Raw genomic sequence first — 1,153,433 nt, 5'->3', positions numbered from 1 at the left:
ACACAGCACGAAGGACACACCCATGCTGCATATGTCAGGGTCCATCCTGTGCCTGGGTCACAATGTAACATCCGAAATGCCATACTGCTCAGACAACAGCATTGAGGGGGAGGACACATGTAACTGGTCACTGAAATACACCTGCACAGTCAGAGGAGGAAATAGGACACTGATACGATTATCAGGGCAATCCAATGTACCACACATTCCCAACATCAGCTGTACACATTACCAGTGCCAACATCCATATCGTGCCATAACATTGCTATGCATAGGATATGCTACATGTCAACTACATTTAAGTGGATGTGAAAGATCAGAGACTGGGGCAGGTCCAGATTGTTAAGTGTGCTGCCAGCGCCATCAGAACACCCACAGCCAGTGAAAGGTCTCACCATGAGAATGGATGTAGACGGGGGGTTGAGTAGGACAAGAAGGTGGCAATTCACTATTTGGCCAAAACCAACACCTGGAAGAGATGATGCCAACAAGTCCAATAACTTAATAACATACATGTGACATGCAGGTGGCCCATAGGCCTGGGAGAATGCCCATCTCAAAGACTGGAGCAATAAACACGAAACAAGATCACAATGTGAATTCATCACAAGGCAGGCATGTCACATCACTAATACCACAACACACACACACTAATTGTACCCTGTTTCATTGCAGAGGACAATGGATCTCATGTGGATATGCCTGTCCCAGATTACCCTGATCACATGGATGATGAGCTGATAAACATTCCCCAGGAGACCATCCAAGAGGTCCTTGAAACCCTCCAGACCCCAACTTCAGCCACAAGGAGGAGCACAGAAGAAGCAGCCATCGCGGAGGATCCACCCACCACCCCAATTGTAAGACCTGCCAGCTCCAATACAGCTGAGGACTCAGACGACACAGGCACCAGCTTTGAGAGAACTGTAGTTGGGGTAGAGCGGGAGCTGGCCAAGGAGGTGCGGTGGGGATGCAAACTATGGCAGCCAGCCTAGAGTGGGTGCGTTCGTGCATGATGTAAAGGACTAAAAGAAACCGTCAAGGAATTCACCACTGCAGTAAGGGAGTTGCCACAACACCTTGCACCCCCAAACCTTCCACTGTATGCACAAATGCAATCATGACCCCCTCAGGGCCGACCTGGCTGCCTACCATCGTGATGTGGCTGCTATTCTTAAGAATCAGCAGATCCTCCTTGCAGCAGTACTGCCCTTAAGACCTTCACAGGTAGCAGAAACCGGGATGTCTGACTCCACGTCTTCTAACACTGAGGTGTGTGTTGTCCCTTCACAAACACAACCACCAAGAACAGAGGAGGCAACACACACATCAGAAGAAGAAGACATGGAACAGATCACCTTCACACGGAAAAGTACCCGGAAGCACTAGTCCCTGCCACATGGCCAACTATTACCAAGGTCCTGCGCTTTGTAACATGCCAGTCTTTCAACAACTCTACTTAATGACTGTTCTGCTTACCACTGTATATCTTGTCAGCCTGCCCAGTGATTGTCTCTCTCTTACTCATTGACAAATCCTGTCCCTCTGCACTGTCTGAAACATCACCCTAGCATGTCAAAAGCATTTCCGTAACCCCTTGTGTAGGATCACAATGTAAGATGTCACTATAATGGACTCACAATCATGGACAATGTACATATAGCACTACAGCACTTTTCAATAAATAGCCCTTACACAACAAATCTGTCTCTGGGTAATGTGACATATCAACTGTGCAGTAGATAACTGAAATGTGCCTGTGAAGTGTGTCTGGTCAGACATTCCTCATGCAAAAGCACATCCGCTGCCTCATGTATGAGGCTTGTTTTCCCCTTATTGAGTGATGGGGTCTTAGTTGTGTGCCATATGCTGCGTTGGACCATGATTTCAACATGTATGTGTGAAATAGTTGTGGTCCTCTGCTATTGGCCTTCAAAGGAGAAATTTACATGATATATGTCATTTACAGTGTGTGTGTATGTGACCATTGTATGATACGCATCACATTAGCTCTGGGATTTTCAGTGTCCTAATCCGTATATCAGCAATGCTCCATGAGGCAACACTCTTATTCTGATAGTCAGAGATGAAGGTGTGCAAAAATGAATAGCCAAACGATGATATGGTGATTATTATAGGTGTTTATTTAAATTTGTTCATAAAGTGGTGATGGTGATTATATTTAAAAGAAATTGTTCACGATATGTTGCCGCCTGCGTAAACCAGCGGCCATGTTCTGTTGTTCCCCCCTCATGTTTTCAGGCCACCATCCTCCTCTTCCTCCTCTTCAGGCATGTGTGGCTCGGGTTCCAGGAGGGGAATGTTCCTTTTTATGCAAATGTTGTGCAGAATAGCACATGTTAGGATGATCTTACAGACCATCTACGGGGAATATTGAAGGCTACCACCAGTGATGTCGAGGCACCGGAACTTTGACTTGAGGATGCTGAAGATCCTCTCGACTATGGTACGTGTCCTCCTATGTGCGTCATTGTAGGCACGCTCTTCTGCAGTACTCAGGTTGCCAATAGGTGTCATTATCCATGGCTGGATGCCATACCCCTGATCAGCTGCAAGAGAAAATGAATGGGATCATGTTGATGTAGCTAGCCCTATTGAAATGACCTTTCATGGCAGTAGTTGTCTTGTGTTGTCTGTGACTCTTTTGTGTTATTATGTCGCATCCTAGGCTTGTAGGATGTACCATCTGCATTGTGTTGTTTCCTTGGCTGAACGAGTGTTTGCCTGCTGACCGGTTGTCAGCAGTATGTTTTGGGATTTGCAGTACAGTGTGCCCTCCCTAGCATTGTGACTTGTGATACAGGTGTCCCTGTGTCTTTACTGGGGTTGAGATGATAGTTCCATACACAGATTCATGTTGACAGTGTTGTTAACACGGTCATATCAATGTACCCTGGACATCACATACCTTTAGACTTATGCAATGGATTAATGTAAACATAATTGAGACGCTTACAATTTGCAAGGTGACATTTAGGCAACCCACTCCAAACTTTGTGATCTTTGACGTCTTAACATTAGACTGTACACTAATTTCATATGTGTGACAGGTTCAGTGGTGACCTAAGAAACATGCCTAGCGGTGTCACGACCTCAGTGTGTTCCTGTCGACATGTTGCTGTTGTGGAGAATGTGTTGTGTGTCCTAGAGGGTTGCTGTGCAGTGTGTATATAAGTAGGTTTTTGTACTTACCAACAAGTAGTCCATTGCCATACCGTCCATCCTCGAAGTGTTCATTGATGGTGATGTGACAGAAGATGAATGGACACTCCCAGGATATTTAGCCACGATGTTGGTGATCGACAATGGCCTGCACATTGATGGAATGTGTGTGCTTCCTGTTGCCGTAGAGGTGTTCAGTTGCAGCAGGTGGCACAAGGCGTACAAATGTGCAGTCGATTGCACCAAGGACGTGTGGGAATCCACTAATGAGGTAGAACCCCTGTTTTGTTTCCTGCTGCTTCTGCAGTGTGTTAGGGAAGCAGATGTGGCGGGGTGTGAGTCCAATGATGGCATCCAGTACTTTGGGCAAAAAGGCAGAGAATGATGGCTGTGATATTCCGGCAACCAGGGCACCAGTTGTTTGAAAAGAGCCACTTGCCAGCATGTGAAGTACGGCAAGCAGCTTGGTTTCTGTTGGGATGGTGCGGGGTGTCAGCAAGGTGGGTGCCGGCTCAATGTTCCGCAGCAGCTGCTGAATGGCCTGCCAGTTCAACCTGTACCTCTGGATGATGTTGTGTTCCCTGAGGCCTTGAAGGGTTGTTCTGGGGCGGAATATCCTTTCTGCCTTCTGCGCTGCCTTTGGGGTCCCTGCTGGTGTTGTGGTAGCTGCTGTTGTAGCTGCTGGGCTCTGCGTCTGCGTGCACGCTGGATAAGAATCACCTCCATTTCTCCCTTTTGCTGTTCTGCTGTTGCTTCTGTGTGTTCTGATTAAATACAGGTGTGTTTGCCCCATTTTAACCCCTGCCCGGACCCAGGCGTTAATTTTTTACGCAAATCGGGCTGTGTGTCATTTTCTGGGTCCGCCTCCCAGCCGTGCGTCATTTTTGCCCAAAAGCATAAATACAATGCACGGCTGTTTAAGTCATTTTTTGGACAGGAACGCCTACCTTGCATATCATTAACGCAAGGCGGGTTGCCGCATCCAAAGAATTACGCACACGGAGGGATTTTGTCATCCGCGGGCTCGGGCATCAAAGTTTAAATACGGGGCAAGGTTTCCGCTGAATGTGCGGCAAAATATTTGACGCACATTTGGCGCAGACGGAGTATAAATATGCCCCTCAGATTGTCATCTCCATCTCTGGAAAGCAGAAATCAACAAGATTCTGCAGCCACGTTTTTCAGCTGCATGCACCAGATTAGTCAATGGATGTCTAGTAATTGTCTGAAACTGAATTCAGGCAAAACTGAAGTGTTGCTTCTTGGCAACAGCACTTCTTTTTGGTCTCCAAACTCAGGGCATTGGACTTAGGTACTCTTCCAAAGTCAAAAATCTGGGTTTTGTTTTTGACGATCATCTGTCTTTTGACAAACAGACTAATGCAGTGACCACCTCATGTTTTTTGTCCTTAAGATTCTGAAGAAAGATTCTTCCTTTTATTCCTCTAGAATTGAGGAAATTAGTTATCACTGCATCTATTCTTTCAAAATTGGATTATTGCAATGCCTTGTACATGAATCGACAGAAGCAGCTAATAAACAAACTACAGATCATCCAAAACACCAGTCCGCTACCAAGGATCTTGTTCAACTGCCCTGGCTTTCTGTGCACAAGTGCATTAACTTTAAAGCGTTATGGATAGCTTTTAAAGCTTTGCATGGCCTTGGACCACTATATCTGAAAGAGAAATGTGTTTGATATGTTCAAGCCAGATTCTTCAGCACACAATGTGATGGGGGTAGTTTCAGCTATAGGGCTACTAAATTGTGGAACTCTCTTCCGGTAGACCTGAAGAACTGTTCTTCTCTACAGTCTTTCAGTAAAAAGCTTAAAACCTGGCTTTTTAATCTTTAGACTGTAGGGCTTTTCTTTTTTTTTTTCTTCTCCGCTTCTGTCTTTGGTTAGCACCATGATGCCTTCAGGCATAGGCGCTTTTTATAAAACATATATTTCCATTTTCATAGGATATCTGTTTTAGTTTGATTGACCTTGGAAACCCCCCACTCCCACCCCTGTGAATTCCTTAACTACACTCCACGTGTTCTGCATATTCACCTATCAGGTTATAATTAAAATATGATGTCACTGGCAAAGAGCTTGATTTGAGACATCCCGATTAATGGTGGATTCTGATTGCAGTGGTTCAATGAAAATAGTGAACAGTACTGGGGACATTGGGCAGCCCTGGTGAGTGCCCCAATTTAATTTTGATCATGCTTCCATCTTCTGAGTTGACAATCACTTTGCCCACTGCACCTTGGTAGAGATTCCATGGCATTGTTAAAAATTGTTCAGGAAAGCCAAATTTCCTAAGAATAAAAAACAGTGTATCCTCATTGACCAAGTCGAATGCTTTTTCGGGGTCCATCAAAAGAATACAGCCTTGATCTTGTTACTGAAAAGTAATAAATTGCTTGAGTTAAAAAGAAATTGTGTTTGCATATATTTGTCTGCCTGGTAAAAAGCCACTCTGGTCCTTAAGTAATAAACCGGTGGCTATTGGAATAATACATATAATAATATGTAAAGTCCAAATCTTCATGAATTTATAATCAGAATTCAATAGATTGATCGGTCTGTAAGAATTAACATTTGTGGCACTCCTCTTTTTTTGAGGAAGCTAACAATTATTGAGTCCTTAAAAGATTGGGGAATAGCACTTCTATGGGGATACCGCCCCTGCCTGATCTAATCTTGGGCATCCTCCATTTCAGTTGCGGTAGTGCTGAATAAAGATCTTGGCGATCTCGCTACTTTCGTCTACTAAAAGATAGGTGTCTGGGTTTTCAATCATATCTATTATCTGTTTATTCTTTCTAAACCTAGTGGACCATGCAAGAAATCTGCTGGCATGCTGACTTTCCTCATAGATTATTTTGTTGAAATGCTTTATGACTATTAATCTCTTCAATTATTAAGAAATCATGCATCTCCTGTTTGGCTCTGGCGAGTTGCTCCTTTTCTCGCCTTTGTATTCCTAATGGACAAGTTTGTATTTACAGCGATATCCACCGCTGCTTTTAGCAAGTGGACTTCAGCATTGTACTATTTGTTTTCATGGGCCTGGTAGGCTATGACATGGCCGCAAAAGGTGGCATTGAGGGCTTCCCATACCATCATCAGCAGTGCCGTTGTTATTCTTTAAGTGCTCATTAAAAGATCTAGGCCCATATTTATACTTTTTTAGCGCCGCTTTTTGAAGCAAAAACAGCTCAAACCTACAAAATACAATTGTATTTTGCAAGTTTGTGCCGTTTTTGCGTCACAAAATGACGCAAATGCTGCGCTAAAAAAGTATCAATATGGGCCCTAGTATTTTCTAGCCAGATAGACCCCAAGAGCAGAGCATGCTTAAATTGCCATCTGGGTCAGCCTTTTTGCTGGGTATGTAGCTGAAATTAGATTGAAGCTATAAAATGATCAGAAAATGCATTAGTCATGCTTTAACGGCATAAGCGTACAAGGAATTGGTTTTTTTTTAACCCTAATGGAAGTGTTGAGATCAAGATCTTGAATAAAGTTACATTTGACCCCTCCCCCCTAAAAAAAAAACAATCATTGGGACGTCAGCAGTGATTGTCAGATTACGCAATTGTACTAGCGGCTCTACATCATCATTGATGGGGCAGTAACAATAGATCAAGTTTAACAGATTGTCTACGACAGACACGTTAATCCACAGCCATCGCCCTTTATCATCTTTAATAGCATTGCGTAGTTGCCAGTCTATTGTATTGTCCAAGAAAAGTGCTACCCCCGCCACGGCAGCCCCTCCCGATGCATAACATGTATGAGAGTATCTCTTAGTAAGGAAGGACTTAGGAAAATTGCCTTTAAGGCAAGTCTCGTGAAAAGAGATAACTTCTGGCTTAAACAACCAGCTCAAAATGGTGAGTTTTTTCGCTTATATAATATCCCGTTGGTGTTACATGAAATTATCTTAACTTGTTGAGCCATGAAATGCACCAATGCTTAGTCTGGAATTTTTGCCTAATAACTGCCATCATTTTTTACACCTATTGTTTCCACCGGAATGGATCAAACTCCACTAAACCTTAAGAAAGAGAAAAACTTTGGCAATGTAATTGCTTGTTTTTACTGCTTGTGACCTGCCCTATCCCCAAATCGCCCCGCACACACACACACACACAATCTGGAAGGGAGGTATGCCCACCATCCTCCCCAACAGCCCAACCTGATTGCTGGGGTGCCCTGTTATTGTATCAGACTACGCTCCGAGTGACCACCCCGCCCCAGCTGATGGATGACGGGATGCCTTAGTCTTACTAAAAGAATGCTCCCCGCGAAAAAACACAGGAGTCACCTGTATACTTAGGTTTACTGACCGGAATGCACTCAATTTTTTCAAATGGATCTACTCATCCATGGGGTGAACACGTAGCCGTCAACAGACGACTTTCACCATAACGAGCCGGGACTAACCAGACCCATACGATCTATATTTACGAAGAAGAAAGTGCCTTAATGCAAGTAGTTTTTACAGCAGCATAACATCGGCAAAGTAAAAGAAAGTGTTGAGTGCAAGGTATCAAGGCAGACAGAGACTAGATGCTCAGGTATCAACATGTGGTAGCAGCATGATAGAATTTTATGACAATGCACAAAAAGTGCTGAACATCTTCATGTCAGTATGAAAACACAAAATGGTGCAAATCACTAAACTTTTTAGCGAGGAAAGTTAGCCTATGAAACCTTCACATTGCCCAGCGCCCGCATAGCTCTTTTAACTTAGAAAATTCTGCAACATATTGCACCTCTTCTAGGATACCGCATAAGTAAAATGCATTAAAATAAGATGCTTGAGGCGGCTGCAACACTACTGTGCTGGCTGCGGGTAGACTTAAGTCCTCCTAGGTCTCCGTGACTGAGTACAACCAGGAAGGGCTATTATGGTGCAATTGCGCCCTAGCTACGGCTCTCGCTCAAAAAGCAAAGCGATGCAGAGCGCATCATTTCAGGACACAGAGAAAAGGTGTCATTGCCCAGAGGCAATTCGCAAGGTCATAGCATGGAGATGGGAACCCTGATGATTCCGGCTGCTTCAGACTTGGGCAATTCCTTCGCTTTGTCAAATATGCAAATCAACAATGCAAAATCATTCCTGAATGCCGTTTTTTGCTTAGCCAGATGGAAGGAGATATCACCCGGACCAACTCTGCCCAGCTCCAGCGACATAGAGTCTGGCAGTCGCTCTTGGTTAGATGAAAAGGTAGGGAGGGAGAGCTGCATGAGGGATAAACAGGGACCAGCAGAGAGCGTGAAGGGCACGGACAAGGGGTGCAAGGAATACCCGCTAAGTGCCAACATTCTTAAGATTTGCACAGAGTCTGTAGCTAGCAATGAGACTGATAAATCAACTCCAGAACTTGTATTGATACCTTGAAGTGAAGAAGAGCACAGCCTTACTAAGGCCCTGTCCCAGTCTTCAGTCCACTTGGTACAAGACCCAGCTTCGTCTATGGCAACACAAAAGGATGATGGCCGAAGTGCTGAAACTTTTCAACCACTCACCCCAAGTCACAGATCTAGGTTTAATCCATCGTTCTTTTGCTCACCATGCCACCCCAGCCCGAACTGCCAGCCATATGCAAATCAGTCTTGACCCTGTTCCCCAGGGGAACAGTCCAGCCCGAACTGACGAGCATCCTGGGACGGGTTTCAGGGTATCACCCTTCATCAAAGCAAAACACAGATGGACGGAATGCAGAACCAATCAAACATTCACCCCCAGTCACAGATCTGGGTTTAATCCATCCATTATTTTGCTCACCATGCCACCCATCCATTATTTTGCTCACCATGCCACCCCAGTTCGGACCCAGCCATATGCAAATCAGTCTTGACCCTGTTCCTCATGGGAACAGTCCAGCCCGAACTGCCAGGCCAGGTCCTCCCTGGACCGGAATCAAGCATCCTGGGACCGGTTTCAGGGTTTCACCCCTCATCATCCAGGCTAGCTTGAATCCAGTGCCACAGTGAGCCCGGGACCCACGTCTGGGCATACCCGGCGCACTTAGGGTGGCAAAAGCATAGCGGGATAGCGTAACTGGATGGACGGAATGCGGAACCAATCAAACATTCACCCCCAGTCACAGATCTGGGTTTAATCCATCCATTATTTTGCTCACCATGCCACCTCAGTTCGGACCCAGCCATATGCAAATCAGTCTTGACCCTGTTCCTCATGGGAACAGTCCAACCCGAACTGCCAGGCCAGGTCCTCCCTGGACCGGAATCAAGCATCCTGGGACCGGTTTCAGGGTTTCACCCCTCATCAGCCAGGCTAGCTTGAATCCAGTGGCACAGTGAGCCCAGGACCCACGTCTGGGCATACCAGGCGCACTTAGGGCGGCAAAAGCAAAGCAAAACACAAACGCTGTGGGATAGCGTAACTGGATGGACGGAATGCGGAACCAATCAAACATTCACCCCCAGTCACAGAAATCCATCCATTATTTTGCTCACCATGCCACCCCAGTTCGGACCCAGCCATATGCAAATCAGTCTTGACCCTTCCAGCCCGAACTGCCAGGCCAGGTCCTCCCTAAGCCGGAATCAAGCATCCTGGGACCGGTTTCAGGGTTTCACCCCTCATCAGCCAGGCTACCTTGAATCCAGTGGCACAGTGAGCCCGGGACCCACGTCTGGGCATACCCGGCGCACTTAGGGCGGCAAAAGCAAAGCAAAACACAAACGCTGTGGGATAGCGTAACTGGATGGACGGAATGCGGAACCAATTGAACATTCACCCCCAGTCACAGATCTGGGTTTAACCGCTTCTGTGCCTTGGACGAGATGATCTCGTCCAAGGCTACAGTTCCCCTGTGCCTTGGACGAGATCATCTCATCCATGGCACAGGGGAACTTGGGGGCGCGCTAGCGTGCCCCCGTGCACCCCCCTCCCCCCCAAGTCGGGGATGGAAGGAGAAGACCTTCCCCTTCCACCCCCCCACCCCCCCCGTGACGTCAGAGCGCGCGCGCGGTGATGTGTCACAGGGGCCTCCCTCGTCGCGCTGGAAGCTCTGCTTCCAGCGCGATTGAAAAAGAAATACAAAAGCATTTCTCTTTCAATCGACGGGAGGCCCGGAGGGGCTTCAAAGGGAAGGAAAAGTATTTCCTTCCCTTTGAAGTCCCTCCGAGGGTTTCAAAAGCCGGATTGCTTGCAATCCGGCTTTTGAAACCCCACTAGACACCAGGGATTTTTTTTTTTTTCATTGAAATTGACAAAAGGGAGCGACCCCTTGGGCAAGGGTCGCTCCCAGGGGGGGCATTTTTTTGAAAAGGCCTTTTCTGCCCCCCCTGGGGGCAGAAACCTCTAGGCACCAGGGACCATTTTTTTTTTTCATTTTTTTTTTTTGGTGGGGAGCGACCCCTTAGGCAAGGGTCGCTCCCCTTGGGGGAAAATTATATTTTGGCCATTTCTGCCCCCCTTGGGGGCAGATTGGCCTATTTTGATGAGGCCAATCTGCCCCCAAGGGGGGTAGAAACCACTAGACACCAGGGATTTTTTTTTTTTTATTGTTATTGACAAAAGGGAGCGACCCCTTGGGCAAGGGTCGCTCCCAGGGGGGGCATATTTTCGGGAAGGCCTTTTCTGCCCCCCCTGGGGGCAGATCGGCCTACTATTAGGCCGATCTGCCCCCAGGGGGGGCAGAAACCTCTAGGCACCAGGGACTTTTTTTTTATTTTCTTTTTTTTATGTTTCATTTTTTTTTTTTTTTGGTGGGGAGCGACCCCTTAGGCAAGGGTCGCTCCCCTTGGGGGAAAATTATATTTTGCCCATTTCTGCCCCCCTTGGGGGCAGATTGGCCTATTTTGATGAGGCCAATCTGCCCCCAAGGGGGGTAGAAACCACTAGACACCAGGGAGTTTTTTCTTTGCATGAATTTCACGCAAAGGGAGCGACCCCGTAGGCAAGGGTCGCTCCGGGGGGGGCAAATTTATTTTAGGCCATTTCTGCCCCCCCGGGGGACAGAACCCTCTAGACGCCAGGGCAATTTTTTTTTTTGTGTTTTTTTTTTTTGTTGTTTCTTTTTTTAGAGATGGGGAGCGACCCATCAGGCAAGGGTCGCTCCCCTGGGGGGGGGCAAATTGTATTTAGACCATTTCTGCCCCCCTGGGGCGGCAGATTGGCCAATTTTAGGTCAATCTGCCCCCAAGGGGGCAGAAACCACTAGGCACCGGGGATTTGTTTTTTGGTGCCAATGTCAGGCAGGGGGAGCGACCCCGTAGGCAAGGGTCGCTCCCGGGGGGGTTTGGGGGAGCAAATTTATTTTAGGCCATTTCTGCCCCCCCGGGGGACAGATCGGCCTATTATTAGGCCTAACTGCCCCCAGGGGGGGGGGCAGAACCCTCTAGGCGCCAGGGCACATTTTTTTTTTTGTTGTTTCTTTTTTTAGAGATGGGGAGCGACCCATCAGGCAAGGGTCGCTCCCCTGGGGGGGCAAATTGTATTTAGACCATTTCTGCCCCCCTGGGGCGGCAGATTGGCCAATTTTAGGTCAATCTGCCCCCAAGGGGGCAGAAACCACTAGGCACCGGGGATTTGTTTTTTGGCGCCAATGTCACGCAGGGGGAGCGACCCCGTAGGCAAGGGTCGCTCCGGGGGGGGGGGGGGTGTTGGGGGGGAAAATTTATTTTAGGCCATTTCTGCCCCCCCCGGGGGACAGATCGGCCTATTATTAGGCCGAACTGCCCCCGGGGGGGGCAGAACACTCTAGGCGCCAGGGCAATTTTTTTTTTTTTTTTTTTTTTGTTGTTTCTTTTTTTAGAGATGGGGAGCGACCCATCAGGCAAGGGTCGCTCCCCTGGGGGGGCAAATTGTATTTAGACCATTTCTGCCCCCCTGGGGCGGCAGATTGGCCAATTTTAGGTCAATCTGCCCCCAAGGGGGCATAAACCACTAGGCACCGGGGATTTGTTTTTTGGCGCCAATGTCACGCAGGGGGAGCGACCCCGTAGGCAAGGGTCGCTCCGGGGGGGGCAAATTTATTTTAGGCCATTTCTGCCCCCCCCGGGGGACAGATCGGCCTATTATTAGGCCGAACTGCCCCCGGGGGGGGCAGAACACTCTAGGCGCCAGGGCAATTTTTTTTTTTGTGTTTTTTTTTTTGTTGTTTCTTTTTTTAGAGATGGGGAGCGACCCATCAGGCAAGGGTCGCTCCCCTGGGGGGGCAAATTGTATTTAGACCATTTCTGCCCCCCATGGGGGCAGATTGGCCAATTTTAGGTCAATCTGCCCCCAAGGGGGCAGAAACCACTAGGCACCGGGGATTTGTTTTTTGGCGCCAATGTCACGCAGGGGGAGCGACCCCGTAGGCAAGGGTCGCTCCGGGGGGGGGGCAAATTGTATTTAGACCATTTCTGCCCCCCTGGGGCGGCAGATTGGCCAATTTTAGGTCAATCTGCCCCCAAGGGGGCAGAAACCACTAGGCACCGGGGATTTGTTTTTTGGCGCCAATGTCACGCAGGGGGAGCGACCCCGTAGGCAAGGGTCGCTCCCGGGGGGGGGGGGGTGGGTGTTGGGGGGGAAAATTTATTTTAGGCCATTTCTGCCCCCCCCGGGGGACAGATCGGCCTATTATTAGGCCGAACTGCCCCCGGGGGCGGCAGAACACTCTAGGCGCCAGGGCAATTTTTTTTTTTGTGTTTTTTTTTGTTGTTGTTTCTTTTTTTAGAGATGGTGAGCGACCCATCAGGCAAGGGTCGCTCCCCTGGGGGGGCAAATTGTATTTAGACCATTTCTGCCCCCCATGGGGGCAGATTGGCCAATTTTAGGTCAATCTGCCCCCAAGGGGGCAGAAACCACTAGGCACCGGGGATTTGTTTTTTGGCGCCAATGTCACGCAGGGGGAGCGACCCCGTAGGCAAGGGTCGCTCCCGGGGGGGGGGGTGGGGGTTGGGGGGGCAAATTTATTTTAGGCCATTTCTGCCCCCCCGGGGGACAGATCGGCCTATTATTAGGCCGAACTGCCCCCGGGGGGGGCAGAACACTCTAGGCGCCAGGGCAATTTTTTTTTTGTGTTTTTTTTTTTTGTTGTTTCTTTTTTTAGAGATGGGGAGCGACCCATCAGGCAAGGGTCGCTCCCCTGGGGGGCAAATTGTATTTAGACCATTTCTGCCCCCCTGGGGGCAGATTGGCCTATTATTAGGCCGAACTGCCCACAGGGGGGGCAGAACCCTCTAGGCGCCAGGGCAATTTTTTTTTGTGTGTTTTTTTTTGTTGTTTCTTTTTTTAGAGATGGGGAGCGACCCATCAGGCAAGGGTCGCTCCCCTGGGGGGGCAAATTGTATTTAGACCATTTCTGCCCCCCTGGGGGCAGATTGGCCAATTTTAGGTCAATCTGCCCCCAAGGGGGCAGAAACCACTAGGCACCGGGGATTTGTTTTTTGGCGCCAATGTCACGCAGGGGGAGCGACCCCGTAGGCAAGGGTCGCTCCCGGCGGGGGAGGGTGGGGGTTGGGGGGGCAAATTTATTTTAGGGCATTTCTGCCCCCCCCCCTGGGGCCGGCTGAGCTACAGGCCAAACACCACAGGTAGGCACCTTGCAAAAAACACCTCTGTTTTCTGTGAAAAAATATGTTGTGTCCACGTTGTGTTTTGGGCCATTTCCTTTTGTGGGCGCTAGGCCTACCCACAGAAGTGATGTACCATTTTTATCGAGAGACTTAGGGGAACGCTGGGTGGAAGGAAATTTGTGGCTCCTCTCAGATTCCAGAACTTTCTGTCACCGAAATGAGAGGAAAAAGTGTTTTTTGGGCCAAATTTTGATGTTTGCAAAGGATTCTGGGTAACATAACCTGGTCAGAGCCCCGCAAGTCACCCCATCTTGGATTCCCCTGGGTTTCTAGTTTTCAAAAATGCACTGGTTTGCTAGGTTTCCTTAGGTGTCGGCTGAGCTACAGGCCAAAATCCACAGGTAGGCACTGCTTTTTATAAAAAAATGTGATGTGTCCACGTTGTGTTTTGGGCCCTTTCCTTTCGTGGGCGCTAGTCCTACCCACACAAGTGAGGTATCATTTTTATCGGGAGACTTGGGGGAACGCTGGGTAGAAGAAAATTTGTGGCTCCTCTCAGATTCCAGAACTTTCTGCCACAGAAATGTGAGTAACATGTGTATTTTTAGCCAAATTTTGAGGTTTGCAAAGGATTCTGGGTAACAGAACCTGGTCCGAGCCCCGCAAGTCACCCCTCCTTGGATTCCCCTAGGTCTCTAGTTTTCAGAAATGCACAGGTTTGGTAGGTTTCCCTAGGTGCCGGCTGAGCTAGAGGCCAAAATCTACAGGTAGGCACTTCGCAAAAAACACCTCTGTTTTTTTCCAAAATTTAGGATGTGTCCACGTTGCGCTTTGGGGTGTTTCCTGTCGCCGGCGCTAGGCCTACCCACGCAAGTGAGGTATCATTTTTATCGGGAGACTTGGGGGAACGCTGGGTGGAAGGAAATTTGTAGCTCCTCTCAGATTCCAGAACTTTCTGCCACAGAAATGTGAGGGACATGTGTTTTTTTAGCCACATTTTGAGGTTTGCAAAGGATTCTGGGTAACAGAACCTGGTCCGAGCCCCGCAAGTCACCCCTCCTTGGATTCCCCTAGGTCTCTAGTTTTCAGAAATGCACAGGTTTGGTAGGTTTCCCTAGGTGCCGGCTGAGCTAAAGGTCAAAATCTACAGGTAGGCACTTCGCAAAAAACACCTCTGTTTTTTTCCAAAATTTAGGATGTGTCCACGTTGCGCTTTGGGGTGTTTCCTGTCGCCGGCGCTAGGCCTACCCACGCAAGTGAGGTATCATTTTTATCGGGAGACTTGCGGGAACGCTGGGTGGAAGGAAATTTGTAGCTCCTCTCAGATTCCAGAACTTTCTGCCACAGAAATGTGAGGGACATGTGTTTTTTTAGCCAAATTTTGAGGTTTGCAAAGGATTCTGGGTAACAGAACCTGGTCCGAGCCCCGCAAGCCACCCCTCCTTGGATTCCCCTAGGTCTCTAGTTTTCAGAAATGCACAGGTTTGGTAGGTTTCCCTAGGTGCCGGCTGAGCTAGAGGCCAAAATCTACAGGTAGGCACTTCGCAAAAAACACCTCTGTTTTTTTCCAAAATTTAGGATGTGTCCACGTTGCGCTTTTGGGTGTTTCCTGTCGCCGGCGCTAGGCCTACCTACGCAAGTGAGGTATCATTTTTATCGGGAGACTTGGGGGAACGCTGGGTGGAAGGAAATTTGTAGCTCCTCTCAGATTCCAGAACTTTCTGCCACAGAAATGTGAGGGACATGTGTTTTTTTAGCCAAATGTTGAGGTTTGCAAAGGATTCTGGGTAACAGAACCTGGTCCGAGCCCCGCAAGTCACCCCTCCTTGGATTCCCCTAGGTCTCTAGTTTTCAGAAATGCACAGGTTTGGTAGGTTTCCCTAGGTGCCGGCTGAGCTAGAGGCCAAAATCTACAGGTAGGCACTTCGCAAAAAACACCTCTGTTTTCTCCCAAAATTGTCGATGTGTCCACGTTGCGCTTTGGGGCGTTTCCTGTCGCGGGCGCTAGGCCTACCCACGCAAGTGAGGTATCATTTTTATCGGGAGACTTGGGGGAACATAGATTAGCAAAACAAGTGCTATTGCCCCTTGTCTTTCTCTACATTTGTTCCTTCCAAATATAGGAGAGTGTGTAAAAAAGACATCTATTTGAGAAATTCCCTATAATTCACATGCTTGTATGGTCACCTCGGAATTCAGAGATGTGCAAATAACCACTGCTCCTCAGCACCTTATCTTGTGCCCTTTTTGGAAATGCAAAGGTTTTCTTGATAGCAATTTTTTACTCTTTATATTTCAGCAAATTAATTGCTGTATACCCGGTATAGAATGAAAACGCACTGCAGGGTGCAGCTCATTTATTGGCTCTGGGTTCCTCGGGTTCTTGATGAACCTACAAGCCCTATATATCCCCGCAACCAGAGGAGTCCAGCAGACGTAACGGTATATTGCTTTCCATAATCTGACATTGCAGGGAAAAGTTACAGAGTAAAACATAGAGAAAAATTTATGTTTTTTTCACCTCAATTTCAATATTTTTCTTTTTCAGCTGTTATTTTCTGTAGGAAACCCTTGTAGGATCTACACAAATGACCCCTTGCTGAATTCAGAATTTTGTCTACTTTTCAGAAATGGTTAGGTTTCTGGGATCCAGCATTGGTTTCATGCCCATTCCTGTCACTGACTGGAAGGAGGCTGAAAGCACAAAAAATTGCAAAAATGGGGTATGCCCCAGTAAAATGCCAAAATTGTGTTGAAAAATTGGGTTTTCTGATTCAAGTCTGCCTGTTCCTGAAAGCTAGGAAGCTGCTGAGTTTAGCACTACAAACCCTTTGTTGATGCCATTTTCAGGGGGAAATCCACAAGCCTTCTTCTGCAGCCACTTTTTCCATTTTTTTTTAAAAAAACGAAATTTTCACTGTATTTTGGCCAATTTCTTGGCCTCCTTCAAGGGAACCCACAAAGTCTGGGTACCTCTAGAATCCCTAGGATGTTGGAAAAAAAGGACGCAAATTTGGCTTGGTTAGCTTATGTGAACAAAAAGTTATGAAGGCCTAAGCGCGAACTGCCCCAAATAGGCAAAAAAAGGCCTGGCACAGGAGGGGGAAAAGGCCTGGCAGCGAAGGGGTTAATCCATCCATTATTTTGCTCACCATGCCACCCCAGTTCGGACCCAGACTAGCTTGAATCCAGTGGCACAGTGAGCAAGGGACCCATGTCTGAGCATACCCTTCCCACTTAGGGCAACTTTAGCAACACAAAAGGATGATGGACAGAGTGCTGAAACCTTTCAACCACTCACCCTCAGTCACAGATCTGGGTTTAATCCATCATTCTTTTGCTCACCATGCCACCCCAGTTTGGACCCAGCCATATGCAAATCAGTCTTGACTCTGTTCCCCATGGGAACAGTCCAGACCAAAAGTCTTACTTTGCTACTTTTTGGTATTCATAAAGTTAGACCAAAAGTCTAACTTTACTAGTAGTAAAGTAACTTATCTTTGTGAGTACCAAAAAGGAGTAAAGTAAGACTTTTGGTCCAACTTTATCTTTGTGAATTGGGCCCAGTGATATCTAAAAAAGCTACAGGGCTTTCAAAACAAAATTGATGAAATGGAAGATTACGCAACAAACTTACGTTTTGTAGGGATGCCAAAGGACAGAAAATATGGAAGCCGCAAGAGCCCTCTCCAGTTCATAGAAACTTTGACTAAAACACACACGCTTGAGAATGCCCCAGTGGATCTTACCATCATGCAGGCCCACTGTATTCCTGAACAATGATTGTCAACTTTGTGGATTTTAGTATCAAGGAAGATATTCTTACCAAAGCAATCCAAAATAAGTTTTTCCTGTTGCCTGATAAAACAGATCCGAGTTTTCACAGACATGTCTGCAGTGGCAGCTCGCCGATGGAGAGACTTCTTAGGGCTGATAGGTTAATTTAAAACAGCTGGAGCACATGCTTCAATAGTCCAGGAATCCAAACTGAGAATTTTGGGGCATATTTATGAGAGCCTTACAGCACGCTTGCACCACACAACATGGTATTTGTGTGACAAAAGGCTTGGATTCAAAATTTAATAGAAAGGTCACTCAAAGCCACGCAGTGTGGCTTAATAAATCTGAGAAAGGACACTCAGCGCAAATCGATGTGTCACCTTACTCTGCGCAAGAGAGGCGTTCCATGGACATTGAAGTGGTTGTTCCCAAGCAACTCCCCCGAACATTCCCAGATTTACAGGGACTTGTAAACCTGTAAATGCGTCAAAACCTTTCACCTTCCCAGGGCAGATGTAACAAAAAGAAATATCTTTGTTTCTCCTCGTTTTTCCCTCTTTCTGCAGCACCCATAGAAAGAGGAAAACGCCTCTATGGATTGTTTCCGTGTAAGAAGATGCCCCTTTCTCCACAAAAACAATCCTGCCAACAACACAGGCACCCTTGCACCATGGTGCAAGGGTCCCTGCGTTGGCGCTAGGCTGCCGAAACGGCTTGCCTAGTCCAACCCACCCCCCGAGTACCAGAAAGAACATCCGACAGGCCTTAGCAACTTCCTTGACTCCCTCTATGGTTATCTCAGTCAGACGATTTAACCAACATTAATAATATTGCCACAATCAGAGTTTCTAAAAGTGCATCATCACCTCATCCTACACTCAACCTATCAAGGAACTACTTTGCCTTGATTTCTGAATTAAAGAAAAACACTTTTTCCTGAACAACTACTTTCAGTGTTGGTGAGCTCAAGAAGAACACCTGAGAAACCTTTTGCTGGAAAGGCTGAACCATCTGTCTTAGCTGCCAACCCCTCTCTACTGTGGCATGACAAAAATTCGGCCTAATGAAAAACTATCCCCACATCCTACATGTGCTTCCTATCTGGATGGGCCAGTTCAAATTTTGCTTGCTGAAGTAAGAAGTTCACAGGCGCCGGCTTAATCCGGAGGATCGTGCTCTGCTGGAAACGCCAATATCTCTTGAAGAAATTGATGAGGTGATAAAGTCGCTAGCGTACGGAAGGCCACTGGGCCAGACAATATACCCCTTAAGTTTTACAAGATTTTTCCTAATGAAATCTGTCTGGACTTACACTCAGTATTTCTGGGGAGATCCCTTTCTCATGGGAGAAAACTAATATTGTGGGTTTTTTAGACACATTTTGAGGTTTGCAGGAAGCAAGATTTGGCATAGGAGGATTATTAGTACAACAATCGCTTGATATTGTGCGGAAAACTTTGTTGACAGCAGGGTTACAGTCAACATTTTAAAACCATACTTGATCTATTTGACCTATATTATACCCCACTGAAGCTTTATAAATGAGGCAGGAGACCTAGCAGCACTTGTCATCACTGCGGGGCAGTCAGGAAGAAAGGGTGCACGTGTTTTATTCATGTCCTACCGAGAGATATTGCCATGTTTATTAGTCGGGTTTTAGGAGAACATGTATTGATTACCCCTGTGATGATATTGCTGGGGGTTGTTGAAGCCAGGGCTGGCAGGGAATATTTTAAGAGAGAGTCTTATTTCATATTCATAGCAATGGCACAAATGTGCAGAACATCTGGCTGGCTTAGTACGGAACCCCCAGCATTTACGGAATGGAGAACTAGACTATTAACGGCATATAGGGCCTGATTCTAACTTTGGAGGACGGTGTTAAACCGTCCCAAAAGTGGCGGATATACCACCTACCGTATTACGAGTTCCATAGGATATAATGGACTCGTAATACGGTAGGTGGTATATCCGCCACTTTTGGGACGGTTTAACACCGTCCTCCAAAGTTAGAATCAGGCCCATAATCTGGAAATTAGTTTATATGCGTGTAAGGGGGTGAAAGCACGAAAAAGGAGACGGAGGATTTGGCAGCCTATTACCAGCTGGCTGGAGGAAATGGAATAATCTTTGATTTGTTGTGTGTTCTGTAATCATTCTTGATGGAGAAATCCCAAGGTGTTGGAATTAAGCACCTATACCTTGCTTTTAACGTGCATATTTGGTTTGATGCTGCACATCTTAATTTTGATATTGCTTCTTTGTGGTTTTTTTCTCCTGTCCTCTTGCAATTGTTGTACTTTCTACTGCTATTCTTTAGGAATTAAAGCTTATTAAAAAAAAAAAAAGAAGGTGACTGTTCACTCAATGGTATTTTGTGTGATTGGTGTTAAAACCAAATGTGCTTTGAGGTCCAGGCAATGGAGTCTCTCCTCTTTTAAGGGGTGAGACGGAGAAAAGAACGTTGGATGGGTGATGGATTGCCCAACGTGAAAAGGAGTCACGACTCTTGGCAGAAAGGCCACCCTGGTCCTCAACACCTGCTTGTCCGGGTAAAAAGGTGGTAGACGATGGCTGCAATGATAGAGCCTGGAGCACACTCATGCAACAAACTGAAGGGATTCCAATAAGAAAGACAGTTGTGAGTGTCAGAAAATACAAGAAGTAGCTATACATTGGCTCAATTAGGGTTCACATGAACAACACGAGGACCAAACTAAGATCCCACTGTGGAATCACAGTTTCAGAGTGAACCTATGTGTCAAACCTTTAATAAACTACATCACAACATCAATAAGGACAGTTTGTCTGGTAAATGCTAAAAGGGCCGACCAATATTTTGTAATACTGCCCACAAGACCTTGCTGTGAAAATAACAAAACAAACAGTAAATCATCCATCAGCAGGGCTTATAAGGGATCTATTTTGCAACCTCTACACCAAACGCCAAATTTGTCCCAGTGTACGGTTTAAGTGGACTTTGTAGGGGGAACCCCCGGCTGTGAAGATGACATCCATAATCTCATGTTGTAGATCAAACAGTCAACTGAGGCCACTCAATCTCCCCAAAACGTGGTTTAAATTGTGTGGGTTCGGATGGTGCTGTGACAGAAGATCCTTCCAAAGCAGTGGCATGATCAAAAGACAAATGCTTATGCCCAGAGGTTACAGGTACCTCAGTCTCCTAGTCCAATCCAGAGCCACTTGGATGACTCCAACACAGTCGATACTGACCTTCGTCTTAACTCAGAACAGGCGCAGCAGAGGAGGAAAGCTGTACAGGGGTCCCATGCTCCACTCTTGCCGGAATGCATCTACTAGAGAGAGTGCTCATGGGATCACCAACACACAGAAGTTTTGACACTTCATGTTCTCAACGGTGGCAAATAGATCTACCCACATTCTTCCCATATCAGAAGATGTTCTGTTCACCTCAGGGTGCAAACGCCATTTGTGACCCCACAGGTGTCACAAGCTGAGCTTGTCAACCCTGGTATTTATAGCTCCCACCAGGGTCACGATCAGGGAGATGCTCCGACACTCAAGCAAACTACAGATTGGCAATACCTTTCAGGACAAGACCCAGGACACAACTTAGCCCTGCTTGTTGCAGTACTACATGGCAATGGTATTGTACATGAAATCCTGCACATGCCATCCCTTGATGGACAGCAGGAAGGCCTTCAAAGCCAGACGAATGGCACACAGTTCCAACTGATTGCTCTGGAGATGGGTTTCCACCAGAGCCCATTGATCTCCACCTCTCCTAGATGACCTACCGAACCCAGTAGTAATGCACCTATCTATATTTCAAGAAGGAGGGAGTGAGAAGTGATACAGGGTTCGCTTGCCTTCCAAAACATGTAGCTACTCATAAACAACAAGAGGTTGTAAAAAAATGACTCTTACCCACTGGAATTCCAAGTGGCAAACTTCATCATAGAATACTCGTCTGGATATCTAGTGTACCTGGAAGGGCTCAAACTTGGTAGCCAAGGAAGCTCTTTGGTTATTGGGTGGGATCCTAGATTTGAAATAGTTTAGGGTATTGTGTTAATTTTATTTTCATTGGGCACCGTGACAGAATTAAAAACAGGTGGAGATGCAAGGAAATCAGTATTCTCTGTAACGCTGGGTCAACATGTTTCAGCCTTCACACCAATGCCTCACCAGGCAGGTCTGCCACTCACATCTGTGTACAACAGTTGTGGCATGGGTTGAACTCTGTACTTTTAGGTTGAAAAAATGCCCCCCACCCCCCAATCCCCACAAAGACACACACACACACTAGAGTACTATCTGAAAAACATTTTAAATCAACTAAAAGGGGAGCAGAGCTCTGGACCCACATTAGAAGGCATGTAAAGAAGGGAACTGATGTCAACGTGCATGGGTGATGCATATATGTGGCTCTGCTGCGTAATTTCCAGGGCAGAACAAAGCCAATGCACAGCTGCACTGCACCACATAGTAGCACACAGGAGCACTGCTGTGAAAACATCTGGATCAAGGTTAGCGCCAGAAGAATATGCTATAAGTGAGGAATTTGCAGTTTGAAGTATCCTTCAGAATATGTGATACAAGCTCTTGATAAAGGTTTTTCCCCAAAGGCCTATGGGATTTGTTCAAGCACCTCCTATGCCTTGATCACCTTGGCCCTTCTTGCCTATCGATTTTATTGCTGAACTTCAAGATTTAAAACGATTCACTACCTTATTCGTTGTGACATACTATTTGACTAAGGCAGTTAAACAACTGTCAAAAGCTACTGCTGAGGCAAAGGTCTTTATTTGCTTAAATTGTCTGCTGAATGAGATAGTAATTGACAGGGGAACCCAGTTTGCATCTCAATTCTGGATAGAAATTCTGAAAAGCTCTGGTACTTTTGTACTGGACTGTAATTGCATTTATACAGAGCTTACTGCCCCTGAAGAAGAGTTGAACTTATTTATGCCAGGCAACAGGTTTCTCCTGAACCCAAGGTTAATCGTTAACCCAGTGTTATTGGGTATTGTTGGTTATTAGGAATATATCTTGTGTTGTCAAGCAAAAACCATTCCATGCATTCACTCCAGTATCTTTGTGGTAGACTAAATTAAAAGGAGTTAAGTGTGATCATTATTGAGGCGGATATCAGAGTTCATGCAGATGGTTGGGCAGAGTAATAGCTGAATGACAGGAGATTATGTTTTTTTAGGTTGCAGAGGTACGACTTTCAAAGAAGAAGTGGTTGTGTTCTTTGAAATGAGTTGTGGGCATTTTACAGAAATGTACAGTGAGAGAATAAAGTACAGCATGTGCTTTAGAGAAGGTTGTGGTCAGAGAGAGGAGGCATGCAATGAATGAAAGCCAGGCACCATGTGAGAAAAGAAATATGTAAAATCATACATTTTAATTAAAGTCAGTTGTCATACCTGGTTTAAAAATACAGAGGATACTTCTGGAAATAGCATGACATTAGAGAATGCAACACTGTAGAAAAAGGTTACTCAGATGTGAAGATATTACTATATTAGGCATTAGAATCGGCCAAACAGTCTGTAAACTGCTAGGCAACCATTAGACTACCCTTTCAGTAAAGATAGATGATCAGCACAGGGGTGCTAGCATAAATTAATGGCTGAATGTATATATAGAGAAATAACAAGATCATTATGCCATGCACAGGAATCAGTGTCCTCAAGATCATAGCAATGTGAAAAAATATGTGGGTAAATAATTCAAACATTGAAAAGAGAATCTGCAATGGCTGGAGCAGATGTCTTCTGATGTGCATCCCTCAAGTCCGGATCCCAGTATTAATTACAAAGTAAAAGTGGGATCCAATTCAGATGGCACTGGTTTGACATGGCACAACATGGAGGGTGTGGAAACTTTGCCCAGACAGTGGAAGTGTGTTGCCTGCAGTTCTCTGCCTGGAGGGTGGAGAGCCAGACAGTGAGTGGGAAAAGATGGTGACAGGGCTTTCTTAGAAATTCCATGAAGACTTTGTTGCAAAGTGCTGCTGATTATTTTTCCTAAAGCACTGCGTTTTGGTACATAGTAGGGGTAGAACTGCCGTTACTGTTGTGCAGGGTCAAGGGGCCCATTAGATGAGGCCCAGCCTTTTGTTTGGTGGATTTATGCACCTGTAGTACAAGTCTATTTATTTCAGTCTCAGCAGCAGACTGAGTTTGTAGTCCTTCCGAGGTATAATCGTAAAAAGCAGACCAGAGCTGATCGCATAATGGCTGTGCCGTTTACAGCAAATCGAAGAGGTAAGCGCCTTAACAACAGATCATTAGTGTCATAGAGGCCACTCCTTACCGGGGACCTGAGCTGCATATGACACATAAAAAATATCTAGCAGAAGGCCTGATAACATCGTACTCTCCGAGACACATATTGGAAAATGCTTTAAGGCACAATGCAGTGCCCTCTTGTGGGCAGCGTCCTGGCCGGCTGTCCTGATTTCCTACCAGACATGCTGCTGCCTGCAGGCCATGATCATGGATAAAGGCTGCAGTGCACAAGGTACATCCAGGACAGTTATCTGTTTCTTGCGGACTACATGTCCCGGTGATTGGTGACTCCCTGAGGGCTTCTCTTGGCCCTGCTGAGTCAGGAACAGGTAACAAGGCAATGTTGGGCTCTTGCAGGGTGTGTGGCAGCAAGCTATCGCCCCGTTAATTAGATTGAGCCCAAGACCTGCCGAGGCTGGACTTGAACACTGGTCCCGGGCCAGATCTCTGCTCAGGGTCTGCCGCTCTAACCATTGTGCCACACTTCTCCACTGCTCAAAGACTCCGAGTCCATCGGTACATTTAGCAGACTATTCTCCATTTACAACAGATAAAAGCCGATTACAAGAATTATGCAAACAAATATGGGTCCCTCCTACTCTTTATTGCATAGGGGGGAAGTATGGCTATCTTCCAAGCAGCTATTACTTGATCCCATCCTAAATTCATGCTTCATTTTTTCAGCCCTTTAAGATTAGTCATTTTATAGGCTACATCCTTAGACACCCGCCGACCCCGTACAAAGATGGGATTCACCCAGTGGTGCATGTCTCAAGGGTAAAGCCTTCGATCTCACAAGGGTCTTCACCTCCCCTTTATGTTTTGTTAGGTAGATTGCCAGAGTTTGATTTTAGAGTCATTTTAGACTATACGATTTATTGAGGGCAGTTGTAGCACTTGGTTGATTGGAAGGAATATGATGCTTCCCAAAGGTCATGGGAGGCAGCAGAGTTCGTCCATGCCCGAGAAACCTGCTTAAGTTTCATCACACTTTCCTGAATAAAACTGAACTTCCAGGTTGGGGTGGGGGTGTTTTGGGTGGTAGGGTACTGCCAGAAATGTGAGCAACAGGAAGGCTGGAGATTATAGAGAACAAGAAAATGACAACTAGGTCGAAGGTTTAGCCGTCTAGTGTTTCAGTTCCTAAGGAATGGTACCTTTCTCTTTAGTTCCTCTACCAGGTCAGAGCAGGTCCATCTGCATAAGAAGGCGCATAATTGCTTTGCTTCTTGTCTGGCAACTGTGCAATTTGCTGTGGCCTTCTGCTACTACTTTCCCATTCCTTCAGTTTGTTGTTTTACCTACTTTAATTCCCTTTCCTTTCTTCCTTGTTTAAGGTTGTGTTGCACTGCATTGCCTCAGCTTCCTCCCTCTGCAGGTACTAGCAGTCTCGTATCCGATGCTTTCGTCTGGTTGCTGGAAATGTCTCCAGGTCTTTCCCAGAGATCTTGTCACCTCTATAGTGGAAGCACTTGTAAGCCTATAACCAATACTGCACGGTATTACCAGTGATTAACAAACCAAGTACAGCCTTATCCCTCGAATATCATTCACAACAAAGTGGGGGGCTTCCTGTTAGCATCATGCCATTTGCCGAGGCAACGAGAAGCTGGATTCTCTCTCCTTTCCCCATTCTCCACTTGCTGTCATCTGGTACATGGGCAGTATGGTTCATGCTGGATTTGCACTAGATTCCGACACTGACAAATCCAGGACTGCAATACTCAAGGATACTGCCCATTCCTACGTAGGGAATACTATGAAGCTAGCCTCATTAGGTCAGCAAGGGTTCATTAGCCAATGGTAAATAATAGAGGGGCAATGAATAAGCTTAGCCCTACACACAATAGTTGCACTTTTTGTATGATGATGCTGCAAAAGGGAGGTAAAGTAATAATTTTCGAAATCCTATCTCCCTGTCAGGGTTATTGGAATCCAAGAGCAGTGACTCAGCTGAAGTGAGTTTACATTAAATGGATGACAGTTACTCCACACAATGTGCACCACATACAATTTTGGGCACATGGTCATGTATAAGCCTCCCCTTCACCAGAAAGCTTGTTTCTCAATGTTTACGATTTTGGAACTACTCGCCACTCTCAGCGCACGTCCATCATGAAAAGAAGATAACTGCTTAACCTTTAATGACAACATGGTAGCAGACATCTTGGTCTCATCTTCCCTATTATGGGAAATTAATATTCCACATATTGTCATGTGAAGGGGAGGTTCTCTCTCCAATCTCAGTGTCTAATAAAATGACACTAGCGAACAAATGCAGCCCCCATCAGTTGGATTAGAACCAATGACCCACACATTTCATAGACTATCTGGCGTTAAACAACAGGCGGCAAATTGCATCTAAATGTGCCACATTAACCCAAATCAAGATGATCTCTGATGACATGCTGATCGAGATTCTTGAGAAAAAAAAGGACTATCAAAAGTAGGGGTTCCATTACATTCTTCAAGAAAAAGGCAGCAAGAAATTACATCTGATCAGACACACTACAAGGCTTACTCAGTGAACCACCTGGTTACAAAACTAAGAAACTATGCCTAAATGTTTAATGACAAGATTCATACTCCTACGTAGAGGACCACTACACCTAACCAAAGGCTAAACCATACACACAAAAGTAGTCAAGGAAATAGCCACTATTGCAAAACTGGACATTTACCAGTTCAAGTGGGAAAGAGGAAGCACCCGGCAGTGGCACAGTACTCGCTTGTGGCACAGCCCAAACCAACAAAAGGTCCATTATAACAATGAGAGGAAGGCTTTTTGTTAACATGGTGAGGAAGGGGAAAAGGAAAAACACACGGTCAATATCACAACCAGTGGATTCCAAAATCCCTTCATCTCACCGAGCAAAAGGAAGATCCAAGCCCAGTGTTAAACCTTTTACGTACCATCCCCAACCCATTCTAGGAAAAGGTGTTGAACAAAACGTTGCAATATGATACCACAATAAAACACAATCCCTTTAAAACAGGATCAAACTCAGTGACGTCTTACATAAACCAAGCTGAAGTTTGTTTGATAACAACCCACCGAAGTACACAGAGCAAGAAAAAGACAGGGTTGAAATAGAAATGTAACTTTGTACAAAATGTAACTTTGTATATCTCCTGCAAAAAGTTGCTCCAGAAATCTCAAACTTTGAGAACCTTTGTTGCAAGTTTTAGAAAATTTGGAAATCTACGAAGTACATATCTTTGAGAGTACATCCAAAAGAGATAGAGAAGCTACAAAACTACTGAGAAATACAAATCGCAAACTCAAGATCACCAAGGGAGTGTGATTGCGTTCAAATGGGGACACTTGTAGAAACAACACTACTTCACCTCACTAATTGCAAAGCAGTTTGTGTTTGCAGTGCATACATAATTGCCACCCGTAGAAGGCTGGTCCTAAGTATCATGTTTAAAGAAGCATAGTAGATATCCACCATGACAATGAGAAGCCACAGGTTTCTTCCCTTAAAATGGACAGCAATGTGTGAAATGGCTCTCTGAAGTTTGACAAGAGTAAAAACATAGATTCAGGGGTGCAGTGACCACTGTAAATGCCTACACTAAACACAAACTATTTAGAGTTCTGGTGACTATTCAGCTAGAAAACAAGGAGGATGCATTCTACATGTTTGTCTTTAACCCTCTAAATAGTAAGGGAATTACTGGGTCTACCAGTCCTAAGGAAGGAGCACTACCTTAACAAGCACCAAAATGTGTGAAAGGAATAGACGAACAAGTTACTTACCTTCGGTAACGCCTTTTCTGGAGGATACACTAGCTACCTGTGGATTCCTCACCTAAAGAATTTTCCCCCATGCGCTAGCATCCAACGGAAATATTTCTTCTAGCTCTGCACCACGACGACGACGTCACAATTCCCCGACTCCCACGCGATGCCGTATGACGTCATCCAGGCAATAAGAGGCCCTCGTCGACGTGCAGACGTCAGTTATCACCATTTTTTACGTGCCTTTGAGGCTAACAGGTGAACATTGACACTACATATTTGACATGAACACATCAATCAAAACTTATATACCATCATTTAATTCAACCAATAGAAACATAACGAGTGTAAATAAACATCCTACTGTATACAGATGTACAATATGAATAATATCTATATATCTACATATAAACATATAAATATAAATATATATATATATGGAAAATGTCACTTACCAAGTGTACATCTGTTCGTGGCATGGGACGCTGCAGATTCACATGCTGTGCATTATCCTGCCATCTAGTGTTGGGCTCGGAGAGTTACAAGTTGTTTTTCTTCAAAGAAGTCTTTTCGAGTCACGAGACCGAGGGACTCCTCCCTTTCGGCTCCATTGCGCATGGGCGTCGACTCCATCTTAGATTGTTTTCCCCGCTGAGGGTGAGGTAGGAGTTGAGAGTATACTAGATGTGCGCATGCAATGGAGTAGGTGTGTATGTACATAATGTATATTAAAATAATATTAATTTACAAATCTTAATCAACTAACAATGGCTACAGGCTCCCGGGGAGGTGGGAGGGCGCATGTGAATCTGCAGCGTCCCATGCCACGAACAGATGTACACTGGGTAAGTGACATTTTACGTTCGGTGGCATGTGTAGCTGCAGATACACATGCTGTGCATAGACTACTAAGCAGTAACCTCTCCCAAAAAGCGGTGGCTTAGCCTGTAGGAGTTGAAGTTGTTTGAAATAAGGTCCTTAATACAGCCTGTCCTACTGTGACTTGTTGTGTTGTTAACACATCTACACAGTAATGTTTTGTGAATGTATGAGGCGTAGACCAGGTGGCTGCCTTACAAATTTCAGTCATAGGTATATTCCCCAGAAAGGCCATTGTGGTGCCTTTTTTCCTAGTGGAATGCGCTTTTGGTGTAATAGGTAGATCTCTTTTTGCTTTGATATAACAAGTTTGAATACATTTAACTATCCATCTGGCAATGCCTTGTTTGGATATAGGATTACCGGCATGAGGTTTTTGAAAGGCTACAAACAATTGTTTTGTTTTCTGAAATAGTTTTGTCCAGTCAATGTAATACATTAATGCTCTCTTTATGTCTAATGTATGTAAGGCTCTTTCGGCTACTGAGTCTGGTTGTGGAAAGAAGACTGGGAGTTCCACTGTTTGGTTTAGGTGGAACGGCGATATGACTTTTGGTAAGAATTTGGGATTTGTACGTAGAACCACTTTATGTTTATGTATATGTATAAATGGTTCTTGTATAGTAAATGCTTGTATCTCACTTACTCTTCTAAGTGATGTGATAGCTATTAGAAAGGCTACCTTCCAAGTTAAGTATTGCATCTCACAAGAGTGCATGGGTTCGAATGGTGGTTCCATGAGTCGTGTTAATACAATATTAAGGTTCCACGAAGGTACTTGTCCTTGGGGGTATGATTCTTTTTAGTCCCTTCATAAATGCTTTGATGACTGGGATTCTAAAAAGCGATGTTGAATGTGTAATCTGCAGATAGGCAGATATTGCAGTGAGATGTATTTTAATTGAAGAGAATGCTAGCTTAGACTTCTGTAAGTGTAATAAGTAGCCTACAATGTCTTTTGCGGAAGCATGCAGTGGTTGAATTTTATTAGTGTGGCAGTAGTAAACATATCTTTTCCATTTGTTTGCGTAGCAATGTCTTGTAGTGGGTTTTCTAGCTTGTTTAATGACCTCCGTACATTCTTGTGTAACGTCTAAATGTCAAAATTCTAGGATCTCAGGAGCCAGATTGCTAGATTGAGCGATGCTGGATTCGGGTGTCTGATCTGTTGTTTGTGTTGCGTTAACAGATCTGGCCTGTTCGGTAATTTGATGTGAGGTACTACTGATAAATCTAGCAGTGTTGTGTACCACAGTTGGCGAGCCCAGGTTGGTGCTATAAGAATTCGTTTGAGTTTGTTTTGACTTAGTTTGTTTACCAGATAAGGAATGAGTGGGAGAGGGGGAAAAGCGTAAGCAAATATCCCTGACCAACTGATCCATAACGCATTGCCCTTGGACTGAGGGTTTGGGTACCTGGATGTGAAGTTTTGGCATTTTGTGTTTTATTTTGTTGCGAATAGGTCTATTTTTGGCGTTCCCCCGAGTAGAAAGTAACCTTGTAGGATCTGGGGATGAATTTCCCATTCGTGTGTTTGTTGGTGATCTTCTCAACTGAGATTGTCGGCCAACTGGTTCTGTATGCCTGGGATGTATTGTGCTATTAGGCAAATGTGATTGTGAATTGCCCAATGCCAAATGTTTTGTGCTAAGAGATACAGTTGTGACGAGTGTGTCCCTCCTTGTTTGTTGAGGTAATACATTGTTGCCATGTTTTCGGTTTTTACAAGAATGTGTTTGTGGTTGAAATGCTTTTAATGCTAGAAACACTGCCAACAGTTCTAAATGATTTATGTGTAGTTGTTTTTGTTGATTGTCCTATTGTCCATGTATGCTGTGCTGGTTGAGGTGTGCTCCCCACCCCATCATGGAAGCATCTGTTGTGATCACGTCTTGAGGCACTGGGTCTTGGAATGGCCGCCCTTGGTTTAAATTTATAGGGTTCCACCATTGAAGCGAGAAGTGTGTCTGGCGGTCTATCAACACTAGATCTTGGAGTTGACCCTGTGCTTGTGTCCATTGTTTTGCTAAGCACTGTTGTAAGGGCTGCATGCGTAATCTTGTGTTTGGGACAATGGCTATGCATGTTTAATGTTATATTTTGGAACACTTGTACCCTTTGTGGACTTGGAGTGGCAATCGCTTTTTGTGTGTTGAGTTTTGCTCCCAAGTATTGTTGTACTTGGGATGGCTGCAGATGTGATTTTTGGTAATTTATAGAAAACCCTATTTTGTGTAGAGTTTCTATAACATATTGCGTGTGAAGAAGACACTGTTGTTGAGTGCTGGTTTGTATTAGCCAGTCGTCTAAGTACGGGAATACGTGCATGTGCTGTCTCCTTATGTGAGCAGCTACTACTGCAAGGCATTTTGTGAATACCCTTGGGGCTGTTGTTATCCCGAACGGTAACACTTTGAATTGATAGTGCACACCGTGTATTACAAACCTTAAGTATTTTCTGTGGGAAGGATGTATGGGTATGTGAAAGTAGGCATCCTTGAGATCTAATGTTGACATGTAGTCCTCTTTTTTGAGTAAGGGAACCACGTCTTGAAGTGTTACCATGTGGAAGTGATCCGATTTGATGAAGAGAATCAGCGTTCTGAGGTCTAATATGGGTCTTAACGTTTTGTCTTTCTTTGGAATTAGGAAATATAGAGAGTAGACACCTGGTCCTTTTTGATGGTTGGGTACTAACTCTATTGCTTGTTTTTGTAACAATGCTTGGACTTCTATTTGTAACAGGTGTAAGTGTTGTTTGGACATATTGTGTGCTCTTGGGGGCACATCTGGTGGGAAATATATGAATTCTATGCAATAACCATGTTGGAAAATGGCTAGGACCCATGCGTCCGTAGTTGTGTGTCCATTTTTTTGTAGAATGCAATAAGTCTCCCCCCCCTACTGGTGTTAAGTGTTGGGGTTTTGTGACATTGAAGTCACTGTTTGGTTTGACTTGTTTTAGGGGTCTGGAATTTTCCCCTTGCGCTTGGGAATTGTCCACCCCTATATGAGCAGCGAAACCCTCCTCTCTGGTATTGTCCCTGATAGGTGGGTCTGGTTTGAGAGGTGGAAGGTTTTGGTGTTTGCATAAGAAACCCCTCTCTAAACTGTGGCTTTCTAAATGTGGCTCTGCTTTGTGGGGAGTAGAGCGCGCCCATGGCTTTGGCTGTGTCTGTGTCCTTTTTTATTTTTTTAATTGCTGTGTCCACCTCCGGCCCAAACAATTGTTCCTGGTTGAAAGGCATGTTTAACACAGCTTGTTGGATTTCTGGCTTGAATCCTGAGCTTCGTAACCATGCATGCCTGCGAATGGTTACAGCAGTGTTGACTGTTTGTGCGGCTGCGTCTGTCGAGTCTAATGCGGACCTTATTTGGTTGTTGGATATTGCTTGTCCTTCCTCAACAACCTGTTGGGCATGTTTCTGGTGTTCTTTGGGCAAGTGCTGTATAATGTGTTGCATCTCGTCCCAGTGTGCCCTGTCGTAGTGAGCCAGTAAGGCTTGCAAGTTTGCGATTCGCCATTGATTGGCTGCCTGTGCTGCCACCCGTTTGCCCACTGATCAAACTTTCCACTCTCCTGGTCAGGCGGTGGAGCGTCTCTTGATGATTGAGAGTTTGCCCTCTTTCTTGCTACCCCTACAACTACTGAGTCTGGCATAAGCTGCTGTGTTATAAACACAGAGTCCGTTGGCGGAGGTTTGTATTTTTTCTCCACCCTAGGTGTGATAGCCCTTCCTTTCACTGGCTCCTGGAAGACCTGTTTTGCGTGCTTAAGCATGCCTGGGAGCATTGGCAGACTCTGGTAGGAAGTGTGGGTGAACGCCAAGGTGTTGAATAGGAAATCATACTCTATTGGCTCCAAATGCATTGCTACATTATGGAATGTAGCTGCCCTTGATAGTACCTGCGTATATGTGGTACTGTCCTCTGGAGGTGACGGCCTTGTTGGGTAGCAATCTGGGCTGTTGTCTGATACCGGAGCATCATATAAGTCCCATGCATCTGGATCATCCTGTGTCATCCCTGTATGGGTTGGTGACTGCATTGGGGGTGTTGTTACCGGGGACAGCTGTGGTGAATGCAGTGGAGAAGGTTGTGGCGAAAACCTTTGTGGTGGTGTTTTATCTCTTGCCACCTTTGTCTTTGGCTGCATTTCTGACTCATGAAATGCCAGCTTTCTTTTGGTTTTAATTGGAGGAAGAGTTTGTATTTTCCCAGTCTCTTTCTGGATAGGCAACCTCCTTTGAGTATGGTCTGGTTCCCCCATACCTATTTCCTGCTCAAACCTGTGTTTTTGCATTTGGCTGGAAAGTCCTTGCTCTTCCGTGTAAGAGATTCTTTTCGGCTCCGAAGCCGCTTTTTCGGTACCAAAGCTTCAGTGAAAGTCTTTTTCGGTTCAGACGTAATTTTTCTCACCTTGGAAATCGTTCGGAGCCTGAATCTCGACCGGAGTCGGATGTCTTTGGCAGTTCTTTGGCCTTTTTCAGTGCAGATGTTTGGTCACCGTCTTTTCGATGGGTTAAGCCATGGCCTGCTGGCGGTGGCATCCCCTTGGCCTTTACGATCTTTGTGTGAGTCTTGGATGGGGCAGTTTTACTCACTGTTTTCTGCGTCGTCGCGGGTCGCTCACTTTTGGAATCCTCCGAGTCTGTTCCCAGGATGGAAATTCTTTCCTCCTCTTCGACATCGAGTTGTTCCCTCGGTGTCGACGCCATCTGTAGTCTTCTGGCTCTTTGATCGCGTAGGGTCTTTTTCGATCAAAATGCCCGACAGGCCTCACAAGTATCCTCCCTGTGTTCTGGTGATAGACACAGATTACAGACCAAGTGTTGGTCTGTATAAGGATACTTTAAGTGACGCTTCGGACAGAAGCAGAAAGGGGTCTGGTCCATTAGTTCCGTCGATGGACGCGGTCGGGCCGACCAGGCCCTGCTGAAGAGCGGAAGCCCCAAAGGGCCGCCGGAGCGCTTCTACTGTCGGTGTTGATACGTTAACACTAAACCGGTACCGAGCGCGAACAATACCGTTGAATTTTTGATAGTTAGCTAACTTTCCCGATTCGAAATACGGAGCGAAGAGGAACACGCCCGAACCCGATGGCGGAAAGAAAACAATCTAAGATGGAGTCGACGCCCATGCGCAATGGAGCCGAAAGGGAGGAGTCCCTCGGTCTTGTGACTCGAAAAGACTTCTTCGAAGAAAAACAACTTGTAACACTCCGAGCCCAACACTAGATGGCAGGATAATGCACAGCATGTGTATCTGCAGCTACACATGCCACTGAACATATATATATATATATATACACACACACACACACATATATATATATATATATATATATACAAACAATTATATAGACATATATAATCATTGCATCAGTATATACATATAAATAACATACAGATGCTCACCCAAGGAAACCTTGGTAAGACCAGCCAGGCAATGGGGAGGCGGGTGGAACTGTGAGGAATCCACAGGTAGCTAGTGTATCCACCAGAAAAGGCGTTACAGAAGGTAAGTAACTTGTTCTTCTGATGGATACAACTACCTGTGGATTCCTCACCTAAAGAATAGAGTTCCAAAGCAGTACCGCACTCGGTGGTGGGTGCCTGAATGGTCAAACCAAGAAATCCTGCAGCACTGACCGTGCAAAATGGCCATCCCTCTGGACTTCAGAATCCAAACAATAATGTTTAGCAAATGTGTGGAGGGATGCCCAAGTTGCGGCCTTGCAGATGTCAACAACAGAAAAACCTCTAGCTAAGGCCTTAGCCCTGGTGGAATGGGCTCTTAACCCCACAGGAGGTTCCTTCTTTGCTAGAGAATAACACAACTTGATGCAAAGAATGACCCACCTGGAAAGCGTTCTCTGGTGGACAGCTTTGCCTTTCCTCTTCCCCACGTAACCGACAAAGAGCTGATCGTCCTGTCGACGAAGAAGCTCAATGCTCTTCTTGGATCTAGTCGGTGTAGCCTCTTTTCCTCCTTTGATGGATGAGGTGGAGGATAGAAGGAGGAAAGTGTGATGGACTGTCCTAAATGAAAGGGTGTAACAACCTTCGGTAAGAAAGCCGCCTTGGTCCTTAACACCACCTTGTCCCTATAAAAGGAAGTATATGGGGGTTCCACACTAAGAGCCAGGAGCTCACTCACCCTCCTAGCAGATGTAATGGCAACTAGAAAAACAGTTTTTAAAACTAAAAACCTAAAGGGACATGAATGCATCGGTTCAAACGGTGAACCCATCAAAAAAGCCAACACTAAGTTCAAACCCCACTGCGGCATAACAAATGGAGTGGGCGGAAACCTGTTAGTGAGACCCTTAATGATTCTCAAAACTATTGGGGACTTAAACAAGGAGGGTTGGTCTGGAAGGCACAGAAAGGCTGACAGCACGGACAAAAAACCCTTAATAGTCGCAACTGCACAACCCCTCTGTGCTAAGGATAACGCAAACGACAAAATGTCAGATAAGTGGGCATGTAAGGGATCAATTTGACTCTCTCCACACCAAGTCACAAATTTAGCCCACCTGCTTGCATAGATAGATTTGGTGGAGTGTCGCCTGGCCGATAATATAACGTCCACCACTTCAGGTGGGAGAAAAAACATACTCATATTGCCCCGTTCAATCTCCAGGCATGTAGGTGCAGGCTCTGGAGGTGGGGGTGTAGAACCTGCCCCTGTGACTGCGAGAGGAGGTCTGCCCTGTGAGGGAGACGGAGCGGAGGGCACAGAGAGAGTTGAAGAAGGTCTGAATACCACACCCTTCTTGGCCAATCCGGAGCTATTAAGATGACTTGGGCCCGGTCATGGCGAATCTTCCTCAGGACCTGAGGAATCAAGGGTATTGGGGGGGGGGGGGAACGTGTAAAACAACTGACTTTTCTAGGACATCTGAAAAGCGTCCCCCAAAGCTCCTTGCACCGGATACTGGAGGCTGCAAAACGATGGGCAGTGCGCGTTCTCCGGAGTGGCAAACAGATCCACCTGAGGAAACCCCCACATCCGAAAGATGCAAAGGACCAGGTCTGGATGAAGATGCCACTCGTGATCGGACGAGATGTGCCGACTGAGACTGTACGCATGTACGTTGAAAACTCCGACCAAATGGTTTGCTACCAAGCAAATCCGATGGTCCTGTGCCCAGGACCACAGTCGCAGAGCTTCTCTGCAGAGAAGGTACGACCCCACTCCTCCCTGTTTATTTATATACTACATTGCGGTAGTGTTGTCCATCAGGACTTGAACCGACCGACCATGAAGGGAAGGGAGGAAGGCCTTGAGAGCCAGACGTATCGCCCGCAATTCCAACAGATTGATGTGAAACCTCTGTTCCACTGGAGACCTTTGACCTCCAGGTCCCCCAGATGAGATCCCCACCCTAGAGTGGAGGCATCCGTTATCACTGTGGCCACTGGAGGTGGCAGCGAAAACGGCTTTCCTTGAGAAAGGTTGCCGACCACAGCCCACCATCGAAGATCCGCTGCAGCGTCTCTGGAGATCCTCATCCATTCATCGAGACCCCCTTTGTGTTGAAACCACTTCCTGCGGAGGCACCACTGAAGAGCCCTGATGTGCCAGCGTGCATGAGTGACCAACAGAATGCAAGAAGCGAACAGACCGAGCAGACGAAGGACCTTGAGGACTGGAACGACCGCTCCATTCTGAACATTGGAATCAGCACCTGAATGTCCTGAATCAGCTGCGGAGGAAAGGCCTGATTCAATGTTGTGTCCAGTACTGCCCCTATGAACAGGAGGCGTTGAGAGGGCTCCAGGTGAGATTTGGGCATGTTCACTGAAAAGCCCAGATCGAACAATAACTGGGTTGTCGACTGCAGGTGACGCCGCAGGAGCTCCGGAGACTTGGCTTCGCTTAACCAATCGTCCAGATAAGGGAATACTGCTATCCCCCTCCTTCTGAGCTGTGCTGCAACCACCGCCATCACCTTCGTGAAGACTTGAGGTGCCGAAGTAAGATCAAATGGAAGGACTGCAAACTGATAGTGTTGCGACCCCACCCCAACCGGAGATACTTAGTGCGACTTGAGGATCGGGATATGAAAGTAAGCATCCTGCAAGTCGACAGACACCATCCAATCCCCTTCGTTCAACACCAAAATAACCTGTGCTAGGGTCAGCATTTTGAACTTTTCCTGCTTGAGGGACCAATTCAAAATCCTCAGGTCCAGGATTTTCCTCAACTGACCATCCTTTTTGGGGTTCAGGAAATATCTTGAATAACAGCCCTGACCCTTCTCCTGCTCTGGAACCAACTCTACTGCACCTTTCGACAAAAGGACTAGAACTTCTTGTTGTAATAAAAGAAGATGGTCTTCTGAACAGAGGGATGGGCGGGGAGGGATGGGAGGGGAAAACTCCAGGAAGGGAAGAGTATAACATTTCCCACAATATCGGTGACCCAGGAGTCCGATGTTATTGACTCCCACATGTGGAGAAACTGAGACAATTTCCCCCATTCAGGAGATGCATACAAAGGGAGTGATGGAGGACTAAGGCTGCTTTCCCTGCTGCACCCCTCCAGAGGAAGAGGCAGAGAGCTGGTGGGTGGCCCCTCTGGTACGAACCCTATTCCTTCCCCTATATGATCTATAGGGATGAGCAGTAGTGGGTTGCTGTCCTGCTGCATGGAATCTCCCCTGAAAGGAAGAGCCACGCCCAAACCCCCTGAACCTCCAAAATGATCTCAAGGGAGTAGAGGTAGAAGCTTGCATGCCCAAGGATCATGCCGTGGCCCTACTCTCTTTGAACCGCTCCAAGGCAGAGTCAGCTTTTGTCCCAAACAGTTTATCCCCATCAAAGGGCAGATCAAGTAGGGTTGACTGCACATCGGGAGAGAATCCTGAAGACCGTAGCCAGGCATGCCGTCTTGTTGCTATGGACGTGCCCATAGCTCTGGCCACGGAGTCCGATGTGTCAAGCCCAGATTGGATAACTTGGGTCGCAGCTGCCTGAGCATCCGCCAAAAGGTTCAGAACCTCCTGTGGCAATCCAGAGTTTGTCTTGGCCTTGTCCATCAGGGCATAGATGTACCTGCCCAAGATACAGGTAGCATTAGTTGACTTAAGGGCCATGCTGCATGAAGAGAATGCCTTTTTTGCAGACTGGTCCATTCTCTTGGATTCCCTGTCCAAAGGAACCCCTGGAAAAGATCCTGAAGCAGTGCAGGAGCATGAGGCCTGCACCGCCAAACTTTCTGGAGCTGGATGTCTGGACAAGAAAGCTGGATCTCCAGGAGACACCCGATACCTCCTTGCAACAGACCTATTTACTGCTGTCAAAGTCACAGGCTTCTTCCACACCTGCATTATCGGATCTAGGAGTGCCTCATTAAATGGAAGAAGCGGCTCCGCCACTGCTGAAGAAGGGTGCAACACCTCCCTAAGAATGTTAGTCTTCATATCAGCAGCTGGAAGAGGAAGGTCAAGAAAATCCGCCGCCTTCCTCACCACTGAATGGAAAGAAGCAGCCTCATCAGTGTACTCCCCCGGAGATGCCAAGTCCCATTTCCGGTGAAGTATCCAAACCACTGGCAGTGTTCAAGCCCTGCAGGTCTCACAGGGGCTCTACTATCTCACCCTCTTCCAAGAGCTGCTTCTCATAATCCTGTTCCTCAAGTAGCCTCAGAGCCAATCTCCTGGAGCGGAGCCTGGCCTCTATCCTTGGCGTCGATAAGGCGCCTGCTGACGCCAAAGACCTTGGACGGCGTTGACCCTCGGAGTCATCCGACGTCAGATCCATCGGCACCGTAGGCTTCTTCAACGTCGATGGAAGTTGTGACGAACTCATTGGCGCCGGGGCAGCAGATGTCGTCAGCATCACAGGCCTTCTAGGAGACGCCATTGGTACCTGCGCCGAACCAGCACTTCCCGTAGGAAGGAAAGGCATGAAAGGCGTTGGCCTGTCCGGTGCTGGAACACCCATGTTATACACCAAAGAACCCGAAGGACCCGACTGACCACCTCCCGTAGCCATGGTGGCGAAGATGTTAAACATCGCATGAAGAAAAGCGGCAGGGTCTGTGCCTGGTGCCGGGAACGGCGGATATCCCTGTGGAGCAGGTGCCTGAGGCGACACCGGCGTCGGTTCGGGCATCTCTGTCTGCGCTGGTGCGACCACCGAATCCTGATGAGGCTCGACCTCAAAGACAGACAGAGGAGACGTCGGAGAAGTAGGAGTCTTCCGAGGCGGAGATGTTACAGTCGGACTAACCTCGCATGTCGCTCGGCGTCGAGCTGAAGGCGACCTCGAGCGGGATCGGTCCTTACTCGATTGACGTCGTGAATCATGCCGGCGCCGGGAGTCTCGATGACGCCTGTGCGATTTTGAAGACTTAGAAGAAGACCCACGATGGTGATGTCTCTCCTTCTTCTTCGAGTTAGCCAAGAACTTGGCCTCCCGCTCCTTGAGAGCCTTCGGATTCATGAGCTGCCATGAACCGCACGCTTCGACCTCATGGTCAGAGCTCAGACACCACAAACAATTTTCGTGTGGGTCTGTCACCGACATTCGTCCGCCACACTCCCTACAAGGTTTAAAACCCAATTTTCGTGGCTGAGACATTGTAACACACAAAGTGAAACAGTAGCTCTCTGTTAGCCTCGAAGAAAAAAACGTTACTCGCAGGCACGGAAAAAAGGGAACTGACGTCTGCACGTCGACAAGGACCTCTTATTGCCTGGATGCTGTCATACAGCGTCGCGTGGGAGTCGGGCAATTGTGACATCTTCGTTGATTTGCAGAGCTAGAAGAAAAATGGTGCATGGGGGAAAATTCTTTAGGCGAGGAATCCACAGATAGTTGTATCCATCAGAAATGAAAGGTTTGTCATTTGAACCTCTTGATTAAGTTGTGGTATTGAGGCATTTAAGATATCACTAGCTCATGCAAACACTGTCATAAAGAACGGTCTACCGATGTTACCAATGTAGAGAACCCCCACACAAGCACCCTCATTGTGAGAGTCCTGGTCACGAAACATGATCACCACAGGAGTGAAATAACCATGGATGCTGTTATAAAGCAAACAAGGCTTCACCATCCAATAGTAAATCAATGATCTTTTTAACTGATGAATATATGTTTGGTACATATATTCTGATGGGACATACTCAAAACACATGGCCATCCATTAGCAGATCACATTCTACTGGTATTTCTTCTTTAGTGTATTTAAAACTGCCTCTAGACTTCCACTGGGCTTTTATTCCACTGGTGAACAATGTTTGAGGCAGCCAATATGTTTCCCCTATGGAAACCTCTAAAAAGTGTACAAATGTAAAGTCAGATGTTCAATTTGGCCCCATCATTTCTAAACTTTCTCAGACTGCAGGTTAACAAGTTACGCATGGTAGTTGTCTGTATACAACCTCTGCAGTTTCCTTGAAATAACAGGGCTGATGTAAACCCTGCAAAACGTTGAAGATGTTATGTGCATAAAATAAAATCAAGCCCTATTGGTGATTAGACCTAGAAACTCAAATTATTCCACTTCACAATTGTATCCCATAACACGTACAAGAATGAAAAGGGAAAACCTCAGTAGTGATCTCCATGTGAGTATGTTCCAGGCCCACAAAGATATCTTCATGTGCAGTAGTCGGGAAATATCCAACACCCTTCAGAGTTCCAAGCTTTATACGTATTGTAATGTCCATTGAATTTTAGTTCATAGGAACAAGTCAGTGCCTAAACTGATGTGCATACAATAAGAAACGTTGGAAAGCAACCAAACATCTACAGAAAGGAAAATGCTTGGTCAAAAAAGGACAAAAAACATATGTACGAAATAACCAAAAACAAATTCCTATCATTCACGGTGTAGTTTTTGTTCATTACTATTCTTGTCTCTTATCCAAAAATACCACAACAAATTTGTTTAAAACATTTGAATATGCTTTATCCATCAAAGTCTAAAATGTATGTAGACATATAAAAATACAAATATTTCACAAGGTTTTAGCTATTCACAAGTTATAGACTATTGAAAAATGTACATTTTTATGAGGGTGCTGTTAATATTTATGAATTTAATGGTAAGTCTTTTCATTTAATTAAACATATTTGCATATTAAAGGGATGCATAAGTACCAAAATACAAAATTTGTATTAAATCATAATCGCTGGCCAATTACATTTATTTCAGACCATTCCTTTTTGTGCCCGAGTTTAGTCATTTACAGAAACACAGCAATCTGAATAAATACTATTTAATATTTTTTTTCAATTTGCATAAAACAACTGTAAAAAGCCAAGCATGACAGTCTAAACAGATTAATTAAATAATATAAAATTACATATTTTCTTAAAAAAATAATGAAGTCTAACAAAACATATATAACACAATCACACTTTTGCAACATTACAGAGCATGTTAGTGAGATTAGGAGGCTTTTTACCCTGAGAAAGTTAGAACTGAGTTTCAATAAGAAGCATGTCTTTATATTTGAACCACTTTTTTTGGTGACAGCAATCACGTCACAGTTAACACGCTGCAAAACGGTGCCAACCATGAGCACAAAAAAACAAACAAAACAAAAAGACCTTGGCCAAAATAAAAATGTCGGCATTTACACAGAAGAAATGCTTTGTCAATTTTAAAGTACACTCAGTGTTTCTTTTCTGAACACTTAAATGCAAATATTTTGCTGGAAACCTTAAATATACTTTATCCTAGAATTATTACAGTGCAAGGTATCCACAATACCACATATCACAGTTTGTATTTAATACAGATTTAGAAAAAGGGGGAACAGGTACACAAGGAGAAAATGTCTTGTGTGGGGAAGAAAAAGGCTAGCAATTGAAGATGTGACAAGGTATCAGATACAGAGGGAAACTCAAAAGAAGACTGTTGGCAAACAACATTTCAAAGCCAACATGTGATCTTGATTTCAGTGTAAATTCTTCATAGTACTCCTCCACATGCACCTTCAACACCAGACTCAAGCTGAGAGGTTAGCATTGTAAAAACTCAAAATCAAAGCATACTGACTCAATTAATGTGCTTGAGCACGGAAAATTCACTAAAGTGAGAGGTAGGTACAAAACAATATGTGAGATTTTTTTTTTATATTACAACATATATGTTACTGCAATCAAAATATCATAAGATGTGTTTAAGGCAATCGGACCATTATACCATAATCCAAAGCATTTTGAAATAATTAAAATCGAGTCCTTACTTTTTACATTAAAATTACCATGTCAAATCCGGAACCCTATCCTGTCCTATATCCATGCCGTAAATAAATGAGATTGATAGAGATGAGCTAGGCGAATCGCAAAAACTTCTTTTGACATGTTTTTACATTTTTAAAAGTAACCTGAACTTTGAGTAAAATTAAAATTTTGTACACATTGTTAACTGAAGTAGTCGGGATAGTATGACAAAATTAGATATAATTCAGCGTTAATAACACTGCACACCAAATTGGCTTAGTATGTAATACTAATGCAAGAATGTGCTTAATGTGAGCCACTGGTGCAGATGGTGTGCACCAGCACCCATGTTTGGAGGATCTGGACTTATTTTTCCATCATCACACTTTCATAGAGACCAAGAGAGAGAATAGCACTGAAAGGAGGAAGAGAAAGCTAGGAAAATAGCAGAAGGGGATAATGCAGGAATGTAGATAAACATTCATGAATGAGCTACAAATGTAGGAAATGAAGGGTGATGGGAGAAAAAAACAGACATTGAGATGGAATCAAAAGTAGGCTGCCTTGGCATTTGGCAACCCAGGCATTCGCCAGAGTGCTCCTAAGAAAACCTTTGGGGCCATCCACTCATTTATCTTATAAATTATAAATTATGCATTGAGTATCAAGGGCTATACTTAACAGCCCACTCAAATGCAATAGCGTTCTTGGAACCTGACTGCCAGCATATTAGTTTCAGCATTCAGGTTAGTTCAATACCATGTTCAGTTCCATGCCCTTACTCATTTGTCTTTACCCATAAAATATGTTTTTATTTTACCATTAGGTGATGTAACGAAACAAGACAAGCTGAAGACGTAGAAAGCCAGCTGGTACCTGCTAATCTACATTTAACACAATCAGTTTTGGTAACAATCAGAAGCAAGAACATGACCACCGGAAAATCACAGCCAAACTACACTACACTACACTACAAACAAACATCTGATAAGGGGGTACTTTTAAAAATCTAACGATTAGAGATGCACCTAGGTGAGCAACTTGTCTGCTTACCTGGATTCATGCATTCGTATTGCATTTTTTTAAACAAGCACAATTGGTGAGCAAAGTCAAAGTGAAGTCCAATTAACGAATTTACATACAAGAGGAGATCCACAAAAAATCCCAGCTCCGAAATCTCAGTGGTGAAATCTCAATTTTGCATCTTTTCTCACATTTACAGTAAACTAAACTTTTTAGGCTGCTACATGATATAAACCGCAACACATGTGAAACGAAAACATGTTTTAAGTTTTCATTTCCACAGTGCTATAGGATATTTAAATTGTTTTGTCACTAAAGCCGGCAAAGCGGAGAGCCTCATTTGCTCTGAAACTGCATTATTGGAATTCTTGTGCCTTTGCACTGAACATAAAGTGTAGTGTTTCACTTTAGCTTCTATCACTTTTCTCCAATAACAGCATTATTTATGTCAACAAATGTATTCTGCTTCAAAATACTGTGCTTGATTGGATTTTCCTAAAATAATAATCCTAAATAATACTGCATTACAATTCTTAATGTCTGCTGCTGCCACTGGACAAAGCTATGCAGTTCAAACACAAAGGCAATGCTGATTCCCAGTCAATGCAAAACTCTGAAGGATACTTTCTCACAGCTACAAATGACAAGTATATCCTGACTACCAGCGCAGTTCATTTGTAAGGCAAATGATATTGGGCAACAAGTTAATAGAACAAATTAAAAAGTCTTCTTCTTAGACAATTGTTTTGGTCAGCCAGGTGCTTTCCTTTCTAGATTCAGAAGTCAACCAGGGCAGGTACAACTGTTTACTTGTGACAGCAGTAAGGTTGGATACGTTCAAATTGGCATTTTATTGCAAGTGTCTCACATAGTCTCTCACAGAGAGTATGCATGAATTCCCTAAACTGCACCAGGAAGGGAAAAAGACTAGTTATTCACAAATGAGTAATGGGAATAGGGAAATAGCACATGGCACTGGTCAAGGTCATTGCTTCTACTTCAGTCAGTGGGAAGGTATTTCAATCCATCAAAGCTGTCACATTTTATCTTATTATGACTTTTTAAACACTGTAAACATGCTTGTAGTTTAGGAGATGCAGCAATAGAAATTAACAGAAATTATACGAGTTAGACCAATTCTGGAAAATTTCCCAATAACTAAAGTTAGAACTCTGAGAGCATTTGACAAGAGTGTCCCATGATATTATATCAGTTGAATCAGTTTGACTATTTTGAAGATGTTTTTGGCTATCGAATGGAGCCATCTAAATTTGAGTTAATATAACTACTGATGACATCTAAACTCATAGAAACACAGCCAGTGTGGAACTACATATCCGCAAACTTCTACTTCTAGAGATATGGGGTTTACCAGCACTGCTTTTAAAGGTACTGGAGTTTACTGTACAAAATCTTATCACTTTTTTTTTTTTTTTAATTAAGTGGCATTTTCTTAAGTATATTTAGTTCCCTGAAGGAGCTGTACCCAATTAATTCACAAAGATCTGCACTTTTGCATGCATTGTGTAAAACATGCAAGTACCTATAAAACGTCAATGAAACAAAGAATTTGATAACAGCGAGGATTGGCACCAGTCCCATTCATCATGCATGTTTACATTTCCGCTTGTTACAAATGGACACTAATTGATTGATACCCTTAAATTAACTATTTGTATTATTTCTAGAATAAACAAAGTATAACAAATAATACATCAAATATTGTATAATTGGTTAATCTGAAACAGTGTAGATTCTGACAGATGCATGAAGGCAACAGAGGGAGAAGGACCAGGTTGAATGCAGGGTTCCTCCTAGAAAGGCATTGCTCTAGGTCCCTTGTCAATGAGCAGCAGCGCCATTAAACGTTTCCAAATAATTTGGGAGATTATTAAAATTATTCACCAAAAAAGGAAATAAGGACCACAATCCTGTATTATCTTTTTTGTAACCTCATCAACATTTTGCCACGAATCTCAGAATACCATACATCAAGTTGATTTTTGAGTATCTTTCTGTTTATTATAGATTTTAGTTGAATCCACATGAAAAAGATACTGCAGTGAAAGAAGAATGGGAGCTAAGGACTTAGTGGAAGAGATGAGTAACCTTGGCCCACATAGTCTGCCCAGTAGATAAGTAACAATATAAACACTGTGATTGTGTGGCAAACCACCACCCTCCCTTACAGCTAATGAAAGTGCCTGACACATTCAACCCATGTTGTGTTTGCAAGCCCACTTAGTATTTACTGGAGAGTTGGTTTTAAGAAAATAGCTTGCCTATTTTAACCCCACTTTAAACAATAAGGCTGGTTTCCCAATATCACCTATGTCGAATTGCACAGGTAGTTTTAGTTGCTCCATGGTTATAATTTTATGGGGTCAAACAAAAATACATAAAGTCAGCATTCTAGAAAATGCTGTAAGAATAGCTGTCTCCAAGTACCAAAATAACATATATTTTCTTTAAAATCACAATTTCAAACTGACATACCCATACGTATTCTCTCCTTAAATTTTCTGCATACAAAAAACCCTACAATCCGTAATCACATACAAGCAAAAAGTGACAAACAGTGCAGCAAAAAAAAAACAAGTTCACATAAATTATTTTTTACGATGTCACTTAGAGATGCTCCTGTAATGTAACTAGAATCATATCTTGGGAGAAAGCAAGATCCAAGCAGCAAAATGTCCAGATTTAGATACTTCAAGTTCCTGACCTTTACACCAATGTTATTGTCAAGCCTGCAAAAGCCTTTGTTCCGTGCCTCTTCACTTACAGAAGCTGTTGCTCAAGCTCATCTCCTCTCCTCCCTGCAAGAGTGCTTCAATTGGAATAAGGGATGGTGGTGTTAAGGGTTTTTGGAGGGAAAGGAAGTCTGCAACGTCCAAGACACCCAAGGAGTCTGTCGGAGAGTCTGTGGGGTTAAGGGTCCTACTGCCATCATCACAGGTAGAGAATGGCAGCAATGTCTCAGGCTGCAGTTGTGGTTTCTGTACTGAGGGACTGGGATCCTCTGCTGGTTCATCTTTTGGTGGTGGGCGCTCTTCTTTTGAGGAGGCTCTGTCATTAGCAGAGTCACGGCAGGCACACTGACATTGGCAGGACTCTTCTTGTTTTATGATAATAACCGGAAGACTGAGACCAATTGGCTGACCAGTGTTTTCTGAAAAGAAGGAAAAAATATATATCAGTAGCATCGGTGTGGTCCTGTTCTTTTTGATTCAGTTCAACTAAGTCATCAATAGTTTTAATAAACACTTTCTGTACACAAATAAATAAAAGTTGTAACCGTGTTGCTGTGAATGTCTATCCAACCTCAGTCAACCGATGATGATAAAAAATGTTGCTGTAGATTTCGCATTTATAGTTTTATAAATGTATGCAGCGATTGGTAATGTACTTTCTTGTTTTGATAGTACAGATATGACAGGCCTAAATGATGCTGTAAAGTTTGAAGTATTACTGATGGAGTGGGAATCTTAATATTGAAATCCTAATAAAGAGAATTAAAAGACTATACATGCAAAAGTATGGCTAATTTCAAAGAACACATTTATCATTAGGATCTTTTAAAACTGCATGTATCATAGTCGGACCTCAGCACATAAAAGTATATTTAAACATTGTTGTGTGTTCCATCTACTGTATGAGCGGACAATTTAAATTACATTGGCTCCTTGCCATTTTGTATTAAGGTATAAACCACCATGCTGCTCCTCGGAAAATTAGTTTTATTTGTGTATTAAGTTGAATCTTGAAGTACAGCATTCAGTGTCGTGAACGCAAAACCTCAGTGTCTACACCCAATAAACAGAGTGCAGCGGAAGGGGTGAGGGAAACAAGCAGCAATAACATATCTTAAATTCGAATCATATCCAGTTTTTTTTTATTTGTATGGTTTCTTTTTTGATTTGATTTTAATTCATAGTCAAATTATTTACTTATTCACTTGTATCTTCTCTTAACTAGAGCCAGCTTGAAAACTACATATTTAATTAAGATTTCTGCTGTCAAAGGTAGCTTCAACAGAAAATGAGAAGTTGCTTTCATGATCATTCTGTTACTATTAGTACTTACTCTCACTCCTTCACAAATAGTTGGAAATCACCTGCACCACAGAAATGGAGAATGTCACATTAAATTTTGAGGGGAGCCCTCAACGTGTGAGTATATCTAATGCCTTGAAATCCAGTGTTGTATCACACCGCAAACCAATGAACACTGCCTATTTCCTATCATATTTTATTGACATGCGAGTCTGAAGCACATCATATGCTTCGTCATCCTGAATGAAGCAAAATTAGGTTATCAGAACCAGATACACCATTAAGGTAATTATAGGTTTACCACACAGTACATGCCCTATTCTGGGTTTACCAAGGAATTACAGTAGGATTAATGCCAATGGTTGGTTTAATTGCCACTCTCATTTCCTGCCTTTTTATTCGATGGCTTTCCTTGTGCATCTTGCCCATCCTGTGTTTACTCTCCCGTCATCTTGACTGGCTGACGTGTGTTCTTCCACTTTACTTTTAGGGAACTACTTTTTTCTTTTTGGTTAAGCATTCCAAAACAGAGGTCTCCCTCATGTGCTTCTCTTCCCTGCTGTGCTCTGTGTTGCTCTCTCTCACCTGTTTTCTTCTCCCCACCCTTGCACTTCAAGTTGCACTCTCCCTCATGTGCTTCTCCCCTCATCTGTGTGCTTCTTTCATCACCCTTTTTTATCGTTCCCTTCCTTGTGTGTTTCTTTTCCCCTCTTCCCACGCCACCTTTCGTTTTCCTTTAGTCACCTCCCCTCCTACTTCCAAATCGCTTCCCCACCTGCTGCTCTGTAATGCCCTTAACATGTGCACACGTATCACTTTTTCTTCAATTTAGAAGTCTGTTTGTGCTGGCCCACTCCAAGATGTATTAATTGCTTTTGCACAAAAAAAAAACACATTTTGGACAGATCGGTAAATAAAATCTTTTAATAAAATAGGACATATACTTGTGGAGAATTCTGCAACCTTAGGCCCTCTCACATGCATGGGTCTGCATCATGATGCAACCGTGGTCAGCGGCTGCATCATCGCAGTTTTACTTATATACTTATTTGTTTCCCCACAATGCTGCACAGCATCAGCAAAAGCATTAGCACAGCCAGCAGGTCAAGTAAGAGAGACTTACTAGCTGTGCCAATGCTTGCTTTTTTTTTTTTTTTTTTTACTGTCATCCTGCTTTCCATACTTCCCAACTGGTTGGGAATTGGATTTCAAAGCCAGATAATTACTGCAGCAGTAATACAGAAATATTCTGACCAGTTCTCTAGTAAATAGACTGTGCAGAACTTCACGGCCATAGCTGGAATATTTCTCAAAGCATTAGGGGCGAACCGCAATGCCTCACTGTAACAGCATGCAATGAACAAATGGTAAGAAACTCTTTTTTTCTGATGGCATATCAAAACTCTTGAAACTTAAAGATTAATGTATCCTCAGCTGAGGTGATACGCCTAGGTTGAAGGAAGTGTCCAAGGATGAATCTTCTAATTGTAGATGACAAAAGGGGACCGTTTAGATGGAAGAGCATGATGCTCAGTGACCCTTCTGGTAAATGCAACTGTACGAGAAAACCAATTTTCTAAGTTTGAAACTCAAGGTCCTGAAAGACCTAGAGAAACAGATTTAAAGGGTGTCTGCATGCTAGGGACTAAATAAGTATTTAAATTACACAGAGGAGCAAGGATTCAAATGGGTAGGTGTTCCTGTAAGTGTCCATTAAAAGGTTTTTTTTTTACCTCATTGATCAGAAAAATGTTAACAAATTTCCTGTTCCAGTAAGATACAATGGTTAATTGACTGGGACTACTATTAGAAGTTGTAAGAATCAAAATTAGTGAGGATAAAGTGGGCATCAGTAACATCTCCCTGAATCTTTATAGCCTGATAATTGAGGGAAAGCTGAACTAAGAGAGAAGGAAACTTCTTGATTAGTCTAGAAGGAAAGACATTTTCTTCACTCTAATGGGAAGCATATTTTCAAGAAAGAGTTATCTGTGGTGGGAAGGAAGGAGAGCCCATGCCTCAAAGGTCCCAGCTCTAAAACATTATTGATAATATCCTGCTTCAGACTCCAACTCATGTGGAGCCATGGTGGAGTCCGGCCAAAGCATATACTTTGGCTTTCTTCTCGACTAGGTGGAATGCTACTTTAGAAATATTGTTCAGCAATAACCTCACCTAGAGCTGAGATACTTTAAGGCAACAAGAATAAGGCTCCCATCCCACAGTATATTTATATACCACTTAGTAGCACTACTGATTTTAGGACACAAACACCTTGACCCAGAGGATGTTATACAGAAACTACCTCTTGGTGGTGAATTTTAAAATTCTGGTACTGAGCTCTCCAGAGACAGCAAGTTTGATAACCTAGATAATATTCTCCAAAGCCATAGTGGTATGACAAATGGTCATGGAAATGTAAGGTATTCAAGAATGCAATTGAGTACTCTTTAGATACACATGCACTTAATTTAGTAGTTCAAGTCAGCTGGAGGAATCTCTTGAAGGAAATGCAGCACTCGCAGCTCACTATCAATCAATTTAAAGAGACAGGCTGTGTTGTACTTGCGATGGCAGGGAAAGAGGAGCATTTGTGCAAGGGAGTACCTCATAAGAAAGATAACTAGTTGGGAGTGCCAAAGCTCTGCTTGAGCGGGGTCTCGGGCAGTGATGGGCAATGACCTCTGAAACAAGAAGTGGGTTTTGCATGGCAACCTGATCACAAAGCGAGTGGCAATGTGGACAACAGGAGCAGACAAAAAATGAACCATAAAGAGATTCCCAAGGAGGGAGTGGCACTAATCACCAGTTTATCCCATGATGCACAATAATTTAATACAAAGGCTAGATATGGCCTTTGTATTAAATGAAAGGGCCCAGGGGAATTCGGTGTTGGGAGTTTATCAGAGAGGAAGGCGTAACATTGAACTTCCCAGTGAAATTCACCTAAAACCAACTAGAAGGGTTATCTCCAGAGTCTACAGAAGGAGAGAGCCAAAACCAAGCCAGGATATATAAAGCATTAATTCACTTTAGGTTCAGATGCTGTGCAAGGACACTTATCTGTAACCCTGCCAAGTGAAAATATGAATCCATGAGTCCAGGAGGCTCTGAAACCGTCAGACTTTTGTTACAAATTGCAAAGGGCTGAATTGGTTGACCTGGTGCCCAAGTTATCTCCAGGTTCGGAAAGGCCAAGTTAAAAGATAAGTCTACTGCTGATCTTGAGATGTGTGATCTACGTAGTCTTGTATGTATTGTTTCAGGTTTAAAGCACTCATTGGGACTATGTCTGTGCTCAACAGATACCTTACATAAGTAAATTAAAAGAAATCACTGGAACATAGAACATTTGGTGGTTTAGAGAAAACCCAGAATGTACCAAGGGCTAAATACTAGGCAAAGGCTATCAGTGAAAGCATCTGACAAATGACCTAGCCAGTTGTCCAAGTAGGAAGACCAATGGGTATCCTACAGCTAAGTAGGTGCATTTACAATGGAGAATACCTTCACCATCATTCCAAAAGCACAGGGGAGGACTGGTATTAAACATCTGTTTTGATAACTGTAGCTTCCTAAGTGATATTTTCACTGGAATATGTAAATAAGCACCTCATAGTTAAACACTGTCTTCCATTATACTAGATGCAAGATCTCAATCGAGCATGTGAGAAGGTTCCACTAGGAGGAAATGGTTCAGAAACTATCCAGTAACAGCTTTGAGCCTTTCTTCTTTTTGAAGACTGTTAGAAATATACCAATCAATCAGGATTTGTACAGCGCACTTATTACCCGTGAGGGTATCAAGGTGCTGGGATTGGCTGCTCGGGTTTCAGTTGAAGAGCCAGGTTTAGAGTACCCTTCTGAATTCCTGGAGAAAGGGGGATATCCTGAGGTGGATGGGAAGGCAGGATTTTGTGGCGAGGTAGGAGAAGGAATGACCTGCACTGTTGCTGTGGCAGATGCATGGGGTGTGGGTGAGGGAGAGAGAGAGAGAGGTGGAGGCAGGGGTCTGCAGGGATGGTGGAAGCTCAGGTGGTGGTTGAGGTATGCCGATCCTTGGTTGTGAAGGGCTTTGTGGGCGTGCGTCAATAGCTTGCATTAGCATCTTGTGTGCACGGGGAGCTATTGGAGATTCCTCAGGTGAGGGTGATGTGGGTCCGTGTGGGGAGGTTCAGGATGAGTCTCGCTGCTGAGTTCTGTATGATTTGACGTCTGTTTGTGAGATGTGCTGTGAGTCCAGCATACAGGAGGTTAGTGACAGTTCATCTGGTAGAGATTGGGAGCCACTTGAAAACCTAATGGAGCATGAAAGGGTGAGGAAACGGGTAGCAGAGACTGCGTTGATCAGGTTCTTCAAGCTGAGTTTGTTGTCCAGGAAGATGCTAAGGTTTTGGGTATGGTCGATAGGAGTGGCTGGTGCCAGGGCGGCGGGACACCAGGAGTATTCCTAAAGTGAGGCAGGGTTCCCAAAGATGAAAATTAGTTACTTACCTGTAACTGCAGTTCTCCAGTATTGGTATCTTTCATAGATTCACATGCTTGAATCATCCCCGTCGTCGAGGTGGGAGCCTCACGGTAAACTTAAATATATAAAAAGCAGTAAGTCAGTAAAAATAAAACCAGTAGGCCCTAGTAGGCCTCATAGGGTATTTTACAGTCTATCCACTTTGTTTTGTGAAAAGACCCAAACTTGAGTATCAACCAATCAGGATTCAGCCCCTCCCAAACACTCCCAACAGAGGCTGAATTCCCTCAGATTTTCTAGTAGGAGTGTGAAGTTTAATATCTGTATAATAGGGGAGCCTCTGAGGGGAGGAGGGTGGGTCGCATGTGAATCTATGAAAGATACCAATACTGGAGAACTGCAGTTACAGGTAAGTAACTAATTTTCTTCTCCAGTATTGGATCTTTCATAGATTCACATGCTTGAATCCGAGTAACGAGCAGTAATGTTTTCTTACTTACTGAATTACATTGACTGTAATTCCATCGTAATTCTATACGTGATGTGATTCACATTAGTTCAGTTTTAAATATGCACTTACATATAATTATATTTATATACACATACATACGAATATAAGAGCAATAAAATGTGTGTGGCAAGAAATCCTGACACAGTTTATGCTATTATTATGGAGAATACGACACGTTAAACAGTATAAGAAACTGAACCATTAATGACCATACCTCGAGTGTGGTGGTGGGATGTGTAAGAGGCTCACCTTAACGAAATAGATGCCTCAGCACTGCTTGTCCCACTGCTGTATCTACCTGGTTAGTCTCCTCTAGACAGTAATGTCTTGTAAATGTGTGTTGGCTGGACCATGTTGCTGCTCTACAGATGCTATGTAGTGGTACACCTGCAAAGAGTGCAGCTGAAGTGGCTACCGATCTTGTAGAGTGGGCTCTCACCCTGGTGTGGAGCGGCTTTCCTGCTTTTGAATGGCAGAATTGAATCGCCAGGCCAATCCATCTTGCTAAAGTCTGTTTGGACACCGCGTGTCTCTTCTTTGTTCCGCCGAATGCTACAAATAATTGATCCGACTGGCGGATGGCCTGAGTTTTCTGTAGATAAAACTTTAAGCATCTTTTAATATCGAGAGAATGTAATGTTTTTTCCGCCACTGTTTGCGGATTTGGAAAAAAGGTTTTTAAGATGACTGGTTCATTTAAATGAAATGTTGAGGGAACTTTCGGAATGAATTTAGGATTTGTCCGCAGGATGACACCTGAGTTTGTAAACTGGAGGAACGGCTGTTTGATGGTGACCGCCTGAATGTCACTGACTCTTTTTGCCGAAGTAAGAGCTAACAGTAACGCTGTTTTCCATGCGAGGAATTTTTGGTCAGCTTTGTGGATCGGCTCAAAAGGAGCTTTCATGAGTTGCATCAACACAACATTCAATGACCATAGAGGCGGGGGTTTCCTAATTGGCGGGAAGACCCGAAAAAGGCCCTTCATAAATTGTTTGACAATTCTTGTGGAACACAAAGAGAGTCTATCTGGTGATCTGCGGTATCTGGAGATTGCTGCCAGATGTACCCGTATGGAAGAATATGCAAGTCCTGATTTTGCCAGGAGCAGGAGATATGGAAGTATCTGTTCCGGAGTAGAAGATAAAGGATGTATATTTTCCGCTGCACACCAAACACAAAACCGTTTCCATTTAAGTCTATAGGTTTTGTTGGTAGTGTCAGCTCTAGCTTTTGCTAAGATGTCTCTACACTCTGGGGAAATTTTGAGATTTAAGTATTCATTGTGTTCAGGAGCCAAGCCGACAAATGAAGAGACGACGGATGTGGGTGTGTGACTTGTCCCCGGTGCATCGTTAAAAGAGTCGGACTCTGTCTGAGTGGTAGATGTGGTCGTTCGGAGAGCATGAGGAGCTCCGTATACCATATTTGTCTGGGCCATCTGGGAGCTATGAGTAGAAGTCGACACCCCTCCGTCTTCATTTTTCTGATGACTCTCGGAATGAGCGGGATCGGAGGAAAAGCGTAGGCATAAACTCCTGACCATCTCATCGAAAACGCATTCCCCCACGAATCTTTTTGGGGAAGCCAACTTGCGTAGAACTGGCATTTCTTGTTCTCGAGAGTGGCAAATAGGTCTAAGTTTGGTTTGCCCCATAATAGAAACAGGCCATTGAGAGTTTTCTGGTCTAGCTCCCACTCGTGATAAGGAATCACTGTCCTGCTCAAGGTGTCTGCTAGAACATTGATCTGTCCTGGCACATGCTCCGCTTTTAGTGAAATATTGTGTTTGATGGCCCATGTCCAAATTTGTTGGGCTAGCTGCGAGAGTTGTAGGGATCTTGTGCCTCCTTGCTTGTTTAGATAAAACATGCTGGTCATGTTGTCCGTCCGGATTAAGACGCTTGAACATTGTATCTTTGGCAAGAAAGCTTTTAGAGCTAAGTGTATTGCTTTGAGTTCTAGATAATTGATGTGGAGCTGGCTCTCTTGCTGATTCCAGATTCCGCTGATTTGCAGGTCCTGGCAGTGTGCACCCCATCCTTCGAGAGAGGCATCCGTTGTTACTATGTAACTTGGTGTTTGAAGAAGAAAAGACAGCCCTTTTGAGAAATTGGTTGGAGTCGCCCACCACCTCATAGTGTTCTTCATTAGAGGCGTTATGCGAATCTTGTCTTCGAAGGAGCCGAGGACCTGTGTCCATTGTATGTCCAATTGCTCTTGCAGGGGTCGCATATGGAGCCTGCAATCTGGGACTAGCGGAATGCACGATGATATCATTCCGAGCAATGATTTGTAGATGCGGACTGAAGCGAACTTTTTTCTGGATAGGTTGTCTGCCAACGAGGTTAACTTTTGTTTCCTCTCGTGTGATGGGTACGCTTTGTTGCGTACTGTGTCCAAAATTGCTCCCAAGAAACTCAATTCTTGTTTGGGGTATATCTGAGATTTCTGGTAGTTGACTACAAACCCCAGGCTGTGTAACAATTGAAGGCAATAGGAAATATGATTTGTTACTTGGAATTTTGAGGGTGCCTTTATAAGCCAGTCGTCCAGGTAAGGGAAGACCTGGATACCTGCCTGGCGAAGATGTGCTGCTACTGGAGCTAGCATTTTTGTGAAGATTCTGGGGGCTGATTTGAGACCGAATGGTAGAACCCGGAATTGGAGGTGCATACTTCCTACCCTGAACCTTAAAAATTTGCGATGGTTGCGATATATGGGGATATGAAAATAAGCATCCTGGAGGTCTAGGGATGCCATCCAATCGCCCGTGTTTAAGAGACGCAGGACATCCTGCAACGTTACCATCCTGAACGATTGTTTCTTTAGAAACTTGTTTAGTGCTCTCAAGTCCAGGATGGGGCGCCAGTCTCCTGAGGGTTTCTTGAGAAGGAAAAACCGGGAGTAGAATCCTTTGTTCCTTTGAGATAAAGGGACTGGTTCTATTGCTCCTTTTGTTAGCATTATCCTTACTTCCCTGAGAAGTTGGCTCAACCTCAGAGGCGGTGTACCCGATGGAGGGACACTCGGTGGTGTTTGGATGAATTCCAGAGTATGACCTCTGGTCACCACATCTAGTACCCATCTGTCCGATGTTATAGCCTTCCACTTGGGGAAATAAGAATTGATGCGACGTCCGACCTTCAATATTGATTGGGGAGGTGTTGAGATTATCCTCTGGTCATTGCTTTCTGCCTGTATCTCTTGCCCGGGCAGCTCCTCTTCCTCTAGCCGGATGCTTGTAAGCTGCGGCTGGTGGTAATCGATAATGCTGCTGTTGTTGATGGTGCTGATGTCCTGGTCCTGTGGAGGAAGATGGATATTGTGACCTGTATTGCTGGTATCCACCTCGAAAGGAGTAATTACCTCTACCCCTTGCTCCACGAAAAGGTAGTTTTTTATATTGCAGGGTACCTAGGGATTTTGCTGTATCGGTATCCGTCTTGATAGCCTGCAGCATATCATCGACATGTTTGCCAAACAAACTCTCTCCATCGAAGGGCATGTCGAGAACACGAGTCTGGACTTCTGGTCTGAATGAAGTAGCTTTAAGCCACCCTTGTCTGCGCAGGACTGCTGCTCCAGCTAATTGTCGAAAACCAGTGAGGGAAATATCTATTGCACTGTCTATTATCTCTGCGGAAACCCTTTCTCCCTCCTGCAAGACCTTTTTAGCCTCCACCTTGAGATCTTCTGGCAGTGAATCTACAAAAGCGGACATGTCTGCCCACATCTGCCGATCGTACCTTCCCAGGATGGCGAGGGAATTGGCCGCCTTGACCGTTACTGCAGCAACCGAGGAGAATTTCTTACCGATATTGTCTAGTCTCCTTCCCTCTTTGTCTGGGGGAGACGCAATAGGTGTAGAGGGGTTTTTGGATCGTCGTTGAGCCGCCTGTGATATAACCGAGTCAGGTTTCGGCTGTGAGACTAAACAGGCCGGAGAATCATCTGGGGCCTTGTATTTTTTCTCTAGCCTTGGCATTTGTGAAGGCACTGTTGCCGGGTTTTTCATTGCCTTCAAACCCTCCTGCCATAAGAAATCCACAATCGGTATGGCTCTTACAGATCTCTTTGATGGCTCTTTAAAGTCATACAAAAAACACTCAGTTTCATGGGAAACAATTGCCAGGCCAAAACGTTTCGCCGCTCTCTCTATGATATTATGGAAACCTCCTATGTCTTCTGGAGGAGAATCCACTGGAGCTGCTGGAGGTGGAGATGGTGTGGGAACGAGATAGTCGTCCCATTCACTAGCCGCTGAATCTGCTAGCTCGCCCTCTTCCCTTTCGTCGTCCGACGAGAGGTAAGCTTCCGGAGCTTGGCTAGTTACAGGTCTACTAGCCTGTGGCGTTTCGGAAACATTAGTAGTTTGAGCTTGCTGGTAACTCTGAGGTCTAGGTGGCGTGGACTGAGTTGACGGTGGGAACCTTTTGTAGTAGTCCTTCAACATATGTTGTAAATCTGTCACTAATGTGCTAGGCATAGCTAGAGGCGATGGTTGGTTTGCCTGTGGATAAGATGTTGAAGCATAACTATGCTGGTAATGTTGATCCTCTTCTTCATCAAACTCTTGACATTTGACATTTAGTTGGGACGGGCTACTAGCTGCCCCAAACATTCCTTGATCCTCATCATCATCATCGTCTAAAAGATGTTGCGGTGGGTATGGCAGCACCTTACTTGGTGATGTATGCATCGGCAAAATGTCAGATGGCTTGTCCCCTATATTAATAAGGGAAAGGGGTAAGAATCTGGTGGAGTCCTCATGATGGTATGAGGAATGATCTGGTGAAATGTCCAAAGGCTTGTAAACTGTTAATGCTGTGGTGATCGTCGGATCCATCATCGACGGTTCCCTCGTCGACGGTTCCCTCGTCGACGGTTCCCTCGTCGACGGCTCCCTCGTCGACGGCTCCCTCGTCGACGGTACTGTCGTCAATTGTACTGTCGTCGACGGGTCTCTCGTCGACGGGTCTCTCGTCAACGCTTCCGTCCATGACTGCGTCTTTGTCAATGGGTCCTTAGTCGACGGTCCCTTCGTCGACGGGTATTTTAGCGACGACGGTCGCTTCGCCAACGTAGTTTGCGTAGATGGGAGTGCCCTGGATGATTTGTGAACCCAGGAGGCCTCCGCTGTCGACGATGTGGTTGCCGACGAAGCTCTTTTGAAGATTTTTGCAGTAATAATCGTCGTCGATGACAAAGGCGACGACGTCATAATCATCGGTGAGGATGGTGTTGTGAACGTCGATGATACCGTGGTCGCTGTTACCGTCGACACTGTCGTCGACGGGGCGGTCGTCGACGGTTGTTTTTTCACCAAAAAGAGTTTTTCTGTCTCTTTTTGTGGTGACAGAGACAGGGATGGTTTCTTTGAGGTGCTTTTCCGGTGTAACGGCGTAGTAGGTTCTGAATGAACCTTTTTTGGTCCATGTTTAACTGCCTCTTCAGTTAAGACTTGTTTAGTCTTTTTGTGCATTTTTCTTGGTGGTTCATCCGCACCTCTATCTCTCTCACCTGTTCTTTTCTGAGGGCGAGAAGTTTGTGGTGACTCTTCGCTGTCTGATGAAGGATGCTCTAAGGCTTTCTGTTTTTGCAGCCATAAGAGAAGTCTACCCTCTCGGTCTTTGAGGGTTTTTTGACTAAAGGTGCGACAGATTTTGCAGTCTCTCACCTTATGGTCTGGATGAAGGCAGTAAATACACTTCTTGTGGGGGTCATCAATATGTAGTCTCTTCTTCCCACAGTTGTCACAGTCTCTGAACAGACCCTTCTTTGCCTTTTCAGACATAGTAAAGTTGTAACTAGTTTCCTGAGAGAAAAAACAATCTTCAGTCAGAAAATAGGAAAAAAACTGAGCAGAGCTCAGGGAGACTCCCTTCACACGACGTGCGGTAGAAAATCTGAGGGAATTCGGCCTCTGTTGGGAGTGTTTGGGAGGGGCTGAATCCTGATTGGTTGATACTCAAGTTTGGGTCTTTTCACAAAACAAAGTGGATAGACTGTAAAATACCCTATGAGGCCTACTAGGGCCTACTGGTTTTATTTTTACTGACTTACTGCTTTTTATATATTTAAGTTTACCGTGAGGCTCCCACCTCGACGACGGGGATGATTCAAGCATGTGAATCTATGAAAGATCCAATACTGGAGAACATAACTTCTGTTTTGTATGTGTTGAGTCTGAGGCAGGTGTCTTGCAGCCAGTTGGCGACGCTAGTCATGCAGAGAAGGAAGTTGGCATTTATGATGGCAGGGTCTTCAGTCAGAGAGAGGATGAGCTGAGTGTCGTGCACGTAGGAGTCAGACCATGGTTTCTGACGATGTTGCCAAGGGGGTCATGTAGGTGTTGAAGAGTCTGGGACTGTGGGCTCTCTGAGTTCTACCGGAGAAGAAGGATGCAATTGATTTGAGGACGTCGTCTCGGATGCCGACCTGGTGGAGCCTCATGAGTAGGGTGTGGTGTAAGACAGTGCTGAATGCTGCTGAGAGGTTGGGGAGGATCAAGGCAGCAGAGTCTCCATGGTCTAGGAGGGTTCTGATGTAATCCATGATGGCAATGAGGATGGTTTTTGTGCTGTGGTTGAAGCAGATTCCAGATTGGGTTGCGTCCAGGAGATCATTGTTCTCTAGGTAAGCTGTGAGTTGTTGGTTGATGGCTTTCTTGAGTATTTTGGCTGGAAAGGGGAAAGGCCAAAACACATTATGTGCTTTATTTAGTGTAGTGTAGAACCCCTTCTCTGCATATATGTAAGTGAACAAGAGTAATTTCTTATGCTACTGAACAAGTTATTAGAATGTCATATATAATACAAGAAGAAAGTAAAGTCAAAAGTAGGAAGCAATTTATTCCTGAACACAAACTAACAAACATCACATGAAGGTTGTGCAATTAGTGCTTATTTTAAATTTGTGATGGGACAGTATGGAGCAACCTATTCTGTGCATGACCTGCTGCATAACTGTAATTATGGTAGCTTAGAATCACCAGGAAATACAGTGTTCCAGGTTAGAATGACATACAAGTGTGTCAGCTATTGTTCTGTAGCAGAATGGAATGTGCGCTCAATGAATGTGAAACCTCATCAGGAGATGTAGTGTTGCTTTTTTATATTCTTGGTCAAGCAGTTAACCCTTGAATATCTTGATACAAATACTAAAAATACTACACATGAGGAGCAAACAGTGCCAGCTCTGTGGTATCTTTCTACCACATTAATGCAACTAAAACCATAGCATTTGCTGCTATTCTGAGCAAAGGCTGAAGAACTGTTTGGGAGCTGAATGATCTAACCTACAATCAACAAAGAATTCAGGAAGGACAAACCAAACAAAATAGCAGACATATGTGCAATTCGAAGCTGGCTTCTTTCATGGGCACTAGAATGAACATAGGTCCTGACTGAGAAGGACCAGGGAAATATTGTTAAACACTGTTTGACACCATGTTAGAAATTCAGCAGTCTATGGGCCTACTAGATTCATCAATGTGCTATGTACCATTAGGTAATCATGGAACTCTGACTCCACTCCACATTCTGTTATGAAGTAACTAAATTGATAAATGTTCTATAAATCGGCCGATAAACAGGTTTTTGAAGGGTGCGTGAAAATTAGTTACACTTTAATGAATCATTTATTTAATTAATGCACAGCTTCTAGAATGGGGTGTAAACCATTCAATAACTGTAGTGCAAATAATAAAGGTTTTTTGGCAAAGGGAAACAACACGTAAAGTTGATGAGCACATCTTCACACAGTGCATGTCATTTTTGTGTTTTATATACACACGTTAACTGTACTAACTTCCAAACTGTAGAACTCAACAGAAAGGAAAGCAGCTATTATTAGTATAAACAGAACAAGCATTTGCAATGGGTCTCACCTTTGCTCCAGTTATGTGGACTTTTCTTGCCACATAAATTAAAATGTAAAGTAAAACATTAGTTGACAAAAGCAAGTAGATTTAAAGTGCCATGGCTGCCACAAGCATGACTGAGAAGAAGAGGAAAAGGAAAAATAAGTTTGCTCACAGTCCAACATATTGGAAATCGAGCAATTAGCCATTGTAACAGGGTCAGTAACAAAACCGCCCCCAAAAAGGGACAAATGGAAAGCATTTACCAATGATTGAGGATTTTTTAAAGAGATGGGCATGAGGTGAGCGTGGTTAAAAGTCCACAATTCTAACAACAGGTCAAAACGCTTGCATGCTTGGCCTAATAATGCAGACTTTTCTCCTCCAAATTCGATGATTTTGTAGCATTCAAAGGAAATTATATGAATCAACCCCCTGTTCAATCTACTACCACGTGTGTCACCCCCACTCACTAAATGGCATTATATAATAACTTGTTAAAGCAGCTTTCAAAGGCTTTCAAATTCCACTAAATAGAAATTCAAATACATTATCTGAACCCATGAATCCTGAGTACACTGATGAAAATAGCACTTCACCTCTCTTCCCCCTAAAAAAAAAAAAAAAGATTCAAGATGCTAATATTAAATTCAACATTTATGTAACAGTCGCAACCAAGGATGACGGAGTGCTGTACATTTAACTGCATTAGGAATAGAGATAAAATGTAACTGGTATACAATTATATAGAAAGATTTACTATTAAGTTAGTATTTTTGTTACGTAATGAGATCCTAGCCAGGTCAGTCTTGAGTATTGTGTGTGAGGTGTGGAAAGGAGGAAGATTTGAAAGCCTTGGCAAGTGAATTATGGTTGTATGTGATTTTACACAAAACCCAACAAAATTTAAATGGTTCTGGGTAATTTATTTCTTTAAACTATTGTTGACAACTTTCTTTTAGAATGGTTTTCACTAGGCTGACAAAACCAACCTGCTGAAAGCCATTCTTGAATAAACATTTGTTTTTTTTTCATGTTTGATTTCCCTTTTGTGGTTTTATCCCTGCCTTTCATGCCACCTGTGACACCACCCCTCCAAATTTACTCCAGTTTAACACTTTACTCCTTTTCCTTCAAACCCCTCTTTACTCTTTTAATCCCATCCAGCTTTACTCTTTTTTTTTTTTATATAATACCCCTTACTCCCACCCAACTCCTTTTTCAACCCCCTTTCAACTCCACTCCAATTTTTCAAACCCCTTACTCCCATTTTTTTTTAAACAAACCCCATACTCCCATCCCAACTTTACTAACTTTTTTAAAATACTTACTCCCCCTCCTGCTTTACCTCCATTATTTTACAACTCCCCTACTCCCACTTTACTCCCTTTTGTAAACCCCATATTTCCCATCCTACTTTACTTCTTTTAAGAAACCCCTTATGCTCACTCCTGCTTTACTCCTTTTTCAAACCCACCTTAGCTCCTTTCCAGCTACTTTACTCCATTTTTTCCAAATTCCTTTGTCCCCTTTCCAACTTACTCCCATTTGTTTTTACAACCCCTTTACTCCCATTATTGCTTTACTCCCATTTTAATAGCCCTCTCACACCAACTCCAGATTATTCTATTTTTGTAAGCCTTTGCTGCCTTTTGTGATTTAGGGCCTGATTACAACCTTGGCAGATGGGATACTCCGTCACAAACGTGAAGGATATCCTACCCGCCGTTTTACAAGTTCCATCGGATATAATGGAACTTGTAATAAGGCGGACGGGATTTCCATCACGTTTGTGACGGAGTATCCCATCCGCCAAGGTCATATTCAGGCCCTTAGTCTCTTTTTCTTTTTTTACAAGCCCTTTAGTCCCTCACTTCACTCTCTTTTTCAAACCCTTTTAGCCCTCTCGATGTTTACCACCATTAACAAATCCCTTACGTCCTCTTCCACTTTACTCCCTTTAACAAACCTCTTACTATTTCCCCTTCCATGCCTCCACCATCCTGAACACCCACTCTTCTCTTACCACTTCACCCTCCTGTCCTTTGAAACAAACATTTACCTTTTCTATGGAAACGTATTTCTGAGGAAAAGGTACCTTGTCATTTTAACTTTTCTCTAAAATGTAGTTTCTCTAGCCTGTTTTCATCAAGCTGACTTTTCATTTTAGAAATTCTTCGAAATTTCAGATTATCGAGAATTACTGCACTGATATGTGAGAAGAGCAGGTCTGGGTCACAATTTAAAAATGGGATGCTTTTACAAATTTTTACTATAATCTAACGTTTATTCTTGTGACGACTAGGTCTGGTTAGGTGCGGGTCACAGTTTCAGACTGGGTGGCTATCACAAATTCTATTATCTGGGATTAAAACGACTAATGGGGCTTCAGTAAGAAAATCAAATATGGGATGTTTTTCTGGAGGCTGTGCCCCTTTTGAGAGTTAAGAGTTGAGTTTGAGACTCAGCCAATTTTCCATAGGAACGAGAGTCCCATCTTTCAGTAATTTAGGTCTGGTACCCAAGGACTTAGATTCTGGAGAATAAGAATGAAGCCAATTTCAGGTACTCCAGGAGGGCTAAATTTGAGGGCACTCTGAACTAAATAATGGTTTGACCGAAATACAAGAAGTCAATCTGTCAAAAAGCCAGTGGCTGGTGCTAAGGTAGGTGTTTTAATAAAAAATATTAATGAATATTCATTTATTCTGAGTAATGGATTTGCGAAGAAAATGTATTAATATAGATAAAAATAATGCACGCATTTGAAAATGTGTCCACGTGAGTGGCCGCCAATGTTAACAAAATGTACTTATTAATGTCTTATTAATATGAAATATGGAGCTTTTGTTTGATTAATGTACTAGTATGTCATATTAAGGGTTATGCATTATGTCTTGGCCTTGTTGCATGGCCTCATGTCAAGCTGTACTTCTGAACCAATTAATAAAAATGTCTGCTTAGAGAATTAAATTGTAATTTTCCACAGTGCTGACCAAATGTGCTCGTAGCTAAAAGTCTTTCTCATGAGAACCACCTGCTAGAAGACGCTGTTCTTGTAAAATGTAACAGTATAAGTGTAATGTGTGTTAGACTGACTTTCTCAGGAGAACAATGGAGACACTGACTGGAGTATAAGCTGCAACAATATTGTTACCTGACGAGCCGGACGATGAGGACATTACAAGAGAAGCCAATCAGTGACATGTGAACCATGTACTAGTAGAAATTATAGATTTGAGATTTTAGTTTTATTGGATGAAGTGTGAACATGCGATGCCTTGACTAATAAGGGCTTGGGAAGTAATTTTAGGAAACTGCACTGAGAAGAAGTTGCCATTGCGCTTTTGCCACAGTCATAAATTCTTGACAAGAGACGTGCTTTACTTTAATGCTTAAAGACTTAGCGTTTTCTGAACTTTGATGTTGAATCCTGATGGCTTGCTGACCAAACTGATCTCCTGATGACGAAGACTATCTTAGCTTGCCGATCCAGTTGCAGTGAGGTACACTTTTACGCATGTGTTTTGTTATGCCTATTGGCTTTTTCTTTCTAGGTACCAACCACACTATTCTGATAGAGCCATAGTTAGATGTTTTCTAAATTTATCTTGACTAAAATGTTTTGCATGAAGCCCAACATGCGAATGCTAACCTGGTGTTAGATAAGGATTCTCACAAATTAAAGTCTGCTTTAGGGAGTAACAGTAGATGTCTTTCCTTTGCTGAATCTAAATGAATGTGATATTGTTTGTGCAATTGTTCTTGGAATTAATTTACACCATAACCTTAGAATGTGTAATTGTTCAAGCTTTGATTAGATTAAGTTTCTTTCGCTGCTTTGGGCAGCCAGTGATGTTTCTGTATGTTTATCATTTGATTTTGAGATTATCTTACTTGACATTAGCATTGTTACTATAGGGAAATAAATATTCTAACTTTTTTACTCAAGGTGTGGTTATTCATGACTGAAAGGTCATGGTGTGTGATAATCACTGATTCCAATTGATTACTAATGCTATTGATAATCATTGATTATTGATGTTACTGATTGGTTATTGATCTGCAAGTACCAGATCTATGGTGGGAACATCTTAAATGCGAGTCAAAAGGTTCATCGACCTATTCGCGTCCCCTTGTAAGTTTACTTATTACGGTCTGACATGCTAACACTGGTTCAAGCAGAAGGAGAAAGTTGATGGTTTTCATTGCCTTTGCTAGCTGATGTAATTCCTCGGCAGGCTGCTTCATTATGTGGTAGTTACTTCTGTAAAGTCAGTTGTAGAGATTCTTAATCGCTCATCCGTGTTGTAGCTGAAGTAGCATCTTTGTCTGGAAATCGACTGCCTGGCCAAGGCACAGGTGGAAATGCAGGCAATGAAAGTGGCTGATAAATGTATTTTCTTTCATAATATATTTAGAAACAGTTCCCAAACTAAGGAAGGCATGACAGCTTAGTAGGACGATTCATAGCCACAGCAGCACAGGTCCACAGATATATGTATGAGGTAACTGAAAGAAGCATTAATGGAGCAGAGTAAAGGAGAACTTGCATTCACTGTATTCTTTTTAAATAAAAGGTTGACAAACATTGGTCTGGGCATAAGAAGGGTAGCCAAAAATGGGAGGGATCCTGCCCAAATCTGGAGATGGATAATAGGCAGCCTGGGTAAAGTAATAAGTCTCCAATCCAGATGTGGTGATGAACATACGTCTTACAGCAAAATAAAGTCAGATTGGAGTTTTTGTCTCACTCACATCAGTGTTAAATAACTCATGACAAATACAATAATGAAATAAATTGAATCAGAAAGATTAAACTGCTTGTCTAAATCATGAATGCTAATTGACTTAGAAGTATGATGTAAAATGTTAGTAATCAGTCCCTAAAGAAGCATCTCTTTCCATAATTGGTGTTGATTTGCATTTCTCTACTTCCTTTTTTTCTTATGATGGTCAAAAGAGGAGGCAAACCCCTAAGCAAATTCTTGTAACAGTATTAATACTTAACTCTCACAATTCCCTTAGTTTGCAACTTGTGTGTTTTCTTTTTTTTCCAGAATGCATGGTGCACTCCTAGGCAACAACTCACGTGACATATGTGTACCAGGACTATGGAGGGAGATTTGCTGAGCCTCAGAAAAAGGGAGTTGCCCTGAGAAGCCTGAGCAACCCCAGAAAACTATGCTCATGTTTGGCAAGGTTGTGATGAGTGAGAACCCTCTTTGGCACCGTTAGAAACCTTTGAGATTTAAAATTATGTTGAGTACCACAGGACCCCTAATTGTTTCGACTTGGTACATTCTCTCCAAGTGGCATTCGCAAGCATGTGTGCACTGGGATATCCAGATGAAAACGGGTGAGTGTGGAGGGCCATAATCTGACCAGTACTGACAATAATCAACTTGGTAACCTTAAAGACTACTGCTTCCCTCTTAAATAGATGCAGTATCATCCTTTTCAATAGGAAGTTTAGAGTTCCTTCTTCATTCTAGAAAGGACACCGTCCCTCTGCGACCATAGATAAATTCAAGCACAAAAACACATTACTGCCTGAATGGCAATTTCCTAAAGATGAATTGTAAGCTTTTGTGTGGGTCAGCTGCAGAGGACTAGTTGAAACCTTCACAGTTACGTGATAGATGGAGATAAAGTCTACTTTTCCTTTCGCCAATTTCCAAAGGCAAAACAATTAAACCTGTCCTTTCAAAAAGTTAGACATTGAAAACACAAAACATCAAAAATATAGAATTGCCAGAGTAGCAAAGCCATGCATTTGTCATGACAGTGAAAGGTGGGTGGGTAGCAAGAACCCTAACTGGGTATGGATAGTGGGCGATGTGCAGGAGGAGGTTGGCCTCAGGTACATAGAGAGAAACATGAGCATGCCAATACCAACAAGTTGAAAAGCAGTTAGAGGTGGTCAACAAAGTATTAGCTGTATCTAATGAAAATGTGAGTGCACAAATATTTTAAAGGTTAGCTAGTTTCCTACCAGTCATAGAAATAGTGGACGATTAAAATACAAATATGTATGTTCAATTCTCCTGGTGGAAGCAATCCTATAAAAATGTGTGTTTTCCCTTTCTGTTTAAGGGCCCCAAATAACTGGCAACATATATCATATTTCATTTAAAAGCTCTAGGAATGAGAGAAAATAAATTAAGCTTCATCTAGTTTCCTGTTGTGACTGAAAGCTATACAGTTTCCAACTAACTGAATATCGCAGTGATGCAAAAAGAATGTGGATAACAGTATTGGACACAATGCAATAAGCACTGGCAAAGCCAATAGTCCCCTTTTTGTCCCCATCCTACTGTGAAGAGCTAGTGGCTTTGTACATGCTTCAGTGTTAACTTTGAAAATAGCCATTCGCCATCCTGAAACAGATAAGTAATAATAAAGTACGAATAAATCAAAAATGACCACGAGTGCTTCATCAGACACATGCATGTGTGCTAGTGCACTGGTGTCCATCTCTGATTTTTCTTTTATACTTTATTGTTAGTTCACCATTGCACGATGCCCAACACCCATTTTTAAATGGTAAATTAAGAATACATGTGAAGCTGCACATATGGAAATGGGCGAGAGCCCACCTGGCAGTGTGCAGTTGTTGGCTTTCGTAGAAAAAAAATATAGATATTAAAAAGAATAAAAGGGATGGGCAGGGCCATACAGTCAGACGGAAGAGAGCTAGCAGACAAGGGGAGTAAAGAGTTCACAATAAAAGTGTTGGCAGATCTCTGGTCTTCGATTTCTGCTCTCAACAAGCAACTGGAAAAAAACACAAATGGATTTCATGAAAAAAATGTGTTTTCAAAGTCAGAAACGTGTATGTGTTCTCTTAAGCAAGAAATAAGCTCCCTTGAAATAAAATTTAAAAAAACTTCCCCACATCAGGAAAAGGGAGAATACAACTCCTCCAAACATAAATGATGGAAAGCGGCAGTGTTCCAGTGTAGGGACAAACACAATAGGGAAGAAAGTAATCGAATTAGAAGTGAGATAAACAACAGAGCCATCGAATCTTGAACAAGGGGCTGACCCAAAGCCTCATCTTTGTATGGTTTTGTACATAATAGGTAATCTACCACAAAGATTTAAAACTGTCTGTTCGTGAGATCTAAAAAGTAAGCCAAAGACAAAGGGAGGCAAACTTACTATGACCTGCAGAAAAACATCACTGTATCCTTAGAAAAATGAGACCGCAATATTTTTGGAATCAAGGCCATGATATAATTTTTTTTCTGCTGCGTAAAAAGACTAAATCATTCCAAATGAACAAGATAGCTAACAGTATTTGATTAATTTAGGCCCCGGTTTCTTTATGAACGCTACATAAAATGCTTGCTTCGATTCAGGTACACAAGCTAGACCCTAGATCAGTACATTTCAGACATTCAGAATAACACTGCACAAACATGAACCGTACCAGTGAAGAAACCACATTTCAGCCTAGCACACATACCTGTACTGCTGGCCACTGGAACTGCTCGCCACTGGTACTGAAACATTTTCTTTCCTTTCGATGCTTGTTGCTGCAAAAATACATAAACTGTTTTAAGAAAAACGCTAATGATACTTAAAACATATATCAAAGCCCAAAATATCTGCGGTGTGTCAAGAGTTTTGATGAACAAGATAATCACCTTTGGTAACTTCTTATCTGGTAGAGACTCTATCCCACCTCAGATCCCTACATTAAAACTAAGGCTCCAAGTTTTCTGTTTTTACTGATTTGTACAGATGAATACACACAGAAACAAAGTGTTTTCTGTCTGTATTTATTTTTAAATGTGGAAAAATACAGAAAATGGTGCTTCTTGTTGGTGACTCACCATGCTGTCTTTCATGATTTCCTGGATAATCACTGAGCAGATAGCCTGGGTAGTTAAACAGTTGAGACTACCCCAAATTCGGGCATGTGTTAACATATATTTGTATTATAATGCTACTATTTAACTGGGGGTGTAGTGTTTTGTTATATTTGGCTGCTTAATTTGCTAAAACGCGTCAGGCACCACAGTATCAGTTCATGTTTATCAGTTAAATAAATGTGGAAATATACTATTTTACTACTCCCTTTATTCTCCAAATACAAAGTGAATATGGATATGTACCATTAAGAAGGCCAAAAAATAAATATGGGTGAATACAGATGGAAATGTTAAAAAAAAAAAAAAAAAAAAAACATAAAACGGGAAGCCCTACTTAGAATTATACCCAGGCGTCAGAGTGAATCCCACATTTTTTTGAGAGCAGTACCCCTGCGCGTCAGTAGGTGTCGCTGTTCGGCTGGGCGCTGGTGCCGGAAGTGACGTGTGCTATGCCTATGTAGACACCACCTCATCAATATGACATCAGGTTTTTTTTCCCGACTTTCCACACCAGGAACCCAGATCCACAAAGAACACTGATCACTGGTATGTGAAACTAGGACCCTGAAAAGGGGACAGCTCTGTATCTAAAAATCTGTACGCAGAGAGGGGAGGATGGGTGAATCTGCAGCTACATAGAGTCTTTACCAGATAAATAGTGACCAAAGCTAAGTAACTTCCTCATCTGACAAAGACTTCTAGGTGTAGATTCCTTACATTAGAATAGATACCCAAGCAGTAGCTCCCCGGAGGAGGTTCTACAAACCAGATTTAGACTAGACAATCCTACAAGACTGTACAAAGTGTCCATCCTGATGTACCTGAATGTCCAGGCAGTAGTGTTTGGTGAATGTGTGCAGCGAAGCGCATGTGGCAGTCTGACAGATGGGTAGGACAGAAATTCTGCGTGCTAGTGCAGTGGTCTCAGCCTTTGCCCTGGTGTAATAAGTATGCAAGCCGTACATGGGTTGCTCATTGGCTAGTGCATAGCAGAGCACAATTCATTGGAAGATGGTTAATTTCTGCATGGCCCTTCCTTTCTGGGCTCCTATATGCACACCAAAGAGTTGATCATCCACCTGGAATAGTTGTGTGCGGTCAAGCTAGAACAACAATGATCTTTTTGGGTCCAGCCGGTGGAGGCACTCCTCTTCTTTAGAGGGATGAGGCGACGAGTAAAAGGAAGGCAAGGTGATGAATTGGCCTATGTGCAACGAGGTAACTACCTTCAGCAAGAAGGAAGCTCGAGTCTGAAGGATCAGTTTGTCTGGGTAAATAAAGTTGTATGGAGGCTGGAATGATAGCGCATGCAGTTCACTGACCCTCCAAGCAGATGTCATTGCCATTAGAAAACCATCCCGTTGGTGAGGGTAGTTATGAAGCGGCACAAAAGGAGTGCACATTAGAAAAGTAAGAACCAAACTGAGGTCCCACTGAGGCATAATGAAACATGTGTTGAGGACCTTTATGGGACTTACTTACCATAGGGGACTTGAAAAGAGAGGGCTCATCTGGCAGCCACAAAAGGAGCACATAAATAATCCTTCAACATGCCCAATGTAGAGCCTTGCTGGTACAGGGGAAGGATCAACAAAAGACCTTCGGAAAGGGATGCAGATAAGGAGTCAACCTGTTTTTCTGTACTCCAGAACACAAATTCTTGCCAACGGCTAACATATATCATCTTGGTGAAGGGATGCTCAGCTGTCAAAATAACATTACAGACTTCTGGTAGAAAGTCAAAAAGCTGCCAACTGTTGCCGCTCAATCTCTACGAATGAAGGCGGAGTGTTGACCGGTTCGAATGGAGAACCCTCTCCTGCTGCTGTGACAGGAGATCCTCCTTAAAGGACAGCCTGATCGGAGGACTGGCAGCTCTGGATACCAGACTTTGAGAGCCTAGTCCGGTGTCACATTGTGCCCTGTTGTACCTGATCTTCTTCAGAACTCTGGGCAGGAGTGGTATTGGCACAAAGGACTACAGGATGCCAGAGCTCTACTCGAGACGAAAAGTGTATCCAAGCGAGAGCTGCCTTCGAAACTCCATTGTGCTGAGCTGCTGACATGGCACACTCTTGGCGGTGGCGAACAGATCTTTCACTGCTGAAAGAGGTTTTCACCACCTGGAGACAACACTCATGAACTCTAGGCATCTCTGCGGAGTTTGTCCACTTTGGCATTCAGAGAGCCCGTCAGATGTTGAACCATCAGAGAAATGCTCTGATGCTCCAGTGAAGTACAGAGATGCAGGGCCCCTTGAAAGAGGGTCCACAATCCCACCCACCCTGTTTGTTGCAATACCACATGGCAGTAGTGTTGTCCCTTGATGGAGGGTAAAAAGGGCTTTCAATGTCGACTGCATTGCTTAGAGCTCCAACAGGTTGATGTGGAGTCTGGATTCCACCAGAGACCAGAGTCCTCATCTCAACTTCTCACAGATGGCTAGCCCAGCAGCGACATGTAGGTCACTACTGTAAGATTTGCCTGGACAAGGGTCTGCCGCTGACCCAGGTGCAGTTCGTCAGCCACTACTGCAGATTTTTTGCAGTGCCCTCAGAGACTGGACCATGCCAGACTGATTCCTCTGATGCTGTACCCACTGGAACTTCAGGTCCTACTACAGAGTCCACAAATGCCAACGCGCATGTCACAAGCAGGAAGCCATGAGGCCTATCAGCCTCCATCTCACTGAAATCCAAGACAGATGCTGAAACATTGGTATCTTAGCCTGAATATCTTGTGCTGGCCAGGAGGAACAACACTGTGTCTGGAACATGTCTGATGAAAAGGAGCATCTGAGACGGAGTCAGGTGTGACTTCTACACGTTGACCGTGAGCTCCAGCGAGTGCAGGAGGTCCGCTGTAGTGTGGAAGTGGAAGACAACTGCCTGGAGTGAGCCCGCCTTCAACAGTCAGTCACTGAGAAAAGGAAAGACTACCAAACCTGATCTCTGCAGATGAGCTGCAACCACTGCCATCACCTTGGTGAACACCTGAAAGGCACTAACTAGTAAGGCTAAAAGGGAGTATGGCAAATTGAAAGTGCTTGTGGCCAACCACGAAAATCTGGTAAGGTCTGTGAGTGGCAGGATGGGAATGTCGAAGTTTGTGTCCTGCAGAAGAATGAGCATTCTGCATTTCTCCTTGTTCAGCATGAAATTGAAAGGGTTTAAGCCTGGAATAGGACTAAGGCCTCCATCCTTTCTGGGCACCAGAAGTAGCTGGAATTACAACCATGACCTACTTCTGATGCCAGCACCCTCTCTATGGCTCCCTTGGCCAAGGAAGTCTGCAGTTCCTAGCGGAGTAATGACATGTAGTCCTTCATTAGCCAATCGTATGTGGGAGGCATGGGTGGGGCGGTAGTCACAAAATGGGGGGAGATTAGCCCCTTTGAACAATCTGGAGAACCCAGGGATCGGAAACGAGCAGGAGGAGGACAGGGGTTGGTGAGGAGCCATGGAAAAGCCCAAGGACCTGGCCCTAGCCCTGCTGTCCTTGAAGCGCTCCGGCGCCAAGTCTACTGTGTCTCTTAAGACATGGGAACCATCAAAGGGCATGTACATAAGTGAGGCCTGGTCATCCCCAGAAAAGCCATACGTCCTAAGCCAGGCGTGGCACCATAAGGCCACCGATGATGAAAACACTCTGTCTAGCAAGTCAACCATATCCAGCCCACAGCATATTGCAAAGTGAGCTGCATCTCTCCAATCAGCAATAGCTCGGGACAGTATGGCTCTGGCCTTCTCTAAGACCCTAGACAGCACCTGCGCAAACAAGTTCCAGAGCCGTCAGGAGTATCTGCACAAAAGGCACGAGGTGTTCACTCACCTCAGTACCAGGCTGGTAGAAGAGAACATTTTGTTCCCTAAGGTACCCAGCCACCTGGATTCCCTGTTGGGGGGAGTGGCAGGGGATGTGCCAGGACTTACTCTGGAAGTTTGGAAGTTGAGGCTTGGGCCACCAAGCTTTCTGGGGTGGGGTGGGGTGTGTTTTGAGGAAAGTGGGGTCCCCTAGCGTGGGGCAATGTTGGAGAGCAATCAACCTATTCCGAGGAGCTCTTGTGCAGGGCTTGGATCAGGCCCCAAAGTAGGATGTTTTTGAGGGCTTCGTTAAACAGGAGAAGCTGCTCAGATGAGGTGACTGGGTTGAAGCACCTCAGTTAAGAAATTCGTATTGACAGCCACAGTGGGTAGCTGAAGGTCTTGGACCCTATAAGCCCTCTTCAACATAGCAAATGAGGCTCCTTCCTCTGTAGCCATGGTAGAAGCCGAAGTCTGGGGGAAGTATCCAGTCCACTGACATCCGTCAAATTCTCACACCAGGTGTCCTCGGTGACAACTAGAAGCTGGTATTCATCCGGGTCCAGTGGCCTCTCCCAGACATTCTCAAGGCCTAGTCCATAGGAATAGGGCACAGGCTTTGATCTGGGCGGTCTGCCCAATGAGCATGGTGACTGCACCATCTGTGGGCGTCGGCAGCAGAGCCGGCAAAGGTCAACCGGTGCCAGTCCAGATCCAACCATGGATAAAAGGGGTCCAACTGCCATCATGGGAGAACCTGCTGGCCAAACACATATAAGCCCGTGGGGCCTGAAGGCATTCCAGCAGGGATGTGCTGTCCAAATATGAGGTGCATGGCCTCAACAAATTCCCGAAGTTGGGTGGAGTCGCTCCGGCTATTGGAAACTCAGGGAGGCGTGGAGACGGCCCACCAGGCGAAAGCTCAACGCTGTCTTCTCAGATGACTGACAGATGGGGGAAAGCCAAAGACATCTCGTACTTCTTGCTTTTCTTCTGTTTGTGGGACTTACCTCAATGCCCGGACAACTTTGAGTGTGACGACTACCACTCTGAGTGGCTCTGTGAAGGATCCCAGGACCTTCCTCTCGACAGTCGTGGCATCTCAAGTCTAGCAGCAAGGAGCTTGAGGGGCCACTCTCTCAAGGCCTTGAGGTGCATGGCATGACAATCTATGCAGGGCTTGGTTTCATGGTCGGGTTCAAGGCACCAAAGCCAGGCAAGGTGTGGATGTGTCATTTGGCGATGAAAGTAGATGAAAGGCTCCACAGGGCTTGAAATCAACCTTCCTACTGGACATCCCTGCCACATAAGAAAAAACATTCTCAAAACTTTTTGACATAAGCGCCTTAAAAAGGTCAGTCAAAAAGTGAAAGGGAGGTATCTCTTCTTCGGTTCTGCACTGACTGGCATGGATAGAAAGAACTGACGTGAGACCAGGGTGGCATTTATATAGGCTCCATACACCTCACTTCCTGCGTGGACGATGGCAACACCGTCACCTACCGGCGTGCCGGTGTACTACACACGAAAAAATTCCATATCCAGCCTGAAGCCTGGGGATAATTCTAAGGTAAGGAATTTGCAGTTAGAAGACTATCAGATCAAAAGATTATTACAAGGCAACATTTCTTATCCCTTTCACAAAGATATTGATGATAGAAAGGCAAAGTTCATGGTTCACACCTAAATTCAGGAAAGGAAAGGTACAAGCGACCAAGGCTGCATTGAAGTACTACTTTTTTTTCCAGTGTCCACTGTAATGTCCTTGGCCTCAGTCTAGGTTCTCTAATGATCCAAGTCTGAAGTTCACCGCCTGAAAACCACACAATTGTTCATGTACTGTAGCCCTGAAGAACTTTAAAGGACATGACTGCAACATTAAACCAGATATGGACTAACACAGGTAACCCCTGTTTGTTACTTAATGCACACATGGTAGCAGCCAAGATGGACAGTTCTGCATTAGTCGGAGCACAGTTGACTAAAAATGACCTTTTGCAACCATGGTATTCACATAGTTCATCCAGTCACATTGACAAGAAGGCCTGGAACTCTAGTTCTTATGCAGAATTAAAATAAGGTAACCTCATACTCTTCAGATTAACACAAACATTAAGGTGGAAGCCACTTGGACATGTATGTTCAGTCAAGAGAATACTGAGGTAGGCTAGGTAGTTCACAGGAAGCAGCTATACAGCATTAACTGGCATAAGCTTGTGCTCCTAGGGTCTTGCAACGAACAACCATAACCATGCAATGGTTCAAACTTTACCTGCTTTATTTAGCTGGTTACCCCAGTTACTAGGGTGTCGGGGACAAGAAGACCACCCTATGGCTTGTTTGAAACAACACATGCTTTTAGATTTAAAACCCAACCACTGTGTAAAGTTGCAGATTTTCCAAAATAAACCACTGCAGAGAAAGAAGAAATTAGTGCTTAAGTTAAACAACCTGCACTGCACATCTGTGCATAGTAAACATTTCTTAGCTCTAGCTGACATTTACATGACCGTGTGTGTATGTGTATATATATATATATATTTTTTTTTTTACATCTTTCATAACCAACCTCAATGTTTTTCACTGATTATAACTACTGCTAATATCAACAAATGTTTCGAACTTGGTTACAGATATCATAGTTAAGTAAAGTGGGATAAAGTACAAACCGTTTGTCCTGGATTCTGAGATGCACCCGTGGCACCATTCAATAACCACTGTAGATTCTCTTCACCAACTACTATGCTGGACTGTAAGATGGTAGTATTCGGAGATGGGGTGATCGTTATCGTGGGATTTGTTGTAAGAACTGTGCTTGTGCCAAGAGGCAGTGTCTGAACCCGTGATGGTAGCTGCTCAGTGGTATTGGGTGTTGGAGTGATATTGGCTTCAGCAACCACTGAAAGCCCATGTAAAATAGGTTGTGGCATCTGTGTTTGCTGAACGCACTCCTGATGGTTTGCTAAAAATGGTGAGCTGAGCGGAGCAGGCACTTCAGAAGGCTGTGGAACAGTCGAGGAATCCTCAAGCCCAGCTGGTGGTAAAGTGGCAGCAGCACTGGACATCAAAGGAAGAGTTGAGACGGATGCTGGCAATGCCTGTGAAGCAGAATGTGAAACATTTGGGATCGACAAAGCTGGTGAATCACCCACAGAAGGATGTACGGCAGTCTCCGACTTTGCATCACTGCTAAAACTTCTGAGCAAGGCAACTGCAACAACAAAAGGAACAATTAATAGTACGTTATAAATAAGCATGGCTTAAATTCAAGACTCCAATCGCAATATACTTTTCCAACATTACATAATATAGATGATGAGCAAAGAAAGTATGACAGCAATAAAATTCTAAATGTATGTAATTACATACATTATTTCCTGATGTAACGATAACTTAAATCAGCGTCTTCTTATCTTTCAGTTAATAGCACTAAAGGATGAGTGAAAACTGCACAACTTGTAAACTGTGGTTCCTGAGATCAGTGGTCACACTATCATGGTATGTCACAGTGCATGAAGAGAAAAGAATCATGTCAGAAAATGAACCACTATAGAGTAAACAAAATCATATAGGCAGTGTAGGCGTTTGAGCAGTGCGATCAGTGCCACCACACCTCCGGGCGCAGAGCTCGAGGGGTCCTGCGGTAGGATGATGATCCCATTTCCACCAGGGATTTCCTGGCAGGATACCCCGCCAGGTAATCCCTGGCAGAAAGCATACGGGTGACAGGAATACTCATTCCTGTATGTGACACGCCACAAATCACCCCCACCCCCACAACCCCGAAAACAGACCCCCAACCTTCCCCCCCAAAAATCCTTGTGTGCCTCCCAGATCCACCCTCACCATCCCTACATACAGGTCCCCCCCCCCCCAAGCCCTCACATCCTCATGCATCCATTCATCTACATGCACACACGCATACACTCAGACACACATTTCCCTCTACACAAACACTCTCACATACCCCCATGCACGCACGCGCACACACACACACACACACACACACACCCCCGTCCCCCCCACACCCCTTCTCCCTTCCCTCTCGGGCAGCACTTACCTGTTCCGTGGTGCTGCTCCGGGAGGGAAAGGGCTCCGTGGATGCTGCTCTGCTAGCATCGCCGTGCCTCCATACACCGCCATGCCTATAACTGCATCATTATAGGCGTGGCGGTGTCTGGATTGACGTGGCAGTGAGGGTGGAGCAGCATCTACCCCCACCCCCGACCACCAGCATGGCGCCTGGTGGCCCTTCACCGCCATCAATGGCGGTGAGGCTCCATGCGTCATTATTTGGCAGGATGCCGCCCGCCGCCACTGGGTGTCTTCCGTTGACCGCTGGCACGGTTGGTGGCATGGCATCCCGCCAAGATCATAATGAGGGCCATAATGCCTACCAGTATGGATGCCACGTGACTCCTACACCTTAAACCCCTTACTGTCTAGGGAAACATATCCTATATGAGGATTTAAACACTTGCATGACTAATTTCCTGTGTGTTTGTATGTGTGATGTAAAGTGGCCTGACACCTTGAACTGGAATAAGTAGCGCTTGCTATGAATTTAAATAAAGTGGGAGGTGGCTATGGATAGATGAGAAGCACCACTGGAAGGATGTAGGGAGGGACCCTTCGGAGAATGAGTTCATTGAGGATTGCCAACCAAGACTGTTTCAACCGGACACCAAAAGCACTAAAACAGGGCCTGCCTAAAGAAAGGACCACAGAAACTGTCCTGTACTAGTTTACTCACATCACAATATGAAGTATCAGGCTATTCTTTAAATTATAACAAACGTACTTCTTCACAGTTTTTTTTTATAATTTCTTTTTATTTCAAACCTGACAAACAGGAATATCACAGCGATCATTTCAGTATAACTTTTGATTCACTGAAAGCCTTAATTGATAAGGTTTACAATCAACTGTACATCTACATTCTTGCTTGTCTTTAATTTGCTAAAATCAACCATCATGTATCAATAAGACATGCATAATTCAAAGCTAGAAAAATGTAGTGACTGTAGGAAAAAGTATTGGTAAAAACAATTGGTTTTGCCTTTTAGTGGTTTCCTGAAAATGTGGCTTTGCCCTTAATTTTTGCTGATGCTGTAGAGTACTGTCAAAAAGAAAACAAAGCTTTCTTGCCGAAGTGGAACAGCATCAGCAAACGCCTCTACCCCAAAAAAACCAAATAGAAAGACGGTCATGACTTATATATGTGCGTGCTTCACCATACGTGCACTTTTAAATTGTTGCTCCTAGTCGGCGGATAGCAATTTTGGTATGGTGAATTGCCTGAGAGCGCATTTAAGGGAAAGAACAGTTGCATTAGCAAATTAGAGTTTCTGGGTTTACCAAAAAAGGAAAAACATTTTGTTTAAGGGAACACGATGGCGAGGCAGAGTGCTCAATGGAGGACTGAGTGTGAGTGTAGAGGTCAACAATGCGGCAAGGGAAATGGGAAAGATGGAGGGGATTTTAACAAATTTAAATATAAAGCTGGAAAGGGTGGGGCAGTGGAAGGAATGGATGAGTTGGGGCAGTGGAGAGCAACAAAGAGCGCAGCGGTGAGGGCAATTTGAGTGGCGGGGGAAGCATACGAGGGAGAGAACAAAAAAAACAAACAAAAAAACACCTGTGCACCCATGGAATGTTCAAGGAAAAAGTAGTTCCCTGAATAGAAGCAGTAGGAGACAGGTCATCTAGTCAAAAGGATGGTAAACAAGCTAAATGCCAGTAGGGACAACACAAGAAGATGAAGCAAAGGCATCAAATAAAAAGCAAGCAAATTAAATCAAGAACTAAGTCAACCGAAGATAAGCAACTGGTTGACAAAAGTCACTGTATATACCGAGTACCCCACATTAGGCCTTCAACAACAGTCAGCTAAAACTTGTAGGTCAGATCTAAAACTGGCAGAAGAAAAGTGATAACATATTAGCTTAAGTATGACTGAAAATAATGTACTCTTGTGGTACACTATGCAGTTGACATATTTACGTTCATAGTTATGTTTCTCAGAAAACCACTGCACTTCATAATTATTGCATACGTTCACACTTGGATCATATAAAAATTTGTCAATTGTAGACACCGTCAATATTTCACTGGCCATCAATATGTTCCAAATGAGGTAGTGGGAATTGCCCTAAATGATCCATTATAAAGAGAAACATTTATAGCAGTTTTACATGAGACACTGGTAGTTTTAAAGACCCGCACTGTAAAATCTAGCATCAACCCTTTAGTCCATGTAGTGATACCACACAGCTTAAAAGAATATGCCAACATGATGTTCACTGAGGACTACACCAAATAGATCACACCATGAAGGATAGACTTTTCAAACCTCAGGCCCCAAATGAAGGTGTTGTAAGTCAGGTTCTGACTCACTGTCTCAAACAAACTGGGAGTTGCAAGTAAAAAGAAGAAACTCCTGTATCTACAATAACCTAAGGAATGTAAGAACACCTTTCTGGAAAATAGTAGTGAAGAAAAATATGGATGTGTAACTGCTTGTAGAATTGGACACTCCACAATGTTTTGGTGGGTAACACTGCATATCTGGGGTACCGACTAATGAAAAGTACAAAGACACTAACCTACTGAAGACTGTCAAGACTGTATAGACACTGGAGCGTGGACATAAACTGAAAAGGGAATTGTAAGGAAATGCCTCCTTGGCATGGTTGCCCCCTGACTTTTTGCCTTTGCTGATGCTATGTTTACAATTGAAAGTGTGCTGAGGCCTGCTAACCAGGCCCCAGCACCAGTGTTCTTTCCCTAACCTGTAGTTTTGTATCCACAATTGGCAGACCCTGGCATCCAGATAAGTCCCTTGTAACTGGTACTTCTAGTACCAAGGGCCCTGATGCCAAGGAAGGTCTCTAAGGGCTGCAGCATGTCTTATGCCACCCTGGAGACCTCTCACTCAGCACAGACACACTGCTTGCCAGCTTGTGTGTGCTAGTGAGAACAAAACGAGTAAGTCGACATGGCACTCCCCTCAGGGTGCCATGCCAGCCTCTCACTGCCTATGCAAGTATAGGTCAGTCACCCCTCTAGCAGGCCTTACAGCCCTAAGGCAGGGTGCACTATACCATAGGTGAGGGTACCAGTGCATGAGCATGGTACCCCTACAGTGTCTAAACAAAACCTTAGACATTGTAAGTGCAGGGTAGCCATAAGAGTATATGGTCTGGGAGTCTGTCAAACACGAACTCCACAGCACCATAATGGCTACACTGAAAACTGGGAAGTTTGGTATCAAACTTCTCAGCACAATAAATGCACACTGATGCCAGTGTACATTTTATTGTAAAATACACCACAGAGGGCACCTTAGAGGTGCCCCCTGAAACTTAACCGACTGTCTGTGTAGGCTGACTAGTTCCAGCAGCCTGCCACACTAGAGACATGTTGCTGGCCCCATGGGGAGAGTGCCTTTGTCACTCTGAGGCCAGTAACAAAGCCTGCACTGGGTGGAGATGCTAACACCTCCCCCAGGCAGGAGCTGTGACACCTGGCGGTGAGCCTCAAAGGCTCACCCCTTTGTCACAGCCCAGCAGGGCACTCCAGCTTAGTGGAGTTGCCCGCCCCCTCCGGCCACGGCCCCCACTTTTGGCGGCAAGGCTGGAGGGAACAAAGAAAGCAACAAGGAGGAGTCACTGGCCAGTCAGGACAGCCCCTAAGGTGTCCTGAGCTGAAGTGACTCTAACTTTTAGAAATCCTCCATCTTGCAGATGGAGGATTCCCCCAATAGGGTTAGGATTGTGACCCCCTCCCCTTGGGAGGAGGCACAAAGAGGGTGTACCCACCCTCAGGGCTAGTAGCCATTGGCTACTAACCCCCCCCAGACCTAAACACGCCCTTAAATTTAGTATTTAAGGGCTCCCCTGAATCCTAGAAAATTAGATTCCTGCAACTACAAGAAGAAGGACTGCCTAGCTGAAAACCCCTGCAGAGGAAGACCAGAAGACGACAACTGCCTTGGCTCCAGAAACTCACCGGCCTGTCTCCTGCCTTCCAAAGATCCTGCTCCAGCGACGCCTTCCAAAGGGACCAGCGACCTCGACATCCTCTGAGGACTGCCCCTGCTTCGAAAAGACAAGAAACTCCCGAGGACAGCGGACCTGCTCCAAGAAAGGCTGCAACTTTGTTTCCAGCAGCTTTGAAAGAACCCTGCAAGCTCCCCGCAAGAAGCGTGAGACTTGCAACACTGCACCCGGCGACCCCGACTCGGCTGGTGGAGATCCGACACCTCAGGAGGGACCCCAGGACTACTCTGATACTGTGAGTACCAAAACCTGTCCCCCCTGAGCCCCCACAGCGCCGCCTGCAGAGGGAATCCCGAGGCTTCCCCTGACCGCGACTCTTTGAATCCAAAGTCCCGACGCCTGGGAGAGACCCTGCACCCGCAGCCCCCAGGACCTGAAGGACCGGACTTTCACTGGAGAAGTGACCCCCAGGAGTCCCTCTCCCTTACCCAAGTGGAGGTTTCCCCGAGGAATCCCCCCCTTGCCTGCCTGCAGCGCTGAAGAGATCCCGAGATCTCTCATAGACTAACATTGCGAACCCGACGCCTGTTCCTACACTGCACCCGGCCGCCCCCGCGCTGCTGAGGGTGAAATTTCTGTGTGGGCTTGTGTCCCCCCCGGTGCCCTACAAAACCCCCCTGGTCTGCCCTCCGAAGACGCGGGTACTTACCTGCAAGCAGACCGGAACCGGGGCACCCCCATCTCTCCATTCTAGCCTATGTGTTTTGGGCACCACTTTGAACTCTGCACCTGACCGGCCCTGAGCTGCTGGTGTGGTGACTTTGGGGTTGCTCTGAACCCCCAACGGTGGGCTACCTTGGACCAAGAACTGAACCCTGTAAGTGACTTACTTACCTGGTAAAACTAACAAAAACTTACCTCCCCCAGGAACCGTGAAAATTGCACTAAGTGTCCACTTTTAAAACAGCTATTTGTCAATAACTTGAAAAGTATACATGCAATTTTTATGATTTAAAGTTCCTAAAGTACTTACCTGCAATACATTTCGAATGAGATATTACATGTAGAATTTGAACCTGTGGTTCTTAAAATAAACTAAGAAAAGATATTTTTCTATACAAAAACCTATTGGCTGGATTTGTCTCTGAGTGTGTGTACCTCATTTATTGTCTATGTGTATGTACAACAAATGCTTAACACTACTCCTTGGATAAGCCTACTGCTCGACCACACTACCACAAAATAGAGCATTAGTATTATCTCTTTTTACCACTATTTTACCTCTAAGGGGAACCCTTGGACTCTGTGCATGCTATTCCTTACTTTGAAATAGCACATACAGAGCCAACTTCCTACAGGAATGTAATGTTGTTATTAGAGCCAAACATTACATGAAGGGTGATCATGTAGAGGAGGGACTAGGTAGAAGAAATTATTTATACTGAAGCTGTAAATAAAATGAATGGGTTTATAATCATGATTACTGAAAAGTGTACCCAAACTATTAGAATGTTAAGCAATCTGAAGGAAGTGTGAGTTTGGTCCATACGCATGAAGGAATAGTAGATATTCCTTTCTTCGATATATATGGTCCTAATGATGACTTTCCAGAATACTAGATACATTTCAAAAAGAAAATGTTGTCCGCACCCCACTGTAATAGAATTATGGTAGGAGGAGACATTAATTTGGTGCTAGATCTGTTTTTCGATGAAATGCCTATCCTCCCTACGTAGAGACGATAAACAACTTCTAACTGATGTGTGATTAAAGGGTGTTAAAGGCCATTTGAAGATGTTACATCCAATTGGTCAAGGGTTTAGTCTTATTTCCCTGCCTTTTGTATTTAAGGTTAGACTACTTGCTGATGAAATCAAGATCTTCTACAAGATATTCAGAAGTAGACATCAAACCCATTTGTATTTCAGACTACACCTGCATCGCTCCTACTAATGCAAAGTTTTGGTCTCACACACTGAATAATAAATAACTGGACAACCCACTACATGCTGAAGAACACAGATCCCTTCTTTCAAATGAATTTGGTAGTAACTTATTTCTAAATGAGTTGGGATGGCATAAAGGCTTTAATAGGAGAAAACTAATACTAGTGCTTTTGAAAAACAGGAAAACACACAGGTTTTAAGATATACTGAAGGTGATATTAGCAGATTAGAAAAGATATTGGTTACTTTCAGAGACACTGACGATCGCTAAAGTTTGAATACAAGAAACCTTATCTAAGAGGGATGGTTAAATGCCCCATTATGAAAAGACCAGAACTCTTTTAGGGGGTCAATAGAGCAGGATGCATGTTGACCTACTGCCTGAAATGCAATAAAACTAGGTCTAAGAGGGGGACAATAGGTACAAAAAGGGGATACCCCAAAACAAGAATGAGGGTACAGTGCAAATACTAAAATATTTCAATGAAAATCTACAGAAAACAAATTGCCAAATATGTGAGACTGTCAGGCTCTCCAGTATCTTTAACACAGACATTGGATGGTTAGGTCTATAAAGAACAATGATGGTTGAATGTAATAAAGGACATACCTCAAGGGAAAGTACTGTATCATGATGGGTTGTCTATCAAATTCTAGAAGATGTTTAACCACTCTCTACTTAACCTGTGGAATATGTATTTAATAAATTTGCTAGGAGGGGGTGATTTCAGGAAGATCATTTTGCTCAGACCAAAGAAGAACAAGGATATTCTAGAACCTGCAAGCTACTGCCCAATTCAATTAATCAATAGTGATTTCAAGATATATGTCCAAGTATTTGCTAGTAGGCTGATTGGTGTAATTAATAGCTTGATTCAACTGTCTCAGAATGGATTCCTCATTTCAATACTAGCCAATGATAATATAAGACTATGTGCTAGTGGCTGGAAATCAATAGCACTATTCTGCTTTAATGAAGCTTGATGAAGTCTTGTAGGGGGTTCCTCTGATTGACCATCACAAGTGCAAATTTAGGAGACTCACATAAACATGGCTATGGTCTTGTAACAGAAGCAGTAATTAAGTCAGATATGTTGTTATTATCTTGTGTCCTTCTGGCTCAAGAAGAGAGACAATGCTGTTCTTTCTCATTCCTCCTTTTTTTAGCCCTTAAACTTGTTATGTGTTTTAAGAGATAATGCTTTATTCTAAGGACCAAAAACACTGAAACGGGCAATACGAGCTGGCTGCTTAAGCAGATGATTTATTCTGCTTGCCTTTATTGCCTTTAAGGTACAGTCAGCAAGCCCAAGTATCTCGAAGTGCATTGACAAATATTTGGCTCTTTCCGGATATCAGCTGAGCTAGTCTAGACTGAATCTATAGAGTTAAATGTGTGTCACAAATCTGTGACTGGAATGAAATAGTGGTCTGATTATCAAACTGAATGCTGATATCCTTATTCAAAAGTTCATCACAAGTAAAGGACCTCCTCTTTATTTGAGCTGTAGGGGTGTTCCAAGGCCATCAAAATGGTGTGAACCACTATCATTGTGTTAACCACTATTATTAATTATGCTCTGAGTATGTTACTACAAAAATTCTCACAGACTATTTGTTTCAAGCAAATTGATGACACAGTCGACAATGGCCTTGGAAAACTAAGGATTGCTAGGCCTAAATGGTGAATGGTGGAGTTTGGGAGCAGATTGTTAAATAACATATCAATCAGACTTACTACTGGTTAATGCCTCTAAATGGTCTTAAAAGATCTTCAATTCGGAAACAAATCTTCATTGGTTCAGCAGTGAAAGGGTCTGTGTGTCACTTTTGGTTCCTTGTTAGTCTCTGGCTTATTGATTCTAAAACAGTACTAGACACGACATTCATCCTTAGATCCTTTCAGAGTGGATAAAACTAAAAATTATGGACACAATTTTTCGTCCTAACTTTAACTCTAGCCTGATACAGAACCGACGATTAGCCTTCTTGAGAAGAGAAACCTAGTTCTGGTTAAATGCCAAAGAGATTTATTTTGTTTGATGCCCTTTTCACAATTACAAGAGTTCAGAGCCTCCCAAACATTGGCATCTACCCCTTAAACAGACTGAGAGGCGTAACAGCCGATCTAAAATTAGCAGAATGTCTCAGACGTTGTAAACAATTTTTCAAAGTTCCTGGTAAAAGCACATTTGCACATATCCTTATATAGGTTAGATGACCTTCCTAATCCTGCAACGCCACTTCCCAGACGGCAAAGAACAATACTGGATGCAGATATACAATTCCATCTTTATGGATAAGATTTCATCAATGTTCAAGCAAACTTTGCATTACCTCATTAACATTTGCCACGGACTCCCCATAAAAAGTTTATAGGTGTCTGCTGCCATTATAGCAATGATGAAGGGACATTATTTCAATAGATAATGACATGCATAGTGACAGGACTCTTTTGGATGGATTTGATGATTGGCATATGGAACATCTTTAATTCAGACATTACTTATAGCCCGACTTGCGTATGTTTTGGGTTATATATTGATAAGTCAGGCTTGGAATTATCTTACAGAAATGTGCCACTGTTTAATCTTTTGAAGGGGTAATGTCATGTGCAAAGATGCAACAACATCTCTATAAAACTATTATTGATGAGCCAATGATGTTCAAATCATCTTTGGTCTGCAATGGACCTGTACAAGCGAAAGGTAAAGAAGGCCTGGACATGACACCAGTGACCGTTTGAGTGGCTCTTGACACATTGTGAGCCGGGAAGCAAGGAAAGATGAGAAGTGTGAGCCTAAAGCCACAAGGGTGGGCACACAGAGCAAGACTGCATACTAGGACCTGTTAGGGCAGGAAAAAACTCCAGACTTACAAGGTACCAGTGGGAGGGACAGAAAAAAACACCCATTGTTCAGCACTGGAAAGAGCGTTCACCCTCTCCCCGGATTTATGCATGAAAGCCTGAAGTTCAGGAACCCAACACACAATAGGGCAACTTGGACACTGAATAGGGTATTGTGAAGCAGTAGGCACGGCAGCCCCTAAGCCATATGATCCGTAGGACTACCAAATGACAAGCAGGGGCCACACCATCAAGACGCTGGGCAATGAAGCCCCTGAGGAGCTAGTGACATTAGATCTTCTGCAATAGCAAGGATGGGCAGGAAACTCCATGGGTCCCTGACAAGACTCACAGCAAAATCATCAGTAGGGTCAAGGCCTGGGCCACTGGCAGAAGAGGGCCAAATTAGGGTTGAATAAATTATGCTGCAAGTAAAGGCAAATTATGCAGCATAATGCGCCAAACCTTGATATAGTATTTCTTCATTAACTGGTCATTTTAAAGCTTGGTAACACTGTCTGGGCTTTGGTTGCACCTCATTAGTACCAATTTAATGCCCAAATAGAACAATAAGCAACAGAAAGGTGACCAGTCCAGCCTTGCGAAGAGCCTTTCACCACGCAATGCGTCACTTAATTTTTCAGTAACTTTTGAACCTTTCGAGCTAATAACACATTTTTTTTGTTAAAATCTGCAAACGAAGAGGCAGATGATGGATTATTTGACAAGTGAGGCAAATCAATAATTATGCGAAAATCGCAGCAGCCGCACATTCACATAATTCATGTGGTCCTGCTCAAGATTAGCACATAAAACCAGTTGAGAGAAGAAGGCATTTGAACATCAGGGCTGCAGGCCAAAGCAGAAAGAGTCAGCACCAGGCCAAAGGTTCAGCTGACCTTCTAGTGATTGCAAAGGGAAGCCTTTCAGGGGAGACCCCCCCAGGTAGTGCTGCAGGCCTAATGACACGGAACAACTCTTGCCCACACAGCAAGCTCACTGAAGAGAGACTTGTGGAGGCATGAGTGTCGCCCACACTTTGCAATCAGACCTCAACTGTAGAAATCTGGGCCTACTCATCTTCCAGAAATGACTATTGGCCATTAAAAACGGGATCTACTTACCTTCTTAAACTGAGTAAACCTTTCTAAAAGAGCTCTGTACCGATGTGGGGCTGATTGAGACAGACCTAAAGGTATGCATCCATGAGCAGAGGGGCGAGGTCTCTGAACTTTGGGGGAAGGGATGTGTTCCATGAACTGGAGAGCAAGTGGTAGACAACAGGTCAAAACAATAACCCCAATGAACAGAATCCAGGCTCTCGAGGAGTAAAATACTGAACTCCAAAGCAAACAAGACAGTGAACACCTTGCACATTGCAATAAAATCAGAAGGATTCCGAGGGACACTGAAAACGACAACTAGGAATTTAAACAGGACCTATTAGATGCCATCATAGACTTGCCAAAAGTTTCCCAATCAGGCTGGAATGGGCTCATCGAGTATACACGCAATAGGAAAAGGAATTAATCATGCAGCAAGGTTGAGAGAAGAACACCATAATTGTTTTATGGGCCACACAGTACAGCTATACCAGGACATTTCTGCCATCTCCCTGAGAAAATGAGGAGGCTTATGTTCAGTGATAGGTTTCCTCAGGGACCAACACTTGTGGGGACACCAGCTGCAGTTTACTGTGGAGGGTAAGCGGAATATGTGGGATCACTTAAAGAAGTGAAAGATGACCTGGTCCTCTAGACTGAGAGATGATCCAGCAGGAGCGGGGAACCGCCTTAGAAAAGGCTGCTAGCACCCAGCATGACAGTAATACAGGTACCAATTCCCACCTTCCTCCTCCACAGGGGAATGTGCAATTGATACCCCCATTTTCCCCTTTCTTATTTGCCCTTGTGGCTGAATCATCATTGATAAAAATTAGGTCTTGCAATGAAATCTAGAATATTCCCTTTGGTCCAGAGGATCAGAAGCCCTGCCTCTTCACGGTCCATATCTTGCTCTCTTTGGCAGACCCGGGAACTCCATACAGGCAGTCATGGATGAGCTGAACGAATCTAAAAATGCCTCCACCTAAAAGATTAACAGCAACAACTAAACAGCCTTAACATGTCTAGTCGACCAGCAGAAGCCCAGGACGTGAGGCAGTCTTCCTGGTTCATGTGGGCTGACCGCTCAATCAGATACCTGTTCCTGACTTGACCCCAAGGATAAAGACATAGGGAAGCCAATAGGCCAGATATGGCAAACAAATAAATGAGGATCTTTGGCGGTGGAGTCCCTTTTATATATCGTGGTTGGGACACAGAAATGTCATCACAATTAATATGCTGCTTAGAGTCCTCTATCTTTTTCAATCCCTATCAGTAAGCATTCCCATAGCAGGTATACTAGCCATGTAGGACTGGCTGCAGGATTCCACTTGGATGGTGGGGGACCCTTCATCTCCAGGAGGGTTCTAATGGCACTAAAGAGATAGAAGGATTGACATGGCTGCTCAGATAATATTGGGCAACTTACTCAACTACAATATCAGATTGGATAGTGAGAGAAAGTGAAAAAAGTGGCAGAGACGGTGGGTCTCTTACTGTAGGCTCTTACCTGGTTAGGACAGGCATAACATTTGTGTAATGCTACCCCCGTAAAAACTGTAGCAAAGAGTGGGACCACATTGCAGCAAGAGGGACTAACCACATTTCCATCACTGAATACGCCTATGAAACACAACCCAGCATTCACTACAGCTATGTGGGCATGTTCTTCTCACACCGGGAAAATGGAAAATGCATTCTCTTTCAAACAATGCAAAACACCCTACAACATCTCTGAAACTAATTGGGTCTAATATTACCAAGTGCAAAATTGGGCTCCACATCCTATCAATGTAAAGGCAGCTACTTGACTCCCCTTTTTGTCTTTGAAAAACTGGTATGCGGCTATGTCCCGTCAAGCGCCTTGTCTCTAACACCAATAGGACATGTACGTTTAGCAAAACTTTCGCAAGATTACCCTATCAGCAACAATAATGAGATGGTTTCTGAGGAGATGGCAGCAATCACAGATCAAACCAGGGCAACTATCTCACTTTGGGAATCTGCAAACAAAATAATGTACCAGTGGTACAGGACACTAGTATCTCTTTACTGCATCTCTCCTTCCACATGGTCCTGCTCAGTTACACAGACTTTCTGGAAAGAAGTTTTAGGCCACATTAAAGAGATAGTGGGCTTTTCCACACCAGCATAACCATGCTATTTTTCAGCACCAGGCAGGACCAACTGGAGGGCATAACATCACACAATTGATCTCGTGCCCTACATATGTTTGGGGCGATGAACATTGCTTTACTCTCGAAAAAAGAAAGACCCACTGCCCATCGCTCTTGGTTCAATACATTTTGGTACCTTATAGAGATGGAACTTCTAACACAATTTAGCCGAGACAGAGCACATGTTTACAACACGATGGAGGCCACTGATAGATTTTTTTGGAGAATGAAATACCTCTGCATCATGCCTCATTCCCACAGTTGGTCAGCTGAGTATCGCAACTGCGGACTACTCCAACTTCCATTACTAGAATACCTCTCTTATACCCCTCTAGTCAACTGGGAATGGATGTCAAGCATGACTATCCTCTAAAAATACACACTGCAGTTTAACACCCTCTAAGCTACATTCACTAACACTTTCATTGCCTCTGTCACAAAAACGATTTTTAAATCTGTTCCCATGCCTTTGACTTCCACTCCCCCCAGAGTAGATTGGGGGGGGGGAGGGGGAAGATAATCTGTAAATTGGTTGTTTTTCTTCAATAGTTATTTAAATGAGGGCTGTGGACACGTAATTGTACTTTTGGTAAAACCAAATGAAACTAATATTAAGTAAAAAAAAAAAAAAAATCTCTTTACTTTAGTAAACAAGTGTTTTTCTACTTAGGTCATGAAAGAAAAATTTCACACTACACGCGTACACATTAAGTGGGAGTCACTGTCATGCTCATTTCAATTATTGTGTAGTATCAGAATCTTCCATGCTACAGAGGATAATGGTATAGCCCTCATGTCCACGTTTCCCAACAAACTAGGAAGGGTCTGAAAGTATGAGATAATGCCACTATACGTCTTGCAATATTCACCATAATTTAGCAGAAACAATTTTTGAATAAATGGTTTCAACTTAACTGCACCAAATTCAATGGAGACAGACAGAATCTACTGACGTCCACGGACCCGTTTCCCAACTTTATTATACAGCATATAAATTATTGGAGCAGGGCACTCCATCCAACTGAGCATTCCTGTATGCCCTCCAACTTCAGTACATACATTCTGACTATGTTTTCAGTTTCCATTGCTTAAGCCCATTGCTAGACAAGTCTTGTTGGCTTGCAGTAGGAGAAGGCTGAAGTGGAGAGTACAGTGGATTCCCTAAGAGAGATGGCAATACTGTATTACTCCATTCTTTTTGCTTTCTTCTCCATCTTCCTTCTAATTTTCTCAATTACCTTAATTTCCTAATTTGGGGTTGAGGGGGCAGAAATCAGATAAAAATAGCATTTTGTTTTAGAATTACATAAATATGTTTTACTGTTGTGATTTCAGAGAGGTTGTGATTGCCGAACAAGCTTTTTAACTTCCTACCTTAATTCTCTAATAACCTTTGGTAGTGATGTATAAATAAAAACAATTCAGTAAATATAAAAATGTAAATCATGAAGACTGTACTGCTCTTGAATAATTATGTGATAGCATACCAGAAGAAATATATAACTTTGTAGTACACAATCTGGCGAGGAATGGACGGGTAGTGACACTGTGGATTACGTGAACTCTCAAAATCATGAGGAGTCTTAAGTAAAATGTGTGTCCTGAAAGAGCTACAAAGAAAAGCCTTACAAAAAGTGCCTTGAGATGTCTCCTCATTTTAGGTGATATTGTATTCACTGTGTAAAACAAATACATTTTTATACTAAAATGATCACTTTTATGTATTCATACAGGAGAGCGTTTTGCTTACAGAGATTCTTTACCAGATAGGACATATGCCAAATACAAAAAAACAAGCAATTCACTTATTTGACATACTGGCCCATTACAGAAATGAAATACTGACTTGTAGTTAATTACACAGTTTGTAGTAAACAGTACCTGTTTCTTGAGAGTCCTCATGAATCGCACAATTGGTGGGGCTTTGAAACATGGATTCAAAGATACTTGCTGGAGAAATTGTGGTAAGGTCCTGCCCATGTGCCTTTGTAAAATAAGAAGAAAAACATTACTGTTTGTGGAAAAAGCTGCTCAAAACTGAGTATAAAATATGTTTAATATATCACACTTATTGAAACACAAATTAAAAAAGGAATAATATATAAGGGTAAGCAATATTCCCTGCAAGCAAGCACATTGTCTAAAACATGGCGAAAGCTCCCAACTGCTTTGTGCTGCAAAGAACAATTAGCCAAAATAATCAGTCAACAGAATCATCACCATTAAGCGCACAATAAACAATTAAAACGGAGCAAAATACCCCATGACCAGGAGGAACTACTCAAAGAGTTGTAATGTTACATTTCACTATATCTGTTTTCTCAAATCTTTCCAGGTGACGTACAGATAGACATACCTCATTTTTTATTATTATTGATAAAATTGGACATTTTACCTTAACTCTGACCATGCATTTGAAAACAATAAAAACTTTAACTAGGACAGCTACAAATGAATGCCCTACCTCCAAAATGAAAAAAATAAAACATACCTAGTACCCTTTAAGGAATACGCCCACTTCTTTGAGACACACATTAAGAGTAATTAAAAAAAGATATACCTAAATGTCACTGTACTATTATGGCTAACAATCTGAAGAAGAAAAAAAAGCGACCAGGGAGAAATTAAGATTTTAGATAAAAAGCAAAAAGGGAACAGCTGACGGTTTAACTAGATAGTATATCACCGTGGGGGGAAAAGATACAAATTACAAAGCTTCAAACCCGAATAAAAAGTACAAAGAGACTCAAAATACGCTCCAGCTTGGAATACGTTTTGGACCTCAGCTGACAGACCCTCTGTGCTTAACGGAGTCTGTCAGATCAACAAGTGAACCAATTGTTCTTTCTCTTATGTTCTTTGACAAACTGCCCCACTGAAGCCAATAAAAGGAGGCTGGGGTGAGGATACTGCATATGTTCAGCAGGTAAGTCACTGCACTGGGATTTTTTCAGCTTCTCTTTTATCAACCCACATGTTCAAATGGTGGCAGAAGAACTGTACCATTCCTGTAGCTCCCTACTCTACAGCAATCTAACCACATCATCTGATGAAACTCCTCTCTGCCTTAACAAGATGCAACCATTCCTCCATGCTCCAACTTGGAATCGCACAGCCTAATATTTCCCAATGTTCTTCACATACAAAATCCCTTCTCCTCATGCTTGGGTTACTGTCTTTTTTTGGCACATCCTAACACTCCTTTGCTTCATAAGATTGTTGTTCCTCTCTTTCCTCTCATTTTCCCAATTGCTGCTCCTCAAACCTCATGCTTTGCATCCTCTCATCTCCTGTTCCTTGTCTGACCCCCAACTAGCACTGTCCTAGAAGAAGTATTCAGTTCTCCTAACCCTTTCATAGCATACGCATGATTCATTCTCCTTTACTTTTGCACTGAACACCCTTTCTTTAAATTATTACTCTTTGTGTACATATATGCAGGCAGCTCAGCATCAGGGTCTAGTACAAAGAATTATCCCCATGCCCCTCCTTTATTGGTATTACTTCCATCCCCTCCACCCTTATTATTCTAGGACATCCTCCTCTTCTCCTCTTACCTGGTCTCACAGGGACGGCTCTTCACACTAATGCATGATTTAAGCAGGTGTTCATGTTTCCTACCTTTGAGCACTGTTCCGGACATGAAGAGAATGATTACCAGGACTGCATGTAGACTCACAGCCCTGGTCTGTGACTCTTAACTTTCCCTCTACCAACATAAGGTGGCCAGATAAGACTAATCACTGCTCTAAGAGAAACTGTGCTTGAAGGCATTATAGACACAAATTTGTATGCCTGCATATATTGACACACACTCCAAGGACATGGTTGCCTGAACCTGAAGTGAGCTTGCAGAGTTCAGTCAAGAAAGAGAACAGGGGCAGACTGGTCTATAGGGCAATCATACAGTTCCCAATGGGATAGTCTGACTCGTCAGTGTGTGGGCTGGTTTTGTGGCTGTTTGTGGGCCTGTTTTATGAGTCTGCTGGTTCATTTTTTAAGGTTAATTTCCCAACATTGAAACAAGCGCAAATCAATGCAGTCTTCCATACCTTGCAAAAAACTTACATGGTATGTCTTTACAAATTCAAAACTAGCCCAATTAGCAAACATGGGCTAATTTTTTGGCTATCTAAATCACGAATGATGGACACTTAATTTGGTGCTCAGGTCTATTTCCTGTCACAGTCCGACCACAGAAGAAACCGGGAAGATCTTTAAATCAATATTACCACAAGGTCTGAGAGTTACAGTATCCAAATTAAGCTCATAATCCAATACGTGGCATCAAATAACATACAAATGCATACCCATCAGCCAAATCATGTTCCAGTTTCATGAATTATTTTCCTCTGGTTTTTGTGCAATTTATGAGAACATATTCATCAGCTCGCTCTAAGGGATCAGGGTAAATAAATAGTTACTTACTGTAACAGAATTGTCTCGCAATTCAGAATCTGTGGACAGTAGACTTAGATCGCTCAAACAGAGTGAGTGGTTGGTATCCTATAAAAAAATGAAACAAATATAAAAGAAGTGGAACAAATCTGAAGGGCTTCAAGAACTTTGGAAGAAGGGAAAAAAGAAACAAGAGACAGGGATTTCAAACCAATAGTGACATTTGGAGACAATTGAAAAACACATAGTCATTGGTAGTGATAAAAATTAACATAATTTGCTTGATGAACAATGAATTTCATGCACTTAAATATTTAAGAGGCAGCCTCAATATTATGAAGCGGATATTACAGTTCTGAAAGATGAGCACTAAACGCGTCACTACTTTTAACCCATCAGCAGCGTATCATTAATTACAGTCACTACTGCGACGCACAATCACTTCCCACCCTCAGCTAAGTTCTTCCTAGGCCAAGTTTATCTGTGTTTCAGGGAATAGAGAGAAGAAGACTTCCTCAACTGGGAAGTAGGACATATCTGCAAGGAGAAATAAAACACATATGCACTGTTTGGTGGGTGCAGGGTATACACCAAAAGATGCACTTAGTACTTTGTTGCTAACATTCAGTCCCTGCAGGGCAGCTGGAGGTTTCAAGCTACCAGACACCACAGAACTTTCTCTATACACTGATATGACATGGAAAGCAATGCAAATATTGATCATCAGGACTAAGCCGTCATAAGCTGACAGTGTAGTTTCTTCAGCTTTAGTCACACCTATCGTAAGAGAAATGCAAGGAGCCTCCTGAGATACCTGCAGAGATTTGACAAGTAGATTAACCAAAGAATTGGGAGTAAGGGATCTAAGACTACAGACAATTTGAAAAATCCTTGTGTCCCTGAAAAGTTATAGTGAGGCTAAGTAATGACAAAGGAGAGACGTAACTGCAAGCATCCCTTTGTCAAAGTGGCATTTACTAAGTGGCAAACAACAGATTATAGGCTGCACGGCATAGCCCAGGAATGGAGCAGCATTCACATCATGTGCTCTGCTCCAGCCTAGCCTTGTTAAGCACAAACAGCAACACCAGGCTACGCTAAAGTATACCAACACACATCAACGTTTTACAGACAGAGCAGAAGCAAGAACACTCACCAGGAACGGTGCAGACAGGGGACTAAAAGAGCAGTTGTATATAGGGACTGGTGAGTGAGGGCAGCTTATGTTTGAATTACTCGATTAGGGTGCAAGGCAACTGAAGTACCCTGGCTGCCACCCCAGAGCTTAGGATACCAACTGCAGTCTCAAGGTGAAGCAAGAGAAGCAGAGAGATTTTTCCCACGACATAGATGTTGGTTTGGAGAACAGCAGTGGGGCTGAGCCAGGTGGGGCAGCTATACCAGGATGGGGGCTTACATGGGGTAACCCATACTTTGAAACATTCTACTGGTGGAATGCATCAGCTACCTGCATGTGTCACTGGACAGGAGTCTTTTCTAGGGGCACGAACAAAATGAGCTACACCTCAGGACACATTGCTAGGGATACCAAGCAGTTCAGTGCCATCTCAACTCTGTTGTTCTATCTAGACAGAGTAAAAACTGGCCAATCACATCCCCAGTTAACGGTGCTATGACAAGAGTAGGCATAGGTAAATGTGAATTTAAGCTCACTATGATTGTGAATGGTAGTTAGCATCACCAAGCCTGAGCTTACAAGGTTCAGTACAACATAGGACATCACAATTTATACAAGTATCAAATATAGGCTGTAAATGTCTCAAGGGCATAGACAAAAATCCTGTGAAACCAAGGGCTACCATAACTGTTACATATCTCAGGAAACAAACAGCTCCATGTATCTCTCAGAAAGTGCTGTTGAACTTTCTACCACTCCTTGAACATGCCCTCCAGCAAAGCTAGAGACAACGTCATATGGGTTGTACGACTTTACCACCATATGTCTATATGTCTGCCTTTACCATGCATGGTAAGTATAGTTAACTTAAGTTAAATATATGCAATATAGATACAGGCCTCACAGGTATCCTCTTTGTGTTCGGGAGACAAACACAAGTTACAGACCAAATGTTGATCTGTGTAAGGATACTTGTTGTGGCATTTGGGGCAGAAGCGGAATGGGGTCCGTTCCATTAGTCTTGTCGACGCACGTGGTCGGGCCGACCAGGCCCCGGCAGGGAACCGAAACCCGAAGGGCCACCGGAGCTCTTCAAAGTTCGGTGTCGATCTGTTTTAACTAACCCGATACCGAACGCAAACAATACCGTCGATTTTTTCCGATATCTAACTAATTTTCTGAACTGAAACACGGAGCGTAGAGGAACACGTCTGAACCCAATGGCGGAAAGAAAATAATCTAAGATGGAGTCAACGCCCATGCGCAATGGAGCCGACATGGGAGGAGTGCCTCGATCTTGCAACTCGAAAAGACTTCTTCGAAGAAAACCAACTTGTAACACTCCGAGCCCAACACTAGATGGCGGGATATGCACAGCATGTGTATCTGCAGCTACACATGTCATCGAACATATAGATATATGGAAAATGTCACTTACACAGTGTACATCTGTTCGTGGCATGAGTCGCTGCAGATTCACATGCTTTGCACATCCCGCCATCTAGTGTTGGGCTCGGAGTGTTACAAGTTGTTTTTCTTCGAAGAAGTCTTTTCGAGTCACGAGATCGAGGGACTCCTCCCCTTTCGGCTCCATTGCGCATGGGCGTCGACTCCATCTTAGATTGTTTTCCCCGCAGAGGGTGAGGTAGGAGTTGTGTATTATAGTAACAGTGCCCATGCAATGGAGTGAATATATATGTACATAATGTAGTTTAAAGTGTTATATTTACAAATTTGCAAATGTTCAAGATCAACTTCTAAACGGCTACAGGCTCCCGGGGAGGCGGGTGGGCGCATGTGAATCTGCAGCAACTCATGCCACGAACAGATGTACACTGGGTAAGTGACATTTTCCGTTCGATGGCATGTGTAGCTGCAGATACACATGCTTTGCATAGACTAGTAAGCAGTTATCTCCCCAAAAGCGGTGGTTCAGCCTGTAGGAATTGAAGTTGTTTGAAACAAATTTCGTAATACTGCTTGGCCTACTGTGGCTTATTGTGCTGTTAACACATCCACGCAGTAGTGTTTGGTAAACGTATGAGGCATAGACCAAGTGGCTGCCTTACATATTTCAGTCATTGGAATATTTCCTAGAAAGGTCATGGTAGCACCTTTCTTTCTAGTCGAGTGTGCCTTTGGTGTAATAGGCAGTTCTCTTTTTGCTTTGAGATAGCAAATTTGAATGCATTTAACTATCCATCTAGCAATGCCTTGTTTGGAAATTGGATTTCCTGCATGAGGTTTTTGGAAAGCAACAAATAATTGTTTTGTTTTCCGAATTTGTTTTGTTCTGTCAATGTAGTACATTAACGCTCTTTTGATGTCTAATGTATGTAGTGCTCTTTCAGCTACAGAATCTGGCTGTGGGAAGAGCACTGGTAATTCTACTGTTTGATTCAAGTGGAACGGTGATATGACTTTGGTAAAAATTTGGGATTTGTCCGTAGAACTACTTTATGCTTGTGTATTTGAATAAATGGTTCTTGTATGGTAAATGCTTGAATCTCACTTACTCTTCTTAGAGATCTGATGGCAATTAGAAATGCAACTTTCCATGTTAAGTATTGCATTTCACAAGAGTGCATGGGCTCAAAAGGTGGACCGATGAGTCGTGTTAAGACAATGTTGAGGTTCCATGACGGAACTGGTGGTGTTCTTGGTGGTATAATTCTCTTTAGGCCTTCCATAAACGCTTTTATGACTGGTATCCTAAATAGTGAAGTTGAGTGCGTAATTTGCAGGTAAGCTGAAATTGCGGTAAGATGTATCTTAATGGAAGAAAATGCTAGCTTTGACTTTTGCAAATGTAGTAAGTATCTTACGATGTCTTTGGCAGATGCGTGTAAGGGTTGAATTTGATTATTATGGCAGTAATAAACAAATCTTTTCCACTTATTTGCATAGCAATGTCTAGTGGTAGGTTTCCTAGCTTGTTTTATGACTTCCATACATTCCTGTGTAAGGTCTAAGTGTCCGAACTCTAGGACTTCAGGAGCCAAATTGCTAGATTCAGCGATGCTGGATTTGGGTGTCTGATCTGTTGTTTGTGTTGAGTTAACAGATCTGGTCTGTTTGGTAGTTTGACATGAGGCACTACTGAGAGGTCTAGTAGTGTTGTGTACCAAGGTTGTCTTGCCCAAGTTGGCGCTATTAGTATGAGTCTGAGTTTGTTTTGACTCAACTTGTTTACCAGATATGGAAGGAGTGGGAGAGGGGGAAAAGCGTATGCAGATATCCCTGACCAACTCATCCATAACGCATTGCCCTGAGACTGATCTTGTGGGTAGCTGGATGCGAAGTTTCGGCATTTTGCGTTTTCCTTTGTTGCAAATAGATCTATTTGTGGTGTTCCCCAACTTTGGAAGAAAGTGTTCAGTATTTGGGGGTGAATCTCCCATTCGTGGATCTGTTGGTGATCCCGAGAGAGATTGTCTGCTAACTGATTCTGAATCCCTGGAATAAATTGTGCTATCAGGCGAATGTGTTTGTGAATCGCCCAATGCCATATTCTCTGTGCCAGGAGGCACAACTGTGTTGAGTGTGTCCCTCCCTGTTTGTTTAGGTAATACATCGTTGTCATGCTGTCTGTTTTGACAAGAATGTGTTTGATGCTTATTATGGGTTGAAATGCCTTTAGCGCTAGAAATACTGCCAGTAGTTCTAAGTGATTTATGTGAAATTGTTTTTGCTGAGTGTCCCATTGTCCCTGGATGCTGTGTTGATTGAGGTGTGCTCCCCATCCTATCATGGAGGCATCTGTCGTTATTACATATTGTGGCACTGGGTCTTGGAAAGGCCGCCCTTGGTTTAAATGTATATTGTTCCACCATTGAAGCGAGGTGTATGTTTGGCGGTCTATCAACACTAGATCTAGAAGTTGACCCTGTGCCTGTGACCATTGTGATGCTAGGCACTGTTGTAAGGGCCGCATGTGCAACCTTGCGTTTGGGACAATGGCTATGCATGAGGACATCATGCCTAGGAGTTTCATCACCATTTTGACTTGTATTTTTTGTTTTGGATACATGGCCTGTATTACATTGTGAAATGCCTGTACCCTTTGTGGGCTTGGAGTGGCAATCCCTTTTGCTGTGTTGATTGTCGCCCCTAAGTATTGCTGTGTTTGACACGGCTGAAGGTGTGACTTTGTGTAGTTGATTGAGAAACCTAATTTGTGGAGGGTTTCTATGACATACTTTGTGTGTTGTGAACACCGTTCTAGTGTGTTGGTTTTGATTAACCAATCGTCTAGGTACGGGAACACATGTATTTGCTGCCTTCTGATATGTGCAGCTACGACTGCCAGGCATTTTGTAAAAACTCTTGGCGCAGTTGTTATTCCGAATGGCAACACCTTGAATTGGTAATGTACCCCTTGGAATACAAACCTTAGGTACTTTCTGTGTGAAGGATGTATCGGTATATGGAAATATGCATCCTTTAGGTCTAGTGTTGTCATGTAGTCTTGTTGTTTGAGCAGTGGGATTACGTCCTGTAATGTCACCATGTGAAAGTGATCTGATTTGGTGTAGGTATTTAATGTTCTGAGATCTAATATAGGTCTTAGAGTCTTGTCTTTCTTGGGTATGAGAAAGTAGAGAGTAAACTCCTGTTCCTTTCTGTTGAATTGGTACTAATTCTATTGCTCCTTTTTGTAGCAACGCTTCGACCTCTAGTCCTAGAAGATCCATGTGTTCTTTTGACATATTGTGTGTTTTCGGTGGGACGTTTGGAGGGAATTTGAGAAATTCTATGCAATAACCATGCTGGATAATTGCTAGGACCCAAGTGTTTGTTGTTATTTCCTCCCAATGTTTGTAAAACTTGGTTAGTCTCCCCCCCCACAGGTGTTATGTGTTGGGGATTTGTGACGTGGAAGTCACTGCTTGTTTTGAGGAGTTTTGGGACTTTGGAACTTCCCTCTATTTTTTTGGAACTGTCCCCCTCTATATTGCCCTCGAAAACTTCCCCGCTGATATTGGCTTTGATAAGTGGGCCTTGCTTGTGAGGTTGTGGCTTCTGTGGGTTGACCTCGAAACCCCCCCTAAAATGTGTCTTTCGAAATGTGCCTCTGCTCTGTGGGGAGTAGAGTGCGCCCATGGTTTTTGCCGTATCAGTGTCTTTTTTAAGTTTCTCAATAGCAGTGTCCACCTCCGGCCCAAACAACTGCTGTTCATTAAAAGGCATATTCAGCACGGCTTGTTGTATTTCCGGCTTGAATCCTGACATACGCAGTGTCTCCTTATTGTTACTGCAGTATTTACAGTCCTTGCAGCTGTATCTGCTGCATCCATTGCTGACCGTATCTGATTATTTGAGATACTTTGTCCTTCCTCCACCACTTGTTGTGCCCTTTTCTGGAACTCTTTGGGTAAGTGTTCTATGAAATGCTGCATTTCGTCCCAATGAGCTCTATCATATCTTCCCAGAAGTGCTTGTGAGTTGGCAATGCGCCATTGGTTTGCTGCTTGTGCTGCAACCCTTTTCCCCGCAGCGTCGAATTTGCGACTCTCCTTGTCTGGAGGTGGAGCGTCTCCCGAGGTGTGAGAGTTTGCTCTCTTGCGAGCTGCCCCGACAACCACAGAGTCTGGTGTTAACTGCTGCGTAATATAAACAGGGTCTGTTGGCGGTGGCTTGTACTTTTTCTCCACCCTTGGAGTTATTGCCCTGCCTTTCACAGGATCCTGAAATACTTGTTTGGAGTGTTTTAGCATTCCAGGGAGCATAGGTAAGCTTTGATATTGGCTATGAGTGGAGGATAGTGTATTAAACAAAAAGTCATCCTCAATTGGTTCTGCATGCAAGGTGACGTTATGAAAAGCAGCTGCCCTTGAGACCACCTGCGTGTAGGATGTACTGTCTTCAGGTGGCGACGGTCTCACAGGGTAACAGTCTGGGCTGTTATTTGATACCGGAGCATCATAAAGGTCCCATGCGTCGGGATCATCTTGACTCATTGCAGTATGAGTCGGGGATTGCATCAATGGTGGAGTGGCTACCGGTGATGTGTGCATTGATGGTGGTGGAGATGGTGGCGGAGTTGTTTGTCTTGCCACCTTTGCCTGTGGCTGCTTGTCCTTTTCTTGAAAGGCAAGTCTTCTTTTCATTTTAATTGGGGGAAGAGTGCTTATCTTCCCTGTGTCCTTTTGAATGTGGAGCCTCCTTTGAGTGTAGTCTGGCTCCATTGATTCAAGTTCTTGTCCAAACTTATGTCCTTGCATTTGGGAGGACAACCCCTGTTCCTCTGTGTAGGAACCTGTTTTTGGTTCCGAGGCTGGGTGTTTCGGAATCGAAACCTTTTCGGGCGCCTTTTTGGGCTCCGACGAAACCTTCTTTATTTTCGGCGTCGTGGTGTCTCGGTGCCGACCCATTTCGGTGCCGCTGTCTCGGTGCCGAACTTGCTCGGAGCCGCTGTCTCGGGCCCGAGATTGCTGTGTGCCGGTATCTCGACCGGAGTCGGATGACTTCGACACAAGCGTGCCCTTTTTCGGTACCGATGATCGGTCACCTATTTTTCGGGTTAAGCCATGGCCTGTTGGCGGTGGCTTCCCCTGGGCTTTTGTAGTCTTCTCGTGAGTTTTATGTTTCGACGTCTTACTCACGGTTTTCGGCGTTTCTTCGGGCTCAAGCTCGTCTGAGTCCGACTCCTGAATGGAGAAGGTTTCTTCTTCCTCCTCGAAACGCCCTTGTCCTGTCGGCGCCCACGCCATCTGCAGTCTTCTTGCTCTTTGGTCTCTTAATGTCTTCCTCGACCGAAACGCTCGACAGGCTTCACAAGTATCTTCCTTGTGCTCTGGAGACAAACACAAGTTACAGACCAGATGCTGATCTGTATACGGATACTTGTTGTGAAATTTTGGGCAGAAGCGGAATGGGGTCCGTTCCATCAGCCTTGAAGAGACACGTGGCCGGGCCGACCAGGCCCCGACGGGGGATCGAAAAAACCCCAAAGGGCCACCGGAGCTCTTCCAAAGTTGGTGTCGATCTGTTGTAACTAACCCGATACCGAACGCAAACAATACCGACGATTTTTCCGAGATTCTAACTAACTTTCCGACCCGAAACACGGAGCGAAAAGGAACACGTCCGAACCCGATGGCGGAAAAAAAACAATCTAAGATGGAGTCGACGCCCATGCGCAATGGAACCGAAAGGGGAGGAGTCCCTCGATCTTGTGACTCGAAAAGACTTCTTCGAAGAAAAACAACTTGTAACACTCCGAGCCCAACACTAGATGGCGGGATGTGCGAAGCATGTGTATCTGCAGCTACACATGCCATCAAACATATATATATATGGAAAATGTCACTTACCCAGTGTACATCTGTTAGTGGCATGTTCTGCTGCAGATTCACATGCTGTGCATTAGTCCACCATCTAGTGTTGGGCTCAGAGAGTTACAAGTTGTTTTTCTTCGAAGAAGTGTTTTCGAGTCACGGGATCGAGTGACTCCTCCTCTTCGGTTCCATTGCGCATGGGCATCGACTCCACTGTTAGACTGGTTTCCCGTAGAGGGTAAAGGAAGGAGTGATAGAGTATTTAGGTATAAAGTAAGAGATGTCCATGCAAATGTAAATGTATATACCTATGTACAAATGTTTGTAACTTAACCAACTACAGGCTTCTGGGGAGGAGGGAGAGTGCAAGTGAATCTGCAGCAGAACATGCCACGAACAGATGTACACTGGGTACATGACATTTTCCGTTCAATGGCATGTGTAGCTGCAGATACACATGCTGTGCATAAACTACAAAGCAGTTTGTCCTCCCATAAATTAGCGGTGGTCAGCCTGTAGGAGTTGAAGTTGTTTGAAATAATGTTCTTAGAACAGCGTGACCTACTGTGGCTTGTTGTTGTGATAATACGTCTACACAATAGTGTTTAGTGAATGTATGTGGTGTTGCCATGTGGCTGCTTTACATATTTCAGCCATTGGTATATTCCCTAAAAAAGCCATTGTTGCACCTTTATTCCTTGTAGAATGTGCTTTGGGACTAACTAGAAGCTGTATTTTTGCTTTCATATAGCATGTCTGGATGAACCTTACAATCCATCGTGCTTATGTTTGTGTACTTGGAAGAAAGGTTCTTCAAGAGTAACAGCTAGGATTTCACTTACTCTTCTTAAAGAAGTAATTGTCACTAAGAAGGCAACTTTCCATGTTAGAAATTGAACTTGGCACGAGTGCATAGGCTCAAATGGTGGTCCCATAAGTCTTGTAAGCACTATATTTAGATTCCAAGAAGGAACTTGTGGTGTTCTGGGTGGAATGATGCATTTTAAAACTTCCATGAAACTTTAATGATAGGAACTCTAAAGGAACTATGTTGTTTATTTTGTAAATATGCTGAAATTGCAGTAAAATTAATTTCATTGAAGAGAATGATAAGTTTGATTTTTGTAAATGAAGTAACTAACAAATATCTTGTATTGATGCTGTAAGAGGGTCTATATTTTTGGATTGACAGAAATATACAAATCTTTTCAATTTGTTTGCATAGTACTGTCTAGTAGTGGGTTTTCTTGCTTGCTTAATAACTTCCATACATTCTGATGGGAGTTGTAAATATCCAAACTCTATGACCTCAGGAGCCAAATTGCTAGATTGAGTGTCTTGGGATTTGGATGCCTGATTTGGCCTCTGTTTTGTGTCAACAGTTCTGGTCTGGATGAGAGTTTGGAGTGTGGTACTACCGACAGATCTAATAATGTTGTGTACCACGGTTGAAATGCCCATGTTGGTGCTATGAGTGTCATGTTGAGTGAAGTTTGACGCAACTTGTTGACTAGAAACAGAAGGAGTGGGAGAGGGGGGAAAAGCGTATGCAAATATCCCTGACCAATAGATCCATAGAGCATTCCCCTTGGATTGGGGATGTGGGTGTTTTTTCAAGACCGCTGAGGGACCGCCGTGCGGAAGACCGCCTGTGCAGGCAGTTTGCCACTCGGCTAATTATGACTATTGGCTGCTCTCTGTCGTTTTTCCGACGGAGAGCTGCCAACAGCCATACTGGCGGGCGGCGGGGAAGTGGAGGTTGCTCCACCTACACGCCAACAGAATACCGCCCAGCGAATCACGTCCTGTGATTGGCCGTGGCGGTGTTCTGTTGACGGTGTGGTGTCTGCAGAGCTGCCCCCATGGCTCCCGTCCCCTCCCGGAGGATCAACGGACCAGGTAAGTCGATTGACCGTTAGGGGAGGGGGGTGGGGGGTTGTTGTGTGTTGTGTGCGTGCATGGGGGTGTGCGTGTGTGTATGTAGAGGGGGTGTGTGAGTGTGTGTATGCTTGCGGGGGTGTTGTGTGTATGGGAATGAGTGCGTGTATGTCTGTGGGTATGTGTGTATGGATGTGTGCGTGTATGTTTGAATGTGGGTGTGCGTGTCTGACTGTGTGTGTGGATGTTGGCATGTATGTCGGGGTGTGTGCGTGTGTGTGTGTTGGTGGTGCCTGCATGCGTGTCAGGTGTGTGTGAGCTAAGTGATGTTGGGGGTTGGGGTGGGAGGGGGGCCCTGCCACCTTTGGGGGGTGGCAGGGGTGGTGGGGGGAGGGAGTCGGGTGTGGGTGGGAGGTGGGGGACACATATCAGTACCAGGGAAGGAATTCCCTGGCACTGATAGTGCTTACCGCCATGGATTTCATGGCGGTTCAAACCGCTGGAAATCCACGGCGGTAAGCCGGGTCAAAATACCACCGGCGGTATAGTGACGGCCACCGGGCGGAACGGAGAACCGGCGGATGACCATGGCGGTAACCGCCATGGTCATAATTCCCCAAGGTAAGACCGCCAGCCTGTTGGCGGTCTTACCGCCGGTTCTCCGCCATCCGCCAGGGTCGTAATGACCCCCTTTGTGTTTTCGCTTGTTGCGAACAGGTCTATGTACACTTTTGAAAGTATTTTGCCAATAGATGAATTTGGTTGTGGATTGCCCATTTCCAAATTTTCTGGGCTAGAAGGGACAGTTGGGATGAATGTGTCCCTCCCTGTTTGACGAGATAATACATGGTTGTCATGTTGTCTGTTTTGATAAGAACATTCTTCTGTGTGAGAAGGGGTTGAAAAGCTTTGAATGCTAGAAAGACAGCTAATATCTCCAAGTGGTTTATGTGTAGCTGTTTGTGTTTGACATCCCATTGCCCTTGAATGTTGTGATTGTTTAGGTGAGCTCCCCAACCAATCATTGAGGCATCTGTTGTAATTATGGTCTGAGGTCTTGAAATGGCCACCCTTTGCTTAGATTTGTGGAATTCCACCACTGAAGGGACATGTATGTTTGGTGGTTTATCAACTCTAGATCTTGAAGTTCACTGTGTGCTTGTGACTACTGTTGTGCAAGGCACTGTTGTAAGGGCCGCATGTTTAGTCTTGCGTGTGGAACAACTGCAATACATGATGCCATCATTCCTAAAATTTTCATGACAAATCTGACAGTGTATTGTTGATTTGTTTGTATTTGTGTGATTATATTTTGGAAAGCTTGTATCCTTTGTGTATTAGGATGTACTAGAGCTTGCTGAGTATTTAGTATTGCACCCAAATGCTGTTGTATTTGTGCTGGTTGAAGGTGTGATTTTTGGTAGTTTACTGAGAAGCCTAGTGTGTGTAAGTTTTGTATTACATAATGCGTATGATTTTGACATTGTGTATGACTGCTTGATTTTATTAGCCAATTGTCTAAATATGGAAAGACATGTATATGTTGTCTTCTTAGGTAGGCTGCCACTACTGCCAATTACTTTGTGAATACCCTTGGTGCTGTTGTTATTCCAAAGGGTAACACTTTCAATTGGTAGTATTTTCCCTGAATGACAAACCTGAGATATTTTCTGTGTGCAGGATGGGTGGGTATGTGAAAATACGCATCTTTGAGGTCTAAGGCTGTCATGAAATCTTGTTTTTGTAGTAGTGGGATGATATCCTGTAAAGTTACCATGTAAAAATGTTCTGACAGGATGTAAAGATTGAGGAGCGTGAGGTCTAATACTGGCCGGAGAGTGCCATCTTTTTTGGGAATAAGAAAGTATAGTGAATAAACTGTGTTCTGTGGATACCTTGGTGGAATACTTGGAGGAATGTTTATCAATTCTAGGAAATAGCCATTGCTGATAATTGACAGCACCCAGTTTTCTATGGTAATATTTTGCCAATTTGTGTGGAACTGTTGTAGTCTTAGTGTTAAATTAAAAAAATCCTCTTCTAGTGGCTCTGTATGCATGGTAACACCATGATACGCTGCAGCCCTAGCTATGACTTGATTATAGACAGTACTATCCTCAGGTGGTGATGGTTTAGAGGGATAGCTGCCTGGATCATTACTTGGAATGGGATCAGGGTCATAAAGATCCCATGGATCAACATTGTCCTCTTGTGAATCGTATGAATGAGTGGGTGACTGCATTGGTGTAGGGCTGGTAGGAGGAGAGGTAGGTAGGTGGGGAGAATGAGGAGGAGAGTGAGGAAGAGAAGACTGAGGAGTTGGTGGTTTCTCCTTCTGCTTTGGCACTTTAGCTGGAGGCTGCATAGAGTCCAATTCCTCCAGAAAAGCTAGCTTCCTGCTTTTAAAGGAGGTGCTGTAAGAATTCTTCCCGTTTCCTTATGGACGTGGATCCTGGATTGCCTTTCATCTATAATTTCTAAAATTGGTTCTACCCCTAACTCCTCTTCAGAGGTTTTGTGCCTTTCTTTAAGTCTCTTTGAAAGTCCATGCTCCTCTGTGTATGTTGGCCTTTTCGGCTACGAAGCGTGCTTTTTCAGGATCGAAAAAGATGAAGAGGACGAAGGTTTCGGCTCCAAAACTGGCTTTCTGATTTTCGACTTCGAAAATTGGCGTTTACTGGAGTCAGAAATTAAGCTTTTTTGTTGTCTCCGATGTTTTCGGTGGAGTGGCCTTTTTTGGTGTCGAACTGGGAGGTCGGTCACCGACAATCTTTTTTCGGGCCGAGCCATGGCCTTCTGGCACTGGCCTACCCAAGGCCTTGTGTTTTTTCTTTTGTGAGGATGCAGGGGCAGACGTACTCACATGTTGTCCTGCTGTGACTGGTCTTCCTTCGTCTGATTCCTGCTCGGACTCGGAATCTCGAACTGAGACTGCAGTCTGCATTAATTCTTCCTCTTCTACGTCGAGATGTTCCCCGCTCTTCGACGCCATTTCGAGCCTTCTTGCTCTTCGGTCACTAAGAGTCTTTTTCAATGGGAAGGATCGACAGGCCTCATGGTTTTCTTCCCGATGGTCTGGGGAAAGGCAGAGGTTGCAAACCAGATGCTGGTCTGTGTATGGGTACTTTGCATGGCACCGAGGACAGAATCGGAATGGAGTCCGATCCATGAGGCTTCCACGTGGTTGGCCCGAATAGGCCCGAGTTGGGCGCGCGCACCCGAAGGGCGAACAAATTTGTTTTCCTGACGGTAGTGCTGTGTCGATGGAAGAATATGAAACTGATCGATATAATAACGACGAAAAAGAGAGTTTTACAAAGTTTTCCGATTCGAAATCTCAGAGCGAGAGGAAACACATCCGAACCCGACGGCGGAAAGAAAACAATCTAACAATGGAGTTGATGCCCATGTGCAATGGAACCGAAGAGGAGGAGTCACTCGATCCTGTGACTCGAAAACACTTCTTTGAAGAAAAACAACTTGTAACACTCAGAGCCCAACACTAGATGGTGGACTAATGCACAGCATGTGTATCTGCAGCTACACATGCCATCAAACATATGTGTATATGTATGTATGTATAGTTAGGACCTAGTTTCCACAAGAAACGCATTCTTTGACTTGGCTATATTCATATCCTTGGCACCGACTGATAAATCTTCGTGACATTTTCCCCAAAAAAAGTGTTATATTGGGTCTTGTGCATGGAAAGTTTCAGGATGATCCGTCAAGCGGAGCAGAGAAAAAGGGGGTGGGGTAAAAAAAATTGCATTTCCCATGTTCAGTTCTAATTTAGCCAAGACCCTGCCAGGGTAAAAAAGTTTTTTTTTTTTTAATCTACTGCAAAATTCCCAGAGATCTGCGAACTTAGCCATAAAAAAAAAAAAAAAAATCGTTGTCTCCCACGCTTGTTTTTAATGTATTCCCCAGGTGGGCCAGCCCCGAGGGGGTTTGGAAATGAATATTTTATTTTACAAATGGAGAGGGGTGCACAGGGATCCATATATATATATATATATATATATATATATATATATATATATATATATATATATACACACACACATATATACACACACACACATATATACACACACACACATATATACACGGGGGCAAGTGGATCCCCCGGATCCTAGGAACCACCCCCTTCCTGTTTTTTAGTTTTTTAAATACATTGAAAAAAAAGGAGGGGTGGCTGCACGGACCCCCTTCCTGGGGCTTTCAGAAGCCCCGGGGACCACCACCTCCCCGGGGCTAAAATTCACGTTAAGGAGAGGGTCAGTGCGGACCGCCACCTCCCCAGGGACAATTACTAATTTGAAAATCGGAGCGGGGGCCGTGCGGCCCCACTTCCTGGCTATATATGGCTCTGAGGACCACCACGGCTCCGGAGCCAGCCTATGCAAAGAGCCAGTAATGACCCTAGGGACCGCCACCCTCGGGAGATAGCTGTTTGCTTTTGTTTAGCAGGAGCTGTGACATCACCTGCCAAGCAAAAGCGAACACTTCGCTTCCAGCAAACGGGAGCGGTCAAAATGCTCCCGCTTGCTGGAAGTGGAGTTTTCATCTACTTCCCTGCCCACAGACAGGGCTGTAAACTACTAATAATCCTACCTTTTTGTGCATGACCAAGGCAAAGTGTTTTTCTCTGCATTTCCACCTTGAAAAGTTATTTGTAAACTTTGATGGAGGGGTTTACATGGTTGCTTTTTTCGGGCACAATATCTTAAGTAGTGACTGCGACCAGTGGGTGCTTTCTTGTCATCTGCTGCTCAGACCATAGATCGTGCTCTCCCTTTCAAGCAATACAAGTATTAGAGGCCCGCCCTATATTCACTAGCGGTATACAACGTCTTCCTACCATTTTTCCAGGATGATGGACAGCTTACAAGTAGGACCTCCCAAGCCCCTCCCCCACCCCCAAGCTAGTTAACCGCCAATTTTGGAGACATGCTCTTGATGCAAAGGAATATGATCACATTTCCACCAAACAAAGAAGCACTTCATGAGTGGCGTGTGGTTGGGTGGTTATAGGGGGGTGGGATGCAGGACCCGGCACTGAATTAACAAAAAGTAATTAAAATGACTTAACGTACAAAAAAAATATTCAAATTCACTCAAAATAACAAAGGTTACAGGGACAGTAGAGTTAAGTTCTGATTTTGCACGCACAAAACCATAGAAATTAAGCAGTTGTAGTTAGCTCAATTAAGTATAACTCATGCCCTCGCCATGCACTAATTACCCCACATATTACATCATTCATGACATCTTTGATAACATGATTGATAATATCAATGTAACATTTGAAAGTAAAATTACTGAGGAGAAAACTTTGCATGGCTGGGCACGAGTTATAGTTACCTTAGGGCATGAGTAATAGTTAAGTGTGCTAACTAGAACTATAACTGCTGAATTTCTATGATTTTGTGCAAGTATATTCAGAACCTAAATATAACGTCCCTGTAACCTTTGGTTTTACAAGTGACTATAAATCATCACAATGGGTTCCCTCTTAATCAAGTGGCACAATGAATCGTTTATAGAGATGAAAAGTTAGTATGCTCTGCCAGAATTGGGGACGTTCTACTATCTCAAGCTATTTAACTGGGTGCTACATCCGCTACATAAGACTTAAAGTGATGGAGAATTGGTTGCTAATACAAGATACAGTGTGCCCCTCCTCTCCAGTATATATGAAATTCTATTGTCAGCATCTCCAGACACAAAAACCCCATGGACTAAGAGGTGGAAGAGGAAGAAAGTTTGGGAACTTTAGGAGACTGAATAGAATACGATACATGAGAGAACTCAGAAGGCTTATATGAGCAGAAAGGAGGGAAACCTTTTGAAAAAATGCATCATATTGGTACCCACAGTAGCCCATCATTGAAGTAGCTCAAAATCAGATTGGTTTTGGAAGGCCTTCGGGGTCACTGGCTGGCTAATACACAGTGTGGCCGCGTCTCAAGGTACACAAATATTTGGATGACATGCGGAGCACCCACTTACCCACAGACCTGCCAAATGGTATAGTGGCCCTTTATTATCCATGGGGCTTGCTTTACCAAATCTAGTAGAGGGGAGCAACTTCCCCTGGCTCTCTGTTTGGCTGTACTGTCTATATTAGCTAATATGGACAATGTACAAACTCAGTGAGATCTAGAACCTACTGTGGAAATTATTGTAATGGCTGTAGATAGATCTCTGACCAAATATGATGACTGTTGGCATCTATTAATGAATTATCTAGCCATACAATTTCGAGAGCTCGTGGATCTACAACACTGAAAAGAGCCTTACCTTTTCTAAGAGGAAATGCTCCAATCGGGTAGTAGGGAATCACAACATATTGCCTTTAATGGGACTATGTAGATGTTCATAACTGATTACAAATCAAGTAAGATATATGTTGTTTCTAGCCCAGGAACCAGTGGTGTAGTGTTTGGGAGGGAGGTTGAGGTGTCCTGTGCTAACGTTAGTTTTTCTTTTTGTCCTCTTTGCTCTTTACTTCTCATTTATGCTTCCTTTTGATGGCATCCAGGTGTAGGAGATCAAGGTGTCATTATCAAAATCAATAAAAATGGCACTGGTCTTAAGAGGTAGTCTATTTTATTTGGAAATTGTCTAATGGGTTTTACTGAGGCAGAGACAATAATGTATGAGGACAGCGTGATGGAACCATTAAGCTAATAACACAGATTTGTAAATTTTAATGTGACAGAGACCGTCCTAGGAATAGCGAAAGAGAAGGCATGATTATTGACAGCAGAAGGCATGCTTCTTTCAAAGTCTTTTCAATAAACAAGGTATTCATGAAAATAAAGAAAGGTAAAATCCACTTATATAGAGAGATACAGACATTAAAAGTCAATGTATTGGGTGTCAAGCTGTGACAGGCTCTAGTAGAGCAGGCTGACATGCAAGTGATACGCACAATTATCTACCACAGAAGCAAGAATAAGAACAGGCAGAAGAGGATGCTTACTTTATGTAAATAAAAGGCATCCTGCAATAGGGTAGCCAACCATTCTTATATTTTGTGGAATGAAAGGTTACAAAATGTTTATTCCGTACCTGTATGGTATTGTATTTATTCTTATTTCTGTGAAACATGCAAGATGATATTTTCCTCACAAGAATTTGTTAACTGCATTTTAGTGTACACAAACCTACCTATTACGTTATAACAAAAGCAATCTGCCTTAAAGATGCAGTTTTACACAAGCTGATATATATTATAGGGAGTAAAATAGGAGCACAAGGGATCTAACACATTTACCCAATAGAAGCTCATTGGTAACCATGGGAAGCTGGTGACTCAGTCATCATTCAGAAGACGGTTTGAAATGATGGAGGAAAGTATACATATGAAGTAGAAAAGGCAGTGCTTCAAATCACACATATGGCTGCTGGCTGTGACAAGGACAGTGGATTGAAGAAGTAAATATGTAGTGCAGCGTATTTTGACTCGGTAAAAATTATTATATTTCAGGTTTTTATTTTGTTCTCAATTTAGAAGCCATGACTACTAGGTGTTTGCAGGGCCACCCATTCATTGAGCAAGTGTATTTTATGGAAGTCATTATGAAGTGGGAAGAAACACAATATGACCAGCTTTTGGGATTATCTTTCATGGTTGTGTGAGTAGAGACCAAAACATATATTTATTTCCTTTATGAGTTGTACTTATTGACCAAATAAATGCAATTATGTTGAAAAGGATAACATAATTTAACTTTTGTGTCTTGCATTTAACAGGCACAGTCTTCTTTGAATTGTAATGATACAAGTGAATAAACTGCTTGCAAGAACATAATTTGCTGTTGGGACAAAACTAAAGTCAAACAGAAAAAAGCATGAGTGTGTCTGACCTCGCATACGGCGTGATTCAAAATACCACCGTTGGAAACATCCTTGTCGTGACCCTTCAGGTGACTCTTCAGACTATACTGAGTACTGAAAGTCTTTTCACAGCCATCACTTGGGCAGAAGAAGGGCTTTTCACCTAAAAGAACATGCACATAATTTTTTCAGGGCATAACTGTACAGCACAAACAAAAGATCACAGACAAAACAGAAAGGAGCCAAACTAAGTAGTGAGTGCAATAAGCATGGCTATGGCTCAAGATTCTGATCTCGCCGGAAGCAGTTCTCTACTACAAAGGTTTTTGAAGATGGTGTAGCACTGGATAGAGTGGGGAGATCCCTTGGCTGAACTATATTAGGCATACTTATGAACAATTAAGTGTAATTGATCTTTATCCTAATCCTTCATTGATTTCTGATACGTCCAATGAGCAAGTGAAAACACTTTTTTTTTTTAAATCACTCGTCAAGTGTGCGGCACAACATCTACAAACAGTTATTGCCTATTATAAACTGATTACAAATACAAGTTTGCATCCATATCTTGTCTTAATTTGTAACTCACAATAAAGGTTCTATTTGACTAGGTTGAGACTGAGCACTGTACATTTTCTATGCGCATTTACCAAAAAGGGCACCTGGTTTAGGTCTCTCCCCAAATGCCCTTGTGATAAACTGCCCTTGCAATGCACAGTTCGCTTTATGCTATTTTGCACTATTTATAAACCCTTGCGTATAAAAAGTTTACTCCCAATTTTACAGACTGCAAATATTACACATTACTTATCTGCCTTAGTTTATTTACAACAGCTTGGTTTATCTGAAATTTGTTATGGAGTGTTGAATTATATCAGTAGTGTTCAGGTCGTTAGGTGCAGGTATGAGAGACTAACTTTTCCTAACTATTGATATTTTCTTGATACCTTTTATTTTTTATGATCATATAACTCGAGGAAGATTTTCCAGAGTGGCTTGATTTTTTTAATTTGTTTAGATGTATATTACCTACATCTGTTTTTATTTGGTTAATGGGACAGGCAAGTGTGATCCTATCTTTAGTTTCTTAGCTTTGTATGTACATTGTTTCATGTTAAAGATTTGAAATGTGATATGAATTTATGTGCGTTTATGGTCTTAAAGACCGAAATAAAGAAACACTGATTCAGGGCAATAAACTCCAGAGCACTCCTTTGCTCACATCATAGTCTTAAAGAGGGTTGTGAGATCTGCTATACAATTAATGATGGATACAGGAATATAAGGGAGGGTCAACTATGAGCAAAGCTGTAAGCAAAGGAGGTGATGTTAGATGGTGTCAACTAGACCAATCATGTTCCTACAAATTATGAAAAGGGCAGAAGCATCCAGAAACTACTCAAGTCGAAATGCAATCCTGTAATCTGTAGTGAAGAATGGCACACAGAAAGAGTACAAAACGGAGTGTATAATTCACTCATGTGTAAAGCTAATACTTAAAAAAGAAACTGTACTGACAAACATTAGAATAGAAATGGGCTTAGCCAAAAAAAAACTGCTTAAGTGCCCAACTGTGCAAATATAGAAATCGATGCCAAAAGACAACTGTCAAGAAAATCTGACATTCTCTAAATAAGGTAAATGGGGAGATAAATATCCTCTTTAATATACATGAATATTCGGTTGTCATTTGTTACGTTAACAGACTGCTAGTATTATCGTGCTAATATATTTCTAGCGTAGCTGTGCCTCACAGGTATTTATCTTTTTGGGCAAGTGATGCAGGGTGAGGCATACTCTAGCAGTACTATCCCGATCGTGACCTAATAGGTGAATTTGTTGCCTTTCATCCACAAAGTAATTACTGTAGGCAAGGTTGAAGTAGATCTGATACGGAACGTATTTTATGATGCTAGTATTTTTGAGGTTTAATCATATTGTCTTGCCTGATCAATTTTGGGATAATTACATCCAACTGAAGCCTTATTACATTTGTATTGAGTGGATTAGTGCACTTCGTGATAAATTAATGGTGTGATTAGTATTAGCCATATTTTGTAAAGTTTATACATGACTATTTTAGGTGTTTTTAGCTCTGTGTGATGGCGCATGCAAATGAAGTGATTGTTAATTATAGCTTTTTTATTGATAAGACTGCACTTTATTAAGTCACCTTTAATGTATTATAAAGTGACGTTTTGAACTTGTAATTGGTGAATTTGTTATGGCCGGATAGGCTGACAACAATAAAAGTAAAGGTTATCACCTGCGAAATATTAGAGAATCGTTGTGTATCAAACGAAAATGAGTTGTAAGAGACTGCCTGCCTGCAGTATTAATGATGCAGCTTTTTTGGGAGAGGGAACTGTGTACAGCGTAGATTACTTTTAATAAATGTATTTTAATTTAGTACCATACAATTATTGAACCTACATTAAGTCCTGAGAATGGTCTCGAAAAATAGAAAGGGGACTGAAAACAAGAAAAGAGCTCCATAGGTCAGCAATGAACTGGGATAGATGGCATTTGTATGTTAATTATTTTTTCTCAGATATACATTTAAGTAGTGAATAATTGAAGTGCTCTTCTTTTTCTGTTTATGTGTTCTTTAATGAAAGATGTTAAGTAAGGGTTTAAATCAATAATATAATTATTTAATTTGCAAAGGGCATTTTTGTTGAGTTTGATATTTTGCTGGTTACCCCAGACCCTTGGGATATTAGTCAGGACACACCCCATTTGTGTCGCATAAGTCTCTAAGCCCTGCACGAGTTTTGGCATTTACCTTAGTTTGTCACTGACGACATTTAATCCCTAATCAAAGTACAAGCGATAATAAACAGCTCCACTGTCACTAAAATACTAGAAAATGCTTGCTTCTGCTTTAGCTGTTAAAATGATTAACTTGGTTTCAATAAGATCTTCTGTTCAAAATTCAAATGATGTCTAACAAATAGTGATTGGAACTGACAATGCAAAAACTGGATATACAACAAAATAGCATGTGTAAATGTCTGAATTTGACTACATCTCTAAAACAGAGTTGTGCAATGACACAATTATTATAGTAACATAGAAAGCAACTCCTTGGTTCATAATAGTAGATGTTTCACTGACATGCCACAGACAAACCAGCAAAGGAAAATGCCATGATTTTCGATTGTGCCAGGAGCAAAACCTGCACACCTCCAAGGTCATGAATTTCTTGTCGACTCCACTCTCTTCATTACAAAATAAAATAGAAGAAAGCTTACCAGTATGTGTTCGAACATGTGTTTTGAGGTGGTGACTTGCAGCAAAAGCTTTTCCACAGCCACCATGATCACACCTACAAGACATTATTAAAAACGTTTAGGTAAAAAACACAAATGGTGACAACGGGAACAGTATAACATTATTAGTTTCCAAAATAAAAAAGTGTAAAATCAAGCTAAGTCTGACGTGATAAATCAGAGATGTTAATTTTGATCATGGATTAATCAAGTACTTCATTTTCACATGTGCAGAGATCTCAGATGTTACTGCCTTAGTCTGTGCTGAAAGGTGTTTACTGGAAAGGTGCATCCATTGAAAAAGCGTGAGGACACAGGATGTACTACACCAAGAATTCAATTTTGAAAGGCATTTTTATTGAGACTTAAACTGTGGCCTTAGCAAAATAAGGAGACAAAATATCTGTTTTCTCTATACAACAGGCCAGGCTAAAGTATTGATTCAGGGAATATCGCCTACTCTTTCTAACAATGCTGTCGATTTTTTAAGGCCATATGTAGTAATTTCTTATTAACTTTACATTGCCTTCTAGTGAGGGATTCACATAACGAATACTTAGCCCACACTGTGCCTAAATGATTCAGGGATGTGGAATTCCTATCGCCCGGGACATCTCGTTTGGGGTCAAGGGCAACAAGTTTTTATGTTTACTTTGTCCTTGGGACAAGTAGGCCCAACCCTCTGCAGCACAAACCCTTTGGTTGCCTGTTTATAGAGTGGAACTCTCTGCAGTTGAGGTAATGTGTTTCCAAAGATAATGCTGTTCGAACTTGTATTTATGGTTCATTATTTGAAAGCCTTCATTATTAGGGTGAGTGCTGTAAATAAATGTGTACACGTTTGAAAAGTTTAGGCTATGAGGCTAATTATAATGCTCCCAGAATGCTCTCTGATTAGATGCAAATGAAGTGTCATTTAGTAAAATGTGTTGATGCATGCTAGTTTTTCCCAAAAATATTTCTAATGGAAAATCAGTGTAACCATTTTCAACACGATTATGGGAAGCATGAAAATAAACAAACACTGACAAAGCCAACTGATCTGACATATTTTTATAAGTCTTTTAGTTTCATCAATGCGTGTCTTGTTTTGACATGGCTTTTGTAACACTTTATTGTTGTGGGAGCTACCAGGCCCTCAACATTGTAACAAACACTGGCAAAAAAAAAAAAAAAACGTTTTTGAACTCTAAAAGCACACGCTGCCACCAGTGGCATATAACAAAGGCCCCGCAGCCGCCCTCCAGGGGGCCCCATCAGCACAGAACCTGCCCTGAGTGAGTCTGGAGAGGGGGCTCCTCCATGTTCCTTGCAAAGGGGCACCCTCCAGTTTCGTTACGTCACTGATTGCCACTGTAGTTCCTGACACTGAACAAAACTACTTTGTGTGCCAATATGCCCCTTGTGAAAGAGCAGAATGCGATCATTCACAGTAAAGCCAGCCGAAAGAGAGAGAAATAGAAGTTTAATAAACAGAAAATGTCTTTGTTAACACCAGACCTAATTAGGGACCAAGACCCACATGTAGGTATCTTTTTGCATGTTGCAAACAGAGACTTTCGCTGTTTGCGACGTGCAAAAAGCACATTGCGATGCACAAACCCAGTTTTGTGATTCGGTAACCTGGTTACCGAATCGCAAAACAGGTCTGCGACTCGCAATTAGGAAGGGGTGTTCCCTTCCTAATTGCGATTCGCAGTGCAATGTAGGATTGTTTTGTGGCGCAAACCAATCGCAGTTTGCATCCATTTCAAATGGGTGCTAACACTTTCGCAAAAGGGAAGGGGTCCCCTTCCCCATTGTGAATGTCACTGTAAACATTTTTTCAGAGCAGACAGTGGTCCTGCGGACCACTGGCTGCTCTGCTTTCGTTTTTGTAATGCATCTCGTTTTCCTTTAAGGAAAACGGGCTGCATTACAAAAAAAAAAAAAAAAAAAACTGCTTTATTCAAAAGCAGTCACAGACATGGTGGTCTGCTGTCTCCAGCAGGCCACCATTCCTGTGAGGGCCGCCATTCGCAAGGGGGTCGCAAATTACGACCCACCTCATGATTATTCATGAGGTGGGCATTTGCAAAGCCCTTGCGAATCACAGATGGTGTCAGGGACACCATCCTACATTCGGATTTGCGACTCACAATTTGCGGGTCGCAAATCTGAACCTACCTACATGTGGCCCCAAAATCTTAAAGAAAGTCACAAAATTGCACCCATGGTATATGTCGTACCCCTATAAAATATTTGTGAACTGTATTTTAGCATGGGTAAATACGATGTGTAGATTTGCTCATGTGAAAATCTATTGAGCATTTGCAAGTTCATTTCCCCTCCAGCCACTTTCTTCCCAACCCTGGAAGAAGTTCTAATTCTGCCATTGTCAAGAGTAAATGTCCAACCTTTCTTACTATGGGAAAATATTAGAAGCTGGTGAAAATCTTTAAAACATGCAGGTTAGTAGGTTTGCAGACTCAAAGGCATTCCAGCCCAGGAACTATTGCTTACTGCTTCCTCCAGCCCCAGTATGCAGATCTGCAGAAAGGTGGCAAAATAACGAAATTGCTACAGTAGGGATTGAAACTGCAAGTATTCAAGCCCTACTATGGTAGTAGCCCTGGCATAATCAGAGAGGCTACTATCAGAGCTCTTACATAATGAGATTGCTGCCATAATTTGTCGCCACACTACATGGCACCAAAGGGACAAGTAGATCTTTTTACAGGACAAGTAGATTTGAGAAGCAACCTGTCCCCTGGACAAGTAGATATTTGAATAAATTCCACACCCCTGATGATTTCTCTTGCCCGAAATTAGAAAGTGGTGTTAAAAGCAGGCCATAAGAGACAACTCCGATGTCTTTATTTTGAAGTAAATCGACCTTCTGAGCGAAAGAACAGAATTCAGGTATTCAGAGAGTACCAGGACTTTGCAAAATATATCACCAGCACGTCAGAAAACCTAGTTCAATGCAAGATATTAATTCAGACAGACAGGTTCTTGATGAATGTACATCGGAGGACTCACTGTACTGAAGAAAAAGATGCAATTGCACCAATCTGCATAAAATGTGTTATGTGGAGGCTAGTTCATGCCTCTAGGGGGATGTATTGGTTTGAAACGTACTCCAAAGCTGGTCAATCTGTGTTAGCAACCATTCCTAGGTAAACTCTAATGCAATTGCCCTATTTCCTTTTCAACAGCCCTACGTGATAGAAAACAGGACATTCAAAGCACCAGTAGTTCTCGAGCTAAGTTATCAACCATAAATTCATACACAGTCCTTTCAGATCCAAAATCTCTTTCGGAACATGTGCATTTATACAGCCCCTAAGGTAACGATAAGCAGCGACAGAGTTCTACAACTTTAAGAATCCTTTTTAATGTAATAGTGGCAAGAAAAAAAGTATCAGTAATGGGGAGGTCACAGATATGAATAACATGTTATTAACTACCCCGAGCTTAAGATTGACAATGTTCTTCAAAACAAATTAATTTGATTAAGATATCTGAAAGCTTGATAAATGTAGGTGTGTTTCATGACGCCACAGCACACCTCAAAGATTCAGCAACTCGTTTGTGAATGACATGAAGGGTTAGCTGCAGTTTCATCATTTGTACATGAAACCATTTTTAAAATATGAAACAGCCCATGGTGGTAGTATAAGAGATAACTGCCATGTAAACACTTCAAAATGTTACCTAAATGGTTTTTCTCCAGTATGTGTGCGGACATGCTTTCTCAAATCACTGAGGGTGGTGAAGTATTTGCTGCAACCTTCAGATTCACAGTTGAATGTCTTCCCCGTGTGAAGCCTCTGATGCGCTTTCAATCTGCAAAAACATTGCACAGTAAATACTTGCACTACACACAGTCAAAATATATTGCACTAAGACAGATATAATTGGCTTTAAAGGATACATTTTAAACCACTAATAGCTACGGCAAAATGGGCAAGTACTGAATTATGGCTGACAGTACAGGGGAATTTCTTTTTTTTTTTTAAACACAAGTTTTGAGCCAGGATAGACTGCTTAAACGGAGCAGCACACATAGGCAACTAAGCTGTCAGAGAAAGAGAAGATACGTCTGTTGTAAGTCTCAAAATCCAATGTGACATTTACAAATAAAGCACTCCACATTCTCCGTCTTTTCAGTAGGAAAAAAAATACAAATTAGAGGACATATGAAAGCTGATTAAATGTGATTAGTAAGGTCAAAAGATAGGAGGGTTGTGAGGGAGGGGATACAGAATAAGGCCATCATCAAAAAGAGAATTGTCCATCAGTTTAGTCACGAATTTCCTGATGTTAAACAGAGTCTAATCACCTTCAAGACCTAACCTCACCACTCCTCTTTACAAAATAATTAAAATGTACGATCAAACTCTTACAGCTAATTAAGCTAGCCCTGGATTTCAATAAACAGCTCTATTTCCAATTATTGAAAAATATACATGCAGGCCTGGTGAAATGACATACTGCCCTGTTGTTTAGAGAAGCTAAGGCATGAGTGCGAAAGCAACGCCTCTAAAATTATACTTAACACTGGATTAATATTTGTTTGTAACAGCTCATTTGGTAATGGGTGTGTGTAGCAAGCTGGCTATTTATGTAGTGCACCAATGTAGGTATTCACTATGCAAACAGTCCTGGTGACCCTTATTGGCCTACAGGGCTTAAATTAACTATCCAAAATGCTGACTTTGTGGTAGTGTGGGCAAGCAGTTTAGGGTTATGAGAGGGTAGTGTTAAGCATTTGTTGAACACACAGTCAAATAAATGAGACACACACTCAATTAGAAACTCAAGACCAATTTAGAAAAATACAATTTTTATATTAATTTAGACACCAAGATCTTGGAGATCAGGTACGTACTTCTTCAGTTTGTGATATTTAAAAATTACAGCTGTCAGATTAGAGGCATGAGCCTCAAACATGGTAATGCTATCGGATAGGAGAAACATACACTCCATAGGGTCACCTGCAAACGCTTTACAGGACCGTTATTCTGGATTTAAGATAAGTAGGGGCCAAATATAGGGGTGTTAGGGTAGTAGCCAAAGAGCTATATCTACTCTTGGGGGTCACTATGTCCCCTATATGACCACTTCCTGTGGGGAGTGGGCATAACCATGTCCCAGTGTTCCTTATGCCACCGAAAACAAGATAGAGGAACTCCTCTTTCATGAAGCACATCAGACAGACCACCTTAGGGGTATGACAAGCCTGGAGGTGCAACACACTTACTGCATACCTAATTTCCCACCTATCCTGGTGCCAAATGGGCCTCAGGGCAGGGGGTGGCATTTTCCAAGTCTGGAGGAAGCAGAGGTCACTTATCAAAGGCGGAAGAGTCTTTGAGTCCTCTGGCCTTAAAATACAGATACATTAGCCACCCTCTGGAGGAGGTGATAGCACCTTCTCCGGAGCAGGCATTGTTTCTGGCCTCTGAAAACGTGGGCTCTCACCTACAGTGTGTGTGTAGTGAAAATAGGTAGGGTTGACCACTAACTCTGTGTTTCACCACTGTGCATATTAGTTGTTCAATGTTCACCAGTTGCACATTACATTTTGTATTCAGTTTAGCTGCCTATTGGCTTTATCGTGGTATTAGACTTTGCAGTTGAGACATTGCAGATGAGCTGTGTTTTTCCACGTGGTAAACTAAGCTTGTGTTCTTCGTATTTTTTCTTACCAAACACGATAGCATGATAAGGAAGTGCATATTTTTTGTTTGTCTTCAGAGCAGGGAACAGGTTGGCCTTGGAAGAGGGAGCCTTAAATGTTGGCCAATTTTCAACGTTTTTCTTCCAACTCTGACCTACTGTAGCCAGCATGTTTTGAATATTTACATCTGAGAGGGAAGGGCCTTTCAGAAGGCTTTTTCCATGATTGTTTAAGCTAAGAAAGGTGGCCCTGGTCAGTAGCGAGGGGAATTTTCCGAGACTTCGGTCAGGATTGGATGTCAAATGCCTGACACAGACACTGGTCCTGTGAGGGTTGATATCTTTTTCTCGCAGTTGAACAGGGTCATCAACTTGCTGACATGAGAAAGATGAAGAGCCTTGGCAGGTCCTATGGTGAATTTTGACTTTATCCATTGTTTTGCATTTATGCGATAATATAATCACATATTTGCTGTGTACATTGCAGAGGGGAATCCCTTTGATATATTTTCCTTCCATTGCTGTGACTATTTTTTAAATGTGTGCCTCTGACTTACTAATCTCCTTTTTTAGGAACCTCGTGGTGGAATAATAATAAATGTCTTCTTTAAACTAAGAAGTGCATTCCAGAGATTTTTGTCAGCTTGGTCATTAGTGAAAGCAAAACAGGGTGTCAGAAATATGTCTGTGGAGGGAGGCTGGTCGATACCAGCCACCACAATAGAAAACTAGTAGGTTTTCAGGGGACACCTCTAAGGTTCCCTTCGGGTGCATGTCATAATAAATCCAATACTGACATCAGTATGGGTTTATTAAGGAAAAGTTTTTGATACCAAGCACCAGGTTTCAGTGATGCCATTATGTAACTGGGTAACTCGTAATGGCCAGTGCCCAGAACATACCTTAAGATGGCTTTCCTGTTCACTTGCAATATCTAGTAATTGAACTAGACATCACAGGGACATATCTGCACATGTAACATAATGCACTTTGTCTTAGGACTATAATGCCTGATGTAGGGGTGATCACATGTATTATATGCAGTAACTTGGGCATGTCACATAGTGAGTGTGCCATGTCGTGTTTTCACATGTGGTTCAGGCCTCGAAAAATCATAAAAATGTTACTAGACCTGCAGGTCCAGTAGCTTGAATAATCTTCTCGACATAACTGTAATGTACTTGACCTGGAAACAGGTCTCAAATTGTGTCATCCTAGGCAAATATTGTATTTTACAGTTGCCTTTTTCTTCATTCTCACGTATGAGTGCACCTTCAAATATGTGAGTTCAGCATTTGTGCTGTAAAAAAAAAATCCTCTTTTGTTTGAATAAATGCACTAACCGTTTGCTCCATGTATAATAAAACAAGCACACATTTAAGGTACACATGATCCATGCATGACTTGCCTCTTAGTTTATTAATAGCTTTGCCATCAGGGCAGGAGTGTTTCTCAGTTTATATTGAAACAATCACTTTTAATAAATATATTACTAAAGCATGATGTAGTAGCACACTGTCATTTACAGACAGTAAATTTCCAAGAAATGCCCAAAAACCTTCCCACTAACTTGCAACTTTACTGATAAAACTATATAATGTATTAACAATCTGTGAAAATTGGTTTCAGAAAACATTTATCATTTGCACATCACCAAGTAAAGTGTTCTGACTTTTTTTTGCATCCTATTAAAACATTTTCATCACACAGAAGTACAAAAATTGGTCTTTCACAACTACTGGAATATATTTTGAAATGTTTGTAAAGTTGACTTAGTTATATAAATGTTGTGTGTTGGAAAAAAGCCGATACTAAAAGTCTTTCACTTCACACAGGTCAGACAGTTCACCTTACAAAATCCTGGAACATTGCAGTCACAAGGAAAAGTATTTGCATTGCAAGAAGACTAACTGACTTTTCACCTCTGTCTCTGAAAACAGAGAAAATATGACAAGAATAAAATTTAAAGGCATTTTAATTGCTAATTCAGTTTCTGACTGAACAGAACACCTGCTCTTTGTCCACTGCTAGAAGGGTCGTTGAATTTAAAAATAGCTCTACCTCATAAAATAAAACTCACCAATGCGAGCAGCCCTGTGGTTTGAACCATGTCATGTTGCCGGAGATGGCAGTCCGCATGCAATTTGTATGGGGGTCCCTTAGGGTGGCATATTACATGCTGCAGCCTTTAGGAACCCTCTTTTGTACACATGCCCTAGGTACCAGGGGTACCATTTACTAGGGACTCGCCAGAGGTGCTAAAGTGTGTGTGAAGTGTAACACTATTAGACCATTTTACCTTGTTTTAGGGGAAGAGCACTGGCACTGAGGCCTGGTTAACAGGGACCCAGAGCAGTCGAAAAACAGTACCACTGGCAAAAAAGTGGGGGTGACCATGGCAAAAAAGGGCACTTTCCTACAGTGTCTGAAGTGGCACATGGTCAATAAGAGCAATCAGCTGCGTGGGTACAGTTCATGAGCTCCATGAAGTGGACGGAACTGCTTACCTGTCTTAGAAAGATGTGACACTTTTTGGGATGTAGTTCATGTATGTGCTCTGGATTTATCCCTTCCAACTACATGGTGCAAAACATTCATTCGTTTTTTGGCTGCAATGGGTTACCTACAAACTAAGATGTATAAGCGCCTCATCCGTCCCGAACGTGGGGCCACAATACATGGACTGTGTTGCCTACACATCTCCTCCACAGAGAAGTGTACTATGACCTGCCTTATAAAGGCCAGATAAATGAGAGACAGTAGTTTAACACAAGCAAGGCTATACCTAGTGCCAAAAGCTAGTTACTGAAAATTTATTTTGGCTTTCTCATTGGTTAAGCAATGGCCAATTTATTGGACTTCCACTGTGCTTTAGCCACCACCAAGCAGGTGTAAAGGAAACATTCTATTTCTTTCTTTGAAGTCCTCCATAAATATTTATTCAAAGGACCTGTGCCTTTTGCCCAGTTTTTTTTTTCTCAGTTACGGTGGTGATTTAATTTAGGCGTTGGCTTCGCGCTAAGACCTCCAGTTGACTGGCACTTTATTATCAATGCCTCTCCTCCTTGGCCTTAATAACAAGGGTAGCTTTGTTTGAATGTCCTAAATGACCTATGACAAGCAGACATTTTTAATGACGTTATTGACAAAATAATCCTCTCTGATTTCATAGTTTTCTGTTTGTTTGGTCCACACTCCAAAGAATGAACTGCTGTGATTTGTTATAATATTATTGTAAGGAAGGCAAGCACAATTTTCATGTTTACAGAAATTTCTCGGAGGTGAATGTGTTAAACCTCATGTCCAGTCTATGGTACAGGTTGATATATTAGACATTTGGTATTTATGAAGGTAATATTCTGCATTCTCAATTATTTTGCAATGGCTGATTTAGATCTTCTACTCCGATAGAAAGTGTAGGCATGTCATGCTTGGCTGTCCCTGGCCACCCACTATTAGATTTCTCTAATTATTAAGCCTATTGAATTAGGACAGTATAAAAATAGGACTGGAATTTCTTATTCCACTCTGCGTGAGACCGTTTTATGTTTATATTGTGTGACGTGCAGTTTCAGCAACATTTGTCATTTAACAAGAACAGCTTTAGCACTGAAAACTAAAACCTGCAATCTGTGAGTTCTACTTTTGTCCCATGCCCATGGGTGCAGGGGAGTACTCCTCTGAACTATTTAATAAGGGAGTATCTTCTGGGAAGGGGAAACATCTCAAATCCCACTGATGGTCAATCATTCTGTGGTTTAAGGAAGTGTTGGGAGAACAGGTTCTGTTGGGAACTACAAGTACACAGCTTGTTTTTATCTGCCAGACTTTGTGTCTGTATTTGGAGAATTTCACTGAGAATATTGCTAAACACTTCACAAAATACAATTATGCGTACAAATGTTTAATAGAAAAGAAAAGAAGAATGTGATATTTTCAAATAGAAGTGCCCGCAGAGGTATGAGTAACAGTGACAAGGAACAAAAACTGAATTGCCCCATCTGTTGTTCTACAATGAGCCTGCATTTAATTAAACATGCCAGGCTTGAGCCTCAGAAAAATGCTGCACAGTCGTTATCAACTATATGATTAAGTATGCTTCCTGACCACTTCATTATCATGACATAAAACAATGGTGTGGCATATGTGGAGGGTTGTACAACTTTCAAATGCATACATTTACAACGCATGCTTTTACCACGAATATGCCTTTACAACGAAAGAAAATAGTTTTAATATAACTTAAACTAATCCATCTAGATATACTTTAACCACCATAAACACACCGCTAAACCCTAAAAACACCCTTGCTACTCTAGACCCCTACCAACCCCTAAACTTTAAAGACACCCGCACAACCTTATACTCTTTCCCTCCATGGTAAAGAATGCATGGTAAAGGAACTGCATGCGTTGTAAAGGCTGTTTCTCAGGGAGAGGTCATGAAGTCTTGTTTTATTTAGTCTGTGCATAGACTACTTAGTCCAGAACCTACTCACATAATATTGGTCTCTCTGATGATGCCATACATTCACATAGGACCTACAAAGTGCATTATTGGTACAAGTTGACAAATGTGATTATACTCAGAGGGAGGCGGGAAAGTTCTTAATGTATTTTCATAACACCAGACCAAGTGTGCATGTAGCAATGGGGTCACTATTAATAATCAACCATGTTTCTGCCCTCTGCCAAAGTTAAAAATGGACCTGGGCATTTGTTTGATTCAAAAAGTAGATGCTTAAGTCATAAGATCTACAGTGCACTGAAGGACTTCTTAATAGAGGCCATGAAGGGTTCTAATAGCCCACCTTAGGTATTCTGTTTTAAATCCTGTAATAGGATACTAGTAATTAATACAATTTAACACACCTTTTTAAACTAAACTATTTTAACAGACCCCACAGGGTGGATCATTTGCGCACTCCACAGCTGATCCAAAACAAGATACAGGAGCTTGTCTGGGAAATTGAGTCGTAGGATAGAAGAGGACTAGATGATGAAGTGTGTCATATAAAGGGGTGTGAGTCTTGTTTCTTAAACATAAAAAGTCCTTCCTTCTAAAGTTAAAGGGTTTACGGAATATTTTGCATCACTGGAAACAACCAAATAGGATGTAACCTTAATATATTTAGACTAGGATGTTCTTGGTATGACAAGTTGATTATTACTATAATTTCTTATGAAAGATTAATTAACCACTTCGGTGTGGAGGACGGCTCTGTTCCATCTTGCACAGCAGTCCTCGTGTGCTGAGAATGCCTCCAGGACATCCTCTCACACAAGGAATAAAATCCCTAATCACTAGATTGCATGTGCCAGTAAAGGTAGCTTTGCTGGGCTAAGCCAAGGCTTAACTTCTTTAAGGTCTGGCCTGCAGTTTTCAAGGCCTCCTAGTAACATCCCTGCATGATGCACATCAAGCGTCACTTTGTAAGATAGCCCCGGGCGCTTAGAGTTTTAGCCCTGTACATTCTGGGGCCACCTATCAAACTTGAAGTGCTGCCTATGTGGAGGGAGAACAGCAGGGTAGCCTTTAACACTGTGACCTGCTGTTATTAGAGTCATGAGCTCTGATAACTCTATGACATGGGTTCACATGCAGTTAACAGATACACTGCACATGCTTTAGTCGTGCATGGTGTATAAGTTAACAGCAGCAAGCCACTTGCTTTCACTTGCTCCTTCAAGTGTTGTAGTGCTTCACAGCATCATGTTGGAGACCTGGCATTGCAGAACATGATTGGCCTTGTCTTGTCTCCGGTCACAGCTCAGTCTGTCATCGTACCAGCAACTCCCCAGACCTACAACTTCTTTCATGCCCTCTCTTATCTATGACCAGTCTTTTGCAAATGCACTTTATTTTACTGTGGAAACAAAAGGATCATTGTTTCGCTAAACAAAAAGTGTCTACTGAATAATGTGGTAGTTTTGCCTGGGTTGGTGTGTCTTTAAGTCTGCTTGCACTAAATTAGATCACAATGTTTCTAGCAGGCTTGTTAACTAAAAGCAGTATATAGGAGGGTGTTGTGTGACGAAATGTTGACACTTTCATCCCCCTGAACCTTTCTGGAAGACTTTAGGCTAGCTCACTTCAGTGGAAATATTACACCCCACAAGTTTCAAAGATCACCAGCCACCACTGGATTCTAGGTAAAACACCCTGTGAAAGCCATGCGTCACCCCATCCAGGATTCCCCTAAGTGTCTAGTTTTCAAAACTTTACAGGTTTGCTAAGTTTCCCTATGTGCTGGTGGAGTTAGGGCACGAAATCCACAGCTCTCACATTTTCGCAGTAAATGGGTCAGTTTTGAGTGGAAAATGTGATGTATCCATATTGCATTTTAGGCCGTTTCCTGAAGTGGTCACTAAGCCTACCCACACAACTGAGGAATTATTATATCAGAAGACCTAGGGGAATGCTAGGTGGAAGGAAGTTTGTGGTTCCCCGCAGATTCCAGAACTTTCCATCACAGAAATGTGAGGAAAATGTGTTTTATTAGTCAGTGTGTGTTTTTCAAGGCATTCTGGGTAAAACAACCTGGTAAGAGCCATGCAATCAATCCATCCTGGATTCCTCTAGGTGTCAAGTTTTCAAGAAATGTACAGGTTTGCTAAGTTTCCCTAGGAAGTGGCTAAGCTAGGGCCCAATACCCATAGCTACCCACACTGCAAAAAAATGGGTAAATTTTGAGTGGAAAAATGTGATGTATCCATTTTGCAGACACTATGTCTACCCACACAAGTGAGTTACCATTATGATCAGAAGACCTGTGGGAGCATAGGACAGAAGGATATTTATTACTATAAATAGGATATTGTTGCATGTGTGCCTTTCAAATGCAAGCCAGTATGTAAGAAAGAAGACATTTTGAAAAATACCCTCTAAATCTTATGCTTGTATGGGTTCCCATGAATTCAGAGATAGACAAATAACCACTGCTCCTATATTCCATACCTTATACCCATTTCAGAAATACAGAAATTACCTTTCCCCCCCCCCCTTGCATATTTCACCATATGTCTTAGTCTATACTCACTACATAATGAAAAACAAGCATTTACAGGGCAATAGGTCTCACGTGTGTGAAAGTTAGAGCTCTTGGTGTTCAAAATAGCATTTTGTTTACTTTTTTTTTTTTTTATGCAGTGGACTGATGATATTTGCATAGTGCTATTGCCATTTGTATGACCTTGCGGCACTGGAAAACCCCAAAAAATGGGAAATAGGTTATGAGGGAAGGGAGACAGGAGCAATATGCTGGCTGAGAAAAAAAAAATTAGCAACAACATCCTGGAAAAAGCAAACACTCATAGAGAACACAAGATGAAGTAAAGCATGTGAAATGTAAGCAGGAACAACATGGTTACGGTAACGCTTTTACACCTATAATATGCTGGCTGAAAAAAGCATGCAACATTTACAGTTTTAATGTGCAAGAAGCAGGGAAAAGGTGCAGTACCACAGGCTGTCACTAGGTGTCCCTTGTGATCTCTTTTGGCCACATAAGGTACTGCACCCTGCAATCTTAAATTCAACACATTACCAATGACTTTCGGAGCGCGGTGCTGAAAAATGAAGCAGGGAGCCCGTTTTGAGAAAGGTTTTACTCTGTGCATTCAGGTTAAGAGGGAGGGGAGACCATAGTAATATGCTGTTTGTTAAGAAATAAGTATGAGGTTGCGCTATATATGAAACTTCATGCAGTCATGTAAAGCGATCTTTCGATCGACTTAACACTATATGAAACTTCACGTCCTCAAGTAAAATGCTAAGACACAACAAAGAAACAGCTGCATGCCCAAAACGAGGAAAAGGAAGAAACAACATTTGGCTACGCAGCGCAAAGTGTCGAGTCGAAAGAAAATATTAGTACGCCGAACTAAGCAATATGGCCTATTGTGCAATAATCCATGAACCAGGGTCAGTCTCCAAGGCGGTAACAAAGAAGCCCTAAAGCAGGACAAACATGAAGCATTTACCTACGAAATCAAGGGAACTTTGAAAGACTTTCCAAGGAACAAATGAAAGTGATGGGCATGAGATGGGTGTGTTGCAAGCCCACAGATGTAGATTACAACATATTGAGAGACATTGCTTGCGCGCTGCCTATGCTTAACCTTACAACTGTATGATGCAGCTCAGTTGTTGGCTCTGGTTACCTCGGGTTCTTCGAGAACCTACAAACCCTATATATCCTCACAACCAAAGCGGTCTGGCGAACATAATGATACACTGCTTTTGTAAATCAGCCATTGTAACAAAAAGTTACAAAAGAAAACATTGTCACAAATGACTGTTATCTCCTACTTGTTTTCAATATTTATTAATTTCAACATGGGAAAACCTTGAGGGACCTACACATATGACCTCTTGCTGAATTTTGTCTACTTTTCAGAAGTATATAGGTTTTCTGGATCACCCATGGGTTTCACACGGGTGAGCAGCACAAACTGTAAGTAGGCTGAAAGCACAAAAATAGTAAAAATGTGCTGCTGCTTTGAATAATGCCATAACTGTAGTAAAAAAAAACTTTTTGGATTCAGCTCTGAATGGTCCTGAAGCTGGGAAGATGGTGACTTTAGTACAGCAAACAGTTTGTGGATGCCATTTTAGGGGAAAAAATAGGCACTTATCTGGACCACTTTTTACTCATTTTTCTCAAAAACACTTATATTTTGCCTTCTTTCCCAGTCCCCTCCAGGGGAATCCACAAACCCTAGGTACATTAACAATCCCCATGATGTTGGAAAAAAAGATGCAAATTTGGTTTGGATACCTTGTGTGGAAAAAAGGTTACGGGACCCTAAGCACCAACTACCCCAAATAGCCAAAAGGTTCAGCACTGGGTGGTTACGGCCCAGCAGCTAAGGGATGACTTTAGCATTTTAAACCATCTGATGATGCCATTTTTATGGAACAAATTTACACTTTTATCTAGAGTACTTTTTCCTATTCTCCCCCAAAAACTCTATTTGTGGCTATATTTTGGTTATTTTCTCAGTCCCCTCCAGGAGAATCAACAAATCCTGGGTACATTTTGAATCCACAGGATGTTAGAAAAAAAAGGATGTACCCCAAATAGCCCAAACAAAGGCTTAACACAGCGGGGAGGGGATAAGCATGTGCAAGCAAACTGCCAATAGACATGTGTGCATATATATATATATATATATATATATATATACACACACACACACACACACACACACACGATGGGCACAGGTGTAGGCAGACATTTTTGGTAAAAAGACAGAAGGTGTACAGGGTCATTTTCACCTTGACTGCTGAAGACTCAGATATAAAGAGTTATTTATCGACTGGAAGGCTAAAATGTCTTCACAACATATAGATCTGTTGAACCCCTCTCCTTGAGGCCAGAATGAAGTACAACCATCGGAAAAGCCAATAGGACTCACCTACGTGAGCTATTGACTTTGGCAATGTGTTTTCGCCATGTTTTACACCAGTGTGGCAGTTGTTCAGCATGGCTAAAAGTTAGTGGTGTGGATTAGGGTGAGTGGGCTAGTGTGTAGACAGAAGTTTGGTATATTAGAGTAGAGTGTAGTGGGAATAGAATGAAGTGGTGTAGAGTGGGGTAGATTGAAGTGGGATAGATTGGAGTGGGGTGGATTGGAGTTCAGTAGATTGTGGTAGAGTGGGGTAGATTGGAGTGGGGGACGAGGTAGACTGGAGGTGGGAAGAGTGGAGTGGGGTAGGTACGGGTGAACTAGGGTAGAGTGGGGTAGACTGGAGTGGGAGAATGTGGTAAATTAGAGAGGGGTAGATTAGGGTAGACTGGAGTGGGGTAGAATTGGGTGGTGTGGAATGGGGTAGATTACAGTGGAGTAGGGGTAGACTGGTGTGGAGTGGGGTAGACTGGGGTGGGGTAGAGTGGAGTACAGCGAGGTATATTGGGGAGGCGGGTAGAATGGGTTAGATTAGAGTGGGATAGACTGGAGTGGCGTCAGGTAGACTGGGTGGAGTGGGAAAGATTGACGTGGGGGATATTGGGGTAGAGTAGTGGGGTAGACTGTGGTGGATTGGGATGGGGAAAACTTGTTGCACCGCAGCAGCGTCCTAGGGCCGCTGCAGCGCAACATACAGGGAACGCAGCGGGGAAAGCCGCAGCTCAGTCAGGGTCGCGGCACACGCCGCAGCCCATTTCTCTGGCCGCCAGTTCCAGGGCTGGCGCGGCAGGATAGGAGACCCCGAGTCGGGTCTCGATCCTTGCCGCGCTCAGCGCGCGCAGCACATTTAATTGATTAAGACACATTAGGGATTCCCGGGGAACCCTCCTTGCCACCACTTACCTTCTTTCATGGCCAAAAGCCGTATGCCTGCACATGGCTCATTTTTATGCATGCCTTTCCCCTTCCCAGCATGCTGTTCACTTCCTCTCTTCCCTGCATGCATTATTTCCCTTTTCTTAGGAGCATGTTTTCTATTCTAGTTCTAATCTTTTCCCCAAACCAAGATTGTGGTTTTACTACTTCCTGTTTTCCACTTCCTGTTTAGGGGCATATAAGCGGAATCTATCTTTCTTCTCATTGCGTTGCAACACTCCTGTGGTGGTAGTCACGCTCCGGCTGGTTTCCTCTTGTGGCGCCAGTTGTTCTTGATCTGTCTTCCGTCTCCAGAATTCCAGAATCTTAAGTCCTAACGTCCTTGTGTCCTCCTTCTGTTTCAGGGAGTTCCTGTTGGAGGTTGTTTACCCTTTTGGGGTTTTTCCTCTGGGACTCCTTCTGGAGGGCATGGACTGCAGTGGCTTACTATTGTCAAACAGCACTGTGGCTACCGGAAGGGATCGCCCCTACCTCGGCCAGAGCAGGACTTGCAGGAACCGGGGCCGCTCACCACCTCTCTCCAACCTCGACGGTAAGCCCAGGGTGAATCGTGACAGATTGCAACGCCCAAAACTCCAGTTGCAGTCCGGAACCATGGAGAGTCCAGTGATGAGTACAGAGCCAACAAGCCAAACCCTGCTCCTGACTATACAACAACAGGCTCAAGAACTCCAACAGCTACGTACCGAAAACACGGTCTACGACAAGCCTTCGCCTCCAGAACCACTGATGTTCCTATGGTCTCTGCCACTACGCCTTGTTTCTCCGGGGATCCTAACAAATTAAGAGAGTTCCTGGATGCCTTGACGGTCTATTTCGCATTCCGCCCCTCACAATTTATGCAAGACAAGACAAAGGTGGGGTATTTGATTAGCGCCCTATCTGGCCCTGCTTTAGCATGGGCAACTCCTTTAGTGACAAGCAACGACCCTAGCTTGTCTAATTATTACAGCTTTGTCACTGCCTTTAAGCAGATGTTTGAGCGCCCTGGACTTGAGTCTTCAGCAGAATAAGCGCTCTGCGATATTCAACATGCAAATCAGGACGTATTACAATACATCACTCGTTTCAGACAATTGGCAGCAGAGACTTCCTGGGTGGAACGTACCTTGGTGACCCTGTTTCGCAGGGGTCTCAGAGAGGACATTAAGGACGAACTGGTGCACTCTGCCAGAATAGAGAATCTTAAGGGATTAATGGATCAGACCTTGACGATAGAATATCGGTTAAATGAGCGAAGAATGGAGAGAAAGAAGAGTCGCTTACCATCACACTCTGTGACGTCCCGCACCCTTCCTCATCGTTCCGAGGAGGTTTGTCCTGAAACTAAGGGTGCTACCGATGAAGAACCTATGCAAATGGATACGGCTCGAGGGTCATTATCATCTAGTGAACGAGAAAACAGACGAAGGAAAGGATTTTAGGGGTTATTCCAACTTTGGAGGAGGTGTTAATCCGTCCCAAAAGTGACGGTAAAGTGACGGATATACCACCAGCCGTATTACGAGTCCATTATATCCTATGAAACTCGTAATACGGCTGGTGGTATATCCGTCACTTTTGGGACGGATTAACACCTCCTCCAAAGTTGGAATAACCCCCTTAGTCTGTATTGTGGTGCAGCTGGTCATCTAATTCGCACATGTCCTGTCCGTCCAGCCAAGCCTTTGGGAAACGCCAATTCCTGTCCTCAGTGAGAAGGGCGAGGTCGGGATATTGCGAAATACCTTCCATTTGTTCCTCAAGGGAGGAAGGAACTACTCTTTTCCTTTTACCCGTTATCCTCCACTTAACTGATGGCCGGGAAGAAAAGGCTCTGGCTTGTTGGACTGTGGAGCCAGTGGTATCTACCTAGATGAAGCATGGACCAGGGAAAGACAGATTTTGCAAATACCTAAGGAAGTACCAGAACAAGTCCACACGGTGGATGGATCACTCTTGGCCTCAGGACCAGTACAGTATACCACCCCTACCTTATGTCTCCAATTCGGGAAACATCAAGAAAACCTTTCTTTTGATTTGATTTCTTCACCACATCACGTTATGATCCTGGGAATTCCATGGCTCACTCGGCATAACCCTTACCTTAACTGGGAAACAGGAACCATTTCTTTATTCTCTCACTTCTGCCAACACCACTGCTACTTAGCAGGAGACTATTGGTCCCCCAAAGAGTCTCTTAACGGCACCCCCTAAGGTGGGATGTTCTATTAACGTCCTACAGGGAGTACCCAGACATTATCAAGAATATGCCGATGTATTCCAGAAACCAGAAAGACCTGAGCTGCCACCCCATAGAGAATACGATTGCGCCATTCCTTTGGAACCAGACGCAGTGATTCCTTTTGGGCGAATGTACTCTCTAACAGAACCTGAGAAGCAGATCCTTAAGGAATACCTAGAGGAGAACATACAGAGTGGATTGATTGCTCCCTCCTCTTCACCTGCAGGGGCTCCTCTCTTCTTTGTGCCTAAGAAGACGAAAGACTTGCGTCCCTGTATTGATTTTAGAGGATTAAACAAGATCACTACGAAGGATCGGTACCCGCTACCTCTTATTAAGGACATCTTAGAAGCTGTCAGAGGGGCAAAGAGATTCACCAAGTTGGATCTTAGAGGAGCATACCATCTTTTAAGGATAAAGGAAGGGGATGAGTGGAAGACCGCCTTCAGAACACCTTACGGTCACTATGAATACCAAGTAATGCCATTTGGGCTCACCAATGCCCCCTCCATTTTTCAAAGATTCATGGACTCTGTTTTTTCCGATCTTCTACAGCAAACATTGGTTGTTTATCTAGACATTTTAATATTTTCTGTCCACCCAAAACAACACACTAAACATGTTCTCCAAGTCCTAGTGAGACTCAGACAACACCATTTATTTTGCAAACCAGAAAAATGCGAGTTTGATCGAGCACAGGTAAAATACTTGGGATATTGCATTAACCAAACTGGGGTTGCCATGGATTCAGATAAGGTTCAAGCTATACTGGATTGGCCGTCCCCCTCTTCCATCAAAGAAACTCAGTGTTTTTTGGGATTGGCCAATTTCTATCAACAATTTATAGCGGACTTTGCCCAGAGAACCAGTTACATTACTCAAACCCTTAAAAAAGAATCTAAGGAAGGGTTTTTGTTGGACACAAGACGCAGAGTTGGCTTTTCAAGAATTAAAGAAAGCCGTCATTTCAAGCTCCCATTTTACGGCACCCAGACACCAACAAACAGTTCATCGTTGTCGCAGACGCCTCCGAAAGAGCCATAGGGGCTGGGCTGCCTTGCTACAGAAACAAGACAATGATGAGTTAGAGCACCCTGTATTCTACCTTTCACACATATTATCCGATTCAGAGCGGAACATTTCAGTGTTAGAACGAGAGTTACTCGACTTGAAGACCGCCTGCACGGAATGGAGACACTTCCTGATGGGCTCGAAAGAACCCTTTGAAGCCCGGACAGATCACCAAAACTTACAATGCTTGAGAAACTTTCAGTGTCAGAATAGCCGGCAGGCTCGATGGGCTTTCTTTTTCAGTCTATATGATTTTTACATCACATACATCCCTGGTTCTCAGAATATCTTGGCCGATGCCTTGTCTCGGCGTTACCCTCAGTGTAGCGATTCTCCTGTACAGAACCTATTTGAAAGTAACAAGATCATTGGTTTAGTACAGACATTTCTAGACCAGGTCAAGTCTGAATATTCCCGTCTGGAAACTACAGAGATGAACAAGTTGCGCCCGCAACTTCATATAGATCAAGGATACTATTACCATAACAAAGCCTTGTTCTTACCCACTAAGTAAGTCCAAACGGAAGCCCTACGTATGTGCCACGATTCCCCCATCGCAGGTCATCGCGGAATGAAAGCTACCCAAGAGCTTCTGCTTCGCTCCCTCTGGTGGCCCACTCTCAAGGCGGATACTGAAGACTATGTGTCATCCTGTCCCATATGTGCACAAGCCAAGACACCCCATACTAAACCAGTAGAATTACTTTGCCCATTACCTGTTCCCCCAGGTCCATGGCACACTATCTCCACTGATTTTATGTGCTCTTTACCCTCTTCAGTTGGAAATTGAGTAATAATGGTGACCGTTGATTCCTTCACTATGATGGCACATTTCACGGCGTTAAGAAAACTACCAACGGCAAAGGAACTAAGCCAAATCTTTACGCAAGAGATCTTTCGGCTTCATGGACTACCTCAGGTTATTATCTCAGATCAGGGTTCTCAATATATCTCCCCGTTCTGGAAACAATTCAGTAAGACCCTGGGAATAGAAGTGGCCTTATCATCAGGGTTCCATCCTCAAACTAATGGACAGACGGAACGACTAAATCAAGGCCTCAAACAATATTTACGCAGCTTCTGCAATGCTACGCAGAGTAATTGGTCTACCTATTTACCACTTGCAGAATTCTCCTACAACAACTCAATACACAGTGCCTCGAAAGTCTCTCCTTTCTATGGGTCTTACGGTTTCCATCCTAAGGCTTTTCCAACTCCCCTGAAAGATACTTCCAATCTTCCTGCCATCTCCTCTTATGTTTGGCAACTACGGGGTGTCCAACGTGTTATCCATTCTAACCTTGTGGCCACTAAGTCACGCATGAAAAGGATGGCTGATAAGAAACGTTGTGAGGCTCCACAGTATCAGGTCCACGATAAGATTTGGCTTTGCTCTAGATTTTTGCCTCTCCGACATACCCAGAACAAATTTAAACCTCGTTATTATGGTCCATTCCTGATCCTCCAGAAGATCAATCTGGTGGCTGTGCGTCTCCGTTTGCCCCAGACTTGGAAAATACATCCTGTGTTCCATGTCTCACAACTCAAACCTTACCTTCCTGATCCTTTTCACAGACAATTCTCCTGTCCTCCCCCTCTGCTAATTGATAATGTACCCGAATACGAGGTCCAGGAAATCTGTGAATCTCGGTTTTTCCATGGGCGCCTTCAATATCTTGTTCATTGGAAAGGCTACCATATGAGTGAGTGTTCCTGGGAAGAGACCCTTTCAGTTCATGCCCCTCTTTTGGTCCGTCGTTTTTTCCGACTTTTTCCTCACAAGCCTGGGGTCTCGGGGGGGGGGGGGGCCTACTGTTGTGCCGCGGCTGCGGCGCAACATACAGGGAACGCGGCAGGCCGTGGGCAGACCGCGGGGAAAGCCGCGGTTCAGAGTCAGGGTCGCAGCACACGCCGCTGCCCATTTCTCCGGCCGCCAGTTCCAGGGCAGGCGCGGCAGGATAGGAGACCCAGAGTCGGGTCTCGATCCTTGCCGCGCTCAGCGCGCACAGCACTTTTAATTGATTAAGACACTTTAGGGATTCCCGGGGAATCCGCCTTGCCACCACTTACCTTCTTACACGGCCAAAAGCCGTATGCCTGCACATGGCTCATTTTTATGCATGCCTTTCCCCTTCCCAGCATGCTGTTCACTTCCTCTCTTCCCTGCATACATTTTTTCCCTTTTCTTAGGAGCATGTTTTCTATTCAAGTTCTAATCTTTTCCCCAAACCAAGATGGTGGTTTTACTACTTCCTGTTTTCCACTTCCTGTCTAGGGGTATATAAGGGGAATCTATCTTTCTTCTCATTGCGTTGCAACACTCCTGTGGTGGTAGTCACGCTCCGGCTGGTTTCCTCTTGTGGCGCCAGTTGTTCTTGATCTGTCTTCCGTCTCCAGAATTCCTGAATTCCAGAATCTTAAGTCCTAACGTCCTTGTGTCCTCCTTCTGTTTCAGGGAGTTCCTGTTGGAGGTTTTTTACCCTTTTGGGGTTTTTTCTCTGGGACTCCTTCTGGAGGGCACAGACTGTAGTGGCTTACTATTGTCAAACAGCACCGTGGCTACTGGAAGGGGTCGCCCCTACCTCGGCCAGAGCAGGACTTGCAGGAACCGGGGCCACTCACCACTTCTCTCCAACCTCGACGGTAAGCCCAGGATGAATCGTGACAAAACTGGGGTAGACTGAGGTGAAATGGAGTAGATCATATTGTGGAAGATAAGGGTGGGGTAGAGTGAAATGGGATAAATTGGAATGGGGTGGGGTAGATGGGAGTGGGGTAGACTGGAGAAGAGTAGAGTGCTGTGAGTGGAGTGGGATAAACTGGATACTGTACTGTAACAATATCCCTCGCAGCAACAGCACATGCGTGCTTTTAGGAGAGATCTAAAAAGCAGTCACAGAATGGAGTGTAAGCACTGAGAAAAAGTGAAAGCAGAAAAGGATGGTGAACTGACAGGAGTCTTAAACAAAAATGTAATTTGCTGAACAAATAGGGAAACTGGAAGAAAACTAGAAATGTGAAACAAAAAAAGCATTTCAGGATAAGCAGAAATTAAACTGAAATTGACTGTTCTGTAACTTACGCTTTACACTGAATGTCAAATAAAAAGTGTTTCTTACATATCTTTGGATAGAAAATTCTGACTACACTGAAAATAAGCGTAGGAGTGGACATATAGGTATGCTGTACAACTGAACAACATGGATAACATTATGGTTGGCCTTTTCAGACATGCACTGAAGCAATGGCCCAGAAGACATTCGGAAAACTGGTTAGTGCACTTTGAACTCTCACGTAAGAGATGGCTTCAAAAACTGAGCTAGATGAAAGGCAATGTAATTAACAATTCAATTGCAAAATTGGGAAAAAATATATTTCTGAACAAACTTACCGATATAAAGTATTGAATGCTTTCTCGCACCCGTGCACATCACATTCAAATGGTTTTTCCTTTGTGTGCACGCGAACGTGAATTTTGAGACTGTATGATGTAAGAAAGGCCTTGCCACAGCCTTCTTGATTGCAGACAAATGTATACTCCCCTCTGTGAGTCTTCTGGTGGGTACGCAGATTTCCAGCTGTGCTATATGTTCGAGGGCACCCTTCAAACGAGCACTGGAACCGTTTAACCTAAAACCGAAAATGAAATGATACAGCTTTGTCCTACACACGCATGCTTTTTGCATTTATCGAAAAAATGGTCTGCACAACGCTGGGACTTTGAATTTATTGTACTGATTGTTGCCAAAATCAGAAATGTATTAGAATAAATGAAGCCAACTAGCTGGAGGCATATACATTCATGCTATGTGCACCAAACAAAGGTTAAAGTTAGACAAGAATACTAAGTTCGGTGTTTTTTTTAATGAGACTGAGAAGACAAAGGCATAAAGAGGAGCATGTCAAGCATAGTCCTGTATTCCATGACAAAATAGCAAACGTCTAGCAAAGAACAAGTTAGGCTGCAACTGACTTTATATAAAACACCTGCAACACACTTTTTCTGACTTCTAAATCTAAATGCCAATCATTAGGGAAAGTGTGTTCTACGTTTGAGCCAAAAGCCATCCAATAACCACCCAGCCCAGAAATTAGAAGACTTTTCTAGACAGGGCATATACCAAACAGTGGAAAGACACAAAGTAAGAAATACAGATGGAAGCCGACATGTGCAATTCACGGATGAACATAGGAAATAATGTACCCTACAAAATATTCTTCCAGGCTCGTTGGGAAGTATCTGCCACTCATAATTCCCTTTTTCATCAAATTCGTTTTGGGACAATGACTTAGGTCACTGATCTCAGCAGCTGCCTCATTAATCATTAAACTACCATCACTCAACCACATTTGTGTCATATTACTGGCTGGAAAGGGCTTGTTTTTGGTCCACATTTTCCTTTAATTCAGCAACAATGCATGATAACACAATACTATAAGCTTCGATGGTTTGAACATCTAAGACCACCTAGCAGGAATCAAATCCTTGGCCCTATATTTCTCTGCATAGAATGTTTCCATTATATAATCCTGAGATTGTCTCACTGTGTTACACACTTCAGATAAAACAATGCCACCCACCTTATTTGCACTCTCTAAAACTCACCTCAGCTTGGACCCATTAATCCTACCCTGAAGTGCAACTACAAGCTGTACCTCCAGCCAAAGAAATTGCATTTTTTAAACTAACTAACATTTTTCTATTGCAGGATCATAGTATAGGCGACAATGTGAATCTTTATAGGCAGTTTAAGATGCATTGTTTCACGAATGTAGGGACACAGTATAATACAGCCTGATTTATCATGAAGGCGGCTATGGTATTAAACTCTAGGCTTGCATTGGTTGGGGAGACAATACTTCAGGTGCAGTAGACTACTGTGACAATGGTCGGACTGAGATTTCTCTCACACGATTTTCCAAAAAAAGATACATTAAAAGGCAGTTTAAAACACAGGTGTTGGGACATCAATGATAACCTACAATAAAGCTGTCCTCTTTTCTGTAGCATGTCACCTATAGCATATCCTACATAAGCATACATGATTTGTTCAACAAATACGTCTAATGTGAACCATGAAACGATCTGATCCTAAACTAAAATGTCCACCTGCATTCTCAATCTATGAACTACAACACCATCACAGGTCAATATGTCTTCCACATTAAAATATGGGTTCATTTTTTCTATACCTTCCTTTGTCTAGCCCATCTCTCGGTCATAAAATGAGTCTGTCTTGAAAAAAAATGTATCTTGATAGCTTCAGCTTTCCCTATGCATCATGAAAGCAAAGGCCATCACCAACTAAACACCACTAACCACGATGCTGTCTCATTTTCCCACCTTGCTTTGAGTAGGTCAATCCTTGGCCCAAACCCGGCTATCTTGGAGAAAACATTGTCTTTATGCCTTCAAGCTTCCAATTTTCCAGTTCCAAGGTTTTATATCACTGATTAAACACCACAAACTATGTTGCTGTTCTTTGCTCCAAATACCACCTCACCATCCCCACCTCTCAGCACCAACTTACTTGTACATGAATTTATACAGTTGGTTATGTAATTTGGTTATTCTTAGCATAGCTGTACACACTCTCTTTTCCATTAACTCATCACTGCAGATTTGTGATGCACAAACTCTGTTTCTCATATGCATGCCCAGGAGTGGAGTACACACCATCAAAATAATGATGCTTCGTTCTCAATTAACCATCATGCCCCTTGCATAAGAACCACTTCTAGCTTTTGGACACTTGCATTCCTGAAAAGAATAACCTTATCATATAATTGTTTCAAAGCAAGCTCTAATGTAACCTCTTCTTTCACTTTCTGGAATGGACGGTTGCATTACTGACTAAAGGAAATGCCCATACTTCATTAATAACATTTGCATAACTTCGATGTTGTTAGAAAAGTGTGGGATGGTCTCCATACAGTATTTTGTCAGATTAAGAATCTCCTTTTACCAAGCATTCCTCGGGAAGTTCACCATCTTAGGCTCTGTGGAGCCCCAGGAATTGCGTCCTAGTACCCTACTGCTACATCTTTGTGTACACAGAGCAGCACAAACATGTTTTAAAGTAGGTGGCACAACACAAGCTATGACATGCGTGGCTTTTCAAAAACCAGCGATGTGTTCACATCCCTGAACGATCCCCTTAAATCAAAAACCGCACTTAAGAACAATAAAAGAGGTCAAATTCTCTTACTTGTTTCCTCACGTAACTCGATTTGATTTCATGTAGGAAAAAGGTCTAGCACGACTAAAACCGTTGCACATTTAGGCAATGATAATGCCCCTCATGCGATGGGGGTAAAGTGTCAATCTACTCAGACAACAGGTCCTGCAAATCCACACACATTCTTAACAAGCAGTTAGCCTTCCTCGCCAAACTTTTTACAGCATGCCTTTGCAAACTCAGACATTTCTTGCTAACCTCCGTCACACAAACTCTTAACTACTCTATTGATTTCATTGTACATCATAATTAGTACATTTTGAACGCACTGCAAGTTAAGACACCGATTCTCATTTGCCAAGATCTTGCAAGAAAAGCCACCCTCATTACTAAACCTTCCATGAACATCTTTTGGTGCATTCTTTCTTAGGGCTGTTACCTTTTAATCCCACCTGCAAGTGCTAAACCCTTCAAAATCGTCTCATTAGGCTCTAACTTGATATCCAGCTCATGTTGCTCTGACCACGCCAATAAACATCTGTTATCTCGTACTCCTTATATTCTCAGATTCAAATACTCCAAAAAATATTTTGTAACCTACTTCACCCATCAGAGCAAATATTTGTTTTCTGCAATGTTTCGTTTCGAAAGCTTACATACAACATTCTCTCCTTTCTGGGCTTCTGGCTTTCCTGAATCCCTCATGAATACTAATTCCACTTAAATCACCGCAATTTAGCTGTATAGCACTTTTTTCTTCCTGACATCTATCTGCATCGCAAGGTCTTCATTTCATATCACACTCTCCCTGCTCCAGTAGACAGATTTCATTCAATGCCATTTACAGACACGGCCTTGTGAAATATCTATGCTTTCTACATTCCTTAAACACAACTGTCAGCCAATCCTTTGCACACACTCTGTGCGATCAACATTCACAATGGTAAAATGCATCTGTCGGGCCTCATAATTACTATCCTAGCTAATATCCTTAGCACTGCCCACTTTACGAATTTAATTAGCTCTAACATTGTGAACTAGTGATTCCCTCCTGGAAAATTCTGTTATGCGTATGACACTCTGCTCAATTACATGTGCCAAATATATAGGGTCATCCAATGTTGTGCCTTCATTTCAGGAACAATCTCTATCTGATACCAAAGCAGTACCCACGCAGATTGCAGTTTACAGAACCAAAATAATCCAGAGAAATAACAGAAAATGCAGAACTGTACTCCACAGCAAAACAATTCAAAGTCAAAAAGTACTGACGGTATGCACTAAATTAAAGAAAATCAAACCACTGCATTGCAATTCTAAATTGGACTTTTACAAGGAAGATCAACACTAAATCTAAAGGCTTCGCAACAGGTAACGTGTACTCCAATCCGGAACCAGTGCAACACCAAACAAAAACCTTTACAATTAAATGCTTCTGCCTGCTTGAAGGAGTTCACGTGCTAGCATCATTCTTCAACTAGTTTCTCAAAACATAGATCAATACTACGAAGGCTTAGAGTTTTCCAATTACTTAAATTTACTATAGTGAGTGTCCACACACTGTGACAGGCAGCTAATGATTTTACAGTCAGGATATGCAGCAATGCTAGTCACAAAGGTGTCTTTTTGTTCTGTCTTTATGTTCATGCACACACTAAACTGATTGCCCCTTATCTACACAGTGAAGGAGATCCACTTAGTTGTAGCAGATCAGCCTTATTGGCCTGTAAGTATGCGGGCATCTATAAGAGCCAGGTATATAACAGATGTTATTGATAATGAAAAACAAAATATGGTGTACCCTGTTTAATATTCACACAAGGGGATGGGTGGCCGGTAAACTAACACTGAAGAAATGCCCATTGGACATTGATTACATTTTCGAAAAATAAGTAACATCAAAAGCTATTTCGCATGAGAACCACAAACAATTTCGAAAGGAGAAAACACATAAAAGAAATATAACTTCTTCTACTCTAATTTTGTAGAAAAAATATAGTATTAGCATATACTTACCAATGACATAGAAATACCCTATACGTACCCCCTACTGAGGAGTTACAAAACAAACCCTGTCACACTTTCCTACTAAAAAACATAAACACAACACAAATAAACAATTGAAAAAGCTGAATACAAAAAAAAAAAAACAAGGAAAGAAGGCAGGCGGGTCTAAGGGATCATGAAGATTAAATCAGTGCCCTTCCTGATGTTTCAAAATAAGGCTCCGCAGTATTCCAACATCTGGCTTTGTTCTGCCCCACTAGGCTTCTAGTGAGCTGACGTTTCACTCCCACCTAGGCTGTTTCTGGGAACCATCCTCAGGACTTGATGTTTGGCCAAAGGTTATAAGGTACTTCAATTATCTGATACAATGCTTTAAAACCATGCATAATCCTAATTACCAAAACACGACTGTTCAATTGGTACTGAAAAAGTAGACAGAAGAAAAAGCATAGTTTTCTATCTAAGTACTCTTTCACCTCAAAAGGTGACGATCCAATCCATTTTCTAATGCTGCACAAAAAAAGATGAGTACTCACTGCAGTAAATGACCATATCAGTTTGAACCTACCGAAATTTAGGTGTATGCGTGGTTTGAAGACATTCTATCAGATAATTCAAGAACAGTATAACCTTCGGACCCTCATCAAGTCCAGAGGATGTTCCCGTGAACCAACCTAAGCGGGAACAAAAACAATGTTGGATTATAAGCCTAGTAGGACAGTACAGAGCCGGGATCTAGGAATGCAGCGGCCCCTTACTTTGAAACATTGAGAAGAGTACTGGTTTAATCTAGATGATCATTTAGGTCCTCTTAACTTCCTTACTTGTTTTTGTGTATTATGTATAATATTCTGCGTTCTATCAGACCAGTGCTTCCCCTTTGAAACATCATTAATGATTCTGTCTCTTCAAAGAAAGAAGAAGCTGGGTCAGCCTGCATAGTGAGCTCTTCCCATCAATCATCTGCTTTTATCAGAAGCTCTTGTCAGACCTGCATCACCCTGACTTCCTTCAGTTCTTCCTAGCTCTACTAACCAAAAGTGTGGAAGAGATGCTTCGCCCAACGCCTAAAATGGGATTTTTAAAGCACTATCAAGTGAATCCACAAATCTAGGGGCCCAATGTCTAGAGGAGTGCGAACATCCTTCAGGAAGGCAGAGTAAATGTGGTTAGCACAGGGAATACCTTTGTATAAATGTTAGATATGTTACATGATTTCTCTCTCCTGTTTAGGTAGCAAGTGAGTTTCTTAAATCAAACTTTAGTTTGACTAAGTTGTTTTAGAAATGTATGCTCTCTCCTCCCGGGGCGGTGGGGGAGGGGGGGAAAGGATGGAGGACACCCACTAATATACCTACGGAATGATCAATATAGGGGTCATCCTGACCAATGATTCTTCTGGATTATTTTGCCCATAGAAGCAAAATAAATAGGCTGCCACCAAAGGGAGTGAACATACTTCCAGTTTCATTAAATGAAACCTATTCCTTGTCATTTAAAACGCTTTCAAATACAGAATTCAAAGAAAGTTGTCAATAATTAAATTTCAACCCTCAAATACACAATGTTGAGTGACAAAAAGAAACTGCTCGACAGAGGCAGGTCACTTACACAACTCACCTCCAATCTGACAACCTACATCTAGACTCTGAGTGTAGAAGAGAGAGTTTGTTCTGTAGGCAATCTAGTCCAAATCAGCCGGAGACCAACTCACGAATTCACTCATCTGAACAAAACTTAGCTCAATTAAGTAGTCTAATTTATGAGATGGTTATGGCATCAGCTCTGCTAGGGTACATTTTGTAGGTAGTCTCAAAAACTTACTTCTCTCATGTTAGTTTCAGGGCACTCCGACTGCAAAGTAAGCGTTGCTCCCTCAATATTCCTCGGCATGGGAGTGGAGCCAGGGTTGATGGTGAGGTGGATTTGATCCGGAGAGATGATATGCTGCACATATCCATGAGCCATCCCATCATGTTCTGCCATAAGGAGAAAGCCCTGTTCGTGGGCCTGAGCGAGGAAGGGTAGGTGTTCACTACACTGACCCTCCTCTTCATCATCGTCCTCTTCCTCATCCTCCTCCCCAGGTGGACGGACAGGATCTTGCTCGATAAGCACAGTGGTCCGATCATAAACTAGGCCCCCTGTGCTGGGCGTAGTGGGCTCCAACCCATTTTTATCAACAAAGCGCATCATCCTCTCATCGTCATCCTCAGCCCCTACATAAACAATGTTGTAGTCGCACGTATTTTCACCCATAGTGACTGTAATAGAGTCTCCTCTCCAAAACGTGTGAAAAAAACGAAATTATGTTATCCAGTTTAAATCAACTGCTGCTGCATCCTCAACAACTCGCAAATCGTGCCTGTTTTCAAGGGCTGACATGAGCAGATTTGATTTTGGATTATCTGTCTGAATAAAAATGGAACACCGACCCATAGGAAAGTGTAGAGATAAGAATGCAAATTTATATCTTACTTCTTAGTGTGATGGTCTGCGTATAGCCTGTTCCGGGCAGAAAATTATTTCTTATTTTGGATTTGGCATTGCTTTGTTGCGTTTTCAATGGCAGGTTCAATATTAATGTACTAGGGACAGATCTTTAATGAGACTTAACAGAGACTTAGAGGTGTAGGGATGCACATAAGGAAAACTTTTTATTAGAGAGAAACAGAAACGTGCTCCTTCTGAAAATCTTGAATTTTGGGACTATGAACAACTTTCTGAACATAATATGAACTTTTTTTCCAGATTGACACAAAAAGTTTTAGCCGATTTATCGTTTTCCGCTGCGGTAAAAGTTTTTCTTATAGAAAAAAGTACATTTGGGGTCCATAAGCTTTTACTTGAAATAAAAACAGTCAATGAAACTGTATTTTTTGTTTTAAGGAAGAAACTTATAACGTTTAGGATTGAGTTTTTACTGAGGAAAGTGTATGGTATAACAAAACCGTTGGTTTTGGCAAAAAAGCTATGAAAATAATAATTATACATGTAAAATGTAAACATTTATTAATTTAATGGACAATTCAAAGATCTGTTTTTATAAAGGCTTGTTATCGAAGAATATTAAACTATCGTTTAAGAAAACATTTTTTCAATAAGAATTAAATTTGAATCCCTTTACTTGAAGACGTTTTACGAATCACGTCATTTTACGAGACACACTTTTTTATTGGGATTACTATTAAAATATCCTTTGATTCAAAGCAGCTTTCATAATTAATATGCTTATAGGGTTTAATGAGTCTGTTTTACATCGTAATTGATGATGTAACCTGGAAAAATCTTACAATCTTAAGTAAATCAATGTTATGATCTCTAAAAAGGCTATTTTTAATGGCATTGAATAATTTTTTTGGTGGGGGGTTATTTTAAAAAGGTAACATAATGATCTGAATAGACCTGCATAAAGGACAAATTAATTATGCAGATAAAAAAGGCCAAGTGTAAATAACTACTAATGATATGCTTGCGAAATGTGTTAAACGTTTATTTCATAAAGGAATAAGGGTCAAAAAGTATAAAATATATTTCACAAAAAACACAATTGTACGATTACAGAAAGAAATGGAAAACCACGTTGGGAAATTGTTATTTAAATAAAAAATACAATACTTGTAAACGGCGCGCCTTCTTTTAACTGCTTAAATAGTCTCTCTTCCATTAAAACGGGCACTTTTAGGTCGAGGAGAGGTAATGGGGAGGAGGGCTCACAGGGTGGTGTGTGGCAAACTGTGGACGATTTTGCCTCTGTGGTGTTTGTGGTTCTGTTTCCTAGAACACTGGGCGACCAAAGAGCGAAGGCCCCGGTGAAGCCTTTCCGTCTGCTCCTAGCCCGAACTGCGCATCAACCATCCGATGGCAACTTCTCTTACGCGTCTTGCACCCTAGCGCCGCACCCTCAGTCAATCCCGGGAATTGCAGCTAAATCCTGGCACATGAAGCTCCGGGGTGGAAAAGCTCCTGTATTTCCCAGAATAGTTGCGGGGTTGATGGACGGGAAAGGAGAAACGAAAACCTGTACGATGTTTACAGCGACCTCGGCTGTAGAGCGTCCATGACACTTCCTGTTTCACCCATCCTCGCTTCGGGATTGGTAGAGCGTAGAGGCTGGCTAAAGCAAAGAGAGAAACAATAGCGCAGACATCTTGAATGATAATAGGAGTATAGTACCGTAATAAAGGCGGCGACAAAGACTGAAAACTTTCTGTCGATCTTAAGACAAAATGAAAAAATGAAAACATGCTTCTTGAAAACAAAAAGTTTTGATGTAAGGTTAAAAAACAAGTTTGCTCTACACCAGTAAGGGAATACATCTTGCATTATTTTACCACGTATATATGGTTCATATTAGTTACGATAGTTAAAGTTCTGTTGAAATTAGAATTCTATTGAAGTACACCTATTAGTTTGTTTGTAGATTGCCAAGCCCTTCTTTCTTTTAAAATGGCCGCCCATTTATCCACATAAACCAATCGTTCTCTGGGTCTCACTTTCTCTCGTTCCTAATCCCCTCTTGCTACGGTGCCTTTAAAGAGTCAAACTTGCTCACCTGTCACAATCACGCGACGAGTCATGTGAGGATACAGCCTAACTATGAAAGTGTCAGTTATTACAAAAGATGCAACTCAGAACTTTCAAGATTCCGGATTTTTTACTTTTAGTAGGGATTAGTTAGCTTATGTGCTAAGTTTCTCAGGCTGATGCGTTATCCAGTGCAAGTTTTCTTCTTTCAATCCTGGGCCTTGTGGTCTTGTTTTATAATGGAAAAAACGTGACTGCAAGCCCAGAACTCAAAGAAAACAAGCATTTGCAATGCAATGGGTCTCGCGTTTGCTCGAGTTTTCTTGAAACGCAAACGGAAAATAAAAAGTAAAACAGTTAACATAAGCGAGCTGATTCGAAGCATTAGAGCTGCCATGAGCGGGTGCGCAAAGAAGAGACACCAAAGGAAACAAAGTTCTCTTGCAGTAAAAGTCATCTGCAAAAGTGCATTTATCCATGTAACAGCGTTGATGGCCAAGGCAGTAATAAAACCGCCCCAAGGAGGGACAAACGTAAAGCATTTACCAATGAAAACTAAGGATTTTTTAAATGCAAGCCCATGAATGCGTAATAATGATGGGTGGGTGTAGTTAAAAGCCCACATAGATACCAACACGTGGTAAAAGCAGTGCTTGCACGCTGCTATGCTGAACCTAAAAAGGTGAACGTAAAGGTTACTCCCTCAGGAGAAAAAACTCTGGACGAAACATCAAGAGCCCTAACGTCCGACACTCTTTTACAAGATATGAGACACAACAACATGGCCAATTTAGCCGATAACTCCTTCCTAGAAAAGAAAGAATTGTCTTGACACATCCCAAAGTTCGGAGTATCTGGGTTGAGGAGGACGGGACAGGCGTATGCCCTTGAGAAGTTTGCACACCCACGGGTGAGCTCCCACTGGATGACCATCCAAATGAGGATGTCCTGCCGAAATAGCCGACCTAAAAGAATTCAGAGTGCAGTACGATAGACCTGCCACAGCCGGTTCAGCCAAAAAATTCAGCACGTCTGTAATGTGGGCCCCCATGGGATCTGTATGCCTGTCCAAACACCAGCAAGACCAGGCTGATTTGTATCTCTTACCTGTCCCTGGAGCCCAGGCCTGAGAGATGAAGGTTTGAGCTTCCTGCGAAAGTCTGCAATCCTGCCAGCGGTTCCTGAAATCCTCCAGGCTACCAGCTGCAGGTGACCCTGGAGTACCAGCAGGTGGCACTGACCCATTGAATCCCGAAGGATTGAGGAATAAGATGGGAGGCGGAGAGGAAAATCGCACGATAGTTCCAGTAGGGTCGGAAACCAAGCCTGAGAACGCCAAAGAGGAGTCACTAGGATAATCGTGGCTTCCTGGCGACGCACTTGAGACAGAACTCTCGGGATCAACAGAAACGGGAGAAAAGCATACCCCACAAACGGACTCCAGGTCTGCTGGAACGCATCCACGGCCTCCGCTCCCGGATCGGGACGCCAACTGAAATAGCGAGGAAGATGCGCATTCCACCGGGATGCAAAGAGGTCCACTGCACAAGGGCCCCAATAAGTCATGATCGCTAGAAAAGTCATCGGATCCAGCTGCCAGTCGCTGGAATCCATCAGATACCTGGAGTTCCAGTCCGCCGTGGCGTTCTGGATGCCCGGGAGATACTCCGCCGTGACTGATATATGGTACGCCAGGCAAAAATACCTAAAAGTCCTTCGCCAATTCCGCCAGTGCCCTTGACCGGGTGCCCCCCAGACGGTTGATGTATTGAACCACTGATATATTGTCCATCCGAAGGAGCACCACACAGGGTATCTTTTCCCGAGTCAGGGACTTGATCGCGAACGAACCCGCTAGGAGTTCCAAGCAATTGATATGCATGCTGAGTTCCTGGAGAGTCCACCGACCCCCGAAGGAAAGGTCCCCGCATCGGGCCCCCCAGCCCTGCAGACTGGTATCCTTCTCTATGACAAGATTGGGAGAGGAACCAAAGTTGGCCCTGCCGTTCCAGGCCTCCTTGTGACCATTGCAACTCCGTCCTGGCCTCCGAATTGAGGGAAATCCGTTCGGAGTAAGCAAGACCCCGGCGAAGATGATGAGCTTTGAGGCGCTGGAGAGCCCTGTAATGAAGTGGGCCTGGAAAAATGGCCTGGATCGATGAGGACAGTAAGCCCACTACTCTGGCGAGTTGGTGAAGTGAAATCCTGTCCCGCCTCAACACTATCCTGAGCTCCTTCTTGATTTTCGCAATCTTCTGGAGCGGAAGACTCAGAGAGGCTGCCTGGGAATTTATGAGGAAACCCAGAAAGGTCATTTACTGCGAGGGGGTCAGATCGGACTTCTGGTAATTGATCACAAACCCCAGATCTTGCAACAAAGCAATAGTCATGTTCACATTGGATATGAGATGGGATTTGGACTGGTCCATCAAAAGGATATCGTCCAGGTAAACAATGAGGCGGATCCCCCGAGAACGAAGGAATTCCACCACCTGTTTGAGGAGCTTGGTAAAGCACCAAGGGGCTGATGAGAGTCCGAAAGGGAGAGAGGTGAACTCGAACACCTGTTGTCGCCACAGAAATTGCAGAAGTGAGGAGGAAAAATGGGGACCGTGAGGTACGCTTCCTTGAGGTCTAGACGAGCCATCCAATCTCCCCGTAGCAGGATATCCCGCAGGAGGTGAATACCCTCCATTTTGAAGTGTCGATAGACAACCCAGTCGTTGAAGGAACGAAGATTGATCACCGGACGAAAACCTTTGTCCTTTTCGACTAGGAAAAGATTGCTGACAAAACCCCTTGGGTGGAGCGATGCAGGACAGATAGCGCCTTTGCGCAACAACTCCTGGACATCTGTGTCTATGAGGATGGAGTCTGAGTCCGAGAAGACCATAGGCCTGGGAAGCACCTCCTGAACTGGAGTCCCCCAGAACTCTGTGTGGAAGCCTGACACTGTCTGTAAGACCCATGCGTCTGAGGTGAGGAGTTCCCAATTGCGTCTGAACAAGCAAAGTCGCCCCCCCAGTTCTTCAGGGAAAGAAGGGGTAATCCTTACCCGAAGTTCCTCCTGGGGCGTTGGCTGCTCTGCGGGCTCCTCTACTCGCTTTACTTCTTCCTTTGCCCCTGCTGGGGAAGAAGGTCCCCTGGAGACCGTCTCGCCAACCGGACTGTCGGAAAGCGCCAGGGCCTTGTTGGAATTGACGGCCGGAAGAGCGACCCTTTCCTCGTCCGGCCTCGCCAAAACTTTCCCAGGAAAGATCTTCTTTATCGAGGATTGGGCCTAATCAAGGGCCGAAAAAGTGGCCACAAATTTGCCGAGCTCCTTGACAAAAGGTTCATCGAACAAATTACCCTGTGCCACCGCCCCTGCCTCAGAAGTTGACAATTCCCCCAACTTGGGGTCAATCTTTATAAGCAGGGAGCGGCGCCTCTCGGCTGATATGGCGCAGTTGGCATTGCCGAGACGGCATAACGCCCTCTGGGCCCAGCCCGCCACGACATCCGTTTGGAGAGGTGTATTTGACAGTTTGGCACGCTTGGCCAATTGGATAATCTGGGTCAAAGGCCCAACGACGTCCGTGAGCTTAACCTGACACGCTCACCAAGACCTATCAATCCCTTTCTTAGTGTCCTTAACGTACTTTGCGAAGAAAGTACACATTTTTGGGTCTATATCCGGGGTGGCTGCCACCCTATCAGGGAGAGTAGGGCGGGGGCATTCAGGCCTGAGCTGCACCCGTACTTCCTTGTCCAAAGGTTGGCGAATTTTACTCGCCACATAGTCTGCCACCTTCAGATCTGGGCGCCATTCAGATGAGCAGGGGTGGCCCTCTGGGCCCAGCCCGCCACGACATCTGTTTGGAGAGGTGTATTTGACAGTTTGGCACGCTTGGCCAATTGGCTAATCTGGGTCAAAGGCCCAACGACGTCCGTGAGCTTAACCTGACACGCTCACCAAGACCTATCAATCCCTTTCTTAGTGTCCTTAACGTACTTTGCGAAGAAAGTACACATTTTTGGGTCTATATCCGGGGTGGCTGCCACCCTATCAGGGAGAGTAGGGCGGGGGCATTCAGGCCTGAGCTGCGCCCGTACTTCCTTGTCCAAAGGTTGGCGAATTTTACTCGCCACATAGTCTGCCACCTTCAGATCTGGGCGCCATTCAGATGAGCAGGGGTGGTAGATTCCGTCCGGCTCAAACATGTCGGAATCCGAGTCCCCCGGATCCTGTGATTCTGGGATAGAGGCTCCCGGGCGCCACCCGTTTCCACCTCCTCAACCGAGGAAGAATCCCCCTCAGAGTCGCCAACCATGCCCAATGAAGAACCCACAAGCAGGTCCGATTTGGGGTGCCACTTGTCACCAGTATCCCCGGGTGAGGAACCCTCCCGGAAGGGTAAGCACAGTTGCACGCTCGCACTCTTACCGGGAAGCGCAGAAAAAGGCTCCGTGTCCCGAGGTGCTCTGCTGCGCACTTGCGTGACTTCTTGGGGGAAGCCTCATGGGCGACCCCCGTCACCCCCGTCATGACAGGCCCTTTAGAGACCTGTTCGGCAAGCTGCGCCATGCTCTCCTTAATAGGAGCAAGAGCCTGAGCGATGGCCTACAACAGGACGACATCCACCCCAGGGGGAAGGATGCGAAGCGAAGGGACCTCTGAGGACATGAGGGGAAAAGAGTCTTGGTCCTGGGCAGGTTGCATGCTGCGAGTGAGGGTAATGACAGGAGAAATACGCCCCAAAACCTCCCAGGGTAGCCCCCTCACTCTCCTGTCTTCAATCAAAGGCTTGTGCAGTCCACAAGCCTAAAAGCAAAAACCGGACACACTTACCTGTGTGACCGTGTAGGAGGAGTGCACTTCCCGCTCTAGGTCGCCACAACCGAAAACGATGTCAAGTGAGGGGGAGAAAAAAGGGCAATTGAAGAAAAAACTCCAAATTGCTCCTAAACGCGTTAGGAAAACACAGCACTGAGCGTTAAAACGACTCGCGCGCCGCGAGCGCGATACAAAACCGTGACGCGTGCCCTCTAGTGGGCCGGACGCGCCACCGCAGTGTAAACGCGCTCGGGCTGACAAAAGCCTACCACGCGCGTAGCAACAGCGAAACACACGAAGAAGTGAAGGTTGAAGCACGCTATGCCAAAATCTCAAATACACACTCAGAATGTCAAGAACCAGAGCTCAGAGGCAGAAAGGCACTTATCTGTCACTGGAGCAGTGAAGAAAGAGGGAGAATGACGTTACTTTGGGGCATTTATACTGTCGGTGTTATTGGTGTTCATTGGACTATGGTTGCCATGACTACGGACTCATGGGATTTGTGGTTCTAATGTTTATTCTGTTGAACTTTGAACCTGCTGTTGTAATAAAAAGTGAAGAAAGAAGTGCATAATCCTCGCCTCCGGTCCTGCCATAGAATTCTATGGAAGTACACCTATTAGTTTGTTTGTAGATTGCCAAGCCTTTCTTTCTTTTAAAATGGCTGCCCATTTATCCACATAAACCAGTCGTTCTCTGGGTCTCACTTTCTCTCGTTACTAATCCCCTCTTGCTACGGTGCCTTCAAAGAGTCAAACTTGCTCACCTGTCACAATCATGCGACAAGTCATGTGAGGATACAGCCTAACTGTGAAAGTGTCAGTTATTACAAAAGATGCAACTCAGAACTTTCAAGATTCCGGGTTTTCTACTTTTAGTAGGGACTAGATAGCTTATGTGCTAAGTTTCTCAGGTTGATGCGTGATCCAGTGCAAGTTTTCTTCTTTCAATCCTGGACCTTGTGGTCTAGTTTTATAATGGAAAAAACTTGACTGCAAGCCCAGAACTCAAAGAAAACAAGCATTTGCAATGCAATGGGTCTCGCGTTTGCTCGAGTTTTCTTGCAACGCAAACTGAAAATAAAAAGTAAAACAGTTAACATAAGCAAGCCGATTCGAAGCATCAGAGCTGCCATGAGCGTGTGCGCAAAGAAGAGACACCAAAGGAAACGAAGTTCGCTTGCAGTAAAAGTTATCTGCAAAAGTACATTTATCCATGTAACAGCGTTGATGGCCACGACGGTAACAAAACCGCCCCAAGGAGGGACAAACGTAAAGCATTTACCAACGAAAACGAAGGATTTTTTAAATGCAAGCCCATGAATGCGTAATAATGATGGGTGGGTGTGGTTAAAAGCCCACATAGATACATACACATGGTAAAAGCAGCGCTTGCACGCTGCTATGCTGAACCTAAAAAGGGGTCCCTGGACGAATGGGTCAAAAGTTACTAAACACTGTGCACAGCAGGGGCACAGTGCATAACACTATTGTGGTCTTATTCCAGCCACTGATTACTGAATTCAACCCACTGAAAGACTGGTCACACATTTTAAAAGTGCCTTCATCGCCAGGAAACAACATTTTTAAATATGTGAGAGTAATTTATTGTTGCAAACGTGTTTTACTGCAGTAGTTATTTAAATTCATTCACAAAGGTTCTCGGCGCAGTAGTCACGCAGGCTTAACCAGCATGGAAAGAGCTCAAAGGGTTTTCCATCTCTACTTTCCTAAATCTTATAGTGCCTCGCGAGGTGCTATAAAGGCTGTGATGCTGAAACGGAAGACGAATGTGAAAATATGTCATATGCCCATAATAGAGAAATGCCCTTTTATCAAGAGTGCCTACCTGAATGCTTGTTTTCTGCAACATTTTTTTTACTATTGGGTCAGTGTTAATAAAACGGTGTTTCTGTGCTTCGATTAAAGACACAATTATTCATTGCGGGTGAACGGCATTTTGAATAGAATATGGTGGATGCATGTAGTGTTTTTTTCTTGATAAACCTGTGTGCTATCTTCAGCGGTTTTGTACCCCTGTGCGTTAAAAGGCCAGAATTTCTAGGCCCTATTTACCCCATAGTGTGCCCCATATGTTGATTTTATTTGCATAACATGGCACAATGTGACTGATATACCGCAGGATTTATGTTTCTTTGCTGAATAATTCAACCCCTCCCCCAATATTCCGGGCTAGAAAGCGCTCAGTAGTACAGCTGTTCAGGTTAAGCCACTGTCAAACTCCCGAAAATATTATTTGCATGACCGTGGACTCCAAATAATTGCTAATTACTCCAGCAGTGTCAAATGGCATATCCTTTTAAACAGCGAGAGGTAACCAAATAAATACAAGCATTTGTAATGCAATGGGTCTCGCATTTGCTCGAGTTAGAGCTATTAGCATTATAAACTCCAAAGCAGACTTTTCTTGCCACATAAATTGAACATGAAAAGTAAAACAGTTTCACATAACTAACCTGACTTTTTTTGCCATATAAACTGAAAAGTAAAAGTTTCACATAAGCGAGCCGACAGCCGCCATCAGCGCAAAGCAGACACACAAAGGGAAATAAATGTTTGCTCGCAGTGAAACTTATTGGCAAAAGTGCAATTATTCATGTAACAGACAAAAGTGCAATTATCTATGTAACCAACAAAAGTGCAATTACCTATGTAACAGGATCGGTTATGCAAAGTACTCGACTACTGCCCAGCGAGATCGCACTGCAAAATAGTGAAAGTAGTCCAGAACCCAGACAGAAAACATTGAGCCTCGTATGTTTTCAGTAGTTGGTCGGTGCGCTCGAGGAGGGCTAAACACATGAAAAGACATGACGTATGCATGCCATTCACTAATGAAAGCAAGCAGATTTTAAAAGGCAAGCCCACAAGCCAATGAAAGTGACTGATGTGACACAGGCTGGTTAGATGCACAAAGAGAGATTACAGCAGGGGATGGAGCGATTTGCGCTCGCCCCTAAAAACACAAAAGCTGCAGAAGCAAATTCAAATAAAGAGGCAGAGCGCTCTTTTTCTTTATAATATGACACCTCTATGGAGTGGAAAATCGTGCCTGCCTTTTTATTTGTACCAATGCTTATCTCTATTTGCTTTACTTATTAGTCAGGGATAGGGTTGCCACATTTTCCAAGAGAAAAATACCAGTCATTTGTTGTCTTAAGAGTGTGCAGAGGCCTGGACATCATACTAAATAAGGCGTTAAACAAAATTGAATGTATTCATTTGAAACACCTGCTTTGGTTTCTTAAATTATTAGTTCAGTGATTGTTAAAACAGCTCTAGAACACGTTTAAAAGTACTTGCTATTTATATTTGGTGCTTGAAGTATATACATATAAGTGCTACTTACCTGACAAGTTACCCAGGTCCTTGTGTGATGTACTGCTGAAGTCCAAGTTTGTTTGTCTGAATAATGGGGCTAGTAGTCCTATTATATAATGGAATAAACTAAAATCCCAGAGTTCAAAGAAAAAAAACTGGACTGGAGCAGCACATCACGCAGGGCTGGTACTAAAAAGACCAGTTTTAGGTGATTTAGTCTATTTTCGCCAGGTGGCAACCCTAGTGAGAGATCATGCAGAACACATTTTAATGTGATTTCTCTTGTGTTTGCTGTTTAAAATGTGCATATATGGCAACATTTTGAAATAAGACAGAGGGAGTTTAAAAATAATAATAATGGGGCTGTATTTAACCCACAAGCTGTGATTGAAACTGAGGCAATTTCAGACCGGAGAAAGCTTAAATAAAGCTGTTTTTGGCTTAAAAATTATTGTGAGTCTCCTTCCTTAATCGGGTCTCTTGGCATATATAAATATATGTATTGACAAGGTTAAAAATACTGGCTTTATGTGGCTTTCGTAAATTTTGAACTGGCTAAAACTTAAAAATATTGGACATGCTGATAAAAAACTGGACATGTAACAACAATATTCAAAAGTAGGGCTACAGGTGAAGAATATTCTTTAGGCTCGTTAAAAATAAAGACATCGTTATTTAGTCTAAAGAGATACTAAACTGCAGAAGCCATCATAGTTTCCATTGTGTTTTAAATTCACTGTTTCAATGATCCAACTTCCCCCGTGGTAATCCTGTGACAGTAATCACAAATATAAAGAGATTATCATTTTAAGAAATTGATGATTTATTGTCTGTCTTATTCGGCAAAAACATTGATAGTCTATAGAACATTAACCTGGAGTTATATTAGGATGTGATAGGGTTATTTGCAATGTTATCAAACCAGAAAAGGTCAGGGTAGGAATACCTCTCAACCTACCTGCTTTTGGTGAGTGTCATATGCCTCAGGGGTCTCGCACACACACTCCTGCTAGAGCGGCCAACCATTGCGTTTTTTTTATTTTTTTAAGGCTTGGTCCACAGTTGGGTGGTCAGTCCTGTTGCCCACACCCAGCTAGTGCATGAATGCTTTTTGCTGCTCACAACTAGCTGACTGTACACCTGTATTATTTTGTGATATTGCCTTGTGCGCCCTAAGTGGCTAGGGTATGCCCAGACGTGGGTTCCTTGCTTGCTGCGCACCGGATTCAAGCTAGCCTGGCTGATGAAGGGTGACACCCTAAAACTGGACCTGTCCAGGGAGGACTTGGCTGGGCAGTTTGGCTGGACTGCTCCCATAGGAAGCAGGGTCAAGACTGATTTGCATATAGTTGGGTATGAAATGGGACGATGTGGCAAGCAAAATAACAATGGATTAAACCCAGATCTGTGACTGGGGGTGGGTGTTTGAAAAGTTTTAACACTCCGTCCATCATTTTATTTTGTGATATTGCCTTGAACGTCCTAAGTGGCTAGGGTATACCCAGACATGGGTCCCTTGCTTGCTGCGCCACTGGGTTCAAGCTAGCCTGGCTGCTGAAGGGTGAGACCCTGAAACCGGTCCCAGGATGCTTGAATCCTGCCCCGGAAGGGCCTGGCCTGGCAGTTCGGGGTGGAATGCTCCCATAGGGAGCAGGGTCAAGACTGATTTCCATATAGCTGGGTCTGAACTGGGATGACGTGTGCAGCAAAATATCAATGGATTAAACCCAGATCTGTGACTGGGGGTGAGTGTTTGAAATGTTTCAACACTCCATCCATCATTTTATTTTGTGATATTGCCTGTACACCTCAGTGTCACCTGGCAGGGTATCTACATCTCACTATTTGCAACCCTGTATGAGCTAAAAAAGTGGGACATTTCAGTAGCTTAGCAACAGAAGCTGTCGTTCCACGGGCTCCTGCGGTGTCCCCTGCTCAGGCTGCTGTGAGAGCTGTGGTTCGTTTTCTGGATCACGGGGCTCGCCGCAGCCCTTTTTCCCAGCCGCAGCCCACATTGTTGCCAGCGGCGAGGTCAGAGGCCCAGGGTTGGGCGTCGGGCCTCGCCGCGTTCAACGTGCGGCATGGGTCTTCGCAGCGGGATGTCTGAGCCCCGGCCGTTCACTTAACTAGTGCCCTGTTCTAGGGCTCTTTCTTTCTTCCTTTTTTCTTTTTTCCTTTTTCCTAGTGGGGCCATGTTCTCTCCTTCCCAGCATTTCTTTTCTTTTCCCTGCATGCATCTGTTTCCCTTTCTAACATGGTGCCTTCCTCTGCTTTGTTCTATAGCTCCTTTCCCAGTCCAAGATGGCGTTCTTGCTTCTTCCTGCATGCCACTTTTTGCTAAGTGGTATTTAAGGGGTCAGATTCTTGTTCTCTTTGCATTGCAACACCTCCTTTGGTGGTGATCATGCTCTGGCAGTTTTTTCTCTTATTCCAGTTTTTGTTCCTGTTTTTTCCAGCTTTTCTAGGTATTCTTTTCTTGGCGTTGGAGTACTGAATTTTCATGTGTCCTTTTTTTCTGTTCCATGGAGTTCCTGTCAAAGCGTTTTTTTCCCTTAAGGATTTTTCCTCTGGGACTGTTTTTGGAGGACACGGACTGTTGTGGAGTACCATTGTCAGCAGCACCGTGGCTACTGGAATGGGTCGCCCCTACGTCGGCCAGAGCAGGACATACAAGAATCAAGGTCACACTTCAATTCCATCTGACAAGGGCAGTAAGCGAAAGGTAGATCGTGAAAGATTACAACGCCCAAAACCCCAGTTTTGGTCAACGATCATGGAAGACTCTTCAACGGTTGCTGAGGAAACAAGCCAAACATTACTCCTAACCATCCAACAACAAGCCCAGGAACCGCAACAGTTGCAAACTGAAAATGCGGCTTTACGACAAGCCTTGGTCTCCAGAACCACAGATGTCCAAACCATTTCTGCAACTACACCTCATTTTTCTGGGGATCCCAACAAATTATGAGAATTCCTCGATGCCCTGACGGTTTATTTTGCATTTCGACCTTTGCAATTTGTGCAAGATAAGACTAAAGTAGGATACCTGATCAGGGCCCTGTCTGGTCCGGCCTTGGCTTGGGCGACTCCTTTGGTAACCACAAATGATTCCCGTTTGTGACTATAAGGCCTTTGTTGTTGACTTTAAGTAAATGTTTGAACGTCCGGTATAGGAAAGTACCATCTTGCCTGGCATGTTACCTCCATTTTTACTGCTAGCCAGGACCCCAGTGCTTATAGTTTGTGGCCTAAATGTGTTCCCTGTGTGGTGCCTAACTGTGTCACTGAGGGACTGCTAACCAGAACCTCAGTGCTTATGCTCTCTCTGCTTTTAAAATTGTCACGGCAGGCTAGTGACCATTTTCACCAATTCTAATTGGCACACTGGAACACCCTTACAATTCCCTAGTATATGGTACCTAGGTACCCAGGGTATTGGGGTTCCAGGAGATCCCTATGGGCTGCAGCATTTCTTTTGCCACCCATAGGGAGCTCAGACAATTCTAACACAGTACTGCCACTGCAGCCTGAGTGAAAACACGTCCATGTTATTTCACAGCCATTTTACACTGCAATTAAGTAACTTATAAGTCACCTATATGTCTAACCCTCACTTAGTGAAGGTTAGGTGCAAAGTTACTAAGTGTGAGGGCACCATGGCACTAGCCAAGGTGCCCCCACATAGGTCAGGGCAATTTCCCCAGACTTCGTGAGTGCGGGGACACCATTACACACGCGCACTACATATAGGTCAATATCTATATGTAGCTTCACAATGGTAACTCCGAATATGGCCATGTAACATGTCTAAGATCATGGAACTGTCCCCCCATGCCAAATCTGGTATTGGGGTGCCAATCCCATGCATCCCGGGGCTCCAGCATGGACCCCGGGTACTGCCAAACTAGCTCTCTGGGGTTTTCACTGCAGCTACCGCTGTTGCCAACCCACAGACAGGTTTCTGCCCTCCTGGGGTCTGGGCATCCCAGTCCCAGGAAGGCAGAACAAAGGATTTCCTCTGAGAGAGGGTGTTACACCCTCTCCCTTTGGAAATAGGTGTAAGGGCCTGAGAGGAGTAGCCTCTCCTGGCCTCTGGGAATGCTTTGAAGGGCACAGATGGTGCCCTCCTTGCATAAACCAGTCTACACCCGTTCAGGGATCCCCCAGCCCCTGCTCTGGCGCAAAACTGGACAAAGGAAAGGGGACTGACCACTCCCCTGTCCATCACCACCCCAGGGGTGGTGCCCAGAGCTCCTCCAATGTGTCCCAGACCTCTGCCATCTTGAGGGGCCAGTGCCAGCAGGTGACGTCAGAGACCCCTCCTGATAGGTGCTTACCTGGTTAGGTGTCCATTCCTCCTCTGAGGGCTATTTAGGGTCTCTCATGTGGGTTTCTCGTCTGATAACGAATGCAAGAGCTCATCAGAGTTCCTCTGCATCTCTCTCTTCGACTTCTGCCAAGGATCAACTGCTGACTGCTCCAGGACGCCTGCAAAACCGCAACAAAGTAGCAAGACGACTACCAGCAACATTGTAGCGCCTAATCCTGCTGGCTTTTGTCGACTGTTTCCTGGTGGTGCATGCTCTGAGCGCTGTCTGCCTTCACCCTGCACTGGAAGCCAAGAAGAAATCTCCTGTGGGTCGACGGAATCTTCCCCCTGCTAACGCAGGCACCAAACTTCTGCTTCTCTGGTCCTCTGGGTCCCCTCTCATCTTAACGAGCGTGGTCCCTGGAACACAGGAGCTGGATTCAAGTGACCCCTACAGTTCAGTGGTCCTTCTGTCCAAATTTGGTGGAGGTAAGTCCTTGGCGTCTCATGCCAGACAGTAATCCTGTGTACTGCGTAAACTGCAGCTGCTAGGGCTTCTGTGTACTTTTGCAAGGAATCCTTCGTGCACAGCATAGCCCAGGTCCCCAGCACTCCATCCTGCATTGCTCAACTCGCTGAGTTGACCACCGGCTTCGTGGGACCCTCCTTTGTAGTGTTGAGACGACTGCCATGCTCAGATTTCTTGAACGCCTGTTCAAGTGCTTCTGCAGGTGCTGCCTGCTTCTGCATGGGCTCTCTGTGCTGCTGAGCGCCCCCTCTGTCTCCTCCTCCAAGGGGCGACCTCCTGGTCCTTCGTGGGCCTGGGCAGCACCCATTTCTTTCAACCACAACCTTTGCAGCTAGCAAGGCTTGTTTGTGGTCTTTCTGCATGGAAACAACTCTGCATCCTCCAGCACGCTGTGGGGCATCTTCTGGGCAAAGGAGAAGTTCTTGGAATCTTCCGTTGTTGCAGAATCTTAAGCTTATTCTACCCAGAGGCAGCCCCTTTGCACCTTCATCCGGGGTTTAGTAGGCTCCTGCCCCCCCTGGACACTTGCGTGACTCTTGGACTTGGTCCCCTTCCTTTACAGGTCCTCAGGTCCAGGAATCCATCTTCAGTGCATTGCAGTCAGTTGTTGCCTTTGCAGAATCTCCTATCACGACTTTAGTGTGTTTTTGGGGAAGTAGGGTAAATTTACGCCTACTTTTCGGGGTCTTGGGGTGGGGTATCTTGGACACCCTTAGTGTTTTCTTACACTCCCAGCGACCCTCTACACACCACACTAGGCCTGGGGTCCCTTCGTGGTTCGCATTCCCCTTTTAGAGTATATGGTTTGTGTTGCCCCTAGGCCTATTGCATCCTATTGTATTCTACAGTGTTTGCATTACTTTTCTAACTGTTTACTTACCTGATTTTGGTTTGTGTGTATATTTTGTGTATTTTACTTACCTCCTAAGGGGGGTATATCACCTGAGATATTTCGGACACATTGTCACTAAAATAAAGTACCTTTATTTGTAGTAACTCTGAGTATTGTGATTCTTATGATATAGTGCTATATGATATAAGTGGTATACTAGGAGCTTTGCATGTCTCCCAGTTCAGCCTAAGCTGCTTTGCTATAGCTACCTCTATCAGCCTAAGCTGCTAGAACACTACTAATCTACTAATAAGGGATAAATGGACCTGGCACAAGGTGTAAGTACCATCAGGTACCCACTATAAGCCAGGCCAGCCTCCTGCATCCTGGACTTGAGTCTTCCGCAGGAGAAGCCTTATGTGACATCCAACAGGGTAGCCAGGACGTCTTACAATATATCACACGTTTCAGACAATTGGCAGCTGAAACCACTTGAGTAGGACGTAACCTTGTAACCCTTTTTCAGAGGGGTCTTCTGGATGAAATAAAGGACAAACTAGGACACTCCGCTAGAGTGGAAGACATCAAGGGTTTAATGGACTTAGCACTCTCCATAGAATATCGCCTTAATGAACGTAGGATGGAGAAGAGTAAGATTCGTGTGCCATCCAATTCAGGAACCTCACGTACCATCACCCCCCTGTCCCGAAGAGACTCGACCTGAGTCTAGAGGAACTACAGAGGAGGAACCTATGCAAATCGACACAGCTCGTGGACCCTTAACTGCTAGTGAATGTGTAACCAGACGACAGAAAGGACTGTGTCTTTACTGTGGTGCTTCTGGTCATTTGATTCATACATGCCCCATTCATCCTTCAAAGTCTTCAGGAAACGCCAACTCCCGACCTCTGTGAGAAGGGAGGTGACGGGATGTTCTGGGATACCTTCTATTTGTTCCTCCAAAGAAAAAAATCACATCCCTCTTTCTTTTGCCAATTACATTGCAGTTACCTGATGGTCGGGAAGAGAGAGCATTAGCATTGTTGGATTGTGGAGCCAGTGGAATATACCATGATGAGACATGGGCTATGGAAAAGAAAATTCCTCTGATACCTAAGGACATACTGGAGCAGGTTCATACAGTTGATGGATCCCTTCTCGCTTCTGGACCTGTCACTAATACTACTCCCACCTTAAGTTTACGTTTCAGGAAACATCAGGAATATGTTTTCTTCTATCTGATTACTTCACCAAATCATGTAATAATTCTAGGTATACCTTGGCTAACACGACACAATCCCTAAATCAATTGGGAAACCAGAACTATTTCACTTTCTTCCCAATTCTGTCAACATCATTGCTTTTTATCAGGAACATACAGGTCACCAAAGAGAATGCTTTTGACACCACAAAAAGTGCGTTGTTCCATTAACTCTATCCAAGGGGTACCCAGTCATTACCTGGAATATACAGACGTGTTTCAGAAACCCAAAAGACCAGTGCTGCCACCACATAGAAAATATGATTGTGCCATTCCCTTAGAAACTGGTCCTGTAGTACCCTTGGGGAGAATGTACTCACTTACTGAGCCCGAAAAGAAGATACTCAAGGAATATCTGGAAGAAAACTTATAGAGCAGGTTGATTGCTCCTTCTTCTTCATCCGCTGGGGCTCCCCTCTTTTTCGTCCCAAAGAAGACGATGGATCTACGTCCCTGTATAGACTTTTTAAGGCTCAATAAGATCACCATAAAGGACTGGTATCCTCTGTCCCTCATAAAAGATATTCTAGAAGCCGTAAGAGGAACAAAGAAATGTACTAAGTTAGATCTTAGAGGAGCCTACCATCTTCTAAGAATAAAATCGGTGATGAATGGAAGACCACCTTCCGAAACCCTTTTGTTCATTATGAATATCAGGTAATGCCCTTTGGCCTAACCAACGCTCCCTCTATTTTTCAAAGGTTTATGGACTCAGTGTTTTCTAACCTTTTAAATAAACAGTGGGTATATTCCTAGTGATATCTTAATATATACCATTCATCCAGGACATCATACTATGCACGCACTTCAAGTTCTAGAAAGACTCCGGCAGCACCAGCTATTTTGCAAACCAGAGAAATGTGAATTCGACAAAACTGAGGTTAAATATTTGGGGTACCATATCAACCAAGCTGGTATTGCCATGGACCCAGACAAGGTTAAAGCCATTCTAGACTGGCCATCCCCCTCTTCTATCAAATAAACCCAGTGTTTTTTAGGATTGGCCAATTGTTATCATCAATTCATTGCAGATTTCGCCCAGCAAACTAGTCATATCATGCAAACTCTTAAGAAAGAGAGTCTACGGAACAGCTTCTGTTGGACAGAAGTTGCAGAAACTGCATTTCAAGGCCTAAAGCGTGCCTTCAAGCAAGCTCCAATCTTAAAGCACCCTGGTACCACCAAGCAATTTATAGTTATCACTGACGCTTCGGAGAGAGAAATAGGGGCCGCATTACTACAAAAGCAAAGCGCTGATGGATTAGAACATCTGTTTTTTATCTATCCCATATATTATCTGATTCAAAGTGTAATGACTCTGTTTTAGAACGAGAACTGCTTGCCTTAAAGACAGCCTGCAGTGAATGGAGACAATTCCTCATGGGTTCAAGAGAAATCTTTTTGGTGAGAACAGCCCATCAAAATTTACAGTGTCTACGTAATTTCCAATGCTGGAACAGTCACCAAGCCCAATGGGCCTTCTTTTTTAGTCAATTTGACTTCTATATAACTTACATCCCTGGTTCTGAAAATATTTTGGCAGACGCCTTGTCACAACGTTATCCTGAAAGTATTGATCCTCCTACACAAAATCTAATTGAACCAGGTAAAATTATTGGACTAGTACAATCCTTTCTTGATAAAGTGAAGTCCGAGTATTCAACCCTCTCTAGATTTGAAATAATAACTTACGTCCAAATCTACATAAAGTTAAAGGATACTACTATCATAAGGATGCATTGTTCCTCCCTACTAAGAAGGTCCATACAGGAGCACTACAGATGTTTCATGTTTCTACCATTGCCCGTCATCGCGGTATTAGAACCACCCAGGAACTTCTCCTTCGCTCTTTTTGGTTGCCCACGCTTAAAACAGACACTGAAAGCTATGTGGCTTCCTGTCCCATCTGTGCACAAACCAAGATACCTCATACCAAACCAGCAGGACTGCTTCGGCCTTCACCTATTCCACCAGATCCTTGGCATATTGTATCAACCGATTTCATGTGTTCAGGAAATCAAGTTATAATAGTGACAGTTGACTCATTTACTAGGATGGCTCATTTTACTGTATTAAAGAAATTACCCACTGCAAAAGAGTTGAGTCAAATCTTTATACAGGAGATCTTTTGCCTTCACGGTCTCCCTCCAGTGATTCTCTCAGACTGCGGCCCCCAATACATTTAATGCTTTTGGAAGCATTTTTGCAATACACTCCATATAAGTGTGGCCTTGTCATCTGGTTATCATCCACAAACTAATGGACAAACAGAATGCCTGAACCAAGGGCTTGAACAATATTTACGCTGTTCTTGCAATGCTACGCAAAGCAACTGGTCTGTGTACTTACCACTCGCTGAATTTCCATATAACAACGCAGTACATAGTGCTTTAAAGGTTACTCCCTTTTTTTGCTCTTATGGTTTTCATCCTAAATCCTTTCCTGCTACTATCAGGGAATCTTCTACACTTCCTGCTGTCACATCATTTACTCGACGACTACATAGTATCCAACGTATTATACATTCCAATCTTCTAGCTACCAAACTACAAATGAAAAAGATGGCTGATAAGAGACGATGTGATGCAGTGTCTTATCAAGTCAGAGACAAGGTCTGTCTTTCTTCCAAATCTTTGCCTCTCCGTCTGTCACAAAACAAGTTCAACCCGTTACTATGGACCATTCCTGATTCTTTAAGAAGTCAATCCAGTGTAATTCTGTGTTCTTTTACTCAAACTTGGAAGATACATCCTGTGTTTCATGTGTCTCTTTTGAAGCCCTATGTGCCTGATCCTTTTCATAGATAATTCTCCTGTCACCTCCTCAGTTGGTTGATGATGTGCCCGAATACAAGGTCCAGGAAATATGTGACTCTCGGATTTTCCGAAGACATCTCCAGTTTCTCATTCACTGAAAGGGCTATCCTCTCAGAGAATATTCCTGGGAAGACGCCTCTTCTGTTAACGCTCCTCTCTTGGTCTGTTGTTTTTTCCATCTTTTTCTGGGCAAACCCAGGGCTTCGGGGGGGGGGGGAACGGACCTACTGTCATACCGCGGGCTCCTGCGGCATCCCCTGCTCAGGCCACGATGAGAGCTGTGGCCTGTTTTCCGGATTGCAGAGCTCACAGCAGCCCTTTTTCCCGGCCGCGGGCCACATTATTGCCCGCTGCGAGGTTGGAGGCCCAGTGTTTGGGCGTCGGGCCTCGCCGCATTCAACGCGTGGCATGGGTGTCTGCGCCCCAGCCCTTCAATTTTCTGGTGCCCTATTCTAGGGCTCTTTCTTTCTTCCTTTTTTATTTTTATCCTTTTTCCTAGTCGGGCCATGTTCTCTCTTTCCCAGCATGCCATTCTTCTTTTCTTTTCCCTGCATGCATCTGTTTCCCTTTCTAATATGGGGCCAGATGTAGAAAGAAAACATTTTGCGAGGTGCAAATTGCGAGTACCAGCGACTCCCAATTGGCACCTGCCAAAATGTTATGCAGAAAGGTGTCTCAGACAGCTTCTGCGACTCGCTATGGGGTCGCAAAGACCCACCTCATAAATATTTATGAGGTGGGTCGCAGTTTGCGACCCCATAGCGAGTCTAGCCACTCACGGGGATGGTGGCCTGCTGGAGACAGCAGACCACCATGCCTAATTATTCAGCACCCATTCAGGATGCAAACGACCGTTAGCCAGCTCTTTCTAGATAAACATTTAATAATTCATTAGGGATAGAATAGAAAGACATGTACATGGAGGATGCTCTGTACTAGTGTACACGAACAGCCTAATACCAGGAAGTAATACACGATCTTTTATAGTATTAAACCACAAACATAATTCAACGTCTTATTGGTTCTTTGGCATTGACGTATGACTACTTCTCCATTATGGCTGAAGGTAGTTTTTCCTATCACACCATATATAGTAACAAAAAGCATAGAAAAGTATTTTACACAAGGTGGCCTACGTGCCTAATATCACATGGTCCATCTTGTGACAGAACTTGAGAACATCACGTACTCAGACTGGTACTTTCCAGAAGGGAGATTGCTTCAGTTAGCATGCAATGATGATGATATTTCATGATGGCTGTTCAGAGAGCAAGCCTTGCAACATAATGCGTTCCTAGCAGTAGCGAATTACATTTGTAGGCCTCTTTACTTAATGATAGGCCTGTGCAGAGATTGTCATTGTGTATCACGGGGCCACTAGGCATAGCATACCTAAGAACTGTAAAATGCGATTCCACATTCCGCCCTCTGATACTCAATGACAAATCTAAGGGTCATGGTGTATTGCTCTCATTTATACCTCTTGCTCGTCCCTGTTGTCATCCTTATATCTTTTTCTTCTATAATGTGTGTGTTTCTGGTGACAGTTTTTTTTTTCAAGAGTAGGGCCAGGAAGGATGGACAAACTGGTATGAGTACACATATCGTTATCAATGCCACGATCCCTATCGCTAGTACCTCTACCAACCAGGTACCCCAACCCCTGAACCATGCTGCTATTCGATCCAGCATTCCTCCGACATCTGTCCCATCTGCCACTTTCCCAGCTCCTTCTTCTACCTTTTTTATATCCTCTATTTCCTTTCTTATATTCCCCACGTTGGTGTCCTCTTCCTGCGCACCCCGCCAAGTGTTCTCTTTTCCCCCTTCTGTAATTCTGTTCTATGTGCCAGTTTTGGTAGCACGAATGCTAGGTAGCAGGTACCTTGCCATCCTGCTGGCAATTTTAAAAAATGCAGATGTCCCACATATAATAAATATTCCTTTGGGAGGTGTCAGGCCTATGGACAAGCCTGTTGTGTCATTTCTTTGGTAGTCCAGGCTCAATGTTGTATTGCAAATACTATGTCCCACATCAATTCCGTTTTTGCTAGTGTCTGCGTTACCTCTTGAGCATTTGAAACACCATGGTGCCTTTATTTCTGTATCTATGGCCATGCATGGTATTCGTTGTTCTGAGCCATGATCCCTTTCAGTGTAACCCTTCCCTCTTTCTATTGTAAATGCATTCAATAAATTCTCTTCTTCTTTCTTCGGATCTAATCTCCTACACTTCTTTCTTCTCCTTCTATCTTCTTCCTTCAATTTATTTTACACTCTTTCTACCAATTTTCCTTGCATATCACCTACATAAGGTTCATCTTCCAAACCATAGTCATCCCTTTTTCTCTTCATTTCTCCTTTGTTTATATTTTCTCTTATTATCTCCTTTTTTCTTTTCCCTGTTCTCATTCCTCTTAAATTTCCCCCTAACATATTATCTAATAATTCACGAATTCTGTGAGGGGCATTTGAGTGTAATTTCTTTTCTCCTGGCTAGTGGTCGGTAGGTGGGTACATATATAACAATCAGACACATTTGCTAGTTCTTTGTACATTGATACCATTTGTACAAATGTATTGTCCTTATAATCTTCTCCATCTTCTTTCCATTTTGTATATTTCACCCATTTTCTTTTATCCTCCACCCTCTCATGTTGTTTTGAGATATTGTTGTTCTCACCACGGGTTGCTCTTTCACTTTGGCCACTTTTGGGGATGTAGTGTTCCTGGTCGAGCCATCGAATATGTATGTCGTCTTTATATACTATCAGGATTGTTGTTAGTACTATAGCTGCTACCGGGGTGAGTAATGCTGTGACAACCACTGGCCACTTCTTCTGCTCCTTATTCTTATGTTGTAATCTGAAATCCATGTTGCCTTATAGGGTGTGGTCGGATGTGGCTAGCACTTGAAACCAGTTCTATTGGTATGTAACCTTTGGTACCTCCTTATTCCTGTAGGAGTGCCACACGAGTAGTCTATTTCTTCTGTATATTTTTGGGGCGACGTTGAATGCTATTTGACACTTGTAGTTATGCAGAGTATAAAGGGATGAATCCCAATGTCCAGTTCTAAGGGAGTTGGGTGCGATAGTCCACTGTCCCGAGGGACGGCCCTTTTGTCCTATTTTTGCTATATTCCTAATTGGAAGAGGCACCTCCCAATGGGGCTACAAGCCGCACTGATCCTAGTGAACAGCCGCTTCCGTAGGACTGGGATCTGTACCTCTTGGCACAAATTTTTCTAGCGGACTTTTAGTATTCTGTTCGTTTATATCCTGATGTCTTTAATACTTTAGTGGCCTTGCTTGACTCTCCGACTCCTGTGGAGAGTAGCACGAGCAGTTCTGAAAGAGTATCCTGGTGTCTTGAAGGACCCGCTTGCACCCTCCGACTCCTGTGGGGTTGCAGCACGAGCAGTCCAAGAACAATGCTCTGGTGTACTGGGGAACCCGCTTACACTCTCCGACTCCTGTGGGAGTGTAGCACGAGCAGTTCCATCAGTGTTGGCTGGTGGCGCTTGTTGAACGAAGGTTGTACCGCTGTGGTGAAGGTGGCATTACTCTCATTGGCAACTTTGTTGGCGGCTGGTCGTCCTTTGGTCCAGCGGCCTTCTTGGTGTGCGAGGTATGGACCCAGGATGTGATGCCCTCACACTTGACTGCTGTGGCTGTTGTCAACAGGACTTGGTGTGGTCCCTTCCACCGTGGTTGAAGGCAGTGACGTCTGGTGTGGCCTTTACCCACACCCAGTCTCCAGGATGCAGTCGTGTTCCGGTGGTGGACCTTTTTGGTGTAATAGCTGTGGATCCAGGAGGTCAGTCCCTCCTACTTCTCAGGTGACCCAAGCCCAGTCTCCCTGTTGGAGATCATGTCCAGGTAGTGTTGTCCAGCCAGGAAGGGCCTGCAGCACCTAATGCTGAAGGTAATGCAAACTGCTGTCAAAATGTCTTATCAGATAATAACTTCTCAGCACCAGACATGTTCATAGGCCAGTCAAACAGTATCTCAGTTGGTGCTCACTTTGACAACTTTGTCAAGGGTGCCTTTCTTGACCAATAAAGCAAGCGGTAGTGCATCAATCTAGAACCTTATAAAGGGACATATCTGACTGGTTTATGGGGTAACTAGCACACTCTTAAACTGAAATCAACACTCAAAAAATAAATAACAATTACACTCAGTAACAGTGGAATATTCACACAAACTATTTCACCAAACAAATGGTGATCCAAAGGTCAGGAGAAAACACATGTTACACTGGTATACAGCCAGTATATTTTTTTAACATAGCATTGTATCCTATTATTCTATTTCAACACCCAGAATATCTGCATCAGTGCTGGAAGGGTTGGGACTTTGCAGGCATCACCATCATCAGAAGTTACTACCCCTTTCTCGTACAAGTGTGATGTTCTGAAATGCTGATGTTCCTTTAAGATATTATATTTATTTTATTTATTTATATTTGGCACCCTCATCATCAGAAGTATATTACTCATAGCTGTATTGCAGTACTATATAGCACATCCTAAGGTAGTAATAACTCTATCCTAATATAGGTATTTTCAATACCCAAAACCAGTTTGGAGAATATTTAGTTGCAATCTACCAACACATGAAGGCAATCCATGTCACTGTGCACATTAAGATGTACCACGGAAGACTCCCATTAATTATGAAAACATAAAACGTAACATAGACAGATGGATACAGAAACCACATCTTCTCGTCCATGTTCTGAAACCTAGGAAAAAACATGGATAGAAAAATACTTCTCCTGCCGCCAATTATATGCACATATATATACGTAGATACATACATCCTGTGTCCAGGGTGTACATAAAAAAACCCTATAAACTTTAAAATGAACTAACATTCAGCTGTACATTTATTCTACAATTCTACTTGGTCCGTCATGGTAACATATCGCAACAATCCGTGGCTTTGCCCTTGGAGCCATGCCCAGAGTCTGTGGTTTTCAGAAATGGGGAAGGTAATCTTAACTGCCACAATTTAATACAGGGACCTCGCAGATAAATGCATAAAATAAAATACAATAAAAATAAAACACATTTGTGACAAATGTGCTGCATTTTTACCCATTCATTGCCCTTTTGACACCCTGGTTGCACTCACATGACTTCAACATACTACATGTACTGCAGATGTTTAAACATCCACTTGTGTTATTTTCTTTTAGCCTCTTATTAAGTGAAATCGATCATTCACTAACACGTCATGTGTAATTATTATTACTGCACTAATATGTTTATTTTAAATATCAATACACCTTAGTAGAAGTTTGTTATCACATAACTAACTCACTCTACACCCCAAGAACCCACAAGTTTGTTATCACATAACTAACTCACTCTACACCCCAACAAGAACCCACATTTTTATATATCTATTATTTCCTTATATTATTTACAATTCAGCACATAGTAACTCTTCTGTTAATTTCTATATCTCTTCTGTCATTGAACATGACAAAATTATTAGTATGTACTCTATATAGCTATGAAGAAATACAAAACCAGGGGTATGGAATTACCGTAAACAAATGCCCAGCACAATTCTTCCAGAATGCTCTCTCATCAGATGCAAATATCTGCAGAAGCTTGAAAGCAAAATTTGCTATTCCTTGCTTTCAAAATATCTTCACAAACAATGTAACTAGGAAAGAAACATTCTGCTAAACTACCATGATATTTTAGGTGTCATTTCTTTGAAGCATCATTTAGTAAAATGTACGGATGCATGGTGGTATTTCCAAAATTTATATTCATAACGGAAAAATCAATGTAACCTTTTCATCAAAGTTACACATTGACACAGTAGTTCCTGGCATGAACAAAACTACTTTGTGCCAATATGCTTCGTATGGAAGAGCAGAATGGTGTCACTACCACTGAAGCCAGTCAATAAACAGAGAGACAGAATTCAAATAACAAAAGGTCTGTGATAACCAGTTTATGGCAGAATTCTTAAATAAAAATCACAAAGTGCACCCATGGTATCTGTTCCTGCATTAGTGCATATTTACAGCTTTTATGCATGAGCTAGCATTTAATGAGGCAGACCAGGAAATCGAACTCCTAGACAATATTTGTAAACACCATTTTAGCAGGAGGAAAATATGCATGTGTTTTTACAGGACAAGTAGACTGATGACACAAACTATCCCATGGACAATTAGACATTTTATAAAATTCCACACTCCTGACAACATATTGTTAACTGCTGCAAATGAATCCTCTGTTCCCTCCAGACTAAATTTGTTCACTGTAAGAATTTTGGCAACCTTTGCATGGGTCAAATATTTTTAAATGTAATCCCTACATAAGAAAGTTCTTATTTGTTGTACACCTGTGGTTCCTAACCTTTTTACTCCTGGGGACCACCAGTGAAACATTACTGGAAGCCAGGTACCCCCAAGCAATTTGCACAATTTAAATTTCAAACATGAAATAATTATTTTATATTGAAAAAATATGCAAAAATCTAAAAATGTTATTGTAAATGTTGGTGCTGCATCTCGGCGACTAACTTTTCAATTTTTAGTTTTATTTAGGAAAGGTGAATCCTTCGGGCAATTTTTTAAAATTATCTCCGGGGCTATTTCTGTTATTAATTTTAAGTACATAATATCTAAGAAAGCTTTTATACATAAATATGTGGTGGGGAAAGGAAGTAAACCATAAGTGCCTCTCTTCTCTCCCTATCCTTTTTGTCACATGTAATTAATTTTTATTATAGCATCTCTCATACCAGTGTAGGTGTTGGAGCACTTTACAGGGGAGTACAAGGTGTAGGATTCACATGGCATCCATACTGGTAGGCATTTTTCTAAGAGTGCTTGGTCTGGAGAAGCACAAACTCAGCATTCAGAACTCTACACAGTCGTTAGCGTTGTCTTTAATAATAAGAATGTATTTCTACACAGGCAAACCCTTTTTTTTTTTTTCCTTTTGAGCAGCATAAGGAAAATGAAAGACTGGGAAAAACAGCTTTCTAATTTGTGCTATGCAGTTGGCATGCAGCTCCTTAATTGCAGTTCATAGCTCACTGTGCTAGATTACTATTATGAACTGTACAGTAACTAAAGAATATCTGTGACAAAAGCAGTAACCCACTGTGCCATCCACATAAAATACTGTTCTTTTCATGATACACATCCTTTGCAGCCTGCATATTAAGCATCTGCACTACCTTTCAGTCAAAAATGCCACTGTCCAATACTCTCATTCCTCCCCAGCAGGTACATTAATCACTGGAGTTATCTTGACGCTTTTATTTTCGCTGCACAATGCTCTTTGCAGTGCTTTTAAAGCCATTAACAAGTAATAAAGTCTGAATTTTGTGTCTTATTACGTGTGATAACTTAACAATTAAACTTACATTTTCTACAGTGTGTAAGCATGTTACAGCCATCCCTTGTCTACTTGCAAACCTTTCCCATACTCAGTCTAGTGCCAAATGATAGTGTAGTAATTGGAGTAGTGGTCACATATTTCAGGCCAGTGTATCGCCTTCTTACAATCCTCCCACAAATCTCATGGTACAATAATGCTAAACAATGTATCCAGATCCTTCCAAAGCAGCCCTTCCCATGGCTATTATTCTGTTTAACTCTACATTTTTATGTACGTCGAGAGACTGTGTCTTGTGATCTCCAGCTGTGTGTTTGTATTGCTGAGCACCTCCTTCCACATCTTGATGTTATGGATTGTGTGATGTGCATACGTGGACATATCCCATAGTAAATTGTGTGATCCCTCTCGCTCCTTGCCAATACACCTTTCCATTTCATTTGATATCTGTTCGTACTTCTGTTCATGTTTTCTAATTGCGTTAGCCACTTCCTCTTTACCCTGGCTATGGAATAACTGTCTAATTCTTTCACAAGGTCTCTTACGTTTTGCTTTTATTTTTCACTTCCTCATCCATCAAACGCCATGCCAGGGTGCGGCTTTCACGTTCCGTCTCTGCCTGCTGTTGTAGAGGCAGCTCAGAGTGTTTGGTCCCTGTTGTGGTGCCCTCAGGCTGTAGTGTATTTCCCAAATGGCCTCAAACAAAATCGATGTTTTGTTCCTGTGATTGTGCACTCGCCACAGGAGGAGATCTTGACAAGCCCCTATTATCTCTAATTTTTTTTTCTTCGTCCTCCAATCTTCCCTGCCCTTGTCAGCCCCCCCACCATGTGGAGGAAACCATTCTTCAGTTCAGTTTCTTTTTTTTTTTTTATCCTCCACATACAGGACAGCCCCACATTCAAGGGACATCCCATATGCTACTAGTATGTAGGCGGCATTGTAAAGCACCACACATGTCCGCAAAGCCACAGAAACACTACTGTCAGTTTCCTTGCAAAGTCAAAGTCTAAGTACAGTAGTGCATATAGGCCTTCTTTCGCCGCTATTTGTTATGCTGGACTGTCCTTGGGGCTATGTTGATGTGTCTCTAGTTTGCCTTTACTAAGAGGGTTCCTCGTGACTGTCTTACCCTAGCCTTTTGTTACATAACACGAAGACAATTACAATCGCTCCAGAAAACAGTAGGATGTCGGTGTATTTTTTTACACCGCTCATACCCCATGACACAGAAGGGATAACAATGGGTACATTCACGCACGCAGCCTCTCTCTGCCAGCCGCAATTATTTATTAGTAAAAGCAGGAAGCAAGCCGGTCTGCATTCATGCCACAATTTCAGCCAGCCATGTCCACCTTAGCTCACACAAAGTTTGAAATCAGACAGTACCCAAGGTGCTAGTGACGGCGTCCACACTCGCGTCCTTTGGGGCGAATCAAGAGATGACAGAATAGTCAGGAGGTAAAGATAAAAAATATCACACCCTTGCTTTCCTGCCCTGGAGCAGGGTGCGGCTGTATGATATTGGAAGCTGGACCAGATCCTTGGCCAGTGACACACAGATAATGCAATAGCGGTGAACAAGTCAGGCAACCACATGTGACGGCAGAACCATAGACAAGGGTCACAGTACAACTAGCCCTGTGGGGTGATCCTACTCCCACCCCTTGTATCAATATGTAGTGAGTGCAGGGGGGTGTTTGTACTGTGTGATGTTTGCAGATTAAATCAGTCAATTGTCATAAAAATCTGTATTATGTCGCCCAGGAGTCCACCCACCTCGTCTTAATTTTTTTAAAAATTCTTATCCTAAAGCGCAAATCCATGCAGTCAAAATAAATCACAGTACACCACCTTGTGGTGAACCCTTCCTTCATGAATCAAAAACCACTTTCGTACACACACGTATTTATAGCTCAAAAACCACTTTCACACACACACATGATCAAACCAGCATCTATAGTTTACACCATTTCACATGAGTAGCCGATAGTTCAATATGCCATAAGCATTGTTCAAAGAGCTGCAATATCACAGGAAACAGATAACATAACAATTGTTTAACACGACAAACAGAGCCTGCCTGCTCCACCGGAATGAACCACTATCATCCAGATACTGGAATGAACCACTATCACTCCTATACACACAAGGACGCTGACAACACCTGCCAGTTCCTCTTAAATGGATACATAGACCCTGGAACGGACCACTACCATTCCACATCTGGGCAATGCCCTTTTAACCTGGGGTTGGCTTGGCGCCTACAACACCCTCTCTGGCCAGAGTTATCCGCCCCAGCCCCTCCGGCTGGGGACTGCAAATAGCGACTCGCGCTGTGTTCTGAAGCAACACCGCTAGTTGCCTCTATTCCTCTGACTTCTTTTTTAACAGTAACAAGCTACATGAAATACAGGAAGCTATTCTAAGTATACAGCTGCAGCGCAGGGAGGAAGGAAATGGTGTAATACAATGGAAGGACCAAATTAACACAGAATGCTAGCAGCCGGCGGATGGCTATAGTTAACTATCTGAATGTTTTCACGAGGTGCATTATCGGAGCCCGCAACAGAGGACAACAGAGGAAGAAATGCCCTTGGCATGCCACCGGAGACAGAGAAAAAAAAATGTCATTATAAAGAGCAGGCTAAGGGGTACGGCAAATAGAAATATTAACCATAAATGCATAACCACTCTATGCAGGAAACATATTAGCAAAACACCCCAGTTACCTCCCTGTTTCGCAATATTTACACCGAAAATACAGTAGAGCAAACAGCGAGAGCAGGACCACGAAGCAGCAATAGATACTCACGACAGCTCCAGCCTCCGTCGCAGGAGGGGCCCTGTCCAATGGGTTAGTTGTCGCCCCAACCGAAACAGGAGCCAGGCTGAAGGGAGCTATCCGCTGAACGAGACCGCGATTCTTCCACCAAATGTAGAAGCCTAATTATTCAGCACCCATTCAGGATACAAACGGCCGTTAGCCAGCTCTTTCGAGATAAACACTTAATAATTCATTAGGGATAGAATAGAAAGACATGTACATGGAGGATGCTCTGTACTAGTGTACACGAACAGCCTAATACAAGGAAGTAATACACAATCTTTTATAGTGTTAAACCACAAACATAATTCAACGTCTTATTGGTTCTTTGGCATTGACGTATGACTACTTCTCAATTATGGCTGAAGGTAGTTTTTCCTATCATACCATATATAGTAACAAAAAGCATAGAAAAGGATTTTACACAAGGTGGCCTACGTGCCTAATATCACATGGTCCATCTTGTGACAGAACTTGAGAACATCACGTACTCAGACTGGTACTTTCCAGAAGGGAGATTGCTTCTGCTAGCATGCAATGACGATGATATTTCATGATGGCTGTTCAGAGAACAAGCCTTGCAACATAATGCGTTCCTAGCAGTAGCGAATTACATTTGTAGGCCTCTTTACTTAATGATAGGCCTGTGCAGAGATTGTCATTGTGTATCACAGGGGCCACTAGGCATAGCATACCTAAGAACTGTAAAATGCGATTCCACAATTGCCCGCGGCGAGGTTGGAGGCCCAGGGTTGGGCGTCGGGCTTCGCCGCATTCAACGCGTGGCATGGGTGTCTGCTCCCCAGCCCTTCAATTTCCTGGTGCTCTATTCTAGGGCTCTTTCTTTCTTCCTTTTTTATTTTTTCCTTTTTCCTAGTCGGGCCATGTTCTCTCTTTCCCAGCATGCCATTCTTCTTTTCTTTTCCCTGCATGCATCTGTTTCCCTTTCTAATATGGGGCCAAATGTAGGAAGAAAACATTTTGCGAGGTGCAAATTGCGAGTACCAGCGACTCGCAATTGGCACCTCGCAAAATGTTATGCAGAAAGGTGTCTCAGACAGCTTCTGCGACTCGCTATGGGGTCGCAAAGACCCACCTCATAAATATTTATGAGGTGGGTCGCAGTTTGCGACCCCATAGCGAGTCTAGGCACTCACGGGGATGGTGGCCTGCTGGAGACAGCAGACCACTGTGAGAAGGTAGCCTCTTTCTAGCCTAGTTACCCCCACTTTTGGCCTGTTTGTGAGTGTATGTCAGGGTGTTTGTCACTGTTTTCACTGTCTCACTGGGATCCTGATAGCCAGGCCTCAGTGCTCATAGTGAAAACACTATGTTTCAGTATGTTTGTTATGTGTCACTGGGATCCTGCTGGTCAGGACCCCAGTGCTCATAAGTTTGTGGCCTATATGTATGTGTCACTGGGACCCTGTCACACAGGGCCCCAGTGCTCATAGGTGTGCATGTATATGTTCCCTGTGTGGTGCCTAACTGTCTCACTGAGGCTCTGCTAACCAGAACCTCAGTGGTTATGCTCTCTCATTACTTCCAAATTGTCACTGACAGGCTAGTGACCATTTTTACCAATTTACATTGGCTTACTGGAACACCCTTATAATTCCCTAGTATATGGTACTGAGGTACCCATGGTATTGGGGTTCCAGGAGATCCCTATGGGCTGCAGCATTTCTTTTGCCACCCATAGGGAGCTCTGACAATTCTTACACAGGCCTGCCACTGCAGCCTGAGTGAAATTATGTCCACGTTATTTCACAGCCATTTTACACTGCACTTAAGTAACTTATAAGTCACCTATATGTCTAACCTTTACCTGGTAAAGGTTAGGTGCAAAGTTACTTAGTGTGAGGGCACCCTGGCACTAGCCAAGGTGCCCCCACATTGTTCAGAGCCAATTCACTGAACTTTGTGAGTGCGGGGACACCATTACACGCGTGCACTACATATAGGTCACTACCTATATGTAGCTTCACCATGGTAACTCCGAATATGGCCATGTAACATGTCTATGATCATGGAATTGCCCCCTCTATGCCATCCTGGCATTGTTGGTACAATTCCATGATCCCAGTGGTCTGTAGCACAGACCCTGGTACTGCCAGACTGCCCTTCCTGGGGTTTCACTGCAGCTGCTGCTGCTGCCAACCCCTCAGACAGGCAGCTGCCCTCCTGGGGTCCAGCCAGGCCTGGCCCAGGATGGCAGAACAAAGAACTTCCTCTGAGAGAGGGTGTGACACCCTCTCCCTTTGGAAAATGGTGTGAAGGCAGGGGAGGAGTAGCCTCCCCCAGCCTCTGGAAATGCTTTGTTGGGCACAGATGTGCCCAATTCTGCATAAGCCAGTCTACACCGGTTCAGGGACCCCTTAGCCCCTGCTCTGGCGCGAAACTGGACAAAGGAAAGGGGAGTGACCACTCCCCTGACCTGCACCTCCCCTGGGAGGTGTCCAGAGCTCCTCCAGTGTGCTCCAGACCTCTGCCATCTTGGAAACAGAGGTGCTGCTGGCACACTGGACTGCTCTGAGTGGCCAGTGCCACCAGGTGACGTCAGAGACTCCTGCTGATAGGCTCCTTCAGGTGTTAGTAGCCTCTCCTCTCTCCTAGGTAGCCAAACCCTCTTTTCTGGCTATTTAGGGTCTCTGTCTCTGGGGAAACTTCAGATTACGAATGCATGAGCTCAGCCGAGTTCCTCTGCATCTCTCTCTTCACCTTCTGATAAGGAAACGACCGCTGACCGCGCTGGAAGCCTGCAAACCTGCAACATAGTAGCAAAGACGACTACTGCAACTCTGTAACGCTGATCCTGCCGCCTTCTCGACTGTTTTCCTGCTTGTGCATGCTGTGGGGGTAGCCTGCCTCCTCTCTGCACCAGAAGCTCCGAAGAAATCTCCCGTGGGTCGACGGAATCTTCCCCCTGCAACCGCAGGCACCAAAAAGCTGCATTACCGGTCCCTTGGGTCTCCTCTCAGCACGACGAGCGAGGTCCCTCGAATCCAGCGATGCTGTCCAAGTGACCCCCACAGTCCAGTGACTCTTCAGCCCAAGTTTGGTGGAGGTAAGTCCTTGCCTCACCTCGCTGGGCTGCATTGCTGGGAACCGCGACTTTGCAGCTACTCCGGCCCCTGTGCACTTCCGGCGGAAATCCTTCATGCACAGCCAAGCCTGGGTCCACGGCACTCTAACCTGCATTGCACGACTTTCTAAGTTGGTCTCCGGCGACGTGGGACTCCTTTGTGCAACTTCGGCAAGCACAGTTTCACGCATCCTTGTAGTGCCTGTTTCTGGCACTTCTCTGGGTGCTACCTGCTTCAGTGAGGGCTCTTTGTCTTGCTCGATGTCCCCTCTCTCTGCAGGTCCAATTTGCGACCTCCTGGTCCCTCCTGGGCCCCAGCAGCGTCCAAAAACGCCAAACGCACGATTTGCGTGTAGCAAGGCTTGTTGGCGTCCTTCCGGCGGGAAAACACTTCTGCACGACTCTCCAAGGCGAGAGGGATCCGTCCACCAAAGGGGAAGTCTCTAGCCCTTTTTGTTCCTGCAGAAACCTCAGCTTCTTCTGTTCAGTCGAAGCTTCTTTGCACCCGCAGCTGGCATTTCCTGGGCATCTGCCCATCTCCGATTTGCTTGTGACTTTTGGACTTGGTCCCCTTGTTCCACAGGTACCCTAGATTGGAAATCCACAGTTGTTGCATTGCTGGTTTGTGTCTTTCCTGCATTATTCCTCTAACACGACTCTTTTGTCCTAAGGGGAACTTTAGTGCACTTTGCACTCACTTTTCAGGGTCTTGGGGAGGGTTATTTTTCTAACTCTCACTATTTTCTAATAGTCCCAGCGACCCTCTACAAGGTCACATAGGTTTGGGGTCCATTCGTGGTTCGCATTCCACTTCTGGAGTATATGGTTTGTGTTGCCCCTATCCCTATGTTTCCCCATTGCATCCTATTGTAACTATACATTGTTTGCACTGTTTTCTAAGACTATACTGCATATTTTTGCTATTGTGTATATATATCTTGTGTATATTTCCTATCCTCTCACTGAGGGTACACTCTAAGATACTTTGGCATATTGTCATAAAAATAAAGTACCTTTATTTTTAGTATAACTGTGTATTGTGTTTTCTTATGATATTGTGCATATGACACTAAGTGGTACTGTAGTAGCTTCACACGTCTCCTAGTTCAGCCAAAGCTGCTCTGCTAAGCTACCATTATCTATCAGCCTAAGCTGCTAGACACCCTATACACTAATAAGGGATAACTGGGCCTGGTGCAAGGTGCAAGTACCCCTTGGTACTCACTACAAGCCAGTCCAGCCTCCTACATTGGTTGTGCAGTGGTGGGATAAGTGCTTGAGACTACTTACCACTCTTGTCATTGTACTTTTCATAAGAGAAAAATATACAAAACAAGGTCAGTGTATATACACATAGCCAAAAAGTTTTGCATTTCCTCTTTTCACTCTTTTCTAAATGCTGAAAAGTACTTCTAAAACTTTCAAAAAGTTCTTAAAAGTTTTAAAAGTTTTTTTTCTGTCTTTCCAAAAAGTTCTGAAAACTTTTTTTTTTTTTTGCTATCACTTTAACTCTCTCTAAAAATGTCTGGCACAGGCCAAAATGTTGAACTGTCCAAACTTGCATATGATCACCTTAGCTGGAAAGGAGCAAGGAGTCTCTGCATAGAGAGAGGTTTGAGTGTAGGGAAGAATCCTTCCTTAGAACTGTTAATTAATATGCTTAGAGTACAGGATAAGGCCATAAGTGCCCAATCTGGTGAAAAAGTAGCTAATGGTTCTCAATCTGATCCAGGGACTCCCCCAGGAAAAGGTTCAGGAAAGAAACTTCTCAGCCTGCCCATTACTAGACAGTCTAGCATAGTTGGTACAGAGGTTGAATCACACCATACTGATGGTGTGCTCTCACATTATACTGGTAGCCAAGCTGTTAGGGTGCCCTCTGTAAGGGACAGGTCTCCTTCTGTTCATTCCCATCATACCTCTGTATCTAGAAATGTCCCTCCCACCCACCCTGATGACAGATTGTTAGAAAGGGAGCTCAATAGATTGAGAGTGGAACAAACCAGACTGAAGCTCAAGAAGCAACAGCTGGATTTGGATAGACAGTCTTTAGAATTAGAGAAGGAAAGACAGAAGTTGGGTTTAGATACCCATGGTGGCAGCAGCAGTATTCCCCATAGTCATCCTGCAAAAGAGCATGATTCCAGGAATCTGCACAAGATAGTTCCCCCTTATAAGGAGGGGGATGACATTAACAAGTGGTTTGCTGCACTTGAGAGGGCCTGTGCTGTACAGGATGTCCCTCAAAGGCAGTGGGCTGCTATCCTATGGCTATCATTTAGTGGAAAAGGTAGGGATAGGCTCCTTACTGTGAAAGAAAATGATGCCAATAATTTTACAGTTCTTAAGAATGCACTCCTGGATGGTTATGGCTTAACCACTGAACAGTGCAGGATAAAGTTCAGAGAGACCAAAAAGGAGTCTTCACAAGACTGGGTTGATTTCATTGACCATTCAGTGAAGGCCTTGGAGGGGTGGTTACATGGCAGTAAAGTTACTGATTATGAAAGCCTGTATAACACAATCCTGAGAGAGCATATACTTAATAATTGTGTGTCTGATTTGTTGCACCAGTACCTGGTAGACTCTGATCTGACCTCTCCCCAAGAATTGGGAAAGAAGGCAGACAAATGGGTCAGAACAAGGGTGAACAGAAAAGTTCATACAGGGGGTGACAAAGATGGCAATAAGAAGAAAGATGGTGAAAAATCTCAAGATAAGCATGGGGATAAGGGTAAAACCAAAGATCCCACTTCAAATCTTAAACACTCTTCAGAGGGTGGGGATAAAACAAATTCTTCCTCTTCTTCCCAACCTGCACACATTAAAAAGCCTTGGTGCTTTGTGTGTAAAAACAGAGGCCATAGGCCAGGGGATAAGTCCTGTCCAGGTAAACCCCCTGAGCCTACCACCACTAATACATCAAGCTCTAGTGCCCCTAGCAGTAGTGGTACTAGTGGTGGGACTGCTGGCAACAGTCAAGCAAAGGGTGTAGTTGGGTTCACTTATGGGTCCATAGTGGAAACTGATGTAATCAGTCCCAAAACAGTTTCTGTCACACCTAGTGGCACTGGCCTTGCCACACTGGCTGCTTGTCCCCTTACAATGGATAAGTACAGGCAGACAGTTTCAATAAATGGTGTTGAGGCCTTGGCCTACAGGGACACAGGTGCCAGTTTCACTTTGGTGACTGAAAACCTAGTGCCTCCTGAACAACACATCATTGGACAACAGTATAAGATTATTGATGTCCATAACTCCACTAAGTTTCTTCCCTTAGCTATAATTCAGTTTAGTTGGGGTGGAGTTACTGGCCCTAAGCAGGTGGTGGTATCACCTAGCTTACCTGTAGACTGTCTCTTAGGTAATGACCTAGAGGCCTCAGGTTGGGCTGATGTAGAGTTTTATGCCCATGCAGCCATGCTGGGCATCCCTGAGGAATTGTTCCCTCTCATTTCAAGTGAAATGAAAAAGCAAAGGAGAGAAGGCCTGAAAACTCAGGATCCCTCTCCATCAACAGGTAAAAAGGGTATCACAGTATCCCCTAACCACCCTACCATTCAGGATACTATTCCTGTGGTGGGAGAAACCTCTCCTGGGGTGGCACCTGTTCCAAGGGAATCATCAGCTGGCAAAGCTGGACTCCCTGAGGTAGAAGTACCTCTCTGTGGGATAACTAACATTGGTGACAAAAAGAGCACCATTTTAGTTAACGTGGAGCATCCCTCCAACCCTCCCAGAGAAACTTTAGTGCAGAAACCCTGCACTGCCTCACAACACTTAGGACAGCATCCCTGCCCTAGTGTGGAGCTCATAGGACAGCATCCCTGCCCTGCTCCAACTCAAGAGAAACAGCATCCCTGTTCTCTCTTCCAGCCAGATGGACAAAGTTTTTGCCCAGCTATGGCTTTTCTGAGACAGCATCCCTGTCTGGCATTTCCATCACTACAAATAGGTTCAGTGGACAATTCCCACTGCTCTAAACTAAAACTTACTGATAGAAACTCTGAAAATACATCTTCACATTGTTGCTTAGCTAAAAAACTTCAAACAGGGTGGTTTACATCCCCACAGGGAAGTAACCATATAGTGGATGATAAAGGGAGTAACCAGTCTATTGCAGAGCTACTCTCTACTTATCACCACTTAGACAATAAAGTCTCAACTGGCCAAGGTTAGCCTTATTGTCCTTCGTTTGGGGGGGGGTTGTGTGAGAAGGTAGCCTCTTTCTAGCCTAGTTACCCCCACTTTTGGCCTGTTTGTGAGTGTATGTCAGGGTGTTTGTCACTGTTTTCACTGTCTCACTGGGATCCTGATAGCCAGGCCTCAGTGCTCATAGTGAAAACACTATGTTTCAGTATGTTTGTTATGTGTCACTGGGATCCTGCTGGTCAGGACCCCAGTGCTCATAAGTTTGTGGCCTATATGTATGTGTCACTGGGACCCTGTCACACAGGGCCCCAGTGCTCATAGGTGTGCATGTATATGTTCCCTGTGTGGTGCCTAACTGTCTCACTGAGGCTCTGCTAACCAGAACCTCAGTGGTTATGCTCTCTCATTACTTCCAAATTGTCACTGACAGGCTAGTGACCATTTTTACCAATTTACATTGGCTTACTGGAACACCCTTATAATTCCCTAGTATATGGTACTGAGGTACCCAGGGTATTGGGGTTCCAGGAGATCCCTATGGGCTGCAGCATTTCTTTTGCCACCCATAGGGAGCTCTGACAATTCTTACACAGGCCTGCCACTGCAGCCTGAGTGAAATAACGTCCACGTTATTTCACAGCCATTTTACACTGCACTTAAGTAACTTATAAGTCACCTATATGTCTAACCTTTACCTGGTAAAGGTTAGGTGCAAAGTTACTTAGTGTGAGGGCACCCTGGCACTAGCCAAGGTGCCCCCACATTGTTCAGAGCCAATTCACTGAACTTTGTGAGTGCGGGGACACCATTACACGTGTGCACTACATATAGGTCACTACCTATATGTAGCTTCACCATGGTAACTCCGAATATGGCCATGTAACATGTCTATGATCATGGAATTGCCCCCTCTATGCCATCCTGGCATTGTTGGTACAATTCCATGATCCCAGTGGTCTGTAGCACAGACCCTGGTACTGCCAGACTGCCCTTCCTGGGGTTTCACTGCAGCTGCTGCTGCTGCCAACCCCTCAGACAGGCAGCTGCCCTCCTGGGGTCCAGCCAGGCCTGGCCCAGGATGGCAGAACAAAGAACTTCCTCTGAGAGAGGGTGTGACACCCTCTCCCTTTGGAAAATGGTGTGAAGGCAGGGGAGGAGTAGCCTCCCCCAGCCTCTGGAAATGCTTTGTTGGGCACAGATGTGCCCAATTCTGCATAAGCCAGTCTACACCGGTTCAGGGACCCCTTAGCCCCTGCTCTGGCGCGAAACTGGACAAAGGAAAGGGGAGTGACCACTCCCCTGACCTGCACCTCCCCTGGGAGGTGTCCAGAGCTCCTCCAGTGTGCTCCAGACCTCTGCCATCTTGGAAACAGAGGTGCTGCTGGCACACTGGACTGCTCTGAGTGGCCAGTGCCACCAGGTGACGTCAGAGACTCCTGCTGATAGGCTCCTTCAGGTGTTAGTAGCCTCTTCTCTCTCCTAGGCAGCCAAACCCTCTTTTCTGGCTATTTAGGGTCTCTGTCTCTGGGGAAACTTCAGATTACGAATGCATGAGCTCAGCCGAGTTCCTCTGCATCTCTCTCTTCACCTTCTGATAAGGAAACGACCGCTGACCGCGGGAAGCCTGCAAACCTGCAACATAGTAGCAAAGACGACTACTGCAACTCTGTAACGCTGATCCTGCCGCCTTCTCGACTGTTTTCCTGCTTGTGCATGCTGTGGGGGTAGCCTGCCTCCTCTCTGCACCAGAAGCTCCGAAGAAATCTCCCGTGGGTCGACGGAATCTTCCCCCTGCAACCGCAGGCACCAAAAAGCTGCATTACCGGTCCCTTGGGTCTCCTCTCAGCACAACGAGCGAGGTCCCTCGAATCCAGCGACGCTGTCCAAGTGACCCCCACAGTCCAGTGACTCTTTAGCCCAAGTTTGGTGGAGGTAAGTCCTTGCCTCACCTCGCTGGGCTGCATTGCTGGGAACCGCGACTTTGCAGCTACTCCGGCCCCTGTGCACTTCCGGCGGAAATCCTTCGTGCACAGCCAAGCCTGGGTCCACGGCACTCTAACCTGCATTGTACGACTTTCTAAGTTGGTCTCCGGCGACGTGGGACTCCTTTGTGCAACTTCAGCGAGCACCGTTTCACGCATCCTTGTAGTGCCTGTTTCTGGCACTTCTCCGGGTGCTACCTGCTTCGGTGAGGGCTCTTTGTCTTGCTCGACGTCCCCTCTCTCTGCAGGTCCAATTTGCGACCTCCTGGTCCCTCCTGGGCCCCAGCATCGTCCAAAAACGCCAAACGCACGATTTGCGTGTAGCAAGGCTTGTTGGCGTCCTTCCGGCGGGAAAACACTTCTGCACAACTCTCCAAGGCGAGAGGGATCCGTCCACCAAAGGGGAAGTCTCTAGCCCTTTTCGTTCCTGCAGAAACCTCAGCTTCTTCTGTTCAGTCGAAGCTTCTTTGCACCCGCAGCTGGCATTTCCTGGGCATCTGCCCATCTCCGACTTGCTTGTGACTTTTGGACTTGGTCCCCTTGTTCCACAGGTACCCTAGATTGGAAATCCACAGTTGTTGCATTGCTGGTTTGTGTCTTTCCTGCATTATTCCTCTAACACGACTCTTTTGTCCTTAGGGGAACTTTAGTGCACTTTGCACTCACTTTTCAGGGTCTTGGGGAGGGTTATTTTTCTAACTCTCACTATTTTCTAATAGTCCCAGCGACCCTCTACAAGGTCACATAGGTTTGGGGTCCATTCGTGGTTCGCATTCCACTTCTGGAGTATATGGTTTGTGTTGCCCCTATCCCTATGTTTCCCCATTGCATCCTATTGTAACTATACATTGTTTGCACTGTTTTCTAAGACTATACTGCATATTTTTGCTATTGTGTATATATATCTTGTGTATATTTCCTATCCTCTCACTGAGGGTACACTCTAAGATACTTTGGAATATTGTCATAAAAATAAAGTACCTTTATTTTTAGTATAACTGTGTATTGTGTTTTCTTATGATATTGTGCATATGACACTAAGTGGTACTGTAGTAGCTTCACACGTCTCCTAGTTCAGCCTAAGCTGCTCTGCTAAGCTACCATTATCTATCAGCCTAAGCTGCTAGACACCCTATACACTAATAAGGGATAACTGGGCCTGGTGCAAGGTGCAAGTACCCCTTGGTACTCACTACAAGCCAGTCCAGCCTCCTACAACCACCATGTCCGTGACTGCTTTTGAATAAAGCAGTTTTTTTTTCTTTTTGCAGCCCGTTTTCCTTACAGGAAAACGAGCTGCAAATAGAAAAAATACCGAAACCATTTTGTTTCGGTTTTTTTCAGAGTAGGCAGTGGTCCATAGGACCACTGCCTGCTCTGAAAAAATATTTTTGTTTGCATTCACAAAGGGGAAGGGGTCCCATGGGGACCCCTTCCCGTTTGCGAATGAGTTACCATCCACTTCAAGTGGATGGTAACTGCGAGTTGACTTGCGACCGCTTTTGCGGTCTCAAATCAACTCTACATCACGATGCGGTCGCAAATAGGAAGGGCACACCCCTTCCTATTTGCGAGTCGGAAACACATTTTGCGAGTCGGTACCGGCTCGCAAAATGTGTTTCTGCATCGCGTGAGGCCTTTTTCGCCTCACAAATGGCGTTTTTCATCGTTTGCGAGGCGCAAAAGGCTATCTACATCTGGCCCAGGGTGCCTTCTTCTGCTTTGTTCTATAGCTCCTTTCCCAATCCAAGATGGCATTCTTGCTTCTTCCTGCATGTCACTTCCTGCTTAGTGGTATATAAGAGGTCAGATTCTTGTTCCTCTGGGACTCCTTCTGGACGCCACGGACTGTTGTGGCGTACCATTGTCAGCAGCACCATAGCTACTGGTAGGGTCGCCCCTACCTCAGCCAGAGCAGAACCTACAAGAATCGAGGTTGCATTTCAGCTCCATCTGACAAAGGCAGTAAGTGAAAGGTAGATCGTGACAGAAGCTGCAGCACTGGAGGGTTTGTGCATACTGCATCTTCAGTGACACAGTTGCGTTTTAAGGTGCTAATAGGTAAAGTGGAGAACTGCAGGTAAGCAACTCTGAGTTTGAGAACAAAAATAATTCTGGAGGCATATGCTGGGAATATGCCCTTAGTGTTTATTTGGCAAGTTGGAAACCTGAGATTGTAATGCAAAATTGCTTGTTTCAAAGGCTATTACTTTACTACCACTATAATATTTTTTGTGACTAGACCATGAAAGTGGGCTATTTCTATTGACCTTTCTTGAGTAAATATCTAGTCCATTTTTTTCTACAACTTACCAACAATTTCAAAAGGTGATTGCCCAAGATCACATAATGTGGCCAAATGGGGAGGCCAAGATTAAAATCCATCACTTCGGGTTCCACGGTTTCCTATTAACCCATGAGACAACAACTGCAGAGGCAGCGATTCTGATTGGAAGGCCAAGAGACTGTGCTTCCAGGAAAATGTCACTGGATTATGAACCTTGCCCATTTTAATATTTATTTCAAGCACATTTAAGTAATGTAGTAAAGCCAGCATTGAATAAGGGCAGAATTTCTTTGTTAAATCTAATTAAATCTAGTGGTGGTGTCACCCAGTATTATGATAAAATATGAAAATGGTTGACTGTGAGACCCTTTATTTGTCTTGGGCAGTAGGTGCTTATTGGGCAGTAGGCAGTGTCTGTGGTGGATTTGATTGCTTGTTGTTTTTTCAGGTCTGAAGACTGTTTCTTCTGTTTGGACGATAGTCATTTATTTTGTAAATATGTTTCTCCAAAGTTGCAAATAGAGAGCAGTCAAGGCTTACTACAGCAGGTGGTAAAAGGGTTGGAAATCCAGTATACTGTGACACATTATTGAGACTCGATAAGCTCAATATCTCAGCCCCCCCCCATGTGCTTTAGCATTTTATTAAATTGATCAACTTGTTATTTAATCATGTTTAACTCTTCACTTGCCTGAGGGTCGGTTCCTAGAGGTTGGAAAAAGATAACTGTCATTCCTGTACTGAGCCAAGCAAGTTAGAAACCTTCCACCCTGTTTCTCTAATGCCAGTAGCGGCTAAGGTGCTGGACAAGATGGTCAATAGTCAACTTAACTCTTACTTGACAGCAAATAATTTTCCCTCCCCCCCATCAGTTGGGTTTTTGCTCAAATCATAGTACGGAAACAGCTTTTTTGGAAATATCTGAAGAGATTAAATCCTCCCTGAATAAGGGTCAGATGGTTGCCCTTATCCTACTAGACCTGTCAGCAGCTTTTGATACTATTTCCCACCAGATATTGTTAACCAGACTAGCTGACCTGGTTATTGGCAGTACAGCCCTTCAGTAGCTTCAATTGTTTTTAATGAATGGAGAGCAGGCAATATATATATGGAGCCATTCCGTTCAGCACCTATAGCATTAAAACATAGCGATTCCCAGGGCTCCTTCTAAAGCACTACATGGTTCAACATATAAATAATCCCTTTAGCAAACATTATGGAAAAAATTGGCATCAAAATAATTTCATATGCCAACGACACCCAGCTTATCTTCTCATGTGGAAAGCAGGCGCTGGGTGAGCCAGCTCAGTTTAGGTAGTTAGCTGGATGAGCAGAAAGTGTTTAAAGTGTTATGATTGGAACTGTTTAAAGTGTAATGGAGATGTTACTCTTCGGTTGCTCTTCTTATGCATGGTCCAATGATTGGTTGCAGGAAGAGCTAGGACTCATTTCAGCCCCCACAGCAATTGCGAGAAATTTCTATGCAAAATGTAATAATGCCCTCTCCTTCAGCCATCAATTCCACTGGGTCATGCTTTTCTGTTGTAAGGGCAATGAAAAAGACACTGGAGTGTGTCCCCGTAGAGGTATGGAACACTATTGTGCTTGCGGCCATTACATAACGATTGGACTATGCCAATGCACTCTACTTGGGCCTTCCTGCTTAATCAGCTTCAAATTGTGCAAAATGCAGCAGCGAGGCTGTTTTAGATTTACCTAAAGTTCACTCTGTTTTTTCTCAGCTGAAAGTGCTCCGTTGGCTCCCTGTTACTAAACAAATTACATTTAAAGCCCTCTGATTGCAGCTCCTAATTAATTTTTTGTGCAGTAGACTTAGGAAATATTTCCTGACTCGTACTTTGAGATCAGAACATGCTTTGCTTTTAAAATAGCCTCTGTATCGTTTAAAAACCAGAGCCCGAAGCTCTTTTATGGTTTTAACTTCTAAGGCCTTGAATGAGCTACCTGTAGCATCGAGGCTTCTGGAGAATGAAAAGTTGTTCAGGTCACATCAGAAAAATTGGCTTTTCGACAAGGAATAATTTCCTTCATGTTTCTGGCTCTAGTTTTGTGCTTTAGTTGACAGCTGTACGCTCCACAGATGTTTTTCGATTGACTGATTGATTGAATATCCAGCTGAGTTATATATCTTTCAAAAGACATTGATTTAGAGGACTGAAACCCAACAAAATAAGCCACTCAACTCATAATATCTCTTGTTCCCCAACATGCATCTTCTGATGTGTCAAAGCACACAATCTATAAAGCATTTCAGTGCATGTAATGTGTCCGCACAAGCACAACATGATGATGCAACGTTGATCACCCTAACTCCGCTAGTCTCCCGTTTCTGTCTGCCTGGGCTGCTTTCCTGCTCTATTCAGCTGCTCAATCCTGCTTTCTGACAGTTTTTGCAGCCGGGGCTGAGAGCAGCTCACAGAGTTTTTGTATCAAACCAATGCTGTTTTGAAATAATAAGACCTTGCTAAAACTGGTGTTGATTGCGTGCTTCAAATGAGCACAAATAATAAGTAACCAAGTAATACTTGCAGTTTTTGGGTTAAAAATGGGAATCTCCTGCTAAAGTGAGTGGCGCTATGCACGGCATCACATCCTGAAATATCACATACCAGGCTGCTGTAGACGTTTGACACGTATATGTAGGTAAAAACTAAATTTATCATTACTTGTAAATATTCGCCTGCACATGTCCGTTGGGCGTTTAAGGGAAGCACACAGCAATAGCATTGATAGAACATAGATGTTAATGTGTTGCAAACAGCTCTTCCACTAGGCTCCCTTCTGCTCTTTACACCTTTCTTTGGCTGCTTTCCTGCTCTGTTCAACAGTGTGCCCCAGAAGTTCCGACGCTCAGACACTGAACACTCTGGCCAAACTGCTTTCTGACGGGTTTGCAGCCAGAGCTAAACGCATCACACGGAGGCCTCAGGGGTAAACGCATCACACGGAGGCCTCAGAGCTAAACGCATCACACGGAGGCCTCAGAGCTAAACGCATCACACGGAGGCCTCAGGGGTAAACGCATCACACGGAGGCCTCAGAGCTAAACGCATCACACGGAGGCCTCAGGGGTAAACGCATCACACGGAGGCCTCAGGGGTAAACGTATCACACGGAGGCCTCAGGGGTAAACGCATCACACGGAGGCCGCGTATCAAGCACCGCTGCTGTGACAAAAACAAGGCCTTGTTAACATTGATGATTATTGAGTGCTCTAAATGTGCACAGAGAATAAGTAATCCAGCAAACCTTATCCTTTTGGGTTAAATAAAATCACTAGGTTTCTGCTAAAGTGTTGCTGTGCATGGCACCACATCCTGCCATATCAAGCAAGAAAGCTGCTGCAGAAGGTTGACAGGTATGTATGTGCATGTATGTGGATGTAAGAACAAGTATTCAGTATAAGTATGGCCCTGGACATGTCCCTAGGCTATATAGTCAAGTACAAAAGAGTACCACACCTTATGGAAACATAGAATTGAACATGTTTCAAACAGCACTACTGTAAGTGTGAACATAAAACGTGTAAAGTAATTTGAAAACGGGTGAGCTTGTGATTATCAACAACCATATTTAGGCCTTGCTACTATGTCGCATGACATAGTGTGGAATTACCAAGAACATACAGGGATTTGGAGCCTGCCAGTTGCTTATCATTGGTTGGCTTTCCTGACCATCTTATTTGCCTGCTTCTTATTTATGTATCAGTATGTCAAACTTGTGTTTGTCCCTCCCATGATGCACAGCCTCTTACCATCTATTTTAGCTGCTGGCTTCTGTGATTCCAATGTTAAGCACCCCATGAAAATGCATGTGCGTTTCATCTGTCTCTCTTGTGCACTTCTCTTCTCCTGCACTCCATGTTGCTCTCTGTCATCCATGTTTTCCTCCACACCCCTTCCATGTTGCACTCACTCTTGTGTCCTCCCCCTGTTGCTTTCTCGTCTGTGTTCTTCTCCTTCTTGCTCCATGTTGCTCTCTTTTGTCCGTTTGCTCCCACCAGCATCCCACTTTCTCTCTGTGTCGTCTGCTTCGCCACCCCATGCCCTCCATGTTCCTTCCCCTCCCCTGGTGCCGCCGTGTTGCTCTGCCCCCCCTCTACATTTCCCTAAAATTTGAATAAGGAGCTATTTATATTACAGGCAGTTAAAAAAAATTGATTGTGCAAATTCACATTGCCTATCATTTAGTAAAATGCACATTACAATTTTCTTCACAACATTTTCATCCTGCCACTTCCAAGTATATTCTTAGGGCCAGATTTAAGAGGTCCTAGCACCATTCCAACACCACATTAGCATAATTGTTTTTACTCTAATGTGGCGTCGGAAGGCCAAAAACACTGCGCCATATTTACAATGCTTGCACTCCGTCACTTTGTACTCCCTTGCGCCACATTATGCCTGTGCCAGGCATAATATATGCAAGGAGGGCATTCCAGAGCTAGGGGGGGCAAAAACATGGCACAAGGAAATCTAAGATATTTCTTTGCATCATTTTTATCTGTATTTTAATGCCTGTTAAGAGCAGGCGTTAAAGTGAGGCTCCCATTGTTTTCAATGGGCCTATGGGTGCTTTGCAGGATTAGCGTCAACATTTTTGTACGCTAATCCTGCAAAGCGCAGGACTAGCATCAAAATCTATGACACTAGTACCCCTGACTACAAACATTGTACACCATATTTTAAATACGGTGCACATATGGTGGCATTAGGGGTCGCTAAGGGGCACGAGGAAAGTGGGGCTGCACTAGGTGAAGCACCACTTTTCATAAATCTGCCCCTTAGTTCTATGTTATGACTGACGATGTGAGCAAGTGTGGGAAATTACAATCCTACAGATTTATACAGCAATGCTACCACTAAATTACATGGATTATATGTAATCTTACATATAAGGACACCGGACTCCAATGATGGGGTCCCAGAACTTATTTTCAAAATAGATGATGAAATGCCTTCACAAAAAGTCTTAAACAGCTAAAGCAGTAAGTGATACTAAGAAACACAATTCTGTATTAGCGGTTCTAACTCTGCATGATTTATTCCTCATAAAATAACACTAAAAATTATTCCGATATACTGTAAATGGTCTGAAACTTCAGCTTGTAAGTTTCTGGATAGACAGACATTTGATTGTGATGTACAAAAGTTACATTCTGGATAAATAAGCTCAGTTCCTGCTGCAAAAAACGGTATTCTTTTCCTGAAATGGAAAATTTGCATTTTAAAACAATACATGTTTGATCCCCAAATACAGCTTTTTATTTTCACTACTCACTTGTACTGTTCTTACCCAACAACAGATTCTGCTTTTCAGGCCCATTTATCACCAAAATCAAATACCACGAAAGTCCATCAAATGTCAGGGAGTATCACCATCGCTGTACAAGGGACAGTCTGAATTATGTAAAAAACTGTCAAAATAAGTTGAGGGTGAGCATCATTGTATGAGGTCCGCCATATCTCTATAGATATCTACAATTATGTCATGAAAATGCACAATATTTCTAAGACAGACCACTGTTTTTCCAGGAAGCGCAAGAAAGCTGCCTCACATGCTAGTTATGTCAATGATGGGCCACCATTATGGCAGGGAGAATCAGAAGGTTGCCAAGAATGCCCACTTTGAAGGGTAGGACAATCCACCCACTGACTATTGTTAACGCTGATTTTAATAATGAATATTCATGTGTTGTGAGTGTTTGATTTGTGTAGAAAATGTGCTAACGTAGAGAAAAATAATGCCCGCATTTGAAGGTGCACCTATCAGAGTGTCTGCCAATGTTCACAAAGTGTACTTATTAATAGCTGATTAATATGAAATGTTGAGCTTATGTTTGATTAATGTAGTAACATGTCATATTAAGGGCTATGCATTATGTATTAGCTTTATTAATTGTAGGCCTTAACTTAGCGAGGTCTTGGCCTAGTTGCACGGCTTCATGTCAAGCTGCATTTCTTTATAAAATGGATGCTTAGAGAATTAAATTGTGATTTTCCACTGTACTGGCCATGTGCTTGTAGCTGGAGTTAGTTCTCATGAGAAACTGCTTGCTAGAAGATGATGTACTTGCTAGTGAAACAATGTTTAATCTAATGTGTGTAAGACTGATCTCCCCAGGAGAAGATAATGGATGCGCTGACTGGGGTATAAACTGCAACAATATTGATACCTGACAAGCCGAATGACGAGAGCGGGAGAAAGGGAGCCAATCGTCAACATGTGAACCATGTAGTAGTAAAATTGTAGATTTGAGGATTTAATTTCATTGGAATAAGTGTGAACATGCGATTTACTGACCAGTTAGATGTGGGAAGTAGTTTTAGGAAATCTAACTTAGCCAGACTGCACAGAAAGACGATAGGCTATTATTTTCTTGACCCTCCCAAGAAGAGACATGCTTAACTTTACTGCTTAGTGAGACTTTGCTTTATCTGAACTTTGATGCTGAATCCTAATGTACTACTGACTGAACTGATGTGCTGTTGACGAAGACTGTCACAGCTTGCTGAATCATTTTGAGGACAGGTATACAATAACTTTACTGATAGATATATCTGTTTGCTTTTGTTCTAGGTGCCAACCGCTATTTTTGATAGAGCCATAGTTGGATGTTTTTCGGAATTTGTGTAACTAAATTGTTTTGCATGAAGCCCAAGCATGCTATTCTAATCTGGGGTCAATTAGGGTTCTCTCTGATGAAGTTTACTACATGTAACCACAGTTGATGTCTTTTCATTGCTGAATCTAGATGTATGTAATATTGTTTGCGCAGTTATACATACTATTAATTTGTACTGTAACTTTGGAATGTGTGATAGCTCAAGCTTTGATTAGATTGTGATTCTTTTGCCACTTTGGACAGCCAGTATTGTTTCTGTATGTTTATCATTTAATTTTGAGACTAAGTTACGTGACATTAGCATTGTTATTATAGGGAAATAAACATTCCAACTTTTACACAAGAGTGTGGTTATTCATGACTGTGAGGTCCTGGTGAGTGGAGATTTCTGACTCCTATTGATTATTGATGTAATTGATTATTGATTTTATTGATCTGTATTGGTACGGGATATATGGTGGGGAAAAGTCTAAGCAAGTCAAAAGGTCCATAGGCCTATTCTCCCTTGTAAGTTTACTTAATAAGTTCTGGCGCGCTTACAGAGATGGTGGCAGAGATTGATGGTTTGTCTCCTTAAGAGCCCATCATAGATGCACGGTACATGGTTTTGTCTTCTTAAGAGCCCATCATGCAGTCCAGAGTGAGGTGGAAGAGTATTGGTCCCAGAGATTGTAATCTAGAAATAACAGGTGTCCCTAGAGATGATAGTAGGATAAGGGTTAATACTCTACAAAGAGCAAAATAATTCGCAGATTTGAAGAAATTGGTGAAATTTTGGATTTTCCTAGATTCAATGATACAAAGTGGAAAGGAAATGTGCCCCTCAGTAACTTAAAATGACTTTCCCAGAATCATGAAGCTTCCCAATGATTGTTTGAGGATGTTCTCGGTATTCTAGTGTCGGTGTGAATGAGGTAGGTTTTGCACTTGCACAGCTTATGCAATTTACAGGAGAATTGTGATGTTTGTGTGGGTTTAGGGAGTTTGCGTACTCCAAATTAAGTTGTAGAAAGAGTGTGCGTACTCCGAAGTGTGAGAGTAGTGAAGTAGTCAAACTTCACATGTGTGTGGCACTTTGTGCTAAAAAATTATCCACGCCGTTGTTGGTATACAGACCCTGTGTGGTCTAAGACCCCGGAGTATAGTGAAAAGTGTCTGAGACACTTGTTTTTTTGTTGTAATTTGTCTGGTTTATTAGGTCAATCGGGCGTGGTCGAGAAGTCAGAGTGTGAGTCAAAGGGAGTGAAAGAATTCTTCAACTGGGATTTGGCGAATCCTATGTACACCAGGACAGACCCACTGATCAGTTGAGAGTGAAATTTGTAGGTCAAATTTTCTTTGCAAATCAGGGAAACTGAGAAAGAAGAAGTAGCTGCTAGAGTGAATCGCCATCAGCAAAAAATCCATAAACTTTCTGAAGCGATTGTGTTACATTACCTGTAGTAAACAAACAAATTGGGTTTTGGTTTTGTTTGCTGCTTGCAATCATTTTGCATTAGTTTTGTGTGAATCTGAGTTTAGGGGGACAAGCCGCAAGACTTTGTCGACGTAGTACGTGTGAGTGTGACGTCAGTAGAGCTGTGCTGGCATAGGTTGGTTAGTGAGAAGGGTCGCGCACGGATTCGGCAGTCATCCGTGAAGCGCAATTGGTTGAGAAGGTGGGTGAAGAGAATTCTGGGATTAAAAGTCACTTCTTGATTTGATTTGAATAGCATAAAGGTTTTTAAAAAATTCAAAACTTTAAAGAAAAGAGTGCTTTAAGGGGAGATACGTACATTACATCGAGTATAGGGTTATTGCACCGCCAGATGGTACACCAACTTACATTGTAATCAAAGAGCAGGGTGTCACGCTAGTCTTTGGCTGAAGCAATGGTGTAAAGTGACAGAGGAGGATGGAAGTTTAGCGTTTCCTGCTCACGGAACATTTAATTTGAGGAGCTTAGAGCATCTGAGAAGGGTGCTGTATGATCTGAAACCCCCTCCTAGACCAGCACAGTTTGAGGCATTGTGAATTAGTAGCCAGACAGCAACAGCAACAGAAATTTGAGAGGAAAATGAAAAAGGTAGAAAAGACGCTAGCGGAGACTAGATGGGACCATGCTCAGAAATTGTGGAGAACAGAGTTTTCACAGGGAATTAAAATGTTTCCAGCGATTACACAAGATAGTGAGGGAGAAGGAAGGAAAGTTACCAGGAAAACAAACCGGAGCCTTTCCGAGAGTAGGGAGGGGAGACTAAAAGGGGTCTAGGAGATCATTGACATTTGAGGAAGAGTCAGACAATGATGAGTTTATTTTGCAGTTATTGAGAAATCGTCCTCCACCATATGCAGCCCAAGAGAACGATCCGAGCACTAGTGTAAATCCTTCAGCTCCATCATAGGTTAACATAACAATGAGTCCAGTGCAGGTTACTCTGACTATAACACAGAGCCCAATGCAGACCAGTCTTAATGCACCTGTTACTCCGGTAGCACAAAATCAGGTGCCACAGTTGAATGTCCAGAGAATTTACCCTGATGTACCATAGGGGAAGCAGCCACAAACCTAATAGTGCCTACAGGACAGGTTTTCCCAAAACCGATGTTGGTTCAGACAAAGGCAACTCCACTTTTACTGTCTCAAGTGCAGCTACAAGCAATGCCAAAGTACACTCCGATCACAGGGTCCCAGACAGAGATGTCTGTATTGATGAGTCAGAATATGGGAACTACAGAACCACAGAATTTGAGTATTAGGCCAAGCCCAGATGCTGTATCTGTACCTATTACCATTGGTCCAGTTGTACCTTTGTTCGCACAAGAGCAGAACAGTGCAGATGGTTAGGGTGTCCTTAGTCAGAAGTCAATGAAGGGAGGACTTAATGAGCATATCCGAGTAGTCTCTCCTGTGGGACAAGCCTTTAATGGATCAAGATCATTGTTAGACCACAGTCCATTCTGAGTTCCTCGGGATACTGTGATAGGGTTGAATGTTAGTCAGAGCCTGAAATTACTGACGCCACAGTCTATGAATACAGTGGTGCAACAGGTGCCACATGCCTAGGCTAATAATATTTTGCTGCAAGGTTTCACTGCCCAACAATTAACTGAATGGTTAGACAAGCTGAATAACCAGCAGCGTGATCCCAGGGGAGGGGAGTACCTGAACTGTATGAGAATAGGAATGGAAGTGGGTGAGCTCATTGAAGGGACTATGAGTGTAAACAGATTAGAGTCCTACACAGAAGCAGAGTTGATATATCTGGGCCCGAAAAGTATGAGGGAAGTGAGCAAGGTGCACCAGAAGCTAGCAGACCTGGCAGAGAAGTATGGCATGGAAATAGAGAAAACAAAGCATTTGAAAAGAAGTTACAGGTTAGATTTTGACGCAAAGAACTTCGAACCATGAGATCTGCAGAGATGAAGGCACACCTTAGGGAGTTTAAGGTAGATCAGAAAGGCCCCTATGTGAAGGGAAAGGTAATGGGCCACAAAGTTTCATGCTTGGTTGACACAGGAGTTACACGCTCTACAGTGAGATCTGCAGAGGTTCCAAATTTGCCCCTTTAAGGAAAGACAGTCCAGATTGTAGGAGTAGCGAATCAGTATTTGACCAACCCAATTACAGAACCGGTTCAGGTTAAAATTGGCAACTTTAAAGGATTACACAAATTTGTAGTCTGTGACTCAAGTCCAGTATCCCTACTGGGAAGAGACTTGCTGTGTAAAACAAGGTGCTCAATTACTTGTTCAAATGATGGAATCGAGATACAGACAAACAGTGATGAAGAGAATGGCTCAGCTCCAGAGACCGAGTGCAAGGCAATAAGTGAGGAGTACCCCTTGATTAATTTTTTCCAGTGTTCACAGTGAAGGAGATTCCTCCTGATTTACAGGGAACAGTTAGGGAGAAAGTGTGGGATCTGATAGGGAAAGAGATCGGTCTGATAAAGGGAGTTGAGCCAGTTAAGGTTCCTGTAAAGCCGAACTCAAATTTTTCCTCAGATTCCTCAGTACCACATGCCACAGGATATCCTTATGAAGGTTGTTCAAATAATTGCAGAATTTGTAAAACAAGGGGTCTTGAAAGAAGTGTAATTCACCAATAATTGGATTGAAAAAGCCCTGTGGGAATGTTCAAATTGTCCAGGATTTGAGAAAAATAAATGAGTTGTGATCAAATGTTGCACCATTGTGCCAAATCCAGCTGTGATTCTGTTTCAGATTCCATGTGATGCTGAATGGTTCACTGTCATAGACTTGTCATAAACTTTCTTATCTGTACCTCTTCAGGAGGGCAGTCAATTTCTCTTTTGTTTCAAATTTTTGGACCAAGTTTTCTGTTGTGTCGAATTCCTCAGGGGTTTTCAGAGTCACCTTCAATTTTCAATCAGATCTTGAAAAATAATTTGGAGTCTTTGGAACTACCTTTCCAATCGACTTTGGAACAGAACATTGATGACTTACTGATTGCATCCAAAATGAGGGATGAGTGCTAGCATGACACAATTGCCTTGCTAAACCATTTGGGAAAGAATGGTCATAAAGTGTCTCCACTTAAATTGCAATACTGTCAGAAAGAAGTGAAGTACTTGGGTCAACAGATTGAGAAAGGAATAAGAAAAATATCCAGAGAAAGGGTAACAGCCATATTACAGATGAGTCCCCTGACCACACAAAATGTCAGGATGTTCTTAGAGATTGTAGGCTATTGTCACCAATGGATTCCTAAATGTTCAGTCATTTCCAAGCCTTTGCAGAAGCTGACCCATTAGGAGCTCACCGATCCCCTGGTGTTAGACCAGGCTTGCATGAAAGCATTTTCTGAATTGAGAGAGAGTTTGTGCAAAGCTCCGGCTCAGGGTATGCCTGACTACACAAAGTGCTTTATGATGTTTTGCCATGAGCATGATACATGTGTTTTGTCTGTCGACGCAGGTCCATGGAGGTGTAAACTGCCCAGTAGCATATTTTTCAGCTACTTTGGACCCTGTTGCAGCAGCTTTACCAGGCTGTTTGCGTGCAGTTGCAGTGGTTGGACAGAGCCTCGCATAGTGTAAAGGCGTTGTGATGGGACATCCCCTAATAATAATGGTCCCCCACTCAGTTGAAGTTTTGCTTACAGGCACCAAGACCCAATACCTGACAGGTGTATGATTGACTACATATGAGACAAGTATTTTGGGATCCCCAAATGTGTCATTGAAGAGATGTACAGTGCTGAAACCTGCAACTTTGCTTCTGAATGAAAATTTAGAAATTTAAAAATTGGAAGACATTGAGCCTGATTGTCTTGAAGTAACTGATTTGTGCACACAACCAAGACCTGATATTAGAGATACTCGATTGGATGAAAATGACCAAATTATCTTTGTTGATGGTTCCTGTTTAAGAGACAATACAGGAGTACTGCAAACAGGATATGCTGTGTGCACAATTACTGGTATCCTGGAAGCGTTCTGGCTTCAAGGAGTATCTTCTGCACAAGTAGCAGAACTGGTAGCCCTTATCAGAGTGTGCCATGTTTCTGCTCATCTAAAAGTTACCATTTATTCGGATAGCCAGTATGGATTTGGAATAGTCCATGACTTTGGCCAGTTGTGGTCACAGAGAAGTTTCATTACCTCCTCTATTTCACCAGTGAGAAATGGTGAAATAATTAAGGAATTGTTGCAAGTTATACAAATGCCTGGAAAGATTGCTGTGGTGAAATGCAGTGCACATCTGAAATCGTAAGATTTTGTGTCAATAGGAAATGGAAATGCAGATGAAGTCGCAAAGTTTTGTGCATTGAACTGTATTGTCGTTGTTTGGACTCTTGCTCTATGCAAGACTGCTGGTTTACGGATGACAGTACTTATGTTTGTAGGCGACTATGCCTATCCTACAACAAGTCGCAAATGTCGTCCCAATCCTTCCGGCTCACTAGCAGTACCTCACCAAAAACCCAAACAGTAAAAGGTGATTTGTGGCAGCCTTTACGCATGGACTCGAGAATAAGACATCTCAGGGAGTGTCATTGTTAAACGGAGATTACCCCTTTCTCACAGATATATCATGTCTCAACCAAACACAGGCAATAACGAAGATGCAGTAAAATTTCAATCGTTTTTATTTAACAGAATTGCAATTTGCGATATGTTGCATGGGCTGCAATGATTAGGATAATGAACAGTGCAAGAAACAGAATTGTGAAGACAAGAGTCATTATTACAATCAGAAATGGCCTGACACACTGCCGTTAGTTCTGATGACAATGAGAAACTCACCCGACAGGTTTGTCACTGCATGAAATCCTCATGGGCAGAGCAATGAGGTGGCCAGCCGTTCCTGTAAATGCCCTTGTAAACGTTACAAATGATATGGTGTTGGACTACTGCAATGGTCAGGCTGATGTGGTTCGCTCTTTCTCTCAGCAGGTGGAAGTCACCACACTGCCACCGATCCAAGATCAAGGACACACCCTGAGGGTGGGTGACTGGGTGGTGGTCCGGAAACACGTGAGGAAGACGTGTTTGGAGCCTCGGTGGAAAGGCCCCTTCCAGGTAGTTCTGACCACTACCACAGCTGTGAAGTGTTCTGGAGTTCTGAACTGGATACACCCAAGCCATACGAGAAAAGTGGCATGTCCTTTGGGCGATAAAGAGGAGTTGTTGAGAGTACCACCAATGACCAGACAAGCCTTAGAGACAGAAGGAGAAGAAAGAGGAACTGAGACTGGATCTGAGCACATTGAGGATGGTTCAGTGAGAGACGAAGGTGAAGGCCTCCAGGAGGGTGACAGTGAGCCAGTGTCAATTGAGGCAGCAGGAGAGTCTAGGCAGAGGAGGGCTCTCCCAGACATAGACGAGTTTTAGAGATAAACAGAGCAAACGCCGGACCCTGAGGGGGAAGGAGTTGAGGCGGATAAAAGACAATGTGATCTGACTGCTCCTGAACCAGTTGCAGGTCCATAAGAGAAAATCCTGCGGAGCAAGTAGAAGTTTCTAGTTCAACACTGAAAAAAGAATTGACCAAAGGTCTCTGAAAGGAGGTAAGTGGCCTGAATCACAAGCAAAGAGAAAGGAAGCAGTTGGTGTGACAACAATAGAGAAAGAAGTAGATACAACTAGTGTGAGAAAGTAGCCTCTTTCTAGCCTTGTTAGCTCCACTTTTGGCCTGTTTGTGAGTGTATGTCAGGGTGTTTTCACTGTCTCACTGGGATCCTGCTAGCCAGGGCCCAGTGCTCATAGTGAAAATCCTATGTTTTCAGTATGTTTGTTAAGTGTCACTGGAGCCCCAGTGCTCATAAGTTTGTGACCTATATGTATGTGCTCCCTGTGTGGTGCCTAACTGTCTCACTGAGGCTCTGCTAACCAGAACCTCAGTGGTTATGCTCTCTCTTTCTAAATTGTCACTAACAGGCTAGTGACCAATTTCACCAATTCACATTGGCATACTGGAACACCCTTATAATCCCTAGTATATGGTACTGAGGTACCCAGGGTATTGGGGTTCCAGGAGATCCCTATGGGCTGCAGCATTTCTTTTGCCACCCAGAGGGAGCTCTGACAATTCTTACACAGGCCTGCCACTGAAGCCTGAGTGAAATAACGTCCACGTTATTTCACAGCCATTTACCACTGCACTTAAGTAACTTATAAGTCACCTATATGTCTAACCTTTACCTGGTAAAGGTTGGGTGCTAAGTTACTTAGTGTGTGGGCACCCTGGCACTAGCCAAGGTGCCCCCACATCGTTCAGGACAAATTCCCCGGACTTTGTGAGTGCAGGAACACCATTTCATGCGTGCACTATACATAGGTCACCACCTATGTATAGCGTCACAATGGTAACTCCGAACATGGCCATGTAACATGTCTAAGATCATGGAATTGTCACCCCAATGCCATGATCCCCCGACTCTCTAGCACAGACCCGGGTACTGCCAAACTACCTTTGCCGGGGTTTTACTGCAGCTGCTGCTGCTGCCAACCCCTCAGACAGGTTTCTGCCCTCCTGGGGACCAGCCAGGCTTGGCCCAGGAAGGCAGAACAAAGGACTTCCTCAGAGAGAGGGTGTTACACCCTCTCCCTTTGGAAAAAGGTGTCAGGGCTGGGGAGGAGTAGCCTCCCCCAGCCTCTGGAAATGCTTTGATGGGCACAGATGGTGCCCATCTCTGCATAAGCCAGTCTACACCGGTTCAGGGATCCCCCAACCCTGCTCTGGCGCGAAACTGGACAAAGGAAAGGGGAGTGACCACTCCCCTGACCTGCACCTCCCAGGGGAGGTGCCCAGAGCTCCTCCAGTGTGCTCCAGACCTCTGTCATCTTGGAAACAGAGGTGCTGCTGGCACACTGGACTGCTCTGAGTGGCCAGTGCCAGCAGGTGACATCAGAGACTCCTTCTGATAGGCTCTTACCTGTGTTGCTAGCCTATCCTCCTTCCTAGGTAGCCAAACCTCCTTTTCTGGCTATTTAGGGTCTCTGCTTTGGGGAATTCTTTAGATAACGAATGCAAGAGCTCATCAGAGTTCCTCTGCATCTCTCTCTTCACCTTCTGCCAAGGAATCGACCGCTGACTGCTCAGGACGCCTGCAAAACCGCAACAAAGTAGCAAAGACAACTACTGCAATCTTGTATCGCTGATCCTGCCGCCTTCTCAACTGTTTTCCTGGTGGTGCACACTGTGGGGGTAGTCTGCCTCCTATCTGCACTAGAAGCTCCGAAGAAATCTCCCTTGGGACGACGGAATCCTCCCCCTGCAACCGCAGGCACCAAAAGAACTGCATCACCGGTCCTCTGGGTCCCCTCTCAGCACAACGAGCGTGGTCCCTGGAACTCAGCAACTCTGTCCAAGTGACTCCCACAGTCCAGTGACTCTTCAGTCCAAGTTTGGTGGAGGTAAGTCCTTGCCTCCCCATGCTAGACTGCATTGCTGGGTACCGCGTGATTTGCAGCTGCTCCGGCTCCTGTGCACTCTTCCAGGATTTCCTTTGTGCACAGCCCAGCCTGGGTCCCCTACATTCTAACCTGCAGTGCACAACCTCCTGAGTTGTCCTCCAGCATCGTGGAATCCCCTTTTGTGACTTCGGGTGAGCTCCGGTTCACTCCTCTTTGTAGTGCCTGTTCCAGCACTTCTGCGGGTGCTGCCTGCTTCTGTGAGGGCTCCCTGTCTTGCTGGGCACCCCCTCTGTCTCCTCACACAATTGGCGACATCCTGGTCCCTCCTGGGCCACAGCAGCATCCAAAAACCCTAACCGTGACCCTTGCAGCTAGCAAGGCTTCTTTGCGGTCTTTCTGCGTGGTAACACCTCTGCAAGCTTTTTCACGACGTGGACATCCACCCACCAAAGGGGAAGTTCCTAGTCCCCTTCGTTCTTGCAGAATCCACAGCTTCTACCATCCGGTGGCAGCTTCTTTGCACCCTCAGCTGGCATTTCCTGGGCATCTGCCCAATCTCGACTTTTTTGCGACTCTTGGACTTGGTCCCCTTGTTCCACAGGTACTCTTGTCCGGAAATCCACTTTGGTTGCATTGCTGGTGTTGGTCTTCCTTGCAGAATTCCCCTATCACAACTTCTGTGCTCTCTGGGGAATATAGGTGCACTTTACACCTACTTTTCAGGGTCTTGGGGTGGGCTATTTTTCTAACCCTCACTGTTTTCTTACAGTCCAAGCGACCCTCTACGAGCTCACATAGGTTTGGGGTCTCATTGCAATCTATTGTGACTATACACTGCTTGCATTACTTCCTTTTGCTATTACTGCATATTTTTGGTATTGTGTACATATATCTTGTGTATATTTCTTATCCTCATACTGAGGGTACTCACTGAGATACTTTTGGCATATTGTCATAAAAATAAAGTACCTTTATTTTTAGTATATCTGTGTATTGTGTTTTCTTATGATATTGTGCATATGACACCAGTGGTATAGTAGGAGCTTTGCATGTCTCCTAAGCTGCTTTGCTATAGCTACCTTCTACCCGCCTAAGCTGCTAGAAACACCTCTTCTACACTAATAAGGGATAACTGGACCTGGTACAGAGTGTAAGTACCCCTTGGTACCCACTACAAGCGAGGCAAGCCTCCTACAACTAGGAGAGAAGGTCTAAGTGAAAAACAACTGAATGGAGATCGAAGGTTGAAAAGAAAGAGAATTGCAAGTCGAAGATACGCAGGTCTTGAATGGGCATATGCAACAACAAGTGAATGGCATTCCAGGTCAATATTTTGGCACTTGAAGGGAAGTAACGAACTGAACAGTTGAGACAAATTGAGAAAAGTACAAAGAAAAAGAGACTGTTGAAAGTAACTGGATATGACCTTGAAAACCTGATTTGACAAAACAACCTGATTTGACAAAACAACCTGATTTGACAAGCTGCTAAACTGATTTTGACAAGCTTACCGATTTTTACCATGGATCCCGGAAGTGTGACTGAAAGCGGTAAATAGCTGCCAGAAGAAGATTTTTGTTTTTGATTTTTGCTGCATAGTTATAAATCTTTTGTTCTACTTTCTGATTCTTTACAGATCATGAGTAACATAAGCCAGCAGGGAAGGAAGAACATGTGCTGTAAATACATGAGTGTTGGTTTGGCAATTGTGTGTGTGATATTGTGTGTGATATTGATTTTGGGTATGATTGTTCTTGACAAGAGTAAAGCCAACCATACTTCAGCTTTAGAGACAACTACTGCATCAACAGCAATAGAGAAGTTTAGGTTAGATGAGAAGTATCTGCCTGTAGACAATGCTCATGGGGAACTTTCTTTTAATGTCTTCTAGCACTTATTGAGTGAGTATGTTGAGACGATGGATGCAAAGAATTGTTTTGTGTGTTTGCAGATTCCTTCATCAGTCAAAGAAGGAGTTACCTATCATAGTTTGCCTTTTACTTATGGAATGAGCTGTAGTCTGTTACTAACAAGATTCTATACCCAGGAGTACATTCAATATTTCTATTCCAACCACGATGTTGTGTTTTTGTTTGTCCCCATAATTAAGTACCTGAGTAAAGTAGCTAAGGATAATAACACAGTATTAGTGAGGGGTTTCTTTGAGCCTACGTTAACTTTTGGCACAGCTTACACTCACAGGAATAATCTAAAATACTTGCTTATACCTTTAGAAAAGAGCTTCTTAGATCACACAGATGACAGGAGTATGGCATTAAAGGAGAAATTAGAGGGTTTAGAGAAAATGACTTTTAGAAATGATTATGCTTATAGTGCAATAAAAACAAAAGGGAAATTAGCTCTAGATGCACAACATGTAGGTAAAGCTTTGTGTATATAGGCCTAAATCCATTACTGACTGTTTGTGGGAACGAGTGAATGTAGACGTGTTTTTGTTTCAGAGTAAATTGACATTTATGTTGAATGGACAGGATCCAGCGATTCCTGGGATATATTACATTTATGGACTTAATGCTTATTACCGTCTTCCAACATGATGGTATGGCACATGATATTTGGGGGTAGTTTTCCCAAAGATTTTCCAACTGGATGACTTAAAGAGATTGCTGAAATTGATGGAATGACATCACATTAGAGAAAGGGGAGAGTCTCCTTCTGGAATAGTGGGAGATATATTTGGAGCAATGATTCCTTCAGTGGGAGTTGTTCTGAATTTGATAAAGATTCAAAAGTTGTCTATTATTGTGGATAACATGCTGACAAATTTTTCAGGAGCCATGATCCTGATAGATAACGAACTGGCCGCGGAAAGAGCTATGACTTTTCAGAACCTCATTGCGTTAGACATTCTTTTGGCAAAAGATGGCAGAGTTTGCAAAATGCTTAATTCGAAGCATTGCTTTTTGTTCATTCCTGATAATAGTAAAGAAATTAGAAGCTTGCTTACTAATCTGACTAATGGGAGTGCTGATTTGAAAGAGTTGAAAGAACAAGGTGTTTGGGAGAAAGTTGGCAAAGGATTTGCTTCAGTGGGAAATTTGCTCAGCAACACTGGGAAAGGGATAATCATGACAATAATATAAGGGATATTGATTATTGTGATTTGCAGAATTGGAGCAGGGGGAATATGTAAATTGTGTAAAATGATTAAAATGAAGAATGATCAGAGGAGGGAAGAAATGAAAAGGGAAAATTTGTTTAGGGAAAATTAAAAAAAGGAAAGAAGATTTGAAAAGATAAGGGTGATAGAATTTTAGCTGATGCAAACATTTGTGTGGGAAGATTTAGGCGGTCATTACAACATTGGTGGTAAAAGCCGCTTATCGCCGTGCAGAAGACCGCCAACACACCGCCGGGCCGTGGAATTCCGCCACAGCTATTATGACCCACATCTCGGAATCCGACAAAATTCAGACACCCACACAAGTCCGCCACACCAAAGGTCAATGATAAACTGGCGAAATAAAAACCTCCACCATCACGCCAACAGAAATACGCCCACACTATCACAACACACAAATCCACGCGGCGGTCTTTCAACCGCGGTATTCCAATGGCGGTACACACCGCCGCGCTCAAAATACACACACTTCTACAAAACACCGCCACATTGGACAATTCCAAATACACACACCTGATACACATACACACACCCCTCCCACACACCCATTACAATATAAAACACACACCCACATCACCCACAAACCCCTACGACCAGTATTACAGAGAGAAGGCCAGAGAGAGACACCACATCCACAAACTAGCATCCACAGGCACACAACACCATCAGCCACACAACTTCCATGCACAAAACACCACACACCACTACATACACCACTACATATCACCACACTTATCACCACACACACCACCCCACACATCACTTACACCACCCCATGGCACGGCAAAGACACCCCAGGTTCTCGGAGGAGGAGCTCAGGGTCATGGTGGAGGAAATCGTCCGGGTAGAGCCACAGCTATTTGGATTCCAGGTGCAGCACACCTCAATTGCAAGGAAGATGGAGCTATGGCGAAGAACAGTCGACAGGGTCAGCGCAGTGGGACAACATCCAAGAAATCGGGAGGACATCAGGAAGAGGTGGAACGACCTACGGGGGAAGGTGCGTTCCGTGGTCTCAAGACACCACCAGGCGGTTCAGCAGACTGGCAGCGGACCCCCACCTCCTCACCCACAACTAACAACATGGGAGAAGAAGGTCTTGGCGATTCTGCATCCTGAGGGCCTCGCAGGAGTCGGTGGAGGAATGGACTCCAGTAAGTCAAACCTTTAACTACCATATCCCCCACCCTACCTGCATGCTATCACATACCCCCACCCTCGCCCCCACCCCTATCACTCCAACTCCTCACAAATGTACGAATATCACAAACCACCCATCCCAACACCAAGCCCTGCATGCAACACCAACGCATGGACACCCATTACTAAAGCATGCCCACTGCACATACCCATACACCCCCCTAAACCATCATCACACAAGCTCCCACACAGGAATGCAAGCACTGGGGTACACGCTCACCCACCCATTGCACACCATGACACACACAGATGCAATAATAATGTCTTTCCACCCCTGCAGGACCACTACCCAACGTCACCAGACAGGAGGGTCCAGACCTCTCCACTCCACCCACAGAAGAGGCCCACAGTGATGACAGCAGCTCTGTCCACCTGGATCTAGATGACCAGCCCGGACCATCGTGGGCCTTGGGACAGTCGGTTCTCCTCACACTGGCACAGGCCACCACAGACCTTCCCCCCTCTGGTAACACCATCACAGCACCCACCCAGCGGGCCCATACCTCCGTCCCCAGGACACGTCAATCAGCTGTGTGTCCACCACTACAGGGAACCCAGGATAACCCACCACCCTAACAACAACAGGGACCTGGGGGCAGTGGCAGTGGGCACACGGTCCAGGGGATGGAGGCCCAGGAACACAGGGGAACTGGGAGGGCTGCTGTGCGACAGGGGGCGGACAGGCCAAGGGAACCCACTCTCCACGAGGCCCTCTCCTCCATCATGGGAGCATACCACCACTCCCAGGAGACGATGGCAACGGTACTGGCCAAGTTTCAGGAGACCCAGCGCATGCAGGAGGAACAGTATTTGGGGTTCAGGGAGGAACTCAGAACCATCAGCTCCGCCCTGGGCACCATCGTAGGGGTGCTGAAGGAAATACTCAACACCAGGAGGGACACTGTGGCAATACAAGGGGCCCCTGACACTAGCATGGACGATGAACTGCCCACCACCTCCGCCGGTGCTAGTGGACAGGAGGCACCGCCACAGGACCACCACACCAGCACCCCACCCCCTGCAGATGGAGAACCACCCCGCAAACGGTCGCTGAGATCCAGGAACAAGACAGAGCACGATGCCAAGACCCCCGCCAAGAAATGAGACCACCCTGATTGTCCTCCCACTGTCCCACTTTGTCACCCTGTCCATATTGAAACTGCCCCAGCTCCACTTCCTATGCCCATATGGGCAATGCACCTGTGAGACTAATAGACTGGACTCTGCCATGGATACTCCTCCGCCATCACCCCTCACCATTTAACTTCCCCCTCCAATATTTTGTATGTAAATAAACACACCTAAAGCACCAAAAGATTTGGAGTCTGAATGTATTCTCACCTGTGTTTCACTGGAAATATTGCTGGATGACTGAGTCCCTGTTGTCCATGTCTTCTTCCTCTGCTTCCTCCTCATCACTGTCCACAGGCTCCACAGCTGCCACAACACCGCCATCTGGACCATCCTCCTGCAGAAAAGGCACCTGTCGTCGCAAAGCCAAGTTATGAAGCATACAGCAGGCCACGATGATCTGGCACACCTTCTTTGGTGAGTAGAATAGGGATCCACCTGTCATATGGAGCCACCAGAACCTGGCCTTCAGGAGGCCGAAGGTGCGTTTGATCACCCTCCTAGTCCACCCATGTGCATCATTGTAGTGTTCCTCTGCCCTTGTCCTGGGATTCCTCACTGGGGTCAGTAGCCATGACAGGTTGGGGTAACCAGAGTCACCTAATAGCCACACACGGTGCTTCTGAAGTTGACCCATCACATAAGGGATGCTGCTGTTCCGCATGATGTAGGCGTCATGCACTAAGCCAGGGAACATGGCATTCACATGGGAGATGTAATGGTCGGCCAAACATACCATCTGTACATTCATGGAATGATAACTCTTCCGGTTCCTGTACACCTGTTCGCTCCTGTGGGGGGGGACCAAAGCCACATGGGTCCCATCAATGGCACCTATGATGTTGGGGATATGTCCAAGGGCATAGAAGTTACCTTTTACTGTAGGCAAGTCCTCCACCTGAGGGAAAACGATGTAGCTCTGCATGTGTTTCAGCAGGGCCGACAACACTCTGGACAATACGTTGGAAAACATAGGCTGGGACATCCCTGATGCCATGGCCACAGTTGTTTGAAAAGACCCACTTGCAAGGAAATGGAGCACTGATAGCACCTGCACTTGAGGGGGGAATTCCTGTGGGATGGCGGATTGCTGACATCAGGTCAGGCTCTAACTGTGTACACAGTTCCTGGATTGTGGCACGTCAAACCTGTAGGTGATAATCAAATTTCTTTCCTCCATTGTCGACAGGTCCACCAGCGGTCGGTACACTGGAGGAATCCGCCATCTCCTCACATGTCCCAGCGGACGGTGCCTATGAAGGACAACAGCGAGCACAGAGTCAAACAACTCAGAGGTATGTACCCACAGTCTACACAGAACACCGTTCATACACAAAATCTGGCCTGTATGTATGTTGAGAGTAGGCCTAGTTATGTGTGACGCAGTTGGTAATTGGCCATGTGGGCCCCTGAAATGGCGGCTGCCTGACCTCTAAAGTTGGACAATGGGATGTGCTGCATTGGTTAACATTGGACCCTATGGGTCCCAGGAGCCAATGATGATGCACGCCGGCAGTGATGGTACGCACCGCCGCGGACGTGACCACCGCGGACGTGACCGCCATTTTCTATCTGTTGAATCACTCGATACTTGATCTTCGACAGGAGAGGACCTAACTGCAAGTGCTGCTGTGACCTCGGTCTGGAAGAGACAATGGCTTGTGCTTCTGGGGAAAGGGCCCCTGCCTTCACATCGGAGGAGATGGAGAAGCTCATCAATGGGGTCCTCCCCCAGTACACACTACTCTGTGGTCCTCCAGACCAACAGGTAAGTAGACAGGGAGCATGTTGTATGTGCTATGCCTGTGTGGAGAGGGCTGGGTGTAAGAAGGAAGGGGGCAGAGTTCTGAGTGCATGAAAGACGGTGGGTGCATGTGTCACATGGCAAGGGTAGGGATGGGGGCCACTCACTTTGATGGCGCAGTTGGTAATGACTTCTCTTCTACCCCTGTACATTTCATGTAGGTCAGCGCCCACCAGAAGAAGGATATTTGGCGTGCCATCGGCAAAAACGTCCGGACCCTGGGGGTCCACCACAGACGGAGCACCCACTGCCGGAAAAGATGGGAGGACATTCGCCGCTGGAGCAAGAAGACGGCGGAGGCTCAGCTGGGGATGGCCTCCCAATGTGGGAGGGGTGCCCGTCGAACCATGACCCCCCTGATGTTCCGGATCCTGGCGGTGGCCTACCAGGAGTTAGATGGTGTTACGACTCTGTCGTCCCATTTCTGGGGGGTGCTGTAAGGGGACTGTCAGAAGCCTGGGAATCACCTTAAACACTTATCTAGAGTCCCTTGCTGACTCCTGTTTGTTTCTCTTTTCACCATGGTACACTTGTGTAGTACTACATTTGCTTACTGGGACTGCAAATCCCATAATGCACAGCTTGGTAGTCAGGAAAACCCGGATTCAGTTTCCCATTGTTTCCTATGGGAGAAGTCCAGTTGCTCCTTTTCACTGGATCCTCTCCTCCAGGACTTGCAAGTGTCTGAAACTACACACACCTGAAACCTCTCCTGTGCAGCCCAGCTTGGAACTGCTTATAAGCAGCCATTTCCTCAAGATCCAGATTTGTTCCTGTGCTGTTCCAGCTTGATCCCGTTTCCTGTTTCTCTGCCCTGTTCCTGATTGTTCCAGCCAGAGTCTGCTCCCTACTTCTTAGCCTTGTTCCTGTTTGTTTCTTCAACGGGCTGCCCCCTGTTTCTCTGCCCTGCTCCTGCCTTGTTTCAGCCTGAACCTGCTCTCTGTTTCCCAGTCCTGTTTACTACTCATTCCTACTCCCTGTATTCCAGTCCTGTCCTTGCCTGTTCCAGCCAGAGCCTGCTCTCAGTTTCCCAGTCCTATCTCTGTTTGTTTCAGCCAGAAGTTAGCTCCTTGTTTTCAAATCCTAGTCCTGCCTTTACTTCAGCCTGAGCCTGATTCCCAGTTCTTGCCTCTGCCTCTTTGTTTGTTCCCTTCTGTTTCTTCTCGGTTCTTTGTGTCTGGTAAGTGTTCTATCATTCTTCACCAGTGTATAAGTGTCCTCCTTTGTACTGGGGTTGGCTCCTGGTTTCCAGGAGGCAATTCCAGCCCCCATCCTTGTCTAGGTTATAGGTTGCCTTTCATGCCTAACAGTGACAGTGTGCTATTGCTGTTTTCTCAGGAATCGCCACTGTGTTTCCAGCTGGACCCACAAGAGCGTGTCCTGTGTATGTAAGTACTATCCTTGTTTGTGCTCTAGTTGTCCAGAGACAGAATCACTTCTGCTGCCTCCTTTCTATGGGGCTGGCAGGGTGACTATCTGTAAGAGCAAACTGCACAGAGGCATTGAGATTCCCTGTCACTGTGAGAGGTTCTGCACCTTACTCTGTGTACAACCCCTGTGTGTCTGTCCACTAGTAATCCGTTTCCTATTTGTTAACACAAGGGTTGCTCTGCTTTTACTTTCCTGTTTCCTGTATCTGTCGATAGCTGTCCTTTCCATGTATGCCTTTAGCTGCTCTTCTGCCCCAGTACACTACCTCTTTAGGATATTCGGTGACCTCAAGGGGTGTCCCAACCAGAGTCCTGATCAGACCCGCCCGAAACAGTGACAGATGGGCGCTTGAGGGCATCACAGCAGACACAAGGGGGTGAGTACACTCTCATTCAGCTTACTTTGCGCGCAGTGGAGGGGTCTGGGTGGGGGAGGAGGGCTGTGGGTTTCCCTAGGCCAGGGCGAGTTCCGTAGGCTAGGCCCCTTCGTAAGGCATGGCCCTGTGGCCTCCCACCCCACCTCTGTAGAGTGCCAAGTACAGCTATTCATGCCCCTGTGTCATCTATGTGTGCAGATGTCGTCCATAGCCTTGTAGGCCATTTCCCAGGAATTGCACTGTAGAGCCCAACAGCACGACGTAGTGCAGGGGGCTGCTGTGTCTGTCTCGTCCCCCAACGGTAGCGGTAAGCCATGCACTCAACATGTCTTTCTTCTGTTTCCCCCACCCTTTTTATGCAGTCTCCCTGTTCTTGTGTGCATTAGAATCATCAGACGGAGGAGCAGTGGCACCGGATCACGAGGGAGCTGCATCCCACATGGCCATGGAGGGCCACACTACGGACTCTGAATACACCAGTGGGACGAAGGGCGAGGGGAGCACCACGGCAGGGACAGGAGCTGAAACCAGCGACACAGACTCGTCCTTTGATGCCAGTTCCCTTGTGGTGGCGGCAACATCTGTGCCCCCCACTACCACAGGTACAGCCGCCACCCCCCCCTACCAGCACCGCCCTCCCAGCAGCCCCTCAGCCTTTGCCCCGTGCCCGCTCACCCAGGAGGGTGGGCATCACCTTCGCCCCAGGCACCTCAGACCCTGCCCCTGTCACCTCTGCTGCCCTCAGTGAGGAGGCCATTGACCTCCTCAGGTCCCTCACTATTGGGCAGTCTACCATTTTGAATGCCATCCAGGGTGTAGAAAGGGATTTGCAACAAACAAATGCATTCCTGGAGGGCATTCATTCGGATCAGGCGGCCCTTCATCGAACCTTTCAAACTCTGGCCTCAGCACTGATGGCAGCCATTGTCCCTGTGTCTGGCCTCCCACCTCCAACTTCCTCCACCCAGACCCAATCCCCTGTACCTCTGCCTATCCCAAGCACACCATCAGACCAGCCTGCACACACCTCACCACACAAGGGAAGCTCAGGCAAACATAAGCACCACACATCCCACAGGCACTCACGCAAGCATCACACACATAAAGACACACCAACATCCACTGCCTCCACTGTGTCCCCCTCCTTCTCGTCTCCCTCCTCCCTCCCAGTCTCGTCTACACTCGCACCTGCATGCACTACCACTACAGCCACTACGTCCCGCACCAGCACACCCACCACCACACCCTGCTCACGTGCACTCACCACCCCCACTACCATTCACACGTCCCCTGTGTCCTCTCCCAGTGTGTCTGTGACACCCCCTCCCAAGATACACAAACGCAGGCACACACCCACCCAACATACATCCACCTCACAACAGCCTCCAGCGCATGCACCTGCACCCAAAGCCACAAAAATTACACCTCCTACAACCACCACCTCTTCCTCCATTCCCAAACCCCCTCCAGCTACCCGTCCCAGTGTCTCCAAACAACTTTTCCTGTCCACCCTTAACCTATTTCAAAACCACCTCCCCCCCGTCCAACTCATAGGTCCCGAACTAGCACCTCAGCCACAAAATCTCCGGGACCAGTGGTGCCTGTTGTCACAGGTATGTGGAGTGCACCGGCCACCAGGACAGCCAGTGTGTCACGGAGCCACAGCACAGCCAGTCCCCCCCCCCCCCCCCCCCCCCCTGTGAAGCACCAGAAGTTGGCCAGTGCCCGGCGGGAGAGGGGGCAGACTCCAGCCACCCAAGCCGCTCACAGGGGTCCCGGGGGGAGTGTGGACTCAGCTGTGACTCCTCCCAAGGTGGGGAAGGAGCAGAAGAAACCCGGCAAGTCTGGAGGAGCAGCACAGCGGAGAAGACCGCCATCATCCCCGCTGCCCAGGAGGCCACCGCCAGCCCCATCGTCGCTGCCCAGGAGGCCACCGCCAGCCCCATCGTCACTGCCCAGGAGGCCACCGCCAGCCCCATCGTCGCTGCCCAGGAGGCCACCTCCAGCCCCAGCCCAGCTGCCCAGGAGGACCCTGCCTGCCACAGCCCAGCTGCCCAGGAGGACCCTGCCAGCCACAGCCCAGCTACCCAGGAGGACCCTGCCAGCCACAGCCCAGCTGACCAATGAAGGACCGCCAGCCACAGCCCAGCTGACCAATGAAGGACCGCCAGCCCAGCTGGGCAATGAAGGACCACCAAGTCAAGCACTGCTGAACAGGGCAAGGACCGCCAAGTCAAGCACCGGTGAACAGGGCAAGCACCGCTGAACAGGGCAAGGACCGCCAAGTCAAGCACCGCTGAACAGGGCAAGCACCGCTGAACAGGGCAAGGACCGCCAAGTCAAGCACCGCTGAACAGGGCAAGGACCGCCAAGTCAAGCACCGCTGAACAGGACAAGGACCGCCAAGTCAAGCACCGCTGAACAGGACAAGGACCGCCAAGTCAATCACCACTGTACAGGGCAAGGACCGCCAAGTCAAGCACAGCTGAATAGGGCAAGAACCGCTGAACAGGGCAAGGACCGCCAAGTCAAGCACCACTGAACAGGGCAAGCACCGCTGAACAGGGCAAGGGCTGCCAACTCAAGCACCGCTAGCCCATGAGCGGCAGGGGCACTGACGCAACAGGGACCGTCACGGGGTGAGTGATGCACTCTGGGCACCATGCCCCCTCCAGGACCAGTGGAGACATGTATCCACTACCTCTGTCCTGCACAGGATGAAGCACTCTGGGCACCAGTCCCCCTCCAGACCCAGTGGAGACATGCATCCACTACCTCTGTCCTGCACAGGATGAAGCACTCTGGGCACCAAGCCCCCTCCAGAACCAGTGGAGACATGCATTCACTAACTCTGTCCTGCACAGGATGAAGCACTCTGGGAACCAAGCCCCCTCCAGAACCAGTGGAGACATGCATCCACTACCTCTGTCCTGCACAGGATGAAGCACTCTGGGCACCAAGCCCCCTCCAGAACCAGTGGAGACATGCATCCACTAACTCTGTCCTGCACAGGATGAAGCACTCTGGGCACCAGTCCCCCTCCAGAACCAGTGGAGACATGCATCCACTACCTCTGTCCTTGGCAGGATGAAGCACTCTGGGCATCAAGCCCCCTCCAGAACCAGTGGAGACATGCATCCACTACCTCTGTCCTGCACAGGATGAAGCACTCTGGGCACCAGTCCCCCTCCAGAACCAGTGGAGACATGCATCCACTACCTCTGTCCTGCACAGGATGAAGCACTCTGGGCACCAGTCCCCCAGGCCTGCCAGGGTGCTCTCTTCTGATGGGCACTGACCTGTAGGGGACACACAGAAAAGAAACACAGAGTTCAGGAAATGGCCATGTGACACCACTAACTATGCGTCCCCTATGGGACGGACACTTCAAAGCATCATTTCACCACCTCACTCATGGCTCTTGCCAAACATTCTATGCCTGTGCAGCTACATACTGACCACACATGCATGCAGGCATCCCCTACCATCACACACATCCATGCATGTCAACCGCTTACTCACCTGCACCTCTGGTCGCCCATATAACTTGGCATACGGGGTAGGACCCCGTCCACCAGCTTTTCCAGCTCCTCCGTGGTGAAGGCCGGGGCCCTTTCCCCTGTGACTTGTGCCATTTGAGTAACCAGCGTCAGGATACAGCAGCACACTCAGTAGAGTACTTCCATGCACGGGAACTGGGAGTCAAGTGAACCTGGGGTGACGACATGGTGTACGCTCCACGGCTCCATGTTAACCAATGAATGGGTGCATGGCGATGAACACAGCCTTACGCCATAATAACAACTGCCAGCGGAATTAGGTCACTTCCACTGCTACATATCTGGATGGCAAGGGGCTGCCATTTTGCTAGTACTACGCAGATATTTCCTGGTCATGGGCCCCATGCAGGCCCTATGGATCCCAGCCCTTAGTCGCATGCCCACATGACTCATTTCTGCCCGCAACAGTCCAGACATATCACTTCATACATGTCCCTACAGTTGTACATAATACAATGCTTGTGTGTAACCTACATAATGTACAGCAATTATCTATGCACAACATGTTGTGCATATGTATGTGTGTCCCTCACAAGTATTCTCCACTCGTCCTAGGTACAGGCCCATGTGGAGAGGGAGGGCCCCATCTGTGTACAGACCTCTTGTTGATTTGGAGACCATGGTGGAATGTCACATCAATATCAACTACAGACTCACTTGTGCTACAATCCATGAGCTATGTGCATTACTGGATCCAGGGCCGTATTTATACTCTGGTTGCGCCGAATTTGCGTCGTTTTTTTCGACGCAAATTCGACGCTAAACTAACGCCAACTAACGCCATATTTATACTATGGCGTTAGACGCTTCGGGCGCCAAAGTGCCCGGAGTGTGCGTCATTTTTTAGCGTGAACCCCTTCCTTGCGTTAATGATATGCAAGGGAGGCGTTCCCGTCTTAAAAAATGACTCCCAGGCCTTTACGTGGTATTTATACTCCCGGGCAAAAATGACGCCCGGGAGTGGGCGTGGCCAAAAACGGCGCATTTGCGCCGCTTTTTAACGCCTGGGTCAGGCATGGCGTTAAGGGACAAGTGGGCTCAAAATGAGCCCAGAGTGCCCTCCCCTGCCCCCAGGGACCCCCCCTGCCACCCTTGGCCACCCCAGGAGGACACCCAAGGACGGAGGGACCCATCCCATGGACATTAAGGTAAGTTCAGGTAAGTATTTTATTTTTTATTTTTTGTGGCATAGGGGGGCCTGATTTGTGCCCCCCTACATGCCACTATGCCCAATGACCATGCCCAGGGGACAGAAGTCCCCTGGGCATGGCCATTGGGCAAGGGGGCATGACTCCTATCTTTACAATGATAGGAGTCATGTTGATGGGGGATGGGCGTCGAAAAAAAATGGCGCAAGTCGGGTTACGACGATTTTTTCGACGTAACCTGACTTGCCCCATTTTAAGACGCCCATACGCCATTTTCCCCCTACGCCGGCGCTGTCTGGTGTACGTGGCTTTTTTCCACGCAAACCAGGCAGCGCCGGTCTGCTTGCGCCGGCTAACGCCATTCCATAAATACGGCGCCCGCATGGCGCTTCAGAATGGCGTTAGACGGCGCAAAATTTTTTGACGCTAAACTGCGTTAGCGCAGTTTAGCGTCAAAAAGTATAAATATGGGCCCCAGTACTTAGACCGGCTAATCAGAATCAGCATGCCATCCCTACTGAAGTGCAAGTGCTCTCTGTACTCCATTTTCTGGCTACAGGCTCTTTTCAGGTGACAGTGAGCATGGGTGCAGGGTTCTCACAGCCAATGTTTAGCCTCATCCTGTCCAAATTTCTGGATGCATTTGTAGTACACCTGCAGGCATATGTGAAGTTTCCACAAAGGGCTGATTTTCCTGCCATCAAGTCTGACTTTTTATTCCTTTGGTAATATTCCCCATGTGATTGGTGCCATAGATGGCACCCACATAGCTCTCATTCCCCCAAGAGGAAATGAACAGGTGTACAGGAACAGGAAGAACTTCCACTCAATGAACATACAATTGGTGTGTACTGCAGACCAGTACAATTCACATGTGAATGCCATGTTTCCAGGATCAGGCCATGATTAATTTGTCCTGAGGAACAGCAGTGTACCACACATGATGGATCAACTACAAGGGGACAGAGTATGGCTCATAGGTGAGTATGTATGACACTGGTTCTGTACATAGTTGCAGCCAGGCTGTCTACAAGTAATGGCAGTCTGTAACAGTCCTGTTTTACCCACTTTTGCAGGTGATTCTGGCTATCCCAACATGCATTGGCTCCTGACACCTGTGAGAAATCCTAGGACAGATGCAGAGACGAATTACAATGAGGCCCATGGACGTACTAGGAGGGTGATAGAGCGCTCTATAGGTCCCCTGAAGGCTAGATTCCGTTGCCTCCATCTCTCTGGGGGATCCCTGCACTATGGCCCTGAGAAGGTGTGTAGAATAGTGGTGGCCTGCTGCATGCTGCACAACGTGGCTGTGAGGAAAGCTTTCCCCCTACTGGGAGAGAAGGGTGCTGTATATCCAGACCTGCATCATCTGAGAGGAGATGAGAGTGATGGTGAGGATGAAGAGGGGGAAGATGTTCACTCCAGGAACCAGCTGATCCAACTTTACTTCCAGTGATAATGAGGTACTGTTCACTGATGGTGTTGTCTGCAATGCATATTAACTGTCTGACCTATTCACTATTGGGATGTGGGACCTGTAGTCATTGACAATGTTACCTGAATATTGAGGTTGCATGTGCCATTGAGACAAACATGGTGTACATTTCTGTTTACGCCACACAGTGTTGTGCGTGGGGTGCCATTCCTGCAATAAAGGTCTGATTGTGGTATTGACAGGATAATGCATTCACATATACAACTGATTCATCAATAAGATAGGGGACATACGATTTGGTGTACATGTGTTTTATTTGGTGTCCTTAATGCAATGGTGCGCTGTTGTTCTGCCTTCCTACTTATCTCGTATCAGAGCTTACAGAACATCTCTGGAATGCACTTCTGAGTTCAAAGAAGACCTTTATTGTTGTTAATTCTTCCCCACCCACAAGTTCTTGAGAGGCGAATTAATAGATTTCAAGCACAAAAGTAGTTGCAGCAATGAAAACAAAATATATCACGGTACTTCTCAGTTGCAATGTACACAGCAGGTTACATATATAAAATATTGAATGCAAAGCGTATAAAATCAAATACTTCACTGTGTGAGAACTATTTACAGCTTCATCTTTCTGGGGTCTGCAAGTTGATGACTCCGGTCAACTGCGAGAAAGAGATTATCTACCCACACGGGAGACTGGCAACTGGAGCCAAGTTCCAACCCGAAGTCAAGCAGATTCGAATCTAAATCTCTGAAGCCCCGAGTCATCCTTACAAAAGCGTGCCCCCTCCTCTCAGACTCAGGAAAACTACGCAAGCCTTTGGAGACTGGCCAGATATCCTAGACTTCTCCTCTTCCCAAGCCTGAGCAGAAAGGAAAACACCAAATGTACTCTCTCTTATCAGGTCTCATCTGGTGTGAAGCATCTTGTGGAAAAACACAGCTTGGAAAAATACAGCTTGGATTCTCAACTGCAATGTCTAACTCCACGTTAAAGGCAATAGGCAGCTAACCTAAATATCAAATTTAATGTCTAATGTCATCTCAAAGCCAATAGGCAGCTGAGCTGAATACAAAATGTAATGTCTAATATCATGTCAAAGCCAATAGGCAGCTGAGGTGAATACAAAATGTAATGTCTAATATCATGTCAAAGCCAATAGGCAGAATACAGAATGCAATGTCAAAGCCAATAGGCGGTTAAATTGAATACAGAAAGTAATGGCTAATGCCATGTTAAAGCCAATAGGCGGCTAAACTGAACAAAACATATAGGCCCTCATTCTAACCCCGGCGGTCTCAGACCGCCGGGGCCAGGGTCGGCGGGAGCACCGCCGACAGACCGGCGGTGCCCCGCAGGGCATTCTGACCGCGGCGGTTTGGCCGCGGTCAGAAAGGGTAAACCGGCGGTCTCCCGCCGGTTTACCGCTGCCCTTAGAATCCCCCATGGCGGCGCAGCTTGCTGCGCCGCCATGGGGGATTCTGACACCCCCTACCGCCATCCTGTTCCTGGCGGTTCGCCCGCCAGGAACAGGATGGCGGTAGGGGGTGCCGCGGGGCCCCTGGGGGCCCCTGCCGTGCCCATGCCAATGGCATGGGCACGGCAGGGGCCCCCGTAAGAGGGCCCCACAAAGTTTTTCAGTGTCTGCCTAGCAGACACTGAAATACGCGACGGGTGCAACTGCACCCGTCGCACCTTCCCACTCCGCCGGCTCAATTCTGAGCCGGCATCTTAGTAGGAAGGTTGATTTGCCCTGGGCTGGCGGGCGGCCTTTTGGCGGCCGCCTGCCAGCCCAGGGCAAATCCCAAAATACCCTCAGCGGTCTTTCGACCGCGGAGCGGTATTTTGGTGGGGGAACTTTGGCGGGCGGCCTCCGCCGCCCGCCGAAGTTAGAATCACCCCCATAATGTGCTACTGGTGAACATTGAGCAACTAATATGCGCAGTGGTGAAACACAAAGTCATTGGTCAAACACAATAACATCACAGCTGTACAGAGATCGGGAGTGGGCTAATGGTGGATGTCCATTGTAGGTACAGGGGCTGGGCGATTGGTGGCTGTGGGTATAGGTGCATCTGTCCCTTGCAAGTTGCTGTGTGGCTATTGGCGGGTGAAGATGGTGGCACAGTGGCACACTTGGGAGTCAGTCCATGTCAAAGTCACTTCTTGGTGGGTGCCTTGGTCTTGGCAGGTGTTCCTGTGCCAAATCTGGGTTTGAAGGACCATTTGAGGGTCTGGTGGTGGGCTGCACGGGTAGGGGTTCTGGTCTCCTGTGTGTCCTTTGCCAGTGCCACTAGTCCAGTTGCTGCTGCTGATGTAGAGGGCAGGTCTGTGTCCTGGGCAGTGGAAGGAGCTTCCTGGTTTGTGGGGATCTCAGGTTGGCTTGGGTAGTGGTGCTGCAGCACCCCTGCAATAGAGGCCATGGTGGCATTGAGTTGTTTTGACTGCTCCATGGTCTCTTGATGTGGGTTATCTGCAGCCTTTGAGTCTGTTCCAGGGTGGCCAGGATCTGGCCCATCCTGTCCTGGGTATGATGGTATGCTCTCAGAACGTCAGAGATCACCTCCTGGGCTGCAGCATCCATCCTTTGGCCTCCCCCTTGCCCACTGATACCCTCCCACTGGGCCTAGCCCCCTGTGCCTGTGTCCCCTGCACAGGTCTGGCAGTAGCACTTGTACTGGGGCCATCGTCATCCTGCCTGTTAGTAGGAGGAGACTCTGGCCTCTGTACTTGTGTACCGCCAGTCTGTGGCCTGGATACACAGGTGTGGGGTGGTTTGGCCAGAGCTGATGTTGGTGGCTGGGTGGTAGGGGTGTCAGTGGTGTCCTGGGTGGGGCTGCTGGAGGGTGACAGTCCAGGACTGTGTGATGGGCCAGGGTAATCCTCAATGTCCACACTTCCCTCTCCAGTATCCTGAGTGGGGCCTCTGTCTCCATGTGGGGACCTGGCACTCCTTGGCCTTTCCGTCAGGGTAGCATGGGTGGTGGTGCCTGTGAGGGGAAATGGACATGTATGTTACATTGACTAATTTGGATGAGGGTGCACAGCTCTGCCCAGTTTAGTGCAGTCTCTTCCCCTTTTGGGCCATGTGGGGACCTTTTGTGGGGTTGCCATTGCATTTTGCATTAGATATGGAGGTGCATTGTGGGTGGTGTGGTGCCATTGTGATTGCTTGCAGGGGTGGGTGGCTGTGCACGGGGGAGGGATGTGAGCCTGTTGGTGGGTTTTGGGGCATGCAGGATGACTGGATGTGGAGATTGTGGCCTGGGTGGGGTAGTGGTCCTGGTGGTAGTTGGAGGGGTGGGGCGGTGCATGCATTACAGTGTGGTGGATATGGGGTAATTGTGGATGACTTACCCAAGTCAATTCCTCCAGTGATTCCAGTGAGGCCCTCAGGGTGCAGGGTGGCCAGTACCTTTTCCTCACAGTTGGTGTAGTCAGGGGTGTAGGTGGGGATCCTCCCCCAGTCTTCTGGACCTCAGCATTGTGCCTTGATGCCATGGATCTCACCTTCCCGCACAGGCCGTTCCATCTCTTGCAGATGTCGTCCCTCATGCGTGGATGGTTTCCCACTGCGTTGACCTTGTTGACAATGGTCTGCCAAAACTCCATCCTCCTGGTGATGGGTGTGTGCTGGACCTGTGCCCCGGAGATTTGTGACTCGACCTTGAGTATTTCATCCACCATTGTTTTTAGCTCCCTACCTGTGAAGTGTCTGTGCTTAGGGGGTGCCATAGTTTGTGTTGTGGGTGGGGTGTTATGTGGATATTGGTGAGGTGCTGTTGTGTGGTTGGGTCTGTGAGTTGTGTGATGTTGCATTCTGTGTCTGCGTGTTGTGTTGTCAGTCTCAGTTGTACTATTGGCGATGCAAAGGATTGTGGGGCGTGTCTGTGAGTGTTTTATGGTGTTGTGGATGTGTGTCAGGTGTGTGGGTTTCAAACTTGCCAATGTGTGAATTTGTTGCTGTTGGGTGCCATTGCTGGCCGTCGTTCGACATCCTCTGTCCGCTATGGTGATTTGTGCATCATTATTTGTAGGGCGGGGATTTGTCTAGTTAGCGGTGGCGGGGTATAATGTGCAGCCTTTCTGCCGACAAGGCTCTGGCGGTGGCAGGTGGAAGATTAGTTTTTGGCGGTTTCTGTTTCTTGCATCATTATATGGCAGGTTTCTGTTCACCGCCAATGGAGGTCTTCTAGTCACCGTCGCCACGGTTGCCAACGGTATTTACAGCCAGGTTCATAATAACCCCCTAAATTCTGTGACAGATGGACATCAGCTGGTTGAATACTGTGGGAATAGGACTTGGGTTCTATTCTGTGACATCATCATGCAATGACAACATCAGTGGTAGTGGGATTGCAGTAGTGAATCAATACATCAAAGCTTTTAAAATACATGCTCTGAGAATGTGGACAATCCAGGTACAGGCAATGCTCCAATTTCTAGCATGAAATGTTGATGAATAATAAATGGTATTAAAAAAATAATAATTGGTAGAGGTTGTTTTCTCTAAAAAGTGCTGCCTTCTGTCTGTTTAAATACACAAATGAATCACCTACTGATGAAGGGGGAAGGTTTTCTAAAAATGTGTGGCTTCTAAAAATGTGTGGAGGAAATTGAATTGAGGATGAAAAGTTACTTTTGGTAATGGTCTTTTTTGGAGGATACTCTATCTAACTGCATATTCCTGACCTCAAGGCAGACCCTCAAGGGTTTTGTGATTTAGCAATTTACAAAAGAAAAATCACTAAATCTGCAGTTTTGTGAAAAGCCAGCACTTTTTACGAAGAAGCCACCACAATTTGAAGAATGTGACCTCCTCCTTGCATTAGTCCAGCACTCGCCCTTGGGCTAATAAAAGGAGGGTCTCAGCAGCAGGGTGGCGAGGTGTTGTTTGTTTAATTACTCCTCACCTGCCTGTCTGCTGTTTCGCATTCTTTGGAGCACTGTGGACTCCGCCAACTGCTGCCGGACAAGAAGACCTTCCTGGGACCAACTCCTCTGCAGCCCTGACCGGAGAAGTGAGAAGACTGCACGTTGAAGACCAAGGCACCAAAAAGATCAGGTAGGTTATCCCAGCCTCCTGCAGTGTACATCTGTCTCCTCCAGTTTGCCCATGACCCCTTCTATTTCTTCAATCAGGGTACCTTAGGTGCCTCGAACGAGGAAATGGAAGAGGCCATGGGTCTAATCAAGGACTGGGTCCGCTACCCAGGGGAACGCTGCGGGTCTGAGGAAAAAATGGAAAGGAGGGGGGCAATAAAATGTATAAATTGGGCCCGTAGACCATGGGGCACGTGGTGGACCTGTTGGGCAAGAATGAATGTAGACTTGGGCCCACTGCGTGCCCCATGGATTGCGAGTCCAAATTGTACTTTTTTTGCCACCTCAGACAGCCTGTGTGCCCCATGGCTGGGGCTGCAAATATTATAACGAAAATCAGGCCAGGCACGCTGTGGGCCAGGGAGGCAATATTTTACTGAAGGTCAGGCCCATCGCCCACGTGGCATACATATTGGGCCCTCTGCCCACAGGGCATGCGACGTACCCAATGTGGCAATATTTTAATAAGAAGCCTGCTTCCCATGGGCACATGGTGGGCCTGGTAGGGGTCAGTATTGTAATGCGGGTTGGACCTGCTGCCCATGGGGCATGTAGTGAGCAAGGGATGGGGAATATTTTACTGCAGGGGCCTGCCACCCGCAGGGCATGTGACGGTCCAGAGGGGGCAATAAATAATGCAGGCTTGGGCCTGTTGCCCACAGGGAACGTAGTGGGCCTGGGGTGAAGGGTCAATAATTAATGCACAGTCAGGTCCACTGCCTATGGGGCATGTGGCGAGCTCAGGGGCCAATATTTTAATGCAAGGGCCAGGCCTGCCACCTATGGGGCACCAGTGGGCCAATAATTGATGCAGACTTGGACCTGCTGCATTGGGACAAAATTACATTTGTAGCAGGCCCACACCCCAGAGAAAAATAACGGCTATCTGTAGACTGTTCACAGTTTTAAAATTCTGCAAAATCCAAACCCGATTATAAAGTAGAACTTTTCACAGGTCTATATTAATTTCTTAACATTATTTTTGTTTTTGTTTACTTTACTCAGTCAGGGGTCATTAAGACAGCCAAAGAACACAATTTAAAGTGTTTTCTGCTTATACTTACTGTTTAATATATGTACTGAAAAAAATAATAACTTGATTTTGCTAATTTTTGTATTGGCTGGGACATTAAAATACTGGACATGCCGGTATAAAATGGTTCAGGGGGCAACCCTAAGCCTGAGGGTGCAAAAAATGAAAGCAACTGAGCTGCATCCAATGGCGGGCCATGGGGCGCACCAATGAAAAGTGAAAGTGGGCTATGCTCAACCCTCTACCACAGAAAGTACCACTGCCCCTCCACAATTCTGATTGGTCAGTCCATAGCGAGGTCCCAGTCACCTCTTACCCAAAGTGCCAGAGCATCATCCGCCACCCTTCACCCAAAAGTAAGTTGGGCAAATAACTGGCCACCTCCACCACTCAAAGGTAAGTTGGGCCTATATCTGGACCAGTCACTTCCACCCATCCAAAGCACTAGTGCATCTTTCCTTACCCAAAAAGAGAATGAGGTCACTGGCCCCAGGCCCTGTGTTGGGCTTCCACTTACCCCTGTTCCTTCAAGCTCTCCCTAACCTGTGTTTTAGTGGTGGAGTGTTGGTGCAAGGGTGTGATGTCTGGTGTGTTCAAGAAACAATGGTGGTGGGTAGAGGCTATTTTTTTTTATTGTAGTGACGAGGGTAGAGATTAGTTTGTTGGGGTGGGGACGGCAAGGTAGATGGCAGCATTTTGGCAGAGCAGACAGGGTAGCAGCTAGTGTTTCATGGGGGCAGTATTTTAGGGGCAAGGGAAAATGGCTAGTGTTTTGATGGGAAGGGATGATGGCAGTGTTTTGGGGGCAAAGGCATTGCTTTGTGATAAGGGGCTGTGGTTTAAGGGTAGTGTGGTGGGATAAGTGGCACTGTTCTAGGGTAGGGAGGCATGGAAAAGGGCTAGTATGTTCTAACTCATTTTTGTTCTGTTGTAGAGTCTTAGAGTGAAGTATTTGCTGGTTCTAGAGCTGTTGGGCTGTCTGGTAACTACAAACTATGATAGAACCCTATTCTGTACAATGGAGATAGTGTATATGCTAAAACTCAGAACCTTGTGGGCTGCATCCATATTTTTGAAGTCAAGCTTTCAATGGGTGGGAGTAATGTGGGTGGCTCCACACAGTTTGCACCAAGTCTATCCTTTCCAACCTAGACAATCCTTTCAAGGGTGAAAAGGACCACATTTTACAGGAATAGTTCAATGTCAACTTGTGGTTTTTGTGGTGGATTTCTGTACTTTTTTGCATTTTTTCAAATGATTTAATTTTTGGGACTTTTAAGTAACACCATTTATAACATTTGTGGAAAAGGTATTCCAAATACTAAAGCGTTTTTTGGAGGGGAGGGCGGTTGCGATTTTCAGCCCATGTATTCATTTTTCATCCTGTTTACATCTTGAGTTCTTGTTTGTCCACTACATCCCTTTTCAAACTGTGTTCTTTTTTGTTGTTTTTAAAAACATTTTTCAATAACTTGAATGAACAAGGATTCAGGATTTTTTCTTCTCAGTTGATTGTTCTGTTTTCAACCTGCATTTGTGGATCTGTGCAAACTGTTCATGTTTTCCATTCTTTGAAGCCACCAGCGTTGCCTATCACTTGTAATTTAGGGGCATTTTTATCAGAGGTTTACACCATGCGTGCACCACACACTGTGGTACATGTGTGGCGCAAACCACTAAGTCATATTTTTGAAGTCACGCAAAGCCACTCTGCGCGGCTTTAAAGCGTTTAAAAAATATGGAGTAAGGTAAGGCACTGTAAATCCCCGAGTTGTCTTAATCTGTGCAAGGCAGGAGTTCTATGGGCATTATGTGGGTGTTCCAATGCAATTCCCATGGTTTTTGACACATTTCGAGATTTTCCAAACGTGGTAAAGCTGAGAATGTGCCAAAAAGATATACTCATAGCTGCCAAGTTTCCCAGGTCCATGAGTGACATGCTGCTCCACACCAGTTTTTTTTCACGGCATTCTGGTAGTTGTAGTCCTGTTTTATACTGGAAAAAACAAGACTACAATTCCCAGAATTCAAATAAAAAAACCTAGGCTGGGGTAGCACATCACCCATGGACCAGGGAAACTTGGCAGGGCTAGATATGCTTCCCCAGGAGGGGTGTAACGAGGTGAAATATCTCAATTTCTGCTCTTTTTATGTAAGCTGCATTTTGCAGCACGCAGAGAAAGAGCAAAACGCCTCACAGGATTTGTTTTGTTCAGGAAGGTGTTCCTTCCTGCACAAAAACAATCCTGCATGCAACACTGACACCCTTGCACCATGGTGTAAGGTTGCCTGAATTAGTGCTAGGCTGCCAAAAGTATGCCAGTGCAGGGAGGAGCACACATTCCTCCCCTTTCCCTGTGACACAGGGCAAAGCTGCAAGGTGACTTTCTGCACTGCTCTGCGCCAAAAAGAAAACATAAATATGGGCCTTAGTGGTTATTGTAATTTTTTTGTTGTGACCTGATCTTATTCTTTTTTTTCCCCCTAAATGTAAAGGACTTATGCATTCCTATATTTATACTCGAGGGCATAATTAAGAACAGTGGCATAGTGCCCCCCTTAACCACACCACACCATGTGTGCACCGTATTTAAAATAAGGCGCACCATGGCAGTAGCTAGGGGACCAGCGTCTGAATATTTGATGCTAATCTTGCGCTTTGCAGGATTAGCGTCTAAAATCTGGACTATAATCCTGCAAAGCATCCAGAGGCCTATTGTAAGCAATGAAAGCCTCCTTTTAACGCAGGGATTAAAAGTGCTGAAAAAATCTGTTAGATTTCCTGCACCATTTTTTTGGCCCGCCTAACGGGGGAACGCCCTCTTTGCATACATTATGCCTCGCATAATGTAGCACAAAGGGTTACAAAGTGGCACAATGCATGCAATGCACTACTTTGTAAACATTGTGCAGTGTTCTTGGCCTTCTAACACCACATTAACGTTAAACAAATTATGCAAATGTAGCGTTGGAATGGCACTAGAGGCTCTTAAATATGCTCCTTGGTGTGTACACATTTGTTTCCCTTTCTCTGAAGGTGGCTGATCTTGCCTTTTTTTCATTTATCAGCATTCATGAAACCTTGTTTGAAAAAATGTAAAGTTTTTTCATTGTGATTCATTTCAATTGCTTCTTTAACTTTTTTGTATTTGCAGGCACCTTAGAACAAACTTGTTTGCTTTTTGAAATAACGTTTGCTATATATTTATAATGTTGTCTTCTTGCCTGATTGTGTTTTTTTCTTTCTGAATTTGAATATGTGAAGTAACAGTAAATATATTTACTAGCCAGTCCATTTACTCACCCTCCTCCAACAGATCAGCAACCACAAACAAACAACTCTGTGCGTGCAACTTCATTTCAAAAGGTTTCAGGTTTTCTTTTGTTTACAACTGACTGTTCTGTTTTAGTCTGTGTTTGCACAACTCCCTTTGAGTACTTCCATTTTTCGATTGCAATTTTGTACCAGAGTTTTCATTTTTTTTTTCATTTATTTCCAGTATTTTAGAACAGACCTCAGTGCATTTTGAAAATGCAGTTTTTCTACATTTTCATGACTTCTTGTTCAACAATTGTCTTGCCTTTTTTTTCCCTTTGGAGGACGTCAAATAACACCAAAGAGTAAATCGAGTGTTAGGGTTACTCGTTTCTGGTGTAAGAATAAAATTCAAACAAAAGGGTTCCTGTGAGTACAGTGTATGACATTGTGTCAATTGGTTGAGAAATAATTACAGGGTTGGCCCTGACACGAGCACCGACTCAATGGAGCGTTAGCAACACCTTGCAGAGAACCATGGAATGAAACTGTCAATGGCACCTGACTCTTGCAGACTTGCCGGAATTATTGGTTTGCTGCTGTCCACTACCACTGCAAGTACTTTGATGACTATGATGGGTTTGTTGAGTCTGAGATGCCCCTCAGCAAGTCTCCCCCTCATTCCCTTGACAATCTACTGAGGATTCTGAACAGTGACAACACAAACTGTATTAAAGTTCAATTGGACAGTGTATCAGAAAAATATCAAAACATTTTAAGTCTGATGGACTTATTACAAAATCAGACACCAATGACAATGAAGGTGTGTGATTATTTGAATGATCTTCAGATGAACCTCACAAACAATTCACTCTGGAGTCACTGTGACCATTCCATAAGACTACAGCAGGAGCTAAATTGGCTCTGGGTCAAAAAACAGATAACAGCCTAGCTTAATGAAGCATTTGAAAAGGCCATTGAAAAAGTGGGCAGGTACATGGGGAAGTCCAACCAGGCACTGGAAAAGTACACCTTTTCAATCCTGCATGACTGCATTCTACCCAAGGGCAAGAGTGCATATTCAGCCACCTCAGGTTTGAGGGAAGTTCCTGATCAGGATCTTCGCCTCTACTTTGAACATATGGCCCCAGAAGCAGTATAGCCATCAGTTTCACAGGCGATTAATAATGACCTCTTTTGACGTGGGATGACTGACCATATTCTAGTCTCTTCAGAGGTGGCAGCTGTGTACAGGAGCTGTAAGACCACTTTTGCAAATGTTGAAAGGATCAACAGTGTCCATAAAATGGTTTTGTAAGCCGGACATTGGTCCCTCTCAGAACAATTCATCCCTGTGTTATCGTTTTTACATTATAATTAGGGCTCACAGTTTTATGATATTTATCTTTTTTGAACTTTTCCACCTGTATTTTTCCATAATTATTTGTTGATCATCTTTTTGGTATTTATCCATATTTATTTTGTATTTTGAGAATTAATGGAGTCGTAAAATGGTAAACTTCCACATTGATAAACATGCTCTCATACTTTTATGCTTGTCGCGTTTTAGCAAATTCAACAGTCAAATATAAGAAAACACTACACCCACGGGTAAATAATAGCATTATGTACAAATATAGGTTAACATTAGCCTGTATTTAAGGAAATATCATCTTTTTTTAACTCCCAAAAAAGTCTAGCTGCTCAGCTGTTGGTCTGGAATTCTTAAAGAACAATATGGTGAGTAGCCCACAAGAAATGTTCTTTTAAAAATAAATACGGAGAGGAAAATCAGTAAAAACGGAAAACTGGAAGCCCTAATTGTAATCAGAAGCAGGATACTGGATTATATTTAAGCAACAAAGACAGAGGTTATGTGGATCTCACTCATTAATAGGTTTATGCCATATTTGTAGAATGTGTCCAAAAACAAATTGTCTCATTTGTAAAATGAACAAAAATCACATCAGCCTTCTCATTGCAAACAATTACAGTTGTATTCTCCACAAAGTATATACAAATCCATAAGTGATGGTGTAGTACTCAAGATAAGATTGTTGTGAACACAAATACTTCATGATACATGAAGTATATAGACCTGACAGCAATGAAACAATATCTTGGTGTAAACATGCATGTTCTACTATACCTCACAAAAATAAGTTCTCTGTGTTTGTTGCTGAAAGAAATCCAAAATAAAGTGCCGGAAAATGTCAATTTTGGTGCGCAAAATTAGCTACTCTATGCTGCAATATTCTGAGTGTCTGTTTAGAACATCCCTAAGGGGTCAGACTAGACCTGAAAGGTTTTTCAGCACAGCCCCTGAATGCCAGTAGGTGGCACTATGTGGCTTTCCGTCGACTCCACTCTGCCCCTGAAGTGCGCTGACATCAGTTTCTTTCTGCACACCATCTGTTCCAACAGACACAGAGCCCAAAAACCGGAAATCAATTGTTTATGCAAGTGTGCAGGTCTCTAATTTGGGACCTTTTTAGTTGGCAATGAGTCTATTGACAGAATGGGGAGGCAGGAGGGTGGTGAGGAATCTGTAATTAGATAAAGTATCTCCCAAAGAGAGTTTTACCGAAGGTAAGTAACTTGGCCTTTTTTTATATACTTTTTATTGAAACAAGCCAGTGATAACGTACAAGCCAGTACTGTCACACAAAATTGCAATATAATATTACTGCCAAGTAATATCTGTAGTCGCTACAAGTTTGTTTACAATGCTAAAAAGGGGAAATTGGAAAGGGGGGAGAAAAATGGGGGGAGAACCGGAAATGAAAAGAGGGGAAGTCACCTAGCCAGAGAAGAGAATTTCAAGGATGCTAAAAAGTGAAACCAAAGGGTCAGCACTCTAATGAAAGAGGGCTAGCAATATGCGCCGCAGTCAGACAAAACCACAAGTAGGGTCTATGTGGCTGAGATATTAGGGTCTACCAACTCATTCTTCTCCATTGGCCTCCACAGGGCCCTCTTACTCAGCCTGAGTGCCAAGATACCATTCCAGGGGAGAGCACACATCTTTGGGACAGGACTTTGCCGGCATCAACTCCAACTTGTTCTTCTGATGGATACTTCTAACTGCAGATTCCTCACCTTTAGGACAGAAATCAGAGTAGTACCTCCCCCAATAGCGGGTTTGTGGAAGAACTCATTCCAAAAAGCCTTGAAGCACGAACACCCAACATTTCCTTCCCACTGGACCAGGTTGTTTAGCCATTAATACTTTAAGAACATGTGCACTGAAGTTTATGTTGCAGCTTCACAAACACCTAGGACAGGTACAGCGCAGGCCAACACAGTTATAGCAGCCTTGAAATTGGGGCAAATAGGCCTTTAACCCTTCTGCAGGCTGCATCTTTGCTATCTTGTAGCCCAGGGTTTCCAACCTTTTGACTTCTGTGGGCCCCCACTTTATCTTTACTGGAACCCGGGGACCCAACTGAATAAGTCTTGGAACACGGGGACCCCCCACTGAGTCATTACTGAAAGCTGGGGACCTAATCAGTAAATATTATTTCATTTTCTAAGCAGTCGAGGACCCCAGAGGAGGCTTTGCAGACCACCAGGAGTCCTCGGACCACAGGTTGGGAAGCACTGATGTAACCAATCTTAATGCCGAGTGCTATCCACCTTGCCAATGTCCTTTTCTGCACTGCCTTGCATTTCTGTGTCTCAGAGAACCCCACACAGAGTGGATCATCGGTCTTTGGTACATTCAATGTAAAATCACAATGTTCTTCTGGGGTCCAAACCATGTAGCCTCTCTTTCGAGGGGTGAGGTGGACCAAAAAACATCAGAAGAATGATGGACTGTCCAACATGAAAGGCAAAGACAAAGCTTCAGTAGAAAGGTCACTCCTGCCCTCACAACCAGTTTTTCTCAAAAGAAGGTAGTGTAAGAGGGCCGGACTAAAAAAGCTTGAAGCTCACTTGAGTTATGAGTTGAAGTTTTTACAATGAGAAAGATCGTCTTCAGGGTCACGAGATGTAGATGAAGCAGTGCAATGCCTCAACATATATGCACATAAGAAAAGTGAGGACCAAATTAAGGCCACACTGTAGCATCATAAAGGGTTTAGGAGAAAAAGTGTGGGCCAAGCCCTTGAGAAATCACATCACAACAGGTGAGGTTGATAAGCATTTGGTTCAGAGTCAGCCAAAACAATGGAACTGGTGTCCTCAGCTGTTTGAGGGATGGCATCAATATGGCAGAAACTGGCATGGATGTTGTTGGCAAGCTCTGAAGTTGAAGCTGAACCCAAAGCAGTTTCAGGAGGCATTAAAGGTGCTAGGGGTGGACACTGCAGCAGTGACCCCAACTGAAATCTCTGCAGATCAAAGGTGCACCAGAGAAGGCTGTTAAGGTTCAGAAGATGCAGAACATGGCCTCCTTAAACACCTCATTATACTGTGGCATTGCAACAGAACCGGAAATTTGGGATGCATTGGAATCAGCTTTGGAATCAGCTCTTAAGTTCGGGACCAGTAATGAGGCTGGGGTTGGGGGTGGCGAGATCTTGACATAATCACAACTTCTCAGTTGGAGAGAGACAAGGCTGGGAAGAAGCCCATTTGGACGTGTTGTGCTTCTGTTTTTGACCTGGACTTACCTGAAGACTGGTCCTTGCCCTCGACTTCAAGCAGGAGCAGACCTTTTGTGACTTTCAGCGGTGAACGATGAGGTAGAGCTTGGCCTCATCTATTCAGGTGGTCTTTGTGTGTATCTGGGCAAATTCCTCACATGACTTGGAGTCGTGGTCCAAACCCAAACTCCAGAGACCCACCTTGTGGAGATCTACCACATGTATTTGTTTGCAACAGTCCAAACCAGGCTTACACCCTGTAGCTTTAGGAGAGGAAATGCTCCCTTGTGCACTGGAAAACATTTTGAGAGAGAAAGGTCTTGTGAGCCCAGGAGAAAAAGTTAGGAGATAGCTCCGGAACCACATGTGAGGGAATGGAAAGAAAAGAACTGACATCAATGTGCTTGGGTGTTGCATATATGCAGCATGAGCCATCAATTCAGGGGTGGAGCGGAGTTGCCACAAAGCTGCATACCACCACCTACTTTTTCAGGGTCTATGCTGAAAAAACATTTGGATCCAGTTTGGCACCATGGTAGATTCTAAAGGTGAGAAATCTACAGTAAAAATTATCCATTATAAACAGAGGATTAATATTGGAAAAATTGATATAAAAGGGGTAAAGAAATACATTCATTTAAAGAGTACAGAGCCCCTGAAGTGCACTTTCCAGTCAAAAAGTTCACTCACCATTGCTTGGTTTTGTTGACAACTGCCCCAGTGAGTGTGGATAACAGGGATTAACACCGAAATAAACTGAATATTACATGTAAATGGACCAGGCAGACAAATACTTACTTGACATCAATAACCCAAGCTGGGGAAGCCAGTATGAGAAACAGGACAGGCAGAATTATACAATGGCTGGAGACTCAGGATCGGCACCCAAACAATGAGTTAAGAATCCTGGTCCAGATGAATGCCCGCTTGTCCCAATCTCTGACTCAAATTAAGGAGAAACAGCCTTTACATGGCGGCCAGAGCCACGCAGACCGTAACAACACAAGCGTTACCAAACTTGACCTGAACCACTCAAGTGCGTGGTTAAGGTACCATACATATGTGTGGTTCAGGCAGACAGCGGGGAGAGGAAGGCAGTGGACAGGTAAGTGGGGCTGGGACAGGTTGGGACAGGGTAGGTGGGGGTATTTTAAGGACAGGGTGGGGTTCAAGGGGTGGGGTCCAAGGGCTGGGGTAAGGGGCAGTTTTTTGGGGGGTTGTTTTTTTATTTTAAAGGGGTCGGTGTTAGGACTTTATGGGTGGCAGAAGGTTTTAGGTCTCAGGCCCGAATGGATCAGGGACCAGGTTTTGGGGGTAAGGGACTACGTTTCTGGGGGTGAGGAAATGTTTTAGGGCTTTGGGGGGGGTGGAAGATGGTGGGTTTATTTTTCTTTTTGTTTTGTGGAAGGTTTTAGGCCTCAGGGCGGCTGGAAGGGAAGGGGTTTGGGGTATTTGTTTTTTTTCTTTCAAGGTCTGGGGTTTTGGGGAGGGGAGTCGAGGTACTTTTTTGTTGTTGCAATGGGAAGGAATTTAGGGTTTAGGGTGGAGAGGGGCTAAGGCTTTGGTTTAGTAGGTAGATTTTGACAAGGGTAGTTTTAAGCCTCATGGTGGGTGAGGGGGTCAGGATAGATTTTTAACTTAAGGAGGAGGGTTGTGTGGTTGAACTACATATGTGTTTAACACGTATACCTTTACTAGGCATTCTTTTACAACGAAGTGTGTGGTAGAGGCATGTGTGGTAAAGACGCAGTCATGGTTCCAACCGTGTTGTTCAGCCAAGCCTGTTTCAGTCATACAACCCAAATTAAGCACTAGGCCCACTCTGCAGTACTTCTCTGAGTTTGTCTATTGTTTTGTGATCTTCCAGGTTTGTTTATACCACACCTGCTTATCGTGTATTACAAACCACGGGCTCCAATCTCTTGATGGTTTTGGTGTGTGGAACTTGTGATGTTATTACGTTTATGTCCTCCTGTATATGTTTTCTCATGATTGGCAATTCCAGTAAGATTTGCCCTCTGAATGGAGTTTTTATATTAAATGTTTTCCATCAACATGACATTAACACACAGAGACTCATAGGGTATTTGTAGAAAGGAATTGATGTTTAATTCACCTTTAGATTGACCGTAGCAAATAAAGCCCTGCATTTTAAAATGGCTTGCATTTGTTGCCATATTGCTTTCTGGCACATCACCATTTTGTTTCTAGATGAGGCTGGAGTTCTAATTATCGATTCCAATGTTCCTTTGATTTCCTTCCCATGTGAAATGTTTTCTTTGTCTTGTGAGAATAGTGGAATGTTTTATTTGCTAAGACACCTGCAGAGCACAGGCTGGTCCCTGTATCTCAATCAATCAATCAATAATATTTATAAAGTGCGCTACTCACCCGTGAGGGTCTCAAGGCGCTAGGGGGAGGGGGTTACTGCTGCTCGAAGAGCCAGGTCTTGAGCTGCCTCCGGAATGCGAGGTGGTCCTGGGTGGTCCTGAGGTTGGCGGGGAGGGAGTTCCATGTCTTGGGCGCCAGGTAGGAGAAGGATTTCCCACCTGCTGTGGTGCGGCGGATGCGAGGGACGGCGGCGAGTGCGAGGCTGGCGGAGCGAAGTTGACGGGTGAGCGTGTAGAAACTGAGGCGACGGTTGAGGTATTCGGGACCCTTGTTGTGGAGTGCTTTGTGTGCGTGGGTCAGGAGCCTGAAGGTGATCCTTTTGTTGACGGGTAGCCAGTGCAGGTGTCTCAGGTGGGCGGAGATGTGGCTGTGGCGGGGTATGTCGAGGATGAGGCATGCAGAGGCGTTTTGTATTCGCTGAAGACGTTTCTGGATTTTTACGGTGGTTCCTGCGTATAGGGTGTTTCCGTAGTCCAAGCGGCTTGTGACAAGGGCGTGGGTCACAGTTTTCCTCGTGGCGGCGGGGATCCAGCGGAAGATCTTTCAGAGCATGCGGAGAGTGAGGAAGCAGGAAGACGAGACGGCGTTGACTTGTTTTGTCATGGTGAGAAGCGGGTCCAGGATGAATCCGAGGTTGCGTGCGTGGTCTGAGGGGGTTGGTGCGGTGCCCAGGGCCGAGGGCCACCAAGAATTGTCCCAGGCGGATGGGGTGTTTCCGTGGATGAGGACTTCCGTTTTGTCCGAGTTCAGCTTCAGGCGGCTGAGTTTCATCCATTCTGCGACGTCTTTCATTCCATCCTGCAGGTTGGTCTTGGCAATGGTAGGATCCTTGGTGAGGGAAAGTATCAGCTGGGTGTCGTTGGCGTAGGAGATGATGTTGATGTTGTGTTTGCGTGCGATGTCGGCGATGGGGCTCATGTAGACATTGAAGAGAGTCGGGCTGAGCGAGGAGCCCTGTGGGATGCCGCAAATGATCTCGGTGGGGTCTGAGCAGAACGGCGGGAGGTAGACTCTTTGGGAGCGGTTAGAGAGGAAAGAGGTGATCCAGTTCAGGGCCTGTCCTTGGATACCGGTGGAGCGGAGGCGGGATGTTAGGGTGCGGTGGCAGACAGTGTCGAGGGCAGCCGAGAGGTCGAGGAGGATGAGGGCGGCTGTTTCTCCGTTGTCCAGCAGAGTTCTGATGTAATTGGTGACTGCGATGAGGGCGGTTTCCGTGCTGTGGTTGGCTCGGAATCCGGACTGGGAGGGGTCGAGTAGGTTGTTGTCTTCAAGGAATTTGGTCAGTTGCTTGTTGACGGTCTTCTCGATTACTTTGGCAGGGAAGGGTAGGAGCGAGATGGGGCGGAAGTTCTTCAGGTTGCTGGGGTCCGCCGTAGGTTTCTTCAGGAGAGCGTTGACTTCGGCGTGTTTCCAGCTCTCGGGGAAGGTGGCAGACGCAAACGAGCTGTTGATGATGGTCTGGAGATGGGGGGCGATGATGTCGTCGGCTTTGTTGAAGATGAAGTGGGGGCAGGGGTCCGAGGGGGCACCGGAGTGGATGGTGTTCATGGTAGTTTTGGTCTCTTCCGTGCTGATGTGTGTCCAGGCGTTGAGGGTGATGGCTGGGGCTGTGGGTTCTGTGGTGGTAGGCTGGGTCTGAGGACCGAAGCTGTCGTGCAGGTCAGTGATCTTTCGATGGAAGAAGGTAGCGAGGGAGTTGCAGAGTTCTTGTGAGGGCGTGATGGAGTTGGAGTTGGCGTTAGGATTGGAGAGCTCTTTGACGATGTTGAAGAGTTCTTTGCTGTTGTGAGTGTTCTTGTCCAGTCTGTCTTTGAAGGATGTTCTTTTGGTGGCGCGGATCAGCTGATGGTGTTCGCGGGTGGCGTTTTTGAGGGCAGACATGTTTTCTACGGTGTGGTCTTTGCACCAGGTGTTCTCCAGGGTACGGTATTTTTTTTTGGAGTCCTTGAGGGCGTCTGTGAACCATTGAGGTTTCCTGGCGTTGGTCTGTCTAGGGAGGCGTCTGAGGGGTGCGAGGTTGTCAGCGCAGTTGGTGATAGTAGGAAAGTACCATCTTGCCTGGCATGTTACCCCCATTTTTCACTGTATATATGTTGTTTTAGTTGTATGTGTCACTGGGACCCTGGTAACCCAGGGCCCCAGTGCTCATAAGTGTGCCTGAATGTGTTACCTGTGTAGTGACTAACTGTCTCACTGAGGCTCTGCTAATCAGAACCTCAGTGGTTATGCTCTCTCATTTCTTTCCAAATTGTCACTGACAGGCTAGTGACCATTTTTACCAATTTACATTGGCTTACTGGAACACCCTTATAATTCCCTAGTATATGGTACTGAGGTACCCAGGGTATTGGGGTTCCAGGAGATCCCTATGGGCTGCAGCATTTCTTTTGCCACCCATAGGGAGCTCTGACAATTCTTACACAGGCCTGCCACTGCAGCCTGAGTGAAATAACGTCCACGTTATTTCACAGCCATTTTACACTGCACTTAAGTAACTTATAAGTCACCTATATGTCTAACCTTTACCTGGTAAAGGTTAGGTGCAAAGTTACTTAGTGTGAGGGCACCCTGGCACTAGCCAAGGTGCCCCCACATTGTTCAGAGCCAATTCACTGAACTTTGTGAGTGCGGGGACACCATTACACGCGTGCACTACATATAGGTCACTACCTATATGTAGCTTCACCATGGTAACTCCGAATATGGCCATGTAACATGTCTATGATCATGGAATTGCCCCCTCTATGCCATCCTGGCATTGTTGGTACAATTCCATGATCCCAGTGGTCTGTAGCACAGACCCTGGTACTGCCAGACTGCCCTTCCTGGGGTTTCACTGCAGCTGCTGCCAACCCCTCAGACAGGCAGCTGCCCTCCTGGGGTCCAGCCAGGCCTGGCCCAGGATGGCAGAACAAAGAACTTCCTCTGAGAGAGGGTGTGACACCCTCTCCCTTTGGAAAATGGTGTGAAGGCAGGGGAGGAGTAGCCTCCCCCAGCCTCTGGAAATGCTTTGTTGGGCACAGATGTGCCCAATTCTGCATAAGCCAGTCTACACCGGTTCAGGGACCCCTTAGCCCCTGCTCTGGCGCAAAACTGGACAAAGGAAAGGGGAGTGACCACTCCCCTGACCTGCACCTCCCCTGGGAGGTGTCCAGAGCTCCTCCAGTGTGCTCCAGACCTCTGCCATCTTGGAAACAGAGGTGCTGCTGGCACACTGGACTGCTCTGAGTGGCCAGTGCCACCAGGTGACGTCAGAGACTCCTGCTGATAGGCTCCTTCAGGTGTTAGTAGCCTTTCCTCTCTCCTAGGTAGCCAAACCCTCTTTTCTGGCTATTTAGGGTCTCTGTCTCTGGGGAAACTTTAGATAACGAATGCATGAGCTCAGCCGAGTTCCTCTGCATCTCCCTCTTCACCTTCTGATAAGGAATCGACCGCTGACCGCGCTGGAAGCCTGCAAACCTGCAACATAGTAGCAAAGACGACTACTGCAACTCTGTAACGCTGATCCTGCCGCCTTCTCGACTGTTTTCCTGCTTGTGCATGCTGTGGGGGTAGCCTGCCTCCTCTCTGCACCAGAAGCTCCGAAGAAATCTCCCGTGGGTCGACGGAATCTTCCCCCTGCAACCGCAGGCACCAAAAAGCTGCATTACAGGTCCCTTGGGTCTCCTCTCAGCATGACGAGCGAGGTCCCTCGAATCCAGCGACGCTGTCCAAGTGACCCCCACAGTCCAGTGACTCTTCAGCCCAAGTTTGGTGGAGGTAAGTCCTTGCCTCACCTCGCTGGGCTGCATTGCTGGGAACCGCGACTTTGCAGCTACTCCGGCCCCTGTGCACTTCCGGCGGAAATCCTTTGTGCACAGCCAAGCATGGGTCCACGGCACTCTAACCTGCATTGCACGACTTTCTAAGTTGGTCTCCGGCGACGTGGGACTCCTTTGTGCAACTTCGGCGAGCACCGTTTCACGCATCCTCGTAGTGCCTGTTTCTGGCACTTCTCCGGGTGCTACCTGCTTCAGTGAGGGCTCTTTGTCTTGCTCGACGTCCCCTCTCTCTTCAGGTCCAATTTGCGACCTCCTGGCCCCTCCTGGGCCCCAGCAGCGTCCAAAAAGGCCAAACGCACGATTTGCGTGTAGCAAGGCTTGTTGGCGTCCTTCCGGCGGGAAAACACTTCTGCACGACTCTCCAAGGCGAGAGGGATCCGTCCACCAAAGGGAAAGTCTCTAGCCCTTTTCGTTCCTGCAGAAACCTCAGCTTCTTCTGTCCAGTCAAAGCTTCTTTGCACCCGCAGCTGGCATTTCCTGGGCATCTGCCCATCTCCGACTTGCTTGTGACTTTTGGACTTGGTCCCCTTGTTCCACAGGTATCCTAGATTGGAAATCCACAGTTGTTGCATTGCTAGTTTGTGTCTTTCCTGCATTATTCCTCTAACACAACTATTTTGTCCTTAGGGGAACTTTAGTGCACTTTGCACTCACTTTTCAGGGTCTTGGGGAGGGTTATTTTTCTAACTCTCACTATTTTCTAATAGTCCCAGCGACCCTCTACAAGGTCACATAGGGTTGGGGTCCATTCGTGGTTCGCATTCCACTTCTGGAGTATATGGTTTGTGTTGCCCCTATCCCTATGTTTCCCCATTGCATCCTATTGTAACTATACATTGTTTGCACTGTTTTCTAAGACTATACTGCATATTTTTGCTATTGTGTATATATATCTTGTGTATATTTCCTATCCTCTCACTGAGGGTACACTCTAAGATACTTTGGCATATTGTCATAAAAATAAAGTACCTTTATTTTTAGTATAACTGTGTATTGTGTTTTCTTATGATATTGTGCATATGACACTAGGTGGTACTGTAGTAGCTTCACACGTCTCCTAGTTCAGCCTAAGCTGCTCTGCTAAGCTACCATTATCTATCAGCCTAATCTGCTAGACACCCTATACACTAATAAGGGATAACTGGGCCTGGTGCAAAGTGCAAGTACCCCCTTGGTACTCACTACAAGCCAGTCCAGCCTCCTACAGTGATCCATTGTGTGAGGCTGAGGGCTGCGTTGTTGGCGTTGGTGGTGATGGTAGGTTGGTTGTGGCCGAGAGTGGAGAGTAGCTGTTCCGTGGAGATTTTGTTCCAATGTCTGCGTGGGATGGGTTGTGTGCGGAGGTGGAGAGTCTTGCGTCTGAAGGTGAAGTGGACACATCTGTGGTCGGTCCAATGTATTACGGAGGAGTGGCTGAAGGATACATGGTTGCTGGCGGAGAAGATGGGGTCGAGCGTGTGTCCGGCGATGTGGGTGGGGGTGTTCACCAGTTGCTTGAGACTGAGGTTGGCGAGGTTGTCGAGCGGGGTGGTGGTGTTGGTGTTGTTGTTCTGCTCCAGGTGGAAGTTTAGGTCTCCGAGGAGGATGTAGTCCGGCGAGGCTAGGGCGTGCGGGGAGATGAAGTCTGTGATGGATTCACTGAAGAGGGCGCGTGGTCCAGGGGGTCTGTAGATGAGAGTTCCTCTGAGGGTGGTCCTGGGGTCAGTGTGGATCTGGAAGTGCATGTGTTCGGAGGCGAGGGGGGTGTCTTCGGTGGAGATGGTGACTTTGATGGAGTCCTTGAATATGATGGCGATTCCTCCTCCGACTTGGTTGGTGCGATCTCTCCTGGTGATCTTATAGCCGTTGGGGATGGTTATGGCGATGTCGGGGGCCGAGGAGGTGTTCATCCAGGTCTCAGTGATGAAGGCGACGTCCGGTGCGGTGGTGTCCAGGAGGTCCCATAGTTCAATGGCGTGCCTGTGGACGGAGCGTGCGTTGATGAGGATGCATTTGAGGTGGATATTGGTGCGAGGGCTGGCGGGCGGGGTGCAGTCGCGGTGGAAGGTATGCTTGCAGGTAAGACATGCGAAGGGTCCATGAGTGCGTTTCGGGTTGCCTTGGAAGCAGGTTGTGGGGCGTCCCGGGTTGAGTGCGTGGAGGGAGGTGGGGTGGTAGCGGCGCTGCGGGGTTTGGGAGTGCTGGGGGACAGGGGTCGTGGCGCTGGGCACGGATGGGTGCAGACGGGCTTGCCTTTGGCGCGGCCGCGCAGCGGCCGCCATAAGAGGGAGGAGGGGGGGAGAGGTCAGCTGGGGGCGGGAGGGGGGGCGACGAATGGGAGCATGGGGGGGCGGGCCGCAAGGGTGGTGGCGGTGGGAAAGCAGAGGGAGGGGAGCGGGGGAGTCAGATAGAAGGGAAAGGGAAAGAAGAGAAGGAAGGGAAAGTGAGAGAAAAAGGGGCAGAAGAGGAAAATCCACAGGAGAAGGAGGCGAAAAAACGAGGAGTGAGGCCAGGAGGAGAGCAGAGGAAGCGCGAAGAAGACTGGACGAGGGAGAGAACAGAGAAGGAAGGAGAACATGGACTACAGAAGAAGGGAAGAACACAGAAGAAGGGAAGAACACAGAAGAAGAGAAGAACACAGAAGAAGAGAAGAACACGAAGGAAATGGACTACAGTAGGAGAAGAACACGAAGGAAATGGACTACAGAAGGAGAAGAACACAGAAGAAGAGAAGAAGAACACAAAGGAAATGGAGTACAGAAGGGGAAGAACACAGAAGAAGAGAAGGACACGAAGGAAATGGACTACAGAAGGAGAAGAAAACGAAGGAAATGGACGACAGGAGGAGAAGAACACATCTCATCTTTTTAAAGATAAGTTTGAAGGATGCAGAGAGAAGCTGTATTGTGGAAGGTCGTGAGAAGCTAACAAGCATACAATTGTATCACATTGCTTTAATCCAATTGGATCATTTCACGAGAATTGTGAGTAGGTATAGCAAAGGTTAAAATTGTGTAATTTAAGCTAGTGCAATGCAGAATAGAATCAAAGAATGTGCAGAATGCTTAAAGCAAATTAGGAGAATAAGGGTACTCTGTTTATGAAACAGTTGACATTTTTTGTCTTTCCCTTTGAGGCAACCGTGCACTGGCTCATCCTCCTTTTATATGACTGGTTTAAACCACATGTTATTTGATGCATTCATATGTGAATAATCAATACTCCTGTAAACTTGTAACCTTTAATAAACCTTTACATTTTGAGGGCCAAACTCTTCTCTGTCTTCATTGTTGAGCCTAATGCACTTCATGTTATTTGCATGTATTGAATTGTAGAACAATCTTGGTTGAGGGAAGGCTTGATTACTTTTCTTGACATTGTGGTTCTCAAGGCTTTGTGGGCCAAATGTAAGGTGGTTGTGCGTTGGCCAAGTGCTAAGTCACAGATAGATGCTACAATAAATACATATTCCACAACTGTTATGGACAAATATAATAAGGTGAATGCTCAGTTGAAAATGAAGGTCCAGCAAAGAGGGGTTAATTGGCTCAAAATAACCAGTGCTACCCAAGAGTCCAAAGAGTCTCCACATGCTTATTATGAGAGGGTGTTGTAGGTTTCAGACAACATAGGTGTGTCGAACATCTAGAAAGGGAAATTCTTAGTGGGTTCCTGTCCCAGTTCATTTTTGGTTTGCATCCAGAAATTAGCACCCATATACAGCAGAATACAATGTGTTGGCAGTTGAAGACCCTAGATGAGATTCACCAATATGCAAAGCATTTCAGTATCAATTCAGAGGCAAATCAGAGAAAGATTAAGGAGAAATATATGTTGGCACAGACTAAGTTGGCACAGAAGGGATGTCAGAATGGTCCATATCTGATAGATTCAGGGTATAACAGTGCTCCTGATGTCAGTGCAGGAATGCAAGGAGCTACTTTCTATGGTGGTAATCAGTTGGCTCACACAGGGAATTTTGGGCTCCAAGGTTTAAGCCAAGCAGTAGCAGCTGATATGAATGCAGGGAATAGGCATACACATGCTGAAGAAACTACTGCTTGTCAGTTTTGTAACAAGGTGGGCCACTTGAAACAGGGATGGACATTGAATCCAAATTGAATGCAAAATGATCTTCAAATGCTAAATATGAATGTGTTGCCAAAGCAGAATAGGCAAGTTCAAATGGCATATAATGCTAATATGACCCATGTTCCAATGATGCAACAAAACCCAGATAACCAAACAAACAATTTGAATCCATTCCAAAACGTTCAGAAGACCTTTTAAATAACCACAAACTATCTCCAACAGTCCACATTGGACTGGACCCTGATCAATCACAATGACTGTGTCTGAGGCAGGAGGAAGATTGAGTACTTGGCAAAATCCTAGAGGCAAGCCAAAGTGGACCACATGTAGATGGAGAAGTAAAGGTCCACTTCATACTATTTTAATCAATACTGGAGCTACCTACTCCACTGTGAAACCAGTGGATATTCCAAACCTACAGCTCTAGGGAAAACAAGTACAAGATGTAAGTCTTTCTAACAGACAAAGTACAAATCCAGTCTCAGCTAAGGTTTCTATAAAACTAGGCCCCCTCGAAGAGAGGATGGAATTGACTCACGCCCCATCAATCTGTTAGGCAGGGATTTGGTCTACAAATTAAGAGGGAGGGACATATCAGTTAGTAAGCTGAGTTGTGCCTGCTGAGCAGAACTCCACACAGAGAGGTTTACACTTGACCACGCCACATTCATCAATAGGAGTTGTTAGTGCATCGGTTGTGGTTTCTGCCCCTAGGGTGTCTGCTTACAGGGCAACCCCTATCATATCTGCCTTTAATACTACTCTAGTTTTGGGAGCATGACCTCAAACAGAAGAGGTTTTCCCCAGAACGACACCTATTGTTGCCACTGTTGCAGTAACAGAATCACAATCCTGGGCAGATGGAAACTCTGCCCCTAATGTTGCATATTTAAAAACAGCATTTGAGGAGTTTGTAAGGGGATTTCTTGAGCTTGATTACATAAGCACATATAGTGAGGCTGAGCTTAGGTTCCTGAGCAGGGGAGGCTGAAATATATGTACATATGGTGCATAAAACGTTGAAAGAGCTGGCTGAAGAGTTTGGAGTCAATTTGAACAAAAATCAGAAATTATAGAACCTTTGAGGATTTCGTGACTAGGATGCATTGAAGAAAATGAGATCCTCAACCATGAAAACATGTCAGGAAATTGATTGAATGCATTAGAGATTGGGGAGGGACACAGAAGTATAAGGCTCAATAGGCAAAGTGGGATGAGAAGAAAAATAAAGTGGATACAGGAGAGAAAGATGCTACTATGAGAGATTTGGAGTTGGAGAGTTCCTGCTGAAAGAAGTGTATGGAGGTCAAATTAAACTGTGAGACCTGCTGCACACCAAATGGTATGGAACGACAGACACACAATGCTGACCTAGACTTTAAATTAAAATCACAAGAACCAGCAGTTTTGTTGTTCCTAGTCCTAACAAAAGACTTACCCTCCAACTGAAGGTGCATGATGAAAGAGAAAGTCTGGGACTATCTAGGCAAAGACCACAGACTGATTAAGAATGTTGAAGCAGTTAGAATCACAGTGAAACGTAATGCAGTGTATCCCCAAATACCCCCAATATAACCTCCCCACTGAAGCGGAGGCCATAATTATACCTGTCTTTGAATCCACATTAGAGCACCATATTCTGAAGGAAGTGATACGAAGTCCATGTAACTCACAAGTGATGGGTTCCCAGAATCCAAAATAGAAATCGAGGATAGTTCAAGACCTGAGAAAGATGAATCAGATTGTAATCTCATGTTTTCCCATGGTACCAAATTGTGCTGTGATACTGTTTGAGATCCCATGTGATGCTGAGTGGTTCCTGGCCATTGATTTACATCACGCATTCTTTCCCATTCCCTTGCATGAGTGTAGTTTCTTTTTGTGTTCCAGTTTTTAAGGAAAACACTAGTATGGTGTCAAGTCCCACAATGGTATACAGAGAGTCATTCAATCTTTAATCAGATACTGAAGAAAATCTGGAGACCCTAGAGTTGCGTTATTATTCAGTTCTAGTCCAGTACATTGATGACTTTGTGGCAGGGACACTGGGGTTATGTTGCAGGGAAGGGACAAATAATGCAGCACGGTTGCGTAAATTATGCAGCAATAAAAGGCAAATTATGTGGTTATGTTACTTTCACTTAAATTAAGAAGATACAGCACCAAAAGAATGCAGCGCTCTTAGACTGAATAATGAATTTGTAAAGGCACTTCCCAAATTTCAAACAAAAGTCATACAAATATATGAGACTAAGAGTATAACTCAAGAGCAGCTGGAGAGATAAATGCATATTTTACGTGGTCAAGACTTAGAAAGAAATGCATCTACAGAGCATGTATATATGAGCCAAATAATCAAGATTTAAAATACTTCATCGATTGAGTTGAGTTCATCATCCTCGCCAGCGCAACTGATGGAGCCCTCAAATCAGTCAGGAAGGAGACCCAATCGGGATAACAAATGAGAGCCTGGGGAGTGTGTCTGCTCCACAGGCGAGCTCCTGGCTGAGCACTACATCTCTCCATCTTTTATACCTTAAAACACCTCAAGAAGACGTTTCTAGAAACCATCTACCCTCTGTTATGAAATTAAACGCCAGCTGTACTTTGTCTGCATCGAAAACACCCTTACAAGCTGGCCAGGCTCCCAATGCTTTTTCTGAGACAGACTCGTACATTCCTCAGATAAAAACAGTCTCAGCCTTGTGAACTTTAAAGTCTGTATCCACCGTAATATGTTCCAGCACTGTCCAACCCCGTTCTTGTGGAGAGAAAAATAACTTCTGTGAGGAAAAACACCTGCGCTGCCCTGCAACTGCAGCAGGCCACAAAATTGAATCACTCGCACAAGATGGTCAAGATGAAGTCGATGGTTAAATCCACATAGCATCACACTCGAACCCTTTGACCATTGACTCTCAGAACATACTGGGTTGAAATCAATCTTTTTAGGTTAAAACATGGATATTTGATTAGGCACGCATTGTACACAGCAACATAGCATTATTATTACACAGATCACCATAATTAAACCCCTAAAATAGAACGAAGCTGAACAAAATCAGGTAACCATCTTAATAACCAGTCCCATCACTGTTTATCTACATCTTGTTTCACTCTCTTAACCAGTTCATGCAAAGCTCTAATGCGAGACTGGATGGACTTAGAATGGTTGGATACGTTGAAACAACATATTCCTTCAAATACTGAACATCCATGATCGTGTTTTAAAAGCAAATAATCAATTGGAGCTCTGTCTTGTAAGGCTGGTTCTAGGCAGCCTAGGACTGGTTCCTCGCATACCTAGTAATAGTTCTGCCAAACCAACAGATGTATGATTAATATTTTTAACCATTAAACATGCTAGGTTATTAATAACTCCAGTGTTATAGACAGCTAATCCTGGGACTCATACCATACCCACTTTTCTTGTCCTGGTTTCATGACTAACAGAATTTTTCTTTTCCTTTTGCTATGATTTCTGCTGGTTCAGGGGGATGATTTCGTGATTCTACCTACAGCTTAGCACTGGGGTTCGTGTCAGTGAAGCCAACACCTTCCTCCCCTTGCTAAGTAACAAGGGCTGGGGCAGTCCTCTTTTTGACTATTCCTCCATACACTGAAATAATCACAATTTGAGCAATTCTGTCTCCAGTTTGTATTATCAAACCAGTGTCTCCACTGTTCAGTAGTAACACCTTGATTTCTTCTTGATGGGCTGCATAGATAACTCCCCCCAACACCTGAATACCCTCAGGAGCAATCAATCCAAAATGCTCCAGGGGAATTTGTATCCCGACCGCTGTCTCAATGAGTACCATATCTCTTGGTTTCAGTATGTACATGTTCAAAGCATGCAAATCAAGATCTGCAGCCTCTGGTGTTGCTCGGTACGGAGCTAAAGCACCTGTTCTTGTCTCCCAATACATAATAGTATTGTTTGCCAAATGGTGCTGTATTTACAACGCTGGAGTTAACATTTGCATCAAAGGGATCTCTGCATTTGTTCAGTATTTGTAATGCTTCATTAAAATGATCTCTCCAATTATTCAAAGATCCATCTGACAATTTCTTCAACTGAGACTTCAACAATCCATCCATTCTCTCAATCAGTCCCACAGCTTGTGGGTAATATGAAACATGATAAATACACTCAATATTGTGCTGCAAACAATAGTCTTGCACCAACTCACCTTTGAAATGAGATCCGTTATCACTTTGGATCTGGAGTGGAACTCCATAATACAACATAAACAAATCTGGGGACATTTACAAGGCCCTAGCGCCTCTTTGCACCACACTAGTGAGATTTCTTTTTTACGCTTATGTGGCTCAAGAAGGCAATTTTCACTGTGCCATATTTAAAAAGTGGCACAGTACTTGCATTGCCCCACTTTGCGACCCCTTTGCCACATTTTGCCTGCGTCAGGCATAATGTATGCAAGGGGGGCATCCCAGCATGAAGAGGACGCAAAAATGGTGCAGTGAAATTACACTATTGGCCTAACGACCACCATGGTGTGCTGTATCATAAATACGGTGCACACATGGTGTCGCTAGGTGGGGCAGGGACACACAAGCATACTGGTGCATCACTAATGATGCACCAGATTCTTGTGAATATGGCCCTAGTGCCTTAATGGTACTGGACTGGGTAGCAGGCTTTCAGGGATATTCTATTAAACAGCCAGAATAAGTATCTACCACTCTAAATGTATATTGCCATTCTCGACTAATTGACATTGATCTGATGTTATCAATCTGCCATATCTGTCCTGGCAACTTTTCTCTCCCTAGTTGACCCCTGACTGTCTGCGGGACAGATCTCTGTTGTGTTTGTTGATAAATAGGACATTGGATTATTACAGTTTTTAAACAAGTCAAGGGGAATGGTCAACCCTCCAATCTCCGCCCACCTGTTAGTGGCCTTCTCTCCCAGGTGTCCACATTTTTGGTGAGCCCACTTAGCCATCCCCACCAGGCCAGAATCCTGTGTCGCCACTTCTGCTTCCGAGATTTGGGCTTTTTCGTCTGCAAGGAAATTAAACCACCATTCTAGTGAGTCAGTGGGAAAGTGGCCGACTACATGATATACAGTGACTGGAGTTTGCTGTAACTTTTCCCAAATTTCCTGCCACAATTCTTTGCCCCACATCTCCTTTGAATGCATTTGCCAGTTATGTGCATGTCATGTGGGGAGCCAGGTAGCTAGCCCAGTGGCAATAGACCAAGAATCAGTATAAATGTGACATTTCACAGGTAATTCTTGTTTTAAAGCTGGATACACTACATACAATTTTGCATATCAACTGCTTTTTCCTTCTCCAGTAGTGGAAAGCAGCTTTTTTGTTACTGGATTGTATGACACTACCTTCCAATGACCATGCATGCTTCCTGCCCTCAGGAGACAATAACTCAAAGAGCTCACCCCACTTCACTGGTGACTCTCTTACCTCTTATACCTCCTGCAACACCTCCTTATCCTCCACAAGGGCCTGTGCCACCTGTTCATGCAGGGCTGCGGTTCCTGCTGCTCCCACCCGGGCCCTGTCCTGTATGAACCATTTCCACTTAATTACACTTGCTTCTTGTGCATGCCCTATGCGGTACGTTTTGGGTGAACTCGTCACCTACTACGTTATCGGAATCTCGGCCTCAGAATCACATTGTGTCCTATTGTCATCTTCTCAGAATCCACCAGAGCCCAATAACACGCCAGTAACTGTTTTTCAAAAGGAGTGTACCGCTCTCCAGGATCTGGTAACTTTTTGGTTGAGAAGCCTAGGGGCACCCTCTTACTTCCCTGTTTTTGCCACATACTCCAGTTTGCGTATTGCCCCTGAACTGTCACATGTAACTCAATGTCTCCCTCCGGTACTGGCCACAAGTTTAAAGCATGTTGACTCTCCTCCTTTGCCAATTCAAATACACACTGCTGCTGCTCTTCACATTCCAACTCATGTTTCTTTTGAGTCACTTTGTACAAAGGAGCCAAAATCTGACTCAAGTGAGGGATATGCTGCCTCCAAAAGCCAAACAATCTAATGAACTGCGGGTTTCCTGCTTTTTACAGGGTGTAGCAAATTCCACTATCTTTTGTATCACCTGAGGTAACCCCTCCCTATGTCCCTGATTTCATTGAATTCCTAGTAATTTCACACTTTGGGAGGGTCCATGTACCTTTTTAAGATTTATCATTCACCCCTCGCTTTGCAAATGTTCCACAATTCTGTCCAACTGAGTCTGCGCCTGTTCTTGGGATTTTTCCTGCACCATCACATCATTAATGTAATGAGAAAGCTGAACCCCAGGAATGACAGGTACTTTATCCAGGTGTTCTGTCACCAGCCGGTGACAGATAAGAGGGCTATGTACATAGCACAAAGGAAGCTTAAAATATTTTAATTGTCTTCCGTTCCACGAGAATGAGAATTGATCTCGATTCTCTGGGGCCAATGGTATAGTAAAGATAGCATTGGCAGTATCAATTGCTGCATACCTAGTCCCTTTATGTATCTGTATCTTTTCAATCAAGGCAATGGTGTCTGGGATGGTGGCAGTCAAAGGGGGTGTATGTTTATTCAATTCTCAGTAATCAACTGTCATTTTCAAGCTACCATCAGGTTTGCGCACAGGCCACACAGGATTATTCCACGCAGTGGTGACCAGGGCCACCACCCCTGCTTCTACCAAATACCATATGGTCCTTCTTATCTCCTCATGCCCTTCCAGGATCCAATACTGCTTCAAATGAACCACCTTGGTGGCTGGGTGGAACCTTCACCAGAGGTATTTTCAAATGACCCACCCTCACTGCTGCCACTGAGATGTATGTCTTCGATACATATTGATAGCACCCTACTCCCAAATATAGAGGGGCACTATCAAGACAGTGTATTCTTGTTTTGGCATTCTCCGTATTTTAATTTGCCCGTGGTTTGCACAGCGGGGTTTCTTTTCCACCTAACCCTGTAATGGTGTAATGTTGTCCTTTGAACTTTTTCAGATTCCCATATATCAGAGGCTTATGCTCTGGTATCCACCAGGGCCCAGACCTTCTGGACATTCCTGGTTTTCCAATACATTTCTAAGTCAACATGGGGTCTATTATCCTTGTGAGCCCATCCCTGTAACAGAGCTTGGCCTATTTCCTAATCTGATGTTTAACCTGCTGACCTTCACAAAGGTCAGATCCGGATAAATGCTTTGATATCTACAGGGTGCCGCCTCTTCCACCACTGTTCTTCTCAATTTACCAATCCGTGCCTAAATATTTTTCTTCCTTCACCTACGGGAGGCTATTTCTCTCTCCCTCCTTCACTTCATCCTTTGCTCCTGATTTGCCCTGACTCATCTGCTTATTATCCTGATTGTTCACTTTACAGCTCCCATTTTTCCTGTCCAGCCCTCGCTTTTGATACATTTCCCACAGACCTTTTATCAAGTCTGCATCCCACACAATGTGTTCCAGCACTGTCTGACCCTGTTCTCTTGGAGGTAAAAATAACTTCTGTGAGGAAAAACACATGTGCTGCCCTGCAACTACAGCAGGGCACAAAATGGAATCACTCGCACAAAATTAAGTCGATGGTCAATATGGAATCGATGGTTGAATCCACATAGCATAACAGCTGTGTAATGCAGCACATTTTCTGATAGTGCTACTTACTTATTTTGCCATTTTTACACTTCTTAACACTGTCTCAGTATTGGTTGCACCCATTAGTACAAGTGTAACATCCAAATATAGCAATAAGTAACAGAAAGTTGACCAGTCAAGCTTGGCAAAGAGCCTTTCACTGCACGTCAACTCATATTGCTGCCTTTTAGTAACTTTTAACCCATTTGAGCTAGAAACTAATTTTTGGGCAAATACAGCAAATTTAAGTGAAAAACACTGTGGTTGCACAATTGCATAATTCCAATGGTATCGATAACAAGAAATTTGGGCGAAAGATACAATTGCATTGTTGAATCCCCTGGCATAGAATAAACACAAAGTGTCCCCTACAAAACTGCAGTACTGTCAGAGGGAGGTGCTCTGTTTGGGACACCACATTGTGAAAGGAGGTAGGAAAGTGTTTCAAAAACATATCACAACTATTCTGAGAATGACCCCCCTCTCCAGCACAGTGAAAAGTGAGGCTGTTCCTGAGAATAACAGACTACTGTAGTCTGTGGATTTCCAAATTTTTCCTAGTGGTTGAGCCTCTACATAAACTTACACATAATGATGTGTCTGATCCCCTGCCCAGGGACAAAGAATGCATAAGTGCATCCTAGAGCTCAGAGAAACTCTGACAAGCATGAGCACCAGCATCGCTCAAATATGACAATTAGTTTATCCTTTATTGTCATGAGTGTGATGGGTGTGCATTGCCTGTGTTTACACAGACCCACTAGGAAGCAAAATGGCCAGTTGCTTATTTCTCAGTCACACTAAATCTAGTGGCTGTGGTGCTTCCTAGATGCCTTAAAGCAGTAGCTGCAGTGGGTGTTAGCATCCAACATCGCGAGGGCATAGTTATGGGCTAACCAATGATTGTGATGGTTCCACTTTCAGTTGAGATCTTGCTGACCCGCACTCAAACTCAGCACATGACAAACAGCAGTCTCACTAAATATGAACAAGTGATTTTAGTAGCAGAAAATGTTTCGCTAAAGGGATTAAATGTTTTAAACCCTGCTACTCTCGTGCTCCTTCCAGAGAGTGACTCAGATAAAGATGAGGTTGAGCGTGACTGTCTTGATGTCACTGAATTGTGCACCAGGCCAAGACCTGACATTCAAGAGATCTCCTTGGAAGAGCCTGATTTTTTATTGTTTGTGGATGGCTCTTGTTTGAGAGATGAATGAGGAATTCTGACAGCAGCATATGGTGTGTGCACCATAGATGGGTGTTGTGGAAGCTTCCTATTGTCCAACAGTCCACCATTTATACCGAAAGTCTATATGGCTTTGGCGCTGTCAATGATTTTGAACAGCTGTTGTTACAAAGAGGGTTCTTAACCTCCTCTGGTTCTCCAGTAAGGAATGGAAATATGTTATGGATTTACAAGAAGCATTACAGCTGCCGAGAGAGGTATCAGTTCAATTCATTTTATTTAATCATGTTTGATATCATGCCAATAAGTGAAAACAAACATTAAAAATCATACATGAAAACCGAAAGGTATCAGTTGTTAAATGTGCAGCACACAGATAGGATTTTGTTACTGCTGGAAATGGCAAGGTATTGCGCTCGAGTCCTGTACATTTCACCAAGAAAAACCAAGTGAATCTGTCAATGACCCTGTTTCAAACATATTATTGAGTACAATAAACACTTGAGAAGACACAAAACAACTATAGAATAAAGTTCCAGAGGCAGAGCAGGAAAAGTGGGTGAGGTCTGGATGTGTAAAGAATCAGAATGAGATTTGGGGTTTGATGGATGGGAGACCTGTTTCAGCTGCTACTATACTTTCACCTAATGCCAAGCATTTCCACAGTTCTACTCATGTAGCATGAACTGTTAGTATAATCTCTATTTCCCTGTTATTGCTGAGAGTGTGTGCCACAGGTGCATTTCTTGCCAGCAGTTAAATTAGAGCACAAGGACAGTTGTGACCATAAGTCACATATAGAGGTCTGATGGTCTCTTTAACCACATGCAGTTGGATTTTGTAGAACTACCAACTGGCGAACAACTCTGCTATATCCTGGTGGTAGTTTTCCATTTTTCCCATTGGGTTGAAGCATACCTGACCAGGAGGTGTGATAGCTTTAATGTGGCCACTTTACTGCTGTGAAAATTGATTCCCTGTTTCACACTTCTGGTTTATCTTGAGTCAGATCGAGGCACACGGTTCTAGAATGAAGTGATACAAATGTTTGTATGTAGCACTTAAGAAAGATCAAAGATTTCATTGGAGCTACATGCCAGATGCATCCGGCATTATGTGACAGATTAATGGAACTCTGAAACCTAGGATGGCCAAGGTGTGCACATCTACCTCTCTGAGATGGCCCAACATTCTTCCCCTTGTTCTGATGACCCTTTGAGACACTCCAAATCGAAGTACTAAACTCTCTCCACACAAGCTGTTGATAAGGAGATCCATGAGAATTCCATCAGTAGCTGAGGTGAGAATGATATGGTTCTTGACTCCTGGAAAACATTGGCTGATGTGGCACATTCTGTTTCTCTTCAGGTTGACTTGGTGACCCCGCTTTCAAGACAAGAGCAGTACCATGATCTTAGTTCAGGATACTAGGTCCTGGTGAAGAAACACGTCAGTAAGACTTGTTTGGAGCTGTGCTGGAAAGGACCCTATCAAGTTATCCTTGTGATTAAAACTGTTAAGTGTGCCACTCATGCCTCCCACACCAAAGGGACAAAATAAGTTGTTGAAGAAGTAGTGACACCAACCAATGGTACACAGAGTCAAACCCAAGCACAGAACGAACATTCAGAGGCAGGAGAAAACAGCATGCAGGGATCTTAAATACAAGTCATGACTAGTACACAATCTAAGAAGAATGAGCAAAGAATAACAATATTTAATCAAGCAGCTGAAAATGATAGTGTGCACCACGAACTGGAAGAAAGTAGAAGCACTTTGGATGGCACAGTACAGAGGAAAGAGTATGAAAGGTGATCAAAGACTGACAACCATTGTGGCAGAAGAACACATTCCAGAAATGTTCAGAGAATAGAGCCAGCAACCAGAGTGCTTGTGACAGTGAACAACTTGAGGTCAGACCAACAAAAAGACAAAGAGTGCCCAATCAAAGGTACTCGGTTTCTGAATCTACTTTACTAAAAGCAAGCCTAATTTGAGAGGTCATGAAACTCAGAATCATCAGTGTTTTAGAACCCCTCCCCCACAATGAACGATGCAACCACAACTAAAGATTGAATTATATTTTTGATTACCAACTCAAGTGACATAACTCCAGAGATTGAAATGTTATAATTTGCACCTTAGATATCCAGATGAAGATATTAGGGGCCTTATTTATACTTTTTGGTGCAAAACTGCACTAAGGCAGTTTTGCCCCAAAAAGTTTTGCACCGGCTTGCACCATTTTTTAGCACCAGCTGGGCACCATATTTATGGAATGGTGCAAGCCGGTGCAAAGGGTAGGCAAGATTAACAAAAAATGACGTTAGGCAGTTTTGAGTCAAAATAAATTATTCTGACCAGATTAGCATCATTTTTTTACGCTAAAGGGCATATTTATACTCTGTTTGCACTGAATTAGCGTCAAGGTTTTTTTACTCTAATTCAGTGCAAAACTAACTCCATATTTATACTTTGGTGCTAGACCCGTCTAGCACCAAATTTATGGAGTTAAAGTCATTTTTTGGAAGTGGAAACCTACCTTGCCTTAATGAGATGCAAGGTAGGCGTTCCCGTGCAAAAAAATGACTCTATGGCCTTAACACCATATTTATACTCCCATGTAAAAATGGTGCAAGGGAGGGAGGAGGGGTCAAAAAATGGGGCAAAGCTTGCTTTGCCCCATTTTTTAAGACCTGGGTCAGGGCAGGCGTTAGAGGACCAGTGGCCCTATTTCCATGATGGAACACCATGGAATAAGCCCAGAGGTGCCCTCCCTAGGCCCCAGGGGCACCCCCACCCACACTAGAGGGACTGCGAGGATGGGGGACCCCATCCCAGGTAAGTACAGGTAAGTGCATTTTATTTTTGAAAGTGCCATAGGGGGCCCTGAAATGGGCCCCCATACATGGCACAGGGTGCAATGGCCATGCCCAGGGGACCCCTGTCCTCTGTGCTCGCCACTGGGGTGGTGGGCATGACTCCTGCCTTTTCTAAGGCAGGAGTCATGTAGCAATGTAGGTTTAGCACCATAAAATGACGCTAATCTGGTTAGAGTCATTTTTTTTTACTCTAACCTGCCTAAAGCCATTTTTGGTGCTAAACCCTTTTCTTCTATACTGCCAGCCCCACCCGACTAAAGTCATTTTTTAAAACTCTAGCCTACCCTTTGCACCGGCTTGCACCATTCCATAAATATGGTGCCCGGCTGGTGCACAGAAATGGTGCAAGCCGGTGCTAAACTTTTTGGTGCAAAACTGAGTTAGTGCAGTTTTGCAGCAAAAAGTAGAAATAAGGGCCAATATTTTGTACGTTTGCGCCACTTTTGTGTCATAAAATGACGTTAATGCGGTGCAAAAAAAGTTTAAATTAGGGCCTTGGTGCTAGATGGGTCTAGCACCAAAGTATAAATATGGAGTTAGTTTTGCACCGAATTAGAGTAAAAAAAAAATGACACTAATTCGGTGCAAACAGAGTATAAATATGCCGCAGAGTATAAATATGCCCCTAAGTATGGCGTTAAGGCCATAGAGTCATTTTTTGCATGGGAACGCCTACCTTGCATCTCATTAAGGCAAAGTAGGTCTCCACTTTCAAAAAATGACTTTAACTCCATAAATCTGGTGCTAGAGGGGTCTAGCACCAAAGTATAAATATGGAGTTAGTTTTGCACCGAATTAGAGTTAAAAAAAATGACACTAATTCGGTGCAAACAGAGTATAAATATGCCCCTAGGTTTCCATAGTTATCCAATAAAACAGTAGACTTTTCCATTTAGGTATCTAGCTGAATAGTGTAGGTTCCTAATCCTAAAGTTTACTCAAGCTAACAGATTTAAAGTTAGAAGAACTGAAAGTTTTGACAATGTGCATAAGAAAGCCAACAAGTAGATATTTTCTTTTTCTTTTGATCTGGCTTGAGAGAAGCTGTAGTGTCAACCATGCCGAAAAATTGCAGAATTTTATGTAGTAGTTGCTATTGTCATATTAGTCATAGTCATATGCTTCTGTTGAGCATGCTGAACCAGAATTAAAACTAGGCCTATTTATATGCAGACCATAGATTTAATAGGAAGATAAAACTTAAAGATGGCTCTGAAGGGAATGTTTCAGACAATGTTTATTTTAGTTTGTTACATGAGTATTCCAACATTGTGTACACAGAGGATTGGTACATATGTATGTATTTACCCACTGTCACAGCAATTGGTGTAACATACTACCACCTGCCCCTTGGCTCTTCCAGTTTAATCATGGATCTGTCTTATCAAGATTACTTTGAGTATTTTTTCCAAATTTTCCCCTGCTTTTAAATGATGTACCTATGATTAAAACAATAAATTCTAATGCTGGATCGAAATCTGCGGAAAAGGTGGGTATTATTTAAGGCTTAGCACACCAATCAACTTTACTAACCTAATTAACTCTAAAGCTTAATGTGAACTGATAATGGCTGAGAAGGACTTTATAGAACAATTGAAAGAAAGAAGAGCTGAGACTGAGAAGAGGATAGAGAAAGGGTTGATTGGAAGAAATAGGAAGAAACAATGAAATACATCTTAAACTTAATCTGGATTTACAGAAAAAGGGAAGGTTGTGTGTGGTAAGGCAGAACGATCAGTTACAAAGACTGGAAATGGTGGGGTGGAGTGATTTTGTACACAACGTCAAAGTTATGGGTGATCATATTCTTTCAGGGAAACAGCCTGCTATTAGAGGAATCTACTACGTATGCAGGAAAATGCCAATTTTCAGCTTCCAATGAAGTGGATAGGTAGCTGTTATTTAGCTTTAGTGTATCTTGTAGATGACATAGACCAGCGGTTTTAACCTTTTGACTTTTATGTACCCCCTTGTAATCCTTATTGGAATCAGTGTACCCCCAGTGAATCATTATTGCAATCTGAGAACCCCCCCCGAGTCAGTTCTGGAATCCGGGGACCCCCACTGTCTTCATTGGAATCTTGTGACCCCATCTAAGAAATGTTAGTAACTTGAACCTCAAAACAATACTCAAAATACAGAAACAAGCATTCATCAAACAAATACACAAATAATAAAATATTTTCATTAAGTCAGAAATTTAAAAACACTTAATTAACACATTAGTTTTAATGGAATGTTGAAGCTTTTCTAAATTAATTTGAGGCCACCCATTGTTCATACTATACTTTGATGCATATGCACTGCTCCCTCAAATCAATCTGAGGGTTCCAACTTACGTTTTAGCTTCCAATTTAAAATTCCTTCATATGTACAGAATGTTTTACAATTTTCAATTTTACATTTGCTTCTTTGTTTACTTGCACTTTAATAATCCATTAATATTACTTAATTCTCCAAACAGTTGTGGACTCCTGAGTCAGTGTTAGAGACCCAGACTTGTACCCCGAACTACAGATTCAGGACTACTGACAGACGAGAAGGGAATAGTGGTCCATGGAAAGGCTATGCTTAGTGCCTCACAAATAGCAGGTGGTATATTTGGTTCTATGAAGCCCTCTGGTTGTGTAGTTCTGAATGATTTGAAGATCAGACAGCTGTTTACTTTGGTAGATCATTTAGCTACTTACACGGCTGCTGCTCTACCCATAATTAATACTGAGCTTATGGCTATAAGGGTAGTGGTTTTGCAGAACAGGCTAGCTTTAGATATCTTTCTTGTGAAAATGGGTGGAGTCTGCCACATGCTTCATGTCCAGCAATACTGCACTCACATATCTGAGACAAGTACTGAGATTAACAAATTCATAAATAACATGACTGACATTTCTATTGAGATGAAGGATTTGGTGGGGACAGGTGGCTGGGAAGTAATAGGGGAAGGAGTTTCCAAAATTGGCAAATGGTTTAGTGATATTGATACAGGAATACTAAAGACAATACTAACTCCACTACTAAATGATTTATATGTTAGACGTATTTCTTTTTATAAGAGGGATAAAATGATTTAGACAAAAGGGGGGTGAAATTATAAGGGAGAGAAAAGGCTGTCAGAATCAAGAGGAAGAAAAGGGAAGCAAGAACTTGAACTTGAGGACATTCAAGATATGGTTTATTGTGAGTTAAAATGCCTGGAGTCGTCTAGACACAATCTGCATAAATCAACAACTTCTGTGTAGTGAGAGATTTGAATGAATGGAAGTGTTATTTGTGGTGATTGCCAGAATCACCAGAGGGTGGGATTGAAAGGGGTTTTTATATTAAATGTTTTGCATTAACACAATAGTAACACTTAGAGGCAGAAATGTTATTAGTAGAAGATAATTCATGCTTTATGCACATTTATATTGGCCATTTAAGATGGCTAACATTAGTTGCCATCTAGCTTTGTGACACTAACATTTTATTTCTAGGTGAGGCTGGAGATCTAATCATCAAATGCAATGTTCTTTTGCTTTCCTTCCCATGGGAAATGTTTTCTTTTCTTTGTGCTGTTCATGGAATGTATTCATAAAGACACCTGCTTAGTACAGGCTGGTCCCTGTATCTCACTTGTTACAGATAATGCAAGTTTGAAGTGTGCAGAGAGAAGCTGCATTGTGGAAGATCCTGAGAAGCTAACAAGCATACAAGTATATCACCTTGCTTTAACCTAATTGGATCATTTCATGAGAACTGTGTGTAGGTGTAGCAATGTTAGACTTGTGTGATTTAACCTAGTTGTCGGGAATAAGGCTGTGCGCGGTCCAGGTCCCGCCCGAAACTCCGCTGCGCGTATTTGCGGTGCTTCCTGCGCACCACTTGTCAACCTTTCTTGTTCTAAAAGTGGTCATCAGCATCGCCTGCCCTGTGGTAAAGCTCATGTAGCTGCAGGGTCAGGACATTGGTGGACAAGAGGCACTTATCAGTGCTATTCTATGAAGGGACTACAATTCCCCGGTTTTTAGAGGCATCGGCCATCTTGGGGTGTGGCAGGCCTATAAAGCCCAGCCACATCCAACCACCTTGCTCACTATTTTGAAGACTTCGATGCAGTCAGACCTTGTAGGGGTTCCTCTGAAGAAGAGCAGATTTCCTGCATGGCAGATTGACAGCAAGTCGGAGTATCCTTGTTTCCATGGTGAATTCAGATACGAGTAGGTCGTACTCGTAGTGATAAGGTCTTGATGAGCCCAATCTTGAAGGAAGTGGTTACTTCCAAAAGTACAGCGCCCCTTAGCACCACGAGCAAAGCGTTTCCAGTTCTAAGAGTAAAGCGGCCTTGGCACGACGATCAAAGCGCTTTGGATCACAGGAGTAAAGCGCCCCTTAGCACAACGAGCAAAGCGCTTCAGGCCACACGTGTAAAGTGCCCTTAGCATGATAATCATAGCATTTCAGTCCACATGAGTAAAGCGCCCTTGGCACGACAATCAAAGCGTTTCAGTCCGCATGAGTAAAGCGTCCTTCGCATGACAATCAAAGCGTTTCAGTCCACATGAGTAAAACACCCTTGGCACGACAATCAAAGCGTTTCAGTCCACATGAGTAAAGCGCCCTTGGCACGACAATCAAAGCGTTTCAGTCCACATGAGTAAAGCACCCTTGGCGCGACAATCAAAGCGTTTCAGGCCATATGAGTAAACAGTCTTGGCACGAGGATCAAAAACGCTTTAGTCCACATGAGTAAAAGCGCCCCCTTAGCACAACGAGCAAAGCACTTCAAGGTACAAGAGTAAAGTGCCCTTGGTACGACAATCAAATCGTTTCAGGCTACATGAGTAAAGCGATCTGGGCACGAGTATCAAAACGCTTCAGGCCACAGGAGTAAAGCGCCCCTTGGCATAACGAGCGTAGCGCTTCAGACAAAGCAAGTAAAAGCGCTCTCTGGCATAATGAAAAAGGCACTTCATGTATAATGATCAAAACGCTTCATGAACAACAAGCAAGGCGCTTATTCCCAATGAACAAAACGCTTCAAGTTCAGTGAGTAAACTTTTAGGCCTAGGTAGTAAATGTGAAAACGTTTCAGAGATAAGCAAATTATCGTTTCATTGTTTTTTGGGAAAACATAATATGTGATATACATATTTAAGTCTTTGAGAACTTATAGGCTTAGATCAAAGGTTTGTCTTATGAATGCATAAATGTTACATGATTGATATTTAGAGTATAACCATAGTCCAAAGCTCTTGCCATCTCTAGGTTTAGAGGTTGCAGTTTGTTCTTGTTCCATGATTCAAAGAAGGGGCTACGCCCAATTCACAAAGGGTCTCAATCTGATGTCACGGAGACGCCTTTATTCAATAGTCTATTGGTGAGTAATACTGTTATGAATGAATGTATGTATATTTGTTCTAACTGTTTCTGTTCAGATCTCTCTCTCTTCAGTTCCCTACCCTATATCCCTTCCCCCCCGCCTGGCTTCATCATAACTCTGTGCTATAATAGCCTTCTGAGTTGGTGACGCCAGGAGGTGGGCGTTTTGTTCAGCAGTGTGCAGATCCAGAGGAAAGGGCACTGTGACAGAATAGTGAGCCCACAAGTTTATACTTTCCTCTTGGTCTGTACGTAAGCTGCGCAAAATGGCCACCTTAGGCACCCTTAAGCAAGTAGTCACTCAAATGCCAAGGGATTTGACAGTCTCAAAAAATGTTACAGCCGATTTAGTTAATAAAGTAACTCAGTTACAGAGTAAGGTGGATGGTTCTGAATCTAAGTCTTGTCCTACGCTTTCCACACCTACTAACATAGCTGTGAACGTGCCAACACAGATTCCTTTAGCTGCACCAGAAAGATTTTCTGGGGACCCCAATAAGGTTCAGGTTTTTCTCACACAGGTGCAATTACATTTTACGTGTCATCCCAGTGCCTTTCCGGACGCACAATCTAGAATTGCATTCCTGATATCATATCTGAATGGTGATGCAGCTACTTGGGCAGTGCCATTAGTCAGTCCTCTTTTATATAATTGGCGTCATTTTGTAGAAGAATTTGTAAAGGTATTTGACAGGCGCGCAATAACTATGTCTGCAGACAAAGAGTTACTAGAACTACGTCAAGGAAACAAAGACTTGATAACGTATTTGTCACACTTCAACCAGTTAGTAGTGGAAACCGCTTGGCCAGAGGAAAAAAGGTCAGCAATATTTTATCAAGGGCTAAAAGACTAACCTAAAGACATATTGGCCCATGTTGAACCGCAACTGGAAACTTGTACTGATTTAGTTAACCTAACCCTGCGGATAATGATAGACTCTCAGAGAGAAAAGGAGTAAGGAAAAAATGGGAAAAACCCACCTGGTGAATGGAAAGGTCCAGACACCTTCAGTTGTCCTCAGGTCCTATTATAGAACCAATGGATATCGGAACTGTTCGCCCATCATTGACAAAGAGGAGAAAGACATGCGACGAAGAAATGGACAGTGTCTGTTTTGTGGAAAGAAGGGACATTTCGTAAAGGAATTTCAAAAGAAACCCAAAGGTAAAACTGATTCAACATTTGTGACAAAGAAAAAGCTTTGGAAAATTCACAGGAAAACTAAAGTGCCCAAGAAAAAACAAAGGGGACCTGTTGGGCAAATTGACAATCCCTTCACTGTGTTCTTACACAAATCGCTATGTCAAACATTTTCGAATTTTAGTACAACTGACTGTACAGGGAAAAAGACATAAGGTACAAGTTCTAATTGATTCAGGGACAACAGGAAATTTTGTGGACCAACAGACTGCACTAGATTTATATATACCCAGTGTCAAGAAAAAGGTTCCTGAAGTTGTTTATGCAGTTGATGGTAGTGAATTGGCAGGAGGCCCTGTTACTAAACAAACCTCACGAATACAAATGATTTGCAAAGATGATGAGAATCTGAACCACTGTGAGATAATTTGCTTCTATATAATTCAAGCACCCCAATATGGTTTTATTTTAGGAATGCTGTGGTTAATGTTACACAATCCATGCATAGACTGGCGCAACCAGGTTTTGAGTTTTTCTTCTTCTTCTTGTTCAAAAAAATGTCTTCAACCACGACGAGACAAAGAAGAAAATCTTCAAAATCTATTGCTACTGCAGTCAAGAAGGAAATTGAACTGCCACCACAGTATTCAGAATATACTGACGTTTTCGGTGAAAAGAAAGTGAGCTCCTTACCACCTCACAGGCCGTACGACTGCCAGATCGACCTTGTACCAGGCGCCAATATACCAAATTGTAGAATCTATGCATTATCAGAGAAAGAAAATCAAGTCCTACGAGAATACCTTGATCAATGCTTAGCCAACAAGCTAATTCGGCCATCACGATCTCCAGCGGCTTCTCCACTGTTTTTTGTCCCCAAAGCTAATGGCGAATTGAGACCGTGTATTGACTTTAGAGCGATAAACAAGATCACTCTTAGAAATAAATATCCACTACCTCTCATACCAGTCTTGTTAGACCAGGTGGAATCCGCCGTTATATACACCAAACTTGACTTACGAGGTGCTTATCACCCAGTTCGAATTTGAGAGGGAGATGAATGGAAAACAGCTTTTAAAACTCGTTATGGTCTCTTTGAGTATCTAGTGATGCCGTTTGGTCTATGTAATGCTCCAGCAGCTTTACAATATTTCCTAAATGATGTTCTGAGAGAATACCTTGACATCTGTGTTATTGTTTATATTGACAATATATTGATCTATTCAAACACTGAAGAAATACATGAAGAACATGTAAAAAAGGTATTACAAACGCTACAAAACCATAATTTGTTTTGCACATTAAGTAAATGTGAATTCCATACCAAAAAAGTTGAATTTTTGGGAGTCATTTTAACACCTGACGGCATGCAAATGACTGAAAGAAAAATTCAAGCAGTATCAGAATGGCCCACACCAAAATCAGTACGTGACATCCAATGTTTTTGGGGTTTTGTGAATTTTTATCGATGCTTCATCATCACTTTTCCCAAAAGGTGGCACCAATTACCAAATTGCTAAGGAAAAAAGCCATCTTCAACTGGTCCCAAGAGGCAGAGGAAGCATTTCAAGACTTAAAAAAGGCTTTTACTTCAGCTCCCATTCTAGCTCATCCCAATGTGGAGGAACCATTCATTGTGGAAGCTGATGCATCCGAGGTCGCTGTTGGGGCCATCCTATCCCAACGTCACAGAGAAACTGGACAATTGCACCCCATAGCATATGTGTCAAGAAAACTGAATGAAGCAGAACAAAATTACACCATAGCAGAAAAAGAATTACTAGCAATTCGCAATGCTTTCAAGGAATGTAGACATTATTTATTGGGAGCAAAACACACCATAACTGTATACTCTGATCATAGAAACTTACAATTTATGAGCTCCGCCAGACTACTAACTCCCAGGAAACTAAGATGGATGCTATTCTTTGCAGAATTAGATTTCATAGTGACTTTTAGACCAGGAGTAGATAATCGTAAGGCCGACGCATTGTCTGGGCAAGATTCTTCGATCACACATACTAAACAAAAACCCATGCCTATTATAACGCCTTCAAAAGTATTGAGTTTAATAGCAGCCGAGAAGTTCTTTGATCTTATTCGTATTCATTTTCACATCACCAAGTGGCAAGAGTGGTTACAGCAAGACACCAAAAGGTCCATTCAACAAGGCCTACCTCTAAACGAATCTTGAGTATTCCTGCCCACTGAGGAATTAAGAGAGACAGCTTTTTATTGGTTGCATAGTCATTCTCTGGCAGGTCATCCAGGTCCTCAAAAAACACTAGAACTCATGAAAATGTATTTTTGGTGGCCTGCATTTGTTCATGACTTAAAACAAATGCTACAATCATGTGAAGTATGTGCAAGATGCAAAAGCCAACATAACAAGCCCAAAGGTCTATTGATACCTCTACCCGTTCCCAATCATCCATGGGAACATATCTCTATGGATTTTATTACTAGTCTTCCTCAAGTAAAGCAATTTACAACCATTTTAGTGGTGGTGGATAGTCTTACCAAATATGCTCATTTCATTGCCTTTAAAGGTCTCCCAACCTCTTACACCTTAGCAACTATCATCTTAGAAAACATTGTTTGCCTTCATGGACTTCCAAGAGTCATCCTCTCTGATAGAGGAACACAATTTTCTGCACGTTTTTGGCAGCAATGGTGCAAGGCTTTACAAATTGATTAGACTTTATCCACTAGTTATCATCTACAAACGGATGGTCAAACAGAGAGATTAAACCAAACTCTAAAACAATACTTACGATGTTATGCAACAAAGTCTCCTAAAACATGGCTGGATCTTTTGCGGCTTGCAGAACTGGGTTATTACAACTCTCACCACTCTTCAATAGACTCAACTCCTTTCTATGATTTATATGAGCGTCATCCGCACATTTTGCCAGTTACGCTACCTGTTTCTACTCAACCACTCCAGCAGTCATGGACATGTTAACACACATGAAAAAGCTACATTCGCAATTGCAAACAAATCTACACCAAGCAAACACAAAATATAAAATGCAATATGCCAAAAAACACCAGCCTGGTCCTCAGTATACAGACAAAGATAGAGTTTGGTTATCCACGAAAAACGTTGTATTAAAAAATAAAAATATGTTTCATCCAAAATTCACAGGGCCCTGTGAAGTTCTGCGACAAGTGAACCCAGTAACATATGAACTAAAATTGCCATTGTCCTTGAAAAATTAATCCGGTGTTTCACACTTCACTTCTTAAACCTGCTTCGCCCTCAAGTGTCACACAACCTGCTCCACTGTTAGTCCAAGGTCATTGGGAGTATGGGGAGCGGTTTATCTTAGACTCCAGATATCGTGGGTCTTCCCTTTGGTACTTAGTGTCCTGGAAAGGATACGGACCGGAAAATGACCTGGGAAACTGCAAGACATGTCCATGCACCACGTTTGGTGCAACACTTTCATTTCCTCCATCCTGATAAGCCGGGCCCTGAACCGCACTTGGCAGAGGGGTGTAATGTCAGGAATAAGGCTGTGCGCGGTCCAGGTCCCGCCCGAAACTCCGCTGCGCGTATTTGCTGCGCTTCCTGCGCACCACTTGTCATCATGTTCTAAAATTGGTCATCAGCATCGCCTGCCCTGTGGTAAAGCTCATGTAGCTGCAGGGTCAGGACATTGGTGGACAAGATGCACCTATCAGTGATATTCTATGAAGGGACTACAATTCCCCGGTTTTTAGAGGCAGCGGCCATCTTGGGGTGTGGCAGGCCTATAAAGCCCAGCCACACCCAAGCACCTTGCTCCCTATTTTGAAGACTTTGATTTAGTCAGACCTTGTGGGGGTTCCTCTGCAGAAGGGCAGATTTCCTGCATGGCAAATTGACAGCAAGTCGAAGTATCCTTGTTTCCTTGGTGAATTCAGATACGAGTAGGTCGTACTCTTAGCGGTAATGTCTTGATGAGCCCAATCTTGAAGGAAGTGGTTACTTCCAAAAGTACAGCGCCCCTTAGCACAACAAGCAAAGTGTTTCCAGTTCTAAGAGTAAAGCGGCCTTGGCGCGACAATCAAAGCGCTTCGGATCACAGGAGTAAAGCGCCCCTTAGCACAACAAGCAAAGCGCTTCAGGCCACACGTGTAAAGCGCCCTTGGCACGATAATCAAAACGTTTCTGTCCACATGAGTAAAGAGCCCTTGGCACGACAATCATAGCGTTTCAGGCCATATGGCTAAAGCAGTCTTGGCACGAGGATCAAAAACGCTTTAGTCCATATGAGTAAAAGCGCCCCCTTAGCACAACGAGCAAAGTGCTTCAAGGTAAAAGAGAAAAGCGCCCTTGGTACGACAATCAAAGCGTTTCAGGCTACATGAGTAAAGCGATCTGGGCACGAGTATCAAAACGCTTCAGGCCACATGAGCAAAGTGCCCCTTGGCATAACGAGCGCAGCGCTTCATACAAAGCAAGTAAAAGCGCTCTCTGGCATAATGAAAAAGGCGCTTCATGTATAATGATCAAAGCGCTTCATGAACAACAAGCAAGGTGCTTATGCCCAATGAACAAAACGCTTCAAGTTCAATGAGTAATCTTTCAGGCCTAGGTAGTAAATGTGAAAATGTTTCAGAGATAAGCAAATTATCGTTTCATTGTTTTTTGGGAAAACTTAGGGCCATATTTATACTCCGTTTGCGCCGAAATTGCGTCGTTTTTTTTGACGCAATTTCGACGCAAAACTAACGCCAACTAACGCCATATTTATACTATGGCGTTAGAGGCGAATAGCGCCAAAGTTCCCGGAATGTGCGTCATTTTTTAGCGTGAACCCCTTCCTTGCGTTAATGATATGCAAGGGAGGCGTTCCCGTCTAAAAAATGACTCCCAGGCCTTTACGTGGTATTTATACTCCCGGGCAAAAGAGACGCCCGGGAGTTGGCGTGGCTAAAAACGGCGCATTTGCGCCACTTTTTAACGCCTGCTCAGGGCAGGCGTTAAGGGGCCTGTGGGCTCAAAATGAGCCCACAGGTGCCCTCCCATGCCCCCAGGGACCCCCCCTGCCACCCTTGCCCACCCCAGGAGGACCCCCAAGGATGGAGGGACCCACCCCAGGGACATTCAGGTAAGTATAATTTTTTATTTTTTATATTTTTTTTTGGTGGCATAGGGGGGCCTTATTTGTGCCCCCCTACATGCCACTATGCCCAATGACCATGCCCAGGGGACAGAAGTCCCCTGGGCATGGCCATTGGGCAAGGGGGCATGACTCCTATCTTTACAATGATAGGAGTCATGTTGATGGGGGATGGGCGTCGTTAAAAAATGGCGCAAGTCGGGTTAAGACGATTTTTTCGACGTAACCTGACTTGCCCCATTTTAAGACGCCCATGCGCCATTTTCCCCCTACGCCGGCGCTGTCTGGTCTACGTGGTTTTTTCCCACGCAAACCAGGCAGCGCCGGTCTGATTGCGCCGTCTAACGCCATTCCATAAATACGGCGCCCGCATGGCGCTTCAGAATGGCGTTAGACGGCGCAAAACTTTTTGACGCTAAACTGCGTTAGCGCAGTTTAGCGTCAAAAAGTATAAATATGGGCCTTAATATGTGAGATACATATTTAAGTCTTTGAGAATTTCTAGACTTAGATCAAAAGTTTGTCTTATGAATGCATAATTGTTACATGATTGATATTTAGAGTATGACCATAGTCCAAAGTTCTTGCCATCTCTAGGTTTAGAGGTTGCAGTTTGTTCTTGTTCCATGATTCAAAGAAGGGGCTATGTCCAATTCGCAAAGGGTCTCAATCTGATATCACGGAGACGCCTTTATTCAAGAGTCTATTGGTGAGTTATACTGTAGTGAATGAATGTATGCATATTTGTTCTAACCGTTTCTTTTCAGATCTCTCTCCCTGCAGTTCCCTAACCTAATTCCCTTCCCCCCACCTGGCTTCATCGTAATTCTGTGCTATAATAGCCTTCTGAGTTGGTGATGCCAGGAGGTGGGCCTTTGTTCAGCAGAGTGCAGATCCCGAGGAAAGGGCACTGTGACACTAGTGTAATGTTGATCAGAGTCAAAGAATTAGCAGAATGCTTACCGTAGAGGTTTAGCATAGAGCATAGTAGGACATTTAGAGTACACTCTTTAGGGGAGAGCTGACTTTCTTTGTCTTTTTCTTTGAGGTATACTTAATACTGACTTGTCCTCCTAGTATATGCCTTTCATTTGATTGAACTACATATTGTTTAATGCATTTATATTTGGTTATTTCAATACTAATTTAATTTTGCCTTTTGTAAATTTTTAACCTTCATTAAATGTTATGGTTTGAAATCTTAACTGTTCTTCACATTCATTGTGCAGCTTAATGTGCTTCAAATCATTTGAATGCAGTGATTTGCTGAAAAGCCTCAGTTATGAACTTCAGTTCACCCATGTAGGAAAGTGGCACTTGTTGCAGTTACCTCCCCACATTTTACCTTCTATTGATGCTGACTTGATTGAGAGTGTGCTGGGAACCTGCTAACCACGCCACAGCACCAGTGTTCTTTTCCTAAAACTGTACCATTGTTTCCACAATTGGCACACCTCTGGCACACAGATAAGCCCCTTGTAAAAGGTACCAGTGGTACCAAGGGCCTGTGGCCAGGGAGGGTCCCTAAGGGCTGCAGCATGTGTTGTGCCACCCTAAGGGACCCCTAACAAAACACATGCACACTGTCATTGCAGAGTGTGAGTGTAGGTGACTAGAAAAAGGCATGGCATCCCTCTCAGGGTGCCATGCCCACAAAACATTGCCTGTGGCATAGGTAAGTCACCCTTCTAGCAGGCCTTACAACCCTAAGACAGGATGCACTATACCACAGGTGAGGGCATAGCTCCATGAGCAATATGCCCCTACAGTGTCTAAGTCCATTCTTAGATATTGTAAGTGCAGTGTGGCCATATCAAGTATATGGTCTGGGAGTTTGTCAATTCGAACTCCACAACTCCATAATGGCTTCAGTGAATACTGGGAAGTTTGGTATCAAACGTCTCGCCACAATAAACTCACACTGATGGTTTGTGCCAGCCTGCCACTAGCAGACACGTTTCTGGCCCCATGGGATGAGGGCCTTTGTGCTCTCTGAGGCCAGAAACAAAGCCTGCTCTGGGTGGAGGTGCTTCACACGTCCCCCTGCAGGAACAGTAACACCTGGCAGTGAGCCTCATGTTACAGTACCCCAGAGCACTCCAGCTATTGGAGATGCCTCACCTCCCCAACAAAGCCCCACTTTTGGGTGCAGATTTGGTGGGAAACTTAGGAAAAACAAGGAGGAGTGACCACTTCAACTGGGACCACCCCTAAGGGGTCCAGAGCTGAAGTGACCCCCTCCCTGCAGAATCCTCCATCTTGGTTTGGAGGGCAGGGACCAATAGGGTTAGGTTTGTGTCCCCCTCCCCAAAGGGAGTAGACACAAAGCCACCCTTAGGGACAGCAGCCATTGGCTACTGCCCTCTGATCCCTGTAACACCCCTAAATCCAGGATGTAAGGGCCTCCCGGAACCCAGCTTACCAGATTCCTGGCGACCTGACAAGAAAGAAAAGGACTGGTAGGCTGAAACCCCAGCAGAGAAGAAGGAAGACGAAAACTGACTTTGCCCCAGCCCTTCCCTGTCTCCTGCGTCAAAGAGCCTGCAACAAAAAAGCAACACATCCAGTGGGACCAGCAACCTCTGTCAAGCTCCAGCGGACTGTCCTGCATCACAAAGGACCAAGAACTCCCATGGACAGCGGCCCTGTCTAAAGAGAAACTACACTAAAGGACTCCAGAGCCTCCCCGGATCCGCAAGCTCCTGACCACTCTGCACCTGATGCCCACGGCCTGTGTCCAGATGGCCCAACTGGCTAGAGAAGATCCCCAGGTGATTCCAAACAAGTAACCACCCTGGGTTGACCTCTCCTGCCCCTCATGACGACGCCTGCAGTGTGAATCCAGAGGGCCCACTGACCACGAAAGCTCCGGACAAAGATATCCAACGCCTAAAGGTACACTGCACCCGCAGCCCCCAGGCCTTGGAGAACCAGACCTCCGTAGCAGCAAAGTTCAGCAGGCAGCCCTTCTACTTGTCCAGCCTCTGGGTTTCCAGAATCGACCCCCTGGACCCAGCCTGCAGCATCTATGTGACCCCTGGGGCCTCCTCGTAGGAAAGCATTGGGAGCCCGACACTCTGTTTGCACCCTGCACCCTGCTGCCCCGTCCCGCTGAGGGTGTGTGTTTGGTGCCTACTTGTTGCCGCCCGGTGCCCATCAAAACCCCCCAGGTCTGCCCTCTAAAGACGTGGGTAGAGCTTGTCAAAACACCCCCAGGTCTGCCATCTGAAGAGGCGGGTACTTACCTGCAAGCAGATCGGAAACACTGTGCCTCCAGTTTGCCTCAACTTTGACCTCTGCACCCGGCTGGCCCCGTGTTGCTGGGGGTGTGTTTTGGGTTAATGTGAACCCCAACCTGTGGAATTCCTATCCCCCGGAGACTGGAACTGTAAGTCAAGTACTTACCTGTAAATCATACTAACGTTTCTTGCCCCCAGGAACTGTTTCTGAAAATTGCACTGTCAACTTTTAAAACAGATAATTGCCAATATTTCAAAAACTGTATAACTTATTGATTTCAAACAAAGTACTATTGATATATGTGTGAAATACGAATCTATTGAAGTACTTACCTGCACCTTGAATCTTGTGGTTCTAGAAATGAATTAAGAAAATATATTTATGCTATATAAAAACCATTGGTCTGGAGTTAAGTCACTGAGTGTGTGCTTCTTGTCTGTGTGTTTCAACAAATGTTTTGGACTGCCGTCTGATAAGCCTAACTGCTCGACCACACTACCACAAAAGAGGGCATTAGTATTATCTACTTTAGCCTCTGTTAAGCCTCTGGGAAATCCCTGGACTCTGTGCACTCTATGTCTCATTTTGATATAATACATACAGAGCCAGATTCCTACAACCCAATAATGCTTTATTGGCCATGAAATATACACAAGGTAAAGTGCTAACACTTCCCTATAACCAATATTATTCTACTATAAAACAGGCATGCGTTTTGGTATCTACTGACAGGAGGGCCTTTTCACCCCTCATTCCACTGTATTCTTGAAAATATACCAGTTATTTTGGAATTCGTATGTTTTACCACCTAGCGTACAGAAGTCTCTATTTTCTCTGAAAGCAATATGTTTTATTTAAAATTTAGTATACCATTTTCAATGCACCCCATGTGATGGTGGCCCAGTTTAAAAGCATGAGTAGTGCTCTGCAGCTAGCATCTCCTGTGATGAGTCTCTACATGCAATCTCCATTCCCTGGTGAGCTTTGAGAGAAAAAAGGCTCTTGATATGGTGGACAAAGACAGCACCATTGTCTACTGCATGAACGCAGGGTATCCCGACATAGCGGGTTGCATTATTACAGTGTGCATTAGCCCCTCAAATATTTAGCTTTTTTTAAAGGTCCAGGGAAACATTATTCCTGGTAGACACATTCTTGGCACCCGCCACCCTCACTAAATAAAGGTCTATCTGGGGGACATTTCTATCTACATTACATACTTGCTCCAACCTCTTTTGGCAGTATTTTGACCGGTGAAAATACGGTGGACAAACACTTTGGAGGGGTGTGAATACCCATAAATGTTTTGGCACCTGAAGCAATAGAAAAAGGCAAAGTTGTACATTTGTGGAAGTTCCCTATTTTAACAGTGGCCGACCACTGCTCTCTGCTCGAAACACCCGTGTTGCCTCTATGATGCCGTGGAAAATGTGACGTGATGTAATTGAAGAATTTCTGTGCTACATAATTTCATATGTGGGTATAAATGTTCCAGATCCTGGCTCTGAGAATCTGTATCAGCTGTTTTGGATCACACATGATTTTAACAGAATAACAGAGTTGGTGTGCACAAAAAGTTGTGGCTCTGATCCAGGGATCATTGTGTAATATGCACTTGAGCCAAGTTGCTGCCTCATATCTGATAACCCTTCAGAGGTTTTTTAATACATTAGGGAGACAAGAATTTCAGAAATTTGGCAATTCATTGAATTGAGTAGTTAAAATACTTTTAAAAACACAATACAATGAAATATACCCTATTTCCATTGCCTCCAATTGGACAAAATGGTAATGAAGAAGTTATGGAGGAAAGTTACTTTCAAGCTAAGCCACCTTTGGTTTGAGGAGTGGCTGCACAGGCAACAAAGATAGCAGCCTAGCACGAAAGCGACCTAATTCTGTGGAAGTCTGCCCTGCATGGCCATTTCCTCTTCATTCTGCTGGGAACGGTGAGCTGCCTTATCCATATCGCCTGGGGGCCACCATGGGCTGCTTACCTCGGACACACTGCTGCACACCGTGATCTCAGCCCTATAGATATGGGCGGTCTCAGAGGCCCGGCAGTGACAGGGCTGCTTGTGAGCCTGAGGCTGGGCCCCTGAGGAGGGTATTCTCTGTAATGTTTCTTTATACAGACATCAGCAGAGGGACGTTTGGACAATACCTCCGCCAATGTCGGGATAATGGTTTGTCTCACATGCACGGCACATAGCCCAAAAAAGGGGGGTATGACACAACTGTGGCAGCAGTTTTAGCACAACGCCAGAAACCAAAACAGTCACCCAACTGCTCATATCTTATGTACTGCAGCCGGAAGCCTAATCCCCACATTGTCGACGAGGTTGGTGCTTGACCAACGCCCTCGCTGAATCCATCAGTGTGCCTCCTGCTGTGAGCCAGTCTCTACACTCCTACAGCAACCCGGTGGCAGTGACCCAGACAAACCCTTCCCAGCATCTGAAATTTAGAGGTGATGGCCCTGCCTGGTAGCCCTGCCCCCACTCAAGCCCAGTCATTGAGCCTCCTACGCCATGTTGTTTTACCTGTAAGAAAGGAAGAAAGTAGGAGGAGCCAATACAAGGTTCTAGCCCAGCCCAACAGGAGAGGCCAGCGCTGTGAACCAACCAGCTCAATAAGTGAAGACACCCACTTCATCACAGCCGGTAGCCACGCAGCCTCGACTCCCACACCCACGGGGAGTGGCCTCACTTACTGCCATTGGGGAGTGCATCACTAGCCCAAGACCTGAGTGAAATCTGCTGAAGAGACACATATCCTATATTTCCTCTCGGCCAGGCAACAGTTTTATTGAATCCCTGCGTGAATAGTGCTCCTGCCGCGGGAGGTCTCACCACCTCAAAAAAGGACCCACAAAAGCCTACATTACTGCAGGGTGCCTCCCATAACACTACAACATGTCAACAGTCCCTGACATGGAACCGTTCAACATTGAAAGCCTGGCCTCATAACAAGCACAAAAATGGAGAGACTGGGTAGAACGGCTTCAGTTTTCTTTGAATGTGCAGATATAGCAGCAGAGTAATGCAACGCCCACCCAGGAGGCAAAGTCATCCATAAAATACACAAAACACTGACAGAACCAACACAACATATGCCACATTGGTCTCAGCCCCCACTGCGCACTTTGAACCAATGACAAACTGAGATTACATGCGGTTTGTGTTGAGACAAGCCCACCAAGAACCAGAAGAATCTCTGGACGCTTTTCATGGGAGACTCAAAGAATTAGCAAGTATGTGTGGCTTCTATGATGAACAAGGAGAAATTAGAGGCCAAATAATCCATGGCTGTGCGTCATCCAAATGATTAGAAGCAATGCTACAATAGTCCGGAAAGTCACTTCCAGACGCCCTTATGCTTGGAAGATTCAAAGAACTGTCAAAGGCTTGTGCATCCCATATGGAGGCTGCTCTTCACAGAACAGTCAAAAGAGAGCCGGTCAATGTGATGCAATCACGTCCAAACAACGAGCCCCTGAAGAGGCCACCTGATACCAAAAGAATGTGTGGATACTGCGGAGGGCAGTCCCACAGATTGAATGACTGTCCCACCAAAGGTAAAAAAATGCACGCCCTGTAGCAAATACAACCATTTTGCCAAAGTCTGCTGATCCACCTGACGAAAATCACAAAAAGGAAATATTCACATGAACAGTGAGCCTCAGAGAGGACTGAAAGGCATGTACAATGAGGATGTCACATAGTACACAGTGCACGCTGTTTTTGCCATAGGACACTGCCATACCGCACATCGCCCGTTACCACAATGCTAGCTCCAAGTAGGCCAACACACTGTCACAGCCATGATCAACATTGGAGCATCCATTGACCTCATGTCAGTCGGCACCTATCACGCACTGCCAGACCCTCCTAATTTCTCAAAGGCCAAAGTCAGGTTTTTCACATTTGGCCAAACAACTGCCACTGCCCATGCTATGTAGTTTCAGGTTGTCTGTGTCCCACGGAGATATAAATGTAGATACCAACATCTACAAAGATGATTGGGGTCATGGAATCCTGTGAGTGATCATAAGCTGAAACACTGGACTTAATATCTTTCACATTTGGTGTGCAGGTCGAAGAGCTCTCCAACATATTAGCAGAATTTGAAAGCATATTCCGTGCAATTGGCTGCCTAACAGACAAAGAGATGTGCCTGATATTGACCAATTGATATGGTCTGTGGCACTGCGACACTGACATAGCATTCAACCGTCAGCCCAAAGTAGGGGAAGAGCAGGAAAAGCTGGAACATGCTGGGATCATAGTGAAAGTCACCAGCCCCACACTGTGGGTATCCCCAATAGTGGTAGCAAAGAAACAGAAACAACCCAGAAAAGTCTGCATCTGTGTGGACATGCGACTCCCAAATGTCCCGATCAAGCAATGACTTCCTTGGGGAACTAAATGGAGCAAAGGGGTCTTCCAAAGTTGATCTCCACCCAGGGAAACACCAATTGCCTCTACACCCCTACTGGAGGTACACACCACTTTTTCCACCCATGTGGGCCTCCGTCAATACCGCTGGCTCAATTTTGGAATATCGAGTGCTGCTGAAGTATTTCAGAATATTATCTGAGAAATGCTATAAGGGTTGCTAGGTGTCATCAACATCAGAGATGACATCTTAGTATTTGCCAAGTCAATGAGAAACTACCATGACTGCCTATGAGGACTCCTTCAGAGAATCTGCAACTCCGGCCTCACTCTACACAAAGAGAAGTGTGAATTCCTTAAACAGCAGATCTGCTTCTTCAACTACACATTCTCAGAGGATGAGGTGGTCCCTTATGAAGAAGGTGCATGACATACAGAAGGCCTCTGCGCCAACCAGTGTATCAGAAGTAAGAAGCTTCCTGGGGATGGTGAACACTATGGGTGGTTCATATCTGACCTCATCCGGCTCACGTAGCCCCACCGAGAGCTCACGAAGACCACCACGCCATGGACATGGGGTGCGGTGCAGGGAGAAGCATTCCAAGATACAAAACAGCCCTATTGGTGGATACCACCCTTTCATACTTCGACCGCACAAAATTGATCACCATATCAGTTGATGCCAGCCCAAAAGGACTAGGCACTGTTCTCACACAACAACTACAAGGAGTGTGGACCCCAGTGGCATATGCCAGCAGGTATATCACTGCCATGGAACAGAGGGACTCACAGATCGAAAGGGAGACCATTGCCATACACTGGACCTGCCAACATTTTCATCTGTATATTTATGGCTACCCCTTTGTGCTTCTCATAGACCAAAAAACACTCATACTCCTGTGCAAAGGCTCAGTGCCCAAACCCCCACTCCGCATATAGAAAAGTGGATGCTCCAAATAAAGGAGTACGACTGTCAAGTTGAGTATAGACTGAGAGCCAGCAACCCAGTGGACTATCTAACCCAGCACCCCCTCGCGGCCACCTGGCAGAAGACGCAGAAGAGATGGAAGAGTATGTCATATACCTCATGGAACAAGCCAGGCCACTTCCTCTTTCTCTCGGTGCCATTCAGAATGCCACTGAAACACATGAGTGTTTGCAACGAGCCATCAGAGAAATCCAGTCAGGGAGGTGGCACTTGCTAAAAAAAAAACCTGTCTCACAGAACCCCAGAATCAAGAAAGGTTCTAGACTCCATGTTCATCATGAGTTCATGACTGATGTCATTAGAGGCTTGCTAAGAGGACTCAGTCTGGTAACTTCAGCCATCATGATGGAGCAAGTTGTGCAGCTAGCACACCATACTCACCAAGGGATGGCGAAAATTAATAACTGGCTCAGGACGGAAGTCTGGTTCCCGTGGATGGACGAAATGGTGGAAGCAACCGTGAGATTCATGTGAATGGTGCCAACTAACAAACCCTCCAGAAGAACCAGCCCTCATACGTACCAAGCCGGGACTCCAGCAACCTTGGGAGCAAGCTAGTTTAGATTTTGGGTGTCTCCCTGACGGGAGGTTCACCCTTGTTTTAAAGGATGATTATACCAAGTACCCAGAGGTAGCAATGGTAGAGTCTCAAGCAGCCAATTAAGTCATACCAAAGATAGAGAAAATGATAGCCACACATGGTATAATTGAAGAGATCAGGATTGACAATTTCAAAGCCAAGAGTTTGCAGATTAATTCCAGTCTTGGGGCATCCATCACCGCAAAATAACTCCCCACAAGCCAATGGAGAAGTGGAGTGTTTTACGCACACCTTGTACAATGTCAAACGCATTGTATAAGCCAACCATCACTCAATGGAAAGAGCCATCTACGAGTTAATATGGGGGTACAGGCAGACGCCCCATTAAACCACCCAGCCTGCCCCAGGACATGGCTGCATGGGGTAAGCAGTCACTGACACAATACCATATCACAGATAATGGATTCCAGGCCCCCCCGATGTCCGAACATTTCAGAGAGCTCGTAAAGCCAGCATTCCCCAAGTGATCTAGTGTTCATGAGGTATCGACATCCTGAAAGTAAATTTAGACTGCCTTTTGAATGTCATCCCTGGGTCATCACAGTTCGATTGGGCACCATGGTTTCAGCCAGAAGGCAGGACGAGGACATCACATGCAAGATCTAATTTTTCAAGTGAGCAAGAGGAAATTGTAATGGGGAAAACACGTGCCCTACGTCCACTTGCCCCCCAACAAAGAGCGAAGATTCCAATCTCTCATCATCTGCTGCCCCATCCTGATTGATGACCCTGACATCACCAACCCGGCAAATGCAACCCAAAACATGGGATGTGAGGACGCGGATAGAAGTCAGGAGATCATCCCTTCTCACCAAAACTCTGAAGGGTGGAGTACAGCTATGAGATACTGTCTGCAAAGCAATCCAGTACCATCTACCTGTTTAAAGAACTGTCTGGTATGAACACCCTGTTAGGTTTAAGATGCCACCTGAGAGGAAATTATCTGTAATTCTGCTGTGCTGTAAATTGTGCACCTGATCCGTTTTAATTAAAGTTGAGGAGGAATGTAATGTTTTATCCCGACGTTGGCAGAAGGGTGTTTGGACAATACCCCCGTCAACGTCAGGATAATAGTTTGTCTCAAATGCAGGTGTGTTGTCTAATAAAAGGGGACATGACACAACTGCGGCAGCAGTTTTAGCGTGATGCCAGACACTAACTTGGTCTCCCCAGTGTTCATATTTTATGTACCGATGCCGCCAGTATAATCATTTCCATTGGAGTGCAGCAACGGCAGCCCTAGCCTTCTTACATGGCTGATCTCAGGGACCGTGAGACACTTGCTTTGGCTCTACGAGATGGTGCGAGGCGATGTTGGGCCTTGCCCTGTGAAGGATAGGTGGAAGCATCATTTAACACCGATTCAGCCTTACTTGTCAGGAGATTCAACACTACTCCCACACTCCGACAGTCTTCCTGATCTGCTAGATGGTGATCCACGCAGTGCTGCTGTTCTTTCAATCTTGAGATGAACTGGTGACTTTTTTCTTTTATTGTCATAGTAATCCTTGCTCCTGTTTAAGACTCGACTGGGCTCGCCCATCCTGCTGTGCCTCACTGTATTGAATCCATTTCAGGAGCACTGTGGACGGGACACACAGTTGGCCCCACAGTTCCTCCTAGAAGCCTCCCTTTTCAAAACGGACGGCTGCAAATAGATATTTAGCCAAGTCCATACCTCTCGACTGTACAAGCTCTTCTGATTGACCTACTACGCCTCATTGCCGAACCCTGGTTTCACAATGGGAAAATGGGACTCGCAGCAGGAGAGAACCCTCTGACTACAAGAAGGCCCCCCGCAGCACTGACTCCTTTACCAGACTCACTGACTTTGCACAAGAAGAAGCGGGAGGAATGCCTTCGGACTCCACTAAGCTATCCCTATGGAACTATGTGTAGTGTTGCGCCCGTGACATAACGGGAACGCGGACACTGCCATTAAAGATGTATCCGGAGGGGTGTTGCGGGCGAGCCCCCTCTTGCTGTTGCATATTCAAGTGGGTCCACATAGTCACGTGCCTAAAATAATAAAGTGAGGGTCATACGGGAGGAGTGGTCAGAAGCAGTGTCGAGGAGTCAACGAAGACCACGACCCTCCGTGTGAGCACTCGTGTGATAACCAAACGTGCATGTGAGTGATTCATTACGCGACCCTGGAGGCATTGTGTAACTAAACGCGACACTGGCGACGAGGGAGTTCCCACCCACCTGCAGTCAGTGAGGCGGCCGCCCGTTGCTCCTATGGGCGCGGTGCTCGTGCCTCAGCCGCTTCGAACAAAGTTTCTGCCGGTAAGGTGCGGAAGGCCACGCCCCCCTTCTCCCGGTGTAGAGCCTCCAGTCTGTCAGCCTTCGGTGAGAGCAATTCACTTTCTGCCGGCACGATACAGCCACGCCCCCAACCTCTCTTAAAAGCACTGAGGCCTGATTTATTGAAAGCTGTGCTGTTGCTGGCCACGCCCTCAGGCCTATCTTAAAGGCAAAGCACACATGGGAATCTAGAGACACTGCCTCACAGCTAGGAAATACCCTGGTCACAAAAACAAAAAGGAATAAATACACCAGGGTTTGCTGTTTGTCTCTAACAACAATAAAGAGAGAGATATAGATGAAGGGATTGCCAGCCACCAAGCACAGCCCCAAGCACATACCAGCTACATCACATACCAGCTACAGGACGAATTCACTAACCCCCATTGAGCCATTCATAGTGGAAGGGGCCCAGTCTGCACAAGCCTCTCGCTGGAACGATTGGGTAGAGCGCTTAATGTTCTACTTTGAGGCCACCAAGACTGACGATGAACAAAAAAGGGCAACGCTGGTACATCTAGGTGGAAAGGACATCTATTGCATATCCAAAACGTTAGTGGGGGCGGAGCCAAAGACGCACCTAACACTCATCGCAGCATTGCAAGCACACTTTGCGCCAATGGTCAATGTTGACTACGAGAGGTTCGTATTTAGACAAGCTCGCCAACACACAGAAGAGTCAATTGACATGTTCTGTATGAGGCTAAAGGAACTTGCAACCACATGTGCATTCCACAACGAGAGTGATGAAATCCGAGGCCAAATCATTCAGGAGTGTGCATCTTCCAAGTTGAGAGAATGCATCCTTGAGGAATCAGGACGCTCTCTTGCAGATATTCTGACAATGGGAAAGACAAAAGAATTGTCTAAGGGAAGAGTTTCCCACACGGAAGCTGCCCTCCAAACCCCGATCAAGACAGAACGGGTCGCAGTAGTGATGCCAACCCCCGTCAAGTTGAGACCTCAGAGATCTACACAGTCAAGGAGAACATGTGGAAGATGCCGGGGACCGACTCATCCCATGGCTAGTTGTCCGGCCAAAGGTAAAAAGTGTGCAGGATGCGGAAAACTCAATCATTTCGTCAAAGTATGCCGGTCAACAAGAGGAGCAGCAACCCAAACCACCGTAAATACTGCAATCGACGTACAATCTTGTGGCAGTGACATGGATGATGATGAGGATGAGACACAAGTGGTTCACTCACTCTTCACTATTAGCACTGCCACACAGAGGCGGGAAAGGTTGCCCAAATGCAAGGTGAAAGTAGGGGGTGTACGGTGGGGGTTATAGTGGACACCGGAGCGTCCATCAATGTCATGTCACAGGTGACATACCAAACTTTGAAACCATTACCGCCATTGACGCCAACGCACATCAAAGTGTTTGCATACGGACAAGCGCAACCACTTAACATGAAGGGGAGATTCCACACCACTGTATCTCATGCTTCGCAAGAAATGAAGGCGTATATATATATATATATGTGGCAGAGGAAGGCCAGCGCACTCTTCTAGGGTGTCACACAGCAGAAGCGTTGGGCATTGTGACGTTCACCTTTGGAGTCTACATCGAGTCTCTTAGTGGCATTCTAGAGTTGTTCGCCCAAGTCTTTGAAGGCATAGGGTGTTTAAAGGACAAATAAATCACCCTGCACATTGACCGGTCCGGCCAACCAGGGGCTCTAAGACACCAACGGATAGCGTTTCACCTCTGAGCCCTAGCAGAGAGACTGCAGGGATCATTGAAAAGGTAGACGGCCCCACACCCTGGGTATCTCCGATTATAGTGGCCAAGAAAACTAAGCAACCAGGGGAGGTCAGAATTTGTGTCGATATGAGACTACCAAATGCCGCCATAAAAAGAGAATGACATATTACACCTACTATTGATGATCTCATAGGAGAGTTGAGTGACGCAAGGTGGTTTTCTAAACTAGACTTAAGATCAGGATATCACCAGTTAGTCCTGGCAGAGGAGTCAAGGTATATCACGACTTTTTCCACTCACATTGGACTTCGCCGATACAAGAGGTTGAATTTTGGGATCTCAAGTGCAGCAGGTTTTTCAAAACACCATACGAGAACTACTGAGGGACCTAACAAGTGTCGTCAATGTCATTGATGATATTCTAGTATATGCCAAGACTATTCAGGAACCTCATACCTAGCTAAAGAAAGTTCTTCAACGCATCCATGACTCTGGTCTCACCCTTCACAAGGAGAAATGTGAATTTCTGAAAGAGAAAATACAGTTCTTTGGGTACACATTCTTGTCAGATGGGGTTGCTCCAGACCCAGATAAAGTGGCAGACATAAAGAACGCTTCACCCCGATGACTGTGACAGAAGTGAGAAGCTTTCTAGGCATGGTAAACTACTGTGGTTGCTTTATCAAGGATCTCACGGGGGGCTGTCCTCCTCCAGAAAGTCCAAGCAGAAGAATGGGCTCCGGTAGCATGCGCAAGAAGGTCATTGACAGATACTGAAAGAAGGTATTCCCAGATTGAGCGAGAAGCGATCGCCATTCACTGGGGATGCAAACATTTTCACCTATATGTATATGGGCATCCGTTTATTGTCAACACTGACCACAAACCACTCATCCTGCTATTCCAAGGCACTGCTTCCAAGCCTCCACCGCGCATCGAAAAATGGATGCTACAGTTGCAAGAATACAGCTGCCGAGTGGAGTATCGCCCTGGGACAGGTAACCCGGCTGATTATCTCTCGAGACACCCCAGGCCTGCCTCCCCAGCAGAAGAAGGTGAAGCCCGAGAGACTGAGAAATACGTAAAGTGTGTGGCAGAGAGGTCCAGCACTCTGCCCTTATCGATGGAAACTATACGGCAAGCCACTGAGATGGATGACAACCTACAGCGAGCCGTGCAAGCCGTGAAGAATAACGCGTGGAACGCTGGACAGAAACAGTGGCGGTTTCTCACCCCTGAAGCACGGAAGACCATGGAAGGGCTGTACAGATTTCGGCAAGAACTGACAGTCAGTAATGATGGGTGCCTTCTCCGAGGTCATCGGCTGGTGATCCCCTCCAGTCTCACTAACCGAGTGAGTCAGCTAGCTCACGCTGGCCACCAATGAATGGTAAAGACCAAAAGCAGGCTGAGAACAAAAGTGTGGTTTCCGAGGATGGATGAGAAAGTTGAGGAGATGGTACGCTCCTGCCATTGGTGTCAGGCAATTGGAGAACCTAATGCGCTTGTCCTAATAGAGATCCAAAACCGACCTCACAAACCGTGGGTATCAGTTATTCTTGACTTTGGAAGTTTACCCAATGAAAATCATATGATGGTAATGATTGATGACTATTCTCGTTACCCAGAAGTAAAACTAGTCAGAACCCTGACAGCAGCTAAGGGAATCCCGAAGATTGAGAAAGTATTTGCCACTCATGGGCTGGTCAAAGAAGTTAAAACTGATAATGGCCCACCATTTCACAGAAGTGAGTTTGCAGAATACTTAAGGTCGCTGGGCATCAGACACCGAAAGATCACACCCAGATGGCCTCAGGCTAATGGAGAGATCGAAAGATTTATGAGAACTCTGAACAAAGTGGTCCGCATTGCAGTAGCCAGAAGTGAGACACCTGAGAGAGCAGTGTATTCTTTCCTTCGTGATTATCGAATGACCCCACACTCCAAGACAGGAGTAGCTCCGAGTCACCTGTCGATAGGCAGAGTGGTGACAGACGTCATACCACATCATGAGTCTTGGAAGCCCATCCCTATGAATGAAGAAAGAATATTTGAAGAGCAAGAGGTCTAACGAGATGGCGAGCCGTCACCGGAGGTCATGTCCGTCTAATATCCAGATGGGAGATTGTGTACTTGTCCGAGACCGGTTTCCTGGCTGCAAATTTCGTTTGCCATTTGAAGACAAACCCTGGACAGTCATCAGGCGGCATGGATCCCTAGTGGTAGCGGAAAGAGGATCAGAGCAGGTTGCTCGAAATGTCTCCTGTTTTAAAAAGTTTCAACCAACCAGAGTGGCACCTGGTGACGACTTAGTGAAAGATCTCAGTGTGGCAGAGCCTGAAGAGACCAGGTATGATGATTAACCAGAGAACTCTGTGACTACTAAGGATTAGGTTGATAATGACAAGATACCGTCGAGGCCTGACAGTATGCCGATCATCAACCCGGGTGATGTGCCATCACCTACGGGGCGAGCGCCCCAATCACGATATCGGTTGAGAAGCAACCCCACACCTTCCACGTGACTGAGAGATTATGTGATGTAACTAAGTGCCAGCTTGTGAATTTTTGTTGTTGCATCGGTGTTGAATATTTTATTTGTTGGTATAATTTGTGGGAGGAATGTAGTGTCGCGTCTGTGACGTAACGGGAATGAGGACACTGCCATTAAAGATGTATCCGGAGGGGTGTTGCGGGCGCAAACCCCTCCTGCTGTTGCATATTCAAGAGTGTCCACATAGTCACGTGCCTGAAATAATAAAGTGAGGCTCATACGGAAGGAGTGGTCAGAAGCGCTATCGAGGAGTCAATGAAGACCACGACCCTCCGTGTGAGCACTCGTGTGATAACCAAACATGCGTGTCAGTGATTCATTACGCGGCACTGGCAGCATTGTGTAACTAAACACAAAACTATGCACCAGTCTTCGGTCAATTGATGCCAAGATTGACTCTGTGGGCTCTTGACTGGACCGTCTGACGAAGCACATGGATAGACAAGCAATGCATATGGATGGTGTGGTGTCTTGGCCTGGAAGACGACATTTGAGTGACATTTGCCATGCAGGTCCTATCCATTGTGATGAAAAATAAAGATCTGGAAGCACATTGTTGGTGCAATAACATTGAAACCAATGGTCTAGCAGAGTCTACTGATACTAGCCGCATAGTGTCATTTGGATTCCTTGCTTGCTCCGTTGTTCAACTACAAATCTTTCCTGCAATGATCCTAGTGGAGAGGGCACATAGGTCACTTGGTACCCGCCGGGTGCCTTCCGAGACCTATCATTGTCAGACTCCTCCACTTTCAAGATTGAGATACTGTTCTGTGTCTGACTCATGAAAGGGGCATCCTACACCAAAAGGGTTGGCAATTTCTATCTTTCCAGACTTTACTGCTGTAGTTCAGAAGGCTTGACGTAGATTCAATGAGATTAGGTGCATACTTTAAGCCTATGGCATTAGATATTGCATGTTATATACTGTGAATCTGAAGGCGGGATTTGGAGGTAAAGCCAATTTTTCCAGTAGGCCTCAGATGCACTCAAGTTCTGTAAGTCTCTCTCCACCCCTAACTCTGCCTCTGCATTCCCACCAAGCCCCAGAGGGAGTGGATGATCCATGGACCATTCCTGAGCCGGCACATTGGAGGAATGAACTGCCTAACTCACATGAATTTATTTTCTGGTCTGTGCTATGGAATCTGCATGCTTCCCTCCTCCTCTATCCTAGGAATGACCCTGCCAAGTGTGCCTCCTACCACCCTCTTTCATTGCTCAATTACAACAGCAGGGTACTAGCTATTTTTTTGCTACTCAACTCTCAGATCCTTGAATGCCTTATTGTCCAATGCAGTCTGGGTTTGTGCCTCACAGATCCTGGGCACTGAATCTCCATACGGCCTTTGCAGTTCTTCATCAGATTAATGCTGAGGTGCAGGTGGTTACTGCTTTGATCACCACCGACAAAGCATTTGATTCCCTAGAATGACTTTTTCTTTTTGCGACACTCTGATGATATGGCCTCCCAAATAATATTCTACTTCTCCTCCGGCTTTAATGTACCCACCTCGTTGCTCAGATTTCTGCCAACAGTCTTATATTCCAATGCCTTCCTGACAGCTCGGGGAACACAGCAGGGTTGCCCATTATACCCCCTACAGTTCCTAATGGCTATGGACCCCATGATCAGGCAGCTTCAAGAAAAGCATATTCACAGGCACCTCCAGATCTCCATATATGCGAAAGATATACTGCTGTTTGTGAAAAAACTGAGGATCAATTTTCTTCCATTAATCTGTGAAATTGTTTGATTCAACACCTACCCTGGGATTTCCATTCATTGGTCCAAATTCGATCTTTTTCCACTGATAACACTACACCAACCTCATTGGAATACCCTATCAGTTGGGCTACTGACTCAGTGAGGTACCTTGGAATCTCCCTTCCTAGGCCATCTGAGCAGTTAGTTCAACTCAGCTACGGCCCTGTGATTGATGATGTGTCTCGTCTAAATTAATCTGTGGTTGTGGCTTCCATTATCCGTGGCTAGGAGGGCGGCCTTAATAAAAATGATAATTCTTCCTACATTATTATACCTTTGGTCTCTGAAACCAGATTTTAGCGAGGACAGCAAAACCGCGAGCAATTCTATCAAAATGTTTGATTTGTTTTTAATAGACACACATTACTTCATTTTCTAATTTAAGTTGCAAGATTTGAGAGTCTGGAATAAATGAAGATATTTTAATAGTGGTTCTAATATTTAAGTCAGGTAAAGCATGTGCACGCAGCACAACTATGTTGTCAAGTGAAAAAATAAACTGCTTGTTACTTTCGTTCTGTATTCAAAATAATACTGTTTGATCACAAAACATTTATTAAATGTCTACATTTAGTTACCATTTCGTCAAAGACATTTTTCAGTATCTTCACTATAATGCTCGATCTTGGTGGATACTTAAAAAAAAAAAAAGTAAATAGCAAATAAGCTATGTGGTGAGATGAAACGTGTTCGAGATCAGTTTAAGGCTGTCACTTTAGAACCACAGTTGTTTTGCATGTCAATAAGAATTTTGGTACCAGAACATAACACCGAGGCATGAAAAACAAATAAACAAAGAGACCAACACGAAAACACATCAAACCTAGAATAAAAAGTGTATTCCTTTAATCTTTCTTTTAAATAAAATTACAATTAAAAGAGTCATATATTTATATTTCAAACAAAATGTTAAATATCTACGTTTTTATTACAAAACTATTTAAATTTTCCCTTTTCTCAGAGGGCGGATTTCTAGCTTATAAAACAGATTTTTTCACAACATGGAAAAGTTAATTTCTGATGATAATCAGTAGAAAATATAAAATACAATGAAATACAAAAGGAAATATGTAAATATAGAGTGCTTTCTTTAAATTCCTATCATGTACTACATACAACACGTTAACATAGTTGGCATTTTGTACAAAACATTTTTACAAGTAATAAACACATTAACCATCGAAAATATATCTGTACATAAATATAGTTTAGTCTGAAACGAAAAGGAGTACGGGATGCGCACATTGCCAGAATTTCCACGAGACTACATTGTATTTAGCGGAAAGTGGCTTCATGAAATGACCATTTCCGACCTGGAAAGACAGAATCCCTCTCTCATTCTGTGATATACCTACGCAACAGTGAATGTCTCCCTGCTCAATGCTTAACAATATAAAACATTTCACAACAGAGGGATGTTGGGCAATTGTGTGTAATGTGTCTGCCTATGTGTGTAGACAGATATTACAGAGATAAAGTCGCAAGCATCACACAAATTAGCAGTGAGTTATATATTCCATACTTATAGGTCAATGCAAATATTTTAAATACTGGGAAAAGTGCAAACTATCTATTCAACTGAACTGTCAAGAAGACTTTTGAGGGTTCACATTAAACTACCTTTAGTAGACTTTTAAATGGCCTTTTTCTGAAATTATATAGCTAAGGCAAATATGCTCTAACTCTCCTATTTGAACGATTCCTGGTTCTACAAAGCTCATCCTATTTTGATGCAGCATCTAATAACTGAAAGGCGGCTCGACTAATCAGAGGTAACACAATAGTTTGCTTCACCATCCTGCCACTAATTTATCTCAAATGCACAGGTCACCTAATTTTTTAGGTGAGGGTCTCAACTCACAACCACAAGTACCGCAACTTTTAGGGATGTAAAACACCTTTTGACAATAAATGCTGTATATGTCATATGTACCCGAGGGCCATTCAACACGTTGTCAGTGTTAATTCTTCAGCCTTTAAGAGATGTGTTGTGTTTGTAAGAGGTGTTAGTCCGGATAAACGTTTTGGTTTTATAAAAAAAAAAAGAGTAAAAATGTGTTTCCTCGTCTTCTACTCCACCTTCAAACTACAGGCATCTTGGATTTGCTTAATGGGGAGAGTAAAACAAAAACTTTGATTTTATTCTGTCAGTCCATACATACTCCCAAACTCTGCCTAATTATAATTTTTGGTTCCCTTCCACACAACCTATAAACACATTGCCACATGTGGTCATCCTGCTCCTGGCTCAGACACCACAAGCGCAATCAGATAACCTTGTTATGTTCCCCATTAAGCCATAGTACACCCTCACTCTCAAGGAACCAAACTTTTTGCTTCTGGGTAGACATAATCCACACATACTTCCTCATATTACACAGCCTCTATTTGTTCATGAGTCAGAAACAATACACACATACTCCCTCATACAGACTTTAAGCCTCATTAGAAGTTTGGCGGATGAGAAGAACAGTCTGCAGGACTTCCGACATGGAGGCTGCCGTCACACTGGCTACCTCCCTGCCGGACCCATTAAGACTTTCCTGCTAGGCTGACTGTCGGAAACTGAGGTTTCCACCAGTCAACCTTGTGGGAAAGTGGAAGCAGCATTGTCTCTGGCTCGTAATCGAGCTGATGGCAATGCTGTCGCCTGCAGGGTGCACCAGCACCCTTGCAATATTGCGAGGGTGCTGGGCAGGGGGACCCTTGCACTGCACATGCCAAGTTTATGGGCAGTGCAGGGGTTCCCCTGTGGCCCCCTGCACCTGTTCTCTGCCCGCCTTTTCATGGCAGTAAAACTGCCATGAAAGACTGGCGGAGAGCCTGGTTATAATGAGCAGGGCATTGCTGCATGCACACCTTGGCTAATTCTGACCTCTGCCCGCTGTCAGTCCGTTGGGATCACTGATTCTGGCAGAGATGGCAGAAACCTGGCAGTTTGACCACCAGGGTCTTAATGTGGCAGTCGAACCGCCACAGCTGCTGGTGGTCTTAAGACTGCCAGCCTCGTTTTGAGGCCCTTATTAATCCTCCACTACATCCATGTCCGTACCTGGATCACACAGTCTGCTACCAATCTTTCATATGGCGTCAGTCCACCCCGGCTCACGGACATAAAAAGATTATTTAAATATCTTAAATTCATCATTAGTCCTCTTCAATCCCCTCCAGTATTTACATGGTAAGGTCATAAAAAATGTTTTTATGCACTGATGAGGACAGAATGTGCCTTTCAAAAGGCAACATCAATAACTACTTTCTCTCAACGGTATAAGGTACATTTTCATAATGTTTCTGAACAGTGGTTTGCACTTTGAACCCGTCTTACAAGTGTGCTGCTATTCTATTGCATGCACAGACGAAGTTCACAATACTTCTCAGACGACTGGCTTAACTACACCTGGCACAAGGAGTGTAGCAAAATTCTTTCATTTACTCGGTTGTTTTTTCCTTCTAATTGTTTTTCTTGGTAGGGCTACAGTAAAACACACTTTTACTTCTTCAGTTCTCTATAACTTCAAACATCTTTAAATGTGTTTCATCTGTTTTTGGTGGGTTTAGGATCTGCAGCAATTTCCATATACAACAGAGCTTTACATTTCACGAAAATACATTTTATTTTTGGGATTCTACTGCAGCATGTACTTAAAGAATGGGACAATAAAAGCTCTTGTGTGAAACACAGCCTTGTGTTGCTTGTCAGGCTTTACATACTTTGGTTCATGTGTACATACACAAGTGTGTAGGGTAGATCCTGTATACTCCCTAAGCTAGAAGAGCCCAATTGTGTTAAACAGTACACCTCAGACACACACCACTTAATCACAATAACATCAGATTTACAAGAAATTATTCTCAAAAATTTGGCGTACATACATTTCTGAAATACTAGTAGAATTCACAATTGTTGTAAAGTATTGTGCCAATTCCTTACATTCTGAATTCTGATTTGATACAATTCCAAAAATAAAAAACATCAGCCAGAAAGTTGTGTAATATTAAAGAGTCACACAAGCAGAGGCAGCGCTTTTGCCATCAAAAGCTATGATTCTCAATACCCATGAAGCTCTCTCAAACCGATGTGTCTTGATTGTGATATGATATGGTCTACAGGTACACAGATTCTATACAAGTAACCGTCTATTCACATATAATGAATAGACTGTTTTTTAGTGAGTGTCTCCTTTCAAGAGAAACGGATGCACAAATTCTTGGGCCTTCTTCTTTTCAATGGGGTCCGGGTTTGGATTATCAGGAGGTGGTCGAAGCAGTAAACTTCCAAATATAATTGCTGCATGAAAACAGAAAGGAAGGAGGTCAAACGTGTTGTATGATTAACGATTAATATTTCTGCAGCATTTGAACATTTACCTCTCGGAGAAGACATAATATATATTTTCTTCCTATACTGATCAGTGGAGTAACGTTCTATGGAGGAGGTGCAGGTTATTTACATGTTTTTCTAAGTCATCGGTGTCTCCAGGACTCTGTTGACCAACGTGGAGTAAGAGGTATTTGTTAAGTACCCAGAAAAATTGAGACAACCTCAACTGTCAGCATGCAAAATATCCCACTGATCAGTATAGCATAAAGTTCAGTTTACACTTATGTATTATTTACTAATGAAATAAAACATTAGTGTTAAATCACCCACATATATCACATGTCAATGTTCAATAGGTTATTGAATGGGGCGCCTGCAACTGGAAAAGAAAGAGATTTCTTATTAAAAATAACAGTCTAAAAACTAGTTCAACAAGTCACACTACCTACAATAATCATATAAAAAAAGTACTCTAAAAACAATTAAACAATGCATCTTTCAGCTTTTGACCCTGAATATCCACGTAACCCTTAGGCAGAATATTTTAAGCTTCAATGAGTAAGGTAACAGATAATAAACAAACACAACTATCTATCGATAATGGGGATACACATGGGGATACACAGTAAAGTCCGATTATATTTTGCAAAACCGCAATTGATTAACATCCTTCCTGTCTTTTACTATGAATCTATTTGCCTGGACTTCGGTGACTGGGTAAGAACGCCTTCTTTTTTTTTTAATGAATTTTCCTTCGGGAAGGGGTCTAAGTAACACAACCCTTCCAATAGGATGTTCTACATATAATTGTGGAGCCACGTTTATCAAAGATCAAAAGTTAGACTTTAGAAACTAGCTACAATAATTTAGTCATTTTTAGAGCAGCACAATTGGTCCTAGTAAATGAATTTCGAACAGAAAGAATTCTGCACTTTAAATGTACTCTTTTTGGTTCATCACTGAGTGAGTGTGACTAAAGTATGGTATTCTGAGCAAATTTTAATTATAGGCATACAATTATCACTGCCGGAGAGTCGTTCAGTTACAGGACACTATTTGGCAGCAGGATTAATTGCCAATGGAAATATGGCAATTGGTGTAATTTTCGTGGAGTCTTTTGTTGGTGTAAACGGTCTGAGTTCTTAATCTCTTCAATTTATTATTGCTGCAGTATATTCTGATGGGACCGGTCACATAATATGTGAATATGTGATTTTACCATCTGGAGACTCCGTATGAAATTAGAGTGTTTTGCAAGACCGCTAAAGTTTTAACTTTGACCAAAGAATATCGGTTCACGTAGGGAAAACTTTCGGTTTCCATAACTGACAAATGGGAGAGATTTCTTTAAAATCAGCAAAGAGTAAAAAGCTTAGTGCTTGTAACACACTGCTTTTTGTTTGGGGAATGCTCATGCGTTGACCCTTAGAAGAGGAGATCAAATCGTGCATTAAGGCCTATAACCTTTTATTAAGATTTAGATATGCAGTAATTATCTACCAGCAAAAAATTACCAAACTAAACAAAGTTCACAACATAGTTTTCATTAGACATTAGAACAGCTACTTCCAGTTCGGAATCTACTGCATGCAGCCGAGCATTCTGGAACCTACTGAGTATCTTCACATCTAGATGATTCCTCTCTGCGTTCTTCAGAAGTTCCCGGAGAAAGGACATAATATAGTCAAAAACGTTTTTATGGCACGTAGGTAGTCTTGAAATAACCTGGAGAAGGAAAAAAGACAAACACGTACTCCTTAGACGAACTGGGTTATGTCTAATGTACATATTACAGCATTGTTACCATACTGTCTGAATACATTACTACACTGCCCATGTAATTGTCGAAAACATCACATTAACCACCTTTAAAAAAAATCTTCATTCTAACAAGACAGAATAGAGTTAGCATTATTCTGTGCACTTCTGTATCTTGATGCTATTTGATTGGACACCAGAATAAATGAAGCAAATTTACTTAGATAACATCTTCACATTCACAAAGTAGAACTTTTACTGACTGCTACTAACAATCGCAAATCAAAACAAGGCGCTATTCAATGAGAAAAAGAAAGGGAACTATGTAAAAAATATAATATGAGAGGCAGACATTCTCGAGCTCTGGGGTGGACAAGTGCCTGGTGAACTCCACCTAAGCTCTCTTATTGGTGCTGCTTTGGTGGCAGGGACCAAGTGGGAGTAACACAATTGTTAAGCCTGGTGCAAAGGTTAGCCCAGACCTCACACTCCTAAGATCAGGGCAGCCAAGTAATTGGTGAGCCCAGGTTCTCCAGCTTTTGCAAAGTTCTACCTTCCATGATGGTGCTGCGGTAGGGACTGACAATGCGGGTGAGAAACCTGCAGCAGCTGGACCTACATTTAGAGGGCCGAGGGTGGAACTTGCTGATTTGGACCTAAGGGCCCCTGGAAAACCAGTCCCCTGCCAACTTCCTGGAATGGCAATGCTACGAGATAAGGAAGCGGAGTTGATTATCAACGAGAAGGACTTGCCTTAATAGACATATGGGAGGGCATGGTCGAGTTATATTGTGATGTATCAAATTTAGGCTCGTAGGTCTGCATTTTCATTACGGGTTTTATTTCTTTTTAACATTTTCAGCTGCTCATTTTTTTTTTTGTAAAGCACTGGCACTTTTACTCGGTTAAGGGCCTATACGGGAATCGCTAAGTAGGTATTTGAAGAATGTGTATTGTGTTGTTTTTTTTGTATTCGTCGGCACCTATTAATCCCAGGATCTAGTACGACACTTTGGGGGTCATTCTGACCCCGGCCGGCGGAGGAAGCCGCCGGCCTGGCTGGGGCCACCAGAATACCGCTGCGCGGTCAAAAGACCGCCGCGGGTATTCTGGGTTTCCCGCTGGGCTGGCGGGCGACCGCCAGAAGGCCGCCCGCCAGCCCAGCGGGAAACACCCTTCCACGGGGATGCCGGCTCCGAATGGAGCCGGCGGAGTGGAAGGGGTGCGACGGGTGCAGTTGCACCCGTCGCGATTTTCAGTGTCTGCATGGCAGACACTGAAAATCTTGGTGGGACCCTCTTACGGGGGCCCCTGCAGAGCCCATGCCATTGGCATGGGCACTGCAGGGGCCCCCAGGGGCCCCACGACACCCCATACCGCCATCCTGTTCCTGGCGGCCAAAACCGCCAGGAACAGGATGGCGGTATGGGGTCGGAATCCCCATGGCGGCGCAGCAAGCTGCTCCGCCATGGAGGATTCCCCAGGGCAGCGGAAAACCGGCGGTACACCGCGGTCAGAATGCCCAAGGGAGCACCGCCAGCCTGTTGGCGGGGCTCCCGCGGTCGTTGGCCCTGGCGGTTTTTACCGCCAGGGTCAGAATAACCCCCTTTGTATGCATCAAAGATTGTTTCTAAAATCGTGACAAAGTGACTATTTGTGCATCTGAAAACCTTGGTAAAATTATATTGGTGGAGCTTTTCATGTGGCAAGTGAGATGGGAATCTACAGTGAATTTGTTTGGCTCAAAATGTATAATATGTGCACCTTTGTTTTTTTTGTTTTTTTTACTCGTGTGATAACGGCTACCGACTAAGTGCCTTTTTAGCATCTTTCGTATCAGTACTTTTATGATCCTTGAAGATCGAAATAAAGTTATTAATAAATTAATGGATTATCAGCGTGGGGCAGTGGAGGCTGCTAGTATCACCAGATTCTGACCCACATTATGACCACGACAAAGCACTGAAACTACAATGTTGTGCAAGTCTTTGTCTCATGCTTCTCCCAGTGAGGAACCACCTCCTAAATACAACGAACTATTCTGTGAAATGTTTTCCCCTCTTTCCCCCAACCTTTTTAGTAGTTTCGTCTTCGTCATAGCAAGAAAAAACAATAAAATGAAAAGAGTAGTCGTGTGATAAGAGACATATCCATGAAATAATTAACATGGCAAAGTCTTCCAGATGAATAACATGGCTAATTATAATCTTCGTCAATCATATTGCAAAAATGTAAGTAAAACAAAAAGCAAACATCACAGTAACAAAAACAATCAGACTGCCATTACTAGCAAGGCCACTGACTAAAGGTTTAATAAAAAAATAAAAAAAGGCAGAGGTGGGAAAGTAAGAAAAGATCGCTCCAATCTACCCACTCCCCCCCCCCCTCCTGCCCCCCCCTCCCCCCACCCAGGAGCTCTTAGGATGTAAATGCTCCGATTTTGCCCTCTAGAGATCCCTTTACCTGGGTACATGGTTCGCACGAGTCAGCCCAGCATTCCAAGATTTTCTAATATTTATTCAGACAGCCCCTGCCTATGTGTACAGGACTTTCCAGGCCCATGCAGTGGTCCAGACCCTCTCTCCGAACCTCTAGTGAAGGAGCTGTGGCCTCCTTCCAAGCCTTAGCGATGTCACACTTGACAACTGTAAGGTTCAGCCAAAAAAGCACTTGTCAATAGCAATTCTCATTAATGCCATCCGAGATGTGAAGTAAAGCACACCTCAGGGATCATGGCAAGGGCAGGCCAACACCTCCTCCAAGAAAGCATACGCCCCATCCCAAAATGAGGTGAGGGTGGAACAGCCCCAGACCATACGTAGAAAGTTGCCCCATGCATTCAAACAGCACAGACAGCTGATTGAAGCAATTAGGACCCTCCTCCACAGCCTATCCCTGGTATAGTAGACACTATGCAAGTACCTCATCTGAATGAGGCAGAACTGAGAAGCAATCGCCGACTCAGGAGGGGAACCAGCGCATCCCTCCAGTCATTGTCATCCAGGGGCCGAGGTCATACAACCACGCCTTTCTGAGGGCTAGAGAAGTGTCCCCGGCTCTTGATCACCAGTGAACTGATAATAAACAATATTGTGTGTTGTGAGATGTCGGTCAGCAGTATTTTAGCCTCCAAGGGGCTGTACTGCGGCTACCTGACGAAGGATTGTACCTTCATATAAGGGGTTTTTCCCTATGAAACAGCTCTCCCATCCCATGGATCTACCTACTAACCTCCACGTCTCCAGCAACACTTGGGCTGCCAGGAGAAGAGTTTGAGAGGCCAGACCCCTACACAGCAGGTGTAGCAAGGTGATCAAGCTCAACCCCCACCCCTCAGACGCAAAGGCAGAATCAGAAAATTCCCCAAACCACTTCTCGTTGAGATCTCACGTCTGGAGTGGCATTGCCACAATCAAAAGTGAACTTATATCACTTAGAAACGGCAATGCACGCCAGGAAATATGCCCATGGAAAGCCCATAACAAGACTCAACCCAGGGAAAAAGCAAAAAAAACACAGGGAACGGGAAGCTTTGTAGCTGATACAGAAGTTCGGGGAGAGCCATCATTTTAAAGATAGCAGATGTGCCCAGAAGAGAGGAGGGCAAAGCCGCCCAGTGTTTCCAACTGTTAAGCTGCCTGTTCATCTCTGGTTGTATATTAGAGGTCCACACTTGGGCCTCGTCTGAGGTCATAAAGACCCCCACAGATATTGGAACCCCTAGGGGAGGATCCGAAGTCCTGATGCCCAGGATAAACCCGCCATGCTTTGCTCACTGGGTACACCAAGGACTTACTAGGGTGAACCCGTAGTCAGAGAACCTCCAGAAGATATCATGCATTTGCAGTGCCTGTGGTCCCGATTCCAGAGATTCGGTCAGAAAGATGAGCATGTCATCAGCTATTGTTTCCTCCAGCCCGGCCCTCCAACCCGCACAGCTGAATTCCAGTTTGGACCCAATCTGGCAGAGGCTCGATGAATAAAGCAAATAGGGGCAGTGAGAGGGGCAGCCCTGACATGTTGCATGCTTCACCGGGAAGGGTGTGGAAGTGCTTCCACCCACCCTGACCTGTGCAAACAGTCCGTACACACTAATAAATCAGGGACTGAAGTTTAATCTAGTCAAGAGGAGTAGTCTACCTGTAGGAGCACATTTTTGGCATAATGAGTCTGTGAAAGGGCAGTGGCATGCCACAAATGTCTCACAGCATGGGCAGACGTAAATCCCCATTGATTAGACTGAACAAGGGTGGATATGGCAGTTAGCAGCCTATTGGCTGGTTCCTTAGCCTAGGCCTTGACCTCTATGTTCAACAGCAAGATCTGACGGTATGACTTGCAGCTCTCCGACGGCTTATGAGGTTTAAGCTAAGGCTGACTATGTTTGCAGTTCTAAGGAGAAGGGATAATGGCTTGCCCTTCAAGGTTTTTCAGAACAGCCCCAACAAATTGGTGCCAGCGAGTGCCCAGGTGGCCTTATAGAATTTATCCGGAAGGCCATATAGGGAATAAAGCTCCATATTGCGATAAGCTGATCCCCAATGACTCTGTCCCCCTACGCATTAATGACACCTGGGATTTATGGCCCCACTGGATATGCGACTCTGGGTCGCTGTCCAGGTCATGTACGCTTCCTCCATCTGATTTTGGTGCAGAATGGTGCTATTGTAGAGTGAGTCATGAAGACCCGTGGGATCAGCAGAAGTGAGATACTGGGTCTTCAGTTCGCTAGTCCTGACCTCCAACTCCTCTATTGCGACCTCCGAGCGGCCCCAGTGTGCGACTCAATAGCTGTTAATGAAGCTCCTCATGGTATCCTTCCAGGCTTCCCACAGAACACCAGGGGAAGTAACTGAACACAAGCTCTATGGGTGAGGTAGTCACAAGTTGCCTCATGGAAGGCTGTCATGAACCAAGATTCCACCAGAGTCCAATTCCTCAGTCTCCAATGAGGTGAGCGCCTCCCTTCTTCAAATTGCCATCTGCAACTCCACTGGGGAGTGATCTGACAAACTTCGGTGTTTGATGTGTACCTCGCTGATTTTATACCCCAGCTTCCTAGGGAGGAGGAAATAATGCAGGTGAGAGAAGGTCTTATGGGCCCCGAGAAGAATGTATACTTCCATTCAGTAGAGTGACGAAAGCACCACTCATCAATTAAATCCATATTATTGATAAAGCTAATCAGAGGTGTCTGTGACAAGGAGGCCTCCGGACCTTTGGATGACTGGTCTTACTGGGGAGAGACCACACATTTTATGCTCCCCCAAGCATCCTGGCCCCACAGGGGACTCCACCACCACAGCGCGTATGGAGTGTAAAAGTGCCTAGGTTGTTGGAGGTGCATATACATTGATGAGGGAGAATGGCCTGCCCCAGAGAAGACTGGAGATCGCAACATATCGGCCCTGGGTATCATGCTAGGTCCAGAGATGAAGATATGGGACATGCTTTCTGATAAGTATATCCACACTCCAGGATCCTCTGTGGAATGCAGTGTGGAACAACCAGTCAGATCCCAGTGGGGCCAAGAAGGGACATTTATTACCCAGTAGGTGGGTTTCTTGTTAGAGCAGGAAGTCAGGACCATCTCTCTTGGCAGCTCTCAAGACAGCATCTCCCTTGATTTTGTCAAGGAAACCATTGACATTTCAGGTGAGCAGCCAGAAGGACCCAGGCCTTTCTTCTACTGAAAGTCAGCCGCCATGGGGAATAACAAGTAAGCCCTACATTGGGGCTAGGGAATGTGGTGTGTGCGTCAGTACTGGTACAAAAGGAAAACCAAGAAAAAGAAGGCAGGGAACCCTCGTATTCAAAGGCAAAGCATAAAACAAAAAACTAGATCCTCCAGCCCTCCATCCCCCCTATATTTAAAAAACTAGAAATACCCGTTGAAGCACAAATGTCAAGATACCACCAAGTGAGCATTCTGGAGAGCAAGTCCTCCTCTGACTGTTGGACTGAACTGAGCCCAACTAAAACCCCACCCATAAACGAGGGAGCATGAGCAGGTATCCCACAGGCAACACCACATGCCCACCCGCACCCAACTAACATGACTGTAAAGGAAAACAGAGTTGACACAGTACTGAACATCATACACATAATGCAAATGAGTAGGCAAGATGACAGAGTAGCAGCTGAGAAGGAAAGCCAACCATCACCATCATATGTGCGAACGAAAGTGGCATGTGAGACAATATAGGAAGTTAATAAGAAGCTGTATTAACTCACTAGTGTACAGAGTCAGATGGGCCCAATTCTAAAGCGAATTCGGGGACCTGGAAAGAAGGGCCAGCTCCTCCAGCCCCATCTTGATGAGTCAGTGTTTTCTCGAAGCGAGGGGAGTCACTCTTGTAGCAAAGCTGTGGATGGCAAGGCTGCAATCTCCTTTTTTCCTGGGGAGTTTTTGGGTTAGAGGGCCTCCCTCCTAAACTGGGCATCTCCCTGGTACAAACAAGGCCTCTCCTCTGCCCATTCTCAGCCCGCCCCTGGGGTATCAAAGAACAAGGATTTGCCCCCAAACAGTACCTTGTGGCGAACCAGGAAGAGCAGTATGTATTGCACTCCCAAGGCCTGGAGTTTCTGTTTCAGCCCTTGAAAGGAGCAACGTTGCTGGTGGACACGTACAGTATAATGTGGAAATATTGTAACTCTAGTGGAGTTGCAGATTAGGGAGTCACGGGAGCGGGAAACCTCCAGAATAGTGTCACAGTCAGCATAATTAATCAGGAGGGCAATGAAGGGCCATGGTGGAGTACCCGATGGGGGTTTGGCTGCAAGGCATCTGTAGGCACACACCATAATGAATCACCGGGACATGGGGAGCTTAGTGTAGTTTTCAGTTTTACCCTTCAGGAGGGCTGGGGTGGCTTGTCCTTTCCCATGATTAGGAGCGCCGCAGGAGGGTCAGCTCCCACATGTCGAAGAGGGAAAAGCTGACAGCGGCTCCAGGGGCGCCTGAGGAAGAATCAGGCTTTAACAGGTGCGGCACCTTGCCCGCAAATTTGATCACAGCAAAGGAACAGCATCTGAGGCGCCCGGCAGAGCCACAACCAGCATCTGCCGCCTCCATGGAGCACCCTGCCGCTCTGTCCAGGCAAGATACCTCCACCAGCCATGTATGACCGTCAAGTTCACTGTCTGCAGATGGAGGGAAAGGAGGAGGGGCCAAGATCCCCCAGTTTGTCTTGCGTCGCCCAGCTGGGCCACCACCTGACGGACGGAAGGCCAGCATCAGCCTCTCACCATGTGCCCAGGCAAGGCTGAGAGCCAAGGGCCTTCGTGCTGCAGCCTAAAAATTGCCACCAAATAGTCAGCAGCACCACAGGCTTGGCCACTCTGCAGCCCAGTGAGTGAAAACACCGCAGGAGAGCAGAGGAGATGGTTGGTCCCCAATGTCTCCCCCTCAAGGTTCTGCATTGCACCATTAGTGGGAAGGTGGGCAGTGAGAGGAAGATCTGGGTCAGCTTTTAAGGCCTGACTGACCATCGATCTCAGAGCAGGAGGGACAGGGAGGCACCACAGCACAAGGATAAGATACTCCAGGCAGTGTCAGCAGCCCCAGTGCGTGCTCTCACCTGCGGTACGATTTGACCGCTGTAGCATGAATGGGGCCTCTACTCCCACCGTTATATGCCTTCCGTCTCCGAGCTGCCCTTGGCCCGATGCGGACGCTGATCCGAGGGTGGCAGGGGGAAGTTAAATTAACACAACGCCCAACCGCAGATTGTGCCTGCGCTGCAGTGAAAGCAGCAAGAGCCTGTTGCTTCCGTGGTCCGACCTGACTGATGACTCTGGGCATCATTCCACTCAGCTCGCGGCAATCAGCTAATAGCTCCAGGCCAAACCGCAGCACGTGGCAGGCCCAGGCAGTGGCTCGCTCCAGCAGCTGCCCCTTTGCACTCACTTCAAGTGAGGGGCTTCCGAGGTGGGGCAGGGGTGAACCTGTATGTACTACCTGCAGTGTGGGCCGCAACTCTATCCCAGGGCTGCAACTCTGTTCATGGGTTGCGTCAGCAACCACCAGGCCACTAGGCTATGAGCGTGTGCCGAACCAGGCAACCTCCTCACCAGGCAACCTCCTCACCAGCCAGAGCTCATCTAAGGAGCGACCGTGATGAGTTGCGGCCAGGCCCAACTGGGTCTTTCCCTCTTTACTCACCATGACACCCCCCAATGCCTGCCCTCAAACCCCTTCCGAGGCTAAATCTACATCAGTTAGAGAGAAAGAGGATTTTTTTTCCGTCAATACTGGTCATCTTCTTCCTGGTAATTTCAATGTGGAGGTCTGCAGGATCTGCATGCATGCATGGTTTAGCAGAAGGAAAATCACTCTCATAGGAATTCTTGATTGATTTTAAAAATCATATAGAGTACAATGATTTGTCCATACAAGTCAGTGTATAGGTGCCCACATATAGTAGAAAGCTCAGGGGGCTACAACAGAAATCAGAGGAATAAGAGAGGAAGCATTATTGTTCCCTGCACACTCAAGAACAATTTTAAAGCTTCACTACCACCTCTGTCATTCAAGCTAGAAGATTAAATTGAACTTTTAGAAAATGCACCTTCAGCCACAAGGTTGAGAGGCATTGGCGTACCACCTGTCCCAGCGAGCAAATAGATTAAAGAGGTGATGCAACATTGATTGCAGTCAGAAATGATACAGAAAGAGATAATTATTATGCTAGATGTGTGCAAAGTGCTCCGCTTTACAATGTAATGTTCAGGAGTGCAGCCAACTCGTGCTGGGACTATCCTGACAACTAGAAACATGGATTCAGAGGGAAGCAGTCACTCGTACTGCCTTAAAAACAGAGACTTTTAATTTAGATTGTGTAGGATTTTTGATGTTCCCTGACCTCAGTAGATCATGCAGGATACAACAAGAGAGCTCCATAGTATTAAATAAAAAGGAACTATTCACCCTGGCTGATAGGGCATCACTACGATACCCGGCAAAATTTACATTTACTTATGATAAAAAGATGGATGTGTTCACAGACTTCCAGCAGTGCAATCCTATCTGGGAGAAAAAAGGGCATGGTCAATGTCGGAGATAAGAATGACACTTGAACACTGTTGCAAATCATTAGGTTGTGTGATATGCTGTTACCCCTAGGGTGTTTGGAAAGGGACAGTGGGATTTTGAAAGAAGATTGCATATTACTTTGTGTACCATTGGTGGTTCCTGCCACTCCACATGCCTCTCCACTTTTCATGCCTCATAATTCAAGGGCGGAGTGATAGGGAGCCTGGTCTCTAACAATAGTGATTTTGCAAGACATTACATTGATATTTTGGGCAAATGGGTAATTTACTGTTTACTGATGTATTTAAAAATAAAAAAGTATTCACACTTAGAAATGTAAACACAACAGTTAGAAAACAGAAAAAGGACGATCAAAGTAACAACCACGCATCCACTGCTGCATACATTGATGTAACAGTGAATAGATACCTCTAGGTACAGCATTTACCATACAGCTATTTTACTAGTTTCTGTAGTGTCTCTAAAATATTCCTAATCTTAATGCTCCAGAATTTTGAGGAAAAGTAGACTAGAGAAAGCTCTAACAGGAGAAAGTCTCAGGCTCCACTTTGACAACCCCATAATCTCAATCATGGAATAAAATACAAGATCATTAAAACTGTTTTAGGTGACCAATCATGCTAGCATCAGACACACAAAAACACTTAGAAAATAGCCGATGATGATGTGTGACATAGCTCTTTAACAAATGTAAGGAAGCAGGCTTTTTGTAGGTTTGCCCCCACTTTTCACCTCCAATTTGACTACTAGGTACTGGTTTAATGGCTCTGAAACACCCTGAGCCCTGCTAAACAGGACTCAGTGCGTGTGCTCTGACCCTTAAATTTAAGTGGTGCATGTTTAATTAGTTTGTCTCCAACTGGCATTGCCTAACTTGCGTGCAAGTCCCTTGGATATGGTATCAGGGGGTACCCTGTGCCTGTGAGTTTCCTCCAGGGGTCTTCAGAACGTGTTGTGCCACCTGAGTAGGTTAATGTAAAATATGGTTCCCAATCTGCCCCTGCAGACTGGAAGGACAGTTTTAAACTGTTAACTTGACTTTGCCATTTAAGGAAATGGCAAAGTACAAACCTCCCTTTTTAATACATGTAAGTCACCCCTAAGGATGGCCTAACGAGCCCTAACACAGGGTGCTGTATGTTAAAAAGTGAAACATGCTCTTTTACATGCTTCACCAGTAAAAAAAACTAAATTGTTGATTTCACTGTGGAGAGGCTAGTAGCCCCATGGCAAATATGGAGTTACAGGATGACACCTCAGCCCAGCTAACTTCTGTATGGGACTTCTAGAGCTGGTACTGTAAGGTATCAAGATAATTAGTGCATTACATGTGATTTAATTGTTAAATTAAATATCACTGGTGGGCAGTTTCCAGTGTGTGTTTACTGTTGTACTCCGGGCTGTCCTGCAGACAGCTTTCTGCCCTCCTGGGGGAGATGTGCTAACAACTACCAGGAAAGATAATACAAGCCTGCTACTGGGGGAGGTGTTACCTCCCCCATGCAGGAAGCCACACTGGTGTTAGCCACAAAGTGTGCTTCAAAGATGAGGCCGTCTTTGAAGGGTAGATGAAGAACACTTGGACGACAGGCTGCACCGGCTTGGACTGCACCTGCTGAACCTGATGGCTAGCAAAGGAAAGGGACTGTGCCTGCTGTGGCCTGCTCAAGGACAAGTTGTCTCTAGAGTCTAGCCAAAGCCAATAAACTCCAAGGGTCACTGAGCTAGTCTCCTGTTCACAGCACAGCGACTCAAAAGCCTGCTGGGGCAAGATGATAGCCCAGAATCTTCAACTCACTGCCAATCACTGCCATGCAGCACCAGGAACGAGGACCCGACACATAAGTTGCACCCGAGTTCGATGAGTCTGGGAGTGTTGCCGGAGTGCAGCTGGGACCTACAGAGGATGAGTTATCAACCCAGGAAGGATTGGGCCGTGACCGCAACACTGGGCGACTGGTAGTCCAGTAGTGCCTGGACTTCTGCTAGTACCGAGAGGACTTTGACCATGTGACTAAGGCTACCCCACCCCCTTCATGGATTGAGGAATAGTTGCTGCCAGCCCCCCCCCATCTACCACACTGCATCCACAGCATCTTCAGCATTCTTTATCTCTTGCATTAGGACTACTTCTATGCGAAAGCCCTGCAAAGGATAATAGTGCCTGGAACTTACCTGCTAAAGTAACTGTTTTCAAGGACCTTACTGGTCCCCCTGTAAACTGACTGAAATACACCTAGAACAAACTTTTAGTGAAAAATCTTCTAAATGTCACATTTGTTTAATCTGCCAATGCTTGTTCACATTTGAGTGAAATGCTTTGACTTACTACACCTCGTAAATTCTATATCTCCAGAACCCTCCGGGGATTTTGTTCATTGTGGTGTCTAAAAATACATTAAAATACAGATTTTTAAAATAAATTTGAGGCAGATTTCTTTTGTGTCTTGCCGATTTCTTCTTCAATCGTTATGGTGCTGTTTAAATGTGTTACACTTGTACCTTTGTGTAAGCCTTGCTGCTCAGAGCCACAGGTATCCAGCATTGAGCTGAGGGCTTGACAAACGAAACCCACATATCCTAAGGGGGTTGGTAAGTGTATTACATGGTGAGGCTGCACCGCCATACTATGTAATACGCCCCATTTCCTCACAGTAAAATATACTGTTTTTAGCCTAACGACCATCTCCTAAGCTGCACCATCTATGTTGATAGGTAGCACTGTGCTTTTTCATGGAACATTCTGTGGGTACCGGGATCTGTCACTGGGTAACCACAGAAACATCATTAAGTGCCCAAGTAATATATTACCATACTGATCAATGCAGTATATTGAATAAGGAGCAACGATCACTTGAAAAAGATGAAGCGCATGGATACCCTCACAGGTGACAAGCAGCTCTCTACATGTCCACAAAGTAGTGGGACATAATTTTAGCCACCGTTTTTAATTGAAGGATAAAATAAACACATTGAATGTGACTAAGCAGCAAACTATATGGGTAGGAGTGAAAGACATCTGATGGAAATAAGCAATCTGAGAAGAGAAAACCAGATCATGCAGGATGATCTTTGTATTTTCGGCATTGAGAAACCTCTACTGCATTCAACTAAATACAACCGAGTTGGCATATAATGTTTAAGCAAGCACTAGAGCCCTCAGATAGTTTGACATGGAGTTCTCTATTGTAGGCATACGCGAGGAAGCTAAAATGATAGCACTTAAACATTTGAGTGAATGGGGTCATATACAAGTTGGAAGAGAATATGTAACAGGGCTAATTCCTGGGGATCCCCACATCACCTGTTAGTGATTATAAGGAGCAAGTTTGCTAATTTAATCCAGTCATGTCAGTAAGAAAGGGACAAATATATGGCGATGTAGTGCTATGATTGTCACAGACCACGAAGAGTTGTTGAATGAAAAAACTCGTATGAAGTGTGAAGCATGCAGGAGGTTCAAGAAGGTGGAAGAATCTCAGAGTAGGCAGCTAACAGGACCTTCCCACATGCTTTCGCATCAGTGCCGTGGTAGTTAGCCCTTATTGTACTTGAAAATGTTAGCAACCTACGTGTGTCAGTCAGGCAATCGGCACAACAGCCTCACCAGAAGTGACGGGGATTCTGGGAGTTGACAACAGAAACTGGAAGCTACTCTCTCTGTGAATGTAGCTAATGTACTAAGTCAGTTATTCTCATCAGTGATTTCTATTTATATTGCTTCCTCTAAAAGCGCAGAATGTATAATGGGTAAGAACTAACGCCCTATTTTACACATAAATAATGGTGAGGACCATGTCATCTACTCTTCCAGATTAATTTTCTGCTCAAAGAATGACTGAAATCTAGCAGTTTGTGAGATGTTACTGATTAGCTATATAGCGTTCATTCAAAAGTGAAATTAAGCCTTAACAGCAGTAGCTCTTATGGTGGTCAACCATTTTGACCTGATATTTAAACAGTTTACTTAAAACAGTTTTTCATACATGGTATGGCGGGTACACAGTAGTCAAAAAATACAGCCATGCTGCTGACTCCTGCCAGTGTTCCAAACGTGTTTTCAAGACCTGAATTAAAGAGGTGATCAGGTCTAGTGGGGCATTATACCATATGTGACAGTAAAGACCTTTGCTTCTCTAACCTTTTGCTACGATCAGTCGTGAGGTCCTTCAGAGCTTTCTGACGTCTTTGAAAAGTGTTTAAGATGATTCAATTGTTTTCTAAACCAATGAAATTAGGTTATTACCAATATGCACATCCCCAACAATCATAAGGGCTTCCTCCTGTAGGGTTTTGCCAGCAAAGACAAAAAGAGTCTACACGACCCTCTTGCCTCTTTCTCACAGTGGAGATAGCACCTCACCAACACTTTTCGCTACATAAATGTGAGATCTGATCGTCAAGAGTGAGGTTGAAAATTGAGTCTTCCTACCCTCTCAAACGTCTCATTTGCCAAAGCTCATGATGGCACTGGTTGCTAAAATGTGAAATGGCGAATGACAGCCACTGGAACGTGATCACAGAAGTTTTATCAGGGAATTTACACTTTTCAAATTGATCAGTTTAAAAAAAGGGACAAACAAAGACACGCTATTATTTTAAATAAGCACTCACATGCAGAGTTCACAGTATTTTTGAAAAATAAAGTGATAGAAACGTATTTCCCAGAAACAAAATCATGTAAACCCCGTTTTCTTGAAAAATAAACCGGCAATAATGGAAAATACCTTTTGAAACGTTAAAAATACTAATAACATTAATATACTAAAAGAAACACCCGTTTTAAAAGAAAGAAATGCGAAGCTCGCAGCTAATTAAGATAAGGCAACAGTTTTAATAGTAAAGTGAAAAATGATGTCGAGAGATAAAAGGTAGAGGGAGGCAAGGTCGGGAAAAGGATGAGAGCTAAAATGAAGGTACAGGTGGGGACATTCCAACAAAAAGTGGAATAAATGAGAAGCACTGGGGTTGCGGGGAACATTTAAATAAAAAATTGTGAATTTAAGGGTTTATAGGTGTACCCTGCCGAAAAAAAACAAGGAAGAAGAGCGGAAGAACAGGCGTTTGCAATGCAATGGGTCTGCTTGAGTTAGAGCTATTGGCGCTGTAAATTCATAACTGGACTTTTCTTGCCACATAAATTGGTCAATGTTGCCTCATAATTTGGACTTTTCCTGCCACATAATTTTTGTGGCCCTGCATATAACTAAAGCACTTCCATTTACCTTCTTCCTCTATCTGCAGCCAAAAATAAAAATGTTGCCATTTAGCATCTTCATTTAAAATTGCCATGCTAATTGCAATAGAATACCACGTTCACCATCCCACCAACAGAGTTGCTTGCTGGCTAACGCAATTCCCAAACCAAGAAAGCCATTGAGGAGTAACAAGAGAAATAAGCTAGAAAAGTCAACCAAACATATCAGGGTGATCAAACAGTCATAGTGTAATAAAGGTGTTACATTGGCCAGAATTGTGGTCATAATTGCAAAAAAGGGAGATTAATAATGGAGGAAGCTGGCCTGGTGTCTGGTGAGCACCTATGGTGTTATTATCTATTACCAGGTCCAGGCATCCCCTATTAGTGAGGTTGTAGTCAGTGTCTAGGAAGCCGGGCTCTCTAGAAGTAGCTGTGGATGAGCAGCCAAGACTTATCTAGGAGACATGCAAAGGTTATGCAATACCACCGTAGTCACACAGCACATACAGGGAGTGCAGAATTATTAGGCAAATGAGTATTTTGACCACATCATCCTCTTTATGCATGTTGTCTTACTCCAAGCTGTATAGGCTCGAAAGCCTACTACCAATTAAGCATATTAGGTGATGTGCATCTCTGTAATGAGAAGGGGTGTGGTCTAATGACATCAACACCCTATATCAGGTGTGCATAATTATTAGGCAACTTCCTTTCCTTTGGCAAAATGGGTCAAAAGAAGGACTTGACAGGCTCAGAAAAGTCAAAAATAGTGAGATATCTTGCAGAGGGATGCAGCACTCTTAAAATTGCAAAGCTTCTGAAGCGTGATCATCGAACAATCAAGCGTTTCATTCAAAATAGTCAACAGGGTCGCAAGAAGCGTGTGGAAAAACCAAGGCGCAAAATAACTGCCCATGAACTGAGAAAAGTCAAGCGTGCAGCTGCCACGATGCCACTTGCCACCAGTTTGGCCATATTTCAGAGCTGCAACATCACTGGAGTGCCCAAAAGCACAAGGTGTGCAATACTCAGAGACATGGCCAAGGTAAGAAAGGCTGAAAGACGACCACCACTGAACAAGACACACAAGCTGAAACGTCAAGACTGGGCCAAGAAATATCTCAAGACTGATTTTTCTAAGGTTTTATGGACTGATGAAATGAGAGTGAGTCTTGATGGGCCAGATGGATGGGCCCGTGGCTGGATTGGTAAAGGGCAGAGAGCTCCAGTCCGACTCAGACGCCAGCAAGGTGGAGGTGGAGTACTGGTTTGGGCTGGTATCATCAAAGATGAGCTTGTGGGGCCTTTTCGGGTTGAGGATGGAGTCAAGCTCAACTCCCAGTCCTACTGCCAGTTCCTGGAAGACACCTTCTTCAAGCAGTGGTACAGGAAGAAGTCTGCATCCTTCAAGAAAAACATGATTTTCATGCAGGACAATGCTCCATCACACGCGTCCAAGTACTCCACAGCGTGGCTGGCAAGAAAGGGTATAAAAGAAGGAAATCTAATGACATGGCCTCCTTGTTCACCTGATCTGAACCCCATTGAGAACCTGTGGTCCATCATCAAATGTGAGATTTACAAGGAGGGAAAACAGTACACCTCTCTGAACAGTGTCTGGGAGGCTGTGGTTGCTGCTGCACGCAATGTTGATGGTGAACAGATCAAAAAACTGACAGCATCCATGGATGGCAGGCTTTTGAGTGTCCTTGCAAAGAAAGGTGGCTATATTGGTCACTGATTTGTTTTTGTTTTGTTTTTGAATGTCAGAAATGTATATTTGTGAATGTTGAGATGTTATATTGGTTTCACTGGTAATAATAAATAATTGAAATGGGTATATATATTTTTTTTGTTAAGTTGCCTAATAATTATGCACAGTAATAGTCACCTGCACACACAGATATCCCCCTAACATAGCTAAAACTAAAAACAAACTAAAAACTACTTCCAAAAATATTCAGCTTTGATTTTAATGAGTTTTTTGGGTTCATTGAGAACATGGTTGTTGTTCAATAATAAAATTAATCCTCAAAAATACAACTTGCCTAATAATTCCGCACTCCGTGTACACACATGAAAGAACCACAAAGTGTTACAAAATAAAGGTACTTTATTTTAGGGACACAAATATTAAAATACTATATAGGCAATACCCCAACTAGAGGTAATTAAACACACTACTACATGTACAGTAGCAGTCAGGAATTAGCATAGAATGCACTAGAAAACAGTGAAATCAATAGACAATACTGAAGGCCTAGGGAGGGACCAAACCATACACTAAAAGTGGAATGCAAAATTCGGGCTCCCACCCAAGGAAGTGGAATCGGAAGAGGGGAGCTGGAGGAACTAGGAAACCCACAAGGTAAGTACCAGAGTGCACCCCAGCGGCCAGGACAAAAGAGGTAAGTAACTGGTTCTCCACAAACCCACCAAAAGTATTTCAGAGAAAGAAATTGCAAGAACAAGACAAGACTGCAAGAAACCAAAGGTGGATCCTGGAAGAGGAAGACCTGGAAAAGAAGGGGACCAAGTCTAGTTAAAGTTGGAGTGTTCGGTGGTGGCAGTAGCCACTACCCACCCGTCTGTGGATGCAGGACCAGGTCGACGGTGGATGAAGACAGGCCGCAGTGCAGCACTGGAGCAGCTGAAGAGTTCCTGGAGTGATGCAGTTGACGTCCCAAGCCGGAAGAAGGATTGCAGTCAGTCAGTGGTGTGGAAAAACCACCAACAAGCCTTGGCAAAGACAAATGTAATGGATGAAGAAATGCAGAGCTGCCAGGGACCAGCAAGGTCCAGGGGGACTCAACCCACGGAGGGGAGTCCCGGGTGCCCCTCAGCAGGAAGGAGAGTCAAAGGAAGAGGAGGCAGCCTCCACAAGCAGCCAGCACAGGAGTCACGGTGAGGCCCATGCAGCACACCTAGAAAGGAGTCCCACACCGCAGGAGAACAACACAGAGGGCTATGCATCGCAGAGAGTGCTGAGGGCTACACGTAGCCTGAAGATCCCTTGGAGGAGATGCCAACAAGCCTTGGCAGCTTTAAGAGACACAGTGCACAGGGGTGCTGTCCTGCATGAAGAGGCAAGGGCTTATCGTCTCCCAAGTTGGACAGCTGGTAGAGAGGACCAATGGGACCACTCCAGAACACCACCTGTGATGCAGGACTCAGGCAGCTCTGGGGGAGAGGAGATCCACATAGCCGGTCGTCGTTGCAGTTGGTCCCTGCGTATGCAGGGGAGTGACTCCTTCACTCCAAGGTAGGTTCCTTCTTGCTTCTTGTACAGGCTGAAGACTCATCGACCTAAGAGGATGCACAGAAGCGGAAATGTTGCAGATGTTGGAAGGATCTGGAGAAACAATGTTGCAGAGCAGAATCGTTGCTGTAGCTGCAGACTGTAGGTCCCTGTGAAGTCCAGTTGCGATTCCTTTGGCCTGAATTCGAAGTAAACATTGCAGGGGAGTTCCTGCTGGAATCTTACATGCCGAATCTGAGCACCCACCCAAGAGGGAGATGCTAAATAGTCCTAAAAGGGGGATTGGTCACCAAGCAGGGTGACCACCTATCAGGAGGGAGCTGTGACATCACCTGCCTGACCTGGCCACTCGGATGCTCCTAGTGGCCTCTGCCCACCTAGGATTCAAGATGATAGAATCAAGTAGCCATCTGGAGGAGCTCTGGGTACCACCCCTTGGGTGGTGATGGACAGGGGAGTGGTTACTCCCCTTTCATTTGTCTAATTTTGCACCAGACTGGTTTATGCAGGGAGGATACCAAATGTGCCCTTCAACGCATACCAATGGCTTGGGGAGGCTACCCGTCCCAGGCCATGTAACACCTATTTCCAAAGGGAGAAGCTGTTGCCTCCCTCTCCCAAAGGAAATCCTTTGTTCTGCCTTCATAGGCTTCAGCTGGTCAAGCAGCAGGAGGGCAGAAACCTGTCTGTAGGATGGTAGCAGTGCGGACTGCCCGGGAAAGCCTTGCGAACTGGTGGGAGCAAAGCTGGGGGTCTTCTAAGGAGCCCCCAGAGTGCATGGAATCGTACAACAACCAATACTGGCAAGAGTACTGGGCTATGATTCTGATATGGTTGATACCAAACATGCCCAGATTCAGAGTTACCATTATGTAGCTGGACACAGGTCCTATGTCCAATACACGGGTAAAATGGCTTCCCTGCACTCATGAAGTCCAGGAAAATGGAGCTGGAGTTCATGAGGGCACCTCTGCTCGTGCAGGGGTGCCCTCACACACAGGTACCCGCACCCTGCCCCTGGGCTAGGAAGGCCTACCATAGGAGTGACTTAGTGATCTGGTGCAGTGACCTGAAGTGAAAGGGTGCATGCACCTTTTCAAGCAGGCTGCCATGGCAGGCCTGCAGACAAATTTTGGGTGGCATAATACATGCTGCAGCCCATGGGAAAACCCTGGTGCCCCCATGCCTTGGGTACCATATACTAGGGACTTAGATGGAGGCACCAGTATGCCAAATGTGGGATATGTGAAGTCCCAGCAACCAAATTTAGAGGGAGAGATCACAGTCACTGGGGTCCTGGCTAGCAGGACACAGTCAAAACATACTGACTTCAGGCAAAACGTGGGGATAACCATGCCAAAAAGAGAGTACTTTCCTACAAATAAAACATATACAATCATATAAACCCCAAAAAAAAACCTTTATCAGAAATAAACGTTTGGCATTAGACTGTAATGCTCAGAAGAGCCCCTAAAGAACACCACAATGAAAATAGCATTTTTAAGAAATATGGTCATGTTACCATATAGTTAGCCCCCAGAGGGCATGAAAAGAAAATGACTGAAAGTATTGCAATGTAACCATATATTTAGCCCCTAGAGAGCATAGTGCATTACACAATTTCAGGGCTGGCAGGCCTAGTGCAATGATATTACAAACAAGACCCTTGAAACATAAACTACTCTCAGCTGTCAAACAAAAGTTTCAGCCAGGCGTGAGATTAAAAAGACAGTGAATGGAGCGAGGGGTTATTATTTTGGGGATTTGAGGACCCAGACAGTGATCTAGGCAGAAAGACAGGTTGTGGTGAACCTTTTGAAGGTTTCAACGGTGTTCCCATTGTCCAAGGACCACCACAGGCTGAGTTATGAGCAAAAATGTTATGTAAAAGAATGCCCTGCCAAGCATTATGGAATGACAGAGTGCAGCAAATATTGTAATATGTTTGTAATCCTCAGAACAGCCCCTAGAAAACACCACAATCAAAATATAATTTGTAAGAACATAACAATGTGACCATATAAATAACCCCTAGAGGGCATTACCACATAAAATTAGAATAGCACTAAGTAATGTAGTGCAACCATATACTTAGCCCCTACAGAGCATAGTGCCTTACAGCAATACTAAGGCTCTTAGAACACAAACTACTCCAAGCTGTAAAACAAAAGTTCCAGCCATAAGAGAGCTTAAAAAGTGACTGAATGGTGAGAAGGGTTACTATTTTGAGCCCCCCACTAACCTAGTGTGGGGACCCAGAGATGACCTAAACAGAAAGTGTGTCATGCTGAATGTTTTGGTGGTGGTCCCATTGTCCTAGGGCCACCACAGGCTGAGTTATGGACAAAAAACTTTTGAAAAAGAATGCTTGCAAAGCATTATGGGGTGACTTTTTAGTAAATATTGTAGTATTGGCTCTCCCACTGTGCCAGGACAGCCACGTTGCTGATTTCTGTGTTTTTTAGTTTAGTAAAGCATTTATCAATTATAAGTGTTTTTGGGAAAGCTATGGAGCGTGAAGGGGAGAGCCAAACGAAATGAATCTGAATAGGTAACAGTGTGAACAATGTGACCAGAGCTCCCATACCGCTGATGGAGTTTGCGCTGTTCTCGCTGTGAGGACCATGGCTGCCATGGGGCATGAATGGGAGAGATAAAAGAAAAACGAGTTTACCCACTCTGAATTATATCAGCAATCATGCAATAATCCATGTAGCAGGGTCAGTCTGCAAGGCAGTAACAAAACACCTCAAAGGGGGGACAAACGTAAAGCAATTACCTATTACATCAAGGAATTTTTGAAAGGCAAGCCCACAAATGAGTTTAAGTGATGGGCATGAGGTGGGGGTGGTTAAAAGCCCAAAATACTCACAAGTCAAAGCACTTTCAAGCTCAACCTAGAAAGAAGAAGACGCGATGAAGAAGGAACACAGCAGAAATAAGAATAGCGGCCAGGAGGAAGGCTGTTCACGGGGTGAGCCCGCAGAATAACATTTGACCCTCAGGTCAATAAAATTGTAAGTTCCTACTTTTACATCATTAAAATTCTGAAAACGTTTTTCCCACTCATTCCAGTGGAGCTCAGAGTAGCAGTGGTCATCGGTGAATAACATCGCACCTTGATTATTACAGCGCCTTATATTTAAAAATCAATAAGTCCTCACTCAACAGAGTACAGGTCATTCAGAATGCGGCCGCTCGCCTGGTTCTGAATGCTCCAAAACAAATCTCAGTGACAGCAGGCTTGCGCTCCCTACAATAGTTTTCTCTTAGAAAGCGCTTGACATATAAGGCGCTCTACATTGCATTTTTGCCTCTTCATCACCAAGGTCGGTGCCGGTGGGGAAAGCTTCTTTGGTACTCTCCAAAATGACAACTTAGATCATCCGCTCTTAGGAAGGTGACCATTCCAATATTTTTTAGTAGCTGCTGCTGAACTGCCCACTCACATTACAAGTCTGGATTCCTTTGCAGCTTACCGGAAGCAAATTAAAACTTAGCTCTCTCCCTCCTTGCAGCTGTTTGGATGAAAGCGGTTGTTCACCTTCTTGGGGATTTCAGTGCTTTGATGTCTTCTGGCTTAACGTGCTTTATAAATTCCTTTCCATCCCATTCCATCACCAAGGAAGACTCAGTGAGCGCCCCAAGGGCTGAGACCTTGTCCATGTAACAGGAACCACTCTTGCTCAACATGACCCGGAGGAAATCCTGCGCCCCCCTCCGTTAACAATGATTTCAGGCGACATGAACCGGGAGGAACGCTGAGTTTGGCACAAGGTGGAGAAACCAGATGACAGACAACACCTTATCCAATGGCTGGATTGGCCTGCACCCGTGCAAGACGAGACTGACTGTGACCTACATGGAAGGCTGCGACAAGGACTAGCCCAAACTACAGATGATCACAAGGGCTGGAGGGCCCCATATTTACATTGGGGTGGCACAGGGAGAAATAGAGATCTCGAGTTCGCCTCCTTAGTTACCCTCAGGACATGGTGCGGAAACCTGATGATGTATGCATTCTTCTATTTTTCTTTTCTTGGGGGCGGGGAGGGTAGTTAGGAGATGAGCTGTCTTTACAGGGGTAGATCAGATGCTTGCTTGACGTCACCATTGGCTCTTTCCCATGACAGATGCTTGATGTTTTAAAAGTATATGTCCTGGGGACGGAGTGGGGGCACACATATGTGCCCTACTTGCCACACTCTGATGGCGCCCTTTACGGATCCTCTGGGCTTATTAGATGTGTGAAGATGTCTTCACCTGCAGGAATAAGGCTTTACATTCTACACAGGTGTGCACAGGCCATTCTAAAGCATCAATTATTTCCTGGTGCGTAAGATGGAGATGTGGGGAGTGTGTGGAGCACACATTTTGGCTCTGGCCTCTCAGGGGACTCCCCAATGGAATTATGCCTGGGAATAGGATGCACCTGCCCTGAGTAGTGATGGCAACTGAGCATCTGGTGGCTGTGGGAGGAGGGCTGTAGAACATATATTGGGGAGACAGTAGAGGCATATTTTTTTTAAAAATAAAGGCTCAGTACAATCCCCGGGGATAATGTAAAAAGCTATGAAGGCCACCGTAAGTGGCAATATTCTTAGCTAATAAACAGGTCGCAAACGTAAACAGCACTGGGAGGTGATAGAACTGGAAGCGTGAATTCTAGAGTAAGAGGAGCAATATCTCGAAACTTGTTCACCGACAACAGTGAGGGATATTACATACTGTCAGTCGATGCTCAATCAAATCTTACGCAGGGAGGCTAAACATGCATGGATGACTTCACAGAAATGCGTATGTCAGTGGGGGGAAAAGGTGAGTGAGTGCTACACAGATTATGTAAATTGCTCATTCATCATTCCCCTATTGCATTAATTACTGGCCCAGATGGTTCACTGATGCTCCCCTAGACAGGAAGATCATCAGATATGTGATCATATCGGTATGTATCACTTATTAATGTGGATATCAAAATCATTGCCAAGGCCCCAACGGACAGGTTGATTACAGTGATCCACTCCCTGTTTCCGCTGGACCAGTCTGTCTTTATGCCAGGAAAAGCAACACTACATAATATAAGAAAGCTACCCAATGCCTTGGCCTTGCTAGACAGATTGGGAGTACCCGCAGCAATCCTTCTAACAGTTTCTGAAAAAGCCATTCAATTTGGTGTGATGGGACTACCTATTCACCCTACTTGGAAGGCTTAACTTCGGACTGAAGTTTATAAGATACGACAAGCTCTTCTACACCAATATCTCGACTACTATCAATTTGGAGGTCATGATGTCTGCATGCTTCCTGTTACATCGTGGCACCCAGCAAGGGTGTTCTCTGTCACCCCTTTTGTTCGTCATTGCCATTGAACCACTAGTGGAGAGGACCCATATAGATGCCCAAGTGAGGTCTCCCCGTATCTCAGACAGAGTGGCAATGTATGCACATTATGTCCTCATCTTTATGACTGACCTGGCGTTGTTGGGCCCATGCATCCTACAAATTCTTAGACTCTTTTGACCGATGTCAGGCCTGTAAACAACACTTGGTGACTTAGCCAGGGCTGCAGACAAGCAAATAGTCTGGAAAGGCTTTCAATAACTAGGGGTATAGATCACCTCAAGTGCCAGACCGTGGCCTAGGGTTATAACATCAAGCCGTTGATGGACAAAATAGAAGCAGACATGTGATACTGGTCATACCCACCACTGCTGCTCTTAGGGAGATCCTCAATCTTTAAAATGGTGGCATTATCATGCTATCTTTACCATTTGCAGAATTTTCCCTTTGACATACCACAACCATTTTTTCACAAGGTCAACTATGCCCCTCAAAGCTTCCTGTAGAACCAGGGAGTACCCCACATAGTCCTATCCTCCTACAAAGAAGGAATAGAAGACACAGACATAGAATCCTATTATAGGGCATCCCACTTGCCCATTATAAATGAATGGAGTTAATACATGCAGGACGACCCGGCGTTTGCCTCTGTGAAACAGGGATTGAATGGGGTTTGGGTAACATACTTACTGTATGGAGAGGAAAAAGACTCAACACTCCTTCTAGCCACCAGACTGGTACTGAGGCTGTAAAAAGACATGCTGAAAAAACTAGATGGAGACATCCTTCTGGGAGGGACGAACACTGGCTCAGGTGGCGGGGCTCTGGGGGGATTTCGCAGATGGGCTCTCATTGGTATTTCCACTTTGGAGGGACGGGATGCACGAGAGAGTCCTTAAATACTGCGAGGACCTTCAAGAGGAATGTCGTTTCCGTCATAACAAGTTCTTCTTTTACCTTCAAATGATATGTCCTCACAACTTGCACAGCTATCTAGGCCATAGAAGATGGGATCGGTGGTAGACCTGCCTTATCTTAGGTGTTCCTTTTCAGAGAGAGACCCGGTATATACAGTATGGGGATGCTCTAAAATCCAATTATACTGGGAGGTGATACTTAATTGTCTGTGGTCAGTTCTCAGCCTAAGATTAAGACCGAACCCTAAGCTGTTTTCTTTTTGCATATTACGGAGGAGCTGAACTCCAACAGATAAAAACTGGCACTGCTGTGGGAGGGACTGTGGGTTGCAAAGCGAGACACAGCCCACAACTGGAAGGATAGAGAACCCCCATCAATGGAGGACTGGCACAGTGGCTTGTTTAATGCATGACTTTGCCAAAAATGATCTACGTGGCAAGAATTTGCCCAACAAAACATAATAAGATATGGGCAACATGGGGGCAGTGTTGAGGTACTGTACTTGAATTAATCACTATGTCGAGGCAAAACCTGGAAATGGTGATCTGTCCATACAAGCCTGAAATATGAAGCCGAGAGGAGAGGGATAGCTTTGTGTGAGCTAGAAAATATCTATGATGTGTATGTGGATCGATATATATTGACTGCAGTGATGGACAAAGGGTAGGAGGGAGAAAGAACAAATCAGGACAATTGGTTATACCTTTTTGTTGACAAGCAATTTACCGAAAATAAAAATAAAAAGTGTTATGAAAAAAAAGCTAACAGTCAATAAGTGCCAGGGAACGGGGAAGGAAAGAAAAAGTTAGGAGAATAGTTTCTACAAAAACCTTGAAGAAAGCCTTCCGAGACACCTATTTCCAAGTTTAATGGCATTTCTACCTTTCAAAAAAGCACACAAAAATTGGTTTAGAAAAAAAGTAATTCTATTAATTAGTTTCTACCAACTGGTAAATGGCATGCTTTTTGTTTAAACTGTTGAGGTGACATAATTTCTCAGAATTGGTATTCTATGAATTAGTTTTTCTATGAAACCGCAAACAACCACCAGAATTAAGCATCGACATTTCTTCTAATCCACCTGTATACACATGTGTGCAGATTCTCAGTTAGTGAGGGACCTCCACAGTTCTTTGCAAGCAGTTTGCCATGCAGCAAACTTTAGTTCAGTTGCTCCCCAAACAGCAATAGAACAGAGGATCCACCAAGATCCAGTTTAATTCTATTGCCCCTCCATAATTAGGTATCAAGACTTTATTGGCCAGTTGTAAAACACTTTACACAATATCAAAGACGTGAATCTTCAACAACTTCTTGGCAGGTTGGCAGATGGTTCACAAGACAATCTCAGAACGTCTCCAGCTAAGGTCCTGTCTTCACCTATCTTAAGAGTTGTCCAACATTTGTTCTCCTATTCTCATCATTCTCACATGTAACACTCATATATATATATATATATATACAGGGAGTGCAGAATTATTAGGCAAGTTGTATTTTTGAGGATTAATTGTATTATTGAACAACAACCATGTTCTCAATGAACCCAAAAAACTCATTAAAATCAAAGCTGAATATTTTTGGAAGTAGTTTTTAGTTTGTTTTTAGTTTTAGCTATGTTAGGGGGATATCTGTGTGTGCAGGTGACTATCACTGTGCATAATTATTAGGCAACTTAACAAAAAAAAATATATACCCATTTCAATTATTTATTATTACCAGTGAAACTAATATAACATCTCAACATTCACAAATATACATTTCTGACATTCAAAAACAAAACAAAAACAAATCAGTGACCAATATAGCCACCTTTCTTTGCAAGGACAATCAAAAGCCTGCCATCCATGGATTCTGTCAGTGTTTTGATCTGTTCACCATCAACATTGCGTGCAGCAGCAACCACAGCCTCCCAGACACTGTTCAGAGAGGTGTACTGTTTTCCCTCCTTGTAAATCTCACATTTGATGATGGACCACAGGTTCTCAATGGGGTTCAGATCAGGTGAACAAGGAGGCCATGTCATTAGATTTCCTTCTTTTATACCCTTTCTTGCCAGCCACGCTGTGGAGTACTTGGACGCGTGTGATGGAGCATTGTCCTGCATGAAAATCATGTTTTTCTTGAAGGATGCAGACTTCTTCCTGTACCACTGCTTGAAGAAGGTGTCTTCCAGGAACTGGCAGTAGGACTGGGAGTTGAGCTTGACTCCATCCTCAACCCGAAAAGGCCCCACAAGCTCATCTTTGATGATACCAGCCCAAACCAGTACTCCACCTCCACCTTGCTGGCGTCTGAGTCGGACTGGAGCTCTCTGCCCTTTACCAATCCAGTCACGGGCCCATCCATCTGGCCCATCAAGACTCACTCTCAATTCATCAGTCCATAAAACCTTAGAAAAATCAGTCTTGAGATATTTCTTGGCCCAGTCTTGACGTTTCAGCTTGTGTGTCTTGTTCAGTGGTGGTCGTCTTTCAGCCTTTCTTACCTTGGCCATGTCTCTGAGTATTGCACACCTTGTGCTTTTGGGCACTCCAGTGATGTTGCAGCTCTGAAATATGGCCAAACTGGTGGCAAGTGGCATCGTGGCAGCTGCACGCTTGACTTTTCTCAGTTCATGGGCAGTTATTTTGCGCCTTGGTTTTTCCACACGCTTCTTGCGACCCTGTTGACTATTTTGAATGAAACGCTTGATTGTTCGATGATCACGCTTCAGAAGCTTTGCAATTTTAAGAGTGCTGCATCCCTCTGCAAGATATCTCACTATTTTTGACTTTTCTGAGCCTGTCAAGTCCTTCTTTTGACCCATTTTGCCAAAGGAAAGGAAGTTGCCTAATAATTATGCACACCTGATATAGGGTGTTGATGTCATTAGACCACACCCCTTCTCATTACAGAGATGCACATCACCTAATATGCTTAATTGGTAGTAGGCTTTCGAGCCTATACAGCTTGGAGTAAGACAACATGCATAAAGAGGATGATGTGGTCAAAATACTAATTTGCCTAATAATTCTGCACTCCCTGTATATATATATATCGGTGATCAAGGCTACGGCTGAAACGTGTAGGGAGGAAGTATTGCTTTAGTAAAAGAATAGACGCAATTCCAAAGATGTCCAAGCATTTACTTTGATTGACAAGGTTATTGTATTGCGATATATATATATATGTGTGTGTGTGTGTGTATATATATATATATACACACACATACATATCTATATTTCCCCAAAAGTCACTGCATAGCAACGGGAACCAGAGTTTATCAGCCTCTCGCCAAAAGAATGACGTCGGCACCATCAATCGATTTGAAAGGTATCTCCATTATTCCATAATGTGAAGTACACAGTGCAGAAAATGCTCTCCAAACACTACTGGCATATGCATATATGAAAAATGTCACTTACCCAGTGTACATCTGTTCGTGGCACTAGTCGCTGCAGATTCACATGTTGTGCACATCCCGCCATCTGGTGTTGGGCTCGGAGTGTTACAAGTTGTTTTTCTTCGAAGAAGTCTTTTCGAGTCACGAGACCGAGGGACTCCTCCCATTTCGACTCCATTGCGCATGGGCGTCGACTCCATCTTAGATTGTTTTCCCCGCAGAGGGTGAGGTAGGAGTTGTGTATGCTAGTAATAGTGCCCATGCAATGGAGTGAATACGTATGTATATAATGAATGTTAAAGTAATATATTTACAAATGTACAAATGTTCAAGATCTACTTCTAAACGGCTACAGGCTCCCGGGGAGGCGGGTGGGCGCATGTGAATCTGCAGCGACTAATGCCACGAACAGATGTACACTGGGTAAGTGACATTTTCCGTTCGATGGCATGTGTAGCTGCAGATACACATGCTGTGCATAGACTAGTAAGCAGTTATCTCCCCAAAAGCGGTGGTTCAGCCTGTAGGAGTTGAAGTAGTTTGAAATAATGTTCTTAGTACAGCTTGACCTACTGTTGCCTGTTGTGCAGTTAACACATCTACACAGTAGTGCTTGGTAAATGTATGAGGCGCAGACCATGTTCTGCCTTACATATTTGGTTCATTGGAATATTTCCTAGAAAGGCCATGGTAGCACCTTTTTTTCTGGTTGAGTGTGCCTTTGGTGTAATAGGCAGCTCTCTTTTAGCTTTGAGATAGCAGGTTTGAATGCACTTAACTATCCATCTAGCAATTCCTTGTTTTGAAATTGGATTTCCTGTATGAGGTTTTTGAAAGGCAATAAATAGTTGTTTTGTTTTTCGAATTAGTTTGGTTCTGTCAATGTAGTACATTAGTGCTCTTTTGATGTCTAATGTATGTAGTGCTCTTTCAGCTACAGAATCTGGCTGTGGGAAGAACACTGGTAATTCTACCGTTTGATTCAAGTGGAACGGTGAGATTACTTTTGGTAAAAATTTAGGATTTGTCCGTAGGACTACTTTATTTTTGTGTATTTGAATAAATGGTTCTTGAATGGTAAATGCTTGAATTTCACTCACTCTTCTTAGAGATGTGATGGCAATTAAAAATGCAACTTTCCACGTTAAGTATTGCATTTCACAAGAGTGCATGGGCTCAAAAGGTGGACCCATGAGTCGTGTTAAGACAATGTTGAGGTTCCATGAAGGAACTGGTGGTATTCTTGGTGGTATAATTCTCTTTAGGCCTTCAATAAATGCTTTTATGACTGGTATCCTAAATAATGAAGTTGAGTACGTAATTTGCAGGTAAGCTGAAATTGCAGTAAGATGTATTTTTATGGAAGAGAAAGCTAGTTTTGACTTTTGCAAATGTAGTAAGTATCCTACGATATCTTTTGCAGATGCGTGTAAGGGTTGAATTTGATTATTATGGCAGTAATAAACAAATCTTTTCCACTTATTTGCATAGCAGTGTCTAGTGGTAGGCTTCCTAGCTTGTCTTATGACCTCCATACATTCCTGCGTGAGGTCTAAGTGCCCGAATTCTAGGATTTCAGGAGCCAAATTGCTAGATTCAGCGATGCTGGATTTGGATGTCTGATCTGTTGTTTGTGTTGTGTTAACAGATCTGGTCTGTTTGGTAGTTTGACATGAGGTACTACTGAAAGGTCCAGTAGTGTTGTGTACCAAGGTTGTCTTGCCCACGTTGGTGCTATTAGTATGAGTTTGAGTTTGTTTTGACTCAACTTGTTTACTAGATATGGAAGGAGTGGGAGAGGGGGAAAAGCGTACGCAAATATCCCTGACCAGTTCATCCATAGCGCATTGCCCTGAGACTGATGTTGTGGGTACCTGGATGCGAAGTTTTGGCATTTTGAGTTTTCCTTTGTTGCAAATAGATCTATTTGTGGTGTTCCCCAAATTTGGAAGTAAGTGTTCAGTATTTGGGGGTGAATTTCCCATTCGTGGATCTGTTGGTGATCCCGAGAGAGATTGTCTGCTAATTGATTCTGAATCCCTGGAATAAATTGTGCTATTAGGCGAATGTGGTTGTGAATCGCCCAATGCCATATTTTTTGTGTCAGGAGACACAACTGTGTCGAGTGTGTTCCTCCCTGTTTGTTTAGGTAATACATTGTTGTCATGTTGTCTGTTTTGACAAGAATGTATTTGTGGGTTATTATGGGTTGAAATGCTTTCAGCGCTAGAAATACCGCTAACAGTTCTAAGTGATTTATATGAAACTGTCTTTGTTGTAAGTCCCATTGTCCTTGGATGCTGTGCTGATTGAGGTGTGCTCCCCACCCTGTCATGGATGCATCTGTAGTTATCACGTATTGTGGCACTGGGTCTTAAAAAGGCCGTGCTTGGTTTAAATTTATACTGTTCCACCATTGAAGCGAGATGTATGTTTGGCGGTCTATGAACACCAGATCTAGAAGCTGACCCTGTTCTTGTGACCACTGTGATGCTAGGCACTGTTGTAAGGGCCGCATGTGCAGCCTTGCATTTGGGACAATGGCTATGCATGAAGACATCATGCCTAGCAGTTTCATTACCATTTTGACCTCTATCTTTTGTTTTGGATACATGGCTTGTATTACATTGTGAAATGTTTGAACTCTTTGTGGACTTGAAGTGGCAATCCCTTTTACTGTGTTGATTGTTGCCCCTAGGTATTGCTGTTTTTGACACAGCAGGTGTGACTTTGGGTAGTTGATTGAGAAACCTAGTTTGTGTAGGGTTTCTATGACATATTTTGTGTGTTGTGAACACTGTATTTGCGTGTTGGTTTTGATTAACCAATCGTCTAGGTACGGGAACACATGTATTTGCTGCCTTCTGATATGTGCAGCTACTACTGCCAGACATTTTGTAAAAACTCTTGGCGAAGTTGTTATTTCAAATGGCAACACTTTGAATTGGTAATGTATCCCTTGGAATACAAACCTTAGGTACTTTCTGTGTGAAGGACGTATTGGTATATGGAAATATGCATCCTTTAGATCCAGTGTTGTCATGTAGTCTTGTTGTTTGAGCAGTGGGATTACTTCTTGTAATGTAACCATGTGAAAGTGGTCTGATTTGATGTATGTATTTAATATTCTGAGATCTAGTATAGGTCTTAGAGTCTTGTCTTTTTTGGGTATTAGAAAATACAGCAAGTAAACTCCTGTGTTTAATTCTTGTTTTGGTACTAATTCTATTGCTTCTTTTTGGAGCAATGCTTGAACTTCTAATCCTAGAAGATCTATATGTTGTTTTGACATACTGTGTGTTTTCGGTGGGACTGTTGGAGGGAATTTGAGAAATTCTATGCAATAACCATGCTGGATAATTGCTAGTACCCAAGTATCTGTTGTTATCTCCTCCCAATGTTTGTCAAATTGGCTTAGTCTCCCCCCCACAGGTGTTATGTGATGGGGATGTGGGACTTGTAAGTCACTGCTTATTTTGAGGAGTTTTGGGGCTTTGGAACTTTCCTCTATTTTTGTGGAATTGCCCCCCTCTATATTGCCCCCGAAAACCTCCCCGCTGATATTGGCTTTGGTAAGTGGGCCTTGTTTGTGATGTTGTGGTTTCTGTAGGTTGCCCTCGAAGCCCTCCTCTAAAAGGCGTTTTGCGAAATGTGCCTCTGCTCTGCGGGGAGTAGAGTGCGCCCATGGCTTTTGCTGTGTCAGTGTCTTTTTTGAGTTTATCAATAGCAGTGTCGACTTCCGGCCCAAACAACTGCTGTTCATTAAATGGCATATTTAGCACGGCTTGTTGAATTTCCGGCTTGAACCCTGACGTGCGCAGCCATGCGTGCCTTCTTATTGTTATTGCAGTATTTACTGTCCTTGCAGCCGTATCTGCTGCATCCATTGAAGACCGTATCTGATTATTAGAGATACTTTGTTCTTCTTCCACTACTTGCTGTGCTCTTTTTTGGAACTCCTTGGGTAAGTGTTCTATGAAATGTTGCATCTCATCCCAGTGAGCTCTATCGTATCTTGCCAAAAGTGCTTGTGAATTGGCAATGTGCCATTGGTTTGCTGCTTGTGCTGCAACCCTTTTGCCCGCAGCATCAAATTTGCGACTCTCCTTGTCTGGAGGTGGTGCGTCCCCTGAGGTATGAGAGTTCGCTCTCTTACGAGCTGCCCGACAACTACTGAGTCTGGTGTTAACTGCGTTGTAATATAAACTGGATCTGTTGGCGGTGGCTTGTACTTTTTCTCCACCCTTGGAGTTATGGCTCGGCCTTTAACAGGATCCTGAAAGATTTGTTTTGAATGTTTTAGCGTTCCTGGGAGCATAGGTAGGCTTTGGTATTGGCTATGAGTGGAGGATAGCGTGTTAAACAAAAAGTCATCCTCAATTGGTTCAGAATGCAAGGTGACGTTATGGAAAGCAGCTGCCCTTGCGACCGCCTGTGTAAGATGTACTGTCCTCAGGTGGGGACGGCCTGGCAGGGTACGAGTCTGGGCTGTTGTCCGATACTGGAGCATCGTAAAGGTCCCATGCATCGGGATCATCTTGACTCATTGTAGTATGAGTCGGGGAGTGCATCAGTGGAGGAGTTGCTACCGGTGATGTGTGCACTGACGGTGGTGGAGACGGTGGTGGAGTTGTTTTCCTTGCTACCTTTGCCTGTGGCTGCTTCTCCTTTTCTTGAAAGGCAAGTTTTCTTTTTATTTTAATTGGGGGAAGAGTGGTTATCTTCCCTGTGTCTTCTTGAATGTGCAGCCTTCTTTGAGTATAGTCTGGCTCTACTGCTTCAAGTTCCTCTCCGAATCTATGCTTTTGCATTTGGGAGGATAATCCTTGTTCCTCTGTATAGGAACCTGTTTTCGGCTCCGAGGCTGGATGTTTCGGAACCGAAACATTTTCGGACGTCTTTTTAGGCTCCGAAGAAACCTTTTTAATTTTCGCCGTGGTAGTATCTCGGTGCCGAACTTGTTCGGTGCCGCTGTCCCGGTGGCGAAATTTCTCTGAGCCGATGTCTCGGGTCCGTGATTGCTGTGTGCCGGTATCTCGACCGGAGTCGGATGACTTCGACACAAGCGTGCCCTTTTTCGGTGCCTTGGATCGGTCACCTAATTTTTGGGTTAAGCCATGGCCTGTTGGCGGTGGCGTCCCCTGGGCTTTTGTTGACTTCTCGTGAGTCTTATGTTTCGACGTCTTACTCACGGTTTTCGGCATTTCTTCGGCCTCGAGCTCTTCCGAGTCCGACTCGTGGATAGAGAAAGCTTCCTCTTCCTCCTTGAAACGCTCTTGTCCTGTCGGCGTCGACGCCATCTGCAGTCTTCTGGCTCTTCGGTCTCTTAATGTCTTCCTCGACCGAAACGCTCGACAGGCTTCACAAGTATCTTCCTTGTGCTCTGGAGACAAGCACAAGTTACAGACCAGATGCTGATCCGTATACGGATACTTGTTATGGCATTTTGGACAGAAGGGGAATGGGGTCCGTTCCATCAGCCTTGAAGTCACACGTGGCCGGGCCGACCAGGCCCCGACGGGGGATCGAAAAAAAACCCGAAGGGCCACTGGAGCTCTTCAAAATTCGGTGTCGATCTGTTGTAACTAACCCGATACCGAACGCAAACAATACTGACGTTTTTTCCGAGATTCTAACTAACTTTCCGACCCGAAACACGGAGTGAAAAGGAACACGTCCGAACCCGATGGCGGAAAAAAAACAATCTAAGATGGAGTCGACGCCCATGCGCAATGGAGTCGAATTGGGAGGAGTCCCGCGGTCTCGTGACTCGAAAAGACTTCTTCGAAGAAAAACAACTTGTAACACTCCGAGCCCAACACCAGATGGCGGGATGTGCACAGCATGTGTATCTGCAGCTACACATGCCATCGAACATATATATATATATGTAGAAAGAGAGAGAGAGAGTGCAGTGTAATTAGAATAAGAGTGTTTCCTTGGCAAATTGTCTTCTCTTTTTGTCTATGTTATATATATATTATTGTCTTAATCCCCACAAAAAAACAAAATGTAGCATTTGCTGAACATTAGATTATGAAGATTATGATGTACTGAATAGAGGGGGTTTTCAAGTGATGATTATTACACCGAAAATTGTGTTGACACTGATTTTAAGACTATTTACTGTTTAGTCAATCCTAAGAGAGCCAAGATCACTTGTACGTGTAGGATTTATTGTGCAAAACAGGAACATGTTTTTAATGAATGCTGGTATGTTATGGAATAATGATGTTTTATGACACCAAGAATATGACGGTATCATCAGTTCAAAATGAACAGTATATAGAAGTATGGTCCAGTGAAGAAAAAAGGAGTTTTTGATAAAGTTGGTAATGATGAATTGTTAAGATGGGACACTAGACAATATTGACGAATTATTGATATTTGGGTATATAAAGTTTTGTGTATGTTGTTAAATAGAGGGGTTCCCCAGTATTGTTATCTTTCATAGATTTACATGCTTGAAACTTCCCCGTCATCATGGTGGAAGTCCCATGGAAACAGTAATGTAAGTAGTGTTAAAGCATTAGTCTTAAAACCCCATAGAAAACAACAGACATTGGTAGCCAATTCACATAGTTTTGAAACATCAAAACGTCAGCTATTCAGAGAAGAGACCCTGAAGAACTCATTGTCTGCAGAGCCACCATACCTCAGATTTCGAGCACAACTGTACTATATGAGCAAATAAAAGGTATAATAATGGTAAGCTTTAACAGGGAGGATAGAGGTAGAATCACATGTGAATCTATGAAAGATATCCGTACTGGAGAACCACAGTGTAAAATGTAAGTAACTTGTTTTTTTCTCCAGTATTGTATCTTTCATAGATTCACAGTCTTGAAACAGACTAGCACGCAATACCAAAAAGAAAGTGGAGGTGGGTAAGGTCAATCAGCGCACCATGATGAACTAATACAAACAGTAATTCTAGAAATATAACAGCTAACACCATATCATGATACAATAACAGTTGCCTGACAGGCTCATAATAAAGGTAAAACAGAGAATTATAGAGATTCGACATCACAATGTAAATGAGTCAACAAAATGCAAATTCTGCATACTTTATGAAAACAGACATCTAAGCGTAGCTTCTCCGACCGGCACATCTGCTTTTGCCCATACATCCAAGCAGTGGTACTTTCTGAAGGTTTGGGCATTATCCCATGCTGCCGACCTGCAGAAGTTAGGAAGTGACATACCTGAGAACAAGACTGAAGAAGTTGCAACCTTTCTGGTAGAATGTGCCATCACTTTTGCAGATGGTAGTCTCTCAGGCCAGAAAGCTATAGCCGCAGACACCCAGTGAGCAATGCTTGCTCGTGGCAAGGCTTGCCCGTTCCTTGGTGATGCAAAACAAATCAAGAGTTGATACTAATGTGACTTTCTGAAAGTTTTTTTCTTTCTAGGTAGAACTTTATGCGTCTGATGTCCAGAGAGGCCCTCCTCGCAGGTGATAACAGTTTACAGAAGAAAGTTGGTAAAATGACAGGCTCATTTAAGTGGAAAGAGGTTGGCACCTTTGGGATGAATTTAGGGTTAGTCCGAAGGATGACTCTATCCTCACGGAACTGCAAATAAGGCTCTTGAATTGTGAAAGCTTGGATCTCACTTATCCTTCTTGCTAAAGTGATAGCCAATAGAAAGGCAACCTTCCAAGAGAAACATTTCAAGTCAGCTTTGTGAATTGGTTTAAAAGGAGATCTCATGAGCTGGAGTGAGTCTGTGTTTAGCTGCCACATCACTGAAGGAGGCCTAATTGGAGGGTAGATCCGAAAAAGTACTGATTGTGCTAGTTGCAGCAGATAAGGGAGAATCTGATCAGGTGAAGGTGAGATGGGATGACAAGGTTGAGAAGCACACCATGAGCAAAACGTTTTCCACTTTGTGAAGTAACATTTGTTTTTAGATACAGCACAAGCATTTTGGAGAAAGGAAGTCCACTCCTCAGACAGACCTAGAGTTCTGAACTCACTGTGAGGAGCCAAGCTCACAAGTTGAGAGAACAGATTTGTGGATGTAAAACCTGCCCCTAGTTCATTGACAGAAGATTCTCTGCTGGTTGGAACGGTATGTGTGGGAGCTCTGATAGGCAAGGACGCTCAGTGAAAAAAATACTTCCTTGGCTACACTGGGGCTATGAGTATGAGACAGCAAGTTTCCTCCTTCATTTTGCGAATGACCTTGGGAATGAGTGGTAATGGGGGGAATGCATGAGCAAACATCACTTTCCATGCACAATGGAATGTGTTTCCCCAAGACCTGGGTTGAGAGTACTTGCTGGCATACAGTTTGCACTTCTGTTTGCGATGAGTGTTGAAAAGATCCAGGCTCAGAGAACCTCAATGCTGAAAAAAATCATTTGGAAGTGCTGGTGATTGATCACCCACTCATGGCATTGTCTGTCTGTTCTGCTAAGAGTATCTACCGACTTGTTCTGCACTCCTGGGAAATGTTCTATTTTCAGGAAAATGTTGGCTACCATTCCCATATATGTTACAATAGCACCAGTGCTGGTTCTCTCCAAAACTGATAAGCTGCGGAGCCTAGGAAGAAAAGCCTGAAGAGCTAGGGAAACTGCCTTGAGCTCCAGGATGTTTATGTGTGACAATTTTTCCTGACTGGACCATTTTTGGTGAACCTTCAAGTCCTGTAAAGGAGCTCCCCATCCTTCTTTGGAGGTACCCGTCATCATCACCACCTGGGGTATCACGGGTAGAAACGAGATACCCTGCAAAATATTCTCTGTGATTCACCACCAGGACATTGCAGACCCCATCTCTGGTATGATTCCAATCATCTCCTCGAAAGATCCTTGGCACTGGATCCACTGAGCATCAAGTTGCTCCTGTAGAGGTCACATGAGAAGACTGCAGTTTGGAATCAATCGCGTTCTTCACTACAAGCGATTGAATCTCCTCCTTTACAATGGGAAGATGAGGATGTAGCGATTTGCCTGGATGGAGAGTGAGAGGCTTTCAAACATATTCCAGGGTGTGACCATGTTGGATTATGTCTAACACCCACTTGTTGGAAGAGATGTGCTTCCAGTGATTGAAGAATTTGGAAATGGGATTGTCAAACTGAAGTGGGATGGAGGAGACACATCACTGTCCCCTGGAACTACCCTGCAACTTTCCTTCAGCCTAACAAAGCTGACACACTGGTTGCATAGAGTAGGCGGCTGCTGCTGTTGACCGGTAGGATTGCTGTGCTGAGTACGGGGCTCAAAAACCCTTTCCAGCAAGGGCTGATACCTGGTCTGCTGCAATGGCATTTGGGAAGCAAATTGGCCTCTACCTCTAATGCGAAAAAAGTGATATATCCTCTGCTGCAAAGAGTCAAGAGAATGAGCAGTCTCAGTGTCTGCTTTTATAGGCTGCAACGCATCGTCCACATGTTTTTCAAACAGGTTCTCCCCGTCAAAGGGCATATCGGGGATCTTTGATTATGCCTATGGACCAAACAATGTCCCTTTCAGCCACCCTTGGCGGTGCAATACTGATGCCCCTCCCATCTGCCTAAAGGCTGTGGATAAAATGTCCATGACTACGTCTATTATCTCTGAAGAGCCCTTCTCCCCTTGCATCAGGCTTTTGCAGGACTCTTTGTTCTTGTCCTCCGGGAGATACTTTAAGAACGCGGACATGTCAGACCACATCTGATGATCGTATCGCCAGAGGATGGCCAGATGGTTGGAGGCTCTAATAGAAGTCACCGCCATGGTAGAGAATCTCTTGCCAATGTTGTCTAGGCTGCGGCCTTCCTTATTAGGAGGGGTTGTGCATGGCGCTGACAGGCTTTTTGCTCATCGTTGAGCCGCCTGCATTATAACAGGGTCTGGTCTGACCAATAAGGCAAGATGGAGAATTATCCAGAGCCCTGTACTTCTTGTCTAGCTTAGGGATGACCATTGCTATAGAAGCTGGTGTCTTCATCAGTTTTAATACCTCTAGCCAGATAAAATCCACAATAGGGATGGATCTTGTTGGGTGCTGAAAGCCACCAATATCGGCTGGCAGCAATTCCGCCAGAGGAGGAGTAGGTAAGGCTGACATTGGGGCCACATAATCGTCCCATTCAGGATGATCCCGTGAATCAAATTTGATCTTCCCTGCTTCAGGCTGCTGACCACAGTCACTGACAGCAAAGGTATCTCATAGTAATACTCGGCAGTACAGATCTTTCCCTTTGCGGCCCGGGGGAGGACTCCTTGGAGTAGAAGCAGGCCCCTGAACGTCCTGTTTGAGGGGTGACTGATGAGCCGGGGCATTGGTGTCGGAGAACTTTTTGTAGTAATCATCATTCGCAAATCGATGACCAATGACACAGGGATCCCGACAGGATGACCTTACACATGATGTTGCTTTTCTTCTGGTTCCTCGTATGGATAATGCTCTTGGAATGTATTGTACTCATGAGCTGACTGATGTGCCCTGTCAGAGAAAGAGAAGTCGCCCCCTAGAAACGTAAACTGATCCTGGTAAGCCTCTTCATCCTCAGTCTATTGGCACTTGACGTTGAGCTGAGAAAGGCTATATGCTGGACCAAACAGACATTTATCTTCTGATTCTTCCATTTGCAGCAGGCGCACTGGTGGCAAAGGAGAAACTTTAGAAATGTCTTGTGGCATAGATGATGTTATGCTCTTGGCAGAAATGTACAATGTTTCCTTCGTAGCCTTTGAATAGGTCGATGGTGCTGTTGAGAATGTAGCCCAGGATAGAATCTTCAAAAGAAGGATATCAAATGAGGCTGACGTCATTAATATAGATACCAATTAAATCTGTACTGTCGGAGACTGTCTTGTCAACAACAAGGATGCTGCCGTCAGAGGCTTCGTTGATGATGCAGAAGTGATGGTCATCGACCCAATCGTCGCCATCATCACAGGCTTAGGATGGAATACCTGAGATGATGTAGCAGTTGGCGGCGGGATGATCTTCTTGATCCATCGACTGGCAGGTTTTCTTCATAAACAGCTCCTTAAATGATGCAGTAGGAGTAGATGAAGGTGAGGAGACAGGTCTTCCATGAGAGGGAGAAGGTTCAGCCGGCTCTATGCTTCTCGACCTCTCAATAATGGTCTCCCTAGAGTGAGACTTAGCCTTCTTGGAGCCTGGCAGATGAGAAGGAACCCTAATCTTTGCTCTTTTTTTGAGGAGGAATGTCCCTTCTCCTCACATTCAAAGTCTGAATCAGAGGGTGCCTTCTTTTTCTGTAACCAAAGGATCTGTCAGGCCTTATGACCCTTGAGGGTCTTCACTGAGAAAGTGCAGCCGTAGTTGCCCTCCTTAGGCTTCTGCTGAGGGAACAGACAATATAGGCATTCTTACTGGTGGTCTTCTGAGAAGAGCCTAGATTTCACACAGGAACTACAAGGAGTGAAAAGCCTTTTTTGGAACCCTCAGACATGTTGGAAATAAGCAAACACATTCCCAAACTGTACATCATCTGTTTCATGTAGGTTTGGAGGGTAACTAGATAGCTGTCAGGTCAAAAGTTGAGGTGAGAAACACTGTTACTGAGCAGGGAGACTCCCTAAAACATGACGTGCAGTAAGAAATTTGAAGTATGTTGGCTCTGCAGGTTCACTTCTTTGATTGGTTGAAGTTTGGATGTTTTAAAATAATGTGAGTTGGCTACCAATGTCTATTGTTTTCTATGTTTTATTTTTTTTAAGACTAATGCTTTAACATTACTGGTACTGTGTGACTCCCACCATGACAACGGGGAAAATTCAAGCATGCGAATATGAAATACTGGAGAATCAATCTTGAACATGCACAAATACGAACAGTTAATCTCAAACTGCCATGCCAGGTCCTCCCTTAATCAGAACACAAGCAAACCAAGATCAGTTTTGACCTGATTGAAATGAAAATAAACTTATAAAGCACTTAAATACCAATAGGCGTGAAGGTACTGTGAGACATGTAAAACAACTAGAGGCTGGGAAAATTGAGGCATTCAGAAAAAAAAGAACAGTCTACAGAGAGAATAGCCAAGATGATTTTCTAGAGCGCTTAGATAGCGAGGAAGAGTATTTCACAGTTTCGCCGTCGCTACAGAGAAGGAACTTCCTACATTTTGAAAGGCGATAGGAGGAGGAATAGCCACCCGTTTTATTCAGTTTATATTGCGGCGCTTCAGGCAGGTGCAGCTACGTTAGAGTTGCACAATGAGCACGGGACCCATGTTTGGTCATACCCTTGGCCATGTATGATATTATATTAAACACACAAAAAGGTGATTAGAAGATGCTTGGAATAAGTCTAACCAGCGGCAAATGCTTGGGGTAATATTCCAGACCATTATTCTTTTGCCCACCATGCCACCTCAGTTTAGACCCAGCCATATGCAAAACAGTCTTGGCCTTGCTCGAATAGAAACAGTTAAGCCTGAACTGTCAGGCCAAGTCCTCCCTGAATCTGAATACAAGCAACCCACGACCGGTTCTGCCCTGATCGGGGCTCTTCAAACGGATGTAGATTGGTTCCAGCGGCAGAGTGAGCACAGGACCCACATCTGGGCACACCACTAAGAGCATTACACACCACACACAAAAAGTGACAAAAGGAAGCTTGTAATAGATTTTACCCCTGGCAATCACTCTTGGTAGCATTCCAGCCCTTTGTTCTTTTGCCCACAATGCTACCTCAGTTTGGACCCAGCCAAATGGAAACCAGTCTTGACTCTGCTCCAACAGAAACGGTCCAGCCCACACTGCCAGACCAGGACTTCCCTGAATAGGAAAACAAGCAACCCACAACCAGTTTAACCCCGAATAGGGCTCTTCATACAAGTGTAGCTTGTTTCCAGTGGCACCTTGAGCACAGGACCCACATCGCAACAAACTGTTGGCCACTTAAGACACTAGTTGACTGATGCGCCGAAATCAGGATGACACCAGTCTTGGGATACTATTCAGGCAAGACCTCACCTGGCAGTTTGGGTTGGACTGTCCCTATTGGAGCTGGGTCAAGACTGACATCTCAAAACGTGTTTTCTTCAAAACGCTATAGGACACAGCAAAAAAAAGAAAAAAAAAGAACTACTTCACTGGTGTTCCGTGATATACTTATAATGGTTATGATGTCATTAACTATGCAGCCCTCAGATGTGTGTGTGTGTGTGGGGGGGGGTAATCTTGCATTACATAGTGCCAGAGGGGGAGTAGAAATGGAGTGGATTTCTGATTTTTCTGGATCTAATCCTTGTGTCAAATGGATGTTCACACAAGGAAGCTGCGGGAAAGTTACAGGTTAGAAACCCGATTTCTCAGTGTGTTAACTCTCTTAGATTGGCTAACAGAGTAGCAAGAGAAAATCTAAGACATGAACAACTGATGTGTTTGGAGGCAGCCTAGCTAATATACAATTTAGGATCCCTTTCTAGTGGAATATACGTGCATGTTAACTCTAGAATTGTTTTAATACAATGTGAATAGAGTCCTACATAAAAGGAAAGCTTCTGATGGAGAAGTTAGCTTTTTTCTTGCAACAAAAGTCCTATAACTTCTGGCTTACCAAGGCCCTGCACTGAATCCCTGACCCCTTGAAAAACGTCACTCTAAACGCTCCACCACCCCTGTGCCTTAGTGTTCAGCTGAGTGCATTTAAATCAAATGTAGCTGTACACGCAGACAATATGGAATGGTTACGTTTCCAAGCCAAGTCAGGTTCTCCCCTTGCTTATTGTCTCCTTTCACCCTGCTACATACACCTATTATCTTCATTAAGTCATACTGGAGGTAGCTACGGTGATTATCCTTTTATGGAACCTTTCCTTGGAATCGTCTAGAATGCTTTCTCTTTGGAAGCAAGCTTCCATGGTACGTCTAACCAACAAAATGTTGGTGGACCCCCTGTCTTATGTAAATACAGGCCTATATTGCTCCTGCCTCTCCCACCAACATTGTAGAAAGCAAGTCTCCATCTTTGTTGAATAGTCAGAACTTCTTGATCGTTGTCAGTCAGGATTCAGCCCTTGTCACAGGTTTGAATCTCCCATACTTCCAGTTTCAGAAGACCTTTGTGTCACTTGGCCAAGGCTGGAAGATCACCCTTGCTCTTCTTGATCTCAAGACAGTCTTCAACAGTTTTTCATTCCACGTCTTCTACTGACAATTTTGGAAATCAGGGGTTGGCTCTAGAATTACTTGCTTTTTTCCTCACATATCACACTCATGCAGTCTATCTTCCTCCCTTCCATTCTTTGCCTCAAAATCCAAAGTACTGAGTTCCTCAGGGTCCGTCCCTTAGTCCTACCCTTTATTAGCCTATTAATCTTCCCCTTTGTTAGTCTCCTGTGCTCTTTTTGGGCTCCAACTCATCTCATGGATGATACCCACATTAGTATCTCTTTTAATAATAATGACTTTCAATCTACAACTGATAACATTAGTGCATGCATGTCATCAGTACTCTCAAGGAACCACCAATTGCCTATAACTAAATTGCAAAAACTGACGTTTTGAGGTTTGGAAGCCCCCTTCCATTTAGTCTTGATATTTGGAAGGCTCACCTTCATTTGGCATGCCAACTTGGTGGACTTCAGAACTTGAAGAACTCCCAAAATTAAATTTGTCTGCTAAGAATTCTAGGCATTGGCCCTCATTACAACCCTGGCGGCTGGTGTTAAAGCAGCGGTAATACCGCCAACAGGCCGGCGGAAAAAAAATGGCATCACGACCATGGTGAAAACCGGCAACATAGACAGCCACTTTAACACTCTGACCGCCACAGCGGTATAAACAAACACCGCGGCGGACAAAGTACCGCCCACCGTATCACAACAGGCCTATCCGCCACCTTTTCCTGGGTGGAACCAAAGCTATCAAAAGCACAGTGGAAACAGTACACAGAAGGGAAAACACTCACCTCTCAACACCCAACGAGGAATCAGGACGCCATGGAGCCCGAACTACACGTACTGCCTATGCGGGTCTTCCTCCTGCTCTATCTGGAGCAGGACAGACGCTGTCGACGACCACAGTGAGTACTGCACCTACAACACAGGGGAGGGGGGAAGGAAAAGTGAGTGACATACACACACAAAACGCAATACCCCCACCCTCAACAACATACACAGAAATACATGCAGCAACATTACATATACACCCCAACCCCGTGGAAGAACGCAAGTACAAAAGGAAATGATTTTATTGATTGTAATCATGAAAAATCTGATAGTGAAAGTTCAAAATTCAGTATATACAAATATGTACACCAACTACACAAGTCCGGATATTGTACCAATCATTGTCCGTGGACCAGTGGTCCCAAAATGCATTGGCGAAGCCCACACAAGATACCGGACTCAAAACGGAGAGAACACTGCAGGGGCATCAGATCGAAAATAAACAGGCACCTTAGGGGGAAGGGAAAGGGGGGCACCTCAGCCAGATATACGCACAACACCACTGCTGTACGAGGGGGCTCCATGCCCATTGCTGTATCCTGGGGAGTGCAAAGCCACAGTCTCTCAAGTGGATAACAGTCTCCACTGGTTCTAAGGGGGCCTGGTGCCCAGTGTCCTTCATCCTGCCAATGACTGAGGTAGTGGATGTATTTCTCCACTGGTTCTGGAGGGGGCCTGGTGCCCAGAGTGCTTCATCCTGCCAAGGACTGAGGTAGTGGATGCATTTCTCCACTGGTTCTGGAGGGGGCCTGGTGCCCAGAGTGCTTCATCCTGCCAAGGACTGAGGAGGCGGATGTACTTTTCCACTGGTTCTGGAGAGGGCATGGTGCCCAGAGTGCTTCATCCTGCCAAGGACTGAGGTAGTGGATGTATTTCTCCACTGGCTCTGGAGGGGGCATGGTGCCCAGAGTGCTTCATCCTGCTAAGGACTGAGGTAGTGGATGTATTTCTCCATTGGTTCTGGAGGGGGCATGGTGCCCAGAGTGCTCCACATGCAGTGTGGCCGGTCCCATTCCCTCATCTGGGTGTGTGTGCCACGAGATTGCTTAGGAACAAGTAGCATGATACACCATGGAGGCAGAGACATACCCCACACTGCTGTGGCTTCACCTTCCACCTGCAGGTGCAAACAGTGATGGAAGTCATGCCTCATGGAAGCTGGGCAGGGTCCAGGAAGTTTCCTCCAGCCTCTGACGAACGACCACTGGGGATGGTAGCCATGTCAGCGGTGGTGCCACTGTCCGAGCATGTCGCGGGGCTGGTGGCGGTACTTGCGGCGGTGTCTGTGGCGGTGGTGCTGGAGGTGGTGCATGGGTCAGCACCTGTTGAGGGACACAGCAGGACGTCTCCTGCAGCCTCAGACGGCTGCCTAGTGGGGAAGATGCTGGGGACTGTTGCTGAGGCTGCAGATGTGCCGGTGGCTGTGCAGTTGGTGGTGCAGGTGGCGTTGTTCGCCGCCGTACAGGTTGGTGGAGTCGTGGACAGATGGGGTGACAATAGTCCCTCAGTCGGTGCCACCGTGCCCTGTCCTGACCTGCTCTCCTGCTTTTGTCCCTTCCCCATCTTTGATGGTGCCGCAGGTGTCTTGCCACGGTCCTCTTTTGTTTTGGCGGAGCCCTTGGTGGTTGGTAGGTGCGGCTTCTCCCTCCAGGATGTGGGCACCTTCTTCACCTTGGCATGTGGCGGAATGTCCTTGCCCTCGCTACGTGGCACACTGGCAGCCCTGATGGGTAGTGCACTTGATGACCCCGCAGTTGCTGGCACCACTGTGCCTGGGGATTTGGTGGCTGAGGTGCTGGGCTGGGACCTGGAAAGCCTTGCCCTAGGGGAAGGACGGGGGGGGGAGGTGAAGGGAAGAGGTCAAGGTTTGCCAGGAAAGGTTTTTTAGACACACTGGGACGGGAAGATGGAGGGGATTTGGGAGTGGAGGAAGAGGTAATGGTTGTAGGAGGTGTACGTTTGCTGAATTTGGGTGAAGGTGCATGGGCCGGAGGCTGTTGTGAGATGGATGGCTGTTGGGTGGGTGTGTGCCTGTGTTTGTGTACTTTGGGTGGAGGGCTCACAGGCACACTTGGAGAGGACACTGGGGATGTGTGCATGGTAGTGGAGGTGGTGATTGTACCTGTGTGGTGATGGGTGTGCTGGTGATGGAGGTAGTGGCTGAGGATGTAGTGCATGCAGGTGTGAGTGGAGACGAGACAGGGAGGGAGGAGGAGGATGATGTGGAGGAGGCGGACACAATGGAGGCAGTGGATGTTGCTGTGTCTGCATGGGGATGGTGCGTGTGTGAGTGATTGTGGGATGTGTGGTGCTTATGTTTGGCATGTCCACTCTTGTGTGTTGATGAGTGTGCATGCTGGTCTGATGGTGTGCTTGGGATAGGCTGAGGTACAGGGGATTGGGTCGGGGTGGAGGAAGTTGGAGGGGGAAGGATGGCCACAGGGACAATGGCTGCCAATAATGCTGAGGCCAGAGCCTGAAATGGTCTCTGTTGGGCTGCCTGCCCAGAATGAATGCCCTCCAGGTATGCATTTGTTTGTTGCAAATGCCTCTCAACACCCTGGATGGCATTCAAAATGGTAGACTGCCCAACAGTGAGGGATCTCAGGAGGTCAATAGCCTCCTCTCTGAGGACAGCAGGGCTGACTGGGGCAGGGGCTGAGGTGCCTGGGGCGAAGGAGATGCCCACCCTCCTGGGTGAGCGGGCACGAGACACACGCTCAGGGGCTGCTGGGAGGGCAGTGCTGGTTGGGAGGGTGGCGGCTGTACCTGTTGATGCGGTGGGCACAGAGGTGCCCACCACCGCAAGGGAGCTCCCATCAGAGGAGCAGTCGCTGTCACTGGTGTATGCTCCTGTCCCCGTTGTGGAGCTCCCCTCCCCTCCCCTCCGTCCCACTGGTGGCTTCAGACTCCATTGCTTCCCCCTCCAGGGTCAAGTGGGTTGCAGCTCCCTCCTTCTCCGGTGCCACTGCTCCTCTGCCAGACAATGCTATTGCACACAAGAACAGGGAGACAAAACAAAAAGGGGGGGAAAGACAGAAGAAAACCATGTTCAGTGCATGCAACACTACTACCGTTGGCGGACACAACACACAGGGAGCAGGCCTCTCCACTACGTGATGCACTAACAGTTGTTGGCAAATTCACATGCCCATGGGGTACGAGGCCCAAGCCCAATTGCTGCACACCTGGAACTCACAGGAGCCTGACTAGGTGTAGATGGCTATTACCACTAGTGGGGTTGGGGTGCCACAGAGCCTGCCTAACAAGGGACCTTGCCTACCAAGTTCGCCCTGGCCTAGGCGAACCCACTGCCCATCTCCCCCACCCAGATACCTCGTAATGCGCGCAGAGTCAGCTGAATGAGAGTGTACTCACCCCCTTGTGGCTGCTGTGATGCCCTCAAGCGCCCATCCAACTCCGGATAGGCCACCGCCAGGATCCAGTACATCAGGGGGGTCATGGATCGACGGGCACCCCTTCCACGTTGGGAGGCCATCCCCAGCTGGGCCTCTGCCGTCTTCTTGCTCCAACAGCGCAGGTCCTCCCATCTTTTACGGCAGTGGGTGCTCCGTCTGTGGTAGACCCCCAGGGTCCAGACATCGTTGGCGATGGCACGCCAAATACCCTTCTTCTGGTGGGCGCTGACCTAGAGGAAAGGTACAGGAGGAAAGGAAATTACTCACCCGTCCGGACCGTCATACTCATTACCCACCAGTTCCCACACATGCCCTGACACACATACATTCTCAATCCGCACATGCAGGCCTCCGCACCCCCCCCATGTATCTTCCATCCACACCACTTAAAACAGGCATTGCCCACGCAGCATGCTCACAGTGTACTCACCTGTTTGTCTGGAGGACTGTACAGTTGCGTGTACTGAGGGAGGACCCCATCCACTAGTTTCTCCAACTCCTCCGAAGTGAAGGCAGGGGCCCTTTCCCCAGACACTGTAGCCATCGTCGCTTCCAGACACAGGTCACAGCAGCACTTGCAGTGTAGGTCCTCTCCTGTTGAAGGTCAGGTATCAAGTGAGTGAACAGATAGAAAATGGTGGTCACGTCCGCGGCGGTGCGTACCCGTCACTGCCGGCGTACATCGTCATTGGCTCCTGAGACCCATAAGGCCCAATGTTAGCCAATGCTGAATTGCGCTGCGGTCTTTGACCGCCCACCGCGGCGGTGTACAACGCCAGCACAGTTACCTCATTTCCCCTTGTCCCACCTTACAGGCCAGGCAGCCGCCATTTCAGGGGGCCACATCGGATGGATAAAAACTGCGTCACACTTATCTAGGCCGGGAATACAGACAGATACCAGCACATTGGTAATTACCAACGTTTCAGCAAATAACACATTGTGATACCTCAGTGTTGGATGACCCTCTGCTCGCTGTTCTCCTCCATAGGGCACGTCTGCTGGGGCAGGTGATGAGATGGTGGCATCCTCTGGTGTACAGACCCCTGGTGGACCTGTCGACAATGGAAGAGAGACACATCATAATCAAATACAGACTTGATCGTGCAACAATCCTGGAACTGTGTGCCTGGTTAGAGCCAGACCTGATTTCAGCTATCCGCCATCCCACAGGAATCACTCCTCTAGTGCAGGTTCTGTCTGTACTCCATTTCCTGGCCAGGGGGTCTTTTCAAACAACAGTGGCCATGGCATCAGGGATGTCCCAGCCAAAGTTCTCTAACGTGTTGTCCAGAGTGTTATCTGCCCTGCTGAAACACATGCGCAGCTACATCGTTTTCCCTCAGGTGGAGGATTTGCCCACAGTGAAAGGTGACTTCTATGCCCTGGGACATATCCCCAACATCATTGGTGACAATGATGGTACACATGTGGCATTTGTACCCCTCCCCCCCACAGGAATGAACAGGTGTACAGAAAGCGGAAAAGCTACCATTCGATGAATGTGCAGATGGTGTGTTTGGCAGACCAGTACATCTCCCATGTGAATGCCAAGTATCCTGGCTCAGTGCATGACGCTTACATTTTGAGGAATAGCAGCATCCATTATGTGATGGGGCAACTCCAGAGGCACCGTGTGTGGCTAATAGGTGAGGCCAAGGTCCCAACACAGTTGACAGTGGTGTCTGGGCATGGGGTTGTACCTAAGGGTTAGTGTGTGTCTAACAGTTGTCCCTCGATATTTGCAGGTGACTCTGGTTACCCCAACCTGTCATGGCTCCAGACCCCAGTGAGGAATCCCAGGACAAGGGCAGAGGAATGCTACAATGAGGCACATGGGTGAACTAGGAGGATTATAGAACGCACCTTCGGCCTCCTGAAGGGCAGATGCCGGTGCCTCCATGTGACAGGTGCCTTACTATACTACTCACCTAAGAAGGTGTGCCAGATAATTGTGGCCTGCTGCATGCTGCACAACCTGGCTCTGCAACACCAGGTGTCTATTCTGCAGGAGGATGAGACAGATGGTGGTCTTGTGGCAGCTGTGGAGCCTGTGGACAGTGAAGAAGAGGAGTCAGAAGAAGAAGATGTCGACAACCGAAACAACATCATCATGCAATTCTTCCAGTGAGACACAGGTAAGAAGATATAACTGCTTCCCACATCTCATACTATTGTTGGAGCTAGCATATGCCTGTCATTTTCACTCAGGTGGAGGGCTGTTCATCATCCAGGCTAGTGTCAGGGGCCCATTGGTGTGCCACTGTGTCCCTTCTCGTGTTGAGAAGGTCTGCCAGCACCCCTGCAATGGTGACCAGGGTGGTGTTGATGGACTTCAAGTCTCCCTGATCCCCAGGTAGTGTTCCTCCTGCAGCCGCTGGGTCTCCTGAAACTTGGCCAGTACTGTGCCCATGGTCTCCTGGGAATGGTGGTAAGCTCCCATGATGTTGGAGAGTGCCTCTTGGAGTGTCGGTTCCCTGGGCCTGTCCTCCCCCTGTTGCACAGCAGTCCTCCCAGCTTCCCTGTTATCCTGTGCCTCCCGAGGTCCCTGATGGGCCGGGCTGGTCATCTTGATCTAGGCGTGCAGAGCTGCTGCCGTCACTGTGGGCCTCTTCTATGGGGGGGCAGGATATGTCTGGCACCTCCTGTCCGGTGACGTTGGGTAGGGGTCCTGTTGGGGTGTAAATGCATAGTTATTGTATGTGTGTGTGCCATCTTGTGCAATGGTGAGTTACCCTCTACTCCTGTGCTTGCATTATTGGTTTGGCCCTTGTGTGATTGGTGATTTGGGGGCATGAGTGAGTCTCTCTACTGGACATGCTTTGGGGATGGGTGTCCATGCATTGGTGTTACATGCAGGGCTTGGTTTTGGGATGTGTGGGTTGTATTAGTGGCGTATCTGTGGGTTGTTGGGGTGATGGGTGTGAGGGTGAGGGTGGGAGTATGTGATGGCATGCAGGTGGGGTGGGTGGGATAAAGTAGTAAAGATTTGTATTACCTGAGTCCTGTCCTCCTTCTACTCCTGCAAGGCCCTCAGGATGCATGATCGCCAAGACTTGCTCCTCCCATGTTGTTAGTTGTGGGGGAGGAGGTGGGGGTCCACCGCCAGTCCTCTGTACAGCAATCTGGTGTCTGGATACCATGGAACGTACCTTCCCCCGTAGGTCGTTCCACCTCTTCCTGATGTCATCCTGTGTTCTTGGATGCTGTCCCACTGTGTTAACCCTGTAGCCAATTCTGCGCCATGGCTCTATCTTCCTTGCAATGGATGTCTGCTGCACCTGTGATCCGAATAGCTGTGGCTCTACCCGGACGATTTCCTCCACCATGACCCTGGGCTCCTCCTCTGGGGTGTCTTTGAGTTGCCATGATGTGGTGTGGGTGATGTGTGAGGTGGTGTCTGTTGTGATGTGTTAGGGGATGTGTTGGTGTGTGTTGTTTGAGGTGCGTGGATGTTGTATGAGTGATGGTGTAGTGTGTCTGTGGATGCTGGTGTTGTGTGTGTAGTCTCTCTCTCTGGCCTTCTTTCAAATTTCTGGTTGTAAGGGTTTGTGGGTGATGGGCATGTGTGCTTTATATTGGATTGGGTGGGTGTGGCATGTGTATGTGTATCAGGTGTGTGTATTTTGAATTGTCCAATGTGGTTGTGTTTTGTTAGTGTGTGTGTATTTTGATTTGTGGGTCGTGATACTGTGGGCGTATTCCTGTTGGCGTGATGGTGTAGGTTTTGGTATTGTAGGCGGTCTTCTGCACGGCGGAAAGCTGGTTTTACCACCAGGGTTGCAATGAGGGTCATAGTCTTTAACAGCCATTTCACTTTTTGGGCCATATCACCGGAGTCTCCTTTTCAGGTTGTTTGTTATTTTCGATTAATTTTGCAGAGACTTCCCTCTTCTTATCTAGTTCTGTAAAACTGTAGTCCAAGCAAGTACAATGGTCTGCTTCGACCACTGCTATTCTCTTTATCTTCAACTACATAAATGCTTACAAAACAGACTTTAGCTTAGGCTCTTGAGTAGTTTATGGACAACTGTTTACCCCTTATTTCAAATACTAAGGGGGTCATTCCGACCTTGGCGGGCGGCGGGCACCGCCCGCCAGGCGGTGACCGCCAAAAGACCGCACCCCGGTCAAATCACCGCGGCGGTCATTTTGACTTTCGCGCTGGGCTGGCGGGCGACCGCCAAAAGGTCACCCGCCCGCCCAGCGGGAAAGCCCCAGCAACGATGAAGCCGGCTCCGAATGGAGCCGGCGGAGTTGCTGGTGTGCGACGGGTGCAGTTGCACCCGTCGCGATTTTCAGTGTCTGCTTTGCAGACACTGAAAATCTCAATGGGGTGTTGTCAGGGGGCCCCACGACACCCGTTCCCACCATCCTGTGTCTGGCGGTGAAAACCGCCAGAAACAGGATGGCGGGAAGGGGGTCGGAATCCCCATGGCGGTGCTGCTTGCAGCGCCGCCGTGGAGGATTCCCTGGGGCAGGGGAAAACCGTCGGGAAACGGCCGGTTTCCCTTTTCTGAACGCGGCTTTACCGCCGCGGTCAGAATTGCCCCTGAAGCACCGCCAGCCTGTTGGCGGTGCTTCCTCCGTCCCCGGCGGTCCATGACCGCTAGGGTCGGAATGACCCCCTAAGTGTTTTTAAAAAAAAACACACACTTAAGCGTACTCAGAACAGTGCTGAGTGGCTGTTGCTGGGTATTCATCTACACTCTTCAATCTCAGGACATAGCTGCTCTCTCTACTGGCTTGCTGTTGCCGAACATGAAGTTATCAAGCCCTACAAACTAATGGCTCAATCCACATTCAAGAGCAAATTGTTGGCCATTATCCTAAGACACATCTCTAATCTAAATCCATAATTACAAAGCTCACATACACAGCCTATAATTTACCAGTCAGTAAAATAAACACTGGAATAATTTCCCTCCTAGTAACCAATCAGAAATCAACCTTCCATCCTCGGTAACAAAAAGAAAACTTGGCTATTCACCTTTCCTAAGTGACTGCTTTCAGCATTTATCCTCTAGCACCAGAGTAGCCTAGGTGGGTTAAAGTTGCACTATATAAAATTAAACATACATATAAACATTGTCCAGAGGACTGCATAGTACCAGTACTTTAGCTTGTGTCTTAGGTATGGCTAAATGTCTGTGAAACAGCTCCAGAGAGGTGGCAAACACAAGAATTATTTGACAGTACCCAGGGACATATCTAGAGTGCTGGCAAATAGCAGCTCTTCTTCAAATGCTGCAATTGGGTCGGATGGAATATGTGACTTGAAGCCAGCATGGCCTCCTTAAAATGAGGTGCTTCTTCATCACTATGGACTCCTGAAGCATGTAATAAGTGATATGAGTCTTCATGAGGCCCTGATCTAAGATTTATGCAAGTGTTCAAACTGCATCATACCTTAAAAAAAAAAAAAGAAAAAAAAAAAAAGAATGTAGGGACATTCAGCAAATGAGAAAGACCCAGAACGGAAGAAGTCGGCCTCTGTATGAGAAGTCCCAGGAAATAGGAACACAAATGGCGCCTAAGATGGGAATGCTAGATGCTAAGGAATGGAGTCAAAGAAGAAGCGGAAAAGTTGGCCACAAGGGTATATACTGTGCAAACGCTTTGTATCCACTTTGACAGACCACAGATGTGGTGGATATAAAATGTTTAATGTTTTGCACTCTCAAAGAAATCATTGCCAGTATTTGCCTTTACAAAGTAATACAATGAAGTTGAAAGGGTGGGACAGAAGAAGAAGAGGCTCAAGGATCCAAGTTTTTTAAGTGCCTGGATCTGCTGCTGAATGTCCACTCCAAGATTGGAAAAACTGAGCTTGCATCAGAGTGCCCTTGGAGACCTTCAATAATTTTCACTTTTTTAGATCTGTTGTGGGCCAAAGTGCTGGCTGAGGGAGAAAAGGCTCTCTGCTAGACAGATTTTCTTCTCTTGTGGAAAAGAAACAGAAAAAGGTTCCAGAGAGGTCTCATCTTTCCTAATGTGGCAACGATAATCTGCCTCTTGTGACATCTCCTTGCCATGCTGGGGTGTACTGCACTCCTATTCAGCAAGGCTTCATTTCTTAAGGTTTAGAATAGAAAGAAGACCCTTGTTCTTTTTGGGAATCAGATAGTAGAGGGAATACCAACCACTACCTACTTCTGATCGGGGCCGTAACTAGAAGAACATGTTTTGGGGCATGCCCCCATTTAATAATTAAAGAAAGGTAGAGTTTTGGTGGGTACATTTTGTTCAATCTCTGGAAAATTGAGAAAATGCTCCAATATGAGTGAGATTTCAAACCCTGCAAAACATTTTTGCTCTTCACTAATTTCAGAGTGTTTTTTCCTGAACATTTCCATTATTTTAAACAACATCAAAAGTGAATGTTACTTCAAACGAATTATACAAAGGCAGGGGTGGTCATGTTCTTCCCAAGATACTGTGAAATTAGTATAATAGAACTAACAAGGCAAATGTTTGGTAAAAAACCTACCTTGTACTGTCACCACACTGTCCACCTGTCTGGCCTAAGACAGAGATTTCAGAGACTGTATAAGGAACTGACGCACTCTTTATAAGCTGAACTCTTAGAAGTCTAAAAACAGATGTTTTTTGGTCCTATTACATTTTTTTTATTCTGTTCACCTTACAATAGGCATAAACTTCATTTTAACACATGACAAATACCACAAAGAATATTTCCTTTTCAGAGGGAGAGTGGGTTTCTTCTAGGAGTGCTCCCTTGTAAATTGCATAAATGGTGCAGAATCTCGAAAAAATATAGTAGCCAGACTGGAAGAGTTAGCAAGGATCAGGATTCTTTAACTACACCAATCACTTAGATAATATGAATCCTTAACGGGCATCTGAAGAAAAGGAGTGCAAATTCCAGGGCACGGACTAGACTTGTGCACAATGGATTTGGGCTGTGTAGTGGACATTGATAAAGTCTCACCTACCAACATTACATTATCCCTTCACAGGTCATTTTGTGCCACGAGTCATCAGATTTTTTGGTGGGGAATGGACGATAAGAAGCATTACATTTTGAGTTTTCATCTCATTCTGGCCTCTAAACCAAGCCCCTAGTCTCTAACATAATTATGTATTTATAAAATGCACATTCACCTTGAAGAGTTTATTGGTACTAAACAATAGCTCACCTATCATTATATAACTCAGTGGTTTATCGAGTGTGATTACCCCATCATATTGTATCTGAGTGCAATTCCTTCTGCACTTCCTGGTATTAGCCCTAACTTCTTGCTCTCATTTTACCTAGTAAAACAAGTGTCAATGGGAGTAATCTGATTATTCAACAGTAGGCTAACAATATATTAGGTCCCGAAAAAACAGTGGTAAATTATAGTACCCACACAGAATTCTGCCCTGTAACCATTTTCTGCCCCAGAAACCAGACAATAGGCCTACTTGTTTCTCACCAGCTTATTATTATGTAGATAGTAAGTACAGTAAAAATAAAATTTGTGAGGAACCCTAACAAGGTGGACAATTAAGCAGGTTCGGCAGACATCTACACTACAGCCATAATAATGTGGACTGGTGGGTTAATTTTAGCCATTCCAGATTTCAGCTTTTGTATTAGGTAATATGGCATCTAGCCCCACCTGCATCACTTGAACAAAAATGCTCTTAATAAACGCTGCAATAAAATCTAGACTTGGCCCCAACACAGAGGCATTTCCTCAGGGGCAGCCTTCTTTGTGCCTTGCCATCAGAACTAACCCCACATCAAGTGTGATCTAGTGTGCAAGCTGGAAATTCTGGAACTGGAAGGGATGTTTTTTAATCCAGGTCTCTGAATGTGACTAAAGTGTGTCAGCTTCGACAATTATTCATTTTTTGTTTGGTCCTCTTTATTTTTTGCAAGATTGGAAGAACTTAGAATAATGCTTACAGTTTGTATTAGTGTGTGATAAGAAAACTAGACTGCTACTCCAACACACACACACACACACACACACACACACACACACACACACACACATGGGATTATACATCTTTGAAGACTGCACCCAGTCTTTGGTTTGCTCTCCCACAATACTACATTTTGTTAAGTCAAGAGCCTGTGAACAAGTAAACTTTTATTGCAGTGTTATTGTCTCATCTTGTGCAAATATGTGGCCAGGTGTACTACATTTTTTTAAAGTCATCAACAGTCCAAATTGCCATTTCCCAACACAAAAATATTTTTTTTTACTATGTACTAAACCCATTTTAGGAGACTTTAACATTTGATTAACTCCTAATATGGGTTTGTGACTCCTTGTTGGTTTTGTAGTAGAAAGGACGTGTTGTGGCATCCCTTCCAAATACTAAAGTGGTATGAGATGCACCAATGTTTTAGATCCGAAATCCGGTTACAAAACATTAAAAACTTACTGACTTCCAAGGTGGGGTATTATCCCATTTGCAAAAGGAAAGGTTCCCAGTGAGAACCCTTCCCCTGTGAGAATAAAAAATAAAGGTTTGTTGGGAAGTAGGCAGTGGTGCAGGGGACCACTGAAAACTTTCAAACAAACCTTTCCCAAAATAAAAGTAAAAACAAAACAAAAAAACCCAGCCATGTTTCCTTTAAGGAAAACAGACTTAATTTATAAAGAAAATCTTCATTTAAAAAGCAGTTGGAGACATGGTGGCCTGTAGACTGTTGCATACCACCATCCCCATGATCATGGCCAATCAGACTGAGTCACAATTTGCAAACTACCTCAAAAATATTAATGAGGTAGCTCTAAATATGATTCATTACAATTTGGAATTAGTACATAGGTCAGGTCGAAAAAATCTTCACTGCTAGGAAAAACAATGGTCGCAAATTGCAATTTTATGTGGTCACTTTCATTCAGGCATGTTTAGGAATATTTGTTATGGCTAAAAGGGGAACAGTTCATAGACAACGGCTATCTAGACCACCGCTGTCACTGGATGACGAAGTCCCATAACACAGTAATGATTCTCAATCTCTGTCTTTGCTATTTACTCTTGATACCAGTTAACCATGCAAGAAAAAACAAATACGTGCTCCATGATCACACCATTTGTCAGCAAGCAGTTGAGAAATCCTCACTTGAAATCCAGCAAATGAAATTATCACTGTCCAACTTACTGATTCTCTAATGATGCTTTATAGATTTCACAGTGTCCATCTGAACCATTTTGATTACTTGAATAATAGTTCCGATTTTATGGAGTAGGTGAGTTCAGAACAGTGAGTGACCCGAGTCATGAGAAAGACGCCAAAGCTTTCCTTCTTAGTGAAGCTTCTCTGATTGCTCTGATGACTGAACATGGAAGATGAAGGGTTGCTACTCTTCCCTAGTTTTGACTCAGTCCTTATTTAGTGGCACACTAACTCTAAAACGTGGGTACACTTCTGGAGAGAACACCAAACAACCTCATTTTGCAAAGTGTATTGCAAATCAATTTCAGTCTGTGGGATCAAAAATCGGTCCATAGCATCGTAAGTCTTTGCTCTTACATTATACTTAGAACAAAAACAATGAATGTATTTGGTGCCTTGTATCAGCTAGACACTGGATAGACACCTCAATAACGGATGATCCTGCGGAAAAATGTACCATACCACTGAAAATGAAAGCAACCCAGTAAGTATGTGTTAGTGCAAATGTGTGGGCAAGAGCCAGCAGAAGTATGGGTGTTGTTGTGGGTGTGAGTGCAAGTTCCAAAGCAGGTATAATTTCAGGTACGTGAGGTTACTGGTGCAATGTCTTACTGCAAATCCAAGTGAAGCTACTGGTGTAAGTACCAGCATGAGTGGAGATGCAAATGAGATTAGTAGTGCAAGTGCCAATATAAGTGCTGCTGTCAGTGTGGTTGTGAGTGGGCTTACTAGTGCTACTGCAGATGTGAGTGGGGTGAGCAAAGTTACTGATGCAAGTTTGTCTATGGACTGGTGCACTTGCCAGTGAAGATGTGAGTGTAGGTGCCACTTTGATGATTGGATTTTCTGCTGGTTGAAGCACACTACAGTATATGCTGCATGTTGGACTAGGAGCACCTGCATCTGAAGTTTGAGCCACAAAATACTGCAAGGAACAGCTCCTTCAAGCTGCCCATGTTACACTTTTGGGAGCTTTGAAACCATACAGAAAGTTGATCCAGAACCGTAAAGCACACGTTCAACCAATCTGAGTGGTGACAAAAATAAGACAAACAACATAATAACTAACATTTATTGGTATCACTGATGCACATTTAGACTACTTTTCTTCACACTCTGTAGAACCACAAAATATTTGTGCAAACAGAATGCTGGACAGAACCATGAACAGACTATGAAACTTCTGCAAAGGATAACATTGCTCAGTATTTCACTATATAATCCGACCTTTTCTATTTTGTTCCTCAATTTAGTGAGAGACTATTCGCACTAGAGAGGCCTGGTTACAGTAGTGTTCCTTATGTAGTATAGTATCAAATAATCAAGGAGTCATTTGAATTTGCTTTTGGCTAAATATCCTGGGTAAATATTTACTGAATACTTCTTGCTGGACTGTTTCGTTCTTAATCTCACTCATCATCACACACCTGGAGAGTTTTGTCTTACACCTTATGGCCTGTACGAAACAAGCCGGCTTGGGAGTCCTGACTTGCCTTCCTGTAAAATGGAGGATGAAACAAAGTAAGACATTCTAGGGGCACTGGTGCTGCAGTGTATGTACAGGCTGGCTGGGGCATGCCTAACTCAGTGTCAAGCACGGTGCCCAGGACACTAATTGTTAGCAAGGAAAGAAGTCCTTTGTAGCCTCTTTATGCAACAAAATACTGTCAAACTTGAAATGCAGAAGGTCCCTCATGCTCTTGCATCCCTGTGCCTCTGCAGCACTATTAATAACTATGCATTTGGCCTGGTTGAGGTGTGCTGCAGAAACATAATCAGGCACTCTTATGTTATTGTAACTGCATTTTCGTGGTCCATAATGCTTTCACACATCCAAATAAGAAAATTAAATATAAGCAGCAAAAATTATGCATTTGACTGGTGGCTGGCTGAGTAGATAATTTAAGCTAGCAGGTCCAAACCACCTTTCCTCTTGCTGTCACCCCAACTCATTGTCTTGCTTGACTTGACTGCTGAACGTTCTTTCATCTTCAGTACAGTTTAGGCAAGCAGTGCGTAGCCGCAGACGGTTAGGATAGACTTTACTAAAGTTGTTTTTAATTATGAAAGCTCAAAGTTTGCTTTCAATTAGGGGGGGGCAGACCAAATTAAGGCCTGGCCAGGCTCCGTGAAGCCCCCCGTGGCTACAGCCCTGCTTCTGATATTGGAACCCTCCTCTATAGCTCTCTTGGTCAAGAGAGCTGGTATCTGCCACTAGGAGCAGAGACAGATGATCCTCTGCCAGCCATTCTTGAGTTGGAGGTATTAGGGGAGGAAAGGATTGAAAGGGTAGGGAGTAGCCCCTCCAAATGATCTGCAAGACCCATATGTCTGATGTAGTGGACTGCCAGTGGAGGAGATGATGCTGGATTCTCCCTCCAACTGGGCACCCACGGTCTTGCAGAACCAGGCTAGGAGGGCTTACAGGCTGCAGCTGTCGCGGGGTTATTGACATCTGGCTACCAGACCCACAGAGTCTGAATGCACCGCGTCCATGTCCTCGCACAGCTTTGGAAGCTTGCGCAGGATGGTGGGTGGCATAGGGCTGGCTCAGTGGCACTCCTCTTCCATAGGCTCGAAAGGGGTGAAAGGCAGACTAGGGGGAAGGTGTCATTGAGAGGCACGAGGACTTGGCCATAGCCCGCAAGTCCTTGAAGCGCTCCAACGACGAGTCTGCCTTCTCTCCAAAGAAACAAGTCTCGTCGAAGGGCATGCCCATGAGAGTGGCCTGGACATCTCCGAAAAGCCAGATGTTCTCAGCCAGGTGTGGCACCATAAGACTACCGTCAACTAATCGTATCCGAAAAAAAACCCTGTAGTCATATTTGTATTTTGACCACTGACTTCGTGCCACAACACTTTGCACTTGGCTTATCTGTCCACCGTCACATTAGTGATCACCAGTTATAGACACCATTTTGTATTCAGCTTAGCCTTAGCTTCACTGCCATGTTAAAGGTATGAGTAGTTTTCCGTACAAAACATGTTATGCAACGTATTTTCTATTTTACGTGTTCTTTTCTCATTTCTCACCGAAGAGCTAGGACATAACGTGGAGGAGCCAGTCAGTCAGCACGATAAGGATGTACTAGACTGATGTTTATGGTACAGCAGGGAACAGCTTAGGCTTGGCAAGTTCCAACCTGTTTCTTTCAAGCCTGACCTAAAAGAGCCAGCATTTTTAATACTTCTTGCGCAGTGGGAGGGAATTTTCCAGAAAGCTCATTCCTCATTTGTTTAAAATATATAAGAGACCCAGATCGACAGTGGGGGATCAGAGATCTCAATCAGGATTTTAGATGTCGAATGCCTGATATATATTTCCTGTGAGGGTGGAGTTCTCTCTTTCTCATCTCAGTCGAACGGGGTCATCGACTTGCTGGCAGGAGAAAGATGAAGCACCTGACAGGCCCAACGGTGATTCATTTTTATTAATTATTTGCTTCGTGTTGTGTATGAATATATATACATATAACAATATAAGTGTTTGTATCTTTGCATGTATATATTTGCTGTTTATAGATTGAAGATTCTTTGTACATGGCCTTACTTCATTGTTGCACGTTTTTAAAAGTACACCTTTGGCTATTCAAGCCTTCCTTCACGAGCCTTGTGAAAAGCTATAATAAATGTCTTCTTCAGATTAAGACGGGCATGTCCATGAGAGTGGCCTGGACATCTCCGAAAAGCCAGATGTTCTCAGCCAGGTGTGGCACCATAAGGCCACCGTTAACTAGTCATATCCGAAAAACCCCTATGTAGTGATATTTGTATTTTGACCACTGACTTCATGTTGCATATTTGTATTTTGACCACCGACTTCGTGTCACACCACTTTGCACTTGGCTTATCTGTCCACCGTCACATTAGTGATCAGCAGTTACAGACTCCATTTTGTATCCAGCTTAGCCTTAGCTTCACTGCCACGTTAAAGGTATGAGTAGTTTTCCGTAAAAAACATGTTATGCAACGTATTTTCTATTTTACGTGTTCTTTTCTCATTTCTCACTGAAGAGCTAGAACATAATGTGGAGGAGTCAGTCAGTCAGCATGATAAGGATGTACTAGACTGATGTTTATGGCACAGCAGGGAACAGCTTAGGCTTGGTCAGTTCCATCCTGTTTCTTTCATGCCTGACCTTAAAGAGACAGCATTTTTTAATACTTCTTGCGCAGCAGGAGAGGTTTTTCCAGAATGCTCATTCCTCATTTGTTTAAAATATAAAAGAGACCCAGATCGACAGTGGGGGATTCAGAGACCTCAATAAGGATTTTAGATGTCGAATGCCTGATATATATTTCCTGTGAGGGTGGAGTTCTCTCTTTCTCCTCTCAGTCGGACGGGGTCATCGACTTGCTGGCAGGAGAAAGATGAAGCACCTGACAGGCCCAACAGTGATGCATTTTTATTAATTATTTGCTTTGTGTTGTGTATGAATATATATACATATAAAAATATAAGTGTTTGTATCCTTGCATGTATATATTTTCTGTTTATAGATTGAAGATTCTTTGTACATGGCCTTACTTCATTGTTGCACATTTTAAAAGTACACTTTTGGCTATTCAAGCCTTCCTTCACGAGCCTTGTGAAAAGCTATAAATAAATGTCTTCTTCAGATTAAGAAGTGCATTCCAGAGACTCTTTTCAACTCCTTTCAGTGTGTGTATTTTGGCTCAGTCAAAAGTAAAGCAAAAGACCCTCCCGTCTTACTGCTTGGGAGAGGATGGCCCAGGCCTCCGGGACCTGGGGCAGCACTTGCACATAGGATATAGGAATAACGTCCCAAAAGGCATGGGGTGTTCACCAACTGTAATGCCAGGCTGGCGGAAGAAAACATCTTCTTCCCAAGTGTGTCCAGCCTCTTGGATTCCCTGTCCGGGGGTGCAGCAGGGAATGCGCCATGGGAAATTGAGGCTTTGACCACCAAGCTCTCAGGGGTGGGATGCTGGCTGAGGAAGTTAGGATCACCCAGGGCAATGTGATGTCGGTGGGCAATTGTCCTGTTCACAGGAGCTCGTGTGCTGGGCTTGGACCAAGTTCCCAGTAGGACATTGGTCAGTGCGTCATTAAAGGACAACAGGGGTTTGGATGAGAAAGCCCCAGGCTATAGCACTTCAGTCAAGAGATTAATCTTGACCACCACCGAGGGACGTTCGAGGTCAAGGACCTCTGCTGCCCTCTTCACCACCATTGTATAAGATGCTCCAGTCTCCAGAGCCACAGTGGATGGAGAGAGCAAGCCAGTATCTGGAGAGGTGTCCAGTTCACTGGCATCTCCTAGCTCCTCATACCAGTCCAAATTCTCACTAGGAGAGCGTTGATCGATAACTATCCAACTTCGAGTTATCAGGGAGAATGGTGCGGGCGCAATCGGAGGGTGCCTGGAGTGTTGGAGTCAGGATTGGTGCCAGAGAAGGTTGCGTTGGCACGACCATAACCAATCTGGATCGGATCCCTGTGGTGAAAATAATGATGTTTGACCAATGACTCTGTGTTTCACAACTGTGCATATTAGTTGTTCAGTGTTCACCAGTAGACATTACATTTTGTGTTCAGTTTAGCTGCCTAATGGCTTTATCGTGGTGTTAGACATTGCAGTTGAGACATTGTAGATGAGCTGTGTTTTTTCCACATGGTAAACCTAGCTTGTGTTTTTCGTATTTTCTTTCACCAAACACTAGCATGATAAGGAAGTGCATATTTTGTGTTTTTCTCCAGTGCAGACTTGGGAAAGACAGCCTTGAAAACTTGGCCAACTTTCAACGCTTGTTTTCTTCCAACTCTGACCTACAATAGCCAGCATGTTTTGACTATTAGAGGGAAGGGCCTTTCAGCAGGCTTTTTCATTAATCTATAAAAGGTGTCCCTGGCAGCAGCGAGGGAAATTTTCCGAGACTTCAGTCAGGAGTGGAAGTCAGCTGCCTGAACTGTCCCGAAAGGGTGGAAAATCTATTTCTCGCAGTTGAACAGGAGTCATCAACTTGTTGGCATGAGAAAGATGACGAGCAGTGATAGGCCCTACGGTGATGAATTTTGATTTTTTTTTTTGCTTTGACAGTTATGTTATAATATAATCACATATATTTGCTATGTACATTGCAATTGAGAATCACTTTGATATATTTTCCTTTCATTGCTGTGACTATTTTTAAATGTGTGCCTCCAACCTACTAATCTCCTCTCTCAGGAACCTCGTGGTGAAGTAATAATAAATGTCTTCTTTAAACTAAGATGTACATTCCAGAGATTGTTGTCAGCTCGGTCATTAGTAGAAGCAAAACATTTTGGCGTAGTCGATTGCAGGATTCGAAGGGGGAAAAATGTTTAACAAGTTAAAGGAGTGATTGTTTCACGTTGTGCCCTAAAGTGTCCTGAAGTGCATAGTTCTGTTATTCTGAAGTGTAAAGCAAAACAATCTATAAGATCCTATCAAATCAAAGCCGACGCCAGAGCAGTCGGCACAGAACCTCATGAGGTCTTCTCTGACCCTCCAGGGCCTGAAGGCACTCTGGAGGGTTCAGCCTACTCGAATATGCAGAACATGGCCTTGTTAAAATCTTCAATTTGAGCAGGGTTCACTCCGGCTCCCCACTGGAGGGAAGCACGGAGTTGGAGTTAGACCTGGCAAAGGCTTTGCTGAACCGTGCCTGGAACTGTGTTCCCCACTCATCATGTTGACTGACGAATGAGGTGATGTCGAAGTCCTTAAAGACTTATTTTTCTACTTGTGCCTCATCACCCGAGTGTACCAAGGACGTCGAGTGTGATGAAGAGCACCTGGAGCTCCTGGAGCAGTCCTGTGACCTACTTCTTGATCGGGACCGAGACCTCCTAGGAGTCGCATTATGGGGTGTTGACGGCCAGGTCGCAGGCAGCTTTAGGGACGGCTCCCGCGAAGCTTTTGGTGCCAATGTCCAGCAGTTTGAGCACGACTTCAAGTTGTGGTCATGTTCGAGACACCACAAGCACACAAAATGCAGGTGCGTACCCCACATGGCATGATCACCGGCGCCACACAGCTTAAACTTTACCTTTCTGGGTGACATTCTCGACACACTGAAAAATATTCAACAAAATGTTGAAAAAATCCTGTCAAAAAATCGACAGAGGGGTAACTCTTCTCTGGATCAGTGCTAACTGGTGTGGAAAGAAAAGAGCTGATGTCTGCGCGCCTGGGTGGCGCCTATATAGGTAACTGCAATGCCACCTCCAGTGCCAACGATGCCGACAACCCTGCAGAGAACCAAACAAAGCCACTCAACTGCGCACAGAGGCAAAAGTTTCTGGATCCAGTCTGTCACCTAGGACATTCAAAGGTAAGGAATCTGCAGCTACAGCTAGGAGTCTCTATCAGATTATCATTTTATGCAATTGCTACTCAGCAACGGAAAGTATAGAACATCCCCTTTCTCATTTCCATGAATTCTGGCTTGCTCCAAATGTTTCTCTGGGCATATGAATGTAAAACTCATACTATTACTTGAACTAGACTTGAAAATCATTTCAGCCACAAAAGCAGAGGTTATTTTACTTCCTGTTGCCCAACAAGCAATAATGCCTGTGTGAGGGAGCATATACCTTATTCTACAGTAGACAAGACAAACAGATGCGTTTATGAATAATTGAGGGTTGCTGAACTTACAGTATATTATTGAGTTTTCTACTTCTGCACAACAATTGCCACAGGCTTCAGGGAGTCACAGTAACATCAGGTGATTGACAGATACTGGTGCTCTGGAAGTTGATCATGATCACACATTTCTAGCTCCAGTGATCGCGTGATTAAACCCTGATACTTAATCTACTACAGAGCCAAGTAAAAAACGAATCAGTAAAACATGAGAACTTTATTATAGATACGTGACGGGTGATGATTCATCATAGTGAAACTGTAAATACACAAACAATAAATTCAATGTAAACCTGATTTGGGACTCATAAAAGAACATGACTTACCTCTTTACTCATTGCACTATTTCCTGCAATCTCCAAGCATTTGTTGTAAAACTCATAGCAGATGACAGGCTCTGGAAGTGCTTCCAAGAACAGCAACAAGGCTTCAGCGATAGAATGATTGCTGCCAGCTGAGTATAGTGTAATTAAAGAAACTTAATTGGTATATAAAAGTTAATATAAGGGTGACACACGCAGCCTTCTAATTATTTCCATTTCATTTACACACGCATCCATGAGTAGAAGACATTTCTAAAAAATAAAATGACAAGCCATTTGTAATAAAATGTCAGGATTCTAGCTTCTGAATTCATGTTTTATTCATAAATATAATACTTACAATAGGTGCCCGTTGACTGTAATTTTTCAAAACTATGTCAAGCTACAGCAACAGTGCAATGATCACAATCTGAATATCTGAAAGCCTTTGTTTTCCCTACCACAGTAAAAACCTTTCCCACGGGATGGCAAGTCGTACATTCTTATGGGTGCACCCCATAGACAGAGTTGATATTGGATCACTTGGATCTAATGAGATGAACCAAACTAAGTACCAGATCATAATGTATGGATAGCTTCTGGTTTTCTTTGGTGTGATAAATCCCAAATCTCTTGTGTTACAAATCTGTTTAGCCATTTAGAACAACAAATAGTTGGACTGGGAATGATCAAAGAGATGCCTCTGGTGCCCAGAAAGCACACACATCATTTCACCAGTAATTGCAGAACCTCCCCAGACACAAAATAATTATCTCTAGTAATAATCTGACAATACAGCACAAGCAGTACTAAGTCTCTTTTATGCATTCTAGTTAACAGACGTGACTTACCAAGTATTATATCTATCCCTAAACCTGGATGAACCACTTGTATAAATGTAAATAACAAAAGCTGCCACAGACCTGTTTACAAATCTATTTCTAGCTTCAAAATTCAACAAGGCATAAAAGAAATCAAGAGCACTGGGCTCCTATATTTTCTTCTATCACATCCATGATGTTGATCACACAGTTAAATAACATTTAATTGGTCCAGCATAAACGAGGTATGTTAAGAGAGTGAAATACTTTGATTTTCCAAGTATCATCTAGCAGAGCCAAGAAATGTCATGCTGCATTTCCAATCAAGTGCATCAATATTCTAACACAATGTGTGCATAGGAATTCAAAAGGAATGCACAGAATGTGCCAGGTTGTCAAAATATAGAATTTTCAGTCTAGGTCCTGGAGAGCCAAGCACTAATAACAATCCTTTGGTTACAGAAATCTCCGTCTGCAAATCAAGTGTGGACCAGGGTCCTCATAATTATACTTTCACTCATACTACTATTTACATGTGTCTCAGAACACCTACAAATAATCGAAATATGTTTTGATAAGGGTTTGTTTTATTTTGCGATAAGAGCTCATGCAGCCCTGAATGTACAAAGGAGAAATAATGAAGAGTTCTAAAAAACTGAGGTTCCCGTTTAAATTCAAGCTACTAATTTCCCCTCCCAGCATTATCTCACCTGACAAACCTTTCATACTATACTAGTCTCACCATTTCTCAATACCGTTTCACTCTTCTCAGCTCAAAAGTCCAAACAAAAGTCAAGTCAAACCAAGAATACTGGGAGATAATCACAAAGAGACCGCTCCATTCATCAATGCTCTGAAGTGATCCATCACTTGCTCAACAATGCATTACCCATACCACTTAGGGCGCTATCAGGAGTTTCACGGTCGGGCTGTCAAAGAACCACGGTGCAGGACAGAAAAGACCACCAACGCTGCTGCCAATAGACTGCTGTATTACAATGTAAACAGCCTGAACCGCTGGCCGTCAGGGCAATAGTTATCACGTCAGCACCGCAGCGGTCAAAAATGATGGCGGTTGGTACTCCGCCACCGCCACAAACCCTAGTGAACCTCCGACAATATTACAACGACACAGTGCCCGTGGCAAACTCCTAGTGGCGGTGAACAAATGGCTGCCGATCGTGGCGATCAACCAATGGCCGTCCTCAGCAGCGTGTAGTTAATGGCAGTTGACTGCGGCAGCATGCAGCTATGAAATCAGAAGAAAACTGCCCATTGGATAGTTAAAAAATAACACAGCTGACACATATTGGGCCAGTGGAAACACCTAAGCAGCACACTATGAAACACATCCAAAACTAGAGTGTGGTCTTTTGCCATCCCAACAGCAGCAAAGCTACAGACACACTGACACTGCACTTTTACACGTCATACATACGTGTAAATACAGTTACATATCAATCAACACACACTACACCTTCTACCCAGGTTTACCCTTGCACCATCCACTTCTCCCATACATCAGCACCATCCCCCTTTTGTTTTTACATAATGTCACAAACCAAAAAGCCCAGTTTTTCAGAAGATTAACTAAAAGTCATGGATCCTCAGAGTAGGGCCATAATTGTTTGGAGCACAAGTCCTCCATGGCAATCCTCTAACTAGGAAAATGGAAATGTGGCAACGGATAGCCGATGGGGTCAATGAGGTGGGCAACACTGTGCGCACAAAGGAGGATATTAGGAAGAGGTGGAATTACCTCAGGGCAAAGGTACGTTCACTGGCCAGCAGGCAACACATGGAGGCCCAGAGGACTGGTGGTGCTACCTACTTGTCCATTTGTGTGGACATGTGTCCCATCTGATGTGTGCACCATACACTTGTCTGTTTCCGTGACCTATGGTTTTCCTAGTGTGTAAACTTTCTGGTCTGTAAATTACACATTGATCACATAGACTAGTGTCTGAATGTAGTGTAATTTTCTCCTGGGGCTCCTAAGGCCATTATTCCTGTGGTAGTAAAAATTAGTTTATGCATACGTGAGTTGAGGTGTGACACAGTGTCAGTGGCTACCTGGTCCCCAATGATGTCCGTATGGGCATCCATCATGAGTTGGTCACAATGTGTATTATGCCTGTTTGTCAGATACATTACTGTTCATACACATTGGGTGGCAATCTCAGACTACGTGGGTGATGTATACTTCCTTCCCTTTCAGGGTATTTTTTAAAAATCTTTGTACCAAAATCCATATGCGTGTGACTGTGATGTCACAGCAGTACATATCATGTGGAAATTCTGAGTGCCTGACTGTGGTGTGTATGTGTTCTAAATATCCGAGGCACTCATGTAAATCAATGTATTAGTGTCCGTGTCTATTATGATAGGTCCAGTATTCTTCTTATCGTAAAAAATGTCCAAAAAACAATAGCCAACAGCTTTAGTCCAATCTTCTTATTGTTTAGAGATGTGCCCAACAGCAATAGCCAACACGTGTTTCGTCGTGCGAAAAATTGTCGCAATTACTTCCTCAGGGCTTTAAGAGCAACTTCATAATCCTAATACTCCAAGCAAATTCTATGAACTGAAACCGATCGCGGCATATAATCCAATAAAGGCTATCGTAATGCAAAAGTGACGAAGATATATGTACAAAAACTGGAGTTTTCCTCTCACTCCAAAGCGTGTACGCAACGGCTAGTTAGTCTGTATGTGTGTTGTGGCATGGGATTTGCTGTTGTGTGTCCTATTGTTGTAAACTGGCCACTCTCCCTGCTTCTGGGATGTGTACACATATGTCTTTGTACAGTGTGTTGCGATGCTCTGTGTGTTAATTGTGCAAAGGTTGCTGTTGTGTAAAGGTGCACATTGTATAACTGTATGTTATTTCAGCACAGGGCACATCCTTTGTATGTTTTGAATGGCAGTCCGTCTATTTACATAGAATTTGGCTGTTCTATGCAGGTATTTGTCTTACTGTCGATTGCGTCCATGACAGCGTCGATTTTGGTGTGCTTTCAACAGTAGGAGCAGTGGCATGACGTGCAGTAATGGCTCTGTCAGCACGGGATATGTGTAGGTGCCTATAGGTGAGTTTGTGTTTCCTACCTTTTCTGCCAGCTGATATGTGGTGGTTGAACCCCCACGGACATGCCAGCAGAAGGCATCATCGTAATATGTCCGGAAGGAAACTGTGGCGGATCACCCTCAAACAGGCACTTCTGCCATTGTTTGTACTGCCACATTCTAGCTCTTCCTTGTGGTAATGGCGGAACTGCAGAGGACAATCTCCCAGGCAAGTGTTGCCATCATGATATGGCGGCCTGATCATCATGACTGCAGGGGTGGGAACTCAGGCCTGGCCATTGCGGTCAGAGGTCTGCCAAACTCATATTCAGGCCCCAAGTCTCCAAGTTTTTCTGCAAAAGTCTGCGCTGAGCAAAATAAACACTCCCCCAGTCACACAACACTCCATTAGAGATAGACATTCCTCTCCCAGGTACACTAAAGAACTCTAAATCAAGAACAACATTTGATGGAATACACAAAGCATAGATGTCCATTAAACTTTTTTTTTTTTTTTAAACAGAGAAACAGACATAATGATTTCTATCTTTTCACTCCTAACCGCGGCACAGTGCCTCACGCTGCTCACAAATGCAGTAACTTTACAACAACCGGTAAAAAGGAAGGCTTGACACTGTGTGTTTCTTGCAGTGTAATCCAGTTTATTGGCAGAAGACTGTCAATGCATTTCGGCACCACCAGCGCCTTGGTCACAACATCGATTGCCAAAACTCCCAGTGCTATATGTTCACACCCCTCTTGTGCTCAATTGAATAAACATTAAAAAATGTACAGGCACAACCGAGAGACAGGCAGTGCCATCTTTGAACAGTGTTTGATCAATTGATCTCTTGTTTACCACATTCATTGACAATATACATCAAAGAACAGACTAACATAACCATATTCTGGCTGCGCTATTTTTAAACAATACTAAATGTATCTATCTTTCTATTACTTTAACTAATGTTTGTGTCACAGGCCACAATTTTAACTATCATCAAAACAATCATTGTCTCATGTTTTATATTACATTGCCTCACCAATAGCCTAATGCTGCTGCACTAATATCCTTCAAAATGTTTTCAAAATGTATAAGTCTCCTTATTTCACACTATTCAAATACAGCACAAACTATTCCATAATCAATCAAACAACACTATAATTACTGACATATCTCATTCCTTAGCATTGTGTCCCTGTGGGCACTGGTTCACATGATAGTTAATCCTCAATGTGTTGATAATTTCTTATTCAGTTTGACCTGTCGTGAAGTATACACACTGCGATAAAGGACTTATTTTCCAGCATTTCCTATCACAAAACCTGCCCATCAGTTCTGCCCCTGTGGAAACATACATACAACATTAAAATCACTTAAAATTTTGAAACAACCAAAAGAAAGCAGGTAGGTAGTTGTTATTCAGTTGAAATTGTCTCAAAGGCGCACATAGAGTTTTTTATCAGTATTCAAACCGAATGGTTAATTGGTATCCAACTCTAAAATGTTTCTAGATTACATCTGTCGCAACCTTTCTGTCCTTGCTCCCCCCCCCCCCCCCAAGTCCCTTAGGTACACTGTCAATCTCACTATATGATAACTTGGCGAAAACCCCTACATGTGTATTGTAGAAATGTCGAGCAACTGGAAAGAAGCCATCATTATTCCCAATTGCTCGTAAATTTTGGAGTATGCGCTCGAGGACTGGGAGGATTGTTCTCCCCACCTACTTCTTGTGGCATGGAGAGGTCAATATATATATTTTGCAAATTCCGTTTTACAGTTCAGGAATTTCTTTATTCTTATAGTTCTCCTAAAAGGTGTCTTAATTTCTAACAGATTATTTCCATTCTTACATGCTTTCACTTCTTACATTTTGTGAAACTGTGACACAGGTTTAAGACAGGTCCCCTTCTTATCAGTTATTTCACTCCTTACTATAAAATCTCTCATAGACCAAGGTCTCTTGAAAGTAACTTGGGGTATCAAAGTGATGTTACTACCTATTACTGGATCATTTCTTATCAGATGCCAATGCTTTCTAAAAGCTATCCTAAGCTCTAAATGTCTGTCATTATATGTTAAAAAGAATCTAACCAAATTAGATTCATCTTTCCCCTTCTTATTTTTCTCCTGGTCTACTCCAAAGAGAATTTCCTCCCTCTTCAACCTAGCAACTCTAGATCTTGCTAGGGATAAGATGTCATTCGTGTATCCTCTGGCTTTTAGTCTGGTTATCACTTCCTCTTGTGAAGTGTCAAATAGTACTGAGTGCTACAAATCCGTTTCGCTCTTAGCAGTTCCCTGAAAGGAATATTTTTTTTTAAAGCATCAGGATGGAAGCTTTGTGCATGTAACATACTGTTCCCTGCTCTGGGTTTCCTGAACACAGTGGTGACTAATCTAAATTGTTGCACCAATATACGAACATCAAGGAGTTTCAGCTCAATTTTACTCACATCAGTGGTGAAATGTAAATTCAACTCATTATCATTTATAGTCTCCACAAATTTATAGCTAGCTGATTTCTCACCACCTCTCCATAATACAAAGAAATCATCTATAAATCTCACTTACAGAAGGATTCTCTCTGTCCATTCCTACATCATACTGCCATGCTGAACCTGCTCTTCCCACCAGTCCATATGCAAGTTCGCATAGCTGGGGGTGAAGCAGGTTCCCATGGCAGTCCCTCTCTCGGTTATTGGAATAGTTCACCATTGAACATAAACATGTCTCAAGGCCTCTCCCGTCAAACGTCAACCTGTGATGTACCAGAAAGTACTGTAATCCTATTGTTCACCGACACAGTGCATTTTCAAGTTTAATATTTTGGCATGCTTGCATTTTTTCTTTTTAGCATTGTACCCATTCAAGCTCACAGGTTGCCTGTGACCAACTCAACAACTTGTACTTTGTGATAAAGTATCCTATGGTACTCCAGCTCTATGCCAGTTCTACAGACTCCACCCCCATACCCAGCTGTGGTTCCTCCATAATGGTAGAGGAGCGTCAACATCCCCCTCCCCCCAGAAAGCGTGAACGACAAAATTGTAATAAAATGATTTTATTACCATTTCATTTTTTACTCTGCAACACAAATCGATCATGTGGATGGGGCAGGGCCAACGGGTCATTGCTGCTGATTGGCAGCAGAGAGGGGTGGTGGCCAATTCAATTTAAAGTGTGGATATTGTTTTCGGTGTCTCTCTTGTAATGGCCATCCATATGTGCGCTTTAAACCTCTCCAACCTGAAATGTGTTAGACAGCTGAGAAGAGAGCAGACACAGCCCCCCCCCCCCCCATGTCTATAGGGGCACCAAGCCAGCTAGTTTCAACCAATCCTGGCATTTCTCTCATGTGGCTCAACATTATCAACAGCGTGAGAGCATCTACTGGATTGGTTAAGGCAGTGGTTGTGGGACCTCGCCCTCGGAGCCACAAGACTGGGGAACGCTGAGGATATGCTGCAGATAAAGGGTAAGTACTCATTTCATTATTCTTTATAAAACGTCAATTTACAGCATGACAGCAATATTTTATTTCTATATATTCATATGTATTTCATTTTGCATTCTTGTTAGCAATTTCCAGCATGTTTTCAGTGTTAGCTTATTACCCTTAAAGGGAAGAGGGTGTGGCGTAACAGCCCGATTGGACTACTTTGGAGCTGGGGGAACCAGGTTTGAGCCTCAGTGTTGCTTTATCCCGCCGTGCCTATAACACACACACCAATCCGTCACTATTCAGCCACAGACACACCAAAGGTCAGTGATAAACTGGCGGTATCCAAACCCACACCGTTACGCCAACAGAACAACACCCACCACATTATGACCCACGAATCACCACGGTGGACATTCAATGGCGGTAAACCATTGGCGGTACATACCGCTGTGCTCAAAATACACACACACACATACAAAACAACACTACAATCAATTTAAATAACACACCTGACACCCATACACACACCACACCCACATAACTATAAAACACCCACCCACATTAAACACAACCCTTTACGACTACAAACCATTGGCACAAGACAGACAAAACCAGAGCCACACTCCACCTACACCTATACACCACCCACGCACCCCACATAACACACCCCAACACATTACCCTACACACCCTCACCTACAAAACTCACGCAATACCCATGGCACCACAAACACACCCCAGATTCTCAGAGGAGGAGCAAAGGGTCATGGTGGAGGAAATCATCTGGGTAGAGCTACAGCTATTTGGAGCACAGGTGCAACAGATATGCATTGCTAGGAAGATGGAGCTATGGCGGAGGATCGTGGACAGGGTCAACATCAGGAAGAGGTGGAATGACCTACGGGGGAAGGTACGTTCGATTGCAGCAAGATACCAACTAGGTGTACAGAGGACTGGCGGTGGACCCCCACCTCCTCCCCCACAACTAACAACATGGGAGGAGCAAGTATTGGCAATCATGCATCCTGAGGGCCTGGCCGGAGTAGCAGGAAGACTGGACTCTAGTAAGTCAACTCTATACTACTACTACTACTACTACTACCTCCCTACCTGCATGCCATCACATACCCCCACCCTCACTCCCATCACTACACCACATCCCACACCCCCCACCATCACATCTCACTCATCCCAATGCCAAGCCCTGCATGCCATACCAATGCTTAGACACCACTCACAGACCTGCATGGACACCTATCACTAAAGCATGCACACTAGAGAGAACTAATCATCCCACCATACACCAGTGTACACAAGTGAAAGCTGCCAGGGCAAATACAAAGAGGGCAACCCACCGATGCACATTATGTCACACACAGAAACAATAACACCTTCCCCCACCAGCAGCAGCAGCACCACCACCACCTCCACCACTGAGCAGCCATCTGAGGCTGCAGGGGATGGGCTGGAGCCTCCCCCCACCAGCGGGTGCAGCAGCAGCACCACCACCACCACCACTGAGCAGCTGTCACCGCCGGCGGACAGTATGTAGCCCTGCCTCCATGTGCTGCTGTGCGACCTGCCCCCTGAAAATCCTGTGGGTATGACACCTAGCTGAGAGACTGTGACCTCGCACTCCCCAGGATCAAGAGCACTAGGCACGATGCCCCCTCCAGAACCAGTGGGTTAGACACCCACCAACCCCAGCCTCCTGAGGATCAGAAGCACAGGGCACAATGCCCCCTTCAGAACCTGTGGGGAAGACACCCACCTGAGAGACTGTGGCCTTGCACTCCCCAGGACCGAACACAGGGCATGTTGCCCCCTCTAGAGCATGTGGGCAAGTCACCCACTTGAGAGACTGGGCCTTGCACTCCCCAGGACCAAGCACAGGCCATGCTGCCCCCTCCAGAGCATGTGGGCAAGTCACCCACTTGAGAGACTGTGGCCTTGCCCTCCCCAGGACCAAGCACTGGAAATGGTGCCCCCTCCAGAACCAGTGGTCTTGTTTTATCTGCCAACTGAGGTGCCACTCCGTTCCCCGTCCCCCTGAGGTGCCTGCCTATTTACCAACTGATGTCCCTGCAGTGTTCTCTCCGTGTTGGTGCAGGTGACAAGTGGGGCCTTGAACTTTGGCCTGTGGCCCACGCACATTGAGGAATGGACATTGTCCCTTGAACTGTACATATGTATATACCATTACAATGCACTTTTGTATTTCTACTGTGTTGTTATTATTATACTGACTTTTGCACATTCCTGTTGTCCTTGCATTTTTTCTCAGGGGTACTGGGTAAATATGTTTTATTACTGCAGCTGATTGTCTGTAGGGTGTTGTGTGTGTGTGTGTGTTGCGTGCGTCTGTCACTCTCTTTTTCCTACCCCCCGTGTGCTAGGCGGCTGTACTCACCGTGTTCATCTTCGCCGTCGTTGGTGTTCGTGGTGGAGCAGGACGTAGAAAATCATTGGAAATATTTTTAGTTCGGGCTCCATGGTGGCGTAGTTCTTTCCTGTGTCTCCAAAGGTGAGTCCTTTCCCTTCTGTGCAGTGTTTCCGCCAGGCTTTTGATGTCGTTGGTACCGCCCCTGAAAAGGTGGCGGTTTCCTGTCTCATAATACGGTGGGCGGAACTTTGACTTCTGCCTGGCTGTTGCCGGCTACTGCCATGGTGGCTGTTGTTTCCGCTCTGGCGGTCTGAGTGGTAAATTGGCTATCTTGTCTATCTATAGTTGTCGCCGCCATAGTCATAATTTGGCGGTAGTTATCGCCAGCCTGTTGGCAGTATTACCACCACTTTATCACCAACCGCCAGGGTTGTAATGAGGGCCATAGCGTTTACAGCTTGATCGCAAGCACTATTCTTAGTTTCAAACCATGGGGTTTGTTGGAGCGGACATGTGTTTCTCCCACGGTGTGGCTCGACAGCCTAGGGCTTTATCAAGGCCTGTTTCTTACGATAATCAATTTCAATCCTTAAAAGTGCTGACAGAATTGGATTTCCAATGGCAATCAAGATACTGTCACATAGTCAAAGGGTAATTCCACAGTTATCTTTTCCTTTATGCCCACACAAGAGCATGGTGAGTGAACACACAAAGACTGACTGGATGGTCCTACATGTGTTCTGTTGTGTGAGAGGCTATTCTTTGTCCTGCTTGGTAGTTAAATTTTTTACTCATGCACTATGAGGAACTCGCACTGCCTTCCACTTCAACTACAGAGCTCTGAGTCAGTTACAAGCAAAACACTTAACCCACGATTAAGAGCTTAGGCATTAAGCCTAAAGGCATTGCTGGTTTCTCACAGTGCCTGTCAAAATATTTACTTTGCTCTCTGATCTTTTACATATGTCACCAATCGTCACTGCCTTTATGTATACCTGATAAGTTCGACTTCCTAAAATCAATTAGCACGTGTTCTGAATTCTAATTTTATTTCACCTTCACTGTGGTGTAGGAAAGTACCCTCTTTTTGCCATGGTTAACCCCATTTTCTGCCTGATTTTAGTGTTCTTGACTGTGTTCACTAGGATCCTGCTAACCAGGACCCTAGTGATTATGCTCTCTCCCCTCTAATATTTGTCACTGCATACTGGTATAACCCAGTATTTCACCCAAAATTGGCATACTGGTGCCCCCCCTTATACGTCCCTAGTATATTGTACCTAGGGCATTGGGGTTCCAGGGGATCCCTATGGGCTGCAGCATACCTTTTGCCAACAATAGGGAGCCCATGCAAAGGCTTCTACAGGACTGCCTTCGCAGCCTGTGTGCAAAGGTACATGCACCCTTTCACTGCCATTTACACTGCACCAGGTCACTTATAAGTCATCCTATAGCATGCGCTCTAGCCCTGAGGGCACGCTTGCACTAACAGAGGTGCCCCCACAACCTCCAGAACCATTTTCCCCAGACTTTGTGAGTGCGGGGACGCCATTTTACACCTGTACTGGACATAGGTCACTACCTATGTCCAGCTACATAATGGTAACTCCGAATATAGGCATGTTTGGTATCAAACATGTTGGTATCCTACCCCAAGGCTTTTGCAAGTTTTGTATGATTCCATGCACACTCGGGGGCTCCTTAGAGGACCCTCAGTATTGCCATTCCAGCCGTCTGAGGTTTTCCAGGTGGTCCCAGCTGCTGCCACCTCTCAGACAGGTTTCTGCTCTCCTGTTGCTTGAGTAGCTCAAGCCCAGGAAGGCAGAAAAAAGGATTTCCTTTGGGAGAGGGGTGTTACACCCACTACCTTTGGAAATAGGTGTTACAGGCATGGGAGGGTAGCCTCCCCAGGCCACTGGAAATGCTCTGAAGGGCACAATCGGTGCCCTCCTTGCATAATCCAGTCTACACCGATTCAGGGACCCCGGGTCCCTGCTCTGGCACGAAACTGGACAACAGAAAGAGGAGTGACCATTCCCCTGTCCATCACCAACCCAGGGGTGGTGCTCAGAGCTCCTCAAGAGGGTTCCTGGTTTTTGCCATCTTCGATTCCATGTTGGCAGGGAACTCGGGGAGCATCTGAGTGGCCAGTGCCAGCAGGTGACGTCAGAGCCCTCCCTTGATAGGTGTTTACCTGTGTAGCTGACCAATCCCCCTTTCAGGGCTATTTAGGGTCTCTGTCTTGGGTGGTTCTTCAGATTCGGATTGCAAGACCCCAGCAAAAATCCTCTGCATCCTTTACTTCACCTTCTCACTGAAGAAACTGTAACTGGACCCTCCAGGAACTCTACAAAATGCAACAAAGAAGCAAAGACAATTTCTGCAACATTGTATCTTCAGCTCCTGCCAGCAACTACAACTGTTTCTCAATCGTGCATCCTCAGAGGACAGTCTGTCTTCAGCCCGCACCAGAAGAACGAAGGAATCTCCCTTGGAGTGAAGGAGTCACTCCCCTGCTTCAGCAAGCACCTCTCTGCATTGATGACCGGTGACATGGGTCACTGCTTCTGATGAGTTGCGTGGGTCCAGCATCACGGATTGTGGACTGAGATGGTCCTGATGGCCCTGATGTCCTACTGCCAACTTTGGTGGAGGTAAGAGCTTGCCTCCCAATGTAAGACAGTACCCCTGTGCACCTCGTGGTTTACATTTGCCAAGGCTTGTTGGCGTTCTTCCATGAAGTTCTTCGTGCACTGTGCAGCTTTGGCCCCCAGCACTCTATCCTGCCATGCACAGCTTCCTGAGTGGTTCTCCGGAGGCGTCGGACCCTTTGTTGTTGTGCTGCGTGGGCCTCCTTTTGCACTTACTTTGTTCCCATGCTGTGGGACTCCTGTGCGCGCACCTGGTCTTCTGTGGGCTCTCTGAGTTGCTGAGAGCACCCTCTGACTCCCCCCTCCTGGGTAGAGTCCACCAGGTGCCTGCTGGTCCTGGGCAGTGCCATTTTCTGCTAACTGAGATTTGCACGTGCCAAGGCTTGTTGGCGGAATCCAGCGACGCAAACCAGATTGCAATCTTCCATCCGGCGTGGGACATCATCTGCATCAACCAGGAATCTGCATCTGTCTTCTTGGGTGCAGTACTGACTGTTGTTCTTCACCGGTGGTTCTTCTTCTGCACCTTCATCCAGGTTAGCAGGGGATCCTGTTCTCTTCCTTGACTCTTCTGTGCTTCTTTCTCGTTTTTTTGTGTGTTTTAAGAAAGTTACTGTGATTTACTCCTGCTTTCCTTGGCTCTGGGGTGGGTTCTATTACTTACCTTTGGTGTTTTCTAATACTCCCAGCACCCCTCTACACACTACACTTGCCTAGGTGGGAAACCAACATGCGCATTCCACTTTCTTAGTATATGGTTTGTGTTCCCCCAGGCCCATTTCTAACTATTGTGATTTTCACTATTTACACTTTTTTATAACTTGTTACACCTGATTTGCATTCTAGTGTATATAATTTGTGTTTTACTTACCTCCTAAGGGAGTATAGTCTCTATGGTATTTTTGGCATTTGTGTCACTAAAATAAAGTTCCTTTATTTTTGTAACACTGAGTATTTTCTTTCGTGTGTGAGTACTGTGTGACTACAGTGGTATTGCATGAGCTTTGCATGTCTCCTAGATAAGCCTTGGCTGCTCAGCTACAGCTACCCCTAGAGAGCCTGGCTTCCAGACACAGCCTACATTTCACTAATAAGGGATAACTGGACCTGGTATAAGATGTAAGTACCATAGGTACCCACTGCAAACCAGGCCAGCCCCCTACATGTGGGTCATATTTGAGCCATCAAAACTCTTATCACTGCATTCAGGTTGTTATCTATGTAGTTCACCTACTTTTTATAGCATTCAATAAAAATGTTGGAATAGGAATATTGTAACATATCACTGGTCCAGAGTCCTTTGATAAAATACATGCTCCTCCTATCTGAGACTGCAACTCCTTCACACAATCTAATAGTTCCAGACAAAATAAAATGAAATAAACAATTACATTATGAAATCAATGCTCCCCGGAAGTCCATAAGCTATTCAATAAAGTACTGAACAGGTACCAAATGTATACTTTCAAACCATTCACAGAGTCTTCCATCATTGGTAGAATGTTGCACCATTAGCCAAATACCTCTTGTTTCTTCATTCCATAATACCATGTGCTCTGGAGGCAAACTCCTTAAACTACATTTATTTTATCTCCATCGTAGTTCATTAAGTTGTCAAAGCAATTCTGCTAGTCCAAACCTCTAGGTTAATTCATGGCTGATATTCAGAGGTTCAATAACAAGATTTAAAACCTGGTTCTACCTTCACTGTCTCTGAATGTTTGAGACTAGCTTCTTTAATTTCCCTGCTGTAAACCAAAAGACCTTCGCACAAACACCAATCAGTCTGACAAATGATTCACAATTGGTGACTTAGGCAGCAGAAAGAAACACACCTATCACTTTCCCCATTATCCTAATTGTAAATCACAGAAATGGAAAGAGAGTGCACAAGTATTGGAGACCAGTCACCATATACTCCCTAACTGGAAATAAATTCCAGATCTCCAGAATCAATACAGAATTACACAGCACTCAAATCAATCAAAAAAATCCATTATCTGTAATGGCAATATCAATCAGCCAAATATAACTTATCCCTGTGTAGGAAAAATATGAAATAGTCCAGAGTGCAAAGCATACTCTATTCTTTATTTTTGAGTCTTCTCCTTAAACAGTTAAAATCCAAATGTAGCCAAAGCCAATGTGTTTTGCCCACTTAGGACTTTTTCAGTGCTAAAAAAATATACATAAATGAACATTTAATACATTTGTATAGTTAAAAGCAATACATATACAATTTTAAATCAACCTTGTCTTGATGCCAGTAATAATACTGGAAAAGAACGTATAGCAACATCAAGCACTGCACTTCTTTCATATATACATTCATACAAAACACTGGCCATTATTTATTAATGAACATTCTTCACAGTGTAATTCATTATTTGTGCCAAAATCAAAAATAGCTTCATCAAACTCTACCATTATTACATATTTACATTCCTACATTACACTAATTTATTCTGCATTAATTATCATTATGGACTTAAAATTTATAGCTAAGTCAAAGTGACTGTCTCCTATTGAAATAATGACAGGGCTACTTCAACCCTATTCTCCAATAACTGGCATTCTTCGCTATGTGCTTCGCCATATAATTCATCAATTAGGATTAAATCATACCTCATATGTATGGCATAGTATGTCATAAGCCAGACATCATCATATCTCTAAAGTAATCAAATATTTAGTAGTCAGTCTGTTTCAATTCAATCCTACAACATAACAAAACTATTTAGTCCTAGAACTCATTGGTATTAGAAATATCTAGAACACCATATCACATTAATTTATCAGGAGCTGAAGAACAGAAGGATCAAGCCCAACTCTCTAACAGGGTGAGATCCTGCGTCGAAGCCTGGACAAGAGGCTGCAAGCGGCGGAGCTGACCCTGGAGACTTCTGGTGCTTGGGAACAGAAGGTCTGACAGATACTGCCCGATGCGAGACACTGTCTGCCTGGAAGTGGGCAGGGCTGGCGGAGGCTGGAAAGAGGTGAGAAGGTCACAGTGGCCCGAGAGAGAGGAAGAGAGTGGGGAACACCTCCTGGGGAGGAGAAATCTGATCCAGAAGCCGGAACCAGGACAGGTGGCTAAGAAAGCAAATTCTAGGTGAGGGGGGCCACCCTGCAACAATCTGGTGCAGACCTAAGACCACCACATCACTAAGCTGGCCCAGGGGGCCTGCAGGAACATAAAGGAGGTGGGAAGGAGCCCCCTACAGTGGAAAAATCAATGAATGGCAAGGCTTCCACACTATAAGGAGCACAGTGGACTGCTGACCAGCGGAGGGCTTAACAGGGCTTTGGCTCAGATACTTCAACTATGGGCAGGGTTCTTAGGGCACAGATCTATTACTCCCCCAAAGGATAATGGTGCATGGTGGAAGCCAGCAACATAGCCGCGTACTGTGAGTGAAGAGATACACAAGGAAGCAGTAGAAACAGTGACCAGTTATTTGGGGGAACCGCTGCACGGGGGTGAAGTGGAGGCTGAAATGCGCAAAAAGGGCTAGCTTAACACCGAGGGGTAGTGTGTAGAGATGCAAGTGTACCTCCTGAGCCACTGAGACGAGTGTAGGACCCCTGGCACAAAGTGAGACAGGCAGGTGGCCCAGAACCAAGTGAGTACACCTTTAATACCTGGGGAAGGATTAGAAAATGTCCTTGGATGCATCCATATAGCGCCTCCTACAAGAGTTTGAGGCAGTGACCCCTGGGTAATCGAGGGCCCTGCACTATAACTGAACTTCGGACTTGTACTCATGTGCACCCCTGTGGAAAGCATAATAGGACAGATGGTGAAGCAACGCACTGAAAAAAGGAGACCTCCAGACACGAAGGCGCTACATACTGGAGATGACTCCTGGAAATGCACATTGCCGCGTGGTGAGCAAAATGTGATTACCGAGGGATGATCACAAAAAACTGGTTGAATGTGTTAAGGAGAAATGGAACCAAATGGGAGCCACCCTGCCCCAGGTGAAAGACCTTACACAGAAATGCTCTGGCATGGAGAGAGAAGTGAGGCTGCTGGCGAACAGATTGGAAAACACGGAGGGCATGTTTTGCCACTACAACGTTCGTCTGGTTGGAGTACCAGGAAGACCGGGATGGCCAAACGCGGAATTATTTGTGAAGAAGTGGCTGGAAAAGACTACCCTGCAGGGTTATCCGTCCCAATTCTTCTCAGTAAAAAAATGCACACAGAATCTGAGCATTGCCAGTAAAGAAAGTACTGCGCTTCTCTCCCCAGCAAAGCTATGGGTAGTGTACGTGGGCAAGACTCATTTCATGGCGACGGTTCAGGATGCCTCACAATGGCTAGGAAAACAGGATCTGTGGTCGGGCCTGCCATCAGAGGCCCGAGGTTCAAAGACTGGTGACCGGGGCCGTCATGGTGTAGAAACAACAAGAACCCCACTGCCTCACTAACAAAGGGACAGATGAAGGCAGCACAGGAGAAAACAGTGATGGAAGTCAAACACTGCAGCGCTTTCCTCTGCAACAACTGATAGAGTTCCCTTGCCTCCAAGGAAGAGGGTAGTGGCTCAAAATGGACAGAGACTGAACAGGAAACAGAGACAAACAGTTGCTGAAAGTTATGCCCATGACATATGAACACTTGGGGGTAGAAGAGAAATGCTTGACTACGAGAAGTGGTAGGTGAAAGACATGTAGCGGGGCTCGAGATTTCAAGGAGATAAGGAGCTTAATTTACATACAGAGACTGCCTAAGCCAAGAGATAGGGTAGAACTATTGACAGCTGTGCACAGGTGGCCTCAGGTCGGGTCCCAGTTACAGCAGTGCAAAATGTTTTGATGTCGTTATGGTTTTAGAATCAAACATACCGTGATATGGTGGGGTGGTTAGTTTTAGAATCACACTACGGAAGGGAGAGAGGAGGGTAGATATAGAGGTAGTTCATAGCACCTTAACACACTAAAGCGATGAGGGAATCATGGCTCACTCACCTAGAGGGGGTGGGCTCGCTAAAGGAAAGGAAGTTACAGATCCATCATGAACCCAACCCAAGCACTGGCTTTGTTAACATTGAACGTTAACGGATTGAGTAACGGGGTAAAAAGGAGTTTGGTTATCAAGGCCATAAGCAAACACAAACCAGACAGTGTTCCTGCAGGAAACACACCTCACTGGCATACAACACTGCAACATGGGAGGGGGGAGGGGAGTACAAACCAGCATGCTATGCCAAACACATCTGTGGACTGAGGAGTGTGTTGATCCTTCTTAAAAAGACAGTGCTGTGTCACACGTCCCATACAAGGACAGATGCAAATGGTTGCTACACAGCGATCCTGGGAGAACCCGAGGGCAAAGCCATGTTACTGATTAATTTATATGCATCCCGGGGAGTACAGTCTGCAACTCTTTGGAAAGTGGGAAACATATTTCTGGAGGCTCCTCCAGCACTAAAGCTAATAGGTGAGGATTTCAATCTTGCACCAGACACTCAGCTAAAAAGAATGAATACAATAGTGGAAGAGGAGACAACCAGATGAAAGTTTCAGAGCTTTGTGCAGGCACTAGGGCAATGTGACATGTGGAAAGCTCTATATGGCGGTGAGAGAGGGTATTCTTTTTCTTTAGGTGCACTCAATATGCACTCAAGGCTTGATTATTTTGTCACCCCAGACAACTCACAGAATACCCGGCCCGGGATTCTCATTTATTCGTCCATCCTAGTGACACTGTCCACTGACAAGTGGATGCCACGCAGGCCATGGAGAATGGACAGGGCACCTCTAAAACAAACAAGAAGTTAAATGATTAGATAAACCCACTAAGCTCCATTTTGAGGAAAACAGAAACATAGTCCAGAGCCCTAATATACTGTGGGAAGTGCATAAGGCAACAATCAGAGGTGTCATCTTTTCTGGGGAAATCGGGGACAGGAGGGAGAGAAGCAACAGTCTGGACACATTAGAGTGGGAACTAACACAGATGGGGAGGGGTTATGCGATGTCCTCTACGCCCAGCATGAAAAAAAGAGATGGACCTAAAGAGGGCCGGGTATCAGTCGGTCGCTAACCATGAGGTGAAAACTACTCTACCTGGCAAAACACAAAAAGACGTACCTAGTGAAACAGAAGAGTGTCTATTAAGTCAGAAATAGGGATGATAAATTGCTGGTGTGGATTGGAAGCAAGGAAAGACAAGACATGTGTAATAGAGAACTAATAGAGAACTGGTGGTAGAATCAGGGGACACGGTGAGGGACAGTTGAAGGATAGTGTAGGACTTCGCCATGTATCTGAAGGCTTTCTATGATAAGCAACTACATGCATCACTGGAAAAGGTGCGGGCCTTTAAAGATGAATGCTCCGCAAGGCATCCGCGGACTCAACAAATGAGGGAGCTAGAGGCAGAAATCTTGGTTGAGAAGGTTTCCTTAGCCATAAAACATGCAGTTAGGTAAGGCTCTGGGACCTAATGAGTTCGCGGTCGAGCTGTCCCAAAGGTCGCCCAGGAGGACGGCAGCCTTGCTACATGCGGCCTTCACAATGGCATCTGGAGAGGGGAAGCTACCTGAAGACATGAGGGCAGCAACAGTTATTCTTAGCAATGGGAGGATCTTTGCCTAAGGAACTGGTGACAGACTTGTTAGATGCGACTAAAGCCTTGGACTCCTTGAATGGCCATTCCTTTTCAGAGTGCTTGCCAGGATGGCCTTTAGATCAAACTATATCAGGTGTGTCAAACTGCATTATGACATGTCAAAACCCAGAGTGAAGATTAATGTACACACCTCTAGGGAATTTAGAGTGTGGAGGGGTACGCAGAAGGGTGCCAACTCTTGTCAATGCTGTTCCCACTACTGATATAAGTCTTGAAGATGGACAGGATTGTCCTCCATGTACGATTATACCATGGAGTACCTCTGATGTGGATTGTTCTGCAAATAAAAAGTACAGCCACATTACTTTAATGGACTGGAAGACTGGAGTAATACTTTGACTGTCTTATCTGTTTTGCCTTAATCAAGAAATTGATAATTGTGTCTTTGTTGGACAAGTTGAATGTTTTGGTATTTAGTGTAAATATTTGGTGCAAAGAATTGTCAGGAATATTAGTGATTGATTAATGTATTCACTGAGACAGGAATGTAGTGAAGATCCTTCCCCACAATATACCACTTTCTTGTTCAACTCTTCGCTACTGGGAAGGGAGACAATGTTTAAAATGGTGGCACTCCCTAGGTTGCTGTATACCCTCCAGAACAGTCCCTGCAAGATCCCGGACACACTGTTTGCTAGGGTAGATGCGATAGTAAGGACACTGTGCTGGGCAAGTGAGCAACCCTGAATAGCGCTGAGGGTCCTTCAGAGGTCCAAGTACGAGGGAGGCATCGCTCTACCGTGTGCCTGGAAGTACTACGAGGCAGCGCTGGTGTGCCTAGTTAACAACTGGGCATACGTGGACTGGAAGGACCTGGCATTCTGCCAGGACAGGTTAGGCCTAGAAGAGAGGCGCTTCATGCATATGTTACATGGGGGCAGGCAGTTACCTCGAGCGAGACTGGCTACTGGGACTGTAGTAGATACCTGGAAGAGGCTGAACAGGGAGATGGGGTGGGGTGATAAGTTGACCCTTAAAACAACGCTCTGGGAGGGTTCCTGACTGCGCCCAGTGGTGGCACTGACAAGATTTAAGGGCTGGGATAATATAGGCTTTTCCACGTTAGCAAATGTTTGGGACAACAATGGAGTGGTCCCTTTTGCCCTCTTGAGGAAAGAATATCAGATGCCAGAGACACAATGGCTAAAATATGGCCAGTTAATGCATGTCCTGGGGGAATGGGTGTCATTAGAAGACAAGATGCAGGAGGATTCCCCACTGGAATGAAGACTGTTAGATGGGAGGGTGGATAAGAAAGTGATCTTGATGTCAAATGGCACTATCATAAGACACACTCAACCCTCTCTGCTGAAACTGCAGGACAGATGCGAGCAAAACCTAGGGGAACTCAATGTTGATGAGTGGCAGGAGGTTCTGGGATTCCCTGTAGAGGTCGCAATAAAAGCAAATGTTCACCTAGTGCAACCTAAAATCTTACACAGAGTATACTACCCACAAACACTGCTCCATAAAATAGGCAAGGAACAGGATGCGAGATGCCTCGGAGGCTGTTGAGCAGTGGGCACACTTATACACACTCTCTGGTGCTGTCCCCGCTTACCGGACTTTTGAGAGGCAGTGAGGAGCACCTGGAAGAAGGCAACAGGACTACCCTTGGAATAGTCACTTCTGGGTTTATGGGGACCAAAAGATTTATTGAGATATGAGAAAATTCTAGTAAACCAGAGTTGCATGGTGGTGAAACAGGACATAGCACAGAAGTGGGGCGCTGGGATCAACCTCTCTACCCTCCACCCCAGTATCTAGACTGGGAGGCAGGCATGCATCATTGCCAACTCATGGACAGGGACGTTTACAGGGGCCAAGGTTGCCCCAAGAAATTTGACCAAGTCTTTGATGGCTGGGCCACGGGAGCAAATTAAAAGTCCAGAATAAGACAGGTACCAGCACTTCTTTTACGGGCTAGGACGGTGGGGGCTGAACAAAGATACTATCTCTGTATGCTTAACAGCCAAGGGAACAGGTGAGGGGTGGTGAGGTTGTGGAACAAGGGTGATAATGAAAAGAACATTGATTCTACAATTGTACAATGATAGGGTTCCGGGGAGACTGTGGTGTAAAAGGAGCATGATATTACAAGTTGTTGACATATATACTGTTTTAAATAAAACAATAAACACATTTTCAAAAAAACAAGGTTTACCATAGTATCTATTTGACGAGCCTCGTAAATAAACAAGTTGGACAACATGCTCTTGATGTCCCGCTTATATGCCTTATTGGGAGCATTCATAAGCAGCTTCCCAGATACCGGACTGCTGCCACAACAAGCATAAAAAGAGAACTCCCTCACTGGAAAAAAACAGCTACCATGTTTGCACAAATGTATTTCAGTTCAAAATAGTTAAACATAATTCCAGTACACTTACAGTGAGAGATGTGGAAGAAGTCATGCTATTGTATTCAACATAAATATCTCAAAAGAAATAACCAAAGGGTACCCTCCTTGCTATTCACTTATTTCAAATTAACTGTTCCTCGCATTTACACATCCTGATTTGTCCTGTGTATAAAGTCATCATATAATCAAATGTTTAGCATTTAGTTAATCTCCATTCAATCCTACAACATAACTAACAAGTTACTTTACTTTGGCAATGCCTTATCTGGTATAGACAGTATCTAGTTGCAGATTCCTTACCTTAGATTTTACCCTAGGTGTCAGTCTGGATCTGGAGATTTTTTACCCCTGTGCGTCGGCCGGATCCAATTCCGTCGGAAGCATTGTGCACGTCAGATATGACATTGCGGGTCCTATATAGGCGCCTCCCTGGCGTACTGATGTCAGTTTCTTTTCACAACTTTCCACGCCAGAAGCGTGGAGCCATGAAGAGCACTGACCACTTGTGCGTCAAAACTAGGGCCCTGGAAGCAAAGTCCCTGTCTCTAGAAATCAGTTGAAAAAGCGTGGTCTATGGGTGAGTATGCAACTTGTTACTGTCTCTACCAGATAAGGCATTAACGAAGGTAAATAACTTGTTCATCTAACAGAGACATCTAGTTGCAGAATCCTTACCTTAGAATAGATACCCAAGCAATACCATCCCTTGAGGTGAGTCTGTGGACGAAGATCATAACAGGAAGTCCTGCAGGACCAAATGGGCAAATTACCTGTCCATTTGGACCCAACTGTCCAGGCAGTAGTGTTTGGTGAGCATGTGCAAGGAAGCCCACATTGCCGCCTGAGAGATGTCCAGACTGGAACTCTGCGTGTTAACGCAGTGGTTGCAGCGGTCGCTCTGGTAGAATGAGCACACAGACCTTCTAGGTGGTTGCTTTTTAGCTGATGCGTACCACATTTTAATGCAGATAATGACCCATCTGGTGATGGTTCTTTCCTGCACTGCCCAATCTTTCTTCGCACCCATATAACCAACAAAGAGTTGATCCTCCTTAGAACTCTGGTTCGATCAAGGTAGAACGCTGTTAGACCTAACAGCCTTAGGGTGGTCACCCCTAACTCTTTGTTTGCCTCCCTTTTTTGACACTGTTTTTGCTGGTTTTAGGACTCTGCGCACTTTACCACTGCTAACTAGTGCTAAAATGCATATGTTCTCTCCCTTAAAACACAGTGACATTGGCTCATACCCAATTGGCTTATTTAATTTACTTGTAAGTCTCCAGTAAAGTGCACTACATGTGCCCAGGGCCTGTATATTAAATACTACTAGTGGGTTTGCAGCACTGGTTGTAACACCCACATAAGTAGTCCCTTAACTATGCCTCAGGCCTGCCACTGCAAGGCCTGTGTGTGAAGTTTTACTGCCGCTTTGACCTGGCATTTACAAGTACATGGCAAGCCCTAAACTACCCTTTTTCTATATATAAGTCACCCCTAAAGGAGGCCCTAGGTAACCCATAGGGCAGGGTGCTATGTAGATAAAAGGCAGGACATATACCTGTGTAGTTTATATGTCCTGGTAGTGTAAAACTCCTAAATTTGTTTTACATTGCTGGGAGGCCTGCTCCTTTCATAGGCTAACATTATGGCTACCCTCATATACTGTTTGAATGGTAGATTCTGATCTAAAAGAGGTAACAGGGTCATATTTAGTATGGCCAGAATGATAATGCAAAATCCCGCTGTCTGGTGAAATCGGATTTAATATTACTATTTTAGAAAGGCCACTTTTAGAAACTGAGCATTTCTCTTCACTTAAATCCTTCTGTGCCTTACAATCCACGTCTGGCTAGGTTAGTTGACAGCTCCCTTGTGCATTTGACTCAGACAATCCCAAACACAGGATGCTCAGTCACACCTGCACACATCTGCATACTGAATGGGTCTTCCTGGGCTGGGAGGGTGGAGGGCCTGACACTTACATTTGAAAGGACAGTGGCCTGCCCTCAGACAATGGATTGCCAAACGCCCTACTGGGACCTTGGCAGACAGGATGGAACTGAAAATGGACCTTGTGCACTTCTAAGCCACTCTTTGAGGTCTCCCCCACTTCAAAGGAACATTTGAGTTTTTAAACCGGGTCTCTGACCCTACCAACTTAGACACTTCTTGACAAGATACCTCCTGGGAAAGAAACTCTGAATTAGTACCGGCAAACTGCTAAGAGAAGCTGTCTGGCTGCCCAAAGGACTCACCTGACTGCTTTACTGTAAAGGACTGCTGCCTTGCTGCCTTCTGGCTCTGCTGAGAAGTGCTCTCCAAGGGCATGGATTGAGCTTGCCTCCTGGTTCCTGAAGTCTCAGGGACAAAAAAGACTTCATCTCTGCAAAGAACTCCTTGTGCGGTCGAACCGGGACAGCGCCGCACGGCTCCCCGAGTGGAGATCGACGCAGCACCAGCATTGCGACCGGAACTTCGATGCACAGCCCACCAGATCGATGCATTGCCGAGCCGGAACGATGCAGCATGACTTCCTGCGAGAGGAATCGATGCAGCGCCTGAAGTGCAACAGAAATTTCCCCGCATTGCCCACTGGATCGACGCAGCTCCTGTGACTTTGTCCTGCACGCCCAGGATTTCTCTGCATCGTCCCCAGGGCGTCCAAATACCCGGCAACCTGAAGAGGATCCAAGCCTGCACGCCGGAAATAGACGCAAAGCCCTTGCTGCGTGGAAAAGCATCCATGCATCGTCTATGTGCGCCTGGACAATCCGACCTACACCTCCCCCTTTTCCACGCATCCCCTCCTCTGCGTTCCCATGCAGAGAATTTAGACGCAAACCGGGTACTTTGTGCTTGCAAGAGACCATTGTTGTTTTTAAGAAGTAAAGTCTCTATCATTGCAAAAGTGATACTTCAACTTGTATTTGTCAAATCTTGATCGTTTTGACCTTAATCTACTCAAAGATTCTATATTTTTCTAAACCTGTGTGGTGTCTTTTTGTACTGCTCCGCTGTGTTATTGCATGATTTATTGCACAAATTTACAAGTTACTTACCTTTGGTAACCATATATCTGGTACAAACATATTCCAGTTGCAGATTCCTTATCTTTGAATTTCCCCAGGTGTTAGTCTGGAGATTTTTCTTCGAGCAGTACTTCTGCGCGCTGTCAGGTGACGTCGGTCGATTCTGCGGGCGTCATTGGCATCGTGGTCGCCGTGATGACATCGTGGTTGTATATAAGTGCCACCGCTGCGCTCTGAAGTCAGTTTCTTTTCACGAGTTTCCACGCCAGTAGCACGGAGCCATGAAGAACACAGAGTGGTGCGCCAAAACTAGGGCCCTTAAAGGGAAGTTCATGTCCCTAGAAATCAGTCCGCAGTGTGGGGACGATGAGCAGGTCGTTAAGGAATCTGTAACTAGAATATGCCTCTACCAGATTAATCGTCACGGAAGGTAAGTAAATTGTACATCTGATAGAGACTTCTAGTTGCAGATTCCTTACCTTGTGAGAAACTAGCCTCTTTCTAGCATAGTTACCCCCCCATTTTTGGCCTGTTTGTGAGTGTTTGTGTTTTGACTATCTCAAAGGGATCCTGCTAACCAGGACCCCAGTGCTCATAGTTTGTGGCCTGTGTATGTGTTGTCAGTATGCTTAACTGTGTCACTGAAGTTCTGCTAACTAGAACTCCAGTGCTTATGATCTCTCTACTTACCACATTTGTCACTATAGTTTAGTGACTCCATATCCCAATTCCAATTGGCACACTGGACCCCCCTTGTAGTATATGATACGTAGGTACCCAGGGCACTGGGGTTCAAGGAGAGCCACCCATAAGGAACTCAGACAAACCTTTCTTCAGGACTGCCCCTGCGGCCTGAGTGAAATAGTGCACACACTATTTCACAGCCATTTTCACTGCACTTAAGTAACTTATAAGTCATCTATATGTCTAACCTTCATTTACTGAAGGCTAAGTGCAATGTTACTAAGTGTGAGGGCACCCTTGCACTAGCAAAGGTGCCCCCCACGTTGTCCAGGGCCAATTCCCCGGACTTCGTGAATGCGGAGACATATATGTAGTTTCACAAAAGTAACACCAAATATGGCCATGTGAGGTGTCTAAGATCATGGAATTGTCCCCCTATTCCAAATCTGGTATTGGGGGCCAATCCCATGCACGCTGGGGGCTCCACCATGGACCCCAAGTACTGCCAAACCAGCTCTCTGAGGTTTACACTGCAGCCCCAGCTGCTGCCACCTCACATACAGGTTTCTGCCTACCTAGGGACTGAGCAGCTAAATCCCAGGAAGGAGGAACAATGCATTTCCTTTGGGAGGAGGGAGTTACACCCTCTCCCTCTAGAAATAGGTCTTACAGGCTTTGGAGGGGTAGCCTCCCAGAGCCTCTGGCGATGCTTTGAAGGGCACAGATGATGACCTCCTTGCATAAGCCAGTCTACACCGGTCCAGGGACCCCCAGTCCCTGCTCTGACACGAAACTGGACAAGGAAAGGGAGTGACCACTCCCCAGTCCATCACCACCCCATGGGTGGTGCCCAGAGCTCCTCCAGTGTGTCCCTGGCGTTACCCATCTTGGATTTCAAGGTGTGGGGACACTCTGGCGACCTCTGAATGGCCAGTGCCAGCAGGTGATGTCAGAGACCCCTCATGATAGGTGCATATCTGGTTAGGTAGCCAATCCTCCTCTCAGGGCTATTTAGGGTCTCTCCTCTGGGTGTTTCCTTAGATTCAGCTTGCAAGACCCCTTCAGGAATCCTCTGCATCCTCTGCTCCAAGAAACGCTGTAACTGCAACAAAGTATCCAGGATGACTCCTGCGACCTGCAACTTCATCTCCAGCCAGCATTTGCAACAGCTTCCAAGGTGTGCATGATCTGAGGACTGCCTGTCTTCATCCTGCACCAGAAGAACCGAAGGAATCTCCTGTGGAGTGACGGAGTCACTTCCCTGCTTGTGCAGGCAACCTTCTGCGATGATGACCGGTACTCTGGGACTCCTCTCCTGACAACGAGCGTACTCCCTGGAACACAGGTGGTGGACCGACGTGACCCAGACTGTCCTAAGGTCCAGCTGTCCAAATTTGGTGGAGGTAAGAGCTTGTCACCCCGTGCTGCGACAGTACCCCTGTGCACTAGGTCTCCTAAACCTCCTTGGGCTTCTGTCCACTTCTTCCAAGAATCCTTTGTGCACAGTGTAGCCCAGGTCCCCAGCACTCCATCTTGCGACGCACAACTCACTGAGTTGTTCTCCGGAGGCATGGGACCTTCCTTTGTTGTGCTGCGATGACTGCACTTTGCATCTTCTTTGTCCCTATGTTCTGGGACTCCCGTGGGTGCTGCCTGGTCTTCTGTGGGCTCTCTGAAGTGCTGAGAGCCCCCTTTGTCTCCTCAGTCTGAGTTGAGAAACCCCAAGTCCCTCCTGGGTCCAGGCAGCTCCATTTTGACACAAATCGTGTACTTGTGTGAACCAAGGCTTGTTGGCGGCATCCAGTGACGCAAACAGCCTGCATCCAACAAGTCGACATGGGACATCATCTGCACCAAGCAGGAACCTGCAGCCATCTTCTTTGGTGCTCTTTTGTACTCTTCTTCTTACCGGAGAATCCACTTTTGCACCATTTTCTAGGTTGGCAGGGGTCCTGTCCTTCCTGGACTCTTCTTCGACTTCTGGACTTGGTCTCCTTTCTCCACAGCTCTTCAGGTCCAGGAACCCATCGTTTGTTGCTTGCAGTCTTGCTTGGTTCTTGCAAAATCTATTATCACGACTTGTAGTGTGTCCTGAGGAAACTTGCTGTACTTTACTTCTGCTTTTCTGGGCTTTGGGGTAGGGTACTTTACTTACCTTTGGAGTTTTCCTACCCTCCCAGTGCCCCTCTACACACTACACCTGCCTAGGGGTGAATTAGTGATTCACATTCCACTATTTTAGTATATGGTTTGTGTTGCCCCTAGGCCCATTGCAATCGATTGTATTTTCTACTGTTTGCACTATTCTATTAATGTTTACTTACCTGATTTTGGTTACTAGTGTATATATTGTGTGTAATACTTACCTCCAGAAGGAGTATTGCCTCTAAGATAGTTTTGGCCTTGTGTCACAAAAAAAAAGTACCTTTATTTTTGGTAACACTGAGTATTGTCTTTTATTGTATATAAGTACTGTGTGACTATAGGGGTATTGCAGGAGCTTTGCATGTCTCCTAGTTCAGCCTAAGCTGCTCTGCTACAGCTACCTCTAGACAGCCTAAGCTGCTAGAACACTGCCTACATTTCACTAATAAAGGATCATTGGATCTGGTATAAGGTGTAAGTACCTTAGGTACCCACTACAAACCAGGCCAGCCTCCTACATACCTTTGAATAGATACCCAAGCAATACCACCCCGGGTGGTGGGCTGCAAACCAAGATCACACCAAGAAGTCTTGCAGGACCGAACGGCCAAAGTAGCCGTCCCTGCGGACCTGACTGTCCAGGCAGTAGTGTTTGGTAAAAGTGTGCAGAGATGTCCACGTTGCTGCCTGACCGATATCCAGGACTGGAACGCCCTGTGCTAGCGCTGTGGTAGCAGCAGTAGCTCTGGTGGAGTGGGCACGCAAACCTTCAGGAGGTTGCTTCTTAGCCAGAGCATAGCACATTTTGATGCATAAGAGCATCCATCTTGAAATGGGCCTCTTCTGCACCGCCTTCCCATTCTTTGCACCCACATATCCCACAAAGAGTTGATCGTCCACCCGGAAGTCTTTTGTACGATCAAGGTAGAACGCCAAAACTCTTTTTGGGTTCAGACGGTGGAGTCTCTCCTCTTCATATGAGGGATGTGGGGGTGCATAAATGGTAGGAAAGGTGATGGACTGTCCGACATGGAAGGGTGTCACTACTTTAGGTAGAAATGAAGCCCTTGTGCAAAGTTCCACTTTGTCAGGATGTATTGCCAGGAAAGGTGGTTTAGATGAAAGAGCCTGGAGCTCACTTACTCTGCGGGCAGAGGTGATGGCAACTAAGAAGACAGTATTGATGGTTGAGAGCCATAAAGGGCAGTTGTGAAGCGGCTCAAACGGGGCACACATAAGGTATGTTAAAAGTAGGCTCAGATCCTGTTGGGACATGATGAATGGGGTAGGAGGAAAACGATGTGTGAGGCCTGTAAGAAACCTCCCAACAATGGGAGATTTGAATAAAGAAGGTTGATCTGGTAAGCCCAAGAAAGCAGAGATAGCAGAGAGATATTCCTTAAGGGTGCCCAGGGTGAAGCCCTGTTGGGCAAGGGAAAGAATAAAGAGAAGGACCTGAGAGAGAGGAGCAGATAGAGGATCGACAAATTTGTCGATGCATCATGCCACAAATTTCTTTCAATGACAGGCATATACAGTTTTTGTTGAGGGACGCCTGGCTGCCAAGATAACGTTACAGATTTCGGGTGGCAGGTCAAAAGATGTCAACTGTCGCCGCTCGATCTCCATGCAAGGAGGTGGAGGGTGGACAGGTTCGGGTGGGTGACCCTCCCCTGCTGCTGCAACAGAAGATCCTCCCGAAGAGGCAGTCTGATCAGAGGAGTTATGGCCATTCTCAACAGCTCAGGATACAAAACTCTTTGTGCCCAGTACGGAGCCACCAGGATTACTTGGGCCCGGTCTTGCCTGATCTTCTTCAGAAGTCCGGGCAGAAGTGGTATTGGTGGAAAGGTGTACAGGAGGCCTGAATTCCGTTACAAAAAGCATCGCCGAGCGATTGCCGCCTTGGAAAACTCCAATGCGCATAACAGCTGACATTGCATGTTCTCTACGGACGCAAACAAGTCTAGCCAAAGTTCTCCCCACTGCAGGAAAAGAACTTGCGCCACCTACGGATGGAGACGCCATTCGTGATCGACCATGCATCGTCGGCTCAGTTCATCTGCCCTGGCATTTAAGGAGCCTGCCAGGTGTTGAACCACCAGGGAAATGCCCTGATGTTCCAGCCAAGTACAGAGGCGAAGAGCCTCTAGACAAAGGGTCCACAACCCCACTCCACCTTGTTTGTTGCAGTACCACATGCAGTGGTGTTGTCTGTGAACACCTGCACTGTCTTCCCCTTGAGAGAGGGAAGGAATGCTTTTAATGCTAGTCGAATCGCTCAGAGCTCCAGAAGATTGATATGGAGCTCAGTTTCCCCCAGAGACCAGAGGACTCTGATCTCTGCCTGTCCCATGTGGCCACCCTATCCCAGGAGTGACGCATCTGTCACTACTGTAAGATCTGGTTGGGGAAAGGAGAGGGATCTGCCTTTGACTAAATCCGAATTCATTAACCACCACTGCAGGTCTCTCGCAGTTCCTTCTGAGATCTGGACCTTGTTGGCGGGATTCCCATGATGCTGCGCCCACTGGAACTTCAGGTCCCACTACAGAGCCTGTATATGCCATCTGGCCTTCTGAACTAGCAGGATGCTGGAGGCTGTGAGGTAAAGCAGCCTCAGAGTCATTCTCACCAAGATCCAGGATAGAGGCTGAAACATCAGTATCATAGCCTGAATATCCTGGACTCACTGCTTGGGAGGATAAGCCCGAAAATGCACTGCGTCTAGAACAGCTCCGATGAAAGGGAGCGTCTGGGAGCGAGTCAGGTGTGACTTCAGCACATTTATAGTGAACCCCAGGGAATGCAGGAGGTTTGCTGCAGTCTGAAAGTGGGAGGAGACAACCAGGGGCGAGCCCACCTTCAACAGCCAATCATAGAAGTAGGGGAAGACTGAAACCCCTGAACTGGGCAGATGAGCCGAGACCACTGCCTTCACCTTAGCGAACACCCGAGGGGCACTTGTAAGGCCAAAGGTGAGCACGGTGAACTGAAAGTGCTTGTGGCCTACTGTGAACCACAAGTAACGTCTGTGGGTAGGCAGGACGGGGATATGAAAATAAGCGTCCTGCAAGTTCAACGCTAGCATCCAGTCTCCAGGGTCCAGGGTAGATAAAATCTGAGCCAATGTGAGCATTTTGAACTTCTCCTTCTTGAAGAAGAGATTAAGGGACCGTAGGTCTAGAATAGGGTAGAGACCCTTGTCCTTTTTGGACACCAGAATGTAGTGGAAATTACAATCATGACCAGCTTCTGGCACAGGGACTCTCTCTATGGGTTCCTTGGCCAAGAGAGCCGTAACCTCCTCGCAGAGGAGTGCCAAGTGATCCTCCGTCATCTGGTCGTAGGAGAGTGGCATGGATGATGGGGTAGGATTGAAGGGGAGGCAATAGCCCCTTTGGACTATCTGCAAAACCCACCGGTCTGATGTGATGGACCGCAAGCGGAGCAGATGATGATGGGGAATCCTGACTGACTGGTCCCTGGTGGGGATTTGTCAGACTAGGAAGGTTTGGAGGATGGTGGGGGTGGGGGGGGGCATGGACTGGCCGGACCGCTGGCTCCTTACCCATGAGAACGGTGGATCCCACGTCCCCGGTGTGACAGAGGCTGGAGGGGAATGGACGTGGTGGGGTGCCCCTTTTGTAGCCAAAAAAGGGGGAAAAGCAGACTGAAGAAGGCAAGGGGCAGCTTCGAGGCCCAAGGACCTGGATATAGCATGAGAATCCTTGAAGTGCTTGAGCGCGGAGTATGCTTGGTCTCTTAACAGACGAGTGCCTTCAAAGGGCATGTCCATACGGTAGATGGTGTAGTGTGGTTAGTTTTACATATCCTTTGCGCATTAGCTTCAGGCTTTAGGCCTTTGTGCACTTTGCCCTGGATGTATTTTATTCATTTGCTTGCAGCTTAGACCCTCTGTGCACTTTGCTCTAAATGCTTTTTATTAGGCTTCGTACTGTTATTTTTCAAATAGCCAGTTCTACGGTCTTGTTTTTTATTCATATCACACTGTTTAGCCTACTTCAGCACTGGAGTTCTCCATAACACATTCACTCTGTGCTTCAGTCAAGGATACAGTCTAGTACATTGCCGATAGACGTGGTAGGAGTTTAGTCTTTGGCATTCCTGCGTAGGGACATTTTGTGATCACGCTGACATGTTAGTTATAAAAACACTTCCTTGTCCCAATACACGCAAGATGGAGATTCCGACCAGAGACCCACAGCTAGACGCTGACTGCCTCGTTGCAGATGCTGAACTAGATCACAGGCCTTTGCTCAGGTATGAGGGCTTATATCTCCCCGGTGATTCGGAAAGGCAAGCTAGAAGCTTAACATGCTGTGCTCTAAATAGAACAAGCAGAGGGAGAGTAGAAACTGTTAGGCAATATGATAGCTTTGTTCTTATGTTTTACTCTCCTGGTGACTATTTCAATCCTACTATGTTGTATTGTTCTGGTTATTGCGGCTCACGCCTTATTACCTAAAATACAGTCGTTTTATTAAAACATTATATAAAACTTATACTGTCTTTGTCATTTGCATATGAGACCATATTGTAAATGAGAGAGTTGGTTTGGATCTGAGTGACCACGACTTCCCTGAGAAGTTCCAAAGATGTCATGCGCTCGGCTGCCTAATCATTTCTTCCCCGTGGGAGAAATGAGGCACTGCTAGTTAGCCGGAGCAAAAAACGGATTTAGGGTGACAGAGTTCCTTACACGTGGGTCAGACTCAGTCCCCCACACCATTATCGATCCTGCTGCCTAGAAATCCAGTAGTCTCATTTAGGATAATGAGAGCCCACGCGACATGGCGCCGCCAACGATTGGTCTGGCTCTAATGTTTAGGTCCGACTGACTCTCTCGGTCTCATATATATTTTGACTCCTCGGTTCCGTACGCGGAGACGTCCGTGGGGCTGAGGGTTTCCGCCACCACGGGATAAGTACATCCTATTGCTTAGTGGTTGGTTGTTCAAGCTTGAACTTTGAAAGGAAAAACCCCGATATTGGTGTGCCTTCTCTGACCTAGAGCTATTTTTTACAAATGGCGAATCCTAATGTAGTGAATATAGCGCTTAATATGCGACATCCGCTGACAGGTCATCTGATAGCACATGGACTGACAGTCCAGGGGGGTCCAGTCACTTTTGTGGTGGACGCCCATGCAGCCTATAGAACAGAACTTTTTTATTCTTGGGTCATATTTCCAGCAGCTGATGGGGGTACAAATACTTTTCACGAATACACTGTTGCGAATGTCCCTGGACAATACAGGGCTTATGCATACTTAGAGATACCTTTATCTTATCAAGAACACCATAATTGGCTTGATGGCGCCCTCCCACACACAGTAGCACAAGTAAGGTTAGGTCCGTTGAGTAATGATGGTCCGACCTGGCCTTTATTGGCTACTTACACACCATATCCTGCGGTTGCAAATTTGGCAGTGGCTGATGTGCGTCGTTTACATATAGACTTAGCTACAACATACAGAAGACTGGTTCAGTTTGTGATGCAGACATTAAATACTAATGCAGCGCGTGCTGCTCCGGCGCACCCACAAGCAGTGGTTCCGGGAATCAATCCGGCCACTGTACACTCAGTTATGGGCAAGGTACCGGCTAAACGTGAGGAGACTCCATTTTGGCTGGTGCAAAAGATTAATACACTGGAAGCAGTATTTCCCCATACGGGACCTCAGGATAAACATAGAATTTTGACGATGTGTTTGCCGTATGGGATGGTTCCTCCGGTGGACCTTTGTAATACCTGGGGCACGGTGTTTGCCACGCTCTACACTACAGCACACGGTACGCCGACTTTAGCTAATTTACCGGAAGTGCTTAAACAAATTCAAGATGAATATGGGGCTGCCCCTGCCTTAGATTTTGGGCATGCAGTTAATGGGCAATTTTGCCGCAGTTTCTTCTATTATTTTGAGTAATCTCAAGGGAGAGGCAGTAGCACTAGCCGTGCGAATGCGTCTTCGGGATGTTCCGCAGATTAATCAAGAGCGGGAACTTCCGCAAATAATAGCTGAGACATATTCAAGTATTGGTCGCGATAGCTTAGGGGCTAGACCGCAGAAACCACAATTGCAGGGTAAAAATAATAAAGATAATGCTAAGGAACAGCAACCTGAGGGTACAAAAAAGCGCTGGGAAAAGAAACAGCAAACACCTAAAAAAGATGGGGGACAGTCTCCGCAACCGGAGACCCCGCAGAATAGGTATAATCTCAGAAATAGGGATAATTTGAAGACGCCTGATAGATATCAATATACTGATACACGCCAATCTCGTTCCTTTCAGGACTCCTCAGAGAAGAGAAGTGAGAGAGGTGGGCGGTCAGAGCGGAGGACGGAGTACGTGAAACCGAGACAGGATTCACAACACTCAGCGGAGGTTTCTGTTAAACAAGAAGAGAAACCGCTGCAACAAAAACAGCAATTTAAAAAGAAAAAAGTGGCACCAGTCTCAGTTAGACATGCCGCTCAAGAAGAGAGTTCTCTTGACGAACAAGACATGGGCATTAGCACTGTTAGACAGCGCGGCAGAGGTCACAATAGTTCGCCGGAGTCTTCTAGAGCATCTGGAGGTGAAAGCAACTGATGACTTCATACAAGTCGAAACGGCGGATATGCGAGTCTCTGATCCTGATAGAGTATATCAAGTGACTCTACGATTAGAAGGGGACATTGACACCATTGTACACGCCATCTTTTGGGACCATGTGGTAAAATCATATGATGTTCTGTTGGCCGAACAGGATTGGCCACCTGACTTTGTTCGCGACTGTCCGGTTGGGGAGGATGTTATAGTACCTTCCTTCTCACCACTTGTTCCGAGAGAGCTAGCGGAGTCCTATGGTAAGACATGGGCTCTAGCACAGGCTCCCGCCCTATACAGAAATAATGTGGGGTGGGATAGACAATCACCTTATCATGTAATTCCGATAAAGGGCACACCTCAGCCACAGCCGCAGTATCCTATTAAATTTGAGGCAAGGGCATCGGTTCGGAAAATGCTTACACAATTGGAGTACCAGGGTGTAATTGAGCCCTGTGTCTCGCCGATGAATAATCCCTTATTTCCGGTTGCTAAACCGGACCATTTGTAGGAGGCTGGACTGGCTTGTAGTGAGTACCAAGGGGTACTTGCACCTTGCACCAGGCCCAGTTATCCCTTATTAGTGTATAGGGTGTCTAGCAGCTTAGGCTGATAGATAATGGTAGCTTAGCAGAGCAGCTTAGGCTGAACTAGGAGACGTGTGAAGCTACTACAGTACCACTTAGTGTCATATGCACAATATCATAAGAAAACACAATACACAGTTATACTAAAAATAAAGGTACTTTATTTTTATGACAATATGCCAAAGTATCTCAGAGTGTACCCTCAGTGAGAGGATAGGAAATATACACAAGATATATATACACAATAGCAAAAATATGCAGTATAGTCTTAGAAAACAGTGCAAACAATGTATAGTTACAATAGGATGCAATGGGGAAACATAGGGATAGGGGCAACACAAACCATATACTCCAAAAGTGGAATGCGAACCACGAATGGACCCCAAACCTATGTGACCTTGTAGAGGGTCGCTGGGACTATTAGAAAATAGTGAGAGTTAGAAAAATAACCCTCCCCAAGACCCTGAAAAGTGAGTGCAAAGTGCACTAAAGTTCCCCTAAGGACAAAGAAGTCGTGTTAGAGGAATAATGCAGGAAAGACACAAACCAGCAATGCAACAACTGTGGATTTCCAATCTAGGGTACCTGTGGAACAAGGGGACCAAGTCCAAAAGTCACAAGCAAGTCGGAGATGGGCAGATGCCCAGGAAATGCCAACTGCGGGTGCAAAGAAGCTTCTAATGGACAGAAGAAGCTGAGGTTTCTGCAGGAACGAAAAGGGCTAGAGACTTCCCCTTTGGTGGACGGATCCCTCTCGCCTTGGAGAGTCGTGCAGAAGTGTTTTCCCGCCGAAAGGACGCCAACAAGCCTTGCTAGTCGCAAATCGTGCGTTTGGCGTTTTTGGACGCTGCTGGGGCCCAGGAGGGACCAGGAGGTCGCAAATTGGACCTGAAGAGAGAGGGGACGTCGAGCAAGACAAAGAGCCCTCACTGAAGCAGGTAGCACCCGGAGAAGTGCTAGAAACAGGCACTACGAGGATGCGTGAAACGGTGCTCGCCGAAGTTGCACAAAGGAGTCCCACGTCGCCGGAGACCAACTTAGAAAGTCGTGCAATGCAGGTTAGAGTGCCGTGGACCCAGGCTTGGCTGTGCACAAAGGATTTCCGCCGGAAGTGCACAGGGGCCGGAGTAGCTGCAAAGTCGCGGTTCCCAGCAATGCAGCCCAGCGAGGTGAGGCAAGGACTTACCTCCACCAAACTTGGACTGACGAGTCACTGGACTGTGGGGGTCACTTGGACAGAGTCGCTGGATTCGAGGGACCTCGCTCGTCGTGCTGAGAGGAGACCCAAGGGACCGGTAATGCAGCTTTTTGGTGCCTGCGGTTGCAGGGGGAAGATTCCGTCGACCCACGGGAGATTTCTTCGGAGCTTCTGGTGCAGAGAGGAGGCAGGCTACCCCCACAGCATGCACAAGCAGGAAAACAGTCGAGAAGGCGGCAGGATCAGTGTTACAGAGTTGCAGTATTCGTCTATGCTACTATGTTGCAGGTTTGCAGGCTTCCAGCGCGGTCAGCAGTCGATTCCTTATCAGAAGGTGAAGAGAGAGATGCAGAGGAACTCGGATGAGCTCTTGCATTCGTTATCTAAAGTTTCCCCAGAGACAGAGACCCTAAATAGCCAGAAAAGAGGGTTTGGCTACTTAGGAGAGAGGATAGGCTACTAACACCTGAAGGAGCCTATCAGCAGGAGTCTCTGACGTCACCTGGTGGCACTGGCCACTCAGAGCAGTCCAGTGTGCCAGCAGCACCTCTGTTTCCAAGATGGCAGAGGTCTGGAGCACACTGGAGGAGCTCTGGACACCTCCCAGGGGAGGTGCAGGTCAGGGGAGTGGTCACTCCCCTTTCCTTTGTCCAGTTTCGCGCCAGAGCAGGGGCTAAGGGGTCCCTGAACCGGTGTAGACTGGCTTATGCAGAATTGGGCACATCTGTGCCCAAGAAAGCATTTCCAGAGGCTGGGGGAGGCTACTCCTCCCCTGCCTTCACACCATTTTCCAAAGGGAGAGGGTGTCACACCCTCTCTCAGAGGAAGTTCTTTGTTCTGCCATCCTGGGCCAGGCCTGGCTGGACCCCAGGAGGGCAGATGCCTGTCTGAGGGGTTGGCAGCAGCAGCAGCTGCAGTGAAACCCCAGGAAGGGCAGTTTGGCAGTACCAGGGTCTGTGCTACAGACCACTGGGATCATGGGATTGTGCCAACTATGCCAGGATGGCATAGAGGGGGCAATTCCATGATCATAGACATGTTACATGGCCATATTCGGAGTTACCATGGTGAAGCTACATATAGGTAGTGACCTATATGTAGTGCACGGGTGTAATGGTGTCCCCGCACTCACAAAGTTCAGGGAATTGGCTCTGAACAATGTGGGGGCACCTTGGCTAGTGCCAGGGTGCCCTCACACTAAGTAACTTTGCACCTAACCTTTACCAGGTAAAGGTTAGACATATAGGTGACTTATAAGTTACTTAAGTGCAGTGTAAAATGGCTGTGAAATAACGTGGACGTTATTTCACTCAGGCTGCAGTGGCAGGCCTGTGTAAGGATTGTCAGAGCTCCCTATGGGTGGCAAAAGAAATGCTGCAGCCCATAGGGATCTCCTGGAACCCCAATACCCTGGGTACCTCAGTACCATATACTAGGGAATTATAAGGGTGTTCCAGTAAGCCAATGTAAATTGGTAAAAAATGGTCACTAGCCTGTTAGTGACAATTTGGAAAGAAATGAGAGAGCATAACCACTGAGGTTCTGATTAGCAGAGCCTCAGTGAGACAGTTAGTCACTACACAGGTAACACATTCAGGCACACTTATGAGCACTGGGGCCCTGGGTTACCAGGGTCCCAGTGACACATACAACTAAAACAACATATATACAGTGAAAAATGGGGGTAACATGCCAGGCAAGATGGTACTTTCCTACACCATTCATATAGGATAGTGGTGGATTATAGACATTTGAATAGTCACACACGCACATATGCAATACAGAATTCACATAGCGCAGCACATATGAACAATATAGTGCGTAAAAAATACAAAACAACATTAGATATCTCGAATGGATTTTTCTGCCAAAATATAGCGCCCGAAAGTCGGGACTATACCAGTTTTAGTGCGTTTGGCTCTCAGAATTTTTTTTGTCCTTTGCCTCAGGGGTATAAGAATAGCCCAGGACTGTTTTCGGCTCGTGTGACTGAAATGCTGCACAAGTTGGACCCTGAAGCGTTATCATATGTTGATGACATATATTTGACAGACGATGAGATTCTGCAACATCTAAGGCGCGTATCGCGCATTGTTGTGGGATTTGCTGATATTGGCTATAAGTTTAATTTTAAGAAATCAAAGATTGCCTTCCTCAGCGTCATTTTCCTGGGATATGAGTTATCGAGTGAGGGCAAGAGCCTAGCACCACATTTTTTGGAGAAATTTGCTTTATTGCAGCCTCCTAATACGGTTCGGAAGCTCCAGTCATTGTTGGGGTTTCTGAATTTTGGCAGAACTTACATTCCTGACTATGCTACGCGTATAAAACCCTTATACGAACTGATTCGCCCGAATTTTTAGAGTAGATTTTGGACGATTGAGCACACACACATAATACGAGAGTTACAGACTGATCTCTTAGCAGTTAAACACTTACACACACGGGACAATAAGACACATTTAGTCATCAGGGTGATACCTGGGGCTGTTGGGTTTACGTATGTCACCTTTAATGAGGGTGAGACAGTCCCGATTGCATACAAGTCCCACTTGTATTCTGCTGCAGAACAACGATTTGCACAGACTGAGAAAATACTCACTGCAGTACAGATGGCTGTGATCAAAGAAAGACCGCTTGCCCAGGGCCAACGCATCATTGTCGTTTCCCCGATTCCAGCCTTAGAGGCTGTTACAAAAGCGAGTGTTCCTAATTTGAAAGCTTTACACCGGTGATGGATACAATGGGCTACGTCTTTGACAGCCACTGATGTAGATTACATATTTGACCCTAAACTGCAGACTCAAGAATTTCTTCAATATGAAATAGAGTACCCAGTTCCTGCTGGCACATTGCCTATTGACCAATATCAAGTGGTCATGTATACCGATGGCTCTGCGCAACCAGCGGTTGGGACTAAACAACAGTATTCTGCTGCATGTGCAGTGGTGAGCGGCACTATGGAGGGGGAAGTGTTCTGCCCCCGACATACTTATACTAAAACCTTGGGAGATTGCACGGCGCAGCTGGCTGAGCTCAAAGCTCTATTGTTAGCGTTGGAGCACGCGGATCCGGCGATTTTGACATTGCTGGTCTGTGACTCCTACTACTGTGTTCAGTCTTTCAATGAATATCTGCACTATTGGAAGTTGAATGGGTTCAGAGATTCTAAAGGCAACACCATTAAACATAAATTGTTGTGGGGTAAGGTTGCGGATCTGAAAGAAACGCTTCCTAAGGTCCATGTTGTGCATACACTTGGACACCAGCGCGTTGGAATACACGTTGCTGGGAATACTTTGGCTGATGAAGCTGCAAAGTCGGCAGTGGCTGTCGCCACTGTAGCCGCAGTGACTCGTTTGAGTTCCAAACCAGACACAGAGATTTCGGCTGCCATAAAAGCTACGGCTGATGGCACGCCATTTCCTAAAGGATTTCCTTCTAAATATAGTTACTGCTTGAGTGGTGCGCTAAATGCTGTTGTTAATATTCCAGGCATTGGTGTACGTGAAATACCCAATAAAATTGAGAGACCTTGATTAATTTCTGCAGCACATGAGGGGGTGGCGTCTGCACATGCTGGTGTGGCTGCCACGATTTCACTTTTACAGGCTTGTTACTGGTGGCCTGGTCTCTATAAAGAGACAAAGCAATATGTCCTTTGTTGTGACATTTGTCAACAGATTAAAGCTTCGTCGGCTAGACGCCAGCAGCAGTCGTCCCTTCTGATTTCAAATAAACCTTTACAGTGTGTGTACTTGGATCATTGTGGTCCGCTGACACCAGATAGTGCATACAAATATATTTTGGTTGCTGTAGATTCGTGCTCCAGATTTGTGTGGGTCTGGCCACAACGCTCGGCTGACGCTCGGACTGTTATTAAAGATTTGCGCATCTTTGTCGATACATTTGCAGTTGCGGCTTTTCATTCGGACCAGGGCCCTGCTTTTGCCTCTAAGGCATTCAGGGACACTATGGCTTCGTTGGGGGTCCAGCTCCAATTCTCATCTCCATTTCATCCCGAGGGAAATTCTGTTGTGGAGCGTTTAAATTGTGATTTAAAGCAATCCTTAACGGCCAGGGTTATAGGTTATAGGTACGGGTAGTAGTTGGCTAGCCCACCTGTATGGACGTCCTGGTTGAGGACGTCCAGCTTTTCGGGCTTTGTTCTTATGTTTTACTCTCCTGGTGACTATTTCAATCCTACTATGTTGTATTGTTCTGGTTATTGCGGCTCACGCCTTATTATCTAAAATACAGTCGTTTTATTAAAACATTATATAAAACTTATACTGTCTTTGTCATTTGTATATGAGACCATATTGTAAATGAGAGAGTTGGTTTGGATCTGAGTGACCACGACTTCCCTGAGAAGTTCCAAAGATGTCATGCGCTCGGCTGCCTAATCATTTCTTCCCCGTGGGAGAAATGAGGCACTGCTAGTTAGCCGGAGCAAAAAACGGATTTAGGGTGACAGAGTTCCTTACACGTGGGTCAGACTCAGTCCCCCACACCGTTATCGATCCTGCTGCCTAGAAATCCAGTAGTCTCATTTAGGATAATGAGAGCCCATGCGACAATGGGACGTCACCCGAAAAGCTGGACGTCCTCAACCAGGAGTGAAGCCTCAAGGCCACAGTCGATGCAACCGCTCTGCCCAGTCGTGCCCAGTGAGTCGGCCATGTCCAGCCTACATCTGATTGTGAACTTCGATGCATCTCTTCCATCAGCAACAGCAGAGCCCGGGCCTCCTCCGGGACTTGTGGCAGTACTCATCCTTTAAGTATGGGAATAGCGGCCCACATGACATGCAGGGTTCATGGACCGCAATGCCAAGCTGGAGGAGGAAAACATCTTCTTCGCAAGCTGATCCAGTCTCTTTCATTCCCTATACAGGGGTGTGGAAGGGAATGCGCCCTGAGACATAGAGGCTTGGATAACCAAGTTCTAAGGGGTATGGTGTTGTGTTAGGAGCACTGGGTCATTTGGAGCAGGTCTATAGTGGTGGACGATTGTCCTATTCATAGGAGCCCCCGTGCTGTGCCAAGCAGGACATCAGTAAGGTCTTCATTAAAGAGTAAAAGGAGTTCAGAGGAGAAAGGCCCAGGTTGAAGCACATCTGTCAGGAGGTTAGTCCTAATTGACACCGAAAGCAGCTCGAGGTCTAGGACCTCGGCCGTTCTTTGCAGCACCATGGAATAGGAAGCTCCCTTCTCTGTAGCCACGCTAGGGGGAAAAAGCAATCCAGTGTCTGGGAAAGTATACAGACCACTGGCTTTAATCAGGTCCATCCGCCAGTCCATAGGGTCTTGGAGCTAGTATTCTAAAGGGTCCAACAACCCCACCCATCTCTCGCCGTACCCCAACCCATAAGAATAAGAGTCAGGATCTGACATAGGAGGCAAGGCCTCTGCCAAAGTCAGAGTAGGCATCGCCAATCCGGCTCAATGTTAGCAATAAAGGATGGGGTCGACACCACCCGGGGGCATGGGCAGTGTTGGGAGAGTCGACGTTGGAAGCTGCATCTGGAAAGGTTGAGGTGGTACGACAGACACTGGTTTGGATCCAGGAATGGATCCATGGGTACCCCCTGGGCCGAAACCACCGGCGCGGAACCTGAGGGGGCTCCTCCTGACCCCATGGGTCCTAACGCCACTCCAGCGGAGTCTGACTGCCCAAAGATCAGGCACATGGTCTCATAAAACTGAGTAGGGCAGGGGTCGCTCCGGCTCCTGGAAACTCAGGGAGGCTCGGAGCTGACCCAGACGCAGGCTCTGAGGACTGAAGCCTAGAGCGACGAAACTCCCTTTCCCTTGTCTTGTCAGCCGACAGAAGGGGTGAAGTCAAAGAATGCTTGCTCTTCCTCGACTTGTTCTAAAAACCTCGACTTACCCGACCATCCTAAAAACTTGGAGTGAGACGAAGATGAAGAGGGGCTCTGCAACCGTTTGCGGCACCTCCCTCTCGACTGAGAACAGGAGCGATGCGGAGCTGAGCGCCAGGCCGCCAAGAGCATTAGGGACCGCTCCCTCAAAGCTTTTGGATTCATGGCCCAGCAATTGGAGCAAGACTTCGGGTCATGGTTGCGCTCCAAATACCACAAGCACACGAGGTGTGGATTCGTCATGGGCATCGCCCTATGACAGGATCCACAGGTCTTGAACCTGGTTTTACGTAAAGACATCCTCAAAGCACCAGAGTGTAGACATTCAAACATCTGATAGAAAAGGTCAAAATAGACCAGTCAAAAAGTGGCTGTGGGGTACCCCTTCTTCAGATCAGCGCTGGCTGTTGTGAAAAGAAAAGAACTGATGTCAGTGTGTCGGGGTGGCACCTATATAGGACCTGCAACATCATATCTGGCAAACACGACGCCGACGACCGATGCAGAGCCAGCCGACACCACCGGACAGCGCGCAGGGTTACTGTTTGAGAAAAATCTCTGGATCCAGACTGATGCCTGGGGAAAAATCTAAAGTAAGGAATCTGCAAATAGATGTCTCTATCAGAGAAGACAATTTAGTCAAAACAAATTGTGCTTTATAATTAATTGAAGTTTGAATTCAAATCATGTCTATTTACCCTGTATCTACAAATATGGGCTAGTCTGGAAATAAATTGACCTTAAATATGTATTTCATTCAGTACATCAACTAAGGAAGTCGGGCAGCGTGATCTCTGCGTTCTACTTTCTAATTGCACGCCATGCTGAGAAAGCTTATACGTAGTTGCCGGGACACCAGGCTTCCACGCACAGCAGAGACAGAAAAAAGGACTTACTTAGAGGGAGGACAATTGCCATATTTAAATGAATTGAGGGAAGTATCTAACATCAAAATGATTGCAGACAATCCAATTGCATTTACAATACTTATCCCGTAAGGTAACAAGTTAAATAATCCACTCTCTAGAGTTCTATGTGCAGACTACATTGAAAGTCCTAAAAAACGGTTACTAGAGTCTCTTGCTGCTGTATACAACACAAATATCAAAAGGTTTCACCCAGTATGGATGCAGTCCAACAAGAAACAACCACCATACTTATACCACAACAACATATCAATAAAGCCACAATTTTAGTCCTAATGGACTTAACTCTCTCATCAGATCACTATCAATGTATGAACAATGCGTAGCTGCTGACAAATACAGAGTTTACTCTGTGCGTGAAATAGAGGGGGAAACTGTTTCCGATTGTGTTGTACCTTGGTGGGGGAGAGGAGCTGAGGAGGAGGAGGTGTGTGTGTGTGTTATTGCAATGCATATCTTCTCCCCTGTGGTTTTGTCAGCGGCACTAACCAACACCAAAATCATTCCCTACAAAGGTAATCTGACATTTTGTGTAACAAAATGTAGGAGGCTGGCTTGGTGTGTAGTGGGTACCTATGGTACTTACACCTTATACCAGGTCCAGTTATCCTTTATTAGTGTAGTGTAGTTAGTGTCTACAAGCCAGGCTCTCTAGAGGTAGCTGTGGATGAGCAGCCAAGGCTTATCTAGGAGACATGCAAAGCTCATGCAATACCACTGTAGTCACACTTAGGGCCATATGTACGAACACATTTTCCCATTGACACAGAATGGGAAAAACCCTTTGCTACATCTGGCCCTTAGTACTTACACACATGAAAGAAAAGACATAGGGGGTCATTACAACATTGGCGGTAAAAGGCGCTTACCGCCGTGCAGAAGACCGCCAATACACCGCCGCGGCCGCGGAATCCCGCCACAGCTATTATGACCCACATCTCGGAATCCGCCGAAATTCAGACACCCACACAACACCGCCACACCAAAGGTCAGTGATAAACTGGCGAAAACAAAACCTCCACCTCCACGCCAACAGAAACACGCCCATGCTATTACGACCCACGAATCCACGCGGCGGTCACACTGCCGCGCTCAAAATACACACACATCTCCAAAACACCGCCACATTGGACAATTCCAAATACACACACCTGACACACATACAAACACCACTCCCACACACCCAACACAATATAAAACACACACCCACAAACCCCTACGACCACAAATTAGAGACGAAGGCCAGAGAGACTGCACAGCCAAGACAACACCACCATACAGAGGCACACAACACCATCACCCAACCCACATCCATGCACAAAACACCACACGCCACTACACATCACACCACACATCAACACTCACACCGCCCCACACATCACACACACCATCCCATGTCACGCCAAAGACACCCCCGCTTCTCCGAGGAGGAGCTCAGGGTCATGGTGGAGGAAATCCTACGTGTAGAGCCACAGCTATTTGGCTCACAGGTACAGCACACATCAATAGCCAGGAAGATGGAGCTATGACGAAGAATCGTGGACAGGGTCAACGCAGTGGGACAGCACCCAAGAAATAGGGAGGACATCAGGAAGAGGTGGAACGACCTACGGGGGAAGGTGCGTTCAACGGTCTCCAGGCACAACATCGCGGTTCAGCGGACTGGCGGCGGACCCCCACCTCCTCCCCCACAACTAACAACATGGGAGGAGCAAGTCTTGACCATCATGCATCCTGAGGGCCTCGCAGGAGTCGGTGGAGGATGGACACTGGTAAGTCAAATCTTAACTATCATATCCCCCACCCTACCTGCATTCTATCACACACCCCACCCTCACCCCCTCCCCTATCACCCCAAATCCTCAATAATGTACTAATAACACAAACCACACATCCCAACACCAAGCCCTGCATGACAGAACTAAGTATGGACACCCAGCACTAAAGCATGCCCACTGCACACACCTATACAACCCCCTAAACCACCATCACACAAGCTCCCACACAGGAATGCTTGCACTGGGGTACACGCTCACCCACCCATTGCACACCATTACACACACACATGCAATAATCATGCTCTTATGCCCCTGCAGGAACCCGAAGGACCGTCACCACACCAGAGGGTCCAGACAACACCACTCCACCCCCAGAAGAGGCCCACAGTGACGAGAGCAGCTCTGCCCTACTGGATCCTGATGACCAGCCCGGACAGTGGGTTCCCCTTGCACAGGCACAGCCAAACACCGACCTTCCACCCTCTGGTAACACCAGCACAGCACCCACCCAGCGGGCCCAAACCTCCCTACCCAGGACAGGTCAATCAGCAGTGTGTCCACCACTACAGGGAACCCAGGGTAACCCACCACCCCAACAACAACAGGGACCTGGGGGCAGTGGTAGTCGGCACACGGTCCAGGGGACGGAGGCACAGGAACACAGGGGAACTGGGAGGGCTGCTGTGCGACAGGGGGCGGACAGGCCAAGGGAACCCACTCTCCACAAGGCCCTATCCTCCATCATGGGAGCATACCATCACTCCTAGGAGACGATGGCGACGGTCCTGGACAAGTTGCAGGAGACCCTGCGCCTGCAGGAGGAACAGTATTTGGGGTTCAGGGAGGAGCTCAGGACCATCAGCTCCGCCCTGGGCACATTGTAGGGGTGCTGAAGGACATACAGCAGACCTTGAGGGACACCGTGGCACTCCAAGGGGCCCCTGACACTAGCCAGAACGATGAACTGCCCACCACCTCCGCCGGTGCTAGTGGACAGGACGCCCGCCACAGGACCACCACACCAGCACCCCACCCCCTGCAGACGGACAACCACCACGCAAGCGGTCCCTGAGATCCAGGAACAGGACAGAGCAAGATGGCAAGACCCACGTCAGGAAATGAGACCACCCTGTTTGCCCTCCTACTGTCCCACCTTGTTACCTTGTCCATACTTAAACTGCCCCAGCTCCACTTCCTATGCCCAGATGGGCAGTGCACCTGTGAGACTAATAGACTGGACTCTGCCATGGACATTCCTCCACCATCACCCATCACCATTTTACCACCCCCTCCAATAATTAGCACTTCAATAAACACCCTTGAAACACAAAACAATCTGGAGTCAGTCTGTGATTTAGTAAATATGTATTATCAATGACAGTGTGATAATGCGTTTCCTATTGTAAAGCTAACATACCTATGTCACACATCACAAGTACTTGAAGGATGCAAGCAGATGACACGTTGGTAACCACACCTGTGAAACAGTAATCGAAAGTTACAACTCAGTTACCAAATAGTGGTTGAAACCGACAGACAGGATAGAGGTAGACCTGTGAAAGTTAATGTAATGTCAAACATGAAAATGTTCTCACCTGTGTGTCACTGGAAATATTGCTGTATGACTGACTCCCTGTTGTCGTTGTCTTCTTCCTCAGCTTCCTCCTCATCACTGTCCATAGGCTCCACAGCTGCTACAACACCGTCATCTGGATCATCCTCCTGCAGAAAAGGCACCTGGCGTCACAAAGCCAGATTATGAAGCATGGAGCAGGCAATGATTATCTCGCACACCTACTTCGGTGAGTAGAATAGGGATCCACCTGTCATATGGAGGCACCTGAACCTGGCCTTCAGGAGGCCGAAGGTGCGTTCGATCACCCTCCTAGTCTGCCCATGGGCCTCATTGTACCGTTCCTCTACCTTGGTCCTGGGATTCCTCACTGGGGTCAATAGCCAGGAAAGGTTGGGGTAACCAGAGTCCCCCAATAGCCATACACGGTGCCTCTGGAGTTGACCCATCATATCAGGGATGCTGCTATTCCGCAGGATGTAGGCGTCATGCACAGAGCCAGGGAACATAGCATTTACCTGCGAGATGTACTGGTCTGCCAAACAGACCATCTTAACATTCATAGAATGATAACTCTTCCTGTTCCTGTGCACCTGTTCACTCCTGTGGGGGGGGACCAGAGCTACATGGGTTCCATCAATGGCACCTATGACGTTGGGGATATGTCCAAGGGCACAGAAGTCACCTTTAACTGTAGGCATATCTGCCACCTCAGGGAAAATGATGCATCTCCTTACGTGTTTCAGCAGGGAAGACAACACTCTGGACAGCACGTTGGAAAACATAGGCTGGGACATCCCTGATGCCATGGCCACTGTTGTCTGAAAAGACCCACTTGCAAGGAAATGGAGCACTGACAGCACCTGCACGTCAGGGGGGATTCCAGTCGGATGGCGGATTGGTGATATCAGGTCTGGCTCCAACTGGGTACGTAGTTCCTGGATTGTGGCACGGTCAAACCGGTAGGTGACGATGACATGTCGCTCTTCCATTGTCAACAGGTCCACCACAGTTGGTACACCGAAGGATTCCGCCATCTTCTCACATGTCCCAGCTGACGGTGCCTATGAAGGACAACAGCAACAAATCAGTCATAATTCCTCCAGGTATGTACCCACAGTTACACACAAGACTACACCACTCACAAATCCCTTCCTGTATGTGTGTTGAGTGTAGGCCTAGCTATGTGTGACGCAGAAGTAAATGAAACCATGTGGGCCCCTGAAATGGCGGCTGTCTGACCTCTAAACTGGGACAATGGGATTGTGGGGTAACTGTGCTGGCGTTGCACACCGTCGCGGTAGGCGGTCGTAGACCGCGGCGCAATGCTGCATTGGTTAACATTGGACCCTATGGGTCCCAGGAGCCAATGAACAGGTGCGCCGGCGGTGATGATGCGCACCGCCGCGGACGTCACCGCCATTTTCTATCTGTTCAATCACTAGATACCTGACCTTCGACAGGAGAGGACCTACACTGCAAGTGCTGCTGTGACCTCGGTCTGGAAGCGACGATGGCTGCTGCGTCTGAGGAAAGGGTCCCTGCCTTCACTGCACAGGAGTTGGAGAAACTGGTAGACGGGGTCCTCCCCCAGTACACGCTACTCTACGGTCCTCCAGACCAACAGGTTAGTACACAGGGAGCACGTTGTATGGGCTAGGCCTGGGTGAAGAGGGCTGGTTGGATGAGGGAAGGGGGCAGAGTTCATAGAACATTTATGCATGGTAATGAATGGGCCACATGGCCAGAGTAGGGAGGGGGGCACTCACATCGACGGTGCAGTTGGTAATGACTGTTCCTCTTTCCTTGTGCATGTCATGTAGGTCAGCGCCAACCAGAAGAGGGACATTTGGCGTGCCATCGCCAAGGAGGTCCGGACCCTGGGGGCCCACCAGAGACGGGGCACCCACTGCCGGAAAAGATGGGAGGACATTCGCCGCTGCAGCAAGAAAACGGCGGAGGCTTAGCTGGGGAGGCCCGTCGCACCATGACCCACCTGATGTTCCGGATCCTGGCGGTGGCCTACCCGGAGTTGGATGAGTGCTTGAGGGCATCACAGCAGACACAAGGGGGTGAGTACAACCTCATTCTGCGGACTGTGCGCCCAGTGGAGGGGTCTGGGTGGGGGAGGAGGCCTGTGGGTGTACCTAGGCTAGGGCAAGTTTCGTAGGCTAGGCCCCTCCGTAATGCAGGCCATGTGGCACTCTACCCCACCTCAGAAGAGTGCCAAGTACAGGTATAGTTGCCCCTGTGGCATCCATGTGTGCAGATGTCCACCATTGCCATGTAGGACATATCCCAGAGATTGCATGTGCAGAGGGCAGGAGCACGGCGTAATGCAGGGGGCTGCTGTGTCTGTCTTGTCCGCCAACGGTAGCGGTATGCCATGCACTAAAACCCCCTTTCTTCTGTCTCTCCCCCCTTTTCTGCTCTCCCTGTCCTTTTGTACATCAGCATCATCAGGCGGAGGTACAGTGGCACCGGAGCACGAGGGAGCTGCATCCCACATGGCCATGGAGGGCCACACCACGGACTCAGAATGCACCAGTGGGACGGAGGGCGAGGGGAGCTTCACGTCGGCCACCGGATCACCAAGCAGCGACACGGACTCATTCGCCGATGGGGGCTCCCTTGTGGTGGCGGCACCATCTGTGCGCCCCACTTCTACAGGTACAGCCGCCACCTCCCTACCAGCACCGCCCTCCCAGCAGCCCCTCAGCGTTTGCCCCGTGCCCGCTCACCCAGGAGGGTGGGCATCACCTTCGCCCCAGGCACCTCAGTCCCTGCCCCTGCCCCGGTCACCCCAGCTGCCCTCAGTGAGGAGGCCATCGACCTCCTCAGGTCACTCACTGTTGGGCAGTCTACCATTGTGAATGCCATCCAGGGTGTAGAACGAGAGTTGCAACACGGTAATGCATTCCTGGAGGGCATTCATTCTGGTCAGGCTGTCCTTCAGCGAACCCTGCAATCTCTGGCCTCAGCACTGATGGCAGCCATTGTCCCTGTGTCCAGCCTACCCCCTCCAACCTCCTCCACCCAGACCCAATCTCCTGTACCCCAGCCCATCCCAAGCACACCTACAGACCAGCATGCACACAAGTCAGCACACACAAGTAGCTCAAGCAAACATAAGCACCACACAACCCACAGGCACTCACACAAGCCTCACCCACGTACAGACACAGCAACATCCACTGCCTCCACTGTGTCCCCCTCCTCCTCTTCTCCCTCCTCCCTCCCAGTCTCATCTACACACACACCTGCATGCACCACATCTACAGGCACCATGAATCGCACAAGGAGACCCAGCACCACGAGCCGCTCACCTGCACTCACCACCTCCACTGCCATTTACACGTCCCCTGTGTCCTCTCCCAGTGTGTCTGTGAGTACACAAACGCGGGCACCCACACACCCAACATCCATCCACCTCACGACAGCCTCCAGTACCTGCACCTGCACCCAAAACACCTAAAGTGACACCTCCGACAACCACCTCCTCTTCCTCCACTCTCAGACCCCCTCCAACTACCCATCCCAGTGTACGTCAGAAACTGTCCCTCTGTAAAGTTGACCTTTTTGCTACCACCCCCCCCTCCAATTCATCAGTCCCGTCGTAGCGCCTCAGCCAAAAAGCCTCCAATACCAGTGGTGCTTGTTCAAGGTTTGTGGAGTGCACCGGCCACCAGGGCAGGCAGTGTGACCCGGAGCCAAGGCACTGGCAGCCCACCCCCTGTAAAGGCTCTAAAATTAGAGATTGGACGACGGGACCGTGTGAAGACTCCTGGTGGGAAAACAACTCACATGGGTTCCGAGGGGATTGGAGAGTCAGCTGTGACTCCACCAAAGGTGGGGAAGGGCCAGTGGAAGTCTGCCCAGCCTGTTGTGAGTGTCACGGCGGAGAAGGGTGCCATCATTGCCGGCGGTCGAGACACAACCGCCAGCACCGTCGTCACTGGTCAGGAGGCCACCGCCAGAGTCACAGGCCAGGAGGGCCCAAGTATCGTCACTGGTCAGGAGAACACCGCCGGAGTCACAGCCCAGGAGGGCCCAAGTATCGTCACTGGTCAGGAGACCACCGCCGGAGTCACAGCCCAGGAGGGCCCAAGTATCGTCACTGGTCAGGAGAACACCGCCAGAGTCCGTGCTCAGGAGGGCCACGGCTGCCACAGCCCAGGTGGGCTATGATGGAGCGTCATGCCACACACCAATGCCCAGTGTAGGGAACGTCATGCCACACACCAATGCCCAGTGTAGGGAACGTCATGCCACACACCAATGTCCGTACCAGAACCGCCATGGTAAAGCACCACTGAACAGTCCAAAGACCACCATAGCAAAGCACCGCTGAACAGGGCAAAGACCGCCATGGCAAAGCACCGCTGAACACTCCAAAGACCGCCATGGCAAAGCACCGCTGAACACTCCAAAGACCGCCATGGCAAAGCACCGCTGAACAGGGCAAAGACCGCAATGGTGAAGACCGCTGAACAGGGCAAAGACCGCCATGGCAAAGCACCGCTGAACAGGGCAAAGACCGCCATGGCAAAGCACCGCTGAACAGGGCAAAGACCGCAATGGTGAAGACCGCTGAACAGGGCAAAGACCGCAATGGTGAAGACCGCTGAACAGGGCAAAGACCGCAATGGTGAAGACCGCTGAATAGGGCAAAGACCGCAATGGTGAAGACCGCTGAACAGGGCAAAGACCGCCATGGCAAAGCACTGCTGAACAGGGCAAAGACCGCCATGGCAAAGCATCGCTGAACAGGGCAAAGACAGCCATGGCAAAGCACCGCTGAACAGGGCAAAGACCACAATGGTTAAGACCGCTGAACAGAGCAAAGACCGCCATGGCAAAGCACCTCTGAACAGGGCAAAGACCGCCATGGCAAAGCACCACTGAACAGGGCAAAGACCGCCATGGTGAAGACCGCTGAACAGGGCATGCACCGGGTAGGAATGAATAGACCGCCACATCAGGCATCCTTATCCCATGTACAGCTGGGACAGTGACAGGACAGGAACTTTCACGGGGAGACTCATCCAGTCTGGGAACCAGTCCCCCCAGAACCAGTGGAGAATGTTATCGACTTGTGAGACTGTGGCTTTGCACTCCCCAGGATGGCACAGTGGGCAAGCCACCCACCGTAGAGACTTGTGAGACTGTGGCTTTGCACTCCCCAGGATGGCACAGTGGGCAAGCCACCCACTGTAGAGACTTGTGAGACTGTGGCATTGCACTCCCCAGGATGGCACAGTGGGCAAGCCACCCACTGTAGAGACTTGTGAGACTGTGGCTTTGCACTCCCTAGGATGACACAGTGGGCAACCCACCCGCTGTAGAGACTTGTGAGATTGTGGCTTTGCACTCCCCAGGATAGCACAGTGGGCAACCCACCCACTGTAGGGACTTGTGAGGCTGTGGCTTTGCACTCCCCAGGATGGAACAGTGGGCATGGAGCCCCGTCGTGGATCTGGCTTTGCACTCATCCGGCTGAGGTGCCCCCCCTTCCCTTCCCCCTGAGGTGCCTGTAGTATTTCTATCTGATGCCCCGGCAGTGTTCTCTCCGATTGTGGTCAGGTATCTTTTGTGGGCCTCGCCCATGCATTTTTGGACTGTTGGTGCACGGACATTGTTATGTACATATCTGCACTACTTCTCGTAATGTATATATCTGTATATTTTTGTAAGACATGTATATTGCTACATTACAATGTTTGAACGGATTTCGCTTTGTGTTTTCATTCTTCCGGGGGGATTGTGGGTTGTTACTGTGATTTTTGTGGATGCATTGGTGTGTATGTTGTATTATGCGAGGTTGGGGGTGGGGGTGTTTGGTGGGTGTCCCCCTAACTTTTGCCTCCCCCATGTCGTAGGTGCAGTACTCACTGTCGTCTTCGGCGCCTACGTAGATGATGGTCGTGGAGGAGCAGAAAGACAAGGGCAGGGAGTATTTGGAGTTCTGGGTCCATGGAGTCCTCGTTCCTCGTGGGATGTGTTGATGTGAGCGTTTTCCCATTGCATAAACTGTTTCCGCCGTGTTTTTATCCACGGTCAATCCACCCCGGAAAAGGTGGCAGATTGGCGGTTTGTAATACTATGGGCGGTACATTGTGTTCCACCTGTCTGTTGGCGGTGACCGCCGCGCTGCTTGTCTGTACCGCCGTGGCGGGCGGTGTGTTAAAGTGGCTGTCTTTTTTGGCGGTTTCCGCCAGGGTCATAATTCCATTTTTTTATCCGCCGCACTGTTTGCGGTATTACCGCAGCTTTAACACCGTCCGCCAGGGTTGTAATGACCCCCACAGTGTTACAAAAATAAAGGTACTTTTTTTGATGACGCAAATATAAAAAATACCATAGAGACTATACTCCCTTAGAAGGTAAGTAATACACAAATTATACACACTAGTATGCAGAAATAGGAATAAAAACAGTTAGAAAACAGTGCAATTAGTGAAAATCACAATAGAGAGAAATAGCCCTAGGGGGGAGCACAAACCATGTACTAAAAAAATGGAATGCAAGAGTTGGTCCCCCACCTAGGTAAGTGGAGTGTGTAGAGGGGAGCTAGAAGTACTAGGTAAGCCCAAAGGTAAGTACCACAACACCCCCCAGCGACCAGGAAAGCAGGTGTAAATCACTGTAAATTCCCCAGAACACCCAATAGGAAGAAAATAAGAATAATGCAAAGCCCTGAAGAGACTGCAAGACACCAACAGTGGATTCCTGAACAAGAAGACCTGTGGAAGAAGGAGACCAAGTCCAACAAGCACAGCAGAGTCCAGGAAGCGCAGGAGCCCGTACCCACCAGAATGAAGGTGTAAGAGATGAGTCGATGGTGATGAAGGAGAGTAAGCACTGCAACCAAGAAGTCGAGTTCCTAGAGGATGTAGGTGATGTCCCACGCAAGGAGGGGGACTGCTGTCAGGTTTTTGTCTTCGGATACCGCCAACAAGCCTTGGCACACGCAAAACTCGCAGTTAGCAGAAAGTGGAGCTGCACGGGACCAGGAAGAACCAGGTGGACTCTACCCAGAAGGGGGTGTCAAAGGGGGCCCTCAGCAACACAGAGAGCCCACAGAAGCACAGGCAGCACCCACAGGAGTCCCACGGGGCGGGGACACGAAAGTCGAAGAAGGAGCCCACACAGCACTACAAAAATGGATCCCACGTCCCCGGAAAGCCACTCAGGGACCTGTGCGTCGCAGGATACTGTGCTGGGGGCTGGAGCTTCAAGATGTTTGAAGATCCCTTGAAAAAAATACCAACAAGCTTTGGCAGCTGCAAATGACACAGTGCACGGGGGTACTGTCCTGCATGGGCAGGCAAGGGCTTACCTCCACCCAAGTTGGATAGCTGGAAGAGAGTCCGTCTGGACCACTTCAGTCCACCACTCGTGATGCAGGATCCACGCAGCTCAGCAGGAGAAGGGATCCACGCGATCAGTCATGATGCAGTTGGTGCCTGCAAATGCAGGGAAGTGACTCCTTCACCACAAGGAAGATTCCTTCTTCTTTCTGGCGCAGGCTGACGATGGGCTGTCCTCAGAGGATGCACGACCGGGGAAATGTTGCAGTTGCTGGAAGGAGCTGTGGATACAACGTTGCAGGAGGTGTCTTGCTCCTTTGATGCAGCTTGTCGGGTCCTGAAGCGTCCAGATGCAGTTTCATGTTTGGTGATGCCAGAGATGTTTTCTAATGCTAGAAGGGTAGGCAATTCCGAAAAAATGTGCATCCACAACAAGTCATACTAATATACAGTATTTCTGGGTGACACAGAAAAGAAATCTTATATCAAGAACCTAAACACAGAAAGGGCAAACATATTATCTAAAAAGAATGCCTGAGAGTACATTTTCAAGATGTGCCAAAAACAGTGGCCACAATGTCAGTTCTTTTCATACAATTCACTTCACTGGACAAGACAATGCTTGGATGTGCTCACTTCTTATCAATCTATGCATAGTGACCACCAGTAACATTTCATTGATGATATCCATCAGTACACTCAGTTCACAGGTAGCCTTGATACAAGTAGGAATGCGATCAAACACTGAGTTTGTTGGTTTAGGGTCTCGGTTCACCGAGGCCCCATCAATTATAAATGTTTCCCTGGTTTAGGGAATATAGGGCTATAGGGAATAACCGTCCAGTCCTGGGAACATAGGGTCCTTTTATGCTGTTTTTCTCCAATTCTGCGGACAAATCCGCGGGCTTTTTTCACCTACTTAGATCTGGTGAAAAAAGCATGAGGGGAGGTTTGGAGGTGGATTTGAAGGTGGACAGAAAGAGGGCCAGGGCAGGCCAGGATTAGGGTAGGCATGGGCAAGCGTTATCTGCTCTCCCCATGGTGCTGCATGATGCTGGGCTTTGCCCCAGCCACATACTAATGTTCGAGCAGCAGTTTCACTAGGTTCAGATCAGCCCATGATGAAACTGGACAAGGTGGCTCAGGACTCGGAATTAGCTGGTCTAGAGATAGTAGGCTACTTGTAATTTCTGGAGCAGTATCCCACCTGAAATTATTTAACACTCTGAGTGGGGTAAAGCAACTCATAACATATACATTTCTTTAAAAACACTGTTATAGAACGATCTGCAAGCACATGGAATAGCACCCTCCACATTTGTACGAACTATGCACTAGTTAATAATCCCAGTACTAATAATAGGCACTGAGTGCTTGTACTCTGCCATAATAAATATAATGCATTTGTGCACAAACATGTCTGAGGTCCTTTGGATTGAGTGGAGCATAGGTTACACAGCTTATTTCCCTGGCAAGGATACCAAAGCTCAGCACTAGACAATATATTGTGCCATGCAGCTGAACATCACAGAATGTTTCCAGTGTTTTAGACAAGAAGGCCACGGTGTAACCTAAAAGCTCCACCCAGCTTTAGTTGAACTTTGGCGGGATTTGGAGGTCCTAATGCACCCCACTGTCACAAGTATTTCATTAGGAATTGCTTGCCACACACATTAACCCAAGATGACACATAAAGAGAGGCTCATATCAGTGGCTGGAGTGTTCAAAGCTATCCCAATGTGGGCTTGATTGACATCAGAGGGCACTTATGTGCACAACTTAAAAATAAGCCAAACTTTTATTTTGCACCTAGTGAATAAACCAATTTTATGAATTGTATGCAACAGACGCCTAAGCATAACTACTTTCCACAGGGATGGGCTCGTCTGGCTTACAAACCGCAAAATACAGTCTGGTTTTAGAATCACCAACAAAGGACAAATACATACTAAAATTCCTTACGTGTAAATTGTCATAATAAATATTTCTTGTGGATATCTTGAAAACATGACTGGATTCAACTATTCATTCGCTCAATGTGCCCAATTTTCCAAGGAAGCAGCCTCTAAAGAGAACGTTTCCAGAAATAATCTGTCCCATTCTGCAAAGACAATAAAATTGCCAGTTCTAAGTTTTTGCTAATTTAGTTACAGAAGGATACGGAGCGTGTCATGCATTCCTGTGTCCAGACATTCTCTAATTTCTTCGAACTCTGGTCTCAAACCTGGCTGCTGAAACAGGTCTTCCTGTAATTAAAAAGAGAGTAACATAAATCAGTGTTGGACCAAGAACATCATTAAAACACGAAAGATCTTGTAAGTGCCTAGACAGCTGGACATACATCTAAGCAGTGCTGAGCAAAGGAGTCATCTTTGCCCAGTTGCAAAACTGTATGAATATACATACTTTATAGACAAAAGAATATACATGGGATTCAAATGGTGCCTTCATCAAAACAACAGGCCTCCCACAGCACTTAAGATGCTATCTTGTTTTGCTAATGAACTTAAAAACATCAGAAGTGCCACGATGGACACACAAAGAATCAGCAAGAATCGAATAGGCCTCGCACATATTAGGGCTATTGGCTTTGTCAATGTGTTTTAGCAATGTTGTTCACCAGCATGGCTACTGTTCAGCATGTCTAAACGTTAGAGGCATAGAGCAGAGTGGCATGAAGTGGAATGTCATACAGTGCAGTGGCACAGTACGAAGGAATAGAGTGTCAGAGAGTGGTGTGGATTGTAGTAGAGTGTTGTAGAGTTGAGTGCAGTATAGTGGATTGGAGTAGAGTGGGAAAGAGTGTAGTGAAGTGCTGTAGAGTGCAGTGTAATAGAGAAGAGTAGTGTGTTGTGGAGTGGAATGCCGTAAAGTGGGGTGGCGGAGAGTGGGTTGAAAGAGTGAAGTGCAATTAGGTAGAGTGGGTGGGATGGCATGGAATAGAGTGGAGTGTCACAGAGTGGAGAGTAGTAGTCTGTGGTAGACTGAAGTAGTGTGTGGCAAAGTGAAGTGCTGTAGAGTGGCGTACAGTGGAGTGCAGAAGAGTTTCAGAATAGAAACACAGAGTAGAGTGGAGTGGTACAGAGTGGATTAGAGTGGCATAGAGTGGAGTGGCGTAGAGTGGAATAGAGTGGCATGGAATAGAAAGGCACAGAGAATAGTGGAGTAGAGCTGGAGTGGAGTGTCATGGAACAGAAAGGAGTGGAGTGGTGTAAAGTGGAATAGAGTGTCATGGAATAAAAAGGCATAGAGTAGAGTGGAGTGGAATAAAGTAGAATAGAGTGTCATAGAAGAGAAAGGCATAAAGTGGAGTGGAGTAGAGTGGAATAGTGTGTCATAGAACAGAGAGGCATAGAGTAGAGTGTTGTGGATGGAATGGCATGGAGTGGAGTAGAAAGGAGTGGAGTGACAGTGAAGTAGAGTGGCATACAGGGGAGTGGTGTAGAGTGGAGTAGAGTAGCATACAGTGGAATGGTGCAGACTGGAGTAGTGTGGAGTGGAGTAGACTTCAGTGGAGAAAAGTGCAGTGATGTAGATTTGATTGGCGTGGAAGGGTGTGAAGTGGCATATCATGGAGTGGAGTAGAGTGGTATACAGTGGAGTGGCGTAGAGTGAAGTGGAATGCCACAGTGAAAAGTAGAGTGGGGTGTCGTGCAGTGGCACTGAGTGGAGTAGAGATGTGTAGAGTGGAGTAAAGTGGGGGTGGAATGTTGTATAGTGTATTGGAGTAGAACTTGGCACAATGCAGTCGCATGGAGCAAGACAGAGTGGAGTGTTGTACAGTGGAGTGTCATAGTATGGAGTGGAGGGGCGTATGCTTGGTGAGGTAGCACAGGACCAATACAGTTCAATTGAAATTATCATTACATTTGCACAGACTGATTATCCTATACAATCCACAAATCACAATGTGTGAAAATCACCAACACCTAGTGTATTGATTTGTTTTGGCCATATTAAAATATTTGTTTCAATAACACTTCAGAATTACCAAGAAATGTGCTTCATTTTGTGTTTCTAATTATGATTAACTCTGAAATATTTATACAGTTCATGTACTGCCATTACAATCTGTTGTGTGCTAGAAAAAAATAATCCTTCAGCCTTTCCTTTCAACTCCCATTACCAAGCAAGATTGTCACATAAATCCTCTCAATTTGTAGTCAGATAAAGAAATGTAAACACCAGCTACCTCAGGAAAACCAAGTCTAACAACTGACCTTTGTCTTTGAATGCACAGCAAATGTGACAAAATAAAAACACTATTTAAAGGCCTGCTTATTGCCCATTTACTTCTGAACTCCACCATGGTTATTTTGGGGGTGGTTTAACCCCCATGCCACCAATCCTGAACTTCCAGCGCCTTTGGCATGGTGAGAAATTTAGAAAAGGGATTATTTCATTTATGCTGTTAGTAAAAAGTACTGACCAAAATAAACAAGCTTGTAGACAGAACACTGCTCCTCACAGGCATGCAAGATTGATGAGGTGGTAGAATTATTCAAGCACAAAGATAGGAGGCAGGACACCTTTTCAAAGAAATACAGAACATTTACTGCTTCATGGACTAGCATACAAGGGAGACAACTGAAAACACATGTACTCTTGTGGAGTGACTGACAAAAAAGAAAAAATAGAGTTCCCAGAAAGTGAACAGTCGTGAAAGAATACAAGGAGGCAGTCATATAGGTGGTAAACTGGCTATGCTCCACAAAAGAGATAAAGGCATACTGGACAGCCTGAAACAAATAAAGCCAGCAAATAGAAAGCAAGCAAATGTGAGTTACAAAACAGAAAGTCAGGGTGAGTAATGAGTGGAATGCAATCCTGTCAGGAATAAGGCTGTGCGCAGTCCAGGTCCCGCCCGAAACTCCCCTGCGCGTATTTGCGGCACTTCCTGCGCACCACTTGTCATCCCTTCCTGTTCTAAAAGTGGCCATCAGCATCGTCTGCCCTGTGGTAAAGCTCATGTAGCTGCAGGGTCAGGACATTGATGGACAAGATGCACTTATCAGTGCTATTCTATGAAGTGACTACAATTCCCAGGGTTTCAGAGGCAGCGGCCATCTTGGGGTGTGGCAGGCCTATAAAGCCCAGCCACATCCAAGCACCTTGCTCACTATTTTGAGGACTTCGATGCAGTCAGACCTCATGGGGTTTCCTCTGAAGAAGAGCAGATTTCCTGCATGGCAGATTGACAGCAAGTCAGAGTATCCTTGTTTCCATGGTGATATCAGATACGAGTAGGTCGTACTCGTAGCGGTAAGGTCTTGATGAGCCCAATCTTGAAGGAAGTGGTTACTTCCAAAAGCACAGCGCCCCTTAGCACAATGACCAAAGCGTTTCCAGTTCTAAGAGTAAAGCGGCCTTGGCGCGACGATCAAAGCGCTTCGGATCACAGGAATGAAGCGCCCCTTAGCACAACGAACAAAGTGCTTCAGGCCACATGTGTAAAGCGCCCTTGGCATGATAATCAAAGTGTTTCAGTCCACATGAGTAAAGCGCCCTTGGCACGACAATCAAAGCGTTTCAGTCCACACGAGTAAAGCGCCCTTGGCACGACAATCAAAGCATTTGAGTCCACATGAGTAAAGCGCCCTCGGCACGACAATCAAAGCGTTTCAGTCCATGAGTAAAGCGCCCTTGGCACGACAATCAAAGCGTTTCAGGCCACATGAGTAAAGCGGTCTTGGCACGAGGATCAAAATGCTTTAGTCCACATGAGTAAAAGCGCCCCCTTAGCACAACGGGCAAAGCGCCTCAAGGTACAAGAGTAAAGCGCCCTTGGTACGACAATCAAAGCGTTTCAGGCTACATGAGTAAAGCGATCTGGGCACGAGTATCAAAACGCTTCAGGCCACATGGGTAAAGTGCCCCTTGGCATAACGAGCGTAGCGCTTCAGGCAAAGCAAGTAATAGCGCTCTCTGGCATAATGAAAAAGGCGCTTCATGTATGTTGAGCAAATCGCTTCATGAACAACAAGCAAGGTGCTTATGCCCAATGAACAAAACGCTTCAAGTTCAATGAGTAAACTTTCAGGCCTAGGTAGTAAATGTGAAAACGTTTCAGAGATAAGCAAATGATAATGTCATTGTTTTTTGGGAAACATAATATGTGAGATACATATTTAAGTCTTTGAGAGTTTCTAGGCTTAGATCAAAGGTTTATCTTATGAATGCATAATTGTTACATGATTGATATTTAGAGTATGACCATAGTCCAAAGCTCTTGCCATCACTAGGTTTAGAGGTTGCAGTTTGTTCTTGTTCCATGATTCAAAGAAGGGGCTATGCTCAATTCACAAAGGGTCTCAATCTGATATCACGGAGATGCCTTTATTCAAGAGTCTATTGGTGAGTTATACTGTTATGAATGAATGTATGCATATTTGTTCTAACCGTTTCTTTTCAGATCCCTCTCCCTGCAGTTCCCTACCCTGATTCCCTTCCCCCCACTTGGCATCATCATAGCACTGTGCCATAATAGCCTTCTGAGTTGGTGACGCCGGGAGGTGGGCCTTTTGTTCAGCAGCGTGCAGATCCAGAGGAAAGGGCACTGTGACAGAATAGTGAGCCCACGAGTTTATATTTTCCTCTTGGTCTGTACGTGAGCTGCGCAAAATGGCCACCTAAGACATCCTTATGCAAGTAGTCACTCAAATGCCAAGGGATTTGACAGACTCAAAAAATGTTACAGCCTATTTAGTTAACAAAGTAACCCAGTTACAGAGTAAGGTGGATGATTCTGAATCTGAGTCTCGTCCGACACTTTCCACACCTACTAACATAGCTGTGAACGTGCCGACACAGATTCCTCTAGCTGCACAAGAAAGATTTTCTGGGGACCCCAATAAGGTTCAGGTTTTTCTCACACAGGTGGAATTACATTTTACGTGTCGTGCCAGTGCCTTTCCGGACGCACAATCTAGAATTGCATTCCTTATATCATATCTGAATGGTGATGCAGCTACTTGGGCAGTGCCATTAGTCCGATTAGACAGTCCTCTTTTGTATAATTGGCGTCATTTTGTAGAAGAATTTGTAAAGGTATTTGACAGGCGCGCAATATCTATGTCTGCAGACAAAGAGTTACTAGAACTACGTCAAGGAAACAAAGATTTGATAACGTATTTGTCACACTTCAACCGGTTAGTAGTGGAAACCGCTTGGCCAGAGGAAAATAGGTCAGCAGTATTTTATCAAGGGCTGAAAGACTAACTGAAAGACGTATTGGCCCAAGTTGAACCGCAACCGGAAACTTGTACTGATTTAATTAATCTAACCCTGCGGATAGATCATAGACTCTCAGAGAGAAAAGGAGTAAGGAAAAAATGGGAAAACCCCAACTGGCGAATGGAAAGGTCCAGACACCTTCAGTTGTCCTCAGATCCTATTATAGAACCGATGGATATTGGAACTGTTCGCCCATCATTGACCAAAGGGGAGAAAGACGTGCAACGAAGAAATTGACAGTGTCTGTATTGTGGAAAGAAGGGTCATTTCGTAAAGGAATGTCAAAAGAAACCCAAAGGTAAAACTGATCCAACATTTGTGACAAAGAAAAAGATAGCAATTGCTTTGGACAAGCCACAGGAAAACTAAAGTGCCCAAGAAAAAACAAAGGGGACCTCTTGGGCAAATTGACAATCCCTTCAGTGTGTTCTTGCACAAATCGCTATGTCAAACATTTTCAAGTTTTAGTACAACTGACTGTACAGGGAAAAAGACATAGGTGGTCATTCCAACCCTGGCGGTCAATGACCGCCGGGTTGGAGGACCGCAGGAGCACCGCTGACAAGCCAGCGGTGCTCCCAAGGGCATTCCGACCGCGGCGGTAAAGCCGCGGTCAGACCGGCAACACTGGCGGTCTCCCGCCAGTGTACCGCCGCCCTTTTGAATCCTCCAAGGCGGCGCAGCTAGCTACGCCGCCGAGGGGATTCCGACCCCCCCTACCGCCATCCAGTTCCCGGCGGTCCGCCCGCCGGGAACTGGATGGCGGTAGGGGGGGGTCGCGGGGCCCCTGGGGGCCCCTACAAGTATTTCACTGTCTGATTACGAGCCGGCATCCTCGTGGGAAGGGAGTTTTTCCCTGGGCTGGCGGGCGGTCTTTTGGCGACCGCCCGCCAGGCCAGGGGAAAAGTCAAAATACCCGCCGCGGTCTTGCGACCGCGGTACGGTATTTTGACGGCAGGACTTTGGCGGGCGGCCTCCGCCACCCGCCAAGGTCCGAATGAGGGCCATAATGTATAACTTCTAATTGATTCAGGGGCAACAGGAAATTTTGTGGACCAACAGACTGCACTAGATTTACATATACCCAGTGTCAAGAAAAAGGTTCCTGAAGTTGTTTATGCAGTTGATGGTAGTGAATTGGCAGGAGGCGCCGTTACTAAACAAACCTCACGAATACAAATGAATTGCAAAGATGATGAGAATCTGAACCACTGTGAGATAATTTGCTTCAATATAATCCAAGCACCCCAATATGGTTTTATCTTAGGAATGCAGTGGTTAATGTTACACAATCCATGCATAGACCTGCGCAACCAGGTTTTGAGTTTTTCTTCTTCTCTTTGTTCAAAAAAAGTCTTCAACCAAGATGAGACAAAGAAGGAAATCTTCAACAATCTATTGCTACTGCAGTCGAGAAGGAAATGGAGCTGCCACCACAGTATTAGAATATACTGACGTTTTCTGTGAAAAGAAAGCGAGCTCCTTACCACCTCACAGGCCATACGACTGCCAGATCGACCTTGTACCAGGCACCAAGATACCAAGTTGTAGAATCTATGCATTATAAAATCAAGTCATACGAGAATATCTTGATCAATGCCTAGCCAACAGGCTAATTCGGCCATCACGATCTCCAGCGGCTTCTCCACTGTTTTTCGTCCCCAAAGCTAATGGCGAATTGAGACCTTGTATTGACTTTAGAGCGATAAACAAGATCACTGTTAAAAAAAAAATATCCACTACCTCTCATACCAGTCTTGTTACACCAGGTGAAATCCGCTGTTATTTACACCAAACTTGACTTACAAGGTGCTTATCACCTAGTTCGAATTCGAGAGGGAGATGAATGGAAAACGGCGTTTAAGACTCGTTATGGTCTCTTTGAGTATCTAGTGATGCCGTCGGTCTATTTAACGCTCCAGCAGCTTTCCAATATTTCCTAAACGATGTTCTGAGAGAATACCTCGACATCTTTGCCATTGTTTATATTGATGATATATTGATCTATTCAAACAATGAAGAAATACATGAAGAACATGTAAAAAAGGTATTACAAACTCTACAAAACCATAATTTGTTTTGAAAATTAAGTAAATGAGAATTCCATACCAAAGAAGTTGAATTTTTGGGAGTCATTTTAACACCTGACGGCATGCAAATGACTGAAAGAAAAATTCAAGCAGTATCAGAATGGCCCATACCAAAATCAGTACGTGACATCCAATGTTTTTTGGGTTTTGAAATTTTTTATCGACGCTTCATCCATCACTTCTCCCAAAAGGTGGCACCAATTACCAAATTGCTAAGGAAAAAAGCCGTCCTTAACTGGTCCCAAGAGATCGAGGAAGCATTTCAAGACTTAAAAAAGGCTTTTACTTCAGCTCCCATTCTAGCTCATCCCAATGTGGAGGAACCATTCATTGTGGAAGCTGATGCATCCAAGGTCGCTGTTCTGGCCATCCTATCCCAACGTCACTGAGAAACTGGACAATTGCACCCCATAGAATATGTGTCAAGAAAACTGAATGAAGCAGAACAAAATTACACCATAGCAGAAAAATAATTACTAGCAATTCGCAATGCTTTCAAGGAATGGAGACATTATTTATTGGGAGCAAAACATACCATAACTGTGTACTCTGATCATAAAAACTTACAATTTATGAGCTCCGCCAGACTACTAACTCCCAGGCAACTGAGACGGATGCTATTCTTTGCAGAATTTGATTTCCTAGTGACTTTTAGACCAGGAGAAGATAATCGTAAGGCTGACGCATTGTCTAGGCAAGATTCTTCGATGACCCATACTGAACAAAAACCCATGCCTATTATAAAGCCTTCAAAAGTGTTGTGTTTAATAGCAGCGGAGAAGTTCTTTGATCTTATTCGTAATCATTTTCACATCACCAAGTGGCAAGAGTGGTTACAGCAAGACACCAAAAGGTCCATTCAACAAGGCCTACCTCTACACGAATCTCGAGTATTCCTGCCCACTGAGGAGTTAAGAGAGACAGTTTTTTATTGGTTGCATAGTCATCCTCTGGCAGGTCAGCCAGGTCCTCAAAAAACACTAGAACTCATGAAAAGGTATTTTTGGTGGCCTACATTTGTTCATGACTTAAAACAAATGCTACAATCATGTGAAGTATGTGCAAGATGCAAAAGCGAACATAACAAGCCCAACGGTCTATTGATACCGCTACCTGTTCCCAATTATCCATGGGTACATATATCTATGGATTTTATTACTGGTATTCCTCAAGGAAAGCAATTTACAACCATTTTAGTGGTGGTGGATAGTCTTACCAAATATGCTCATTTCATTGCCTGTAAAGGTCTCCCAACCTCTTACACCTCAGCAACTATCATCTTAGAAAACATTGTTCACCTTCATGGACTTCCAAGAGTCATCCTCTCTAATAGAGGAACACAATTTTCTGCACGTTTTTGGTAGCAATGGTGCAAGGCTTTATGAATTGATTCGACTTTATCCACTAGTTATCATCCACAAACGGATGGTCAAACAGAGATTAAACCAAACTCTAAAACAATATTTACGATGTTATGCATCAAAGTCTCCTAAAACATGGCTGGATCTTTTGTGGCTTGCAGAACTGGCTTATAACAACAACTCTTACCACTCTTCAATAAACTCAACTCCTTTCTATGGTTTATATGGGTGTCATATGCACATTTTGCCAGTTACGCTACCTGTTTCTACTCAAACCACTCCAGCAGTCATGGACATGTTAACACATGAAAAAGATACATTCACAATTGCACACAAATCTACACCAAGCAAAGACAACATTTAAAATGTAATATGACAAAAAGCACCAGCCTGGTCTTCAGTATACAGACAAAGATAGAGTTTGGTTATCCACGAAAAACTTTGTATTAAAAAATAAAAATATGTTTCATCCAAAACTCATAGGGCCCTATGAAGTTCTGCAACAAGTGAACCCAGTAACATATAAACTAAAATTGCCATCGTCCTTGAAAATTCAAAAACCTGCTTCGCCCTCAAGTGTTACACAACCTGCTCCTCTATTAGTTCAAGGTCATTGGGAGTATGAGGTGCGATCTATCTTAGACTCCAGATATTGTGGGTCTTCCCTTTGGTACTTAGTGTCCTGGAAAGGATACGGACTGGAAAATGACTCCTGGGAACCTGCAATACATGTCCGTGCACCACGTTTGGTGCAACGCTTTAATCTCCTCCATCCTGATAAGCCTGTGCCATACGCAGATATGGTGGACGTATGTTGATGATGAATGAAAATCTGATGCTTTTCAAGTTCTAGGTAACTATTAAGTTTGAAATTAACATGTGCAAAAGATGTCACAACCATAGAAATGATATCATTTTTATTAATTAAACCACAAACACTCCAGCTTATTGGACAAATTTCTACCAAACCTCAAAAGTACTTATTACCTCATAGGGACTGAATGCATCCCATGTATGACGCATACAAATCATTTCATAGATATCTGTGCTGAAAAAATACATTTGAGCTCTCTCTACAACTTTTAAATATCCAAACTACTCTTTACCTAATTTCATAATTTTGATATACATGAAAATAATCCAGCAATCATCAAATTTGGCAATGAATGATGATACTTGTCAAGGGTATATTAAAACAAAATAAAATGAGATTATCATAGCTCCTGGTCGTTAGCTTAACTAGTTAACAATAGACATACATACACCATTGTAGTTAAAATGTGACAGTCCACAGCACAGAATATCAATAGTATTCATGATTCCTCTACACATTAGTTTTCTTTAATCCTTCCAGAGCATTACAAAGGATGTAAAAGTGTACATCTGACATGTATAAGAATGAAGCTGTGCCATTTAAATCGATCCCTAAAGAGTAAGCATATCCTTCTCATGTTCATGAAAACATAATATGTAATTGGATCCAAAGTAGCACTTGATGCTCATCATAGTCAGTCTCTTGTATTAATTGTCTTTCACCCTAGCCTTCCTGTATTCCTATCCGGTTTTGGTCCCTGTAACTGGGGGGGGTCCTTGCAGGTCAGGTAGATTTGATAAAAAGAGTAGAAAGCAAGCTGCACAGGGGTGCATTTGTGTAGAGGTATTCAATGTGTAAAAATGACTGATGAAGAGAAATGGACAAAGTGCATTAATAAGTGCTATCTGAGAATTATAGGACGGAAGATATTCCATTGCCTGTGAGAAGTGCCAGCATCTCTCCAGGAGGCAAAATTAGCTTGAGGTCCCACACAAGCTAGAGACCAGGTAAGTGCTCCCTTTATTGTGCCTCCATACCTACATTACATATACCACTGTGGATAAGGAGACCGATGGGCAATCACTTTGGTTGCATTTTTTTATGCACAATTCTATCATTTTGCAGCACGTCTGTAAGTCTGTTTGCATTGCGGATGACCAAGGAACCACAGTGGGAGGTAATGGAGGTGGAACAAGTTAGCCTTGAACCCTTTGTCAAGGACAATCCACGATGTCAAACGTTTACTGGAACCAAAAATCGATTGTGTGACAATGGAAGTCAACTTCTTGAGGGGTGATGTTCTGAAAATGGGCAACAGGGTGACAGAAACAGAAAAAACAGTGAAGTCTATGGCGGAAGATGCAAAGACACTGCAGGGTACATATGAATTAACTTGGCAATCATGGAAGGGCGATTGAGGAGGAATACTATTTGAGTAGTGGGCATTTTTGAAAGTGCAAAGGGACCATGCTCTAAATTTTTCTTGGAAGACTTTATTCTGAATAACCTAAAGCCATTTGGAATTTCCAGGTTATTTTCAATAGAGAGGGGGCACAGAGTCCCATTCCCTCTCCCACAGTCTTGAATGCAGCCAAGAACACTGATCACGAGGACCTTTGGTCACCGAGATAGGGAAGCTATCCTTCAAGCAGCCCCACAGAGAGATCTCCTTCGGCATGAGAATGCAACAATGCAAATATTTCCAGATTTTACACTTTATTAAAAATGTCCCTATAGCAAGAGATAAAATACATGATGATGTTCCCAGATAGACTATGAATAATAGTAGAAGAATACGTGGGACATTGGCATGTCAGAAGAGGCTTGGTACTGACTGAGGGCTGGAGACCAGTCCAAGATAGGAGGCTCAAAAAGGACTCTGACCATCCTTGTGGTATTTGGAGATTACAGCAAACAGAGCAAGATAATCCTGACCGAAATGGAGAGGTGACTGTGGAGATGGATAGACTAAAGGAACAGGATGAGCTGTGAGACAGATTTTGTCTGCTGTGAGACAAGAGAGAGAAACTGTGCTACGTTGATTTGCAGAGGGCCTCCATAAAGTCCCATTGAAATATGAAGGCAAAGTCAGTGAAAGACACTTGGTAATGGACACACCTGAGAAGGCGAGGCAGGCACTCTGCAAATTGGGGGTGCAAGTAGTTTGGAACCTGTAAAGCAGGGCAACGGGGGATCTGGGTAAAGATAAGCAGTGTTATTAAGACACCTAACCAACATAGAAGGACAGGTGAGAATCAACGTGCCACGAGGGAAGAGAAGGAAATGAGGTAAAACAGGAGATATCCGTTTAATAGAACAGAGACACTATCTGTTTAATAGAACAGAGACACACGAAGAGACACTGATGGCTAACACGACTACATTAAAGTTGATATCCCGAACACCACTGGTCTGGGCAGCAATAAAAAAAAAGGGGAGTGGTTATGCCACTCCTCAGTCAACATGAACCAGATGTGGTAATGGTATCAGAAGAATCATCTAAAAGGTAATAGCTGTAAAGTGCATGAGAGGTCGGCTATACTTTTTTATCCACTCGTGATATACTTCTAACTGGAAGAGAGTAGGGATTCTAATAATAAAAAACCGTGCCCTATGTTCCCCAAAAATGTGGGTAGACTTCTCTGGAAGATGCGTAAAGCAGACAAGAGTGTAGGGTGGTGAGACAGTGAACTGGTGCTCAACCTAAATACCACCCAAGTTACACTCCTTAGTGTTACAAGAAGTGAGTTCTTGGTGTCTGTAATTTCCAGGGGGTATCCTCGTGCGGAGGGATGCCTAAATATGGAAGCCAGTGAAGTGCTAGACAGACAAATCAAGATCAGAAAGGGAAAGGAAGGGTCCAGCTGCCACAGTTCTTTACTCATAGCTTTCACCAAGGGAAAATTGCAGAGGCACAACACGTGGCCCTTGGGAATATCAGGCCACTCACCATATGGGCCTTGCTCAAAAGAGGAAAAAGTGAAATAAGAGATGGATGACACATTGATTCACAACACCTTGAAAATAGGGAACTTACCGAGAAACTGCATAATGCAACAGATCAATACTTTGCAGAGAATGTAGGGGCAGAAGATTTGGATGAAACACTCTGGGAGGCATATAAGATGATAATAACGGGGAAGGCAACATTGCTCACTGCAGGAGAAAAACAAAAATAAAAGAGTTAAGATGGATGTGATAGAAGAGGAGATCCTTGGACTAGAGCAGGCATTTTGCTCAAATCAGAGCCAGGAAATAGGGCATCATCTCTGTCTGAAACAACAGGAATACAGGCGTACTGCTGAAGAGGACGCAAGCACCGATTTCATGGCCTTACAGCACAGGCTAGATGAAGCAGGTAACAAATCAGCCAAGCTACAGGCCTGGTTGGTCGTAAATAACAAAACAGGAACTGGGTATCGGAGGTGAAGTCACCCTCAGGGCAGAAGTAGCAAAAGCTATTCCAGACTATTAATGATGGGTGTATGCTGATTTTTCCAAGGATGTTAACTTACCACAGCTTTCATCCGAAAACAAACACTAAAGAACAAGTTACTTACCTTTGGTAACAAACTATCTGGTAGAGACATAGGCCCTTATGACGAGTTTGGCAGGCGTTGGAGGCATCCCGCCAAACTCGTACTGCCACTGGACTCGCGGACAGAATACCACCGGCCCTATTACGAGTTCACTGCAGGGCCGGCGGATAAACAGGGCCTTAACACTGACGCAGGCTTGTAATTGAGCCGGCGGCAATGTGGTAGTGCGGCTGGTACAGCAGCACCCATCGCGCTTTCCACTGCCCGTTATTCGGCCAGTGGAAAGAGCGACTGGGCTGTCCATGGGGGCCCCTGCTCTGCCCATGCCAAGTGCATGAGGAGTGCAGGGGCCCCCATGAGGTCCCCAGGACCCCCTTTCCGCCAGCCTTTGCTTGGCGGGCTGCCACCATGCAAAGGCTGGCGGAAAGGGAACTCGTAATCCCCAGGGCAGCGCTGGTGGATTGAGATCCCCGAGACTGTCTGGCTGTCGGCTGGCTGCAACCTGGCGGAGTCTGTGGTCCGACCATGGCGGCTCCGCCACGGTCATAATGTGGAGGCCGGACCGCTACTTTGTCGACGGTCCGACCTCCACCGTGGCCCTGACTGTCTCATGACCGCCAGGGTCGTAATGAGGCCCATAATCTAGTTGCAGATTCCTTACCTTTCCCCCAGGCGTCAGACTGGATCTGGAGATTTTTCTACGATCAGTACCCTTGTGCACCGTCAGGTGGCGCCGGTAGACTCTGTGTCCGTTGTTGGCAACAGCAGATGAAATCAACACGGTGGTCAGGGGATTGTAATCAAGCAAAGGGACAGGGCCGAATGGTATGTCTATGGAGGTGTATAAAAGCATGGCCAGTAAGCTGACAACTCACATGCTTCATATGTTTGAGGAGGCGCAGAGCAGGAGACAGCTCTCATATGATCAATGACTAGAGACAATAGTGGTAATAATGATAGAGGTCATGCCACATGATAACTGCCTCATGTAGGCCTATTTCACTATTAAATGCTGAGGCTTAGATCCTTGCAAAAGTCCCAGCATCAAGATTGCAATGCGTCATATTGCCTTAGTCCATCCGGACCTATCAGACTCTATATTAAACAGGGGAACAAAACTCAATCTTTGAAGGCTATATGGGTGTACTGAGTGCAGGAGTGGAGTGCAGGAACGTATGCTGGTGATGTCCTTAGAAACAACTAGAGTGTTTGACACACTGGAAAAGCAATATATGTTTGAAGTGTTGACAAAGATGGGCTTCTGCCCCAGCTACAGGTGGAGGGTCGAGCTTCTCTACATGCAACCATTGGCTAGGTTATGGGTCAACTGAGTGATGTCCAGTCCGGTCTAACTGGGCAGGGAAACTAGGCAGGGTTGCCCCCTGTCACCCGTGATGTTTGTGCTAGCTTTGTAATCACTGGCCTCATAGGTTAGAGGAGGCTCTATGGTTGGGGGATTGCTTTGGCGGGACAAATGGAATTTAATATTCTTCCTTTATGCAGATGTAGGCTGTCCTGTTTTCAGTGTGTGTTTTTGTGGATTTCAGTAGTTTCCTTGTTTTTTCCAAACCTTTTGAGATCAGTGCCTATCAGTATTTATTCAGCTGCTGAGCTACCAAATAGACAAAAACTATGCTTTCCAGTGTTTTCTCCTGCTGAGTTATTTCACTGGCCCTGCTTACACAGGAATCGAAGTCTTGTCACTGGGTGGATAGACAATTTCTCGATGCTTAACGTCATTCCTTTTTTCTGTAAGAAATAATATCCCATAAACCTTTTGCCTTCATCCCTCCTGTTTTGCTAAACTCGTTTTTGTTGGCCTTAGGACTCTGTGTATTTTACTACTACTACTAAGTGCTAAAGTCCTTGGGCTTGCTCCCTAAATCATGATAAAACTGGCCTACACCTGATAGGCAAATTCGTTTACTCGTATGTCCCTAGTAAACTGGGACTACATGTATCCAAAGGCCTGTAAATTAAATGCTACTAGTGGGCATGCAGCACTCATTGCACCACCCACTTTAGTAGCACCTTGAACATGTCTCATGTCTGCCACTGCAATTTAGTCCAGTTTTAAACTGCCATTTCAACTAGCAAAATAAACTTTTGCCTGGCCTAAACCATCTTTTTTAATATATGTATAAGTCACAATTTAGGTAGGCCCTATAGGCCTATGTGGAAGGGTGCACTGTATTTAAAAAAGCAGGATATGTTGTATTAAGCTTCACATGTCCTAGAAATGAAAAACACCAATATTTGTTATTGGCTACCGTAAGGCCAACCTCTCCCACTGGGCAACATTGGGTTATATTACTACATTATTAAATGTTAACTTTTGAATGGGGGAAAGTACAAATATGTTTGGGCATGTAATGGCTCTACTTTTGGGGGCTATGTAATTCTGCCAGAAAGTGAGACAAATAGGACTGGGTGTACATAGGATGGGCCATCCTGCCTGGATGGCTAGTGCCAGAGCTATTCCTTGCCCCACTTACACTTACAAAGGGCTTGTCTCCAGCACACAAAGGAGCCTGACACTAGTCTTTTGTCATCACAGACTTCTTGGAGCCTTGACAGGGAAAGGAAAAACTTTCCAGAAATAGATGTGGGTAAAGTACAGGGAATCCCCTCACTTTAAAGGCTGCCAGCAAATATAAATGTTATAATCTAAGAACACCTCTTATGCACACTCCTGGACCTTCGGACACTACAGAAGGAGGACTGTCTTTTTCCCCAGAGGACCGCCCTGCTGCTTTAGGCCTACCTTGCTCCCCAGAGGGCTGCTGTGCTGCTTGAGGCACTCCTTGGTCTCTAAGAAGGAAAACTTGACCTTCTCATTCACCCCAGGCTAACCTGAGTGACTCCAAGGGTCAGTTAGATGACATCCTGTTCTGACATACAGGGACACAACAAGGTCCAGAGGCCTCCCTGCGACTGCCTAGCTGACCTGTTGGAAGTGGGCCTGCCTGGACCTGCAACTGGGCCAGCCTGAGCTCTCCTGGCCTCTGCTAGAGTGAGTTCTGTGCCGCTTCAGGTCCCGGACCCTTGGCTGGAATCAGAGTGCAGTCCTCTACAAGAAAGATGAAATTGTGATGTTTTGGGCTCTTCGGGACAGCGAATGGGCCTGTTCATGCTGAGACTGTGCTGCCCACGAGGACTGCCAACAGGAAGCTCCAGTACACTCCACTCTTTGCAGAACAGTGACAGGCAATGCAAGATCTGCACTTTGCGTTACAGCAAAGACAGCCTGCGGTGACCTCCAACTCACAGCTCCAGCAACAATAGTCTATGACGCCCAAGCTTCACTCTACAGCAACTTCCATCCACAATGCTCTTCCTGCTCCTTGCGGCCTCCTCCACTATGAACAGAACTCTTCATGTCAGACTTTGAGAAGGTAACTTTTTTAGACCAACTAACCTGGTTCCTGTACTCAGCATGTGCTCCATGGTGGTCTGCCTAAACTTGCGACTTTCTCCTGGTATAGCACAAGCTGATGACTCCGAGTGGCACTTTGTGCTTTTAGGTGCTATATCTGCCTTAAACTTTGAAACTGAATATTCCCAATTTTACTGATTGGATTTTTGTAATTCTGGTACCATTTTATTTATTGAAATTTACTTTATTTTTCTAAATTGGTTTAGGACTTTTTTTGTGTTGGGTTTTTATGTTATTACTTTTTTTCTGTTGGAGCTTTGACCAGTCAGCCATTCAAGTATGGGTATACATTTTATCCTTGTCTTTGATGGAAGGCAGCTACCAGTGCCAGGTGTTTTGCAAAGATTCAGGGTGCAGATTTTAATCTGAATGGAGGAGACCTTAATTTGTAGTGCTGCCCCACCACTGGAATACACAAGAACTGTCCGCAATTTGGATGTATTGGAATATGAAAATATGCATCCTGAAGATCCAGGGAGACGAGCTACTCCCCTTCCGAGAGCATCAGTATTGGTCTCCACTGGCCTGATTGTTTCTTTACCTAAAAGGATCTGGTGTACAATTTGTTTTTAGTTTTTTGATCCTTCTCTATGGCTCCTTTTAGGAGAATGATACAAATTTCTTGCAGATGCATATGATGTTCTTTCCAGTGTGGATGCCACTATTTGAAGAAGCCACAATATCATGTTACTGCTTCCTAAATGGGGGTAAGAGGAGAGAGTCGCCCTCTGGCCTGAAGTACTTAGGTAAGTAGTTGGGCAGTTGGTAAGAATAAAGCTTTCTTCTGGTTGTCCTGGGAGCATGGATGGAACACTCCTTTTCCCTTTGTTGATGCTTTGTCTTAGCCTTGGCCTCTAACAGAATAGTGAACTTAGTCATACCCTATTTAATAATATCTATTTTGGAATAATATATTTCATGGCCTACAAGTTGGGCAATACTCTATAGGCTCTGAATCTTCTTGATCCATGAGTGAAGATGGGGCAACTGTATGGTAAAGCTCCTAGGGCGTTTGCTGTGTCCGTCTTGATGTTCTGCAGGGTGTCATCAACATGTTATCGAAAAACAAAGCATGACTATCCAAAGACATAGCCTACAATTTTCCCTGGCCTTCTGGGTGGAAAGTTGTTGAACAAAACCATCCCAGTCTGCGCAGGACTGCTGTTGCTGCAAGTTGACAGAAGCTTGTTTTGGAAATATCCATTGTTGAGTTGATGTAGGTAGCTGATGCATTAGTGCCTTACTCGACAATGGCCTTACCTTCTTCTCGTCTGTCCTCCAGGGATCAAGTTGACAAGGGACAAAATGTTGTGACACATCTGGTGAACATCTTGTTGAAGGATGGTGAAAGCATTTGCATCTTTAATGGATGTTGCTGCCATAGAGCTGACTCGCTGTCCTACATTGTCTATGTGGCTGCCATTCTTGTTTGGAGTTGCTTAAGTTGGAGTGACATGATCAACATTGAGTCATGTTCAGAATGATAGAGTCGAGCTGTTAGTGGCCAGCAAAGCATGATGCCCTGCATTTCTTCTGCCGACAGGAAGGATTAGAAGGCGATGGATTTAGTAGCTGCAGACTGGTTCCTGAAATCATTAAAAAACTGCCGCTCCCTGTAAGTTATAGGCAGGTCAAACGTCTTTGGCACTCTTTCCAGTAGAGAATAAAAGGCAGCAATGTCATCTGAGAGAAAGAATTAGGATTGTGTTGCTGATTTGTTGACTTCTTTAGACACAATGGGGGTCATTACGACCTAGGCGGTCTTTTCAAAAGACCGCCGAGGCCGTGGGAGACAGAATACCGCCATTGCCGGTGGTATTTCTGTCTCCCTATTATGACATTACCGTCCGCTGGCCCAGCGGAAATGTCACATCAACATTGCAACCGGCTCGTAATAGAGCCGTCGGCAATGCTGATGTGCAGCGGGTGCAGTAGCACCCGTCGCGCATTTCACTGCCCGAAATTCGGGCAGGGAAATGCGCAACGGGGCTATGCCTGGGGGCCCCTGCACCGCCCATGCCAAGTGCATGGGCAGTGCAGGGGTCCCCACGGGCACCCCAAGTCCCCTTACCGCCGGCGTTTCCATGGCGGTGTGTACCGCCATGGATAGGCCGGCGGTCGGGGACTCATAATACCCAGGGCAGCGGTGCTTGCACCGCTGCCCTGGGGATTATGACGCCAGGCGGAATCCTGGCGGGAAAATGGAGGGGCCGGCGGTATGGCAATTCCGCCACGGTCATAATTGCTGGCGGAACACCGTCAGCCTGTTGCCGGTGTTACCACCAACATACCGCCGGCCGCCAGGGTCGTAATGACCCCCAAAGTAGTCTCACAATCTTTGACATCCAGGGCTACATTATCATTCTGCCCTTCTTTCTCTTATTCCTTCAAATCTGACAGATGTATCGATGAGACAGGGCATGGAATTGAGGCTGGTGTTATGGCAGTAGGCAGGGGCCGGGCAGTCTGGAGGCATCTCTTGTTGAAGCTATATAGGAGGTAGTTGTACACATAAAGGACGTTGTGGTATCAGTGTGCCAAGGAGGTAGGTGAATTGGCATTTAAGGTTGGTGAGGTAGTAACCTCTGGAATGTGTCCATCATTTGTGTAGCATGACCATGAAAGCCGCAGGAAGCTGCATTATTGGAGGCTCCATGTAGGGGCTTGCAAGTTTTGAAATAATTTCTTGGGTGGACTTCATCTGTAAAGATCTGAGGCTGATATTCCTCTCGGCATATGCCTTCTTTTTATAAAGAGGTACACAGAACATGTGCCCAAGCACAAAACAATAGGTTGCATCAGATGCTTGCTCAAGGTCATTGATATCTGCTTCAAACTCTGAGTCTAGCATGAGCAGTGGGAGGTGCATGGAAACCTTCAACAGAAAATGCAGGAAAGACAAAGCTAGAATTTCTGTCATTGATGTAGCCGTTTTTGATAGTATAGTAGCCGCTCCCATCGATGGGAACATTGTAATTGTCATTGATAGAACAGTCGACAGGAAGGTGAATATCATCACATGGCTCACTGATCGTGTTGTCATCGGTGAAGGTTGTTGTTGAAGGGACTGTCGGCAAGAGCAGCTTCTTGGTTGCCCACGATGGGAAGCTGCCAATGGATTTTACTGGTGAGGTGGCAGTGGACCTGATAGTATCCACTGATAAAACCTTTTTCATTAGGGATGAAAACTTGATCATAGAAGGCTTGGCGGCATGTCTGAGAGGATGTCAGAGCACTGGAATTTTACCCAATGTGTTGTGCATGTCGTTCCTCCTATTAATGCTTTTCTTAAAAACATATGTTTATTTGTATTTCAGACAATCTTTACATTCAAATCTTGACATCTCAGTCTGTACCTATCATTCCAAAGAACATGATTTACATATGGGAAACATCAGATATATCATCAATGGTCCCAAACTTTTCTTTTGTGATAAGGGTGACGTATAGTTTGAAGATCCATTATAAAAAATTACTTGGAGACAATGCCTTTCTTTTTCCACCCTTCATGTCTCACCTTAGTCATGACCAAAAACCCAGAATATGTAAAGCTTTGAAAGAAGTCACACGGTCCTTCCATGTCTCACTTTCATGTAGATTAAGTCTCAGGTGTATGAAAGAGGGGAATCACAGATGCCTCCATATTGTAAACTAATGACAGACCAAACTATCTTGGGGGTCGCACATGCCAATTCGTAGTAAGAAGGGCCACATAACAGATAAAGAGAAGGAGGATATCTTCATAAAGACCTATAGGAGACCCTTAGGTTTCCAGAGGTGGAGATGGCAATTCCAGCAATTTCGGGGCAGGTGGGGGGCAACATGGCCGGCAGAGCTATTATCTAATATATGGGGAGGGTTTCCAAAGGGCACCACTGGGTGTTACGCTTAGAGTCCATTCTTTCCTTCTTTTGGCTCTCCAGGGGAGTCTCCCTCGTCCCACTCTGCCAACGTTCTATGCTGTCTGAGCCTCTTCTGCAGAAGTCTCTGGGTGTTCCCAAGCCTTCAATACTTCTGACCACAACCCCGCTATTGGACGTTGCTGCACTCCTCTAACGACATCATGAATCAGGGCCATCTTCTCAGCCCTAGCTCATACGGTGGCATCCTGCATCCAAGTACCAAACACTGGCCCTGCTGTCGACTTTCAAGCCATTGCAATTCTTCTCCTAGCTAACACTAGAGCCAGATCCAAGAATCAAGAACCAACCTTACATTTCCGGGGTCTACGAAACAGTCCCAGCAAGCAAAACTCCTGAAGGCTGTCCATAGAGGGGAATATCTCAATTCCCAGGTATTTAAAAGTTGAGGGGGAACAAGATAAGCCCTGCGGGATAGTCAACAGCTTCTTTCGGTCTTGGCTTTGTTCTTTTTTAATGCTTTTTATGTGGAAGGTCTATGTGGTTCTTTTTTTAGCCATCTTTGTGAAAGTGCTTAGTGGTTTTTCCCAGATGAAAGGGCTTCTCCTGTAGAAGGGGGAATCCTCTTCTTTTCTAGCAAGTTAAAAGCCTACCTATAATCTCTGTCCTTAAGGGTCTATGATAGAAACCTCTTTCAGTTATTGCTGCAAGGAATTTCATGAGTGGAAAGAAGGCAATAAAACACTAATCGTGAGGCTATCAGTACAGATATTCTGTATGCAATCTAAGCACGACTTGTAGAGAGATCTTTTTCAACCGTAGTGTCAGTTAGTGACAGTTAGCAGTACTCTGGGCCAGTGAGGAGATGAAAATCTCAGAAACTGCCTTAAAACAACTCACAATTTGAACAAAGCTAAAGATATTACTTGCTGAAGTCCAGAGGTGATGAAATGGACATCAAGGAGTAACAAGTATAAGGTCAAAAACAGGTTAGAATAGAGCTCTTCTCTGGAATTACCTCATGCATGACATGCAGTAGAAATCTGAGCTGTAGTGGCCAAGGAAGAGTAGAGGACAAGTTACTCACCTTTAGTAACGCCTTATTTGGTAAAGATTATATCTAGCTGCAGATTCCTCACATTTGAATTTTTCCCAGGCATCAGACTCGATCTGGGATATTTTCGTGAGCAGTACCCCTGTGCGCCAGTAGATGGCGGCGATTGGCTCTGCTTCTATCGTCAGCATCATCCACAACGGACATGACATCACGGGTCCTATATAGGCGCCAACCAGGCACGCCCACGTCAGTTTCTCTTTGCTACTTTCCACGCCAGAAATGCAGAGCCATGAAGAACACGGACTACTGGTTGTGTCAAAGCTAAGGTCCTGAAAGGGGATTCCCTGCCCCTATAAATCAGTTCAGAGAGCGGGGATGATGGGTGAGTGGGTAAGAAATCTGCAGTTAGATATAGTCTGTCCCAGATAAGGCAATACTGAAGGTAAGTAACTTGTCCATCTGATAGATACTTCTAGCTTCAGATTCCTTACCACTGAATAGATAACCAAACAATGCCATCCCAGGAAGTGGGTCTGTGAACAAGTTCAAACTAGAAAGTCCTGAAGGACCAAAAGGGCAAAGTGCCCAACCCTATGGGCCCGACTGCCCAAGCAGTATTGTTTGGTACATGTGTGCAGAGATGCCCACATTACTGCCTCGCAGATGTCCAGGATTGAAACTCCACATGCTAATGCAGCATTTGCAGCTTTAGCTGGGGCAGAATGAGTGTGAAAACTCTGAGGGGGTTGCTTCCTGGCCAGTGGGTAGCAGATCTTAATGCAGAGCACGACCCATCTAGAGATGGTCCACTTCTCCACTGCTCAACCTTTCCTCACACCCACATACCCTACAAAGAGTTGGTCATCCACCCGGAACTGTGTTATATGATCAAGGTGAAACCCCAATGCTCTTTTTGGGTACAGGCAGGGGAATCTCTCCTCTTTCTTAAAAGAATGTTGGGGTGCACAGAAAATAAACAAGTTGATGGACTGGCCTATATGAAAAGATGTGACCACTTTTGGCAGAAAAGAGGCCTTCATGTGAAGCACCACTTTGTCAGGATAGATGGAAAGGTAGGGCGGCTTAGATGTTAAGGCCTGCGGCTCACTCACTCTGAGGGCTGAGGTAACTGCCACACGGAAGGTTGGTTTCAAAGTGAGGAGCCTGAGAGGACATTTGTAGAGAGGCTCAAAAGGAGCACACATCAGAAAGGTCAGAACCAAATTCAGATCTCACTGGGGCATAATGAATGGTGATAGAGGAAAAATGTATAAGACCTTTGAGGAACATATGTACAAAAGGAGACAAATAAGGAGGGCTGATCAGGCAACTGTAAAAAAAAACAGAAATTGCAGAACAATATCCCTCAAGAGCGCCAGAACAGAGCCCTGCTGGGCAAAGGAGAGGATGAACAACAGGATCTCAGAGAGAAGGGCAAAAAGGGGGTTGACAGGCTTGTCTTTGTACCATGCCACAAATCTCTTCCAACAACAGAAGTATATCGTTTTGGTGGATGGACGTCTGGCTGCCAAGATGACGTTACAGATTTTGGGAGGCAGGTCAAAAGCTGTCAACTGCCACTGCTCAGTCTCCAAGCAAGAAGGTGGAGAGCGGACATGTTCAAGTGGAGAGCTCTCCCTGGCTGCAGAGACAGAAGATTATTTTAAAATGGCAATCTAATCGGAGGATCGATATTCATGTTCAGCAGCTTGGGACACCAGACTCTCCATGCCAAGTCCGGAGCCACCAGGATTACTTGGGCCCAATGGTTTTTGATCTTCTTGGAAAATCCTTGCAGAAGGAGTATGGATGGAAAGGCGTACAGGAGATCTGAACTCCAGTGGAGACGAGAAGTGTTTCTGAGCGACTGCCGCCTTGGAAACTCCAACACGCAAAACTGCCGACTGTGCGATCTCTGCAGAGGCGAACAGATCTAACCAAGGGTCTCCCTATTGCTGAAAGAAACCTTGTGCCACATCCAGGTGGAGACGCCATTTGTGATCCGCAAGGCATTTTCAAATAAGTTTGTCCGCTCTGGTCTTCACATACACATGATGAACCACCAGGCATATGCCCTGATGTTCCAGCCACGTCCAGAGGTGCAGAGCCTCTTGACTAAGGGTCAACAACCCCACTCCGTCCTTTTTCCTGCAGCACCACATGGGAGTGGTGTTTTCTGTGAACACCTGTACCATCTTTCCCTTGATAGAGGGAAGAAAGGCTTTCAATGCCAGCTGGATCACACGGAGCTCCAGCATGTTGATGTGGAGTCCAGTTTCCTCCAGAGATCAGATGCCTCTGATCTCCACCTCTCCCAGGTGGCTGCTCCATCTTAGAAATGATGCATCTGCCACTACTGTCATATCTGGTTGGGGAATGAAGAGGGATCTGCCTCGGACTCAGCTGCTTTTTGTTAACCACCACAGCCGATCTTGCACAGTTCCCTTCGAGATCCAGGCTCTGTCGGATAGATTTCCCTAATACTGCACCCACTGAACTTCAGGCCCCACTGCAGAGCACGCATATGCCATCTGGCATGTCTTACCAGCAGGATGCAGGAGGCCATGAGGACCAGCAGCCTCAGAGTCATTCTCAATGAAATCTAGGAAAGAGGCTGAAACATCGGTATCATAGTCTGAATATCCTGGACTTGCTGCTTGGGAGGATAGGCCTGAAACTGCACTGTGTCCAGAACAGCTCCGATGAAAGGATGCATCTAAGAGAGAGTTGGGGTGAATTCGGCATGTTTATAATGAACTCCAGTGAATGCAGGAGGTCCCCCATACTCTTGAGTTGAGAGATGACAGCCTGAGGTGAAGTCCCCTTCAACAGCCAGGCATCGAGATAGGGGAAGACTGAAAACCCTGATGTCTGCAGCTGAGCTGTAACCACCACCATCACCTTGGTGAACACCCGAGGGGCACTAGTAAGGCCACAGGGGAGCACAGTGAACTGAAAGTGCTCATGACCAACTGTGAACCAAAAGTAAAATCTGGGGGTAGGCAGGACGGGGATCTGAAAATAACCGTCCTGCAAGTCCAACGCTACCCTTCAGTCTCCTGGTCCAGGGCAGATAGGACCTGAGCCAGAGTGAGCATCTTGAACTTCTTCTTGAGGAAAAGATTGAGAGAACAATGGTTCAGAATATGGCAGAGACCTTTGTCTTTTTTGGGGACCAGAAAGTAGAGGGAATAGCAACCACGGCCTACTTCTGGCACCAGAACGCCACTCCATGGCTCCCTTGGCCAAGAGAGCCATAACTTCCTCACAGAGAAGGAACTAATGATCCTCTGTATTCCGATCGAAGGATGATGGCATGGATGTAGGGGTGGTCTTGGAGGGGAGGGTGCAGTTCCTTCGGACTATCTGCAAAACCCACATGTCAGATGTAATGGATAACTAGCAGAGCCGGCCATGGCAAATCCTGCCACCAACTGACCAATGGTGGGGGCGAGTCAGACTACAAAAGTTAAGAGGCTGCTGCAGAGAAAGGGGGGCTGTGGACTGACCAGACCACTGACCACGAGGTCAATGCATCCTGCACCCTTGGCCACACAGAGGCTGGGTAGCATGTGCGGCACAGTGGCTGATCAAGAATAGGCGCAAAGGTAGACCTTTCTATAGCCACGAAAGGTGAGAAAGGCAGATTGAGGGGGACAAGGGGCCAGCGTGAAGCCCAAGGACCTGACCGCAGCCCGAGAAACCTTGAAGCGCTTGAGCGCCGAGTCTGCCTTGTCTCCAAAGAGACGGGTGCCATCAAAGGGTGTGTCCATCAAAAAAGCCTGTACATCCCCTGGAAAGCCAGACATCCTCAGCTAGGTGTGGTGCCTCTGGGCCACTATCAAAAAACTGTATCTAGAGAGCCCGTCCTGTCAAGTCTGCCACAAATTGTGAACTTTGCTGCATCTCTTCCTTCGGCAACAGCCTGAGTACAGCCCAGGTCTCTTCCGAGATCTGTGGTAGCACCTGTGCAACCATATCCCTCAGCATGTGGGAATAATGGCCCAAAAGTCATGTGGTGTTCACAAACCGCATTGCAAGGCTGCAGAAGAAAATATCTTCTTCCCAAGTGACTCCAACATTTTGGATTCCCTGACCGGGGGAATGAAAGAGAAATCACCACAGTAGGCAGAGGCTTGGACCACCCAGCTCTCAAGGGTGGGGTGTTGCATCAAGAAACATGGGTCCCCAGGAGCTGTGTGACAGTGGCAATCGTCCTGTTCACAAGAGATTAGTCTAGATGGCCCCTGAGGGCAGATGAAAGTCCAGGACCTCAGCTGCCCTCCTCACCACCATAGCGAAAGAAGCTCCCTCCTATGTAACCATGGTAGGGGGAGACAGCATGCCAGTAGCTGGAGAAGTGTCCAGTCCACTGGCCTCACCCAAGTCTTCAAGCCAGTCCATTTCTTCGTGGGGCTGGCATTCTAAAGGGATGAACGACCCCTCCAGAATATGCCCAGAGCCTAGCCATAGGCAAAGGGCTTAGGATCCGAACTATGAGGCAAGTCTCCTGCCGCGCCGAAGACAGCGTCATACAACGCCCAGCCGGCTCCATGTCGCAGTAGGGAATTACAATGGGGATGGCACCGCTCGTGTGTAGGGACGGCACCAGGAGTATTGTTTGGACTGATGTCTGGGAACGTCGAGGTGGTATGACCGGCACCGGTCCAGATCCAGGACTGGATGCCTGGGAGCTCCTTGGTGCAGGGGCTGGAGCTGCCAGCTCGGAACCCAAATGGGTTAAGGCGCTCCAGCAAAGTCGATCTGGCAAAAAATAAAGTGCATGGCCTCATAAAACTCTCAGAGTTGAGCAGGGGACACTCTAGTCCCTGGAAACTCGGGGAGGAATGTAGTTGGCTATGGGGCAGGTTCCTCAGGATGAGGCCTAGAGCGTCAATGCTCCCTCATCTCATCAGCTGACGGATGAAGAGAAGTCGAAGAGCGCTTCCACTTCTTGGATTTTTTCTTGTGCCTCGACTTACCCGACTGTCCCAAGGACTTGGAGTGGGACGATGACGACTTTGAACTCCGTGACTGGTCCTGAGACCTTCCTCTTGACAAGGACCTTGACTTGGAAGGAGTCGTGCACCAGGCTGTCATCAGCTTTAGGGACCACTCCCTCAAAGCCTTTGGATGCATGGCTCGGCACTCGGAGCATGACTTTGGGTCGTGGTCTAGACACCAAGGACACACGCAGTGTGGATCCATCACAGACATCGCTTAATGAAAGGATCTGCAGGGCTTGAATCCTATGTTCCTAGAAGGCATACTAAACACACTAGGAGTGAAACTTGAAAAAGTCTCGACAAAAAGTTGGGAAAAAAAGTCAAAATGTGACTGAGGGGTAGCTCTCTTCAGATCAGCAATTAGCTAGTGCAGAAAGAAAGCAACTAACTTCAGCGCACCTGGGTGGCACCTATGAAGGACCCGCAACGTCATATCTGGCGTGAACGTCGCAGACAACGGATGTGGAGCCAACTGATGCCACCTACTGGCTCACGGGGATACTGCTCATGAAAATTTTACAGATCCAGTCTGATGCCTGAATTCAGAGGTAGGGAATCTGCAGCTAGAAGTCTCTATCAGTTTCATCACTACTCCTATATTGACTGAAGTTCACATTGCTTCAAATGAGATCGATATACTTCTAAATAAACAATATTGTTGAGGACTATGGCCATTTTAACACTTTACTGCTATTACAAGTTACCAGGATTCCCAGCCCATTGATGGGCAGTGAGTCAAGCATTTTGATCTACGAATGATTCAAAGCTGGACAATGTGGTTAATGGGCATTTTTCTACTGTGCACCATTAACCAAAATCTCTGCTACTATTGCAAGACATAGAGGGAAAAGTGGGAGATGACTTGGTACTACTGCTCTTCTCCTGGATATAATCAGAACGGTGACCAGCATGTTTTCACCACTGTAGAAATTTACCACATTACAGAACCACATTCTAAATGCAGCGGGAATGGCTGCTGGCATCGAAAGTACCAGCAAAGCAATACCTATATATTTACCCATCTAATGCATGATTTGGCCTAACTAGGATAGACAGATTAAGAAAAGGGATTTGACACTGTTACATTTAGCATAGCTGCCCTGAGGAGTAGCCAGAAGTAAGGGGGAAGAGTAATATTTTCTTTCATTGATGTGTTTAGTCCCAACTGGATGTTGCTGCCCTAAATTGATAAGAGCTTGGAAACCACACAACCAGAAACATGATAATGGTCATATATACTGTCTAAGTGGCTTCTACACTTACCTTAAGTTACTCTTTCACGTTTTCACTACCTGGAACACTACCTGGAGCTTTTCCTAAGAATCATTAGTTATGAGGTTAGCTCTAACCATAGCTCTGTTGGATAAAACCTGGGGCAATAACGAACGGACACCTTGCATTTCTAAAAATGTCAGCTCTCTGGTTTTGCAAGGAACTAAAATAAAGTCTTGGTTTCATCCAGTGAGCCTGTGCCCAATGTCAGTACTCAAAACTGAACGTTCCATGTGTACCTCTCATACCTCTTCACTGTGTAACTTATTGGTATCAAGTGTTATTTTAGAACTATGAGAAATCATTGTTAGGCGACCTCGTGAAAAGAGAGGTACGGTACGTTTCTGTGACTTCTACCTGCCAGTGCTTGCATTAGGTACCATGGCTGACCTGATCAAAAGCCATTTTGTAGAGGTGATCCACCATCATCCAGACCTCTTTTGGGATATCCAGTGGCTTTTCATTCCCGGAGTAAGACTGTATCATTTGAAGTGGCATCAGTGTCTGAAACATAAACACATTATTTTGGGTTATTGTGTAACAAACAATTAAGCAGACTTCAATTTAGTGAAATTTACCTGCTTACAAAATCCAGAATCTACGAAGAATACAGAAAAATAACACATCCAGAATACTGTAAGTGAAACCATTTCTACTAATAACCATGAATAATGGCATAATGGCATAAAGGAATACTGCCACTGGGGATCCTAAGTAACATTTTCTTTCAGTGCTTAAATGGTAAGCAGGTTTAAACACTGAATAGATGTATAATCACATTTGAATAATGTACAAAGTGCTGTGAGTAACAATGGGATGCTTGCAGAGGACTTTGAAACTCACAGTATGCTTTTATAACATTGATCCCACCTTTTCCACTCACCTTGAACCGTCTGATCAAATATTACTTTATGTCAAGAGTGAAGGCTGACACCATGTATTAAACTCTTCAAAGCTACATCTACAGAAGTGCACATTAAGAAACAGACAGATAAAGAAGTCTTCCAGAACAATAAAAACGCTGGCTACATTCTAAAGCCTTCCTCTTTAGAATGCTGCTCCCACACAGTTAAGTATCTCTTTAGTTAATATTTGGGATACATTATGATGAACATCATGATCAGGGGAATAACAGTATTAAAGCAGGTGCACAGGGACCAAGGGACACAGGTGGATGGGAGCCTCAACATCCAAATTCTGTCTGCATTTGTCTACTGAGGCCGATGGCTCATTTTCCTTGTGCATTTAGTTTCTATAAGGAAAGTGTTGTGGTTAATATTACTAAATGAAGCATTATTATTATAGATACAATTAGAGCTACTTAATAGAATCCTACCAAGTAGTCTGGTGGAAATTACATTTTCAGTGATGCATGGGCAGAAAAGGAAACAGGTACTGACAAAGCCAATCGGTATGGCCATTGGTGCTACAATGGGTTATTTTCTCTAATGCAAACATATGTCACCTAAATAAAATGAACAAATGCAACAACCTAAACGATGCTGTCACATACACAATACATTTTTTAAAATGAGAAAACAAACAAATAAGGTGGCTGCTTTACTAGTGACTTTTGTAAAGTAGCAAGCCTTTCAGTTTACCAAGCAGTTTATTTATATTTGTATAGGAGTCACGAGTAAATCATCACCAAATCAAGCACTCAAATTATAGACAGCTACAGGAGTGCTCTCACATTTTATTACGGCAGGCTTAAAAGGAGACATAAAATATAACATAATCTAACTGAGCATCTAAAGTGCAGGCAAAATAAACAGCCATTATTTAGAGTTAATATAAAACCTAAAACATAATAAAGCACACTTGAACCAGGTTTGTCTTCAATTTTGTTTTACTGGATTTCAGTACTGGAAGGTATGCAGAAGTGTTCGCCAGGAGACGACCTATCATTACTTGCCTTAGTGCAACGTAATTGATAATGTATTGACTGGGTAGTGTTCAATGAAACTGTTTTGATTGTCTGAGACAGTGCAACTTGTGGGTTCTCAGCCATGATTAGTTTAGTGTTGAAGTTATTTTATGTGTCTGCTGTAAGCAGTAAAAACACAATCCTCATCTCTGTGTCCTTAATAGATGTATATCTTCCCTTCCTAGTACCTTTCCAAAAAAGAAAGGGTTGTGGGTCCTGGTAGTGTCCGTCCTGATTCTGGGGACCAGATATCCAGAATGGGAAAACTTTAACCCATTAAACTGAAAGACTTGCAAAGAATTAGAGGGTAGGGTTGTTACATCAAATAAAGGTTAGATTTTCACCCCAATGGGTTGTTAGTCAAAAGACATGAGTCTTATTCAGTCGGTCCAAGTTGCATTATCCAATACATTTATTTGGGAACAGTGTGTGCTGCTCTGATAATTTAGAGATAACAAATATGAGTTCAGCCAACACGTGTTTCGCCCCCTAGTGGTGCACAGGTCTGGTGCTTTCTCAAGGCATAATATAATGATCCTGTCATGTGCACGTAGAATAAATTAATGATTCAGGACCTAGTCCAGAGGGATTCCTGTGGGTCAGGGCTGAGGTTGCATACAGTCTGGGAACCACACCACTAGGTATTGCACAAGACCCTGCCTTTCCTGCCCTGGTCCCACACATACTCTAGGGGGTTGGAGACTGCATTATGTAAGGAAAGGCACAGCCCTATTCAGGTTCAAGTGTCAGATCCTATCACCACTCTAGCCCAGGAAGACCCACCAGGATATGCAGAGCATACCTCAGATCCCTTTGTGTGACTGTCTAGAGTGAATTCACAACCAACTCAACTGTCATCCTGTTCCAGGCATGCATTCCACTGCCAGGCAGAGGCACAGAATGGTTAAGCAAGAAAATGCCCACTTCCTAAAACTGGCATTTTCACACACAGAAGTTAAAACCACTTTCACTAAAATACGTATTTTTAATTTGTGAGTTCAGAGACCCCAAACTCCATCTGCTCCCAATGGGAAATCAAACATATTATTTTATTTACTTATAGATATTTCAAGGCAATCCCCATATTAACCTATGGGAGGGATAGGGCTGGCAACAAACTTTGGCAGTATTTCACTATCAGGACATGTAAAATACACCAATACCCATCCTACCTTTAAATACACTGCACCCTGCCCATGGGGCTACCTTGGGTCTACCTTATAAGTGCCTTGCATGTACTAAAAGGGTCGGTTTGTGCCTGGCAAGTGGGTGCTCTTGCCAGGTCGACATGGCAGTTTAAAACTGCACACACACACTGGAATTATAGGTCTGAAACATGTTTACAGGGCTACTCATGTAGGTGGCAGTGCTGCAGGCCCACTAGAACATTTGCTTTACAGGCCCTGAGCACACATGGTGGACTATACTAAGGACTTACTAGTAAATCAAATATGCCAAACATAGATAACCAATCGTAATCACAATTTACACAGGGAGCACTTGCACTGATCAGCAGTTGTAAAGCGCTCAAAGTACCAAAACCATCAAAAACTAAATCCAGCACACAGTGCAAAATACAGGAGGCACAGGCAAAAAGACAGGAGGAAACACTGCAAAAAAGGCAAGTTTCAACACTTGCTGTGGCAGATCAGTGAATTCCCAGTAAATCTGTATAGAAGGCCAATATGGGCTTTACTAGGTTATACAATTCTTGCAGAGTGCTGGTCAGAAATAAAACTGTGTTAGTATGACAAACATGTATGCATTGACAGTAATCCAGTGACACATTTCGGTATAAGAGATAGGAGGTGAGTGTGTATGGGAGCATATCCTCCAGCATGGTAGATTTGGTAGAGTGCAGAACAGCTAGTAGGTGCTGGGATCACGCAGAGCGCGCTAACTTCTTTTTGCTGCTCGAGTAGATTTTCTACTTGAGCAGTAGCTTCCTCAACGTGAGCAGCAGCTTTTTCATCGCCAGTGGTCACGGTCTACCGCAACGCTCACGTTCAGAAATCTCGCTTGCCAACTTAGCAATTTCTCTCAATCGCGCTCACCCTTAGAGAAAAAAATCTGCTCTGCATCACTTTGCTGAGTTTTTCAACACTCCACGTGGAGTGCAAAGTGGGAAACTTTGCAAATTCTGCCGGCAGAGTGGAATTCTTAGCACTCCCCTACAGCACAACATCCCCGGTAGAATCTGTCTTCCAGTGCATTGCAATGAGCCAACAGACTAGCAACATTGCCAAATTTATGAATTGGCTACTTGCTTCTTCCATTTTGGGACTGTTTCAATGAACCTAGAAGGGCTCCCTCCATCTACTGCTTCTGAAACTGTCGCCCATTAGTATACCATAGCTGGGCAAGCCCAGAACATGTGTAGGAAGTCTTCTCCCTGCTGGAGACATCTGGGACACCTCGATGAGGAAACAAACATCCAATGCAGATGGGCAGGAGTGAGGTGGGCCCTGTGAAGTATATTATGCTGGATGTACTGAAACTTTGCTTTCCATGATACTTTCCTAGTGTAATGTAACACTTTCTCCCATTCCTTCTGAGTGAACTCCCTGCACATGGCCGCTTCCCAACAATCCCAGGATGCTGCCAATGGGTCTCGGGTGGTGTAGGCCAGCGCACAGAACATTCACTTGACAAGTTTACATCCACATCCCCTAATGTAGTGTGTGTGTATTAACAGATGCTGTGAAGGTTCAGTGTCTGTTATTTCCCAGTGTCGTTCAAGCATCTCCAGGAGACTACCATATGCCAGAAGGTGTCCCACCAGGAGGGTACTCCGCTCCTAAAGCTGCTCGTAGGACAGAATATCACCATCAATGAACAAGTCACCTATAGCGTGCACTCCTGCGCCTCCCAGGTTTCCATCCCCGCCGTGCCTAACTTTCGAGCAAAGGGTTATAGGGAGCTTAATGGAATCTCGGGGCGTATCTTGGTATGTGCAACATAATCCGTACACTGCGCTGGAAGTTGAGGAAAGTGATTCGAAACAAACTGTTTGCCCCGTGCGGGAGCCTGGTTCCCAGTGAAAAAGATCCATTGCACCAGCTGCCAGGCTTGAAAGTCATCCGGAACACCCAGCTCCCCCGTAATACAAACCACCAGCCAGCGAGTAGACTACTACAGCTGCAACCCCAACTTTGTATTGATAGTAGTAAATGCATTTCTGAGGTAGGAGAGAGATGTTGCATGTTTACAGACACAACATTTGTACAGTATTGATGATGCTGTTGGGATTACCCTGCCTAAGTGAGGAAGGGGTTAAAGTTGACAGTGGCGCAACTTTGTCTGCTCTGGCTTTCCCTGGCATTTTGTGAGGTACCAGGGGGAATAAACATCCTTTAGTAATAATAGGGACCATGAGGCTTCTCGTTTTGAAAATCAGAGAATATTCCTGGCTGAAGGCTCTTTTACAGGAGACTCCTCAACAAGACCTGAACCCTGGGTAGAAGTGATATATTTGCTTTGTGAGGGGCTTAGATCTCAACAAGACATCCTGTGTGATGGGCTAACATCAAAACTGCCCACTAAAGGCTTGAGCTACAGAACTTTAAGTTGTCACAGATCAAAAGGTTTGTTAGATTACAGTTTAAGTAAAGGAAAAGCAAGTGGTAAAGATTCTTTGGTTTCTAGGTAAGGAAGTGAGCTTGAATACAAAGACCACCTAAGCCTCACTATAATACCATTTGCGGTGTAATTAAGACCATGTTGACTCCTATTTTATAACTGTTTTATGAAGTGTGTCCCCAGCTGAATATTATGATGTTTGAAAAAGAATTAGAGCAGAGTAAGAAAGGTGTCCTGAAGCATAACAGGTGGTAATTTCCTTTAAAAGTTATATAAACATGCGTCCTCCAACCTTGGCCAGGTGGACGAAGATTATGATGGAGGAAGCTACTGTGTTTGGAAACAAGTGATTCAAGGATCTTTCACTCTGTAGAGCAATGGCCAATCGCATGTTTATGTCAGGTGGTGGGCTTGAGAACATTTTGAAGACAGCCAACTTGCCAAATGCAATAATAAGTTCTTCTTTTTATTTGACAGCATCTTACTTGTTTAGCTTTTATCAGCTTTGAACATGCATAATGTTAGACCCTAGTCTTGATGTGCCACCTAGCCAAGGTCTGACCTTTGGAGCACAACAGATGTCCACCAACTTTGAACTTAGTGAGGAAGGGGCCATAAACTCCCCCATAGACTGAGACTTCATTTCACACTGGATGCAGTGAGAGACACTGCCACCTATGACACCCAGAGAGAAACTGGAACTCACAGCAATGTAATGGCTGTGTGCCTTGAATAAAATCCAGATTTTCAAAAACTCACTTGGAAAATTAATATTCTCCCGGGACAAGAACTGTGTCTTTGTATAGATTAATTTAATTTTTCATAATATGTTTCAAACTGTTTTAATGGTGTGCTACACTCTTCCATCTACAGCCACTGCCTGGACTCCTTTATGATCTTGCCTTCCCTGACCTCTGTATACTGTGTACAACAGCAAATAAAGTCAGATTTATTTGCCTTGTATTATTGAGTGGATCTAGATGTCTGTAAATTTTGGTGACTATACACAGACAGTAGGGGGTGCTGCGGAATATCGACAAAAGTTATACATGTATTGTTTTATACATTTAAAACAAAATGCATAGAAAATCAGTGATGTTATACCAAGCATTGGCAACAAAGATCTGCCTGAAAACGTATGATACATTAAAAAGTAAAGTTTTCTAATCCAAACAATATAATGGTGACTGGCCAACGTTCTTGCATTACAAGTGACCAAGGTACATTGAGTGTTCCTTTGTGTGTCTAAAAGTTTAAACGTTCTTTGACAACATCAGCCATTGGAAAAATAACCATCTTATATGTTGTTTGAAATGATTTCAGAGACTTAACAGGAGGGTGCACAGCATAACTGAAATGGCTTTCTGGGGCAAAGGAAAATGCAAAATGCGTCTTATCTGAGATGATGACCAGGCACGGGGTTTCAGAAGTTCTTACTCCTGTGAGAGGAAGATCAATCCAAAGTCACCAAAACTGAGAAAGGAAAAGTAACTCACTGCAGTTTTCAGTCTGAATCTATTGGGCTGCTTTGCACATTGCATGTTTTTGAGGACTCTTTTAATTGTTTTCTACTTCATAGATAACAATCAATTAAATATGAATATATTTATATGTTCACTCCTCAGTGAATTACTACCTGAGATCAGGTGATCTGGTCATCTTATGTTTGTGCTGATCCACACATTCGATGACTTTTTCAAACACCGCAGAGCTTCTACCATAGTTGATCATTTCGTACTACTCTAGTCCACGTCCTCAAACCTCTTCTCTTATCATCTGTGATGATACAGTATAGCACGTTTCTGTATTTCAATATGGGACCCACATTTAAAAAAATGTTTTAGGGTAACCTCTGTCTTCAAACATATTCTTCTGCTAACATATACCAGTCCGTTTTTGTGCACCAATTTGCAAACAATATGATTTCAGTACTCGGATCACTCCCCCCCCCCCCACCCACCGCCCAGGGCCAAGAAATCTCTCTTTAGGGCATTCCCAATCCCACATTACCAAGTTTTCTTCTAATCTTGTTGCTTGGCTATCACTCCAGGTGCCTACTACCTTGAGGTACATCCCTTTAATTTCTGTAATTTGCAGGACTGAACTTATGCATGTATCTAACCTATGCCAAACACCCCCTTAATTTGGAGCACATCCATATGGTGTGAATAAAGAATCCTATATGGCCACTGTCCTTCAGGTATGGGTCTCAAGTGGTTCTCCATATGCTATGAAGCATCCTTCTAGTGTAGTATATTCTGTGGAGTGCTTAAATCTACACTAGCTAAAACCCAGCTCTAATGGCTACATCCCTTGGATGGTGGAGTGTTTCCTCCCACACTGTGCAATTTGAATTCCCCCACATTTTTATCCACTGGGATTTCACTTTGGATAGTCTATCCAGGGTATTACTGAGTAAGGTCTTACAGATCTTGGCGACTGCTTTTGTTGGCAATGATTCTAACAGCACTCTGTGTTCCAAGTGGTTAATGTTAATGTCTGGTATTAGGGCATTAACCAGGGCAGAGACCTTCAATATCGGGCGGAGTCCTAGGTACCTAAAGGCTCCTGTAGGTGCCAGATTGTATTATACTCTTATTTGCTAGAATGTTTTAAATTTTTGTCCCCTTATGTCCTCCAGGGTCCACCCTATCAGTCACATCTCTTAAACTATCCCAGCTCCTTTAGTCTCTCGCTTGTATATTTGGGGGTGAAATTCATCAGGGTGGCAACCCACCCCCAATTCCCCATGCTTGTCATCCACACCCTCACCACAGTCCCTGTATATTTTGGTAGCTGCTTGACCTTATTCACTGTTTAGTGCAGCTGGATAGCCAGAGGTCCCTGTGGCATTACTGTCTACCTTAAGTGTAGGATTATGATACAAAGTACCCTTCATTTAAAAACTACCAGATGTGACACCAAGTAGTATTTTGGTGGCCTGGGATTGCCATGCCACCATCATCATATACTCACCCAAGTCAGTGTGCCCAAAGCAACCCTCGGTAGTCTTCTGAACCACAACAGGGTATGCATGGTTGTGTTTGGTTTCTTTGAAGAATTTCTCCCATACCCCACATGCGGATTTCTGGAGCACCAAGAAGAATTTGGGTAGGAATGTAATTTTATATAGCACCTGCTTGCCTGAAGCAACATAAGTAGAGTACCTGTAGGTGGCCTGCAAATGTCTGCACCAGCTTCACATCATCAGTAACAGTTTCCAGTTTGCTTCTCTGCCTTGTCCTCAACCTCTCGCGAGAGCCACTGAATAGCTATGTGCTGTGTCCTAGCTTCATTTGTCAATAGTGAATGGAATTATCCTTTTGCGTTTTAGTTTTTTCCCATTACTGGATCCCTGTCCTGTTCTTCTAGTTTTGCCTCTTTCACTGCCTGAAGTGTTATACCCTCTTGCTAGTAATTCTACCTTCTGAAATCTGAGTAACAACCATGTCACACCTGCTATGATGCTAAGAGCTAGTCAGTTCCCGAGAAAGAGTTGTGCACATTAGAATTATACAATTAGAATTTCACCAGATGAGTATGAAACAGAACACAATCCATCCATTCCAGCTGACATCATAATACCGATATCACCCCCAATGATGGCTTAACAGTCCACCCTCTATAATTAATATGGCACCCATTTTTTCAACATTTTCTGTGTAATCCTGGTGGGAATAACAATGTTACTTTGTTAATCCTTTCCCCCTTTCAGCATCTGCCAGACACACCTAATCACCCATGCGGGTCTGCCCAGGTGGAACTGACCTGAAATGGTGTGAATCCCCTATGATGACTGCACTCCACTAGCATATTATAAGCCCTGTATGAATTAGTGAGGTGTATCTTCACTGGCTCAATACCGTATCAGTAGCATACCCAAGTCGGACTCATGTAAGCTAGCTAGATCAGTGCTCTTACTGTGGAGGAGGCTCATATCCCAGATCCACTGTACATTCCTTGGGACCTCTCTGATCAGCCACATTTTATGTAGCTGTAGTATTGTCTTAATAAAGGCTAGCAGTAGAAATTCTTATGTTTCTTTATATCATGTCAAACCTGGTCTTATACATAAGACACACTCTTGTATTGAACAATTTAATGGTAAACTACAGACTGTGACACTTTATATGCCCAGAAGTCCTGAAAACCTGGACATCTATTTAAGTAGATTAACTAGTACTTTGCATTGATGGAAACCTGTCCGAGTCAGTGCACGGCATAATTATCAGTGAATATATTACAGATTTCCCAAACAAGGTCAGCAAAATCTATTAGAAGGGCAATAGAAGCAGAGTGTTTATATAAAGTGGGTACTCTTCTTCCAAACTTCTGTAAGTGCAACAGATGATGCAGAAGTTTTCTAAGCAATACCCAATACCAGGATCACTAGGTACATCTGTTCATGGCTCACACTAGACTACATGTCAACTTGGTTGAGATCATTTTTGCAAACTATCTAGCTATATAGCTTCCCAAGCTTTAAAGATTCAAAGATCTAAGAATGTTTTAAGAACTCCTCACTTTGGTTTAACCTTCCTCAGTGTGAATGGAATAAAAACTTACTAAAGTTCAAATGAGGCATATGGTTGCACCTTTTGACTTCATGTTAAGGCTCCTACTGCAGTCTCTTCAGCTGGATTCCTGCTGGAATTTCCTCAAGTTCTTTTTACTACACCTGGCCAACCATATGCATAAGAAAATACTTTTTACGGAGCAACTTCACCTGCTCTCCCACACCATTGTGTTATGGCTTCTAGTGTTTTGAATGCTTTATAAAAAAGGAGAAAACTTAAGTTGATAAATAAATATCTATGTAACTCAGTGAAGCAAACAGTGAGGTGAATCTATTGTTCATGCCCCTAACTCTAGTAAGTGGCATGAGTATCTGAGATCAGTAGTAGTATAATCATTTATTGGTTAAAAAAAAAACACAAACAGTATTAAAAATATGTAAAATATGTAATTAATATCAGAGAATCGACTAAATAAAAGACATGCATTTTACAGACAATTGATTTGTAATATAATCACAAAAAGGTAAGCAAGATGCAGTAGTGCAAAACTGCTGTCATGTTTAATCAAGAGCTGATGTGATGTGCTCTGTATAAAAGAGGTGCCTTCTGCAAATAAACAATACATAATATAGTTATGTGTATAGTGACAAATAAAGTGCAATAGTGCAGGCCTTCTGTCATACGCTCCAGAGCCAATGTGGGATGCAGATGCAATGTACCTTGGTGCTGGTCTTTGTCCCAAAGTGTTGAAGCGTAGATATAGGGCACTGTACTATGTGCAAGAATATGTGCAAAGTGCTAGTATTTAGATGAGGGGACATAACCAAATGTGCTGGAGCAGATATTCCATACGGCGTGATAGGGAGCCGAAAGGATCAGATTGTCCCTAGCAGCCCACCATGAGTATGGCAAGTTCCACGGTTTCTTGTTGAGGTCACTACTGACCATCTTCCTTGTCCCCTTTCTGTATCAGACATTTGCTTGGCAAGGGCTTTAAAAGACTCTAAAAATTATGTCAGACGAACATTGAGAATACTGTTCCTTGGATCTAAGGACTTGATTATCGCTATCCTGCAGGACCAAATCTCTAGTACATTGAATTGGGTTTGCAACATGGTCCCCCGCTGGTAAGCTAGCGCAGGACAAATACAGATGATATGCTGTTGGGTTTCGCCTGTCTGATGACATAAATGACATTTCTGGTCGCACCTTTGGCTTTTTCCTTTCACTTTGGGATGAAATCCAGGTCGGAAGATCACCTAATCTCAGTAAAAGTAGTTTCGCTTGATCTCAAGGGAGTAGGTGGCCTTCAACAAGGGGAGCTTTTTTACGATTTCAACACCAGACATCCAAGTGACCATTATTAATATATTACAAAAGAAAATGGGTAGTAGTGGTCCAATCGGTGCACTTCCTAATGTAAATCCAAGGTACTTAATACTTGTAATTTAAGTCAGGAATAGTCCAAATAAGTTGGATCATGTGTTTTACTGCCCAAAAGAATACATAGGTGTCTACAAGGTGACACCAAACATCTGATTCTAGAAATAACACAGCATTCTCAAGAAGTCCATAGTGACAAAGTCACCTTACGGAAACATTAGGCTCGGACTTATCATGGTCGTTTTTGTACTATGGATAGCTACTTGCTCTTGCATCATTAAGTTGTGACCAGTTTCATACTAACCTACAGACATTTTAATTACCAGTGAGACATTGGAAAGCTCTTACCTATGGGCTCGATGCTGCTTGCGTGATATTTACGTCTCTTACTTAGCTAGCCTTGAAAAAGTCACAAACGTGACAAATCATGTGTTGGCTGTGATTGTGGAACCTTGTTCATCTTGCCACATTGACGTCCATATGAACAATAAACAGATCTTACTACAACCGAACTCAGTTGCCTGACTTTGTCACTATGGACTTCTTGGGAGTGCTGCGGTATTTCTAGAATCATCCATGTGACCATTGGCCACCTCTCCCTTGTCTTCCAGTGGGATTTGCAACTTGATAGATTTATTTACCGCCCTTCTGAATGCTTTGCTGGACGGGTTTAATCACATAGGCCACCCAGGCCAAGCTTATCTATACTTCCTCCAAGATACTTTTTGTATTCTTTGTTTTCTCTTTGAAGATTAGGTTCCGACCAGACCCACCTGGCCAATGGCCCCTCAAGGAGCTGACCTTAGTTTAAAGCAGCATTTAACAAATGCTGCTGGCCTGCTTAGGGACTGCTTAGTAAAGGAACACTCCAGCCAAACTTGGGCAGGAGATGCACATCTCAGTAACTGGAATACTTATTTATAGGCCCTTGTCACAATTTGAGTGCTGGTATCAATTTCACCTTAATTACAGTGGCCAACGGCTGGAGGTTGTGCTCCTGGAGTGATTTAGCCAAGTTTGTGAAGGCACAGATGAGGGACTGCAATCTCACCTTGATCGCCTACCTATGGGGGGTGAACAAGCCCCTTGAGTCGATCTTGACACCTAAATATATTCACAGGTCTCACTGATTGATGCTCCACTAAGATACCATATGAGTTAATTTAAAAGGCGGAGATTAGGCGAAATGACTTTTCTCTTCTTACGATTTATCTCCAGCCTGTTATCCTCTACATATAATCCTAAGCAGTCCAGCAATCTCTGCAGGCCTATTCGGGTGTTACTAAGCAGTAGCTGGTCATCAGTAGACAAGATGATTGACACTAGCTGACCCACAAGGGTTGGGGCATGGGATATCTGCCTGTCTAACTCTGTGGAAAGATCCTCAATTTATAGATTAAAAAGAAGGTGAACTAAGACACACCCTTGTTTTCGTCCGGTTGAGGTTCTCATTTCCCTTGTCAAATGGGTGCCATCCTCAATCTTGACCTGAACCCAAGTATCGAAATATATCAGCCTAATCAGACTTAGCAGGGCCAGCAGGATTCCCCAGTGTTGGAGTTTTGTCCGAAGCTTGCCACGTGCAATGCGATCAAAAGCCACCTTCAAGTCAATAAAGCCCATATACAGATGTGTGAGAGTGGCCTTTGCTCTGCTAAGGATGAGGCCCACTGCCATGAGGTTGATTAACATACCATGGTTCTTTGAGAAGCCGGTCTGGTTTAGCAGGAGTTTCCTCTTGTCCGATGCCCGTGGTTCTATACCACAGGTCTTCAACCTTTTCTGTAATAAGAGCTACTTCTGTTCAACGGAAATCACCCTGAGCTATTAATATTATTAGCATTGGCTACATCAGCCAGAAATTTGGAATAGGGTAGTGGTCAACATGTGCAAGATTACCAGCAGTGACCACCTCAGTGCAGGGTTCCCAGCAGTAATGCAAAAACATATTTGTAAATTTAAGATGCCTCCGCCTGGGTAATTTGTGATGGAGACAAGGTACTATTAATAATTAGTCTCCAATGTTGGATAGCAGTCAGATGTTAGATTTAAATACATTTTTGAAATTATGAGTTCTCAAAATACACACATTTTCATCTCAAAAACTCACTTTTCTATTTGATATATACATAGATATAAATTCAACCAAACAAAAGCCTCTAATTTAATAGGCTGGGCTGCACACAGGAGAGGTATTCACAGGTAGCCAGAGAGCTACCAGGAGCTCACAAGCTACTCGTGGGAGAAGCCTGTTCTAAATCTTGTAGCAGCAGAGTGGAAAAATACTTAAGGTCTACATCCAGTAGGGCAATTAAACAATAGTTACTTGGAGACAACGCAACACCTCCCTTGAAGATGGGACGGATGATCTAGCCTTTCCAACTATTTGGGATAACTCCTTCCACCAGGTTGCTGTTGAACATCCTGGCCAGGAAACTGCCCCAACGTGTAGTGGAGTGCAGCATTTATCTTTGAGGCATGCAACGATTGGGCCCACAGAGCTTTTTGCTTGGATCTTTTAAAGCCCTTATCTCAGTTTTCAGGAGTCTCCTCTCTTTCCATAGATCCGTAATTGCATGAGCATTTTTCCTACTTTTGCTTTTCTCAGGTGAATAGGCCTTGACAGAAATATGGTCTTATGGCGCACAAGTAGGGCTCCCTTGTTAGCACCACTGACCGCGCATCTATTTGTCATATATTTTGTAGCTCTGAGGGCCAGTAGCAGAAGTCATAGTAGGCATCACAAAGGACAAGTTACTTACCTTTGGTAACGTATTATCTGGTAGAGACTCTCTAGCTGCAGATTCCTCACCTTTCAATTCCCTGACAACAGCTTCAAATCCAGAATTGTTTGTTGAGCAATACCCTGCGTGCGTTGTTCAGATCCATGTGCGTCTTTGGCTCCACATGGTGTTGTCAGCATTGTTGGAGCTGTCTGTGATGTCACAGTCACCTATAAAGGCACCACCCCAGCACGCATACGTTAGTTCTTTTACCCACAAACTTCCACGCCAGAAGCGCAGAGTCATGGATAGAACCAATATTTTGTCAGTGCAAAACTAGGGCCCTGAAAGGAATAAACCCTAACCCTACCAGACAAATCCGCAGAGCGGGGAGGCATGGGTGGGTGAAAGGGATCTGCAGCTAGATAAAGTCTCTATCAGATAATGCATTACCGAAGGTAAGTAACTTGTTCATCTGATAGAGACTTCAAGCTGCAGATTCCTTATCTTTGAAAAGATACCCAAGCCATAACCTCCTGGCGGTGGGCTGCAGATACATCTACTACACTAAAAAGTCCTGTGGGAGTGAATGGGCAAAGTGTCAGTCTCCCCATACTGGATTGTCCAGGCAGTAATGTTTTGCAGACGTGTGCAAAGAAGCCCACGTTGCCGCCTGACAAATCTCCAGGACTGGAACGCCCCGAGCTAGTGCAGTGGTAGCAGCTTTGCACCTGGTAGAATGAGGCCTCAACCCTCAGGAGGCTGCTTCCTAGCCAATGCGTAGCAGATCTTGATGCAGAGACCGACCCAGCGCGAAATGTTTTGCTTCTGCACTGCCCAACCCTTCTTTGCTCCAACGTACCCCACAAAGAGTTGGTCATCCACCCGGAACTCTTTTGTGCAGTCAAGGTAGAACGACAATGCTCTTTTTGGGTCCAGTCGGTGGAGTCACTCCTCTTCCTTAGAGGGATGCGGTGGAGCAAAAAGGGAAGGCAGGGTGATGTTCTTACCCAGATGAAATGGGGTCACCACCTTGGGGAGGAAATAGGCACGAGTTCTGAGTACCACCTTGTATGGATAGATAGATAGAGAGATACATTGGCTTTGATGGCAGAGCTTGCATCTCACTCACCCTCCTGGCAGATGCTATTCCCACTAAGAAGCTGTCTCGATGGTGAGCAGCCGGAGGGGAGAGTTGTGTAAAGGCTTGAGGGGAGCACACATCAGAAATGTGAGGACCAGATGTAAGTCCCATTGGGGCATAACAAAGGGCTTATCAGGAAACAAGCCATTTGAGGAATCTATGTACAATGAGGATTTTGAAAAATGAAGGCTGATCAGGCAGCCAATAAGGTAGAAAGACAGACCTTGAGAGTACTCAAGGCAGAATCCTGTGGGGCAAGGTAAAGTATAAAGAGAAGGATATCAGAAAAAGAAGCAGAAAAAGGATCAATAGACCTTTCTGTACAATAATATACAAAGCGTTTCCAATAGCAGGCATACACCATTTTAGTGGAGGGACGCCTGGCTGCCAAAATACCTTTGCAGACTTTGGGAGGAAGGTCAAAAGCAATCAACTGCTGTCGTTCAATCTCCACGGATGAAGGCACAGAGTTGACAGGTTCAGATGGGGAACCCTCCCCTGCTGCTGCGACAGAAGATCCTCCCGAGGGGACAGCCTGATCGGAGGATTGATGCTCACTTTGATAAGCTCGGGATACCAGACTCTACGTGCCCAATCGTTTTACTTGGCCCGGTCGTTCTTGATCTTTTTGAGAACTCTGGGCAGAAGTGGTAAGGGTGGAAAAGCGTACAGAAGGGCTGAACTCCACTCGCGACGAAAAGCGTAGCTGAGCGATTATCACCTGGGAAACTCAAACGTGCAATACTGCTGACATTGCACATTCTCTGCAGAGGCGAACAGATCTAACCAAAGCTCTCCCCCACTGCTGAAAGAGTCTTTGCGCCACCTCCAGATGGAGATACCATTTGTGATCCGCTAGGCATCGACGGCTGAGTTCATCAGCCCTGGCGTTCAGAGAACCTGACCGGTGTTGGATCACCAAGGTTATACCCTGCTGTTCCAGCCATGTCCAGAGAAGCAGAGCCTCTTGACAAAGTGTCCACGACCCCACACTGCCCTATTTACTGCAGTACCACATGGTAGTGGTGTTGTCTGTGAACACCTGCACTATCTTCCCTTTCACAACGGAAATAAATACTTTCAATGCCAGTCGAATCGCCCGGAGCTCCAACAAGTTGATATGGAGTCCGAATTCCGCCGGAGACCAGAGGCCTCTGATCTCCATCTTCCCAGATGGCTGCCCCATCCTAGAAGTGATGCCATCAGTCTCTACTGTGAGATCTGGCTGGGGAAGGAAGAGGAGTCTGCCTCGGACCCAATCGCAGTTCACTAACCACCACTGCAGGTCTTTTGCAGTTCCCTCTGAGATCTGAATGTGTCTGTGAAGATTTCCCTGGTGCTGTGCCCACTGGAACTTCAGGTCCCACTGTACAGCCTTCATATACTATCTGGCATGTTTGACTAACATAATGCAGGAAGCCACGAGTCCCAACAGCCTCAGAGTCTGTCTCACCGAAATCCAGGGTAGAGGCCGAAACATCAGTATCATAACCTGAATATCGTGGACTCACTGCTCGGGAGGATAAACCTGAAACTGCACTATGTCCAGAACAGCCCATATGAAAGGGAGCTTTTGAGGGGGAGTCAGGTGTTACTTCGGCACGTTTATAGTGAACCCCAGTGAATGCAGGAGGTCCGCCGTAGTCTGAAGGTGAGTGACGAAAGCCTGGGTGTAGGAGCTTTCAACACCTAGTCGTCAAGGTAGGGGAAGACTGAAATCCCTAACCTGCACAGATGAGCTGCTACCACCAACATCAACTTGGTGAACACCCAAGGGGCACTGGTGAGACCGAAGGAAAGCAAAGTAAACTGAAAGTGCTTGTGGCCCCCCTTGAACCGCAAGTAACGCCTGTGGGCGGGTAAGATGGGGATATGAAAATGCGCATCCTGCAAGTCCAACGCTACCATCCAGTCTCCTTGGTCTAGGGCAGACAACAGCTGAGCAAGAGTGAGCATCTTGAATTTCTCTTTTTTGAAAAAGAGATTGATGTCCCTTAGATCCAAGACAGGGCAAATACCCTTGTTCTTTTTTGGAATCAGAAAGTAGCGAGAATACAAACCACTGCCTACTTCTGACATCGGGACCCTTTCTATGGCTCCCTAGGCCAAGAGAGCCCTAACTTCCTCAAGGAGCATGATTAAATGATCCTCCATCAATGGAGGGACAGAGGGAAGGAAAGACTGGAAGGGGAGGGAATAGCTTTCTGTATGGTCTGAAAGACCCATTTGTCCGATGTTATGGACCGCCAGTGAAGGAGATGAAATCGAATCCTCCCTCCAACTGGACGAATATGGTCTTGCAGAACCATACTAGGAGGGATTGTCGCTGCGGAAGGGGGAGGGGGTTGGGTGGTGGTGATCCCTAGTTAGACCCTCTGGGTCTGAAGGTACCACGACCTCGTCCTCGCACTGGGTGCTGTGATGATGGAGGAAGGTGGCTGACCTGTGGGAGGCGTGGTACCCCGCCCATCCCAAAGCCTCGAAAGGGGCAAAAGGCAGGCTGCTAACGAGCAGGCGCCGAGAGGGCCAAGGATCTGCCCGTAGCTCAAGAATCCTTGAACCGCTCAAGTGCTGAGACTGCCTTTTCTCCAAAAAGGCATGAGCCATTGAAGGGCATGTCCATCAGGTCTGCATGGACATCCCGTGAAAAGCCAGTGGTACGAAGCCAGGTGTGGCGACGAAGGGCCACTGTTGAGGAAATTGCCCTACCCAGCGAGTCGGTCGTGTCCAAACCACATAGAATCATAAACTTGGCTGCATCTGTCCCATCCTAGAAAGCCTGTGAGAGTGTCCCATACGCCCTCTGGGACCTGGGGCAGCACCTGTGCCACCATATCCCATAAAGTATGGGGAAAACGGCCCAATAGGCAAGAGGTGTTTACGGACCTTAATGCCAGGCTGGAGGAAGAGATCTTCTTCGAAAGCTAGTCCAGCCTCTTCGATTTCCTATACAGGGGAGCGGAAGGGAAGGCACCATGGGAAGTGGAGTCTTGGACCACCAAGCGCTCTGGGTTGGGTGAAGAAACTAGGGTCGGTAGGAGCTGGTCAATGGCGACGCCCAATTGTCCTAGCATGGGACTCGCACCACCGGTGGGCGCAGGTGGTGGGGGGAGCGTCGACGCCAAGACCAGCACCAGAGGAGACCAACTGTGTGGGACCGGCACCGGTCTGGATCTGATATTGGATCTCGGCGTTCCCAACGGCGTCGAGGCCAAAGCCGCTGGCGTTGAACCCGAATGGGTCCCTGCTGACCCTGCGGAGTCGGAAGACCCACCCGCGGGGCAGCCCACTCAAATGGCTTCGTACAAGTCTTTAATTTGAGCAGGGGTCGCTCCGGCTCCCGGATAAGGGGGGAGATGCGAAGTCGGCCCTGGCATCGTCTCCTCAGAACTGGGCTTGGAAGGTTGATGTTCTAGTGATGCCTCGTCAGCCGATGCGCTTAGTGCGTAGAAGAGGACTTGGGGCTCCTGGAGCGGTCCCCCGACCTCCTCCTGGAGCGGGACTGTGGCCTCGTAGGAGTCGCGTCAACCGACGCCGACTGTCGGGCCGCCATGAGCTTCAAAGACCGCTGTCTCAAAGCTTTCCAGGCCATGGCCCGGCAGTTGGAGCACGGCTTCGCATTGTGGTCTCTGTTGAGGCACCGGAGACATACCTGGTGGGTCCGTCACCGACATGGCACAATGGTAGGCACCACACGGCTTGAACCCCACCTTCCTCGATGACATTCTCACACGAAAAATCTTCAACAAAAAGGTCAAAAAAAGTCCTGAAAAAAGGCAGGGGGTAGCTCGATCCCGGACTGGCAGGGAACGAAAAGAACTTACGTCCGTATGCCAGGGTGGTACCTTTATAGGCGACCGTGACGTCACAGACGGCTCCAACACTGCTGATGACGCCACACGGAGTGAACGACGCACACGGATCCGAACACAACCACCCAATGGCGCGTGCAGGGTAATGCTCAGCAAAAAATTCTGTATTCAAAGCCGACGCCAGGGAATTCAAAGCTAAGCAATCTGCAGCTAGAAGTCTCTATCAGAAACATCACTTTAACACTCTTTGGTCAGTACTGCTCAACACACTCTGGGTGTCATGCCAACTCTGACAAAGTTTTGCATCATAGTATCACTCTTTGGACAGAAAACAGGAACTGGAATAAGATACTGTGTTTTGTAAAGCATTTAAATAGTTGGAGTAACAGCCATATTTGACAATGCTACTCTGTATATCGAGGAGGGAGTTTACTTATATTAGAGAGCTTAACTAGCCAAACAATTATGTATTTTAACCTGTTTTTTCTTGGAATACAGATTAATCTACAATATTTTGTAGACACTCAATTTCAACATTGTGAAGTTAAAAATTCCATCTGAAAAAGCTCAGACAATCGAATGCACCTTAAAACTGGCAGTGGGTTGAAATGTGCATAAAGTATTCAGAATAAGAGGCATCTAGCTTGCAGAATGCTTTAGAGTCAATAGCATACTGTCGGTGTACAGAACATGAAGCCCCATCAATGCACCATACTTCAAATGTATGGTGTAATGAACGAATTACTTACCTTCGTAACCCTTTTTCTGGTGGATACAGTATCTACCTGTGGATTCCTCACCTTTTGAATTCTCCCAATGCGCCAGCAATCAACAGAAATCTTTTCTTTCTAGCTCTCCACGTCAACGAGGACGTCACAATGGTACAGCTTCTCATACGACTCCGTCTGATGTCATCGGAGCCACAAGAAGTCCTTGCTGGAGTGTTGACGTCAGTTTCACCCACTTTATTTTTACTGTGCCTTTGAGGCAAACGGGTGAACTCAACAAGAATTCATATGTACATATCCATATATAAACATACAGTCTACATATACAACATGCCAGAAATACATATAACTACAATATATACAAATAATATCCTTCTTGGCATAACCAGACAAGGATGCGGGTGGGACTGTGAGGAATCCACAGGTAGATACTGTATCAACCAAAAAAAGCCTTATCGAAGGTAAGCCATTGTACTTCTGATGGATACATCTACTTGTGGATTCCTCACCTTTTGAGCAGAATCCCAAAGCAGTCCCACACTCGGAGGTGGATGCCTGTCTGGCTATACTAAGAAATCCTGCTGCACTGAATGGGCAAAATGGCCAACCCTCCTCATTTCTGAGTCCAAGCAGTAATGCTTCGTGAAAGTGTGGAGGGAAACCCAAGTTGCTGCTTTGCAAATATTTACAACAGATACACCTCTACCCAAAGCAGAAGTAGCAGACTTAGCTCTAATGCCCTCGGGAGGATCTTTATTTGGCAGTGCATAACATATTTTAAAGGAAAGAATAACCCACCTTGATAATGTTCTTTTGTGAATGGCTTTGCCCTTGATCTTGCCCACGTAGCCAATGAAGAGCTGATTGTCCAACCTAAACTATGTCGTCCTGTCCACACAGAAGCTCAACCCTCTCTTTGGATCCAGACGGTGCAGCCTTTCCTCCCCCCAGAGGGATGGGGAGGAGGGTAAAAGGACGGAAGGGGTGATGGACTGCCCTAAATGAAAAGGCGTCACCACCTTTGGCAGGAAAGCCACTCTGGTTCTCAAAACTACCCTGCTAGCATGGAAAGTGGTAAATGACGGTTTTACATTAGAGCTTGTAGCTCACTAACACGACTAGCCGACGCGATTGCTGTGAGAAAAACAGTTTTAAACGTTATGGGCCTCAACGGACAACTATGCAATGGTTCAAACAGTGTTCCCATCAAGTACGTTAAAACTAAATTTAAATCCCACTGAAGCATTATAAACTGAGTGGGAGGAACCTATCAGTCAAACCCTTAAGAAATATTAGAACAATAGGGAACTTAAACAAAGAGGGTTGGTGAGGTAAGCAAATAAATGCTGACAGTGCAGAGATAGCCCTTGTCTGTAGCAACTGCACAACCCTGTTGTGCCAAGGAGAGAGCAAATTGTAGAACACTGGACAAATTGGATTCAAAGGATCAACATGCCTCTCCTCACACCATTTAACAAACTTGGCCCATCTACTAGCATAGACAGTTTTGGTGGAGTGTCGCAAGCCGATAATATAACATCCACTACTTCAGGGGGAACAGAAAAGGAATTCAGATTGCCCCGTTCCATCTCCAGGCATGTAAGTGCAGGCTCTGGAGGTGAGGATGTAGAACCTGTCCCTGCAACTGCGAGAGGAGGTGTGCCCTGTGAGGAGGACTGAGCAGTGGACACAGTGAGGTGAAGGAGGTCTGTGTACAACACCCTATGCGGTCAATCCAGGGCTATTAATATGACTTGGGCCTGGTCTTGGCGTATCTTCCTCAGAACCTGAGAAATTAAGGATATGGGAGGAAATGCGTAAAGTAGCCGGTTGCCCCAGCTCAACTGAAACCCGACTCCCAATGTCCCCTGCATTGGATACTAGAGGCTGCAGAACAATGGGCGGTGCATGTTCTCATGAGTGGCAAATAGATCCATCTGAGGAGTCCCCCACAACTAAAAGACATGAAGAACCACCTCTGGATGATCAACCACTCGTGATCAGCTGAAAAGCGCCGACAGACTGTCCACACATACTTTGAGAACTCCGGGCAAATGGTTTGCTACTATGCAAATCTGAAGGTTCTGAGCCCAGGACCAGAGTCGCAGAGCCTCTCTGCAGAGAAGATACGACCCTACTCCTCCCTATTTGTTGATGTACCACATCATGGTAGTGTTGTTTGTCATGACTTGAACTGACTGACTGCAAATGGAAGGGAGGAAAGCCTTGAGAGCCAGACGTATTGCCTGTAACTCCAACAGATTGATGTAAAACATCTGTTCCACTGGAGATGCGCTCCCCACTCTAGAGTGGAAGCATCCGTTATGACTTCACCAGAGGTGGATGACAAAACTGCATCCCCTGTGATAAGTCGCCGTCTACACTCCACCACTGAAGATCCACTGCAGTGTCTCTGGAGACTGATATTGACACCTTGAGATCTCCTTTGTGTTGAAACCACTGCTTCCAGAGTCACCACTGGAGAGGCCTCGTGTGCCAATGTGCGTGAGTGACCAACAGAACACAGGAAGTGAACAGACTGAGCAGGTTTAGGAAATATGCAACCAAAACAACCTCTCAATCAAGAAACATTGGAATCATAGTTTGAATGTCAAGAATCCTCTGAGGAGGGGAGGCATCATTCAATGTTGTGTTGAGTACCGTCCCATGAACATGAGGCTTTGAGAGGGCTCCTGGTGAGATTTGGGCACGTTTAATGAAAAGCCCAGGCTGAACAACAACTGGGTTGTCACCTGCAAATGATGGAGTACCAACTCTGGCATCTTCGCTTTGAGCAGCCAATCATCCAGGTAAGGGAATAGCGAAATTCCCCTCCTTCTGAGATGCGTTGCAACCACTGTCTTCACCTTTGTGAAGACTCGAGGTGTGGAAGTAAGACAAAAAGGAAAAACCGCGATCCTACCATGAACCAGAGATACTTCCTGTATGACTGCAGAATGGGGATGTGAAAATAAGGATCCTGCAAGTCGATAGAAACCATCTAGTCTTCCTTGTCCAGCACCAGAAGCACCTGATCTAGGGTCAGCATTTTGAACTTCTCCTTTTTGAGGAACCAATTCAAAATCCTCAGGTCTAGAATGAGCCTCAAATGACCATCTTTCTTGGGGATCAGGAAATATTTCGAATAACAACCCTTACCAGTTTCCTGCTCCGGAACCAACTCCACTATGCCATTAAACAGCAGATTTTGTACCTCCTGCTGAAGCAACTGCAGCTGAACAAAAAGAATGCTGGGGAGGGAAAGGAGACGGGAAACTCCCAAAAAGAAAGGGCATACCCATTTCCTACAATGCTCAATACCCATGAGTCTGATGTTATTGACTCCTACTCTTGGAGAAAATGAATTAACCTTACCCCTATAGGCAACACATGCTGCTGAAGGGGGAGAGAACTAAGGCTGCTTTCCTGACAGGTTCCCAGAGGTTGATGAACTGGAGGAGGAGGAAAGCTGCTGGGTTAGCAGATTGTTAACCCTGGAACTGCTGCCTCACATGAAAGGAGGAGCCGTGGTCAAGCCCCCTAAACCTTCAGAAAGATCTATAGTCCAAGGACCGAGACTGGAGACCCAGAGACTTAGCTGTGGCCTTGCTCTCCTTGGACCTCTCTAGTGCTGAATCAGCCTTCTCTCCAAATAGTCTCGACCCATCAAAAGGGAGCTCCATTAAGGTGGACTGAACATCAGGGGAGAACCCCGATCCACTTAACCTTGCATGCCACCGATGTACTCATAGCCCTGGCAACAGAGTCTGCAGTGTCCAGGCCCGATTGGATGACCAGCTTAGCCCCTGCCTGACTGTCCTGCAGCAACTCTTTAAAATGCGGTAGTTTAGAAACCACCTCCTTAGCAGAGTCCATCAGTGCATGGATGTATCTACCCAAGACACATGTAGCATTCACCAATTTCAATGCCATGATACATGACGAAAACACCTTTTTAGCAGTCTGTTCCATGCGGTTTGATTCCCTATCTGCAGGAGCTGGAGGGACGGAGCCATGAGCTGTTTTAGCGGAACAATAAGCATGGACCACCACACTTTCAGGTGTCGGGTGTCAGATGCTGGGTGAGGAATTGTGGGTCACCTGGTGCAGCCCTTTATCTCCTAGCGATGACTTTGGATACAGCAGGAGTAGACACAGGCTTCTGCCACAAATCCGGAACCGGCTCCGACAAGGCCTCATTAAAGAGTAGCAAAGGTTCTGATGTAGCAGAGGAGGAGTGGAGAACCTCAGTCAGTATGTTGGATTTTAGCTGTGATGCTGGGAATGGCAACTCTAAAAGGTCAGCAACCTTACTTAACACACTGTGATATGAAGTAATGTCCTGAGGTGGAATAACACCAGAAGATAGCAATTCCCACTCAGGAGAAGTGCCTAGACCGCTTGCCATCTCAATCCCTTCAAAACCATGAGCATCCAAAGGGATTTCCCTTTCCTCCAAATCCTGATGTTCCTACAAATACTGCTGTTCCTCTAAAAGTCTCAATGCCTCTCTTCTCAATCTTAATTTAGAATCCAATCTCAGCATCGTTAAAGAATGAACCGACGCCAAGGATGTATGACGCAGCACCAGTGAAGCCGGATCCTGGACCTTTCCCCGGGTAGGCTTTAAATGACTAGACACCGAACGAGTATTATGCGGCATAGGTATCTGCGCTGGCAACGCCGTCATCCCCAAAGGTGATAGAGCCGAGGGCAAAAAGGGCATCAAAGGAGCTTGTCTATACAGCTCCTGGACACCTAGATTGAAAGCGAACAGGCCTGTGGGGCCTGCAAGCGCACCAGCAGTGGTCATGGCCCTGTTAAAAATGCTGAACATAGCACTCAATAAGGCAGAAGAATCTGCACCAGGAGCAGGAAAGGCTGGATATTTGAGTCTGGACCACCACTTGAATCCTACTCCTCAACCTCCTATTCTGGTGGAGTAACAGGAGAGAACTGTGCCGTAGGACTTGCGGTGATGCCGTGATCTTGACCAAAGACTGCGCTGGTGACATCTCTGCAGACTGTGGTTGCGGAGGTGAAAAAGTAGGACTCACCTCCCAGGTCGAACGGTGCTGTGACTTGGATCCAGGTGACAAAGACCTCAGGCTGACATCTCAAACGAGCAACGCTGAGAACTGTGGCAATGCCGCTTCTTATGTGAATGAGAAAACTTATGGTATGAAGACTCCTCCCGAGGTGTGGATCTTCGATGGCCCTGCTTTTCCTTTTTAGCCTTCACCAGGAACAGCTTTGTTTCTCTTCTTTAAATGCCTTCAGGTTCATACTCTGGCATGAAGAGCATCCCCCGTCGTCGGAACTAAGGCATTAAAGACAGTTCTTGTGCAGGTCAATAACAAACATACGACCTCCACATTCCCTACAAGACTTAAAGCCCGACTTCTTCGGCAGAGACATTGTTGCACGAAGAATATTCACACTAAATAACTCCCTCGACACAGTGTCACCTGGAGAGGTAGAAAAAACATTAGCGTTGAAGGCATGGAAAAAAGGGAGCTGATGTCAGCATGCCAGCGAGGACTTCTTATGGTTCCAATGACGTCAGATGGAGTCGTGTGTGTGGAGCCGTTACATTGTGATGTCCTCGTCCATGTGGAGCGCTAGAAAGAAAAGATTTCCATCGAATGCTGGCACATTGGGAGAATTCAAAAGGTGAGGAATCCACAGGTAGAGGTATCCATCAGAAAGTTACATTTCAAGCAGGAATAAAGTAGGGAATAAGCAGCCCTGACAAGAGCTTCCTGCTAGGCTAGACTATGGAGGTAGTATTTCAATGGTGCACACTATATCCAAAGCGGTACTATGCGGTTCCCTTTTCCAGCTGATCAGTCCCTGATAGAGCCTAATTATAATCATTACCCTGAACAGCCAAATCCAACTCAATGAGTCACTGTTTTCCTCAGTGTCTCATATTACTATAGCATTTTCTGGTCATCCGTCTTCCTGAAACCACACTATTTGGAGCTGCTTAAGGGCTGGTCTGGATGGACAAGTGTAGGGACTATCCACTCCAACCAACTAGCACTTTAACAATATATCTCAGCGTCACAGATTATAATAGACAAGAGGCAATAGAGGTGCATTGGGTGTTCCCTGCCTGGCTTTGGTAGGACAGTTATTTGCTCTGGACTGAAGTCGTAAGAGGCACTCTCATCAAGGAGTGAACACCTCTTTGCAAAGCCTTCTTACTAGAGCTTACTAACTGGGGGACAAGAGCTACTGGAAATAGCCAATAAAAACACCATTCAATTGCATCAGTACCCTGGGCATTGTCATTTCATATCTTTTCAAAGGCAGATCTCCCTTTCTGAAATGTTATCAAAGTACCCAGAAAAAAACGGTCTAGATATATGATCTCATTCTTTTACCAGACTGCCATTGCTGTTCTGCTGATAGCAATCCAAATTCAAAGAAGCTTTATTGCGGCTACAAGAGCCAAAAAAGCGCGAGCAGTAATAAATACAAGTAAATGCACATAATAAAATAAAATTGCAGGTAAATATGGTGATAAAAGGGAGTAAAACATAAATAAAAATTAAAATGGAATAAAAATGAGATAGAATAAAATGGAATGAAATTAGATGAAATGAAATGAAATGAAATGCACTGTGCAGGATGTTGGGACAGTCTTATTTGGAGTCTTTGTCCAGGAGAGTTTTCCCTCTAATAAGCCAACTAGCTCCGAGGAATTTGGCGATAGCGATCACTAGCGTTGGCCTGGTGTCTGATCTAAGGATTCGCAGAGCTAGCGCAGAGCAGCGTGCTCCCAGTAGTCTGCATGCCGGGGCCAGCCATTTCCTACGGGGGGCAGTATACGCAGGGCATGCAAAAAGGAGGTGAGGGAGATTCTCGACGGGGGCTTTGCAAGCAGGGCATGCGGTGGATTCGTTGTGTGATCAGCTGCTGGTGAAAAGTCTTAATGGGAGTGTTCCAATGCGGAGCTGGAAGTACAGTTTCCTTTCCCTTGGGACCGTGATTAGGTCCCAAAAAGTTTCGTACTTGCATGACTCTTTTAGGTTGGCAAAGTCACAAGATAATGTAGTGTGGAGTGCAGCCCGAGTGTCTTCGTTGTTGGCCCTTTGCCAGTAAAGTTTCTTTAGTTCGCTTTTCGAGGGAAAGACTGACGTGGCTGGTGAGTTCCAGAGATCATCGAGCCCGATAGAGTGAAGTAAATCCTTGATGGATCGTAGCCAGGGGATTCTGTGCAGGTGGTCGGCTTTTAGGATGACCTGTAGAGCTTCGGTGAAGATGTCAAGTTCCGGAGTGGTCCAGAGACGCCGCCAGTACAGCAGAGGTCGCAGGCGGGCTTTGTGACCAATGCGTTTGATGCCGAGGTCCTTGAAAAGAGGGAACAGTGGGGTGCTTAGCGGAAGGGACACAAGGTTTCTTAAGAAGTTGTTTTCGGCGGTGGTTAGGTCTTGGGTTTTGGTATAACCCCAAAGTTCAGCCCCGTAGAGCGCTGAGGAAACTGCCTGGGCTTCGTATAACTGTAATGCTGGGCGAACTGGTTTTGTGTGTGAGAGGTGGAAATTTTTTAGTAGAGCCCCAGTTGTTTGTCTTAATTTAAGGGCTTGTTTTCCTATGTGTGGCTTCCAGGACATGTTGTCAGTGAGTGTTATGCCCAGGTAGCTGAAAATGCCCACCTTCTCGAGTGAGGAGCCCTCTAAAGTAAATTTCCCTTTGAAAGATCTGTGGGGATTAAGGGTCATTAGTTTGGTTTTCGTTGCGTTGATTTCGAGTCCCTGGGATGAACAGAAACGCTCGAAGCACGCAAGGAGTTTCCTTAGACCACTAGGGGTCTTAGATATCAAAAGAGTGTCATCGGCAAAGAGTAAGACTGGGATTTTTTGTGTGCCAAGTGAAGGTGCGTCAGCCTGCAGTCTGAGGAGGGAGGGGACAATTTCGTTGATGTACAGGGAAAAGAGGGTCGGGGCAAGTACGCAACCTTGCCGCACACCCCTAGAGACGTGGATTCTATCGGTAAGTTGGCCCTTGTTGCCCCACCTGACTTGTGCGTAGTTGTCCTCGTGGAGTCGTATCAAAATGGCAAGGATGTGTTCCGGGATTCCCATCCGAGAGAGAGTGACCCACAGTTTGTTGCGAGGTACTAGGTCAAAGGCAGATTTGAGGTACACGAAAGCTACATAAAGGCTGCCTTTACCAATGAACACTGTTTTCCAATATAATAATAGGAATCTGAGGGCTTGATCAGTGGTGGAAATCTTCTTTCGGAAACCGGCTTGGAGGGGGCTAAGGATATCGTGGTCAATTATCCATTCTTCTATCTTCCCTAGGAGGCAGTGGCAGAAGACTTTTTGGACACAGTCAATTAGACTAATGGGTCTATAGTTACAGGGAAGAGATCTGTCGCCCTTTTTAAAGATTGGAATAACAATGGCCGCTTTCCAAGAGTCGGGAATTGGCGCCCCAGATGCTATTGTGTTAGCTAGAATGGTGAGATATCTTGACCAGGATGCTAGGTCTGTTGAGAATAGGTCTGCTGGGACGCAGTCTGAACCAGGGGCCCTGCCGCGTTTTAGAGTGCTTAGAGAATAAGTTATATCACTTTGGGAGAACAACAGGGGTGCTGCGGTGGTTGGTGCTAATGAGTGAAGTAGGAGGGGGCCCGTACAAACAGAGGTGGGGCTATCATGATCAGGGGAGTACAGACTACTAAAGTGGGCTATCCAGTCTCTTGGGGCAATATTGGTTGTGATGTCCAAACCACTGGTTTCTGGGCCTCGCGCTGCCAGGGACCAGAACAGACTATAATTTCTCTCACGCACAGCGTCGCTGAGTGCTGTCCACCATTTGCTATCTTGATCACGCTTGGCTATGCATATTGCAGATTTATAGGATTTCCTAGCTACGCGGATGGCGATGGGGTCCTTGGATTTAATGGCTTGAACTAGGCGCTTGTTTAGGGACCGGCACGTTTTGTTGAACCAGCGGTGCCTGGCTTTGGGTCGTTTGTCGTCGTGGGCTGGGGGTGCTGAGAAGTGGGCTGCGATATCCCTAAAGCAGGAGGTGTGGATTGAGCTAATTTCCTGGTGGGGTGTTGCAGAACCCGCCTCTAGGTCCCTTAGTGTGGATTTTAGGGTGTTGTTGGCAGCATTGATGAGTGCGGGCCGGGCCACAATATTGACCCATTTTAGGTGTCTTTTGTTGTTGGCCAGGTTAATACCCTCGGGTGCTACTGCTGCGGGGTTAGACGTGGCTGGGAGGTTACCTAGGGCTAATGTGTGGACAGAGAGAGGGTTGTGATCACTTTCGGTCCTTTCGATGATTGTCATATCGATGACTAGAGGCCATAATCTTATATCGAATAGGCAATAATCGATTCTGCTGGTGTGGTTCGTTTTGTTGTATGTGTGACTACCGTTGGTGTCTGAATTAGTTCTGCCATTTAGCGCCCTGAGTCCAAACTCCATGGTCAATGATTTAACCTGAATGGCAACCGACGTCCACCTTTTGATGGGTGGAATTGACAGGGCGGGGATAGACCAGGCTTGATCTTCCTCGCGGGTGGACCTGAGATCGTCCCAGTCAAGGGGTTCGAATGTGACGTTGAAGTCCCCAGCCACAATGGTTTTATGATGGCGGGGATAATTTTGTAAGAGGGCTACGAGGGCGCAGAGGGTTTTGGAGACTTGACCCCCCCCCCTGACCCCTCGAGCGTAGATATTAAAGATGTTCACCACAGAGTCAGGCCCAAAGGATAGACGAAGGCCTAACAGGTCGGGAGAGGCGGTAGGTAGCTGTGATATATGGCAGCTAAGCGATGTTTTGATCCAGATGGTCAGACCCCCTGAGGGCCTGCCTCTCGTGCTGGCCACAGCGGGGATGTGGAAATTTGAGTAGCCTGTTCGGAAGAGTGGGTCGAGTGACCATGTTTCCTGTAGGAGACATATGTCATGTTCGTCAATAAATGAGGAGAAGGATGGAAGGGGAAGAATAGATTTCAGACCTGCCACGTTCCATGAGACAAGTCGTACCCCAGATTGTGACTGAGTTGTCCTGCCTAAATGCCCGGGGTTTGTGAAGTTGGCTGTCGGGGGTTGGTTTGGCAGATGTGGCTGAGGGAGCAGAGATGGGTTGATACCAATGTTTGCCCGTGAGGCTTGTGGTGGTTGGTGATGTTCCTCTGTTGGAACAGGCCTGGTCCTGATCAAGGAGATGCTTGCGGACCTAGACAGCAGCTCTAGGTTTGGTGGGCAATGTGCCGGCAAGATGGGTGGAGCATCGTTGTCATGATTGCTCGGTGAGCCGGAAATGGTCGCGGTGTCATGGGTAGGGGGGTGAATACATGGACAGACAGTGGTGGGGTAAAAGGAGGATCTGGGGGTGATAGATGTTGGAAGGTTGCAAGGTTTGCCTGCATAGATTTTAGGTGGGGCTGTGAGTCAATCATGTTTACCAAGAGGGGATAGGTTTTCTGCCGGGTGGTAACTCGGGCATTCCTCGTGGAGCGTAGGTGACCTGGGCTGTTTAAACTGGATGCGTGAGTGTGCAGGTGGGCTTGTTCTTGCGTCTAGGGCCACCAGATTGTTCGCCATGGTCCTGTTCTTGAGTGTCAGTTTTAGGATATCAAAGTGAGTTCCCGGGTCTGGCCGTCGTACTACGGTAATTAGGTCCTCACGTATTATGGATCGGCAGCCTCTAACATGGCGAATCCAGTGGATTGCCTTGTTTTTGATAGAGTCTACCCCTTCCTTGCGCGCCAATGTGGTTAACTTGGGAACGTTAACCATTAGAACTATATTACCTAAATGGGACTGGTCAGTGGCTGGTTGTGTAGAGTATTTTGAGGCGGTGTTGCTCATGGGTTTGAGGGTATTATGATAGATGTCTAGTGAATTTCCTATGCCTAAATTGTGGAAGAGGGGAGTCTGGTGGGAGTTCATGGTCTTTTCTTTGGTAGGGTGAGGGCCAGCGTGGCTAGAAGCAGAGGAGTTGGGCGAGTTTGTTGTGATGCCTGATAGGATTGGATTTTGGGCAAGGTTACTGGTGGTCGTGTTATTTGCGTGGGTTAGCTGTTTTACTATTGCAAGTAATGAGTTAACCATATGCTTGAGTTCTGTGACTTCCTTCCTTAGAGCTTGTATGTATTCGATATGCTGTGGGGTTACATGAGGAGAGTGCGTGTTGGTTGCTGCTGGCCCATCTGCCAGGGTGTCTGGGTTGATGTCGTCGCGTGATTCAGGGAGGTTGGTTAGGGGATTGAAGCGGTTACTGAGCTGGATGGAATCGTTGGTGGCAAGTGGTAGGTCTTCTGCTAGGGAGGGGGCCGCATGGGTGATAACGTTCCTATTTTCACCCACCCCTGTAGTGTCAGTAACTTGTTGCCCACGTTTCACGAAAATCTCAGCGATTTTCATGGAACCTTCCTTCCTGCTAGTTGAAGTGGGCCCCTCCCCAGTTGCAATAGAAATGTTACCCTGGGGGCTAGTTAGTATTCCGTTGCATTCGCCCAGGAGAGAGTCGATTCTATCCATAACGCAGTTGCTAGCTGCATGCTTATGCCTTTTTCGCTTGGCTTTTAGTACTGCCCCGGCCCCTGCCTCTATTGCTTTCCTTTTGCCCATCTGGTGTTAGTGTAGGTGCAAGGTTAAATGATAAGTTGTCAGATTAAATGGAGCAGCTGACTGGGGAGACAGAGTAGGAAATAACAAAAGGGACTGAGTACAATATGGCCTTCTTGGGAGATAGATGTTAGGGGAGTGGCCCAGCCCAGCCTCTGTCAGCCTCTGTCAGCCGCTGACGGGCGCAGGACGGGCCCGCCCTTGGCCCGGGCTTCGCCCGGGCTCCGCCCGTGCGCGTCCCGCGCTGCGGGAGCGCGAACGAGTTTTAAAGGGCACCTGCCCCGCCTCCAAGAACACACAGCGCTTCCCGCGACGGCGGGAGCGTGAACGAGTTTTAAAGGGCTCCTGCCCCGCCTCCAAGAACACACAGCGCTTCCCGCGACGGCGGGAGCGCGAACGAGTTTTAAAGGGCTCCTGCCCCGCCTCCAAGAACACATAGGACACCACCTATTAAATGTTTGACTTTCACCAGCCTGATACCAGTTCAATTAATTATTTCATTGCTGGTGGGGGAGACACTCTTTTGCCTAGCTTTGTAAGGGTTTAGTAGGATGTCTCTCACTCCAAACAGTGTTTGTTAATACTGGCATTAGCGATGTTCCCCTATGTATACCCTTTTGAGAAGATAGTCTAATTGCATCCTCTGGATGCAGCTGTGCCAGAAGAAACTCAAGTAATATGAAATGCTAACTTAAAATAATAAGTCTATGTCCTCACTTACTGTGGGGGTCATTTTGACCCTGGCGGCGTAAATGTGGCGGTCCCAACGCCAACAGGCTGGAGGTGAAGATCGCCACATTATGAGTGTGGCGGGTTGGCCTCTGCCAGGCCACCAAATCTCCACTCATACCGCCATGGCGGTCTGAACCACCGGGCTGAAGATGATCATCTCCAACCCGGCGGTCCACAGAAGATCGCCAGCGGTATTAGGAGCCGGCCTTCTGACATGGTTTCCACGGCTGTGGCACCGCCACCAAAACCATTTCGGAAGGTCTACCGGTGACGGGGAACTCCTTCCCTGTCACCAGTAGACGACTCCCCCTGCCCCTCTGCAAGCACTAGAAGAACCTCCCCCCCCCCCCACCTCCTGCAACAACACCCCCCTCCCTCAAACCCCTCCAGACACCCTCTCCCCTCAAGACACAGCGCCTGTGGCTTTGGAAAGTCATAATGAGGGCCATTGTCTTAAAACCTTGCAAACACATGTAGGTCTAGTTGTCAGAGCATCCACCTCATTAATCAGTGACATATTCAAGAGTGATCAGACAGTGTCCTATATACTTACTGTTCTTTACTAAACACATTGTATAATCTGTTCATGAAGTTCTAATTCTGATTCCTTGCAAACATTCTACAGAAATCCCATATAGTGTAACTCGAGTTTAACTTTCGAGGAGGACGTATCCAGTACTATAACAATGCATCATTGGTGTTTAGTTGCAAATAATCAGACAATCTCACGTAAATCACTACGCAACCAATATTGCTACCTGTACACTGGGCAACTACATTAACCAGTTCCAGGCAGGACATTGTGATATTAAGCATCTACTCTAGTTCTGCTTAACTGTATCCAGGCTTCTCTGGCTGATGAGGTGTAGAAGGAAAAGTATACAAGACCACCTAGTTTCCTACCAAGATTCATGTAGTCATTTTAGATGAGGGGTGTGTCCTATAAAAGATTTGTGTTTTAGGTACTGGGAAAATTGTTGCAGTTTGATTAATGTATTTGACGCTAGCATTCACAAATATTAATTTCAAATACATGGAAATATACTACCCATAATATCTGAATGGTCATCACTGAGAAAACTGAAGTGACATACTCAGCCTCATACCAGCTCAAAAAAGACCGCAGCTCAAAGACATCAAGTTCTTGGATGCACCTCCACTCACATTCCTCCTCCAAACCTACATCCCACCCAAGCTTCTGACCCCAATACAGGAACTACACTACTAAAAGAAAATTGTTTTACTAATAACTAATGAATCAAATGGGGCCCATCCCAACTACTAGAACTTGCTACTTAACAGATAGAAGAGTCCCTTTGCAGCCCACTTTTGAGGATGTCAATGATGAATATAGGAAACTAACAGTACATACCCTGGCCATTTCCAACATGCCAGTCGACAAAAACTCCATCTTCCTCTAGCACTTCCACTAACAAAGACTGACTATAAAATCTGACTGTCCATCTTGCAGAAAACATGCAACATATGGTACCACTTCACTGGACTCCTTAAACTAAAATTAAACCTAATCTGCTAAACTTAACTCTGCACGCTAAGAACAGTCATCCCTGGCTACCAAAGTAGGTTGTAGATTGTCAGTAGTGGGTCCCTGAGGGTAGAGCAAATTACCTTTTTTTCCTTGTCAAGTCATCACCTCCCATAGGCAAGGATGATCTGAAAATGTTAATATCCTAATTTAACTCCTTTCATAGAGGATATAGCAAAGATTAACCAGGATTATTTTTTGCATTTCAGCTGGGCCATCCCACCACCTTTAAAGAGGACACAATTTCCTCTGAAGAAGTGGCAGCTTCCAATACAGATCAGTCCTAACCACAGTCAGATACTTTGGTAGAAATGTCAATGGGATTATTGTAGAAACTAAGAGAAATTAGAGTTGAAAAAAGTGGTTATGATAGTCATTTGTAGTACAAAGTCCCTAACTAAACTTATAATTTAGTTCACGTTTCTCTATACTTACCAGAGTTGTTCCTCCTGCTACAGTTTTAATAGAAGTAGATTTTTGTTCAATAAAGTAGATATGTGTTTCCACACATCTGAGACTGTGGCAGTGCTAAAGTAAGACAGCAAATATTTGTGTGCGCTCATAAAATAGGTGATCCCAATGGTTGTGGTCCTTCTGGAGACATATTTGTGGACAGCTTATCAAGATGCATAATGTATTGGTGTATTTCTAGAACTAGGCGGTTAACAGCTTGGTGTGATGTTAGAGGAGGGATGTTTATAAAGGGCACACATTGAGCTGCTGAAAACCAGGTCACACTCACAATTTTTCGGAGCTGGTGGTTAAAAAAGTAATGTAAACAATGACAGAGAATCTGCATCAGGTAAGAAGTTAAACAATATGAATTCCCCCTCTATTTAGGGCATCCTATATACTGTACACAAAGATAAAGAAAGTTCTGTAGAGGTAGAAAGACAACCGAAAATTACATTATTTATCAGATATTATTTTCCTGAGACAAATCTTTTAACTTAGTTATGTTGGCTCATTCTGCAAAAGAAAATTAAAATAAATCTATGCATGTAGAACGGTAACTCACCAGTTCTCGTATTTTTGCGGCTGGCATATCTCGGATAGGTTCTTTCATATAACACAATGTCTGGATGGAGGCCCCAAAACAACTAGGTAAATAGCTTCCTGACACAGACAGGAAAAAGTCCTTCCCTCCATCAAGATGCAAAACTAAAATATCTTCAATAGCATCTTGTCCTGAATTGAGCAGAGTAGCCGTGGACTTGTTAACAAACAACTCCAGTTCAATTACAGTTTCAGAACCTGGAAGAGCAATCAACAATGTTACTATTAACAAACAGTACTGCTGTTGGAAAGATGTATAAGAAAAAGTATACAAGGGGCGAAGGAAGTGAGAAGGTGAGAGAGACACAGAAAAAAGGTGGTGTGGGATCAGCATTCAAATGGATTATATAAACACACTGCATTCTGGCCTACAAGTTTAGCAACTGCAATGCCTCCAAAGAGTGCAAAACAAGCATCTAGTTTGTGGGCTAAAATATGAGCCAGTATCCTCTTCATCAAAATTCTTCGTTTTCTCCATGTCAGACCTAAAATTGATTTCAGAATTATGTGTCTCACTTGGATGTACAAGTCTACATAAGGTTACTCATTCATACATCACAGTCACATCGAACTCTTCTGATACAGGTCTTACCTATGTAATTGACGTCCAGGCTATTAAAACTTCTATGTTGGCTTAAACGTTTGATTGCTCTCTTTCTAGCACTCTCATCTGGTTTATTCATGTCTACTAGTGATTTAGGGCCAGATGTAGCAACGACTTTGCGACTCGCAAACGGCGAAAATCGCCGTTTGCGAGTCGCAAATGCGTCGTCGCTATGTAGAAATGCATTTTGCGAGTCGGAACCGACTCGCAAAATGCATTTCAGAGTCGCAAATAGGAAGGGGTGTTCCCTTCCTATTTGCGAGTCACAGTGGTATGCAATTCCATTTGCAACAGCGGAAGTGGACCTGCAAATGGACTCGAAGTTACCATCCACTTAAAGTGGATGGTAACCCACTCGCAAACGGGAAGGGGTCCCCATGGGACCCCTTCCCCTTTGTGACTGGACCCAAAAATAATTTTTCAGAGCAGGCAGTGGTCCAATGGACCACTACCTGCCCTGAAAAATACCGAAACAAAAGGTTTTAAGGAAAACGGGTTGCACTTTGAAAAAAAAACTGCTTTATTTAAAAGCAGTCACGGACATGGAGGTCTGCTGTTCCCAGCAGGCCTCCATCCCCGTGAGTGCCCTGAGTCGCTATGGGGTCACAAATTGCGACCCACCTCATTAATATTAATGAGGTGGGTCTTTGCGACCCCATAGCGACTCGCAGAAGGTGTCTGAGACACCTTTCTGCATCCCAAATTGCGACTTGCAATTTGCGAGTTTCCTACATCTGGCCCATAGTTCATAGAGTTGTGCATTACACATCTTTTCACAAGTTCCTATAAGCACACCTCCAGGACTTGTGAGTAGCTTCACATTTAAGACCATTATTTTGTTATCACTTGCCTTCCAAGTCACTTACATTTTCTTTAAGCACAAAGTCTACAATCACGTTAGTAGGAAGCCTGCTGGATGTAGTGGGGGTGAAAGGGTGGGCGGAGGGAGAGCAGATGGGCAATTGCCTTACTTCCCACTAATCCTCTGCCTACTGGTCTGAGGATGGTGAGACCCTTTGGTGTGGGCTCATGGGCTTGTGCTCCAACGAGTTGCCACCTTCAAAATCCTCAGGCCACCTTCCACCTGAAGCCATCAGAGGAGTCAGAGGGCAATCGGCCCTAGTGCTAGAGATAAATAAAAGCACTGTGCCTCTCCCTCCTCTGTGTGAGCACCACAGGGGAAAGGTTGGCGCCCCTGAGGATGGAGGCTTGAGGAGCGAGAAGCAGCAGAGACAGGGGGCTATCGGCCCTAGTGATGGAGGTGTTAGGTGGAGGCTTGCAGTGAGTGGGGCACAGACAGGTGACCAAGTGCACTGTGCCTCTCATCCCTCAGTGTGAGCGCCACAGGGGAGAGGATGGGGCCCCTCAACATGGAGGCTTGAAGAGCGAGGAGAAAGGAACAGCCGCACTACTGGAGGTAGAAGAGCTTTGGTTGGAGCCTTTGGAGAGCCACGAGGACACCGATAACAACATTGGGATGGGGCTGCAGCCCGTGACCCTGCTGCTGGCTTTCACTCTGGCACTTAAGTGCCCTTAAACAACACTAGGTGGGACCCTTGGGGCGCTGCTGCATCAGGGCTCAATGATAATATAGACCGGGAGGTCTTGCCCTCCCACCCCTGTTGCAGCAAACATTCATAAAGCTTTCACAGCAGCAAAACAAAAACTGAAGGCCATGGGTCTGAAATACCTGCTACAGGTTTCTCTGTCAAGCTCAAAGTACTGCACGAAAGAAGAGCTAATTTTTTTCAACCACAGAGGAGGTCTGGGAGCAGCTGGAACTTGATGGCAGAACTTGGGAGGTGTCCACCAAGGGACGAGCACGGAATTACCAAGGAAGTGGGAGACATGCTGGACCATCTAACAGATGGCAGAGCAGTAGGATCGAACCTGCAAACATCAGGGACCGTTTGATGATTCAACATAGGACAATAAATATTCAGTCACAAATGTCAGACGTGTTAGAAGGTGTAGGAAAGTACCCTTTTTTGGCATGGTTACCCCCACTTTTTGCCTGCTGTCACTATGCTTTGACTGTTTTCACTGGAATCCTGCTAACCAGGACCCCAGTGATTGTGCTCTCTCCCTCTAAATTTGGTTGCTTTGGACTTTGCACACCCCGCAATTGGCATACTGGTGCCCCCATATAAGTCCCAAGTATATGGTACTTAGGTATCCAGGGCATTGGGGCACCAAGGGTTCTCCATGCACTGCAACATGTATTGTGCCACCCATAAGAGAGCAGAGGTGCCCCTACAAACTCCAGACCCATTGCACTCAACTTCGTAAGTGCTGGGAAGCCATTTTACCAGTGTGCTGGACACAGGTCATGTAGGAAGCTGGCTCTGTATATACTATATCAACGTGAGATATAGTGTGCACAAAGTCCAGGGGTTACCCAGAGGCTTAACAGAGGCTAAAGTAGATAATACTAATGCTCTCTTTTGTGGTAGAGTGGTCAAGCAGTTAGGCTTATCAGAGGGTAGTGCAAAGCATTTGTTGTACACACACAGAAAATAGATGAAGCACACACTCAATGACCTAACTCCAGACCAATGGTTTTTATATAGCAAAAATATATTTTCTTAATTTATTTTTAGAACCACAAGATTCAAGTTGCAGGTAAGTACGTTAAAAGTTTCGTACTTCACACAGGTATCAACAGTACTTTGTTTGAATTAGGTAAGTAATACAATTTTTGAATTATTGGCAATAATCTGTTTTAAAAGGGGACTCAATACTCTTGCTCCTTCAAGAGCCTCAAGGCCCTCCTTCTCGATCTCAGTCTGGACTCCAAGCACGGCATTGACAGAGTAAACCAATGTCAAGGATGCCGGCTTCAAAGTAGAAGGTAGCGCTGGCGGAGGTGGAGAGGGAGGCGAATCCACACCCTATCGGGATCCATCTGGCGCCGGTATCGACTCCGTTGGCACCATCATTTGGGGTACAGGTGGCGACGCCATTGGCGTCGAACCAGTATCTTCATATGGAAGAAAGGGTACAAACGGGGCCTGCTTGTACGTCGCCGGCAACCCCAGCGTGAATGCCAACGGACCTGTGGGACCAGCAGGTGCACCAGAGGGAGCCACAGCTATGTTCAATATGTTCAATGTGCTAAACATAGCATTGAGGAATGCAGATGGATCAGTTCCCGGAGCCGGGAAGGCAGGAAACCCTTGCTCCACTTGAGGTGGCTGGCATGGATCGGATTCTTGTACACCCAACTCCTGATCATGAGTGGATGAAGGAGAAAAATTAGCCATTGGGCTTGCTGAGGACTCGGAGATCTCAATTAAAGTCGGCGCCGGAGAAGCCTGTGGACTCTGAGGCTGAGGAGACACTGTAGGGCTGACCTCCCATGCCGTGTAGCACCGTCTCAGAGGAGACCGGGACCGATCTCGGGACGAACGACGTGGTGATTCATGTCATTGGCATCGCTTCTTATGAGATCTCGAGGATCTATGCGATGAAGTGTCCCTTGCCTTTGATCTTCGGCGACCTCTCTGCTTTTTCTTAACTTTTGCCAAGAAAAGCTTTGCCTCTTTCTTTCAAAGCCTTTGGGTTCATCCGCTGGGAGGACACGCACCCCTCCACTTTGTGATCCGAGCTCAGGCACCAAAGGCAATTTTCATGCGGATCCGTCACCGACATGTGACCCCCGCACTCACTACAAGGCTTCCATCCCAATTTTTGAGGTGGAGACATTGTAGCGCTCTAAAACAATTCCCTCAAAACAGTAACTACAGAGAAGTAGGAAAAAACCATTCGCGTCGAAGGCGCAGAAAAAAGGGAACTGATGGCAGCACACCGGCGAGGACTTCTTATGGCTCCGATGACGTCAGACGGAGTCGCGTGGAGAGCCGTGCAATTGTGACGTCCTCGTCGACGTGAGGAGCTAGGAAGAACATTTCCGTAGAATGCTGGTGCATTGGGAGAATTCATATGGTGAGGAATCCACAGGTAGTTTTATCCATCAGAACAATGGTTTTTATATAGCAAAAATATAACATCTTCATTTATTTTTAGAACCACAAGATTAAAGTTGCAGGTAAGTACCTTTAACGTTTTGTATTTCACACAGGTATCAACAGTAGTTTCTTTGAAATAGGTAAGTAATACAGTTTTTGAATCATTGGCAATAATCTGTTTTAAAAGTGGACACGGTACAATTTTCAGAATAGTTCCTGGGTAGAATAAATGTTAGGTCGGTTTACTGGTAAGTAAAACACTTAGTTTCAGTATCTGAAACCACCGGTTGGGGTTCAAGTTAACCCCAAACACCCACCACCAGCAACAAGGGGCCGGCCGGGTGCGGAGGTCTAAGTTGAGCAAATTTAAGGTGGGCTCCTATGGAAACAGGGGGTACTTGGAATCAGGCCTGCCTTTAGGTAAGTAACTGCGGCTCGGAGGGCAGACCAGGGAGGATCAGAAGAGCGCTGGAGGGGCCACAAGCAGGCACCAAACACACACCTCAGCAGCACAGGGACGGCAAGGTGCAGGGTGCAAACAGGATGTCATGTTTCAATGCTGGTCTATGAGGAGATCCTGGGGGTCATTCAGATGCTGCAGGTGAGGTCCAGGTGGGTGTCTCGGGAACACCACCGTTCCGGCAGGGAGGAGGGCCGCCTGCTGAACGATGAGGCACTGGGAGTTGGTTTCTCCAAGGCCTGAGGGTACAGTGTGTTCTTAGGCGTTGGAGATCTTCGTCTGGAGCTTCGCGGTCAAGGGGGTTCCTCGGCATTCCCTCTGCAGGCATAGTCGTGGAGGGGTGGAGAGGTCAACCCAGGGTAGGCACTTGCTCACAATCGCCTGGAGACCCTCTCTTGCTGGGTGGACCACCAGGACACGGACTGTGAACGTTGGGTGCACAGGGGTCAAGACTCCTGCATCTGGAGTGAGGTGAGTGTCCTTAGTTATTAGTTTCTTTAGACACAGCCGCTGTCCTCAGGAGTTCTTGGTCCTCTTTGGGTGCAGGGCAGTGCTTTGGAGTTGGCACGAGTCGCTGGTCCCGCTGGATGCATCGCTGGTCTTTTTGCAGGTTCTTTGAAGCAGGAGACACGCCGGTAGGGCTGGGGCCAAAGCAGTTGTCGTCTTCCTTCTTCTCAGCTGGGGGTTTCAGCTTAGCAGTCCTTCTTCTTCTTGTAGGTCACCAGAAATCTGGTGAACTGGGTTCAGGGAGGCCCTTAAATCCTAAATTTAGGGGGTGTTTTAGGGGTCAGAAGGCAGTAGCCAATGGCTACTGTCCCTGAGGGTGGCTACACCTTCCTTGTGCCCACTCCCTTTGGGGGGGGGGGGCACATTCCCATCCCTTTTGGTCCCTGTCCTCCAAACCAAGATGGAGGATTCTGCAGGGAGGGGGTCACCTCAGCTCTGGACACCTTAGGTGTGGTCCTGACTCGGGTGGGCACTCCTCCCTGTTTCCCCTATTTTTCCTGCCAGACTTGCCGCCAAAAGTGGGGCTTTGGCCAGGGGCAGGCATCTCAACTAACTGGAGTACTGTGGGGCACTATAACCCGAGGATGTAGTCTTTGAGGCTCACCCCAGGTGTTACAGTTCCTGTAGAGAGGAGGTGTGAAGCACCTCCACGCAGGACAGGCTTTGTTTCTGGCCACAGAGTGCACAAAGGCACTCACCCCATATGGTCAGAAACTTGTCTAAAAGTGGCAGGCTGGCACAGACCGGTCAGTCCTACACTAGCAGTCTGGCTAACATACAGGGGGCGTCTCTAAGATGCCCTCTGTGTGCATTTTTCAATAAATCCCACGCTGGCATCAGTGTGGGTTTATTGTGCTGAGAAGTTTGATACCAAACTTCCCAGTATTCAGTGAAAACATGGAGTTGCGGAGTTCGTAATGACAAACTCCCAGACCATATACTCAATATGGCTACACTGCACTTACAAGGTCTAAGAATGGGCTTAGACACTGTAGGGGCATATTGCTCATGCAGCTATGCCCTCACCTGTGGTATAGTGCACCGTGCCTTAGGGCTGTAAGGCCTGCTAGAGGGGTGACTTGCCTATGCCACAGGCAGTGGTTGGTGGGCATGGCACCCTGAGAGGGGTGCCATGTCGACTTTGTCTTTTTCTCCCCACCAGCACACACAAGCTGCAAGGCAGTGTGCATGTGCTGAGTGAGGGGTCCGGTCTCCTAGGGTGGCATAATACATGCTGCAGCCCTGAGAGACCTTCCATGGTCAAAGGGCCCTTGGAACCATGGGTACCTTTCACAAGGGGCTTAACTGTGTGCCAGGGCTGTGCCAATTGTGGAAACAAAGGTACAGTTTCAGGGGAAGAACACTGGTGCTGGGGCCTGGTTAGCAGGGTCCCAGCACACTTTTCAAAGTTGCCATCAACACTAGGCAAAAAGTGGGGGGTAACCATGCCAATAGTGGCATTTTCCTACAGGTCACTCACTACCTGTGTCCAGCTACATAATGGTAGCTCCAAACCTGGGTACGTTTGGTATGAAAAATGTTGAATTATACCCCAATACTGTTGTCAGTATTGGTTGTATGATTCCATGCACTCTGGGGGCTCCTTAGAGGACCCCCAGCATTGCTCCTACCAGTCCAGGGATTTCCAGGCATCCTGCGCTGCTGCCACCCCTCACACAGGTTTCTGCCCTCCTGCTGCTTGACCAGTTCAGGCAGAGGAAGGCAGAACAAAGGATTTCCTGTGGGCGAAGGAGGTAACATCCTCTCCCTTGGAAATAGGTGTTACAGGGTTTGGGAGGGGTAGCCTCCCCAAGCCACCCGTATGCTTTGAAGGGCACATTTGGTGCCCTCCCTGCATAAACCGGTCTGCACCACTCTGGGGATCCCTGGTCCTTGCTCTGGCGCAAAACTAGACAAAGGAAAAGGGTGTGACCACTCCCCTGTCCTTCACCAACCTAGAGGTGGTGCCCAGAGCTCCTCCAGGTGGCCACTTGATTCTGCCATCTTGAATCCAAGGCGGACAGAGGCCCCTGGGAGCATCTGAGTGGCCAGGTCAGGTAGGTGACATCACAACCTCCTCCTAATAAGTGGTCACCCTGGTAGGTGACCAATTCCCCTTCCTGGGCTATTTAGAGTCTCCCTCTTTGGTGGGTCATCAGACTCGATGTGCAAGATTCCAGCAGGACTCCTCTGTATTGTTTAATTCATCTTCTGGCCGCTGGGACTGCAACTAGATCCTCCAGGAACCGACAATGTGAAACCTCAGCAACGACTCAGGTCTGCAATATTGTTTCTCCGGCTCTTTCCAGCAACTGCAACATTTGCCCGGCTGTGTATCCTTTCAGGGCAGCGAGTCTTCAGCCTGCACAAGAAGTAGTAAGGGATCTACCTTGGAGTGAAGGTGTCACTGCCCTGCATCTGCAGGCACCAACTGTAACGACAACCGGCTTGCGGATCTGCTCTCCCCGGAACTGCATGGATCCTGCATTACAGGTGGTGGTCTGGAGCAGTCCCCTTCGTCCTCTCTACCAGCTGTCCAACTTGGGAGGCGGTAAGCCCTTGCATCGCCTTGCAGGACAGTACCCTATGCACCGCAACTCTTGCAGCTACCAACGCTTGTTTGCTCCTCCTTCAAGGGATTTTCAGGCTCTGTGTGGCCCCAGTTCCCTGCATTTCCTGCAAAGCACAGCCTCCTGCCTGCTGCTCCAGTGATGTGGACTCCTCTTCAGGTGTGCTGAGTGGGCTTCACTGCGACTCATGTGCCTGCTGCCAGTGGGTTGCCTGTGGGGGCTGCCTCCTCTTCTTGTGACTCTCCCAACTGCTGAGGGTCACTCCGGACTCCCTCTTTTTGGGGTCGAATCCCTGGACCTTGCTGGTCCTCTTGAGCTTTGCAAAACTTATTTTCCATCTCTTGCATTTGCCAAGGCTTGTTGGTGGTTTTCCCGCAACACTGCCCGACTGCATCTTGACCACCGTCGTAGGACACCACTTGCATCACTCCTGGGACTCTTCTTCATCTCTGGTGCTGCACTTACGGCCTTCTTCGTCCACTGTCGACCTGGTCCTGCATCCACAGAAGGGTGGGCAATGGCTCCTGCCACAACTAGACACTCCAACACAAACTAGACTCGGCCACCTTCCTTTGCAGGTCCTCTTCTACCAGGATCCACATTCCAGTCTTGTTTGGGTCTTGCATAATACTTTTCCAAAGTCCTACTGTTGGTTTTAGGGAAAACCAGTTACTTACCTCTGCTCTCCTGGTCACTGGGGGTCACTCTGGTACTCACCTCTTGGGGTTCCTAGTTCCTCCAGCTCTCTTCTACTGATTTCACTTCCTTGGGTGGGGGGCTATCTTTCACATTCTACTTTTTTAATATATGGTTTAGCCCTCTCCTAGGGCCTTCACTGTTTACTTTTACCAATGCTTGTTGCTTTCTATGCACTTTACTGATTGCTAATGTGTATATAATAGTGTGTTTACTTACCTTCAGTTGGGGCACTGCCTATTTGGTATTCTAGTATTTGTGTTACCATAATAAAGTAACTTTATTTTTGTAACACTGTGTGGTTCTTTCGTGTGTGCTTGTGCTACATGACTATAATGGAATTGCATAAGCTTTGCATGTCTCCTAGCTAAGTCTTAGCTGCTCATCCACAGCAACCTCTAGAGAGCTTTGGCTTCCTAGACACTGCCTACACCTCACTAATAGTTCACTAACAAGGGATACCTGGTATAAGGTGATAACATCATGGGTGCTCACCACACACCAGGCCAGCTTCCTACAGAAGGCACTTCGCTTGTCATGCCTAGTCGTCAGCTGAATGGAACTCTGGACGCTGTCTGATGTCAGGACTACCTGAGACATATTGGGAGACTGACCAAATGGCTTCTGGTGTGGCTTGAAGGCTGCAGACTGTTATAATGGAGAATATCCACTTTATGATAAGTAGCATCATAGCTGTATGAACGAGAAGTGTTTCGATGAATCTGTGGGAAGGGGGTGCGGAGATCAACATTTGTTCTATGCTAATGTTCTTCCTGTAGAATTACCTATTTCAAAATATCATTATTAACTTGAATAAATGAGCAACGAAAGTCCAGGGGACCTGCGTCTGTAGCATCAGGTCTCTTCTAACTTACCCTCTCTTTTTTTGTCCCTTGCCTTCTACATTTTTACTACAGTAAAATATCCTTCTGAAACACAACTTTTCTGTTGCCAAGCCATCTCTGCCACTGCTGAGATAGTGGTCTGTTTTGGTAAACTTCCTTCCTCATTCTGGATTCTCCTCTCACTGAGGAATGCCTTAAATAGACATTTCTTACCTGGCTATATAAACTGCAAGAGAAAAAAATTGCAAGAGTGAGTCCAGTGCTATTTCGGTCCATTGTCAGGGACATTCTTCTACATTCTTTAGATTTCCTTCAAACACAAAGTCTACCACAACTAACCCCCCTTTCAATAACAGTGTACTGAATATCTTACCCTTCCCTAAGATCTTCTGCGCAATTTAACACGTGTAAAGCAGTGTGGTTCCTATAAAAATCCTGCTAGGCGACTGACCACCTGGGAAATCCTGTGAAGTACCATCTATCGCCAAAGCTTCAAGCCCTCCAGTGAAAGGGCATGACCCCATTCTGTCCTCTTTGCTGCTGAACCACCTGGTGGTTGTAATGTGCCCCTAATGAAAGGCAGAAAAGCCTTTAGGGCCAGCTAGACAACTTGCTAATCTACAAGATTTAGGTGGTGGCATTGCTCTATTTCCAATCTCTGATCTGCACCATGTCCAGGTGACCCCTTTCACCCCTAATCCAAGAGACGACGCAATTGGGACTACAGAAAGCTCTGTAGGGGGCATGGCAAGGAAAACCACTGAAGGACCTACATACACCAACAGGTGGGAGGCCCCAGCAAGATACAGGAAGCCAACACCAAGAAGCCTTGAAACCATTAGAATGGAACAGTAGATCTTGCCGAAAACATCAGGATCACATTCTGAGCACCTAGGACTCACTGCAGAGCTAGGAAAGCCTTCAGGGCAACTGTGGGCAGAATGCCCCCTATAAAGAGCATCCTATGCACCTGCCAAAGACGGGATTTGGGCTTATCAATGGAAAACACCACGGTGGACAGCAATGACACCATGTGTGTAGATGGCCCAAACCAGCTGAAGCGAACCTACCTTCAGCAGTCTGTAGTCTAGTTAGCTACAAAGCTGTGCCACAACCACCGGTATGATCTTTGTTATGACCTCAAGAAACAATCTAGGTCTGAAAGGTAGCACAGTATATTGGAAGTGGCCTGGCTCCACCGCAAAGCAGAGGTATTTCCTGTGGATGTGCATGACCGGTACACAAAAGTACACACCCTGCAGGTGAGGGACACCATCCAGTCCTCAGGAGCATAAGGCCTGCAGAATCTCAGCAATCATCAACATTCTGAAATTATCCTACTTGAAGTTGAGGCTCAGAACTGGACTTAGTCCACTATTACTCATTGGGAACAGAAATTAACAGGAGTAACAACCCAGCCTTCTCTCTGCCTCTGGTACCAGTTTCTAATGTAATGAAGTGCCAATAAGGCAGGCAGAGTTTGATTCTGTCACCCTACAGACTAGAGGGTGAACTAAAGAGGTCTGGCAATGGTGCCAGGTGAATAGTGGTATCACTATTATTACTGACTCGTTCCTTGGAAACTCCCCTATCTATCATCATGACAAATCTGCTTGAGTTGCTGTATATACTTCTGAAAGTGAAGCTGAGTGCTAAGAAGATATTGTGGTTACTAATAATTGTTCTCTGCAATTAAGTACAAAATCCAGAATTGCTAAAGAATTCATCCATAGTACTTGCTGAGGATAGATTATCATGTCTATGCTTTACTACAGTAAAAGATCCTTCTGAAACACATTTTTCTTCTGCCACACCATCTCTGCCACTGCTGAGATGATTGTCCGTTTCGGTATACTTCCTTCCCTACTCTTTGGATTCTCCTTTCACTGAGGAAGACTTTAAATAGACTTTTCTTAACTGGCTATATAAACGGCAAGAGACAAAAATGCAAGAGTGACTCCAGTGCTATTTCAGTCCATCGTCAGGGACATTCATCTCTCTCATCTGCCCACAAGAATTCCACTGTTAGTTGCTGCATCATAAGCATCCGGGGAAATTATATTTTCTCACATGCTCTCAGAAGCCAAATATTGTATTTGTTTTAAAGTAAGACATGGCCATGCAGCTTTCTTTTATCCTTTAAAGAGTCTGTTCCAATTTGGCATCAACCAATACTCTAGCAATGCCCTCATTGCAAATACCCTGTAACACATCAAAACAGCTGGAGATCAGACATGGCAAACCCTGCCCTTATTTGTCCAACTCACTTTTATCCAACTGTTCCTATAGGAATGTCCTGTGCAAGGGGGATGGGCCTATTATCCTGCTGTGTGCCCAACTGCATGTTTATTTGGAATCCTCAATTTTACATTGGCCCTGGCATCATGCTAATCTAGCACGTGTGAAGAGGCCTAGACCTGTGCCTGAGAGGTGAAGTCCCCGACTATGTGGGAGAACCCAATAAGGCACAGGCACTCATAAGAAATATTTTCAACCACAAGGTTATTGAAGGGGCTGAGAGAAGAAGAGGGTGCTTTTCTAGTCACGTTCCCAATTAAGGTTCTGTGAGAAAGAAGCCTCTTTCTAGCCTTGTTACCCCCACTTTTGGCCTGTTTGTGAGTATATGACAGGGTGTTTTCACTGTCTCACTGGGATCCTGCTAGCCAGGGCCCAGTGCTCATAGTGAAAACCCTATGTTGTCAGTATGTTTGTTATGTGTCACTGGGACCCTGCTAGCCAGGACCACAGTGCCCATAAGTTTGTGGCCTATATGTATATGTTCCCTGTGTGATGCCTAACTGTCTCACTGAGGCTCTGCTAACCAGAACCTCAGTGGTTATGCTCTCTCTGCTTTCCAAATTGTCACTAACAGGCTAGTGACCATTTTCACCAATTCACATTGGCATACTGGAACACCCTTATAATTCCCTAGTATATGGTACTGAGGTACCCAGGGTATTGGGGTTCCAGGAGATCCCTATGGGCTGCAGCATTTCTTTTGCCACCCATAGGGAGCTCTGACAATTCTTACACAGGCCTGCCACTGCAGCCTGAGTGAAATAACGTCCACGTTATTTCACAGCCATTTACCACTGCACTTAAGTAACTTATAAGTTACCTATATGTCTAACCTTCACCTGGTGAAGGTTGGGTGTTAAGTTACTTAGTCTGTGGGCACCCTGGCACTAGCCAAGGTGCCCCCACATTGTTCAGGGCAAATTCCCCGGACTTTGTGAGTGCGGGGACACCATTACACGTGTGCACTATACATAGGTCACTATCTATGTATAGCGTCACAATGGTAACTCCGAACATGGCCATGTAACATGCCTAAGATCATGGAATTGTCACCCCAATGCCATTCTGCAGTAAAACCTTTCCCGGGGTTTCACTGCAGCTGCTGCTGCTGCCAACCCCTCAGACAGGTTTCTGCCCTCCTGGGGTCCAGACAGGCTTGGCCCAGGAAGGCAGAACAAAGGACTTCCTCAGAGAGAGGGTGTTACACCCTCTCCCTTTGGAAAAAGGTGCCAGGGCTGGGAGGAGTAGCCTCCCCCAGCCCCTGGAAATGCTTTGATGGGTACAGATGGTGCCCATCTCTGCATAAGCCAGTCTACACCAGTTCAGGGATCCTCCAGCCCTGCTCTGGCGCGAAACTGGACAAAGGAAAGGGGAGTGACCAATCCCTGACCTGCACCTCCCAGGGGAGGTGCCCAGAGCTCCTCCAGTGTGCTCCAGACCTCTGCCATCTTGGAAACAGAGGTGTTGCTGGCACACTGGACTGCTCTGAGTGGCCAGTGCCATCAGGTGACGTCAGAGACTCCTTCTGATAGGCTCTTACCTGTGTTGCTAGCCTATCCTCCTTCCTAGGTAGCCAAACCTCCTTTTCTGGCTATTTAGGGTCTCTGCTTTGGGGAATTCTTCAGATACCGAATGCAAGAGCTCACCAGAGTTCCTCTGCATCTCTCTCTTCACCTTCTGCCAAAGGATCGACCGCTGACTGCTCAGGACGCCTGCAAAACTGCAACAAAGTAGCAAAGACGGCTACTGCAACCTTGTATCGCTGATCCTGCCGCTTTCTCACCTGTTTCCTGGTGGTGCATGTTCTGGGGGTAGCCTGCCTCCTTTCTGCACCAGGAGCTCTGAAGAAATCTCCCGTGGGACGACGGAATCTTCCCCCTGCAACCGCAGGCAACAAAAGACTGCATCACCGGTCCTCTGGGTACCCTCTCAGCACGACGAGCGTGGTCCCTGGAACTCAGCAACTTTGTCCAAGTGACTCCCACAGTCAGGTGACTCTTCAGTCCAAGTTTGGTGGAGGTAAGTCCTTGCCTCCCCACGCTAGACTGCATTGCTGGGAACCGCATGTTTTGCAGCTACTCCGGCTCCTGTGCACTCTTCCAGGATTTCCTTCGTGCACAGCCAAGCCTGGGTCCCCGACACTCTAACCTGCAGTGCACAACCTTCTGAGTTGTCCTCCGGCGTCGTGGGACTCCCTTTTGTGACTTCGCGTGGACTCCGGTTCACTCCTCTTCTATGTGCCTGTTCTGGTACTTCTGCGGGTGCTGCCTGCTTCTGTGAGAGCTCCCTGACTGGGTGCCCCCTCTGTCTCCTCATCCAAGTGGCGACACCCTGGTCCCTCCTGGGCCACAGCAGCATCCAAAAACCCTAACCACGACCCTTGCAGCTAGCAAGGCTTGTTTGCAGTCTTTCTGCGTGGGAACACCTCTGCAAGCTTCTTCACGACGTGGGGCATCCATCCTCCAAAGGGGAAGTTCCTAGCCCTCTTCGTTCTTGCAGAATCCACAGCTTCTACCATCCGGTGGCAGCTTCTTTGCACCCTCAGCTGGCATTCCTGGGCATCTGCCCACTCTCAACATTGTCGCGACTCTTGGACTTGGTGCCCTTGTTCCACAGGTACTCAGGTCCGGAAATCCACTTTGGTTGCTATGCTGGTGTTGGTCTTTCTTGCAGAAACCCCCTATCACGACTTCTGTGCTCTCTGGGGGTTATAGGTGCACTTTACACCTACTTTTCAGGGTCTTGGGGTGGACTATTTTTCTAACCCTCACTGTTTTCTTACAGTCCCAGCGACCCTCTACAACCTCACATAGGTTTGGGGTCCATTTGTGGTTCGCATTCCATTTTTGCAGTATATGGTTTGTGTTGCCCCTATACCTATGTGCTCCTATTGCAATCTACTGTAACTTTACATTGCTTGCATTACTTCCTTTTGCTATTACTGCATATTTTTGGTATTGTGTACATATATCTTGTGTATATTTGGCATCCTCATACTGAGGGTACTCGCTGAGATACTTTTGGCATATTGTCATAAAAATAAAGTACCTTTATTTTTAGTATATCTGTGTCTTGTGTTTTCTTATGATATTGTGCATATGACACCAGTGGTATAGTAGGAGCTTTGCCTGTCTCCTAGTTCAGCCAAAGCTTCTCTGCTATAGCTACCTTCTATCAGCCTAAGCTGCTAGAAACACCTCTTCTACACTAATAAGGGATAACTGGACCTGGTACAGAGAGTAAGTACCCCTTGGTACCCACTACAAGCCAGGCCAGCCTCCTACAGGTTCCTAAAGGGGACAGATGTCAAGGAGAGGACAGTGGCAGGATCAAAACTGTTTTAGTGCCATCTTTACCTCACAAAGAGGACAGGCAGGGGTCATGGATCCTTTAGGGAATGCAGTAGCTCCTCAGGTGGATATTCCAGGAAGTCTGATCCCATGGAAGGGTAGGTATGAGGCAAAGGGTGCGTTATTCATACAGGGAGTGCAGAATTATTAGGCAAGTTGTATTTTTGAGGATTATTTTTATTATTGAACAACAACCATGTTCTCAATGAACCCAAAAAACTCATTAATATCAAAGCTGAATATTTTTGGAAGTAGTTTTTAGTTTGTTTTTAGTTTTAGCTATGTTAGGGGGATATCTGTGTGTGCAGGTGACTATTACTGTGCATAATTATTAGGCAACTTAACAAAAAACAAATATATACCCATTTCAATTATTTATTATTACCAGTGAAACCAATATAACATCTCAACATGCACAAATATACATTCCTGACATTCAAAAACAAAACAAAAACAAATCAGTGACCAATATAGCCACCTTTCTTTGCAAGGACACTCAAAAGCCTGCCATCCATGGATTCTGTCAGTGTTTTGATCTGTTCACCATCAACATTGCGTGCAGCAGCAACCACAGCCTCCCAGACACTGTTCAGAGAGGTGTACTGTTTTCCCTCCTTGTAAATCTCACATTTGATGATGGACCACAGGTTCTCAATGGGGTTCAGATCAGGTGAACAAGGAGGCCATGTCATTAGATTTCCTTCTTTTATACCCTTTCTTGCCAGCCACGCTGTGGAGTACTTGGACGCGTGTGATGGAGCATTGCCCTGCATGAAAATCATGTTTTTCTTGAAGGATGCAGACTTCTTCCTGTACCACTGCTTGAAGAAGGTGTCTTCCAGGAACTGGCAGTAGGACTGGGAGTTGAGCTTGACTCCATCCTCAACCCGAAAAGGCCCCACAAGCTCATCTTTGATGATACCAGCCCAAACCAGTACTCCACCTCCACCTTGCTGGCGTCTGAGTCGGACTGGAGCTCTCTGCCCTTTACCAATCCAGCCACGGGCCCATCCATCTGGCCCATCAAGACTCACTCTCATTTCATCAGTCCATAAAACCTTAGAAAAATCAGTCTTGAGATATTTCTTGGCCCAGTCTTGACGTTTCAGCTTGTGTGTCTTGTTCAGTGGTGGTCGTCTTTCAGCCTTTCTTACCTTGGCCATGTCTCTGAGTATTGCACACCTTGTGCTTTTGGGCACTCCAGTGATGTTGCAGCTCTGAAATATGGCCAAACTGGTGGCAAGTGGCATCGTGGCAGCTGCACGCTTGACTTTTCTCAGTTCATGGGCAGTTATTTTGCGCCTTGGTTTTTCCACACGCTTCTTGCGACCCTGTTGACTATTTTGAATGAAACGCTTGATTGTTCGATGATCACGCTTCAGAAGCTTTGCAATTTTAAGAGTGCTGCATCCCTCTGCAAGATATCTCACTATTTTTGACTTTTCTGAGCCTGTCAAGTCCTTCTTTTGACCCATTTTGCCAAAGGAAAGGAAGTTGCCTAATAATTATGCACACCTGATATAGGGTGTTGATGTCATTAGACCACACCCCTTCTCATTACAGAGATGCACATCACCTAATATGCTTAATTGGTAGTAGGCTTTCGAGCCTATACAGCTTGGAGTAAGACAACATGCATAAAGAGGATGATGTGGTCAAAATACTCATTTGCCTAATAATTCTGCACTCCCTGTACAGTGGCACATCCAAGAGGGTTCATGAGCAACATTTTCCAAGTAGAGAAGAAAAACAAGGGCCATTGGCTGGTCATAAATTTCATGAAGTTAAATGACTGGTTGGTCTTCTGCCCTGTCAAGATAAAAGGAATGTGCATATGCTCAGGGATATCACAAGGGCTAGGGTCTGGTTGGTGTGTCTGTATCTGAAGAATACCTATCTGACTATCCCTATTTTTCCTCCTCAGCACAGGTTTCTACAATTCAGATGTAGACATCAGGGGCCAGATGTACAAAAAAAGCAATTTGCGACTTGCAAATTGCGAGTCCCTGCGACTCGCAATTTGCAAGTTGCAAATTGCTATGCAGTACGGTGTCTGAGACACCGACTGCAACTCGCAATGGGGTCGCAATGACCCACCTCATGAATATTCATGAGGTGGGTCGCAAATTGCGGCCCCATTGCGAGTATAGGCACTCGCTAACATGGAGGCCTGCTGACGTCAGCAGGCCTCCATGTTAGCGACCTGCCTTTTAAATAAAGCATTTTTCTTTTTTTTTGAAGTGCAGCCCGTTTTCCTCACAGGAAAACGAGCTGCATTTAAAAAAAATCCGAAACCTTTAGTTTCGGATTTTTCAGGGCAGGGAGTGGTCCTTTGGACCACTCCCTGCCCTGAAAAAATAATATGGGGTCCAGTCACAAAGGGGAAGGGGTCCCATGGGCACTCCTTCCCGTTTGCGAGTGGGTTACCATCCACTTCAAGTGGATGGTAACTGCGACTCCATTTGCGACCGCGTACGCGGTCGCAAATGGAGTTGCATACCACTCCGACTCGCAAATAGGAAGGGAACACCCCTTCCTATTTGCGAGTCGCAAATGCATATTGCGAGTCGGTAACGACTCGCAATATGCAGTTGTGAATTGCAAACCCACGTTTGCGAGTCGCAAACGGCGATTTTCGCCGTTTGCGACTCGCAAAAGGGTTGCTACATCTGGCCCCAGGTGTACAAGTTCCGGACACTACATTTTGACCTCTCACCGGCCCTCTGGTACTTCATGCAGGTTGTGAGGCTGGTTGTGAAGTTACTCCATGTAAGAGAGGTGAGACAATTGTATACCTCAATGAGATCATCATTGATTGATGCCCACAGCATCTTAAAGGTCATCCGCGGACAGCGATCTACCTCTACTTAGCTTGGGATTCGTAATCAACAAGGAGAAACTGGAGTGTATGCTGGATCAGAAGATAATCATTCTAGGTTTCGTCATAGACGCGGTGTAAGTGATTCTCAAACTCCAGATCAAGAAAATGGTAATTATCAGGGCAGAAATTAAAAAATCACCCACAACGTCCATGATATTGCTATGATAGCGGGCTCATCTGGTAGGACTTAAGAGCATCCTCCATTAAAGGCTATTTTCATGGACGGCTCCACTATTAAGTGTTTCACCGTAGAAAAGCACAGCACATAGTAAGAAAGCTGACTTATTCAAAACAGGTCATTTTCACCACCAAGGGCCTCAAAATTTCAATAAGTGGTTCAAATCATGGAAGTAGAGTGATCTTCGGATCAACCCCGGACCTTGTGATAGATTCAGATGCCAGCAGGACAGACTGGGGTACCAGATGCAGAGAGTTACCTACAGGCGGAGAGTGGTGAGAAGAGTCTGCCTTATGTACCTACCATCTGGAGCTCCTGACCTGGTGGTATGCAGCGAAGTGTTGGACGAACAATAGAGTAAACTGTTGTGTCCCGCTAATGATGGGCAACATCTTGGCACTGTGCTACATAAGTGATTTATGAAGGTATTCATAGAACTAGCTAGAGATTCCTGGAATTTTCTTGAGGAGACAAGAAGCAAACCTGATGTCTGTCACAGCGATCTAGAGAGAACAAGTTTGGTTTCCTATTCTGATGGACCTTTGCTGGGAGTTGGACCCATTTAGTGTTTGTAATGAGGTCTCAATCACAAGAGGTCAGATCTTGTCCATGTCCTGAACTTCCAATCAGAATTAGCATATGATGACCAAGCTTCCTGATCGATAAACCCACTTCAGCAGGTCAACCCCGGGTGGATGGTCTGTCAGCTTGGGGAATATACAATGGTGTGTAAATTGCTAAGAGATTCGATGCTCTCTGTACTCCAAGAGCTTAGGTACTTTAGCCTTTAGAATGAACACAAAGTCCTAAATGTTCTCCTTTCATGGGACTACAAGGTGTATCTGACCAGAAAAGAATTGTCTGGGAAACAAACAATGCTACTTTTCTTAGTATCGAACTTTGGATAGTTGAGGCTCAATGTATAGCCAACATGGGATTATGTTCTCAGTCTCCAAACCCGCTAAGAGACATACTCTGAAGCGGAGTGTGGTACATTGTATTGAAGCTTGGAAAGCCATGACACAGGATGAGACCTCTAGGAGTTTGACAACTCCTGATAATCTTTACGAAATGCTTTCAGACAGCATCTTCAGCAACAAGAGCAAGATGGGTACGATGTGTGAGATAAGCGAAGCAGAAAGTAGGCATTGGTAGCGTGAGCATTCAGCTAGAGGCGCTACAGTTTGCAAGGATTTTCCTCTAGGTGCTCGCTTGCAGGACATTATGAAGGCAGAGGATTGGTCATCCAATTCAACTTTTAAACATTTCCAGATTAAGCTGGTGGAAACTATTTCTTAACTGGTAATAAGCAACCTTCAAACTATCATAACCCTCGTCTCAGGTCCTGTCATAGAATTTAAAAAAATCGTGGCTAAAGTAAAGGAAAGTTTCAATTCTATTAAAGACTATGGAGGAGAGGATTATCCCACCTGGAAGAAATCTGATGTGACACATAATCTCATAGGAGAACTCTACCCAAGGGAGTTTTAATGACTTAGTTAAGGTGTTACGGTCTTTTTCTAATTTAATGCAGATTGTAGATGTCTTGTAACATGTCATAATGCTTTAGTATGAGCCATTGTATTTGATTGGATATGGGGTTAGAGTACGATCTAATGACAATTATTTGTGTCAGTGGTGCAGATCAGAAACATGTCTGAGTTGAAGAATTTTGTGAGAAGAGGTTGAGGCTACAGGAAGAAAGAGGGAGAGAGCCAGAAGACTTGGGGTTACATATTTTAAAAGGGAAAGTGATTGGACAATATGAACTACATTCTTTTCTCACATTTCTTGGGAAATGTAATGTTACTCTTAATATTGTTGGCTGCTGGAGAAAAAGTGTAGAAAGAAAAGTAAAAAGTCTTTAATAAAGTTGAAACGTTCCTGCATGTTAACCAGGACATTTTTATTCAAGAATAAAGGCAAGTAATAGGCATGTGTATTATTTCAATGATTCAGAAAGTAGCAATGACCTATAATGGTAAAACTTAAATATTGTATTTTATAAACCCATCAGTGATTACATGTTTATTAATGGCTTTTCTTAAATCAGACACAAACACAACACTTGGTTTGCACATTTCTGAAACGTGATTACCTTGCATGAGAAACCCTTTGCTGGGGTTAGCAATTAGCCATGGCTTGCAGTATCGTGGCTCGTCCAACTTATTTATGAATTCAAACTGGCATGCTACCTGCCCATCATTGTGGATTGTGAAAGACTGAACCTGAAGTTGCATGAACTTCACATTACTGAAGTGGAACTGGGGAGGAAACACAAAGGTCACCATTAAGAGTTAGCCAATATCTACTGTCACGACTAGGCGATTCCGCATAGTCAATACAGTCCTTCTCCTGTCATACATGTAATTTATATAAATTATGAATGAGTGTTAAAATAAAGTTCTACATAAGCGAGAGACACATTATACAGTAAACATTTATTTAAAAAAAAAGAACACAAACCCACCCAAGACACAGCCTAGATGGAGTAAACAGAATGTTTGGTGCTCATGGTCATAGTCAACATGAAGGGGCAATCAGGTAACTTCATTTGAGTTAAGGAAGTGTCCAGCAAAACAAATAAAAATCTCTTTGCAAAATCCCCCCCAACCACACAATTCCAGAATGTCCATTTGTTTGATGGTGTACAAGTGAGTTTTGACATCTGTCAGATAATGTTTGGAGAAGCTCTTTTAAGATCGAACAATGTTCTGTACAGAACAGTCGCAGTCCAATGTACAAACATCAGCTATAATTCTGTATGGTATGCATTTGATGCCTGTTTCATGTATTCATAATAACACAAAGAAGTACTTATGCACTCAAGAAACACAAATACCCAGACTGAAGAGGGAAAACACATTTTCCAGACACCGGACACTGCTGACAACACCTTAGAGAGGTGGAATGAAATTGAGGTCACAAAAACAAGCAAGCATTTGCAATGCAATGGGTCTTGTGTTTGCCAGAGTTAGAGCTATTAGCATTGTAAATTCCTAACTGAACCTTTCTTGCCACTTGAACTGAAAATAAAATAACACAGTTGAAATAAGCAAGACGATTCAAAGCGCCACAGGCGTCAAGAACATGAGCGCAAAGTAGAGACACAAAAGGAAAACGAAGTTTGCTCACAGTCAAACATATTGACAAACATGCAATTATCCATGTAACTGGAAGTGGAGGGTGTCCCTGCAGAACCCTGAGCAATCCCTGGCAGACTCACAAGACTAGATAGAGGGGCTGGTTAATGGAAAGGTTGTTTAATTCTTGGAACACATCTCACTTCTTTGTTTTGAACATTTTAAGGTTCGGTATATCAGATCATGCAATTGACAAGCATGGTTCTATTAAGAGAATGAAAATTAACATTGCTTTTAACAGTGGAAATATTGTTTTTACAGCAGCCTTATTAAGAAGGGTCTAAAGGGTAAAATGGGGGCTAGGGAGCCGAAAGATTGGTTGAGAACAATTATGTCTCATAAATAAAAAGGAAAAAGGCAACAGATTCTTCTAGTGAAATCCCTTATGCAAGTATGAGAAAAGCAGGAGAAAACAATGCTATATGCAAAAGGCAAGGCTGCTGCTTTTCACGCAAAGCTCACATGCATGTGTCCTAACTAAATGGAACATAAATGGAAACAACTGCTAATAACGCCTAGTAGCTGCTTAGAATGTAAACACCTCAGCTTCATAAGCCCACAGACCACATACAGTTACGCACACAAAGACACAAACTTCTCCCTTGCCACTTTCGTCTTTCCTGCCGCTCTTCAGATAGGAACAGAGCAAGCATCGCTCCTACACCCCCGCCCTCCAAATACAGGGCAGCAAATGCATATGCAACACAAATTTTCATACACAATCAGCGAAGGGAGGAGTGCGAACATTCCTCAGCTGTACAGTACACGTACAACATCAGATGCAGAAGTGCAGGTTCCACATACACAAAGAAAAAGTTCAACAGTGGTAGCAGAAACGCAAACTTTAATGCACCTCCCTTGCCCCCGCCCCGGGAAAGGCAGCAGCAGTTCCTGCTTTTTCTCATTCACTCGTAAAATGTACACAATAGAAAGTCCTATTAGCTTTGTAAATTTCTAACTGGACTATTCTTGCCACACAAGCTGAAAATAAAAAGTAAAATAGTTGACATAAGCAAGCTGATTCAAAGTGCCACAGCCGCCATGAGCGCCAAGGAGACACACAAAAGGAAAAAGAAGTTCGCACAAAGTCAAAGTTATTGGCAAAAGTACAATTATCCATGTAATAGGGTCAATGGCAAAGGCAGTAACCAAATCACTACAGGGAGGGACAAATGTAAAGCATTTTCCAACCAAAACAAAGGATTTTTGAAAGGCAAGCCCATGAACGAGTGATAGTGATCGTGATGGGCATGTGGTGGGCATGGTTAAAAGCCCAGATACATAACAACACGTCGGAAAAGCTATCCATGTAACAGGGTCGATGGCCAAGACGGTAACCAAGTCACCCCAAGGAGAGAAACATGTAAAGCATTTTCCAACCAAAACAAAGGATTTTTGAAAGGCAAGCCCATGAACGAGTGATAGTGAAGGGTGTGTGGTGGCCGTGGTTAAAAGCCCAGATACATACCAACATTTCTGCTATGCTCAACCTAAAAATAATCAGGCTTCCGACCTCCTGTCTCACCATGGCACAGAAATCAGCCACATTTCGTATACATGCTAACAGTGGTGTCAGAAAAACATCACTTGAAATGGGGTTGCATTGCTATACTTAATTTCGGTTGTCATTAAAGCTGTAATTCAAAATATATTTTTAGAGACCAACATTCCGCAAAACTTAAATGGATTAAAATCAACTCTAAAAATGTGTCAGGCAGGCAACTGTGCCACAGCTGGATAATTATTTTGAATATTACTGTAAGCCAGCCACAGACGATCACAGGCTATCACTAAGAGCGCATTTGGGCGGCGTGTGAAAGCTATTTCCCTCCAGTTTATTTGTTTTACATTTATCATCCGACACACTCCTTTGCACCAGATTATCTATCTAAAGCCTGTGAGACAGAAAAGCCCCCATTTGGTGACAGAAGCCACCTTGTTCGATAGTGGAACACAATGTTATTAAGACGAAATTCTAACACGTAGGCTTTCTATATGGGTATTGCAGGTATGATCATGATAAAGGATGCTATGAATTTAGTATAATAATCTTGTACACATTTTTTAGAACGTGCTAATCGAGGATAAAGGAGTGTGACCTAAATAAGCAAATTGGGGCAGGTCTTGTGAAGTGAAGGTTTTGCTTATCACAAGATGACTAATCCTATAGTCAGGGCCGGAAGGGTCTGTAGGGCAAGCAAGCAATGTCCAATGGGACGGTCTCTTAAGGTAGAGTGTAGGCCGTTTTTTATGGCCTGTTTTATAGTCTGCAGGGCCAGCTTTTTACTGTTGTTTTCCTTGATACTGAAACACTGCCTGCAGCAAGCTCGAATCCATGCAGTCTTCTATACCTTGCAAACCAAGTATACAGCATGTCTTTGGAAATTCAAAGTGGAGCAATTTGCAATCACAGGCCACTTTTTTGCGTTCTTAATTCTCTACTGGCAGCATGGCTTAATTTCTGTTTCAGTCCGAACCTATTTACAGTATGCATCTTAGTCAGTATTCTTTAACTCAGGCCAGAGCTCATTCATCTGCCTACAGAACCCTATAATGGATTGATAATTGAGTCTTGTTCCACTGAAACACATTTAGTGGTCGCATGAGTCTGCTTTTGACATTACCCAGTTGCAATTGTGCCATTCTTAAGTCCAGGCCTTTTGCTCATTCTGAAAAGCAAAATATAAAACACTAGTATTAGAAATGGGTCTTTAGTTGGCAGTGGTTGGCACCCTGTCCAAGTAGGGACCCTCACTCTTGTCAGAGTAAGGAGGGGTCATACACCTAAGATAACCCCTGCTCACCCCGTCAGTAGCTTGGCTTAAGCAGTCAGGCTTATCTCAGAGGCAATGTGTAATGTATTTGTACACACACAAACACAGTGAAAACACCACAAAATAGTCAATATTTATCAGAGTAATACAGACCAAAAATCCAACATACACAAGTAAAGATGTGAATTCTTAAAGATTAAGGCCCTCATTGCAACCCTGGCGGTCGGTGTTAAAGCGGCGGTAATACCGCCAACAGGCCGGCGGGAAAAAAAAAATGGGATCACGACCACGGCAGAAACTGCCAACACAGACAGCCACTTTAACACTCCGACTGCCACGGCGGTAGCAACAAACACCGCGGAGGTCACTGCCAACAGACAGGCAGAAGGCAATGTACCGCCCATAGGACTACATCCCGCCCATCCGCCAGCTTTTCCGGGACGGTATCAACGCCATCAAAAGCATGGTGGAAACAGAACACAGAAGGGAAACCACTCACCTCTCGACACTCAACGAAGAACCAGGACACCATGGAGCCCAAGCTACAGGTCCTGCCCATGCTGGTCTACCTCCTCATCTACAAGTAATACAAAAGGCGGCGGTGACGACCACAGTGAGTACTGCACCTAGTACACAGGGGAGGGGGGAGGAAAAAGAGAGTGACACACACACATGCAACACCCCCAGCCCCACCCTCACCCACAACACCATACACACAAACACATGCATCAACATTACATTTACACCCCGTAACCCCCTGGAAGAATGCAAGGACAAAAGGAATGGAGTTAAAACAGTGATATATTAGAAATGGGCAGATAAACGTAATGAATAGAAAAATAGTATTTACAAAAATATACAATATGTACAGAAGGCCGTACATTGTCCATTCAAAATGTCAGTGGGCCACTGGGCCAAAAATCATGGGCCAAGCCCACACTTGACTCCTGCCTCAATACGGAGAGAACACTGCAAGGGCATCAGGTCGAAAACACACAGGCACCTCAGGGGACAGGGAAGGGGGGGGGGGCTCAGCAGGAAGATGGAAGAACGCCACTGCACCTGGAGGGGGTTCCATGCCCACAGCGATGTGTTTGGGAGTGCAAGGCCACAGTCTCTCAAGTGGATGGCTTTTCCACTGGTTCTGAAGGGGGACTTGTGCCCAGTGTGCTTCATCCTGCCAAGGAGGGGGTGAGTGGATGCCTTTCTCCACTGGTTCTGGAGGGGGCCTTGTGCCCAGGGTGATTCATCCTGCCAAAGAGGGGGTGAGTGGATGCATATCTCCACTAGTCCTGGAGGGGGCCTTGTGCCCAATGTGCTTCATCCTGCCAAGCCCACTGGGGCTGCTGCTGCTAATAGTGTCAGCAGTGCATGTGGCGGTGCTTGCGACGCGGCTTCTGGCGATGCTGGCCGCGGTGCAGGTGGCGGTGCTGCCAGTGGTGGAGGGAGGCTCCAGCCCTTCTCCTGAAGCTTCGGACGGCTGCCCACTGGGGCTGCTGCTGCTGACAGTCGTGGTGCTAGCGGCGGTGCAGGTGGCAGTGCTTGCGGCGGGGCTGCTGGCGGTGCTGGCCGTGGTGCAAGTGGCGGGGCTGGCGGTTGTGCTGGTGGCCACCAAGGCCTTCACCTGCAGCCTCAGGCAGCTGAAGTGCCTTGCCAGGTGTTTTCTGCCCCTTCCTCACCTTGGCAGATGGTGTGGTGACCTTGGCTCTGGCAGCTGGAGTTTTGGAGGAGGCCTTGCTGGGTGGTTTGTGCTCCTTGCCCTTGCTGCGTGCTGTCCCATTCTTCACCTTGGCAGGTGGCGGAATGGTTTTGTCCTTTGCAGGGGTTGGTGGCACACTGGCTGGGATGACGGGTGCCCCCTTTGAGCCTCTGTGAGTTGCAGGTACCACAGCGGATGTCAACTTGGTGGCTGAGGTGCTGGCCTGGGTTCTGGACACTCTGGCCGAGGGGAAGGAGGAGGCTGGGGGTAGGGGTAGGGAAGAGGTCAATGTTTGCCAGGAAAAGCTTCTCAGAGACACTGGGGTGGGAAGAGGGAGAAGGTGTGGGAGTGGAGGAAGAGGGAATGGTTGTAGGAGGTGTCCGTGTTGAGTTTGGGTGAAGGTGCATGGGCTGGATGCTGTTGTGAGATGGATGCCTGTTGGGTGGATGGGTGCTTGCGTTTGTGTTCTTTGGGAGGAGGGGTCACAGACACAGTGGGAGAGGAAACAGGGGAGGTGTGCATGTGTGTGGGGGTGGTGACTGCTCGTGAGGGGTGTGCTGCTGGTGGAGGTAGTGGATAAGGATGTAGTGCATGCAGGTGTGAGTGGAGACGCTACTGGGAGGGAGATGGACGAGGAGGAGGAGGGGGACACAGTGGAGGCAGTGGATGTTGGTGTGTCTTCATGGGGATGGTGCTTGTGTGAGTGCCTGTGAGATGAAGTGTGGTGCTTGTGTTTGCCTGAACCACTTCTGTGTGTTGATTTGGGTGAATGCTGGTCTGAAGGTCTGCTTGGGATAGGCTGGGGCTGAGGGGATTGGGACTTGTTAGAGGAAGATGGAGGATGGAGGCTAGAGACAGGTACAAGGGCTGCCATCAATGTTAAGGCCAGAGCCTGAAATGCTCTCTGTTGGGCCGCCACGCCAGAGGGAATGCCCTACAGGTATGCATTTGTTTGTTGCAAATGCCTCTCTACACCCTGGATGGCATTCAGAAAGATTGACTGCCCAACAGTGAGGGATCTCAGGAGGTCAATAGCCTCCTCACTGAGGGCAGCAGGGCTCACTGGGGCAGGGCCTGAGGAGAAGGAGATGCCCACCGTCTTGGGTGAGCGGGCACAGGAAACACGCTGAGGGGCTGCTGGGAGGGCGGTGCTGGTAGGGGGGGTGGCAGATGTACCTGTTGTTGGGGTGGGCACAGAGGTGTCCGCCACTGCCAGGGAGCTTCCATCAGAGGAGGAGTCGCTGTCTGTGGTCTCCCCTCCTGTCCCCGTTGTGGTGCTCCCTTCACCCTCCGTCCCACTGGTGCCCTCACCCTCGGTGGATTCAGCCTCCAGGCCCATGTGGGATGCAGCTCCCTCTGTGGCCGGTGCCTCTGCTCCTCTGCCAGATGATGATAATGCACACAAGGACAGGGTGACAAAACAAAAAGGGGGGGGAGAGACAGAGGATACACTTGGTCAATGCCAGCAACAACACTACCGTTGGCGTACACAACACACAGAGAGCAGCCCTATGCACTAGGCCATGCACTACCAGTTACTAAGACAGTCACCAGCCCATCGGGTACAATGCCTACCGCCATTAGCTGCACACCTGAAACACACAGGACCCTGCCCAGTAGTAGATGCCCACTAACACTATTGGGGATTGGAGTGCTTCAGAGTCTGCCAACAAGGGACCTACCTTGTCATCTTTGCCCTGGCCTAGGGGCACCCATAGCCCACATCCCCCACCCAGGTAACTCTTAACGTGCGCAAAGTCAGGATTCAGAATCTGTACTCACCCCTTGTGGCTGCTGTGATGCCTTCAAGTGCCCATCCAACTCCGGATAGGCCACCGCCAGGATGCAGAACATCAGGGGAGTCATGGTGCGATGGGCACCCCTTCCTCGTTGGGAGGCCAGCCCCAGCTGGGCCTCCGCTGTCTTCTTTGCCCAGCGTTGCAGGTCCTCCCACCTTTTGCGGCAGTGGGTGCTCTGCCTGTCAAAGACCCCCAGGGTCCGCACCTCCTTGGGGATGGCACACCAAATACCCTTTTTCTGGTGGGCGCTGACCTGCATGGAAAAGACAACAGAAAAGTGAATTTGTCAACTGTCCGGACCGTCACACTCATGGCCCACTATATCCCTCCCATCCCCTGACGCACATATATTGACCAACTTATATGCAGCACTCTTGCCAGGATGCCTCTGCCCCCCCTACATGTGGCTTACACACACAGCAATCCATACATTCATGGCCCACGCATCATGCTCACAGTGTACTCACCTGTTTGTCTGGAGGACCGTAGAGTACCGTGTACTGGGGTAGGACCCCATCCACCAGTTTCTCCAACTCCTCTGCAGTGAAGGCAGGGGCTCTTTCCCCAGACACATGAGCCATTGTCACTTCCAGACGCAGGTCACAGCAGCACTTGAGGTGTAGGTCCTCTCCTGTTGAAGGTCAGGTAGCAAGTGAGTGAACAGGTAGAAAATGGTGATCACGTCCGCGGCGGTGCGTACCGTCACTGCCGGCGTACATCGTCATTGCCTCCTGGAACCCACAGGGCCCAATGATAACCAATGCGAAGTTGCGTGGTGGTCTTCGACTGCCTACCGCGACGGCGCACCACGCCAGCGGAATTACCTCGTTTCCAGTTGTCCCTCCTCACAGGTCAGGCATCCGCCATTTCAGGGGGGAAAAGGGCATGGTACCTAACTGTCACAGCAGACACTGGCACAGCAACTGATTGTCGGATTCACATCTTGGTTCTGTAAAGTAAACAAATCATCATTAGTGCAATAGATGTGTGAATATGACCCTCTGCTCACTGTTTTCTTACGTAGGCTTCAACCTCTGAGGCTGAATATGAGATGGCGGCATCCTCCAGTGTACAGACCCTTGGTGGACCTTGCGACAATGGAGGACAGACACATTATCATAACCTACAGACTTGATCGTGTCACAATCCTAGAACTGTGTGCCCAATTGGAGCCAGACCTGATGTCAGCTATCCGCCAGCCCACAGTTATCCCCCCTCTAGTGCAGGTCCTGTCAGTGCTCCATTTCCTGGCAAATGGTTCCTTCCAAACAACAGTGGCCATGGCATCAGGGATGTCTCAGCCAATGTTCTCCAACGTGTTGACCAGAGTGTTGTCAGCCCTGCTGAAACACATGAGCAGCTACATAGTATTCCCCCAGGTGAAGGATTTGGCCACAGTGAAAGCTGACTTTTATGCCCTGGGACATATCCCTAACATCATTGGTGCCATCGATGGTACACATGTTGCATTTGTCCCCCCAGAGAAATGAACAAGTCTTCAGGAATAGAAAAAGCTATCGCTCTATGAATGTGCAGATGGTGTGTTTGGCAGACCAGTACATCTCCCATGTGAATGCCAAATATCATGACTCCTTTATCTTGAGGAATAGCAGCATCCCATATGTGATGGGCCAACTCCAGAGGCACCGGGTGTGGCTAATAGGTGAGCCCAAGGTCCCCACACAGTACAAGTAGGTGTCTGGGTATGGGGTTGTCCCTAAGGGTTAGTGTGTGTCTAACAGTTGTCCCTCGATATTTGCAGGTGACTCTGATTACTTCAACCGCTCATAGCTACTGACCCCAGTGAGGAATGCCAGGACAAGGGCAGAGAAACGTTACAATGAGGCACACGGGCGTACAAGGAGGATTATTGAAAGGACCTTTGGCCTCCTGAAGGCCAGGTTCCGGTGCCTCCATCTGACAGGTGGGTCCCAGTACTACTCACCCAAGAAGGTGTGCCAGATCATCGTTGCATGTTGCACAACCTGGCCTTGAGACGCCAGGTGCCTTTTCTGCATGAGGATGTGCCTGGAGATGGTTTTGTGGCAGCAGTGGAGCCTGTGGACAGTGAGGAAGAGGAGGCAGAGGAATTAGATGTTGACAACAGAAGCAATATAATTCAGCAGTACGTCCAGTGACACACAGGTAAGTGACTGTAACTTCACTTAACTTTTCAGTTTTCTGTTGGACATTGTCCATGGCAGCCTGTTCCCCTATGTCTATGGCCACTGACTGTACCCTTTGGCATCTCTATTTTCAGATCTCTGTGCCCCACTCTGGCTCCTCCTATGTGTACTGCTGCCCACCAAAGGTAATTCCAAAGTATTTTAAATGTACATTTGACTTGCAAAGCTTTGGTATTGTTGAACTAATACATGTTTTAATCATCTGACAGACTCCAGATTAGTATTTGTTCCAAGGGTGTTTATTTACGTGCCCATAAGCAGAGGGGGATGTGCAATGGGGTGGGCTGATGGTGGAGGAAAGTCCAGGGTAGAGTTCAGTCTCTTGGTATCACAGGTGCATTGTCCAAGGGGGCATAGGAAGGGAAGCAATGGCAGTTCAAGGTGGACAGGGTGACAGAGTGGGACAGAAGGGTGACAATCAGGAGGGTCTTATTTCCTGGCAGGGGTCTTGGCAATGTTCTCTGGCTTTTGCCTGGATTGCAGGGACCGTTTGTGGGTCCTCCTGTCCACTAGCGCCGGCAGAGGTGGAAGGCTGTTCATCGGGGTGGCTAGTGTCAGGGGCCCGTTGGTGTGCCACTGCCTCCCTCATGGTGTTAGCCATGTCAGCCAGCACCCCTGCAATGGTGACCAGGATGGTGTAGATGTGTTTGAGGTCCTCCCTGATTCCCAGGTACTGTCCCTCCTGCAGCCACTGGGTCTCCTGCAACTTGGCCAGTATCTGGCTCATCGTCTCTTGGGAATGGTGGTATGCTCCCAGGATGTTGTTGAGTGCCTCCTGGAGAGTGGGTTCCCTCTGTCAGTCCTCCCTCTGTCAGTCCTCCCAGCTTCTCTGTTGTCCTGTGCCTCTGCCCCCTGAACCGTGTGCCCACTGCCACTGACCCCAGGTCCCTGATCGTCCTGTGTTTGTGGGGTTGCCTGAGGTCCCTGTAGTGGTAGACACACTGCTGATTGATGTGTCCTGGGGACAGTGGCATTTGCCTGCTGGGTGGGTTCTGTGCTGGTGTTTCCTGAGGTGGGGGGGGGGGGCTTTGGTGGTATGGGACTGTGGCAGGGTAACCGACTGTCCTGAGGTCCCTGATGGGCCAGGTTGGTCATCATGGAGAGCTGCTGTCGTCACACTGGGCCTCTTCAGGAGGGGGGGCTGGATATAGCTGCCACCTCCTCTCCAGTGACGTTGTGTATGGGACCTGTGGGGATGCAAATGCAGTGTTAGTGTATCTGCATGTGCCATCTTGTGCATGGGTGTGTTTCCCTGTATGATTGTGATTTCCCTGTCAGCTTTGCCTTGTGTTCGTGGTGATTTTGTGGGCTGTGTGAGTCTCTCTCCTGTGCATGCTGTGGTGATGGGTGTCCATGCAGGTCTGTGATGGGGATCCATGCATTAGTGTTACATGCAGGGCTTGGTATTGGGATGGGTGGGTTGTGATGGTGGGGTATGTGGGAGGTGGTGCAGTGATGGGGGTGAGGGAAGGGGTAGGAGTTTGTGATGGCATGCAGGTAGGGTGGGGGGGTAAAGTAGTAAATATGTGACTTACCAGAGTCCAGTCCTCCTGCGAGGCCCTCAGGATGCATTATTGCCAAGACTTACTCCTCCCATGTTGTTAGTTGTGGGGGAGGAGGTGGGGTCCACCGCCAGTCCTCTGTACGGCTACCTGGTGTCTTGCAACCACGGAACGCATCTTCCCCCGTAGGTTGTTCCACCTCTTCCTGATGTCAACCCTAGTTCTGGGGTGCTGCCCCACGGTGTTGACCCTGTCCACGATCCTCCGCCATAGCTCCATCTTCCTAGCAATGGACGTCTGCTGCACCTGTGATCCGAATAGCTGTGGCTCTACCCAGATGATTTCCTCCACCATGACCCTTAGCTCCGCCTCTGAAAACCTGGGGTGTCTTTGGGGTGCCATGGATGTGGTGTGAGTGATATGTGTGAGGATGTGTGAGGTGATGTGTTAAGGTGTGTGTGGTGTGAGGTGCGTGGATGGTATATGGGTGATGGTGTTCTGTGGCTCAGATTGAGTGGGTGCTCCTGGCTTGTGTCTCTCTCTGTTGGCAAACTTTTGTTTCGTTGAAAGGGTTGTGGGTAATGTGGGTGTGTGTTTTATAGTGGTGTGAGTGTGTGGGTGTGGTGTGTGTATGTTTGTCAGGTGTGTGTGGTTTGAATTGTCCAATGTGGTGGTGTTTTGTAAATGTGTGTGTATTTTGAGCGCGGCAATGTGTACAGCCAATGGTTTACCGAGATTGAAAGACCGCTACGGTGATTCGTGGGTCGTGATACTGTGGGCATATTCCTGTTGGCGTAACGGTGTGGGTTTTGCTATCGCCAGTTTATCACTGACCTTTTGGCTGGCGGACTGGTGTGGGTGTCTGTATAGTGGCAGATATCTCTGTGTGGGTAATAATAACCGTAGCGTCATGGTATGTTAGCGGCCATCAGCGCGGTGGTAGGCGGCATTTACCACCACGGTTGTAATGAGGGCCTAAATCTTAGTAAAGCACTTATAACCACAATAGCTCCAACTGAGGCTATCACAACATCGTGACAGTCATTCCCAAAAGTCTGATGCCACTCGCGATGGAGTGCGGGCCAGTCAAGGAGTTGCACGGACCCCAGGTACAGTACCTTGGAAAACGAGGAAACAAAGATGTTGCACAGAGTCGGGGAGGAGAGGTGTCTCTGTAGCAGATGCAGAGTTGGTTCCTTACTGCTACCTGGGAGGTGAGATATCAGTTTCTTACTGCTAGGAGGGGGTTTGGAGGGATGGGGGTCAAGCGTTGGTTCCTTACGGGTGCAGGGGAGGTGATGAAGCCTAAGTGGTGAGGTATCAGTTCCTTACGACAAGGTGGGGTTCAATGAATCCAGCAGGTCAAGATGAGAGGTGTCAACTTTGCGCTGTCGCGATCACACCATGGGGCCAGAGGTGCTGCAGCGGGGTCTAGGTCAGGTATCACGGAAGTCAGTGACACAGCAGTCTGGACTCACACTGTGGAGGGACTTCGGAGGAGCTGCAGCAGCATCGAGCCTGCGTCATAGATTGTTGCACTTAGCGGGGACCATGGCTCCAGTGCAGACAGCGGTGCAGAGTCAGACAGCAGCGCCGGCTCTAAATTCATCTGGCAGTTCGGGCTGGACTGTTCCCATAGGGAACAGGGTCAAGACTGATTTGCATATGGCTGGGTCCAAACAGGGATGCCATGGTGAGCAAAAGGACGATGGATTAAAGCTATAACTGTGACTCGGGTGAGTGTTTGAAAAGTTTTCAGCACTCCGTCCATCATCCTTTTGTGTTGCTAAAGGCTCTTCGTAGAACCCTTAAGTTGTACCATTACAAATAGGGTAGCTATTTGGCTGCTGACATTCCAAAGAAGGGGAGGGGCAGGAAGTTGTAGCATAGTTCCAGGTCTCTGGAGACCAGCAATTCCAGTGTTAGACAGCAGCATAGCTCAGTGTCACAGCTGACTAGGAATGCCACTGCTGGGCTTTCGTTCAACTACCCAGTGCACTCTGGGAGTTGTAGTTTTGTTTACCTTAATCATAACTGGAAAATAATGGTTTGCTCTACTGAAGCTGATTGAGGTAATCAGGAGCAAACTGGGTGCCAATGATAGAGCTGTCAGAAGGAGAGCAGAATCATTGGGAAGAGGGAATGAATGCTGAGCGGTGCCCACAGGCTAGAATGACATTTTTGAACAACACGTGGGGTGGAAGAGGGAGGAGGTTGGTGGCCACAAGGTAGTTCACTGGAGTGGAAGAGTGTAGGAAAGTACCATCTTGCCTGGCATGTTACCCCCATATTTCACTGTATATATGTTGTTTTAGTGTATGTGTCACTGGGACCCTGCCAGCCAGGGCCCCAGTGCTCATAAGTGTGCCCTGTATGCGTTGCCTGTGTTATGACTAACTGTCTCACTGAGGCTCTGCTATCCAAAACCTCAGTGGTTATGCTCTCTCATTTCTTTCCAAATTGTCACTAACAGGCTAGTGACCAATTTCACCAATTTACATTGGCATACTGGAACACCCTTATAATTCCCTAGTATATGGTACTGAGGTACCCAGGGTATTGGGGTTCCAGGAGACCCCTATGGGCTGCAGCATTTCTTGTGCCACCCATAGGGAGATCTGACAATTCTTACACAGGCCTGCCAGTGCAGCCTGAGTGAAATAACGTCCACGTTATTTCACAGCCATTTACCACTGCACTTAAGTAACTTATAAGTCACCTATATGTCTAACCTTTACCTGGTAAAGGTTGGGTGCTAAGTTACTTAGTGTGTGGGCAGCCTGGCACTAGCCAGGGTGCTCCCACATTGTTCAGGGCAAATTCCCCGGACTTTGTGAGTGCGGGGACACCATTACACGCGTGCACTATACGTATGTCACGACATATGTGTAGCGTCACAATGGTAACTCCGAACATGGCCATGTAACATGTCTAGGATCATGGAATTGTCACCCCAATGCCATTCTGGCATTGGGGAGACAATTCCATGATCCCCCGAGTCTCTAGCTCAGACCTGGGTACTGCCAAACTACCTTTCCCGGGGTTTCACTGCAGCTGCTGCTGCTGCCAACCCCTCAGACAGGTTTCTGCCTCCTGGGGTCCAGCCAGGCTTGGCCCAGGAAGGCAGAACAAAGGACTTCCTCAGAGAGAGGGTGTTACACCCTCTCCCTTTGGAAAAAGGTGTCAGGGCTGGGGAGGAGTAGCCTCCCCCAGCCTCTGGAAATGCTTTGATGGGCACAGATGGTGCCCATCTCTGCATAAGCCAGTCTGCACCGGTTCAAGGATCCCTCAGCCCTGCTCTGGCGTGAAACTGGACAAAGGAAAGGGGAGTGACTACTCCCATGACCTGCACCTCCCCTGGGAGGTGCCCAGAGCTCCTCCAGTGTGCTCCAGACCTCTGCCATCTTGGAATGCTGGCACACTGGACTGCTCTGAGTGGCCAGTGCCAGCAGGTGACGTCAGAGACTCCTTCTGATAGGCTCCTTCAGGTGTTGCTAGCCTATCCTCTCTCCTAAGTAGCCAAACCTCCTTTTCTGGCTATTTAGAGTCTCTGCTTTGGGGAATTCCTTAGATAACGAATGCAAGAGCTCATCAGAGTTCCTCTACAACTCTCTCTTCACCTTCTGCCAAGGAATCGACTGCTGACCGCGCTGGAAGCCTGCAAAACTGCAACAAAGTAGCAAAGACGACTACTGCGACCTTGTAACGCTGATCCTGCCGCCTTCTCGACTGTTTTCCTGGTGGTGCATGCTGTGGGGGTAGTCTGCCTCCTCTCTGCACTAGAAGCTCCGAAGAAATCTCCCGTGGGTCGACGGAATCTTCCCCCTGCAACCGCAGGCACCAAAGAACTGCATCACCGGTCCTCTGGGTCTCCTCTCAGCACGACGAGCGAGGTCCCTTGAACTCAGCAACTCTGTCCAAGTGACTCCCACAGTCCAGTGACTCTTCAGTCCAAGTTTGGTGGAGGTAAGTCCTTGCCTCCCCACGCTAGACTGCATTGCTGGGAACCGCATGTTTTGCAGCTACTCCGGCTCCTGTGCACTGTTCCAGGATTTCCTTTGTGCACAGCCAAGCCTGGGTCCCCGGCACTCTAACCTGCAGTGCACGACCTCCTGAGTTGTCCTCCGGCGTTGTGGGACCCTCTTTTGTGACTTGGGTGAGCTCCGGTTCACTCCACTTCGTAGTGCCTGTTCCGGCACTTCTGCGGGTGCTGCTTGCTTCTGAGAGGGCTCCTTATCTTGCTGGGCGCCCCCTCTTTCCCCTCACGCAATTGGCGACATCCTGGTCCCTCCTGGGCCACAGCAGCATCCAAAAACCCTAACCGCGACCCTTGCAGCTAGCAAGGCTTGTTTGCGGTCTTTCTGCACGGAAACACCTCTGCACAACTCTTCACGACGTGGGACATCCATCCTCCAAAGGGGAAGTTTCTAGCCCTTGTCGTTCTTGCAGAATCCACAGCTTCTACCATCAGGTGGCAGCTTCTTTGCACCCACAGCTGGCATTTCCTTGGCATCTGCCCACTTCCGACTTGATCGTGACTTTTGGACTTGGTCCCCTTGTTCCACAGGTACTCTCGTCAGGAAATCCATTGTTGTTGCATTGCTGGTGTTGGTCTTCCCTTGCAGAATTCCCCTATCACAACTTCTGTGCTCTTTGGGGAACTTAGGTGCACTTTGCACCCACTTTTCAGGGTCTTGGGGTGGGCTATTGTTCTAACCCTCACTGTTTCCTTACAGTTCCAGCGACCCTCTACAAGGTCACATAGGTTTGGGGTCCATTCGTGGTTCGCATTCCCCTTCTAGAGTGTATGGTTTGTGTTGCCCCTATCCCTATGTGCCCCCATTGCATTCTATTGTGACTATACATTGTTTGCACTGTTTTCGATTGCTATTACTGCATATTTTGGTATTGTGTACATATATCTTGTGTATATTTGCTATCCTCATACTGAGGGTACTCACTGAGATACTTTGGCATATTGTCATAAAAATAAAGTACCTTTATTTTTAGTATATCTGTGTATTGTGTTTTCTTATGATATTGTGCAAGTGACACTAGTGGTACTGTAGGAGCTTCACTCGTCTCCTAGTTCAGCCTAAGCTGCTCTGCTAAGCTACCTTTTCTATAAGCCTAAGCTGCTAGACACCTCTCTACACTAATAAGGGATACCTGGGCCTAGTGCAAGGTGTAAGTACCCCGTGGTACCCACTACAAGCCAGTCCAGCCTCCTACAAAGAGGTTGGGTGTTCGTTCCCTACCTAACTGCGTACATAAAGATGGAAAACATTTAGCAGAGAAAGCTGACTGCAGCTACCAAGTGAAGGCACACAGGATTAACGGTGTAAGAGCAGCAATAGGAAAGGTAATCAGGGGGAAGGGGAGCCAGCTGGGACAATGGAGAATGCTGAGAATCAGAGAGAGGGGTGCATAAATCACAGGATAGTTAAGTGTCCATGTGAAATGTAAGTGGTGCTCATCAAGTAAAGCACTGCAATACCTTCGGTCAATTTTGAGTCAACAAATTAAATGCATATAAACCTAATCTGAGAGCAGTTAAAACAAGGCCTTAAGACTGCCTACAACCTTATAAAGTATGAGCCCAGACTGTTGTGGTAGCACAAAGATCCCAGTCATGCACCTGCTTGGGGTCCGTAATCCTGAACAAACATTGAACAAGCTGGTCCTCCGAACGGAAGGCAAGAGACCAAAATTCGAAGGGGACGAAGTCGGTGTATGACACCAGGACCTTCGTTGAAGATGGACTAAAAAATGCAAGCTGAACAGAGAGACCATCTTAAAAAGGCACTGTTGTGAAGGCAGTGGACTAGAAAGTGAATATGTTGTATAATATCTACTTAAACTTGTATGAATATGGTCTTTTTTTTAATTAAAAACAAATTAATTTTGCTACATCTTTTTTAATCCTCTAAATTTTTGTCATCGGTGTGAATAGTTTAATTTTAATGAAGAAATCAAAGAATGGACATTGCAGTCCTAGCTAGACAGGGAGGGGATTAATCAGTGATTGTCTTAAGTTGTAGATGCATTTTGTGGCAAGAAAGTGTGCAAAAGACAACAAAAACCTACACTCGTATGGAGTGGCTGTTCGGAATTGTTAACAAATAAGTACCTGGCGAGTGAGTAATCAGTGGAAGGACACTGGCCAGCCACCAATGTCAGTGACTGGAAGGAGTACTTAGTCCAAGCTCAACGTGACGGCAAAAGTAGAACTGAAAGGGCAGGAAGTGAATGCAGACAACGTACTAGCCAACACAAAGTAAGTAAATTCGAGCGATAATGGAATGGATGAATGGTAAGTTCAGTTAAGTACTGGGTGGGTTCTAAGCCTCTTTTAAGAGTTTTTTTTAAACAGAAAAAGCACAAGCCCTTCAGACCTGCCCTACCATACACTTCGACCACTGGTCAGGAACAGAACAGAGCGACTGTTGTATTGCTGCCACCTGGTGCAGACAGTTTATAGCCTGCCCATTGTTTAGGGACAATTATGCTAAAACTCAGAAAAGAAACACAATACAGTAGAGAACTTTTTTTTAACAATGGCCATAGGAAAGAACTTTAGAAACGACAGAAGAAATAATTTGGGGTGCTGACAATTAGGACAAAATACGACTGGATGCCAGACACATATTCAAGTGCAGTATGGTTATACGTTTTTCCACCAAAATGCTTATTTTATTCCACAAAGAGACAGAAAAGCTGAGCAAGCTAAAATAATCCTTCCCTTCAATAACAGTAATAATATACCTTGAAGGGAAATAATAATGACTAGTGGTGTAGTTTGATCAGTAAGATTTTGGGGGGGGATAGGATGGGGGTTGTGAGCTTCAGATTTTCCAACAATCACATTGGCATATAATGTTAAAATACACTATACGACAAGCGGGGCACATGAGAGGGGCTAAAGGGGCAGTGAAAAGGGAGACAAAATGTATTTGGATGGTATTAAGTGAGAGAAAACACAATATTTTGTAAAATAACCAACATTTTTTAAGACTTTAAAACCAGGGAGGAAGAGAATGTGTGCTTTATTGTCTATTTATGTAAAGAATCCTGGTGAAATCCCACAGACACCTCACCATACCTGACCGAAAACACCTGTACCCAACTATTTACCAGAAAATACATCTATTTGGAGGGGTGTAACACCCCTAAACCCTCCCTAAAGCTACGCTTTTGGGAATGACTGGATAAGTCTTGGTGTGTTACAGGAAGCCCAGAAGGAGAGGTGGAACACTGGATAACTGAGGGTGACAGCAAGAATGGTAAGGACATTGCATTAACAATATTGTCCGTTCACGCACCAGACTAACAACCCTTTAAAGAGCAGGAATAAGAATTTACAGAGGGTGAACGGGCTCTGTGGTTTCGAATGTGTCTGTTGGTGCTGAACATCAGAAAGGCAAAAACAAGGAATGCAGAACATGCCACCATGCTAGTGAACGCATAAGAGACCAAAAGATAAAGGAAGGCACTAAAGGCAACCAAGCTATTAAAGGCAGAAAATAAGGCAGAATACACCACTCAGGAAATGTACTGTTAGTACTTCTACCTCCATTGCCTACTTCTTTCACCACTGTTATCCAAATTGTTCACCCAACTCGTACTACACTACCTGTGTTCAAAACAGAACTTTCTGTGGTTGCCCACCACCCATGCTGGGTGGCTATTTTGTGACTTCAGTACTTGGATACACTTGCATGGATGACAATGAATGCATTTTAGGCCCAGCCCACTCCATTGTTGCAATAACGATTTCAGATAATCTTTGCCCTCTCTTTCAGGGGCCCTAGGAGAATTTTATGCAGCTTTCACCAAACACAGAATATTTTCAAATCAAGGAAAACTCCAGCCGGGTAACAAGGTCTTAGTACATCCCTAACTCGGGTTAAAGATGGGGACGGGTTAAAATAGCAGGTCTCCTGCCTTCGCTTGAACAGGACTCAAAAAGGACAACCTCTATTGCGAGTATTCCTCCAAATACCAAAACGTCTAAACACAGAGAAATTGCCCCCATTTTATTAAGGAATGGGGAGATAGCAATTGCTGCTGCAGTACGTTCACGTATCTGCACTTAACACAGTGGTGTGACTTTGTCAATTTTACTCTAATTTAGAGAAGGAGACCATAATCTTTATTGGTCTGGAGATAATGTGTGATTGTCGTTCACCCTGGCTCATATGATTTTTAGCGGTTTATATAAAGGATAAGGATGAGAAGTATAAAAAAAAGTTCATTTTGTAATATCTTCAGCAAGCTTATTTTTGGGTGGCAGCTTGCATTCTTTCAAGATAGGATAATCTCTGTACCTCGCAAGTGCTTTTAAAAGTGTGTTTTCCTATTCTCAAGATTTAAGCTGTGTCTTCCTAAAGCTACCCCACCTCAATGTAGCAGTCATGTGTACATAGTTCTTCCTTTGCAGGGTGCCATGCCCGGTCCTGGGAGCCACAATTTGATTCAACATAAGTGCACGGTGAGATTTTGAAAAGCTTAGAAGCCAAGAGAACTATTATACTTGCCACTTTCACAATATTTTTCTATATTTGAAATACCACATGAATGGTAGTAAGCGCTCTATCAATGCTGCTATACAATACATTAGTGCAGTCTAGATCTGAGAACCCATCTTACAACAGGATCACCTCAAATGTGGTCTGCACACATAATAGTACTGCATGTGATTGTTCAAAGGAAGGGCATAACTATCTATAGTACAGCAGGTGCAGTGGCACCATGGCCCAGAGCTGTAATAGGTCCACTTCAGCCCAGTTAAATGCCTGCGTTTTACTATATACCAAGATGACAGTGACACAATTCTTTTCCCTGCGTTAGGGCCCAAAGCACCCTTGCTACACCAATGGTTCAGAGCAGAAATCAGGATATTATGGGGAGTGGGGGGGAGTACATTAAGGACAGTACTATTTCAGGCAAGAGTGAATGGAATGATTTGCCTGTAGTAACATCATTTTGTCCAAATACTGATGTCCAGGGTCAGATTACTACATTGGCTTTCTTAGTAGGGGAAGGGTGCACACCAAAGCCAAAATGCTCTATTGCAACCCACCAAAAAATCAATTTCAGCTCGCTTGCCTCCTCAGCAGAAACCATTAACCCGTTCCTAAGCAAAGATTTCCTGAAAGGGTTTCTGCTTTGTGGTTTTCAAAATATGGAATAATTATTTAATCTTGGATTAACGTTTTTCCATATAGCCCATACTCAAAAAGATGAATGGCTTTTGACAAGCCACCTACATCAAATGAACAATATTTAACTGTTTTGTCATATCTAAATTTCTGATAAATTAATACTCTAAGACATCTTCTTACCTCCCTTTGGGAAATCTGTGCAGAAGGTATGCTATCATTCTCCATTTTGTCCAAACTGCGCACAATTTCTTCAAAAGACTTCCGATACAATTCATCATTCTGAACTTTGACCTGCAATAGAAAGCATCACAATTTAAGGGTTCCACTTACCCTTCAACATATGTCCAGTTTACAGGACCTCAGCCTACCAAAAACAACAGGGGCTAAATAAAGTAACCAATCATTTCTTAACAAAGCATCCTGCATTTTAACTCAGATACTCAACTATGGTATACCCTAACTTGCAGTATTAAAAGACTTTACATTCTTTATATAATTTATTTGTATTGTAATTCACAATATGTTGTTTTTCTTCTTAAAAAAATAAAATTCTATAGTATTTCTATACAGAAGATCTTTTACATCTCCTCAAAAAACCAGCCTGAGCTTTGCCACAACTCTGGCACTAATTTGAAAAAGTGCTCCTCCTGTTAGTCCGTTGGGATACACTGATCTAAAGTCAATGGGAAGTACATAAGAAGTACGTTTGACACACAGATACATAGCAGCAATCTCAAACATAAATGAAAACTACGAGAATGACAAAATGACCTCCTCTGCCACCTAGGTGGTGAAAGGGTACCATGTTTAGATACAGTTTGGAGGAATTCCACCATCCTTGTGTGGCTGCGATAGAGTTGTGGGCATTGGGGACCTAACCCTGTTTCAAGTGCCTATGATAAGTTGAGAGTTTTGTCCTCAGGATGTCAGGGACACCGGTATGCATGTTTCAAAGATCCCTGGGAATCTTGCACGATGCCAAAATGGTGGAGCACAGGTTGCACTAAACTGTCAATTGTCTGTCAAAATTTCAGGCAGTGTGAGCCCTGCCTGATGACAGGCTTGCCTTTTGCTGATTTCTGGCATGTCCTACTCTCACCCACCCTTTAATCATGCCTTTCCTCATCATAGTGACCGAAAACGAAGAAGTTAAGACTCTAGTATGAAAGTTTTGGTAATGATAGTGCACCTTGTGGCAGGTTAAGGCAAGACCAAGGCCTGAGACCAACCTCCACGAGATGAGAAAGTCAGAACCACAGGTAAAATTGCCCAAAGAACATCTTTTGAAGGATGCTTTACCCAAGTAGTGCGCTAAATGAATCCATAAGAAGACACACAGTGGAACCCTGTTAGGGGAAACCCATGTGAAGTGCACTAAACGATGGAGACAATGCAAAACTAATGTATCTTCTTAATCATTTATCATAAAAGAAGGATGGGCTTACCAGGCAGGGTGAAGTAAACTGCACTGATGTACAAGGCCGTCACTCACAACACTCATGTCTGCATAACTTATCTCTGTGTGACTACCACCTCGAAGTCAGGAAAATAAAGGTAACCACAATAGGTGGGTTGCTAGGAGCCAACCAGGTGACAGCATCATACATCATAGTATCTGAACTCTAGAACCCTCTGTTATTCTTAATGGATCAGAAACCAGCTTTTCAGTCTCTGCTTACCCAGTGGCTGGTGCCCATTGAAATGAAAGAGGACGGGAGGGGATGAATAGTGCTCTTGGAGATCCAACAGTTGTGTATAGTAGAGGGTATTTTGGGTAGGTGGATAATTCTATCACCTAAATGGATTGTTAATGTTTTTCTGTTCAATTCAGCAATACACATAGACACATTGACTAAAAAACAGTCTTTATCAAATCAACACCCCCAACCTTCCAAGATAACACTAAAGGGTATGATTTAGAGTTCGATTGATGGTTTACCCCATCACAAACGTGACGGATATCTCATCTGCCGTATTACAAGTGCCATTGGATATAATGCCCTTGTAACAGTGTAGATGGGATATCTGTCACGTTTGTGGCAGAGTAACCCATCTGTCGAACTCTAAACCAGGACCTGAAACACTACTAAATTTGAAAATATAAGCATCAATTATAACCTCAAATATTAAATAAAATGAAAAGTAGGTTTCCTGATCCCTCCCATAACAACGTTCTGTTTTTAAGGTACATTTTATTTAAAAAAACAAAAAAAAAACTCGCTCCCCAGGGCCCTCCTAAACACACACCTTTTCTCGCCAACACCCATTCAACACAAAACGCCCGATTAGGAGTTGTATGGTTCAGAGGTGACGCCATTGCAGGCCCAGAAAAACACATCTTGTCAGGTTCAAGGATCTTTTTATTTTTGCATGACTAGTCAAAATCATTGCAAATCATCAGATAAAATTAGGAAAAATACAAGAAAATATATAAAAAGAGATTGAGAACTAACACCAGCAGCCGTTAAAAACCATACCATACATGTCAAAAAAGCAAAATGTGAAGTTAGACAAGATGAAACCAGACTTCTCATAATTCAATAATACAAAAAACCGAGCAGCTATTGTAAATGTAGCACAGCAGTTAAGTAAGCAAGAAGATTCACACCCACAGTTCACAGACTTTGGGTGATCATTGTGGCTAGATGAAACATTCCACATTTAAAAGCCATTAGAATGCAAAGGGAGCCTATTCCCCTGAAGTTCCTCTGATGGCAATCAGTTACTAACTACTAATACAGAGGGAGATAAATAATGTAGATATCCTAGCCCTTGCTGAGTCAGGGCAGCTCAAAATGCTATATCAATGTTGATTTAGAAAATGCATGTTAAAACAAGCTAGTCTTTGGTGGCTTGATAAACCATCATGCGACCTCGTCATAAGTGCTCGCAGAGGTGATAAAGCATGATATGTTGGTAAGGTACAGGTGCAGGTGCAAAAAAAACACCCACTATCATGTGCATGGTAATTTCGTAAAGTGCGGGCGCATAAAGCCAGCCACAAACTGCAGCCAAAAACGCTGATAAAAATACTAATGCTATTTTGCCTCTGCATTCACCACTGCTATTGCCAGCTTCACGAATTTTAAAAATCTTGCTTACAGTTGACACGAATCACCTTTTAAGCATTCCTTCGTGACTTTGACTTTGACACCGTGACTTTGCAAGTTCTGATTGTAGGAAGCTGGCCTGGTATGTGGTGGTACCTAAGGCACTTACACCTTATACCAGGTATCTCCTATTAGTGTAGTGTAGCCAGTGTCTCCAAGCTAGGCTTTCTAGAAGTAGCTGTGGATGAGCAGCCAAGGCTTTTCTAGGAGACATGCTAAGCTCATGCAATACCACTGTAGTCACACAGCACTTACACAAATGAAAGAAAACCCTCTGTGTCTGATTATGACTTTGGCAGATGGGATATTCTGCCACAAATGTGACAGATATCCAGCCCGCCGTTTTAAAAGTTCCCTAGGATATAATAGAACTTGCAATAGAACTTGCAATACAGCGGATGCGATATCCACCACGTTTGTGGCAGAGTATCCCATCCGCCAAGGTCGTACTCAGCCCTCAGTGCTACAAAAATAAAGATGCTTTGTTTTAGTGACATATTACCAAAAAGTACTAGAGAGTCAACCATCCAATAGGAGGTAAGTAACATACTAGGTATGCACACTAGTAAACAGAATTAGGCATAAACAGTCGAAAATTGCAAATAGCATTAGACAATAGTGACCATAGAGGGAGCCCAAACCATATACTAAAAAAATGGAATGCGAATGCAGGCCCCCCCTACCTAGGTAAGTGGAATGTGTTAAGGAAAGCTGGGGGGAACTAAGAAACCCCAAAGGTAAGTACCACAGTGTCCCCCAGTGACCAGGAAGAAAGGAGTAAGTTACTGGATTCTCCCCAAACCACCCAATTGGACTAAAAAGAAGATAATGCAACACCCAGACACGACTGCAAGAAACCAGCAGCTGATTCCAGAAGAGGAAGACCTGAAAAAGAAGGGGATCAAGTGCAGAAGTTGCAGGAGTGTCTGGTGGTGGCAGGAGCCACTACTCTCCCATCTGTGGTTGCAGGAGTTGGTCGACGGTAGGCCAAAGATGGTCAGCAATGCAGCCATGGAGTCGGTGAAGAGTTCCTGGAGGATGCAGTCGACGTCCCACGCCGGATGGAAGATAGTGGTCTGTCCGTGGTGTGGACAAGCCACAAACAAGCCTTGGCAAAGGCAAGAGTTGTGGTAGAAGAACAGTGGAGCTACTGGGGACAAGCAAGGTCCAGGAGGACTCAACCCCTGGAGTGGGGGGGGGTAACTAGCCCTGCAAAGGGGATTGGTCACCTAGCTAGGTGAGCACCTATCAGGAGAGAGCTCTGATGTCACCTGCCTGACCTGGCCACTCAGATGATCCCAGAGGCCTGGGCCCACCTTGGATTTAAGATGGCAGAATCAAGGGATCCTCTGGAGGAGCTCTGGGCACCACCCCTGGGGTGGTGATGGACAAGGGAGAGGTCACTCCCCCTTACATTGTCCAGGTTCACACCAGAGCAGGGACTGGAGTCTGAACTGGTGCAGACTGGTTTATGCAAGCAGGGCACCAAATGTGCCCTTCAAAGCATACCAGTGACTTGGGGAGGCTACCCCTTCCAGGCCATGCAACACCGTTTTCCAAAGGAAGAGGGTGTTACCCCCCCTCTCCTAGAGGAAATCCTTTGTTCTGCCTTCCTGGGCTTGAGCTGATCAAGCAGCAGGAGAGCAGAAATTAGTCTGAGGGATGGTAGCAGCTTTGGCTGCTCGGAAAACTCCAGAAAGCTGGTAGGAGCAATGCTGGGGAATAAGGAGCCCCAGAGTACGTGGAATCATACTTCCAATAATAGCAACAGTATTGGTGCATGAATCTAACATGTCCGATGCCAAACATGCCTAAGTTCGGAGTTACTATTATGTAGCTGGATATAGGTAGTGACCTATGTCCAGTACACGCATCAAATGGCGTCCCCGCACGCACGAAGTCCATGAAATGGAGCTGGAGTTCATGGGGCACCTCTGCTCATGCAGAGGTGCCCTCATGCACAGATACCTGCATCCTGCCCTCTGGGCTAGGAGGGCCTACCATAGGGGTGACTTGCAGTGACCCATAGTGAAAAGGGTGCATGCACCTTTTCACGCAGGCTGCAATAGCAGGCCTACAGATACACTTTGTATGAGGTCCCCATTGGTGGCGTAATACATGCTGCATGGCAATTCCATAGGTACCAGGGTACTATATACTTGGGACTTATATGGGGGCACCAGTATGCCAAATGTGGAATGTGTGTGGTCCAAGCAACCAAATTTAAAGGGAGTTAGCATAGTCACTGGGGTCCTGGTTAGGAGGGTCCCAGTGAACACAGTCAAACACACTGACAATAGGCAAAAAGTGGGGTAACAATGCTAAAAAGAGGATCCTTTCCTATACTGATGTTCAGCCTTTTAAAGATTTGTGCAAGCCAGTAGCGTCTTGGTGCAACAAATGTGGGGCATATTAAGATAATATGCAGGAGAGACTTAGTTGATGAGGCCCACCCTCACATAGAGTATCCAGAGTTCCTGACAAGCAACCAGCCTGGAAGGTAACTGTACCCCCTCCCTGCACGTGCAGTTACAAGTTACTGTCTGCAAAATTGAGAATAACTGCAGACACTGAATTAGTAGATCGTTTTTCATATATGGATCCTTCATTCTGGGGACAGTTCCTCTCCAATTTACCACCTGCTACAAACAGGTGGTAAATTTGTGCTGTGCGCCTTTAAAGAGCTGGAGATACATGTGGGGTGAGTCTCAGGGGCATGGTAGGCTGTGGCTTGGCTGAGGGGAGGTTTTCATGCTCTTTGTAGCATTGTGGGTCCCGATGACCCATGTTAAAATACTGTATGGGGAAGTTGTAGAGACCCCACCTGTCAGTGTTTGATCATGGTTTGGCCCAGCTCGTGCCGTGACCACTATAATACATAGCTGGCCAGATGAGGTAGAACCCGGCACAAATTTAAGCTGTGGTGTACGAGTTATTGCTGTTTGTGCCCTGTTTAACAGGGACACTACACTCTCCTGTGCCGTTGGAAGGGGTGGAGAGAGGGACAGTCACCCTTTAGGCAGAGATGCTGCCCACCAGCACTCAAAGTTATTGTCAAGCTTTTTCTGGTGGGTAAAATAGAGGCTGGAGTTCCGCCAACCTGGTAAATCGAGATGGACGTTTCATGAAATGGAGTACCTCAGGAATGCCGTTGTGCCCGACTCCTAATCAAGCACTATGGGGGTCATTACAACTCTGGCAGTCAAAGACCGCCAGGGCTGTTGTGGCGATTGCACCGCCAACAGGCTGGCGGTGCAATCCAGGGAATTATGACCGCGCCACATTTGCCCTGGCGGTGATAATCCGCCTGGGCAGCGCTGCTTGCAGCGCTGACCGGGGGATTACGAGTCCCTGACCGTGAGCCTTTTCCTTGCGGTTCGAACCTTCAGGAAAAGGCTGGCGGTACGGGGAGTCGCGGGGCCAGCGGGGCTTCAGCCGCCCGCCAAGGTCATAATGAGGGCCTATGTCTGCACAGCAGGCTCTTGTCCACCATGCGAATCGCATGTCTGCAACCTGAGGGGACTTGCACATCTCAATGCAAAGCTATAAGTCCACTCTACTGGTTGTTGTAGGCCCGAACAGCCAACAGGGGAGTATAGTGATCCACCAGCTTCAAACATTAATTCTTTGTCTCTGAGGCATCTAAAAATTAAAAGAAAAATGAAAATGTAGAGATCAGGTATTCTTTTGAAGGTAGTTCCCCTTAAAGCAGCTATGGCGGCTGCTTTACGTTCAACTGAGTGTCTCTTAAGCAACTCTTTCGCTGGTCCAATAATAGCAGGACTCAATGCTCAATTCAAATATGACAAGACTGGGTGCCGTAATTAGCTACTGTAATGGTCAGTCTCTGCACCTCTATCATCTCTACTCTTATGCCACATGTATCTAATGTCACAAAGCTGTGGAAAGTTAACTAGTCATTGAAGCACTCTGCAGATACTTTCACTTTTCCCTCCAGGAGAATCCTGGACACTTAAAGACTCTAGTCCAGCTTCATTATCAAGAGAATGCTATTCAGCTGAGATGAAAGACTGGAGGTTCAGAAATTCCCTTCAGTCTCTCATTCAGCTCACACTGATAAGGAAAAGCTACAGGTCAAGCACTTGAGGTAGCCTTTGGGTTAAGCGAGGCTCCTCACCCCAGGTAGCACTGGGGCTGTCTCCATCCTAGAGCACCAACAACGGGGACACAAAAGAAGAGTTAGGTTTCTGCACCTAGCTGTCATCAGCCCTACTGAAGGAGCAATCAGGGTGAGAGAAAAAGGCAGGCTTCACCTAAAGACTTCATAGCCTTTCACAACAGAGTCTGAGGTCTGACCCCTCACCCACCTCACCCCACATACAGCAAATGGCAGCACACAGAAGACGTATCTGCAGCTACTTGGTAACCAAAAGGCCCACAGAATTTCTGAAGACAGCCCACCCCATCCCTAATTAAAGCATCTGGGTCTCCTCACTCCAGCTACAGGAATGTAAGCAATATACTTCCACTGTCTGGGACCACAGGCCTGAGGTTCCATTCTGTGGTAGGCCAAACCAAAGGTATCCAAAATGGATCCTACTTGACTCCAATACTTTGCATGTGTGTGAGACTTGATACAACATACACAAACATGCCTAACACATGATGAGGGCTGACCTCGCTAACCGTCCCCCACAACAGCTCATTCTTTTGCACATGCCATTCTGGCATTAGACTTATCTCCACTGGGAGTTAATTTTCTATCATGTTTGAAGAATCCATACTCTCTGCTACCAAGTACTCCTCTTACTCTAGTTCAGCCATTGCTGAGGACATTGTTCATGTCTTTCTCCCTCACTGACGTGCTCTCACCAATGTATCTCTCTAAAACAGAGTTATTGTAAAATGTCTGAAAGCTGCACATGTGCACCGTCCTTAAAAAAAAAAAAAAAAAATAAAAAAAAAAAAAACAACCTTCAAAGTTTGAAAACTGTTGTCCCATCTCTACTCTACCTTTTCTGGCTATGGGTATTGAAAAATGTGTATACCCCAATTGACAAAACATACTGAATGAGAACGTATTGAGTTTGCTCTAATTTAGTTTCAGAGCATGTCACAGTATGGAACTTGCAAAACTCAAGCTGATCGTTCATATCCTTCACACTTTCAGTAAGGCCCACCTCTGAGTTCTCTCTACTGGATGTAATTGCATTCTTTAATTCAGTCAATCATCCAACTTCTCCTTGACACAAAATTGCCTCAGGGGAGCTGTCCTCCAGTGGAACCTCTCTTATGTATCAGTTTTGTCTTCTGAAAAATTACTTAACCCCCGTCCCGTAATCCACTCCTGATGTGCTAGATGCTTACACATTAACACAGATTACCGAGTTCTCAGCTGTTTCTATTGGTCACTGAATACTGCTTGCTTGACCAATAGGTTACATGCTGTCTGTTGCTCAAATACTTATATATGTATGCATGATGATGCCCTTAAGTGTTTCTATGTTTGTTGGAAATCATATCTCCCATTGCATGCTTACACATTGTCATTACCGATTTTACAACCATTCTACTACTCATCGGCTGTGGTACTGTCATCTTTCTCTTGATCCGACGAGAAAATCAATAACATGGATAACACCTATCCAGCAGAACAAAGATGCAGAGAGACCCTAGCACATATCAGGGACATGCTTGGTATTTTGAACTTAGTGTAAGTTGGATACTAACTTTTAGACAATGTACCATTGATAGTAACTTTCAGACAATGTACAAATGAAACCAGTGTTCTGGTGTATAAAACGTCCAGCTGAAATAATCTTGGATTTACACCTATAGCAACCTGCAGTGGCTTTGCTAGATGTGGAAAGTTGCTACAACCACTGCAATTACACCAGAGACAATGTAACACAATGTGTTTGTCCCTACTACAAAATGCAAACTATGAGGGATTAATCACACCAGTGACAATCTTTGAAAAGTTGCCTAATGACTGTCCAGACTCGCTGTTAATGTTAAAGCCTCTGAATCCAGTACCCTCACCATCACTGAGTACCTTGGAATTGCACCTGAATAGGGCTCCATCTCTTGTACAAGCTAATAATGATAACTAGCACGCCTTAATTAGATTTCATAACCACCACACATGTGCTGCATGTGCACCGGACAATGTTGATATGTCCTTAGATGAGGATTAAAAGCAGAATTCTAACTTATCATAGAAACTGTACCAAAGAATTAATGATTTTTGTATGGACTGTTTTTTATTTTTGCTTGTTCTTTTAAAGCCTCATAATATTTATTGGCATTTTCAGTATCATGCCTGATCTGATTAATCACCAACAAGCAACAGTCTTAGCCAACGCAGACATTTTCACGATAATGCATATAACATTTTGCTATTGCTTAAAACATGCAAGGCTTAAACAAAACAATTCATGCATTGCTTAGTGCATTTATTCTTTGTGTAATCATGCTTTAATGATATTACATTATTTGCGTTACTTTTATGCTTCATATGTATATTACATATTATAAGAGATTAGTTTAAATATAGAATTTTATATCTCAGTGTTCTGAGAGCATGGATTTTCTTATAAATTAGATAAGTCTGTATATATCTTGCCCCCATATGATGTCATAATTCAGATGTACAAGCAGGGAATGATGTAAAGACATAGGCCCTCATTCCAACCCTGGCGGTCTATGACCGCCAGGGTGGAGGGCAACGGAAGCACCGCAAACAGGCTGGCGGTGCTTCCAGGGCCATTCTGACCGCGGCGGTAAAGCCGCGGTCAGAAAAGGGGATCCGGCGGTTTCCCGCCGGATTTCCCCTGGCCTGGAGAATCCTCCATGGCGGTGCTGCTTGCAGCGTCGCCATGGGGATTCCGACCCCCTTCCCGCCAGCCTGTTTCTGGCGGTTTACACCGCCAGAACCAGGATGGCGGGAACCGGTGTCGTGGGGCCCCCTAACAGGGCCCCATTAGGATTTTCACTGTCTGCTTTGCAAACAGTGAAAATCGCGACGGGTGCTACTGCACCCGTCGCACCCCTGCAACTCCTCCGGCTCCATTCGGAGTCGGCTTCATTGTTGCAGGGTCTTTCCCGCTGAGCTGCCGGGTGCCCTTTTGGCGGTCGCCCGCCAGCCCAGCGGGAAAGCCAGAATGGCCTCCGCGGTCTTTTGACCGCAGAGCGGCCAAGTGGCAGTTCCCGCCCGGCGGGCGGGGCCCGCCGCCCGCCAAAGTCAAAATGAGGCCCATAATGCCTGAACCCATTTTAGTAAGGCCGCAACTCCTTTTTCTGCGTTTCTGCAAAGACTACAACATGCCTGCCTCTGACACGTCACCTGTCCTTATCTTTCCGAGAACTGTGTGCAAGTGTCAAGTTATTTAGATACATACATCAACAAGACACCTGCTGTGACAACAGCCTGGAGCAAGTGTACTGTTATCTTGCTCTCAAGGACAAATAAGAATAATAGCCAAAACAGTGTCGTCGGAATTGTCTTATTGTTACATTATATGTTTAAAGGGATGAGTCTTAGCATAGGATCTTGACGCTCATTGGTTATATCAAACATTCCTATGGTAATGTTGGAAATTCCATCTTAGATACCATACAATGTAAAAGAACTGCCACTTGACCACCTCTCAGGAGAGGTCCTTCACCCCAGGTCACCCCAGGTTTTCACGAGCAAGATACTGCCAGAGAAGATCCTGCCTGCCAGGGATGCTGCTGTATCCCCCTTTCTACTGAAAACTGATATCAAGCCTGAGCCAAGGAGGAGCTGATGCTGAATGCGTATTTGCCATTCACAGAGAACGTGGCCGCCAGCGTTTTGCTGTAAATAAGATATGCAAAGGCCTTATGCTCCCTAAGAAAATTTTGTTGCAAGTTATTCAACTCTATACTTCAATGTGTAGTTTTAGAAGTAGGTTTTTGGGTATTGGGTTTTTAGGTGACATTTTAACCATGGTAGAAATGTTTATGTTATTCTTGTTGTTCACAACATGTTGAGAGAAACATGTTTTTTAGTTAAAGTATCTTTTTCTGAGTGCATCTTCTGTGTTTGTGACTCAAGACAACAAAAAACGATTTGGGAGTTTTTTCTGGTCACCACAGTCTCCCTGGATCCCTGTTTAGAGACTGTAAGGAACCGTAAAGCAATTACATCACTTCAGCTATTTATTGGGTGGACCTCTGCGGGGCTAAAAAAAACAGTTTTTCACATCCAAGCATTTGGTGCATTGAACTAAGTTCACTCATATCACACATGGGTGGGAAAGCAAACCTTGAAGAGCTGAGCCAGAAACTCAGTTTACGCAACATTACCAATACATTCTGTGTTTTTGTTTTACTCTCAACCCATGTACGCTCTGCATGTTTTAGTTTCCTCTATAATGGGCTGCCAACTGTATGTGTTATAAGCATTTTGTTTTGTTTTGGCCTCTGAATCTGCCTGGTGCTCTCACATCTCACCTCTCTACACCTCTTTACAGTGCCCTGAAACCTGGGTGGGTGAAGTTTGCACTTTATCAGACAACAAATAAATAACTAAAAATAAAACCGGCATATGTTAAAGCCAAAATTGTTGTAAAAAATTTGAAGGGGTAAAACTCTGGCAACCATATACAAAAGGTTAGTTTCACACAGCATGCCATGAGTCACAGATATAAGGAGGGGTGATATATAGTAAATGCAGGGACCAGATTTCATGTTAGACTGATGCACAACAGTGCAATCCATGAGGGAGAAAATTCTGCAAGGCATGGTGAATATGCACTACATATTCCAATGCATACTCTAATGCACAGAGCATGTACATACCTGAGCTAGTCTAGAACAATGAGAACATCCTCATTGTCACTTCATACTATAGCTTAAATGTTTGTAATATGATTTGCATTCTGGTGTTCTAGTGTACCAGGCAGCCTTGCTGCATTATTCATGCTCACTGTTACTTCAACACCTTCCTTTTTACAAGGGCTAGGACTTGTCTTAAACCACATAGTAATTCCAGGTTTAACAACCCTCAGATCCTTATAGTGTTATATAAGACTTGCGTTATTCACAGAATCTGGAAACCATTATTCCTCATTCTAGTGCTTGACTTTTGGCATGTATTTGATTACTTAAACCTGCCTAAGCCCACCTAGGTAGACTGTCATATGTTTTATCTAGCTGACAACTGTCTTGGGTAGGTGACATAATACACACCTACTGCCTTTTATGTGGAATAACAAGTTACTTGTAACAGTCTGAAAGTCTAACTTTTGAATTTGGGTTTTATATTCCTTTCTAAATATTCAAATTCTTAGTGGCTATCTGTAGTCCTTACTTCAACTACCTAGGATGGTGTGCTGTAGTTAGCTTCACCACTCTTCAAACCTACTTCTTAGAATCCTTTACCCAAACTTCCTCAATTATTAAGGAATTCAAATAAACAGATCTTTGTGATAGTTCTGGTCGACAAAGACTGAGAGCATAGTCTATAAACCGCCAAATCAAAAAAAAATTTCCTTCTAGTGCCTAGTTTGATTCATTGAGGCATTTCATCTACACTGAGGACCACAGAAGAATTACTTACTAACACCACTGAGAAGAACTGCTAATCTGTAACACCAAGAATAAATATTTTCTATAAGATAGGTTTTCCAGCACAGAAGCTTTCAAGGTCTGTGCAGTTGGAAACTACCCTTTGATCATCAAAACAAATCCATCACATTTTTGAAGCCCCATGGCAAAACTGGGACCAAAATGATAAAATCCCCAGAAATAACTCCTTTAGGGGGTAGAATGCATACAAGAATAGTAAGAAGACAGGGAGTCAAATTGGATAATAATGCAGTGGTGCTTCTAAGTATGGATGAACTACATACCTGTAAACCTAGTTCTCATTCAACAGAATTTTCATGAAAATCGTAAGCTTTCAATAGTCTAAAAAATACACAGGATCCAGAACATTTTAGATAAAACATAACTAAATAAACAATTTCCTATCGAAAAGACAATTTTAAAATCAATATTAACTTTGACAGTTGACTCTACTGGTAATACTTAGCTTTTCCCCTAAAAAATAGTATCCAATTTATAAAGTCACCAGGCTTACCAATAAGTGACTAGAAACAGGTTTCAGATAGGCTGCACCCTTCAGAAACTCTAAACTGACACTGTGTCACATCTGTGCCCAAAGCAAGCCAAAGTACTACAACTCAAGTTTACGCAGCTTTCAGAGGTGTAGTAGTCTTGGACGCACCCCTGTTTAGTGTGTTTCTGATTGCCATGCCATGTTCAAAGTCAGCCTTTTGTTTGTCAAAGCCACTTTAACGTCTCCACAGGATGGCGCGGAGTGAGAGCAGCAAGCCTCCCGTTTACCACATGGCACTTGAAAGGTCAAACTCAGCCTTCTTCATGAGATCACAGATGTTATGAGCACTTGGTGGAAAGAGGAGCTTGACCATAAAGGAAAGAGCCCAATCCAAGATGGTGTTTTCTACAATGGAAATCACAGGAACTTCCCAATCTATGATGTGGAAGAGTCTGGTTTTTGGCATATCAAAGACAGCACCTGGAAAGGGCGGATGTGTTACAATGCAATTTTCCCCTGATTTTCTGTTGCGCTCAACACTCCCTTGCTCTACATAGTTGTTCTTGATGTTTTTCAGCAGGTCTAGATCAGATCAGTCCTTGTGATTTTTTTGCCTTTTCATTTGTCTGTGGTAGCTGCTGCTGACTTTGTTATAATATTCCTCCAAGTGCATCTGGATCATTTTATTGATGGCCATCAGACTCTGGACCCCTTATCCTGCTAGGGTGTTTTCTCCTTCCCTATGTCAAAGGAAGTTTGGTGCCTTATTGAGTATCACCAACCATTCTACATCATCAACTAAGATTTATACAGAGGTCCAAAAAATGTTTTTTTTTTCCTTATGGGGTATTCCTCCTAGCTGCACCTCTCAAAAGAAGACACCCATCACCATGTCACATATATTATTCTGTGCAGCGTGGCACCTTGGATTCTTGGAGGAGCCTCCATCTTCTCAGTAAATTTCAAAGAGCATGCAATAGATCTATATAATTTCCCATTACTGAGAATACCTTTGGTATGGTTAATTGTTCCCAGGTATTGACGCACCTTGAAGTAGTGGCTTGGGCTTCTGAACTGTCAAAAAATAGGGTACATTCATTCTTATCAGGTATAGGACAAATAGATTTTGTAAGCCTTCACCTCACCACACTGAGTTAAATTGTGCCATCTCTTATGACACTGCACTTTTAACCCTCCAATCAGCATTTTTATCTAACGACTTGAGGGGTTCTTGAGGGAATATAATCTTTATTATGAGATGTACATGATGTCACCTAGCTAGTGGAGCAGACAAAAAAAAGGGAAACAACATCTCACATAAGCATGTTTAATGGACTTCTAGGTTTGGGTGCCGAAACCAAGTTGTATCTAAGTTGGGGAAAACCCGATTTTGTTATAAGTGGAGTATTAATATCAGCAGAACTTGACTGAAAAAAGTTCAGGTGGCCAAAGAGCCTCTTTGCTCTAAGACCATCTTAAGTACTTCAGCAGACATCAGGCGACATAGCTGTTGGAGGCCAGTGCTGCACAATGGTATATCATAGACAGTGCAAAAACAAGAATGTCGCACTAACAGTCCTTGAAGGTCAAAGTGAAGAGACTTTCGAGTGACCCCCAGAGTGATCCCAGGAGAGAGCCATAAACTTGATTGTTTGACAAAACATTAAACAAATTACTGTTTATGGGTCATTAGTCCAAAATTAGCCCAATATGAATAAGTTTTCCATAGAGAATATATTACCACTAGTGTGTACAGTACCAGTACAAAGTCAATTAAGATAATAAAACTAGTACTAACCCTCTTATCCATACCCTAGGGGCGGTCCAAGTGAGGAAAATGTATTTACATGGTACCCAATTTGCTTATACTAAAACCCAACAAAAATCACTTGAAGTTTTACGGATTAAAAAGGTTTTCACCAATTACTACATTTTCCAAAAATAAACTGAAAATAGGCAAACAAAATGCTTGTTATCCATCTATAGACAAAGAAGCGTGACAATCTGCAATTTTACATTGCTTACAAGATAGTGATGCGATCTGGTCAGTCTCTCACTTTTATCCACCTGTAATTTTACATTATACAGATGCAGCTCTTGCACTCCCCTGAAAGTTTATGAGCTTGAAAAAGGAAAGCTTAGCACACATTTTAATCAGGCTCTGATGGAGCCAAATGATACTCAGAAGACAGTGGGATACAGTGTGCATACCTCAGTATATCACAGCGGGTGTTCCAGTAAGAGTCAAATTTGGTTGTGAATTATAATAAGACTTAAGGGCAAAACCCAGGAAAGTACCTATTCCCATCAGAACCTGGAATTAAACACAAACAAATGCAGTAATATCTGTATTCAAAACACAACAATGCTTTTTTTATATCAATTTGGTATGTGGTGACCCTACCCAGCTGTACTTTTGCCTGTGTGGCAGAATGGAAACCTTCAGCTAAAGCAATAACAAAATTTGAGATGCCCAATGCCCTCAGCATGTTCATAAACAAAGACGTTCTACCTTGTTGAGTGCTGCACGTAAACATGTAAATTGATAAAAAGGTCTTCTAATGTTGATGTCCCTGCTAAGTTTCACATGGCGAATACTCAATAGGGCGGATTGCTGGATAGACCTTCTGTTGTCAGAGTTGCTGCATGTAATGGTGACTACATCCTTTGGCCACTTAACATTTAGAAATATCATGTGGAAGCACCAAGTGTCTCCCTGAAGGTTCACGGAATAGAGGAAAAAAACAAAATATGCCAAACAGACAGGATATCCATGGTGGAAAATTGTAGGGGAACCTAGCGTTCAGAAACCTGGGACCGAATCCAACTGGAGCAGGAGTCAAGAGAATGAGTAGGATTCCAGGAGATGGAGCAGGAAAACACAGAAGACCAGGAGCAAGTAATCAGGCAATGATTCTAGCTCACTACATAAGGGGAAAACAGAAGTGAGAGAAGAAGCAGTACACGTTTCTCACCCGTGATGGAGTGGGAAATAGACAATTGTAATACTGGTGTGGAAGCCATTATGGTTGGGGCAAACTAATTATTTCACTTCCTGTTCCTGAAGAATAGAGGATTGGGAAAGAAATCATCTTGGGTGGGTCCATGGATCAGAAGAAGTTTCATAAGTGGTGTTAGAAGAAAGGTTGTAGATAAAGGTTATAGAAAAAAGGGGCAGACTTACAGGTGAGATAGCATATTAGTCCTCCCTCAGGTGGTCTACAAAGATGTTACAACATGTCAGTCTAAATTTGTTAGAATGTGAACACTGCACAAAAGAGTCCATGTCGAAGGAAAGGCCAGCACCAGTCTCCCAATTGAAATAGTGGACTTTAAAACTGTGCTCTCCTAGGACCTGGTGACACAGCGGCGGCATAACAGGACAGTGCCCTCCAGGGGACCAGGTTTACCAGGAAAGGCACAATAGAATTTGATTATAAATGAAGGCGAATGAACAGAAGAAGCTGCCATCCAAGAACCTACCAGTAGGGTGAGCTCCACTATATTTTTCCCCTAGCTGGGAAGTACAATTGCAGCATAGAATAAGGGAGAAGAGTAAATTCCAATATCTTCTCTTTCTTACTTCTTGTATACTGATTTGATTAGAGAATCCAGTTCAATCAAGAAAGTCAGAGGCTGCTAAATAGAGGGAGACCCAATGTGTCACTTGATGACTGTATTAGGAATTACATCTGGGCCCGAAACCATGCTGCCCTTTAAGATGCCCAATGATAGCAATTAAACCTACATCTGCAGGAATGTGGAATTGCTATAGCCAAGGAAATTGTTTGGGTTCAACGGCAAGAACTTTTTATATTTATTTTGTCCTTGGGACATGTAGGCCCAACTTTCTGCAGCACAAACCCTTTGTGTGACAGTTTACAGTACCACATTATGGATCAGGGAAGGGCATTGTCGACAATAAAGGTAACATTTGTGTCTATATGGTAATGCTGTTCGAATTTGTATTCATGGCTCACTTAATGCAAAGCTTTTATTTTTATGGTGAGTGGGCTAAGGAATTGCTGCAAGCTCGGACTGCACTTCTGATAGAGTAGTTCCAGTATAAAAATGTGTACACACGCTTGCAAAGTTTAACAATATGAGGCTATGCATAATGCTCCCAGAATGCACACTAAGTATATGCAAATATATGCAAAAGCTTAAAAGCAATATTGAGTATTCTTTGCTTTCAAAATCAAAACATTCAAGAAAAAATGCAACAAGAAAAAATAAGTTTTGCTAAACTACTGTGAAATGTTATTTACCATTTCTTTGAAGTATCATTTAGTCAAATGTGTTCCTGCATGCTAGTGTTTATAAAAATATATCCATAATGGAAAAATCAGTGTAACGAGTTTCAACAAGATTATGGCAAACATGACAATAAACGAGCATTGGTAAAGCCAGTAGGTTCGACCTTTGTCGTCAGCCTCTTGGTTCTGTCAGTGCATGTCTTGTTTTGATATGGTTTTGGTAACACTTTATTGTTGTAGGAGTTGCTGGTACCTCACTATTATAACAAACACTGGCAAAAAGAGAAAAATATTTTGGTCTCAAAACGCACACATTGCAACTGTAGTTTCCTGGCATTGAACAAAACTACTTTGGGTGCAAGTATGCTCCTTGTGAAACAGCAAAATGCTGTCACTCATAGTGAAGCCAGCCAATAAAGAGAGACAGAATTTTAATAAGCACATTGTCTTGGTTAATGCCAGACCCAATTAGGGGCCCAATTCTTAAAATAAATCACAAAAGTGCATCCATGGAATATATTCTTGAATTAGTGCAGATTTAAGACTCATGAATTACCAAGAATTTACAAAAGTAGGCCAGGAAATGGTACTTCTAGAAAATATCTTTGAACTGCAGGTTGAGCAAATATGTATGTGCAGACGTACTCAAGCCAAAATCTGTTGAGCACATACAAGTTTATTTTACCTCCAATTATTTTTTTCCCAACTGTTAGGAATAGATTTCCAAGCTTTCTTAGTAAAGGAAAAGGTTAGAGAAGAGCTAGCAAAAATCTCTAAATCATGTAAGTTTGTAGGTTTGCACAGACTCAAAAGAGTTTCAACCCTGGAACTACTGCTTACGCTACCTACAGCCCCAGTATGTACATCAGTGGAAAGGTGTCAAAATAAGGGGTTTACTAGTTTTCATACCCTACTATAGTATGAGCCCTACCATAATCAGAGGGGCCACTATTAGAGCCCTTATATAATGAGACTGCTTCCATAATGTGTCGCCGCACTACATGGCGCCAAAGGAACAAGTGGATTTTGCTACAGGACAAGTAGATACATGAACCAACATGTCCCATGGACAAGTACATATTTTATTAAATTCCACACACCTGATCTGCAATCAGAATTCAAACTGATTGTCAGACCACAGTAATTTATATTAAATTGGTAATTCCCTGTGGGATGATAGAACTGACAGAGATAAACACACCAATCTTGTTCAGAGTGGGCTGTCATGAGTGAAACTAGACCCTGATGCAACTGGATAAAAAAGTGATGACATCAGATGTAATTGCTTTCCGCATGTCTTTTCAAGTCTTAGAGCCAACCAATCTTTTTTTATGCGCTATTAAATTCTTGCATTTGCAAACTTCAACTTTAAAGTGCACAAAAGTTCTACAGTTATTATTGTCTAAAGCTTTGTGGAGGGCCTTTCTAGCCAGATGACATTCATTGAAAAACCATATTTCTAAAACATTTGATTAGTTGGTATGTTTTCTCAAAGTGGTAGAGAGAGTTATTCCCATCTGACAGAGGCTGGTATTAGCTAACTTTAGTGGTGAGAGATGTGCTACTTCACTTTTTTATATTTTATTTTCGCCCTTTATAAATGGACATTGGAGCTTGAAGAAATTAATTTAAAGCATTGTCAATTGAAGGGTTGAAGTAACAAAACTGTGATCAGCAAGCAGTCAGTGACCAGTCATGGCAATATGGTAAATTTGTTACAACATGTGAAAGTTCATGAATCAAATGAAAACTAGTGAATAAGGGTGACTTCCCTGATCTGATAAATGTTCACCTTACTCGCGGTCATATATAAATCAGCCATCAGTGGTCACTCTGTCACTTTGCCTTAATGCATCCAGACCAAACAAAAATGGAGATGGTAAAACAAAATGTTTCTTTATGTACCTTCTCATTTTCATCGTCTTCTGAGCTTTCAACAATTTTTGCATGCAGGTCACACCCCAAACCCCTCCACGGGATTACAATATTGGGGGGTTGAGCAAACGTAATCAGTCATCTTCTGATACATAAGAAAAAAGGTTACTTACCTCTAACTCTGGTTATCTTTCATGGATTCGTATGCTTGAATTTTTCGCAGTCGTCAGACTCTGGAACCCTCAATAACAATGCTAACATAGCAGTGTAGGCCCTACACTGGATAACATTGAATTTCACAACAGACTTTAGTAATCCATTCACATCATTAGGTATGATCCAAACTACAACCAATCAGAGACCAGCACCCTCAGGTGTTCCCCTGCCTGGGGCTTCCAACTGAGAACATGTACTCTGAGTGTTCATAAATAGAGCTTTGTGACATGGGGAAGAGGGTGGGTCACATATGAATCTATGAAAGATCCAAATGCTGGAGAAAAGGAGTTATAGGTAAGTAGCTTTTTTCCTTCTCCAGCACTGTATGTTTCATACATTCACATGTTTGAATGAAGGTTATTTAACAGTGGAAAACAGGCATGAGGCTTACCTTATTTGAAAAGGTTCTAGAGCACAGCCCTTACTAATGTGGAATTCTTGTTGATTTCAAAGTCAATGCTGTAATGTTTTGAGGCATGAGTAGTCTTCCATGTGGCAGCCTTACAAATTTCCTTGAGAGCTAGTCCTGCAAAAAACACTGTAGTGGCTGTCATTGCTCTTCCAGAATGAGCTCTCACAGAGTTTGTTAAAGTCTTACTCATGGTCTGATAATATTTAGTAATGCAAGAAACTATTCAGCTTGCTTAAGTCTGTTTCATAAACACATTTCCTTTATTAATAGTAACAAAAGCAGCAAACAATTGGTTTGATTTGTGGAAAGACTTTCTGGCCTCTAATCTAAACAGAATTAAAGGCAAAGTATTACACCTAAAGAATGTAAGGATCTTTCTGCTGCCATCTCTGGTTCTGGAAGAAATGTTGCTAGCTGAATTCTCTGTCTTAAATAGTATGTAGAAGGTACCTTTGGAATGAACTTTGAATTTGTAATTAAAGTGACTGTGCATGACAGTGCTTGTAGCTCACTTGTTCTTCTAGTTAAGGTTTGGCCAGCAGAACGGTTTTCAAAGAGACGTGTTGATTTTTTGCTCTATGGATGGGTGTGAATGGTGGACACATTACGAACACTAAAGCTGTATTCAATTGCCACTTTGGTGCAGGTTTGGGGGATGGAGGGACGAGTTAAAAACTCCTTATAGATTTGTTGAGAAAATAATGATATGTTGTTTGATTTCCTTAAAAATGTAGAAATTGCAGCTTAATTGAACCTTGAAGTAGCAGATAGTCAATACTTAGCAAGGGTTAGAAAATATGTCAAGAATTGGTAAGTCAACATTTTGAAGAGGTCTAACTTTCACAGTTTGGCCCATAGGAAAAAAAGAAAATGCTTCTATTCTGCATTTTTCTTCTTTGATGTAGAAAATGCTCTTGAAGTGTAAAAGACCTGTCTAAATTCCTGTAGAATCAACAAATGTCTGAATTCTATGTCCTGATGAGGCATGTTGTCAATTTTAAGGATTGAGGGTTGTGATGCAGGATTTTTGTCTTGTTTTTTTTACAACAGGCATGGATCAGATTTTAACTGGATTGGTGTTTGTGCAGACATGTTCCATAATTCTACAAACCAAAGCTGGTGAAGCCAAGCTGGAGCTATCAATATAGCCATGCATCATTCAATGCTCCGTTGGCAAATGTCAGTTGGTGTATCAGAGGTATTGGGGAATGGCATAAATGATTTTCTCTGTCCAGTCCATTGCAAAAGCATTTCCGCTTGACTCTGGATACGGCCATCTGCTGTCAAATCTGATGCATTTCTATTTTTTCCTGTTGCAAATATGTCCCAATGCTCAGTGCCCATCTGTGAAATATGAGGAGTAGCTGATTGCTGTCTAGTTGCCACTTGTGAATATCAAGGTAGTATAGGCTTAAGTGATATGTTATATGGTTGTGCACTCTCTGTACATGTTCCAGAGAAATGTGCACATTTTAGTGAATTGCCCATCTCCACATTGTTGTGGTGGTGTTTTATTTTAATCCTAACATGCGTATCCTGCACCAGTAGTAAGACATGTTTCAATGCTAGCCTTATTGCTTTTAACTCTAGGATATTTGTGTGCATGTTGCGCTCTTTTGTTGGTCATGGTTCATTTGTTTCTAATGCTTGGAGATGAGCAACCCACCCCATGAGAGATGCATCCGTTATCAAAAACAGCGGAGTTTTGATTGGATTCAACAGTTGACCTTTGAAAATATTGTTCCTTACCGACCACTGTCCAAGAGACTTTTTCAAAGGAGAGATCACTTGTATGAGATCATCCCAATCTCTTGAAATCTGTTGCCACTGGGCATTCAATTGCTCCTGAATAATTCTCATGTGCAATGGACATCAGAAGAATGCATGAAGACACTGCCCGCATGGTCGCCTTCAGTGTTTTGACTGTGGTGGTGTATTTTGCTTGTAAAGATATATTGCTGAATCACTTTTTCTCCTCTTTCTTGAGAAGGATACACCAGACCTAAATCTGTGACTAGGTTGGCTTCAAGAAATGTAAGAGTCTTGTTTAGAATTTAGAGGGATTTTGTGTTGTTGATGACTAACCCCAGGCTCCACCATGTTTTTCTTGTCCGATTGGTCACATGCAATACCTGGTCGTAAGTGCTTGCTTGAGTGAGCCAATTGTTCAGGTATGGATATAACATTCCCCCTTTTCACCACAGAGAAATGTACTATGAGCTGTTTCCTCAGGTCCAGACTTAGAAGATGATCCCAACATGGACGATATAGAGGCCTGACTTCTGTGACTGAGCCCCAGTATCATTTGCTTCACATGGCCTTTCCACCTTCGCCTCTAAAATGGCTAAAGCCAACCTTCTTTCTCTGACTTTAAAAGTCTTTGAGGAGAAAGAGGGAAGATATCACATTTTTAGGAACGTGACAGGGTTGGAGCCAGTAAAAGCATTTAGAGTGTGGCTCATCCATGTACATTGTTTTCTTTCCACATACCTTAGATGATCTGAAGAGAGATTTCTTCAGCTCCAGCTGTGACATGGTGAAGAAAATGGGATTTTGATAAAGATGTTTGAAGAAAAATCTACAAATAGAAGAAAATAGAGAGTTTCTTCTGAGGGTTCCTTGCTATGATGTGCGGTGGAAAAATCTGACAGCTGGAAGACTTTTGTAGAAGAACACCTGATGGTGGTGGTCTCTGATTGGCTGCAGTTTGGATCATATTTAATGATGTGAATAGTTTACTATATTCTATTGTAAAATTAATTATTACTGAGTGTGGGGCCTACACAGCTATGTTAACATTGTTACTGACGGTTTTCAGTCAGGTGAAGGGGAATAATTCAGGTATGTGAATTTATGAAAAACCCAATGTTGGGGAAAGATTAGTTTTGGAATAGGACAAGTCATTATTTAGTTTTGAATATCTATTTTCTATCTTCTTTTCATTAAGAAGTTCCACACTGCTTTACGTAATGTGGGTAAACATTGCTGCACATGTGGCTGTGGAACTTGAAAAGGTCTCCTGGAACATGAAAAACTGAACATGTTTTTTTTAACTGCTCTACTGCAGGCAGTGATGTGTTTACTGAAGCCAAACAAGTCAAGTCAGACAAGAAGCAGGATGCAAAGCTGTCCACTTGTTCTAGGATAAGTGATAAGCCCTTGATCCCTCGTTATATCCTAAATTAGCTATGAGTCAAAAGCTTTTTATGAATCAAACCCATTATGAGCCATCTGCTGAAAGTTAGAACGGTTAGGATGGTTAGTAAGATGTTTATAGAAAATACTGTTTTTATTTAGTCCTTGAAGTAGGCGTGCATTGGGAAAATCAACTATACAGGGAGTGCAGAATTATTAGGCAAATGAGTATTTTGACCACATCATCCTCTTTATGCATGTTGTCTTACTCCAAGCTGTATAGGCTCGAAAGCCTACTACCAATTAAGCATATTAGGTGATGTGCATCTCTGTAATGAGAAGGGGTGTGGTCTAATGACATCAACACCCTATATCAGGTGTGCATAATTATTAGGCAACTTCCTTTCCTTTGGCAAAATGGGTCAAAAGAAGGACTTGACAGGCTCAGAAAAGTCAAAAATAGTGAGATATCTTGCAGAGGGATGCAGCACTCTTAAAATTGCAAAGCTTCTGAAGCGTGATCATCGAACAATCAAGCGTTTCATTCAAAATAGTCAACAGGGTCGCAAGAAGCGTGTGGAAAAACCAAGGCGCAAAATAACTGCCCATGAACTGAGAAAAGTCAAGCGTGCAGCTGCCACGATGCCACTTGTCACCAGTTTGGCCATATTTCAGAGCTGCAACATCACTGGAGTGCCCAAAAGCACAAGGTGTGCAATACTCAGAGACATGGCCAAGGTAAGAAAGGCTGAAAGACGACCACCACTGAACAAGACACACAAGCTGAAACGTCAAGACTGGGCCAAGAAATATCTCAAGACTGATTTTTCTAAGGTTTTATGGACTGATGAAATGAGAGTGAGTCTTGATGGGCCAGATGGATGGGCCCGTGGCTGGATTGGTAAAGGGCAGAGAGCTCCAGTCCGACTCAGACGCCAGCAAGGTGGAGGTGGAGTACTGGTTTGGGCTGGTATCATCAAAGATGAGCTTGTGGGGCCTTTTCGGGTTGAGGATGGAGTCAAGCTCAACTCCCAGTCCTACTGCCAGTTCCTGGAAGACACCTTCTTCAAGCAGTGGTACAGGAAGAAGTCTGCATCCTTCAAGAAAAACATGATTTTCATGCAGGACAATGCTCCATCACACGCGTCCAAGTACTCCACAGCGTGGCTGGCAAGAAAGGGTATAAAAGAAGGAAATCTAATGACATGGCCTCCTTGTTCACCTGATCTGAACCCCATTGAGAACCTGTGGTCCATCATCAAATGTGAGATTTACAAGGAGGGAAAACAGTACACCTCTCTGAACAGTGTCTGGGAGGCTGTGGTTGCTGCTGCACGCAATGTTGATGGTGAACAGATCAAAACACTGACAGAATCGATGGATGGCAGGCTTTTGAGTGTCCTTGCAAAGAAAGGTGGCTATATTGGTCACTGATTTGTTTTTGTTTTGTTTTTGAATGTCAGAAATGTATATTTGTGAATGTTGAGATGTTATATTGGTTTCACTGGTAATGAAAAATAATTGAAATGGGTATATATTTTTTTTTGTTAAGTTGCCTAATAATTATGCACAGTGATAGTCACCTGCACACACAGATATCCCCCTAACATAGCTAAAACTAAAAACAAACTAAAAACTACTTCCAAAAATATTCAGTTTTGATATTAATGAGTTTTTTGGGTTCATTGAGAACATGGTTGTTGTTCAATAATAAAATTAATCCTCAAAAATACAACTTGCCTAATAATTCTGCACTCCCTGTACTATCATGCTTCACTGAGGTCATGTAAATGTTTTTGTGATTTGTTCCACAAACAGTCCCCATTCTTTTGATCACAAATTGACAAGTGACTTTAGCCATCATCTGAGAAGCATGTAAAAGGCAAATGTCTGTGGTCAGTAAGGAATATGTTTTTAAACTGTAAGCATCTGTTCGTGGCATGTAGTGCTCTAGATTCACATGTTTTGCATACACCTGCCATCTAGTGTTGGGTCCGGATGTGTGCAAGTTATTTTTCTTAGAAGAGGTCTTTGAAGTCATGTGGCAGAGTGACTTCTCCTCTTGGAGATAGTATGCATGCGCATCAGCTCCATTGTTTTCCTGCAGGTGGGTAAAATGGAGTAAAACTGCAACGGCTACAGATGTCTGGGGTGGGCACATATAAATCTGCAGCACTACATCCCACGAACAGATGTTTACATGATAAGTAACATGTTCCGTTCGAGGCATGTGTAACTGTAGATACAAATGCTTTGTATAGACCGTAAAGAAGCGGTAGCTAGCCTGCAGATGTTGCAGTTGTTTGGAAAAGTGTAGGTAGCACTGCCTGTTCTACATTTGCTTTCTGGCGTGCTACATCAGCCACACAATAATGCTTAGTGAAAGTTTGTGGTGTAGACCATGTAGATGCTTTGCATATGTGAGCTACTGGAATGTTTCCTAGAAAAGTCATAGATGCTTCTTTTTTCCGAGTAGTGTGTGTTCTAGGAGGTGTAGGTTCTTTTGGCTCAAGCACATCATGTTTGAATGCAGTTGACTATCCATCTGGCAATGCCCGATTCTGATATAGGCTTTCCTTTATGAGGTGGGGAGAAAGCAACATATCGTGCTTTAGTGTTTCTAAATGCCTTAGTTATATCAATGAAGAACATAATGGATCTTTTGCCATCTAATGTGTGGAGAGCTCTTTCTGCAACTGAGTCTGGTTGAGAAGGAAAAAACGATTAACTTGATTGATTGAGGTGAATGTGAGAGATAACTTTTGGGAGAAATTTAGGGTTGGTATGGAGGCCAACCCCATCTCTGTGAAGTTGAAAGAAAGGTTCTTATACGGTTAATGAATGGAGCTCATTAGCACGTCTAATTGAGGTAATAGCAATTAAAAACACCAGCTTCCAAGAAAGAATTTGAAGGGAGCAGGTATGCATGGGCTCAAAAGGAGGGCCCATGAGTCGTGTAAGAACAATGTTAAGAATCCATGAGGGTACAGGTGAAGTTCATGGTGGAATCACTCTTTTAAGCCACTCCATAAAGGCTTTATCAACTGGTATTTTGAATAAACATGTGTTGTCTAGTTTGTAGACAGGCCGCTTTTGCAGCAAGACGTAATCTTATTTAAGTGAATGCTAGCCCAGAGAGTTGTAAATGAAGCAGGTAACAGATAATATTCTGAATCATGGTCTTTAAAGGGTCAACTTGTTTTGAATGACAGTAACAAACATACATTTTCCACTAAGCCACATTGCATGCTCTAGTGGTGGTCATACGAGCTTCCTTAAGAATAGCCATACATTCAGGTGGTAGGTTTAAGTAACCAAATTTATGACCACAGGAGCCAGGTTGAGAGCCTTGTGGACTGGGTACCTGATCTCTCCATGGTTCTGAGTGAAAAAGTCCAGACTGTTGGAGAGCTTCACGTGATGAACTACAGAGAGGACCAGTAGTGTTGTGAGCTAGGGCTGACAGGTCCATGTGGAGCCACTAGTATTAGCGCGAGGAATGTTTGTCTGAGTTACTGAACCAGAAATGCAAGGAGAGGGAGAGGGAGAGGGAGAGGAGGAAAAGCGTAGACAAATATCCCTGACCAACTCATCCATAGTGCATTGCCTTTGGATAGTGGGTGTGGAACCCTGGATGTGAAGTTGACACTGCTGATGAGAGTTGGCTTTTATAAACCAATTGTCTAGATACGGAAATATGTGCAATTTTGTCTACGTACATGGACTGCTACCGCTGCTGGACACTGCTGGGGGTCCAAGTGTGAAGGCTGCTGCACACCTGGACCCCTCACGCTGGACGACACCCTCTCCACCATGAGCAGCATCTACTCTGGAGCCCCGACTGACCCCTGCCCACACTACATATACAACAAGGCCAGTGCTGCGAGTGCGCCAGAACTCTGCAAGACCAAAAACTGCTCTCTAAAAGCAGCAACCTACCCCGAAGTCTGGAAGCACGCCAAGATTTGCCCTCTTCTAAAGAAACCCAGAGCCGACTCGACCGACCTTAAGAACTACTGCTCAATCTCACTGCTACCCTTCCCTGCTAAAGTCACTGAGAAGGCTATCAACACTCAGCTATGAAAACACATTGAGGACAACAACATCCTGGACGCCTCCCAATCAGAACCAACCACAGCACCGAAACCGCCCTGCTCGCAGCCACAGATGACATTCGCTCCCTCCTCAACCAAAGACAAACAACAGCCCTCATCCTACTTGACCTCTCAGCCGCTTTCAATACATTATCCCACCGTACACTATGCACCAGACTCCACGTAGCAGGCATACAAGGCAAGGCTCTTCAATGGATTCACTCCTTCCTGACAGGCAGAACACAGAGTCAGGCTCCCTCCCCACTAGTCAGAACCCACCGACATCAGCTGCGGAGTACCCCAAGCATCATCGCTGAGCCCCATGCTGTTCAATATCTACATGATCCCACTCGCCCCCATTGTCAGAAAATACAGGATGAACTTTGTCTCCTAAGCCGATGACGCCCAGCTGATCCTCTCCCTGACCGAGAACCCATTAACAGCCAGGAAGAATTTCAAAGACAGGGTGGAAGCAGTAGCCACCTGGATGAAGGAAAGCTGCCTCAAGCTGTACTCAGACAATACCGAGATCCTTTTCTTGGGATCCTCACCATCAGCCTGGGATGACTCCTGGTGGCCCTCAACCCTTGGCAAACCTTGCGTCATCCTGGACGCAGCGCTCACCATGACCAGGCAGGTCAACTCTTTTGCCTCCACCTGCTTCCACACCGTCTGACTCTTACGAAAGATCGTCAGATGGTTACCAACTGACTGCAGGAAAACCGTGACACACGCCCTCATCACAAGCAGACTTGACTACAACAACACCCTCTATGCGGGAACCTCCAAGAAAAACCTGAACAAGTTACAACAGATCCAGAATGTTGCCACCAGGCTAGTCCTAAACCTCCCCCGCCAAGAACCTCCACTGGCTCACTGTCGAGAAGAGGATCAACTTCAAACTCCTCATACACGCCTACAAAGCCCTCCACGATGACGGACCCAACAATCTCAACAACCGCATCAACTGGTACTCCCCTCCCAGACCTCTCCGCTCATCCCAACAGTCTCTCAAAAACGTACTCCGAATAAAGAAGTCCTCGGCTGGAGGAAGATCGTTTTCATACCTGGCAGAAAAGAGCTGGAACACCTTACCACCGCACGTCAGACAGTCACCGTCGCTGCCTCAGTTCAGGAAGGACCTCAAGAAATGGCTCTTCAACTGATCTGTGGGGCCACTCCTCAATGCCTTGAGACCCTATGGGTGAGCAGTGAGCCACACAAGGGATTGATTGACAGCGAATACCTGAAGTGTAGTAGTCACCCTGAAAGGGTAGACTTTTAACAGATAGTTTCCTGCCGCCCACCACAAACCTGAGATATTTGAGATGTGCGGCGTGCATTGGTATGTGAAAATAGGCATTCTTTAGGTCGTAGCCATAAAGTCACCTTTCTGTTGAAGAGGGATTACGTCTTGTAAAGTGACCATGTGGAAGATTTCTGAGTGGATGTACTGGTTTAGGGGCCTGAGGTCTAGAACTGGCCTTTAACATCTGTCCTTTTTGGGGATTAGGAAGTATAGAGAGTATACCCCTGAATCCTGATGATGTGGAGGAATGGGTTATATAGCTCTTTATGAAGAACATCGTGCACTTCGTGTTTGAGCAATGTTTTATGTTTCTGTGATAGGCTGTGAGCATGAGATGAAATGTCGGGAGGTATTGTAATAAGCTACAGACAATAGCCATGTTGGATAATGTCCAACACCCACTGGTCTGATGTAACTGCCACGTGGTTAGGAAATCTTGTAAGCGTCCCCTAAGAGGTGTTATATGGTCAGGGGTAAGAGGGGGGGGAAGTCATTGTTTAGAGGTGGGTGTTGATTCGCGTGGGGAAGCACCCTTATCTCTGCTTTAGCATTATTACCTCTGAAGGAGCCACAAAATAACCTTTGTGGGATGTAGTTTGACCTTGATTGCATTGATAGGAAGTGTAGGTGTCAGAAGAGGTTGTTTGGAAGCTCCATGGTAGTTGAGGTGTCAAAAGAAGCCACAGGTGGCTGATGTATGGAGGGCTCCCATTGCCTTTGCTGTCTCTTTCTTTATTTTTTCTTGGATTTGTTTTTCTTGGGGACCAAACAGATGCTCTTTGTCGAAGGGCATATTAAGGATACTCTGCTGCACCTCTGGTTTAAAAACAAAATATGGAGCCATGCATGGCATCTGAGTAAGAGGCTGGTATTGACATATCTGGCTGCAGTTTCTGCAGAATTTAAGGCACAGCATACGTAGGTGTTAGAAAAAAAAGCTTGCCTTCAGAGACAAGTTGTTGCCCTTGTTTTTTGTGCTCCTTTGCGACACATTCGAGGCGATCCTCCATTTCATCCCAGTGAGCACGACGGTAACGCTCAAGTCAGCCCATTAAATTCGCAATACGTCAATGATTGGTAGACTGCGCCGCCACTCTGCTAGCTTGGGAATTGGAATGCTTGCATGCAGTCATAATGAGAAGTGAGTCTGGTGGTAACTGGACCATGATGTATATGAGTTTTGATGGTGAGGCCTTATGCTTTTTAACTACCCTGTGGGTTATAACTCTAGCCCCTACAGGGTCTTTAAAATGTCCTCAGTGTGTCTGAGCATGCCTCTTAGCATAGGGAGATATTGTGTAGCCCTAAGAGTGGTGGAAAGGGTTTGAAATAGGAAATCGTCTTCTAAAGGCTCTGTACATTGTGACACACCACAGCTCTGCCTATGAATCATCAGGAGGGGAGGGACGGGCAGGATACAGACCTGGGTCTGTGTCCCCTGGAGAATCACTGTCATAATTGTCCTAAATGTCATTAAGTGGTGATGTTCCAAAAGTGTCTTGTACTCCACCCTCCCCAGTTGGGTCATAATGGGCAAACCCTTGAGGTGAATTTTCTAACGGGTCTTCTAAAGAATGTGATGGAGAAGGTGACGATGGTGGGTGTGGTGGTGGAGGAGGTGGTGAGGGTGGTGGAGGAGGCAAAGGGCTGGTTGCTTTGTCCATTTTCTTCTGTTGTTTTGTTGGTACCATTGAGTCCAGAGCCTCCTGGAAAGACAGCCGTCTCTTTGGAGTAGGAGTGGGAGCTGAAGCTGTGGCAAGGATCCGGTTTGAGGCTGGATGTGAACTGTCTTTTGTTTGGCTTCCAGTTGTTCTTGGAGTTTATGGAGAATGGGCTCCACATGCTTGACGCCGAAGGCTTTGGTTGGAGTTTTGTCACCGAGCTGAAGGGCAGGGCATTGAAACCAGTTACTTGGCTCTGACCATGGCCAGAAGGCAGTGTTGGACCGAGGGCCTCCGTCTGTTGGCCCAGAGGGGCAAGTGTATTTTTGGGTGATCAGTGCAGTGTTGAGGGACAGGGGTACAGTACTCACAGTTTGCTGAGCCGGAATTTCAAGGTCGACCTTGGGTTCAAAGTCAGAACTGATGAGTTAAAGGATATATTAAATGCAGAGTGGAAAACACATTCAAAACTATACTGACAAAGGGACTATTGTTGCACCGACTTAAAAGAGCATCTTGATGGTGTTGAACCGGCACACAGGCATATACGTCAGAACCCGACGGGAGTAAGAAAACAAACTAACAACTGAGTAAATACCCATGTGCATTATCACCGAGAGGAGGAGTCACTCAATCTCGTGACTTAAAAGACTTCTTCAAAGAAAAACAACTTGCGCACATCCAGACCCAACACTAGATGGCAGGAGTATGCAAAGCATGTGTATCTACAGTCACACATGCCTCGAACATATGATTAAACTTTTCCTGCAAGTTGCAAATTTAAAATAATGCAGCATTACCTCTGCTCTTGACACAATTGACAGATTTAATATCACTTGAAAACAGGACAAGAGAGGATACCAGAGTACAACAAAATGGAAAAATAATTTGATTAATTGCGTAATGTGAGGTCTGGACAAACATCATATCCAAACTGGGGAGAAACTCTTGCCAGCATTCAGTAGCTTAAACTGTATTTCTACAGTTTCTATATTAGTACTGATAACTATATTTTACACATCTACTGCTAGCTTTAATGGGAGCTCCTTAAATATCTAGACTGAAGAAATTACTGCATTCTTTTGTGTTTAATTCCAGGTTCTTATGGGCATTAGTACTTTCCTCTGCTTTACCCTTAAGACATTGTCTTATTCTTCTTAAGTCATCTGTGACTGGTTGTCACAACTAACTTCAACTCTTAAAAGAACACCCACAGTGATATACTGTGGTGCACACACCGTGCACCCTGGTTTTAGCGGTTTTCCAAAAATAACATCTAATCCTAAACTTTATGTGGGCTCTGCATCTAAAGTTAAGGATTAGGCATATCAGCATAATACTTCATGCAAACAACTGATTGTCATGGCAAAGACTCCTGTCTGGCTCCAGTGACAGCCTCCAGTATTATATATATGTGGCAAGAGTAACAAATTAAATATAACTAGGTAAAAATGCAAATTGTAGGTTTTGGAATAAAGTGTTTCCGTTTCTCAGCTAGGAGCTGCTAAATTTAAAGTAGTATGAGGTTATATATACTTGCTACTCTTTCAATTTTATGTAAGGATATCCATAGGTTTTGACTTTTGGAAATGCAAAGTCAACTATAAATGGACTCTGAAGTTTCAGTTACGTTTATTGAGGCACAATGAACAAAAAATCTCCAGTGTCTTTTTTTGTTGATTTATTAAATTTTTGTTTATTAATTATTTTCTTTTATTCTGCTACTTTAACGTTTACATATGACACAACAACCCCCCTCTTGGGAACCCCAGCCCCCTCTGTTTCCTTAGCAAATTATATCATCACATGACAGCAGTTCTCTTCGTCTTTTCTTTTCACTTAAATTATCTTTTTTTAATTTTACTCTGTATTAGTGCATCTTTGGGCGCTGGACTTCAAGAAAGCGGCTCAATTTTCATCTGCATCAAATTGCTGGTTCTCCTCCTCCTCTGGTTCACTTTAGTATTCTAGTTCAGATGGTACTATTTCCCATACCATAGTGCCATTTGCCTCTCTTCTCTGATACAACCTATTCCTAACCCCGTATTTCATGCTTAACCACTTGATCATGTCTGTTTCCCATGTTCTGAACTCTAGCACCTTCCCATTCCACCTCTGTATTCCAATTCTAACTTTAGCTAAGGTCAGCCCTAGTCCCAGAAATTCCATCATTGCATGTTTGCCCTTGCTGCTTGGGACCAATCCCAGCAGGCATAGATGGACAGATGGCTGTAGAGGGATGTTGATAAGGGTGCTTAATTTACACGTCATGTCTCTAGCTAGCATTTTTATGTCCCACAGCACCCCTATCATGTTTGTATGCATGTACCAGTGCTTGTCATTCATTTGAGGAAGTCATTGCTTTTCTCAGGGCTTATTTTATGACTCATTGGGGTATCATATATATCACGAGTGTGCATTTATAATTGATTACTTTAAATTGGGCATTTCTGGTTACTTTTTTGGCAGTTTGTAAACATCCATCTTCATTTCTGTCCTCATTTTCTCCTTAGTATCTGCGTTCCATGCTTCCCTCAAACAGGCTAAACTATTAATCTTTCATTAGTAAACATGCTTCATATAACGGAGATAAACTTCCCCTCATTTGCCCAGACCAAAAACACAAAGTTGATTTTATTGATTTTTGATTATTTTGGGAAATCAGGCCAGCCCTTGTGAATTATTGTTGCTATTCTGGAGCATGTAACAAAATTTACATTACTGATTCAGCCCTGTCAAGTACTACACACCACGTGATAGACTAATGCATTTTAGTGTTGAAGTCCAAATCACACGGCTAAAATGCATTAATCATGCATATTACAACTGCTTTGACTTCTAAAATGTGCAACGAGGTGCTGGAGGATAAAATCAAACGAAAGAGTCTAGTGCACTGTGGCTTGTTCTATGCTGTTGCTGCAGGCAAATATGAACTCAGCCAGGTCATGAAGCGACTTGTTGCTTGTTCCTTTAGTATGGCAAGATGGCGATGGGAGGATCTGCGTGGAGTAAAATTGGGAGACTTTTGAACAAATTCCAGGGTGTGACCCTGTTGGATTACGTTTCACACACATTTGTCGGAGAAGATTATACTCCACTGATCGAAGAATTTGGACAAAGGGTAGCCAAATTGTAGTGGGATTGAGGTGACAGGGGCCTGAATCACATCCTTGCCTCCAAGAACCACCCTGGGCCTTTCCTCCAATGGTGGATGTCTACGCACTGGTTGTCCGCTGTGAGCTGCCAATGGTTTGAAGGGCTGCTGGGTTGAGTAAGGAGCATGAAACCCCTGCTGCGGATTAGGTTAACACCTCCTCTGCGGCATAGACTGCCAGGTTGAAAACTGTCCTCTACCTCTGCCCCAAAATGGCCAAAACCTTCTTTGTTGCAGAGTGCCCTGACAAATGGTTGTCTCCGTATTCGCCTTTATTGACTGTAAGGCTTCATCTGTGTGTTTGCCAAATAAGTTCTCTCCATCAAAGGGTATATCTAGGATCTTAGACGGAACCTCAGGACGGAAAGATGTCACTTTCAGACAACGCTGGTGACGGAAAACTGCAGTCCTTGCCATCTACCTGAAAGCTGTGTTAGAGATGTCCATGGCAACATTGATCATCTCAGATAAGGCTTTCTCACCCTTCCATAGTATGTCTTGAGCCTCCTTCTTTTTGTCCTGCGGCAGTTAGTCTAAGAATGATGACAAATCAGACCACATCTGGCGGCCATATCTACCAAGGATGGCCAGAGCTTTGGAGGCCCTGATGAAAGTCACTGCCATGGCTGAAAATGTTTTGCCTACAATGTCCAGTCTGCAGCCTTCCTTCTCCTGAGGAGGAGAGCAGGGTGAAGACTAGTTCTGCGTTCACCGCTGCGCAGTCTGCATAATGACCAGATCTGGTCTCGGCTGACCAATAGGCCATGTAAGGGCAGAAGCAGAAGCCTTATATTTTTTATCCAGTTTGGGGACAGCCCCCGGTAGAGAGGCCGGAGTCTTCATCACTTTCAATCCTTCCTGCCATATGAAGTCCACAAGCGGGATGGCTCTGGTGGAGCACTAAGCCTCTGGCTTAAAATCATAGAGGAAACATTCAGTTTGCTTCACTGGGAGAGGAAGGTCAAAGCGTTTGCATGCCTTCTCTAAGATGTCATGAAATCCCCCGATGTCTGTTGGAGGGGGATCCGCCTGGAGGAGGAATAAGAGAGTCCAGTAATGGTGCAACATAATCATCCCATTCAGGTTGGTCCCAGCATCAAACTGGATTTCACCCTCCTCAGGTGGCTGATCACCATCACTGTCGGCAAGAGTATCCAAGATAGTAATAGAGAGCAACATAGGCTTTTCTCTAGGTGGTAAGGCAGACAAACTCCTAGGGGCTGGGGCAGGCACTTGAGCAAGTAATGTAGTCTGTGTTTGCATATCTGAAGTATTAGCATCTGGAAAACACTAATAATAATCGTTAATCATAGGTCAAGGATCAATGATACTGGCAGCATGACAGGAGAGTCTTGTAGCTAAAGATGATCATTCTCTGACCCTTCATATGGGTAATGCTATTGGAAGAGTCATATTGCTGATGCAGCTGATGGTCCTTGTCCTTTAGAGAAGTCACCCTCCAGATAGGTGGACTGTTCATGCTCTGGGCCCTCTTCCTCTGATTCTTGGTAATTCACATTGATTTGGGAGTGGCTGTAAATCGGGCCAAAGAGTCCCTCATCTCTTGACTCCTGCATTTCCAGAAAACACACTGGTGGTAATGGTGAGATATGAGATATGACTTGCAGTAAAGAGGAAGAAATTCCCTTTGAAGAAATAAGTAGAATGACCTTTGTGCTTGTCAACAGTGTCGTCGATGGTGCTGTCAATGAGGTCGTAGATGACGGATCCCCAGAAGAAACCTTTGTCGATTGTAGAATCTCTGGGCAAGGTGCAATCGACGAGGAGATTCGTGAGATGGTCTCATCTACGAGGATGAAGGCATTGTCACTGTCTTTGTCGATAAAGCAGAGGTGGTGGTCATAGCCGTCATAACTGGTTTTGATGATGATTTACTCGTCGTCGCTGCTGTCGTCGATGTGGTAACCTCTGTCGACCAGGCAGTCGACGGGCGAGATTTTTATGACGATGACGGTTGCTTAAAAGGTGTAGAAGGCACAGAGGAAATGGTGGCAGACTGCTGTGCCAGAGAGGAAGAAGAACCAGCTGGCTCCTTAACTTTAGAGTTCTCCTCGCTTGTTTCCTTGGAGTGAGACTTTGCCTTTTTCGCACCTCAATCCTCTGAGAAGACCCTTCATTTTGTTTTCTTGACGAGGAATTGCCTCTCTCCTGAGAGTCAGAGTCGGAATCAGAGTGCTGTTTTGTTCTTTTGTAACCAGAGGAGCAGTCTGGCTTTAAGGCCTTTAGGAGTCTTTGCTGAAAAAGTGCTGCAATATTTGCACTCTTTGGGTTTGGTCTGCGGGTATAAATTGTAAAGGCATTCTTTCTGACCGATCTTCTGAGAAAAGTCTTGACTTGCCAGAGGGTCTACAAGGCCTGAAAAGCCCTTTCTTTGAACACTCAGACACGATGAAGAAAAAATAAACCAAGCACACTACCAACTGCACCTCAGGTGTCCTTTGTGGTGGTGGTGGTCAAAAAACTGGAAAGCTGTCACGTCAAAAGGTGAACTGATTAACACTGACTGAGCAGAGCTCAGGAAGACTGCCTAACACACAATGTGTGGTAAGAAATCTGAGGTATGGTGGCTCTGGAGGAGATTAGTGATTCAAGGTCTCTGCTCTTAAAACAATGTCAATTGGTTACCAATGTCTATTGTTTGCTATGAAATTTTAATTCTATTGCTTCAATACTGCTTACATAACTGTTACTGTGGGACTCCCACCATGATGACGGGAAGATTCAAGCATGTGAATCTATGAAAGATACAACACTGGTGAAGTGTCTCTTTTTCACTGAAATTTCATTCCTCGGTTCTTTTTCAGAAAACGAATCAAGCAAAGGCCTGACCTCTCTGGGCCACATGGGTCCAGTGACACTAAAAGGATAAGTTACTCACCTGTAAATCCTAGTTCTCTTCCAGAGTAATCCTCAAAGTCATAAGTATTGAATAGTCCTGCCCACGTGTGGGGACCCCAGAGCACATATAACACACATATATATATATATACTAAATTTATATGTAAGCATAAAATTGTGTTCAGAATTTTAATATATATTTAAATCACATACATGTGTCTATGTAAACATGCAGCTTATGCTACCAAAACAGGCTAAAAGTGCCCCTTTTTGTAAAGTTTTTTCTTTAATAAACATGTCAAACATAGTTAAAACATTTCTGTAGTGCAAAAAAGAGACATAAAATACATTAGCAATCTTATATAGATGGAAAAATGTAATGAAAAGCAAAGGCATTATTAGCCAATAGGCTGCATCCACACTAACATAGCAGAACTAAAAAACACTGGCACCGTGCCTTTAAGGTCTGCAGAACCTCCAGTATCCCACCATGCCTCAGAGGTGACGGTAGGGTTACAGTTAGGTCAGTACTTTTTTATGGTGATAAGAAGAGAAGAGTAGTAGAAGTATAAACTGCTGTACATCGAGTGTTTCGTCCGGGGAGGTGGGCGGGTTGCTTATGACTTTGATGAGGATTCCCCTGGAAGAGAACTAGGATTTACAGGTAAGTAACTTATCCTTCTCTTCCAGGGGATCCTCATCAATAGTTGTAAGCACTGAATAGACTAGCAAGCCCATCCAACAGCCCTGTGGTTGAAGCAGTATAAGCACAAGCAGTTTACTCCTTCATCTAAATAGATTTCTTAAAGGCTGACCCACTTGCGTGTCTGTCCTAGTGTCATAATCTAGGACAGTAATGCCTTGTAAAAGTATGTACTGAGCTCCATGTTACGGCTTTGCAGATTTCGGAGATGGGAACATTCTTCAGAAGGGCTGTCATTGCCCCCTTTCCTCTTGTAGAATCTGCTTTGGGCCTGGCAGTCAATTGTTTGTTAGCCAAGTGACAGGTAAATACAATACATGAGACTATACTTGTTTTGAGGCAGCTATTCCTGTTCCCATGGTGCCATATCTTGCAAACAAATGATCAGACTGATATCTTTAGTCTTATCAAGATAAAATTGTAGCACTCTTTTTAGATCTAAGGAATGCAAAGTTCTTTCTGCTGGTGTAGATGGTTTAGGAAAGAACGTCGGAAGAGATATGGTCTGGTTAATATGAAAGGCAGACACCACTTTAGGTAGGAAACCAGAGTGGGTTCTCATTACCACCCTATTATCATGAAATACTGTATAGGGTTCTTTAGCACACAGAATCTGGATTTTGCTAACTCTGTGAGCTGAAGTGATGGCAGCAAGAAAAGCTGTCTTCCATGTAAGATGTTGTAAAGAAGCTTTGTGTATAGGCTCAAAGGGAGGGACCCAGGAGCTTATCGAGGACCACCTTCAATTCCCACCGAGGGGAAGGTGTACAAACTGGCGGGAAAACCTTCTATAAGCATTCTAGGAAACCTTTAAGTTTCGGCATTGTGAGATTGATGCTTCAGAGGATGATTTTCGATAAGCAGTAATGGCTGCAAGATGTACCTTAATCGATGAAAACTGCAAACCGGATTTTGCTAGGTGAAGGAGGTAGGGTAGTATGACATCCTCTTGCCCCAGAATTGGATGCAAGTCATACTGGATACACCACATATAGAATCTTTTCCACTTGAAAGAATAAGAATGCTGTGTTGAAGCTCTTTTAGGCTCCTTGAGGATGCATTCCTGTGAAAGGCCTAGATGACCATACTGTAGGAATTCAGTGGCCATGCTGTCAAGCTCAGAGAGGGAAGGTTGGGATGGAATACCTTTCCCTCTAGCTTGTGGAGAAGATACGGACTGCACAGAAGCCTCCTGTGAGGCTTTTCTGATAGATGGAGGAGATACGTGTACCACCACTGACGGGCCCATTCTGGGGCTATTAGTATCATTCTGGCCTTGGCCCTATAGAATTTGTTGATTACTGTGGGAATCAGGAGAATGAGTGGAAAAGCGTAAAGAAATGTCTCTGACCAGTCTATCAACAGGGCATTTCCCTTCGTCACTGGTCGGTAAAACCTAGATGCAAAGCTTCAGCATTTTTTATTGTTTTCGTCGGCAAACAGGTTTATTTGACGATACCCCTATTCTTGAAAAATGCTTTTTACGATGTCGTTGTGAAGCACCCAGTCGTGTGTCTCTGGGAGGTTTGGCTGAGAAAGGCACTATTGTTTTCTGGACTCTTGGGAGGTGAATAACTGTGACTGACAACCTGCTTGTTATTAGTCAGTGCCAGATTATCTGTGCCTACTGAGATAGGGGGGGAGATTGAGTGCCCCCCTGCTTGTTCAGATAGTACATTGTGGTTGTGTTGTCTGTTTGGACTAGGAGAGAGCTGTCCTTTATGGATGGACAAAAGGACTTGAGGGCTAGATGAACTGCCCGCAGCTCTAGAAAGTTGATGTGGTACTGCTGCTCTTTGTCCGACCACCGGCCTTGAGTTTGGACAGAACCCATGTGAGCCCCCCAGCCCTGAGGAGATGCATCCGTTATAAGAGGTTGAGTCGGAATGTCCTGATGAAAAGAGTCAGTCTGTCGTCCCACTTGCTGCGAACTGACTCCAGTGATCCTCCAGATTCTCTTGGAGGTCTCATGCGCAATCTGGCATTTGGAACAATGAAAATGCAGGAGGCCATGTATCCCAGGAGTGAGGGTATTTGCCTAGCCCTTGGTTGCAGAGTGTGAAGAATGTTGTGACACTTCTGTTCCACTGATAATAGTCTCTCCTCTGAAGGATACACTTTTGAAAGGTTTGTATCCAATGGTGCTCCTAAATAATGGAGCCTTTGGGTTGGAGTTTGTATAGACTTCTGTAGATGTACTTGAAAACCAAGATTCCTGAATGCATTCAAGCTGAGATGTTTAATCGTCTGATTTGGCGAACTGCTTTTCAGTAGCCAATCGTCGAGGTATGGGTAAATGAAGATCTTTCTCCTCATCAGGTGTACTGCTACAACCACTACGCACTTGGAGAACGTGCGAGGGGCTGACTTCAGACCAAAGGGTAGTACCCTGTACTGGTAGTGTTGGAATCTGACCATAAAGCGCAAGAACCTTCGGTGTTCCTCTGCTACTGTAATATGAAAGTAAGCATCCTGCAGATCGATGGAACACATCCAGTCCCCCAATGGAGCTGGGAGTAAATCTAATGGAGTGCCAACATTCTTATTTTTTCCTTGCAAATGTATTTGTTGACATGCCTTTAATCTAGAATGGACCTAAAGTCTCTGTTTAGACCTTTTTTGCGCACTAGTAAGTAACAGGAGTGAACTCCTCTTCCCTTTGGTGGGACCTCTTCGATCGCTCCATTTTGAAGCAATGTTACAAGTTCGTCTTGTAAGATCAGTTGTTGAAGACTGGATGTTTTTGAAGTTTGGACCGGTGTGGGTGGAGCTTTGAAATGTAATGAATATCCATTTTATACAACATTTAGAACCCATTTGTCTTTAGTTATGGCGCGCCACTCGTCTACATGACTGGTAATACTTCTTGTCACCGAAGTGGATGACAGAACTGGGGGAAGCGATTTCTCATTGTTTTCCTGATGTCTTGGACGTAGGTGCATTTCGCCTAGCTGGTTTATGGGATTGATATACAGGTCCGCCATGTCTTTGTTGTTGTCTTGGGACCCAGGGAGGGGTTTGAACCCTCTGATGGTATGGGTGTGTGTCGTAAGGTCTGTATCTCCTGGGGTATTCTATGCGCTTTTCTAGACCTACATCTTTTAGTGTGTCGAGCTCTGCTTTCACTTTGACCATCTCGTTGTCAGTGTGGGACCCAAATAGTAAATGGCAGATTCATAATCTGATTCTGTACTTCTGGCTTGAGGCCTATTAGGCGGAGCCAAGATGATCATCTGGCACATATTCCATGAGCATACCCATCTGAGTCGTCTGCATTTGCACTAATTTATCTGATTGGCTACTAGGCCTCCTTTTTGTAGGATTGCTTAGAAATCCTGCCGATCTTCTCTGGGTAGTTTTTAGACAAATCTACATAGTGAATCCTATAGAGATCTGTTGTACCTTCACAAAAAGTACAGAAGCACTAGATACTCTCGTAAAAGAAGCAAGGATGCCACACATATTTCCTCCCAATGAGTCTAGGTGTTTGCTTTCCTTATCTGGTGGTACTCTTGATGAGGAAGCCACTGAATGGATTGTTCTGGCTGCAACTAGAATGACAGAGTCCAGTGGAGGATGAGATATGAGAAACAATAGGCCTTGATCTGGAGCCTTATATTTCTTTAGGATTCTTGTTGGTGCTGCACATAAGATTGCTGGGGTTAGGAAAGTATCAATTACTGGTTGTAAAAGTCCTGGAACCAGAGGGAGTAGGTGCCAAGAGGAGGACCGATGGTGCAGTGTTTCAAATATTACTGATGACAATGTTGTAGGCTCAGGGATGTCTATATTAAGTTTACGAGCTCCTCTGACCAGTACTTTATTGAAGGTGTTAATGCCATCCACCGGGGAGACTGTTTCCGGAGGAGTGTCTGTTAAGACAGGTTAATAGACAACGTAGAGGCAGTAGACCAGGAAGGTGATCTGCATGACTGAGTGCTCCGAGATCTCCTGGAAGGGGAAGCTGATGTAGGTCTAGGTCTTTGAGGCATTCTACTTCTTGTACGTGACCGAGGAGTTCTGTCTTCTTCGAGTTGTGGATTGACCTGTAAAAGCAGGTGTTGTCCTATGTGTAATTTGAGGCATTAGTGACGGTGTTCTTGGTCTTGAGGGTGAATACATTTGGGAATACTGTGAGTCTGGACTATGAGGGACCTGGTACTTGCTAAGACTCTCAAGCCATCTTGGTGAAAGGTTAATTGGTGAAACTTGATCTCCTGCTACTGAGTGGGAGGAAGCTCTCGAGGATGCCAGAAAAGATTTACTTCTTATGGTTTTTGCAGGTGAAGCATCTCTTTGAGCCACCAACATCTGTACAGAACCAGTAGGTGAAGCAGTCCTCGCTGGTGGGTGATGCATTGGCGTCCAACTATGTTGTAGTGAACATGAAGGCCCCTGTCTCGAAGTCAAAATATCATTTAAAGGCGATGGAATAGGTGAAGTGTCTCGACGTTGAGCAACGATGCAATGTAGTCGATGGAGAACGTCAACACCCATGTCTCGACGTCGAATGATGCCTTGACGTCGAGTGTGATGTTGCATGTGAAGTGTGTCTCAATGTCGAGTGTCGCCTAGTTGCCGTCGACAGAGAAAAACCTTTTAGTTGGTGTTGATGATCGCTGACCTGACGTTGGCGTCGTGGCCTTTGCCGTTAGGTGTTGTTTTGACATCGATGGGCCATGATATACCCGCAACGGAATATCAGCACAACAGTGCTGATTCGACGTCTAGAGGTGAGTGATCCCGACAGTTTTTTCCTTTGTTGACACCGATGGTTGACGATGTGTGGTAGTTTTCAATGTTATGTCCATAGACGTTGCGTGTGTCGCCATTTACGGAGGTGTTCTTCTCGGTAGACAACATTGATGCGACACAGATGGAACTGTTAATGTCGAAGTCGACACTGACAGTGAACAAACATGTATTTTCTTACCTGCTGAGGCAGATCTTGCTCGCCGTTTTTCCTATGAGACCTTCTTCTGAAGAGGGGTGGTTTCTGTTGTTGTTTTTGCCCTCTCTTGCAAACCATACAGACAGATCCTCTCTATGTCTTTCAAGGTCCTTCTTGAATGATTCTGGCAACGACTGCAGGTCTCAGGACAGTGGCTTTTAGGGAGACACACGATGCAGTCTGAGTGGGAATCAGTCTAAGCCTTCGTTTTGCCACAAGAAGAGAATTTGACATAAGGGATGGCATTTTACAGGAAACAAAAAAAAATCCTGTCAGGAAAAAGTCTTGTTTTACTAAAAAAAAAATGACAAAACTTTATGTAAAACTTTGAAATCTAGTTCAAGTAGAGATTTCCTGGTAAACAAACCCAGAAAATGAGAGCTCAATGCTCCAAAATGCTAACTGAAGGAGCTGGAATAAAGAACTGACCTAACTGTAACCCAACTGTAACCTCACTCTCACCTCTGAGGCGTCGTGGGATACTGGAGGTTCTGCAGGCCATATAGGCATGGTGCCAGTTTTTTAGTACTTCTGTGTTAGTGTGGATGCAGCCTATTGGCTAATTATGCCTTTGCTTTTCAGTACAGTTTTCTTTCTACATAAGATTGCTAATGCATTTTATGTCTCTCTTTTCTGTGCTACAAAAATGTTTTAACTCTGCTTCACATGTTTATTAAAGAAAACTTATACAAAAACTGGGCATTTTTAGCCTGTTTTGTTAGCACAGGTTGCATGTTTACACATGTATAGGATATATATATGTATTAAAATTCTGGACACAATTTTATGCTTACATACACATGTGTGTTATATGGGCTCTGGGGTCCCGGCACGTGGGCGGGAAAATTCAGTGCTTAGACTATTGATGTGGATCCCCTGGAAGAGAACCAAATAAATCAAGCACTAAACACTAAAACAGGCCGGCTCCAGAACCCAGTCTAATGTGGAGTCAGGTGCCTAATTTGTTTCCAGGCATGCTGCAGCTGATTTGCCAAAATGTTGACTCTGTGATACTTTTTTCGTGCCCTGCCATTCCCCTCAAGACAAGGGGGCACCGCACAAATCTCTCAGTACTCACAGTGGACTGTGTGGTGGATGAATACCAGCAAGCATTAGGTATGTTGGAGGATGGTTACAGTGCTGGGGAGCATCACATGTTTGTCCCATCTCTGGCAAGGGCCACCAGCCTGTCAGAGATTTCAGCCAATGCTGGATACTGAAGTTATTGACTAAGTAGAGTTAACAACTTGTAAAACTCCTGCCCTTGGGTCACATGTGCAGGGAGGTCCTTATATGGTCCGAAATGGGGGGGAAAGAGAGACAGGGTGAGAAGGGCAGGGGGGTGGGGTGGCCTCCAAATGCAAACTTAAAAAGCACCACCCCTGGCTATTTCTGAATCAGCTGCTAGGACTTCTCCAGACCGATGGCCATGACTGGGACAGACCACAGTCTGCCAGTGCATCACCAGCTGCAACCACAGAGGCAAGCAGCTGGCCTCTCTTAGAAGTGAGATGGAGTGCTGCACCAGAGCACCGTTCAAGACCTCAGTCTGCAATTATCACTGTCTGAAGTTTGTTGGCCCCTAACCCTGCCCAAGGATGCTCTCTGGCTCAGGTTGACAGTCACTGGGGCATTACTTCTGCTTAGAACAGGTGAGTCCAGCAGAATGTAATAGACTTGGAGTCAGAGTGTGGGGTCAGGGTCAAATATATAGCTAAAATGGACAAAATATTATGTAACTATTTTATTGATCTTTCTCCTTCAGGTAACTGCATGTAAAATAATGCAACACCTTAAATGAAAGATACAAGTTACAATAATTGGTGGGAAATGCACTCTTTTACTTAATGAAACTTCAACTGGTTAATGCAATCATCGCAGATATCAGTGCATCTGTAACCAGCAAGAAACAGAATTATATTCTGCTTCGCATAGTGTGGGATTGTCCTAGCCTTCGACTGAAAGGCATTGTAAAAAATGCAAGTTAATATTTTGAAATTGTATTACGCATAGTGTAAGTATCATTTGAAGTGTCACACATTTGCCAGTAGAATATCACTTTTAAAGACAGAAAACACAGAAATGTTACACATAACAAAGTGAAAACTTGTCAACTGCTCTAATTTCCCATATGGTGCAACATTCTTCAGGTTCCCTTAGTCGACCCCTTTCATACAAATATTCTAATCTTTGGGGCTCTGTCCCTGTGTTTCCTACCTTCAAGATGATGGGCATCGCAGGGCCTAAGACTGTGCAGCATATCCATCAATAGTGCTTTTTTTGATGTACTGTTATGTCCCAGACGTGACTAAAGTTTCCACAGGTGTAGGTTGTATTTTAACTGCTTTCTTTGATAGCAATTGCAATACTGTTATTGCCAATGGTTGTAAACATTTTTTAAGTAGTTTACTTGTTGACTCAGTGACATCTGTGCCAAACCAAGGTCCATATATTGAGCTGGATCTGTATTAGGCTCCGAAGTCAAAAGCCAATACTCCGTTTTTCAAATGATATTGTAGCTCTACCTCCTTCCCAATACAAAAGTCTCACCATTGCACCTAGCTTACGGAAACATATTTCTAGGATTGGCTTTGGCATGTGTTGCGTTACCTATTCTACTCAAATGGTTATTATCAGTTTGGTTATTGCAATACATTCCGTTTGGAAGACTGGGAACGTTAACCATTTTTTTACATTCACTTGAAGTAATGTCAACAAAGTCCACACATTCTTCTCATGTATTGACTAATAGCCTTCTCACATTTGTATGCACAGGTATTTAAATGGTGTTCTTTGCACGGATAACAGTATTCCTTTGAGCTCTCCTAGATCTACTCTAGTTAGTGATACAGTACTGAGTTGTTTAGATTTAGTTTGTAGTCCAAGAGTGACTCCCACCTCTCCAAAACACAATCTCAGTAAGCACATTCTTCAGGTTTTACCTACATGTTCTATCAGCTGGAATGTCTTGATGTTCCTTGTGGTGTTTCATCCTTCCACAAATTCTGCCTGATCAGTGTATATTACCTCTCCTCCTACCTCGGCCAAACGCGTTGCTAGAATGTTCCCAAAATCTTATTGTGTACATATATCATCAAAAGCAGACTCCTAGTCTAGTAGATCTGTGTCTGCTTCTGGAGTATAATCACCAACACCTCCCTAAGTGTGTCAAGGAGTTTCCCAAACCAGAAAGCCTTAATGTACATGTTCAATAGCTGAGGGGACAACAATCCTGCATATTCACCTTAGAATTTGTCCAGTGGGACATTATTCCTTGGTACTTTACCCATCCCCATCCCCATCTGACAGACAGCCCATTTTAAATAATCTAGCTCTATAAGGGCATTTAACTTGTCCTTCTCGTTTCGTTCCTTGGGTAGGCAACTTTGCTTCGTTTACAACCATGTCAATCAGTTATTCTTCGGTTACCATTTGTTGGTGGCATAAGCGGATACTAAATTCACAAACTCTTCTATTAATCGTCACTTGGTCTGTTAGTGTCTGGCTATGCTTGCCCTACACATCTCCCTATTGTCTGTCCTCCCTTTTCCCTGGTTATCATTTGTTCTAATACATTTTCTGGTTTGTCTCTACTTTCATGCTGTTGTTCTAAGTAGCCCCTCTAGTCCTGTTTCCCCAACACATCTCTTGCTAATTCCAATTTCTCTTTTTTTCCAAATTCTTTAAATGTTTTCCCGAGGTTTGTAGTGTCAGTTGCCTTTCTATGTCCTGGATATTTTTTTCAATTTGGTTATTTTATTTACCAGTGCTTTTTGCTCATACTGTATGGTGTGCTAATACATTTTGCCTTTTACTGTGACTTTAAAGGCCTCCAATAGTACCCCAGCTGACTCTACTGTGCATTTGTTAATTGAAAATACCTGCCCAATGGCTTCCCTTATTTCTTTTGTCTGCGAGTCTTTTTTATGGTGTTTTGCAATCTGTTCTAAATCGTCTAGTTCTACATGTATTTTCCTTCCATTGTAGATATTCTGCGCTCTGCTTCTGTAATGCATTCTCCTTTTTTACCCAAATCATATGTTAATAATAATGTATACACTGATTGCTATTTCTCTGTTGACCGTCATTATTGTTGGTTTCAATTCTGTGCTTTGTGGAGGTGTGGGATAGCCTCTTTCTTGTACTGTTTGTACTTTCCTGCTTGCATGTGGCATTTTGGCTGTTCCCTCTACAGCCGTGTGTTTGTTCTGGGCGGTGTGAAGCACCCAATTTCCCTTTCTGCACCATCAGCTTGATTCCAGTTATTGGCTTGGCAGGGGTTTGTCACCCTCCTCCTGCATTTAGTTATTAGTCGCTCTTTATCACAGTAGACCTACTCTGTTTTGTGGCTGCTAAATTGGTTTCCTTAATCCTTTGTTGAGTTTATCACTGTCAGATCCCTTTCACATTTACTGTTTTACCCCTTTCGCCCTATAGATTTCTGCTTCTTTTTTCGTCAGTGTCTCCAAGTTCTCCATTTGTGGGGCAATGCCTACGTCAAAGTAGCCTTACCTCCCTGTTCCTTTTTATGGCTTACTATGGTCCTAATACCTTACATTATTTCAATGTCTTGCCGATTTCGTCCAACAGTGTATCAGCGCTCTTTGCAATGGACCCTACTGCACAACACACAGACACACACAGACACAACCAGAGATATGACAGAAGCGATGTCGCCTCCAGACTGCTGTGGCACTTTCAAATCCATTCAACTGTATTCTCTTGCAGTTGGCGAAAGCAGCAGCGATTACTCCTTAGATGGGATGAAACTGATCTTGTTTGCACTGCATCTCCTCATTGCTCCATTTATGCAGGTTTTGTTTTCCATTTTCTTCAGTAGGGGCTATTTTGTCACTGTTTGCCTTCACCAATGCTCCATGCTTATGAAGAGGCACCCCTGCCCCTCGCCAACAGGCGCCTGGTGTCAAGCAGGAGCCCATACCCATTCACAGACAGCACCCTGTTAAAGTCACATGCTCCTTGGCATACAATTGTCACAGCTTGGCTGCCCCAGGAGTCTATCCACCTTGAGTGCTGTAGGCATTTCTTGAGTTCAGGTTGCTTTTCTTTGTCCTCACGACCTGGCCGGCTTGCAACCTCCTCTACACTGTCTATTCAGATGCTTCTCCAGCCTAGATCAGACCTGCCTCCGTGTAGGTCTTCAACGATCTCGGGGCTTGAAACTCCTGGTTACCTAAATCAACCCTTTTTGTCTATATACACCATGTGTGTGTTTTTAGACTCATCGTTGCTCTGCCTGGGAGTATTTTACATTTCTAAAGGGTCCACCGTGGCTCCTCGTAGTTCTCTTTCTTGACACTGAAATAAAGCACCCATCTATAAGAAATGTAAAAGACAATGCAGGAAAAATGTTTTTCTCACCCTTATTCCGATACAGGGAATAGAGAAAGTCCAGTTAAAACTTGAACTAAGTGTCTTGCAGGAGAAAGTGGTAACACTGGGTTTGGACTTTCCTGGGGGGTTGGCAAATTAATCTAGATAGTATTTTACAGGTTTACATTATTCAAATGACCATCACAACCTGAGCTAATCTTCAAAATTTGCTGCTTAAAGGCCGTACTCGCGGTGGTGATCCGACCGCTGCATCCCTGGCGGTCCGCCCACCAGATAACGATGCTGACGATTGGACCGCCACAACACCGCGGCCACCGTCGGGATCAGAGATCCTGACAGGCTGGCGGCAGTGAAAGTCGTGGTCACCAACTGACTTTCCTTTCTGCCAGCCTGTTCGACTGGGTCCTCGCCATGAAAAGTCAGGTGGAAAGTCAGAGTTGGGGGTCACCCTGTCAGCACATTAGGAATGTGCACTGTCTGCCAAAGTGACGGTAAAGTGATGGATATACCACCAGCCGTATTACGAGTTCCATAGGACATAATTGACTCGTAATACGGCTGGTGGTATATCCGTCACTTTACCGTCACTTTTGGGACGGATTAACACCTCCTCCAAAGTTGTAATAACCCCCCAAATGATTCTTGACATAGGTTGCTGTTTTGCTCTAGGTTTCAGAACACAGGATGGCATCTTTGCCAATGATGAGCATGAAACATGACAGTCTCCCCTTTGCATATATATATATTTTTTTACTTATTTTATGTTAGGAAGCTAGACTGTCACTATTATGGTAGGATGCTTCAAATCATTTTATCACTTCCTTGGGATTTGCTGCTGTTTTGAATTTTTATCTTCAAAATGATGTATTGTTTTCTGTACTGTGGATTAATTTGATGGATTTAAAGTGATAGTTGATTACATAGACAGACAATAATAATACTAATAATAACAACAATAATAATAATACTAATACTAATAATAATAATAACTTGCTGTGTACCTACCCCAATATCGAACAAGGAGCTCACTGGTTTGTGATCGCTTGTCTTTAATTCCATGTGACTCCGATAGTCCAGCTGTACGACAGTTTTCCCTTTCCACAGAATGCGGTCACACCAGGCAGGGGTTCTGCATTTCTCACTGCAAAAATGAAATGCAGACTAAAGACAGCAGTTTATCAGTAAATGCACACAATTTTGAGAACCAGAAAAGGATGTTACTATCAATATAAAGGAACAACAATGGTTGCTTACTTAAAAGTTCTTTCTTTTCAATTTATCATACAATAATTTTTTTATATGTCTATTTTAAGTCACACTCTACTTCGCTAGACACCTATCACTGTATATTTCATACTGAGCGTGTCTGCAAACCATTTGACCAACCTATTTTATTTTAAAAGTATTTTGATTCATCATGTAGTCCACACCCCCTTATAAAGCAGTTAGGGCCTGATTACAACTTTGGCGTAAGGGGTTAATCCGTCCCAAATGTGACAGATATCCAGCCGGCCGTATTACGAGTCCATTATATCTTATGGAACTCGTAATATGGTGGGCGGGATATCCGTCACATTTGGGACGGATTAACCCCCTCCACCAAAGTTGTAATCAGGCCCTTAGTCTCTAATGAGCACTGAATAGTATTTTCAAGTTAAACATGAAAGGTAATCCAAGAAGCTGTTTTTTTTTCCCTGCACAGGTTTGTCAGTTATTTTTGATTGATTTTGTTTTAAGCATTTCTGTAGCTCAGCATCCTTATTTAATTTCCCTTATATGTCTTTACTAGTGATCTTGAAATTTAACACAAAGATAATTGTTTGGGAAAATAAAATGTGCATTTTAAGCATACATCTAAAATGAAGAGGTTTTACTGCAGGAACCTATATAAAATGCCAGTGTGCATAATATTTTCTGACTTTAACTGAGAATGTGTGTCCATATAAGCTTTAAATTCTGGTGGCACCAATACCTACCTCCAAGCTCTCCCTGTACCTGAAAAATTATTGTATACTAATTGAATGTTACTATTACAGCATTTATATAGCCCATCTAGATCAAAGAGTTACAAGGGTGCTTTACATGGAACAAAAACGTATAGCAAGAAAAACATCAATTAATAGGAAGGAGAGGAAATTAATGTGTCTAGAATTACTGAATTCTAGCTAATGTAAGCAGGATGGAGAGATGATGGAGGTGGGCTTACTGAACCCAAAGGAGAATGGTCGTAGTTGACATGTTAGCTTTGTAATAGAAATTGTTTAAATAAACATGAGGTTCTGTCTGAAGGCCTACATATATGCAGTCATTCTTAGGTTAAGTGGAAGAGAGTTCCAAGTGGAAGTAGCTGCTCCAGCTAAGGATTGGTTTCTGGCTTGTAAAGATTGTAGTTTTTTACTAGTAAAGTTTCCTTGCGTCTCAGGCCTCTGGACTCTATCGAGGTGGTTAGGAACTCACCTAAGTAAGGTGGAGTATTAACATATAAGGCTGTATTAGTGAAGAGACAAACCTTGAAGAAGATTCTTAGTTGAAGAGGAAGCCAAAGGATATCATAGAGAATAGGAGTGATGTAGTATTTGTTTCCCAGTGTACCCATCTAGCAGCCTAGTTTCTTTTCACAACTTTCCGCGTCAGAAGTGCCGAGCCATGAAGAACATTGAGACTGCTGCACCAGAAGTAGGGCCCTGAAAGGGAGTCCATGTCTCTAGAAATCAGTTTGCAGGAAGGATGGGTGGGTCTGTAAGGAATCTGCAACTAGAATATGTCTTTACCAGATAGTTTGTTACAAAGGGTAAGTAACTTGTTCATCTAATAGAGACTTCTAGTTGCAGATTCCTTACCTTAGAATAAATAACCAAAGCAATACCATCTCAGAGGATGTTCTGAAAACCAAGATCATACTATGAAGTCCTGTAGGACCGAACGGCCAAAGAAGCCTTCCCTGGGGACCTGCCTGTCCAGGCAGCAGTGTTTCATGAACGTGTATAGGGATGACGGCGTTGCTGCTTAGCAAATGTCCAGGTCTGGAACTCACCGTGCTCATGCAGTGGTTGCAACAGTTGATCTGGTGGAGTGAGCATGCAAACCCTCAGGAGGTTGCTTCTTAGCCAAAGCATAGCACATTTTGATACAGAGAACGACACATTGAGAGATGGTCTTTTTCTTCACCGCCCGTCTTTTCTTTGCACCCACATAACCAACAAAGAGTTGATCATCCATCCAGAAGTCTTTGGTACAATTGAGGTAGAACGCCAATGCTCTTTTTGGATCCAGACAGTAAGTCTCTCCTCTTCATGACAAGGATGAGGTGGTGTGTAAAATGTAGGGAAGGTGATAGATTGGCCTATATGAAAGGGCGTGACCACCTTAAGGAGGAAAGAGGTCCTGGTACGAGGCACCACTTTACTACGATGGACAGAGAGAAAGGGGGACTTTGGAGAAAGAGCTTGCAGCTCACTCACTGCAGAAGTGATGGCAATAAAAAAAAAACTGTCTTTAAAGTAAGAAGCCGCAGAGGACAATTATGAAGCGGCTCAAAGGGAGCACACATAAGGAACGTGAGTACCAAGTTCAAGTCCCACTGGGGCATTATGAACGGGGCAGGTGGAACCATGTGGGTAATCCCCTTGAGATTTAAACAAGGACGGTTGATCTGGTAGTCTGAGGAAAGCACAGATGGCAGACAGATAACTTTTAAGGGTGCCCAAAGGACAGCTCTGCTGGGCAAGAGTGCAAAAAAAAGAACCTCAGACAGAGGTGAAGAAAGGGGATCAACAAACTTCATGGAACAGAATGCCACAAATTTGTGCCAACGACAGGCATATACCGTTTTGGTGGAAGGACGCCTGGCTGCCAAGACAACATTACACATGGAAGGTCAAAAGCTATCAACTGCTGCAACTCAATCTCCACGCAAGAAGGCAGATACTGTGACTGTTTGCGTGGAGAACTGTCTCCTGCTGCTGCGACAGAATAACCTCCCAAAGAGGCAGCCTAAGTGGAGGATCGATGGCCGGTGGTTCTTGATCTTCTTGAGAACTCTGGGCAAAAGTGGTATTGGCGGGAAGGCATACAGGAGGCCTGAATTGAACTTGAGACAAAAAAGCGTCATGGAGCGAGTGCTGCATTGATACTCCAACACACAAAACAGCTGACATTGCATGTTCTCTGCAGAGGCGAACAGATCTAACCAAAGCTCTCCCTACTGCTGAGAGAGACCTTGGATGGAGACGCTATTCGTGATCGACCATGCATTGATGGCGGAGTTTGTCTACTTTGGCGTTCAGAGAGCCTGCCAGATGTTGAACAACCAGGGATATGCCTTGACATTCCAGCCATGTCCAGAGGCATAGAGCCTTCTGACAAAGGGTCCACTATCCCCACCTTGCCCTGCTTGTTGCCAGTGTTGTTGTCCATGAACACTTGCACCACTTTCCCCTTGAGAGACGGACAGAATGCTTTCGATGCAAGCCTGATCGCCCTGAGCGCCAGAAGACTGATGTGGAGCATGTACTCTTCTAGAGACCAGGCACCTCTGATCTCTGCCTCCCCATGTGGCCACCACATCTCAGGAGTGACGAAAATGTCACTATTGCAACACAAAAGGTTGATGGACGGAGTGCTGAAACTTTTCAATCACTCACCCCCAGTCACAGATCTGGGTTTAATCCATCATTCTTTTGCTCACCATGCTACCCCAGTTTGGACCCAGTCATATGCCAATCAGTCTTGACCCGGTTACCCTTGACATGGAAACAGTCCAGCCCGAACTGACAGGCCAGGTCCTCCCTGGACCGGAAACAAGCATCCTGGTACCAGTTTCAGGATATCACCCTTCATCAGCCAGACTAGCTTGAATCCAGTGGCACAGTGAGCAAGGGACCCACGTCTGGGCATACCCTTCCCACTTATGGCAAATTTAGCAACACAAAAGGATGATGGACAGGGTGCTGAAACATTTCAACCCCTCACCCCCAGTCACAGATCTTCTTTTGCTCACCATGCCACCCCAGTTTGGACCCAGCCATATGCAAATCAGTCTTCACCCTGTTCCCTGAGTCCGCTTTGTCTCTGAAGAGACGGGTTCAATCAAAGATCATGTCAATAAGCAATTGCTGGAATCACCCGAAAAGCCATACGTCCTCAACCAAGAGTGGTGCCTCAAGGCCACTGTCGATGCAACAGATCTTCCTAGTCCAGCTCACAATGCATTGTGAACTTGGCTGCATCTCTCCCATCAGCAACAGCTTGGGAGAGAATGGCCTGGGTTTGAGCCTCCTACAGGATTTGTGCACCTGCGTGACCGTATCTCATAAGGTATGGGATAAGCGGCCCAAAAGGCATGCGGTGTTCATGGACCACAGGCCCAGACTGGAGGAAGAGAACAACTTCCTCCCAATCAGACTGGAGAAAAAGAACAACTTCTTCCCAAGTAGGTCCAGTCTTTTGGACTCCCTATCCGAGGGTGCCGATGGGAATTCCCCAGAAGAGGAAGAAGCCTGGATGACTAAGCTCTCAGGCGTAGGGTGTTGAGTCAAGAATTTAGGATTGTTAGGAACAGGCCTATGGTGGCGGGCAATCATCCTGTTGAAAGGAGCCCCTGTACTGGGTTTACACCATGTCCTCAGCAGGACATCAGTGAGGGCTTCATTAAAAGGCAAAAGGGGTTCTGACGTAGAAGCCCCGGGCTGAAGCACCTCCGTCAGGAGGTTAGTCCTGACCACCACAAAGGGCACCAAGAGGTCCAGGTCCTCAGCTGCTCTTCTCACCACAATGGAATAGGAGACTCCCTCATCCATAGCCAAGGTAGGGGGAGAAAGCATGCCAGTGTCGAGACCACTAGCTTCACCCAATTCCTGAGCCTAGTCCATTTCTGGATCATCTAGCTGGAATTCTGTAGGGTCCAGTGACCCCTCCACACCTTCACCGCATGCGTACCCATAAGTATTTCGGGTCAGGATCTAACCTGGTGAAAGTAGGCCCCTTCGAAGTTGGAATCGGCTTTGAGCGCCGATAGTCCGGCCCCGGGTTGGAGTCAGGAATGAGAATGGAATGATGTTGATCATGGGCCCAACCGGTGTCGGAAGGGTTGACGTCTTCGCCGGCCCTGTGAGATGTTGCGATGGCACAACCAGCATCGGCACAGATCTGATAATGGATCCTGGGATGCCCTCTGGCGTGGAGGTCGAAGCTGTCGGTGTGGAACCTGAAGGGGCCCCCTCTGACCCTCCTGGGCCAGAGGACATAACAGGAGGGTCTGTCTGCCCAAAAATGAGGTGCATGGCTTTGTAGAACTCCCAGAGTTGGGGAAGGATGGCTCAGGCTCCCAGAAACTCGGGGAGGTGTGGAGCCAACCCAGAAGCAGGCTCTGAAGACTGAGGACTGGCGCATCGATGCTCCTCCCGCGTTGCATCATCCGAGCGACGGGGTGTAGTCGAATAACGTTTGTTGTTCTTTGACTTCCTCTTCTTGTGATCCGCATGTTCCGGGAACTTGCAGTGGGACGAAGACGAGGGCTGGTGGCTCCGCTAGCGGTCTCGTGACCTTCCTCTCAAACGAGACTGGGAGCGACGCGGAGCCAAGCGCAGGACCACTCCCTCAAAGCCTTCGGGTTCATGGTCCAGCACTTGGAGCACGACTTCCGGTCGTAGTCACATTTAAGGGAACACAAACAGACGAGGTGCGGATCTGTCACCAACATAATGTGGTGACAGGAATAGCACAGCTTGAAACTGGTCTTGTGGGAAGACATCTAGACGCATAAAGAGTATCAAAACTTGGATAAAAAGGTTGAAAAGTCATAAAAAGGCGACCAAGGGTAGCTCTTCTCCAGATCTGTGCGTAGGCTGGTGCAGAAAAAAAAGAACTGACATCAGCGCGCGGAGGTGGCACCCATATACGACTGCGACCATGACGCCAAAAATGGATGCAGAGTCATGTAAGGATGCACAAGTGTACTGCTTGAAGAAAAATCTCAATGTCTAGTCTGACCCCTGGGGGGAATCCTAAGGTAAGGAATCTGGAACAGGAAGTCTCTATCAGATCATCTCTTACACTTTGTAGCTTTCCTATAATTGACAAGGAACTGCTGACTAGCTAGGCAGGAAAGGCTGTGAGAAATTGGGGGCAGGGTGGCTGTCTTTACTAGCTTCACATTTTCTGAGACACTACAAACAGATAATCATAATAGGTGTATTCCTCTTCACAGGTACAAACATTATTAGTGTTGAATCTCCAGGAACTGTTCTCTCATCAGTCCTTTCTAATGGCTACATGACCTGCCTGGCATGCATTACAGAAACCCACATCAGTCATCAAATGAATGCAGCTAAGACCCCCATCATCTTAACCTCGAAGAGTGCCACAGGACAGCATTGGATGTGCTACTACTGACCCTGTATAAAGAGCACACAAATCAAAATCCTGCTCATGGGTCCAGCTGAACCAACAATCCTTTGTTTGATCTGGCCAGACATATAGTTGTCCTGTCATATGCCCACACAGAGAGCACACAGCTCTTTATAGTGTAGTTTGAAGCTGGGACTACTGAAAATGTATTTATTTAGGACTACGGATGAAGACACTTTATAAGTGCATGTAACCATACAACTCTACTTCCCATAGGCCTAAGATGCTTTAATCATTTCACAGCTGCTATGAAAGCCTTCCATAAGCTTTGTTCAGTACACAAGTCAATGATTATATAGAGGGAACTATTGACTAAGGTAATTTGCACTTCCATACAAATGTTCGGTCAGGGTAGAGTTGACTCTTCTGTTTAAAATGGATTTACCATTTCATTTTACGTTGCCAAACAAGGACTCTTTTTTCATTGTGACCATTTATACAAAATATTTTTGCAATGTTTTAGACACACTTTCTTAACTATGGTAATAGTTATATTAACTGTTCCGTCTTTCAACATGTTTGCACAACTGGTTGGACTTATTCAGCAAGTCTTTTCACTAATATGAGTTGCAGCAATAACATGCTTTGCCTCTCTGTGAACAATAGTCATATAACACGTACCCTTTGACAGTGTAATGCTTTTAAATATATTGGGTAACGGTGTGGGTACTCTCACTAGCTGTGTGGGTTACTGATATAAGCAAACTTTGAGTGCCATATGTCTATCAGGGATTTTCATGGGGCCCAACACATTTGATTCATTGTAGTACACAAGTAAACGCATAGCTGAATCCTGGGCTAATGCTCATAATTGTCCAGACTTCCAACCCAGCTCTCAACCTGGTCTCCTACTGCCTGATCAATAACAAGTGCTTTGGCGGATGATCTCTGCATATCCAAGGCAAAAACCTATGGAACTCCCACTAGAAGCACCTAAGACTGAAGGAGGACTTCTTGATGTTTGAAAATTGAGTGGAAACTTGCTTATTTCATTCAATTCCATTTTTCTTATTGACTGAAACACAATACACTTCATAAGGACCACATCAAACTGTGCTACACCTACGCAATTCAGTCTTTTAAAAAGGAAGTTTGGAGAAAAGAGGTTCTGGTCAACTTTTCACTGATCCTATGCAGTGATTAATCTGTAACTTAAAAAAACGCTCACCATTCGAGTGTCCATTTCTATGGCGCAATCTACTTGCTACCACCAGAATGAGTTGATACTCTTTCCAATAACTGAGCTAACACCTCAAGCTTGTAGCATTTAGCTTGTCGCCAAGGTATTTACAGACAGTAACTAAATAGTCTTGAGAAAGCACATGAATAAATGAGGTAATCTTCCTATGTGCACTGTGGAGGAGGTAAATCTGTTGCAATGGTCCTCCAGCTCAAATTCCGTTATATATTTTATGCATTATCAGTTTATGTCCCTGGACTATTTTTGATTGATTTTTTGACACAGAAAAACATGAAAAAACGTATACACCATTCGCATGACCGACTCGCAGCAAAGAACAATAGCATATCACATAGACATATGGCTATGGCACGATATTCAAGGTAAAAATTGTTACATTAAGACGACCACCTTTCCCAGATTTCTTTATGCTTATGCGGGCACCTCTGCACAGAATAGACTAGCTCCTCCATTTTGGCAAATAGTCTATTGCAGTCCTCCATTAGGCCGGAGAAGGGGCTTGCGCAGATTTCCAGTGTCTTGCAATGGCTTGTTTAGCCATGGTAATGCCAATGTCCACAAACATACGCTCCCTTCTGGGGCCATCCAGATCATCCACAATACCTAGTAGGGCAATGTGAGAGGAACAATGACCCGGGTGCTCTGTTCTCTTGGACAGTGTAGAGAAAATCCTTGCACAAAAGTGCGCAATGCTGGGGCATTCCCAAACCATTTGACAGAAACCACTGTCACTATCACTATAACATCTAGGACAGGCCACTGCAGGAGGGATGCCCATCTTCCCAAGGCGATGGGGAGTAAAGTGTAAGATGTGGAGGTACTTCAGCATGATGAGTTGTAGGCATAAGAAGATGACTAATTCTCCTGGAGCCATCTTTGCATTTTGCCAATCGCTTTCCTCTATGAGAACTACCCAGCCCTCCCATCGTTGTTTTAAAGCTTTAAAGCAGTTTGGGGCATTTGCTATCAAGGATCAACATAGGGTTGAGATGGCTCCCCGACCCAAAGGGCCAAGCATGATTTTGGGCTCCAGGGAGTTATATTCTGGTTGGCTAAAAGAGGCTGGCGAGCCATTAAACCATGGCATAACTAAGTATTTTTAGAACTGGGATTTGTGAATCGTGAAGTCTGCCGGCAACTCCAGAAAGAAGACTATTTTGAGGAAATTAAATGCAGTAATCTCCAGAATTGTTTGGGAGTCAAAACAGATTAGGAACAGATGCCCTATTGCTATGTACATCTAATACTTTCGAGAGAAGGGTGGGCTCAACTGGAAAGGAGCCTCAATTACTATGTGGCTCCTGGGAAGTGGCTTAAATTGCTGGAGCAGATTGTTTTATATCAGGAATCTCTTTTTTTTAGACCTTTTATGAACCCTAATGAACTATTTCAATTTGGGAACGTTAAACACTTACAAGAAGTCAAATTTGAAATTTGGGCTGTATTTTCAAATTTTACTTAGAATTAAGGATGTACTAGAGTTTCTAATATGTGTGCTACTTCAATATTACATAATTCAATTTCTACAGCTTTTTCAAGATAACTATTTGAAGTTCTGGCAGAAGAGGCAGGTAGTGAACAATGACAATGTGTTATGAGAATCTAATATTAAAGCACTTTAGCAACTGCAAGTTAAATTTAACTTACTGCGGAATAAAATCTTCAAATTTTTCAATAGAAATGCTAGGTACATAAATACCTATGTCGTAAATGTTTCCCCTTGTAAACCTCATTTTAGTACGGTGGATTCATCTATTTTAAATTTCTATGACCGTCTACTTATCAAAAAACAATGATACGGACATTTGAGCAAACAATCAGCTGACTAGGCATGGAAATAAGTGAGAAAGAGTCTTCCCTTTTTATTAGAGATGAACGTGCTTACATTTAGACCAGTCTAACATGAAGAAGCCCAATATTGCACTCTATTTGATTACTATATCACACAAGCTAGAATTGCAAAATGTAACTAAGATTCTCGAGGTGAATTTCTATGGATTGGCAGATATGGTTCACATATTTATTTTAACCTTCCAGGCACTATCCTCAACCTGGGAGGCAATATACAAAGAGACTGGCAGTAATTGAAATAAGACAGTCACGATACAGCCTGATACTCTGGTTCTGAGTGATGTTTCTTTGTCATGGAATATAGTAAAAAAGCCACAGAAAGATAAACATCCCAACACCATTGAGAGGGTTGGCAACAAATCAATTAAGCTTACTGCCTCAAACTACAAATTACTATGATAAACCGTAGATGCTGCAAATTTGAGGCATTCTGGACACGCTTAAAAGCATTATTCCTAATTATGATGCAGAGGGTCCCCTTACCCGAATAACCTTTTTCAGTTAACCTTCTTTCTCTCGTATTACACTTATAGAGAGCTGGGCCCAAATTTTATTTAGATTTGACTGGTTTTGCCTAGCTGAGCCAAATTTCTAATGAACAAGTTGCTTACCTTTGGTAACACCTTATCTGGTAGAGACACAGACTAGCTTCAGATTCCTTACCTTAGAATTCTCCCCAGGCGCCAGCCAGACTGGATCCAGAAAAACTTTTCAGCAGTACCTCTGTGCGTCAGTAGAGGGCGCTGTGCAACTTCGTATCGATGTTGCCATTGTCAACTGGATATAACAGACGGAGTCCATATAATCCCTCCTCCGATGCGCTGACGTCAGCTTCTTCTGTGACCAGAATCTGCGCAACAACGCGGAGCGACCATGGAAGCTAGCAAAGGAACAGTGTGCCAAAAAGAGAAAAAGATGTCATTGTAAATTACCATCACTGAATGGAAATGCTTGGTAGGATGAAACCAAACAAGGTATAGCGAGGTAAAATAAAGTAGTTTGCTGAATGGGGAGGATGGGTGAAAAAGAACCTTCATCTGACCAGAAAATTAGTGGAAGACCATAAAACATTGCAAGAAGACATGGAATGCCAAGGGGAGCAGAGCACATAGCAATGAAAAAGGAATCTATCAAAGACAACATTCAAGAGGATAATAAACATGTTTAACCCTAAGTGAGGAGCTGTACCAGTAAAAGGGCTAAGGACCAAGGTGCAAGACCACCGCAAAAGTTCCGCAGACAATTGGGAGCCTGCACCCAACAATGGAGTGCCACAGAGGATATGTAAACATGAGGAGGAGGAGTGATGCATACATGCTGCCTCACCAGGATGCATAGGCGAAACCAGCAACGAATAAAAAGTCAACGCTGGTAGGAAGAGTACGTCGAAAACCAGATGGCACTTCTCATGGAACACCAACGGAGGAGCTGTTGAGAAGCGTAACATAACTGCAATGCATAGAAAAAGGGACAAAAAGAGACACATTGTGCACCATGTGAGTGACAGATGATGGAGAAACGAAGAGATCGGAATAGAGACATGCCGAAACACTGACCTGCACACATCTAGATGTAATGAAAAGGTGTTCGGACAAAGGCATTGCATAGATAGAGTCCAACTAGACACATCTATAGGCGGAGATGCAACACCTAATATAAGCAGACATACATATATACATACATAGTATATGGAAATAGAGGGGATAAAAGGAGCTAAACAAACAGCAACCCCATGACAAAAGAAAAGAGGGGAGCAAGAGAAAAAATCCAACCCCTCTAGGAAGGAAAAAGCCTGTCAAGCAGGAAAAGGAACTAAAACCCAAAAGAAACTGGCAGAATAACCTACCTATAGGAACAACAGAAACCTTGTGGAATATACAACAAAGTCAACCCCAGACGGGAAATCGTCACAGGAGACAACGCCAGCCATAGAAGGCCAAGATAATGGCAACGAGTGGTCCAGCAGGCGGAAAAGAACTGCTGAAGGAAGAACCGAAGGAAAAAGTAAAGGTGACATTGACTCCCAGAATGGGCTCTGAACAGTGGACCTGAAGGGTTAAACAAGGTCAAAGCTAATGTAAATACCAGAGACTACCACTCTGAGCAACAGAACGAAATATGTCCAGAGTGGAAAAATGGTGACCAAAAGGAAGAGACATAATTGCTGTTGTGTTGCCAACAGGGATAGATTAAGCAAGTGTTAGGACAGCATTCCTATACACTAAGTACTGGAACATAGCGGAGAAAAGACAACAATAGAACACAAAAAGAAGGGGAAGGGACAGAAGCAACCTGAGAGGGAAGGGCTAACAGTCTTTAATAAAGACAAGAACCCATACTCTGAGAAATTAATCCCCAAACCTTGGCAGAAGAGGGCAGGGGGTTCGAAAGGAGAAAGCACACTGACAACGTTGTACAACTAGAGCAGCAAGGTAAGGAAATATATATATATATATATATATATATATACACACAGGGAGTGCAGAATTATTAGGCAAATGAGTATTTTGACCACATCATCCTCTTTATGCATGTTGTCTTACTCCAAGCTGTATAGGCTTGAAAGCCTACTACCAATTAAGCATATTAGGTGATGTGCAGCTCTGTAATGAGAAGGGGTGTGGTCTAATGACATCAACACCCTATATCAGGTGTGCATAATTATTAGGCAACTTCCTTTCCTTTGGCAAAATGGGTCAAAAGAAGGACTTGACAGGCTCAGAAAAGTCAAAAATAGTGAGATATCTTGCAGAGGGATGCAGCACTCTTAAAATTGCAAAGCTTCTGAAGCGTGATCATCGAACAATCAAGCGTTTCATTCAAAATAGTCAACAGGGTCGCAAGAAGCGTGTGGAAAAACCAAGGCGCAAAATAACTGCCCATGAACTGAGAAAAGTCAAGCGTGCAGCTGCCACGATGCCACTTGCCACCAGTTTGGCCATATTTCAGAGCTGCAACATCACTGGAGTGCCCAAAAGCACAAGGTGTGCAATACTCAGAGACATGGCCAAGGTAAGAAAGGCTGAAAGACGACCACCACTGAACAAGACACACAAGCTGAAACGTCAAGACTGGGACAATAAATATCTCAAGACTGATTTTCTAAGGTTTTATGGACTGATGAAATGAGAGTGAGTCTTGATGGGCCAGATGGATGGGCCCGTGGCTGGATTGGTAAAGGGCAGAGAGCTCCAGTCCGACTCAGACGCCAGCAAGGTGGAGGTGGAGTACTGGTTTGGGCTGGTATCATCAAAGATGAGCTTGTGGGGCCTTTTCGGGTTGAGGATGGAGTCAAGCTCAACTCCCAGTCCTACTGCCAGTTCCTGGTAGACACCTTCTTCAAGCAGTGGTACAGGAAGAAGTCTGCATCCTTCAAGAAAAACATGATTTTCATGCAGGACAATGCTCCATCACACGCGTCCAAGTACTCCACAGCGTGGCTGGCAAGAAAGGGTATAAAAGAAGGAAATCTAATGACATGGCCTCCTTGTTCACCTGATCTGAACCCCATTGAGAACCTGTGGTCCATCATCAAATGTGAGATTTACAAGGAGGGAAAACAGTACACCTCTCTGAACAGTGTCTGGGAGGCTGTGGTTGCTGCTGCACGCAATGTTGATGGTGAACAGATCAAAACACTGACAGAATCCATGGATGGCAGGCTTTTGAGTGTCCTTGCAAAAAAAGGTGGCTATATTGGTCACTGATTTGTTTTTTTTTTGTTTTTGAATGTCAGAAATGTATATTTGTGAATGTTGAGATGTTATATTGGTTTCACTGGTAATAATAAATAATTGAAATGGGTATATATTTGTTTTTTGTTAAGTTGCCTAATAATTATGCACAGTAATAGTCACCTGCACACACAGATATCCCCCTAACATAGCTAAAACTAAAAACAAACTAAAAACTACTTCCAAAAATATTCAGCTTTGATATTAATGAGTTTTTTGGGTTCATTGAGAACATGGTTGTTGTTCAATAATAAAATTAATCCTCAAAAATACAACTTGCCTAATAATTCTGCACTCCCTGTATATATATATGCAGAAGAAAGTGAACTGCAGCTAGGAGCAGAAAAATGGTCAGAAGGAGTACTACTATGTCAATGAAGAGGACAAAGATTGTGGCACATGGCCAAACAAAACATATGGGCCAATGCACAAGGAGGATATAGCAGACCATGAGAAGGTTAGAACTGGAATAGGTGCACCATGAGGTTGGCATAGAGTGCCCACTGTAAAGTAACAAACCAGAAAAGATGTAACCCTGGATTTGAGAGCAAAACACCTCCTTGCACCCAATGGGAAAGGACAGAACCAAAAACTGAGTTGGACCCCACCGAAAAGTTGGGGGAAGACAGAACGTACCAGTAGAGTCCTTACTTATAGCAGGGGCTATATATAGTAACAACTTCCAAAAGAAGCACCCAACAAGATCTCTATAGGGAACAGGCAACATAAAAAGATGCCTAAAAGTCTAGAGCAAATGTTCCTAGAAGCAGGGACTGAAAACGACTCTCACATGAGGAAGAACCCCATAGACAGCAACTTTTCTAGGCATGCCCATAAGCAGTGACAACAGAAAAATCCTCTCTAAGAGGGATGAGACCAAAACAGGGTCAGTAGAAATAATGGAATATGTCCACGACAAGTTGAAAAAGAAAACACACCTGTGGACGCAGTACCACAAACTAAGGCACTAGGCAGTTTGAATATGGTAATAAGAAAAAGCACACCTGCAAGGAACAGGAACACCACACCAGGTATCATACTGGAAGCAAAAGGCACACTGCCTGTATTAGCGGTAGAAAGAAATAGGGGAGTAAAAACGGCCCCTGAAGAAAGGAAGGAAACCAATATAGAACTGGAACACCCTCCTGTACCACCAGGAGGCTTCAAGACTGAGCATGACCTTGAGTGTCTCTACAGTGGCATAAAGCTGAGTCGGCATGCGCACCAAAAAGTGAGGTGACATGAAAAGGCATGTCAAGTAAAGATGTCTGCACAGCCTCCGAAAAAATTGGAAGGATGCAACCATGCCTGCCGACGCAGAGCCACTGAAGAGGCCATTACTCTTCCAACAGAATCAGTGGTATCCATAACACATTTGATACTATACTTGGCAGTGTGCGGACCATCTTGTAGTAAGAGAACTAGTATATTCCTAGCCTGCTTAGGTATAGAAGGCAAAACATGCTCCACCGAGTCCCACAAGACCTGGGAGAAGCAAGATAGGACACAAGAAGTGTTGACTGAATGGAGGGCAGAGCTAGATGAAAACCATCCAACTTTCTGCCTCTCACTCTGAAGGGGCATGAATCTGTGCAGCTAAAACAGTGTGCACCACAAAGATATGAGCAGTCAGATGCCGATGGAGGCAAGGTGGATCCTCCTGGGCTGGTCTGTATATATGTGAAAAAGAGTGTTCCACAAAGGGGCCCAAACTCCCAAGAGGATATCATAAAGAACCTCACAATAAGGAAGGACCAGCTCTACAGAAGCTTGGGCAGGATGTAAGACATCAAGTAAAGGGTCTGTGGACAACTGAACAGCAAGAAGTTGTAAATGTAACACTTCTGAAACACACTTTAACATGTTTGCTAGAGCAGAACTTGCTTCTGAATCCAACCCAGGGGACGACAGCAGGCTGGAAGCCGGGGAGGAGCCAGGCCAGTAGCATTGCCCAAGTCAAATAACCATCCAAGTGTGGAAGCTGAATGGTGTTGGAAATGGGAGGCAGACAATCCAAACCATGCTCCTCAGATTGAGGAATTGGATGGTGGGACCCAGAAGACACAGGGCAAGAATCTGAAATTGCCAAAAACATTGGGGGCATGGCACCATCACCACTGGAGTCAGCAAGGCAGAACTCGATGGTGACAATTGAGCCGGTAATGAAGAATCAGGCACAGAAGGTGGAAGCCACAGGATGTGCACCAGCGCCAAAACGACCCCGGAAATGGATTTGGGGGGCCACATGGGCACTGAGGACAAGGTCACTGGTGAAGATCCTGTCAGGGCACCCTCCACCTTCTTAGGGCTCAAAGATGCTACAGAGTGTGGGGCAGGCCCAAAAATGGCATGCAGGGATGAGTAATAGTCCAGCATCTGGGCCAGAGACGCCCCGGTGCCAGGAAAATACGGGAGACGCGGAGTGGACTCCTGAACGATCTCAGAAGAAAGAGAGGAGCCACATGTGGGCAGTGAAGCCGGAGGAGGACGCGATTTCGACTGCAGGTGATGCTTACTTTGAGACTCTGATGAAGCCATATGCGAATGAGTCCTATAGCGTTTGCACAGACGGGTCTTGGAAGGAGAAGAACTTAGACGCCTACGGGAGTCTTGGGAAGACTGCAACAACCGTGCCACCAGGAGCTTTAGCCGCTGCTCCCTCAACTCTTTCGGCCTCAAATGTTGACAGGCGTCACAATCTTCAGCGTCATGATCGGTGCCAAAGCACCACAGACAGACAATAAGGGGGTCCATGACCAACATCTCTCAAGCACAGGACCCACAGGGTTTAAAGCCAGAAAGCATACACATTGTTCTATCCGCAGGATTGTCAAAAAAGGGAGGCCAAATGGCCAAAGGAACCTCTGTCTGGATCTGTGTTGTAGCACGGAAAAGAAGAAACTGACAGCGCATCGAAGGAGGAATTATATGGACACCGTCGACGTCATATGCAGAGAACGACATTGATACGGAGTTGCATGGTGCTCTCTACCGACACACAGAGGCACTACTGAAAAGTTATTCTGGATCCAGTCTGGGGAGAATTCTAAGGTAAGGCATCTGCGGCTAGTTGCCTCTATCAGATACTTATTTTAAGGCGTAAAAGCAATTATTGTCTGTTGCAAATGTAGACATTTTCCTTTTACCTTGAGGTAAACAGTACCATGTTTGACTGAAATCAGTACTGAGAATCTAAGTAAAAACACCACTTGTAATATGAGCATTAACTAAAATTAACCAAAGGCTTGTCAACAATTTTAATTTTGGAGGGCAAAACCTTCAGACCAATCATGTAAAAAGAACTTTACATGAACTTTATAATGACCTATGTGCACTAGAACAATGTGTTTTTTCCTTCCAAGAGTCAACTCATAGTATATTTGCTGTCAATACACCCAACATTGTGAGACACAAAACTATCACTAACAGTTCAATAAAGTTAGTGAGAACCTGTCTGCTTACCTGAGCTAAGCAATCAAAACATGAGAGGTTACTGTAAGCCTAACCTGCAACGATCACATGGTCTCCATCCACTAACTAAGCAGAGCTCAATTGTGCTCCGAGAACTAAACAAATAGAACCATAACACCAATTGAACCCGCTTGTCAACCAGCTTCAATCTTTTTCTATTATTTAGCTAAGATATTAATAAATCACTAAATACTGACAAAGATATTGGCCACAAACTAACTAGGAATCATGTGGCATTCTAGGCACAAGTGATTACTATAATGTCATGAAAAATGTTTTTATCAGGAATGATTTGGAACCAAGCAAGTTTGTCAAATGTCAAACAGATGTGTAAATGAGTAATAATGTGTGACTTTGGTTATGACATCAGTGATGTCAATGTTGATATCATGGGTAAAGGCACCAAGGATATAATTACTCTAGTTGCCTTTTTTTTTCATTAGTGAATATAAAATAGAGACTGTTCTGCTCCCTACAATCCTTGTAATAAGCATATGTTCCTCCTTGAAGGGTTCCATTAGTTAGATGAACTATAAAATGTCAGATATTGGCAAATTCTCGTTGAATGGTTTCCCTTTGGATGCTAGAAAAGTGAATTGGAATGCTGCAGGAATTGGAACAGCTAGTTTGAGAGCTATTTAAGATTCAATGCATTTTCTCTGCATTTCCTCATACTTTTCGCTATTACAAGAGCACAAAAAGGCAACACACAAAATGCCCTTCCTTGTAAAATTCCAAATGAACAACATCTGGAAAGCATCCATATCTGTACAGAAAGGGGCAGACGTCCAGTTCATGTATACTCGAAAATCTGTTAAAGCACTCTAATGACATTGAGTTCATGCATGTAATGGGCAACACCTTATTTACTTTTTTACAATACCATGTAATTTTAGGTTAAAGTTGTTTGCGTTCTGTATGTATCCTATGAGAGTGAACCAATAAATATTTTTACTTTGTATAAAAATAACGGAGACTGCTGAAATTCCAATCAAGAGCAATATATATCCTTATTGACAAAAACTTTATTTACCTTCTGCAGCAACATTTCTGGTGGATACTCAGTCTATTTGTAGATTCCTCACCTCTTGAATACTCCTCTAGGCAACAGACAGTCTCAGAAAATCTTTTTCAACAGCACTGCCGCAATGGTAGGGTGCCAAAAGTGACATTGTCGACCCCATAAAGCACCCCACCATTTTACCGACGTCAGTTTCCCATCCATTCTTTCCATGCCCACAAGCAGCATGAGAATTACATAAGGTAAGATATGTAGAATTTAGAAATGTATGTTGACCCACAGCCATCCACCAAAACAGAGAGGTTAGATGGATCGGTGAGGAATCTGCAGATAGACAAAGTATCCAACAGAAAGAAAATGTTACCCTGTAAGCATATGTTTATTGCTGTAGATTTACATGCTGTTAATACTCCAGTTATTTTGTTTTGAGCCCGAATGTGTGTGAGTTGTTTCTCTTTTAAGAAGTCTTCTCGAGTCACAAGGCAGTGTGACTTCACCTCTTGCTGGTAATGCGCATAGTCATCAGCTCCATTGTTAGATTGTTTTCTGCATGGTCGGTGAGCATGGAGCTCGAGTAAAGTGATACAGAACAGAAAGAGAGAGATGACCATGCAAGAGAAGTATGAAGGCATGATAACTGCAACAGCAGAGGCTTGCGGGGAGAAGGGTAGGCACATGTGCATCTACAGCACTACATGTCTAAACTGATGCTTACATAGTTAATAACAGTTTGAGGCATGCGTGGATATAAACACACATGCTGTGCAAAGGCTGTGAAGCAGCCCTCCCATAAGTGGTGGCTAGCCTGTGTGGACTGCAGAAGAGTGAAAAAGGGTAAGGCGTACAGCTTGCCCAGTGCTGATTTGTTGGTAGCTAGTACGTCCACACATTAGTGTTTAGTAAAGCTGTGGGGTGTAGACTAAGTTAATCAGCGCTGGCTTGTTGGCATGCTAGTATGTCCACACAAGAGTGCTCAGTGAAAGTGTGTGGTGCAGACTGAGTAGCTGGGGGTTCTTGGGAGGCTCAGGGGGACCTCATGCTAAATGCAGATGGGTAAACCTGTCCTCAAAATAAGGGGAAAAAAACAACTGTGATGTATTGATTGAGAGTCCCTACCTTAGACAAGGAACTACCTCGCGGTGGCCTAAAGAATAGGGATCCTAGGCCCTGAAGAATGCCCCGAGACCTCTCACGGCTCCTAGCAGTGGGCAGAAACATGTCGGCCAACTTTTAGTGAGGTGACCCAGTGAGTCCTTATTCTCACCGTGGTGTCCCGCCCCGTTTTTAGTCGCACCAGTAGTTACTACTATTAAAGTGTAGATCACACACAGGCGACTGCCTAGGTGCTTTTATATCCCCCTAGCGTAGCTGGATCCCATTATCTCCAGATATAATTTATTTACGCACTCCCTCCCGTTCTTCTAACGGTGAGGTTGAGTCTGCCCAGGTAGTACTATCCTACCGGGGTGGGGCTAGGTGGTCAAATGATGAAGCATGACACTATATAGTGTGTGAGACCACTTAGTCCGTAAAAGGAAATTCCCCCCCCCCACCTACATTTGTCATAGCACCCACACCACGCATTCTCTGACCCCAAAGAGGTCCAGGAGCCCACGGTGATTCTCCCGTGTACAGAGCTCTACATTATCGGTGAACCCCATACTTTTGTGTGGTAACTAGTAATACAAGGCTGTCATGTTGGCTGCCCGGTTGAGAACTACCTTGCCACAATGTGAAGAAGAAAAGCCTTCAGGACTAGATAGATGGGTCGGAGCTCCAGATAATTTATGTGGAGACCTGGTGACAGGAATTTCACTAGTCTTCAACGTTTATGTTCTGTAGGTGTGCACCCTACCGAATGAAAGGTACATCTGTTGTAATGGTAATCTTCAGAACAGGGTAAAGGAAAGGTCACCCTTGTAATAAATTGATTGTGTTCCACCACTGCGGAAAGCAATGGGTGTGGCAGAAAATCAACCCTAGATCAACCCCAAAGACCCTCTGCCCGAGACCAGTGATGTGTTAAGCATCCTGCAGCGGGTACATGTGTAACCTGGTGCGGGGTACTATGGGTAGTCAGGAAGCCATCATGCTGTGGAGGCATATGACCATGTGGACTGTGACCTGTGGATCGAACTGAAAAAGAGGGAGCAAAGCATAGAAGGACTGGATCCTTGCAGGGCTGGGATAGGCATTGCCCACTTCTGCATTGAGGATTGGTCCTAAAAACGGTTGGAACTCAAGGGAGTTGAAGGTGCGACTTTACAGATTTGATGGTTAGTGCCAGACCATGAAAGAGGCTTGTGATGGCCTGCGTGTGTGCTCTTTATCAGCCAATCATCCAGGTAGAAATACACGGATGCCATGTCTTCGCAGGTGCGCGGCTACTGCTGAAAGGCATTTTGTAAACACTTGAGGTGCCTCGGAATGGCAGCACCTTCAACTGATAGTGCCTGACCATAAACCAGAGGTGGCACTGAAGCGCTGGATGAATCAGGATGTGGGATATGGAAGTAGGTGTCTTTGAGGTTGAGTGCAGCCATGACATCGCCGTGTTGTAGCAGCGGAATGACATCCTGAAGACTGACCATGTGGAAAGGTTCTGAAAGAATGGGGTTCATTGAAGGTCCCGAGATTCAGAATAGGCCTGCGGGACCCATCCTTTTTGGGAATGAGGAAATGAAGGGAATACAGCCTTGAACCCTGTAGATGTTGTGGCACAGGCTCTATGGTCCATTTAGAAGTGTCTGCGGGGTGGCATGTTGGAAGGAGTAGGAGTGAGCTCCAAATAGTAACCATGTTGAATAATGTCTAATACACAATGGTGTGAGGTGATGTGTTGCCAAGTGGGTAAGAACCTCTGAAGTCGTCCCCCGATAGGTGTTGAGTGGTCAGGGGGAAGGTGGGGCAAGTCACTGCTTGGAAGGGCCTTCAGCCTGCAGACGCTGGAAGGAAGTTGAGGCATCTGGGGAGGTGGCCTTGGAGCTGCCTTAACACGCTGGCATGCCAAAGAACACACGAGGGGTAGGTGCCTGGAGGGCACCCATGGCTTTCGTGGTCTACATTTCTTTTTTCATCCTTTTCACCATATATCAACCTGTATGCCAAATAGGTGCTCCCCATTGAAGGCCATGTTGAGGAGATGCTGTTGGATGTCCTCTTGAAGCCGGAGAAACTAAGTCAAGTATGTCTGCATAGGAGCACACTGGAATTGATGCAGTGAGCAGAAGAGTGAGCAGCATCAAGGGCACATCTGATGGCAATATTCAAAATGAGCTTGCCTTTCGAGACTAGCTCATGCCCTCTTTTGTGGTACTCCTCTGGGAGATGTTAAAAGAGCTCCTCCATCTGGTCTCAGTGGGCCGGTCAAATCAAGAAAGCAGGCTGATGGAGATGGTGAGGCACAAGTGGTTGGCTGATTGCGCCATGACATGCTTACCAGCTGCGTCAATGCGCTCACTTTCCTTGTCTGGCGGTGGCATGTTGGCAGTATCTTGTGCGTTGGCTCGTTTGAAGTCATATGTACCAACAAATAGTGGGTCTGAAGGTGGGGCTTTTTATTTTTTTGTCTACCAGAGGGGTGACAACACAGGCTTTAATCAACTCCTTCAAGATGTCCGTGGCAGGTTTAAGCCTACTTTTCATCACTGGAAGATACTACGTGGAATGTTGTGAGGACAGAGTTTCCAGCAGAAAACCCTCTTCAATGGAATCCCTATGCATGTTGACCTTATGGAATGAGGCCACCCTACCAAGGACCTCATGGTAGGAGGTAGTGAGTGGTTTGGGATGGGTGGGATAGAGACAGGGGTTTGCGTCTGCTGGCAGGTCAATGTTTAATGAATCCCAGGGGTCATCCTGTGTGGGGCCTGTCATAGGGATCCCCTAGGTATTGGTCCCCAAAAGTGTGGAGACCTCTGTGGTATCAAAAGAAGGGGTTAAGCAGGAAGAGAAGGTGAGGATGGTGGGGTCTGAGGTCAGATTGGAAGTATGGAGTGGACAAGGGCTGAGGATGTGGAAGATGACTGCTAGCCTTGTTCCGCTTCTTCTGCTTGGGTGGTGGTAGAAGTTCTAAAGCCTCCTTGACGCTGAGCTGTCTCTTAGATGTATGCGTGGAGCGCGCTGGTGACTGGGCGAGGATCAGTCCTTTGTGGGGGTGGATCATGATGTGCCGCTGGCAGGCGTCAAGTTCGTATTGCAGCTTCTGGAGGACAGGTTTCACAGAGCCAAGACAAGATGTCTGTTTTGGCACCGAGGGCTTTGGTGCCGGCGCACGGGTCACTGGTGCTGAGAGGGCTTTCGATGTTGAAGGCTTTGGTTCCAGTGCCGAAGTAGAGGTGGTTGGGGCAGAGTGTGTCGGCTTCAAGATTTTCTTCAGAGATGAGTCGTGGCTGGGAATGGTGTCCAAAGCTGAAGTTCAGTGCTGACCATGACTCAAAGGCACTGGCAGGCTGGAAGTCTGTTTTTGAGCCTCAAGCTCAGCTGTCTGGTTTCAGGCCCAGAGTTGCACATAGTGCGAGCGGTGTCGAGGGGGCAGGGGAGGAGGGACCAAACTCACGACCAGCTGAATGAAAGAAAAAGGTCAGTTCCTCCCCCTCAGCAGTCAACGGCTACGGGACATGTTCCACCGTAATGTACCTCGGTGAGGTCTTGGGTGTTGTTTCCACTTCTGCAATGCATTTCCAAATGACAATCCTGTTGGTCCCGAAGTGTCTTTTTAGACCAAAAGGAGCAGCAGCTGTTGCAGAGGTTGCAGACATGATGGCAATCAGCCCTAGGGTATTTCGCACAACACTGAGGACAGTAGTGGAAGGGCATTTGTTCCATCAAAGCCTAAGCATGGCAATGGCAGAGCAAACACATGGAGCAGACCCCAAAGGGTGAGACCCCTCTGGGGATGTCTAAGTCAGCCCGATGTCTGTTTGAAACAAAGCTGCATGCGTCACAATGATATGAGAAAGTCAAACTGTGATGGCAAAGAATACCAACAGAAGAGAAAGGACCCAAGGAGAACCAAGGAGAACATCACAATAGTATTGATCCAGAGCTCACTAACACACATCCAAACCAGATTGGGGAAAGAAATCAGTCTAACATTGGAACCAATGAGCATGTTCAATACCAACAAGAGGTGGAGTCATGCTGCCTCATGACTCAAAAAGACATCTTCAAAGAAAAACAACGTGCACAGTTCTGGGCCCAACACTTGATGGCAAGATTATGCACGGCATGTGTATCTACAGCCAGACATGCCTCAAACAGACTGTGTCAAAAAGTAAGTAACTTTTACTTCTGATGGTTGCATCTAACAGCAGATTCCTCATCCCTTGGCTAGATTCCCAAACAATATTCACCTACAAAATGAGGGGCCTTGATGGATGATTATATCAAGCTGTGCTGTAGCACACACCAGGCAAAATGTCCATTCCTCTTCATATCCGAATGCAGGCAATAGTGTTTGGCAAACTTGCGAAGGATAGCAATTCTGCAAACATCACCTATAGGACTACCCTAGCCTAAGCAGATCTTGAAGGACTTGACCCTTGTGGACTGTGCACTAATGTCTTCGAATGGTTATTTTGGGCCACGGCATAGTATATTTTAATGTACAAAGTAGTTTACCTAGATAAGAATCTTTTCTGCACTGCTTTTGCTTTTCTGCTGCCTACATAACCTATATTAATGTGGTCATCTTCACAGAAGTCCTTAGAGTGGTTGATATAAAATCTCACCACTCTTAAGATCCAGCTTATACAGCCTCTTCTACTCCTTTGTAGGGTTAGGAGGGAGAAAGAAGGTTGGATGGAAGAGTGATTAATTGACCAAGATGGAAAGGTGTCACATCTGTTAGGAGGAAAACAGCTTTAGTTGGTGAAAAGAAGGGGTACACTCATTGTTTGTAATTCACTAACACACCTGGCTGAAGAAATGGCAACTAGGCAAACTGTCTTAATTGTTAAACGTCTTCTTAAACAACAGTGAAGGGGCTTAAATGGAGCTCCCATCCACAAAGTAAGAACCAGGAACAGATCTCACTGTGGTATAGCAAAAGGAGTGGGAGAAAACATATTGGCCAGACCTTTCAAGAATTGTAAAACAATAGGGGACTTGAAAAGGGACGACTAATCCAGGAGGCAAAAAAAAAAAAAAAGCTGAAAAGGTTGCTAGATACCCCATTACTGTACTCTTGGCACAGCCTTCCTGAGTCAATGAAAATCCAAGCCTGAGAATGTCAGACAGCTGTGGAGTAACGATGGGCAGATAACACCCCATCATGACATCAGGCGTTTGCATGTGATTTCATAAAAACAATTTCATTTCATTCCATTACTGAGAAACCATTTCACCTAAACTGTTTAAAGGAAATTTTCAGAATGAATGGCTTTTACCATTTCATAGAAACCAATGGATAGAATGCCTTTTTGTTCGAAATTGCCTTTTGCATGCTTACTTTATAAGGTGTAAAGGCAATGGTTGCAGGTCTCTCAGGAACAGCTGTGTTGGATGTATTTATTTCAGCGCTTTACTTCACGGTACCTCATTTCAGATTTATATCTCTAACACTGTCTAACAATTGTTTTGGATACTTTTAATTCACTCACCCCTCACCACCACTAGACACCTCTCGCCCGGATTCCTCACAACCCCTGAACACCATCCATTCCTGCCTCCTAAACAACACTCACCACATCTATCCCTGAGCCCTAAAACCCCTTTCCATCCATAAACCATAAATTCAACACTACATCTAAAGTACACTCATCCCTGGCCTCTACACTACACCCACCCTTGAACCCTAAAGGCCCTTTCTACCCCTACATTCCTCCGATCCCTGAACCTTAAACTCCACTTTACCTCTAAACTCCACCTATTCCTGAAACCTTAAAACCATTTCTGTGTCTAAAACCCACCCATCCCTGATCTCTTAAAACACCTGACCACCCTCAAACTGCACCCATTCCTGGACCTAAAAAAAACCTCACCATGCTTAAACACCACCCATTCATGACCCTAAAAACCCCTCATCACCCTTAAACTCCCACTCCTGAGCCCTAAAAACCCATTTCTACTACTAAACTCTACTCCACCTAAGAATCCTTAAAAAACACCCTTACCAGCCCTAAACTTTACCCATCAATGAACCCTAAAAAACACCCAACACCCCTAAACTCCACCCATCCAGAACCCTAACTCCCCATTCCTAATAACCAAAAAACCCTCAACCCCCCCCCAAACTCCACATCCATGAACTCTAAAAACCCTTTCCATGTTTTAACTTCACCCATTACTGGCCCCTAAAAACCCTAATCACCCCTAAACACTACCCATCCCTGAACCCAAAACCACCACTTTAGTCCTAAACTCCTTCAAATTTAATGTAATTTTAGGTTTTTTCAATAAAAACTATCCTTCTTTTAAAATGTTTCCTTTAATTTTCGATTTGTTTGTATTTCCTTAAAATTGATTTTCCATGATTTGGTTTCTTCCAATGTGGTTTCCCAATTTTTGTTTTTCCATTCATTCACATACATCACATCAGGCAGCTGGTAGGCAGTCTAGAGTCCTCACTAACTCTCCATGCATGAAGGTGTAGGCCTTGGGGAGTTAGGTGGATGATCTGTCTCTCCAACCGAGAGAGAAGATACCCCATGAGAGGAGAACAGAGGTGGATATAGGGAGAGGTTCTGATATTTCTGCTAAGTAATGGCCACCTGGTGTTGACAGAAGTTGAGGCCTCTCCCAAATCCATGAACATTTCGATCCTACTAGAATTCCTTCCTCAGGAGCTGGAGACCAGGAGAGCGGACCGTGGCAGAGCTCACTTTGAAACATTCCAAGACTGAATCAGCCTTTTCCCACTAACAGCTAGGTATCTACAAAGGGAAGGTCCATAAAGATGGATTGCACATACAGGAAAAAACAGAATTTCTCAGCCTTACATGCCATCCTGACAGTGATGGATGTCCCCAAAGTTGTAGCGACTGAGTCCGCTGTATCTAAGCTGGTCTGTATCACCTGCCCTGATGCTGTTTAACTGTCCCTGATCAGATGTTGGAAATGGACTCAAGTTCTTGGGGAAGATTAGGAACGATGTATACCTGCCATACCCCAAAAGGCATCTACAGAGTGTCCTAGTAGAAAAGGGTGATTGAGTGGCTTCAATGCCAGGCTCACTGCTGTAGACCTTTTTCACCCAAACATCAATCCTTTTAAATTCTCTATCAGTCAGTGCAGTATAAACATTTCGAGATATAAACTGGGATGAAGAAAAGGCATGAATCACCAGGCTTTGCGGTGAAGGATGCTCCAACGGGAATGATGGATACTTGCCAGTGGCTGAGATTATTTTAAGCATTCCATCCATCTATCACCTTGTTGTTTATGCTTTTGATGCCCTTAATGTGCCAGGTATGCCCAGACATGAGTCTTGGGGTCACCGAGCCACTAGAACCAAGCTGTACTCAGCTGAAGAGCCTATAACAATGGCAAAACCGGCCCTTGGTTGCTTGTGTTTCAGCTTAGGGAGGACCTGGACTGATGGCTCCTGATGGACCGTTCCTATAAAGAACAGGGTCAGGACTGATTTGCATAACGCTGGGTCCAATCCGAGGGGGCATGCTGGATATAAAAGGATGGTTAGGATGCGGCCCTGTGTGACTACCAGTGGCTGAGATTAATTCAAGCATTCCATTCATCACCTAGTTGTTTTTGCATTTGATGCCCTAACTATGCCAGTTATGCCCAGACTTGGGCCCCTGCCTCACTGTGCCCCTAGTACCAAGCTATACCCAAATGAAGGTACCGTAACAACATCAAAACAGGTTCTTTGTTGCTTGCGTTTTGGTTAAGGGGGGACCTGGCCTGGCAGTTCGAGCTGGACTGTGCCCATGAGGAACAGCGTCAAGACTGATTTGCATGTGGCTGGGTCCAAATTGAGGTGGCATGCTGGGCGAAATATGATGGATTGGGATGCAGCCTGAGCGACTGTTAGTGGTTGAGATTAATTGAAGCATAACATCCATTACCTTGTTGCTTTTGCATTTGACTCCCTAGCAAACAAGTGGTATTGAGGGACTTCAAGATTAGGCTCATGGCTGGAGACCTTTTTTCCACCCAAGCCACAATCCTTTTAGATTCTTAATCAGTGATTGCAGTAGACAACTTTCCAGGCGTGAGCTTAGATGAACAAGAGGCATGACTCGCAATGCTCCAACAGAAATGATGGATACTTGGGGCAGGTCTGTGCCTTCTTGCAGTTGACCTATTGGTGGGAGGGGTCACGAATGGTGTGGTGCAAGTAGCCAAATATTATTCTAGGAGAGCCTAATTGAAGGGCAGCATTGGGTCCGAAGTGTGAGTGGAAGGTTGCAGGACATCTGTCAGAATATTGCCATTAGTTTCAACAGTAGGCATGGGTAACTCAAGGACCTCTGTTGCTTTTCTAATGATGAAGCAGTATGATGTTGATCCAGGAGGAAGGGGCCCAGATGGGTAAAGAACTCCAACTCAGGGAAGGTATCTAGGCCACTAGCCTCTGCAAACACCTGGAAGTCCTGTAAGGACTCCTGAAAGTCATCCTGCTCAGAGACAGTGCTAACAGTTTGATAAGGTGTATGGTGTTCCCTGAAATCTCTCTCCTCCAGTTGTTGTGCCTCCCTTCTGCAGGTATGTATCAGAGCCAAAGGCTGAATATGGCATCCTCACAGGTACCATGGGGCTAAAAGGTACTCTACAGGGAGCCATACCATGCCTGAATACCTCAAACACGGTGCTAAAATTAGGGGCTGAATCAGTCCTGGGCAACAAAATGTCTGGATACAGCTGGGGTGGAACTGGAGCCAGTGCATTCATTGACACCTGCTTATCTGATGTTCCTGTGGAAGGGAAGCCTCTAAAAATTCCAGTTACAAAAAAGAGTTCAAGAGAGGCCTGGGGAACATATATCACTTGTGTTTGCTCTCATGCCTCCTCTTCTTACACTTTTGTTGGAAGGATCTTGACTCCAGTGACACCAGTAAACACCAGTGAACAGGATTCAACCTGCGTCTGCCTCTACTTTTCTTGGCCCTGGCCACAGGAGTATAGCTTCCATTTCTTTAATGGGCTGTGGGTGCATGCTCTGAAGTGACTCACAAGATCTGGAGTATGGTCAGAGCTCAAGCACCACAGACAGATTTTGGGGAGGGGATCATTGCCCTTCACATTTGCCACAAGGCTTGAATTCTGACCTTTTGAGAGGGGAAATGGTTGCTGCACTTGTGACAGAGATTTCTATGTGGAGATTTGAGCTCCAGAACCATGATGAAGATGGGAAAAATAATGGGGGAAAAAGGGATCTGGCATTAAATACGACAGCAAAAGTGCTTTTTACGAGGTCAGTAATGACACAGGAACATCACTTTTGGTGTCAAACGAAATCAGCAACCCCATACCGTCACAATAGAGCTATGGAGAAAGTCTTCCGAACCAATCCGGAACCAGGAGGAGTTTTCAAGATGTAAGGAATCTATAGGTATAAGTATCTGTCAAAAATAATTGTAGGTAGAAGGTTGCAGTATCACTTTTAGTACACAGATGAAACCAGAGCAGATTTGTACGGAAACAAGGCTGTACACCCACAGTACAGAGTTGTGCAGAAAAGCAATTATTTGCTACTTCAATGAAATCAATGATGATGCCAATGGTAATGTGATATGCACTGTTAGCAGTGATGCCACAGATGATGTAATCCGGGGTGTCTTCTGTGCATATAAATACTGATTAGTGCTACAAATACAGCTTCCTAGCAATACATATTAGTATAATATTTTTGGGAGAAATAAGGCTGCAGTACCGCTTTAATATGCAGATGGAATTGTAACCAAAACATTATAACAGGACTGTATTTCCATTGTTAGCAAACAGGTGTAGATATACACTTGCAGTCACTTGCAGCGTCGGTCATCCATGATATCAGTGGTGAAATATGTGAGACCACAAATTACATCATAAACAATGTCATGTTTAAGGTCACCTGAAATATCACATGTGAATTCACAAATAGAGAATATAGGGAGGTATGGTGGCATAACTGGTGAATTTCTATAGCTTTTAGATGTTTTCATATTAGCTAAAAGGTCCAATCAAAACTTTTTAAAATTGATTTTTGAGTTATCAAAACACATTATTTGGCACTACACAGATTAAATTAATGTACTAGAAATCAATAGAATCCCATTACCTCCTTAAAATGCACTATGTCAGCACAGGAGACGAGGATTAGGTTTTCCTTCTTTCATTTATTCGAACACAGTAGACTTTAAAAGCAACTACATTTCCCAGTTCACCCTGACTCAGAACTACATCTCTTCGTCAGCCAGTCCCAAACCCCCATATGGCCCATATCCTTCTGCATCGCTTCAGGCACTTCATCTTTCTTTACTGTTCTCATGAAGATAAGTGCTGTTCGTTTCTCTTTGCCATTGATGTTCCTTTTCTCTTTTGTGTGCGCGTGTGTTGCTTAGTGCAAGTCTCCGCAGCGGTGCACTAACGTTTCCTTTTCAGGGGAGCCGTCGGGGCGCTCGTCACCGCCCCATTTGAAGCTTGTTTCGCCCAGCCGGTGCTGCAGTGATCCTGGGTGCCTACAGTGGGCAGGGCGCTGCTCTGACACTTGGAGCCGCCATCCACCTCGGAAGCCCTGACACCCTGTGGTGGGGTCTGTACCAGGGCACAGGCAAGTGCCTTGGCCTGTTTATAAACAGAGGTGGACGCCTGTGGTTCACGGGTCTGTATGGAGCTGCAAGGCTCGTTTTACAGCTTTTCCTATTTTATGCATGAGAGAGCGCCAACGTCTGCTACAGGGGGCTGGGCCCAGGTGTTTAGACTCTCCCTAGATGCCTTAAGGGACATGGCCCCTGGGGATAACCCCAGACGTTTTCTGCCACGGCTTTAAGCCTTTACAAGCCAGGGTATTACCCCTACCAATTGACACACTGTGCCTAAATATGCGGTCAGCACATAGGACGACCTGAGCTAGACTCAGCTAAATTGTCTGTTTTTTGCCAGCACATTGAGCAACTACAATAGTGGACCCGACTTTGGCCTGTACTCCCACAGCTCCGCCATGCAAGACGAGGAATATGTGGAGGAGGAGACCCCCTTGATCCTCCCCATTGATAGAGAATTCTGCAAGGTGGTAGATGCCTCTGCCCATCATGCAGTGGCTGCCGTGATTGAACCTTTTGAGAGGCGCCTTCTACAGTTGGTGTATTCCTGCCCAACCCCCTCAATCTTTCTCTACCCACTAAACATTCCTCAAACTGGGAGCAGGGGACGCAGCGTCCCCTTAAATGCAAAATGGAAAGCAGACTGGATGTCAGCTTTTGAGAGAGTCAAACAGGTGTTCACAGAGCGCCCTCCTAGGGATGCCCTGCAAAATGACCCTCTCTTGCTGCTGCCATCAGCAGATGCTGACGAGGATGACTCGCATGACTCCAACAACAAGGAGGGTCCATCTAGGCCTTGGAGGCCCACCCGGCCTCTATCAAAGCCTTCTCAGTCTGCTGGGTCATCTGACATGCTCAAACCGGTGGACCTGGTACACCCCGCTCCTCTGAGTGGGTCCCCTCCGGTCACCTCTTACGTTTCCAGTAGGCTGCGCAAACTGCTGGAGAAGGAGGTTCGTGCGAGGTTGAGAGAGGAGTGCCCTCGCCCATCCCTCCCGGGAAAAGTGTCCGCTACCCCTAATATCCACCCCTGGATGGCCATGATTCTACAGAAATTTCGCAAAGACCCCAAAAAAGGGATTAACAGGTCCTGGATGGCCTGTCAAGATAAACTGCTAGACATTTCGGGCCACCTCATGAGGATTCTGGAGCTGGCGGAGCAAGCAAAGGCAACAGATACCCCGCTATCCCTGGAGGTGGTCTCCTGTTGGGCCCAGAGATCCGTCATATTCCTGGGCAACACCAATTGCGCTCTCTCAGCAGAAAGGTGCAGATCTCTGTTGATAAAGGTTGTCCCAAAGCTCGGGGACCTCAAGTCTACTGAGGCGGGCGGTGGCTCAGGGCAATCTCTTCAGGGACCCCTTTATCAAGGAGCTTTTGAAGTTCCTCTCCACCTTTGCGTCCTTGGATAAGGTGCAATCTTCCACAAAAAGATTTTCCAGCCCCACCTTTTCATCGTGGCCTGTCGTGGGAGAGGGCATTTGATCGGCAGTTTTTATATCCAAGCCCCACGCAGGGCAGTTGAGCAACCTCATTACGGAGAATTCTTCCCTACTAGGCGAGGACAACGAGGCAGAAGCACAAATGAGTTCTTCCGTGGACAATTGCAGGGAACCCAGACCGGGAAGTGCCATGTCGGGGGGTTTCACACCAGTTGGGGGGGGCGGCTGGCTCAGTTCATGCACAACTGGGAACCTCTTATTTCAGAACCTTGGGTTCTCCAGACCTTCTGCAGATTTCAGCTAGAGTTCTTTGGGTCCCCAGTTCAGACCTCACGTCCCGTCCCCTGGTCTTCTCCCACGCTAAGGAAACTCTTGTGGATCAGGAGATGCAAGAACTGCTACGCAAGGTGGTTATTGCCCTGGCTTCGCTTCATCCTCAGGGTTTCTTGAGCAACATCTTCATAGTAGACAAAAGAGATGGGGGGCAGCGTCCTGTGATCAACCCGAGGGAATTCAATGGTTGGCTGTTGTTCCGCCACTTCAAGATGGAGGGTATCCATCTGGTGTGCGATCTTCTGCGCCCCAGCGACTGGATGGCGCGCCTAGATCTGCAGGATGCTTACCTGGCGGTCCTGATTCCCCCCCCCCCCAACTCTCCCCCCTGCCACTTTCTGCAATTTCAATGGAAGGGGCAAGTCTATGAGTTCAAGACCCTGCTGTTTAGACTCTCCTCAGCCCCCTGGTGTTTTACCAAGGTTTTGAGACCAGTTATAGAGCACCTCAGGGCAAGGGGAGTTCGATTGATCATCTACCTCGGCGACCTATTGATGATGGATCAATGCCCCTAGAAGCTGCAAGAACAGCTTACAGTACGCCATTTCCCTTCTAGAGAGTTTGGGGTTCTTGATCAATGTCCGAAATATCTCTGCTGGCGCCCTCCAGGCAACCAACCTTTCTTGGGTTTGTCATAAACTCGGTGCACAAGACCCACATGTTTGCCGTCTCGCAAAATAGCATAGATACCCAGGGAGTTAAGGAAGACTCTTTTGAAGGTCTCATCCTCCCTGCACCAGATCGCTCTAGTAGTGGGGCTTCTCACTCGATTCAGCTGATCTTTCCAGGTAATCTGCATTACAGGGCCCTTCAGCGCCTCAAATCCTCCCATCTGCGCAGAGGTCTCTCCTATTCAGAACAGGTGTCGCTGACTGAGGATGCAAAAGGCGAGATGCACTGGTGGCTCTCTCACAAGTAGGCCTGGAATGGCTGGGCGATTTTCGGCTCGGATTCAGACAATATCATAGAGTCAGATGCCAGCAGCTCCAGTTGGGGAACTCGTTGCAGGGACTCCTTTACTGGGGGAAAGCGGTCGTCGGCAGAACAGGCCCTTCACATCAATTGCCAGGAGCTCCTGGCAGGCTCTTTTACAATTCAATGCTGGACCAAGAACAGGGCGAATTGCTCTGTTCTACTCAAGATGGACAACTGGTTGATGGTCAGTTATATAAAACACCCGGGGAGAGGGGGAGGGGGGGAGGGGGGCAGATCAAAAGTCTTGGCAGACCTAGCCAAGGAGCTGTGGGTGTACTGTCTGGCGTACAATATATCTGTCACGGCGGAGTACCTCCCTGGGTCCTCAAATCACATAGCGGATTGGTGTTCACATGAATGGCCAGACATGAGCTTGTGGCATTTAGATGTGCAAGTTTTTGCAAAACTCAGCTCAATCTGGGGTTCGTTCACAGTGAACCTTTTTGAGTCAAGGCTGGATCATCAAATTCCCTGCTACGTCAGCTGAAAGCAGGCCAGTCAGGCCTGGGCGTCAGATGCATTTCTCCAGGATTGCACAAGGGAGAAGGGCTATGCCTTTCGCCCTTTGCCATGATCACACGCTGTCACGACTCACGTGCTGCTTGCGCCTGGAATTTGCAGATCTGGTGGCGTGAATCTTCAATGTTCGGCTTTGGCCCAAAAAGGGGCGACTCTTTCTGGTAGCCACGGTGCTGTAGGCAATGGAGACACCAAGAACAGACCGTGCCCTTCAGAAAGTAGCGCCAGAGGGAAAAACCCCTTCCAAAGGGGAAAAACCTCCAAACAGGAAAAGTCCTGGAGAAAAACAAGAACAAACAAACAGGAATCCAAAAGGAGCAAAATTCAGAAAACACAGAATGCTGAGTCCAAAACCAAAAGGCAAGGAAATCAGGAGCGAAGACACCAACTGAGCAGAAAGTGTTGCAGCGCAAGGAAAGAGGAAAAACACAGCCCTTATATACCAACAAACAGGAAGTGACCCACAGGAAGTAAAAGGACACCATCTTAGATAGGGAAACAATATATAGAACAGAATAGTAGAGGAACCATAGAGAATAGGGAACAAGGAATGCTGGGAAAGCACAGGAATCTGGGAAGGAGGAAAAGACATAAAGAAAGGCACACAACAGACTGCAAACAGAAGAAAGGACAAGGAAACGAAGAAAAACAGGTAAGAGGGTTCAGAGACCCCTGGGACAGTGAAAGGCAGAAGGAAGAACGAGGCCCCAAGCAAATCTGGGGCCTCGAAACGCGCAGGAGAGGCTGGGGGCGCGCCGCGTCTTAATAACGCGGTGCGCGGCCCGAGCCGAACGCCCGGCCGAAGTCGAGCTCTCGGCTCGCGCCGCACCGCGCGGCGCGACAGTAGGTCCCCCTCCCGAAGGCCCAGGTTTAAGAGGGAATAAACAGTGAAAGCGTTGAGTCAGGAGAGGAGCGTGAACGGAAGAGGCATCTTCCCATGAACATTCACTGAGAGGATAACCCTTCCAATGAATCAGATACTGAAGTCGTTTATGAAAAAGACGAGAGTCACAGATTTCCTGCACTTCATATTCAGGAGCATCATTCACAAGGACAGGAGGTGGACAAGGAAACTGACGTGAGTAAGGATCAGGCACATAAGGTTTAAGCTGAGAAACATGAAAAACCGGATGGATCTTCCATGTATGGGGTAAGTGAAGACGGACAGTGACAGGATTGACCAACTGGAGAATACGGAAAGGCCCATAGTAACGAGGTGTGAACTTGTTTTGAGAGAGACGTGAGGGCAAGAATTTGGAGGAGAGCCAGACTTTATCTTGCAGATGATAATTTGGATTGGTTGTACGTCTCTTGTCTGCAGCCTTCTTCATATACCTCTTGGTATGTAACAAATTAGATCGAATTAGTTTATGGAGTTGGAGAAGGCGTTTGGAGAAATAGTTAATAGCAGGTAGAGGAGAGTTGGATTGTGGAGAAGTAGGGAAAGAGGTAGGATGAAAACCATAGGAACAGAAAAAGGGAGTGACCTTGGAGGCACTATGGACTGAGTTATTGTAGGAAAATTCAGCTAAAGAGAGGTAAGTGCTCCAGTTACTTTGGGTAGAATTGCAAAAGCATCGAAGATATTGCTCTAGTCCTTGGTTCAGACGCTCAGTCTGTCCGTTGGTCTGAGGATGGAACCCTGAAGACAGGGCTCTATTCATATTCAGTGTTTTACAAAAATGCTTCCAAAATCGGGAGATGTACTGAGGTCCTCTATCAGAGATTATGGTATGTGGAAGTCCATGGAGACGGAAGACATGATCTATGAATATTTGACCTAGTTCTTGGGAAGTAGGCAGCTTTTTTAGGCCAGTGAAATGAGCCATCTTTGTGAAAGAATCCACTGTGACCATGATAACCCGGTTTCCTGCTGATGGTGGGAGCGAACACATAAAATCAGTAGAGATAGTATGCCATGGGGCCGATGGAACAGGCAAAGGTTGTAGTAATCCTGCCGGTCTGGTGTGAGGTATTTTGACTTGGGCACATATGGGACAGGCCTGAACGTATCTTTCCACATCCAGTTTCCAGGTAGGCCACCAAAAAAATCGTGAAAGTAATTCTTGTGTGGCCTTGATGCCTCTGTGACCAGCTACAGGGGAATCATGGCACATTTGTAATGCTTTCTTTTGCACCTTGTTTGTAGGGAGGAATATCAGGTCTTGGTAATAAAAATATCCTTGTCTTTTGTACAATAATGGTCTTAGTTCTTCTATGTCATGGTCCGATAGGTTGGCGTATTCTTGTTGTACTTCTTCCAGGAAAGACTGAGCCACTCCAATGATCTTACTGGGTTCTAGAAGATACTGGGATGAGGAAGGAGAACACTCTGGATATCGGCGAGACAGAGCATCAGCCAGAATGTTTTGAGATCCTGGAATATATGTAATATAAAAATCGTACTGACTGAAGAAAAAGGCCCAGCGGGCCTGACGACTATTCTGGCATACAAAATTTCTTAAACATTGTAAATTACGGTGGTCTGTCCTCACCTCAAATGGTTCCTTGGAACCCATCAGAAACTGCCTCCACTCAAGGCAGGCTGTTTTCAGAGCCAATAATTCCCTTTCAAGTACGGAATAATGTTGTTCAGCTGTGGAAAGGATATGAGACAAATAGAAAACAGGATGTTCAAGGCCATCATCCTCTTGTCGTTGGAGTAAGACAGCTCCGATGGCTCTCTCAGAAGCATCAGTTACTACTATAAATTGCTTGGTGGTATCTGGATGTCTTAAGATGGGGGCTTGGGTGAAGGCTCTCTTTAAGCTTTGAAAGGCTGCTTCAGCAGCCTCAGTCCAGACAAACCCCTTCTTTAAATTGTCCTTCTTTAAGGTGTGAGTTATGTGGCTAGTCTGACTGGCAAAGTCTAGAATGAATTGTCGATAGAAGTTTGCTAAACCTAGGAAACATTGTGTTTCTTTTATGGTAGAAGGAGAAGGCCACTCTAGGATAGCTTGTACCTTTTCTTGATCCATAGCTATGCCGGTGGGACTTAAATGATAGCCCAGATATTTGACTTCCGTTATGTCGAACTCACATTTCTCTGGTTTGCAAAATAGTTGATGATCACGAAGTCTTTGAAGAACTTGTTTCACATGGGAAGTATGGAGTTCAGGATTTCTAGAATAAATAAGAATGTCATCTAGGTAGATCACGACTGTCTGATTAAGTAGGTCTGAAAACACTGAGTCCATAAATCTCTGGAAGATTGCCGGGGCGTTAGTAAGACCAAACGGCATAACCCTATATTCAAAATGGCCAAATGGGGTCCTGAATGCTGTCTTCCATTCGTCGCCTTCTCTTATGCGTAAAAGGTGGTAGGCTCCTCGTAAATCCAATTTAGTAAAACGTTGGGCCCCTCTGATTGCTTCCAGTATGTCCCTGATGAGAGGCAAAGGATAACGATCCTTAATGGTGATTTTATTCAGACCTCGAAAATCCAGGCACGGACGAAGATCCTTAGTCTTCTTGGGCACAAAAAAGAGAGGGGCCCCAGCCGGAGACGACGATGGAACAATAAGACCACTCTGTATATTTTCGTCCAGATACTCCTTTAGAACTTCCCTTTCGGGTTCCGTGAGGGAGTACATCCTCCCAAAAGGAACAATTGTGCCGGGTTCTAATGGAATTGCACAATCATATTCTCGATGTGGAGGTAGCACAGGTTTTGACGGTTTTTGGAAAATATCCTGAAACTCCAAATAGTGGTCTGGGACCCCTTGGACCGTATTAATGGACATACCAGTGGCACCTTCAGTAGCTAAGGATCTTTTCGGAGACCAATACTTGTCGGAAGTAAAACAGTTCTCGTGACAAAATTGCGAAGACAAAGAGACTGTCCGGGTAACCCAATTTATATATGGGTTATGTCTAATGAGCCACGGAATTCCAAGAATGATGGTATGGTTAGGGGACGTAATAAGATCGAAGGAGATGTGTTCTTGATGGTTTCCCACCTGTAGACTTAACATCAGGGTAGTGGTGTCTACAGGACCAGAGGATATCAAAGATCCATCCACAGTGTGTACCTGTTCGGGTACTTCTTTTGCTTGAGTAGGAACTAGGTTAGCAGCAGCCCATGTCTTGTCCATGTATATACCACTAGCACCACAGTCTAGTAATGCCATAGTCTTTTCTTGACGACCGTCAGGAAGTTGTAACAGGACAGGAAAGATGAACAAGGCAGTTGTATTGTCATTAAAGGAGCTGATGGAAGGTATAGCTGTAGATCCCGTCCCCTCCCTTCTTACAGAGGACGGGAGGTGGCGTTTCCCGAAGGTCTGGACGGACGTACTGGACAGGTACGGAGTATGTGACCAGCAGAACCACAATACAGGCACAACCCTCTCTTGCGTCTGTCTTCTCGTTCACTAGCAGAGAGCGGACCTCGGGTAGTATCCACCTGCATGGGTTCCCCTTCGATGTCTCTAGCAGGAGTGCGAGGTTCCTCGGAACGCTGCAGGTATGCACGTGAGCTACTTGGCTGGGTAAACCCTCTACTCCTTTTCTTTTCCGATCTCCGTTCCTGAAGACGATATTCGATGGACAGTGCTTGATCCATCAGGCCACGAAGATCTTCCGCTCTGGTAGAATGCACTAGTTCATCCTTTATTTCTTCTTTGAGTCCTCTACGAAATAATGTTACCAGAGTACGTTCCACCCAAGTGGTCTCTGCCGCCAGCTGACGAAAACGGGTTATATATTGCAGGACGTCTTGGGAGCCTTGTTGGATGTCGCACAAGGCTTCTTCAGCGGAGGCTTCCAATCCAGGACGGCTAAACATTTGTTTGAAGCGACTCACAAAGGCGGAATAGTCTGACAATACAGGGTCGTCGGAGGACACCATCGGGGTTGCCCAGGCCAAGGCTGGGCCGGATAAGGCACTGATAAGGTAACCCACCTTGGTCCTGTCGTGGGAGAATTGAGTAGGTCGGAAGGCGAAATACACCGTTAAAGCATCCAAGAACTCGCGAAGCTTGGTTGGTTCACCAGAGAAACAAGGGGTAGAAGCGGAGATTGTCGGAACATCACTGGTGCGGAGGGCCAAAGCCTGTCGTAACGCAGCATTTTCATTACGTAGTTGTTGCAACTCCTGGGCTTGTTGCTGAATCGTGGTTAACAGAGATTGCTCCGGATCTGCAGCAGCCGCCACTGTATTATCCATGGTGTTTGAGGACGTCGGAATGGTTAGGCGCTGCAATCTGTCACGACTCACGTGCTGCTTGCGCCTGGAATTTGCAGATCTGGTGGCGTGAATCTTCAATGTTCGGCTTTGGCCCAAAAAGGGGCGACTCTTTCTGGTAGCCACGGTGCTGTAGGCAATGGAGACACCAAGAACAGACCGTGCCCTTCAGAAAGTAGCGCCAGAGGGAAAAACCCCTTCCAAAGGGGAAAAACCTCCAAACAGGAAAAGTCCTGGAGAAAAACAAGAACAAACAAACAGGAATCCAAAAGGAGCAAAATTCAGAAAACACAGAATGCTGAGTCCAAAACCAAAAGGCAAGGAAATCAGGAGCGAAGACACCAACTGAGCAGAAAGTGTTGCAGCGCAAGGAAAGAGGAAAAACACAGCCCTTATATACCAACAAACAGGAAGTGACCCACAGGAAGTAAAAGGACACCATCTTAGATAGGGAAACAATATATAGAACAGAATAGTAGAGGAACCATAGAGAATAGGGAACAAGGAATGCTGGGAAAGCACAGGAATCTGGGAAGGAGGAAAAGACATAAAGAAAGGCACACAACAGACTGCAAACAGAAGAAAGGACAAGGAAACGAAGAAAAACAGGTAAGAGGGTTCAGAGACCCCTGGGACAGTGAAAGGCAGAAGGAAGAACGAGGCCCCAAGCAAATCTGGGGCCTCGAAACGCGCAGGAGAGGCTGGGGGCGCGCCGCGTCTTAATAACGCGGTGCGCGGCCCGAGCCGAACGCCCGGCCGAAGTCGAGCTCTCGGCTCGCGCCGCACCGCGCGGCGCGACACACGCCTGCCAGAGCAGGTACGCAGGCAGAAAGCGCAGGTTGTACTGATTACACCGGTTTGGAGATCTCAAGTGTGGTTTCCGGTTCTTCTAGAACTTTCTTGGGATTTTCCAATCCCTTGCCCCCAAGATCCAGATATTTTGAAGGATCTTCTAGGTCAGAGTCATCTGTTGGTTCTCCAAGACTGCCTTCCCCTTATGTCCTGAAGGACTACAGGGAACAATGGAGAGTCTCAGGCCTTTCATCGGAGGCTGAAAGACTCCTGGCCGCAGCCAGGGCAGACAGCACCTCTAAGAGATATTCTGCATGGTCAAAGTGGGGGCGTAAGTGTCTTCAACAGGAAGGAGATTCCATGGGGTGCAACACTGTCCCGGTCTTGAACTTCTTGACCTCTTTGGCGTCTAGGGGTATGGCTTACCGTACAGTGAATGCGTATCGGTCTGCCATTTCAGCGGGTTCTTTTCCCATTCAGAACTTACCAGTGGGGGAACATCCTTTAGTGTGCAAGCCATCGCGAGGCATTCACCTTGCTCTTCCCCCACAACCTAAGTATTCAAATCTATGGGTTGTTAATCTGGTTCTTAACCTCTTTCAATCCTGGCAATCGAATGAGTACCTGTTGAGGAAGGAAATATCGGGCAAGCTAGCAATGTTGTTGTGCCTGGTATCCTGCAGAAAGGTTTCAGATGTTCGAGCTCTGGGCCTTTCGAGGAGGGTTTTTAAACCTCAGGGAGTCACCTTTCATGTGTCCAGGTGGACGAAAGCTGACACAAGGTTGATTTCTTATCCTGCTTTTGACAGGGCACTTAAGTTGTGTGTTGTGATATGCCTCAAAGCATATGAGCATGCAAACGAAGACATACACACCCCCATACCCGCAGGGGAAGAGTCAACTGCTGATCTCCATAAGGAAACCTTTCAAAGCTGTCTCATCGCCAACCATAGCCCGATGGGAGCGATGGGTTATGCAGAATGCAGGGATCAATGTGGCTCGTTTAAGGGCACATTCGGTCAGCTGATTGGTCATCTGATTCCATGTTCAAGAGGTTCTAATTTAAGGCAGTAATTGACATGGCTTCATTGGTGGTGGATAACCTTTGAACAAGCATAATTCTTTCCTCCGGTCCTGACACAGAATGAAAAATTTCCTAGCTGTCGTAACGGAAAGTTTCAATTCTATTAAGGACACGGAGGCAAGGATTATTCTCTCCCAGACATTGTTTGTCATACTCCCGCCTGGGGAATTAATTTCGTTGATAAGAGGTCTGGTTAGGAGTAAGTGTTCAAATGTTTTGTTGCTTTTTAAGACGTTGAATTTCTATTGGATGTGTTGGTCATGATATTAGAAATAGCTGTTCTTTTGCAGCAACAATGGAGGGAATGTGGTTTTGACTATCAGTTCACACCTTGTTCTTTTTGTTTGGCTCGCAGCTAATGAATCCAGCAAAGGTGATTGAGTTGTCTGTTATCTTCATCTCGCGGCAAGAAAGAGGAGGTGCCTGAAGCAGTGCAGAGGGATATGGTTCATGGAGTGACAGGACTGGCTGACGAAGAGTTGTAGTTCTGACTCAGGGTGTCCTGGGAAACGTAGTTGCTTTTAAAGTCTGCTGTGATCTAATAAAGGGAAGAAAGAAAGCATAATTCTCGCCTCAGTGTCCTTAATAGAATTGAAACTTTCTGTTACGACAGCTAGGACATTTTTCATTCTATGGTATCACCCATATTTTTAACCATCTACAAGCCCTTACATTTACCTCATCGGGATTTGGCAGCTGTTTCAGTGGCATTATAGTGCTCCTCATTGGACATGGAGAAAGACTATGATCATATATGATTAAGAAGCATACCACATCTACATTTGGCATTAATAATGAACCAAGTTCGTCATCCAATTATCCAAATGTTATGGTTAATTGATCAGTATAAACTGATTGCTTTCATATTTTGTTTGACATATTGGAGTTGATTAATTTACCCACATCAGATGATAACAGTACTAACAAATTAAAAAGGTTGTACAAATTATTAAATAATATCAGCTCTTTGCTCAACCTTCAACAATTGTACCTCTCTTTTATTTGAAACAATATCAGTAAATAAAAAGGCTATTATAAAATGTAATACACAATGTAAAAATACATAATTGCCACCCAGAGGAGCCCCAGAAAAGAGAAACTGTACAATCATCCATAATCAAAAACAGCACCCAACACCAATAAAGGTATTATTGAGAAAAAGTCCAAAGTGAGTATAAAATGCAAAAATTAATCTAGCTTTCAAAACTCCTACCATTTGGGAAGTCTGATGGATCAGCAATAAATGAACAAGAAACATCTAATATTTAACCATTAAGAATATAAACAGTTTACTCCAACCCCATAACCCTCTGGATCTTGTTACATTTGCTACTTGGGTGGGAAAATTCTCTTGGCTCACTGCCTCCTCAAATGAAAATCAAAAGGTAATTCTTGCTCAAACTGTTTTTTATCAGAGAAAATACAAATCACAAACCTTGTGTCCCATTCATCAGAGCCAGTGTCGTATTTGTAAGTAGGCTGGAATTTAATTTCACCTTCTGTAAAGCCCTCAAATACCGCTTTTTCATCCATCTGCAACTTAAGCTGCAAACCAAAATTCAAAGTTCTCATTTGGTATAAATATAATTAATGAGCTGAAGAAAGGTATTTTGTTTGTTCAGTCCTTAGCACAAAAAAGTACCTGATCAGACTTATACAGTTCATCAAATGCTTTCTTCTCAATCAGTGTCTTCACAGTTTCCAATTCTAGGTCTTTTATTCTGTAGTTGAGATCTCCGAACCACAGTATAACCCTAGAAGAAAATTAAAACACATTTACTTTTATGCTCATGAAATTCCTGGCTTCAGCCACAAGATTTCACATAATCATATAGTGGCAACAACTGAAATGTATGCGCAAAGACTTGATGCACAATAGACAAGCTATTCTTCATAAACCACTGCACCAAATTAATTAATACAATATGTTCTAATCTGTGACAATTGTTGATATCGCAATAACTTCCATACTATGTAATGTTTTGTCACTGACTAAATGATCATCTCATTGAAGATACTCACACTGGGGCCCACATTCAAACACTTTGAAAGTTTTTGAATAACTGATCCAGAAATATTTGAATAGGTGTACCCAATATTTAAAACATTGAGTTATAGTGTGCGGTCTGGGGTATATGAGACATCTGCAGAACTTTTAACTGCATGCCAGTTTAATTACGCTCTCAGCACTCTGAGACAGACAGATGAAATTGAATTTAGAAAAGCTATACCTGCCAAGTATTTTATACCCCAACATGAAAAAGCTTCTTAAATCACACATTAAAATTCTCTTCTAGTTCAAGAAAAGTATTAGATGCCCTCAAAGCTCCCTAACAATGAAGGAAACATAGTATAGTTCAAATTACTGTGCAAAAAAAAGAGGGAGCACACTGCCTCACACTCCAGCAAAAAGTTGGCCCCAATGCATCTTGGTAAATGCAGTCAGATTCGTTTCACATTAACAAAAGTAATCAAAGTCTTTCACCTTAGTAGGTGCAGCAAGTGCTGTGTATCTCTGGACACGTGTTTCTGGGTTTTACCCGTCATCAGCAGAGAGCAGCATATTTTGTGGGGTTGCTTGAAATGCCACCAAACGTCTTCTCAGGTTTATGTACCACTCTGGTGCGCAGGTGCCTCACCAAGGCTCGTCAGCCCGTTAGCTCAAGGGAGCCGTCATTCGACACAGTGCAAAAAAAAGGGAGCACACTGCCTCACACTCCAGCAAAAAGTTGGCCCCAATGCATCTTGGTAAATGCAGTCAGATTCGTTTCACATTAACAAAAGTAATCAAAGTCTTTCACCTTAGTAGGTGCAGCAAGTGCTGTGTATCTCTGGACACGTGTTTCTGGGTTTTACCCGTCATCAGCAGAGAGCAGCATATTTTGTGGGGTTGCTTGAAATGCCACCAAACGTCTTCTCAGGTTTATGTACCACTCTGGTGCGCAGGTGCCTCACCAAGGCTCGTCAGCCCGTTAGCTCAAGGGAGCCGTCATTCGACACAGTGCAAAAAAAAGGGAGCACACTGCCTCACACTCCAGCAAAAAGTTGGCCCCAATGCATCTTGGTAAATGCAGTCAGATTCGTTTCACATTAACAAAAGTAATCAAAGTCTTTCACCTTAGTAGGTGCAGCAAGTGCTGTGTATCTCTGGACACGTGTTTCTGGGTTTTACCCGTCATCAGCAGAGAGCAGCATATTTTGTGGGGTTGCTTGAAATGCCACCAAACGTCTTCTCAGGTTTATGTACCACTCTGGTGCGCAGGTGCCTCACCAAGGCTCGTCAGCCCGTTAGCTCAAGGGAGCCGTCATTCGACACAGTGCAAAAAAAAGGGAGCACACTGCCTCACACTCCAGCAAAAAGTTGGCCCCAATGCATCTTGGTAAATGCAGTCAGATTCGTTTCACATTAACAAAAGTAATCAAAGTCTTTCACCTTAGTAGGTGCAGCAAGTGCTGTGTATCTCTGGACACGTGTTTCTGGGTTTTACCCGTCATCAGCAGAGAGCAGCATATTTTGTGGGGTTGCTTGAAATGCCACCAAACGTCTTCTCAGGTTTATGTACCACTCTGGTGCGCAGGTGCCTCACCAAGGCTCGTCAGCCCGTTAGCTCAAGGGAGCCGTCATTCGACACAGTGCAAAAAAAAGGGAGCACACTGCCTCACACTCCAGCAAAAAGTTGGCCCCACTGCATCTTGGTAAATGCAGTCAGATTCGTTTCACATTAACAAAAGTAATCAAAGTCTTTCACCTTAGTAGGTGCAGCAAGTGCTGTGTATCTCTGGACACGTGTTTCTGGGTTTTACCCGTCATCAGCAGAGAGCAGCATATTTTGTGGGGTTGCTTGAAATGCCACCAAACGTCTTCTCAGGTTTATGTACCACTCTGGTGCGCAGGTGCCTCACCAAGGCTCGTCAGCCCGTTAGCTCAAGGGAGCCGTCATTCGACACAGTGCAAAAAAAAGGGAGCACACTGCCTCACACTCCAGCAAAAAGTTGGCCCCAATGCATCTTGGTAAATGCAGTCAGATTCGTTTCACATTAACAAAAGTAATCAAAGTCTTTCACCTTAGTAGGTGCAGCAAGTGCTGTGTATCTCTGGACACGTGTTTCTGGGTTTTACCCGTCATCAGCAGAGAGCAGCATATTTTGTGGGGTTGCTTGAAATGCCACCAAACGTCTTCTCAGGTTTATGTACCACTCTGGTGCGCAGGTGCCTCACCAAGGCTCGTCAGCCCGTTAGCTCAAGGGAGCCGTCATTCGACACAGTGCAAAAAAAAGGGAGCACACTGCCTCACACTCCAGCAAAAAGTTGGCCCCAATGCATCTTGGTAAATGCAGTCAGATTCGTTTCACATTAACAAAAGTAATCAAAGTCTTTCACCTTAGTAGGTGCAGCAAGTGCTGTGTATCTCTGGACACGTGTTTCTGGGTTTTACCCGTCATCAGCAGAGAGCAGCATATTTTGTGGGGTTGCTTGAAATGCCACCAAACGTCTTCTCAGGTTTATGTACCACTCTGGTGCGCAGGTGCCTCACCAAGGCTCGTCAGCCCGTTAGCTCAAGGGAGCCGTCATTCGACACAGTGCAAAAAAAAGGGAGCACACTACCTCACACTCCAGCAAAAAGTTGGCCCCAATGCATCTTGGTAAATGCAGTCAGATTCGTTTCACATTAACAAAAGTAATCAAAGTCTTTCACCTTAGTAGGTGCAGCAAGTGCTGTGTATCTCTGGACACGTGTTTCTGGGTTTTACCCGTCATCAGCAGAGAGCAGCATATTTTGTGGGGTTGCTTGAAATGCCACCAAACGTCTTCTCAGGTTTATGTACCACTCTGGTGCGCAGGTGCCTCACCAAGGCTCGTCAGCCCGTTAGCTCAAGGGAGCCGTCATTCGACACAGTGCAAAAAAAAGGGAGCACACTGCCTCACACTCCAGCAAAAAGTTGGCCCCAATGCATCTTGGTAAATGCAGTCAGATTCGTTTCACATTAACAAAAGTAATCAAAGTCTTTCACCTTAGTAGGTGCAGCAAGTGCTGTGTATCTCTGGACACGTGTTTCTGGGTTTTACCCGTCATCAGCAGAGAGCAGCATATTTTGTGGGGTTGCTTGAAATGCCACCAAACGTCTTCTCAGGTTTATGTACCACTCTGGTGCGCAGGTGCCTCACCAAGGCTCGTCAGCCCGTTAGCTCAAGGGAGCCGTCATTCGACACAGTGCAAAAAAAAGGGAGCACACTGCCTCACACTCCAGCAAAAAGTTGGCCCCAATGCATCTTGGTAAATGCAGTCAGATTCGTTTCACATTAACAAAAGTAATCAAAGTCTTTCACCTTAGTAGGTGCAGCAAGTGCTGTGTATCTCTGGACACGTGTTTCTGGGTTTTACCCGTCATCAGCAGAGAGCAGCATATTTTGTGGGGTTGCTTGAAATGCCACCAAACGTCTTCTCAGGTTTATGTACCACTCTGGTGCGCAGGTGCCTCACCAAGGCTCGTCAGCCCGTTAGCTCAAGGGAGCCGTCATTCGACACAGTGCAAAAAAAAGGGAGCACACTGCCTCACACTCCAGCAAAAAGTTGGCCCCAATGCATCTTGGTAAATGCAGTCAGATTCGTTTCACATTAACAAAAGTAATCAAAGTCTTTCACCTTAGTAGGTGCAGCAAGTGCTGTGTATCTCTGGACACGTGTTTCTGGGTTTTACCCGTCATCAGCAGAGAGCAGCATATTTTGTGGGGTTGCTTGAAATGCCACCAAACGTCTTCTCAGGTTTATGTACCACTCTGGTGCGCAGGTGCCTCACCAAGGCTCGTCAGCCCGTTAGCTCAAGGGAGCCGTCATTGATGACGGGCGAAACCCAGAAACACGTGTCCAGAGATACACAGCACTTGCTGCACCTACTAAGGTGAAAGACTTTGATTACTTTTGTTAATGTGAAATTAATCTGACTGCATTTATCAAGATGCATTGGGGCCAACTTTTTGCTGGAGTGTGAGGCAGTGTGCTCCCTTTTTTTTTGCACTGTGTCGAATGACGGCTCCCTTGAGCTAACGGGCTGACGAGCCTTGGTGAGGCACCTGCACACCAGAGTGGTACATAAACCTGAGAAGACGTTTGGTGGCATTTCAAGCAACCCCACAAAATATGCTGCTCTCTGCTGATGACGGGCGAAACCCAGAAACACGTGTCCAGAGATACACAGCACTTGCTGCACCTACTAAGGTGAAAGACTTTGATTACTTTTGTTAATGTGAAATTAATCTGACTGCATTTATCAAGATGCATTGGGGCCAACTTTTTGCTGGAGTGTGAGGCAGTGTGCTCCCTTTTTTTTTGCACTGTGTCGAATGACGGCTCCCTTGAGCTAACGGGCTGACGAGCCTTGGTGAGGCACCTGCACACCAGAGTGGTACATAAACCTGAGAAGACGTTTGGTGGCATTTCAAGCAACCCCACAAAATATGCTGCTCTCTGCTGATGACGGGCGAAACCCAGAAACACGTGTCCAGAGATACACAGCACTTGCTGCACCTACTAAGGTGAAAGACTTTGATTACTTTTGTTAATGTGAAATTAATCTGACTTCATTTATCAAGATGCATTGGGGCCAACTTTTTGCTGGAGTGTGAGGCAGTGTGCTCCCTTTTTTTTTTGCACTGTGTCGAATGACGGCTCCCTTGAGCTAACGGGCTGACGAGCCTTGGTGAGGCACCTGCACACCAGAGTGGTACATAAACCTGAGAAGACGTTTGGTGGCATTTCAAGCAACCCCACAAAATATGCTGCTCTCTGCTGATGACGGGCGAAACCCAGAAACACGTGTCCAGAGATACACAGCACTTGCTGCACCTACTAAGGTGAAAGACTTTGATTACTTTTGTTAATGTGAAATTAATCTGACTGCATTTATCAAGATGCATTGGGGCCAACTTTTTGCTGGAGTGTGAGGCAGTGTGCTCCCTTTTTTTTTGCACTGTGTCGAATGACGGCTCCCTTGAGCTAACGGGCTGACGAGCCTTGGTGAGGCACCTGCACACCAGAGTGGTACATAAACCTGAGAAGACGTTTGGTGGCATTTCAAGCAACCCCACAAAATATGCTGCTCTCTGCTGATGACGGGCGAAACCCAGAAACACGTGTCCAGAGATACACAGCACTTGCTGCACCTACTAAGGTGAAAGACTTTGATTACTTTTGTTAATGTGAAATTAATCTGACTGCATTTATCAAGATGCATTGGGGCCAACTTTTTGCTGGAGTGTGAGGCAGTGTGCTCCCTTTTTTTTTGCACTGTGTCGAATGACGGCTCCCTTGAGCTAACGGGCTGACGAGCCTTGGTGAGGCACCTGCACACCAGAGTGGTACATAAACCTGAGAAGACGTTTGGTGGCATTTCAAGCAACCCCACAAAATATGCTGCACTCTGCTGATGACGGGCGAAACCCAGAAACACGTGTCCAGAGATACACAGCACTTGCTGCACCTACTAAGGTGAAAGACTTTGATTACTTTTGTTAATGTGAAATTAATCTGACTGCATTTATCAAGATGCATTGGGGCCAACTTTTTGCTGGAGTGTGAGGCAGTGTGCTCCCTTTTTTTTTGCACTGTGTCGAATGACGGCTCCCTTGAGCTAACGGGCTGACGAGCCTTGGTGAGGCACCTGCACACCAGAGTGGTACATAAACCTGAGAAGACGTTTGGTGGCATTTCAAGCAACCCCACAAAATATGCTGCTCTCTGCTGATGACGGGCGAAACCCAGAAACACGTGTCCAGAGATACACAGCACTTGCTGCACCTACTAAGGTGAAAGACTTTGATTACTTTTGTTAATGTGAAATTAATCTGACTGCATTTATCAAGATGCATTGGGGCCAACTTTTTGCTGGAGTGTGAGGCAGTGTGCTCCCTTTTTTTTTGCACTGTGTCGAATGACGGCTCCCTTGAGCTAACGGGCTGACGAGCCTTGGTGAGGCACCTGCACACCAGAGTGGTACATAAACCTGAGAAGACGTTTGGTGGCATTTCAAGCAACCCCACAAAATATGCTGCTCTCTGCTGATGACGGGCGAAACCCAGAAACACGTGTCCAGAGATACACAGCACTTGCTGCACCTACTAAGGTGAAAGACTTTGATTACTTTTGTTAATGTGAAATTAATCTGACTGCATTTATCAAGATGCATTGGGGCCAACTTTTTGCTGGAGTGTGAGGCAGTGTGCTCCCTTTTTTTTTTGCACTGTGTCGAATGACGGCTCCCTTGAGCTAACGGGCTGACGAGCCTTGGTGAGGCACCTGCACACCAGAGTGGTACATAAACCTGAGAAGACATTTGGTGGCATTTCAAGCAACCCCACAAAATATGCTGCTCTCTGCTGATGACGGGCGAAACCCAGAAACACGTGTCCAGAGATACACAGCACTTGCTGCACCTACTAAGGTGAAAGACTTTGATTACTTTTGTTAATGTGAAATTAATCTGACTGCATTTATCAAGATGCATTGGGGCCAACTTTTTGCTGGAGTGTGAGGCAGTGTGCTCCCTTTTTTTTTGCACTGTGTCGAATGACGGCTCCCTTGAGCTAACGGGCTGACGAGCCTTGGTGAGGCACCTGCACACCAGAGTGGTACATAAACCTGAGAAGACGTTTGGTGGCATTTCAAGCAACCCCACAAAATATGCTGCTCTCTGCTGATGACGGGCGAAACCCAGAAACACGTGTCCAGAGATACACAGCACTTGCTGCACCTACTAAGGTGAAAGACTTTGATTACTTTTGTTAATGTGAAATTAATCTGACTGCATTTATCAAGATGCATTGGGGCCAACTTTTTGCTGGAGTGTGAGGCAGTGTGCTCCCTTTTTTTTTGCACTGTGTCGAATGACGGTTCCCTTGAGCTAACGGGCTGACGAGCCTTGGTGAGGCACCTGCACACCAGAGTGGTACATAAACCTGAGAAGACGTTTGGTGGCATTTCAAGCAACCCCACAAAATATGCTGCTCTCTGCTGATGACGGGCGAAACCCAGAAACACGTGTCCAGAGATACACAGCACTTGCTGCACCTACTAAGGTGAAAGACTTTGATTACTTTTGTTAATGTGAAATTAATCTGACTGCATTTATCAAGATGCATTGGGGCCAACTTTTTGCTGGAGTGTGAGGCAGTGTGCTTCCTTTTTTTTTGCACTGTGTCGAATGACGGCTCCCTTGAGCTAACGGGCTGACGAGCCTTGGTGAGGCACCTGCACACCAGAGTGGTACATAAACCTGAGAAGACGTTTGGTGGCATTTCAAGCAACCCCACAAAATATGCTGCTCTCTGCTGATGACGGGCGAAACCCAGAAACACGTGTCCAGAGATACACAGCACTTGCTGCACCTACTAAGGTGAAAGACTTTGATTACTTTTGTTAATGTGAAATTAATCTGACTGCATTTATCAAGATGCATTGGGGCCAACTTTTTGCTGGAGTGTGAGGCAGTGTGCTCCCTTTTTTTTTTGCACTGTGTCGAATGACGGCTCCCTTGAGCTAACGGGCTGACGAGCCTTGGTGAGGCACCTGCACACCAGAGTGGTACATAAACCTGAGAAGACGTTTGGTGGCATTTCAAGCAACCCCACAAAATATGCTGCTCTCTGCTGATGACGGGCGAAACCCAGAAACACGTGTCCAGAGATACACAGCACTTGCTGCACCTACTAAGGTGAAAGACTTTGATTACTTTTGTTAATGTGAAATTAATCTGACTGCATTTATCAAGATGCATTGGGGCCAACTTTTTGCTGGAGTGTGAGGCAGTGTGCTCCCTTTTTTTTTGCACTGTGTCGAATGACGACTCCCTTGAGCTAACGGGCTGACGAGCCTTGGTGAGGCACCTGCACACCAGAGTGGTACATAAACCTGAGAAGACGTTTGGTGGCATTTCAAGCAACCCCACAAAATATGCTGCTCTCTGCTGATGACGGGCGAAACCCAGAAACACGTGTCCAGAGATACACAGCACTTGCTGCACCTACTAAGGTGAAAGACTTTGATTACTTTTGTTAATGTGAAATTAATCTGACTGCATTTATCAAGATGCATTGGGGCCAACTTTTTGCTGGAGTGTGAGGCAGTGTGCTCCCTTTTTTTTTGCACTGTGTCGAATGACGGCTCCCTTGAGCTAACGGGCTGACGAGCCTTGGTGAGGCACCTGCACACCAGAGTGGTACATAAACCTGAGAAGACGTTTGGTGGCATTTCAAGCAACCCCACAAAATATGCTGCACTCTGCTGATGACGGGCGAAACCCAGAAACACGTGTCCAGAGATACACAGCACTTGCTGCACCTACTAAGGTGAAAGACTTTGATTACTTTTGTTAATGTGAAATTAATCTGACTGCATTTATCAAGATGCATTGGGGCCAACTTTTTGCTGGAGTGTGAGGCAGTGTGCTCCCTTTTTTTTTGCACTGTGTCGAATGACGGCTCCCTTGAGCTAACGGGCTGACGAGCCTTGGTGAGGCACCTGCACACCAGAGTGGTACATAAACCTGAGAAGACGTTTGGTGGCATTTCAAGCAACCCCACAAAATATGCTGCTCTCTGCTGATGACGGGCGAAACCCAGAAACACGTGTCCAGAGATACACAGCACTTGCTGCACCTACTAAGGTGAAAGACTTTGATTACTTTTGTTAATGTGAAATTAATCTGACTGCATTTATCAAGATGCATTGGGGCCAACTTTTTGCTGGAGTGTGAGGCAGTGTGCTCCCTTTTTTTTTGCACTGTGTCGAATGACGGCTCCCTTGAGCTAACGGGCTGACGAGCCTTGGTGAGGCACCTGCACACCAGAGTGGTACATAAACCTGAGAAGACGTTTGGTGGCATTTCAAGCAACCCCACAAAATATGCTGCTCTCTGCTGATGACGGGCGAAACCCAGAAACACGTGTCCAGAGATACACAGCACTTGCTGCACCTACTAAGGTGAAAGACTTTGATTACTTTTGTTAATGTGAAATTAATCTGACTGCATTTATCAAGATGCATTGGGGCCAACTTTTTGCTGGAGTGTGAGGCAGTGTGCTCCCTTTTTTTTTTGCACTGTGTCGAATGACGGCTCCCTTGAGCTAACGGGCTGACGAGCCTTGGTGAGGCACCTGCACACCAGAGTGGTACATAAACCTGAGAAGACGTTTGGTGGCATTTCAAGCAACCCCACAAAATATGCTGCTCTCTGCTGATGACGGGCGAAACCCAGAAACACGTGTCCAGAGATACACAGCACTTGCTGCACCTACTAAGGTGAAAGACTTTGATTACTTTTGTTAATGTGAAATTAATCTGACTGCATTTATCAAGATGCATTGGGGCCAACTTTTTGCTGGAGTGTGAGGCAGTGTGCTCCCTTTTTTTTTGCACTGTGTCGAATGACGGCTCCCTTGAGCTAACGGGCTGACGAGCCTTGGTGAGGCACCTGCACACCAGAGTGGTACATAAACCTGAGAAGACGTTTGGTGGCATTTCAAGCAACCCCACAAAATATGCTGCTCTCTGCTGATGACGGGCGAAACCCAGAAACACGTGTCCAGAGATACACAGCACTTGCTGCACCTACTAAGGTGAAAGACTTTGATTACTTTTGTTAATGTGAAATTAATCTGACTGCATTTATCAAGATGCATTGGGGCCAACTTTTTGCTGGAGTGTGAGGCAGTGTGCTCCCTTTTTTTTTGCACTGTGTCGAATGACGGCTCCCTTGAGCTAACGGGCTGACGAGCCTTGGTGAGGCACCTGCACACCAGAGTGGTACATAAACCTGAGAAGACGTTTGGTGGCATTTCAAGCAACCCCACAAAATATGCTGCTCTCTGCTGATGACGGGCGAAACCCAGAAACACGTGTCCAGAGATACACAGCACTTGCTGCACCTACTAAGGTGAAAGACTTTGATTACTTTTGTTAATGTGAAATTAATCTGACTGCATTTATCAAGATGCATTGGGGCCAACTTTTTGCTGGAGTGTGAGGCAGTGTGCTCCCTTTTTTTTTGCACTGTGTCGAATGACGGCTCCCTTGAGCTAACGGGCTGACGAGCCTTGGTGAGGCACCTGCACACCAGAGTGGTACATAAACCTGAGAAGACGTTTGGTGGCATTTCAAGCAACCCCACAAAATATGCTGCTCTCTGCTGATGACGGGCGAAACCCAGAAACACGTGTCCAGAGATACACAGCACTTGCTGCACCTACTAAGGTGAAAGACTTTGATTACTTTTGTTAATGTGAAATTAATCTGACTGCATTTATCAAGATGCATTGGGGCCAACTTTTTGCTGGAGTGTGAGGCAGTGTGCTCCCTTTTTTTTTGCACTGTGTCGAATGACGGCTCCCTTGAGCTAACGGGCTGACGAGCCTTGGTGAGGCACCTGCACACCAGAGTGGTACATAAACCTGAGAAGACGTTTGGTGGCATTTCAAGCAACCCCACAAAATATGCTGCTCTCTGCTGATGACGGGCGAAACCCAGAAACACGTGTCCAGAGATACACAGCACTTGCTGCACCTACTAAGGTGAAAGACTTTGATTACTTTTGTTAATGTGAAATTAATCTGACTGCATTTATCAAGATGCATTGGGGCCAACTTTTTGCTGGAGTGTGAGGCAGTGTGCTCCCTTTTTTTTTGCACTGTGTCGAATGACGGCTCCCTTGAGCTAACGGGCTGACGAGCCTTGGTGAGGCACCTGCACACCAGAGTGGTACATAAACCTGAGAAGACGTTTGGTGGCATTTCAAGCAACCCCACAAAATATGCTGCTCTCTGCTGATGACGGGCGAAACCCAGAAACACGTGTCCAGAGATACACAGCACTTGCTGCACCTACTAAGGTGAAAGACTTTGATTACTTTTGTTAATGTGAAATTAATCTGACTGCATTTATCAAGATGCATTGGGGCCAACTTTTTGCTGGAGTGTGAGGCAGTGTGCTCCCTTTTTTTTTTGCACTGTGTCGAATGACGGCTCCCTTGAGCTAACGGGCTGACGAGCCTTGGTGAGGCACCTGCACACCAGAGTGGTACATAAACCTGAGAAGACGTTTGGTGGCATTTCAAGCAACCCCACAAAATATGCTGCTCTCTGCTGATGACGGGCGAAACCCAGAAACACGTGTCCAGAGATACACAGCACTTGCTGCACCTACTAAGGTGAAAGACTTTGATTACTTTTGTTAATGTGAAATTAATCTGACTGCATTTATCAAGATGCATTGGGGCCAACTTTTTGCTGGAGTGTGAGGCAGTGTGCTCCCCTTTTTTTTCCCCCTTTTTTTTTGCACTGTGTCGAATGACGGCTCCCTTGAGCTAACGGGCTGACGAGCCTTGGTGAGGCACCTGCACACCAGAGTGGTACATAAACCTGAGAAGACGTTTGGTGGCATTTCAAGCAACCCCACAAAATATGCTGCTCTCTGCTGATGACGGGCGAAACCCAGAAACACGTGTCCAGAGATACACAGCACTTGCTGCACCTACTAAGGTGAAAGACTTTGATTACTTTTGTTAATGTGAAATTAATCTGACTGCATTTATCAAGATGCATTGGGGCCAACTTTTTGCTGGAGTGTGAGGCAGTGTGCTCCCTTTTTTTTTGCACTAGTTCAAATTACTATACATGAAAAAGATATGTAATTTTTTATTAACATACATTTCTTAAGCATGGGGTGGTGGGGAGGAGGGACCGTGTTGGCACTCATAGGTAACAATGCTACCTCTATGGTACCTGTTAACATCTTTATCAGCCCGGTTATGTTTTGAAAGTCAGCACGTTTAGATTTTGTATTATTGTATATTTAAGTAAGATGTTTTTGGTAAATTACAAATCTGTTTAGAAACACGCCTGTGATGAAAAATCTAGGTCTAAACAAAGATATTTTCGGAATAAAGTACAAAATGTAGAAAAAAAATTAGGAAGAGGGGAGGGTAACAAAGGACCTGTGATATCACTTCTGGTACAATTTGGTCCTGCAAACATTATACCACTGTGCCTAGTCAGTGTTGGTATAATCAGTTTTATCACTAACATTTTCACCCATGTAACTTACATACTACAAACATGTTAATTGGTTAATGAAAGCTAAAGAAATCTGCACACTCTATGCTTAGGGTTGCGTACATGGTGATGGTCATTATAATATATAATGCACCTGTTTAGTGCGTAAAGTGGGAAACAGATGGAGTCATTCACTAAGAGTCTGACAAACAAGAGGCAGGTATATGTGCCAGAAAAAAAGGCTCATTCAAATGAGTTTAGCAGACAGTAAATAGCAGAACCTGAAACATACTCATGTTTTCGTATGGTTAGCGGAGAAGACTGTGAATCATATAGTGAGAAATGCATTCTGGAACAGATGTCTCTGAAGTCTTGGTTTCTTCGTTCATACTCCTCTACATGAGCTGCCAGGTGCGAGTTTACAACACATATATTTGTGTTATGAAACTTGAACCTAACGGAAACTCCACCTTTATTCCCCTGTAAACAAATCAAATAAAATCAATCACATTGTGAAACAACAGAATAGGCATACTTCAGAGAATTCAGTACAAAAAAAAAAACAGATCTAATTAAATAATATAAAACATTGCTGCTAAAGTTTTTCAACAAAAACCACCCAACTCTTTTGAAGAGTTCTATCCCATCTTCACCTTCACATCCTACTTTCTCCACCCATTGCTCCCTACCCCTTCAACCTCTTTTTATCTACCCTCTTCCTCTGCTTTCAACCACCCTTCAGTCTACTCTCCTCATAGAACTCTTACTGAAAATCTTTCTCCCTATCTACCAAAGCCAGTAACAACACTAATCGCCCGACAGGAGGAAATGGATGATTTGTGTGACAGATCATGCTCATCGCCTTAGTTACCACACTGGCCAGTGCTTCCAAATGAGCTATAAGATGAGTTACAACATGAACAGCAACACAAGTGGCAAAATAAAGTGAAAAACATCTGTCCCCCCTCCACATAACAGTGCAACACTACCCACCACAAAACTAAATTATTTTTAAGCGGCATGACTGTCAACAAGCCTTCAAAGCTACGTATGGAAAACTCCAGTAATCAGACCAATATTTGCTCCTTTGCAAAAGTCTATTATTCAACCTGATTGAAAAAGTCTCTAACCTCAAACATGCACAAAATCGACCCCAACCACCTTTTATGCTTACTAATAAATGCAATATCTCCAAGCAAAAACAGAAATTATATCTAAGAACTAATATACGATTTCAAACTTGAACCACAAAAGTCAATGTCTATGTGCAACTGAGAGAATTTCATAGTTACGGAATGAAAAACAATGTAACATTGCCGCTCTCCTCTTGTGACCTTCTCACCTCCATTCCTTTCACAAGTGGCCTTCTGAACTCAACAGCGGACACTACTGTAAATCATGAATAACTGTATTTGTTTGGAGCATTCAAATAATCCAAACTACAATAATTTAGTTTAGATTAGTTGAAAGCACCCAACAAATACAGCTATTGTTGACTAATCTAATAAACTGGATTGGGCAACTGGCTTTTGTTGAGGCGGTTAAGCGTAGGCCCAGCAATTTTCTACTACTAAAAATCACAACAACATATGCATGGTAGGGGACCTCAACATTTGGCTCAACAAACCACAACTAAGCCATACCTCATGCCTATTATTCGACACTGAAGCAATCGGGCCACAGACGTCATGTTGTCTTTACCCCAATAACTTTATTCGGTCACTAACAGCCGCCTAATTGATTAGATTGATCATCTCATCATCCAGATTTTGCTGATCATTTGCACAACAACCATGCTATAGGCTCTAATAAAACCACAGCTCTCAGATGCTAGAAGAAATTGGAGGTAATCTACTTGTATCTCAACCTCCCCACCGACTGCTCAGAAAGACACCGGAGGAAAACATTGAAACTAGAGATAAAAAGCACCTGCAAAAAAAAAAAAATCAAAAAAAAATCTATAGACTCTCCATCAAAAACCAACACGTTACAACAGGCACAGAGCATTGCACAAACCACATTCCCAACCAAAGAACCTCAGTTGTCAATGAGTTCCTTAGTTTTACCAACATTCTAATAGAGCCAGTCATAGCAAGAAGTACTGCTCATTAAAAGCCCACTCTGTTATAAGCCTGAGCTGAAGACGAGGCACTATAACAAAGGGTGGACCTTGATTGCTTGGTACAGCCCATTATGGGAAGATATAGGAACATTTCAACTCATGAGCGTGGAATGTCTCAATGGAAAAAAGCAGTCTCCTGGTAAAGCAGGAAGTTTGCGACCCCTCGCACCTCCAAAGCTTGGGTGCCTTTCACTGCTTTTTCTGTGTATGTACACTGGCGCTGTGAAAGTGGTTAGCCTTTAGCTCTCGATTTGTCTTGGGATCTGTCAAACTGCTTTTCCTTGCTTGGAAGAGGCGAGGTTGGCAGGAGCAGAGGAGAATTCCCCCCAGTTGAGAGGCATGAGAGAAGGAGAGTCACAAGGTGCGGATTAAGACTTTGGAAAGCTGACAACAGTGGGCCAATACCAGTGCTAATAGACCATTTCTTTGTTGTCTTTATCTGAATTCTAGATTTTCCAGTGTTTAATAAATGTTAAGCACTCTGAGGAACTCTGCAATGCCCTAGCAAACTTCTAAGCATAAATCCATTCAAAAACAAGCAAATCCTTCCCAAAACTCATGATATCAAGCTGAGCTGCTTTAAGCAGTCAGCTAGTCCTGTGATTTTTGAACCATTTAACACATAAAGAAACCTCAAACATAATCATAGCCTTAAACCTGGCTGGTTCTATAATGGATCCTTGCCCCACTAATATTTTTCAGTCAGTCCTACTTGAGTCTTCTGCTGCCATGAATGCAAAAGAGATCAGCTCTTCCCTGTAAATTGGTAAATTCTCAAATGACTAAAAAACGAAATATATTAAACTTATTATAAAGAAACAAGGGTCAGCCAAGATTTCCCATTAATAACAAACCGGTGGTCCCTTAGAAAAATTCATTGAAAAAGCACCCAAAAACACTACTGTCAGGCAGAATGGATTCAACCCAGTAAAAAGCAATAAATCAGCACCTGGAACAACTTTATGAACGGGGGTTGCTTTTCTACTATGACATCAATTGTCATCAGCTTTTGACACAGTTGATCACCAGTATTAGTCCAGAATCTAAATGACTTTGTGATACAAGCGGATTTATCAACTAAATAAAATCTTTCCTCAAGGATTGGCCCAAATTGCCTCCCTACCACCATTCTACTCTGTACTATACTTCAACTCATTTAGTATCCCACAAGGCTCAACCATTGCACCTTTACTCTTTAATATCAACCAATGCTGATGACACTCTGATCATCTTCAAGCTCAAAAATCCCACAAAGGTCAAAACTTCAAGACTCTCGGAGCGCCTATTGGCTGTGGAAAAAATAAATTCTAGAGAATCATCTCAAACTTAACTCCTCGAAAACAGAAATTCTTACCTATGGACTCTAGCAAAACTATAACCCCATATGCTCTTGACCACAGAAAATGAGACAGCCACCTACCACCTCAGCCTAAGTAATAAAACTTGGAGTGATTATAGACTCCAGTCTCTCTTGTCAATTACAAGTAAACAAAGTTATGTCTTTCTACACAATGAGAATCCTATGACACGTTTACCCATTTTTAGGGCTCTTATATAGAATATAAAGATAGCTGGTGCTAACTATATTAAGAATGTATTAAGCAAACAGACTCTAGATTGCACTCATTAAAAAATAAATCAGTAAACTATAGAGAATACAGAATACTGCAGCTAAAATAAGTTGCTAACTTTCCCGAGGTCAAATCATTACACTGGTTACCTGCAGCTAGAAAAATATACTTCAAATCCCTCTGCATCGTACGTCAGTCAGTGTTTGGGCTGAAATCCAGAATCATACAATCAAAACACTGACTATTCAACAAAAGTGAAGCCTCAGATCCAGAATGAATCCACTGCTAGTAATTGCCACTTGAAACCCATGCAGGAGGTAACAGCTCCTACACATAAACATGCAAACTATGGCATAAACCATCCAAGAAAATCAGAGCTATGCAAAGACACTTGCATTCAGAAAAGTCTTCAAGTCCTGGATTTTACCAGGCTTGCAATTCAGAACAGTCATCAGGTGTTGGCTTTGTAATTAACCAGGACTACAGAACTCAACTCTGACTGGTTTGTATATGATGCTTGGAAATCAATCTCAACACTTCTTTGGTTTTTGCAACATGCATAAAATGTGCTTATATGCTATTGTGGCATTTATGGAGCAGACAGTCTGGGAACTTCGCTTGACAATAACGTTCAACACTCTCAGATGCCACTTCTATCAACACCTGTCTCAGATCCATGCACTTCAGGATCACAACCAATGATCTGCAAAGCACTTTGGGATCTCAATATGAGGAAGGGAAGTGCTATAGAAATGCTGCAATACAGCACAATACAATTTGATACAGTTTTCTGCAAGAATGGCTGCTACTGACCTGGAGTGTTTTGTTAGATTTTTACATGAATTATACATACACCAAATCTAGGGAATTCATGCCTCACTCTGGATTATTTGAAATGATATCTTGTTCACGAAAATGGACTTGTGAACATTACCAAACTAATAAAATAAGCCCTGCTCTTTGCTGAGGGCACCTTAACCACCTTTGTGTATAGAGACCAACAAAAAGTAACATTGGCATAGATGCCAGTTCTCATTAAAGCTCCACACTAGGGATATCCAATATTGGTCCTGGAGAGACTGAGCTATACTGTATTTTCAGGATAATCACAAACTATGTTAATGAGCTCCATTTTTGTATTCATTAAATTTGATTGAATCTTATGTTAATAGTTTGAAAATCAGGCATGAGCCTTGTCGACCTCCCTGCACCACACCATCATCAGCATCATGGCTCAACAAATGTAAGATCCTTATTCCATTTTTATCTGATACCCTGCAAATGCATGGGATTTGAGCACATATATAGCTATTGCTTCACAACAGATGCAAAAAGATAGCCACAAGTCTCCAAAAGCTGGGGGTCACTGAAAAAACATTTTCCCACTGTCAGATAGCACTGCGCAAAATATTGAGCTCTGCAAGTTGAAGTCCTGCTTTGAGCTGCAAACCTATATTTCTGAACCTCTACTGTAGAACACAGAATGTGATTGTTACTCTCCGCTACACAACTGTGCACTAATCACAACAGGAAATCATAGTTGTGTTATATCTAACGAAAGCATAAGCCAAGGTATTCATACACATGAAGCAGATGCAGTGAACACAAATTTCCTCAAACAAAAAAATATCCAGTTTTATTCTACGGCAGCCATGTCAAGTCAAAAATCAAATGAGTAGACGTTATTTTTGATTAACTAACTTGTGATAAACATCTCTATATTTCCGCAATCCAAAAACTAAATTTATGACTAAATATCACAGCCAGTTTCAAGTCCAATAATGTCTTACCATCCTTCCCATAATTCCTGTCCCAACTGATTCTGCTTCCACATCTGAAATATGCTCTGCAAGCTCCTTCCTCACATAGAATAAGAGCATGATCCCCACCAGGCGAATAAGCTTTATCTAAGACACAAATGAAAGAAACAATTAATTTTAATGGTTTTGTGAGCTGGAGGATATACACAGGAAGACACAATACATCTGGGATACCCAGTGGAGGAGCATCAAAAGGGCTCAATCTAGAGCATAGTAATATTTATGTGACAGGGCATATGGGCCAACCCTCTGCCTTATTTCACCTTGTGGATTATGCCATTGCTGTGGGAAGTGTGTATGAAACAGTGGAGACCTCATTTCTGAACCAGTGCCTGTAGTGATTTTTTTGGGCACTGTTGATAGCAGGCCAGCTTTTTTTAGCCTAAGTGCAGTTCACAGTTTCCACCATTGCAGCCCTTGCGATTTTGGATTTTTCATCTTGGACTGCAACCATGCAGCAGCAGAGAGTCAAAGTAGGGGGTGTCATTAGCTTGTCGAGATCCATAACGTTTGCAACCACCTGACAGGACACCAGAGTCAGAGATTTTGCAACAACACTTAGGTACTTCCTAGTCAAGTGGATTAAGGAGAAGGATAAATTGCTTACCTGTAATCCTAGTACTCTTCAAGGGGAATCCTCATCAAAGTCATAAACATTGAATAGTTCCGCCCACGTGCGGCGACTCCAGAGCCCTTCTTAAATATTATATACATATATATCAACATTGTACGTAATACTTAACATATACACACACACACACACACACATACACTGTAAAGTGGATTATTGTTAAGGGCAGGTAAGTACCTACATCTAGCAACAGGTCACTAACCCCCAATTAGGTCTCAATAAATTAAACCCAGCTCAACCCTTGGTAGCTTGGCAACGAGGCTTAACTTAGAAGACAAGTGTGTAAAGAATTTAAAAATCACAAAGCAGTAAATAAGTAAAACATAAAGCACAATAAAAATCCAACACCAATGTATAAACATAGATTATATTTTTATCTTCATGACACAAAAATTATTCAAATCGGATAGGGGGAACCAGAGATATGATTTTTTAAAGAATTAATGTTTTCTAGCGCATAGAACCAACTAGCGCTCAAAGGGTTAAAAAAAGATCACACTGGACAGGGACAAAGTCCAGAGTTCAGGCCACCAACGAGGTAACACTGTTACACTTACTTTCGAAGTGTTTCTTGATCCAGGAAAGTGATCTACAGCACAGCCAAGGGTTCAGATGCTCTGGTTTCCATCTTGGGGTCAGGAACCACAACTCCCACAATGTACCTCTACAACTTATGGAGTTGTTCCAAACATCTCCAAACTTCTGGATCTTCTTCCAGAGGTCCTTTTTGGGTCCTTGAAGTGTCCACAATTTGATCCAAGGTTCCAGAAGCTCCGAGTTGCTCCTTGAGAGTTGGGACTACAATTCCCAGAATGCACTTGGTCAGAATCCTAAATGGCCACTGGTCAGTTGGGCTCTTCTTGCAGGACTTGATGCAGGGGACTCTGGGTATCTCCTTTGTACCTGAAGCAAACAGGGAGTCCCTTCTTGAAGCAGTAGAAGACAGGCAAAGTCTTTTTAGTGGTGAAGCCCAAGTATGCAGCTGGTGCAGTCCTTCAGAGTGCAAAGTCAAGGTGCAGGTCAGAGGTCCAGCAGGGCAGTCCTTTTTCTTCTTTGTCTTGTTCCTTGTAGGGATCTGAGGTGTAGGTGCAGCTCTGCTATATTTATCCTTGCTCCTGGGGTGGAAAGCAGGGGGGTCCTGGTTGTCCAATCACAGGCAGGCTCCTTCCCCCCTTTGATGACCACATCCCGGGAAGTGTGGCAAAAATCAAACCCAGGGAGCAACATTCTTAAAAAATCCAACGTGGCTGAAAGTGATTTTTGGAGATTAGAACTGGCTGAGCCAGCACTGGTGTGGCTAAAAATCCTAAACACACCCCTCTCCTGCCCTCTCCTAATCTAATCAAGAGGGCACCTAATTATCTGGGGTTGCAGGAAATGTGGGAGGTCCTGAGCTACTCCAAATGTCCTTCCCTGCCTTTGAAGACCAGTTTGGTTGCTCTCCCCCATCCTGTTTCACCATCTGCTGTGGCAGATCTCCTACCCCAGGCACATCCTTTGTGCTCAGCCCAGGCCACTTCACACCTCATCAATGCAGCCTGGCCAAGCTGCCAGAGGCTGGCCAATCAGAAAGGGGCACTACAGAGCTGAAGTTGGCAACTTTTAGGTAGAATTTTAAAACTACTTACACGCACTAGTTATATTAAGTCCAACAATAGCAAGTTGTGGGATTTATTATAACAATTAATTTGATACCAAACTCAAGGTATCTGTCTCTTATGGGGCCTTTGTTCATTAAAATAAAGTCTCCCCATGTTAGCCTAGGGAGGCCATTCACTACAGTGAGGGAAAACCGAATTTGGCTGTTTTACCTCACCAGGGCTTATAAAACTATTTTTTATAAGGTCCCTGCTTATAGTTACATGGCACCCAACCCTAGGGGCACATAGGGCACACCTTAGGGGTGAGTTATATGTTAAAATAAGGTAGTTTAAGACTTTGGAAGTACTTTTATTTCCAAAGTCGAATTTGCATATAACTTCAGTTTGAAAGCAGCCATGAAGGCAGGCCTGACTTTAAAATGACACTGGGCACCTCAGCAGTGCACCTATAGGGGCACTACCTAAGCTGGGGTCCCTAAACCTATGTGCCCTACCATATACTGGGGACTTATAGGTAGGTAGCCAATTATAATTAGCCTTATTTGCATACTGATTTTACACAGAGCATGGGCCCTGTGACTGGTTAGCAGTACCCAGGGCATAATCAGAGTCAGGAAAACACCTGCAAGAAGTGCGAGTTATAGTTACCTTAGGGCACAAGTTATGGTTACTTGAAAGAACTCTAACTATAACTGCTGGATTTCTATGCTCATGTACAAGTAAATTCAGAACCTAACTATAACATCCCTGTAACCTTTTTTTTTCAGTGAATCTCTATGTTTTTTTAACACACACGTTAATATTTGTGTCAGGTTGTGGCAGGCCAATCCGAGGAGGATCCACAAATCCACGATTCGGCCAGAACAAAAAGGGCAATTTATTTGCCCATGAGGGGTTAGGGAGCCCTCCATGTGTCCTATGGGGTCAGGATACCTGTATCCTTACCCCTTATATGTTTACACTGTTTTTTCCCACCCCCCCCAGGCAATGCAAGAAACAAAATGGCGGCTGCAAATTTTCTGTCAGGTTGTGGCCTGACAACCAGGGCCTTGCTTTTCCTCTGAACCCACACAGGATCCAAGGAGGATCCATGTCTCTATATATACAAAGTTGTTTTCCAGTTAACTACAAGAAAACCACTGAATGGATTCACACCAAATCACAAAATGGTCACTTTCTGGACCATGACCTACCTTCCTGTCAAATGTGGTCTAATTTTGTTGTTTTGGGACCCCCCCTCTTTTGCTCTGCCCCCTCCAGACGGCAGCTGGCATGGCTGGCACATTTTTAGGGAAAATGTTGTGAACATTTGTCAACCAGCGGCAAAGATAAAAGTAAAAAAATGCTTTTTATAAAGAAATTAGGTCCTGGCAACCGCTACTAGTGTGTGTGTATATATATATATATATATATATATATATACACACACATATGTATACATACATACATATATATATACACACACCCACACCCACATATGTGTGTGTATATATATACATATATATACTGTAGGAGGCTGGACTGGCTTGTAGTGAGTACCAAGGGGTACTTGCACATTGCACCAGGCCCAGTTAACCCTTATTAGTGTATAGGGTGTCTAGCAGCTTAGGCTGATAGATAATGGTAGCTTAGCAGAGCAGCTTAGGCTGAACTAGGAGACGTGTGAAGCTACTACAGTACCACTTAATGTCATATGCACAATATCATAAGAAAACACAATACACAGTTATACTAAAAATAAAGGTACTTTATTTTTATGACAATATGCCAAAGTATCTTGGAGTGTACCCTCAGTGAGAGGATAGGAAATATACACAAGATATATATACACAATAGCAAAAATATGCAGTATAGTCTTAGAAAACAGTGCAAACAATGTATAGTTACAATAGGATGCAATGGGGAAACATAGGGATAGGGGCAACACAAACCATATACTCCAAAAGTGGAATGCGAACCACGAATGGACCCCAAACCTATGTGACCTTGTAGAGGGTCGCTGGGACTATTAGTAAATAGTGAGAGTTAGAAAAATAACCCTCCCCAAGACCCTGAAAAGTGAGTGCAAAGTGCACTAAAGTTCCCCTAAGGACAAAGAAGTCGTGTTAGAGGAATAATGCAGGAAAGACACAAACCAGCAATGCAACAACTGTGGATTTCCAATCTAGGGTACCTGTGGAACAAGGGGACCAAGTCCAAAAGTCACAAGCAAGTCGGAGATGGGCAGATGCCCAGGAAATGCCAGCTGCGGGTGCAAAGAAGCTTCTACTGGACAGAAGAAGCTGAGGTTTCTGCAGGAACGCAAAGGGCTAGAGACTTCCCCTTTGGTGGACGGATCCCTCTCGCCTTGGAGAGTCGCGCAGAAGTGTTTTCCCGCTGAAAGGACGCCAACAAGCCTTGCTAGTCGCAAATCGTGCGTTTGCCGTTTTTGGACGCTGCTGGGGCCCAGGAGGGACCAGGAGGTCGCAAATTGGACCTGAAGAGAGAGGGGACGTCGAGCAAGACAAAGAGCCCTCACTGAAGCAGGTAGCACCCGGAGAAGTGCCAGAAACAGGCACTACGAGGAGGCGTGAAACGGTGCTCGCCGAAGTTGCACAAAGGAGTCCCATGTCGCCGGAGACCAACTTAGAAAGTCGTGCAATGCAGGTTAGAGTGCCGTGGACACAGGCTTGGCTGTGCACAAAGGATTTCCGCCGGAAGTGCACAGGGGCCGGAGTAGCTGCAAAGTCGCGGTTCCCATCAATGCAGCCCAGCGAGGTGAGACAAGGACTTACCTCCACCAAACTTGGACTGAAGAGTCACTGGACTGTGGGGGTCACTTGGACAGAGTCGCTGGATTCGAGGGACCTCGCTCGTCGTGCTGAGAGGAGACCCAAGGGACCGGTAATGCAGCTTTTTGGTGCCTGCGGTTGCAGGGGGAAGATTCCGTCGACCCACGGGAGATTTCTTCGGAGCTTCTGGTGCAGAGAGGAGGCAGACTACCCCCACAGCATGCACAAGCAGGAAAACAGTCGAGAAGGCGGCAGGATCAGCGTTACAGAGTTGCAGTAGTCGTCTTTGCTACTATGTTGCAGGTTTGCAGGCTTCCAGCGCGGTCAGCAGTCGATTCCTTATCAGAAGGTGAAGAGAGAGATGCAGAGGAACTCGGATGAGCTCTTGCATTCGTTATCTAAAGTTTCCCCAGAGACAGAGACCCTAAATAGCCAGAAAAGAGGGTTTGGCTACCTAGGAGAGAGGATAGGCTAGCAACACCTGAAGGAGCCTATCACAAGGAGTCTCTGACGTCACCTGGTGGCACTGGCCACTCAGAGCAGTCCAGTGTGCCAGCAGCACCTCTGTTTCCAAGATGGCAGAGGTCTGGAGCACACTGGAGGAGCTCTGGACACCTCCCAGGGGAGGTGCAGGTCAGGGGAGTGGTCACTCCCCTTTCCTTTGTCCAGTTTCGCGCCAGAGCAGGGGCTAAGGGGTCCCTGAACCGGTGTAGACTGGCTTATGCAGAATTGGGCACATCTGTGTCCAAGAAAGCATTTCCAGAGGCTGGGGGAGGCTACTCCTCCCCTGCCTTCACACCATTTTCCAAAGGGAGAGGGTGTCACACCCTCTCTCAGAGGAAGTTCTTTGTTCTGCCATCCTGGGCCAGGCCTGGCTGGACCCCAGGAGGGCAGATGCCTGTCTGAGGGGTTGGCAGCAGCAGCAGCTGCAGTGAAACCCCAGGAAGGGCAGTTTGGCAGTACCAGGGTCTGTGCTACAGACCACTGGGATCATGGGATTGTGCCAACTATGCCAGGATGGCATAGAGGGGGCAATTCCATGATCATAGACATGTTACATGGCCATATTCGGAGTTACCATTGTGAAGCTACATATAGGTAGTGACCTATATGTAGTGCACGCGTGTAATGGTGTCCCCGCACTCACAAAGTTCAGGGAATTGGCTCTGAACAATGTGGGGGCACCTTGGCTAGTGCCAGGGTGCCCTCACACTAAGTAACTTTGCACCTAACCTTTACCAGGTAAAGGTTAGACATATAGGTGACTTATAAGTTACTTAAGTGCAGTGTAAAATGGCTGTGAAATAACGTGGACGTTATTTCACTCAGGCTGCAGTGGCTGGCCTGTGTAAGGATTGTCAGAGCTCCCTATGGGTGGCAAAAGAAATGCTGCAGCCCATAGGGATCTCCTGGAACCCCAATACCCTGGGTACCTCAGTACCATATACTAGGGAATTATAAGGGTGTTCCAGTAAGCCAATGTAAATTGGTAAAAATGGTCACTAGCCTGTTAGTGACAATTTGGAAAGAAATGAGAGAGCATAACCACTGAGGTTCTGATTAGCAGAGCCTTAGTGAGACAGTTAGTCACTACACAGGTAACACATTCAGGCACACTTATGAGCACTGGGGCCCTGGGTTACCAGGGTCCCAGTGACACATACAACTAAAACAACATATATACAGTGAAAAATGGGGGTAACATGCCAAGCAAGATGGTACTTTGAACAAGTTACTAACTTCAGTAACGCCTTTTCTGGTGGATACATTAGCTACCTGTGGATTCCTCACCTAAAGAATTTTCCCCACGTGCTAGCTTTGACGGAAATTTTCTTCTAGCTCTGCACGTCTACGATGACGTCACAATTGCCCGACTCCACGCGACGCCGTAGGACGTCATCCAGGCAATAAGAAGCCCTCATCGACGTGCAGACGTCAGTTATCACCATTTTTTACGTGCCTTTGAGGCGAACAGGTGAACATTGACTTTGCAGAGAAATATAATGACATCAAGTAAAATTATTTACCAACATTTATTGCAATAATATAAAATGATACTAATGGAAACAACACACTCATATGGAAACAAATATATATACCTATACATATCCAAACATGTTTCCTTTGAAAAATCCCATATATAGAAATAAATATATGTATATACACATCTCATTATTATATACAAATATTCAATAAACCGGTGCTCACTCAAAGAATTTGTGGTAAGACCAATCAGGCAACGGGGAGGCGTGTGGGACCGTGAGGAATCCACAGGTAGCTAATGCCTCCACCAGAAAAGGCATTACCGAAGGTAAGTAACTTGTTCTTCTGATGGATACAACTACCTGTGGATTCCTCACCTAAAGAATAGAGTCCCAAAGTAGTACCACCTCCGAAGGTGGGTGCCTGAATGGTCAAACCAAGAAATCCTGCAGCACTGAGCGGGCAAAATGGCCATCCCTCCTGACCTCAGAGTCCAAACAATAATGTTTGACAAAAGTATGGAGGGACACCCAAGTTGCCGCTTTGCAGATGTCAACCACAGGAACACCCCTAGCCAAGGCAGATGAAGCAGTCTTAGCCCTGGTGGAAGGAGCTCGGAGCCCTACAGGGGGTTCTTTCTTTGCTAAGAAATAACAAAGTTTGATACAGAGAATGACCCACCTGGACAGCGTTCTCTTGTGGACTGCTCTGCCTCTCCTCTTCCCCACGTATCGAACAAAGAGCTGATCGTCTTGCCTGAACTCCCTCGTCCTGTCGACAAAGAAGCTCAATGCGCTTCGTGGATCCAACCGGTGAAGCCTCTCTTCCTCCTTGGTTGGATGAGGCGGAGGGGTAAAAGGAAGAGAGAGTAATGGACTGCCCCAAATGAAAGGGTGTAACAACCTTCGGGAGGAAAGCCGCCTTGGTCCTTAACACCACTTTGTCTCTAAAAAAGGAAAGATATGGGGACTCTACACTAAGCCTGGAGCTCTTGGCGGATCTTCTCAGAACCCGAGGAATCAAGGGTATGGGGGGAAATGTGTAAAGCAACTGACCCTTCCAGGACATCTGAAACGCGTCCCCCAATGCTCCTTGCACCGGACACTGGAGGCTGCAAAATGACGGGCAGTGCGTGTTCTCCTGAGTGGCAAACAGATCTATCTGAGGATACCCCCACATCTGGAAGATGTAAAGAACCAGATCCGGATGAAGACGCCACTCGTGATCGGTCGAGATGAGCCGGCTGACACCGTCCGCACGCACGTTCAGAACTCCGGCCAAATAATTTGCTACCAAGCAAATCTTGTGGTCCTGAAGCCAGGACCAGAGTCGAAGAGATTCTCTGCAGAGAAGATACGACCCCACTCCTCCCTGCTTGTTTATATACCACATTGCGGTAGTGTTGTCCGTCAGGACCTGAACTGACTGACCGCGAAGGGAAGGGAGTAAGGCCTTGAGAGCCAGATGTATCGTCTGCAATTCCAACAGATTGATGTGAAACCTCTGTTCCACTGGAGCCGAACAAACTTTGATCTCCAGGTCTCCCAGATGAGCTCCCCACCCTAGAGTGGAAGCATCTGTCACAACTGTGGCCACTGGCGGAGGCAGCGAGAACGGCCTTCCTTGCGACAGGTTGCCGACCCCAGCCCACCATCGAAGATCCGCTGCAGCGTCTCTGGAGATCTCCTTTGTGCTGAAACCACTGCCTGCGGACGCACCACTAAAGAGCCTTCATGTGCCAGCGTGCATGCATGACCAGCAGAATGCAAGAAGCGAACAAACCGAGCAGACGAAGGACCTTGAGGACTGGGATGACCGCTCCATCTTGAAACATTGGAATCAACGCCTGAATGTCCTGAATCCGCTGCGGCGGAGGAAAGGCCTGATTCAATGTTGTGTCCAGTACTGCCCCTATGAACAGGAGGCGTTGAGGGCTCCAGGTGAGATTTGGGCTCATTCACTGAGAATCCCAGGTGGAACAACAAGTGAGTTGTCGACTGCAGGTGACACCGCAAGAGCTCCAGAGACTTGGCTTTGATCAACCAATCGTCCAGATAAGGAAATACTGCTATTCCCTTTCTTCAGAGCTCTGCTGCTACCACCGCCATCACCTTCGTAAAGACTCGAGGTGCCGAAGTAAGACCAAACGGAAGGACCGTAAACTGAGAGTGCTGCGACCCCACCACAAACCGGAGATACTTCCTGTGGGGCTTGAGGATCGGAATATGGAAGTACGCATCCTGCAAATCGACAGACACCATTCAATCTCCTTCGTTCAACGCCAAAATAACCTGTGACAGGGTCAGCATCTTGAACTTTTCCTGCTTGAGGAACTAATTCAAAATCCTCAGGTCCAGTATTGGCCTCAACCGACCATCCTTTTTGGGGATCAAGAAGTACCTTGAATAGCAGCCCTGACCCCTCCTGCTCTGGGACCCACTCCACTGCGCCTTTCGACAAAAGGGACATCACCTCCTGTTGCAATAACAGAAGATGGTTGTCCGAACAGAAGGAGGGGCAGGGAGGAGGAAATTCCCGAAAAGGAAGAGCATACCTCTTCTCCACAATGCCGGTTACCCAGGAGTCTGATGTTATGGACTCCCACATGCAAAGAAAGTGAGTAAGTCTCCCCCCTACCGGAGACGTGTGAGCAGGGAGTGGTGGAGGACTAAGGCTGCTTTCCCTGCTGCACCCCTCCGGCGGAAGAGGAAGAGGCAGAGTACTGCTGGGTGGCACCCCTAGTGCGTACTCTATCCCTGCCCCTGAAGGATCTGTAAGGAACAGTTCCTGCAGATTGTTGTCCTGCCGCATGGAGCCTGCCACGAAAGGAAGTGCCACGACCAAAACCTCTAAACCTCCTAAAAGATCTGAAAGCAGAGGAAGTGGCTGACTGGAGACCTAATGACCTCGCCGTAGCTCTACTCTCTTTAAAACGTTCTAGAGCAGAGTCGGGTTTTGATCCAAAAAGTTGGGCTCCATCAATTGGCAGGTCCAGGAGAGTAGTCTGAGCATCAGGGGAGAACCCTGACGATCGCAGCCAGGCCTGCCGTCTCGTTGCTATGGATGTGCCCATAGCTCTGACCACCGAATCCGAGGTGTCCAGCCCAGATTGAATTACCTGGGTCACCGCCCCCTGGGCGTCTGACAACAGGTTCAACACCTCCTGTGACAAACCAAAGGTGGCCCTTAGCCTCATCCATAAGGGCACGAATATAACGCCCCAAAATGCAAGTCGCATTGGTAGACTTTAAAGCCATGCTACAAGAAGAAAAGGTCTTTTTAGCTGCCTGGTCCATCTTCTTAGACTCCCTGTCCGCAGGGGCCCTGGGTAACGAACCAGGAGCAGAACGGGAGGAGCACGACGCTTGGACCACCAAACTCTCCGGAGTTGGGTGCTTGGTCAGAAAGTCCGGATCACCTGGTGCTACACGATAGCGGCTTGCCACCGCCCTGTTGACGGCTGCCAAAGTCACTGGCTTTTTCCAAATGTCCTTAATAGGGTCCCAAAGAGCCTCATTGAAAGGCAGAAGAGGCTCCGCCACCGCTGACGCTGGATGCAGCACTTCGGTCAGGAGGTTTGTCTTCACCTCTGCAGCAGGAAGTGGAAGGTCCAAAAAGTCTGCTGCCTTCCTCACCACAGCATGAAATGAAGCTGCCTCTTCCGTATACTCCCCCGGGGAATCCAGGTCCCACTCCGGGGAAGTGTCCAGGCAACTTGCCGTATCTAAGCCTTGCAGGTCCCCTGAAGGCTCTCATACTCCTCTTCTTCCAGCATCCTTACAGCCAATCTCCTGGATCGGAGCCTGGACTCGAGCCCCGGCGTCGATAAGGTGTCAGCCGACGCCGAAGATCTTCGACGGCGCCGACCTTCAGAGTCATCCGATGCGGGACCCTCTGGCGCCACAGGTAACTTCACAGTCGACTGGATCTGTGGCGAATCCACCAGCCTTCTGGGTGACGCAAAAGGCATCCGCGCCGAAGCAGTACCTCCAGAAGGAAGAAAGGGCATAATGGGTGTCGGCTTGTAAGGAGCCGGAGCACCCAAGTCAAAGGCCAAAGGCCCTGATGGAGCCGCATGCCAACCACCAGACGCCATGGTGGCAAAAATATTAAACATAGCATTAAAAGATGCTGCGGGTGCGTGCCCGGCACCGGGAAAGATGGATAACCTTGAGGAACCGGCGCCGGAGAGGGAGCCGATGACGGCCTAGGCATCTCCTGCTCCGGAGAAGCCCTTGGCTCCTGATGTGGTTCCACTTCATATACTGACAGTGGAGACGTCGGGCTTATCTCCCACGTCAGCCAGTGCCGAACTGATGGCAACCTCGAAAGGGAACGTTCTCTGCTCGACTGGCGCTGTGAGTCATGACGACGCCGAGAGTCCCGATGGCGCTATTGAGTCTTCGAGGATCTTGAAGAAGACTCTCTTCGATGATGCTTCTCTTTCCTCTTAGAACGAGCAAGAAACAATTTTGCCTCTCGTTCTTTTAGGGCCTTAGGACTCAGGCGTTGGCATGAACCACATGACTCGACCTCATGGTCGGAACTAAGGCATCATAAGCAATTTTCACGGGGGTCCATGACCGACATGCGACCCCCACACTGTTTACAGGGTTTAAAACCCGACTTCCTCGGTTGTGACATAGTTACACCAGAGTGAAACTTTAGCTCCCTGATAGCCTCGAAGAAAAAACGTTACTTGATGGCACGGAAAAAAGGGAACTGACGTCTGCACGTCAACGAGGGCTTCTTATTGCCTGGATGACGTCATACGGCGTCGTGTGGAGTCGGGCAATTGTGACGTCATCGTCGACATGCAGAGCTAGAAGAAAATTTCAGTCGAAGCTGGCGCGTGGGGAAAATTCTTTAGGTGAGGAATCCACAGGTAGTTGTATCCATCAGAAAAATTGTTTTTCTCTGAAGAAGGTTTTCGAGTCACAGGATCGAGTGACTCCTCCTCTTGATAATAGTGTGCATGGGCATCAAGTCCTTTGTTAGATTGTTTTCCCGATGGTGGGTGAAGTAAAGAGTGTATAAATGTACATGTAGATATATAGCTCAGAAATAAGATGTCCATGCAATGTATATACATATTTACAATGTATTGCACTGTAGCGGTTACAGGCTCCGGGGAGAAGGAGGGCGCATGTGAATCTACAGCATTACATGCCACAAACAGGTGTCTACTGGCTAAGTAACATTTTCCGTTCAATGGCATGAGTACCTGTAGATACACATGCTTTCCTTAGACTGAAAAGCAATCCCCTCTAACGGTAAGCGGTGGTTAGCCTGTAGGAGTTGGAGTAGCTTGAAATAATGTTCTAAGTACTGCCTGTCCAACATTTGTTCATTGGCGAGTTAACACATCCACACAGTAGTGTTTAGTGAATGTGTTTGGTGTAGATCATGTGGCATCTTTCCATATGTCTGCCATTGGTATGTTGCCTAAGAATGCCACTGAAGTTTCTTTTTTCCTAGTAGAATGTGCTGTAGGAGTTAATGGTAACTGTCTTTTAGCCTAAAGATAGCAAGTTTGAATACACTTGACTGTCCATCTGGCTAACCCATTTTTTGAGATAGGATTACCTTTGTGAGGTTCTGAAAATGCCACAACAAGTTGTTTTGATTTCCTAAACTCTTTTGTTCTGTCTATCTAGTACATGAGAGCCTTTTTTAACATCAAGGGTGTTTCCGCAACTGAGTCTGGTGGTGGAAAGAAGACTGGCAATTCCAGTGACTGGTTGATATGAAAAGGTAAAACTACCTTTGGTAGGAATTTTGGATTTGTTTTAAGAACTAATTTGACTATATGAACTTGAAAGAAAGGTTCTTCTAACGGGAACGCTTGAATTTTGCTAACTCTTCTTAAAGAAGTGATTGCTATTAAGAAAGCAACCTTCCATGATAGGAACTCTAGAGTACAAGAATGCGTGGGCTCAAATGGTGGTCCATAAGTCTAGTGAGTACAATGTTAAGATTCCATGCTGGAGCTAAAGGAATTCTAGGTGGAATAACTTTTTTAAGACCCTCCATAAAGGCTTTTATAACAGGAATCCTAAGTGGGGAAATATGTTGTCTGTTTTGCAGGTAAGCAGCTATAGCTGTTAAAGGAAGCCTAACTGAGGAGTATGCCCAATTTGCTTTTTGTAAGTGTATCAAATAGCAGATAATATCTTGTAGTGAAGCCTTAAGTGGATCAATTTACTTGGATTGACAATAGTAGACAAAATGTTTCTATTTAGCAGAATAACACTGTCTAGTTGAGGGTTTGCGTGTTTCCTTTAGAATATCCATACATTCAGATGGAAGTTGTAGATAGCCAAACTCTATGACTTCAGAAGCTAAATCACCAGGTTGAGTGTGCTGGGATTTGGGTGTCTGATTTGGCCTCTCTTTTGAGTCAACAGATCTGGTCTGTTTGGGAGCTTGTGATGTAGTACTACAGACAGGTCCAATGTTGACATGCCCATGTGGGAGCTATGAGGATCATAGTGAGTGAGGTTTGTTTCATCTTAATTATCAGAGATGGAATGAGAGGGAGAGGTGGAAAAGCGTGAGCAAATATCCCTGACCAGTTCATCCATAGAGCATTGCCCTTGGATTGAGGGTGTGGGTACTTGGATGCAAAGCTTTGGCATTTTGAGTTTTCTCTTGTGGCAAAAAGGTCTATGTCTGGGGTTCCCCACATTTGAAAGTACTGTTAAATTACTTGTGGGTGACTTTCTCATTTGTGGACTTGTTGCTGCATCCTGCTTTACAGGTCCGCTAGTTAATTGTCCCTGGGAGATACTCTGCCACTAATTGAATGTGATTCTGAATTACCCATTTCCAGATTGTCTGTGCTAAAACAGACAATTGAGATTAGTGTCCCCCCCCCTTGTTTTTGCAGATAATACATTGCCATTGTATTGTCTGTCCGTATTAACTCTACTTTGTGTGTGATTTGTGTCAGAAAAGCTTTGAGTGCTAGGAATACTGCTAGTAATTCCAGGTAGTTTATATAAATGTGTTGGTTGGAGTCCCATTCTCCTTGTATAGTGAGGTTGTGGAGATGAGCTCCCCAACCTATTAGTGATGCATCCATTGTGATAGTGGTCCAAGGAACAGGGTTTGAAAGGGCAGCCCCTTTGATAGGTTGGTGTATTCCATATGGTAGTACTTTGAATTGGTAGTGTTTTCCTGCTATTACAAATCTGAGATATTTGTGATGTGCTGGATGTATGGGAATGTGGAAATAGGCATATTTGAAGTCTAATGCTGTCATGTAATCCTGTTTTTGTAGTAGGGGAATGACGTCTTTTAGAGTGACGATATGAAGGTGTTCTGAAAGGATGTATAGCTGGAGAAAGTCTGAGATCTAAAATTGGTTTTAGAGTGCCGCCTTTCTTTGGTATCAGAAAGTATAGTGAATATCCTTCTGATCTCTGTTGAGAAATAGGTACTATCTCTACGGCTCCTGCACCCGGGCTAAGACTGGGCCCGCCCTTGCCTGTCATTGTCCGGAAGAGGCCAGGCTGGGCCACCTCTCTTGGTTCGTCTGTCCAGGTGAAAGTTATTTTTAGTAGTCTTGTTGTAGATCTCCCATTCTGACTATAAGGCAGGACAGCTTTGCATGCATGTCCATGGGGAAGAGAAGAGCTGCAACCTCCAGTAATCGGGGGAATGGTCCACCCTCATCAAAGTCATCTTTCACAAATTACCTGTCCGCTGTAATTGGGGTGATTACCTCAGAACTCAAGCAAGTGAAAGAAAGAATCCTTGCAGTAAAAAAACAGGCCACAAACCCCCATTGGAACCAGAGGTGATTATCATAAATAAGGGCACAATACCCCCAGAAGTACCTTTGGACAGCCTGGAAACGGAGCAGCTCACAAATGTGCCTCCAAACAGTGAAGTACCACCCTTGCCCCTACTTGTGAGGCCTACAAATAAGCAGTTGGCTAGGGAGAGGTCTAGGTATTAGTAAGCCCTCCTGCAAAAAAAAGGGATGTAAGTAGCAAACCTTGTGTTAAACAGGACAAAAGTCAGCACAGATTGCGTCAAACGGTGGCCTTAAGATCGGTAACAAGGTTACAAGATCTAGAAACTGAAAACGAGACCTATGTGAGTAAGTTGCTAAAGCAGTTCCTTGCTAAAACAGAGGCCACACTGAAAGATTTTTGCAGGAAACTCGAATCAAAAATACGATCTATAATTAGGAAGAAACTGGATTTTCTTATCAGCCAATCTCCCCCTTAAACCAGGGGAATTCGGAATACAGGTCCATGTACAGAGACACAGCAGCCAGTGGAACATCCCGAAACAAGTTGTTCTGCTATGCCTGAATGATGTTCAACTGAAAGAGATCCCAATCAGGGTCAGAGAGACACTTATGATAGAGGGAAGGCAACCCCTACAGTACAAATAAAACACAACTGAAACTGTTCATGATGCAATTAGAACCTCAGAGAGGCCTAGTGTAAGAAGTTTACAGCCCCCACCTAACTACACTCCATAGGTAATTGTTTTAGAAAAAGTACCATGACTTGGTGAGTCATTAAAGCGAAAGGCCGCTCACTGGTTGCGGAACAAAGCAGGGGTACCGGCGGACTTGAACAGTAAGATTGTTTACACCCGAAGGGTGGACTGTGTAGGGCGTTTTCCCAAAAACTCAGAGGGGGACTGTGTGGTAGTGTATTTTAGAGACCCAGAAATCGTGTGTTTATTATTACACCACCTAAGGCCATTGCCCAGGAAATACAAGAGAATACATGTGAACCCACTGTGTTTCCTTAACATAGCAGATTTTGCACACACACAAATTGCCCCGCTCAGCCAAAGACCTCTTAACCCCGCGCCTTGTTTGCAACAAAAGTTCAATGTTCCTGCGAGTTCCCGCTTTGACCCGTTAAGTAATCTGGATATGCTAGATTGACAACAATTGAGAGAGAAAGTCACCCCGCAAACAGGGGAGAGGGTGCCCGTAGAGGAAAGGACTAATATAAAATAGGGGGTACATTTTGGGGGCCTTTAGTTCCATCAAAAGAAGATATAGCCCCGGTTAAGCAGAAGGACCTCACCCTGATTTTGTAGAATATAGCAGGTGCCCACTCTGAGCTAGATAATCCAGGCTGGCTAGGCTATGTGACCTCTTTTGATATAATCTGCTGCCAAGAAACCTGGGTAACAGAGCCATTACAAATAGAGGGGTACGGCTCATTGGCACGGCCAGCCCTCCCATCTCCTGTGGGTAGAGCAAAGTGTGGCCTTGTTACTTTTGTGTCCATTCAACTCATAGGTGCTCAATTTACACTGGTATGGTCCCTCCCCTTACTTTCTGGTAACTTGGCTAGCATTCCCCATGGAGCCTGACATTCTTAAAATGAATTATTATAAAAATGTTATCAGAGGTTGGGTTATATAGTAGAAGACCTAGATTGCTTCTTGGAAGACTCCAGCTCACAGCTGACTCAAAATATGGTGACAGCCTGGACAGGGGATTTTATTATCTCACTTTCTAAGCTTAGTGTGAAACAAGTTTGTGTGTTTTTTTTTTTTTTTAGGAAAGGATGAAGCTCAGTCACATTTTAGGTACACATTTTAGGGGAAACTTTAATGTCCTCTTACTGAAATATAACCTGATGTTTGCTGGGGATATAGTGTATAAAGGGGAAGTGATATCCCTACTTTCCTAGGAAAGCTGAGTAGTAGCAAAATTGATTTTATTTTAATTTCGGACGAATTCTCTCCCCTGCTCTCGGAGTTTAAAATTGACCCAAATTGCAATAGCGATCATAATCCACTCTCTACTGTTTTAAATTCTCATTTAGGGAAAATCAAAGGAAAAAACTAAGGAATTTGCTTGCTCAAGGAAAAAAGGGCCAGAGACTGAAATTAGAGAATGTTAACCCTGTTTTATTTAACCAGAAAATTATAAAAGAAAATTTGTAGGTGGTGTTAAATTATTTAGAGGATGATCAAGAACACCATGTTATATTAGCCGGGTATAATAGATTATGTAGTTCCATTTCAAAAACATTGATGAATACTTAGCCCATAGCAGTTTTCAAACCACTTGGCTGGTTTATTAAAATGTGTACTAACTCCCACAAACTTCTCAAAGCTACCTTGAATGCTAAACCCAGCTCAGGTGAACATATAAGAGAGGAGAGGTGTGCATGTGAGAAGGCCCTTGAGGATAGGAAGAATGAGATAAGTAGTAAAGCCTGGTGAGATCTGACACTGGCAGCAATTCTGAGAGATAATGCCAAGCTCTGGACAGTTCTTAACTATCCCTTCTTTACAGACTCAGAGAACCCAAAGGTTGAATGCCTGATTACAGCTGATCAATGGGGAGCCCATTTTACATAAAATTTCCAGCCAGAAAATAAATCATCTCACTCCATAGATTTTACAAATGGTATAAATGAGGTGGCAGAGGGAATACTTCACTTTATCTCCCACATTGATTTAAATGAAGATGTCATGGCAATTAAACAATGTTATTTGGGGAAAGCTGCGGGTCCAATCAGGGTCCCTGCAGACCTATATAAATCAAACATTGACCTTTAGGCCACTCTGTTGACTAATGTACTGAGGTGTGCATTAAAAAGCCAAATACCCGCATCTTGGAGGATAGCCAGTGGTTCCCATTTCTAAACAAACATTTGCAATGCAATGGGTCTCGCGTTTGCTCAAGTTAAAGCTATTAGCATTGTAAACTCCTAACCTGAATTTTCTTGCCACATAAAATGAAAATGAAAAGTCAAACAGTTTCACTTAACTAATCGGACTTTTCTTGCCACATAAACTGAAAATGATAAGTAAAACAGTTTCACATAAGCGAGCCGACGGCCACCATGAGTGCGAAGCAGACACACAAAAGGAAACAGAAGTTCACTTGCAGTAAAACGTACCAGCAAAAGTGCTATTATCCACGTAACCAGAAAAAGTGCAAATATCCATGTAACAAGCACTCTATTACTGCCCAGTGAGATCGCGCCGAGTAGGAAATAAAGAGAAAAGGTAGCCCAGAAACCATTCCAAAAACATGGAGCCTTGTATGTTTTAAGTAGTTGGCTTGTGCATTCGAGGCGGGCTAAACACCAGAAAAGGCATGACCAATGCATGCCTTTCACTAATTAAATCAAGCGAATTTTAAAAGGCAAGCCCACAAACCAATCAAACTGATGGGCATGACATGGACGTGATTAAAAGCCCACAGAGAGATTACACCAGGGAGAGAGTGCTTTTCGCTCGACCCTCAAAAGGAGAGAGAGTGTCACCTGCATGCTACAGGCCAATTTTCCTTCTAGATTCCAGTGTCAAGGAACTGAGGCGCGTAATCTTGTCCCGACTGGAAGCCTGGACTTTTGAGAATAACATCAACCCTGGAGGGAGGCATCTGTGTGTTTGACTGGGTGGGTCCTGATAAAATGGTCCCCCCTCCGCCCAACCATTAGATTGTTCTTTTAAGAACAACATGGGAGAGACTGGCATGCAGCTTATGATAATGTCAGCTTGTTCTCACACCGGCTGGAGTACTGAGTCCACTGGTTTTCCAAGCATTGCTGCAGGGCACTCATGTGCAACCTTTCATTCGGGACTATAAAGATGCAAGAAGCCACTGACCTCAGTAGAGACGCTATCTGCCTCGCAGATTGATGATGAACCTGCAGAAGATTGTGACATTTCAGAGTGATGAATGATAGTCTCTCCTCCGAAGGAGTGTGGCCCCCAGGTAGTGCAGTTTTTGTACTGGTCAAACTGTAGATTTGTTTAAATTGATCTGAAGACCTAGACTTGTGAGTGTCTTGGCACAGATGCAAAAATGCTCCTTTGTTTGAGATGGGGAGGAGCTCTTTAATCAGTCAGTCATCTAGGTATGGATACACAAACATTTTCTATCTCCTTAAGAATGCTGCGACCACAGCCACACAGTTTGAAAATGTTCTTGGAGCTGATTAGATACTGAATGGCAGTACTTTGTACTGATAGTGCTGTGATCCCACCTTGAAACGTAGGAATTTCCAATGTTTTGTGGGAACTGGGATATGGAAATATGCATCTTGAAGGTCTATCACACACATCCAATCTCCATGATGCAACTGTGGGTAGATTTGGTGCACAGCCAGCATTCTGAACTTGCATGTACTCTGAGGTCTAAGATGAGTCTGAACTCTTGCTTAGGTCCTTTCTTTTTACTAGAAAGTAACATGAATAAATCCCAGATTCCCTTTGATGACACTGGAACTCCTCTGTGACCTCTTTTTGCATTAAGGTGTTGACTTCCGATTTCAAAAGGTCGAGCTGGTCCCAGGATATTTTTGCTGGCCAAACAGTTAGAGAAAGGGACTTGAAGCGAAGAGAGTAGCCGTTCAGTACAATATTTAATACCCATCTGTCTTTTGTAATTGACTGACACTCTTCCCAGTTATTGACAATACTTCCCCCTTACAGCAGCGGGAAGCAGCGAAGGGGGAAGTAATGAATCATTGTTTTGCAGTAGGTTTTCCTGCAGCTGTTGCTTGCTGCTGTTGATGAGGACTGAAGTATGACATTGCCTGCTGATGATGTTGCTGGAGCAGAGCGAGTTCCCCAGTTAATGTTCAATACCTCTGACTGCCTACAAAACCAAAGCTTCTTGCTGTATAAATATACGCAAGAAACCTATCTGTTGCTGGAATTGAAAATATTATTGGATGAATCATGCACCGAGTTTATCAAACAATTAAACACTCAGATTGCCTTAATAAATTAATAATGGTGCAAACCAGAGATCTATATCACAAGTACGGGCTCTACACTCGGGCATGTAGAGATCAGGTCTTCTAACTCACTGGGTGCCACTCCAGACCTGTGCAACAAGTTAAAAGGACACTGGGATAGCCGTTGATGCAGACCCCTTTTAAACTAACCACTTAAAAAATATGACTAAATTGTGTTTTTTTTTTTTTCTTCTTACAAGACACTACTTCCCTCAACTATGCCTTTGTGAGGCCCAGTCGGTCCTAGCGCTATTCTCAAAGCTTCAAACTCGGTTTTACTCTGTTTTGGCCAACAGAACTATGCTCTCAAAATGTTGCTGCTCATGGAGTATTTCATGTAAGACAGAGGACTTGCTGGCCGCTACGAGATGCCAATGAAGTCCTTTTGGAGTGCACATACGGTATTCCAGATTGTAATCTTACAATCCTCTTAGTCAATTGCACTCTTCAAGCGTGACTTTGTTGTAGAAATCAAAGTTCAAAAAGTTGTCGCCAACATTATTTTACCTTTCGGAGAACCGACCTGTGGAAGAAATTAGACTGCTGCAGAAACTTTTTCTCTTCGGAGGTGCCCTGCAAACATTTACAATCACCCAAAGTTTCAAACGAAACAAGTGCAATTTCATGTTGATGTAAATAAGTTCAATGGCTGTCTTCAAGCACAAAGAGGCCACAAATGGTGGCTGATGCAGTGTACATGTCCGACATGCACAACAGAGAATACCAAAACCTGACAGTAGAGGACTAATATACAAATTACTTTTGTGAATACAGGGTTTTTCATATCATGTTCAGTTTTACACCCAGGTTCCATTGGCATGTTGTTGTTTTTTTCTTCTATCGGTTGAATACTGTTCATTAGAAGGCAGGAGAAAGCCACTGCTTTGCACCATGTACACAGACTCTTTCCTTTTATGTTGTTCTCATTCCTTACCTTGGCATAATTGGCATTAGGATGCAGGCTTTCAGTCACTGCTTTGAACCACTCTTCCTCCTTTGGCGTGTCATTGAAAATAAATGCTTCTTTACTAAGATCAAGTTCTTGGAAGCTATAAAATGCAACAACAGAAAAAATAATGTACTGATTTTTCTAAATGTATTACATTTGCCTCTTATAATGCCGTCAGACAGTGATACTCTTATATTTTAGGTATTACATTTACACCCTTCAACTCTTATTCAAAAACTCCTAATAGGCATCATAGCTTTGTGCCATTACAAAAAAAAACATTCTTAAATGTTTATTCCTATGTTTGTCTCATATTTGGGTTTCTATTTGTTCACGTTTGTTTTGACATTTGCTAAGCTCTATGAAATAACAAGGCTGATGGCGAGGTTTTTCCCATTAACTGATTTCCTTCTTGCTGTACTTACTAAGCATACAAGTATCACCCAAGATACAACCGGGGTATATTAACTGTTGAATTCAATAAATGTGGCTAAGAGGGAAGCCATCATGCAATCTAAGCAGTTAAGTCATCACAACAATACATCTCTTCAATTCCTAAAGTGCAATCGTTTGACGTGTTTTCACGCAAGAGATAATGCTTGCATTCAGCAAAACTTCAATATTCATATGAAAGAAGAACGTCTAATATCATAAGCTTATTTTAAATTAGGAATGCCAGGAAAGTGCATCTTTTTGTGTGGTTCCTCGTTTTAATTGTCTGATTTTTCAGGATATTTGGCCCCTGGACATTGGGAAGCTGAAAAACACCTCTCAATGCATGTGCTCTACCAATTAACTTTTTTTACATTTTTAATTTTTATTTTTGCTGCAGGTGTAATTACATTACATAAATCAATCAACCATAAATCATACATCATAAATCAGAACTTGATCGTAGTACTTTTTCTGTAAATCAGTTTAATGTGCTTCAATACTTTCCTATACCCTTATCTTAGTAATATCTGAACCACGGTATCCATAGGAAGATTCTTATCTTGACCCCGACTACCCCCCACCCCCAAACCTAATCTTTCACTGAATTTCTCATCTTCCCCCATATCCCCTGGTATCTTCGCAATGCTCCTACCCGTTGAGCATACAATTTTTCTTTTGTCCGTGTTGCCTCCATCTTTGCCTCCCACGCCGCATACGTAGGGGGCACTGATGATTTCCACACCTGGAGAATCAGTAATTTGGCTATCAGAGTACCCACAAATATTATTTGTCTAGTGGAAATGGACAAATCTGTAGTTTGCGTAATACCCCACAATGCCACTAATGGGCTAGGGGCTAATTTGTACGATATCATGGTCCTAATCCAATTGAAGATCTTCTCCCAGTACCCTGCCAGATACATGCATGAAAAACACATATGGACCTAATGCCTCTGGGTCTTTTGGCAGCGCTGACACAGACCTGATGACTCCGGGAGCATTTCCTTTATGCTAGCGGGTGTGTGGTAAAGCAGCCAATTGGAATACAGAGCTATTCTTTTGAAATTAGCACCTCTAAGTGCTTTTTGAGACACCTCATTGTGCTTTCGCCATTGCTGTATCTCTATTTTACACCCAGTGATATTTTCTACTCTGACCAAAAGTTGGGAGATTGCCTTAATTGAGCACCCCCCATGAAGTATCTTATACTATCTGCCAATGCCTAATCGATTATCATAAAAAGCCTGGCCAATAACTTCATTGGGGCCAACTATTACTTTTTCGTTGATTGTAAGAAATGTTGGATTTGACAGTAAGAAGATTTTAAACTTTCTGGAATGTCCTTTTTGACCATTACGCACTGTGCCCATGTTTTAATATGATACCCTATATCGAAATACGCTAGGATCCTAATCTCTAGCTCTTCCCATTTCTGGGCATTTCTTTGATTAAGTTCTAAGCCTATCAGCCATACATCCCTATCTCGGACAAGTCAATTAATTGGCTAATCCGCAACAGGTAAATTTGGAAATTAGGTAAGGCCAGGTTGGATGGTATAGAAATGCGTAGCTGGTATAAATCAGAGGTGCCATGTGGGACACAGTGTGGCCTGGATCATCGACATGAGAGATTTCTAAAAACATAAAACCAGTGTTCCCAAGCATCCTAGATCACCATCAGGGCAAACTGCAGCTTCTGTAATGCAGACTGAATCCTTTTCACAAAGTCTACATCTATCATTGAACAAGCCATCTGTAAATGTGGTCTTTCTGCCTGCAAGACTTAGGTGCCTAATGTTTAGAAGTGAGTCATGCATTTTATTTTAACATGCATACTTCTACAGTAAAACAATTTCAAAAGGGCTACCTTCTGCTTCAAAAGCACCCTAACGTGGCTTAGAAACCACACAAAAGAAGAAGTTACTTCCCTTCAGTAACACTCTTACTGATGAACATGATTACTTCCATAGAATATTTACTTGAATCTCTTACTCAGGTGCCAGAATGGACCCACAAATGTTTTCACCGTACTCATCTTAACTGCTTCTCAGGAGCCACTGGATTTTGCACAGCATCGTCAGTGATGTCTTGCACCTCCACTTAAGTGACTTGCTGAATGTCATATAACACATTACCAGCCATGGTGATGTCACAACCATCAATCTGTCACACTACCAAGGACATAAAGATGTAAAAGGCACACAAGATACAATATCAGTAATGTCTTGCTTGGTGGGCAAGACCAATTTGTAGGAGTAAGCATATTGATCAGAAAGAGCATTACCAAAGGTAAGTAAATTGTTCTTCTAATGGATATTAACTTGAGCAGAATACTCACTTCAACACTCCCGTGTTATACACTCACAACTCATGATGCGAAAACAGAACAGACAAAGCTAAGCCAAAACAGATCTAAAAGTGTTCGAGTAAACTTAGGCTCAGCACAACTTCTCACATTCAGGCAACAGTGTTTCGAGAAAGAGTGGATAGATGACAAGGTAGGGGGGGCATTAGAAACAGAGTGCTCCTGACTCGCCCCTCATGAAGTGAGCACAAGATCACTTAGGGGGTGAGTGTTGTACGAACTGATAGTATGACTTATCAGCTAACAAGATCCAAAGAGGAATGTCTGCTTGAAAACCCTAAAAGACAATTTCAGACCTTGAAATGAGACAAACAAATCATTATCTTATTGCAAGGCAGATGTTCCTTGAAAACAGAATCTCAACACCATGTTAAGGTCTAGCCTATGTATCATTTGCTGCCACACAGAAGGATGAGAAGCAGGGAAAAAGAGGAAGCAAAACAGTTTGAGACATAAAATTGAAGCACAGCTTTTTGCAGGAAAGAGGTCTTGACTTGAAGCACTAACCTTTCTTTTGTGACACAAATATTGTGTCCTAAATATCATTTACAAAAATAGTGCTCCGTGGGATGTAGATTTTCTATTACTAACTCCAATGGAGCATTCATTTTGTGAAGGATATTTAGGCCCCAATATTTTTATCAGAAAATATTTAGTCTCTGTTATTCTGGTACCATAGCTTCCTAGATTACCGTGGTATGAGAAGAAACAGATAAGGCCTACTAGTCACTAAAGATCATAGCTGAGGTGATCACCACCAGAAAGACCATTTTCCAAGAAAGGGACCTTAGATCCCAAGAATGTAAAGGCTCTAAAAGCAAAGGCATAAAAACAATTATTCCTGCTTAGGCAAAAACAAAAAAGCTGAGATGGTGGTCAAATAATTTTTAAGCATATTTACAGTTAGGCCTTTCTCAGCCAAAGAAGTAGCAAATGTAAGAATATTTAGCTACCGGCAATGGTAAAGGACCTAAAAATCAGTTCTTACACCAAGTGGCGCAAACAGACCACATTCTGGAAGTACAGTTATCATTGATATTCTATGAATTGCCAATTCCTCTTAATCCACCTGTGGTAGATCAGAATTAGAAAGAGCTAACATCTCACATTCCAATCTCAAAGATCAAGCATCTCGAGATTGGGATGAAACAAACCTCCCCCTCCGAGATCTAAGGTCCTCCCACAACGAAAAAGTCATGATTGACTTGAGCCCATAGAAGATCCTAATACCAAGGATAACGAGCCCCGTCCAGGAAGAAATTTTGAAAGCAACGTCCTATATAAGTGAAAGAGGAAGAAACTTTTAATGTAGATCCGAATGTCTACTCCTGGTACAGAGCATCTCCCATTGGCACCCATCAACAGTAACTGGAGACAGTAGATTGATGTCCTTATAATGCCATTTAAAAACTAACACAGACAGTCATTCTGCTCAGTTTGCTCTCTCGTTCTACTTCTCTGCAGGATGAGCTACTGACAGCTCAGTTTGCCTGCCTAAAGATCGATGCGATGATGTAGGATGCCAGAAATCCAAGCACAGGTGATGTGACCTTCCACCCCTTACTTATTGAGGAATCTGATCACAGCAGTATTGTTAGTTTAAAACTTGCATCTTTTTGTGGTGCAGCAAGGGAGGAAACTCTGAAAGGCTAGCCTTCTCGCTTTAAATGCTATTTACTCTCTTGCGGTTACCACAAGGCACTGTTCACATTCCAGTTCTTGAAGGTGTGCACCCCAACCATATAAGGATGCATCTATCACCAGTAATCTCCGGCCTAGGAGAATAAAAGAATCTCCCTTCGGACAATAAGTCACACATTTTTACTATAATAGCATCCTCAAAATGGGGACTGATCCAAATCTTGCCCCTTAGTTTCTCAAAAGCTAGTTTTACTGAACATCAAAAGAGTATTGAAAGGAAGACATTCCCAGACAAGCAAGGCATGCTACAAACAGGCAAAAATCCATAAGAGCTAAAATACGCACAGCTGCTCAGCCTGTCTGTACTGGATTATTCTTGAGTATCAAAATCATTCATATCCTTTAAGGCACACTCAAAGCCACCTGTGTATGATTTACAAGCACGTAAATAGCATTACTGGGCTTGAGAGCTAGGCTCTCTGACATGTTAGTTTTCCCTATTGCTTTTTATTTTTGGATTTCCTATCTTTGGGATTGGCAGGAATAGTATTCTGCTCCATCTTAATAACTGAAGCCTCGGCAATAAGACTCTCTGGTTCAGGATGAGTTGAGAAATAAGTAGAATATGTAGGGACTGGTCTAAACATTTTTAGGTTTATCTAACCATAGCAGGAGCAGATAAATGCTTAGTACATAGTGCATTTACTTGGTCAAACGATGCCTCGTTAAAATGTAACATCTGCTCTGCTGACTGCTTGACAGTCATAATTTTAGTAAACAGGAAAGACTTCTGATGCTGCCTAAATAGTTCAATCTTAAGAGTCACAGCAACTCTCCACACCTGCCGCATGCTCAGCGTGCTCAACATAGGTAGTATTATCATTTCTGGAAGATTTGTATCAGGATAAAAATCCTGCCCCTTGCATCCTGAAGATCAGCAAGCAAGGCAGTGCCTTAATTCACAAAGGACAGACAGCTCATATGAGAAGAATGTGAGTCTCCCTCAACACGATTTGAAAACTCCAGAGAAACGGAATCTGACTAAAAAAGCTCCATTTAAAAGTGAACTCTAACCTTACAAATCCTGGGCAAGTCCCTTTCTGTAAGAAACTGATGAGTTTTCTGCTTAGCAAAAATCTAATTCTGCTCTTTCAAAGGTAATGCACCAACACCAAGTGACAATAATGGCAATGAATCAGACAAAATGACTTCAAAACTGTGGGGATATTTGGCTTTGGAAAAGGCTTTTGGGCAGATCTGAGCCCCAACACAATTGATGTATGAGTTGCTGGAGCAGACAGTGTCATGATTGTAGCAAACAAAGCCAAGTGACTCCAAATGGGGACAAAGCTGATGTCATAACCTTCATGGAAGCTGACAAAGGTGTCCCAGTGGAGGGGAAGCAAGCATTCTCCTTATGGCTTCCCAAATTTTCTGCACTTGGTGAGCTGATACTCCAGCAGATGAGAAACTCAACTGGGTACGAGACTGCAGGAAGCCAACATCCTTAAAAAGTATATGTAAGAGTCATGAATGTCCTTGCTTCTTTTTCTGTTGTGCTGTGAACTGTGCCGCTTTTTATATTTTTTTCCATGAAATCGCTGTGAAGAAATATCTGACCATGACCTAGTGTGAGACCTTGAATGAGATTGGTATAGGAATTGTTTTAAAAAACTAAGGCTAGCTTTGACCACCTTTTTATCTCAATACCTTGAAGTGCATTGTTAGACAAAGGTCTCAAATCTCCGGATCATGCTTTTGGCTAAGCCACCATAGCCATGATGGATGGGGATCAGAAACTGATATGCGTCTCCTATAAGTCTCACAGGGCTTAAAGCTGGGAACTTGGGAGGGGAAATGATGACAACAACAAGAAAATCACAATTTCCAGGACAAATCATTGAACAAAGCTGGCAACAAAAATCCACCAGCTCGGAAAAACTATATTTTATTTCACCAGAAATGCACCAAGTAGTTTTACTACATTTTCCACCTGATTTTAATATTCAAGCTGATGGCTGGTCTTTAGGTAGCCTTCTGACATCTTGATAGACCCCAAGGAATTGTGAGTTTTTAGACACTTTTGGCCAAATGAGATAGGAAGGATTTAAATGGGTGGTAGGGCACAGTGTGTGGACTTTTCAATAATATGTTCAGAATTTCAGCCCTCCATCATCTCGAAATGAAAATACTACACGGATCTGCAGAAGACAGAAAGAAGAATGCTGTCAGAGTATTCTTGTTTCTCTTGGAAGAGACTGAGTATTGGAATACTGCTTTCTTCTAGACCCAAAATCTGGAGTTATTCTCCGTTTCAGGAAAACTTGATTCTTGAAGAAGACAGCAAGATGGAAGTACAAGAATCTCTGACTCTTCTTTGTAGAAGAACCCGAAGACCAGCGTGACTGGATTTTGTCTGTCCTCTTGCAGGCAAGAGGCAGTTTCCTTTATAACCCAAGGACGTGTACATCAAAAAGAGCTCCTGGAATTTTACGAACATTTTGGACAACAGGATTGAGACTATTTGTTTTCATATCAAGAACAAAACTGTCACACTTGCCTTCAAAAGTCTTAGAAAGAGGTATTTGTTGCTACAATTGTTTAAGACTGAATTTGGGACAGAAGGCATTTTTCAGATTAAAGTGAATTGTATGTATATGTAGTATCTGTATAGTGTAAACTTCTGCAAAGTGCAGTGGAACGAAGATACAGTTGAGTGAACGGGAAGGTAGCGGAGTTTTGGGAGCAGAAATATACTGTTAATGCAAGTACTGCTCTTTAAAGAAAGTGCGCCTTCAACTATTCCCTTTTCCCTTGATGTTTCTTTTTTGCACTTCATTGTCTACAGTCAAAATGTGTCCTGGCTGTGGATCTGTCAAGAGCCACCAGAGAGGGGGAGTTTGTCAGCTAGATATTCTGGCCAGCTGGTCATTATGGCTTTGTTTTAAGCAGTTACATTTCTTTAGTAGGTTGTTTATTTTCTTGACAATGTGTTCCTTCAGAATGAGTTCAGTGTTCAAGTTAAATCCGTTACTAGGCATTGTGTGAGGAGTGGCTTAAATCCGTCCAGGTCCATGTCACTGAGCAAGGTTTGTATCAGTTGTTAAAAATAACAGGAATTCTATCTTGAGGCGTAGGAATCTTGGAGAAAGCGTGTTTAGTGATATATAAGGTCTTAGATTTGTAAAGATTGTGTGCATGATGTACTGGGTGTTGGCATATGAAGATTGTGGTTCTATATTAGGGTTAGTGTTATAGCATGTGTGAGGCTCCCACACTTTGGGATGGTGGGATTGATAGGATGTAGCGAATGTGGCTGCCTTTACCTGCCATGTAAGATGTGTGGGGGCTAGCTGAGGTTGTCTGGTAGACATCATGGGCCCCGTGTTTCACTCAAAAATTCGTATCAAGCGGAGTTGTTGGAGAGTGAAATAATGATATTCAAAGATGGACATGTAGTCTATCAAAGGTTGCCATAAGTGGGAAAATTTCATTTCTGAAAGTGTGAGTGTTACCTCATGGCTAGCATTTGCCACATCTTATAGATATTGGGGGTTTCCTTTTTTTTTCCAGAAGAAATCTATGAGTTGGGTGGCTGTTCCTGTTTTATGCCAGATGGGTATCTTTTTAGATCATGTTATGCCCTCTCATGTTTGAAGGGGTCATGCCCAAGATCACTGTGAATGGGTTAGCTGGGATGAGGTATCCCAGGTTCCCCTTAATATGGCCCAGAATGTCTGGATTATCGCGCACAACCACCAGATGTGCAGGAATGTCCATTCTTCCAACTCACGATGCCAAAATAGTATCGAAACCGTAAGAAACATTCTGTGCAGGCGTGTTGGAGTAAAGTATCATTGCTACATACCTTTACAGGCCAACTCCCTCTGCGAAATACTGCATAAGGCCATCAGTATGTCTTGCCAGAGTTGTCCCCTGTCTTTGGGTGGTATGCCCTTGTGTAGTTCCCTCTCACATACAGAATGATAAGTGTGTGAGGAGGTTGGTTTAAAGTCTTGCAGGACCCGGTACGTTCTGGAGATTAAACCTTTCATGCCAGAGTATGTATGAACTAGATTGTCAAAAGAAGTGAGAGGTCTCATGGCATTTGAAAAGCTGGGAGGGAGTAAAGCTCAGATTTGAGTTGACAATATTGGAGTCTGGATTTCTCTTTGATATGGAACTCATCTGTATTGATCAAATGGTTTGATGGATTATCCTTGAATTAGGTCTTTTAAGGTCCTGCATTCTGGTTCCAGTCCAAGGAGGTCTTGGGGTCAAGGGCAAGAGTGAACCCAGGGTTTCTGGCTATTGGTGTGTTCAGGGACAGAAAGGTCTTAAGGCAGCTCTTGAATGCAAGTTGATCCCATATCTCAAGGACTGATTTTGTGAGCATGGTAGCGTAGGCACTTTTCGGCTGAAAGCAATGTGGGAGCCACACAAGATCCCACAGTGGATGGCATGTGACTGAGCAGGCCATGTGGTACCAGTGCTTCTCACTCCCTTTACTAGCCATTCTGAAAAGTATTGAAAGTGGATGGCCCAATACTAGCCTAAGAGGTTCGGACAGGACAACCCCGCTTTGACTTTGGAAAGTATAAGGAGCTTGTTTCCCGTTGCAAATGGACAAGTTTATGAGATTGAAGCTTAGAGATGTTAGACATTGGAATGGGAGTGGGGAAAAACTGAAAGTGGTAAAGCCTATTTATCTTAATGACTTTAATACGTTCCAGCCATGATAAATATAATGGGCACCATTTCCTAAGGTCTTCTATAATGGTTTTACGATTGGCATCTTTTATCACAAGGAGAGAATTACTCCTCTATACTAGAGTACTATTTATCTTAGGTGAGCACCTAATCTCAAATTTTTGGAACATTGGATGAGGTGGTGTCACTCATGTCATGTGACATGCTACTTCATCGGTCACCCATTTTACCCTTGATCATTTCTCTAACTGAGTGGTGATGTTGAGACCTATGTAACAAATCAAACAAATTACCTATGAAAAAGGGGAGTCAGACAGGTTAGTTATTGTAAGAATGATGTCGTCAACAAAAAGCCTGATTTTGTGTTCCAGACCCCCAAGTGGGATGCCCATATTTATTTATGTTTGCCGGATTTTCAGGGCTAGGGGCTGCACCACCAGAGTGAATAGGAGTGGGGAGAGTGAGTTGCCTTGTCTTGTACTCCTGGGGAGTTTAGTTGGTGCGGTGCATTGTCTGTTGATCCTAATAAATGCAGTGAGGGTCATGCTGGATTTTGTCTTTCATCTTGGGTCCTAGATGAATTTTTAAAGCAGCTGGAGAAATCAGTAGTGCCGGTATATCTTGTTTATGTGTTTTTTCTAGCAAATGAGCAAGACTGACATTCTCTGCTCCCAGTCTGTTGCAAATGAAACCCACCTGGTCCGGGTGGTGTGAGGCTAGTGGTCTGCAAAATGGAGTTAAACAGAAGGAGCAAGTGGTCTTGGTGGATGGGGAGGAAACATCTGGAGAATTCAGATCTGAGACCATCTGGGTCAGGGGATTTCCCTGCAAGACAGGAGTATGTGTGCTTGGTGAAGTTCTGACGTGTCACTTAGGACTTCTCTTTGACATGAAATTATTGTTGTGCATTCAGAGTCCTGTAGGTAGGTGTGTATTTCAGTTGGATTTTCTATTCCTCGCTCATATAAGGATTGGTAAAAAGAATAGATTGTGGCTTGTTTCCCAGATTCCCTCTATGTCTATTCACCTCTAGGCATGCAGATTTGTGAGATAAGTGATTTATTTTTATGGAGTCACATCTTACATGCAAGGAAAGAGACCAGATTATCTTCCTTATTATAGAATAACTGACCCAGGGTCAAAAGAGACCGTTCAGCGCAATTGGTCCTGTGTGCTTTAAGTTGGCCACACACCATGGGCAGTTTAGGTTTGTTAGCTTTGGAGGGATTTCAGTCTGTCCATGAGTTACAAAGCTTTAATCTTTGATGTGCGAGTTTGCTCTGTAAGTCCTGCTTCTCTCGATCTATCTATCTATCTATCTATCTATCTATCTATCTATCTATCTATCTATCTATCTATCTATCTATCTATCTATCTATCTCAATGGTGATTATCACACTCTGTATACTAGCACTGAAGGCATCCCAAAGCAAATGTGAGGTCAACTTGTCAGTGTTGAGTGTAAAGTATTAGGTGATAGCGGTGCATACGGCCAATCTGTTTACCGCGTCTCTCAGGATTTGGTTAGGGTGCTAGCACATAGGGCACTTATAAGGAGATAGGCCATCCCTCCAGGTGAGAGCTTGGAGTCCGTGGCAGGAAACTAATAAGTCCAATATGGTCACTGACTCTAGAGTCAAAATAGTGAGTGTGTGATCACGACGTAATCAATGCGCAAATAGGCAGACTGAACATGGGAGAAATAGGAGTAGTTTCTCGTATATGGGTGTAAATGACATCCAGGTGTCAAGCAAGCCCAGTTCTGTATTTTCTTTTTTTTTTTTTGAGGAGTGTGGAAATCTTGGTGCCTTGGTATACGTTTCCATTTATACCCTTTTCAAGATCACAAGCTAGGTTAAAATCAACTCCATAAATAATGTTTCCACCCATATCATTGAGCTGACTTGCTAGGAGCGTTGGTGGGTACCTCTCTTGACCGTTGTTAGGGACATATACATTTAATAGTGGGAGGGGAGCCTTTTCCCTGGACAGAACCAATTTTAGGTAGCAGCAGTGTGGGAGCAATGGAAGAGGGTTTTCTGGCCAATATGAGACTTGCACATTATAGCAACACCAAATGATTTGATAGAGGGGGATGCCCAGTATTGGTGCGGGTATTCTGTGTCATGCATGTGTTGTTGATCCTCTTTAAAGGAGGTGAAGGTAGTGCCATATCTGGTGCTACTTATTCGGTGAGTTTAAGCCCCTAACGTTAAGTGAGAGGAGTTTGAGAGTGTGTGAGGTCATTGCTGGTAGTGATTAGTGTACATTTCAGGTAGTGTAGCAACCAGCAGTGTGGGCAGCATGTGATGTCAGTCCCAGTACCTGTGAGGACTGTGGAGGGGATGTGATGAGCTTGTACTGAGGAGGCAGAGGAGATGGGAAGGGGTAAAAACAAAAACACATAACATTAGTAAGGCAATATGGCCAATCCAGTAGTCTGCAGCCATTCGCAAACCTGAATCAGTCCCCACTAGAAGTGCAACCGTCAAAGGTTTGGCAAGGAGAACTGGTAACGTGATACCAGTGGAGCAGTCTGGTGTTAGAAGCAGGGTCTGAGAAGGAAGAGGGGCAGAGGGCAGCTGATTGAATCTCCCTAAATGTGCCTAGCTTTCCTTCCTCGGCCCTTCCAACTGTGCCCCTCTGGAGGAGTGTGAGTAAATATACTTGTCAATCGGCTGAAGGGTCGGGGTCTTGATTCTGCAATGAAGATGCCATTGGTGGGGGTTCCCGTTTCACTTTGAGGAGGCGGGAGATGATGTCTGTTTTGGCTTCGGCTGGTGTCTTGTCATCAAGACCTTGTGCTCTTGTATTCCCGTAGACCCTTTGCTAGACCAGGCAGAGGCCAATATGTGCCTGGGTTTTGTGAGCTCGCTTTGCTCTCCTTGTCCTGGGGAAGACCCAACAAGGATCTCGCTTCTGTGAGGACCAGACAGTGTGGTGTTTTCCTAATCACTGGAACATGATGCTTACAGGATGGGTCAAAAGTCTATATGGCACCGAAGCGTGGCTACTCAGAGATTTTGAAAAAGATAGATGGTGGGTCCACAGAAGACGAGGTCTGCTTTTCCCCTTGCAGAGCACATAATGTCTTCCATGTCCTTGAAGTAATACATACTTGTTAGGATGTCTGTGATCGCATGTTATTCGGTGAAATTCGTAAGGACTTGGTGGGCTGGGTCCTAGCAGGGGTGCTAGCAGAACTGGATTTCATCTAATTACCTGGAGCAGGTCCTTATTGAAGCTCTTGATAGCCGCTCCCTTTGCACTTTTAAGGACTCCCCCAGATATGGATATTGTTGCGTCTGCTGCAGCTTTCAAGATGTTCTTTCATTATTTACATGTTTTGTTCCTCCAGAAGCGGTTATTCAGTTTGTCTACCCTATGACCCACCATGCATACCTCATAGCGCAGATCTTGTAACCAGGACATAAAGTTAATTTGAAGCAGCCTAATTTCATCGCCCATTTCGGTCAAGCAGGGTCATCAGAGTGCTTAAGGCCTCCTTGCTTAGCAAGGGCAGGTCGTCCTGTTTGAGTGCCCTCTCACTGGTTCAGTTCCACATGCCTACCACAGAGTTTTCTTTATGATGCTTAACCTTGACCATATTGCAAGAATCAAGGTGAAGAGGGTCCTGGGACAGAGCAGTATGGGCTAGGCTCAGCTGTAGTGAACTGCTGTATGTACCCCAATCAGCCCTATAACAGTAGATGAGTGCCACGTTAATGATCCAGGTGTTGGCCGTGACTGCAGGGAAGCTTAGAGTGAGGCCTTCCATCTTAGGAGGGGCAAGGTTAGGGGGGAGAGGGGCACTTCCAATCCCCTGAGTACCAGTGGGCCACCAAGGTGCAGTGACATATTAAACTGTGAGCTGCAAGTTTGTGTTCCCTGTGGGTTCAGGGGGAGCTCCAAGCTGGCAAAATGCCCAAGATGGCGGCTGTGCTTCACTCACTGCTGCGAAGAAGCCAGAGGGATCATATGTAGGCAGATTTCCTGCTCTCTCAAGGAATCATCTTGAGGCGGCAGTGAGTCTCCTCCGTGATATGGGACTAGATTCGGGACTTTAGCTTCCAAAGAAGGGGTGCCATATTAGAACTTCGAGCAAAGGAGGAGCCAAGGTCTGCAGGGCTGCATCCTACTCCATGCTTGGCTTGGCTCCTTCATTCATGACACTGCAATCTGCTATACTAGGAGAAGAATGCGTTTTAGTGAATGAATGTCTGCCAACATCCTTTCTTTACCAAAATACCCCTGCCAGCAAAAGGACACAATGAGCCAGAGGTTAAACCATGCCCTGGGTGAGGGCCATTAACTTGCCAGCAGGAAGTCAAACTGTAAAATGAATACAGAGCAGGTACTGAGTGGTATTAGTTAACAACCACACACCACTCATAAACATCTCTAAAATAAATGTTCTCACTTGTTCTAGCAATTGAATATACTTAAATGAAAACATCCACATACCCTACACAGTAAACATCAGGTGGTTCCTTGTCACAGCTTAACCAGGGCTGAAGACTTTCTTTTGGCGACTGTCCATTTACATTGTATGTTCCAAGAAAAAACCTAGCGTGAGAAAAAAGTACAACAGAGTCACATTTCATCTCTAAAAAGACACAATAGGAACAAGGCTTAAGATATTACACACCTATTCAAATTACTTCACTGTAACGCACCAACACCTCTTTCACAATTCAACGTTACAAAAAAAAGCTATAATAAAGAAAGAGACAAAGAACTTGGTGAAATGTGTTTTAGATCAAATCAACAAATACATTTACATGAACTAATATTCACAAATTATTTGTACATCAACCATATAAATCAGTGTGCAAGTGATCAGAAGCAAATAGTTTTTAAATAATACTGTCAAGCTAAGTAGTGACTCTGGGACTACTGCTCTAACGGGGGTCCATATAAGAAGCCAATCGGCGGGTGATAATGGCCAGAACTGCTCTGCAACTTGGAAATTGTCAAGTGCTGGGGCAGTTCATTACCACACATCTTGCTGCAGATAGCGCTCAACCTGCAACTCCTTCACTAAACCAGTAAACTTGACGCTTATAAGTACCACAATAAAAGCCAGACTTTGGGTAAGGTCAGTGCTAGAGCAAAGTCAATACTAGACGGGTTCATGGGGTGCCGAAAGCCCAAGGGCACCAGATTTTCCAGAAGCAACAACAGCATCACACTTTAACCTCATTGCAAGGTATGGGGGTCACCAAAATCCAACCTTGCCTAAAAAGGTCAAAATACTTGCATCTGCCCCACCTTCTCAGTTAGCAGGAGTAAAGGAAATATCAAACTTTGTGGCCAGAACACCGCTGGCCGTATTAGGAGTTCACCGCTGACCCGTGAAGCGGGAACAACGTGAACAGGGCCTCAACATTGATGCTGGCTCGTAATCGAGACGGCGCCAATGTGGAGGTGCGGCTGGTGAAGAAGCACCTGTCGCGCTTTCCCCTGCCCGTAATTTGGGCACTGGAAAGGGCGACGGGGCTGTCCATGGGGCCCCCGGCACCCCCTTTCTGACAGCCTTTGCATGGCGGGGCTTCAGTAATGCCTTATCTGATAGTGACTACGTCTAGCTGCAGATTCCTTACCTCTGAATTCTCCCCAGGCATCAGACTGGATTCAGATTATTTTTTAGAGCAAGACAGTAGATTGTTCATCTGATAGAGTCTTCTAGCTGCAGATTCCTCACCGTTGAATTGATACCCATGCAATTTAATTCCCGGAAGTGGGTCTGCGAATCATTTTCAAATGAGAAATCCTGCAGGACTAAACAGGCAAAGTGCCTGTTCCTATGGACCTGACGGTCCATGCAGTTGTGTTTGGTAAAAGTGTGCAGAGATGCCCACGTTGCTGCCTGGCAGATGTCAAGGACCGGGATTCCTAGTCAGTGGTTGCAGCTTTAGATCTGGTGGAATGAGCTCGCAAGCCCTCAGGAGGCTGCTTTTTGGCCAGTGCGTAGCAGATCTTAATGCAGAGTATGACCCATCTGGCGATGTTGTGCTTCTTCACGGCTTAACCTTTCTTTGCACCCACATACCCCATGAAGAGTTGGTCATCCACCCAGAATTGTTTTGTACGATCAAAGTAGAACGCCAAAGCTCTTTTTGAGTCCAGGAGGTGGAGTCTCTCTTTTTCCTTAGAAGGATGTGTAGGTGCTAGATTGGCCTACATGAAAAGGTGTGAACTCTTTTGGCAGAAAGGAGGCCTAGTGCGAAGCACCACTTTGTCAAGATTAAGAGAGGTAGGGTGGCTTAGATTATAAGGCCTCAGCTCACTCACTCTGCGGGAAGATGTAACTGGAACAAGGAAGGCTGTTTTCAATGTGAGAAGCCATAGGCGACAGTTGTGGAGAGGCTCAAATAGAGTGCACATCAAAAAGGTCAGAACCAAATTAAGATCCCACTGGGGAATAATGAATGCAGATGGAGGGAAGTGATGAGTAAAACCTTTGAGGAACCTATGTTAAATAGGAGACTTGAACAAAGAAGGTTGCTGAGGCAACCTCAAGAAGGCCAAATGGGAGATAAATAGCCCTAAGAGTGCCCAGAGCAGAGCCCTGCTGGACAATGGAAAGGATGAACAGTAGAACCGCAGAAAGAGGGGCAGAGAGGGGGTCAACAGACTTTTCTGTTCATCATGCTACAAATGTTTTCAACGATAGGCCTATTTCATTTTGGTGGAGGGACGCCTGGCTGCCAAGATGATGTTTCAGACTTTGGATAGAAGGTCAAAAGCTGCCAACTGTTGTCGCTCAATCTCCATGCAAGAAGGTGGAGAGTGGACAGGTTTGGGTGAAGAACCCTCCCCTGTTGCTGCAACAGAAGATCTTCCCGAAGGGACAGTCTGTCCGCAGGATTGATGTACCTACTCAGCAGCTCGGGATACCAGACTCCCTGTGTCCAGTCTGATGCAACAAGGATTACTTGGGCCAGGCCGTTCCTGATCTTCTTGAGAACTCTGGCAGGAGAGGTACGGATAGAAAGGAGCACAGGAGGTCTGAGTTCTACTCGAGACAAAAAGCCTCTCCAAGGGAGTGCCGCCTTGGAAACTCCAGTGCGCAAAACTGCTGACACTTCACGTTCTCAGAGGAGGTGAAGAAGTCTAACCAAGGCTGTCCCCACCGCTGAAAGAGACCTTTTGCCACCTTTGGATGGAGATGCCATTCGAAATCTACTAGGCATTTTCAGCTGAGTTGATCTGTTCTGGCATTCAGAGAGCCCACCAGATGTTGAAACACCACTGATATGCCCTGCTGTTCCAGTCATGTCCAGAGGCAGAGAGCCTCTTAACAAGGCCCATGACCTCATCCAGCTCTGCTTGTTGCAGTAACACATGGCAATGCTGTTGACCGTGAATACCTGCACTATCGTTCCCTTGATAGGGGGAAGAAAGGCTTTTATTGCCAGTTGATCACTGGGAGCTCCAGCAAGTTGATGTGGTGTACCGTTTCCGCTGGAGACCAGCTTCCTCTGAACTCCACCTCTTGCAGATGATCACCCCATCCCAGGAGTGATAAATTTGTCACTAATTTCAGATCTGGGTGAGGAAAGGAGAGGGATTGGACTCTGGCTCAATGGCGGTTTGTTAACCACCACAGCAGGTCTTTCACAGTTCCTGCCAAGATCTGGACCATGTCGGAGAGATTCCCCTGATGCTGCGCCCACTGTAACTACAGGTCCCACTGCAGAGCCTGAATATGCCATCTGGCGTGTGCCACCAGCAGGATGCAGGAGGCCATGCGGCCTGGCAGTCTGAGAGTCAGTCTCACTGAAATCCAGGAGAGAGGCTGAAACATCCGTATCATAGCTTGAATATCCTGGACTTGACGCTTGGGAGGATAAGCACAAAAATGCACCATGTCCAGAATAGCTCAGATGAAAGGAAGAGACTGAGAGGGAGTCAGGTGTGACTTTGGCATGTTTATAGTCAACCCGAACAAATGCAGGAGATTCGCCATAGTCTGGCGGTGGGAGAAGATAGCATACTTCTGGCACCAGACCCACTCTATGGCTCCCTTGGCCAAGAGAGCTGCAATATCTTTGCGGGGAAAGAACAGTTTATCCTCCGTCATCCAGTCATAAGGTGAGGTGTAGTCTCGAAGGGGAGAGAGCAGGCCCTTCGGATGATCTGCAAAACCCACATGTCTGAAGTGATGGATTGCCAGTGGGGCAAGATTTGGTGAACCCTGCCGCCTAGTGGGTGTCTTTGGTGGGGGAGAGGCAGATTAGGAGGGTTTAGAGGATGTTGTGGGGGGCAGGGGGTAGCGGTAGACTGACCAGACCGGAGGCCACCTGACCCACAAGATTGGTGGTTCCCAGGCCCTTTGCAGGGCAGAAGCTGGGCAGCCTGCATGGCACAGTGGGTGGACAGGAACTGGCACAGTGGGTATCCCCTTTGGTAGACATGAAAGGAGCGAAAGGCAGATTAGGGGCAAAGAAAGGAAGCTGCAAGAACCAAGGACCTGGCCTTTGCACGAGAAACCTTGAAGCGCTCAAGCACCAAATCTGCCTTGTCTCCTAAAAGAGGGGTGCCATTGAAGGGAATGTCTCTCAGTGAAACTTGAACATTCCCCGAAAAGCCAGACATCCTCAGGCAAACATGGCGCACCAGGGCCACTGTCGTAGAAAGTGATCGATCTACCTAGCGAGTCGGTCGTGTCCACTCCACAATGGATCGTGAACTTCAATGCGTCTCTGATATCAGCAACAGCCCGAGAGAGTATAGCATGGGCCTCCTCCAGGACCTGTGGTAGCACTTGTGCAATCGTATCCCACAGAGTGTGGGAAAAATGTCCCAAAAGGCAGGGCACAGCTGGCAATGCAAGGCTGGCGACAGAAAACACCTTCTTCCCAAATGAATGCAAACTCCTAGATTCCCTATCCGGAGGAGTGGTAGGGAATGCACAATGGGAAGTAAAGGCTTGGAACGCCAAGCTACCAAGGGTGGGGTGATACATTAGTAAACCTGGGCCCCCAAGTGTGGGGAGATGGTGGCGGACAATAGTCCTATTGACAGGAGCCTCTGTGCAGGCTAGGACCAGGTACCCAGAAGGACGTCTGTGAGGGCATCATTGAACGGGAGCAGGGGTTTGGAGGTGGAAGCTCCTGTTGCAGAACCTCTGTCAAGAGCTTAGTCTTGATGGCCACTGAGGATAGCAGAAGATCCAGAACATGAGCTGCCCTCCTCACCACCATGGCATAAGAGGCTCCCTCTTCCATAGCCACAGCAGGGGAGTAAGCATACCAGTATCTGGAGATATGTCCAGCCCACTGGCTTCACCAAAGTCCTCACACCAGTCCATTTTGTCTTTGTTCGGTTTGGTATTCTAAAGGGTCCAGCAACCCCTCCCATTCTTCCCCTAAGGCCTGGGCCAAAAGAATAGGGCTCAGGATCAGAACTAGGAGGCAAAGATCCTGCTGGTGCCGGGTCAGCAACGCCATTCTAACTCTGTGTCGGAGTCAGCGATGACAATGGGGATGATACCGCCAGTGGGCGCCGGACTGTAAGCATCAGGAGTGGCACCAGCAAGGTCAAGGAGGTATGACCAGCATCAGTCTGGAACCAGGACTGCATCCCTGAAAGCCCACTGGCGCTGCGGCCGAAAAACTGACAGAGGGGTAACTCTCTTCAGATCAGAACTGGCTGGTACGGAAAGAAAAGAACTGACGTTAGCGCGCCTAGGAGGCACCTATGTATGGACCACAACATAATTCCCAGCGGTGATGATGCCAGCGATGGAAGCGGAGCCAACAACCCCACCTACCGGCAGTGCGCAGGGGTTCTGCTCATGGAAATCTTCTGGATCCAGTCTGTAGACTGGGGAGAATTCAGAGTTAAGGAATATTCAGCTAGAAGTTTTTTTAATCAAATATGGATGCCTACCTTTCTGATGGGGACAAAGCAACACTAGATGAGTCACTATTCACAGAAGAAATATCAGATGCTATTAAATGACTTCCTCAGGTAAAAACCTGGCCTGGATAGATTCTTGGTGGAGTTTTTTTTTTTTTTTAAAGGCCTTGCAACTCCACAGTGAGAGAGACAGATGTATTTTTACCAGAAGTGATCGAGGTGCACAGTGCCATCGTCCGGAAACCTGACCAATCCCAAGCCAAGGGCAAGTCATAAAAACCCATCTCCTTTATCAATACAGACGCAAAGACCCCCAGAAAGTGCTTTCCCCTGACTTGTTCATTGATCTCACAAACCTCATCCACCCTGACTAAAGCTGTTTCATGCTAAATCGTGCCACAAGACATAATTTAAGATCTGCTTTTAGCATGTCAAGTATGAGACTCGAACTTTACAAGCCTGTTGCCTTATTAATGATTGATTTGGAAAAGGCCTTCAATAGCCTCTCTAGGGGTTATCTATCTACATTATTAAGCCACATGGGCTTCAGTCCTCGCTTCATTGCGTGCACAAGCTACAGAAATCTCACTGCCCGAATGACAGTTGTTATGGCCAAACAGGGATGCATGTTTTCCTGTTACTGTCTGCCAGGACAACTGAACCCCTTGCGAGGAGAGTCACAAAAAATACATTGGCCACAGGCTTTTGATGGTCCACTGATTTGGAGGACAAAATATCTTTAGATGTGGATTATGAGAAATGAAGTCTCTAGTTGGCAGAGGTATGCAACCTATCCAAGTAGGGACCATCACTCTTAGTCAGGTCAAGTCTGATACACACCCTAAATTAACCTGTGCTCGCCGTTTGGTAGCTTGGCAGAAAGCAGTCAGGCTTAACTTAAGAGACAATGTGTAAAATATCTGTGCGAAACTTAATACAGTAAAAACAGTGAAAGGAGTGAAAACACTACACAAAAATAATCCACACAAGGTTAGAAAAACAGATCTTAATTAAGGAACAAAACAATACCAAAACAACAAAAATCCAAGAAGTAGAAGTTGAGATATGAATTTTTAAAGAACATCTGAAATAGTAGTGCTTAGAAACTTGTAGCGCAAACCGGGGCTATCTGGTCCTGCCAGACCGGGGTAAATCCAAAAGCTTAGGCCAACTGCGATAGATGCCGACCAGCAAAGGGGACCAACCTTATACCACTGAAGCAGTACCTTGTGTCAAAGATCTGATTCGGGGAGCAGGAAGGCCGATGCTTTGGTTACAATCTGTGCAGTCAGGGGATGCCTTATCGGTGAGCCCCACAGTTGTTGACGCAATGTCCTTGAGGTGCGCGTTGAACATTTTGCGATGAAAGCAATGTGTCATCGTCAAACCGCTCAGCTGGTGACGCAAGGGTAATGTGCTGGGGGTGATGGCGATGTGTCGATCCTGAGCCGTGCAATTGGCAATGCGACACATCAGTGTTGAGGAGTGATGAGGCGGTTCTGATTGGCAAAGTGACAGTGATGCGTGGGTTTTCTCAGAACACAGCTGCAGAGCCTCTTCCTAGAGTCCAGGACTAGACTGGCACCAGTTGGCGGGCCGGACTCACAAATGTCAGAGTCCAGGTGCTGTTGGAGAGTTACAGGCAGTCTTTGATGTCCCTTAGAATGCAGAACAACAGGAGGCAAGGCAGCAATAACTTGGAGTCAAAGGAGGAATCCAGCAAGTCAAGCAGAGTCCAGCGGAGTGCCAGTACTTTCAGCAGCACAGCAGTCATTCTTCCTGGCAGAATGCCCTCAGGTGTAGAAGTGTACTGTCTTGTTGGGGTTTGGGACCCAGTACTTATACCCTTTTGCGCCTTTTAAGTGGGGGGAGTCTTCAAAGAGACGACTTTGAAGTGCACAAAGTCCAGGTCCCTCCTTCCCTGGCTCCAGACACACTATGGGGACTATGAAGCACTCTGTGTGGGGACAGGCACAGGCCTATTCAGGTGAAAGTATCAGTTCTTCCCTCCCATCTAGCACAGGAAGACCCATCAGCCTGGCGATGGGCAATCAGAGTCTGAATAACACACCTCAGCTCCCTTTGTGTGTGACTGTCTAGAGAGAGTGCACAAAGCCCAGCTGTCACCTACCCCAGACCTGTATTAAAAGACAAGCAGAAGGCACAGAAAGGTTAAAGTAAGAAAATGCCAACTTTCTGAAAGTGTCATTTTCAGACGAACAACTTAAAATCCAACTTGACCATCAATTATGATTTTAAATTGTGAGTCCACAGACACCAAAGTCGAAATATCTATTTTGTCCCTATTAGAAATTACACTTATGAAATGGAATAAGGTAATTCCAATGCTAACCTATGGGACAGATGGGCTTTTCTGTAGTGAAAAACAAATGTAAAGGTTTTTTACTACCTGTACTTGTAAAACTCAAAAGTAGATATCCAATTTTTTTTTAAATGTACTGCACCCTGCCCAGGCGGCTGTCTAGGGCCTACCTTAGTGGGGGCTTATATGAATTAAGAAGGAGTGTTTGGACCTGGCAAGTGGGTTAACTTTCCCGGTAGACAAGGCAGTTTACAACTGCACACACTGGCTCTGCAATGGCAAGCCTGAGTGATGTTTAAAGTGGTATTGAAGTGGGTGGCACAATCAATCAGTGTTACAGGCCCACTAATAGCATTTAATTTACAGGCCCTGAGCAAATGTAGTGCACTTTACTAGGGACTTACCAGCAAATTAAATATGCCAGTCATGGGTAGATGTAGTAAAGTACCCTCTTTCTTGGCATGGTTACCAACATGTTCTGCCTGTTGTCAGTGTGTTTGACTGTGTTCACTGGGATCCATGAGGTCCCAAACTAGGACCTCATGGATTATGCTCTCTTCCTTCAAACTTGGTTAGCTGACCCACTTACAGCCCACATTTCGCATACCTGTGCAAGTCCCTAGTATATGATGCCCAGGTACCTAGGTCATTGGGATACCAGGGGATTCCCCTTGGGTTGCAGCATGTATTATACCACCCATGGGGAGCCCATGCAACGTGCATCTGCAGGCCTGCCCTTGCAGCCTGCATGAAAGGGTGCATGCACCCTTTTCACTAGGGGTCAGTGCACCAGGACAACCCTAAGGTAGGCCCTCCTAGCCAAGAGGCCAGGGTGCAGGTACCTGTGTGTGAGGGCACTCCTGCACTAGCAGAGGTGCCCCCACGAAATCCAGTTCCATCTTCCTGGACTTCATGATTGTGGGGACACCATTTTATGCGTGCACTGGACATAGGTCACTTCCTTTGTCCAGCTACATAATGGTAACTCCGAACCTAGGCATGTTTGGTACCAAACATGTCTGAATCATTCGCTGGTATGCTTTGAAGGGCACATTTGTTGCACCAGTCTACACTGGTGCAGGGACCTCCAGTCCCTGCTCTAACGCGAAACTGGAGTGACCACTCCTCTGTCCATCACCACCCCAGGGTGGTGCCCAGAGCTCCCCCAGAGAGTTCATGGGTTCTGCTATCTTGAATCCAAGGTTGGCAGGGACCTCTGGGGGCATCTGTGGCCAAGTCAGGCAGGTGATGTCAGAGCCCCCTCCTGACCAATCCCCCTTTCAGGGCTATCTAGGGTCTCTTTCCTGGGTGGAACCTCAGATTCGGCTTGCAAGATTCCAGCAGGACTCTTCTGCAACCTCTACTTTGATTTCTAGCCACTGGAACCACCATTGGACCCTCAAACCGACAATCTGCATCCATGATGACGATTCTGCATGCAATACTGTTTCCACGCCTCCTTCCAGCTTCTGCAACATTGCCCTGGCTGTGCATCCGCTGAGGGCGGCAAGTCTTCAGACTGCATGAGAAGGAAGGAAGAAGGAATCTCCCTTGAAGTGAAGGAGTCACTCCCCTGCATCCGCAGGCACCAACTGCAACGACGACCAGCTGGGTGGATCTGCTCTCATCCTGAGCTGCGTGGATCCTGCATCACGGGTGGTGGTCCTGAGTAGTCCTCTTGGTCCTCTCTGCCAACTGTCCAACTTTGGTGGAGGTAAGCCCTTGCCTTTCCATGCAGGACAGTACCCTCGTGCACAGAGTCTCTTGCAGCTACCAAGGCTTGTTGGCGTCTCCTCCAAGGGATCTTCAGGCTCCATGTAGCCCCAGCCCCAGCAGTCCTTCCTGAGAAGTAAAGCCCTCGTGTTCTTCTCATGCGGTGTGGGACCTTTCTCCAGTTGTGCTGAGTGTATCCTCTGCGTCTCTTGGTTCCTCTTCCAGTGGGTCTCTTTGGAGGCTGCCTCTTCTGTTGACTCTCTGCCTTGCTGAGCATCTCCCCAGGACTCCCCAGGGGTTGAGCCCTCCTGGACCTTGCTGGTGCCCGGCAGCTGGCCTTTTGCTTCAACTGCGACTTCTGCCTTTGCCAACGCTGGTAGGGGGCTCTTCCTCGCCACTGACTGACTGCAATCATCCATCTGGCGTGGTACGTTGATTGCATACTCCTGGAACTCTTCAGCTGCTACAGAGCTGCATTCCTGACCGTCTTCGTCCTACTGTCGACCAACTCCTGCATCCACAGTTGGGTGGGTAGTGGCTCCTGCCCCAACAGGACTCTTCTGTGGCTTCTGGACTTGATCCCCTTCTGCTACAGGTCTTCCTCTTCAGAAATCCACCGCTGGTTTCTTGCAGTCCTGTCTGGGCATTTTCTTCTTTTTCTTCATTTTGGGTGGTTGGGGAAAATCTAGTAACTTACCCCCTTCTTCCTGGTCGCTGGGGGGCACTGTGGTACTTACCTTTGGGGTTTCCTAGTACCTCCCAGCTCCCCTCTACACATTCTGCTTACCTAGGTGGGGATCCTGCATTTACATTCCATTTTTTTTAATGTATGGTTTGGGCTTCCCGTAGGGTCACTATTGGCTATTTGCTATTGCACTGTTTTCTATTGTTATTTATGCCTATTTCTGATTGCTAGTGTACATATCTAGTGTGTTTCCTCCTATTGGAGGGTCGCCTTTCTAGTGCTTTTTGGTAATTGTGTCACTAAAATAAAGTACCTTTATTTTTGTAACACGGAGTGTCTTCTTTAATGCATGTGAGTGCTGTGTGACTACAGTGGTATTGCATGAGATTTGCATGTATCCTAGATAAGCCTTGGCTGCTCATCCACAGCTACACCTAGAGAGCCTGGCTTCTAGACACTGTCTACTCTACACAAATATGGGATACCTGGACCTGGTATAAGGTGTAAATAACTTAGGGACCCACCACACACAAGACCAGCTTCCTACAGCAGACCAATGTTACCATGCTATTAGGGCAAGAGCACATACACATTAGCACCGGTCAGCAGTGGTAAAGTGCACAGAATTCTAAAGCCAGCAAAAAAGAAACATGAGGTCCAGTAGGTCTCAGATGACCTAATACATTTGTGTAATCCCCTGAAATATGGTCCTGCAGCCATGTAAATCCTAGACACATTTGGAGACTATTCCGGATTGAAGGTTAAGTTATCCAAGACAAGACTCTTCCCTCCATGACTCACAGATAGTTATGAGGGCTAGATGGAGTCCACTGGAGTGCAGGTTAGCACACAGAGTATCAAATACCTAGGCATACAGCTTACTCCCAGAGAGGACATAGCATGCATGGAGAATATTCATCCATTGGTTAACAGGGCTTTCAGGGACGCAGTTTGGATGTCTGATTATCCAAGTCTTGATGTGACGGAGGTAAGGGCAACCTGTTCCGGTAGCCTTGTTGCCACCAGAACTTGTGAGCACCCAGCAGATAGTTTCCTCAGAAGGAGCCCTAAGAAGGTGGGAAAAAAAACCAAAAGGTTGAAACCTCCACAAAAAGATGGAGCTCCCAGGCGTTGCAGTCGAGGTACAGAGGACAAGAGGAGGCAACCAGACTGGGAAACAGCAAAAACAGATGCAGGAGCTTGAAGGACGATGGACTGGAAGAAAGGCTGGAGCTGAAAACTGATGAATGCTGAGTCCAGAAGTGATAGAACACAACAAGGTCATACGAAGGGTTGCAATGCACTGAACATAAAAAAACCTTCCCTTACACCTTCCCTTAAGTTGGCCCTAAACAGCATGAGGAAACAGAATCATAGAAAAGCCCTGATAACCGTTTGGGATAAGACAGAAATAGAAATGGTGTTGGTCATCTTAGATTGGGCAGATGCATAATTCTTCAGAATCCTTTCAGAGGGATTCTGGAAAGAAGACTTGGTTGGTAGAATCGCCCCAAAGGAAAACAACTGACCCTCCATGGTCCAGATTGCACCTATGAGTGCAAGCCAATGGTCCAGAACACGAAGTAGAACTGCAGGCAGAAAACAGTGGTGTGCAGGAACTGCTTCAGAACTGCTGCCACTTGTCCAGCAGGGAGAGAGTGCATACCTCTCTCTGGGGCCACTCAGGGAGGGTGTGAGTGGTGCAGCACCAAGAGGTTTTGCTACAATGAATTGAACTAAGCCCCAAAATCACATTGTTGAATGTCCAGGAAGATGAGGGATTTTCACAAGCCGAAAGGTTGTTCCTCAGACTTGACTGTTATTTGGTGAAAGAGACACTGCTCAAAATTGGAGGAAATCAACCCTCTGTGTATTGTTAGCTGGAAAATGGGTTTGGTTATGGGAGTTCCCAATATATGATTTCCCAATATATGAAGCTTGGGGTTGACCCCAAAAGCATCACAGGATCTGGGAAAAAAGGGAAACATATAAAAGAAGGGAACACCTAAAACTTCCTCAGACTAGAATTAGTTTTCTGTAAAACAGGTATCGCCCAAAATTGAAGGAAATCAGCCCAATATAGTTAGATGGAAAAGGGGTTTGGTTATGCAAATTCCCCCCAATATATGAAGAGTGGGGTTAGCCTGAAAACTATTGCAGGATCTGCAAATAATGGGAAACCTATAGAGAAAAGGGGAGCAACAAAAAATACCCAAGACTATCTGCTGATAATGGGAATTGTATTTGAACACATTGATACTTAATAAATGTTTTGTTGACTGTAGTCAGCAGCGGATTATTTCTGGTCAGAAATATTTTCAACTGTATTATTACACAGCTTATGGGGAATTATGTATTGTATGGTGAACTTTGGTTCTCAAGTTGTTGTTGTATTGTTTTATGAAAAAAGTACTTGAAAATCCAATAAAGAGGTTTTACAACTTTCTCCCCAAAATTAGCTAAAAAAAAACCTAAGGTTAAAATAGCTTTAGTTAGAATACCTGACATAGGTTTTAAAGCACCTCTAAAACAGATAAGGCAAAGTTCTAAAACAAAGTATAAAACAAAACACAAAAGCCACTGAAACTCACAAGTTACATGATCAGATAAAGTAATCATACCCATGGTTAGGTAAAGTAACCATAACTTGCATCCCCTGCATGCACAGCATACTACGGTATCACTTACAACATCAACGATTACATCCTTGGGTATCAATAATTAATAAATTTTAAGTAGACTGATAGTTACCAAGGGCCTGATTTAGAGTTTGGCGGAGGGGTTACTCTGTCACAACGGTGGCGGATGTCCCACTCACCAAAATATGACTCCCATAGGATACAAATGGGATTAATATTTCGGGGAATGGGATATCCATCACCGCTGTGACGGAGTAATCTCGCCACCAAACTCTAAATCAGGCCATAAGTGTGTGACCTAAACTACTGTTATAACTCATGGCACACTTATTGCGTAAGTGTTAATACACATAATTTTCCTATAAATACACCATATAATAATACTGTAATCACCATTATAGAAACCTAACTCTACATCACACATTAACCCACAAGCATATTTTACAGATTTATACATGTCACCCACAGGGATTTTATTTATAGTAAAGATTATGTAAAATTGAACTTTAATGGACTCATACAATGGGTAGAGTCGGATGAGGGTCTATTTGATTGACGGAACAAATACTAATGTGTACAACTTAAATGAATTGTGAAAAACTGACCTGTGTTGCCCGTTTGGGCAAAACAATATTTGTTGAGCGCGGCTATTCACCCCTATGGGTATCCAGGCATTGGGATCTCGCAGGTCCCAGTCAAACAGACAGGTCTTGAGCCCCCTTCTGATTTCCACCAGAGAGGACGATGTAGCAGTTGGAAGGAAAGGTCATTCCAGGACTTGGCAGTGAGGTAGGAGAAGGAACGACCGCCACTCTAGCTTCTGTGTATGTGGGGAAAGTGTGCGACGGCGAGGGAGGAGGAGCACAGGTGTCTGGTGGGTCGGTGGAAGTTTAGGTAGTGGCTAATGTATGCTGGTCCCTGGCCCTGGAGGGCTTTGTAGGTGAGTGCCTGCATTTTGAACTTGCATCTCTTCTTGACAGGGAGTCATTGGAGGTTCCTGGGGAAGGGGTGATATGGGTTATTTAGGGAGAATACGGATGAGTCTGGCTGCTGAGTTCTGTATAGTCTGGTGCCTCCTGAGGAGCTGGGAGTTGATTCCGGCATAGAGTGTGGTGACAAGGCCTTGAGTGAAGGTTTTTCTGGTGTTGACGGGAATCGATCTGAAGATTTTTTGGAGCACACAGAGGGTTGATCTGGTGCTGCAGGGTGGGTTTGCTGTCCAGAATGATGCTGAGGTTGTGGGCGTGGTCAGCTGGTGTGGGTCCAAGTTCGGGGGGGCCACCAGGTGTCTTCCCACAGGTTGGCATTTTTCCAAAAAATAAGCACTTCCGTCTTGCCCATGTTGAGCTTCAGGCAGTTGGGTCCTATCAACAACACTTGTCATGGCATTGTGAAAGTTGGTTTTAGTGGTGGAGGGGGTCTTCTGTGAGCGAGAGGATGAGCTGGGTGTCATCTACATAGGACATGGTGTTGAGTCCTAGGGTTCTGACAATGTACGGCAGGGGTGTAATGTAGATGTTGAAAAGGGTAGGGCTGAGGGATGAGCCTTGGGTGACACTGCAGATGATGCTCTTGGGCTCCAAGTTGAAGGGTGGTAAGCTGATTCTCTGGTGCATCCTGTAAGGAAGGATGCAGCCCATTTGAGGGCGTCTCCCTGGATGCCGACCTGGTGGAATCTTCTGATGGGGGTGTAGTGGAATACGGTATCAAATGGCGCCAAGAGGTTGAGGAGGATCAGGGTTGCTTTATCGCCTCAGTCGAGGAGGTTTCTGATGTCATCGGAAGCGGGGATCAAGGTGGTCTTAGTGCTGTGGTTGGCACAGAAGCCGCATTGGGAGGCTTCGAGCAGGTTGTTTCTTTCTAGGAGTTTGGTGAGCTGGTGGTTGAGGGCCTTTTCAAGGACTTTGACGGAGAACGGCAACAGTGAGATGGGGTGGCAGTTTTTGAGTTTGCTGGGGGTGGCAGAGAGTTTCTTCAGGAGGGGTCTGACCTCTGCGTGTTTCCATCCATCAGGAAAAGCAACCGCGGTGATGGATGCGCTGAGAACGGAGGTGAGTTTACAGCTGATTTCTTTGTTTCTGAGGTGGCAGAAGTGATGGGGGCAGGAGTCAGTGGGTGCTCAGGAACAGATGGAGGACATGATGGCTGTGGTGTCCAGTGTGGTAAGCAATATATACATGTGGTGAGCAAGTGGCTTTGTGTGGTGTATGTTTGGTGGGAGGAGGTTGTCGAGGTTGTGGGATTGGGGTGCAAAGTTGCTGTGGATATCTTGTTGTGGACGTAGTTCACTAGTGTGTTGCAGAGGTCCTGAGTAAGGCAGATCGGGTTCTTGGTGACGACGGGCATGAAAACTCTCTGGCAATGCTGAAGAGTTACTTGCTGTGGTTGGCACTTGCTTCAATACAGTCTGTCAGAGCATCTCTTTTTGTGTCCTTGAGGTGTTGGTGGTATTTGTTGACGGCTGATTTGAAGGTGGTTCGGTCTGTGGGATCTCTGCTGCTGCGCCATTGTCGTTCCAGCTGCTTTCAGCTGCGTTTTGTGGTCCTGAGTTCTGGGGAATACCAGCTGGCTTGCTTGGAGGATCTGCTGGGTTTGGTTGTCTTCAAGTGGGTGACTCTAGTTTTCGCATTTGGTGATCCAGGCGGAGAAGCGCTAGATAGCCTGTTCCATGTTGTTTGTGGTTTCAGGATGGGTGGAGTTGAGGGCATCCATCCATTAGGCCTCTGTCACTTTTTTCCAGCTGCCGTGGGAGGAGCTCAGAGACTGGGTGGTGGTGCCTGCGACGGTGAAGTGGACAATGACATGGTCGGTCCAGGTAAGTGTGCAGATATGGCTGTACTTGACTCTGTCGCTGGCTGTGAAGATTGGGTTCAGCGTATCCACTGTGCTCCTCGGTGACCAGTTGGCTGAGGCCGATGTTGCTCATGTTTTCCAGGAGGTTGGTGGAGTAGGCATCTTTGGGGTTGTCAAAGTGAAAGCTGAGGTCACGAAAGAAGATATAGTGCTTGAAGTCGAGGGCTAGAGGCTCGATGAATTCCGTGATGGCATTGCAGAAGCTGGGGCGTGGTCCTGAGGGTCTGTAGTCAAGAGTGCCTCCAATGTTCATCCTGGCATCGATTTGGAGCTGGAAAGTTAGGTGTTCCATGAATGGTGTGATGTCATTGCCACAGGTGATGTAGCAGAGTTTCCTTGCTTGTTGGTGCAGTCCAGATGTTTAATCTCACTCTTTCATTACATTGCAAACATGATGATAATTGATTTTTTGTATGTGAAGTGTGAATATAGTTATTATTTCCTTTGCTCCTTTCTCCCGATTAACAACCTCAACACGGCGATAATAATCATCACAACTTCGGCATCACCATGGGCCAAACGCACAAATATTTATTTTTTATGTCTATGAATCAACACAAACAGTCCTGTGTCTTTTTCTACAAGTTGGAAGCTGTTTGTCCTAGGTTAGACAAAGGATGGTTCAACAGAAAAGCGTCACCATTTGTTTGGGGTCTGATACTGCAACCTGTATATTATAAATAAAGAGGATGATTATTATCACCCAGACTTGCTGTTTCCAGTATGTTTTATAAAAATGTGGTGATACTTCATCAGGAACTCATATATAGATATATATGTATAAATATTTGAAAAAACATTGTGGACAACAGAAAAAAAATTAAGAGACTGATTCTTAAAGAAAGTCAGAAAAGCCCACTTACAGGTAAATATCCTTCCATTTGTGCAGATTTATGACTTTCAGGTATTCACAGGAGTTCACAGAAGTAGACATTAAAACTGTACTACTAGCAAACCTTGGGAATTCCTTTATCACATGAGCAAAAATAGGCATTTATTATATTTATTAGATTTGTAAAGTGTACAAATACCTGCATGGACATCCTGGCACTAATATATACTACATGTATAGGCATAGAGGAGGGCTCTAGTGACATAAATGCCACGTTTTCAGTTTTTTTTCTAAATGGAATAAGATGAATAGATATAAGATGCATTTACTCATACGAAAACACGCTGAATTATTGTAAATTGACTTTACCACTTTTCTCACCGGGGAAAATGTTTACTTCTTTTCTCGAGTACATTTTCAACATTTTCCAGTGCGGGATAAGAATGGAAAGGAGTTGTGGAATACCACAGACTTACAGGGAATTCCTAAACCAAGAAAATATCACTTCCCACCTACTTCCCAACACTTTATGTAGATTTGCGAAAAGATCAGGTCAGTATAGAAAGGTCAGGACATGTAGATAGAGCCCAGCAACTGTAATAAACCACAATCAAATAAACTACTCAGACAGAGAAACTCACTATCACACCTGCAGAATCACAATGTTAAACTATCAAAAGATAGCATACGACTGCTGTAAAAAGAAAAATACCAAAACCTCCGACACCTTCGTTGATTTAGAAACACTACCAAGTAATACAAACACTGAAACAATGTGCGTACCACACACCCTCAGATAAATACAAACAAAAAGAAAACTATGCTGAATACAATCGTTAACCGATATACTGTTACACACTCTATCACCATCTAACTTACAGTGACATACACACAATCACCCAAACAGCAACACATGTCCCTGCCTTTGTATATGTATCACATGAAATGTAACCATATACAATTATGATTACCGAACACAAGGCTCACAGTTATATTTCAAATTATTGTAGATAAACAATAAAAATCTATCATTACTTCTTGAACATACTATCAGTAAAACAGTAGACCCAAAGCAAGTCATTACGAAAACGTTTTGTCATATTAAATTTAAAGTAACTGATAAAACTCATCATTCACATCAAAATCATTACTAATGCCAATTGCATTATCATGGATATAATCAGTGATTTCATTCACCAGGTTATGCATAATGTCATATGTGAGGTAATAATCAATGCATGACAAGTTATGGTTGGTATACCTAAACATAACAGGTTAATTTAATTTAGGTTTTAAACTTATGGATATTTAACTATGATTTCTTTGATACCACTTTTAAGTTACAGAACAAACCGCCAAGTTTTGAGTTGTTTCCAAAATTTAAGCAAATCAGGTTCTGATCTTACATGATGGGGAATGACGTTTCAGACTAAGGCTTCTTGGTTACGGAGAGCTCTACCCCACCAAGATTATATATTTTGTTGAGAAAATTCAAGATTGCCATAACAAGACTGCTTTTACTATACAAAGCATGTAGAGCATACATGAAGATTTCAACATAATCCTTTTATTAATGGCCAGCAGGTCCGGTCATTTAAGATGATCATAGTTTCTTAAACTGAAGAAGATTCAAACATTTTGAATGGCCTACAATTGTACAAGTTTTTTATGGGAAGACCAAGATAAATCCTACTGCATATTCAACAAAGGCATTTGGACTTTGAACTCTGTGGGAAAAGGAAATGAAGGGAAAAAAATCTGTGCAGTGTTTTCAAATGAAATAAATAATTTTTTGTTATATTTGCAATAAGAAATTCTAAGCAGAGTTGCGAGTTAAAAATAGTACCTAGGTTCGTAGTAGCTCTGGACAGGTCCCCTAAACAGGACAGCCAAAATCCACTTTTTTTGTAGTTTGGTAAAGACAACAAGAGTGAGAGTAACTTATTTCATTAGTTAATAAAAAAACATAATATGATCCATCACAATTATATAATATAAAACCTTATTAAATACAGGAAATAAAATAAAAGCTCATGGTCAGTGCAATAAACGTAATAGCCCCTTTCGGCTCTAATGAGCCTCGTTAGAAACATAAAAAAAAAAAAAAAAATTTAAAAGGATTTTAGAATCCATAATAGTATATATATCCGTTCTCCTGATGTTGTTCAAATTTACAGAAGTTTACCAAAATGATACATCATCGTTCAAGACCTTATCAAATGCAGTCAGTAAAAAAGGCTCCAATAAACCTCATTAAAGACATTTAAAAACTGAAAGCTTGTCGAACCCATGATAGTATGTGTATTCACTCCCCTAAAATTATTAGAATTTACTGAGGTTTATAGGAGTTTATGGAAGGCGCCTAATCTAGGTACAAGATTTTAAACTCCAATACTTAGCAATTCTAACCAATGAGAGCATAGCCTTTCTTCCGCCCATAGCTTAGAATAGGCTGGATGGTAGTGGATAGGCACAGCTTATCTGTGACTTATACTCTAAATAGGTCTTCACTTACCAAAATCCTTAAGATTTTGGAGGGGCGGTTAGGGACATAAAAATTTCCAGAAATTGGACCAACATGATGTTCAATATTACATTTGCTTGGACGGAGTATCTCAAGTAGAGCCTGTCTACATGTTCTAACCCCTAATGCATTAAATTCCTTCTTCAGCATTTGTCTTCTATAAATGGCCAGGGATGGGCAAAGGCATACCACGTGCCCCAAAGTCTCTACCATGAGATGACAATAGGCGGCATTCTAGGTTGTGTCTTTGTGACGCCAACTTCGATTTTGGTAGGAGGTCTAACGTTGGCAGGTCGCCCAGTCTTAGCCTTGAAAAGTGTTGTTTGATTTTCGTTGAGTAGGGAGCAGCCAGAAATGGGGATTAAATGGATGTTTTGTATGGATTAAGACCAGCCAACCGTGGGGCCTTTTGGCCAGTTCCTCCAGGTCTTCTAACCAACTACAAAGTTTGCTAGCTTTATTCACTATTTCTTAAAAGCCGGACTAGGGCGATTTGGATTGGGGCCACGATTCCTTCGCATGGTTAGACTTCTATATACTAACCCTCCGGTCTGCGTCAAGATAGGGGGGTGTATCTCTGAATTAGTTAGGGTACGCAGAGGCACAAGGCAGGGCTGTCCCTTATTCCCATTGCTGTTTTCCCTTGCCATGGAACCTCTAGCGGTGATGCTACGTGAGCAGGCCTGCACTGGACCATTGTATTAGGGGGCGGCCCACATACTATATCCCTGTACGCAGATGACCTCTTACTGTATTTCAGAGATATCACACGAATCCCCACAGCAGTTGAGACAATACTACAGCACTTTGCTGCAGTCTCCGGACTGCGAGTTAACTGGGCCAAATCCTGCATTTTTCCATTTGAGCCTAGTCTTCCTGACCCGGGACTGCGCCTTTCTGGGGTGGCCGTCCCATGGTATCCACACATGTTTCGATACTTCGGCATCTATTTTTATCACTGCCAAGAAGATCTGTTTGAAGGAAACCTGTTAAGAGCGGTGACATCCAACAGGTCCCAGATGAACTTCTGGCAAACACTGCCACTTTCCGTGGCAGGACGAATAGCACTCCTAAAAATGATCGTATTGCCATGACTCTTATATTACTTCTCCAACCTCCCATTTTATATACCGGTCAGTTTTGTTAGGGAATTGGAACCAAAGCTACTTGAATTCATCTGGAATAAAGGACGCTGCAGAGTTGCACTTAAAAAACTGTATTTGCCAATAGCACAAGGTGGTCTTTCAGCTCCTAATTTAGAACACTACTATTTGGCATCCCAGCTCCAGTGGGTATCCAGATGGCTGGCGGGACTTCATCTTAATGACACAGCTACCATCAAGAAGCCCTGGACTCTTATGCGAGTGACACATTTGTTCCATCCGCTCACACGTGCGGGGTTACCAAGGGAACTTTACCTCAGGGTGGCCTGTTGCTGTTACTGCAGGTCCTTGCAGCTCACGGAGGGAATTGTTCCGTTTGCCCAGTCGCTGCCGCTCTTGTGTACTCCTCATGGCACTGGTGCCACGACTGGCGCCGAACTGCAAACATGGCATGCTGCAGACCTGCACACTCTGGGCGACTTGTATAATGAGGGTAAACTGATTGCATTCCCCACCCTAGCCTCTGATACGGGTCTCCCAATGGGACTGTTCCTCCTATATAATTCACTGTTACGGTCTTTATCGAGTAGATGGGGAGATATGACAACGGCTCCCCCAACTCACTTACTAATACAATATATACAGGTGATGGGACAGGGTAGAAACTTGATCAGATGGTTCACGGACGCACTCCGAACCAACACGACGCAGGAGCAAGACACACTGCGCTCTGCCTGGGAGAGTGAATCGCCCTCGCCCTTCACTGATTGGCAGTGGAAATCAGCCCTCTCTAGTCACGTCACTATCCCCCGGAACTCCAGATTTCAGCTCATACAATTCTACATTATACATAGAGCATATCTCACGCCAGCTTGCATTAACAGATACTTTCTCCCCTGTGACGCAGCCTGCCCCCGTTGCAAACAATTAGATGCAGATCTCTTACACATGTTGTGGGCTTGCCCTTCCTTACATATCTACTGGGTAGAAGTGAACACTCAATTGTCAGCATGCACAGCACGTACAATACCACACACAGGAGACATGTCTACTAGGCTTGTTCTCCAGGGGCCCGCGTCATAGAGCCACTGCAAGATTTTTAGACTTGGGACTCATAACAGCTAAAAGGCTGATAACTCGCAGATTGAAGTCTGCCGAAGCGCCCACTGCAGCAGCCTGGAGACAGTCATTTATCATTGGGGCGGGAGCCGAGGTTGTAGCGCAGAAACGGGAGGACACACTTGGTCTACGGAAATACCCCCTGTCAGACAGTTGGGAAATGATGCTAACACAATTACAAGCACCAGACACAGACCCCGACTCAACGGGGACGATATACTAGGTCAGATAACCCAGCGACTTTTAAACTTTTGGGATATCAGGAAACAGGGTAAGGATACATTTGCAAAGTATCATGCCGTAATCAGAAGTAACTACACCCGGAAGCTAAAGATACTAGACATACGGAGTTAATACGCAACCCAAAACGAAAAAAGACTCCCGCACAGCACTAAGGGATTCCGCACACACGAAGACAGGGAAATACTGTTATTAAAACACTTGTAGACGAAGTTCTCCGTAGTTCAAAAATTTTATTGTTCTTATTTTGTTAATAACACTGGATATGCATTCATATATAAATGTACAAATGTTAATGCACCCGAATGGAGAGACAGAAGAAATAGAGCAACAAGACCACTAGCACTCTGCGGCTTAGCCCTGAGACCTAGGCGCCATTTTTACAAAGCAGTTATGTTTAGGTCCACATCAATCCTTCAAGCTGAGTTATGTGTTGCATATAACTGGGTTACCAATATATTCTACTCCCTAAAAAAGTGATAAAGGCACCAACTGATGTCAGAAATATTCACGAACTTACCAAATATATAACGGATGTAACGGACTACTATACAAATACTGTCACTGAAATATGCTGTTCTGTTATATTTGAAATAACAATAATAATAAAAAGATTCATGAAAAAAATAAAAAGCCGGACTAGGGAGCGTTTGGTCCCATATGCCTGCTAGGCCCAAACAATTTATGCTTGTTTCCAAATACTTTTTATAGTTGTTGTTGCCCCTTTTGAGACTGATTTCTTGCCATACTAAGTTGGCCAACGTTCCTTTTGGAGCATGACACATTTCAGGATGGGCTAATGTCTGCTTTACAAGCATAAACTCAAGTCTCACCTGGGCCGGTGATGCCGATCCAGGTAACTGGAATTCTCGCTTGTAGGCCCTTACCTGTCGCGCCGCGCGGTGCGGCGCGAGCCGAGAGCTCGACTTCGGCCGGGCGTTCGGCTCGGGCCGCGCACCGCGTTATTAAGACGCGGCGCGCCCCCAGCCTCTCCTGCGCGTTTCGAGGCCCCAGATTTGCTTGGGGCCTCGTTCTTCCTTCTGCCTTTCACTGTCCCAGGGGTCTCTGAACCCTCTTACCTGTTTTTCTTCGTTTCCTTGTCCTTTCTTCTGTTTGCAGTCTGTTGTGTGCCTTTCTTTATGTCTTTTCCTCCTTCCCAGATTCCTGTGCTTTCCCAGCATTCCTTGTTCCCTATTCTCTATGGTTCCTCTACTATTCTGTTCTATATATTGTTTCCCTATCTAAGATGGTGTCCTTTTACTTCCTGTGGGTCACTTCCTGTTTGTTGGTATATAAGGGCTGTGTTTTTCCTCTTTCCTTGCGCTGCAACACTTTCTGCTCAGTTGGTGTCTTCGCTCCTGATTTCCTTGCCTTTTGGTTTTGGACTCAGCATTCTGTGTTTTCTGAATTTTGCTCCTTTTGGATTCCTGTTTGTTTGTTCTTGTTTTTCTCCAGGACTTTTCCTGTTTGGAGGTTTTTCCCCTTTGGAAGGGGTTTTTCCCTCTGGCGCTACTTTCTGAAGGGCACGGTCTGTTCTTGGTGTCTCCATTGCCTACAGCACCGTGGCTACCAGAAAGAGTCGCCCCTTTTTGGGCCAAAGCCGAACATTGAAGATTCACGCCACCAGATCTGCAAATTCCAGGCGCAAGCAGCACGTGAGTCGTGACAGATTGCAGCGCCTAACCATTCCGACGTCCTCAAACACCATGGATAATACAGTGGCGGCTGCTGCAGATCCGGAGCAATCTCTGTTAACCACGATTCAGCAACAAGCCCAGGAGTTGCAACAACTACGTAATGAAAATGCTGCGTTACGACAGGCTTTGGCCCTCCGCACCAGTGATGTTCCGACAATCTCCGCTTCTACCCCTTGTTTCTCTGGTGAACCAACCAAGCTTCGCGAGTTCTTGGATGCTTTAACGGTGTATTTCGCCTTCCGACCTACTCAATTCTCCCACGACAGGACCAAGGTGGGTTACCTTATCAGTGCCTTATCCGGCCCAGCCTTGGCCTGGGCAACCCCGATGGTGTCCTCCGACGACCCTGTATTGTCAGACTATTCCGCCTTTGTGAGTCGCTTCAAACAAATGTTTAGCCGTCCTGGATTGGAAGCCTCCGCTGAAGAAGCCTTGTGCGACATCCAACAAGGCTCCCAAGACGTCCTGCAATATATAACCCGTTTTCGTCAGCTGGCGGCAGAGACCACTTGGGTGGAACGTACTCTGGTAACATTATTTCGTAGAGGACTCAAAGAAGAAATAAAGGATGAACTAGTGCATTCTACCAGAGCGGAAGATCTTCGTGGCCTGATGGATCAAGCACTGTCCATCGAATATCGTCTTCAGGAACGGAGATCGGAAAAGAAAAGGAGTAGAGGGTTTACCCAGCCAAGTAGCTCACGTGCATACCTGCAGCGTTCCGAGGAACCTCGCACTCCTGCTAGAGACATCGAAGGGGAACCCATGCAGGTGGATACTACCCGAGGTCCGCTCTCTGCTAGTGAACGAGAAGACAGACGCAAGAGAGGGTTGTGCCTGTATTGTGGTTCTGCTGGTCACATACTCCGTACCTGTCCAGTACGTCCGTCCAGACCTTCGGGAAACGCCACCTCCCGTCCTCTGTAAGAAGGGAGGGGACGGGATCTACAGCTATACCTTCCATCAGCTCCTTTAATGACAATACAACTGCCTTGTTCATCTTTCCTGTCCTGTTACAACTTCCTGACGGTCGTCAAGAAAAGACTATGGCATTACTAGACTGTGGTGCTAGTGGTATATACATGGACAAGACATGGGCTGCTGCTAACCTAGTTCCTACTCAAGCAAAAGAAGTACCCGAACAGGTACACACTGTGGATGGATCTTTGATATCCTCTGGTCCTGTAGACACCACTACCCTGATGTTAAGTCTACAGGTGGGAAACCATCAAGAACACATCTCCTTCGATCTTATTACGTCCCCTAACCATACCATCATTCTTGGAATTCCGTGGCTCATTAGACATAACCCATATATAAATTGGGTTACCCGGACAGTCTCTTTGTCTTCGCAATTTTGTCACGAGAACTGTTTTACTTCCGACAAGTATTGGTCTCCGAAAAGATCCTTAGCTACTGAAGGTGCCACTGGTATGTCCATTAATACGGTCCAAGGGGTCCCAGACCACTATTTGGAGTTTCAGGATATTTTCCAAAAACCGTCAAAACCTGTGCTACCTCCACATCGAGAATATGATTGTGCAATTCCATTAGAACCCGGCACAATTGTTCCTTTTGGGAGGATGTACTCCCTCACGGAACCCGAAAGGGAAGTTCTAAAGGAGTATCTGGACGAAAATATACAGAGTGGTCTTATTGTTCCATCGTCGTCTCCGGCTGGGGCCCCTCTCTTTTTTGTGCCCAAGAAGACTAAGGATCTTCGTCCGTGCCTGGATTTTCGAGGTCTGAATAAAATCACCATTAAGGATCGTTATCCTTTGCCTCTCATCAGGGACATACTGGAAGCAATCAGAGGGGCCCAACGTTTTACTAAATTGGATTTACGAGGAGCCTACCACCTTTTACGCATAAGAGAAGGCGACGAATGGAAGACAGCATTCAGGACCCCATTTGGCCATTTTGAATATAGGGTTATGCCGTTTGGTCTTACTAACGCCCCGGCAATCTTCCAGAGATTTATGGACTCAGTGTTTTCAGACCTACTTAATCAGACAGTCGTGATCTACCTAGATGACATTCTTATTTATTCTAGAAATCCTGAACTCCATACTTCCCATGTGAAACAAGTACTTCAAAGACTTCGTGATCATCAACTATTTTGCAAACCAGAGAAATGTGAGTTCGACATAACGGAAGTCAAATATCTGGGCTATCATTTAAGTCCCACCGGCATAGCTATGGATCAAGAAAAGGTACAAGCTATCCTAGAGTGGCCTTCTCCTTCTACCATAAAAGAAACACAATGTTTCCTAGGTTTAGCAAACTTCTATCGACAATTCATTCTAGACTTTGCCAGTCAGACTAGCCACATAACTCACACCTTAAAGAAGGACAATTTAAAGAAGGGGTTTGTCTGGACTGAGGCTGCTGAAGCAGCCTTTCAAAGCTTAAAGAGAGCCTTCACCCAAGCCCCCATCTTAAGACATCCAGATACCACCAAGCAATTTATAGTAGTAACTGATGCTTCTGAGAGAGCCATCGGAGCTGTCTTACTCCAACGACAAGAGGATGATGGCCTTGAACATCCTGTTTTCTATTTGTCTCATATCCTTTCCACAGCTGAACAACATTATTCCGTACTTGAAAGGGAATTATTGGCTCTGAAAACAGCCTGCCTTGAGTGGAGGCAGTTTCTGATGGGTTCCAAGGAACCATTTGAGGTGAGGACAGACCACCGTAATTTACAATGTTTAAGAAATTTTGTATGCCAGAATAGTCGTCAGGCCCGCTGGGCCTTTTTCTTCAGTCAGTACGATTTTTATATTACATATATTCCAGGATCTCAAAACATTCTGGCTGATGCTCTGTCTCGCCGATATCCAGAGTGTTCTCCTTCCTCATCCCAGTATCTTCTAGAACCCAGTAAGATCATTGGAGTGGCTCAGTCTTTCCTGGAAGAAGTACAACAAGAATACGCCAACCTATCGGACCATGACATAGAAGAACTAAGACCATTATTGTACAAAAGACAAGGATATTTTTATTACCAAGACCTGATATTCCTCCCTACAAACAAGGTGCAAAAGAAAGCATTACAAATGTGCCATGATTCCCCTGTAGCTGGTCACAGAGGCATCAAGGCCACACAAGAATTACTTTCACGATTTTTTTGGTGGCCTACCTGGAAACTGGATGTGGAAAGATACGTTCAGGCCTGTCCCATATGTGCCCAAGTCAAAATACCTCACACCAGACCGGCAGGATTACTACAACCTTTGCCTGTTCCATCGGCCCCATGGCATACTATCTCTACTGATTTTATGTGTTCGCTCCCACCATCAGCAGGAAACCGGGTTATCATGGTCACAGTGGATTCTTTCACAAAGATGGCTCATTTCACTGGCCTAAAAAAGCTGCCTACTTCCCAAGAACTAGGTCAAATATTCATAGATCATGTCTTCCGTCTCCATGGACTTCCACATACCATAATCTCTGATAGAGGACCTCAGTACATCTCCCGATTTTGGAAGCATTTTTGTAAAACACTGAATATGAATAGAGCCCTGTCTTCAGGGTTCCATCCTCAGACCAACGGACAGACTGAGCGTCTGAACCAAGGACTAGAGCAATATCTTCGATGCTTTTGCAATTCTACCCAAAGTAACTGGAGCACTTACCTCTCTTTAGCTGAATTTTCCTACAATAACTCAGTCCATAGTGCCTCCAAGGTCACTCCCTTTTTCTGTTCCTATGGTTTTCATCCTACCTCTTTCCCTACTTCTCCACAATCCAACTCTCCTCTACCTGCTATTAACTATTTCTCCAAACGCCTTCTCCAACTCCATAAACTAATTCGATCTAATTTGTTACATACCAAGAGGTATATGAAGAAGGCTGCAGACAAGAGACGTACAACCAATCCAAATTATCATCTGCAAGATAAAGTCTGGCTCTCCTCCAAATTCTTGCCCTCACGTCTCTCTCAAAACAAGTTCACACCTCGTTACTATGGGCCTTTCCGTATTCTCCAGTTGGTCAATCCTGTCACTGTCCGTCTTCACTTACCCCATACATGGAAGATCCATCCGGTTTTTCATGTTTCTCAGCTTAAACCTTATGTGCCTGATCCTTACTCACGTCAGTTTCCTTGTCCACCTCCTGTCCTTGTGAATGATGCTCCTGAATATGAAGTGCAGGAAATCTGTGACTCTCGTCTTTTTCATAAACGACTTCAGTATCTGATTCATTGGAAGGGTTATCCTCTCAGTGAATGTTCATGGGAAGATGCCTCTTCCGTTCACGCTCCTCTCCTGACTCAACGCTTTCACTGTTTATTCCCTCTTAAACCTGGGCCTTCGGGAGGGGGACCTACTGTCGCGCCGCGCGGTGCGGCGCGAGCCGAGAGCTCGACTTCGGCCGGGCGTTCGGCTCGGGCCGCGCACCGCGTTATTAAGACGCGGCGCGCCCCCAGCCTCTCCTGCGCGTTTCGAGGCCCCAGATTTGCTTGGGGCCTCGTTCTTCCTTCTGCCTTTCACTGTCCCAGGGGTCTCTGAACCCTCTTACCTGTTTTTCTTCGTTTCCTTGTCCTTTCTTCTGTTTGCAGTCTGTTGTGTGCCTTTCTTTATGTCTTTTCCTCCTTCCCAGATTCCTGTGCTTTCCCAGCATTCCTTGTTCCCTATTCTCTATGGTTCCTCTACTATTCTGTTCTATATATTGTTTCCCTATCTAAGATGGTGTCCTTTTACTTCCTGTGGGTCACTTCCTGTTTGTTGGTATATAAGGGCTGTGTTTTTCCTCTTTCCTTGCGCTGCAACACTTTCTGCTCAGTTGGTGTCTTCGCTCCTGATTTCCTTGCCTTTTGGTTTTGGACTCAGCATTCTGTGTTTTCTGAATTTTGCTCCTTTTGGATTCCTGTTTGTTTGTTCTTGTTTTTCTCCAGGACTTTTCCTGTTTGGAGGTTTTTCCCCTTTGGAAGGGGTTTTTCCTTCTGGCGCTACTTTCTGAAGGGCACGGTCTGTTCTTGGTGTCTCCATTGCCTACAGCACCGTGGCTACCAGAAAGAGTCGCCCCTTTTTGGGCCAAAGCCGAACATTGAAGATTCACGCCACCAGATCTGCAAATTCCAGGCGCAAGCAGCACGTGAGTCGTGACATTACCAGGAGTTTATCTAGGAGGGCAGCTTCCATCCCCTGTATTATTTCAGTTTCATATGTGAGCGCTGGGAGCAATTTTGTTCTCATTACAGCTGTCAGCGGTTTCATTGTGTTACCTCAAGTGTTATTTGCTAGGGTTCTAAATGCATAGGTGAGTGCTTGTGCCTTACTGTTTATTGCTTCTCTATGGGACACATAATTGCCCCTTACATCTATCAGAACCTCTAAGTACTGATAGGAGGCTGCTTCCTCTATGATCTTTTCATTCAAATACCATTTGCGTTGAATAAAGGATCTCTGGTTAAGGACTAGCTTTTTTGTTTTACTTTGATATATTTCCAATTTGTTAGTTCTTGCATATCCCCCTAGGTTGTTTAACAGTTTTTGCATGCCAATTTTGGTCTTCCTAAGTAGTAACAGATCATCTGCATATAGCATGTTGGATAATTGATGCCCAACAAGAGTAGGTGAGTGGGCAGACTGGTTATTTAACATCACAGAGAAGTCTGCTATATAAAGATTTAAGAGAATTGGTGCCAGGACACAGCCTTGTTTCAAACCAACTGTTGTTTTAACTGCCCTTGATACATGAGCGCCATCCCCAAGTTTCACCTTCACCCAAGTATCAGAATAAAGTGGCCTAATAGCGTTTAATATAGCTGAGGGCAGCTCCCATTGCTGTAATTTTGCCCACAATTTGTAGCAGGGTACGCAATTGAATGTGGCTTTAAAAATCAACAAAGCACAGGTATGTGGGTATGCCCCTTGCTTTTGCTCTATTAATGATCACTCCCATGCCATAAGGTTTGTTGTGGTACCCTGGTTCTTAACGAATCCGCTTTGGTTTATGAGAATATATTGTCTATAACCCACGATTCTAAGTGCTGTAGTATGCATGCCGAGAAAAACTTAAGATCTACATCTAAGAGGGCAATCAGTCAGTAGTTGGTTGGCGATGCGGCCTTCCCTCCCTTGTATATGGGGTGGATTATTGAACGCTTCCAACTTGCCGGAATAATCCCTGTTGATAAAACATGGTTGTACATTGCAGCCAAGTAATCTACCCATCTTTGTGTTGCCTGTTTGAGTAGTGCTTGCGGCAGACCGTTAGGCCCGGGAGCACAGTCAGTTCGCGAGTTCCTGATGATCCTTGTTATCTTAGATGCAGTGACTATCAAGGTGGTCGAGACGTCGTTGTCCCCAATAACTGTTTCCTGCTGGGCCTGCGCAACTCCTCCTCCAAAAATGAGACTTAAGGTAGTCAACCCAGGCTCCCTTTGTTATAATGGCATTGTGGGCCGCATTTGGCCCCTGTTCAATAAAGTTAATCAATTTCCAGAATCGTTTTGAGTCTGATAGTTTTGACCCATAATGCAGTTTGGACCATAACGTTTCCTGCTGGCGTTTTTTAAAGCACCATATTTTCCTTTTCAAGTACCTCCTATGCTCTCGAAGGATTTTTAGTAGTGATTTATCTTCAGGATGCTTACGCAATTGCCTCAATAACCTACCCACCACTGCTTTCCTTATACGAATTGGTCTTGACAGGTGAATGCCATTGTGGTACATCAATTGAGCTCCCTTTTTTGTTTTTTCCTGGGGGCCATGGCTTATAAGATCCTTAACGAAGACCTCCCAGACCTTTGTCAAATTAGAAGGGTCCATAACCAAGGAATCAAGTCTGGACAAGGCTGCTTCCCCTTGGCTTTTAATAGAGTTAGATGACCATTTCAATCATTTAAGATTTTCAATGCCAATCGCCCCTTTGAGCCATGCCACTTTCTCTGGCTTACATATTGTTGTTTGAATCTAGATTGCCTGTGGTTTGTGGTCACTTTCTGCGCAATCCAAAATCTTAAACTCGGCCCGAAATTTATATAATGACGGGTTAACCAGTGTGTAATCTAAATAGGATACCTTTTTTCCTGACTATCTAATCCATACGGGTGGAGTGTCGGCCCAGCTCTGTCCATTTAACGTGAATACGCCAACAGACTCACTAATCTTTATTAATTTCTCTCCAACCTTATCTTTCCTTATATTCATTGGGACACTTTGTGTTGGCATGGGTGGCACTGTTTGGATATGTTCCTCACTTCGATTATGGAATAGGTTGAGATTGAAATCACCCGAAATTAACCAGTGTGCCGGATGTATTGTGGTTTTTAAATGCACCAGATGCTTTAACAAGTTGTTGGCTTCGGCTGATTTCTTTTTTGGGTTAATATATTTGTTGATTAATATCAATGGTTCATGTGTGGTTGTTCCCCCAACCATCTAGTCGAACCAGTTGAAACGGTAGATCTCCCCCATTAAGTTCAGATGGTTCAGTGAGGATACTTGTGCTGACATATGTCACTAAGCCCCCCTTTGCCCTTCCAGACCTGCTGGTTTTCACTGCTAGTTTGATAAATTCTGTACAGCCGAATAGTGGTATGGACACTTGGGCCCATGATTCCTGTATCATTATATTATAATATGAGCCCAAAAATTGGATTATTGCTGGATCCTCCAATTTTGCCTGCAGGCCTCCTAAATTCCATGAACATATGGTCAGAGCCCCTTGCAAGGGCTGTTCGGTTGCTGTTCAACTATTATGGACCTTTCCTGGGGATAATGCTAGGGTCAGCCAACTCCAATTAGGCAGGGGGTCCTGTCTAGTTACCAGTTTCCTTTGCCCCTCATCCATCCATATCTGAACTTTAAACGGGGACTGAGCTATGGGCCTTTTATTGGACATTCCCTCCCCATCTCTTGCATTGAGTGGGTCCTGCACGCCACGTAAAACTGACCATGTGCCTGTAGTCTTGTTGGCCCGGTGGGCCTCCAATAATGGAGACGGATTTCTATCCCCTTGATATGTGACCACCTCAATGCCCCAGACTCTCAGGACCTCCCTCCTTTCCAGAATTTGCTTGGGGAGGTCGGGAGTTGAGAAGATAACCAGCTTTGGATTGGTGTGCTGATTATCTCTTGATTGAATTAACTTAATACCGGCAATGTCTTCTGAGGTTACATGTTTAGGATCTGGGGGTGCTTTTATAAGTCTTAGGATGGTAGAACGATTTAATACATCTGAAGGGGACCTTGAAACGAATTCCAGGATCCAAAGCAGGTGATGAACCTGTTCCTGGCTATCCGTGTTAAGTTGACTTGCCAGATTTAACTGCTGACGCGGCATGATGTTCGATTTTCGCTCTACTTGTATTATTCAGTGTTAATAAGCTGGCCCTTCAGTTTTCCTCCAGGAAACCAATAGCCAGTACAGGTAATCGATGCTCTAACTGTGTTGCAGGTGTCATGGGCGTGCCTTCTGGATCGAGAACATTCGTTACTGCTACTGCACTGAAACTAGATTGGGAGTACTATCCAATTTGTGCATTCCCCTTATAGCCTTATCTTCCTTGCTTCATTCAACGGACACCGTGGCCTTTAAAAAATGTTGATGGTTGGATCGTACAAGCTTCCTGCCCTTTCTCGCTCGTTTTTTCTCTCTCTGTGTCTGTTTTAAGATCATAGGGTTCTCCATTTATCCAGGATTATCTACGAATAATGGGTACACTTCAGCTTTCGAGTTCCTTGTGATGGAATGGGCCCTAGCATTATTTTCTGTGGGACCCCTTCTGTCTGCCAGGGTCAGTGGTGAAGCTGTCTGCTGGATGGAGGGGCTGCCGCTACTTTCTCTGTAGCAGGAGCAGATGTCAACATGTCAATCAGCGGGTTGGCGTAGGTATGTTCCTCTTTCTGGGCAGGACGGACTTCTATTAGTATTGCCTCCAAAATTGTCGGCAATTGCGATAACCTGTCTACCACCTCCTTGCATGTAAAGATGGTGAAGTCGTTATGTTGACTGATTTGGGCTATAGATATCAGGGCGTTTAGTTCTTCCAATTTATCATCTATTCCAGAAACTAACACCGCCAGTGTATTTAACAGATCTACCTGGATATCCATTTTATTCGAGTGATACTGGAGGGCCATTACTTTTGCCTGCATGGAGTTCAGAATTGCGGCTCACATATCATTTGCATTCACATTTGTTGCCATCGGTGATTGTGGATTGTCCATTTAATCGTCTCTTTGACCTCTCACTGGGGATTTCTACCGGTGGTGGGTTTCCCGCCTCCACCCTCTTATATGGGCCTACTAGACTTTTCTTCACAGAATCCTGCTCCCTGTTTTCGAATCCATAAGCGAGGCATGAGTAGAACTTCAAGCCGGGGCTCCCGGGACAGTCTTGCAGTGTTACTTGCTCCAAGATCTCGGCGGTTGCTACCATCTCCGAATCAGGAATGGATAAGTTGACTAGAATTGAAGTGGGATCTTAAGGGTCTAAATCTAAGCAGTTGTTTCTCACAATCTTTGCTTGGTTGGAGATTTCACAGGCTCCTACTATCTGACTTTTTTCCCGCATGGGCCACAGCCACAGCAATGCCAGTCAGGGTTTGTTTTGCTGCAATCACTAATGTTGGGGGATAAAGGAAGTGGCTGCTGCTCGTTTCTCGCCTCATTCTTCTTTCCGGGGCCCCTCGATTGCCAGCGCTGAGTGGGACATGGGCACCCACCTTACCCCCCCCACCCATCCCCCACTTCCAGGCTTGCTGATGTATGCCCAGGGGGTCCCTCTTACTTTTGCCATTGCTCGACCCATTTTTTAAAACAGAATAATAATCCATTATTGTGAGGCTTCTGGACTGGATTCTTTACTTCCTCCTCTGGGAGGATCTCAGATGTGGGCTGGTCTATCTCTCTTTTCATCTCTTCCAAACTACTAAATTGCGATGATGAGCTCCTACAGATTGTGTTCAATGTGCTCTGGGCCCTGGAGGGGCTGAGGGGCTCTGAAGTGCTACTTGCTCTCCTTTTTGTCGTGGTCTGATCTGAGGTCAGCTCTCTTTTCCTTTTCCTCTTGATTAGGTTGGGCATGTTGTTTTGTGCTTTACCTGACCTTATTTTCCTGTTCTTATTAGGCCAGATGGACAATTTCAGGCGGAAAGATGAATATAGGTGGTGACTATAACCCTATTAAGGTCCTTATGTAGAGGGGCTGTGTTTTATGCCTTATGTTTATGTCTATGCTTCTACTCCAACTAACAGCATTCTGTGCTATTCAGTGCCTGTTCAGTACCTTAAAGTGCTGTACCTCTACCCAGGGCTCCAGACATCTGATCAGCTCCTGGCCCCTCCGAGGAGCTTCTCCACTTGCTCCACTAGCTGCTCCTCCCGGCTGAGCCCCACCCATGTCCTTGAGGGGACTGGCCTCCACGGGCTTCCGAGGGACCGACCCTCACTCCCTGGGGGCCCGACGACTACACTAAGGCACCGCTCTGCTCAACACTCCGCACGGGGGCTCCCAGCAGCGGGCCACAGGCTTTCTGATTTCCCCACTTCTTCTCCCAGTGGTGCAGTTGAAGCGGAGCTGGCTGGCGGACAGTGGGGGTGGCGAGCAAGACGCGGTGGTGAGCAGTACGCTCCACTCCCTTCGCTTGCTCACTGCTCTGCTCCCTCATTCCGCTGCTTCACTTCTGCTGCTGCTGCTTTCGCTTCGCTGTTTCCCCTTCCGGGTTCCGTTCAACGACAACAAGGATTTAGGAGTTGGATGGAATTTGCTTAATTAAGTGTGGTCATCCAGTTTGGAGTGGCTTCCAATGCTGATGGAGTATCAAAGGGAGAATTCGATTATTGTCAGCACAGAAGTATGCTTTTACACTGAAGGTATGCAGTAAGCCAGCTAACTGACGATTATGTAGGTTAAACGGTAGTCAAGAGATTGTAGATAACTATGGGACATCATATGGTAGAGGTTTGAGGGTGATGGAAAAAGACTTACATTTAGTACTTTTACTAAAGAAAGGATGAGAGCCATGCAAGTACGATGCCTATTGAATATGATAATATGTGATGCAATAAGATAGTGTGGTCGATGGTATCAAATTGGGCTGAGATATCAAAAAGTATCAGAACTCCTGCATCACCATTGTCTACAACCATACAAAAGTCAATAACAACCAAGGTTAAGACTGGTTCAGTACTCATGCCTGGTCTGGATATATGCCCCAGGATACCTTGTACTGTCATTTGGCCTCTAATACATTCTTTCAGATTTAATGATGGAATTATGAAAGACTGGGCTCTCCCCACAGAGCTTCTAAAGAGCAGAAATGAATTCTAACTAAATTTCTCTTGAGCTCATTCAAAATGGTGATGCTTACTGTGAACTCTCCAGTTTCTTTTAACTGAAATTATTTGCACTTATCTGAGGATTACTACTAGTGTCTTACGTTTTGTAAAATTTGATTATGTGGCATGACCTCAATGCCCTCCGTTTATATTTATACAAATTGAAGTAAGATATAGGAACCTTACTGTTTTTTAATACATGAGTGGGCAGGCTAAGAGGGAAAGAATGGAAAGGGGTGGAAGCCATGAGCCTGTGGCTGGACCAGTAGAGGAAGTAATGGGGATGGGAGCTACCCTCTCCATTTTGGTCCAGACGGCCATATTCTGAACATAGTAGTGAACTGGCTGTAAAGCAGGCAGTTCACTACCACCCACCGCCAGGCCAGATTCGACCGCCAGGCCGACTGTGAGCACATTTGATCCGGCTGTGGAGGCATGACAGGCGATCCCATTTGCACTAGGGATTCCCTGGTGAGTTACCCCGCCAGGTAATCCCTGGCGGAAAGCATAATCCTTCCTGTCACCTGTATGTGACATGCCTGGCCCCTTCCCCCTTTCCACTTTCCCTACCCACCCCTCCCAGCCCCTAGAAAAACCCCACCCCCCCCAACATCAAAAACCAACCCCCCAACCCTCCACCCCCAAAAAGCCCATGCAGGTCCCCCACTGCAACCCTCACCATCCCCCAACCCTACATACAGGTTCCCCAAACACCAACACCCCACATCCACATGCACCCATTCACGTACATGCACACATGCATACATGCACTCATGCACTCATGCATACATGCACTCATGCACACCCCCATGCACTCACACACTCCAACACCCCCCCACCCCACTTCCCTCTCGGACAGCACTTACCTTTTCCGTTGCACTGCTCCAGGAGGGAAAGGGCTCCCTGGATGCTGCTCCACCGCCATCGCCCCCCTCTCCATACACTGCCACACCTATAACTGCTTCAGACCGCGGTTGGGCCGGCAGTCCGCATTTCGGGATGCCGGTACAGCTGCGGCCCGTTTTTTGGGGCTCCTTTGGCGTTTTTTGCTGCGGTGCAGCCCAGGAGGCACATTTCATGCTCCAGGTCGTGCCGCAGCCCCTGGCAGCCTCCCTGGCTTTCCTTCCCACTTACCTTCCTTGGGTCCTTTCTCTTTTTTCTTCTTTCTTCTTCTTTTTCTTCTGTCTTCATGTCTTCTTTGTTCTTGGTCTTCCATATTGTCTTCTTCTTTGGTGTTTGTCTTCCCAGCATGCCTTGCTTCCTTTTATACTTGGTCTTTTTTCTCATTCATTTCTATGTGGCCTTTCCCAATCCAAAATGATTGTTCTTTCTTCCTGTTTGTCACTTCCCGTTTCATGGTATATAAGCACTGCAGTTCTCTCCTTCCTTCCGTCTCAGTGGTGATCCTCGCTCCTGTTTCCGGTTTTCTACTAGCTCCTGCTTTTTTCCTGCGGGTTTTGACTTCAATTTTTTTGCCTTTTATTTTCTTTGTTTTTTCATCTTTTCCAGGAGTTCCCCTGATAGAGGTTTTTTCCCCATTACTTGGGTTTTTCCTCTGGGACTCCTTAGGGAGGGTATGGTCTGCCTTGGCATTTTTCCTACTCAGCACCACCGTGGCTACTAGAAGGGTTCACCCTTATCCTGGCCAGTCCAGAACCAGTAAGAAACCAGGCGCCCCTCCTAGCACTGGAGCCTACGGCGGTAAGAGAAATGCAGACCGTGACATTTACAGTAAGATCTCTGTACTCAGCTTAAAAGGGTTAATAATCTCACTGGAAAGAGTCTGATTAGGGTTGCATGGGTTAGTGCTGCTGCTGGTACAATTCTGAGCAGTCTGTGTTGAATGGGTACTGCCAACTAAGAGACACTAGGAGGGGTGAACCAGAATGAGCATTGACTTGTCTTCTTATGGCTTATACCAGTGCTCTACGAGACAAAGCTGCAAGAAGCACATCTAGAACTTAGTGTGTTAGATCACCCCTGTACAGCACCTGATACCCTAGATCCAACAGGTAGTCACAATCTTCCTGGACCAGAAATAAACGAACCAGAACATCCCTTAAACGTTTGTTTTACTAAATGTATTAATATACCATAAATATCCAAATTTCAACAAGGGACATTAACACAACATAAGAATGCATTTTACTTCATTTAGTAATCCTACTGAATGGTCTTTATGTTTAGGCCCATGTCCACCACACTCAACCACAATTAATTGTACATACCTTTCCCTGCAATTTATTATTGAGATTCAACCACTAAATTAATAAATACATGCTTGCCACAGCAATCAGAACAACATAGTGCTTTTGTTCTAAGTATGATTAACCATACCTATATTTTTTTATGTACGTGTAGGAATCCTCTTTTTTTAATAGCTCGGATTTAATCAAGTTATCTCTCAGGCCAAACTTCTGAATTGGTAAAATCTGAGCCTTGTCTGTAACTATCATATTAGCCGCTCGTACCATGCTTTCAGTGACGTCCACTCGGTGCCTGCTTTGCCTGCAACACATAACAAGTTTTAGAAGATGTACTCACATAAATATGAAAATCAAACAATTCTGCGGTCATAGCTAGATACTGAATCCATATGCCATAGATGCAGTTCAGGATGCAAAGAACATTGTAATTGTTTAGTCAAGTTTATCAGTCAAATGCAAACATACACTCCTGTTTCTACTTATACAACTTAAGTCAATTAATCCTGGCTGCCTTTAATTAGCTCAACATTGCTTATGCAATTTTGTAAGATCGGTTTAAGTGTGTAAATGTACAGCAGTCAGGTTTAAGGCTAATGCGTTTGGCTTTACCCAGAGCAGCATGGAACACAGAAATTCCAACAGTTTCAAGATACAAAACATTTAAAATATTTTATTAATTAAGCAATTAGTATCAAATTAAAACGAGTTGAGTGTAATAACATAACATGAAAAGAATGAAACATTGGAAAACATCTGAGCAGGACATATTCATACATAATTAAAAGTCATAAATAACTGTGGCATGCCTTTTGAATGCAGTAGACATATTTGAAATGCATGAAGCATGAGAAAAGTTGCAGACTTTGCTTCATTTTAAAACGATTTTAAAAAAATGAGCTACGACATTATTTTTTTGTTCTAGGTTTTAAAGCTTGTGTATCCTTAAACCATGTGGATTTAATGTTATACGTTTCCATTCATGGCATTTATTAATAAATCACACCCGAAAGAGGCACTTTAGAAAGGATTATGCTAGGATACGATTTGGATTCTTCGATGTAGGTGAAATCCAACACCAATGGAAAGACACTGAACCAAACGGGCTGCGTCTATATTTTGGAAAACTTAAGAGACTACTATGCTGCTGCCCAAGCCTTTTGGAAAGTACAGCCATCAGTGCACGGAAGCTACAAATCACAGCTTTAACAGCACTGAGAAGAAATGGCTAGTGGTTGAGGAGCATTTCTAAAAGTAGGAATGGATAAGAGAATAAGCCTTTAAGCTACGCGCTTCTCAGTAATAAAGTATGGATAATAAGCTCTACATCTTATTATTCAGGGCCAAGCAGCAATGTGTAGCTGATACAGAACCATGTCAATAATGTGCTCAACAGTCTGTAGGTGTAGGAAGAAGAAGTTTTATTTTTAGTAGCTGAGATCGGTACACTTAAACTCCATTTACTCTCTTTTGTACAAAGATATTCTTTTTTTTTTTAAAACGTTTTATTGATTTTTTAAATAAAACACTTTGGGAGTTCAACAATACAACTGCAGCACTGTTGTGCAACAAACCCCTTCCCCAACAATCAACTCCCTCCTCCTACAGTGCTACTAAAACTTCCTGATCCCTGCAGGTCCTGCATATTTTTTATACGATCAATGTCAATAGGGTAACCTTTCAGATGAATGCCATTCGACAAGGAGCTATTATCAGTCCATTACGCCTACAAAGGTAAACTGAACTCCGGGGCATGCCCTGGGTATTATTTTTGATTGTGCTCTAGAGGTCTAGGCCATCTCCAGTTGCGGTTGTCGTCCTCTATTACGCCTCCTGAACTATAGGTAGTGAGGGTAATCATCCCTTTATCATTCACACTCCCAATATCTGATGGAGCGTGAAGAGGTTCTCGCAAGTCTTCCAGCATCTGCACCCACGCAGCCAAATCATTCATCAATTTCTCCTCCCATCTGACATGCCTCATTCGTTCCTCCTCCACTACTGCCCGTTCCAAACAAGTCTCTTAGCCATTCCATATATTTAGGTGGGAGTGTGTGCAGCCATCTAAGAGCCTCTTTGTAAGAATTAGTCCCAACATTAGAAGTCAGTGGCTAAGTTTCTCTCCCTTCAGTGCTGGGTGTAGTCCCAGAAGCAGAACCTGAAGTGTGAATGGTATCTCCCACCCCGTGGCTTGAGCAAGTGTTTAAACCACCTTCCCCAAAAAACTCGCCAACCATGGGCAGCAGCACACAATATGCAAAAAATCCACCCCTTGAGCGCCGCACGGTGGGGGGACACCCATCAGGTCAATGCCTGTATATTAGATGAAGAACCTTGCGAGTCAAGTATGTTTGATATGGACAGTTATACTGTATTAGGTTAAAGCGAGAATTAGAGCTCACCTCCTTTGCTCTAGCATGGACTTTGCCCACTCCCATGCAGAAAGTGTATCACCCAGTGCCAATTCCCATCTTTTCTCTGCTTTAGGGGTAAGTTTAGGAAGGTCCTCTCTAAGTGCTTTGTGGATTAGAGATCAGCAGTCTGCCCCCTCCATGTTCAACATCGTGGTTAGTGTGTATGAGACTTGCAGTTCCTTCGGGAAGCCAGGCCACAATTCATGCGCCACTGCTGCGATTTTTGCATACTACAAGTATTGCCCTGGCCCCAACCTGAAGGAGACAATGAAATTTGCCTGTGTAATGAATGGATCACCAACATACAGTTCTCCTAGGAGTTCACAACCCCCGTCTTTCCATTTTTGTCTTTTTTATTTCCGTCAGTGTTGTGGGTTGTTTCCCCTTGGGCCAGCAGGCGGAAACTCTGTTTATGCCCGCTGACCCAGCAGGAAACTCGTAATAGGGGCCGCAGGAAGGAGACCACACTGGCGAACTGCCAAACTTGTAATGAAGGCCTTATTCTCATCCTCATATCAGCACCAAGCAGTTAAACTATTAGGCCCTCCACCTCAGTGAAATACCTCTGGGGTAAGTCAAAGAAGGTGCCCTGTAATCCATATAAACATCTGGGGAGTACAACTATTTTCAACATAGCCGGTCGGCCTATGAGAGAGAAGGGCAGTGTTTTCCAGAAGCAAATTGACACCTGTAATCCCTCCAACACATGCCCTATATTGAGATCTAAAAATGTCTGTTCTGTGAAGGCGATCAGTATGCCCAGGAATCGAACTCCAACACCGCACCACAGAAGCCCAATTGGTGGGAGCATCTCCTTTTGTGTCACTGCCAGTGAGCCCATTGGGAATAGGTGTGATTTCTGCCCATTCACAAAGAGGGCAGAGGTCTCTCCAAAGGTCTGCAGTGCCTCCAGGAGTATTGGTACTGCATATACTGTATCGGGCGGCGAAGATACACCAGGGCAGCATCTGCGAACAGAGACACCGACAGAATAACAAGGGGGATAGATGGCAACCCTGTTTAGTACCCCTCACAAGCACAACTTTATCCAACACTATGGGTCTCGTACGCACACAGGCCTCAGGGTCCATGTACAGTAATTGGACCCAGGCAACATACAATGGTCCGAAGCCCATTTTTTCCAACACCAACCATGAATAATCCCACTGTGGTGAGTCGAACACTTGTTCGATGTCCAGAAACACAAGAGCTCAGGGTTCCTCCCTCAGATGTGTTGCACGATATATGTGGGCTAACCCCCTAAGATTATGCATTGTGCTTCTGTGTGGTATAAAGCCACACTGAACTGTATGTATCAGAGATGGCAGGTGCGTGAGCAGGCTTGCCGCTAGGACACCGCTCAGTATCTTCACATCTACATTAAAAATGTACAATGGGCGACAGGAAGACTATTCTACAGGACTTTAGTTGGTTTAGGGAGCAACATGATTAATGCCTCCCATTTGGTGTGCCTCGGCATAGACGTCAAGCAATTTCTCTGTCATACACTCTTCCCTACTTATGGGGTTTTGCAAGGAGGACCTCACAGTTTTTTGCAGTACCAGCAGGGAAATCTCCTCCAGGAATGAAGCTCCCAGATCACGAGATGTCCCTCTCTGCCCATATAAGCTGCACACATGAAATCAGAATACTTCATTGATTGCCACTTGTGTATTGACTAGTAGTCCCCTTTCATCCCAAAGTGCCACTACCGGTTGTCTTGTTTCCTGCTCTCTAAGCAGCTGTGCAAGCATGGCACCTGCCTTATTCCCCTCAGCATGCAATGTTTGTCTATGGGCAGTATAGGTGTGCTTCTCCAGCCGGTGCCAGTGGTCCAATAGTTCCTTCCTGGCTTGATGCCATTTCCGTAGCTTATTGGGCCAGAAAGAAAGATCTTTTTCTAATTTCTGCAACCATTTCTCCTGACAAGAAAGATTCCTTTCCAGTTGTTTCCTAATCCCATAGATAGTTTTGATGCACACCCCTCTTATCACCACTTTCACTGCCTTATATTCGTGAGACCCACAGCTAGCACTGCCCCAATTCTCCATAAAATAGACTGAGTTCCTCTCTAATTGTGGCATCAAAAGGGGGGTCTGTCAGCGCTTCTGCCCGTAGTCTCCATAGAGGCATTAGTGGTTTGGTGTGTAACCTTGGGGGAGTTCGATGTAAATGTCTATCTATCACACAGTTGCAGTACCCTGCAAGGATGACATCTGTTGATAATATTCTGTAGCAGCCTTAGTCACTCCAATATAAAAGTCCCAACAGGTCCATCCAAAAGACCAGATAGAATTGCATATCTACCCTCTTGGTTTGTTACATGGGCCCTACACTGGAAGGGGACCCGAGGCGGCAAGCCGATCAGCACTCCAGGTGCATACCCAGAATAAGACATAGCATATTTATATCCTCTCTATCTGTTTCGGAGACTAGTTATACAGTCCTCCAAGACTTGAGTCTCCTGCACAAACGCTATGGGCACCCTGAATCCCTTCAGATAGGCATATTCTCTTCAGCACTTTTCATAACGTGCTAGGCCCTGCATGTTCCAAGTCACAAATGAACATACGTGAGCCATTCATGTTGTCTATGTTGTGAGGGCCAATCCACAGCAGTCCAGACCTGTGTCCGCACTCATCCTCTGCACATACAACCCCTTCTATTCAAGCACTGCAGTTTACCCACTTGTGAGTAGCATTCATCCCCCTTGACTTCAAAGTCAACCAAACTAGAGTTACTTTCCAACACCATCTCCCCGTGGGCACAGAAACGGCCTCACACTAGTTACAACAAAACTGGATGCAAACATGCACATCCCGCCTGATGCCCATCACAAAACTGCGCTAAACAATTAAACACAACAACACCTTTAACACAAAAGTGACTGTCCTTGATGCTACACTAGAGGTTAGAATGCCATGCGAGCCACGAGGCCGTAGCACTCAAGTGGCTCCCACAACTCTCAATCCCCCTGATCCTGTTGGCTCCTGCCAGCATATAATATTTAGCAACTATGACAGTTATAATCTGTCTAAAGTTCCCTATCGGTGCCTTCCCCGCCTCTTCCCTGTGTTGTGCATATGTTACCATTGACATCAGGTCATCCCCTCCTCTGTACTCTCCATATCCAAATCAGGATGATTCTGCCTCTCCTGATAGGAGGTGCCAGATGTCAACATCTCTGTGGCTTCCAGGATAGTTCTGTCTGGTCCAACTACAGTGCGACCCGACAGGCCTTTTGGCTTTCGTTTCTTCTCTCTCCTGCCAACTGTCTTGGACTTTAGGTTTTGGTTTGTGTCCAGTCCAGCCTCCAGCACTGTCTCACCAGCAGAGGCTCCTTTCAAGGTGCCTATCCATTCAGTCGCCTCACTGCGCTAAAGAAAAAACATGTTGCCCCCTCATGCTCCACCCTCAGTTTTGCTGGGGCCATCAGGTTGTATTTCACATTTAATGTTCGCAGTCTCCTTTTAACATTCAAATAAGTTTTACGTTGATTCTGAACCTTCTGTGTGTAATCAGGAAAAATTGAGATGTGGCATCCTTCAATTTGTGGTTTCCCTTTGAGCCGGACATTGAGCAGGATGACGTCTCTATAATTAAAAAGACGAGCTACAATAGCTCTTGGTGGTGCTCCAGGTCTCAGTATAGGCAAAAGTGCCCGATGAGCCCTTCGGATTGTGTAGAAATTGGAGAGACCCTGTATAGGCATAATAGGCAAAGCCATTCCTCTCAGAAAATTTCTGCTGAATGCCCCTCCGCCTTTTCCGGGAATCCCATGATTCGCAAAATATTCCTCCTTGCTCTGCCTTCAGAGTCTTCCACTTTTTCTTCCAACTTCTTGGACAGTTTCTGAAGGGATGTTATTGCTTGTTTTAGGGCGGCCACCTCTTGTTGCAGTTCCCCAATGTTCCTTTTGGTTATCGTAACCCTGTCTGCCACCTTTCAGAGACCTGCCCTCAGTATAGTTACATCAACTGCTACTGAGTTTATTTTATTTGCCAATTCTGACCGGGTGCACCGGAGTTCGATCTCAACGTCTGCCATTGACGGAGTCTGCACCACCTGCAGTGGAGTACCACCTTGTTGTTCGGTCATCTGTGTGCCCCTGGTGGGATCCATTTGTAAAGCTGCCTGTGGTTAATTAATAATCTTGTTGGTGTAAGAGTGTCATGGCGCTCTGGCTTTCATCATTTTGCTTTTACCTTCAGCAAGTGCCCCAGCCCTACAGCAAGTCCAATCTCCACAAGGCCCTGTAGTACAGACCGCCAATCTTGGCCCCGAGCAGCTCCTGCATCCCGTGTCGCGGGCCCCACTAGGCTTGACCTTGTCCTAGATTGAGAGGGCCAATATCTTTCCACAGTAAAGCATTGAGAGGTGGAAGGTCCACTATAGGCTGGAGGCCTCCATCCATTTTCAGCACAAGGAAATAACAAGAGTAATGACCCCCCTCGTCTTTCCCAGTCCAGAGTCCTCCCTATCGCACCTTTGGAGAGCAATACTCTTATCTCGTGCAGCAAAATGGAAAGTCACTCGGTAGGGGGTGAGGATGTGATTGAGCAAACAGAAAGCATAGGGCATAACCATGGTAAAAAATCTGTATTACCCATCTGTCAGACATGATGGCACCCCTTTCTTGGAGAAGTACTGGATCCTACCCCTCCACAGGATTTGTGTGTGCTACTAGGGGGAACATAAAGTGGCTCAGAGGCTGCTGCCACAGGGGATGGGGACTGGGAGGAGTGGAGCCCCTGCTGACCTGTGTGATGCCTGTCAAAACCCTATCCCAGAACCCAGACACCACAGACACATGATGTGTGGACTTATGTTTTCTGCAATTGCACCGTGGCTTGAAGACTGTCATTTTAGTAGGGGGCATCATTCCTAGCACACTGGTTTTTAAATTTGAGAAATCAACGTAGGCCAACAAATGTGGGTGAGGAGTTCCGGATCTGCATCAAAAGGAACAGAAAGAAAAGAAAGGAGGTCAGTGCATGGGAAGGCCCTTATATGGTGCTCAACTCTCTTCTGCGGGAGTACACAACCGGTGCAGAGCAGCATGGTGCTACCTAGTGGCATGCAGGAGAAATTCAGTTAGAAAAGTGAGGAATCTGGTGTTAGAAGTATATTTAAAGAGTTTGTTTCTGGAATAAAGCTAGTTTTTTAACTATGGAAACTGTTTCAGAAATCAGTCTTCATGTGAGGATATTTTCTATACCTTGGCAGTGCTTACCTTGAGCCAGTGGTAGCAGGTAGGGTCCCACCAGCACTCATATGAGAGGTAAGTATTTTTCCTCTATAGACTTTGATACCGTGCAAGAGAGAAAACCACACCAAGGAAAAAGAAGAAGGATGAGAAAGACAGCAAAATAGTGAGAGAGGGAGAAAGTAGGAATGTGCAAGAGTGGGAAAAAGGGGCAGGGAGTGCTTGTAGTGTATTAAAGAGGCTCGAGGTGGAATCAAGCCTAAGCAGACTTTTGTATTCCACATGCTGTCATTCGATTCACCAGCTGTGAACTTCTGTACAAAACTTTGGACCCTGGCACTTATTCTTTCACAGATTAAGGACTGGGTTTGGGTAAGTGGTTGTTTGATATTCTCGTGGCCCTTTTGGCAGGGACAATTATAGGTTCCAGTGCAGCAGCAGTGGAAAGAGAAATGAAGATATGAAATATAATTGATGCTTCAATTCTGAATGAGCATTTCAATGGAATGGAAAGTAGCAGGTTAGAACTCAAAAGAGGCTTCCATATACTGAGGAACTGGGCCACATAGGAGGGTAAAATTAACATGGCATTTGGCCATTTTACAATGCTGTGGCTATTGATGCAAGGGGCAGAAAATACCAGTTGAAATAATGGGGTGTTATTTGTGAAATATTTCGTTGTTGAGTCTCTGGCTATGGATCATCCAGCAACACTTTCGAGGTTGCTCAGACTGAAGAGAGAAAACAAGTGATAAAGGTTTAAGGACAGATCATGGTAAGCCATGCGCAGTCAGTGGTGTTTGTCCATGCCCCAGTGCAGAGAGTGAGACTAACTCTACTGGATGAGATACAATCTGTGCCGTGGCTCATATACTGATCACAGGCAGCTAAAATATAATATTAAACATGCCTCAACTGATAAAATAAGAACTTTCAGCCTCCGCATTATTTAACAGAAATACAGTACACCTACAAGACCGACATCCCATTAAAGGAGGTTAGAGTTAATTGAGGGGCAAGTCATTCATTAATTAAGAGATAAATGGCTTCAAGAGAGAGCGAGACAGGTGAGGTAGTCAATCTACTCACTAAACAAACACGGTTTGTAATGGAGAACTCCCTGGTACATAAACATGAGAAATTTATGGAGAAGTGTAAAGCAAAACTGTTAACTTCAATCCCGGTTTGTCCTTGCAATACAGAACGAGAGAATGTTTTCCACTCTGCAGAGAATATCATTGTTGGTGGAGATTTTAACATAGTGCACTGCACAAAAACACCATGGATCCAACAATACACATTGAAAGAGGTCAGACCTAATATCCACATATATCCAAAAGATGAATGCACAAGTTAACCTTTGAAACTTCTAGAGGTTTCATAACAAACCACACAAAACTATGCATTTCATTTGCATCGTTATAATACCTACTCCTAAATAAACTACACCTAGATTAGTGAGAGCATGTGAATCTTGGAGAATTGACCACTGAAAGCATAACCATCTCTGAGCAGACCCCAGTTTGAGTGGATAGTGGCTTCACTGCATGTAGGAAGGGGTGGCTGACTGAATAGTGAGTAATTGCTGAACTACCCAGTATTAAAGTTTGGAAAGAAAACAGACACATTCAAGAGTTGCTTTATGAACACTGGATGACTAGTTTTAATGGTATCTGGGATGCTTACAAAGCTGATATAAGGAGACAGTTTAGTGCATCTAACATCAGATTGTGCAAAATGAGGGGATCCGCTATTGGAACTTAAACCTAGAGCCTAAAACTCAGAAAGAGTGGTGTCAACCAAATCGAATAATACTGAATATGCTAAACTCTACTGTTTGAGACTGACATAAAAAAGGAAGAAGTGGTCAGAGCCATCAATCTGTTGAAATCCAAGAAGGCAGCTAATTTAGATTGTTTTTCTTCTTGTTTCCGCAAAACAGATCTATTCGGTTTCTTTTGCGCACCTAAAACTACTATATCTGGTAGAAATTACATCACACACCCTCGGATCCACCGGATGACATCACCGTAAGTGATGGCTACATGTGCATTATTTTACGTATTAAATAGGCAGTAAATGTTGCTGGGCGTACATGCACGAATGAATAGAAAATAGGGGAAATAACTGTGCTGATGACATCCGCCTTAGTGGGCAGATGGTATGGTCAAGGAGCTGCAATTGGAACACGGGCATTACGTGGTACATAAGTGTCAACAGACTGTGCTGGTATTACTGGGCTGCTTGCATGGGCAAGAAAACCATGCACGACACATGGACATGGATTCTAATTGCAATTATCCAACCCCTACTCACAGGAATATATTTCATTGCAGTAACATGCCCCAAAATAACCTACATTCCCGCACAACGTGCATATTATTCATGCTCTTCCTACCTATTTGCGGCATTGGCTTGATGTGTGTGGTCCTCCTTGTGGTTCACTTTTGGTTTATTGTTCTGCTGGTTAGATTTCGTATGTGCAACACCTAGAAGGAAAACACATAATAAGTACTCTTAGCACAGTAATATTGATAAACTAATTGAAACGTGTGCACTTTCCTAAACTCCCAACTGAACAGAGGATGTGGAGCAGGAGTAGGTCAAATAAACCTCATCTGTTCTAGTATTGGCTAGTCTGACCAGTTTGCTCCCCTATTCCAGTACCAGGACACCCTCCACAGCTATACTAATGCACATGAATCCTGCAGTACTCCCCCACCCCCATCCCACACACACAGCTGGCAGTGCATGGTGAATCTCAAGTCTAAGAGTCTGAATCAAAGAAACACAAGCATTTGTAAGTTACATCCACGCAATGTAATTTAAACTGGTTAACCCACTTCACAAAACCTACCCCCCAAACAGGTGAAAGAAAATGGTATTCATGAAAAAGCTCACCTTGGTCCTTTTTCTCATTTCTAGGGCGATAAAAAGTGCATAAAGTAACAATTCGTTTTTTTTTTTTTTTTACTTTTCCCTTTTTCATATTTTCTTAAGCATATGTGCCCTTCATAATGTGAGGGAATTAAACTTTTCCCATACCATGAACAGCACCTACCCCTGGGATTTTCCGGTTCTTTAAAGTGTGGTAATTTACTTTACTAAAGTAGTTCAGACTGACTGGACATGCCCTGCATCTCACTGCCAACTCCACTGTCATACTCCTGAGGATGCTCAGCAGTGTAACTTCAATGAAAACTTACATCTACACTGTCTAGTCAGACAAGAGTAGACTACTGAGCCTCAAGCCGGAAGGAGACATGCTGTGAACTATAAAGTTATTAAATGAATATATTATAGCCTTTGAGCCCGCCGTAGCGGGCTATACCGGCCATTAAAGGCCCACTCCCGCGTTAAACAAGGGAGCGGGGCTTTCACTGCCCATTTAGTCCAGCTAGGAAGGGCTATAAGGCTATTAGAACATTCTGCCACTAGAGGGCAGAATGTGCTAATAAATAAAACAAAGTCCTCACGATCCCGAAGTGATTAAAATCCCCTTGGGCTCCGTGATGCCTTTGTTCAGAGCTGTTGCTGTGAACAAAGAACATTGGAAGATGTAAATTGCCTGGTTGTGACATTAACTATACACTAATATACATGAATAAATAAAACTTGGACCCTGAATATTGAGAGTAGCTACTGCTTGCCTGGGCTCACTCCTCTGCCTGATGGTATTGCTGGATGCTGGGACGGTCTACTACGAAAACTGTTTAGTCTTGATTCCACCTCACACCTCATCCACCACACTACATTCCTTCCTCTTTATCTCAGTCTTAAAAGGTTCTTTTTCACCCATGTTCTTGCTTTGTCACCGTGTTCTGTGTTTTTCTTCCTCCCATTTCTGCTTTCCTCCCTCTTTCTTTGGGTCATAGTCTGACGAGTAAGAAGGAAGTCCTTGGCCCTAAACACTGAGCTACGTGTTGGTGCTCACTAACTGCAACCTTTGGTACAAAATTAAGCACTGGTGCTACATTAGGAATCTCTCCTCATCAGCCACTGTGTTCTGGTGACTGCTGCCTTCTCATTGTCCTCCAAACCAAATGTAAATCTAGAGATGACCAGTCATTTTCGGTAACCAGACACAAGCTGTTACCACTGCTCATCATTAGGGGCACTCTATGCAATCCTTCTGGAAAACCATTAAGAATTGGCTCTTCTTCTAATCATGAACACCCACTTAGTTTCTAGTACTAATGTGGGCCAGAGTATACTGATAGATACAAATAATTACTATACGATGAAGCATAAATTTGGTTTTGGCAGAGTCGCAGAGTGAACATAAAATAAGGACCGCACTGACCTACACAACATAGTCTTTAAAACATACCTTCAATGGTGAGAATTAAAACATTACAGCTTAACCAGGTACGGGACCAGAATATCGAAGTCAGATAGTCGTATCGCACAAGTTCGGTCCAACCTAATATTTACAAAAATACTGCACCGTTAAAGTAAATAAGAGAAAATCTTAACCGAACGGCATGGTATTTTTGTATACAATATTTAAAACATTATATTTAAGTCAGACCATATTTCGGACAGCGATATTCTGACATACAGTCCTAAACTCAAAACACTGGTGTGCCAATAGACCAATAAAAGCTCCCATAGAACTTTACCTCCAAAATTCCAATATGTGTCTTTCTGTTCCTCCCTGACTTAAAGGATCTTACCCTCAGTGGATGGAATGTTTAAAAAGCTTTGCAGCATTTGTGCCACAGACTATACCAGTCGTTAAAGTCCATCTCCCTCAGTAGCTCAGTGAACGACTGAACCCTCGGCAGCGCGATGCAATACACAATGGGATCTGTTCTGCCTCACTACCTAGCAACATTGCTACCTGTGTTGCATCAATACCTAAGAATGTTCGAAGGTCATAAAAGCCACATAACGTCACAGAAAGTCACATCATTCAGGCAATCCAGAAGCATAATCAGGTTCAACATGGTTGCACAATTCCAGTGCCCCTAACTTTATGTAACAACAAGCACTGGCAAAGCCAATAGGTCTTGTATACGCAACAGTTATTGGCTTTGCCAATGTGTTTCAGCCATGTTGTACACCATCGTGGCTGCTGCTCAGCATGGCTAAAAGTTATTGGAATAGAGGAGAGTGGCGTGGAGTGTTGTGGAGTAGAATATTGTAGAGAGAGAGTGTTGTGTATTGGAGCGGCATAGTGTGCAGCCACGTGGTGTGGCATGGAGGAGAGAGGGCTGTTGTAGAGTGCACTGGTGTAGAGTGTTGCAGAGTATAGTGGCATTGAGTGCAGTGGTATTGAATTCAGCGGGGTACAATGCAGCATCGTAGAATGCAGTGGCGTAGATTAGAGTGTAGGTTATCTGAGTGCAGTGGTATGGAGTAGCGCAGAGTAGAGTGGCACAGAGTAGAGTGGTGCAAAGTGGAGTGACAAGGATTTGAGTAATGCAGAGGGCAGTGACCCAGAGTAGAGTTGAGTGTCATGGCATGCAGTGTTGAGTGGCATGGCATGCAGTGTTGTAAAGTGCAGAGCAGATTCGAGTGGCGTAGAGTGCAATGGTGTAGAGTGGTGCAGAGTAAAGTAGCTCAGAGTAGTGCGGAGTACGGTACAGTGCCGTAGGGTGCAGTAGCATACAGTGCGGTAGCATAGAGTGGAGTAGCTTACAGTGGAAAAATGCAGAATAAAGTGGCAGAGGGCTTAGTGGTGGAGAGTGCAGTGTTGCAGAGTACAGTGTCAGACTGCAGTGGTGTAGAATGGAATAGAGTGGTGTAGAGAGCATTGGCAAAGAGTACAGTGATGCAGAGTACAGTGCAGTGGCACAGAGTGCAGTTGTGTAGAGGGCAATGCTGTATAGTGCAGCGGCTAAGAGTAGAGTGAGTAGAGTGCTGTGGCATAGAGTAGGGTGGAGCAGAGTGGAGCAATGCAGAGTAGAGTGGAGTTGCGTAGACTGCCAGAGTGTAATGGTGTACAGTAAAGTGGTGTAGAGTTCAGTGGCATCCAGTACAGTGGTGTAGAGTGGCGTACAGTGGATGGACGTAGAGGGTAGGACCACAGAGTAGAGTGTTACAGAGTGAAGTGCATTGGTGTAGACTGTATTGGCACAGAGTGCAGTGGCACAGAGTGGCGTACAGTACAGTTGCCTAGGGTGAAGTTGTGCAAAGTAGATTAGTGTGGCCTAGACTGGAGTGGTGTGGATTGCAGTGGTTAAGAGTGCAGTTGTGTAGAGTAGAGAGGCATAAAGTAAAGGGGTACAGAGCAGAGTAGAGCAGGGTTGCATGAAGTGGCGTAGAGTCAGTGACAGAGCGGAGAGGTCCAGAATGAAGTGGCATGGAGTGGTGTAAAGTGGAGTGATGCAGAGTAGAGTGCAGTGGTGTGGAGTAGAGTGGAATGGCATACATTGGAGTTTTCATGGCGTGGTAGCACACAGCCATTACACACAACACTTTTTCAACTGAAATGATCATTACATCTGCAAAGACATACAGTGTTACTAATAAAACTATATAGTGCACAGACGGAAATGTGTAGAAATTGCATCACCTAGGGTAATGATTTGTTTTGATCACAGTAAAGTATTTCTTTCCAACACACTTCAGAAATAACAAAAAATTAGCTCCATTTGTATTCCTAATTCTGATATATTCTGAAAATACTTATATAGTCCACTTAAATGTTGTGTGCTGAAATGAAAACTCTTTCCTAATCCAGGATCCAGCAAAATTGTCACATACATCCTCTGACTTTGAAGTGAGAGAAAGAAAAGTAAACAAGTGCCCCCAAAAGATAGCGCCTGACATTTGACCACGGTCTTTGATCGCACTGCAAATGTGATGAGATCAGAACAAGATTTACAGGCATGTTTACAGAAAGGGAGCATTCAGAAGGATATTGTAAATAAGGTTTGGACAAGAGTATGTAAGAACTCAAGCTGGACAACCTAAAACAAAAAAAGCCAACAAAATGATAGCAAAACAACGTGAGTTACAAACCACAAAGCCATTGGGAAGCAACAGGCTGAATGCATTCCTAGGCCAGCTTTCTGAATGTCCCCAAGATGTCTTTAGGCAATCAGACATCTGCGCTGTCTGGTAGGCTGCGACCTAAACATTTGGCCAGAGGTATGCTAAAAATGGAGCAGGGAGGAGGGGAACCATCTGCCATGAACATTTTCTGTTTATTATTTATAGCTTATAGTAGAAAAGATATGTGTTATTTATAGCTTGCTCTTTCAACTCCCATGCTAAGAAATGAACTTTTCTTCTAGCAGTGCCACAGTGTGCACAATGAGTCTGAGATACTGCTCTATTTTGGTAAAATGAAACAAAGGTTCAAAGAATACTCATGTGTTTTCATGTAGCGGTTCATACCAAAATATTGACTACCTGGAAGCTGTAAATAACAGATGTTACAATTCACTACTTTAATCGGACTGAATGTACTTAATATGCTTGTACAGGAGGCTGTGCTGGATTTTCGAGATTCAAACTCATGACTTGCAAATCAAAACAGTTGTCAACGGCAACAGTTGTCTTACTCATCCGATTTATGAACTACTTCAATGTAATAAAAGTCATGTTCACTGGCTGAAAGGGACGCCTGGTGAGCAGGACATTCCCTAGAACTGTCAGATGGCGTCCAGTTCTTTATAGTCCAGGTTAGGCTTGCAGAACCTGCTCTGAAAAACAGCGTCATGCTGCGCAAAGATCAAAATCCAAGCTACAATGTGCTAAAGTTCACGACAATCCACACTTGACATTGCATCCCGCAAAGGACACGGTGCAATTTATTGAAATTCCGAAAAGAACATCTTGCAACTCATTAAAAATCCCAAAGAAAAGTAGGTGGCAAAGGGTTGCTCTCCTTCCTTGTTTTTTTGGAAAAAATGCATGAATAGTTTGTGACTGCTCCTGTAGCTGCATAGCCTGGAATAGTTACCGAATGTACTTGGTAGTTTGCAAACACAGTCCGCACAGTGTGGACTGTCCGTGTACAGTTCAGGGCGACTGAAATTATGCAATTTTGTGACCGCAACGATTTTTGCACAATTATAGATTTGCCACATATGCCACATAATCCATCATCTGCTGCATAGTCTTTAGATTTTAACCAAAAAATTGTTTTTAGCTCAAACAGTTCAAAAGTTAATAACATTGCAGCTAAACGTGTTGCCACGCAATGGAAGGCCCTTTGGAAAGGTTGATTGGTCACCCTTCTGTTGCTTACTGATACATACTGGTGTTAAACTGGCACGAAAGAGGTGCAACCAATACTCAGACAGATTTAACAAGTTTAACAATGACAAAATGTTGCAGTAAAACGGTCATAAAATGTGCAGCGCTATGCCACATATGTTGGCGTTTCTGGCCACACAATTCACCCAACCCTATTGCATAATTTGACATTCCCCTGCCACATAATTTCAGTGGCCTTGAGTTTAAACTGTCTGCGAGGGAAAGCTTTCTATGCACAAATGGCTACTCTGGGCATCAGGGTAAGCACCCCGGGACCTTTGGGTATGCTGTATGAGTCCACCGAGTCACTATGCCAGTGTATAACATATCCCTTAAATAGGAACGGTATAAATGACAATGCCAGTACATGTGATACTAACACCAAAATCTATAGTGGTTTTCTCACATCCTCTTTGGTGAAATTTCTGACTTATGCCTATTTATGAGCCTCTTTTTCCTCTAGGTTTACCACCCATTAGTAATTTTCATTGACTGCCTGTAAATTAACTCTTATGTTAGTTGTCCGTGAAGAAAGTTACCACGGTGGCATTTGCCCTTAATTTTAGCCTTTGTGCTAAATGCAAATGTTAATATTCCTAGCCGAGATGGCTCAGGTGAAGTGGACGCAGAGCATTGTCCTGTGGTGTGATACTGAGGGAGGGGCAGCTATCGGGATAAGAAAGCAAGCCTTCTCGCAAGGGTGCCTAGTGAATAAGTAAAATGTAAACGTGTGTAACTGGTTAACCTGCTATTTTAAAGGCTTCTTCTATTCTGTATAGGAGTTGCATTAAACTCTCTGATGACACAGATTTGTTCTTTTTGATAGTGCATACTCATTATGGACAGTTACAAAAATGTTGGCACTTGGTACAATCTGCATATTACTAAAATCTACCTTTTGGAAACATTGTCTTTCTTTCGCATTGTGCAGTAGCCTATATTATAGTGTGTGTAACGCAAGTTTAAAACAATGCCATACACATTCAAAATGTTTTCTGTGACAAAGACCCCCTTTCACTAAAATTACACAACTCAGTATTCCCTGCTGCATCACAAGGGTTGAATTCTATGAGCCTTTAGGTGCATACACATAAATCTGTAGTGATTACTTTAACCAACAGAAATTTCGTTACATAAAATAGTGCATTTCCCACTGATTAGTTTAGCTTGCAACTATTTTCTATTTCTGGTGTCCATTATTTTATATACAGTTATCTGACGGTGAAAGACCTTCAACGTTATTACAGAATATTTGGTTATTTTTAGCCACACCTTTATTCCGCCTCCACACTCAATGAACCCGTTCCCCACTGCACTCAGGATCACAGTATGAAAATTGGTTACTTACCTGTAACCATAGTTCTCCAGCATTGGTATCTTTCATTGATTCACATGCTTGAATCATCCCCGTCGTCAAGGTGGGAGTCCCATGGTAACCTTAAATATACAGAGCAGTAAGTGTATTACACTAGGCCTCAATAGCCTTTACAGGCACTGTTATAGCCTATCCATTTTCTTTTATAAAAATTAAAAAAAGAACCAAATCTGAACTACAACCAATCAGGCAACAGCACCCTCTAGAACACTCCCAACAAAGGCTGTTTCCCCTAAGATTTTCTAGTATGAGTGTGAAGTACTTAGTCATAATTAAGGGGAGCCTCTGAAGGGAGGAGGGTGGGTTGCATGTGAATCTATGAAAGATACCAATACCGGAGAACTATAGTATCCTTTTTGTTTGTCTCATTGAGGTCGTAGTGCTTTGTAAATGTATGCTGGCTGGAACATGTTGCTGCCCTACAGGTTAAAATGTTTATCATGTTCTTATATTTTGCTTGTTGTGTAATTTGCATCCCAAATATTTTGAAGATTCTGAATGTTCTTTGCAACTTAGGGATGAGTTGACTATGGTTCAGCCTTAGCTGTACTGCAGAGCCATTGTAAGACCTGGACAGCGTGGGCAATTGTCCAGGGCCCGACTTTACAAGGGGCCAGGCCTATGCCCGGCCTCCACAAGTGGACCGTTGCACCGTCAGAGCTTGCCTGTGTGGGTGGGAACTCCTCATTCAACCACTGAACAGTGCCTCTTCTGTTTCTTGCCTTCTCTTCTGAGACTACTCTCCAGGTACGCAATATTTTCTGATACTCATGTCGATTTTTAGGAATTGTCCCACCTTGTTCTTCTCTTCCTAATGTGTCTGGTTCTAAACAATGATCCTGTGAATCAGTTGCTGTTGCTCTCCCATTTGATCTCAACTTCATCTCGCGCTTTAATTCTCTTTTTCTGGTGGGTCTGGGCTCCCTGTTCGGAGACAAATATAGAGTCCCTGAAGCACACTTTAATGCAGCAGCCATACTTTCTTTGTGCTATGAGACTACAGACAAGTTGTTGGCACCTTGCAGTCTGATATTAGGTGTGAAAGAAACTATTACCCACACCATCTGCTCTGCTTCAATTTTTTTAGGTGTGACGTCTAGTGGAGTGTGAGGTGAGATACATGTTTTTGCTAAACTTGTCTAAACAAGTAAAAGGTGAAAAAGTCACTCATCCTTAATGTTTCCCAAACTGTATGTCATGGGTTTGAAATTGTTTTGAAACATCAACATTTTGCTAAAAGAAAGATTGTTTAGATTTGGGTAGGGGTGATATCCTTGACACTGTGCTCAACAGCATCATTTTACTACTGAACAAGGACACAATGTGCTATCTGAATGTAGCATATCTAGAGGCAATCTTATGAAGAGCATGCACAGTGAATAAGCAGTGCCATATACTAAATAGTAAATAAATGCATTGATGAAGTAGTGGGATGTGGCCGCTCCTCGAGTGAGTCCGTAAAATTGACCTATGGTCCTGAATGTTTGTCCTGAATTTTTACCCTTTGTACTGAATGTTTACTGTCCTGTCCCGAATTTGCCTCCATGCCAGGTAGTCACCCTATTTTCCTCTGTTGCTTCCACAATCCCCTCCACTCTTGGGAGCAACAGAGGAAATTGAGGCAGGGAAATAGGAGAAAATGTTAAATGTGCTGACTTCTCCAATGACCTGCTCTGTTGTTGCTCTCTTTACATTCTTGTCGTGGTCTTTGCTTTTCTTTAAAAAAAAAAAAAAAACACAAAAAAGTATGTTCTTGTTGACCATGCAGCTGTAAATTGCTGTGGGGTCTCTTTTTTTTTTAAAACGTACTTTTGCGCATGTTTACTTTTTTAATTTACTGCCTCAAGATTAGCAGTCGCCATCTTTGAACAGAAACTAAAAACAAATAATAAAATGTCAGCCCAGTTACGCATGAACGTCATCACACTGGGCTGCCATATTGTGTTGAAGCATACACACGTTCAAATTATCTAGCTTTTTTTTTTGCTGAAGCTCCACAGCATCAGTAAATTGCTTTGGAAAAGCCAGTAGGTCTGCACTGGCAGTCAAAAGTTGAGACCTATTGGCTTTGCCAATGCTTGTTCATAAGTGTGTATCTCGAACTTCAATTCCATCTAGAGGTTTTGTAAGTATTTGTGGGCGCAGGTAAAACTTCATAGGTTTCCTTTTGAGAGTGGAATTAATGACAAAAGAGACAGCAATCAGTTTTGACAGTGAGAAAACCATAAGCCAACGATCAGTCTACTTGTTTTGTTTATTGCGCCGAGGTATTAAAAAAAAGAAAAAAAAAGTTTTTTTATATCGGTGTGTGTTTCAGAACGGAGAGGTTCAGGCTTGAATCAGCTCACTGCATGACCACTTATGGTAAAACAGCAGATACTTCATTTTTAAATGGTCACAGTGTGCACTTCTCCTGAGTTGGGCCTGAACTGCTTCCTTTCTAAGCAGTAGCGTATCTTGGTCAAAATCATTAGGAGAGTTCAGGTCTAAAGTCGCCCAACTACATCAATGGCAGCTGTAAATTAATACTAGTAAAAAGCAAAGTCCACCACTGTATTTACAAACTGCAGGTGCAGCGTTTCTTTACAGCTTATAACAGTTCCGCTCTCTAGTTAATTGCCACGTAATCGCAGTACCAACCAGGAAAGTAAATAAACATAGCCACCAAATGGTCCAAAGTCATTTATGACGCCCTAACTTAATGCTAACACTTTGCCCAAGTACTTTACTGGTGTTTTTTTAACTCAACGGAAAATTGCAAGTGCAGGATGTACAGTGCATCTGTTCGCTACAAATTCATAGCCAACAATCAGCCCCAAGCCAAGGGAGACAATCCGGTGCCTCGGGCAAACAAAAACACCCATTCTGGGAATACTGCCGCTGCCGTACATTCACGTATATTGCAAAAACTCCAAGCTACAAGGTTACAAAGCGTCGGATGAAATGCCAAGAGTGCCGAAGGTATTAAACAGGACATCAGGTCATAGATGCAACTGTTCAAAATTATTTTGGATTTCTCGAAGGGAGTAGCTAGAAAATGAAAATACCCACCCCACTTCAAACAAAAGCTCTTATGGCACGAAACGAGTCAGAAGATCTCCCCAGAAAAGCTCTCGTCTCTTCCATTCAAGCATCTGTTCATTCATCCTTTTATCCTTGCATCTACCTAATATCCACAATTTAACCTCTATATTCTATCATCCATTCATCCTGTCACCACTCTGTCCGTCCACCCATCCATATCCCAACATATTCATCCATCTCCAGACCTGTCCATCACACCAATCCATTCATTCATTCACCTATCTATTCATTCACTCATCCATTCACTTATCCATCTCTTGAGCCACCCTTCCACCCATCCATCTAACTTTTCAGTCATTCATCCATCCACCTTTTCATTCCATCTATCAATGCACCCTTTCACTCCATCCTCCCTTGCGCTCATCAATCCATTCTCATCCTTCTACTCTTCCATCCATCACTCATCCATCCACTCACCCATCCATTTACCCATGCTTTCACTCATTCCTCCATCCACTCACCCATTAATTCTTTCACTTAATTATCCATCCAACCATCCATTCTTTCACTCATCTGCAAGCCTTTCATCCATCAGTCTACCTTCCCATTTGCTCATCTATCCCTTATTTAATTCATTCACCCATTCTTTCACTCAGCCATTGAGCTACCCTTTCAGTTGACCCATCCATCCTTTCACTCATCCATTCATCCAATCTCAATTTGTCAGCCATCCATTCTATAACTCACTCATCCATAAATCTATCCTCTCATAATCCATCCATCCACCTTCCCCGTCACTCAGCTAGCCATCACTTCACTCACTTATCCATCCATCCTTTCTTTCATTATCCATCCACCCCTTCACTCATCCGTCCAACCTTCCACAATCCACAAACACTCCTGTTCACTCATCCATCTATTCCTTCACTCCTTCAACCATCCACCACCCCTTTCCCTTACCCATCTATTCTTTCACTCATCCATCCATCCATCCATCTATTGTTCTACTCATCCATTCTCTCACTCACACACCCATCCACTCTCACTCACATATACATCCAACCATGCTTTCACTCACTCATTCACTTTTGTCTGTCAAGTTCCAGGCAGAAGAAGCCGATCAACACCACACCCCTACTGTAGCTGTTAAAGTTGAGGGTTCACAACGCCCCAGCTCCATCCTTTCACTCATCCATCCATCCATCCTTTCGCTCATCCATCTACTCATCCTTTAATGACGACCATCCATTCACCGTTTCACTCCACCCATCTATCCATCCTTTCACTCGTTATCCATCCTCATCATCCATCCACCTTTCTACACATTCATCAATTCACCCTCTCATCCACCCTTCCTTTCATTCATCTATGTCTTCACTTACCCATCCGTTCATCACCCATCTATCCACCCTCCCTTTCATTTACTCATCCATTCTTTCACTCATCCACCCCTACATCCATCCTTTCACTCATTCAACCATCCACACATCCATCCTTTCACTCACCCATCCACCCTTTCACTCACATATCCACCTTTTTGCTCACACATCTATCCATCCGTCCTTTGACCCAGTCAAACATTTCACATTTTTTATGAGTTTCTGTCTGTCCAGTTGCAGACTGAAGAAGCCCATCAAGAACTCCAACCCCGCTGTAGCTGCTAAAGGGAGAGGTTGACGACTCCCCTGACTACTTCAATATATACAAATAAGAATGCTCTGGCAACATTTTCAGTCTGTCAATAAAAAGCTCGAAAACAAACATTTGCCGCTGGCTTCTGTTGAGGTCTGCTTATTACAAGTGTGATCCCCATCCAAGCTGAGGTCAGTAAATTAAGTCCCACTGTATTAGGAACGCTTATTATTTACATGATGTCATAGTGCGGTACGAAACAAGACAATATAAAAACAATACCAGTCATCTCATGCTTATTTGTAGGTGTTAATTCTAAAGTCTTAATTTGAGAGTACTAATGAAAGTTTATGTATTTTGAATAATGAAATGAGTAGAAAATGATTAACGTAGAACATTTAATGTGTACGTTTGAAATTGCAACCTTGGAGAATGGCCACCAGTATTTACGAATTGTACTAAATGAGTGATTAACATATATGAAATATTGAAAATGTATTAGATTAATGTAGTAATATGTCATATTGAGAGCTATAACCTATGTTTTACAATAATTGTAGGTCTTAACTTGGCGAGTATCATGGCCTGTTATTGCCAGGCCTCATGCAGAAGCTGTATTTCTTATCGTTCAAAGGAAAATGCGGACAAAATGAATGAACTGCTCATTGGCGCTTCTTGTGTGAACTGACAGACAGGAGTTGATGACTCTAGAATTGTATCAAATAGTGTGTAATGTGCGCTAGATGTACTTTCCCAGGGCTCTATCAATGAAGACACTGACTGGAGAAGAAGATGCAACATTTTTGATACCTGACGAACCAGATGATGACGACATCATAAAGTGGACCAATCGATGACATGTGAACTGTGAAATATTAGAATTCATAGATTTGATTTATAGACTTTATTGGCTAGGCAAATAACGTACAATTAATTGACCAATTAGAAATTGGGTGATAGTCTGGGTGACTTTGATATAACAACGTGACAGCAGGAAAAGAGTTCAGACCATAGACCTTACTTTGAGATTTAGATGTTAGGGGAGCAGATTCGAGATTCTGTCATTGGGCTCATACTCTCTGATTGAGAGCCTGATGTGATGCTGATCGACTGATGACCTGAGGACGAAGACTGACTCTGCTGCTGCCCCATACCGAGGATAGGTAGCTATGACAATGTGACTCAATTATATTTTTGTGTTTTTCTTTCTAGGTACCAACTGCGCTGTCTGAATAGTATTCTTAGCTAGATGTTTTCTAAATTCTTGATCTAAATTGTTTTGCATGAAGTCCCACATGCTGATGCTAATCTGGGTTAAGTGAGGGTTTCCTTCCATGACGATTGACAGATTACAGAGACAAATGGTTGAAAGACTAATTTGCTGAACTCCATGACTAGAATTGACTTATAGCTTTTGATTCTTTTATTGACTTATGCTAATGCTTTAAAATGTACACTGATGCAAGTTTTGATTAGGTTATGTTTTTGGCATCTTCTAATAAATTAATGCTGTTCTTGTTTGAATTGAATTGAGTTTGTATAAATCTCATGACTTAGTATTGTAACTAATAGGGAAATGAAATTACTAAAATGTATACTGAGGTGTGGTTATTCATGGCTGAAAAGTCATGGTGTGATATTGTTTATATTGATTAATGATTTGTCTAATGGTTATTGAATCTAGTGCATTGATTGTTGGTAAACATTGGTCACATCATGGCTAGGATACTCCATGGGAATCAAAAGGTTCATCGACCTATATGCGTCACCCTGTAAGTTTACTTACTAAGGACCGATGCACCAACATAGGGCGCACCCTTCATTGTACCATCTTTAGGCATTTCCTTGGGGTCAGCTGCCCAATAAACATTTCTCACCCTCCATCAAAACAGTTCCTTTCCTTTGATGCCAATCGTGTCACTCAGCAAAATCGAGTGACTTCACTGCCTTCCTGCAGGATGCCTCTTTTCTCCAGTGTTCATATCTATATGTTGATTCCAGTTTCCCCGTCCTGAAATGTGTGAATCCCTGCCCATCCCATCCCAATTTCCTGGTCTCTCGTCTCTTCCTATATCGGTGTCCCTGTCTCTGTGACCCATTATCTACTACTTTATAGTCCAAGATCCATGCATGGTTGTAGATGGTCTCCGTGGCCAAAAGTCTGTGTCTTGCCTAGTCCCACTGTCCAAGGCTACTGCCCGAGTGCCTGTATCTTCTACCTCAGTTCCAGTTCTCTCTGTATCAGGGTCTCCATCTTGTCCCTGGCCCAATGTCCACATCACCATGTCCCAGAGTTTGTGCCCTTCTCCACAACAGCTCATACCTCTTTGTCCCAGAGTCTGACTCAATGTCTTGATATCCATGTTTTGCTGTTTCGGCACAGAGTGTGTGTCTCCGTGTCCCAGTGTCTCAGTCTTGCTAGACGAATGTCCATCTCTTGTCTCCAATTCTCTAAATCAGTGTCTCTCACTGATTTTGTCTCAATGTCATATTATCTTGTTCCTTATCTCCCTGTCCTACTGAGCACAATTTCTGGTCCAGTGTCTTCCTTCACTAAAGTCTGAGTCTGGATGGGCTAGCGTCTGTCCTTCTGACTTCATGTCCATGATTCGCATGTTCATGTCTCTCTATACTACTGAACATGTCTTACTCTGCATGTTTGCGACTCCACACTGCAAACCCAGTGACTGTCATTGTGCCGCTGTCTCAATGACCCTAGAACACCATAGTGTGCATCTCTGGCTCCCTCTGAAGGATCTGTGCAACTTGCGCAAGCTCTGTTGATGAAAATGAAGACATTCTCACAGACTATTTGCGTGCACCTAAGCAGCAGCTGTACCTATGGTATTACAATAGCGGCAATAGGGCTACTTGTAAATGTTAAAAGGCTTCAGAATTTAAATTTGAACATGTGATGGATAAATAACTTGCTTTTAAGTAGCACTTTGTACTTCTCCTTTTACCATCCTTTTCTAAGGAGTTAAATAACAAGTGGTCCCTGGGATTTTCTATGCACTTTGTATTGTTAACATTGATACAACGCAAAGCACAATCTGATTTGACGCTTGACAAACAAGTGTGTTATTAACTATCTTAATGGTCATCCCTTTATCAACCCAGAAAGAATTAAAGGCTGAGTCAACCATGCAGGGCTCAAAGTGCTGTAATGCAAGTTATACACAAAGTTTATATAGGCTTTAATCATGTTCTATTGTCAGCAAATGTTTTTTCACAGAGATAGAAAAGAGAGCGAGCAAACAAAAAAGACCCAAACATTTACAGAAATTGTCATACTAGGAATGCAAAACAGGAGTGTTTAGCCATCTTTAAAAAAAGTTCTGCCCAGGATCTCTTTTACCCCTTACCTGCCATGACCCTTACTGTCTCAAACATATTGATCATTCAGAGCACCTGCTTCAAGTAATATATAAATGTCCCTTAATGTCAGTCTGCTTCTGGGTCTGTAGATAGTTTTGTGAAATCATGGACGACAAAGGGTAACATTTATATGTGTGGCAGGTGACGGCAAATGCCTCCTGCTCTGTGACAAACTCAGACACACCTTTAGTAGCCTATCAAGAGCGTGATTACAAAGATGACAAGTTGGTGCACACTTAAACTTTGACGTTAATACATTGACTAATTAGTGACTGTCGGTGCACATCTTTAAATCAGACCAGCTAGCACAACCTCCTACAATAAGGATCACCATCAGACCCAGGACCTTCACAACCCATGTGAAGGAGTTAGCTAGATGTTTACTCATAAATTCCCTTAAACCAGGTTTACTCTCACTGAGTAGAAAACATCCTATATTAGCCAACTCCTTAAAATGAAAACTCTTGAGTCTACAGTACTATATAAAATAGACCATTCCTAGGAAAACTATTTGAAAGAGCAGTGTTGACTCAACTATCAATAATTACACAAGAAACTTGCTTAAAATCAGACAAAGAGCCCGGCTTCAGACCAGGCTGAGGTAGAGACAGCTATCATATCCTTTTGGGGATTACCTCAAACTCACAGCAGGCATGAACAGGGTTGGTACCCTATTGTTTTCGGATTTATCAGCTGTTTTTGACACTATCAACACCATATGCTGCTACAAAGACTTCACCACCTCGAAATAAGTAAAAATGCCCTATAACGGACTGCTTCATATCACAGTCAAAGTATAGTTTAACTACCATCTTATCCAACACTGTAGCATCCCTCAGGGATCCATCATTGGCCTGTATTGTTCAACATCTTCCTAACACCCTTGTTACATAATTCAACTTCACATATTACAACTATGCTGATGACATGCAAATCTTTCTAAAAAAAAAAAAAAGGATGGCCAGGTAGACCTCTACAACTAAAGAGTTAGTGAATGGCTTCATACACATGGAATACACAAAGACGATAAGCAACCATCTGAAGTTTAAAACTGCAAAGACAGAAATCATGATTATGCAGACAATGGCAAAAAAATACCAGCCTGCTGCTGTATTGCCCAAGAGCCTTGAGGCCCCTCCAACAACTTCATTAGAAGTCAGAAATCTAGATGTAATCATGGATTCATACCTATTCTTTATGCCACTTGAAAACAACATTATAAACAGCTTGTTTTCCACAATGAAAACAATGCATCACATCTTCCCATACCTTTCATATCAACAAAAACTATAAGCCATCCTCACTCTTGTAATATCCAAGCTTGGCTATGTCAACAGCCTATCCACTGGTGCACCCAAATTCATCATATGCAAAATACAACAAAGCTGCCGCAAGACTCCTCCTCTGCCTTTAACCAAAAGAAAGCATGACTCCAGTCCTGTAATCACACCACTGGCTACTTATAGCTAGATGGGCTATATTCTGTGCAATATGCATTGTCCAGAGAGCCTCCCAAAGAAAATGACCACTATACCTACTGGTATAAGTCATGCAATACAAAAATACAAGCGAAACAGAACATTACGCTCCAGGCTTGCACCACAAATCATCATACCACCTTACTACAAGTAATCTGTAGAACACACTGCTCTCTCAGTACAAGCTACCCATCGCTGGAGCTCGCTATCAGCCAGGATTCAAAGCATCCAGGAACAGACACTTAAGACACATGAAAACATGGTAATTTCCAAAATAACTACATCATCCCACAACCCTGAAATTGAACACAGAAAGATAATCATATCTTCAAGTTCAATCCACAGTTTACAATCCACAGATATGGAATAACTCAACCAGTACACTACTTCTTATATTTAGGTAAGTTAAGAAGTGCTGACCTATAGTTAGTCTGAATATTAAATGCTAATGTAAATTCATATATAAATATTTCTTCTGGCACACACTAATATTAGTACCATAACACAGACGTCGGTGGCCAACTACAGCTTGATCATCATACACTCACATAAGACATATGCTATGAATCTTGCCCATTACCCAGTACTGCACCAGCGAATAAACAAGCCGTCACCAACTGAACAGGCATAGAATAAATGAAGAGATCTGCCACATACTGCTGGCCAACCGGAGGACTGTAGACCATCAATGCAAGTCCCAACTAGCTACACACTATCACCACATCTTTAAATCTCACAATGACTTTGAAACACAGGATAATAGTAATAAAGCCCATTCCAGCAGATCTTCTCGTAATTTCGCTCTCCCACCATGCCAAAAAATTCAAATAAAATATCAGGTTGGACAACCCAGTGCAGTAACGAGCTAAGTAGACTATGATCATACGAAATACCATAAAGGAACCTACAGAGCTGCTCAAAGTGGTCAGCCTACTGAAAACCATAAACTGCACATCCCTCACACCTCTTCATTCACCACACTGCTTAGTGCTGCATCCAATACCACCGTAGTACTCATCAGGAACAAGTTGGAAACACTCCCATACGTGATCAAAAATACACTATTTCAGCCACACACACTACATGGTGTAGCCTGCTGCCGATGTAGGCAAGTACTTCAATACCTGACATAGGTTTAGTAAGGCAATGAATATGGACACCAGTGCAGAAATTGTGTTCCCGACATATGCAGTCACAGTTATATTAAAAACTACTGTGACATGTATATGACTGCAGAGGTCTTGAGCTCATGTGCAGTGACTACACAACGTACACTGGCGATGGCGGTTACCTACCTTTGTGTCCGGGCAACAGGAGAGCGGTGTTCTCTCTGTGGTCCAGCGGCATCAACGACTGAAGGTCTTATCCAATCATGTCCAGTTGAAAACAGAGATGGAATCGGGGAAAAAAGGTAGGTTTGTACAACATTCCCCTTCCCCAATCCACCAACTCAGGTGTGGAGGTAGTCCCATTGAAGTTGGCTTGGCAGGAAGACGCATCCAAATCTTCTCAGATGGATGGCTGAAGGCCTGCCGCCAGACACTGACACCAGTGGAATTTCCTGGCGGAGATGGAGGAACTCATGTGGTCTATCTCCTATGAGACCCCAAGATCTAAATTGGGTAGGCGGACCGTCAAGGCGGTGGACGGGTTTCTGACAGAAAACCAACAGCAGGACTGTTATTGCCGAGATCTAAATCAGGTCCATTGTGTCCCCATGAAGGTGACAAAGTAAAACATGTCTCCCAGACTGCCACTGCAGAGTGGTAGGCCAGGTTTACAATGCTAACAAGACTTTGCCCTTTAAACCAATGACCTTCCTATTTAATATATATGTCACCCCTACTGTAGGCCGGTTGAGCCCTAAGGCAGGGTGCTGTATATTTAAAATAGGACATGTCTTTTTATATGTCCTAACAGTAAAAACTCCAAACTGTCATTTTTACTGTAGAAGGGCTAGTAGCACCACTAGCAAATACAGGGTTACACACTGACAACTAATCTGCGCTAACCTCTAGATGGGACTACTAAATTAGGTACTTTAAGGTATCAAAAGGATTGTTACATTAAACCAGACTTAATGTCCAAGTTTAATTTAATGTAATTTTTTAGTACAAGGTAACTTTAGAAAGTTCTCCTGGGGAGAGGACTGAATGACTCCCAGGAAACAACTCATTAGAGGCCTGCTGTTGGAAGAGGTGTTACACAGGGTGTGAGCTTAAAAGGTGAGCTCCAAAGATGAAGCCAGCTTTGAAAGGCAAATGGTAAGCACACACAAAAGAGTGGGTGTTCTTTCGTTCTGGTTAACATGTTGGTGACGGGGACAGAAAGGGGGAAAACAGTGGACAAATTAGGTTTCCCATGGGTGTGTAGCCCTCAGGTAGCCACCCATTTATGGTGGGCGACCAAGCTAGATACACCGAGTGAAGGGTTCTGCCGTCTTTGGAGTTGGCAGAATATTGCGTTCTGGAATAGCTCACACAGTCTTTAACGAAAGGGGGTGATGGTCCCGGTTTGTTCGGCTAGAAAGCTCAGGATCCGTATAAAGTCGCCTCTGCACAAACCAAGGGCGATTACAAGGAGAGTGAACTGCGGTTTCGAAGTCCTAGATAGAAACTATGCATTTCCGTACTTTCAAGAAGTAGAAGTACCACCACAATGCCATCTTGGGCAAATAGCAATTATGCCTGTATCCCATTGTTACGTGAACATGCTTATTAGCAACTGCATTTAAATCTGTATAGCTCTCTAAATGTATATCACACAGACATAATGAAACACACACAGTAAACACATTACACATACATTTGAATAATCTTAAAAAATGCCAACCTGAGCATAATCTTATTTTGAACGAATACAGCGCCCACAAGCATTCTTTTAAACTAGAAAGAAATGTAAAGTTTACTATCAGCCACGCTGTAAACTACAGCAAACATAAAAGTTCGAACCTTCCCACCTAGTCTATAACATTTCCACCACAATCTGAAAGGTAAATATTCAAGTGTGCTCTTTGCCAACAAACATGTATGTGAGTACGTCTAAGGTGACTAGCATGGAGGCAAATTCTGGGCAGGGAATACAATTTCGGTATAAACGGTCAAAATTGAGGCCAAACGTTCAGGCCAAAAGGTCAGTTTTACGGACACATCCCAGTATGTCAAGCAATAATATAAATGCAAAATACAGCTGACCAGTGGGTGTCAGGGTTGGTTTAGTGCCGTTGGTATGCACAATACAAAGCACTAGTGAGCAAATATTAATCTCTAACTAGAATTATTTAAAATTTGGAAAACTAGCTAATCTATGCACAGTAAGAAAAACATGACAGTCAACATAAAGGCAGTTGCAACAAGAATCTGCACCTTTTCATGAATGATAGCACCATAAGCAATGCTCTATAAATGAGCATTGACTTCCAACTCATATTACAACTAAATACAATGAGGGAGAGAAATGTAGAGTATGTGGTGAGAGACACAGAGAGAGTTTCTCTCTGATTATTTCTGACAATAGCTCCATGGTGTTTCTGTCGACCTCCCCTCAGTGCTATTTATTCAACCCCTGTCTCCACTACTGAAGAAATAACTCAGTCTCTCGTAGCTTCAAAGTCTTGTTCTAGAAGAAATGCCAGACAGCAGCATTATAAAACGTAAACATGCAATGACAAAGCCAGTAGGTTTGACAATTACACATTAGCGCTGCCAGCAGCAATATATATGTCCTACAGCAAAGCTTAGGAGGTGTACCTTGGCCCACTTATTGAAAAGAAGTGGCAAGACATCTTAGGGGCTTCAAGGGAGACATCAATTTTGGCCCAATTCAGATTAATCCACTTTAAGTACCTCCAGTGTGGTTACTTGACACACACAAAGCTCTTGTGCTTCCAATGTGGCTCCTCCCTTTTATGCGTAAGATGTAGTGATGTGGAAGAGGACTTCTTCTTGCACAGAACAAAGCGGTGTCCATGATTCACACTTTATTTCCTAGCATGGTCCACACACACATACACACACTGACACAAGTGTTAGGGAGATTTCTTGAGCTTACACTCATATCTGCCCCGGCACCAAACTGGATGAAATGCACACGAGGCAGTGAAAATACGTGAAGAATGCAGAGTACAATTCTTGCCCGTGTTTACTATGGTGCTGACAGGGCAAAGATAACTTGTGGTAAAAGATCAGGCAATCGAATACCAATGTAGGAAGCTTGAGGTCATCTCTTCACTCACCCTGGGTGATCAACAGTTTCCTTGTGGAAGAGAAGGGGCAAAACTCTAAATGTAACACGCATTGGCAAAGCCAATATCTCTTGCCTAAGCAAGAGATATTGGCTTTGCCAATGTGCTTTAGCCATGTTGTAAACCGGCCTGACTGCTGTTCAGCATGACTAAACGTAAGTGGGGTAGAGAACAGTGGCATGGAGGAGATTGTGGTAGAATGGAGTGTCAAAGAGTGGAGTACAGTGTCAGAGTGGAGTATAGTATCGTAAAGTAGACAGGTGAGTGGTGAAGAGCAAAGTGGAGTGGCACAGAGTGAAGTATTGTAGAGTAGGGTGTCGCGGAGAAGAGTGGAGTGTTGAGAAGTAGAGTGAAGTGTCATAGACTAGAGTAGAGTAAGGTATTTGGAGTGGATGGGTGTAGAGTTGAGGGGCGTAGAGTAGCATGGAGTGCAACAGAGTATCGTAGAGTGGAATAGACTGTTGTGGAGTGGCACAGAGTGGAGTAAAGTGTTGTACAGTGGAGTGGCGTAGAGCGGAGTGGAGTAAAGTGTCAGAGTGGAGTGACAGAGTGGGAGAGTGGGGAGTGTTGTAGAGTGGAATAAAGTGTCATAGAGCACATTAAAGTGTCCCAGTGAAGATGCATAGAGTGGAGTGTCAGAGTGGAGTGGAGTGGTGTAGCGAGTTGTAGAGAGGAGTGGTGTAGGGAGGAGTGGAGTGGCACAGAGTGTCGATGAGTGGAGTGTTGTAGAGTGGCGTAGTGTAAAGTGGCTTAGAGAGTAAAGGCGTAAAGTGTTGTGGAGTTGCATATGGTGTTGTAGTGGAGAAGTGGAGGGTGAAGTGCATTGTCATAGAGTGGATAGGCATAGGGTGGAGTAGAATGCCATAGAGTGGAGTGCCATAGAATGAAATGGAGTAGAATGTCATACAGTGAAGTGTTGAGTAGAGTGCCGTAGAATGATGCAGAGTATCCCTGAGTATCGTGGCATAGAGTGGCATGGAGTAGAGAGGCATAGAGTGTCATGAAGTGGAGTAGAGTGCCGGAGTGGAGAATCAGAGTGTCATAGAGTTAAGAAGAGTGGTGTAGAGTGGAACGGAGTAGAGTGTCAGAGGGGAGTGGCATGGGACGGCGTAGAGTGAAGGGAAGCAGAGTGGTGTAGAGTGAAGTAGAGTGTTGTACAGTTGCGGTGTAGAGTGGCATGGAGTGAAGTAGTTTGGAGTGGCTTGGCACATAGTCTAATAGAGAGGGGTGTTGTAGGGTGGAGTAAAGTGGAGCTGAGTAAAGTGTCACTGAGTCGAGTAGAGTGGCGTAAAGCAGAGTAGTGTGAAGTGGCTTGAAGCAGAGTGGCATATAGTACAGTGGAGTGGCATAGAGTGTAGTAGAGTGGAGGGGAGTAGAGGGTCAGAGTGGAGTAGAGCCTTGTAGAGTGTAATGGCTTTGTTGGAGTATGCACGGTCTGGTAGTGCACTACCACTACAGGCAATGCCTTTTCAATTGAAATGACCATTACATTTGCCCACACATACAGTTTTACTGACAAAATTATACAGTGCACAAACGAGTGTGTGGAAATGATATTACCTAGTGTATAGATTTCGTTTGACTATATTAAAATATTTGTTTCCATCACATTTCAGAAGTACAAAAAAGTGCTTAATTTGTGCCTTCCTAATTCTGATTTATTCCAAAATATTTGCAAACTTTGTTGTGTACTAGAAAAAAAAGGCTTTTCTTTTACACCTCCAGTTTGTCACATAAGGAAAATGTCACTTACCCAGTGTACATCTGTTCGTGGCATTAGTCGCTGCAGATTCACATGCTGTGCACATCCCGCCATCTGGTGTTGGGCTCGGAGTGTTACAAGTTGTTTTTCTTCGAAGAAGTCTTTTCGAGTCACAAGACCGAGGGACTCCTCCCATTTCGACTCCATTGCGCATGGGCGTCGACTCCATCTTAGATTGTTTTCCCCGCAGAGGGTGAGGTAGGAGTTGTGTATGCTAGTAATAGTGCCCATGCAATGGAGTGAATGCGTATGTACATAATAAAGTTTCAAGTAATCTATTTACAAATGTACAAATGTTTAAGATCTACTTCTAAACGGCTACAGGCTCCCGGGGAGGCGGGTGGGCGCATGTGAATCTGCAGCGACTAATGCCACGAACAGATGTACACTGGGTAAGTGACATTTTCCGTTCGATGGCATGTGTAGCTGCAGATACACATGCTGTGCATAGACTAGTAAGCAGTTATCTCCCCAAAAGCGGTGGTTCAGCCTGTAGGAGTTGAAGTAGTTTGGAATAATGTTCTTAGTACAGCTTGACCTACTGTTGCTTGTTGTGCAGTTAGAACATCTACACAGTAGTGCTTGGTAAATGTATGAGGCGTAGACCATGTTGCTGCCTTACATATTTCGTTCATTGGAATATTTCCTAGAAAGGCCATCGTAGCACCTTTCTTTCTGGTTGAGTGTGCCTTTGGTGTAATAGGCAGTTCTCTTTTAGCTTTAAGATAGCAGGTTTGAATGCACCTAACTATCCAACTAGCAATGCCTTGTTTTGAAATTGGATTTCCTGTATGAGGTTTTTGAAAGGCGATAAATAGTTGTTTTGTCTTTTGAATTAGTTTTGTTCTGTCAATGTAGTACATTAGTGCTCTTTTGATGTCTAATGTATGTAGTGCTCTTTCAGCTACAGAATCTGGCTGTGGGAAGAACACTGGTAATTCTACCGTTTGATTCAAGTGGAACGGTGAGATTACTTTTGGTAAAAATTTGGGATTTGTTCGTAGAACAACTTTATTTTTGTGTATTTGAATAAATGGTTCTTGAATGGTAAACGCTTGAATTTCACTCACTCTTCTTAGAGATGTGATGGCAATTAAAAATGCAACTTTCCACGTAAAGTATTGCATTTCACAAGAGTGCATGGGCTCAAAAGGTGGGCCCATGAGTCGTGTTAAGACAATGTTGAGGTTCCATGAAGGAACTGGTGGCGTTCTTGGTGGTATAATTCTCTTTAGGCCTTCCATAAACGCTTTTATGACTGGTATCCTAAATAATGAACTTGAGTGCGTAATTTGCAGGTAAGCTGAAATTGCAGCAAGATGTATTTTTATGGAAGAGAAAGCTAGTTTTGCTTTTTGCAAATGTAGTAAGTATCCTACTATATCTTTTGTAGATGCGAGAAAGGGTTGAATTTGATTATTATGGCAGTAATAGACAAATCTTTTCCATTTATTTGCATAGCAGTGTCTAGTGGTAGGCTTTCTAGCCTGTTTTAGGATCTCCATACATTCTTGTGTGAGGTCTAAGTGTCAGAATTCTAGGATTTCAGGAGCCAAATTGCTAGATTCAGCGATGCTGGATTTGCATGCCTGATCTGTTGTTTGTGTTGTGTTAACAGATCTGGTCTGTTTGGTAGTTTGACATGAGGTACTACTGACAGGTCTAGTAGTGTTGTGTACCAAGGTTGCCTTGCCCATGTTGGTGCTATTAGTATGAGTTTGAGTTTGTTTTGACTCAACTTGTTTACTAGATATGGAAGGAGTGGGAGAGGGGGAAAAGCGTAAGCAAATATCCCTGACCAGTTCATCCATAGCGCATTGCCCTGAGACTGATGGTGTGGGTACCTGGATGCGAAGTTTTGGCATTTTGAGTTTTCCTTCGTTGCAAATAGATCTATTTGTGGTGTTCCCCAAATTTGGAAGTAAGTGTTCAGTACTTGGGGGTGAATCTCACATTCGTGGATCTGTTGGTGATCCCGTGAGAGATTGTCTGCTAACTGATTCTGAATTCCTGGAATAAATTGTGCTATTAGGCGAATGTGGTTGTGAATCGCCCAATGCCATATTTTCTGTGTTAGGAGACACAACTGTGTTGAGTGTGTCCCTCCTTGTTTGTTTAGGTAGTACATTGTTGTCGTGTTGTCTGTTTTGACAAGAATGTATTTGTGGGTTATCATGGGTTGAAATGCTTTCAGCGCTAGAAATACCGCTAACAGTTCTAGGTGATTTATGTGTAACTGTTTTTGCTGTATGTTCCATTGTCCTTGGATGCTGTGTTGATTGAGGTGTGCTCCCCACCCTGTCATGGAAGCATCTGTTGTTATCACGTATTGTGGCACTGGGTCTTGGAAAGGCCGCCCTTGGTTTAAATTTATACTGTTCCACCATTGAAGCGAGATGTATGTTTGGCGGTCTATCAACACCAGATCTAGAAGCTGACCCTGTGCTTGTGACCATTGTGATGCTAGGCACTGTTGTAAGGGCCGCATGTGTAACCTTGCATTTGGGACAATGGCTATGCATGAGGACATCATGCCTAGTAGTTTCAGTATTATTTTGACTTGTACTTTTTGTTTTGGATACAAGGTTTGTATTACATTGTGAAATGTTTGTACTCTTTGTGGACTTGGAGTAGCAATCTCTTTTGCTGTGTTGATTGTTGCTCCCAAGTATTGCTGTGTTTGGCACGGCTGCAGGTGTGACTTTGCGTAGTTGATTGAGAAACCTAGTTTGTGTAGGGTTTCTATGACATATTTTGTGTGTTGTGAACACCGTTTTAGCGTATTGGTTTTGATTAACCAATCGTCTAGGTATGGGAACACATGTATTTGCTGCCTTCTGATATGTGCAGCTACTACTGCCAGGCATTTTGTAAAAACTCTTGGCGCAGTTGTTATTCCGAATGGCAACACTTTGAATTGGTAATGTATCCCTTGGAATACAAACCTTAGGTACTTTTTGTGTGAAGGATGTATTGGTATATGGAAATATGCACCCTTTAGGTCTAGGGTTGTCATGTAGTCTTGTTGTTTGAGCAGTGGGATTACGTCTTGTAGAGTAACCATGTGAAAATGGTCTGATTTGATGTAGGTATTTAATGTTCTGAGATCTAGTATCGGTCTTAGGCACTTGTCCTTTTTGGGTATCAGGAAGTACAGTGAGTAAACTCCTGTGTTTAATTGATCTTTTGGTACTAATTCTATTGCTTCTTTCTGTAGCAATGCCTGAACGTCTAGTCCTAGAAGATCTATATGTTGTTTTGACATATTGTGTGTTTTCGGTGGGACGTTTGGAGGGAATTTGAGAAATTCTATGCAATAACCATGCTGGATAATTGTTAAGACCCAAGTGTCTGTTGTTATTTCCTCCCAATGTGTGTAAAACTTGGTTAGTCTCCCCCCCACAGGTGTTATGTGTTGGGGATTTGTGACCTTGAAGTCACTGTTTGTTTTGAGGAGTTTTGGGACTTTGGAACTTTCCTCTGTTTCTTTGAAACTGTCCTCCTCTATATTGTCCCCGAAAACCTCCCCGCTGATACTGGCTCTGGTAAGTGGGCTTTGTTTGTGAGGTTGTGGCTTCTGTGGTTTGCCCTCGAAACCCCCCTCGAAATTGTGTTTTTCGAAATGTGCCTCTGCTCTGCGGGGAGTAGAGCGCGCCCATGGCTTTGGCCGTGTCAGTGTCTTTTTTAAGTTTTTCAATTGCAGTGTCCACCTCCGGCCCAAACAACTGCTGTCCGTTGAATGGCATATTCAGCACAGCTTGCTGTATCTCTGGTTTAAATCCTGATGTACGCAGCCATGCATGCCTCCTTATTGTTACTGCTGTGTTGACAGTTCAAGCAGCTGTGTCTGCAGCATCCATTGCGGATCGAATTTGATTATTGGAGATATTTTGTCCCTCTTCTACCACTTGCTGCGCTCTTTTTTGGAACTCCTTTGGCAAGTGTTCAATAAGGTGTTGCATCTCGTCCCAATGGGCCCTATCATATCTGGCTAGCAGAGCTTGCGAATTTGCAATACGCCACTGGTTTGCTGCCTGTGCCGCCACCCTTTTGCCTGCCGCGTCAAATTTTCTACTCTCTTTATCTGGAGGTGGCGCGTCTCCTGAAGTATTAGAGTTAGCTCTTTTGCGCGCTGCTCCAACTACAACAGAGTCTGGTGATAGCTGTTGTGTGATGTACACTGGGTCTGTTGGTGGCGGTTTATATTTTTTATCTACTCTTGGAGTAATGGCTCTCCCTTTGACAGGCTCTTCAAACACCTGTTTGGAGTGTTTTAGCATTCCGGGCAACATTGGCAGACTTTGATATAGACTGTGCGTAGACGACAGTGTATTAAAAAGGAAGTCATCTTCAATGGGTTCTGAGTGAAGGCTGACATTGTGAAATGCTGCTGCCCTTGATACCACTTGAATGTAGCCTGTACTATCCTCAGGTGGCGAGGGTCTTGCTGAATAGCATTGAGGACTATTGTCTGACACTGGTGCGTCGTAAAGGTCCCATGCGTCAGGGTCATCTTGACTCATCCCCGTATGTGTTGGGGATTGCATCATTGGTGGAGTGGCTACCGGTGATAGTTGTGGAGAGTGATGTGGGGATGGTGGTGGTGTTATTTGTTTAGCCACTTTTGCTTGTGGCTGTTTGTCCTTGTCCTTGTCTTGGAAGGCAAGTTTTTGTTTCATTCTGATTGGAGGAAGAGTGCTGATCTTTCCTGTATCTTTCTGAATAAAGAGCCGCCTTTGCGTGTGATCTGGCTCTATTGTCTGTAATTCTTCGTCAAATCTGTGTGTCTTCATTTGAGAGGACAGTCCTTGTTCCTCTGAATAGGAACTAATTTTCGGTTCGGAGGCCGGATGTTTCGGCACCGAAACCTTTTCTGCTGCTTTTTTCGGCTCTGACAAAATCTTTTTGCTTTTCGGCGTAGTGCCCTCTCGGTGCCGACCAATTTCGGTGCCGCTGTCTCGGTGCCGAATCTTTTCGGAGCCACTCTCTCGGGCCCGAGATTGCTGCGTGCCTGTATCTCGACCGGAGTCGGGTGACTTCGACACCAGCTCGCCCTTTTTCGGTGCCGATGGACGGTCACCTACTTTTCGGGTTAAGCCATGGCCTGTTGGCGGTGGCGTCCCATGGGCTTTGGCAGTCTTTTCGTGAGTTTTTTGTTTCGACGTCTTACTCACGGTTTTCGGCGTTTCTTCGGGATCGACCTCCTCAGAGTCCGAATCCTGGATGGAGAATGTTTCTTCCTCCTCCTCGAAACACCCTTGTCCTGTCGGCGCCGACGCCATTTGCAGTCTTCTTGCTCTTCGGTCCCTGAGTGTCTTCCTCGACCGAAACGCTCGACAGGCCTCACAAGTATCCTCCTTGTGTTCTGGTGACAAACACAAGTTACAGACCAGGTGTTGATCTGTATATGGATACTTGTTATGGCATTTTGGACAGAAGCGGAATGGGGTCCGTTCCATCAGCCTTGAAGAGACACGTGGCCGGGCCGACCAGGCCCCGACGGGGATCGAAAAAAAAACGAAGGGCCACCGGAGCTCTTCTCAATTCGATGTCGATCTGTTGTAACTAACCCGATACCGAACGCAAACAATACCGACGATTTTTCCGAGATTCTAACTAACTTTCCGACCCGAAACACGGAGCGAAAAGGAACACGTCGGAACCCGATGGCGGAAAAAAAACAATCTAAGATGGAGTCGACGCCCATGCGCAATGGAGTCGAAATGGGAGGAGTCCCTCGGTCTCGTGACTCGAAAAGACTTCTTCGAAGAAAAACAACTTGTAACACTCCGAGCCCAACACCAGATGGCGGGATGTGCACAGCATGTGTATCTGCAGCTACACATGCCATTGAACATCCTCTTACTCTGAAGTCAGAGAAAGAACAGTAAAAACCATGCTATCTTGGAAGACAGAGCCTGACATTTGACCTCTTTCTTTGAATACACAGCAAATGTGATAAGATAAAAACGAAATTTAAAGGCCAGTTGACAGAAAGGGAGCACTTGTGGAAGAAAACAGTAAACAGTTATGCTCAAGCAAGCAAGTATAAGTTAAAACCACAAAAGCAATGGTAAGCAATGGGTGGAATGAATTCCCACGGAACCTTTCAGAATGTCCCCAAGAAGTATTTTCACAACCAAACAGCTGAGCTGTCAGCTGTGTTGTACCCTTAAACCTAAAAAGGAAGTAGCCATGGTTACAAGGCGGCACATTCTTCATCCATTATGCTAGGACATGCGTAACCACAAGGAACCCCAAAATCAAAATATAATCACATAACCCAGAGGTACACAGCAGATATTCTGCATGTAAATCCACCCTTCTCTCACAACTTTCAGGGTGGAGACCTTTTACAAAAGTGCTCATACTTGCTGTTCAGCCTGAAGTTCTAACCTAAGTCAACCGATCTGGCTTGCTTTTGTGCTGCTTTTATCTAGCTTTAGACTTTTTCCAGGTGCTCTACTGGGTACCCATCGTCTCTGGCTTGAGAGTTTGTAGGTTTGTCTCTGAAGCAAGTATATTTTAAGGCCTTTTAACCTGTGTACTCAAAATTCCATTGAACAAGTCACCTCTTTCTCAGATTTGCATGTCCACAATATCTCCAAGATGTGAATTCTCTCTTTCTGAGATTCTGGCGGGAAACTCACAATTTTTTAAGCCACAAATGGCTTTATTTTGACTGTCTCCTGCCTGAAGTTGTCTCTCCTTCAACAAAAGACAACGAGAGAAATACATTCTTCTGATCAGCTTTCCAAAATCTCCCACTTCCCTCTTTCAAAATGTAGGCATATATGAGTTTCTGGTACCTAAGACGTTGTTTAATTCCTGACCTATATCTGACCAACTCAGCTTCTCCTTTTCTGCCAGGAGGCGTGGTCCTCTTCAACCATCCTAATTTGATGGATCTGTTGTCTGATCGATAATATGTTCAGGTAAGAGAACTATGTGAGGAAAATGCACCTCAATTGAGCTGTTGTTGTGAGTTTAAAGAGCCAGACTGAAACGATAAATGATACATGGAAAAGCAGAAGAGGCGCAGTGGAAGGTGAAGGAGAGTGCAAGACAATGGGGAGGAGCACAGCAAAGCTAGACAAGGGGTAAGGAGTTAGGCCTGCATTTGGATATGAAAGAATCATTGAGAATACAGCAGAACACAGAAGTGGATTCACACAGGACAAGGTGAAAACATTTCCAATAGCAGTCATTTAGGAGGACTTTCTTTTGGTTAATTAGATCAGATAGCTGGCTATTTAACTTTGCCTTTTATCACTACTTTGTGTAATTTGTATGCAGACCAGCCCTTCCAGTCAGATAAAGTGTCAGAGGGACCTAAGACTTTTCCCAAGGTTGACTCTGAAAACACTGTGGTGCGCATCAATCTATGGCATTATTACATGAAAATAGTGCTGCAACTGTGTTTCAAATCACCTGCAGAAGTATGCATAAATTATGCATGTCATACATCCATGTACATCCACACAAGTGAAGTATGGTTTAACAGCATAGGAAATATTGAAATACTACCAAAGTAACAACCAGCGAAAAGCAGGCTGCAATCACTTTATATGACGAAGTATGAACATGTTTCAACTCCAGATATCCGCACAACTGCCCCTGTCTATACAATCAATTGTGATATGTAGGTTTGTCTCTAGATGTCACAACTGAGGACCATTTTTTGTAAGTACTACAAAATGCATAAGAACAAGAATGTATACCCTATGTGCAAGAGTAATGATGTGTACCAGATGTTTAGTATGTCCGTTCATACAAAAATAGATGCCACTATTATTCATTGAATAAAAATCTATCTATGTAGGACAACCATGCAACAGAACATGAGACTACGCAGGGGTGGTACTGTACAACAACGTGCGCCACATGTTTAGCAGTGGTCGGGTAGCAAACTTTAATTATAAATCTGTGGCTTTACTACCACTGCTTCACCGATGTGGTAAAGGCAGCAAAGCCAACGAGTGTTTGCTTTTCTGTATTCAGATCAAGATTCTATTTAGGATATGGGTAGGTAGAAGTGAAACAGACCTCTGCCTCTTACCTCCAAAGCCATTCCAACTACAACTACAAGCATTGGTAAAACCACTGGTCCTCAATGCTGTCACATTGGCTTTACCAATTATTTTTTGCCACGCTACACATCATCCGGAATACTCTGCAGGATACTGTGCACCATGACTAAAGTTAAAAAAAAAAATTGACTCAGCCTAGAAAAGTGACGTAGGCGCCTAAAAATGAAACTGAATGCACAAAAGCATTAAGAAGTGGAAGCAACAGGGGTTGGGCGAGAGGTTAACTGCGAAGCAACACAGGGGACGGTGGGGGTTACGGCGATGCAACACGAAGGCGACACGAAAGCAATAGGTGGGAGGCGGAAAGGAAGGGAGGCTGCACCGCGGGCCTCGACGTAAAAAGTGGGCACATTCATTTTTGGCCACTAAAACAATCACAGTACAACTGCATTTATTTGGAGGTCGGGGATGCAGGGTGTTCATGCTAAATTTCATTTCAGGGCATTTTTTTTTTTTAACACTGTGGGTTAGTCCAAGTTAATGCAACAGGTACATTAAAACCCTACACAAGCAATATGATTATGTCAAATGATGTAGATGCCTTTATACTGCTCAGTTTCATGGGACGGACAAGTCACAATCTGCAATCAATGACCACGGACTCCTGCTGCTTACCGTACAGCCACTTCCTGGTTCCTTACTGTGTTTCCATCAAGTATAGGAAAATGCAAAACTGAAATGTTTTGGTCATCGGAAAACACATTTTCCTCTTGATGTAAACAAACAACTGGGAAAAAAGGGAAGGAATGCACAACCATCCTTTGTGTCAACCAATGTGTAAGAAAGAGAACGGTACTCGTAGATCAGCTTTTCAATATATATCACAATATTTCATTTACGGATCTCTGAATGAATGCCTTTGTATCCAGGTAGTCGAAGAGATGCGGCAGAAGAATAAACTGAGGACTTCTCTCGATCTTGATCTAGTTCCAGCTCAAGGATGAAGAGGAAAGAAATGGAATGCTGTTTTAAAGCAAGCTTTGGAAAATCTAACAGGTCTCACCTCTGAGGGCTACTGGCTTTGGCAATGTTTTGAAGCCATGATGTACAGCAGTGCAGATGCTTTGCAGTGTGGCTAAAACTATTTTTAAAAAGTGCTATGACGCTAACAGGGATAATGCACTTTTTTAAAGTGTGTTAGCACTGGATGCACAATAGTCCTTTTATGATAATTATTATTAGCTATGCGGCACAGCAGGCTCAAAGCTATACAGCATGGCTACAAATCATTGCTCAAGTCAGAAGTTCCTATGCTGGACAGCATGAACAAAAGGCAATGGCAAAGTAAACAGTCTCAAATGAGAGAACCATCAGTTCTGCCAATGCTTGTTAGGTCTCAGCACAACACCCCTGTGATTCTAAACAAATCAGTTAATCTCCCCATGTGTGAAAAAGAAAAAAATATGACATTTGGCAAAAAATCTTATCACATAAAGAAAGCTATTGTGCCCATGCCCATGTCTGAGTGAAAATACATTTGGAAACAGTTAACATAATCTATTTCAAAGGAAAAAAGGGCCCAAAGTGTGTGTAGCATAGTAAAACGTACATACAAACAGGAAGCTGTTGAACAAAGAGGACATGGCAGAAGAAAAAATAAAAGCAGTACCTCAATCATATCTCAATCTGCGGTATAACAGCAATCAAGCTGAAGTCATCAATACTTGGTCCATGCTCCAGCAGAAAGAAGAGGAAGTGAAACTGGAATGTGGTGGCCAATTAGAGTGCAGCTAATAAAAGTGACAATGAAGCGAACAAATGTTAAGCAATGGAGGGGCTACAAGTCCCTTGCTATAAACAATATCTCTAGCAAGTGAAAGTGGATGCACTGTCACAGGCAAGACCTAAAAAAGAGTTGAGAATACCCCAACTCATTAAAGATCAATCAATCACACACATGCACTACGTCGGGCTCAGTGCCCTGCTTTTATGAAGCAAGCATTGTACATTTTAAAATAATGTCAACATGTTTTGTTCATCGCAAAAATATGCAATTTCTTCAAAATGTACAAAAATCTGCACATTTTCAAATGTTGGGCATATTACTGAACTAAACCTTACAGCCAAGTACCCTTCTACATAATGTAATAATTACCAAGAGACCATCGGGTTCCAAAACTTAAACCCCCACCTGGCTCAAACCCTGGCCCAATGGTGATCCGGTTCCTTCACTACCAGGACAGAGACCCAGTGTGAGAGAAACATGCCAACTATCTGAAGAAAGGATGGATAAAACCAAAATCATGTTCTTCCCGGACTACACCGTTGCAGTTCAACAACACCAGAGGTCCATCCTTGCAGTTAAACACTGCCTACACTGGAAATACGCTACTCCCTCCTCTTTCTGGCACAACTACGGGTCATGGCAGAAGGTGCTACACATTTCTTCACCACCCCGGAAGAAATATGGAACTGGTTGGAGGCATCTGGCCTTCACGCTACCAGTCTACAACACTGTGACACTGGGAGTGGCTTCTTGGTTCCAGTGGGCTGGAGTAGAAAGCATGGTAACTGGTCACAGTCGCAACGGGTCTCTCAGGCAGACTTGGACCTGGAACAAATGATCGCAGAAGCAGGTTGGGTGCTGAAACAAGCCATTGCCATCATGGATATACCACACTGCTCCAGTCCAGGCATAGAAGACTCTCGCTCATCCAGTGAGGAAAGCTCGGTTGCCACCTACCCCTCTAGACAAGACTCAGAGCCCCCACCAGACATTACCCACAAATGGCGGACATCATCATCTAACACATTCCCCGTTTGGGGCTTCTGAATGTTGTCTCCCGCCCTACTGCTACCGGCTAAAGAAGGCCGAGCCATTATACTGCTTCATTGCCACTAGAGCTCATTTAGTTAAGAAGACTCCACACCACAAATATAACCGCAATACACGGTCATCATGTCCAGACACTGGCATCCGGCTCCGAACCCACATCGCCTACATGTGCTGCTATCACTGGACAGACACTCACACTAAACCAATACAGAGAGGCGATTCCTGCATGTAGATCTGAATAGTCCCCATTCCTCCACCCCCCCAATATTGGCAGACTACCTATCCCCCCAGCAATACCCCAATGTATGGTTTGGGCGGACACCTGTTCTTATGCACTGCTCTTTTGCTATTTACTATGTTAACAGTGATTTACATTGTTGATTTCTTCCCTAGTTATAAGATGCTCTTATTTAGGCAACCCGAGACTACTCACCATTGCTACTACCCTCATGCACAGGTAGCGTACCAACAGTGATACGACTCATGACCCAGATTAAAGTACTTAGAATGTGTATCGAATCCACACCCCTTCCAGTCTATATGCTTTCTATTCCTACCTTAGACGTCAGACCACATACATTGTGCCATTACAAGAATCCCACCTGACGCGCATAGAAGCTGAAAAGCTCCAACAAAGCTAGTGCAGACAGGTCTCCTTCACAGACTACTCCTCCTATGGTTGAGAGCCCTGATATAGATAGGACCTGGGGTTCCATTTGTAAGGGAGGTAGAGGTGATAGATCCTGAGGGGTCATATGTATTAGTTAAGGGACGATTAGATGGCAAGAACATCCTAATCAGTAGTATATATGCCCTTAACACAGACGAAGGCCATTTCCTACGTAAACTCTCTGAGGTGCTGTCCCGCTGTAGTGGGCTCCCATGGCTTCTGGGGGGTGACTTTAATAGTGTTTGTGACAACAATTGACCACACATTTCCCCCACCACCCGCACTGCTGCATCCTCTAATGCCCTCTCTCTTGCAGGTTGGCTGTGCAACAGGCATCTATTGAATGTTTGGCACTCTTGCAATGTTTCTTCCAGGTGTTTTCCTTCTACTCAGCACCACATGGGCTGCATGTATGGATTAATAGACTGGTTTGCACTGCTGACCTTATTACAGCCATATCGACTACCTACGCTGCACCCATTCAAACCATAATTCCCAATTTTTGCAACTAGTCTGGGATGCTGGTCCTCCCCCTGTCCCTACGTAGCAATTACAACCCACAGCATTTGAAGACCCTGCATTTTGCGCCTCTGCTGACCAGATGATTGGCAAATATTTTGACCTTAACAGTGGCTACGTCAACTCACATTCCACGGAGTGGAACGCATTCAAGGCCACCCCCGGTACACTGTCTGGGACTGACCTGGAACATTTGCATGCAATTAGACAAGGAGATACTTATGTGGAATGCCGGCTATTGCCGGCTGCTGGTCCACTACGTTTTACACAGCGTGACATCCACATCAAATTAAAATGCCAAAACACAGATCTTTATCGCTCTGTCACATTGTCCAGACAATATTGACTTCTTTCTCTCCAAAATACCCGTCCACCAGATTACGCTGGACATGGATAAGACCAATACATTGAGCGAAATACAGGAGGATATTAAAAACCTGGCCACTGAACGGGTTGCCAGCAGAGCTTTACAAGGAATACCTGATGCTGCTTGTACCCCGTCTGCACACACACTATGAGGAAGCCCTCTCTATTGCACGCCTTCCTGACACACTCCATGATGCTTTCCTAATCTCATAACCCAAACCACACAAAGATCTAATGTTGCTCAATTCATACCGACTGCTGGTGCTATTAAACTCCAATTACAAAATACTGGCCAAAATCAAAGCAGATCGCTTAGCTCCTATGGGCCCTACTCTGGTACACACAGACCAGAATGGCTTTGGACAGGCCCACATAACATCCCTTAACATACAACGATTTCTCCACATGCTTAAATACGCACTACCCCATTGGCCCCAGGCGGGATGTTTAGTGCTCGATGTGGAGAGGGCATTTGACTCACTAGAATGATCTTTCCTACACAGGACCCTGTCAAGGTTTGGACTGGTACCCCCGGTTCCTGCGATTGGTGCGATTCCTATACTCTTCGCCAACAGCTAGGGTTAAATCGGGCCCTATTGTATCTAACCCAATCAATATAGAAAAAGGCACAAGACAGGGATGCCCACTATCCCCACTCCTCTTTGCCCTGCCATGAAGCCCCTGGCAGTTACTCTACGTACGCAGGGCCGTGACTGGGGCATACCCTTGGGAGATGGTACTTACTCAGTGTCCTTATATGCAGACAATCTTCTCATTTATTTGAGAGATCTTTCCCGATTCTCCACGGTGATAACTGACACCCTCACCACTTATACAGCCCTTTCCAGACTAAGAATCAATTGGTCTAAGTCATGCCTTTTCCCACTAATGCCCAACATGCCATACCCCGGCCTGCTCCAGCTGCCCCCTCCCTACACTGGCAGCCTGATACTGTCCAATATCTGGGTATTCATGTCTATCATTCGGATTCCGACTTATCAGACGAGAATCTGGCATAAGCTATCACATATCCTCTGAGAATTTGTCTGGAATGCTTCCCGTTGCACAGTTGCCCAACGGCAATGGGTGTCATGATGGTCAGCCTCCCACCAGTTGACTGACACAGCTACGATGTCTCCAGCTTGAAATCTTTCGAATATACTACACCTGTTCCATCCCTGTGCCAGATCCCCTGTTACCACACTCTGTTATTGTGATTGGCTCATTGCTGCTTCCCCAGATGCTTGTATCTCACTAAAGCGACAACCCTTTATGTCCCAGCCATTGCTCTCCTGGGTACACCATATGGCCCCCGCACCACTACGGCAACAGAACTGACAACATGGCACGCCATGGGAGTAAATACCCTGGGTGACTTATAAGACAATGGAACACTCCTACAATATGAAGCTCTTATGGAGGGAACTGGTTTACCCCCGGGGCTTCCTCCTTTACTGTTGCCTCATCAGAGCGCTGGGACAGTCTTGGGGAGACCCAACTTAGGAGCCTCCCACACACCTTACCCTGCAATATTTGCATGCGTTTGGCAGGGGTAGACATTTGGTACACTGGTAGGCAAACTCAATACGCCACCATACCTCTCTACCACCCACACCTCTTCGTGACCACTGGGAGACTGATCACGGGAGACCATTTGCAAACAATAAGTAGTCTACCTTATTAGCAAGCTCAATACGAGTGCCGAGTAATGCACTGTTTCGACTGATACAATACTAGATTACCCAGAAAGCCTACATCACTCCAGCCAAAGGACATATCCACACTTGCATCACTACTGGAGTGTAGTGGTGAACCGACTGCCTCACTGTGTGAACCGCAGCTTTCCATTCACTTGGGAGGCTTGAATACTGGTTCTCTTTTACAGGGACAAAAAAAAGAGTCACATCCTCTTTTTTATATCTGGGTCTCTTACTAGTTAAAAGCCTCTGACCCGCCACTTTAAGACTCGTGGCTGCAATCCATATCGGTCTGGGCACAGGCAGAGAGCATCACCCTCCACATGGAAGATAATCTCGGACTCTGCAAATAACCAATAGCCACAAGCTGGGATGCAATATTGGCGGATCTTCAAACACCCTTACCTGACAATCCAGAGCACTTAAACACACTGTCACCAAGAAACACAGCGATTTGGACTGGATCGCCACTACTATACACACAGCTGGACACACCGCGCCCAATCCAACAATCCCCATCGCCTCACCAAGCCCCAGATAATTCAATGGTCACTCTTCTACTGATTCTCAAGTTGCCATCGCAGTTCAACAGTACTCGGTTTGTCCTATAAGCCTGTATTATTGACCTTGTGGTTTGCCTGACTACAATTTTAGCTATAAATCTCTCCTTTTCTTTAGTTTTCCTCTACTCCCTGTTCAAATAGCCATGTTACCCTTTCATTTTAAAACGGTTAAAATGTCTGTTGTAATTCAACGTCCTTATTCCTAACCATGAAGCCATGTATGTGTGCCTGCTCACACTGCACCTAATTTCTGATATTGTATATACACTCCCGATGTGAACCTGTACCTTGCCTATTTTCTCTCCTTGCAATATGTGCTATGAGGTAAAGATGGATAATCTACAATCGGGCACGCTGTACGCCACACTGGACCTCTACTCCATACGTTTCATTATGTGTATTCCACTAAACTGTAAGAATCTAAGCACTGTCACGCAATATAATGTTTACAACACGAAAAATGCAATAAAACAGATTCAAACTAAAAAATTATGTAATAATTACCAAACATTAATACAAATGGGTAGTTTTTATAGACACTTTGTAACAATTTAATGGTGTTGGAATTGAGTAAAGTGAATGGCTAAACTGTAGAGGGCTCAGAAAGCATGAAATGCCCAAAAAAAGACAGAATGAGTACATTCAAAATGTTACACAACTGCTGGTTTCTGAAGCAAACCTGCACCATGTGCGGGATGATGTTTGGGAAACCCACATGCTGTATCACAATGTGAACACCCAGATAATGAATATACCCTTATTTGGGTATGACTATAGCACAGCACCACAATGCCCTGAGATGTGCCTTATATGGGACAGCTGGAAGGCCCACTGTTATCAGACTTTTTGGTGTAAGATTGAGTGCTACGATCAAATGCTGATTCTATTTCAGGACCGGAGGCTCAGATTATGCTATCTCTCTTGTTACTGACCAAACATAGCAGCCAATCAGATAACAGTAAAAGAAAAAACTACACATCACATGAAGCATGTTATATAATCACATGGTCCAATCACCATCTGTGACCTCTGTTCATAAATATCCTGACCTCCAATGTCACTTCCTCTTTCTTTGCTGCTTTGCAGCAGATAAGTACTATTCATTTTTCCTCTGTTATTCTTGTATGTTGTATACTGTATTTATTGTCGATCAATATTTGCTATTAGCGTTGCTATTTCTCTCGCTTTTTATATCGATTTAGCGCTTCGAGCGCACGTTTTGTTTCCACTTTTTTCTTAATGACGATTTGCCCCCTTTTTATGTGGAGGGGGAGCGTGCTACTCGTGTTGCGTGTAGTCTTTTCTTTGTGGCTTTTCTTCCTCGCGCACGCTGTTCACGAGCCAATACTTTTGTTTTCACTTCAGGGAAAAATCGGCTCGTGATAGCGGCGCGCAGGAGGGGAATCCCTGGGGTTTGCCTTCTTCTTGTACTCAGTGCTCCCTGACGCTCACTGCGTTTTAATGCTTAGGTTGTATAAATTCTATTAGGCTTTGCCTATAGTGCACAGCAGGCTGCTTCCTCCACTCTTTATTGAACAATTTATATTTGTATTGGCCTGTGTGTTTTTTTTTGCACTCCCCCTTGTTATTTATACAAATTTTATTCATTTGAACTGTACAATGGCTCAATGGAATGAGCAAGAAGCAGGGTACTACCCTGAAGATATTGATAACCAACTGGAGGTTAATCTTGTTGAAGCCCTTGATACTAGGGTTTAACAGTCAGTAAACGACGCCCTTGTGAGGGCTTTAGGACCTTTTTCTGGCCAGCTGTTTGATTACGCTCATTCCCAGGGTTGGTTTCTCGGTCAGCAACCTCTCCCGGAGGGAACTAAAGTTAAATCTAAGTTTGCGTCAAAAAATAAGGACGGAACTGATGCTCTGCCTGGAGATTTACACGCTGATTTATTTGAAAAACTACACAATAAACAAGCGGCTGAACATAATTATAGCTCTAAAAAAGATCCTTCTTTGACCCACTCCTCTTCTGATAAGGACTCTTCTTCTGAGGATTCCGATGACTCTGAGGCCCCTGGTCCCAGTAAAAAAAAAGCAAAGAAACAGCCCTCCCCTCTTCAGGTGTTAGATTTTGACCCCTCAGAGATCGTACATCCCAGATCCTCTTCTTGGGTCCCTTCCCCTGAAGTGGCTCAATATGCTCACTCTAATCTTAGGAAGAGCTTTGACAAGGAGGTACGTTCTCGCCTTCGGGCGGAATGCCCTAGACTGGTTTGGATGACAAATTTTCTGATACTCCTGAAATTGATCCCACGATGGTCACTTTTATGAAAAAACTTGCCCGAGATCCCAAAAAGGGATTAGACAGGTCTTGGCGGTTATGCAAAGATAAACTTTTGGATCTGTCCGGTCCTTTAACAAATATCCTGGATATGGCCTTCCTGGCCAAGGAGTCTGACACACCAGTGGACACGGATGTTCTTATCAGCTGGGCTCAGCGAGCTATTTGTCATTTGGGCAATACTAAATGCGCTATTTCCTCTGAGCGCCGAAAATCTGTTTTAATGCGGATTGATACGAAGTTAGTTGACTTATCATCTTCTGAGGCAGGCCCAGCAGCAGATGGACTCCTTTTTGGTACCACTTTCATCAAGGAGCTGGCCAAATTTAGTTCTACATTTTCTTCACTGGATGAGGCACAAATGTCTCTTAAAAAGGTTTTCAGACAAGGCCTTTTTTTCAGGGCCGGTCGTTATGGAGGACGAATGCCCGGCCGAGGTAACTTCTCTGGTCCTCAGAACTACTAACCCAGAGGGAGAGGGGGTTGGTATGGAGATCAATCAGACCCCACCTTCTACCCCACTCGCTCCAGAGGAGGGCGCTCCAGATTTCGTAGAGGACCACGTAGAGGGCAACAAGGAGCAATCCAAGAGGCTAGTTACTCAGGTGAGCATTATTCCTTATTCTCAAGTGGTTCTTGGAGGCAGAGTGGGATTGTTTTTAGAAAACTGGAAAAAGATTTCTGGGGATCCTTAGATTCTTCAGACCGAGTTGGGGTTTCATCTAGAGTTTGTAAGCTCTCCGATGCAAGTTACCCCTCCTATCCAAATGATTTTTTCCCTCGCAGATCAGACTTTTATAGATGAAGAGGTTCGCGCCCTGCTCAACAAAGGTGCAGTACGTTTTTCTACCCTTCACCCCTCAGGTTTCCTCAGCCCTATATTTGTAGTGGACAAAAAAAAGGAGGGGGTCATCGCTTAGTATTGAATCTAAAGGATTTCAATTATTGGATCTTATACAGACATTTCAAAATGGAAGGGATTCACATGTTAAGGGATAACCTCTTGGAGGGGGATTGGATGGTACGTTTGGACCTAAAGGATGCCTATCTGTTGATTCCCGTCTTTCCCCCTCACAGGAAGTTTCTTCAATTTCTTTGGAAAGGTCAATGTCTGGAGTTCAATGCACTCCCGTCCGGTCTGTCGTCAGACCCTTGGTGTTCCACGAAACTGTTGAGACCAGTAATGGAATGGCTGAGGACCAAGGGGGTTCGCTTGATCATTTACCTAGACGATATTTTACTGATGGCACAGAACCCCCATTCTCTTCTGATTCACTTAGATTGAACCATCAATCTTTTGCAGAACTTGGGTTTCCTTATCAATGTACAGAAGTCATTGTTGATTTCGACCCACGTGATAGAGTTTCTGGGTTTCAATATAGATTCTGTGCGCGCTCAACTAATTCTCCCCTCACAGAAGATTCGCAATATCAAGAGGGAACTGAGGTCGGCATTGGCCAGCCAGACTATTTCCCTGAGGAATATTGCCAGAATAGTGGGACTCCTGGCCTCATCTATTCAGCAATCTTCCCAGCCCCTCTCCATTACCGTGCATTACAGAGACTCAAAATCAGACAACTGCAACTGGGTCTGAGTTACTCAGAACAGATTCCTTTAACTGCAGAGGTCAAATCAGAGATTCTTTTGTTGGCTCCAGCACATGGAAGACTGGAATGGCAGAGCAATTTTCGGCTCTCACCCGGAAGTAGTGATCGAGTCAGACACCAGTCGTTGGGGTTGGGGAGCCCGGTGTGGTCCCCTCGCGCCTGGGGGTCATTGGTCAGACTGGGAGCAGACTCTTCACATCAATTGTCTGGAACTCCTGGCAGGCTTGTTTGCCATAAGGCGTCTTTCCCCTCAGAAGATGGACTGTTGCATTCTTCTGAGGATGGACAACTTCTCAGCGGTTCAGTATGTCAACAAGCTAGGGGGTACGCGGTCCTATGCCTGGTGCTCACTCTGTTCGAGGGGCTATGGCCTCAAAATCATATACCTTAGGTTCTCGTTTGGAGGATATTATGAAGGCAGCTGACTGGTCTTCTGAATCTACGTTTCGTAGATTTTATTATAAACCTGTGGTAGTTGTTGCTTCGATTGTAATTGGACAGCTTTAAAAGAGCATAATCTGAGCCTCCGGTCCTGAAATAGAATTAAAATAATTCTAGTTTACGCGTCAAGAATTTTCAATTCTATTAAGGACACGGAGGCAAGGATTATCCCTCCCTTTGATATTTGCTTATGTTATGTACATATGTTATGTTGTCTCATCTGGAGATTATTGTTTTTCACTTTACCCTCCCACTGTTATATAGGTTTGAAATATTGTGGTCTGTTTGACTGGCATGAGATATTATTTTTATTATTTTACGTTCATAGGATCGGAACAGAAGAATTCTTGAATTTTATCTACAATGGCCGATTAATGTCATCACCTGCAGGAGGATCTTCTAGTGTGGAAGTTTATTTCTTGGCTCCTGTTGAGCTCTGTTTATGTATCCAGTTTTGGTGGAATATCATGGAAGCTTTCCCTACGTAAGAAGTTTCAGTTCGGAAATTTTAAGAACTATCTGACTTTTGCAAAGAAAGAGGAAGTGACATTGGCGGTCAGGATATTTATGGACAGAGGTCACAGATGGTGATTGGACCATGTGATTATTTAACATGCTTCATGGGATGTGTAGTTTTTTCCTTTACTGTTATCTGATTGGCTGCTGTGTTTGGTCAGTAAAGAGAGAGATAGCATAGTCCTCGCCTCCGTGTCTTTAATAGAATTGAAAATTCTTGACGCGTAAGCTAGAATTTATTTTATTCTACCCACATGATTTGGACAGTGAAAAATATACAGACATAACTACCTTACCTATGGCTATCTCCCTCTAAAAGATTACTTTTCAGCTAGTTGTCCTAAGGGAATGATGCTTAATGTTGCAAGTATGTAAGGTGGGACCAGGCTCCATTTATTTCTATTTTTTGTCAAGCCTACCAAACAGCACAGCTGTCTGGATGAGAAAGACATATTGTGTGGGCTTACCATTAACATAAACGAACACTGAGTCTACCCAGTGCTTACCATTAGTTGGTTTTCCTATCATAGTAACTTGCCTGCGTGTTATTTGGGTCCCAGCTCGTCCATATTGTGTTTGTCCCTCCTCTGGAGCATAGACCCTTTACCATGTGTTTTTTTACGGCTAGCTTCTTTGCTTCTACTTCTTGCTTTTCGATCACTACTTTTTTTCTTTCTGATTAAGCACTCCAGGATACTGCATGTGTTTTCTAGCTGTTTCCCTCATATATTTCTCTTCCATTGCACTCTGTGTTGCTCACTGTCGCCAAAATGCTTTTTCCATACCCCCCTTATGTATCACTCTCTCTTGTCATCCCTGTACCCAATTTTCTCATTTTTGTCTTCTTCCTCTACTGCTCCACGTTACTATCATGCCTGTTGTTTTTTTTCTCCCTACCATAACCCTCTGTTTTGTTTCCTTCTCTCCCACCATCTAAGCTGCTACACACACCCAAGCTTAAAAAACAAAGCTTAGGCTGATTTTTTTCTAATTATTTCCCATTGCAACTTGGATCAGAAAATAAAAAAATTAAGGCAGTTGTGTCATATTGTAGGCATATGCATGAAGTTTATTTTTGAAGTTTGTAGTTCTGGCAGTAACGCCACAACCTATGCTGCATGAATGGTGCACAAGCCTTCAAAACAACGCAGCCGGCCACGTCATTACCTTTTACTTTTTTCTTAACTACCCATGATGCACATGGGTATTTCAAAGGCAAGAACTTTTTGCTTTGACTATGGTTGTTCAGAATCTGGCAGCTAAAAACCACAAACAAGCTAAAAAGAAATCTGCTTTTTAGAAAAAGGGGAGACAATATGGATTTGCCACATTAAAATAATTTGTTTAGATCACTACAGAAACCGCAAATGTCCCACATTTTAAAGTAAAACCAAAATGATATTAACATTAATTGTGGAAATCAGCCATATCTATATAAACATTGGTGCAGTTTAACCTTTTCAATTTGCAATCGTTTCAATGAATGAGGGAGTCCATTCTATTTTGAATGAATGGATGGAAAAAAGGATCGATTTATGAATGAAATGCTTTATTGAGGGATGGGTAAGTCAAATGATGGTTGAGTGGGTGGATGAACTGATGCAGGCATAGATGATGAATGTGTGAACGGATGGATGGAATGGTTAGTGGATGGATGGAATTCTGAAAGGTTGAATGATGGATGAAGAATGAATAGGTGACAGAATATGAAGGTGAAATGGTGGATATCAGTGGTTGGATGAAAGAGTGAAAGGACAAAGGGATAGATGCTTGAATGGAAGAGACAAGTGAGCTCCTGTAGGGAGGTTCAGGTTAACTAGCTTCACTTGCTTGGTGCCATAAGATTGTGGATATAAAGTGGGGGCATTTTAATTTTCTGGCTACTTCATTTGTGGACACACACACAAGTAATGCTGTATGTAGCAAGAAATAACATTAAAGCAAGAAGATTTCCTACAGAACTTTAAATAGGTGCTAGCATGTACATGTACAAGTATACCCACAAGTACCAATTACAATCTGAATGTAAAGGATGCGGACGCCACCAAGTCTTTGCCTTGCTTGGGACCATCGTCTAGCTTAGTGTCGTTTTGTTAGTTTTCCAAGATATTTATTGTAAGAGCAATGTTTACATGGTGGTCCTTCACACATGCTCTACTAATGTCTGGCCAGAAGCCTTTTAAGGCTGCATCTTATTCACTTTTGGTGTTTAGCTCACGGCGGCACAAGGTGTGCAGCTCTCAACAGTGCTGCAGGTGCAAAGGCCTTGGGGGCCAGTAGTGTGAAGGGCCCACTGCATCCCAGTCACATCTGTTTTCTACTTTCTAGGATGGCAGGCAACTTCCCTTGTTTGCACTGCGCGTGCCAGACCTTCTATGGCACTGCACATAAGTTACTGTCAATGTCAGCAGTTGCTGGGAGTCTGTCTCCAAAGGAAGTCAGAAATAAGTATTCACGGGAGTTGGGGCCTAAATTAGCCCCTAAACAAACGTCATCAAGCCACTGGGTGAAATATTTTACTTTAGAAAAAAATAAGCTCAATTTTTATTATAAAAGTGCACCTGGCAAAGCTTGTCATTGAAACTGAAAGGGAAACAGCGGAATGATAGAGTACTGGGAGTAACTTCCATTCCTTCGACTCTTTTTCATCATAAAACACTGCAGTGGGTTTGGATTTCTGTTGGCTGCTCCACCAGATACCACAAAGTACATACAGTCATTATCCAGCACTAGATCTCTGCTCGGACCTATGTGTAACTTGATAGGAGGCCACTTCCCTCACAAGAGACCTCTCCGCCCAAAATCTATGTTTAGTCTCACAGCTACTGTATTCGGACACCCTGCTTCTCAGAAGCAGTCCTGTGAAGGCTTTTTTCACACTTAGCTGGTATACAAAACAGGCACAGTGAGATTGATTGACAGGCATACTGATCTTGAAATTCAGATGTTTCAGGCATCTTCGGACGTGGCAGGAGTCGGAAATTCGAAACGGTTTCAAATTTAGTCAAATCAAATTTCTCTAGTTGGAATACTTTAATTATAACGCTCTCTATTTCCTATCTCCTTGACAGGTACAGTACACATTAGGGTGGGCGAGCAGGGGCGTAGCTTGGTCAGTAAGATTGGGGGGTAGGGGCCCGGGGTGAGCTTTATACTTCCCAAAAATCATGCTGGCACAGAAAGTTGAAATACATTATACAACAAGCTGGCGCACAAGAGGGGCTCGGGGCAGCGTAAAGGGAGAGGAATGCAGATTGGTAGGGGCACTAAGTGAGAGGAAAGCACATTATTTTGTGAAATAACCAGCATTTTTTAGGTATTCCCAAACACAGTGAGGGAGAGTATGTGTGTGTGAGTGTGTGAGTGTGTGTGTGTGTGTGTGTGCGCGTTTTTTTGCGTGTGTGAAACTCCTGGTGAAATCCGACTGGCACCTCCCCATACCCGACAAAAAGCCCCTGTATCCAACTATTTATCACAAGATGCATTTGTAACACCCCGCCCCACGAAGCTACGCCCCTGTGGGTGAGCCACTGAAAGCTCGAGCCTGAAGCCTGGCTCTGCCACAACTCGAGGGTACTATTGGATCCTCGAGCCTATAGCGACCCAGATTTCATGTGGCTTCAGCTTGTCTCTTCCCTGTTGACTGGAAATGCATCCATTACTTATCGTTATTGCCATTACTCCTAGTCCTACTCCCTCGCCTTACTTAGTAACCAATGAGGCCCCTTTGCCTCACCTAGACCACTCCCCTCTCTTTTTGAAAGGTCCCCCCACCCCGCCCACTCCTGTACAGAAACAAGCCAAAGGCAACTCAGTTGTCCTGTTACGGGAGGGCCGGACGGAACTGTAAGGAAGGCGAGGGAGTAGGACTAGGAGTAGGAGTAATGCCATTAACGATAAGTAATAGACGCATTACCTCCCGTCCCTCATTCGCCTTCCTTAGTAACCAATGAGACATAGCAAGAAAAACAGGAGACAGACAACGGAGTTGCAATGCATAAAAAACACATTTAATCAGACAAGACACAGAAAGACCCCTATTTCATCATAGAGGACAATACCCTGTGCCCCAAAACAGACTCCAAACACCCCAATTCAGCAATACGGTAGGGGTGAACAAAAGTGGATGGAGACGCCCAAGTAGCAGCCCTACAAATCTCCACCACCGAAGCACCCTGCAACTCAGCCACGGAAGCAGCCGAGTGGACTACCCTGAATCGCAGAAGGAGGCACTACCTCTTTCAAATCATAGGCCAACAGCACCATCGACCGGATCCAGCAACTCAGGGAAGCAGTAGAAGGCTTCTCCCCTTTCCGTGCAGGACCCAAATTTACAAACAAAGAATCACCTTTTCAAAACGCAGCAACCACCTTCTAATAACACAACAAGGCCCACCGCACATCCAAAGCATGTAATCTGACATCCTACACCGAGGAAGGGTCTGGGCAAAAGCCAGGGAGAATCACCTCCTGTCGGTCATGAGAAGCCGAATTCACCTTAGGCACAAAAGAGGGAACCAGCACAACCCGATCAGGAAAAATTTGCAAAAAGGAAAGAGCAGGATAACACACCCAACTCTCCCAAACACCTGAAGTAATAGCCACCAAAAGACAAGTCTGCAAAGTCAAATGTTTTAAATCAATGTCCCCCAAAGGTTCAAAAGGGGGGTCCAGCAACACATCCAACACCAACTGGAGATTCCAGCCAGGAAAAGAACATACAGGTCTCGGAAACAAATTCACCAGACCCTGAAAAAATGTGGGCATCAAACGACCATCATCCTCCAAATTCTGCCAAGGACCCCTAAAGGCTTGGATCGCTGCCCATTGCACACGCAATGTAGCCACTGACAACCCAAACGCACCCCATCCTGCAAAAACAGCATGATCACAAACAGCGAAGCCACCGTAGGGACAATTTGCTGCCGCAAACACCAAGAGGGAAAAAACCTTCCACTGACGTCCATAGGAATGCAACGTGGACTTACTCCTAGCAGCCTCTAAAGTCACAGCCAGAGGACCAGGAACCCCCAGTCCAGTCAAACCACGCAGTTCAACCTCCAAGCCACCAAGTGCAGCTTCTGCAATGATCACCGGGAGAAGCAAGGAAACACCAGAGGAGAGGGACGGAGGGGAAGAACCCACTCCGTCCCGGAGGCCAACCGCTGAAGCAGAGGAAACCAATTCACATGAGGCCAACGGGAGCGATCAAAATCACCCAAGCCCCCACCTGCCTGACCCAGACAAGAAACGATCTGATCAACTGAAAAGGGGGAAACGCATAAAGAAGACCCTGCAGCCACTGACAAGTTAGACTGTCCAATGCCCACGCCGGAGGACTCCGAAACTGGGAGCCGAACCTCCCCACCTTTAGATTTCCTGGGAAGGCAAACACGTCCACAACCGGACGACCCCCAACTCCGCGCCAGACAATGGAACAGAGACAACTGAAGGGAGAAATCCCGGGAGGGAGGAATGATCGTGCTCAATCGATCCGCCAGAACACTGTCCGCCCCCTGAATGTATGTGGCCCGAAAAGACAGAACCGAATGCTGAGCCCATAAAAAAAATGACCTGAGCAACCAGATTCAGCGAGCGGGACCTGGTCCCCCCCTGCCTGTTGATATAAGACTCTGGACCAACACAGCCACCCCCTGCAAGATCACTCTAAAATGCACCAGAGCTAGCCGAAGCGCAGTCAACTCCCTCCAATTTGATGACCTCTCTGAGTCTCGCAGAGACCAAAACCCCTGAACCTGTTCCGACCCCAGCCAAGCCCCCCACCCCGAGAGGCTAGCATCGGTCGTCAGAACCACAGGCACTGGAGGAGACAAAAGAACCCCTATTTGGAGAGGAGCCAGGTCCATCCACCAATTCAACTCTCCGCGAATCGAATCCGACACAAGAATGCGGGCCAGAAGATTGCAAGGATACGGAGACTGCTGGGAGAGCAACCAGTTGACCAAAGTAGATGAAACCTGGCCCAAGGAACCAGGAATATCACCGAAGCCAAGTGACCCTGCAGCCGCAACCACTGAAGCGCCCTGGGAGCCACCTGTGACAGAAGAGTGTTCACGTGATCCTGAAGGCCCCGCCACATCCTCTCCGATATAGTCATGAACCCACGCAGAGTCAGAAATCGAGCCTCGATAAACACCAGGTCCTCGGAAGGCACTAAATCTGATTTCCCCCAACCGTGACCCTAGAGGACCCCAAGACCCGTTCAACATTGATCCTCATGAGATCAGCATCTGGAGCTTGTATCAAAAGATCGTCCAGGTAAGGATGCACAAATACCCCTTCCGCATGCAGAAGAGCCACGAGAGGAGCCAGCACTTTCATGAACACCCTGGGAGAGGACTTCAGGCCAAAGAGAAGAACACAGAACTGAGAATGGTCCGGACCGAGTGCAAAATGCAGAAACCTTTGAGAGGAAACTGCGACAAGCACGTGGAGTTAAGCATCCTGAAGATCCAGAGATCCCAAAAAATCCCCTGGAGCAATCAGAGGAAGAATATCCTGAATGGTCAGCATCCGGAAGTGCACAGTCTTGATCCAAGAATTCACCCATTTGAGATTCAAGACAGGACGAAAACCCCTAGTTATTTTCGCAACAAGGAACAGAACAGAATAAGCACCCTTTCCCCATTCCTCCACCGGCACCCTGGAAGAAGAGGACCGAGGAACAAACTAGGGAGAGGACCTAGAATGTGACTTTCACCCCTTGCCCGATGTGCAACTCCCCTTATAAGGCAAGGCATGCTTGCAGTCCTAAAAGGCTTTAGAAATCATGGCAGGCAACAGATCTCCAAACAGAGCGTGGCCCTCAAAAGGAAGTCTCTAGAGAGCCGCCTTTTCCCCAAGATCAGCCTTCCATTGCTGCAGCAATAGAGATCTGTGGGCTCCAATCACGGCCCCAGAAGCCATAGCCGAGGAGCGGATAACATCAGAAGAAATATCCGCTAACAAACAGGCCTGATGTTCCATACCCAGCAGTAATTCAGAAAATTTTGACCCATCCTGCACAGCCACAGCAAGTCTATCAAAGTTCTAAACCAAGGACTGCGCAAAATAAGCAGAAAATATACCAGCCCGAAGAGTCGAATTCCCCACAGCAAAAGCCTGTTTCATACCAGAGTCAACCTTCCGGTCGGTGGCATCAGAAAGAGTACTGTCTTCAGGATTGACAGCGGTTTTACCAATCAAAGTAGCCAGCATGGAATCCAAAAGCACAGAAGGAGGCAGAGCATCCTCGCTTTCCAGTAAATACAATTTCTGGAGAAAACGCAGAACCTGGGCTTTGTCAACCTCCTTCCACTCACGGAAAACCATGTCCTTTACTGGCCCCTGGAAAGGTATAGCAAACCGTGAAGGGGTAAAATAATGAGGAAATCAGGTAGAATCCTCGCCTGCAGGCTGAAAAGCAGGAAATCCCAGATTGTCAAATACATTAGCCAAAATGCTCCACATCTCTTCACGAAACACATATTTGCCCCCAGAAGTGGTAGAAGGAACATCCTCCTCCGATGAAGATAAGCCAGCATCCTCCCCGGAGTTAGGAGCAGCAGAGGAACGACCTGACCCGACAGCCCCAGCCTGGAGAACTCTTGAAACTGTCACCTCAATCATATCTTGAACCTCCTCCCGAGACATAAAAGGAGCAGTCCCGGCAACATCACACCTGACCACTCTAGCAGACTGTAATGGAACAGGAACCCCACCTCCTCAGATGAGGAAGAGGATGAAATAACACCTATCAGTTTAGCACCCTTCTGCCCCGACAAGTTGGATCACAAAAAACGCCCAAATCCACACTCAACACTTTAAAAATGGAAAAAAGCCACCTCTGAACACCAATCAGAAATGCGTCAGAAATAGGCCCCCAATCAGGAAAAACCACAAAAATTATTTTAAAAACACGGGCCCAAAAGCCCACCTTACCGCACAGAAAGTGAAAAACCATGCTGCCGGGCGCCCGTCCTGCTGCGCGATACTGCGACCCCGAAGCACAGCCCCAGCCACAGCCACAACAGAGCCGGCCGACCACGTCAGACAACGCTGCAGAAACACCGACTGAGGAAGCCACGCACACCTCTCAGTGCCGCCGGCCAGCCAGGAAAATCGACACCAGAGGCTCCGCAACCGGCATCTAGGAAAAAGACAAAGCCCCCCCACCAGCCACGCCAAGGAGGAGAGAAACGTAAGTCTAAAGGTGTAGACAAAAAGAAACAGGAGTGGGTGGGGGGGTCCTTTTAAAAACAGTGGAGGGGTCTAGGTGAGGCAAAAGGGCCTCATTGGTTACTAAGGAATGCGAGGGACGGGAGGTAATGGCATTACAGCCAGAGCTGCCACCTTTGAAATTGGGGAACCCGGTTTGAGTCCCGGTGTCAGCTCAACATTCTGACACTCTAGGCAAATCAATGAATTTTCCCATGACTGTAAATAACGAATGTGGCTTTGTGTACTGTAACTGGTGCTCATGTAAAGTGCTCCAATGTCTTCAGGTCGACTTCACGCTATATAAAGACTGCAGAAAAGGCACAAAGAGGTAAAACCAAAGCCTTAACATAAGGAAAGGCAGATATATACTGATTTACTGGTTGACTTGTACAAAGTGAAACCAGAAACCTAGATAAATCGCGGCTTCCCTGCTTAAATGGTGACCTCGCGTATGACCATACGCACTATCAAATATGTGAGTTCAGAATATCAGTTATACAAAAACTCGATTTAATTGACTTCAACGTTGCTCTGGCAAAATCTAGGCTACGTACAGGGTGACGTGAGAATTGTCTAGCTCGACGTTACTCAAAGTACGGCCCGCGGGCCGCCAGCGGCCCCACGGACCTACCTTGGCGGCCCGCGGAGACGCACAACAAACGCCATATAATAATGGCAGCAGTATGTAAACATAGAAGAGGGCCGCGGGAGCATGCGCAACAGTGGCTTCTTTGCGCATGCTCCCGCGGCCCTCCTCTATGTTTACGTACGGCGGCCATTGTTTATGGCGTTTCCGTGACGATCCTGGAAGCCAAAGCCCCATAAAAGTCAGCGCTTGCAGCTAACTTTTACGGGGCTTTGTCGTCTGCTTCCGGTCACCGGCTCCACGTCTGCTGCCCGCCTGCCTGCTTGCCGTTCTACATTTGTGGCATCTTTACAGTGCTTTGAGTCAGGTAAGGCTTAATGTAGTGTGTGTTACTGGGGTAGGGGTGAGAGCAGATTGCGCTGTGTGTGTGCGCTGCGTGTGTGTGTGTGTTACTGGGGTAGGGGTGAGAGCAGATGGCGCTGTGTGTGTTACTGGGGTAGGGGTGAGAGCAGATGGCGCTGTGTGTGTGCGCGCTGTGTGTGTGTTACTGGGGTAGGGGTGAGAGCAGATGGCGCTGTGTGTGTTACTGGGGTAGTTTTGAAAAAGGGGGCGGGTGGTTGTTCCCCCTCGTTTAATTTCTTGAACTTAGGCCAGGAATGGAGGAGAAGCATCCATCTCAACAGCCCACAACACTTTTAGCCCACACTAATAGTAGATACATATTGCACATAACCCAGTCATCTGTGTTATTCGTCCTCTCGCCTCCTGAAAAAAACTGAGTTGCAGTGGTGTACATGACTCTTCACTTCCTTCAACTCCATCCGCTCAGATCATTGCCCATCTATTGTTGCATTTGTTCTTACTTGGAAGTTGGTGTCATGCTTACTCCTATTCTCTGCTGTAAGCCGTTGCCCTCATATTCTTCACTCCTCAACTGCTAGAAATATAGGATCAGAGTGATTAATGAGTATTTTATGCTAACTACCTTTCAGAAGTGCCAAAGTCAGTTTTTGTTTTAAGTAATGAATTAGCTTGAACTCATTGAAAGTTAAAATTTTAAGAAATTTGAGTTTCACGTTCATAAACTCCACTGAAATTATTTCCCCCTATTTTCAATGGGATAAATGCGACCAGGGTGCATTAGTAAAGTGATTTTTCGTTGGAGGTGTCTCGATCACTTTCTTGCTAACCTATCCCTTCATAAAGTCGAATAGAATTGGCTCGCTCCTTCCGTTTCCTAACTCTCTTGAATACATCACAGCCGAAAGTAGTTCGAAAATACCATGGGCACTGCCACTTCTCCTATTTCTACAATGCAGTTGCATTGGCATTACCGGGTAATGGGATGTTGACGCTCTGTGTGACTATAACACTGACAAATCTACTTGAATGCACCACACCATATTTTAACATTTCCAAGAATCAGTTTACTTCACAGTGTGTGTGTGCAACCTCGTGCTCTAAATGTATTGTTTCACAGTTCTCCATGAAATTACAGGTTCCCAGCTTATCTACAGCAATGCTCTGCATGTAGGAACGTTGCAATGTCTTTTGCAAAGGCTTCAACTTATTGAACTACCAGTAGCAATGACAATAGGTCGGACTTTTACCTGAATGTGTTTATTTCGTAATTGATGATGTCTGACATGAAATAGGTAATCGTGCATGCACTCTGCCATTCTTGCACTCATACATCCATTCACTGACACATTAACTCATTTTTGTATTTACCCCCTTACCCAGCCGCCAAAAACAGATACAAACTTAGCAGATAGAAGATAAATTAAAAGTAGAAAAAAGGAGAGATGCTGTCACCTAAAGTTCAGACAAATGGCTGACATACAAAAAATAAAATGACACATAGTAGTGGGTGGCCTTCTTGCAATGGTACTGTACGTAGTGTATAATACTATTAGCTGAGTATCATTCATAAAAGAAAAGCACTACGTGGAAAAATACAGGCTGAAATTTAAAATCAGGAACAATGGCCTCAACCTTGTTGGTGGCAGCTTCGGCGGAGCAATACATCGCACAGTGGGAGAAGGTCTCCAGCGATGTCCCTTTAACCTCTGTCAGCCCGTAAAAGAACAGGAATTCTAGCCTTCCCCTAGTTGCGGCCCCTCCATTAGGGCAGAGGAGCATCATCCCCCCCCAACCCCTCCCACTGCCAGCGCCGCAAATGTAAAAAATAAAATGGTAAGGAAATGAATTTAATAACATTTTATTTTTCACCTTCTCCAGCAATAGCTGTGTTTGGGGGTGGGCCACTGCTGCTGACTGGCAGCAGGGGAGTGGCGCTTACTCTGCCAGTTTAGAGTGCACGTCACTTTAGCCAGCTGTCTTGCGAAGGCCAGCATAACATGCGCACTTTAAACCTATCCACCCAGCCTTCTTTGACAGTCAAGTGGACAGCAGGCATGGGCCCCCCCAGGGCATGTGGTAGCGTCGAGGAAGCCTGCTCCAGGCAATTCTGGTGCTTCTCTCATGCTGATTATTATTATCAGCAGCGTGAGAGCAGCGTCTACACTGGTGTGGAGAATCACTTCAGACCAGTGCAAAGGGACTGAAGCATGAGTACATTTTTTTTTTTAATTGATAACCCACTGACCAGCACTGTAAGAGACTCGTACTGCCTTTAGCCTCAACGCCAAAGCTCCCAGTCATGGTTGGATATAAATACCAGAAGCACTCAAACAGTCCAACCTGAATATCAAAGTGAGGATGCCTAAGTAAGATCCATGACACATGGAGAGATCACGTCTTCACAATATAAGCATTCTTTCATCTACAGCCAACATGTGTTTCTTCACACTCGTGACTTTTTCAAGGCTGCAAAAGAACATACAAATACATAAAGTATAATTGTTCATGAGCGACAGGGATGCAGAACTATTTGACAAATAACAGCAAATACTGTCAAGACTTTCAGATATTAGTGAATGCCTTGGCCTTTGTTAAAAGAAGAAACCCAAAGATGCACCAGAATGCCTTGGCCTTTGTCCAAAGAAGAGACCCAAAGATGCACGGTAGAAAATAAATAGTGTGAGTCCCCAGCGTCAGGTGCAAAGGAAATCCCCAAAACTACTTATGTATCTTCACTGTTTGGATCTGATATTTAAGTTGGACTGTGTTTGAGTGCTTCTGGTATCTTTTGAACAATGAGTTTCAGTGGATCCCCTAGGGGTCACTGATTTCTGTGCCTTAGATAGAAGGGCACAGCGTATCGACGAGCACCACATGGACTATATGGGGTCGAATTCACTTTACACCCTTAGCAGGGAAAATGCTAGGGGTGTAAAGTCAGTGGTTGCCCCACCAAATATTCAGGGTACCAGTCACCACTGCCACTCCCCAAGGGTGTGTGGCTTCAGGAAGAATAAGTAGCAAAACCACTCGCAACCTCCACAGTGAGTGTTGTACTGGGGTCAGAGGCTCAGGCAAGAAGTTAGAAGTGTTAGAAGAAGACAAGCTAGCTGGTAGGCTTAACAAGATGACTCAACACTCATATCTCGGGATGAGATGAGACAGAAAACAGTGGATGGCCTAACGAGCAGTGAGTGTGGCCCATGGTGACGAAGTGCATTTTGCCTGCTAGGGGTGTTTCCATAAAGGACTACTCCGTTACCCTCTAGAACTCCAGCAGCAGGAAATAAACTTAAACCAAGGACTTGACTTAGGACTAGTCAGAAGTGTTTTAGGGGTACTGGCATTGCTTAGGTCTGAGGCACGGGGAGCAGGGACTATTTTTATCAGCAATATCAAGCTGCTAGGGAAGAGCTACAACACAGTAAAGGGGAAGAACCTGGACAGATCCACTCTGAGCTTCCATTTACTCAACCTGGAAATGGCTACTTCCAAGTATAAAATCAGCCAAAACCTTCTCAATAAAAGACCTTCTTCAACAGTCAAAGGGAGATTAAAAACATATGAATGGATCAAATGGAGCCGCCTCCATCCGTCGCAGGCTTTACTTCAGAATGTGAAAGCCCCCCTGAACTAAAGATGACACACAACTACTCTTGACTGAATTAAAAAATATATATATGTCACCATCAGAGCTTGCATTTCAAAGGGCAATATCAGAATTAGACCAAGCTTCAAAAAAGGCTGAGACTCGAATTGTCCTAATTGAAAACAGTGCAGCAGGACACTCATCAGTAAGACAAACTGTCACTTAAACTGGAGTTGCTGAAAGCCATCCAGTTGCAACATGAGAACAAGATGGAAGAATATGAGAATAGAACCCAAAGAAATAACATAGGTATTTGGGGTTTATATAAGATGTTCAATTCTGAGCTTGAAACTCAAGTAAAAGACGTATTCTGCTCGCTCCTTCAACTCCCACGGATAAAGAAACTGGACTTGATTTTTCCCATAGGGTATATCCTCCTTATCGAGAGAAATGCAACTTGACCTCAGACATGTTAACATGGTAATTTCCTCAAGATTAAAAAAGCAATTATTGCATCCAATCATACTCAATCCTTCATACTATTTAAAGGAGTCCTGCTATTCTAGAATTTATCAGCAGTGTCTTTGGCTAAAAGATGTGAATTTAGTCACTTCAGCCCTCTGGCAGGAGAAAATACTATATTGATGGAGGTTTCCATTTAGTCTGACCTTCAATAAAAACAATAAACAATATACTTACAGAACCCCAAATGAGGCTAGAGACATCAAACAACTCAAAAGTCCTAATGATCCTCTATTGTCACCATCAGCTTCAACAAGTAGGAAGTAACAAGAAGAATGGAGAGCTCAAGTGCCCACATAGTCAATGAGACAATGCCTTCTCGGACAAGCACAAGTGAACAGGCATCAGTATAGGAATGTTCAGAGCCCAGAGGAAAGCCAGATGTCAACACTTGATCTGCTGCGAGAGCATGCTGTGCCTAGCAACTCACTGACTTTTGGTTATACGCTTGGCTGAGATCTTGAAAAATAAGATTTAGACCAAAGATTCTAAGTCTATATCCTTTTTATTTTATGGTTAACTAGTCAGACTTCCTTTCTGGCAATGTGCTTGAACATATGGAGCAATATTGATTATGACACCCAACCCATTGTTATGCCCCGAGAGACAAGGAGTTGCCCATATCCTTTTTGAACTCTATAACAGAACTGTTTAATAATGTTCTTTTGCACATAATACATTTAACTAAAGAAATAGCAATATAATATTTCTGAATACAAAGTTTCATGATTATGTTAACCTTTTTCTTTTTGTTAACATTATACCATATAGACAGGCATGGTATGGCAGTTTAGACGTATATGAAACAACAGTACAAGTACATTTTTCATGCTGGTCAGGTTGGGGACAAAATTTTCCAAACGATCCAAATCGCTCTTTCCTGCAAACCCAGATATGCAGGAAACTCAAGATCGCAAAGCTAAAAACCATGAACCCCCAACAATGAAACCAATGAACCCTGAACATTCAAAGCCTCAGTTAACCAATTGAGAGGAAGTCTCTTCTTAGAGGGATTCTTCACAAGGAGGTGGATGTCCTCCTCCAAGAGATTCGCCTTCTAGCTACAGCACCTTCTAGAAAAAGATATTAACAGTCAAAAATCGTAATGGTATCATATTCAGTTGCATGGAACAGCTGCAACTAAAACCAAGGGGGTCGCCATATTAATATGCAGAAGGATTCACCCTCCATAGTAAGAGAAAAGATAACGATGTAAGAGTGCTGGGCCTAACATGTACAATCAATAGTATGCCATGTGACACGTCTCTCAATTTAAAGGGCCAAACAATAATAACCACCTTTTTTTAAATTAGGAACTGTCCCCTACAATCGCCATCTTAGAAGAGTGTAACTAATCTTAGGACATTTCAATAGCACACTAGACCCAGCCATTCAGAAGTTCTAGCACGCTAGCCCCCTCAGCACTCTTGCGGTTAGGTGCAGACCTTGCACTTACTGAGATTTGGTAGGTAAATCACAGGTGAGGAAGGGATTATACTTCCTTCTCCAATGTGCAGAGAAATGATACTAGAATTGACTACTTATTGATTGGCAATTCCTTGACACCAAGTTCTAAATACACAAATAGGTGTCAAAGTTCTCTCTGATCATTCATCAGCTTTCTCACAGCTCAATACAGTGATACATAGGAACTTGAAAAGTAGACTGTGGACAATAAGTAAAATAATGTTTAGAGACCCTACTCTACACACAGCTATACGTGAAATTCTAGATAATTATTTAAAGAAAATGATAATGGGAAGGTCAAGTGGAATATAATTTTGGACTCAGTTAAAACTGTATTAACAGGATAATTAATCTCCCTCGTATCCAGGTTTGTAGGTATAGGAAAACAATGAAAAACGGGCCTGGATTTCCGAATTCACCAACTATGGATTAAACATAGGTCTGATAGTTTCCTCCAAACCAATCATGAGCTTTACAAAGCTTGAGGAGAGTTGGAACAACTCCTGATGAAAGATGCAGCAAAAGGAATGATGTAAATCAAACAAAAATACTATGAAAACAGCAATAAGACCAAGAGATTGTTGACAGCGGTGTTTAATGCGTTCTTGTCTAACGCATGATGGAATCCATAATAAATCTGCTATTAAAATCAGAGAAGGATTCCACTTGGAGTGTGGTACCTACAGACTAATCGTGCAGTTAAACTTTTCACGTAAAGATCTTTACTTTAATTTTAGTGGTCCACAGGAGGAAGTGGGGGGGGGGGCGCTGAGCCTTACCTAGTGTTTAAAGAGCAGTCTGGGTTCATTAAAAACAGGTATGCATTTCATAATATAGATTGGCAAACATATTAATAGATGGAGCGAAAAGGAACAATATGCCATGGTCCTCCTCACATTAGATGCAGCAAAGACCTTCAATAGTATAGATTGGCAAAACATTCAAATACTACTATCAACAAGCATTTACAACGCAATTGGTCTCGCATTTGATTGAGTTAGACCTGTTGATGTTGTAAATGCATAACTGGACTTTTTTCACCACATAATTCCAGTGGCCCTCCATATAACTAAAGGGCTAGTAGGCCTACTAAAATATTATTCCAAACAAGGCCCTTAAAAGACAACCTACTACCAGCTGTAAAACAAAAGTTCCATCCATCAGAGCGCTTAAAAAGACGCGGAATGGTAGGAGGGGTTAATATTAAGGGGTCCCCACTAACCTAGTGTGAGGAACAGAGAAGATGTAGACAGAAAGAGCACGCTGTTGTGAATGTTTTGGAGGTGGTCCCTCTGTCCTAAGACCACCACTGGCTGAGTTACGGGCAAAATGTTTTGTAAGAGTAATGCCCCACAAAGCATTATGGAGCGAGTTTCCCGAGTGCAGTGAATATTGTAGTTCCGGCTCTCCCATTGTGTCAGGAGAGCCACTTTGAGGATTTATCTGTTTGCAACATAACGCATTTACCAATCGTAAGTGTTTTTTTAAAGCTATGGAGTGCAAAATGGAGAGCCAAAAGCAAAATTGAAATGACTCAGGTTAGGTGACAGTGTGAACAAATTGACACGCAATCCAATACCATTGATGGAGTTTGCGCAGTTCGCACTGTGAGCACCATGGCTGGCATGGAGTGCGAAGGGGATAGACTAAAGGTTAAAGTAGTTCGCCCACCCTGAAGTATATCGGCAATCGTGCAATTAGCCATGTAACAGGGTCAGTCTGCAAGGTGTAACAAACCAGCCTCAAGGCGGGACAAACGTAAAGCATTTATCAATGATATCAAGGGATTTTTAAAAGGCAAGACCAGGAACAAATTAAACTGATGGGCGTGAGGTGGGTATGGTTAAAGTCCACAAATAGATTACAAGTCAGAAAAGCAGTGGTTGCATGCCGCTATGCTCAACATAAAAATGGGTGTTAATCGGCTTACTGTCCATAGAAAGCTAACCCCCACAGAGGAATAAGTAAGGATTCCCAGATCGGTGCATCCAAAAATCCCACAAAGACTTAACTCTCTATTGCGACAAGGTGGCACGGTAAGGGAAGCAGCAATCCTGCGACAAACAAGTAGGGTCTGGGTACAACTGGAGGTCTAATCTGGGGGTATCAGGGCTCTCAAAATGGGGAAAAGTCAAAATGAAGAACTTTTGCTTTCAGCAATGCAAACTTTGTGTCACTTTGTATTTTTCTTGATCAACAATTTTAGCCTTGCGGATTTGATTCTGGCCATGAGTTTGCCTAATTTGGAATGTGTGACGTTATGTTAACTTTTGTGGTTACGGGCATGTTCCAGGATGGAGGTAGGGTCGTGTTTGGGACTAAAGTTATATTTAGGATTGGATTAAGCATTAGAGGCAAGGTTATGGTTTGGGCTTCGGTGAATGGTTGTTGGTAGGCAGTAAGGCTTGTGGTTAAAGTCAGCGTGAATACTGGATAGTTGGAGGGGTTGGGGCTGTATTTCGTTTCACCAGGGTATGGGATGCTGGCAGACATTTTCTTTTTCATATTGATTTTTACCTAATTGTTAGCTTTCTGTTCCCACCTCCTCGACCCTGCAGTCATCAATCATTTTCTTTTTAAAGATCTTTTATGATATGTTTCTCTACAAAAATATGCGTTTTTCTCCACAGTGCACTAGCATGATCACTTGCTCGAAAATGTTTTTTTTTCTTTTTCACGCCCTTCATTAACCATAAATCAATTCCACTTGCAAGGGGCCACCAGGATGGAGCCCTTGTGAAGGAACGAGCCCCAGCCCCAACTGCCTGGGACGGCCCATGTGCTGTATCTGGTGTAGCAGAAGGTGGCCCATTGAAAGAGAGGTGTCCAGCGTGGTTCCAGTGGGCTGGATCCATGGCACAGTATGATGCTGTCCACATAAAATACACTCACATTCGATGCATCCAAAAGAAAACCTTGACCTAATTGGGGGTCATCTTGAAAAGTGACATTGCTGTGCCCTCTGCGGCTCGTGTTGGACACCTCTGCGGTAGACTCTGCCATCATGAATCTCGGCTCACCTCCTGACACAAGAATTTTGCCTCGGCACAATTTTTTTTTTTATTGGCAGGGCGTGCCGTGGCCCCCAGATTTGGCGGGAGCCTGGTGTGGGCTTCCACACTTGTTGTGATGGCATCAGCCACGGAGCCCCACATTCAGCCAGACAGGAGCGAAAGATAAATTAAAGCCTTCCCAGATAGATCACTGCTTCTGAAAGGCCAGCTCTGCTGGAGCAGGGTCAGTCGAGTTCTTGACAATATTGCATTTTGTTAAATGTTGTGTATAAAGTCCATTGAAGAACGGTGCCCTGACCCGTTTGTCAAAGCGCTTTAGAATATAAACATATTTACTGCTGATAGGGCACCAGCTCTTTTGAGACAAAGAGAAGCTCAAGGGGAGACTTTGGACCCATTTCCACCAGGATGATGAAGTGGAAGAGGGAATCTTACTAGCAGCTGAACTTTCAAACGTGTCTTTCTCCGTACAGCATAAAGGTCTGGAAACGGTTGGCGAAGAGCATAGTTTGGTTCAGGAGTCATGAAGTGTTGTGAGAAGGGCTTACATTTACTGGGCTGTTTGGAAGCAGCAAGATCTTAGAACAGGCTGGTCCCTAAACCTTGCCACTGGCGCCTAGAAACTATAGAAAAACAAGCATTTGCAGAGTTACAGCTGTTCACAGTTTTAAACTTCCAACCGGATTTTTCTTGCATTAAAAGAAAAAAACAGCGTAATCGCGCTGCTACTCTTCACACGTAATAATACCTATCGGCAAAAGTGCAATTATGAACGTAACCGGCAGAAGTGCAATTAACTGTGTAACAAAGTCGATAGTATGCGAAGCGCTCGACTTCTGCCCAGCGAGATCACGCTGCGAAAATAGAGAAATAGTAGTCCACAAACCCAGCGAGCCTCGCAGGTTTTCTGTACTTGGTCGCTGCGCTAGAGGAGGGCTAACCACCGGAAAGGGCATGACGTATGCCTGCCTTCCACTAATCAAAAGAAGCAGATTCTAACAGACAAACCAACTTGCCAATGAAAGACACTGAGGTGACGTCGACGGGGCTCCGAGCCCTTTTCTAATATCTAAAGCGCCTCGCAAGCGATACGCCATCTTAAATTGGGGCAATAAACATTAAATGTTGTAATGTTAATGATTGTCTCTTTGCATCCGCAGGGCGTAATGTAAACATAGTTGCGGGTGGAAACAGGCGCCCCAGAAAACAGCCTCTAACATTTGTCCTCAGTCTTTGAAAGCACAGCACATGTAACCAGAGAAGGACATGATTGGCAGCCATTTACAGAAACTGACTGGAGCCACTGACAACATCCATGGCTCTGTTCAAATGCTCCTACCCTAAGAAAAAAGTTGTACCTAAGCAGATGCTACAATGGCACAAGTGGAAGAGTACCACGAGTACTGGGGCCATGCTTCAGGGGAGTGTACAACTGAGGAAAAGATGGGACAAAGAGGAAGGACTGAAGACTAGCAAGCAAGAATTTTTTAAGGACAAGAAAAAAAAAACAAAAAGAAAGCAGAGAGCCCACAAAGAAGTATATAAGTGTATACTAAAGTATATACAAGAGGTTGTATGCTTGTGCTCGACCTAAAAACAGGACTGGACCGCAATTTGAGTAAATACATTATGCAAATTATACAATTCCAAGAGCACAACTGAAAGTGAATGGTGAGAATTCTCTGACAATAACAGTACTAGAGGAACCATGCAACGATGTCCGCCAGCTCCAATGTTTTGCCTTGTTCATGGAACCCATGAGACAATAGATTAATAATAACCTTGAAATTAAGGTTCTCAAATTAAGACGGAGGTAATACAAATTAGCACTTTTTGCAGATGACGTCCTTTGCTTACTCAAGCAGCCAGAGACCTAAGATCCAGCTTTATTAGAAGACCTGGAAAACCTTTCTCAAGCTTAGGGTTTTAAAAGTAACTACACAAAGTCATCTGTCATAGGCGCCAGTGATATTAGTGACCTCAGTAAAACAATGTTAGGAGCTGCAGGGTTTACATGAAACAAGAACTCAGTTTTTCAACAGAATATCCCACCTCTGCTAGACACCCTGTACTAAGAATTGTATCGATAGGGGATGCTCGAGATACTGTGGTTGAGTAGCTAGAAATTTAACTTTTTTACCACTTGCCTTTAATTTTTGTAGGCACTCCAGCTTGGTTTTCTGAAAGTCACAATAGACCAAATTCAGGACAAACTAACGTTCCTCATAAGGTATAAGAAATTTACCACAAAATCACAGTAAACATTTACAGGGTTCAGTGGCATCAGACCTCATTAGGTACTAGGTACCGAGCCCCTTCCCCACCAATTGCTCCCAAGCACAACAACAGTACATTACACGGGACACAAGGAGAAGCGATTGGCTTTCCCTACAACAGCAGAATACAAATCTCGAGCTTGCAAGAGCACCTCTGAGTCACTATTTGTATAGATTATTATTAAGCACTGGCAGCTATCAGTAATAGCGTCAGGTGCTCCATTGTCTTCACACAATGCTGCCTACGCCCTTCAGGGCTGACCTACATTATTAGCAGCTCAAATGCTACGTTTCCAGGGCACTGGGTAAATTCGGTCTGCGAATTTTTGCATGTGAATGAAACAGAACACTGAGTGTGTAACATGAGCAACACAATTTTGCTCAGAATACTTGTAAAAGTTTCTATTTTCACCTTAACATTGCTTAAACAACTTTATAAAATTGGTAATGGAGACCACTTTTGCCAGCCTTCCCGTTCAAAAATAATGTTATTTTTTATTTAGCCCTTTCTGCAGCAGTTTTGCAGTCTATAAGTGCTGTTAATAACATGAATTACTATTATCCGATTTAATGGTATTCATCAATGGAAGGCTTAGTTTCTACTGCTGGGATTCAAACCCTTGCACATAAGTAACTCACAGGGCCACTTTGTTAGCAAATCACTTTTAAATTTAAATCTCAATACGGTAGAGAAAGGATCACATACACATTTCTTTCCTAAATTAATCCTTATTCATCAAGGTCTTCTCATACCTTTCATCTACCCTCAAGCTACGCAACCAAGCTTGAAGCTGAAAAGTTTAGTGCACTTTTGAATTCCGACCTCGCCATCCTCTCGTTCACATTAAAGCATTCATCCAATCAGATCTACGCTTTACCCAGAGCATTTCAATAATCAACTCACTCTGAAGACATTGAGCTGAAAACTTGGCAAAGTGAAATATATGGGGAAATAATCTGTGGCTGAAATACGTTTAGATAAAATCAATCCATCAATACTGCCACCTGCTTTTGTGAATACATATTGCGAGTCCCAATCAATAATAGCTTCCTTAAGCAATGCGGTCTTGTGACTTTTGAATTTAAGCAGTAGCCACAGCGATTCATGCTATACTAGGAGACTATTCAATTCTGTCAGATGTTCTCACTCAACACAACCCCGCGGCTGAACAGAGACTGTGAAATTTAAATTTGAGTCCCACCTCACCATATGCATTTTCCACCCTATCACAGATATATTTTTTTATATAATTCGTTTAAAATATTCTTAACTATGGAATTGACAATCTAAGCAAACAGTGCCAACTTGCTCATGTTGAAGAAAGATGTCTCACAATTTTATTCGCCAAAATGGTCAACTAGTCTGTCTCCCAAGTACTGAAAGGGAGTGGTCTTAACATTCTCTGCAGAAGCAGTGATCATATTTGCATTTGTAGTGGTGCCCGTAAGAATACTTGGATGCTTCAGTCAACACTTAGTTGTATGCGGACAATTGTGTGGTACTAGGTTGTATGGCAAAGAATCTACAAACACGATTCTCAGCTTTACAGAGTAGTGAAAAATGTGAGAACCAAATGATGCAAGATGCCAGCACAAACATTTAACTTAACTGGTGTATCAGTAAACATGCACTGGCAAAAACAATAGGTTTCGCCTATGCAAAATCTATTGACTTTTGGACTGTTTTTTTTTTTTACATGTTTTTTTTTTTAACATGTTGAACAGCAGTTGAGCTGTTGTGCAATGTGGCTTAAAATAAATATAAAAAAGCACTTTGATGAGGGAAGAAAGTAGGAGAAACAAGTGTGGGTCTAGAAAATGCTACTAAGAACAGTGGTGGCAAACGCATATATACACACACATACATGTGCATATATAAATATGTAATAATAGAACAGTGTTGTGGGGTGCTAGTTTCTGCTCCCCTGGGGGGTGGCATACTTTCGATAAGAAGTATTTGGTCACTCCAGCTGGGAGCAATTATGTGTTTATGTTACAAGGGGGGCATGTGGAGGCTTAGCTCTGGTGGAACGATTATTAGGACAGTCTGGCTGGGATAAGGATGGTAATGTATTTAAAAACTGAGAACAATGGGGAGGTAGAAAAATCCATAATTTCCCTCTAGCCTCTTTGGATTATTTCTTAGACAATATGAACATATTCAAATCATGATTGATTTACTTGAATACCGACTGAGCCTAGTGTTTTAACAGGCCTTTAATCGTAGTGCCAACTGCCTCTGCTGACATGTACAAAAAAATACAATGTAGCTTCTAAAATTCAAGAAAGACATACTGAAGTGGAAATGTTCTAGGACTTCAGTGACAAAGGGATCGCTGCTTATTCAATGTGCATCAATGTAGAGCTGAAGGACGGGTGTGAAACATGGACGACATTTTTGGGTCAGCAGGAGTCGCAGGTGCGACCCCTGCCTTGTCCCTTGCGACCCATGGTACTGACTTTGCGACCCCTGGCCTCAGAGGTGGCAAAATCAGTGCCGGGAACACAGGAGCAGCTCATCCTTATGGACGTCCTTTGGGGCTCCACTTTACTTGTTTTCAGTCAGTTTTGTTTATTACATAAATCGTGAGTAATATCATATTATTCACTATTAGTGTAATAAAAAATGGAATACAATTAGCTACAATATGACCCTCTTAGGCAACTGAGGTAAGTAAAAATTGCTTATAAATGTATGTCATGGGTGTGCTTGTGGATGAGTGTGCTTCTGTAAAAGAGAATGTATGTATGTATGTATGAGTGAATGTGTGTGTAACGTAAAGGTCAAATGGTGTGGGATGTCACTTCCGCTACCCCGGCATTGTGATGACTTGATGTCCATGGTGAGAAAGCTATCCCCGTCTTAATGTACCGTATCAGTCTGACTTAAATCATTGGCTTGATATTTCCTTCCAAAGTCAAGGTAGAAGTGTCTAGGACTGAACCTATACTTGCCTCTCTCTGCAAAAACACAGATTGTATCCGTGAAAGTATTCATAGGATTTTACACAGTAACCTTTTATTGACAGATGCGGGTCAATGTTACATTCCACTATACATTTTGAATGTAATGTTAGATTATAGCGTGCAATAAAACAATGTGAGATTTGTAAGGGAAATTTTACAGGCTGTTTTGGGAAATAAATTGTCCACGAATAATGTAAACAAAATATCAAACTGTGAAAAAAGTGTGAAAATGGCAATTTGTCAAAATAATTAAACTGCAGCCCCTATTAGCTTAACGCATACATCTTACAGTCACACATCGCAGTTTAATTTACAGAATTCCTACGGAACAGCTAAACGTGTGTCTAAATGTTTACTACATTAACAGATGATTATACTCCACTACGCATTTTGAGCGGAATGTTAAATTATATTGTTCAAGATGTTTGTAATATGTGAGATTAGTAATGGCGATTTCACAGGCTATTTTCGGAAAAAATGCCAATGAATCATGTAAAAAAAACAATCAAACTGAAAAAAGTACAAAAAGTGACCATCTGCCAAAATAATCAAACAGCCCCCATTACCTTGACACCTACATTTTACAGTTACATATCATGTTTTAATTTACAAGATTCAAACAGAACAGTAAAACGTGTGTGCAATCCGCCCACCACAGCCCCCAGAGTTAAATAATAATAAAAAAAGTACTTGCACTGCAGGAGGCTGCAGTGGAAGGACACTGGCCACCGAAAGCAGTACTTGGTCCAGGCAGGTACCAAAGCAGGGACGTTGAAGACTTGAAGACCGATGCCCAAGAGCAAGCGGAGGCCAGGAGAAGCTGATAACCAATGGGAAGCAAGAAAGTGAGACCCATGTGGGAGCCAGCCAGTGGCAAGTAAAGTGAAGCGGAAGCCATACGGGAGCCAGCCATTGGTGAAGTAAAGGTAAGATTTTAATATAATAAATTTGGCAAGCAAAGCGCAAGTGAAACCTAAAAACAAGTGGAAATAGTTAACACCTATAAATACTTCAGAGTTACTATTTAAAAAAGTTTTAGTGACCATTATGAACAAATGATGGAGAAGGCTGGATTAGCTTCAATGGGAATATGTAGCTTTAATTCTAGATATAGTGGCATTGCTGTGCCATCCAGCGAGAATCTTTTCCACGTGATGCCATGTGTCAGACATTATTTGGCTCAGGTGTTGAAGATCTGCCCAACCTTTTGCTTCTAAGCAGGTAGATCCTGCACTGTAGGAGCAATGAATCAGGATTCTACTGTGTATAGATGTGCTCCTAATCTCAAGGGCTGCCCAGAGGGCTTACATAGTGGTGGCACATCTCCTGAAAACCTCACCTGCTGTCAGGAGCATCTCTATACACAGAGGGTCTCATCAAGCAACAATATTGTAGCCAACCGCCCACGTGTGAAAGTCAGCCTTATGGGAGTGTGGACTCAACCAAAACTACAAAGGATTAGACTTGCTGACTCAGTGGCTCACCTACGGACAGATTTTGCCAACAAACCAAATATATTGCCTATCGATTTGGAACAATCGTTGGGTCCGTCCTTAGGTCAGGATTTGAAGACTTTCTTGTGTGTCTGTGATCTGCTCCAGACTCAATGGCTTTTCACCGTATTCCGATCTCACTGTGTTTTGGCTGGATGAATGGCACCCTTCAACTGCTGATGATAGGACACTGCACAAGAGACTATTTTGTTTCGCACTCTCACTCACATTGCATTTTCTGTCTTTTCTTCTCATATTGCATTTTCTGTCTTCCCACATTGCATTTTCTGTCTTCCCCCATTGCCCACCACCCACTCTCTTCAATTAAATAGTTGGGCTTTCTTACCCCCTTTTCTCAAGCACTCTTCATTTTCTCTCTGTGAACATGTAGGTCCTGACCCCTATGACCAAACCCCTCACCCTACACAGTGCTTAACTTGAGCTGATGGGTTCTGGTGCTCAGCACCAGCACTTAATTGTCAACACTGGCACTTTTGACAGTCTGCCACACGGTGGCATTGTTTGTCTGAATTAGATATGAACACAAGAGTTGTTTATTAATTCAATATACATTAAAAATGTCTATTATCTGTCATCCAAGCCATTTTTTTAGCTTTGGGGGCCTGGAAGAGTCTGAATTGTCACAATTGTAGGGTGTGATGGTTAGTTGTGTTGGTTCTGTCACTGGCTGCACTGGCAGGGGCAATGGGAGGGGCAAGCTGCAGTGGTCTCCTGATGGGGGTCCTGACACTTCCTTTTTTTCCAAATGAAGCACTGCCCTGGTCTTGCTCTTGGGCCTAGGTAGGAGGCCCTGGGGCACATTTGGAAGACTGGCTGCCCTCTATACTGGACGATTCCCCAGTCTCGAGCAGGAAGGGGAACAAGGTTCAGGACACTCATATCGGGGAAGCGCAAGCAGTGCCCCAGTTTACTGGAAAACTCCACTATCAAGGAAACGCTAGCACAAACAGCACTACCACGTACCAACCGTATCAGTCTGACTTAAATCAGACTGATTGGCTTGATATTTCCTTCCAAAGTCAAGGTAGAAGTGTCTAGGACTGAACCTATACTTGCCTCTCTCTGCAAAAACACAGATTGTATCCATGAAAGTATTCATAGGATTTTACACAGTAACCTTTTATTGACAGATGCGGGTCAATGTTACATTCCACTATACATTTTGAATGTAATGTTAGATTATAGCGTGCAATAAAACAATGTGAGATTTGTAAGGGAAATTTTACAGGCTGTTTTGGGAAATAAATTGTCCACGAATAATGTAAACAAAATATCAAACTGTGAAAAAAGTGTGAAAATGGCAATTTGTCAAAATAATTAAACTGCAGCCCCTATTAGCTTAACGCATACATCTTACAGTCACACATCGCAGTTTAATTTACAGAATTCCTACGGAACAGCTAAACGTGTGTCTAAATGTTTACTACATTAACAGATGATTATACTCCACTACGCATTTTGAGCGGAATGTTAAATTATATTGTTCAAGATGTTTGTAATATGTGAGATTAGTAATGGCGATTTCACAGGCTATTTTCGGAAAAAATGCCAATGAATCATGTAAAAAAAACAATCAAACTGAAAAAAGTACAAAAAGTGACCATCTGCCAAAATAATCAAACAGCCCCCATTACCTTGACACCTACATTTTACAGTTACATATCATGTTTTAATTTACAAGATTCAAACAGAACAGTAAAACGTGTGTGCAATCCGCCCACCACAGCCCCCAGAGTTAAATAATAATAAAAAAAGTACTTGCACTGCAGGAGGCTGCAGTGGAAGGACACTGGCCACCGGAAGCAGTACTTGGTCCAGGCAGGTACCAAAGCAGGGCCAGTAGAAGACTTGAAGACTGATGCCCAAGAGCAAGCAGAGGCCAGGAGAAGCTGATAACCAATGGGAAGCAAGAAAGTGAGACCCATGTGGGAGCCAGCCAGTGGCAAGTAAAGTGAAGCGGGAGCCATACGGGAGCCAGCCATTGGTGAAGTAAAGGTAAGATTTTAAGATTTTTTTTTAAATACAATAAATTTGGCAAGCAGAGCTTAAGTGAAACCTAAAAACAAGTGGAAATAGTTAACACCTATAAATACTTCAGAGTTACTATTTAAAAAAGTTTTAGTGACCATTATGAACAAATGATGGAGAAGGCTGGATTAGCTTCAGTGGGAATATGTAGCTTTAATTCTAGATATAGTGGCATTGCTGTGCCATCCAGCGAGAATGTTTTCCACGTGATGCCATGTGTCAGACATTATTTGGCTCAGGTGTTGAAGATCTGCCCAACCTTTTGCTTCTAAGCAGGTAGATCCTGCACTGTAGGAGCAATGAATCAGGGTTCTACTGTGTATATATGTGCTCCTAATCTCAAGGGCTGCCCAGAGGGCTTACATAGTGGTGGCACATCTCCTGAAAACCTCACCTGCTGTCAGGAGCATCTCTATACACAAAGGGTCTCATCAAGCAACAATATTGTAGCCAACCGCCCACGTGTGAAAGTCAGCCTTATGGGAGTGTGGACTCAACCAAAACTACAAAGGATTAGACTTGCTGACTCAGTGGCTCACCTACGGACAGATTTTGCCAATAAACCAAATATATTGCCTATCGATTTGGAACAATCGTTGGGTCCGTCCTTAGGTCAGGATTTGAAGACTTTCTTGTGTGTCTGTTATCTGCTCCAGACTCAATGGCTTTTCACCGTATTCCGATCTCACTGTGTTTTGGCTGGATGAATGGCACCCTCAACTGCTGATGATAGGACACTGCACAAGAGACTATTTTGTTTCGCACTCTCACTCACATTGCATTTTCTGTCTTCTCATATTGCATTTTCTGTCTTCCCACATTGCATTTTCTATCTTCCCCCATTGCCCACCACCCACTCTCTTCAATGAAATAGTTGGGCTTTCCAACCCCCTTTTCTCCAACACTCTTCATTTTCTCTCTGTGAACATGTAGGTCCTGACCCCTATGACCAAACCCCTCACCCTACACAGTGCTTAACTTGAGCTGATGGGTTCTGGTGCTCAGCACCAGCACTTAATTGTCAACACTGGCACTTTTGACAGTCTGCCACACGGTGGCATTGTTTGTCTGAATTAGATAGGAACACAAGCGTTGTTTATTAATTCAATATACATTAAAAATGTCTATTACCTGTCATCCAAGCCATTTTTTTTTAGCTTTGGGGGCCTGGAAGTGTCTGAATTGTCACAATTGTAGGGTGTGATGGTTAGTTGTGTTGGTTCTGTCACTGGTTGCACTGGCAGGGGCAATGGGAGGGGCAAGCTGCAGTGGTCTCCTGATGAGGGTCCTGACACTTCCTTTTTTTCCAAATGAAGCACTGCCCTGGTCTGGCTCTTGGGCCTAGGTAGGAGGCCCTGGGGCACTTTTGGAAGACTGGCTGCCCTCTATACTGGACGATTCCCCAGTCTCGAGCAGGAAGGGGAACAAGGTTCAGGACACTCATATCGGGGAAGCGCAAGCAGTTCCCCAGTTTACTGGAAAACTCCACTATCAAGGAAACGCTAGCACAAACAGCACTACCACGTACCAACACTGATGGCTCCTGCAGAAGGGACAGCAGTGATAAAGGAATGAGAAGGGAGCTGTCCTTTACCTGTTTAAAAGACTTGCCTCATCATATATTCCAAAAGGTACCGTCCCGCATCCCAACTTCCAGCAAGTAAAAATGCTGCCACCACAACAATCTGGGCCCGAATGCACAGGGATGGCGAGACACCATTATAAAGAGGGTGGAGTCAGTCTCCAGAGAAGGTACTGGGGAGCCCACCACTGAAGGAGGAAGAAGGAGAGGAGGCCCATACAACCTCTAAAAATAATAGGAAGAAGGGGCAGGGATTAAAGCAGGAACCATTGAAGCTTGCTTCCTGTATAAAGAGCCCACTCAGGTGAGATCACAAGAAAAAAATGGTCAGACCAGAAGACCTGAACAACACTGTTTCTCCCTTTCAGAACCCATGGAGTTCTGATCGTGACTTAGACGGCAATGCTACTTTATAAGGATTGAATACTTAAAGAGACACATCATATATATATTTTTTATATATATATATATATATATATATATATATATATATATATATATACACACACACATACACACACACATACACACACACATTTATATATATATATATATATATATATATATATATATATATATATATATATATATATATATATATCACACATTATACATATATATTTATATATATATGTGTGTGTGTGTGAATATATATACACACACACACAAAATACAGCTCAAAACTAAATTATGGTTCTGGATCAAACGCAACAGACTAACACACACACACATCTCATTTTTTAGCCACCTCTCCTGATGTGTTTTTTGCTCTTTCATTTGTTTATGGACTGTTTGAAAATTGGCGTTTTTTTTTTTAGTGCGGTGTATGGCATTTGACCATGTGCAGCAGGGGGTTGTTGCAGTGCCTGTCCTGTGGCCAGGCTTTTCACTCTCACCTCTGTCATCATTCAACCCCAACAGTGCACAGGCTTCGGGAGTTCACAGGAAGGGCTGGGTTTTAAAGACTTGGGTCAATTCTTGTGATCAGACACTAGCTAAAGTGAAAGTCTTTGTTTTTTTTTTATTTCAATCAACAGGAAGTGCACGAGGCAGAAGTGATTTGAGTGTCAACCACAAAATGTTGTTCAATTCCAGCAAGTAGAATGGCTGCTTATATGACTATTAAATTGTTTGTGTCGCGAAAGTCATACAATTATTTTGGTGTTTTTTTCCTTTGTGTGGTACTTGTGGCAATGACATGTGAAAAGAAATTCCAGTAAGGGCTAGAGTGCTATTATCATCAACACATTCCTTACCTTCTTGATGCTTGAGGCCTCTTCTCCCCCACCCAATCTCCACCTCACAACACACAACCACCCCTAACCCCCATTTCCTTCAGTGTTGGCTAGTGTCCTTGAAAATTCTGAGAAACGTTCCTGGGGGTCAGTGACTCTTGATATTGGCTCGGCTCACTTCAAGAGGATTCCACAACCTCCTGGCAAAAAAGGGGGAAATGTACCACACGGGAATAGGATTATACCCACACGAAATTTAGGAACCAATCATCCTAAGGATGGTAAGAACACCCACATACACAGCTACCTCTCACTCTCCTTCCATTGACTTTACCTTATACACACCCAAAAGCTCACAGCCACACCATACGAGCAGTCTATCATACACACATACACCACTGTGATGCAACAAAAACACAATGAAAAGAACACAACTGTAGTCTTTGGGCATCACATAAAAATAGTAACTACATAGGCCTCATCAGAAACACACACTTCTATTCAAGCACACCCATCCACAACTGCTCTTCAGTGTCTCCTCAGGAGTACGAAGCCTTATATAAATGGAACTGCAATACACCAATGTAAATGAAGGCAGCTGCATCCATTGAGGTCCGCCTTGCACAATCTGAGAAACTGAGCCTTGAGGGACTCCATATGTGAAAGTCCTGCTTGTCTTCTTGTTTGATAAGGTAAGACCTCGCCCACCTAGAGTAATGCCAGATGCCCTTTAAATTCATTACCTCTGAGTCATATGAAAAAGGCATGATTTTTAGGAAGACCGTAGTGAGTGTGATCTCGATTGACATCCCTACGGTAGCCTTCTGTTCTGGGGACAAGGGCAATTTTCCCCCTCCCTTAGGTGCCAACTTAATTGGTTGAGGCGAACATTTGATGGCTATAAAAGCATAAACATTCGGACCATCTCTCTTACAAAGGTTTCTGATAACCAGGTGAGGTATTTTAAGTAAACTAAGAAACCAGGCATCATTGTAACAAGAAGAATTACATGGATCGTGGAGGTACTTGGTGGACCTCTGCCAACTTCTAAACAAGTTCATTAATGTCGCAGAGAGCTCCACAGTGGCCAGAAGGCAATACCCTGACTCTATAACACTACTAAGGTTTTAAAGCATGTTTTCCCAAATGTAATTTCATCATAGTTACGATGAACTGTAGTCAAGTGGCCCAACATTTACTTGAGAATCATGTCTTATTTTCAGAAATATATAGCATTGTAGATGGCCGAATATTACGAATCTATTTGCTTGCATAGTCCATATATGCGTGATATAGCTACAATAACTAGCAAAGCAAACAGACTTGCCAATGTGACATTTTGATTTTGTAGAGGTTTTCAGCCATGTTGCACAGCAGCATGGCTACTGTTCTGCATGGCTGGAAGTTTAAAAAAAAAAAAAAAAAAAAAAAAAAGCTCAGCCGCAGCCGGTGCTGACCGTGTCATAGTGCCTTTTTAGGTCGAGCATAGCAGCGCGTAAGCGCTGCTTTTACGACGTGTTGGTATGTATCTGGGCTTTTAACAACGGCCACATCACGCCCATCACTACAACTCGTTCGTGGGCTTGCCCTTCAAAAATCCTTTGATGACATTGGTAAAAGGCTTGCATTTGTCCCTCCTTGGGGAGGTTTTGTTACCGCCTTGGCCATCACTCCTGTTAGACAGCTAATTGCACTTTTGCAGAAAAGTTTGGCTGCAAGCAAACTTTTTTCCTTTTGTGTGTCCCTTCACGCTGATGCTCATGGCTGCTGAGGCGCTGTGAATTGGCTCGCTTATGTGAAAATGTTTTACTTTTAATTTCCAATTTACGTGGCAAGAAAAGTTTATAATGCTAATAGCTCTAACTTGAACAAATGCGAGACCCGTTGCGTTGCAAATGCTTGTTGTTTTATTGCTGGCAGAAGGATGAAAGGCATCTTGGATGGAAGGAGGGCATACATCCCAGACGGTGTAGATTCCTTCTCTCCTATCAGCAATAAAAATAACGGAGCAAACTTTCAGCCATGCTGCACAGAAGCCACGCTGCTGTAAAATGGCAAATAACTTTCACAAAGTCAATAGCTTGCGCAAGCAAGACAAATTGGCTTCGCCAATGCTTGTTTAATGACAAACAATATATGCCGTGGAGTGTTACAACAAAAAGAACAATACAGCCATGGAGGAGTAGCGAGAGAAATAAACTTGAAGGGCCACCCAAACATATCAAGTGTTCAAACAGTGATAGTGTAATAAGGATGTTAAGTTGGCTAATCATGGTCATAATTGCATAAAAGGAGAGATTATTAAAACATATACAATTATCATATACACCAAATAAGTATCTTTATCAGAAATAAACATTGGGAATTAGACTGTAATGCTCAGGACAGCCCCTAAAGGACACCACAATGAAGATAGCATCTGTAAGAAACATGGTCATGTTACCACATAGTTAGCCCTTAGAGGGCATAACCACATTAAATGAAAATGACTGAAAGTACTGCAGTGTGACCATATATTTAGACCCTACAGCGCATAGTGTATTACACATTTTCAGGGCTAGCAAGCCTACTAAAATATGAAGGCCCTTAGAAACACACACTACCCAAAGCTATAATACAAAAGCTACAGACATTAAAGATCATAAAAAGGGATGGAATGGTGGGAGGGGTTATTATTTTAGGGTGTCCACTAACTTAGTGTGGGGACCCAGGGATGACCTAAACAGAAAGTGTGTGTCATGCTGAACGTTTTGGTGGTGGTCCCATTGTCCTAGGACCACCACAGGCTGAGTTATGGGCAAACATGATTTGAAAAAGAATGCTTGCAAAGCATTATGGGGCAACTTTTTCTGAGTGCTGTAGATATTGTAGTATCGGCTCTCCTGCTATGCCGGGAGAGCCACGTTGAGGATTTCTGTGTTTTGTAGTAAAGCATTTATCAATTGTAAGTGTTTTTGGGAAAGTTATGGAGCGTGAAGGGAAGAGCCAAAAGAAATTACTCTGATTAGGTAACAGTGTGAACAACGTGACCAGCGCTCCAATACCACCGATGGAGTTTGCACTGTTGGCGCTGCGAGCACTGTGAGGGCCATGGCTGCCATGGAGCACCATGTGGATAGACAAAAAAAAATTGCTCACCCACGCTGAAATATATCAGCAATTGTGCAATTATCCATGTAACAGGGTCAGTCTGCAAGGCGGTAAAAAAAATAAAACACCAAAGGTGGGATAAATGTAAAGGAATTACCAAAGACATCAAGGGATTTTTAAAAGGCAAGCTCACAAACGAGTGAAAGTGATGGGCGTGAGGTGGACGTGGTTAAAATCCTATAATACTTACAACAGGTCAAAGCACTTGTGCGCTCAATGTAAAAAAGTAGCTAAGAAAGCGTGAGCAGTGGAAGGGCACAAGTACTTGGGCCATGTTCTAGGGGAGGGAAAACACACAAAGAGGCAGTGAAGCCAGCACATGCTAACCAAAGAGAAGCAAGCAAATTAAAGTGATGAGGTCCGAGGCAGAAGTAGTGCAGGACTGCGAAGCAGGCGAAGATAATATGTAAATAGGAGATAATGATGTAATAAAGATTTGTGCATAAGCAATGAATAAAGCCATTTTGAACTGATGAAGTCATTATATGGACAAAACAAGCAGGCTGGGCTGACATTTTGATATTGAAAAGAGGATAAGTCTAAATTTGTAAATAAAGTTATAAATATTTTTACAACTGTCAGCAATCTCAACTTATTAGATGGAGAGCTTGTGAAATAATATAATTCCAAAAAAGAAGTTTGCTGTGGCTCCCTTCTCGAATTCCGCAAGAAGATGAAGACCTGGCTTTTCGAGTAGTCTAGTCCCTAGGAATGGCTAGACTCACACCTGCTCAGTGCCAGGATGCCCTCCAGAGTGATAATGCACTCTACAAATCTGCATAATAATACACAGCAAAATAAAACTGCTCCCATCCCATGCTGTGGTATATTTGGGCCCTAGGGGACTGGTGATCGGATACCCCTCAGGAGTTTACAAACCCAGTGGTGAGAACCCACTGGGTTCCCTGCCAGAAGAAGGTGCTCCGCCGAAATAGCTGACTTGAATGAGTTAATGGTAGAATATGCCACACCTACCTCTGCCAGCTGAGAAAGAATATTCACAATGAAAACAATGTCAGCCCCACGAGACCCATAAGTCTTTCAACACAACAACTGTGCCGAGCCGACCAGGCAGAATCAAGTTTCCTATGGATTAATGAAACCCATTATTGTTCTATTTAGAAAGAAGCTGTTTGCTATAGCTCTGACATACTCCATTGTTGCACATGATCCGCCAAGCCATGGCAGCCAGAAGACTGCTCGGAATCAGTGGATGAATTTCTGCTCCTGGAGCCGGACGTATGTCCAAGAAAGTAACACTTATCACAGGACAACCGCACAACATCTCCTGAATCAGTGGGCACCATGGTTGAGCTCTCCAGATCTGAATCACTATAATGATCAATGCCCATTGATGCCTGGTCTGTATTGCTACTCTAGTTAGCATGATAAACAAAGGAAAGGCCCCGTTCAGACATTTGTTCCAAACCTGTAGTAATGCATCTACTTGTGTGGCCAGGTCTGCTCTCCAACAGAAAAACTGCATTACTTAATAATTCAGTCGTTATGCAAACAAGTCCCTAGTTGTGATCCCCGATTTTTGGTATAACAGTTGAAACATTTGGGTTTTCAGGCTCCAGTTGCTGGAGTACCTCAGGAATCATGAGTTCCAGACCTCTATCATTTTAGAACTACTCAGTAGGTGAACTGCTGTAATGGAACTTCCCTTTTTCAGGCAATAATGTAACAAGTTGTTTACAATCTATGCGAGTGCCCAGGATTTCATGCCTCCCAACTTGTTGACATTGTTTCATTCTAGCAATCTGCAAAATGTTACTCTGTTCTGTGCCAGGCTGCGAATGGCAAAGGATCCCGCTAGGTGTACCAAACAGTTTATGTGAGATTTAGATCCGCCTGGGACCATCTTCCCCCAGTAGATGTCTCCCCACATCTGGCTCCTCAGCCTCATCAACTGATATCTGATTCAACGATAACCTACGGGGCTGAGACAAAGATTGCTCAGCCATTTTATGCAGTTCAGCTACCAGGTCATCTCCATCCTGGTCTCTTCCATCAGCGGCACTTCCTCGGAATAGGAGATTTTCTTGTACAGGTATCTGATCTTCAATCATTGCAGGGCCCTGTAGTGTAGGTGCCCAGACAAAATTGCCTGTATATATGACAACAGAAGTCCCACTATTCCCACAAGAGTTTGTAGGGAGATTTGATTTGACATAGTCAAGTTTCTAATTCCTTTTTATCATGTTTATTTTGTTGAGAGGTAAGTACAGGATTGGTCCCAGAGAAGCAATCGTAAAACAGAGACGCTCCATCCTGTGCTTTAGTATCAGATCCAAATTATTCTGGTTCACTATAAATCCCAGATACTCCTTGGGCAAAATGGCTAATTGAACTTGATTGAGAAGAGTGTTCTTGAATTGTGTGTACATACATAACATTGCATAACTTTGCCAAGGTGGTCAGATGCACAGTATATTCTCCATGTCACATTTGTAATGGTGAAGAATTACCCTATGTTACTATTGATTGTGGACATGTGGTTACTTGGTACGTACATTCGGATACAATCATAGCATCAGCAGTCTGCATTCTACACCCAATGAAGAGATCTGTCTGTCAAGTATTTGCACAGATCTTTGTTGCCCTAATGTAATCCTCTGGCCCTACACTACTGGACATATAGACATGCAAGGGTGGCTAGAAGTCCTGTGGGCAGGACATCAGTGTCAGATCAGATGCATGTATTTCTTCGCAGAATATCATATCCTTCAGCCAATCTTGAAAGCAGGGACCTCTCCTTCCACCATACAGCACTGGTGCACTGCGTCACCCCAGTACCATCGTTATAGTTACCAGTTTACTGTAGTGTGGGGGTCGTCTGCTACATAGCTGAGGAGGGCTACCAAAGGGATGATAGTTATGTGTTCTCTGTTGCAGCTGTTAACTTTGATCAAAAGGCTGTCATCCAGGTACATTATCATTCTGCATCCACGTGTACGTAACCAAGCAACCACTGGTTTCAGCAGTTTTGGAAGAAAAGGGCCCTGAGGAGGAGAGAAGAGAGCCTGAAGGGAAGAACCTTGAACTACCATACTAACCTCTCCAAAGAAACTGTAGGAACTGCTTATGTGGTGGAAAACTTAGGACCATGAGGGAGGCATCTTTCAAATCCAACCTGATCATCCAATCACCCTGACTGAGAATATCCTTTAGAGTATGGACCCTTCCATCTTGAAGTGCCTGTAAATTAGCCAAACATTGACAGCTCTCAGGTTTACACCATGGTGAGCACCTGGGTGAACGCCTTTGTATTTCTTTTTTACTACAAAGATGGTGTTTAAAAATCCTTTCAGATGGAGAAAGGAAATTTCTATTGCCCCTTTGCTCTCTAGATCTAAGCCTCCTAATTTATATTACCACAGACCTCCTCCAAGAACGTAAGTGGGTGAGGTCTTATGGGATGTTTCTAGGTTCCCCAAAACTTAATATGGAACCTGTTAGAAATGGGGTTTTTGGTTGGCAGTTAGGTTGCCCTCTGTCCAAGCAAGAACCCTCACTCTAGTCAGGGTAAGTCACACACGATCCAAATTATCCTGTGCCCACCCTCTGGTAGCTTGCCACGAGCAGTCAGGCTTAACTTAGAAGGCAATGTGTAAAGTATTTGTGCAATAAATCATACAATAACACCATATAGCACCACAAAAATACACCACACAGTGTTTAGAAAAGTATAGAATATTTATCTGGATATTTGTAGATCAACACAATAAAAGATGCAATAAGAATTTGTAGGAATATCACTGAAAAGTGATATAAAGTGTCTTAAGTATTTAAAAAGCAAACAAAGTCTCTTTCAAGCACAAAGTACCTGGTTTGGAGTGGAAAATCTCCGCAGAGGGCCACAGAGGAGCAGATGCGTGGAAAAATGGTGTGTGCATCGGTTTCGCCCATTCACACACAGACTTGCGTCGTTATTTTTCAAGCGGGGAGACGTGCGTCGTTCTGCGGGAAGAAAAATGGTGTGTGCGTCGGTTTCGCCCCATCACACACGGACTTGCGTCGTTATTTTTCACTCGGGGAAGGCGTGTGTTGTTTTCCGGCACGCGGGCCGACTCCTTCTATGGTTTGCGGGATTACCAGATGTCCCAGGGTCTGTGCGTGGATTCCTCGGCTTGTTACCCGGCTGCGTGTCGTTGCAGGAGGCTGTGCGTGGAATTTTCTTTCTCATGGCAGGCGTCGCGTCGATTTCCTCTCTGGAAGCCGGGCGGCTTTGTCCATGCGAGGCCGTGCGTCGAAGTTCCGGTCGCCCCATAGGTGTCACGCAGCATCGGCGTGCAGCGATTTTCTCACCACGGAGTAAGCTGTGCGTCTAATTTTTCGGCGCACGAGGAGTCCAAATGAAAAAAGAGAAGTCTTTTTGGTCCTGAGACTTCAGGGAACAGGAGGCAAGCTCTATCCAAGTCCTTGGAGAGCCCTTTGGCAGCCAGACAAGAGTTCAGCAAGGCAGCAGGCCAACAGCAAGGCAGCAGTCCTTTGTAGAAAGCAGACAGGTGAGTCCTTTGAGCAGCCAGGCAGTTCTTCTTGGCAGGATGCAGGTTCTGGTTCAGGTTTCTTCTCCAGCAAGTGTCTGAGGTGGTAGGGCAGAGGCCCCGTTTTTTACCCAAATGTGCCTTTGAAGTGGGGGAGACTTCAAAGAGTGGCTTAGAAGTGCACCAGGTCCCCTTTCAGTTTAATCCTGTCTTCCAGGGTCACAGTAGGGGGTGTGGCAGTCCTTTGTGTCAGAGCAGGCCCTCCACCCTCCCAGCCCAGGAAGACCCATTCAAAATGCAGATGTATGCAATCGAGGCTGAGTACCCTGTGTTTCGGGTCTTTCTGAGTGAATGCACAAGGAGCTGTCAACTAAACCTAGCCAGACGTGGACTGTAAGGCACAGAAAGATTTAAGTGCAGAGAAATGCTCACTTTCTAAAAGTGGCATTTCTAAAATAGTAATATCAAATCCAACTTCACCAGTCAGCAGGATTTTGTATTACCATTCTGGCCATGCTAAATATGACCTTCCTACTCCCTTCAGATCAGCAGCTGCCACTTCAACAATGTATGAGGGCAGCCCCAATGTTAGCCTATGAAGGGAGCAGTCCTCACAGTAGTGTAAAAAAGAATTTAGGAGTTTTACACTACCAGGACATATAACTACACAGGTACATGTCCTGCCTTTTACCCACACAGCACCCTGCTCTAGGGGTTATCTAGGGCCCACATTAGAGGTGACTTATGTGTTGAAAAAGGGGAGCTTGAGGCTTGGCAAGTACTTTTAAATGCCAAGTCGAAGTGGCAGTGAAATTGCACACACAGGCCTTGCAATGGCAGGCCTGGGACAAGGTAAAGGGGCTACTTGAGTGGGTGGCACAACCAGTGGCTGCAGGGCCACTAGTAGCATTTAATCTACAGGCCCTATGCACATACAGTGCACATTACTAGGGACTTATAAGTAGATTAAATAGTCCAATTGGGTATGATCCAAGGTTACCATGTTTAATGGGAGAGAGCATATGCACTTTAGCACTAGTTAGCAGTGGTAAAGTGCGCAGAGTCTAAGAGCCAGCAAAAACAGAGTCCAAAAAGTGGAGGGAGGCAGGCAAAAAGTTAGGGGTGACCACCCTTAAGCTTGTCAGGTCTAACAGAACCCATGCACTGTTTGTCAGACTCATGAGTTTGAAGATATCTCCTCCCATTTGGTCAGGAACTCTGATGTCTAGCCCACAGTTTTATAGGAAAGAATAACTTATCCTTATCTACAAATTCTTTGTGAAGCCCCTCAATACACACCGATCAGTGTTTTATTGTTGCAGTAAACTATTCACTGTACTTCATTATCATGTCTTGACTAACAAGAGCACTACTTATTGCATCCGATATTCGTTTCTTATCAATACACATGAATACTATGAAACAGGCATGGCATGCACTGCTAAAAAATGAAAAGTATGCAATATGCTGTCTACCCAAATAATGTTTTTGAATATCCTCCCTGACAGAGGAGTTCAGGTTTGCTTCACAATGGGACTCCAATTTATTTTCCTAAACTAAACCTTACACAATGCCACTACATTTCTGCATCAATTCTAAAGCATGTTTAATAAAATAGTCTGCCCCTCACCCATACAGAATATTTGGAGTTGGCCATCTTTGTACTCCCTGAATGACAAAACATCGTGGGAGATACAGTTCTACAGCGGTGAACAGGCAGGCGTCACTCCTAAAACAATGCTCAAAAATGGGAATGCAGTAATCTTCATTTTCACAGTAGAGGTGCTTTGTGAAGACACAGGTTTCAGAAGGGGTGACGCTAGTCAGAGCTTTATGGGGAAGTTATTCCAGATCATTTGCGCATAGCAAGCAAAGGCCTGCCTCCTCTTTTTTTCAAAAGTTTTAATTGAGAGTTTTGCATTGAAAGAGATACAATCAGTACAAATCGCTAAATTATTTACAAACATGTAAAACAGCTGTACAAAAACAAACATCAAAATATGCACATACTCCTCAGTGTCAATGTTGTGGGGAAAGGCCTGTCTTCTGATCTACTTGCATTGGATAGCCTCTGAAATATCTGGTTAAATATGTTCTAATACTCCATCACAACAGAAAATCACCCTTTGGACTTCTAGACCAAGGCGTTCAAATGTCACCAGGAAATTCCCACGCTAGCGACAGAAACTGCAGACAAAACTGTGTTAATAAATCATAGGTCCTGATTACTGCCTAGCTGCAAATTCCATTTTACGCGCAAACTAAAGTTTGCACTTAAAAAAGGATTTTAGTCAGAGTGCAAAACTGAATCTCAGAGATTCCGCACAAGCAAGTGTTGCAGGAAAGAAACTGTGTAGGCCAAAAATACAAAAAATAATCTATGCACCACAGGCTTTGGAGGCGCCCAATGTGTGCCTATTCCTTCATTTAAAGGCCTGAAACACAGATTCGGGTGAAAAAGCAGCCCCAGAATAAGACACTAGAATGCACCAGATAGGTCAGCTGCGATGACTTAAAACGTTTTGCCAAGTAAACACAGGGCTTAGAAGGACGTTGAACAGTGTTATGCATTTGATCTGCACCTGTGTGAGTTCAAAACCTATGCTCACAGTTTACTGGGGACTGTAGTCACAACTTTTTTTTTGTGTATTTATTTATTGATTTTCACATATCTAAAGTCAAGTGATACAAAACAGTATAATGTTACGTTGTTTCGGCTTATCGAGCTATAAGTTTTGTCTTAACATATAAAGCAAGTTATAAGGGAATCCAATAGGTTCACATGTTACTGAGGTGTGTTTCCTGTCTGACATGTAATTTGTGGAATATACAAACATACACTTTTTTTGTATTAACAAAACTATAAACTGTTTCGATGAACAAATAAAATAGGATTAATGGTATATATTCAAAAATAAAATAGAAAGAAAAGGGGAAAAGAGAAAATTAACAGTCACCATGCGTATATTGCATTATACATTTGTCATGCTATGTCATGTGTATAACAAGAACCAGTTCGTAGTGTGAGTAGCGGGTGTTGAAAGTCGGATTCATTTCCATCGGCGTTCTGCTCTCTGGGCATGTGCATAAATATATAGGATATGTGTGTGAATATATAGTGGTTGTGTGTATCCACTAGGGAAGGGGGCTCCGTTCATGGTTGGTGTAGGTCATTTTTTGCTTCCACCTTCAGAACTAATGATTCCCAATATTCCCCCTGAGCTTGTTATGCCCTGTGCCAGGAGCCACTGTAAATGATGAGCTTCTGCTTTGGACCACACCAAAAAGTCTTTCAACCATTGCGATACTAATGGGGGTGTTTGGGAACTGTAGTCACAACTTACACACACACTTACAGAGAGTATTACAGAAAGTGAGGTGTAGCATCTTACTGAAGATTATAACCGAGATAACAAACCTATATGTGCATTCCTGTTGAACTATGTCGTGTTTGATTTTTTGAGAGGATTAAGTACTTTATTTTAAATAAAAGATAGCAGCAGCCTAGAAAATACATGATTGTGTCTGTTGGCTGACTTTAGAGCTCTGAGTACTTGTCCTCACGCTATGCCAAAGAAGCATTGAACTGTTCGCCCTTGCTAGCTGAAAGTCAAATGCGGGGAGAGTTGTACTTTGTGCAGCCAGCAGACCCATAGTAGGATGGATAGTAGAAAACCAGTGGAAAACAAAAGCACACTCATTTACCAGGGCTGACGCTCAGTGGGCCTGGTCTTTCATGTGCTCTCCCCCCCCCACCCCCCACACACACACAAACAGGGGTCTGCCAGAGGTGTGGTCTAAAGGCAGTGCCGATTTAATTGCTACTTCCTCAGTCAAAAACACACACTTCTCCAATAAGTAGAACAATGAAGGATGCATTTGAAAACTGTGGATTGATGAAGGATTACCAAAGGGGTGTGCCAGATCTGTAACCCTTGGATAATAGACAACGAATGCATCCTTTCTACTAGCTGGTTTACGAAGCTGCAATAAATCCTCAAACCAGAAGTACAATTATACACGTACATACCATAGGGAAGGGAGCAGCACTGGAAATGGTGCCTCGAATGTGGAGACTATGATAATGAAACAAACCATGCGCCTCGGGGACATACGCTGACAGTTCCCAGTAATATTTATAGTTCTTCCTGTTTGGAAAGTGTGTGAAAAGCTCTTCAAATTGTTCCGTCAGCCACAGAATTTACTGACGCTTTATCACTAATCCCAGCCAGTCAGCCCACACCCAGGCTCGCGTCCAAGAGAGGGATGGGATAACAGAAGGCCAAAGACACAAAACAATCATGCAGCTATGATTCCACCTACAGAAGATGGAAACAGGGCGAGCGCTGTTTGTTAAGCGGCACAGAAAGCCGGAAGTCAGTGGACCTAGGAAGTATGGAAAGGTTCAGTCTAAATCTCTTCAACATAGGAAATATGGCTTAAACTCTTTATACGTAGTCAGAGGCAGGACCTCTTCTACGTAAATGTAAATAACTTTTCCGTGAAAATGCAAAGCCTAGCTGCCTTCTCTATAAATGTAAAGGCCAGAGAAGTGTCATGCAAATGCACATGCTCAAGCTGTTCGATGTAAAAGATCTGACACGAAATCTTCGTGCACAAAGGAAAAACTTCTCCGGTGTAGATGGGAGTTCCTCCATGCAGCTGAAAATTTTGTATTGTAATAGTATTTATATAGCGCTTACTACCCCTGAAGAGGCGTCGAATGTTGGACTTCTATAGCTTTTATAGCTTCTTCTTTTCATGCTGAAAATCTGCAGGCACTGGCAAAGTAGAGCTCTTTCAGGTAAATACAAAGGCTGGAGTTCTTCAATGTAAATGCAAGGGCAGGAGCTCTTCCATGTAATTGCAAAAAGCAGAAGTTCTTCCTTGTAAATGCAGAGGCTGGAGCTCTTCCATGTAAATGCAGAGGCTGGAGCGGTTTCATGTAAATGCAGAGGTTGGAGCTGTTCCACGTAAATGCAAAGGCAGGAGCTCTTCGATGTAAATGCAGAAGTTGGAGCTCTTTCATGTAAGTACTAGGTTAGAGTTCTTTCATGCCAATGCAAAGGCTAGAGCTCTCCCATGTACTTTCAAAGGATTGAGCTCTTCAATATAAATGCAAAGGCTACATATCTTCGGTATAAGTCCAAATGCCAGGTGGTCACCAATGTAAACACAAAGGGTAAAGATCTCCTATAAATAACCGACTAGTACTCACAGATCGAACAGCACAGTCTGGAGTACTTTCATGTTATCTCAAATGCCATTTATATAGCACAGTATAATCCCACAAATCTCGTGGCTCTAATACTTACAAGGATGTCAGGACTCGAGATTATTGTGCATGCAGTAATTGAAGGCATTTTCTAATACTGAGATATTATGAAGACTCCTTCAGAGCATAAGAAAGGGTGTTTCTAAAACAGAATTGGTTTACCTTCCACTGGGGATTTATTAAACTGTGGAATATTTAAAAGAGTAAAGCAAGAAGAGTACAAGGTATAAGCAGGAACATATTTAGAAGATCTGGAAGTGAGAACCCGAACAATGTAAAAACAAGACAAAAGGACGTACATTGAATCTTTTATGAAGGGGCAGATAATGTAATCTATGTGAAATACATTTTGTGGCGGTGAATCAATGTGCAAAAATAATGAATCTCGAAATCTGAGTTTGTATAATATGACACCTATGTACTTGCTATTAGAGACACCGAGATAAAGGTAATTACAGAAATCTATTTTTTAGCCTATAATTACCGAGATTGCACTCTGCCTACCTTCTAAAGATAGAAGGAGACTGTTTTCAGTTTATGCAAGAACAATGAACAAGATGACACCTGATCTGAGATATGAATGCCCTTCTTGAGTTTTGAGTCAAATTTGACTCCAGGACACTTCACAGTTCGCTTTACCTGAGGAAAACGACTTAGAGCATAGGGCCAGGAAGAGAGCAACAATGCTGAAAGACTTGGGCTGACTATTATTAAAAGTGCAGCTTTATCAAAAACAATGTTTAACCAATTTTGATCCATCAATTTTTTAATGTACACGGATAGCCAATTAACGCTCCTTGAAGTTATCTAAATAAAAACAAGCTGAATGTCATCAGCATATGTGTAAGGAGACCAACCATATTCCTTGATCATCAGCATTAGTGGAGATATATATATATATATATATATATATATATATATATATATATATATAAAAAATACGCTGAAATGGATCTCTAACTCTCTTTGCTGAGCTGGTAATGAAAACATATTTAAACCATAAAAGAATAAGGTAGCAATCTTCCACATATATGCTGTAGGGAAAACATTTGCATGTAAAGGCACTAGTAGAGCTTTATACAAAAGGACAAGGTCAATTTTCTCTATGTAAGAGAATAGGTTAGACTTCTTTGCAAGTGCATAAGGTGGTATTCTTCCAAATAAAGGAACAAGGAAGCACTCTTCCCTGTATAGATTGAACTCTACCATGTAAATGCACAAGGTAGAATTTTTCCCTGTAAGGTATAACTCTTCCACATAACAGCGGAGGTGAGACATTTTCAGTAACAGAATCCATTACACCTGTGCCAGAACTTATCAGAGGCAGTGGTGTGCAATTATTAGAAGGCAGCATGTTCCTGTTTCTTTGGTTGCCACGCTCAGCTCACAGCAAGGCATCTCTACTTTTGCTGCCCACATTGCCTCATAATTGCTGCAGCTGCCAAAAGGAGTGTTCTGCGGCTTACACAGAGCAAAGGAGTCAAGGCCCAGAAGCTAGCAAAGAAAGAAGGATATCAATATTGGGGTTGCTTCTGGTTTCTAAAAAAAATGCCATATGGCTGCAAATGTAGACATGAGTAGCTGTATTGATAGACTTTCATGTGATGACTCCCTGAAGGTCCCAATCCAAGATGGAGCTAATCTATTTTCTGTAATTTAACTTCCTATTTAGACATCATATAAGAGGCATTGAAAAGAGCTGGATGTCTGACAACACAACTGTTCCCTTAGTTTTCATTTCCTGCATTCATTGTCCATTGCTATCATTTTTGTCCCTATACTCTTGCTCTATTTTGTAACTGGATTCCTAGTTCTAGAAGAGCTATGCTGGTCTCATTTTCAAACCTGGTCAGGTGTTATTTTGCTGCATTGTTTTTTTAACACAAACCTTAACTGATAGTCTTAATCCAGAACTACTAAGATTGCCGTAGATGTTTTTTTCTGCCCTATGTGGCCTTTACCTCCACATTGAGATCCTCTTACAGTGGCATTGGATGACTTTCACATGCATATTAAATGCAGGGTGGCACCATGGTTACGTTAAGGAGTGGTCTTCTTTTCCTGGGGAAACAAAGAAGTAAACCTGAAAAACCTTATCGCAACTATGTCTTGATTGCTGCATAACCCTGTGGCTTTGCCATGGCGAGGACGGCGTTGATGTCCTACTATTCAAAACAAAAATCACTGAAAATACTTTACTAACTTCACTCCTGAATCAGTATGAGGTAAGGATCATCCACATCTGATTTGGACCATTCTCCGGCTGTCTCCTATGCTGAATTTCCTGCGGATGCTTCTGACTGCTGCCTCAGAGATATAAGATGGTGTCGCTCTCCAACCAACTCTGCCCGTACTGCTGTTTAGCAGCTTGTGAAAAAACCCTTTAAAGTCCTTCTTTGGGGATTACTGCCGCTATCGAATGCTCATGGATGCTCCGTGCTGCCCCGCATAACACAGGCGCATGGTATTGAATGCTAAAATGGCGGCACCTCAAACTATTCCTCGATCTGCACCTCGGTCCACACTTCAGGCGGCATAATCAATCAATAGATTATCTGCATCAAAATGAGTCATATCTTTGCCTATACGGGCTGTTGCACAGTTGGCCAACTCCCATTTCTTAAAAGCTGTACTGCGTAGCTGCATAATGGGGGCGATTATGAATATCTAAAATGCCGGCTCCTCCGATCACTTAACCTTTGACACACCAATCTCCTCATCTGAGGATACATCACCCCTGGCCAATGCTCACTATAACCCTGCACTGCTAAGCTGCTCGCTGGCAATCAAACAACCATAACATTAACGCACCTGCAACAGAGGAGGCTTACATTGCCCACCAGTCTTCACTTATACGATCATCTCTGTCATAAACGCAGCACTATGTTTGGAGAAACACACTAACGAACTGCTAGAGAGGGACAGCTCACTGCAGGAACAGAAGCCAAAAGTCACCTACTTCCCTGAAAGAGAGCGACAAGACACAGAGCTTCCATGTCTTAATCGCAGTGTTTGCTACCAGACATCTTGAATTGTACCAGGCATACAATTCGTGCAGCCCACAAACGTGAAGTCAAGCTTAGCCTGCACAAGCTCGACAGACCAATAATCTAACCCCCAACATCTTCAAGTCAGGAATAGTTCATCCAACCTGAAGTACCTCATCTAATCAAAACTGTAGCATCTAACAAAACACATACCAACATTACATCACTGGAGGGCCCTCCTCTATCACTTCACTGTCATTCAAGTTCCAAGTCAGACATTGAAGCAATCCTTACATTCAGAGATCAAAAAAAATTCCCCCACATCAAGGATCCCATGTGGACCGACCACCACATCGTACAATTCTCCATTTCCAGAACCCATCACTCCGTCGCCAAAATCCACAGCGCTCCCCGCTGCGTCTGGAGCAAGATCACTGAAGGCCTATGCACACGAACCCTTCAAACTTCACAACCCACATTGATGACTGTCCTTAACCAGGACGTCAAGAACTTCACCTCCTGGATCACCAGGTGCGCCGACAAAGTCGCACTGCTGAAACATACCAAATCCAACATCTCATCCAAACTAGCCAGCTGGTACACCCCAGAGCTCAGATATATCAAACGCAGATGCTACAGCCTCGAAAAAAAATGACTCACAGCCAAGGACCCTTCCGACAGATCAGCCTTCAAGGAAGTCCTCAGCAACTATCGCAACTGCATCAAAGCAACAAAGAGAGCAGCCCTCACCAGCTGCATTAACACAGCAGCCAACCGTTCCAAGGAACTATTCCAAATCATCAACAAATTTGTTAAGCCTACAGCCACAGACATCATCCGCTCATCCTAGGAACTCTGCGACTCCATGTCAAACTACTTCCACAACAAAATCACCACCATCTACAAGACTTCGACCCCCAGCCAACGCCTCGCAGAACTTTCCCCAAGTGCACCCACCGGCCACGCACTCACCGCCTGGACCCCAGTCACCACGTAGACCACATCTTCCTAGGTTACCAACTAACGCTGAAACATCAAGTGAACTCAGTAGCCTCCTCCTGCTTCTACATACTATGGATGCTCCGCAGAACCTTCAAGTGGATCCCCTCTGACGCAAGAAAAACAGTAATGCCCGCTCTCATCACCAGCGGCCTCAACTATGGCAACACCCTCTATGCCGGAATCCCCTCCCAGTTACTAAAACGTCTACAGACCCTACAGAACACTGCATCTTGGATCTTCCTAGATGCACCAGCATCACCCCCCACCTCAGAGACCTTGAATGGCTCCTGGTCCGGAAGAGGTGGCAATTCAAAATCCTCCCTCTGGCCTACAAAGCTTTACACAATCAAGGACTGCCCTACATCAACCACAGACTTAACCTCCACACCCCAGCAAGACAGTTATGCTCTGGTGCAGTGAACCTGGCACACGTCCCTTGCATCCATTGCACCCGTAGAGGCAACCACTCTTTTTCCTACATCAAAGTCAAGTCCTGGAACGACCTACCCCTGCACCTCAGAACAGCTCCTTCCTTAGCAGTGTTCAAGAAATCCCCTAGACATGGCTCTTCGACAGAGACACAACACCCTCAGCGCCCAGAGGCCCTTAAGGTGACAGCTGCTGTGCTATACAAATCTCTGATTGATCATGAACGTAACAACATTGCAACATTTTACATAATCAACATAAATGCCCACACGGCTGATGAACCCCAATTATAGGTTACCCTGAATAAAAAACTGTGCAAGTTACCAAATGATTCTGGCATTATTCCTGCAAGCAATTTCAAACCACCCTGCAACACTATCTTAGATAGAAGTTCTTCCTGTAAATACAGGCTCAATAAATCACACAAACAGATAAGGAACATATTTAAAAAACACTGTCTCAATGACATATGGCATCTCCACAATCCAACAAGTAACAAATGTACCTTCTACGTACACCTCCACAACACGCTTTCCAGTATAGATTACATACTTACAATGTTCTCAACCCAATTGCCTCCAAACCAACTGTCAAGCCTATATTAGTTTGAGACCACACATCCCTCACCCTGGAATTCCATATTTTCCACAACTCCCCCAACATGAAACATTGAAGATTCAATGAAGAATTACTCCAAGACCAAACATTATGTACAAACTAAGGTAAGCCATCAATAACTTCTTTCATGAGAATGACACCAACAGGATACCCCAAGAAACCTTGTGGAATGCCATGAAGGCCACAATTAGAGGGAACTCAGAAATATTGTGTCTAACATAAACAAATTCAGTAGCAAAAATACTAAATGAACTAGAACACTCAAACAACTAGAAAATACTTTCATAGAAACTAAAAAACGAGAGTTCCTATCCAACTAAAAACACTACAATATGAGTACAACAAAACAGCAAGTGGTTGTGCCCACACTTGCGTTAAAACTAACAAAATGAAAACATTTGAAGAATGCAACAAACCGGGAAAACGCTAGCAAATTACTTACAATTAAAAAACAGCAACAACTATATCTCTACAATCAAGAACAAAATGGGAGCAACCATTTTCGACCCACTGGAAATACTCATGATCTCCCAAGATTACTACAGGGATGTATATAGCACTAAAACTGCATTTTCGACCTTTATCTGTTTAAATTATCTTGGCAAAATTCTACTTCCAATGTTCACAGATTCCAACCATACAACACTTAACCAACCCTTCTCCCTCTCAGAGATTTGAATGCGATTGACTCTCTGAAACCTGGTAAGGCACCCAGGCCTGACTGCTCCTCAGCCAACTTAAATAAAACTTTCCAAAACAAACTACTAACCCTCATGGAATCTCTCTTTTACCACTATGGGATGAATAGAACTATTACTGTAATTCATAAAAAAGGGAAGGACCTTTGAGAGGTTACAAATTACAGGCCCATTTCCCACTTAAATGAAGACTGTAAAATCTACGCAAAATATTTTGCGACAAGACTGGAAAAAGTTCTCTTGTCTCTTTTACACTCAAACCAGAATCGTTAAAGGAAGACTTGAATCAGATAATATTAGGTTGTTCTGCCACATCATTGAAATAGATAAATCTAGTCATGGCCTTACATGCAGAAAACGCCTTTAATAAGGTCTCATGGTCATTCCTACATGCAACATGCAGCATATTAAACCTAGGTGATACCTTTATCTGCCAGGTCTTTGCCTTATACTCTCAACCCTCTGCTCGTATTCGAGTCAACGGCTACCTCTCAGACAAAACAAATCTAGCACAAAAAACAAGACATGGCCCATCAAACCCCTACTCCCTGCTATCAGATCTAACGTGTATTACAGGTTTACCAATAGAGAACCAAACTTATAAAATTGCTGCATTTGCAGACAACATGCTTTTTTTTAATTATTATAATTTTTTTTTTTTTTTTTTTTTTTACACAAGATGCTGAGACCACCACCCCTTCAATCTTGGATGAAATCAACTCATAAGCAGTGGTCTCAGGCTACACCCTTTACATAGAAAAAAAACAAAATCTTTCACTGAACAACCAAACCCCTACTCCCTGCTATCAGATCTAACGTGTATTACAGGTTTACCAATAGAGAACCAAACTTATAAAATTGCTGCATTTGCAGACAACATGCTTTTTTTTAATTATTATAATTTGTTTTTTTTGTTTTTTTTTTACACAAGATGCTGAGACCACCACCCCTTCAATCTTGGATGAAATCAACTCATAAGCAGTGGTCTCAGGCTACACCCTTTACATAGAAAAAAAACAAAATCTTTCACTGAACAACCTAACCTTGCCATCCATTGTGAACAATACTAAATCACAAATTAAATACTTAGGAATACACTTCAAAAATAAGATAAAGAAAAACTAGCTGAAGTAAAACCTTCTATTTTCTATGTTGAAATTTGTAGATCGCATTATACCCGCAGGTAACAAAGCACTAGTAAACAGAGAAAGCAACCACAAACGACAACAAAGAAGAGATCACGCCCATCATTCATGGAAGTGAAAAAAGCCAGGGTTTTACCTGCTTGCTAAAAGCAGCATGGGAGGTTAGACTTGCAATGTGAGTAGAAAGTGTATTCCAGAGATCAGCGTAGGTGACCTGAAAGGAGCAGCCCCCACCAGACCTTAAAAAAACCTAGGAATTACCTCCTTCCTTAGCGAGGCAGACCTCGGCTGTCTGTTGGGAGTCTATCAGTGGAAGGATGCTGTCAAGAGAAGCTGCACATGGCTGAAAGGGCAGTGTGGATCAGACAGAGGGCTCTGAAGGTTACCCGTTTCCTGATGAGCAGCCAGTGCAGAAAATGGGCATCTTCTCTGGCTGACTGATAATTAGGAAAGTCCAGTACTGGTTGAGCTGCCACATAGTGAATAGTTTGAAGTCTATTCAGAGTGTCTGTATTTATATTTAAATAAACAGCATTGCAGTAGTCCAGGCGCGATGCTATACGTACAATGACAACCTTTTTTTTAATTTTCTTTTTGAGTTTTTATGATAAAGAAACCGGAGCACATGATCCTTTTGCCCTGAATATCAAAGGTATCAAAAATAATTCCTAGCTTTTTAGCCTCAGTAACTGGAAGGGGAGGGGGCCCACACACCTCAGGCCACCACAGTTTTGTCCATACTGACATTTTCTCTCCAAAGATCAGGATCTCAGTTTTGTAGGCATTCAGTTTTAACCAATTCTCTTTCATCTAATTATTGATATCAATCATACAGTGTTTGAATCTTTCAGTCACCTCAGGTAAGTCATCAGAAATAGTGATAATAACTAGAGTATTGTGCCCACAACTCACACTGTGAGACCTGTTGGCAATAAAGGACTCCATCAGGGCCAGGACAGTCTCCCTTAACCCCACTTAGCATGATCTATGAACAAGGTGGGAGGAGGACATTGTGTCAAATGCCGTTGAAAGGTCGAGCAGCACCAAATGGCCACACCTCACTGATCAACTTGGCAATGGATAGCATCAGCGGCTGCCAGCAGAGTGGATTCTGTGCTATGTCCTCTCCTGAACTCATTCTCTAAAGGGTCCAAGAGCTCCTGGGTAGTGATGAAATCCACCAGTTCCTGATTAAGATGTTTTTCAAATATCCTAGGTGGCGCAGGTAAGAGAGAAATAGGGTGCAGATTGCTGAAATCATCGGGGGTTGCCATTCGGTTTCTTTTTAAATGGGGCCACACTGACCTCCTTCAAGGATTGGGAAAAATTATTGTAAGAAGAATTTGACTGTATACTTTTTCAAGAAAATAAGCAATCTGATCTAGTGCTATCTGTAGGATTCTAAAAGGGTACAGATCATCCGGAGAGCCCGATCTTAATTGCATGAGGAGCTTTTTTTACTTACAATAACGAAATAGAAAGAAAAGCAGACAGCATGGTCGTAGAGGTGGGGTTAGATGCCTGCTCATCTGTATCATTATCATTATCATTAAGGAGGCAATCCTCATTAGTGTTAAAAGCTGAGACAATTTTAAAAATCTTGTCCCTGAAATATGATACCACGCTGTTACAAAAGTCTTGGGAGCTTTCAAAGGCACGCTGAGATGGTAGAGTAGAAAGATTTGTAATCACTTTAGAAAGCTCCCTAGGTGTATTGATGGCTGACCTAATTTTCGTAGACAAATAAGAGGATGGTCATAACTGTGCATCAGTTCTTTGCATCTATTTTTTCTTCAACTGAAGGATTGAGCTTCCACCTGCATTCCTGTTTCCTACGTAACCATCTGAGCTCCTCCAAATCCTCTGTGAACCATGGAGCAGATGTTCTGGTTCTAGTCCCAGTCTTAGACTTAGTGACAAGAGGGGCAATTTGATCAATGGCAGTCCTCACCAAAATGTTCAAATTGGATAAAATGATTTTTTAGGGATTCACGAAATGCCCCTTCTAGGAGGTCAGGGGAAATTTTACCCACCTCCTGAAAGTGGTCCTATTACTCTGCTTCTGACCTCTGTCCGGTAATGTTAAATGGAACCACCAGGTGGTCAGACCAGCATAGCGGGAAAGGCCCCCTAATCCCTAATGCTTCAGGATTAGCAAAGATGCCCTCTAAGGGATGTCCAGCAATATGGGTCGGTGAATTCACCAACTGTATGAAGCCAAAATCCGTCATAAGTTCCAAGTACCTAGTAGAATCTATGCAGTCAGAGTCATCCAAATGAAGGCTGAAGTCCCAAAAAATAGGAAAGTTGGAGCAGGCAATGTGGGGTTCCACTGCTAGAGCCCAGGCCTCCACAAACCTAAAACCAGAGCCCCGTGGGCGATAGACCACTTGGACAGAAAACACAGATTTTTTATTGAACTTAATTCTAAAGCATGCCATCTCATAAGTATGAGATGGTGCAAAGTGATTGTGCTCAAAGAAGCAGTAAACAGTTTCTAAAAATCATTGCCAGCCCTTCCCCTCTGAAGGCACGTCTTTCTAGACTGGAAATGGAAAAGTCTGGAGTGAAAGCCGCAGCTAGCTTGGGACCCGAATCTTCCCTTGCCCAGGTCTCTGTAATAAACTGGCAGTCTACATACTGGGAGAGAATCAAATCATGAATTTCAATACTGTGCTTAACCATGGACCGAGCATAAATCAATGCACAGGAGATCTCCTCAAGCGCTGGGGTATCCTCAGCCCTACATCTTTCTTTAATATTAAATGTAGCAGTACCCTCATCCAGCAGTAGCACAGCATGCCAATTGCAGTACGAACAGTATGCCACAGGAGTCGGACATGGTTAAAAATGGCACACTCTCCCCTCTAGATTTTGGGAACAGCCCATAAGCTCAGCACATGACTACTGATAATGCTTTCCCTCACCATTATAATGGCCACTGTGCATGACCACTGGCGCCGTCCAGATGCGGATGAGTGCAGATGGACTTGCCTTTGGCTCGCCAGTGGTGCATCCGCCCATTGGCGCGTCTTAACACCCACAATGCACATCATGATAAAAGCTAGTGTGCTTCCCCACTCTATGTCGTGGCACACAAAATACGGCCGATGGAAAAGAGGCAAAGGCGCCATCTTCAGGCTCTGACAGGCTCTGCAGGACCAGGAAAAAGAGGGCCGACAAGAGTCAAACCGAGCCAGTGTCACTAAATGCAAACAAGTGAGGTGATGTAAACCCACAATAAAAACAAGGAGCCAACAGTAAAGACAGAGAATCATTCAAATCCTAAAATAATAAAACAATATTAAAAACCTTCCTTCAAAATAATAACATGTGATTTCTGATTAAATGAACCCACAATAATATGGCAATAAGTTTCACAATATTGATCGTAGATGCTCTCGACTCTCAAAACCCTTGATAAAAAAAAAACTCCCCAACAAAATCCAATCCCTTTGGAACAATGCTAAAATCAAAATCAAAGCAATATCCTACTCAAGGACACCCGGGGCAACAAATAACATTGTATACTTTTATGACCTAGACTCTGTGGCAAATCTCAAGACATTTGCAGAGCTACAGAAATCCCACAACTTAAATAATATCGACTTCTACAATTTCTTTAAGCTAAAGGTCGCAGCAAAGAGGAGTTTTACACCACACAACTCTGACCTCATTCCCTTTCTGAAAACTATCCACTCTTCCTGATGCAGCTGTAGCAACATAGAAGATTTTAAACTCCTCCAAGATCAACAATAAAATCACTACTGACATCCAAAACAAATGGCTAGAAGCACATACAACTCCCAGCCACTCAATGATGTAGAAATCTGAAAGAAAATATGGATCTATTCCCCCACCCCCCCAAAAAAGTATCTCTCATTCTCTCATAATGCATTTATTGGATCTTACACAAAGAACATTGGACCCCAGGCAAACTCTTTAAGCTCGGTATCCCGGACTCAGACAAAAGTTGGTAATGGCAGGATTTGCCAGGCACCCTCAGCCATATGCTGTTTCACTGCAAGATGCTGACCTCATTTTGAAAGATATTCAAAACATAATAAATGGAATATTTAACACAGAGATCTCCCTCAACTTCCAATCAGTACCATTAAGACCATGGTCCGACATCCCTGTTCTAAAGCTAAATACCATGGGGTTGAGTCTCTTGGATCGTCTACTAACAATGGAAGTGAAAAACATTCTCTGTGAATGGAAATCATTCTAATACCTATCTCACTATAGATGGTGGGCCTAGGTCTACTTTGAAAGAAGTGTGGACAATTCATTATTCAATAACAACTTCAATTACCAGAATTCTCATAAGTTTTGGAACAAGTTAGACCTATATATCCAAATAATTAAACCTCCCACGGCATATCTCTTGTACACCCTCATTTCTACCCCAACATGTCCAATGATGGCCATGCACCACCTACTAATGCAATATAACATATATACAGGGAGTGCAGAATTATTAGGCAAGTTGTATTTTTGAGGATTAATTTTATTATTGAACAACAACCATGTTCTCAATGAACCCAAAAAACTCATTAATATCAAAGCTGAATATTTTTGGAAGTAGTTTTTAGTTTGTTTTTAGTTTTAGCTATGTTAGGGGAATATCTGTGTGTGCAGGTGACTATTACTGTGCATAATTATTAGGCAACTTAACAAAAAACAAATATATACCCATTTCAATTATTTATTATTACCAGTGAAACCAATATAACATCTCAACATTCACAAATATACATTTCTGACATTCAAAAACAAAACAAAAACAAATCAGTGACCAATATAGCCACCTTTCTTTGCAAGGACACTCAAAAGCCTGCCATCCATGGATTCTGTCAGTGTTTTGATCTGTTCACCATCAACATTGCGTGCAGCAGCAACCACAGCCTCCCAGACACTGTTCAGAGAGGTGTACTGTTTTCCCTCCTTGTAAATCTCACATTTGATGATGGACCACAGGTTCTCAATGGGGTTCAGATCAGGTGAACAAGGAGGCCATGTCATTAGATTTCCTTCTTTTATACCCTTTCTTGCCAGCCACGCTGTGGAGTACTTGGACGCGTGTGATGGAGCATTGTCCTGCATGAAAATCCTGTTTTTCTTGAAGGATGCAGACTTCTTCCTGTACCACTGCTTGAAGAAGGTGTCTTCCAGGAACTGGCAGTAGGACTGGGAGTTGAGCTTGACTCCATCCTCAACCCGAAAAGGCCCCACAAGCTCATCTTTGATGATACCAGCCCAAACCAGTACTCCACCTCCACCTTGCTGGCGTCTGAGTCGGACTGGAGCTCTCTGCCCTTTACCAATCCAGCCACGGGCCCATCCATCTGGCCCATCAAGACTCACTCTCATTTCATCAGTCCATAAAACCTTAGAAAAATCAGTCTTGAGATATTTCTTGGCCCAGTCTTGACGTTTCAGCTTGTGTGTCTTGTTCAGTGGTGGTCGTCTTTCAGCCTTTCTTACCTTGGCCATGTCTCTGAGTATTGCACACCTTGTGCTTTTGGGCACTCCAGTGATGTTGCAGCTCTGAAATATGGCCAAACTGGTGGCAAGTGGCATCGTGGCAGCTGCACGCTTGACTTTTCTCAGTACATGGGCAGTTATTTTGCGCCTTGGTTTTTCCACACGCTTCTTGCGACCCTGTTGACTATTTTGAATGAAACGCTTGATTGTTCGATGATCACGCTTCAGAAGCTTTGCAATTTTAAGAGTGCTGCATCCCTCTGCAAGATATCTCACTATTTTTTACTTTTCTGAGCCTGTCAAGTCCTTCTTTTGACCCATTTTGCCAAAGGAAATGAAGTTGCCTAATAATTATGCACACCTGATATAGGGTGTTGATGTCATTAGACCACACCCCTTCTCATTACAGAGATGCACATCACCTAATATGCTTAATTGGTAGTAGGCTTTCGAGCCTATACAGCTTGGAGTAAGACAACATGCATAAAGAGGATGATGTGGTCAAAATACTCATTTGCCTAATAATTCTGCACTCCCTGTACAAATCTTTTGAACTTACACCAATACGCTATCCCTTCTATAGATCGCTCAGCATATTGACTTTGTTCTCTCTACTTTCATTTTCACTGGGGCTTTATTTGTTTCCCCCCCCCCCGTAGCTCCTCCTTCTCTCAATTACTACTTTGTTTCTCTTGTATTAGCGTTTTACTATAAACAATGCTGAACTCTAAACAGCTGTATCATAGCTACACTCCTGCATCTTGTATTTGTCTTGCTTTACACGTGGAACTATTTCTGTATCCTCAAAATTAAGAACATTTGAAATGAAAACAAAAATAACTTCCATGTAAAAGCACAGAGTAGAATCATTCGAAGAAAGGGCACAAAGTACACACCTTCCAAACAACCTTTTTTTGGATTAAAAAATAATAAGAGCATGAACCCGAGGCTTTATTAAAGAGTTTGTGGCAGACACTGCTGAATGCAAGGTCTGCCAAATACTAATACTGCCTAGTTTTAATTCTGTGCAATGTCTTTTGCACCTTTCTACACTTCGCTTTCTCTCATTCTTTCAGGGTATTTTTCATCACTGCTTTTTCCCTTTCGCACTGTTCTACTATCTTTCTTTTCACTCCCTTTTCTGCCTTAGTTTTCTTTTTGTGAGTCAACGTCCAATGATTAAGATTACTGTCCATCACCAAAGATGAGTGTTGGTGCCTTCAATCTACAGCACAAATTAAGCACTGCTTCCATGTAAAAGCACATAGTAGAGCTCTTCAGGGTAAAAGCTCGCAGTAGATCCAATTTAGGTAGAAGCAAAGAGTAGATCTTTTCAATGTAAGAGCATAAGGTGGACATCTTTATTATCAAATTGAGGGTCGGACTCTTCTTTTAAAAAAATCCAAAGGCAAAGCTCTTTTATGTAAAGAGCACAAGGTAGAACTCTTCCATGAAGAAGCTCAGGCACAAACCCTTTAAAATGTCTGGCTAGAGCTCTTTTATGTCTTATGCATTAGTGCACAAAAGGTGGCTTTGCATCTAGAAAATCCAAACGTGGCTGAGAAGACTGACCTCACAAGAGTAAATATGCAAACATGCCCTTCCAGTATTTGCACATTTTAATTCCCATATTAAACATTAGAACAGTAAAAAGCTACAAACTAAAAGTTTCAAATTGCCTCAGAACCTCGTGTAAACTATCCAGATTCTAAAAATGTAACCAGTCAGGAAATTCTTGATGGAGAGCTTCTCTTAATGTAGCTATTAGCAACAAGTATGGTTTAGTTTGAAAAAATGGCAGCTGAAAAAAAAAAGATTTCAACCACAAGAACCATTGTTGAGGAGAAGAGGCAAGGCTCACCGAATGATTTGATCTGAAATCTGTGTAGACTGCTTTAACTACCAATAACTCCTTCTCCTCCCACTAAGAACCAAGAATATTTATAATAAGGTAACCTAGACGAGCCCTAAACATGATAAGCTCTTTTTTTTAATATTATTTCAAATACTTCTGTTTTATCTCTTAAATCCTTTGTGGAATCTAATAAATATGAATAACTTTTACTATTTTTATCAATTTTGGCTCTGTTTGTGGTGTCCTCATATTTTTTCAACATTTTCTTGCACTTGGTTTTTTGGCGTTTTGACTTTGGGCATTATAAGACCTCCATTCAGTATCACGGTGTGTGTGTTCTATGGGCTGACATCATTAAGAAAACCTGACTACACCTAATTGGCTTCCTTCATTTTCAAGTAAGGCCATAATATTTTGTTGCAGGAATAGCACCGGTGGCCCAGAATTTAAATGTCACATGTGGACTGCAGTGTACATTCACAAAATCCACATTTATCTCTCGAAAGTATGGGTTCTGGTCCACCACTGCGCAATGTCCGTTTCTGACCTAAACATGTCTGAGGAAGGAGGACTGCAATGTAGGAAAATCAATACTTATACATTAGCTAAGTCACGCATAAGGTGCCTTATCACCCTCAAACGTTGGTGTCTAATGTGAAGGGGCATGCAAAATATTAAGACAATTATGTTCTACGGTGATCAGTTGCTAAGTTTAATTTTTACTCTGTAGAGAAAAGTTACCTTTTTATATGATGAGGCTGGTTGTGAATAATTTTATGTCAGGAGCAGCGGCTCCCTTATGCTATCCTATCTTGCTTTATTTCAATAGCAGCACTCATGAATGTAAAAACTACAACCCCCAATGGCTCAGCACAAGCTTGCCAATGGGAAAGAAAATGAACATCATACCAATCATAAACCAGATGAATGTATAAGGTCGTGCTTGACTGTGAACAGCCCTCTTTTCTTGCTGCTCGTAGTCAAGATAAGTATCTTATTATATTACTACGTTGTATTTTTATTGGTAGATTACTTGTGCATGGTCATTTACTTAAATTAATAGCTGTACCTTACTGGAGCATCTCACTCTCTTCATTTCCTTTGCTCTCTGCCACACGCTGGTGGCGCGCTCGGTTTCTTTGCTTCACCGCCATAGTTGTGCCGGGGTCACTGTGGTGTGCATTTGTTTCTGCCTCAGCTCAGCTCCACTCCCATTTTGCATGCATTTTGCATGCCAAAACGGTTTTCAGAGCCTTTTGTCCAGCCGGTATTGACTTCTTAGTGAGACGCGTAGGAGCTTCCGTTTGCTCTTGCTCTGTGCCGTCACCAGAAGGCGCGGCCTTCTCCCCATCTACTAAGAGGGCACGGCCTGTCAATCCACCTCTCCTTGCCGATTCTCCAGAACTAGTCAAAGCCCTCTGGGCGTTTTTATTCTATACTTGCACTCCCATTCGAAGTTCTGCTGGAAACTGTAACCCTTTCCTGGCTATTTTGATTTTCCTTCTCATTTAACATGGAAATTAACAGCTCCCCCTTTTTTACAGGAAGTACATGAGGGTGGGGAAGCTTTCAAAAATTGCTTGAATGATTTTATTCATTCTTCGGCTGAACAAGCCATTTTGGCCTTCATGGAAAAAAAATGTGCAAAAACATTGAAAATTCTATGAAAAGCATGGTGTCACAGACTTTACTGGCCCATTCTGCTGGGGAAAGCAGAAAAACTAAATCTATTTCTTTACCTTCATAAAAGAAACAGGTCATGACATCTAGGAGTGTTTCGGCACACTTGTCTAGTGAGGATCCCTCACTCCTGAAAGAGGGCAACGCTCCTCCCAGGCCGCCTTCAAAGGAGGGGAATTTCTTAGCACCCACTAAGTTTAAACCAAAAACTAAGAACATTCAAGATACTCCGAAAAAAATTAATTCTCTCAAATATCTTAGGCACTGATGACAACACTGGGGATGCAGATGTTGATGCCAACACTCTGGGGTTTGATGACCCTTCTTCTTCCCCTCCTCCTCCAATAAAATTCTAGGATTAATCCCTTTCTAGCCAAGACAGTTCTGGATGCAGGAAGGCACTCCTATGTTTGATCCCTCCCTTATTCGGCATTCTAATTCCACAGAATGGTTGCCTGCTTCCCATGTAGGGGATTCTACCTCTTCAAGGCTCCGTCAAGCCCTGGATAAACAAACCAGGAGTAAATTAAGATCTGAATGTGTCGGATCTTCCCTTTCTTCAAATATTACTTCTACCCCTACCATTGACCAGTCATTATTGACTTTTCTTTTCAAAATTTGGCAAGGACCCACAAAAGGGTGTTGACAAAGCCTGGTCTTCTTGTCAAGGAAAACATCTGGATACAGTGGGCCCTCTTGCTCGCATTTTTGATTGGGTGGAATCTGCTAGATTGGACAGCAGCGACATTGATCCTCAAGATCTGTCCATGTGGATTCAGAGAACCTTCTGTTTACTTGGCAATGCCAATGCTGCTATAACACGCGAAAGACGGAAAGGTCTCCTCTTAAGATTGGACCCTATACTGGCTAATCTAGCTACGCTCAATCAAGGCACAAAAGCTAATGGTCAACTCTTTGGATAGTCCTTTATTAAAGATCTTAGCAGATCCGTTTCCACTTTTTCTTCCGACAGAGCTCAAAAAACTTTGAAAAAAGACTTTGCCCAGCGGGTTTTTGCAAGGGCCGGTAGAGGAAGGAGCCGCTTTACCGACCGGACCTACTGTACTCAGGGATCCAGGGGCTCCTTCAACACCTCAGCCTACAACCAAGATTTCAAACCACACTTTTATCCTCAAAGAGGCAGAGGTTTCAGAGGTCACATACAAAAGAACTCCAGAAATCCAAGTCAACAAGGTAAGCCTTCCTTCTGGCCATCCTCCTGTGGGGAGTCTTCTTCAGTTATTTCTCATAAAATGGCAAATAATAACAGCAGATCCCTGGGTTCTAGAAACAATTCAGGGTTGTCAGAAAGAATTCTACCCTCCTCCTTTCCAATAAATATTTCCTCCTTCTCCACATTTTTCATTAGATATGAAAAATCGAATATCTCTAGAAATCCAATCTCTTCTTCTGAAACAACCAATTCAGAGCTTGACCCCAGACCTATCAGGGTTTTTCAGTTCCCTGTTTCTGGTGCAGAAAAAGAACAAAAAGATGTGTCCATTAATCAACCTGAGACTTTTCAATCAATTTGTTATACATTGAAATTTAAAAATGGAAACTATAATCCTTCTCAGAGATTCTTTACGTCAACACGACTGGATGGTAACACTAGATTTACAGGATGCTTACTTAACAATCCCCATACATCCAGCTCACAGGAAATTGCTTTGATTCCAAAAGGCAGGGACAAACGTACCAGATTCTTTTGGTCTTTCTTCGGCCCCATGATGTTTCACAAAAGTGATGAAACCCGTAGTTACTTACCTCAGATCTCAGGTTATCAGAATGATAATTTACCTGGACGACATCTTAATTATGAGCCAAATCATTCAACTTCTTCAAACCCATCTTCCACTAGTATGTTCTTTTCTCACAGATTTGGGTTTTCTTCTCAACACAGAAAAGTAAATTATGGTCCCCACTCAGCAAATCAAAGTTCTAGGTTTCCTAGTAAACTCTTCAAGCGCTACTTTACATCTCCCTCAATCTAAAGTAAAAGTAATCAAGACAGAGATCTGCCATTTTCTTCACAATCTCCTAATTTCGCTCAGATCTCTAGCCATTCAGACAATCTTCCCAGGTCTTCCCCATTACTGGGCCGTGCAACGCCTCAAAATTCGACACCTTCGCAAAGGCCTAGCTTATTCAGATTCTATCAACATAGATCCAGAATCCCATCTAGAACTTCAAAAGGTGGATAGACCATTTAGACGCCTGGAACAGCTGGACTATGTTTGCATCAGTCCCCGATCTTGTATTAGAATCAGATGCAAGTCGGACGGGATGGGGTCCCTGTGGTGGTACAATCTTGACTGGAGGTACATGGTCCATCTATGAGTCCAAATTGCATATCAATAGCAGCATCTTTTGCAATCAAAAGCCTGACAAAAGACAAAATCCAGTGTTCCATTCTCCTTTGCATGGACAACATTTCGGCAGTATATTATGTAAATCATCTGGGTGGCCCCAAATCAAGACATCTTGCAGAACTATCTAAGAGCCTTTGGGACTTTTGTCTTCAGAACAAGAGTTCAGTCAGAGCAGAATATTTACCAGGCAACCTAAATTCCGTCGCAGATTGGCAATCCCGTCATCCGCAAGACTTCAGTGATTGGAAACTTCATCCCTCCATTTTCCAATCTCTTTCCCAAAAGTGGAGACCTTTCGACATAGATCTGTTCGCTTCTCGACTCAACTCTCAACTTCCTCAATTCTTCAGCTGACATCCAGATCCTCTGGCCTTTGCTACAGATGCATTCTTACAGGACTGGTTGAATTTTTCCAATAATGCATTCCCAACTTTCCTCATGATCAACAGAATCCTCGCCCAAACAAGACACCAACAAGCTACTTTAGTAATTATGGTTCCCTTTTGGCAGTCACAAGTATGGTTTCTCCATCTTCTGGAACTAATTATCGACTTTCCTGTCTTGCTTCCATCCTTTCCCATTCTTCTTCTAGATCCTTTGGGCCATCCCCACAATCTAATTCTCAACAATTCTCTCTCACTCTCGCTGCCTGGAAAAATAACAGGTCTTCCCAACCTTCCCTCTGCCTTTCATCTTAAGCTTCGGAATTCATTGGTAAAGCCTGGCTTACAGAAACAACTAAAGCATGCAAGTCAGCTTGGTCTTTATGGTCTAGCTGGTGTCTGGGAAAACATTTCAGCAGATATAATTTATATCGTAAATATCTTTGCTGCGGAGGCCAGGTAAGTCTTACAGAACCATATATCTTTATAGACCAGCTACTTTGTAGAATCGTCTATTCATCCACAGAAAACCAGTTGGAGAATGTTAGACTTGGCAACCTTGGTGTGGTCTCCCCTAACTTTTTGCCTCTATTTCCCAGGTTGTTGATGTGTGCTGGACTCTGTTGTTGCTGTTTTTGTTACTCTGGGCACTTTACCAATGCTATCCAGCGCTAAAGTGCAAGTGCTCCTATAAAAAATGTGTATGTAATTGGTTCATCCATGATTGGCATATTTGATTTACTGGTAAGTCCCTAGTACAGTGCACTAGAGGTATCCACCAGGGCCTGTAAATCAATTGCTACTAGTGGGCCTGCAGCACTGGTTGTGCCACCCACATTAGTAGCCCTGTAATGATGTCTCGGACCTGCCACTGAAGTGTCTGTGGGTGCAGTTTTAAACTGCCAATTCGACTTGGCAAGTGTACCCACTTGCCAGGCCTAAACCTTCCCTTTTCTTACATGTAAAACACCCCTAAGGTAGGCCCTCGGTAGCCCCACAGGCAGAGTGCAGTGTATGTTTAGTGTTTTATATGTCCGAACAATGAAACACTGCTAAGTTCGGTTTTCACTGTTGCAAGGCCTATCCCTCTCATAGGTTAACATGGGGGCTGCCTTTAAATATGACTAAAGTGAAGATTCCTTTTGGGAGCAGATAGACATGTGGAGTTTGGGGTCTCTGCGCTCACAATTTAAAAATACATCTTGTAGTAAAGTTGATTTTAAGATTGTGTGTTTGAAAATGCCACTTTTAGAAAGTGAGCAGTTTCTTGCTTAAACCATTCTGTGACTCTGCCAGTTTGTGGATTTCCTGTCTGGGTCAGTTTGACTGTTGGGCTGTTTACACCTCTATCTAGACAGTGACACAAAGGGAGCTGGGGTGTAGCCTTCATATCCTGATGAGCCAGCTGTGCTAGGAGGGAGGGGAGGAGTGGTCACTCACACCTGAAAGGGCTGTGCCTGCCCTCAGACAATGCAGTCTCCAACCCCCTGGTGTGTGTCTGGGGCATGGCATGGGCAAGGCAGGATTTCACAGACAAGAGAGACTTTTCTTTGAAGTAAGCCTACTTCAAAGGGCAAAATGGGTATAAGAAGGGCACCCAAAACCACAGACTTTAGATCACTTCTGGAAACTAAGAGGAACCTCTGCATGGAGAAGAGCTGGAGAGCTGAGGAGAAGAGCTGCCCTGCCTGTGACTGTGCTTTGTGGAGCTATCCTGCAGTTGCTGCTTCTGCCTGGTGAAAGGGGACAAAGACTGGACTTTGTTGTGCAATCTTGCTTGTGATGAAATCTCCAAGGGCTTGTCCTGAGCTTGCCCCCTGTTGTTGAAGTCTCAGGGCCATCAAGGACTTCCCCTGACAGCACTGGGACTCTCTGCTGAGACTCCTGCCCTGCCAAGTTGTGCCCTATCCAGTTCCTGGGGCCTTGACGGGTGAAGCTGGCAGACCAAGCCTGAAAATACACGCACAGACCACAGTGTGGGTTAATTTTCGACGCAACCTCCGAGAGCGGTTGAAGAAACGATGCGCCGCCGGCTCCGTGACTTGAATCGACGCAGCGCGGCTGGGAGATCGACGAACACAGCTGGAGAAACGACATGCCACATCGCTGATGGAGGCTGGTATCATCACAACCCACACAGCACGGTTTTGCCGTGTGGCAGGATTTTCGATGCAAACCTTGCTGGGTGTGGAAAAACGACGCAATGACTGCCCGGATTGACGCATCGCTCCCCGGTGGGGAGGAAAAACGATGCATGCCGGTCCACTGGAGAAGGAGAAACGACGCACGAGCTTGCTTGAGGGTGAGAAATCGACGCACTGCTTACCTTTTTCGAAGCACACTAGCCCATGCATTTTATTTTAAAGCGACCCAGGTACTTTTCAACGCTAACAGTGTTATATCTCTTTACCAAAGGATTTAAGACTCTTTTTGCTTTTTAATAAATAACTTGACTTGTGTATAGTTTATTTTTGTCGTTTTGGTCTTGTTTTGTTTAGATAAATATTTTCTATTTTTCTAAACCTGTGTTGTGTCATTTTGTAGTGTTTTCATTAAGTTACTGTGTGTGTTGGTAGAAATACTTTCCACCTAGCACTCTGAAGTTAAGCCTGCCTGCTCATGCCAAGCTACCAAAGGGGTGAGCAGTGGTTAGCTGTGGGTGATTCTCTTTTACCCTGACTAGAGTGAGGGTCCTTGCTTGGACAGGGGGTAACCTGACTGCCAACCAAAGACCCCATTTCTAACAGAGAACATCCGCTTATTTCTCGTCTTTTAAATTGAGTAAAGTTTTCTAAACCTCCTCTCCAAAATATACAAAATTGTGGGATGAAGTTGTAGTATTAAAATTGTTTGTTTCATGATCCGACAATACATCTCTGTCCCTTAAAATGCTTTCTGCAAAACTTACTATGTTGTTATGTTGGATGTTTCCTCACGTCAATACTACCCCACCGGGGTGATGTTCACAGTTAATAGTCGCACAAAAACTACGCTAAATTCAGTATTTTGTCCTTATTTTCCAGCTCATCCCAAGCTTTGCACTGGACTATGTCTCAGAGTATGAACAGACGACTTTTGATCGCAGAATGTCCTCTTAGTCCCAAATCCTTACCTCTTTTCGCTAACCTCATCTTCCTGTGTCTTCTGCCACTCTAGCTTATTGGGTTAAATGGGTCGTGTCCGTAGCAGGTATTGTTTGGCGCCCATTCCTCTAGGGGTGCTATGGCCTCTAAAGCCTTTTGGGCAGATTTCAGAACTGAGGAAATTCTGAGATCAGCTGATTGGTCTAATGGCAAAGTGTTGTACTGCAAACCTGTTCACACTGCAGATGAGTATTATCCCAACTCAAAACTTATTAATTTGTGTTTTTCTCCCTAACAGTCGTTCCAGCGCTTTCATCTACTTCCGGTTAAAGCTTGGTGGATCTTCCTTCCTTTTGCGCCACATCTTCGGCGACATCATATGGAAAAGATGTTCCATTTCCTCAGTTTCTTCACCGAGTTTCCCCTTTCTTGAACTTTTGCAAGGAACAGTTTACTCTAACTTTGGCTTTTTCTATAGTTGCACCTATTTTACCTTTGTTTTCTGATATTATTTGACATCTTGCTCAAGGAAAGAGGGCTTTCCAACTCAAGCACGACCTTATACATTCATCTGGCCTTTAAAACAATTCAGACTTTCTGTCAATTTATTAGGAAAATCTACATTTTAAGTTAATTTTAGACAATTCGGGACAGGCAACCACTAAAATATTAATTCAAAGTTTATATAAAATATATACCAAAAATATATTTCAGTTGTGTGTTTTGTAAAGTTAACTTTGTAAAATCAGACTCTGATCTTCTGCAAAGCCCTAGGAGTAATCCATTCAATTAGGCTAGGCTTTCCTCCTAACAGTAATTAAAATTGCTGTGTTGCATAAAGAAAATATATAAACCATAAAAGAATAAGGTAGAAATATTCCACATAAAAGTTGCAGGGAAAACCTTTCTATCAAACATATATTTAAGGAGTGTAGTTTATAAAGGTAACTTGGTAAAAACAGACTTTGTTCTTCCTGGAAGCCCTGAGAGCAATTCATTCAATTATGCTGGACTTCCCTCCTAACGGTAATTAAGCCTTGGCATGGCATGAATAGGTCTTTCTGCCAGGAGACAATAGAGCAACTTCTGAGAGAAAGACGACAAAAGGTGTAATCACTGGCCATTTATTTTGGAATGTGGTATTTGAGAGTGCACAGGAACGGAGCTCACATCACAAAGGTCAATTCTGTGCATAATGATAATAAACAGGGATCATTGGGAAGGTCCAAAGAGGCCTATTCCCAAAGCAGTAAGAGGCATTTGATCCTTATTTCTATAGACAGGCCCCAGGATGTGTCTGATAGCTCCAAACACAAGAGTAAGGGTCCTGCCATCTTGAACAATAGCTTCTGGAAAAGTGTGCTTTGAGGAAGACAGCAAATGCTGCAGTTGTGATTTGGGTCAACTGTGGAAATTCTGCAGGAACTGGATCATGGACTGTCACTAGTGACTGAACAGTATACAAGATAAAAACGGCAAAGCACCACCAGCTCATCAGCACACATCTGGACGTGCTGAAGACTCTGAAGGAAGATTCTGTCGGCACCTGTCTGTGATGCTGACTGAGTGGTACACTGCTCTCGTCTTGTACCTAGAGACTTTAACTTCTCTTCAATGCTTAGTTAATTGGCCTACCCTCTTACATCAGGGGCACAAGCTGCTGACGATTGGTGAAAGAAACAACTGCCCACTTGGGAATGGACGTAAGTGGAGCCTGTGGTAGGGCTGGCTGGAGAAACACTTGGCCCCAATAAGTCTTCGCTGAAAGCCTGAGACTTGAGTACTTTTCCAGCAACTTCAAGAAAGTGGGCTATATTTTTATCCTCTCACAAGATGCTAGATAAAAGTGCAACCTCAAAGGCTAGGAATGGCCTCTTTATCCAATGCAGAGTTTTTCTTTTCTATATAGGCTGGAGGTTATTGCAGAACTGTGGAAGAAAATATCAAATCCTTTCAATACTCCTGTGGAGCCCTCATCAGCTGCGGTCTCCTGCCTTGCCCTGCTGAAGACATTTGAGAACAAGAAAACTGATCAGTTAGGACTTTGGAGTGGGACAAGTCACCAAAGACATTCCAGCAGCAAAGCATTCTCAATGGCTAAAGTACCCATATTTTTTACCAACTGGAGGTTTTAGTGACAAAAGTAACAGTTTCTGCAGGGTCCCAGACTCAAAGTACCTGACCTTAGAGGCCCTCGCCAGATTCAGAATCTTGATTTGCCCTCCTAGAGGAGCTTGACTTACTGAAACAAATATTAAATCCCAATGCAAAACTTTTGCCTGGTGTGACCCCGACAGCGTCTGACCCCACTGCAAAGTTACCACCCTGAAATCCAGCCTATGCTGCACTAAACCATAAATATTGACTTTGGCATTTTGTGTCATCTTGGTGCTTTTTGCCTTAAAACTTTGAAACTTCATATATCAGATTCCTTTAATATGTTTTTTTACCTTGTTAGCTTTTTACATCTTCTTGAGCTTTCTAAATATGATAAGGAATGTAACTGTGTTGATACCAAACTTTATTAATTGTTTCTGAGGGGGATAAGCCTACTGCTTGTATCATAGTCACAAGGGATTAGGTACGGTTCTCTCAGTGATCTGTGTTTTGACTTACCAGGAAATAGTCTTATAATGTTGGTGGGGTACTCTCACCTAAACAATAAAAATCTCACACTGATGTTCAGATGATTGGAGTTGGGCTGTGTCCAGCAGTTAATTTTCACCTTTTACAGATTCAAAAACCCTTGCTGGGCATGGTTTGGCTGGCTTACAATATGGTTGCCACATGGAGGTAAAATCCCACCATGATCAGGTATAATTTTACTATTTCTATTAAATGTTTTGTCAAATTGTTCTGTGCTAACTGCAGCACCCACATGCTGACAGGATACAGACATGCCAGCGAGGCAAGAGAGGCAAACTTAGAGTGGGAGATGGTGGAGAGAGCTCAAAGCATCAGAGCAGTGGTAGGGAGGCTCATCTCTTAGCCCGCTTTGCCACATTACTGATTCGCGAATCCAGCAGGGGTCTCACATTGTTAAGTGAGAGAAGAGAGAGCAGGAGCACAAGCTTCCCTCCCTATGTCGGCTCATGTCACCAGGGCAGCAGTTTCGGATTTGTCCCTTGTCAAATGCATCATTGCAGAGGTGGCTAGGGCCCAGCAAAGTCCCAGCATAGCTGCATTGGTCTGGGCAAAAAGCAGAAGATCCAGGCAAGCAGCAGACACGAGAGATCCAAGACAGCACTACACTATACATTTACAATGCTGACATTGTCCTAGAGTGCTAGAACGCTTACAATGATTACCAATGAGTTCTAGAAACTGCACACAATAATAGCATAAATAGGATAAGATCGATACCCCAGACAAAAAAGGAAGACAACTGCAAGTAATGTAGCAAATGTACGTCTCTTTATATGACTTCACAAGAGGTCTCAACCTCAATTTTGCCTCAATACAATTTTTTGCACAAGCTTTCTGAGTGATGCCACTGAGAGGAAGCAATTTTGTTTTCAGGCCAAAGTGGCACTGACAGTTTCTGTGCAACACCATAGCAATTTGAGTGACTAAGTGAATTTAATGGCTTTTCAAATAAATAATACTTTCCCCCACAAGATAAATGATAGCATACACTGAACGACGGCCACTTCCTTTTATAAGTGTATGTACCACTGACATTCTACGTACAATATCAGCATAACTTAAATATATTCAATAGGTAAACTTGCTTCACTGTAGATGTTAAACCGGAAAGCTGGGCAAAACGGCTTTCAGACAGTCCAAACCAGAAACTTAAAACTAACAATAACAGTATCTTAAGCGTGTACTGATATGTCAAATACAATATTAAAGATAAAAAAGTAAAAGACATGTTAAAAAGATAGAGATATGGCATAAAATTCAACTAGGTTAGTTACATTTATTCTTGAGATTCACCACTCATGATACCCAATTAGTGGCATCACACAACTTTAAGACACAAAAATAAAGATAAGGTCTTTTGAATTAGCATGTCAAAAGGAAAAAACACAGTAAAAAAAGATTTTGCACATGCACTCAATGGAAATAAGACAACCAAAAACAATAGACTCTCGTAATAAAACAAACTGAACACCCAACACTATCAGATATTCTGGTGTATCTTGAGTCCTTAAAACAAAGGTTGGACTGGCCAAAAGGCCAGTCTGACAGTGACAGGAGTGCTGGTCTGACAAGTCAGCGTTAGGGTTGCTTGTTTGGACTGTGTGTGGGCCTGTTTTATGGGCTAGTGGGCACAAACATTGCCTGCAGGAAGCATGAAAGCGTTTATTTTTCTGTATCTTGCAAAACACCTTTACGGCATGTCTTAACAAGTTTAGAGCTGCCCCTATTTACAAATGTGGGCTACTTTTGTTTTGGTGTCTGGGCCTACTTTCTGTTGCATCACGACCATTCCTAAAACCTTTCACTGCATCTATCTCTTCAAAACTATGTCATCGAAGGCAAGGTGTACAACACTGAGAAAAAGACAGATGAATAAGAAGTAAAAGAATCAACAGACTATACAGATGCCTAAAAAGTTCACACACTATACATACATCAGTTAAAACAACTTCAAAAAGCACATAAATACATAAAAAGTAACGGAAGAAATAAAAGCAAGACCTTTTTAGAAAACTCTGTACCAAACATTTTGGACCGGCCCCCTCATGTAAGACTAAACATCCATAGAACATTGCTTTGGCCCTCCACCAAAATCAAGTAAGAATGACAAATCGGGAGGGATAATTATGTCCCTTTAGGAATATACTCAAGCTAACGTGATACTACACACAATGAAAACAAAGAAAAGCAAATGGGCAGGTCAACAACTGTTTATTTCACAAAACACAGTTAGGGCCATTGAGAGCAAGGAAAGCAACATTTCAAAATGTTTATTTTAGATAAGAAATCAGATTCTAGTTACACTTCATACAAATCCCAAAAAGGATTTAGAAGAATGACCAAGGAAGAAGACAAAGCATACGATGACAGAATTCAGGATTTCTCAAACATTCCAAAGGTAACACCCCACTCACCCACAGTATCGTGTTTTAGACAGTTTTGTGAGCTCATTACCTCCATTTCAACATTACCAAGGCTATGTGTTTTAAGTTCAGTTTGGAGATTTTGGGTAAAGCTGTTTTTTTCTTTTAAATAAATTGGGAGCTAGTTATGGAAATTCAAATAATTATCCGTTCTGTATGGCTAAAGGGAACCACTGGAGCATTTTATGTTCCTTATGCCCTTTGAGTAAGTCTACAAGTAAATCTTGGCATAAGCCCATCCTGAAGGGCGCACAAATACGATAATTGGGTAGTGCACTGTTAATGTGCAAACTGACAGCTAATGAGACAACAATAGCAGCATTCTCCAAATTTACTGCCTTTGCTTGACAGACAAGCACTATCCCGTACTACTTACCTTAAATTGGCAGGCTTATTTATGCACATAGTGACTAAAGACTGATTGGCTGTTGTTCTTGATTACACTGATCAAGTAAGAGTGAATGGGACAGGGTACCCCTGCCATACATTAGAGGGATATTAAATAACCAAGGAGTTATGCAACCATATAATGGAACAAGGCAGAGATCATTCATAAGATCAATGCGCTTCGAGGTGACTTGCATCAGCCTTTTAATGGACAGAACAGGGTATATTATTCATTATGATATATGGCCACTTTTTGCCATAAGCTGCTTAATTCCTTGGTGTCTTGCTCTTTCATATACATGATAGACAAGAAGAATAAAAGCAGAATCTGCACTGTAAAATTAAAACACACTGAAAAACAATTAGTACTTTTTACAATAAGATATTAGAATAAGTTTAAGTCAAGTTAAAAATGCTGTGGCCCAAATTGTGTAGGAACATGTAGCCATTTTATCTTTCCATCAATCATCTATAGGATGAAATATATAAACATGCTGCCATAAATATCTCCTTTATGTTGATCACTTTTTATGTTTAGAGAAACATATCAGAGGAAGGAAATCCCAATTTTACGTTTCCTTGCTTAAAGATCAACTGAAGCTGTAAGTATGCTTAATGACCTGCCTTTCACCCTGGATGCTGGCTCTGGCAACATACATTGTGACATCAGAACAAAACTGTAGTAACATATTACAGTTGAGCAGCGTCATTTCTTTATTACAGGTGACTAGACCTGTCAGAAATCACCTATAATTCGGAAATTAGAGTCAGGGTTTTGTTCAGGGATTGCTGTCTCACCTATAATACTAGATATACAATGTTTAATGTACAGTTATGCTCCAGTGATGTGTTATTTTGTGTGAATATCTGTTTTTAAGGATTAGTACGTGTGATGCCACAACTCAAGGTTCAGAGGTCGCTCTCAGAGAAAATGAATTGATCAGAAAGAGGATCAGACATCTAAGGTTTGATTAAGAAAATTCAAACAATAAATCCTAACTCTGAATTTAAAATTTGGTCGCCACTGACAAAGCCAAACTAAACTCAGCTCTCTGCAAAAGAGCAGGATACGCCAGCACTTTGGCTGGCTTACATGGTCAGAATGGCAGCTAAGAAAGAAAAGACAAGGGCCAACGTCACTATGCGGATATAAGTGGCACTATAAGACAGGAGCTGCCGACAAAAGTACTTGACTATCTGAAGCACTGTTGAAGTGATGGGGAACGAATACAAAAAGATGACCTCGGGCTTCGGGCTGGCTGTGGAAAAATAAATGAGAATGAACTATTCAAACATGGTACCTAAAAAGAGCACTTACCTAAGCCTGCCTGATCCTGGAACAGTAACCACTGAATGGTAAAGGCAGAAAAGGAAAGGCTTTAAAATGGGTATGACGAAGTGTTCAGTAAACCACATCCTTTCATATGGAGCCTATTCAATGGAAAACTAAGGGATGTCTAATCAGTCAATGGGAAAGAACCAACGCTCAGCTTCCCAAGTGTCACCATATAAACAGCAGAGACTAAAAAGCAAGGGAGGTGGATTCTTCTAGTAGACCTTGATCTATGCATTCTATTTTCCTTGGCAAATAAGAATAGGGGAAAGAAGGGGAGTGGGCATCCTTAAAGAATGAGAGGATAGGAAAGTAATCGGTGCGGCATGCCACCTCTTTTCTGAATCAAAGGAATTGGATTCACTCTAAATGACAAAAAGACGATGACTGAGCTAGCCAAGAACCCCGGAACAATCCTTAGAAATAGACATTCCTTCGTGAATGAAGCAAAGACCTTATAGCATATATAACTATGAAGTAATGGTTCTGGATTAAAGGGAAGTGTCTTGGGAATGTATTATTTACTAAACTCGTGCATGAACACATACAACTCCTGGTGAAATGTATGTTGACAGTATGTTTTAATCAGACTGATCATAATTATGATGAACACTGGCAAGTTGTTTACTACTTATAAACTGTGTAATCTAACCCCATCAGATGACGCTGTGACAGCCTTCTGGCGCTTCCACTAAAACCCTACGTATATGTTTGTGAAAACCTGCATAAATAAATCACTATGTAGTATATAGTGTGTCTTCTCCAAAAATAAAAATACATAAATATTTGTTTAGCATGTAGTAAATGTTGAACACTCTGACCTGATTAATAGTAGTTAGTCAAATTCAAGCAAATGAGGAAGTGGTTCCGATGTATTGACTAGAACATAAGTGTGCTGCCAGATGCTCTCAACAACAGACAGTATAGCAAAGGACAATTTTCATATTCTAGAGTCACCACGATGAAACATACATGACTTTCCTAAAACATCCGGTCATAAACTCATAGATTGCCACTAAAGTTAAGCCTGGCCTGTGAGTGCCTGATTATGAATGTGCAAGAGGCAGCAGTACTCAGGAAATGTAGACTAAAATAAGTTTACTGACGGAAGTTATATGTATCGCGCGCAAAGAGCATTTCGGGGCCACCAACCACAGCGTTTTCAGTGTCTAACCAAACAAAATGTTATTCACTTTGTACTTGTTGCATCATTTAGTCCGTCAAGTGAACCTTATACAAATGTAGAGGGTGCCGACTCCAATTTACAATCCTCCTTTTTAATTACACGTGTCTACTGTGCAATCCTCAACACGCCTATGTGTCACTTTATAAAACTTAGAAATACAGAATATTTTATCTCACATTCAGATGATTAATCCAGGTCATATAATCTTCGAAATGGCTGTTACGTGTGGGACATTCTACATGTTTGCCCGAATGGTTTGTCTTGGTTGTGAAGAGTACATTTAAGTACCCGGTGAATACCGACTCCACACACTTACACACTACAGTGATAAATCCTACAGTTGGTGTTAAAAGATGTAACTTTGTAACTCCGAGAAGAGAGTCGGTGCCTGGGCTATAATATCTAGAAGAGTGTCAGCATTAAGAGCAACGCACTGAGGAGACTGAGCATCCGCGGTAGCAGCCTCCTTACCGCAGTCAGCACCCCTCAAAGGAGTGTCCGCATCTAGTGCAGCAACTTCCAGAGGAGAGTCAGCGGCAGCAACTCCAGACAGCGAGGGTGAGTGCATAGACCAACAAAACCATGTATGCCCAGGTAAAACCAGTTCCTCCCATAAAGAAGTTCCGAGCAGCCCTTTTTACGAGAAACATGCAGGAACACAATGAGAGAGATAAAGTACGGCCAACTGCTTACGGTGACCAAAATCCACCCCCGCAGAGTGGGCACCTTGAGGAGTCAGCACCTTGGGCAGCAACTCCGAGAAGAGAGTCGGTGCCTGGGCTATAATATCTAGAAGAGTGTCAGCATTAAGAGCAACGCACTGAGGAGACTGAGCATCCGCGGTAGCAACCTCCTTACCGCAGTCAGCACCCCTCAAAGGAGTGTCCGCATCTAGTGCAGCAACTTCCAGAGGAGAGTCAGCGGCAGCAACTCCAGACAGCGAGGGTGAGCGCATAGACCAACAAATGCGGCGAGGTAGTAACTGGCCCTCTTCCATCACCACAGACACAACACCCGTGGCTTGCCTGGCAGAGGGATGTCGCGTGTCTGCAAAGCATGAAGCAATAACCACTACACTGTTCGCCCCAAATCCCCTAAGAAGAACAAATGCTTGGTACTCTAGAACTTAGAACGGCAAGAGAAGAGTACTTCCTGTCCGCGGGCAGGGCATACCCTTTACATCCTGGGATCGCATAGCCAGCAAGTCTTCATTCTCCCTTCCCGGGAGGAATAAAAAAAAGAGAAAGCAAGTGCATCAAGCAACCACTTCCTGTTAATGAAAGCGATAGGACCCCTAGATTGTTGGTAACATTAAGGATATTTTGAATCTTTTAATCTTAAACTGTTTTCACTGGGTTGAAACACTTGTTAAGGGTCTTATACAAGACCGTTCTCCTTTTTGATCTCTGGTCTATTTTTGTGTGTTGCCAAAACGCTTCATGTATGTATGTAGGCACAGAAGTCCCTGAAAGGGTAACTCTGTAAGCGAGAGCAACCATCACCAAAAAAGTAGCACAGGGGCATTAACTCTAACCTCTCGCTGCCTGGGTGAAGGTAACTTCTTCGCCGTCCCGCCCACCTCGACACCCCTCTGAAGCACAACAACTCACCCGCTTGGTCGCTGGAGCCTGCCGCGGACATGCCTCCACTCCCGTCCGCACCTGCCCTACACCAGAGAGCAGTGGCCGCCACGCCCCTACACTGACAGCCGACTCCGCCTCATGCCAGCCGCTACCAAGGCAACCAGGCAACGGGCCAACCGCGATTCACTTCCGGGGTTGTAACCTCAGCCTTACAAGGGAAATCTTCGCTTTACCAGAAAAGGAAAAGCTTTCGAAGGTGTATTTTCACCCGTGACTATCGCTGCTCCTGCTTTCACGCGGCACAGCCACCGCAAGTGCGGTTTAGTAGTATTCAAAGTGTCCACGGTAATTACAAGCGAGGGTCGATGGTACTCTGATTATAACAGAAAGCTAATAAAGGAAAAATAAACAAAATAGAGGAAGGACCACTGGTTTCCAGAACACCACTATAACGCTCAGATATGCTTTGAATGTGCTGGCGCTCCGCGCCATGCTGCTGGATAATCGAATTTAGGAGCACAATTATCAGACTGCATTTGTAGGTGCTGTGTAGCCCGTATCCTATAGTAAAATTATATGCATTCATAACATGGAATTGCGAATGAAAGCGTGGATTGACACCACTCTGGTAGGGCGCAATCTAGGGTTGCCACCTTTGCAAAAGAAAAGTAGTGACCATTTGTTGCAGTTTTATGAGTGCGCCAAGGCCTGGTTCTGATGCTAATTGAGACTATAAACAAAATCCAATGTATTCGTTTGTAACTTGACTTTCCTGTCTGTTTTTACTTTCATTATTAGGCGGGGATTGTTAAGGCAGCTCTAGAACACATTTTAATGTGTTGTCTCTATATATTTGCTGTTTGAGGTATGTACAGATAAGTACGAAATAAAGGCTTGGTAGTTGCCAAAGTTTCAGATTGCTTGTATGATACATTTTCATAGTTTCAGAGTACTTTTGAGTGGCATTCAACGACCAAATGTATGACACCTACAGTGACACTTTCAGGGAAACAAATAAATATCAGAAATTATCCCCATTTGAGCAATGAGAAACTCAAAGAACTTGAAACTACTGTAAAGCTCCAGGTATGTAAGGGAACTAACCTACTTTGCTGCAGGCATATTAACCCGCGGTACTATTTTTTCATGAGTGAAGACTGACATGAGACAAAACACTGATCTCGCTTCGGCAGGAACATTATTCCCCAGAGTTATCTTAAATTTTTTTACTGTTGTGCGAAAACTCCTGGGCACACAAGGAATTCTGAACCACTACCAGGTGGTTTCAAACCTATGTTATTTATACAAAGCATCCTCTACTTCTTCAGCTGAGCGTTAGGTGCAATGCAGAAGTTCCAGAAGTTAACAAAAGGATCTCTCTGAGAAAAGCAGTAACTCAATGCTATCCTCATAAAATACAATTTTGCGAATATGACTGGTACAAATTCTTTGCAGCAGGGATATAAACCCTCTGCGTTAGTACGTAGTGAGTCAAAACTGCTAAAAGACAAAACTCCGACCTTAGCAGGAACATTTCTAATCACCACTGTTAATTTTTGACTTACCTAAAGTCCCTGAGTTACAATAGTGCTGCAGCTGGAAAAATAAAGCCTGCTGCCACTGAAGTGTCTCAATGAGTCACACCCACTGGCTGCAGACAGCTGCTGTAGATAATTGAAGTTTGTGAGATCGGTGAGAGGAGCTCGTAGAGTGGCGACACCCTTGTCTTGAGAGCTGTGATGGGTACCTGTTAAAGACACCCAGCCCCTGCTCTCAGACTCACCGTGACCAGACACAACCGCAGCCATCACCCACAACAGGGCAGCAGCATGGGTCGAGGTCAGACACATCTTGTACTATAATGCATGGCGGTAGCAGAAATTCCCGGGGCCCCGGCCCAACAGGAAATTAAATTGAAACCAAACACATCCTGCCGCAGCCTTAGCCGAGCCGACCTTCCTGAGATTATGATAGTGAAATGCAATTAGAAAAGGGATTCCCTGAGCTACATAAAGGTCCTGGGACAAGGACAGCCAAGTTAAATAATAAAAAAACGTTATACTATTTATCATGAGAGACCTGAGAGAAGCGCAAGCTGGCCCCCTCTGGCGCCAAAGGTAGAAAACCAGTGGTGATCATGCCCATTTATAAGCTCCATCAGAATGCCCAAAGCCACCAAAAGGAAAGGTCACTCTCAGTGACACTGGGTTGGCCCCACCTCGGATAATTCACTTAGCTGTCTACTGCTTACTAGCACAGGTTGGAAGGAACTACCCAGGTCAAACAGGATTACTTTAGAAGCCATTCCAGAGTCATTGGATGATCATCCAACTACTGTAGAAGTCATTTTCACATCATCAGACATCATCAAGCTCTTGAAGTCATCAGCAGAGTTTAGAAACATGAGCCTAATGATTTGTGGATGACTTGAAAATGAGTATCTGATGACTTCACAAAGTGTGAATTTGCTTGATGACTTCAGGATGATTTAAGAATGAGTATCTGATGACTCCACAAGATGTGATTGTTCCTGATGATCAGAGGATTAGCACTCGATTACTTCTCAAGTGAGTTGTTTCTGATGATTTGAGGATGATTTAAAGATGACTGTCTGATTACTTCATAGGCACCAAGAGGATTAAACTGGCCCTGGTGATTTGAGTAGGACTTACTCATTACTTCAAGAGCATTTCTCTGTTTTGGTTTTATTTTTGTTAGAAACATTAAGCTTTATTCTTAATTTCACAACTATTTGTTGATTAGTGAACAATGAACACCATTTAGCAATTTCACAAATTTCCTTTTACGTGCAGATAAGCATACAAAGTTCTTGGAGAACTTTAGAAGGGTGAGTCACAAGTTAACATTTTTATTGACTTCTTTTTTACTTTTAAATTGATTTTATAATGGATAAAAGCAAGCACCCTGTGTTAAATTAGCAAGATGTATTATCAATAAAGACGTACATTGAGCATCTGCAGGGTCATTAGATTTAGGTGGCATGTGGCATGAAAAGGCATATAATGCTTTTTGTTCTGTGCTATGTAGTAACCTTCACCTATTAACTGTCAACTTCACTTCTTATTTTAAAGTTTAAAATGGGTAACTTCAATGTCCTTTTGAGGAATCAAAAAATATTTCTACTATGAGCTTCACTGGTGAACTGATGTCACTTGCCAGCTGCCCCCAGTTAGTGAGCCTACCACTGGCATGTCCTCTTATCAGAGCCTGACCCATCTACCCTCCCCCCCCCAGCAAAGCCACTATAGCTAAGCCCATCCACCTTCCCCAAAGTTAAAATCACATACCCCAGGTCCTGCATTACCACCATCCCTGTCCAGTCGTATACCTCAAAATGACACATAGTGGGATAACCTGCAGCTGGAAAACAGTCCAGTGTTCACGACGCAAGTGATTTAAACTTTGTCTATGTGAACTCAGGCATAGTTGGGAATCTTTGCCCTCCTTCACAGAAGGTAAAGTTTCTCCATTTTGGTGCACAGAGCTATGAATACAAAGTATATGCCGAAACTATGCACGTTCAACAGATGTGCGTTTCAGTTAGGTTGCTTTTCATTAACGCAATTTTGAAACATGCTATTTATAATCTTCTATTCTACTTTCAAAATAGTTTCAGAACGTTTGAAATACTATCTGAGATGGAAGCTTGCCAGATGAACCCTTCACTGCTGGTGACAATATTAGGTCATGAGAATGGTGCCACTGAAAGCATTAACAGGTTTATGGCTATAGCTGCCTCCTGGCTAAAAGGAGGGTAGCCATTTGATGGGACAGGGATCCTGTGCTTGCCATGAAGGAATAGATGCAAGGTTTCCAAGTCTATGCATGATGTGCTAATCGAATCTAGGTTTTCTTTTAATTCTGGGACATACAGTCCCATTTTAAAATGGAATAAACAGGACTACAACTAAAAGAATTCAAAGAAAAAACCTGTACTGAAACAGCACATCACACATACCTGGGAAACTTGGCTATGTGTACTGTAATAACTTGGTCCAGGTCTACTCCTTTTGTTTTGACTTACACTTCTTGATCCAGAGATATTTGGACACACCAAAGAGGATATATATTAGAAATGTCCGTTACCTGTAAGGACACTATAGAGCATAGTAGATTGGGATAACGGAATCTGCAGTGTGGGGAGGGCCTTTATAGATTCCCTTTTCACAGTAAGGAATAGACAAGGTCAATATGACTACCTATGCTGGCTCAGCCTGGTTATAGAAGTACTTTATACATGACAGTAGGCTATAGATGTGTTGCATTTGAAAAAAGTAAATGATTGTGCTTAAATTTACCTGTCTCTGTTAGGGAGTTTGATAATTCCTTTATTGCCATTTTGAGTTTTTAGTACCCATTTATTAAACAAAGTAAAAAAGAAAGAAATTAAAAAAAAGAAAGAGATACCTACCTAGTGGCTGAATTTCAAAGTTTGAAATTTGAAATTCTGAGAACAATCCTAGCTTTCCTTAACGCTCAAACTGTGTGATCCTAGGCAAATTCTTTATAACTGAGAAGCTCCTGTTTGTTCAGTATTGCATACTTTTCACTTTCCAATATGTGAGTTCCTTATGTGTGCTGTAGAAAAACATCTCATGTTTCATTTAATAGTCTTTAATGTTACCCCAGCTATTATAAGAAACGAGCCACATAGGGCACATGAACTTTGACATGCCTCTTAGTTTAGTAAAAGAAATATCATCAGAGCCGGCAGGAATGTTTCTCAGTTCATGCTTGAATAATGTGCGCTTTTAATAGATAGCAGGTATTCTGTTTTACTAAGGTGAGAGGCTTCAGCATGTTAAAAAAAAATATTGTCTTGCATTCTGAAGACACCTTATTTTATTCTAACATGATCTTTTTTACATGCTCATACATGCCGATATTTTAGAAGTGAAAATGGGAGATTTTTGAAAAATAAAAAACGTGCGAATGTATTTCCCCCCATTTAACTTCTATTCGGGGCGAGGCAATTTCTGCCGGGAGATGGCCAAAACAAAGGCATTTTTGGCTTCAAAATTCGGGAGCCTCCCACCTGAATTGGGTGTACTAGCATATATGTATGCTGGCATGCCAAATATTCAAGAATCTGATCATGCATGGGACCTTAGAGCCTGAGCCAACACGTAATTCAGCTCTCTGTGTTAACTTATTGGATGGCCCACCTTTACATTCCATGGGGTAAAAGGACACTGTTTGCGATTGCCAATGCTTGATGGCCGCCAAGTTACACCGTATGTGTGTGCAGTCCGTTTTCTATTTCTCACATTCCGACATTATCGTCTTGGAGCGGAAGCGGAAGCCGAGTGGTAACAAGCAGGGCTTGAAGCAGTGTGACGGAGGAGTGAAGAGAAGTTCTGCTGCACGGACACTGTGCAGATTCGGGCTGAGCTCACTAGGGAGGGAGAGAAGAAACCATTGCTCTGTTTTGTCGGTATTTTTGGATGGTGGGACAGGGGGAGGAGGCGCAAAGGGAAGCAGGTGTGATTTTTGCCGCCTTCTCGCACTTTGAATTCGCGTAAATGCCGCGCTTTGTTTCAAAGCCGGGAGCCCGCCATTCTTTGTGTGTGCGGCGCCAAAATGTGCTTTATGTGAGAGAGGTGAACACAGGGTCCCATCTCTCCTCTACGCGATTTAAAAATTGTGGCTTTCTTTGTAGAGGAATGGAAATAACCTGTGAATTAGTGTACATGAAGGTGGGGGTTTCTTTGGGACACTGCTAAATTTGCCCCTTTCCAACGCCAACAGTAAAATATCGGTTGTTTCTTTTTTTTTATCATTCTGCAAAGACCCAGATGTGATGCTACATAGGACTTTTAAAAAATCGTGCATTGTAAATTGTATCCGGTCTGCTCTCTTTTACTACTTTTATTAGCCAAGGATCTTTAGCTCAGTGTTATAACCCTTTTAAAAGTGCTTTCTAATTATATTTTTTGTTAAAGTATATAAAGAATGTACAGGTAAAGGCTAAAAATACCGGCTTTAGATAATCCTCGATATCTTTAAACCTGTCACTTGGAAACCCTAGACAGTGTTGCGAATGTGGGAATTCCTTAAGGAGTGTAGTAGAGTGTATGGTCACATCTCAGCAACAGCGGTGCAGACTCAGCTGCAATTTGTGCTTTATTAGTTCAAGAGTGCATGTTGAAACCTGTCAGAATTGGATTGACTGATTTTATTTTGAAAGAGGTGGTAGCTTTTTCTTCCTCCCCGTCTCACCTCACTCCTTCCCTTCACTCTGCCCTATTTCTGTGTTTCCTCTTTGTCTCTGTTTCAGCATAATATCCCCATGTAATTTTTAGGGTCGAGCCTGCGAGTGCATACGCTAGCACATGCGTCTGGCTTGCAAGACTCTCTTGTGTACAGTAAAGTGCTTGAAGCCCGCCTTTCGCTTGCAATTTGTTGGCTTGTGTGGCACTCTTCTTTACAGCCTTGTAATTCGTTCACTTCAGGCCTGGCATCATTTCCATTCCTCTTTGTGGCACAGGGACCAAGCACTGATTGACTCAACTTAATCAGTGCCCGTCTGCTGCTCCTGACGTGATCAAGGTACTATTTTGTTCTTTTTAACTTCTAGTGCCCTGCAAACACAAGACTTGGACTCCAGTCCAATTCACCCCACCCTACTCCAATCCAAACAACCCATTCCAATCAAGTCCACCGCTACCCAATTCCCCTCACTCAAATCAAATCCACCCACAGTCCGTCCCAGTCCAATACTATACACTTTAATCCACCCCACTCCAGTCCGCATTAATCCATCCCACCCCACTCCAATCTACCCCACCCCAATCCAGCACACTCAATCCAATCCACTGCACTCAATCTACTCCACCCAAAACAGATCCACCCCTCTCCAGTCCACCCAACTCCATTCCACATCACGCCAATCCAATTCACCCCACCTCAGTGCAATCCACCCCACTCATCCCCAATCCAACTCACCCCACTCCAATCTATACCTTCTAGTCCACCCCACCCCATTCCAGTCCAATCCGCTCCAGTCCAGTCCAACCCACTGTACCCTAATCTACCCCACCTCATCCCAGTCCACTGCACTCCAATCCAGTCAGCCTACTCCAGTCCACTCCAATCTACCCCATCCCAGTTCAGTCCACCCCACCCCAAGCCATCCACCCCAGTGCACTCTAATCCACTTCAATGCAGTCCACCCCAATCCAACACATTCCACCTTACTCAATCAAATCCATCCAACTGCAGCCCACCATGCCCCAATCCAACCTACCTCACTCCAGTCAACCCCACCCCACCCCACTCCAATCTACCACACTCTACTCCAATCCACCCACTCTATCCCAATCCATTCCATCCCACTCTAATCCATCCAGCCCGCCCCACTCCAAACCATGCACCCCACCCAATCCACTCAGTCCAACCCACTCCACTCCTATCCACCTCACTCCAGTCCTCTCAATCTAATTCGCTCCAGTCCAATCTAATTCGCTCCAGTCCAACCTAATCCACCCCACCGAGCCCTATCGCTCAATTCTAAACCACTCACCCTAATATAATCCACCCCACTCAATTCCACCCTGATCCCATCCCCATCACCCCATTTCAGTCCACCCCACTCTACTCCAATCTACCCCATCCTCAATCCACTTCACCCCACTCCATGACACTCTGCCACTAAACTCTACTCCCCTCTACGCCACTCTATTCCTCCTACTCTACTTTATGACATTCCAACAAATCTACTCTATGACACTCTACTTCCCAACTACACTCTGACACTCTGCGCTGCTAACTTTTAGCCATGCTGACCAGCAACCACACTGGTGTACAACATTGCCAAAGCCAATAGCTCTTGTCTGGGTGAAACCTATTGGCTTTGCTAATGCTTGTTCACCTTCCAGTATTTCCCTTCCGCTCTACTTTCACATGCTCCTCGGTCTGCTCTTCTTCCCTTGCCTTTCTCCTCTTTTCTTTCTTATGTTCCTCTCTAATCTGCTTTCCCAATCTCTGCTTTCCCTAGTTCTCGTCACATTCTTTGTTTGCCATATCTACCTTTGCCTTCAGACCTCTCCTCCTTCATCACTCTTCCTTTTATGTTTTTCCTTCTTGCACATAACTTTCATGGTTTCCACCTGTCTCCTTCTTTCCTTCATCACCACTCTTTTTCCCTACTCTTTCACCTTTATAAAGTGTTTGTAGATTGGAATCCAGGCCTAGTAGATTAGCACACAATTTTGTGCAGTATTGTTTTCACCAGAACTGTTTGTTCGTGACTCTCCTGCCGAAACAAGCAATGGCAAAGCCAAAAGGTCTTGCAATAATCCCCAGCGTTTTGGGTTTGTCACTGTATTTGTTTTATCATGTTTTTTGCCAAACATGGTTAGGCAGCTTGACAGGCACATATGAATACAAAACAATTGTCTAACAGCAGAAATATTTTTCTTCTCCAAAAGCCCACAATGCCATATTAGTCCCTGGCTCTGAAGGAAAATTAATTTGTGTGCACACACCACTAGATCAACATTTGTTCACTCATGACACTGTTCACTCACCATTTAATTGGTGATACCACCTACATTGACTTACAACCTACTCATTACAACTCTCCCACACCATTTACTATTCAGCACTCAGTACAGTTCAGAACCCAATTGCCACAACGTCTGTTTGCGCATACACCACAGTTTCCCTACATGCAGAACTAGGTAGCATCTTTTATCCTTCCACTCATATGCATTCCTTGCAAAGCTACTTTCTTACACAATTCACTTATCAATCTTCTACAACAACTTTCATTATAACTCATTCACGCTACCACTTGTTCCAGGCATTTACCCCACAAACTTCACACTTAGCCTTGACCAACAAGGCTCATCTGTCCAGTCTAGCAGCACCTTCCACTCACTTTTAACACCACTCCTATGTGTATCACAACAATATTTGCTCATCTCACTCATTCACCATAGCGCCCTCACAAAGCACCACACAGCCACTTGCAGCGCTACACAGCAAAAACTGTTAACCCACTCACAGAACTAATTATTTACACCATTGACTCACATCTTTCACCAGTTGAGACATTAAACACACAAGATGCAGTGTCACTTGCCTCCATTACCCAGACACTGACACCTCTCAACGCACATTCAGTCACATGCAATACCAGTCATCCCTTTAGAACACCACTGTGACACACACTTGCAGCAGCACTTACTACACCGGTCAATCATTTGCCTTCGGGCAGTTGCAACAGTACTTGCTTTCAGCACCAAACACTCCCACTATCACACAAACACAATAATTTGTCCACTCAGTTACCTCTCTTCTCAACCACTGACTTCACCGCTCACAACCTTACTTAGACATCTGTGTTCCTTGACCATTCACAAAACATCTTTCACTACATGCATGTCCAGTAGCCATTCACCTCTGCTGCTTAACTACTAAGTCATTACACCTCTCTTCCCACTTAACACCTTTTAATTGAACCGCTCTCCAGCTATATGAATCATTCATTCTCATCTGTTAACACAAGTCATCCACACCTCTCTTCAGCAACTATAGCCACAATAATATCCTTTTTACTCACACCAGCAATGAGCAGCAGCCTCTCACTCGCCAACCCATTCTAAACTTCACTCTCCCATGCAATCAGTCACTAACTGCTTTTCACTTTTCAATCTTTCCCTTCCACTGTCCTTTCTGTCCCCATTAATGCTCTCCTTTATAGTTCCCATTTCCTTCCTTTTCCTTACCCCCTTTCCTTTCCCCTCATTCCACTTTTCATTCTCATCATGTTACTTTCTTCAACTCCAGTCTCTGCATTCCCCAGTTTGCTTTTCTCTTCTCATTTTCTCTCTTTTGGCTCACCCTCCAATCTCTTCTCCTTGCACTCTCCCTTTTTATCGTTTTTTCCTTCTCACCTATACTTGATGGTTTCCTTCCTTCCTTATCCACAGTTCTTCCATACTCCTTCACCTGAGAACATGTTTGCCCATTGTAATCTAGGCCTGATCTGTGAGTGCAATGATCATAGGATAAAGCTTACTGCTTTGCAATGGTCACAGCTGGGCTAAGAATTGTGACAGGTCGGGTGGGATCTCGTGGTCTTGCCCTGTCCTGAAATTTAAAAAATCCTGTTTCATGTAGCACAACTAGGCAAGATTTTGTTCCCACACAGCGCCTACCTCTTGCAAAATTGATATTATCAGTCTTTTACAACAACCCTCCATTATAACTGTACATGCAACCACCTATTCAAAGCATTCACCCCTAACGTAATTTAGCTGTGTCCAGCAAAGCTGTCATCCACATGCCAGCAGCACATTCCACTCACTTATAACACTACTCATATAACTGTCTCACAACACTAATTGCTTATCTCAACATAACATCCTCACAAAGCACCATTCAATCACTTTGAATACTACACAGCAACATCAGCAGAACTCATAACCCACTCTCAGCACTGATTTACACCATTGACTCCCCATCATCTAACTACACGAGTTTGAGGCACTAAACACATACAAGATGCATAAGCACCTTCCTCCATCACCCTTTCACTGACCCCTCACAACACACATTATGTTGCACCTAACACCATTTATCCTTTTAGAACACCGCTATGACACATGCTTCCGGCACCACTTCCTACACCAGTCACTCACGCCATTCACTTCAGGCAGTTGCAACAGCACTTTCTTTCAGCACCAATCATTTAGACTATCACCCAACACACAGTAACGACCCCAACAACTATCTCATCTCAGCCACTACCTTTAACCACTCACCACACTATGATGTTCGTATCCCTTGACAAAACCACTTTCACTACACACTTCTCCAGTAGCCACTCACTTCTGTCACTTTACTGCTCTGATGCTACCACCTCATCAGAAGAACCACTTGCCTTCAGCTACATGCATCATTCATTCTCGGCTAGTCAGAAACACCAGTCACTCACACCAGCAACACAAGCCACAATCACATGCTTTGCTCACAGCAACAATAAGCTGAATCCACTCAAGCAGTATCTAACTTGCTCACACCATTCACCCATCTCAACTCTCATTCACCAATGTAATCATTCACATGAGCCACTCAATCACATCTCACCCATAGCTCTGCGTAACCATATTTGCCTCACATAGCATTACCAAGCCACTCGCAGCTTTTTTTTTTTTCACATCACAACTTGCAGTCTCATGCATGCACAATTACTCACTCAACACCACTCCTGCACTAATGGTGCTAACCCTTACAGTGATTGTTGTACATCTTCCGTTAACAAAATTACTTTATTGGAGTGACAAAGATCAAAATGAAATAATTGAGGTGAGACAAGATTAAAAGAAGTGAAATATTAGTGATTCTCCAGTTTGTGTAATAGCTTAACACACCCGTGCAATTAGGTAGAGCACAAAACACTCAAAGTAGTAATTGTGAAATTGCCCCGTAGTAACCTAAAAGTATCTTGAAGTCCTCACAGGTAAGGCTAGGTAAATTTTCTGTTTCCAAGTGAAGTTGCCTTTTCGTGTTTCTTCTTCTGTTTTCTGTGCACGCATAACTTAGTGAACAGCTAAAAATATCCCATAGTGATCCATGTAATGCTGAGGGTAAGCGTGCCCATTCCGCCAATCACAATCTGTAACTGGTGAGCAAGGCCAGTGCTAGGGTGAATGTCTTCCTACAAGTCAATCAGAAGAGACTAACCACATCCTTTTCTTACATTAATTCAATTCTGAATTTCTGCTTTCAGCCAATCCTAATATTTCTCTTGGGTTAGACCCTTCTGATTGGATGCTAGGTACCCATTTAGAGTTACAATAGGCAGAGCATGCCTCCATTGAGCAGTTTTTGTGGTTTTCTCCTGTTCAGACTATGAATCCACTCTTTTTATTTTTTTATTTGGGGACAACCCATGAAGCAGTTACTTGTATTTTTTTGTAGCCATGAACCGCCCTGGAGACAAAATTAAAAAAATATATGGAATTCTTAACTTCCACGGTATGTCAGACAAAGTTTACCCATTTATATTAGAGATCATCTTAGAGCAGTGGTTCTTAACCTGTGGTCTTGGGGGAGAATCGTACTCAGGGGGTGTGCAACTACTTTAAAAAAAATAAAAAATATTAACAGACTAATAAAATGTATTTAAATAAAGAAGCAAAATGTACAACTGTAAATCCTCAAATTTATTTGTGGGAGCATTGCAAGTGCATCAAATAGAATATAGTATAGTGTAGTATAGTAACATTCCTAATAAAATGTTGATTTTGTTTATTTGTGAATGAAATAAAGTTTCATCCTTTGTGTGTTTGTTTAGTAAATGCCTGTTTCTGTATTTGTTGTGTATTATTTTGCGGTTTAAATCAGAAATGCTTAGCTGGGGACCCTGGTTTCCAGTGATGACTCATTGGGGTGGGAGGGGGGAAGATTCCAGCAATAATGATGTTGGTTCCACGAGTTCAAGTAGTGGGGGTTCCACAGAAGTCAAACGGTTGAGAACCACTGTCGTACAGTAATACATCCCCATCTTGAAATCATCATGGAGTAATACAGTCAGATGCTATCTTGGGGGTAATGCATCTCCATCATGAAGTCATCATTTGGCCTCATTTTAAAGTTATCCTGGTGCCACCCTGGAGTAATGCAGCCTAATTTTTATGTCGTCACAACATCATTCTGTAATAATACAGCCCCGTCCTGGAATACTCCTAGGATCATCCTGGACTAATCTAGCCGAATCCTGAAATCATCCTACAATAATAAATGATCATCACATGTTTTTCACTGAAGCAATCAGGAACCCATCCTTGAGTAATCCAGCCTTATCCAGAAATCATCCTGGGGTCATCCTGCAGCAGTAAATGATCATCACATGTTTTTCACTGAAGTTATCAGGAATCCATCCTGGAGTAGTTTCCGTGATGACTCTAGAGTCATCTCATTTAAATATTTCGCCCTATAGGCATACTTCAGGATGGCTTGGGATGACTTCCCCAGATAATTACATGAATAGCCCAGCTGAAGTCATCAGATGACTTCAGAATGACTCCAGGATGATCTTCCTTTTTGACTTGGGTAACGGGCCAAGTGACAATGGTACCGCATCTAAGGTTACCCTGGCAGGGTCTCGGCTGTTTACAGTCAGCTAAGCCTAGCCTGCCACTGGACGGCACCTGAGGTGAAAGCAGCTGTGAGTTGCAGGCTTCTAAAATAAATTATATTAATGTTACTTAATCAGTGTGTCAGTCAATTTATTAGCACACAGACCTGATTAAGCGGCCAGTATGTCTTGAAGCACCATCTGCACTCACTCGCCACGCTGCTGTAACTGCAGCTTTGACAGTCACGGTCACTCCCAGCTTCTCCCTCAGTGTGCAAGTGGTGTCAAGGCACTAAAATGTGTGATTAATGCATTTTTTTGCAGTGATGCGAACCACCACACTAAAGTGTGTTATTTTAACACCTGATGCTTGGTAATTGGCAGGGCTGCTGCTTAAGGTGGTTTTGCTTATTTTTGTACCAGCCAGAACAGTAAAATAGTGATGTGCTGGTACAAAACAAGACAACCCTAACTGCATCCACTTTCACATGAAAGTGTTAATGAAGTACCCTTTGGGATGAGAGGGCCCAGCAATGGCAACAATCTTGATAATTTTGTGATGAGCTAATCTTCCCTGTGCCGCATTCTTAGGTGGAGAGCTTGTTTTTGCATGTCCGTTACACACATGCCAACAGACCCAATTCAAACGGGAGACTCCGGATTTTTAAAAACAAAAATGGCTTTATTTTAGCTGTCTCCTGCCTAAAATTGCTTCTTCTTCAATAGAAGTGAGTGTGAAAAGTAAATTTCCATAAAAATAAAAAAATCTCCCACTTCCCGTTCTAAAATGTTGGCATGTATGCCACTAAAATCTGGGTGCCTAATGGGAGGGTCGGAGGAGTGTGTGGATTGGTGGCAAATCAATATGAGGAAATTATTTTAGCCTCAACATTTCCAAGGTCTTTGCATGATTAGTTAGGCCTTGTCCCCGTTTGTTTTCTCAGAAGTCTGGGATTTGTAGTCCGGGGTTTCTACTGGGTTAAATAACACTACAACTCCCAGAGTTTTGAGAAAATAAGGCACTGTCTTAAATAATCATGTATGGACCTGGCAAACATGACAACTATGGGGTAGTGGAGAAACAGGTAATGGGTGTCCGCATGCACTGGCAGCACATACTGTGATGCACCTTGTTTAGAGTTTCAAACTTTCCAAGAGAAAAACGGAGTACATTTTTTGTTAATGTTTTCAGAATCTGCAAAGGCCTAGAGACACAATACTTAAACAGGACTACATCTAAAATTGTCTGCATTCATTTTTAACACTGCTTTTCTGTCTTTTGTTTACCTTATTAGTCACAGATCTTTGAGGCAGCTCTACCACACATTTTCAACTGATTTCTTTTTGTGTGCGCGGTTTTAAGTATGTACTGATAAAAGGAAAGAATACCAGCTTTGCGTGATTTTTTTCATTTTTGTACCAGCTAGGACATTAACGTGCTTGTCATGCAGGTTAAAATACAGATGACAACTATAGCGGCACTTTTTCAAAGTAGGGTGCATCAAAGTGGTGTTGCCAGTGCTTAACCTAAACCATTCCAACCTCTAGCATGAAGATGGGCCTCAGAAGAAGAGTGCCAGCACATTGATTCTCCCAGTGTCTCTTCAGGCATGTACAGCTGCTGCTGCTCGCATTTGAGCTGCCCATGGCAATACCTCCCATCCCCCAAAATTGGCACAGTCTTTCTGCCCACCCTGCTGACTTAAGCATCTCATCCCAATGGCAAGGAAAAGGAGATTTGACTCTTTTGGGTGTTGATTTCACATATGGGCTAGCAGAGCTTGGCTAACTCCCAATATAGTCCACTTGTAATGGTGAGCGGGTGCACGTTTTGGGCCTAGGTAGGCTGCTATCTGGAAAAACCTACCAGACCCAGCCACTTCTGAAAAGTAGACATTTGAGGAAGTCCAGGGTGGTGTGCTTCAAATGCACCCTGCACCATTTTCTTTCCCACAAAGAAAACAGGTCCTACTTTGCCTGAAGTCACACATTTCCCCTACATTTCTGTGATGGAAACTTCGGGAATCTGCAGGAATCCACAAAACCCTACCACCAAGCATTGCCCCACCTATGCCGATAAAAACTCTGCCCCACTTGTGTGGCTGGGACTGCTGCCAACAACAGGAATGGATCCAACCGAGGTCAATAGGTGTCTCCACACAAGCACTCCCATTGCCCTTGTTTGGTTTGATCAGTTCCTGTTGCAACACTAAGCCAAGCCACATAGGCGGGGCAGCGTTTTTATTGACACAGGTGAGACAATGCAGGGGGTAGGAATTTTGTGGATTCCTGCAGATTACAGAAGTTTCCATCACAGAAATGGAAGGAAAATTGGTGATTTCAGGAAAAGTGTGAGGTTTGCTGGGCATTGTGGGTAACAAAACCTAATGGGATCCACACAAGTAACACCATCCTGTATTCCCTTAAGTGTCTACTTTTAAAAAATGTACAGGTTGACTAGGTTTCCCTAGGTGCAGAGGTAGGGTTAAAAATCTAGAGCTACCCACGGTGAAAAAGTGCGCTGCATACATGTATTTTGGGCAGTTTCCTGTCACGGGCACTATGTCACCCCACACAAGTAAGGTACCATTTTTATCGGGATACTTGGGGGAATGCCAAGTGGAAGGAATTTTGTGGCCCCCCACAGTTTCCAGAACTTTCCATCACAGAAATGAGAGGAAAATGTGTTTTTTTCTCACCATTTGAGGTTTGCAAGGGATTCTGGAAAAAATGTAGGGAGAGCCATGCAAGTCAGCCCACCCTGGATATTCCTACATGTCTAGTGCTAAAAAATGTACAGGTTGGCTAGGTCTCCCTAAGTGCGGCTGCGCTACAGCCCAAAATCCACAGATAGGCACTTTGCAAAAAAAGCACCCGTTTACAGTGGAAAAATGTGATATCTCCATGTTGTTTTTGGGACATTTCCTGTTTCGGCCACTAGACCTACCCACACAAGTGAGGTACCATTTTTATCAGGAGGCTTGGGGGAATGCTGGATGGAAGGAAGTTTGTGGCTTTACAGAGATTCCAGAACTTTGCATCACCGAAATGTGAGGAAAATGTATTTTTAGACAAATCTTGACGTTTGCAAAGGATTCTGGGTAGGAAAATGTGGCAAGAGCTACACAAGTCTCCCCATCCTGGATTTCTTAGGTGTCTAGTTTAAAAAAATGTACAGGTTGGATAGGTTTCCCTAGGTGCAGGCTGAGCTAGAGCCCAAAATCCACAGTTAGGCAATTAGCAAAAAACTTGTCTGTTTTTTTAAATTGGGATGCCATATCTTGTGGGAACTTGCTATGTTCTCAGCCTGCATTGTATGGATAGCATACAAAATGCTGATATATAAGACAGAGATGTACTGCCAGTAATCCATGACCCCTAAGTTAACTATTGCATTAGACATAAGTGTGCTCCACAAATTAAGACAGCAATACACAATCAAATGAAATTGAAAATGAAACCTTGTAACCTTTTGGGATGGTGACTGTTAGACCTGTCAGCTATAGGATGGTATTCCACAAAATTTTAGTTTTCACCCTCCTATTTTTCTGAAGTCATTATTTCTGGCATTAAGACTCTGTGTACTTTTTTACTGCTAACCAGTGTTAAAGTGCTTGTACTCCCTCTCTAAATTGGTAAAAATGGCTTACACCTGTTTGGCATATTTCATTTACTTATAAGTCCCTAATGAAATGGTGAACCCATACCCAGGGCCTGCAAATTAAATGCTGCTAGTTTGCCTGTAGCACTTATTGTGCCACCCACTTAAGTAGCCCCTTCAAACATGCCACACATCTGCCATTGCAGCCTAAATGCAGTTTAAACTGTTAAGTTGACTGACAAAATAAACCCCTTGCCAAGCCTTAAACACCACTTTTATTGCAAATGCCACCTCTATGGTAGGCCTTATACAACCCACTGAGCTGGGTGCATTGTAATTAAAAGTTTGGACATGCACTTTTACGTTTTACAGGTCCTCCTAACTTATTTTTTCTCTACTGTGAGGCATACCTCTCCCATGGGATAATACTGAGTTGTCTTATTACAGTTCATAAGTGCTAACGTTTGCTTGGGAGCAGGTTGAGATTTCATGTTTGGTGTCTAAGAATTTGTAATTTAAAATCCTCTTGAAAGGTAAACTAGAATTTGAAGTTACCATTTTGAGCATGCACTTTGAGAAAGTTGGCATTTCCCTGCCTTAGCTATTTTGTGCCTTCATCCTTTTCTTGGGTCACATGACTGGTTGTAGCCTGCATGGGCCATCACAGGCAGGATGATGAATAGAGCTTGACACAGTCCTACCTTCAAATCAATAGGATGTGCCCTTCCTTCATACAGAGGACACACTACTTTATTGTTAAGACAGCCAGGCTGGAGTCAGGGCAGGGATAGCAGGAGATTCCAAGCACTTCAAAGGGTATTCTCTAGAACCTCCTCCTACTTTAAAGAAGGTACCAGGTATAAAAATAGAACCCTCAGCCCCACTCTTCAGTTCACATTATGGACCTGCTGAAGGACGGTCAAAGGACTGATTGCTGCTGTGCCCCTGAAAAAGACTGCTTTGCTTCATATGGAAGGGCTGCTATGCTGCCTGCAGCCGGCCTTGAACCTCAAAGGCCTACCCTGCTGCTTGAGCCCTATTCCACCTCCTAAACCCAGGACTACTAATGTAATTCCAAGGGTTAGTTGGCTGGCTTCGTTGTCAGAGCCTCACGGACAGAAAAGGCTCCAACTATCTTGAACCTGCACCTGGACCTAGCCTGACTGAGTCCCAACCGTCCAAGTGGTCCCTTCCCGGTCATGGACACTTGAAAGTGGTGTTAAAGTGCAAAGACAGCCAGGATAAAAAACCTGGGGAGTTAAAAATATTTTGGCTAAAAACTGCTCTGAAAACCGAGAGGAGACCAGAGCCAACCTGCGCATCTGTCCGTCCAAGGTGCACTGCTGGCCAAACTGACTTCACAGCATCTCCTGCTAAGTTATTTTCTGCAGCACAAATCCTGCTCAGCAGTCCTTCGCACAAGGGGTATCTGGACAAGGGGTATCTGGACATGTGGAGCCCTTGTCAGCTACGGCCTCCAGCCTCGTCCCTGTGGAAATGTTTGGCTTCTTAAAAATAGACTAAGTCCGAAAGTGGTAATCTTCACCGCAACTTCGTCCAGCAGTTCCCGGATGATGGCACCTTCTCCTTGGACAGTGCCTGCAGCCCTGCCCTGCTGAACTCCTACCTTCTCAAAACATTTTTTTTAAATTTCTTCTGCGTTCAAAGGTAAATGCTGGTTGTGCCCAATTCACTACTTTTATTTGACCTGCACTCCATCACGGTTGGCCATTTTTTTGCCTTTGGCCTGATCTCGTGTGACTAGATGTCCGCAGTTGCACTTTGATCTTTTTTACCTTAAACTTTAAAAATGTATTACTTCAGTTCTACTAACTGGATTTTTGTCATTTTAGTATTGAATAATTTATTAAAATGAAGGCTCCCAGTTTTCAATTGTTACTGATATTTACAGATAAATACAGGCAGGTGACTCTACATGCTGTCTTTCATGAATTCCAGGACAACAGCTGAGCAGACAGACAGCATGGCAAGTTAAAAAACAGGTTCAGATTTACCTAAATACAGGCATATGTTAATATATATTTTGTAATAATGTGATGGTTTTTATTTGTGGGTTTAGTGGTTTGCTATATTTAGCTACTTAATTTGCTGAAATGAGACAGGCAGCAAAGCATTTATTCATGTTTATCAGTTAAATAAATGTGGAAAAATACCATTAAGATGGCCAAAAAATAAATACAGATAAATACAGATGGAAATGATAAATACCATAATACCGGGAGCCCTATTTAAAATGTACTCTATTTTTCTAAATTGGTGTGGGACTTTCTTGTGTTATGTTTTTACTTCATTACTCTTAGTGCTGCTTTTGTGCCAAGCTACCAGAGGATTATGGACAAGATAATTTAGTGAGTTTTGTGGTTCCTCCTGCCAGGGATTGTGGCTGTTGCTTGATCAGGGTTATTCCCCCACTCAAACAACAACCCAGTTTCTCACAATGAACTCATATGTGTTTTCAGCTTCCCAACAGGAAATCAGCCATGGCTGCTTGTTAGCAAGCACATCCACTTAGCACATGCCAATAGGGTACCAGGTGCTACAGATGTATCCCAGAACGTGATTATGGAACAGAATACTTTGTAGCAAATGAGGAAGGTCTCATAAGCTGACAGATATCAGGTAGAATCCAATGATGAATCAAAGGAATTCATCATATTCACCCTTCACCTAGGAAAGTCTTTAAAAGAACATAATCCCAAAGGCCAGTGTAAATGTTGGGTCTTGTGATGGCAGCACTAATAGAAATTGGTGTCTTGAACAACATCATGGAAAAGGCAACATCAAAATTTGACTTGCACAAACATTACATTTTCACTTTTGGGGGACACAACCTACCCTGCAGCAAAGTGTATTTAACTCCTCAGCACCATGATGATGTCTATGTGAATACCAATCTTTGTAACTAAAGGAAGGCCCTGCTGAGCTAGGCACAAACTTATCTTTGGATCAGATGCACCTTCTGTCTCTGTCACTACATGGACGCGCTGTTGGGAATACTACGCAGATCTGATTGTTTATTCCACAAGCTTGTTTGACAGATGATGGAGCCAAGTGAAACATCAAACATATATTATTTTGCAAGTGGAACAAAGCAGAGAACAAGTTGAAGAGGCATTTTCCAAAGAATCTCTCTCTCTCAAGCCCACTATAGAACAATGCACTAGATACTTTTCTTGTCAGTTACAAAATGATATGTGTGAAGTCATCCCTGTTCCTATATGTTTCAAACTCAAATCTGTCTTCTGCATGGAACTGCATTCGAGTTAAGTGACCTGGAAGATGAATAGCTTCCAGAACAACTTGCAGTGATGGCCCATAACCAACTACCTACTAACTCCTTGAAAAAGTAAGCGTAACCCGGCTAAATACTGTTGTATTATTTTCCTTCACAACCTGGATCTGCTTCCCTCAAATCCTCAGATTAAAAGCCATGAGAGCTAACTTCGAAGCCCTTAACTCTAACAAATGGATGACACTATGGTGGTCATTCTGACCCTGGCGGTCTTTGACCGCCAGGGCGGAGGACCGCGGGAGCACCGCCGACAGGCCGGCGGTGCTCCAATGGGGATTCCGACCGCGGCGGTAAAGCCGCGGTCGGACCGGCACCACTGGCGGGGTCCCGCCAGTGTACCGCGGCCCCATTGAATCCTCCGCGGCGGCGCAGCTTGCTGCACCGCCGCGGGGATTCCGACCCCCCCTACCGCCATCCAGATCCCGGCGGTCGGACCGCCGAGATCCGGATGGCGGTAGGGGGGGTCGCGGGGCCCCTGGGGGCCCCTGCAGTGCCCATGCCACTGGCATGGGCATTGCAGGGGCCCCCGTAAGAGGGCCCCTACATGTATTTCACTGTCTGCTGTGCAGACAGTGAAATACGCGACGGGTGCAACTGCACCCGTCGCACAGCTTCCACTCCGCCGGCTCGATTCCGAGCCGGCTTCATCGTGGAAGCCTCTTTCCCGCTGGGCTGGCTGGCGGTCTGAAGGAGACCGCCCGCCAGCCCAGCGGGAAAGTCAGAATTACCGCCGCGGTCTTTCGACCGCGGAACGGTAACCTGACGGCGGGACTTTGGCGGGCGGCCTCCGCCGCCCGCCAAGGTCAGAATGAGGGCCTATGTCTCCTGTAATGATCACCTTGATTTTATACGTACTATGTCCATGCAAGCTCCCCAGGCTAATGGAGATGCATCAGTAACCACTGAACCCTGGACTGACTGGCATGAAAGGCTGGCCTAACTGCAAATTATGATGGGAATTCCACCAACTGAGATCAGCCAGAGCTGTGAAAGTAACTTCAACTTGATCCTCCAGGTGACCATAAAACTGGTTCTACCTGTCCCAAAGAGTTCAATGAAGCAAGTGCATTATTAGATGAGTCGAAAGAACCAGCAAAATTCAAGAGACTATGAACCACAACAAACAGAGACCTGATCTCGCTGGCTGAGATGCTTCCTTGAAAAACTGAAAGCCCAATGTTCAAATGTTCTCCATTGTTTCTACTGGTGGAAAAAAACCCAATCTATTGATGATATCTAAGAAAGTGTTAATGCGCTTGAGTTCCTGAGCAGGGGTCAGATTGTGTCAGAACATTCTGTAAGTGATCCAGTAGCAGAGATAGACACTTTTCTGTTACCACCCAAACGCCCAAATTAGATATAGACGAACCCCCAGCAGTGCAGAAGAGATTCAAGTACTGTAATCACTTTGGTAAATACTTGTGGGAGAAGAAGAGAGCCCAGAAGGCAGATCAACTAACCCGTAGTGATGCCTCTATTCACAACAAACCTCAGATACTCTTTGTGATACCATCTCTTAGGAATATAGAAACAAACATCCTGAAAACCAAGGATCACCTCCAATAATATTTCTGGAGAGATTGAAGCACTTGCTGCAGGGAAACCATCCTGATCTTTTCTGTCCCCAAAAACATGTTGAGAAACCTAAATTCAGAGATAGGCCCGAGGCCCTCATCCTTCTTGGAAATGATGAAGTATCTGCCTGGGCCTCTACTTTCTTCATGGACCTTTTCATTTGGCAAGCCTCTACCCCGTAATCCCGATGTCTGTGTGACAAGAGGGAAAATTGAAAATGCAAGGAAGGAGAGATGACAGTTTTCACAGAAATGGAAGACTATAACTTTTTATATCTAGCAGGACCGACCGGTCAGAGGTGATCGCTGACCACTACTGAGCAAACCAAGCCAGTCAACCACCAATCAGCAACAAAAGATATCCAACCACTAAGAACTTTGTTATCAACGTGAATTGGAAGTTACAGGGGTGGGGCCTGCTGCCCTCCCCTACGAGAGGAAAATCCTCTATAAGGACACAAACCCTCCTACTGAGTTTGCTGAGGTTGTTACATTATTTTCTTAACCTGGTATTCTTAACATATACATGTCCTGTACGGCGGCAGGAAACAGCAAATTGCTGAAGCTAATCCTAAAACTTGAACTACAACACTGCTTTGCTTAAAACATTTCACAGAAGTGTCCACGTTCTCACTAAAGTTTCGCAGGCAAAGTCATGTCTTGTAATTGCACCAAGACATCCACTGAAAGTCTAGTTCAGCACATCCATGAATGCCTCCTCAACACAACAGCTGACCTGATTTACTGTCCAGCCACAATAGTTTCCAAACTAGGTTGCATGTTCTGTCTTGCAGTCTCAAACCCCTCATTCTAATGTGTCTTATAAAGATCACAGAGATAAACCAGCAAGGAAAGTATCACCATAAAAGCAAACTTCAATACGAAATGTGTATACCTTGCCACGAGGTGCATCGAAATACATGATTTTAAAGCCAGATTCCCAAGTGCAAACATATGCAACGATCTGACCTAAAGAAACTAGGGCCAGATGTACGAAAGGATTTTACCCATTCTGTGTCTATGGGAAAAAGCTTTCGTACATATGGCCCCTAGTCTCATAGACTACCTATCCAGTGCAACCATAGAAACATATTCTGTACTGGCTTTGCAGATGGAGCTTGTATATTTTCTGGTGTCTGATAAGACGTTAAAAAGGCGGAATCATAAGGATCTGAACTTTGCTTCAAAGCCACATGCCTATCCAATGCTGGAACCGACAGGCTTCTCCCTCACTGTGCTAGTTGTGTACACCATTGCCTACATCCATGGTAAAAGTCTCCACTGCTTGGTCAGCTGATAACATTTCTGTAAAAAGGTTACATTTTCTCTCCTCGGCCTGGAACTGCATGTCAAAGCTTCAGACCCCCTCTTAACCCCTGGTGAAAAGACTAGTTCTCCTTATAGAAATTACCCTCAGGGACAGTAAAATCAGCCTATGAAGAAGTTTAAATCATAGCATTTTGCACATCAGAATGAGCAGGTTTTAATAAATTGTCTGTCTTCTTTACGCAAATCAGTATCATAATCTGACTGTGGATGCTCAATTTGTAAAGCTTCAGAATGTGACCGAAAAGATCTTCAAAGTCTTGAAATGTGTGCTTTGAAGTAACTTTGGGCGTCTGAAGAAATTCTTTCTCCTTCAAATGCGTCTCAGACTAAACGTTGGCTTCCCTGAATATGGCATCAGCCATTGGAGTCTTGGGTGTAATGTTTTTAATTAATTTGCATACTTAGCACTGTTTGCTGCATTGCTTTTTTTATATCTTCATTTTTGGCAATCGTGAAACAGATACAAATATGAGCAGACCACAAGACATTGCTAAACCAAACTTTTCATTATCAGAGTCCCAGGGAAGCTGACAAAGAATGTGTTCTTTTTATGTGTAGCTCTCTTTGCTGCGTGTTATAGCCTTTGCTTAATTTCAGACAAACATCTGTATTTCAAGAAAGTCCTAGAAAACTCCAGGATAAATTAGCAACCTTGCCTCAAATGCTGACTCCTCACTATACAAAGTCACTCTGAAAATGACTAGAATTAATTTGTTGTAATTGTAATTTATATAGGAAACCTTCACCAATAATCATACATCACCATAACATGACTGTGAAGTGAGCAAATCACCTTAGAGCAATTAAAACCTTTCCACACATAAGCCAAACTTGCCTGAATACAAATTACCACTCAAGTCCCCAGAGGTATATAATGAAATAAATCTTTCAAACAGGCTGAAATAATTTAAACAGTCTCTGATCATCACGCAATAGAAAGAAAACATACCACCTAAAAGAGGATCTGCACTCTGCACCGCCTCTCTTAAGCCTTATATCAAGGCATTTGTGTTTGCCCTGAATCAAAGCCATAAATGTGAACATATTTACATAGGGACTGTTCTGTGACAGTTGAACCTCTGAGAGAACGTTGTAATTTGAATTTGGCAGACAAAACCATATTTTAAAAGAAGGGTGTACTCTACCAGATTAGTTTCCCATGTGTAACTGATAATTCATTTATTTAGGAAATTACCATGCTCATTAACACTACACTCACCAACTACTCCAATACGCTGTATCTCAGAGGCTTCAGCCTCCCAGCATCCCAACAAATGTATCCATTAGAAAAACAAAGGAAGCATTTTTCAACGCCCCCCCAACCATCCTGAACCCACACGCAACATGGCAAAGATTCAATGCAGTCTAATTATAACATCATGGACACTTTATGCATCTCTTTGGTATTACTCAAAGGCAACACCTTAATACCACTGGACTGGATAGGCCAATTTACTATCTTGATGCTTGTTCACTGCACCATCAACCACCATGGACCACTGACAACCTGTAAGCAACACAGTGCTATGCTTTCAATGGCTTCCACATTGGCACACCTACAGAAGAAATCAGCACCCTCCTGGCCCCTCTTAGCTTCACCCTGAAAACCCCAATCAACAATCACATCCCCTTTATGATGTGGTAAATCAAACCCAACTGTCTGAATCCTGATACAAACAAGAATGCACAGACCATAAATAGATCATTCACAAGCAAGAAAAATGGCTTAAAGCCCAACTCAAAGATGTCTTTGAAAAACTGGAAGAGCTTCATAGGCAGAAACCTCATTAACACATCCCACCTACAATTAATCAACTACTGCAGAAGAAGCCTCCAATAGAAGATTTCTCTTCAAAATTGTCCTAAGTGCATCAGTCCTCCTCCGGGTCCACTGAGACTTCACTCATCCAACAAATACAACATAATACATCTTTGTATTAGGCAGGATTAGGCATCACATCAACAGAAATAAAGATGTTACTACCACATAGCACACTGAAATGGATTGAAATACCTGCACCTTCATCTGCTAGATCACTTGACAGCATTCTGTATTACCCACCATCAATCAATGATCAATATACTGTCAATATGCATGGAATCTGCTGACACCACGCTACTATTCTTCCTACCTCTCCAACTCAAATCGACATATTTTGATGGACATCTTAATTCTACAATGGCTACTGCTTACTTATTTTGTATCTCAACGCTCCTTTCTTTTCACTGTGATCTTGTAAGTGGAGCCTTTTGGAGCCCTCCTTGCCAACTGCACAATCAAAATGAATAACCAGCACAACAGTAATACACAATTATGGGCCTGATTTAGATGTTGGCGGTAATGGTCCTGCCGTTGACTTTTTGACTGGAAACCTGCCCGCTGCCACGACAGTCCATCACCCTATTTAGATGTTGGCGGTCCCACAATCAAAATACTGCATTCGAACTGCCGACTCCACCAAGAAACACCACCCATGGCAGGAAAAGGAAAAACTGATGCTGGCGGGACTGCTGCCAGCCTTCCCGCCATGCAGATTTAGATGTGCCTTACCACCAAGGAAAAAGTGGCGGTCCAACCTCCACTTCTTAGTAGGCAGATTGGGGGAAGGGGGTGAAAATTCCCCATTTTTCCACTCCCCCCTCCCATCTTCAACTGGCCAACACCTGCCATTGCTGCTGCCACAGACCCACTGAGAAATCATGGCCCTCCCCGTCGATGGACTCCAAGGTAGGGACATGCATTTCCAGTGTATGTTGGGTGGGCACTGCATGCGAGGTGGGCACGATCGGAGACATGTACATGTCACAGTATATTTTGTTATCACTATGACATGCATATGTCGGGACATGAGTGGGACAGACATGGATGGGGACACACGGGTACATAACACATGTCGCACACATACACAACTGACAATATGGTGGCAGTATTCATTGGCAAATGAATGCTGGCAACACAATGACGGTACATTCACACCTGTCAGCTGTGTCCATATGTGCACATTGCCAGTGGACCTGTACCTGTCATGTTGTGCTGTGAGTTGTGTGTGTGAGTCAGTACCTGTATGTGTGTATGCGATGCGGTTGGCTGGTTGAAGTGGGGGGGTGGGGGGGTGTAACTATGTTTCTGTAGCTGAGTGTGTAGTTGTGTTGTCTGTTGTGGTTGTATTGTTTGTGGTTGCAGTATTAATACTGTGAGTGTTTTGTCATGAATGTATGTCAATCAGTGTTTTCAGCTTGTACAGGTTATATCGGAATGGCATGGGTAATTGTGTGGATGTTTTGTGTTGTGTAGTGTTGGTGCAGGGGTACACATGTAGCTAAATGGCAGTGCATGTTTGTCACTTAGCTCTATTTCATAGCCCCTGCCATTGTACAAAGTCCATAGAGTCCTGCCGCCATCAGCAAACCTCCATCATTCAGACTGCCAGCAGACTGTAACATTTTAATGCAGTGGGCGGAAGACCATCGCTTTAACAGTATTTTCTGGTCCGCACCTGACGTGTCTTGCCGGTGTGACTGCCAACATCTAAATCAGGTCCTATGTCCGTGAACAAGGACACCCATGTCTCTAATACTGACTTACTTCTTCCAAGCCTAGACTTCAAGTGCCTAGCTCAAACGGAAACTGACAAGAACTAAAGACTGGTACAATAAAACCGTAATGAACTGTTGTAGGAAGTTGGCTCTGTATGTACTATTTCAAAGTAAGAAATAGCATGCACAGAGTGCAAGGGTTCCCCTTAGAGGTAGGATAGTGGCAAAAAAAGATAATTCTAATGCTCTATTTTGTGGTAGTGTGGTCGAGCAGTAGGCTTATCAGAGGGTAGTGTTAAGCATTTGTTGTACACACACAGGCAATAAATGAGGAACACACACTCAAAGACAATTCCAGGCCAATAGGTTTTTATATAGAAAGATAACTTTTCTTAATTTATTTTAAGAACCACAGGTTCAAGATTTACAATCAATACTTTAAATGAAAGGTATTTCACTCAGGTATCTTAGGAACTTTGAATAATCACAATAGCATGTACAGTTTTGGCTAAAATGGCAATAAGCTATTTTAAAAGTGGACACAGTGCAAAAATCAACAGTTCCTGGGGGAGGTAAGTAAATGTTAAGTTCACAGGTAAGTAAAACACTTACAGGGTTCAAAGTTGGGTCCAAGGTAGTCCACCGTTGGGGGTTCAAGGCAACCCCAAAGTTACCACACCAGCAGCTCAGGGCCGGTCAGGTGCAGCGGTCAAAGTGGTGCCCAAAACACATAGGCTTCAAAGGAAATAGGGGTGCCCCGGTTCCAGTCTGCCAGCAGGTAAGTACCCGTGGCTTCAGAGGGCAGACCAGGGGGGTTTTGTAGGGCAACGGGGGGGGGGGACAAGCAGGCACAGAAAGTAAACCCTCAGCGGCACTGGGGCGGCCGGGTGCAGAGTGCAAACAGGTGTTGGGTTTTCAATAGGAATCAATGGGGAGACCCGGGGGTCTCTTCAACGATGCAGGCAGGCCCGGGGGGGGCTCCTCGGGGTAGTCACCACCTGGGCTAGGCAGAGGGTCGCCTGGGGGTCGCTCCTGCACTGGAGTTCGGTTCCTTCAGGTCCTGGGGGCTGTGGGTGCAGTGTGGCTTCCAGGCGTCGGGTTCCTTGAAGCAGGCAGTCGCGGTCAGGGGGAGCCTCTGGATTTCCTCTGCAGGCGTCGCTGTGGGGGCTCAGGGTGGTCAACTCTGGCTACTCACGGGCTCGCAGTCGCCGGGAAGTCCTCCCTATGTTGTTGGTTTTCTGCAGCTCGAGCCGGGGGCGCCGGGTGCAGAGTGGAAAGTCTCACGCTTCCGGCGGGAAACGTGTGGTCTTTAAAAGTTGCTTCTTTGTTGCAAAGTTGCAGTTTTGTTGAACACGGCCGCTGTTCTCTGGAGTTTCTTGGTCCTTTTAGATGCAGGGCAGTCCTATGAGGCTTCGGAGGTCGCTGGTCCCTGTTGGATGCGTCGCTGTTGCAGTTTTTCTTGAAGTGGGGAGACAGGCCGGTAGGGCTGGGGCCAAAGCAGTCGTCGTCTCCGTCTTCTCTGCAGGGCTTCAGGTCAGCAGTCCTTCTTCGTCTTCAGGTTGCAGAAATCTATCTTCCTCGGTTCTGGGAGCCCCTAAATACTCAATTTAGGGGTGTGTTTAGGTCTGGGAGGGCAGTAGCCAATGGCTACTGGCCCTGAGGGTGGCTACACCCTCTTTGTGCCTCCTCCGTGTGGGGAGGGGGCACATCCCTAATCCTATTGGGGGAATCATGGAGGATTTCTAAAAGTAAGAGTCACCTCAGCTCAGGACACCTTAAGGGCTGTCCTGACTGGGGAGTGACTCCCCCTTGTTTTTCTCATTATCTCCTCCAGCCTTGCCGCCAAAAGTTGGGGCAGTAGCCGTAGGGGTGGGCATCTCCACTAGCTCGGATGCCCTGCGGCGCTGTAACAAAGGGGGTGAGCCTTTGAGGCTCACCGCCAGGTGTTACAGTTCCTGCAGGGGGAGGTGATAAGCACCTCCACCCAGTACAGGCTTTGTTCCTGGCCACAGAGTGACAAAGACACTCTCCCCATGTGGCCAGCAACATGTCTGGTGTGTGGCAGGCTGGCAAAAACTAGTCAGCCCACACTGGAAGTCGGGTATGTTTTCAGGAGGCATCTCTAAGATGCCCTCTCGGTGTATTTCACAATAAAATGTACACTGGCATCAGTGTGCATTTATTGTGCTGAGAAGTTTGATACCAAACTTCCTAGTTTTCAGTGTAGCCATTATGGTGCTGTGGAGTTCGTGTATCAGCAAAGGCAAAAAGTCAGGGGATAACCATGCAAGGAGGCATTTCCTTACAACTGTGAATGTGCCACTTACTTAGTTGTGCCCGCTGGCCACTCTGGTAAAATGCTGGCTCTGGCATAATGGTGGTAATTCTTTGCACCTTGGGGCCATCTATGGCATGGTATTCACATTCCATACTTGGTAATATGCTGGGCTTCACGTGACAATAGTATTTGTTTGACAATTGTGAACATCATTGTATGTTACCCACTGTCCAACTATGGTAAAGATATGGGGGGTGATTCTGACCGCGGCGGACGGCGGTCGCCGCCCGCCAAGCGGTTCCCGTCAAAAGACCGCGGCGGTCATTCTGACTTTCCCACTGGGCTGGCGGGCGACCGCCGAAAGTCCGCCCGCCAGCCCAGCGGGAAACACCCTTCCCACGAGGACGCCGGCTCAGAATGGAGCCGGCGGAGTGGGAAGGTGCGATGGGTGCAGTTCACCCGTCGCGAATTTCAGTGTCTGCAAAGCAGACACTGAAATTCTTCGTGGGGCCCTCTTACGGGGGCCCCTGCAGTGCCCATGCCATTGGCATGGGCACTGCAGGGGCCCCCAGGGGCCCCGCGGCACCCCCTACCGCCATCCTCTTCCTGGCGGGAGCCGCCAGGAACCGGATGGCGGTAGGGGGTGTCATAATCCCCATGGCGGCGGAGCGCGCTCCGCCGCCATGGAGGATTCTCAAGGACAGCGGGAAGTCGGCGGTACACCGCCGACTTTCCGTTTCTGGCCGCGGCTGAACCGCCGCGGTCAGAATGCCCAGCGGTGCACCGCCAGCCTGTTGGCGGTGCTACCGCCGACCTCCGCCATGGCGGTAGTTACCGCCAGGGTCAGAATGACCCCCATGGTCCTCACATAGTGGTGATATTTCTTAGCAACTTATAGGCACCCATTGCTCCATGCCTCCTGCTTCACTATGGTGGTAATTCATGACATATTTGTAGGACTGCATGGTATGATGGTGCCGGCCCTAGCAAAATGCTGGCTGTTGGTTTAACGGAGGCCATAGTAGGATGCTGCCAGGCGCAATGTAAATAATTTTAAATACAATACAGTTCAAACAGGCTTCAAAAAGAGGGTAACTAGTGCAACTGAACATTGTGTATGCTGGAGCACATGCTTAGACAACACTCCCTCCAAAACCCAGGACACACATACCTTAGCCAGTGCCTGGGTTTTGGACAAAGGGTTACACAAAGCGAAACCTAAGGATTTGTAAATGCTTTTTTACTTTATAATGAACACTTCATCAGTGCAAAGCAACAAAACACTCAGAATAGCTGTCATAGGAAGAGTATGTGTTCTACAAACAGTAAATGAATGGCTGTAGCGAATAACATTTTCCCCTTTATATGCAACATAATCAAGTCATTAGAAGAATGCGTCACACACCCGAGGCGGTCTCAGAGAACTCCAGTTTCCTCGTGGAGAATGCAGTGTTTAATAAGAAGTAAAACCAACTCGACAAAAAAATGATACAGTGCATCAGTGGTGAGTTGGGACTTAGAAAACCACCGAATACCACTTAGGGATATCACATATTATGGTATGTTTTGGCATTTGACCACTGCACAATCTAACCCCTGGTGGTCCTGGGGTCCTAGGGATTCGATAACCGAATGTAGTGTGCTTCAGCGTGTGAAATCTGCTTTCAGAGATGTGGACAATTGTATTCCTGCGTTAAGTAAATGTGTCAACTTCAGTAGGTTATAGATGAATGTTCTTGGTTTCTGACGGGTGAGAGTGCAGGGCTGTACCCAATAGCTGATGCATCTTCCAGTGGCATTACGCAAAATGTGCCCCCCATCCCTCCACCCTCCACGCGTAAAATATGGAGAGGCCCCTGAGTCTTCCATATTTTACTTATGAAAGGGCTGAAAAGTGGGGACGCACAGAAGGGTTGGGGCCCCATCTCTCTGCGCCGCTGGGCCGTAGTGGCCTGCGTTATGTCCTGGGTGTCTTCTAGGCTGTTGGACAGTTCCATTGCCCGGTATAGGTACATGTGTGTGTAAGGCAGTCAGCGGTAGTGATACTGTTAGCTGCCGTATTAGGAAATGTTTGCACATTCTGATTCCTACAAGGCAGACAGGTTGCCATCCCCTCTAAGTGCTTCTGGCCTTTCCGCTTATTTCTGCCCTCTAGTAAACTTTCCATTCCCAGTGTAGTAACAATATTGCACTGGGATGCTTGTGTGCTGCTCTGCCACTGATATACCAGTCTAAAAATAAACCCAGCGATTAGTGCTGGATGCCAGGAATGGGAGGGCCCTGTCCTCCGCCTGCTACAGTCACTCATAAACAAAGAAGGATAAAATACATCCTGGGCTGTTGTAACCGAACTGGAACAAACAGAGGCGCCTCAGCACGGGAAGAGAACTGTGATAGCACAAGAAACATAGTACGCAGCTGGTTGGTGGCGATCCTGGGACATGATGTGTTGAAATAACATATGCAAAGTGCCTCACGGTGTTGGGCTCTGTGGTTTTGCTCTGTCTAGGAATGGTATTAGTTCCCTCAGACGGTCTGATGTTCTCCTAATGGGCAGGGTGCACAATGAAACAGGAAGTCCTGAAATGATAGCGTTCCACATAACAGCAAGCTCATAGGAGAGTGCTATGAACCGTACTACAAGCCCAACACACAGTTGCCAATAGACCCTAGTCAGGCGGGAGACTCCCGATTTTTCAAGTAAAACAATGTCTTTGTTTTGGCTGCCTCCCGCCTGAAATTGCCTTGTCTTCAATAGAAATTCAATGGTGAAAAATAATCTCCAGATTCTTATTTTTTAATATCCTAACTTCCTCTTCTAAAATGTTGGCATGTATGCAGTGGGCTTCCGAACCCCTAAGTGAGGTAGCAAAAGGCAGCCATAGTTGGGGTTCAGTGGGTTTCTGCCACGGGAGTAGCCAGAAAATCAAAATACCACTCACTTTGAACCAGAGGTCTGAGGGCACCAAGCAAGTGAAGCAGCTGAACCCAAACTGTCCCAGATAGCTTCCCTGTTTCTTCCATCAAATAATCTATCCATTCATTCTTTCACCCTTCTATTCACCCTTTACATTCACTTATCCATTCATATTTTCATCCATCATTGTCTTTCACCATTCCATCCATTCTTTCCCCCATCCATTCACCTATCTGCCCTTTAAATGAACCACGCATCCATTCAACCACCCATGCACCCTTTCACCCCCCTATGGATCCTTTACCCATCCACCCTTTCACTCATCCTTTCACCCATTCACCCTTTCACCCATCCACAAATCCTTTCACCCGCACACCTTTTCACCCACCCACACATCCTTTCACCTACCCACACATCTATTCACCCATACACACTTTCATCCAACCATTCATTCACCCATCCATACTTTCACCCACCCACACATCCTTCCACCCATTCATGCATCCTTTCTCCCATTCACCCACCCACACATCCTTTCGTTCATTCACCCTTTCATCCAGTCTTTCTTTTAACCTTTCATCCCACATTCCCTTTTCTATTAGCCCATCTTTCTTTAGCATTCATTATGAACTTTTGTGTACCAACTTGCAGATAGAAGAGGCCCATAAAGAACTCCTCCCCTGCTGTAGCTGCTAAAGCAGGGGGGTCCCCTTGGCCCCTGCCACTGTACCTGCTGCACTAATGGTAATAACACCCCTGAGTAGCACTCCTTCCTGTGTGTCTCCCTACACTTCACATGTGATACAAATAATTCAGTGGTTATTCTGTGTCTGTTTAGAAGCATTAACTAAGCACACAAGTCACAGCACAGGCCTACTGGCTTGGTCAATGTTTGGTTTCCTTTCTTTAGAAGTCTGATTCCCATAAAAATGCCTTTTTAAAGGATAGCCTGTCATTAGATTTGAAAGGTAAATGCTAGCAATGCCCTTCTTTCCTGCGAACCTCTCTATTCATAAACTACATTAAAACACAATAAGGCCCTCCTTACACGTTCTGCAGCCACATCCGTCATAAGGTACCAAGAATTATAGATATTGCGGAGTTGTCCTCTTAGGAATGGGGAATAACTGCACAACGAGTAACAAGAATTACAGTTGTTCCGGGTTTTCCCTGATGAATGGGGCATAACTGCACAGCGATTCCCAGATAACTTCGTCGCATTCTGGGCACATTTTCACCCGCTCGCACATGTTCTCTTCCCTACTGAAATTTGAGCGGGGAAAGGAACTTTGAAGTCCTTAGTGTAACAAAACGTGAGGGGGCACCCCCGCAAGATATGCTGAAGCACCCCACAACACTCACATCCGTAGGGGCTGACGGCCCCCCTCCAGTATGGTAAGCTTGACCATACACCCAGCCCCTGCACCTAGGGAGCTGTGGGGACCTCTGGTAAGTACAAAACAGCAATGAAAATTACTCTCCTATCTAATATGCAAAGGATTTTTTTTTTATTTGTCACAAAATACAAATCAAACATAGAACAACTACCTTTAATAATATCAAAAAAAGCTAAAAGCCTAATCCTAATTATATATCTGCATTTATTGATTATTATATTTAGTTTTCATGTATATATATGTCATGATATTGAGGTAATTATTTGGTTGTTTGTTCTTTATATACTATGTACTATGTTATATGTTGTCTTGTTTACTGTCTGTGTAAGTCTGTGTTGTGTTGTTATATATATTGGTTATTTCTGTTGTATGTTATTTGTCATGTTGAAATTAGGATTCGTTTTTTAGCTTTTTTGATATTATTAAAGGTAGTTGTTCTATGTTTGATTTGTATTTTGTAACAAATATTTTTTTTCCTTTGCATATTAGATAGGAGAGTAATTTTCATTGCTGTTTTGTATTTGTTGCCCTGTTTTTCTCTCCTTACCAATTCAGGGACCCCTTGGTGTGTGGGGACCTCTGTTAAGCCCCTGATGGAAGTACGTTGTTCTCGCACAACTTACTCCTGGTTCGGCCGCAAAGTGCTTTTAGGGGCAGTTTGAGCACTGTTCTTATGCCCAGAATCGTGGGTCCGAGTCAGGTGGAAGACAGTGCTCTTGTCAAAAAGTGCCTCTGGGTGTTGAAGCACAAGAGCCAAGTGACACAACTTGTGAGAAGCAGGAGGCTGGCAGAAGTGAGAGGTAAACATCTTCCCAAAAACTAAGGTCATGAGAAGTATTCACCACTGAAATATAACTTCCACTTTGATAAATCCAGCCGAAGTTGTGGAGTGGAAGGCACCGCGGATGGCAACACCCTGAAGCCATCAGTGGACTATGGCCCTCATTTAGAGACGCTTCTAAATTCAGATTGGTGATGTAACAGGAATGTCCCGGTAAGAAGGCTCAGATCCGCTGGAACAACCAGATCTCTTAATTTCCACACACACATTTTGGCTGCTTAGGCTCGCATTACGAGCGGCCCTGTGAATTCCCGCATTTCTCAGTCTGAGCCAGAGATCTTCAAACTGGGGGGTGGGTCCCCCCGTAGGAGGGGGCCTCAAAAAATCCCAGGGGAGGCGCCAGGTTCTGGCCAAAAGAAGCATTATGCTGATAAGAGAGCTGAAAACACATGAGCAGCAATAAACCACTCTGTAATGGGCCAACACAAACATGTTTTGTAATTTATACCGAAGATGGTAGTATGTCTCAAAAGGGGAGGGACTCCAAATACTCTTCAAAAGCCCCACCCCTACTTCTAAAAATCTCACTGTGGATACTTTTACACCTTAGTAAAGCCTGTCTTAAACTCATACTAAAAGTAGGGGGCCCGATGATTTTTTTTTTCCCATTGGGAGTGCGTGACATTAAATAGGTTGAAGAACACTGATCTGAGCCAATATTGTGTACTATTAGTTTATGTTAGCTGTTAAATATCCCTGTGTAATCTGAGCCCCCTCTTTTTCCTGTGTTCACTTTGCAAGTTTCTCTTTAAACTGGCAGCCTTTAATTGGAAGGAGTCCATTGTGATCACAAAATATTTATTAACCAGGCAGGTCACTATGTTCACGCCATAAACTGAGGAAAGAATTCATATGACCGAATACATTGGCCAGTTGATGGAAGCAGGATTAAACTACACATCTTTAGCTTTTCAAATGTATTTCCTTGGGGAATTTATTCTTTGTTTTCCTACTGTTACACACAGTTGCGGCTCGCATGATGGTGAAGCGGCGGGGCGGCGCACAGGGGATGGAGGAGGGATTAACAGAGGGGAGGGACAGGAATTAAATTAAATAAATTAAAAAACTTACCTGTGCTGCCACCTTCCGAACTGTGCTGCTCCTCTGCCTGCAGGCAAATGCTTCCAGCCTGCCCTGCACCAATCCTGATGCTGCTCAGAGCAGCATCAGGATTGGCTGGGAGCGCCCAGCAAGGGCACTCCCAGGCAGACTGGGAGCCAGGGCAGGCTCTCTCAAGCCCAGCAAATGTGTTGCCAGGCTTGAAAGAATCTACTGTGCATGTATGTTTGGCTGGCTCGAGACGGCTGCCCAAACATACATGCGCAGTGAGGGGTAGTGCTGAGCACTCCCCCTCATTGCTCGTCACCCCGGTGGCACCGCCCCCTTTCCACCAAAACGATAATAAACAAAATTTATTATAGGTTTGGTGGAAATGGTTTACAGCTGCCGCTGCTGGCGGGGGGGCAATGCTCCTCCGCCCTTAGGGAGGAGCCACCCCTGGTTACACATTCTTTTTAGTTTTCACTTAGGTAGCACATGCGCTGCCTTTATGAGCCATGGTGTATCTCATCTGTGGGCAAAGAACACATCCTCCTCCTGTAATTCTCTCCTTTGTGTGCCCTTCGAAAATCCTTGCTTTTCTGTTGGCAATTCCTTACATTTGTCCCAGGGACTGGCCCTGTTACTTGTAGCCTTTCACTTCTGGGCCATTTGCCTTATGTTTGCACACAATTATTTAGGGTCGAACCTGCGTCACATGCACTTATGCATGCATATCGCTTGCGACACGCTTTAGAAGTTAGAAAAGGGCTCGGAGCCCCGTGCATGGCACGTCAATGTCTTTCATTGGTTCGTGGGCTTGCCTGTTAAAATCTGCTTGCTTTCATTAGTGGAAGGCATGCATACGTCATGCCTTTTCCGGTGGTTAGCCCTCCTCAAGCGCAGCTACCAAGTACTGAAAACATGCGAGGCTCACTATTTTCTGTCCGGTTTGTGGACTACTTTTTTATCTTTTTTTGCAGCACGATCTCACTTGGCAGAAGTCTTGCGCTTTGCATGACATCGACCCTGTTACATAGCTAATTGCACTTTTGCCGGTGGACTGCATAATTTAGTGTCCTGCAGCACGCTGAATCTGTGGCCTGCACTCTTAGCTGCAGTGTATGTTGCTGGGTACATAGCTGATGCTGAGCACGCAAAGCATAATGATGAGCAGTCGTCATGTGTTTAATTTGCGTCGTGTAAGTGCTCAATACGATGACTTAGGAGACACAGTTACACTACACTGTCCAGTGTGCTGTAGCGTACAGTGCTCAGTGCAAACACGCTCAACAGTACTGATTACCTGGCCCATGCTTCGATAGATACGGGCATCTCGTTGATGCAGTGTACAGTGCTCAGACCATGAGCCATCTTCGGTGAAACTCCACAGTGCTGAGTATACCAGCCGGTCTCTTTAAGAGACTGCAGAGCCAGATGCATTTGGTTGACTTTGGACTCTGTATCCCTGAGTACTGAACAGCAGGCAGTTGGAGTATACCTGCTACTTGTTACTAAATGGGTGTTTGGGCACATAACAAATTGCGCAATTGAAACTTGATGTTTTTTCAGTGGCATAATGAAGCTGGTTGTTGGTGTCATTGTTTCAATTGATTTCAGAAGGCTATTTTTAATATGTAGATTTTCCATTTATTTTTTACATGTTTATGCCTTTTTCATACAGTAATTGATAAAGCTTGAAACAAACAAAAAAAGAAATTGAAGAGTTGCTCTGACGCTCCCAGCCTGCATCGCGGCTGGCGAGAGAGGTTTCAAAACAAGTCTCGAACGGAGCACCGGCCTGTCGCCATTTGCTTGCCCTACAGAAAAGGAACGTTTGAGTGGTACAAGCGCTCGCCCTGTGGTAGCGCCATTTTGTCGCGCTTTACGTTGGGGAGGTCTGAGGTGACTGCAAGCGGTGAGTGAGGGATCATCTCAGGCGGGTGAAATACTTTAATGAGGGCTGGAATTTCTATGGAGGAAATGTTGTTGTGTGTCAGTGTGGTGAAGAAAAAGAAGGCATCGTCAACCTGTTAGTCCGAAATGGTTTCCATGCTGGCTTCGTTTTCTTAGACAAGAGCATTGGACCACGTACTTTGTGAAATGACCTGCTTTGATCCCGTCAGGATTATAGGGCTGTGCGAGGAGTTCAAGTTGCATGTTTTTTAGTGATTGAGCTTGTAAGCGGCAGGGTACAACTCCGCACATTTGTTACCAATGGGCTTTAGCACGGCAGAGAACGCCCTTTTAGGAGTAGAGTTTGCCCCTTAAGTTGTAGATGTGTTTTATTGTAATGTTTTGCCACCCAGAGACCTAAAGGATCCCTCACTGAGTGTGGGTGAGACTCGCACACTTGGAGGTCAAATTCAGCTCTCTGGCACAGCAGGTATAATGTCACATACTGAGGGCTAGAACCTGATCTTTAAGTGCACCTCCTTGCGGAAGTCTGCATTGGTCACAGTTTCTCCCGGAATCTGTTGCTTCATACATCAGCTCTAGGGAAGCCATTCCACAGACTTTCATTTGATGAAGAAGCAGAGTTGGACATGTAGGGGATAATAGAGTGTCGTCTCCCAACTTAAACAATTGTGCATTAGAAGTCATAGATTAAAGTTTGAATTTAAATAAGCTATGCATAACATTCTTGCCACTGACTCCCAGGGCCATTTTTAGGGGCGAACTGAAAGCGCTCTGTCCCTCATCCTACCTCATTTTAGGGGGATTTTAAACATGCCCATGTTATGTCAGTCACTTTCATTGGTTTGTGCGCTTGCCTTTTAAAATCCGCTTGTTTTCATTCGTGAAAGGCATGCATATGTCATACCTTTTCCGGTGTTTAGTCCTCGAGAGCACCGGTAAACTACTAGAAACATAAGAGGCTTAATGTTTTCCATATGGTTTATGGACTACTTTTTCTCTTTATTTCCTTTAATGTGGCAAGAAAAGTCCGGTTAGGAGTTTACAACGCTAATAGCCCTAACTCAACGTAATGAGAGACCCGTTGCATTGCAAATGCTTGTTTCTTTTGTAGATCAGCTCAGCCTGGGGAGTAGCTGAACTGAGTGCTGTACAACCCTGCATGTGACCCTCTCATGATTCTTGTTTATTCTGCTCCCTCTGTGACCCAAAGACCACGGCTTCCCCTCCTCCTCCTTCGACAAACTGTAATAAACCCAGGAATGCAGTGATTTTGTCTGGTCGTTTTCACGACCATGGCTTTTGAGAGCCAGTTCTCCAGCGCCCCCAACCCCACGCTAGATAAGTGCAGCCCTCGCTTTGAGCACGATGCAGAGTAGGGCAAAAGTTACTCAATTTTTTTCTATCTGCTTGTTTTATTATTTCAATAAGACTAGCCAATAAAGAATATTTCTAGCAGATGTCCCAAGGGCAGTGTTAATCCTGCACAAGGTCGTCTGTAAAGATGGTGTAGGGCTGGACTAGGTAAGATTAGAATAATTTAACACAAAAATGACTCCGGTAACAAGACCCTTTGCAATCAATAAACCAAGATTTGAAACACGTCCCACTTAACTTGTGTAAACAGAGCCATGTGATTTAAGTGTGAAGTTTCTAAAGCGACACAACATTGTAACTGCCGATTCCCTGAATTGCAGAGTTATAATTTGCACTTATTATAGTGCATAAAAAACCAACAATGCGTGTCCCCTGCAAGAGACCTGCGACGTGTGACCATTTTGCTGCAGAACCTCATTATAAAGTACCTATCTCGTGCGATCACGGTCAGTGGTCAGTTTGAACCAGGACTCTAACTTGGCAGGGTGGGACGATGACAAAGTGCCTTTTGTGTGCGTTTCTTACAGAAAAAACAAAATGCAAGAAATTTCCGTTTGACAACATGTTGGCTCTAGACCCAGGAATTATTGTTATTGCATAGGTAGCCTGTACTTGCGCACAAATAACCTTTGGAAGGTTTCCCTCACCTCACTCCTACCCTGTCATGCGAACCCTGCCCTCACTGCACCCAATGCGTGAAGCGTTTGTGTAGACGAAACCCACGAGGCGCGCTGCAGCTGAGCTCTTCCCCTGACTGCCACATGAGGAAGACAGCTACCGAAGGCTATTTTGTATGTTGAAACACCCACTTTATCACCCCAACTTAATTTTAACATTGTCCAACACCATAACGGTTATTATATTACTATATTTTCTGACCTGGCTGACAATTATCCTTACTTGTGCTGAAGCCTTCTTAATAGATCATCAATATTTGTGTTAAAGTGTTTTCGTCCTCGTGCATGCAATTGAGCAATGTCACACTCAAACAGTGCCCAAGTGATGTTTGCATGGTTTTAATTAAAGTTTTATTATAAAACATTTACGCACAAATAACCTTATATAGGACTATTGGCCATTTCTGCCTGCAAAAAAAGTGTGCGGTAATTGTATAGCTCTTCAATCCCTAACTGCACAGCACTCAGGATAATGAGCTGCATGGCTAGACACTTATACAGTCTGAAATGTGAGACCTTTTGGCTATGCCAATGCTTGTTTAGATTTGAACACAGGCAACCTTCAAAAACAGTGAAGCCCAAGAATCATCATGAAGGCCTGGTTCATCCCTGCTATGACCTACTGCATAACGTTTTGGTGGGAAAAAACAAACCAGTGATTAACTGAATTGCTTGAACTGCTCTTACTATTACTTACTCCGGGCGGCATTCCATTCATTCTGTAGTTTGGCGGTGTGGCCTGTCGACCCCCTGAAGAATAAAATCGACTTTCAGAATACTCTTCAAAAATATGCACTTACCTGCACAGTATGCACCATTCCCTCATGTTTGTACTTCACGGATAGCCCGAAAATCTGACTGGATTTTAATAATCGGGTAACGAGGAGGTTGACAAACCCAGCCAAAATATCAGTGTTTGGTTCCCATCTATGCACTGAAAGGTTCTTCATGCAGCTGCCAAGGCACCAACATATGCATAAGCCTGGAGCACATTCAGGTGATAGTGTACACTACCCAAAAACACCTGTCTCAGATCCACCAGCATTTTACAAATATATTAGCATGCTTTGTACAAGTTTCTGAACTGGATTTCGGATGGGAATGGGAACAGCTAACAGTTGAGCAAGGGTTGTAGTTATAATAGCTCGTCTCAGTGCCAGAGGCATTCTGGAACCTTGTGTGGTAGAGGATAATGACAACAGAGGTTCCTGTAGGCACAAAGTACGACTGTGGGCAGTGTGAAGGAAAGCTTTGTCACTGAATGATGCAGTGATATGATGGCAAGGCCGCCCCATGAGCAAGTTTTAAATTCTTCTCTAATCCTGTTCCCAATTACTCAGAATAGCGACCCACGCATTTGAAACAGTCGGCTCCAGATCACATATTAAATGTAGTGAATATGTTGAGGTAAGAACTCTAGGTCTTCCAAATAAGATCTGGCGAAAATTCGTAGTTAAATACTTTACATACTATGGATAACTCCCTGGAATGAAACATGGTGGCAACAGTTAAAAATAATGAATGTAGGATGCGCATGGTGAACACGTTAGAGAAAGATATTACTCTGCCTTTTTTATTAAAATGACTATGGTTTCTTTCTTCCACTTTATAAACAAGTGTTAAGCAGTTTTAAACAACTGTATCTATTGAATCTAAAATATATAGAGTAACTAATAATGCACATTATTGTTACTGTCGGCTTGAGTCTTAAGTATTCTAGATGTTATATGAAACAATAGAAATAAAGAAAAAAGGAAACTTCCCCTCATAATGTTTGGTGTCCAATTCCCTGGACTGGACACTGGACAACCCCAACCTAAAGGTTATTGTCCCTGAGAGACCATCAGGGTTGTGGTACCATCAGCCACATTTCAGGTCACCTTATCAACAGACCCATCCCAAGCCAAGTTAATGTTTCAGAGGACTGTTGTTACAAATTCACCCTCAGCGTAGGCCCTTTCACCTCTGGTAGTGCCCCAACAGCCCCCCTAAGGTACCTTTGTAATTTAGTATTCACCGCTACAACACAATTAGATGCACTTATAAGCAGTTCCTCCTCTCCCTGAAAGAAATTTCTTAACAAGAAATTCGGAAGGAGGTAACTCACTAAGTTATAAAAATGTGTCCCATATATCTGTAAATACCGATACAAGACCTACTGTTTCAGCTTGGGCCTTCTGAAGGGAAACCTGAACCTCGGAAATGCACCATGCCTATCTTGTGACAATTACAATGAAATACAAAATATCAATGGTGTATCCATCTATAATAGTAAACGGCAACAGTGATGTGGAGTTAATACAGCAATCACAAATTAAGAAATCTTAATTAATATTAATAAAGCACTCAGATTACTGAAAAGTAGAGTGAGTACATAAATGCATATTTCTTCTCCTTCCTTTCATATTAGATTTTTTTTGCAGTGCAGACTCTGCTGAAGAGGACAGCAGAGCATGTTACGTGCCAGAGGAGTATCATAAAGTCAGTATAAAGGCAAGCAATAAGCAATAGCCAAGCTTCAGTTCACAACATGGAGTTTAGAATGGAGGAGGATAGTCAGAAACAACAATATTCTGGCAAATAATTACAACATACTATAATAGAGAACTTTGAGTAAAGTGAAGACAATTTACATGCTTTGTCCCCACATGGATTTACGTAATACAACTGGCTGGCTGTGATGATATAAACAATTTGATGCAGATAGAATATATTAAAGGGCTTTACATGAAGAAGATAGGCAAAAATAGCCTAACAATTGGAAATTTAGAGAGTGAAGGTAATCTTAACATACAGAGAACACCAGTGGTGAATGAGTGAGCAAGAGAAGAGTATGAAGTAAAACATTTCCAGGACATAAAATTATAATCAAAGGAAATTGTGTCATTCCATCTGAATTCCATTGATCTTCTCTAGGCCAATAAATATGCCACTGCTGACTGTGCATTTTTTAGCACAATGCAGGCATGGGAAGAGAACGCGATACATAATCATTTGCTTCAACATATCTTATCACGTTTGTTGTGTGTGGTAGAGCCTACTTACATATTTCACTGCAAAGAGTTACACCACTGTGCCCAGAAACTTTCAGTTACTGACTTTCCACTGCCCAATGTAGGAATTGATATCTGAATTTAACGCGGCCCACCTCTTCCTTGTCAATGTCCTAAGGTCAAGAACCTTGTTGTCACTTTAAAATAAATGCATTCTAAAGCAAGGTGTGTCTCCCCTTTTCTTGGTAACTGGGGGTAAACTATCTGTAGACAGCAAGCTTTTCCTGTTTTCTCCTGAGCCGGACTTTGGGGAGAAAGCCTCCAAAAGTCTGGGGAAAAAGGGATGTAGTCAAGTCTGGATGGACTTAAGGAGCCTATGCCCATCTGGACACAAAGCAATACCTGAGGGAGCAACGCACAGTTGTCTTATAGGCACATACATGATTTGTTGCTAAACAGATTACTGGGTCAGACAAAACATGGTGATTATTATTAATTGTGATCAACTAGCGGGGAGAAGATGAGCCAAGTTGTATTTGGTAAATCTCTCTTTGAGGCAGGATTTTTTATAATATTGTAGTAGGAATCACACTTGACGTAAAGAGTTTTGAACTGTACCCTAAGCTTGACAGAAAGACAATTTAGCTTTCTTCTGGTCTTTGACACGTTGTGTTTTCTGAGGCCTGTTGCTTTTCTTAGTACAAAGTTTTGTACCCACTGCGGTTTGTTAATAGATACTTTTGTAAGACCACGATACAATCAACTGCAGTAGCCAATATTCAAAAGCACCTAATCTTCATGCTGGAGTGCACAAATCTCTCTGCTAAAGCTGTCTTTATTTATTCTGTGCCAGACTTTGGGGCATAGAGCTCTGGACTGATGTGCACCAAGAACTTTAAGTAAGAATGCTGCATAATTCACTCAGTTCCTTGGTTTCAATCCCTACCATTGGTGACCGGAATTTAAATACTGCAGACAGACCCAGAATCATCTAAAGCACCATGGCTTCCTCTCTCAATTATGCCATTCTGTGCTGTTGCAGGCTGGCCTACTGACCCTAAACAGCCAATGGGGCTGCTGAGTGGAAACAGGTCAGAGTCCTGTTGTCTGTGATTCTGGGCAAATTACTTAATCTCCCAGTACCTACAAAAATGAATCTGTGTAATGCAATCAGGTGCTCATTTAAAGTGCTCTTGTGCTGGTAGGGCAAGTTTGTGCTATATAAAATTGCAACCAAAAAACATGGAATGTGCCAGAGGGGTGGCAGGCTGCTATCAGTAACATTATGCACTGTTAGAGACTAGCACTGCAGCTTCTGGGAGTCAGGTAGTTCCTAGTTTGGAGGAGCATGGAAAGGTGAGTCGAGATTCCTCCAAAGTGGCCAGTAGAACATTTGGGATCAAATGGTCAAGGGAAGGCCAAGAGTGGGCACCTCAGTCCCAGTAAAATAAAGGCGTCTTGGTGCTATCAATAGCAGCTCAAAGGATAACTGAGGGTAAACCAGAGATAACGTAGGCAGGCCAGATAACCCTAGGCACCTCCTCCCATTGAGATCCCTGAACAGCGTGAGCCACCTCTGCATACTGCACCACCTCCACTTTAAGCTCACATGTTCCCATACAATGAGTAGAGTGTGTGCCCTCCTTCTCAGTAGCCTGCACCATTAACCATTAGCACTCTTTGACTAGAGCATACTGCCAGTGCACTCTCACCATGTGCCCCCGAATAGCTCCTTTTCACCCCATCATCCACTTTTCATGAACACCCTCTTCTCTCACACCAGAATATCCAGCATACATCGTGAGAACCATTCACCTGTCACTAATTGCAAATGAGCACCTAACATCACTCATGCCAAGCACTGTGCCTAACTGTGTTTGCAAGTTGACAATGTCAGGCCTGACCCTCGGGCCTGGTCAGTTTGCTCTATACAACTGTCTTTATATCCATCCCCTAGGTCCTGTGAATGAAATGGCATAGTTGGCAAACGTGCATCAGGTGCCAAGGTTTGGGGTTCAAACAGGGGCAAGCATATGCATGCAATTTCCTTTTACAATAAATGTCTCTTAAAGCGGTGGCGAGTTGCCTTGACGCTTATGATCACATAATCTGGGCCTTAACTTGAGTGGTCATTTTCTCATTTCTGTCTAAGCCAGGATATGGTTTATGATGTAACTGGTTGTGATGTTAAATCTTATGAAAAAAGAGTTGAATAAATATAAATATGTATTTAATCCACTGTCTCATATTGCAAAGTATGCATTATTATATTTTTAAATATTTCGGAAGGTAGCATTGCGGAAAGTGCCTACAACATCTTTTATTCACAACAATCAGGTAGACGAGGCTTTGAATCTCACTCAGTATAAGAGTGAGTCACTCATTTATACAGTAGGCTGAGTTAAGTTCAGACCCACACCAGTCTGAATCTGACATTTAGCCCAAAATCTAGAGGTGATAGTTCCCAGAACGCTACATGCAGATTGGCTCCTGGTGGTAGATGAAGGTATAGGAAGTTTTCACATCAAGTGGGATCCTTCCATCAGCCTCTTTATCTCTTTTTGATTTCTCGCTCTATACCTAGAAGAGTTATGCACTACTCTTGGGAATATGACAGTTATTACATTTTAGCTGAAAGTTTGTATGGCATCACTTTTTGTAAAACGTATACAGTATCAATTTCTGTGACATCAATTATGCTATTTAGTAATCCGTTATGAGAATTGAAAGAAATTGATAGCTCTGAGAAAGAGAATAAAACTCGAAATTAATGAGTAGCTGAATCTTACCTTCCGCTGGGGGTGCATTCTTGATGGTCAGGAGGGTACCAACAGGTGTCTCTGTATCGTTCCCTTGCCCATTGTCCAGGACGGTTCCTGCTGGAAAACTCCTCTGCAGGTATTTCTTCAGCCAAAGGAATGGTGGTGCGGGGGACTGGGGATCTCCTTATTGTTTGGAAGAAAGAGGTGAGACTTCAGTTACTCTTCTGGCCTAGACAAAAATCTAAATATCTACTCACGGATAGAGAACCATGATGTGATACTTTTATTTAAAGTAAACCAAACAAATGATGTGCAACCTCCATTTTTCAGGGACAAGTAATTTAAAATCACATATCTACCTTCTGCTAACTAGGGATTCATCTCCGTGTTTGAAGGCTCTGTCTGGTCTCTGATGTTATTTGGGATTAGAATATTCTAGGCGGGCGTTAATTCTAAAGTTGTTGCAATGTTTTCTTTTTACCACTTACAACCTAATGTTACCATTCAGCTTGTGATAATCAATATTCTTCAACTGGGGGTACTGGCGTGATGGACATGATAAAGTGAGAGTGTACCAAAAACTTTATAAGTTGTAGGGAAACTCCCAATACAAAGTGCAATTGTGTATAACCTGTTTCAGGGTAATTCCTATAGGCAGTTCAGAGTAGGGACAGTCCAGATCTGTACTGCAGATATTTTTTGCTGAAACACACACATTTATTTCTTCCATCAATATCGGTTAGCGCCGCTGCTGGCACTAGTTTATTGCAAGAGCAGGTCACTTGAGTTGCAGGCAGAGTTGTGCATTGGGCACTTAGCAACATCCAAAGGGAAATTGGGGTAAGGAGTGTAAGAGTGCAGAGGCCTTGGCATAGTGGTACAGTGAGGCTGAAGAGAGGTGAGCGAGGGGGGTAGCGACCCAATATATTTCACTGAGCAGGGACAGAAATAAATACATCAATAAGTAAATACATACAATGCATGGGGATTTCGTTTATTCCAATATTTCTAGAATTGCACTCAGAAATATTGTTATCAATTTTCACCAGGGTCAGTGCTATGATTTTTGGTATCCTGGACAAAGTGATATTTTTCTGCATTCTTCCACCTGGTTATCAGGTGACATTTGTTGTTCTCAGAGAAAATCCCGCTGTTGCATAAGGCGGGTGCCTAGAATTGCCTTGCCACATAATCAGCATTGATTTTCTCTCTCATTTCAACAGGTTTTCCATGCAGTTTTTATTCTTATTTTCCTCTAAAATTAGAGACTAATTCTGCTGATTTGTCTGCATGTTTCCAAAAGATCTGTACTATTTCTAGTGAAGAGACAGGAGTGAGTGCTGAACACTGACAGCTGCTGTGCGAGTAGATAATGTGAGGGGCTAAAGAGACCAGAGGCAGTACTCCAACCTGAACTTTCCAACTGTAGGACCTGTGCTTTAGCCTTTGAGGAGTAAAAAACATATGAGACACCCACTCTTTCTTAAAGCCTATAAAAGACAGGAGATTGTCAAAAAGTAGCAATGACTGTGTAAGAATGGCGCCGCCACTAAGGCTAAAAGATATGCACAATGTTCCTTATGTGTGAAGCCTATTACCAGCCTTAGAGTAAGGAACACGCAGTGGTGCAATGTTAAATGAATAGGACAGAATTTGTTCAGGGCCCATTACATTCACACCACCGTCTTCCATAGTAAAAACTCCATCACAATGCTATACTGTTATAAAATGGCTTTAGTCAGAGTGGGCCCTACCCTCTCCTTGCACCATGGTAAATGTGCCTCTCCCCATTTCTCATAACGAGGATCAGACTCTGATATTACACCTCCCACCCAGTAATCCTAAAAAAAGACCGGACTCTCATAGTACACCTCATTCCCATAAAAGAGATTCAGACCCTGGTATTACGCCTTGTTCTGATGGGATTTTCCCCTGCATGCTAAATGGGTGTTTTACCCTGCCCTGAGTGTCTGGCTGCATGTGCAACTGGTATCCTGACTTTTTGTTTGGACCGAACACCCGGTTAATCTAGCATGTGAACAGATGCCAGTACCTGTCCCAGGGGACACAACTTCTAAAACCTGTTCTGTGACCTGGAGGGGCACACAAAGCCATCCTCAGAGCAGGATTAGAACTAATGTTCATGCCCTGGGTGAGTCAGATAAACAGTGGCCACATTGTACAGAATTTTGAGAATCTTTATTGTGACCAAACATTTTACTCTGTGTCAAGGAGAGTGCAGATCTGCTGTTCATGTAAGGCCCAGATGCTTGAATTGACATGCCATGTGCACGTGGAAAGAGAGAGAGAGTTTGTGTTTGTGTTTGTGTGTGACTATGGCCAGATCCAGGGTGAATACAGCTTCCCCAGACAGTGAAAGTAAATTGGGTCCTTTCATGTGGGTGGAGGGAGTGAGTGGAGGTGAATCCAGACACTGAAGTAAGAGAGACAGAGACAGTGCTCCTCTTGGAAATTCAGTGAAGGTATTGTTATCAAAGAGCTGCAAATTAGTGCCTTTCTCGACACTGCTATTTTGTAGATGATAGAGGTGAGGAGTGGGATTGCAGGTGTGTATGTTTATATATAGGGCATGTTGTTTTGTCTGTCAGTGATCACGGCATCAGGAAGGCTGAGTCCAGAGTTCTTAAACTGAATTGTATCCTTGTTTTGGATACTTCTGCTTGGATCCAGCTTCACTGCTACCTGGTGTGCTGCTTTCTATTTTGAACAATTTAGCCCAATGTCCTAGCATAGTTTTCATGATAAGTGAGAAGCAGTAGTTATCATGGATAACGAATAAGACAATTTGAAAATGGATGAACATCTGAGTGATACTAACACTCACATAAAGTTGGTAATTGATGCTAGAGCGGAATGTCAATCTTACTTAGAATCTTGACCCGAGTCTTAGAACTGTGCTGGATGACTGATAAAACTGAAACATTTTTTAGTTCACCAATGAGAGCAATTCTAACAGCTGTTGATTTTTTACACACACTGCTAGGACAATATATTGATCAGTCCGTTCGAAGGATTATAACTGTTTTGCCATCATATGTTCAAGATACTGTAGATACCACAGAAAACTATGGGGTGTAAGAATAAACTCTGAGAATAAATTGCTTGTTTGCACTATAGCTGTTAATTCTGTTCTCCTTACCATTCCAAATGCTGAGGGCTTGGAAGCAGGTGGGGCCCATGCAAAATCAAACTGAAGGATTTAACACCACCTCTCTGTTGGAGATGAATTTCAGCCTTTTTCAGTCATGGTGAGCAACATGTTCTCCAGCTGACAGGGACATCTCTGAGCTTTAGGTCAGCCCCAGCGTATGGAATGGTATAGAATCAAACTGAAGAAAGACTCCTTCAGACCATCAAGAGATTAAATTGACTCCAAAACCATTGACTCTCTCAATGTAACGATAACAAAATAGAGAGCAAACTGGATAACTTATTATTTGTCAAATATATAGAGTTTAGTTGATACACTTCAGATGTTTCCACAACTGGTCCCTCAGAAAGAATTTGCTCCATTACCATTTATCCGACGAAGCATATTTCGTCAAATTTGGAAGACTTCGAAACAGAAAACAAAACCTTAGGTTGAAATATTGGGAAAGAGTCTACCAAATGAATGTTTAGACAAAGCAGAGAAACGCACTGAACACAGACAGATAATATACGTGAAGTTGTGCCCAAAGAAAAAAACACAACAACTGAAAGGGGGTACTTTCCCGTATTAATCTTGCTGCCACTGTACTGACACCATTAAAGGCAGCATAGTTCAAATTCTTCGTAATAGACAAAAGACTACCATTAAAGACAAGAATACACGTAATTTCACTTTCTGCCTTTCTTTTTTGAAATATCAAAAATGTGGCCTAGGCTATGGTAAACAGAGAGAAAAATTAAAACTCGCGGACAGAACATAACAGCGACAGTGGTACTAAGAATGAAAAATGTAACATTGCAAAATGTTTCTCTACCTCCGTGCCCAATGTCAGTCAACCAAGATTTCAGATATTAGAAGTCATACCTGAAATCCCTACCGGAGGACATTCTCTTAAAAACTATCACAAAGAGAAATTTCATAGAAAAAAAACATTTTGTACTTTATATCTCAAGGGTCTGAACGCGAAAGTGGAAATTACTAGTTTTTGTCTCGCCCTGCATTAACACAAACAACAAGGTTTTCCTTCACTATTATAGATCAAAGATGCTACCTCTATAAACTTAATTCAAATTGCAACTCGTGAGTTCATTCTTTGAGGGGGCTACATGTTCAAGTATACATCCGAGAGGTATCATGTTTCCTGTAAACCGCAAATAAATTGTGAAGTGTTGATTTGGAACTACACATTAACATTATGACAATAAAACATTTGGGATCTTAAACAAATTTTAATTAATGGAAACAATGTATTTCCAAATGGAAAATTCTATAAAGTACGAGAACGGTTTGATTATGGACAACTTGCAGCTCCGCATTATTTACATGGCCCAGAAACAGTAACTATGAAAGGATGGCAGCACTGCTTCAATATCACCTGTGGTTCTCCGAGAACTATATTTGTTTCTGCTACAAGCTGCCTTGACCCCGCTTACAAATAGATTGAGAAAAACGAAACGGAAACAAGATTATTCCGATACTGGTTACCTTTGGCTCTCCATTAACATGAACATCATGTTCCAGGATAATTGTAAATAACAACTTCGGTCCAATGATGAAACGCTTGTACTTGATACTCCAACCACAATACATTTAGATAGAAGCTTCAGTAGGATAATGAAATAAAGAAAGGACACCTCAGTCTATGTGAATGTTTGGGAGCAAACCATGATTCCTGGAGCAATGTTTGGGAGCAAATAATGGCTGGAGGCAAATTTCAAGTTGGAGAACTAACTCAAAAAGTAAACACAGTTTTAGAGTACGTTTTATTTATCTGTGCTGAGCCCAAGGGCATTTGTACTGGATGTCTGTACATAGTTTGAGAAGGATTTAATGTGACGTTCAGAGTGATATATGTACAAGGAATTCTTGACCTGATATCACAAGAAAATATTTATTTTGAAACCCACTACATTTTCTCTTGCCTTTATATTTTTAACTGACTGCTAGTAGTGCGCTTTATTAAATTAGTTGATGAGCATTACCTCTTCATGCAAATATTTTATGAAATGTTGTATGGCCTGTACTGTCGGACAGGGTCGTGAGAGAGGGAAGCTAACATGCTGTATTACACATTGTAGTGTTTGAGTTTTAACAAATGAAAACACGAATTCCAAATTATGGTTACCCTTGCATATTCTTTTCTTGTGAGGGTTTTGGGTGTTTAAGTTGCTTAAAGTTTCCCATGACTATAGAAGCCAGTGCCCGTAATATCTGGGAACCAAATTAATCATGCTAACAAGAAAAGTTTGTGTGAAACAACCTTTTTACAATGCTTGTCCAGAAAGAAAGTGGTGTAGGACAGTTGCACTAAAAGTGTCTGCAGTTCACTCACGCAACGAGCTGGCTTGATTGCAATGAGGAAGACAGTTTTCAGGGTTTAAGAGGCACAAATAGCAAATGTGCATAGGCTCCAAGGCTGTACACATACAAATGTCAAGACCAAGGTAAGGCCCCACTGCAGCACTAACAGTTCAGGAGGGAATATTTCCATAAAGCTTTTTATAAACCATATCACAACTGGTAGGTTAAACAAGTACATCTTGTCAAGCAACGCAAGTAGACTGATCGGGCTGACAAAGGCTTTGGTGAGCCGTAGAACAAAAAAAAATCAAACAAAACATCCAAAAGCTTAGCCTCTATTGGGTCACTATCTCAGGCACCACACCAGGTAACAGAGTTGTCCCAGCACCCAGATTAGACGGATTTAATGGAAGATCTCCCAACGGGTCAAATACACCCAGCAGCATCTCTGGATGAAGTCAAAACTTGTGATATTCCAGCTGGTGCCTGGTCAGTTTGTCCACTCTGTCATACAAGCACTCTGACAGGTGCTTGGCAACCAGAAATATGTTTTGCTGCTCCAGTCACATGCAGAGACCAAAATCTACCTGACACAGGGCCAGGACCCTACTTCACCATACTTGTTGCAGTACTATATCACGGTGGTGTTATCCATCAGAACTTGCATCAGCCTTCCCTTATTGGACAGCAGGAGAGCCTTCCAGACCAAATGAATGCCCCACAGCTCTCGTAAGCTGATTTGGAGCTGGGTCTCCTCTGGAGACCAGAGGTCTCAGATTTCTCTGATTTCCAATTTCCCAAGATGACCCACTCCAAACCAGTAGCAATACATCCGTCACCACTGTCCACTCTGGATGGGGAAGGGAGACTGGACCGCCACCACTGCAGATCTTGGGACATTTCCTTCGAGACCTGGTTGGCGCTAGAAAGGTGGCCTTCATGATGGGCCTACTGTGATTTCAGGCTTTATTGCAAGACTGTGTGTGCCACTTGACACTGCTGAAAAGCACGATGCAGTAGGCCAAAGTACTAAGAAGATTTAGTGCCATCCTCACCACAATCTTGGACTGATCTCAAACACTGCGACTGTATCCCAAATGTCTTGGATTCACTGAGGTGCAGGAAAAGCCTTGAAACTCACAGTATCCAGGATCACCATCACCCCAATGAATGAACACCCATGTGAGGGAATCCAGTGGGACTTAGGTTCACTTATGGTGAAACCCAACAATGTTAAAATGTCTGCCATTGTCCAGAGGTGATCTATGACTGACCTTGGCAAGCCTCCTTTCAGCAGCCAGTCATCAATGTAATAAAATTCCCAACCCCAGAACATGGGCAGTGACAATGGCTATCTCTATTGTGAACACCCGAGGAGCAGTGGTAAGGCAAAGGGAAGCATGACAAATTGAAATTGTTCCTGGCTCACCTTGTGCTGCAAATGTTGCTTGTGAGAGTGCAGGAGAGGCATGTGAAAATATGCATCCTGCAAGTTCAGGCATACCACCCACCCTTTGGGATCAGGGGACGTTATGATCTGAGTCAATGAGAGAATTGTGAATAACAATCCTCATCACCTCTACAAGTCTGGTAGCAATCCAATGGCACTCTTGGACAGTAAGAAATATACTCCCTGCAGTAGGATACACAGATGATTCACCAAAATCCATTCTGGTGTGAGAGAAAGATGGGATGGAGATGAACTGAAAGGCAGGGTATAGCCTCTTTGAACAATATTTAACACCAAATAGGTAGATGTGATGGATCTCCACCATGGGAGGAAATTAGTATTACCCCCACCAGCTGCGTGTGTGCCATTGACTAAAACCAAACTAAAACAGCTTGGTGACCTCAGTACTAGGGGATGAGCAGCTGGAGGACTGATGCTCCTGGTATTCTTTGTGATGTCTGCTGGTGCCATGATTGCTTTGCTGAAAGGACTGGCTTATCTTCCCTGAGGAATGCACTGTGGCCTCCTGTCCTCAAAACATTTCAGTGCAATGTCCACCTTCTGTCTGAAGAATCTAGACCCAAGAGCATTGCCTGCACCTCACCAGAAAAAAACAATATACCAAATCCATGCATGCCTTCAAAGAACAACACTAGTGCAGTCTATGTTGTCCAAGCATGCATGAATGACTTATTTCCTAGCAACCCTCCTATAAATTATTGTCTGATCCAGGGAGGCTCTATGGACTTCTGGGTCCACCAGCAAAATCACGCTGGCCATGTCTCATAAACCATAGGTGTAGCGTCCTTATACCCGAACCTTGTTTATGGTTTGCAATGCCGTACTGGAAGAAGAATACAATAGCTTGTCAAAAACATCAGTCAGTTGGTAGGAAACGTGTTAAGATTAACCTTACTGGTTGAAACCTACACAAAGAGACAGTCTGGAGTAGGGTACTTGGTGAGGAAATCACTGTGAGCAGGGCTGTGTCACCAGGCTCCTTCCAGGCTGTCGGGCAGAAAAGAACAAGGTTTCGACCACATAGCCATCAGCCACGGCAGAGGATCCAATAGCGGTAACCCCACTGGAGGCCACTGTAGCTCCATGGAGCCCAAAGACACATCAGACAGAGTCTAAAGCACACAAAAGATTTGCGGCAGGACCTCCTTGAGGGGTCAATGACAGGTCATGAAATTTGAGGCACGTCTGGACCAGCTTGAGATATTGATTGATGACCTCAAAGGAGTGTTGCATAGATGTTGACATCTTCGCACCTTCTCTTTGAAACCAGAGTGGCAGGGTGAGGGTGAGCTCCTCTTCACTTGGTTTGGACTTTGACATCGACTTACTTGAAGATTCTGAGAAAGATCTGGAGTAATTACCCGTGACAAGGCCAAGGTCCGCAACTTTAAGTGACGGGACCTCTGCGGCCACCTCAATGACTTCTTATGCTCAGTGGTATACGGCTTCACCTCCCAGTCTCTGATCACCTTTGAGTGAATTAGGGAGCATTAGTCAAATGACTTGGGAGTCCTTACTGGAGCACAGGCACCAAAGTCATACCTTGTAGAGGTCGGTGACCAATATCTGCTTGAGCAGTCTCTGCACAGCTTAAAGCCTGTCGTTTTAAGAGGGGACATTGTTTCCCTAGCACATTGTCTTTGAAAACGTATGAACCCCCAAAAGACTAATAAAGCTGGGAGGAGAGATCCAGATCTGCACCAGAAGGGTGGAAAGAAAGAAAGTGATTTCAGTTCACAGAGATAGTGATTATATCGAGCTTTGCTCCTTAACTTCCGTGGTGGTATAGAGCCACACTGTGCCACCTAGTGGCACATAGGATCACTACTGTAGAGCTTCTTAAGAGCCAGTCTAGTGCCTCTGGGATGTTCTAAAAGCGAGGAATCTGTAAATAGAAGTATCAATCAGAATCTCATAGTACACCTCCCTTTTCCCCAGTACTGCTAAGAGAGCAATACTCTTGTACTACACTTACTCCCCATTCCCTCTAAAGAGTTTCAGACTGTTGCTTGTATCACACATGCTACTCATTCCTCCTAAACTGGGTCATGCTCTGGTATTACATGTACCACCAAATACTATTAAAGAGAACCCGACTCACCTAATACACCTCCTCCTCATTCCTCCTAACAAGCTTCAGAAGCTTGTATTGCACCTCCTCCTCATTCCCCCTGAAGATGGTTAGTTCTTATTTTACATCTCCTCTACAGCACTCCTAAAGAGGTTCAGACTCTCTTTCCACACCTCCTACCCAATCCTCCAAAAGGCGGTCGGTCCCACCTAATTTGTGGCCCACAGACTTAATGCTTAGTTCTTAATTTGTAAATAAAAAGGTGCCGGTGTGCAAAGCTCTTCTTTGAAACACGCAGCTGCTGCAATTAAATGTGCGAACATGGAATACTGAGGGAGGGTAATCCTGAAGCCATCTCGGGCCTCTGTAATCTATTTACAGCCACTCTCTGCCCCTTCAGCTCACTCCTGCAGCTTTCTGCTTTCTACCATTGTGACTCTTTTTCGTTTTTCTCTTCCTCAGTCTTTACATATGTGTCTTTTGCCTCCAGTAAATGCTTGAGGCAAAATAATAAGCGCCGACCCTCATAATTAAGTGCCGGTGCTCCGCACTGGAAACAAGAAGCACAAATTAAGCACTGCCCACAGAGTAAGTGAGGGCCATTGGGTGGTTCCTCTGTTGGGTCCATCTTACTATGCTTCTTCCATTCTAGGCTCTCAGGGTAGCAAGGGCGAGACAGCAGTTAAACAGAGACAATAATTCACTTCCAGGCTGAGTGCCTGTGTTATTGAAAAGAGAAGTACTCTATTTACTCAGCTAAACTAAATACTACACATTAATAGGGGTTCAGTTACTGGGATCTACAAAACACTGCTACGGGGCTCTCAAAGTTTTAGAGGGATCTCACATCAAAGAAAAGAGTTTTAGCAACAAAGAAACATATCAAAAGAAGAATCAGGCACTGGTGCAAGCTCACAGTTGGGCTTTGAGAGCAACACCTCTGTTCAGTAACCTGTAGGTCAGATTGGACTATATCGGTATCACAGATAGCTCTCAGTGACAATCATTACTCTCTACCATACAGAATTATCTTTTGGAGATTAGGACACAGTTTAGGACCTGTTTGCTTAGATGAGGTTGGTGTATGGGCTGGGGGTGCATCCGTGTCACACAATCATCCACTTATTCAGATCACAGGCAATGATTTGGTCTTGATGCTGGATGCAGAAGAGCACCCCTGGTCTCTACAGTGGTCACTTGTCTTCAGCAGTCACAGCCTATATGTTGGTAGGGCCTCTCCACTAAGGCAGCAATATCCGGCCACAAAAGAGTCGAGCAGCAGGTCGAGAGAGGCATCAAAATACGTCTCTGGTTTTGTCATGGTGATGCTGGGTGGCAGGCTGTTTGGGTTTCGTGCATCAAGTAGTTTGCCACATAAATCAAGTATTGAGCCAGGAGACCCTTCCGAGTTCAGATCAGCACTGATTACACTCCCATAAACAAATCTGCTTTTCTGGGCACCCCATTCTCTGGGAACACAGCTGGGCAACTCCCAGTTCTCAGTAAGGTGTACACATTTCAGGTGATGCCCCTCACCTCCACAGACTGGATGTCAGACAGACATCATCCCTAGATCACAGTAGTTCTTAAAGCACTCCTTGGCTTGGTCAAGAATAATTTGGAAATGGAACAAAGTGTGATGGTTTAATGTTTTTTTCTAGATGGGATGTTTATCTACTATAGCAACACATTAGCAAAAATAGTGGAAGCAACATACGTGCTCACAAAAACGAATTTAAAATAGTTCAATCAGCTAAAATACCTATTTGACTGTAGTTCAAAGATATAAAAAATGCAAAATGGCGACAAAGTTTACCATATTCTCATTGGATCATCAAGGTATTGATCCAAGAAAACACAGACAGAAAGGCCCCTCATTGAACAGGCAAATAATGGAAGACCTATGGATTCACCCACAGGTGTTATCACAGGGGCGTGTGTCTTGTAAAGTCACTGACTCATGAGTACAAAGGAGACCAGTCATCAGTTGTTTGTACATCAATATTTCCAGGCGGGCTGTCTTTACATGCATTGTTAAAGCATATAGGAATTCACAGTGCTACTGCTCAATCTGTTTATTTTTGCCAGTGGCAGAGATTTTTTTTACATTTCAATTTAAGTATGTACACATCTTTCTATTCTATTTTCACAATTCACACAGACCAGTCATAAAACAATTGCCTTTCCAAAAGTGTTTGCCAGGATATTTCCATTAGCTACATTAATATCTTTGATTATTCGATATCAATGCAAAAAAAGAACTTAAGCAAAGTAAGTGGCGCAGAAGTTTCTCAATCAGCTATTCTGTCAGGCACTGATTTTTAAGAGTCTAAAATAACTGCAGTAGATGCCTGAAAATAAGGAGTTTCAGTCATTACTAGATGTGATCCTTTACAAGAAACAAACCTCTGCCTATCATACACCCGCCCTGCTCCAGCCTCCCATCTGCCCATCCTCCAAACGACCCATTATCGGTCACCTGAGATCAGAATTACTGGATTTTATTGGAACAAATGTGGTAATGCGGACACTGTTCGAAATTGTCTGCATTGTCATGGCTTTGGCTAATGTTATATTTATGGCTCCCAGTTTTATGGTATTTCTTTTTTGTCATTTACATATGTCTTCATCCAAAATAATTTTTTCCTCATTTTATCTGTATTTATCCATATTGATTTTGTGTTTAGTGTAAAAAATTAAGCTGCAGCAGGTATTGTTCCACATTTATGTAACCAACAAAATGTTTACACGTTTGAATGTCCAGTGAGTTATTGCTATTTATATTATAAAACAGTCATCTGAAATCATTTGCATTGTAGAACATCTTAAACAGCTGTGCTGTTGCAGTTATTTAAGCTTCATCAGCAAATCTTTTAACTTTTTTTAAACTCCGCTACTATCAGTCTACACAGCTATTGGGCAGTACTGAGAATCATCCAAAGGAAAACCTATTTTACACACTCAAAAATACACACAGACCAGACAGGAAAGTAGATGGTCTGCTGATAGTTATAAGTTAAAATCAGTGAAAAAGGAAAACCTTTAGATATATTCATAATTAAGTAAGCCACTGATTATAATGAAGTCGAGAAGACTAGATGCTACTAGGAGTACCCTCTATAATCCAAACAATTACATCATTCTAAAATCTGAAAATAATGAGAAGGTAAGCCTAAGAAAACAGCTAACTAGTTTCCATAGGAAGGGCATTTTTTGTGTTGCCATTAACCTTGGCGCTGCTTGACCTATCTTCATGAAATTTTCAAAATGCATATTTTAGTTGGTTCAGCTGCTGGGACTACCACCTCCCTAGGACGATGATTCTAAAATATGCTGGGGCCACCACCTCCCCAGGGCAAAATGGTAGTTTGTAATGAGGGAGACCTGTACGGCTCCCCCCTATGGCCCCCAGAACTGCCACCTCTCTGGGGCTAAATATGAAATTTATGCAGGGTCCTGTGCGTCCTCTGCCCCCCCGCCGCAGCACTTAGGACGGTCACCTCCCTCGGCTGAAATAAAATAATGATGGGGGTCACCACCTCCCTGGGGCTAAGTTAAATGTGGAGGGGGACTCATCAGCTCTCTTCATGGAGCCAATAATGACCCTGGGGACTGCCACCCCCTAGGGCCGGTTCCTGCTATGTCCTTGGTTGCCCACCCCCGGGACATAGCTGTTTGCTCTGACTTGGTTGGAGCTTTGACAGCTCCTGCCAAATCAGAGCAAACACTGCTTCCTGCAGGCGAGAGCTGTAAAAGTGCTCTCACCCATCATCTATTTCCCTTCCTGCAGAGATGTGGACAGGGAAAGGGATGAAACTATTGCTATTGCACACAGGGAGCTGTATGTTTAGCAGTTCCCTGTGTGCAATAGCAATGCCAGCTCCCACAGGAGGTGGGAAACCGTCTTAGGCCGCGGGAGCCTTGAGGACCCCCAGTGATCTCATTGCACACTGTGCGCCCTGGGAGGCACCCAGGAGACATGGCCGGGCCCTGGGGGATGGAGTCACTGGTGTCAAAATGAGCTCTGTGTGGGCCCCCTCCTCCATTTGTTTATGGCCAGCTCTGGGGAATGGAGTCCCAGGGCTGAAATTGGCTTGGGTAGGGGGCAGGCTACCTCCCCTAGAGTCCAATGTTCACCCTTTAAATTGCTACAGTATGCAAATGTGCAAATTACCTGGAAGCTCCTCCCGCTTTGTCCCGCACTGTCCACCTTAATAATAAGCAAAGGTCTTCCTGCACTTTGCCAGAGTGATGGACAGCTTACCAAAGGGCCCCCCAGTGTATTTGACGCTGATTTTGGTGGCATGTTCTTGATGCTGAGGAATATGAGGACATCTCCACAAAACAAAGAAACACTTACTTCATGTACATAAGGAGAAGGACCCTGGTTCGGTGGAGATTTATGTCTGAGTAGCCTTGTTGACCTCTCTATAGAAGGATTCATGTTATCACATATTTCTAGATGAAGAAGCACCAGGCACAATCATATTGCCAAAATGCACACAAGGTCACTGGTGACATTTCCTTGTGCTCCATTACGCAGCTGTAATGTAGAATATGTACTGGACGTGTCCCCAAGGAGGCAGAAAGAACTCCACCTGGAGGCTAGATATTTTTGTGCAAAACTGTGGACTATTGTTGGATAAAAGTGCAGGTGAGGTTCCTTTGTGGCTGAGTCACTCACACAGATACTGATACACCCACTCAGACATTCACGCACCCACTCACAGACACACTCGGACACTCATGCACCCACTCATAGACCCACTTAGAGACTCTTGCACTCACTCACACACCCACTCAGAAACTCATGCACTCACTCACTCACAGACCACTCAGACTGATGTACCCACTCACAGACCTACAGAGACACTCACACACCCATTCACAGACCCACTTAGACACTCAGACCCACTCAGAGACTCATGCACTCACTCACAGACTCACACACTCACAGACCTACTCATAGACACACACTTACTCACAGACCCCACTCATGCACCCACTCAGACATTTACTCACCAACTCACAGACTTACTCACAGACTCATGCACTTACTCACAAACCCACTCAGAAACTCATGCACTCACTCACTCACAGACCACTCAGACTCATGTACCCACTCACAGACCCACTCGGACATTTAATCACCCACTCACAGACCCACTCAGACTCTCACACACCCACTCATAGACCCACACAGACACTCATACACCCACTCACAGAGACACTGTCACACCCATTCTCACATCTCGAGACTCCCTCTCACACCAAGACAGACACTGTCACACCCACTCTCACACCCAAAGATACTCTCTCAAACTTATTCTCACATCCGGAGACACAGGTCCTGAGGCCAACCCCCGCTGCGCATGGCCAAAAGCTATGCATGGCGTGGGGTTGGGTGGTTATGGAGATTGACTGCAGGGCCTGGCCACAGGACAGGCCCTTCAGCCTTTGGTTATGGGGGTTATGGCCTATCCCTCTGGTGCATGGCTGAAAGGCTGTGAATGGCTTAACGTATAGTAATTAAAATTTTCTTTTCATTTAAAAAAAGATAGAAATTCACTGAAAAAAACAAAGTTTACAGGGATGTTATAGTTAGGGCATACAATTTTCAAAAAACATAGAAATTCAATTAAAAAAACAAAGGTTACAGGGACGTTATAGTTAGGTTCTGGATTTACTGGCACAAAACCATAGAAATTCAGCAGTTATAGTTAGAGTATTTCAAGTAACTATAACTCTCATCATAAGGTAACTATAACTTGTGCACTCGTCATGCACCGCTAATTACCCTAGATATTACAGCACTGATGACAACTTTTATAACCAATGAAACAACAGTCAGATTATTGAACAAAAACTGAGCATGGCGGGGGCGCAAGTTATTGTTACCTTACTTCATAGACGTCTCGTGATATAATTAGAATATTTGTTTCCATCAGGGAACAATTTGGAAAATGAGGAATTTAATGAACTAGAAGACAATTTCTCCTCATTTGTAATTTTCATGTAGCGCAGCTGTCAACCAAAATGAGTGTTGGGTAGCTTTATAAGTAACAACTAGTTCATGTAACCCTAGATACCATTTCAGTTAACAACGTTGTAGAACAATGGAAATAAAATACAAACAGCTTAGAAACCCGAGCAAAAGTAGAAGGCTATATGCTATAAATATACTACAGTGGTTAGAATAAAAAATTGTTTTTTTAGAGAAAAATGTACACAAATGAGTCATAAAAAAATAGTTATCGAGGAATCTGTTACGCAGCCCAGCGACCGAATGCGAGCCCACCCACCGAGGCTGGAAAGGAAGGCTATTTGCAGCACAGACTGTCACGCTATGCCATAGGCTAATGTTAGTTTGTACTTCAAGCCTCCTTCAGTGTTTTTAAGTTCGGGATAGATACTTTCCTGGGGTGTGGTGCGTGAGTGCCACGTTTTGGCTACAAAGAACAGAAATATCGAACTTGTGTGTACTCGTTATTTGGAGACAGGGCGTAAAACCTGTTGATGTTTTATCATTCATTGCCACGTGCCACAAACAACTGGAATTAGAAAACGATAACTCGGGTGACCAGAACTGGAGGAAAGATGAATATGACTGACCTATAGCATTTCCAGCCAAAAATTAGCTTGTTGTACACAGGGGATGTAAACGGAACACGCTCAAAAGTGGATTTATTTATTCACCATGAAAATCAACAGCTGAGCAGGATTAGGACCGGCGAGCCTGTCGAGAAAGCCCTTGATTCATCAATATTATTTTTTATCTATATTGAATTTTTGTAAAGCGCTTTTTCAATAGCATTTTATTTTCTACTTTGTGCTTTTGCAATGCGCAGTATGTCATTTTGCAGGTAAAGGGGCAAGAAACAAATTGTTTGGAAATATTTTTTTTCAGGACAGGATGAAGAAGGCCACCCTAAGGAATAGTGCTGTGTCTCAGTGCGCATTGTGTCTGAGCAGTGTGAGGGCGTCACACCTAGGTGTGGAACGCATGCGTTGGCTCCCATCTTGTGCCTTTAGTGGCCATCAGAATGGACCTGGTTCAGTTGTTAAAACCGGAAGCTTTGTCCACATGCGTGACACAGAATGTACTTCCATGGTGATACTTGGAACCTGAAGCTGAAGGACAGAATAAGGGTCAGCTTTAATGCTGGTAGCGCCTGGTGCGACAATCTTTTTGGCCGACCCACCCCATGACCTTCTCGGATTCCCTCACTACCACCTAACCTCATAGCTCAATGGCCCCTCTCTCACATTCACTTCATTTGTTTAAAAGCGCTCTTAAAGGCTGGCTTTACTAATCCATTCAGCTATCCAAATGACATACAGATCTGTTCTTTGGGGCAGCCAGTATATTAATCCTCTGCGTTACTTTACAGCGAGTCAAAACCAGACAAAACCAGACAAAACTCTGCTCTCTCTCTCTCTCTGTAGCAGGAGATTGAATCACACGAGTTAACTTGACATTTTAATTGCTGCCGGAAAGCTGAATACACAAGGAACTCTGCAGCAGGTGTTTTAAAATTGAAAGTTAATGCTGAACACAGCGCCCCCCTCTGAGGGCAGTGCCCCTCTCGAGGTCAGATCCCAGTGCAGCCGCACCAGTGGCAGCCCCCCCAAAGCAGCCTGAACAGAGTAACCTGTGTTTTGCCCCTCTGAAGGTGGACACGCGTGCAGTTCATGAGGTCACCACGTGACTACGTCAAGCCATGTCACCAACAGTGTAATGCTCCACTACGGAGGGTATCTTTTTCAAATCATTCTTTTCGGATGTTAGTTTAAATTAAATCTAAAGCGCGCCAGCACTTCATCGCGCAGACTGAATTAGATTATTAAAGTAAGCCAGCAGTGCAGCCTGCATCTTCGAGGCAATTGAATGGGCTGATAAACATTAATGCATGAAACCCACACACCACCACCACTGCTTTGGAAAAACCACATATCAATCTGCCTGTCTGTTTTATGATGCATCGAGTGTTACTTTTTCGTTACATGTCACCTTTCGTGACTCCAGAAGATAGAATGGGATGGGAACAATATCCTTGCTCTTGAAAGAACAAGGAGGGGGTAGGGTGAGAATAAGACCAACCAGGTGGGGCTCAGAGCTGATGTTCTGCCATCACGGCCTGTCGTAGTCTGTAAGATCTGTAGTGTCCTGCTGGACATGTTCTAGTGTTTCGACCAACCACTCTGCTGAGGGCTGGCTCACCCCACACCCTTCCATCACAGGCGTCACCAGTCAGGTGACCCTGCTAATAAAAAGGGCTGGGCGCACGTGCCCGTGGCCAGTTACATGCACCCTCACTATGTGCCACCTGGTGCTAGCAACCGATGCAACACGCCGTGACACCTAGATCACAACCCTACCCTGCGGGCCCCTCTGCAGTGGCCTGTGAAGAGGGGTGAGCTGCTGTGGCCACCAGAAAAAACCCAAGAAAAACTGCCCACAGAGGAGAAGCCCGGAGAGGCTGAAGTGCCAGCAAAGAAGTAAGACACCATGAATGGAATGAAAGAGTGGTGCGGCCAGCACAAGAAGCGTCCTGCCGTGATGACCTGGGGCTGGTGGCAGAAGTCAGCAGCACCACCCAGAGAAGGCCCGCTTGCAGAGAACGCACCCAGTGACAGTGCACGCCTCCCGCAAGCAACAGGACTGGTTATAGGCCTGCAATGGCCTACATCAAGAGTGCTGACCGCCCAATGCGTGTCATCTGCTTCCCCACTGCAAGGCTGAATGGTAGAAAAAAAAGAGGCGTGCTGCAGCCCCGGCCACCAGTGACTGAAATCCCCGGCGTCTGCACCAGTGAAGTCCGCAGTCGGAGGAAAGACTGCCGCAGCCTGCGATCAGCGCTACAGCGCCAGCTAGTGGGCTCTCTCCTGCACTGCACCCAACCCAAGGAACAACACTGGTGACATGGAGAGAAAAGCAGCAAGACCTGCAGCCTCAAAGCTGCCGTGGCCTCCTACTGTCAATACAGCGGCCCTAGCGGGAGCCTGCATACATTGTACCTAAGCCAGGCAAAGAAATGAAGAGCCCCAATCGGGCCAAATCTGAGAGCAGGCAAGCTGACCTGCCAACCAGTGGCTATAGAGAGCTGATTGGGCCTACAAACCAGCCCCTGCCATTCACAAGAGCACAGCACTGAGGGCAATAAGACTATGACTAGAACCCTGCTGCACCAACACTAATTGTCCACAGCGTCAGAATTGCTAAAAGAGTGACAATGCAAACACTGCAGGCACTACCCTGGTAAATGGCCACTGCTGTACGCCTGGAGAACGGGCATGCCAGGCGCTAGTAAAGGGTGCCCATGGACAAAGATACAATGTCAGAGATGCGCCGAGGGCCACACTGGCGAACCTGACAGCACGGGCAGGAGCCCGAGAGAGAGACAGCACTATGAGAGTGTGATGCAAAGCCGGGGAGAAGAGGCTGTGCCAGCTGGCCACACTGCACCACAAGATGGCCACAGTTGGCCCCTCGTTGCCCAGGTCAAGAGAAGTGTCCAACCTTGCCAAGCAATTGGAGGCAGGAGCAAGCGCTGCAGAAGTGTAGTCTCGACATGCAATCGCTGTGCCCCTGAGTGAAGAGAAGGAGAGACGGTGACCCTCCAGTCAGGGAATGGACCACCAAGAAGATCTTGGAATGGACCACACCTGCAAGAGGTCTGCGAGGAGAGCGGGTCAAGCCCTACTGACAGGACTAAGCCTGCGAGAGGCTGTGACAGAAGATGATGCACCATCCAAGGTGCAGCACGTCACCAGCGAGTGGTCCATGTGACGCAACATTCGACCTGTGGCGTAACGCGACATCAAGAAGGAAAGAAGAGAGGAGAGAAGATCATGACACAATGCCATGATGTGAGTGGGTGAAGAGAGAAAGAGTGTGACAGACCTGTCACACAGAAGATCAAGACCACCACTGGTGCCCAAGTGAAAGGGAGAAGAGAAACAGGACCGAGGACTCGTTCCAGCATACAAAAGAGCATCCATCACCACAAGCCAGCCACTGGGAAAAACAGACGTCACTGGAGACAGCTCTGCGGGTGGACCAACTGTAAGCTGCAAGCATGCGCGAACCACATCCAGGCCCCACGCTTCCCAGCTCAACCGTCCTGCCACCTGTCACCGGCTGCTTGACCACGATGGCATCCCTGCTGCCAACTGCAAACACCATGCAAGAACCGCAAGAGGCCACAAACTCCCTTGAGTCATCTTTCGACATGGAAGACACCTCCACCTGTTGATCTACCGCAAGAGACAGTAAGATTGTCATCCTTTTGAGGAGCATCACTCAAACCACCTAAGAAGCACAGCACCACCAGAGTACAGCCAAAGTCAGCAACAAGACCAGACGTTGACCAGGCATTCCTGCCACTGTGGGAAGCTGACCACCAAGAAAACTGCTGTAAGCCCCTGTGAACTGGACACCTGCTGACGAGAGCAGCACAGACTATTTGGATCTTCCACCCTTGGCCTTGCACAAGGGCCGGACATGTCCCTATTGGGAGTTCTGCAGCGACCCCTTGGCCTGGGCTACCAATTTGCCAGCACAGCCCATGCGGTCCTGTGGCAATCCAAGGGCAAGGGACTCAGGGGAATTCCGATGAGAGAGGAATCCCACTACGAGAGATGTATCTGACGCAGATCCACAACAGGCACCGGGAAGCACTGAGGTCACAGACGTTAACTAGTCACCCAAAGACTATTGCACAGAGGCCAGATCACGTTAGTCCTGATGGCCAGAGCACACTGACCCTTTGACAACCACCCTTATGGCTCCATGCGTGATTGAGATGTGGTCCTGTTGGCAGTTTCTCAGTGATGCCCCGCTTGGCCTGCGATAGGCCCAGCACAGTCCACATGTTCCCATGGCAGCCCGTCAAAAGGGCCTTGGGGAGGCTCCTGTCAAATGGAATTCTGGCACACTAGGGAAGTCTGGAGCTGCTCTACCAGCAGACGTTGGGATGCCCCAAGGCCTTCAAGGACAACGCCTTTTCATCCAGGTCACCCTCAATCTTTGGAGGTGTGCCATCCTTGGAGCCTGAATGTCTTCCAGAGAACCTTAAAGTGGACTCCCCACTGCTCCTGGTGCCCCTGCATCAAACTTTGTGAATAGACTGCAACACAGCGAGCCCAGGCGGGACAGGACCAAGAGTCCCCAAGTGAACTGTAATGTCGTGGAGAGGCGATTGTGGTATTCAGACTTAATCTACACTGCCATTTCGTGTCCAGAGCAGTCTGGTTAAAAGACGGAGGCGTACCATGATGCCGAATGCCCCATCTGTACCTGTTCCATGCAGCATGTCTGGCGAACCGCCTTAAAAGACATAGGGGGTCATTCTGACTCCCGCCGGCCGCGGTAACCGCGGTGCCGGCATGAGCCGCCAGAATACCGCTGCGCGGTCAGAAGACCGCCGCGGTTATTCTGTGTTTCCCGCTGCGCTGGCGGGCGACCGCCAGAAGGCCGCCCGCCAGCCCAGCGAGAAACCCCTTCCCACGAGGAAGCCGGCTCCGAATGGAGCCGGCGGAGTGGGAAGGGTGCGACGGGTGCAGTAGCACCCGTCGCGATTTTCAGTGTCTGCATGGCAGACACTGAAAATCTTTTAGGGGCCCTCTTACGGGGGCCCCTGCAGTGCCCATGCCATTGGCATGGGCACTGCAGGGGCCCCCAGGGGCCCCATGACACCCCTCACCGCCATCCTGTTCCTGGCGGTCACAACCGCCAGGAACAGGATGGCGGTGAGGGGGTCGGAATCCCCATGGCGGCGCAGCCAGTACGAGGCGAAAGACGGGAGCAAGTGCAAGGCCCTGCTCATAGCACAAAAGGCATGCTGGGCTGTAACATAGGCTAGGTATTGCTTGTGCTTTTTCCCAGCATGCCTTTTGTGCTATGAGCAGGGCCTTGCACTTGCTCCCGTCTTTCGCCTCGTACTGGTGTTTGCAGGGTGACAGGTTGCCTATTGTCCTTTGATTGCCTCGTACTTCAATAAAATGTATTGCACATTAAATTTAGACTCAGAAGCAGAACATTGGTGCAATTACATAAGAACTAGTTGCCAGATATCTTTAGCAACGCATTCCAATCTAGGAACATAACATGAGTAGCCATAAAACAAGATCCTTGCACACTGGGAAAAAATGACACAAGCACCGGTCACGTTCACGATGTAAATTAATGAATTAAGGTACCCACGGACTCTATGTCAAATAAGAAACAGTTTTCTCTGACAACATAACGCATTCTAGGAGCTGTAGTCTTTTCTTGTTTCTACCGAACCAGCTGATATAAAAAGCAATCGTCTACAAAAGGAAAGTAGCCGGGGGAAGGAACCTGTTCTCCCAGGTGACATTCACTCATCATCAGGTAAGTTTAACAATGTCTCATGCTTTCTCATTGTTTAAGTGATAAAAATGCAACTACATCATTCTGCTCAAAGTTCTTAAAATGAAATCGTTTTAGGGAAAGGTGTGCTTCACACAAGATTCAAACCACCCGAGTTGTGCTCCTTTAATGGAGGAAGGCTTGGTGGCAGCAGACAGCAGATGTGTTTGTTAAGCACTGGGTGGCATAAATAAATGTTACAGGCTGGTGAAAAATCGCACAGACTTGAAAAGCTGTGAAATGCTGCGCGGAGGGCTGGCTTTCTTCTAAGGTTGGCTGATTGCCGACACCAGCCTGTTCCAAACCCACTACCACAGAGGGGACTGGGCCGGTCATGGGACACCGAGATCACCACAGGCCGGGCCCTCTCAAAGGTCGGTGGACACAGTTACTAGTCTGTTGGAATTGCTTTTATATAGCGCTGATGAGGCATTGTAGCGCCGTAGGCCGGGTAGAACGCTAATCCGGGGCTCAAGGCTAGTGGTTATTCTGGTGTTTTTAGTTGTCAATTTGTTGATTATTGGTCAGTATTGGTTATTACTGATTGTTGGGACTAATCTATAAAGGAAATAATTGCATGCATGTACACTAGTTTCTGTCTGGTAGATTAAATTAATAGGCGTTATATGTGATAATTCGTGAGGGGTTTGTGAGTTCATGCAGTGTTTTTTCAGATAAACGAATGAGCGAGAGCATATTAGTTAGGTTTCAAATAAGCAGGTTGTGATCTATGATGTGAGGTGTGGGCAAACTGCAGAAATATAATAAGAGAGAGCGGACAGACAGGCATGTGGTTTAAGGTACTCTACACACTGAGAGGGTAAGGAGTGAGGGATTTTATAGAAAGGATGAAGTTGCTAGTTTTCAGTTAAGGTCACTTTTTCATAAAAATACAAAGGAGGCTGTAAAACTTTATTAATAGCAATATTTTCTGCATGCAGGATAGCATATTGCACTGTACTATTTATATAGCGCTTACTACCCACATGTGGCGTGCCCAAGCACCTTTCCAAACAGCACGCTACCCCAAGATATGTAAGACTATGTAGACAAATACCTAGGCCCTCACTATGCCACGGGGGGTCGGACCGCTGCCAATGTGGTGGTCCGACCGCCACATTACGACCACAGTGGTTGTGCCACGGTCGAACCTCCAGCACCACCACTTTACCACCACAGGACGGAGTGGCAGTGCTGGCGGTCCTAATCCACCAGGGCAGCGCTGCAAGCAGCACTGCCCTGGGGATTATGACTCCCCTCTCCTCCAGCGGCTGTCGGAGATGGGCGCAGGTGGCCCCAGGCCCCCCCCGGCCAGCCAGTGGCAAAGTTCACTGTCTGGTTTGCAGAGAGTGAATTTTGCGTTGGGTGCTGGTGCACCCTACACACTGCAGCATTGCCACCAGCTCTATTACGAGCCGGTGACAATGCTGTAGCCCGTTTCCCGCTGAGCCAGCAGGCAGAAACTTTGTTTCCACCCGCTGACCCAGCGGGAAACTCGTAATGAGGCCGACTAGGATGAGCCGCACTGGCGGCAACCTACCTGTCGGGACTTCGGCGGATGGCCTTTTCCATCCGCCGAAGTCATTATCGACCCCCTAGTCTGCAACAAAAGGTTAAATGGAAACTTGAAAAGCACTTACTTAGCTGCTTCTCCCTTGATCTTATTAGAGGATGTTTGCAAGGCTAATAGGCTGGTCTTGTTCTACCTTGATCATTAGTGGGTGGTGAAGGGCATCTGCTTGCTGACAGCCAGGTCAAAAGTTGTAGTGGCACTCATCCATGTGAACACAATCATACTGATTCTCTGATGGGTCAGGTGGGGAACAACCAACTAATAACCCTTCGTCTGAACTCCAAGTGATTCTAGGTGGCTCTAATCCTTGCGTGTAGGGAATTTCTGGCAGCTGGATATTCGACTGCTGCAGCCTAAGACCTACAGTTCCTTCAGATGCCACACTGTGATTGCAAACTACCAGCAGCGAGGATCATGTTGAAACTTCTAATTCAATGTTACTGAGCATATTCACTGTTTTTTCCCCAATTTGGTCATGATTGATTAAAAAAACAAATCATAGTGACCTAGCGCCAGCTTGAAAAAGCTTACCAGTCTTTTTTTCTTTCAACTAATTATTAATATTCAGATAAAGCAGGTTCTCAAAAACAAAGAGACTTTGTAATATTTCCAGTTTAAGGGAGAGCAATAAGCAGCATTAACAATCCACTAACACTTCAAATTACTTGACTAAATGTCTGTTTTTGCCCTGAGTCATTTGGATTTGGATTAGTAAAATAGTATACACATCAAAATAAACTAGCATTGCCAAAGCCAAAAGGTCTCGGAAGTGATACTTTTTGGTTCTGCCATAGCAAATGTGCACCAATCTGTGGTGGCCATCTTGAACAAAACAAATGGATGTTGTCTTCAAGAAAGAAAAATCACAAGATAAGAACAGAACTGTTACAACTACTAGGAGCACAGTGTGTGAAGAACCTAGAGTCGAATGTTTCCATTAGAATCTCTAGCAGGAACAATGAGCCCCAGAAAAAGCCAAACTGGAAACCAAAATCAGCAGCGGCAAAAATGTTCAAACCAGTCACACATTGCAGGAGGCTGTGAGTAGAATGGAATCATGGTTAGATCACTGCACTGTATGAAGCCTCCTGGCCTGCAGCCCTCTGGGAAAGTGGCAGAATGCCTGAATGGTCAATCAGTCTGTTGCCGCAGATGACAAACAGAAGGGACACAAACACTGCATAGTAGGACATTGACAAACATCCAGCTAGGGTGTTTGAAAGGGTATAAGGTCCATGACCCCTGCACATCATTGCCATAGCTGACAAAGGTTAGCTGAGGGCTTTCAGAACCAAATCCCCACCACTAGCCACCAGGCAGACAATCCACTGCACACTCAATGTTCATACAACATAGGGAAGAGTTTTTTTAAACCCCAGACCTCTTTATCCAACCCTCTTAGGAATACGTCAGTGAGGATAACCCACAGCCTTCAAACCACCAACAATTATTTGCCTCAAAAATGAAATCCTCCAGTGGACGACCTCTGCTGGGTGGTGGACGTTTTACTTACGTCAGAACAAAGTGCCAAAACATGAAGTAATTGGCAACCTCTGCCATATACTAAAACCCAAGAACCCACTCTCATTGGTAACTAGGAACACACTTTGACTGGTATCCCAAGCACCCACTCTGATTGATATCCCTAAAATCTCACTCTGACTGGCACTCCTGGGGGAATCAGAGATACTCCTCTCTGACTGCCACCCCCAAAGCATGGGGGGATCCCACTGGTACCACCCCATTTTGGCTGGTAGCTGAGGCACCTGAGAAATCCACTCTGACTGTTACCGCTAGGCATCCAAACATTAAAATCTAACCAGGAGCAGTTGGGCATCCTAGGAGTCCACTCTTGATACTCCAGGACCATTGCAGGTACCCACGTTGGTTGGTACCGTAGGGCCAGGATACCTTAGAACTTACTCTGACAGACACAATTGGGGTAGAGATGAAGATTAACAAAGACATTTGGCCCTAACCTGGTTCTTAGCCTTAGGCACCCATAACTAATTCTGACGCACATTAGGGGTGGGTTTAAGATCCCCTAAGACATTTTCATCCCAATGCTGCTGGCTGGCTCCCCTCATTCATTCCTTGTGACAAGCATCCAATAATGACTAGAACTCCTACACTCACTCCGACTAGATGGGCGTTCCATTTCTCACCTGACTGCTCTTCTGAGGAAACCGTTCTGCACAGGCGTACTGAGATGAAGCCTGCTAACTGTTCCCTACCCATAATCCACCCTTTTCTATGTACCACAGACTATGTAGGGAGGAGTTACATATGCGAGGGGGTAGAATTCACAACAGGAGAGCTACAGTGCATTACGGGCCCTAATTCAGGGTCTGCGGTTTACCCACTGGATAACCCGCTGAATCACGATGGAAGTTTGATACACAACCGTGTTTTCCTTTTCTCATCATCCTGCTATCTATTCTCACATAATCACTCCTGAAACTTAATAGGATGTGTTTCTATACAATCACACCTGCCTTTGTTTCTGATTACGTATTTATTTATTTTCATTATGCTTTTACTAAGAGCCAAGCTGCCCCGTGGTTGAAACGGAATTACAGAAGTATAGGTACTCCCTGAGTACATGTTGCTACTGAGAAGTGCAGCTACTCTGCCATTTAAAGTATTGAACTCCTGCTGAGAAGTACAGGTACTCTCTCTTTCAAATTAAACAAGTGCAGGTACTCAGTACCTGACAGTACCTACCCATTTAAAGCACTGAAGTTCTCTGGGGAGTATACCCTGTGGATTATGGAAGGATTCTTAGGTGACTTTAGTTTTATTTATTTGTTTTTTGCGAGGAGTGTGTTCCAATTCGCGTCACGGAACATGTCTGGGGTTCACTTGCTGCAAGTGCGAAGTACCCACATAATGTACAATACTAGAGAGAGGAAAATGCACTTTACCTGTGTGTAGCTCCTTGGCTTTTTCACCCCAGGATAATCTGTACCTTTTAAACTAATAAATTACAACAGAAAAGGACTGTGGGACATGGCTTTGGTTCTGTGTGCCACACCCACTGGAGGTCCACTCCGGGGTTCTTTTGATGGTTCATAGCTACCGAGAGCCCCGCCACATGGGCCATGTGTGTGCTACAGTCATTCCTGAAGTCTGGAGTGCCAGCAGTGTGCATCCAGGGCTTCAGTTTTAGCTACTGGGCAGCTATGGGCTTTTGGCGGCCAATGCTGTAGAGTTAACGCTATTTTTACATATGTAATGCTGCGTCACATGCATTGCTACAGGAAAGGTACTCATCCGCTGAGGCATCTGTCGCCGACATTGTGAAGTTAGTTATGCCATTCATGGGTCTGAGTCTCACCTAGGCCACTGTGCAGTGTCGCTGTGTATATTACGTAGAATCTACGTCTTTTCTAAAGAAGGAAGAAACACAGAGCATCAGCTAGCAAACTTAATTTGACATTTTAAACTGTAAGTCAGCGTAGAGACAAAACCCTGGTTTTGAATTTAATGCATGGCCACCTTGCTTTACAGCAGCTTTGCGCCTTTCAGCTAGTTTTCTGTCATTGCAAACCCGTACGGCGACAGTGTCTGGCTGATTGTGACCCCCTCATGCAAATGGAACCCAGAATCAGCCAAAGCCAGGCCCTGGGACTTTGCCGGCTCGCCCACCTACATCAAAGTCTGTTTTAATCGAAAAAAAACTCAGGGTATGTCTTGGGCCTGCAGCGAATACAGCTTCAGAAATCATCCCAAGTCACCCTTGCCGTCCTCATGAATAGACCCGAGGCATCTTCACAAAAACACTGTATGGGAAAGTGACTACAGGATTCGGATTTTGACCCGTTGTGTTCTCAGTCTTTGGGTGCTGTGCAGATGCCAACGGAGTTCCAGAGGCTCAGAACATAGGGAGGGTTCTGTAGACATTGAAGGGGGAACACTTTCTGAAACTAGGAACTGGGTACAAGGAGGGCAAAGAGCAAATTCATTATTAGGCATTATTTGTAATTGCTGTGGGTGCTGACAGCCAAGAAGGGTATTTATGGAGCTACATGTTATGACTGATGAAGGCAAACAAAGGAGGTAAAACAGGCTGTACTTTAGTGGGTAAAGCAGTGGAAGGTTGGCTGGGAGTAAACGGGACAGAGTAGGGCTGGCATCTCTGCTACAGCTGTATTGGTGGTCATTCAACGCAGCAAGTCAGCACCACTTCTGGTTCCAAGCCTATCTGCTACTTTCTGCTGAAGACGGACAGGAACCCCAAAACATGTATCCAGAAAAATAAACACTGGCTGCGTCCACACTACTGGCAAACACATTTATAGCTGTGAGTAATTAAAAAACACTATGGATTACATCTGCTGTACTGCAATGGGAGAATTGATGCTGACTTGCTGGTACTGTGCCCTGTCCCTGCTCAATTGCTCGGCTTCCCAGGGGCCATTTGGTTGATGGGCCATAAGCTGCACCTGCTCAGGGGAGATATTACAAGTGGCATTTCAAGAACTCATAAACCCACCTACTTCTATCTGCTGTAGACAGTCAATAGCACAGGAAACAGTGTCCTGAAATGCAAGCAATAGTTGTGGTGGCAAATACTTTTCTACTTTCAGAAATGCTATGAGCTGCAACTCCCAGAATGCAATAGGAGAGCTGCTGCTGACTTGCTGGCAGTGCGTTTTCTCCCACTTGATTGGAATATGATATATTTGGATGCACTTAGAGAAATCACAGATAGGTGCCAGGTCTGTTCATGTAGCATGCTGAGTCATGCACAGAATTTTAGTCACATGTATTAGGCAACATCCATATTCACGCCAAGTCTCTTGTAGTGGATTCACAGTTATGATTCTTTGGCCAAGAGCTTTTAGAACCCGTTCCCCTCCGTCCAACACACCCTTTTTCATCCCACTTAAGGCACTGGCTAAAGACCCTGTACTAGTGCTTTGTAAAACTTTGGCTGAAGAATCCAATTTTGCAGTTCCTGATTTATCAACATTCTCACTGTGAAAATCTTTCACAATTGTGCTATCTAATTGATACATCAAGTTTATGTGTGATTAACAGTGCTTAAACTGTGCCGGTGGTTTCCAGTGCTCAGCACCAGTCCTTAGTATTCAACACCGGCTCTTAAGACACTGCCATTTGGGGTGAGAGGGGGGGGGGGGCTGTTTTCTAATTTTTCTAATTTTGAAATAAGCACACCAACAGTTACTTAATAATTTAATATGCATTAAAAATGACAAATACCTATTCCTTAGCCATTCCTATAGCTTTTAGTGACCTAAAATAGTCTGAACTGTCATACCTTTAGGAGTGGGATGGTTAGTACAATCATTAGCAGTGCTAACAGGGGCACTAGGCAATGCAAGCTGCAGTGGCCCTCTGGCGAAGGCCCTGGTGCTTTTTATTTTTCACAAATGAAGCACTGATGAACACAAAAAGGAGAATTGAAACATAAAATAAGAGCTTGTGGTTGACTGAATTCATAGCAAAAAAGGGAAATTGATGAATTTGAAGAGTTAGTCATGCTGCTCTAGAGACAGACTTGCATCCTAAATCTGTAAATGGGAATCTCATAGCAGAACAGAAAATGGTTACCATTCACACACTGGATACAGTGTGAGCCCTGACAGATTTCACACCCAGGAAAACACTGTATGAACTGAATGAAAGAACCAGATACAGGTGAAAAGAATGATGACAGTGTGATCCTATCTGATGCTCTCAGACCTATTATTGAAAAATGAAAAGTTAACAAACTTTAAATGGTACTGAACTAGAATCACACAACTATGGTTAAAATTATGTCAGTATGTTTTCCTTGCCAAAACGGAGGCCCGAGGAAATCACACTGGCTGGTTCTCCTGAATATTTAGCACCTCCTCTCCAAACTGAAAGACTTTTCACTAACCCTCACTTCCAAATAAGGCTCCTGTCTTTAGTGACAACAGATTCCGAAATACAAGGAAACTGGATCTGAACACAGCATTGTGACGGCGCCAACCACACAAGCATAACTGGACACACAAAAAGAATTTGGGTTCACAAATGCGCACTTCATGAGTAAAACGAACAGACCAGCACGACCTGGCAAAAGAGGTTTAGTGTGAATAAGTGACAACATTTTGTTGACAATCACTTTGCATCACCTCAAAAGCTTAGGGCATCCTGTTGCTGCCGCCGGAAACTTGCAAAGAGTTGAATTGCATGTTGAAATGAAGTGACTTTCCAAGAATATTCCACAAGATAACGATCCCTGAAATCCTGAAGCTTTTCCTAACTACTGGAAGCATGAAAGAGACTAGTGCATCCTGGACTTCAGATTTATGATAGCCAACACCAGCTCTGAGAGGACAACTAAAAATGTCGAAATGGACATAGAGCAAACTTAAAGAAGGAGACATTGAGCACCTGATCAACTCGCCAACAAAAGAAGTGATCTTGCAGACACATAGTAAATGGTCCTGGCGTCCAAGGACAGCAGCTGCAGTCCATCTTTTGTCAAAATAAATTAATTATATACAACTTCATAAGATCATCAATTAAACAATTTTGAGTTGGATGCTAAGTGTTCTCTGCAGACAAATCATCCACCTCCCTAATGTTGTGAAAACAGAGTATAAACTGATTATGTAATCAGTACATCAGTGAGCTCTTTAGCTTTGTATACTGGCAGATAGTGGACATATAAGAGTACTAGAAAGATGAAGAATGTTCATGCAACTGAACAGACCTTTACTCACAAAGAAGCTAAGGACACCAGCAGGTAATCTAGGGTGGTAAACACAGACTGAAGACACCTGAAGGAAATTCTCATATCATCAATTAAACACTCTAAAAACACACAATAGCCAATGTTTTTTAACTATGTGGGTCATAATCGCGCCTACTGACAGAGGCAATAATTCAATGAAATCCATTAATGTTTCTAACTTTTCTGTATATCACACTATTCTCTGAGATTTCCAATGAATTTACTTGGCCAGGACTGACATTCACTTTGAAACTAAGGCATTTGGCTAAGAAATAGCGGTAGCTTACAGAGATACAAATCTTGGTGGACATCTTGGAAAAAATGAGTGTGAGAGCAGAAAAACTGGTTGCTTTTATAACTACAACATATTTTCCCTACTTTGGTTTATCATGAATTCACATATTGACTTTAACATTCTGTAGTTGAGAAATTTACCCTCAAATTATTTAATGTGTAGAACACTGGAGAGAATGCCTAACCTGAGGCACAATGAATAGAGACCATGGCTTTAGTGCAAGTGTACTGTGCACTTGTTTCCAGATGAAGACTGGAAACATTTTAAATGATTGATTCTCAAACACAGATACTTTTCTGGATCGGTTCCTATCTGTAGACGAATAAACTATTGTGTCATCAAACACTCAGGAAGTTGAGATGCTCTGACAAAATTCTACTCCATCATTGTCCCACATTTGAATAATTTTGGGTGGTCAAGACCTTGCTTCCCACAGAACACAGACATCATGTGGCTCCCCCACAATTTTTAATCTGAAATTCCAGTTCAGAAATGTATATCTCTTGTTTGGGCCGACTGGAAGTGCCACTTTGCAGTGATGTCAAAATTACCAGGTTTGTAAGCACCAATTCTGGTTAGTAATTGCACGCCCTGCACCATGCTACTCTGAGGAATTGACCCCGGAATGAGAATAGCCATGCAGATCTAGAATTACTGTGGCATTCTCTGCTGGTACATTCCTGGTTCGGGAGACTAATACTACTACCCATTTTCCATCGCTACATGCAGATGGTAAAAGGGAGTAGGTGAAAGTGTGGCTATGGCAGGAGGGCTGATGAGAGGGTAAGATGTCAGAGCAAGTCAGGGGCCTGTAAAGGGGTGCACTGGATTCTCCCCCCTCTCTTAGGAGGGGGCCAATCGGACTGTGCTTGTGTCCCTAGCCCCTACCTGAATTGCATGGGGTTTTACTGGCTAGTAGCATCTGACCCGGTAATCTAACGTGCTGGAGCACTGGGGCCCTTGTGATCAGATGCCGCAGTATTCCACCTGAGGGTACTGCTGCACCCGACTTGTAATCAGTCTCTTTCTTTTAGGTGTATGATTTTATGATTAGACAGTTTCATACAGCATCGAGAGACTTTCTGTTCAATTCTACGTGCAATATGAAATGAAATCGCTCACTCACTCAACATGTTCACTGACATACAGACAAGAAACTGATCACCAAAAGCAAAAGAACAATAGTTTCTGGATAATGTTCTCTCACAAGTCATCACTAAAGAATTGTCAAGAAACCATTTTAAATTCATGTCTTAAAGAGTAGGGTTTGGCAAGGATATTGTTCTTTCTGAGCCAAAGTCTGAAATTAATCCTATCTTTTTGTTTCTCTGTGCTTGTTTCTAAATCTAAGCAATATTAGAATTTTCGTTGTACATGATGAGATTCTTGCTTACGGTTCTTGGCTGCAACAGGACATTTGATCTTGAAAATAAAGTGGCAGAGAAACATTGCAGGACAAAGGTTTTTAAGGGCTGCAACTGATTTCAAGGGCTGCACATTTGAATGGTATCATTTCAACAGGAAAGTGTGCTCTTTAAAGATAAGGCTTTCAATCAGCATATTCTGCCTTAATTGGCCAGAGCCCACTTAAAACGTTTTATCCCATTCAAATATTTTCTTTGCGCTACGAAATGCAGTGTATTTATGTTTTTTTCAAGTTCCTTTCCGAAAAACTGGACTTGTTTTGTTGACTGCGCCAGAGAACCGGAATTGTACAACTGGTTGCCACTGTAATCCAGAGCAACCTACAAAAAATAAGATACGTCCTACAATTTACAACACGACTTCCTCTATTTTATGTGGCCACTACGGGATAAGTAACATTTATCCAATGAAAGCTTATGTTGTCAGAACATTACAAAAGAAAAGTGCAAACTGTTTTAAAAAAAATGAGTGATTAGGCTAAATGTTAGATTAAATGATAGCAATAGAAATTAGCTAACTCTTTCAGTCTATAGGGCCCCTTTAGGTGATCATATCAAAGCCAGGCACACTAATTAGGCATCCTAAAAAGTTCTCAATGAAGACGGAAGGAGGCTCAAAAAGTATATCTTTTCATTTTATTGAATTGGCAGTGACGAAATCAGTACAGGGTGAAAAAAGAAAACCACAAGCATAAACGAAGAGACAGTCTGGAGATCCAGGTTGATACAACTGTCTCAGCATTGAATATGGATCTTTAAACAAAAGCTCACACTCGAGCATACTGAGTTGGCAAAAAAAAACATGTTCTTTCAGTTCTGCATACCAGTGATGTTGTCAGAGATGCTGACTCTTAGTTTCCATTTCATGGGATGAATGACGTTTCTCTGGTATTATTTATGGTAGGAAAATTCCCTCAGCCTATGTTTGCATTGTCTTTGGTGATCAAAGCTTGCCAGTGTTTTTGTGAACATATTGAGTGAGTGGTTGAACCTGTGTCATGTACCATAAGGAATAATCCTTCTCTAGATCGTGTACCGCCGATGGTCTAATTGTAGGAAAGTACCCTCTTTGTGGCATGGGTACGCCCACTTTTTGACTACTACCAGTGTGTTTTGACAGTGTTCACTGGGATCCTGCTAACCAGGACCTCAGTGACTGTGCTCTCACCATCTAAATTTGGTTGCTTAGGACTTAGCACATCCCTGAATTGACATACTGGTGGCCCCATATAGGCCCCTAGTATATGGTACTTAGGTACCCAGGGCATTGGGGCACCAGGGGTTCCCTATAGGCTGCACCATGTATTGGCCCACCCATGGGAGCCCATGCAAAGTATGTCTGCAGGCCTGCCATTGCAGCCTGCATGAAAAGGTGCATGCACCCTTTCACTACAGGTCACTGCACCAGGTCACTGTAAGTCCCCCCTATGGCAGGTCCTCCTAGCCCAGAGGGCAGGGTGCAAGTACCTGTGTGTGATGGCACCCCTGCATTGAGCAGAGTTGCCCCAACAAACTCCAACTTCATTTTCCTGGACTTCGTAAGTTGGGGGAAGCCATTTTGCCTGTGTACTGGACAAAGGTCACCACATGTGTCCAGCTACATAATGGTAGCTCTGAACCTGGGCATGTTTGCTATCAAACATGTCAGAATCATAATACTGTTGCCAGTATTGGTTGTGTGATTCCATGCGCTCTGGGGGCTCCTTAGAGGACCCTCAGCATTGCTCCTACCAGTCTTCTGGGGTTTTCCGGGCAGCCCACGCTCCTGCTACCCCACAGCCAGGTTTCTGCCCTCCTGCTGCTTAGCGAGCTCAAGGAGAGGACGGCAGAGCAAAGGATTTCCTATGGGAGAGGGAGGCAATACCCTCTCCCTTTGGAAATAGATGTTACATGGCTTGGGAGGGGTTGCCTCCCCAAGCTACCAGTATGCTTTGAAGGGCACATTTGGTGCCCTCCTTTCACAAACCAATTTCACCAGTCCCTGCTCTGGGTTGAAACTGGACAATGAAAAGGGGAGTACCCAGAGCTCTTTCAGGTCACCACTTGATACTGACATCTTGAATCTAAGGCGGGCAGAGGCCCCTGGGAGCATCAGAGTGGCCAGGTCAGGCAGGCGACGTCACAGCCCCCTTCTGATAGGTGGTCACCGTACTCGGTGATTAATCCCCCTTCCTGGGCTATTTAGGGTCTCCCTCCAGAGTGGGTCTATAGATTCTACGTGCAAGTTTCCAGCAGGACTCCTCCGCATTGTTTACTTCATCTTTTGGCCACCGGGACTGCAAATGGACCCGCCAGGAACCGACAATCTGCAACTCCAGTATTGACTCCATTCTGCAACATTGTTTCTCTGGCTCCTACCAGCAACTGCAACATTTCCCTGGCTGTGCATCCTCTGAGGGTGACGAGTCTTCATCCTGCACAAGAAGCAAGAAGGAATCTCCCTTGGAGTGAAGGAGTCATTCCCCTGCATCCGCAGGCACCAACTGCAACGACGACTGGCTGCGTAGATCCTCTCTCCTCCGGGACTGCGTAGATCCTGCATCACAGGTGGTGGTCTTGAATGGTCCCCTTAGTCCTCTCTACCAACTGTCCAACTTGGGAGATGCTGAGCCCTTGCATCTTCTTGCAGGACAGTACCCCTGCGCACCGTGACTCTTGCAGCTACCAAGGCTGTTGACTCTTCTTCCAATGGATCTTCAGGCTCCATGTGGCCCCGGCCTCCAGCAGTCTTCCCTGACCGCTGCTCCAGGGATGTGGGACTCCTCTCCAGATGGGCTTAGTGGGCCTCACTGTGACTCCTTTGCCTGCTGCCTGTGAGTTGCCTGTGGGGGTTGCATCCTCGTCTTCCAACTCTCTTCACTGCTGAGGGTCACCTGAGATTCCCCTCCTTGGTTTGAGTCCCCATGGATCTTGCTAGTCCCCGGCAGCTCTGCAACTCTTTATCTGTGACTTTTGCCTTTGCCAAGGCTTGTTGGTGGTTTTCCATCATCACTGACTGACTGCAACTTTTCTTTCGTCGTGGCACATCACCTGCATCACTTCTGGAACTCTTCTCCTGCTCTGGTGCTGCACAACTGACTCCTTGTCTTCACGGTCGACCTGGTCCTGCAACTCCAGAAGGGTGGGTAGCAGCTGCTGCCACAACCGGACACTTCAACTTGAACTTGACTTGGTCCACTTCTTTTGTAGGTCCTCTTCTGTCAGGATTCTCCTTTTGATTTCTTCTAGTCTTGCCTGGGTCTTGCACAGTCCTTTTCCAAAGTTCTCCTGTTTTTTAAGTATCAGTATGAACAATCATGTATTGCATATTTATTTTACTTTCCAGATTTACATTTAAAGTTTCTTTTAATATTCTTCATAAATAAATATTAATAACGTATTTCCTTTGTTAATTGGAAGGTTTAAATTGTGTTGTTGTTTAGTGTGGTGGTTTTAAAATAAGGTTCTTGTTACTGAAGCTAGATATGGTAGGCCTTGGGTGTTAGCAAAGATTAGTACTTTGCATGTTAAGATTTGATGTATTTAGTTAGCTTGTTTAGATATTTTCAGCTGATTTGTGACAATGATTCTCCAGTTTTAATTCCTTGTAGCTTGTTTCTTCCTTTAAGTGCATCTAAACTAAGGTACACTGTGAGGTGGCATCTTCCAAGTGTTCCTTGAAAGGAATGATGCCAACCTTCCACTGCGTTATTTGTCTCTGCTTCTTGGGGCATGGCGCTATTGTAGACATTTTACAATGGAATATGATTATAACGTCTGTGCCCTGATCAGTGCAGGCAACCAACCCATGTATCTTCAAAATAATCAAATAATAAGGATAGTTTTGTTTCATTCTCTGCTTCTTGGGGCATGGCGCTATTGTAGACATTTTACAATGGAATATGATTATAGTGCTAACGTCTGTGCCCTGATCAGTGCAGGCAACCAACCCATGTATCTTCAAAATAATCAAATAATAAGGATAGTTTTGTTTCATTCTCTGCTTCTTGGGGCATGGCGCTATTGTAGACATTTTACAATGGAATATGATTATAGTGCTAACGTCTGTGCCCTGATCAGTGCAGGCAACCAACCCATGTATCTTCAAAATAATCAAATAATAAGGATAGTTTTGTTTCATGCTTTTGATAAAAGAGGGGTTCACTTAGAATATCATAATACCTAGGGGCATATTTATACTCCGTTTGCGCCGAATTTGCGTCGTTTTTTTCAACGCAAATTCGACGCAAAACTAACTCCATATTTATACTTTGGCGTTAGACGCGTCTAGCGCCAAAGTTCATGGAGTTAGCGTCATTTTTTTGCGTGAACACCTTCCTTGCGTTAATGAGATGCAAGGTAGGTGTTCCCGTCTTAAAAAATGACTCCCAGGCATGTGCGTGGTATTTATACTCCCGGGCAAAAATCACGCCCGGGAGTGGGCGGGGCAAAAAACCCCGCATTTGCGCCTCTTTTTAACGCCTGGGTCAGGGCAGGCGTTAAGGGACCTGTGGGCTCAGAATGAGCCCAGAGGTGCCCTCCCCTGCCCCCAGGGACACCCCCTGCCACCCTTGCCCACCCCAGGAGGACACCCAAGGATGGAGGGACCCATCCCAGGGAAGAAAAGGTAAGTTGTGGTAAGTATTTTTTTTTTTTTGTTTTTGTTGCATAGGGGGGGCTGATTTGTGCCCCCCTACATGCCACTATGACCAATGACCATGCCCAGGGGACACAAGTCACCTGGGCATGGCCATTGGGCAAGGGGGCATGACTCCTGTCTTTGCTAAGACAGGAGTCATGTTAATGGCGTCTGGGCGCCCAAAAAAAATGGCGCAAATCGGGTTAAGACGATTTTTTTGCCTCAGCCTGACTTGCCCCATTTTGGGACGCCCAAACGCCATTTTTACCTACGCCGGCGCTGCCTGGTGTACGTCGTTTTTTTCACGCACACCTGGCAGCGCCGGTCGGCTAACGCCGGCTAACGTCATTCAATAAATACGGCATCCGCATGGCGCTTCAGAATGGCGTTAGCCGGCGCTAATTTTTTTGGCGCAAAACTGCGTTAGCGCAGTTTTGCGTCAAAAAGTATAAATATGGCCCCTAGTAACTTCAGTTTACAGGGAAGAATTACACAATTTTAAGTGTCATGTGCAAATTCTAGGTTATTTACATACTCTATAGTGGATGTTTGTAAGTGCACTTTTCAATGCTGTGATTGAAGTGATGTTAGCGCCCTTGAACTGCATTGCGTGAAATGTTTTCAGTATAGCATAAATCATGTTCAAAATCTATGATGATTTTTTGAGAGTGATATTTGTTAGTTTGTCATTTTATGTGTTAGTGGGAAATATGAGAGGCCGATTTCCTACATTAGTTAACAGTGCATACACTAATGGGATATTTGTATTTTGGTACTGACCATGTATGTTGTATATTTGACTGAATGGTTAAGGGTATGACCTAAATATGCCAGCCACCTCCCATGCGTTGCATTGTGTTATGATTAGTAAATTGTTGTTAGTTGTATAGATTCTAATTCTCCTATAATTATTGTGGTTGTCAAACAGTAAGACTGTGGGGCTTATTATGACTTCGGCAGACGGGATAGGAAAAGCTCAACCGCCGAAGTCCCGACGGGTAGGTTGCAACCAGTGTGGCAGCCTCCCCGCTGGGCCCATTACGAGTTTCTTGCTGGGTCAGTGGGCGGAAACACAGTTATCACCCTCTAGACCAGTGGGAAACAGCCTACAGCATTGTCTCTTGCTCATATTAGAGCCGGCGGCAATGCTGTAGTGCGTAGGGTGCACCAGCACCTGTTGCAATGTTCACTGTCTCCAAAGCAGACAGTGAACATTGCGATGGGGCTGGCCAGGGTGGCCCCTGCACTGCCCATGCCAAGTGCAAAGGCAGTACAGAGGGCACCCTGCACTCCGTCTCCCACAGCCTTTTCATGGCAGGATTACCGCCATGAAATCGCTGGCAGAGAAGGGGGTCATGATCCTCAGGGCAGCGCTGCTTGCAGAGTTACCCTGGCAGATTAGGACCGCCAGCACCACCAGACCGTCGTGTAGTCAAAATCTGGTGGTGGTGGCGGTCCAACGGCGGCGCTACAGCCACAGTCTGAATATGGCACTCAGACTGCCGCATTGGCGGCGGTCCGACCGCCACCGCAACCCTGTCAGGGTCGTAATGAGGCCCTGTGTCTTTATTATGTAGGGGTACCAAGTGTTGGGAATGTCTACTTCTTCATATCTTCTAGGTGCTACTGGTGCTTTCCTTTATATTCTAAATGTTCTGGTAATTATTTCTTTTAGGTTTGGTATACCTGGGAATTGGCCAATTGCCTCTTCAGGAACATTTGGAATAATATTGGTAAGTATTGTTCGTGTTTGCTCTTATGACCGTGTACCAGTATTTTTTCAGGTCTTGCAGGACATTTTCTCACATCTATTTCTGCAATATTTGGGGGATGATTATGTTCTCCCAACATTTTCTGCTTTGTAATGTTTAGTGTATATGTATTGTCTATATAACTTAAAAAACAGCTTCCCTTTTTGGGGTTTGACATAAGTTGCTGTTTATATAAACTATATTTTATCAATTATAAAATATATTATGTTTTTTAATGTTTGTTTTTATATCTTACCTTCTAGCTGCACATTTCAACTTTTGAATGTTTCTCTACTTCAGTTCTTCTGTAGATTTTTGTTTGGCAGGGATTTTGATTTTGGGGATGATTGGCATTTACTAAAATCTGTTGAGGAAGCAATATATTAGTGTGTCGGTTTATTATGTACTTTTATTTTGAGTTTCTTAGCTTTAGTTTATTTTTAATTTGTGTCTGTACATTCTTTGTACTTTGTTTTAAGTTTATGCTTTAGCTATAATATTTGTTTTTGAGGTTTTGTCTTTCTTGTTCTTCTGATTTTTAGATATCTGTGGGTTGATTTTCTGTTTCTTAATTTGCCTTAGTCTTCTTGTAGTAGAGGTACTTGAGTGTGCATATAAATGTAAAGTATCATTTTAGTTGTTATTATTTAAATATATTTGTGTATAGCTATTATGAGGTAAGTTTCAATCTGGGAGAGTGACACCATGTTGCTCTAACTGCTATTCATGATGTATTTTTTGTATGCTTTCATGTCCTTTGTATACTGTTTTTAATTTGGAAAGTGTTTCAATTTGCTTACTGTTTTTATGATTATTTCATAGGTTATTCGGAGAGCAGTTTGATTGTTCTACCATTTATGGCAAAGGGTGTTTAGTGTTTTTAAAATGTACTGTATATTAATATTATTTATATTTGTTTCTGTTTTAATATATATATTTAAAATGTTTGTATTTTAATTATGCCGCTCTTCTGGTGTCTGATATTTTTATTTCTGTGGTTAATGCATTTCATTGGTGTTAATATAGTGACGATATTTAGCATTTCTTTCTGACAGTGTATTTTAGATATTTTCTTCAACTATATTTTTTGTTGTCAATGTGTTTTTCTTGTTTAAGTATAGGGTCGCCATATTCATGTTGACAATATTTTTGCATTTCGGTGTTGCTTTTCTCATATAGGGGCTCATTCTGAGCCCGGCGGGCGGCGGGAGCCGCCCGCCTGGAGGGAGCCGCCAAATGACCGCACCGCGGTCAAAAGACTGCGGCGGCCATTCAGACATTTCCTCTGGGCCGGCGGGCGCTCTCCAAAAGAGCGCCCGCCGGCCCATAGGAAATGCCCCTTCAACGAGGACGCCGGCTCAGAATTGAGCCTGCGTAGTTGTAGGGGTGCGACGGGTGCAGTTTGCACCCGTCGCGTATTTCAGTGTCTGCATTGCAGACACTGAAATACACAGTGGGGCCCTCTTACGGGGGCCCCTGCAGTGCCCATGCCATTGGCATGGGCACTGCAGGGGCCCCCAGGGGCCCCGCGGCACCCCCTACCGCCATCCTGTTCCTGGCGGGCGAACCGCCAGGAACAGGATGGCGGTAGGGGGTGTCAGAATCCCCCATGGCGGCGCAGCAAGCTGTGCCGCCATGGGGGATTCCAAGGGCAGCGGAAAACCGGCGGGAGACCGCCGGTTTTCCTTGTCTGACCGCGGCCGAACCGCCGCGGTCAGAATGCCCTGCGGGGCACCGCCGGTCTGTCGGCGGTGCTCCCGCCGACCCTGGCCCCGGCGGTCTGAGACCGCCGGGGTCAGAATGACCCCCATAGTGTCATACAATCCACTTAGATTGAGGCCCTAATGATGTTTAGTGGGATTGCTAGACAGATTGAGTGTTTTTGTTGGCTGTCCTTATTTAATGTACTCAGAATGACAAAAGAGCTCTTGGTCTATACCTAGTACCATAGACACGACAAAATCATCATGAATTCTTTAAAATGTTTTGAGTGTTGAGGGGCTTTTCACAAATCTCTAGACAATAGACACTTTGCTGGACCTTTAGCACACAATGACGGAGCTGGGAACACAATCATATGGTCCAGAGTGTGAATTCTGCAGGATTGTTGCAGAATTTCCGAAATGTTCTTTTTCGTAACTATGCATATTTTAGAAAAAAATTATCAAAATGGGAATCCAGCATTTAGAGCTCTATTTTAACATCCATTTTGGACACAAAGATGCATTTTGAGCTAATCGTAAATGCAAAAAACAAAGGTGCTGCTGACAACAGCTGCTCTCATTCTGGCTATTGTCGTTTCCATGCCCCTGTGATGGGATTTTTGCATGAATGTTCTTAAATTACGTGACTAGGTATTATTTTGGGAATTTCAGGTTACACAGATGCTGGAAAGTATGCAAGATTACTCTGGAATAATGAACATTTCATTCACCAGGGCTTAAATTCACCATAAACAGATGAAGTCTGGCACTGAAGGTGGGAGAGTTAAAAAAACATAAAGACTAACCAGAGATGTTTTGGTAGAGAACCGTCGTTCACACTAAAAAAATCTGGAAAAACATAACATCGACATTGAATTTGAGCCGAAGAACAGAAGACAGAAGACCCAAGGGTAGGTCGCTCCCCCTGCCGCTGCAGCTCCTCCAGCTCCTCCAGCCCAGGTTTCTGAGACCTCCCAGCAAGCCCAGCTACCTCGCAGTAAGTACCCCCCCCACCTCCCAGCCCCTCGCCCTGCCCCGCGCTACTCACCCTCTCTCCTGCTTCTTTTCTTCTTCTCTGTTCTTCCTCTGCGCTCTCCTTCTGTAGTCTTCTTCTGTACTCTTCTTTCCCTCCTGCTCCCTGTCTTCTCTCTTCATCTGTGTGCTTCTCTCTCTCTCCTTTGCACCGCGACCCGCGTGTGCCTCTTCTTGTCTGTCCCTCTTCTTGGCTCCTTCCTCTGCTGCTCGCCGCCCCTCTTCTTCTTCACCTTCATCTGTATTCTTCTGTCTTCTGCGCTCCTCTTCTTCACCTTCATCTGTATTCTTCTGTCTTCTGCGCTCCTCTTCTTCACCTTCATCTGTACTTTTCTGTCCTCTGCGCTCCTCTTCTTCTGTAGCTTCTTCTGTGGCCTTCTGTCTTCTGTGTATTCGGCTCCTCTTCTTCTGTGGTCTTCTGTCTTCTGTTCTTCGGCTCCTCTTCTTCTGTGGTCTTCTGTCTTCTGTTATTCGGCTCTTCTGTCTTCTGTTCTTCTTCTGTGGTCTTCTGTCTTCTGTTCTTCCGTCTTCTGTTCCTCCTGTTCCCTTCTTTCCCTCCTGCTCCCCGCTCCTCTTCCTCTGTTAGCTCTGTTTCCCAACAGAGCTAACTGCTACCTACTCCCTGGTTCTTCCTGCTCCTGACTCGTCTCTCCCCCTCTCTATCACCCCTATCTACCCCCATCTCTATCTACCTATCTCTCTCTGTCTCTCTCTGTCTCCCTCACTCACCACCTCCTCCTATCTACCTATCTCTCTATCTTTCCCCCCCACTCGCCACCCCCTCTGTTACCACCCCTATTTTCCTATCCTTTCACTCTACCTCTCACCCTCACCCTCACCCACCTCTACAACCCCCCCTCCCCTATCTTCCCAACCTTACTCCTATCTCTCTCCCTAAACTCCTAAACTTCCTAAAACTCACCCCCCACCACCCTTAACCCCCCCTCCCCCAGCTCTTCTCCCCTCTACCTGTCCCCCACTCCCTCCTCTTTCCCGCCGCCACCTCCTGCACGCCCCCGCCCCTCAGCTCCCATTCGCCCCCAGCTGACCCCTCCCCCCCCCCCCCCCCCTCTTATGGTGGCCGCTGCGCGACAGTGGTAGCGACACTTGACCCAAGGGTAGGTCGCTCCCCCTGCCGCTGCAGCTCCTCCAGCTCCTCCAGTCCAGGTTCCTGAGACCTCCCAGCAAGTTCAGCTACCTCGCAGTAAGTACCCCCCCACATCCCAGCCCCTCGCCCTGCCCTGCGCTACTCACCCTCTCTCCTGCTTCTTTTCTTCTTCTCTGTTCTTCCTCTGCGCTCTCCTTCTGTAGTCTTCTTCTGTACTATTCTTTCCCTCCTGCTCCCCGTCTTCTCTCTTCATCTGTGTGCTTCTCTCTCTCTCCTTTGCACCGCGACCCGCGTGTGCCTCTTCTTCTCTGTCCCTCTTCTTGGCTCCTTCCTCTGCTGCTCGCCGCCCCTCTTCTTCTTCACCTTCATCTGTATTCTTCTGTCTTCTGTGCTCCTCTTCCTCACCTTCATCTGTATTCTTCTGTCTTCTGCGCTCCTCTTCTTCACCTTCATCTGTATTCTTCTGCGCTCCTCTTCCTCACCTTCATCTGTACTTTTCTGTCCTCTGCGCTCCTCTTCTTCTGTAGCTTCTTCTGTGGCCTTCTGTCTTCTGTGTATTCGGCTCCTCTTCTTCTGTGGTCTTCTGTCTTCTGTTCTTCGGCTCCTCTTCTTCTGTGGTCTTCTGTTCTTCGGCTCTTCTGTCTTCTGTTCTTCTTCTGTGGTCTTCTGTCTTCTGTTCTTCCGTCTTCTGTTCCTCCTGTTCTCTTCTTTCCCTCCTGCTCCCCGCTCCTCTTCCTCTGTTAGCTCTGTTTCCCAACAGAGCTAACTGCTACCTACTCCCTGGTTCTTCCCGCTCCTGACTCGTCTCTCCCCACCTCTATCACCCCTATCTACCCCCATCTCTATCTACCTATCTCTCTATCTCTCTCTCTGTCTCCCTCACTCACCACCTCCTCCTATCTACCTATCTCTCTATCTTTCCCCCCCCACTCGCAACCCTCTCTGTTACCACCCCTATCCTTTCACTCTACCTCTCACCCTCACCCACCTCTACAACCCCCCCTCCCCTATCTTCCCAACCTTACTCCTATCTCTCTCCCTAAACTCCTAAACTTCCTAAAACTCACCCCCCACCACCCTTAACCCCCCCTCCCCCAGCTCTTCTCCCCTCTACCTGTCCCCCCCTCCCTCCGCTTTCCCGCCGCCACCTCCTGCACGCCCCCACCCCCCAGCTCCCATTCGCCCCCAGCTGACCCCTCCTCCCCTCCTCCCTCTTATGGCGGCCGCTGTGCGACTGCGCCGCTGGCGCGCCAGAGGCAAGCCCATCTGCGCCCGTCCGCGCCTGGCCCGCGCCCAGCGCCACGACCCCCGGTCCTCAGCACTCCCAAACCCCTCTGCTCCGCTACGACCCCACCACCCTCCACGCCCTCAACCCAGGTCGCTCCAACACCTGCTTCCAAGCTAACCCAAAACGTACCCATGGACCTTTCGCCTGCCACTCCTGCAAACGTATCTTCCACCACGCAAATACCATGACCACCAGCCCACGCGCCAGCAACCACCTCAAATGCATCCTGGTCAACGCTCGATCCGTCCACAAGCACGCCGTTGAACTCTGGGACCTCCTGGACTCCACAGCACCGGACGTCGCCTTCATCACGGAGACCTGGATGAACGCCTCTTCGGCCCCAGACATCGCCATAGCCACCCCGAAGGCTACAAGATTTCCCGGAAAGACCGCACCAACCAAGTAGGAGGAGGAATCGCCATCGTCTTCAAAGACTCCATCAGCGTCACCACCTCCACCGAAGTCACCCCCCTCGCCGCAGAACACCTGCATTTCCAGATTCGCACCGACCCCTGGACCACCCTCAGAGGATCCCTCATCTACCGTCCCCCCGGACCGCGCGCCCCTTTCAGCGACTCCATCACCAACTTAGTCTCCCCGCACGCCCTCGCCTCGCCGGACTACTCTCCTAGGCGACCTCAACTTCCATCTGGAACACAACAATGACCCCAACACCACCGCCCTGCTCAACAACCTCGCCAACCTCGGCCTCAAGCAACTGGTGAACACCCCCACCCACATCGCCGGACACATGCTTGACCCCATCTTCTCCACCAGCAAACACGTCTCCTTCAGCCACGCCTCCGCTCTATACTGGACCGACCACAGCTGTGTCCACTTCACATTCCGATGCGAGACCCGCCACCTCTGCACTCAACCCATCTTCTCCGTGCTCACCGTCAACCAACCTACCCTCACCACCGACGACCCCAACGACGCAGCCCTCAGCCTCACGAACTGGATCACCAAGTGCGCAGACAACCTTGCTCCCCTCAGACGCACGCATCGACAGGCCAACACCAAAAAACCTCTCTGGTTCTCTGACACCCTTAAGGAATCGAAGAAAACCTGTCGCGCACTCGAGAAAGCCTGGCGCAAGGACCACACCGCTGACAACATGACCGCCCTCAAGATCGCGACCCGCGAACACCACCACCTGATCCGCGCAGCCAAAAGGAATTTCTTCACCGACAGACTGGACAAAAACAGCCACAACAGCAGAGAACTCTTCAGCATCGTTAAAGAGTTCTCCAACCCCAACGCCAACGCCATCACGCCCTCACAAGACCTGTGCAACTCCCTCGCCACCTTCTTCCATCGCAAGATCACCGACCTCCACAACAGCTTCGGACACCAGACCCAGCCAAGGAACACCGAACCCACACCCCCTGCCATCACCCTCAACGCCTGGACCCACATCAACACTGAAGAGACCAAAACCACCATGAACTCTATCCACTCCGGCGCCCCCTCGGACCCCTGCCCTCACTTCATCTTCAATAAAGCTGACGACATCATCGCCCGCACCTCCAGACCATCATCAACTCCTCTTTTTCATCTGCTACCTTCCCCGAAAGCTGGAAACACGCCGAAGTCAACGCCCTAGTAAAGAAACCTACGGCTGACCCAAGCGACCTGAAGAACTTCCGCCCCATCTCGCTCCTCCCCTTCCCTGCCGAGGTAATAGAGAAGACCGTCAACAAACAGCTTACCAACTTCCTGGAAGACAACAACCTTCTCGACCCTTCACAATCCGGATTCCGAACCAACCACAGCACTGAAACCGCCCTCATCTCAGTCACAGACGACATCAGAACCCTGATGGACAACGGTGAAACAGTCGCCCTCATCCTCCTCGACCTCTCGGCTGCCTTCGACACCGTCTGTCACCGCACCCTAATAACCCGCCTCCGCTCCACCGGGATCCAAGGCCAGGCCCTGGACAGGATCGCCTCCTTCCTCTCCGACCGCTCTCAAAGAGTCTACCTCCCACCTTTTCGCTCAGACCCCACCGAGATCCTCTGCGGCGTCCCTCAAGGCTCCTCGCTCAGCCTGACACTCTTGAATGTCTACATGAGCCCCCTCGCCGACATCGTACGCAAGCACAACATCATCATCACCTCCTACGCCGACGACACTCAACTTATACTTTCCCTCACCAAGGACCCCGCCAGCGCTAAGACCAACCTACAAGATGGCATGAAGGACATCGCAGATTGGATGAGGCTCAGCCGTCTAAAACTGAACTCAGACAAAACGGAAGTCCTCATCCTCGGCAACACCCCGACCGCATGGGACAACTCCTGGTGGCCCACGGCCCTTGGCACCGCACCAACCCCCTCAGACCACGCCCGCAACCTCGGCTTCATCTTGGACCCTCTGCTCACCATGACCAAACAAGTCAACGCCGTGTCCTCCTCCTGCTTCCTCACCCTCCGCATGCTCCGCAAGATCTTCTGCTGGATCCCCACCGACACCAGAAAAACCGTGACCCACGCCCTAGTCACTAGCCGCCTGGACTACGGCAACACCCTTTATGCTGGGACCACCGCAAAACTCCAAAAACGTCTGCAACGTATTCAAAACGCCTCCGCTTGCCTCATCCTCGACGTACCCCGCAACAGCCACATCTCCGCACACCTGAGACACCTGCATTGGCTCCCAGTCAGCAAAAGGATCACCTTCCGACTTCTAACCCACGCACACAAAGCCCTCCACGACAAGGGACCTGAATACCTCAACCGACGCCTCAGCTTCTACGCCCCCACCCGTCTCCTCCGTTCCACCGGCCTCGCGCTCGCTGCCGTCCCTCGCATCTGCCGCTCCACAGCGGGTGGGAGGTCTTTCTCCTACCTGGCAGCCAAGACCTGGAACACCCTCCCCACCAGCCTCAGGACCACCCAGGACCACTCCGCATTCCGGAGACTCCTCAAGACCTGGCTCTTCGAGCAGCAGTAACCCCCTTCCCCCTAGCGCCTTGAGACCCGCACGGGTGAGTAGCGCGCTTTATAAATGTTAATGATTTGATTTGATTTGATCTGGAGAGAAAAAGCGGAAATTAAACAAATAGCAAGAAATTGAGCCAAGGATCAAGGCAAAACTGAGTTTTAGTCTGCGCCGCTACTGTGAGCAGCCCTGCTAGGAAAGGCGTGTTTTTTACAATCTCAATGTTTGCATTTATAAAAACACTAAGATGTGCGAAACCACAACTTGTGAACTGTCAGTTGAAAGTTTAACTCAAGCTGGTGGTGTGAAGGATGAAGATACTTCCTGTGGTTACCTACATAGAGCGGCTGACTCATCTCGAGAAGAGCACGCCGATTTCTGGGAACCTTGCACTGACAAGTGCAGTGAAATCAAGTTAACTGAAAAAATATAAGGTTAACAAATGTATTTGTTTGATACACTACACAAGCCAGTTAAAAAAAAGCTTCAAGGTGCGGGGCACACAGCATGCACATCAGTACAGACAACAGAGCAGCAACAGAGATGCACTAATACTAGCTCATTCTACTAAAGAAAGTGCCTTCAAAACTACTGTTCAAGCCATCGCACTCGCTTCAATATCATGGTGACACCCTCTTCTCAAGTCTCTCAGACTTTACACTACCCCACCCCAACCCTTTAAGGGTATTTTACATGCTTAATCAAGAGCCTGAAAAAAAATATCCAAATCATGCCACTGTGATGGAACTTCACTGGCTCCCCTTGTCAGACTACACCATCCTCAAAAACAACTACATTGTCTACAGAGCTAAGACAACTGGCTCCTATGCCGATCTCCCAGACATGCTCTCGCACTTCCTGCGGCTCTCAGACCTGAGAGGAAGAAGTGTAAAAATGAAAACAAGAATGCAGCAGGCCTTCTCCACCTATGCGTCAAGGCTCTAAAAAGACTTCTCCGTGTCCATCAAACCGTTCCATCCCTGCTACAGTTGATAAGAGAGTTGAGGACACACTTTGTTTTACAGACCACTACATCGAGGCGTAGAAACAGTCCACCTCATCTTTCAGAACCCAGATACCCTCCCATATACATGTTCTCTGTATGTCTGCCTCTGGCCTCGTAGGGCAGCACACTGCCTTTCTGAGAGGTTTGCACCATACAACTATATCATAGATTCATATCTAATACAAAGACCAATAAATTCAACATAATACACGAATGATAAGCACCAATTATGTGGATAGAGATGACAGCAGCTTAGCCCAAATACCCACCAATGTATCTGTGCACAGCTGGGAAAGGCCTGTGGCTTGTCTTTATTCCTTGTCCATTCAGGGCTTAGCTTATCTGTTGTGAAAGCCAATAGAGCTGCCAAAGAATGCAAATTCCCAGGATTATTTTCAGACTTTGACACTTGACTGCTGAAAACAACAAACCCACCACTTCCCCCAAAAATCTACAGGGTTATAATGATATTCGATCATCACAGACAATGGCCAAGGTTGAAATAAAAACTATGATCCAGTGTACACTTGCCAAGCTTATAAAGTACTCTCCGGTGCTAATACCACATAACAATAGTGTAGCTGCCAGATTACCCTATGTCATGTGGAACAACCACAGCCAGACCCAGCTTTTAATTAATGCTACTTTTCACAATAGGACCTAGAGGCTCATACGAAGGGGTAATGGCGGCTCCTCTTGAGGCAAGGTGGCGGGGCAGGGGGCACAAAACACAAAGACAACACCATTACCACCATTACCACCATTACACATTAAAAAGGAAAAATACTTACCTGAATCATGCCGCTTAGCGGCGCACCGGACTTCGGGCTCCACTAAAGGCACAGGCTCCCACCCTGTCCTGCAGCCAATCCTAATGCGGCTCTCATGCTGCTGGCAGCATGACAACAGCGTTAGGGTTAGCCTGAGCACCCTGGCTTTGTGCTCCCAGACAGACTGGGAGCCTGTGCCTGCTCTCTGCAACCCAGCAACATAGTGCTGGGTTGGAGAGAGCTCAGTGAGCATGTGTGTTTGGCCGTCCTGAGACAGCCGGCCAAACGCACATGGACACTGAGGAGTGTGCACACCACTCCCCCTCCGTGCTCATCATCCCCCAGGGCCCCGCCTCTCAAAAAATAAAAATGATAATATTTTTTTTATTATAATTTTTATTTTTCAATTTGGAGCTGCTGGCGGGGGTTGGGGATGCTGCGTAGGGGAAGTGAGAAACTGCTAATCATAGAATGCATTCTGCCTCCAAACACTACAGGTAGCAATGCCATTGTTCAAGCAATGCTTTAAACAAAAGAGGGTACATCTGCTAGGAATCCTGCACTCTCATTGGCTGGAGGGGTATTACTGCTGTATATATTGACTTGTGGGTGATAGCTAGCAGCTGAATCAACTGCCCACTTTCCACCCCAGCGTCATTGTTTGTTGGACCTGAGGATGTGCTTCCATAAACTCCACACTGCCCTGATGCACAGTATTCCATCAGGAAATGAGTTCACAAGGACAATTCAGTGGAGAGAACTTCTGACTGATTTTTACTACATCTCAGCAATTTCATAACTTGAAAATCCATATTTACGCATTTATTTTGGCGATTTACACAGTAAAAGTGCCGTTCACAGTCGGGGCTGAATTAGGACATAAATGGGCCCATTTTGAATTTGGCAGATGGAAAACTCTGCCACACTCCCGACAGGGTGGCTGCTGCTTTCGCGGCGACCTCCCTGCCAGAGTTAAAACCAAAGTTTCCGCCCGTCAACCTAGCGGGAAACAAGGCTACAGCATTGTCTCCGGCTCATAATCAAGCTGGTAGCACTACTGTAGCAGGGTACACCAGCACCCTTGCAATGTTCACTGTCTGCTTTGCAGACAGTAAACATTGTGATGGTGTCCAAAGCATAGAGGTTACCTTGCAAACGTGACAACAGCACTTTAAAAAATGTGAAAATTTAATTTACTATCTGTGAAGCAAGGGCTGCAGTACAAGCGCCTGTTCTATGTTAGCCTTGACTGCCCTTGATGGGACTTTTCAAGGGAGGTAGCCCATGGTGTGCACATAAGCTGCTTTTGCCATACAAGGCAGGTACACTCTCCTGTTCAGTTCCTGCTTACATATAAGACTATGCGGCATCCACTTTATTTTGTGAAGCTGTTTAAAACTGATTTAAGAGCCAGCCGGAATCCTCAGATGGATTTGCAGGGCTGCCTTACATATGGCTGACTCCATAGTGCCATTTCTGTATTCCTAATTAGAAAATATTTCAAGCACATCAGTTCCCATTCTGACTATTCTTTGCTGGTAAGTGCCCTTCCCAGATTTTCCTAGGGACTTCATGAAATAGCAGCACTGTCTAAATAATAAGGGAAAAGTAATAAATAAACTAATATGATATGCAAAAATGGAGGTAGAAATGGTGCTTTGATTTTTCAGCTGCATTGCTGATTAGAAATAGTGATTTCTATTTTGTATTCTGGCCTTCATTCCACCCATCCACTGTGACAAATCTAATGTGTTGTCCGAACATTTCCCCAGAGGAGTCAGGCTTTGTCATATTAAGATGATCAAAAGGGGTACACATAGTGAATACACACAGAGTGAGGGAAACTGCTAAAGGCACTAAGAATAAAAGGTGCGCTCTTTTTTATTCCAAACACGCCAAACAGTAGGAAATAAAATACGAGTTGGAAAAATATGGCCTTCAAAATGTCATGGATGAAAACTATGGCCTTCAAAATGTTCTTAATGTATGGCTCCCTAAAGTATCACTATACACATTCAGCATTCTGACACGCATTAAGTCTTGGATGAAAACACCGCAGCTGTAGTCGAGGTGTGTGCCACGACGGCTGAGTGATATTTAGGGTTTCTGGTGAATGTATAAGCGCATTACCGGGCGCATTCTCTCCTCTTCGCCCAATACATCCTCGCACAGCACCCACTGACATCACACAGCTCCCCGGGCGACTAACTGTATATCTGTGGGCTCTGAGAATTGTAGTGACGTCACGGCATCCACTGAAGGACCCTTTCTCTGGGACCAGCGCATGGGCACGCGCACCCACTTACCTGGAGGCGCGCCGCTCTGTTCGACTGAGGTCGGCAAGTCACTCATGTCCGAACCCTTTGGACCTGATCAGCGGGAGCAGAAGTCTCCGTAGCTGCCTCCTTCCTCGGGAAGTGGAAGAGGGCCACGGGGAGTGCCTCTTGGCGCCCAGCCCACTGGCACAGGGAAGGCGAAATTCACAGGGACGTGAGAGTGCACTTTATTTGCAGACTTTGCCCAGCCCGGCCGGTTCCCTGCGAGAAATGGAAAATATTCTTACTACGAAGTGCTTCTCAAGGCCGGCTGCATTCCGTCAGCGCAGGGCAAGGGCCTCCTCGAGTCGGTCCCAGGAGCATCTCACGGGCCCAGAGCAGCTCGTGAACCGAGTGCGTTTTTCTGAAAATGTTTGACCTGAAGATTCCCATGTTCTCCAAAAATAGATACATTTTCGCTACCGCAGAGATGGCTGCCAGGACTGTAGAGCTGGGGCCTAGCTACCATTGGTGCAGCAGGTGCAGTGACACCGGGGTACATTGAACCCAGCCACTGCTATATTTTACTATCCCAATAGCAAAGGTGCCCTTTTGCTTGCACCAGACCCCATGCAGGCCAGCTTTAGCTCTGGTGGCGCCTGGTGTGGGTAGTCTTTTTTTGGCACCCCCCACATGAATTCTTCCACTAATTCCCTCAATACCACTCTCCAACAGTGCCCCTCATCTCTCCATAGACCCTCTCTGGCAAGCATTTCATTATTTTAAAGCGCTACTCATGGTTCACTCACACGCAGTTTTGTGATCTGCATAGTGCATGCTCATTGCAGCAGGCACATTAATCCCCTGCACTACTTTATGATGAGTCAAAACTGCCACTAGAGAAAGGTCTCTTCAGCAGTAATATTATTCACTAGAGTTATCTTGTCATTTTTATTGTTGCCTGAAACTCAGGATGCTCAAGGAAGTTCACATTCTTTTAAACCGATAAGTTATTTTTAAACACAGTGCCTCGCACCAAAGTCAGCGCCAGGCAGCTGTACCGGTTGCACCACCCAAAAGCCAGCCCTGGCCCCATGGCATATTTGCTGGGCTACTGTTGCAGAGCCCGCTGAAGGTGCGATGAGGCAGAATGCATTTTATGCATTTATTGAGGAGTTAAAATTTCTTATCAAGGGACTAATGCCGTACTGATAGAGGTTACCCTTCCATTCAGAGCCTGGAAGCTCGTGGAGTGAGAGATAGTATTGTATTGCAACATTTATATGGCGCTTGCTACCCCTATGTGAAGCACTGAAGAGCTTCCATACATAAGTATCACACCACTCGATGTGGGGTGTATGGTTGGAAGTGTGTTGTCTTTGTTTTGATCCGATGTGGGAAGTGTTTTTTTGACATGCGTGATAACCACTGAGGTACGGCTATCATGTTTTGCGTAGGCCCAGGTGGCAGGTGGACTTTTAATTCTGCAAGTGGAATTGAAGAATTTTGGCAACGAGTAATTCTACCAAATGCTGTGTGGTGGATTTTTTCCCCTTCTAGCAACGCAATGACAACGGAAATAGCGCAAGTCTTCAGAGTACGAGTTGGTGAGCGAGTTTTGTCACCCCCTATGTGATTTCTAGGAGGACTTCTGGTGAGATTTTACAAACACGGGCGGTCAGAGGGCTGTTTTCTGAGTAGATTTTCTACTTGAGCGGCAGCAAAATCATCTTGAAAATAGTATGGTGACATTCACGCCAACTGTTTAGCGTGGAATGTGCTACCGACACTAAACTTGGAGCGTAAACAGTGCAACATGCATTTTCTGCCCATTGGTGGAACTCTGCAGAATCTTGTGGAGTTTTTATGTAATTCCACATGATTTCACAGAGTGAAATTCCACGAGTTCCTCCCAGGCCTAGTTTTGGGACTTAGCGCTTATCAGTGTCATGGTCAAAGAAGTGTGAGAGATAGGCACACAGAATGCTAGATGAATTGTGAATTTCTTGCAGATTAATTTGTTGCTGAACATTTTCTAAGATTGAGTGCAACAATGGTGTGTGCGGCCTCCCTCTATGAAATACCACTACCTGAGATTGTGTGAGGCGTGTGACTGCTTACCCTGCTGTCTGAAACATTTAGCCCAACAGACTGTCAAAAGATATATATGTCATTTGAGGGATATGTCAGTTGTATTAATGTCAAATCTGTTAGCTTTGTAAAACCAGAGAATTTGCTCTTCTGTCAGAAAGCTAACACCTGTAGTATCTGTTGAACTGGGAGACTATCTCTGCAATTTAAAGCTAACACATGTACCCTGACGAATACATTTGTCTTCTAAAGCCGGAGCCCTTGGATCTGTGTAAATTGTGAGAGAGTTGTGCTGGTTGTGGCCTGAACTTGTAAGGAGGCTCGTAACATATGCTTCATATTGCATTAATTATTTGAAAATGTTTCAGGAGTGTAAATACACAGTTGGCACAAGATCTGCTAAAGTTAAAGAAAGGAATGTCCAAAGCTTGGGTATACTACTAGAATAGTGTATTTTAAATATTGTAACCAAGATATCAAATACCACCAGATCATGAAGGCAAGTATATAAAATGATGTATGGATATACTCTTCTTAACTACAACTCTGTAAACCTTAATGATATTGCGTGTAGCTCAAAATTTGTGCTGGTGCGATTAGGGCTTGTGGGTTTCCTAAAAATACTTTTTCATACGGTAGCAGACATTGATCTGACTGTAGTTTTTCTGATCCGCTACATCAAAGGGCACATCATGGATCCGCTACTGCTGATATTCCTGATCAGACAGAATGCTCACTATATTTCATTTTTTTCCCAGGACAGCCACCGGGTAGCTAACAATTGCTATAAAATGTCACGTATAGACAATTGTTGCACCAGGGATATCCATTCAGCGGTAGCTAGTATGCCACCAATAATATCCACAGTAAGTCACGTTTTTGGCCTTTGCTATGATCAGGACACCTAAAATGACATAATGTATATTCAGTACATGCCATAAATGGATCTCGTTTATGTCAGGAATTGCCAGAATATTGCGAAGAATACCCACTATATTTAATGGCTGGACTTCTGTTATGATGCGAATTGACAGAATGTCATCAAGAATGTGAGTCTCAGTCAAGGATGGCTATCTATTAAGCTGGAACAGTGGTTTTCAAACTTTTTATTTCCGTGCTCCCCCAGTGGGGCAAAAAATCATCGACCCCCCTCAGGACTTTTCACAACTATTCTTTTAAGTTAGTAATGTTTAAACAAGTCTAGACTTATTTATACTTTGAAGTTAAGTTCTGTTACCTTTAAAAAAAATCTGACAAATTGTTTAATGCTTAAAACAAAGCACTATTATCTGCATAATACTGCTTTTGGCCAGAGACCGGCACCCCACCCGTGATCACTTGAGGCCCCACTAAGGGGGGGGGGGGTCCTCCCAACAGTTTGAAGACCCCTGAGTTAGAAGTAGCCAGGATTGCACCAAGAATGCTTTGTGGTTGCCAAGGATGGACCACTGTCATGCAAGGGATAGTGAGATTGTCAAGGATGCCCACATTTTGTCAAAAATGGGCTACTGGTATGCTGGTAACAGACAGAATATCAGCAGGAATACCCACAGTATAAAGATGGGATCCTTTTACATGTCAGTCGTTGCCAGAATGCACACTAGAACATCCACCGAATGTCAAAGATGGGCCTTTATCATGACGTGGATAGCAGTATTGCCACTAAATTTGCCCACAGTATGTCACAGATGGCACAGCATACGTTTGCAAATCAGACTGCTGCATTGTTTTGAAGTGGGTCCCAGTATGCATTGTCACATGACTGTTGCTTTATCACATGATGAGACTGATGTTGTAGGCCCATCTACGTAATATGGCACAGATACTGTGGCCACAAGTACTCAAGAATAAGGTAAGTAACTAAGATAGAAAATCCTATGGTTTAAAGAGTGTTCCTTCTTGGGGTAAAAAAGTCAGCAGTGTGAGATACAATGAAAAATCCATCTCTGTTTCATGTTTTGGAAGTAAATACCTCAGCTTACTCTGTTTTGTTTGGTAGCATGGAGTGCTGCACACACCTAATACAAAAGCAACCGTCCCAACCAATAGGTGGTACTACACATTCTAAAAAGTAAGTACACACAGTCTCTGTGAGATAATCAAGGGGCACAAAACTGTCCATCAGCCCATGTAAGAATATGTCGGAGGCTGCACAGTCAGAAGTGGCTCTTTAATTACACTGTCATAAATGGAAATCGTTCACTTCTGGCCCTTAATTGTCGACGTTTATACTTTGTCTGCCCTCAGAAACATTCAATGTCGGCTTAATGAAGGCAATGATGCAGCTACTAAACACTTTAGTTTGTCGTACAGATCTACATTGCCCTACTTGGCTGACAGACACTTATTTCTATTTATGGTCTTTCAATTAACACATCAGTGAATTTTAGGAGCTGTATATTTGGGTCAGTTCAGTTCAACCACAATATGTCAGGCTTGGTCAGAATAACACATTGCCCAGTGTTGTCATCAATAATGTAATCTGAGATGTTATCAATGATGTCATCAATGATGTCATTGAACATGTCATGAGTGATGCAGTCTGTGAGGCCAGAAGCAGAACATGGCGTGGACACAAGTTCTAGTTACCTTAGTAAACTATACATTTTAAATTTCAGTGATTTGTAGATTAAAATGTTATGTTTAAACTGACAATTTCACCTAACTATAACATCACTTTTACATTTGTTTTTTTAGTTAATTTCAGAGTTTTTGAAATGTAAAGTAAATATTATCAATCAATCAGCATTTGTAAAACGTGGCTACTCACCCGTGAGGGTCTCAAGGCGCTTGGGGGGGGGGGCCTCATCCGAAGAGCCACGTCTTGAGGTTCTTCCTGAAGATGGTGAGCAACCAGCTTTGTCTGAGGTGCAGGGGGAGGTTGTTCCAGCTCTTCGGTGCAGCGTAAGTAAAAGATCGTCCTCCGGCGGTGGTTTTGCGGATGTGAGGGACGGTGGCTAGGGGCATCTCGGTGGAGTGGAGGGATCTGGCAGGGGTGTAGAAGGAGTTGCGGTGGTTCAGGTAGGCCGGTCCTGAATTGTGTATGGCCTTGTACGTGTGGGTGAGAAGCTTGAAGGTGATTCGCTTCTCGACTGGTAGCCAGTGGAGGGTCCTCAGATGTTGTGAGATGTGTTCTCGGCCAGTGAGGTCCAGAATGAGTCTGGCGGCGGCGTTCTGAATGAGTTGAAGTTTTTTGATGTTCCTAGTTCAGCTGCCGGTGTTGAGGGCGTTGCCGTAGTCGAGCTTGCTCGTGACTAAGGCATGGGTGACTGTCCTGCGACAGTCTACTGGAATCCATCTGAAGATCTTCCGGAGTCTGCGGAGTGTGTGTCAGTGGGAGGAGGATGAAAGAGTTTACCTGGCGGGTCATGGATAGGGAGGAGTCGAGGATCATTCCTAAGTTGCGGGCATGCTCAGTCGGTGCAGAGGGGGTGCTGATGGATGTCGGCCACCAGGAGGTGGCGTTTCCAAAGATGATGAGCTCCATCTTGTCAGATTTGAGCTTGAGGCAGCTTTATCTCATCCAGGTGGTGACGGCTTCCATTCCTTCATGAAAGTTCCTTTTGGCCGTGCCCGGGTCTTTGGTGAGGGAAATAATGAGTTGTGTGTCATCGGCAAATGACACGATGTTCATACCGTGGCTCCTGACGATGGCAGCAAGAGGGGCCATGTATACGTTGAACAGTGTGGGACTCAGTGAGGATCCTTGGGGAACTCCACAGTTGACTTCTGTGGGTCTGGAGGTGTAGGGCGGGAGTCTGACCCTCTGCGTCCTCCCGGAGAGGAAGAAGTGGATCCATTCCAGGGCTCTTACACAGATTCCTAAGTCGTGGAGTCTGGTGCGCAGAGTGCTGTGGGAGACCATGTCGAATGCTGCTGAGAGGTCGAGGAGTATTAGTGTATGAGTGCTGCGGTGTGGCCGCGGCCTAGGAGTAATCGGATGTCGTCAGTGGATGCCAGGAGTGCTGTCTCCGTACTCTGATTGCTGTGGAAGCCAGACTGGGAGCTGTCCAGGGAGTTGTTGGCCTCGATGAAATTCCGTAGTTGTGCATTGATTGCTTTCTCTAGTACTTTGGCAGGTTAGGGTAGCAGCGGGATGGGCTGGAAATTCTTTAGTTCTGGTGGGGCAGCTGAAGGTTTCTTCAAGAGAGGGTGTATTTTGGCATGTTTCCAGTCCTCAGAGAAGGTGCCCGTGCTGATGGAGCAGTTGATTGTGTCATGAAGCTCGGGGGCGATGGATGCGTTGGCTCTGATGTATATGTGGTGCAGGCATGGATCCGAGGGGGTTCCGGAGTGGGTGCTGTTCATGATGTTGACTGTTTCCTCTATGGTGAGGGTTGAACAATTGTGGATGGTCTTGCTGGGTTCTGGGGGTGGTGGGGGGGTCGGTCACAGGTACCGGTGCCAGGTGACAAAAAGCTGTTGTAGATGCCCTGGATCTTGTGGTGGAAAAAGGAGGTGAGTTTGTCGCAGAGGTCCTGTGACGGGGGGATGCTGGTGGCTTTGGAGGGGGATCTGTGAACTTGTTGATGACTGAGAAGAGTTCCTTCGAGCTGTGTGCGGAGGAGTTGATGCACTCCCAGAGTGCGTCCTTCCTTGCGTTCTTGATTTTTCGGCGGTGGGCAGTGGTTGCGGCTCTGAAGGAGGTGAGGTCTTCGCTGGATTGGCTGTTCCTCCATTTTTTCTCTAAATGTCTGCGGTATGCTTTGATTCCTGGAGTTCGGTGGTGAACCAGCTGGCCTTCTTAGGTTCGTGTTTGGCCGATGTCAGCTGGAGAGGGGCTAGAGTGTCGGCGCATTTCGTGATCCATGCATTGAGATTGCGCGCTGCCGTGTTGGTGTCGTCAGAGGGGGGAGGAAGAGATTTGGCTAGCGATGAGGTGAGTTGCTCATTGGTGATTTTGTTCCATTTTCTGAGGGGTGATTCTGAAGTGTATGCAACGGTGGTCGGTCCTGTCTCGGGTGGAGATGGTCTTGAAGGGGATCCGCTCGCTTGAGGTGAAGATGGGGTCCAGTGTATGTCCTGCGATGTGTGTGGGTGTGGAGACCAGCTGTCTGAGGCCGAGGGTGGTGATGTTGTCGAGTAGAGTGGTTGTATTTGGGTTGGTGCGGGCCTCGAGGTGGAAGTTCAGGTCGCCGAGGAGGAGGGAGTCGACTGATGCCTGGGCATGGGGATAGCAATGTCTACGACGTCGTCTATGAAAGCTGGGCGGGGGCCGGGTAGCCTTTACACCTGGGTGCCGCAGATGGAGGAGTTGTGGTTGGAGTGGACCAGGAAGTGAAGGTGTTCCATGGTAGTGCAGTGATCTTCTTGGACGGCCTTGACACCTAGGGAGGACTTGTGTACGATGGCGAGTCCTCCACCTGGGCAGGAGGGCCGGTCCCTCCTTAGGATGCTGTAACCAGCGGGAATGGCGATGGCGATGTCTGGACCCGAGGTGGAGTTTGTCCAGGTCTCAGTGAGGAAGGTGATGTCCGGTCGGGTGGTGTTGATAAGGTCCCAGAGTTTGGTGGCGTGTTTGTGGAGGGAGTGGATGTTCAGGAGCAGGCAGTTGATGGAGTTGTGGAGGTTGTTGGTATCTTTGTATGCAGAGAGTACCCTCGGTTTGTTGAGGTAGGTGCTGAAGTTGCAGTTCCTACAGGTGAAAGGTCCGTGGGTGTCCTTGGGGGAGACGGTGCAGAAATTGTTGAGATGTGCAGTGTTGAGGTGGGGGAGGGTCTTGGAGTTGTAACGGAGGCAGTCCAGGGGGTGGTTTAACAGAGATCCAAGGTTCCTGGAGCAGGGCGCAGTCCAGGCGCAGACGGGCAGAGACAGGCTTGCCTTTGGCACACCAGCGGCACACCCTTTGGGCAGCCGCGCTGCAGCTGCCATTAGGAGGGGAAGGGAACAGGGGGAGAAGTCAGCTGGTGAAAGGTGCTTCGCAGGGGTGACTGGGGGGCAGAGGAAGAGGGGAGAAAGGAAAAAGCACTAGGGAAAAACAAGGGATGATAGAAGAAAAAGACAGAAAATGCAAGAGTGAAAGAGCGACACAGAGAAGAAAAGTAAAGGAAGATACTTACTTGTGATTGCCACTAGATCACCAGGGATAAGGCGCAGGGACGAGCCTGCGGGTGGAGGACGGCCTCGAACTGAAAGTCAGGAGACTCTCAGTTCGTCCCAGGCAAGAGGCAGCAGCAGCCAGAGGAGCTGGGGAGGGTAGCAGACACTGACCAGGAGGTACTTACAATACCCATCTTAAACATCACTTTAAGCTTTGCTCTTTTTAATGAATTTCTAGGGTATTTTTAACATAAGGTAAACTCTTATAACTATACAAAATCCCATGCAGGCAGTGAACCATCTGCCTGCCTCAGCCTGTGGTCATGGGAAGCATGGAGTAAGGCGCAGGGCCTGGCCAATGGGCAGGTTCTGCACTCCCCCTTGTAGGTCATCAACACCCCACGGACACCCTCACCACATTTTTTTTGTAACTAATTTTCTTGGTCCCTGAGGTATCCCGGGGGATTGCAGTGAACCTCCCCTCCTCCAAATTTTTCTTTTTGATTTTGGGCATAGAAGGGTTCACTCTGGGACCAACCACAAGGGTCAGAGTACCCCTCTCCCAACCCCTTATATGGTATTTTTATAAACATTTTCAGAACAGGAAACCAAGTCCCTGAGTCCTATAGTGACTGCCACACAATTTCCTTTCATGTTGCGGACAGCCAATCAGAGCTCTCACTCTCAATCAGATGGGTTGAGTTTTTTAATTTCAGCCCAACGGTCTGGATATCAATATATTTTGAATATTCATTTCTTAAAAACTATTGGATGGAATTACACCAAATTAAAAAATAAACTCACTCTTTCTGAGTAACGATCTAGCTTCCCCCAAATTTGGTGTAATTCTGCTCAGCAGTTTGCATGTAGCGCTGTTTAAAATCCCTATAGAACTTGCATGGGGAAATTCTATTTTGGGACCCCACCTTTTTTTCTCAGCCCTGGCTGGTCAGAGCACCCTAAAAACTTTTAAAGAAGGAGCTAAGGTCGGAGGACATTTTTTTGGAAAGGGTTGAGGGTTACCATAAAACATTTTAATAACATTTTTTTATATATATATATTTATTGGAAAACAAGAAAGTGTAAAGTAACATAGTTATGTAGGGTAATAAGATCTTACCTTCATTTAAAAAAAAAGAATCCGAAATTCACTGAAAAATCCAAACAGTAAGTGACGTTCTAGTTAGGTGATTAAGTAAGGTAAAAATTAACATTTAAAAAACAAAAAAGCCCTACAATTTACCAGTTATCTCCGCGCAAGCACTGCTTATGACCTCACCTCACATATTACATCACTCGTGGCATGTTAAATGGCATCACTGATTACGTCTCAAATGACATCACTGATGATTTCACTGATGACATCACTGAGAATAACATAGTCATTTACACCATAGAGTTATTGAGTGTACACATGAAGATCCATAGTATGGAAATAACAAGAGCCTTGGAGGCAATTGTAATTGTGGATGTTGAAAGTTATATGTGGTACAGGGCACCATTTACAAATAGCTAACGTTTTGGGTGGAGGTAGTGCCCCAAGTTAAACTACGTAAGCCTGAGCACACCTGATGTGGGTTGTAGCATTCTGGCTGAAATTAGGTTGTGGTTGAGAGCCAGAGAATGTTTCAAAATACCTGTGAGAAAGGCCAACCCTTCAGTTGACAATACCCTATCCACCTCTGAGTAATTGGATTTTTGTTTTTTAAACATTAGTTGTTAGCATATTTCAACACATAACTATAACGTCACCTTAATCTTTGTTTTTGTTTTTCAGTGAATTTCTAGGGTTTTTCCAAACGTAAGGTATGATCTTATTACCATGCCTAACTATAACGTCACTAAACCTTTTGTTTTTTTTCAGTAAATTTGAAGTTTTTTATGCTGTAAAAAATCTAACCTAAAAATCTATCTAACCGTAACATCACTTTAACCTTTGTGGGGTTTTTTTCCACTGAATTTCTGGCGTTTTGTTGATCATAGGCACCCAAATTCCCCCTGAGCACAGCTTTGGCTGTGAGCTGCGGAGGGTCGGGTTGCAGGGCTTGGCCATGCTTAGTGGGTAAATGAGTGTAGGACATGACCTGCAGCCTGGTTCAATATGGGGCAGACAAATGCTTTCAGACTGAAAACCACCAAAGCCCCCCACGAGTGGCAAACCACGGTCTAACTCCCCAACCGTCATTTTTACCATTAAGTAATTTTTTTAGTATAACATAAAGTAAGACCTTATTACCATAACATCCCTTTAACCTTTGTTTTTTTCCAGTCAATTTCTTTAAAAAAAAATATTATTCACCCAACTTCCCTGCTGATCTCAGCTTTCAGCTGTGTGCGATGGGAGACTACGCATATACAAAAGCTGTGCCTAGATGGGGAGTTGGGTAAACAGGATTCAAAAGTTTTTTTTAAAACTTCTGTGAGTGGAGGTGTGGCCACAAGGACTGGACTGGAGCCAAGACCTGCACCCAACCCTACCCGGGGCAGCAAACCTCTTGCTACACACAGACTTTGGTGGCCTTTTGGCATTGGTTGGCTGCAAGGCCTATGCCGAACCCCTGCAGACAACCAGTCCTCCACAGACAGGAAACCCCTGTGGGTAGCCAATCCCAATGAACTCCCACCCCATATTTTTCCCTTTTATCTTTTTTTACATTATTTTCCTGGGTACCATGGTACCAACTGTCACCTCCATGGTACTACAGAGCCTGCTAGAGTGCTGCACTGGGTCTCGGAAGGACGGCGTTTTAAATGTTTTTGATTATTATTTTGTAGCCCCAGGGGATCTCTCTAGGTCCCTTTCATGAGTGCTAGGAGGTCAGGGGGTCCCTACCCTTACCCTTATGTATTTTCTTTTTCAACTTGTTTATGACACAGAGTCCCTGTGTCCTGTAATGTCAGCCGCAACATTTTACTTCCAGTTTAGTCCAGCCAATCAGATCTTTAGGTCCCGCTGGAAAAGAGAAAAAGCTATTTTGGCCAATCAAAAACCTTATTTTTTAAAGTTACAGTACTGCAGAACTCTTCTGGGACTCCCACAGGATCAACTGTGCAGATATACCTATTTTTTTTAACTCTTTCATATCCACCCGAAGACCTCTGTAAATGCTAATTTCTCAAACAGCTGAAAAGATTTACACCAAAGAAAGCAAAGCATGCTTTGAGTAAAGTTCTAACTTTCTGCCAAAATGTGATTCCATTCAACTGTTTTTTCTGTATCGCTTCTGCTATGGGAATTAATAAAGGAAAACAAAGCTTTGAGACCTCCCTTACAATTTTCCTTTTTCTGGAACCCCGCTCAATAGATCATCCTGACATTTTTATAGAAAGTTGCTGAGGTGAATGACCTTTTTTGTTTTGAAAGTTTTTTGAAGATTTATAAAGCAGCACTAAAATTATAGCAAAACAAAAAATGCTATTCCTGTGGAATCTCTGACAAAACTCTAACTACCCCATCTATTAGACAGTGACGGTCGCCACTGTAAAGTTATAGTTAAGTCAGAGTTTCTTCAGGAAGTGCAAACAAAGATACACAGCTAAGTTGCGTTGCCAGGATTCAAACTTAGGACTTTTATTCCACTGCATCCTGTGAGCATTAAGGGTTCATCTCACTCAGCCATCCTGTTGGCACAGAGGAGCAGTGAGATGATTTTCATGGTGTAAGTAAAGAACAATGGGTTTATTATGCTACGCCAAGCGATTGCAAGTAGTTAGATGTTTTTGCAAGCATAACCCCATCATCTTTTCAGTGTTTGATCTAGTGCTGTAAGTGACAAACGGTATGCCCAGATGTGGGTCCCTTGCTCAATGTGCCACTGGAACCAAGCTACACCCGACTGGAGAGCCCCAATCAGGGCACAACTGATCTTTGGTTGCTTGTGTTCCAGTTCAGTGAGGAACTGGCTTGGCAGTTTGGGCTGGACTGTTCCTATTGGAGCAGGGTCAAGACTGATTTGTGTTGGACCTGGCTCTTTTACAGAATAATTTCCCAAACATTTTGCCTTTTTCCTTCTTATATTTCTGACCCTTTTTGGCTGACATTATGACTCTGACCACTTTACCACTGCTAATCAGTGCTAAAGTACATGTGCTCTGCCTTGTAAACGTGGTATGATTGGCTTATATTTAATTGGCATATTTAATTTACCCTTAAATCTCTTGTAAAGTGGTATCCCTATACCCAGGGCCTGTAAATTAAATGCTTCTAATGGGTCTGCAGCGCTGCTTGCGCTACCCACTGGGGTAGCCTTTCAAACCTGTCTCAGGCCTGCTAGCACAGGGCCTGTGTGCACATTTTTCTGCCACAGGGACCCGGTATCTAAATTTACTTGCCAGGCCCAGAACTCCCCTTTTACTACATATGTCACCCCTAAGGCAGGCTCTAGCTAGCCCTATGGGCAGGGTGCTATGTTTGTAGAAGGCAGGACATGTGCCAGGTAGCATGGCCTGTCCTGGTAGTGACAAACAGCCTACTTGGTTTCTCACTGCTGTGAGTGCTGCCTTCTCATAAGGTTACATTGGAAATGCCCTGCCTTATGTGTAGGGGGTATTGTCTGATTTATGAGGGGTAGCGTAGGCATGTTTGGTATGTTTGTAATGGTGATGAGAAATGCTGCTTAGTGGTGTAAGTGGATTTTTTATTACTATTACAGAAATGCCATTTCTAGAAAATGAGCATTTCTCTGTGCTTATGACTCTGGTGTTTTGCAGCTTGACTCCAATCCATGTCTGGGGCACAGTGACAGTTGGGCTTTGTACAGATTTTTCCGACAGCCTGTACACAGGGAGGGTGGAGGTGTCACAGAGGTGCCTCTGCATACTGAATAGTCTTCCTGGGCTGAGAGTAGAGAGAGGTGGGAGCACCTGCTTTTGTAAAAGCTGTGCACTGGCCTCACACAAAAGGGTTGTTTACCCCCAACTGATGTTTGGAGCCTGTGCTGGAGGACAGAGGGAGCACTCCCAGAACCAATTGTAACTGGTTAGAACCTCCTCTCCCCTCTCTTTGTGAAACACACTGTAAACTGAGTAGAAGTACAGGGTATGTTCCTCCTCAATTTAGACATGAATTGACATTGTTGGAACAAGGAACTTACTTGGAACTGGACACAGGACGCTGCTGAATAGGACTCACCAGAACCCACCTTGGACTGCTGCTGCTGTGCTGACCTGTGACTTGCTGGGACTCTAGAAGGATCTACCACCACCTGCATCCCTGGTGCTGGCCGGTTGTTGGGGGCCTAGTAGCCCTGTTTTCCCCTTCTTACTGCCTCCAGGTGCAGGGTGCTGTTGCCTCTAACCACTGTAACTATTACAAGCACGAGGAGTGCTTCATTTTCCTGGTCTGCATAGCGCCAAGTGCAGTGCTGTGCTCGTGAGCCCGCAAGGAAGTTCACCGCTGTGACCCGGGCTCATTAATTTGTCCCGTGCGCCTGGGAAGTGCCTAATCCCGCTGAACCGGTGCGCTGTGTGAAACGCGTCTTTAGGAGTGCAGAAATCACTGCCGCAGCCCAGGTGTTGCTTCTGACGAGCGCGTCGCCCTTGCGCTTCATCAAGAGCCCCCAGGGCACCACCAAAGGAAAGAAAGGAGCGAGCGCGCTCCAACCATGCCAACGGTTGAACGGGGTGAAGCACAATCTGAGGAGGCCTCCCCCTGGGGCACAAGCAAGCACCTGCTTCAGTGCCTGCACACCGCCGTGGCCCGGGCGGGCTGAGATTCAAAAGGAGACGTCGGGCGGGGAAGGAAGCCTCCTCTGAGGCTCTCCGCCCCATCTGAGCCCCTGTTGTGTTGTGGACAGGCAGGGGTGAAAGGAAGCCTCATCGGAGGCTCCCCCTGACCCAACGAAGCCCTGAACTCGCTCGTGGAAACAGTGAGTGGAGCGGAAGCCTCGACGGAGGCCCCCGCACCGCAGATCCCCCTTCTGCGGCCCCCACTGTTGCCCTTGTTGTTGGTTTGGGCTTGCTGTGCCCCCTCCTAGGCGGGCCAGTCGTGGCTTCCATCTTGCCCACTGGAGCACCAGGGGCCCCCGCCATAATCCCCGTGTCACTGGAGTGCCCCTACATCATAAGGCAGGTACTTAAAAAGACTTACATATGCCTTATGCACTTAGTATGGACATTATGTTAACCTGCTTATTTTATGATGTACTACATATATGTGTGGGTGTTTCTTTTATGGGTATAGCATACTAAAAAGTTTTTATGACTTGCCATATGTTCTCTAATGTTCTCTAATGTTCCTTTTATGGATATTCATGATGTGTCTATGACAAGTGCATTTCTTTTTTAATGCGATTCCTGATTACTGCTTATGTTGCAGAATCTTGAGTTCTAATGTGACTACTGCGTATTCTTGGAGTATTTCTGACATGTAATGTTTGGTCTAATTATGTTTTGTGCAATACAGTTTATTTTTACATAGCTCAGTGTTGCGTTTACTTTGTGGAGTATATATTGCGTCACGTATGTTGTGTGTGTTGTGCAAACACTTTACACATTGCCTCCGGGGTAGGCCTGACTGCTCGTGCCAAGCTACCAAGGGGGTGAGCAGGGGTTATCTTGGATGTGTAACTCCCTTCGGCCTAAGTAGAGTGGGTGGGTTCTGCCTGGCTTAGGTGCATACCCTAGCCAAACAGAAACCCCATTTCTAACGATTTGCATATGACTGAGTCTAATTTGAGGTGGCATGTTGGGCAAAAGAATGATAGGTTGGAAAGCTACCCTGAGCGATTCCCAGTGGTTAAACCTTTTGCAAGCATTCACCTATCACCTTTTGTGTATTTGATGTAAGTAAAGGTTAAGTCTGAATAAGGCAGTAGACTTGTTCTTTGAAGATGGACACCGCTAATAACTTTTCCCAGTTTACTTTGGCTATCTTTGGCATCTGCCCTCATATCATTTACAACAATATATCTAATTATAAATTACTAGTATGTTCTCCTACCTCTCAGAGCACAGATGACCTGCATCCCTAAATTCATAAACCGAGAACATTAAGAGCACATGGAATCCTCTGTTCATGAGCTCAAATGATATTAAAGTTGAGCTCACAAAGAGCTGGTTAGTTAACCCATGAACTGTAAATCGTGACAGCATATTGAACCTCTATCCATGAACTTATGAACCGTAATCTTTGAGAGAATACTGTACTGATCCTATATTAATGAATCCATCAACTTTAACCTTAACTGATCCTGTATTCATGAGCTCATGAACATTTCAATGCAAACCGAACCTGTATTAATGAAGCCATGAACTGTAAACATTGAGAATAAACTGAACCTGTATTAATTTACTAAGGAACCATAACCACTGGGAGAATTCTACAAAGCCCTGAGCATTATTTTTATTTTGCCAGAGAAGGTTTATGAAATCTGGGAATTTTGCACTCTACGCAACAACATGACTTTCCCTGAGATTGCCCCTCCAGGAGGTGTAATGAAATCACATGAGGTCCTTTTAGCCTCATGTTGCATCCAACATGACAGGCCATCATGTTATGGAGTCTTCTTTCATCCTTCCCTGATCTTGAGGGACTTGAGACGTCCCCTCATAAGTGGTGGAGTTAATAAGGGTGCCATAGGGTCAGACGCCTCCCGTCCCACTTCTTGTTCCTGTTGAGCCTGCTATCTGGGTCCCGGTGTGGTCAATGCGAGTATGTGCATTTTACAACTTAAAAGCATTCCATTTTCAAAAGCATTATTCACCCAAATCTCACTGGGTGATTGTACCTTTCCAAAGGAATTATTTGTATTTCAAATAAAGAATGCTTTACAATTCCTGTTGTTGACATAGTTACAAGGATGCCTGGGCAGGGGTTAATGCCAGGGGCATGGGAAGGGCTGTCATGGATGCTGTGCTACTCTGTTTCTGCATCAGGACCCCGGCTGGAGCTAGCATATCACTGCTATCAGGCACTGACCACTGTTGTTTACCTTACAATGTGCTGGCCAATAAGAGGGGAGTGCCTGCTTAAATATATACATCTTTGGATTTCGTTTGCTAAAATAATGTTGGACGGTAACACAGCAAACGCTCTTTAGTTACTCCAAGTGAACATTTGTACTACCTTCTGATGTATTCCGCCAATTAAATGTCCACTGGAAACACCATGAGGAAAATATACGCACTGCATCAATCAGTGTGTACAAGTGTGGTCACTGCTGCAAAAACGCAAATAAATGTTGACAATAACTGCACTCCTTTTTATATGTGGGCAATATAATATACAAAGAATAAGCTATTGTGTGGGCTTTTATTACTTAAGTTAGATAATGTGTCCAATAGTGAATAGTACCAATATTGTTGAACTTGTGTAGGGTTTTAAGTGGTTGCTCAAGAGAGAACTGTTTTATTAGTGATATTGGGGAGCCCACATTTTATGAGAGCGGTACTGTCAGGCTCTAGCCTATTATTTTCTACCAGGCATAAGAGTAGTGATTGCTGGCATATTGTTTGCATCCTTCTCATGATGCTTACCCCAGGTATATTTACTTTCACCAGGGGAATATTATGGACATTACGAGCAAGCTGATACCCACTCCAAGTATAAAGATGTCTAATTTTACCAACTTGCAGTTATTATTAATACAATTATAGACATCACTGACATGTGATGATGATACATGGACATGTAAGGAAGATTGCTTCCATATATGGCAGTAGTAGAAGGGAGCATGCGATGAAACAAAGGACAAAATGGTTGCATTTCTGAATAATTTTCCAAAATATATTGGAGAAACAATTAATGCTGAGGTTAAGAGACATATTGCTGATGCTGTATAAGTGGCACTAGGAGATACTTGCTACAATGCTCAGTAGCAGCTGCTAGCAGGCAGGGCTGGTGGGGCAGCGTGCAGGGGAGGCAGAAGGGGGATAATTAAAGAAAAGCAGTTACCTGCCACCTCGTCTCTGACGCTCCTCTGCCTCAGTGCTTCCTTTGCTCTCCTCCCCACCCAATCCAGATGCTTCTTTCATGCTGTTACACAGCTTGAGAGAAGCGCCGGGATTGGTCTGAGTGGGCCAGCCAATCTGACATGCGCACTTAGGGCTGTATTTATACTCCGTTTGCGCCGAATTTGCGTCGTTTTTTTCGACGCAAATTCGACGCTAAACTAACGCCAACTAACGCCATATTTATACTATGGCGTTAGAGGCGAATAGCGCCAAAGTTCCCGGAATGTGTGTCATTTTTTAGCGTGAACCGCTTCCTTGCGTTAATGATATGCAAGGGAGGCGTTCCCGTCTAAAAAATGACTCCCAGGCCTTTACGTGGTATTTATACTCCCGGGCAAAAGAGACGCCCGGGAGTGGGCGTGGCTAAAAACGGCGCATTTGCGCCGCTTTTTAACGCCTGGGTCAGGCATGGCGTTAAGGGACAAGTGGGCTCAAAATGAGCCCAGAGTGCCCTCCCCTGCCCCCAGGGACCCCCCCTGCCACCCTTGCCCACCCCAGGAGGACACCCAAGGCTGGAGGGACCCACCCCAGGGACATTCAGGTAAGTATTTTTTTATTTTTTTTTAATAATTTTTTTGGCATAGGGGGGCCTGATTTGTGCCCCCCTACATGCCACTATGCCCAATGACCATGCCCAGGGGACAGAAGTCCCCTGGGCATGGCCATTGGGCAAGGGGGCATGACTCCTATCTTTACAATGATAGGAGTCATGTTGATGGGGGATGGGCGTCGAAAATAAATGGCGCAAGTCGGGTTACGACGATTTTTTCGACGTAACCTGACTTGCCCCATTTTAAGACGCCCATGCGCCATTTTCCCCCTACGCCGGCGCTGCCTGGTGTACGTGGTTTTTCTCGCGCACACCAGGCAGCGCCGGTCTGCTTGCGCCGGCTAACGCCATTCAATAAATACGGCGCCCGCATGGCGCTTCAGAATGGCGTTAGCCGGCGCAAAACTTTTTGACGCTAAACTGCGTTAGCGCAGTTTAGCGTCAAAAAGTATAAATATGGGCCTTAGAGTGCACCACTAATCCACCTGCCTCCTGACATGGAGGATGCTGGCCCGCCCCGCCCTAGGCAGCAGAAAAATAAGATGATAATAATTTATTATCATTTTATTTTCCTGCTGCCTTATTAGCAGTGGGGCGATGCTCCTTAGCAGACAGGCCGCCTCTGACAATGCCTCATGTGGAGTCATTTCACCATGCATATTGATAAAGGTTTATATTGCATTCCATTCCTCCTGTCTGTGGTCTAAACTTGTAACATTGGTATCCCGCCTGCTGCTTACACGTAAAAATATTTTGTAACTTAAATGGTAGCATTCCAGCTTAAGCAATAAGACTGGTCTAACCGATTTGTCCGCAGCATGTGAGATCTCTGTAACGTTTAAGTACTCGACCTGCTCCTTCCGAATATATTCAGTGCCATAACATTACTTGGAATCTATGTAGAAGGCTCGGGATAAAAAAATCAAAAGCTGTAGATGCTATATACAACTTGAAAAACGATTTACCATGTGAAATGACATGCTCAGGTTACTGGAACTACCTGTAATACATACATTTTTTTGGCCAAATTGTATTACAGTGATCCATGTTCCCATTGCTTAGTTAAGCTTTTCTTTAGGTGAATGAGCTCTCACAATACCCGAGGAAGGTCAGTCGTGCTCCATACATTATGAAAGTGCCTTTTCTGAACCTATTTTTTGTTAGTCACGTTTTATGAAAATAATGCCCTAACATGCACCACTTGGCCTCATTTAAAAAAAAATTCTCTGGCGGAAAGCTTCCCAAACCCACCTGGAGAGACTTGGGTTCACCTGATTGACTCATTTGCTGTATTATTTCAACACGGCAGCTGCCGCTGTTCACTGTAACCCTTCAGGACACTTTCAGCCCCCAGGCACCTGGCACAAAATTTGCTTCTGCCACTGAGCACACCCCGAGTTTGATACAGGAATACAGTTTCATTGTGCTCTGCAATAATTTCATTCTGTTCTCACAGCGTATTATTCAGGATTAGAGGTTCATTATGCGCCCAGGGTCTGAGTCATACATACAGGTTCATTGTGTTCTAAGTTTGAGTTACGTAGACAGGTTAATCGTGCACTCAGAGCTTGAGTCATGCATACAGGCGAAGGCTGCTGTCATAGTGTATTAGTCAGGCATGCAAATTCACTATGTATACCAGTGGAGGTCCGTCCTTTAGGGCAGAGGGGCCACGCCCCCCCATCCCATGAAGAGTGTCTGTCAGGCTGAACAAAGGTCAGCCTGACAGACACTCTTCATGTTCAGGTCAGGCAGCCAGGAGTGAGCCATGCGCGATTTGCGCAGACTCCTGGCTGCCTGAGCTGAACTTTGCTAGGCTGAGGAGACCACAGCTCCTATGGGCGTGACCTCCTCGGCCCAGCAAAGGTGCCTCGAGGCCCTCCCCTGGGTGACGAGGAAAGCATCACCCATTGACACTTCGTCACAGAGTGGGGTGGGGTCAGCAGTCTCACTGACCCCATCCCACTCTGTGACGAGGCTGGGACTGCTGCCTTCCCTCATTGGCTGACCTAAGGTCAGCCAATGAGGGAAGGCAGCAGTCCCAACCCTCCTGGGACCTGGAGGCTAAAGGTAAGTGTGTGTGTGTGTGTATGTATGTGTGTTATGTTTTACATTGAATGTATGGTGCGCACGTGCATGTTTGAGTGTTATAAGTGTTGTTAATGGATGTGCGTGCGTGCGTGCGTGCGTGTGTGTGTGAAAGAATGAATGTGTGTGATCTTGTAAAATTAATGTTTGGTGCGTGCGTGCATGTTTGAATGGAATGAGTGTTGTTAATGGATGAGCGTGTGTAAAGAAATGGCTCCCTGTTGCAGTTACCCCCCACTTTTTGCCTGATACTGATGCTGACTTGACTGAGAAGTGTGCTGGGACCCTGCTAACCAGGCCCCAGCACCAGTGTTCTTTCACCTAAAATGTACCATTGTCTCCACAATTGGCACAACCCTGGCACCCAGGTAAGTCCCTTGTAACTGGTACCCCTGGTACCAAGGGCCCTGATGCCAGGGAAGGTCTCTAAGGGCTGCAGCATGTCTTATGCCACCCTAGGGACCCCTCACTCAGCACAGACACACTGCTTGCCAGCTTGTGTGTGCTGGTGGGGAGAAAATGACTAAGTCGACATGGCACTCCCCTCAGGGTGCCATGCCAACCTCACACTGCCTGTGGCATAGGTAAGTCACCCCTCTAGCAGGCCTTACAGCCCTAAGGCAGGGTGCACTATACCAAAGGTGAGGGCATAGGTGCATGAGCACTATGCCCCTACAGTGTCTAAGCAAAACCTTAGACATTGTAAGTGCAGGGTAGCCATAAGAGTATATGGTCTGGGAGTCTGTCAAAAACGAACTCCACAGCTCCATGATGGCTACACTAAATACTGGGAAGTTTAGTATCAAACTTCTCAGAATAATAAACCCACACTGATGCCAGTGTTGGATTTATTAAAAAATGCACACAGAGGGCATCTTAGAGATGTCCCCTGTATTTTACCCAATTGTTCAGTGCAGGACTGACTGGTCTGTGCCACCCTGCTGCTGAGAGGCGAGTTTCTGACCCCATGTGGTGAGGGCCTTTGTGCTCTCTGAGGACAGAAACAAAAGCCAGCTCTGGGTGGAGGTGCTTCACACCTCCCCCCTGCAGGAACTGTAACACCTAGCAGTGAGCTTCAAAGGCTCAAGCTTCATGTTACGATGCCCCAGGGCACTCCAGCTAGTGGAGATGCCCGCCCCCTGGACACAGCCCCCACTTTTGGCGGCAAGTCCAGGAGAGATAATGAGAAAAACAAGGAGGAGTCACTGGCCAGTCAGGACAGCCCCTAAGGTGTCCTGAGCTGAGGTGACTCTGACTTTTAGAAATACTCCATCTTGTAGAAGGAGGATTCCCCCAATAGTAATAGGGATGTGCCCCCCTTACCTCAGGGAGGAGGCACAAAGAGAGTGTACCCACCCTCAAGGACAGTAGGCATTGGCTACTGCCCTCCCAGACCTAAACACCCCCCTAAATTCAGTATTTAGGGGCTCCCCAGAACCTAGGAACTCAGATTCCTGCAACCTAAGAAGAAGAGGACTGCTGAGCTGAAAAACCCTGCAGAGAAGATAGAGACACCAACTGCTTTGGCCCCAGCTCTACCGGCCTGTCTCCCCCCCCCTTCGGACGAAAACTGCTCCAGCGACGCTTTCCCCAGGACCAGCGACCTCTGAATCGTCAGAGGACTGCCCTGCTCTAAAAGGACCAAGAAACTCCCGAGAACAGCGGCCCTGTTCACCCAAGACTGCAACTTTGTTTCCAAAGGAGCAACTTAAAGACAAACTACGTTTCCCGCCAGAAGCGTGAGACTTGCAACTCTGCACCCGACGCTCCCGGCTCGACTTGTGGAGAAACAACACTTCAGGGAGGACTCCCCGGCGACTCCGAGACTGTGAGTAACCAAAGTTGTCCCCCCTGAGCCCCCACAGCGACGCCTGCAGAGGGAATCCCGAGGCTCCCCCGGACCGCGACTGCCTGACTCTCAGATCCCGACACCTGGAAAAGACCCTGCACCCGCAGCCCCCAGGACCTGAAGGATCGGAACTCCAGTGCAGGAGTGACCCCCAGGAGGCCCTCTCCCTTGCCCAGGTGGTGGCTACCCCGAGGAGCCCCCCCCTTGCCTGCCTGCATCGCTGAAGAGACCCCTTGGTCTCCCATTGATTCCAATTGAAAACCCGACGTGTGTTTGCACACTGCACCCGGCTGCCCCCGTGCGGCTGAGGGTGTACTTTCAGTGCTTACTTGTGTCCCCCCCGGTGCCCTACAAAACCCCCCTGGTCTGCCCTCCGAAGACGCGGGTACTTACCTGCTGGCAGACTGGAACCGGGGCACCCCCTTCTCCATTGAAGCCTATGCGTTTTGGGCACCACTTTGAACTCTGCACCTGACCGACCCTGAGCTGCTGGTGTGGTAACTTTGGGGTGGCTCTGAACCCCCAACGGTGGGCTACCTTGGACCCAAACCTGAACCCCGTAGGTGGTTTACTTACCTGCAAGAACTAACAATTACTTACCTCCCCTAGGAACTGTGAAAATTGCACTGTGTCTAGTTTTAAAATAGCTTTATGTGTTTTATTTGAAAAGTATATACAGGGAGTGCAGAATTATTAGGCAAGTTGTATTTTTGAGGATTAATTTTATTATTGAACAACAACCATGTTCTCAATGAACCCAAAAAACTCATTAATATCAAAGCTGAATATTTTTGGAAGTAGTTTTTAGTTTGTTTTTAGTTTTAGCTATGTTAGGGGGATATCTGTGTGTGCAGGTGACTATTACTGTGCATAATTATTAGGCAACTTAACAAAAAAAAATATATACCCATTTCAATTATTTATTATTACCAGTGAAACCAATATAACATCTCAACATTCACAAATATACATTTCTGACATTCAAAAACAAAACAAAAACAAATCAGTGACCAATATAGCCACCTTTCTTTGCAAGGACACTCAAAAGCCTGCCATCCATGGATTCTGTCAGTGTTTTGATCTGTTCACCATCAACATTGCGTGCAGCAGCAACCACAGCCTCCCAGACACTGTTCAGAGAGGTGTACTGTTTTCCCTCCTTGTAAATCTCACATTTGATGATGGACCACAGGTTCTCAATGGGGTTCAGATCAGGTGAACAAGGAGGCCATGTCATTAGATTTCCTTCTTTTATACCCTTTCTTGCCAGCCACGCTGTGGAGTACTTGGACGCGTGTGATGGAGCATTGTCCTGCATGAAAATCATGTTTTTCTTGAAGGATGCAGACTTCTTCCTGTACCACTGCTTGAAGAAGGTGTCTTCCAGGAACTGGCAGTAGGACTGGGAGTTGAGCTTGACTCCATCCTCAACCCGAAAAGGCCCCACAAGCTCATCTTTGATGATACCAGCCCAAACCAGTACTCCACCTCCACCTTGCTGGCGTCTGAGTCGGACTGGAGCTCTCTGCCCTTTACCAATCCAGCCACGGGCCCATCCATCTGGCCCATCAAGACTCACTCTCATTTCATCAGTCCATAAAACCTTAGAAAAATCAGTCTTGAGATATTTCTTGGCCCAGTCTTGACGTTTCAGCTTGTGTGTCTTGTTCAGTGGTGGTCGTCTTTCAGCCTTTCTTACCTTGGCCATGTCTCTGAGTATTGCACACCTTGTGCTTTTGGGCACTCCAGTGATGTTGCAGCTCTGAAATATGGCCAAACTGGTGGCAAGTGGCATCGTGGCAGCTGCACGCTTGACTTTTCTCAGTTCATGGGCAGTTATTTTGCGCCTTGGTTTTTCCACACGCTTCTTGCGACCCTGTTGACTATTTTGAATGAAACGCTTGATTGTTCGATGATCACGCTTCAGAAGCTTTGCAATTTTAAGAGTGCTGCATCCCTCTGCAAGATATCTCACTATTTTTGACTTTTCTGAGCCTGTCAAGTCCTTCTTTTGACCCATTTTGCCAAAGGAAAGGAAGTTGCCTAATAATTATGCACACCTGATATAGGGTGTTGATGTCATTAGACCACAGCCCTTCTCATTACAGAGATGCACATCACCTAATATGCTTAATTGGTAGTAGGCTTTCGAGCCTATACAGCTTGGAGTAAGACAACATGCATAAAGAGGATGATGTGGTCAAAATACTAATTTGCCTAATAATTCTGCACTCCCTGTATGCTATTGTGATTTTTCAAAGTTCCTAAAGTACTTACCTGCAATACCTTTCATTCAAAGTATTACATGTAAAATTTGAACCTGTGGTTCTTAAAATAAACTAAGAAAAGATATTTTTCTATACAAAAACCTATTGGCCTGGAATTGTCTGTGAGTGTGTGTTCCTCATTTATTGCCTGTGTGTGTACAACAAATGCTTAACACTACTCCTTGGATAAGCCTACTGCTCGGCCACACTACCACAAAATAGAGCATTAGTATTATCTCTTTTTGCCACTATCTTACCTCTAAGGGGAACCCTTGGACTCTGTGCATACTATTCCTTACTTTGAAATAGTGCATGCAGAGCCAACTTCCTACAGTGTGCGTGCGTGCGTGCGTGTCTGTGTGTGAAAGAATGATTCTGTGTGTGTGTGTGTGTGTGTGTTTGTGTGTGTGTGTGTGTGCCCCGTCCGCCCCCCTCCCAAAGCTGCCGGCCGCCACTGATGTATATAGAGGTAAGGAGTGAGGTATACAGAAACCCTGTACTCTCAGAGATGGCAGGGTCAAGAATACAGATTTAGACTGCCTTCAGAAGATAGGTGTAAGGAGTACATGGTCAGTTAGCCTCAGATGATAGGCGTTATAAATGCATGGTTAATGGCTGTTAATTTGTAAATACTCTGAGTCAGTGCTCCCAACCTTAGGGCACCCCTATAAGTAGGGCCAAATAATAAAACATAAATTGCAAAGCCAATAGGTAGCGCCTTTGGGATCTATTTGCTCTGGCACTACCTTTGAGCCATGATGTACAGCATCCTTCATGCTGTGCATCATGGCTCAATAAGAAAACAAAATGCCCCAGAGCTGAAAAATAAAATGGTAATAAACTTTCTTTATTACCATTTTATTTTTCAGTAGCTCATCCTGAACCAAGTCTCAGGATGGGGCGGGGCAATAGCTACTTAGTGACAGCAGCAGGGAGCTGTGCACTTGTTTAAAGTGCGCATGTCCCTTTGGCTGACCGTCCTGTGACAGCCAGCCTGACATGCACACTTTAAACATCTTAAGACAGCTGGGTTAGAGAAAGCACAGGCCTCCAGTGCTCTGGTGAGCACTGAGACAGCCCACTCCCACCAATCCTGATGCTGCTTCCATGCTGGCTGCCAGCATGAAACCAGTGTCAGGTTCTGGTAGTGCTGTTTTCCTGGTCCCCGCGCCGCGTTTACGACACAACGAGAGGAGGAGAAGGAGACCATCGGAGTCAGGTAAGTGCCTTTTCTTTTTTTTAAAACAAACAAAAATGATTGTATCTCTTCACCCCCGCCCCCTGCCGTAAATAGAAACCAGCCACCACTGAACAGGCAGGGTGTGCAGAAGAAACATGTGGGGGTGGAGCAACAAAAGGGGGCTGTAAGCAACATGGAGGGTGCAGGAGGGGGCAACATTGATGGCACGAGGGAGTAACTTGGGCAAGAGTGAGAGAAATGTGATTTCAAGATAACGGTAAGCTTATGGTTCAGTAAAACAGAAAATATACTTTCTATTTACCAATTGCCGCTTTTATACTAAGTAACCAGGGTCATAGTTTGGCCAATAAGATTTGAGGGTGTGAACTTCAGATTTTCCAATAATCACACTGGCATATAATGTTGGAATACATTAAACAACAAGCAGGGCACATGAGAGGGGCAATAGGGGCAGTGGAAAGGGTGATGAATGGCGATAGGTAGGGGTTCTAATTGAGAGAAAACAATATTTTGAAAAATAACCAACATTTTTTAAGACTTCCAAAGCAGAGAAGGAGTGAGTGTGTGTGCATTTTTGTCTGTCTGTATGGAAAGATTCCTTTTGAAATTCGACAGAAACCTCACCATACCCAACTGAAAGCACTTGGATCTAACAATTTTCCAGAAAATACATTTATTAGAGGGGGTTGTAATCCCACAGACAACCCCCCTCCAAAGCTACTCCCCTGTAAGTAACCTTTATGTTTTTATGGAAATTGATCTGTGTTTGGACTGATATATATAATCAAAGGTCTGTAATTTGATAATGATGGCAGGATGAATGAACATGCCTCCGAACGTATGGATAATGAATGGCTGTATATGAGAGCTTAAAGTGTGGTGGAAAATACAAAATGATGTGGTCATTTTTTTTTCTGACTTACCTAATAAAAAGGAAAAAACATGCAAAATTGTTTGTTCTTTTTTTAGAAAGCAGGTAGGAGGAGCAACACAGGCAGCGGACATGGATGCAATCAGTGGAAGTCGATAATTTTAGGAGGAAGGGGGCGGACGAGACACACACATACACACTCACACTCATTCATTCACACACACGCACGGACCCGTAGACACACACATCGATTCGTAAAACTCATTAGCAAATTCAAACATACACGCACACACGGACCAAAAATTAATTTTAAAAAACACCAGCCATACCTGCAGCTCAGCCTCGGAGGCCCCAGGAGGGTTGGGACTGCTGCCTTCTCTCATTAGTTGACCTTAGGTCAGCCAATGAGGGAAGACAGCAGTCCTGAGCCTCGGCGATCCCAGGAGGGTTGGAACTGTTGCCTTTCCTCATTGGCTGACCTTAGGTCAATAAGGCCAATGAGGGAAGGTAGCAGCCCCAACCTCGTCACAGAGTGGGATGGGGTCAGTGAGACTGGTGACCTGACCCCATTCTGTGAGATGAGTCACTAATTGACACTCAACCTTTGACGCTTCAGGGCTTAAAACTGAAGTGCCCAGGTGAGAGCCAATGAGTGACACTATTCCTCGTCACCAGGGTGAAGGCCTCGAGGATCTTTACTGAGCTGAGGAGGTCACGCCGACAGGAGCTGTGACCTCCTCAGCGCAGCAATGTTCAGCTCAGGCAGCCAGGAGCCTGTGCAAATAGTGCATGTCCAGCTCCTGGCTGCCTGACCTGAAAATAAGAAGTGTCTGTCAAGCTGACCTTTGCATAGCCTGACAGATACTCTTTTTGAGGGGTAAAAGATGAGGGGGTATGGCCTCTCAACCCCAAAGGGCGGACAGCGGCTAGATGCAATATGGGGGCAAAGTGGGCAATACGGGCAGGGTGTGCGGAAGAAACATAGGGGCTGGGAGAGGTTGAAACAATACAAGGGGCCTGTAAGCAACATGGAGGGTGCAGGAGGGGGCAACACTGAGGGTATGAGGAAGTAACTTGGGCAAGAGGGAGATAAATGTGATTTTAAAATAACAGTAAGCTTATGGTTTAGTAAAACAGAAAATATACTTTCTATTTAACAATTGCTGTTTTTCTGCTAATTAACCTTTATGTTTTTATGGAAATTGATCTGTGTTTGCATCTACAAATATACTCAAAGGTCTGTTCTTTGATAATGGCAGGATAAATGAACATGCCTCCAAATGTATGGATAATGAATGGCTATATACAAGAGCTTAAAATATGGTGGAAAATACAGGATGTCCGTGAACATAATGGCCAGTTCAATTACCTCTCAGTTGCATTAGTAATGAAGCTATATGTTTACAGCCTTGTGGGCCCAAAAGCAAAGGATAATGTTTACTAGTTGTGTGATGTTCTTTTCTACGTTATGCTGGGTTTATAGTGTAGCTAAAAAGCCTAGTCGCTTTCGGGGGGCAGGAGCTTGGGATTCTTTGTCCAGTTAAAAGAAAAGTTGTTTGGCCAAACCTTTACAGTAGTCACAGTTCCCAACAATAAGTTTGCGAAATGGTACAGGGAATCCTAGCTCCAGTCTTTTATATTTACATACAAAAAATCCACTGAAGAAGGGATGTTTCATTTAGTGATATCGAAAAAGAAGCAGGAGAGTTTATAGGAGAGATGTGAGCTCACCTTTTGACCAGAGTAGCTGGAACGGCAGTCCGGAAACAGACTAGGAGTTTAACAGTGTCTAAATAAGTCGTTAAATAAGTCAGTTCATGGTGGAAATTTACAGTGCACTGGAGCCTGGCCTGGACTGTCACCCAGTCCTGGCAAGTGCTGGATGAATAAAGTGAGCACTGAACAAAAACATGTCAGTGCACTGGTAGCAACTCAAAAGGCAGCTCAGGTTCTCTTTAGCATGTGTACAATATGCTAAGGCCTGTCTCCTCAGCCGGCACCTGACTGCTGAGTGCAGACTGATGGATGAACATTACTGTTTCATACCTGGGTAAGACTTGCTGATGCACAACAGGAACTCTCGCGTATGAGACCCGAAGGGTAACTGCACCTCCAAATCAATGTCTTTTGACAGAAATCTTACTGCAACATCAGCACCTTTTGAAAAAAGACAAGCAACAAATTGTGTGAATGCTAATGTAGCAACATACCGTACTTAATTATGCACGATTGCCACTCTGACACTGTAATTATGTGATTGGCCACCACATGGAGCATCCGGACTCCTTAAAGAATGAACTTTGGCACCTCTCCCTATATTTTCTCCATATCCTGGTTTACTTGTTTATCCATTAACCATATCTTTCCCACCCCTGTCTTCAGCACAACTCCCTGATAAGCAGCGTCTTGTCTACCATGTCCTTTCTATCTTCCAACCGCCTGCTTTGACCTGCCTCCTTGCCTCTCTTTCCCTCACACTTTCTATGAACAGCTTCAAATCTGTCAGTTTTCCCTCCACTCCTGCCGTGCTATTCTGTTTCAGTCCTGCTCTCCATAGTGGAGTCCCTCCACTTCTTGACTCATACCAAACGTTTTGCTCACCCCCTATGGATTTCTTTTGGTCCCAGGCGGCAAAGGTGCCCCAAGCAGAGAAAAGAGACATATGTTTAGTGGAAACAGCCTCATACCAGTAGGTGGACATTGAGCTGCGTTTTTAATGCTACCGGTCATTTAGCCTGCAATGCTCAAATAAACAGCGCTGCAGCAGGAAGTGGTGCAATGCCAGTGGGGGAGTAAAAGAATGCAATCACCAAGCGGCAAACACCGGCGTTCAGAGTGTTTGCTCTACGGTGAAATGTTAGCAAATCCCTAATATCATACTAGAAGGCCTGGATTTCAGGTGGACAATCAGTCCTGCAAAGTCTCAGCAGGTTAGTGGTGGACTGCCTTCAGCCTTGCTGGGGCCCATTCCAGGGATGGCAGTAAGGAGTGATTTTTTTTTAACAGTGGTGTCATAAACCATCCTTGAAAAAAGTGTTTTTCAGAACTTCCTAACCTGGAGATAGTTCAATTTACATCTTAAGGTTTGATCAAGTTAATTCCAAAGGTGGGAGCCAAGAGTTTGTTATAGCCTTAGAGCTCGCCATAGCGGGCTACACAGGCCATTAAAGGCCCGCTCCAGCATGCAAAGGCCTTTAACAAGGGAGCAGGACTTTAATTGCTGGTATAGCCCAGCTACGAAGGACTATAAGGCTATTAGAACATTCTGCCACTGGAGGGAAGAATGTTCTAAGAAATAAAAGGTATATAAAATGTTGTTTTCTTTTCTTTTTTGTGTTACAAAAACACTAATGCCCTAAAGTAATTTCTTTCACTTCCTGTACCCAAGTAAGATTGTCACCTAGGTCACTTTCACTAAATCCTCTCACATTTGCAGTCAGAAAAATGAAAGTACACAACAGTTTCCAAATAAGCAGCAATTTGTCAGAAGACACAGTTTGAAATTTGACCTTTGTCTTCGAACGCACAGCAAATGTGATAAGATAAACTTATAATTTGAAGGAATCTTTTTTCCTCCTTCGCCTTCTGAACTCCAGCTGCAGCACCCCCACACACCCCTCCTTCCTCCGGCTCAGGTGTAAACAGGACCTTTGCATGGCTTGTCTAACTGCCCGTCTATCTTACAATGATGCCACACTCACCTTCTTGTAATCCCTCATCACTCAAATAGCGGACCAATCGCTGGCGACAAAGTCCCTAAATAGTTAGTTTAGGATTCTTTGTGATGTTAGCACCTCCCTTCATGTAGCCACATCAAATCCAACCAACACTAAACAAAGCAGGCAGTAAACATTGACTGTGACTTTAGAGATACACTTAATCAAAAGGTCTTCATACCTAGTGCACAAGCGGCAAGTGCATAAGTAAGCCACCAAAGTGTAGGCCTCACTTTCAAGGCCCTGTTAGGAAAGTACATAACATTCATTGTACAATTATTGTGAACTATGCAAATATTGCATGCTTCCTCAGACTCTTTTTCCCTACAATTTTCTCTCAAAATAAACTGAGCTCCCGAGTTTAAATCTTAAACTAATGAATTGTTTTGGCAGTTTTACAGACATTGATGAGGTGTCATTCCTCACCCCATTATCACTAACCATTTTCTATAAAGCCCTTTATATGTTGGGCCAGCTTGATATCACTAAACGTTGGGAAATGTTAGGGTTAAAAAGGCACTACAATACAATACAACTAATATTAGCTCTTATAATAAGAACATGGTTTTACATGATGCTTAAGTAACAGTTTTTGCCAATCAAAGCTCTATAAGTATCATGGGTTACTGTTACCAAATTTAGTAGTAGTAAAGGGGATGTGCTTGTCACTGAACATGGCATTAGGCGGCACTTTGCATTATGAGTTCCCAGGGGCCGACTGTGGTCTCATGGTGGACGTGGGGGTCAGAGGCAACCTTTAGCACTTCCAAAAAAGATAACCTTGCCATTAGGGTTTATTTATAATGCATGCTTTGACAACAGCATGTATGTGTACGTACAACAGGGGCGGCTGGTGTTCAAGGGCTAAGGGGCTGCGCCCCTAGCCTTTTCTGGCCTCTCTAGTGAAGCATATATTTAAATACATGATGAAAGTAAAACATTTTCTGCACAACATTTTCAGAGTGAAAGTTGTGCACTTTGAAAAGCCCCACTGCGCCTGCGTCAGTAAGTGGCTGAAAGCTGCACAGTAGGGCTGACAGGGCTTGCCCACGCAAAGCCCTTACGTTTTCTCAGAACGCAGTGACGTCCCTGGCTTATCTCCGCCTCCACCAGAAGCCCTGATAGTGAACAGCCTGGAGCATTTTTTGTTCAGCCCAGGTTTCTGAAAACTTCATGTCACTCCGATATTATTATCCACCATTTCCTATTTACTCAAATGTTGGAGTGTGATCAGAAGGGTCTACGTACCAGAGGTCACATTTTATTAAAAGAATGTTGCATTGCACAAAGAAAATCCCCTTTTCCTGCACTACAAGCAGTCTGTGGCAGAGAAATTGAATAAATACAATAAATAACTCCATCCAGGGCTCTCTGGGAGACAGGAGTGTGACCTGAAGATCTCAAGTCATAAATATGCCAAAGATAACCCTGCACACAAGTAAGTTGGAGCTCTATCTTTTTTACAGACAATAAGATAAAAATCTGTTCTCTCAGCTCTCCTCTCCCTTCACTGCCTCTGTAGGTGATTTTGTCTCTCAAAGGCAGTAATGGTTCCAGTAATTTATCATGGCTAGTTATGCTCCTTTTATTTCTTCTGCAGACTAATGACGTGATATGTCAATCTGCAGCTCAAATAAACGTGTACCTTTTATCACTGAAACTGCTGGATACTGGATGGGTGAGGTAATGTGTGTTTGTTTGAATAAGTGTTTGCAGGGCTTGACTGAGTGGCTGAGAAAATGTAGGTGTCTGTGTATAAGAGTTGTGTGAATGGCAGTGGATGACAATGTGGATGAGTAAATGGGTAGGTGACCAAAGGCAGTGGGTGAGTAGGTGAATGGAAATACGTGGGTAGTGAGGCTCACTCACAAGGTGCAATTCCGTCTTGTATTTGTGCCCCACCACTGCTTTCAGTCACCAGCCGCCACTGACGTACAAACAGGGGCAGCTCCTCCTTAAGGGCAGAGAAGCATTGCCACCCCCCCTCCCCACCAGCAGCGGAAGCTACAAACCTTTCAGAACTAAAGGTTAACAAACATAATAAAATGTTTATTATCCTTTGGTTCAGAAAGGGATGGGGCCACGGGGTGACGTGCACTAGCAGGAGTGCTCAGTACTCCTCCTCAGAGCGCATGTGTGTTTGGCCGGCCGTCTTGTGCCAGCCAAACACACATGCTCAGTAGGCTGTCTCTTGCCTGGCTGGAGAGAGCCTGCACAGACTCCCAGTCTGCCTGGGAGCCTGTGCCTGCAGCGATGCTGGGAAGGAGCGGTGCGGGTCGGCCGATGAGGTAAGTTTTTTTTATAGAAAAAAAAATATATTTAATGTACCCCCCTGCTTCCCCTCTCCCCTGCCCTCCTTCCCCTCCCCGTCATGCCGCACCCGCCCCACCCCTTTTATGCGCTGCGAGCCACGACTGAGTACAAAATACAGCCAAAGTTAGTAACAAATTCAGATTCTTCACAAATTCACAAAATAGACTGATCTCAGGAGTGAAACTCCAGACCATAACGGGATTCATTAAAGCCTATCTCTGAGGAGGAAGTGAAGCTTGTCATCTTGGGCTCCAAGCCAGGATGCCTAATGTGCCTTATCTTAGGCAGTGTTATCGATCACTTGTTGGGGGTATTTCCGTTAGTGTCTCTGAACTGGTCAAATCTTGCAGTCTACCTGGAGGGTAGTAGTGTTGCCCCCTCTCTTGAAAAATCAAGCTGTGGGATGGCCAATTCTAACAACTGTCTGCTGCCTGCCTTGGCTCTCATATCGCAAATGTGGAAATGTGTGGGTTAAGAGTCCTTAGATTTCCATCAGGAGTCAAATATTTTTGACACATTATAATTAACCTTTTACCACAGTTGCAGCAATTGCACTGGTACGCGCACTGGTTCTTACCAGGACGATCCTGAATCAAGGAAGTGTGGAAGGAATGGTCTTGTGCAACCTTTCTGCGGCATTCAAGGATGCGTGTATCACTGTTCTGACTCGGAGATTAGAAGATTTGGGAATCTTAAGCATCACCCCGAAATCCCTTATAAGGGTCTTCGGACCCACTTGCTCCCTCCATTCAGATCTGAGAGGATGGCATTGCAGTCTAGGATGCTGCACGGTTCTCTTGGTCATACATTCTTTCTAACACCTATATTCATTGCAGATTCTCATAGATGAATAGCTATTTTGCTTGCAAGGTAACTGTTACCAGCTGTTAGGTCAGATTTTTTTTAAGGCATGGCAAAGTGGGCAATTTCCCAAGGCCCCCATCTTCCAAGGGGGCCCCAGCAAAATAATATTTTTCTTTATCTAGCTTGCCTCAATCTATTTCCATATCTCAGCCACTCTCCTCTCTGCCTACCTCTTCCTCTTAGTCTCATTCTGTTTACCCGGTGGCATCTTAAGGATTTTCGGGGGCCCAAGAAAGACGTATTTCTACTACTTTTGTGTTAACCCGGTTTCTGACGTTTATTTGGCATAACGTAGGCTTCAATTAGCGGAAAGTGCGCAGCAAACTTAGGATAACGGGATGTAAATATGTCTTGCATTTTGTTTCAGTCTGCTTTGTATTGTACTTCTTTGTGACTTTCAGTGATCATTCTACACTTTATTTTGTAAGTTTGGTTAGACTTACATTACTGCAGGCCGCAGTGCTATTATTACGTGCGTGCACTACACATTCTTGACTCTAATTGTTGCCACTGTAAATATGAAATCTGTTGTGCAGTGCTTTGAAACCTGTTGTCTGTTGGAGCTCATGCTAAATAAATAAATACATTCTATCGCAGTCTGCGGAGGACACGCCGCTGGTTATTGAACTTAAAAAGCAGGCTTCTACAGGAGCCACGAGGGTGGGAGGCTGTCTCTTGGCCATCAGACAATGGATTTCATAAGCTCGTGAGCAGGGGCGTAGGAGACACTAACTTTCTGGGGGGGACAGGGACAACCTTGAGGTGGGCCCCCTGCACAAAGTTTTCAACCAGAAGGGTTGCCGTGGTGGAGGGAGATGGGGAAGGCGGTCGCTTCCAGTCGAGTCCTGTGTGGCCTGCAATTCCCTGTCTGCTGGGCCCTTTGCTGCCTGTTAGGCAGCAACAGACTCTGTGATGCTGTCTGCCTGTGTGAAGTCCTAAGAGGCCTGTACTGCCTGCTGGGCGCAGTTCTACCCGTTGATTCCTGTGCTGCCTGCCATGCACTGTGGCGCCTGTTGGGAGCTTTCTTTCTAGTCAGGCTGTGTCAGTCTCTGGGCCCCTGCCTGCCTATGAAGGTCAGTAAGGCCTATGATTGCTGCTAGGTCCTTGTCTGACTGTCAAGTGGCAGTCTCTGTGCTGCCGCGTTCCTGTGAACTGCTGTGCTGTCTGACAGGGTCGGCCTTAGTGCTGGTGGCGCCCTGTGCGACATTGTTTGTTGGCGCCCCCTAGTGACCACCTCCGCCATGGATTCCTTCACTACTATCCGTCACCACTCTCTCTCAGATGCATGTCATTAGTTTTATAGCACCACTCATACCGGGAAATATCCCTTACAACGCAATCAATGCAATGCAATGCATTGACCACGCTGCCATTACCACAAATATGGGTCTAGCACGCATGCCTTTCATATCTTTACCACGCATATGCGTGGTTACAGCATAGAAAGCGGTCTAGCTGTCCGGGTGGAACAGGAAGAAGCAGAGGAGAGAAAGGTAAGTAGGGCTGTGGCCGGGTTTAGGGTGGGAGGTTGGGAGGTTGGGGTCATTTTTAGGACAGGGTAGGGTCAGGGTAGTTTTTAGGACAGTGTGGGGTAGGTTTTAGCGTTCAGGAGGAGGGCGTGGAGTTCAAGTAGCTTTTAGGACAGTGTGGGGTAGGTTTTAGGGTACAGGGTGGGGGTCATGTAGTATTTAGGACAGAGTGGGGTAGGTTTTAGGGTTCAGGGTGGTGGCAGGGGCGCCAAGGTAGTTTTTAGAGCAGTTCAGGGTAGGTTTTAGGGTTCAGAGTGGGGGTCAGGGTAGTTTTTAGGACAGGGCAGGCGGGTTTAGGGCTTAGGGCAGGGGCAGTTTTAAGTGCTTGGAGGGGTGGAGTATGGTATCAGGTGTAAGGGTGCAGGGTACGGAGAATTGACCACGCATGTTCCTTCACCAAACATGCTTTTATAATGAAATTCGTTGTAAAGCATGCATAGTAGTAAAGACATGGTCGTTGTTGAGAGCGCGATGTTAAGGCATGCACGATATACCCCTCCCAAGCCATGTAACACCTATTTCCAAAGGGAAAGGGTGTTGCCTCCCTCTTCCAAATGAAATCCTTTGTTCTGCCTTCCTGGGCATGAGCTGCTCAAGCAGCAAAAGGAGGGCAGAAATCTGTCTGAGGGGTGGCAGCAACGTGGGCTGCCCGGAAAACCCCAGAAAGCTGGTAGGAGCAATGCTGGGGATCCTCCCCCAAAGTGCATGGAATCATACAATCAATACTGACAATAGTATTGGGGTATGATTCTGACATGTTTGTTACCAAACATGCCCAGGTTCGGAGTTACCATTATGTACCTGGACACAGGTAGTGACCTATGTCTAGTACAAGCGTAAAAGGGCGTCGCGCACACTCAAGAGGTCCAGGAAAATGGAGCTGGAGTTTGTGGGGGCACCTCTGATCTTGCAGAGGTGCCCTCACACACAGACACTTGCACCCTGCCATCGGGGCTAGGAGGGCCTACCATAGGGGTGACTTACAGTGACCTGGTGCAGTGACCTGAAGTGAAAAGGTGCAAGCCTGCAAACACAGCTTACATGGGCTCCTATAGGTGGCATAATACATAATAGATGCTGCAGCCCATGGGGAACCCCTGATCCCCCAATGCCCTGGGTACCTGGGTACCATATACTAGGGACTTATAAGGGGCACCAGTATGCCAAGTGTGGGGTGTGTGTGGTCCAAGCAACCAAATTTAATGGGAGAGAGCAGTGGGGTACTGGTTAGCAGGATCCCAGTGAACACAGTCAAAACATACTGACAACAGGCAAAAAGTGGGGTAACCATGCCAAAAAGAGGGTACTTTCCTACATCTGACAAAAGCAGTAACCCACTGACCTATTCACATTATATACACTTTGTGATCTGCATGTAGACATCCTTTGTAGCAGGCATAGTAACCCTGTATGTTATGATGAGTCAAAACTTCTACTAGACAAAACTTCAATCTCTCTCCAGAAAGACCATTAATCACCTGAATTAACTTGAGATTGTTATTGTTGCCTGAAAACTGATGGTGGCAAGGAACATCCAGCAGGTGCATTTAAAGTCACAATATACTTGCAAACATAGCACCCCCATCCTAAGTCAGCACCAAGTGCAGCAGCAGCGGTTGCATCGCCCTAGCTGCCTTACCTAGCCCTGTCCATCTCTCTGGCCATCTGGTTCTTCCTGGGACCCATGCTTTGTGCTGGTCTCTCCGCTGTCTATCCAGCAGTGTCAGGCTCTGTTCCACCATAGCCTGTGAAGTCCTGTAAAGCCTGTGAGCTGCCACAGTGTTGGCTTCGCATCCACAGGCCATTGGCAAGAAATGAGATTTACAGACTGCCCTTAGCCTTCGGAGCAGGCTTTCACAAATACCAGAAAGGCTGAGGGAGAGACAGGGGACCGAAATGTTGGGGGGGCAGGATGTCAACTTAGGGGACAATAATTAGCACTGGGACAGGCAAGCTGGAGAGAGAGGAGCGAAGAGAGTGAGAGAGAGGCGACAGAAACGGGGCCCTAACAAACATTGGCGCACAGGGTGCCAGTAGTGTGCTAAAAGCCGGCCCTGCTCATATCTCTCAGTAACTCAACAATACTGTTTTTAGAAAGGGAGATACTCTGCAACACAGCACTGTATTTAAAAAGAAAGGGAGTTACTTAGCAATAGTTTATTTAATTACCCAAACCTCCTTATCGTCTTCAAATCTTGCTGCTGTCTTCAGGGTTGGATCTTCAAGGGACAGGAAGGGTTGGCTCAGGGCCTCTCCTCTCCCTTTGTTCTCAGAAGTGCAGACTGCAGGCAGCTGATGGCAAGGTGAGAAGGAATCCCTTGTGTGCTGCAGCACAACAAAAGGGAGGAGGGCGAGTGTCCTGGAGCCAGGTCACAGGTCAAGTGCAGGGCCAGTATAGGTAGCGCTTTCATGCGCTAATGGCCCTGCGAATTAAAGGAGAAGGGAAAATTCTTCTGTCCCCTCGTCCCCCCCACCCTTGTCCCCCGTATCCCCCCCACTCCAAAATCTGGGGGGGACATATCCCCCGCGTCCCCCACACTTCCTACGCCCATGCTCGTGAGCTCAGTGTGAACAAAGGTCAGCAGCCAGTTGTCAGTGATTGATTAGGCACTGGTGCACTGGACGCTACAGATACATAAAATGGCAGAGTATGAGCATAAAAAAGAACTACGACGACTAAGGGATGCTATGAAGAAGTTAGCATGGGGAACCCCGATTCCTGCTTCCATTGTGAAACACTCGAACATTCTTCTGATGTCAATGTATCCCTTAAGGTGCAGAGTAATGCGGGTTCCAAGTATTGTTTCCATCTTCTCAGAAATATACTGCTTTTCCTCTCTACGAATTTCAATCCTGTGTGGTTGCTTTCTCTTTACATACAAAAATCAACTACGGCAGCAGCCTGTGCTGCAGTCTCCCTGCCTAGGTGCTTGCTAAGCTGCGGTGTTTATAAAATTTGGCATTACGCAGAGAGCAGAAACTAGGGAAATGTAATAATGCATCCGGGTATGGATTGGTTGGCATCTGTCTGGGCAGCGTGTTCAGTTTAAAACCGTGCGTCTAGTCTAGTACATAAGTCCTTATATGTCTGCGAGGCCTGAGCTCACTCACTACGGCTTTCACTGACTGCTGACTAAGCTACTCCTATGTTTGTGTCTCAGCACATGGAGTCCACTAGGTGGCGCACAAACCACTTCCCATATAATAAAATCAACTCCAATCATTAATCAGTTTGTATGCCGGGGCCGCGCACATCTCATTACCTCAGGGTGAACTCCATCACTTAAACTTAGGTTAATGGGTCCCTAAAATGTATCTTAGGCTGGCCATCTCCAAAATGGACAAAGGGCTTGAACGATGCAGGGGCCCCAGAGGGGTGGGGACCCTCTGCACTTTGTCCTTGTATCTCATCTCTGCCAACGTTGGTGTGTTTGTGCTTTTTAGCGCGCACACACGATTGCTGCGCCCCCAATGAACAGTAGATTTGTGACAATATAAAGGACCTACACGGCAGAATCTCACTATGAATGTGCCATTTGTCAGACTGTGGAATTTATCCCAGTCTGACCACCTTTTTGGGGGGAGGGGAGGAGGTAGATACCAGGGTAAAAAAACATAAAAAGGCATGGGGCAGAAGGCTGGGCCATCTTGGCATCTTTTCCCAAATTCACAGAAAAAGGATGAGGAGGGGGCTGGTCCTTTTTGCATCTGGTAGTGCACTCAGTCCCCCAAACCCAGATACTCTTTCTCAACTTCTGTGGAGCAGACTTTATTTTACCACCAACCTGCCTGCCCCAGGTTGAACAGAAGGCTCTCTAGACAGCAGTGATATTTTTATTAAGAAAAAGGAATGAGGTGGGGAGCAAGTCCTTTGAGCATCAGAAAGCCCCAAATCCAGAGCCTGAGAAAGTCAGTTTTCCAGAGAGCGGTTCCAAGCGACATCCTAGACAATGAATGCAAAACTAATTTTGTGTATGATGCCACATGAAACTCTAATGTGGATATCTCCCTGTTATTGACAAATGCGCCATCTACAATTTTATGTTGAGAAGGCCCCACTGTCCATACTCCTGTTAGTGATATGAGCGGTGGAAGGAGCAAGCTCAGAGCCAACACTGCCCTGAGGAACACTGTGACGTTATCAGTAATACATGTGATATAGGCCCTCATTATGAACTTGGCAGTCGAGACCGCCATGCCGGAGGCAGTGGAAATTTCTGCCACCGGCATGGCGGTCTCGATTGCCACATAATGAACACAGTGGGGACTGCCACAGGCGGCCCTCCACCACCGCCAGGCTACCGCCGACAGGCAGCCTGACAATGACGGAATTCTTCATCCGACAGGGCAGCGCTGCAGTGCTGCCTCCGGACGAAGAACCCTTGTTCCGCCAGCCATTCCCTGGCGGTTTCACCTGCCAGGAAAAGGCTGGCGGAAGGGGTGCTCCACGGCCCCTCTGTGGGCTCTTGCACTGCCCATGCTTTTGGCATGGGCAGTGCAGGAGCCCCAGTGCACAGCCACATCACGCAGGTCAGGCAGTGATCTGCGCGATGGGTGCTGCTGCACCCACCGCACTGCAGCACTGTTTCCCCCCCGCCAGCCTAGTTGAATGTTTTTTATACGGCCGGCGGGGTCTCAAGGGGGCTGGCGGTCTATGTTTAGACCACCAGTATGAACACGGCGGGGAATCGCACTGTGTTCATAATGACCCCCATAATCTTCTAACTCGAAGCAGGTTCAGAACCCACCTGTAGGAACAAGCCTTCATGTAAACATGCAGTAACCAATGCATTAAAACAAACAGCATTTTATAATGGAAGCTCCCTGTTTCCAAACACTGCACGTTTGTTACAGATTAAGTGAAGTGAAATTTAAGTAAATTAGCCGTAAATCATTCACCTGGGGAACTCAAAACTAAGATGCAGGTCTTCTGGTTCTGCCGTCAGCAGGGACAGAAGTCTTGAGGGTTGTAAAAGCTCACAAATGTAATTTTAAGGTGTTTAAAAAAATAAAAAAACATACTCAATTTAATGCAGTTGCAATGCAGAATTCCCATGATGGTCATACCTACATCCACAGTTTTCCTTACACTGGTGATTATCAAACAAGACGGTCTGTGATTGTTAAACAGCTTTGTGGGATGTAGTTCACTAACAAAACTGCAATGAAAGTAGCCTGCCTTTGGTGTATGACATTATTCTGAACTGCCTTTTTTGACAGAACGGTGATATTCTCATGAAAAGGATGTAACCTCACCAGGCCTGGTTTCAGGAATTAATATCTGGATGGGGCAAATTTTTGACAATTCGGGAGATAGCCTACAACCTGGGCTCAGGTGCCACTGCACCTCCTGCATTGTTGGCAGGTAAACCCCTGTCTCCTCTTCCTCAACACACACCTCCCCACTGGAGCTTGATTCAGACATATGCTATTGTCACCACTGGGCTGTTTTCTTTTTAGGGGCATGCCCAGAGTTTTGTCTCAGACAGTAGAAACATACCGAAAATCCTCTAAAGGCGGTATTTTTCTTCCTATCAGTACACAAATAAAACAGTTATTATTGAAACAATGCACTATAAAATGTATTCTAGATATTTCTCATTGACCCCTGACTGATAATTAAACAAAAGTGAAAAAAAAATCACATTTGCTGACTTGGCGGAAGCACTTAGGGGCATATTTATACTCTGTCTGCGCCGAATGTGCGTCAAAAATTTTGACGCACATTCGGCGCAAACCTTGCCCCTTATTTAAATTTTGAAGCCTTAGACCGCGGACTTCAAAATCCCGCTGTGTGCATCATTTACTGGATGCGGGAAACCACCTTGCGTTAATGATATGCAATGTAGGCGTTCCCGTCCAAAAAATGACACAAACACCCGTGCGTCGTATTTATGCTACCGCGCAAAAATCCCGCACAGCCGGAAGGTGGAGTCGGAAAATTACGCACAGCCCGATATGCGTCAAAAATTTACGCCTGGGTCAGGGCAGGCATTAAAATGGGGCAAACACACCTGTATTTAATCAAAACACACAGAAGCAACAGCAGGGCAGCAAGAGGAAGACATGGAGGTGCTTCTCATCTAGGGTGCACGCAGACGCAGAGCACAGCAACAACACAGCAACAACAACAGCAGCTTCCACAACACCAGCACGGACCCCAAAGGCAACGCAGAAGGCAGGAGAGGATATTCCGCACCAGGACAACCCTTAATGGCCTCAGGGAACATGACATCATCCAGATGTACAGGTTGAACTGGCAAGCCATTCAGCAGCTGCTGCGCAACATTGAACCACAGTTGGCACCCAGCTTGCAGACACCCCGCACCATCCCAACAGAAACCAAGCTGCTAGCTGTACTACACATGTTGGCAAGTGGCTCCTTTCAAACCACTGGCGCCCTGGTTGCTGGGATATCACAGCCATCATTCTCCACATTCCTGCCCAAGGTACTGGATGCCATAATCAGACTCACACTACGCCACATCTGCTTCCCAAACACAGCAGAAGCAGCAGGAGACCAAACAGGGGTTTTACCTCATTAATGGATTCCCACACATCCTTGGTGCCATTGATTGCACAGAAGTACGCCTTGTGCCACCTGCTGCAACTGAACATCTATACCACAACAGGAAGCACACACTCCATCAATGTGCAGGCCATTGTGGATCACCAAGGATTGATCACCAACATCATGGCAAAGTATCCTGGGAGTGTACATGATTTGTTCATCTTCCGTCACTGTACCATCAATCAACACTTCCAGGATGGACGATATGGCAATGGACTACTTGTTGGTAAGTACAGAAACCTACTTATATACACACTGCACAGCAACCCTCTAGGACAAATAACACATACACCACGACAGCAACATGTGAACAGGAACACACTGAGGTTGTGACACCGCTAGGCATGTCTGATAGGTCTGCAGTGAACTTGTCACACATGTGAAATTAGTGTACAGTCAAATGTTAAGACGTCAATGATCACAACGTATGGAGAGGTTTGGCAAATTGTCACCTTGCAAAATGTAAGCGTCTCACTGATGTTTAAATTAATCCATTGCATATGTTTAAAGGTATGGGATGTTCAGGGTACATAGATGCAAACGTGTTACCACCACTGTCAAATTGAATCTGTGTATGGGACTATCATCTCACCCCCAGTGAAGACACAGGAACACCTGTATCACAAGTCACAATGCTAGGGAGTACACACTGTACTGCAACTCCCAAAACATACTGCTGACAACCGGTCAGCAGGCAAACACTCATTCAGCCAAGGAAACAACCCAATGCTGATGGTACATCCTAGAAGCCTAGGAATCAACACAATAACACAAAAGAGTCACAGACAACACAAGACAACTACTGCCATGCAAGGTGATATTGATGGGGCAAGCTACATCAACATGATCTCAATCATTTTCTCTTTCAACTGATCAGGGGCATGGGATCCATCCATGGATTATGATACCATTTGGCAGCCCAAGCACTGCAGCAGAGCGTGCCTACAATGAGGCACATAGGAGAACACGCACTATAGTCGAGAGGACCTTTGGCATCCTGAAGTCGAGATTCAGGTGCCTCGACATCACTGGTGGCAGCCTCCTATACTCACCAGAAATGGTCTGCAAGATCATTTTAACATGTACCATCCTGCACAACATTTGTGTACGAAGGAACATTCCTGTTTCAGAACCAGAGCCACAAATGCCTGAAGAGGAGTGTTAGAAATGGGGTTTTTGGTTGGCAGTCAGGTTACCCTCTGTCCAAGCAAGAACCCTCACTCTAGTCAGGGTAAGTCACACACAATCCAAATTATCCTGTGCCCACCCTCTGGTAGCTTGGCACGAGCAGTCAGGCTTAACTTAGAAGGCAATGTGTAAAGTATTTGTGCAATAAATCATACAACAACACAATATAGCACCACAAAAATACACCACACAGTGTTTAGAAAAATATATAATATTTATCTGGGTATTTGCAGGTCAAAACGATCAAAGATGCAACATGAATTTGTAATGATATCACTAAAAAGTGATATGAAGTATCTTAAGTCTTTAAACAGTAAACAAAGTCTCTTTCAAGCACAAAGTACCTGGTTTGGAGTGGAAAATCTCTGCAGAGGGCCGCAGAAGAGGAGATGCGTGGAAAAATGGTGTGTGCGTCGGTTACACCCCTTCACACACGGACTTGCGTCGTTATTTTTCACGCGGGGAGATGTGCGTCGTTCTACGGGAGGAAAAATGGTGTGTACATCAGTTTCGCCCCTTCACACACGGACTTGCGTCGTTATTTTTCACTCGGGGAAGATGTGCGTCATTTTCCGGCACGCGGACCATCTCCTTCTATGGATCGCGGGATTACCAGATGTCCCAGGGTCTGTGCGTGGATTCCTCGGCTTGTTATCCGGCTGCGTGTCGTTCCGGGAGGCTGTGCGTGGAATTTTCTTTCTCACGGCAGGCGTCGCATCGATTTCCTCTCTGGAGGTCGGGCGGCGTTGTCCATGCGAGGCCGTGTGTAGAAGTTCCGGTCGCACCGCAGGCGTCGTGTCGAGCGGCGTCTTTCGGGATTGGCGTGCAGTGAATTTTTCACCGTGGAGCAAGCTGTGCGTCAAAATTTTCGCCGCACAAGGAGTCCAGTTGAAAAAGAGAAGTCTTTTTGGTCCTGAGACTTCAGGGAACAGGAGGCAAGCTCTATCCAAGCCCTTGAAGAGCACTTTTGCAGCCAGACAAGAGTTCAGCAAGGCAGCAGGCCAACAGCAAGGCAGCAGTCCTTTGTAGAAAGCAGACACGTGAATCCTTTGAGTAGCCAGGCAGTTCTTCTTGGCAGGATGCAGGTTCTGGTTCAGGTTTCTTCTCCAGCAAGTGTCTGAGGTGGTAGGGCAGAGGCCCTGTTTTATACCCAAATGTGCCTTTGAAGTGGGGGAGACTTCAAAGAGTGGCTAAGATGTGCACCAGGTCCCCTTTCAGTTCAATCCTGTCTGCCAGGGACCCAGTAGGGGGTGTGGCAGTCCTTTGTGTGAGGGCAGGCCCTCCACCCTCCCAGCCCAGGAAGACCCATTCAAAATGCAGATGTATGCAAGTGAGGCTGAGTACCCTGTGTTTGGGGTGTGTATGAGTGAATATGATCACCTTCACCACTTTAGTTAACAAATTTAAATAAACACCTATTCTAATCACCATATAATCGTCTGGCTATTCCTTTTTGCACACCTTCATCTCTACTTATCAGAATAAGAGTGTTGCCTCATGGAGCATTGCTGATATACTGAGTAGGACACAGAACATCCCAGAGCTAATGTGATGCCTAACATACAATGGTCACATACACACACACTCTTAATGACATATATCATGTACATTTCTCCTTTGAAGGCCAATAGCAGAGGACCACAACTATTTCACACATACATGTTGAAATCAAGGTCTAACGCAGCATATGGCACACAACTAAGACACCATCACTCAATAAGGGGAAAACAAGCCTCATACATGAGGCAGTCAATGTGCTTTGGCTTCAGTAACAGGAATGCCTGACCAGACCCTTGACAGCAGTAAGTCGTACAGCACCTATATTTGCAAGGACTATCTGTGACTAGAATTCCATATAAGCAGAACGTAGAGAGCACAAGTGCCACACCTATGACAAGCATTGCGCACATGACATTCCATGTACATGTCAGCCCATGTCCTAAGTCCTGACACACCCATGTTCCTGGTCTCACCCCACTTAAGAGGTCCCTGGAATGGTAATATATGTACCCAGATATTCCCTCCTCTACACACACACACAGACTAACAATGTTAATCCAGTGTGCTTCACCCTTTAGTATGGTATGCCATAGTCAATGTACATCTGTCTGCATGGATGTCAGGCAAAATAATGCACTGGCTTGTCGTCTCTAAGCCCTGTTATCACCTGTAGTTTGCTTTCCATGTGAAAGGTACTGTTGGCAATGTGAACTCAAATCTCACCTACAGGACTTGTGAGAAACTGATGCAACACACACCTGTGAGCACCTCCATGCAGACCAGCCATTTGAACATGCACTGCCCTTGCAGATGCTTGGAAAGGCATAGAAGCTGCCATTTTGTTGATTACACTGTTATGCATTGCTAGAAAAATAAGCTGTGTAACACAGCCCTTGGGTTTATGTGTCACCTTCCAAAACACAGGACGAACACAGTTTTCCATGTCAACTGTCTTGTTCTTCCTCCGACCAGTCTTAGTCAGACCACTGAGTATGTATCTTGAGAAATTGATGGATCCTGATTGACCCTACATCCTGTCAGCCTGACTGGCACCTGTCTGTGCGTTACCCTAAAGGTTCCTTGTGGCTACATTTGTATCATAGTTGCTTTCCCAACCCTTACATTCCTCCGGGGGTATTTTGTCAGGTGGTTCTTCAATGCATACTCAAATAAGTTACTTAGCATAATCTGCTTATTTATCGTAACATAATTGGGAACTTGTCTCCAAATACCCAAATCATGGCCTATCCCTTGTCTGGGTCTCACGTATGCATGAGCGACAAAGTGTGACAGTGTACCATGGCCGTATGCAGGGATTGGGTATGGTGCCTCCAGCAGAACCATCAAGGTCAGATAATGTGCATGAAAAGTCCACACATGTTAGGACCTTGAGAGTTCACATGCTGAATCACATTGCTCACAACATATTGAAGGGCTGTGCGTGCTGAATAGCTGCAAGATTAATCAACACAGAGGCTATGATGTTCCCAGATGCAGTGGGAACTTTACAGGCCAACCTGTGTACAAATGTTGTGATGACACCTGCCGGTACAGGACTCCTGAGACATGATCTCACTCAGCACACCAAGGTTGCCCTGTTGACAGTCTCATAACACGTCTGCAGTGACAGGGTGGGACCATCCCCATGTACGTTCTTATATCCTCATTGGCTTTACTTCCACTGATCTCCGAAGGATACTCAGTAGATACAGGAACTGACTCATGATGAGACCTGGACTTAACTGTGACAACGTAGACCCCTAAAAATATACAGGATCAACATTGGACCACACACATGAACCAGCCACCTCTGTGCAATTGATCACTGGAAATATGTGGCCACGTGCTGCTTGGTCTGCTGGTCCACCACTGCCACAGGAGAGTTGTGGCTCAGTCATATGACCACAACTGTGGCGTGATATTACAATTGTGGTTCACCTTTGTCTCTCCATGTCAATAACATGGTACCCACTTAGTCTGTACATGTGCCTGACTCATAGTGGGTTCCCCAACAAGTGCCTAGGAAGCAGTATCCAAATTTCCAGGACATGTGATGGGCAAGTTTTGGACCATTGACATGAACAAGCTTCTGCTATCTATCCGGTGCATGCTTTGTCATTTGTGGTGTTTACGTTACCCAAAAACTAGGAAGTGCACACAACAGATGTTGCTACATGTATGACTAACACATGCCCTCTCTTATTTCCACATTGACGTGCATCTGAGGGTTGGACACATTGACTCCACATTCATACAAGCATTTTTGCAATGATGCATCTTGTGATGCTCACACAGTGGGTCAACAACTACATTAGTAGCCAATGCACACACATTGAGCCATAGGCATTGAGGTATTGTACTTATGTGCTTCACCTTGCTATCCTTTCCTGATGCCAAACATGCCCAATTTGTGCAATACAGATATGTAGGCCACACGTTTGGCCATCTAGTGAGTCAGTCAAGAGTGAAAATCCTGTACATGGAGTAGCGGATCATGGTCCGCAGTAGTATGATGTGTCACATGTGCCCATACACCGTCATGACCAATGTGGGTGTAATCAGCCTATTTCAGTTTTGTCACAACTGTAATATAACATTAAAATGGTAAAATTACCCAAACCCAGTTAATGCCTGAAATTTTGACGCATACACGTCAAAAAATGACGCACATGTGTCAAAAAATGACGCTTATGGCCGAAAAACGACGCATAATGCCCTGAAATAACCATTGCCCCTTGAGCTGTATCTTCCACACTGTACCTCAGAAAATTGGTTAAGTGTAAAACTATTTCCAAACATATGGATGCAGGCTCAATTCTACTCTTGTGCGTCGAAAAAAATGACGCGCAGACTGTATGTGTCAAAATATTCTGACCCATAACGATAAAAACGTCCGCCATTTTAGGCAGGAAGTGATGTAATAGGATATCCTGTTTCCAGATTATGTACAGTGAGTGTACTTTCACTTTCACTTTGCAGTCTGTGATATTTCCTGACTGTGTGGCTGTGTTCAGAGTTTTGTCTGGTCAAATTGTGCTTTTGTCTCCTGTGTGGTCTATTTATTGTCTTTTAGTGAATAAAAACTTGTTGTAGTATCCTGAGTGTTTTTTGTGTACATTTGTGTTGTAAAGTATTGTCTTTGTTTTGTTGGGGGTCTGTTCTGGGTAGTGTTAGTTTGGGTATAGTTGGGCTGTGTTAGTTGTTTAGTTTAAGTTTTTCCTGTTCTACTTTCCCCCTATTCTCCTTTGTTCCCCTTTTCCCCCTATTTCTCTGTTGCTGAAAGATGTTGGGTAGGCCTCGTCTTGGCAAGATGGGTGAGGAGGAGCTGGGTGGATTTATATGGCTGGTGTGCCATTTCCCACCCCTAATGATTGAGGCAGGTGGGCGGGTGATACAGGGGTATCACACTGAGGCACGGAGGCTCGGGTGGGCAAAAGTGTTGCATCATCTGCAACGGATTTATCAGACACCAAGAAACGACCACCAGCTGAAGCACCGCTGGACTGACCTTACCTCCAGGGAGCAAGATCTGCTGGACCACCTGGGGATTGTGATTGGTGGCCCTGTAGGTGAGTACAAAACATGTAAATGTGCATGTTTAAATGCTCTGTAGTGACATCAGCTGATTTTTACAATATCTGCCGGCAATGTTGTTGAGTGTGTGGAATGCTACTGAAACATACAGGGTCATATATCTACTTTGTTAAGGACCACAATTGCTAGCTGTTAGGAAGCAAGAGCTCCGCAAACTTACTGAATACATTTGCATAATGTAAGTTAGTGCTGCCTTTGTATCAAACAGCAACACAAATCAGGAGCCAATTATGTATAGATATAGGCCACAGTTGCCTGTGAGGTTTAGAAATGTCCATATAATTACCATCATTTGTTGACGCAACAGCTAGACTGACTTTTGATACACTACATGAGGCTGAAAATGAGTGCAGGCTTCACATCAATTGATGATAGCAATGTGGCCCGAACATGTCTTGTGTGTCTGTGGTGAGTGTGTAAGGAAACCGATCATGGAAATTCCAAAAATCTTAGGGATTATTGTGTCCCTCCTTAATTTCGGATACATTTCTGATCTGGATTTGAACACATAGGGAACAAGTTCTAGCTGCGCTCAGCTAACATCTTAGACTGGTATCTGGAGTTTGTTGTGCCACATTTCGATTAGGGATGGCTGGTCAAAGGTATGCACATGGGTTCATATCTCTATGGTTGGTGCAACTCATCATAGCTGTGCCACATCAAATGAAGAAACTGTAACAACATGAGGGCTAACAACTGTCCCTGCCCCTCTCTACATTGTACCTGTGTGTCATAAATTTGTCATGGTCACAATGGCTGGTTGACTGGTAATGCAGTCCTCACGGAAAGTGGCTTTGGATGTCTCTCTTGTATACACATGATGAGACGAATACACTCCATTATTATGTCTGCTCACTAATGAAGGAGCATGTTTACCACCACATGATAGTTAGGGCCACTGCATGTGTGCAGATATATGTGTATCACTCACTGGAGACCCATGGTATGTACATGTTAGCCCTGCTATATAGGATGCAGTTTCATCATGTCTGAGAGGCTTTACTTTCTGATGTAATCTTACACATGGTATTTGTCTTTGGAATTGTTGTACAGTTCACAGACATTGAGCACATTTCTCCCTTCCATGCCTTACAGGTGGACCGGCACCTTACACTGTTGGAGAGGTGGCTCGATTCGAGGACCCAGACAACTCCAGTAAGTGTTGATATGTCTGTTATGTGTTGTGTTAGCTAGTGATGTGTGATGGACTCCTGTGTGTTGGACACATAGCAAAGTGTGATGCGCTGGACAATCTTTTGTTTTGTTCCATGAGTGGAATATCATTTTATCACCATCTTTGAGTTGGCAAATCCTTATCCTATTGTCTTATTTAGGTATTCTAGGTCAATCCTGTAGGCCCTGCAATGTGAATAGGGATGAGTCATGTGGATAAACTTGAATCAGAAAGAGTCACTCTGGGCCATATTTGTGATTTAGTCAGCCAGTCAGACCCAAATTCTTACAAAATGGGGCTGCCAAATGCTTACCCACAGACTTCTGCTTCCCAATTCACTAATGTACTTATTAAACTGTTAGTTGAACTTCCTAGTAGCATGTAGCTCCACATGCATGCAACTCATGGCCAGGGGTGTTCTTGCATCTCTGTGTTTGTTGTAAGTCATGGCTTACTGGTAGTAAATGATGTTGACAAAGGTCTGCATTTCTAAACATGAGTGGCACTGGGATTGGTCAAGGGTTTGCTGTCTCCTATTTGGAGATCCTCCTTACCTGTGGTGTGTGTGCTGAGCCAAACACATGTCCAGCTTTCCTAAGCTTCCTGGGTGTCCTTGTTGTTAGAAATTATTAGTTGTTAGTCCACCCCCCCACCCTCAAACACATGCATAGGTTTGTGAATAGTGTACCTAGGACTGATGATACAAGTTTGGTACACAGACATGTAAATCAGTGAATCTTTTGTCTGAACCTAGTATACATACTCATGTTTCGCACATGAATACTATACTGGGAACTTGCAGATCATGTGGCCCTAGATTTCCATCCTGTACAATGACATTTGTAGCCCTGGCAGTAGTGGAGGATGTGCAGCATGATTGTTAGCTGACAACTGGCAGAACTATGATGCCAAAATCATGGCTGTTGTTACCCATCTTGTAGGGTTTGGATATGCTATGTGTGATAGGACCTTTGTAGGCTGGCTTGCCATGTACTTCCTCAGGGACAATCAATGATCTATATGATGATATGAGCTGTTACAAGTACAATAGATGTATTTTCTGATTTACTTTGTGTGCCATTTCACACAATGCAGTATCTAATGTTAGATCTTCTATTTGTCTTCACAGCTGCTAATATGACACCCATCCAGCTCAGGGAGTTTCAACGGCGGACAATGAGGAACCAACATATACTTCAAGTCGAGTCTGGGTACCGCAAAATGGCCAGAAGATATCAGCATGAATGAGCCTCTGGAGCCAGGAGGGCATTTCCACAAGGCGGACTTTCTTTGCTTGCCACAACCACCACCAGCACAACCACCACTACCACCCAGGTGGCACCACCAGCAGCTGGGACCGTTGCCGGAACATCCACAGCAAGTGCTCCAGGCCCAAGCACAGCACCACCTGCAGGGCAGCTCACAGCCATGGACACTACACGGCCCCATACTTCCTCGGCTGGCACCCAGACCACCCCAGCTGCAGTCATTGACCCTGCTGCTTTTGGACAAATGCAGCGAAAATAGGACCATGTCCTTCGGAAGATGAGTCGACTGCGGCAGGAGATGCGACAGGTGAACCGGCGGGTGCGTTCAATCAAGAGGACCCTCCCGAGGGCCAACCTGTAACTGAATATACGGACATGATTCCCTTCCCTCTCTCCTCTTTCCTGGTTCTTATACTTTGTGGGTTTAGTTGGCTTAGTGTTAGGTTAGTATAGGATGTTAGTTTAGTTAGTGTTAGTGGGTGGGGGGTCCTGAATATTTCTACTGTTTATTTTTAAGTGTGTGGGTGGGTGGCAATGTTGGGGTTCTTGTGTGTTTATAAATAAATAAAATAAAAAATAATATATATATATGTATATATATATATTTGTTTAGTATAGGTTAGTATGTGTTTAGGTTAGTATCTGTTGTCCTCCATGTGTCCCATCTCATAAGGGGGGGTTGGGGGTTGATGTTTAGAATGTTTCGTTAAATGTGATAAGTAAGTTTAACTTAGTTTAGTTAGGGACAGTTGTGGGTAATGAGTAGTTAGAGTAGATTAGGGTAGGTAAGGCTTTTCCCAGAATTTTCACTTCTGTTTTAACTGTTTAATAAATCTGTAGGTAACCCTTTACAGTATGTATGACATGCTTCTAGATCAGGGCCTTGGCATGAGTGTACAGTGTTTCCTTTGTATTACATTTTGTGTCCTATGCTGCTAACAAATCACAACTGAGCTGTAACATTGGCAGCTACCCCAAAGCTACCTTGCAAAGATTCGGCCATTCATTGCAACCACCAATCACAGTTACTATGGATCCCAAAGTCTTTTGTTTTCATAATGTATGTTTTCAATGTCATACACAGTGCTTCCAGATTTAGGATTGGGGACACTGTGTTATGTCTGACTGTAGTCTCATGTCCAAGGAAACCCTTACAAGGTGAGTGGTAGTAAGCTCTCTTGTAGTATAGTGTACATAACTCACATAGATTATTTGTTACACTGTTCAGCATGATTACGTATTTGGATGTAAACTCATACACCTCCATTCATGCAGTTTGGTGACTGGTATATATTTGTGGGCAATGTTACAAGTGTTAGTTTTACATTGAAGCAACATTGTAAAGGCACTATTTTATGGTTTAGATATCCCTTGCGGAAGGGTTGATCTGCCCAACACAGCATTATGGTGTATAGTTTCTCTTTTCCTCAGATATTACCCTCAGGAAGGGCAGAGTATGGTAGAATCCAGGCCACTGTGCATAGTTATCAGCCCACATTATTTCAGGACAGTTGTATTGACAATCTGATATTTGACAGGAGGCAAAATTCAGTGATCTACTGCACGGTTGATGTGTCACATTACACAGAGACAAAGTGGTTGTGTAAGTGCTATTTATTGAAAAGTGCTGTAGTGCTACATGTACATTGTACAGGATTGTGAGTCCATTATAGTGACATCTTCCATTGTGATCCTACACAAGTGCAAAAGGACATGTCATTGGACATGCTGGGGTGAAGTGTCAGACAGTGCAGAGGGACAGGACTTGCCAATGAGTTAGTGAGAGACAATCACTGGGCAGGCTGACAAGATAGACAGTGGTTTGCAGAACAGTGCTTGAGTACAGTTGTTGCAAGACTGGCATGTTACAAAGTGCAGGACCTTGGTAATAGGTGGCCATGTGGCAGGGACTAGTGCTTCCGGGTACTTTTACGTGTGAAGGTGATCTGTTCCTAGTCTTCATCGTCTGATGTGTGTGTTGCATCCTCTGCCCTTGTTGGTGGTGGTTGTGTAGGGGCTACACACACCTCAGTGTGTGTAGACGTGGAGTCAGACATCCCGGTAGCTGCTACCTGTGGGGGTCTTAAGGGCAGTACTGCTGCAAGGAGGATCTGCTGGTTCTTCAGAATAGCAGCCACATCGCGATGGTAGGCAGCCAGGGCGGCCCTGATGGGTTCAATGTTGCATTCGTGCATGTGATGACAGGATTGCTGCTGTAGGTGTTGGGTCAACTGTATTACAGCTGTGCTGATTTCCTTCAGCCTTTTTTCTACTTCCTGCAAGATAGTTGTTCGCCCTTGCATAGCTGCTGCCTGTTCTTCAGTTGACATCATGCACGAACGCACCCCCTCTAGGCTGGCTGCCATAGTTTGCATTTCCACCCGCACCTACTTGGCCAGCTCCCGTTGTACTCCAAGTACAGTTCTCTCAAAGCTGGTGCCAGTGTCGTCAGAGTCCTCAGCTGTATTGGAGCTGACAGGTTGTACAATTGGGGTGGTGGGTCGATCCTCTGCGATGCCTGCTTGTTCTGTGCTCCTCCTTGTGACTGAAGGTGGGGTCTGGAGTGTTCCAAGGACCTCTTGGAGGGTCTGGTGGCTGATGTTTGTCAGCTCGTCATCCATGTCATCAGGGTAGTCCTGGACAGGCATATCCACAGGAGATCCATCGTCCTCTGCAATGAAATAGGGTACAATTAGTGAGTCTGTGTTGTGGCATTTGTGATGTGACATGCCTGCCTTCTGATGATTTTCACATTGTGATCTTGGTTCCTGTTCATTGATCCAGTCTTTCAGATGGGCATTCTCCCAGGCCTATGCCCCACCTGCATGTCACATGTATTGTGGATACTTAGTGGACTTGTCAGCACCATCTCCTCTAGGTGTTGGTTTTGGCCAAATAGTGAATTGCCACCTTCTTGTCCAACTCAACCCTCCCCTACTTCCATTCTCATGGTGAGACCTTTCACTGCCTGTGGGTGCTCTGATGGCACTAAGAGCACACTTAACAATCTGGACCTGCCCCAGTCTCTGATCTTTCACATCTACCTATATGTAGTTGAAATGTAGCGTATACTATGCATAGCATTGTTATGGCACAATATGGATGTCAGCATTGGTAATGTGTACAGCTGATGTTGGGGAATGTGTGGTACATTGGATTACCCTGAAAGTCGTGGCAGTGTCCTATTTCCTCCACTAGTGCAGGTGTATTTCAATGACCAGTTACATGTGTCCTCCCCCTCAATGCTGTTGTCTGAGCAGTATGACATTTGGGATGTTGCATTGTGACCCAGGCACAGGATGGACCCTGACATATGCAGCATGGGAGTGACCTTAGTGCTGTGTACCTCCTAATGTTGATGACATTGGCTGATGTTTGCGGCAACTATGGGCATTCACATTTGACAAGACTGGAACATTTGTCTTGTTTCAGGGGATTGTTAACGTTGTCATCCTAAACCCTCTAATTTGGGTGTGTATGATCCGAGGGGACGTTACTGCCATTGGCTACTTGACCGACACACACAGCGGAGGTGGTAGTTGCAACTGTTGTCAATGTTACATTCCAGTTGTCGGTATGGCTAGTGGTTGTTGTTTGGGCCCCAGTTAATGTAGGGAGTATAGTGGCTGACGTGTGACGGGATGTCAGTTTGACGTTGTGTCCTTCCCTCCTGCCGTGGCTTTACCTTTGCAACATCGTTGGCATGGCAGCATACCCCCATGGAAAGGTTGTTGGTGTTGTGTAATGGTGTGCCCCAGGTTTTCTCAGAACGGGCCATGCCCCCGTGCCGTGCCCCTTTACCTATGCCGCTCCATGTATATGAGGACTTACATGCATTGTGTAGTAGGTATTCCCCCCCCCCCGGTTGCAGTTAACATTAGTGCATTTTAATTCCCCATGCGACTTACCCTGCATGTGTGTTGTCTCCTGGTAGTCTGCGCTGTCCTGTCCTTGAATCCCTGTGACGATCTCCTCAGGGATGACGGCTGTGACCATCTCCTCCATGTGGTCCAGGGGCTCCTGCGGTGCTGGACTCCCACCTCCAGTCTGCAGTGCTGCCTTCTTGTTCCTGGCCATCTTTTCCTTGGTCCTGCGCTTGTAGTCATGCCAGCGTTTCTTGCACTCGATGACTGTTCTGCGTACCCGTGCCACACTGATTATCTTGTCAACAATTTGTTGCCATATTGCCTCTCTCCTACTGATTGGCAACTTTGAGGTGACAAACAGTTGGTGCTGGTGTTCCGTCACCTCTTTCACCAGAATTTCCTGCTCCTCTGCACTGATGCAACACTTTTTCTTCTTCTCCCTGTCGTGGGTCTTGTGTGGGTACTCCTGGCTGGTTCCTGGTCTCTTGTCATCTTCCTGGGGTCTGTACAGGCATTTTGGCTCTCCTCTGCTGAAATGGCTGTGTTTGCAGCAAATTTTGACGTTATTGCGTCAAAAAATGCTGCATATCCGGCTTGTGGTGTTGTAAATCGTCTCACAGTCATTTCCGCCGCGTTAACGTCGTTTCCTTTACGATGTGACGCTGCGGTGTGCGTCAAAGAAAATGACTCACACCTGTGATTTGCACGGTGCACAGAAATGGCGTTAGCCGGCGGTAATATTTTTGACGCAAAACTGCATTGGCGCAGTTTTGCGTCAAAAATTATAAATATGGGCCTTAGTTGCTTTCTCTGTGGCCTCATTTGCTATTACTGGGAGGGCCAAAGGTCATGTTTGGGTGGGCCCGGCCCACCTGGCCCAACTGCTAGAACCGGGCCTGAACCTCACACTTTCTGCTTGCGGTCTTATTCTGCATGTAAAGGATCGCAGGAAAATGTTTCCTGTTAATTGCATAGATTTAAATAATGAAATATACAAAGAGCGCAGTCCATTTCCTTCAGTAGCCCTCAGGATGCACCTTTGTTCTGATCGCACGAGGGATTTCACAAAAAGATACACATGCCCTGCAGCCTTGAATCCCAATTAGGAGGCCCCCACTTTGAGCCCTACACAAATTAGTGTGTTGTGCCAGAAACTGTCTTAGGATAACAATGCAGACCTATGGGGCAGATTTAAGAAAAGTGGTGCAGCACCCAGTGCAGTGCCACTTTCCTTGCGCCCCTAAGCATCCCACTACCGCCACCATGTGTGCGCTGTTTCTAAAATATGGCACACCATGGCGCAGAGTAGAAGGCAGTAGCGTCAGAATTTTTGACGCTATTGGTGTACTGTTCAGGGTGCTAACCCTGAACAGTATGTAGGGCCCATTGTAACCAATGGTGTGCCCCCTTTTAACTCCTGCTTTTGAGCAGGCATAAAAAATGCTGGAAAAAATGGTGCAAAGAAATATTTTAGATTTCTTTGCGCCATTTTTTTACCCCCCCACCCTAATGGGGGAATGCCCCCCCTACATACATTATGCCTGGCACTGGCATAATGTGGGGCCAGGGGTTACAAGGTGGTGCAATGCATGCATTGCATCACTTTGTAAATTTGGCACAGCGAATTAGGCCTCGTTGGACCACATTAGCATTAAAAATATTACGCTAATGTGGTGCAAGGAGGTGCTAGGCCCTCTTAAATCTAGGCCTATATTTTTCGCCTGGGTTACATAAATTGCTGGAGTAAGTTTATACACAATGTGCACTGCTGCAGTATAGTTTTGATTTGACATTTGCACAGATTTACCAATGCAAAGTGACATTTGCCCTAGTCAACTGGAGCAACAAATACTGGCCTCCTCAGTCAGTGCAAATATCTGAGAAAAATTGCACAGCACCATGGCAGTGTAAGCAATCTCACTAGAAAAGGGTTCTGTATTTACTGAATGTGCTGCTAGTTTGTTGGAGGCAGCACGTTCTGGTTGAGGGAGGTGAGGCCCTAGCCACGCAGAACTTACCACTTCCATCAGGGTTGGGTGATTACACTCACTGTATAACCTGGACTCACCCTTGGGTAGCTTGGCACAGAGCAGTCATGTTTATCAGAGAGGCAGTGTGTAAAGCATTGGCACAGCACGTCCACACAATAAGTACACTGAGCCTCACAAACGAGACCTCACATGAGGTGTATGTAAATAAAGTTTGTATTCAACACACACAGGAATTAACACCACATGAACATCATGTAAATCTGGGCATAAATCACATTCAGAAAGATAACTATTAGTAGGAAGCTTAGCAGTGTAAAAATGACATCAGTAGTATGTACACGTAAGAAAAACAATACTTTCCCTCCCAGCTATCACATGCGGTAATACCGCGTTGGCAGCACAAGACCCACCCCAGCGATCACCCCAGATCAATATAAAATAGTTGTAGGATGCAGCCCGGTTCCCACCGATAGCAGCAATGTATACATACAAGAAACTATAGCGCTTTTGAAATAGCTCCACCAAACCAGTAAATGTCAGTAGCAACCACTATTGTCAACAACATGCATGGCAATGCCACTGTACGGTGAAATCAAGCCCAGACACTCGCTCCCACACTCTCACCCCGCACCGCTATGTAATGCCATGGATATCAGTCACACTAGCATACACGCACACACTCACTTCCAGCACCCTAATGCATTGCTCTTACAGCCGGCAGGTGAGGTGAAAATAACCCCTCTTGGGGTGCAGACCCCTCTTGGTCCCAAACCTTCCTCTATTCTCCAACCATTTCCCACCCCCTCAGCGTTAGGAATGAAGCAACCTTTCCCTGAATACTAGGCCACTCGTAGCCAGTGTTTACACTTGGTCAGGCTCCCAGGGCAAAGGTACAGGGGTAGAAAGAGAGAATGACTGATCAAGCAACAGTCGGCAAATGGAGGTTTGGTCCTCGTTCAGAAAGTTCACACAGGGGTCTCCACACCAACCTTCCAGCATGGTACTCGGCCTGCAAAGCACAGGGGGATGGTTGCCCTGGGACACGCTGTTCACAGTGGTGCCCAGCCAAGCCAAACACTCCACTTCATAGATAGCTACCAATCCAGCACCTCTTAGGACAGTAGGAACCACGTCTGGGGTGCGATGACTGGGCCCTCCCTTGGCGTTACAGTTGCACACAAAGAGTTTACCAAATTCCGGGCCCTCCTGGTATGGGCACAAAGTCGCACTGGACACTCCGTATGTACACACAAAAGGGCTGAATGCCCTTGATAACCCTGCAAAAAGGGCCAGGTCCCACACCGTGCCTCCGTGGAATGAGGCAAAACATCTGGTGAGTGATGACTTCAGTCGCACCAGACAATTCTGCTTGCACATGAAAGGTTACCACTGCGGTGCCTCCCGGGAATGAGATGCCACACCTGGTGTGCGATGACTTGAGTCACACTGGGCACTCCTGAACACACAATCCCTTCCTCTTCTGTACCTCCCTGGACTGAGGCACAACTTCTGGTGCACAAATGCTTGAACTGCACCAGACCAATCTGGCCTCACACACACACAAACACCAGTTCAGCTGTACCGCACAAGGTAGAATGCGGCAGCGCCCCACTTTCGATGGTTGCCACCAGTGACACGGAGAAATGCGGCTTACCTGACAACAGTGGGCCACGCAGGGTCCCGCAACCAGTAATCCATTCACTACCAACCAAACGCCTATGTGTGACGTGGCCACATGATGAAGAGCCACATTCCTTGAATGCGGGCAGTACTTTGCTGGCTCCACACCAGGCAAATGTGGTCTCAAGGGACAATTCTTAGTTCTTCGCTCACATCGGTGCTAAACAGTGAAATCTAGCAGATGGTGTAGACGTGTAGGAGGCCTTCGCTCTCCAAGCCACACGGTAGAAAGTGTAAGTCCCTCGGAGGAGGTTTTTGATGATCCTGAGACCTCCACACAGAACAAGGGACAAGCCAACAATCCCTGGGAGAGCACACTTCAGGGTGTCACATTGCAGCAAGCAGTGTGCCCAGGCCAGCCACAATGCAGGAAAGGTATGCGACTCCTTCCTAGGACAGTAAATACTCCTGTGCACAATAGATTCCTCTGGCAGTGTGTCCCACGCAGTTCGAGGATTCCATCCTGCGCTCCTGCAAATTACTGAAGTGTGGTACCCCTAGTTATACTCAAGTGTGCCTTTAAAGTTGGAGATGATTCGGAGAGTTCCCCTTTGAACCACACATGTCTCCCCTAAATTTCAATCCTTTCTGCCATGGGGCCATAGAATGTAGATGTTTTTAGTGGTGCCATGATCTGACTGTGAGAGGCCAAGTGTCAAAACCTCTCCCTCCAACTTATCCAGCCAGGCCCTCAATTGACAGGAGTCTGTTGTTCCATTTGCTTGTTGTATAGCTGTCACTCAGGAATGCACAGATGTGGTTTTCCTTGGTCCCCAGTGGAATGAAGCTTGGATTAAAAATTCACACAAAAGGGATTTTAGAAAATGGAATGCCCACTTTCTAGAACTGGCATTTCAAAGGTATTACTGACAAAACTCCCTTTACCATTGGAAAGGGTTTGCCTTTTGGAATCTAATGATAGTAAACATTATGAGGCTGCTCCACTGCAATCCACGATTGCAGCTAGGATTAATTATAAACTTTAACCCATATTAACCTATGGGCAGAGCAGCTCTCAATGGTAGTGAAAACACATATAGGCATTCTTCACTTAGTGGGAACATGTGCCCTGCCACACACACAAGCCTGCAGGGGCAGACAGGACACAAGCTTTGAGAACATCACAAGGGTGCACCCATACACGCCTGCTTTGACAGACTCATATAAAAACAATAATATGAAAGTGTGCACATACTGGTAAGGTGTGCTAGGTTCAGTATACATATGAAAACACCAATGTGCAATTGTGCACATATTGGTTGGTCAAGCCATGACAGGCTCATTATATACAGGAAAACACCAATGTGCAAGTGCGCACCTTTGGGCAAGCCATGCCAGGCTCAGTATATACATGAAAACACTAATGTGCAAGTGTGCACATATAGGCCAGCCAGGCCAGGCTCAGTGTATACATGGAAAACATCAATGTGCAATTGTGCACATGCAAGTAAGTTATGTCAGGCTCAGTATATACATGAAAACACCATTGTGCAAGGGTGCACATGTAGGCCAGTCGGGCCAAGCTCAGTATATACATGGAAAACACCAATGTGCAAGTGTGCACATATAGGTAAGCCATGCCAGGCTCAGTATATACATGAAAACACCAATGTGCAAGTGTGCACCTATAGGGAAAGCCAGGCCAGGCTCAGAATATACATGAAGTCACCAATGTGCAAGTGTGCACATACTGGTAGGAGCCACTTCCTAACTTATGTAGGGAGGGCGCGCATGCACTTTCACACTGTGCTTTCAGCGGGAATGTGCCCAGGGCCCTAAGGCCACTGAGAGAGGATCAGCAAAACCTCAAGAAAGAGCTAGGGCATGGGACACCCCTGTGACGCAGTCCTGCCGTCTCTCACCTGCTGTGGCCTCTAGGTGATGCTTTAGGGGTAGCCAAAGGCCTACTCAGGACTGGCCACATTGGGGAAGATGCCACCCTCAGCATAGCGCACCTGCGACTCCACAATCCTGCACTACAAGGCCAGTTACATGTTGGTCAGGCTACTCTGGTGGGTGGCGCACACGGTGCAACGTCCCACTAGTGGCCAGGGCCGTAACTGCCCCGGGTATGTGGTGTACTTTTATACAGGCCACTCCTGGGTACTGTACCTCAACCAGTCATGTAAGTGCCTCTTCCTGGCATGAATAGGAAGGGTGTGCGCACTTTCCCCCTGCGTTATAGTGGGAAGTGCCCAGAATCCTAGAGCCACGCACAGCGTCAGCAAAAATTGGGAGAAAAAGGCAAAACGTTTCAGTGAAATCGCCTAAGAAGGCCGATGTCCAACACAGATACGCTACATTAACCTATTTCTAGCCACCTACAATTTTTTGCAGTAAAAAGGACCCTAGTTTTAAGGAAATAGGGGATTTGTCCGTATTCCCACAATTTATTTAGTCCAGTGGGGTAGAGGGATTTTGAATCCAGACCTACTGGTTCCTCACCTGAGAAATGTAAAACTACGCCACAGTTTTGAACAGGCCTGTACCTAAAATAGGATTGTCGGACAGATACACCACCATCGCCTCGTCGTAGACAACAGCACCATTCCACGGGTTTCAAATGTGCTTGGTTATTCTCTGTTGTCTTTCTTTAACAAGGTCTGTCAGCAGCATGTGATTCAGTATCGTGCTCTGTCCAGGGACACATGACGTGTACAGCTCCACCACAAAAGGGAAGATGAGGTGTACCGCTGCTTTGTGGCAAGGCCATTCTTTTGCATGTGGAAGAAATCTCAGCCGGTTTTGGAAAGCAAAGAGCAGATGCTTCTACTGCCTGGTACGGACCACGAGTGATCCGAAAAGGACGTGGAAGTCGAAGGGGGGAAGCTGAGAGACAAAGATTCTGGGGCTGGCATGAAACTGATATATGACTGACAAGCTTTCAGATATAATCTCTGAATTACATTTTAGCTCCAGGGCAGGAGCTACGTTAAAGTCAGCTCCCACAATACACAACCACAAACAACCACACGAGGGCGGCAGATTACAACAATTGACTTAAAATGGAATTATTTTTTTTGGCGTGTGACAAAACGCAACTTAATTTTGCTTTGGGATCTGAAAATCCTTCGCCCGCGTAACCTGATTTCCAAGCAGTGGCGTAAAGCAAAATGACGCTGCCTCTTGCAGATTGTGATGAGTGGACCCTGGGTCTCTCTTGCAGATATTGTTTTTTTGTAGGGGGGCTGCTGGCGGGTTGAGGGGTCTCTCTTCGCCGCAAGGGCTGCAGGGGGCCAGTGTTGCGCCCCTGCTCCTAAGAACCATAACTCTTTTGCCTACCGTTGGAAGGGGAATCTGTTTGTACATCTTCAGTCATTTGTCTTCTTTTCATGTGGAGGATGAACTTCTGAGTTGGCTGACGACTGATGTGCATTGGTACCTTGGCCTCAGTGGTGCAGAAGCAATTTTCAGAGAGGGGGTGCTGCCTTCAATGTCACATCACTAAACTCATAGGGATTCTGGAAAATCCAAGCATCACACAAAGAACACGTGTGGCAAATGAACCACACCCATTCACTGGAGAGTGGAAAAGGTGTAGTGTGTGGCTGGTCTTGCATTTTTAGGAGCACACTCGGTCCCTGATTTATACTTTTTGGTGCAAAACTGCACTAACGCAATTTTACACCAAAAAGTTTAGCACCGGCTTGCACCATTTCTGTGCACCAGCCGGGCACCATATTTATGGAATGGTGCAAGCCGGTGCAATGGGTAGGCTAGAGTAAAAGAAAATGACGTTAGTCGGGTGGGGCTGGCGGTATGGAAGAAGGGGGTTTCGCACCCAAAAATGACGTTAGGCAGGTTAGAGTAAAAAATGACTCTAACCTGCCTTGAGTAATTTTTTGACGCAAAACCATCCATACCACATGACTCCTGTTTTAGAAAAGACAGGAGTCATGGCCACCGCCCCAATGGCCAGCACAGGGGACCCCAATGGCACTTTAAAAACATAGTAATAATACTTACCTGTACTTACCTATACTTACCTGGGATGGGGTCTCCCATCCTCGGCTGTCCCTCTGGTGTGGGTGGGGTTGTCCCTGGAGCCTGGGGAGGGCACCTGTGGGTTTATTCCATGGTGTTCCACTATGGAAATGGGCCCACAGATACCCTAACGCCTACCCTGACCCAGGCAGCTTTGCACCATTTTTTGATCCCTCCTCCCCCGTGCGTGATTTTTGCACGTGAGGATAAATAAGGCGCTAGGGCCTTAAAGTAATTTTTTGCATCTCATTGACGCAAGGTAGTTTTCTGCAGGCAAAAAATGACTTTAACTCCAATATTTTGGCGCTAGACATGTCCAGCTCCAAAATATAAATATGGAGTTAAGTTTGTGCTATATTTGCGTAGAACAAAATGACGCAAATCCGGCGCAAACAGAGTATAAATATACCCCTCTGTGCTTTAAATGGGCCGGTACTGTCCGGTACTGAGTACCGGCATTTTTTTATTTTGAGAGGGAGAGTACTTTCAATTAGAGAGTACCAGCACTTCTCAGAAACACGCAGGTACTCTGTTACAGAGTACCTGCACTTCTATTTTTCCATTTCAAGCACTGAGCACACTGTCCAATATATTACTAAAGCATGATGAGGTAGCACATTGGCTTTAAAGACAGCATATTTTCCATTCAAATGACCACTACATTTGCACAGACATAGATTTACTGATAAAACTATAGAGTTCACAAACAATAATCACTGGTGTAATAAAACTTGGTGGGGCTTGTAAAGTACCTTCCTCCACCTCCCCCACCCCCCTGGACTCAGCCAGGGACCTGCCGCCCATGCACAGGATACTGTGCTGAGGGGATCCCTGGAGCTTGGCTGTGAGGGCCTTTGTTACACGAGTGGGAATTTGTTTTCAGGAAGTGGCAGCCACTTGTCAACAGGGGTGCTGGGGTGGGGGTATTAAAAAAAACCTTACCTTTATGTTGGGAGGGACGGTTCGTCTCTCCTTTCTTCTTGGACTCCTGGAAACACAAGGTTTCCAGACTCCCCTTCAATCATGACGCTGCTGTCAACAGCATGACAGCGGTGTTGTGATTAGTGTGAGCGCCCTGCTTCGGCGCTCAGACAGGGAGTAGGGCCCTGTGCAGTTATTTCCTCCCAGCTGTTCAATACAGCTGTGTAGAGAAATGCAAAGTAAACATGTTAGACCTGGAGTGGTCTCCCCTGCCTTTATTGCCTCAGCTCCCCATGTTTTGACTGGGTGCTGGACTCTGTTTTTGCTGTTTTTGGTACTCTGGGCACTTTACCACTGCTGACCAGTGCTAAAGTGCAAGTACTCCTGTGTAAAATGTATGTGTAATTGGCTTTTCCATGATTGGCACATTTGATTTACTAGTAAATTCCTAGTAATGTGCACCAGAAGTACCCAGGACCTGTAAATCAAATCCTACTTGTGGGCCTGCAGCACCGTTGTGCCACCCAGATGTTCAATACAGCTGGGTAGAGAAATGCAAAGTAAACATGTTAGACATGGCATCCTTGGCGTGGTCTCCCCTGCCTTTATTGCCTCTGCTCCCCATGTTTTGACTGGCTGCTGGACTCTGTTTTTGCTGTTTTTGGTACTCTGGGCACTTTACCACTGCTGACCAGTGCTAAAGTGCAAGTGCTCCCTATGTGAAATGTATGTGTAATTTGTTTTTCCATGATTGGCACATTTGGGGGCATATTTATACTCCGTTTGCGCCGAATTTGCGTCGTTTTTTTCGCCGCAAATTCGACGCAAAACTAACTCCATATTTATACTTTGGCGTTAGACGCGTCTAGCGCCAAACTTCATGGAGTTAGCGTCATTTTTTTGCGTGAACACCTTCCTTGCGTTAATGATATGCAAGGTAGGCGTTCCCGTCTTAAAAAATGACTGCGATGCATATGCGTCGTATTTATACTCCCGGGCAAAAATGACGCCCGGGAGTGGGCGGGACTAAAAAACCTGCATTTGCGCCGGATTTTAGCGCCTGGGCCAGGGCAGGCGTTAAGGGACCTGTGGGCTCAGAATGAGCCCAGAGGTGCCCTCCCAAGCCCCCAGGGACACCCCCTGCCACCCTTGCCCACCCCAGGAGGACACCCAAGGATGGAGGGACCCATCCCAGGGAAGAAAAGGTAAGTTGTGGTAAGTATTTTTTAAAAAAAATGTTTTGGCATAGGGGGGCCTGATTTGTGCCCCCCTACATGCCACTATGCCCAATGACCATGTCCAGGGGACAGAAGTCCCCTGGGCATGGCCATTGGGCAAGGGGGCATGACTCCTGTCTTTGCTAAGACAGGAGTCATGTTAATGGCGTCTGGGCGCCCAAAAAATGGCGCAAATCGGGTTAAGACGATTTTTTTGCCTCAGCCTGACTTGCCCCATTTTTGGACGCCCAAACGCCATTTTTCCCTACGCCGGCGCTGCCTGGTGTACGTGGTTTTTTTTCACGCACACCAGGCAGCGCCGGTCGGCTAACGCCGGCTAACGCCATTCAATAAATACGGCGCCCGCATGGCGCTTCAGAATGGCGTTAGCCGGCGCAAATTTTTTGGGCGCAAAACTGCGTTAGCGCAGTTTTGCGTCAAAGAGTATAAATATGGGCCTTGATTTACTAGTAAATTCCTAGTAACTTGCACCAGAGGTGCCCAGGACCTGTAAATCAAATGCTACTTGTGGGCCTGCAGCCCTGTTGTGCCACCCACAGTAGTAGCCCTATAAACATGGCTCAGACCTGCCACTGCAGTGTCTGTGTGTGCAGTTTTAACCTGTCAGTTCAACGTGGCAAGTGTACCCACTTGCCAGGCCTAAACCTTCCCTTTTTATGGATGTAAGGCACCCCTAAGGGACCCCTGGGGAGGGTGCAATGTATGTTGAAGGTGGGACATGTACTGATGTGTTTTACATGTCCTAACAGTGAAATATTGCCAAATTCGATTTTCACTGTTGCAAGGCCTATCTCCCTCATAGGTTAACATGGGGGCTGCCTTTAAATATTTTTAAAGTGCAGATTCCCTTTGAGAGCATATAGAAATATGGAGTTTGGGGTATCTGAACTCACAATTTAAAAATACATCTGTTAGTGAAGTTGTTTTTTAAATTGTTAGTTTGGAAATGCCACTTTTAGAAAGTAGGCATTTTCCTGCTTTAACCATTCTGCGACTCTACCTGTTTGTGGGTTTCCTGTCTGGGTCAGACTGACAGTTGGGCTATTTGTGAATCTCCTCTAGGCAGTGACACAAAGGGAGCTGGGGTGTAGCGTGCATATCCTGATGAGCCATCTGAGCTAGTGTGGTGTGAGGAGTGGTCACTTACACCTGAATGGGCAGTGCCTGCCCTCACACAATACAGTCTCCAACCCCCTGGCATATGTCTGGGGCCTGGCCTGGGCAAGGCATGATCCTGTGAACAACAGAGACTTTCCTTTGTAGTGGACCCAAAACCTCAGACTTTTAGATCACTTCTGGAACAAAGAGGAACCTCTGCCAAGGAGAAGCGCTGAAGAGCTGAAGAGCTGAAGAGCTGAGAAGAAGTGCTTCTCCTGCCTGTGACTGTGCTTTTTTGGGCTATCCTGCAGTTGCTGCTTCTGCCTGTTAAAGAGGACAAAGACTGGACTTTGTTGTGCATTTCTGCTTGAAGAAGAATCTCCAAGGGCTTGAACTGAGCTTGCCTCCTGTTTTGAAGTCTCAGGGCTATCAAAGACTTCCTCTGCCAGCACCTGGACTCTCAGCTGAGACTCTGCTCTGTCAAGTGGTGCCCTACCCAGTCCCTGGGCCCTTGAGAGTTGACGTTGGCAAAACAAGAGCTGAAATCCATGCACAGAACGCCATGCGGGGATATTTTTGATGCACCATCGGCAACATGGCTGATAAAGGACGCTCCACCCGCTTCGTGGCTGAAATCGATGCTTCCTCTTGCATCGCGGCTGGGAAAATTACGCATCGCGGCTGGAGAAATGACGCAAAACCACACTTGCGGCTGCTGATAACAACGCAAAACCCACGCAGCATGGTTGTCTAACACCATGAGACCAGATTTCTCAAGCATCGTCCCTAGGTGTCAAAATCATCATGAATCTGCGCAGATCCAAGGTGCCCCGTCCGGAAATCGACAAACCGCCGACCCAACCGGAGAAGAAATGATGCATGGCCTCACTTACGAGTAAGGAATCAACGCATCGCTGACTTTTCAGATGCATACTCGCCTTGCTGCTTTATTTTTTACGCAAACCAGGTATTTTGTGTAAAATCAACATTTCCATTGTTTTCTATGGAGTAACACTCTTATTCCTTTGAAAATTCATATCTTGATTTGTGTATGTTGGAATTTTGTCGTTTTGGTCTTGTTCGATTTAGATAAATATTACCTATTTTTTAAAACTGGTGTGGTGTCCATTTTGTAGTCTTTTCACTGTATTACTGTGTGTGTTGTTACAAATACTTTACACATTGGTTCTGGGTTAAGCGTTCCTGCCCGTGCCAAGCTACCAAGAGGGTGAGTGGGGGTTAACCAGGTGTGTTTCTCCTTTGCCCTGACTAGAGTGAAGGTCCTTGCTTGGACGGGGGTAACCTGGCTGCCAACCAAAGACCCCATTCCTAACAACGCATGACTGTTTAGCTGGCTGAACAAGTCTGGCCACAGCATCATGCGCACTTATGTGCACCTATCCCTTCTCCAGCCCAGCCCAACCTCACCCCGCCCTAACCCTGCTCCAGAGGAAATATAAAATGATAATACTGTTCTGTTACTATCATTTTAGTTTTCCCTTTCATCCACTGCATAAAGCAGTGAGGCGATGCTCCTCTGCCTTAGTGGAGGAGCCACCGCTATTTTCTGAGAATAATTATCATTTGCGAATCACCAAGTAATGTGTTGTGATTTGTTTTGTTTCCATCACTCTTCAGAATTAGGAAAAAAACACTTTGTGCTTTTCAGACTATTCATTTTAAAATGTTTGTACATATCATTTATAAGTGTTTATACGTTGTTATCTGTTAGCAGAAAATTACATCTAACAGCTTTTAATTTCACACTAGCAACATTGTCACATAGTTAACCACAAAGTTCTCACAATTTGCAAAAAATAATTAAAATCATCCTTAAAACCCCTTCACCTTCAGAACTCCAGCATGGTTATTTTGGGGATGCTGCATCACCCCCACACTCCGAATCTAGTGCCCATGCTTGGCACATGCTGTCCTTAACCCGCCAAAAGCAAATATTCCTATTTTCTGGATCTTTTCCCTGCTTTTGGGCTTCAAAACCACTATCAATTTTAAGTAGCACACCAGCCAGCAAAACTCAAGGGAGTCGATTTCCTCCTGTGATGAAAAAACATACCCTGTGAAAATTCTTACCCTGCATGGACCCCTCCATCACATTATGGAGGGACCTCATCCCACTATCAAAGCACAGGCCTTGAGTATATAAATCCTCATCACCAGACGCCCTCTTTTCCAATGCATGGAACCCCAAGCAAAGCTTAACATGTCAAAAAGTAAAGGCTGTCCTGTAGGAAAATAAATACTGTTCTGGTGTAGGTATCATTCAACTAATGTTACTATTTTCTTATGTTTGAGTTGGGTGATGGTACTATAGTTAAAATCCTTTATATAAAAACAAGATAAATATTTATTTTTGTACTTCTCTGTTTTATAAAGTGATGTGTGCTCCCTTTTATTTACGTAAGAATACTAGAGGTTTTGTCAGGAAGGTCTACTACAGACAAGCATGTAGCATATTAGTCGAATCAATGAGGTGAAGACCCTTGTGTGGTGTTTTGCACTCGCACACATTTTCTGCATGACGTTCAAATATAGGGGAGTTTGAAGAGTTTGTTTAGTTAAGGTTTTTATGAGCCACTTATAGTTAGCTGGCCGTCAGACTTGGCTTCATCTAGAGCCCGAGGCCCTGAACTGCCAAGGCTATGCCTCAGTGTTTCAGCCATTTGAAGGATCTCTGGTTAACTAAGTGTGCAGTGCCTTAGCATAGATTCTTGGTAGGCGTATTATAGAACAGTTATTGCAAAAACATTTGCCCTTTTCTAAGTTGGCTTTGCGATCAGTGCAGGGAACACTGAGCTCAATCCGTGCATCCACTGACAGACAGTGGAGTGCTGTTCCAGCTGGTTTAATATAGTCGCGTTTCCAAAGGTTCTAACACCTTTTGGCTGCATGGTTTTGTACCATTTGGGGCCTGTCAGAGCCTTTTTTTAGAAGCTTGATGTCGGTAATTTTGAGTTGTCAAAATGTGCTATGACCAAGGCTCTTCTGAGATTAAAACGGTTGTTGGCCTAGATGAGTGTGAGAAGTTTTAAGGAAGCTGCAGGTTTGTGGCCTTAATCAGCTTGTGGTACAAACAAGAGCTGAGCATTAAAGATAATCACCAGGTACCTTATTTTCGGTGAGATATAAGAGGGCGATCCATAGTCTGTGGGTCAGACAGAAGACCACGAGTTGGGCTTTGCTCCTCCTTACATTAGAATTTCATTTTCTGTTCCCTTCAGGGAGAAGAACCTCTCCTTTATGCATTAAAATATGTGGCCCCCACATAATGAGATGCTGGCCTGGTTGTCTGAACTGTCTACAGCTGGAATAGAACTTGGGTCTTAGTGGTAAATATTTGGAAGTTCTCCTGATACCTCTCAAAAACTGCACAGATGGCACACAAATATGTTGAAGAGTAAGCTCTAAGAAGGAGATCCCTGGAATATAACTTACACCAATCATGGAGCCTATACCTATTTTTGGATTGCAATTGGAAGAAAGGAGTTGATGGTTCCAAGCCAGGACCCAATATACCTGTCAAGTTTTCCAAAATGTTCAAAGAATTCCTTAGTCTGCCGTGTCATTGGCGGTGGAGAAGAGGAGGAATTTTGAAAGTGTTTTTCCATCTTCATCATTGAGAAGATGCACTCTTCTGTTATGCTGCTTAAGACTAATCTGTACCCTTCAAGGATCTGATCCTTGACTGATGAGCTTTGAGAAGGTGGTTCAGTTCCATGTATTCTGAAAGTCGCCTTATAACTTCCCTTTCTGTTTTTTTTACTTGAAACCAGTAGATTGGGTTTTGAACATTAGTGTGCCAGGACCTTTGGGTCTGCTGATTGCGATTTTTTAAAGGAAATTATGATGACTGATTTCAAGGGGCCCAGACCCACTGGTGTTAGCAAGGAGGCACCCATCATTCATTTCTGATAACTTTGATGAGAAGGGGAAGAATAGTGTAATACATGAAGCTGGGCGTGGTTACACAGGTAAATTAGAAGCCTTTTTCGTTTTCTTAAAGGTCAATTTCAAAGACCAGCTTTAAAATCAAAGGTTCTGAATGTGGTAAGTGGACTAAGGTGGTCGGGTGGAAAGCAGTAAGATGATACAAGGGCCCGTATTTATACTCCGTTTGCGCCGAATTAGCGTCGTTTTTTTCGACGCAAATTCGGCGCAAAACTAACGCCATATTTATACTTTGGCGTTAGACGCGTCTAGCGCCAAAGTATTGGCAAATAGCGTCATTTTTTTGCGTGAACGCCTTCCTTGCGTTAATGAGATGCAAGGAAGGCGTTCCCGTCTAAAAAAATGACGGCGACGCAAATGCGTCGTATTTATACTCCCGGGCAAAAATCACGCCCGGGAGTTGGCGGGTCAAAAACCCCCGCATTTGCGCCACTATTTAACGCCTGGGTCAGGGTAGGCGTTAAGGGGCCTGTGGGCTCAAAATGAGCCCACAGGTGCCCTCCCCTGCCCCCAGGGACCCCCCCTGCCACCCCTGCCCACCCCAGGAGGACACCCAAGGATGGAGGGACCCACCCCAGGGACATTCAGGTAAGTTCAGGTAAGTATAATTTTTTATATTTTTTATTTTTTTTTGGGTGGCATAGGGGGGCCTTATTTGTGCCCCCCTACATGCCACTATGCCCAATGACCATGCCCAGGGGACACAAGTCCCCTGGGCATGGCCATTGGGCAAGGGGGCTTGACTCCTGTCTTTACTAAGACAGGAGTCATGAAATGGCGTCTGGGCGTCGTAAAAAAATGGCGCAAATCGGGTTGAGGCGATTTTTTTGCCTCAACCTGACTTGCCCCATTTTAAGACGCCCTAACGTCATTTTTTCCCAACGCCGGCGCTGCCTGGTCTACGTGGTTTTTTTCCACGCACACCAGGCAGCGCCGGTCTGCTTGCGCCGGCTAACGCCATTCCATAAATACGGCGCCCGCATGGCGCTTCAGAATGGCGTTAGACGGCGCTAAATTTTTTTACGCTAAACTGCGTTAGCGCAGTTTAGCGTCAAAAAGTATAAATATGGGCCAAGGTTTGTTGGAAGCATTGGTTATTTTGAAGAAAAAGAACTCCAATACATCTTTATGACATTGTTTTGATGGACATAGATTGTTTTCCAGTTCCTCTGGGTTGAACAGTTCTTTCAAAATGTGGAAGGTGTCCCTCTGTTGGTTTGAGGCTTCGCAAAGGTATTTTTCAAAGTAGGTCTTTGTTGATCTCATGGCATTGCTGTAGCTTCTCCTGTGTCTCCTACAACAGTGTTTATCCTTGATTGTCAGAGAATCACTGCGTTTGCACTCCAAGTCGAAGCTGGTTGAGCCTAACACCAGTTTATTGTTAGAGCCAATGCCCTGCTTTGATTATTATTATTATTATGTATCTGTACTTTAAATAAAAATATCCCACTTGCCCATATCTAATGTCCTGTGATGGCACTGGGTTGCTGCCATAACTTTGAAGCCCCAGAACAATGACATCAATACATTTCAGTAATATATTTTACCTATATTTATGTATTTGTTTGTGGAGACACCACACAGATTTTCTAAAGGAAGTGCAGATTATCTCAAAGTATGTGGTACTGAGAGATTTAACAGTCTATGTGTACAGGGTATTATGGGCAGGATTGATGAAACGTGAGGAACCTAGACAAACCATACACGTGTGAAAAGTGTACATTATTTGGAAAAGTTACTTGCTTTTAATCTTTGTTACTAATAAAGAACACAGGCCCTCATTGCAAGTTGGGATATTTCATCCATAGGAGTAACTCTTGGTAAAATATCACAAGTCACATTTTAAGTGTGTCTGTGTGACAAACTGGGTTGTTCGTTGAGGAGGGTATGAACCCTTCTCAAGCACCAGCCACAATTCTTGTCAGGGTGAACCACAGAATTAATTAAATTAACTTGTGCTAAATACTCAGGTGGTCTGGTGACTTGGCACAAAATCAGTCAGGCTTAACTTAGAGGCAATGTCTAAATTACTTAAGCAGCACACAAACAGTGATAAAGTGAAGAAACACCACAAACAAAATCCCACACGAATTCAGAACAAAGGGAGTGGAATTTAATAAATATTTTGACACCAAAACAACAAAAATCCAACCATTAGAACTGGAGATATGCAGTTTCAAAGATTTAAGGACCTTTAGACCTAAGGATTTAAGCACCTAAAAACACAAAGCACCACTCACAGTTATCTGGTCATGAGAGACTGGATGAAAGTCACAAGTTCAAGCCGGCCACACTGGCTCTGCAGGCCAAATACAAGGACCATACACTTACTTCCCAATGGCATCTCTACTTCTTACACATTCCACCTGCTCAGAGTAGAAGAAAGAATTCAGCATTTTGTCACCAGGTTAGTCCTGCCGAAAAGTTACCTTCTAAAGTCTAGCACAAAGAGTTCCATTCGCAGTGGAGGAGACCGCGAAGAGCAGGGAAAGTGTTGCAGATGGTCATCTATGTAGCATGAAGAGCAGGCCTGGCATCAGGAATGGTTGTTGCTGTAGAATGAAGATCCTGGTGGGCATCACAAATGGTCAGTGCTGGAGATTTGCATTGGTGGTCACCATGGGCTGTTGATGCTGTAGCACGCAGTGCAGATCTCACATTGCCGTCATCGCTGGTTGTCATTGTAGCATGAAGAGTTGGGTTCACCGGAGCTATGCAATGGGCAGCAAGATCTGGGTGTGAATGGACTCATTTGCAAAGAGCCCAAAATGTCAGCATTTCTCCCTTTCTCCAAGAAGGAGTTCAACTGATGCTACATCAAGGATCCAGTATCTGGGAGGCACCTCTTGGGGTTCAGGAACCCAGTCCATCAGAGGCCAGCAGGGCTTAGGTAGGTCCAGTTGCAAGTCTGACAGCAGTTCAGCTGGACAAATGCAGGGAGGCCTCTGGAGTTTTTGTCTTTGGAGCTCTAACAGGAGGTCAGTCAACAGATCCTTGGTGTCACGCCAGCCTGGGATGAAGGGTGTAGGACCAGTCTTCCATTTTAGCAAACAGGGCGGGCATCAAGCAGCAGGACATCCTTCATCTGTAGTATCTACAGGTTAAGGAGTGAACTGAAGAGTTGGGTCTGACGATCCAATATTTATATCTGGTGCCATCTTTAAAGAGGGATAAGATTCTGGAGTTTCTCCCTACAGAGGTATCTAGAATTTCCTGCTTACCTGCCTTGTTTCCAGTCGGTCTGGGGCACAATAGGGTAGTGTGAAGTCCTTTGGGTGTGAGCTGAGTCTATGCCCTTGATGGATGCGCAAGTGTGGTAGGTAACAGCTGCGCCCCTACCAAGCCAGAGATGGCCCATAATGCCAAAATCCACACCCTCCTTTGTGAGTCTGTCTAGGAGGAAAACACAAAGGCCAACTGCCAAAAATACCACGTCATGTGAACTAGGAAACAAGTTGCAGGCACCAAATGGTTAGGACGAGAAAATGCCAACTTTCTAAAAGTAGTATTTTAAGAATTATGCGTTAAAATCCAAATTTACCATTAAAGAGGGTTTTAAATTACAATTCCTCATATACATTACTTTCCTACGTGCTCCCAATCAAAATTTACCACTGATTAAATGTAATAAGGTAACCTAATATTATCCTAAGGGGAGGTAGGCTTTGCAATAGTGAAAAATGAATTTGAGAGTTTTTCACCACCAGGATATGTAAAACATAAAAGTCCATGTCAGCTTTTTTTCAAATACAATGCACCTCGTTCATAAGGGCTGTTTAGGGCCTAACCTACGCACAACATACATGTCTTAAAAATGAAGGTTCAGGCCTGGTAAAAGGTTTATTTTGCCAGGTTGAAATGGGAGTTTAAAATTGTACACGCAGGCTGCATTGACAGACTTGGGACACGTTACAGGGGGGTACTTTAGTGGGTGCACAATCAGTGCTGCAAGCCACTAGTACCATTTAATTTACAAGCCCTGGGTACCTGTGTACCACTTTACTAGGGACTTACATGTAAATCAAATGATCTCTATTCACCCCCTGAAAATGCTCAATAAATGTACTTGTGTGAGATCCCAAAAGGGATGCTGCACAAATCAGAAGACATTCTACCTTTTATGAATTCAGCAAGTATACCCATGGTGGAGAAAACCTGTTAGCCCCATCACACATTTCACTGCCCGAATTTCGGGCAGTGAAATGCGCGACGGGTGCTACTGCACCCGCTGCACCTCAGCATTGCTGCCAGCTCTATTACGAGCTGGCAGCAATGCTGATGTGACTTTTCCGCTGGGCCAGCGGACGGTAACACTGTTACCGTCTGCTGGCCCAGCGGAAAAAAGTCATAATAGGGAGCCAGGAATACCGCCGGCACTGGCAGTATTCTGGCTCCTGCAGCCTCGGCAGTCTTTTTAAAATACCACCAAGGTTGTAATGAGGGCCATAGCCTTTGGAATCAGTTTCACAATGTGTGTTACATAAGAAGCATAAGTAGAACAAAATCAATTTGCTGTATGTTTTAAAGGCTGATTCATAAATTAGGATGTCTGTTAAAAATCCCCTTGTGGGTGGAGTGGCCAAGCCAACATGGCCGTGTGGACATAATCCACACAGGCTCCACCAATTACTGGTGAGAATGGTGGCTAAGGGAAGCCCGTGCACATTGAAACTGTCAGCATAGGGAAGTGAAATGCACCATATAGAGGAACAGGACAAAGCCCCAGACCTAGATGCAGGCCCTGGTTCCTCGCCCGTGCCAAGCTGATTCTTGAAGACAACCAGTAAAGTGTGGGCGCACATTGTTGGCAAGTACTGATTGGTCCTGCTACAGGGACACCACCAAGTTACCAGTGGAGAGAACAGCTGCAGGAGATGCACAGCCTCGGGATGCCACTGTCACCCCTGTAGCTTGCAATGAGCGGACATATGAGATATCTACTGGCATAGAGAGTCATGCACACGCATATCTAAGGGAGCATAGGTGATTTTCTTTGGTCCATGGGCTGGATTTCTCGATGAAGGAGGACAGCGCAAAGGCTGTTCTTGCCACCCAAAAAGGCACAGCACAATAGAGTGTCCAGCTACTTCAAGCCAATGGAGGCCAGGGAAGCCCACGCACAGCACTTGGAGCTTGACACTATGGCGCTCACTAAAAGCGATTTCCTAGATTTGTTGCAAGAGTTCAAAAAAGAACTTAAAGAAGAGTTAAAACTGGATATGACAAGCTCCATTGATGCTTTGCACTCCGACCTAACCACAAGGCTCACATCGCTTCAACAAGATGTGGATTCAGTGGGGAAAAGCACACTAGATTTGGAAACACAATACAAGTCTATGGAACAGAGCTTAGAGAAACTGGAAGATTCCAACATTGAGACCCGGATGCATCTGCATACTGTTCTGTTGAAGTTTGAGGATCTTGAAAATCGCTCCCGAAGGGACAACGTCTGTCTCAGAAATTTGGAAGGGGGGGAGCGGAGGGTCCTGACCTTGAAGCATTTGTATTGGGTCTTTTTGGCAAACTCATAGGTGACACGCAGGTCTCGATCAGGGTGCAGAGAGATCACAGGGTGGGTCCACCATCGACGGCAGAAGGAAGACGGCCTCGCGAATTGTTGATAAAACTACACTCATTTAAGATGAAGGAAGTGATCCTGCAGATGGCCTGGAAAGCGGACACTGTTTCCTTTCAAGAAGCGACATGCTCGGTTTATCAGGACATAGCTCCTGCCACATTAGAAAGAAGACTTCAATTCAGACCGATTATGGACCATCTCTGCAAGAGAAATATGAAATACTGCTGGACCTTCCCATTCAAATTGGCCTTCGCCTATCAGAATATAGTGCACCACTTCACTGAGGTGAACGAGGCAGCCAATCTTCTGGGCCTAACGCTTTCTGACAACACAAACCCAAACAGCGCAAAAGACTTGCCCCTTGAGAACTCTACTCCTAGGAGTGAACTGAACCCATGGCTCACGCCACAACATCCGAAGGAGCAGGGGAAGAAAGGAGATTGAAGACTTGTGACCCCCTCTACATGAACCTCTGCCTTACCAGACAATATCCTTTTGCTTGACCTTTGGTGATAGGCTACCCAAGGACTGGAAAGGGGGAGGGAATGTCTAATGATGGTCCTGTACATTTCTGGGAGGCCACGTATATAGGGAGCACTGACACTTCTGGAACACTGCAATATTTTGCTACAGGTCTTTACCCAATGGTTTACCCCTAGCCCCATACATATAGGCCCTCATACACCAAGATCGGAACGCCGAGCGGCCGCACTCCTGCCGCAGCCATTAGGAGATTCCCGCTGGGCCGCAACACAGGAGCCCACAGTTGCATAGCGGACAGTGAAAAGCTGCACGGGCTCTGTCAGGGGGCCCATTGACTCCCAGTACCGCCAGCCTTTTCCTGGCGTGTCAAACCGCCAGGAAAAGGCTGGCGGTAGGGGGACCCGTAATCCCCCTGGTGGATTAAATCCGCCAGCACCAACGTGGCGGTGGTGCGACCGCGGCGCTTCCGCCGCGGTCGTGATACCATGGGAAGCACCGCCAGCCTGTTGGTGGTGCTTCCATCAGAACAGCCCTGGCGGTCTTGGACCGCCAGGGTTGTAATGACCCCCATAATCATCCATTTAGAATGCTAAGGCGGGTTTTGCCAGAACTCCTGTAATGTTCTACTGTTATATAAATGATAGACTACTTAAGGGACTAGAGTCCCTACTTGTTTCAGACTTTTGTTCTTTGTTGTTAACCATGAGTGGGTTTATGCGGGGATCTTTGAGAGGATGCAACCAGGGTCAACATCAGTCTCCTGGACGGGAAAAGGGAGAGAGGGAGTGAGGATGGGGGCAGAGGGGTAGTAGTAGAGGTGAATGAAACTACCAGACAGATCAGATGTTGGTCACATTAACCTGGAATGTGAGGGGCCTTAATTCCCCCTCTAGGAGACAAAAGATATGGAAACATCTCCTAGATGCGAGGTATGACATTGTAGCCTTACAAGAAACCCATCTGAAACTCAGTGAAGAGGGCAGACTTCAGCATAGGAGCTATCCCATGGCATTTCGGTCATCCCATACCACAAAACATAATGGGGTGGCCATTTTTTCCATGGCAACGAAACAGGGCCCAGGCTGGCCCGGAAACTGAGGGTAAAACAAGAGAGAGAGAGTATATTCCTAGCCTCCACCAGGGACATAGGGGAGAGACCAAGACGAAACTAGAAAAAGCGACTGCCTTTAGGAATTTTTACAAAGATCTCTACACAGCATGTATGGCCAGCAAGGTCTGACCAGTCACACTATTTGGAAAAGGTCTCCCTACCACAAGTCACTCAGGAAAAAGAATGAGATCTTGAGTGATCCCATTGGTAAGGAGGAGAACATAGCAGTGATACTGCCAATAAAACTTTACAAATCACCAGGACCAGGTGGCTTCACAGCCCAGTTTTACAACATTTTCGCCCCAGAACTTATACCGCAATTGACTGAGCTGTTTAACCACATAGCTACTGAACTGGGTGATAAACGCACAATGAGTGAAGCACTGATATTAGTCATTTCTAAACCAGGGAAGGACCCACAACTCTGTTCCTCCTATAGACCCGGCACCTTATTGAACCTCAATGCCAAATTGCATTTTAAAATTTGGCCACCTGACTGGAGAGAATCTTGCCAGACCTGATCCACCCAGATCAGTCTGGATTTATAAGGGGGAGACAAACTCATGATATCCTGAGGCGGGTGATACATTTGATACAGAGAGATACCAGGAAACGGACTCTGGTAATACTGTTCACTTTGGACGCAGAGAAGGCATTCAACCTTGTCAACTGGTCTTTTATGTTCCAAACCATGAGGCACTTTGTTTTAACAAGAGATTCATCACAATGGTAAGGGCCAATTATACTGCCCTGGTTGCTAGGTTGCTGGTAAACTGATTTGGCTCAGAGACTTTTCAGTTAAAAAGGGGCACCTGCCAGGGTTGCCCGCTCTCTTCTTTCCTGTTCGCACTTAGGCCCTCATTCCAGCCCTGGCGGTCTATAACCGCCAGGGTGGAGGGCAACAGAAGCACCGCCAACAGGCTGGCGGTGCTTCCAGGGCCATTCTGACCGCGGCGGTAAAGCCGCAGTCAGAAAAGGGGATCCGGCGGTTTCCCACCGGATTTCCCCTGGCCCGGAGAATCCTCCATGGCGGCGCTGCTTGCAGCGCCGCCATGGGGATTCCGACCCCCTTCCCGCCAGCCTGTTTCTGGCGGTTTACAACGCCAGAACCAGGATGGCTGCAACGGGTGTCGTGGGGCCCCTGGCATGGCACTGGCATGGGCAGTGCAGGGGCCCCCTAACAGGGCCCCATTAAGATTTTCACTGTCTGCCTTGCGGACAGTGAAAATCGCGACGGGTGCTACTGCACCCGTCGCACCCCTGCAACTCCGCCGGCTCCATTCGGAGCCGGCTTCATTGTTGCAGGGTCTTTCCCGCTGGGCCGGCGGGCGCCCTTTTGGCGGTCGCCCGCCGGCCCAGCTGGAAAGTCGAAATGACCCCTGCGGTCTTTTGACCGCGGTGCGGTCTTTCGACGGGGTTACTTTGGCGGGCGGCCTCTGCCGCCCGCCAAAGTTAGAATGACCCCCTTAGTCTAGAACCTCTGGCAGTGTGGGTGTGACAGGATGAGGAGATCCAGGGCGTTCCTTTTGGTTCTACTACTCACAAGATCTCTCTTTTGTCAGATGACATTCTCTTATCCCTGACATCACCAAAGACCTCACACCAAACTTTGCAACTCCCCCTTTCTAAATTTGAAGGAATGGCAATATACCAGATTAATGTGTCCAAATCCTACCGTTTAAAGCTCACCCTAGCCTCTGCCGAGATGGAACACTTGATACACAGCTTCCCCTTCCAGTGGGCAAGGAAGGAACTAACATATTTAGGAATTAGACTCACCCCGCACCACAGACCTCTACAAAGCCAACTATCCCCCTTTGATTCAACAACTTAGGACTGACCTAAAGAGATGGGCACCTTTACATATGCCTTGGTTAGTTTGCATTCATGCCCTCAAGATGATAGTGCTGCAGTGTTTTCTGTATCTTTTTCAGAGACTGCCCATCACGATGGAAAAGGTTTTTTTCTCCACCTGAGGACTCTCCTGACTGAATTTGTCTGGCAAAAGGACAGGGCTAAGCTCCCATATCGAGTACTTTGGCTACTAAGATCAGCTGGGGTATTGGCTCTTTTGGACTTCCAAATGTATTATAAGGTGACACAATTATGGGTGATAACAGACTGATCTCTTAGAGAGTCAGATAAACACTGGCTCCACATGAACCGTGCAGTGTTGGGGTGCTCTATTTGGGACCCGTATGGAACCCCACGCCTGATTGACTGAGTAATGTCTATCTTAGCACCCCCATAAAAACAGCCCTAGACATCTGGGACACTGACAATAAGTCAGGAGCATGGGCCCGATTTCCATCACCATTTTCGCCCATCCACTTCAATTCAGCTTTCCCGCCAGCACTCTCCGAGAGGCCCTTTGAGAGACGCGGATAGGAGGGTGTCTAGTGATATCTGACCTATTCCACTGGGCCAACATACTCACTTTTGAAAATTGTCAGAGGAACTTTGGACTGCATTAACTGAAAGATACCACTAGACACAGTTACAACACTGGGTCTTGCACCCTGACATTAGAGAAGCAGCAACAAGAGACTTTTCACCCATAGAACAATTTGTGAAAACACATGCAGACTCCAGAGGGGCAATCTCGTCTTGGTATCAACTTTTACTAGACATGATCCCCCGCACCTCTCCCCGCCATGCAGAGTTCTAGTCCTTCCTCCTGGGTGAACAGATCTCAGATGACCAGTGGACCCAATTGTGGCATGACATCCAATGGTACAACCATTCCATGGGTTTTAGGGAAGCTCCCTACAAAACTTTATATGACTGATACTTATACCTCACAAAAATTCAAAAAGATCTTCCCCAATACCGATGACAGCTGCTGGAGGGGCTGTGGTCTCTTGGGGGACTTTAGACATATTTGGTGAGTCTGCCCTATGATCCGAGCATATTGGTCCGAAATCTTAGCCCAAATAAAGGACATATTGGGTTACCTGGTCCTGCCCTCCCCGCGTTTTACACTTCTAAGGCTTAGAGACAAGTCCCTTAAATATCAAACTGCGAGTTATAGGGCGATTCTGTGGCTTCGCCTGGGGACAGCCAAGATGGCTCTAGTGGTGGCGTGCAAGATGCCGGCAGCTCCCTCGATTACTCAATGGCATTCAAGACTTCTGGCAAGCTCTGATCAGGGAACGCTTGGAGAATACTCTTAGAAATAGTTTAAAAAACTGTGAATACCAATGGGACCACTGGTGTCTTTTCTCTCCAGAGGCATACCCCTTACGGCCTGTCCGACCCGCACCCGGGCACTCCACCTCTTCAAGATATAAAGTATTCATGACCCCTGGGGCTTTTTGCCTCCAGAACTAGGAGACATTAGACTACGTGCACCCTTAACTGGGCGCTCAATGATAGATATTAAATGCTTCTTCTCGTGGAGTACATTTTATTATTTTCTGTTTTGATTATTTCATATGTTTGCAATTCTTTTTTTCCTCTTTCCTTTTCCAGTACACGAATACTTGATGTATTTTGGGATAATGACACCAATATTCTTGGAAACTGTAAAACATGTTAGCACTACCCTTTAATGCTGATGTTAATTCCTCGGACATGTTCTATGTGTATCTGTTATATTATGAAAATCCAATAAGGAAAGTTTGACTAAAATCCCCTGGAGTCGCTAAAATTGATACATAAGCGATGTGTGTGAAACGTTGCTTCAAAATCCTTTTCTCAATGTACAATCCATTTCTCAACCCTCTGTTATCTGAATAGGAACAACATGTCTGTGCTCCTTTCTGTACCATGCAAGTAGCAAATGTCTGCATATTTTTTCTCCTTCTTTTATTTGCCAGTACAAAGTTTCTGTGGCCCTGCCCCACATGACAACCTCCACAAGCCAACTCTGTCGTAATTGTTCTACCCAGGAACAGTGCGCCCATTAGGGAGTGAGGCATTATCTTCAGGGCGTCACGTGGTGGTGTGCCATCTTTCTGAAAAGGGGTCAAAAAGGTATATTTTCATAACAAAGGGAATACTCCAGTTTTCAAAACTGTCATTTGGCTGGCGTATTGAAAATCTGCCTCTCCATATAAGAGCGTTTTTATGGCAGGCAGTTACTCATGTAGACGCAGGCTGCATGGAGGACACTCAGCGAACAAAAAAGGCCAAGCCACTGCAGCCATATTAATAATAGCTCTTTTCACATGTGTGACGGCTTTTGCACCTTTGTTAGGGATGTAGTGCCTCTTTTCAATGTAACGCATGGGCACTATCCCTAGGACACATATTGTTAAGTACCTGAAGTATTGTAAGCCCATTAAGGAAACGTGCAGGGTGGGTCACTTACCAATTATCTGCAAACTGTCACGGGGCAGAACTGTAAAACATAAGAAAATAAGACTTTTCACTTCTCTTGTTTGCATTGATTTCCTTCAAATTAAACAGAAACTGTAATTTCGTCAAAGGGGTTTCGCAGCCATCTCTTCAGATCAAGGCCTATCAATAGAGGCACATGACGAGAGAGTACTTAGTGAAGGCTCAGCTGGAAAGTGCACATTACAAATAAAACAAGCATTTACAATGCAACGGGTCTCGCGTTTGCTCATGTTAGAGCTGATCGCGTCGTAAACTCCTAACCCGACTTTTCACCTATCGGGCAAAAGTGCATTTATGTACATAACCCTAAAAAGTGAAATTAACTATGTAAAGCGCTCGACTTCTGCCAAGCGAGATCGCGCTCGTAAATTAGAGAAAAAGAAGTCCACGAGCCCGATGGAAAACAGCGAGCCTCGCATGTTTTCTGTACTTGGTCGCTGCGCTCGAGGATGGCTAGCTACCGGAAAAGGCATGACGTATGCGTGCCTCCGACTAATGAAAGCAAGCAGATTTTATTAGGCAAGCCCACGAACCAATATAAAACACTGACGTGAAGTTGACAGGGCTCCGAGCCCTTTTCTAAATACTAAAGTGTCTCGCTGTGATACGCGTGCGCGAGCGCATGCAACGCAGGCTCGACCCTAAAAACAAGAGCACTGCACACAAAGTGTTCTTTGACAAAACAGAGAGTGAAAATGGATTTTTGTTTAAAGATACAGCACTGTTCGTGGTTACTTTTTTTTCTCTTCCAAATGTAGTCTACTTTCCTTATACGCTATTGTAGTATGTGTTTCTTAAAAAAAAAATATAAGGCCTAATTACGAGACTAGCAGTCCTAGGACTGCCAGACCAGTGGTGGCGGGCAGACCGCTGCTATTTTGGTGGTCAGACCAATACATTCCGACCCGGGCAGTCTGACCACCAAGAGAACATTGGGATTGGTGACTCTGACGGTGTGTGCCGGGTGCAATCAGCCAGGATGGTGGAGAACAAGTGCTGGGGGCCATGGGGGGCCTATACTGTCCATGCCCTTGGCATCGGCAGGGCGGGGGTCCCCGTGCCCAGCACCCTCGGTAATGTGCACTGTCTGCTGTGCAGACAGTGTGCATTACAAAGGTGCTAATGCCCCCTGCGGATGACAACATTGCCGCCGGCTCGATTACGAGCTGGCGCCAATGCTCCTGACACTTTCCCGCTGGGCTGATGGGTGGAAACCTTGGTTTCTGCCCGTCAGCCCAGTGAGAAAGTCATAATGGGGCCACAGGGGAGGTCATCGCTACAGTGGTGGCACCCTGTCAGGAGTTTGGCGAACGGTTGTTCCCGTCTGGCAAACTCAAAATAAGGGCCTTAGTGTCTATGCGCATGTGCAGAGGGTGGGGCGTTGACTTGCAAGAGATAAATTCTCAAATGGCTCATGATGACCCTCCCTCGACAATGGTAATAAATAGCATATTACATTCTGCACATCTGTGTATACGGTTTATGCCATGACGTTTGTCCATTTTTATTTGTTTTTAAGATGTTATTTTGCTCTACTAAGTTAGTAAACTTATATTTGACTTTTGCAGTGGAATAACAAGTGTGAATGTGCATTTATTAGACCAAATGTAGTTTCACTGACATCATGAAATATATGGAAAATGTTACTTACTTAGCAGACATTTGTTCGTGGCATGTAGTGCTGTAGATTCACATGCTGTGCATAAGTCCACCAACTAGTGTTTTTTCTTCGAAGAATGTTTTCGAGTCACGAGATCGAGTGACTCCTCCTCTCGGAATATTGCGCATGGGCATCAAGCCCTTTGTTAGATTGTTTTCCAACAGAAGGGTGAAGTAAAGAGTGTACAATTGTGTATATAGTAAAAAAAAGAAGATGTCTATGCAATGCAAATACACTTTTACAATATATTATACTACAATGGCTACAGACTTCCGGGGAGGAGGGTTGGCACATGTGAATCTACAGCACTACATGCACAAACAGATGTCTACTGGGTATGTAACATTTTCAATTCAATGGCATGTGTAGCTGTAGATACACAGGCTGTGCATAGACTGTAAAGCAGTCCTCCCTTAAATCAGTGGTGGCTAGTCTGTAGAAGTTGTAGTAGTTTGGAATACTGTTTTGAGTACTGCCTGTCCAACATTTGCTTGTTGGCGAGATAAAACATCCACACTGCAACGTTTGGTAAATGTGTGTGGTGTAGACCATGTGGCTGCTTTACATATGTATGCTGGTTGTATATTGTCTAAAAAAGCCATTGAAGCTCCTTTTTTCCTAGTGGAATGTGCTCTAGGAGCTGCTGGTAACTGTCTTTTAGCTTTAAGGTAGCAAGTTTCAATGCACTTTACTATCCATCAGGCTAATCTATTTTCAGAAATATGATTACCTTTGTGAGGTTGTGAAAAAGCTACAAATAGTTGTTTTGTTTTCCTAAACTCCTTTGTTCTGTCTATATAATACACAAGAACTCTTTTAACATCACGGGTATGAAGAGCCCTTTCAGCAAGTGAATCTGGAAAGAAGACTGGCAATTCCACCGATTCATTGATATGAACATGTGAAACCACCTTTGGTAAGAATTTAGGATTTGTTCTTAAAACTAATTTATGTTTATGGATTTGAAAGAAAGGTTCTTCTTAAGTGAATGCTTGAATTTCACTAATCCTTCTTAGTGAAGTAATAGCTACTAAGAAAGCTACCTTCTATGATAAAAACTGTAGACTACAAGAATGCATGGGTTCAAATGGTGGCCCCATAAGTCTTGTAAGTACAATATTAAGGTTCCACAAAGGTGCTGAAGGCATTCTAGGTGGAATAACCCTTTTAAGGCCTTCCATAAAGGCTTTAATAACAGGAACCTTGAACAATTAGGTTTGCTGTCTGTTTTGAAGATAAGCAGCTATAGCTGTTAAATGAATTCTAATAGATGAATATGCCAAGTCTGCTTTTCGTAAATGAAGCAAGTAGCAAACACTATCTTCTACTGACACTTTAAGTGGATCAATATGTTTTGGTTGACAATAGTATACAAAGTGTTTCCATTTAGCTGCATAACATTGTTTAGTCGTGGGTTTGCGCGCTTCTTTTATAATATCCATGCACTCAGATGGAAGTTGTAAATAGCCAAACTCTATGATCCCAGGAGCCAAATTGCCAGGTTGAGTATGCTGGGATTTGGATGTCTGATTTGACCCTTTCATTGAGTCAACAAGTCTGGTCTGTTTGGCAGCTTGTGATGTGGTACTTAAGACAGATCCAATGTGGACGTGCAAAGGTTGGAGCTATGAGTATCATTGTGAGTGAGGTTTGTTTCATCTTTTTTTATCAGAGATGGAATTAGTGGGAGACGTGGGAAAGCGTAAGCAAATATTCCTCACCAATTCATCCATAGAGCTTTGCCCTTGGATTGAGGGCGTGGGTACCTGGAGGCAAAGCTTAGGCTTTTTGCGTTCTATTTTGTGGTGAACAGATCTATATCTGGAGTTCCCCACATTTGAAAATATTGCTGAATCACCTGTGGGTGAATTTCCCATTTGTGGACTTGTTGATGCATCCTGCTTAACAGGTCCGCTAGTTGATTGTGTATGCCTGGAAGATACTTTCTGGTAGTAACTGGATGTGATTGTGAATTGCCCAGTTCCATATTGCCTGAGCTAAGGGAGATAATTGGGGAAATTGTGTTCCCCCTATGTTTTTGCAGATAACACATTGTGGTCTTATTGTCTGTCCATCTCAATACTATCTTGTGTGTGATTAGCGCCTGATAAGCTTTTAACACTAGGAATATTGCTAGGAGTTCCAAGTAATTTATATGAAAAGTTTGTTGGGGTGAATCCCACTTGCCTTGTATGGTGAGGTTGTAGAGGTGTGCTCCTCAGCCTATCAGTGATGCATCTATTGTGATTATGGTCTGAGGCACAGAGTCTTGAAAGGGCTGCCCTTTTGAGAGTTTGGTGTAATCCCACCATTGCAGAGAACTGTAAGTTTGGAGGTCCAACAGCACTATATCCTGAATTTGACCCTGTGCTTGAGACCATTGTCGGGAAAGGCACTACTGTAGCGGTCACATGTGTAATCTTGCATTGGGAACTATGGCTATGCAAGAGGCCATCATCCCTAAAAGTTTCATCACTCATTTTACTGTATAACTGTGGTTGTATTGCAGTTAAGATATGAGATTGTGGAAAGCTTGGATCCTTAGTGGGTTTGGATATGTCAACCCTGATTGAGTGTTTAGAATTGCTCCCAGATACGGTTGTATTTGGGATGGTTGGAGATGAGATTTTTGGTAATTGACTGTAAATCCTAACTTGTGTATGATGTTTAATGTATATTGAGTATGCTGATGACAATTCTGTTTTGTTGTGTCATTTATGAGCCAATCGTCTAGGTATGGGAATAGATATATGTGTTGCCTTCTGAGAAATGCTGCAACCACTGCTAAGCATTTTGTAAACACCCTTGGTGCTGTTGTTACCCTAAACAGTAGCACTTTAAATTGGTAATGCTTTCCTGCTATTACAAATCTTAGGTATTTTCGATGTGCTGGATGTATTGGAATGTTAAAGTAAGCATCTTTGAGATCTAATGCTGTCATGTAGTCCTGTTTTTGTAATAGGGGAATGACACTGTGTACAGTGACCATATGAAAGTCTTCCGATAGGATGTGTAGATTGAGGGGGCCTGAGATCTAAGATTGGTCTGGGAGTACTGTCTTTCTTTGGTATAAGGAAGTAAAGTGAATATATTCCTGATCCCTTTGGGATATAGGCACTATCTCTATGGCTCCTTTGATGAGTAGTGATTCTACTTCTTGTTTTAAGAGAGTAAGGTGTTCCTGAGTCCTTCTGTGTGAACGAAGGGGAATGTTTGGCAGAGTAGAAATGAGTTCTAGGCAATAACCATGTTGGATAATTGACAGAACCCATTGATCTGTGGTGATGTTTTGCCATTGGGAGTAGAAATTCACCAGTCTTCCTCCCCCATGAGATGTATGGTCTGTGGGGATGTTTAATAAGTCACTGCTTTGTTGATGTAGAGGAACCTCTGGAAGTGGTTGATTTATCCCTTTCTCCATACTGAGGTCCTCTATATGATCCTCTGAATAAGCCCCTATTATAGAAGCTTGCTTCTTGTTTGTTTTGAGAGGTAGATGGCTCTGTGGTTGATGGTTTGAAACCACCCCTAAACTGTGGCCTAAGAAAATTACCTCTTATAGGTGTGGTATATAAAGCACCCATGCCTTTTGCAGTTTCTGAATCTTTTTTAAGTTTATCTATTATGGTATCTACTTCTGGGCCAAATAGATGCTGTTTGTCAAAGGGTGTGTTAAGAACTGCTTGTTGAATTTCAGGTTTAAATCCTGACGCCCTTAGCCATGCATATCTTCTAATGATTATGCTGGTGTTAATGCCACTTGCAGCTGTATCAGCTGCATCAGTAGCATATACAAAAGCATTATTAGAAATAGCCTGCCATTCTGTCACTATTTGTTGCCCTCTTTTTTGGTGCTCTGGTGGAAGATATTGCAATAAATCTTCCATTTGATCCCAATGAGCCCTGTCATACCTTGCAAGAAGTGCCTGAGAGTTTGCAATCCTCCAATGATTAGCAGCCTGAGTAGCCACCCTTTTACCCGCTGAATCAAACTTACGATTATCTTTCTCTGGAGGAGGGGCATCTCCTGTAGATTTACTTTTAGCCCTTTTCCTTGCTGCACTCACTACTATAGAGTCAGGTGGTAATTGTGCTCTAAGAAAAACTGGGTCAGATGGTGCTGGTTTATATTTTTTGTCTACCCTTGGTGTAATAATTCTTGCTTTTACTGGTTCTTTAAATATATCTTCAGCATGTCTAAGCATGCCTGGAAACATAGGGAGACACTGATACTCCTTATGAGTAGATGTTAATGTGTTGAACAAGAAATCAACCTCAATAGGATCACTATTAAACTGCACATTATGATATGCTGCTGCCCTGACCATAACTTGATTATAGGCAGTTGTGTAAAATAGGATCTGTATCATATAGATCCCATGGATCTACATCATTTTGAGGATCAGTGAAATCATCCTCATGTGGTGACATAGGTGAGGCCTGTGGTGTAAACTGTGCTGAATGTGTGGGTGAGGGTGGTGTTGGTGGTGAAATAGGAAGATAAGGAGAGTGAGGTAGTAAAGACTGCAGTTGCATTGTCTTTTGCTTCTCCTTTTGCTTACTGAGTTTAGTTGGTGGAGACCCAGCATCTGAAGTCTCTTGAAAAGGTAATTTTCTTTTGGTTGCTGGACAAGGAGATGCTATACTCCTCCCTGTCTCCTTGTGTATATGGATATTTCTTTTTTTGGTATCCATAACCTCTAAAATGGGTAGAATCTCCGAAGACTCCTTAGTAATTGAAGAACGTTTACCACTGATATATGTTGATTCAGAAATTTTGGTGGAATGCTTGACTGAGACCAAAACTGTCAGATCCGAAAGTGGTAATCTCTTTTTCGGCTCTGAAGCGGAGGAGTCCGATTTCCGATTCCTGTTTGGTATGTGCCGGCTGCACTTTGGTCTTCTGCTTCGGTGCCAAACCCGAGGGTTGGTCTTCCGAAGGTATTTTTCTGGTCTGACCATGGCCAGAAGGCAGTGGAGGACCGAAGACCAATGGAGCAGTCTTGGTGTAGCAGTCTTTTTTATTGTCTTTGTTTGATGTAAGGGGACTGCTGTACTTACATACTGCGCCGGTGTGATGTCCCCATCTGAGTCTTGATCTGAATCAGAATCTTCGATGGAAACTGCTACACGCTGCTCTTCTTCTTCTTGTGCGTGTTATCCTCTGAAAATGTCGGATGTGTGTTCTGTAGACTTGCACGCCAACTCCATCTGACATGCTCTCCGGTTCCGAAGAGTCTTTTTGGATTAGAATGAGCTACAAGCGTCACAGGTCTCCTCCCTGTGTTCGGGAGACAAACAGAGGTTGCACACCAAATGTTGATAGGTGTAAGGGAATTTTGCATCACCGAGGACAGAAACGAAACAGAGTACGTTCCATGAGCTTACATTATTCGATCAAATAATGTATCGAAGAAGGCCCAGAAAGGGTGCAGTCGCCCATAAGAGCGTCGACTCGAACTTGATGATTACAATCGGATCAGCTATCGATAGTAAGAAAATGCGATCTGAACTATACCGACGTTTTATCGAAAGTTTAGAAAAGTTCAGAGTATACCGAACTGAAAAGTCCAAACACGTCCAAATCCGACAGCAGAAAGAAAACAATCTAACAAAGGACTTGATGCCTATGAGCAGTGTTACTGAGAGGGGAGTCACTCGATCTCATGACTCGAAAACATTCTTCGAAGAAAGACAACTTGTAACACTCCTAGACCAACACTTGATGGTGGGCTTATGCACAGCATGTGTATCTACAGCTACACATGTCATCGAACGTATATATTTATATATATATAGGTTTAAGTGGAGTTGGCTCTTCAGCGAAACTTGGGAACTATCCAGAGTTCTCTCTTCTTTGCATAATTTATGCGTCACTCTAACCCTGAAAGGACTTTTTTTTTTTACTTATACTGGGTGCTCCCTTGTGTCTGGACAAAGTTAAACCTTTCTGAAGAGCTATAATGATAGCGAAACACATGTCAGGGGTTGCTTTTACTCATTCCAGGTTGGCTTAGATGGTATTTTACCAGTCCAAAGCTGTAATACTGTGCCTGGAGTGGTGAAAGGCTTTTGTCATTTTACACCTTGGAGAGGATGTACAAACAGCAAAAGACTTTGGGCCTCATTACGACCCTGGCGGCTGGCGGTAAGCTGGCGGTAACACCGCCAACAGGTTGGCGGTGGTACTCCAGCTATTATGACCGTGGTGCAATAGCCATGGCCATACCGCCGGCCCCTCCACTATACCACCAGGCTTTCGACTGGCGGTCATAATCCCCAGGGCAGCGGTGCAAGCACCGCTGCCCTGGGTAATATGTGTCCCCGACCGCCAGCCTGGCCACGGCGGTAAACACCGCCATGGAAAGGCTGGCATAAGGGGGACTTGGGGTGCCCCTGGGGCTCCTGCACTGCCCATGCACTTGGCATGGGCAGTGCAGGGGCCCCCAGGCATAGCCCCGTTGCGCATTTCACTGCCCGAATTTCGGGCAGTGAAATGCGTGACGGGTGCTACTGCACCCGCTAAACATCAGCATTGCCGCCGGCTCTATTACGAGCTGGCAGCAATGTTGATATGACTTTTCAGCTGGCCCAGAGGAAAAGTCATAATAGGGAGCCAAAAATACCACCCTGCACTGGCGGTATTCTGTCTCCCGCAGCCTCTGCAGTCTATTTGAAAGACCGCCAACATTGTCATGAGGGCCTTTGTCCCATTCTAACTCGGCATGGATTGTGCTGTGCTGATCCTATGCTTAAAAAAGTTGCTAGAAACCAGACATTTGAGGTGAGCGAATCTAGAGGGTCGCTGGTGTTCCAGGGTGTTCCTTACTGGAGCTGCTCTCCACCTAATCTTGGGAACTACCCAGAGTTCTCTCTTTTCTTTTTTGTGTATATATATATATATATATATATTTTTATATATATATATATATACACAATATGTACACACTTCAAAACAACACTTCGGATTCTCAGAAAACAAACAAACTCAGAGCTGCTGCACCAAAACAAATTTCTTAAGGAAGGGAACACCAATCCATGCAACGCGTTTTGGCTAGATCGCCGTGATCACGCATACATGTTTAAGTGAGAGCAACCATTTTAAATCGTGAGAGCATAGTAACAGAAAGCAGACTGTATTGGACTCAGGTTGTAACACATATGCCAATACAGGTGCCATCTTGAAAGTGTATATAATGGTATATTTTGCAATAAATCATACAACAGTACTTTAAACAGGGCACCGGTAACATAATTTCAAAGCATGAAAAATGACCAAATTATAAAAAAAAACATTTTAAGTCAATCCTGGTTTCGAGTTTTGAGTCTAGTCAGCTTCCTCGCATGGCCTACACACTGTAAAATTAGTAAAGGTTGATCATTAGTCTCATTCCACATGTGACCACGCCACTGCCATCTTTGTCAGAGAAGGGAGATAGGAGGAATTCAAAAGTTCTCCCTTCCCACCAGCAGATAAGACCGTGTTTGGGGGGGCGTGGCCAACCGACCAAGATGGCAGGCGGGTTTTAGAAACGCTCCATCTGAGGCTTCTATATTCTTCAAAACTCTGCAGCAGAGAGTGCCCCTAATGCAGGCTGACTTTGATGTCCCCGGCAGCGTATCCTCGGTGACCAGAGCAGTGTGGATAAGGCAGTGTTAAGGAGAGGAGTCTGCTGCGGTGTTAAGCGATATAGAGCCCGGCAGCCCTGAGACAACAGGTATGGCACGAGACTCAATTAATGTTGCCAGGCAGACTGACAATTGTTGGTGAGGAACAAACAGTGGTGGCATGCAGCCCTGGTGGTGGGGGACTTGTCCCAGTGGGTGCCACAGAGGTCGGTGCTGATGATACCTGCTGCGTCTCGGGGTTCCCTGGCCACTTGTGCTGCTAGTGAACCATCCTAATCAGACACGCAGTAAGTAGGTGAGGAGACGATCCTATAGGTAGGCCTCCAGAGGAAGGTGCAGTGGACTGAGAGGGGGTCTGCAAGGCACCTTTGAGAGTGAGGATGGGCCCTTGCGATGCCTAAGTGGAAGGTTTCTCCAGACCTCGCTGTGAAGGCAAAAAGTTTGAGGGACATAGAGCTTAGCCTAAGGTGAACCTCTCAACCATCTGTGTGAAGACTCTCAGTTCTGGCTGTGATCACGATCATGCATTTGCAGTTACCAGTACATTAAAGCGCAACATTTGTGGCAGGGAGCAGTGGAGACGAGATGGCTATCACCCTTCAATCTGTGTGAGCAGATTGCTTGAAGGGATTCCCCGGCTCTGCCATACTTCTCCACACCCCGGCCATTCTGAGGTGGCACTCCTGGGTGCAACTGCCTTCTCTGCTCAATTGGGGGTCTGCTGGTCTTCCTCCCTTCCCCCCTGATGGTTATCCTTTCAGCATCTCACAGGTGAGCACCTTCGGACTGTGCTGCCAATGCCTCCTGCTAAACACATGTCACAGACAGCTCCCAAGCAAAGAAAGATAGATAGATATACTCAGCCACTGCCATGCCCATTGGCGGAGTTGGACCCCGTGGCCATAATGGTGCAGGAAGTCAGAAAATACATGGGCCAGCAGGCCCTGAAGTAAATCTCCAGATTGGAAGATATGGTAAGAGAGCTTAAACCTACAGTTATGTGCCTCACATCTGAATCCCAAGACCTGCTAGATGTGGGGAGGATGCAGAGGGATGGTCCTGAAGGAACAACCTCCACTTTGAGGTCTTCTGGAGGGAGTCGAGGGCACAGACCCTGCTCATTTCCTATCAGACTGGCTAAAATCTCTGATCCCAAGACACGAATTCACCCAATGCTTTGTGCTTCAATGAGTTAATTAGGTCTTGAGGTCACGTCAGCCCCCTGGTTCCCCCCTAAACACCATCTGTCCATCCTCTCACAGTTCCTTAGCTAAGACTGTGACCTGATCCTTTGTATACCACTACACCAGGATGATGCAAAAGCAGCAGAAGACTACTGACTCTGTGAAACAGAAATGTAGTGCTATGGTTTTCAATACATGTTGTTTCCAGCAAAGCTCAAAGTAATCCATCAATCAAAGTCCCTCTTCTTTGAGTCTCAGAAGGAGGTCTGGAGGTCAGTGGAAGAAAGGCTACTCCAGGTGGACATGCACTGGCATGGGTGCTGGAGACATATGGCAGCAACATATGCCGTGGATCAGGCTGAAGGCGGAGCTCCTGCCCTGAGGAGCAGAAGTGCGGATATGGTGGTGAAGGCCCTATCTAGGCATCCAGCAAGAAAGTTATGGAGGAGATACATATTAACTCCAAGCACTCCTGCAACAAAGCCTTGATGTGCTTGAGAGTGGGATTGTTGTCCTCCCCTAAATCATGGTCAGTCCTAGGTACAACTGTAAAACCACAATAGGCTGATGGCGGATGGGGACAAACCTGTTCCCACAGACGTCTTACCTGTTGTGGCACCCTTTGAATTCCTGATTTCCACTCTTCAAATGTTCCATTGTGGAACTCTTCTGCTGGACATGGCCATAGACATGGTTACTGTACCAATTGCCGCATTTGATAAGGGTTTCATTAGCTAGGTGCTACTGGGCAGTCAAGATATATTCCTTGCTACCTGGTTATTGGGCATTGCCCCAGGTTTGTCTGACAGGTACTTCACTGTTTGAAGTATGGAGTGGGGTGGATGGGACCCTTGTTTCTTTGATTGTTTGTGAACACCATTGCTGATGCACTATCATAATGTCTTACATTTCAGTGTTCTATTCTTATAAACACACCAATACTTGTATAACCCCTCCTGGGCCTCTATACTGAAGCCAGAGAAGATGCACCCTACCGCAGGATTTGAAGGTATTCCATATGGTGCCTATTTTGAAGCCCTGCAAACCTGCACACCTTAACATATCATAGAGATGGATCTCATTAATTATTAGCAAGGCTAAAATATTGGCCAAAATTCTGGCCATATGATTGTTTACCATAGTGATGGACCTTGTACACAAAGACCAGGCTGGGTTGATGCCACACCCCTATACCAGGCACATAATCTTCAGACTGCACAACACTATCGCCCGCATTTTTCTAACTATAATAGTGATTCATTTTGAAAAGGCATTTGAGAGAATATCATGGCCATACTGCCTATCCTGGAGCATGTCAGATTTGGTTCCACATACCTTTCTTGTGCTACGGTACTATACAAGTCACCCTAGGCCCGAGCGAGGAGAGAATTTTTTTCCAGCCCTTTCAGCTACAAAGGGACACGAGGCAGGGGTACCTGCTGTCACCCTTCCTCTTCACTCAAGCAGAAGAACCTCTGGCACATCTGCTCAGACAAGGTGACCCATGAAGGGATTTTGGTGGTCAGATACTCACAAGAACAGGGTCTATCTCTTTGCCAATCACATCCTGATATAGGGGAGCCCATGTTTTCAGGCCTATAATCATGGAAATCCTATACCTTTTTAGGGGATTCTCAGCTTAAGGGTTAAGTAGATCAAAACGAGACTGTTCCTTACTGAACACTCAAAACGAACATTGACATGGGCTACCTGAGTGGGCCTAACAATCCTGCACACAGAATTTTAGTACCAAGGAGTCCATGTAACCAATACTGCTGCTAGTGTGCAGTTAGCAAACATAACACCTCTATTGAACGCCATCCGACAGGATACGCAACAGTGGTCAACTCCAACCCTCACATTGACGGGACAGGTGGCACTAATTAAGAGGATTGTCCTTCCCAAAATCTTGAATCAGCTGCAGAATCACTAGAGATACATCCCAGAGAGGTTTTTGCCTCTTGTACATAATTACTTACTACATTCATATGGGACGGGGGGCCACACATGTTATTATTTGCAAAGTGTTGTGAAGCAACGTACAAAGGCAGCCTAGCGATGGTAGAGATCACCTCCTATTATATAGCATCCCTTCTTCTGGCTATGAATGACTGGATCTATAGTTATGTGGCTGACCCAGCCTATAGACTGGAGCCATTCCTAGTAGGGGATAGATCCCCTCAGCACTACATCAATGACACGAAAAAGCCACATATTATACCCCTTTCCACTATAACTGTCCTATGATTGTGGCAATCCTCATTTAATCTTCTCAGTGGGAGGAGAGACTCACATGTGAGACTCCAATATGGTCTGGCACCCAACTGGCGATCCTCATTTAATCTTCTCAGTCTGAGGAGAGGCTCACATGTGAGACTCCACTTTAGTCTCGTACCCAACTGCCCCAAGTCACCACCCCGGAGGGATTTGGTCGATGGGACGCTGGGAATGTATTCCTCGTGGCAAGTGTTTGGTACCACAGAGTTGAGATTCTATGAAGAACTTCAGCCTGAATTAGGGCTTGAGACGTCCCAATCTTTCGCTATTTACACCATAGGCATGCATTCGACCCTTACCTCTGTGACACAATATATCTCACTGATTACATCACTTTAAACACTAAAGTGCCCATGTCCCATTTGCCTGACTGTGGCCAAGTCTCCACTATATGCAAAACGTTAGTTATGAACACTTTAGACTCCTGCCCTGACCTGAGGCATAAAAGGGAACAGGACCTTGGTTTGCTCAAAACCTTGTGAATGATGGCATGTCTGGCTTCCTGAAAGGCTGCAATTTCAGCAAGATTTATGGACTGATTTAAAGTTCGTGGATGGGTTACTTAGTCACAAATGTGACAGATATCCCATCTACTGTATTATAAGTGCATTATGAGCAATGGCACTTGCAAAATGGCCAATTGGATAACCGTCACCTTTGTGATGGAGTAACCTGTCTGCTGAGCTCTAAAGCAGGCCCTTAGACTCATTCAATTCAAATACCTCCACCTTGTCTACTTTACCCCATACTACCTGTGATATATGAATAAAAGCCCTACTCCAAAATGTCTCACTGTATAGCAGCAGAAGGAGATTTCCTCCACACTCAAGGAGCTGAGGAGCCCTGTGCCCCCTTTTAGTCTACATCCGGGAGGCGCTGGAAGCTACACTGGAAAGACCTCTTGATTAGACTCTCAAGATAGCCTTACTGGGCATAGTGGAAGATGAAAGATACACACACGTAGAAAGGACGCTACTTAGATCGGGGCTTGTCATTGCCAAGTGAGACATTGCTTAACATTGGAGACAGACTGATCTTCCGACGAGTTCAGGGTGGTTAGAATGTATGTACTTGTGTAGCATCCATGAGAAGTGGGTTTATGATGCCCGGGTTGTCTTCTGACGCATTCTAGAGTGTAGGTCGGTTGGATGTGGTATAAAGTGGGCTTTTAATGTTATATGTGAAATGTAGCATAATTATGTTGGCTGATATAGCAAGGAATATAATCCCCAAAGGGGATAACTGATACAGCAATGACAATATGGTGTTGTCCGATTCTTTTCTTTCTCATTATGTCTGTGCCAATGGCATTTATAAATACTAGCGACAGTGGTTATGTGTTGTTTGTTTCTAAAATTCAATAAAAAGAATTGTCAAAGAAATGGGCCTGTGTTCTTTTCCCAGAGAAAAAAGCACCTTTTGCAGGTTTCAGGAGTCAAAACCAAGGCACTTGTGGAACACACAGAGGGAACGGTCTAGGGGCGGCACACTGGTCATTCATGCAGCCATGACCACAAATAGTTTGTTTTCTGTTTTCAGACAGCCAGAGTGATGTTCCCACCGACCAGTTTCCAAATTTTATTAGCAGGTGAGAATGGTATTAGGGAGTACGTACGCAGCAACAATGATAAATAAGTATGAAGGACAAGTAAATGGTGCCCTGTATGTAAGTAAATACTGTTTTACAAAAAAACGGCCGATGTGGGTTTGGGGTTAGATGGATGGGAAAGATGCCTGCAAGCAGCATTGGTCTTTTAGCTCTATCCTAGGGTTGCCTAAATCGGAGTGTCTGGTGGGAGCAGAGAGGTCAGGCTTGATCATGAATTCTCCTCCTGGACCTGTGTCATCAGAGACTAGACATCAGTTTTGCCACTGAGTCAATGATGTACAGAATTTTTCTGAGCGTAAGTTATTTCGTTTTCCCTAACTGTTCAACCAAAGGTTTAAAATGCTAAAGCATTTTTTAAATCATTTGTGACAAGAGCTGTTCACTTTTGAGCGGGCATATGAAAATGATAGGAGCGAAAATTAAAATACATACCTGTTGAAAAAACATAGATGTCGGTCTTCTTTGTCTTTATTCTGTTAAATGTGGTGCAGGACCCGTGATCTCAGCTTGGAGTTTGTGAATTTACCACTTGCAAATCAAACTGCTCATCAATCCCTACACCTCAGTTTCACAGCTTATGTGAAGCTCAGTTTATGTAAATCCGCCAAACATGGAGAATTATTCACGTTGGTTTACCTCCAGGCAGTGCCCATCCCTGCTGGATGATCGTCTGGTTCTCTAGGATCTGGTAAGTGTTCTTTATTACTTTTCACCACTCCCCCTGAGATGTACCCAGGGCCTAAAGTGCACCATGGTCACCTTGGCTAACATAAGCTTGACATTACATGAAATACAGCTTTGAAATTTAAGTTTCTGGCTGCCTCAGTCTTTTTTCACTGTTTGCTGGTCAATATTATCAACACTTAATTGCACAAATGAAACAAGATGATCACACATACTACAGAGAAGAACACAATGTGGGGCCGGTAACGAGGCTGTGAAAATTATATGATGAGACTTGAGGAAGTGGCGCATATTACAGTTTTAAGACCCCTGCAGTGACCAGCTTTGTCACATGCGCTGGTATTGCAGAACTGCAAAATATTACTCTGCTGGCTCTCCGGGCTTCACAAACAAAATGACTTTAGGAGCGGTTCAAAGCTTCAATGACCACAATTAAATAATTAACAAAAACAAAGATCTTGCAGATCCAACAGTTTGCTCCTAAGATTACAGCGCTTCAAGGCGTCAGGCGATCTGCAGCATTGCTTCAGAGAGACATGCTCTGTCTGCAACTGTTTATCTTCAGTTTCAACTGCAAAATCTGGAGGGTGGGGGATATTACTCCCCGCACACTCCACTCAAAAATTTGGCGAGAGGAGTAAATCCTACTGTTCCCAAGCCCATGACACTGGCTCTACACACACAAAAAATGGTCTTGAGGGTCGTTAGACTATCTTTCCATATGCTACAAGCAGGACTTCATTTGTGAAAGCATATGAGCCCAAAGTATTGTTCTGAAGCCTGTGGCCAGCACATTGGAAAGCCAGGGGTGCCGGATACCAAGATTGTGAACTCTAGATTCCACATTGTGCCTCTTTCTTCCACCACCACATCCTCCCTGCCCTTTTATTTTACTCTTTCAGATCATTGCTCTGTTTCTTTGTCACTGTTTTTCCATCTTCCTCTTTCTTCATCATTCCCCCCCTTTTTGGTTTTCTCTCCCTTGATCTGGGACAAAGTCTAGTGAGTTAAAATAAATGCCAGACCCCAAATGAGTGGCGGTGGGCCCCACCTGCATCTAACGGCTCAAATTAGGTGTGGGCTCTGAGACTGTCTTTATGCATGCTTGTTTGGAGGCCATCCTTGCACTCACCATGAAACTGTCTTGTGCGCATTATGACACTGGGATTGAGCATGCCATCATACTGGCCTTGTACTTACTAGGATACTAGTCTTTTGCATAGTAATCAAGGATGCTTGTGCCCATCATGATCCTGCCCTTGTGCACAACATGACACAAGCAATGCACACGCAGCGAGTCTTGCCTTACATACACACCATGAGGTAGGCTCTTTGCACAGCTGAGGCTTGCCACGTGCATGTCATAGGACTTGCTTTGTGCACGCCATGCAACAGGCCTCACACACAAATTCAATTAAGCCTTGCATTATGCACTCCTTGCGGCTGTTCTTGAGTATGTATGTAATGCAATGGGCCTACGACATGCCCCGAGACATGTATATGATACACGCACTCCACACACTGGGATTGAGCATGCCATCATACTGGCCTTGTACTCACTAGCAGACTAGTCTTTTGCATGGTAATCGAGGACCCTTGTGTCCATCATGATCCTGCCCTTGCGCACAACATGACACAAGCAATGCACACGTAGCGAGTCTTGCCTTGCACACACCATGAGATAGGCCCTTTGCACAGCCTAGGCTTGCCACATGCATATCATAGGACTTGCTGTGTGCACGCTATGCGTCAGGCCTGAGATGCAAATCAAGCCTGGCATTATGCACTCCTTGTGGCTGTTCTTGAGTATGTATGTAATACGACGGGTCTACAACATGCCCCAAGACATGTATATGACACATGAACTCCATTTAAGGACGTGGGAGCCTTACCTTCCTCAATGGTGAAGTCCTCTGTGATCGGTACAATGAAATCCAGTGTCACGTCGTCGCCTGTTATGGCCATTCTTCTGTGTGTATACAGAAATATCCTACAAGAGTTAAGGAGACAGTAACTGTTACCATGTTTCTGCTGTTATTTTGTGTAAAATGTATGTATATAATGTGCATTGTACCAAATTGAAAGAGATAGCAAAGACACCTGGAGGCGAGGTATGTAGGGGGGTGCACGGCAGACCACTGTCTGTATACAGGGTGCACGATACCATGTGCTGCCATGTAGCAAGCTCCACTCACTGCTTCATTGTGCTCTTGAGATGCCCTGCTGTTGGCTCAGACTGTCAGTGACCAGGGTTCGGTGGTCCCTGACAATAAAGTCTGCGAATTCCCAAGGCGAGGAAATACTTTTCCCTTATTTGAGAGTCACCAGCGGTGGCACTTTATTCAAGCTGCCAACACAGTGCTTTTCTGAGGGAGAAGGGGATAGTTTAATGGTACAGCCTAGCCAAAAGTACATTTTTGCATGCGGCATCAATAAACCTTGCAATCTTCCCTCGCATCAGCTGTTAGGTGCAGGTTTCCTTCGGCACTAGTTTAGGCCCAGAGATGCACTGATGATGTGGACACAGTCATAGTTTGCACTCCTTCATAAATGGACCATTACCCCCTCAAATTACACACGGAAGTGTGAACAATATCCTAAAGTCACATTGAATTGGACAGGGGCTCAGGACCCCAACCTAAGGATGTCTGAGGAACACTTCTGGGCCCTGCCGAAACTGTCCCCTCAAAGGTGACCTAAAACCCATAGAAGAATATAAGTTGGGCCCTCATTTTCATCAGCAACACCTACATAGACATAAGACATTCTCCACCTGGAATGTGCTATGGGCAGAACTCTGATGGCGCAATCCTCATTACAGAATTCACCACAGAGCTTCTTTGTTGATATCGACGTGCTCTAGTCCCGCAGGAAGGGTCACTAGAGCGCGCTTTTCATGTTATGTAATTGCTTTAAGTGTCTACAACTTTATAGTGTTATGTGCAGGTGTTGTGTCTTACAGCAGTGGACAAACCTTGTGTTTTGGTTTCGTTGGTGACGAATGCTCGCCGCGGCGATAAAGATGAGACAGACACGGTGTTTGTTGCATAATCGCCAGCAGGCAGGTCAGACGTCTTTACTACCTCGCTATCTGTCCTCCCTGGCCCCGCCTGCAGGCACACTCTATTTTATACTCCGATCTCACGTGACTGATGGCCACTCACATCAATTAACACAAAGGCGGGGGAACTAACAAAATCCTCCCCCCATTCCATGAACCAGTTATGGTAGTGCCTGAGGCCAGTTCCGTCACTGGTGCGACACTACATGCAGGCATCAAAACCGTACCTTACCTCCGTCAGTTATCCGATGGTTTTCTGTTCCCCAGTAAAAAAATGACTTATTTTTTCAGCTGGATCGCCCTACGTACACTGAAAAAAATGCCACCTTTAGCATTTTTTCAGTCTAGCATGGCAGTGCAGCTGTCGTCAGACATAATGTGGTCAACCTAAAGAAGAGCTTTCAGGAGTAGTACAGCGAAGGGCATGAGCTCAGCTCAAATGTTGGTAGTCAGGGGTACACGTTTTGATTGGACAGAAGCTGCTTGTTTCCACACAAAAAAGGCTTTCCCCTCCACACAACTATGATTATTTTATTTTTACAGCTGTCTGAGCCCGCAGCAGCATGACTACCTAAGCTTGAATTTTCGGGGGCATATAAATGGTACTGTAATGCAGTTAAAGTGTCTTAGACAACTAGCTAATTTACAGAGTTTGTATTTCTCTAGCAGCAGCACAAATGTTAGCAAGTTGGTTATGAGGAATGTATTGCAGTCTCAACACACTCTCCTTCCATGATTAACAGGGCACAAATCCTAAAAAAAAGAAGTGGGGTGACTAACCAAGTTCGGCAGTATGCAAGTGACATCGTGGTGCGTGACATCATAGTGGGACATCATGGTGTGTGACAGCCCACGTGATATTACAGGAAATGGTATTACAACCTATTATCTCACAGGAAGTGACATCATATTTAGTGACATCAGGTCTTAAGATCTCACACATTTGTTTAGCAGGTCTATCGTGAGTACACTTGAGTGCATTACAATATTTACAAACAAGATATTGTGTTGGGCTTTGTCAAAAAAGTGACACAACCGGACGCAAAATCTGGGCCTCAGGTTATGCATTCATAATTTAAAGCTCTACCACAAGGAAAGTGACAACAAGAAGAAATTTAGCTGTAAATCTGTTCTGCCTAATTGGTTGCAAAGTCTTAAAATATCTCATGGGGCTAAGGCACTTTCCTCGGAGATCTATGTGTGCACAGCAAATCTCAGGGAATGATAATAATGGTAAAATAATACTGGAGATTAACCAGTTTGCTGCAGGGATCTGTGTTTATCTGGTTCCAGTTTTGAATCAAAGTAGCATAGAGGGTTAATATGTCTCCTGCATAGCACACCATGCAACATGCAGCTGACAGATTTTTAATGACAATGTATAATGTGTGCATGTGATGTAAAGCGCTCTGACACCCTGCATTTGGATGCGTAGTGCTATAAAAGAAACCAAAAAAATAGTGTTATGTACATTGCTATTTGTGCGACTAGTGGGACAGACCAACACATCTGACACTCTTAGAGTGAAAGGATAGAGATTATATAGTCAAAAGCATGTTTATTTTAAGTACTTGTCAAGTAAAAACAAGCACAGTGCCTTTTTTCCCCTCCAGTGCATTTGCATCTAGATGTGAGGCTCCAGATTGCTCCCAGCCAGGATACTGGAATAAAAGGATACGTTTTGGCCTCATAAATTAGGCCTTTCTTTTGGGCCCAGCTCAGTGCTTAATTTGTAAATTAGGAGGTGCCGGTGCTCAAAGCCCTTCTCTTAAACTCGAGGCTGCTCTAATTAAACCAGCCAGCACTGAATACTGAGGCAGCGTAATCCTGAAGCCATCGCGGGCCTCTTCAATCCATTTATGGCCACCCCTGCCCCTTCACCTCATCCTGCAACTTTCTACTTTCTCCCTTTATGACGCTTTTTAGTTTTTCCTTCTTCCGTCTTTCACATATGTGTCTTTTGCTCGCAGCAAATGCTTGAGGCATAAGAATAAGCCCTGACCCTCACAAATAAGTGCCGGTGCTCAGCGCCGGAAACAACAAGCACAAATTAAGCACTGGCCCAGCTGGAATTTAAAATAACAATGCCCCCTTGCCGCCTGCAAGTTGCTGCTCTAAACTAAGTCATACAATGTGCAGGTCCGGAAGAATATGTCCTGGTGTCTGAAAAATTACACTGAGATGAATTCAGCATATTTAAGCCATTGGAAAACCTTATCCCAAAACCCAGTTAAAACCGGACAACAGAAACAGACATGCAACCAGTCTCCCACACTCTGATGACATTTAAAACATTCCTGTGACAGCGAGGGAACATCTTAGAAACATGAAGGGGTGTATAGTAGTGCATCCATTTTGTATAGAAAGCCGTTTTAAAAAAATAGCAACCCTTAGAGCTTCATAGGAGAGTGTGTTACACTGCTTCCAGCGCTGTGGCTGTGAGTCAATCCTCCACCCAGTAGCTGCCTCGATCCTGTTTAGAGCCGAAGGGATGATTATTTCCTGGAGCTCTTGCTGGAGGATACTAAATCAGTTTCCCACCCCTAGTTGGCCCACTACAAAGAGTGCTTGGGAGATTGTGAGTGTCTCAGTTGAATTATGGGTTGATGAGAGCATTGAATGGATGAAATGGGAAATTTGCAAATAAGAAAGGATTAAGGAATCAGGAATAGCTTGATTATTAGCCTTAAGTAGCCCCCATGTCTTAACATTCCCGCCTAGCATAAAGTCATTAAATTTCACAATCCACTATAGTTTTCGCCGGCATCTGGAGGCCCAATGCCTCAGATTCCCACAGCGGAATTAAAACATGAAATAGAGAAAAATGGTACCCCTGATGGAATTCAACACCTAGGGACCAAACAAAATAGGGGAATTTGTACCTAGTACACTTCAGAAGCCGTGGAATTTTAGGTGAATGGGAAAGCTGAAAATTATCCTCGAACAGCATCTGCTTAAAATAAAAGTTGTTGTTGGATTTTCCAGACATAGTCGCCGTAATGTCCTAATCCAGATATAAAGCCTCATAATATTTCTTGAAATGTGGTAAAGCTAGACCATCATCTTTGACAGCTAACTGAAGTGTTTCAAGCTTGGTTCGAAGTTTTTCATTAGCCTACATAAACTGATGGAGCATCTGTTTGACTTCCTTGAAAAATTTCTGAGTTGCTTTGAACATTACATTAGTGAAGATAAAAAGAAACAATCGGAGTATCATCATTTTGACCAGTGCGGTATGACGAATCACGGTCAATTACATTTTTTGCCAATTGTTTAAAAGAGGTTGAGCTTTCTTAAGGTTGGACAGATAATTTAGTTAATAGAGATCTGCCAAATTGTGAGAAACATATACACCCATTTCGTGGCATAAAGCCCAAAAATTAGCATGCATTTCTAATGGCAATACTGACTCGCTGCTATTGAACCAACGTGCCTCGGACTTGGTATGGTTGACACCCTTATCCTCCCAGGTCAGAAAAAGTCTTAATGTGAGTGAAAGCTCGTGCAATCTTCTGGGGCTCTGCTGCAAAATACAACATCGTCTGTGAATAATTTGAGTTTGGGAGCTCTTGACAGGGGGGCTTGATAGATGTATCTTGCCTCAAAATAGCAGCCAAGGGCTAAATAAATAACGCAAAAAGCACCGGGGACACAGGACATTCCAGTGAGTCCCGCAACATATAGCTACGGTACCAGCTACACATGAATGACTTAAAACTCTAGCCTCAGCCTTTTGGTAGAGACTTTGCAGTACCATTACAAACTTATGGGGGAAACTGAACCCATGCAGAATTGAAAACAGTACTTCCCATTGAACCAGGTCCAATGCTTTTTCTGCATCAAGCATAATTACCTCGGCATTATTCTTCTGTTTGGGAAAATTATCTATGGCCTGTAGCATAAAGTTGGTGTTGATGGAAATAGTTATCCCCAGCAAGAAACTGCACTGGTCACCATGAACGAGACCCTGAATTGACGGGGTGATTCTAGCCGCACAGATCTTCATAAATAACTTATAATCATTATTAAGAATACTAATCAGGCGGTATTAATCAGGTTTTTCTGCAGGCTTGCTCTTCTTGAGGAAGCTGACTATCACCACTCTAGTAAAGGAAATGGGGACCTCCCCACCCTCAAACATTGCGTTAAATAGTGAAGCTAGTGTCCCAGCAGTCTGTTCTGTAAGAACTTTGTATAATTCAGCATGGAGTCCGTTTTTTCCACAGGCCTTCCCATTAGAAGAGCCCTTAATAGCTGTGGTTACTTCTTTCAAACTCATTGGTGACAATAAAGATGCCTGGAGCTGGTCTCTGAGACTGGGTAGAATAACTGAATCTAAATAATCATTTATTTGATGGGCACTAACTGCTGTTGCTGGAGTGTAAAGTTTAGTATAATGTGCTAAAAATGCATTATTGATTTCATCAGGTCGGTTGACAATTAGTGCCTGGGCCTCATCAAATTTGGATTTAATAGCTAAAGCATTTTGACTCTTTTTAACAGAGCAAGCAAAGAACCTCCCCACATGCTTGCTTTCCTCATAATATAGTTGAAAGCATTTGTTTTGGTTAACTACCTCCTGGGATAAAAAGTGTTGTCGTAGGTAGGACCTGCTTCCTGGATTCGGGCCCCTGAAGCTTGGTCATGGACAATCTGACAGACAATTATGGTTTGGTTGAGCTCCTGCTGAAGAATAGCAGTTTTTTCTTTCCTTCGCTTATTTAGCTGTGCCTTATAGGAGATGGCTTCCCCCCAGTGAATGCCTTGCATGACTCCCATATTGCAAAGATTGAAGCAGATCCAGCATTATTGTGTACAAATTCCATAACCGAGAATCTTAGAGCTGAAATTCGCCCCTCATTCACCAACAGAGACTTATCTAATGTCCACCTTGGTCGCTCTACCTGTCGTACTGGCGTATACAATGGACCACGGGTGGTTCACAAAAAGGTTAGATACAATGCTTGAGCCACCCCTGTCCAGTTGGTGAGAAACTAAAAGTAAAGCAATCCTAGAGGCCAAATGAAACCTTCTGGAAAAGCAGGTGAATTCTGGGGGCTGTGGGTGGGCCAGGCTCCAAGGGTCTTAGAGAGCCAGATCGCAAATAAATTGGGCTAGAAATTGGTTTGTTTTGATACTTATTCTTACATGATGCATCTAGCTCTATGTCTTGTATTATGTTAAAATCACCCCCAAAAATCAAGAGACCAGGAGGTGTAATCGAGAGATCGTAAAGTTCCTGCAAAGAAGTGGTCTGGTCTTGTATAGGACCATAAAAGCTTGTCAAAAGGACATCCTGGAACTTTGTTTTGACACTAATCACTATCCATCTGGCATGAGGGTCTCAGATAGCAAATAGACTTCTCCCTGGAATTCAGGGGTTATAAAAACCTCTACCCCCGCACTACCGCACTGACTGATGTGAAAAGAAAATTGAAATTAAACCAGGAGTTCTTGGCAGCTTTGCCTGCTGCTTAAAATGGGTTTCCTGACATAGAATTACCTAGACCTGAGACGATCTCACCCATGGTAGTATGGCTCTATATTTGTTCGAATAGTTAAGCCCATTTGCATTGCATGAAGCGATCTTAAAGGTTTTGTTAAGCAACGGGTTGGACATCTTATCTATCTGGCCCAATATCATTTCTCGGGTTTGGTAGTTGCCTAGTGATTGGATGCTCTTCACCTGATGGACCCAACCATGCGACTGAAAACCCTACTTCAGAACACCAAAAAAGAAGAATATTAGTCTAATTACCCACTTGCTTTTTTGCTCCCACCTGATCCAGAGCCTGAGCCCCACTGTGTCCCAACCGCCACTGAACCCAAAAAGGCCCAACCCATCGTGGCCTCCCTCTCCAGCAGCACACCTCCCACCTCTGTGCCCCTCAAACCACTCCCCCCACCAAACCCCTAGAATAAATTGCACTGACATAGCACTCCTGGAACCCGCATTCAAAAAGAAATAGCAGATAGACCAAAACAAACAAAGCTTACTGGTGAAGCATTATGCTGGGCTCACTGCTACCACCCTTCATCTCTAGCTGACACTGAGAGCCCAATGTTGTTAATTAGCCTAAAGCCTGCTTCACCAATATTTGCTGGCATTATTGTTTTTTAGTGAAAATAAGAAACCTTTTGCCTGCTCAATACCTTGAAAGATTTGGACCTGGTCCTTATGAAGCACTTTAAGCTTCGATTGCTGAATTATACCTGCTGATGCCCCTAGCTTTTTGAAGTTGTTGATAAAGCCAATGAACTCTCTCCAACCCTGAACGGCTGCTATGGACATATCAGAAAAAACTCAAAAGGAAAAATTGTCCCCGGAGTTGTAGTTTTTAGTTCTATAGCCATGTGATAAAATCTGCTCCTTGAATCTGGAATCTCCAAAGTTCACTAGAATAGTGCGTGGGTATTTCAGGTTTGAGGATCTTGTCACTGGTACCTTAAAAGCCTGCATAACTGTGAGATCTGTATTTGCTGCAGCCTTACCAGGAAGGATATGCTTATAGATGAGATCTGAGACTACCTTGGTAACTGTGGATGTTGCTTCTTAATCTTCAGGAATTCCTACTAACCTTATGTTTGAATGTTGAGATCGATTTTCGGCTTCATCACGTTTTAACTGGAGCTCTTCAAGCTCTGCCTGGATTTGTGATGCCTCAGTTTCACACTTATTGTTTGCATCTGCCAAATCACAAACCCTCTGCTCTCTCTCAGAAACACAGGAGGAAAGATGAAGTATGCTAGCATTTATCTGACCCAGCTGCTTGTTGGTCTTTCTGTGTTTCCTGCAATGTTTTCACATCCTGTAGTTCCTTAAGAATCTGGTTGAGCATTCTTTCCACTGACAACATGTCTAACTAGTGTTCAAGTGGTCTAAATGGACTTGAGACCACTGACTTCTCCACTGGAATAATAGACGCATTAGTTGACGCCTGTGTTAGGTTGTCTTCATTTTCCAACACCAACACTAAGGAAGGGTGTGTTGTGATCACATGATACTGTATTTGTGATGGTCAGGCCTAAATCATTGGATTCAGATATAACCCTCTCTTTCTCCGCCCCTTTAGGATTGCTCATTGAATACAAGGCAAATGAAGGCTTCTCTTTGGAATGTTCGACAATTGCAAAACTGGAAGGCAGAGGGAAGTCGAGAGTATTGCACAAAAGCCTTGGATGGTCCTTAAGGATAGAACTTGCCTCGTCCATACCAACAATTGGCGTTGGTGCTGACAAAGTCTGAGACATCACTGGTTCTTGTAGCCTTGGTGTGTTCGGGCCAGTACAGAGAGTTCCCTGTGAAATCTGGCTTTCACGCAGCTCCTGTGACTCCTTTAGAGAGGCCGCAAGGTGAGCTTCTTTGATTGGGCCTGGTTTTTGCCTTCTTGTCCTAGGAGACAAATTCTTCATTTTTATGGCCTTTATAGCCTTGCCCGTAGCGTGTGGCTTTGATGAACCATCTTGAGAAATGGATAGCATAATGTATTTCACGGTCTTCATCAGAGTGATGCTGGAAAGATACTAGAGTGTCCCAAGCCACATCTGTGCTACGCAGACCACTTCTGCCACTCCTCTAGGTTGTCTCTCCACCTGCAGGGCAGCCTAGAGCCACCCTACAGGTTGCTTCAAATCCTATGTGAGCCCTGGATCCCCTGAATCGAAAAAAGTAGGGATATCAGATATGAAATAAGATTTTTTTAAATGAGCACTGAGCTCCTTAGAGACGTTCACTGGGTATCACAGGTGCTGCCTGGTTGACGCTTTACTTGTATATAGCAGTTTATATTATGTTGTTATAAGGAAAACGTCATGGCGCACCCTACTACTGCTATATTGCGGGGTTTGCAGCGTGCTTCTGAGACAGGATAGGAGGCTCAGTAAGGGGCCTCTAAAAGCACCAATGGCTAAGCTATTTGGCAGTGAGTGCGGGAGGGAGAGGTGGTGCGCTTTGGAAACAGTTGGCTGCTTTCTTGGAGGCATGTAATAACATACAACAGTAATAACAATTTTAGTGGCAGTACTTTAGAACTGGTCAAAATGTCCTCAATTCTTTCCATATGCTAGTCTTATTGCTTGTCAGCTGGTTGATGCCTTAGCAGCACAGCCAACCCTCGCTGGCAAGACGCTGAGTGCTTACTGGTATCTTCTCTTCTCCTCCTCTGCTCTGCACCTGACTTTCGATGGTCACGGCTCACTGAATTGCGCCGCTCACCTGCGTGAAACCATCTCCCGGCACGGGGATTCCCGGGATGAATTATGGTGCATCCTTACGGAGGTCTTCTCTTCACCCCCTCCACTTAACTCCACAGATTGCACCATGCTCAAGAGACCACGCCTCTTGCTGCTCAGCACCATCTCCCACCACGATTCGGCCAGTCAGGCGCTCCAAAGGTTAACTACAATCCGCTCTGATTGCATAAAGTATTTTGCATGCTACGATCACTTGTGAGTCACTACATCAAGCCTCTCTACTCGGGGTGCTGCTCAGAACTGCTTCTAGATCGGCCATCTTACTATCCTCTGGATGCGATTCAACCACAGAGCATGACGGGAGCTCTACGTGGCCTCTACCTCCCTCCCCCCGATAAATTCCCCATGTTGTAGTAAATTGAGTCAGTAGATAGGCTAATGGATGCATGAAGGCAAAGATGAGTGAGAGAGTACATGTAGGATGACTGAGTACCTAAACATATCAGTGACACAAAAAGCACTCTCATAAGCCAGACCTATTGGCTTTGCCACTGCTTATTTGAGTAATTTGTTGTCACCACTATGTGGGATAGTAATGCTGCTTACGGCATGGAAGAATAGCACTGATTTTATAAATGAGCATTCTCAAAGGCTTTTCTGTTGTGGCAGCAAATGCCAATCAGTAGAAGTAAGCATTTGCAACTCCAATAGGTCTCGCCTTTTAAAGGCATTAGATACCCTTTTGGCTTTGCCACTACTTGTTGCTGATATTGGACATCATCAACGAAAAAGAATATGGATTGTTGCTGATGGTGAAAAGCATAAGCAAATGCAAAAAGAAAAGCCAATGTACCTGCCATAGCATGATGGCATGTGTCATCATGAAAGTGTCATAACACTGCAGCTGCCATTTTTTTTTACTTTTAATTCACCATTCTAAAAATGCAGACACTAATCTAGGAGTGGTAAGTTAAAAAAATGAAGTCACAATAGTGCGCTATAGAGAAGAGGAAGGTCCGTGAACAAATTGAGGCAGCCAGGGCCTTAAAAAATAAAAAAATACAAAAAAGGTAAAGGGTGATTCTGAGCTGCAGTTGCAGGAGGGTAGGGGAAGCAACTGTACACTGCTTAGCGATGAGAAGGAGCAACAGTGGAGCTGTGAATGGAGGTAGAGAATCTTTAAACAAAGGCGAGAAGTATGAGGCTGTCTGATAGAACCAATAGCTGGGGAAACAGTACAGAGTCTGGAAAGGGATGTGAGTGAGAGCTGCACACAGGGAGAGTGTAAGAAAGCACACGCACTCCCAGAGAGTGCTGGTAGAAAAAGAAAAACGTAGTTCGATTAATATGAGCAGTGGAAAACTGCAACTTATCCCATCAGTAAAACAGCTATGTTCCACGGGAGGGACAACCATAACAAAAATAAATAAATCCTTTGCATAAGAAGCAAGCACATGAGATAGAGACGAAAGTCAACCAATCATTACCAATGGCCCATCCCAAAACCTACTCTAAGTAATGGTACCGTACACAGTATGTCTTTCGCAACAGCCGATTAAAGCTAACAGTAGGCGAAACCTAAAATAAGACCTGCTAGAAGATTGAAAATCATGTGACTAGTCACTTTTGAATGGGCCCTCCAGTGCAGAGACAAAAACCTGCTCTCTTTATCCAGGGCTGGGGTTTGAGAATCTATTGTGGCATCGTTCACAAGATGGCCCGTCCATTACACAGTCTAACAAGCTGTCCCCTGCCTTTCCACCCTGGCGAGACAGCAACTTCTCCCGACTTTCACCAAAGTATACTTAAAATTGTGAGCAGAGTTTACTTAGGAATTTGGTCCGCCCAACTTCAGAGAGACGTTTGAATCAACACCTTTTTGGGACATTGAGTCGAAATCCCAAGATTAGGGTGGCTACCAAGTGCTAACTTTCATCTGTTAAAGTTGAAAAAAATGGCGAAAGTCACACTTGAAAAAGTAAAGTGATTCAATGATTCTTGGATTTGTAATTATGCACCATTCAATAACAAAACCATTCCCCGTTAACCTATTGCTTCCTATCATCTGCCACAATAACCCATCTTAACGCAGCAATTTCCATTTCCAGCCATTTCCAGGGCCATAATGCTAGCAGGGAAAATGCTGTCTTGTCCGTACGTTTTTACAATCCGAGATGAGATCAACAGGTTTGTGATTGGCTCTTACACCTCGAAGACCAACAAGTTCTCAGTAGGCACATGTGCCTCGAGGATTCAGAGGCTTTCAATAGACAACTGTACCTCGAGTACCTTCATGCTCTCAAGACCTCTAGGGCGCTATTAGTCTGTCATTAGAATTGGACGGGTTCCTGAACCAAGCAGTCGATATTCCTCAGATGAAGGGATGGAGAGTTTCCAAAAATAAGTTGGCAACATTATTGAAAATATTTTGCTTGTGCCAGTTGTGTGTCATCGTCTCTCCTCTCAAGCGTTTAATTAGGAAGCATTTAAAAGCAGCGGTGTATAAATACAGATTTAAATCTCAGTTGGTTTCTTAAGAAATATGTCATCCAGCTTGTTGCAAACAGCATGCACAAGACATTCTTCGTTTCTGTAGGCTTGTGTACTCTGCTCTATAGTCACCAAAAGGATAGAAAATATGCACATTTGTTAATTTGTTTTGGTGTTTTGTGCAGAACTGTCATTGCATCAAATGTGTAGCACTGGGTTTGCCATAAGATATTAGTGGCAGGATGGTCCTCCTTATGGAAGTGAGGATATCTTGCCACTTTAGAGGGTGGATCGGGGATGGTCCATGGATGGATACAGTGGGCTTAGTATTCCCCCAAATACGCTCATCACAAGATAGGGAAAGGCTTGGGTCTGATGGGCTATTCATGTCATGTGATGTGCGACAGGTAGGGAGAGTCTCGGTCAGGGATGTCTCAGAAAGGGCATGTCCCCTGAAGACGGATCTGTCTAGGACGCTCTCCAAGGTCTGTAGGCAGGAGAAGGATCTCAGCTCAGGATGTGTGACCTCCACGAGCCACAGCTTTGCATCTTGATGAATTAGCCCCTTGCCAAATAAGATCTGCAGATTTCTATGCTGATACCGTAACTAGGGGTGTCTTGTGGGTGAAATTATCCAAGAAATCCTGAAACCTCATATGTTTTGTGCATGACACACACAAATTTGAGTTTGGACTTGCTCAATGGAGAGCTAATAGCAGGACTTAAGGACTGGTTAAGAGGTCAGTTTTCTTCAGATTGAAGCAGAATCTTGTTCTTCAATTTTAAATTATTTTAAGATTCTGGCCTCACAAAAACATGTTGAATTAGACAGCATTAATGCTTGGCTGCTTCATACTTTAAAGGATGGCATTTAAAATGTGCTACAACGAGATTGCTTACACAGAAAAAGACCATCTCGTTCCAAACATTTTCAGTGCTGAACTTTATTTTCTAGGTTTTCACACAATTTTCTGAAAGTTAGTTTTAGGGTAGAACATACATGCATAAATTTAACAATAGGTATGTTACTCCACCATTGCAATCAAGGCCTAAAATAAACTGGTTTGCTGTATCTGATACGATCCGGGAATTCTTACCTAGACACGTGTAATGACAGGTTCTGATGTTCATGAAGTGCTAAAATTACATTGTGGGCTTGCTAACGAGCTACATCAGAAACGTTTTGTTCATAAACTCTTTGAAACCGAACTGGGGCTTCTTACCTACAGACCCTCGTTACCAAAGAGCCCATCATGAGATCCGGCCAGAACTAAGACTCACTAATGTTTAAGTAAAATAGCAGTGATGGTCAGCCACTGTAAACCGGAGCAATACTACTGAGTTAGGCCAGGCCACTATAAACCCAGAGAATACAATTCTGGCACAACTTCTGGTGAGTATTAATAAAGGTCGTTTTAGAGTCACACTCATACATAGCACTGTACCCCTTTTCGATTAATCGTACCCTGAGGCATCCAGTTTACCATCCAGGCACATTGTAAATCCTACAAGAAAGGCATTATAATTTGATTTATTCAATGTATTACTCTCCCCAAACCCCATCTCTCTGCTATTCCCGCTTTCATCAGCCCCAACCGATTCCTCACACCACATGAAAATACCCTTATTTGTCCAAGTCATACCAGCATGATGGACAACTAGGCATTTTTTTAATTTTCACAGGTCAACCCTGAAAGGGGGGGGGTTGTTTTGGAAAACTGTAAACTGTAAAAATAATGTTCTGGGTGTACTAGGAGTTGAGCCTATCCCCCTGGAGGAAATTGCTTCTACTTTACTATCTCTGCTGTGAACCCCCTTGCTATGCCTGGTGGACCGATGTACGATAAAATCAACACCAGTAACCCTGTTGTAATTAGAGATGGTCTTCTGACACCATTGTACCTTGGGTCCCGGAATGGCTAGAACACCAGGAATGTGTTTTTAATGGTGAAACTGGCTGAAACTCCACTGTCACAAACTCAATAGTTCTTTCATCTCAAAATGTGGCAGCGGGACAGGGGCACAGCTACAAAAGGTGCAACCTGTGCAGTCACACCAGGGGCATGGTGATTAAGGGGTTACTACACATCAATTATGGATGTTGTTTGATATGAAAAAATGGGACTTGGGTCCGCTTACTTTGCTTGCATTTGGGCCCTGGGCACCATTTCTACACTACTGCAGGGTAAAGGTGGGTGGAATGGGCGCTTGCTGATTTTTTGCAAATTTCCGTTTACCACCTACCTATAAAAGAGGCCCTATGGCATATATTTGACCTATTGGCGAGGGATCGACAAGAGTCAGAATGCCAAACAAAACACTTCAGTTGCAATACTTTACCGTGTGAAATAACAGAATGTTGCACATGTACAGCATCCATTTTAGGACATCCTCATTCCTGACTCCTCATCCCTACTTCTCACCCCTGCTTCTCATCCCTGCTTTTCATCCATCATCCGTAATGCTCATCCACCATACATCATCCCTACTTGTCACCCATCATCCGTGCTTCTCTTCCGTCATCCCTACTTCACATCCATCATCCCTACTTCTAATCCATCATCCCTACTTCTCTTCCATCATCACTGCTTCTCTTCCATCATCCCTGCTTCTCATCCCTGCATCTCATCCCTGCTTCTTATCCATAATCCCTACTTCTCATCCATCATGTATCATCCCTACTTCTCATCCATCATCCCTACTTCTCATCCATCATACAACATCCCTACTTCTCATCCATCATCCTTACTTCTCATCTCTGCTTCTCATCCCTGCTTTTCACCCATCTTCCTTACTTCTCATCCATCATACATCGTCCCTACTTCTCATCCATCATCCCTGCTTCTCATCCATTATCCCTACTTCTTATCCATCATACATCTCCCTAGTTCTCATCCATCATCAATCATCCCTACTTCTCATCCATCATCCCTACTTCTCATCCCTGCTTCTCATACCTGCTTTTCACCCATCATCCCTACTTCTCATCCATCATACATCATCCTACTTCTCATCCATCATCCCTGCTTCACTTCCATCATCCCTACTTCTCATCCATCATACATCATCCCTAGTTCTCTTCCACCATCCCTATTTCTCATTCATCATACATCATCCCTAGTTCTCTTCCACCATCCCTACTTCTCATCCCTGCATCTCATTCCTGCTTCTCATCCATCATCCCTACTTCTCATTCATCATACATCATCCCTACATCTCATCCATCATCCCTACTTCACAACCATCATCCCTGCTTCTCTTCCATCATCCCTACTTCTCATCCATCATACATCATCCCTACTTCTCATCCCTGCATCTCAATCCTGCTTCTCAGTCATCATCCCTACTTCTCATTCATCATACATCATCCCTACTTCTCATCCATCATCCCTACTTCTCATCCATCATCCCTGCTTCTCTTCCATCATCCCTACTTCTCATCCATCATACATCATCCCTACTTCTCATCCCTGCATAACATTCCTGCTTCTCAGCCATCATCCATACTTCTCATCCATAATCCATCATCCCTACTTCTCATCCATAATCCCTGCTTCTCTTCCATCATCCCTACTTCTCAGCCATCACCCCTACTTCTCCTCCATCATACATCATCCTGACTTCTAATCCATCATCCCTACTTCTCTTCCCTGCTTCCCATCCAACATACATCCTCCCTGCTTCTCTTCCATCATTCCTACTTCTCTTCCATCATCCCTACTTCTCATCCCTGTTCCTCATTCCTGCTTCCATCCATCATCCCTATTTCTCATCCATCATACATCATCCCTACTTCTCATCCATCATCCCTACTTCTTATCCATCATCCCTGCTTCTCTTCCATCACTCCTACTTCTCATCCATCATACATCATCCCTACTTCTCATCTATCATCCCTACTTCTCAACCATCATACATCATCCCTACTTTTCATCCATCATCCCTACTTCTTGTCCATCATCACTGGTTCTCTTCCATCATCCCTACCTCTATCCATCATCCCTACTTCTCTTCCCTCTTCCCTGCTTCTCAGCCATCATCCCTACTTCTCTACCATCATCCCTGCTTCTCATACCTGCTTCTCATTCCTACTTCTCTTCCATCATTCCTACTTCCCATCCATCTTCCATCATTCCTACTTCTAATACCTCATTCATCATCCTTACTCCTCATCAATCATCCATACTCCTCATTCCTCATCCTTCGTCCCTCAGTCATACCAACACATTTTCAGTTTTGTCAAACACACCTTCACACTCGTCGGTTGGCAACAGCCAATCTGAGTTATGAGAGAGAGCTGCATTCTATTTCACTGAAAAACAGCCTTCTCATTGCATGTGCGGGTGAAGATTGAGGAGAGGAAATGCAACTGGAGTTTGTTTCCAGTGAATTCAAGGCTGTCCACATAAATCTAAATCCTGTTATGTCCTATGGGATTTAGATTTTGGCAGACGGGATATCCTTACCATTGTGCAAAGAGTAACCTGTCCGCCGAGCTCTAAATCAGGCCCATAGACTCTAAACATCAAGATAGAGGATGAGCAGCACACTCACGCAGACTCATCGCCGCACTCCACGAGGCCCAGGAGCCGACTTTCTTTGCTCAACTTCCCCAGCAAGATGCCTTCCACAGCATGTAGGCTAGAATTAAGGAATCAAACAAAGTTACCTGTTTCACTTTTAAAAAATAATCCAGCACATATAATTAAACAAAAAAGTAAAGTAAAATCGAAACTTTTTCATTGTTACCAGTATTTATCTCTATATATAATTATGCCTTTTTCTTTTATTTTGGAGTCAATTTACACCCTTTTTATCTTCGCTGCTGATCACAACAAGATTGAATCCCCAGAGGACTGATACCGCCCTTCATATCTCCATGGTTCATAAACTGAGTACCATTGATTTAGGTAAGAGTACAAAAACATGTTTAAAAGAACTATGAACAGGCAAAATTATGGTAACAGCTGAGTTATTATTATCATCAACATTTTTGGTACTTAAATTCATCGAGATTAACTGTTCATATGACTCATTTCTCGTCTGTCAATAGACTGTTAACTTTACTGAGTCATTGGGTGGTTGTGTCCGTCTTCAGTGATACTAAAGTTTTACTGTCATTATCATCAACATGCAGAAATGGTTGATCGGTCCTTAATTTGTAGAAGCTTAAAAATGTGGAATAAAGTGTTCTATCCAGGTGTCAGAGATGGGGAATTCTGTCTAGTTTAGCATCAGGAAAAGTACTAAACACCTCAATTTCCACCAGCCACTTAGGCCCTGATTTATACCTCAGTATGCAAACATTGAGCAATTTTAGCTAAGGATTTTTTTTAACTGCGGATATCAACTGAGCATGTGGGTTGAAAATTTGAGACTTTTTTCCATGGCCAAATTTACAAATCACACTTTGAGCTTACATATATTGTTCTGAAAGTGCACAGCTTTACTGTGACCCACGAATGGACCAGATACAAAATCAGTGCTGTGGCGCAAATCCAGGTATGCTGGGTACAAGAGTGGATGAGGCCAGGAGTTGAAGAGGATTGTGGTCGAGGTTTTGCACCCAAATTTGGTTTGTATTTTCCTGCACCGATTCACACCTGACAGACATATGGTAACATGAAATGCACACTCCAGAACTACTGCAAGACATGATTTTTGGTGTTCAAATTCAATTTCTACTGCTTTACCAAGTGTAGAAATTAAGAGCTTTGCATTTCTCTGGACGGACCCTTAAAAAAACATCCAGGGAAACGTGAATCACTCACAATGTGGGAGGATGTGGGAGGATGGACAGACTATTGTCACCATCAACAAGCCTCATGCCCTCCACTCAGGTAAGTAAATGGACAAGGTCCTGCTGATGTCACTGAGCACCCCCCACAAGTGGGGGATGGTTGCATGTACATAGCAAAGCACTAGGTGCATTCTTTTAATTTAAGGTCCTTTAGAAGTTCACCTGTATTCACATCTGAAGGAGCTCCACTAGCTCCCCAATCGCAAATGAGCACAATTCATATTGATCACCCACACTTTCAAAGCACTACATAACCCTGGCCCAGCATACCTCAACAAACGCATCTGCTTTCACAAGTTTTCCAGACACCTCCGCTTGTTTGGACTCCTACAAATCCTGTGCATATGGAAAACCATCCGGTGGTCAAGCCTTCTCCTACATTGCTCCTTAAGTGTGGAACGGGCTGTCGCTAAACATAGGAACCTCCTCCTCACATTTTTAACTCTGCAGGAAGCTAAAGACCTGCCTTTTTGAGTAGTCGCACTGGGCCCTATGTGTGCCTAGATTTACACCTGCTCAGCATCAGGATACACTCCCTGGTGATAGTACCATCAACAAATCTGCATAACATAATATAACATCACCCTCCCAGCTCCATTTACAGCAGTAAAGTTGGCTGAATGTGCCATATTTAAAGCACAAGCTCTGCAAACTTTAGAAAAAAAAGTATTCAGAAAAAGAAAAGTCTTTTGTTTTATACCTCAAAGATCTAAAACAATGGGGTGGCCTTGTCGATCCACCAAATTGAAAAATCCAGCCAGCTTTCCATTATGTTTACAATGATTATAAATGAGCTGAATTTACGTATAACTTATTTTAGTGCTTTTTGCGTACTTGATGGTCATTCTGAAAGTGCAACTTGATGTTACTGTTTAGTTGGGCATACTCCCCAGATCTATCTTTACCAACAGCATTTAATTGTTCCTGTCATCTGTCAGACATTCCTATATAATGTACACTTTTGTAAGCTAAATATGCCAACATCAAATCCCATATTGATTTGTCTAAAAACGGCCACAAGAAATTGATTCAAATAGAGAAATCCACAATCAGTCCTTCCTCCAACTTTATAATGGATAACCCGGACACAAAATGTGAAGAACTGAACAGGTTTTCAACATTGAAGTAAAAACATTGAAGCCTCTTTGAGTCTACTCTCAAAACCCCCTGTCCATTTCTGTGAAGAATGCCACCTGACAAATAGTTTCTTTTCAATGAGATATAACAAACCAAACTTTAAAACATTATTTTCAGAAAAACCCTCTACACATCGGTTAGATCAGATTCCAGTCACTTTTGCAGAGAACTGAGAATGCCGCTACTGCCCCAACTGAACGAATATGATCAACCTATTCCTCTCTGAGGGAGTGTCCCAGAGCGTCTTGAAGTAGGTCAAGTTTTTCTCACTTTTAAAACAATCTAATGAGAGCTGGACTACCTGAATAACTTCCAGCCTGTTCTTGGTCTCATCCCCAAACTAAAGATCTTCACAATTGTGCTAACAACCAACTGGAACAGTTTGTGAATTATGACCATCCCTTAAAAGATCTACAGTCTGGTTATGAGTGGGCACGGTACAGAAATTGCTATACCACATATTGTTTGTATATAAGTGATAACAGTGATACCTCTTGCTGGTTTTGTTTGATTTAAAATGGGCTTTTGATTCTATTTTCTACGACACCGTACCACATTTGTTAAAGAGACCACAGGGCTTTATAGATACAGTCATGAAATGGTTTGTATCCTAACTTAACAATTCACTCTCCATTGATTGAGATAAGAGGTTCTTACTCAACCTTACTCATTTACCTGAAGTGGTCTTCAAAATGCCAAACTCACACCTGCACTCTTTGCCGCATCTTAAAGATCTCAGTATATCACATCACTCATATCTGGACTACATTCAACTCTATTTGAAGGTATACTTCCCTGACAATATCTTTCATCTGGCTAAGATTCTAGAACCACATCTAATCCTGAACAACAATCAACCACCTCAAATTCAACTGCAGCAAAACTGAATTTATGCTTTGCTTACCTTACCATTCCTCCTCCCTCGTACAAAAAATGTCTCAACTCCTTGAATAGCATGGCATGTACCCTGGGGATAATCAGACGTTCCAAATCTCTTGAATTCATTTTAGATAGCCACTTCCTCTTACACAAACACATCAACAATTAAGCCACGGGGGTGTTGTACCCGAGCACAGGATGGCCGCATAGTGCTGAGCTCCTTTTGGGACTGGATGATATCTTGCTAAATTCTCCTGATGCGGAGCGCATCTGCACCTGGTGATGAGATCAGAAGGAGGAGGGGAATTCTGCAGTAGGGCAGGCCAGTCTGGAATGGAAAATTCTGAAATACTGTGGCCTGCTGTGCTAGGCCTAGTCTCCTGAAACTAATGTTGGCAGCCTGGACAGTGTGAGCGTCGGCACGGGGTGCTCACAATCGCGTACTTGGCTGGCGCTCCATTCTGAAGTAGCTGTGGTGGTGCAGGATTGAGGCCAGAGCAGGGGCAGACTAGCTGCAGTGGACCCACTTTGAGTGACGAATTTAGGAGTGAGCCCTGGGGATGGACAAGAGGTGGGCCCATCCCTGTAGTGGGCTGATGGTGACTGGGAGTACTACATGTCCTAATGTGAGATATCTGATGACTGAACAGGTTTGCAGAGTCAGGTCCCCCCAGGCTCCTCAGCAGGTGCAGTTCACTGACAGTGCGGTACCTGCCACTCGACCAGACATTTTTCGCCGCAGTAGACTGAGGGAGACCTTGGACTAGATGACTTCTCACTGGTGGTGGGAGACAGTTAAGCCACTTGTGGACTTTTTTGGGACAGGCAGAAAACCATATGGCCTGAACCACCCAAATACCTCTAGGTTACAAAAAAGTAGCTGCAACAAACAGAGAGACCTTTGTTTCCTATACTGAAGTAAAATGGGCAGACACAAGACCACTAGATTTTCTCATTACATCAGACTGGGGAAATACAAGTTTTTGAAAGGAACTCCCCTGGCGGTCATGGAGCTGGCTACTGGCAAGCCACATTGGAAGCACCAAGGACGAGATGCATTTGGACTGTCACTGAGTAAGGTTCTGCCAGCTGTCGAGGAGACCAGAACAGCAGTGGAACACAAGATAGACACTGTAGTTCTAAATGTTGTCTTCCTAGAGCAGATCTTAGAAAAGTCAACAGTAGGGATGGGCAGTGGCACCTGATGTCATACTGAAGAAGTAAAAGTGGAAGTTGGGGGCATGATGGAAGGTAAGAAGACAGTGAAAGAGATTTCTGAATTGTTTGCACAAATGGGGTGTGGTAGGGTACCCAGGCACAATGCGTGACCAGTAGAATTTTTTAACTCACTCATGGGCAAAATACAGCTCTACCTCCTTTCCATGTTTGATGTCCTGGACGGGAGCATCGCCCACACACTGAGAATGGCTTATACATTGTTCAGTCTTGAAGAAGAGAAGCCTGTGACACTCTGTCTCCTGTATGCCTGTATCATTTCTGAACGCGGAGGTCAAAATACTAGCAGCAGTATTAGCCAATAAGCTATGCAGTGTCGTAAAAATATATCCACTCAACCAAAAAGGAAACTGGCAGATTTACCAAACACGGTCTCAGGCATCTCGATGGCTGTATGGAAAACATAATCAGATGCTCTATAGTCATTAGAAGCAGCCAAAGGTATCAACTCGACTGAATGGATTATTTAAAGGTAGTGCTCAAAAAAGGGTGTTTTGTCCACATTTCTTATCATGGGTACTATTGTTGTACGCCACACTCATGGCTAGAGTAAGAGTGAGTTGAACCTTGTCCTGAGAATTATCCCTCGACAGGTGTACAAGGAAGGGATACCCTGTCTGGCCTATGCTGTTCCCCTCGCACTGGAGCCCTTAGCATGTTTGGTGAGAAAAGATGCACTACTGCGTGGCCTTCAGTGGGATATTAGGATGCATATGGGTGACATTCTGCAAAACATAAAGGACACAGACGCTACCCTAGACAAAATTCTACATATTGTATACAGCTTTGGGTGGTAATCTGGGTTTGGGAGCAATTTGACTAAATCGTGCTGTAATCCTCTGGTGGCATGGGACCTTCTGACTAAGTATGTATCTGCTTTCAGAATGTGCCTACTGGGATTCAAGTACTAGGAGTACATGTCACAAGAGGCAGAGGCATCTTCCATGGAGCCAGTCTCCATAGTGTTCTGCCACAACTGCAAGGCGATGTGAAACATTGGAGCTTGCCAATTTTGTTGCTAGGCAGGGCTGCACGGCACTAGATCATCGTTCTCCCCATATTTCTTTATTAACTTTAAAATATGCCATATTTTTCACCGGAATATCTTTTTTGGAAGAGCTTATATGGCAGAATACCTGCCCTTTTTTGGGAAGGGGTGTCCAAGAATTGCACTGGACACACTGTGTTGTGGATGGCATGGTAGAGGTATGGTTCTCCATGATCTGCACACATACTACTAGGCTTCACATAAAGCAGTGGTGAACAAATGAGTATTTTCACCCCAAACAGATCCCTTGCTGCAAATGGAAAGGCATGGGTAATAGTGGCTAATCGACAGAGCCCATGGCACCCCAAATGTAGGCATTTACCAGTGCACAGAGCTATGGCAGCAAATGAATGGAAAACGTCAGTGAGAAGAGTGAGGTGGGAACATACGGTGACCAGGTTCACCACACTGTGGTACAGTACTGACTTGAAACAACTAAGTTGTCTTGGTAATTTTAAGCAGTGGCACACAATGGGAATCTCAGTCCTGCTGAACGTATGAGGGGCCAGGGGTTTGAAGATGTTCACAATGAGGAAAGAGGAATATAGTCTCAGACATGGAAAGACATGATGATACTTACTATTTCACCATACCTGTGTGTGCACAATCACAAGGATTGCAGATCCCTGGCATGACCCCCTGGAATATAGGGTACTTGATGAGCACCTGCCACAGAAGGTGGTGTCCGAGGTAAAAAAAAGTCTGATCAATAACATGCCAGGCTTCTTGCAGAAACTGAAACACTGGTAGGAGATGGAAGTGAGGAAAACAGACGGAAATGAGTAAGAAAATGCCTTACATGGAAGTGGCCATTACAGGTGTATTCAGGTTGATACAGATCAAAATATTGTACTGCACCTACTGTACTAGAAGGAGGCTAAACAAAATGGTACTTGTTGGATAGGACCACTGTCTGGGAGGTTGTAGGAAGACAGGGGATTTCTTGCATACTGTCTGGCTCTGCCCCAAGCTTAGGGGATTTTGAGAAGGATCAGGACAGCCCTTAAATTCATGCAAACAAGGGAGGTCAAACATATGCTGTTGGAGTTGCACGGTTATGACCCGCTATCACCATATGGTGAAGTGCTCTATCACGTGGTCCTTACGGTGGCCCACAGAGGTGTAGCATGGCACTGGGAAACCCAACTGTTCCAACAATTGACTCCTGGCGCACAGGAAAGGACTGACATATAATTGCAGAGAGATGTGTTTATCAGGGCAAAATTGTCCTTAGAAATATTGAGAAAAGTTGGTACCTGAAGATCTCATAAGAGTATCTGACGGGGGTAAGGGAAGAGGATGGGGGAAGTCTACTCAGCCGCAAGTATAAGGGGATGGAGAGACTGGTATCATGCCTGGTATTGGAACTTAGTATTCTATAAGTGCTATGTTTTCTGTTTTACCCTTTTGTTTGAAAAAAGAAACAAAAACGACTTTGGGAAAAATAATTCAGTCAAGAATGCCAACTACCAGCTGGACGTCCTCCATGGAATAAAACCTTTGATCCCGGAACTAGACTTTAATGATTTGTCAAATCCTTGATCTTCTCCAGACCCGACCATGGCAATTCCACTCTCTCTTGCATTCCTACAATTCATCTTGACCCTCTCACAGTGACGGCCTGTTCTGTAGCCCATCTCAGTTCTTGAGATCTTTCTGACCAGGCCACACTTATGCTGATTTTCCTACACTACCACTCCATTCAGGGTAGATACTTGCACAAATGTGCGCTTAGTTCTCAAACTACTTCACCCAGAATCATCACATTATTCATCAGAGACACAAACTCTCAAAAGGATCTTGAAGCCTTTGCATCTCTGGTCCACTCATCCTTAAACTTTTGACTTCTTCTCCCTCTGTTTCTGCACTATGCATTCTTTATTCTTCTTGGCAACAAGAGCTGAAACTACTGCTTTCTAGTTGCCTCTTCTCCGGCTAAACCCCTGTCCCTCTTGTACAAGCGCCATGTTGCTGGCTGCTCTCCCTGGCACTCAGCCAGACCAGGAGTCAGGCTCATGCTCTCCCTGCCTTCCACGTTAGAGCTGTCTGGTGACAAAGGCCACAGAGGTGCTGATCTGAAGTTGGGATCTGGAGAGCTCACTCGCAATGCCAATTGATCCAGCATGATGTTGCTCCATCGCTTTCCATAACAGCCTCTGCTCTGTGGAGGTTCCTTGCTCTCTATCAAGACTTGCAGCTTCGTCATCCTTCCTTTTGTTCCACTTCTCTCTTTTTTCTCTCGATGAGGTAATCCAGTGATGCGATAACTACCATGTTGGATCGGTACATGTAACCATGCAATGTCAAGCCGCTTGACCCTCAGCTTGTGCATTATCATCAGTTTGACATACACAAAAACCATATATTCTGCAGCTTAATTTAGGCATCTTTTTCATCATTGTTGGCCTGCTGAACTAAGAACTCGCCACGTAAAGCACTCTGATGCTTTCTTTATGTTTACTAAGCATACACAATTACTAAATAACTACATCTGAGCTGGAGGTGAAATGAAAGAGACGTCAAATCTCCAGTTGACGTGCATTGTTGGAATGCCCTACACAGCGGGAAGAAACTGTAACAATCGTAAAATCCTGAGTGAAAAAAGTAAATTTGAGTCTCCTGCAAAGCATCAGGTTGGGTTTTATTAACTCTCCGCCAGGCGCCATACACCATGAGATCTCTTTATTCGTCCTAACACCTGTCTGCAAGCCGACGACTGAATATTTAATGTCAAAACCGCTGCCACCTGCTGGCATGAATCATTAATTGAGAAACAAACATGAGACCAACAGGTACTGGCAAAGGGAGTACATCTGCGCAGGTTTTGTCAGCCCTTATATCTGTATTTTTCTTTTCAAGCAGACTGGTTGCACTATGAGGAGCCGATGCAGAAATGCAGTCTGAATGCAGAAGCTAAGCAAGCACACGGCCTGGGCACTCCCCAGCTCTTCTACTTCCCAGAAGAGGGTGCAAGAGGTGATGAGCCTCAGCCACGCTTGTCCTTAACATTTTGCAGACATTTCATGGTCAAACAATATCACGGAATAAAGACTAAAAGACCATCATGCCTTTTAATTTGTTTACAAAAGTATGCTTGCTATGCCCAAAGTTTTTCTACGAGTCTGCTGACGGCGCTGCAAAATGGCAGCGGTCTCCTAATACCAAGGATGTCTAGTTTTGAATCCCCACACGTCTCTTTTTTCCACCACTATACACCTAGGGCCATATTTATACTTTTTGACGCTAAACTGCGCTAACGCAGATTAGCGTCAAAAAGTTTTGCGCCGTCTAACGCCATTCTGAAGCGCCATGCGGGCGCCGTATTTATGGAATGGCGTTAGCCGGCGCAAGCAGACCGGCGCTGCCTGGTTTGCGTGGAAAAAAGCCACGTACACCAGACAGCGCCGGCGTAGGGGGAAAATGGCGTATGGGCGTCTTAAAATGGGGCAAGTCAGGTTACGTCGAAAAAATCGTCGTAACCCGACTTGCGCCATTTTTTTTCGACGCCCATCCCCCATCAACATGACTCCTATCATTGTAAAGATAGGAGTCATGCCCCCTTGCCCAATGGCCATGCCCAGGGGACTTCTGTCCCCTGGGCATGGTCATTGGGCATAGTGGCATGTAGGGGGGCACAAATCAGGCCCCCCTATGCCACAAAAAATAAAAAATAAAATACTTACCTGAACTTACCTTAATGTCCATGGGATGGGTCCCTCCGTCCTTGGGTGTCCTCCTGGGGTGGGCAAGGGTGGCAGGGGGGGTCCCTGGGGGCAGGGGAGGGCACTCTGGGCTCATTTTGAGCCCACTTGTCCCTTAACGCCATCCCTGACCCAGGCGTTAAAAAGCGGCGCAAATGCGCCGTTTTTGGCCACGCCCACTCCCGGGCGTCTCTTTTGCCCGGGAGTATAAATACCACGTAAAGGCCTGGGAGTCATTTTTTAAGACGGGAACGCCTCCCTTGCATATCATTAACGCAAGGAAGGGGTTCACGCTAAAAAATGACGCTCACTCCGGGCACTTTGGCGCCCGAAGCGTCTAACGCCATAGTATAAATATGGCGTTAGTTGGCGTTAGTTTAGCGTCGAATTTGCGTCGAAAAAAACGACGCAAATTCGGCGCAACCAGAGTATAAATACGGCCCCTAATTTCTCTTTATCAAGTTCTTTTTTCTGCCTGGTTTCTTTCTTTTCATTGCTTTCCTATCTTTCTAGTCCTCCTCCGTTCTTCCTTTTCAGCCTCTCCCTTACTCTGAGTCAATGTCTGATGAAGAAAAATAAATCCCGGTCTTCAACAATAAGTGCCAGTGTCCACCTGATGCTACCGCCAGCAAAGAACTAAGCACTGATACCAGCTTAAGGGCATTATCATCCTCTGAATTTCTAACCGAGACAGTGTGTTTGGTTACATTTCACGCTATGCATTATACCTTATTGTTGCAGGACATTAGGTACCTGAGATATTAATGCTATAAGTTTGCAGGGTACCATGCTCCCAAGAAACACTCATTAACTGCAGTTTTTATTGCCAAAATGGATGCGTATGGGCACTTCACTTAACTGTTAACTTTCATTTTTAGGTCTGGACTTAGTCAAGACCTTTTGAATTTACTAAGGCGGTATGGATAATATACTCACTTAGAGGGATTTTCAGCCAGCCCTTGTCCTTCACATTTTTCTTCTGCCCTCTACTCGGTGTAATGTTAAAGGATTTGGACTCTATTGTACAGTGCTGTTAGTATGTCAGGATGATTTCTCTTCAAGTGTTGTTTGGCTTTGAGGAAATAAATTGCAAACGTTAATCTTTACAGTTTGGGTCTGGCATTAGCCCAGACCTTTTGTTTTGACTAAAATTATATATAATGTACTTACATATAGAGGCTTTTAGCCAGCCTTCTCTATCCATTGGTCTGTGAGTCATTCACTAATTTTATTTTCAGCCCACTTCATTATACTGAATGCCATTGCCTAACCTTGCAATGAGTGATGGCATTCTTCCCTTTCACAAGGAGCACATCCACACAAAATAGTTCCCTTCAGAGCCATGGACTACTACCGCAAAGTGTGCATTTAGAGAACAAAAACATATTTTTGCTTTTAGCCATCATTGTTTTTTAGATTGATTAGGGCTTGGTAGCTTCTCAAAAACACAGGTTTTGAAATAACCATGACAAAAACAAAATAAGCATTGACAAAGCCAAAAGGCCAAAAGCCAGTGCCTGAGCAACTGGCTTCGCCAATGCTTGTTAATTATGGATTTTGACAGCACAATTGTCAAACTAACCTGGCGCTAACAATATGCACAGAGTGGGGCTTGAGTCCACCCCTTTCAACCATTGGTTTTCTTCACCCAGCCTCTTTCAGTCATTGGTTTGAGACGTTGTCAATCATGCCTTGGCTCAGCCCAGTGGAGTATAATTGCTCTGTTGCCTAATGAAATTCACTGAGAATAGCCCTCAGCCTCCAATTAAGTGTTTGCACTGAATTGCCTAAGGGTCTTGTTTACAAACAAAGAGCTCTGTGTTCACTCATGCTGCCCTGCTCCTGTCTCTCGTGCGCTCTTTCTCTGTAATGTGCTAATACTGCGTGCCTAATAAACCTAGACGTATTAGCTTTTTTGTTTTTATAAAAGTAATTTACTTCCAACATTTTAAACACTGGAACAATTACAAAAATTTGAGCTACCAGGACCAGATTTGGCCTATTTGGGCTGTATCAGTAAGGTACAGCCTGAGTGATATGGCATGATGAGCACAGGCCCCGGGTCTGGGTACACTTGTCACACTAACAACGTTGCACTTCATGACAGAAGAAAACCTCCAGCACAGAATGTGTGTGAAGGTTGTGCATAGAGGTCAAAATATTTAGAAAGCAAAGGCAAAAGGAAAAACCTGCTCAAATGTGTATGAGTGCAGTGTATGTTTGAGATGGTAAAATGAGGGAGATGCGAGGAAGTGCATTCAGGCAACAGTGAAAAAAGGGCGCTGAAGAGGAAAGAGAGGAAATCGAAAATGTGCAGATGGATGAGCTGTGAAGAGAAAAGGGCATACATATCTAGCATAAAGCACACATAACCGAAGGCCATACTTCTTCCACAGGCCTCAACAATATTTAATTTTTAGTCTCACAATTTCAGAATTGAAACATTTCCAATGTTAATTATTTATAAGAAACCATTGTTGTTACTCATTTATCTTAAACAGATAACAACCATTTACAAAGCCAGTAGGACTGAAAGTTGTATGTGTATGTCAGTTGTGTTATATTTTTGGATACAATAACATCTCTGAAAGAAAACAAAAAACAGGTCAGATATCACACTAAGGGAACCAAAGAAATGAATTTTACATGTCCCTTTTAGAGAGCCCCCACTTTTTTCACCCCATTTAAAGACCTGTCTGCACATATTTCTATATGACTGATTGCAGCCAGCAGCTGTGGGCGCTTCCTGATGCCTGGCTAGAGCATTTTCTTCCAAAGTTGATGCCTCATGCAGTGCAAGACACTGCACAAGCACACTTTAAAGAGCCTGGAGTTGTCATGCTGTACAATCTGCACATTAAAATAACTGTCGATCTTATAATTGCAGTAAGATATGGGACAGTTTTTTATGTGTTTTATATTTCAAGGCTATATATTCGCACTGCTTTATAAACCTTGCTTTCTCACTAAATTCATTTGCTTTCAAATGCACCAGTTGTCCATTTTTTTCCCTTTTTTTTCTTGGGAGAAGGACCCACCCTGGACCCCACGTTTGTCCATTAGGCTTGCTTGCCTCAAAGTCATACCCAACTTTGACACCCCTAACACTTTCAAATGTCACCAGCCACCATTGGTGGCAGTGGACAGAGATGAGTTTGTGTACACCTTGAAACGTGGAGGGGACGTTCACAAACTCAAATGGCCATTTCTACCATTTAACACCCATTCCCCACCTGATTTTTGTGTGAGTAAATCCATTAATGAATGTGAAACCACCATATCTAAATTACAAAAAGCAATCTTACACTTGCAAGGAAGACAGATTGCAAGTGTAAGTCTGTCTTAGAAAATAGAGTCTCTTATCTCTTCCACTTCACAGGAACAACTCTTTTGTTGCTCCACCTGCGAATAAAGCAGTGGTACCATTTAACGAACTCAGAGGGCGGGAATAGTGATGGCATAAACCGTATTAATATGGTGACATTACATAAACTCATGAAATTACTACTGCCTCGGTGTTAGGGTTCTTGAAAACTCTGTAGTAACATTTAAATAAACAGTAACTGACAATAAGCAAACACAATCAGCTGTTATTGCTAAAAGCTACAATGACGAAATATACGGGGTTGCAGGTAGCCACTTAGTGGTGGACCTGCTACCTTATTGCGTATTGTGACTGGAATGCAGGAGTGTGTTATGTAAATGATAACTTGCACACCACTAAGTCGCTGCAAGCTAAACTCATTGTAATAGTTGTGTTAATAATAGCCAAATCAATGATACTCAAATTGTCTACTTCAGATAGATGAAGGGGTGAGTAGGCTCTATTGTGATGTAAATCTATAACCCAGGTTTTCGTAGCACTACAAACTACCACTTAGCACGCTAACCAATGTTGAGCAACGTGCATTTGAGGAGGCCCGTGTGCTTGTTTGAATGGAGCACACCTCATTCGTACACCTGTTTGATTCCATAGTGGGCAGTTCACAGTGATGATGAATCCTGATATTTAACAAATAATTGTTAAGACTAATACAGCAAAAGGATACGATTAAACATGTTTCTCCTGGAGCCAGAGTCTCCTGGATGGCGATGGACTGGTCCATTCTTCAACGCTGAAAGGGACAATTTAAAACAAGGAATGAAAATATTATAATTTTGATTTTTGAAATGGACACCACTTCGATGACAGGTTACATCCTTCACTCCTAGGTATTAGATATATTAATACAGTATACTCTTAATATGGTTAGATAGAAAGATCCAAGATGTTTCTCTTTATTTCTGCTTGGGTTGTGCCTTTTGGACGGTTCCATTGTAGGATACCTTGACTTCATGCCCCACAAACTTCTATCAACCACCGAGGAGGCAGTTTCGAAGGGAGGTCCATTTATTACACATGGGAGATTCAGGAATAATAAGCAGGGAATAACGTTGTCTGAAAGGCACCAGAATTCTGTATAATGAAACCGCTCCACCAAATTCAAGATAAGGTGCTATGGAGGCAGAACCCCACAGTCTTGTAGGAAAATATTATGGTCTAAAGTGAAGTGGGCCACATTAACTTAAGGCCCCAAGAACGCAACAAGGATGTGTGCCTGGTTCCTGTGCCCACGGGGCACTTTGGTATTACAGAAGGGGCAGAGGATGCTTTTACAACCCCTTTTGTAATACAGACCACATAGGCATTACATGTGTGTGTTGGGGGGATCTCAAGGGGTGTTCCCTCATTAGCAGAGGGTTGTGGCCTCATGTAAATGAAGAAACACTTTGCCTCTGTCCCCATGCCCTATTACAGATGTGGGTGCAGATACTTGTCAGGAGGTGTACCCATTGTGTGCCACAGAGAGGTGGCATACAGTGTGTGCACCCCCAAGAGACTGCCACTTGAAAGTGGGAAAAAGGTGCATTAAATGTGCATGTACTGTTAGGTTCTGAGTACATGCGCCTATTTAATTTGAAGGGAAGAGTGTCAGCACTTCGGCGCCCTGCTGCAAATACATTTAATGGGAGAGTACCAGCACTTCTCAGAAGCAAGGAGCCATGCTTGTTAGTGAGTACCAGCACTTATGTATTTCTATTTAAAATGCAGAGGAAAAAGGTGTCTCCTGGACCTCCTAGATACATTCCTCTGTAGGCGGGCGCAGTCACTCACTACATCCACCTTGTAGTGGGATCTTTGGACATTACTGGGAAATGACCTACTAATGTGCCAACTGTCCTCAAAAGATAGACTTAGAACTCCAGTAAATGGAATGCGACACCTCAAACCAGCTATGGTGAATGGCCACTGTGTCACCAAAGGCACCACCAGAAACAACCCAAAACTTTTCTTTGACCACCATTTTACAATGTTTGAGGGGGTTGAGTTTAAGCTGTATGAATTAAGATTTGTAGAACCCCCATCATTCTACGACTCTGGCTATTTTTAGAGGTGACATATTTTATTTCTCAGTATTTTGGGCATTGTGGCGGCTACATAACATAGACAGAACTATACCTGCCTGTATTCCTTTTAACAGCTAATAAAGTGAGTTTCATTTTCTAAAAGTAAAGCACTGACTGGGCATTCAATTTACTAACACATGTATTGTGTTACTTTGCATTCTGAGTTTCTAAGCCCCTTCACTTCCTAAGATAAACCTTCACTGCTCGGCTTCCCTACCTTGAGAGAGTCAAATGCTAAAATGAAGTCCTCGTACAATTCAGTTGGAGGAAGATACTAGTGGTTAACAATCTTAGCCAAACAAGGTCATCTCCAGTAACCTCAGACTACCCTGCTGCCCTCAGAAAAGGACTTACACATTTAGTAGAAAATCTTGTTTTCTGCAGAGTTAACTTTTCCGCAGATCCCTTTTGCAACTTAATGAGAAGATAACGATAATGGCATTACTATAAAAATAGCACGGCCATCTTTGGCTCGGCAGTTTGCCTAGTATTGTCATAGCTTTTGCTGGCTGCTTCCCCCCTAGCCTCCGCGTTCCCAAGTCACAGGCTTGTTCTTAGGTGGCCCGTTGTTGGTTTGGTATGAGGTAAAGTGCTCTACTGCCCGCAGGCAGAGACGTTTTAAGGCATGGGCAAGGTGGGCAATTGCACAGGCCTCCCACCCCCCGAGGGGCCCCAAGGAAAAATGACCTTTCCCCCTCTCCCACGTTTTTGACTTTCTCTTCCCCCAGTGTCACGTTAAGGTTATTTGGAGCCACATATTTCAACTGTTTTTGTTTAACTGCATTTCTGAAAGTTTGTTTCATATTAGGCCAACTTGAACTAGAAGGAAATGGGTAAAAAACATTAAAAACAGTTGCGAACTGGGGCCACCAAAACATGTGTTACGCAGGGCCCTAAACATCCTTAATTTGACTCTGCCCCCAGGGCTAGGTTTGCAATATATGAAGACTAACAATGGAATACTGTCTGTACTGAACTACTGCACCTCTCTTGCGTTCCTTAACTTGAGCTCCACTTACAGGAGCAATCAGTAAATATTTATATCTAAGTAGAAAACGTCAGTGGATGTATATCTTTTAAAAAATCATCCACATTAAATTCCTCCCACTTTTTGATGTGGCAACTGCAGGACTTTCCCTCCTCCAATGTGCAGTGCATTGCTTTTGGCGAGGACACCTTTGAGAGGGTAAACAGGAGCGCGTGCTTCTCCGCAGGTGACATCTTGATGAGTGTAAAATGGCATTTTTCAATTCGTACACTACTTACAGGGATGCCTGGAAGAGAATTTAACGGACCTTCCTACAAGACTTTTATTTATGTATTTGTTTATCGATTTAGTCATTCAGTTATTGATGATATGTTTGTCACATGCGTCATCTAGATTGTTTTGTGGCTCTAGGATAAAATGTTAGTTTTCTAGAATAGATATAAGGAATTAAAATAGCAGAGAAGGAACATTACATAACACACAGCCTTCATGTTTTTATGCTCAAAACATAGATTTTCACCTATTACTGCTGCATTCATGCTCTACATGTCAGTGTTTCGTCACCCTCCAAAGGATAAGACGGTTCTGCTCACATATATTCTTGTAAGCGAGGGGCGTGAATGTTTATGTCTCTTCTGGTGTGACCTCCTCATATATATGCTACTGAGGGCTTTTTAACCAGTCCTCAGCTGCTGCCATTGGGTCCCCCTTTTCTAAGCTGAGGCCAGAGTTGGACCCATTTACACTAGCACGAAACATCTGGGGCCTTCTGGCAATGTCAGGGCTCCAAGGAGCACAATGCATCCTTCTCCCCTTCCGCAGCTTCCTGTTTACTTCTGAGGTGCTGGGGTAAGGGCACGAAGTGAAAGCTACATAACAACAGGAAGTAACGTAACCATGGTCCTTACGGTCATGCAACGCAGTCAGGTGACAGGTACTCAAAACGTGTAAAGCTGTCCAGTTACACGGACACAACCAAATGTAACACACAATAGTATCCGCACTCACACCACTCGCACCCCAGTGAAACAGAAAACAGACTACGGTATGTAACACAATTCTAAAAAGCCGGGAGTGCGGTACCACAACACGACAGCGGTGCAAGACTATACTAAAGGCAAAACAGCGCTATACAAATCCCTGATGACATTACATCTGTCAGTGAACTCCCCGCGCATCACTTAGCATCCCAAACACTAGAGGGAGCGGCAAAAGGGAATGCCAAAGAGCCTCGGACATTTCTACAGGTGGTTTCGCCTTCACCATGTCATCCCAAAGGAATAGGGTGCGTGAGGGTCAACACACCTCAAGGGCTCAGACGGCAGGGGTAATATTCGTACAGAATCCGGAGCTCTTCTGCAAAACCAACGGGTCTCTCCGTTCCCCTCCAGTACTATGAACAAGAAGCTTCTTGCCCATAGACCCTCAGCACCGAATAAACGGTGTTTTCTTGAACTGTAAGGCGCTAGAAACGGGCTGAATATATGCGTGTACCCATATTTGTTTGCAAAGCGCGAGCCTCGCTGGGAAGGTAAGTGCCTAGAATCGACACCTCCATAACATAACACAGCATAAAATACGATACATTTAATAAACCTTGACACTAGGCAACTGTGAAATCCCTGAAAGAGACACTTGGACAGAGCATTGGCTGAGTAGAAAAGTGACAGCGAAAGGATGGTGTGTGGCAGTTCTGGATCACATCTGCATGCTCAAAGCCACGCCCTCTTGACAACTCCCATATGAAAAGCAGTGCAAATGAAACAGATGCTCGAGTGTAAGTAAGCTCGGTAATTCAACATATTTTTCTTACATCAATTTAGCCGTACACTGCGGTTTAGTTTTCTTCTGTTCTACAGGGAACCAGGAGGTAATTGAATTCCCCGTTCTGTCCGAGTCTCCAAACACCAGAGGAAGAAACTGGTAGACACAGTTGAACTTCAGCTCCAGAGGGACAATAACACTGTTAAGTCCAGTAGAAACAAATACACTTTACATTATCAGATGCGCGCTGCAGTGCCACGCGCGTGGAGAGCATGTTACTCTGGAGAATACGTTCTTTATGTATTATAAATAGTCAAAGTCTAGACAAGGACGAACATTATAAACAACTTTACCAAGGCAACTTTCACAGCAGATGTTTACGTCAGGGTTCGGGCTGCCGGTGGGCGTTCAAGGAACGCAGGCTTGTATTTCCGGGCTGCTTTAAGCAGGCTTTCTCCCGGCAGAACAAGTAGGCAGATAGATTAACATCGCGTATTGTTCAGTACTCGTGGCCCGATGAAGAAGCAACGTCAGCACAGCAGAAACTTAAACCCCTGTTAGTGGTGTGACAGGCAAAGCTGCTTCTTCTGCGAGGCGCAAGCAGTACCACGCGTTACCGGGAGGTGGAGACTGAGCGCCGCGACTGGCAAGCTGGCATCCGAAAGCCAGATGTGCACACCGCAAACCCGTTACTTGCGCGTTCTCCTCACGTCTGTGCCTGCAGCTGGCTAACTACGCAGAGGTGTGCTGAAGGCCACAGGCCCACAGCGGTATCGAGCCCCGCGAGCCGCCGACGTGTTGGGATGTAGAAGTCTGAACTTTAAAGCGCTCACAAAGCGTCGTCAAGGGCGTCCGTCTGTGACGACAGAAAGTGAGCCTCCCCCGGACCGTTACTTCATAATAGGCAGCCATTAAGGAGTGTGCCTATGCCTTCAGCTCCCACAGTGCACAGGGCGACTCCGAGGTTAACTCGTGGAGTGCCCGCAGTGTGAGCTTCAGCAACGTGTGAATAGTCGCGGCCATGAAGGCTGTTTTATAACATGATAATGTATGTGCACATATCATTTGTTTCCAGTTCTCGATATAGAAACCTTGTGCTCCCAATCCACCGCTCCCTTTTTGTATACCATGAATATATAATTGATAGTATAGTGTCCGTCATAACATTCCATACAAACATTTGAATTAAAAAGTATACTGACGTTGTTTCCGTTTTAAACGAGTACTCCTGAGTGTACAGATATGTTCCCTCTAATGCTTTTTCTCAACAGTAGAACTTTTTGACCCATCGAACCATTGACTTATGGTTGCTTTTTGGTAAAAAAAAAAAAACACTTTTACGAATATACTTAAAACATATTAAGAAACCTTAACGTCCTATTCTACTATATTTAGCTTATATTCTTCAACTATCTTAAAATACAGCTCTATGCATCTAGGCTGTTTCCTGTGGTAGCAATGTATCCTATTTTAATCAAGCAATGTCAAAGCCAATAGGTCTAGTGTTGGCTTACAGGCTTTTGGGTTTGTCAATGCTTATTTTGTTTTACCACGGTTCTTGTAAAACTTTATATTTGGGGGAGCTGTTGGGCCCTTGACAACATAAAGAAAAAGATTGGCTAAAAGCAAAAATATATTTTTGGTATCAAAATGCACACATTGCTATAGTAGTCCCTGGCACTGCAGGGAGCTGCATTGTGTGCTGATATGCACCTTCTGAAAGGGAAGAATGTCTCCAGTCACAGTGAAGTTATCCAGTGACTGAAGTGTACTGGTCCATTGCCCTACACTGTATGCTGTAGTGAGTGGAAGAAAATATGACTAACACAACTAAAGACCTATAGATGAAGAAGGCTGAAAGCCCTTTTACAGATGTATATTATATATAATTTTAGCAAAATCAAAAGATTTTTGCAAACAACGGACCTAAATGAGGATTGACTATGCTGATAGATCTGATGATGGCAGCCTACTTTTTGGCTGTACCAATGCTTGCTTTGCTTTGTCATGGTTTTTGTAAAACTTTGTTGTTTATTTTTGGGGTAGCTGCTGGCCCCTCACCATAAAAAAAAAAAAAAAACTGTGGGTGAATGCAAAAATATTGTTTAGTTCTTAAAATCTATATACACATATGAGAGAGTGAAAAGATAAAGGACACAAACATACCCTCCCTATACATGCAACACCACCAGTGCAAGGGTCAGTCTGAAAAGGTAACCTATTTAGTTACCCTGATTCATCTGCAGCCATACAGAAAGATTTGGATAGTTCAACTCACCCGCTGATTGTTGTGCCATGCTTTATAATGATTTAAAACTGTTTTCATTAGGTTTTAAGTACATATAATACATTTCAAATACACAATAAAACAATGCTACATAGCATGCTTTGATCACCCACCTTAGTGAGTAACCGAAGCATGTAGTTACTTCAGTTAAACAACATTTCTGTAAATGAATACTTTCAAAGTAAGTCATTCAGTCCCCCCGACCTCACAGTGTTCTTCTGGGCAGGCATGTGATTTATATACAAAATATTCTGCTACGGTGCAGTAGTCCATCCCGCATGTCCATTCCGATATCAATGGTGCCTGTTCAGATCTCCAGTACAGTGCTATGTCTCCTTTAGAAATGAAGAAGCCCATTGCCACTAGGAGTTTTGTGTGGCATCTGCCTCCCTACTCCTCCATCAGCCCCCGCAGGGATCACTATTCTGTCCAACACCCTCCTGAGTGTGTTGCAAATGTTGTGCCAGTATTGTTGAATAATGGGACACTCCCATATCACGTGGGAGAAGGTGCCTAAGACCAATTTTCATCTCACGCCCTGTGGGTCTAGACCTTCTTTCATTTTGCTTAGTCATGTTAGGCTATAATATATCCTGTGTAGACACCGCACTTGAATTAGTAGCAGTCTCATGAAGGCCGACAATATCCTGGAGGCTGTTTTTGCCTCCAACCAGTTCTCTTCTTCTAGGGTGCCCACCTCCTGCCCCACCATTCTTTCAGTACCACCATGGGACCTGGTGTGTTATAACCAAAGTGTAGTATATCATGGAAATTCTTTGGACTGCCATTCAGGATTCTGCAATGCGTGCCTCCAAGGGGTTATATTGTGGAAAGATTTTGTCAGGGTTTAAGGGATGCTCTCAGCACATGATGCAATTGTATGTAGTGGTAAAATTATATCTTTTGCATTGTCTATCTGTCTCTAAGAATGTGCACACTGAGCTACATTCCCAAACAACCCCTAGTTTAGAGATACCAATATTGTCCCAGGCACGGAAACTCTCCAGTTTGACTGTGTGTATAAGCCACCTCCCGGCTCAAAGTGGTGTTTCAGCCAATGGCACTGCTTGCATCTTGAGCCACCTCATTGTCTCGTGCCATCATGATAGGGATGTTTGAGTTGCAGGAGAGAGGGCAATGTGAGTGTATTGGACGTAGAGTAGGTCAGGTGTGTTGTAACATTCAAGAAGGCAAAGATCTACTGCAATGCGGGATCATACCAATCTTGAAGAGCCAATCATTATTTGGCACAATCTGACTAGCCCAATGAAACAGGTGAATACTCTATATCCCTAGGCCTCCCTCAAAGGGTGCGAGCAAGCACTTTGAGTAAGAGATGCACAACTAGCCTCCTTTTTCAGTGAGACGTTATGATTGCTGATTGCAAGGTGTTGAAGAAGGTAGGTGGTATGTCATATAGGAAGTTCTGTAAAGTGTGCAGGAGCTGCGGAAGGAAGATCATCTTGAATAATGCCCCTCTACCAGCTATGGTCAGTGGGAGACCTTCCCATTGGTCTATGTCTCTCCATACCCTGGCCACTAAGAGTGTGATGTTTAAATTCCATGCATGCTGCATAGTAAGTGCTAAGTAAATCCCCAAGTATTTAAAATGTAGGTTTCCCATTGCAGTGGTTTGTTGGCCCTTATATCATGTTCTGCACCTGTCAGGGTGGTGGTAGTGGATGTGGACAAGCTCACGGTTTGGCTTGATGCATCTGCGTATGTCTGGAGCATAGATAATAGTCAGGTAGGGAAGTCTCCGGGTCACTAATGTAAGTCAGGAGGTCATTATCATATAGCAACACTATATTCGAAGCCTCCAGTCCGTTGGAATCCCCTGAGGTGCACATCGTGCCCGATCCATTATGCCAGTGGTTCTATGACCAGGGCAAAAAGAAGAGGCGAGAAGAGACAGCCTTGTCTCATTCCCTGTTCAATGTCGATGACGGGGGAAACTTCTCCAGTTACTCTGACTATAGCCCATGGCTTACAGTAGAGCACCAAAATGTATCTGCAGAAGAGGGGACCAACATTCAGGCATGCCAGCAGGCAGAGCATGAACTGCCATTGAACCGAGTCAAAGGCCTTCTCAAAATCCACTGAAACCAAAGCCCTATGCTTAGTAGAATTTTATGTCAGGACTGGAGGCGTGGATTATGCCTATCTTTCCATTTTATTTTACTCCAGCAGACTTCAACAAACCAAATAACAAAAACTAGTTTTCCCATGATTCCCAGGGAAAAAACAACAATTTTTAACCAATCCATGCTGCTTCGGTCTTTTATATCGAGCCATTCCCTCTGACTTCTCTTTCCTTCTGCTCCAGTGGACAGATACGTGCGATTTATTTATTTCACTTTTATTGTGTTTTGCTTGGTGTATTGCTGCTTTTTGTTTCGTGCGCGTTTGAATGCACATAGTTGTAGAGCCGCTGAAGCGCACCTCAAGGCTCCTATTGTGGCCCTCTTGATCTGTTTCACTGTTGCAGCGGACCACATGACCACGGTGAGCGACATGACTCCATCGGGTCCCATTCAGTGACAGTCTGTTTGGTGTAAAAGGCCATTTATTTAGGACAGAATTGCAACTTGTACATAACTTTTAACTTTCAACAAAATCCAACTTTAGGAACCCCACCCTTATTATTTTCTCCTTGATCATCCTTTTCACTCATTTCTTCACTTTTCACTTCCATTCCCCCACATATTCCCCTTTTCCTTTCATGCCCTACCTGCTTCGGGCATCCCTCACACTCTCATCCTTCACCTGCTTCTTTTTCCCCCTAGAAGGGTGGCCAGGCCCGCATCTGATTCTCCACCCTCCCCCATCTACTTCCTGACAAATTGGTCACAACCTGCCCAACTGACGTTCAAACACCCCCACACCTTCACTCTTCTCCTACAGTTAAAAACCAACATCACACTTTCACCAAATCTTCTTCCTCCTGCAGGGTGGGTGGGTGGGCAACTTCTTAACCACGCGATGAGCTAGCGCGGAAGAGGCCGGTCCCTCCCACTCAGCCCTATAAACCCCCTCCCCATATCCCGCCCCCACTTACCTTGCTCCAATTCCGTCGGCCTCTGTCACTTCCGCTCCAGAACGTTCCAGCAGAGAGACTAGGCTGTGTCACTCCGCGGGACCCTCCATCGGGACCCATTCAGTGACACAGTCTCTTTAGTGTAAAAGGCCATTTATTTAGGACAGGATTGCAACTTGTACATAACTTTTAACTTTTAACAAAATCCAACTTTAGGAACCCCACCCTTATTAATTTCTCCTTGATCATCCTTTTCACTCATTCCTCCACTTTTCACTTCCATTCCCCTGTTCCTTTCATGCCCTACCTGCTTCGGGCATCCCCCACACTCTCATCCTTCACCTGCTTCTTTTTCCCCCTGGAAGGGGGGCCAGGCCTGCATGTGACTCTCCATCCTCCCCATCTACTACCACCCAGTACAAACCCTATTGGCGTTTTGCTGCCTGACCAGGGAACACTACTGCAACATGACATCTTTAAACCTTCTCTTTGAGCCACATCTTCTTGCCCCACAAGTCACCCACGAGTAGCATGAGGTCCGTAAGGTAATAAGCATTTCCCAACTCGGACAGGTGCACACCATTCGCCCTGAAAAGCACTCCATCTTGCTCTGTGATCTCCTTATGTCTTAAAACCTTGACATCATGAGCCCAACAGAAAACCATCATAGCCCGATTGAGCTTCCTTTGAGCCCAATCCATGGCTCCCTGCTTCATAGCCCCTCTTCATGTTCGTCAAGGCGCAAACTCCGTCCATATTAAGCATGTGCCGTTCAATTTCTGTATGAGCAGTTCCATGTCTCGCTGCATATGTTGCAGTAGGGTGAGCCCAGACAGTTTCATCAGATCATTCTCCCCAAGATGGATTAATAGCAGATCCGGACAACCCCAATTTGGTAAGACAGATGTTATAAAGGGAAGCAAATACCCCACCTCATGCCACTCTTTCCCCCCAGAAAACTTCATGCTGTTTACTAGGCAGTCCTAATGCTCGTCCGTAAATCTGCTTCTCTGCAAATTTTGCCGCCCAGTAGATAAATGAGTGCCCGACCAGCCATGTGACCATTATTTCTCTCCTGGGACTGGACACATAACCTGCAAAGAAAACAAACTGTAATATAGCCTTTTTACCATCTTTCCCATACCAAACGCCAGAACTCTCCACCTCCCCCTCTAACTTCCTCAGAATTTCGATACCCACACTCAAGGCCTCATGTAATGCTCACAGCACCTAGATATCCATCTCCCAATACTCTTAATCTGTGCCCAGTCCCATCCCAGAAGCGCTGCAGCTGTAACCGCCCCAATTCTGAAAGAATGTGGGCCATAACCTAGCGCTTGCCGACCTGTTCGTCACAATGCCATCCTTAACACCTGCAACCGCTGGAAGGCTGTAAGCTTTGTTCCATTAACATGGATAAAAACCCCACTCCCCCCGAAGGACCTCCTCAAAACCTGAAAGCTCATCCGTTCCAAAACTGGGCACGCCGCTGCATCACCCCCTTTTTCCAACCACACCCATTTCCCTTTCCCTAGCTGATCAGTTTTTGAGCATCTAAGCCATATGCCCAAATGTTCCCCATGCATACAAACCTCCCCAACTTTCACGCCCACAGATTTTCCCACTCCCAAAAGCTCAGACACTCGAAAGGCGCCAAAAAACATCCACACCATACATAAACGAAGAAGAGCCAACTCATACGCATCCACACAGCATACTGGCAAAACATGCAGTATTTCCAGCAACACCTCAAATGTAATTGGTTCCCTGACCGCCCTGACTGACCCTGCTCTGACCCGTCCCCAACCTTTCAACATCTTCCCCAACAGATCATCCTTAGCTGGATTGCAACCAAAAAAACAACTTCCCATAAAAGGAAACCCCTGCCAACGTGCCCCCAATCATGGCGGGAGATAAACCCTTCTGTATCAGGAAAAGTATAAAACGCACCATGCGCAACTCAAGCTCTCTGTTGCTCTGTAGCCAGAAATTGCCAGAGAAACTTTCATAACTCTGAAACTCCACCCATGCCAGTCGGTAACACTGCTGGGTGGATTCCGCTAAAGACATCTCCACCAGCCCAGTGATCATCACGCCCCCACTCCCAAACGTCTGCCGGGACCGCTGTCTTGGTCTGTTCTGCTCCGGGTGCCAGGCTGCAAAATCGTTGCCACTTTGAATGAGACAAGGAATCTGCAATCTCGTTGTACACCCCAGGTATGTATGCAGCTTTGAAAATAGCATTCAATGATGAGCATCGAAGCATGAAGTGTCGCAATAAATGCAGCACCCTGATATCTTTTGCTCTCTGCCTGTTCACTAGTTCTACAACTGTCAAGTTGTTGACATGAAAAGCTAAAGTCCTGTTCGCAAGTTCATCTCCCCATACTGCCAGTGCCACCAGTTGTGGAAAAAATTCCAGAAAAGCAATGCTCGTACCTTGCTGAAGCCATTGTCTTGGCCATGTCTCTGCACACCATCTCCCATCCCAAAAGAGCCCAAAGCCTGTGGCTCCTACTGCATCTGAGATTATCTGGACCTGCCAGACCGTGTTTTCCTCACGGAAGTACATGGAGACACCATTGAAATGTGTCAGAAAGGTTTCCCACACCCTGATGTCCTCTCTCAGCCCTACTGACACTCGAATCCTGTGGTGTGGAAGAGCAACCCCAGACATGGCTAACCCTATTCAACTACAAAAATTCCTACCCCCCCCGAACAACCCTACAAGCGAAATTGAGGTAACCCAACAGCTTCTGTGCTGTTCGCAAATCAATCTTGTGCAAGGACCGTATGCGTCCCAGAAACTCCAAGATCTCGACCACTTTACCAGCTGGTAGTCTTGCCATTCAGGATTCTGCATCCAGTTCAATACCCAAAAATGTCAACACACAATGCGGCCCTTCTGTCTTCTCAGGTGCCAAAGGCACCCCCACCTGTTGAGACAACCTCTGAAAGGAATTCAGGGCCCGCCCACAAGCCCCGGATCCTGCCGCTCCTACAATAAGGAAATCATCCAAATAATGAGTCACCTCACGAGGCCCACTTACTTTGACAAAAACCTACTGTACGAAGATACTGAGTGCTTCAAACAGTGCACATGAGATGGCACAGCCCATCGGGAGTACTCTGTCAACATAGATTGCCCCATCAAGCTGCATTCCCACCAATGCAAAATCATCCGGGTGTATGGGCGGCAGCCTGAAAGCTGATTGGATGTCACATTTTGCCAACTCTGATTCACTGCCACACCCACTAACTAGTTTAATGGCATCGTCCACAGATGCGTACACTTCCCTAGTGTCTTCTGGTGCAATTAAATTGTTCACTGACTAATGACAAGTGATGTATGAGGCGAAACTCACCTGTCACCTTTTTTGGGACCACACCTAGCGGTGAAATCATAAGATCCTCAGCTGGCCAGTCATAAAATGGGCCCACAATTCTGCCCAATGACACTTCCTTGTCTAGTTTGTCTCTCACAACCTGTGGCATGTCTCTCGCAGACCGCAAATTGTCTGCCCATCTCCTCATTCTCGGGCCCTGGTAGCTTACACGAAAACACTCTCTGAATCCCCATTCCAACTTGCAAGCCATGTCCTTATCCGGGTAACTGTGCAGCCATGGCATAAGAGCCTCCAGCCTAATTGACGTAGGAGCCCTTTGGCGCAGGAGCGCCTTGAATGCCCCTGCCCTTGGTCGTTCTCTACTGCTCAGCTGGGTTAGAGAGTGAGAAACATTGAGTGACTGGGTGGCATTGAGAGCAATCGTGTTTGAATTTGCAGGGCTGCCTGGAACAAAAACCCTTGTTGAAGTTCCAGCATGCTCCTGGCATTGGTACTGGGGCCTGTTGTCCAACACCCGCCCCTCCCTGGGCGGGACGTGCCTGAAAAGGCTTGTATACTACTGGCAAGCCACTCGCGGTGTGTGTAGATGCTGTGGACTGCGACTACGCCATCCACTGCATCCATAGTTCAGGATCCACATTCCTACATGGCTTATCAGGCTTGACACTCACTCTCGCCCTAAACTCCTCATCGTAGCTCAACCAAGTGAAACACCCAAAATGCATCTGGGCCTTCCGTATAATGTCCATATATTTAAACAGTGCTATTGCCCTATCCGGGAACTTCTCGCAATAAATACTAGTGAATATCAAAAAGGCCCAAGTCCAATTGTCCATTGTTATTGGTACCCTCGGTCTGCGAACTAACTCCCACTCTTCCTCCTTGGAACCTTCCTTGGTCTGTATGTCTCTATGTAAAAGTTTAAAAACATCTACATACTTGAGCCTTCATATCCTTGCCTTTGTCTTCTCTGCTACGTGGGAGCCTAGTGGCATTGCTAAATCATCTCCCACCTGCCATCATTTCTAACCAGTCATCAGCGCATTGGTTGATGGATCCGCCGATTGACCCCCATGGGGCAATCCATCTCTGCGATGACCTCATTCCCGTGTCGTAGAGAAGGCCACCGAAGACCCCTCTATTGCTTCAGACCAATGTCCTGAGGCCGTATTGCGCCCCGTTGGCAACACCTTCTTTCTGCCAGTCTCCACTACTGGCATTGACTGTCCGCACCCCTCATGGCCATGTGCGCCACTCGTGCTCATCGCACCACCAGACCCCCGGCCGCACAAGCCTCTTGATTCCTCCCCGCCTTTATCTGGGACACCCATACCCAGCTGCCTCGCCCTGGTGGCTGGACCGTAGGTCCAGACACGTCCCTTACCTCTGATGGCCTCTTCAGCTGCCTGCCTCCTGCCCATGACCTTTCCCTGTCTCTGCACAACTGTGCCCACCTCTCCTCTGTCTCTGCCACTATGCACCTCTGTTCTTATATCCTAGCCTCCAAATCCCAGGCATCCCCAACAGCAAGCTTGTGCTGCCCTGCCCTGCTAACCTCTGTGCCTTCCTGTGCTGTCCCCGGCATGCCCCCAGCCTGTCCTGCCTGCCCACTCAAAACCCTAGGGGGCACTGTCCCCCCAACCTCCTGTACTCTGCTCTTGGCTGCCCCTCCCGCTGCCCTGCCTGCACTTTTGCTCTTCTTCTTGCAAAGGGGCCCCCTACCTTGCCCATGCTATGCCCACTCTTGGGCAACGAAAGGTCCAGTGGCATAAGGCCAGTACTGGGCCCGCTTCCTCCTGTGCCTGACTGTCTGCCTCCCCAGGGCCTCTACCACCACTGTCTGCTCTCCGTGGCCCGGCTCAATATCCCCTATGTAGGCCTCTTCCTCCTCCTCCCCAGCTGCATCCCCCCCATCCTTACTTTCTTTTGTCTCAGATTTTGACATTTGGGGGGTGTACGTGCTGTAGATTTCTTCTTTTTGGGCCGCTCTGGAGACCCACACTCGGCAACCACAGCCGCCACCCTTCCTGACACGACCCGCGTCGGGCGCGTCATGCTGACCCAGGCCTGGTCCAATACACCAGGCCTGAGCAAGTCGACTCGGCCGGCTTTGCATAGAACGCGAAGCGCAGCCCTGACAGCCTCCGCGTCGTGGCTTGTTGCCATGATGCTGAGGCGTAAACAAAATTGCACTCGCCTGTACTAAATTCCCCCGGGGACCGGCCAACTTCTTAACCGCACGATGAGCTAGTTCTGAAGAGGCCCTTCCCTCCCCCTCAGCCCTTTAAACCCCCACCCCATGTCCTGACCCCACTTACCTTGCTCCAATCCCGTCGGCCTTTGTCACTTCCTCTCCTGAGCGTTCCCACGGAGAGACCAGAATGTGTCTCTCTCTCTGCTGGACCCTCCATAGAGGGAGTCTATTCTGTAAGATGCACTATACGCATCTTGCTTCTCCGCGCCTGACGTCCTTCGCCTTTTCGGTATTAGTCAGGGACGCGGAGCCAGTCCACAAACCTTCTTCTTCAGGATGCCTGGAAGCCAGAAACATCCCAATGGGGTCTGTACTTTCTCTCGTTCTATCAGCAGCACAACACCCATATTATTGAGGGTCAGTACATTAACAGTGGCATCACCGAACGCGACGCCCGTTTGAGCACAGGTCGGTGGATGGTGTTGTTTCCTTTGTTGATAGCACAATTCACATATTCAAGTGACACTGCTGGGCTGATCCAGGCAGTATTAACCCTTGTGAGCATCTGTGTGTGAGCAGGCCCTATAATAACGCCTGCTGCACACTTTAGTGTGCCCAAATTAGCTAATTTCTCCTTAGCGCCACGTTAAAGCATTTATTGCTTACCTACCTTTATTCATTGCTCTTTTTATTAGTTACTGTTTATAAGTGACTCTCACCAGGGTGCTTATTGTTAATGTTGCTTCATATCTATTCTGCAGGCATTGCACATTTGTATTTAATATGGGAAGAAAAGTAAACCTCTGTGCTGCCAATAGATGAGGATTTTTGTGAAGCAATGGATGTCTCCATCTAGAAGGCTGTGGCCCTTGCTATATTAACTTTAGAATGTTGCCTGCTTCAAATTGTTTGCAGTGCTTCTTCTCCTCTGTCCTTTTCTGATGCTTCAGCCCAGCACCCACCGAACCGTAAAGCTCATTCAGGTGTAGACGTAAGCACCTTTGATCGCCTTAAACATTGATTTGTCAAGGCCTCATCCCTGTGGGGTTAAAGACACTTCTGATTTAGATCCCTATACAGATGATGAAGATCCCTCCTCCTGTCCTGATGGGGACGATGGAGATTCTCCTGGAGACTACTAATGAGGCTGGCCCTTCCAGGACCTGGCTCCCATCCCCTAAACCTCATTCCACTGATGACCTAGAGGGCAATTCTGACTAGACTCTCAACAGCCTTGTTCACCCAAGTTCAGCTGAATGAGCTCCCATCCCCAAAGTTGGCAAATACATAGTGGAAAGCATCCACAAGCCCCCGGATAAGAAAGTGCGGGCTTGCTTGTGGGCTGAACGCCTGCATCCCTCCCTGGCACACAAAGTGGCTCTCACTCCGGAGATTGATTCTAGAATGGTCACTTTTTATCCAAAAGTATCAGGAATCCAAAGAAGGGCATCAATATGTCATGGCAGTCCTGCCAGGACATTCTTTCGGATGTGTTAGGCCCTTTAACTAAAATGTTGGATTTAGCGGAGGAGGCGAAAACCTCAGGTATCCCAATAGCTCCAGAATCTCTATCTAGACGGGAACAGCGTGCCATTATCTTCTAAAGAAACACAAACTGTGCAGTATCAACTGAGAGAAGGCGTTCCTTGTTGATTAAAAAGTGGGCCCAAAATTGGGAGCTCTGGCATACACTGACGCAGGATGGTAGCCCAAGGGGGTTTACTTGATGACCTGTTTGTAAAAGAACTGGGGACGTGTGTCGCCACTTTTACTTCTTTGGACACGGCTCAGGCTACCATGAAAAAGATCCTTCATGCTCACCTTTTTGTTGGGATCGGTCATGGTATGGGGCATTCAACTGGCCATTTGTTCACTCAAGCTCCTTTCGAGGTCCAGCCTTTTGATTTACCCAATGGCAGGATCAGTCCTGCCAAGGAGAATTCTTTCTCTCCGAAAGAGAAAAGAGAGGCCAAGGCTGTGTGTCTTTCAGTGGCCAGTCACATGGAGGTTATTCAAGTGAGTGTGAACTTCTTTCCGAGTAAAGGTGGGAGGCAGGCTGGCTTTATTCAGAAAGTTAAAGGTGGACGCATGGGCTCTTCAGATGGGTCAGAGGTTTCATATAGAGTTTTACGGCACCCCAGTTCAGCCTTGCAGGCCCTGCCGCCAATGTTCTCAGACCCCCAGTGTGCATTTATAGATCAGGAAGTGGAAGAACTTTTATGCAAAGAGGCTATTGTCTTCTTCTCTCCACCCTCGTGGCTTCTTAAGCAATATCTTTCTGGTTGAAAAAAAGATGGAGGTTATCGACCTTTGATAAATCTGCAGGATTTCAATGATTGGTTGATCTATTGCCATTTCAAGATGGAAGGTATCCATTTCTTGTGTGACTTGCTGCAGCCGGGTGACTGGATGGTTTGTCTCAACCTAAAGGATGGGTACTTTGTTGTCCCCATTTTCACATCACATTGCAGGGTCCTCCAGTGTCAATGGCGGGATCAAGTCTTCGAGTTCCAAAGTCTTCTTTTCGGGCTCTCTTCAGGGCCGTGGTGTTTTCCAAACTCATCAAACACACAATGGAGACTCTGAGGGCTTTCATCTGATTATCTACTTAGATGATTTGCTCTTAATGAATTGATGCCAAACCCAACTTCAAGGTCAGTTGCAGGTAACAATCCATTTATTGGAAGGTCTGGGTTTCATCATAAACGAACGGAAATCCCTTTTGACCTCGTCCATGCAAATAACGTTTTTGGGGTTTGTAATCAATTCCAAGGACCAAAACCTCAGCCTTGCCTTGAAGAAGATCTTGAAGATTCTGAGAGAATTGAGATGTACTCTTGCTCATCCATCAACATCGCTACGTCAGATAGCTTGAGTCGTCAGCTTGCTCTCCTCCATTCAGGCAATTTTCCCAGGTCCTTTTCGTTACAGGGCCTTACAAAGGTTAAAAACCTTTCACCTCCACAAAGGTCTTCATTATTCCGATGAGGTTCCCCTTACGGAGGAAGTTCAGGAGAAGATGAGATCTTGGCTCGCTCATATGGAGGCCTGGAATGTCAGAGCCATCTTTGGGTCAGATCCAAATATTGTCATAGAGTCAGACTCTAGTAAACTAGGTTGGGGGCTCAATGTGGGGACTCTTCCACAGGGGGGAAATGGTCCACAGAAGAACAGAATCTTCACATCAACTGCCTGGAATTAATTGCAGGATCCTTTGCAGTCAAATTCTGAACCAAAGACAAAGTGAATTGCTGTGTGCTCCTAAAGATGGACAACAGGTTAGCTGTCCAATATATCAATAATTTGGGGGGCCCCAAATCGGAGATGTTAGCAGATCTAGCCAAGGAATTCTGGGAATTTTGCTTAGCTTGCAACATATCAGTGACAGCGAACTATCTTCCAGGGTGTGCAACACAGTGGCAGATTAGTGCTCCAGGGACTGGTCGGACATGAGCCTATGGCAGATGGATCCAACAGTCTTTTGTCAGATAAGCAAATGATGGGGCCCATTTACAGTGGACATTTTTGCGTCTCTTTTGGATCACCAAGTGGAACATTTCTTCAGCTGGAAGTCGGATCTTCTGGCGGCAGCTACAGATGTGTTCCTATAGGATTGGTCGAAGGAGAAAGGGTATGCTGATCACAAGATTGTAGACTCAGGTGAGATGCCAGAAGGCCAGTCTGGCTCTAATAACGCCTTACTGGAGATCACAAGTTTGGTTTCCAGTTCTTCTGTAAATTGCTTGGGATTTTCCAGGCTATTTACCCCACACTCCAGATCTCTTTCATGATCCGTTGGGGAATCCTCACCTGTTAGTCCTGCACGTCCGTCTACCTTTTGTGGCGTAGAGGATTACTGGGAGAGATGGAGACTCCTGGGGCTTTCGGGAGAAGCTGAAAAAATACTGGCCGTGGCTTAGGCTCAGACAATGCTACCAAACATTATTGGTCAGCATGGACGCGATAGATGCATTGCTGTGTTCAATCTGGTTGCTGTCTCTTGGGGTCTGACATTGTCCAAATCTTGAATTTTTTGGCATCTTTGGCCTTGCAGGGCATGGCCTATAAAATGGTGAATACCTTCCGCACGGCTATCTTGGCCAGTCATGTTCCGATTCAAGGATACCAGGTTGGAGTACAGCCTTGGGTTCGTAAGTTGATGAGGGGTATACACCTTTCTTTACCTCCAGAACCTAGGTATTCGGCTTTATGGGAAGTGAATCAGGTCCTGCATTTTTTCCAGTCCTGGCCGTGAAATGAATTTCTTTCCCGTATACAGATCTCGGGAAAACAAGCCATGCTTTTATGCCTTGTCTCTTGTCCCATGTAAGAGCCCTTGACCTGGCAGGGTGTGTGTTCACCCTGGATGGAGTAACATTCCATATTTTCCGCTGGACGAAATCCAATTCAAAAGTCATTTCCTACCTAGCTTTTGACAAGTCTCCAAAATTATGTGTAGTACAATATTTGAAGGCTTATGAAAGCATGACAGAGGAATTTAGGCCTGCGGGGGAATGTCAGTTGTTGATTGCTTTTCAGCAACCTTTCAAAGCAGTGTCCTCCCTCACTATCACTAGATAGATTAAGGGGATTATGCAAGAGGCTGGCAATGATGTGTCACAGTTTGGTGGGCACTCTGTGAGGGGTGCTATAACTTCAAAAGCATTCAATGTGGGTGCTCGTTTGAAAGACATTGAATGCTGCTGACTGGTCTTCGGACTTGATGTTTAAATGGTTCTGTTTTCAGCCGGTTTTGGATATAGCCTCTCTGGTGGTGGACAAACTTTGAACCAGCATAAAGCTTGCCTCTGGTCCTGACCTAGAATGTAAAATTTCCTAGCATTCGTAATGGAAAGTTTCTGTTAGACCTCTCAGCTCTTAGCGTAATTTCCCCTGTCTTTTTGGTTTCTGACCTCCAGTTTTGATCCTGTGTGGAACTTCGTTTTTGCTGGCTTTACGACTCTGGGCACTTTACCGCTGCTGACCAGTGCTAAAGTGCAAGTGCTCTCTATCTAAATTGGATTGGCAGTTGGTTTATCCATAATTGGCATATATGATTTACTAGTAAGTCCCTAGTAAAGTGCACTAGAGGTGCCCAGGGTGCGTAAATCAAATGCTACTAGTGTGCCTCCACCACTGATTGTGCCACCCACATGAGTAGCCCTGTAAACATGTCACAGACATACCACTGCAGTGTCTGTGTAGGTAGTTTAGAGCTGGAAGTTCGACCTGGAAAGTCTACCCTCTCTCCAGGCCCAAACCTCTTCTTTTACTCATGTGTCACCCCTAAGGTAGGCCCTTGGCAGCCCCATGGGCAGGGTGCAGTGTAATTAAAAGGTGGGACATTTACTGTTGTGTTTTACATGTCCTGATAGTGAAATAGTGCTAAATTAATTATTCTTTATTGTAAGGCCTTTCTCTCCCATTGGTTAACATGGGGATTGCCTTGAAATATCTTTTAAGTATCATTTACCATTGGAAGCAGATAGAGATATGGAGTTTAGGGCCTCTGAACTCACAATTTAAAAAAAGCATCTTTTGGTGAAATTGGTTTTTAAATTGTAAGTTTGTAAATGCCACTTTTAGAAAGTGGGCATTTTCTTGCTTAACCATGCTGTGCCTCTGCCTGGCTGTGGAATACAGTTCTGGGTCAGGATGACAGTTGGGCTGTTTGTGAATTCGCTTTAAACAGTAACACAAAGGGAGCTGAGGTGTGTCCTGCATATCCCAAAGGGTCTTCCTGGGCTAGAGTATAGGGAGGAGCTGACACTTGCACCTAGCCTTAAACAAAGAAATGAGTATGAGTATTGGGCCTCTGACACCACAACTTCAGAACACTTCTGGACTGAGGACATTCTGCCAGGAAGACAAGCAGGATGCCCTAGGAGGAACTGCCACTCTGCCTGTTGCTTGGTTGTGTTGGCCTGCTGCTTGCTGCTTCTGTCCTGGGAGTGAAAGGACTGGACTTTGTTTTCTACATCCTGCTTTCCAAGGTTCTCCGAGGGCTTGAATTGAGCTTGCTTGCCTTCTGTTAAGAAGTCTCAGGGACATGAAATACTTAATCTGCCAGTGTCTGGACTCTTCTGATGAGAGTCCTGACTTGCCAAGTGGTGCCAAATCCTGTCCCTGGGCCCTTGGAAGTGGAAACTGGAGTCCTGAGGAAGACAAACGACGTATCTGATCGCCACGCTGAAAATCAATGAATCGCTGGGCTTGCGGCAGAGGAATCGACACAGCGCCGACCTTGCGGTTGAAGAATCAATTTAGCGCCTGCTTGCAGTGGAAGGATTGATACATCACCAGTAGGACCGACGCAGCACATGTTTCTCCGCAGCTCTATCATCACGGTGTGTCTGGACTTTCCCAAGCATCATCCCTTGGCCTAATTTTTGCATCAACCCCGCACTGCAGCAAGGAACTGAGGCTGTGTGATCAGAAATCGATGCAATGCTTTGTTTTCCAGCACCTTACCTCCCCTGTGCCTCGCCTTTGTTTTTGATGCATCCCAGGTACTGTGTGTTAAAAAGAGACAACCATTGGTTCCTCTGGATTAGGACTCTTTGCAACTTTTTAAAAGTGATATCTTTGCTTGTGTTAGATTTTTGTCATTTTGGTCTGGTTTTTGTCATTTTGGTCGTGTTTTATTGAGAGAAATATTGGCTATTTTTCTACACTGGTGAGGAGTCCTTTTGTAGTGTTTTCACTGTGTCACTGTGTGTGTGTACAAATACTTTACATATTGCCTCTGAGATCAGCCTGCTGGGTTTTCCATAGCTGTGCAACTCCCTTACCCTGACTAGAGTTTGTTGTGTTGGCATTGTTGTTTCATTGGACTGAGTATTTCTTAAATTTGCTATTTAACATGTTGATAGTTGGCCAATATGTATCTAAATTCTTCTTCAGGTTCGGATGCTAATAAAGGTGATTAGAAGTTTGTTGAGGATGGTCACCTGTTGCAGGAATGAAAGAGGAGGTGTCAGAGGGAACAGCTCGATATAGAGGACTGAAGGGGCCTGATTTGGTTGAAAATTTTAGTTTTTTCCCTGGGAATAACGGAAAAATTCGTTTTTGTTATTTGGTCTGTTGAAGTCTGCTGGAGTGAAATAAAATGGAAAGATCAGCATAATCCTTGCATATGTGTCCTTAATAGAATTGAAACTTTCTGTTCTGAATGCTAGGAGATTTTACATTATTAGCTTTCGCTAATGTATTATGCAGGCCTCAAAGGCAATGGCGGATGCTGCATGTTAAAAATGGGGTCTCTAGTTGGCAGAGGTATACACCCTTATTCAAGTAGGGACCACAATCCTAGTCAGGGTAAGTCACACACAATGCAAATTATCCTGTGACCACCCTGTGGTAGCTTGGCACTATACAGTCAGGCTTAACTTAGAAGACAATGGGGGTTATTCCAACTTTGGAGGAAGTGGTAATCCGTCCCAAAAGTGACGGTAAAGTGACGGATATACCACCAGCCGTATTACAAGTCCATTATATCCTATGGAACTCGTAATACGGCTGGTGGTAAATCCGTCACATTTGGGACGGATTACCACCTCCTCCAAAGTTGGAATAACCCCCAATGTGTACAGTATTTGTGCAATAAATCATTCAGTAACACCACAAAAATACACCACACAGGTTTAGAAAAATAAAGGATATTTATCTGGTTAAATTAAGGTCAAAACGATAAAGATTCAATTAGCATAAGTTTAGATATCACTTTTGCAGGATTAAAAAGAGTCTTAAACCCTAGAAACCAACAGTTGTCTTGTTTGCACAAAGTACCTGATTTGCATAAAAAATAATACGCACGGAGACCGCAGAGGAGGAGATGCGTGGGAAAAATAGAGTGTGTGTCAGATTTTCCGACGAGGCACAGATGACGTGTCATTTCTTTCCATGCTGCAAGGGCCTTTGCGTCAATATCGGCACGCAGTATTGGTTCCTCACTGCGATGCGGGGATGTTCCTGGGCATGCGGGAAGAAGTCACTGGCATTGCGTCGATCCGGTATGGCGCTGCATAAAAATGTCTGTTGCACAACAGGCTCTGCATCGATTCTTCACTCGGGAAGTCGGGCTGCGTCGTTCTGGTTTGGCTGTGCGTTAATCCGGTATGCTGTGCGTCGAATTTCCAGCCACAAGAAAGGTGCTGCGTCAATTCTTCACTCAGGAAGTCGGGCTGCGTCGTTCTGGCTCAGCTATGCAGCGATTTCTTGGTCACAAAACAGCTGTGTGCCGTTTCCGGTAGGCTGTGCATCGATTTTTGGTGCACAAGGAGTTTCCTGAAGAGATGAAGCCCCTCATTAAAACCCTGGCGGTCGGTGATATAGTGGCGGTAATACCGCCAACAGGCCAGCGGTAATAACTATGAAATTATGACCACGGCAGAAACCGCTCAGAGAGAGAGCCATTTTAACACACCGACAGCCAGGGAGAAATCAACAGGCACCACAGCGGTAAATGCTGGCGAAGACGACCACGGTGAGTACTGCTGCCTAGCACACAGGGGAGGAGGGGGAGAGGAGAAAGAGTGTGACACATACATGCAACATGCAACGCCCCCATCCCCAACACCATACACACAAGCAGAAACCCCAAACATTTCCTGAAATCACACATCTTCCTGAAATTTCAGTGATGGAAACTTCCAGTATCTGCAGGAATCAACAAAATTCCTACCACCCAGGATTGCCCAACCTGTGCCAATAAAAACACTGCCCCCACTTATGTGGCTAGGTCTAATGCCGCAACTGGAACGGATCAAACCAAGGACAAAAGAAGCCTTTGCTTGGAGACTCCTATTGACCTCAATTGGATCAGTTCCTGTTGTTAGCACTAGGTCCAGGTGGGGCAATGTTGTGGATTCCTGTGGATTCCAGAAGTTTCCATCACAGAAATGTAGGGAAAATGCGTGACTTCATGCAAAGTTTGAGGTTGGCTGTGCATTGTGGGTAAGACATTGGTGTACGGTGCATGTACATCACACTACCCTGGACTCCTCCAGATGTCTACTTTTCAGAAGTGACTGGGTCTGGTATGGGCCGACCCAAGTCCAGAAAGTCCAGGTTTTCACCGTTACAAGTGGAACGATATTGGGAGTTAGCCAAGCTCTGCTGGCCCATATGTAAAATTAACACCCAAAGAGTCAAATGTCCTCTTACTTGCCATTGGGATGAGATGCTTTAGTCCACAGGGGAAGCAGAAAGACTGTGGCCCCCTTCAGTTGGGGTTGGTGAGTAACCATGCGCATGGTTGTGGGCAGTCCCCACCCATCTATATATTTTTTAACTCCTTGGTGCCTAGTGAACTATCTGTCCTCCCCCCACCCCCCAGGGGGAGATCAGGGGTGATTAACCTGTTCTCCCCCCAGGGGGACAAAAATAAGTTTCCCCCATTTATTTGGGGTGGGGCATGGCCATGGGGAGCCCCCCCATCTTTTTTCTTAGTAAACGATTCTGTGGTATCTAGTGGGCTTTCTGCCCTCTGGAGGACACATCATAGGTAATTACCCAACTGTCCCCCGGGGGTGGCAAAAGACTGTGCCCATTTTTAGGGTGGTGGGGGCTTTGCCATGCCCATCCTGGGCAGCCCCCACCCCAAGGCTTTTCTAAACAAAATAATCCCTGGTGCCTAGTGGGCTTTCCGTCCCCCCGGGAAGGAGTAGATTGGGGGTTATTGCCTTATATGCCCCACAGGGACGGCAGAAAGGCTTCAGACTCCACTATTTTGAGATGGGCGCATGACTCTGCCCATAGTGGGTAGCACCCACCCCTTTTTTATATTAAAAAAAGAATTCCCTGGTGTCTAGTGGGCTTTATGCTCTCCAGCGGGGCAGAAAGCCTGTCCCCATTTTTTGGGGTGTGTGGGAGCATTGTCATGCCCATTCTGGGCACCCCTTACCCCTACATTAACAAAACAATTGTCCCTGGTGCCTAGTGGGTTTTATGCCCTTTGCATCTGCCCTCCAAGGAGGACAGAAAGGCTGTGCTCATTTCTGTCCCATTTGCCCTCCATGGCCGGTCAAAAAGACTGTGCCCATTTCTTTTGAGGGGTGGGGGCATTGCCTTGCTCATACTGGTCAGCCCTGCCCCTAACCTGATAAAAAAAATAGTCCCTGTTTCCTAGTGGGATTTATGCCCCCCCCAAGGGGGCAGTTGGCGGGCTATTGCTCCCATCTGCCACCGCCGGGGCAGAAAGACTGAATTACCCCCAAAAAATACAATACAATACAAAGGAGGAGCAAAATCCCTTTCCCAGTTGGCTGCTTCCCCATCCCTGGTGTCTAGTGGAGTTGATCCCTGTTTAGGTATCACCCTCCTTGGGCAATCCTCAAGGAAGGATCCTTTTGGGAAAGGTACCATTGGTAAGAAGAGATTCTCCCCTTTCCAATGATACCTCTCTGATCCCATCTTCATCGGTGCTCGGGGGCTTAGATAGCCCTGCAAGCACAGTTGCAGAGAAAGTGAAATTTGTCAATTGGCTCATTTCACTTTAGTTTTCAGTGGAATGACGTCAGAGCACCATGCGCACTGATCGTCATTTCACTGAAAACCTTGGGTGCTGAGGAAGCTCTTCCCTAGCTCCTGAGGCTGTTTTTAGGAACAAGAAGTCCCTCTTTTGCCAGCATGACCATGACCACTGTGTCATTGGACGGCTCCAAGCCGTCTGATGCATGGAAGGGATTAAACATCTCCTGTCACTGCTTCCAGACTGGGCTTTCTGGTTAAGGGTGTCTTTCCATGCAATCTTCCCTGTTTAGACTTGTCAGGGAGGAGGTACGGACTTGGGTATTAGCCTGCTTTTTTAAATTTCCTTTTACCACCAATCCTTCAAATCCTTTTAGCTGCGTTTGTACCACATTATTAGCATGTTATTAACACTATTAACACTATTATTTCAGTGAGCACCAGATGCTAACTATGTTGTTTCCTGAATATTACTTGCAGCTGCACTCCATAGAGCATTTTCCCTGGCTTGCTCCATCCCATGGGTAGCCTTTAATCACTCATGAGTAGACTCAACAGACATTTTTGTTTCTCACTGTACATACTCAAGGGTCACTTGTCTGCTGCTCCTGGAAAGAGTCTGAAGTGCCTACCTTCACATAACAGTGATACTTATTGGCTTATTGAGGCCATCCATGACACTGTGGGTCTGATTTAGATCTTGGTGAAATCGGTCCTGCAATCGGTTTTCTGCCCAATAACCTGTATACCGCCTTGGTGGTTTGTCCATTCTGTTTAGATGTCAGTGGGACCATAGACAAAAAACCGCTTGAGTCCCACCAACTCTGCCAGGAACCTACACCCACATCAGTCGCACCATTGGAAATAGCAGCTGTTGGCGGGACTCAAACCAGTGTTTCTGCTAAGCCAATCATGGTATGCTTTCCCCCCAAGGCAACTGGGGCAGGAAAACCTCCACACCTGAGTTGACATATTGGAAAGAACCTACCTTTTCCCCCGTCCTTCTTCCGCTTTTCTCACTGGAACCCAACCGGACAAGTCCTGTAGTTGCCGCTGCCACTTGACCACGAGGGAAAATGAACCCGTTGTTGCTGGACTCGAAGGATGAGTAGTTCATATTACCCATTAATGTTGACTTGTCACTATACAGTAGCTCGGGACCCGTGTGTTGACATTCTTGTCCTACAGATCCTTTTAAAAATACCTGTGTAATGCGTATGCATTTGCACTAGATGTGACAGTACGTTAATGTCACACACCTGTGCAAACAACTTTTTTGTTTGGTGGTGTACGCATTCATTACCTTAATAAATACTTGCACCAAATCCCAATTTCTCTCACAAAGGTCAGCAATGTCAATTTCTCAGCTTTGGGACATGTCAGTGAGATGTTGTATTTCCAGTAAAGAAAAGTTGAACTCAAGTATTCTTTCATATACTACTTCTTTCTCTGTACAATATTTTGTCAATGTCTGACATATGTGACAATGGACAATGTTGTGTAAATACACTTTCTTCTGGCTTTGTTGCCCTTTGCCTATCTCCTGCCTGTTGTCCAGGGGAAACATCCTCCTCAAGAAGGGGCATCCATTTGTCACATCTGAGGCACCTAAAGGTCTTTACTTAGGAGGGGTGGGAGTATGTATGGTAGGGGACAAGGCAAAGTAGCTTAAGAATTAGGTAGGAGGAGTAAGGGTGGGAGGGGTGTGAGTGGATTGGCAAGTTGAGGTAGAGGGAGCAGGTGTGTAATATTCAGCTGAGTGTGGTTGTTTGGTTTTGGTTTGTGTTGTGTGTAGAAGTGCTTTTGTGTGAGTGTACGTTTGTTGGTGTGGATAATTGTGACATTGTGTTGGTTGGTGTGGTTGCGATGTGTGTGAGTTTAGTGTCAAAAGTGTGTGTATGTTGTGTTTTGGCATCCATTACAATGTGTTTTTTCTTCCTGGTAAATGCTTTGTGGTTGAATGCCAAAGGTACATGGTGTGAATGGAGTATGTTGTGTAGTGTGGTATGCAGGTGGATACATGTGACCACAGTACCTCAGGTGTGCGCTGCTAGCATCCATTCCATGGCCACAGGTATGGGACTGTGTTCAACACCTCTCGCAACGGACACCCTTCGTCAGGACACAAGAGCCAGAAGAACACCAGTACAACTGTGAAAGCTAACTATGTTCAGGGGTAACCCACCATCCTGACGGCGACATAGTAATGTTAGCCGGCAAAGAAATCCACTGCGCCAGCAGTCAGATGCTCAGCCGCAATACATCTAAATATAGCGGTTGGAACTCCATTGACTTGACAGAGAACTTGGGACTGTTGATGCAGCAGGAAGACGATAGTTCCGTCAAGATCTAAATCAGGCCCTTTGACGACAAACCTATCATACCATACTGGCTATGGCATAACAGTGGTAATTCTTGACATATTGGGGGTTCCATGGCATAATAGTGTCCACCATTGCCATAATGCTACTTATGGCACAATATTGGTAATTCTGGGCATATTGAGGACATCCACAGAATGTGTTACAATGTTGGTCATGCTTAGCAGAATGCTATCTCTGGCATAATGGTGGGATATAATGGAGTAATTCCTAACAAATTTGGGTATCTATTACATGATGGGCCTGTTTTGGTGTGCTGCGTTAAATTAGAAAATGTTTAGATCGACCACTGTCTGCCTGCAGGACAGTTGTCCATGTATTAATAACTGCCAGATTGGACTATGAGAACATACTGTACTTGGGTACCGTTGATAATTGGATTAAAAGACAGCAGACTGTACAAAATGTGGTTGCACACCTGATTCTGGGCATTCACAGATGGGAATCGGTTACTAGACATCAAAATGATTTACACTGGCTCCCTATCAAGATAAATATTCTCTTTAAGGCCTTGGTTTTTGTGCATCAGGCCTTCTACTAACTGCCCCCCCAAAATTTGATAAACAAAATCTATCAATATCATCCATCCTGCCCACTCAAGTCCTCGTTGATTCTCCAAGTTAGTGTGCCTTACTTTCAAACAGTTTGATTCAGGGGGTGCTTTTTTTACTTTTAGTGCTGGCTTGCTAAGAATGGATTTGCTGCCTCACGCCCAAAAGAACATCTCTCAGAAACTTTAAGAAGGCACTGAAGACCTTTCATTTTGCCCTGGCTTTATGAAGATGTAGCAATGTGACCTTGGCTTTCTTTAGTGTTGGGACACTCTGCGGGAGTAGCCGAGCGCTTTATAAATTTTTCATTCATTCATGGTGCTCATAGCCTGATGGAGGTTATTCTTGGTATATTGTGGGTATCCATGACACGATAGTGCCCACCTCTGACATAGTAGTGCTGGAAATTCTGGGCATGTAATGGACAAATGGTGACAGATATACTCGTAGGGTAGAATCTGTCCACATGTGGCAAGCTAATATTTGTTACCAAAAACTGAGAGACTTATGTTTGAGTTCAAACTTATTGCTGTTTGTCCTGAGTTCAGGAGGCATACTGCTAATGTTTTCCCCTGGTGTCAGAGGGGAGTGACAATATAACTATTGCTGTTTGAGGCCTGAGCACGTATATTTTGTGCAGTAGCTCTGCTGTAGGAGTGTTGGGACGGGAAAGTCCTTTTGGCAGTATAAGAACATGTACCACTGCCCTGAGCGACTTAGGACCAGATGTAGATGTCGGCGGAGAAGAATACTCCGTCACATCCTGTCTGACGTATTACATCCCCACACTATCCTATGGAGATCCTGATATGGCGGACAGGATATCCGTAACGTTTGTGATGGAGTATTCCCTCACTCTCCTCCTCCTTCTCCTGGTTGTAGTTAGTCTTTTCTTTTTTTCTGTGACCTCTTTTTTTCCTTTCCTTTTCCTGTAATTCTTGTCTTCTTTCTCTGATATGTGGTCAGGTGGGGTTGTCCAATGTGGTAACACTGGTTGTTTCTTCAGGTAAGTGAATACATACGCCATTGGGTAGTTATAGTTAGGACCATGTTTCTGTAGAAAAAGTGTTTTTGACTTATCTACATCTTTGGGGTTGTTTGACAAATCTTCACAAAATGTACCAAAAAAGTGTTACTGAGAATCTTGTTATACATGGGAAGTTTCAGGGTGCTCCGTCAAACGGAGGCTGAGAAATAGAGGGGGTAAAAAAAATTGCGTTTCCCATGTTAATTCCCATAGGATTTTGAACACGACTACAACCTGAACTACTGAACAGAATTACACCAAATTTGGCAGAAAAGTAGCTTTTTCTCCAGGTAAAAGCCTTTTTCTTGTTTAGTGTAAATCTGTTCAGTAGTTTTTGAGATAGTAAAAGAAAAAGAAACATAGATATCTAGAGGCGTGAGGAATTCACGAATATTTGTGAATATTCGCAAATGCGCACGCGAATAGAAGCGCTGTAATTGGCTGGCCACAACCTGAACAGAAAGTTGCGGCTGCCATTTTAATGTCCCGGGACATGAACCCCAGGGTTGAAAAACAAAATGAAAAGTAACGTAAGGGGTCAGGGTGAAGGTACCCTCACCACAGGGGTGTTATATAGGGGTGTTTGAGGGTCAAATGATGGGTTTGAAATTATTTTTTTTCACCATGCATGATATTCGCAAATTGTTTGAGAATATTCAAGGATATTCATGAATACTTCACGAATATCGCACATGGTGAAAAAAAACCCATTCACAGACTCATTCATACACTAATTCATTCACTCATACATGTACCCCGAGACTCATGCGCCCACTCACACACCCACTCAGACCCACTCATAGGCTCATGCACCCACTTTCAGACCTACTGAGACACTCATGCACCGCTCATACATCCACTGACAGAGACAAGCCAATTTCGGCCCTAGGGACCCAGTCCCCAAGGCCCGGCCTTCATTAAGTGGAGGAAGAGGTGCAGCTTCCCCCAGCCTATTTCGGCCCTGAGGACCCCAACCTCCAGGGCCCTGCCATATCATTTTTTTTGGGGGGGGGATGGGGGCCACATACCCTCTCCCGGGCTGATCGTGGCTCCGGGGACCACATCTCCTGGGGCCTGGCCATGGGGCACCCAGCCACCATCTGAAGGCCACTGCGGCCCCAGTCGTCTGCCCACATCCTGTGGGAGCTGGCATTGCTTTTGCAGACAAGGAACTGCTAAACACACAGCTCCCTGTCTGCAAAAAGCAAGTTTCCTTTGTTTCCCTGCCCGCATGTCTGTGGACCAGGCAAACAGTGGAAACCTCCACTCCCAGCAAGTGAGAGTTGTTTGACAGCTCTCATTTGCTGGGCTTGGAGTGTTTGCTCTGACTTGGCAGGGGCTATCAAAGAACAAACAGCTATTTCCTGGGGTGGGCAACCCAGGACATAGCAGGAGCCAGCCCTGGGGGGTGGTGGTCCCCTGGGCCATGTATGGCTCCATGAGGGGGGTCGCGCGGCCCCCTCCAATGTTTGAATTTGCCTCAGGGAGGTTGTGGTCCCCGGGTCGGGCAGATCTGCAAAGGACCCCCTAGCTTCTTTTATTTCAGCCCCGGTGAGGTGGGTGTCCTCAGGGTTACGGGGCGGCCACATGGTACCCCCACATACAATAGAATGTTACCCCGGGGAGGTGGTTGTCTTCAGAGCCCGGGGTCGGTCCACAGGACTCCCTACTATATTTGAAACGTTTTGCCCCAGGGAGGTGGCGGTCCTGGGGCGTGGTGGTGACATGAGGCCCCCCTCATATAATCAAAACAGCCCAGGGTAGGTGGTGGTCCCCAGGGCATGTGGGGGTCTGCATGATCCCCCCTATAATTTAGTCATTTTGCCCCAGGGAGGTGGTGGTCTCTAGGGCGCAACACGGCTCCCCCACTGACTATTGAATTGAATCCCGTGCTCCCCCTCCTTTATTTTTTACAAGCCCCTGGGGGCAAAAAATTTGTGAAAACATTGCTTCCTCAAGCAGGGAGCTGCTAATTAAAGCAGCTTCCTGCTTGTGGGAGCAATGCCAACTCGTGCAGGAGACAGGAGCCGGCTGGTCCCGCGGGGACCTTCAGGCTTCCCCTGCTATCCCCATGTGATTTTACATTCAACTCCACTTTGTAAAGTTACATGATGAAGACCTTCCAGGAAGAATCACATTGGAAAAGTTATGGATACACAAGGTCATTGGAGAGATTTCTCGATATCCATTATGCAGCTGTAGTGTAGGAGATGCACTATACATTTACCCAACAATGTAGCGCTTACAAATTAGCCAGTACAAAGTATTCCAGTTAGGTCAACATTTTGCACAAAATGGTGTCTGTTATTGGATAAAGGGGCACGGCAGCAACGCCCGGGACATCTTGTTTGGGGTCAAGGGCAACAAGTTTTTATGTTTACTTTGTCCTTGGGACAAGTAGACCCAACCCTCTGCAGCACAAACCCTTTGGCTGCCTGTTTACAGAGAGTGGAACTCTCTGCAGTTGAGGTAATGTGTTTCCAAAAGATAAGGCTGTTCGAACTTGTATTTATGGTTCATTATTTGAAATCCTTCATTATTAGGGTGAGTGCTGTAAATAAATGTTTTAAGGTCACACTTCACTTCGGACGTTGGTTCCAGTACAAACAAAAAAAACGTATATACACATGTTTGAAAAGTTTAGGCTATGAGGCTAAGTATAATTCTCCCAGAATGCTCTCTGATTAGATGCAAATGAAGTGTCATTTAGTAAAATGTGTTGGTGCATGCTAGTATTTCCCAAAAATATTTGTAATGGAAAATCAGTGTAACCATTTTCAACACGATTATGGGAAGCATGAAAATAAACAAACACTGACAAAGCCAACTGATCTGACATATTTTTATAAGTCTTTTAGTTTCATCAATGCGTGTCTTGTTTTGACATGGCTTTTGTAACACTTTATTGTTGTGGGAGCTATCAGGCCCTCAACACTGTAACAAACACTGGCAAAAAAAACGTTTTTGAACTCTAAAAGCACACGTTGCCACCAGTGGCATAACAAAGGCCCCGCAGCTGCCCTCCTGGGGGCCCCTTCAGCACAGCACCTGGCCTGAGTGAGTCTGGAGAGGGGGCTCCTCCATGTTCTTTGCAGCAAAGGGGCACCCTCCAGTTTCGTTACGTCACGCGGGCGCAAAACAATCGCAGTTTGCACCCATTTCAAATGGGTGCTAACACTTTCGCTAAAGGGAAGGGGTCCCCATGGGACCCCTTCCCCATTGTGAATGTCACTGTAAACATTTTTTCAGAGCAGGCAGTGGTCCTGCGGAACACTGCCTGCTCTGAAAAAATGAAACGAAAACGTTTCATTTTTCGTTTTTGTAATGCATCTTGTTTTCCTTTAAGGAAAACGGACTGCATTACAAACAAAAAAAAACTGCTTTATTAAAAAGCAGTCACAGACATGGTGGTCTGCTGTCTCCAGCAGGCCACCATCCCTGTGAGGGCCGCCATTTGCAAGGGGGTCGCAAATTGCGACCCACGTCATGATTATTCATGAGGTGGGCATTTGCGAAGCCCTTGCGAATCACAGATGGTGTCAGGGACACCATCCTACATTCGCATTTGCGACTCTCAAATTGCGAGTCTCTCTGACTCGCAATTTGCGGGTCTCAAATCTGAACCTACTGACGTGGCCCCAAATTCTTAAAGAAAGTCACAAAAGTGCACCCATGGTATATGTCGTACCCCTATAAAATATTTGTGAACTGTATTTTAGCATGGGTAAATACGATGTGTAGATTTGCTCATGTGAAAATCTATTGAGCATTTGCAAGTTCATTTTCCCTCCAGCCACTTTCTTCCCAACCCTGGAAGAAGTTCTAATTCTGCCATTGTCAGGAGTAAATGTCCAACCTTTCTTATTATGGGAAAATATTAGAGAGAAGCTGGTGAAAATCTTTAAAACATGCAGGTTAGTAGGTTTGCAGACTCAAAGGCATTCCAGCCCTGGAACTATTGCTTACTGCTTCCTCCAGCCCCAGTATGCAGATCTGCAGAAAGGTGGAAAAATAAGGAAATTGCTACAGTAGGGATTGAAACTGCAAGTATTCAAGCCCTACTAAGGGAGTAGCCCTGGCATAATCAGAGAGGCTATTATCAGAGCTCTTACATAATGAGATTACTGCCATAATTTGTTGCCACACTACATGGCACCAAAGGGACAAGTAGATCTTTTTACAGGACAAGTAGATTTGAGAAGCAACCTGTCCCCTGGACAAATAGATATTTTAAGAAATTCCACACCCCTGCACATAAATTAAATCTCAATGGGAAGCACTAGATGTAAATACAGCAGATGCCCAAGTTTAACGTCCATTTCTGTAAAGTACTAATCATCCTAATTTCTTCCGCATGGTCAAGGCAAAGCAAGTGTTTTTTCTTTGCATTTTTCACCTTGAAAAGTTATCTTGAAACTTTCATGGAGGTGCATGCATCCTTGCTTTTTTTTAGCTCAATATTTCAAGTGGTGACTGTGACAAGTGGACTTTTTCTTGTCAACTGCTGCTGGGAGCCAACCCCCACCCTTTGGCCGTGCGCGATGTGGGGTTGGGTGGGAATAGGGGGTTGCTTGCAGGGCATGGCCGCAAGCTAGGCCTTGCTGCTAACCTCTGCTGTACATGGCCAAAGGCCGTGCATGGTGGTAGAATTAACATATAGTAAGTAAAATTACTTTATGTTAAAACAACTTTAGAAATTCACTGAAATAAACAAAGGTTACAGGGACGTTACAGATAGAAAATAGAATTTAAAAACAAACATAGAAATTCACCTAAAAAAACAAAGGTTACCGGGAAGTTTGGCTTACATTTTAAACGTACAATACCATTATTGTTAGAGTTATTTCAAGTAACTAAAACTCATGCCCTCACGTAACTATAAGGAACACCCTCGCCATGCACTTCTAATTATCCCACATACTGCAACACTCATGACACGATACATCGCAGCGGCTGCAAGAATTGAGGACACTGCATCTCCATCGAACCTGGTGCATCACTGCTGCTGTGAGAATCGGGAACACCCCATTTCCGACTGCGTGACGCATTGCCTCCATTCTCAAGGAATCTCTGACTTTGTGTGGCTTGGAGCCAACCCATCGCTTTCTTTACTCTTCATATCTTGTTCTTTACGTCGATGCAACTCCAAACCTAGGTGCTGTTTCAGCGGACTATGGCTAGTGCCTGTATCTGACCCATGCTCCATCGCGATTGACATTACTTTTCAAGTTTGACCTAGTGTAGCTCGACCAGATCGCCCCGGTTGGCACTTTATGCTTTTAAGTACTAGAACTAAGTTTATGCTTTAAAAATTCATATCTAGACTTCTACTTAGGATTCTTGTCGGTTTGATCTTATTTCATTCATTAAAGTAAGCTTTAGTTTTCCAACCACATGTGGTATCTTTTTTATGTGGTGTTTTCACTATCTCACTGTTTGAAGTGTTGCATAAATACTTAAAACATAGCCTCTTAAGTAAAGCTTGACTGCTCTGTGCCAAGCTACCAGCAGGTGAGCACATGTTAAATTAGGGTGTGTTCGGGACTTACCCTGACTAGTATTGTGGTTACTGCTTAGACAGGGTACATGCCTCTGCCAACCAGAAGCCAAATTCAGACATCTATCATGAGTCTTCTGACCTCAGGAGGGTGTCAGTCTGCTTTCTGGTGTTACTGCAAATCTGTAAAAAGAAGAGGTGCCACTCTTACAGAATAGCCAGGGCTGGGCTTAGTCCATATTATCAAAATACAAGGCCACAGGTTAACCATAAATATTTTACTGTTTCATCAGCTGTGTCACACCCTGGCATGGTTTCACTGAAGTTGCTGCAGGACATGAATCTGCACTGATAACCTTCAGGTTTGTGCTGCTCACCATTCTCCTTGGGTTTTGGCTGTTCTCAGGTTCTTCAGTGGGACTCAGTATTTTGCTGTCCAGGTGGTTGTTCCCTTGTCAGATGTTCTGTGTTTGCTGATAACAGCTTGCCTGTTCCACCAGTTTCCTGAGTAGTTGCGTCACTTAATATTTACATCTTGTTGGCTTAAGCCTGGCCAATTAGTGCATGGGCAAGAAGTTCCTAGTATACTTGTTATTTTATGATGATGTGTATGGCTTTCCACAATACTTCTGGGAGATCATCACAAATGGTTTCTGTGATAACATCTCTTGCAGGTGATACAAAGTGGTTCCCCTTTGACTGGGACTAGGACAGCTAGGGGCATACTTACACTTGTTTTGCGCTGAATTTGCCTCACTTTTGTGACGCAAATTCGGTGCAAAACTAACTCCATATTTATTCTTTGATGCTAGAACCATCTAGTGCCAAATTAATGGAAACCTACTGTGCGTCAATGAGATGCAAAGTAGGCGTTCCCGTACAAAAAATGACTCTATGGCCTTAGCGCCATATTTATACCCCCATGCTAAAATCACGCACGGGGAGAAGGGGGTCAAAAATGTATTTATTTAAAGCTTGGGTAAGACGTTAGGGGACCTCTGGGCTTATTTCCATGGTGGAACGTTTTAGAAAAAGTGAATGTAATGAGAGCAAATAAGTGAAGCAAGATAATAGATACATACATATGTACATAAAAAGGGACACAAACACAGCCCAGTCCACAATGGGCTGCATGTCCTTGGTGATGGCATGCCATATACCCTTCTTTTGATGCACACTGACCTGTAGAGGAAATACACACAGGAAAATAGTATTAGTCAGACAGTCCTGCCTGTTACACTTTTAGCCCACCATACCCTTTCACATCATCATTTCCACCCACATGGCCCAACACACAACCAATACGCGACCCAGAGGACATCCACACACCCCCCTTACACAAGGCCTTCACACACCACTCCATGCATTCATGCCACATGCATCGTGCCCACCGTGTACCCACCTGTTGGTCTGGAGGCCCATACAGCAGTCTGTGCTGGGGTAGGACCCCATCCACCAGTCTCTCCAACTCTGCCGAAGTGAAGGCAGGACCCTTTGCCCAGTCACACGGGCCATGGTAGGATCCAGACAAAGCAGCACATGCAGTGTAGGTCCTCTCCTGTTGAAGGTCAGGTAGCAAGTGAGGAATCAGATATAAAATGGCGGTCACGTCCGTGGTGGTGCATACCGTCACTGCCGGCGTAGATCACCATTGGCCACTGTAACCCATAGGGCCCAATTATAACCAATGAGGAGTTGCACGGTGGTTCCAGACGGCCTCCCACAACGGCACACAACGTTAGCGGAATTACCTCACTTCCACCTGTCCCTCCACACAGGACAGGCGGACGCCATTTCAGGTGGGGGGGCAGGCCCTGGATAATTGCTGCATCACTGTTTAAATTTGTACATACTGGACAATTCACACAGACCCATTACAAGTTAACAGCATGCAATGTACCGTTGTAGCCCCATTGTTCAGTTTGTGACCGGCTCCTCACTCTTTTGTCCCATAGATTGCTACCGCTGTGGATGAATAGGAGATGGAGACATACCCCCTGGTGAACTTGGCAACAATGGAAGACAGGCATATTATCCTCAACTATAGACTTGACAGGGCCACAATCACAGAGCTGTGTGCCCAATTGGAGCCTGACCTGATATCTGCTAACCGTCACACCACTGGGATCCCCCCCCCCCTTGTGCAAGTTCTATCTGTGCTCCATTTCCCAGTAACTGGTTCTTTCCAAGTGACAGTGGGCTTGGCAGCAGGAATGTCACAGCCAATGTTCTCAAATGTACTCACCAGAGTGTTGTCTGCCCTGATTAAACACATGTGCAGCTACATTGTATTTCCCCAGGCTGAAGATTTGGCCACAGTGAAGGCTGACTTCCATGCAATGGGACATATCCCCAACATAATTGGTGCAATTGATGGAACACATATTGCATTCCCCCGTCAAAATGAACAGGTGTTCAGAAATCATAAGAGTTTCCACTCTATGAATGTACGGATGATGTGCTTGGCGGACCAGTACATCTCCCACGTCAATGCTAAGTATCCTGGGTCGGTGCATGATGCCTTTGTCCTGAGGAATAGCAGCATCCCAAATGTGATGTCCCAACTACAGAGGCACAGGGTGTGGCTAATAGGTGAGCCCTGGTCCCCACCTAGTATGTGTTTGTGTATGGGTATGGTGTGGGCCATATGGGATAGCGTGTGGCTAAATGTTGTCCCTCAATAATGCAGGTGACTCTGGTTACCCCAACCTATCTTGGCTGCTGACCCCTGTGAGGAATGCCAGGACAAGGGCAGAAGAACATTACAATGAGGCACATGGGCGAACCAGAAGGATTATAGAAAGGACCTTTGGCCTCCTGTAGGCCAGGTTCAGGTGCCTCCATCTAACAAGTGGATCCCTGTGCTTCTCACCCAAGAAGGTCTGCCATAAAACAGTGGCATGCTGCATGTTACACAATCTTGCCCTGAGACGCCATGTGCCTTTTCTGCAGGAGGAGGAGGCTGGAGATGCCCGTATGGCAGCATTGGACACTGTGGACAGTGAGGGTGAGGAGGCAGAGGATGAGGACAACAGAACAGCAGTCATCAGACAATATTTCCAATGACAGTCAGGTAAGACAGTGTTACTTTACATTTCATTGTCATTATTTTGAATTTCTGTGGCACTGGCATGATGTTATTTCCCACTTCTATGCCCACTTACTGTACCCTTTGGCAATTCATTTTACATATTTTGGTGCCTCACAATAGCTCCTGGTGTGATCACTGCAGCCAGCTACAGGTCATTAACATATGCTCATTTACTGCACAGTTGAATTGCAATGCTTGAACCTGGTTAATTGAATACATACTCAACAAATTTGACATACTCCATACTTCTATTTTTTCCAAGGGTGTTTATTAAAGTGCTAAAATATTGAGGGGCAAGAGCAATGGGATGGGGTGATGATGGAGGAAAGTCCAGGGTATTGTTCCAGTTTGTAGCACAGGTGCAGTGTCCAAGTGGACATAGGAAGGGACGCAATGGCAGTTCAAGGTGGACAGGGTGACAGAGTGGGACACAAGGGTGATGATCAGGAGAGTCTCATTTCCTGGCGGGGGTCTTGGCAAGTGTCTCTGGCTTCTGTTTGGATCGCAGGGAACGTTTGTGGGGTGGTTCTCCTTCTGCAGGAGTAGGGGTGCTGGTGGCCTGTTGGTCCTGTGGCGGGGCCTTCTGTCCACTAGCGGCAGCAGAGGATGAAGGCAGTTCAGATGTCTGGCTAGTGGCAGGGGCCCGCTGTTATGTGACTGCCTCCCTAATAATATTGGCCATGTCTGCCAGCACCCCAGCTATGGAGACCAGAGTGGTGTTGATGGCCTACAAGTCCTCCCTGATCCTCTGGTACTGTCCCTCCTGCAGCCACCTGTTCTCCTGCACATTGTCCAGTATCTGGCTCATCGTGTCCTGGGAATGTTGATATGCTCCCAGGATCTCTGCAAGTGCCGCCTGGAGGATCGGTTCCCTGGGCATGTCCTCCACCTGGCACACAGCAGTCCTCCCAGTTTCCCTGTTGGCCTGCGCCTCTGTCCCCTGAACCGTGTGCCACTGCCACTGACCCAAGGTCCCTGATTGTCTTGGGTATGAGGTGTGGCCTGGAGTCGCTGTTTAGGTGGATCCACTGCTGATTGACCCGTCCTGGGGGCAGAGTTGTGAGTAAGCTGGGTGGGTGCTGTGGTGGTGTTTCCAGATGGGGGAGACTCTGTCGTGGTATGTGACTGGGCCTGGATAACCGACTGTCCAGAGGTCCCTGATGGGCCAGGTTGGTCATCCAGACCAGAGTTGCTTTCATCACTGTGGGCCTCTTCAGTTTGGGGACTGGATAATACTTGCACCTCTTCCTCAGTGACATTGGCTGGGGTACCTGTGGGGATCTAAATGATGTGTTATTGTTTCTGTGTCTGACATACTGTGCATCTGTGGCTTTCCCTCTTTGGTTGTATTTACCCTGGCAGCTTTCACTTGTGTAATTTGGTATGTGGAGGGCTAGCTGATTCTCTCTAGTGTGCATGCTTTAGTGCTAGGTGTCCATGCAGGGCTGTGTGTGGTGTCCATGCATTGGTATGGCATGCAGGGCTTGGCATTGGGATGAGTGAGATGTGATGGTGGGGTGTGTGGGACGTGTTGAGTGATGGGAGTGAGGGTGAGGGTGGGGGTGGGGGTATGTGATGGCATGCAGGTAGGGGTGTGATAGTAGAAAAGAGTTGACTTACCAGAGTCCAGTCGTCCTCCTACTCCGGCCAGGCCCTCAGAATACATGATTGCCAAGACTTGCTCCTTCCATGCTGTTAGTTGTGGGGGAGGAGGTGGGGGTCCACTGCCAGTCCTCTGTACAGCGAGCTGGTGTCTTGCTGCAATGGAACGTACCTTCCCCTGTAGGTTGTTCCACCGCTTCCTGATGTCATTCCTAGTTCTGGGGTGCTGTCCTAAGGCATTGACTCTGTCCACGATTCTCCGCCATAGCTCCATCTTCCTAGCTATCGATATCTGCTGCACCTGTGCACCAAATAGCTGTGGCTCTACCCTGTTGATTTCCTCCACCATGACCCTTAGCTCCTCTTCTGTGAAGCGGGGGTGTGTTTGTGGTGCCAAGGGTGTTGTGTGAGGCGTGTAGGTGAGGGTGTGTTGGGGTGTGTGATGTGGGGTACGTGAGTGGTGTATAGGTGTGAGTAGTGTGTGGCTCTGGTTGTGTCTGTGGTCTTGCTGTCTCTCTCTGGTGGCAATTGTTTGTAATGGTAAAGGGTTGAGGGTAATGTGGGTGGGTGTTTTATAGTGGTGTGGGTGTGGTGTGTGTATGGGTGTCAGGTGTGTGTTGTTTGAATTGTCCAATGTGGTGTTGTTTTGTTTGTGTGTGTGTATTTTGTGCATGGCGGTATGTAACGCCAATGGTTTACTGCCATTGAATGTCTGCAATGGTGATTCGTGGGTCATTATGTGGTGGGCGTTGTTCTGTTGGTGTAACGGTGTGGGTTTTGATACCAGCAGTTTAACACTGACCTTTGGTGTGGCGGAATTGTGTATGTGGCTGAATAGTGACAGATTGGTGTGTGTGTGTGTCATAATATGGTGAACGGAGATCCGCGGCAGCAGCGGTATGTTGGCGGAAGTCAGCGTGACGGTAAGTGGGATTTACTGCCAATGTCATAGTGAAGGCCATAGTTAATCGAAGACAGGATGTGGTGCTTTGGTAATGTAGGGGTTGGTCTCAGTTCTAAACATCTTATATGCACTCTATTTTTAGCTGAGATTCTCGAAGTCCATCAGGGGCTGGATGTCTGGCACTGCTTAGGGCTACAAGTACAACTTTTTCCTGGTTCTTCTGAGATTGACAGTCAGCACTTCCATGATTGCTTCTTTCCTGTGCATAGGTGCGGCATCAGCACTCCATAGTCTGTTCACAATCTAGGACTGAGATACTATGGTTACGAATCCCCAATTATGCAGTATGGCGAATTAAGGCCGGTGTTGGTCTCCTGAAATGTATTTCGCTCGCATTCTTTGTGCTTGGTTCAGTGGTGACCTTTTTGTTTTAACATATCTTGCACATTTCCTGTGTGCCTTCTGGTTGTGATTGAAAACAGGGGCTAGTTAATGTTTTGTTATCCAAGATCCATGTAACAGACACTGGAGTTTGCGTTGCTCTTCCTGCATTTCCTTTGTGTTGTCTTAGAAATGTGATTCTCCTTCGGGTAGGAGGCTGCTGTTCATGGATTTCTCTACTTTTATTCATACATGGAATGTGCAGTAATGATGGGAGGAATGTCTTCTTTTGCTTCGGAGTCCCTGCTTCTCTATTGCTCAGCTTTTGTGGGCGACAATTTTTGGCTTTTGGTGCGTCCTTTCCCAGCTAGAGCGTATTAATGGGATAGATGGTTTTCAGGGAACAACAGTTGGGGAGTGCCAGGTTCTAAATCTAATTTCTTGGACTATGTATATGATCTGTACAGTGATTGGTGGCCTATGCTTCCATTTGCTTTTCAGTTCCCTTGTGTGTTATAGAGAGTCAATAGAGGATACCTTGGGCTAAGGTTAAGGGGTCCCATTTCTATTTGGGTTTTGACTGTGGAGATTGGGGACAGAACACTGCTTGATAGACCTTCATAATATAAGGAATATGACGAAGAAGACAGGTGGAATGCTAATGTCTTTATTACTTACCAGTAGTTTCTATTACACTAGGCCCAGGTATTCCTTATCAGAGTTCCTAGGTTCCTTCCATTGCACAAGGACCAATTTCAGCCTTTCCAGGCTGGCGACTGCTTGTAGTGAGCAAGGTCCTGGAAGATCTTCTGTGAAGAGGAAGAGGAACAGCAGGAACTAGGATTACTAAAGTAAGACTTTTTTGGGAGAATATGTTCTCCTTCAAAGGGGACAAACGGATTTCCTGCCACGAGACTGAGGACTCATTATGTAAAGACTATGATCAAGAAGACCTGGACTCAGGTATTGAAAATCACCTTTCCTGCCCAGCCTGTCTCTGCCCCACTCTGCAGGCACTTAAACCCACATTCTCAGGAGCGAGTGAGCTCAAAGTCCAGTGCTGGCACTGATGCATTACCCTGAGGTGCGTCACACTGGTGCCATTGATGTTAAATTACCATGAAAGACCAGCAGAGAAGCTGCGCTGTGTACAAGGTTTGACTTTGTAGAAAAGCAGAGAGGCCAAGTCATGTTGCTAATTTAACATGCAGGAAGAAAAGACACCAGCAAACACACTGAAAAGACCATTCTGCAATTTTTCTTGCAGGAGGGAGCAAACACAAATTCCTCAGTTAAATCACATGGGGCAAAGGGGCTAGGATCAGAAGAGAAGGTAGCAGGAGAACACGTCACGCTCAGCAAATACTCTAATAAGGTGAGGTGATGAGAGGCTTACATCTGCAGTTAATTTCAGGGCCAGTGCAATTAATTCAGCTCCGTGTCCTGAAGATAGATTTTTTTCACCACCTCCACAAGAAATAGGGCCAGATGTAGGAAGCCTTTTGCATGTCGCAAACTGCGAAAAACGCAGTTTGCGGCATGCAAAAGGCCGAACGCAATGCACAACCTCAAATTGCGAGTCGGTATCGACTCGCAATTTGAGGATGTGACTCGCAAATAGGAAGGGGTGTTCCCTTCCTATTTGTGACCGCATCGCCATGCTGAGTTGCTTTGTGACCGAGAATGCGGTCGCAAACCAACTCACAGTTACCACCCACTTGAAGTGGGTGGTAATTCATTCGCAAAAGGGAAGGGGTCCCCTTGGGACCCCTTCCCCTTTGTGAATGCCGAAAAAAACGAAACCAAATGGTTTCAGAAGTTTTTCTTTTTGCAACACGTTTTCCTAAAACGGGCTGCAAAAAGAAAAAAAAATGCTTTATTAAAAAAGGAGCCACAGACATGGAGGTCTGCTGTCTCCAGCAGGCCACCATCCCTGTGAGTGCATGGACTCGCTATGGGGTCGCAAAATGCGACCCACCTCATTAATATTCATGAGGTGGGTCTTTGCGACCCCATAGCGAGTCGCAGAAGGTGTCTGAGACACCTTTCTGCATAAAATTTTGCGAGTTGCAATTTGCGAGTCGGTCAGACTCGCAAATTGCAAGTCGAAAATTTTTCTGTACCAACATCTGGCCCATAGAACCACATCTGAAGATTGAAAAGCAATTTGGTGCACGGCAGCAGGTTCCAACTAAGATAGGCATCTGGTATTGGCTTGCTAATTTACCAGTAATCTTAAATATTGGTTTGTGTTAATTTTTGGGGGAGCAGAATCTGTATCTTCTGCCAGCAGCTTTACAGGTAATTTAAGCACCTGTGTAGTCAGTTTATTGGTGACAAGTAGAAGAGAGGCCAGGCTCTGAAGTTCATTTAATGAGCAATGGTAGAGCACAGGAGCAGAAGGCTTTTAGACCAGGCTGCATATATAGTTCACACATGCAAGAAGTGGAGAGTTCGAATAAAAATGCATCAGCAAAGCTAATAGGTCTGGGTTTAATGTGCTAACTCATGGAAACACAGCGTTAGCACGTTAAAGGCAAACAACTGTTAAAAGTAAAAGCTGGACAATACTTAAAGCTGTTTCGCCTTCATTACAGTTGTGTTTTTCTTGGTATACAGTGGCAGCCTGTAATGTGGAGTAGTGGTGAGATGGGGACACACACATGCACACTCTCTTCTACACGTGCACACACATACTCACAGCCATCCACACTCACACCCATCCATTCACAAGCATGCACAAATACACAAACATTCACACATACACCCAAACACACTCTCCCAACATAAAAAAAAATCTTCCTTGGCCGGCTGTGATCTCGGGTGGTGGAAGGGAAACCTCAGTGATTCTTGGCGGCTTCGGGGAATAGAAAACAGGAAGATCCCACCACCTTCTCTAATGAGCTTACCTTGTCATGGGTCACCCAATAAGAGAAGGACCCTATGCTACTCGTCAAAGTGGGATGGGGTCAGTGAGACTTGGCACCCACTCCTCTTTGATGGACACTCAGCCTGGCACTTCGTAGCTTTAAACTGAATCGCCCAGTTCAGAGTCTATTGGCGACTCACCCCCTTGTCACGAGTGGGAAGTCCTCACAGTACTTTGCTGTGTTGAGGAGGTCACGCCTGAGGGCCATGAAACCTTCAGCCAAGCAAAGTTTGGTTAAGGCAGCCAAGCACCTTTGCATGTACAGCACATGCCTGTCTAGTCTGAGCATGAAAAGTGTCTGTCAGGATGACCTTTGATCAGTCTGATAGATGTTCTTCATATGTTGGAAAAACATGGGGTCAGGGCCCCTCGGCCTTTGATGGCAGACTGTGTCTGTTCCTATGTGACATGAAGGTTGGATGGTAAGGAGCCTTCAATGTAGTCCTTCTCTTTTCTGTGACAACAGGACTGTATTGAAGGACAGATAGATTTCAATGTGTACCAGCTTTTGATTCTATGAAAAACGAATATGGGATGGCAAGAGAGCCTTCTTTATTTGTTTCTTTCAATGAAATAGAAATAAATCACAGGAATATAATTAAAACTCCCTTGCCATCCACTTAAGAAAGAGGAAAAAAAATGCTCACCACTGACAGCATTGCTAAGAGGTCGCAGAGAGGAAGGGGTGGGTGCTAGGAATAAGGAGTGACAAACAGGTAAATGGCAAAAGGACAGCACAGAGGAACAAGAGGAGGTCAATTGAGAAGAATATATAGGAAAATGGAGGAGTGGAAGGTGGCAATAAGGCACAGACACATAAAAAGTCAGTGTAAGGGGCAGGAATGAGCAACAATGAGCCAAGAGGCAGAGAGGCTGGTAGCTGTAAAATAATCCTTATGCTTTAGAATTCAGGCAGTCTCACCCGCACCTGAATATTGCTTTAGCCAAACCACCTGGGTTCATAATTCAGTTTATTAAAAGGACTGATAAAAACGGCATCAATGTGGCTGAGGTATGACAGGATACATTTCTGTGTTTAATTACATAGAAGGCCTTTTCTTTTCTATTACTCTGGATCCTCTTTTACGGTTTCAGAGGCCCTGGTTTACAGGTCACCTAACAGTTCCAATGAGTTCCTTGACGTACTTGTGAACCTGGTAGGTCAACTTTCCAACTTTGGCTCAACAATTTTAATGGTGGGAGATTTTAATCTACACATAGGCCCTTATTACAACCCTGGCAGTCAGTGATAAAGTAGCGGTAATACTGCCAACAGGCCGGTGGTAAGAAATATGAAATTATGACCACGGAGGAAACCACTCAGCCAGCCAGCCACTTTAACACACCGACCACCAGGGCGAAATCAACAGGCACCACGGCGGTAACCGCCAACAGCCAGGTGGAAGACAAAGTACCGCCCACAGTACTATGACCCACCTCTCCGCTACTCTTTCTGGGGTGGTACCAACTTCATCAAAAGCCTGTCAGAAACACGGCACAGAAGGGAAGCGACTCACCTCTGGACACTCAAGGAAGAACCACGCCGCCATGGAGCCCAAGTGGTATGTCTTCCCCATGCTCTTCTACCTTCTGCTCCACTATGAACACCAACTCTGGCGAAGACGACCACATTGAGTACTGCCACCTAGCACACAGGAGAGGGGGGCAGTAAAAAAAGAATGACACACACACGCAACACCCCCACCCCCAACACCATACACACAACCAGATGCAATAACATTACATATTCACCCGTACCCCTCAGGAATAATGCAAGGACAATCAAAATAGAGTAAAAAGAGTGTAATAAGATAAATATATGAGTAATACGTGCATCCAAATAAAAAAGTATTTACATATTTACAATGCAAGGCACATTGCCCAGTCCTCAATGTCCATGGGCTACAGGGCCACATCACAAAGTCCAAGGCCCAACCTCACTCCTGCAACAACACGGAGAGAACACTGCAGGGGCATCAGGTCAAAAACAGACAGCCACCTCAGGGGGATGGGAAATGGGGGGGGGCACCTTAGCCGGAAGATGGTACAACATCACTGGTCCTGGAGGGGGGCAACATGCCCATCACTCTGTCCTGGGAAGTTCAAGGCCACAGTCTCTCAAGTGGGTGACTTGCCCACTACTTAGTCCTGGGGTGTGCAAGGCCACAGTCTCTCAAGTGGGTGATTTGCCCACTGCTTGGTCTTGGGGAGTGCAAGGCCACAGTCTCGTAAGTGGGTGACTTCTTCCATTGGTTCTGGAGGAGGCATTGTGCCCAGTGAGCTTCATCCTGGGAAGGATGCAGTGAGTGGATGGCTTCTCCACTGGTTCTGGAGGGGGCATTGTGCCCAGTGTGCTTCACCCAGGCAAGGATGCGGTTAGTGGATGGCTTCTCCACTGGTTCTGGAGGGGGCATTGTGCCCTGTGATGCAGATCTTGGGGAGTGCAAGGTCACAGTCTCTCACCTGGTTGTCAGACCAACAGGATTTGCAGGGGCCAGGCCGCACAACGGCCCATGGACATAGGACTACAACCTGTCTGCCGGTAGTGATGGCTGCTCAGTGGTGGCAGCGGCGGTGCTGGTGTTGGTGCTGGTAGTGGTGGGGGAGGCTCCAGTCTTTCCCCTGCAGCCTCGGACGGCTGCCCACTCGGGCTGCTGCTGCTAGCAGTGGTGCTGGTGGTGGTACTGGCAGTGGTGGGAGGAGGCTCCAGCCCTTCCTTTGCAGCCTTGGACGGCTGCCCACTCAGGCTGCTGCTGCTGGCAGTGGTGCCGGTGGTGGAGCTGGTGGCGGTGCTGGCAGTGGTTGGGGGAGGCTTCAGCCCTTCCCCTGCAGCCTTGGATGGCTGCCCCACTATGGTTGGTGGTGGGGGCTCTGACTGAGTCCCAGCCCCAAGCCTCTTGTCCTTTTTGCCTGCTGGTGCAGGCCCCTTGCCCTTCCTGCCAGCAGCTTGGGATGGCTCCCTGCTCCTCCTGGCAGCACCTGGGGACTGTTCCTTTCCCTTCCTTTTACCAGCTGTGGGTGCCTCCTTGCCCTTCTTTGCAGCAGCTGGGGGTGCCTCCTTGCCCTTCTTTGCAGCAGCTGGGGGTGCCTCCTTGCCCTTCCTTGCAGCACGTGGTGCAGGCACCCTATCAGTGTGGCTGCCTGGTGCCCGGGATCCTCTCCTTCCTGGTGTAGCTGTGGACACTACTGTGCCCCTGGACTAGGTGGCTGAGGTGCTTGCCTGGGTTCTGACCACCCTGGCCTGACGTGAGGGATGGGGTGGAGGAGGGCTAGGGAAGAGTTCAAAGGTGGAGAGGAAAAGCTTCTTAGGGACATTGGGGTGGGAAGAGGGAGATGGTCTGGGAGTGTAGGTAGAGGGAGTGGTTGTAGGAGGTGTCTGTCTGCTGTGTTTGGGTGCAGGTGCATGGGCTGGATGCTGTTGTGAGGTGGATGGCTGTTGGGTGTCTGAGTGCTTGTGTTTGTGTACTTTGGGAGGAGGGGGCACAGACACAGTGGGAGAGGACACAGGAGACGTGAGCATTGGATGTGGGGGTGGTGATTGCCAGTGAGGGGTGTGTGCTGATAGGTGTGCTGGTGATGGAGGTAGTGGGTGAGGTTGTGAGTGTAGACGCAACTGGAAGGGAGGTGAACAATGAGGAGGAGGGGGCCACAGTGGAGGCAGTGGATGTTGGTATGTCTGCATCTGGATGGTGTTTGTATGTTTGCTATGTTGTCCTGGGTGCATGCTCGTCTGACTGTGTGCTTGGGATAGATTGGGGTTGAGGGGAATGGGATTGGATAGAGGAAGTTGGAGGGGGTAGGCTAGAAACAGGGACAATGGCTGTCATCGGAGAGGAGGCCAGAGCCTGGATTGATATCTGTTGGGCCGCCATGCCAGTGTGAATGCCCTCCAGGAATGCATTTGTCTGTTGCAATTGGGCTGCCAACCTCTTGATGGCATTCACAATGGTTGACTGCCCAACAGAGATGAATTGCAGGAGGTCAATAGCCTCCTCACTCAGGGCAGCAGGGCTAACTGGGGCAGGGCCTGAGGTGCCTTTGTTGAAGGAGATGCCCACCCTCCTGGGTGAGCGGGCGCAGGAAACACGCTGTGGGGCTGCTAGGAGGGCGGTGCTGGAACGGTGGGTGAAGGCTGTTCCTGTAGCTGGGGTGGGCACAGAGGTGTCCGCCACCAATAGGGAGCTTCCATCGGAGGAGAAATCTGTGTCAGTACTGTCCCCTCCTGTCTCTGCCGTGGTGCTCCCCTCGCCCTATATCCCACTAGTGCCCTCACTGTCAGTGGATTCGACCTCCTGGGTCCTGTGGGATGCAGCTCCCTCCGTCGCCGGTGCCTCAGCTCCTCTGCCAGATGATGCTAATGCACATAAGGACAAGGTGACAAAACAAATAGGAGGGGGGCGAGACAAAGGATACACTTGGTCAACGGCACAAACAACACCAACATTGGCATACAAGACACACACACACACACACACACACACAGGGAACAGCCCTACCTACTATGCAATGCACTACCAGTCACAATGCTAGTCACCAGCCCAGGGATAGGGACACCTAATGCCACTTGCAGCATACCTGAGACCCACAGACCCCTGCCCAGTAGTGGATGCCCACTAGCTTGGTTGGAGGTATTTTACATCAGAACCCTGCCCAACATAGGACCTACGCTGCAATGTCAGCCCTGGCCTAGCGGCACCCACAGGCGCACATTCCCCACCCGGATACCACCCCACCATGCGCAAGTTGTATATTGGGGCACTGTACTCACCCCCTTGTGCCTGCTGTGATGCCCCCAAGTGCCCATCCAGCTCCAGATAGGCCACTGCCAGTATGTGGGCCATTGGGAGGGTCAGGGTTCGACGGGCTCCCCTTTCTCATTGGGAGGCCATCCCCAGTTGGGCCTCCGCAGTCTTCCGTGCCCACCGTCTCAGGTCCTCCCACTGTTTGCAATAGTGTGTGCTCCGCCTGCCGTAGACCCCCCGGGTCTGCACCTCCTTGCAATGGCACGCCATATACCCTTTTTCTGATGGGCGCTGACCTGCAGGGAAATGGACAGAGGGAAAGATATTAGTCCGTTTGTCCTGCCTGTTACACTCATGGCCCACCATGCCCCTTCCCATCCCCATTAGCACAGACATGGCCCACCATACATGCAGCACGCTGCCCAGGACCCATCCACCAACCCCCCCCCCATATGAGACCTTCACACACACAGTACTCCATGCATTCATGCCTCATGCATCATACTCACGGTGTACTCACCTGTTGGTCTGGAGGCCCATACAGCATTCGGTACTGGGGTAGGACCCTGTCCACCAGTCTCTCTAACTCCGCTGAGGTGAAGGCAGGGGCCCTTTCCCCAGTGAAATGAGCCATGGTCAGTTCCAGACACAGGTCACAGCAGCACTTGTAGTGTAGGTCCTCTCCTGTTGAAGATCAGGTAGCAAGTGAGTGAACAGATAGAAAATTGCGGTCACATCTGCGGCGGTGCATACTGTCACCGCCGGCATACATCACTCATTGGCCACTGTAACCCATAGGGCCCAATGTTAACCAATGAGGAGATGCACAGCGGTTTTCGACCGCCTCTGGCAACGGCGCACGTCAGCGGAATTATCTCATTTCCGCCTGTCCCTCCAAACAGGTCAGGCGAATGCCATTTCATGGGGGGGGGGGGGGGGGGGGCAGGCCATGGCACCTAACTGCGTCACATATGCACCATTTGGACCTCTCCAACAAAATACTGTTACAATCACGACATGAATTGAAGTGTAGTGGTTGGAAATAAGAGATACTAACCAGCTCCTCTCCATTTTGCCCCATAGATTGCAACTGCTGCGGGTGAATAGGAGATGGAGACATACCCCCATGTACAGACCCCTGGTGGACTTGGCAACAATGGAGGACAGGCGCATTATCCTCACCTATAGACTGGACAGGGCCACAATCACAGAGCCCTGTGCCCAATTGGAGCCTGACCTGATACCTGCTATCCGTCACCCCACTGGGATCCCCTCCTCTTGTGCAAGTGCTTTCTGTGCTCCATTTCCTGGCAACTGGCTCCTTCCAAGTGACAGTGGGCTTAGCAGCAGGAATGCCTCAACCAATGTTCTCAATAGTACTGACTAGAGTGTTGTCTGCCCTGAATAAACACTTGCGCCGCTACATCGTTTTCCCCCAGGTGGAGGATTTGGCCACAGTGAAAGCTGACTTCTATGCAATGGGACATATCCCCAACTTTACTGGAGCAATTGATGGTACACATATAGCATTTGTCCCCCCTACCCAGGTGAAATGAACAGGTGTTAAGAAATCGAAAGAGCTTTCACTCCATGAATGTGCAGATGGTGTGCCTGGCAGACCAGTACATCTCCCACGTCAATGAGAAATATCCTGGGTCTGTGCATGATGCCTTTATCCTGAGGAATACCATCATCCCATATGTGATGGCTCAACTCCAGAGGCACAGGGTGTGGCTAATAGGTGAGCCCTGGTTCCCACCCAGAGAGTGTTGGTGTATGGATATGGAGTGGGCCCTAAGGGTTGGTGTGTGGCTTTGCAGGTGATTCTGGTTACCCCAACCTCCCATGGCTACTGACCCCTATGAGGAATCCCAGGACAAGGGCAGAGGAATGTTACAATGAGGCACATGGGCGAACAAGAAGAATTATAGAGAGGATCTTCGGCCTCCTGAAGGCCAGGTTTCGTTGCCTCCATCTAACAGGAGGACCCCTGTACTACTTACCCAAGAAGGTGTGCCCGATCATCGTGGCATGCTGTATGTTGCACAACCTTGCCTTATGTCACCAGGTGCATTTTCTGCAGGAGGATGAGGCTGGAGATGGCCGTGTGGCAGCAGTGGACCCTGTGGACAGTGACGATTGGGACGCAGAGGATGAGGACAACAGAAGTGTAATAATTCGTCAATACTTCCAATGACACACAGGTAAGAAAGTGTAACTTCACATTTAATTGACATTTTTGTGTTTGACATTATCACTGGCAGGCTGTATTTCCCACTTCTATGACCACTCATTGTAGCCTTTGGCATCTCTATTTGCAGATATTTGTGCCCCACTATCGGTCCTGGTGTGTGACTGCAACCAACTACAGGTCATTCCTATGTTTACATTTCTGTACAGTTGATTTTCAATGTTTAAACCTTGTTGAACTAATACATACTTAAATCATTTGACATACTCCATACTTGTACTTTTTCAAAGGGTGTTTATTTAAGTGCTAAGAGGTAGAAGGGGATGTGCAATGGGCGGCTGGGGTGATGATAGAGGAAAGTCCAGGGTATAGTTTCAGTCTATTTGTATCACAGGTGCATTGTCCAAGGGGGCATAGGAAGGGGAGCAATGGCAGTTCAAGGTGGACAGGGTGTCAGAGTGGGACACAAGGGTGACAATCAGGAGAGTCTTATTTCCTGGTGGGGGTCTTGGCAATGGTCTCTGGCTTCTGCCTGGATCACAGGGAACGTTTGTGGGGTGGTTCTACTTCTGCAGGGGGAGGGGTGCTGGTGGCCTGTTGGTCCTGTGGCGGGGCCTCCTGTCCACTAGCGGCAGCGGAGATGGAGGGTTGTTCATCGATTTGGCTAGTGGCAGGGGCCCGGTAGGATGCCACTGCCTCCCCCTTGTACCCTTGCAATGGAGACCAGGGTGATGTTAATGTTCTTCAAGTCCTCCATGATCCCCAAGTACTGTCCATCCTGCAGCCACATGTTCTCCTGCAACTTGTCCAGTATCTGGCCCATGGTCTCCTGGAAATGGTGGTATGCTCCCAGGATCGTGGTGAGTGTCTCCTGGAGAGTAGGTTCCCTGGGCCTGTCCTCCCCCTGTCGCACAGCAGTCCTCCCAGCTTCCCTGTTGTCCTGCACCGCTGTCCCCTGAATCGTGTGCCCAGCGCCACAGACCCCAGGTCCCTGATCGTCCTGTGTTTGTGGGGTGGCCTGTGGTCCCTGTAGTGGTGGACACACTGCTGATTGACGTGTCCTGGGGACAGAGGTATGGGCCCGCTGGGTGGGTGCTCTGGTGGTGTTTCCTAAGGGGGAGGCTCTGTGGTGGTATGAGAGTGTGACTGGGTAACCGACTGTCCAGAGATCCCTGATGGGCCAGGTTGGTCATCCAGATCCAGGCGAGCAGAGCTGCTGTCATCACTGTGGGCCTCTTCTGGGGGGCGTCTGGATGTTGTTGGCACCTCTTCTCCGGTGACATTGGCTGGGGGACCTGTGGGGATATAAATGCAGTGTTATTGTTTCTGCATGTGACATCATGTGCATGGGTGTGTTGCCCTCTGTGGTTGTTGTTGCCCTGGCAAATTTGCCTTTGAGTGAGTAGCTATTTGTTCGGCTAGGTGATTCTCACCAGTGTGCATGCAGTGGTGATAGGTGTCCATGCATTAGTGTTACATGCAGGGCTTGGTATTGGGATGAGTGGGTTGTGATGGTGGGGTATTTGGGAGGTGGTGCAGTGATTGGAGTGAGGGTAGGGGTGGGGGTTTGTGATGGTATGCAGGTAGAGGGGTGATAGTAGTAAAGAGTTGACTTACCAGAGTCCAGTCCTCCTCCTACCCCTGCCAGGCCCTAAGTATGCATGATTGCCAAGACTTGTTCTTCCCATGTTGTTAGTTGTGGGGGAGGAATTGGGGGTCCACCGCCAGTCTTCTGTACAGCAGGTTGGTGTCTTGCTGCTGTGGAACATACCTTCCCCCGTAGGTCGTTCCACCTCTTCCTGATGTCGTCCCTTGTTCTGGGGTGTTGTCCCACAGTGTTGACCCTGTTCACAATTCTCCATTGTAGCTCCATCTTCCTAGCAATGGATGTCTGATGCACGTGTGCTCCAAATAGCTGTGGCGCTACCCAGATGATTTCCTCCACCATGACCCTCAGATCCTCCTCAAAGAATCTGGGGTGTCGTTGTGGTGCCATGGGTGTAGTGTGAGTGGTGAGGTTGTTTAGGGTGATGTGTTGGGGTGTGTGATGTAAAGTGCGTGGATGTTGTATAGGTGATGATGTTATGTGGCTCTCGTTGTGTGGGTGCTCTTGCTGTCTCTCTCTGGTACCAATTCTTTCTAGTCGTAAGGGGTTGTGGGTAGTGTATTTTATAGTGGTGTGTGGGTGTGGTGTGTGTATGTGTGTCATGTGTGTGTAGTTAGAATGGTCCAATGTGGTGCTTTTTTTCTTAGTGTGTGTGTGTATTTTGAGCTGGGAGGTATGTATCGCCAATGGTTTACCGCCATTGAATGTCCACCGTGGTGATTCGTGGGTCATAATGCTGTGGGCGTAGTTCTGTTGGCGTAACAGTGTGGGTTTGGATACCGCCAGTTTATCACTGACCTTTGGGCTGGTGGATCTGTGTGTGTGGCTGTATAGTGACGGCTTGGTATGTGTGTGTCATAATATGCTTGGCGATTGTCCGCCGTAGCGGCGTTATGTTGGCAGCAGTCGGCATGGCGGTAAGCAGGATTTACCGCCAATTTTATAATGAGGGCCATCATGATTTAAGCTGCTCAGTGGCCAAACAGTTTTGACTACTTTAGAGGGATTTAATTTTGAACAGCATGTGCTTGGCCCCTCTCATGTGGCCGAACACACTTTGCATCTCATTTTCTCTCACTCTCTGAATGTTCATATCAGTGCAGCCCTCAAGCTAATTTGGTTTGACCATTTCTTGATATCTTTTAAGATTGTCACAAAGCTTCCTAATAATCACTAAATTGCATTTCAGATTATGCCATGACCTTGGCACCACATCTCTGAACCTTTACTATATAAAGCTCTCCAACCCTATAATGTTCGAGCTTTCGAGCTTGGTTGACTGATCTAGAAAAGGCAAATAACTGGTTATCCTCAGCCCTAGATCTCATTGCCCCGATACAAACTGTATCACAGAGGAGGAAAAGATGTCAGCTCTTTGGTTCTCAGTTGCTTTAAAAGATGAGGGGTCACAATGGATTAATGCGTATATGAAGGAAATCTTATGATAGGGAGGCAAAAGCTGTGTATAAGAGATCTTTGATGAACTTCATCTCCTCAACTGCTTCTTCCTCAAATAAACCACTGGAACTCTTTAAAATTGCTAACGCCTTCCTGTTCCCCAGTTCAAAGCAAAGCCATCTTCTTCTCCTAACTTATGTGAGAATCTCTCTGACTACTTTAAAAAAAAAAAAGAAAACATGATTTTTGATCAGGTTCCCACTCAGAGAGCATTGCTATCTATCCTTAATGAGAGTTTTTCTCCTGCCATTCTGTTGTTCAATTTTGAACCTATCTCCCTGGTGGTCTCTTCTTCTATACGGGCCAACTGTAAGTTTAGTTCACCTCTTGACTAATGTTCTCCTGACATGGTCAAATTGGCAACTTCACTTGCTAATCCCATTCTAAACAAGCTGATGAATTTCTCCATGGAGTCTGCTTCAATTCGGAGGAGCTAGAAGCAGGCTCTATTGCTCCCCTTGCTTAAGAAGCCCAGTGCTGACCCCAAGATGCCAGTAGCTTCAGACCTATTTCTCTCTTTAGTGCAACAGCAGCAATGCTGGAGAAGGTGGTTAACAGATTACTATCCCATTTTCAGGAGTTAAGTCACCTTCTACACAATACTCAGTATGGTTTCCGTGCAGAGTCCACCTTCTTGGAGGTTTTAGAATTCATAAAGGAAAATCTTGATCAGAATGCCACAGCTATGATAGTCCTATTGAATTTATCATCAGTGTTCAATAGGGTCTTTCTCTCTATTATTCTAAACAGGCTGAGGAGCTGAGGAGTAGTGGAGTCCAAGGTCAGGCATGGGCCTGGCTTAAATCTTACCTTGAAGGCAGGACACAAGCGGCTTTTCTTTCCCCTTTTACTTCAGCCTCTAAACAACTTGATTTGGGGTGTCTCAAGACTCTGCCTTGCGCCCTACACTTTTTGATTATTTTTGGCTCCTCTTGCAACTTTGTTGAAGCCTGGGGCTTCTGGGTGATTCCCTGTGCTGATGAAACTCAGTTTCGACTCTCCTTTCAGAATATTAATGTGGTAGCTTTACATTCTTTTAAGCTCTGTCTGAAAACTGTATGTGAGTTAATAAATGATAATTGCCCTAAATTGGATTCTGATGAAACCGAAAACCTCTTCTTTGGCACCAGTGATTATCCAGACTTGCATAACTGGTAGCCTCCCATGTGCCATCTTCGACTGTGAGAAATGCAGGCTTTAAGTTTTACTTCAACATGTCTTTTGAACCACAAGTTAAAGGTGTATCTGCAATCTGCTTTGCTACTCTGAAAACACTCAGAATTATGCTCCATCTGGTGCCATAGGTCACCCATAAGACCATTGTTCACTACAAGTTAGACTACATGAACAGCTTATATCTGAGTCTGCCATCTTGTTGCACTGTCTGCAGATCAGATTACTCAAAATGCTGCAGCGTGTCTTATCCTGAAGTTTCCGGAGCATCCATCTGTTCGTTTATGCCTGCTTGTGGCAACTGCATTGGCTGCCCATTGCTAGCCAATTTAAATTCAAGGCATTAAAGTTTGTTTATAGAGCATTTGGGTAGAAGGACCTTTGTATCTTAGAAGACGGCTTAAACTCTCATTGCCAGGGCAGACCTTTGAAATCCAATGCTTTAAAGTCCCTACAAATTCCTAGGAGTTGCAAGGTTAGAAGAGATGGAAGAGGTGGAAGATCCTTAGTGTTTTTTACTGCCTTCCGATTGCTCTGCATTTCACCCTCTCTGAACCTATTTTTCATAACGCTTAGATGCTGTGTTTTTTCAATTTTAGTTAGGTTCTAGGCCCTTTAAGGAACCTTGCTGCTAGCACTGAGACATTTCCCCGAAAGCAGCTATGCACTTTACATACCCTATTGTATTGTATTGTATAGGATATGGAAGGCTATACCCATTAGCAAATAGCATGAGGTGGGAGAGAAATACTTCTCAGAGCTGAGCCAATATGTCATTTATAAAATCGCAAGTCAATGGCTGTCAGAGGCTGGTCCAAAAAAAGTAAATGGCTGAACTAGAAATGATAGGCGTCATATTTATCTGTATTTCAAGATTGCTGATTTGAAATGATTTCATATTTGTGAAAAGTTGTCAGTAAAATACCTGATGGCAGGTTAGGGTTTCCACCCTTTCCAGAGACAAATACTTTAGCCATTTATTCATTGTTGTTAAGATTTTGCAAAGGCCTGGACGTGATATTTAAAAAGAAATGTATAAAAAATCAACTGAATTCTTTTGTAACATGACTTTTCTGTCTTTATTTAATGTACTTATCAGCAAGGGATCATTACACCAAATACTTGATGAAGTCCCTTTTTTCCAGCTCAAACTCAACTTGTAATTCCTCAAATAATAAATAATAAATTTGGTCCAGCTTAAATAGATTCTCTAGCTTCTCCATTCCTGCCGCTCCCCAGGTAAGGCAACAATTGTCATGAAATACAAATGGAATAACTGATGAGCACCTAAGAGGAGTATAATAACTATAATGCCCTATTCTCAGCTTCACTTCTGTTTTACCTTCACTTCTATTTTACCTGTGCCCAAATCTTATGTACTTTTAAAAGTGTAATTTTCAAAATTGTAACAATAAACCCAACTTTACCATTAAAAAGGAATTGTCATTATAGTCACATAGGTACTAAAGAGGACATATATACCTCCTCTCAATCAGGAATTCATCTTATTAAATGTAATAAGGAATCCCCAATGTTATCCTATGAGAGAGGTAGGCCTCACAGTAGTGAAAAATTAGAATGAGAGTATTTCACTACTAGAAAATATAAAACTTAAAAGTGCATGTCCTTATTTTTTAATTACATCGCACCTTGCCCTAAGGGCTACGTAGGGCCTACCTTAGGTGTGACTTATGTGCAAGAAAAGGGGAGTTTTAGGCTTGATAATGGGTTTTAAATGCCAAGTCGACATGGGGACTAAAACTGCACACACAGGCTCTGCAATGGCAGACCTGCGACATGTTTAAAGGTCTACTTACGTGGGTGGCAAAATCAGTGCTGCAGGCCCACTAGTAGCATTTAATGTACAGGCCCTAGACACATGTAGTGCACTTTACCAGGGACTTATAGGTAAATTAAATATGCCAATTGAGGATAAGCCAATATCACCATGTTTTAAGGAGTGAGCATGTTCACTTTAGCACTGTTTAGCAGTTGCAAAGTGCTTAGAGTCCTAAGGCCAACACAAATACGTCCAGCAAATTATAGGAGTAGGAAGGCAAAATGTTTGGGGGTGAGCCTGTAGACAAAGCCATTTTCAACACCCATCTCTTTGTTCTGCCTCCCAGTGATCAAGACCCCATATACTATAAAATTGCCACCCAATAATAATTTGTGAAATTAGGCACCCCCAGCAATCCCTAGACCTAGGCAGCATCAGAACTTTTAGAGCCCTCCTCGTCCTCTTATACTTCCACATAAAGCTACTACAAATTGCCTCCATTCTCTTGAACCAGTATTGTCAATTTCAGAGGGGGCGAGAAACTTTGGCTGCAGCAGCATCTTGATTAAATTACACTGACCTATTAGTGATAGATGAAATTTGTTCACATGAATTCACTTTTGTTTTTCCTCAACATTGGAGTAATATTTAATACCACTATATTTTCCACTCTTGCCATTATATTTATGCCTATATATAAAGCACTATCAACTTTGTGCTCATTCTCTATTTGTATTCCGCATTTAACAATTATTTGAGTCTTGCTGTTTTTCAAATGGTAGCAAGCTATTCTCCCAAACCTTTCTGCCTCAATCGCTCCCTCCATAATAGGCCCTAACAGGTCGAGTGCTACTGGAGCAATATCATCAGCATATGCCAATGTCTTAGTTCTGTTCCCAATTACCTCTATTGGGTTAATTAACACATTCTCTTCAAACCTTTTTAGCAGTGGGTCAATACATAATGCAAATACGAGGGTTGAGCAAGGGCATCCCTGTCTCATCCCTCTCATTATACGGATCCCCTCCAGTTCCCTCCCCATTATTTGTAACCTTGCTGTCGGTTCATGTTATAATGCCTGGATAGATATGATAAAACCTAAGCCCATCCATTCCCTTTTGAGCACTACCTATAGATATGCCCAGGCAACCAGATCAAAGGTCTTTTTGGCGTCAAGTAGAATTATGGCCATGGGATTATCTAGTACTCCAGCCATATCAAACAAGGTAATTAGTTGACCAATATGGTCAGTAGTTCATTTGCCTGGAATAAAGCCATACTGCCAAGGAGAAACCATTTTAGCTACGACCCCACTCAAACGTGTTGCAAGTATCTTGGAGTTTATCCTTACATCACTATTAATCAATGAAATGGGTCTATTTGAGCCTGGCTTCCGTGGTTTCTTTCCCTCCTTTCTAGAGACCACAATGTTGGGCACTATCCAGGAAGTTGGGGCCAGAAGTCCTCACAGCACTTCTAAGACAATTTTAGCCATATTCCCTTCCATTGTTAGATAAAAACACTTTATAAAATTCCAGCAGAATTTTATCTGGGCATTTAGCCTTTTCTACTGCTAAAGAGCTACGTGTTAGTTTGACTTCCTCTGGGATAATTGATGCATCCAGGGCGGCACTTTCCTCATTGCCATGCCCCCCTCCTTTCACTATATAGAAGTACTTCTCAATCTCTGCCACAGGGGGTGTTTCCTCTGCTCATTACAGTTTCCCATAAAAGTCCTTAAATACCCTGACAATAGCATCTAAGGTGCTAACCACCTGCCACTCCTAACCCATCATTGCATGAATACCACAATGCACTTCCATCTGCCTTGTGCGCAGTAGCTTACCCACTCTTTGATTATAGTCATACCTCTCTACCCCCGAGTTTGATACTTCCCAGCCACCTTCTTTGCATAGATGCTATTAATGATCTCCTTGACCACTAAGATCTTTTGGAGGACCTCCTGCATTTCCTGCCCCTCTGCTGTTGCTGTTGGAAACAGAGCCTCAATTTCCCTTAGCTCTTTACACATAGCCCACATCTTCTCAACCTGTGTCCTCTGCATATGCAGGCTAAAGCTGTGAGCCTCCCCCCCCTTATTCCCGTTTTCAATTAATCCCAGATAACCCATTCGATGCACTCCCTCTATTAATATCCACGAAAGCGGTAATCCACTTGCTCATGTGTGCGATATATTCCGCGGTGAAGTGCAGTCCCCTGTGACCAAGTTTGAGTCTGTCCTCCACCTAGCAATATCTGAATTTCTATTGTCATGGGGTTATGACCTGAGAATATCATTGGATGTTTCCCAATGCTTGCCTCCCTGATTAATGCAGTTGAGACTACAAAGTAATCCCACAAATTTCTTGCAAGGGCCTGAGAAAAATGTATACCCCAGATCCGGTGCCTTTAACTTGTCCCAAAGGTCTATAAATCCATAATTCTTTATAAATTGCCACACAGCCTGGTAAACTCTGGGCTTCCTACCCACATAACTGCCAGGCAATGAAATCCCTTGAACACAATCAATGTGAATAGTCAGATCACAACACAGTATCATTGGAGTTTGCCATGAGACCAGCTCTACATCACAATAGTCAATAACTGCCAGCTTGTCAAAGTTAGAGCCATAGAACAAATAGTGAAGCCTGATCCAGCCACCTGCCATTTAACCAAAACCTATCTCCCTGATTTATCAGAGTTTACGTTTAACATGGTCCATATTTCTTCATGCCAAGATTGCAACTCCCCTTGCGGTGGATTCCTGCATTGTATGTGCCAGGAAATTTTAGCCCAAGGTTTCTGGCAAGTCCTTTCTTGCCCCCTCTATATGTGTCTCTTGCACGCACACAATGTCTGCCCTCAGCACTTTCAACCTTTCTGCCACCCCACCGCTTTGAGTCCGATCATTCAGCCTGCAGACATTAACTGTAAATAAGCGCAGTTTCCTTACACAAGACATAAATCTCTATGGTAGGCTCTTCACACCCTGCATTATTATATTAGGTACTTCTCCATTCTGATCAGCCATTCTTGCGCGCAAGATCCATAAATGAGCAACTTCCATGAATCAGTGCTCATCTCTTTGAAGCTCATAACCTCCATAATGCTCCCCTTTTCTCTACCGACACCCCATCCCTCAACCCTCCTTTCATCCTTCTTTCCCCACTTCACCCACCTTCCTCCCACATGAAGCCGTCAGACCCAGACTAGTCAATTTGATGGTTTGCATGCTCCCCTTCCTTCCTTCCTAGCCAACCCAAACCACCCTATACAACCATATAAAACATAGATGTGAAGGAATTCAAATAACCATGTGGCATTGCAAGAAAACCCCCTTCCTCCCAGGACTCGGGTCTGATGAGTAGCCCCTGTCTGGCTGATTGTCTGACTTGCCATCTTGTCAACATAAGCTCTCCAAATATTTTTTAGCTGTAATTTCTGACATGAGTACCTGTGTCCTATTGTTAAAGATTGTCTTAAGCCACATAGGGTACATTAAGTAGGCCTCAACCCCCTTGTTCTGAAGTGTTTTTTATCAGCTGTCTTTACCTCCATCACCGTTCTACCAACACATGACAGAAGTCTGGTCTAGTGAGAAAGGAGTGCCCCTCTGCACTTCATTTAGAGTCCAGATGCGCTTTTTTGAAAACTGCTTGTCTTAAAAGGTAATTGCCAAAAAGCAGCAAAATGGCCTTGGGTTTTGTGATGGCAGTTCCGCTTCCCTGATCCACCCACTTCATCATGAGCAGAAATTGATGAGTCCTCTGAATTTTATGATCCCACTTTCAAGCTTCAAGATCAGGGAAGGTGCTCTATCAGAAATGTCTTGACATCATTACCCACAGCACCCTCCTCCACCCCCATGATCCTTAAGTTATTGCGTTGCCATTTCTCAAAATCGTCTAGCTTCCACTGTGTGTCCAGAAGTTGTGCTTCATGCACAGTAAACTGTTCCTTTTCAAAGTAGCCTCTGTTTCCAAGGCAGAAGCATGATTCTCCACAGTTATTATCCCATCCCCTATCTTAGAACAATTCTTTGGGATTGTTCTCACAGCCCCCTGAAGTGTCCTAGTTGCTGCCCTTGCTTTTTAGCTGTCAGACTGGGTCTCCTTTTGATGCTGCATAATACTATGGTAGGTTACGGCCACAGTGGACATCTCGTTCAGCTCTAGTTGTGGTAGTTCTAGGCTGTCCTGGGGTATAGCAACACTCTCAAAAGCATGCTGAGTAGTAGTAAAATCCCTTTTAAAGACCCCAGTGCATGGTCTGCAACCTTCCTTGCCCCATTAACTTTCCTTGTGTATGCTTCCTTTCCTTGCCTGCCAGAGCAGCCTCACTTGCCTCACCCAATGAGCTATTTGTGCTACTTATAGACCTTTCACCGGTTATATCTAGTTCATTGCTTGACCCCTCTAACAAAGAGAAAAACACTCCACAGCCTCTGTGTTCGATACTACACTGACCGTGCCTTCCTTCCTTGTGATTTAAAGTGGTGATCACGCCAGTGACCAGGAGCGAACTGACCGATGGAGCCCCATTTCTCTTGCTTACTAGCAGCACAATCTGTCAGCTGTTTGCTCAGGCTGACACCCATTCCAGCATTCTCTTCAGTACACCCGGATGCCCCTTCTTCAGGACAAGCATAGATGTCAATATACCAGCTAAGGTTGAAGACTGAGGCAAAGCAAGGGCTGGGGCCATTTCTTCACACATGCCGGGTCCCACAAGGAAACTGACAGGCCTGAATCTGCCCTGATTAGCTCCATCGCAGCCGGGATTGTCTCATTGGTGACTGGGTCATTGCCTCTGCCATATGAACTGAATATGCTGTCCATGCTTCTCCATCATCACTGACCTGCTCTACATTGTCTTTAGAGTCCAAGGAAGGGTACTGGCCCGCTGAGACCACTGCTGAGGATTGAATAATTTGAGTGGGGACACTCCGCTGTCCTTCACCAATCTCTCCTCCAGCTAGCTCCCCATTTGTGTGCTAGAGTTGCACCGACTGCTCCATTATGCTGCCCTTCCCTATCATTGTACCATTATCCGAATACTTGGTTGTAGGCATCAATGCCTCCAAAAGTGCTGTAGGGTTGCCATTATACATACTGTCAGTGCCACGCAGTGCACGTCGTTATGTTGATCACTGCACCTGACTTATTGCCTGGCTTTGCTACTGTCAATTTCACTGTGCCCCCCTTCACCTTTATGTCTGGTCTTGATCCTCCTGCCATTTCACAGTCAGAGACCGCCAGGAGACTTACATAATCCAGGCTGTTGCGGGTACCTGCTGCACCACTCCGAGTCCACATTGCTCTGACGCTCTTAGGAGCCATTCTCGGTCAGGCTCACGTACATCTGTCTCTTGCTGGCCCCGCATTGGCTGCTGCTGATAGCTGCCATCGGATGCCACACCTCCGTAATGGGCAGACACACGAAAATGGTCCTGCCTGCTTCCTTCAGCCAATAAAGCCATCTCCAGACACTGCAGCCGCACCTCGAGCCAATACCTGAGCCTGAAGATTGCTACGGATTCTATTATTGCCTCCTCATTGGTAGACTGGTTTGTGGAGGGAAAGAAGAGGATACTGCACCTGGCCGATCACACGGCTACCATCTTGCTCCTGGGACTTCTTCAAGTAGTTGTAGATCAGGGACTTTGAGCATAGATTGGGGGTATATGGCTATGGTGAGGGTTCTGCTATTAGATCAGCTGGGCCAGTATGGAGGTGACAAGATAAGGCAAATTTAAAATGTCTTAGCAATTTAGGGCCTGATTACGAGTTTCGCCCCTATGCTGATCACAACTTCACTTTCCACCACCTTTTTATGGCAGAGTCCCCGCCATGAAAAGGCAGGTGGAAAGCAAGTGCTGGGAGTACGAAGGGGCGGCACTGCCCACGACCAGGTCCTGGACAGTGCAGTAGTCCCCCTGCCAGCACACTGAGAATGTGCAGTCTGCTATGCAGACAGTACGCATTCCGATGGTGCTGTGTGCGTCGGCATTGATCTCGGCTCACCGTTTCCACCAGGCTTACCATTGGAAATATCGTAATACCCCCACAGTATTGGTGATCTTTGCGGCAATGCTGCAGTGATCGTAATCAGCCCCTTAGTGCCAGACAATGTGGACAAGCAAGTAGGGAACTGGAAAAGGAAGCTGGAGGCATAAAGGACAAGCTTTCGGGAATCACTGGAGATGGGGCACAAAGTGCTGCTATTAGTTGGATTGAAGGCCCAGCATTACAAAACCTTGTTTAATCTCTATTGCACCCCGGCCAACATAGCTAATTGGGGCAAAAGGCCTTGCTGTGGCAGTTATGAAGCAGATATAGGACATATGCTCTGTAACTGTTTAAAGTTGGAGTCTTTTAAAGAAGGAATTATAATGCATCTAAGGTGTGCTTTCCAAATACAGGTCACAATGGTTCCTCATCTTATGCTGTTTGGTGTCAACAAGAGGGCAGTGAGGGGTAGGGGAAAGGAACATTTAAGTTTATTGCTATGGCGGTAGTGCACCTATTCATCGCCTTGGCTTGGCTCAATCTGGATCCTCCCTCTCACCATCAATGGCTAGCTAGGTTACTCTTTATGTATCATCTGGAGAGCAATCTATATTATTGCAAGGGGTGGAAAGCAAGCAGGAGAGGAGCCCAGATATGGGCACTGGTTGCTGAATGGATTGCTAAAATGGACTTCGTGATACTACATGTTCTGGAGCACATCTGCAATATGGCAATAATAATGAAAAAAGGGTGATTTGTTGTTATATATTTATATGGAAATTTACCAACCAATGAATTCAGAACTTGAACAAAGGACCTTGTAAGTAGTTATTGGGAGAAATGAGATATGAACTAGATAACTTTATGAGACGGTTAAGACCAAAGTAATATTATGTGGTTATTTGTATTGCATGTATGCTCCTCTGTGAAAAATATATTAAAACAAATATTACAACGCAGAAAAATGAACATTGTAGTGAATCAAGAACTTTCAGTATTATGGTCTGCTTTTGATAATAAATCAAACATACGCCATACACACTATTGCATAAACAAGTGAGAATCTGGTGGAAGTATATAAAAAAAAAATAACACAAAAGCATGCAGTTACGTTTTACAGAACCTTAGCATTTATTCATAACTAGACACTCTTTCAAAATATCACAGTAACTTGATACAACCACATTTTGAGTTGGTACAATGCACAGTAAAATACTTTGTTGCACCCTTTGATACACCTCATAGAGTGTAACAACATAACGCAACAGCTACACTCCTCAGCAGCATTGGAAATTGCAACATTGCAGCACAGAAGAGAATGGTTTGGCTGTCAATACAGGACTTGGGGTCTCAGTCCCCATGTCCTGAAAAGGTTTTTTAAAAAAGGCATAAGGGGGCAAAGAAATAAATGAAAAGATGGATCATCAAAGCAGCTTTAGAACGCATTTAAAAGTGCTTTATTTTGATAATTGCTGTTATTAGTATGTACTGATAAGGTGGAAAAATACTGGCTTTAGGTGATTTACCTATTTTTTGTACAGACCAGGACTTTAAAATAGTGGTCATGCCAGTTGAAAACCGGAAAGGTAGCAATGACACTGCAGGTCCACCTATTTATCATAATATAATTAGGCTGTCCTGTTTTCAATGTCACTTTTGTGGATTTTAGTGCTGTTTTCTCAGTACTTTTCCAAACCTTTTGAAATCGGTGCTTTTCATTGTTTATTCTGCTGTCTAATCCCCAAAATACGGAAAGCCGTATTGTTCTATGGTTTACAAAACCTGTTGTACCTTCTGAACTTTTTAAAAGTTTCAATTACAGCAGATTCATTTGTAACCCTGCATCATAAGGCACCTGGGGCTTTAAGCATGCTTGTCACTGCTTTTTGCCACTATTTGCCTGACTAAATTAAGGTGATGTGGTGCTGCTGTTTTGTGGACATTCATATGTGCCAAATGCCTCCATGGCAAATATCTCACTTTAAGTCAGTCCGGCCTTTTTAACAGACATCTAATTGTATTCTGGTTGAAATTGTTCGTTTAACATTGTGATTGTGGGTTCAAACCACCAGCAGTAAAGTGCAGTTGGACAAAAATACCCAGGAATAGCTGAAGGTATCACACATAACAATGGGACACATTTTAGATATAAATTCTGCACACAGAAATTCTTGTATCATGGTTTTCCCACAATCCCATGGTGACAGCACTCTTTTCACATGTACCTATCACTACACTTTGATTGAACGTTTAAGGCCTACGGTGTTTTTAAGCTGACTTGTTAGAAATGAGGGTCGAAGTATCAAAGGGTTTTAACCATTGTGTCTCAATGGATAAACATGATAGTACATGTTGGCCAAGATTCTTATGAGCTAGCCTGTGAAAGAATTACACACTGCCAAAGGATCAAATATGATTTTCATATTCCCAGATCCTCTACAGTGTACACTATAATTAAATCATGCCTAAAACATGCTTCTAAACCCTGCACATTTATTACAAGTACAACAAACTGGAAGAAACAATCGGAAGAAGAAAAATATTTTAGTGACATCCCTAATAACAAAACTCAAACAGAATAATTTTAGACTTGTCTTTCTTGCTGCTACCTTGTACAACAAAGTTACATTATGTTGGCTCCTTGAGGAGGAAATAAAAAATACTCGTTCTCTCTCACTTTCGTTTCTTTGAATGACATTTTAGTTTATATTTGTGCAGTTATTCATCAGTGTTTATATGCTTACACTGATGAGGGTTGTTTCCTTCTGGTGGGGAGGTTTCAGTTATTATAGATTTAAAACTAAAACAGGAAAACATAATTTTAATACATGGGAGCTTTCAACCCCTGCATAAAAGCCAGTCTCAAATTTTCTTTTTACAGTTGAATTGTGACAACTCCAGTCACTTGTAATAAAGAAATTGCATAGCTGCTCAACTGTATTAAATTATTAAAGTTGAGTTCTGAGATCACAATGCCTGCTGCCAGAGCCAGCCGCTAAGGTGAAAAGCAGGTCATTGGGCATTATTACAGTAGATATGTAAAAAGGAATATAGGAACACACTCTTCCTTCTTCTGATATATTTCTCCAAAAGTAAAAAGTGATCAGCAGAAATGATATATTTATATATTTATGCCAACATGCTTGTATTTTCGTGCTATAGGTTATTACAGGATAGAAAGATTCGCAGTATGTTTCTAAACAATCTGAGCTCCAGTGTTTGTTTTTAACTAATATCTTTGTGCAAAAATTACTAAATTTGTTTTTGATGTATTTATTGACAGTACAGATGCTGCTATTATTTTTCATATATGTAATAAACATGAAATAGCAAGATGCCAAAGATTTCAACAGTTTGTGGGAAGAGTGATGAACTACATTGTATTAAAAGGATAAAGTAACCCCTGCAGTACATTAAAAGGACATTACAACTCACCTCGGATTTCCATGACCAAATAAGAGAAATCGACCTCCTTCCTCCATGTGGTCACAGAACTCTTTCTTTACCTGCAATAACCTTGTTATGATTGAGAAAAGGAACTTTCTCCTGTTTTACATTTCCGCTACTATTATAAACAGCAAACATTCCTGGTACTTCCCAATGATAATGGATCAAAGAAAACATAAAGGTCTTTTGAAGAAGCAATAAGGTGTGCGTAGCATCAGCAGAAAGGGTGGGTCGGTCCCACATAATTCAGTGTAGTGTAATCACGAGGAGTTACCTGAGATTACAGTTAATTATGCGAGAAGAGTAATTCTTCATTTAGCAGTATTTTTAAGTGCAAAAAATGTCTCCAGGAATCCAAAATGGACATAAGAGTGCATTATGCACTAAGAAATAGCGCTAAATGCAACATAACAAAAATAGCAAGTGCGAGCAACCATTTGCTCTTGCTGAAGGTTCTCTTGGGGTAGGATTTTCACCCAATTTACCCAGGCATTTAGCTCTATTTTCTTATCTCAAAATGTCTCTCTCACTTCCAAAATGGTGTGAGAAGGCTTTTCAAGCTATAAAATAGCTCTAAATGTGCTGTTGGGGTGGAATTTCCCCCTCAACTTGCTCCCAACATCGAGTGCTATTTTCTTAACACAAAATGGACCCACACGTCTAAAATGGACATGAGGATGCATTTTGTGTTAGGAAATACAGCCTAATGCAGCAGAACACAAATAGAGACCGGCTGCTCATGGTAACTAAGGGCCAGATGTAAGAAGAGTGCAGCGCCACTTTTCTTGCGCCCGTTAGCGCCCCCTAACACCACAATGTATGCACCATATCTAAGATACGGTGCACCATGGTGGTAGTTAGGGAACTAGCATCCAAATCCAAATCTTGGATGCTAGTTCGGAGCTTTACAGGATTAGCATCAAAACTGTTGACGCTAATCCTGCAAAGCCCATTAAGGCCATTGCAAATAATGACTTGCCTCCTTTTAACGCCTGCTCTGAGCATGCGTTAAAAGTGCTGAATAAAAGGACACAAAGAAATCTCTTCGATTTCTTTGCGTGATTTTTTTGGCCCCCTAACGGGGCACGCCGCCTTTGCACATTATGCCTGGTGCACAAATAATTACAAAGTGGCGCAATGCATGTATTGCGCCACTTTGTAAATTTGGCGTGGCGATTTTAGCCTCCTTGGGCCACATTAATGTAAGAAAAATTACGCTAATGTGATGCAAGGATGTGCTAGGGGCTGTTAAATCTGCCCCTAAATGCGCCCTTGTGGCAGGATTGTTTTTCCGCTAATTACTCGTAATTATGCGAGCAGGTGCAATTGAGTTGTTATTGGTAATTCTGCATCAAAGAGTAACCCAGAATTATCAAAATTACTCTGATTACACCAGTGTTATTAAAATGACTCCCGGGCCTAGTCAGCAATACTTGGACTCAAAAACTCAGCCATGTTCATTTTTGGGTTCTGATTGATGCAGTAAAAGGCACTGTGTAAAAGACACACAGGCCTGTTTTCTTTCAAGTCCTATGACTGAAGACTAAATTATTTTACATAGAAAGTGATTCCACATGGTAACGTGAGCATCACTTGGAATGGGGCTTTGGTCCACCCACATGTTTAGAGTCAGGAGTACAGCATTTGATTGGGCAGAAGTAGTGCCCTTCCACAGAGAATGTGCTTGTAGTTTATTCCTTCTGGCTCATTGAGTGTTTGCCTTCACCTAACATGGCCACCACATCAAAGCAGTTTGAGGTTGGCCAAATCAGGACTGTATAGACTACAGTCTCCATCGTGTCCAGCACTGCCCCACTGACGTGACGGAGCTGTGAGTCAGCTTTTCTATTAATTCTTTTACATATAGCATGTCCTGCTTACTTTGTTTCTTTTAGATACGGGGAGATTAAGGGGCATATTTATACTCTGTTTGCGCCGATTGTGCGTCAAAATGTTGACGCACATTCGGCGCAAACCTTGCCCCATATTTAAACTATGACGCCCGACCCCGTGGACGTCCAAAAACCTCCGCGTGCATAATTGTTTTGATGCGGGAAACCACCTCACGTTAATGACATGCAAGGTAGGCGTTCCTGTACAAAAAATTACTTTAAGTCCTGTGTGCCTTATTTATACTCCTGCGTCATTTTGACGCACAGGAGGGGGCGGGCCTTAAAAAACAGCGCACAGCCTGATGTGCGCCGTTTTTTAACGCCTGAGTGAGGGCAGGCGTTAAGGGACCTGTGGGCTCACTTCCATGGTCTCTGACCATGGAAGCAGTCTAGATGTGCCATTCCATGCCCCCAGGGACACCCCCTGCCACCCTCGCCCACCCCAGGAGGACACCCATGGATGGCGGGACCCATCCCAGGTAAGTACAGGTAAGTTGCGGTAAGTATAATTTTTTAATTTTTTAAAGTGGCATAGGGGGGCCTAATTGGGCCCCCCTACATGCCACTGTGCCCAATGACCATGCCCAGGGGACAGATGTCCCCTGGGCATGGCCATTGAACAAGGGGGCATGACTCCTGTCTTTGCTAAGACAGGAGTCATTTCAATGGGGTCTGTGCGTCAAAAAATGGTGCATGTCCGGTTTGAGCCATGATTTTTAACTCAAACCTGACTTGCACCATTTTTTGACGCACAACCTCCATTCTTCCCTACGCCGGCGCTGCCTGGTTTGAGTCATTTTTTTGTTTACTCTGACCAGCCCGCAGCGCCGGCTAACGTCAATCCTTAAATAAGGAGCCCGCATGGTGCATAGGAATGGCATTAGCCGTCGGTAAATTTTTGGACGCAAAGCAGCTGGTTTGCGTCAAAAAGTATAAATATGGGCCTAAGTGAACTGGCCGGAGTCATATAATGTTGAATAACTCTGAGGATCGAACAGGGTGTCTCTTTTCGAAGGTTGGAAGCTCTGGCCGGAACGCCACATCCTCTCCTTGTCTTGACCACCAAGCAGACACACTCTGTGGAAAGCATCGAGGTGGACTGTTACAACATCCTGGTAGTTCATCACCCCTTCCCTGACATTGTGCTGGCTCATAGAAACAGACTAGATCATGGAGCGCACTCACGACAAACTGCTTTAAAAAGGCCAGTTCTGCTGAAACCGTTGCCTTATATACGGCTGCTGTTGCTATTGACACCAGAAAGCGCAGCCAGCATATTCGCTGAGGTTTATAAGCTTTTTAATAGCATTAACTGACTGCCGTTGCCCTTCCACCCCACGCAACTGAACTCACTCTAGCTGACTTACCCATTTCCCATTGGACAGTGTGGTATTGTTTATTGGCATCATTTCTTTGTTTCAGGGTGTATTTTTGAATGTCTTAGATTAATCAGCCCTGACTGCCAGTTCAATGTTGCTGTCTGTAAGTGTTAAATGTTATGTCCGCTTGCAAACTGTATAGTTTCCACTATGACCTGATTCACATCCTGGACTTAAGCATTTATAAACCCATTTGCTTGGCTATTTCTCAGTTTGAGTCTCTCCTAAAAGCTGCAGTGTTTGGAGACATCACATCAAGTGTCATCTAACACCTGCCAATGCAGTGTTACATATGCGCAAACCAACAAAGTGCAATATAGTTTTGCAACGAAAGCTGCAGAAGGCAGTGGCAGACAGTATATTGCTTTGAGTCACTCTGCTTCAGTACAGAGTACAAAAGGAGGAGCTCTGATGCCCATCCCAATGCCACCTTAAATCGTGTCTTTCAGGATCACTCCCGGGTTGGCTTGAGGCCACAATTAGGGCTGGGCAGTCAAAAAAATAGTAGCCTACATTCGGAGATTGCAACCTTTCACATTAAACTGCCTTGTTAGGACCATGTATCTAGGTGTCGGTAAACATTTGCTGTAATGGCACAGACTTAGACAGCCTTTTACACTCAACCATGGACTTTAGATATTTATTAGGGTCGAGCCTGGGTTGCATGCTCTCGCGCATGCGTATCGCAGCGAGACACTTTAGTTATTAGAAAAGGGCTCGGAGCCCTGTCGACGTCACGTCAGTGTGTTTGATTGGTTCGTGGGCTTGCCTAGTAAAATCTGCTTGCTTTCATTAGTGGAAAGCATGCACACGTCATGCCTTTTCTGGTGGTTAGCCCTCCTCGAGCGCAGCGACCAGGTACAGAAAACATGCAAGGCTCGCTGTTTTCTCTCGGATCATGGACTACTTTTTCTCTATTTTCCTAGCGCAATTTCGCTTGCCAGAAGTCGAGCGATTTACGGGTTTTTCGGGTTACGTACATAAAAGCACTTTTGCCGATAGATGAAGTCGGGTTAGGAGTGTACAACGCGATCAGCTCTAACATGAGCAAACGCGAGACCCGTTGCATTGCAAATGCTTGCTTTTGACAGTACATAAGAGCAGCCCTCCTATGCTCAGAGACTGGTGATAAGATGTATCTGTTTTTATTGGTTTGTTTGTTTTACTGCTACCTGTCAGGCGCGCCAAACGCATATTGGTGGGCAGCCCCTTAAGGGTGGAGTGCATAGCCTTTAAGGCTATGCGCTGCACCATGATGAGTGCACGTCGTCAGCTTCCCTCCCATCGTACTCACCTGTGTTGGAGGCTCCGTCCTCATTTCCAACGTGTTTCCTCCTGAGCACTCGGTGTCCTTGTGTGGCAGATTCCTCTTCTCAGTTGAGTCGCCGATATCCCTGCTTCAGTTCTCCGTATCAGCTGGCAACCTGCAAAAGACAATCAAATGATATTATCCAAGCAGCAATCTATACATTCTGGTAACGTTTACGAATTGTACTAAAGACAGGAAAGAAATACTTATCTGATGGAATCCTGTTGAAAGGACTGGTGAAGTCAACCATTTTTTGTTGTTGTTCTCTTAGAGGTAAGAAAATACATTTATTTTTTTCCAGCTGCGTTTTAATTAAAATGTGATCAAAGACTCATATTATGGTTGTTATATTATAAAATGCATAAATACTTAATTATTGCAAAGTGACTCATAGCTATAGTAATGATAATGATAATGTATTTATGATTTCAGGAGATAAAATCTGATTAAGCCTCTGAACAATTATTTCAACCCTGAGTTACTGTAAAAGGACTGATGTTTAATTATCTAGATTTGTAAAGTCTATACACTTAGGTAGGTGTTAGAGCAAACTGTAATATTTCTGCATGTATGTGCGTCTATTACCTGTGGAATTAATGGTCTTGAGTTTGTCTTCTAGAATTATTGCATAGCGAATATCAGTCTACAGGAACCAGCACCTGAAAAAAAAGAAAAGCAACATTAGGTAATCCAACATGGGTTACATAAATTGGGAAGGACTCAACGTGAGATTTATAAGTACTAAGGGCTCTTCCTATGTTTTCAGAACCCGAAAAGACAATTGGCATCGCAAAGTGGAATTCTGGTTTGGTCCTCGTCAAGGTTCATCCCTTAATCCTGGTGGGTCAGGAGTGACTTCTCAGGAGTCTGTTTGATTCATAGGCAAGTTGGGAACTATGTTGTGTCCATTTCACTCCTGTGGAAAGGTACAAGCATGACATTACCATCACATGTATGTTCCGATAAAGGAAATTATGCTAGTGTGTGAATGCAAAAAAAAAAGTGTTAGTTTCCTCAAGTACGTGCAGTTTCATATAACACAAAATTGTGTCAGAGGCACTGAAATGCTTTACATGAGCACTTGATAACATTACAAACAGTCAGATCCATTTTTTTGGCTTGTGTAGTTTAAGTGATTTGCCCAGAATCACAGGATGTTGAGCTGACACTGGGACTCAAATCTGGTTTCCCAGTTTCAATGTGTGCTAAGGCCACCATCTCTCCCTGTTGATTGCAGTAATTGATTTACGCCAGGCAAAGAAGAATAGCAGAGACTACCTCTGCCTGTTCCCTACAGAGGAGGGAGACAAAAATAACTGAAGAGCTCCCTTGCTGGTCCTCACTAACCCCCACCATTCGCTCCAGTCCTCTCCCCTGCCCCAGTCTCCTGCAAAGCTTTGTTAATGGCGTCCCAGCATCAGCTCTTTGAGACCTCTGTCACACCTGGAAGGTGCCAGGGGGCAGGCACATCTCATCCTGTGACAGCAGGAGCAATCCATTGTCACTCTGCCTCTGACAGTGCAGCAGCCTGACCTTAAATGTGCATTGGGTCAGGCTCATATGTATGGTATGAAAGGCTATAACACCAGCCTTTAATGTTGTGCTCTTGCGGTGGAGACCGAGACAGACACCAAAAAAATGGCCTCAACCACAGGACCATCGGCCCCTGGCCCGCCTTGCTCATCCGAGGCTGGATCACAATGATTATCTTGGCTAACTTCTTCACAACTTCTACCATGAGTGCACTGTGGCAAGAATGCACCTTCCCAGTGCTTAACCAGATGTGGGTGCACACTCCTAAACATCATAAGCAAACACACATAATATACACACAAACAACAGCAGAGCACATAGACAAAATTCCCCCATGAGCATACACGCACACCTCCTTTGTGAGCAAGTATATTAAAGCCCCACTATGTGCATATGGACAAATGGTCATTATACACCCTGACACGAAGGTGCATACATTCCATCACTATGCCCTCTTCTGGAGATAACACACAAAATGTTTCACCACGATGACATGCAAAAACTCTTGTAATGAGTACACGCCATTTCCTACCTTGAGAACGAAAACACACTCATCATGTCCCACATATTCAAACAAACGTACACCAGAATATCAATGTGATCACTCAAACTTCCTTCCTATGTCATCCAACATGAGCACAGAAACATCCTTGCTATCCCTCGCCATAAGCACACAGTGTAAACATGCACCCATCATGAGCACACAAATTTCCTCACTATGTTCCACCGTGAGCACAAATACACCTTGACCATGTCCCACATGAGCACATAAACTTACACCATAAAACCCTCTGTGAACACCCAGAACCCCCACACCATGTTTTGCACCATGAGAGTACAAACATCCTCATTATTGGCCCCACAAACAATCTTACCGTGACTCCACCACAAACACACACACACATCATGCCTCACCACAAACACACACCCTCAGCATGCACATACCATGAGCACAGAAACCTCCTCATTATGTCCTTCAATATGAGCACACGTCCTCACCTTGCCTTCCCTTGACCACACTGCCTCAACATGCACTTACCATTATCACAGAAACCCCCACGCTATGTCGTCCACTATGCACAAAAAAGTACACACTGACCGAGTCTCCCCTGAGACTATAAAGACCCTCACTGTGTTGAGCACACAAACTTACACCATAAATCTTTAGTGAGCACCAGTCCTCTTCACCGTGTCCTCAATCATGAGCATGCAAATACAGTCATAAACCCCCTCAGCACAATCCTTCAGCATGCATCCACCGCAAGCGCACCAAAGCTGCTCACTATAAGCACACATACACCCTCACCGGGTCGCCCATGAGTACATAACTGCAAAACATAAACTATCCATTAGTACACACTTAGCATTACACCATAAGCCCACCAAGAACATGCATGCAAATACAAATGGAGCACACATAATTTCATGCTTCTCCCTGGGTCTTGCCCAGTTGTGTTGCTGGTCAGGTTTACATTTCTTCTTGTGAAGGTGTTTTGATAACTGTATGGCAGCTGAGCATCGCTTCCCTGGTGCCTGCTTTACCCAGGGCACTAACACTCTAGGTCCACATGCCACCTTTTGGAGGATAGGTCACATGGAATCCTTGTGCTTCATCACAGAGAACTTGTGACTCTGTTCGGTGTGTCCTCATGCCATGGGACATTTGCGCTTTTGAGTTGAACAATCACATCTTGTTTCACAAGGTTTACACTGACCGATGGTCAGTGGTTTGCTGATGTTTGCTATATTGGTTCTACTGCATGTCTGTCACCATGGTTTTATGCCCTGGTTTTAGTGCTTTTTGGGGTGATGGTACCATATGCGGATAGAGAAGATATTGGTTGTTGTTGGAAAATAGTTTCTATTTCAAACGAGGTGTTGCCTTTTCGCCATTCTATAACAGTGGTTAGCCCAGTTCCTGTGTGAGATGAAAACCAATCCTTCATGAGTATTTGGTTCATAGACTTGGCAGCGTCGCTGTGAACATACTGTGTCTGTGGGCGGTGCCTGGGTGTAAATATGAAGTGGTACAGGGTGAGTATCACAGGTTTTCATGATATGGTATAAAGATTCATGTAGCACTTGCTGCCCTTGACGAGGCAGTGAAGTGCTTTGTGGACATGTAGAACGGTCTTCTGCATTGTCCGATCGTCCTCGTTTCCCCTCTCAAGTGGGGGCCCTGTTTTATTATTGTTGCTAAGGGTAAAACTAGGCGTTGGTGTTTTCCTAATATGCAGGTTGGGAGGTGTGTCTGTATGAGTACATGGTGAGAAGCATGTATGTGAGTGCAGGGTGACAGCTGTGAATAGGAGTGCAAGATAGAGTGCGTCTGAGTGCAGCATGAGGGGTGTCAGAGAGTGCAGTGTGAGAGGTGTGTACGTGAAGAGTGAGAACTGTATGTGTGTGATTACAGAGTGCCTGGTGTCAGTGAGTGCACCATGAAAGTTTTGATTGTGAGTGCAGGGTGATTGTTGTACATGTGAGTGCAGAGTACCAGGGTGAGGGGAGTTTCACTGTGAATGCAGGATGTGTTTTTGTGAGTGTAGTTTGAGGTTTTTCTGTGTGAGTTGCATGGTGAGGTGTGTTTCTGTGAGCGCAAGGTGAGTAATGTGTCGGTGAGTCAGGGTGAGTGGTGTTTCAATGTGAGTGCAGACTGAGAGGTGTGTATGTGTGAGTGGTGTTCCAGTATGAATGCAGGATGAACGCAGTCTCTGTGTGAGTGCAGGATGAGCGGGGGTTTTCTGAGTGCAGAGTGAGCGGGGTCAGCGTGAGTGTAGGGTGGGAGGTGTTTATGTGAGTTCAGGGTGAGAGGGTCTCTGTGTGAGTGCAGGGTGAGAGAGGTATCTGTGTGAATACAAGGTGAGAGGAGTGCCTGTGTGAGTGAAGGGTAAGTAGTTCACCTGCATAGTGTATTTATGTCAATCTTGTATGTGCAATGTGCAGGGTGACAAGTCTTGTAACTATTACTGCAGTGGGTTCCTGTTTCTGCACTGTGAGCCTTCATGTGTGCAGGGTGAGCACTATGCTTGTGTGCGTGCAAGATGAGCAATGTGCCTGTGTGCATGCAGGGTGAGCACTGTGCATGTGTGCGAGAAGAGTGCAGCACATTAAAGCCAGGCCAATTGGCATTGCAAATGCTTGTTGAATGATTTTCACTTCATCTATGGCAGCCGCTGTGTTGGGATGCAGTTACATCACATGCTCACAGGGGGCGATGCATCCGCCACGTGGGCTGCGGCCTGAACTCCAATTTAATGCCTCATTCAGTGTAACCGCTAAACCTTGATGCAACCAGATAAAAAAATTAAGGTTAAAGTCTCAGTAAATTAAATTTTATACAGGTTGCACACACCACACTCCTTTCCTCTATCAGGCCACCTATAGCAATTGAGGATTTCTGGCTGTAGGGTGGGGTGATGAGATTCAAAAGTGTACCCTTTAAATGTTATAATTAGCCACTGTTATAGTCTCATTAGCGAATGCCGCAACTTCCTTCTCACCAGCCAATTAGTCGCCCATGTTCCATAGAATAACAAAGATACCTGTCTGTTCTCGTAATAATGCATGTAAACCTGCAATTAAATCTTGTTGATGTCACGCCAACAGCTGAGGACAGGCACCAAGGGACATGTGAGTGGGTGTGTGTGTGTGTGTGTGTGCACACACGTACAACAAGGTTCGTAGGAGCATATTAAACACATTTACGTCGCAGGAGTGAGTATACATCGTATTTATGAAGCACGAAATCTACTTTCCTCTGTGGTGAGTGAAAAAAGATTACCTATGTTATAGCGGACTGACGGGTAGGGTGTGACACATACAACATCGGGACACATTCACTGACACACTGGTTTACTTAGTGCAAAAGGCCATTTATTTAGGACAGGATTGCATGTTATACATAACATTAGATATACTGAAATTCAAACTGTTAACTTTAAACAACCCTCCACCCTTTGAACTTCTCTCCATTCCTCTTCCCCTTCATTCTTTCACTATGCCTCTATTCACTCATATTATTTATTCACTTACACATTCCCCTTTTCCTTTCATCCCCTGCTTGCTTTGGGCATCCCCACGCTATCATACTTCAACTGCTTCTTTCTCCCCCCTGGAAGGGTGGCCAGGCCCGCATCTGACTCTCCACCCTCCCCCATCTACGGCCACACAGCACAAACCCGTTAGGTGTTTTGCTGCCCTATTAGCAAACCAACTGCAACATTGAACCTCATACTGCTTCTTTGAGCCACATCTTTTCCCCCAACAAATCCCCAACGATCAGGCGCAGCTCCGTCAGATAGTATGCATTACCCAGTTCTGAAAGATATACACCATTGGCCTGAAAAAGACTGGGTTCCCCCTCTGTAATGTCTTCATGTCTCAATACTTTAATACCGTGTGTCCAGCAAAAGACCCTCATTGCCTTGTTGAGCTTCCTCCAAGCCCTTTCAATAGCCCTATGCTTCACTGCCCCTCACCACTCCCTTCTGGGTACAAACTCCGTCCAGGCTACGCAAGTACCGTGCATCTTCTGACAAATCAACTCCAGATCCTGTTGCATTTGTTGCAGTAAGGTGAGCCCAGAAAGGCATACCAAAATATTCCCCCCATGTGCAATATCAGAAGATCCGGGCAACCCCAGCTTGGCATGATGGATGTTAAAAAAGGAAGCAGGTTACCCCACCTCATGCCGCTTTTCCTCCACCATAGCACTTCATGTTGGCAACTCGGAAGTCGCAAAGACTGTCCATAGATCTGCCACTCGGCATACTTTGCCCCCCAATGTACAAATGAGTGGCCCACCATCCAAGTGACCATTTTCTCACTCCTGGGGACCTCTACGCAACCTGCAAGAAGAATAAATGTCAACGGGTTTTTGCAAACAAAACACTTGCAATAATGATAATTTGTTTTCCTCCCCCACCCCAACTCAAGGCCGCACATATCACTCCCAGCATCTAGACCTCCACCTGCCGATCCACTTGATCTGAGCCCAGTCCCAACCCAATTGTGCAGCTGCAGTAGCTGCGCCTATCCGGAAAAAATGAGTCCCATAGCACTGTGCCCTTCTTCCTACCTGTCGCAGCACTGTCAGTAACACTGCCAACAATTGAAAATCCGTCACCTTCTCATCATTGGCATGCCTAAAAACTACATCTGTGCCCTTATGCATCTGTGCTTGAAAGAAACACCACTCCCTCATCAGACACGCCTCTGCATTCCCCCCTGTCTCCCACCAAACTCACTTACCCTGCCCATTTGGTCAATTTTTGACTTCCGCAGCCATATCCCCAAACGTTCTCTGCTCAAACAAACATCAGCCACTCTCATGCCTACTGCTTTCCCCACTCACAAAAGCTCTGAGACGCGGAAAGCCCCATAGAACATCCACACTAAGCACAGGCGAAACAACGCCAACTCATGTGCATCAGAACAACACCCCGGCAAAACATGCAGCAGCTCCATCAATAATTCAAACGTGATGGGTTCCCTTGCCTCTTTCCCTACACACACTCTGGTCCTACCCCACCCTTTCAAAATTCTCCCTAGGATATCGTCCTTAGCTGGGTCCCAACCAAAAAACAACTTCCCATAAAACAAAATACCTGCCACCTTGCCCCCAATTGTTGCGGGCGACAAACCCTTACTAGTTAAGAACAAAACAAAACTCAGCGTACGAGACTGCAGCACTGACTCATTCTGCACCCAAAAATTCCCTTCAAAATTTTCAAAGCTCTGAAACTCCAACCATGCCAGCCGGTAATTTTTTCGGGTGGATTCAGCCAGCGACATCTCTACCAGTTTTATGATCCTCACGTCCCCCATTCCCAAATGTCAGCCAGGACCGCCGTCTTGTGCCGTTCTGCTGCTGGTGCCAAACTGCAAAAACTGTGCCACTGTGAACGTGACAGGGAATCTGCAATAGCATTATTTACCCCTGGAATGTGCACAGCTTTAAATACTACATTCAGTGATAAACATCTAAGCATGAAACATCTCAAGAGGCGCAACACTCTCACACCTTTTGCCCTTTGCCTGTTCACTAGGTCCACCACTGTCATATTGTCCATGTGAAACACCACAGTCTTGTTAGCCAGGTTGTCCCCCCAGATCGTCAAGGCCACCAACAGTGGAAAAAACTCCAAAAAGGCAATACTCCTGCCTTGTTGCAACAAAAGTGCCGGCCATTGTTCCGCACACCACCTTCCATCCCAAAAGAGACTGAAACCAGTAGCTCCCACAGCATCTGAGAAAATTTGTACCTGCCAGACCGTAACTTCCTCCTGAAACATCATGGAGACCCCATTAAAATGCATCAAGAATGTTTGCCACACTCTGACATCCTTCCGAAAGCCCATCGACACTCGAATCCTGTGATGGGAAAGGGAAGAGCCTGCCATGGCAAGGCCAAGGTGCATGCCAAAGGTCCTGCCCCACCTTTACGACTTTGCATGCAAAATTAAGGTAGCCCAACAACTGCTGTGCCCTGCGTAGTTCAATCTTACGCAATGATCGCAAGATGCAAAAATTCCAAGTTCTCCACAACCTTCCCAAGTGCCAAACTAGCTACCAGGCTAACTGTGTCCAGTTCAATTCCCCAAAAATTCAATACACAATTTGGTCCTTCAGTCTTCTCGGGGGCCAATGGAACAGCCATTTCCCCCCGCCAATCTCCCAAAGCATGCCAAAGCCCGTCCACAAACGTCCGAGCCCACCTTCCCCACAAATAAAAAATCATCCAGATAATGAGTCACTTCACGATGTCCGCACACTTTCACAAAAACCCACTGCAGGAAGGTGCTAAACATCTAAGTGCACAGGAAATGGCGCATCCCATCGGGAGGACTGTCCACGAAAATCGCCCCATTCATCTGCATACCTAACAACCCGAAATCCTCGGGGTGAATGGGCAAAAGCCTGAAAGCTGCCTTGATGTCACATTTTGCCAACTAGGACCCTTTCCACATTCCTGAACGAGCCGAATGGCATCGTCAACTGATGCATAAACCACCCACGTATCTTCAGGAGCAATAAAATCATTCACTGACGATCCCAGCGGTCATGACAAATGATGAATGAGATGAAAGTCCCCCGCCGTTTTCTTGGGGCCCACACTCAGAGGGGAGATCATCAACTCATCCATAGGCCACTCGTGCTTGTCCCGCTGGTGGACCCCTCGGCCGCATTAGCCTCTTCCCCGCCCTCTCTCTCATTTGGGACCCATACCCAAATACTTAGCCCTTCCTGTGGTCATGTGCTAGGCGCCTTCCTCTGACTTCCCACTTTCCTTTTTGGCTGCCGACCCCTCCCCAAAGTGGCTTCGCTGTCCCTGCACAACAGAGTCCACCTCTCCTGTCTCTGCCACTGCCTTCCGTTGTTCGCGTACCCTGGCCTCAATGTCCGCAGAGGACCAGTCCTGAGGCGCTTCTAGACTTGCAACTCTCCCCTGGACATTCAACTTGCAGAGCCCCGCTTGGGGCCCCAAGGGCCCCACCAGGCCCAGGCTTCCCTCCCCCTGCACCTCGCCCATACTAGAGACAGGCAATGCCTTAGGGGCCTGCCTGACCTGGCCCGTCCCTTTCTTTGAAGCAGGGGCCCCACATGGCCCCTCAGCTGCAGGGCTACCGGGCCTTGCCCCACTATCTGTGTTTGGGGGGCTTCCCAAGCCACTGGGGCCAGCCCCCAAGCCAACTGCCAAATTAGGAGCTTGCCTTTGCCCAATATTGGCAGGCTTCGGCACTGCCGTAACGACGGCTTGGTTAGGAGGCCCGCCGCCCCCTCCCCCCACCTGGCCTGTGTTAGGCCCGCAGGGCTCTTTACATTAATACTAGCCGGGGGGGTGGATGCTCAGCGTCCTCTCCCCCAGCCGATCGTCGCTATTTGGGCCTCTCAGGCGAGGTACAGGCCGCGATCGCAGCTGCAACACCTCCGGATGCCGAGCGCACAGGGCTCTACATCCCTACCCAGGCCTGGCCCAGGACACCAATCCTGAGTAGATCGTCGCGGCCGGCTTCGCCAATAAGGCGAAGTGTGGCCCACACCACACTTGCATCGTGGCCTTGGGCCATGCCGCCAATCAACAAACCTACCTAAAGTTTCCCTGGGGACCCCCCAAAGACTTCCCACCACGCGTACAGGCTGCCGCCAAAGAGGCCGGTCCCCCTTTATTCCCCTTATTTAAACCCACTCTGTACTCCCTCCCCCACGCACCCCTTCACCAATCCCGTCCCCCGTATGTCGTTTCCTGCCCCGAATGATCTCGCGGAGAGACTAGACTGTGTCTGCTCCCTGCGGGACCCTCCATTATCGAAGTCTAATGCCACTGAGTTGCATTAATGTCGACTATAGAGAGTTACTACCAATATATCGTACATTTAAGCATATATAGCAAAAAGTAGCTTTACTGTTCTTTATTGTATCTTTACTTACTTTGATGATATGTTCAAGGTAATAGTAAACATGCTCTAACCTAGATATGGTTATCTTGATGAATTAGTGTGAGTTGACATTCCTCACTCAATATCATTGGAAGTGTGTCACATTCTCCCAGTTGAAGCCAGCCGAGGGGTGGGGGCACATCTCCCTAGTTCAGCAACCTTCTAGTTATGTCATGCAGCTTGCGACATAAATATAACTCACCCTCATGTTATTAAAAGGGAACAAAGTCCCAATTAAATGGACGCATGCCATTTAAGTGGAGATGCAAGTATCCATTATGTCATTCGTCATGTGTTGTGAAGAATGGACAAGGGGGCAAGGCGCGAGCAAGATGTGACTGGTCAGGGGCCTTGGTTTTACTTTTTTGGTGGTCTATCATGGTCAGCCATTGGTTGCTATGGGTACGGCATGGCCGCCTGGGCGACCATCTGTAGTAGCAGCATAAGCTCAATAATGGGCATGTCACGGTTTCAGGCGGGTCTGATCAGGACTTTGGTTGGGACACCCCTCGAGGTCACCGAATATCCTAAAGAGGTAGTATACTGGGGAAGAAGAGCAGCTATAGGCATACACGGAAAGGGCAGCTATGGATAGGCACAGGCAAGTAAAAGCAGAGCAACCCCTGTGTGAACAAACAGGAAACGGATTACTAATGGACAAGCACAATGGGGTTGTACAGAGTAGAGCGCAGAATCTCCCACAGTGACAGGGAATGTCAAAGCCTCTGTGCAGTTTGCTCTTACGGATGGATAGTCACCCTGCCAGCCCCATAGAAAGGAGGCAGCAGAAGTGAATCTGTCTCTGGACCGTAGAGCACAAACAAGGAAAGTACTTACATACACAAGACACGCTCTTGTGGGTCCAGCTGGAAACAGTGGCGATTCCTGAGAAAACAGCAAAAGCACACTGTCACTGTTAGGCACGAAAGACAACGTATAACACTGGACAAGGACAGGGGCTGGAATTGCCTCCTGGAAACCAGGAGCCAACCCCAGTACAAAGGATGACACTTACACACTGGTGAAGACTGATAGAACACTTACCAGACGCAAATAACCAAGAAGACAGAAGGGAACAAACGAAGAATCAGAGGCAAGAACTAGGAACAGGCTCCAGGCTGAAGCAAAGGCGGGACTAGGACTTGAAAACAGGGCGCAAACTTCTAGCTGGGACAAACAGGCAAGGACAGGGCTGGAATACAGGGAGTAGGAAATGAGCAGTAAACAGGACAGGGAAACAGAGAGCAGGTTCAGGCTGAAACAAGGCAGGAGCTGGGCAGAGAAACAGGGAGCAGGCTCTGGAAGAAACAAACAGGTACTAGGCTAAGAGGTAGGGAGAAGACTGCCTGGAACAATCAGGAGCAGGGCAGAGAAACAGGAAACAGGATCAAGCTGGAACAAAACAGGAACAAAACTGGACCACCGTCCGACAAAGGGTCTATAACACAAAGGAATCAAACTCCAATGCACGACGGGGATCTTGAGGAAATGGCTGCTTATAAGCAGTTCCAAGCTGGGCTGCACAGGAGAGGTCTCAGGTGTGTGTAGTTTGAGACACTTGCAAGTCCTGGAGGAGAGGATCCAGTGAAAAGGAGCAACTGGACTTCTCCCATAGAAAACAATGGGAAACAGAATCCGGGCTTTCCTGACTACCAGGCTGTGCATTATGGGATTTGCAGTCCCAGGAAGCAAATGTAGTACTACATAAGTATACCATGGAGAAAATAGAAACAAACAGGAGTCAGCAGAGGACTCTAGATAAGTGTTTAAGGTGATTCCCTGGCTTCCAACAGTCCCCTTACAGCGCCCCCTAGAGATGGGACGACAGAGTCGTAACAGGGCAAAGCTACTCGATTGCTCTTTTTGCTGCTGGCTGCCCCTGATGACTGCAGAGGCACCCCCTGCCCTTTTCACACCGGATTTTTGTTCCTGGACTGGGATAGGTATCATCGCTACTTATTGTCCGGTGCGCCTGGCCACCTGTTCATTTTTCATCGACCTGCCATTGGGGGCCTCTCAGTAGCGCCGCCACCAGCGACTGTGGGGACATTGGAGAACTTGTTGTCTTGTATATTTGAAGGTCCAGCTGGTCACCGTAGTCCGAGATCTTGGACAGGTGCGGTCGATTCGGAAAGAAAGATGAAGTGGAACGGATGCTGGTGATGTACTCCTGGCACAGTAGTGTTGCCTGAGGTAAAGAAGTGGGCGTGAGGGTGGCAGCTTCCTCAGAGGCAGCGCAGTGTTCTCCTATTGTTCTTTCGGTACTTGTATTATGCTTCATTCGTCGGTTTACAAAATAAGTATTAGTTTAATGGCAGCTGTTTCGCCAGGACTGCAGGTGGGCCTAATGTGTAATTACCCGAGTCTCTGGCCCTGCACCGGCCGTTTAAAGTGGTGGATCCACGGAAATCCCATGAATTGTTGCTTGCATCGAGCATAGGCCAAGGTGCAGGACCCCTTATTAACTATGTGCCTCAATCTCTTAACCTGATAGATCCGTGTTGTATATCTTTATTTTAGCTTCTGTTATTTGTTTGGAAGCAGAATCTCTTGTAAACAGCGTCAACATCGACAATAACTGTTTATAAGGACTAATGTTCACCATGTTCTGATGTGGCATTGCCAGTGTTTTCTTGTCTGTGCAGCGTCAGGTGGCCAGATACTGCATACTGTGAGTTACCCGATTCGCTTGGGAAGTTGCCTTTCCATGTCAGAACGTTTTCTTTGACCCTCAAGGCTTTTTTTAGGATTTTTCGTGGGGCGTTTTTTGCTCATTGACATAAAAATCAGTGGTATGCGTGTATCTGCACGAAGTAAACTGCATTTATTCCATTTATGTTATTGCACGTCTGCGCAGGTAGCACACTTTCATGAGAGTGGGGATTTGGGCCTATATTTATACTATAGGCTGAATTAGTGTCATTTTTAAAGCTAATTCAGCACAAACTTTGCTCCATATTTATATTTTGGCGCTAGACAAGTCTAGCGCCAAAGTATTGGAGTTAAAGTAATTTTTTTAGATGCGTGAAGTTACCTTGCGTCAATGAGATGCAATGTAGGCATTCCCACACAAAAAATGACTCCAAGGCTCTAGTGCCTTATTTATCCTTCTGTGCAAAATTGGTGCTTGGGAGGGAGGCGGGCCTAAATAATTGCGCTAAGCCTGCTTAGCACCATTTTTTAACACCTGGGTCAAGACAGGCGTTAAGGGACCTGTGGACCCATTTCCATGATCAAACACCATGGAAAGAGCCAACAGGTGCCCACCCCAAGTCCCAGGAACACCCCCACCCCCACCCACACCAGAGGGACACCACTGGATGGGGGACCACATCCCAGGTCAGTACAGGTAAGTAGAGGTATGTATTTTACATTTTCTTTTTAATATGTCATTGGGGGCCCTGAAATGGGCCCTTTTACATGGCACTGGGTGCAATGGCCATGCCCAGGAGCTAGGCTGGTTAGAGTTATCTTTTTTTATGCAAAACACTCTTCTCCCATACTGCCACCCTCACCTAGCTAACATCATTTTTCATGATGTTAGCCCACCCTTTGTGCCGTATTACGCCATTCCACAAATTTGGCAGCCGGCTGGTGTCCTGGAATGGCACAAGCCGGTGCTATACTTTCTGACACAAAACTACATTCGCTCAGTTTTGGGTCAAAAAGTATAAATCTGGGCCTTGGTGTTTCTATCTCAGAACTGTCAATGGGCGCAGCAAGAGGATCTCGCTCCACCGCCAATCATTCAGCTTTGCATAGGTTCACTCATGGGGATCTTAACTTGATGTGTTGTCAGTCAGTTGCAGGGCCATAACCTGGGGGTAGGGGTGCGTTTGGGTGTGACTCCCCCTCATAACGGTATTGTTTGGTAAATATTTGGTTACAGCTGCTTTCAGTTGTGTATAGTGATTTGTCTGTCAAACTTCACTAGAAATCTTTACATACAACAGGCAAACACACACACAGTCTCTCTCTGTTTTGAAAGTCTTCATAGATGTTGGTTATTTTACACAATATTGTGTTTTCTCTCACTTAGTACCCCTACCAGTTTTTGTTCCTTTCCCATTCCATGGCTCGAAACTGCACCTGAATTCCTACAACAGCTCTGCAGCCACCAAATGTCTGGTACCATAAAACGGGACAATATTGGGTTTGCTAATTCATTTTAGTATAAGGATGTTCATTTACTTATCAGTTTTCACATACTTCATTTTGTAGGACAAATCATTTCAAAACACTGAGCATATCCTAGTTCAGAGGAGCATTGGTAAGTGCTGCCACCTCTAGATGACGAGGTGGCTAAGCCATTTGAATTGATTATTGTTATCTGGTCACCCTGGAATAGGGTATACAGTTCTATATCATAAAGGACCGTTAGGCACAATACATATATAGGTTAGAACAAGCACTCTTGGGAGAAAGGTACTTAGCAATGTTAAGTTGCATCAGAGTTCAGTTAGCATTGGGACACTTCAGAACCCTTGCTTAACTTGCTGTCCCATCGGGACTCATACATGTCAGCCAAAAAATTATGCAACACGGAAAGGGTTTTGTGGTGTTTGCTGTGACAGTCATCCCATTTGACAGACTTTTCCCCCAAATGTTGTTAGGTCAGGGTTGACACAGAACCCAAGCTAATTCAAAAGGTTGTTGATTCCCTATCACCTTTGTTCCAGACAACTCCTAATAAGTTCCTGGGAGCTTTACTTAAGGAGCATACCCTACCACTGGGATTCAATTACTCAATACCACAAATCTGCTCAGACCTTCCCTTTCCTGAGGCCCGGCCACTCTCGAACACAGGACACTGCAGGTCTTAGCTTGGAGTCTATGGAACTGTGAGGGGTGAGCTAGGCTTAGTAGGGTCCACAACTGTTTAAAATATCAAGCACTATCAGCAGATCACTAAAATATGCATGCATTAATAAGTACAAATTGAAAAGATTGAAATGGACTATAAATATGAATTAATTTTAACGGAGGCAAAAAATGATATTGCTATCTTTCTATTAATTTGTGGGGGCTGGGGGAGAACAGCAAAAGGAATCTAGCATGAATGATTGCTTCCACAAGTGTCTGCAATGTACAAAATCCTGCAGTTATCTCCCCAGACGGCATCCGCCCCAGATTGGTCAACACCACAGGCTTGCTGCTCACCAAATAACTATGCACCCTTTTCTTAATATGGGAAAGAAACATCCCACATAGACAGTAAAGAGGTTGAGAAGGGGGAAAACAGAGGCTTAAAGCAGCACTTTGTGTGCCTTAACATGAAGTGGATACATTGGATTTACAATAGTAATGACGTATTCTGTCTCTATCAGTTTTTCCATGGATCTTTGGAGTGCAAGGGCAACATGCTCAGAACCAGTTTATCAGGCAGTCAACAAAAACAAGTCTTTGGTTCGCTAAGGCTGCAAGAGGCAGTCGCTTCTCTGGTGATCTATGCCAGTTCGTCAATGAGGTCACAGGCAAGGAGTGACAACTGCCTGCAGTCATCATCCTCTATATTGGTGGCAACGATTAGCAATGTTGAAAGAAGAATCTTCTTTGAAAACTTTGTGAGGAGAATGTTATGATTTGCTAAAATGTGTCTGGGCTTGGCTATTGTGGGGTCCCATGTCATCCTGAGGGATAGTCTGGAGGTGGGACTGGTCTTCTAAGAGCCTGAATTAATTGAATTAGTCAGGCATCTGGAACAAGACACAGTTGTTAAACATGGGTTGTCAAAGACAGTTCCTTGTACTGCCTCCATGTGAGTTGTTTTTCACATAGATAAGACAACAAGTGGTCCGGGAATAATTTGGTGGCAATTTTATTCATGCATTGTTCACAATATATGGCAACAGAGTTTGAGGAAGGCCTGGTCAGTCAGGAAACCACCCAGGGCTGGGGCGGCGGAGGAGTCATGTTTGGCCACAAAACAGGTAGGCAACCTTGGCATCAAGGATATAAGTAAGGCAAATTCGGGATGAAATCAGTTTTGAAGCCTTTAGCTGAAGCTGGGGTGGGGGGTACTACAGTCTTTATTGGGAGGCTGGGGACATCCGCTAACGAGGTTGTCCATAGCTGGCCAGGGTACTCTATTACACAGTTCTGGGGATACTGGCTGGTGGTGGGGTGCGCCAGAGGGCCAAAGTATGGCCTGGCTGCCTAGGCCCATCTCCCAATGGGTGCTGGGGGGGAAATCCGTGTATTGGGTTGGCTCTGGCATGGTTGTTTGGGGGACCAGCTGTTATGATGGCCCAATCTCCCTTGTCTTGATGGGGCAAGTGAGTTTGCCTTGTCAAGGACAACTTTTTGAGGGACCAGCAGAGTTTCATCACGAGTCCAAATCAATTGAATCAGTCGATGCCACAAGGGGCCTTAGGGGCAGTTAACCATGACTCCATTTGTGTATTTTGTATCTTGCTAGAATTGTTTTAATGTATTCGTTATGGACTATTTGCTAGGGATTTCTTGTATTAATTACGCCCATGTTTTAATCATGATCCTATTCTGTACATTTTGTAACTAAATATAAGAAAGAGAAATTTGTTGTGTTTGAGATGTAATAAATACGCCAGAGAATGTTTTATTCTCTAATGCAATAATGTCTTCTTGCATTGTGTCCTTTTGCAGAATCAGTTCTACATTTATTGGTGTATAATGTCTGAATGGTTTGAGATATGACCGGTCTCGCTACGGTCCTCCACTTGTTTGTTAAGAACCATCTTGAGATCCTACAACAATCATAGAAATTGCTGACTTTTAGTGATGCCTTTAAGGTGCTGTGACAAGCCGTGACCTAAATTTGGACTTAGATATGCATGTTATTACCCAGGCACCCTGATATTGTTTGTTTGTATACATGAAGGAGCCACCGGTCTGCCATTTCATGCTCACAGATGGAAAGGCATAATCCTCATAAGCCAAGATAGTAATTGCTTGCTGGAAATATGTTGGCAACCATTATAGTCCGGAAGATATTACGTTCTCAAATGCAGTTACATGTTTAGTAGCTGCTAGTGGAAACACAGGCCCATGTCAAAGCAGGGGTGTTGACCACCCCCAACCCCCTGCTCAGCCGCACTGGGAGAGAGGTGTGGGCCACTTCTACCATGCATCTTGGCATAATTAACACAAAAGGGTTGGAAGGTGAGTGAGTGAATGGATGGATGGATTGATGGATGTTTAAGTAAAACAGTGGATGGGTGAGTGATTGTGTGGAGAAATAGATGCATGGGTGACGGAGTGAAAGTATGAATTTAAGGATCAATGAGTGAAAGAGAGGAAAGATGAATGAAAGGAAGGATGGGTGTGTGTGAAAGGGTGGATGGATGGGTATGTGAAAGAGTGGATGGATGGATGATGAAAGGGTAATAGACTGTGGATGGATGAGTGAAAGGATGGATGGATAAACAGATTGAAGGGATGGATGCATGGATGAGTGAATGGATGGATGGATGAGTGAAAGGATTGATGTAGGGATGGATGAGTGAGTGAAAGGGTGGAATGACTCAAAGGCAGGATCGATGGATGACTGAATGAAAGGGTGGACGGGTAAATGGAGGGATGAGTGAGTGAAAGGATGTGTGATGATGGAAAAAGTAAAAAGATGGATGTGAGTGAATGGTGGTTGGATGGATGGATGAGTGAGTGAAAGGGTGGATGAATAAACTGGTTGAAGGGGTCAATGAATGGATGGGTGAAAGAATGGATGGATGAGTAAAAGGATTGATATAAGGATAAAGTAGGTAAAGAATGGATGAATGAGTGAAAGGGAGGATAGATGGATGGCTGGATGAAAGTATGGGCAGATGGATGAGTGAAAGGGTAAATAGATGGATGGATAAGTGAGTGAAAGGATGATGATGTCGGAAAGGTTGAAAAGATGGATGGATTTGAGTGAATGGTGGATGGGTGTGTAAGTGAAAAAGTGTGTGGATAGATGTATCAATGAATGAGTGAAAAACGTATGTCAGGATGGATGAGTGAAAGAAAGAATGGATTGATGAATAAGTGAAAGAGTGGATGGATTAATAATGAGAGGATGGATGATGGATCAATGAGCTAAAGGATGGAACAATGAGTTTAAGAGTAAATGGATGAATTGATGAGTGGATGGATGTCTCAGTGAAAGGGTGGCTGGATGAGTGAATGAAAGAATGGATGATAACGGAAAGGGTAAAAAGACTGATGGAGGTGAGTGAATGATGGATGGATATGTAAGTGAAAAGGTGTGTGGATAGATTTATTGATGAATGAGTGAAAGAATGTATGTAAGGATGGATGACTGAAAGGAAGGATGGATTGATGGATGAGTGAAAGGGTGGATGGATTGATGGATGAGTGAAAGGGTGGATGGATTAATGATGAGAAGATGGATGGATGAATGAGTGAAAGGATGGATCAATGAGTAAAAGGGTAAATGAATGGATTGATGAGTGGATGAATGGATCTACTCAGTGAAAGGGTGGATGGATGAGTGAAAGGATGTACGGATGGGTGAGTGTAAGGATGGATGAGTAAAAACATTGATGGATGTGGGAAAGGGAGAATAGATGGATGGCTGGATGAAATGGAGCACAGATGGAAGAGTGAAAGGGTGACTAGATGGATGAATGCATGAATGGGTGGATGGATGGATGAGTGAAAGGATAAATGGATGAGTGGATCAATGCATCAAAGGGTGGATGATAAGTGAAAGAAGGGATGCCTGAGAGAAAGGATGAATGGATGAGTGAAAGAGGATTGATGGATGTTTGGGATGAAAGGATTGATGGATGAGTGAAAGGGTGGATGGATGAGCAAAAGGGTGGATGGATGACTGTAAGGATGGATGAATGGATGAAAGGGGGATGGATAAGTGAAAGGATGGGTGATTGAGTAAAAGAATGACTATGTTTGATGGATAGGTATTAAGATATGTGGATAGTTATAGATATGGATTTGAGAATGGATTGAATGAACGTTGGAAAGAAAGATTGAATGGGTGATAGAATGTAAGGTGAAATGGTGATTATCAGCGGTTGGATGGAAGAATGAAAAGATGATGGACAGATACTTAGATAGAAGAGAAAAGCAGGCTCTTCTGCAGAGGGTTGCAATGTCTTGCTTCGCTTGCTTGGTGCCATAAGTGCTTTGGTTCAAAATGGGGGTATTTTAATTTTCTGGCTACTCCCTTGAGTCAAAATGGTCTGTATGGTACGTCAAATCCTATATGGAACAGACAATTTTTCACATGGACATAATTAAGTGCTATGTGTCAAGCCATGTGCTAAAGTCATCCAAAAAAGGGCTGCTGTTTGCCACGCAATTTAAATTTGGCAGTATTAAAAAACAAAAGCTTTTGTGTTAAGGACCTCCTCACTTGTAAGAGACCCCACTTCCTTTAAGGCTTGAAAAATGTTGTAGGTGGAAGGCAGGGTCTTCACACAAGACCCTGGAGCCATTAAAGTAAATGCACATTCTTTATTTAATGTTAGGCCTTTAGGTTACAGACGCAGTCCTATTACAGTTCTATAATTCGTACAACTGTATTCAGCTTCCAGGTTTCGCTAAGCACATAGACCCCAACATTCTGTGGATCTCACAGAATTCACACTTGACATTCTATAGTGTGCTCACTGAGCCCATGCATACGGAAACACATCACGTTTAGCCCTGAGAAAAATTTAAATTACGTCAGTGTAAATCTCAGAATTTCATATTACACTTGTTATATGAAATTCCCAAAATGATGCCATTATACCACTTTGTGCAATTACGTGCGATTTGTAATAAAATTCACAACAAATGTTGCATTTACAGTATTTCACAGTAAACATTTACCGCTAAAGCACAGGAACAACAGAACCTGAGCAGCTGTTATTCGCGGGGCTCTTATTTAAATATATCCTCCTGCCAGAAATTGACTCCGGGATGCACTCCAAATCCCCACACTGAAGCTAATTAGCTACCCCAGGTGCAGTTGGAACACAATAGCAGAAGCAGACTGGACTAACACCCTTAGAGCCAACCAATCATATTGACATAAAGGAGAAGATGGAGGTAGCCAGGACACGAATGCAAGAAACACCTACAAATCTGTGCTTTAAAAAAATGACACCCACATCAAAGAGGCCAGGAAAGAAGCCCTTGCATTAGGACTAGAAACCAGCCCTAATAACTGCAAAGAGCTCATCAGCATCATGAGAGAATTAACCAACCTCTCAGCAGCCACCAACACCATCACCTCATCACAGGACCCCTGCTACAACCTCTCTGACTTCTTTCACAACAAAATTCTCAGGGTCTACAGCACCTTCGACCCCAACATATGACAGATGATCTCAACAACCGGCTGCCCACTGCCACCAAGTTTGACCACCAGCTAACAAACTAGAGCCCCTCACCCCAGAAGACACTGCCCAAATCATGAAAACAGTCCACTCAGGGGCTCCCACCGACCCTTCCCCACCACATCTACAACTTAGGAGGAACACTGATCAACTTCAACCTCACCACCATCATCTATGCCTCCATCCATAGCAGAACCTTCCGAGACAACTGAAAACATGCAGAGGTCACAGCTCTCCAGAAGAATCCTTCGGCAGACCCAGAAGAGCTCAGCAACTACAAACCCCCCTCGCTCATGCACTTCCCATCCAAAGTCATGGGAAAAGCAATCAACAGGCAACTCCTCAGACACCTATAAAAGCACCATCTCCTAACCATCACTCAGTCAGGTGTTCACAGCAACCATATCACAGAAACCACCCTCATCATAGCAACTTACAACATCCAGACCATTATGGACAAAGGGTAAACCAAAGCTCTCTTCCTGCTCGACTTGTCGGGGGCTTTCGACAACGTCTTCCACGGCAAGACTCCGCAACTCTGGAATAGAAGGACCTGTCCTGAGGTGGCTTGCCTCTTTCCTCTCTGACAGAACCTAAGGAGTCATTCACCTCCAGACCCAAAGTTCTTATCTGTGGAGTCCCTCAAGGGTAATCGCTGAACCCAACCCTTTTTAACGTCTACACAGCACCACTCTCCCATTTCATAAGATACCAAGGAACCCACATTGTGTCCTACATAGACAATACTCAGCTCATCCTCTACCTCACAGACAACAACCACACCACAAGGACCAATTACACAACCTGGATGTCAGGCATGGCAAACTGGATGTAACAAGACTGCCTAAAACTCCACACCAACAAAATGGTAGTCCTTATTTTCGGGAACAAGATTTCTCTGTGGGACTCCTCCTGGTGGCCAGCTGATCTAAGACCTGCACCACCTCCTCAGACCATGCCAGAAAACTCATCATCATCTAGGACGACAAACTCACGATGACCAAACAGGTGAATGCTGTAACCTCTTTCTGCTTTCTCATCCTACATATGCTCCATGAGGTATTCAAATCGTTCCCCAAAAACACCAGACATACGTTCACCCAGACCCTCCTCACTAGCAGAGTGGACTACGGCAAAGCACTTTGCACCAGTATCCCAAACCAACTCATACAAAGACCCCAGACTACCCAGAATGCTGCTGCCATACTCCTGCTTGACATCCCCTGCAGCACACACACCATACTGTCCCTCTGAGAACTACACTGGATAGCCATCGCGAAGAGTTTCCAATTCAAACTGCTCATCCAAGCCCACAAAGCTCCTCAAAATTCCTGACCTTCTTATTTCAACCACCACCTTAACTTGCACCACCCAACTATGCAATTGCTCTAGGCCGCACTGTTTCTCACACTGATACCATGCATCCACAGAAGCAAAATAGGAGGACGCTCTTTTTCCCACATTGCTGCCAAAACCTAGAACTTTCCCCATCACATCAGGACTACCCCATCTCTCTTTGAGTTCCGTAAGAAACTGAAGACCTGGCTGTTCAACTAGGAGCTCCGATTGGCCTACATGTCTGCTCTAGCGCCTGGATGCCCCCTCGGGTGTTAAGTGCACTATACAAATTCCCATAACATAACATAACAAAGACATTCATAGTTCAGAAAAATCTGTAATACTGCCTCTTCAAATAGGACTGTTACTCTCACTGTGGAGTTTGTGCAGCACATATTAATGGCAAGATTGTGATTCAGTATGCATCCTGTTTTGAATGTTGCTACATTCCCTTATAGAGGCACATATACCAAGAAACATAAACTGTCAAGGTTGTCAGTCTAGCTTATTCACACATATGCATTCAGATACTTTTCAGCTGGATCCCCACTTGTGGCTGATGTTACATAATGGTGTTGTGGTGGTGGAAGCACCCTTATATTACAACATATGCTGCTGGGATCCCTTGCCACTGGGGATTCATATGGTGAGATGAGGGCATCAGTGTTGATTTAGTGCCCATTTGTCTGGTGCTTCAGCGCACATATGAATTTAGAAGAGTAAGATAAAAATAAAATTAAGAGGAGAATGAAAAATAAATAATAAAGCAAATGAATGGAGGAATGAATAGTTGCATTGGTTCTGGCACACAAATCGTTATATATCAGTTATAGTAGTAAGCTGTAAGGGGACAAAAAGGAAAACCAGCATCCATGAATTGCAAGCATGGAGCAGTAGATGACAGGCAGTAAGCTTTTAAGCTTGCCCACGTGGATCCTTTTGCTTCACATTTGGTGAAATGTGTTGGGACTCTGTGGCACGTGTCAAGTCTCCATAATCCTAGCCTTCTTAGAGTTAGCTCATAATCAGTTTGGCAGCCATCTTTGGGAAGGTTGCTGGTCATCAATACTGAGTACGGCAAAGCCAAACCTTCGCAATAGCTTCTGCATGCCATTGTCCCTTATGGATAAAGCACAGCAGAAACAAGGGAACAATGGAGGAGTATGCATTTTTAAACAGAGGTTATCCACCACACAAAACAAAGTCTCATCATGCTTCTCAAGACAATGGGAGCACAGTACACCTGTGAAATATCAGGGGAATCTGTGTTACTTGCCAACCACATGAGAAGCACAGCTAAACTAGGAAGTCCAGGAGATCTAGGAAGTCTGAAGACCGGGAGTGAACAATGAGCAGGATCCAATGCAGGGGGAACAAACAAGGCATCCAAGCATGCACAGAAGAACGAAAAACAACTATGGGGGTCATTCTGACCTTGGCGGTCCATGACCGCCATGGCGGAGTGCGGCGGAAGCACAGCCAACAGGCTGGCGGTGCTTCCTGGGCGATTCTGACCGCGGCGGTAAAGCTGCGGTCGGAAAAGGGGAGCCGGCGGTTTCCCGCCGGTTTCCCGCTGGCCCAGGGAACCCGCCATGGCGGCGCTGCTTGCAGCACCGCCATGGGGATTCCGACCCCCTTACCACCAGCCTGTTTCTGGCGGTGTGCACCGCCAGAACCAGGATGGCGGGAACGGGTGCCGTGGGGTCCCTGGGGGCCCCTGCACTGCCCATGCCACTGGCATGGACAGTGCAGGGGCCCCCTAACAGGGCCCCACAAAGATCGCGACGGGTGCCACTGCACCCGTCGCACCCATTCAACTCCGCCGGCTCCATTCCGAGCCGGCTTTATTGTTGACGGGGCTGTCCCGCTGGGCCGGCCGGCGGTCTTCTGGCTGTCGCCCGCCGGCCCAGCGGGAAAGCCGGAATGACCGCTGCGGTCTTTTGACCGCGGTGCGGTCTTTCGGCGGGAACCGCTTGGCGGGCGGCGACCGCCGCGGTCAGAATGACCGCCTATGTGTGAAAAGGAATTGCTAGTTAGGAGCTTGGGGCATATTTAACAAAGAGTTGTGCTGCTCTTGCACCATGTAAGATAGATTTATCAAGCCACGCAAGACAACCTTACATGACCTTGTCTGGCTTGATAAATCTAGAGTGACTCAACGCAGCATAAATCACTGCGTTGCATTATTCTGCCCTAGAAAGGCGTTCCATGGGTGAAGCATGGTTGTTTCTATGCATCTACCCATGGATTTTGGTGCATTCCCAGATTTTCCATTACTGGTAAACCTGGGAATGTGTCAAAATCTTGCACCTACCCAGGTGAAGTCTAACAAGAACAAAAACAATCCTGCCAATGCTGTGGTAAATCGTTTTTCGTTTTATTGGAACTCAGGAGGTTAGCTTAGCCCTTTGGCTTGCTGGCCTGTGCCCCATCACTTAGGCCCTCTGTCAATATACAGCCACACACAAGTCTGCCAGCCCAAAGGTCAGTGATAAACTGGCGGTACCAAAACCCACACCGTTACGCCAACAGAACTAACCCCACAGCATTGTAACCCACGAATCACCAGAGTGGACATTCAACCATGGTAAACCGTTGGCGGTACATACTGCAGCGCTCAAAATACATACACATATACAAAACAACACTACATAGGACAATTCAAACTACACACACCTTACACACATACACCACACCCACACACCACTATAAAACACACACCCACACTACCCACAACCCCTTATGACTCAAAAATATTGCCAACTGAGGGAGACAGACCAACAGCACCCACAGAACCAGAGACACAAAACACCATCACCCATACACCATCCACGTACCTTACAGCACACACCCCAACACATCACTCCACACACCCTCACACACACCACTCACACTACACCCATGGCACCACAAAGACACCCCAGGTTCTCAGAGGAAGAGCTAAGGGTCATGGTGGAGGAAATCATCAGTGTAGGGCCACAGCTATTCGGATCACAGGTGCAGCAGACATCCATTGCCAGGAAGATGGAGCTATGGTGGAGGATCGTGGACAGGGTCAACGCTGTGGGACAGCCCCCCAGAACAAGGGATGACATCAGAAAGAGGTGGAACGACCTACGGGGGGAGGTGTGTTCCGTGGTAGCAAGACACCAGATAGCAGTACAGAGGACTGGCGGTGGACCACCACCTTCTCCCCACAACTAACAACATGGGAGGAGCAAGTCTTGGCAATACTGCATCCTGAGGGCCTGGCAGGAGAAGCAGGAGGACTGGACTCTGGTAAGTCAAATCTTTACTACTTTCACCACCCTACCTGCATGCCATCACATACCCCCACTCTCACCCTCACCCTCATTCCCATCACTCCACCACCTCCCTCACACCCCACCTTCACAACCCACCCCTCCCACAACCAAGCCCTGCATGCAACAACAATGCATGGACCCCCATCACAGATGTGCATGGACACCCATCACCAAAGCATGCACACTTGAGACAATCACCTAGCCCACCAAATCACCACTCACACAAGCCTAAGCTGCCAGTGCAATAACAATCATAGAGGGCAACACACCCATGCACAAGATGGCACATGCAGAAACAATAACACTGCATTTACATCCCCACAGGTCCCCCATCCAATGTCACCGGAGAGGAGGTGTCAGCAACTTCCTGTCCCCCCACAGAAGAGGCCCACAGTGATGACAGCAACTCTGTATGCCTGGATCTGGATGACCAACCTGGCCCATTAGGGACCTCCGGACAATCGCATACCCAGACACAGTCCCATACCACCACAGAGCCTATCCCTCAGGAAACACCACAGCACCCAACCAGCAGGCCCATACCACTGTCCCCAAGACACATCAATCATCAGTGTGTCCAACACTACAGGGACCCCAGGCCATACCACAAACACAGGATGATCAGGGACCTGGGGTCAGTGGGCACACAGTTCAGGGGACAGAGGCACAGGACAACAGGGAAGCTGGGAGGACTCCTGTGCGACAGGGGGAGGACAGGCCCAGGGAACCGACTCTCCACGAGGCACTCACCAACATCCTGGGAGCATACCACCATTCCCAGGAGACGATGGGACAGATACCGGCCAAGTTGCAGGAGACCCAGCGGCTGCAGGAGGGACAGTACTTGGGGATCAGGGAAGACCTAAGGGACATCCACACCACCCTGGTCACCATTGCAGGGGTGCTGGCAGACATGGCCAACACCAGGAGGGAGGCAGTGGCACACCAATGGGCTCCTGACACTAGCCACACCGATGAACAGCCTTCCACCTCTGCTGACGCTAGTGGACAGGAGGCCCAGTCACAGGAACAACAGGCCATCAGCACCCCTCCCTCTGCTGAAGGAGAACCACCCCGCAAACGGTCCCTGCGATCCAGGCAGAAGCCAGAGAATATTGCCAAGACCCCTGCCAGGATATAAGACTCTCCTGAATGTCACCCTTGTGCCCCACTCTCTCACCATGTCCATCTTGAACTGCCATTGCTTCACTTCCTATGACCCCTTGGACAATGCACCTGTGATACAAATAGACTGAAACTTTGCCCTGGACTCTCCTCCACCACTACCCCAGCCCATTGCAATACCCCCTCGACTTATTAGCACATAAATAAACACCCCTGTAAAAAATACAAGTATTGAGTCTGTCAATTGATTGAACTATGTATTCATTTAACAAGCTGTAAACATTGCAATTCAAATGTACAGTCATGTATACATAGGAATAACCAGTAGTTGGCTGCATTCAACACACCAGGAGCCAGAGTGGGGCAGGGATATCTGAAAATAGACACGCCAAAGTGTACAGTAAGTGGCCATAGTAGTTGGAAAATCAGCCTGCCAGTGACAACATCCAACACAAAACTGTCAATGCAAGGTGAATTAGAAATGTCTTACCTGTGTGTCACTGGAAGTACTGTCGTATGATTGCTGTTCTGTTGCCCTCATTCTCATCCTCTGCCTCCTCTTCGTCACTGTCCACGGGGTCCACTGATGCCACACGACCATCTCCAGCCTCATCCTCCTGCAAAAAAGGCACCTGGTGACGTAAGGCAAGGTTGTGCAACATACAGCATGCCACGATGATCTGGCAGACCTTCTTGGGTGAGTAGCACAGGGAACCACCTGTCAGATGGAGGCACCGAAACATGGCCTTCAGGAGGCCGAATGTCCTCTCTATAATCCTTCTTGTTCGCCCATGTGCCTCATTGTAACGTTCCTCTGTCCTTGTCCTGGGATTCCTCACAGGGGTCAGTAGCCATGAGAGGTTGGGGTAACCAGAGTCACCTGCAAATATTGAGGAATATCTGTTAGCTAAACACTAACCCTTAGGGCCAACCCCATAGCCATACACCAACATATACTGGGTGGGAACCATGGGCTCACCTATTAGCCACACCCAGTGTGTCTGGAGTTGAGCCATCACATATGGGATGGTGGTATTCCTCAGGATAAAGGCATCATGCACAGAATGAGGATACTTTGCATTGACATGGGAGATGTACTGGTCCGCCAGACACACTATCAGAACATTCATTGAGTGAAAGCTCTTTCGATTTCCGAACACCTGTTCATTTCTCCGGGGGGGTTCGGGGACAAAGGCAATATGTGTACCATCAATTGCCCCAATAATGGTGGGGATATGTCCCATTGCATAGAAGTCAGCTTTCACTATGGCCAAATCCTCCACCTGGGGGAAAACAAAGTAGCTCCGCATCTGTTTCATCAGGGCAGACAACACTCTGGTCAGCACTATTGAGAACATTGGCTGTGATATTCCTGCTGCCAAGCCCATTGTCACTTGGAAAGAACCAGTTGCCAAGAAATGGAGCACAGATAGCACCTGCACATGACGGGGGATCCCAGTGGGGTGATGGATAGCAGATATCAGGTCAGGCTCCAATTGGGTACACAGCTTTTGGATTGTGGCCCTGTCAAGTCTGTAAGTGAGGATAATGTGCCTGTCCTCCATATTTGCCAAGTCCACCGGGGGTCTGTACAGGGGGGATGTCTCCATCTCCTATTCATCTGCAGCGGTTGCAATCTAGGGGGAAAAACGGGGAGCAGCTGGTCAGTATTCAACATTTCCAAACTGTACCCTGCATTGCATGTTGTGACTGAAACAGTATGTTGTTGGATAGGCCCAAATGGTGCCTATGTGTACAGTGATGCAGGTAGGTGCCATGGCCTGCCCCCCCCTGAAATTGCGTCTGCCTGTCCTGTGTGGATGGACAGGACGAAATTAGGTAATGCCGCTGACGTTGTGTACCATTGCGGGAGGCGGTCGAGTACCGCCATGCAACTCCTCATTGGTTGTCATTGGGTCCTATGGGTTACAGTGGCCAATGGTGATATACGCCGGCGGTGAAGGTATGCACCGCCGCGGACGTGACCGCCATTTTCTATCTGTTCTCTCACTTGCTACCTGACCTTCAACAGGAGAGGACCTACACTGCAAGTGCTGCTGTGACCTGTGTCTGGAACCGACCATGGCTTGAATCACTGGGAAAGGGCCCCTGCTTCACCGTTGTGAAGTTGGAGAGACTGGTGGATGGGGTCCTACACCGGTACCGAAAGCTGTATGGGCCTCCAGACCAACAGGTGAGTACACTGTGAGCACAATGCATGGGGCATGAATGCAGGAGTGCTGTGTGTGAGGGCCTCGTGTAAGGGGGGTGGAAGGGTCCTGGGCAGCATGCTGCATGTATGGTGGGCAATGTCTGTGCGTAAGGGGATGTGAGGAATATGGTGGGCCATGAGTGTAAGAGGCCGAACGGTATGGCTGATACCTTTTTCTATGTTTATTTGTCTGCAGGTCAGCGCCCATCAGAAAAAGGGTACATGGCGGGCCGTCCCCAAGGAGGTGCAGGTTTACGGCAGGCAGAGCACCAACTGTCGCAAACGGTGGGAGGACCTGAGACAATGGGCATGGAAGACGGTGGAGGCCCAGCTGGAGGTGGCCTCCCAACGAGGAAAGGGTGTCCATCAAACCATGACCCCCTTCATGTTCCGCATGCTGGCAGTGGTCTATCCGGAGCTGGATGAGCGCTTGAGGGCATCACAGCAGCCACAAGGGGGTGAGTACAGTTTCCAAATCTACAACTTGCACGTGGTGGGGTGGTCTCCAGGTGGGGGAAGTGGGCCTGTGGATGCCCTAGGCTAGGCCGGACATTGCATGGTAGGTCCCATGTTGGGCAGGGTTCTGATGTAATATTCCTACAACCAAGCTAGTAGGCATCCACTACTAGGCAGGGGTATGTGGGAGCAGTTATGCTGCTATTGGCCTTAGGTATTCCTGTCCTAGGGCTGGTGACTAGCATTGTGACTGGTAGTGCATTGCATAGTGCGTAGGCCTGTTCCCTGTGTGAGTGTGCTGTGTACACCAATGGTGGAGTTGGTGCAGCCATTGACCAAGTGTGTCCTTTGTCTCCCCCTCCCCCTTTTTGTTTTGTCACCCTGTCCTTGTGTGCATTAGCACCCTCTGGCGGAGGAGCAGAGGCACCGGCGACGGAGGGAGCTGCATCCCACATGGCTAAGGAGGCCGAATCCACCGACAGTGAGGGCACCAGTGGGACGGAGGGCGAGGGGAGCACAACGGTGGAGACAGGAGGGGACAGTTCAGACAGTGATACCTCTGCCGATGGAAGCTCCCTGGTGGTGGCAGACATCTCTGTGGCCACCCCAAATGCAGGTATAGCTGCCACCCCTTGTACCAGCACCACCCTCCCAGCAGCCCCTCAGCGAGTTTCCCGTGCCCGCTCACCCAGGAGGGTGGGCATCTCCTTCGCCCCAGGCACCTCAGGCCCTGCCCCAGTTAGCTCTGCTGCCCTGAGTGAGGAGGCTATTGACCTCCTGCGAGCCATCTCTGTTGGGCAGTCAACCATGGTGAATGCCATCCAGGGGATGGCAGCCCATTTGAAACAAACAAATACATCCCTGGAGGGCATTTACTCTGGCATGGCGGCCCAACAGAGATCAATCCAGGCTCTGGCCTCCTCCCTGATGGCAACCATTGTCCCTGTCTCTAGCCTCCCCCCTCCAACTTCCTCTACCCAGTCCCATTCCCCTGAACCCCAACCTATCCGAAGCACACATTCATACCTGCATGCACCCAAGACAACGCAGAGGAGTGGCTCAAGCAACCCACATCATCCCACAGGCACTCACACAAACACCATCCAGAACAGACACACCAACATCCATTGCCTCCACTGTGTCCCCCTACTCCTCCTCCTCCTCGTCCACCGCCCTCCCAGTAGCGTCTCCACTCACACCTGCATGCACTACATCACCATCACACCTATCACTACACACCCCTCACTGGCAGTGACCACCCCCACATCCATACACACATCCCCTGTGTCCTCTCCCACTGTGTCTGTGCCCCCTCCTCCCAAAGTACACAAACGCAAGCACTCAGACACTCAACAGCCATCCACCTCACAACAGCATCCAGCCCATGCACCTGCACCAAAACACAGCAGACTGACACCTCCTACAACCACTCCCTCTTCCTCCACTCCCAGACCTTCACCCTCTTCCCGCCCCAGTGTCCCTAAGAAGCTTTTCCTCTCTGCCATTGACCTCTTCCCCATCCCTCTCCCCCACTGTCCTTCGTGTCGGGCAAAGGTGGTCAAAAACCAGACTAGCACCTCAGCCACCCAGTCCACGGCCACAGTAGTGTCGGCAGCTACTGCAGATGGGAGACGCTCCAGGGAACCAGCCATAACCACTGACAGTGTGCCTGCACCCGCTGCCAAAGGGAAGGACAAGGAGGCACCACCAGCTGTGAAGGGCTAGGGCAAGGAGGCACCACCAGCTGTGAAGGGCAAGGAGGCACCACCAGCTGTGAAGGGCAAGGGCAAGGAGGCACCTCCAGCTGTGAAGGACAAGGGCAAGGAGGCACCACCAGCTGCAAAGGACAAGGGCAAGGAGGCACCACCGGCTGCCAAGGTGAAGGACAAAGAGGCACCACAAGCTAGGAAGGGCAGGGGGCCTGCCCCTGCAAGCAGGAAGGTCAGGAGGCCTGGTGCAGGGACTGAATCTGAGCCCCCACCACCAACCATGGCGGTTCAGCCATCCGAGGCTACAGGGGAAGGGCTTGGGCCTCCCCCCACCACGGGCATTCGGGACACCAGCACCGTGACCAGCATCACTGCCTGCAGCAGTGCCAGCAGCAGCAGCCCCAGTGGGCAGCCGTCCAAGGCTGCAGGGGAAGGGCTGGGGCCTCCCCTCACCATAGGCATTCCCGACACCAGCACCAGCACCACCACCAGCATCGCTGCCTGCAGCAGTGCCAGCAGCAGCAGCCACAGTGGGCAGCCGTCCGAGACTGCAGGGGATGGGCAGAAGCCTCCCCACACCACTGCCAGCACTGCCAGCAGCCCTAGTGGGCAGCCATCCGAGGCTGCAGGGGACGGGCAGGAGCCACCCCCTCCACTGCCAGCACTGCCAGCAGCCCCGGTGGGCAGCCATCCGATGCTGCAGGGGATGGGCAGGAGCCTCCTCCCACCACTGGCATCCCAACACCAGCCCTACCACTGCCACCACTGAGCAGCCATCACCGCTGGCGGGCAGTGTGTAGTCTTGCCTCCATGGACTGTAGTGCATCCTGGCCCCTGCAAATCCTGTGGGTGTGACACCCAGGTGAGAGACTGTGACCTTGCACTCCCCATGTGCTGCATCACAGGCCACAATGCCCCCTCCAGAACCAGTGGAAGAAGCCATCCACTCACCCCCTCCTTGCCAGGATGAAGCACACTTGGCACAAAGCCCCCTATAGAACCAGTGGAAAAAGCCATCTTCTCACCCGCTCCTTGCCAGGATGAAGCACACTGGGCACAAAGCTCTCTCCAGAACCAGTGGAGAAGCCATCCACTAGAGAGACTGTGGCTTTGCACTCCCCAGGACCAGGCAGTGGGCAGACCACCCACTAGAGAGACTGTGGCTTTGCACTCCCCAAGACAGTGTGATGGGCATGTAGCTCCCTCCAGGACCAGTGGTGTTGTTCCATCTTCCGGCCGAGGTGCCCCCGTTCCCCATACCCCTGAGGTGCCTGTGTATTTTTGACCTGATGCCCCTGCAGTGTTCTCTCCGTGTTGTTGCAGGAGTCAAGTGGGGCCTTGGCCTATGTGTTGTGGCCCTGTGGCCCACGGACATTGTGGACTGGGCAGTGTCCCTCCATTTGTATATATGTACATACTGTTTTGATTATGAAGCACAACTTTCTACTATTTTATCTTATTACACTCACTTTAATCAATTCCTTTTGTCCTTGCATTATTCCTGAGGTGTACGGGGTGAAAATGTAATGTTACTGCATCTGTTTGTGTGTATGGTGTTGGGGGTGGGGATGTTGTGTGTTGCGTGCATGTGTCACTTTATTTTTCCTCCCCCCTCCCTTGTGTGCTAGTGGGCAGTACTCACCGTGGTCATCTTCGCTGGTGTTGGTATTCATGGTGAAGATGGCGATAGATAAGCATGGGGAACACCTGCAACTCGGGCTCCATGGCGGAGTGGTATTTCCTTGAGTCTCCAGGGGTGAGTTGTTTCCCTTCTGTGCACTGTTTCTGCCGTGCTTTTGATGTCATTGGTACCTCCCCGGAAAAGGTGGCAGATAGGCCTGTTATAATACTGTGGGCGGTACATTGTCTTCCGCCTGGCTGTTGGCAGTTACCGCCGCAGTGCTTGTTGCTACCGCCGTGGTGGTCGGTGTGTTAAAGTGTCTGTCTGTGTGAGCGGTGTCCGCCGTGATCATAATTCCATTTTTTTACCGCCGGCCTGTTGGCGGTATTACCACCGCTTTATCACCGCCCGCCAGGGTTGTAATGAGGGCCTTAGTGTCTTTTAATCTACTTAGTGTGCTCTGTTTTAGTCCATTTATTTTATTATTTCTTTTGAGATGCCTGCTATTATTTATTGTTAGAGAAATGTTTTGATTTGTATTATCCGTGACACTCTGTGAAGGCGTCACTATCAGCATCATAATCAAGTGATGTACGCAGGTATTCACATCATGTCCCTTTCTTACTTATGTGTGACAGGAGCTTAGTGTACACTTGTTGGGGATTGTTTACATAACTACCGCCACAAGTCTGCCTCCTTATCAATTGTTTGGGAACATACCTGCGTTAGGGGTCCTACATGATCTGTATAAATACATTCCACACAGACAAGGTCATTAGGGGGATTCCTTCTAGATGCCATGTACGTTGCAAGTCACCTTGCTGCAGAAACTCAGCCTTTGTGTCACCACTGAGTCTGACCTAGAGACCTCATTCCAAGGTAACAAGGGTTGGTGGGCACTTCTCATGGACATGGTACTGGCAGATTAGGTTAATCACACCTAGCTCTCATTAGGTTAGAGATTAGGTTCTCTATGCTAGGGATGTTTATTGTAAAATGTTGGGGGTCTTTGTATTCATAATTCTGTCCTTCACAATGATGCTTCTTTTATTGTTCGTTATCCTTATCATTGCAGCTCATGCATTTTACCATAGATTGCAGTCTTTTCAGTAAACCTATTGAAAACTCTCCTCCATCTTCTTCATTGCCTGTGTGTGACTGAGACTTATTGCTAACAAGAAAAAAGGGTAACTTCTGTTTCACCACGACTCCCCTGAGATGTCGCAATCTAGAGTCTATGCGTAAGGCTGGCAGAAATAATTTTCTACTCTTTTTTTGGGGGGGTGAGATACTGCTTGTGAGCTGGAGGGTTGGGCCAACAGTTGCGACTTGTTCTAGGAGTGGCTTAGTCACATACAAACAAAAGTGCTGTCATCCCTAAACCAGTAGTCTCGCTAGGAGCGAGAGTCCAACTGTGACAATGCAGGCACCCTTGCACTATGGTGCAAGGGTGCTTGTGTTGGTGCTAGGTAGCACTTTGTGCACTAGTCGCGGAAAAGACAGAAATACATGGTACAATGTTAGGTATGGGGCATACCTGCCCTTTTCCTATCATGCAGCGCAGCACAGCACAGCAAGGTTATTTGCTGCATGATTTTGTGCAAATATGCCAATTGATACGAACACGCTCCACAGCACAAAGTTTTGCCAGGCATCTGCCTACTGCATCCACCACATCTTATGCTACGTCTCCTGTTCTTCACTAGGAAATGGCACAGTAGCTCTTGTGACATCTTTAAGCTGGAAGCCTGCCATGTGAGTAGTGCTGCTACTGGTATGTTGAAATGGAGTTCCCTGTTTGTTAGAAATGGGGTCTGTGGTTGGCAATCAGTTTGCACCTTGTCCAAGCAGGGACCCTCACTCTAGTCAGGGCAATGGAGATACACCCTTAGATAACCCCTGCTCACCCCCTTGGTAGCTTGGCACAAACAGTTAGGCTTATCTCAAAATCAATGTGTAAAGTATTTGTACCAACACATGCAGTATTACAGTGAAAACACTACAAAATGGATGCTACACCAGTTTAGAAAAATAGGTAATATGTGACTAAATCAAACACGACCAAAATAACAAAAATCCAACATACACAAGTCAAGATATGAATTCTAAAAGAGTCTCACTCCATAGAAAACAATGGAAACATTGATTTTACACAAAAAACTGTTTTATGTCAAAAATAAAGCTGCACGTTCGAGCGTGCATCGGAAAAGTCAGCGATGTGTTGATTCCTTACATGCAAGTGAGGCCCTAAGTTGTTTCTTCTCTGGTCGGGTTGGCGCTGCGTCATTTTCCTCTCCCTCAAGAAAGCAATGCATCGATATCCAGGCAGGGCACCTTGGATCCACGCAGGGTCACAATGACTTTGACGGCCAGCTACGATGTGTGAGAAATCCGGTTGCACATTGTTGAAAAACCGCACTGCGTGGGGTTTGCATTATTATCAGCAGCCGCAAGGGGGTGTTGCTTCGTTTCTCCAGCTGTGATGCGTCGATCTCCCAGCCGCGATGCAAGTGGCGTGTCGTTTTTCAGCCGTGTTGCAGGTGGTGCATCAAACTTTTCCTTGCACGGCTTCCTGTGCATGGATTTCCATCCTTTTTCTACCAGCTTCACCTTTCAGGGGCCCAGTGACTGAATAGGGCACCATTTGGCAGGGCAGGAGTGCCAGCAGAGAGTCCAGGTGCTGGCAGATGAAGTCTTTGATGGCCCTGAGACTTCAAAACAGGAGGCAAGTGCAATCCAAGCCCTTGGATATTATTCTCAAGCAGGAATATACCACAAAGTCCAGTCTTTGTCCCCTTTCACAGGCAGAAGCAGCAACTGCAGGATAGCCCAACAAAGCACAGTCACAGGCAGGGGCAACACTCCTCCTCGGCTCTTCAGCTCTTCTCGTTGGCACATGTTCCTTTTGAATCCAGAAGTGATCTTGAAGTAATCTGGAAATCTGGGGTTTTGGGTCCACTACTTATACCCCTTTCTGCCTTTAAAGTAGGCAAACTTCAATGGAAAGTCTCTGTTGTTCACAAGATCCTGCCTTGCCCAGACATGGCCCCAGACACACACCAGGGGGTTGAAGACTCCATTTTGTGAGGGCAGGCACAGCCCATTCAGGTGTAAGTGACCCTTCCTCCTCCAGTCTAGCTCAGATGGCTCATCGTGATATGCAAGCTGCATACCAGCTCCCTTTGTGTCACTGTCTAGAGGCGATTCACAAACAGCCCAAATGTTAGTCTGACTCAGACAGGGAGTCACAGAATGGTTTCAGCAAGAAAATACCCACTTTCTAAAAGTGACATTTTCAAACTAACAATTTAAAAACCACCTTCCATAAAAGATGTATTTTTAAATTGTGAGTTCAGAGACCCCAAACTCCATATCGCTATCTGCTCTCAAAGGGAAACTGAACTTTTAGGATATTTAAAGGCAGCCCCCATGTTAACCTATGAAAGAGATAGGCCTTGCAACAGTGAAAACTGAATTTGGCAGTATTTCACTACTGGGATATGTAAAACAACATCAGTACATGTCCCACCCTTAACATACACTGCACCCTGCCCATGGGGCTACCTAGGGCTTACTGTAGGGGTGCCTTACATATTTAAAAAGGGAAGGTTTGGGCCTGGCAAGTGGGTACACTTGCCAGGTCAAATTGGAAGTTTGAAACTGCACATATGGACACTGCAGTGGCAGGTCTGAGCCATGTTTACAGGGATACTCATGTAGGTGGCACAACCAGTGCTGCAGGCTCACTAGTAACATTTGATTTACAGGCTCTAAGCACCTCTAGTGCACTTTACTAGGGGCTTACTAGTAAATCAGATATGACAATCAGGGAAAAGCCAATCACACATGCAATTCACACAGGGAGCACTTGCATTTTAACACTGGTAGGAAGTGATAAGGTGCCCAGAGTACCAAAAACAGAGTCCAGCACACAGTCAAAACATAGGAAGTAGAGGCAAAATAGACAGGGGAGACCATGCCAAAGATGCCAGTTCTAACACTGTGGCTCACTATATCCCTTTTCTGGAGGCACCCTCAGTAGGACCAAGGCACCCATGGTCAACATACACCACTATGCTGTCAGTTATACGTAAGCCTTCATTGTTCTGACCCATTAGCACAAACAAAAAAACAGATGTGGAAACAGGAATGAGGAGCCTGGAATAAAAACTTGTAATGGAAATCTGAGGCCAATCTGCAGTCATGTACAAAGGACGAGGGTTCTCACAAGCAATCGGATGGGCCTTAACCTTTCAATGAAATTAGATACAGCTATTGTTTGCAACACCAATGCAAATCCGAAATTGAATTTACCTCAAATTGAGACTCTTTATCGAGAAGCACTAGGGTAGTTTCCCTAAATAGCATCATTTGTTTTACACCAAGGTATGGATAATTAGGTGAATGTGTTCTCAAACTGGGACAGCAAGATTTGCCAACCCTGGCTTGGTTTGATTACCTGTACCATTCAGAAAAGGCCAATAAATTGCAGAGAATGTTTTAGAAAACTGGGCAAAAAGACATCTTGTTCTTTATACTGAATTCCAGCAACTTCAATGACATCTGTATAGTTAAAGAACCTTTGGTGGTCATTAAGGCCATGGCAGGTGGCCACCCACAGGTCTATAGGCACTCCCCTCAAAAGTCCATCCACTGCTGATGAAAAGGTATTTTCAGCAGAGCTGAATTACCAGTGGGCACTATATTTATTCCCCAAAGGGAGCGTATGTTCATTTAAAACAAAAATGTAATGTCCCTGACAAGTTGGGAATTTTCTTTTCTTTCCTGTCCCAGAAAAGGCATGGATTGCTACAGGTATATTTAGGTAGGGAAAGTATGCATTTGGAGGGTTACCCTGTTGAAGGATTGGTAGAAATGGGGTTTCTGGTTGGCTAGGGTGTGCACCTCAGCCAGGCAGAACCCACCACTCTAGTCCCGGCAAGTCAGTAACATACCAAATATAACCTGTGCTCACCCCCTAGTAGCTTGGCAGAGAACAGGCAGGCTTATTCTCAGATGTCATATGTAAATCGTTTGCACAACACACACACACCAGTGATACAATAAATACACCACAAAAGAGAATCCACACAGAGTTGTATAAAAAATATATTGTGCATTATATTTATAGCATGGGCAAAAACAACCTTATTCATAAACACTGTGCAAATCAAGTCAGTACTGAAGTGGTACTCGGTGTCCAGATTTTTAGAGACCCAAAAGTAATGATATACATTAGAAGTCACCAGAGCATGAAATGCAGTAGGACAGCATGTGGATTATCAAATGTCACCACTAACACATCCCTAGTAATCAGTTCAGATGGGCACTAGTTTCTATAGAACTTCCATCCAAATTTATGTATACATCTTAATGCTATAATGACATAAACCATCAGTATTGTGCAGGTAACACATTTAGAGTAGGCATAGCAGGAATATCATGTACATAGTCCCATGTATAGCAGCAGTGCACATTTATGGTAGGGAGGAATGTAGAGCCTAGAAGCACCCACACTCCTATTAGGTATTTTATGTTATGCAGCAAAGAGGGGGCCTCCTGTGAGGTCTCACTACACAACACTACTGTGGTTTGGTGCCTCCTCCGACCTGGGGCCCAGTCCAAAGGGGAGAATCACACTAAAGGCAAAGATAGGGATTCCTCCTTTGGTCCCCCTCACATGCCGGGTTCACACTAAGGAAAGCTGCTCATGCCCACGTGGTGCAGCTGTTAGAGAAAGGACAAAACCGGCGATCCGCCATACCTGGACCTGGGTGCCATGAGGAAGAGACCACGAGAACAGCAGAGAGGCCATGCAGGAGTGGAGGTGGTGGGCCTTGTGTAAGGGGCCCATGTGGTTGACAGGGAGCAGTCCGGAGAGGCCAGTGCAAGTGTCTGCCTTACCAGAGGGGGTTCCTCAGCTGCACTTTAGCACAGTAGTGTGGTGCATGTAAAAAGGGGAAAGTGAAGTGCTCACTGTGCCCTGGAGTGGAAAGTAAAGTGGTTAGCCTCAGGGCCCCAGGGCAGTCCAGCTAGGGCAAGGGCTCTGAGGGAGCAGGGAATCTGTCTACCAGTTCCCTGGAGATCACTTGCAGTTAGGGTAAAGCAGGCAGACCAGCACATCAGGGCAACTATGGCAGTCCCTCCTGGCAGTCCCACAGGATTTGGTGACCCACAGTCAAGGAGCAGACTGGCATCAGGGCAACAATCAGAAAATAATCCAGGGAGTCCTTTCATGCCACCTAGCAGCAGCATATAGCAGGATCCTTTGTACAGTCCAACAGTCCTTCTGATAGAGGTTCAGTCCCAGTTACAAAAGTACTTTATAAATCATGGGATAGGGAGGAATGTAGTACTGTACTTATAATAAAAAAATGTCAGGGGATAACCTCAAAGGGACCCTTTAAAGTGAAGTACAACACCCTTTCAACCCAGCCCTGTCTCCAGACATCAGTAGGGGGTAATCAGCCCATTGAGTGAGGGCAGGACACAGCCTATTGACATGTAAGGTGTGAACAATCCCTCCCTCTCCCCAGCACAGGGTGACTATCAGTATGCTGATGCCTCTTCTGTCACACCCAGCCCTTCCTGTGTGATGGCTGTCTGGAAATTATGCACCGAGTGGAGCTGTCACTCTGCCCTAGATGTGAATTGGAGTCAGGCTGCAAAGCACCAGAGTTATAAGCACAGAGAAATGCCCACTTTCTAAAAGTGACACTTCCAAAACAGTAATGTAAAATCCACCTACACCGGTAAGCAGGATTTCTCACTACCATTTCAAACATACCAAACATGCCCATGCTATTCCTCACAGATCAGAAATTACTACTTAAACATATATAAGGGAATTCCCAATGCAAACCAATGCGAGGAGCAACACTCACAGTAGTGAAAAACGAAATAGGTTGTTTGTCACTACTAGGACATGTAAAACATAAAAGTAAATGTCCTATTTTTTACATACACAACACCCTGCCCATAGGGCTATCTAGCGCCTATCTTAGTGGTGACTTAGATGTAGTAAAAAGGGAGTTTAGGCCTTGGCAAGTAGTTTGACTTGCCTCATCAATGTGGCAGTAAACTGCACATGCAGACCCTGCAGTAGCAGGTCTAAGACAAGTTTGAAAGGCTACTTCTGTGGGTGGCGCAATCAGCGCTGCAGGCCCACTAGTAGCATTTAATTTACATGCCACATGGTGTACCACTTTACAAGGGACTTACAGGTAAATTAAATAAGCCAAATAGGTGTAAGTCAATTATACCAAGTTTTAGGTAAGAGGGCACATGCACTTTAGCACTGATTAGCAGTGGTAAAGTCCCCAATCAATCAATAATTTTTAAAGCGCGCTACTCGTCTGAAGGGTCTCAACACGCTGTGGGGTAGGTCCTCAAGATTCAGTCGAAGAGCCCAGCTTTAAGGTCCTTCTTGAATTGAGGTAGGTATGGTGACTGCCTGAAGTGGAGAGGCGAGATGTTCCAACATTTTGCAGCAAGGTAGATGAAAGATTTCTCTCCAGGCGATGACTTCCTTATGCGGGGTTCGATGGTGAGCGACTGCTGGGAGGAGTGGAGAGGACTGGCAGGGAAGTAAAAGGTGATGCAGTGTTTGAGGTAGGTAGGCCCAAGGTTGTGGAGGGCCCTGTAAGCGTTTCATAGGAGCTTGAAGTTGATTCTTTTCACGACGGAGCGCCAGTGGAGATCTCTCAGGTGTCCTGTGATGTGTTCTTGGTGGGGGATGTTGAGGATGAGTCTGACGGAGGTGTTCTAAATTTGTTGTAGCTTGCTCAGGTTCTTCTTGGTGGTTCCATAGTCAAGTCTGCTTGTGATCAGGGCGTGTGCCACAGACTTGCGAATGCTGCTTGGGATCCATCTGAAGATCTTCTGGAGGAGACGGAGGATGTAGAAACAGGTGGAGGTGACGGAGTTCACCTGTATTGTAATGGTGAGCGCTTAGTCGAGGATGACGCCATGGTTCTGTGGATGGTTTGTAGGGGCAGGGGGGCTGCTGAGTGCTGAGGGCCGCCAGGAGTCATCCCAGGCTGAGGAGGTGGGTCCCAGGATGAGGAGGACAGTGTTGTCGGAGTTAAGCTTAAGGCAGCTCTCCTTCATCCAGGCAGCGACTGCTTCCATCCTGTCTTGGATGTTCTTCATGGCCGTTGTGGGGTTTTCAGTCAGGGACATGATCAGCTGGGTGTCATTGATGTAGGAGATGATGTTCAATCTGTAGTTTCTGATGATTGGGGTGAGCAGGGCCATGTAGATGTTGAACAGTGTGGGACCCAACGAGGATCCTTGGGGTACACTACAGCTGATCTCTGTACATTCTGACAGGTGTGGGTGGAGCCTGACTCTCTGCAATCTGCCTGTCAGGAAGGAGTGTATCCACCAAAGGGCCTTGCCGCGTACGCCTGTGGCGAGTCTGGCACATATGGTGCGCTGGGACACTTTGTTGAAGGCTGTTGATAGGTCCCTTAGGATGAGGGCTGCTGTTTGTCGGCTGTCAAGGAGTGAGCGGATGTTATCTGTGGTGGAGAGCAGAGCAGTCTTGGTGCTGTGATTAGTTCTGAATCCTGATTAGGAGAAGTCCAGGATGTTTTTGTTCTCGTTGTGTTGGCGGAGTTGAGCGTTGATTGCTTTTTCAGTGACCTTGGCCGAGAAAGGCAGCAGTGAGATGGGGCAGTATTTCTTGAGATCCGTGGGGTCGGCTGTGGATTTCTTCAAGTGCGGGTGGATTTCAGCGTGCTTTCAGTCCTCTGGAAAGTGGCCAACTCTAGGTAGCAGTTGATGGTCTTGCGGAGCTCAGGTGCGATCAAGGCACTGCCTTTGTTGAAGATGTAGTGAGGGCAAGGATCGCTGGGGCTCCGGAGTGGATGCTACTCATGATGGAGCAAGTTTCGTCCATCATGAGGGGGGTCCAGGCATGCAGGAACTGTGGGGGTTCAGCGGATCAGAGTTGCGGCTCAGTTGGTGAGCTCGGAGAGTCTTGGGGTCTGAAGCTGTCATAGATATCCTGATTTTTCGATGGAAGAAGGCAGCTAGTCTGTCACAGAGGTCCTGGGATGGAGGGATGTTAGTGGCCTCTGCTTGTGGTTTGGCGAATTCCTTGATGACGGCGTAAAGTTCTTTTGTGTTGTGAGTGGTGATGTCTATACAGTCCTGCAAGGCAGTTTTTCTGGTGGATCTGATGAGGACATGGTGGGATCTTGTGGAAGATTTGAAGGCTGCAAGGTCCTCTGGAGATTTGCTGATCCTCCATTTTTTCTCTAGTCTTCTGCAGGTGCACTTCGATTTCTGGAGTGTGGGGGGGTGAACCAGCTGGCTTTCTTAGTGGTATGTTTCCCTGTGGTTGTTCAAAGTGGAGCTAGAGTGCTGGTGCAATCGGTGATCCATTCATGGAGGTTGCATGGTGAGGTGTTGGCATCTGTTGTGTCGGGGAATGGTGAGTTGCTGAGGGTGATGATGAGTTGCTCCTCTGTGGCCTGGTTCCATTTCCTGTGGGGGGGGACGGGCGGTGTTGACATTAGCTGTAGGTGTGGTGATGGAGAAGTGGATGCAGTGGTGATCAGTCCAGTGTATCAGTGTCGGTCGTCAATGGTGATTTTGCTGCTGGAGGAAAAGATGGAGTCAAGTGTGTGTCCGGCGATGTGCATTGGTGAGGTGACCAATTGCTTGAGACCGATTGTGTCAAGGTTCCCGAGTAGAAAGGTGGAGTTGTGGTCGTCGATGTGGAAGTTGAGGTCTCAGAGGAGTATTTAGTTTGTGGAGGTGAGTGCGTGGGGGGCTATGAAGTTGATGATGGAGTTGCTAAAGGCTGGACGTGGGCCAGGTGGTCTGTGGGTGCTGCGGTAGGTGGTCTTCAGGGTGACATAGATTTGGAAGTGGAGGTGCTCCAGGAGGGGGGAGTGTTCCTATGTGTTGATTGATAAGTGAAGGGTGGTCTTGTGGGCAATGGCTAGTCCGTTGCCTGGTCTGGAATGTCGGTCCTTGCGGAGCAGTTTTTAGTCATTGGGGATAGCTATGGTGATATCTGGTTCAGATGCTGTGTTAGTCCAAGCCTTGGTGAGGAAGGCGATGTCCAGGTGGGTGGAGTCTATCAGGTCCCAAAGTTCCACAGCGTGCTTGTGAAGGTAGTGGATGTTGAGAAGGATGCACTTGAGGTAATCTGGAGGGGTTAGTGACTGTTCTGCAGCTGGGGGTCTTGCATTTGGAGTGTGGAGAAGGTGCTGTGGCAGTTGCAGCAGGGAAAAGGTCTATGGGTGCCTCTAGGGGAGGCAAGGTGGCAGGCTGTCGAACACCCTGGGTTCAGTGCGTGGAGGGCTTCGGTGTTGAATTGGTGTATGGTGCGAGGGCCAGGGTCTGTGGTGCTCGGTGCAGTCCAGTTGCAGGCGCAGATGGGCTTAACTTTGGCACGTCATTGGCACAGCCACACAGCGGCTACCCTTAAGAAAGTGAGAGAGGGGGGAGGGATTGGTCAGCTGGGAGGCAGGAGGGTGGGAAAGTGCTTCGAGGGTGGGGTGGGCTGTGGGGGCAGCAGCGACAGGGAAGGAAACGCAGGAGCAGGAAGAGCCCCTAAAAGTGCAAAAAAAGAGAGAGAAGAAGAAAAAAGAGGAAAAGAGGAAAGAGAAAACCAGACAGACACAGATGGCCAGTAAGCCACCAGGGATGAGGCATAGGCAGGTGGAGGTAGGCCTCAAGCACAGAGCCGGCAGGCTCTGTCAGGCACAACAGTGACAGCAGCAGCAGTGGCCATGCAGGAAGGAGAGATGGACTCTGGCCAGAAAGGTCAGTGGAGTCCTAAAGCCAACAAAAAGAGGGTCAGAAAAATAGGAGGAGAAAGGCAAAAAGTTTGAGTATAACCCAGCAGAAAGAGCAATTTCCTAAGGTGATGTATTCATAACACAATAAAGGTGGCAGTCGCGTAGCATATGGTCGCCACTTTTGACCATTGGCTCTATTACTGGTCAGCAGTTTCCCTGTTGAAAATGGAAACAATAGGACTGCAAGTTTGGTGGGACTGGTGTACTGCTGATTTATGACAGCTCTGCACTCACGCCAAAGTCTAGTTGCCCCCCTTTGAATTAATTTAAATGACAAACAAACATTTTGTGTATTGCCCGCAAGACCAGGAGGAGAGATAATATCAAACCTGAAGATGTCAACATAGCGGAGTGGGTAAAATGTGCATATGAAAGACATATGTACCAAATAATGGAAACTGGTACAAGGAGCTATGTAAAGAATTGCTTAGAAACACTGTCTATTATGGTAGTCAGTCATATCCAAAGCTGTTGGTGTTCTGTGAGAAAACAGTGTAAATAGTGCTTAATGGGCTAGTTTACTCTCTCTGCTTACCAGTCTGACTTTTGGATGGTAACTGGAAGATACGTTGGGCCACTCCTACATCTTGCAATAAGGTATTCCACATCTTGCAAAGTGAGAGTCTGTGTAAAGTATAACCATTTAGCTTTGTGGTTATAGAATAAAGCTTTTAAACTTTTCACAGATTGGAGTTTTTCTTCTGTGGCCACACTGGTCAACGTGCTTAAATTTGTTGGGAGGGTTTGAAATGATTGTGTGTGGTTAACAATGTTACTTACTTAGTCAAAAGATCCTTCAAACTTGGTAAGCGTTTGATTCCTGCAAAGGATGAAAAAACGCATTCACAATAGTACAACTTATTCTAACACAGCACGAGGCTTTGTCCTGTCAATCATAACAAAAACACTATCTATTATCTGTAAGCTGTATGATTCTCTAGAGAAAATTGATAAGCTCATAAATTGAAATGTATTTTGTTGCTTAGTTGTTTGTAAAGGATTGATGCTCCACATTATCAGATTGTAATGGGAAATGCAGGCTATTTGGAGGGAAATCTTTTAAAGGAGTTTGGAAATAACAGACGTGATTATTCATGTGTTGCTAGAAATAGTGATGCTTGGGTAATAATAAAATATGTGTACATATTTTGCCACAAACTGTGGACCTGGAATACATGAACGGATTGAAACAAGAACAACTTTCAAATTTGGATTACCCTTGACTATTTTTGTGTACAAAAAAGTGAAGGGGACATGTAGAGTGCATCACTTGCTGTCCTTAATTAATTGGTTAAATTATATCATCAATGATATATTGTAATTATTGGTTACAAAATGTAATATTTACATGATCAAAAAGGACATACAGATTTGCAGATACTAATTTTTTAGTGGCAACAAGTTCTTTAGTTTTGGAACAAAACGCAAGAACGTATGTTTGTCACTGATTTTTATCATGGTTGTTCGAATGATCAGTAGGTCAGCGGATCTCAAGGTCCTGCACCAGGTGTATGGCAGACTAATTTCTTAAAGTAGCCTCTGTTTTTTGCTGCAAATGCATTTCAAATTAGATTAAGTAGCTTGATGGGTCCACTGCAGTTAGTAGGGAGCAAATGATGCGATTGTTTGAGCTCCCGTTTTTTTTCAATTGAAGCCCCCAAACATGAGGCAAACTCTGGCAGAATGATCATATTGAAAATGCTGAAGCTTATGAGCTCAGCAAAAGTTCTGATGTTTAAGGGAGGACCGTTGGATTGGGCAAAGATCAGATTTGTGCCTTCATAATCAGGTCAGGGTTTTGAAGAAGCCCCTGATATTCCAATTTGTTATAGTATGAAATAGGGTGGCCAAAAGGACGAAGCAAATGAGTTGACCAACAAATATAGTGTCAATATACCCACTACAAATAGTCTCTGCAGTACCTTGAAAAACTCTTCCATGGACCTTAGGCAAGAAGACAAATCTGCGGGTCATCAGCATAGAGAGTCTAGGGTATCTCAGCTAGTTCAGGAGCAACTGCAATTAGATGTTATGTTGAAGTGGGGAAATAGGGAATCTATTAGCACCCTACTGTTAAAGGTGCCAGGCTAGAAGGTACCAGTTCAAGTCTACAATGATGAACTTTCCCTGTGGATAAACCCAGTGCTTTAAATGGGCCGGTACTCTCCGGTACTGAGTACCGGCACTTTTTTATTTTGAGAGGGAGAGTACCGGCATATCTCAAGAAAAACGTAATACTTTTAATTGGAGAGTACCGGCACTTCTCAGAAACAAGCAGGTACGCTATTACAGAGTACCTGCACTTATATTTTTCCATTTAAAGCACTGGATAAACCTACTTAGGTTCTGCAACAGTAGGACATGACCATCTATGTGAAAGTCTGTTAAGATATCCAACATTTTTATGTGTATTCAATTGATTATGCAGCACTTTAATGAAACCACTAAACATACATTAGATGAACAATTCCATTGATCAAATCTAAATAATGATAATGTGGCAGCAAATGAATTGTGAGTATCAGGGCAGAAATAATAATGGATTGATTCTTAAGGAGGACTGGGAAAGAAGAAAAATCAGAAGAGCAGAATGGTTATGAAGAAAATTTCAGAATGTATGGCGTATAGGAGAAAATAAGCTGAAATGCAATTATGCAGAAGAAGTTTGAGGAGTGTCCAGCAGGAAGTGAGAAACATACTTAAAGTTACAAAGACTATAAATGCCATCAAGGCCAATAGGTCACAGCTATGAGAGAGCTATTGGCTTTGCCGATATACATAAGCTATGCTGTATACCAGTGTGGCAGCTGTTCAGCATAGCTACAATTTAGTGGCATAGAGGAGAGTGACGTGGAGCGAAGTGTCATGGAGTGAAGTGCCATAGAGTGGAGTGTCGTAGAGTGGAGTAGATTGTTGTAGAATGGCGTACCTTAGAGTGGAGTGGAATGGAGTAGAGTGTCATAGAGAGGAGTGGTGTAGAATGGAGTAGAATTGAGTATCATAGAGGTGTGTAGAGTGTCCTCGAGTGTAGTGTCATAAAGTGGAGTGATTAGAGAGGAGTGATGTGCAGCAAAAGGGCATAGAGTGGTGTACAGTGTCTTAGAGTGGAGACGTGCAGAGTGTTATAGCATGGATACGTGGTGTGGTGTAGATTGGAGTGCTGTAGAGTACTGATGTAGAGTGGAGTGGTGCAGAGTGGCATAGAGTGGAGTGGCTTAGAGTGTTGTAGAATAGTATGGAGTGGATTGGTGTAGAGTGGAATAGAGTGTGGTAGAGGGTGGTGTAGTGGCCTGGACTAGAGTGTCATAAATTGGAGTGTTGTAGATTGGAGTGTTGTATATTGGAGTACGGTAGAGTGTCACAAAGTGGAGTGGGGTAGAGTGTCACAGAATAGAGTTGAGTGTTGTTGAGTGGAGTGTTGTAGAGTGGAGGGTCATAGAGTGGAATGTCATAGAGTGAAGTGTTGTAGAGTAGAGTAAAGTGGGGTAGCATAGAGTGGTTTGGCATAGTGTGGAATAGAGTGTGAAGCAGAGTGTCATAGGGTGGAATGTTGTAGAGTGTTATAGAGTAGTGTGGTGTAGTGTGGAGTGTTATGGAGTGGTAGAGTGTTGTGGAGTGAAGTGGCATAGAGTGTAGTGGTGTAGAGTGGAGTAACATGGTGTGGAGTGGAATAGGATGGAGTAGCATAAAGTGAAGTGGAGTGTTCTGGGGAAGTTGAGTCTTGCAGAGTGGAGCATCTTAGAGTGGAGTGTCATAGAGTGGAGTGGAGTGCTGTAGAGTGGAGCAGCATGGAGCGACGTGGTTGGCATTGAATAGAGATTAGTGTTCTGGAGCAGAGTTAGTGGAATTGTGTAGAATGAAGTGGTGTAGAGTAAAGTGGCATAGAGTTGAGTAGTGTAGAGTGACATACAGTTGAGTTGCATAGAGTGGAGTAGACTAGAATAGAGTTGGTTGTCATAGAATGTTGTGGAGGGGCGTAGAGTAGCATAGAGTTGAGTGAAGTATGCATAGAGTGGAGCAGGATAGAGTGTCATAAAGTGGAGTGCAGTGGAGTGGTGTAATGCAAAGTGTCATGGAGTGGTAGAGAATTGTAGAGTGCAGTTGAGTAGATTTGAGTGGAGTAGAGTGCAGTGGCGTAGAGTGGAGTAAAGTGATGTGGAGTGGCAGAGTTTTATAAGGTGGAATGGAGTAGTGAAGGGTGGAGTGGGATAGAGTGGAAAGTCATAGAGTGCACAACACTGGAATGACAGAGTGTCACAGAGTGGAGTGGGGTACAGATGAGTGAGATGGAGTGTCAGAGAGTGGGGTGGTGTACCGAGGAGTGGCATAGAGTGGAGTAGATTGTCATAAAATAGAGTGTCATAGAGTGAAGTGGTCTGGAGTGGAGTGAAATAGTGTGGAGTAAGGTGCTGTAGAGGGGAGTACTGTGAAGTGGAGTAGTGTGGAGTGTCAAGGTGTTGTAGAGTGGAGTAGAATGTAGTGGAGTGCTGTGGAGCAGCATGAATTGGTGTATAGTTGGGTAAAGTGGTGTGGAGTAGCATAGAATGGAGTATCGTGAAGTGGAATGTCATACAGTGGAGTGTCATACAGCATAGTATGGTACAGTGGAGTGGGGTGCAGTGGAGTAGAGTAGACTAGAATGGAGTAGAGTGATGTGAAGTGCAGTAGAGTGGAGTTGCATAGAGTGCATAAACTACAGTAGAGAGGATTAGAGTGTCAGGGAGTGGAGAGGAGTAAAATGATATAGAGGGGAATGTTGTGGAGCAGTGTAGAGTGGAGTGGCACAAAGTGGAGTTGCATAGAGTGGAGTAAAGTGTCATAGAGTTGATTAGAGTGGCATGAAGTAGAGTGGAGTAGCATAGAGTGGAGTAGAGTTGCGTAGAGAGGAGTAGCATATGCACAGCAAATGTGACAAGATAAAAACAATTAAGGTCGTTTATTGCTCATTAACTTCTGTATTTCTCATTCACTTTTGAACTTCAGCATGGTTATTTTAGGGGTATTTCAGCTTTCCCTCCTTCCCCCCACACTTCCGTAGTTCGAGGGCTGTGGCATGGGCATGAAATTGAGGAACAGAATTGTTTAACTTATGCTGCTAATAAAGAGCACTGACCAAAATAAAAAATCTTCAGGTATGTGAGATAGATGATCAAAGTGCAAAGACAGGTAGAATCAAGCAAGAAAATAGGAGGCAGGAAACCTTTTCAAAGAAATACACAGCACGTTTACTGCTTCTTGAACTAACATCCAAGGGAGACAACTTAAAACACATGTTCTCTTGTGGCGTGCCTCACAAGAAAGTATAAAAGTGTTCCCAGAAAGCGAGCACTCATGAAACTATACAAGGAGCCAGTCAGAGAGGTGGTAAATAGGCTATGCTCCACAGGAGGAACAAAGACATGCCGGACAGCCTAAAACAAATAAAGCTACCAAATCGAAAGCATACACTTGTGAGTTCCAAAACACAAAGCCAATGGTGAGCAATGGGTGGAATGCATTCATAGGGAAGCTTTCAGCATGTCCCCATGAAGTCTTTTGCAACCAGACAGCTTCGTGGTCTGGTAGGTTTGAACCAAAGAAGAGAATAATAATAAAGGTAAGGAGTGCATATGAGTAAAATAGGAGAATTTAAATGGTCTATGCAGAAAGGAGCATTGAGCATGTAGACCATGTAGAACTGAAGATAGACTGGAAAGGATGCTGAGCATACACAGGAAGGCCAGTGAGTGGGCGAGAAAAGTAGCCTATAGAAGAGAAGATTAAAATAAGTATGATAATTTTTATCGTTGTAAGACAAAAGAAATTATGATGTTGAATAGCTGGAAACAGCATATATGAGCAACAGACGAGATGTGAGTGGAGAATGAAAGTGACTGGAAATTCGACCTATGTTTTGAGAAGAGGACAAGGAGAGGATAAAGAAGAGGAAACCATAGCAAAAAAGTATGTTGCCACAGACACTCTCCAGCATGGTCTTCGTCACTTCCAGCAGGCTGGTTCCACACGTTCCTGAAGGTTTGACTGCCACCTTCTCTAAAGATTTAGAGGTCTACCGAATCTTTTAATGGGATGGATGTTCTTAAGAATGGAGACTTTAAACAGCGGATTCTGTTTGGACAGATATGAACTAGAATATATGAATCACACGTAATCCTGCAGCCACAGCAGAGTATGAGACTATAAATCCGTTTATAGGATAGGAATTTGTCTCATGTGGAACAATGGGAACACATAGATGGGTAGGGCATTAATGATTGGTAGCGCTAAAAACTTACATACATTTAATGAGAAAAATCCCTAGCGGGAATCTAACTTGTCACAATGTCTTTCCTGCAGTGGCAGAGCATACTCACACAATTATCATTCCCAAAAATGTTTTGCAACTGTATAAATTACCTGGACTTCACATTCCATAAATTTAGAATAAACTCTCAGGCTGAAAGGTTTTTTTTGTCAATATATATTTATTTTAGAATATTTGTTTTAATCAAGCAACATTTTCAAACAATTACATCTTCCCGAAATTCAGAGCCATAAAATCCCAAATGTGCATTGACATCTAGTGAGGCGTACAGGAAAAACATGACTGGGCATTCTACATCCGGCACGTCACAAAATAGATGCTTTATGAATATATAAATTTGAAAAGCATTATTTACATGTTTTGCAGCAGGAGGTTTGCAGCATATCCTACTTGGCCCATTCCTTTTATTAATAGTCACAGGACAAAGAGAATGGACGCCAATGACATAGTAGACAACAGGCTTAACGCAAACTGCACCTAAAATGGTCAAAACCATATGTGGGGTTAAATTGGGATCCTGAGCCTAGGAAGATTTAACAACCTGAAGTAAATATCCTTTAAGGCCCCTGTGCCACCTTCTCATCAAGATATTGCTACAATTAGTCTGTTAGCTGAGTCCAGTCAGGGCACACTGTTAGGGTAAATATTGCAAGGTCTTAAAGAATACATAGGGGCATATTTACAAGTCCCTTGTGCCTCCTTGCAACACATTAGTGTCATTTTGTTTTACT

The 1,153,433-nt window shown here is 45.0% G+C and overlaps 2 protein-coding genes across 4 annotated transcripts; both read right to left on the bottom strand.

Moving 5' to 3' along the window:
• Positions 1–44,617: 44,617 nt before the first annotated feature.
• MTF1 (metal regulatory transcription factor 1) lies at positions 44,618–144,635 on the bottom strand. Its single transcript, XM_069223980.1, has 10 exons — positions 142,409–144,635; positions 135,790–136,028; positions 116,790–116,921; positions 113,076–113,149; positions 109,851–109,984; positions 91,708–91,785; positions 89,161–89,263; positions 73,872–74,413; positions 66,991–67,060; positions 44,618–45,793 (listed from the first exon to the last, which is right to left on the bottom strand). Exons 1-10 carry the CDS (start codon positions 142,841–142,843, stop codon positions 45,399–45,401), a joined length of 2,202 nt encoding a protein of 733 aa, XP_069080081.1. The 5' UTR covers positions 142,844–144,635; the 3' UTR covers positions 44,618–45,398.
• Positions 144,636–281,436: 136,801 nt separating this feature from the next.
• INPP5B (inositol polyphosphate-5-phosphatase B) lies at positions 281,437–1,019,487 on the bottom strand. 3 transcript variants are annotated; one of them, XM_069223977.1, is made up of 22 exons: positions 1,019,390–1,019,487; positions 1,002,984–1,003,081; positions 986,020–986,049; positions 934,121–934,231; positions 856,283–856,438; positions 695,773–695,863; positions 685,888–686,058; positions 649,126–649,227; positions 635,498–635,612; positions 614,802–614,918; positions 609,611–609,798; positions 596,920–597,031; positions 596,713–596,822; positions 555,563–555,698; positions 507,600–507,710; positions 487,251–487,416; positions 466,758–466,993; positions 432,436–432,549; positions 404,539–404,623; positions 349,303–349,430; positions 286,555–286,666; positions 281,437–284,908 (listed from the first exon to the last, which is right to left on the bottom strand). In XM_069223977.1, the coding sequence occupies exons 2-22, from the start codon at positions 1,003,054–1,003,056 to the stop codon at positions 284,787–284,789; spliced, it is 2,586 nt and encodes an 861-aa protein (XP_069080078.1). In that variant the 5' UTR covers positions 1,003,057–1,003,081; positions 1,019,390–1,019,487; the 3' UTR covers positions 281,437–284,786. The 3 variants fall into 3 exon arrangements, with proteins under 3 accessions (XP_069080078.1, XP_069080079.1, XP_069080080.1); XM_069223978.1 differs by lacking the exons at positions 934,121–934,231; positions 986,020–986,049; positions 1,002,984–1,003,081; positions 1,019,390–1,019,487 and adding an exon at positions 906,218–906,326; XM_069223979.1 differs by lacking the exons at positions 856,283–856,438; positions 934,121–934,231; positions 986,020–986,049; positions 1,002,984–1,003,081; positions 1,019,390–1,019,487 and adding an exon at positions 811,624–811,742.
• Positions 1,019,488–1,153,433: the final 133,946 nt, after the last annotated feature.

This window comes from Pleurodeles waltl, chromosome 3_1 (genome assembly GCF_031143425.1).
Source record: "Pleurodeles waltl isolate 20211129_DDA chromosome 3_1, aPleWal1.hap1.20221129, whole genome shotgun sequence".
Taxonomy (NCBI): Eukaryota; Metazoa; Chordata; class Amphibia; order Caudata; family Salamandridae; genus Pleurodeles; species Pleurodeles waltl.
This window is presented reverse-complemented; position numbering and strand designations above follow the sequence as displayed.

Bases quoted from the DNA above. Each gene is read 5' to 3' on its own strand.
- MTF1 (XM_069223980.1), bottom strand. From the start codon at position 142,843: ATGGGTGAAAATACGTGCGACTACAACATTGTTTATGTAGGGGCTGAG. The intron at 113,150-116,789 runs GTAACATTTTGA...AATGTCTTGTAG, and splicing joins ACTGGAGAAAAACCATTTAG to GTGTGATCATGGTGGCTGTG. The intron at 74,414-89,160 runs GTACTGTTTACT...TTGTTGTTGCAG, and splicing joins TGAGGACTCTCAAGAAACAG to TTGCCTTGCTCAGAAGTTTT.
- INPP5B (XM_069223977.1), bottom strand. From the start codon at position 1,003,056: ATGGCCATAACAGGCGACGACGTGACACTGGATTTCATTGTACCGATC. The intron at 649,228-685,887 runs GTATGGTTAATC...TTCTCACGCTAG, and splicing joins ACGTACATAAAAAAATATAG to GTTTTTTCTTGGAACATACA. The intron at 487,417-507,599 runs GTAAGAAGATGT...TTTCCTCCCCAG, and splicing joins CACAGATTTCCCAAAGGGAG to TTCCACTTCAGTAATGTGAA.